The sequence below is a fragment of the Schistocerca cancellata genome, chromosome 4 (genome assembly GCF_023864275.1).
Source record: "Schistocerca cancellata isolate TAMUIC-IGC-003103 chromosome 4, iqSchCanc2.1, whole genome shotgun sequence".
NCBI lineage: Eukaryota > Metazoa > Arthropoda > Insecta > Orthoptera > Acrididae > Schistocerca > Schistocerca cancellata.
This window is the reverse complement of record NC_064629.1, coordinates 553,942,794-555,055,022: the sequence shown is the minus strand read 5'-3', so window position 1 is coordinate 555,055,022 and position 1,112,229 is coordinate 553,942,794. Positions and strand designations below refer to the sequence as shown.

Below are 1,112,229 nucleotides of genomic sequence, written 5' to 3'. Positions count from 1 at the left end.
ATTCGTCTTATTATGTGTAGACAGAAGTATATTCTCTTCTTTATGTAAAGCTACAATCAATGAATTTTATATATCAAATGTATTTTCTGTATAAAGTATGTATAAAACTAAAAATATAATGTATTAAGTTATTTTAAGTTATTTAAGGAATACTGCATTCATGTAGCATCGAACTAACAAGCTATATTACACATCCAAATATAGTATATCACTTCCCTCTTTATATTGCAACTTATTTTCACCACACTTATTGTATCACATTTTTTTCTTTGACATTTGCATTATATAAATTATATTCTCATCAACGAGGCAGAAACAAATTATATAACCACTTTAACAATTGTTAAGCTTTCAGTTATCTGTAACTTTAGAGAAATTTTTATGTATTAAGTTATTTCTATTACTTAAAAAAAGCATTATCAGCTGTATACTAACAAGACTGTAATAATAAGATGTCTCTGCTGTTGGATTTAGAAATATCCGACCCACCTTACATTTCAAGGTGGTGGGTTACTCTGTATTGTTGATGAAATAAATAAATAAATAATTCACAATTGCATCCGATTCAGTGTACGTGCTTCCTGTGCACTGGCCATCTGTTTGCACTGCTAATACACCATTACAAAAATACAGAAAATTCTTTGCTCTTTCGTCTACGAGCCATTCCGTTTCTATTTCTACTACATACCTTCTATTGTTGTTGCTCATTTGGTACTCAAAATGCTGGATACAAAATCTACGGATATCATAAGACTTGCCTGGAAAATGTAGATGTCGTGTTGAAACATATGAACAAGTCAGAGTTTGGAATTGCTCTCTTCAGCTAACCCCATACGTGTTTAAGAATGACTCTGAGTCATGTACAGATTAAAGGTGAAGAAGCAATGCATGAGAACTGAGCAACTATTAACCCTTATACAGTGTATTTAAGAACTGATAAAGTACGAAAAGTGAAGGTAAACTACAAAAAATGCTAACTGATTATGCAGTTACTTGGTACCTCGTTGATGTCGAGGTGTACAACAGAGATTTTTGAATGTTGGTAATCCTTATTGTCTGACGTTTCTCCAGTTGTTCTCACGATGACCTGCGCAACATCACAGCCAAACGTCGTTATTTTACATTCCTTTCAGTAAAATTTATCGCAACGTTCCTTAAAATTTCTAGAGAATGTGGGGATCACGTTTGATATCACACAGTAAAAAAGTTGTAAGATAGTTCATTGAGAGCAACGCATCTGATGTTCATTTTGCCTTCAAAATATTATGCGACTATATGTCTCAAGGGGAGAATTGAGTACTGCGAATATTTCATTGTACTGTTGTGAAATTTCTTGTAGTATCTGTCCTTTCAGTCTAGATGTGCATACGGACTGAAATTTGCAGTAACATTAACGGGTTTTCACAGTTTTTCACTCTCAGATTTCTACTGAATTGACATAGGAAAAAGTGAATCTTTTTTTATTATTTTTTTTAACGTATATTCAGAGCTCGGGAGTGGCCTCCAGCGTTTATAAAATTTTCTCCAATTTTACTCAGACTTAAAATTTGCCCAGATCAAAAAGAAATATGCTACATTTCTTGCATCTGACGCAGTTACATCGCATTTCTGTCTAAAAAATGTAATAGAAAAAGTAAAGCTGTCATCAGCACGAATGTTGTTCTGAACATCACTGCTATTCTAAGTACGATGCTATAAGACGTGTTATGCTGTTGCCTTCCATCGACCTATAAGCAGACCATATATTAACAGTTAATAATTCAGATTGGAATATTTGAACATTATGACTCTCGAAGAATCGGTCTCGTGCCATTTTTCGTTATCTAGACTGCTCAAACATATACAGGTTACTACTATCTAGCACATATCCCTGCTCTGACCGTATCATCTTTCAAATGAACTGATAACATACGACTCAAAACGTGATATTTTTTCAGACAGTTGTGGAATTGTAGAATGCTCTCCCGTATTCACTGCTATTACACTGACGAGAAAAAAATCGCAGTACCAAAAAATAATTAATGTAGAGTGATGAAATTTCGGGAACAAATTTGTCTATGTAACATATTTAAGTGATCAACATTGCAAGATCATAGGTTAATGTAACCGCGCGATAAGTCATTGCAAATGTGAAACTCTGGTACATTAACAACCATTGCAACCGTCAGAATGGTGAATTCAAGCATGCAAACGTGCATGCATTTTGTTGTCCAGGTGCCGGATGTCAGTTTGTGGGATGGAATTCTATGCTTGTTGCACTTGGTCAGTCAACACAGGACGGTTAGTGCTGGTTGTGGATGACGCTGAAGTTGTCGTCTGATGATGTCCCATATGTAATTGATTGGAGACAGATCTGGTGATCGAGCAAGCCAAGCAACATGTCGACACTCTTTAGAGCACGTTGGGTCACAGCAACGGTATGTGGGCTAGCGTTGTCCTGTTGGAAAACATTCCATGGAAAGCTATTCGCGAATGGCAGCAGCACAGCAGGTCGAATCAGCAGACTGACGTACAAATCTGCAGTCAGGGTGGGTGGGATAACCACGGCAGTGCTCCTGCTGTCGTACAAAATTGCACTCCCGACAATAACTCCACGTGTAGGTCCAGTGTGACTAGCACGCGGACAGACTGATAGTGGACCCTCAACAGACCTCCATCTAATCAACACACAGCTATCACTGGTACCGAGGCAGAATCAGTTTTCATCAGAAAACATAACAGACCCCCAACGTGCCCTCCAATAAGCTCTCGCTTGACACCACTGAAGTTTGGGTCAGTGGAATGCGCGCTACAGGGTGTTGTCTCGGAGCTGTCCTTGAGGTAAACAATTTGTAACAGTTCGCTGATATCACTGTGGTGCCAACTGCTGCTCACTGAGGTGTTGATAATGACGTCTTTGTCGCCTTAAAGGCATTCTTGTCCGAAATCAACTACCACGTCCAATCTCAAAGGTACTAACGCTCTCTACCGTTACATCATTTATTTAAAGCAAACCTGATTTGCATCCTCATGGTAGCACTACTAGCGACGCTCTTACGTGACTGGCGCGAAATCTGAATAAAACATAATCTTTCAGATCCAGATATACGCCTACCAACTTTCATTTATATCGCACAGCTCCTTCTTGGCGTTGGGCCTTTTTTCCGTCAGTGTATTTATCCAGCTAACACTTTAACGGCAACTTTTTTCGTCAATCTTGAAAAAACGAAACATAAAATATAGATCGACTCCATTATTCCTGCTTCTTAAAACATTACGAAATACGAAACAAAATAAATTTTAGTTCTCTTTTGCGTTAGTATTAAAAAAGATAGGCACAGTAAGAGTTTGCTCTCTCTGAGAGTCTTGAGTTCCATCACTGTCCAAAAGTGAAGTATAATCAGCAAAAGAGGAAGTGGTCAGAGAAAAGATCTTCGAACATTGTAAATAATCAGACTAGAATTGTGCAGGTACATGAGTCAAAGATAACGAAAAGCCTTGCATTAGTGGCATTAGTGCTGTGAGGTCACAATCTAGTCTGAATTTTGGTTTTGAACAGCGAGATTATTTTATTCCATTTATTGACCTCAAGAAAATTTGGCGATAGCACAGTAAGTTGTTCGGTTCAAGAGTACTATGGAAAATAAAGAGACAGGAAGATATGTAGAGGAGACTGAAGTATATGATTGAGACTGTCGTCTGATGTCCCAATACACTGGCATGCCAAGGTTCCTGATACTCATATTTTGTAGAGACGACTGTAGAAGCAGCCGTGATTAAAACACATGCGAATAGTGTACGTTGCAATATTTATGGACATTATGGAGTTTCCTGTTTTTCCAAGTATCATTTTTTCTTTGTGCTGCCTGCAATTTTGCTTCCACTGTACGAAAAAAATGAGTTGTGTGTAATTTGGGCTCCAAGGAAAATAAGAAGTGGTTCTCCTCACTCCCTAAATTTGCAGAAGCGAAAAATTGCATAACGGTCTTACTAATTTTTTATCTCAAGAAGTATTGCTCAGAAGCAGCCGATTCAACAAAAACTTTATTACTTTCAAGTTACTGTTTTAATGGCAATAACACATTCTATAAAGTTATAATGTACAACGTTTGTGAGGCCAATATCAAGAGAAAATCATATTTTCTTTTAAAAATGGTTAGTCTTTGATAAAGTCTCTTTTTGTGCCCTGGAAACTTAGGGTGATACGCTAATACAATCTGAAACACGTACTGCTTCTGTTCCTGGATTTTGTAAATTATTCATTGCAGTCGCCCATGGGGTTAACACATCCCTCAGACGTATCACTTATAACTTTCAATTTAGTCATTCCGTGTAGAAAATTGGTGAAATCTTCATTTTCATGTCACTGCAATAGATCTGTCGTAAGGCACTTACTATTAAAACTGAATCTAGTGAAAATATTCTTATTTTATTAGAAACAAAGTGATGAATCCTATTATTGATAACTTCTGGGATTTGATCCTTTCTTACTTGAAGTCTTTTAATACTTACATTTAATGGCTCTCGAGATTCACTGCATAACCAGTTTCATTTTGACTCGGAAGACTGATTAGAATCAGAGATAGCAGAGATGACAAAATAGGAAACAGGAAACAAATGACGAGAGATATCAAAATCGACAACCTGATATGTCTAAAGTTTTGAAGCAATACTGGAATCCAAATATAGCTCCTTGGCTTTAGAGGGGGCACAAAATCATGCTTCGACATATATTATATTTTCTTCATTTAGTAATAATTAAAATTCATCAGGGAAGATAAAAATTTTAAAGTAGGAAATAACTTTCGCCCTGCAGACAGTGCGAAAACAGAGCAAGGTGTCGCAGTGATTAGTAACCTCGACTCGCATTTGGGAGGACGACGGTTCAAAACACCGTCCGACCATCCAGATTTAGGTGTTCCGTGATTTTTCTAAAACTCTCCAGGCAAATTCCGTGCTGGTTCCTTTGTAAGGACTTGGCCTATTACCTCCCCCCCCCCCCCCCCCCTACGAAAAACAATCTGAGCTTTTGCTTGGTCTGTATGTTCAAACGGCTCTGAGCACTATGGGACTTAACATCTGAGGTCACGAGCCCCTAGAACTTAGAACTACTTAAACCAAACTAACCTAAGGACATCGCACACATCCATGCCCGAGGCAGGATTCGAACCTGCGACCGTAGCAGTCGCGCGGTTCCGCACTGAAGCACCTAGAACCGTTCGGCCACAGCGGCCGGCTGCAGTTTGGAATTAATTAACATCGAATCCAGACCAAGGATTTTGAAATTTTTTCAAGAATGGTACAGTCGAACATGCGTCTCTGCAGCTCATCTTCTCCACTGACGATGATATCGTATACTTGATACGTATAAGGTAAATAATATGGGTCTTTTTCGAAAACTTTTTCAAACAAAACGCGTACACCCATAAATGTGCTCATGCTGTAGTACCAAAACTAATAATTTAACATAAGACTGGAAACCCACTTCAGCGAGAGTTTGATAGACTACTTTTGCCTATTTTTGTTCATAGCAATTTAAACTACTGAATGATAAGTAAAATTACCAGCACTGGATAACTCGAAGATTTTTATTTTATTTTCATATACATTTATGTATAAGATTTATGTTCTTTTCTTCTTCCACCTAACCATTACTGGATGTTGGCGACCACACGATGCATCTTAATTTTATAAACGGGTGCATGTAATAGATAATCTGAACTTGGCATATATTTTCTAACCAAGGTATTCTTCTCTGCCCTTTTGTTCTTTTACCCTAGATCTTCCCTTATACTCGTATTATCAACTGTAAGGATGTATATTTATCTTCCGTGAGATATATTCTAGCTATGCAGTTTTTTTTCTTTTAAACGTTGTTAACATTTCTCGCTGTTGGTCTGGTCGTCGCAACATTTCGGTGTTACTTGTACTTACTGTCCACGATTTTAAGTAGTCTGCGGTAAATAAACATTTCAAAGGCCTCGATCTTCTCCTTTGTTGGCATATTTAGTGTCCATCCTACAGATCCGCATGTAAGTACAGTATATTATGAATACATAAAAACGTAACTCATTTTTTCCCATACATACATTCCCTTCCTTTCAACAGCTGTATAATCAAAAATTGTCTTTGTTCTTCAATAGCAATGAAATTCAAAGCATTAATATAATTAAGTTTTTTTAAAAAAAGTTTCTTTTTGCTTACGAACCTCGACCGATGTTACAGCATATTTTTTGTAGTACCCTCCGTTGTTGATACAATGCTCCCAATTTTAGTATGCAGTTCCTATGTCGAAATTCGTGCTCTTTCCCAACAAATTATCTCGTCCCGCCATCTAGTGTGGCACTTTGGTGAACAATGGATTCCAGTACCATCAAATTGTGAAAGAAAACCATTACGTTTGTTTGAAATATGGCAGTTTGCATCAGTTATTTAATGTGAGCTATACCTGAGGATATAAGATATCTCCCGTAAACGAATTTTACATGATGGTATTGTACGTACTTGCTGCCAGGGGCGGTGACAAGAGCGGGGGAACTATGGGGGCTATAGCCCCCTCCCCCCCCCCCCCCCCCCCCAATGAAGTATCATATTACACTGGATAAAATGACTTCAGAAATCAGCGAATATATTGCTTCAACAGATTCAACCATTTTTTTATAATTATGTAGCAATATAGGTTGCAATGAATTTCAAACACATTTTAACAAAAGAATAAGAGCGGCAAATAGTTTACTATCTAAACCAATAAATATCATTTAACTTAAAATGGGCGTCTTATTATTTATTAATACACATTGGATGTATATTATAGTACGAGTACCACTTACAATAATCAAGAAAGCTAAATATGCCGGGTATGCCTACCCACACTTACACTGCTGACCCCAGACAAAAACTTTGAAATCGCCGGACATGTGGGTCAAATCGTATTATTTTCCCGGGCACACACAGTCTGTAGACGTGTTTTTACCCTGAACTCCAAAACAGTTACCAAAAACTACTTTAAGCAACACCAAATTTTACCAATTTGTCGGTGGAGGACCCCAACTCTCCTTTTATGAAGCGATATTCCATTCCCTCAAACCTCTCACCCCCCCCCCCCCGCCCCCCTCCTTCTTGACCGACTTCTAGAATCGCCCCTGCTTGCTGAAACTGTCGGCGTTCCTCAAAAGTGAAGACTACTGGGGTGGTGCGTGTTTGGTCGTAAAAAGGAATGGCTCGGCTCGCTCTATCCCTCTGCACCTCTCTTGAGTTCAATGATCTGTCGCTTTACTCCACCAGCCGATTCTGTGGACTGATAATGCATTCTGTTACAGAAATTTGAATAAAAATCCTGCCTAAACTCGTTAATGAATGCATGAAAGACGTTTTTCGTTGCGACAGAATCTTCTCACGAAATTCCAATCACCAACTTTCTCCTCCGAATGCGAAAATATCACCGCGATAAAATAAGGGAAATCAGAGCTCTTACGGAAAGATGAACGTGTTCATTCTTTCCGCGCTATACGAAAGTGGAATAATAGAGAATTGTGAAGGTGGTTCGATGAACCCTCTGCCAGCCACTTAAATGTGATTTGCAGAGTATCCATGTAGATGTAGATGTAGATCATTCAGAAATAATAACAAGTTTTTTTTTCTTTCTCTTCTTGATTTTCCTATTTTGAAGGCTTCTGGGCACATTTTCCCCTTCTTCTAGTGAGCACAAATTTCACAAAGCTCATTTTTACATGGACTGGAACGAAAATGAGAGTCGCCAAAGAAAAACTGTCAAAATTTTTAGACAGTGCCAGATAGGAGATGTAAATGCTATAGTTTTTCTTTTGTATGTGGGAATTATTTCTTCAAAAACTGACAAAATAATTGATAAACATAAAGTGGAATTAATCTTCCGCTCACCATGCAGAATCTGTGGAAGATGATCTGCTTTTACAAAAGACGGCGTCCTATGAAATTCCTTGTCAGTGTGGTAAAACTTATATATGATAAACCAAACGTACAGTACAACAACTGTGTATTGAACACGAACGGCACACCTGCCTTCTACAGCCCAACAAATCTGCTGTGGCTGAATGTTGCATTTCCACTGGCTTTTAAATGGATTAGGGGAAAGTCAAGATACTAGCCATAGCCTCAACATATTGAGAATCAGTGGTCAAGGAAGCTGTAGAAATACAAATGGCAAACAACTTGCTCAACCGAGACGAGAGTATTCCATCTCGACAATTCTTGGAAGCATTTCATCCACCCTCTCAGACTGTCCTGAGTCTTCGGTGCTGACATTCCGACACCTGCCTCAATTTTCGTGATTAACCACTTGTAAGCACTGTGGATTTACTGACTCTGCGCGTGTAACGTCTGTATCTTATACGCATTAGTTTTATCTGTGGCTGGCGCTGTTGTACCGACTGTCTTATCTGCACGCGCATTTTACTCCGCCGTATATCCTTGAATTACTTGGTTTTAGAATATCAGTGTGTAAACAGGCATACGCTAGTACTCTCATAAATCAGCCACCGACTCGCCTCCAGGATGACTGTAATGTTAACATGCAATATATTTTGGTAGAGGAGGTATTGCGGTTCCGGAAGCACGCCTGTTCTATTCACTGGAAAAAACTTCAAGGCAATTGATACTTTAACAAATTTCATACTGGAAACAGCTTGCGATGTTTCAACAGCGAAGTGGAACAAACAAAACAAAATTACAGAGGACATAAGCCAGATGATGAAGAAAAGGAAACAGTTGAGAGTAAATGGTAACAGAAGTCAGATTGCATTAACTGAACTAAACGTAATAATTCAGACACATTTAAAGAGATGTCAGAAACTGCAATTAGAAGGTTACAAGGGAGACAATCGAGAATAACTGAAGTACGAAAAAAAAACGCTTACGCTGGATAGACATATGTCACAAAAGTCAGTATATCAGATGGCTCTGTTATAATGAACGGGAATTCCTTACTACAAGTGTTTGAAGATTTCTTCATATATATATATGTTACAGTCAAAACCTGTTTTTAGTTAGAACGCTTTCTTACTAGTTAAAACTAGTTTTTACTGAGTCACTTCGTAAAAACGCGTTTTGCCTAGTTAAAACTAGTTTTAACTGACCTTCACTTTTGACCAGCAGTAAATTCTAGTTGTAACTAAGGCTATCAGTATCAACTAGTTTCAACTAGTAAGAACGCGTTCTAACTAAACTAGACAGAACTAGTTTTCACTAAATTTATTTAGGGGCAAATATTAAAATTAAGAGCAACTACATGTTGATTGGAACAGAAAACAGCATTTTTGTATTGTGCAATGCAATATTGATTGGAATATTGATCGTACATCCAAACACATTCCAGATAGTGAAAACAAGAAGGCGCCGACACGAAAATGGCGAGTGTTGCTGCAAACTGGATGACAGCGGGAAAAACATGAGAAGAGAAGCGCGTGTGTATGGTGAAGAGTGCGATGTTGGATTGTGTGCAATATCATGCTTTGAGCTATACCATACAAAGAGTCATTTCTAATAAATATTTTTGAAGAAAATGTGTTTCCTTTAGATCTACCACTAAAAAACTTCCTCATTATATAAAAATTAATAATAAATAATTTTTAATTCTGCAACAGCGTTACTACTGTGGAAACCTTCGAATTGTTAGGTATTCAGTTGTTAGATGAACACTTGCCCCCACAACAATCGCACATAAGCGTGTCAAATACGCACCACTACAATAAGCGCTAGAGGCCCGGAAAGAATTACACGCGCGGGAGCTGTTCTAGGTGCCAAAACTCCCCACCTGATCAGCGCTGCAGCGGCCGACAATAGCCGGCCACTGAGCGCTTTTCGCCACAACTAACAACAGCGTCGAGGGGTTATGCACGTGCAGATCAGCTTTTAAGCATTTATCATGGCAGATCTAAATCAAGAAAGGCGATGCAAAGAAGAATTTGTGAGAAGGATGTTACCGATTGAAAAACACGACAAAAGAGAAAACCACTACAATGTTATGACAAAAGAATCTTACAATAAATTAGTGGACGAAATTTAAGAGGCACAATCAGCTGAGAAAAAGACACAGAAGCAGTACAGAAGATTAAATCGATTCAAGGTTATTAATATTTGTGGGACCAGGAAGTTAGTGACAAGAAAAGAACCTGTGAAGTACTACTTATGTGTCGAGAAATTTTCGACATTATTGAATCAGCTCATCAGGCCGTTGGTCATAGAGGTCGAGACAGATTAAAGGCTGAAACTTCAAGAAAACATGCAAACATAACAGTGGAGATGATAAACGTTTATCTGTCTATGTGTGAAACTTGTCAGCGCAAAAGGAGCATTAAGAAAAGGGGGCATGTTCCGAAATCTATACTTCATTCAGAAATGAGCAGTCGTTGCCAAGCTGAGCTGATCGACATGTAAACTCAAGAAGATCGTGAAGTAAGTATATAATGGTCTATCAGGACCACTTGACAAAATTTGTTTTGTTACGTGCACTACAAGGGATGAGGGCATAGGAAGTGGCACATCATAAATATTTTTGACATTTGGTGCTCCTTGTATTTTACACTCTGACAACGGTAGAGAATTTGTTAATTCTGTCATAAACGAGCTGGCTGTATTTTGGCCTGAGCGTAAACTGGTTTACGGAAAACCGAGGCACAGCCAAAGCCAAAGTTCTGTTGAAAGCGCCAACCAAGACAATGAAAAAATATTGGCTTCATGGATGCAAGACAACATTACCACAAACAGGTCAAACGGTCTTCGCTTTGTACAGTTTATGAAAAATCGGGTATATCATTCTGGTATCAAGCAAACACCTTACAAAGCTATGTTTGGCACAGAACCACGAGTAGGTCTTATGACTTCGAGTTTGCCTCTAAATGTTATTAAGGAGATACAAGATGAATATGATCTTGAAAAGGCTTTAGATAAAATTAATGTGGTAGACGCAGTAAATGAGACACCTGATGGACTGGAACTATCACACGACTCAGAGGAGATAGCGGTTATGGCTAGTAGCAATGGACAGATTACAGCTGCAGCCAGACAAGAAGATGCAGGAGCTTTGCGCAGTACAAGTATACAGTCTCCAACAACAGCAGCAGCCAATCAAGAGGATCCAGAATCCGTAGCTAGTATGAGTGCAGAGCCTCATATAATTCCAGGTTGTCACGAATATCCAGGAGCTAAAGCTGTTACGAAACGACAATCTCAAATACGAAAAGCTAGAGAAAACGCTCATGAAAACCTGACGAAAGAGGCCAAAAGAATGAAGATGGCTTCAGATTCAATAAACGCCACTGTAGAAATCAGTGACAATATAATTATACCGATTCCTGTTGTCAACAGAGCAAAAGCAGATCTCCCCAATATTATTGGAGTTGTTCTTCAGAAAGATGAACAGGGCTTGCACAAGATTGGAACGAAATATAGGATGCTTGACAAATTGTATTGCAGGTATGTCTTTCTGAACTGATTTCAATAATTAAAGACAAAATTAATTAATTACTTGAATAGTTAGCAACATTCTCGGAGCACTAAATCAATGAAGTAATGAATATGTCTGACATTTAAGGTCAGACATATTCATTACTTCATTGATTTATTGATCTGGAATTGTTGCTAACTATTCAAATAATTAATTAATATTTTAAGTTTTAATACTTACATTGTAATATATTTTATAATATGTATTAAGTACTTAATCACCTTTCAAACAAGCTAATTAAAAGTTTTCTTCCAGATCCGAATTCGACATGTCCAAAGAGAAATTCTTACTGCTGGAAGACGTGCCAGAGACAAAGGTATCATTAAGAACTGCTGCCAAGATGGCAGCCTTAAGATCAGGACAAGGATTTGTTCGCTGTGTGTGTAAGAAGGCATGTATTTCAAAAAGGTGATATTGTAGGAAAAAAGGAGACCTCTGTAATTCAAAATGTCATGGCAGTTTGCCTTGCAGTAACAAATAATCAATATTTAATTGTTAAAATTTTTTGGTACGTTTCTCTTTTATTAAGACTGTAGAAACTTTTGTCACATGTATGAGTAATTAATATACTTTTACTGTATGATTATTTTGTTTCCACTTTCGTAACTAATACTCTTAATATGGGTCTGTAATGGTCCTTAAAATGTTTCTTCAGTGTATGGTTATTTATGTATTGCTGTAGTTAATATTAATGACTTAGAGGTATGATCAATATTCTCAATAAATATTGCACTGCACAATACAAAAATGCTGTTTTTTATTTTAATCAACACGTAGTTGCTCTTAATTTTAATATTTGCCCCTAAATGAATTTAGTGAAAACTAGTAGTCTAGTTTAGTTAGAACGCTTTCTCACTAGTTGAAACTAGTTGTTACTGATAGCCGTAGTTACAACTAGAATTTACTGCTGGTCAAAGGCGAAAGTCAGTTAAAACTATTTTTAACTAGGCAAAACGCGTTTTTACGAAGTGGCTCAGTATAAACTAGTTTTAACTAGTAAGAACGCGTTCTAACTAAAAACGGGTTTCGACTGTATCATATATAATGTTTTGTGGAAGCAGTAGTTAGTATTTTCAATTCATTGAATGGACTTTTCCAGGATTCTCTTGATTACACCACTCAAGTAATTCGTATTAAACGATTTAGGTCTCAGAAGATTATACATATTACAATCACATATTGTACCCGTTGCAGTGCTGTTATTTCTTCTCGTATGAAGATGCGTGTGTTACTTGTGATTACAGTGTTGCGAAACTACAATTCTTTCACGTCCATTTTCTGCCGAAAATGTGCACAGGTCGAAATTTTGTGACACGCATTTCGGGGTAGACAGAGTGCGGGGAATCGCGCTGAGAGATTTGAGTGAGCTTCAGCCTGCATCTCCAGGATGAGACGTACCGACGACGCACCAGCGCCTGCCGAGTTCTGTTATCGCGCGGCACGTAACTGTATTCTCGTGTATCCGTCAAGTGCCTCCCGTTAGCATCTTCACAGCTTCGTGGCGGCGGATCGTTTAAATCCCACGATGACCAAATAATACGGGAGTTCTTTGGAAGTTTTCAGCACGGTTCCGGCAGAGGACGAAGGACCGACTGATCACAAGGTATTTAGCGCAGAACAATGTCCAAAACACGTAAGCGTGGCGAAGAAAATTTAGTCAACCCAGAAGACAACACGATAATACTGAATAACACTGCCTCTAGTCTTGGTATAGTCCCAGTTCGGCGAGGAAGTGAGATACTCCACATCCAGCTGAAGCCAGTATCCTAGCGCTATCAAATTAAGAGGATACTGAAAGAAGCTAAAGTAATGAATTAAAACATGAGCCAAGAGCAGGACCTTAACCCAGGTCTCACGCTTACTGGGCAGATGTGTTATCCACTACAGCACCCTGGCAATGCGGCTAACATAGCTGCACGGTCTACCCTGGTCCAATGTCCTTTCTAATACATACTTCACCCTTGAGCCCATCTTGATTCTCCTCTTCTTAAATCCTAAGTATTTCCCAAGTCTCCCTGATATTGGAAAAGCACCCCAGCTTTGTATGTAATAGGGAAATCCTGCCTGTAGCTCCAGGAAAATGTACATCAAATCACTAGATCACCTACGCCTGAGGTACAGACGGGATTTCACGCATTATGTACAAAGCTGGGGTGCTATTCCAGTATCGGAGAGCCTTGACAATACTGACGATTTAGGAAGGGGAAAATCAAGATAGGCTGCAGTGTGAATTGAAGTTTACGTTAGGAAGGGCACTGGGCTGGGGTAGTCTGCGCAGGTGTATTAGCGACAGTGCCAGGGTGACGCAATGGTTAACAAACCTGCCTTAGTAAGCAGGAGAGACAGATTGAAATCCTGGCCTTGGCACAAATTTTAATTCATTACATAAGCTTCTGTCCTTATCGAAGATAAAGCTGAGACGCAATATGTCTCCAGGGAAATGTAATTACACAGATTCAGAGGATACTGATTATTAGGTTTCACCTGCTGTCCCACATAGTCCAAAAAATATTCTATGAGATGAAGATTGAGTGGTTTAAGGTGCCAGTCGAGACATGATAGGATCTCTGAGCGTTTGTCAAACCTGAAACGTATGCTTACAGCCCTGTGAACATCGCTGTTGTCGTCTTTATCTTGGAAAGCGGTAGTATCACACATCACACTTATCATGAAGATGTAGAAGAAAAGGTAGTACTTCTTCACCGAGCTGGTGAAATGAACGTACAGGCTCATGTTCACGTAACCTAAATGAGTGGACCCAAGTGGACCCACCTGTAAAACATCACAAAACCGCCACAGGTATGAACTGTTCTCTCCACAGACTGTGGCCTAAACGCTTCATTGGACTGCCAGTGCAGTCGACACTTAACATCATTTGATAATAAGCGGAATCTCCACTCGTCGGGTCACACAATCAGCTGTAGTTGAGTTTCTGGGTTTTCTGTCACGACAGCAGCAATTCCTGTCAGGTTTGAAACCGACTGTCATTATCAACCCATGACTCTAGTCTCTAGTTCCTGTGAGTTAGAATCTTTTTATGATAACTGTCTTTATGTCGTGTTATGTTAGGGTACACCATTCCTTGTAGACACATCGAACAGTCTGCGTAGATACGACAACAAATCCGATAACGTCATTCACGGTGTGATTATGGGCACGAACAAACACGAAAGGTCCTTTCTGCAATTCTGGCACGTCTCCATGTCGACCCTTCGCGCTGCACTTACTCAATAAAACTAACTGGCACATCCGCAGCACTTCATTGCCTTGACTTACGTCAGCAGAGGGGAGACACATGACGACCTGATAGCAGTTCGCACGATCTGCAGTACACTAAAGCGACCAGTGTGCTCTTTTAAGGAGGCGACCAATATTATCTCCAATACGATATTGCAGTGCCTGTGTTATTCTGAATTACGATGTAAAGTTCCTTTGGACATGTATCCAGCCGGCCGCTGTGGCCGAGCGGTTCTAGGCGCTTCAGTCAAGAACCGCGCGACAGCTACGGTCGCAGGTTCGAATCCTGCCTCAGGCATGGGTGTTTGTGGTGTCCTTAGGTTAGTTAGGTTTAAGTAGTTCTAAGTTCTAGGGGACTGATGGCCTCAGATGTTAAGTCCCATAGTACTCAGAGCCATTAGAACCATTTGACATGTATGCAAGTCCAAAGGAAGAAGAACTGCACTTACTTCAGCCGTTATGAAATACATTAAATGTATTCGCTATTGCGAATATGGAATACCATCAACTATAGAATGGAATGACGACAAAGAAAATTTGTGTCGGATCGGATTTCGAACCCGAATTATCATTTAGCTATCCATACACGACGTACGATGAGACCCAAATTTCCATATGGCGTCAACCAAGCGTCTACAACGTGTACTCGTACATCGATTATGTATATTGTGATGCAGATGAGACATTTTAATTGAAAGTCGCTTGCCTGGTGTGGGCGAATACATACAATATTGCAGTGCCTGTGTTATTCTGAATTACGATGCAAAGTTCCTTTGGACATGCATGCATGCGTAAGTGGGAAATCCGGGCTCGTCTCCCGGCCCGGCACAAATTTTCCTCGTCGTCATTCCATCCTACAGCTGATGATGGTCGATATTCGCAACTGCGAATACATTTCTTGTACACTCCTGGAAATGGAAAAAAGAACACATTGACACCGGTGTGTCAGACCCACCATACTTGCTCCGGACACTGCGAGAGGGCTGTACAAGCAATGATCACACGCACGGCACAGTGGACACACCAGGAACCGCGGTGTTGGCCGTCGAATGGCGCTAGCTGCGCAGCATTTGTGCACTGCCGCCGTCAGTGTCAGCCAGTTTGCCGTGGCATACGGAGCTCCATCGCAGTCTTTAACACTGGTAGCATGCCGCGACAGCGTGGACGTGAACCGTATGTGCAGTTGACGGACTTTGAGCGAGGGCGTATAGTGGGCATGCGGGAGGCCGGGTGGACGTACCGCCGAATTGCTCAACACGTGGGGCGTGAGGTCTCCACAGTACATCGATGTTGTCGCCAGTGGTCGGCGGAAGGTGCACGTGCCCGTCGACCTGGGACCGGACCGCAGCGACGCACGGATGCACGCCAAGACCGTAGGATCCTACGCAGTGCCGTAGGGGACCGCACCGCCACTTCCCAGCAAATTAGGGACACTGTTGCTCCTGGGGTATTGGCGAGGACCATTCGCAACCGTCTCCATGAAGCTGGGCTACGGTCCCGCACACCGTTAGGCCGTCTTCCGCTCACGCCCCAACATCGTGCAGCCCGCCTCCAGTGGTGTCGCGACAGGCGTGAATGGAGGGACGAATGGAGACGTGTCGTCTTCAGCGATGAGAGTCGCTTCTGCCTTGGTGCCAATGATGGTCGTATGCGTGTTTGGCGCCGTGCAGGTGAGCGCCACAATCAGGACTGCATACGACCGAGGCACACAGGGCCAACACCCGGCATCATGGTGTGGGGAGCGATCTCCTACACTGGCCGTACACCACTGGTGATCGTCGAGGGGACACTGAATAGTGCACGGTACATCCAAACCGTCATCGAACCCATCTTTCTACCATTCCTAGACCGGCAAGGGAACTTGCTGTTCCAACAGGACAATGCACGTCCGCATGTATCCCGTGCCACCCAACGTGCTCTAGAAGGTGTAAGTCAACTACCCTGGCCAGCAAGATCTCCGGATCTGTCCCCCATTGAGCATGTTTGGGACTGGATGAAGCGTCGTCTCACGCGGTCTGCACGTCCAGCACGAACGCTGGTCCAACTGAGGCGCCAGGTGGAAATGGCATGGCAAGCCGTTCCACAGGACTACATCCAGCATCTCTACGATCGTCTCCATGGGAGAATAGCAGCCTGCATTGCTGCGAAAGGTGGATATACACTGTACTAGTGGCGACATTGTGCATGCTCTGTTGCCTGTGTCTATGTGCCTGTGGTTCTGTCAGTGTGATCATGTGATGTATCTGACCCCAGGAATGTGTCAATAAAGTTTCCCCTTCCTGGGACAATGAATTCACGGTGTTCTTATTTCAATTTCCAGGAGTGTATTTCATAACGGCTGTAGTTGCCGCAGTGCCTGTTCATTGTCCAGAGGAACTTTGATTCGTAATTCGGAATAACACATGCACTGCAATATCATATTTGTCCGCCGGCACAGAGCAAATGACTTTCAAGTAAAATGTGTCAGCTGTATAGGAATATACATATTCGATGAACGAGTACTGGTTGTAAACGCTTAGTTGACGAATAGCAAATGCCCGCATCTCGTGGTCGTGCGGTAGCGTTCTCGCTTCCCACGCCCGGGTTCCCGGGTTCGATTCCCGGCGGGGTCAGGGATTTTCTCTGCCTCGTGATGGCTGGGTGTTGTGTGCTGTCCTTAGGTTAGTTAGGTTTAAGTAGTTCTAAGTTCTAGGGGACTGATGACCATAGATGTTAAGTCCCATAGTGCTCAGAGCCATTTGAACCATTAGAATAGCAAATCTCTAAAAATAAAATTTGCATTATAAAAGTACAAAGAAAACGGAAACTTAGTTCTACATCAAGAAGCAACTGATAGGAGCTGTAGTTGTCACACATGGTTTGTATGACAAGTTTTATTAAAAGTCGACCCAATTTCTGAGGAGAAACTGGTGGGGGCTGTTGCTCTCCTCAATTCAGATTAGGACATCTAACTGAAAAGCCCATGCTGTAGTTCTTCAGCTGCTAGAACACTATCAACCAGATGAATTCGATTCACACGGACATTACAGCCCATGTTAGGCAACTGCACCTATTACGAGGTGCATTCAAGTTCTAAGGCCTCCGATTCTTTTTTTTCTAATTAACTACTCACCCGAAATAGATGAAACTGGCGTTACTTCTCGACGTAATCGCTCTGCAGACGTACACATTTTCCACAACGCTGACGCCATGATTCCATGGCAGCGGCGAAGGCTTCTTTAGGAGTCTGTTTTGACCACTGGTAAATCGCTGTGGCAATAGCAGCACGGCTGGTGAATGTGCGGCCACGGAGAGTGTCTTTCATTGTTGGAAAAAACCAAAAGTCACTAGGAGCCAGGTCAGGTGAGTAGGGAGCATGAGGAATCACTTCAAAGTTGTTATCACGAAGAAACTGTTGCGTAACGTTAGCTCGATGTGCGTGTGCGTTGTCTTGGTGAAACAGCACACGCGCAGCCCTTCCCGGACGCTTTTGTTGCAGTGCAGGAAGGAATTTGTTCTTCAAAACACTTTCGTAGGATGCACCTGTTATCGTAGTGCCCTTTGAAACGCAATGGGTGAGGATTACGCCCTCGCTGTCTCAGAACATGGACTCCATCATTTTTTCAGCACTGGCGGTTACCCGAATTTTTTTTGGTGGCGGTGAATCTGTGTGCTTCCATTGAGCTGACTGGCGCTTTGTTTCTGGATTGAAAAATGGCATCCACGTCTCATCCATTGTCACAACCGACGAAAAGAAAGTCCCATTCATGCTGTCGTTGCGCGTCAACATTGCTTGGCAACATGGCACACTGGCAGCCATGTGGTCGTCCGTCAGCATTCGTGGCACCCACCTGGATGACACTTTTCGCATTTTCAGGTCGTCATGCAAGATTGTGTGCACAAAACCCACAGAAGTGCCAACTCTGGAGGCGATCTGTTCAACCGTCATTCGGCGATCCCCGAAAACAATTCTCTCCACTCTCTCGATCATGTCGTGTGACCGGCTGTTGCGAGCCATGGGTTTTTTCGGTTTGTTGTCACATGATGTTCTGCCTTCATTAAACTGTCGCACCCGCAAATGCACTTTCGACACATCCATAACTCCATCACCACATGTCTCCTTCAACTGTCGATGAATTTCAATTGGTTTCACACCACGCAAATTCAGAAAACGAATGATTGGACGCTGTTCAAGTAAGGAAAACGTCGCCATTTTAAGTATTTAAAACAGTTCTCATTGTCGCTGCTGGCCGTAAAATTCCATCTGCCGTACGGTGCTGCCATCTCTGGGACGTATTGACAATGAATGTGGCCTCATTTTAAAACAATGCGCTTGATTCTATCTGTTTCCAGTCCGGAGAAAAAAAATCGGAGGCCTTAGAACTTGAATGCACCTCGTAAAAGTACCACATGTATAATAAAGATGTGATGACGATGGTCATGTGTTCAAAGAGACTAAACTCGTCGGTCATATGTCCCTCCATTTTATGAGAGAAATAAGTAAAAGGTGAAAAGCGAAAAAAAGTGGGGACTTGGCTTCTCCAACTATACGAGCAATTCAGAGAGTTTGAAAAAGGGCGTGACTGCAGCTGTAACACGGTAGGTAAAAGAAAACAGAGACAACCGAAGCAGCATCGTGCACAAGAGGGTCTAAAGACAAACAAAGTGAGGGGGAAGAAAGTAACTGCAGTCACATGGGGGCTACCCGTAGCAGGGGGAGGCTCCCCCTCCCGGTAGCCACCCCAAACACAGAAAGTGAGAATAGTTTAGTGTAAAATACGTTCTCCTTCAGAAAATGCAACACTTTTTTAGTGGCTGTCTCGTCATCCGCGAGCATCTGAGGCAGTGAGGTAGGAAAGCTGAAAGCCTGTTGCAGACCGACCAGCAGAGCGCACTCAACCGGTACACGCACTATCATCAGTAGACTACCGCAGCTGCAGTGAGGAGGATTCTCCCGGCGCAGAAAGAACTGGTGGGTGAGTCTCGTATGGTCGATGCGTAGACGGCAAAACACAATGGCATCTTGCCGAGTGGCCTGGAAAGATGTAAGCAACACTTTTGTGGACCCCTTAATCGCTCTTAACTTCTTTTGTGTTGCAGTGGCCTGCGATTTTAATTCCCAGAGCCTCAGAATATTGAGTCGAAGTTGTAATCGTAAGTCTTTGGCCGGTATTCCGAAGTCAAGATGACCTGTAGTTGCGTCTTTAGATAGCGATCGGCGAGTTCATTTCCTGGAATGCCTATGTGTTTCGGTGTCCAGATGAATGTCACTGTGTTTCCAGAGCTGTAGAGGTCAACAAGTAGGTCCTGGATGTTGCTGACCAAAAGATTTTTTGGATAACACAGGGATATGATCATATATATAGGCATTTAGATACTTACAAGTCTAATTTGACAAAGAAGGGACAGGTTTGCGGCCGTGGTCTTACAGTACGAACCATCCGGGCATTTGCTTGAAGTAATTTAGGGAAATCATAGAAAATCTGAATGATGCTCGATGAGTATTAGAGCCTCCATCCTCCCGAATAAAGGGCCAGTTTGTTAAAAAGAGTGTAACCTTTCTCGGTTTACACCTGTAATACAATTCTGTTTTGTTTATACATTCCCACACAGAGGTTACTGCATAAAATAAAAAGCTAGTTCTACACCGTTCATTCATTTCTCACTACCAATCAACACAAACGCTACACACATAATCAGCTGAGATCAGGACAATGACCACGATGTTTGGTTTCTATTTTGTGTACTGCATCTTCCCATTTGTTTACTCCATAATGAATGGGACGTTGAGGAAATTTTGGAAATTTGTGGTAAGGTGCCGGCTGCTGTGTCCGAGCGGTTCTACGCGCTTCAGTCCGGAACCGCGCTACGGCTACGGTTGCAGGTTCGAATCCTGCCTCGGGCATGGATGTGCGTGATGTCCTTAGTTAGTTAGGTTTAAGTAGTTCTATGTCTAGGGGACTGATGACCTCAGATGTTAAGTCCCATAGTGCTTAGAGCCATTTGAACCCTTTTGTGGTAAGGTCTTATGGGACCAAACTGCTGAGGTCATTGGTCCCTAAGCCTGCCTACACACAACTTAACCTATTTTAAACTAACTTACCCTATGGACAACACACACACCCATGCTCGAGGGAGGACTCGAACATCCGACGAGGGGGGTGGGGGGAGTGGGTTGCCGCAAGGACCATGACAAGGCGCCTTAGACCACGCGACTACCTTGCACGGCGATGTTGAGCATATTGGTTTTATCTTTATCTTTTATACTCCAGTAATTGCTTCTTAAACTTAGAGAAAGAAAATCAAAAAATGCATGTGTGAAAACAATATAATTTTTTTGTGAGAACAGTATGTGATCTTAAGGGCATATTGAAGAGATTTTAGTGTGTTATCCATCCAGCCCTAATAAAACTTTAACATCTGGTGAGCGAGGTGTTTGAGATAGGCTAAATACCCTCAGACTTCAAGAGGAATATAATAATTCCAATCCCAAAGAAAGCAGATGTTGACAGGTGTGAAAATTACCGAAATATCAGTTCAATAAGTCACACCTGCAAAATACTAACACGAATTCTGTACAGACGAATTGAAAGATTGGTAGAAGCTGACCTTGTGTTAAGACCAGTTTGGATTCCGTAGAAATGCTGGAACACGTGAAGCAATACTAACCCTAGGACTTATCTTAGAAGGGAGATTAAGAAAAGACAAACCTACGTTTCTAGCACTTGTAGACTTAGAGAAAGCTTTTGACAATGTTGACTGGAACACTCACTTTCAAATTCCGAAGGGGGCAGGGGTCAAATACAGGGAACGAAAGGCTATTTACAATTTGAACAGAAACCAGATGGCAGTTATAAGAGTCGAGGGGCATGAAGGGGAAGCAGTGTTTGGGATGGGAGTGAGACAGGGTTGTAGCCTATCCCTGATGTTATTCAATCTGTATACTGAGCAAGCAATAAAGGTTCAAATGGTTCAAATGGCTCTGAGCACTATGGGACTTAACATCGGTGGTCATCAGTCCCCTAGAACTTAGAACTACTTAAACCTAACTAACCTAAGGACATCACACACATCCATGCCCGAAGCAGGATTCGAACCTGCGACCGTAGCAGTCGCGCGGTTCCGGACTGAGCGCCTAGAACCGCTAGACCACCGCGGCCGGCAGCAGTAAAGGAAACTAAGGAAAATTTGGAGTAGGAATTAAAATCCATGGAGAAGAAATAAAAACTTTGAGTTTTGACAATGATATTGTAATTCTGTCAGAGACAGCAAAGGACCTGGAAGAGCAGTTGAACGGAATGGACAGCATCTTGAAAGGAGGATATAAGATGAACACCAACAAAAGCAAAACGAGGATAGTGGAATGTAGTCGAATTAAATCGGGTGATGCTGAGGGAATTAGATTAAGAAATGGGACACTTAAAGTAGTAAAGGAGTTTTGCTATTTGGGGAGCAAAATAACTGATGATGGTCGAAGAAGAGAGAATATAAAATGTAAACTGGCAATGGCGAGGAAAGCTTTTCTGAAGAAGAGAAATTTCCTAACATCGAGTATAGATTTTAGTGTCGGGAAGTCTTTTCTGAAAGAATTTGCATGGAGTGTAGCCCTGTATGGAAGTGAAACATGGACGATAAATAGTTTGGACAAGAAGAGAATAGAAGCTTTCGAAATTTGGTGCTACAGAAGAATGCTGAAGATTAGATGGGCAGATCTCGTAGCTAATGAGAAGGTCTGAATAGAATTGGAGAGTAGAGGAATTTGCAGCACAACTTGACTAGAAGAAGGGATCGGTTGGTAGGACATGTTCTGAAGCATCAAGAGATCTCCAATTTAATGTTGGAGGGCAGAGTGGAGGGTAAAACTCGTAGAGGCAGACCAAGAGATGAATACACTAAGCAGATTCAGAAGGCTGTAGGGTGCAGTAGTTACTTGGAGATGAAGAGTCTTGCACAGGATATAGTAGCATGGAGAGCTGCATCAACCAGTCTCTAGACTGAAGACTACAAAAACAAGAAATCCATCCATCCTTGAATCTGAATCTGAAGACGCCATTTCAACAGTGGAACTGGTATAATCGATATTGATGTGTAGCCGATCAACAGTACAATCTATGAAACCATTCATGTGCCAGATTTTGTCTTCTTCTTTTATTACGTGTTGTACTGCATTTCACCACCGTTCGGCAGTGACATGTGACGGAGCTTTGTGCATTAATTCAAGCATGTCTGGTAGCTTAAATGTATAATATTTCTTCCGACATTGAGTGGTCACCTAACGACAATGTGACCAAACAGAAGCTCTACAAAGACCTCAAGATTAACATTAGTACAGAAAGGCATCTGATTCATGGGTACACATGTATTTAACGATCCACCAGAGCACGTTAAATGTCATGTAGAAAGTGGAATTTAAAATTGAATTAAATAGCTTTCTACTGTGCAACTCCTTCTGCTTCATTCAAGAGCGTTTTCACAGAAACGTTTACATTTAGTGTTTTGGGTTAATGTACAATTAGAATTACCATTTTAATACAATGATGTAATGTCATTTCTCTGTTTTGCGGCTAATTTAAATAAACGCCTTTGACTTCTTTCTACATCCCAGAGACCACTCTTCATGGGAACCTTGGATTACAGCTCACGTAATGCAATATAAAACAAAAATATTCCACCTGGTATTCAAGATATATGAAATGGGTGAAGTTTTTTCGGAGTAAAAGAAGAATATAATACCTTCAATTCCAAGAAATCAGATGCTACAGATGTGAATATTGGCGAAAAATTTGTTTAATAAGTCATGCTTGTAAAATAATTACATGAATTATTTATAGAAGAAAGGACTGTCGGATAGAAGCTGGTCTTCAGGAAGATCAGTTTGGTTTCCAGAGAAATGTGGGAACACGCGAGGAAATGCTGGCCCAATGATGACTTAGCTTAGAATGTAGCGTAAAAAAACGGCAAACCTTTATTTATAGCATTTGTAGATTTAGAGAAAGCTTCTGACAATGTTGACTAGAATATACTCTTTGAAATTTTGACGGTGACATGGATAAAACACAAGAAGCAGAAGGTTGTCTGTAACTTGTACAGAAACCAGACTGCAATGCAGCTATAAGAATTGAAGGACATGATAGGAAAGCGGTAGTTGAGAAGGAACTGAGACAGGCTTATAGCCTCTCCCTAATGTTGCTCAGTTTGTACACTGAACAAGCTGTGGAGGAAATTCATGAAAAATTTGGGACAGGAATGAAGGTTCATACCTAATTACACGGTTCCCTAATGCCATTGTAATACTGTCATAGACGACAAAGAAATTGGAAGATCACCTGAACAAAATGGATAGTTTGTTGAAAAGAGGTTAGAAAATGAAATCAAAAAAAGTAAAGGAAGGGTTGTGGAATGTAGTCGAGTTAAATCAGACTATACTCATGGCTTTACCATATGAAATGAGACACTAAAAGTAGCAGATGAGTTTGGTTAATCCGGAAGCAAAACAACACAATGGATGAAGTTGAAAGCATATAAAAAGCGGACTGACAAGGAGATGAAAATAATGTCTGAAAGAGAGAAATTTATTAACACTGAATATAAATTTCAGTGTCAGGATCTTTTTTCTGATGGTTTAACCTTGTACAAAAGTGAAATGAGGATGTTACAGAGTGTCCAGACAAGCAGAGAATAGTCGCTTCTGAACTCTGAATATTAGATGAGTAGATGGGATATCTAATGATGAGGTACCGAATCGAATTTGGGAAAAAGAAACTTTTGGCATAACATGACTAAAAGAAGAGACTGGTTGACAGAAAGAATCTTGAATCATCCAGAAATAATAAATTTGGTAATTGTGGGAATTGTTGGTGTAAAAATTGCAGAGGGAGACCAGTGTTTGACTGTAGTAAACAGGTTCAAATGTATCTAGCTTGCAGTAATTATACAGAGATGAAGAGTCATGCAAAGAAGAACTGCTGCAAACCAGTCTTTGGACTAAATACCACAATAACAGTAATTTTGTTCGACCCAATAAGCTTGTACTATTCACTATTTCTACAGCCATTCATGGTGTATAGCTAGATAGTACAGTATTTTGAATGGCTAGCACAATAAGAATTGGTCAGTTAAGTCAGAAATATTCAGGAAGAGTAATACTCAGATTAACAAAAATTATAACTTATCGTTGTAGAGCTGTCGAACACAATATTTAAACAACTCCGAATCTATCAGTCATACATACTGCATTCAATATGAACAGACAGATCGAAGACCAGCATATCTTTCACAAGATTTATGTTGTCTTCAGAAAACTGGAAATTTGTGGTAAGTTCCTATGGGACCAAACTGCTGAGGTCATCAGTTCCTAGGCTTACACACTACTTAATCTAACATAAATTAATTTACGCTAACGACAACAAACACAACCATACCCAATGGTGGAATCAAACCTCCGACGGGGGAGGGGGGGAGCCGCGCTAACTGCGCAAGGCGCCTCAGACAGCGCGACGACTTGTATGCAGAGCAGATGCTCATTGCGACTCTTAAAAATGAGCCTCCACAACTGAGCCATTTCAAAGGAAAGGCTATGTTTAAACATTGTTGCACATTCGTCCCTGTGTACAGATACATAATTACCATGAAAACTTGTTCTACAAAATGAATCGTAACTCACTGTGAAGAGCACATCTCCAGTTCATCATATAATCTTTTTATTACTGCGTCCACAGTAAAGTGCCTACAGCTGGATTGCCACGTGGAAGACACAAACTGTTGGGTGCTGGACGTCCATACAACTGCTCTGAGCATCTGAAACTGCTGCAACATTTAAGGAAAACTTACCTGCAGATATAAGAGGAAACTATGGGACCACCTTAGAATTGTAAGAGTTTAGAATCATCAGATTCGTTCTGATATCTAGCAGAAATAATCCCAGAATAAAAACTTTAATAATATATTTATGTCTTGCAAATTTTTATGAATGTCATCAGTTTTACTGAGTTTTAATATTATGTCACTAATGAAATTTGAAACTGTAAAATTTGAGCATATGAGTGGACAATAGGTCACTGAGATGGTGTGTTGGTAACTTAACACACGGTATACTTTTATTTTTCTCTTTATCTTGCACTTTTTAATTTATGTCTCTAACCCTAATTTTTCTTGCAGTCCTTTTTGAATTTTGAATTCTGATGATGACTCATAAGAGTTGAAACTGGCAAATTGTTGCAAGTGCACCCAATGTGATCAAGATAACTGGGAAATTATTTTACTAGTAATCAGATATGCTTGTTATCAAAATATAGCTGCTGACCTTTTAAGGAAATGTTAGAACCTGATAAGCTAAGCTGGTCTAATAATTTCATTTCATATTTGATACTGAAACTTCCACTTCGAAATTTACTATAAATCTTCTGGTGATTCTATATTATCCATAAAATTTCCATTTGTGAGGACTTTCTAACTTTTATATGTTAAACAGACACAATTCTCATTCAGTATTTTCATAGTATTTTTATCAAATACTTGAACAAATCTTTCAGACAAATTTATTTAATGTACAATGAATATTTTTACCTAAATTTGTATCTGTCATTAATAAATTATAATCTCTATACTATTATCCAGTTTCGGTTCAGTTTGTCTCGTAAATTCAAAGGGACTGTTCAATCTGTGAACCACTGAAATATGTTCATAAAAGAAACAAATTACAACACCTTTTTGAATATTAAATTGAATATTGCACTTTCATAAAGAGATTTATTAAATTTTATTTGCCATAATCAAAATTTAACACTTTCTCTTGATATTATTGACTTTCTTATAATAATTGTAAAGGATTAATTTTCAAAAAATATTTCCCATGTCTTCAGAGATTTCTTCAGTTCTTTTATTGAAACGTTGTGATTAATGTTTAAATAATATGCAACATATTATATTATATACTTATCCAGAGATGGATAAAAATACGCAGAAACAAAAATGCACTATATTAACATGCCTAATGCGGTGTAGAAAGACCGCTGGAACTCAAAAAAGCTTCCAGTCGCCTGGGAATGGATAAATACGGGTCCTGTATGGTTTTCAAAGGAATCATAGCACTCATCCTGCAAAACAGCGGCCAGTTCAGGTGACTATGATGGAGGTGAATGGCAGTGACGCACCCTTCTCCCGAAAGCAAGCCACAGAGGAACAGTAAAATTGAGATCTGGTGACTGGCGACCAGGGGAGATGACAGTTAATCCTCGTGCTCACAAAAAAAGTATTCCACGGTGTGAGTTGTGTGAACAGGGATCCTGTTGTCTTGGAACGTAGCATCACCGCTGGGAAACAAACATTGTACCTTGGGACAGACCTGATCATCCAAAATGATCACATAATCTTTAACAGTAATGCCACGTTGCAGCGTACACATGGGGTCCATGGAAAACCGGGCTGCCCAAATCATCACTGAATCCCCGTCATGTCACCCTTGGGACGTAAAAACGACCAGAAATTGGAAACAGTATGAAACAAGATTCTTATGTCCAAATTACAATCTTTCATTGCTCCATAGTTCAGATTTTATGCCTTCGACACCACGTTGTCGTATCACGGGCATTTACAGTGTTACAATTATTGAACTAAATTAAACAAAATTGTCATACCTTCTGAACGGTTTGCGTTACGACGTTCAAACTTCACGTTTTGCCGCGGAGCATGATGGGAATTAGTGGAGCACACTTTCATTCGAATGGGCTCGTCAACAAGCAAAATTGGCCAATCTGGGGGACTGAGAATCCACATTTCGCGATCGAGATGTATCTTCACCCTCAACAGGTGGTTGTGCCGTGTGCTATGTGCAGTCACGGAATAATCTGCGCGATATTCCTAGACGGTTCGATGACTACCGAACGGTACGTCTACATCTACATCTACATCTGCATGGTCACTCTGCAATTCACACTTAAGTGCCTGGCAGAGTGTTCATCGAACCATTTTCATACTACTTCTCTACCATTCCACTCTCGAATGGCGCGTGGGAGAAAGGAACACCTAAATCTTTCCGTTCGAGCTCTGATTTCTCTTATTTTATTATGATGATCATTTCTCCCTACGTAGGTGGGTGTCAACAAAATATTTACGCATTCGGAAGAGAAAGTTGGAGATTGAAATTTCGTAAATAGATCTCGTCGCAAAGAAAACCGCCTTTGTTTCAGTGACTGCCACCCCAACTCGCGTATCATATCAGTGACACTCTCACTCCTATTGCGCGATAACACGAAACGAGCTGCCCTTCCTTGCACTTTTTCGATGTCCTCCGTCAATCCTACCTGGTAAGTATTCCATAACGCGCAGCAATATTCCAGCAGAGGACGGACAAGTGTAATGTAGGCCGTCTCTTTGGTGGGTTTGTCGCATCTTCTAAGTGTTCTGTCAACAAAGCGGTGTCTTTGTTTCGCCTTCCCCACAACATTATCTACGTGGTCTTTCCAATTTAAGTTGCTCGTAATTGTAATTCCTAGGTATTTAGTCGAATTGACAGCCCTTAGACTTGTGTGATTTATCGTATACCCAAAATTTATCGGATTTCTTTTAGTACCCGTGTGGATGACCTCGCACTTTTCTTTGTTTAGTGCTAATTGCCACTTTTCGCACCATACAGAAATTCTCTATAGATCATTTTGTAATTGTAATTGATCGTCTGATGATTTTACTAGACGGTAAATTACAACGTCATCTGCAAACAATCTAAGGGGGCGGCTCAGACTATCACCTAGATCATTTACATAAATCAGGAAGAGCAGAGGGCCTATGACACTACTTTGGGGAACGCCAGATATCACTTCTGTTCTACTCGATGATTTACCATCTACCACTACGAACTGTGACCTCTCTGAGAGTAAATAACGAATCCAGCCACACAACTGAGACGATACTCCATGTGCACGCAATTTGATTAATAGTCGCTTGTGCGGAACAGTATCAAAAGCCTTTTGGAAATCTAGGAATATGGAATCGATCTGAAATCTCTTGCCGACAGCACTCATTTCTTCATGGGAATAAGGAGTTAGCTGTGTTGCACAAGAACGATATTTTCTGAATCCGTGTTGGTTATGTATCAGTAAGTAATTTTCTTCAAGGTGATTCATAATGGTCGAGTACAGTATATACTCCAAAATTCTCCTGCAAATTGAGGTCAGTGATATGGGTTTGTAATTCAATGGGTTACTCCTATTTCCTTTCTTGAATATTGGTGTGACTCGTACTACTTTCCAGTCTTTAGGAACAGACCTTTCGTCAAGTGAGCGCTTGTATATGATTGCTAAGAAAGGCGCTATTGTGTCTGCATGCTCTGAGAGCAACCTGATTGGTATACCATCTGGACCGGAAAACTTGCCTTTCTTAAGTGATTTGAGTTGTTTCGCAACACCTAAGATATCTACTTTTATGTCACTCATGCTAACAGCTGTTCTGGTTTCGAATTATGAAATATTTACTTCGTCTTCTTTTGTGAAGGAATTACGGAAAACTGTATTTAGCACCTCCCCTTTAGTGGCACCACCATCGCTAACATTTCCATCGCTATCGTGCAGTGACGGTATTGATTGTTTTTTTTTTGTTTTTTTTTTTTGCCACTGGAGTACTTTACATACGACCAGAATCTCTTTGGATTTTCTACCATGTCTTGAGACAATATTTCATTGTGGAAACTATTAAAAGCATCTCGCATTGCAGTCCGCACTAAATTTCGAGCTTCCGTGAACTTAACCAGGTTTTGAAAGATGACTTTATCCCCATTATCCAAAGTGACCCTCATTTCTACAAGATGTGGTTGATGGAAGACGGAGCTCGACCCTATCGAAGCAGGAGAGCGTTTGATGTTCTGGAGGAGCACTTTGGGAACCGCATTCTGGCTCTGCGATACCCAGAGGCCACTGGCACGGGCGTCGATTGGCCGCCCATATTCTCCGGATCTGAACACATGCGACTCCTTTTTATGGGGCTATATCAAAGACAAGCTGCACAGCAATAACCCCGAAACCATTGCTGAGCTGAAAGCAGACATCCATAGGGTCACCGACTCATCGCCGTTCCGATACTTCAGCTGGTCATGCAGAATTTCGTTATTCGCCTGCGCCACATCATCCTCAATAATGGCATGCAAATCGAACGTGTCGTAACCAAAATCCGAATATCTGCAGTGACGTTTACATGTTGAATAAAGTGTGCGCACGCCGTAGTTTGTAATTAATTTATGTTTTTTTTAATATAGTTCAATAATTCTCACCCTATACATCACTGACACATGGTTTTGGAATTCCAACTTGCCCTGAAATTCCCTGCACCTGAAGCTCCCTTTATGTTGCTTTGTGCTGACTGGATTCGCGAGTGCGAAGTTCATTTATGCAGTGACTTTTGAAGTTGACATCCTCTTATTTTTCGTCCCAGTCCTCTTAAATGACCGTTTATCACGATCACTTAATACATCTTCGTTGTATCTTAGCAGATGACGTTTTCCCTCTTTCCCTGTATTTGGTAAATAACGTCGATACGGTACCTCTTGAAAATCCAAACCCTTCCCCTACCTTGGTTACGGAAACACCTATCATACGAGCACCATCAATTTGGCCACATTAGAAATCACTTAGCTCCGACCTAATACACTGACAACTACAGAGAATACTGTTCTGATTACGACTTATACTTGCAACGTATTGATGACTTTCACAGGTCATGTTTATGATCAAATACAACAGCGCAACCTGCAGGCTTGGCTAGCATCTGAATTAAAGTTCAAGCATGCATTTCTCTCACTGTCTCCATATTTTCGTCTCACCCCTGTATCTGATTGACATATCCTCAAAATTCTTAGTAAATGCTGTCCAGTTGTTCATACTGTAATGACTGATGTGTTAATCATGTTTTGCAGTGGTAGTTTGATCTCCTGACTAACTGGTTTTACAAGGATTTTTCGGCACTTTGTGCTGTGCTGTTCCTTCAAAAATTCGAGCATCTCTTGAAATATACACACATATGCAGTACAGGCGGATGTTGTACATCCACTTAATTTAATTTTGGCCAGGTAAATTTTTAGGAATTTATTCTCATCATGGAAGGACATACATAAAATCGAAGCTTTTGTAAGACTTGCCACGAGATTCCTCTCTAAGTGTGCTTTCTCGGTAATTCCTCTAGTGCTTTTAAGAATGGTGAACTGTAATGGGTTCGCAAGCTAACTGTTACGCACAGGCGTTCTTGACCCAGGTCGGTGCATGCCTAACAAAGCTTACCCCGGTAAGATGCTTATGGAAATGCCACCCGCTCAGCATTTGAGGTCATTTGATCTATTTGTAATAGAGGGTGTTTAAATTGTCTATTAAACTAGTGCAAGATTGTGTTCCTTAATCTAATAGATCTTAAAAATCATGGTGACCAATCACACTTTCTAGCTATATACTACTTACGCACAATTATGTCATTTGTGTAGCGCTTTCTTCGTTAGACATTTCAAAAATTCCCACGTTATCACTGTTTTCTCGTCTGTAGTACTCAAGGAATCAAACGAGAAAAAGATTAGACTGTATGCAGACTTACAAGGGGACCGCACCTACGCATCTTCACCGATTTCGTCCAGATTTATGGTAGATGGAGGGCTTGGATAGAAATGAAATGATAGAAGTGGGAGCTCCAGACGGCTAATTTTAGTTCATGCTTCTCCCGATCCGCATCAAATAGGAGCGCTTGGCCACTTGGAGCTCACTTTCAGATCCGTCCAAGCCCTGCCTATTCCACAAACTTGGACGAAATCGACGATGAAGAGTGGGAGCGATGCCCTTGTTAGTTCACCTGCAAATGAAAGAAGATTACTTTATACTTACACACCTCTGCCGTCTGACATCACTGTATCGCTACTATCAAGCTGAATAGCTCTGTAACAGATGGCACATTAGTCCGCACATGCAAAAATAAAAAATAAAAAAATCTGCACTGGTACCACGTTACACGACACGCTTCTCTGCTAATGAGGCATTATTGCTTGACACAACATTCATTGTTTAAGCAATGCAAATTGCGTTAAGCTGTCGCATGTGTCCGTTGTAAGGCGATAACGACTGCTCGCTAATTACTCTGTACAACGCTTAGCATAGCGCCGCCAGATGCCCGTGCAAAGGCTTAGCCCGTGACGTAAGCCCCACGTGCGAGTCGCATGGCGTGCTGCGGTCGCTCCAGTCTCTGGCGTGCAAAGAACGTAGTAACAAAGACAACAGCCATTCCTGCGAGCAACGTAAAACAACAGACGTGTACAAACTATCGTCAAACACACAGCAAAATCACACCAACTATAGCTATTGCTATCTAGTTCCAACCATATTAACTTTATATTGGGTTGGTGCGTAAGTTCACAGCCTTTTTCCATAAGTTTAATACACAAAACAGATATTCACAACAGAGGCTTTAGTGACTAATAAAATATTCTCCTTCACCATTTATAACAGTTACCAACACTGGGGTAACATCGATTCCGCGATTGTAGAAATCATGTGCTTTTGTGGTGAAGAACTCATCGAGCCCTGTTCTGGAAAGGAAGTTCATTGAAGGTTGTTTAACGGAGAACGGAGTATGTGAAAATCTGAGTGCACAACATCAGCTGAATAGGATGGGCCGGCCGGGGTGGACGAGCGGTTCTAGGTGCTTCAGTCTGGAGCCGTGCGACCCCTACGGTCGCAGGTTCGAATCCTGCCTCGGGCATGGATGCGTGTGATGTCCTTAGGTTAGTTAGGTTTAAGTAGTTCTAAGCTCTAGGGAACTGATTACCTCAGAAGTTAAGTCCCATAGTGCTCAGAGCCGTTTGAACCATTTGAATAGGATGGGTGCGGAATTACTTGCCAACCAAATTCCTGTATTGTGTTTTTTGTGTAAAGCAGAATGAGGTCTGACGTTATCGTGGGGTAGCGTCACTTCACGCAATCTTTCTAGACGTTGTTCATGGATTGCGTCTGCAAGACGTCTCAGTTGTTGACAATAAAAGACATTGGATCCTTTATTGTATGATTATATGATAGCGGAACAAACACTGGTAGCAGTTACTTCTGTAAAATATCTGGGAGTGTGCGTGCGGAACGATTTGAAGTGGAATGATCATATAAAATTAATTGTTGGTAAGGCGGGTACCAGGTTGAGATTCATTGGGAGAGTCCTTAGAAAATGTAGTCCATCAACAAAGGAGGTGGCGTACAAAACACTCGTTCGACCTATACTTGAGTATTGCTCATCAGTGTGGGATCCATACCAGATCGGGTTGCCGGAGGAGACAGAAAAGACCCAAAGAAGAGCGGCGCGTTTCGTCACAGGGTTATTTGGTAAGCATGATAGCGTTACAGAGATGTTTAGCAAACTGAAGTGGCAGACTCTGCAAGAGAGGAGCTCTGCATCGCGGTGTAGCTTGCTGTTCAGGTTTCGAGAGGGTGCGTTTCTGGATGAGGTATCGAATATATTGCTTCCCCCTACTTATACCTCCCGAGGAGATCACGAATGTAAAATTAGAGAGATTCGAACGCGCACGGAGGCTTTCCGGCAGTCGTTCTTCCCGCGAACCATACGCGACTGGAACAGGAAAGGGAGGTAATGACAGTGGCACGTAAAGAGCCCTCCGCCACACACCGTTGGGTGGCTTGCGGAGTATAAATGTAGATGTAGATGTAGATGTAGTGATGGCTACACCTCGGGGAAGCAATTCATAGTACGCCACACCGTAGCTGTTCCACCAGATCTTTCGAAGATGCGCGCAAGTCTTTGTATGCGGAGTTGCTGCTTTGTTGGGCTCAACCATTCCTTTCTTTTTCTTATGTAGCGTGAAGGCACAATTTCTCATCACTAGTAACGATACAGGATAGGATTGGTAGGTGTTGTTCACTAGCCAATTCAAAAATGGCTCTGAGCACTATGGGACTCAACATCTTAGGTCATAAGTCCCCTAGAACTTAGAACTACTTAAACCTAACTAACCTAAGGACATCACACACACCCATGCCCGAGGCAGGATTCGAACCTGCGACCGTAGCAGTCCCGCGGTTCCGGACTGCAGCGCCAGAAGCGCTAGACCACCGCGGCCGGCTCACTAGCCAATTGATGACGAGCAAGCAGAGATAGACATATAACCGCTCACTGATTTTTATGGTTTGTGCTTCGAGCATGCGGTACCCACACACCCGATTTTTGAGCCTCCCCATTACATGCAAACGTCGCACGATGGTGGAATGGTCACAGTTTAGCATATTCGGCAGTTCTCGAGTACAATGACATGGATCATTGTGGATTAATGCGTTTAAACGATCTTCTTCAAACCCGAAGGTCTTCCTGAACGTGGAGAGTCACTAATGTGGAAACGGTCCTCCTTGAAACGAGAGAACCATTTTTCTTGCCATGCTCTGTTCAATGACATAATCCTCACATACGGTGCAATTGTTTCCGGCTGCATCCACTGCTGTCATGCCTCTATTGAATTCTAGTAGAAGAATATGTCGGAACCGTTCCGATTACTTCACTTGGCCCTCCGTTTTCTAGCGTCCACAATTTCACTCACTATCTCCAAATGACAATGTGTAAACTCAAACAGCAACAGTGAACAACAAATAAAAAAACAGGAAAATCGATAAATAAACCATTACCAACAGGAATACCAACATACAATACAAAAAACGCTACGACCTTATGCACCAACCTAGTAATACTTAACGTCACCAGACAAAATATTAGTTAGCCCCTTAAAGGAGCACACTGCACACTTTGGGGCGCTTGCCAGTCGGTTGTATGAAATCAGTGCAGTAAGATGGATCAACGTGGAGATGAGTCAGTATTCACTCAGGTGAAAAAAGTGATGCGATACCACCTGATATCCTACTGGATCTCCTTTTGCCAAGCGTACTCCAACAGCTCGACGTGTAATGGACTCAACTAGTCGATGGAAGTCCAGAGCAGCCATGCTGCCTCTATAGCCGTTCTTAATTGCGAAAGTGTTGCCAGTGCAGGATTTTGTGCATCAACTAACCTCAGAAAAGTTCGATGTTCGGCCAGATCATTCACTCGAATTGTCCCGAACGTTCTTCAAACCTATCGCGAACAATTGTGGCCCAGTGACATGGCGCATTGTCATCCATAAAAATTCCATCGTTGCCTGGGAACATGAAGTCCATGAATGGCTGCTAATGGTCTACAGGTAGCCGAATATAACCATTTCTAATCAATGATCGGTAAAGTTGGACCAGGGTACTCACTACATTCCACATCATTATGGAGCCACCATCAGCTTGCACAACGTCTTGTTGACAACTTGAGTCCATGGCTTCGTGGGCTCGCGACACACTCGAACACTACCATTAGCTCTTATCAACTGAAATAGGGACTCATCTGACCAGGCCACTGTTTTCCATCCGTCTAGGGTCCAGCTGATGTGGTTATAATGCCAAGAGATGCGCTGCAGGCGATGTCGTGTTGTTAGCAAAGGCACTCACGCCGATCGTGTGCTGCCGTAGCGTATTAACGCTACATTTCGCCTCACTGTTCTAATAGTTCTACATCTACGTCATTACTTTGCTATTCACAATACAGTTTCTGGCAGAGGGTACAATGAACCACCTTCAAGCTCTCAGTCTACCGTTCTACTCTCGAACGGTGCGCGGGCAAAACGAGCACTTAAATTTATTTGTGTGAGCCCTGATTTCCTTATTTTATGGTGATGATACTTTCTCCCTATGTAGGTGGGTGCCAACAGAATGTTTTCGCAATCGGAGGAGAAAACTGGTAATTGAAATTTCATGAGAAGATCCCATAACAACGAAAAACGCCTTTGTTTTAATGATTCCCACTCCAATTCACGTATCATGTCTGTGGCACTATCTACCCTATTTCGCGATAATACAAAACGAACTGCCCTTGATTGAACTTTGCCGCTGTCATCCGTCAGTCCCGCCTGAGGCGGATCCCACACAGCACAGAAATACTCCAGAATAGGCCGGACAAGCTTGGTGTAAGCAATCTCTTTAGCAGACCAGTTGCACCTTCTAAGTGTTCTGCCAATGAATCGCAGTCTTTTGTTTGCTCTACCCAAAACATTATCTATGTGATCGTTCCAATTTAGGTTATTTGTAATTGTAACTCCTAAGTATTTAGTTAAGTTTACAGCCTTCAGATTTGTGTGACTTATCTTCTAATCGAAATTTAGCGGATTTGTTTTAGTACTCATGTGGATAACTTCACACTCTTCTTTACTCAGGATCAACTGCCACTTTTCGCGCCATGCGGATAGTAGTAAGGCCAGGGGGTGCCACCCCACTCTCCATCGTTGCCAGATGTATCCATGATGGCGGCGATGACGTCATTCAAGATGGCGGCTTGTAGGCTTGGCAACAGCACATGACATCATCCAACATGGCGGATTTTGGCAGGAAGATAGGTCATTTGGGCTTGGCCCCCCCCTCCCCCAGAAAGTGGCAGGAAGTTCAAATTCCATCAGGATAATGCAACACACAATGGTTTCCTGTACTAACCTAAGAAAATGGCAGGAAGATAGGTCACTTGGGATACCTCCACTAACCTAAGTCAACTGACCATGACCTCTTCCTAGGAACTGGAGGGGAAAAGGACTTGGCCTGTGCTGGACATAAGTCTTTATTTTCAGTTTTTGTTTAAACAATTATAGGCAGTAAAATAGGTCACTTGGGCTACCTCCATTAACCTAAGTCACCCGACCGCCACCTCCTCCTAGGAACTAGAGGGGGAAAGGACTCAGCCTGTGCTGAATAGGATGGATGTAAGTCTTTATTTTGCAGGCAGGCTTTTTTAAACAATTTAAGACAGTACCTCCATCCAGTGTGCTCGCCATGCGGTGTGGAGTCCAACTGACGTAGCACAGAGTACTGCCACCAGAGGGCGCTGTCGACCCTCCTGTGATGTAATCCAGGATGGTGGTCTGGAAGAGAAAATGGCTCAGCCTGCACTAAGCTGCTGGAGAGAGGAACGAGTGTACTTTATTTATTTTTGAACAATTTATTTAGGGATGAATTTCACCTAGTTCATTTATTATACTGATACAAAACACTCGCTCTGACATGCTTGGGTTCACAATACACAGTCTGCAGACCTGCAAACTACTCTTAAATACTGCAGCACACTGATGTACAGACACACAAACAACTATTAAATTACCGAAATAATGCAGCACACAGCATAGTATAATTTCTGAAGCATGATCGGATGTGAACAGTGGATGCTATACATCTCTAGAAAGTTGTATTGATTGTGCTCATATCACACAGAGCCAATGTTTTAAGGTAGTAGTTTTTTCGTTTTATAGTTCGGTAACATAGTTCATCATAGAGAAACCGGGAAGGAGGAATTATGCAAGACAGTGCAGTAGCGAAAATCCTCATCCTTCTCTCAGTTCCTGTTTCCATCAAATGGTCAAAACACAGTCCTGTCACAGTAACACAGCTTAGCCTGTTTCTACACGGTGTGCAGAAGGTGGTATATATAGTTTCCCCTGACTTCTACTCAGTTGCAACTTACATTGGAACGATCACTAGCACAAAGCTGCATGGATGGTAGTGCAGAGTCTGAGAGGGCTGTTTCATTATGCATAGGGACTACCTAAAATAAGGCAGGAATTTTGCTGTAGCAGATAGGTTCGAGAGAGGGGACTCGTTTCGAGATATGAGTGTGTCAGAAATATGATTCCATAGTGGCTGTAATCATTAAAGGACTTCTCCATAGGGTCCAACACAGGTATGTGCTTGAATGGAGGGACTTGGTTCCAAATCCCAGATAGCAATTTTATTGGATAGTTTAGCATTAGAGGTCTGAAAAGTTAGTTTACATTTCTTACAACCTCAATCAGCACACCATCTACTGTTTGTGATCCTTCTCAATCAACCATCGCCTAGAGCCCAGTTTATATATCACCAAACCTCTGACATGGCATCAAGACAGAATGCGTTACAAATACTTTAGAAATATCTAGCTGCAGTGGGGTGAGGGGGTCAGAAATACCGGTTTCATACCACGCTCCTTAGCAAATCAGTTTCTAAATTGGGTAATTTTATTACAAGGTTGTACTGTCAGCAACATGTAACCGTACTGCTGGTCTGATACTATATACTCCAGCGATCACAGTCTATATTCAGTGAAACGGTATTTGTCTGGACAAAAGACCACCTCATTCAGAGGTAATGTCGTACCTACATTTATAAAGCCAGTATAGCTTTTAACATGGATACCTGTGTGCGCCTGTAGAACCAAGAGCGCTTGTGACAATAACATAGAGTAGTTGTTGCGATCGGGTTTTTTAACATCTGGGGGTTTGTAAGACGATTACGCCTCTCTTTCTAAGACACAGTGTTACCACTCACAAGAAAACCTATGAGACACGTCCCCTCCATCGCTGATTTTTGGTCAGTATTATTTTGTATTGACTGCAATCATTTATTGGCGAAGTATTATACTTAGTAGTAGGGGATGAGTGATAGGTTCACCTTGAGTATCAGACAAATAAAGTATGTGTTTGTGTTCCAATATGTGCAAACGAAATGGCTATGGAATATTGTGAGAGCAAAGGGGAGAGTATGTCAAGTCATAAGAATGGTAAAGATATTTCTATTTCCAGAGCCACAGCTGTCAGCAAGGTGTATTTCCGATACTTCATTCACTGTCGAATGTCGTTCAATTGAGACTGCGATCGTAACATTTAATTGTAAGTATACTGATCAAGTATATATGTAGCCGGTTTTTTTCCTAGGATTATTCTGTCTATGCGTGGCCTGTGGTGGGAATGATTCATTTTTCCCACTAACGGCAGGGAGCGTCCAATTGGAGAGTGCTGTTGCAATGCAGGAATGAAGTTGAATTAACCATGTAGTAATCTAGACAACCAAATAGCGAACTAATACGTAGTATGTGTTGGACAGCTTTCGTGAAATTTGAGAAGATTCAATATGAACATGTGTTTGTACTGGGCCATTATTACCACCCATGTAAATTGTTTGGTGGACTGCTTATTCACATTTCGCGTCTTTACTTAGTTGAGAGAACATCGATTGTGGTGTGTGCATCTGGCAGGTGGAAGACATGTTTGCTGGTTCTCTAGACATGATACACACGTTATTTGACTTTGAAAATTATAGGGATGATTTGGAATCTGTTACATCACCGACATTGGTATTGGCGAGTGGAAATATCAGTTTACTCTATTTTTCTTTTGTTGAGTTTTTTCACGTAAAGGTCTTCACAGACGGGATAAGTTTCTAGTTACTCTATAGTTTACAGCACACTCCACCTAGCTAAAGTTTCACGTTTCTAGAGAAATAATTTCCAATCTGTATCTTCGGAATTACATCGTGCGAGCGATAGTACTATGCAAGCGATATTGATATGAATGAGATTTTCACTCTGTAGCGGAGTGTGCGCTGATATGAAACTTCATATCAGTGCATACTCCGCTACAGAGTGAAAATCTCACTCTTGAAACATGCCCCAGGCTGTGGCTAAGTCATGTCTCTACAATATCCTTTCTTTCAGGAGTGCTAGTTCTGCAGGGTTCTTAGGAGAGCTTCTGTAAAGTTTGGAAGGTAGGAGAGGAGATAGTGGCAGAAGTGAACCTGTGAGGATGGGGCATGAGTCGTGCTTGGGTAGCTCAGGTGGTAGAGCACTTTCCCGCGAAAGGCAAAGGCCCTGAGTTCGAGTCTCGGTCCGCCACACATTTTTAATCTGCCAAGAAGTTCCATATCAGTGCAGAGTGACTTCAATCCACTGAGGGCGCACTGGTCATGCGTTGGTATTGGATCACCTCACCTGACCTCAAGTGAAATATCTAGTGCCATGAGTACACCTACAGTGCATGAGCTTATGCTGTCTGTCTTTGCAGTATATGTACAAATGATGTAAAAGAGGTGATTTTGCATACGAATTGTATTTTACTACATCGACATGGTGCGTGGTGATATATCGCTGGGCTGGAGATCGGTTTCATGCTCTAATAACCAAGCTCCTGTCCTCAGTCATATAGCAGTGTAATTGAGTAAGAGTGTTTCCGTATTTGACGATATGTAGCACACTTTGCAAGGTTTGTTTGTGGGTGCAATATGGCTATCTGTATAAAATAGTTTTCTGCAGCTGAAATTCTCATCTGCAGAAAGAAAAAAAATGCGAATGGGGCTTCCACACTGGCTGCATCAGTAATTTGCCAGGTAAATTCGATAAGAGCCAATCATAATCCCCAATTCACTCCTTTGTGCTGGGATATAGGAGTCTATACATAGCAGTGAGAATGTTTATGTGTGTTGAGAGCAGGAAGGGTAAGATGTGATGGATGGGGTGCCACATTAGGACCAAGAGGAAGAATGAATTCGACGTCATTCTGGGCTATTTTCTTAAACAGGTTGTGTTAGGGCAAGTATTTCATTTCATACAAACTAAGACATCACGAAAGCTCCCAGAAAAGCGAGCCTTAACTGTTTCTGGGACTCTATACAGTTTCCGAGAGGTCGACTTGGTACTTATTTTACATAGCCATATGACATCAGTATAACAAAGAAAACCTTTTTAGACGCACTTGCGATGGTGTATAGCTGTGTAGCTACATGCATGCATTTCGCAGGGATGCGTCAGTCACGCTGGGGCAGGTAAGCACGGCTGGATGCAACTCTGTAAATAGGCCTTCGCTCCCATCTGGTCCTGTCAGCAACAGTGCATAGGTGAACACGAATTTCGACAGGAATTTCTCAGGTGTCAAGTAGGAAAGGGATGACCCTGGCTCATGCTTGCGGGACCTAAATGGACACCTGTGCATGACTTGGCTTGGCAGCTCACTGTCACGTTGCCACTCCGCAGGGGCTGCTGGTGCATCTCGACTTCTGGGACTGTGTGCAGTAGTGTCCTGTGTGGTCCAGTGGACGGTGGGTGGTGTGTGCGCACGTTTTTGTGTGTCTGTTGCATTATTTTGTGACCAGGTCTGTAGGCTGTGCTATGCATTATTTGGACCGTTTACGAGTAATGAGTGTGTCTGCTGAACGTTTTACATGCGCTATTTTGATAATTTAGGAGTTGTTTTCGTGTCTGCACTTCAGTATACTGCAGTTTTTCGGTGATTTACGAGTATTTTACAGGTCAGTATGCTGTGTGCTGCATTATTTCGGTAATTTACGAGTTGTTTGCGTATCTGTGCATCAGTGTACTGCAATATTGATGGCTAGTTTGCAGGTCTCAGGCTGTGTATTGTGAAGCCAAGCACATTAGAGCGAGTGTTTTGTATCAGTGTAATAAGTGAATGAGGTGAAATCCGTCCCTAAATAAATTATTCAAAAATAAATGAAGTACGCTCGTTCCCCCCTCCAGCAGCTTACAGCAGGCTGAGTCATTTTCTCGCCATTTTCCCCTCCAGATCACCATCTTGGATTACGTCACAGGAGGGATGACAGCGTCCTCTCTGGTGACAGTACTGTGTACTAGATCAGTTGGACTCCAGACTGGATGGAGGTACTGCCTTAAATTGTTTAAATAAAGACTGCCTTCAAAATAAAGACTTATGTCCATCCTATCCAGTAGAGCCATGGTGTGCTGCCTTATCCTGATGGAATTTGAACTTCCTGCTATTTTCCAGGGGGGGGGGGGGGTTAGGTTAGTGGAGGTAGCCCAATTGACCTACCTTCCCGCCAAAATACGCCATATTGGATGACGTCACGGCCGCCATCTTGGATGATGTCAAGTGCTGTTGCTAAGTCTACAGGCCGCCATCCTGGATGACGTCATCGCCGCCAACATGGATACATATGGCAACAATGGAGAGTGGGGTGCCCCCATGACCCTACTATTGCAGATATCTTATCTATATCATTTTGCAATTCGTTTTAGTCATCTGATGACTTTACATGACGGTAAATGACAGCATCATCTGCAGATCAGGAACAGTAGAGGGCCTGTAACATTTCCTTGGGGAACGCCGGATATTACTTCTGTTTTACTCGATGACTTTCCATCTATTACTATGAACTGTGACCTTTGTGACAGGAAATCATGAATCCAGTCGCACAACTGATTCGATATTCCATAGGCACGCAGTCTGGTTAGAAGTCGTTTGTGAGGAACGTGTGTCCCACATTGACTTCTACAGTAATTCCACGCAGTGTTGCTTGTTTGTTAGTACTGACAACTCCACGCAAATGCGCTGCTCTTGGGCTTTAAGTGAGGGCCATCAGCCACTGTGTTGTTTGTAGTGATGGTTTATGCCTGAAATATGGTATTCTCAACAAACTCTTGACACTGTGGATTCTGGAATATTGAATTGTCTAACGATTTCCGAAATGGAATGTCCCATGCGATTAGCTCCAACTACCATTCCGACTTCAGAGGTTGTTAATGTCCATCGTGTGGCCATAATCACGTCGGAAACCTTTTCACATGAATCATCTAAGTATAATGACAGCTCCACTAATGCACTACCTCTTTCTACATTGTGTATGTGATACTACCACCATCTGTATAGGTGCATATCGCTGTCCCATGAGTTTGTCAGCTCAGTGTAGATCGACATGTGGACTTGCCAGTGCCGGCGCTTCAGTCTGGAACCGCTCGACCGCTACGATCTCAGGTTCGAATCCTGCCTCGGGCATGGATGTGTGTGATGTCCTTAGGTTAGTTAGGTTTAAGTAGTTCTAAGTTCTAGGGGACTGATGACCTCAGATGTTAAGTCCCATAGCGCTCAGAGCCATTTGAACCATTTGACTTGTTAGTATGGTCGATAGATGCTCATGAGAACACCGTGAATTAGGTTGCTTGGTTTGTTATTGTATCAACGCGGACTATCCAACGCTTGTACAATAAATGGTGTACCACTCGCAGCAACGTACCACTGTATAAGAACAGTGGTCGTAAAAAGATCCCAACTGACATGGACTGGACATGAGAGTCACGATTTGTCAATGGCAATCGCTTTCGAATCCGGTACGAATTGCAGCTGTCAATGAATAGAGGAGTATCTCAACAAGTTTCCAAACTAACACTGCGAAGGAAATTGCATACAATATAAATTTGGAATCAGATACCTTTGAAAATTTCATTGCTCACAGCGGTACACAAGGCCACATGTATTCAGAAACTGCACAGTAGCCCACTGCAGGCGAGTAGTGTGGTCCGATGAGTCGTGATTCTGCTTCTTATCAAATGAAGCATGTCGTCGATTGTGTTAAACCCACAGTGTGTGGAGCGTGTAGTTCAGCCCAGAGGTGTATTTGTTACGTTTCGAAGGTGATTTTCGTTCATGATTCTGATCCGCTCATTTAGTTTACCGTGAACATGAACCAGGATATTTATGTCAACATTCTTAGTGACCAAGTGTTGCCGTTTCTACTACATCTTCGTGATGAGTATCCCCACAGTTTGGCAGCTTCACGGGATCTAATCATCAATCATTGGCTTCAGCATACCTAGAGAAACTTGTGGACTCTGTTTATCATCAAACTGAGGATATTATCAAGGCTACAGCCGTTGTTACACGGTATTTGCGGAGATTTACTCTGACTTCCAGTTTCTATATTTTTATAATGGGGAGCATATTTACGAGTCATGTGAGGTATCTTTCACTATTTTGTAATTTTCAATTTAATGCCGGTTTCAGTTATATTTTTGCGAATACTTTTGTTGTCTCACTTTGAGTTTTAGGTGTGGTCCGCAAGCTCTTCACCATGTCCTAGGTAAACACGTTCCCGTGCTATACTTTACGAAAAATTAATTTGTTACAGTCGTGTATGCTGCTACGCTGGTACTATGACATCAAAGACATAACAGATACAGTGCACAAACACGTACTGACATTATCTATCCACTGAGGGCTCAACCACTGTTTACACATTACTTGTCCCATTGTTATTAGCGATACAGATCTGACGGAATTTTGTCACACATAGTTCGACCAACAGATGTTTTCTCATGAAAAGAGGGCCCCAATTATCTGTGGAAACATCTTCATAAAATTAATTTACATTGACATAATTAGTAAGTTTTTTATGGATTGTTCCTCAAAATTGAACTAAATTTCTACCTACTGTATTCTTGTCATCACACGAAATTTACACCGATTGCCACCCTCCCACTCCATCCTTGTCCATCAAGCAAAATAACTGAACTCAAAAACTCAAATAAGGAGGTAGCACATGAAAATACGTGGATTTTAGGTGTAATTCTTACAATATTAATGCAACAATCAGTATATTTTATTTTATCTTGTTGACTCTCAGAAGACAGTTAAATTTTTATCATGGTCTGTGGTTCCTCAGGCTTTAGGACATCATTACCATTACCTTTGTCATCTGGAACACTCTTAAAACTACCGCATTTTATGGGCTTCTTTCGTTTCATTTTGTTCCTTTCTGGTTGTTCTTGTTTTTCCTAATATCTCCTACTTTGCCTGTTTCACCAGTGTGTAGATCTTTGCAAATATTACGGTAAATAGTGTTTTTAAGCTAACTGCATATTCAAAATTTAATTGGAATCAAACTCTGGGAAGCCGTTAGCATGCATGGCTATTTCCTGCTAAGTTCTAAGTCCTTTTCATTCAAAAGGAATGAACTCTGTAAAACAAAATAAAAATCTTTCATATCCGTTCGAATATATACTATCTTTCGTATTCTGTTTACTAATAATACCAGCTATTTATCTAGAGGACCTTTTAAGCAAATTAATTACTGCTTTGCATATCAATCGCTACTAATTTTTAGCTAGTCTTTGTCGCAACTCTTCACCAAACGTCTGTGACTAAAACCTCTATTTCACGGTTGGTTTTTGCTTTCTAGAAAATAGCAAAACCGTGGTTGCATTGCGCGAATAGACGTGAAGGACAAAAAAGAGAAAAAATGATCAACAGGATCAATCTGAGTAACATCAAAATCTAACTTTAAGGCAATCTTATTGTGACTGCCAATGTTATCAATGAATGTGGCGGCGCAACACGTACATTACCAGCACTCAGCTGCCGAATCTGTATCTGTTGCTTCCGCAGCAGGCGTAGCTCACAAGGGGCGCCAGCGCCATCTGCAGCCCAGACAATGCTGGCGTCTACGTGGGCCAGCATTCGTAAACCGACCGGAGTGCTTCGGCTATGCAGGAATTTTTTAACTCCGCAATTGACGCACAGTCATTGCCAGATTGCGATCATATTCCCCACCCGAAAGAATTAGGCGTAGAACTTGCTTCTTCAACGTGACTTGGCTGAGACTTATTTGCAAATGTCTCTTGATTCTACCTCCCAAAAGACGATGGTAATGGACAAGCTGTTCGGTTGAAACCGTTTCGAGCGCTAGCCTTTTGCCATAGCGAGCTCATCCACAATTTTTTGATAATACTTAGAGCAGTTGGCTCAAGAAATTTCTTCCTGCATAAATTACCTCGACGATATAATTGTAACATGTACCTCACGAAAGAAACACTTAAAAAAATTCAATAGACACTTCACCAAGTTGCAAGATGCAGATCCCAAATGCAATTCCCAAAACTCAAATTTTTTTCAGATAGAAGCAGAATATTTAGGCCATAACCTTTTGAAGGAAGGCAGGATGTCAGTGATCCAACACGTAGCAGCCAAACCCACAGAATTTAAAAAAGGCTGCAATCTTTTCTGGGCAAAATAAGCTACCACTTAGAAATTTCTTCATTAGGTGACAGGAACTGTACATCTACTGAATAAATTACGTAAAACGAATGTTCGTTTAGAATGGTCAGCAAGATGCGACAGGGTGTTTAACCAGCTAAAAACGCTACTAAAATTGTCATTATGCCTTGGTATCTTTGCACCCGGAAAACAGCCCGAAGTGACGAATGATGCCACCAATAAGGTGCGGGGGTCACAGTGGCTTACAGGAAAACTGACAGATCTGAAGAACCTACCGTGTACACCTCCAAAACGATAACATTAGCACAAGCTAAGTATTTCCAAATAGAAAAATAGACCCTAGCTATCATACAATCTATAAAGATTTTGCTTGTGTTATTATACTGAGACAAATTTCCGCTCGCTGCTGATTATAAATCGCTATAGCACTCTTCAGTCCTCGATCATGACTTCCCAGAAAACTGTGCAAAAATTGTAGCTATTTGGTCTCATCTTAAGCGGATACTATTACAGAATTCATTACAGATACATGGTACATCACACAAATGCAGATTTATTACCACATCTTCCCACAGGCCCAGACCCAGCGTTCGATAAAAACGAAACTGTCTGTTTTCAGTTGGTAGCCAAATGCAGCAAGCTATAGATGGGATACTAGTGATCCACAGTTCAGCGCAAACCACCCAGCCAGATAACACACTAAGGTAGGTGACGGATTTTGTAGAAAACTGTTGGCTAGAACGAAGGGACCCCATTAGTATTACCTCTTTGGATGTCACCAGCCAGTGGTAATCGATAGAAAACTCTTACTTAGCAATGAAAGATATTATTATGAGGTAGTACTTCCTCCTGTTCTAAGGGCCAGCACACTAGTTCTTCTGTACTGGGACCACAGGAATGACCTGAAAGAAGATCCTGAAACATTGTTTTGTTTACTGGCCAGATACAGACGCACATATTGAACATATGGTCCAAAAATGAAAACATGCTGAACAGCAGCTGACCCAGCTCAGACTTCTACTCCATGGCCCATGCCATGACAGCCACGACATCATATTCACACAGATTTTGCAGATCCCTTCTGTAAATCTATATAGTTGATGTTGATCGACACTCTTTTTAAATATTCTTATGTTTTCAGAATGCACTCCATCACCATGGAAGGAACTGTGCATATCCTCACAAAACTCCTAACAACTGAGGGTTTGCCCGAAATGATAAGTAACCGATATTGAACTGCAGCTGACACCCAAACTGGTTAAAGAAATCTGCGCTTGCAGTGGCATTTTATACCTTACGTCAGAGCCTTTCCAATCGCAGTTGAACGGGGAAGCAGATCGTCTAGAGCACATATTTAAGTCACAAATGAAAAAGATCTTGTGTCAAACTTGCACAGAGGCAGCTTTGACACTTTTTCTCAGCCTCTATACAAGGACATCAATTCAGGATAACAGTCAGACAGAAATACGTCACTGCCCACAACACTGGACTCTGCTGCACCAAAGCTGCCCTGCACCTTAGAAGAAAGTGCACACTAAGCTGACAAGTTATACCTCAGGCACTCATATGACCGGAAACATCCAGCTGACGACCTTGATGGCCACAATGTCGACGCAAGATTCCTGTAGACAGCGACAGCACTGCTCTCACTAGCTGCAACCACAATGGTGTGTTCACCAGTCACACCAATGGCGGCGGTAGCAGTGGCACACTCAGCCGCCACTACCACAAAACCACCACTGCACGACAGTGGCAGCTATTCAGCCAGTCTCATAGGCAGCATAGTGGCTACTGCTCTTCAAGAATTGTTGGGCTTTGATGAGGTAGAGATGCGCCTGGCAGCCACCCCAGCCCTCTACTATTACCTGACAACACCTGCTCTAAAGTCTTCCAGATGTCAGAGGAACCATCACGACCTAAAGACGACAGCACAGGCGGCAGAGGCTAGCCACCACCAGCAAATGAGGTGCTACACTTACATTGGGCCCACCACCGTGAGGACCACATCTGCCCTTACCACCAGACTCCCAGCCATGAACACTATTGGCCATATCTGGGATGACTTGCAATGTGCTGTTCAGAAGAGATCTCCAGCCTCTCGTACTCTTGTAGATTTATGGACAGCCCTGCAGGATTCATGGTATCAGTTCCCTCCAGCACTAATTCCAACATCAGTCAAGTCCATGCAATGTCGCATTGCAGCACTTCTGTGTGCTCTTCAGGGCCCTACATGATATTAGGCAGGTGTACCAGCTTCTTTGACTCTTCAGAGTAGTTTTCAAAATATAAATTTCGAAAAAAATATAAACTCAATTGAGCCTAATCATTTTTAAACGCATTGAAACCAAAAGTTATGAAAGCAGTAAAAGAAAATGTAAAATCAAATAATAGCTTGAAAACAATTTTTTCTTTTGTTGTGAGTACAGAATGCACACAAATAAGGAAATTATGGAATTCGGTCATCAAACTCAAAATTATAGGATTATAAGAGAAAAGATATATCTAAAAAAATTTAAGAAAGGGGAAAAAATATTTTAACATAAATGTCTAATTTTCAAATACATAGATCAGGATGGACATTAACTATAATTATTGGAATACAGTGAGTAATTAATAGGTATGTCCCATTAAGAGGTTCCTCTTACGTTGAACTACCAGAAAAATTAAAAAAATAAGTTAATACAAAAAGTAATGATCAAAAATATTTTCTGTGGTCTATAGCTTCATTATTAAATATAATAGATAAAAAGAACTGTAAAAATCCAGACAGAACAAGTAATTATAAAAAATTGTTCTAGAGCTTAAAGAAAAAACAACCTAACATTTCATTTCCTTTTTCAATTGATGATATTTCAAAACTCGAGTCTATAATTAATATAGCTATTAATGTTTATCCTTTTGATGAAAAGTTCCATCTATACCTATTACAATCAAAGAATCTAAAAAAGAAAAACATATAACTTTATTATACATTACTGTTGGATAGGAGAATTATCTGGACTTCTTTCGATCTAGATGTCAAAGCATAAAAAAATCAAAATTTATTTTTCGTTTATGTTTATTACGTTTTAATAATAAAGAAATATTACATGATCATTAAAATATTATTTAATTAATAAACCATCAAAGGTAGACCTACCAGAAAACAGTGCATACAAGAAATTTAAAAATTATCAATATACAAGAAAATTCTTTTTGTTACTTATGCAGATTTTGAATTACTTATCCTTATACTATAAAATATCAAAAACATGTACCATGCTGTTTTTGTTACTATATTAATTATATGTAAACAGACACTATAAAAATCATGTAGTGTACAGAGGATCAAATTGCTAAATAAATTTATGGAACTTATGAAAAAATAAGGTAATGAAATAGAAACAATTTATTCTGTTGTTGTTGTGGTCTTCAGTCCTGAGACTGGTTTGATGCAGCTCTCCATGCTACTCTATTCTGTGCAAGCTTCTTCATCTCACAGTACCTACTGCAACCTACATCCTTTGAATCTGTTTATTGTATTCATCTCTTGGTCTCCCTCTACGATTTTTACCCTACATGCTGGCCTCCAATACTAAATTGGTGATCCCTTGATGCCTCAAACATGTCCTACCAACCGATGCCTTCTTCTAGTCAAGTTGTGCCACAGACTTCTCTTCTCCCCAATCCTATTCAATACCTCCTCATTAGTTATATCCTCTTTATTTCCTTTACAGAAACCAGTATTATTTCGAAAAGAACTGTGAACCTCCTGTTTCCAGCTGTTATACGTATGATACATTGTATATGTTGGTGACCTGCAGATTTCTAGAGTCTGTAAATGATTATCTTTGCTAGTATTACTTGTGTTTTGCTGAAGCAGTTTGTTCATGTGTTACTGAATGTTTGTTGACCAAGTGCTACATATATTTGTGGGAGTACATACGCAATAAATACAAACTGTGCCACACATCAAGAAATTCAATAAAAGGAAATTCCGTGGTAACCAGTTCACAAACAAATCAAGCCACACTGTTGAAAGTAACCTATGTATTAGTTCTTCAGGGAAGAAACTCCCACATGGTACACCTGATGATTCTAATTTTTGTGTTAACAATGACGCTGTATGTAGTGGATTTGATATTGCTGATGTGGGCATCTTATATTCTTCGATAAAGGAAGTGGCCAAATGTAAACAATGTGATGGTGTACGCTGTCTGGAAGTAACTGAACAACAAAGTAGCAGGAAGGGTTTAGCATGAAAATTAGTTGTTCTCTGTAGATCTTGCAATAATTCTACCTCCAAAATGACTTCGAACATTGCGCATAATTCACATGATGTGTATTTGAAGTTAGTGTATGCAATGTGTGCAATAGGAAAAGGATAAAAGACTGCTCAAACATTTTGTGGTTTGACGAATCTTCCTCCTCTTTCCTGTATGTTCATCAAGTACATAAAAATACATTTAGGCGTCTTGACGGTTGTGTCTAAAGCAGTAGAGGAAACTGTAAATATTAGTGAAACCAGGGACATTGCTGTTGCAGTTGATGGAACATGGCAACGTCAAGGACATCGTTCGTTAAATGGTGTTGTAAGTGCTACTTCTCTGGAGAATGGAAGAGTTGTTGATGTTGAGTGTTTATCTAAGTACTGCCACACCTGTCATGGCAACACTTGCAAGGTGCCGGGGCTAGCAGTGTATTTAAGACTAAATTCTTCTAGAATCTTCATATGTAAATGATGCTCTAAGCCCCCCCCCCTTTTCTAACTCCGACTTTTGCTGTTGGACTTGGATTAAGAAGAAACGCGAACTGACTGTAATCGACTCTGTAAGTGGAGTAGAAAAGAGTTTGGCACCTGCAATAATTTAATTTGATAGAAATTAATTAAATAAAGGAAAGTTTCATTAATGTAGTGAGAAATGAAAGGGTTGCTCTACCGATTAACAGAATGAAAAATCTGTCCAAAATAACAATTTGATTTATTGTTACTAAACTCAAAATAAGAAACAAAACACATGAAACATTTGCAATACATCAAATTGGATCAAATTGGATACTCAAATAAATGCTGTGAAGGTGACGTTGTCCATAAACTAGATTGTGACATTTATGATCTTCAGAGAAACACCCAGCCAACCCAACATTAATTTCTGCTACAGCAGTGAGAACTAAGACAATGAACACCAAAGACAGAACAAAGTTAGAAAAGATGGACTGGTGTGCTCGGCTGAGCTCTGATTATCACCTAGCAAAATTCCCTAATCTGCCAGTGCTGCGGACATACATTACCAGCTGCCTTCTTAACTGCAAGAACACAATCTGGCGTACCGGAGGCGATGGCTAGTTACTTTGACGTCCCGTCGTGGTGATGATAATGTCACGAGTATAGCCCGAAACAAATTATCCTGGTCTGGTTGTTCCAGACTAAAGACTTCCTAGCAATACAAATGCGCCTCTGAGGAAGACAAAGAAGGCCCGCTACACAATCACTGACAGTACAGTGATTGATTTTAACAAGAGAAGTCACACAGTAACTCCAATACAGCCAACTTTTGCCAAAACTGCTCAAGACAGACAACATAGGCCGCTTGTGCTCAGAACGCTCACTTGCCAACTCTAATCGGAAAGTTACGTTAAATAAAAGTATATTAGACAGCCAACGGAAGGCAGGCTGTCCAGAGCTGTGAGAGCTCAGTCTTGTAATCTACTCCGTCCGAAAGGCGAGAGCCGACCCTCTCAAGAGCACCCGTACAAGCCTAACACAGAACATTCCCGCCCCCACGACAGTGGCCGCGGTTAAACGTCCCAATCAGCAGCTCGAAAACCGGAGGAAAATTCCACTCCATTGCCGACGCACTACTAGTCCACCAATGGAGATACTGGGCGCCAATTTCTGCGCCGATTTTGCTACGTCACGGAGCTATCCCGTGAGCAAGCCAATCACAGTTATGATTTTACAGAAAACGCGGGAATTTGCCCGCCAAGACTGCCTGGGAACACAAGTCATTCCCACGCCTCGCTGGTAGCTCGCCAGAAAGTGTTTTCACTAAGTTTCTGCGAAGTAACGGAATCTCTAGCCCAGCCGCTCCGTCAGGCCCCTGTGGGCGTGTTGCTGCCGCTCTTATGACAACTCCCTCACACCCGTCGGCTTAACCCTTTCAAAATCAGACGAACCCACCTGTCACCGGACCACCAGGCTGACTAGAGACGCTCTGTGGGAAGTCTGAGTGTGAAGGAATAGCAACTTTTCACCACATGCAATTAGAGGGGAAAATCGAATTACTCAGAGTAAGATAGAAATATGAGAGGGGGCTCATGCCACCTCTCACACTCAAGGACATATTGAACATGAGTGTTCTAAGAATTATGATGGTTACAGTGGAGATATGGAGTGTGATGGAACTCCACAAGTATTTCAGAGGTCGTTGCCTATTTATAATGTAAAATGTATGAAGTACCAAGGCGATAGGGACTCTAAAGTTTTCAATAAAATTAATGAGTTCAATGTTTATGGTGATACCTTGGTAACAAAACTAGAGTGTTGTGGATATGTGCAAAATAGGATGGGTGCTATATTGAGGAAGCTATGATGAGAAATGAAAGGAAAGTTGCTATCTGATGGAAAATCTCTGTCTGCTCGAGGCAGATTGACAGAAACTGTGTTATTATGGACGGCCCATTAGACGAACTGCACCTCTGAATGATGTTACAGCAATGAGAAAAGCTGTATGGGCCATCTGCTTTCATAAGTTGTCCACAGATGACCAACCTGTTCACCGACTTTTCCCTAAAGGAGCAGATTCTTGGTGTGGTCAAATTTACCTCCATAAGCATTCTCTTCCTGAGCCTTTTATGAATGAATAGAAAACAATTTTTAGAGACCTGAGTGACCCTGTTTTGCTTAGTAAATGTCTTCATGGGCCACTCAGAATAAAAAGGGAAGTTTCAACCATTGCATATGGGAAAGATTGCCCAAGAAAGTTTGTGTAGGACTAAATACATTAAAAGTTGGTGTACTAAATGCAGTGATATGTTTCAATGATGGAGTGATACAAAGGTAGGAAGTCCTGAGAAATTTACGAATACAATGTGGCTCTAATATGGAAGATCAATTGCTTGCATGTGACAGACAATGGGTGCATGAAGCTGAAAGATTCGCTATTCAAGTTAACAAAGAAGCAAAAAGTGGTAAAAGGAAAGCCAGGAGAAAGCATGAAGATGAAGAATTGCTTTAGCATGAAGAGCATGCTTCAGGAATGTTCTGAGGCAGAGTTTAATTGGACTCATATCTTCATTCTCTGTTTCCTGCAATTTGTATTTTTCAGAATTCAGGTATAAATATTTCCTAAAGTTTATGAAGCATTGCACTAATTTCTTTTTGTGTAACTTGTAACTGTCCACACTTATGTAGTAGACCTAAGCTTTATTGCAGAATGAACTAAATTATAGAAAAAATAAAATTTTTATTAGGAAAAAAATTATAAAAATTAAAATGTAATATGTGATACTTTTGATTCTTGTACTATACATAATAGGTGAAATTAAATAGGTGTAATACCTCAGCCATTATGTCATGCATATCTGTTAAAAATTGGTCTCTTTTAAATGTATAACATTGAATTAAATGGTACCTCAATTTGAGGAAGCAATTTGTAAAAAATAAATTGCTTCAATCTAATTGCTTTTTTTTAATAACCCTAAGCAGGTTCAATAATATTCCAAATACTTCTAATTTGTTTAGAAAGTGTGCTGCATTACCTGATATCAACAAAACAATCTGTAAAACGTACATTATAAGCAGTGCCTGAAAGAAATAAGTGTTGATTTTTACATAGTGTTCAGCCAGAAAAGTACCCTGTATCTTTAAGTGGAAAATATATAGATCCACTATATAATAATTGTAATCTAAAACAAAATAATCTGGGTTTTGCACCTGTTAATTTACGTAATTTATTTAGTTATGATTGCCATTTATTTGTGAAAGAACTTGTTTACAATGAAAAAGAAATATATTTAATACCAAAAAATGGAAATAAATATATTAGTTCTAGTAAACAACAGAAAATCTGACAGTCAGATTTCCTGATACATTTAAATTTATGACTTCAAGCCTTGATAAGCTTTCTTCAAATGTAAAAATGAAACAAATGAAAAACATTAAAAAGTTTTCCCAGAAGATCTAATAAATTTAGTAACTAAAAAAGGAATTCATCCTTATGATTGTATAGATAGTTGAGAAAAATTTGAAGAAAAAGGTCTTCCACCAAAAGAAGAATTTTATAATAAATTAAATGAATGTGATATCAGTGAGGAAGATTATAAGCTTTCTAAACTAATTTGGGAAATATTTGATACAAAAATTTAGAACAATATCATGATTTACATTTAAAAACTGATGTTTTATTGCTTGGTGATGTTTTCGAAAGATTTAGGAAAACTTGTGTAACAGCTTATGGTTTAGACCCTTCTTGGAATTTTGCTGCTCCAGGGTTACCTTTTGATTCCACATTAAATGTTACAGGACTACAACTTGAATTATTAGATGCTTGTGATATGATTTTAATGGTTGAAAAAGGTATACATTTTGGTATACCACAATGTTGTAAAAGATATGTTAGAGCAAATAATAAATATATGAAACATGATATAACTATGATATCAGACTTTTTTACATATTTAGTGTCAAATAATTTATATGGTTATACTATGGGTCAACATTTATCTACTGGAGGTTTAAAATAGGTTGAATCAAGTTCGTTGGTTTCTAAAAAAAGTAATCAAAATTTCAGAGACTTCTACAGTTGGTTTTATTTTTGAAGTAGATTTAGGTTACCCAATGAATTACATGATCTACATAAAAATTTACCTGTTACTCCCAAAAATAAATTTGTGCTGGGACCTAAAGGATCCAAATTATTAGCTGCTTTCAATAATAATAATGTTGTTCACTATAAAAAAATTTGAACAGTCATTATTTGTAGGGATAAGATTAACAAAATTACATAAAGTTTTAAAATTTAAACAATCTGACTGCTTAAAAGTATAAAAATTAAATACAGGAATGAGGACTAAACCAAAAAAAAAATGCTTTTGAAAAAGATTCTGTCAAATTTATGACTAATTTAGTATTTGGGAAACAATGGAAAATATAAGAAACAGGGTAGATATAACATTAGTCTCAGATGCACACCAATGTTATAAATTACTAGAAAAACCAAACTTTAAAGGACGAAGAATTGTTATTGAAAATTTAATTGCTATCTATATGAATAAACCCAAAATTTTGTATAACAAAATTATTTATATTGCAGTGTGAATACTGCATTTATCAAAAGAAATAATATATAATTTACGCCATAATATTATGAAATAGGAATATGGAGAACATATTGACTTTATTACTAAGGTACTTCAATTTACATCTATAAGAACTGAAGATTTTAATGAAGATATGGAATCAATGATCGATTATTTTGATACAAGTGATTATTCAGAAGATAATATTTTTAATGTACCTCAAGTAAATGAAAAAATATTAGCAGAAATAAAAGATCAATATGAAGGGAAGTAATAGAAGAATTTTGTTGTTTAAGTGCAAAAATATATGCTTAATCATTTAGTGATAACGAAGAGAAAAAACAAAGGCAGTAAATACATGTGTTGTTAAAGTAATATAAGTTTAAAGATTATAAATATTTAAACTTAACAACAAAGTACAATGTACACCGATAAATTTAATGCAAACCTTTACAAAAGGAAATTTACTGTTTTGATACTAATAAAAAAAGTCAGTCCTCTGGATAGTAAAAGAGATATTTTACAAAATAAAGTACATACAGAACAAATTAAAGGAAATAATTAGTCACTGATAGAATTTTCTTTCTTTAGGAATAAACTAAATAAATAGGATTACGAATTACTTTAAATCGTGTTGTTATTGTTAAATTCAAGACTGCGTTTTTATATTTACATGGATATTTGTCCTTGGATGTTGAATTCTTGTAAAAAGACTTTAAATCTTTATTTTCTTGACAATATTTACATGTTTTGAATTTCTGTTTTCTTCATGTTCTCACGAATTCGTTTTAAATGTCCTTTGTAATAGCATATAAAAACATGTTTTCCATGCACACAAAGAATTTGATGTTTATTATACAGTTTAATGAGGTTTACATAAACAAGGTCTACATATTGTTCTATAATCATCTTTTGTATACTTCTGTGAAGATAAATTAGCAATTTTGTCTAAATCCTACCTTGATACAGTGATTCAACCTTGACATCTTATCGTATACCACAGCATCATCTGGAAAAACAACAGCAGACTTCTATCCATCCTATCCGCCAAATCATTTATGTATATAGGGAACAACAGCAGTCATGTCACACTTCCGAGATGCAGTCTGGATGTTACCCTTGTCTCTGATGAACACTCGCCATAGAGGACAACATATTGGGTTGTATTATTTAAGAACTCTTCAAGCCACTCACATACATCTGAACTTATTCCATATGCTCGTATCTTTGTTAAAAGTCTGCAGTGGTGCACTGTATCAAATGCTTTCCAGAAATCTGGAAATGTGTAATCTGCCGGTTGTGCTTCATCCATAGTTCATAGTATATTCTGTGAGAAAAGGGCAAGCTGAGTTTCAAATGAGCGATGCTTTTTAAAATGATGCCGATTTGTGGACGTAAACTTCTCAGTCTCAGGAATATTTATCATATTAAAACCGAGAATATGTTCAAGGATTCTGAAGGAAACAGAAGTTGGGGATATTGGTCTGTAATTTTGCAGGTCCGTTGCCTTACCCTTCTTATGTACTGGAGTCATCTGCCAGTCACTTGGGACTTTGTGCTGTGCAAGAGATCCACGAGAAATGCAAGTTAGGTAAGGGGACAATGCCATAGAGTACTCTTAGTAAAATCTAATGAAAGGTTAACCAGACTAGCCTTAATGTCGGCACAGTATCCTCTTCCTCTAACAACAGAAGATGTTTTAAATGCCATGACGAGAGAATTGGCACCAAGACTTTCACTAGAGTTGTACAGTCAGGTTCCATGGTATTTATACGTGCATAAAAACAAATTTGATGTTATCTAAGAAAATTAGCGATAATCCCACTGCTGTCCTGACACGTCTTCGCCTGGGATCTCATTGACTAGAGTAGAATTGTCTTCAGTAATGAGTCCCACTTGGAATTGTGCTCTGAAGACTAGCAAAGATGTGTCTGGAGGCACCTTGGAAAGTGGTTGGATACCGACATAGCTAGTTTCCTGCAAATTACTGATGAATTTATATTACAGCAAAAATAGTCTTAAATAATTAATTGTCTAAGGCAGTGGGGGCACCAAGTCAAATACTTCCCGGAAATCTAGACATACGGAGTCTGCCTATTGCCCTTCATCCATAATTCTCAGTATATTTTGTGAGAAAAGGGCAAGCTAGGGTCTTCAGTAATGCACCCCATATAAACACACCATGAGATACTGAACTTTTTCCTAACAAACTTCAGCAGATCCGTATTTTTTGAACGATTTCGTGATGCCTTCAGCTGCCATTCTCTTTATTTCATGTACGATTGTACATTTTCGGCCTTAGGCCATTTTCAAGTATTTTATAGATGATTTTAGTGATAAATTATTCCATGTATGTCATTGCTCTTATGACTCCCAGTAACGATTCTTGCAAGGAAGCCATCACCTTCTCGTTCAAAGCGCCGAAGAAGTTCTTCACAAGCATCAACACGTCATTCTCTCATTTCAGGAGTCAGCTGCCGTGGCACCCATCTTGCAGACACTTCGTAAAACTGGATCACATCACGCACAGTGTTATTGGTTGGTTGGTTCGGGGAAGGAGACCAGACAGCGAGGTCATCGGTCTCATCGGATTAGGGAAGGACAGGGAAGGAAGTCGGCCGTGCCCTTTGAAAGGAACCATCCCGGCATTTGCCTGGAGTGATTCTCCCACGGATGGAAGAATTAATGGACAGATTGGGTCAGGGCAGATTCTTTCCCAGGATTGATTTATGTGAGACATACATATAGTTGCCACTGGACAAATAATCCAAGCAATATTTTCTGATCAATTTTCAGCAGGGTTTGTTCTAGTTTCAAAAACTACTGTTCAGTAGAGCTTCGCTCCTGCAATTTTTCAACGTTTCCTGGAACAATTAAAGCCAAAGTCCCTTCATGTGCAGACTATCTGGATGATATTGTTGTTGTGGCTTGAACATTTCCTGAACATTTGGCAAATTTAGCATATTTGTTTAAGTTACTTGCTGTTAAACATACTTGCCGTGACTGGCTTTAATTGTAACAATAAATGGGTTGTATTCATTCTGCTTATTCACACTTGTGTGCAATTAAAGACTTGCTGGTGCCCTGTAACATCAAGGAGCTACAAGCAGTCATAGGCAACCTCACATATTTCATTGAGTTTATTATGAATGTTGCACAAAGTGCTGCTCCACTGAACTGCCTGCCCCAGAAAGGTGTTCTCTTTGTGTGCCCCGAAAATGTCATGACGCATTTCAGCAGTTAAAGGGCGCATTGTTGAGTTGTCATTGTTTGATTAATTTTGATCCAGCTAAGTCTGTTGTGTTAGCAGGTGATGCATCTTATCACAGAATTAGTTCAGCTACTCGACTGATTGCTTTTGTCTCAAACACTTTCAACAAAATGTAAACTTTCATGGCCAAAAAGTCACAATTAATAAAATTTCCATGTTGTGGTCAGATGGATTTCACATTAAAACCCCAAGTTTCATCGCCATTTGTCGAGCACATTTTCAAGGAACACTGTAGCTTCTTTCAGTATCTGGCTCACATCCAGGCCCTCTACTGACAGCAGCAAAATTCCGTTTACACGTGCTCCCAATCAGTGGTGTGATGTTACATGCTTTGAATACCTGGACGCTGTGAAGACATCGTTATTTGTGATAGATATATATTTATCTTTTTTTTCCTTTTTTCCGTTTGTTCATATATCTTTGATGATGTAGCGCATTTTTCCTGTGTGTCCTGTAATATAGAGATAAAAGTTGTTTTCTAGGTGTAATATGTAACTGGAAATTATTTCTTTTTTGTCGATATCGCGACCATCCTCAGAATACACAAGATAAAATTTAAAAGCAGCGCTCTCCTCTCAAAGACTCAAAATTATTCCATACAGTTTTAATTTGTAATTTATTTTCCTTTTGGCTGACATTCATATAACGTTTGGAATAAAAGTGTTCTCCACGAAGTGGTGTGTTCTATGTAGACATTGTTGACTTTCATTAGCAGTAGCCATATCCCTTTTAATTATTTCCATTTTTTTTAAATCTGCTGCCGCTGCATGTATATTTTTTATAACTTTTGGAGGGTATTTGTCTAAATTCCTGCGCCATAACATTTACCAGAAGTATTGTAATGTTTTGCTACTTGGACAAGGGCGCCTGCCATTAATTTCTGAAACGTCGACCAATGACAGTGAAGCTCGCTTGCTATTGGAGCTAACATTCAATAGTGGGCAATTCAAAGGTGGGTAGCTGTCAAACCACACGGGTTGTGATTACTTTGAATGAGAGTCATGTCATGTGTGACGTCATGACGGCGCGGAGTTTGGTTTGAGTGTGGCTGTCTCCAGTTCTGTTTTATCTTATTTTATTTACTTTTCTGATCTGTTCGTTCTATCTCGTGAGATTTTTTTTAAATTTAAAAACACTTATTACTTATTTTAATTATCTGTTTCCTCCAATTTCTGTTTTAGTTTATTATATTTATCTTTCTGATCTGTTCGTTCTATCCCGTGAGATTTTTTTTAAAAAGACAAAAAACACTAATCAGCTACTGAAGCATCTTTATCTTCTATGGGTTGCAGGGGTTACGACCCCTGGGGAGGTGGGCGAGTATTCATGCATGGCTGTCTTCACTTACACGTTGTAGCTACACAAGGCGTCTAAATTTGTTTATATTTAGTTTGCCCTTCACCCAAAACACCCCATTTCCCGCGCTTGTCCCGTTAGTGTCATTAGGCTTCTTGTGGAAAGTGTGTGTGTTTGTTTTTGTTTCCGCCATATTTGTGACGTCATGGGTCAAAGCAGACGGGCGGGATCGGATGCTTCCGTATTTCCAATTGTGGGTTCATCACTCAACTTTGGTATTCTTTTGTTTATTGATGTTAGAAGCAAACTGTTTTTTTTGTCAGTCTTATTAAATCTTATTTAATATGGTTATTCTATACTAAACTAGGATAACTCCATGGTCAGATAATGTGTTGGGAAGTAAAATTTGGAGAAACGTCTATTTAGATACGACTTGATTTTGACTGCATTAGTTAACACAGTACTTTTCGGGTATTTTGGCGATATTTAGTGACAGGGTAGAATCGCAGTCGTCACATATGGCTACCGTGGAGTGACAGGACAGGGTATTTTGACGCTGTCTTAAAGAATTGCAATCTTCGGATCTCAGTTTCAAAATTTTGATAATTAGTGGGAGTGATTTGTTTGGGTTAGGATCAGAAAATAGACAAGATGACTATTAAAGAGGATGAATGTGTAGCCAGTTTTAAAGTGTGGGATGATGAGCAAAGGGAAAATAAGGAACATGAAATTGCTATGGAAAAGTTGGAAAAGGATTCAGTAATTAAGACAGAACCAGAGGTTAATAAAGATGTAGATGGAACAGGAGGGGTAAAAAGTATGTTAGCTGTACTGTTAGCGGAAATGAGAGGAATGAAAGAAGGCCATAAAGGTTTAAGAGAAGATATAGAGGGTATAAATAAGAAAATGGAAGATGGACATAAGAAACAGGAAGCTGTTGACAAAAAGGTGGATGCTGTTAGCAATCAAAAAAGAATATGGGAGAAGAACTAAAGAATTTAGATAGGAAATTTGAACAAAGGTTTGAGGATTTTAAAAGGTAACTAGATGATGGGATATAAAAGAGAATTTCAAATATAAAGTCGGATATAGGCAAAGATTTTGACAAATTTAAAGATGATGTTAAAGAGACATTTAAAGAAACTGAATTCGAGCTGATGGAAAAGCAAAAGAGTTTTAGGGAGGAGGTAAATGGAAGGGTAGATTGCTTGGATAAGAATGTTGTAGCACAGGCTGAAGTGTGTGATAAAAGATAGAGAGAAGTGAAGGAATATTGTGATAGAATTTTACAGGAACATAGTAGAAAGCTCAAGTAGAAGTGGGAAGAGTCAGGGAGTCCACTTCTGTGACTGAGAAAAGAGTAGGAACTTTGGGAAGAAAAGTAGAAGATAGGAATTGTACAGCTCCATCTGTGGTAGTACATATGAGACATGGCAGTAATTTTAATAATATAGTATTTGATCCTTAAGGCAGCGTCCATCCAGTGACTTTTGTGAATAGTTTACAAAGTCAATTTACTGTAGAATGGATTGATAAAGATAAATTGAGGAGGGCAAGTGCAAGTTTAAAGGGTGAGAGTTTAGACTGGGGAGCAGATGCACCAGATAGATATGAAACTTTTGAGGATTTTAGGTCAGCTTTTCTAGCAGAGTACTGATCTAAAGAAAAACAGTCATGTAATTGAGGCTTTTAAGAAGACACCATGGTATGATAACCGAAATAGGGAGAGCATGAGAGAATATTGTGAAAGATGGATCAATAAGTCGAAGCATTTGGACTGTACTTCGAGTGATCGAGATACAATATAAGTATTGATGAGGAAGTTACCTCCTAATAGGAGATGTGGATTAATGGGGCATAATAATAATATGAAAGATTTTCTGAATAGGGTGAGAGATGTGGATAGATGGCAGACAAATTGTTCTTTTAATGAAAATAGAGATTCTTGGAGGTACCAAGAGAACAGCGAACAGACCAATAGAGTGAATCAGGTAAATGTGAGAGGTAGGGGAGAAAGAGGTCGAGGGAATTTTAGGGGTAATGGTAGAGGTTATGACAGGAGAGGAAGTTTTAATACGAGAAACAGTACCCCGCAACAGTAAGGGTCCACGCTGGGGCAGGTCAGGTATCAGGGCTTACCAATGTTGCCAGTTGCCACAATGATGTCAGATGTTTTGTGATGTGCAGCAATAGTAATACTAATCGTGGTGATAGGGGGTGTGGAAGTCAGAACTTGGTAATTGAAGGGATAGGGCCCAAAATTAAGTGTGGGAATAATATAGAATTGGGAGGTTCATGTATGGAGGTATTTTCTCATATGTATGATGGTGTTACAGAATATGAAAAGGAGCAAATAGACAGGGAGAAGGAGAATGAAGTGATACAAACGGAAAGTATTGAAAGTGAGGGGGAAGAGACAACTAGTGGTATTAGTGACAGTGGGGGGGAAGAAGAAGAGGTACCAGAGGATATGTTTCTTTTGCAGAGTAATTTGCATAGGGCTAACGGGGAAGAGAACGGGCCAGTTTCTGAAGTTATTTAGGAATCGATTTCTACCGATTCCTTGAACCACGGTGTAGATGATTATGAGGAGGAAAATATTAATGTGTTTATTATTGACAAGGATAAGGATGCGGCAACTTGTAGCTAGGAGAAAGAGAGCTTATGTGCAATTAGAAGGTAGTCAAGAGAAGAGGAAAGCTCAGAGATAGGTTGTAGAAAATGGGAGTATGATAATATTGAAAGAGATTTGTTACATGAAGATGAAGATGTGGGGGATATTAAAGCTGGACAACCTTTTGTGAAAATGAAAACCTATGGTAGGGAACAAAAGGCTCTTTTGGATACAGGGAGTGGAATAAGTGCTGTATCAGAAGAGTTCTATAACTGTATAAAGGACGGTAATGTGTTGGGGTTAAAAATAATGGGTGCTACGGGCAAGCTGAGCAAAGTGGTCAAGTGACAGATCATCTTAGACTTTGGAACTTGGGGGCATAAGCTTAGTACATAATTTCTTTGTTGTTCCTGGGCTCAGTGTGCAAATTATCATGGGCATAGACTGGTTGATAGACTGTAAAGCAGGAATAAATTGTGGGGATGGTTTTGTCACTTTTTATAATGAAGGATTAGAAACAAGTGTGAAGTTTGATGGAATGATAGTGGGTAGCAATGATTTATTTGGTCAGTTGAAAATGAGGATGATGACAGTAGGAGTCCATATGGGGGATTTAGAGTTGAACTTGGATTATAAGGGTAGCAGAGAGGAGAGAGAGATAATAGAAGAATTGAAGAACCAAAGGGACAAGGTAGCAGGATTAAGGAAACAACAGAAAGAAGAGTTAAGGGAAGTATTATGGATAAGTAGGGAGGTATTTTCAGACAGATCTGGTAAAGTTAAGAACTTTGAGTGTAAATTAGATGTGAAACTGCATGAACCCTTTGCAGGAAAGCCGTTTTCTATACCATTTGCGTTGAGGGAAGCTGTACATAAAGAGACTGAGAGAATGGTAGGCTGTAGAGTTATAGAAAGAACCAAGAGTGAATACAATAGTCCCTTAATAGTGGTGGGCAAGAAAGATGGTAGAGTAAGAGTGGTTATATAGCCTTGAACGACATAGTGAGTAGAGAGACCGATCGCCCCGAAAATATGGATGGGTATTATAATATGAACTACATGACTAGCCTCGATCCCTCGGCCAGGTACTGGCAAGTTCCACCTGAGGAGGAGTATAGGAAGTATATGGCCTTTTTGGTAAATGGGAAATGTTACCAATATACTGTAGTTCCCTTTGGTTTGAATATTAGTGTGTCTGTATTCATTCGTGCATTAGACCAAGTCTTGGGACCAGAGTTGAGTTCTAGAATAACTGTGTACATAGATGATTTGTTGATTGCCACCGAGTTATGGGAGGAACATTGTAGTTTATTGGATGATGTGTTTCAGGCTTTGAGGAAAGGGGGCATGATAAAAGTTTCTGAGAAAGGAAATAAAATTTTTAGGTAGAATCTTGTACACTATGGGTATCAAAGTTGACTCTGAGGAGATCAAAGCTGTTAAAGAATGTCCATCTCCGAAGAATCGAAAACAATTGAAGTCCTTTCTCGGTTTATGTAACTTTTATAGAAATTTTGTATCAGGTGAAGTATTTAACATTCCCAGTTTAAATAATTTATTGAGTCCTAAAGTGCCATTTGTTTGGATCAGTGAGTGTCAGGAAGCCTTTATGCAGCTTAAGGGAGCTTTAAAAGAGGATAGAATTTTGTATCATCCTGACCTTATTAGACCTTTTTGTTTGGGGACTGATTCTAGTGGATATGGTATTGGAGTAGAATTAATTCAGGATTTTGGAGAAGGTGGGTGGGAAGGAAGATCATAGAACAATCGCATTTGCGAGCAGGTCATTAACTAAGTATGAAAAGAATTATAGTGTGACAGAAAAAGAAGCTTTGGCAATAATCTGGGGATTTAGAAAATTTAGGGTTTATCTGTGGGGAAATAAAACCATCATATATACTGATCATAAGGCTTTGATATTTTTCAAGAAATTTAGTTTGATGCATACTAGGTTGACAAGATGGGTAGTGTTCATGCAACAGTTTGAATTTGAAATCAAGTATGTTAAGGGTACTCAAAATAAAGTTGCAGATGCATTATCCAGATTACCTTTAGGGGAAAATGGGGAAATAGGACAAGATATAGATCAAGAGCATGTGAAATTATTCTATACTAAGGGAGTTCAAGGGGAAAAGAAAATACAAAATATATGTAAATACGTGAGGAGGTATCAAAACCATGATGAGATCTGGAAAATGATTAAGAGAGAGTTAGATATGCCAAATGGTAATGATAAACTGCCGAAATACTATAAAGTGCATGGTGAGATCTTGTTTAGGCGAACTAATGAAAGTTCAGAGGATTGGAAGGTGTGTTGGCCTAGTGACTGCATTGATGAAATAATTGACTACATTCATTTGAGTTTTGGGCATATAGGTGCAAGGAAATGTATACAGAAATTAAGAGAATGTGTGGCCTTTGACAACATGGTAAAAAGAGTAAATAACAGGCTTAGGACATGTGATAAGTGTCAGAGAGCCAAGGTTACAAATCAGACATGCCGGCTTCCTATGCAGAATGTAAAACCTAATGATTTGATGGAATTATTAGCTGTCGATTTCTACAGCCCTTTGCCAAAGACAAAAAGAGGTTTTTCCTACATTTTTGTGGTATTGGAAGTATTTTCTAGATTTATAAGGTTGTACCCCTCGTGTAAAGCCACTGGTATGGCGATACTGACTAAAATTGAAAAGGACTATTTTTTAAAATTTGGTAAGCCAAAAGCAATACTTTCTGACAACGGATCCCAGTTTACTAGTAAGCATTGGAAGGAACGTCTTACTGACAAGGGAATAGCGATAATATGCCCGTCAATTTACCACCCAGCTGGGAACCCGGCAGAGCGCTATATGAGGGAAATAGGAAGGTTATGCCGCACATATTGTAGTACTAATCACAGTTCCTGGGGAGATGTGATGGAAAATATTGATGATGTAATGAACACAGTGCCTCATGATGTAACTGGGTTTACACCATATGAGATTATGAGGGGAGAAAGATCCTTGAGTTTTGTAGAGGAGAAGTTGTCGTTTCCACCGAGGGATGAGTGAAGTTGGGATGAGAAGAAGAAAAGTGTGCAAGAATTAGTGGACAAGAGGTTAGAGGAGAGGAGGAGACAGAATGATGAAAAATTAAAGAAGGTTGAAATTAAAGTGGTAGACTTGGTATTGGTGAAGACTTATGAAAAATCTAAGGGGATTAACAATGAGATATCAAAGTTTTTTTATGTGTATAAAGGTCCATTTGAGGTAGTGGGTATACCAAATCCGAATGCTTATTATCTGGTGTATCCAAAGTCAAGAAAGAAGTTTGGTGTGAAGAATATGATAGTCTTGAAACCATATAAACCCAGGGTGTAAGTCATCAGGGGATTCACTCACTAAGTGAATATGTGCCGTAGCGTGCACAGGGCCCCAAGCTGTAGTAGTGTTATTTCCCTTTTAGTTTTATGCACTGCTGCCTACACTTTTACTATTCTTTGTATCTATCAAAAAAACTCTTCAACTATCAATATATCTAGAAAAGGAGTCAGTAAAGAATAACCAGATATGACTATTTTAGCCAAAAGTGACAGTTTTCAGGATATCGATGAATTAGAGATAGAGGAGTGGTTTGGAAATCAAGGAGTAGAGGTAAATTGTTTGTGAACATCTTTGTATGGCATGGTAGTAGGGTGCTGTAGGAATTACTTTGATTTGAAGCTGTATTATTTATTCAGGGATAGCAAGGAGTGTGAGGTATTTGTTGCTGTGTACTTAAATCAATAATTAATAGGAGAAGTCTGTGATGTATAATAAGTATGGAGTGGAGAATAATAAAGAAGCATGATGGTTTTGCTGATGTGGGTGGTTGAAAAAGTAATATGTGAGTGCTGAACAAATCAGGAATTTTGATGAACAGTGGTAAGGAAAATTACTAGGTAAATGGTGAAATGAGGAAGGAATAATTGAGAATAATAAACAGGCAATCAGGAATTAGCGGAATATGATGAGAAGTAGTAGGTGTAAGATTTAAGAGTAACAGAGAAGAAGTAAGATCAGATGATAAGTGAGGAGGGTTATAGGTTGAAGTTGTTAGGGACCTTGCCATAATGTAGTCAAGAGGACTGAGTAGAGTTCGGTGATATGGAGTAAAGTGAAATTATGTTTTGTGGTATCAGCAAACAAGGTGGAAAGTGAAGGTTGATTTAGTGTTTTGTATCATGAGAAAATGATGGAAGGCTAGGAACTCGGAAGATATGCACAGCAAAGGTAAGCTTCAATAGGTTAACACCAGTGAACCAAAACGAAACACAGTTTATGGAATTTGTCCATAGCTAAATATATTTGCCCACTAACCATGACTAGAGGGAATGCTTTGAGGAATAGTGAGTGATTTGCTTTTGGAATCAGAGAACAATAATTTTGAAACTAAGATACTTAATGAGTGTAGGACATGAGGTTTGGGTGATGAACAGCTATCCCCCTTTTCTTTTTTGTAATCTGAACCAGAATTTAATGAACTGAGGGACATGTTTAAGGAGTATAGGATTATATTAGTCGCTATAGGCAACCGAATTTGAGTTGCAGAATCAATTATTTGAGTACATTAAAATACACAACATTATGACAGACTTGATAATTTAGAGCCATAAATTTTGGGTGGAAACATGGCTTGTTACAAAGACTCAGAAGTGTGTGATAAAAAGTGATGTATATAGCGAAGAATGAACTAAGGGGATTGGTCTTCAGTTATATTGTATAAGTTTGTTGTAATTATTTGTTTATATGGGAATTTTTTTTAAATTGTTACTGCTCATACATTTCTTAGTGCTTGATTCAGAATAAAAAATAATCATTCATTTAATTGGTTTGCTTAATTGAAATCATTATTCTGTAGGAATTTTGTTGAATACTGTTTTCATGATTGTCAGATAGATCACATGTAAATAAATAATACAAGAAATTACTGAGGTAATATTTTTAACTAGAAGCTATGGATAATTCAGGTCAACATATACCAAAATATTATCTAGTTTTATGAGGTCAGTTGGCTCATATGGGTCATGGACATTTTATCTTGAAAGGTTCTTGGGAACATCTGATGATAAAATGGGGGGCACATGTGAAGGCGTCGTTATTTGCGATGGATATATATTAATCTTGTTTTTTTTTTTCCTTTTTTCCATCTGTTCATATATCTTTGATGTTGTAATGCATTTTTCGTTTGTCCTGTAATATAGAGATAAAAGTTGTTTTCTAGATGAAATATGTAACTGGAAATTATTTCTTTTTTGTAAGTAGATGAATATGTTTAGAGTTTATTGATTGTGGAAAGCTTTAATTTTTTTTTGTTTATCGTTTACTGTAATGAGTTTGGTAGAAAATAATTGTCTAAAGTTACATGTAACTTACTTTGATGTAGTATAAACTGTGGGCGAGAGTTTTGAGAGAGAGCAATATCGATAGTCGATCCAAAAAAGCAGGGGTGTGTTGTTCGGTAGCTAGAGAAACGGGCACATGTTTTACTGTGAGAGTCGTGACTTTTACGAGTTGGTGAAGATTGAGTTTAGTGGCAAGCGATGTACGTTTTTAATTACTGTTTTATACCAGGACGTGATATGATAATAGTGAGTGTAGAAACTGGGCGAAGTAAATACTGAGACTCTGCCGTGAGACGAAGTAACTATGACAATGCAACCGAGAATGGACGGTATTGTAGCTCTGTGCCTGTGAATTGAACTGCGCTTGTATTTTGACTGTGTTTTCGTACACTCAAGTACTGTGAACTTACGTATTTATTCATGTTTTGATGAACTACCGGACGCTTATAATCAGTAACAGTCGTTCTGAACTTATGCGAACTGTCTATTGCGTGTGAGTACATTCCCGTCCAGGACGGTTTTTCGCGATCGCGGCACTCATAATGCGAATTGACTTTGTACAGAATTCGCGGTCGGCAAGTTTTATAAACTGTGTGTGACATAAGTAAACTTAAACTGTTTGCGCCAGGAACGTTAAACCTGTGCACATACGAACATCTGTAATAACAATTACATCGACCAGCCTGTGGCCTGCAAAATGCCACTGTAATCAGATTTGCAGCTAAATCAATACCACCGCCCGTCCGAATACGAGGAAAAATCACACGACCGTGGGAGAAGATCTCAGCGTTTCTCCAGGACCAGCCAGCTGCCGTCGATATCGCGACATCGTCACAATACACAAGATAAGATTTAAAAGCAGCGCTCTCTTATCAAAGACTCAAAATTATTGCATACAGTTTTAATTTGTAATTTATTTTCCTTTTGGCTGACATTCACATAACGTTTGTCTTCTTTCGAGTAAACGTGTTCTCCACAAAGTGGTGTGTTCTATGTAGACATTGTTGACTTTCATTAGCAGTAGCTATTTCCCTTTTAGTTATTTCCATTTTTTTAAAATCCGCTGCCGCTGCATGTATATTTTTTATAACTTTTGGAGGGTGTTATTGTTGTGGTCTTCAGTCCTGAGACTGGTTTGATGAATCTCTCCATGCTACTCTGTCCTGTGCAAGCGTCTTCATCTCCCAGTACCTACTGCAACCTACATCCTTCTGAATCCGCTTAGTGTATTCATCTCTTGGTATCCCTCTACGATTTTTACCCTCCACGCTGCCCTCCAATACTAAACTGGTGATCCCTTGATGCCTCAGAACATGTTCTACCAACCGATCCCTTCTTCTAGTCAAGTTGTGCCACAAACTCCTCTTCTCCCCAATCCTATTCAATACTTCCTCATTAGTTATGTGATCTACCCATCTAATCTTCAGTATTCTTCTGTAGCACCACATTTCGAAAGCTTCTATTCTCTTCTTGTCCAAACTATTTATCGTCCACGTTTCACATCCATACATGGCTACACTCCATACAACTACTTTCAGATAGGACTTCTTGACACTCAAATATATACTCGATGTTAACAAATTTCTCTTCTTCAGAAACCCTCTCCTTGCCATTGCCAGTCTACATTTTATATCCTCTCCACTTCGACCATCATCAGTTATTTTGCTCCCCAAATAGCAGAACTCCTTTACTACTTTAAGTGTCTCATTTCCTAATCTAATTCCCTCAGCATCACCCGACTTAATTCGACTACATTCCATTATCCTTGTTTTGCTTTTGTTGATGTTCATCTTATATCCTCCTTTCAAGACACTATCCATTACGTTCAACTGCTCATCCAAGTCCTTTGCAGTCTCTGACAGAATTACAATGTCATCGGTGAACCTTAAAGTTTTTATATCTTCTACATGGATTTTAATACCTACTCCGTATTTTTCTTTTGTTTCCTTTACTGCTTGCTCAATATACAGATTGAACATCGGGGAGAGGCTACAACCCTGTCTCACTCCCTTCCCAAACACTGCTTCCCTTTCATGTCCCTCGACTCTTATAACTGCCATCTGGTTTCTGTAAAAATTGTAAATAGCTTTTCGCTCCCTGTATTTTACCCCTGCCACCTTCAGAATTTGAAAGAGAGTATTCCAGTCAACATTATCAAAAGCTTTCTCTAAGTCTACAAATGCTAGGAACGTAGGTTTGCCTTTCCTTAATCTAGCTTCTAAGATAAGTCGTAGGGTCAGTATTGCCTCACGTGTTCCAATATTTCTACGGAATCCAAATTGATCTTCCCATAGATAGGCTTCTACTAGTTTTTCCATTTGTCTGAAAGAATTCGTGTTAGTACTTTGCAGCCGTGACTTATTAAACTGATAGTTCGATAATTTTTACATCTGTCAACATCTGCTTTCTTTGGGATTGGAATTATTATATTCTTCTTGAAGTCTGAGGGTATTTCGCCTGTCTCATACATCTTGCTCACCAGATGGTAGAATTTTGTCAGGACTGGCTCTCCCAAGGCTGTCAGTAGTTCTAATGGAATGTTGTCTACTCCCAGAGCTTTGTTGCAACTCAGGTCTTTCAGTGCTCTGTCAAACTCATCACGCAGTATCATATCTCCCATTTCATCTTCATCTACATCCTCTTCAATTTCCATAATATAGCCCTCAAGTACATCGCCCTTGTATAGACCCTCTATATACTCCTTCCACCTTTCTGCTTTCCCTTCTTTACTTAGAACTGGGTTTCCATCTGAGCTCTTGACTTTCATACAAGTGGCTCTCTTTTCTCCAAAGGTCTCTTTAATTTTCCTGTAGGCAGTATCTATCTTACCCCTAGTGAGATAAGCCTCTACATCCTTCTATTTGTCCTCTAGCCATCCCTGCTTAGTCATTTTGCACTTCCTGTCGATCTCATTTTTGAGACATTTGTATTCCCTTTTGCCTGCTTCATTTACTTCGTTTTTATATTTTCTCCATTCATCAATTAAATTCAGTATTTCTTCTGTTACCCAAGGATTTCTACTAGCCCTCGTCTTTTTACCTACTTGATCCTCTGCTGCCTTCACTACTTCATCCCTCAGAGCTACCCATTTTTCATCTACTGTATTTCTTTCCCCCATTCCTGTCAATTGTTCCCTTATGCTCTCCCTGAAACTCTGTACAACTTCTGGTTTAGTCAGTTTATCCAGGTCCCATCTCCTTAAATTCCCACCTTTTTGCAGTTTCTTCAGTTTTAATCTACAGTTCATAACCAATAGATTGTGGTCAGAGTCCACATCTGCCCCTGGAAATGTCTTGCAATTTAAAACTTGGTTCTAAAATCTCTGTCTTACCATTATATAATCTATCTGAATCGCCAGGCTTCTTCCATGTATACAACCTTCTTTCATGATTCTTGAACCAAGTGTTAGCTATGATTAAGTTATGCTCTGTGCAGAATTCTACCAGGTGGCTTCCTCTTTCATTCCTTACCCCCATTTCACATTCATCCATTACATTTCCTTCTCTTCCTTTTCCTACTATCAAATTCCAGTTACCCATGACTAATAAATTTTCGTCTCCCTTTACTATCTGAATAGTTTCTTTTGTCTCGTCATTCATTTCATCAATCTCTTCATTTGTGGAGCTAGTCACCCATGACTAATAAATTTTCGTCTCCCTTTACTATCTGAATAATTTCTTTTGTCTCGTCATTCATTTCATCAATCTCTTCATTTGTGGAGCTAGTCGGCATATAAAGTTGCACTACTGAGGTAGGTGTGGGCATCGTATCTATCTTGGCCACAATAATGCGCTCACTATGCTGTTTGTAGTAGCTTACCTGCATTCCTATTTTTTATTCATTATTAAACCTGCTCCTGCATTACCCCTATTTGATTTTGTATTTATAACCCTGTATTCACCTGACCAGAAGTCTTGTTCCTCCTGCCACTGAACTTCACTAATTCCAACTATATTTAACTTTAACCTATCCATTTCCCTTTTTAAATTTTCTAAGCTACCTGCACGATTAAGGGATCTGACATTCCGCGCTCCGATCCGTAGAACGGTAGTTTTGTTTCTCCTGATAATGATGTCCTTTTGAGTAGTCCCTGCCCAGAGATCTGAATGGGGGACTATTTTACCTCCGGAATGTTTTACCCAATAGGACGCCATCATCATTTAACCATACAGTAAAGCTGCATTTGGAGGGTATGTGTCTACATTCCTGCGCCGTAACATTTACCAGAAGTATTGTAATGTTTTGCTACTTGGACAAGGGCACCCGCCATTAATTTCTGAAACGTCAACCGATGACAGTGAAGCTCGCTTGCTATGGGTGCTAACATTCTATAGTGGCAATTCAAAGGTAGGTAGCTGTCAAACCACACGGGTTGTGATTACTTTGAATGAGAGTCATGTAAAATTGTGGGTTCATCACTCAACTTTGGTATTCTTTTGTTTATTGATGTTAGAAGCACTCTTTTTTTGTCAGTCTCATTAAATCTTATTTAATATGGTTATTCTATGCTAAACTGGGATAAATGCACGGACAGATATTGTGTTGGGAAGTAAAATTTGGAGAAACGTATATTTAGATATGACTGCATTAGTTAACACAGTACTTTTCAGGTATTTTGGCGATACTTAGTGACAGGGTAGAATCCCAGTTCTCACAATGCAAATGGCCATTCTCAGTTGCTGGTGTCTGCTGTTGATGCCACTCCATGGTGGAAGACTCGTACACATCTTCAGCACCGAGATCCGTATGTCATTCAATTTCATGCTCTCCTTCTTCTCATTGAAATTGCTGGGGTGTATAACAATCTCTATGGCCTCTCTGTATACCCTTTCATGGTATCTACTTGTGGCTGCCAGTACTTTAGTCCTATCAATATAAATATTGTTGTCTTATAGTTGTTCCACAACAGCTGATCTGTCAATCTGTCCCCTTCTACAGTTGACATTTCGCTCTTTTAGTCGTTTTTGACCGTTCTTTTTGCAGTATCCACGTAAACCTCTCCACAACTAAACGGAATGCTGTAAATTCCTATTTCATCCATTCGTTTGCGAGCATCCTTGGTTAATTTTAGGTGACCCTGCATCTTCTGGTTGGACTTGTAGAATGCCACAATGTTACGTATTGTCAAGATTTTTCCTAAGCAGTCAGTAGCATCATTAACAAAAGGCAGGAAAATTTTCGATTTCACAGATGCTTGTATATTGCTATGACCTTTGCATGGCAGTCTTAATTGTCCTTTCATCTTGGTGGACGAATAATCATTCTTCTGCAGTGTGCTGGTGAGGTGATTTTATTCCACGTCAAGCAGCTCTGTTTCGCAAATTTTCCTTGCTCTATTTGCCAACGTTTTTATGATGCCTGACTTTTGTTGGTGGTGGTTCAAATCCCAGTGTAGGTAACAGACTGTGTGCGTAGGTTTTTGGTAAACTGTTTGATGTAAGCTACCATCTCCTTTCTTGTCAGCTAGCACAACAAGAAAATTTAATCTTCTGCCAACATCCTCCTCTGGGTAAACTGAATTTTCCGATTAATCCGAAGCTGTGGTAAGCCCCTTTAGCACACATATAGCGAATGTTTTACTGAAAAATTAGAGGAGCAGGCATTGGAAATTGATAAAAAAAACGAATATCTAGTTCCGCTATGTAGATGATACGTTTGCTTTGTGGAGGTGTGGCTGGGAGAAACTTGATCGTTTTCACAATAATTTCAACAGGATTAATCCGAATATTCAGTTGCCTAGAGAAGGAGGCTGGTGGCAGATTACATTTTCTTGATATGCCAAAGAAAGAAGATGGTAACTTATGCCATACAGTTTACCGAAAAAACATGTACACAGATGGTTATCTACACTGAGATTCGAACCACTATCCACAACAAAAATGGCACCATAGAAACGTACAGATCTTTACACAGAATAAAAACACCTCACCATTACACTCTCATGAATGATTATTCGTCCACTGAGGTACAAACAGCATTAAGACTGCCATGCAAAAGGCATAGCGATATGCAAGCATCTGTGAAATCGAAATTTTTCCTGCCGTTCGTTAAGGATGTTACTCACTCCATAGGAAAAATCTTGACAATACAGAGCATCGTGGAAATCTACAAACTCTACCAGAAGATACAGGATCATCTAAATAATTCGTCAAGAATGCCTGCAAAGAGCTGGAAAAAGGAGGAATGTATAGGATTATGTGTAGTTGTGAGGAGGTATACGAGAGTACTACAAAAAAACTGTCAAAAACGACTAGAAGAGACCAATGGCAACTGCAGAAGGGGATAGAGTGACAGATTATCAGTTGCGGAACATGCTTTGCAGCTAGGAGACCACCATACTTATTTTCATAGGACTAAAGCACTGGCAGCCACAAGCGAGGCTATAAAGATAGTTAAACATCCTAAAAATTTTAGTAGGAAGGAGGAGAGTAGGATGATTTTGTATGTTCTGGTTCCCTAGCTCAATTTTATAAAAAATAAGAATTTCTCGTTAACACTCGCATTTTTTATTTTTATTTTTCCTGAACATACAAAATCATCCTATTTTGCCTATTATCTTATAATAATATAATATAATAAAATAATATAATAATAGCTTAATAAAAATCTTTTATTTTGTATACATTTCCCATAGGTGAACGTAATAAAACAATAAAAATGAATCAGTTAACAAAGTACATTATTTTTAAAAAATCATATTGTGAATGTGAGTAAATAAGTAAAATGTATTAGTTAACACAAGTAAATTATACAAACCGAATACATTCGTCCCAAAAATGCAGTAGGCCATATACCAAATTTCATCAAAATAATTCAATCAACAAAAAAGTCAATTTTCATGACTCAGCAATTTTTGACTTAAGATTAACTGACGATTTCTCAGACAAATATTAACCGATTTTAAAAATTCTAAATGCTAACATAATCTACATTAAAAGAGCAATCTAGAAAAAAATATAATGAAACAAATCAGAAATCATTTAATAAGTAAAATACTAAAATTTTCAGTTTTTATTTTTTCTATCTTTCTTAAAATGTTTCAGAAACGTGTATAAGAATCAAGTTAACACTTTTATAATTTTTTTAATTTTTCGTCCTTCATTTATAAAGAAGCAAATATTAATAATTAAAAATTTTCAGTTAGTAATCTATGTTGTGCATAATATGTAAGTTTCTTTTTACCATACATAATTACATAAGCAAGTCTATCATTTGGAATTTTATCATTCAGAGTCGCACAAAGTTTCATAGTTGTTTTCTGTGTAGTTACAACATGCTTTCTACATCTCACATTAATTACATAAATTGAATAATTATTTATAAAACTAAATGGACTAATATCAATATCTGGTTTTAGTAAAGTAATTCGTTTAAAATCTAAAAACGCATCATATGATATTAGTAAATTATTTGGCGGATTAATATTAAATGTTTATTGAGGAAAAACATCATTTCTACCATTTTTAAATAAATATTCTGTAGTTTAACATGATCAAATAATGATGAACCAACTAATTGATTATTTTTACGATTTGTCTGAAATACAACAAATACAAAATATGTCATATCAGATTCTGTTGAGTTATAGTAATTTGTTATATCTAGTTCAAAATTGTTTTTCCAGATAATCCTGCAACTTCTTCTGTTTGAAGTTCATAAAAAGAACTAGGAATTTTAGGATTTTTCAGAATATTTTAACGTTGTTCAGCTTCGTAATTTGGTTCATATTTAACAACAGGTACACGAATTTCTATAGATTCTTTAACAATTTTACCTTCTTTAGGAAGAGTATCTTTTATTTCAATTCCAGCATCATTTTTATCTGCCCATAGAAGAACTACATTTCCAAAAGATGAATTATGTGTAAAAATTACAGTAAAATCTCTTACCCACATAATTTCTTTATAACCTTTAAAAAATCCACCAAGCATTGACAATGGGTAAAGTACTTCATTTCTTTTACTATTTATTTTTCCTGTATTAATTATATGTTCCTCTAAACTTATTTTGTAAATAACAGATGTAGTTAGATGTAGTAAAACTGATGAAGAAATAAAAGGATGTTCAATTCTAGATGAAATATTATTTCCTTTCTTTATTGTCACAAAGTCAATTAATTTAGCTACATAATTATCAATTAATTTTTATGATTTTCCGTCATAAGTTGGATAATCTGTTCCATCATTTCCAATAATACTAACATCCATATACAATTGTGCATGATTTTGATGAAGCCTGTAACGGAACATGTTAAAGGCTTTACTGTATCGAAGTATGCGATACCCTGCACATTCAACCAGTTTAATGAGTATTTATGATTATAGAAAAGTTATTGTGTATGTTAACAATGATTGCATAACATGTCTCCATAAACAGTCAACCCATTAAATTATACTGAATAACTGACCCACACAAAAGTTTATATCACTTGATCACTGATACAGCAAATGTCATCATGTAAAAACACTAAGTTCATCTTAAATAATTAATATGAAGTACGAAAAATAGTGGCCAACTCAGATATTTTGGATCTCCTTAAATAAAAATCACCCAGTGGAACCTATTTTTTCACTAGGAGCGGTTTCACTCAGTATTCACGAAATCAATCCTATTTTAGACGAAAACCAATGTAATTCTTAATAATTCATATTATTTTCTTATTTATGCAAATTAGAGAAGCCAATTGACAAACTTCTAAAAAACGGCCTTTTTGTAACAAAGAATTATTCTGTCAAGTCAACAAATCTGTCTGTCATTTTAATAACATGTTAAATTATGTCACTCGATGCAAATTAGTAACTTTTCTGCACAAATTATGATAACAGATGTACATGTGACTTATAAACTATATCTCTCTTTAGTAGTTCTTTGACAATGTTATAAATACAAGCAGCAAGAAGGGTCAGGGGGCAGTCGGAATGTCGCTTTGGTAAAGTGTGTTTGTGTGTTATTGTTTGAGGTGGATAAACAATGCAAAGAACATGTAAAGGAAGTACCACTTTGTGTTGTGTCATGGTCTTTGGTGGACAGTGGATTTAAGATGGCCGCCAGAGTAATAAATATTTGAAGTTTTCATATTTGTTAGTTTCGCTCGTTCTTTATCATCAAAAGCACATAAAAAACACAGGACCTCATGTTTTTAACCCTAGACAACCAGACTTAGAGCCAGCATCAGCATCGAGACACAGCAGCGATCCTGCAAGTAGCAGCGATTACCACAACACTATTCATTTTCATGGTGCCAACCTAACATCAAGTGCTAACAAGCTCCATAAATAGGAGTGAAATAGTGCGATTATAGCAATTAGCAATATCTACGACTAGGTGACCATTACAAGCCATCCTTTTCCAATATTTATTTCAATTTCTGTATCTTTTTTAAGAAAATTTAAACTATTGTTGGTTTTCTCATTCACAGGGATTGAGTAAAACTGATAACTTTCAATTTTATCCATGACTGTTTTAGCAATTACTTATTTATTAAGCAAAAATTTATTAAGATATAATATGTTTCTAAAATAACTGTAACAGTAACACCATTAAAGTCAGTTAAATTATCATTTTCATCAGTTATAGTAACTTCTAAATCATTAATTGTATCAAAAGTAGGAACATTTACAGGATAGTTCTGTTCATAAATAATTGGTCAACCAAATTCTGCATTATCTTTAAATGAAGCAATAATATTAGTTTCTTTATGAAATGTTTTACATACATTCCATCAGCAAGATTAAAGTTTATATTTATTAATTCCAAAGGAATTATTTTAGGAACAGCTTTAGCTACAGCTTTTTCATTAGGTAAAGAAAACTTGATTTTTAAAACTAAGTAACCTTCCAATACTATCTTCTATATCCATATACAACTTTACATCACTTTCAATAGTTATTCTGTTTAATATTTCATCTGCTTTAATGTATATATAAAGCTTTTTCGAATGAATATTTCTTTATAATTTTTAAAACTATATTGACCAACAGGTATTTCTAAACTTTCTCCATCACAATAAAGTTTATTATTTTTTGTTGTAATATTTGGTGTCAAAAAAGTTGAATAAAAACCAACTAATGAAATATTGGATTAACAATCATGAATTGTAACAGTTAATCTTTCTCTAAGTATTGAAGATTTATCACTATGTGGAAATAATATACTCATTTACTACTGAAATAATTATTAAATAAATGAACAAAACAGATTGTGAACCAAGAGTAAGAATTCCAGAAAATATGTTAAAAAACAAACATGGTAAATTTTTACCAAATTCTATTAGATGTGCAATAATTGGACCATGTGGTTGTGGTAAAACTACATTGATGATTGATAATTATATTTTAGCTCCAGGATGGTTAAATTGGAATAAAATTAAACATTTATAGATTTATTCAAAAAGTGTAGAACAACCAAATTATCAAGAATTTATAAAACAATATAAAAAATGAAAATTATTCCATTAGATGAATGTAAAGAAAATTCAGTTGTTGTATTTGATGATTTTATTTTCGAACTTCAAGATATTGTAAGAGAATATTTTACTAAAAGAAGACATAAAGGAATAGATTGTCTTTATTTAGCTCAAACTTATTCAAAAATACCGGACCAGTTAGTTAGAGACAATCTAAAATTTCGATAAATATTTAGACAAGATGATACAAATTTAAATCATATTTACCATGAGTGTGTTGGTGGAGATTTAAAGTTTGATAATTTTATGGAAATGTGTAGTAAATGTTTAAACGATGACTTTGTAATTTTTGGATTTTGCACAATAGATTTGTCTAGAAATCCAAATAAAGGTAAGTTTAGAAACAAAATACGAATTTCTTAACAACATAAACATTAAATGAAAACATTAACATTAACTTTAAAATTAAACATACACATAAACACAAATGTAAACATAACCATAAGTATTGATTTATCTTCTTTAATAAATGTTTGCAAAGTATGATGAAGTTGTTAAAAAAGCTACACAAAATAGAAAGAAAGCTGAAGAATTAAAAGAACAATTTAAGCCTTGGATAAAGCAACCAAGAACAGAATATGAAAAATATAAAAAGGAAGATCAACCTGTTATTGATGCTATCGAACAAGTAACACAAGTAATTGAAGGTTTAGGTGATAATGTTTTTTAAGCGATTGAAGAAAATAGAGAAGTAGAAAAACCAATGGTTCCTTATCACCATGGAGAAAAATTATGATGAAATTTTTCTTATTCCATCAACACCTTCAAAACCTTCATTTCAAAAAAGTTTATTTATTACTGAAAGTCCATCGCCACATACATGAGAAAAACTTGAAGAAATTCTGAAAAAGGTAGAACAAAAAGAGAAATTAAAAACGAGTCAAAAAACGATTTTACCTCAAATGACATATATTGGTCCAATAATAACAGAGTATATTCGTTCTACTAATGATAAAGTTTTTGGGTTATGGTTGGAAAATGGAAAACACTACATACGAGATTCTGAAGTTAAATTTAATAATGACAACATCTTAATAAATGGAAAAAATTTTAAAGTAACTGATGACTTAATGAAACTCTTGACTGAAACTAATGTTGACATCTTAACATTAACTAATGCTATATACCAAAATAATGATCCTAATTCTAATGAACCTAAATCAAGTAGAAGTGAGAAAGATGAATGCTTAATCAAAACAATATGGGAGAAAATAAAAAAATCGAATCCTAAGAAAATGGGTCAAGGGTTAGTTAAAAAATATTCAGAGAATATGTTTGCATGAATAATGTTCGACAATTAGTCAGTAGATTAGCTGTAAATCATGGTGATGAACTAGCTGGAAATAAAAATTATCATAATGAGAAAAGTTAGTGTTGCGCAATCGTTAACAAATAAATTTAGTGATTATATTATTGAAAATCCAAAACGAATTCCATATATAATTAGATTTTTGAATAATATTCCACATACATTTTGGGAAAGTTATAAATATGAAAAAGGATTAGTAAACACTTTAGTAAACAAATTAGCATTTGAAATGCATCCTCCAGATTATAATTATTGTGGTCCAGATACAAAATTAGAAGAAAGATTAGATAAAGCTTATAAAGGTATAAATCCATTAGATAAAGCTTGTAAAAAACATGATACTGCTTATAGAGTTATAAAGATTTACAAAAAAGACATGAAGCTGATAAAGAAATTCAATTACCTAAAAAGAAAGAATGTATGCAGATGATGCTTCATTTGGTGAAAAAGTAGCAGCAACAGCTATTAGAGGAATAGTGTATGGAAAACTAAAAGTAGGAATGGGAATTGATGTTGATGAAAATGGTTGGGGATTATAAAAATCTTTACACTACATAAAAAAATCTTTATTAAATTTTTTAACTATATAAATGAATAACTTTACAATTGATTATACTTTGCTACTTAGTGGCAAAACTAAACCAATTAAATTAAAGTTAAAAAACGAACAATTAAATGCAATTGAACCATTTTTAACACATGTTAAAGAAAGGAAAAAAGAAAAGAAAGTTGGTGGAAATTAATTTGTTAAAAATATTATTGTATATCTATCAAAAAAAAGAAGATGGTAAAGGATTAACACACATGAAGGATGGTTTTTACCATTATTATTAGCAGCACTACTTTATTTAGAAGCAAATGGTTCATCAGCTAAGGATCTGCAGCAATTGCATATGCAGTTTTAAACATAAAGAAAGCTGATAAAGAATTAGAGGAACAAAAAATACATAACTTAAAAATGGAAAAGAAGGCAGGAACAGGAATAAAGAAAGCAAAAAAAAAAAATTGGAAAAAGTATTTGATAAATATACTAATGCATTAAGTAATTTTGATGTAGAAGAACTTAACAAACAATTAAAAATTAAAAACTTTCGTGGTGTATACATGATTGATGAATTTCCAAATAAACCATTTTAAATAGAATATGGTATATTAAATTTAGATACATCTGATAACCTGGTACTCATTGGATTTGTTGTTATAAAAATATAGATAAAAAATTAGTATTTCATTCATTTGGTGGTAATATACCAAAACAATTAGTTAACTATTTATGAAAAGTGAATTATACTACAACACACAAAGAATACAAGGTTTTAATGACTTAATATGTTGTCATTTATGTATATTTGTTTTAAAATTGCTTTGCGATAATTATAATTTTAACGATATTTTAGATTTAATAAATGGACATTTTTGGAAATAAGATACATCTTTCTAAACAAAATCAACAAGTAGTTAATACATCCACATTAAATTTAAAAAAATTGAAAATATGGAAAATATTATTAAACAACTACAATCATCAATAGATCCAAAGATAACTAACGCAATTAAACAATTTCAAAAGGAATTTAATGATATTTCTAAATTAATTTAAGAGTATATAGGTTTTAAAAACAGATGACTTGCTAATGTAAATCATCCAATTGATGCAAAAGATGTAGTCACCAAACAATACTTAGAAAAGGAGTATGTTAAAAACAGAATACACAAGCATTTTGACACAGTTCAATAATTATTTTTACCAAAAACAATTAGAAAAACATTTTTCAGATTATTTCTTAAAAGCAGGTTTAACTCCATACTTTGAACAGTTACGTAATCTTAAAGAAAAAGTATATGATAAACAAATACTGAAATGCACTTTAGAGGCAAGTGTTGAACAAAAAATGTACAAGTTTGAATATGAATTCATTCTTAAAACGATTATTATTGTTGGTAAAAATATAAATAGAGATGATTTTGATATAACAGTAAGCGTAGCTGATAACTACATCAAATAAATAACAATAATCTATCAATAATGGTAAACAGAACAAATTTTTTAACTGTAGCATTCAATGATTTATTTAAAACTGTTTCTGTAGATGTAAATATAATTTTATTTGGTGAAATAATATAAAATATTAATAAATGAATGTTAATAAATAAATGTTTTATCTATATAAATGGAAAATCATAGTTCACTTTTGGTTCTTAAAGACGATCATATTTATTGTTTAAAATGTAAAAAATTTAGTGAAACATATAATCCACATAGAGTAACAACCAAAAATGGAAGACAAAGAATTGAAGGTTTTTGTACAATTTGTAGATCTAAAAAGAGCCAATTCATTAAAATTTTTTGTAAATGATGAAGGTTTAAATAATAATAATATTCATAATATTTATGAAAATATAATTAATGAACTGCATAAACCAATCAGAATGAATTTTAAAAGAAGAAATGTTGTTTCTTTTGGTATAGATGATTTATGGAAAGCTGATTTAGTTGAAATGGATTCTTGAAATTTAAAAGGAATTTCAAAAATAAACAAATGTTATAAATATTTATTAACTATTATTGCTGTTATCTCAAAGTTTGCTTGGGCTGTTCCTATTAAAGAAAAAACAAGTAAGAATGTAGTTGACGCTTTTCAAAAAAATATTATGGAAAACGAATAAAGAAGTCTATATCAAAGAATTTAAAGAAATAATGAAGAAATATAATATTAATCATTATTCAACTTGTACACAATTAAAAGAGTCTGTTACTGAGTGATTTAACAGAATACACAAAGAAAAAATGTGGAAGAAATTTGCTTTACAAGGAAATTATAAATGGTTAAAATTAGTTAAAGGACTAATTGATGAATATATTAATACAAAACATTCTACAATAAAAATGAAACCAATAGAAGTATATGGAAAAAAATCAAGAATAAATAACGTTGTAACTAATGAAACAGCTAAATTTAGAAAAGGTGATGAAGTTAGAATTAGTAAACTTAAAGGTCTTTTTGAAATGAGATATACATCTAATTGGTCAACAGAAATATTTGAAATTGAAGATGATTTTTATTCTCATCAAATTACATATAAATTGAAAGATATAAAAGGAAATTTTTATGAACAAGAACTACAGAACACAAAACATCCAGATGTATACTTAGCCGAAAAAGTTTTAAAAAAGAAAGGTAATAAAGTTAATGGTAAATGGTTAGGTTTTGATAATTCACACAATAGTTGGGTAAATAAAGATAAAATAATCTTATAGTAATTCTTTTTGATGAAGACTACTTATATCATTAATCAATTGTTCTTGTGTATGGTTATCCAAGTGATCATATGGCATTGTAGGCCGGTAGATCCCATGCGAGAAAGTTAGGCCGCCATATTGCGAGTCCTTTTTAATTGATGCCACTTCGATGAGTTGCAAGTCAATGATGATGAAGTGATGATGAAGAACACACAACACCCAGTCATCACGTGGCTGATGAAATCCCTGATCCCGCCAGGAATCGAACCCTGGACCCTGGTGCGGAAAGCGAGAATGCTACCGCAAGACCATGATCATTTCATCATCATTGACTTGCAAGTCACCAAAGTTGCGTCAACTAAAAAAAGGACTTGCAATACGGCGGCCGAACTTCCCAGCATGGGGCCTCCTCGCCAACAATGCCATATGATCATTTCATTTCATAGTTGTTCAAATTATTGAAATAGGTCAGATGACAGACAATCTTCAAATTTTCTTCCATTCTTTGATTCAGATATATTGAACTAGGATTATAATTCTATCTTAACATTTCTTCACAATTTTGATTTCTATCTTCGATTTTACATAGCTTTTTCTGAAATTTTTTTCATTTTGTTCTAACGACATTATAGTTATATTCACATTCACCATCAAATAATTTTAAAGAAAGAATATTGCTCTTAATTTTTCATTAATTGTTTTCGGAACTACATGTGGTAATACACTATTTATTTCTTCATTTCCTTTATCTATAATTTCTGAAGAAGTATTAACTTTTCTCTCAAATTTCGAATATGATCATCTTTCATTTTACTTCTATAATCTTTTAATTGAATTATTTCTGTGTTAAATTTATTCAATTCTTATAGTTGTTGTATACAATAATCTTTGTCTTTTATCTGATTTTTGTTAAAAGTTTTAATTTAACATTCTCCAAGGTTTTTAATGGATGGCAAAACTTCATGCCTAACCAATTTTTAAACTGTTTAGTTTCTTCTTTTTTGATTTTAAATTTAAAGAATATAATCCTGATTTATTAATGAATAGTTTTTTTTTCGTTACCTTTTGAAAGCATTTCGGATACGGCTTTAATTTTTTCGTAAATAATCTTATCATCTGTATCTGCATTCTATCTAATTGCTCGATCTGTGTCTTTATATTCTAATATTTCAGCAATATATTTAGCTATAAACCATGGATTATTCTTTTTATCAAGAATCATGAACTCGTGCTGATTGTTGTATGTTAGCTTGTTGTTGAACAGATCTACAATCGATTGCAATTAAGAGAAATAATTTTTATTAGTTTTGTAAAAAATAAACATTAGGTGAAGTCTGTAGTTTGAACTTGTGATTAAATTAAATGGTAAATGATAAATTCTTTATGTATTATATTACTTTTAATTATATCTAAATGAAGATACTTATGTTATTACTTATTGTGAAAATAATAGTAGCTGCACCAGGCTTAGAACTACAATATAACAAGGTTGTTAAATTTTTATTTGATTTTGGTTACTGAGATATTTCATCAAAATTTGAAATAACCCAAGTTAGTGACGAATTATTAAGAGAATCATTGATGTTATTTCGACTAACACACGATCTTGAGGGTACTGGTGAATTAAATGAAGAAACTTTACCTTTTATGAACAAACCTAGATGTGGTGTAAAAGATTCATTTGATAGCTATAGAACTAGTCATGCTTTTTTTTCCAAATAGGAATAATGATCCATTAGAATTACGCATGGATAAAGATGAAAACTGGTACTTGGAAATTGATAAAAATACACCAAAATATCAAACAATTGTATTTGAAGTTTCAATACATGAAACTGGTCGTGCATTAGGTTTAGAACATTCAGATGTTTTGAATTAATAATGTATCCTTATTATAATGGTTCAGATTTAGAATTATCTCAAGATGATATTGATGCTATTCAAAGTTTATATTGAACACAAACAAGTAGACCAGCAGTAATTACTACTACTACTACTACTATATCACGAACACCAATTGAACCAATTGGATCATCACATGAAATTATAAACTTTGATCACCTACTATTTGCAAGTGGAATTTTGTATAGTTTCATAATAAGTGGGTTTCGATAAAAGAGAATAAACCTAAATTAATAACTAATCGGTTAACATTTTTTCCACAAGATTTACAAAGAATAGATGGAATATATCAAAGACAAAGTGGTGAAATTGTATTATTTGTTGACAGTATGTTTTATATGGTAGATTTACACACATTACAATCAGTTTCAGGATATCCAAAGTCAATTACTATAGGATTACGTAAAATTTTTTTATTGAATAGTATAGTAAACATGCAGGTAGAACATTTTTATTTATTAACAAATATTTCTATGTAGAATTAGATGAAAATACTTTTACATACAAATCACAGCAAGCTATAACTAGAGAATTTCCAGAATTACCACCAAAAGGAACTCTGCATTTAGATACACATATGGTTGTATTTTTTCACGCATGATACATACTACGAACATAGTGAATTTACAAAAAAGTAGTTAAGCTGGTACAACTGATTTATCTTTATTTGGTATTGATTGTCATAAACATCTGAATTAATTCCTAAAGTAGTAAATATATTGAAAGATACAGTACAAAAATGAGAGAATTTAACTTTTTTATAAATCTCATAAAAATTATTTTCTTATAAATAGAGAACCAAAACGAAATGAAACTAAACTAAGGGAAACTTATGTACTAATTAACGTATGTGAAAAAGATATTGATTGTCCTATTTCTTTAAGTGATGAAAATAATAATCAATTTGTTAAAACAAGTTGCAAACATATTTTTCATGTATTGATGGTTGGTTAAAGGAAGAAGATAGTTGTCCACTTTGTAGAACTATTATTAAAAATAAAGTAGCAGAAAAATTTGAAATAATTGATATTAATGCTATGTTTGATGCTTTAGATGAAGCAGGACATAATGGTGATTATGATGATAATTAATTTACTTTTACGAACTCTAATAAATTTGTTTCTATATAAATAGAACAAGTTCAACAAGATTGTTCTGTGAAAACTAAATTTTGTAAATATTGTAATACAGAGAAATCAATTGATAATTTTAATTTACAAAAATATACAAAAGATGGTTATAGAACTATATGTAGGCTATGTTTAAATAAATATCCTGTAGAAAATTACAACAGAAATCTAATTCCTTGTGTATGTGGGAAGAGAGTCGCAAAGTATAATTTTAAGGAATATGTATAACGAAATCCAAGTGAAGAACATACGAAAATGGAAAATGAATCTACAATGAATAATGAACAAGTTATAACTGAAGAAAGAAAGAAATGTAAAATTGGTCAAGAAATTAAAGATTTAAATTGTTTTTAAATAAATTCATCACATAAAGATAAACAAAATAATAGACATAAGAAATGTATCTTATAATATTTGAGGATAAGAAAGCATTAACTTTAAATAATAATCATTTATGATTAATTACCTATCCATCTATTAAATAATTATCATTTTATTAATGAAAATAATTTTTACAAATCGTATGAATTTTTTGTAATAAATAGAAGAGCAAACTAATTTATCATAAAACTAAATAGTAAACTAACTAATTGTTAAAAACTAAATAATAAATTAATTCTCATTATGATTAATTATTTATCAAATAATAATCTTCATCCGTCCATTAAATAATTATCATTTTATTCAAAAAATATTTTTTTTATCCAATAAATTTTTTTGTAATAATGAGAAGAGCAAAATGGAAAGTAACATTGCTGCTCGACTACAAAAATTTACTGTTGCTAGACGTTGTGAATTTTGTTGAATAAATAATTTATGAGGATACTCTAGTTTACATAAAGCTCATTTAATTACATGTATTATTGGTAGTCATTCACTTATTATTAGTAATCATCAAAATATTGTTAGAAATCATACACCTGTAGCAAATGAAAATAATACATAAAAATTATATAACTGAGTAATATCTATATACCTGAACAAGATAATACAAATATTATTAAAAATTATAAACCCAATCATTGTGAAAATCTTCGGAAGAAATTACCATTTTATGATATGTATGATGTGTTTTTAACTAAAGAAGATACACCATTAAAAGGAATATTTCCGTTTTGTACAAATATACTTGTAAAACCAATAGATAGAAAAACATTTAAAAATTATAAACATGATCGTAGTGAAAATCTTTGGGAAAAATTACCATTTTATTATATTTCTAATGTTTTTCTAACTAAAGGAGATAAACCATCAAATAGGAATTTATTGTACAATTATATTCGTAAAATCAAAAGATAGAAAAACAATTAAGGATTACTTAGTTGAAAAACCATTTGAAAACAGATTACAAACTATAAATTCAGAAAATATTTTATCCTAAAAGTATCTTAAATGGACTAAAAATTGTTTTTAATTGTTAAAGACTATTTGAAAGTACATCATGCTGTACAGTCAATTTTAATTTATATTGTGAATATATACTAATAAAAGGTGAACATGAAAAAGTTCAAGAATATGGATAACAAATACCATACTATACTATATTAACAGAAAAAGATTTTAGAAAAAAATTCCAAAATGGTAAAGACATAATTAAGAAAAAAATGTCTAATATTCAAATATAATGATCAGGATGGTCATTTAATAGAATTATTGGTTCACAACTAGCAGATAACAAATATGTTCCACTAAGAGGATCATCCTATATTGATTTGCCAGATAATATTAGAAATAAAAAAGCATTTGTTAATGTGAAAAATTAATATCAAAAATGTTTTTTGTGGCCTACAAGATCAGCTTTATTTCCTGTAGATAAAAATACAGAAACAATAACAAAATATAAAAATGTTCATCATGATCTTACTAAAAAACTTGAAAATATTGAATTTGTTGTCCTAGTTGATCATATTCCAAAAATAGAAAATATAATTAATGTATGTATTAATGTTTATTCATTTGATGATGAAGATGAAAATTATCAAGTGTATCCATTAAAAATTACAAAATGTAAAAAAGAAAAACATGTAAATGTACTTTATTTCAAGAAAAATGGTATTTCACATATTATTATATAATCTCGTATCTAGACTTGTATCAAGTTAAGTGTCTAAACATACTGAAGTAAAATGTATTTGTGATTTATGTTTATTACAATTTAATAGTGAGGAAAAATTACATAATCATACAACAAACTGTTTAACAAATAAACCATTAAACGTTGTAATGCCAGGTGAAGGAGAATCTGTATATTTTAAAAATTATCATTTTACACAAAAGGTTCCATTTGTAATTTATGCTGATTTTGAAAGTTTACTTTTAAAGATAGATAATTGTGAACCAAATCCAGAAACACCATACACAATGAAATATCAAAGACATGAACCAAGTGGATTTTGTTATTATATTAAAAATATATATGGAAATTATAAAGATCCTATTGCTTATAGAGGACCAAACTGTCATAAAAATTTTATAGAATGTATAAAACAAGAAGTTGAAGGAATTGGGAGAATATATTCTGAAACCGAAGAAATTAAACCACTTAAACTTGATGTATCATAAATCTACAGTTTGTACATTATGTGAATGTCATTTTTCAAAAAAGAATAAAAATGTTCATAATAATGTTCATTTAACTGGAAAATATATTGCTCCATTATGTAATAGTTGTAATTTAAAACTACAACAATCTAAATTTGTACCTATTAATTTACATAATTTATCTGGTTTTGATTCAAATCTTTTTGTAGAACTTGGTTATGATAATAAAGAAACAGAATTAATATCAAATAATGAAAATAAATACCTCAGTTTTATTAAATATTCAAAAAAATTAAAAATGAGATTTGTTCATACATTTAGAAAAAATTGAAGAAACACAACTACCAACAAAAGATAAATTTTATAGTTAATTAAATGACACTGACGTAAGTGATGAAGATTACAAACATGCAAAATTAGTTTGGGGAAAGTTCAATATAAAACATCTTGGTGAATATCATGATTTATAGCCTCAAACTTGTTAAGAGAATGTAGAAAAACGTGTATAAATACATATAAATTTGATCCTTCTTGGTATTTTACAGCACCAGGTTTATCTTGCGATGCAATGTTAAAAATTAATGATCAAAAACGTGAGTTATATGATTATGGTATGCTTATAATGGATGAAAAAGGAATAAGAGGTGGAATTTCACAATGTTGTAAAAGTTGTATAAAAGCAAATAATAAGAGATTTTAATATTAAAGAAATATAGAATTATATAATCTATCTATATGTAAATAATTTATATGTTTATGCTATGAACCAATATGAACCATATGGTGGATTTTAATGTTATGAACCAAATAACTTTAACTGTATAAAAATAAATCAAATTTCAAACTATTGTGAAAATGGTTATATATTTGACGTAGATCTAAAATATCCAAAAGAATCACATGATTTACATAAAGATTTTCCGTTAGCTCCTAAATCAAAACTTATTCCAGGTACAAATGAAAGTAAATTAATAACTACTTTAGATAAATATGGAATTATGTAGTGCATTATAGAAATCTTAAACAATTTTCATCTTTAGGAATGGAACTTAGAAAAATACATAAAATTTTAATATTTAAACAAACTAATTGGTTAAAGAAATATATAGTTCTAAACACACAGTTAAGAACTAAAGCTACAAATGATTTTGAAAAAGATTCCTATAAATTAGTGAATAATTCTGTATTTGGTAAAAGAATGGAAAATATAAGACATAGACATAATATAAAATTAGTTTCAAATAGTAAAATATATGATAAACTTGTTGCTATACCAAACTTGGAACATAGAACTATATTTAGTCAAAATCTAGCTGCTATTCATATGAATAAAACTAAAATAATACTTAATAAACATATTTTTGTTGGATTAAGAATACTTGATTTATCTAAAGAATTAATGTATGATTTTCATTATCAGGTTATGAAACGAAATATGGAGAAAATATTGAATTTTCTTATCAAGATACAGATAGTTATATTTACAATATTAAAACTGAAGGTTTCTATGAAGTTATGAAATTAATTACTTTGATACAAGATAATAGATATCCAACAGATAATATATATGGTATTACACAACTAAACAAGAAAAATGTTGGTAAGACGAAAGATGAATGTAATGGAAAAATAATGGAAGAATTTTGTTGTTTAAGAGCAAAGATGTATGTTTATAAAGTTGGCAACAAAATAGAAAAGAAAACTAAAGGAATTAAAAAATGTTTTGTTAAAAACAAATTAAGTTTAGAAGATTATAAAAATTGTTTATTTAACAATATAGAACAATATAGAAAATTTAATTTAATTAAAAGTGACAAACATGAAATATATACAATTCAAGTAAACAAAAAGGCACTAAGTCCTAATGATAATGAAAGATATGTATTGGAAAAAAAATAAATACATTACCATATGGAGCATTACTCTTTATTGAAAAACTAATAAAAATTATTATACATAAAACTAATAAAATTTTTTGTATATGAATGGAGACACTAATCAAAAAGCTCAATGATGTTAGTGTCTCGAAATAGGTTAAAAAAATAACTGAACTAGAGAGAAATATTTTATATAATGTTACTGTCTGTGAGTATTTAAATACTAGATATGGAGAAAAAGTTGTATGGAGCGTAATAATGATTTTAAAGTTATTTTAACAATTAGATATTACAAATTAATTGATCCTTGGGAACTTGAAATAATTAGAAAAGGGCAAATGAAACTGAAATATAAAGGAATGGAGAAACTTAAAAATAGAAATAATGAATTTTTATGATATAGAGTTCACAATGTATAAAATTTACTTCTGTTAACTAATACATTTTAATTATTTACATACAATCACAATATGATTTTTTAAACTAATGTACTTTGTTAACTAATTCAATAATTATTTTATTACGTTCACCTGTGGGAAATGTATATAAAATAAATGATGTTTTATTATAGCTATTACTATATTATAATATTATATTATTAATAGGTAAAAGGGAAAGTTGGATGATATTGTATGTTCTGTAAATTAGATCAAGTTTATAAAAAACAAAAAATGTGAGTGCTAATGAGCAATTTTTTATTTTTTATAAAATCTTCTTCACCATCAGGATCCAGATATCATCCAATTTCATGGCCACCTCAGTAGGATGTTTTCGTATGTTAACACTCGCATTTTTTATTTTTTATAAAATTGTGCTAGTGAGCCAGAACATACAAAATCATCCTACTGAGGAGGGCATAAAATTGGATGACATCTGGATCCTGGTGGTGAAGAAGATGTGTACGAGTCTTCCATAGTGGCATGATATCAACAGCGGACGAAAGCAACAGACAGCAGCCAATTGCGCCTGTGTATTCAACGCATGTGATGTCACGGCAACGTGTGGGAGAGCATGTGTAAACGGAATTTTGCTGCAGTCAGCAGGAAGCCAGGGTATGATTCGGATACTCAATGAAGCTATGATCCCCCCTGAAAATGTCGTTTGCAGATAGGGACGAAACATAGGGTTTCAGTGTGAAATCCATCCGGTCATGACATAATAGCTCAGAAGTTTTATTAACTGTGTCAACAAAGTGCACTGCAATTAAAGTTAGCTTACTAAAGAGACACTCGCCACTATCTATGGTGTTAACAATTTCCAACAATACTTGAACATTCAGTAGTTCTGTTTGAGTGCAGATCATCGGCCTTTAATGGTTTTCTACAATCGTTCCAAGCCTGTCTCACCATGGACAGTGCAAGAATTGCAATGTTGGTCTCTGTTGTCGTCTAATTATCAATACGAGTTATTGTGAAGGCTCACTGCACAACATTCGAACACTGATTTGTTGTCTTGGTTACCAGTCGTTACGGACATAGTGTTTGATATGCCTGAAGACTCATGTTATCAAACTGATACTCAGTGGTTCAGGATGCCTCAAAATTTTCCTCTTGATTTTTGGGGTATGTCTAGAGCAACTGTTTCTGATCCAGCTCTTGAGGTAGTTTTGCAATATGTGCACCTTGGAGTTCTGTTAGCAGTCATCCCAGCCACAGCATCTACGTCAAGGGATGCGGACGTACAGCCAGTGGTCAGTCTTCCTTGCCACTTGCAAGGTGGATACCGTGGATACGAAGGTGCAGACAGGAACCTGCCATCGACCATCATTACACTCCCCATCTCCTCATCTATGCCCACATTCAGGCTTCCTCCCACCATTGTCATGTGACACAGCATGATGACGGAGCTGAGATTAGAGGGGGGGGGGGGTGATAGGGGGGACAGGAAAGCAGTGCCATCCGAAGAGCTAGGTTCCTTCTCAAAGTTGGTACCTCACAAAGGAACCTCAAGTAAAGACGGTCGCTGTCTGAGACCTGTTTCACACTAAATGGCTCAATTCGGTTTGGTTCATTTTCAGCTCTTTTTGCAACCTAATACAAACAGTAGAGCACCGAATACTGCCTCGACATGAACAGGTTTCGTCAGGTTTCTGTAAGGTGCGAACCCGTGTCCAGGGAACAGAAAGCAGTCAAGGCGTTCACACACACACATGGTTCAGTTTATGTTTTAACCTGATAGCAAGTGGTTCTGTTTTAAAATTATATTTTATTAATATTTTTTGAAGTTCTCTCTTTTTTCTGACAAAATGAGCGGTTTAACAGATATTGATGTGGACTGGCTGATTTCTGCAGTGCAGTCGAAACCAGTGCTCTGAGACAAAACTTGTGAAAACCATAATGATAAATATAAAACACAGGAAGCATGAAAAGACGTTTGTGATGATATTTTCAACGACTTTGATGAATTTGATGTCACTAAAACATGGAATTGGGTAATTATTGAAAAATTCATTTTTGTAGAATATAGAGATGTAGTACATTAGGACAACTACTAAACTCAGTGCGATTTTGGGGAAATTTAAAAGAGATTGATATGAAAATTAAGAAAATCTCCAGTGACATTTATTTAAAACAAATATCAATTCATAATACAATACACCGATTTTGTGATAAGTATTTACGTAAATCAGATTTTAGAAAATTGCCAATTCATTAAACCCACTTCAATCATGAAGGAATTTTTCAACACATATCTTACACTTTTGGCTAACATACAAGTTGCCTGATTTCTCCTTTTTTACCTGAGTAGCCATCTTCGAAACCTGAGATGAACAACGTTATTTCCATTTCAAATCTATCTCACACAGTACGAAATTGTCAACATGAAAACAAGTTCACTTCTCTCTATGATCACTACTGAAACTGTGTACGAAAGAAAACATGAAGACCAATATGACCTATTTGAGAACCGTGTATGTATGAAATGGTTTCATTCATTTTCAGTTGCAACCGAAAACGAACCAAACTGAATGGAACAGCACACTTGTCAAACAGGTATGACGTAGCAATGAATGAGAGACGTCATCATAGACGTCGTCTCTTGAGGCTCAATATGCCTCTGCTACCAGAAGCGTACTTACATCAGAGCAAGTGCAGCTCAACCAACTCTCTATAATCATTATGTACGACAACAGCAGCACGAGTTGTATTAGAATCCAGAACTGTATATCGGAGTCTATAGTCAATTGCACATTGAGAAGACACTATCATTCTGTATTGAATCAAGTGACAAGTTATAGTGTACAGCGACAGTAACGAATACACTGTAACACTCATGTGGACATGGATCATTTTCAAGATGAGTGTTTCAGATTGGTCAAGTTTTAATAAAGTGATATAATATTTTGTGTATGTGGTAGTACCTGTTCGACCTCCTCCCACAATACATCTAGGATTGGTAGAATCCACTAAAATGCTGACACGAATGTCTCACGTGATTTTTCGTTTGGCACTTAAGTACTCAGGTTCAATCGCTGTCCTCTGTGTTGAAGTAGAGTAGGAGGCCTCATCCAGACACTCAAACGATTCTGTGACGGTATCGGATACGAATTTCTTGACTTCTATTATCGGGCAGAGAATTGTAGGATTCGCTTTAATAGGTCAGACGTGCACATGGTCTTTTTAGGTTAGAGAAACGCCCCCCACCCCCTCCTTGTGATCAGAGACGAAATGCGTGCCATAATCGAAAATACATCAGTCACAATGTTCTCAGAGAATGCTCGTCCTTGCAGATCAGATACATAGTATCAAGAACAGAAACTTGGTTGAAACTGGAAGTGAATAGCAACGAAATCCTTGAAGTATAGAATTTGTCAGTATATAGCGAAGTTATCGCGGATTCCACATCTGAATTCATCTGCGTGAAGTTAAGCCTCAAAGGCTGGTCAAGAATGGTAATAGGATGCTTTTATAGACTGCCTGGATCGGGAGCTGTAGTGGTAGAGTGCTTTGGAGGGAACTTTCAGAATATCGTTAATAACTTTCCTGATCATGCCGTTGTATTGCGGGGCTACTCAACTTGCCAGGTATAGACAAGGAGAGTCATGCTATCAAAACTGGTGCCAGAAGACAGAGATTTGTGTTACATTATTGAGAATCTCTTGTTTGAAAATTAATTCAGGCATATAATTGGAGAACCAGCTGGTGAAAATAACATCTTAGAGCTCCTGACAACAAACAGACCTGAACTTATCGAATCAGTTTACATAGAGTAAGGTATTAGTGATTAAAAGGCTGTGATAGCAACTATGATTACGGGTATTACAAGGAATGTTAAGAAAGATAGGAAAATATTTCTACTTGGAAAGAGTGAAAGGATACAAATTGCAGAGTAACTTGAATAGTCAACACCAAATATTCAGTGTTGCGGGGGAAGATGTGGAGCACAAATGGAAAAAACTCCAAAGCATCATTCAATATGCCTTGGATAAGATGTTCAGGGCAAGGTCTTAAGGGATGGAAAGAGCCACTGTGGTTTAATAGCCTTGTTAGGAAACTGCTATCTAAAAAAGGAGAGCTTCATTACAGAATAAAGAGAACCAAAACCCAGCCGCAAACAAAAGCTGAACGAAGTAAATTGAGAGAAAGGAAACAGCGAGACAAGCATACAATGACTTTGAAAGTAAAATTTTATCAACCGAACTGAGTAAAAACTCTAATACATTTTAGTTTTATGTAAAACCAGGAAGATGTTCAAAATATTCTATTCATTAACCCGTTTAAATCATCGTACTAACGTCGATATGGTATATGTTGAGATAACCAACCGCAAAACAGAAAAGTAATTACAATCATTCAGTAGTGGAAAGGCATTGCGACGTACCAGTGAAAAAGACTAGAATGACCCAGGAAAGTTAACATCGTGTTTGATTATCTCAGATGAGACAAACCATTTGTGAGTCAGTGGGAAAGAATATGATGAAGACTGGTATTGGTCAATGTGTAGCTCAGATTAGATATTTGACTCAATATTGGTGTAGAGGTTGAGCCACATATGTCAGCTTTAACGCCCTGTGGTAGCCTGACTGAATAATATACATTAATTGCCAGTGATCCTACAGTCTAATTTACCAGACATTACCTATTCATTGCGAATAATAATTAACATAAATTGCAACTAGCTGCATTAAATAAAATAAATGATATCAACTGACATCACAGCTAAATGATGTAGTCGACCAAGAAGATTTTAACTGAGTTGCTTAGTTTATTCAATCAGCATCTCTTTGAAATAATTAAAGGTGGTAATCCTGTATAAATTATTAAATAATAATAGAATAAATCACATGGTGAAGCTTGCTGTAGTGCTTTAATATGAAAATGTATCAGATTCCCCAATACTAACTGTTCATACAGTTCAACTTCACAACACATCTCAAATGCTGAATTTTGACTATGTCCCTCATCACCCGAATATTTTCAAAGTCCTGACAATTGTTTAAGTATCTAGTGCGACTACATGCCACTTGAAAACTGTTCTTACGACAGCCCAAACATAACTGCTTCTTCGCTCCCTTTTCACATCATTCACTGGCTATCAGCTGGCTCCGGAAACCCCACCAGCACTACTCAGAACCAATATGACACGTGATTACATGTATGTCCACGCCAATGTGCTACAGTCTGTCTCCATTCCAGTTTACAGACTTTCATAAACCTAATGCTTAGTAAAATCTTCACAGTAAATGATAACAGCCAAACAGTTGTAGGATAAAGATTTATTGAAATCCTTTACCACGATTTCGGTGTATCTAAATATACCTTCATCAGAAGCAAAAATACACTAAACTCACATCCTGCAGTGGAGATACATAAAATAATCGTGCCAAAGGCGTCGTCACAGGCTAAGTACTGATAACATGCCGTGTTCGCATCGACCTTCTCTTCATAATTATGCTGCATAGATGGAGGTCATATTTTAACTACTGACGACGCCTTTGGCACGATTGTTTTATGTATCTCCACTGTGGGATGTGATTTGGCTGTTATCGTTTACTGTGAAGATTTTAAACAGTAGTTGTTTCAGACATGGTTAAAATATTGCTTAATAAAATGCACCGCTAAGCTTTACCTATTACTATTACAATAAAAGTATTTACATTATATAAAATTTCATTTCTTTCTGGCTTGAACACTACCAGACAACATACACTCCTGGAAATTGAAATAAGAACACCGTGAATTCATTGTCCCAGGAAGGGGAAACTTTATTGACACATTCCTGGGGTCAGATACATCACATGATCACACTGACAGAACCGTCGACCTGGGACCGGACTGCAGCGACGCACGGATGCACGCCAAGACCGTAGGATCCTACGCAGTGCCGTAGGGGACCGCACCGCCACTTCCCAGCAAATTAGGGACACTGTTGCTCCTGGGGTATCGGCGAGGACCATTCGCAACCGTCTCCATGAAGCTGGGCTACGGTCCCGCACACCGTTAGGCCGTCTTCCGCTCACGCCCCAACATCGTGCAGCCCGCCTCCAGTGGTGTCGCGACAGGCGTGAATGGAGGGACGAATGGAGACGTGTCGTCTTCAGCGATGAGAGTCGCTTCTGCCTTGGTACCAATGATGGTCGTATGCGTGTTTGGCGCCGTGCAGGTGAGCGCCACAATCAGGACTGCATACGAACGAGGCACACAGGGCCAACACCCGGCATCATGGTGTGGGGAGCGATCTCCTACACTGGCCGTACACCACTGGTGATCGTCGAGGGGACACTGAATAGTGCACGGTACATCCAAACCGTCATCGAACCCATCGTTCTACCATTCCTAGACCGGCAAGGGAACTTGCTGTTCCAACAGGACAATGCATGTCCGCATGTATCCCGTGCCACCCAACGTGGTCTAGAAGGTGTAAGTCAACTACCCTGGCCAGCAAGATCTCCGGATTTGTCCCCCATTGAGCATGTTTGGGACTGGATGAAGCGTCGTCTCACGCAGTCTGCACGTCCAGCACGAACGCTGGTCCAACTGAGGCGCCAGGTGGAAAAGGCGTGGCAAGCCGTTCCACAGGACTACATCCAGCATCTCTACGATCGTCTCCATGGGAGAATAGCAGCCTGCATTGCTGCGAAAGGTGGATATACACTGTACTAGTGCTGACATTGTGCATGCTCTGTTGCCTGTGTCTATGTGCCTGTGGTTCTGTCAGTGTGATCATGTGATGTATCTGACCCCAGGAATGTGTCAATAAAGTTTCCCCTTCCTGGGACAATGAATTCACGGTGTTCTTATTTCAATTTCCAGGAGTGTATTTCCTACAGCCACGTACTGTGCCAACCTCTGTGTTACTCTGCGGCTGCCAGGACTGGAGAGTGAGTTTGCTGTCGAAACGTGACTTCGGTATAGCCAACCGTATTGATAGACCACAACGAATCCCCATGGGTTAGACCCTGAATGCCCTCACCAGTGAAACTGTAACAAATATGAACTGGATAGCAGTACGAGACATATATAATATTCAGACGAAGCAATCCCTCAGTCATCGATAACTCAATCAACACTCGCCCCATGTTCCAACATGACAAAAGGTTGCATGTGCTAAACGAATTTCTCTGACTAGCAACAACTTACTGTGAACTTTATTATATTCATTTTTCAATCTATCAAATTAAATGATAGTTTATCTCAGCTTTATTTACTCAGTTTTACTTTCGGTTTGCAACCACTGATAAAAAATCGTCCGATGAACTTATCACAATGTTCGTCTCCAAAATTATTATACCAAATTATCTTTACGCAGGAGGATTAATAATTCAAAACTTTATCATCTTTATCCTGCACTGCTTTATATGCTACGTGAAAGCAAAACTCATCTGACTAACGAATATCCTGTAATGCATTGCCATTTAAGTTATTTACACATAACCTTACTTCTATGCACCAATAAATGTGTGTTCTTACCCTTCCCACATTCTATCCTTTATGCACATTTCGACCTAACAGAATTTTCATATTATCCCCCAAAATCTTATACCCAATCACAAATTACACCTACATCTATTTACCAGCTTAACACATGACAAACATCTTCTCACGTTATATAAGCGCAATTTAGTCACATTTCATCATCCAAGAAGCTTTTCAGATATACACTCCTGGAAATGGAAAAAAGAACACATTGACACCGGTGTGTCAGACCCACCATACTTGCTTCGGACACTGCGAGAGGGCTGTACAAGCAATGATCACACGCACGGCACAGCGGACACACCAGGAACCGCGGTGTTGGCCGTCGAATGGCGCTAGCTGTGCAGCATTTGTGCACCGCCGCCGTCAGTGTCAGCCAGTTTGCCGTGGCATACGGAGCTCCATCGCAGTCTTTAACACTGGTAGCATGCCGCGACAGCGTGGACGTGAACCGTATGTGCAGTTGATGGACTTTGAGCGAGGGCGTATAGTGGGCATGCGGGAGGCCGGGTGGACGTACCGCCGAATTGCTCAACACGTGGGGCGTGAGGTCTCCACAGTACATCGATGTTGTCGCCAGTGGTCGGCGGAAGGTGCACGTGCCCGTCGACCTGGGACCGGACCGCAGCGACGCACGGATGCACGCCAAGACCGTAGGATCCTACGCAGTGCCGTAGGGGACCGCACCGCCACTTCCCAGCAAATTAGGGACACTGTTGCTCCTGGGGTATCGGCAAGGACCATTCTCTACCGTCTCCATGAAGCTGGGCTACGGTCCCGCACACCGTTAGGCCGTCTTCCGCTCACGCCCCAACATCGTGCAGCCCGCCTCCAGTGGTGTCGCGACAGGCGTGAATGGAGGGACGAATGGAGACGTGTCGTCTTCAGCGATGAGAGTCGCTTCTGCCTTGGTACCAATGATGGTCGTATGCGTGTTTGGCGCCGTGCAGGTGAGCGCCACAATCAGGACTGCATACGAACGAGGCACACAGGGCCAACACCCGGCATCATGGTGTGGGGAGCGATCTCCTACACTGGCCGTACACCACTGGTGATCGTCGAGGGGACACTGAATAGTGCACGTTACATCCAAACCGTCATCGAACCCATCGCTCTACCATTCCTAGACCGGCAAGGGAACTTGCTGTTCCAACAGGACAATGCACGTCCGCATGTATCCCGTGCCACCCAACGTGCTCTAGAAGGTGTAAGTCAACTACCCTGGCCAGCAAGATCTCCGGATCTGTCCCCCATTGAGCATGTTTGGGACTGGATGAAGCGTCGTCTCACGCGGTCTGCACGTCCAGCACGAACGCTGGTCCAACTGAGGCGCCAGGTGGAAATGGCATGGCAAGCCGTTCCACAGGACTACATCCAGCATCTCTACGATCGTCTCCATGGGAGTATAGCAGCCTGCATTGCTGCGAAAGGTGGATATACACTGTATTAGTGCCGACATTGTGCATGCTCTGTTGCCTGTGTCTATGTGCCTGTGGTTCTGTCAGTGTGATCATGTGATGTATCTGACCCCAGGAATGTGTCAATAAAGTTTCCCCTTCCTGGGACAATGAATTCACGGTGTTCTTATTTCAATTTCCAGGAGTGTACATTTCAATCAATATGCGTTTGGATGCAGACATTCCACCACTACAAATTCTCCTTGATTTAATTCAAACTTTTTTTTATCTCTACATCTATGTCACCCGACTTTATTTTGTTCACACCAACACTTGGTCCCCAACCTAGTATTGTATTGTTCTATATCGACCATCGTGTCGTCTTTTTCTTCCACCTGAAATCTTTTCCATCCGCTCTCACACTGCTTTCTCTCTCACACGCCTTACTCCTGTTCCACACAGAGTTCTTTTTAAACAGCTCACATAGATTTGATGTATTCATGCTTCTATCCCTTAAGAACTTCCTACAGAATCTCCATAGTCCTGGATATGCCTTAAGCTTCTTTTTCAAAATTGGTTATTTGCACTCAGTGATCGCCCTAACTTTCTCACTATTTAGCAGGATTCCTTCCTGAGTAAATGTACGCCCGAAGAATTGTATCTCCGCTTTCACAAACTCACATTTCCCTAGTTTCAAAGTCATCCCACTTGTCTTAAAACTGTTAATATCCTTTCCATTAGTTCAAAGTGTTCGCGCCAAGAGTTCGTTGCAATCAATATGTTATCAACATACATTAACAGTTTGCTCATCAATATTGCACCAAACACATGTCTTAACGCCCTCACAAATGCTGCCACATATATGGTGAATCTGAAAGATATCTTAAACCTATAACTTTGTCCTTCAAATAGGAATGCAGTATATCACTTACTCTCTTCCGCCAGTGCGCCGTTCCGAAACCCCGAGATTAAGTCTACCCTTGACATCAGCTTAACATTCTCGTAGTTCTGTAGTACACTACTGGCCATTACAATTGCTACACCAAGAAGAAATGCAGATGATAACGGGTATTCATTGGCCAAATATATTATACTAGAGCTGAGATGTGATTAAATTTTCACGCAATTTGTGTGCATAGATCCTCAGAAATCAGTACCCAGAACAACCACCTCTGGCCGTAATAACGGCCTTGATACGCCTGGGCATCGAGTCAAACAGAGCTAGGATGACGTGTACAGGTACAGCTGCCCATGAAGCTTCAACACTATACCACAGTTCATCAAGAGTAGTGACTGGAGTATTGTGACGAGCCAGTTGCTCAGCCACCATTGACCAGACGTTTTCAATTGGTGAGAGATCTGGAGAATGTGCTGGCCAGGGCAGCAGTCGAACATTTTCTGTATCCATAAAGGCCCGTGCAGGACTAGCAACATGCGGTCGTGCATTATCCTGCTGACATGTAGCGCTTCGCAAGGATCGAATGAAGGGTAGAGCCACGGGTCGTAACACATCTGAAATGTGACGTCCACTGTTCAAAGTGCCGTCAATGCGAACAAGAGGTGACCAAGACGTGTAACCAATGGCACCCCATACCATCACGCTGGGTCATACGCCAGTATGGCGATGACGAATACACGCTTTCAATGTGCGTTCACCGCGATGTCGCCAAACACGGATGCGACCATCATGTTGCTGTAAATAGAACCTGGATTCATCCGAAAAAATGACGTTTTGCCATTCGTGTACCCAGGTTCGTCGTTGAGTACACCATAGCAGGCGCTCCTGTCTGTGATGCAGCGCCAAGGGTAACCGCAGCCATGGTCTCCGAGCTGATAGTCCTAGCTGCTGCAAACGTCGTCGAACTGTTCGTGCAGATGGTTGTTGTCTTGCAAACGTCCCCATCTGTTGACTCCTCAGGGATCGAGACGTGGATTGGCTGCACGATCCGTTACAGCCATGCGGATAAGATGCCTGTCATCTCGACTGCTAGTGATACGAGGCAGTTGGGATCCAGCACGGCGTTCCGTATTACCCTCTTGAACCCACCGATTCCATATTCTGCTAACAGTCATCGTATCTTTACCAACGCGAGCAGCAATGTCGCGAAACGATAAACCGCAATCGCGATAAGCTACAATCCGACCTTTACAAAGTCGGAAACGTGATGGTACGCATTTCTCCTCCTTACACGAGGCATCACAACAACGTTTCACAAGGCAACGCCGGTCAACTGCTGTTTGTGTATGAGAAATCGGTTGTAAACTTTCCTCATGTCAGCACGTTGTAGGTGTCGCCACCGGCGCCAACCTTTTGTGAATGCTCTGAAAAGCTAATCATTTGCATATCACAGCATCTTCTTCCTGTCGATTAAATTTCGCGTCTGTAGCACGTCATCTTCATGGTGTAGCAATTTAATGGCCAGTAGTGTAATTCAGCCATGTTACCTGTGACTATTATTGTATATCCGCACGACAAACACTACTCTCGCCAAACTGTCCTTTCTCTTTACTATGACTACTGAATTGCAATGGTCACTCCTACATTGTTCTATGACATCCCATGACAACATTTGGTTTGCCCTCGCCCTTACTGCTAATACAATATGGTTTTACACGTATTGGTTTGTGCTGTTTTACTTTGACAGTAGTCACTAACTCTGCCAGGTTTGTCGGAAAAGACATCCTAGTACTGTCCCAGTGATTTGCAAAGCTCATCTTTCTTCTCACTAGTGTTAATTTATATCAGTTTCACCGTATTCCTGATTTGTTCGGTCATAGATTCTGCTTCACTCCATCCTTCTAGACTTCCCATAGCTGCAACTCATTGCTCTCCAGTGAGCATATCCTTGAATCTTACTCTATGCCTTTTACCCTCTAAAACAAACTCGAAACCCACTTCCTCGCAGTTTAGCGACACCTTGTATTTACAAACAAAATCTATGCCTAAAATTACATCTTTAATGAAACTTGTTTACAATTAAGCATATCATGTTACACTTATAATTGTTACAACTAAATTCTAAAAGCATCTTCGTGTTTCACTGTCTGGCTGAGCCCACCTTGGCGGTTTTGATTTTCAGTTTTATCAATGGAAAAATTGTCAATCACCTGCTCTTGTTTTCTTCTAAAAACTTTCCACTACCACCTACACGTTACTTCCTGAGTCTAAAGGAGCACATATTTTTTCTTTACCCACTTCCATTTTTATAACAGGCTGTACACTTTCAATACTTTCCTTTTTTAAGCATTTTTCCCACAACAAAGCATTTCCAACGTCTCTTCCCTTCTCTCCTGCCTCTGACACACACACTTGGCCTTCCGCCCAGTCGTTATTATCAATATTTTCTACTCTTAAGTACTCAACTACATCATTAGTCCGTCGATCGCATTTCCTCCTCTCCAGCTACTTCATAATTTCACCTCTTGCAGGTTGCTACACAAATCTACACCCCCAATATGGATCGCCAATCCTCTATCGTATGATTATTCGAACTTTTCTCTTTTCTCAGTCATCACTCGCATCACCTATCTCTTCTGTTTCATTCTCATCATGGGTGGAAACAACACGAATACCGTTCTACAAAGCGTCATTACTACACCTATTTATTTCCGAAAACTCTTCTACCTAGCCGTCATCATTAAATAATTTATAATATACCTCCTCTGCACCTAATTCGCCTGGGCACTGTTCCAAACCCTCTCGCCACTGAATTTCTCGCACTTCCAGAAATCAGGTAGCAAGGTTTTTGTCACTAAGATATACTATCTCCAATCTTTAACTTAATAATCAAATTCATTTTTAATGTACCATTCCGTACCTATACCCCTACCCAAAACTTATAGTACCTTAATGCAAGCAACGCTGTTTTTATCATTTACCTCCAACATATTCATTATATCCTCATTCTTATCAATTATAATAGGTTCACCTTCTATTAAAAAAAAAGAAAAAAAAACTACAGATACCTTTCTCAGATGCATCAATTTCAGTTGCCGCACCACTTTTACAATAAAAATCACTATCAACGTCTTCATTTGCAAATAAATCGTCTATTTCTGCCGTTACATTAATACATCGACCTCCAGCTGACGAGTCAGTCGCAACGTCACCTTCACAGATACAGACATTTGCATAACATCCTCTACATTCGTCGAATTATTGCCATAAACTGACGTTTCTTCAGACTTCTCTACAAATTCACCTTCCAACAAAACTGGTTCTATTACTAACTTTGATTTTGGCTCTCCCGTCGTTTCGACATTATTTCCCTTAAAATCATCTTTCTCTTCGGTATGAAATAATTTGTTTAGCCCCATATCACCTAGGTCAATCACCTTGTTACCTCTAATCCTTCCTCTCTTCCTTCTGTATTGCTTTCCACTACCCCATTCCTTATTTATACTTTTATTTATATTCATCAGCACGTTTCGAGCCCCATTTCCAAGTCTCTCATAACTCAACTGATTTCCATAGCCTCGTGTTCTTTTTCGCGACCAGTCAGAATGTCATCTTCGGACCTGAGGTGTCACGGATCTAGTTTTTTTTTTTTAATCCTTTTTCACAATTTGTGGTACACGCTGATTCGCCACCTTATATATCCGCTCTCTTCGCGATTTCGCATGTTCCCACCTTGGAAGTTTCCACTTTGAAAATTATTCCCATTTTGCTTATTAAAATTATTATTATGATTATTATTATTATTATTATTGTTACACGCACCCAAAAATGTTTTGCATCACCCTGATTCCCAGAAAAGACAGACGTTGTCTGTGAATATAGCATCACAGATAGAGTCCCTTTGACTGTTCAGAGATGTCACTAAACCCGCCCAAAGATGCAAAAAACCATGCATGAGCAGCGCCATTAGACGGACGGGGTCCGACAGCCGATCAGTTCCAGTCATTCCACCTGGAAGGAAGGACACGGCTCGTGTTGTCTGTAGTTCAAAAATGACTCTGAGCACTATGGGACTTAACATCTGAGGTCATCAGTCCCCTAGAACTACTTAAACCAAACTAACCTAAGGACATCACACACATCCATGCCCGAGGCAGGATTCAAACCTCCGACCGTAGCGGTTGCGCGGTTCCAGACTGAAGCGCCTAGAACCGCTCGGCCACACCGGCCGGCTTGTCTGTAGTTCAGCCACGCCTAGACGGTCAATACCGCGGTTCGATCGCGTCCGCATTGTTACTTTGTGCCAGGAAGGGCTCTCAACAAGGGAAGTGTTCAGGCGTCTCGCAGTGAAACGAAGCGATGTTGTTCGGACATGGAGGAGATACAGAGAGACAGGATCTGCCGATGACATGCCTCCCTCAGGCCGCCCAAGGGCTACTCCTGCAGTGGATGACAGGTATCTACGGATTATGGCTCGGAGGAACCCTGACAGCAACGCCACCATGTTGAATAATGATTATCGTGCAGCCACAGGACGTCGTGATACGACTCAAGGTGTGTGCAATAAACTGCATGATGCGCAACTTCACTCCCAACATCCACAGCGAGGTCCACCTTCGCAACCACGACACCATGCAGCGCGGTACAGATTGGCCCAACAACATGTTAAATGGACCGCTCAGGATTGGCACCACGTTCTCTTTACCGAGGAGTGTCGCATATGCCTTCAACCAGACAATCGTCGGAGACGTGTTTGGAGGCAACCGGGTCAGGCTGAACGCCTTAGACACACTGTCCAACGAGTGCAGCAAGATGGAGGTTCCCTGTTGTTTTGGGGTGGGATTATGTGGGGCCGACATACCCCGTTGGTGGTCATGGAAGGCGCCGTAACGGCTGTACGATACGTGAATGCAATCCTCCGACCGATAGTGAAACCATATCGGCAGAATATTGGCGAGGCATTCGTCTTCATGGACGACAATTCGCGCCCCCATCGTGCACATCTTGTGAATGACTCCCTTCGGGATAACGACATCGCTCGACTAGCGCGGCCAGCATGTTTTGCAGACATGAATCCTATCGAAAATGCCTGGGGTGCAATGAAGAGGGCTGATTATGGACGACGTGACCCACGTGAGGGATATACGCCGAATCGCCGTTGAAGGGTGAGGCAATCTGGCCCAACAGTGCCTTGATGAACTTCTGGGTAGTATGCCACGACGAGTAAAAGCATGCAACAATGCAAGAGGAAGTGCTACTGGATATTAGCGGTAACGGTGTGTACAGCAATCTGGACCTCCACCTCTGTAGGTCTCGTTGTATGGTGGTACAACGTGCAGTATGTGGCTTTCATGAGCAATAGGGCGTAAATGATGTTTATGTTGATCTCTATTCCAATTTTCTATACAGGTTCCGGAACTCTCGGAACCGAGATGATGCAAAACTTTTTGATCTGCGTATTATTCTGGGTCTGTTTATGAAAATCGCCACACTGCATCTGTTGGTACTCACTTTCCTGCCGATTACTGGAATTCTGCTGCGGCTTGTGTTTTATTGCCTGCTCCTGTTTTTCAACTAAATCGAAAAACTCTTCGATGGATTGAGTCGGACGATGTACCAACTTCCATTGCAAGTAATTTGGTAAACTTCTATTAAGAGTAGTTAACTCTGTTAAGGTTAAATAGTTTCACTAGTTCCTGCACGCAAAATTTCCACATGGATAAACCTATATTTCGATAAGTCTATTCAAGAATTCGTTCTGTAGTCAAATTTGCTTGGCCTCATTCCAAAATTTACTCAAGAACGGCTTTTGAGACCTTCGAAATTAGTAAAAGTACTACTTATAAGATTCGCCCAGGACTGCATTTCCCCTTCTAAAAGTCTTTTCACAGTTCTCATCTTTGCATCATCCGGGATACATTGCAGGAATCCATCCCGACATGCAGCAATAAAGGTCACCGGATGATATTTACCATCGTTAGCAAAGTACTTGGCATTACCTACTCTACACAATGGTACATTTATTATATTTGCAACTTGACTTGTTGCCACCGCATTAAGTTTCGCACTTATACTGTATCTTTAATCCGTTGTTCATACTGCTCTACCTACGCTTTAACAGTTTGAGCGATCGTATTTTTGCATTCAGTAACTCTTCCGGATAAACTGTTGAAATCACTGTCAGTCAGGACCTCAAGCTTGTTCTACATTTGTACACACTCCCCCACACTGTCACCCAATTCGTTCTGCAATATTCCTGTTCTCGTATATACTGAACTATCTGTTGATTCCACTTTGCTTTGTAAGGCTCATATTTTATCTGAAAGTTTTCACATTTCCGTTTATACGCCAGTTACTTTTTTCTCCATCAGGTCCTCCATCTCTGATCTAAGGTTTCCTAGCTCGTCTTTTAATTCAGACTTCCCTTCCCTACGTCTGCCTTGACATCACTGATGCAAGCATTCATATCCATTCTTACATTAGAAATACTAGTGTTCATATTATTCATTTCTGTTTCTACATTTGAAAGACTAGAGTGTAAATCCATGAATGCTTGCTTCAACCATGACATCGTGTTTTCCACAATTACACTTTTCCTATCAAATTTCGGACTTTCTGGTGCATTTGTGTCCTCCGATCCATACAACCTAGGTGATTGCTTAATCACTGCACATTCTAATTCCGACGTCAGCCCTGGAAGGTACACATGGTTCCACTATCAGCGATAGTACTTAACTTGTCTGTCATTCTGCCTGTTCTGTGATGCTGCTGTAGAAGCGCCGAAGTTGCTGCCGTCACCACGGATGCTAGAGCTAATGCTGATATCTGCACTGTTATCTGCACGCCCACTGCATGCCGCCATTCACTCCACACCACAACAGCGATGCCATCTGCTTCTTTCTTCTTACTTGCCTTACACCTCTTTTTTCGTTTCTAATTTCTGATACACTTCATATGCACACAAGCTGCTGTGAATCTGTTGCTCCCAGCCCCCACGCAATACTGCCATTCGCATACTGGCATTCATACCTAGGTCACTGCAATATCAATCATATTTGTGGTTGTAAATGGAGAAAACTCTTTTTGACGAAAGATGGATTCAAAATCAGTCGGACTATCTAGAACAAGAAAGCCCCACTTTCGACGTACCGATGAAAAGTGTGGGATGAATGAGGAAAGATAAAATCGCATTTAATTATCCCAGATGAGACAAACCATTTGTGAGTTCCAGAATGAAATTTCCACTCTACAGCGGAGTGTGCGCTAATATGAAATTTCCTGGCAGATTAAAACCGTATGCCGGACCGAGACTCGAGCTCGGTATCTTTATCATTCACAGGCAAGTGCTCTACCGACTGAGCTACACAACCCTGTAGAGCACTTGACCGAGAAAGGCAAAGGTCCCGAGTTCGAGTTTCGGTCCGGCACACAGTTTTAATCTGCCAGGAAGTTTCATTTTTGAGTTACTGGGTGAGAATATGATAAAGACTGGTATTGGTCAATGTGTAGCTCAGATTAGATATTTGACTCAATATCGGTGTAGATGTTAAGCCACACATGTCAGCATTAATGCCCTGCGATAGCCTGACTGCATAATATACATCAATTGCCAGTGATCTTACAGACTAATTTACCAGAGATTAGCGATGATGATGATGATGATGATGATGATGTTTGGTTTGTGGGGCGCTCAACTGCGTGGTTATCAGCGCCCGTACAATTACCCAATCTTTGCTCAGTCCAATTTCGCCACTGTCCTGGATGATGATGAAATGATGAGGACAACACAAACACCCAGTCATCTCGAGGCAGGTGAAAATCCCTGACCCCGCCGGGAATCGAACCCGGGACCCCGTGCTCGGGAAGCGAGAACGCTACCGCGAGACCACGAGCGGCGGACGAGATTAGCTAGTCGCTGCGAATAATAATTAACACAAATTACACCAGGTTGCATTAGTAAAATAAATTATATCAACTGGCGTAACAGTTAAATGATGTAGCCGAACAAGAAGATTTTAATTGAAATGATCGGTTTAATCATTCAGCAACTCTTTGAAATAATTAAAGGTGGTAATCCTGCATAAATTGTTTATATAACTAATAATAAAATTAATCACATGGTGAAGCTTGCTGTAGTGCTTTAATATGAAAATGTATCAGATTCCCCAATCCTAACTGTTCACACAGTTTAACTTCACAAAACATCTCAAATGCTGAATTTTGACTAAGTCCCACACACATGAATATCTTCAAAGCCCTGACAATTGTTAAAGTATCTAGTGCGACTACACGCCGCCCAACTATCACTTGAAAACTGTTCTTACTACTCCCCACACATAACTGCTTTTTCGCTTGTGTAACATTAACTCCCTTTTCACATCATCTGCTGGCTATCGACTGGCCTCCGTACACCCCACCAGCACTGTTCAGCACCAGTAAGACAAGAAACTACAAATAGGTACACGCCAATGGGCTAAAATCTGTCTCAAAATTAGAATTATATTAATACCTTCAGCTGCTGACGGGCGTTGATATTTATCAACGGGGACAGGTGAAAATGTGTGCCCCGACCAGGACAGCTTGAGGCTGTTGCCAATGGGCATCAACGTGGGGGTCCACACAGGGGTTTGTCAGGAATGGCCAGCTCGTCCCAACGCATCCCCCAATCGGACTACGGTTGTGGCTGCCCAGGATACTGCCCACACTGAGGTTGACCTCTCACCCGTGGTCGAGTGGGAGGTCGTCTCGAGGTAAGGCAGGGGGCAAAAGACATTCCAGAGGGCTGAATGGAAGGCCTCTCCAGTTTGTCTGACGAACCCGTTTCAGGCTCTGTCTCCGGCTGATACTGGTCTTTGGCTGGACATGGCTGCTTATCCTGTTCCTTGCCCCTCAGTCTGCAAGATCCGGGCGGTCGTAGAGGGTGGGCTTACTGGTAGTTGGGACCTCCAACGTTAGGCGTGTAATGGGGCCCTTAGGGATATGGCTGCAAGGGAGGGGAAGAAAACCAATGTGCACTCCGTGTGCATACCGGGGGGAGTCATTCCAGACGTGTAAAGGGTCCTTCCGGATGCTATGAAGGGTACAGGGTGCACCCATCTGCGGGTGGTTGCTCATGTCGGCACCAATGATGTGTGTCGCTATGGATCGGAGGAAATCCTCTCTGGCTTCTGGCGGCTATCTGATTTGGTGAAGACTGCCAGTCTCGCTAGCGGGATGAAAGCAGAGCTCACCATCTGCAGCATCATCAACAGGACTGACTGCAGACCTTCGGTACTGAGCCGAGTGGAGGGTCTGAATCAGAGGCTGAGACGGTTCTGCGACCGTGTAGGCTGCAGATTCCTCGACTTGCGCCATAGGGAGGTGGGGTTTCGGGTTCCGCTGGATAGGTCAGGAGTCCACTACACGCAACAAGCGGCTACACAGGTAGCAGGGGTTGTGTGGTGTGGGCTGGGCGGTTTTTTAGGTTAGATGGCCTCGGGCAAGTGCAAAAGGGTAACAGCCTCAAAGGGCGCGGGGAAAAGTCAGGACATGTGGGAACCAAGCAGCAATCGGTATCGTTATTGTAAACTGTCGAAGCTGCGTTGGTAAAGTACCGGAACTTCAAGCGCTGATAGAAAGCACTGAAGCTGGAATCGTTATAGGTACGGAAAGCTGGCTGAAGCCAGAGATAAATTCTGCCGAAATTTTTACAAAGGCACAGACGGTGTTTAGAAAGGATAGATTGCATGCAACCGGTGGTGGCGTGTTTGTCGCTATTAGTAGTAGTTTATCCTGTTGTGAAATAGAAGTGGATAGTTCCTGTGAATTATTATGGGCGGAGGCTATACTCAACAACCGAGCTAGGTTAATAATTGGCTCCTTTTACCGACATCCCAACTCTGCAGCATTAGTGACAGAACAAATGAGAGAAAATCTGGAATACATTTCACATAAATTTCCTCAGTATGTTATGGTCTTAGGTGGAGATTTCAATTTACCAGATATAGACTGGGGCACTCAGATGTTTAGGACGGGTGGTAGGGACAGAGCATCGAGTGACATTATACTGAGTGCACTATCCGAAAATTACCTCGAACAATTAAACAGAGAACCGACTCGTGGAGATAACATCTTGGACCTACTGATAACAAACATACCCGAACTTTTCGACTCTGTAAGCGCAGAACAGGGAATCAGTGATAATAAGGCCGTTGCAGCATCCCTGAATATGGAATTAAATAGGAATGTAAAAAAAGGGAGGAAGGTTTATGTGTTTAGCAAGAGTAATAGGAGGCTGATTTCAGACACCTAACAGATAAAAACGAAAATTTTTGTTCCGACACTGACAATGTTGAGTGTTTATGGAAAAAGTTCAAGGCAATCGTAAAATGCGTTTTAGGCAGGTACGTGCCGAGTAAAACTGTGAGGCACGGGAAAATCCCACCGTGGTTCAGCAACAAATTTAGGAAACTACTGTAGGAAACTACTGCGAAAGCAAAGAGAGCTTCACTGCAAATTTGAACGCAGCCAAAACCTCTCAGACAAACAGAAGCTAAACGACGTCAAAGTTAGCGTAAGGAGGGCTATGCGTGAAGCGTACAGTGAATTCAAAAGTAAAATTCTATGTACAGACTTGACAGAAAAACATAGGAAGTTCTGGTCTCACGTTAAATCAGTACGTGGATCGAAACAGCATATCCAGACACTCTGGGATGAAAATGGCACTGAAACAGAGGATGGCACGTGTAAAGCTGGAATACTAAACACATTTTTCCAAAGCTGTTTCACAGAGGAAGAACGCAACGCAGTTCCTTCTCTAAATCATCTCACGAACGAAAAAATGGCTGACATCGAAATAAGTGTCCAAGGAATACAAAAGCAAGTGAAATCACTCAACAGAGGAAAGTCCACTGGACCTGACGGGATACCAATTCGATTCTACAAAGAGTACGCGAAAGAACTTGCCCCCCTTCTAACAGCCGTGTACCGCAAGTCTCTAGAGAAACGGAAGGTTCCAAATGATTGGAAAAGAGCACAGATAGTTCCAGTTTTCAAGAAGGGTCGTCGAGCAGATGCGTAAAACTATAGGCCTATATCTCTGACATCGATCTGTTGTAGAATTTTAGAACATGCTTTTGCTCGCGTATCATGTCATTTCTGGAAACCCAGAATCTACTCTGTAGGAATCAACATGGATTCCGGAAACAGCGATCGTGTGAGACCCAACTCGCTTTATTTGTTCATGAGACCCAGAAAATATTAGATACAGGTCCCAGGTAGATGCCATTTTCCATGACTTCTGGAAGGCGTTCAATACAGTTCCACACTGTCGCCTGATAAACAAAGTAAGAGCCTACGGAATATCAGACCAGCTGTGTGGCTGGAGTGAAGAATTTTTAGCAGACAGAACACAGCATGTTGTTCTCAATGGAGAGACGTCTACAGACGTTAAAGTAACCTCTGGCGTGCCACAGGGGAGTGTTATGGGACCATTGCTTTTCACAATATATATAAATGACCTAGTAGATAGTGTCGGAAGTTCCATGCGGCTTTTCGCGGATATGCTGTAGTATGCAGAGAAGTTGCAGCATTAGAAAATTGCAACGAAATGTAGGAAGATCTGCAGCGGATAGATACATGGTGCAGGGAGTGGAAACTGACTCTTAACATAGACAAATGTAATGTATTGCGAATACATAGAAAGAAGGATCCTTTATTGTATGATTATATGATATTGGAACAAACGCTGGTAGCAGTTACTTCTGTAAAAAACCTGGGCGAGTGCGTACGGAAAGATTTGAAGTGGAATGATCATATAAAATTAATTGTTGGTAAGGCGGGTACCAGGTTGAGATTCATTCGAAGAGTCCTTGGAAAATGTAGTCCATCAACAAAGGAGGTGGCTTACAAAACACTCGTTCGACCTATACTTGAGTATTGCTCATCAGTGTGGGATCCGTACCAGGTCGGGCTGACAGAGGAGATAGAGAAGATCCAAAGAAGAGCGGCGCGTTTCGTCACAGGGCTATTTGGTAAGCATGATAGCGTTACGGAGATGTTTAGCAAACTCCAGTGGCAGACTCTGCAAGAGAGGCGCTCTGCATCGCGGTGTAGCTTGTTGTCCAGGTTTCGAGAGGGTGCGTTTCTGGATGAGGAATCGAATATATTGCTCCCCCTTATTTATACCTCCCGAGGAGATCACGAATGTAAAATTAGAGAGATTCGAGCGCGCACGGAGGCTTTCCGGCAGTCGTTCTTCCCGCGAACCATACGCGACTGGAACAGGAAAGGGAGGTAATGACAGTGGCACGTAAAGTGCCCTCCGCCACACACCGTTGGGTGGCTTGCGGAGTATAAATGTAGATGTAGATGTAAATGTAGACTCGAAGCCGGGATCTGCTGCTTACATGGGTAGACGCTCCATCCATCTGACGCACCGAGGACACAGAGGACAGTGCTAATGCAGGGAGTATCTCGCGCACGCCTCCCGAGAGACTCACATTCTCACCTTGTATTTCCACACACTACATTCGTAGTGTCCCACCCCAACACACTCATTGCTCATGAAAGACATTCTTACCAACTCCCGTAAGAGTTCGGGGAATATGTGTGCATCCGCACAGAAGAAGAAGGTCATGGCCGGTGTTGCCAGAACTATGTACTTATATGGATATGGTGTCTGTTCTTTCGGACATGTCCGAAAGGAAAAGTAACTGGCATACTCCTTGATCTGTCTAACGCCTTTGACGTCATAGAACATATCCTATTGCTGCAGAAACTTGGGACTACTGCTATCAGAAGTACACCTAAACTGGCTTACACCGTAATTACTGGCCACAAGAAAGTAGTAGAAATACAACTTCAAGAAGATAATAAATCAACCAGACACTATTCTGATTACAAACAAATAAAATATTGTGTATTGCAGGGGTCAGTACTGTCTGCAATACTGTTTTTGATATATACATAAATAAGCTAGCATTAACCAAACAGTGTCATAGCACTATCCAGTTTGCAGATGGCACATGCATTTTAGTCACTTTGAAGACAGCCGAAATGTTACAGGCAACACTATATGAGACATTAACTAGTGTTGTAAACTTGTTCAGCCAAAAAACTAATAATAAACAAAAGTAAAACAGTAATGTTAAATTTTCATGGTGTCAAGAGGAACAGTGAAGAGGATACAACAATTCAGATATCTGACACAGATACTACAAGTGTAGCTAACACAAAAATTTCTGGGGATCTGTCACCAAGATAACATTAGATGGGATACTCAAATTGATAGCATGTTTAACTCTTTCGGGAGTTGGTAAGAATGTCTTTCACGAGTAATGAGTGTGTTGGGGTGGGACACTACGAACGTAGCATGTGGGCATACAGGGTGAGAATGTGGGTCTCGCGGGAGGCGTGCGCGAGATACTCCCTGCAGTCGCACTATCAAAATGGTTCAAATGGCTCTGAGCACTATGGGACTTAAGTTCTGAGGTCATCAGTCCCCTAGAACTTAGAACTACTTAAACCTAACTAACCTAAGGACATCACACACATCCATGCCCGAGGCAGGATTCGAACCTGCGACCGTAGCGGTCGCGCGGTTCCAGACTGTAGCGCCTAGAACCGCTCGTCCACCCCGGCCGGCCAGTCGCACTATCCTCTGTGCCCTCGGTGGCTCAGATGTGCTAATAAGTTAGAGTGCTTGAAAACTGTTACATAAGGACTGTCCAATTACTGTTTATTATGCTAATATACGTTGTTCTGAAGTATGGGATCATTTTCTGGGGTAACTCACCATCCTGCCTAAAACTCTTCAGGATGCTAAAAAGAATAGTGAGAATCACGTCTGGAATAAAAAAGGAATAAACCCTACAGGTCACTATTTAAAAGGATGTGGATTCTTCATATTTCATGTATTTACATCTTTGAAAGTGCAATGTTTATTAAGAAATATGCAATAACAAATCCTAGTGTCGTCCCTAAAAATGAAAATCAGAATCATTGTAACACAAGACAGGAAACTGTCTACCATATTCTCTAAATAAAAACCAGTTTGTGGCAAAATGGAACATTACATCTTGGTAAAATTATTCACAATAAGCTGCCAAAATAAATTAAAGTAACAAATGATCTAAAATTGTGTAAAGAAGTATTAAAAGAATATCTATTAACGCATTACTTCTATAGTCTGGAAGAGTTCCTACAAGATCTTTGAGAGCGTAAGAACGTTAACGTTAAGCATATAAGCCACATTCTTTATCACTTACAAAAATATCTACTTGTAGCATGTAAAGACTGTAATCATTAATATTAGTTTATTCATATCTTCAGTTGTAATTTTCTAGCTAAAGTTGTTTGATTATAAGCCAGAGCTTAAAAAATGTATCCCTTAATACATGGAAAACATCATGTAAACATTAAAATACTGTATACACTAAAGAGCCAAAGAAACTGGTACACTTGCCTAACATCATGTAGGGCCCCAGTGAGCACGCAGAAGTGTCGCAACATGACGTGGCATGTACTCGACTAATGTATGAAGTAGTGCAAGTGGGAATTGACACCATGAATCCAGCTGGGCTGTCCGTAAGTCCATAAGAGTACGAGGGGTTGGAGATCTCTTCTGAATAGCATGTGGCAAGGCATCCCACATATGCTCAATAATGTTCATGTCTGGGCAATTTGGTGGTCAGTGGAAGTGCTTAAAGTAAGAAGAGTGTTCCTGGAGCCACTCTGTAGCAATTCTGGACGTGTGGGGTGTCGCATTGTCTTGCTGGAATTGCCCAAGTCCATCTGAATGCACACTCGATATGAATAGACGCCGGTGATCAGACAGGATGTTTACGTACGTGTCACCTGTGAGAGTCGTATATCACCCCAACTGCACACGCCCCACACCATCACACAGCCTCTACAAGCTTGAACAGTCCCCTGCTGACATCCAGGGTCCATGGATTAATGAGATTGTCTCCACACCCGTACAGGTTCATCCACTCGATGCAGCTTGAAACGAGATTCGTCTGACCAGGCAACATGTTTTCAGTCATCAACAGTCCTATTTCGGTGTTGACGGACCCAGGCGAGGCGTAAAGCTTTGTATCGTGCAGTCATCAAGGGTACACTAGTGGGCATTCGGCTCCGAAAGCCCATATCGATTATGTTTCGTTGAATGGTTCGCACGCTGACACTTGTTGATGGACCAGCATTGAAATCTGCAGCAATCTGCGGAAGGGTTGCACTTCTATCATATTGAACTATTCTCTTTAGTCATCGTTGGTCCCATTCTTGCAGGATCTTTTTCCGGCCGCAGCGATATCAGAGATTTGATGTTATACCGGATTCCTGACATTCACGGTACACTCGTGAAATGGTCATACTGGAAAATCCTCAATTCATCGCTACCTCGGAGACGCTGTGCCCCATCGCTCGTGCGCCGATCTTACCACGTTCAAACTAACTTAAATCTTGATAATCTGCAATTGTAGCAGAAGTAACCAATCTAACACCTGCGCCACACAATTCTTGTCTTATGTAGGCGTTGCCAACTGCAGCGCCGTATTCTGCCCGTTTACATGCTTCTGTATTTGAATACGCATGCCTATACCATTTTTTTGGCGCTTCAGTGTATTTGCATTGACCTGTCCAATATCCAATATGCTGTACCCTATATGTAAGTTTTACGGGACCAAACAAACGTGAATACAAAATACTGTTTACAGTGTGTATAAATGATCTACTAGAAAGCGTCTGAATCTCTTTAAGATTGTTTTCAGATGATGCAGTTGTCTATAAAAAAAAGTACCAACGTCAGAAGACAGTATCGATTTGCAACATGACCTGCAGAGGATTGATGAGAGGTGCAGGCTCTGGCAGTTGACCTAAGCCTCAAAAACGCATAGGAAACGATATCCACTACTCTATGACTACGCATCTGAAGACAAAGTGTGGAAAACAGTCTTTACTGTAAAATACGTAGGAGTAACTATCCAGAGCGACGTTAGGTGGAACGGCCACATAAAACAAATACTAGCAGAACCAGGAGCCCGACTGAGACTCGTAGGAAGAATCTTACGGAAAAGCAACTCCTCCACGAAAGAAGGGGCTTACAGGGCGTTTGTTCGACCGATTACTGAGTATTGTTCATCGATCTAGGACACTTACCGAGTAGGACTGATAGAAGAGATAGAGAAGATCCAACGAAGAGTGGCGCATTTCGTCAAGGGCTCTTTTAGTCGGTGTAAGAGCGTTACAGAGATGCTCAACAAACTCCGGTGGCAGACATTAGAAGAAAGGCGTCGTGCGCCACGAAGAGGTTTACTATTGAAATTTCAAGGGAGCAATTTCCAGGAAGAGTCCAATAGCATATTACTTCCTCCCACATACATCTCTCGAAATGACCACGAAGAGGAAATTCGAGAAATTAGAGCTAACACAGAGGCTTACCTTCCCACGCGCCATTCGCGAGTGGAACAGGGTAGGAGGAATCAATTATTGGTACAAGAAGTATCCTGCGCAACATACCGTTAGGCAGTTTGCGGAATAGTGATGTAGACGTAGATGTAGGCACTATGTTACGCATGAAATTCTGTTTTTCGATTTCTTGATGTCGTGACTTCAAAGTGAGTCGTGTGTCACACTTTCACTCAATAGGGCGTAATTACTTCAGTGCAGTCTCTCTTCTTAAAGCTCATTATACGTGAGCAACTTTCTGGTCAAAATCGACTGCTCAAAGTGCGAGCACCTATCGTGCCTTCGTGTAAATCGGCAACCAACCACGTCAGGAGTGTGTCTGTCATTAATGACCTACAGATTGTACTGAATGGAGTTCTCAGCTTACAAGTACGCTGCAAATTCCGCATACACAGAAACAGCAGAGTGTGGTGACATTTGCTAAGATCTGTTCTGGCCGAGCTCACTCCTATCATCAATGGATTTTGTGCTTTCGTGTATTCTTAATCTGTATTTTGTTATTAGATTTATTTTCGTGACACACTGAATAGGGGACTTAAGTTCCTGGTATTTTGCATATTAATGTTCTCCTACAAGAGAGACGAAGTATCTGAAATAGAAAAGGTATTTACTGTAAAGAGTAAAGTTACTAATGAAACTTAGCACCAGCAGTGCTGCGCTAGGACCAAAATCAGGCCACCCCAAAGTCGGTCGGTGATCACCAATGGACTGCACGGTCAACAGCATTGCAAAGACTCTGTGACGACAGGCTTCACGTGACAACATTGCGTCAGCCTGCAGTGAGTATTGCATTCCGATTACAACAACTCTGACATCGTCCTGCCAGCTGGTGTGGCCGAGCGGTTCTAGACGCTACAGTTTGGAACCGCGCGACCGCTACGGTCGCAGGCTCGAATCCTGCCTCGGGCATGGATGTGTTTGATATCCTTCGGTTAGTTAGGTTTAAGTAGTTCTAAGTTCTAGGGGACTGATGACCTCAGAAGTTAAGTCCCATAGCGCTCAGAGCCATTTGAACCTTTTTTTTTTTTTTTTTTTTTTTGACGTCGTCCTGTTCCAGATTATTCAGTGTGACACACTAACATTGCCGTTACAGTGAAATCAGCTGAGGGCAGCAATATTTAAGGACGCGCAAACCAGTCCGTCAACCTCAAACAGCTGGGCAGATGCTGCTGTGCACTATGACGATGTTGCAGACGCCTCTACCTCCACTGAGACATGGCTCGCTGCTTGCCGTCTAAAGGTACGTTGTCCAAGACGCGACGCACACTAGCGACTGCGACGGGTCGCTACGTGACGTCAGAAGTTGCCTGCTGGCGCATGCGCAGTTCGAGTTTGGGATGCGACGCGCGACTGTTGCGGCAGCTGCCGCAGCACTGCACCAGTGAGCAGTGTTGCGACGGAAGTCGGACGACACAAAGACATGCGGCTGCCAGAAAGATGTCGAGCCAGTCAAGGAAAACTGAAATGAGCCACTCACAGGATGTGATGGTCTGTGAGCTGGTCTCGCAACATCCTTGCCTTTACGATTTGAAGAACCCTAAATATAGAGACACTATGTTCAGAGACACAGTTGAAACTGGCAGGTGAGTGAAATACACTCCTGGAAATGGAAAAAAGTACACATTGACACCGGTGTGTCAGACCCACCATACTTGCTCCGGACACTGCGAGAGGGCTGTACAAGCAATGATCACACGCACGGCACAGCGGACACACCAGGAACCGCGGTGTTGGCCGTCGAATGGCGCTAGCTGCGCAGCATTTGTGCACCACCGCCGTCAGTGTCAGCCAGTTTGCCGTGGCATACGGAGCTCCATCGCAGTCTTTAACACTGGTAGCATGCCGCGACAGCGTGGACGTGAACCGTATGTGCAGTTGACGGACTTTGAGCGAGGGCGTATAGTAGGCATGCGGGAGGCCGGGTGGTCGTACCGCCGAATTGCTCAACACGTGGGGCGTGAGGTCTCCACAGTACATCGATGTTGTCGCCAGTGGTCGGCAGAAGGTGCACGTGCCCGTCGACCTGGGACCGGACCGCAGCGACGCACGGATGCACGCCAAGACCGTAGGATCCTACGCAGTGCCGTAGGGGACCGCACCGCCACTTCCCAGCAAATTAGGGACACTGTTGCTCCTGGGGTATCGGCGAGGACCATTCGCAACCGTCTCCATGAAGCTGGGCTACGGTCCCGCACACCGTTAGGCCGTCTTCCGCTCACGCCCGAACATCGTGCAGTCCGCCTCCAGTGGTGTCGCGACAGGCGTGAATGGAGGGACGAATGGAGACGTGTCGTCTTCAGCGATGAGAGTCGCTTCTGCCTTGGTGCCAATGATGGTCGTATGCGTGTTTGGCGCCGTGCAGGTGAGCGCCACAATCAGGACTGCATACGACCGAGGCACACAGGGCCAACACCCTGCATCATGGTGTGGGGAGCGATCTCCTACACTGGCCGTACACCACTGGTGATCGTCGAGGGGACACTGAATAGTGCACGGTACATCCAAACCGTCATCGAACCCATCGTTCTACCATTCCTAGACCGGCAAGGGAACTTGCTGTTCCAACAAGACAATGCATGTCCGCATGTATCCCGTGCCACCCAACGTGGTCTAGAAGGTGTAAGTCAACTACCCTGGCCAGCAAGATCTCCGGATCTGTCCCCCATTGAGCATGTTTGGGACTGGATGAAGCGTCGTCTCACGCGGTCTGCACGTCCAGCACGAACGCTGGTCCAACTGAGGCGCCAGGTGGAAATGGCATGGCAAGCCGTTCCACAGGACTACATCCAGCATCTCTACGATCGTCTCCATGGGAGAATAGCAGCCTGCATTGCTGCGAAAGGTGGATATACACTGTACTAGTGCCGACATTGTGCATGCTCTGTTGCCTGTGTCTATGTGCCTGCGGTTCTGTCAGTGTGATCATGTGATGTATCTGACCCCAGGAATGTGTCAATAAAGTTTCCCCATCTTGGGACAATGAATTCACGGTGTTCTTATTTCAATTTCCAGGAGTGTATATAATATTTTCCCATTAATGCAAATTTTTCAGGCTTGTTATGAAAATCAGTATAATCCATGCAGATGTAGAATTAGAATGATGAAAATGAACTTGAAGGTCAATTTTCGCATTACTCTTTTTTGTGACGATAAAAATTGAAAACGGCAAGTACATTATAAAATGAACAATCTAAAGTACAACGAAAAAGTTACATTTTACGATACCTTCACTTTGAAAGTAAACGGTAGATTGGTGTCTTGATGATACCTTCTAGTTGTGAAAAACCACCACCAGATTGTTGTACAACTTTCTGTAATCAATAGATGTTCGTTTTTGAGGAAGGCGTTTCTCAACAGATTGCGCAAACAGTATGCTGCAATAAGTAATTTGTCACATTCACTTCAATTCATTGGTAGAAGATGGTGCTCAAAAAACTTGTGCCAAAAGTGCACTACTATTTTACAAGGCCCTTCTGGTCTGACACAGTTCACAATTGAAATTCGTCTTTTGTAAATCCTGGAGTCATCTTTTGAGTGCAGCTTGGCAAGATTAAATGTTCATGTCATCCATAACGATGTATGCTGTCAGAATATAAGAATATGGAAGTTCATTTGGATGGGAATAAAGAGTCAGTCGGCTATGAAAGTTGCCTTAGCTTGATCCAAAAGTTTCTGCATGGGAGAAACTGACAAGTATAATTTGGAGAAATTTTGTGAACAAGCATGGACATTATTTCTTCCACATTTCTGCCAGTGTATACTGTAGACGTTCAGAATGAAAATTCTAGAGACGTTTAAGGAGTAACCCTATCTTGTTGTCAAGAACTTCAAACAATGCAATGACTCTAGCGTGCGCTTATTGTTAATAAACTTATCTTACATTGGAATTTTAGGTGAAATGTGCAAAAACAGATGGAGGAATATTCGGGACTCGTATCAGAGAAATAAACGAGAAAGAAAGCTTGGAACAGGTTCAGATGCCTCAGCAAAACCAAGAAAATGGGTTCTGCTTTATCACTTGGCTTTAAGAAAGCTACATTTCGTGGCATTTTAAATGAAATTGTCAAGAGCATATGGAGAAATATTAGTAACTCATACCAGAGAAATATATGACATAAAATGGTTTCATTAGGTCCAAATGTGTCAGCGAAACAAAGCAAATGCATTCTCTATCGTGTGATGACCACACGATTCTCGTTGCGCGTCGACAGAACTGGCGGCTAGTCGCGACGCTCCCGGAGATATATGAGCCCAAATCTCGGAAACGGAGATCGATATCATTCTGATCTCAACTTTAAAAATAATTTCGATATGTTAGCTTCTTTTCATCGGCAACTATGTATGACCTAACGTGAACCATACGTAAAGTAGCCAGCGACCACATTTTTCACTGTACACAATTCAAATTTTATGCAGTAGATTACTTGTAAATTAAGTATCGGAATAACTGTGACGAATATCGGAAAAATAGACACCTCATTATCAAGCTGTGATGTGAAACTGTAAGATACGCAAACATCAATTTTTTGTGCCTTTTACTTTCCTCACAATTGATAGAGAAGTAATATACAGCGAAAAAAACACGCAAAACCGGAAGAGATACTTTTCAATTTTTTAAAGTAAAAGGAGAACCTGTATCGAAAAACTAACTCTGGGAGCCGATGTAACTTTGTTGCATTAACATACAGTATTTTTTACAGCAAGAAAATCGGAATTCTTATTTTTCTTATGTATTTGAATTTGAATCCGCCGCCGCCGAGCGGAGCTTGGGAAACAGCGACGACTCCAGTCGTGTTGCGGCCGTGTCGCCGTCTGCCAGGGTGGGAAAAGAGGAGGGGGCAGCGTCGCAGTCGCAGCCAACTGTCGCGTCTCACACAACATAACTTAAGCGTCTGGATGCCAGAGGCAGCCCTGCACTTTGCCGTCATCCCAAAAGTATGGCGTGAGTGCCCAGTTGTCTCTACCATCACTGGGAAAGCAACAGAAGACCAATGTGCTCTTGGCCCTGATGTGTAATGTAGGTTGACATACTCATAGCCGCCGTCGCCAGCCACGCTTACTACTGCCAGGAAATTGCGAACCTGGCTATGCAGCATCAGCCACAGCAACAGCAGCAGCAGCAGCAGAACGTGATGTTAGCAGCCAGAGGTCACCGCATTCATTAAATGCCGTGATATTCTCCGTTTCACCAACCAGTGATTGTAAACAAGCCTCAATAAAAAAAAAAGACCATTGTAACCATCACATGTCCTTCTTCAGTTGCATAAGATATCCTTCTTCAGAACATAATCCTAGCCCACACTGACCATCCTAGAGATGTTGTTAGAATTGGCCCCAGAAGTCTGCCCTCTGCCCCCACCCGGTAACAACTAGCGTCAGAACGACTGCTGAAGATGACGATGGACAGCCAGAAGCCACCAGCCAGAACCACGGACCTTCTGCAGAAGCGGCATCCTATGTGTCAAATTCTAAGTTTTATTTGGATCGGTATGGTAGTTAATCTGTCCTTTCTTCTTTCTTTTCATTTTTATTTTGTGTATACTTCACTCTTGGGCTGGTAGGAAGTAGGCAATATGCTGAAGCAAGTTCCTGCTCAGGCAGCTATTCAGCGGCTAATAACAACCAAGAGAGGACAACCAAGAGAGGAAAGGAGGGAGCTGTCGCTTCTTACCTCATCTATCCTGGACACTAACGCCGCAGCATTGGTCACCCTCTTTTCAGGAAAATCAGGGGAGGATATATTTGTAATTTTCAATAATTTATACACAGCTGCCATTTGGGAATTTGGAGTAATGAGGAGTGGTTGAGTGTAACCGAGCTAAACCAGCAGGGGACACTAAGCCAAAAATGTCATGAAGAATTGGAAAATGGCTCTGAGCACTATGGGAGTTAACATGCGAGGTCATCAGTCCCCTAGAACTGAGAACTACTTAAACCTAACTAACCTAAGGCCATCACACACATCCATGCCCGAGGCAGGATTCGAACCTGCGACCGTAGCAGTCGCGCGATTCTGGACTGAAGCGCCTAGAACCGTTCAGCCACTGCGGCCGGCATGAATAATTCGCTTGCAGTTTCCGAACACTCTATATCAAGCAGTGAAACCTACCGTAATGCTAGCTGAAATCGATAATGTCACCAAACCACCAGAAAAGAAGGCAATATTTAACACGGATATTAATTTTTTAAATGTGGCCGTACATGGCATACAAAGTCTAATTGCAGGGAACAGCTGTGTCTGATATGCAGACAGTTTCGACATTCTGAGCGGAACTTTAATGACAGGAATTCGCAGAGGTATGAAAGACAGTCACAATAAGGACCTCGAACCCCCATTTAAACGGAGCAAGGGGCACAACACTTTTAATAAGGTTTTCATAAGTGCGAAATCAGTGGCAGACTTTTTTCTGACCGTTTACATTAAAGGAAAATTGTGTACATTTTTATTAGCTACTGAATCTCAGGTACCTATGGCAAGTAAGGGTACATAAGATACAGGAAAATCAAATATGCCACACTGGGCATTAAGCGGCATAGGTGGCAGTCGTGTGGATTCACTCAGTTCAACAGCTATAAGTCCCCTAGTAGGGGAATGTAACTTCTGGGTTGATTTAGTAGTTCTTCCCATGCTCGTCAGTGGCTAAAAAGTCATTCTCTGTTTAGATTTCCTGGTTGCACATCATGCCAAGGTTCACTTGGAATGGCATATACACTGACGGAAAAAAATTGCAACACTAAAAAATTATTAATGTAAAGTAATGAAATTTCGGAAATACATTTGTCTAGGTAATATATTTGATTAAATTGCAAGATCACAAGTTAGTATAAGTGGGAGATAAGTCACTGCAAATGTGAAATTATGGTACATTAATAACTGGTGTAACCACCAGAATGTTGAATGCAAGCATGCAAATGTGCATGCGTGTGCTGTACAGGTGCCAGATGTCAGTTTGTAGAATGGAGTTTGTAATGGTACTTGAATTACGTAATCATTATGGTACCTCACCTGAACCTCTCGATACCAGTAATATTCTACTGTATTTCTGTTAACTACTTAACATATTTCTGAGACAACATTCAGATTTGATTTCATTTTTGATACATCGATATGTTTATATTGCAATGATATTATTCTTATGTGTATTCTTTCTTATGTCACTATGATCTTTGACGTACTTGCAACTCTGATTTTTGGGCGCGTAAGCGATTGTTAGTGGAGGATGCTAAGTTCACCCAACCTGGATATGATGTGACGTCATTATGACGTATATACACTTTAGTCGATTAACACACCTATCGACTTTTACGAACGTTCGAGATTCTAAACTGTCGTCTGCTAGTGGTTTGTTTTGACACGTGCGATTCTGATAACAGCTCAGTGTGACAGCGTATATGTATTTCGCCAAAATAAAATAAAATTAATAGAAATATTCCTGACCGTGGCCTTGAAAACACCACAGACAACACGTTTCATAAAAGAGTGAAGTCTTCTTATGTCCCGACCAGATTAGATTGTGTGATTGTTGTATGGAACGCTTACGCCGAAAATAATATTTATTTATTATCAATATTTTAGTATGGATTCATACAATTGGTCTTGTCAGTACATATTAGATTGTAGCAGCATACTCTTGCTGACTTCTTTTTCTTAATTTATATAGCTGAAAGAGAACTCGTGCAAGTTTGTTAGCTAAGTAATTTATATGTCAATCTTAAGATAGTCTTTTATCAACCATAATTCCAAATAATTTTACACTCGGACCGCAGAGACAGGTACCTTAGTGCCCAGTAATGACTGGTGTGTAGAATGATTGAATTTCAAACTTAAAAAGAAAAATATGAGGCATTGTTGAAGAAAAATCGTCGACCGGAGATGAAATACGAGGGGAAGTGGATTTCTCAATGTAATCTTAACCAAAGGTTTGTGTCTTGACGCATCTAAAGATTTTGACTGCTGAGTGCTTCTTCTCACCGAGTACGAATAACCTACGCACTTCAGCTGGGTCAGAAGTACATCAATTTCTGCTTGAGATTCACAATAGCCACGCAATTGCCCGTCGTCATCGATGCTGAACTCTTTTAGCTTTTCTCTCATTAGTCTCTTGAATACTGAACACATAATTAGAGACGAGCAAACGAAAAACAACGCACAGGACACAAACACAATACAATACACGATTTAAACGCAAGGAACGCAAAACACATTTAAACGAATGGCGCAGAGCACAGCGCTACCCTGTTACAACCTCTCGAAAGTTCACAAAAGTAGAGTAGTCGATATACGGTTTCTATCGTTTTCGATGTAGCGTGTATGCGTCATAATGACGTCACATCGTATCCAAGTCCGGTGAACTTAGCATCCTCCATTGTTAGTTTGTTGCAAGGTTTGTTGTTAACTTGTTAGAGAGTTGGACCTTGAGAAAGTCGAGTCGTGGACGTCATGTTGGAAAGACGCATAGTGTAGTCAGATTATAAAATGTGAACTTTAACAGTGACTGTGAGGAAGATGTTTTCAAGTATGTTTTGTATTGTGAAGTGATGTTTGTGTATCACGTGATATGCAATAAAAGCAATTAAAAGGAAGTGTAACTTAAATTCGGAATGCTGATTTTTTTTTTTACATCACTACTGTGCTAGCTTTGTAAGGTTTAATCTCCAAGAATGGTTTGAGAAGCGCATGTACAAAACTTTTGAATACAGCAGAATAAAACCTAGGCCTCTTTGCATCCAAGCTTGGAATCATAACTACCTAGATCTTCAACGATTGAGACATGATTTTACGACGAGACCAGCGTGGGAAACACAAAAAGATGAGTGCCAATTTTTTCATTATTACATGAAATGACTATTAACTGTGCTTTAATGACACCTGCCACATAATATGGCTGTTGTTGCCTGAAATTGCAGTATTTAGCAGTGCGAGCAACACCACAATCGTTATTAAAATTTTGACCTTTGGGGGCTCGTCCGGGATAGGCAGCACCAAATATTCAAAAATTAACTGTAGATGTGTTTCAGGAAAAGTACATAGTGAAACTGTTATGAAAAACATCGACAAAAACCTGATTACAATAATCCTTTGGTGGTGGTTTCCAAATGTGGAGGTGGTGTTAGACTTGTACTTGGTTCTAGGCACCTTAACAAATTTTTGAAAAGAGAAAATGATCATCCAGAAAAATGGACGCAAAAAAAAGAATGGGACGACAAAGGATTTAAAATAAACAGTACGACTGGTTTCCGACGGAGAAGACTTCAGCCATAAGTTAAGTAAAAATTCTAACGAATTTTGTAATTTGGTATTGTCATTTCTAGTGGTTCATTTTCTGTTAACAGTTAATAATGGATGAAATTAATGAAGGGGAAGAAATAGTAGGGGGGGATCCAAAAATTAATAAGTTAGAATTAATTATGCAGCTTCTGAGTAAGCAGAATGAAAACATAAATAATTTAAGATCTGAAATGAGGGCTGAAATTGACGAAAGGTTAGGGGAGAATTTGAATAAGCAATTAAATGCAATAAAAACTGAGTTAACTGAGGTCAAAAATACACTGGAAGGTAACTTAAAGGTGGTAGAATCAAGGGCAGAAAATGTGGAGAAAAAAGTAATTGTTTTTGAAAATGAATTCATTGCTGAAAATAGTAACAGAGCCAGGGAAATTCAGGAACTTCAAAATGAAAATGAATCACTAGATGAAAAATTTAATGACTTGAAAGCAAACAGTGTTAATGCAGTCAGTAGTGTTCAGAAAAATTAGACACATTGAAAACTAAAATAAATCAAGTTGTAGAATATGTTGTTAATAAGAATTTGTACAGTCATGGACCAGCATGGTCGAACCTGTTAGTGAAAAGTTTTCCTTGTGATAATTTGCACCCAGTTGATTTTTGGCACCATTGCAAGGACAATTTTGTGCCAGGAATGGCTGATAATTCAAAAATTAAATTTCTCAAAAAAATTCTTGAAGGGGAGGCCCTATCCTGGGCTAACCAAAATTTCGATCAGTGGGAAACCTTTGCAAATTTTGAGAAAAGCTTCTTAAACAAATTTTGGTCAGAATCTGAACAGGGGAGGACTAAATCTGAATTTTTAAATAGACCTATTTTCAGAGGGAGAGTGGGCACCATGAAAGTGTTTTGTAAAGATCAATTGAGAAAATTAATACATTTAGATAAACCTTTTGATGAAATGACACAAATAGATGCGCTGAAAAGAAGGCTACCTGAAAAATTGCAATGGGATTTAGTTCATGGGCCTGATGATTCTTTGGAAGAATATGTGGATAAATTGGATAGGGCATTAGAAAGAGGGAATGCGCAAAATTTTAACAATAGTGAACACCAACAGGGGGGGGGTGGTATTCAAACAGGTGTGGAGAGAAGAGAGACTACAGAGAGAATAGATATGAACAACACAGGGAAACAATAGGGATCATGATGGTAATGACAGAGACAGGGATAGAAATTTTGGAAATAGGAACAGATGGGATGACAGAAACAGAGGGGAACAAAATTGGAGATCAAACAGAGAAAACAGGCAGGAAAACTCTGGACCGCCTCAATGAGGGTCCGCAGTTTTGGGGCGAGAAAATGTAATCACAATAGGACCTACAATAACAACTGGGAATTTACAGATAGAGGAAGAAGGAGAAATGTAACTTATTACTATAATAAAACCGGTGGAAGACAAAACAAATGCACACCACAAATAACAGACACTCATGTGTCATACTTTAAATTTTGATCAGAAACTTTGGGATGCAATAAGAGAAAATAATAATGTTGACAGCAGTAAGGTAACTACTTCTGAGAACAAGCCAGATGAGGATATTGCAATTGTGGCAGAATTTTATAATTGGGGAGAGAATGATAATCTATGTAATTCTGAAGTATCTGACAAACATTACAGCTCTGATTTGAATAAGTTATTTAATGAAAATGAAAAGTTATGTGAAGAGAGAGACATGGAAATTAATGTGACTGTGGATAGGATGCATGACAAGGAAAGTTTTGATTTTGATGAAAATATGGAAGCTAATGATGTTGTTGAGAGTTGTACGGAGGTAAGTAATGGTGAGATTAATGCTGTAGGTGAGTATCAGGTATTCGTCGAGATTATTTCAAGTGAAGTAGTGAAGCTATGTGATAATGAAGTTGATAATTATGAGCATTATGATGAGGTAACTGTGGTTAGTGATGAGGTAAGTGTGCTTAGTAATGAGGAAGAGGACACTCATGCATCTGAAGAACAGGTAAAGTTAAGTCAGTGTAACCAATTTAATGTAGCAGAGGGCTGTAATGTGCCAGCTAATAGTATGAAGTATTTAAACCCACATACAAGTTCTGAAGGAAAAGGTGAAAATTTTTTAAAAATATTATGGAACAGTTGCAATTACAAAACAGATAGGGAAGAGTTGTGGAACTATTTAGCTAAAATTTGTAAAAGGTTATATCCTCACTGTTGGCAAAGTGTAAAATGTAATGAATATCTGATGTATACTCAACTTGTTGTATCCATAGATGATGATAGTGAAAGTGTCAGTGTGTGTGTGAAGGTATTAAAAACTGACCAGGAAAATAATGAGGATAATTTTAGAGAAATTGAAAATGACCTGTTACATGAACCATTAAAAGAAAAAGTAGAAGAATGCGAATTAGGGTGTCCATACATTAAAGCTAAAGTAAACAGTTGGGATGGTAAATGTCTCATTGATACAGGGAGTCCTATTTCAGCTATTTCAGAAAAATTTAGAAATAAAATTAAAGACTGTGTTGATTTTGTTGAGGCCCCTGTGATGGGAGTAAAGATAAGAGGAGCTACAGGCAAACAGAGTAAAGTCATCAGAAGTCAAGTATTTTTATCATTTGAAATAGAAGATGTAAAATTTGAGCAGGGTTGTCTTGTTATTCCAAGTTTAGAAGAGAACATATTGTTTGGTATGGACTGGGTGTTAAAGGTAAGTGCTGCATTTAGCTGGAGTGAGATGAAGTTAATTGTGTGTGAACCCAGAAGCAATATTATTGCGTGTACACAACTCTTTATTATACACTGTGGAGAAGGTTGCAATCATGTCAGGAAAATCATAGACTATGAAGAGAATTAGTACTGTTACGATAACAAGCCTGAGCTAAATTTTTCTGTTCAAAATTATGAAAACCTAGTTAAAAGCAAAGAGGAAGCAATTAATTTGGACAGTGATCAAAAGAGACTGTAGGAAAATTTATTGTGGGAATTTCAAGATGTTTTCATTGAAAAACCTGGAAGAATCAGGAATTATCAACGCACTTTACACCTTAAAAATCATGAACTTTTTTTCCTCAAGCCTTATAGTATTCCTTTTGCAAAAAGAAAAGAAGTAGAGTGTGAGATACAAAAAATGGAAGCATGGGGTATAATCGAAAGAAGTAACAGTGATTACAATAATCCTTTGGTGGTGGTTTCCAAATGTGGAGGTGGTGTTAGACTTGTACTTGATTCTAGGCACCTTAACAAATTTTTGAAAAGAGAAAATGATCATCCAGAAAACATAGATGAACTGTTACATAAATCTGAATGTGTGAAATTCATGAGCAGCTTAGACTTAACTTCAGGCTTTCACCAAATTTCTTTAGAAATAAATTCTAAAAATTCACTGCATTTTTGTATGGGGGAAAAAGTTATCATTACTGTGTTGTACCATTTGGTGTAACTGTTTCTGTTGCTGAGTTTATTAGAGCATTAGATCTTGTTTTGGGTGATGAATTACTGTCTAAACTTACTGTATATGTAGATGATATTTTAATTTCTGGAAAAACATGGGAAGAACATTTTGAATTGCTAACACAGGTGTGTACAAAATTAAGGGAAGGGGGTATGAACTTAAAGTTAGAAAAATGTAAATTTGGAGTAAGTAAATAGAAATTTTTGGGACACATTATTTCGGAAAAGGGGATTGAACCTGATGGAGGAAAAAATTGAAGCTATAGAGAATTTTCCTGTTCCTAAAAATAAAAAAACAATTAAAATCTTTTTTTGGTCTTGCTGGATTTTACAGAAAGTATGTCTGTACTCAAGCTATGAACGCTTCTTGTTTATGTGATCTATTAAAGAAAAATACTGTCTGGGATTGGTCATCTAATTGTCAAAATGCATTTGATGAGATAAAGAAACAACTTTCACAGAGCAGAATTCTGTATAGGCCTGACACGTCCTTACCCTTCTGTTTGATGACTGACAGCAGTGATACAGGATTAGGAGCACACTTATTTCAGGAAAAAGTAGTAAGAGATCATATTGAACACCATTCCATTGCATTTGCTAGTAGAGTATTACAAAAGTATGAAATGACTTACACTGTGACTGAAAAAGAACTTTTGGCTATACATTGGGCTTTCAACAAATTTAAAAATATCTTCTTGGACACAAAGTGATTGTTTACTCTGACCACAAAGCACCAAGTTACTTACAGGAGTGTAGGCTTTATCATAGTAGAGTCACCAGATGGACATTATTTTTACAACAATTTGATTATGAAATTAAATGTATTGGGGGGAAGGAAAATGTTATTGCTGATGCACTTTCTATATCACCTATTGGGCTAAATGTTGATAATGAAACAGGCATTGATGACAAAAATTTCAAAATTATGTGTTTGAAGGGATAAAAGAGGATGGAGAAATTTTTAAAATTTGCAATGACATTAGGAGACACCAAAATCATGATGAAAATTGGAAATTGGTAAAAAGGTATTTGGGAGTTAAGCAAAAGGTAGATGATTATTATAAGGTACACAAAGGAATTCTGTTCAGAAGATTAAGACCTGATTTGGATTTCTGGAAATTATGTTGGCCTGAACAGCACATAGACACATTAGTTAAGTATATACATGAGATCTTTGGACATTGTGGTTCTGTCAAATGCATACGAAAGATTCAGGAAAATGTCTATTTTTATAATATTGCCAGAAGAGTGAAGAAAAAATTAGCAGCCTGTGACCGATGCCAAAGAGTAAAGCTGAGTAATCAAACATGCAGAGGGATGATGTAAAATATTTTGCCCAGCAAAAATTTAGAGCTGACAGCTTGCGACATTTACGGACCCCTCCCCAAGTCAAAAGGAGGTTACAGTTTTATCTTTGTAATTGTTGACATATTCTCAAAATTCATCAAATTGTATCCATTAAGGAAAGCCACAAGTAAACAGATTACATCTAAATTAACCAGTGATTATTTCAATAAGGTAGGTACTCCCCAAGCAATCTTGTCAGACAATGGCTCACAATTTACATCAAAAGTATGGAAAGATTTTGTTGAAAATGCAAATATAAAACATATTTTGATTTCAGTTTATCACCCATCCAGTAATCCGGCAGAGAGGTACATGAGAGAGATAGGCAGGTTGTGCAGAACATATTGTAGTAAGAACCATGTAAATTGGATACAATATGTAAATGATTTAGAAGACATAATAAACAGTTTGCAACGTACATCCACTGGCTTTTCACCATTCGAAATTATGTTTAACAAAAGACCCACTAGCTTTATTACTGAACACATAGACTTTCCAATTTGTCAAATTTTGTCACCTCAGGAGAGAGAACAAATTGTAAAAGACACCATGAAAAAACAAGCAGATTACAGAAAGAAAAGACACGATGCAAAAGGCAGGTTTTCACACTTTAATATTGGTGATTTGGTTTTGGTTAAGATGAAAGAAAAATCTAAACTTATGACTTCAGAATTAAAGAAATTTTTTGACATTTATGTAGGACCATTTGAGGTGAAAGAAAATCCTCACCCAAATGCTTACAGATTGATCTATCCAAAGTCGAGGAAATTATTTGGTTTGAGGAATGTAACTGAAATGAAACCTTATAAGTCTGATACCTAGAATGAAATTTGCAAATCTCAATAACCTGGAAAACAAGGAACATTTTTCACATTTTATATTGTTTATGAAGTTTGTTTCCTATCATGTGATATGGAAACTATATATGGTACTGAAGCTTACTTATTACTGAAAGGAAGTGTAAAATGATTTTGCTTGATGAAACATGTACACATGTAATATACTTACTATTCATTGAATATATGCCTAGATGTAAAAAAATATTTTGATGGTTACTTCTGCATTTTATTTTCTTTGTGTGGTAGGACGTGTGCTATTTTAGTTGTAGTTCACTCATGTTAGTTATTAGACAATTTGACATTCATATTTTGTGCGTACTACTATTTTCTTCATGTGCTGATGTCATTTATGCTGAAAACATTTTGTTGCTGTTATTATATTTTCTGAGCCTATATGTTGGAAAAGACTGAAATTGGAATATTATGAACAGGCTATGCCTGCTTATTTGCCCACTTGACAGTTGGGATTTATGAAATTGAGGACTTTCCACACTGTGGAATTAAATCATTCTTTTGTGTATTATTGGTGAACCATTCTGCCCTGGAGAATGGCCTCCACAATACGAGCACGAAGAGTCTCTACATTTGGTACCAGGGTTGCATAGACAAGAGCTTTCAAATGCCCCCATAAATGAAAGTCAAAAGGGATGAGATCAGCAAAGTGTGGAGGCCATGGAATTGGTCCGCCTCTACCAATCCATCGGTCACCGAATCAGTTGTTGAAAAGCGTACGAGCACTTCAACTGAAATGTGCAGGAGCTCCATCATGCGTGAACCACATGTTGTGTCGTACTTGTAAAGGCACATGTTCTAGCAGCACAGGTAGAGTATCCCGTATGAAATCGTGATAACGTGCTCCATTGAGCGTAGATGGAAGAACGTGGGGCCCAATCAAGACATCACCAACAATGCCTGCCCAAACGTTCACAGAAAATGTGTGTTGATGACGTGATTGCACAACTGCGTGCGGATTCTCGTCAGCCCACGCATGTTGATGGCGAAAATTTACAATTTGATCACGTTGGAATGACGAAACTAAAATGAGCTCTAACATGGAAACTAAGCATTTCCGGACACATGTCCACATAACATACTTTCTTTCTTTGTGTGTGAGGAATGTTTCCTGAAAGTTTGGCCATACCTTTTTGTAACACCCTGTATAACATGTTTAGGATTAGTGTGATACGTTTTGATATTTTGCATATTATGTTGATGAAATTAAGAGGATGCTTGTTGTAAAATCCAACCTCTACTTTTGTCATTTTGATAATATTTCTTCCGTTTTTGTAAGACTCAATGTAGCCCTGAGCATTTTTCTTCCTTTGTACATGTCGTATTGTAGGTTTTTATGCTACAGTTAGATTGGATCTGTATTGGGGGGGGGGTGAATATTGGGATAGACAATATATATCAGTGATGGGTTTCTTAAGCTACTGTAGGGGGATTATCACGGTCGTCCATTCTGCCATGTCTGCATTGTATTTTATATTGGTGGGCAGCTGTTGACATTCTGCTCTCAGTTATATTTTTTGAGCCCTCCCCTTTCATTTCTTATCCTACTGCCTGTCACTGATTCTATTCTATTTTTCTTCTACTGCTGATGAGAGGGGGCTAGGCTGAACTCTCCAGTAGTACCTATTTCTTTTCCTTCCACATATTTTGAGGTATCGCTCCTCCCTTGTTGCAGTATCTATAATTGTACCATGTCCTCATGCTCTTCAATACAGATCAACAAGCAATTGTTTTCTTAAATGCTGTCTGGTAATACTTTTCTTTGTCACAAATTTCCATGTTAATGTAGTAAACTGTATCTGGTTGAATAACTTTGAAATTAATTTCCAGATTTATTTATACACTATCATACTGTATTATAGTAGAGTAAAAATTCCAATTACTTTCACATCAGAATGCTGAAGGCCTATGGGTAATAAAAGCTTGCTTATGACATGTCACAAACAAGATTTTTTTAAAAAGTAATGTTAGAAAATGAGAAATTTAATGTGTGTTCTAATATATAGAATTTTATTGAATATGAATAAATTTTAGACTATTATAATCTTTCATATTGTTTCTTTTACGTCATTCTACTAGTGTTTGATCATTCTTGGTGACACCATATAACACTGAATATTTGTGTAGGAATTTATACTGAACTGAACAGTAAAGCCTATGTAATAATTTCATATAAAGAACCCACCAGCTAAAAGGAACTATGTAAAGGGAATACCTATGGACCTGTTATTAGAGGAAAAACTTAACTAGGAGAACAGGAACTACAGTGGTGAAATGGACAGTGAGTTATATATAAATGATGGACTGAAAATAACAATTGGACTCTTGTTTGAAAAAAATTTTGATACTTTTCTTATTATATTGCCATGAGACATATTCAGTGGTCACGTACATAGTTGTAACTAAGATTTAAAAATTTTATGAGTTTTTCTTTGCATACAATTGTTACAGATTAACAGATTACATTTTGATATTTATATGTACTGTTGTAAAGAGAGTGAAGGGAGGCCTGTTGTAAAATTTAGTAATTTTTGCAAGTTTGAAAAGATATGGCTAAAGCAACTTTTAATCTATTACTTTTCATTTCTTTAATATTATACCATGAGGATCAAGAATCTCTATGTACTGTTTCAAAGATACTATTATTCTGTATAATGATTACTGTAACTTACTACCTTATTATCTTGCTGTTTGGGACACCCAATCCCATGCAGCTTGTACATGGAATTGTGCGTGTGTGGGGGGGGGAGGGGGTATTGTAATGGTACTTGAATTACGTAACCATTATGGTACCTCACCTGAACCTCTCGATACCAGTAATATTCTACTGTATTTCTGTTAACTACTTAACATATTTCTGAGACAACATTCAGATTTGATTTCACTTTTGATACATTGATATGTTTATATTGCAATGATATTATTCTTATGTGTATTCTTTCTTATGTCACTATGATCTTTGACGTACTTGTAACGCTGATTTTTGGGCGCGTAAGCGATTGTTAGTTTGTTGCAAGGTTTGTTGTTAACTTGTTAGAGAGTCGGACCTTGAGAAAGTCGAGTCGTGGACGTCATGTTGGAAAGACGCATAGTGTAGTCAGATTATAAAATGTGAACTTTAACAGTGACTGTGAGGAAGATGTTTTCAAGTATGTTTTGTATTGTGAAGTGATGTTTGTGTGTCACGTGATATTGCAATAAAAGCAATTAAAAGGAAGTGTAACTTAAATTCGGAATGCTGATTATTTTTTTTACATCACTACTGTGCTAACTTTGAAAGGTTTAATCTCCAAGAATGGTTTGAGAAGCGCATGTACAAAACTTTTGAATAAAGCAGAATAAAACCTAGGCCTCCTTGCATCCAAGCTTGGAATCATAACCACCTAGATCTTCAACGATTGAGACCAGCGTGGGAAACACAAAAAGATGAGTGCCTAGTTTTTTCATTATTACATGAAATGACTATTAACTGTGCTCTAATGACACCTGCCACATAATATGACTGTTGTTGCCCGAAATTGCAGTATTTAGCAGTGTGAGCAACACCACAATCGTTATTAAAATTTTGACCTTTGTTGTGGTAGGGTTGTTAGAAGTTCCATGCCCATTGCACTTGGTCAGTCAATACAGGAACGGTTAATGCTGGTTGTGAATGACACTGGAGTTGCCATCTGATGATGTCTCATACATGCTTGACTGGAGACAGATCTGGCTATCAAGCAAGCCAAGGCAACTTATCGACTCTCTGTAGAGGATGTTGGGTTACAACAGTTGTATGTGGGCGAGCATTATCCTGTTCGAAAACACCCCCTGGAATGATGTTCATGAATGGCAGCACAACAGATCTAATCACCAGCCTGACATACAAATTTGTAATCAGGGTGCATGGGATGACCACGAGAGTGTTCCTGCTGTTATATGAAATCACTCTCAGACCATAACTACAGGTGTAGGTCCAGTGGGTCTAGCATGCAGACAGTTTGGTTGCAGACCATCAACCGGCCTTCTCCTAACCAACACATGCCCATCACTGGCACCAATACAGAACCAGCTTTCATCAGAAAACACAACAGACCTTCAACTTGCCATCGGCTCCAACTTGATAACACTGAAGTAGCCAATTTGTAAGGTAGTTTTGTCACGGTAGTGGAACTGCTGCTCAGATTGCTGCTGCAGATACGGTACAATGTGCCAGAGCCATACATTGAACACAGTGGGCTTCTCTCTCGATAGTGCCATGTGACCGTGCAGAGTCCAGTCTTCTCGAGACCGTATGTTCTCGTGACCACGTGCCTGCAATCATGTACAGTGGTAACATTCCAGCCAAGTTTTTCTGCAGTATTGCAGACGGAACATCCAGCTACTTGTAGCCCTATTACACAACCTATTCAAAATCAGCGAGGTGTTGATAATGGCATCTTTGTCGCCTTAAAGGCAGTATTTGCCACCATCAAATCATCACTTCCAGACTCAAAGGTAACTAATGCTGAGGCCGTTACAGCCTGTACTTAAAGCAAACCTGATTTGCAGCCACGCTGTGGAGCTACTAGCGCCATTCTTATGTGACTAGGGCTAAATCTGAACAGACATCATCTTTCAGATGTAGAAACACGCCTAACAACTTTCGTTCATGTGGTCATGTCGCAAAACTTTTAGGTGTTGCGGTTTCTTTCCGTCAGTGCAGTAGAACTGGATGGAGCACTGTTTCATCTTTATTTTACGTCTGAAAACCCATTACTGTCATAAGGTTCACCCCTAGGCCAGGTGTGGCTGCCTAAACTGTCTAGAAGGTCCCTTTAAGTTAACTCACAGGATACTATACCACAAGGTATACGAAGTTGATGCAGGAACTGATATGCTGGTCAATTCTTTGTGCATTGTTGAATCTTTGTCTGAAAATGAAAAATTGGATAAGGTGAAATGTTTTGAATGGTGAGGTACGGAAAATTCAAGGCAGCAAAGTAGTGACTGTCAGTATTGATAACTTTAGCTCTGAGGAAGTACAGCTGTCACGTGATACCCTGATAGCTAATTTAGAAATACTGGATGATGACGAACTGGACTGGGATTTCACCTTAAATTACACAACACCAAGACAGCCTGGCCACGTTAAGAAATAAAGTAGCACACCTAGACGGACAGGACAAGGAGGATGTGGAAAGACTTTCAGAAGAATACAGAGGGTTGTTTGAGCCTCCTGGCCCATTTTCTGACACGCCACTAGCTCACCATTACATGCCCAGTGGAAATGAAATTCCTGCTTATAAGAAACCATATCGAGTTCCTGAATACCCACAGCCTGTCATGGAGGACTTTATAAGCCAGAAACTTGCATATGGGATTAGAGAAGTAGCCCAAGGTCGCCAGATGGCAACAAAGCATATAGGTTCTGTTGTGACCATTACCACTTAAATCACAAAGCAGAAACCTGAGATAATCTGGGCCAGTGTTGGTCTTTCAAAACTATGGACCTATGCCTCAATTAGAGGCAGTGACTGAAGGTCATCTGAAGACAGCATTCTCAACCCCATCTGCTCATTGTCAGTATCAGTACATGCCTTTTCAGCTGGAAAACTCACCAGCTACTTTCCAGCGATAATTAGAAGGTTTATTGCGAGGATTAAAACGTTATTGGGCAAAATTGGGTGTACGTTTATCAGTAACCTGTTGATGTTGTCAAAATTTTTCGGACTGCCACTGCAATAAATGAATTCCAGTCATACTTAGGCCTCACAAATTTTTATTGAAAATGCATTCCAAAATTTTCTGACATTGCCAAACCCCTCACACAAATGTTAAAGGAAGGGTTAAAGTTTCAATGGCCACCAGATTGTGAAGCAGTTCTTATAAGATTAAAAGATTTATTAACGTGCAATCCAGTTCTTGGCTTTCAAGATTACCATAAACAGTTTACAGTGTCATGTGACTCCAGCAGGTTTAAATTAGAATGGGATTTTCACTCTGCAGAGGAGTGTGCGCTGATATGAAACTTCCTGGCAGATTAAAACTGTGTGCTGGACCGAGACTCGAACTCGGTACCTTCGCCTTTTACGGGCAAGGCTCTACCAACTGAGTTACCCAAGCACCACACTCTGCCTATCTAACCCATGTTAATTTAGTCAAGTATTTGACCAATTTCGGAAAAGACTATTTGATGCAGGACCTTAATATTTTTACTGTATGTTACATGATGCTAACAGAGTCAACTGTACTAGAATCTACTTTATCCATTTTATAGTTTTTAAGAAGATTCTCTGAAAATTTCATTCATTTATCTATGATAGTTTCTGATATAATGGGGCATATGTATTGAAAATTTTAATTTGCAGGAAATTGGCTTTAAAGAAAAAACTTTTGAAATTTGTTACTTACAGTTAATTAAAACTGTCTTGCTGCATATGATGACCCTTCTTTGGCCTCTAGCAAGTCTTCCAGCTACTTTTCACCTTCCTGGATGTTTGTCTTGCTTTCTTGGCTATATTAGATGCAGACCTGTCTGCATTGGCTATCCTCATTTTATCGCAATGTTGCAGCCCAGTGATCATATTTTCACCAGGATTAATTCCCAGCTTTTTCAGTACCCAACACTTTCCAGTATTACCACAATTCAATGTAATAACATCGTCATGAACTCCTAGTTTCATTGTATGCATGCCTACAAATACAGTTTTAGGAAGGCGGTTCCAAATTATGCTGTTGAAACATTCATTTGGGTTCTGTGTCTGCCCATGCAGGCGTTTCCTTAGAAGGTCAGGATGAGCCAAGTCTCTGAAAATAGATTTAATTGCTGTAATAACAGCAGCAGGAAGAGAATGCTGGTGAGAATAAGATTCTCCAGTTGCCTGAGCCCTGTTGTATTTGTCCAAGAATTTTCTCCTGATGGACACAATCCACGACACGGCTTATCACCAATAGAGGACTTATGGAAGAATATGGCCCCAACATCTCTCTTCATTGCCTCAAGATTTTCTTTATTTCTCCTGCCCATAGTATACCTGCAAGTTTTCTTTTTCAGTTTTAGTTAACCGACCCTGTCCGGTCAACAATTTTCCATGCTCTAACTTTTTTCCTCTCATATCAACAGTTAGTTTTCTCAGCCTTCTTCCCAAACGTTTTTGAACATGTCCTACACATTATATTTTGCTAATAATGGCATCTCCATATGGCTTAGAGTTCACCACATTGTTGTATGCCTTACTGTCACCATCGCCCAAATATTTGATGTACTGTATGCCTCTTGTTTCTACGGAGCTATGAAATATTTGTTGTACTCCATGAACTTCCATACCACCACTTGTTCCTCTAAAATTAGCCACACAGTTGTCTTCTTTATGTTCATTGACTATACAACATTTGCAATATTTAGACATTATCTCCACATCTAACACTTTACTGATGTCTACAGTCGTGGCAGGCACTACTCCATTCAGAGAAGTATGTCCTCTTTTCTGCCAGCTTCCATCAAGTGCAACTGCAGTATCTGAACATCCATCACTTTCTTCCACTGCTTCCCTAGCAGCCAGTTTCATGCTTTCCTCACTGACCTCACATACAGCTTTCTCTAATATTGCACTCAGTTTTTCAAATTTATTTGGTGGTTGATGTAGGTTCATCACTGAACAAAATGTTCTCCCTGCAGCCATGCCCTTGCCAATGGATCGTAAGGCATAAACTAATCTAGTATGGATTTCATAAGGGCCACTTGCATCTGGTTTTGAAGAACTCATAAATGAAATCACAGCTGAGCATTTAGTGCAAATTAAATCCAAAGCAATTGCTAGGCGTTTTCCCCCACTGGCACTCTCACAAATTTTCACACTCTGTGACTCACCACATTGTCTACATTGTACAAACTTAGAAATTACATCTGATAATATTCGCAAACTTGTAATAATGTTACTGCAGCCCTTGTCAGTTACAGTAAATTCGTTATAACTCTCTTGAAATGGTGAGAGCTTCTTTGATGATGCACTTGTTGAAGAATTACAATTAGAAACATCACTGCCAGGTGTCATAACCTCTTGTACAGAAAGCTTTCTAAACTTGTTTTAGTCCGCAGCTCGTGGTCGTGCAGTAGCGTTCTCGCTTCCCGCGCCCGGGTTCCCGGGTTCGATTCCTGGCGGGGTCAAGGATTTTCTCTGCCTTGTGATGACTGGGTGTTGTGTGACGTCCTTAGGTTAGTTAGGTTTAAGTAGTTCTAAGTTCTAGGGGACTGATGACCATAGATGTTAAGTCCCATAGTGCTCAGAGCCATTTGAACCATTTTTTGAAACTAGTTTCCTCTAAGTTTTCGTTTCTTGAAAATGCCTTTACATTTCGTCATCTTCAATAAACACAACAAAACACATGTAAACAAGCATTGCAAACGTAAGTATAACAACTACTGAAAATCACACTTGAACAAAACTAACCGCGTGTTTGAAAGAGTGTTGTTTACAAACAGCAGAAACAAAAGAATACCGACCGTTTCATTCCAAGGATAGCCAACACGCTCAGGAGTAAAAAAAGAAAATCCCTAACGTGCAATATAGGGGATGTTGTTGTTGTGGTCTTCAGTCCTGAGACTGGTTTGATGCAGCTCTCCATGCTACTCTATCCTGTGCAAGCTTCTTCATCTCCCAGTACCTACTGCAACCTACATCCTTCTGAATCTGCTTAGTGTATTGATCTCTTGGTCTCCCTCTACGATTTTTACCCTCCACGCTGCCCTCCAATGCTAAATTTGTGATCCCTCGATGCCTCAGAACATGTCCTACCAACCGATCCCTTCTTCTAGTCAAGTTGTGCCACAAACTTCTCTTCTCCCCAATCCTATTCAATACCTCCTCATTAGTTACGTGATCTACCCACCTTATCTTCAGCATTCTTCTGTAGCACCACATTTCGAAAGCTTCTATTCTCTTCTTGTCCAAACTAGTTATCGTCCATGTCTCACTTCCATGCATGGCTACACTCCATACAAATACTTTCAGAAACGACTTCCTGACACCTAAATCTATATTCGATGTTAACAAATTTCTCTTCTTGAGAAACGCTTTCCTTGCCATTGCCAGTCTACATTTTATATCCTCTCTACTTCGACCATCATCGGTTATTTTACTCCCTAAATAGCAAAACTCCTTTACTACTTTAAGTGTCTCATTTCCTAATCTAATTCCCTCAGCATCACCCGACTTAATTTGACTACATTCCATTATCCTCGTTTTGCTTTTGTTGATGTTCATCTTACATCCTCCTTTCAAGACACTGTCCATTCCGTTCAACTGCTCTTCCAAGTCCTTTGCTGACTCTGACAGAATTACAATGTCATCGGCGAACCTCAAAGTTTTTACTTCTTCTCCATGAATTTTAATACCTATTCCGAATTTTTCTTTTGTTTCCTTTACTGCTTGCTCAATATACAGATTGAATAACATCGGGGAGAGGCTACAACCCTGTCTCACTCCTTTCCCAACCACTGCTTCCCTTTCATGCCCCTCGACTCTTATAACTGCCATCTGGTTTCTGTACAAATTGTAAATAGCCTTTCGCTCCCTGTATTTTACCCCTGCCACCTTCAGAATTTGAAAGAGAGTATTCCAGTCAACATTGTCAAAAGCTTTCTCTAAGTCTACAAATGCTAGAAACGTAGGTTTGCCTTTTCTTAATCTTTCTTCCAAGATAAGTCGTAAGGTCAGTATTGCCTCACGTGTTCCAACATTTCTACGGAATCCAAACTGATCTTCCCCGAGGTCAGCTTCCACCAGTTTTTCCATTCGTCTGTAAAGAATTCGCGTTAGTATTTTGCAGCTGTGACTTATTAAACTGATAGTTCGGTAACTTTCACATCTGTCAACACCTGCTTTCTTTGGGATTGGAATTATTATATTGTTCTTAAAGTCTGAGGGTATTTCGCCTGTCTCATACATCGTGCCCACCAGATGGTAGAGTTTTGTCATGACTGGCTCTCCCGAGGCCATCAGTAGTTCTAATGGAATGTTATCTACTCCCGGGACTTGTTTTGACTCAGGTCTTTCAGTGCTCTGTCAAACTCTTCACGCAGTATCTTATCTCCCATTTCATCTTCATCTACATCCTCTTCCATTTCCATAATATTGTCCTCAAGTCCATCACCCTTGTATAAACCCTCTATATACTCCTTCCACCTTTCTGCTTTCCCTTCTTTGCTTAGAACTGGGTTGCCATCTGAGCTCTTGATATTCATACAAGTGGTTCTCTTCTCTCCAAAGGTCTCTTTAATTTTCCTGTAGGCAGTATCTATCTTACCCCTAGTAAGACAAGCCTCTACATCCTTACATTTGTCCTCTAGCCATCCCTGCTTAGCCATTTTGCACTTCCTGTCGATTTCATTTTTGAGACGTTTGTATTCCTTTTTGCCTGCTTCATTTACTGCATTTTTATATATTCTCCTTTCATCAATTAAATTCAATATTTCTTCTGTTACCCAAGGATTTCTACTAGCCCTCGTCTTTTTACCTACTTGATCCTCTGCTGCCTTCACCACTTCATCCCTCAGAGCTACCCATTCTTCTTCTACTGTATTTCTTTCCCCCATTCCTGTCAATTGTTCCCTAATGCTCTCCCTGAAACTCTCTACAACGTCTGGTTCTTTCAGTTTATCCAGGTCCCATCTCCTTAAATTCCCAGCTTTTTGCAGTTTCTTCAGTTTCAATCTGCAGTTCATAACCAATAGATTGTGGTCAGAATCTACATCTGCCGCAGGAAATGTCTTACAGTTTAAAACCTGGTTCCTAAATCTCTGTCTTACCATTATATAATCTATCTGAAACCTGTCAGTATCTCCAGGCTTCTTCCATGTATACAGCCTCCTTTCATGATTCTTGAACCAAGTGTTAGCTATGATTAAGTTATGCTCTGTGCAAAATTCTACAAGGCGGCTTCCTCTTTCATTCCTTCCCCCCAATCCATATTCACCTACTATGTTTCCTTCTCTCCCTTTTCCTACTGACGAATTCCAGTCACCCATGACTATTAAATTTTCGTCTCCCTTCACTACCTGAATAATTCCTTTTATCTCGTCATACATTTCATCTATTTCTTCATTATCTGCAGAGCTAGTTGGCATATAAACTTGTACTACTGTAGTAGGCATGGGCTTTGTGTCTATCTTGGCCACAATAATGCGTTCACTATGCTGTTTGTAGTAGCTAACCCACACTCCTATTTTTTTATTCATTATTAAACCTACTCCTGCATTACCCCTATTTGATTTTGTATTTATAACCCTGTAATCACCTGACCAAAAGTCTTGTTCCTCCTGCCACCGAACTTCACTAATTCCCACTATATCTAACTTTAACCTATCCATCTCCCTTTTTAAATTTTCTAACCTACCTGCCCGATTAAGTGATCTGACATTCCACGCTCCGATCCGTAGAATGCCAGTTTTCTTTCTCCTGATAACGACGTCCTCTTGAGTAGTCCCCGCCCGGAGATCCGAATGGGGGACTATTTTACCTCCGGAATATTTTACCCAAGAGGACGCCATCATCAATTAATCATACAGTAGAGCTGCATGTCCTCGGGAAAAATTACGGCTGTAGTTTCCCCTTGCTTTCAGCCGTTCGCAGTACCAGCACAGCAAGGCCGTTTTGGTTAATGTTACAAGGCCAGATCAGTCAATCATCCAGACTGTTGCCCCTGCAACTACTGAAAAGGCTGCTGCCCCTCTTCAGGAACCACATGTTTGTCTGGCCTCTCAACAGATACCCCTCCGTTGTGGTTGCACCTACGGTACGGCCATCTGTATCACTGAGGCACGCAAGCCTCCCCACCAACGGCAAGGTCCATGGTTCATGGGGGGGAATATAGGGGATATAAAGACCTAAAATATAAGCAGAAAAGTGGGTGACAGAAAAGTGGGTGACAGAAAAGTGGGTGTGGCACATAAACACACTTGGTAGGAAAATGCCCTTTAAATGCTCGAAAAAAAAAATTTTTCAGCAAAATCCTTTTCAAAGTACTTAAATAAAACCTTAATCTATCGAAATACGATGAAAACCGAAAATCGAGTTTTTTCGACCTGAACCACAGTGTGGTCCCCTTAAATACACTCATGTTAAAAAAAAAATAGAACGTCTTGAATGACTAGAGACAAGAAAGTCATATTCACAAAACATGTACGTTAGTATGTTTTACAGAAATGATTAGGATTTGTCACCTCCGTTCAGCATGTGTCCTGTTGCCTAGTAGGCACTGGGTCCGCCATGGGCGCTGATAACTTGTTCTACACATGATGGCATTGATGCATATAACGTGCGAACTGATTCCTGTGGTATAGCCATCCATATTGCATTCACCTAGTTCCAAAGTTCATCTGTGGTGGTTGGAACTGAGTCACAGCACAGCACTCATCATTTCACCATATCCCACACATTTTCGATTGGCGACAAGTATGGTGATCTGGTGGACCATGGCAAAAGACTGACATCCTGTGACACCAGGAAGGCACATGTTTATGCACCAACACGTGGTCGTGCGTTGTCTAGCTGTAAAATGGCATCTAGGGTGTTACAGAGTAAGGGTATGGCTATAGATCGCAGAATGTCATTCATGTAGATTACAATGGTCACAGTGCCCTGGACATGCACCAACTGTGATCTGTGGTTATAACCACACCATAAGGCATTGAGTTGGAGCTGTATGTATTGTGCAAATGCAGTCACTGTGATGCTGCTCCACCTGTGTGTGGCGAATCAAAACGCGACCATGATTTTCAAACAAATAGAGCCTGTATTGGTCCAAAAACGCCATTCCTGTCCCCAGTGATGTCGTTCCATACATCGCTGCCATCTAGCATGTTTTTGCACATTCACTAAAGGTCGACAGAGAGGTGGACAATGTACGTGTAACCCTTGCTATAATAAATGGCGATGGATTGTCACTCGTGATAGTGTGTGTTGTGTTACACTCTTCCACTGTTGCACCACAGTCGAGAAGGATGCAGATCTGTCCTACAATGACATTCAGATGAGCTGTTGATCTTCTCGGAGGTGGTCTGGGTGGTGCGACCTGACCCATTTCGTCACATTCTATGATATTCCATGAAACATTCTGTACATACCCGTTGCACTGCCAAAACACTTCATCCCTCATGACCAGTAATTTCCCGGATGGATGCATCACATTTTCTCATCTAATAATGCGCCCTCTTTCAAACTCAAGGAACAGTTCATGCATACATCTGCGAGGCATCCTGCATGTCTGCTCAAGTCACACTGATCCATTACCTTTTGTATATAGCGACAACAACAGCTGCAGGCGCATTTTACTTGTAGGTGGTGTTGTAGAGAGACGTCAATGTTGACCTTGAATGCCCAGGTCCATTGGTTCAAATGCTAATCATTTCTACAGAACATACTAATGTACATGTTCTGTGAGTATGAACATCCGATCTCTAGTCGTTCAAGGTGTTCTGTTTTTTCTGAACTTGAATGTGAATGGGCATTGTATCTCAGTGAGTTTGATTTCACAGTAATGCATCGTTCAGGAACATCACATGCAAATGCAGATGGTCTGAGCCGCAAATTACTCACTGTATAATGCATTAGTATAGACAAAGATGAATGGAAGGAAAAATAAAGCAGTGACCCAGGTTGTCAGTGGTTTGGTAGACAGCCAAAATTTAGCACAGGGGATGAAGTGTTGTACAGGAAGATGAGATGCAGGCTACACAAAATAGTATCAGAGAAATTATGAAATGAGGTATTGGGCACGACCATGATTTGATTTTAGTAAGACATACCAGGTGCAGGACAAAATCACTGGTGGGCAACATGCAGACAAGACATTGGTCAGTACGTCAAGAATTGTATGCTGTGAACACAAAAAGGAGAGCTTAGTCAACAATGAAATATTTTATAAGGATTACCCGAGGCAGATAAACTATTTCAAGTGATTGGGATGGATATTTTCAGGCCATTCATCCAAACACCAGCAGGAAACTACCATTTTTCATGTTTCCTTTCTATGACAGCCAGCAGGCCAGAACAGTAGCACATGCAGTGGTGAACCAGTGGATACTAAAATTTGGAATGCCTGGAACAATAATTGCCGATGAAGTACCAAACTGTATGTCTGATTTAATGAAGCTGTTATGATACTTATTGCTTGTTAAGAAAGATTGGACTAGTGTTTTACATCCACAAGCAAACGACCAAGCAGAGTGGGTTCACCAGACAATTGCAAATACATCAAGTGACTGTGTTAACACACAGCATAATAACTGGGCTTCTCTAATTCCATATGTCATGGGAGCATATAATTCGAAAATCCAAGTTCAACTTTCCCAGCCCTATGTCAGTTTACGAGACCAGAGCTGCCACTTCTCAGTCAAGTAGCTCCTTAGCTACAGATTGTCATCCACCCAAGTGCTAGTCCAGCCCGACAGCACTTAACTTTGGAGATCTGACAGGAACTGGTTTTATCACTGTGGCAAGGCCGTTGGCGCAAAGAACCTAGAAAATATTAATAAGGCATTACAACAAGTGTAATCGGATGTACATGGCAACCAGGAAACAGTGGACTTGCCCACTACCCAGCTGGCCAATCTGGCAAAAGACATAGTAAACAATACCAGCCAGCTATGCACTTTGGCAGCAATGATTATTTGCTACATTCAGGCAGCAGCTGATACAACAAATCACAAGCTGGGCATACTTAAGGACCATCTCGATAACAAAAGCACTCAATGGTTGCAAAATTACTACTGAATCTTGGCAGTAGTAACACTGATGCTTGCACTAAGACCAAAGAACTACAGGAAGCCTTGTTATGCTCTGTTTGCAGGTATTTCACACCAGTACTACTACCACCAGATCAATTCCTGGAAAGAATACAAGCCAAATTACTCAAACCATTCGAATTACCAACAGTAGTAGCGGAAGAATTTCTATCACTATACTATCATATGAACACCATTACGAGTAAGCAGGTGGGCACCCATTTGGACATTAATCTTCAGGTATCGTTAATGTGTAAGGACTGTAGATTTGAGTTTACAGTCTGCAAGCACTTCCAGTGGAGTGGAAAACCTTACAATAATTTTTACAGTTGAAAGTGCACAAAATACTACCAATGGCACTCACCCTTCATGCAGGAATTACTAAACTGCCAAGCCGAGCCTATGACCATCTGCCCTCCAAAACAGTTACATACCCTTCCGAGGTCTTGTGAGTTATTCTTCTTCCACTCCCAAAATTCTACTACAGAATGTTTGGAGGAAGTAATGAAAGGCAAAACAGATTTTCTCCAAAGAGTTCGTCTACACTGGCTACACTCTGTAACAAATCAGACAGTTGATATCTGTACTTGTTAGGAGTAAAATCAAAAAAGTGGCACACAGCAGACAGAACTATGAGTTCAAGGGTTGTTAATCAATGGTACCCAATGTGACATATCAGGAATAACCTTCCAGTAATCCACCATCATGTTAGTGACCACCATCCTGAATATAGCCCACATATTGATTTATGTATCCAATCTACCCCTTGAAATTTATCCACAGGAAACATAACCTTCCTAAATAGCACATTTGACCCCACCCTGCTCGTCTCCCTGCACCGAGTATTAGCCATGCAGCATGGCCACACGTCAATGGAGCACATTTTAGAGCATGTAAAAAGGTACTGCAATGAACATGATCACAGACTAGTAGTTACAGGTTGCTCAACCTTATCTACCTGTATGATTTTCGCAGTGACAGGAATCGTATACTACCAGTTCAAGCGAAAAGTAGCGCAGATCCCATTCCTGGCAACCTTTAATCTACAGGTTCAAATCAGTCACAATGGTACCAATTAGAAGCGACAAAAGCGATATCATGACTGGCGATGGAAATGTAAATAATAATAATAATAATAGTAATAGTAAGTAATCCAACATCAGTGTTTCAGCAAAATTCGAGGACGAATTTTCTTTGTACAAGAGGAGAAATGTAAAGGGTAAAGTTGTGAATGAGACTTAGAGTCAGCAGTGCATCGCCAGGAGAAGAAGTCATTCAGTGATCGTCTGCAGACTGCATGATCTACAGCTTTACAGGGCCTCTGTGATGACAGGCCGCATAGCAAGACCGTGCCAAATTGCAGGGGGTACTGGAGCCCTATTAAAACAACTGTGTAGTCGCCCGATTCTAATTCAGTATGACACACTAACACTACTGTTACTGTGATACCAGCAATGGACAGTTATTTAAGGATGCACGAGCCAGCTCATCATTATTGAATATCTGGACAGTTACGTGATGTCGAGCCTGTGCTGCTCCTCGCCACGTAAATGAAGTGGATGCCTCTACCTCCACTGGAATATGAACCGTTGCCTTCAGCCTAAGCATCTAGATGCCAGGGGCAGCCCTGCACTTTGCTGTCATCGTGAGAGTACGACCTGGCGACTCAGGCATCTCTGCCCTCACCAGTCGGTCAACAGAAGATCACAACTCTCTGGGCCTTGGAATGTGACGTAACATGACGTCCTCATAGTTGTGACTGCTGGCCACTCTCACAATGGCCGGGAATTCCGGGAGCCTGGCGACACTGCAGCAGCCAGAGAAGTAGCAGCAGCAGCAGCAGAACGAGCAGTCAGCAGCTGGAGGCCGCCGCACTGGGGAAACGCTGTGACATTCTCTGTGCCGCCAAAAAATGATTGTAAACAAGCATTAATAAATAAAGCCCTTGTATTCATCATTGGTCCTTTTTCAGTTGTACAGAACATCCTTCTATGGTAGGGAAACCTAGCCTGCTCTAAGCCATCCTAAACATACCATTAGAATTTGTGTCTTGTGTCAGAAGAGTTCCCTCTACCCTCACCATGTAACATGACAGCTTGCAGAGAAAAATCCAGCAGTATGCATAAGTAAGAATGTAAATAAATAAAGATGTCTAATGAAAATTATTTCTACAGTAAAAAAGATTCCAAATTATATAATGAGAAACATTTTTCGAAGTTATTTGGCACTTAGTAAGAAAACAATATGGAAATGATAAAGTGAAAAGGCGCTATTTACTACATTTTAGATATTGTCTGACGTTAATTAAAAGTCTGAATACTTACAATTGATGTTCATACTAACTGTTAAATAAATATGACTGTGGAACATCATTACTGTGAATTGAAATTTTTAATACGTCTGCGTTCATCCAAGTACTGATGGAATATTCCATAAATATTGTTTGATGTGTTTACAGGTATACGCTTTCTCGAGCAAATACATTCATACGTTTTTACACGTTTGGACGACACTTTTTCTATTCTTTCAAGTCTCATAAGTGTAGAGAATTTACCACATGAGATTTGACTAGGACATCCACTGCTAGTTTTGTCATTAATAAACTTTAATATCACTGTTTGTTCCTGTATTTTGGGACTATATTCGATTTTTTCCTATAGAGGATAGTCTCTTATAACCTGACTTTCACCGTTTAGCTGCCCAACAGCACAGCAGATAGCTCTCACAGTACACACAATCTTTGCACTGACGTGTAAACGTAAATGACCACTCAAAACAGACGAGATTCTGTATAGGAATAAAACACCAGGGGCGCTGCAGTAGACTCTGAAGCAGTTATCTGCGACGAGAAAGTTGGCCATGTGAAAGTGGCTCAATACTTCACCAGTGTCTAACATTATTTCTCAATGATTTTCGTCAACAAACTATTGCTCCCCTCGCAAAATTTCGTTTACTTTCGTTCACTTCAATACAACAAGTATCTCTGTTAAACGATAATGACGTTTCCTTATCACACTTATATTTCACTCAAACCCCTTTTTTCTGTATGGAACCTCTAATGGTTCATCAATATTAAACCTCCTTATCTCAGAAAATTCCAAATATGTTCGTTCTGTAATTTTCAGCCCCTATATTCTCTTTCATCATATGTAACCTAATTATACAATTATAATTTTATCATTTTCTTATTACATTTAGAAACAGACTCCAAATCGTGTTACCTTTTTAATTAATCATGGTCTTTGCCTGTCATACTGCGTAGCAGGTAATATGCAAGTGTAAAGCAGAATTTCATACTTCGTCAGTTGAACATAAAAAAAAGCAGTTTTCTAATTTTCACAAATACACGTTGGAGCAACAGGGTACATTTCTTCCTGGTATATATGCAGCTAGGTGATGTAAAGAAGAGGCAGCATGAAAAATCTGATGATCCTGCAGAAATCCGTCGGCAAACTAGTCTAATGAAATGTTCCAGATGATAATGGTAGTCGTGTACAAGCCTATCACTAAACTTTTTTGGATATATCTTATTGTCTCACAAATATGCCCAAGTTTTGCAAGAGAAAAGAAGAAAGGAGAAGGCATTTACGCTGATAATAGGAGAAACACAGTGCACTAAAAATGTATTCAGAAGAAGAGAGGGTGCAAATATGCGAACACAGCCTAGGCTGTGGCTAAACCATGTCTCCGCAATATCCTTTCTTTCGGGAGTGCTAGTTCTGCAAGGTCTGCACGAGAGCTTCTGTAAAGTTTGGAATGTAGGAGACGAGGTACTAGCAGAAGTAAAGCTGTGAGGACGGGGCGTGAGTCGTGCTTGGATAGCTCAGTTGGTAGAGCATTTGCCCGTGAAAGGCAAAGGTCCTGAGTTCGAGTCTCGGTCCGGTACACAGTTTTAATCTGCCAGGAAGTTTCATTAACACATTGTCTGCCATGAGGCTTCCAGTGGACACAGTAGGGTTTCACGCCTGACACTATGTCCCCATCAGTGGCCACACACTCCACTCTTTTTAATACAGTATGGCATAAACACGTACATTGTTCTTGGTATCGATTTTGTGTGTCCATATCAGTCTTCACTGTTGATGTCACCACAGAGCCCCCCTCCAGTGTGGCGCACAGGGAATAGGAATGTAATCTTGCAGAAAGGAGGGAGAGTGGAGGGGCCTGCTGCAGCACGAGTGGGGTGGACCACCATCAATGATACATGGAGTTGGTGACTGGGTGTCGAATTTCTCTGTGAGGTTAGAATGGTCTATGTTGGCTGTAGTGGAAATGGATGAAGGGTCCTCTGCTAGTATTGGCAGGTTGCCCTCTTCCTTGACCCTCAACACCCAAGATGTCTTGAGGTGCTGGAGGAAGGTCACTAATGATCTACTATGAAGCAGGATAGAAAAAGTTTGTCCTCCACACTGGACCACTTCATGAGGGCTGGAATAAGGTTGTTGTAGTGCAACACAGATGGTGTTGTCTTGGGTTATCACTTAATGATTTATGCATGAAAACTCGTCGTACAGTGTGCGCTTGAGGTGGCATACGGATGTGGACTACATGGCGTATAACCTTGTTTACCAATGATTGTTACTCCAAGGTTGCCACCAGCAGGGATAGTAAGCGGTAGTCTACACAGAGCATCAGGCATACACCATACAATATTTCAGTGAGAGGACATTTCAGATCGTCTTTGTAAGCTGTACAGATTCCCAATAATTCCCAACAGAATCCAGGTTTCATTCCACTGGGATCTGTGATGCACCAACACAGCCTTCAAAGTATGGTACCATTCAACCAACCCATTGGTTTGAGTGTGGTATACAGTTGCGTGAAAGCATTGACCTCCACAGAAAGTGCACAGTTATGCAAAGAGTTGCAATTCATGCTGCCACCCCTGGCCAGTCATGATCGACAACAGGCACCCAAAACATGTAAGCCGCAATTTGATGAAAGGCCACACTGTTGACTCTGCCGACATGTCGCTTAAGAAGACAACTTCCACTCATTTCGTCATCCTAATGATGGTGGACAAAATATATTATAAACTGTTTGATTCAAGGAACAGGGTAACCAAGTCCAAGTTCACATGTTGAAAATGGCCATTTTTGTGCTTTAGAAGTACCCTTTGGTAGAAAGGCATGGCGTCCTGTATTGCTGCATTGGCAGGGAAGATAGGTGAGTGTCCACTTTCTGGAATCAGCTTTTACCCCTGGCCAGGCAAAACGTTCTGTAACGAACTTTGTGGTGGGAGACTGGGTGTGGTAGATTATCCAGACTGTGAAAGATGGATTCGCAGAATTTCACCAGATAAAAGGGCGTGGCCTGCCCTGTGAATTATCGACCCATAGGTGCACTCTAAATGTGTTACAACTCTGAAACCATGCTGGTATCCTTTAAGAGTGCCCATAACTGACCGTTCTCGCCGAATTCAATCAGTGCATTAAGGGCCTGAATGCAAGATATGGAATCTGCTACCATATTGTCCACCCCATTTAAACAGGACGTCAGTAGTAAAGTGTGTGATATAGCCGAAGTGCCTGAAGTGGTGGGAGGAAATGTTCAAACTTTGATTACACATTACTTGGACTAAAGGGCAGTGGTCAGTAAATAGTGTCAGGGGGCAGCCCTCTATATTCTCTTTAAAGTATTTGACAGCCTCATATAATACTATTTTAACAGTTCATAGTCATAAATGAGCCATAATTGTTGGGTCCTCATCAGCTTACAAGAAAAGAAACGCAGAGGCTGTTGGGAACCAGCAGCTTTCTGTTGCAAAACCACGCATATGGCAGTTTTGCTTGTGTTGGTTGTATTAGACGAATAGGTGAGAGATTGGCCAAGGTCATAATATTTTATAAACACCGTTTAATCTCTTCGAAATCTTGAATCATTGCTGTCATCCCATGTGCAGGTTGCTTTCCCTTTATATTTTTTCTGGTCTGGGTGTTGGTCAGTGATGCCCAGATTTAAGTGGACTGTGGAATATGTCAACTACGTAAATTTACCATTCCTAAAAACCTCCTTGGTTTATGGCATGTGTTAGGCCTACATATCAGTTGTATTAGTTTGGTTCTTCCTACCATCAATCTGATCCTGGCACACAACACGGAATGTCACTGACTGTTTATGTAATGGACATTTTTCCAGGTTCAGACGTGCTGTTCATCATGAAAGGAAACTATGAAGAGTCGGTGGTGTCATCGACTATGTTTCAGCAAGTAGTGCCATTGTTGATGGTGTGTACAGCTTTTCTTCAAGAACAACGCGTCTTCTCATCACCTTTAGCATCAACCACATCCAAATCCTATAAAGCATCGATACCACCACAGTTGTATGTTCTCCCAAAGATACATGAGAACGAAGTTCCTCTACGTGAACACCATTAATTCACCAATATATAGCGAAAAACTTGTCACATCTACTAAAGCCTCTCATGTGGGTCACTGTTCACACCATGTGAAAAACTCAACAGAGTTTTTGAAGATGCTTCAGGACATGTATCTGGAGAAAAGTGATATCCTGGCCAGTTTCGATGTCACATCACTTTTCACACATGTACTGCTAGAGGACACGATGATATTACCTGGGAGTCACTTCAACCAAGACACCTTGTAAGTATTTCGCCCCATGCTCACTACCACTTACTTCCTATATGATGGAAAGTTCTACCAACAGTCAGACTGAGTTGCCACGGAATCCCTCCTATTGCCAGTCATCACAAACTTATATATTGGGCATTTCAAGAAAACCGCTATTGAAACTATGTGCCTGAAACCAAAAGCATTATAGCAATATGTGATTGACACATTTATGTTGTGGCCAAATGGCGAATGAACCCTGCAAGACTTTCTTGACCACCATAACGGCATACATGACAATATAAAGCACACTATAGAGGTACAAGAAAATGGATGCCTACCTTTCCTCAATATCCTGATAAAGAACAAAACTGAAGGCATGCTGGAACATTCTGTCTACAGACAAAAAGACACACATGGACCTGAACCTAAACGCCAGTAGCTGCTACGATCTGGCACAATGAAAATCAGTGCTCACTACCTTGGTTTGCAGAGTACAAGACATATGCAACAAGGAGAGTCTACGCATTGAGTTGCAGCATCCTCAGGAAACCTTTCACAGGTCTGACTACTCAGAGACACAGATAAGACATGCTCTCAAGCCAAACAAGAAGGAGAAAGAAGACAACCAAACAAAATACAAAGCATCTGGTGTTCCTTCTGAACTTCTGTACAGTAGACCACCTACAGCCAAGATTGCCAGGATTTTGGAGAAACATAACATGAGAAACATTTTCCATTCATCAGCAAAAGTCGATAATATGCTCGGCTTAATAAAAGACAAATTAGGACTATGGACACCTGGAGTCTACAGCATCAGTTGTGAATGTGGTGAATAATATGTTGGCCACACACAGTGATGTAATTTGCAGTGCTGCTCTGAAGATGTGAGAAGCATTCGCCTTGGTCAAAAGGTTAAATCTGTGGTTGCACAGCACAGTCTCAGTGAAGTCACGAGTTTATCTTTAAAAAGACCAAGATGCTGTGATGGGCAAACAGGTGCTGGGACTCGATCATCAAAGAGGCAGTAGAGATATGGTTTCATGATGATCTTGTCAACTGGGATAGCAGTTTCCAACTGAGCTCCTCATGTGATATGGCAGCTGCAAGAATACGCCAAGTGTGCTCTGATGTGAGGGTGACAAAGGCAGCAAGTGGAACACACAGGTAGTGCCAGGGTGTGATGCGCACACCCTTCAGCACACTGGAAGTTCCACTGCCACCACTGTTCATGGCTCCCCCCAAAACTGTCCATGACACCCCTTCCAGGAGTGCGTGATTGGTATAGCTGTTGCAGACGAGTCAGAGGAGCCTGTGGTCCAGCGGCTATAAAGACACACAATGGAGTTGAACCCAACACTTCATCTGAAGATAACGAGTAGGAAATCTGTCGAAATGTATCGTAGAATGACGTCTTGATTCAGTTGATAACCCAAGAAAACTTCATCATTGAGATTTACCGTGAAAACCTGCATTTCCGTACCATTCGATTCATATCTGCTGGCTTGGCGTACTTTAATAATTTCGCAACTTCTGACGCCTAATGAAGATCACAAGTGGCGTTTGGGTGCTTAAACAGAGATTTGCACTTACGCACAGGTCAACCAAAATGCGCATGGAACCAGCATAACTGCACAATCTGTCAGTTGTTGTTAGCAATCGTAGAAGTGTGCGGCACTGATCTGGTTGTTATTGGCAGCTGGCTACGATACATCCTGGCCACAGCCAGGAGGGGTTGACCTGTGGTGAGACTGACGTAAATCTTCAGGCACATTCAGTCCTACTCAATTACTGCCAGCTCTTGGGTAGGCCACGATGGCTGCTATGGCACTGTAGATAGCGTTTCACGAATTACAGGAGGTGTTTGGCTCTGCTCAGTTGCTGCTCACCACATCGCAGCACAATATGGCTGCTGGATGCATGTTTCGCTACTGGCTGCTAGGTAATAAGGATGTCCATCTCTTAATGTGAAAACACAGTCAGACATTTTTAGTTTAACTTCTCATGTGAGTCCTTTGTTAGTAATCAGGGACATTGGAATCTCGTGAGGTAATTTACTGGCCCCTATGGCCCACAGCATATTGTCAATTATTAATTTAGGATTCACTAAAGTATATATGTGGCGCCAAAATGGTGAAGGTGTCCGTCCATTCAACTGCTGTGAGAAAATCGCTTGGCAGATTTCTTTCTCAAGTTATTTGAATAATCGTTGTAATAATGCAGCCTTAGTCACATCGGATTTTCAAGTAATAGGTGGTGATAGGAACACATCTCTGATGATGGAACATGTTCACCCATGTGACACAATAATGCAAGATATTTCACTGTATCATAACTAACAATGTGAGTGGAAAAATAGATTCCATAATGGCGAACCAATTCTGTGGCTGTTCTGGTAGGAACTGAAGCAGTTTTTGTAAAACACGCTGGACAGTGGAAACATAGTTGGAAATATGACACTATGGCACTGAGTGGATACAGGTGTATTGTCAAACATAACTGCATTGATCAGTTGTGGTCTGGTAGAAAACTTGGATATCGTTTTGTATGACATGACTGGCTGAGTTCCACCAAGGAGTAAGAATGGATTCATCACCTTAAAAGCTGGAGAAGAAGCACATGTCGTTTCAGGGGTATGAACATGATGATGTACAAGGGTACTAAAATCTGTTGTACACTCAGTAACACTTGTCAGTATCAGTCTCTGCTGCACCAGTAACCTCGTACCTGTATGGCTCCATGTTCTTCACTGCCCTATGGTGTCCATTAGAAGTATAACGAATATTGGCGAAAGATCCTAATAGCCTTTGATGGTCCACAATGTCGATTGTCTTGGTGGGAAGGCAGCATTGTGTGTTTCATGAGTTCATTGAAAATGTACAATTGTTGTGGGCCACCAGCGTGGGAGTTTCGTAGTTGTGAGTATGTAGGATAACGTTCAGAAAATTTTGCTACTAACTGCACCACACACAGTAAGAGACACACACTTCAACACCACAAGTACACATCAAGACAATAACGAAAGTATTGAACGAAGACCATAGAATATTCGAAGAAAACCTCATGCATTGTATCGATTTTGTATTGCTGTATCAGTCCCAGTAGTCGATGTTGCCATGACATTAGCCAATGAATGGTCCCATGTCTTATATCAGATTTGACTAGTACTGCTGGTCCTTGCCATGGATGCATTAAAGTATTGTATTGGTGCAATGTTATCCTATCACAGGCAAAATAGAGTGTAACATCTGTGTATCTACAAAACTGAATTCAGTGCGAGTCAACTATGTGTAAATTTATGTGGAGATTTCAGCTACCATACACGCAGAATGCAGTTACCTTTACATACTAAAATTACTTTCAGTAAATGACCATGAACCTCTATTGGCATTATTTGGTCCCAGATGGTATCGGAAGGAATGCAGCCATGCACTCTTTTTCTTAAGTGGATATTCCTCCAGTATTCCGTGTAAGCCAACAAGTTATCATTTAAATATTGATGCACTATCCATAGCCTCAAATCACACGTCATTTCAGTAAAGTCTACCATCTGGACGCTACTGAGCATTTTTGCCCTCAAAGGTTTCCCTACAGCCTTAGTGACAGAATGGCCTCTAGCTTTCTGTGGATCTGTTTGCGGAGCTCTGTGGATGCCATGGCATCAAGCACCTATTTACAATTTCCTTCCACTTACAATAAAATGGGTAGAACAAATACTACATGCATTCAAGATTGAAATGTAGAAGACCAGTTAAGACACTCCAACATAAAAAGCTCTCATGCCCTTTTGGTTTGGACTCAGGTCGCTGGTAAATACCTTGCCAAACTGCTTCATGGTAACCAATCTCATACCCAGCTTCCTCTCCTGACTTGACCTGAGGGTCAAGCTTTCAATACAGCTTCTCTCCAGGCACAACAGTGTGGCCATAGTCTCTTGGTAGACATCCAGGTTGCCTCAGGCTGCAGTGTTAGGAATTCCCAGCTTATCTACTGTGACTGCAGCAGCTGCTAGAACATGTTCATCATCCTCAGCAGAAGCAGGCAAATGTACCTACCTGTGATCTCCACCTCAGCATATAATGAAAGGTGCTCCTACCACCAGTGCTGCAGTAACTCGCCCCACATCACATTTGGTCCACATGGATTGAGATCCCTTGTATCCAGACATACCAGCCCGGAAACATTAGAGCCTCTAACCGCCCTGCCCTCCTCCATCCCCAAAGGGCCATGCTTTACTGCCACTGAGACTCTCCAACATCAGTATTGCCAAGTCAGACTCATTACTGATCCCATGCACAAAATCAAGTGCAGAGGGATGCAATAGTATGTAGCACCACTGATAGGAGGATATCCATTGTGGTATACAAAGACTACCAGAAAACTGATCACATAGACCAATCTGATCATCCCTAGGATAGCATGCTACATTGCATAGAGAAATGTAACAGCAGAGACCTGTTTTACCTTATGTGCAGGGCTCCTTTGGCGACACATCTGTAAAAACTTTGTTGTGGATTCTCCCCTTGTTTTCACACTGCTAAGTTTACATCAAAATCTGATTTATCGAGTGGAAATTTTTCTTGTAAAAAACGACTTTTAATATGATGTTTAAATATTTGATTCAGTCTGTATGAAAGTATACACATATCTTACTTTCATTTCATTTTTTCATTTCATTTATTGCCAACATTTACATGATATAGGAATTGTCATAATACTGCTCAGAATATGCACAGCACAATATTACAAATTTCTATCAAACACACAAAAATTAACATTATGTTGAAAATTAAAACATTGAATTAAAACATATAAAATTAACATTATATAATATGTTGAAAAATAAAACATTGAATTAATGTGTTGTTCTTTTACATACTCCTTTAACATGTACCGTATGTTATGGATTTATATATATTTAACACATTTTGGAAAACACATTACACATAATTTTAGAGTTAAAAAGAGTAGAAATGAGACATCGAACTGACAATGAGAACATGATATTAACAATACAACTATCAGTTAGTGATTTAAGGATTCAAAATATTCATCTATGTTATAAAAACATTTATTTATCACAAACTTTTTTAATTCTGACTTAAATTTTCCTTCATTTTCTGTTCACCTGATGCAGAGTGGCAGAGCATTATAAAGCTTTATTCCATAGTTGCTAACATGTTTTTGAGTTTTTGTTTTTCTTGTTCTTTCTACATGCAGATTCTTACAGATACGTGTATTGTACTCACGAAGATCTGAATTTACTTGTAAACTACTCAAGTGTGTTTTTGTATGCAGTATGCTTTTTAATCTGTACAAAGATGGAACTGTAAGTATGTTTAGCTGCATGAACAAGGGCTTGCAGTGTGTTTGTGAGGAGCTGTGTGTGATAATTCTAATGGCCCTTTTCTGTAATTTAAAAACCTCTCTCAACCGACATTTAGTTGCACCCTAGAATGTTATTCCATAGGATATAATGGAATCGAAATAAGCCATATACACTAATCTTGTACATTCTGCACTGCAAACTCTAGAAATTATTCTCAGTGCAAAACATGCTGAATTGAGTTTGTTTGATACGTATGTGACATGGTCATTCTAGCTCAAGTGCTGATCAATGTACATGCCCAGAAATTTTGTAGACCAGACTTTCTCTATTTCATGGGCGCTCAATGATAAATGGTGATCATCCTTCTCATTTACTTTACCATACTGTATGTAATTTGTTTTATTTAAATTGAGTGTTAACTTATTAACGTAAAACCACTGTTGCACACTCTTCAGAACTTTTTCAGATGTCATGAATAAACATTTGCTGTCATCGCTTATAATTATGCTTGTATCATCTGCAAATAACAATTTTTGATGATCTGTTGGGCCTTTCAATGTCATTTATATAGATTAGGAATAATAGGGGGCCAAGAACACTACCCTGAGGGACACCTATTTCCATTTTCTTAGCATCAGAAACCCACTTTATTTTTTGCTTATTCTGAGATGAGATGAGGTGAGGTGAGTTCCACAACCTGAGTTCTATCTTGGAGATTCCTCTTATGCCTATTGCCTCCAGTTTGTCAAGGAGAATTTGATGATCTACTAAATTGAAGGCCTTGGAAAGATCTAGGTTACTGTGCATGATGTTTGTGGTTTGCCTGTTTCACAGTTTTTTTATAGTTTTTGCTTACAATAAGTATCAGTCAACAGCAAATCTTGATTTCTGTGCACATCATTTGTATTTTCGACAGTATTTGTATGCGAAATTAGGGTTTACTATGCCATATTCCATAGATATCATTACTGTACTCCTATTTCTCGTTTCTTATTGTTTACATTTTGTAGCAGCATTAACAGCCACTAAACTACCGGTACTACACATTCGTGCACTAGGTCATTTCAAAAAAGGCTATTCTTTGCCAATTTATTGCTTTTGGTTAGCTTCAACTCTTCACAAATTTATTTACAATGTTTGTTGTTTGGTTTGTGTGGCACCCGTACAAAGTCCCAATTTTTTCAAACCCCAATTTTTTACACAGTCCAATCTAGCCACTATCACGATGATGATGGTAACACAAACCCCCAATACCCGGGGAGAGAAAATACCTAACCCGGCCGGGAATCAAACCCAGGACCCCATAATTTATTTTATATGTGATGATGATGATGATGTGTAGTCCATTCAGTCAACTAGACACATTTGATGTGGAAGGTCACACAGCAGAGCAATGACAAGAAACCAGCTGTTGCAGTGATACAGTGATCTCTGGAGTGCTAGTTTTTCATTGGTCGACAACAAAACAACAACTTGTTGAAAAATAATTTTGGGTTGCCACTAGGCTGCCAGCTGACAGAAAAGAGGTTCATGCCCAACATGCTCCACTGCATTTAGTAAAGTGTATAATGCAATACTGTAGATCAATTTGTATTTCTTAATTAGTGCCAGTGTACAGGAACTAAGATACGACATCCTGTTCAATGTCTGGAACTTTGTGACTTTATATACCCTCTGAATAGGCACACGGAATCAGACATGAGCCTCTGCTGGTCTACCGGCAGTCTCACAGCAGTTGTGTTAAAAAGGTGCACACTTTCGGCGTACAGATGAAATACCGTTAAAAGTTACAGAGTAGGCGATACTACATACTGCACTTCGCCGCACGGTATTAGCCGAGCGGTCTCAGGCGCTGCAGTCATGGACTGTGCGGTTGGTGCCGGCGGAAGTTCGAGTCCTCCCTCGCGCGCGCGCGCGCGCGCGCGTGCGTGTGTGTGTGTGTGTGTGTGTGTGTGTGTGTGTGTGTGTGTGTGTGTGTGAACTCAGGATAATTTAGATTAAGTAGTGTGTAAGCTTAGGGACTGATGACCTTAGCAGTTAAGTCCCATAAGATTTCACACACATTTGAACATTTTTCTGCACTTCCTCACAGATGAAAACTGTGTCTGATCAAGATTAAAGTAGTTTTCGTCTTGCATACAGATTGCATAAGTAGCTGAACTCAAACGTTTCAGCAGATCATCAATGTGTTTCTTCCAATTTAATCTCTCATCAATGGACACACCTAAAAATTTTGAATATTCTACCTTAGCTATATGCTTCTGATTAAGGTCTATATTTATTAATGGTGTCATACCATTTACTGCACGGAACTGTATGTACTGTGTCTTATCAAAATTCAGTGAGAGTCCATTTACAAGGAACCATAGTAATTTTCTGAAAGACATTATTGACAATTTCATCAGTTAATTCTTGTTTGTCAGGTGTGATTACTATACTTGTGTCATCAGCAAAGATAACTAACTTTGCCTCTTCATGAATATAAAATGGCAAGTCATTAATATATATTAAGAACAACAAAGGACCCAAGCCCGACCCTTGTGGAACCCCATTCTTGATAGTTCTCCAGTTTGAGGAATGTGCTGATCTTTGCATATTATGAGAACTGGACTACTACTCTGTTGGCCACATATCTGAACATGCAAGCATTAAACAATAAGTCTTTGGAGTAATGTGTGGGAATACTTTGAGCCTATGAAAACGAAAGTTCGAAATACTGGGTTGCCACCTGATTTTTTTTATTATTTCATTCTCAAGGTAAAAAGGCAATATGTCATAATCAACATTTTCCAAGAGCCAGTCTGGCATTAAGATTGATGTCAAATACCACAGACTCTCTCTCATGCTGTGCACAATAATAATTTATAAAACATAGGTTTGTTGACATACAGAAACTACATGTGAATTACCATTTCCATTTTATACTAAATAATTTAACATCCTCCACATACTTGCATTTGCTCCCAGAACAACTGATCACAGATTGTGTTTACAGATGTTTCCCAAATCTGGTTTAAGCTTTAAATTAATTTGAATCAGACACGAAATACACTTGTGTATCACAAACATTTTCCTGGTGTGAAATATAGTTCTAGACTACATTAAAATTGTTCCTAGACTGAGTAAGAGAACTGCTGCCCACCCGGCTAACCGCTCCGTATAATGCGCTGCTTCCTAAATGGGAAGGTATACCAGTCCCCAACATGAATCCACTCAGAGGATTAGTGACAAGGTCCGGTGTGCCGGCTAACCTGTGGTTGGTTTTTAAGGCAGTTTCCCATCTGCCTCGATGAATGTGGGCTGGTTCCCCTTATTCCACCTCAGTTACACTATGTCAGTGATTGCTGTGCAAATACTGTCTCCATGTATGTGTAAACCATAATTACTCTACCATGCAAACATTTGTGGTTACACTTGTCTGGTAGGAGACATTCCCAGGGGAGGGGGGTGAAGTGCAGTTCCTCAGTTATTTTTGTAGTTTACAGCTGTGTGGGCATCCACAGCAGGTCATTTACTACGTTGCTAACCCCTTAAGCTGGCAAATCCATACTGTAGACACTTTCAGGACTTCTGCACACAAATTGATGCTCCCCTTCCAATTTTTTGGGCCATAGGCAGTTCACTATTTCACTTCACAATAAGGCCACACCCTGCGACATGCAGTTCTAGAACAAGAAAACTCCAGAACACAGTCATGTTTGAGCAAGGTGTGTTAAGGAAGTTAACCATATTTGTCTCTCTGATAGAAGCCATATCAGCATTTATCAAAAGGACAAAATGTTAAAAACAAATTTAAAGTAGTACACTAGCATGCTTTGTTTCTTATACCACACAGCATATATGTAGCGAACTGTCGCTGGACGCTGCTAATGTTCTTGGCAGTACCAAATTCTATCATTAATCACCTAAAGCATCTTAATTCAGCGTTACACATTACATTCCATTATGAAGGTACCAATTTACAACTGTGAATAAGAGCAGATTTTCTGGAGGCAGAGCTTCCACACCATTTCGTTCAGAGACTCTGAACTTACTTGATTAAAGTAGTAGTGTGAAAATTTAAGGCAAACTGAACTGACTGCTTCTGTCTTTATCAGAAGTTTTTGATACGTTTGGTAGCAAAAGTATTCAGAAGTTACAAAAATGCACCAGAGGGATTATCTAATGAGGTGACAAGTCATGAGATGCCTCCCAATTCTGTGTCGGACCTCCTTTCGTGAGCTGTAGTGCAGTCAACAAGTCATTGGAAGTCCCTTGCAGAAATACTGAGCCATGTTACCCATTGCCTCTATAGCTGGTGCAGGATTTTGTGCATGAAATGACCTCTCCATTAAATCCCGTAACTGTTAAGTGGGACTTATTTCAGATGATCTCAGTGGCCAAGAAACAATTGTGGTCCTGTGATGTGGCGTACTGTCACCCACAAAAATTCCATGGTTGTTTGGGAACATTTAGCCAAACATAACCATTTCCAGTCAACGATAGGTTCAGTTGGACCAGACAACCTGGTTCATTCCATGTAAACAGCCCACACCATTATGGAGTCACCACCATCTTGCACAGATCCTTGTTGGCAACTTGGGCCCACAGCTTCATGGGGTCTGCGCCACTTTGAAGCCTACCACTGGCTCTTACCAACTGAAATTTAGACTCATCTGACCAGGCCACAGTTTTTCAGTCATCTAGGGTCCAACCGATATGGTCTCAAAGCCAGGAGAGGCACTGTGCAGACAATTTCTTGCTGTTAACACAGGCTCTCACATTGGTTGTGTACTGCCACAGAAAATTAACGCCAAATTTCACCACACTGTCAATACATGGATGTTCATCGCACAGCCCACTTCAATTTCTTTGGGTATTTCATGCAGTGTTGCTTGTCTGTTAGCACTGACAACTCTGGGCTAATGCCACTCCTCTTGGTCATTAAGTAAAGGCCATGCCCGTGAGAGAGAATTCCAGAAATTTGGTATCCCCTTGACACTGTGGCTCTCTGAATTGCTGAAATGGAATGTCCCGAGCATTTATCTCCAACTACCACTCCAGATTCAAAGTCTGTTAATTCTTGTCGTGCAGCCATCATCACATTAGACACTTTTCACATGAATCACCGAAGTTCTAATGCCATCTCCACCCATTCATACCTTGTGTACACGATACTTCTGCCAATTGTATATGTGCATATCGCTATCCCATGACTTGTCACTTCAGTGTAAATCGAGATAAGAAGACAATTGTTCAAAATCCATCTTTTGAATGCATGGTGATAAAACACTCATATCCATAATAGTGAATAATGTATACAACTGGTTTTGCAGAACATAAGTAAACTATTTTTTTCTAACAGGATTGGAATTTTTTGAAAGGTATGGAAAGGTCTGTAGATCAGGACTGAATATAACATGACAGGGACAGAGTTAGATTTAAGTTATAGTGTTTAATTATCATTCACTAACAGGAAACATCTTCTTAAAGCTACTGTTACACATCTGAACTTTGCTTTGACATAAAAATGGGAACTGTTCTCATGTTGGAGGTTAGTTTGAACACTGCAATGTTTCCTACATATGGACATGTTGCCTCTGGTTTGCCATCAAATTCTTCTGACCTTAGACCTGGCTTTTCCAGTTAAATGTGCAAACTGTGCAATGGTGCAACTTTTCCTTTTTGCACATTAACGAATCATTGCCAGAGGTGGAAGTATTGATGTCACATAAAGAACTGCAGGATTGGTTTTGGACTGAATAACAAGATGTCAATTTTAAGTCCAACACCTAACCACAGAGCTATGCTCTGGTATCTTACTCTGTGGAAGCTGAATGGCCACCGGAGGAAATGGAAATAGATGGCTATTAGAGAGTGTGGTATCAACATAGCACTGCACTTGATTAATGACTGTTCCACCCATCTCACCACATGGATATGCCAGCTAATAGTCTTGTTCACAGCTGGTATAAATACAGCCACCCAGCAAATGATCAGCCTGTTCTTTACTCTTATCTGATATTGTCAAGTATCATCATTGCTGTACTACGAGCTCGTTAATAACTGCCTTGTCTGACACTGTTCTCTCTGGTCAAGTTTTGGATTCTCATTCTCTTTGTTCGTGGCCTGTTGACATTGTTATGGTGGAGGTTTCCACTTTACATCTTGTTGCACTGGTTGCTCTGGGATTCTCCTAGTCTGTGTGATGTCTGTTGTGTTTAGTTCCACTATCACATGGTATTGTGCTATCTTCTGCAGGTGGCCCTTCTGACTTACAGCTTCACCTATTTCTCTTCAGAGTTCTAATGCAAAATGGTTCAAATGGCTCTGAGCACTATGGGACGTAACACCTGAAGTCATCAGTCCCCTAGAACTTAGAACTACTTAAACCTAACACACATCCATGCCCGAGGCAGGATTCGAACCTGCGACCATAGCAGTCGTGCAGTTCCGGACTGAAGCGCCTAGAACCGCTCAGCCACCGCGACCGGCTGTTCTAATGCATGCACTGGTATTTGTCTACTCACAGGTAACAATGACAGCAACAGATAGACTTGTTACAGAAGTCACTTACTGATCACCCAACATAAATAGAAATATTCTATTAAGTGTACAAAATCTTTCTAGTATACAGTATTACTGTAGAATGGAAACAATCACCAAACAAAAATTCTGCAGCTTGTTAGTAAAGCAATACAAAAACTTTTTTTTCTTAGTGTACACACTTGTTCATATACATGCCACAACAGGCCGGCCGGAGTGGCCGAGCGGTTCTAGGCGCTACAGTCTGGAACCGCGAGACCACTACGGTCGCAGGTTCGAATCCTGCCTTGGGCATGGATGTGTGTGATGTCCTTAGGTTAGTTAGGTTTAAGTAGTTCTAAGTTCTAGGGGACTGATGACCACAGCAGTTAAGTCCCATAGTGCTCAGAGCCATTTTTTTAACATGCCACAACATGGAAAAACAATTGTCTTTGGCCTTAATCAGCACTATTGTCACAGATACCCTCTCTTCATATGAGCTACAGAAGGTTTGGAAGACAAGCTAAAAGTATCCATGCAGTTCCCTTTCATGAAACTGGTGAAGGATGAAGCTTTTTTAGCTTCAACATAGGATATGTGCATTTTGGCTTTCAACTCCTGAATTTTCCTTCCCTCGTTACAAACTCCACACATCCTGCTCCCTATTAGGTGATCCCCAGAGCAGTATATGCATTTTGGAGAAAGTGTACAAGATGTGCCCAATTCATGAGATGAAGCTCCGCAATTTCCACACACAGGCCTCCTGTTATATGCCATGACCAAATCTTCTGCATTTAAAGCATCACAATTCGTAGGGAACAAACAGCCAAACCTTAAGAAGGATGTAACCTGCAAAAATCCGTTCAGGTAATTCCTCATTCTGCACTTCTGTGACACCTATGTTTTTCCATTCCTCTCAAAATTCCTCCAGATCCATCTCCATTATATCTGAACAGAACTCACAAGTTAAGGCTGTTATACAATTCATTAACATCAGGGGAGTCACCTAAGGTCTTGCACACCAGAAGTTTAGGTACTTGGTGAGAAGTGGCAGTTTCAACAAGAAGTATTCGATTACAACGTCGTTTAACACTTTTCAAAGAGCCAGCAATACCCTCCAACCATTAATGAAAATAGAAAGTCTAGATCTTCTCAAATGCTTGCTCTGCTCTCTTTATTACCGTGACCATGTCATGGCAAACTACTGCAAAATATTGAAGAAGGTTATCCAGAAATCTAAACACCTGCATTATGAGAAGATAAATACATCCAGCATCAAAATAAAAACAATATGGGGTATAGTTAAGTCAGAGACAGGTAGGACCAGAAATGAGGAGGAACAAATAGCTCTACAAATAAATGAAACTCTGGTAACAAATGCATGCTGTGTTGCAAACCATTTAAACAAGTATTTTGTCTCTGTTCCTGATAACATGGGGTTGTCAGGTTCGGTAAATAATGCAATGGAATGTCAGAGACTAGTGCACACAAGCAATCTCAGTAACATGGAATTGACACTTACTTCACCCAAAGAAACAGAATCCATAATAAAGTCCTTGAAATCGAAGCATTCTACCGGTTATGATAACATATCAACGAAGTTAATAAAAAGAGTGTTCATGTGAGCTTAGTCATATCCTAAGTTATTTGTGTAATCAATCACGTACCACAGGAACATTCCCGGACTGGCTTAAATATGCTAAAGTTATACCTCTCCACAAGAAAGGGGACAAAGAAATACCCGTCAAATTACTGACCGATCTCACTTTTGCCAGTTTTTTTCAAAAATCTTTGAAAAGGTTATGTTCAAGGGTCTACTTAAGCACTTCAGTGAAAGTAACGTATTGTCAAAGTCACAGTTTGGGATTCTTAAGGGTTCTGACATTGAGAAGGCTATTTACACTTTCACTGAAAATGTCCTTAATTCATTTGACAACAAATTAGAGGCAACTGGCATATTCTGTGACCTGTCAAAGGCTTTTGACTCTGAATCACAGCATTCTTTTAAGTAAATGAAAATATTATGGCATCACTGGTAGTGCTGCAAAGTGGTTTCAGTCATATCTTACTAATAGAAGACAAAGGGTGTTATTACGTAACACTTCAGCAGTAGGCAATCAGACATGATCTCAATGGAAAGAAATTAATGACCTGTCACCTGTTACATTACCAGATGACAAGTTTGTCTTATTTTCAGATGATACAAACATTACATAAATAGTAAATCAAATATAAATTTAGAAAGGGCAGCTAATCAAATTTTTACTGACATTAATAAGTGGTTCACAGCCAATTCACTGTCATTAAACTTTGAAAAGACACTCTATATGCAGTTCAGAACTTCCAAGAGATTTTCTTCTAGTTTGTGTGTATAAAATGACATTGAAATACAAGAAGTTGAGAGAGTAAAATTCTTGGGATTACGACTTCATAATAAATTCAGTTGGAAGCGACATACTAACTAACTGCTAAAGTGCCTAAACAAGTCTGTATTTGCAATGCAAATGATGTCAGGCATAGGAGATATAAATATAAAAAACTGGCATATTTTCACTCCATTATGTCATGTGGTATCATAGTGCTGTAATGCTTAGATTGGCAGTGATTTTAGATGACAGAAGATGGCTGTCATGCGAGATGCTGTATAGTTCAGCATTACGGGTTTAGTTGGCTACCAATATCCTATTTGGAAATACGAAAATGCTGAAATTTGCGATGCTTTACAGAGAGGCAGATGAAGTCTTTGGACCAATAGGTTATAGCAGACTTCACTAGAAGCCTGTAGTTTTATGGAAAAATGATGTAATCATGGTTCATAATGTACTATCGTCAGCAAAAGTTGTCAAGAGCAGATGAGAACATCCAGAGCAGTGGTACAACTGATTTCATAATTATTTCTTACTTCCTTCAGGTTACTGGTGTACATGTAAGCCTGCAATGTAATGGAAATAAGGAATTATAATGAAATTTGCAACCCAAAGAAAGAATTCCTTTCAATATGTGAATATTAATGAAGTTGTTGCTACAGAATTGAGGTTTTGTGGCCACACATTGGCTTGTTGGTGTTGGTCTCAGGATCTTTGACCTACGTTTCGAAGCTGATGCCGTGGCTGCGATTATATGTATTTGCTGTGCCAATGTCAGTGAACATTTACCTTCACATTACTGCTGTGGTTCTTACATTGTTGCTTGCATAACTCATTTGCTGCTGCACAAGAATCCAGAATCCAGTCTTGGATCACAATATAAAATCCTTTGACAATGACTGGTTTCAGTTAGTAATGAATCTTCAGATCTGTTCTACACCATAATGGTCATTACTGACTGAAACCGTTCACTGTTAAAGGAATTTATAGTGTGATCAAACACTGGGGGGGGGGGGGGGGGGGGTGACATTTGACAGTACCTGGATCACTGTTTACAGTCGCGACTGGTGAATCCAGAATCCATTTACCTCAGGGCTTTATTAAAACTGTTGTCAAGTTCGTGAATTTCAGTGGCTTCCCTGAACAAACAGTCGTGGTGGTGGCCACTCCAACAGACCTTGCCACATGTACAGTGTGTGTGTATATTTATGTGGAAGAGATGAACTAGCTGTGGCTTAACCACCAGTAATTTATTATCTGCAACCATGGTGGTGCGCGCATGCATGCATTATACAATTTGTTTACTGTCCACAGGTAATGCAGCATTGTTCATATAATACTAAATCACTCATAGTTCAGAATTTGCAGGTTCTGAGAGAGACGTTTCCCAATAAGTGTATGCTTGCTAATTAAAGTAACACAACATACCTGTATGCTTGCACTATGATAATTGTTGTCTCATGTAGTCATATCATGGGATTCCACACTTCACATGCACATATCTGTGCAAACAGTGGGTTAAGTGATTTACATAATTCATTCTTCCTTCGGTTGCCCCTGCAGATGGTTGCAATAACTGGAGTTTAATAAAGATGATGGTGGCTTTCTGATGAGGCGCATTTGTCGCCAACCATGAATTAAGCCGGGATACCATACTAATATGCTTATTTGGAGCAACAAATGCCACGAGACTGTGTGAAAAACTTTACTAACCTAAAAAAGTATGTATGCCATGGAGCTATCAACTTTAAAACAAAACTACCATTTCTGAGAGTGAAATTAATATTTATGTTTTTTCTACTGCCTAACATAGAGATGTAATAGACACAGTCTTTGCACCAACTCATCTTGGAAGCCTATGACATATGTTGGAGGACGATGATAGTATTTATCTGTAATGCTCTTGAATAGTGAGTAACTGCACAAGTGCTTTCATTTTAGTTACAATGTAGGTAATTTAACATTGAAATTCCTTCATTTTCATCTTAACAGTACCCCTGTAGTACGGTAAGACAAGATTTTTCCACTTGTAGAGGATGCTTTATATTCTTAACACAATTTACTTCTGCAATTCACATTGGTGTGTGAAGAGGATTGGGTTGAGAGCATAAAGCTAGGCATCCACTAGGGAGTAGGCTGCCTTCTACTTGAGGAGGTGGTGCAGATAGTAGATATCTCACAGTGAGCAAAACATACTTGCAGAACTTGTTTGCTTCAATTGTGATGCACTTGCTGCTTGAATGAATGGTTCAGTGCAAACAAGTGAATGTAGTGGCACCAGAAAGCACTGTTCAGAGGAAAGTGATCACAGATCAGCGTTCAAGCGACCACTCTGCTGGGTGTGGACCTATCTCGGGAACAGAGCAGAGGCTGAATAAATTGTGAAATAGATGATCAGGAATGCAGAACAGACATGGTATGGGTAGATGGCAGAGCTTATACAAAAATACTGCTAATAAGGTATGGTGGTTCACATAAGCAGTTATGATTGACCATCACTAAAGCATCTGTGCCGAAATTCCATTATCTCAGAGGAACCTCTATTTCTCCCACTAGGACTTTCATATATTACTTCAACATAGGCATGATTCATCATTAGTGAGAGCATTAAAAGTTTTTTAAAAGAGAATTCCTACATTCCATGAACTGTATTGCGTCAAATAGAAGTTTGGGTAGTCAATAGTATTTTGAATGAGGACAAAGCCCCACTCACTCCCATGTTGAGGGGCTGTGTCCTAATTAGCTCACTGAGAGATGTTTGAGGTAGTACAATCCCCTTTTTTAGTATTACAGCTTCAGCCAACAGTCCTAAGTTGGGGCCGTTTGCAGACCCATGGAGGTGGGAAGGTAAGCTGCTGCTTGAACAAGAGGTAGTGATGTTGAAAGTGATTATTAATGTAAGAGCATTGATTAGTCAAAACATTAATGCCTTTGCGAAACAAAAGTTTTGGGCAGACTAGTCCTTATCATTATACATCGAACTTTGTATAGCTGCATCATATTGACTGCTTCTAATGGTTAAGGCATGGTAATTATGGTCAGTGTTATGTTGCAATAAACTAAGATATTTAATTAAATTGTTCTTCCATTTCTCTACAGTGCCATACCATATCAACATCACTCATTGTATCTGATTTATAGGAAATTAATAGAATCAATCAGAATGTTTTAAGTAGGGCTTTTAGAAAGATTTACTAAAAATGACCCACAGTTTCATACTGACACGTTAACTTCATCTTGTCATTTATGCATGCATAAATCATTATGATGGTCATATGAGCAATGTTCGGCATGCTTTGTTGCAGTTGCCAAACGGCAGTGAGTAATTTATGAGAATACATGCCCACACATTGCCATCCGCATCAATGAAACTATGGGCCGTGTGGGTTTAAAGTTGCTGAAACAGGTTTCCTGCAGCCCACACCTCACACCATTTCATTAGCCCAGGTTTGGGCCACTGAAAGGTACTTTAAGAAGCTGTCAATTTTCTTCTGAAACTGAGATGCAAGAAGCAGTGCAACTTGTGGAACACTGGAGCAAGTGTATTGTAAAGAAAGGACCCTATGCAGAAAAATTATGTATTTATGCTTCCCTCATGCTAATGCAAAAATAAAGATTTTTGATTTGTTCAAAATTAAGAAAATCTAAATGTTACTAATTCTTGACTTACACATAGGGCAACAAAAGAAGTTTTGTAAGCGTGTATGCTGCATAGTGTAAGGAATGGACATTTGTAACCAAAAATGGATTTAATATGCTGTCTGTAATAGCTGTGGCAATCTTTGCTGACTTCATATTACTTTAAGTTACGTATGTAATCCATCAGTGACATAGGCTAATTTTCTGTCGGACTTACATTGTAGTAATACCCACCTACAAGACTATATAAGGAAAACGGCTCTAATGACAGCCCTATTTCTGTTCTTTGTTTTTTTCAGAAGTGGTTGAGAAAATGGATTATGATAGCATATTGACTCATTACACTGAGCAGAACTTTAACTTCCTCTCAGTTTGGCTTTTTGGAAGGACTGTCCACTAGCAATACATGATGGCACAAATGATGTGTCGGCAGAGCTAGTTGTGATTGATATATTTTGTGACTTCGACATTTGATTGTGTGGCTTATAAAATTCTACTTGGATAACTAAAATGTTGTGTCATTAAGAACATCCCTTTTGCAGGGATGGAGTCTCATATTCATAACAGAAAGTAAAAGGTTGCACTTCCAGATGCACAGGCATGAGTTTACTCTCAGATTGGGAAAGATATGTGGAATGCTACAAGGATTGGTACTTGCCCTGATCTCTTCTCCACCTACATAAAAGATTTTCCAATGACTTTAAACAATATTTAAAAATTTCTGCTAGTGATATACACAACTGAACATGCCTATCCTTTAGTCCGTGAAAACCAGGAAATGTTGAATTGGAGAAAATAGTTGCAAATTTTTGTACAGTGGATGGAGGGAGTGTCATGAGCAACATGTGAAAATACCCACCAGTGAGGTATAAGTGTTGGGGTGTGGGCATTTAAAGGTCACTACTTTGCTTTTCTTGCTTAACTGGAAAACTGTAACTTCTAGTGAAAATGTTTCCCTGTACAGAAACAAATTAAATTACCTACAAAAAATTGTGCATTCATTTTTTCTGCATGCCTGATACTATCCACACTGCATGGGATCAAAAAATTGCAGACTATTAAAAATGTTTTAATGGTATAAAATTATTGTTTACTGTTAAATGAAGTGGGTTAATAAAAAAATATTAATTGTCTGTACCATGTCTAAGTGCAGTAGAGCAGTATAGGTTTGCACAACTTTGCGAAAGACCCTGTAGTTGCTTCTTGTGACACAGTATGGTAAATAGTGGGAAATCACCTGCTTGCTCTTCAGTTTGCAGACCTATGAAGGGGGGAACTGCATGACAAAAATCTGACCACCTACGTTCCCTTGCACTTTTACCCTCCACCCGCCCCTTTCTTACCCTTTTGCATCCCTAAAACTCAGTTTCTTTTAATACATTACTACTGCACTTAGATGTGGTGCACTAATTTAATATTTATCTGTGCACCACTACATTTAATAGGGAACATTAATTTTATACCATTATACACCACTTTTCCAAGTGTTGCTACAAGGAAACTATTAGTCCTAGAGAGAAAAATTGATGTAGTTTAAGGAAAAATGTTTAGTAGAACCTGTGGTTTATGCTTAATTCAAGGCCAACATATAGTGACCTTTAAACACAACCCTACCCCCCTCTACCCCCACCCCCAACTCCATGCTCACACCTCACTGTAGTTCGTGACACTCACTCCTATCCCTGTATTTACATATAAAAAAAAGTGACTACACTGTTTTTCTCCTTAATTTTCATACATTGGCTAGGCTAATTTGTTCACAGCAAGCAAGTTAGGTCATAATATCACAGCAAGTTGTATTATGCTATCTCAGACTAGCAATAGTGACTTGTTAGCACTAGGAGTAGCCATTAATCATCATACACTAAATAGAATATACCATGGGGTCCAGTTGGATAACAAGTTAAAAAGGGGTCAACACATTGATAAAACTAATCTAGAAACTCAGTTCATTGTTTTTTTTTTCTTCACTTATCGTGTTGATCTAAAATAGTGTTGCATCCTGGTGTCATATGGAGTTATATACTGGGGCAGCGGATTTGTTACATTGACTTCCTGATATGTTTACACCCTAATGTAGGTCTCCCCCCCCCCCCCCCCCCAACGTTGTGTGTGGAGTCTCATTAGACATCCTTTTTACAAATAACCCGAATATCTAAATTCACGGATTGAAAATTTCTGTTAGCAGTGTGACAGGTAAGTGTTTATTGTAAAGCTGCATAACAAGTAGTAATGTACTGTAAATAGATCTCAGTATTTACAAATGTAAATAGATATTTTCTGTGAAAAATACTTTTGTAATCAAGCAATTTTTAAGCTTCCAGTATAAGATAAACAGCACAGCTATGTAGTATTGTTGAGGAGGCAGCTGCATAGTTCTGAGGTAGGAGGTTTCTTACTCACTTCACTAAATTTAACTGGCATAAACATATATAGGATTAAGCACTACAGTGATAGTTTGTTATTAAAATATATGGAATAAATTTCCGTGATTTCTTTGTCTTTTGTTGATGTACACCTTCACTCATTCCACATCCCTCCTGGGGGACACAGCATAACTGCAGGTGCCTTCAGTGCCAGGCAGGAGGGTTTGATTGACCCATTGATGCAGAAGGCTATACAGGTAGTGGCATAGCTACTGGCAGGGGCACCCAAGCCAGATGTGCCTCAGTGAAAGGGTGTTTCTAACAGTGTTCCACAACTTGGGGAAGGGAGGTTATTTCATTTCATTAACATTCTAGAGTAAACCACTGCCTTGAAATGTACAGTGGGTTGGATGCTTCTTAATTTATCAGCAAAGACTTATTACAGCCTTACTGGTATGCTGTTGTTAATGCTATTTTAAATAATGTAAAGAACATAATATATAAACATATCTCTAAGATTACAAAGAATTGGATCATTAACAATTGTTCATTAAAGGAAAATAACAAAGTTGTTGATTTGTAATTATAAAACATGAAAAAATACTTTTTCTCTCATTGTTTTATCCATTAGTTTTTCCCTTGGGAGTTCTACCAGCAGTGGTTGCATATGGGCAGAGTGACTCTGGGTTTCCTGCACTAAGGACTGGCTGGTGCCACCAGACCTCTTACTGTGAACTTGGGGGCATACTCCAGGGACAATCATCAGGTGTGGCAGTGGAACATTGTGTGTTTAGGAGAAGGGGGCCCTTGGCTTCACATCCTGGACTCCATGGAAGGTATGCACCTTTCTCTCTCTCTCTCTCTCTCTCTCTCTCTCTCTCTCTCTCTCTCTCTTTTAACAACTTTCAACTTTGAGGTTCAGCTACATGCTGATGAGGTGAATGGCTGTTAGGTAAAATGATCACTAGGTGACAGCCACTTGGGCACCTGCTATCCCCCAATTGTATTATTAAAAATTAGTTTTTAAGTGTGGTTGCATGAGTACTGCTAAACAATGTGTTCATTAATGTTGACACTGAACATGTATACATATTCTGTAAACTGACTCATTATACACACAATTTCTGTAAGAGAATAGTTCAAATGGTTATCCTTAAAAGGTGTTTATCTACCTAAATAAAGCTTGTTCAGGTACGTGAGGCTCTGTCTGGGTTGCCATTTGTTTTGTTAGTGCCTCGTGGGATTCTTGTGGAGCAGTGTCAAATCTACCCCTGATTGGGTGCGTGTACCATCGGGTAGTACCCACACCCACCCAACGGGAAACTTGGGTGGTCAGTCCACCTGAGTAGTAGTCTCAGAATTGTAGTAACAGGTCACAGATTAGATTAGATTAATTACTTATTGCATAGACCCACAAAAGAGGGGATCCTCCTGGGTGTGGAACATGTCAGATAAACACATTACACAAATGTAATTAGAAAAACTTGAGTTTCATTAATTTTAATGATCCTCATTCAATAAACAGTAAAATTATGTACATGAATTAAAATTAAACTTATAATATTTACAGGTTAAATACTTACATCTGCTTTCCATACATTCACCTTTCATACAGTAAGTAGTTACTTGGCTGTTACAACCAAGTATTGTCAAAAATTAAAGAAATAAATTTTTATTACAATGGTCTACTGCACTTGTTGAGAAATTCATAGATGGAATAGGAGGAGTTGCCCACCAAAAATTCCTTTAAATTATGTTTAAATTGTGCCTTGTCTGAACCTAAACTCTTAATTGCTGCTGGTAACTTATTGAAAATACGCATTGTGAATACCGGACTCCTTTCTGGCCAAGAGTAAGTGATTTTAAATCTTCATGTATTATTGTTATTGTGGTCTTCAGTCCTGAGACTGGTTTGATGCAGCTCTCCATGCTACTCTATCCTGTGCAAGCTTCTTCATCTCCCAGTATCTACTTAAACCTACATCCTTCTGAATCTGCTTAGTGTATTCATCTCTTGGTCTCCCTCTATGATTTTTACCCTCCACACTGCCCTCCAATGCTAAATTTGTGATCCCTTGATGCCTCAAAACATGTCCTACCAACCGATCCCTTCTTCTAGTCAAGTTGTGCCACAAACTTCTCTTCTCCCCAATCCTATTCAATACCTCCTCATTAGTTACGTGATCTACCCACCTTATCTTCAGAATTCTTCTGTAGCACCACATTTCGAAAGCTTCTATTCTCTTCTTGTCCAAACTAGTTATCGTCCATGTTTCACTTCCATACATGGCTACACTCCATACAAATACTTTCAGAAACAACTTCCTGACACTTAAATCTATACTCGATGTTAACAAATTCCTCTTCTTGAGAAACGCTTTCCTTGCCATTGCCAGTCTACATTTTATATCCTCTCTTCTTCGACCATCATCAGTTATTTTACTCCCTAAATAGCAAAACTCCTTTACTACTTTAAGTGTCTCATTTCCTAATATAATTCCCTCGTATATTGTTCTTATTACTAGTATTGATACTGTGTACTAAGCAGTTAGTTGGAAAAAGATGCATTATTTACAACAAACTTCATTAAGGAATAAATATACTGAGAAGCTGTGGTTAGTATGCCCAATTCCTTGAATAGGTTTCAACATGATGTTCTTGGATTTACACTACACATTACTCTTATATGTTTCTGTACTCTAAAGTCACTTATTTCACTCCACAGCAGAGTATGTTCCGCTTTAAAACTTCTGGGGCTCTTGAAACAGAACTACCCTTTCGTGAGCACTGCTATTACCGACTAAGCGATCCCAGGCATGATTCGTGACCTGCCTCCCATTACTTCCACTTGTATGTCTTCTTCCCATACTCCACATACGTTCACCAGCAAGGTTCCAATTTAGAGTCCTGGTCCAGCACACAGTTCAACTTACTAGGACCAATATATTTATTGTTCTTGCTCTGTATGTAAAGTTCTAATTATGACTTTTGTAATGTCCACTGTTGTTATCTGGCTAAAGTTCCACAGAGGGCTTTCTAAGAGTATGAGTTGTCTTTCAAGCAGGGTAGTATAAATTCACCTGTTTAGAAGATGAAATAATTAGACAGGTTACAAGCAGCATGATAATGTACAAGAAAACTTACTGATGCACTAAGAACCATAGCTATATAGGGTCGACAGAAGCGTCCGATCCCACGCGTCGGCTTTGACCCGTGACTTAAGGGTGTTGTCGTGTGTGACATCACGGCGCGGAGTTTGAAATGTGAGTGTGGCGTGTTTGTATATGCCGTCGTGTTGTGGTTTGTTGTGCTCTCTGGACGTATGTTCAGGGTTTTCGTTTGTGTGGTGTAATGGGCTCAGTTTGCTTTTGCTCATTATCTAGAATTGTTGGTGTCGGCTGTGTTTGTAGTGGAATTCTTCTCAGTGAGTTAAAGATTTTGTGTGAAGGTTAATTTAGTGTTGTTCGCTGTAAGTCGTGTGGTAATTTTAGTAAAATTAATCGGTTGTTGTTTTTGTTCACGAATGGATATGACTGTTAAAATTAACAGTGCGCAGGTCAAGGGAAGTGTTCGATCACAATGTGTGGCTGTGTATGTTGGTATTGGTATCGGGAGATGTTTTTGAGCTATATAGGCCAAGGGAAGTGTTTGATCTTAATTTATGGGATCGGGAGCTGCTGTTGAGCTATATAGGTCAAGGGAAGTGTTCGATTCCAGATGATATTGTGTTTAGTTGTATTTGCGGAGTTTTCTGATGTCGGTTTTTTCGTGTTTTTGTATGGGGGTGGGTGTCTAAATTGGTTTATATTTAGTTTGCCCCCCCCACCCCACCCAAAAACACCCCATTTCCCACCCTTGCCCCGTTAGGGTCATTAGGCTTTTTGTGGAAAGTGTGTGTGTTTTTCGTCCTGTGTACGTAATGACTTTATATGCGCCATATTGAAATCGTGGTTTATGTTCGTTTCCGCCATATTTGTGACGTCATGGGTCAAAGCAGACGGGCAGGATCGGACGCTTCCGTATTTCCACTATATATTACTACTGTTCTTACCTCATACAAATAGCAAGATATTAAACTGCAAGCACAAGTTATTAACATTACCTGAGTAAGTTTATGGCTGCGACACTAATACATTCTCCAGGTGCAAAGACTGAGACACAATTTGCTTAATTTTAATTCCTTTGAGTCTTCACACACACGTTTTCCTGAGGCCTTGCCTAAAAATAAAGCACAAAGGAAAAAAAGTCATTAAATTATCATCTCAAGTTTCTCTTTTAGCATGTAACTTTAAAAATTTCATTATGTCAAAGAAAAATTTCTTTTAATATGTACACAACATGTTTACAGCAACTTCATAGTCACAGTATAGTATCACAATAATGGCATTTCAAAATACCTGACCATATATTCTTACCTTTCCACATTTTTGCTGTAACAAATCTAACAAATGAGCAAACAGAAAAATATTATTAAAATACAAATTCTATGGTTTTACAATTTGTAACCATAGAATTGTAGATGTCAACACAAATACGTCTTAGAATGTCTGTACAACTATATTCTGAGATCTATCAATGTTGACATTCTCAATGGTGGTGGTACAAGCTTAGAATATGAGCAGATATTCAAAGGCAGTACATGCCACTACCTTTACTTTTAACATGCGAAAGGAAGCTCAGGTTTCGCTGTACCACTGGTATCGGTATTACAGCGAATTATGAAACTATGAATGGCCAGATGACAATTTGAATACTGCACCTCCCAAATGCAAATCCACTGCCCCAACCATATTCTACTTAAATCATGGGGCTCAAATGAACTGCGGGAAACAAAGGTTTAGGATTTGGACTGAACAATTTTTGTTGAGTAAGAATAATTGTGGACCAATGCCTTATCATATAACCTAGCAGCTAATGTTAACTATTGGTTCAGAAGCAAGGAGAGCTGTCAACACTATCTAGGGACAGTGTCAAAGCCTCTTCCAGAAACTGTACAGACTAGTATAGCCAGCCAATTAGAGAATATTTATTTTGCTTCAATATTACCTTTTGGATTTCTGGTCATGGTGACAGACTGATCTGTAATGTAGCCTGAGATCTATGTTAGACTGCAGATGATTGATTGGACCTCAGTTGACAAAAGCAAAAAGTATGATGTCAGGAGATTATGTTAGATACTATTAACTAAACAGCTGAAGCAGCGAGTCAAAAGACTGTTAGTGCAGAGGGTCTTCATACATGTCATGTTGGTTTTAACTACAGTCTTGGAAAGGTGAACGAAGAATCAACTTTAATGTTCTGTCAACGAGTACAAATGAAATTGAGCACTATCTCAGTTTGGGGAAGGAAATTGGCTGTGTCCTTGCCAGAGGCAAGATCCTGACATTTACCTTAAGCCACTTAATGAAACAAAGGAAAACCTCACTCTGGATGGCAATGCAGGGATTTAACGTGATGTCCTCCCAAATGTTAGTGCAGAACTTTACCCAGAGTGCCACCTTGCTGGATTATTGTAGCTCTGGTTCAATATTGTATGCAGTGCAATAATATTTACTGTTGGAGTAAATACCATGCAAACTTCTGGGATTAAGAGTGTTCATTGGTGGTCTCGTGATACAGGTAACGCCGCCAATGATATTTGGGATGCAATTCTGTCACTGCATCCTGCATTTTAAATTGTGACAGATTTATTCAATGCCAATGTATTTGCATATTTTTTCTCAAAACTAATTCTCAATGTATGGTATGTTGCATGATATGATTTCATATTTTTGAATTTGGTCTGAATTAATTTCAAGATCCACCTAACCTGAAAGTCAACTAGTCTAACAAACTTACTGACAACAACCTAACACCAGCTAAGTAATTTCTGTTTAAGAATTACCATTTACATAATCTTTACAGTTAAACCAAACTAGGCCTTATGTTTCTTACGGGCAAGCATTACCACTGCACTACTACGCCACAACGTAACAGTTGGTCAAACACAAATTACCAGCAATAACAATTTAAATAATAATAGCAATTTTGAAAAACATTTTAACAATGATAGTAATAACAATGTGTCTGAAATAAAGCACAGCTGAGATGTGCGAGTATAAATAAAATTACTGTCTACATTCAGTAATGCCACTAATTTGCCTCTATCTCTCTTGATGGCACTGATGGGGGCACTACAACCTTTGATTACTTACACAATGTGCGAAGAAAACCCATGTAATTAAAGTAACAATTCTCCTTGATGTTTCGTAAGTATTCACAAATTCAATGTTCTCACTTACCCATTTCAGTAATGCCCAAGTCAAATCAATCATGTTAAAAATTCAACAGTGGTTGAAGGTGAATGTGCTATGGGTGAATAAATACATTACACCTTCACACTAAACTTCTCAGAGTAACATTCACATCTCAGTGCAACAATTTGAGTCATATACTGAGATTATTCATGTGTACCAAGAGGACATTGAGAGATTTTAAATGTTCTAAATAACTTGGAACTTTGTACATATAGCATAACTGGCATAATCTCCCGTTATTGTATGTGACTCAGCCCAACACAGGAAAGTCAATTCACACACAACGTGATATATCCTTGAAGTGGCGCAACGTTAAATTAAATAACACTATTGAGAAATGGAAAGAGGTTGAGAATGCGAAAGAAAACCACCGGTGCAAAGAAATGTTTCAGGTTGGCATCTCTTGTCATACCTATTACGTTAGTATGTTGTATGGAAATTCGAAAGGACAAGCACTCTAACAAAAGTGACTGGAAATCCAAGAACACCAATTTTAACTTGATTTCTAAGTCACAAAATGATGAGTTCAATACGTATTACATTAACCAGCCAAGGATATAGACATCTTACGATAATGCTTCATGCCACTAATTAGCGTAACGGATCATCTCAATGGATTTGTGCGTGTTAATGTATGACAGTTTCCGAAAAAATACACCACATTAATCTACATACTTACGAAAGACATTCATTCACACAAGAAACACTGTATCGTCAAAAGTAATTGGTACACTTAAGCAAAACGTTCACATTTCTGTTGTATGTTTCAACTGTTCGATGCGTCTTGAATGTCTCTGCTAAACATGTACCTCGTTTTTCTTTACGCTACAGTACAGAATACTCAATAATTTCTGTCCTACCTGGTTCTCCTTTAGGAAGCTCATCTCCTGACACACACGATCATCAGTAAGCTAGCCAAAAACAAGCCATCTGTTTCTGTCCTCCCATAATGACCCTTCTTACACAACAACACAACTCTCAATATCATCGACACCCATAATTGCGTATTAAGCCAGCATACAGGGATCAGCGTCAGAATTATTGACGAAATCCCCAACCACATTAACATTCATGTACCACATCTTCATTCTTCTGTTTTGCGATTGGCAGTCGATATTCTATGTGTCTGCGATATGCACGAGGTATACTACAGTTCACATTACTTTGTGCAAGAGTGACGTCATCTTGATGTCACGTGCTTCATTAGAGCTCACATATATTGCATGCTCTATCGGAGACGTTAACAACTGACAAGATGGTCGAGTAGCATAAACACTTTTTTTTTCTTTTTTTTTTTTTTTTTTTAGTGACGTCGCGCGTGCGCCGTTTCAAAACAGTGGCGCATTGACAACGTATCACAAACACGTTACCCTTGTCATTAAATGTCAATTAATAAAGCATCAACATATACAGGGTGTTACAAAAAGGTACGGCCAAACTTCCATGAAACATTCCTCACACACAAATAAAGAGAAGATGTTATGTGGACATGTGACCGGAAACGCTTAATTTCCATGTTAGAGCTCATTTTAGTTTCGTCAGTATGTACTGTACTTCCTCGATTCACCGCCAGTTGGCCCAATTGAAGGAAGGTAATGTTGACTTCTGTGCTTGTGTTGACATGCGACTCATTGCTCTACAGTACTAGCGTCAAGCACATTAGTACGTAGCATCAACAGGTTAGTGTTCATCACGAACGTGGTTTTGCAGTCAGTGCAATGTTTACAAATGCGGAGTTGGCAGATGCCCATTTGATGTATGGACACCTGCAATGGACGAGGCAATTCTTCGTGCAGATGACGATAACCCTAATGTCAGCGTCAGAGTAGTTGCTGCTGTACAAGGTAACGTTGACCACGTCACTGTATGGAGAGTGCTACGGGAGAACCAGTTGTTTCCATACCATGTACAGCGTGTGCAGGCACTATCAGCAGCTGATTGGCCTCCACGGGTACACTTCCGCGAATGGTTCACCCAACAATGTATCAATCCTCATTTCAGTGCAAATGTTCTCTTTACGGATGAGGCTTCATTCAAACGTGATCAAATTGTAAATTTTCACAATCAGCATGTGTGGGCTGACGAGAATCCGCACGCAATTGTGCAATCACGTCATCAACACAGATTTTCTGTGAACGTTTGGGCTAGCATTGTTGGTGATGTCTTGATTGGGCCCCATGTTCTTCCACCTACGCTCAATGGAGCACATTATCATGATTTCATACGGGATACTCTACCTGTGCTGTTAGAACATGTGCCTTTACAAGTACGACACAGCATGTGGTTCATGCACGATGGAGCTCCTGCACATTTCAGTCGAAGTGTTCGTACGCTTCTCAACAACAGATTCGGTGACCGATGGATTGGTAGAGGCGGACCAATTCCATGGCCTCCACGCTCTCCTGACCTCAACCCTCTTGACTTTCATTTATGGGGGCATTTGAAAGCTCTTGTCTATGCAACCCCAGTACCAAATGTAGAGACTCTTCGTGCTCATATTGTGGATGGCTGTGATACAATACGCCATTCTCCAGGGCTGCATCAGCGCATCAGGGATTCCATGTGACGGATGGTGGATGCATGTATCCTCGCTAACGGAGGACATTTTGAACATTTCCTGTAACAAAGTGTTTGAAGTCACGCTGGTACGTTCTGTTGCTGTGTGTTTCATTTCCATGATTAATGTGATTTGAAGAGAAGTAATAAAATGAGCTCAAACATGGAAAGTAAGCATTTCCGGACGCATGTCCACATTACATATTTTCTTTCTTCGTGTGTGAGGAATGTTTCCTGAAAGTTTGGCCATACCTTTTTGTAACACCCTCTATATGGCTTCAAGAGATATTACGATAACCGAGAATAGAGAGCTTATAGGATTTATCTGTTGCGTAATGAATAACGCCATCGTTTACAGAGGTGGAGGTGCAACATCCATAGTGAATCTCCCACAGAACTTCAGCGACGGCATCAGTTTATTGACCCCCTGCAGAGTACATTGTTCCCATCCCACACCACACCTGTCCTAAAGCCAACAACTTCCCCAATGTCATCCTAGCGTCCCCCAACCTCCTCGGACGCCTCACTGGTGCTGTCCTCAATCTGACTGGAAGTAACCACCTACCTGTACTCGTCACCATCTCCTCTATCCAGTCTCATCCCTATGCACCCCAACCCAATCTCCATCCAAAACTACTCCCAGGCCAACTGGAATTTCTACTAATAATCCATAGACAACCACACTGGAAGTCACATCCTATTCTACCAGCAACCTGATGATATCCCTCAGGCCACATCCTTTCTGCCGCGCACCTTGGCAGATGCAACATCTACTCGCATTCCTACTAAGACCATATATCTGTACCATCCCACCCTCCCCCAACAAGCCCGAATCTGCCTCCAAGAATCCTATTGTATTTACTGATCCTTCTTAAGAACTTGTGTCTGGGATACACTCACATGCAACTGGCAAATACAGAGACACATGAGGAATTTATTAAATCCAAAAAAGAAACGCCAGGACTGGCACCAGATTCAACACTGCACTCCCCGTTAACTGTTCCAAGTACTGGAAAGCATTACATCAACTCACTGGCAATAACCGCATATGTCATTACCTTCTCCTTCACGACAGCCATCCCTTTCCTGACAACCTGAGCATTACTGAGCGTTTTGCAGCCTATCTCTCCAATGTCTTCTCCACTCCTGGTGGCCCTCATTTTGATTACCCACTGTCCCCTACATCCACAAACGTACAAATACTGCTGTCCCACCCTGGCTACCAGCTTCCAGTACTTGGACAACAGACCACAAACAGAATTAAATACACCAAAGACAACACAAGACATCAAACAAGGACTCCACAAAAAACACAACACTGGATTACTTATCAACACCTCAAAGAATGCCCCCTCTCCTTTCTCATCACCCTTACAACACTTTACACAATTATCCTCTCCACAGGTTACTGTCATCAACAATAGAAAAACCTCTGAAATCCTACCGTTCCTCAAACCCAACATAACTCCTACTCATACCTCCTCTTGCTGCCCCATATGTCTCACCTCTGTGTTTAGTAAGGTCTTCGAATCAATCCTCTCCTGACGCATCTATCAATACTTGAACCAACACTACCTTCTTCCTGTTAACCAGTGTGGCTTCTGTCCCAATTTTTTCTCTGATGACCAGCTCCTACACATCACCCATCTCCTATCCCATCAACTTAACTTCTGTAAATTGGCTATTTTTGTCTCCCACAACCTAGAAAAGGCCTACGACCATGTATGGCATTCTGGCCTACTTTTCAAACTGCACACTTCCAGTTAACTATCTCTGCCTTATTTCATCTCTCCTATTAATCGCTACTCCTTTGTCACTATTAACGATACCAGTTCCCATACCTTCCAGCACACTGCAGGAGTCCTCTCTCTTCTCCTTTATCTCCTCTACACTGCTCATTTGCCCACTACACCCACCAGTCCACCTCCTTCAGTGTGCTGATGACACTGATTTCCTTTCCCCGTACACCATACTCAAGAAATCCTAATGATTCCTCCAAGTCAACCTCAGTCAGTTCACCTCCTGTTGTCACCTGTGGCTCCTCAAGATTTACCGCCCACCCACAAAAAAACTGCCCAATGATTATAAGATGAACCACCCAACCTTCTGCCTGCATGTCTTCTACCTTATCATTTATGACTGTCATCTCCAGTTAACTAACACACTAAAATATCTTGGAGTAGCCCTTGACCAGCTGATAACTTGGAACCCTCACTTACTAACCATCCAACAGAAAGTCCACAGTAGATCTGACATCCTCCACTATGCAAATGTTGCATGGATCTCTGCCCAACCAAAATTCTATATGTCCCTCCAAATCCTTGAATGCCATACACATCTTGCTTTCCACTTTCGTTTACTTTCCTTCACATGGACCCACTACCATCTCATCAGATTCCCACTCCTCCTCACACACATCAAACACCTTGCACCTTCCACACTATCTGAAAACTGGATTGCAATAACCCCATTGTCACCCCGCTGATCACCAACCTGGTATGCTGCTGCACCTTTACAGACATGTCGCACTACTCCTATACCTATACACACTCCATATCCCATTCCAACGCAAGTCAACGAATTCCCTCTCCCAAACAGTGAAATTCACTTTATGCTACACTCTACAGCTTTTCCCACCTGTTTCCACTCCACATTAGGGCTCTCCCTCTCTCTCTTACCTCTCCATTTCACTCCCTCTCTTCCTTTTCTGATATGACAGCCCTCCCCCCACCCCCCACCACCCACCACCACAATCGCCCTCACTTCCCATCTTTCCCAATACTCATCTTGCTGCTTACCATCTTTGTAAGATACCAATCAACAGTTCATAAATTTATACTCACCATCATCCAAACATTTAATCTCCTCATGTGTTCATCACTCACCACAGGTCCTTCAGTTCTTTAGTGAAAATGCAGTGCTGCATTGCAACTAATGTTGTCTTTTTTTTCATTTCAAGGTTATAAACGTCCATTCTTATGTTCTTATCTCTACCTGTTAAATCATTTACTTTCCTTTTTATCACCGAAGGAAGAAAGTTGCTCTGTATATTTTAATCATCTCTACGTTGTATTTGTAAAATTCTTTTAAAATTTGCGTTCATAAATATGTTTTGTCATTTCTTCATTAATTTTTTGAAAGTGCTCTAGGCTGAAGAGTGTGCTGCTAGCAACCCACCACCACCAATCATTTGGCGCGAGGGGGACGAAATAAGAATGCAGTGAAAGATGATAGAAAAAAATATCTGCCCAGTAATCTTAATGCTATGATCTTAATGGAAGTGCTCATGTTTCGATACAAAAGCAAATAACAATAATAGTACATCGAGTGGCCTGGCAGATAACTTTCAATATGGGAAAATGCGACAAAAAGTTCGTGTGCCTACTTTGTGATAGACAAGTATAAAGCCACGTTCCCACACGCATGAATTTCTTACACATCATCCCCTCACTTTTACAGTTACACGTTAGTGTTCCTCACATCAAATCATCAAATGTTACTTATGCGACTTTCAAGATGCCAACAAACGAAATTATTCGTATTGTAATTTAGTAGATTTTAACAAAAGAGCTTATAGTGACATTAATGCACAAAAATCGAACACACGAATCTTGGGTAAGGAAACAGGCATCTCTCAGGAAACGTTTGGGAACATCCACTACACTAGAAAATGAATTCTCTGCCAAGGACGACGTTTTGTTGTAAAATCATTTTCGAATGAGTGAAATCTATATTGAAATTTTTAAGCCATATTTCTGGCATTGTATATAAGTCTACTACACATATGTAAGACGCCATGCCAGCTTGTATTAAGTGACAAGTAACACTGAAATATCCGGCAGCTAGAGTCACTGCAGTATTTGTATTGTGTTCTGTAGAGTATTGAAGTTAAATCAGAAAGTAAGGTTTTTGTCTCAACAGTTCAGTTTTGTTTTTATTTTGAGGGTTAGTCAAGGTTTTGATAGATCACAGACGCTGTGAATATACGTTTGTTTTACTGGTACAGTACTTAATTTTGCAACCAATACTTTTTAGTACTGTGCAGAACAGACAGGACTCAGTGATAGCGCCAACACAAATATTGTTAGATTTGCGTATGATTTTAATATTTGTCAAGAGTAGTTTTAAATCCCTAAAGTCATAAATAAATTTCTATTTCACAGTAATATTTACATTCAATGACTAAAGAAAAAAACTAATATTATTATAATAAATGAAACAATACTTTCGCAGTACTCACTCTTCTGCAGTAATACGAACGTCAGCAAGGCCACACTCTCAGCTATTGTACTTTTTAATCCATTTCATCACTTCAAACATTGTTGTGTCATTCCTTCACAAATAAGTGATGATAAAGTGTTGCTGAATGCTAGAAAAATGTTCATATCACACTGTTTAAGAATAATTTCCCACTTTAGAAAGTGTGGAAGTTGGGTGTTTCAAGTAAGTGGACTTACACAAGAGATAGTGGAGTGATTCACGAATGAGAACTTGATGCCTGTGGAAACCTGGCCTCACTCAATAACATTTTTTATTTATACTTAGAGGGTAGGCCTCGTAGTTTCCCAGTGACATGCAAGAATGGAAACGATTTTGTGACATTGCAAAGTAATATGTGTGGGGAATCTGCTGTGTACGGACGCAGGAGGAGCTGGCCACTGTTCACGAACAGCTGAACGTGCTGATGGCCATGGTCAGATTTCTTCAGGCTGCTGCCTCGGAGTGTAGCGGCAGTGGGGAGTCTGGTGCGTAGCATGGTACACCCCAGGTGTTACATGCTTCACCCACAGACCCTGCTGCCGAGACATCTTCGTAGGTAGAGGGCGCGGTTGGCCCACCCTCTCCCCAAGGGGAGCGGCGGGTTCAACGGCGTTCGCGTTGCACGAGGCGGAGGGTCAATGTGGAGGCTGGCCGTGTGGCATTGCCCGCTCTGCCTGTGAGTGGACCTATGGCTGCTCCTTCAGCAAGGTCCGAGCAGGCACACGGGGGGAGGGGTTTATTAGTGATTGGGAGCTCCAATGATAGTCGGGAGATGGAGCCCCTTAGGGAAAGGGGAAGAAGGCCAGTGTTCACTCTGTCTGCTTGCCAGGCAGTCTCATCCGAGATGTGGAGGAAGCCATGCCGGCGGCGATAGAGAGCACTGGGTGCACCGAACTGCAAATTGTTGCTCATATCAGCACCAATGACTCCTGCCGTCTGGGTTCAGAGGTCATCCTCAGTTCATACAGGCGGTTGGCGGAGTTGAAGAAGGCGGAAAGCCTCGCTCGTGGGGTGGAATCTTAGATAACTATTTGTAGTGTCGTTCCCAGAACCGATCGCGGTCCTCTGGTTTGGAGCTGAGTGGAAGGCTTAAACCAGAGGCTCAGACGATTCTGCGTAGATCTGGGGTGCAAATTTCTCGACCTCCGCTATTGGGTGGAGAAATCCCTGAATAGGTCAGGCGTGCACTACACGCAGAAGCGGCTACAAGGGTAATGGATTACGTGTGGACAGCACATGTGGGGTTTTTTAGGTTAGAGAATTCCCTCCCTAGGCCCGACAAGATGCCTCCTGAGACGCGACAAGGTAACAGTAGGCAAAACACAACATGGAATGACAATATTAATGTGGTAATAGTAAACTGCATGAACGTCTATATAAAGGTCCCGGAACTGCTCTCATTAATAAACGGCCACAATGCCCACATAGTACTAGGGACGGAAAGTTGGCTGAAGCAATATGTAACCAGTAATGAAATTCTAAACTCAGATTGGAATGTATACCACAGAGACAGGCTGGACAGTGAAGGGGGAGGCATCTTTATAGCGATAAAAAGTGCAATAGTATCGAAGGAAATTGACGGAGATACGAAATGTGAAATAATTTGGGTGAAGGTCACGGTTAAAGCAAGCTGAAACATGGTAATTGGATTTCTATATAGGCTGTTGCGGCAGAACACCTGAAGGAAAATTTAGAAAATATTTCGAGTAGGTTTCCTGGTCATGTTATAGTTTTGGGTGGAGATTTTAATTTACCAGATATAAACTGGGAGACTGAAACGTTTATAACGGTTGGCAGAGACAAAGAATCCAGTGAAATTTTTTTAAGTACATTATCTGAAAACTAACTCGAGCAGTCAAACAGAGAACCGACTCGTGGCGATAACATATTAGACCTTCTGGTGACAAACAGACGCGAACTATTTGAAACAGTTAACGCAGAACAGGGGATCAGCGATCATAAAGCGGCTACAGCATCGGTGATTTCAGCCGTAAATGGAAATATTAAAAAAGCTAGGAAGATTTTTCTGTTTAGCAAAAGTGACAAAAAGCTGATTTCAGAGTACTTGACGGCTCAACACAAAAGTTTTATCTCAAGTACAGATAGTGTTGAGGATCAGTGGACAAAGTTCAAAACAATTGTACAATATACATTAAATGAGTATGTGCCAAGCAAGAGCGTAAGAGATGGAAAAGAGCCACTGTGGTACAACAACAAGCCTTGCAGACAAACAAAAATTACACGAAGCGAAATGTAGTTTGAGGAGGGCTATGCGAGAGGCGTTCAACGCATTCGAAAGTAAAGTTCTATGTACTGACTTGGCAGAAAATCTAAGAAATTTTGGTCTTATGTCAAAGCGGTAGGTGGATCAAAACAAAATGTCCAGACACTCTGTGACCAAAATGGTACTGAAACAGAGGATGACAGACTAAAGGTCGCAATACTTTCCAAAGCTGTTTCACAGAGGAAGACTGCACTGTAGTTCCTTCTCTAGATTGTAGCACAGATGACAGAATGGTAGATATCGAAATAGATGACAGAGGAAAGGCCGCTGGACCTGATGGGATACCAGTTCATTTTACACAGAGCACACGAAGGAAATGCCGCCCCCCCTTCTTGCAGCGGTGTACCGTAGGTCCGTAGAAGAGTGTAGCATTCCAAAATATTGGAAAAGGGCACAGGTCATCCCCGTTTTCAAGAACGGACGTCGAACAGATGTACAGAACTATAGACCAATATCTTTAACGTAGATCAGTTGTAGAATTTTGCAACACGTATTATGTTCGAGTATAATGACTTTTCTGGAGACTAGAAATCTACTCTGTAGGAATCATCATGGGTTTCGAAAAGGACGATCGTGTGAAGCCCAGCTCGCGCTATTCGTTCACGAGACTCAGAGGGCCATAGACATGGGTTCCCAAGTAGATGCCGTGTTTCTTGACTTCCGCAAGGTCGGTTGATACAGTTCCCCACAGTCGTTTAATGAATAAAGTAAGAGCATATGGACTATCAGACCAATTGTGTGATTGGACTGAAGAGTTCATAGATAACAGAACGCAGCATGTCATTCTCAATGGACATTCCGAAGTAAGAGTAATTTCAGGTGTGCCGCAGGGGAGTGTCGTAGGACCGTTGCTATTCACAATATATAGAAATTAAGTTGTGGATAAGATCCGAAGTTCACTGAGGCTTTTCGCGGATGATGCTTCAGTGAAATGGTGGCCTTTTTTTACTGTAAAATTATTAGTTGTGAAACAAAATATTACAGTTTCAACCATGTAAGCATTATCAAGCTGAAATAATTGTGTTTTAAGGCCAATTCACACAGACCATCATGTCACAGCCCCTCTAGGTTTCTTGGGAAGAAAGTTTTAACGACGTTGTCGTCTGCTTAGGACGGAAGTTAACCTATTTTCGCCGCGCTCACTAATTTTATAGCAGTGGATTGTGTGTTTCACTGCGCTTATTTTGCTATAAGAGAGGAATTTCTACTTATGTCTCTTCTAAATTTTTTTTATTATTGTGCTCTGGTTTCATATCAAATTGCAGTGGTTTCAAGTCGACATGGGTATTTTTTCATTGAGTATTCTTTCACTAGTGGAGTCACATATTGGAAAGTGAGAAATTATTTAGGTTTTACAATAACAGAACATTTTAAGTGAAAAGTGGGCTCCAATGAAGGAGAAAAAAACTGTCTTTAAGAAGTTATTAGTAGCATTAGAAAAATTGTTGGATAAGGTAGACAGACTCTACTTATTCCCTCATAAATAATGTTTGATTTGTTTGTATGTGTATATTTTCGATTGCAAATAAATGGCAATGTTTTGAAATAGTGTTTCACTTCTTGGTACTTTGCCACAAAAAACTGTCAAAAATATGTCCATGAAGTTTATTTTGGCCAATAATAAATATTATAATTGCTAGTTCCTCAATTCTGATACTATATTCTGACTTTTCACAGCACATTTTTAGATAGCATATTTTTAGATCTATCCAAAGCATTTCACCTCATTAACCATGACCTATTACTAGAGTAGCTGTATTGCAATGCTGTCTGTGGAAAAGTGTAGAATTATTTTAAATTATATCTGTGTGACAGTGTACCCCAAGGTTTTGTTTTAGGCACCCTGCTCTTCTAGGTATTTATTAATGACTTTCCAAACAATCTAACGAGGCCTGAATCAGTACTTTTGCAGACGATACAACTCTCTTTATCAAAGGACAGAGTGAAGGTGACATACAAGAAAAAATCATTTCAGTAACAAATGGGAGAGTGGAATGGTTCAGGGACAACTATTTAATTTTAAATGACAAAAAACGCATGGATGAATACGAAACCAAGTAAAAAATAACATATAAGTAGAGATAGTGAACTGTATAATAGAACAAATATGTGTCAGGTGTATAGTTGGATGACAATTTAAAATGGAAAAATTGTTGAGTTATTGAATAAAAAACTTAGTAAATAGCGTTATATATTTTAAAAAAGTACTCTTATATACATAGCCTGATAAGCTATGGTATTATATTCTGGGGGAATACATTATTTTCAAAAAATTGTTTCAAGTTCCAACAGAAAGCCATTTTCGTCCACAGAGAGCAAGGTAGAGAAATCTTAAAGGAATTACAGGTTTTGACTCTCCCCAGTTTATTCATTTATGAATCTATACCTTTTATTAAGCCACATCAAGAATTCTCTACCCTAAGCAAACAAGTATATAACTATGATACCAAAAACAGGAAAGATTTTCACAGAGACATTCATTCGAAAGCCCTGTACCAAAGTACTGTGATGTATCTTCCAAAAATAATGTTCAATGCCTTCTCTAAAGAAACAAAAATACTTCAAAACTGACATAAATTTAAAAAAAGATTTATAGAAACTATTGTTAAGCAAAAGTTACTATAGTGTTGATGAAATTCGTTGTCATCATCAAAGATAGGTATCATCATTTGATTTTTTCTATGAACCATTTTTATTTAATCTTAAGCGAACTGGCATGAGGTGCTGTGATGGACAATGTGAATAGAATCTTAAGTGATGGTGCCATGAGGTGGCATGTGACAGCCATTGTGAACTGGCATTTAGCACACATCAAAACCCAACAGTCATTGAACATGATGTAACACAGAAGCTGCTTCCACTGCATTGTGTTCATGATTACAATCTCTGCTGTGTATTGCATCCTTTGAATTGTATAGCAAGTATGTTTCTCATATTCTGCTTGACGTTTTCTCACAACTGTAATACTGTGTGGAATCAATGATTACATATCTATTTTTGTTTCATATAAACAGAATCTTGGTTCATTGCATGTTCTGCAGGCTCAAGTACATATGTTATTGCTTATGAAACTGTCTGTGAACTACTCGATTTAAATGTGTTGTATGTATTGGTCATATTCTACTTTATTTTTGTGCACATCAGTTTTCCATACTTTCAAACATTTCTTGGAGAACTCCGAAATTTTCATTGAAGTGAGAGGACGAATTCAGTACATTGGTTTCTGCTAAAATCTATTCTTTGTAGTACTTGTTAATAATAACTTCAACATTTGTATAACTACTATGGCATTTTTAGTATTTTCAAAAGAGAATGTTCCACTAACTAAGTCTAAAAAGCATGTGTAGTGAGAAGGAGCAATGCCATGCCAAGCAGACTACATACTCATTCAGTGACAAGATGTAATAAAGTTGAATACAAATGTTGTCAAAAGTGCTAACATGGAGAAAACACCTTGTCCCTCTGAGAATCCCTGGCCACATTTCCTATTTCACATTTCTGTAACACTAAGTCATTTCTATCCTGAGCCAAAGGAATCCTATGAACTACACTATTTCTTAGCCCTAACGAAATTATCAGTGAAAATTCGTCATATCTCCTTATCATCCCTGTTTTCATCTTCAGTAAAGCCTTTGAATCGAAAGGTGCTCATTCGCTTCCTGGTTTCCTTGGGGGTTTACAAACGACAAGGCTTGTGTAACTTCTCATCAAGTCTCCAGAAATTTCATTGCTAGGATCTTTGAAGACTGCATAGCGAATCAGTTAAAAATAGGAATTCAAACAAAAGTAAGCGCTTACCACACAGATTCTTGAGAATTGTGATTTATTTGGGTGTTTTCTATGTGATATTGGTAGTTTTCTAACATACATGTGGACTGCTCACCAAACGCTACTTCATCACAGCAGCTGTTTCAGTAGTCTGGAATTATTTGCCAGTATGGACTCACTTCACCAGGGGAAAACAAGATACTCAAAACATTGTCTATGAGGGAATAAAGTTGTGCAATGAATGACTCAAGGAGATTGTTAACATTGGCATGTCAGCATTGTCTAGCGCTACCGGGACGTAAAGAAGAACATTGTGCTCATTAGGGAATGTTGTTACACATTCTTGTTTTCATTTCAATACCTGTATTTGTGAAGGCAACCGCATGAAGTAAGATCTGTTCTGAAGCTATGCTGGATCTTGCGCTCTTGGGATTTTTGGTTTTGTTTTGATCCCGACTATTTGGGTGTTAGGAATATGGAACTGTGTTGTTAATGTTTGGCTTGAACAGCGGATACATGGCTAGTTTAGCACGTGTGTAGTGGCTTGGCGTCCTCGTGAAGGCGTGCCCGCTAGATTGCTATTGCGTCTCCTCAAAGTGTAATTTCCACCTTACTAAAACCCTCTTGTTAAAAGGGAGGAAGGAAAAAAAATTTTAGTAATACCTTCTATTTGCATTAACTATCTTACCTGTAGCTTAAGTAAATATATGCTCAGTGATTAAACTAATGGGAGCACCTATCCTAAAAGCAACTACCGCACTTCTGTTATGGTGGCCCTCGTGCCTATTTTGGTCCGAAAGATTGTATAAACAGGCTTACATACTCCATATAGAACTTCTGATGTTTTTTGAGTGATTGTGGATTATTAAAATTGATTGTAGTGCAAACGTTTGTATTTTACCAGCTGTGCTTATAAGTTATTAATGTGATTGGCTGGAATGTGAAAGTTTGAATCCATGCTGTGTTGTGAATTCATGTATTTATGTTTTATATTGCAATGAGAATTTAAATGTGGTAAACCCACGCTTTGTGATTAATAATTAAAGATTTAAGAGTGCTTTCACTTAGCACTTACTTACGTGTTGTGTTATTATTATTTTTAAAAATTATAATAGGCGTTTTAGTTTCTTAAATTAAATCCTTTCCATTTCGAAAGTGGTGGCCCTCCCATTTTGGGCAATTGTAAGCATTGAAGCAGGACTTATGTAGTTGGTGTTATGTATTGTATATTACGAATAAATTATTTATGTTTTAAATCACGTCTGATATGTCAATTCCTTGGCTCCGTCCACACCTTGGTCTTAGTCTTTTAATATTAAATGATCAGACCACCATTCCATGATAAGTAATGCATTCTAAAAAATTACTTAGAGAACTCAGAGTAGTGCTTAATAATGAGAGGGGACAGCTGCAATACCATGTCACATTTTAATACGTATAATTAGTTTACAAGGAAATCGTGTTTAGAGATTAATGGGGCATCTTCTGTTGATTCCATAAATGTTTTTCGCTACAACGGAATTTTCAAGAATGATTAGTATTCTTTTGCTTAGATATACTTAATGTGAAATAAATCTGAAGTTACTGACAATTTGAAACCATTTTTGAAGCAGTGTGATGCTGCTGGGTATAAGGCAAAAGTGTTTCAGTCTGACAGTGGAGGAGAGTTTAATTCTAACATGGTACTGAGTTTCATTTTAGGGTATCCAGATACACCTGAGCAAAACGGTGTCGCTGAGCAAGCAAATCGACACATAGTACCTTTTACTCACTCCATGATATTATCTAGCAAGTTACTTCAATAATTTTGGGCTGATGCACGTGACAAGGGCATTTTTCTACCCAATTGTACAGTGATTAGCACACAGGACTCGCATTAGGGAGGACGACAGCTAAAACTTGTGGTGTACCATCTTGATTTGGGTTTTCTGTGATTTCTCTAAATTGCTTCAGGAAAGTGCCAGGATGGTTCCTTCGAAAGGGCACAGCTGTCTTCCTTCCTTCCTTCCTTCCTTCCCTGTCCTTCCCTAATTTGATGAAACCGATTACCTCACTGTTTGGTCCCCTTTCCCAAGAGCAACCAACCAACCAATGTACTCAATTGTATTGGGAAGTCAAGTGTTTAACGTACCACCATTCACTTTGTGGAATGATTAAGTCTTTTACAGCTGTAGTATCTATTTACGGATTTTTGGGTCTAAATATTATGTTTATTTTCCAGAGAAATTTCGTTCTAAGTTGAATGACAAAACTATATCTGACCATTTTATTGGTTATGTGAATGACAAAAATGGTTAAAAAATTTGGTTCTCATTAAAACATGGTGTAATTCCAGGTTTTCACAGGTATGAATTTCTTAGACATGTATCCCACCACCGCTAAGCTTGCATGCACATTTGTATTCCAATATGCCGGAATTGGAAATGCTTCTTACATGACCTCCAAGATAGCAACGAGTGAAATTATTCATACTAGAGTTGTGCAGCTTTTAGCCAAAGAGCTTATAGTGACGTTGAAGAAGGAAAAACGGATCCACAGACGTTGGATATGAAAATGGACATCTCATAGAAATCGTTTGAGAACATGTAACATGCTAAAAAGTGAGTTACCTGCTGAGGACGACATTTCATTAGAAAATCGTTTTCGACTGAGTGAAATCTATTTTGAAATTGTTGAGCCACATTTCTGGCTCTGTACAAAAGTCTAATACATGTATGCAAGATGCTGTGCCAGTTTATTTTAAATTACAAGTAACGCTAAAAAATCTGGCAACTGGAGTCGCTGCAATAGTTATTACACTCCAAAGAGCACTATTTCTAAATTTTGTGTTATCTAAAACACACTGAGAGTGCATCGGAAAGTAAGGTTTTTGCCTCAGCAGTTTCAGCTTTGTTTTTATTTCCAGGGTTAGTCAAGATTCTGTTAGGTCACAGGTTTTGTAAATATACCTTTGTTTTACTGGTATGGTATTTAATTTCATAACCAAACTTTGTACTGTTGTGCAGAACAGTCATTGAAAATTTCTATTTCATGGTAATATTTACGCTCAATGACTAAAGAAAAAAATTGTCATTATAATGAATGAAGTAAACCTTCACAGTAGGCCTACTCACTGTTCTGCAGTAATATGAACCTCAGGAAGGCCACTCTCTCAGTTACAATACATTGTAATCCATTTCGTCAACTCAAACGATGTTGTGTTAGTTCTTTACAAATAAGTGATTATAAAGAGTTGCTAAATGCTAGAAAGATGGTGATATCACACAGTTCAAGACTAAATTCTCACTTTAAAAAGAATTTATTTACTTAGTTGAAGACTAAGCCTATTATGTTGGCTTGACACTAACCATCCACATTTGTAAACAAACGACTCTAGATCTGTGCTAACGAACGAACTAGAGCAGAATGAGAGGAGACCCACATATTGGCAGTTACTGAAGCGATGTTATGCAAGAATGTACAATGCTTTCCAATTTCCGTAACTTACGTGTAAATTGGCATGACAGTGTGCAAGTATGGTGTTTCCATATGTAAGTTGACTTACGTGACTGGTGGTGGGGGGACGCATACGTAAGAAACTCATGTCTGTGGAAACCCAACTTAATGAAATCTCACAATGGAGATTTTTGACCAGAGAAGTTTTGTATAACTGGCAATCCAGCTGAGCTGGAATTCATCCCATAACAGACATAACAGAAGATAAATGTGACTTGATAGTAATTCTTTTCAAATGAGAAAGTTCAATTTACTATTGATCAAACTGAGACTAGTAACCAAGAATCTTTGGATGAATTACTAAATCGTCATTCAGTTTGTAAAATACACCCAGCTGCGAGGTTTAGTTGTTACGAAATAGGTTACCAGGCTCATCAGTCTAAAGAAACAAATCCTTTAGTTTGCCTAATAAAAAATAAATCCGTGAAGAGCTTGCAGCAACAAATTTCATCAATGCTATGGAAAGTGGTGATTCAAACAAATGGTTTAATTCAGTGAAAGAAGAAATGCAGTACTCTAAAGAAAATGATACCTTCAGGATGACAGAATTGCCTAAAGGTAAACATTATAAATGACTGATACACGCTTCATGTAAAATACACTGATCAGCCAAAACAAGACCACTATGTACTGTGACGTTGGTTGCCGCCTGGTGGCATTGTGGGTATATGGCACAGTAACAAAAGTTTGTAAGCAGAGCAGATACGTACAGGGGATCACCCTAGCGCAGATATGGGCAGCAAACGGGGAAGTCCATTGAGATAAATGACTTTAACGAAAGGGTAGATTATTATTACGCACAGCCTGCTGAATAAGTACCTCGAAAACGGCGAAGCTGGTCAAATGTTCATGTGCTGCTGTCGTAAGTATCTATGGAAAGAGGTAGAAGCACAGTGAAACTATCACAAGGCGCTAAATGGTTGGACGTGCATGACTCTTCACAGAACGTTTGCTCTGTAAAGTAAGATAAATGGTAATCTGTGGCATCCCTACCAAAAGAGCACAATGCTGGTCCATGTACACGTGTTTCGGAGCACACAGTTCATCGTCCATTGCTGAATATGGAGCTCTGCATCAGACCACCCCCACGTGTTCACATGTTGGCCCAACGACAACGTCAATTACGACTGCAGTGGACATGGGACTATCGAGATTCGACTGTCAATCAATGGAAACGTACCAGTTTTTCTGGTTGCCTGGCTGATTTGAGTGGAGGGACCAAACAACGGGGTCATCGATCCCATCGGATTTGGGAAGGAAATCGGCCATGCCCTTTCAAAGAAACCATCCCGGCATTTGCCTGAGGCAATTTGGGGAAATCATGAAAAACCTAAATCAGTGCGTCTGGCTGTGGCTTTGAACCGCTGTCCTCCCGAATGCGAGTCCAGTGTGCTAACCACTGCGGCCGGCCGGGGTGGCCGAGCGGTTCTAGGCGCTATAGTCTGGAACCGCGAGACCGCTACGGTCGCAGGTTCGAATCCTGCCTCGGGTATGGATGTGTGTGATGTCCTTTGGTTAGTTAGGTTTAAGTAGTTATAAGTTCTAGGGGACTGATGACCTCAGAAGTTAAGTCCCATAGTGCTCAGAGCCATTTGAACCATTAACCACTGCGCCACCTCGTTCGTTTTCTTCTGGTGAATCACATTGCTGCTACAGTAGATCGACGTTCGTTTCCACAAGCGCTGTCATCGAAGTGAACGGCGGCTCAAAACGTGCAGCGCACCACGGACGGATCTGATGGGAGCAGCATTATGCTGCCCGAGACGTTCTCTTGCGCTTGCATGGGGCCTGTGGGAGTAACTCAAAGTTCAGTGAATTCTTGAATAACAGCAGCTCACGAAGTCCAAGGTGACAAAGTAGCCATTATCAACATCTCATTGGCTCTGATGGTCATGTAAAGCGGCTACTAGAACCTGAATGTTCCTTCTGTCATATTGCAGAAAAACTTGGCAGGGATGTAGCCACTGTACATGATTTCTGACAGTGGTGGTCACGAGAATGTATGGTAGAAGACTAGACTCCAGAAGGCCACATGGCGCTACCAAGAGGGAAGACCATCTTGTTTGGCGTATGGCCGTGGCACATTGTACTATATCTGCAGCAGGAATTTGAGCAGCAGTTGGCACCACAGTGAGACAATGAACTTTTACAAATCGGTTACTTCAATGACAGATCTGAGACAGATGCCCTGTAGTGTGCGTTCCAGTGCCCCCAGACCACCGCCGTTTGTGAGTTCAGTTATGTCAAGCGATAGCTCATTGTAACGCAGGGTGGAGTTATGTTGTGTTTTCTGATAAAATCTGGCTCTGCCTCGGTGCCAGTGATGGCTATGTATTGATTAGAAAGAGGCCAGTGGAGGGTCTGCAACCAACCTGTCTGCATGTTAGAAACACTGAATGTACACCTGGAGCTATGGTCTGGGGTGCGATTTCGTATGACGACAGTAGGACTCCACTAGTTATCCAATGTACCATCATTGCGAAATTCTATGTCAAGCTGGTGAATCGACCTGTTGTTCTGCCATTCATAAACAACATTCCAGGGAGGTGTTTTCCAAAACTATAATGCTCACTCATACACCACTGCTGTAATCCAACATTCTCTACAGAGTATCGACATGTTGCCTTGGCCTGTTCGATTACCAGATCACTCTCCAATCCAGCATATATGGGACATCATCCGGTAACAACTCAAGTTTCCTCTACAAACAGCATTAACCGTCCCTGTGTTGATCGATCAAGTGCAACAGACATGGAACTGCATCGCACAAACTGACATCTGCCACCGTTACAACACAACCCATAGGCATTTGCATGGCTGCGTTTAACATTCTGGTGTGTACACAGGTTATTAATGTTCCAATATTTCACAATTGCAATGGCTTGTCTCATGCTTACATTAACCCGTGATCTTGCAATCTTAATCATCTAAATACGTTATCTAGACACATGTAATCCGGAAATTTCATTACTCTACATTAATTACTTTTTGATGTTGCGATTTTTCTCCGTCAGTGTAGAAAAACTAGAGTCTGGCTTGTTTATTCCACAGTGAGTATACACAGATATGTTTTTACATGGTTTTACCATGGCTGATTCGAAACCATGGAAGAATCTACGTGATAATGAACAATTCGACAATAAGTCTGTTATGTCTTCCTTTGCACGCTGTGTGGCTCTTTAGTGGATACAGGAGAGAGGAACAGATGCTGTTCATAAACAGAGAATTCAGATATTAATTTATTCTTCGTCTAATATCGAATAGTAAAAGTATACATATAAATCTGTCACTCTTCAATACAATGTCTATTCAGAAGGCTACAACCCCTGGCCACTATTGATATCTGTAAATGTTATTCAACTGTCAAATGCACAATAAAGGGGCTAGTGCACGAATGTTCGGACTTAAGTACACCCACCACAGGAGCTGAGGAGAGGGGATGCTTGCATCTCATTGGCAGTAGATTAATCGTTCGTGGCTGCGCCCTCGTGCCATTGTGGTAGCTGTAGGAAATGCTGTGGCGTAACTGCCGACGTGCGTATTTTAAAGCGTGGCCGCTGGACAACGGCCGATACCTCAGAATGTAGCAACACTTTCGACATCACGATTCCTTATCGTTCAGTTGTAGGATCATCAATGTAACTGATATGTCCCACACATCCAGAGCTCAATTATGCTGTTTCAAAAGTTGTTCGATTGATGGCTAAACACACTTCTTCTGACTGGAATGCCGTAAAACGCATTTTCAGATATCCTCATTGTACCTCAAACTTGGGTCTCTTCCACTCATCCGACCGGTGTGGCCACGCGGTTCTAGGCGCCGCAGTCCGGAACCGCGCGACTGCTACGGTCGCAGGTTCGAATCCTGCCTCGGGCATGGATGTGTGTGATGTCCTTAGGTTGGTTAGGTTTAAGTAGTTCTAAGTTCTAGGGGACTGGTGACCTCAGATGTTAAGTCCCATAGTGCTCAGAGCCATTTGAACCATCTTCCTGGCTGGGTGTTGTGTGCCGTCCTTAGGTTAGTTAGGTTTAAGTAGTTCTAAGTTCTAGGGGACTGATGACCATAGATGTTAAGTCCCATAGAGCTCAGAGCCATTTGAACCAACCATCTTCCACTCGTCATCTGATGGTAAACTTTGAGACTTTGCTTATGCTGACTCTGCAGACAACATTGGAACAAGAAGACTAACCAATGGTTTCATCTCAATGATTGTTGACTCTCATGTATCATGGATGCCTCATCTCCAGAAATCAGTCATACCATCCACCACTGCTGTGGAGTTAGTTGCTGCCAATGAAGGTGCCAAGAAACTGGTGTGGCTTAACTGACTGTAGTTAGACATTAGTGGAAAAAGGAACATGCAAGTTTTATTCATAAAACTGGTGAAAATGCCAAAGTCCCACAAATGTCCTATGCACATAGAAGTACATTATTATTAATTTGCTTGTGAACTCTGTCAAAATAGGGACATAGATGTTGAATATGTGTGTTCCAGAAATAAACTTTGGGACGTGTTGAGGAAGCATTTAAACTCAAATTTAAAGCAATGTGTACCAGTTTATAACTATTTAACTAACATGTTATGTTCCCTTATTATTCTGCTTTTCTTACTGCAAAACATTTTGTATTATCGATTTGATTTAGGGGGAAATACTGAAATAAATAAGTCGAGTGCTATTGTGTTTTCTGTTCTCTCCAACTGTGGACCTAGTTTTGTGTTACTTGTAACCTCTCTACTCTAAAGGTGTGCATTTTTTGTTTTGTTTATGCTTTGGCTTAGTGTGTGCTGTTGATGTGTGTACATGTTGCTATATAAATTGTACTACCACAACAGAGACCTACCTTGGGAAACACGAGTTTGAGTTTTGGAGAAACAACATATGTTACAAGGTGGGATGAAGAAAGCCAAACCTATGATTATCATATTTGTAGAGTTAGAAAAAGATTTTGGTTTACTGGACTACATTCTTTTAAGTTTTGAATGTAGTAGGGATAAATTCAGGCAACAAAATATTATTTAGAACTTGCACAGGAACCAGACTGCAGTTATGAGAGTCAGAGGACATGAAAGAAACCAGTGATAGGGAAGGGAGTGAGACAGGGTTGTAGCTTAACCCTCCTGTTATTCAAACTGTGCAATGGGCAAGCTGTGATGGAAATCATGAAGAAATCTGGAAAGGGAATTTAAGTTCAGGGAGAAGTAATAAACACTTTGGCGTTTGCTGATGACATTGTAGGGGTTTCGATGAACAGTTGAAGGTAACATTAATGTCTTGAAAAAATATTACAAGATGAACATCAATAAAAATAAAACAAGGTAATAAAATGTAGTAGAACTAAATCAGGCAATACTGAGCAAATTAGACTAGAAAATCACACAGACGAGTTTTGCTGTTAGGGCAGCAAAATGAATGATTACAGGTGAAATATGGAACATATAAAATATAGGCAGGCAGTAGCAAGAAAAGCGTTTCTGAAAAAGACGAATTTGTTAATATCTTTATCAATTTAAATGTTAGGAAGGGTTTTCTGATATTATTTACCTGAGGTGTAGCTGTACAGAAGTGAAATATGGACAACAGGCAACTCAGACAAGAAGAGAATAGAAGCTTTTGGAAGTGTGGTGGTACAGAAAGAACTTAAGAGATCTGTCAGTTCAGCGTGCATGTTCAAAATTACAAAGGGCGACAAGTTTTGAACACAGTAATCTTGCTCATGTGGATGTAGCTTGTGATAGTTATGCAGAGGTGAACAGACTTGCACGAGATGAACTAGCATGGCGAACTGCATCAAATCAGTCTTCAAAGTGAAGATCACAACAAGTAAAACAACAAGAAGTAACAGTTTTATATTTACATGTACATATATACTCCACAGATGAAGAGTACATGATGGAAGGTAATTGTACCAAGGTTATCGATTTTTTGTCTCATTCAGTTTATGTCTTGTTGGAGAAAAAGCTCTGTATGCCTCTACATGTGCACTAGTTTCTCGATTTTAGTTGTCCTGCTGCCATCAACGATAGGAGAATTGTTGCATAATCTTTCCCAAATGCAATTGTTTAAAATTATCCAATCAGATTTGGTATGAACAAAGTCGCCTTTCTTCCAGAGATTCAAATTTACTATCCCCATGCGTCTATATTACGTTTTCATAAGAACTACACCAGTCCATTGCAATTTTTACAGTGCATCTGTCGCGTCGTTCGTTATCTGCCTTCGTTCCTACTTGCCACAGACTCCAAACTCTGGAGCAGTACTCTAGGGTTGGTTATTCTAGAGCTTTGTCAGTGGTTACCTTCATACATTCACAGGCACGTCCCAAGAACTTTTCTAAGAAATCTTGGTCTTCCATTCACCCTGCATATTACTGATTTTGCCTCTTCGTCCTATTTAATATTGCTTGTAACATCTTATGTTATGTTAACTGGGGACCTAGAAACGCCGGAGAGGCTCCATCCCCGCCACAGCAGCAGTGGTCCGCAACCCTACGACGACTATCGCAGTCCACTTCACCCCTCCGCCGCCCCACACCAAACCCAGGGTTATTGCGTGGTTCGGCCCCCGATGGACCCCCCCAGGGAATGTCTCACACCAGACGAGTGTAACCCCTATGTTTGCGTGGTAGAGTAATGGTGGTGTACGTGTATGTGGAGAACTTGTTTGCACAGCAATCACCGACATAGTGTAGCTGAGGCGGAATAAGGGGAACCAGCCAGCATTCGCCGAGGCAGATGAAAAACCGCCTAAAAACCATCCACAGACTGACCAGTTCACCGGACCTCGACAAAAATCCGGCAGGCGGATTCGTGCCGGGGACTGGAGCTCCTTCCCACCCTGAAAGCAGTGCGTTAGACTGCACGGCCAACTGGGCAGGCGCTTATAACATTATCCCTAAATAATGAAACAATGTGTTGTGTCTCTGATCTTCACTACTGCTTGTACCATCTTTGATGGGATCCTTTCTCTTTGTTAGCAGCATTAGATTCATCCACATTTAAGGAGCTACCTCTCGTTACGCCAAGCAAACGTTTTTTCTGCATTTCTGTATCATTGTCCAATGCCAATAGTTTCCTACTGATAAGAACATCGTCAGCAAGCTATCTGGTTGATAAATCGTTTATACATACTGTTAACATAATTTGCCCCTTTTACGTTTCCTTAGGGCACAATGGAAATGAATTTCGTCTGCATCTACAACTTTATGCTGCAAATCACTTTCTGCTGAACATTCATCATTCAGTATGCGTACTGTTGGTCAAACATTTCTCTCTCCACTCTCTCTCTCTCTCTCTCTCTCTCTCTGTCTCTCTGTCTCTCTCTCTCTCTCTCTCTCTCTCTCTCTCTCTCTCTCTCTCTATATATATATATATATATATATATATATATATATATATGTGTGTGTGTGTGTGTGTGTGTGTGTGTGTGTAAACTAATCCGCATGTAAGGTCGAATCACACTAGACATCAATGGAACGGAACCATCAAATGGTGAAGGGTTCACAATAGACAGAATGTCAACACATCATTTGCTTGGCCTACTAATGAATGGTGAAATTGAGGTTATGAGATACGATCCATGATACAGGAAGTCAGAGTATAGTATCTGAATTGAGGAATGAACAATGATAAAGTTCATTAATGTCGAAGCGAACTACATAACAGATATTTGTAATCAAATTTGTACAGTAAATTGTACAGAAGTGAAAAATTTCAAAACATCAACATTTATTTTCTAGCGAAAATATATATACACACAAACACGTCAAACAATAGTTATAAGGGAATACATAGAGATTATTTAATTTTCTGTAATGTTTTTTCCTATGCAGCAAAAAGTGTATAATAAACTTCTCTATTTTTCTTCTCCAATAGAGATCACTTTTTCATTGTTATAAAAGGTATATTTAATGAAAAATTGCTTCATAAATGTACGTCCTTATTTATGTACAGAGTAGGTGTCAGCTTGGTTCTGTTATTACACAACCTACATCATTTTTCTCTCTGTGATAGTAGACCTCGCCTATGGAGGTACACTCAATGAAATATATATCAAAGTCGTCATGAAACATCCACAATTTTCACAAAAACAAAGCAAAATAGTAATAATAATTGAAAATATTAAGAAGATACAGATGTAAAAATTCCATTTATTTATTTAGTGTCCATTTTATCAAAGTCATGATATTGGACTTGTCAAAGCACAAAACAATATAAAATTTTACACATCTACATTCATGTACAAAATAAGGTCACATACAACTGGTATTATTACATCAAGGCTAGATGCTTCCTTATCAACACAGCTTCATGACTGCAGTAACATATACAGGTTTCTACTTGCTTAGGCAAAATAAAATAACATTTTGTGCATACATATAGAGAAAATAGACATACGAGGATGACTATAAATTTTTGTTTAAGAGATTATGAGGCAGAACCTACAGATTTGAGCAGTATTCCAGATATCCATTAATACTGTAGAAGCTGTTTTCTGTTAGTACCATTTTTTTAATCTTTTTAAAAAAGGATTAATGTTTGGTATTTTTTGATGCTATGTGGTGGCAATGCAATGTAGAGCTTCAATTTCCTAAAACTTATTTACAAAGCCATGGAGAACAAGGAACTAGTTTTTGGATTGATTCTGGACCTTTCCAAAGCTTATAAACTTGTAAATCCTTATTTACTATCTTTAAAACTATATAATTATATGGTCCTTTGTGTTTCCTATGAGTGGTTCAAGTCATATTTATCTGATAGGAAACAAAGACTGCAATTTTTTCAAGATGGTAATGTGTACCACTCTGAATATAAAATAGTAGTGATGGGTTGCCACGGGGTTTGGTATTGGGCCCCTAGTTGTTCCTGGTTATTGTTAATAACCTATTACAACAATTTTAATAGCTGATAGCATATTATTCTAAAAGGAAAGAATGATTATAAGTTGTAGCACAATATTGACAAATTGCTGGAAGTGGCTGAATAATGATTCAAAGGCAACAGTGTAGCTGTGAATGACAGGAAAACTGTATGGATTAACTTAAACCAAATAAGTAACAAAAATAGGACCAATGTAAAGTTTAAGTTATGGAATAGCCAACTTCAGCAAAAGAATCAAGTAGAATTTTTAGGATTATGGGTGGATGAACAATCTAAGATGGGAAAAGATGTAGAAATGCTTTACAAAAAATTAAGCAAGTGCTCTTACATTATAAATAATGCTTAAGCTTGTTGTAAAGCTGAAATAGTTGTAAGTGCTTATTGTACCTACATGTACCTATATGTATATGGCATAAATGAGCACAAAGAAAATAAGTTAACTTCCGATGTTAGTATATGATGACATAGTTTCTCTCAGCAAAGTCGATGTCAAAACTTTCTTCCCAACACCCCTTCACAGTGACATGACGTTCCACACTGTTGACACCCTGTGTGAATGCCACCATTTGAAAATGTGGAATTTTTTAATGTTATGTGGCGTTCTGTTCCGTTACGTGCAAATCGGCCTAAATGTGGTATAGTGTTGAAAATTTCTCGAATATCCAGGAAAACAAAAACTTGCATATCCATTAGCATCAATAATTTATGAATAAAACAAGTTCTGTGTTGCTCAAGTGATTTGCCTTGAGCTTGCATTGATGCTTAGAGAAAATCTCCTAGTCAAGAAACGACATATTGTTTGGACATAGAATACGCTGCAGGACCTAGCAACAGGAATGGGTTAGCGTTATTGTCCTGGTATTTTGTACAGACGTCCCTTTGATTTTTGCAGTGTGGGTACTTAATATACCTCGCTTCTAACTGTGTATATTGTTCAAACATTGAACTGATAGTAGTCACATTTTTACATGTGAGATTCAATATTCTAGCTTACCATCTGCCATCTTCAGTTTGAACACCACCCTCCCCCATGAAAGATTGCATGGAAGGTTTTGATCTGTTCATTGACTTTGCACGTGACTCGAAATTTTTTGATAGAGCAATCATCAGGATTGGACAGTGTAAATTATGGTAGGCCTCATACATAGTGCTTACTATATACAAGATTCTGTTGTGTTAGTAGGTACAAGGTGCCATTTCAGGGACAAAGTGTGTCATTGATGACGTCATCGATGAGTCATAGGGTTTCCTCACCCCTTCCCCCTCCACCAAAGGCCAGTTGTCCTATGTATAAACTGACAGGAAATTAAAAAATAGCCCAATTGAGCCAGAGTGTCTTTCCTCACTCCTATGACGTAGAACTGTTGTCCTAGTTGTCATGCTAGCTGATCTGGAACATGGGCACAGGCTCTATGATGTCAGAATCCAAGATGCTAGGACAAACGGAAGTAACTTGCCTGTAGAGCTATTTGAAGTGTGTAATTCCATACTGTCAGTTCTAATCGAAGCAGTTCCCTTCTGACTTTATCATTCAGATGAGTAATGTATATATGGATGTATTATTTCAGTTCAGAAATTGGAGTCCACATTTCTTCCAAGTCCACTTGTTCTTGATTAAACTGTATGATTGTCACTATCATGCTTAGTAGGAATAGAATAGCAACAACTGCAGCTTTGTTTAAACACGCACTGGGGTTAGGGAAAGGCCCCTCTGCGCTCCCTTCTGCCCACACCACCACCCCCACACCACTGCCAGTGCTGTCACAGGCACCGCTGCCACACCTGCCAACTTACTGACACTGGGCCATAGCTTTATTTGCCAGGCTGCAGATACTGCAGCCAACAGCTGCAACTGCAGCACCTAACCTAACCAACTCACTAACAACTTGCTCCACAGAGCTATCTCTATGTTCACTCCTCTGTCTGTCTGCTGGATATTCTGGTGTAGGTATTCATATTACAACAGTTTTAATGCACCCCTCGTTATAGTAAGGACACGTGCAATGTAGATGTTGCTGTCTACAGCAAAAAAAATTGAACACTTTATGCAGTTGTTTCCTCCTAGAGTAAAAGAACTAAAGTGTAAATGCATCCATTCTTATAGGAATTATACATGGAATGCTGATGTCATTTCGATAATATTTGCATTGCAAGTTTTAGGTGATTCACCATATAACACACACACACACACACACACACACACACACACACACACACACACACACACACACTCATGTCTTCGTGTCTGAATACTCTACTGCTGTACCATGGGAAGGAGGGGGACATAGCACTGCCAACACTACCGTCCAGGTACTTCAAGTAGTCTTCAATTGTGACAGACATTGATGCCACATGACACTCACCCTTAACCCATCTAAGGGTGACATGTGTATCTGTACAGTATGCACACATTCTTGAACAGAGACCTGCAAACTCCACAATTGGCGACCCATTCGCCTTGTGTTTCATCAAATTGATAACCTTATTGTTGTTGGCAGGTATTATGCTATAAGGATTATTGAGTGCATACCCAAATGCGTTGAATGTATCGAGGTGTCACCTTATTACTTCATTTGGATTCCAACCCTTCATCCAATACATGATGCTGTTGGTACCCATATATGGTAACTCTGGCTTTTCAAAATGTGTTTTCATGAACTCATAATGGAACTAGTACATGTGAAGTTTGGATAGGTTCAATATACAGACACCTACATAAGCAGGTTTTGTGAACTCTACCATACTCCTTGGTGTCTCCAGAGCAATGAAATATATTTTGAAGACTGTAACCCATTTAAAATTTGGCCTGATGATGTCATCTGTTGCTCCATAAAGCCCCTTCCAGCGGGTAACGAAGTGAATTTTTCGAATTTCTCTGACATTTTACATAGTTTTGCCGAAAATTGCGTTATTCATAAGACTAAAAATATTTCTCAAATGTACACGTCGCGAGAGCCCTGTTTCGGTGCTTAAATCTATGTATTTCTTCTACCAGGGGTCCTTTTCAAAGGGAATAGTGCGGATGACTCTATCCAGTTGCAACCCAAACTGAAACGTTGCTGGAGATTGCGATAATGTGGTATGTGCATTGTTCTTCCCACCAATATTGTCATCAACTTGGGGTGGAAAATGTTTTCTGGAAGCCAGTGCTATGCACCCAGCGGTAGATTGCTGTGGCTGTTATGCAGCCTACTAGGGTACATTAAATTTACCTCTTAAACATACCCTACTCCAGAATCTGCCTGCACAGGTTTGATGTTTTAATTATGGGTGTTAATAATAAACAACTTCAACTGTATTTAGTCCTTTATTTTTAAATCACTACCAGTTTCGTGGCACTAAGAATCACTTCCACAGGCGAACATTTGCATGACAATAAATCGGAGGAATAAGAACTCTGAAACATCCACTGACATTATTATTTTCTAAAACTGTTTTAAGATTTTTAAATTTTTTAAAAAACTTTTACTCAATCTTGTGCATTCCTTATCACACATCGAACGAGACTCTTCAACAGGCAGAGATTGTTGCATTGCTTGCCTGTTTAAGTTGTTTACATCCAAGTATATGATGTAACTCAACTCACCAGATGCACTGAACTGTTCATGCATTCATAGGTTGTTTGCCTTGTCATGCCCATGGATACATTGACAAAGCCTATGGTCAGTCTCTCATTTGAAAAACAACAGCATTGCAACATCAAGCAAGAGTTCAATTTTGACATGTATCCTTTTTGGCACACTGTCCTACAGAAGTCTTTATGTGGTGTAGTAGTATGTAGAATCTAGTTTAGATGTGTTCGGGCATACAATCCAGAGCAGTTAAAAATATCTCTAAGTAAGCACACGTCTGTGTCCATAAAAAGTTCTGCACATTCGTTTAAATTAGGTATGTCCAATCCAAGTCATACACTTCCCACGAGCCCACACTCTGCATTTGGATTTGCAGTGCGTGAAAGTTTGCTGGAAGATTTAGTTATCGTTGAGTTTCTCCTATGAATCCAGATATTCGTATAGGAAAATCCTCTTCTTCATTATGAGTTGAAACTTAACATTATGAGGAAATAAAGGTCGAGTGAAATGTAAATCTTCCTGATGCATCGTTTCAGCAAGTTTCTGTAGTGGTGCCTGCATGAATCTCAGTGAGATGGAGTTAGCGAGGGTACTAACCGATCTCTGCTCCTTCTGTAATCAGCCAAGGTCTCAATTAGGAAGTGAGCATCATAGCTGTTTAAAGTGTGGATGAAAACGTGTATGTGTTCTAGGACTTGGTAATTCAAGTTGCATGCACTGTGCACAACAGCGCGGATATTGTCAGTTAGTTGGAAATGACCCTACTTGGTGTTTCCGCTTCTTCACCTAATGGCAGCTCACAAATATAATAATCAACTGCATTCTTGTACAGTAATTTATCTGCCTGCGTTTTTGTCATAGAAAAAATATTGTCATAAATATCATCAACTTTGCTTGCGAGGTTTTCAAGCTCAGACAGCAATAATACGCAGGTTTATCCCAAACATACGATTCAAAATGACTGAGACTTGAATCGTACGAGTAAACAAATTGATAAGCAGTTGTAGAAGGCACCTGCCTTTCTGTGAGAGTGAGAGTGGTATCATAGGCAGTAGGATCGCTCTCACCGATCGCAACAGGAGCAAGAAGACATTCAAAGTCGGCGTACACGGATTTTATTCTCCGCAGTAGGTAAGACAATATGTACCGGATCGCAATTGTAAGATGTAAACTTTCACGGCCTGAAATTTCACAGTTAATAAAATGTTCGGGGCTATTATCCCATGGTCGAATGGATTTCACCTTAAAACCCACTGCATAATAGCCTGGAACATGTTATTAACTGAGACATTTAAGGGCCGTGAAGGTTTACATTTTACAATTATACGTCTCTTCGGGGAGGAGATGTCGAGAAATGTGCAGAGAAGTCGGTGTTATTCCGAAGTTTTTGAGGATTAAGGCACTATACAGCTCGACCAAGGCGCAGGGGATATTCAAACGGACGGAAGAGGCTTTACGCTAGGGCGTATTCAACAGACCCGCCGCGACCTGGGAAGCACAGACTGTAAGTTAATGTCTCACCATATTACTATCAGCAATAAATTGTGTATTGGTGACTGGGATACAATTGACAGACTATTGTACGATACTATTAGGAAGCGTATGTTGACGACGTCTAATAGAAGAAGAAAGTTGATTTCTTGTGCCCAGGGAAGAAATAATAGCCAGTGTAGAACCAGGGGTTCGTGATGTGGACCCGGTTACAGCTGAAGAAATCCATATAGAAGCTGTAAGAGTTTTATCTCGCACAAAGCCTCCAAAAAGTAATTTAACTATGGGTGAGAGAAATGCAACAAAATAGCTGAACGAGCACTATAGCGTTATTATTCTCCCCACTGACAAGGGAAATGCAAAAGTTGTTTTGAATGTGACCGAGTAGGATAGTAAGATTAACGGCTTATTAGATCCGTCAACATATATGAAGCGAAGTAAAGACCCCACTGACAAAGTTCGTAGAACTGTTACGCTGTTGGTAAAGAAGTCCTGTGTCGACAGAGCGTTCAGAAAATGTCTGTTCAGTTTAGTTGCGCTACCGCCAAGACTTTATGACTCTGAGCACTATGGGACGTAACATCTGTGGTCATCAGTCCCCTGGAACTTAGAACTACTTAAACCTAACTAACCTAAGGACATCACACACATCCATGCCCGAGGCAGGATTCGAACCTGCGACCGTAGCGGTCACGCGGTTCCAGACTGAAGCGCCTAGAACCGCACGGCCACAAGACTTTATGGATTGTTTAAGATGCACAAAGAACATGTTCCTCTAAGGCCTGTAGTGAGTGCTGTTGGTTCGCCCACCTATTCGGTTGCCAAGCTCTTGACAACATTATTACGACCGGATGTGGGCCGGTCGGATTCGTAAGTAAGAATTCGGCACCTTTTACCACTAAATTAAACGGCGTAGTGGTACGTACAGCTGGAGGACGTATTAGTTTTGATGTGGTATCGCTATTCGCTATTGTTCCGCTCAATGAAGTGTTGCAACACCTGAATAGAATTATTTCTCCCCATGTTGCAGAACTGTTTCAATATTGTCTCACAACGACGTATTTCAAACGGAACGATATGGAAAAATTCGAGGAGTAGGCATTGGAAACTGAAAACAAGAAACCGAATATTTGTTTCTGGTACATAGGTGATACGTTTGTTTTGTGGTGGCATGGCAGGGACGAACTGGGTCGTTTTCACAACAGGATCAATCTCGAGATTCAATTTACTATGGAGGAGGAGGCAGGCGGAATATTCAATTTTCTTGATGTACTACTTTGCAAGAAAGAAGTTGGTAGCTCGGGCCACACGGTTTACCGAAAACAGTCGCACACAGATCGTTACGTGCAACGGGATTCAAAGTATCACCTGTAACAAAAGCGAAGCATCATAAGAACCACTGCGAATAGAGCAAGGAAATCCGTGAATGACAGCTGCTTGACGCAGAATTAAAACATCTCACCAATGGATTGCGCAAGAATGATTGAGGAGGAATGAGCATTAAGCCCACTGCGTAGAAATCATAGCGAAGCTCAAGCACCGATGAAAACGAAAGTTTCCCTACCTTTAATTAAGGACCTTACTGACAACATAGGAAAAAGATACAAGATCAGCTAAAATTGGCCAAGGACGCTCGCCAATTGCTGGAAAAAGCAGGAATATATAGGATTACGTGTACTTGTGGGGAGGTATACGCGGCTACTACAAAAAGAACGGTCAGAAACAGACTAGAAGAGCAGAAGAGGGGAGGTTGACAGGAGGATAACGAGGAGATTGACGTTTGACGCCCCGTCGACAACGAGTTCATTAGAGACGGAGCACAAGCTCGGATTAGGGAAGGATGGAAAGGAAAAGCGGTTGTGCCTTTTGAAGGACTCATCCCGGCATTTGCTTTAAGCAATTTAGGTAAATCCCGAAAAATCTAAATCAGGGGATCGCATTGCAGTACCCTGCTTGGCGGAGGTAGACAGAAAGCTGTTGCGGAACATGCTTTGCAGCCGGGAGACCACAACATTCATTTTGATAGGACTGAAGTACTGGCAGACACAAGTGAATATCATGGAAGGCTATACAGACAGGCCATATAGATTATAAAACACCCCAGGAATTTCAGTAGGAAGGAGAAGGAAATTAAATGACATCTGGATTCCGGTGCTAAAGAAGATGTGTACCAATCTTCCACCATGGCGTGACAGCAACAGCGGACGATGGCAGTCGACAACGGTCAATTGCACTTGCACATTTAAAACAACTGCATCACGCCACTGCGCCGAAGCACGAGGAAGCGGAATTTTGCTATAGTCAGAAGTGAGCCAGGGTTTGAATCAGACATTCATTGAAGCTATGACCCCCCTTGAAAATGTCTTCTGCAATAGGGGACGAAGGTAAAATCCATTCCACCATGGCAGAATAGCCTGGAACATTTTATTAACTATGTACCAGATCCTTGGCAGAGCAATCCAGCTGCTGCTTTGCTAAGTTCCCACTCGTTTTAAAAGAGTCTATGCACCCAGGACAAAAATTCATTTACGACTGTTTTTACTCATTTGGGTGGAGAGAAGGCATGATATGCTTTTGATCCAGCACTAATGTTGTCTCTCACCTTCAGAGATTAACAACAAATCTGCATGTGTCACACACTGACCAGTGACTTTAGAAAAGAAAACGGGTCCAATGGCCACGAGTGTAACATTATTTGATCTGCATTCCCTCAGGCTAAGTATATGGATGGATATATGGGAATCTGCCTCTCAAAATTATCAGTGTGCTGAGGGTTCACGGGAAATTTAATACTATTATGTTTATAACATCCACTAATATCCACATGGTATTGTGATGGGCACTCAGGATGTATCTTATAATTTCTTTTGTAAGCCAGAAGTGACCACAGAAAGCAGTACTTGTCTTTATTTTCTACGTTAATAATGACCTATTTTCTAGCTGTATGCTCTGGAAGGCAGATATGCGAGGATCCCCCACATTTTGGATCATACACATGTACGTTAACATGGAAATGCAGAACTCTACTGAGATCTTTACCTGAATCTCTTTGTTCGAAATCAGAGAGCTGGGTTATTATTGGCTTCAGGGCACAGTCACCAAACCACTCAACAATTGAGGTGCACTCCCCATTATTACCTCAATTACTGAAACGTCCCCTTTGAAAAATTACACATGACTGTGCTTAAACTGACACACAATATTTTTAGCGCAACGCAATCTGACTTTCAAAAATCCCTACAAAAGAATTTCCCTGACTAACATTAAACTATACCTTTCACAGATCACTTACCTCACAAAAATCCTCATTACTCGAACTACTGCAATACAACGAGCGCCACTACTGCCAGCTAAATAAAAGATTCAGACTATGGAAGGCACTAACTACTGATAGGCATAGTTAGCAAATGAAAGATTTTAATAGAGAACAAACAATGTATTTACCTTAATGATCATAATATATATAGCAGTTCATGACATCCATTCTGTACTCAAAAATCCGCCATCTCATTTCCCACATCCACCACTGCTGGCGGCTCACCTCCAACTGCGCAACGCTACGTGCTGTTCACATCCAGCTGCCGCTGCCCAACACTACAATGGCAGACAACAATGCAAACTAGCCACAGACTGCACACAGCACAGCCAGTGATTGTCATACCGAGCGCTACGTAACGTTGCCGATAAGAAAACATAAACAGCCTACTTACATAGCCCCCATGCTCCCCACAAAAAATTTTACAAATTGTTTTGGACAGTGGCCAATAATGATTTGATAAAATTTTTCATAATTACAATAACAAAGATATCAAATGCACACACTTATTGATAAAACGTTGGTCAAAAGCTAAAAATTCTTCTCAGTCCATAAAGATAGTCCTGATCATTCATCATAATAGTAATTACAGTTTTTTTTCACAAAGTCTCATTAGTAAAAGAAATTGCACAAAGAAGTAGTGGATATCCATGCAGTCTTGAAGAAGTAGTGTTGTCCTTCCAACGGAAAGACAGTGCTGACTCTTGACATGCAGACAGGTAATGGGCCACAACAGAGCAAACTCACAGCAGAGTCATTCGACGTTTTGAAGAATATTGGTAGGTAGGTCATCACAGAGTAGACCCACTGTAGTCCTGGTAGAGATTACGGTATTGGTGGGCCACCAGAGCTGCAGACCCACTGCAGTCTGTGTAGAAATAATGGTATTGGTGGGTCATCAAACGTGCAGACCCACTGTAGTCCTTGTAGAGATGGCCAGCAGTCATCTGTTGTGACTGTGCAGGTGCACAATCACCATTGAAGAGTCTTGCGGATAATATTGCAAGTCCATAACCACCACTTGTTCACTCACAAAGTTTTTGGAATTGTCCTTAGAACCAGCAATGCTGTTATCCAGTCCCTTGCTGAATTATTAACACACGTGCAAACACTAACAGTCCCTACTTCTCACATATTGTCCATATACTATGACCAACAGAAACGTGTGCAGTGAAATGTAACTTACAAGTTACTTAATTTGATGAACTGGTGTCAATTACAATATTATAACATGAGAATACAATTACAAAGGTACAAAATACATCATTAAAGAACATAACAATACAGATAACATTTGTAGTACAGGCTTTACAAAAGAATCGAACTAACATATACATCAGTGTTACAGGAATTATGACATAAGTAAATACATAAAAGATCAGAATAACTTTTGAAACATCAACTTTACACATGAGCATTAAAACAGAACAGAATTAATAATGTCTAACATCTTTACAAAGTAAATAACATATTATTAATGCAAATTATATTTGAGGATAACAGTATTCCTCATCATAGCTCATGTAGCTGAGTATTAGAAAAATTCTACAACATAAGTCTTATCAGATAAACATATAAAGACAGGAAAAACATAAATACACAAAGGTACACAAACACATAGTGGGATAACACAAAAGGAAAGGACAGGGTTCGTTTTCAGTGTAACATTTGGTACTGCAGTCCAACCCAAAACTTCATTCCATAGATCTTTCGTCTTATTTCGATATTTGCTCCAGCCAAAAAAATCCTATCCAAGCATGCTTTCAGTATTTTTCTCGTATAACCTCTCAGTGCATTTCTTCAAATTCATCGCAACACATTCTGTTATAGGCTACCCCCTCTTAAGCTAACTTAAATCTACTGAGCTCAGATGCTAAACTAAGGGACGAGGCAATGCAGCAGCACAAAACAATTAACACGAACAGCAATGACAAAAAAATTCAAATTGGAAAAGTAAGCAACAATATTACAACTAATATAAGGCAATGAGCAGCAAACAAGAAAAATAAATCAGTAATAAACTGGCTTAGCAGAGTAACACAAAGTCAAATTCAGTAACACTATGCCTGGCAAACAGCTGCAGCAAATGAAATAACTTATATCTAAACATGACATAGCTCAAGCAGAAAGAAACATTACACTAAAGACAATAATGCAGACAAGGGAAATGTATATTCACATCTTAATGTCTATGTAATTAAAGTGGTGCACCACAAATTATTCTACAAAAGAAATTACCAAGTACTTGAAAAGAAAATTCTGTATGCAATTCCTGTGAAGGGAAATGTGTTTTTGTGCTCCTTCGTTTTTTTTTTTTTTTGAAGTACATCAAAGTTATTCTTTTTTTTCTGGATCTGTAGGCATAAAATATTTATATTAGTACATCTATAAAATTTTATTTTAACCAATGCTGCACTGCAGCTAGGAACTAGATATTAAAGAAAATGAACAAATATGTACAAAGGAAGGCATGAAACATCATTCATTAGCCATATGGCATTTCATAAGGTAGTAAAAAAATCTCTCAATTCTCGTAGAAAGATACTTGTCATAATTAGGTGTGCAGATGTAAGAATGTTTCCAAGTAATGAGTGTGTCGTATTTGCGGTGCTTTCTATAAAGGAATGTCAATAGCGAGATTAATGGCCTCCCCTTTCTTTTTTTCTACCTGTGCCTCTGAAAGGCACACTAATGGCTTTTTTTTTTGGGCGTCTGCCGCACAGCTGGGTGCCCACGACGCATTACGTGAAGGTGGTCACTTAACTTTCTTACCGAAATATTTACGACAGCAGTTTCCACTACAGTGACAGTCTCATATAAAAATATTTCACAGGTCAAGAATTTGTGTTACAAATCTGTAGAAACAAAATGCTATTGATATAACAGTGTCCAAAAATTTTTCGTCGGCATTGTAATACATTCACGCATTTACATACATTTCATAACTCTCAAAGTACGATTCTTGGTTTCCAACAACCTTCTTCACAAACCAGAGTCCCTAACCACTACTCATTATTCCTTACCTTATTCGTCGACACTTCTTCAATATTTCATCATAACAGATACGTAGCATAATCAAATAGCTCATATAGCATCAGCCTATTAATCATAAACATACCTCAGCAGCATAATACACATCGTTGTCGTAATAATAACATCATACCACCTCAGTCAAATCTCAAAATCGTCGTAGCTTACTCCAATAATTTCAAAACCTAAAAAAAATATTCTGCTCATGTCAAAAGTGTCATCTGCCTCAAACGCCCTTTAAAAATCATGATCTCATACCGAATGTATCATTCAAAGCTCTCATAATATCACAATGGGTCCGAAAAAATATGAACAGTTCACAAAGTACAGACAAAATACAATTTCGTAAGTGTGAAGTTATCCAACTGTGTAATTGCGTAAACATCTGTCACTGATGTAGTAAAATAAATGTTTGTCTCTCTCAGTTAAATGATCAGATAGCTGTGTAATTTATGTGTTAGAGGAATATGGTACCGATGTGTAAAGTTGTATAAGCAAATACCATATTAGCTAGGGCTCCTTGTGCTTGCCGAACACATGGTACAAAAAGTAGGCGTGTACCCCCCTGAGGATTAATGTAATTATACCCTCAGGTGTTACAGATTATAACAATGGAATGAAATGTATTACGGAAAACCTTTGTATCATTGTACTTCAAATATCTTTAAAAATAAATGATTTAAGTACAAAATTAATCACTCAAATACGTGTCCTGTAGCGCTAAATGTGCGTCTTGCTGTAAGATAATCTCTGTGGAAGTGTCGTAGTTATTGTCCTCCGAAAGCTAAGTTCTGCAGAAGTCAATGTACTTACCTCATGATAAACAAAAGTGAAATGCTTTGCGTATAGATATCTTAGATATTACGCTTATTGCCATGATGAGGAAAGTACTGTGCTGTAACGTATTGTTGTCCTATGGAAAAGGCTGTCTCCTTGTAGCTATAGCACAAAAGTTACTACTAAAACATGTTTTACTTTCCAGAATAATACAGAAAAACTGTGCAGATATGAAACAGGAACACCGCAAAAGCAACATTGTAAATTGTCACTCATTAGTAGCATCGTGATAAAATCGTGTAGCTGTCACATAAACTAACCACTGTCTCATCTGGTATCTCACAGAAAGTACCTTAAATCCAGAATGTATTTTCAAGTAAACCAAAATGTTGCATTAGAATCTCATTAGCAGTACTGGTAAATGTTGTAAGTATGTGAGTCTTATAGTCGTTATGTAATCATGCAACTAACAAGCAAGAATGTACAAATAACAACATTGTGTCGTCTGTTCACTATAACAATGCATTCATAATTTCTGTTGAAATAAGTTCTCTTGGTTCTTGACTGGATATTTAACTTCAAACATTGTTGCATGTTAAGAGTTTCTTAAGTCTGACAAAGCATACTAGAAATGTGAAGTGAAAAGTTTTATGGCAAAGACAAAGTTAAAAAGCAGATTATCTTTCAATAAATGATTTTACATGTGAAATGTGGTGTAAACCTTTACTCTTCCTAGTACGCAGTGTTTCAACTTCGACGCAATTATCATGTGGTATACGTCGGTAAAGAATACTGGAATATTTCTCAAGGTTAGCGTCTATGTTATTTTTCCCTGAGCCAGCGGGCGCACATGGCAGCCTGCGGTGCAAGTCATTGTCTGTTCCTTTGTTGGCGCGCATCGTTATTGGGATTTGGAGACCTAACTTCTACAAATTCACCGTGATGAGAGGGCCCTGCCCTGTTTAAATCTCGCCAGTTCTGATGCAATTCAGGTCTGTCGTTATGATTATATTGTCTGTTGTCATGTCGGTAGATTCTATAGTTTCTTTCTTGCCGGTCACGTGTTGGGGAATTTCGTCCTGAATTGTAACTGCGCGCTGGACCGTTGCCTCTAAAGTTATTCTGTCTCCCTTGATAATATTTATTTTGGTTCCCATATTGTCTGTTTCTCTGATTGTCTCTGTGATAGTCATTACCGCAGAGAGGTGATCTTTCCCTGTAATTATTACTACTCTGCCAACGGTTTTCATACGGGTGGTGTCTGTTTTGGTCACGATTTACGTTGTAAGAATAGCCTTGTCGTTTCCATTTATTACTTCTGTCATTGCGGAATTGTGACAGATGTGACCTGTAATTGTTGTACTCCTGTTTTCGCGTTCCGCGATTGTCAGTGTCAATTTCCAGTTCTTGTAACAGTCCCTGAAAAGCTTCAATGTCGTCTTTGCAACGTCCTGCTAAAATAATATGTCGTAAATGTTCAGGCAGCTTGATTAAGCAAATGCGGATGAGTTCTGAGGGGCTGTATGGGTTTGAAAGATACTGATTCTTATGCAACATGTCTTCAAAATATTTCATAAGACTGGAAAATTCAGATTGTTCGAAACGTTTCATCATTATGATGCTATGTTTTACTCAGTCTTGTGTAGCTTGAGACCAATACGCTGAGAGGAAGGCATGATAAAATTCTCCTTCACTGTGACAATCGTGAATGACCGATCGCATTCTTACAGCTGGTTCATTCTCCAAGTAGCCACACATAAATTCTAACCTGTGCTCCAATGACCAGTTGGGAGGAAAACAATGAGAAAATTGATGAAGCCATGCTTGTGGATGAATGTCGTTGTCAGAATTCTTAAATGTTTTGAATTTACGTGTAGTAATGAACAGCTTATAGTCAAAATCATCGTGTTGACGAGTCGCACATCGCTCATTGTTATTTCGTTTCGGCGGTTCCATCTCAAAATCCAATGCGCCTTGCCAATTTCTTTCATAATTTCCGAAGTGTCCTGTGTTATTATTTTGTGGTTGTTCCGTATTTCTATGTCCCTCTTCCCGTATTGGAGCGCGAGTGTCCTCTGAAATATGTAATTCTTGTATTACCTGCGTCAACTGATCTTGTAGTTCCCGGATTTCTCTTTTGTACTGTGTATTGATTTGATTCTGATTTTGTTTGAATTTTCTATTTTGTTCATACTGTTCTGTGTCAGTGAAGGCTATGGGTCTTGTGTCATTCAGATCATCATCTACCTTTGTAGATAAGTTAGTGACCTGATCCGAAAGTTCGGCTACTTTCTCCGATAGTGAACACATTTCCTCAGTGTGTTTTTCTGAACCAAGTTTCAGAGTGTCCATTTGTGTTGAAATCGAATCTACTGTGTCCTTTAAGTTTTCCTGAGTTTTTGCAAGTTGTGTAACCGAATCGGTAGATGCAACTGAGAAAATTTTAGCCCACAAGGTCTCATGATTTTCATGAACAATGGTTTGCAGTTCTTTTATGGCTGCTTCGTGATTCTGTAATGCATTTTCATGCCGCGAAAAAATAGGTTGAAAATGCTCACAAATTTGTGTTTTTACGTCATTACAGACTTTTTGACATTTCGATTCAATGTTATGTAACTCAGTAGTTAAATCTTCACGTGTCTGTTCAAGTGTGGTGTCTAACTTCCAAAGATTTTGTTCCATTGTGTCTAACTTTTGAAGCTTTTGCTGTGTTTGTCTCTGATTTTGTTCCATTGTGTCTAACTTTTGAAGATTTTGTTGCATTGTGTCTAACTTTTGAAGATTTTGTTCCATTGTGTCCAACTGTTGCAGTGTTTGTCTCTGATTTTGTTTCATTTGCTGCATTAATTGCAGTAATAATGTATTAGTGTCTGGAATCTGTTCCTCTACGCTTTTCGGCAGTGCATTTGCACCGGCAACATTCACATTTTGACAAGCTGAAAATGTGTCTTGACTTATTTGAGAAAACGGTGAGGACGCAAAACCTGACTCTACAGTATTTGCAAAATTGTGTCCTGTCATTTCGGATTCCTGAGGCGAGCTGTTGCCAAGCGATCGATCGATAATGCTTCCCTGTTCACTAATTGTTTCACTGCCTACGCCATTGTTTGCCGCCCGCTCCATTTCCCTATGCACAATTACCAAATTACTACTTCGGATGTCTGTTAATTCGCTACACAGTGGTGTTGATAAGCTACGCTCGTTGTCACTATTATTTCTCAGTTTACTTTGGAGCCTAGTGTTACGTTTTTCACACGGCATTATTGTCACAATATTTCACACGATAACACAGAAAAACACAATTTGAAGAGCAACAATAAGAGAACACATTAACATAGCACTGAAAATAAAATCTCGTTAATTGCAAGCGCAGCTGCGAAATACTTGGTGCAAATCTACATGCATGCCACAACTGATTTACTGTACAACAATGAAAGACTGCAACTACAAAGGAGATTCTCTCTACAATTACGCACTAGCAATAAACAAAATCTACACTAATTACACAAACTACAAGAAAAAATCAGAAGATTCCAGTGAGGTATCCTCGGCTAAGGGTCGACATATGAAATGTCCCCTTAGAACATTTATACATGACTGTGCTTAAACTGACACACAATATTTTTAGCGCAACGCAATCTGACTTTCAAAAATCCCTACAAAGAATGGCCCTGACTAACATTAAACTATACCTTCCACAGATCACTTACCTCACAAAAATCCTCATTACTCGAACTACTGCAATGCAGCGAGCGCCACTACTGCCAGCTAAATAAAAGATTCAAACTACGGAAGGCACTAACTACTGATAGGCATAGTTAGCAAATGAAAGATTTTAATAGAGAACAAACAATGTATTTACCTTAATGATCATAATATATATAGCAGTTCATGACATCCATTCTGTACTCAAAAATCCGCCATCTCATTTCCCACATCCACCACTGCTGGCGGCTCACCTCCAACTGCGCAACGCTACGCGCTGTTCACATCCAGCTGCCGCTGCCCAACACTACAATGGCAGACAACAATGCAAACTAGCCACAGACTGCACACAGCACAGCCAGTGATTGTCATACCGAGCGCTACGTAATGTTGCCGATAAGAAAACATAAACAGCCTACTTACATTACATATGACAATGTCCTTTGATACACCCTCCTGAAGGTAGGAGAGTGAACTCACCACATATTATAGCAAAGCCCTTAGTGGTGGTAAACTGTTGTTCCTTAAAGATCTTGGAAAGTTTACTTTTCAGAACGAGCATACAGCCACTCATGAAAAGAGTCAGATCTTGGTAGCTGACCATGTTACTGATGCAAGTATGCAAGACCCTGTCTAAAAATGCCCCTCAAATCCATGAAAATGGTAATTTTGTGTAACACACATGAACATCCTCATCCATATAGTCAGAATGGGTGGAGGTTATGCTGCTGGCTGACAGCTAATCGCTTGGTGATGGTTATGCTACTTATGAAAGCCAGGCCACCAGCCCAGGCATGGCCACCATCAGCCAGGCCCAGACCCCGGAGCAGGTGAGACAGCTATGGGTCCAGCCACTGGGGCTGCTGCTTGCAGCAGTGCCCACAATGACCTCAGTGCTGGTGACATAAATGGCAGTGCCAAGTCATTGAGCATTTCTAAAACAGGGCAGAGCAACAGTCTTTAAGTATCAGAAAAAATTTACACACAGTTAAGCAATTCGAAGTATTTTGCAAGTGTCCTAAAATTTATACATACATAAGACATACATACTCAGGAATTCTGCCTCATTGGACAGACTCATAGCTGCATGTTCCCCAACTACTTTCTCCTCCAGCTCCCTCAAGAACTTGTAGTTAACTGGAACTTGAGGTTGCCTCATCAGTGGTGTTGCAGGTAGGGGCAATAGTGGAGGCACCTCAAGTGGGTTGAGCATTTCTGTGAAACAATGGAACCATCTGCAAGTGTTGGAAAAATATTATAGACGTAAATGAGTACACACACACACACACACACACACACACACACACACACACACACACACACAAATAAAAAAGATACCTATGTAGAAAGTCAACATCATTGTCAGCATCATCATTTCCACTATCTGGTGCCTGTCTTGCAGGAATCATTAGGCTTCACACTTAGCAAATGCCCTGCTGCTGTTGCATCTGGCTCGCAAGAATAGAAAATAACTTTTTGTTAATACGAAGAAGGTAGCAAGAATGATACACTGCTTAGGTACAAAAGAAGATAGAAAATGGGGTAATTAGCACACATTCTGTGTGCAGTCCTATTTTACAGCTAAAAATATGCTGAATTCCAAAACACTTTTTTGCACACCATTTTTATTCCGACAAAAATAAAAATAAATGAATTTCACCAACAAAAATCAATAAAATCATCATAATAATTATGAATTTTAACTGCAAATCAAAATAAACAAAAAATCATAAAAATTATAAACTGATTGAAAATTATAAGTCTTTAACTGATCAAAAACAATCCACCAAACCAAAAGATTTAAATTTTATAGGAATAAATTTTAAAAATATAAACATGATTTATATTTTTATTTTTTAATAAGTTTTTATTTTTTCCAATTTTTAATTTTATTTTGCCTAATAATTTTTTAATTTTAAAAATCTTGACACATTTTTCAATTTTTATTTTTTCACATAAATTTATTCCTATACAAACAGAGGTTTTCAATCAAAGATTTGTAAAAGTTGTAAGGTTGAGAAACCAACTGAAGATTTTACTTCACAAAAATGTACAATAGATAGTTACAGAAAAATGCATAGGCTATGCTTAAGTCAATAACATAAAAAGATATATAATAAAAATCAAATTCCTTGTTTATGTGGAAGACTTGTTTCTAAATACTACTATAAAGAACATTTAAAACGAATTCCAAGAGACAAGATTAAAAAAAAATTACCATCGTTGAAAAATATAAAAATTATAAGTTTTCTTTAACTAAAACAAATTTTAAAAAATGTATAAACTGTCAAGAAATTAATGCTTTTAATTCTTTTTGTAAGAATGACAAATATTCAAAGAAATGTAAAAATATATTCTAGAATGTAACATAAGCAAAAAATTAACTCTGTCTAAATGAGTATTTAATATTTTAGCATAGTCAGAAAATTATAGCATAAAATATATTTTCACATACAAATTTTTCATTCATAATTATGATAAAGTTTTTCAGGTTGTATTGATATTATCAGTTTAAAAGAAGCTTATAATGCTTGGGAATGTAGCTTTGGAAAAAAGAACACATAAGTGATTTTTTTTATAATGGAAAACATCGATATATTACAAATGAATTTTTTAGAAGTAAAACATTTGAAAAACTGAAAATTCTTTAATTAAATAGTGTCAATAGTATTTATCTAATACATTATCTCTTACTATCATGAGGAATTAATGATTTTTTTATAAATTTCAATTAATAAGTTTCATGTTAAAAACTTTGCATTGACTTCAATGTTCTATACTGTTAAATAAACGATCTTTATAATCCTGTAAATATATTTTTGTTAAAAAAAACATATCCTTACTTTTTTACTTTTCCTTATCATCAACTTTGTAAGCATTATTTTTTGCAGTTAAACCACAAAATTCATCTAATATTTTTCTGTATACTCATCTTTCATTTTTCCTTAATATATCTTTCTTAATATGAGGTAAATTCTAAATATTTTTTCTGTATATTTATTTGTGTCAAAACAATCAATCATTGATTTCATATCATCATAAAAATCTTTACTTTTTATTTGATAGTATCAGTATCTGAATAACAGAGTTCAGTACTTTCTCTATATTTGGATTTAATAACCTTGTACTTAAAATCATGAATACATTCTTTGATAAATCAAGTATAGTCGTTTGATAGCTTCATTAAACAAAATTTTAGATTTTTTCATGTGAATAGCAACAAAATTTTTATTAAATACTGTTGTATTTTTAAAATTTGTCTTGGCTATTAATTCATGAGTTTTCTTCAACTGACACAAATTAAAAAAAAATTGTAGAAATCTTTTTCTATGTCATATTTTGCTTCCATTATTGTTGGTGTATTTAAATCTATATATCTTTTTAAGCAATCAGATTGTTTAAACTTTAAAGCTGCGTGAATTTTTTATTTTCATTCCCACAGACAGATACAGTTCAAGATTTTTGTCATGAACAACATAATTATACTTTCTGTCTAAAGTAGTTAACAATGTTTCATTAGTTCCTCATGGTTTTTGGATTTTGGATAGTTTGATCAGTAAAGCCTAAAATTTTTACAATAATATCTCTTACAACCATAAATAATTTGATGTCAATTTCAATGACAACTTTATTTAAAATGTGTTCTTCTTTTATGTGAATATTTAGCTTTTTGCGAATAAATTTTTCTAAAACTCTTTAAACTATGTTGACAATAGGAATAATTATGGTTCCTCCATCACAGTATAATTTATTAAATTTTAAAGTAATATTTGGGATTAAAGAAGTTGTATAAAAATCAACTACTGCAATAATTTTATAAAAATGTCTTATAGGAACAGATAATCTTTTTAATTGAAATAGGTGACACAATTATTATTAATATAATTTCATTTGGTTTAATGAGTCGAAAATATGACTGGGAACCAAGAATAAGAATTCCAGAAATAAATAATCATGGCAACATTTTACCAAATCTATGCAATATGCAATTATAAGACCATGTGGGTATGGGAAAACGATATTAATAGATAGCTCCTGAATGTTTCAAGAGGAATTAAATTCATGATTTATACATTTATTCTTAGCATTTGGATCAAACAAAATACTTGGAATTTATAAAAAAGATGTGAAAAGAATTGAAAATAAGCATAATGAAAACTTTGCGACTTTTATTGAAAATAATGTTGATATTATTCCATCAGAAAATGTGAAGTTAATTCAGTTGTTTTGTTTGATGATTTAGTTCTTTAGACTCAAAATATAGTTAATGAATATTTTGCTAGAGGAAGACAAAGAGAAATATATTGTTTTTATGAAGTCCAAACATCTTCAAATACACCAAAACAATTAGTTAGAGACAATTTCAATATTTTAAACATTTTTAGACAATATGATACAAATTTAAATCATATATATCATGAATTTAATTACATTTAAATTTGATGAGTTTAAAAAATATGTACTAAATGCTGGAAGAATAATAAATTTGTACTTCTTATAATCTGAAGAGAAGTACAGATCTCGAATATAGGATATTGGGATTTAGTAGGGTCGGTGGAGCAGTGTATTACTCTGAGATTTATTCCACCTGACTACCATTATGACTAAACCGAATGCTGAAATGTGAGAAACATAATTGCTTACTATTGTTAATGTATCAGTGCCAGTGGTTAGTCACTTTAGAGCCTTGGTGCCACACAGATTGTATTAAATTGGGCGCACAGTGAGCCAATGTCCACCTAACATTTGTTACGTGTTGTAAGCACCTTTATATGTCTCGAAGATGTTTGGCTTCTTGCTGGGGTCTCCTTCAAAAATAAATCCCCTAACCTCTTCACAATTTTTAATAAGCACTCCATTAGCTTCAATATCCTGTTCACTGATCATACTATTATTAACACTATGTACCTCATTTACTTCTTCTTGTAATTTCTCTTAATTATCAGGAGACCACAAACTCCCTATCTCATGGCTGAAATTACATGTACACAGTGTGTCATCCCTTGATTCCACATCAAACATGACTTCAGTCAATGGCTCTTTAAACAACTCGGAAAGATCGAAAATGCTGTCTGAATTCGTTTTCACCATCAAATTAATCCCTTTACTTACATGCAGACATTCATTTTCTTTTAAATTCTGAATGGAGATGAGTTCCTCTGATTGCGTGGGGAGTGGGTTAGGTTGAGCGACAGAAGCGCCACCCCCTGCCTCCAGCACGTAATTACTTGGCTTTGGTATCCTGGGTTCGACTGCCGCACCTCCCCCAGTCCCTGCCTCCAAATCATGCGATATTTCAAGTTCCCTTATGGGCTATGTGTGACTTTGTGGGATCTCAGATACCTGTATTGTCTCTAGTCGATCCTGCACTGAGACACTTCTTAGTATAACTGACCATCATTTGTGTTGTTGAAATTTCGAATAAGCGTGTGCAGTGGTCTGCACTGTCCTCTGCCTCTGCAGGTGCGCCTTGGCCGTGTGCTCATCGCATTTACCTGCCTGTGCATTTCCCTCAGCGGCTGACTGTCTCAGTGCTTGTTGTTCTACACCTGTAATCGTTCTACTCTACTAAGACAGAAAATCCCTCATCTCCACATAGGAAATCCCTCATCAAATCTTCTCGTATTTCTTTAGACGAGTATTTCTTCAAAAACCTATCCTGAAATTCCTTTACCATTTTACAAGACTCTGCAATGCCACTTGCCCATATTACGGTATCTTCCTTTAAATATCCTACTATAAAAATAATATGTTCCTCTGCTTTCTTTACGGTAGGCAAAACTGTGTCATAACTTTCAATAAATATATTTGAATGCACTTTGCCATTTGGAACAAAATAATCGAACTCCCTGCACGTAATGAAAGCTGCATCTGCAGATACAGAGGTTGGACAATGAACAATATTACATGATAATTTACTGGTTTCCTCTGCAAGATGAAAAATCTGTTTATCAACTACTTTGTTATGAGCAATTTGGGTGGACTGAAATGATTGCCTATTATCACGTTCCACACTAATTACGCAATTCATCTCAGAGACAGCACCTGTAACCAGCTCTTCATTTTCTTTACTCACTTCAGCATGAAAAATTACTAATTTTTCGTCCACAGTTTGCTCATATTATTCCAGTTCAGCAAGGATCAATTGCTGAAAGTCATCACATTCTTTCTTATGCTCCTTGCTCCTTAAACTGAGTCAGTACTGCAGATTAGGATTCTGTAATTAATTGTTTGCACTCGTTCTGAACAAACTTTAATTTTTCCGTTATTGTAGGGTCCATTTCCGAAAATTTTCTTCCCATTTGCTTAGAGTGCTCAATAAAACGAACATCCAATTCCTTTTTCAATTTAGTCATTTCCCCAGTACGTTTAGTGTCTAAATTTTTCAGCTTACTTCTTATATCAGCATTTTACAGATTGCACTTTTGCATTTGCTGATTCTACATTTGCATTTACTGTATTTATATGGGCGCTTAAGGCCCTTAGTATTGACAGAAGTTGGTTCTTTCCCTCCCCAGCAAGTATCTCATCTGAAACCTTTTGAGGATCTGAATTTTTCCACAATTCGAGTACTCTCACCTTTAAAATTACCCGAATCATCAAGAGTCCATTCCTCTACTTCCTTCTTAATTTTAGTGCTAGACTCCCCTGCCTCTACACTTGGCATCATATCATCTGCGAAGTCATCAATACTGTAATCAAGGAGCTTCTGTTTAATTTAATTTAATCTTGAAATCTACTGGAGGGCTCACCTAGCTCATCGACAGGTGAGAACCTATCCTCGTCTGCTTGCTCCACTATTTTGTCACTCATGACGAAAATTGTTTTGTGTAAACAGAAAAGTTTTCTATCACTTAACTTTTTCTTGAGGCAGTCCGCTGCGCTTCAACAGAATGGCTGATTTCACAGCCTGTTTGACACGCGTTGCCAGCCGTGCTACTTGTGACGTCTGCTCGGGCGCCCTAGCCTCCTCTCAGCTGGTGACAATGAGTGGTAGACTTGCTGTACCCACAGCATCGCCTCGCCTTTTGTGACATCGTGTTCCACACCACCTGCTGGTGCCTTCGGCACCTCTCCCAGTACGACTTCTGCCCATGTCCCATTATACAGTGCGCGATGTCTTCTACTCAGCTCTGTCTGCTGCTCTGCACTTTACTTCCAATAGGAAACAATTTCATATAATGCCTCTCACTGTGGAACTTCAATAATGTCTTCAAATTCTAACTATATACTAATTACTTTGTGGCTAATGTACAGTTACAAAACTTTCTGATACATTTCTCCAACCGATTTTATTTCATTTATTTCGTTGCAGCATGTGTTGAGCATTACATCTAACATGTCGCCACTCAAAATTTTTCCCACGTTCGGCACCTTATTAGAAATTTTTCTATTTCCTTTCCTGACCAATCGCACTATGTTGGAAGTTAGCAGGGTCGGTGGAGCAGTTTATTACTGTGAGATTTTTTCCACCTGACTACCATTATGACTAAACCAAATGCTGGAATGTGGTACAACATGAGTTGCTTGCTATTACAAGGGTCACTGCAAAAGAAATGCACACTATTTTTGTAAAAAAAGTTTTCATTCTGCATGTGTGAAAGTTTTTATAGTGTGTAGATACATCCTTCCCACTTGTTTTCAAACTTAGTTCAACCTGTTCCCGTGAGTGCGCAGTCACAGCATGTCTTCAAGATGGCTGCTACACTTGACATTCGTTAGAAGCAACGTGCTGTCATAGAATTCCTGTGCTGTGAAAGCGATACAGTGGGAAACATCCACAAGAGGTTGAAAAAGGTGTATGGAGATGCTGCTGTCGATCGCAGTACAGTTAGTCGGTGGGCAAGCAGGTTATGTGATGAAAGTGGGCACAGCAATATTGAGGATTGTCCTTGCAGTGGCAGGACTCGTACTGCACACACCCCAGACAATGTGCAGAGAGTTAACGAATTGGTGACTGCTGACAGATGCATCACAGTGAATGAGTTGTCACACTATGTTGGGATAGGGGAAAGAAGTGTTTGAAGAATAATGAAAGTGTTGGCGTTAAAAAAAGTTTGTGCCAGGTGGGTTCCCAGAATGTTGACAGTGGCTCACAAAGAAACAAGAAAAACGGTATGCAGCGAACTTTTGGAACAGTACGAGAATGGTTGAGATGAATTTCTTGGAAGAATTGTGACAGGTGATGAAACAAGGCTCCATCATTTTTCACCAGAGATGAAGAGGCAATCAATGAGTGGCATCATGGAAGTTCAACCAAGAAAAAAAAATTCAAACCACACCTTTTGCTGGAAAAGTTGTAGCTACAGTGTTTTTCGATTCTGAAGAACTCTTGCTTGTGGACATGATGCCAAGTGGAACCACCATAAATTCTTATGCATATGTGATGACACTGAAGAAACTTCAAACTCGACTGAGTCGTGTTTGACCACATCAGCAAAAGCAGGATGTTTTGCTGTTGCACAACAATGCACGGCCACATGTCAGCCAAAACACCATGGAAGCGATCACAAAACTCAGATGGACAACACTGAAACACCCACCTTACAGTCCTGACCTGGCTCCATGTGACTATCATCTCTTTGGGAAACTGAAAGACTCTTTTTGGAACAAGGTTTGAAGACAATGACTCCCTTGTGCACGCTGCCAAACAGTGGCTCCAACAGGTTGATCCAGAATTTCACCGTGAGGGTATACAGGCGCTGGTTCCAAGATGGCGTAAGGCAGTTGAGAGGGATGGAATCATGTAGAGAAATGAAAATATTGTTCCTAAAGGACGTATCTACACACTGTAAAACTTTCAAACATGTAGAATAAAAGATGGATTAAAAAAATAGTGTGCATATCTTTTGGAGTGACCCTCGTGTTAATGTATCAGTGCCAGTGGTTAATTACATAGATTGCATTAAGGGGAGTTAGAAGGGAAATTTTTTCACATTTTCGGATTTTTATCTCATTTTAGAATTTGAAATTTTCCGAAAAAAAAAGGATATATATAATTGTTTTATTTTATTTTTTAAAATATAATCTACACTGATTGACAATGTTAAAATTTTTACTGGAATTACTTCAATATCTAATAAAATTAGTTATTTTATATATAGAAGGCTGTGGATTGCTGTGTTATAAAGGTTAAATTAGGTGTTTGTGTTGGAGCACTGTCAAAACCAGTATCATATCGATATAAACATGCGTTGTATGTCGAAGTATTGGCGTTTTTCCAAGAAAAGTGATGAATAGATTGGCATTTCTCTCAAAAAGTAAAGTATGACGCCAAAACGAAGTGTTTTTAATAAGCATGGGTTTCATGGTAATAGATTTTCGAATAAACGGAACCATTGTGTCAAACATATGGCGGTTGGAGTTACAGACAATGAAATACAGGCAAACTCGTCAGTATATAGAGAAACACCCATTAGTGCTTCGAAGAGTAAAATAAAACGTTGTGATACACAGTTTTCTCAAAACGAAAGTGACGTAAATGAGAGGTTAGGTTATATTTTGATAGATTTACACATCCTAACAAAGGTGTTGGTGAATGTGTGTGTTGTAAGATATATGGAGGGCCAGTTACTTTACATGAAGGTATCAAATGGGCTAGGCAGGAAACTTACCATTAATTGAGCCAGTTGTAAATATACTCATTCATATTGGAATTCTGATAAGTGTAAAGATAATCATTTTGAAGTAAATGTTAGGTGGTTTTAGGGATTGAGATTTACTGGCAAGGGACACTCTGCAGGAGAAACAATGTGAGCCTTGATGAATATGCCACCGCCACTTTGTAAAGTCACCAAGTATGCAGGATTTATTGAAGCTGCTGTGGAATCTGTTGCATGTGAGTCAATGAAGGGTGCTGCAAACGAAGCTGTTGAAATAAATGATGGTTGAAATAAATGATGGTATGACTGACATACCGCTTAGCACTTGTCAGAAGCTCGGCTGCAGTTCTAAGAATTCTGTTGTTACAGTGACCAGTATGGATACAGGAAAGGTAATCGATTTCCAGGATTTTAACCAAACAGTGTTGTAAGTGTAAATCAGGGAATGAAGAAGGGCATATCTGCGACAAATTATGAAGGAACAAGGGGTGGTATGGAGGCCTCTGCAGCTATTGAAATTTTAGTCGATCTGTGAACGAATAGAGAATGTGTTACACTAAGTTCTTAGGTGATGGAGACTCGAAAGCATGTAACAGTGAAGTAGACGCTCAGCCTTATGGTGAGAAGATTATCAAAAAACTGGAATGTGCTGGTCACGTCCAGAAGAGGACGGGTACCAGGCTGAGTAAGTTGAAACCAAGTTTGAAGGACAAGAAACTTTCTGATGGTAAAAGCATATGAGGCAGGCTGACAGACAAAATGATTGATGAACTACAGCAGTATTATGGGATGGCCATTAGAAAGAATACTGAGGATTTGTTGAAAATGAAGCAGGCAGTATGGGCTACCTTCTTCCACAGACTGTCAACTGATGAAAAAACAGTACACCACCTTTGCCCTCCTGGACCTGATTCATGGTACAATGACCGCAATACCCAATACTCAAACACTTCATACAGCCATAAACATTCCATCCCAGCACCAGTCATGGATATCATAAGACCTATTTACAGAGACCTGGCAAATCCTGAATTACTGAAGAAGTGACTGCATGGTCAGACTCAAAATCCCAATGAGTCGTTCAGTAATCTTATATGGACACGCTTACCAAAAAATGTTTTTGTTGGAATGAAGACGCTAAAGTGGGGGGGGGGGGAGAGCGGAGGAGGGGTCATTGATGATGTTATTGCTTTTAATGATGGCAAAATTGGTAGGGCGAAACTAACAGTATATGATAATTATATAATTAATCCTGGAGCAAACTGCCCTAGAGAACTTGAACGGATGGACAGGGTTCACATTGATAAAGCAGAGTATACAGCACAGTTGTCCACTAAGAAGTCCAGAAATAAGAAAAGAAGAAAAAACAAGGAAAAGGATCAAGAGGATGATATACAGTATGGTGCAGAGTGCTTCTGAGTGACTAAAAATTAAAAAAATTAGCATATATTAAGTGATTTACAGTATTTTGAAACATTAAAAGCCACTCCTGAAATTTTACATTTTCTGTTGCATTTTTCCATAAATCTCAGGAACCACTTCAAGTACAGTATTCATATTTTCAGGGAGTAATAACATGCATATCCTAAGTATACTGAACTAATAGAAGAACATAATGTATATAATTAAATTATTTAGGATAACGTACAAAAAAGTACACAAATTTTAACCATGTAATTAAAAAATTGTATTTCCGAAAGCAGTGGCGAAGTGCAATTGTTGTAGTTCAGTAGACTCAGAACATACAGTTTAATATCCTGTAAAAGTCATGTCAATGGCTGCAGTGATTCCTAACATACATGGAAGCCAGGTCACTAAATTTAACATTGTTGGGATAGGGTGTTCCAACTCCCCTTAAATCAATCGTGCAGTTTGCCAACATCCATGTAACGTTTGTTAGGTGTCGTAAGCACCACAGACCACGACCTTCATATTTTTCGAATATGTTTAGCCTTCAAAGATGGTCCTGCTCTCCACCTCTCGATGCCACTCACTGTAAGAAATTTTGGGAAGCAACTAATCAACAACGTAATATTGTAATGAAAAAGGGTATTGCAGTAAATAAGAACACAGACCTATGTTGGGCGAGAAAATATAATTAGATGCGCAGTGTCCTCCAATAAAGCACATGTTACAACTGCAAGGGATTGCTATTACAGTAATGTTTGGCACCTGTAGTTAATCACAGAGCGTCTTCCCTTACAGCTTTATGATGACACAGCTCTCATTTATGTCAATAAATAATCTTTCCAATGAATCATGCTATATCCTTCAGAACAATGCAGTATACGTTAGCCTATTCTAGAACAATCTGTCTTATCTTTACGTACATAGAATTTAGATATGGGTTTCACTCAGAGTTAAACAAATAATTTTGCAGTACTGTGCAGGACTTATTATGATGCATCTACAACAAACAGTCAGTCGCCTAAACATTAACAAATTACATAATGAATTTAGATTCGTTTAACTGTGCTCGACTCTATGGCCATCTTGCGTACAATAAAACCTTGAAGACTTATTGGAAATTCATACCAGCGCCGAGCAATGCAACAAGTCACTTACCCATGAGAACAAGACTGCATCTTGATTGCGATACGCGGTTCTACCGTTGTTCTAAAGTTCAACACAGTTCCAATGAGACTTCATATCACACAATCAGAATCACTGCCTCATGTAAGCCCTGTCCTCATTTACGTGCTTTAGATTATATTTAAAATATGTTTTTCTTAACCTGAAGGGTTAAGAACAAGTGGGAGTATTTTCTCTTGACGCCAATATCTCGCAATATCGCCATCGAAGTTCTACAGGGGGGAGGGTGGGTTCCCCTCAGCATTCACAATCCCATGCACCTAGTGATACCGGAATGCTATTACTATACTGAAATTGTTCTACAGGTTACTAGAAACGTATCATTTTCCCACGCAACTGGAACTTACACCCACATCTGGCCATGTCAACCAGTGTGCCTTACCTTCAAGATGACTCAGAACCTTCTATACTGCTCATTCGATGTATGTCTGCCCACTGCCTTCTACATACCCTCATTTGCATTTAATTTTATTAAAAACGAAAATATATTAATTCACATCACCTTTTGGATGGCGTGAAATACTTTGGTTTAAATTTGTATTGAAGCCCTGATGTTATTACTATTATTATTAAAATTACTATTGAAGCCATTAAACAGAATTGCAAAATAGAATGGGTATATTGATACAATACCATGTAATGTAGTTGCTATGTTAAACACTATTTTTGAGATTGTTTTTGTGTAGCCCAAACATATTCAAAAACACAAAACAATTAGTTGGATACAATTTCAATATTTTAAATATATTTAGACGAGATGATACAAATTTAAATCGTGTCTATCATTAATTTAAATTTAAATTTGATGATATTAAAAAATATGTCTAAATATTGGAGTAATAATAAATTTCGACTTATTACAATCGATATGACTTGAAAAACTAATGAACAGAAATATATAGCTTGGATAAAGAAATTTTTAACAATATAAACGTTAAAAATAACCTTAATTTTTTTAAAATAACACAATTGTTCAACAACGTTTTTTATGCACACAAACAAAACAAATGTTAAATATCTTTTAAGATCATAAACATTAAACATAAAGTTCTGATTATTATTATTATTCTGTAATATTCTACCTTAGGTCTGTGTCATTGTATGGAGAATTTCTGATGTCAATGTTCCCTATCTTCAGCTTCTTTCATATCATTAAGAAATTTAATTATTCTTCTTCTTCATCCTACCATTCCTTTAATTTTACCTTCAGTGGATTCATGTATAATCCCTCCGTGTCTAAGTATGTTCTGATCCAGCTGGCCTTCCTCTGAAGAACTGTATTCAGAATGTCTCTCTTCTCTCCTACTTTTCTCTGTATATCGTTATTCGTCACCTGATTGCTCCACTTGATCTCCTCCAGCACAAAATTTTAAAACTTTCGAGATATTTTTTCTCTTGTTTCTCATGGTCTATGTCTCTAGTCGATACAGTGAAATGCTCGAGATGTACCACTTCACCAGTTTCTTCCTTAACTCCAAGTTTAACTTGTTGATCAACGGATTCCTCTTTTTATTGAATGCAGTTTTAGCCATAGCGATTCTTGATCTAATTTCACTCGTGCATTGGACATCCTTTGTCACCAAATTGAACTGTTTCACATCCTCCAGTTCTCAACGATCGATGATTATCCTCAAAGGTTTCTCCCTTTTTGATATCTGTATCACTTTTGATTTTTCAATGTTGATTTCAGTTCTGTATTTCCTTACAGTTTCCACCAACTGGTTCATCATATGTTGCAGTTATCTTTGATTCTTAGCAAGCACTACCAAATCATCTGCATACTTGAAGGTATTGATAAGGTGTCCTCCTATCCTGAAGTTTCTGCATCCTCTCTCACCAACCATTCCCCATACAGGTTGAAAAGACTCAACGATAGACAACACACTTGTCTAATGCCTCTTCCCATTTGTTTTATAGAGTGGCAGACGGCCTTTAACAGAATCAACTGGATAAAATTGATGAACATCCTTAAGGAGAATAAACTGGAGACACTGAAGACTAATTCTCAACATGTACCTGGGACAAGTAAAGGTGCAGGTGAACATAAAGTAAAACAATGACTTTTACGAACATAAACAAATAACAAATGTTTCAAGATTTATTAACAACATATGTGTTAAATGGTGCTTTTTGCGACATAAAAAAACAAAAACGTTAAAGAAAGATTTTTAAGAACATAATGGTTAAACATTCCACATTATACAAATATATAACTAATGTCATTTATCCTTATTAAACATAATGCTTTAACGACAAAACAAAGCAAAAAATTAAAGGTTTTAAAACAACATATTTGTTAAACATAAAACATTAACAAATTAATGATTAATATTTTTCATTGTCTTAAATGTTCAAAAATATGAACCAGAGGTTGTTAAAAAGGTAAACGAAATACAAACATGAAAGAATAATTAAGAGAGGAATTTAAAAGTAACCTATAACTGAATATAAAAAACAAGATTGACATGCTATTGATGTAATACAAAAAGTTGGTGATAACATATTAAAAGCAACTGAAGAAAATAAGAGAAGCTGAGTAACAAATTGTTTCTTATTATCATCAACATCTTTATTTAGTAGACATTCATGATATAACACCAACCAAACAATACGATACAAATTATACTTTAATCGAATCAGAAATAAATGATTTATTGAATATATATGAAGATGTTGGTAAAATACCAGTAGATACTGATAAATTAGCAATTGGTGAATAAACATGTGAATGAATAAATGGATTAATGAATCTTTCTACTAAACAAACAGGTTACTATGAATAGATAATTTTGGTGCTGTTGATTTTCCAGATTATGTGTATATATTATAAAATTCAGATTCATTATATTCATAATACTCCAAATGAAATAAAGTCCTGTAAAGCCAATAAATGTAAATCTTTTATAAAAGAAACTGTCGATGTTTGTTTTTCAAAAAATTGCCAGTAGATTTAGAATAAGATACAAGATTATATGAAAAAGGTTGGTCAAGGCTTTATTAAAAAATTGAAGAAAAAGCAATTGAATATTTTCGGATGAACAATGTCTGTCACTTAATCAACAGATCAGCAGTAAATTCATAAAGTAGAATTAGCAGGAATTAAAAATAATTTCACTGAAAAACATGGAATAGCAAAAATGTTAACAAACAAATCTAATGATTTTAATTTAATAATACAAAAGTATACCTAATTTACATTGTTGAATAATTTCCCTCACGTTTTGTAAATCTGAACAATAAAAAATTGTTACTGTTTTAATTAATATATTACCTTTTTAAATGCATCAAACTGTTTAGTTATTGTCATTCAGGAACAAATTAGAAGCAAATAATAACTAAATGTGATAAGGAATAAATCCATTAAATGAAACATGTAAAATATATGATGTTGTATATAAAAGTAAAAAGAGTAAGAAAAATCACATAAAGCAGTTAAAAGCAACTAAGTGCAACAGAAAGAATGTACTGAGGATGGATCACTGGGCGAAAAATTAGCAGTAACAGCAGTAAGGGGAATAATGTATAGAAAACGAATATTAGGTAATGGGCCTCACTGATAATGGTTGGGGATTAAAAATTTTTGAATTGCACTCAATAAGACCTTTGTACAAATTTTTTAGTTCGAAAGATTTTAATTGCATTCAATAGAATGATTTTATAACTTTTTAATAAGAAATGAAAAATTTTAATTATACTAAATAAAATTATTTTATAATTTAAAAAAAAAATTTAGTTGCATTCAGTAAAATGTTGCTATAGAGATTTCAATCTAAATTTTATAAAATTTTAATCTAAGTAAATGAATAATTTTACAATTTATTATACTTTACTGTCAAGTGGTAAAAATTACCCAAAGCAATGAAAATTAATCTAAATACCAAACAATTAAATATTATTGGTTCTTTTTTTAACTCATGGCCAAATGAAAAACCGAGTTAAGACCTTGTGGAAATTTACTTATGATATTTGGTATTCTAATTGTCAAAATATTATCGGACATCTTATACTAAAAGAGAAAACATGTTCTGGATTAACAAAAGATGAAGGTGGATTTTTTAATATTATTATTGGCTGCAATATCCATATTTAACTTCTAGCAGTAATGTAACTGATACAGTAGCAAACACAAAAATAAATAAAAAAGAAGGGAATTACAGGACAAAAAAGACATGCCTTAGCAATGGAAATGAAAGGAACTAGATTTTAAAAATATTAATAAAATTAATATACTTTTATCCAATTCTAATATGGAAAATCATGGTAAAGAATTAAAATTGATAAATTTTAGAGGTGTAATTATGATTGATGAATTTAATAACAATTCAAAAAAAATTGAATGCAGAATAGTTAATTTAGGGATTCCTGATGAGGTGGTACTCATTGGATTTGTTATTAAAGAAATTGGTTTTGATTCATCTTGTGGAAATATACCAAAAGAATTAATCACATATTTAAAAAATGATTTATATTATGCTGTTGAAAGAATATAAAATTTTGATGATTTCATTTGTGGTCATTTATGTTTATTTTAATTAAAACTATTATCACATAATTATAAATTACAAGACACTTTAAATTTAGTACACTGGCTTTTTTAGAAATGAATTAAAAATACTATACGCAGAATCAGAAAAAAATCTTTGGATAAAAGTTAAGAGAAAAATTAATAAACATAAAAATTAGTAAAATATTTTAATCAAAAGTTAATAAACATAAATCAGAAAAAATTAATAAGTACAAAAATAGAAAATTTAAATAAAAGAATAAAAAATAATATAAAAATTAATAAACATTATTTAGGAGATTTAGAATCAAAAATTAAAACAAAAATCAATAAACATGTATTGTAAAAAATAAAATAAATCTAAATTTTAAAAATTTAACTAACCAATTTGGAAATGAATTAAGTAAAACGTTCCATTTATTACTTTAAGAGATAGAAGATTAGTATAAAGGTGTGATCTAATTAGTGGTTTATGATGTTGATACCAACAATATTTAGAAAAATGGTTTAAAATTTTTTTACAAAGTTTAATAAAAGAAATATAATTTCTCATAGTATGACAGAAGAATATCATAAAAATATAAATATTAGCAATTCAACACTTATTTACGCTTTAGATGAATATAATGGATTGAAAAATACGATCTATTATATGAAAATAATCGAATTTTCATTTGTAGTTGGAAATGAACAAAAAGACATAACTTTGAGTAAGTAGTTACTTGTAAAAAAGGTTTTTGATGTTGCTAAAAGTATAGAGAAAAATTTATCATTGAATGATTTTGATGTTTCGTTAACTGTGTGTAATAATCTCTGCAACACAACTACTGCTGACCAACCAATAAAAATACTGTATAAATTAAATTTTGTAACTTTAAATTGAAAATAAAGTTAAAACAGATACAGTCCATGTGAGAAGAATTGGTGAAATTTTATCTTTTATTAATGGATAACCTTACTCACTTTCCATACAATCGTATTTTGTGTCTAAAATGTAAAAAATTTACTGAAACTTGTCATACAAATAAAACAACAACAAAAAATGGAAAAGAAAGACATGAAGGGATTTGTTGAATACGTATGACTAAATAAATAGATTTCTTAAAATAATTTCCAGTTAATGGCTTACAACATAATAATATTCGAGAATTAATTAATGTATTACATAAACGAACTAAGAAAAATTTTATAAGAAGAAATGTTGTTTTTCTTGGTAGAGATAATTTATGGCAAGCAGATTTAGTAGAAGCTGATTCAGGTACTTTAAGAGGAATTTGAAAAATTAGTAGAGAATATTAATATTTATTAACCATAACTGATATTATTTAAAATTTGCTAGGGCTTTTCTATTTAAGGATAAAAGTAGTAAAAATATTTTAGAATCTTTATAAAAAAATTTAAAGCAAAGATCCCCAAGAAATTTACAAATGGAGAATGGGAAGGAGTTTCATATAAAAATTTTCAACAGTTTATGGAAAAATATAATATTAATCATCATTCAACTTTTACTGAATTAAAACCACCTGGTGCTGACAGATTTAATAGCACATAAAAGAAAGAAATGTAGAAAAAATATAACTTACAAGGAAATTATCACTTCCTTCATTAATTTTCTAAATTGATTAATGAGTTTAACAATGCAAAACATCCAGCAATAAAAATTAAGCCAAAAGATGTAAGGAAAGTAAATGAAGAAACTTCATTGCAAACTTAAAAGCTACAAATTTTGAAGATACTAAGCCTAAACATAAAATAGGTGAATGGGTAAGAATAACTAAATTCAAAGGAATTTTTTAAAAGGACTAAACAAATAAATGGTAAATGGAATTTTTTTAAACTGAAAGTGTTATTTATTCTAATCCAACCTGATATATATGAAAAAGTTTAGAATGAGAAGAAGTGAATGGAAATTTTTAGAACCACCAGATAACAAAATATCCAGATGTATATTTTGTCTAAAAGTTAAAAAAAAAGAAAGATGATAAAGTTTTTGTTAAATGGCTTGGCTGTGATGATTCTGATAATAGTTGGGTATCTAAAAATAATCTCATAATATAATTTCTTAATAAATTTTAATCTTAATAAATGAACAAAACTGAAAGCTATCCTGATAGATCAGATTACCCTACATGTGACAGAAATCTAATATAAATTTATTGATAACTATGTTGAAAAATTATTCGATTCTGTAACTAAAAAAAAGGGAAATTATATTTAATCAAGAATCCTTTTATTTCTTCATTAGTTTTATTAAATTTAACCTCATCTTGTTCTGATAACTTTTATATAAAAGGACGATACTTAATAATGGTAAAATGAAAAGGAAAGAAAGTTCAGTAACTTATCCAATACAAAAATTTGGTGGATTTTTGTAAAAGATAATAAAGAAGTAATGTGGATTGGGGATAAAACTGTTATTTTTACTTTTACTTTAAGTTCAAATGATGCTGTTCTTAGATGGTCCAATAAAAATAATGCTGGTGATAGAACAAGAAATCGCAGTTTGAAGGCGATTGATATTGACTTGGCTGGCCGGTTTAATAAGCAGCAATTGATTGGAGGTCCAAATGTTTTTCGTGGACTCCATTTGAACTTCACCTGTGATGTGCAAGCAGTGTTTGGAGGTAGTACCTGGTTGACACTTGCTGTTGTATGGGGCAATCATGCAGATTATGGTGGCCTTGAAGCATTTCCAGATGCTAACATTTTGGCTTGGAAGACATGGAGTATAGCTGAGACTACAGGACTCTTGGCTAAGCAGCCTCATGGTACTCTTGTTCCAAGTATGCCATTTGTTTTGAGTACGAGAAGGAAAAAGAAATTAAATGCCGATGAGTACCTGTTTATATGGTCAAAAGTCGGTAATGGCAATTGTAAAATAAAGATCAACAGTGATTGTATGTTGTATTATAGACAATAAAGTTTGTTCTGTCCTTTCCTTATCTCTATGAAGGAAAATTGTTGTAGAAAAATGGAAATTAGAGAACCTGTTTTAAAATGTGATCCTTAAATTTGGACAAGAAAGATTAAAAAATTCTAAACTACTAATATCTTTATTTGAATTAAAACGCCAGAAATCTTTGTATTGAGAATAAAAAGAATTTGGAAATAGAATTTGAAATATTTTATTTCGTTTTTGTGGTTTCCAAACAAAAAGAAAAAATAATCAACTATTTGATTATTCATTTTCTGATTATTATAAGTAGCAGAATACTTATTTAGAAATGGAAGGAACGCAATTTTTCCTCAAGGATTGTGGGATTTAGATCCATCAAGTAATTTTTTAAAAGATTGTGATTCATTTCCTGATTTTAAATGAGTAACACAATTAAAAGGAGGTATTGATATAAATCCATATAATTTCATTACGAATTAGTCTATTTATGTTAGAAATATGGATTAAAGAAAAAAATATTGTGGCCACACAAGAAGCAACTGCCTCAATTATGTGCTACTTTTCGCAAAAAAAAAGTTTGCAATGCTACTTTAGGTTGTATTATTTTTTGTGTAAAAAGAGTTTAACTTATAATATTCAAAACAATGTTAATTGAAAATTTTTAAAATGTGATTATAAAAAATAATAATTGAAAAACGCATTTATATTTTTAAAATATAAAAATTTATTAGATAAAATAAAAGATAAAAATAAAAATTAATGAAAATTTACTAGAAAAAACTAAAATGAATAACACATTTATATTTTTAAAATATATTGTCAGAAAATTTAGCAAACTTTTTTCAGCTGTGGCTTTTTTGTTCAGTGAAAAATTTATGACTACCTGATTTTCAATCATTTTCATATTCATGTGAAATTATGACGTTCCTAATTTTTTCTTTATTTTTTACATTTGGTTGGAATTCATACTTATTGTAAGTTTTCATTTACCTTTGTTTATGAAATTCAGTTTTTTACTTTATTTTTGTTGAAATAATGATAATGCGTTTAAAATTTATTTGGAATTCTGTCGATTGTTAATAGAAAATGGGGCCATACACAAAATGTGTACTGGTTACCCCATTTTCTGTCTACGTACAAACATACATGTAAGAAATGCAAGAATAATCGGCACTGTCATTTTCAGTGTTACTGAAGGGCACTAGTGTAACGGGAGCTATGAACAGCTCATTAGATGTCTAGGATGACATGTCTACATCTGAATGTATGGGGTAATGTTCGCTCACCAATCCTCAGATGCTGGTGATGAAAATGGGCTATGGCTTGGAACATTAACTAATTCTGAAACAGCAAGAAAGACACTAGCTAAGTAAAAAATATATAGACACTAACAAAGATACACACACTCATGTAAAAGAGATACTTAGAGAAAAATACTACATCATTGTCAACCCCGTTTGACAGTGTAATATTTATGTGCTAACCATCAAATAATTCTGGTGATGCAAAAATGGGGCAGCAGCTGTCACATTAAGTGACTTCGCAACAGCAGGAATAATACTGGTTAAGTAAAATGCGTGAAAAAATACAGACACTCACTCATGTATAGAATGAAACAGAGGGACAGACGACCATCAAGTACAGCAACATCAGACTCCTGTTATGCTGCACCCACAGGGATAGCCCTTAAAGTTGTGTCATTCTTAAGCCCTAAAACAACAACACAACAGTCTGTAAGTATAGCAAATACAGACAGCCACACAAACACAAATACAGAAATGATACTTACATTCAAGATACTCGTCTTCTCCAACACACAGCACTAAAGCAGTAAATGTATCATAATTGAAGATGATGCTTGCTGCTGCTGGTGGTAACCCTTCTGTTGGTGGCTGATATCTTCATCATGCCCACTTCTATGACAGAAGCACACACAACACTAACAGCTGCTAGAAGCAGACTAAGGAGAAAGTGCATGCAGACGCACATAACTGAGGCTTGAACCTTGGCAGTTGGCTTGATGTTGTGCGGGGGAAATTACATGGTGGTGCTGAGTGGAACTTGGCTTTGTGCTTGTGATGAAAGAATATTTAGAGGGATAGTAGAAGGAGCAGGAAAACGAACAGCCCAATTGACTGGCCCTCATAGTATTTAAAATGACAGATGAAAGGACAGTATAAGGGACAATAAGAGAGTGAGGTAAATGAACGGCCCATTGGCTATCCGCTAGCTTACAAGTAAATGACAGGTTAAAGGTAAGGAGGAGGGACAGTAAGAGTTGAATGAGGTTAAAGGAAAGGAGGAGGGACAGTAAGAGTTGAATGAAAACAAAAGGCGATTGTCCTGGCCTCATCTTCATGGCGGCAATGGTGACGGCGGCGGCAGTCAGTCATGGGCAGGTGAAGTGGGGGGTGGGAGGGAGGAAGAGAAAGAAGTCGGAGGGTGACAGATGGAGAAGTGAAAAGGGAAGGATCTGTAATGACTAGGCCGACATTGGGGGGGGGGCGGCGTGAGGGGCGGTGGAGGTGGTGTGAGGGGCTGTGAGGGGGGGCTGGATGTCATGACATGGTGATGAGATGAAGTAATGATATGTAGAAGATGAAGTGCCATGAAAGTGACTAGTGAATGGAGAGTGGAAGAGAAGGTCAGGTCAGCGGGTGGTGGCCAGACGGTAGACACGGGTGCCTAGGGAAAGGATTGGGAGGTTGGGAGAGTGGCAGGTTTGCTGGTAGAAGGAAGTGGCTGCAGAAAGGATGTGGGAGTGAAGGAGTGGCACCTTGACCAGGATGTGGAGTTCTTGGGTAGAGAAGTCGAAAGGGAGCTGGAGGGCACGCCGGAGAGCTCTGTTTTGGACGGTTTGGAGTCTGCGGAGATGGGTGGGGGCAGTATTGCCCCATACCACCGCCACATATTCAAGGATGGGACGAACAAGGGTGGTGTACAACCTGACAGCAGGGTGTGTAGGGAGGGAAGAGGTGGGATTGATGAGGGGGTAGAGCAGGCAATGCCACCCTATAGCATTTCGATGCACGTCATAAATGTGGGGGCGCCAGGTGAGTCACTGGTCCAGGGTAACGCCCACGTACTTTGCAGTGTGAGTCCAAGGGAGTGGGGTACCAAGGACGGACACCTGCGGGAGCCGAATGGGAATATGGCACTGGCAGATGATAAGGGCTTGGGTTTTGGAGGGATTAAATGCCAGACGCCAGGTCCTAGCCCATTTGGTAAGGGAATCTTTTGACCCCTGGAGCCGCTGTTGAAGACCTGCCACACTCCAAGAACGAGAGAAGAGCGCCACATCATCCGTGTAGAGAGCTAAATGCACCCTTGGCACAGAGGGCAGGTCAGCCGTGAAGCATGCCTCTTCTACAAGGCACAGGAGTTGGTGAGTGGTTGCATGACCCTGCCTGAAGCCAAACTGCTCATCAGGGAGGACTCATTCTCGGGCAATGTGGATGAGCAGTTGTTAGAGATACAGCCTCTTGAACACCTTGGAGATGGTGGACAAGAGGCTGATGGGACGGTAGCTGGCAGGAGAACTAAGATCCTTCCCAGTCTTGGGGATGGCGACCACCTCGGCATGTTTCCAGGCAGTGGGAAATTGCCTGGTTGTGAGGATGTTGTTGAAGGTGGACATCAGGATGGAAGTAGAAGCTGGGGGTAGCTTCTTGAGGAGGGCATTAGTCAGCTTGTTGGGACCGTCAGCTTTCTTGGAATTGAGGTATCGCAGTTGCATTTCAACCTCTTCTTTGTTGATGGGAGTGATATGAATGGCAAGGAGTTGTGGGAGGTGTGCCGTCACCAGGCGGATATGAGGAGGGAGTGGCCACAGATGGTCTCAGGGTTGTTCCGGACAGCAGCTGCAGCATCGAGAGCAGGAATGGTGGGTAAGGCTGCTTCAACCTGTCACTGGTAGGACTGCCAGTCAATACCACGGATGTTCAGGCCATCACGCAGTGCGACCATAACTCCAACGAGATTGATGGAGCAGATGACCGACCAATGATCAGAGGCCAGAGTGATGCGGGTGGCTGCAGTGATGGGGTGGGGAGGACCTTTCACCACTGTGATGTCTAAGACATCTGGGGGGTATATGGTGGGATCATATGGGCTGATGGTGCGAGCGTGATGCTGCTCAGCAAGCTGGAGGAGACGACACGACCTGATGTGTTGGTAACTCTGCTATTCCAGGCAGCATACTTGGCATTGAAGTCGCCGCCGAGTGACAGCAATGCCTCGTAGTCTGGTGTTTGGAGAAGGCCTCGTGGTGGTCTGTAAAGAGCCACGAACGTGATGGGACCCCTCACCATGTGGACGACAATGCCAGTGGCTTCCACAGTGTTGAGTTGGGGGAGGGGGATGGGGAAGTGGTGGAGGGAATTACACACGTACACCACTGTACCATTGTAGGTGGTGGGCCTGTCAGTCCTTTTGCTGGAGTAGTTCGCTACACAGACAAAAACACCCGGTTTGAGGTTGTCTCAGTGACAAGGCAAATGTCGCCCCCTCATGAAGGTGAAACTGTCGGAATTCGCCCTCTTGTTTGTGGAGACCATTGGCATTCCAGATCATGACTGTCAATCCATAGTTTCTAACAGCCATGACCAGAAGGAGCGAGGATGGCAGTGGTGGGGGACATGGATAGGGAGAGGGCGGAGACAAGCTGGTGAGGAATGGTCTGGAGAAGGGAGTTGAAGGCAGTGGTGATTGCTGAGGTCAGAACCTCGACAACACTTGAGATGAGGTCACCAAAGGGGGTAGGAATGGAGGAAGGTGTGGGGAGAGGATGCTGCTGTGACTGTACTGGGCTGGGAGGGGGGCAGCAGAGCTTGACACCTGCTGCTGAGATGGGAAAGGAACAGCGGATCATGATGCCTGTTGAGAAGGAGGGGAAGCAGAGCTCAAGGCCTGCTGGGAAGGGAGGAGGGGGAATGGTGTGGGCTGCCGTGGGATGGGGATGGAGAGTACAGGGGCGGGAAGGAGCCCAGAGGGTTGGGATGAGAGCAAGAGGCATGGTGGGGCCCCTAGGGTGCCAGAGTAACTGACGCCTGGAGAGGTCGTTGCTGAGGGTCGGGCACCTCGGGGTTTGGAACACTCCGAAGAGGCATGACCCCCAGCGCACTTCACACAGCGCACCTCGTGGGTGCAGTCACCCACAAAGTGCACCAGGCCCTGACAATAGTAGCACACCAGGGTCAGCCTCCTGGAGCGAGGTTTCTCCATTGTCACACTGACATGATCGATGGAGGTGAGGGTGGGGAGGAGGTGGTTCTCTGGTGTATCCGGGGCTGAGACGAAGAAGAGGAGGGTGGGGTGATGGGTACGGAGTGAGATGATTCTTGAAATGACTTTGGGTGTGATGCTGAGGGTGGTTGTCAGTATACTTCATAGGGAGTATGACAACCTGGAGGTGGCGAGACTTGGTGGTGGGGGGTGGTGGTGGTGGTGGTGGTGGTGGTGGAGAATCCAGTGTTAAGGGTAGGAAGGGTATGGAGGACTTTTACGAGGTCTTCTGGGGACTGAACAGGCAGACAGAAGAAGTCTTCGCCTGCCGTTTTGATGTGATAGGGTTAGGTGGTGATGGAGTTGAGTATGTCAAGGAGTCCTTTGAAGGGCTCCTTATACTCGATGATGATGGCTGGGGGGCAGGGGGGTTAGGTGAGGCTGTGGGGGGAGGGGGAGGTGGTAGGAGGGTGTCTGCTGCTCCATCAATGGCTGCAAACGTGTTGCAGATAGGCATGTCCGCAGCAGTTGCGGCGAGTTGGTGGCAGGGTGCCGTTTTGCGCGGCACCTGGAAGCTCTCCGCGTCGACGACCACCTTCTTCTTCTTCGTTTGCCCGCGTTCTTCTTCAGGCTGGATGGCCTCCGAGTCAGAGGCTGCAACAGCCATGTTTGGGTAAAGGACGGCCTGCAGCCGAATGCTGTTGACCTGCAGGCCCCCCTCCTCTGCGGCGTCGCGGAGGGCAATGAGTTGCTCAGCGAACCCCTCCTGGATGTCAGGTTCTGTCATCATCGTCGCGTCAAGGTCGTCTCCTGGTCTAGGAGACGATTCTGGGATGCACACAGCGTTCTGGATGTCGGGCATGTCGAGGGCAGCCCGGGGAGGGGCGAGCGTGACCTATACCTTGGCACGCGCAGGCTTGTCCCACGTGAAGGGGGCCCTGGTGTGCCAGATTCCCTAGCCCTAGGTGCAGCTTCATTGATGGCTGCATCAATGAAACTGTGACCGGGAGTGGCGATGGTGGAGCAGATGGTGGCAGTTGTGATGGTTGTGGTGGTGATGGTGGAGGTGTAGGTGGCAGAGACCAACGTCGAGGGTACATTGCCGGTCACAGCGTGCTTAGTCCTTTTTATTGCCAAATCAGTGTCCAAGGATGCTTGCAGGGTCGTCGTAAATGGGGGGCCGGATGGGGCCGCTGACGGAGCAAGCTCTGCTGGACGGCGACTCGCCAAACCCTTAGCTCCAGTATGCAGGTCCAGCTCACGCAGCATCCCAGCTTGGAATGGGAGAAAGTGCAACTTCTCACCCATCTTATATAGCCTCAGTCAGTGGAGAGATGGTGGGGGATGTTGGAGAGGTATTGGGGGTAAAATCACGTCATGTGCCTGTAGCTTTCACAATTAGTGGACACAGGTCATCACATTTCCATATGGGAAGGCTCTTTATGTAACAAGAAGTCATAAGAGCAGGTTTTAAAATAATGTGTTTATAATTCAGGTAAATAGTAATTTTAGACATTATTCATCGCACATATATAACAATTCTTCTTCAGCCTAAGGCACTGCAGTGGAGGACATCAATATCTTTGTAGATCTCTCACAGAGGCGTCCTTCTAAATGCCACATATCCATAAAGATTTCTCACTACCTTTCACATCTGAGTGATCAAAGTTTTGAAGTAATGTCACTAGAGCTTCAAAAATCATTCTGTCATCTTACCAGTTGATGCCATGATAATATTGACTCAACCATGACACATTTACTTGTTTTGAGGCAGATGATGTCTCTGAAAGGCTTACTTGGAGCCATCATTGTTGCTAATGTTGTGGTAACTTGCTCCTCATTCAGAAAGGCGAAAAATGCAACATATTTAAACACAAAATGTTCTCGTTCGTCATGAAAACTTAAGCATAGATTACAATGTTATCTGTTTGTGGTGCCATCGTGAAATGCTTTAGCTGTTATGCTACACCTATTAATTTATAGAAATATCCTCAAATTTCCTCTAAGTGAGTTGTAGTTGATGATCTGATTGTGCAGTATAAAAGCAAATGCTGCTGTGTTTTCTGTGAAGTTGTTAGAGGCTTCAGATTCAATGCGAACTTCGGAAGGATTACCATTCACTGATTCATTCTGTTTGGAGCAGTCTATAATTAAAACTGGAATTAGTTCCTTAAACTCCCTTGGACTGAGCAGGCATCCCTAATTCTTTTCTATCCAGGGTGAAATCTGCCGTATATATGAAAAAGCAGGCTGCACACATTATTAGACCAATCTAGCTGTTAGTTGTCTTATGGACAGAATTCGACATTTAAGTATACATGAACATTTCTTAAACTACAATTGTCAGCTTCACTTGAATCATGTCTGAGATTCGCTTTCCTGTCAGTTTGAAATGCGAGGTTGATAAATCGAAGTGTTTCTATCTCAATAATGTCTTACTGGTCTACAACTGATGGGATGAGCTTATAAGTAGAAGATATTCAAACAGCTCCTATGATCTTAAATTTAAGGCAGTTGAATCATAGATCCAAATATTTTTAAAAGTTTCAAGCGTTCTTCATCAGTTACAGAGACATGGGGCACCTTTCTTGTTAATTTCTTGGGCACAGTTTTGTTGTCTTCTGCATAGCTACCTTGGATATATGCATTACCATCTGTCTCACTTCTTACTAATGTAAGTCCCTGCTTCACATTAAATAGAATCCTCCACGAATCCCCTAAACATTTTGAGAGGTCTGTATGCACTAAATCCCTTGTACTCGTTTGATGATGGTTGTTTATCCATAAACCATCCTGTATTTTGTAAACAGTTCAGGTCCAACGTTGAAGCTGAAGTGTATGTTTTTTAAGGCTGATGTGATACCTGTATTACTACTGTGGTCAATTTCTGCGCTATTCAGCTCATACGGTATCTTATTTCCTGAAACAGGAATGTAAATGCATTACTAGTAAGATGAGATGCTACTGTGGGAGTCCCATCCTTCTTCATCAGTTTACCTTCCAAGTAAAGGAAATCCCTGCCTGGAATGTTCAAAGCATCCTACTGTTGGATCACAATGTGGACCTCATTATTGTTCTCGAATGTTTCTGATCCAAAAGGTTTGTGTGAGAAGTATTCCTCTATATCTACACCTAAATACATACTTACTTTAGAAACAACCATACAGTGCATGGCGGATTGTGCATTATATGATCACGTGTAATTTTGTCATCTGTTCCACTCGCAAATAGAGTGAGGGAAAAATGACTCTCTACAAGCTTCCATAAGAGCCCTAAAGTCTTGCCCCTCATCTTCATGGTTCCTACAGGAAATGTACATTGGTCACAGTAGAATCATTCTGCTGTTTTTCTCAAGTGGCATTCTCTAAACTACTGCAAAAATGACTTACAGAGAGAGTATTGTCTCCCCTTCATGGATTCCCACTTGAGTTCCTGAAGCAACTACATAATACTTGTGTCCTGATTGAACCAACCCAAAACAAATCTAGCAGCACACCTCTGAATTGCTCCAAAATCTTTCTTTAATCCAAACTCATGGGGATCCCAAACAGTTAAACAGTACTAAAGAATGGGTCACACTACCATTCTATACACCTTCTCCTTTATGGATGAGCTGCACTTTCCCAAAATTCTTCCAATAAAACAAAGTCAAGCATTAGCCTTCACTACTACCAACTTGATGTGCTCATTCCATTTCACATTTTTGACTGACTCAAGTTTCACCCTACTAATGCAGTATTTGAACATTATACGACTGTTTTTTCTGCTCGTCAGCCTTAACTTAGATTTTTCTACATTTAGAGCAAGCTGCCATTTGTCATATCAACTACACTCCTGGAAATGGAAAAAAGAACACATTGACACCGGTGTGTCAGACCCACCATACTTGCTCCGGTCACTGCGAGAGCGCTGTACAAGCAATGATCACACACACGGCACAGCGGACACAGCAGGAACCGCGGTGTTGGCCGTCGAATGGCGCTAGCTGCGCAGCATTTGTGCACCGCCGCCGTCAGTGTCAGCCAGTTTGCCGTGGCATACGGAGCTCCATCGCAGTCTTTAACACTGGTAGCATGCCGCGACAGTGTGGACGTGAACCGTATGTGCAGTTGACGGACTTTGAGCGAGGGCGTATAGTGGGCATGCGGGAGGCCGGGTGGACGTACCGCCGAATTGCTCAACACGTGGGGCGTGAGGTCTCCACAGTACATCGATGTTGTCGCCAGTGGTCGGCGGAAGGTGCACGTGCCCGTCGACCTGGGACCGGACCGCAGCGACGCACGGATGCACGCCAAGACTGTAGGATCCTACGCAGTGCCGTAGGGGACCGCACCGCCACTTCCCAGCAAATTAGGGACACTGTTGCTCCTGGGGTATCGGCGAGGACCATTCGCAACCGTCTCCATGAAGCTGGGCTACGGTCCCGCACACCTTTAGGCCGTCTTCCGCTCACGCCCCAACATCGTGCAGCCCGCCTCCAGTGGTGTCGCGACAGGCGTGAATGGAGGGACGAATGGAGACGTGTCGTCTTCAGCGATGAGAGTCGCTTCTGCCTTGGTGCCAATGATGGTCGTATGCGTGTTTGGCGCTGTGCAGGTGAGCGCCACAATCAGGACTGCATACGACCGAGGCACACAGGGCCAACACCCGGCATCATGGTGTGGGGAGCGATCTCCTACACTGGCCGTACACCACTGGTGATCGTCGAGGGGACACTGAATAGTGCACGGTACATCCAAACCGTCATCGAACCCATCGTTCTACCATTCCTAGACTGGCAAGGGAACTTGCTGTTCCAACAGGACAATGCACGTCCACATGTATCCCGTGCCACCCAACGTGCTCTAGAAGGTGTAAGTCAACTACCCTGGCCAGCAAGATCTCCGGATCTGTCCCCCATTGAGCATGTTTGGGACTGGATGAAGCGGCGTCTCACGCGGTCTGCACGTCCAGCACGAACGCTGGTCCAACTGAGGCGCCAGGTGAAAATGGCATGGCAAGCTGTTCCACAGGACTACATCCAGCATCTCTACGATCGTCTCCATGGGAGAACAGCAGCCTGCATTGCTGCGAAAGGTGTATATACACTGTACTAGTGCCGACATTGTGCATGCTCTGTTGCCTGTGTCTATGTGCCTGTGGTTCTGTCAGTGTGATCATGTGATGTATCTGACCCCAGGAATGTGTCAATAAAGTTTCCCCTTCCTGGGACAATGAATTCACGGTGTTCTTATTTCAATTTCCAGGAGTGTAGAACTTTGGTCTAAGTGATCTTGTATATTCCTAGAATCACTTGATGACGACACTTTCCCGTATATCATGGCATCATATGCAAACAGCCATAAATTGCTGATCACCTTGTCAGTTATTTATGTATAAAGAGAATAAAAGCAGTCCTATCACATTCCTGTGGGACATTTCTGATGATACCCTTTTCTCTGATGAACAATCACTATGAAGGACCACCTACTGAGTTTTATTACATAAAAAAGTCTTCGAGCCACTCACATATCTAGGAACCTAAATCATATGCTCTGACCTCTGACAACAATCTGAACCATATCAAATGCTTTCTAGAAATCTAGGAATATGGAATTCTTCATTTGTGTGGCCATAGTGTCCATAGTTGCTTTATAACCTAGGAATATGGAATCTGTCTGTTGCCTTCCATGCATGGTTTGTAGGACATCATGTGAGAAATGGGCAAACTGAGTTTTGCATGAGCGATACCTTATAAATCCATGCTGATTTGTGGACAGAAGCTTTTCACTCTCAAGCAAATTAATTATGTTCAAACTCAGAATGTGTTCAAGAATTCTGCAGCAAATCGATATTAAGGATATTGGTTGTAATTACGCAAATTAATTCTTTTACGTTTCTTATACTCAGATTCACCTGTGCTTTTTTCCAGTCACTTGGGCCTTTTTGCTGGGTGAGGGACTTGTGATAAATGCAGGGTAAGTAAGTGGCAAATGCCACAGAGTACTCTCTGTAAAAACAAGCTGGGATTCCATCTGCACCTGGTAACTTACTTGTTTTCAGCTATTTCAGTTGTTTGTCTATGCTGCAGATGCCAATTTCTATGTCCTCCATGTGGGAGTCTGTGTGACAGTCAAATAATGATATGTTTGTACAATGTTCTTGCATGAATTATTTATTAAACTTGAAATTTAAATCTTCAGTTTTCCTTTTGCTTTCTTCCATTGCCACCCCAGAAATGGTCAATGAGTGACTGGATAGAAGCCTTTGACCTGTTTAATGATGACCAGAATTTTCCCAGGTTCTCGGCAAGATCTTTTCACTTAGGTATGATGGTGGAAGTTGTATGCTTTGTGCATTGCTCTCTTTAGGAATGGCCAAATTTCTGCTAACTTTTGCCTGTCAAGATTTTCACACTCTTTTTTGAACCAAGAGTGCAACAGTCTCTGTTTCCGCAGCATTTTCTGAATTTGGTTATTAAACTATGGGGGGTTCTTTCCATTTTTAATTCACATACAGTTAATCAGGGTAATGTTTTAGCAGTCAGGGTATCTTTGTACCACTTACTGTTTTTGTTTCAAATGGTTGGTATTCCAAGTACTGATATTATTTAACTCTAGGAATAACAGTGGATATAAAACTGTTACATTTCTAACAAGGTAATTCCAGTAGATGCAACATGGCTCATTTGAAACAAAAATAGTAAGTGGTACAAAGATATCTTGATGGGTAAAAAGTTTCCCTGATTGACCGAATCTGCAACATATGACTCCAGGGTGCAATTTACAAAAACTTTAAACTTTGCCTGTAATCCCTCATGTCCATCATACTGTAGCTAAATGATGTCCATTCATTGTCTAATTGGGAGCTAACAATTGCCTATCTTTTTTCTATCATAAACACTCTGCTTTCTTAACTTTAGAAACTATTGTCACTATGGTGATACCATGATCACTAACCCCTGTTTCTATACTGACACAGTCGATAACATCAGGCCTCTTCATAGCTACAAGGTCTAAAATATTTCCATCGTGTGTGGATTGCCTAACTACTTGTTCAAGGCAGTTTTCAGAAAACATGTTCAAATGAATGATTCATTTGTCATACTCGTCTGGAGGGGTTATGTTGTGTGATGATACTGTTCTTGTGAGGTTTCAAGCTTAGCGATTTAAGGAATTTGTGAGTCTTTGGTGTTAACACATTACGTTTTGGCTGTAAAGTGAAGTGCTGCTGGCTATGTATGCTTATTTTATAATGTATGCCCATCCTACATCAAATGAAGGCATATCACGATCTCTCCACCATGAAAATCACCGAGCTGGTCACTCTGGTCGACAGTCCTCAACTCAAGATAGCCTAGTGTATGAATAGTCACTGAGAGGTAAACTGCTTTACTGGATGTCTCCACAATTTTATACCCTTGACCTATTGTAGGGGAGAACCTGTACATGCTGTGAATCAGTTGAGAAATGAATTAGTTACAATATTGCAGTCACCTAAAACTGTGCTAACTGGTGTTACATTCACTGAATGGGCTGACCCGTAAAATTTTTCCAATTTTTTTTGCAGAATTTTATGCTTCCAGAAACCTAGTGATGATGTGATTGAATTTTGCTTTGTAAAGTCTATTATGCGCTCAGTCATTATTTCAATTTTAAGTGTATTGACATTCACACATAACTCAAAACCTGGTAAAACGGCATGACCTGAGACACTTTTGAACTTTTCAGGTGTGGTATTCATATATAACTTCAATTAAATATGCTTTTTCTTACCCTAAAAGTTTAGATACTTCTTTCACTTTACCAATTGATGTTCAACTATGAATAAAATAATTCATTATCATATAACTCTCAAAAAACTAGCTGTCATGTTGCCCTGTCACCTGGGGTGACTTGAGACAACCTTTATATTTAATGTGTGTATCGTTTGAGAACATTAATGAAATGATATGAGACACATAGTATGACTTGCACTGATCTTAACATTCACATTTTAATAAAATCAGGGTGTATATAATTTTTTAAAAATATTTTTTAGTCATACATAAAACTTATGAATAACATTTTAAAGCAATCATTAAGTTATCAGTGAAAATGATTTTTTTAAAATAATGTTAATTTAAAAACCAGAACTAATTTGCACTGCAACATGAACAATTTAATTTACAGTATGATATTAGATGAAAATTTCATCAGTTCATATCTAAGTTGCTGAGTTGGAAACAGGCAGGCCTTTGTTTCATGAGGATACACAAAACTCATATCATCCACTTGGGGCCATACAAAAGTGTCTGAACTGTTTTTATATTGTCTCATAAATTTCACCTCAACTTTCCTAGAGTCACCTCTAGAATGTTCAGAAATTGTGATCACTTCTCCCACAAAACACTTTTTAGTGATTTTGAACTTTTTTGAAGCACTTTTTATAGTCATTTCAATGAGCAGATAATGTCCTTCAGCTACACTTCCATAGGAAACATTATCTTCCTGTTGAACAATCTATAGAAATGAAAGGTTACTGTCGCCGTTAACGTCATTCAGTATGGATCCTCAGGTTCATCACATTCTGCAGTACCATTACCAGTACTCAAATTCTATCGTGCTTCATTAGGCTCAATATTTGACAAACTCTTGCCTGGTTCAGATTCTATTCTTCTCTTCTTCTGTTTAAGCACAGTACCATTTTCTTTGTCCCCATAGTGCAACCTCTTCAACTGAACTTCTGTCTTCACTGGTGTTAGCATTGTTGGCACCCGCAGATTTTTAAAAAATAATGTTGATTAAAAAAAGAGAATTCATTTCCACTGAAACATGAAAAATTTAATTTACAGTATAATATTAGATGAAAATTTCATCTCATATCATCCACTTGGGGCCATACAAAACTGTTAACAATTCCTGGAGAATGTTGTGCTCAACAACACTTTATATTGCCTGCTAACCTCACATTACTGTTTCGATTCAGGAATGATCGCATCCATTCATCACCAGGCATGTTATTTCTGAATCTTGGGATGGTTTTCCATTGTCTGTCAAGATAGTATTTAACTAAAAGTCTGATGTCGTAAGCAGTAAGTGGGAATCCCCATTCACTTACTGTAAGCATATTTTTCACTAAAGTATCTTATTCTGTTGAAGACAGAGTAGTTTGTCCACCAATTTTACTACTATGTTTTCCGTTAAGTGCACGAGAAAGCTTGGACTTTTCTATAGAATATTTCTCAGCATCTTTATGAAGGCTAAGGTGGCACATTTTTACATCTGCAAGAGCCTTATTCAAATTTTCTAAGTTGCTACTTGCATATTTACATGTACCAGCTCTTTTATCATAAGCACATGGCATGCCCTGCAAGAATAAAATTAAAAATCTTTAGTAGGAATGTAGTTATGTCTGCACAACAACTGTCTCATGTCACCCCAGGTAAGGTCCCGATCAGTATAAATAAGTCTCATAATTTACACTTTAACAAAAATATGACTTTTATTTTTTATATTCATGTCAAAGCCTTGAAGATACTCACCGCAAAGTTTCACTCCTCGAAAATTATTTTTCATGTAGTAAAACAAAGGAAGTTCCAGAACAACTGTCAAAAATGATATTTTACTTCCTGTTTACAAATCATTGCATGGCTGCCAACATTATTATTTTGATAATAAATTTACCTCAGTCAGAAAACTGATGTTATATGCAAACCAAACAAAGGATAGAAATATTAGTTATGTAAACTAAAAACTGGTAAAATGCAGAACTATAAATGTATGTCATTTTATCTCAAGTCTCCCTAGTGTCTCAAGTCACCCCATTTGAATCATCACTGTCATATGTGCTGAGAGGTTCTAGCACAACTTCACCACTTCCTAGATGTAGACAGAAGTTTGATGCAGTGACATTTGGAATTGTGTTTTACATTTCTAAGCCTATCAGGGCAACAGTCCAACCCCCTTTGCCTAGTTCAGTTGATGGGAAGGAATAAGCACTTAGTACCAATGACCGACCATCTAATGTCAAAGTGAATGAATCACTTCTCAAGCCCAGCTGCATTGGTGTGCGTGATTACAGTTCTTACATCCTACTTGTAGCTGTCAGGATGAACATGAGATCCAGGTGTGGACATAGGTGTATAATGAACTTTTTGGTGTATAATGAACTTTTTGGTAGCGTTGAAAATTGTAAGACCCATGGTTACTGCCAAAGTAATGGCATAATTTTTCTGCAGGCTGCAAATCTCCAAATACGTCAAAGTAATAAACACTATTTCCTGTTCCTCTTCTAACGTAAACCACCCAGTGAGTTCCAGGTCCGCTTGCTGTGTCTAAATTTAGAATTCCAATTCGTTAGATTTCCGCATATTCTAGGGAAGTGTATTCTGCATCAACACACCAAAAAACCTCAGGATAAAGAACTTTTAAACAACATGAGCACATAGATATTTGTAAGTGATCTATTGGGCAGTGTAGCTAACAGTGTTTAAATTAAATGATCAAAGCCATTTCCTGTGAGGTTTTAATATAGCCCTTTTCCAGTAGCCACAGATTCTATAAACCTACTATACCTGTTGGCCTCCTCAAGATGCTACTGTGTGTTTTCTGCATTTTTCACTGTTCTGGCGATAGGTGCTGCACCTCCGGCCAGGGAACCAGCCACTGAAAGTCCTGCCAAGGTTGAAATTATGAATGGAAGGAGTCCATCTGAAGTACTTAGCAGTGGTAGGACTCTTAGGCATTTTAATCAGTTTTCCTTTTGAGACACTTTTAACTGCCAGCAATAACTGAATACATTTTTTTTTTTTTTTTTTTTAAGAATCCTGACTTGCCCTTCTCCTTCTTCATCTTCTTAATCTTCAGTGTGTGACAAGCAGCGTTTATAACTGAACTGAAATTTAACCTATACCCAAGTTAAGTATTACGCATGTTACTTTATTTACTAACAGCACAGCTTTACAGTGACAAATACTGATATCTGTTTTTGAGCATACTTCCTTGGCTCGGTTAGCTAATATTCAATCTGCAGTGTGATATCCTGGGAGATCCTTATTTGCCACATGGCATCTGCAAGTTTTGCTTAAAAGATTGATCCCCTTGTGCAAGTTGTTTCTCAAGCTTAGTCCCAGATCCACAGAAGTTATATGTAGTGACATGAAGTTCTGTTGGCAAATTAATGAAAATACCACAACCTCTTCTGATGTGCTTCCTATCATGCATGTTATGCTACTGTGCTATTTGAGGGCCTTGTCATATAGCAAATCAATGTCATCAACCCAAGTATTATGCAATGAAGGGAATCCTAACCATTTAACGAGAGCCTTTCCCTCATTGCCTTATGACACTTTCTACCAGCAAGATGACTGTCTCACTTCTCCTCTGTAACTGTTCTGTGTAAAAACTAATGACAATTTCCCTACCACTGGTATCCTTTAAGATGTAAGTTCTAGGGGGTTGTTCATTGCACCTCGGAAACTGTAAATATCTCTCTTGACCAGGTTGGGAGATATGACTTCTCAAGTGCTTGCATTTGCAATATGTACAAAATCACCTACATTAACTTCTATTTTTGTGGATCTACCATTTTACTATGACTGTAAACTATATTTAGAAGCTTATTGTCATGTACATTAATTGACCAGATCGATCTTTATTGTCCTGTGAACAGAGCAGTTGCACGTGTTGACGATTTGTGGGAGGATAGCAGTCCATTTAAAAGAATTAAGAAGTTTAAAATGCATCCACATTTGCCCTTTTATAGATGTTTTTGAATGCTCCACAATACGTGTTTTCATCTAAGAGAACGTCAAGTATGGAAGTATTACATAACATTTCATTAGTGGTGTGAAATATCTGTTACAGTACTCACCACTGTGATCTGTTCATATACTGTGTGGACTGTGTTGGTTGCTGTCTGTTGGTGCTGCAATTGTTCAGACACCTGTGCAACAGGTAGAGCCCAAGAAAATTTTATGTACATACCAGTGACAATTAAAATGTAGAGCAGGCATAATCATTCAACTATTTCATTGGAGTTGCCGTAATAGATGCACTGGGGTGATCTATTGTTAATTTTCTCATTCTGAATGTCAATAATGCCACTGCCAGGTACGTCTGCTAATGCGTATATAATGACATTTTAGTATTTCCAGCTGTAGGTACATTTTACCTCTACTCCGTTGACTTTCTTATATACCTCCGTCACATGTAACACCTGACCATAATTGTCAACGTCTTCCAGTGAATAGCTTTCCAGTTTTATAGAATATTAGATTCACTGAACTGGATGTTTTTTTCAAATTCCTTGTCTCCAGTCTAGAGTGCATTCTTAATTAAACATATGGGATAAGTACCCAACACATATGGTTTTTCCTAGCTTACTTAATAAGTTCTGTCTGTCTGACCATCACTGTAATGTTTAATGAAATCACCAATAGCATCTTCTTTGTCTTCTTCTTTAGCCTTTGACTCATTTGAGAGATTCTGTGACAGGTCTAAATGTGTCTCTGAGTGATTGGTCTCTTTCCAAATGCCCTGACTTCAGCAATTGCAGTTTCTCTCAGATAGCCATAGATAATTCAGTGACTTTATGTTTCATTGACATGTTGTTATACATTAAGCAGACTTTGGAATGGTATTTAACCTACATAAATACACTTCTGTTTGCCTTCTTTTCAATGGTATCAGACTGTGCAGTTGTTAACTTGTTGGTCTTCCTTCCAGTTACAATAACTGTTGCACCATAACATACTGCTAAGGGAGGGGGATAAGGTAATAAATGATCCACAACACTTAGCAAACTATGTAAACGAGCATTTTCCAAGTATTGCAGAGAAGGTACAGCAAAAATTCCCCAAAACAAATATAACACTTGTAAATAATGTTGCACTAAATACAATGATGTTTCTTCAAACCACAGAGAATGAAGTCAATAAAACTGTTCAAACACCAAAAAATCAAAAGTCAGCACACTTAGATGAAGTACCAAGGTGTGTACTGAAACAATGCATAGGGATTATATGAGGCTCCTTAACAAATGTAATAAATGAATCCATCACATCAGGGACATTTCCAGAGCAGTTAAAACAGGCAAGAGTTGTACCTTTGTTTAAGAAAGGTAATGCAGAAGACATAGAAAATTACCAGCCCATTTCCCTACTGTCAGCATTCTCAAAAATAATAGAAGCAATTATGAAAGATAGGTTAATGAATTACTGTACCTGAATAAATACTTTAAGCAAATCACAGTTTGGTTTCTAAAGTGGCAAAAATACGGAGTCACCCATAGTAGAATTCATAAAGGTTGTACTTGATGCTTTTGATAAAGATGAGTGTGTCACAGGCAATTTTTTGGATCTTTCTAAGGCATTTGATACAGCCGATCACATGATTCTATTAAATAAATTAAAAGCATTAGAAATAAGAGGGTAGCTAATGACTGGTTTTGATCATACCTAGCAGATAGGGTACAAAGAGAAGAGGTAACACGTACTTCAAATAGATTTAAACATTTAGTAAAACACTTATCAGAATCAAAATGCATTAATATAGGGATTCTGCAAGGTAGCATATTAGGACCAATACTGTTCCTGATATACACAATGACTTTCCCAGTAGTGTTACTCGTGGTGAAAAAATTCTCTTCGCTGATGACAGCAATATTATAGTCACTGAGAAAACGAGGACTCCTTGCCGAGAAGCAAATGAAACTCTCAAGGAAGTTTATGATTGGTCAATAAGCAATAAAGTGACATTGAACATAAAGAAAATTAATGTCATTAATTTCAGTTTTAAGAGGAAAAATGACAATATTAAATTAAATGTAGATGGCGCCTCTATAGACTGAGTAACAAATGCAAAATTTCTAGGAATGAATATTGATTCTCAGTTGAAGTGGTGTGAACACACAAAGGTACTTGCAAACAGAATGTCATCAGCATGTTATGCCCTTAGAAGCCTATCATCAATGTGTAACATGCAGTGTCTTTTAGTTACATATTATTCATATGTACACTCAGTTCTTAGCTATGGCATTCTTTTTTGGGGAACAAATGCACAAAATATGAACATAATATTCAAACTACAGAAAAGAGCCATAAGAATAATAACCAAAAATACTAGTTGAGTTCATTGTAAAGATCTGTTCAAAACACTGGGGATTTTAACTGCTCCATGTGAATACATTTACCGATCAGCTGTACCCATCAAAAATAACATTGAAACAGCTCTGTCCATGACCATGCAACAAGAGATAGACTCAACTTACATTTACCAAGAAAAAATAAACATAAAACTCAAAACAGCATTTTCTACCAAGGAATAAAACTCTACAATAAATTACAAAAACAGATTAAAGAAATTGCAGAAATACACTTATTTAAAAAGGCAGCTAAAAAGTACCTGTTATGGAATTCATTTTATACATTGAAGGATTACTTAGATAAAACAGAGTAGGGGTTTGATAAAAAATGTTGTGCAAATAAATAATAATAATAATAATAATAATAATAATAATAAAATATCCAACATTCCACATAATACCTTTTCCTTCTTTTTTCCTTTCATACTTACTCCAAAGCTATGCATAGCACAATACTAACACCTCTTCCTCTTTCTGTCCTCTACATCTCACTCATTATGGAGGGATGCTGACTCAGTTTTTCAGGATAGCAAATGGGAAGTTGCGGTACAAAAAATGGCCCAGAGATCACAATCTGTGTGTGTGTGTGTGTGTGTGTGTGTGTGTGTGTGTGTGTGTGTGAGAGAGTGTTTGTAGTGAGTGAAGTGTTATGAAACAATGTGTGTGTAGTGTGTGCAGTGACTGATAGTAAGATATGAGTGAATGGTGTGGCATTACATTATTTTAATAAGTTATTTGTAAAAATGTATTGTATACCAGGAGTAAATCTAATGATTACGTCTAACTAGAGGTCTGTAAATATATGTGTATACAAATTAGCTTTTTTAAATTGATCTAAACTTGTAAATACTTTGACATGTATATCCTTGTAAAAAGAGATCTACAGATGAATAAAGCTACTACTACTACTACTTAATTTGTTGGTTAACCTCAGAGTGGTTACATTATAGGCCTAAGTATTTAACTCCTTAATACCTTTTTGAGTACATCAAATCTAGAAGCATGATGCTTAATACTATTGTTGAGCATCTGAATTTTCTTTTAGGAATGAAAAAATTATGTAGAGATGAATTTCAGTGTGGAACTCACTCTCACACAGTTAAAAACTACAGTAGTGTTATGGTTAACCACAAAATATGTTTATTGGAAATTGAATGATTTATGATACTTAAAAATATAATGATACTGCCTCAGAGAAGAAGACTGCAGCTGTGGTCTGTTTATTTCTGTAGCTTAAAAAATCAGCAAGTAAAGTAGTATTCTGGATAACTATAAAAAGCCTCATTGTATTTGTACACAGTGAACAGTGTAGTTTCTTTATTATTCATGAAACAATTAAAGAAGTGTGAACACTGTCTCTGCTGAAGACAATCTAAAGTTTCTAAAGGAAAACAGAAGATTTACCTGAATACCATTATCTAAAATATACTGCCTGTCAGCCTGTACATAAATATCACATAATGAAAAGTATAGAAGCAATATGGTTAACTATAAACAATTTTTATTGTAAATTTAGATTTAAGATAGTAAAAAGCATAATGATAGTGTCTCAGAGAGAAAGATTGCATCTGTTGTCTCTTTATTTCTGCAGCTTAAAAAAACCACAAGTAAAACTGCATTCTGCCTAACTATGAAAAGCCTCACTCTATTTGTACACTTTGTTACACTTAATACAATAAATATCACAAGTCTTGGGAACAATACATTACTTTAAAAACATTTATACAGCAAATGAATTGTGCACATTAAAATATACAATGAAATTGAAATTACATACTTAATTAAATATGAACAATGACAATATGCACCAGGATGCACAAAATAATAGTGCAAATCACTAAGGCAATGCTGAGCCCATTTGCAAATAGACACTGAGTCTCATGAATTAACTCATCTTCCTCAATGTTCATCCATTTGCGAAATATGTCCAGCAGTACTCAAAAACTATGACACAAAATCAACTTACTTATGACTTACAGTCTATATTTTTAACATAAATGTTGAGGTGGTGTAGGGAACCAGAACACAGTAATCTATCATAAGCAATGCCACAGGATTCTTTCCAGCCAATGACAAAGATATGATTGTATTTATGTTTATGGCCTAGTCCATATTTTATTCACATTGTTTCATTCCACTTCACACTCTCCAGTGCATTTTCACTTGTAGTCTCTTTTTGTATTAATTCATGAAGACTTTGTGACTGGAAAGTGTAATGTGCAGATTCAACTTCTGCATAATAGTTCAGGTCTATCTGATGCTTCCAGTCACAATGTATATGAAATTTCATATCATTTTTACTTATTCATACTCTGGTGCTCCTGGTTGACACTGCTGGTAACAGTGATTGTCTGTACAACAGCCCCAGTCTCATCACACATCTGTAAGACACTACTATCTCACAGTCTTCTAGTCACTTGGTAGATCAATAAATACAATAAATTTTGTTGTATGCAGTATAGTTTTTTCATCAGTGTCATAAGAAAGAGCAAGCACTGAGGTCCTGGAAAAAAATGAGAAACACAATGTTCATTCTTAGCTACAAAACCAGTTTATTTACTGATATTAACTATAACAGTATTGCAGTTTAAGTTGCTAATTATGCTAATATTTTCAGTAATCACTAGTTTAACATATATTAAAAATAACATTCAGTAATTTGACAAATACAAGACTGCCTTTACCTCTAATAACTAGTTAAACATCTTGAAATTATGATGTTAGTTCTGACATAAGAAAAATAAACTTATTTTGAACATCTATAACAACAAAGAAACATTGCAGAAATGCAACTAAAGTAAATGCTTGCACTTTTTTCCACCAATAACAAAAACTAGAGAAGTTCATAAAAATAGTGAGTTTCTTCATCTGAATGGTAAAACTGTAATGTGATGGGGGATAATATGGAGCTCTTCCAAGTAGTTCATAATTTAAATCACAGCAGCAGAAATAATATGTTGGGCTGGTGTACTTCAATAAAAACGTTTCATAGCAGAATTAAGTTATAAAGATGTTTAGAACAACTGCAAAGTAAGTCAATATTCTATTATGAAGACACCATTCAGTTTCGACCTATGTAGTGCCAGACAAGTATTTGTATGTCTCATATTTTGTGCAAAGACGTCATTAAATGAAGGGAGAGGGTGAAACTGTGCCAAAACATGGAGTTATTTCTAATTATGTAAATTTGATAGAATATCATAAATTAGTTCTGATATTAATTTTCTGTACTTAAGAATAAAATTATGTATTAAATGCAGAGTGAAAATAGTGTAATGCAAAATGGACATGAAAATACTTGTTTTGTGTTGTGATGAGCATCGTAGTTCCATTGCATAGTGTTTTTTTTTTGTTTTTAATTGCAATTAATTATAAAATGATGTGGTGATAAATGTGAGTAAAATTATATGATGCATTTAGGTTTAAGTATTTAAATCTTATAAAAATTGTAAACGAATTGTGGCCATGTTTAAGAATTATTTTGATTAATGAAGTGTCATCTGACCCAACTCAAGACTGGGGATATGAGCGGGCAAAGGAGGTCTTTGTCCATTGTCCATTGTGGTGGTAAGTTTGGAGTGGCAAAGTGCTGCTGCGAGCATAAGCATGGGCGCCAGTGTCTGTGAATAAACTGTGAAGGAACAACATGAAAGTGTGTAGGTGTGAGACAATAAACCATGTCTATGAATTGCACCGATTATTATTTATCCAGATCGGATTTGTGAACTTTAATGTACATGGCCACAAAGTTAGAAGTGTTCTCCTTTTTTTTAAAAAAATAAATAACTTTCAATCTGAACTTGTGTAGTGTACCTCATTTTGCACAAGGTTGTGGTATGGACAATTGTCTATTCAATCCACTGCTGTTCAAAGGTTAGCCAATATATGATTCAGTATTAGGGGTGCAAATGCAACTGCTCACTACCAACCCCATTTGCAGATGAGCCATGTGAAAAATAGGTAGTGAACGAGCCCAAGTACAGTTGCAATTGGGGGCTCGTCTGTGATAGGACTTTCTTCTCTATTCCATAGTATTTCGGAATCGGGTGTCTCCGTCCTATGTTTAGGCTTTTGAACAGTCAGTGTGGGGGCTCTGAGCTAAATGGGTGCATTAGCAGTAGCAGCGTGTTTGTGCTGGACAAGATACGCGCTGCCCCTTGATTATGCCACTATAAGGCCACCACAATTGTGAGGCACTCATTTCGACAGCCTGGTGAGTCGACCACGTGTTGCCATGGGTAAAACCATCATCCGTGCATGTCCACGTGTTGCCATGGATAAAACTGTCATCCGTGCTGTGTCCATGTGTTGCTGCAGGTAATGCAGTCGAAGCTGTATCCACATGCTGCCGACAATCAACGCCATCATCTATGCCACCGACCAACACGTCTACATGCTGCCAGGGGCCCACACAACGTTTTATCACTCCTGATCGAGTTTGCTGCATGTCCACTCTGCCGACTAAGATTCATTGCATAGCTGTGCTGCCACTGCTGACTACAGACATTGTGTCACATGAGGATATAAAAGATTAGTACAGCCAGCAGCTACATTGCAAAATTGTGCCCTTTCATTAGCCATGGTCGATGAGATGTGTGAATCTCAAAGTGAAGGCGAATCAGTGGATGTTAGAAGTAATGTAGTAGCCCTAACATGCCAAAAGAAATAGGCTGGATACCAGGAAGTGACCTGACTGCATTTTTTGTAAAACTTACTAGTAAATTAGGTGAAATAGAGTCGAAAATAGGGAATATAAAAACTGAAATAACTGGAGAAATGGATTCAAAAATAGGGGGTATGGAATTGAGGCTAAGTGATAAAATAAAAATAGTGAGTGAAAAATTTGATCAGCTAGATCTCAAATTCACTAAAATTACAGATAAAGTCAAAGCACAGTTAAAATTGTTGAGGGAATTATTGAGAGAGTTGATGAGGTTGAAAAAGGACTAGTAGCCAAGGTGCACACTGTGCAAAGCAATCTTGTGGGGCAGATTCAGGCACAGGAACAGAAATGCAAATTATTTCAGAAACAAACAGAGGCAAATATTGAATCCATTAAGATAGGAGTGCTTGATTGCCATAAGGGGATTACTGACAGTATGAAGGAATTAGAAGGGGAAATAAGTGTCTTGAGGGAAACAGTTAATACAGTAGCAGCAGGGAATGGAAATTTGTTGTTGGTATATCCTATGGGGCCTGCATTCAGTCAAAACATTTTAGTGGGGAGAATAAATACCGTGCAGTTGACTTTTTAGCTGCATGTAAGGATAACTTTGTGATAGGGATGAGTGAGCAGGCAAAAATTAAATATGTTAAGAGGCAGTTGGAAGGGGGAGCTCAAGCATGGGTGAACCAAAATGATGATAAATTTTGTGATTTTAAAACCTTTGAAAACCTGTTCTTGAACAAATACTGGGGCCAGGAAAAACAATTAAGATTGCAGAACGTTTTTGTGAATGGACCCAGTTACAAGAGTGGAAACAAAAGTATGAGAGAATTCTGTGTTAGAGAACTGAATAAATTAAATCATCTGGATTGGCCACTGGGTGTATTAACAGAAATATCAACACTAAAGAGAAGATTATCCGAGCATCTGCAATGGGATTTGATTCACAGTGCAACAGATTCAGTGGAACAATTTCTTAATTTTGTGGATAATATGGACAGGGCATTATGTTACAGACCTAAATACATGGAACAGAGGGAGTGTGGAAAGTATCATGAGAGGGAAAACAGTATTAATTATGAGTACAGTAATAATCATAACAGGTGGAGGGAAGATAGAAGTGATCAGAATAATCAGGATAGAGATTGGAGAAGCAGGCCACAAAGATATAACAGAAATTTTTGGGGGAGAAGAGACAGTTTTGATCAGATGTAGAGTGATAGAGAAGGTGTGAGAATAGAGGGAATGTCAGAGATAAATGGACACGGTAGGCAGTCAAAAAACTGGTTGATGGCTCACTTAAGGTCCGCAGGGGGGCTGGTAATTTTGTGAACAGGGCCAGACAAGGACATGATGGGATGAGTAATAAAGTCAGCAAGGAAAAGAGGGAAATTGGAATGCATCATATGGATGCTGTCTTGGGAAATGAAAATCTGTGGGGAGGTTTTAACAATTACAGAAATAGAGATAAAAGGTATAAAAGGAAAAAATGGAAAAAGGGTAATATCAGCAATGAACAGTGTGAGTTTAACATTGATGACATGTTTAAGAGGGAAGAGAAATTACAAGCAGAGGAGGACAATATTGGTTTGTGTGCAGCAAAATTCATTGAAAGATCAGAGACAGAGACAGTTTCAACAAAAGGTGAAACAGAAGTGGATATGGAACTAAGGGACAATGTTCACAGTAATAATGGATGTGATGAATGAGTAGAGATGTCTATTGGGTATAGTATGGAGAATTGTGGAAAAGGCGAGGAGAGGATTATTCAGTGCAATGTAAAGGTTAATATGAGTGGTGTATTTGACAATGTGGAAAATGCTGGTAAATTATCTACTGATAATGTTACTGTGCTTGTGGGTGCAGGTGTAACTGTGGTAGTGATAATGAGTTCAGTGTGGATATGGAAATGTGTAATGATATGGAGAATGTTGCTGTAGGCTACCAAGAAGATAAAATTGAAACCTATGTTTTCTTAACTGATGAGGATGCATGCCTGAAAGGTGTTAATTGTAGATGGTTAGGAAAGGAGGAGGTTGATTATGATTTGAGTGATTGGGTGTACTATGCAAAATTACATAAAGCTTTGTTGCCTGAAGAATGGGGTAAAATAAAATTTAAAATTGCCAGAAAATTGGAAGAATTAAGTGAAGAAGAGAATGTTGAGTCTGCCATAAAGGATCTGTTTGAGGGGGATACTGATGTATGTTTTGGACAAAGACCTAAAGATATTTGCATTATGCAAGAGGAAAGCAGGAGTGAAATAGAAAGTGATTTATTACAGGAATCAGGGTTGAACAGAGTAAAAATAGTGGTGATACAGCCAATAATTGATATCAATGTGGGAGGAATTACAGATATAGTATTATTAGACTCTGGTTCAAGTTTATCTGTAATTTCTGAATCTTTCTGGCAGCAAATTAAATGTTTAGGTTTAATAGAACTACCAGTTACAGGAGTTAAAATTAAGACAGCAACTGGGACATGTAGTAAGCCCAGCAGCAGAGAAGTATTACTGGAATTTAATAGTGGTGATTACTGTTTTGATATTAGTTGCTTTGTGGTGAAGGGTTTGGCATTGAATGTAATTTTGGGTATGGACTTCTTGTACAACTATGACTGCAGCATTTTGGTAAAGGTCAAAGTGGCAGAATTTGATGCTGGTGGAAACAGACGGAAAATAAAATTTAAAGGGGAATTAAAAGGGGGTGAGACAATGACTCATTTACAAAGGATAGATGAGGTAGGTGATGAAATGTTCACTGAACAGCAGATATATGACAAAGTAAATGAAATGGGACATTTAAATGAGGAACAAAAGGTGCAGCTTACAAATTTATTGTGTAAACATGAGCATGTGTTCTGTGACACACCTGGAAAAGTTGTAGATTTCAATTATGTTTTGAGGGTATTGTCACATGAAGTAATAAGGGCCAAACCTTATCCTACAGCAATAGCTGATAAAGATGCTGTAAAGGCCAGGATACAGAATATGTTGAAATGGGGAATCCTGGAAATGGGGAGGAGTGAGTATTATAATCCAATAGTAGTGGTGAAAAAGAGGGATGGTTCTATAAGAATAGTATTGGATGCAAGAAAGCTAAATAAAATAATAGTCAAGGAAAATGATCAGCCAGAGAACATGAATGAGCTGTTGAAAAAATTTTATAACGCTAAAATTCTGTCCAGAGTGGATTTGACTTCAGGGTTTTGGCAGGTGCAATTGGCTGAAGAGAGCAGAAAGTACACTGCTTTCTTATTTGAGGGCAGGACTTTCATGTTTACAGTTGTGCTATTTGGTTTATCAATATCTGTAGCAGTTTTTGTAAGGGATTTAAGTCATGTGTTGGGTAATGAACGAATGAGAAAATTGACAATGTATGTAGATGACATTTTGATCATGAGTAGCAATTGGCAAGAGCACTGTCAGCTGTTGGAGGATGTATTCAAGGTTATATCTAAAGGGGGAATGATCCTTAAGTTAAGTAAGTTTGAATTTTTTCAAGCAACATTACTATTTCTCGGTCATCAGCTAACTCCTGATGGCATAGAGAAAATCAAGGCTATTGTTGACTGCAAGGTGCCAACAAAGAGGAAACAACTGAAATCATTTATAGGACTATGTTCATTCTATAGGAAGTACATAAGTGATTATAGCCTGAGTTCACCTAACTTATGTAGACTATTAAAAAAAAGTGTAACCTGGTGCTGGACTTCTGAGTGTGACAGGGAATTTAAAGCCCTAAAGAATAGCTTTAAAAATAGCAAAATTTTATACTACCCAGATTTGTCTTTGCCTTTCTGTATTGGGGCAGACAGCTCAGATTATGGGATAGGGACAGTGCTATTTCAGGAGAGGGTAGTAGATTGGAAGACAGAGCACAGGGTAATCGCTTTTGCAAGCAGAATGCTGTCCAAACATGAATTAATGTATGGTATCTCAGAGAAGGAACTTTTAGGCATAGTTTTTGGATTTCAGAAGTTCAGGATATATGTGGAATGTAGGAAAGTGATTGTTTACACAAACCATAAGGGTCTGAGCTATTTGCAAGAATGTAAGCTGTTAAATAATAGACTCATGAGATGGGCCATGTTTCTGCAGCAATTTAACTATGAGATAAGATATGTTAAGAACATGGAGAAGAACATGAAGGGAATGGAGACAAGAGAGAACTACAGAAACTGTATATGAAAGGAGTGGGTGGAGAGAAGGAAATCAAATCCTTCTGTAAGGACATGAGGAGACTACAGAATGGGGACAAAACCTTGAAGTTTCTTAAAACAAACTTTAGAAGTAGAGAACACGAAAAAATTGCTAAATGTTATAGGATCTATACGGGGATTTTATTTAGGCAAAGAAGTATGGATAAAGAAGAGTGGAAGGTAAGTTTTCCAGATGAGCATATGGAAAAATTAATCAATTACATCCACCTTAGCCATGGGCATTGTGGGACTCAGAAATGTTTGGAAATAGTGCAGGACTATGTTAGTTTTAACAACATGGCCAGGAGGGTAATGAGACAGTTGGCTTCTTGTGACAAATGCCAAAAAGTGAAGTATAATACTATTGCAGTACAAGGAGAGATGCAGAATATTGTTCCTAAAAGAAATGGTGAACTGCTGGCTATTGATTTGTTTGGGCAGCTGCCAACAGGTCGAGGGGGTGTGAAGTATGTTCTTTTAGCTGTTGATGTATTTTCCAAGTTTGTAAAGCTGTATCTACTGAAAAAGACCACTAGCCAGAAAATAATTAACAAGTTAGAGAAAGATTACTTTTTGAATGTTATAAAACCAGAGAATGTTCTGTCTGATAATGGAGCACAATTATCTAGTGTGCGGGGGAAGTTTATGCAAAGATCTGGGATAAATCATCTAAGGATTTCAGTGTATCACCCTGTGGGAAACGCGGATGAGAGGTATATGAGGGAGCTGGGTAGGCTATGTAGGACATATTGCAGTAAAAAGCATAGCACTTGGGCAGAATATATAACTGTGTTTGAGGATCTTATGAACACAGTGAAGAGTTGTGTGACAGGATTCTCACCCTATGAGCTCATGAAAGATATCAAGCCAGACAATCTAATAGCAGAACACATAGTTCTTCCTCCCTCTCAAGGCTTGACAAGTCAAGAGAAGATGCAGATGGCCAGGCAGCAAATGTTAAAGAAAGGACATGAGAGACAGAGGAGGCATGGAGAAAGGTATAAGACAACCAAGTTCAAGGAGGGAGATAAGTTGCTGGTGAGGAACAAGAAAAAATCCAGTGACATTGATGGCAAAATCAAAAAGTTATTTGAATTATACCACGGACACTTCGAGATAACTGGTTGTCCACACCCTGATGTGTATAGGTTGGTATATCTAGAAAGTCATTTATACTGAGAAATGTAACAGAGTTGAAAAATTGTGTGGTGAAAGAATAAAGGGTAAGGAAGTGAGATTACCATGTACACTACTGTGTCTAGTAAAACAAAAAAAAATAAAAAATTAGGGTGTGTGTGATGTGACTAAAATATGCAGCTGTAAAAATTAATTGGGGGCTATGTATATGTGTATTTATAATTGGAGGATTATTTGTGTTACTGCATATGTTGCAATGCAATTGTTTGGTGGTCAACGAACTTCATTATACTGTATGTATTTGCATTAAGTGAATCTGTTGTCCAATGATTTTGCACAACTGGTGTCGATGTGATAGAAGCCTTGTTGAAAAAGTCATACGGGAACCGAAACCTACTGTATATATAGTCTCTATTTCTGTATAAATAAGTGTAGAGAATATAGAAGCAGGGAGGAAATCTGCAAATAGTTTGTTTAAAAATAGTTGAGATTTTATTAAAATTTCTAATGTATTTGTGGCACCTAGAGTTGATACTGGTGCGTGGGGGTAGGATTGTTGCTGGGACAGTCATTACTAAATATGCAAATTGTAGAGGCATATGGGAAATAATTAACTTGCTTATTATAAGATGTTAATGAGGGAAGTAAGGGAAAGAACACTAATAGCTAAGTGGATGCATGTAAAAGTTTTATGACCTTAGTTGGTTTATTTTTCATTTATGATTGAATCTAGTTAGCCATGGAAATAGCAGAAAAGAATGTGTTTCAAGATATTGCCAAATATTATGTGAAAAAGTGATAAAGGAATTCATGGAAAAAATTTGGAGTTTATTTATGTGCAGTGATATAGCTGTATGGGTGCTTAAAAATATAAGAATCTGCATCTGGGAATAAATTCTCTTGGTGTGGGGGGTAGAAATGTCAGAGCTCCTGATTTGAGAACATTTGAGGTATGAAATAGAATATATTTAACTATGCCATGTTTTTGTTTGATTTGTGTGCATGTTTTTCATTTGTATAAACCTCAATAAGAGCTGATCAGTGAACACAGGATTTTCCAGGGAGGGTTTGGATAACCTGACTCCTGGGAAATGTGGATCTGCATGTCTAGGCAACATTTATGAGGATTTGATTAAATGTTGATAGAGTGGCTTGGCTAACGAGAGGAAGCACAGTACTGCTGACTAACAAGTTTGGAAAGCCTGCATTCCAGTGCGTAAAGCTGTGACCACAAGGATCTGGTTACAACAACCTTGTGCAAATACAAAAACAACTGTGTAAAAAGTGGAAGTGTTAATGTGCAGTGAGTATGCAACCTGTATATAGACTAACACGGGCATTTATGTAATATAAATTTCTTTGCATTTTGCCAGCCCAATTAGATTCAATATGAGACTATCTAACGGTATATTTAGGTTGGATACATTGTCGGATAATGTTTGTATGTTTTCTGATGACAATACTCACATTGATTAACTCAGCACTATAACACTGTTCTACATGTTTTGGTGCCATTATAGTTGTAATTAATATGTTTTGATATATATAAAGTGATATGGGTTGGCTGTGTTTGGTACTATTTCATGTTGCCATTACTAAGATAATGTCTCCTTGAAGTGGGGGTATGTAAGGTGATGAGGGATAATATGGAGCTCTTCAAAGTAGTTCATAATTTAAATTTAAATTACAGCAGCAGAAATAATATGTTGGGCTAGTGTACTTCAATAAAAACGTTTCATAGCAGAATTAAGTTATAAAGATGTTTAGAACAACTGCAAAGTAAGTCAATATTTTATTATGAAGACACCATTCAGTTTCGATTTTTGTAGTGCCAGACAAGTATTTGTATGTCTCATATTTTGTGCAAAGATGTCATTAAATGAAGGGAGAGGGTGAAACTGTGCCAAAACATGGAGTTATTTCTAATTATGTAAATTTGATAGAATATCATAAATTAGTTCTGATATTAATTTTCTGTACTTAAGAATAAAATTATGTATTAAATGCAGAGTGAAAATAGTGTAATGCAAAATGGACATGAAAATACTTGTTTTGTGTTGTGATGAGCATTGTAGTTCCATTGCATAGTGTTTTTTTTTTGTTTTTAATTCCAATTAATTATAAAATGATGTGGTGATAAATGTGAGTAAAATTATATGATGCATTTAGGTTTAAGTATTTAAATCTTATAAAAATTGTAAATGAATTATGGCCATGTTTAAGAATTATTTTGATTAATGTAGTGTCATCTGACCCAACTCAGGACTGGGGATATGAGCGGGAAAAGGAGGTCTTTGTCCATTGTCCGTTGTGGGGGTAAGTTCGGAGTGGCAAAGTGCTGTCACGAGTGTAAGCATGGGCACCAGTGTCTGTGAATAAACTGTGAAGGAACAACATGAAAGAGTGTAGGTGTGAGACAATAAACCATGTCTACGAATTGCACCAATTATTTTTTATCCAGATCGGATTTGTGAACTTTAATGTACCTCAAGGTTGTGGTATGGACAATTGTGTATTCAATTCACTGCTGTTCGAAGGCTAGCCAATATGTCATTCAGTATCAGGGGCACAAATGCAACCGTTCACTACCAACCCCCTTTGCAGATGAGGCACGTGAAAAATAGGTAGTGAATGAGCCCGAGTACAGTTGTAAAACTATCAGAAGAAACTGGAACCATTGCTTGATATACAATTATAAGTATTTTGAGAATGGTACAAATCCAAGGAGACTCAATCTCTCTCATCAGCTTATGTTCTCTGGGCCACATCTTGGGCTCTGTGGGTCATCTTAACACTTTAAAAAAATTGTCGTTGCTTATTTATCCTGTTTAATCACAATCTTTTACCTAAAAATTGATCTAAGATTTTCAAAAAATGGTACATTTGGACCATCACACTCCAAAAACAAAGAAGATTACACTGATCCAACACCAGAAGAAGTAGATCATGTATTAATTGTAGTGAAATTTAACCAACAGCAAGAAGATGCTGTGATATGCAAATGATTAACTTTTCAGAGCATTCACACAAGGTTGTCGCCGGTGGTGACACCTACAACGTGCTGACATGAGGAAAGTTTCCAACCCATTTCTAATACACAAACAGCAGTTGACCAGCGTTGCTTGGTGAAATGTTGTTGTGATGCCTCGTGTAAGGAGGAGGAATGTGTACCATCACATTTCTGACTTTGATAAAGGTCAGATTGTAGCCTATCGCGATTGCGGTTCATCGTATCATGACATTGCTGCTTGCATTGGTCGAGATCCAATGACTGTTAGCAGAATATGAAATCAGTGGGTTCAGGAGTGTAATACAGAATGCTGTGCTGGATCCCAACGGCCTCGTATCATTAGCAGTCAAGATGAAAGGCATCTTGTCTGCATGGCTGTAACGGTTCGTGCTGCCACGTCTCGATCCCTGAGTCAACACATGGGGATGTTTACAAGACAACAACCATCAGCATGGACAATCAGCTCGGAGACCGTGGCTGCGGTTACCCTTGACGCTGCATCACAGACAGGAGTGCCTGCGATGGTGTACTCAATGACGAACTTGGGTGCATGAATGGCAAAATGTCATTTTTTTGGATGAATCCAGGTTCTGTTTAGTGCATCATGATGGTTGCATCCATGTTTGGTGACATCACGGTGAACGCACATTGGAAGCGTGTATTCGTCATCGCCATACCGGCGTATCACTCAGCGTGATGGTATGGGGTGCCATTGTTTACATGTCTCGGTCATCTCTTGTTCACATTGATGGCACTTTGAACAGTGGATGTTACATTTCAGATGTGTTACAACCCATGGCTCTACCCTTCATTCGATCCCTGCGAAACCCTACATTTCAGCAGGATAATGCACGACTGAATGTTGCAGATCCTGCAAAGGGGCCTTTCTGGATACAGAAAATGTTAGACTGCTGCCCTGGCCAGCACATTCTCCAGATCTCTCACCAATTGAAAACTTCTGATCAATGGTGGCCGAGCAACTGACTCGTCACAATACGCCAGTCACTACTCTTGATGAACTGTGGTATCGTGTTGGGGCTGCATGGGCAGGTGTACCTGTACACACCACATTGACTCAATGCCCAGGCATATCAAGGCTGTTATTACAGCCAGAGGTGGTAGTTCTGGGTACTGATTTCTCAGGATCTATGCACCCAAATTGCATGAAAATGTAATCACATGTCAGCTCTAGTATAATATATTTGTCCAATGAGTACCTGTTTATCATCTGCATTTCTTCTTGTTGTAGCAATTTTAATGGCCAGTAGTATAACTGAACCATCACATACAGCACCACAAAAATAATATGAAATACATTAAAGTATAAAAAAGAAACCATCAGTTACCTCAAACATTGGACAAATAGAAAGAAAACCAATATGGACTTCACAGAGAGTATGAGTGGTTTGCCACTACGTAACAAAAAATGTTTTATTCCACAGTCAGCAAAACAGAAGAGGGACAAGATAAATAATAATGAATACAATGTGCTCACTTGCCAGTCTCCAGCTAAAGCAGATTTTCAACAACTCAGGAGTCACTGAAAGGGAAATAACATTAAACTCTTGCACCAAAACACACAATACCCAGGCAACAAAAAAGTATAAGTTATCCTGAGTGAAACACAGCCAGATGCATTATGTTTTTTTGAGGATGAGCTAAATGGAGCAGAAATTTAAAATCTAATAATAAGAAACTGTAATCTCATTAATCATATCTCTGGAACAAAACATGGAGGTGGAAGTGTTGCTATATACAAGAAGGAAATTGGTAGTCTTTAACATACTGAATACTGTGAATGTATAAACCTTCCAGCATACATTGAAAAAGATTTGAAAATACTGGCATAATGAATGAAGAACTAAGAATTTTCTGTGTATGCAGGTCTGTAAATAGTAATATTGAAGCATTTTTGACAAAATTAGCAAAATTATTACTGAAGTTTAAAATGAATGATGAAACATGTGAAGACTAGAACACAGATATGGTTAAGGAATTATATATATATATATATATATATATATATATATATATATATATATATATATATATATATATATATATACCTAAAAACAAAGATGATGTGACTTACCAAATGAAAGTGCTGGCAGGTCGACAGACACACAAACGAACACAAACATACACACAAAATTCAAGCTTTCGCAACAAACTGTTGCCTCATCAGGAAAGAGGGAAGGAGAGGGAAAGACGAAAGGATGTGGGTTTTAAGGGAGAGGGTAAGGAGTCATTCCAGTCCCGGGAGCGGAAAGACTTACCTTATGGGGAAAAAAGGACGGGTATACACTCGCACACACACACATATCCATCCACACATATACAGACACAAGCAGACATATTTAAAGACAACTCTTTGTGTGTATGTTTGTGTTCGTTTGTGTGTCTGTCGACCTGCCAGCACTTTCATTTGGTAAGTCACATCATCTTTGTTTTTAGGTATATTTTTCCTTCATGGAATGTTTCCTTCTATTATAACCATATCATTAATTTGAACCCAACAATTGCGTTTGTTATTGTCGCCTTTACATTTCGAAATCTTTCCTGTCGTCTTATTTCTCTTTTTCTCTTTATTTTCTCTTTCTGTTTTTACCAGTAGTTTCACTTTGTATTCACCTTCCCCTTTTACCGTAATCTACTATACAATTTTATCCCGCCTATATATGCTCAACAATACGTAACCCACTTCCCAACCATAACTGCCCAAACTCTTTGTCTTTAAATATGTCTGCTTGTGTCTGTATATGTGTGGATGGATATGTGTGTGTGTGCGAGTGTATACCTGTCCTTTTTTCCCCATAAGGTAAGTCTTTCTGCTCCCGGGACTGGAATGACTCCTTACCCTCTCCCTTAAACCCACATCCTTTCGTCTTTCCCTCTCCTTCCCTCTTTCCTGATGAGGCAACAGTTTGTTGCGAAAGCTTGAATTTTGTGTGTATGTTTGTGTTCGTTTGTGTGTCTGTCGACCTGCCAGCACTTTCATTTGGTAAGTCACATCATCTTTGTTTTTAGGTATATTTTTCCTTCATGGAATGTTTCCTTCTATTATAACTATATATATATATATATATATATATATATATATATATATATATATATATATATATATATATGATGGTGATATATCAGTCTTCTTGTGGTGTTGTACACTGTGGACATCCCATGCTGCAGTGCCTGTACACGTTTCCTGTCTGTTGGAATCATTGCCATAATCTGGAGATCACACTTTGTGGTACACGGAGGGCCCATGCTACGACCTGCTGTGTTTGACCAGCCTCCAGTCACCCTAGTATTCTACCCCTCATAACGTCATCAATATGTGTTCTTTAAGCCATTTTCAACACACAGTCATCATTAGCACGTCTGAAAACGTCTGCACAGTTACTCGCTGCACCATACTCTGACATGCACCAACACACCTCTACGTATGTGGACTGCTGCCAGTGCCACCATGTGATGACTGAAGGTCAAATACACTGCATGGTCATACCCCAAGGTGATTTAAACCCGCAAACTGCCCACCAGAGCATTGTTTCACCATGTATCAGCATTATCCTTAATTTATGAATCACATTTCATTGTAGAAATGAAATATGTTAGGGAAGCAGAGAGTGAAATAGTTTATCTGGATGAAACAGGGATTGACAGCAATATGATAGTTGGAAATGTTGGCAAAAGGACGATGTTGCCAATGCTATGGCATGGGGAACCTCTAAAAGTGTAAGTGTTGGTTCTAAACAGGGGTTGGTCAGGGAAGCTAAACTTAAGTTCTGGGCAATGTCATCCACAGCTGTCTACCATGGTCAGATGAACTAACAAAACTTTGAGAAATGGTCCATGAACATGGTTCTCCCACATCTTCCCCCTAACTCAGTAATTGTAACAGACGATACTCCATACCACGACATACATGTGGACAAACTACCCATGCTGTATGACATAAAAGCAAGGATGTTGGAATTACTGCAGAAGAGAAATGTTGAGTGTAATGATAGTATGAGAAAGCACATCCTTTTCTCTTTAATTCAAGAATACAGTGAAGCTGTAAAGAAGTCATATGTGGTCAATGAAATGGCCACATGGTTGCCTGCTTCCCTCCATATAACTGTGACATAAATGTGGTGGAACTAGCATGGGCAAAAGTTAAGAGATGTTTAGGGAGCGAAATATGAGTACTTCTTATGATATGTCATATGAAAATTTGTTTAAGATTGCTAGCGAATCCCTTCTGGCAACTACTGAAGACTGGCAAGGATACTGCAGGAGTTCAGCAACTGGAACAAGATTATTGGAGGCATGAAACTGTTGTGGAACTTGCGATAGACCAATTCATTAATGATCCTGCTGAACTGGGCAGGAGTGATGATAACACCAAGTCATGCACAGATGAGGAATGCAGTAAGATATATTCAGAGTGATTCATGCGTTTTTTTATAATTATGATGTGTTTTATAATAATTTATATTTTATAATTATGTGTTGCATATGTTAATAAATGTTTGGAATTTTTATCACTCTTTCTTATTGCTTCTGTGCAACTTATATTTCTAGCTCTTTTAATTTCGAATTGTCTATGAGAACTGGTACAGAATTAATACCAGCAAGAACATTCATGTCACATCATACTATCAGTTATGATATAATGAATCTTGTAAGCATTTGTTACATCTCTGTCTCTTCCTCTGCTTTTACTTTCCTGGATGCTACAGCCATGGCAGTATGTAGCAGTTTGTTATGGCAGCCAACAGATGACACTGTCACTCTTGGAACACTAAGTTATTTATGATGGCAAGTATGTTGCTAGCACTGTGTTAGTCTTAGCTTGTTCTCCCCCCATGACATGTCATTTGCCCATTGGCAGCCAATGTACTGAGATTGTACTGAGATTCGGTGGGCAGAGCTTGCTTCGTTGTCCATTCCTCACCCACGCACCCCAAATCAGTTCTTCTCATTGTGAACATCCTTATATTTGTCCTTTAACAATTCCTGCTTAGACATTTTGCACTCCTTGTCAATCTCACTTTTTAGATGTTTGTATTCCCTTTCAACTGCTTCACCTGCTGCATTTTTATATTTTATCCTTTCATCAATTAAATCCAATACCTCCAATGTTAGACAAGAATTTCTACTAGGCTTGTCTTTCTACCTATTTGATTCTCTGCTGCATTCATTAATTAAAGCTACCCATTGGTCTTCTACTGCATTCTTTTATTATATATATTCCTTAATAACAGATCTAAAAAAATCACGAGGAATGCTACTATTACTTGTATGTATGTTCAAAAATAGAAAACAGGAAGATCACATAGATATATTCATAGATGAATCAAGACTGGAAGAAGTTACTTCTATAAAATTTTTGGGAATTACGGTTGACAACAGTGTCCAATGGAGACAACATATAGACAATGTCTGCTGCAAATTAAGCTCTGTAATATTTATTATGAAACAGCTTGCACATTATGCTAACAAAGAAGTTTTATGTACAGTGTACCATACACTATTTGAACCATAATTACTATTTGGGAAACTTCAGCAGTGATAAGAAAAAAAGAAATTTTGTATTGCAAAAAAGATCATTAGGATCCTTGGAGAGGAAAAAAAAGGGGAAAAAAATAACAGAATCGTGCAGATCTGCCTTCCATAATTTAAAGATATTGAGATTTCTGTTCATGTACATATACAGAACAATAATTTCATTAATCATTACTAGAAAAAATGCAGATATTCACTCATATGTCATAAGAAATAGAGGCCAGCTGAGAATTATAGCACACACACTGTGAGCTGCTGAAAAAAGTCATCAATAGTCAGGTGTACAACTGGTAAAGCGTTTTCCTAAGAGTCTCCAGGACAGTGTGAGTCAAAAGACATTCCAAAGATTAGATTAGTGCTTGTTCCATAGATCATGTATATGACACTTTATAATGACATGGAACATGTCAGGTTAATAAAGGGTGTCTACACAAGATATTACATTACACAAAATATTAAATGACACTTAATTTTTTTTATTTTTTATTATTTTTTTTTTGGAGAGGGGGGGGGGGAAGTGGGGGGGGGGGGGAGAATTACCCACTTACTATATCCAAAAATTCATCTAATGAGTAGAAGGAGTCCCCATTCAGAAATTCTTTTAATTTCCTTTTAAATGCTATATGGCTATCTGTCAGACTTTTGATGCTATTAGGTAAGTGACCAAAACTTTTTGTGGCAGCATAATTTACCCCCTTCTAAGCCAAAGTCAGATTTAACCTTGAGTAGTGAAGATCATCCTTTCTCCTTGTGTTGTAGCCATGTACACTGCTATTACTTTTGAATTCGTTCAGATTGTTAGTAACAAATTTCATAAGTGAATATATATTTATTGTGAGGGTACAGTGAAGATCACTAGCTCTTTAAATAAGTGTCTGCAGGATGATCTTGGATGAGCTCCAGCAATTATTCTGATTACACGCTTTTGTGCAATGAACACTCTTTTACTCAGTGATGAGTTACCCCAGAATATGATGCCATACGAAGAATGAAAATAGCTGTGGTAAATTTACTGAGATGTATATCGCCAAAATTTGCAATGACCCTAATAGCATAAGTAGCTGAACTCAAACGTTTCAGCAGATCTTCAGTGTGTTTTTTCCAGTTCAACCCCTCATCAATGCATACACCTTGAAATTTTGAGTAGTCTACCTTAGCTACCGATTTATGATCGAAGTCTATATTTATTAATGGTGTCATTCCATTTACTATGTGGAACTGTATATACTGTGTTTTGTCAAAGTTTAATGAGAGCCCATTAGCAGAGAACCACTTAATGATTTTCTGAAAAACATTGTTTACAATTTCATCAGTTAATTCTTGTCTGTTGGGTGTGATAGCTATACTTGTATCATCCGCAAAAAGTATGAGCTTTGCATCTCTGTGAATAGAATGGCAAGTCATTAATATATATTAAGAACAGTAGAGGACACAAGATCGAGCCTTGTGGCACCCCATTCTTGATTGTTCCCCAGTTTGAGAAATCACCAGTTTTTTGCATATTATGTGAACTGCTTATTTCAACTTTCTGCACTCTTCCAGTTAGGTATGATTTAAACCATTTGAGCACTGTCCCATTCATACCACAGTACTTGAGCTTATCTAGAAGTATTCCATGATTTACACAATCAAAAGCCTTTGAGAGAGCACAAAAAATCCCAACGGGTGACTTCTGGTTACTCAGAGCATTTAATATTTCATTAGTGAAAGTATATATACCATTTTCCGTTGAAAAACCTTTCTGGAAACCAAACTGACATTTTGTTAAAAGTTTATTTTTACAAAGGTGTGAAGCTACTGTACAATACAACCGTTGGTTGCGAAAGCTAGAATTTTGTGTGTCCATCGACCTGCCAGCCCTTTTGTTTGGTAAGTCTCATCATCTTTCTTTTTAGATATATTTTTCCCACGTGGAATGTTTCCCTCTATTATATACTTAGGTACTGTGTATTGTTTTGGGGAAATTGTGGTGTCAGATTACAAAAGAAAATAATAAGAGTAATGTAAGATGTAGACCAAAGAAAATGACACAGGCTATTGCTAAAAAAGGCGTCTTTTTTCTTCCTTGTACATACATTTTTGAAAATGCAATTCATCTGAAATGAAACATGTACGTCCAAATTTCACAAATTTAGAAGAATTACACTGTACATAATTTCAACACAAGACAAAAGGATGACATACATACGTATGAAACTGGAGCAAACTGTTACAGGTACCCTGCACCCATAAAATTATACACTGTATTACTTAGTTGCATAAAATTGTTAAAAGACACTAAAAAGTTTGAAATACAGGTAAAGGCCTACTAGGTAGAACATTGTTTTTACTCGTTGAATGAGTTTCTTGAAATGTCTTCTTTTTCTTGTGCATTTTTCCCACAACTGTGCAGGGCCCACATACCTTTACTGATTAGGCATGGTTGATTTAAGTGGTGGCTGGATGCCTTTCCTGTCACCACTCTGTTCCCCCGTGGGACTGAATATCTGTATCCCAACTGTCTGTGTGTAGTGTTATGTATGTGAAAGTGAGCAAAAGTTTTCTAAATGTTTGTGAACCATGTAACACAGTAGGAATTTGTGTACTAGCCCAGTATCCACCCAGTGGATGTGGGAAACTTCCTAAAACCACATTCAGGGCGTTCAGCACACCAACCTCCGTTATTAATCCACCGGACAAATTTGGCACTGGGCCGGCGAACCTCCCCATCCCAGAAGCGACTCTTAGGTGGGTAGTCTTTTGAAATATGAAATTCTTCTTCTTTTATTGTAGGTGTTATGTCAATTGTATTTATGATTCTCTGAATTATAGATGTGAATTAGTTTGACTGTATATGCTATTTGCATTATACCTGTTATTCAGCTTATTTCAATGGTAACTGTTATTATATATTTAAAAAGAAAGATGATGAGACTTACCCAACAAAAGCGCTGGCAGGTCGATAGACACACAAATAAACACAAACATACACACAAAACTCAAGCTTTCGCAACAAACTGTTGCCTCATCAGGAAAGAGGGAAGGAGAGGGAAAGACGAAAGGATATGGGTTTTAAGGGAGAGGGTAAGGAGTCATTCCAATCCCGGGAGCGGAAAGACTTACCTTAGGGGGAAAAAAGGACAGGTATACACTCGCACACACACACATATCCATCCATACATACAAGACACAAGCAGACATTTGTAAAGGCAAAGAGTTTGAGCAGAGATGTCAGTCGGGACGGAAGTATAGAGGCAAAGATGATGTTGAAAGACAGGTGAGGTATGAGCGGCGGCAGATTGAAATTAGGAATTAGCGGAGATTGAGGCCTGGCGGATAGCGAGAAGAGAGGATATGCTGAAGGGCAAGTTCCCATCTCCGGAGTTCTGACAGGTTGGTGTTAGTGGGAAGTATCCAGATAACCCGGACGGTGTAACACTGTGCCAAGATGTGCTGGCCGTGCACCAAGGCATGTTTAGCCACAGGGTGATCCTCATTACCAACAAACACTGTCTGCCTGTGTCCATTCATGCGAATGGACAGTTTGTTGCTGGTCATTCCCACATAGAACGCTTCACAGTGTAGGCAGGTCAGTTGGTAAATCACGTGGGTGCTTTCACACGTGGCTCTGCCTTTGATCGTGTACACCTTCCGGGTTACAGGACTGGAATAGGTGGTGGTGGGAGGGTGCATGGGACAGGTTTTACACCGGGGGCGGTTACAGGGGTAGGAGCCAGAGGGTAGGGAAGGTGGTTTGGGGATTTCATAGGGATGAACTAAGAGGTTACGAAGGTTAGGTGGACGGCGGAAAGACACTCTTGGTGGAGTGGGGAGGATTTCATGAAGGATGGATCTCATTTCAGGGCAGGATTTGAGGAAGTCGTATCCCTGCTGGAGAGCCACATTCAGAATCTGATCCAGTCCCGGAAAGTATCCTGTCACAAGTGGGGCACTTTTGGGGTTCTTCTGTGGAAGGTTCCGGGTTTGAGGAGATGAGGAAGTGGCTCTGGTTATTTGCTTCTGTACCAGGTCGGGAGGGTAGTTGCGGGATGCAAAAGCTGTTTTCAGGTTGTTGGTGTAATGGTTCAAGGATTCCGGACTGGAGCAGATTCGTTTGCCACGAAGACCTAGGCTGTAGGGAAGGGACCGTTTGATGTGGAATGGGTGGCAGCTGTCATAATGGAGGTACTGTTGCTTGTTGGTGGGTTTGATGTGGACGGACGTGTGAAGCTGGCCATTGGACAGGTGGAGGTCATTTGATGACATTTTCATGATCTGGACTCACAGTGAAGAAGAACTCCAGAATTTCCTCTCCAACCTCAACTCCTTTGGTTCCATCAGATTCACCTGGCTAAATCCCATGCCACTTTCCTTGACGTTGACCTCCACCTGTCCAATGGCCAGCTTCACACGTCCGTCCACATCAAACCCACCAACAAGCAACAGTACCTCCATTATGACAGCTGCCACCCATTCCACATCAAACGGTCCCTTCCCTACAGCCTAGGTCTTCGTGGCAAACGAATCTGCTCCAGTCCGGAATCCTTGAACCATTACACCAACAACCTGAAAACAGCTTTTGCATCCCGCAACTACCCTCCCGACCTGGTACAGAAGCAAATAACCAGAGCCACTTCCTCATCTCCTCAAACCCGGAACCTTCCACAGAAGAACCCCAAAAGTGCCCCACTTGTGACAGGATACTTTCCGGGACTGGATCAGATTCTGAATGTGGCTCTCCAGCAGGGATACGACTTCCTCAAATCCTGCCCTGAAATGAGATCCATCCTTCATGAAATCCTCCCCACTCCACCAAGAGTGTCTTTCCGCCGTCCACCTAACCTTCGTAACCTCTTAGTTCATCCCTATGAAATCCCCAAACCACCTTCCCTACCCTCTGGCTCCTACCCCTGTAACCGCCCCCGGTGTAAAACCTGTCCCATGCACCCTCCCACCACCACCTATTCCAGTCCTGTAACCCGGAAGGTGTACACGATCAAAGGCAGAGCCACGTGTGAAAGCACCCACGTGATTTACCAACTGACCTGCCTACACTGTGAAGCGTTCTATGTGGGAATGACCAGCAACAAACTGTCCATTCGCATGAATGGACACAGGCAGACAGTGTTTGTTGGTAATGAGGATCACCCTGTGGCTAAACATGCCTTGGTGCACGGCCAGCACATCTTGGCACAGTGTTACACCGTCCGGGTTATCTGGATACTTCCCACTAACACCAACCTGTCAGAACTCCGGAGATGGGAACTTGCCCTTCAGCATATCCTCTCTTCTCGCTATCCGCCAGGCCTCAATCTCCGCTAATTCCTAATTTCAATCTGCCGCCGCTCATACCTCACCTGTCTTTCAACATCATCTTTGCCTCTATACTTCCGTCCCGACTGACATCTCTGCTCAAACTCTTTGCCTTTACAAATGTCTGCTTGTGTCTTGTATGTATGGATGGATATGTGTGTGTGTGCGAGTGTATACCTGTCCTTTTTTCCCCCTAAGGTAAGTCTTTCCGCTCCCGGGATTGGAATGACTCCTTACCCTCTCCCTTAAAACCCATATCCTTTCGTCTTTCCCTCTCCTTCCCTCTTTCCTGATGAGGCAACAGTTTGTTGCGAAAGCTTGAGTTTTGTGTGTATGTTTGTGTTTATTTGTGTGTCTATCGACCTGCCAGCGCTTTTGTTGGGTAAGTCTCATCATCTTTCTTTTTAAATATATTTTTCCCACGTGGAATGTTTCCCTCTATTATATTCATATCATTAATTTGAATCCAACAATCACGTTTGTTATTGGTAACTGTTATTATGATATACATGCTGCATCTGACAAGTTGAGTGAATGGTTTCAGAAAATGAAGAAAGACGAGCTTCAAACAAAAAGTCTTTACTGGCCTGCAACACACTTCTGATGTCGGTTTTAATGCTGTTGGAATAGCTCGGAGCACCTTGGTCACACATTGTTGGATACCTCCATCATTGTTGTATGTCCATATCACTACAGGCTATGAGACCTATGATCCAGAGACCAAGCAATAGTCAATGGGACAGTGTTCATTATCCCCTGCATAGCCCAGAAAAAGTCAGCTGACAAAATCCAAGGTTAAGATGATATGTTCTTTTTGACATCAAGAGCTTGGGCCATCACAGAATTCTACCTATGAGAGGTGAGGAAGATGATGAACACCATGTCACTGACTGTCATTTATTCTCCAGGTCATATTGATAGCACCAGGTCTCTTCTCCAGTAATGATGCAGATATCCAACAATATGACACCGTGGTGCTTCAAGCAAGTGCACGGGAAGCATTTGCTCACAGTGTCCAATAGCTTTACAACTTATGTCAGAAGTGTATTTTAGCTAATGGTGGTTACTTTGAAGCCCAGTAGAGGTATTTAATTTATAACTCTTGTTTCCTTTACTTTCTGAGACCACTGACATTATATAAAATGTCCTACTTCAGTGTATATCCTGTATAAAAGAACATAATGAAAAAAAGAGCAATAAATAAATAAAAAATACATAATCCATACATTTCACAGTCTTTAACATTGTTCAAGTTTTCATTTGGCAAAGATATGAACTCATAATAATAGTTTACATTGTATAAGGAAGATTACTGTTACTGATTATTTCATTTCTTATCATGGAAATAGTTCCATATAATAGCTGATGTTTTTGAATGAATGTAGCAATACATTTTGACTTGTGGTTTGCAAAATTATGGACCTTAGTTTCTTCCAGCACTTGATTTGTACATTCTCCAATCTAGTTTCTATTCTAATATGTTGTTGATGTGGGAATTAGATCATGTCAGTAACATCTCCTGAATGAATGCAGAATTTCCATCAGTAGACATAACTGGCAGAGATCATCAAGTAATATGTCAACTGTGCTGGCACATACAAGCATGATCTAATACAGTACTTTGATGTCAAAGGCAATGGAAAACACGATATTACATTTCTGCAATATATACAGTTCTCTGGTTGCCTTCGCCTGAGTAAAATATACTGGAGGCATATTAGTCCCCCTTCAGATCCCCGAGTGGGCATTTCTTGGGAGGATTACCAGGTGGAAAGAGGGAACTAATTAGGTTGGAATGAGTGAATGTTAGAATACTAAGGCAGTGTTGGAATGTAGAAAACCTAATGGCAGAAACAGGAAAGATATAGAAAAAATATTTTAAGTATGAGTAAGGTGTGATGTCAATTTGAGAGAGTACTGGAGTGGAGATAATAGGATTATTCATATTTTATCAGGTAACAGTATAGAACGAGTATGAATAATATTGGAAAGAGAAATTAGCAATAGAGTGAAAGGTAATCTGGCCTCTTTATTATTCTGTGCTTGCCCACCAATCCACCTGCATTTCTGTGCAGTGACCTCTGCCTTCTGTATAGGGAGCTGTTTCTGCACACTCATTTCAATACAGCTTCCCTGCTGTATCTCCCATTCCCCTATTTCATGTTCACCCCTTCCATTTCAAAACAACTATTCCCCACAATTGTGCTTTGGTGTTTAGAGAATACAGCTATGCACATGCAGGTCTCTCTCTCTCTCTCTCTTTCTCTCTCTCTCTCTCTCTCTCCCTCTGTGTGTGTGTGTGTGTGTGTGTGTGTGTGTGTGTGTTTGGTGAGCTATCAACTCAACACTGATGTTCCTGTACTTAACTTTATTTGCTCAATACTTCATCCGTACTGTGATTTGCTATCTTTCCTCACCCCATTGCTTGTACTTGTTTTAACACACATTTCCCATTGTGACACTAATGTTCTATGATGCATCAGTCCTTGACTTTAAAGAACTGTTCTAGTGTAAGAATTACAACCACATCTATTCCATCATTTCTTTGGGTGTACATCTAGGATATTATTAATTCTTGATCAAATATTTCAGCTCACGACCTTTGAGCCATTCTTAAGATGACTTGCTTGCAAGATTCTTAATCACTTTACACAATGCTGTGGACTAAATGTGCACATATCAGAGATGCTCTGTTAAACAAGAGCATCAATTATAGGTAAAACTTCATGCTTTTAAGAGTAAAACAAAGCAAGTGCAGAGTCAGAAAATTCACAATGCTTATGTAGTGCTAGAACATATTTTCATTTCAAACGTAATAAACTTTCTTGAGACTGAGAAGATTATCTGAATGAATCAGATGGTTTTAGAAAGCATCACTCTTGTGAAACTCAGCTTGCCTTTTCCTCACATGATATACTGAGAACTATGGATGAAGGGCAACATGCAGATTCCATATTTCTAGATTTCTGGAAAGCATTTGACACGGTGCCCCATTGTCGGTTGTTAATGAAAGTACAAGCATATGGAATAAGTTCATAGATCTGTGAGTGACTTGAAGACTTCTTAAATAATAGAACCCAGTATGTTGTCCTTAAAGGTGAGTGTTCATCAGAGACAAGGGTATCGTCAGGAGTGCCCCAGGGAAGTGTGATAGGACTGCTGTTGTTCTCTATATACATAAATGATTTGGCTGACAGGCGGGCAGTAACCTGTGGTTGTTTGCTGATGATGCCATGGTGTACAGTGAGGTGTTGAAGTTGAGTGTCCATAGAAAGATACAAGACAACTTAGACAAAATTTCCAGTTGGTGTGATAAATGGCAGCTAGCCATGAAAGTGGGAAAATGTAAGTTAATGCAGATGAGTAGGAAAATCAAACTTTTAATGTTCAGATATAGTATTACTAATGTCCTGCTTGACACAGTCAGGCCATTTAAATACCTGGGCATAATGTTGCAAAGCGATATGAGGTGCAACAAGCATGTGAGAGCTGTGGTAGATAAGGCAATTGGTCGTCTTCAGTTTATTGGGAGAATTTTAGGAAGTGGTTCACCTGTAAAGGAGACCACATATAGGGTGCTAGTGTGACCTATTCTTGAGTACTGCTCAAGTGTTTGGAATCTGTACCAAGTCGGATTGAAGGAGGACATCATAGCAATTCAGAGGTGGGCTGTTAGATTTGTTACCAGTAGGTTCGAACAAAACATAAGAGTTATGGAGATGCTTTGGGAACTCAAATGGAATTCCTGGAGGGAAGGTGATGTTATTTTTGATAAACGCTATTGAGAAAATTTAGAGAATTAACATTTGAAGCTGACTGCCGAACAATTCTACTGCCGCCAACATACATTGTGTGTAAGAACCTTGAAGATAAGATATGCAAAATTAGGGCTCATATGGAGGCATACAGACAGTCATTTTTACCTCATTCTATTTGAAAGTATAATAGGAAAGGAAATAGCATCTAGTGGTACAGGCTACCCTCCGTCATGCACCATATAGTGGCTTGTGGAGTATCTGTGTAGATGTAGATGTAGGAGTATGTGGTTAATTATTATGGATAGCATATTTTGGACTGACAGGCAGTGAATACTTAGAACAATATTTCCTTTGAGAGTGAAGACTTGAATTGAGGGGTGTCCGTGATTTTTCAAGCTATCCCAGTAAGATGAGGCTATTGCCAGGATCTTAACTTTCCCATAATCCATGGAATGGACAGTGAAAATTCATTGTTCAGCTATTACAGATTTATTGGACTGTAGAAGGTTGGTATGGCCCCGTTGTTCAATGCAGCTTTTTGAGCCTTGCATATTGTTTGTCCTAAGTACCTTTGAAACACTCACAAGGAATTTCATTTATACCAACCTTTTGTAACACAGATCATCCTTTACAGATACCTGAAGAGCTGCCATCTTGCACCGTGGAAGGAAGATCACACTCACTTCATGCTTCTTCATTATTCTTACATTTTCGAAGAGATATTCCTTGTTAATGTGGAAAAAAGTACATAGATCAAACAGTATGCACTGTACAAGAACTTTGCATTGAATGGTGGTGATACATTTGCCTTTTACAGACCAATAAGTCTGCAATGTCTCAACACTGTACTTCCACTGGCCATTCTGTGCATTACAGGAAAGTTAAGATACTGGCCACAGCCGCATCCTACTGGGAGTCTGTGCTCAAGAAAGCTGTTGAAATACTATTAGCAGACAACTTGCTCAACCAAGATGAAGTATTCCAGCTCGGCAAATCCTGGAAACCCCACATTTCACATCACTGCTCTCAAACATCAACAGAAGAAACAACAGCAGAAGAATCAATAGGAGCCACTCATAACAAGAGAAAAACTTCACCACCATGCCACCTTAAGGGCTTTTTAGTAGAAACTGGGAGGAAAAAACATTAAAATAAGTAATCTACAAAAAGTTGTGTCTGGCCAGTTTAGAGTAGATAATTTTGATGACATCACATCTAGAATAGCAAATAATAATCTTATTATGTGTTTAAATATTTGAGGTTTATCAAGTAATCTGGCCAGTAAGCTTCATGACTTAGAAATATTTCTAGAGAGAACAAAATGATCTGTAAAGGTTATTGCATAAGTGAACATTGGCTTAGAGTGAAAATATAAATTTATTGAACAAACTTACAAATTATGATGTAGCAGCTAGCTTCTGTAGAGACAATGGATATAGTGGTTCATGTATTCTGATTCATTTATCAGTGAAATACCAAATTAAGCAAAATTTCAATAATTTAAATTAAAAATACACATTTGAGAGTTGCTGCATAGAACTTACAGACTATAACATGCTGATATTCAGCATATATCGTACCCCTGGTTACTCAATCTCCTGCAGTTTTCTGGTCAAACTTGAAAATTTACTCCACCAACTCAAAACTGAAAAGTTACGTAAAAAGATTGTTGTTTGTGATGATTTTAATATAGATGTGAGAAAAAATGACAAATTTGCCTTTAAGATGAAGAAGCTGATATCCACACATGGTTTTATTCTAAATTTTATATAAATGACAAGGGTAACTGCTTCGTCACCATACTGCATAGATAACATTGCTAGTAGCTTAAACTACAGAGTAACAGAAAAATCTGTAGTAAGCTTAGGGATCTCAGACCACAGGGCTCTATTAATGCCACTACCCTGTGTTAGACCAAAGCACACAAATAAGAAAATCATAAATTTTAGACAAGTAAATATAGAAATGTTCATCAATAAAATCAGCTTCATTTCATGGACATTTACTGCTAAGTCCTCAGGAAATGAAAATTTCAATAACTTTCTGGAGGTCTTCTTGATGGCATTCAATGAATGCTTTCCTTTTATAACCATAAAAATTGACACACCTAAGATGCGTTCAGGGATAACAAGGGATATTCAAATTTCAAGCATGAGAAAAAGAGAACTTCATATGGAGGTGAAAGTCAATCGAGACCCAGAATTCTGAAATTATGTAAGGCAATGTAAGAAAATCTTTGATACAGTTGTCAGACAACCCAAAAATTGGTGAATAATACTTATATTTCAAATGCTAAAAATAAATCTAAAGCAATATGGGCCATTGTATTGAATAAAATAGGTATCAAGAAAGGAAGACAACAGAAACTTGAACTTGTGGTTGAAAGTGAGACTGTTCATGTAGGTTGGGATGAAATTCCTATAAAATAATAAAGGTGGTCACCCATAGTATTGTACATCCTCTGTCCCTTATAATGAGTCAATCTTTTGAGGAAGGATGTTTTCCCGGTATATTGAAGTATGCTGAAATATGACCCATTTACAAAAAAAGGCAGATATGATGAAATGAATAATTATTGACCAGTCTCATTGTTATCAATATTTGAAAGAGCTGCATGTAACCAGATAGTTAACTATAATAATCTGCACAATATTATCCAGGACAATCAACATGGTTTCCAAAGAGAACACTGCACTGTGCAAGTCATTAATGAACTTATTACAAAAAAAGTAGTAGTCTAAATAAAAATATTAATGTATCGGGCATCTTTTGTGACCTAAGTAAAGCCTGTGATACAGTATATCACAAACTACTACTTCGGAAGCTGCAAGCATATGGGTTTAGTAAAAATTCACCGAGATGGATGTCATCTTACCTATTAAACAGGAAACAAAGAATACTAATAGAAGAAACTGGTAAGAGATTCTTTTCAAGGTGGAAAAAGACAGAAAAAGGTGTGCCACAAGGATCTGTACTTGGGCCAATATTGTTCTTGTATTATATAAATGACCTGCCGACAAACATAAATTCAGACACTATTCTTTATGCAGATGACTCTGCAGCAATAGTCTATTGCAAGAAAAGTGAAAATTTAATTAGTCATTTTCAGCAGTCTCTGGCTGAAATTGAGGCCTGGGTGAGAAATAATGGTCTGAAATTAAATCTACCAAACACACAAATCATTCACTTTACAGGATATACTAGAAATACCATATGAGGACAATCACCTTGTCACCACAAACTGTACCAGATTTCTAGTTGTAATGCTGAACAAGAATTTATCATGGACAGAACATGTAGATACCATGTGTCACTGTCTAAATAGTCTAATATTTGCAATGAATTTTATAAGCAGTATAATAGAAACACCAGTCAAAAAAATTGTATATCATGCATATTTTGTATCTGTGATTAGATATGGTATAACTTTTTGGGGATCAGAGAAAACAAACTTACAGAGAGTCTTTAAGCTACAGAAAAAAATCATTAGAGCAATGGCGTGTGCAGAAAAATGACAATTGTGTAGACCTCTGCTCAAGGCACTTGATCTTATGACTGTTCCTGGCTTCTATACCAATGAGCCAATTAAGTTTTCTAAACAAAATGACAACTTTTTTTTTGCATGATTATGGAACAGATGACGAAGAAATTGAAGAAATGTATGATGAAATAAAAGAAATTATTCAGGTAGTGAAGGGAGACGAAAATTTAATAGTCATGGGTGACTGGAATTTGTCAGTAGGAAAAGGGAGAGAAGGAAACGTAGTAGGTGAATATGGATCGGGGGTAAGAAATGAAAGAGGAAGTTGCCTGGTAGAATTTTGCACAGAGCACAACTTAATCATAGCTAACACTTGGTTCAAGAATCATAAAAGAAGATTGTATACATGGAAGAACCCTGGAGATACTGACAGGTTTCAGATAGATTATATAATGGTAAGACAGAGATTTAGGAACCAGGTTTTAAATTGTAAGACATTTCCAGGGGCAGATGTGGACTCTGACCACAATCTATTGGTTATGAACTGTAGATTAAAACTAAAGAAACTGGAAAAAGGTGGGAATTTAAGGAGATGGGACCTGGATAAACTGAAAGAACCAGAGGTTGTAGAGACTTTCAGGGAGAGCATAAGGGAACAATTGACAGGAATGGGGGAAAGAAATACAGTAGAAGAAGAATGGGTAGCTTTGAGGGATGAAGTAGTGAAGGTAGCAGAGGATCAAGTAGGTAAAAAGATGAGAGCTAATAGAAATCCTTGGGTAACAGAAGAAATATTGAATTTAATTGATGAAAGGAGAAAATATAAAAATGCAGTAAATGAAGCAGGCATAAATGAATACAAACGTCTCAAAAATGAGATCGACATGAAGTGCAAAATGGCTAAGCAGGGATGGCTAGAGGAAAAATGTAAGGATGTAGAGGCTTATCTCACTAGGGGTAAGATAGATGCTGCCTACAGGAAAATTAAAGAGACCTTTGGAGAAAAGAGAACCACTTGTATGAATATCAAGAGCACAGATCGAAACCCAGTTGTAAGTAAAGAAGGGAAAGCAGAAAGGTGGAAGGAGTATATAGAGGGTCTATACAAGGGCGATGTACTTGAGGATAATATTTTGGAAATGGACGAGGATGTAGGCGAGGATGAAATGGGAGATATGATACTGCGTGAAGAGTTTGACAGAACACTGAAAGACCTAAGTCGAAACAAAGCCCCGGGAGTAGACAACATTCCATTATAACTACTGACAGCCTTGGGAGAGCCAGTCCTGACAAAACTCTACCATCTGGTGAGCAAGATGTATGAGACAGGTGAAATAGCCTCAGATTTCAAGAAGAATATAATAATTCCAAAGAAAGCAGGTGTTGACAGATGTGAAAATTACCGAACCATCAGTTTAATAAGTCACGGTTTCAAAATACTAATGTGAAGTCTTTACAGACAAATGGAAAAACTAGTAGAAGCTGACCTCGGGGAAGGTCAGTTTGGATTCCGTAGAAATATCGGAAAACGTGAGGCAATACTGAGCCTAAGACTTATCTTAGAAGCTAGATTAAGGAAAGGCAAACCTACGTTTCTAGCATTTGTAGACTTAGAGAAAGCTTTTGACAATGTTGACTGGAATACTCTCTTTCAAATTCTGAAGGCGGCAGGAGTAAAATACAGGGAGCAAAAAGCTATTTACAATATGTACAGAAACCAGATGGCAGTTATAAGCGTCGAGGGACATCAAAGGGAAGCAGTGGTTGGGAAGGGAGTGAGACAGGGTTGTAGCCTCTCCCCGATGTTATTCAATGTCTATATTGAGCAAGCAGTGAAGGAAACAAAAGAAAAATTCAGAGTAGGTATTAAAATCCATGGAGAAGAAATAAAAACTTTGAGGTTTGCCGATGACATTGTAATTCTGTCAGAGACAGCAAAGGACTTAGAAGAGCAGTTGAACGGAATGGATAGGGTCTTGAAAGGAGGATATAAGATGAACATCAACAAAAGCAAAACGAGGATAGTGGAATGTAGTCGAATTAAGTCGGGTGATGCTGAGGGAATTATATTAGGAGAAGAGACACTTAAAGTGGTAAAGGAGTTTTGCTATTTGGGGAGCAAAATAACTGATGATGGTCGAAGTAGAGAGGATATCAAATGTAGACTGGCAATGGTAAGGAGAGCATTTCTGAGGAAGAGAAATTTGTTAACATCGAATATAGATTTAAGTGTCAGGAAGTCGTTTCTGAAAGTATTTGTATGGAGTGCAGCTATGTATGGAAGTGAAACGTGGACAATAAATAGTTTGGACAAGAAGAGAATAGAAGCTTTTGAAATATGGTGCTACAGAAGAATGCTGAAGATTAGATGGGTAGATCACATAACTAATGAGGAAGTATTGAATAGGATTGGGGAGAAGAGAAGTTCGTGGCACAACTTGACTAGAAGAAGGGATCGGTTGGTAGGACATATTCTGAGGCATCAAGGGATCACCAGTTTAGTATTGGAGGGCAGCGTGGAGGGTAAAAATCGTAGAGGGAGACCAAGAGATGAATACACTAAACAGATTCAGAAGGATGTAGGATGGATAGCTGCATCAAACCAGTCTCAGGACTGAAGACAACAACAACAACATGGAACAAGAAACAAATATCAGTATAAGTTACCAACTCATAGGCTAAAACTACTGGAGAAGACACCTTAGTATATGGGTATGAGGCTGGGAAATAAAGTCTGTGAAAAATTTAAAAATTATGAACCATAAGAATTTGGACATCATTTAAAAAAATACCTAGCAAAGTAAATATTATTACAGTGTAGAAGAATTTATGACTGACTGTCACAAATAATAGTGCCTGATGTTACATTTTATTGCAGCATTCTAAAAAGTTACTTTAAGTAAATACTTATTCTTAAGTTTACTTTCTTTTCAACGTGATTATTTTAAATCATTTTGTGGTAGTTAAAATGGCAAAATACCTGGTAATTATTCTGTATACATACAATTAGAAGTAGCTTTAAACTGACGAGTCACCTATGTCACAATCACCTGACTGTATAAGACATGTTATGTGACAATAAAGTTTCTATTCTATTCTAATTTAAAGGAAATATTGTTCTAAGCCTTCACTGCCTGGGATTTCAGCATATGTCATCCATAATAATCAGCTGCATGCTTTGTAAGCACTATGGATTTGCTGACTCTGCACTTCCTTTGTTTTACTTCTAGAAGAACAAAGTTTTATCTATGACTGATACTCTTTTTACCAACAGTGTTATCTCTGATGTACGTGCATTTACTCCACAATATTGTGTAAAATGATTAAAAATTATGCAAGCAACTTAACTTGAGAATAGCTCAAAGGTTGTCAGCTGAAATATCAGGACCAGAATTAATATCCTGGATGCATATCTGTAAAATGATGGAATATTTGATCCGCTGGATGAATGTCAAGAAAAACAAGACCACAATTGCTTACTTATAATTTACAACCAGTCTTAATACTGTAAAATTTTTCTTTCAGGAGTACAATCTAATACTTAATGAGGCTGCTTTTTCTTTATTTTTATAAGAACATGATAATTATTTTCTTTTAAACAGTTTCATTTGAATTTCATAAAAATAATATTAAATATGCAATCAAATAAAGAAAAATGTATTTTCACTTGCCTATATATTCTTCCAGGTCCTAGATTCTTTAGGGAATACAAAATTCCTTGACCATTTTCAAATCTCACCCGAAATGGTTTTCCTGAAACAGAGGTGCACATGATCAGGTCATTTGCCACATAAAGATGATTGAAAATAAACAGTATGCTTCTTACAATGGGTAGAAGATAGGTTTTGGACAATTTTTAAATCAATAACACACTTCCTGATTTGAAAAAACTTCGGAGTTCCCTGTGGGGCTTGTTCAGATACTGATGTTTACATATATCAACAATGAGTTTGAAAGAAGGTGGTATCACTTGGTTTTCATGCACAAACAGTTATAAATATGTATGGGAAAGTCTTCTTACGTAAATAAATAGTGAGCTAAAATGAAATGCAACTAACACATTAACAAATTCTAAATCTCTTTTAAATACATGTAGTCCACTAACAGCAAACTATTGCAAGAGTGAGAAAATACACAGAACAGCAGCAGAACAGGAAGACTAAGATAGCTTTGTAGGGCAGAGATAGAGCTCATCAAATAACTACAAGGGGAGGACAAAAATATGGAAACACCACAAACACAACACATTACAGTGCCTAATACAGTGTAGGAAAGCCAATGGCATACAAAATACCTTTATTCATCTCAGAATGGATAAATACAGGTCCTGTATGGTTTTCAAGGGAACCTTATACTGTTCTTACTGCAAAATAGTGACAATTTCAGGTAATGATGATGGAGGTGGGTAGTGTGCATGTACCCTTCTCTCCAATGTGGACTACAAAGGCTTAATAATATTAAGACCTGGTGAATGTGGTGGCTAGGGAAGATGCAAATATTCACTCTTGTGCTCACAAAAGCAGTCCTGGATGATGCAAGCTGTGCGAACAGGGGCTGTATCATCCTGGAACACTGCATCACCATTTGGAAACAAACATTGTGCCATGGGAGGGACTTGATCATCTAAAATGGTCATATAATCCTAGACATTACTGTAACCTTGCAAAGTATCCATGGAGTCCATTAGACACCATGGCATGGCTGCCCAAATATTCATTGAACCCCCACCATGTTTCACTCTTGGGATGTAAAAACAGTCAGAAGTTGGAAACAGTGTTAAACAAGACTCATCCAAGCAAATGACATACTTTCACTGCTTCACAATCCATGTGTTATGGCTTCAGCACCATATTTTCATGCTATGTGGATGTGTATCACTGGTGAGTAATTCAGAAATTCCAGCTTGCCCTGCAAGTCCCTACTTCTGGAGCAACCTTTGTATTGGTTCAGTGCCAAAAGGATTCATAAGTGTGATATTCAGTTCTGAAATGACTTTTGCAGCTGTTGCCCAATTATTTTTGGTCACAATCCCCTTCAATGACCATCAGTCATGATCACTCAAAACACCTTTTCATCCTCATTGTGACTTAGTGAGTGATGTTTTTCCACTTTCCCTTTATGTGGTATAAATCTTCAATACATTGACTCTTAAAATACCAAACAGTTCAGCTTCCTTAGTTACAGGAAGATTCACCATACAAGCACCAACAGTTTGCCCACGTCCAAATTTGCTTAGCTTGAACTTAATGCACTCACAACTCCAAGAATATTCTTCTGAGCATGACTAACACTTTGCAACATATTGAGGATATAGCACAGGTGCTGATCATGGTGAAATACAACAGCACAAGCTGAAGGCTTCGCTAGTGTCTGAATTTATGTTCAAGTATGCATTTCTCATGGTGTTTCACATTTTTGTCCAAACCTTGTAAAGTGAAACTGTCCTTATTATGTGATAGAGCAACATGATCGATTGTAAGATGAATAGATCCATGATTCTATATGGAGAATGCCAAAGGACCTGCTTCTCTTCTAGTGGCAGTCTACACCAGGCTGTTGGTGCAATGGAGCTTTCCTTGTGATTAGAAAAATGCGCATGTCAATAGTACCTCAAGAAAGTGTGATAGGACCATTACTGTTTAAAACATACACCGAGGAGCCAAAGAAACTTGTACACCTGCCCAATATCATATAGGGAACCCATGAGCATGCTGAAGTGCTGCTACACAACTTGGTATGGACTCCATTAATGTCTGACATAGTGCTGGAGGGAATTGGCACCATGAATCCAACAGGGCTGTCCATAAATCCATAAGAGTGTGAGAGGGTGGAGATCTCTTCTGAACAGCACATTGCAAACCATCCCACATATGCTCAATAAGGTTCATGTCTGGGAAGTTTGGTGGCCAGCGGAAGTGTTTAAACTCAGAAGAGTGTTCCTGGAGCCACTCTGTAGCAATTCTGGGCGTGCGGGGTGTCACATTGTCCTGATGAAATTGCCCATGTCCGTCGGAATGCACAATGGACATGAATGGATGCAGATGATCAGACAAGATGCTTACGAACCTGTCACCTGTCACCTGTCAGAGTCATATCTAGATGTATTAGGGGTCCCATATCACTCCAACCACACACACTCCACACCATTACAGAGCATTAACCAGCTTTAACAATTCTCTGCTGACATGCAGGTTCCATGGATTCATGAGGTTGTCTCCATATCCATACATGTCCATCCACTTCATACAATTTGAAACGAGACTCATCCGACCAGACAACATGTTTCCAGTCATCAGCAGTCCAATGTCGGTGTTGATAGGCCCAGGCACCACATAAAGCTTTTTGTGTCATGGTGCAGTCATCAAGGGTACACAAGAGGGCCTTTGGCGCCAAAATTCTATACTGATGATGTTTCATTGAATTGTTCGCATGCTGACACTTGTTGATGGCACAACATTGAAATCTGCAGCAGTCTATGAAAGGGTTGCACTTCTGTCATGTTGAATGATTCTCTTCAGCCATCATTGGTCCCGTTCTTGCAGGATCTTTTTCTGCCCACAGTGATGTCAGAGATTTGATGTTTTCCTGGATTCCTGATATTCATGGTACAATTGTGAAATGGTTGTACAGGTAAATCCCCACTTCCTCACTACCTCATAGATGCTGTGTACCATCGCTCATGTGCTGACTACAACACCACGTTCAAACTCACTTAAATCTTGATAACCTGCCATTGTAGCCAGCAGTAACTGATCTAACAACTGTGCCAGACACTTTTTGTCTTATATAGGCATTGTCGACTGCAGCGCCATATTCTGCCCATTTACATATCTCTATATTTGAATAAGCATGCCTTTACCAGTTTCTTTGGCACTTCATTGTACTTAAATGATCTAGTAGAAAGTATCAGAAGCTTTTAAGACTGTTCATAGATGATGCAGTTGTCTACAAGAAAGTAGTAACACCAGAAGATGGTATCACTTTGCAAACAGTAGGAAAGACAGATGCCATGAAGGAATTGGCTTACAAGCTGCCTTTTTGACTGATTCTTGAATACAATTCATCTTTCTGGGATCCTTACCAGATAGGATTGATAGAGGAGGTAGAGAAGATCCAACAAAGAGTGGTATGATTTGTCACAAGATCATTTAGGTGGTGTGTGAGGGTTTAGGTCATGCATGAGGGTACAGAAATGCAGAACAAACTCCAATAGCATATGTTACATGAGTGGCATTGTGAATCACAAGGTGGTTTACTACTAAAATTTTGAGAGAGCAATTTCCAGGGATAGTCAGATAACACATCACTTCCTCCCACACATTTCATGAAATGATCACGGCAAGAACATTTGAGGAATTAAAGCTAATACAGAGTCTTCCCCTCACTCATTTTTCTCACATGCCGTTCGCGAGTGGAACAGGGAAGGGGGAATCAGTTAGTGGCACCAGTAGTATCCTCTACCACACACTGTCTGGTGGTTTGCAGAGTATAATGAAGATGTAGATATACACAAATATTGGGCGGAAGATTTTACAAATTTTACACATTTCTTTAAAATGAATAACATACTCTATGGTGTGAAATAACTGCAGATATATCTGTGCGGATAGCTCAGATGATGGCATTCAGGTATGCCAACAATAGGTTTGGGAGGAGGAAATATTGCTGGGCTGTCATGCATTGGCAGTAATAAATGTGTGAAGAGGCTTTTTATGCAAATAACCAGTATGCCAAAAAGAAATAAAACCAACAGTTAAACAGATTCCAAATCTAATTTAAATATGAGTACTCTATCAACAGTAAATTCTCACAAGAGTAAAAGCCATTTTGATACTGTCTGCACTGTGTGCTGAAGCATGTACCTGAAATACATGATTAACCAAACAATGAAAAATTAATTTAAACATGTATAGTTTTCATTCTTATTACATGTGCACTCATAAACAATTGAATTAGTGATAGTTGTATTATTGTAGAGATTGCTCTTGTTGTCACTGAAGATGGAATACTCTCAGTATCATATGACTGAGATGTTATCAGACTTCTTACTGGTCATCGACTTTACGGTTGGATGAGAAGAGAAGACAGAATCAATAGTAACAACCAGAGTTGGGCATGATTTGAATAATTAAAGAAATTATTCATGAGTAAATTATTTGAAATGAAACAATTATTCCCTTTGCAATTACACATTATATTTTCTTTATTATTCATAAATTTAACTACTGAGTAATATACAGTATCACTACATTTTCTATGTTTACTTCTTAACCAGCACTCTTTCATGTATAACCAGTGTTTGTTGCGATGACTCAGTCCAATTTGTGTTTGATAAATACTTTAGTAATGCTTTATGCAGTGAAAAAAAAAAACCACATATTAGTTACAATTCCAACTTGCACCCAGTCAACTGACTCTGCAGTTGGTCTTGTCAGTAATTCCTCCACTCCCTCCTACTCACCCTTGACCCCCCCCCCCCTCCCCTCCCCTGCACCCTTTCTCCCATGCCAACATGCAGAAGCACTTTGCATTGCCTACACAAAGATAAGACTGCCAGTTGACAGAGACTCTAATCACAAACAATACCTTACTAAGATGTACCAAGATTGTTAAGGCTAACAGAGCTGCTTCCCATTGAGAAAGTGTTGTGAAATGAGTTGAATATCTTTTTTTGTCACTCTTCACCTAAGGTGAATATGCAGCTATTGCAGCACTGTCTTACCCATTATTTAAAAATATTATTTTCCATCTTTAAACAAAGCACACACTTAGCTTCAGATATGTGGTAGTGAAACAAATGACAAAGAAATCTGAATGGAAGTCAGAAAATGAAGTTGGGACAGAAGAGGGAATTCATACTTGAATTTTGAAACAAATCTTTTAGGTGAAACTGTCTAAGAACCACAGCAAAGGTAGTCAACAAAATTAGAAAAGATTTATGAATTTTTTGGCAAAGCAGATCATAACTGAAAAGTCTTCAATCATTATCCTAAAATAAATGTGATTTTCAGGAGACTGAACACACAACTAGCCCCTGTTCAATGTGTTTTTTCCCTCCATGTGCCACAATGATAAATCTCCCTAAATCAAATATACTTTTTGATAGATATTTAATAAATTATTGTCCTGAAAATGAATCTAAAAGCAATAAAAATATATTTGTGTTATACATGGCAATGAATTGGAGCAATAAATGATTTTGGATTTGCAATTTAGCCTTAGAGCCCAAAAGCTGTCATCAGATTGCACATTTTGATAGCATCTTTTGCTCCTTTCTTAACAGAGTACATGTGACCTCTAATACTAATAGTCTACCAGGTGAACTGTGACATCTATAAAAACAATGTTATTCTGAGAAACAGATACTTTATTCATTCTGGTAAGAGTAAGTTTAATGCAGGGAGCTAACTAAAGACATAGATGTGCACCCAATGCAATGAGCTCAAGAAATACAAAAGAGATGCAAAATTCAGGAATCTGTTATGTTCTAACAAAGATGATCTTGGCTTTAGAATGCATGCTGTAAATAAGATTCCATACCAGTGTGGGAAGACTTATAACAGTCAGAAATATTGCACTGTGCAAGACCATTATCTTGAACACAATCATTGTGCCCAACTGAGCCAAACTGGCAAAAATGACAGTAGTGGAGCATTATGTTTTATGAAAAGACTGAAGTTTTCTCCCCAGAATCATCATTCTGAGATGTTAAGCAAGCAAAACATATCTCTAAATCAGAGTCTTATCAACAGGGAGTGCAGTTTAAGTTAAGTGCTGCCTGGAACCCAGTGTTAGATGCCACTATATTAAAATGGGAGAAACAAGAATATTCAATAACAGATGTGGTGCAGGGCCTTGCAGAGATTTAATTCAGCTTACAGCCACAGCAATGCATGGCTTCATGAGCAGAAGGTATATCTACGGCAACTGGCGGGGGACATCATGAGCACTACTGCAAATCCTGCTGCAAGGGCTTTCCTAAGCACATGTGAATCCTGCTCACAACCTCAATAAATATGTCCACCACCAAATGAAAATTATCAGCTTTGACATGCTACTAACTGAACTACTGTAACCATCTGGAGACTTGCTTCAAAGAAATATCATGTGACCCTCACAATGTTATCTGGTGCCAAACCCAAGAAATATATTTACAGTCATCAGAAATGTTGGCCTCAGTCCTGAATCAGTGCCAAATATTTGGTGTATCAAGCTACACATGGCAACTGTGTCATCCTACAGAGTGTATCACATTAAGTCATTCAACAAACATAAGAAAAAAGAACATAATTCCCTTTTTAGTCATTACATACTGGGTACACTATTGTGATATCAAAAAGAAAGAAAGTAGTAAGAAATACAAACATTCAACTCTCTCTCTCTCTCTCTCTCTCTCTCTCTCTCTCACACACTCACACACACACACACACACACACATAGAAGACAAAGGTGTATTCTCCAGTCAGGGAAATGACGATAAGAGCACTTTTGTATTTTTATGATTTATTTGTTGATAGATCAGACATGATACCCTGTTATATCTTTCACTCCCTTGGAGGATTCTAATTCCTGTCTAGGCATGCCAATTAAGTTTTCTTATGGTCTCTCTGAATGATTGAGTTGATTGTCATGATCCATTTTCCTCAATATTCTTGCTCAAGTTGAACTTGTGCTATATCAGTAATGACTATGACATTAACACAATGTTTAAGTCTAACCTTCTTTCCTTCTTTGTTGATAGAAGAAAGATGAGCCAATGTTGGATAATTAATAAATTTGTGCAACTTGAGTCCTCAGTTTCCTCACAATGTTATAAAGTTGTAAAGCAATTATGTTGTTTATATGAAATACTCTGTGTTAATGTTGTTGGGTTATTACTATTTTCATATACTGGTTACCATCAAAAAACTTCTACAGAGTTGCTGACCATCATGAAGTACATATGAGTGGTATATACTTAGGTGCTGTTGTCACATGTTAGGGTATATAGAATTGTGTGTATTGTTAGGAAAGAATGCAGTAACTTGTAATTACATTCACTGATTATAGCTGAAATCTCTTTATTAAATGATACTCTTTCTGTTTATTTCATTTCTTTCCTATTGTTAGTACCTTGGACTTGTGGACAGCTGTGAAACAGTCTCATCTACATTACAGATGAACAGAACTGGAATTAATGTAATACATTTGAAAGATTTGTCTTGCTTTTTTCTGTCTGGCACTTTAGACAGATATAATCTGTATGTTCACTCAGGGAGAGAGCTATATTGTTAGCAAGTGAACACCAAGATAGTTATGGTTGGTTGGCATTGGCAAAGTTTATGGCATTAATGGTGAGCCTAAAATGAACACCTGAGCACAACTGTCACTGATAAGTGAGATATGTCCTTCCTTCGAGCAATGCTAAACAAGTTCAAACCACAAAAAAATGTTATACAGTGGTAAGTATGGTGTGTGATCATTAGCTTCTTGATACATGACAAAGTGCTGTGTTCAACCCATATGAGTGTATTTTTAGACAGCTAAATGCCAGTGGACATGCTCATGTCACATGGTGTGTGTATTCACTGCAATACTGCTGGACAGTAACATTACTGGATAAGTTTGATATCTCTGATTCAAAGTCTGTATCAATGCCAGACCTAGATGGAGACATGGAATTCATGCCCATGCTGTTCAGTTCCATCTCATAGGCATATGTACACAAGGCAGCATGTTCTCCTTTCATAAAAGTCTCTCTCTGGTTATTGTATCAAGTCCACTTGCTGCCGGTGGCTTAATAAGCTCTTGGAAGGGAGAGACTTTCTTCTATTCACTTTCTGAAAGCCATGTACTAGTTTCATTACCTTTTGGCAGTCAATCAGATAAATGTAAAAATTGGCATCTTCTCCTGTGTCATTGTATCAGTTGTGAATGACAGACTAATGTGTTACCTTTTCAATAAAGTACAATTTGGGTTGAAAAGTGAGAGAGATATAATACCGGCCATTAAAGAGCTAGCAACAGTGATACTTGAAGATCTTGGCTAGGATGGATGTGTTATAGACATATTGTTAGAATTGTCCAAGACTTTTGACACTGTTGACTATAAAATACTTCTAAACAACTGGAAACTCTAGATGTAACAGGAATAGCAAACAAGTAGACACAGTATCACCTGGAAAACAAGGTGCAAAAGTTGAGATAGTTCATGCATCTGCTGATGATAAATTTTTAGTAATACATCTCCCAGACAAAAAACATGTGTCCATAGGTGCTAAATAATAATTTTAATCAATAATAGTGCTATAATAGTATTTTATTCAGCTGTTCTTACGGCTATGAGCTCATTTTGCCACCATGGCCATTTTCAAGGTATGTCCTTAGCACATTGTTACCACTGGTGCACTGAAAATTTATAATATGTTATTAAGTTGAAACAGTTTTGTTAATCTACAGTTGCTGAGCACTATTTTTGAGATGTTTGATTTGTTTTTAAATTTGACAGCTTCTGTTAACAGCTTGGTAATGATGTAATATGGTTACATCTCTCATCTATGATATCAATTGTTTCATTTATTGGAATATTAGTATATAGGTTCATGATATCCAAGGACACAAAGTTACTGTTTACTGGAATTTTTATATATTTAATATTGTTTGCTAAGATTCTGGAGTTTTTTTATTGTATAATGTTTCTGGTAAGTATAGTATATTTTTAACAGACTGTTTAATTTTCTACTAATAAGATTTAGGATATCAGTTGTTTCATTTACTGGGATGTTGGTATATAGGTTTGTAATATCAAAGGATGCAAATTTACCATTTACTGATATTTTCATATCTTTGCTATCATTAGCTAAGATTCTGGTGTTTTTAGTTGTATAACGTCTCACAAATAGTGCTCAGCAACTGCAGATTAAAGTGAAAGCTATGTGGGACATCATTAAAAAAGAAACTGGCAAAAATAAGAGAACTGAGGAGAACATTGTCTTGATACACAACAATAAAAAGATTTTACAGCCTAGAGAAACAGCAAACATATCCAACAAATACTTCACTGGGATAGCTGAAAATTTAATAAAAACTAATTTTAGTTCAACTCAGCATCAAGTGGTAAACAAGTGAAACAGTAATAAATTTTCAATGTCTGTGGACCAAGTAAGCAGGGAGGAGACATTGAAGGCTGTCAGAGAACTAAAGACGACATACTCAGCAGGAATTGATAGTATACCGAAGAGAATCCTAAAACTCTGTATCCAAAATATAATTGACCCCCTTACTCACTTATCCAACTGTTCCCTAGAGTCAGGCATCTTTCCAGATCAACTATAAACATCAAAAGTCATCCCTATTTTCAAAGCTGGTGACAAAGAAGAAGTAATAAACTATCGACCCATTACATTAACATCCTGTTTCTCAAACGTAATAGAAAAAATTATGTGTAGTAAGTTGTTAAAGTTTATAAACAAAAATAGTGTGCTATCTAATACTCAACATGGCTTTAGAAGCAAGAAATCAACGGAGACGGCAATCTATGAATGCATATCTACTGTATTAAAAACAATAGATGAAAAACAACAAACAACAGGTATATTTTTGGACCTAACCAAAGCCTTTGATATGGTAAACCACAAAACCCTATTGAAGAAGCTAGAGCACTATGGAATTAGGGGGTTGCCAAAAGATTGGATTCATTCATTTCTCAGTGACTGTAAACAAAAAGTATCCATCAGACATATAGATGATAAAGCACGAATAATCACAGAATATGTATCATCAGAAAGCCCAATCACTTACAGGGTACCACAAGGGTCAATAATGGGACCCCTACTTTTGTTGTTATATATCAATGATTTGGATATACATATTGATTCCCACAAAGTAATACTGATTGCTGATGACACAACAATACTGGTAAAAGCAGCAAAAAATGAAGATATACTAGAAGAAGTAAACACAGTTACAAAACATCTAAGTAATTGGACAGCAGAAAACCAGTTGATAATAAACTACAACAAAACAGTAGCCTTAAATTTCCATAACCACCAAAACACCACATTGATATATCCAGAAATAAAAATCAATCAACACCCTATTGCAAACGATGAGGCTACAAAATTTCTTGGCATCTGGATACAAAGAGACTTAAAATGGGACAAACACATATAACAAATTAACGCCAGGCTGAGCACAGGCTGTTATCTTCTTAGGGTTCTCAAACGATGCATAAATGAACAGGAACTATTGTGTGCCTATTATGCGTACTTCAAGCCCATCTCAAGTATGAACTCATATTCTGGGGAAATTCCCCAGCAGCTCAAGGGACTTTCAGAATACAAAAAATGAGCCATTAGGATTATGACAGGGAGTGGTTCTCGACAGTCCTGCAAACCAATATTTAAAGCACTGAAGATACTACCTCTACCATGTATGTTTATTGTTGACACACTAATGTATGTAAAAAAAGTATATGACTGCAAATGATGATAATACTTTAAAAAACAAAGATATACATGATTATAATACTCAAGTAAAATATAAAATGCATGTACCCCCAGCCAGTACCAGTTTGTATCAGAAAGGTACATGCTATCTGGGTATTAAACTCTATAATAGACAATCTAATAGTATAAAATGCTTACAAAATATTAGTGCTTTTGAAAGATCTGGCAGAGGATATCTACAGTACCACTGTTTCTACCCAGTAAAGGAATACTTGGACCAGAATAACTGTTAAGAACTAAAGCTACTATAATTTGTAACATTGTATCATTGTAAGAACTACAACTATTGAAATTGGTAGCATGTTGAAAAAAGATTATTAAAATGTGTATCATTTTGAACTTAGTAATAAGTCCAATATCATCCTGTACACTGTACTACATATGATCAAAGGACTCAATAAATAAATAAATAAATAAATAAATAAAACTTCACAGCTTATTAACACCTAATAAATTTTGACAGCACCAGCGATAACAAGGACATCGCTTGAAAATGACCACAGTGACAAAATGAACTTGTAGCCATAAGAACAGCTGAATAAAAAATGTAGATGTCTCAGAATAGTGTATTGGGTCTAATTCTGTTCTTAATGTACAATATGTCAACGACTTTATAGACAATATAAGACAGAGAGAGAAAGTTCTCTCTCCTGATGGCAGTAACATCAAAGTCACTGATAAAACACCAGAACTTGAAATACAGAAGGTAAATAAAACACTCAAGGATGTTTACATAATTGGACAGTATACGATAAATTAACATTGAACACAAAGAAAACAAACAGCATGCATTTCAGCACAAAGATGGAGGAAAATTCTGTCACATTAAGTGTAGATGATAACCCTCCAGAGTGTGTGATGAATACAAGCATTTTATGGATGATAGTGATAGTCAGTTAATGTGGAATGATCACATAATGATATGGCCAAAAATAAAGCCATCAGCATGTACACTTTTAGAGTCCTAGCATCAGTCCATAACAGCCAGTGCCTTGTGGTAGCACACTATTCCTACAGACTCTCAGTTGTTAGCTATGGGAGTGTTTCTGGGGATCAATGGCACAAAACATGAACAGAACTGCAGAAAAGGGCCATAAGAAGAGTAGTAGCTAAAAGTAGTAGTTTGCCATGTTTGAAAGAACTATTTAAAAAATTGACAATGTAGGAAAAAGACAGATTGCTACTTACCGTAAAGAAGACACATCACATTGCAGACAGGCACAATCAAAAGATACTTACATATAGGTACATATATGTTTGCATTTTTTTAAATGAGAAAAATTGTTTTATTAGTGTCTGCAGCTTAAGTGCTGTAGAATACATACAATTTTCACACTACAGAGTAGTGAAACTTCAGAAGGCATTTATCATGAAAACTGAGAAGAATTAATAAATTTCAAGAAAAAGACTTACCTCACATAGCAGGCTACACGAAATTTTATACTTACATCTACAGATGCAACACACACACACACACACACACACACACACACACACACACACGCACACACACACATCATGCCCACAGTGTCCCATCACCCACCCTCTGTCCATGCCTACCCCAGAAACTCACTCTACTCTCATTCTATACAGCTCACATGTTCCCTCAGTCAGTTCTACAGTATGTAAGCAAGACCATGTCCAGTGTACTACAGTATAAGTTATGTGCAGTGAAATATTTAAATGCGATCTATCAAGTGGAAACTTGTACAATGTGCATCTAGTACCTACAGAAAAACACATGAATACATGAAAAGGATATAAAAGTTAATGTAAGTGTAAAAAAGCACTACTATGTCTTTGTAAATAGTTCAGTAATTTAAATGAACTGCCAAGAATCATTTCAGATCTCCTATCAAGATATATATAATTAAATATTTTCTTTACATTATAGACCACTGATGACACCTAGCATGAATAGGCAAAAGATATTTGGTAGAAACAAAGAAAACATTCAGTTTCAAAAATAAAGTTTTTCTTATCTATATGATAAGGCATAATTTAGGTTAACAGCTTAATTGCAGTAGTTGTTCCCCTTCTGATTTCACTTCCTCTTAATCCACCTTTCTTTCTATTATCTCTGAACTGATGCTGGAGCTTTGGTTACAATGTACTATTTTTGACCTCCTTCTCTGTCTGATAGATCTGTCTTCATCTTTGTCTACTGTTGTCCTCACAACAGGTGGGTTCCTCTCAACGTAGCATCCAAGTGATCTATCCTTTTCTGACCTTCCCTAACTTACACGTCTTTCTTCCCTGAGACAGGAAATATCATTTCTCTTAGCTAATTGTAGCTTTCTTTTACTGTTAAATGTTTTTATTGGAAGTGTTTGGAATTTCACAACCTGCCTAGCTACTTTGTTTTAAACTAATATTACTGTTTTCTGAAGTAAATTTTCCTTTTGATACAATCAACAGCCTTTCTTGCATTTAAAGGTTCTGTTTTGCTATTTTGTGGAATATTCGAAATGTTGAATAATTACAACATTAAAACTCAGTTTAAAACTATGCCTCAAATGCTGAAAATTTGCATTTCATCCAATTGGAACAGCTGGGCATGCTCTCAGAAATGACTTGAAGTTTCCATATGCCACAGCTTCCCCTCCTTTTTTTTTCAAACTCCAAACTGCCTTTCCAAGTTACAGTTAAGTTTCTGTCTCAACTGTATCATTTTGCCCAGGAGTGCAAATTCTGCATGAGTCTGAGAAGATCTGATTGGAGTTCAGTTTGAACCAGTGACTATAAAATACTCTTCAGTAGTGCCTCTGCTGTTACATGATCAACACTATGTAGTTTTTATGTATATTGTGTAGTGCATTTTAATTTCTATATTGTTTTGTACTAAATGAAGCTAGGTTCATGTGTATTTGATGTATAGTATGCTTCAATACTGTTCTTAGTGTCACTGTCATTCATTTCGAACCACTGACTGTTACATTCATTTCTGTGGTGCCTTTGATCTGGTCCTATCAGCACCTCGTGTAGTGACTCCCATAGCAGGTGCACCTCAAGTTTGTGCATTGCTCTTGGTTTACTTTTTACATAGGCATAACCTTGTCCTGCACTTAATTTTATTACTTCTTTTTGTCCTTGAAAGAAACTCATTCACATTTACATATGGTTAGGAATTGTGGCTGCTGAGGCTGTGATGAAGGAGTTGGCTGCTGTTCACAAACAGATAGCAGCTGCATAGGCCACTAGCAACCAGCTTTGTAGAACTGTTGCAAAGAAGTGGCATCTCCCATTGTGAATGTGCTGTGAAGCTTACTGGCCCCGTCTTTTTGCCACTGGTTTGGGAGTAAGCAATCACTGGATGGTGACTGGTATGACATATCCAGATGTGGAGCTGTTTTATGAGGAAGATGGTATGTTGTTAATGGTGTACAGACTAGCCCCATGGCTCTTCTGCTGATAGTGAGAAAGTGTCACTGGTTGTTGTCTCTCCTCCTCATGCAGTGATCTTCCCTCTGGTTTGGTCAGGGTACCCACATCATTACTCATGCCACACCAATAATATCTGTTGTCTGGGTCCTCAGACCATTCTCAACTCTTGTCAGAGACAGGCATAAGTGATAAAGGCAGCTAGCATCTCTTGTGAGAATTCTGCACAGCCATTGATTTGCAGCATTGTTTTCAGGACTGATGAGGGCCCCTTTAGTCTGGAGCCAGATGGAGGGTAAAAACCAGAGCCTTCAACACTTTTGTGATGAGATCTGTTGTAGATTTCTTGATCTATGGCAAAAATCCACAGTGGTTCAATGGTATAATTTGTGGAATGTTGTGAAAACAAACCACTGCACTCTTCGTATGTGAGAGATTGCTCAGTTTCTGATATAGAAAAGTTAATGGAAAATCATTCACCTGTAAGAAAGACCACACAAAGAGCCTATAATAATTTTCATGGGCAGATCCCAGTGAAAGATCAACCAGGAAACCCTAGGAAATTATGGTAGTATGTACCCTTCCATTCATTCTCTTGTTGATGTGTCTGATGTAATTTTAAATTTCACATTTGAAAATGTGTTCATGTGAGAGTGTACTACTGCACTAATCTCTGATCAGATCACAGGCTTAAAAATGTGTAATATTGATGTTAGCACCCCAAGTATTGAAAAGCAATTAAAATTACTTAAAGTTAATTAGGCAACAGTCCTGATGGAATACCAGTTAGAGTTTACATTGAATATACCATGGAGCCCTTTCTTAGCTCATATTTACTGAGAATTGCTTGAGCAGTGAATAGTCCCAAATGACTGGAAAAAAGCACAGGTCTATCCTGTTTACAAAAAGGGTAATATATCAAATAGACAGTATTATAGAGTAATATTATATATATGGAGTATCTTTTCAACATGTGATTGGCTGGAGAAATATTTGACTTAAAAGCAAATTACATTATACTGCATAGTGAATGTTAACCTTTGGTGTGCCTCATGGAAGTGTAAGAGGACCTACTGTTGTCCAGAGACTGGTTTGATGCAGCTCTCCATGCTAATCTATCCTGTGCAAGCCTCTTCATCTCAGAATAACTACTGCAATGTACATTGTTCTAAATCTGCTAAGTATTCATCTTTGGTTTCCCTCTACTATTTTTACCCTCCACACTTCCCTCCAATACTAACTTGGTGTTCCTTGATGCCTCAGAATGTGTCCTCCCAACTGATCCCTTCTTCTAATCAAGTTGTGCCACAAATTGCACTTCTCCCCAATTCTGTTCAGTACCTCCTCAGTAGTTACATGATCTACCCATTTAACTTTCAGCATTCTTTTGTAGCACCACATTTCTTCTATTCTCTTCTTCTCTAAACTACTTATCGTCCATGTTTCACTTCCGTACATGACTACACTCCATACAAATACTTTCAGAAAAGAGTTTCTGACACTTAAATCTATCCTCAATGTTAACATATTTCTCTTCTTCAGAAACACTTTCCTTGCCATAACTAGTCTACACTTTATATCTTCTCGACTTCAACCATCACCAGTTATTTTGATCACCAAATATCAAAAATCATCTACTACTTTAAGTGTCTCATTTGCTAATCTAATTCCCTCAGCATCAAATGATTTAATTTGACTAAATTCCATTATCCTCGTTTTGCTTTTTTTGATGTTTGTCTTATATCCTCCTTTCAAGATGATGTCCATTCCATTCAGCTGCTGTTCCAGGTCCTTTGTTGTCTCTGACAGAATTACAATGTCATTGACAAACTTAAAAGTTTTTATTTCTCCTCCATGGATTTTAATTCCTACTCCAAATTTTTCTTTTGCTTTCTTTACTGCTTGCTCAATATACAGATTGAATAACATTGGGGATAGGCTACAACTCTGTCTCATTTCCTTCTCAATCACTGCTTTCCTTTTGTGCCCTTCAACTATTATAACTGCCATCTGGTTTCTGTACAACTAGTAAATAGTCTTTCACTGCCAATATTTTACTCCTGCGATCTTTAGAATCTGAAAGAGAGTATTCCAGTCAACACTGTCAAAAGCTTTCTCTAAGTCTACAAATGCTAGAAACATATGTTTGCCTTTCCTTAACCTATCTTCTAAGATAAGATGTAGGGCCAATATTGCCTCGTATGTTCCAACATTTCTATGGAATACAAACTGATATTCCCTGAGGTTGGCTTCTACCTGTTTTTTTCATTTGTCTGTAAAGAATTTGTGTTAGTATTTTGCAACCGTGACTTATTAAACTGATAGTTCAGAAATTTTCACACCTGTCAACACCTGCTTTCTTTGGGATTGGAATTATTATGTTCTGCTTTTTAAGTTCGAGGGTGTTTCGCCTATCTGATACATCTTGCTCACCAGATGGAAGAGTTCCGTCATGGCTGGCTCACCCAAGGCAATCAGTAGTTCTAATAGAATGTTATCTACTCCCAGGGCCTTGTTTCGAGTTAGGTCTTTCAGTACTCTATCAAATTCTTTATGCAGTATCATATCTCCCATTTCATCTTCATCTATGTCCTCTTAGACCCCCTATGAACTCCTTCCACCATTCTGCTTTCCCTTCTTTGTTTAGGACTGGTTTTCCATCTGAGCTCTTGATATTCATATGGGTGGTTCTCTTTTCTCCAAAGGTCTCGTTAATTTTCCTGTAGGCAGTACCTATCTTACCTTTAGTGATATATGCTTCTACATCCTTAGATTTGTCCTCTAGCCATCCCCGCTTAGTCATTTTGCATTTCCAGTTGATCTCATTTTTGAGACATTTGCCTTCCTTTTCACCTGCTTCATTTACTACATTTTTATACTTTCATCGGTTAGATTCAATATATCTTCTGTTACCCAAGGATTTCTACTAGCCCTCAGTTTTTTACCTACTTGTTCCTCTGCTGCCTTCACTATTTCATCTCTCAAGGCTACCTATTCTTCTTCTCCTGTATTCCTTTCCCCTGTCCTTGTCAGTCGTTCCCTAATGTTCTCTCTGAAACTCTCTACAAACTCTAGCTCATTCAGTTTATCCAAGTTCCATCTCCTTAAATTCCTACCTTTTCACAGTTTCTTCAGTTTCAGTCTACAATTGGTTGGTTGGTTGGTTGGTTTGTGGGTTTGAAGGGACCAGACTGCTACAGTCATTGGTCCCTCCATCTACAGTTCATAACCAATAAATTGTGGTCAGAGTCCACATCTGCCCCTGGGAATGTCTTATAATTTAAAACCTGGTTCCTAAATCTCTGTCTTACCATTATATGATCTACCTGAAACCTTTCCATGTCTCCAGACTTCTTCAACATATACAGCCTTCTTTCATGATTCTTAAACCAAGTTTTAGCTATGATTAAGTTATGCTCTATGCAAAATTCTACAAGACACCTTCCTCTTTCATTCCTTACCCCTCATCCATATTCACCTATTACTTTTCCTTCTTTTCCTTTCCCTACTATCGAATTACAGTCTCCAATGCCTATTAAATTTTCGTCTCCTTTAACTATCTGAACAGGACCTATAACGTTTATATAAATGATTTATCAGCATAAAGATGACACGTTAAGTTGCAGATAGGCTCAATGAAAAGACTGTTCCTCATTTAGCTTTCAGACAGAGCCTTCTTCAGAAAAGAAAACACACACACACACACACACACACACACACACACACACACACACACACACAAAAGAAAGCACACCTCACACTCACATGACTGCTATATCTGGCTGCTCTGGCCAGAGTGGCCAGAGATAGCAGTTATGAGTGCGTAAGGTGTGCTTACTTATGTGAATGTGTGTGTGTTTTCTTTTCTGAGGAATGCTCTGTCTGAAAGCCAAATGTGTAACGAATATTTCATAGTGCCTGTACACAACTCAATGTGCCATCTTCATGGTGAGTGGCAATCTATCCTTTTCATAATATTGTTGATGTAACTGCCTGTTCTTTCCATTGTTTAAATGATTTATCAGAGAGAATTAGCAGCACTATTAGACTGCTCACTGATGATGCAGTTGTATACAGGACAGTATCATTGTTGGATGATTATAAGAAATTGCAGAAAGACTTGGACAACTTATCCACTTGATGCAATGAATGGCAGCTTACCATAAATGTGTATCAAGGTCAGATAATACCCATAACAAATAGAAAGAAAGGTACAGTATCTGATTCCAAGATCAGTGGTGATATATCGAGCTTGTCACTTCATTTGAGTATTTGGGAGTAGTACTATGAATTGATATGAAATGAAACAATCATGTTAAGTCAGTATTAGGAAAGGCAAATGGAAGAATTAGATTTGTTGGAAGAGTTCTGGGAATGTACAGTGCATCTATGAAGGAGAGTGTACACAAGATTCTAGTGCAACCATCACTAGAATATTTTCCAGTTTTGTAGAATTGTAATTTACTCATCTCATGACATATATTTGTAATTCATTTGGTTTGTGTATAAGAGACAGGTCAGAATTTTACATTACAATGACAATAGCTTTTACACTAACAAATAATAAAATAACACTAGAATGATATTTCTATGAGCTGTTATATACATTTAGTGGGATATGTAACAGGTTGTAATGAGCTCAAATTACCAGTTTATCCTGCAGAAATTCCCACTGAGTAGCAGCACTTCAGTATATACAGTTATATACATTTAGTGGGATATAAACAGGTTGTGATGAGCTCAAATTACCAGTTTATCCTGCAGAAATTCCCACTGAGTAACAGCATTTCAGTATCAGCACGTTTTCAGCTCTCTTTCTTTGATTATTTTTAATGGACCTAACTCTATCTTTTTTAAATTGTTCCCTTCTAATTTATTATAAACTGTCATTTCCATGTACTCAGGAGCCTGAGCATAAAAATTGAGGCATTAGGTGGGAAGCACAAAAATTTCTTTGTTTATTGTGTCATGTGTGAACAAAATGATTTCCCTCAAATATGTTTTTTCTCATGTACAGTGCACATATTCGGCATGATTTTTTCTATATTCTTAGTATCCACACAATGTTAGCAGAATTTCTCCAAAAAGCAACACCTTAAATAATAATAGATTCAAAGTAACTCATATACGTTACTTTTTGTGTCCACATCAATTGCAGTTGATAATATTTGCACTGAAAACACAAATCTGCTCAGTTTGTTAGCTAAGTCCTTAATGTGTGCCTGCTAGCTCAAATTATTATCCAAATTTGTAGTTTTTATCAAATAGGCATGACAATAGAAATCAAATGAATTCAGAGAGGCTCTGTAAGGACTGTAAAAGGTCAGTATATCCCAAACAAAAGGGTATCAGAAAGACTTAGGGAACTTATTTTAAACAGTAATTTTTGGAAGAAAGATGACATAACTCTTGCAAAACACCTCTGGGAAAATTTAGAGAACATGTAGAATGCATTGGGAGAAGATGTAACTTGGAGGTGCAGTGCCTATTAGCTCCTGTTACTTCACTGTGTCAAGAGAGTGCAGCATCCAGTGGTCTACTGCTTCCTTGCGTCCAATCTTGGGTGGCAAGTGATAAGAACAATTGTAACTGATATTTTAAATCTTTGGGAGCCAAAAAAATGTAGCATGTATTAAAGTTTATGCTGCAAAGTAATCACAGATATACTTAAAAACAATAATAGTGATTTAAATACCTTTTTACCAAATCTAAACATGTGTTTATCATTTACTCTGTGTCTTGAACTATGTGTGCATCCAGTTAGTTCCCATTTGCTGCCATACTATAATGCGTATTTCAGCCTGTGTCTCATCCCAGTACCTGGGAAAGGCTCCATATTTTCTTTGGGGTAAAATAGACATTCATAATACTTTTTGTACACTTATTTATTTGCAGACTCTGCCTATAAATTATGGAGAATTATCCTAATGAAAGCATACCACATTCTTGGTGGGTTTGGCAGTGCAGAATCCTAGATTCCTAATGAATCTGTAAGTGCAGGAATTGCATTTAATGCAAGTGTTGCAACTAATGAAGGGATCCTACCTAATTTGAAAAGATTGCACCAATACCAGTTTTGGAAACAACAGAAAAATGATGATGAAAACTGCATTGGTGTTGACAGACCATGACACCATACAACATTAGAAAGCAGCACAACAGAAAAGGACTGACACCAAATAAAGTTGTCCAAACACCAAATGAGGGAGGAAAGTAAAATCAACAGCTGAAGACAATGAGTGTGTTGTGTGTAAAAGACTATTATTAAAAAAAAAAAAGGACCAAGTGGACTGGATTCAGTGCATTCATTGTAAGAAGCAGCTTCATAAAACATACTTAGATGAAGCAGATATGGGTAATGACTGTGCTGTAAAACAGGAAATATCAACTGTAGAACAATCAGTAATTTCAATAGAAACTTTTATTTTGTAGCACTTGACAGTAAAATATGTAGTAAATTGGTGATAGTATCAAATTTATTTTGCTGTCTTTGGGGTGAGATGCCTAGTAGTCCAACATGTTTAAAAAAATTACTACAGGACACAAAAGCTATAATTTTATCATGTACATCATCAGTTTTCAATTTGAAGGAACCTTGCCAAATATGTGTGATTAATTTTGCTTTGAAAATCTCAAAATTTCCTGTCATAATTTCATGTAGAAGCAAAAAGTATGGCATCTTCCCCTCTACTCAAAGGTTACTGAGTGACCATTATGCTGCCACCAGCATCATGCAAGATCCATGAGAAAAAATAAGAGCGATTATGGAGCTTGCAGAAGCATTTACACACACTTTTTCACTTGCTCAGAAAACAGATGCAGCAGAAAAGAAAAACTGGTAATAATGGACTGATGTACCCTCTGCCATGCACTACAAAGTGGCTTGTGGAGTATTTATGTAAATGTAGAAATATGAAAAAGTGATCCTTCTCTTGCATCCATGGGCACATTTCCTTTGTGCAATAAAAGAACTGAATATCACATTTTACATAAATGAACCCTAAGTAAGTGTAATTGTTCAATAATTTTTGTTTCAAGCTACACAGTTCTCAGTGTGCTATGTTTTTTGTAGGATCGCAAGGACTGGGTGTACCATAAATGAGCATTCCCAATGACAACTTCACATTTATGTTATGAAGCCTATTTTTGTAGATGAGAGTCCTATCTGTCACTGGAGTAGCTTTCTGCATTAAAAGAATCTTTTACTTTTAAGAAGAATCTTTGAATGTGTAAAGCAACAGAAAAATGGTGCAGTTTGCTTATTTCACATTTTTAAGCTATTCTTGACTGAAAATAGTAGATTAGAACTTGTTTCATACATCATGAATACGACACTTGACAGGAACATGCTTCTATATGTTGCTCTAGACAAAACTTTTTTGTATCTAAGCTTTCTACACAGTGATAACTTTTGACATACATGGCAACTCCTCCTCCCACCTTATTCTCTCTACTCATATGTACAGCTAGTTTATAACCACTGATATTTACCTTTTCCATATCAGACACAATGTGATGCTCAGACAGGCATAGTATATCTATTACATTAGCAGATTCAATGTCATCTAAACAAACCAGGAGCTCATCTACTTTATTCTTCAATCCTGGAATATTTTGGTGAAAAATGGTAACATTATTTTTTACTTTAGTTTTGTGAGAATTTACTTTTTTCTTTAATCCACCAATATTTTGGTTAAATATGGTAACATTATTATTTACTTTCTTGTTGTGAGATTTTTGTGAGTTTAGGATCTCTTTAGCACCTGACTGCCTGAACTTCTCATTGGACACTGATATTAGTCTAAAAAAAGAGGTACATCCATGAGTACTAGTGTCCCCCTTTATGGATTTCGCTAACAACCCTGCCAGTTTACCCTCCCCTTTCCTATTGAGATGTAGGACATGTCTTGTGAAATCCCCCCATCAATAGCCTCGACAGGAACCAATCCAATGCCTGACAGAATGGCCACCCTACGCAACTGATCCAACTCCATATTTACCCTCCTGACAGAGCGGTTCAACTGGGGTTGATCATGCCGCACGAAAGCAGGCACAAGCCCAACATTATTGGTATGGGTCGTTGCCGAAGCTATTTTCACCAGGTCACACTCAATACTGTAGCCCTGATCCCTGTCAATACTGTTTCCCACTCCATCCACTATCATCACATGATCCTGCTTTGTGAATCCCTTGCACAAGGAACCTATATCCTCTACCACCTGGCTAAGACTTGCACTTGGCTTGAAAAAGTTTGTGACCTGGTACCTGTCACCTAAATTTTCCTGCAAAATCTGGCGCACACCTCTTCCATGGCTGCTACCTAGCAACAGAACTTTCCTCTTACTTTCTACTTTTTTGAAACAGTTGGTTTCCTAGTGAGAGTCTGTTGCATCTTAACTACATCTACTACTACTGGAGCCTCTTCCTTACTTAACTGTGGTAGCAAGGCAAATCTATTGGTTGTGCCAATTGGGAAACTGTCAGACACTGTCCTCTTTCTGTGGCCCCTGTTCCCAGCTACCACTTCCCACTGCTGTTCGCCCTCCTCCCCCCCTTAACCTCCTCAGTTCCTCCATTGCTCTGTCCAAATCAGCCTGAAGGGCTCTAATTTACTCCTCCTGTTCAGCTATAATCCTGTCTCTTGAGCAAACCCTGCAAAAGAATGAAAGAGTCTCATCTGCTTCCCCAATTCCCATGCTGCTACAATTTCCCCAATGAAACCACCTGTCACAACAGCTGCACAAAACCCCTGAACTAACTTTCCTACTGCAGCTCACACACATAGTATCCATGGTAGATTGGAACTTAGTTAAGAGATTTACTAAGTGATAACAATAATATATTAAATACAGATGCAAAAGGACACTAAATACGTTTTGGAAACTAATATGTAAGTAAACTATTACCAAATGCACTTAAATTTGTGTTATAACACTAAATATGCACAATCAAAAATGAGGCCTAAACAGCCGAATGTAACCAAAACGAACTTTTGCGATAAGTGGAAGAATATGTAAATAAAGGAAAAACCTTTAATGGAAAGCTTGAAGAGCACACTAATGAATGTATTTAATTAGTTAATCTATACCAAATGCACTTAAGATTGTGGTATAACGCTAAGTATGCATACTCGGAAAGTAAGGCAAAGCCACGAAATATAACTGAACTGGATCTGGATACAGAACTACACACAGAGTAAATCAATAAAAGGAAAATGCACAGAACTGATCATCACTATTAAAAGTGTAAACAAGACAGTAACTGGAATATTTGATAGTAGTCAACTAGTTCAAGCTAGATGTCACTAAAATTACTTTAATTGCCATTTCCCAGAGAAAACAAAGACTATCACCAACAAAAAAACAGAATGCTTGGGTCACAAAAGGTATTAAAAGTTCATCAGAAAAGATGAGACTGCTGCACAGACTTAGCAAACTGGACAGTGGCAAATCCAAAGAGTTCAAGGTATACTATAAAAATTACAAAAACACATACAGGAGAGTTATCAAATTGATTAAAAAAGCTCATAATGATAAAAAAATTAGGTGCTCTTCCAACAAATGTAAGACAATCTGGGGTATAGTAAATGAACAGACTGATAGAAAGTTATGGATAGAGGATAAAATCACACTAAATATAGAAGGACAAAAGACTGAGAATGCACATAAAATTGCCAATAAATTCAACAGCTATTTTTCAGAAATTTCCACAAATCTCCTAACCAACTCTTCAAATACTGTTCACTCTCCTCCCACAAATCTCCTGACTAACTCTCCAAACATTGCACACTCTTGTCTCAAAAATAATACTCCTCTGAACTCCTTTTTCCTGTCTCCTACAACACCGTATGAAACTGAAGATATTAAAAAAAGAGTCAAAAAGATTTATTCTGCAGGGCATGATCTGATACCCTGCTTCTTACTTCATAAGTGTTCAAATTACATTAGTGGACCCCTGTCAAATATCATAAATGCCTCATTTCTAGAGGGAAAATTTCCAAACCAGCAAAACTTGCTAAAATTATGCCTCTCTACTAGAAGGGAGAGAAAACAGACATGACAAACTATAGGCCAATTACTATACTATCTGCCTTCTCAAAAATATTTGAATACTGTATGTTAACTAGATTAGAAATATGTTTAAATTCTAACAACATAATCACATCTTCCCAATACGGATTTCAGAAAAATAGGTCCACCACACATGCTGTGTATGCATTTTTAGAAAAGTTGTCAAGTTTCGTTGACCATAAACAAACTGCTGTCGGTACATTTCTTGATCAGTCCAAGGCCTTTGACATGGTCGACCACAAGCTGCTGCTTATGAAACTCCATAAGTATGGGATCAGAGGTGTAGCCTACAATTGCTTCCATAGCTACCTCAGTCAAAGAAAGCAATATGTAGAAATAAGAAAATCAGAGACATTCAGGCACTGCAGGTCAGATATACTGTATACAACAAATGGCGTCCCTCAAGGATCTGTCCTTGGCCCTGTTCTTTTCATATAGTTGATAAATGATCTCCCAGAACACATACCAAATGCTAGCTCCTTTCTGTATGCGGACTACACAAATATCATGATAACCAGTAGATGTGACACAGTGCAAGATGCAGCTAATGAAACTACTTGTCATTTACAATCATGGTTTGAAGCAAATAGACTACTCATAAATACTCAAAAAACTGTAAGTATGAACTTCCATACTAGACAAAATCTAACCCCCTTCAATGCAGTTATAGTTATCAGCAAAGATGAAATTACGAACAGGCAGGACACGAAATTTCTTGGACTTATCATCAGTAACACACTAAATTGGAAACCACATATTCAGGCATTGTCACAAAAGCTTAGTAAAACCTGCCATCTATTATGATCATTAAGAGACACAGCCAGTGTAGATACCTTGAAGCTGGTGTACCATGCCCTGTTTGAGTCTGTCTTGAGCTATGGCCTAATCTTCTGGGGAAAGAGCTCAGATTCTCTCACAAGTTTCAAATTACAAAAATAAGTAGAAAGAATAATGAAATGTAAAAAAAGAAATAAACACTGTAAACCACTATTTCAACAGCTAAAAATCCAGCCACTGCCATGCCTCTATATATTGGAACTAGCTTGTTTTACAGTACAGCACTTGGACACCCTTGACAGAAATGGAGACCGCGACACACGACACCAGAAACAAAACACAGTTACAAATTATAGCCCACAACACAAAATTATATGCAAGTGGGGTTAAAGGTATGGGCATTAAAATATACAACCACCTCCCAACAGACATAAAAACAAGCAAAAACCCAAAAATAATGAGAATTGAATTAAAGGAATTGCTACTAAATCACTGTTTCTATTCCATACATGAATTTCTTGAAACAAAATTTTAATTACTTGCAATAAGCTGTTTATTCAGTTGTAGATGTTTCTACTTAGTAAGATAATTTACTTATTGTATCTTATATATATTCAAAGTGTATCTCATATATGTATTCTGCTATGTGAACTATGTACCACAATATTTTAATTACTTGTAATAAGCTGTATATTCACTTGTAGATATTTCTACTTAGTAAGATAATTTAATTATTGTTTTTTACTCATATTCTGTTTGTATCTCTTATATGTATTCTGCTATGTGCAGTACGCACCACCGTCATCTCTCATCACACACCACCTTTTTTCTATTTTGTCTATATATCCTATATGTATTCAACTATGTGAGTTATGTGCCACTACTGTCATCTCTCATCATATACCATCTTAACATAATTTTTCAAACTGACTTGTCCTATATCATGATGTGCTTTGCTGTACAAATTGTATGATCTACAGGACCAATAATAAATCAAATCAAATCAAATCAAAATACGAAATAATTCATATGTTAGCTGAGAATGGCATTTCTGCATTCAGGTTAGGTTAGGTTAGTGGTTTTTAACGTCCCATCGACAACGAGGTCATTAGGGATGGAGCGCAAGCTCGGGTTAGGGAAGGATGGGGAAGGAAATTGGCCGTGCCCTTTCAAAGGAACCATCCTGACATTTGCCTGGAGTGATTTAGGGAAATCACGGAAAACCTAAATCAGGATGGCTGGAGACGGGATTGAACCATCGTCCTCCCGAATGCGAGTCAAGTGTGCTAACCACTGCGCCACCTCGCTCGGTTTTCTGCATTCATTCATTATACATAATGAGCTCAGGACTTCAGGTGTGAAGAGTGAGTCACAGTACACCACGCAAATGAAATGAACCTACAGACTAAATTAACATCTATCATTAATTATTAGTACTTATATTATTCATTAAGGTATCTTCCAAGGTCAGTTTACACCTAAATTTCTGGAAATTAGCACTGTACATGATTACTAGAAAAGCCATTACTTTGAACACTGCTGCTGCTTCGCAGTTACAGTGTACTATTTTGATGTTGTTCATTTGAACCAGTATCCAAAATCTAATCATAATGAGAAAAAGAGGAAATGAAAGAAGGAGAAGGCGAAAATCATTGTGATAATAAGAAATGTTCCCCCCACACATCTGAATTCTGCTATTTGTATAGGGAAGGACTACTTCCAGCTCTCAATACGTCTGTGATTCATAGATGACAAAGAACAGCTCATTAGACTCATAATATCTCAGTCAAGTTTGGAATTTTGTTGTGAGTAGAATGTAGTCTCACAGAGAAGTTTACTATAAACTGTCACAAAGATGCTGTTCCACCCTATCTTCTGCACAGTAAAGTTCTCAGATGCTTTTATGATCAGACATTGACCACTGTCAAAGCAATTATTAAATATGGAATAAAGTTTTATTTCAGCACTTTGGTAATAACTCTTAAACACAGTAAATAATCACAACAGATCAGTGTAAGAGCAATATCTGACCTTCACTCCATTACAAAAAGCAGTGATGTTCAAAAAAAAAAAAAAAAAAAAAAAAGTCTGTAGTGCTCAAAGCTGCCTCTGAACTGCAGTTTTCTGACAAACTGTGAATCTCACTCATGACAGTGCAGTAACAGATCCACTTATTTTGCATTCAGCAAATGAGCCAGGACCACAAACATGCTTAACGCAACTGAATCCTACTGCAATTGGAGAATGATGCCTATGATACGCCATATGAAGTGAAAGTGGTAGCCGTTACACTCACATGATCCCTCTCTTACGACTTCATTGTCAATGGGGCATCAAACCCTAATTTTCCTTGATTTCAACCAAAGTAAAATGTTAGAAACACACCAGATTAGTGGTGATGAAACTCCAATGTCATGAAGCATCATGCTGGATAGGATTCCCATCATTATTGCAGGTTGAAGGAACATTTTTAATTCCCAAAGGTACTGTGGCCATAAATTTGACTTTTCAGATGTGTAGTTTGTCCAAACTACTTCTTAGAAAATGAAATACACCTGTCTCATATAGCTCTTTTGGATAAACTGCATGGAGCTGAAGATATCCACTGCATGGAGTGCCCAATGAGATATCCAGATGTAGAACATATGGAATATTTGAGAAATGCATTGAGCAGGTAAACTGTATCACATCAATATCCACATCACAATAGAGCCCTTTCAAGGGAATAAATCAGCAACCAATAGAGAACTTCAGCCACATCATAGAAAGTATGCCATGATGCTGACAAGAATTTTTGGTGGCTAGGGTTAACCATTTCTCTTGTTAACTGTGTTTTCCTTTGTGAAAGAGGTTTTCTAATTTTGTTTCATTTCTAAATATATATCCTCCATTTAAGAACTCTTCTAATTCCATATTTTGGACACTTTTGTATGCAAATTGTATTGTGATTAAGCTCCATCTTGCCCCATAAATATTTCAGCATCCTGATTGAGATGTATGTTCCACTTTCTGAATAAGCTTACTTTTGAATATAAGTTTATCAGTAGGTACTAAAAGATTGTGTGAGTGTAATTAAACTACTGAATGGCAATAGTTATTATGTGCTGTATGTCTATTGGGTTACTCTGAGTAATAATATGCTTTCTGTAATGTTAATGGAAATGTGAAAACCTGTAATTTTAATATAACTTCCGTGGAGTAAGGTGACATGATTACACATATCGCACAGTGGAACAAGTATATTCCAGAGGGTGAATCAATGGCAAATCAATTTCAAACACATGAAATAGCAACCACATGTAAGAGAAAGATCATGCAAATAGCACAGTGTGGAATGACATTTTTCTCAGTTATACTAAAGGCTTAATTATTTATGAAGTCTCAATGTGATAGTTAATAACAGGTTATCTTGACGATGAGAATCATGATGTAATTGGTTGTATCATTCAAGATACATAATTGTGATTTCGCTATTGATAAATCTTTTACTCTTTAATCTGGGATGCTATTTTTGATCAGTACAGAAGGGTAGAACCAAGTAATTGTAGAAATTTTAGACAAAAGAAAATTAAAGAGTACTAATTCCAGGAATAGTCTTTATCTTACTCTTCCAAGGTGGTGGATGCATTATGATAAATGTAGTGGTGGTGGAGATAATGATGCATGAAAAAAGTCACTCTATATTACTAAGTAGTGTTGTTCCATTATGTTGCACCAATTAGCATTTGTAAACTCATTCAGTAGTGATAATTGTTAGGTAATTTATGCATCCTCTGCCAGCAATATTCTGAATTGTTTTTTATATCACATGTAACTTTTTGTGCACAACATAACTGAGGAGAACTTCACAGATATAAATCAATTTAATTTTTATTTAATTAGTTCATTAGGTTCCATGAGACCATATGAACAAAAGCTAGTTGGTCATGGAACTGGTCAGTACGTAATTCACAGAATGTTCTCAAGAAAATGAAAAACAAAAAAATAGCACAATATTATTTTGAAAAAAGAACATAATAAAGATGTAAGTGAAAAATGTTACTTGTATTTTCACCTCTTTTGAGGGTGTCAAATTCATTTGCAAATTATACAGATTTTATGGACTTTAGTAGACTCCAAGTAGATTGTCTCAAGGAAGTTAATTTTATTATGAAAAATTATTTAGGTAGTATGCTACCATGAGAACTCAAACTTATCTGAAATTTCTCTCAGAGATTCTTTTGCTTTGCTGCTGTAGTTTGAAATTTTATGCTATTATACTTATAACATATTTGGATCTTTTGTTACTGTAATCTTAAATTAAAATTTGCTTACCTAATTCATTTTCAACAATTCGGTACCTCGTACGAGGTAACTGCTTGCCATTATCACCTTGAACAGAAAACTGCATCAAGTCTTGATATGGTTGTATGGAAGATGTCTCTGGTGTCAAAACCATGAAACTAACGGTCTGTGTTAATTTAGCTCCCTCATTACATGTGTGCCGTTCATCACAATAGATCAGGCAGTAGCTAAAATCAATATTGTTGTTGAAAATATATATCATCACATATATCTTAACAGTAGGAATATGCATACGAATACCACAAATTAATGAATAAGCAACTATATAGTTTATTCAGCTGAAAACAAAACATTGATTGATTTTCATTATCAAGATGCCACAATTATTTTTCAAGTTAATCAGTTAATATGAAAAGTGCAGTGCCAAATCATATCAAGGAACAAGTTAACTGATATATTAAAATTTTAAGGAGAATTACACAGCAGCACTGCAGTCCTGATAAAACTGTTGTAAAGTTTCAATCAGCTATATTGTTTCACTATTTGAACTTATTCCTCTGTAAGTGCTAAACTGTCTTGCCAAAAACCAGCTTATTATTGTCAGTATTACCATGCATCTATCTGGGCAAGACCCTAGGAATCTAAGCAGTGTACATTTCTGTGCAATCAGGTTTCCTGATTTTGTTAAGTGACTGAAATGTTTCATATCATTACAGACTCCTGAAATGGTAATCAGAATTTGCATCTTGATGATCTACTTTAGTTATTCCTCATTAGAGACAGCTGACATGTGTTGTGTCCTACTTTGATTGCATTGTTAGCCACTTCTTGTAGAAAACATGCCTTTTTGTTTTCAAAGATGTTTGCTACCATATTTTTAATGGGATAAACTAACATTACAATGTTCACCTTCGGCTTGCTAGTGCACATGTTCTACATCCTGGAGGATCTCATCACTATGAATCTATTGAAATGAAATGGACATCTAATCTAGCACAGAAGATATAAAACAAACAAATGATTACAATAAAAAATGGATGATTTACTCAAGAGAAAGGGCTTCATAAATCAAGCAAGTCAATAACACATAGATCCACCTCTGCCCCTTATATAAGTAGCTATTTGGCTTGGCATTGATTGATAAGAATTTTTGGATGTCCTACTGAGGGATATCATGCCAAATTCTGTCCATCTGGGATGATAGATCATCAGAATTCTGAGATGCTTGGAGGGCCCTGCCCATAATGCTTCAAACATTCTCAGTTGGGGAGAGATCTGGTAACCTTGACGGCCAAGGTAGGGTTTGGCAAGCATGAAGATAAGCAGTAGAAACTCTCACCATATGTAGGCGTGCATTACTTGCTGAAATATAAGCCCAGGATGGATTGCCAGAAAGGGCAACAAAACATGGCACAAAATAGTGTTGACATGCTGCTGTGCTGTAAGACAGCTGCAGGTGACAACCAAACTGGTCCTGATATGAAACGAAATGGCATCCCAGACCAACACTCCTGATTGTCAAGCTGTATGGTGGGCGACAGTCATGTTGGCTTCCCAACACCTTCTGGAGCATCTCCAGACATCTATTTGCTCATCATTGGGGCTCAATTCAAAGTGGGACTCATCACTGGAGACAAATCCACTCCAGTCAATGAGATTCCAGGCCAAATGTGCCTGACACCACTGCAAATGAGCTTGTTGGTGAGCAGAGGTCAATGGTAGTTAGTGTAATGGGCGTCGTGAGCTCAGCCCCCTTTTTGTGAGCTGCCTGTTAATGGTCCTTGAGGTCATTGAATAGACAATGATGAATCTGGGGCTCTGAGTGCCTCTCTGACGACTGCACAGTCTTCACATTCTGTCATCTCTCTAGGTTGGACAGTTCCTTCTTGATACTGTTTTAGGCTATGTTTCACCCATTTCTTATTTCAGCGTATATTTACATGAATAAATGCATATCTTTTCAGAAGTTTAAGAATGCTGTTCATAAAGCGTTTTGTAGTAAATCAACATTTGCAAGTTACTCTGAAGCTCAAAAAGTCTGTCTAGAGCCATACCTCAACTAATATAGGGTATCCCACAGTAATATGACAGATAACCATAACCTCTCTCCACGTCTTCCAAAAAGTCTCAGAACTGGTAAAAGTCTGCTGCTGAAATTTGTTATACAAATCAGAATCCAAGTGAGATTCAAATTTGTTCATTGACACTGGAGGACAACCTGCTGTGTCCTATATTTTAGATAAGAAATGAATCATTTTTCAGCTTTTCCTCTAATGCTGTGTTGTCTTGGTTACAGAAAATTACATCATTCCTGACGGTCAGATGTTTTTGTTGAAGCAAAGGACACACTTCAACTTTGTCCTGCAACTGCTTCACAAATAAATATGAAAATGAGTTTCAATACATTTTCTAAAATGTTCATGAACACTGCTAGCAATGCTATTAGAGTATAACTTTTTACATTATATCTTTCTTTCTTTTTGTAAAGTGATTTTATTTAAGAGTTTTATAATATGTCTGGAAACTGATCACACTTGAAAGAAATATTGCACAGCTGACCAAGCACAAAACTAGTGTATGGAGGACAGATCTTCATAAGTCTACTTCATACTTTATCATACTAATGTGAGTCTTCAGTCTTTAGTGATTCAGTAAGTGATTTTCTTTCCTCCTTGCTTGTTTTTTGTAGCTGTGTGTGTCATATATTTTGGAACACTTGCTTCTAAAAATTCATCATTCCTGATTGTATCAATAAAATTCTGATTTGATTTGCCCACTATTGACGGGAAATAGCTAGTAAATATAGAGCTCATTTCAACATATTACATAAATCAGCACTCATCATGGTGTGCAGAAAGCATATCTATAGCAGTAAAAGTTTTAAATCACCAATCAGCTTGTCATGAATTTATCTTTATTATCAAGATAAGCAGTTTCTAATAGAAACATTCAGCAAAGTTTTATATAAGTTGAATGCCTGTCTTATAGCAAGTAAGTGAGCAATGAAAACTAATATCAATTCTCTTACTTTGTATGTGGATCTCTCTCATATCCCTCAGGGCATGGTGTATCCAAACAGAGGTATGAGCCTTTCTTGTTCAGACATGTCTGTTCATTTGTGCAAACTTTTGGTACAGAATTGCATTCATTAATATCTGTAAATAAACATAATACCAAAATATGTACTAAGCTAAATCTGAATATAATTGCATATACTGAATGGAACGTAAAAAGTGAGATTAAGGCAGACCACCACTCATCATAGCAGGATGCTATGCAATGGACAGGCATATAAAAAAAAAAGCCAGCTATCAAATTTTGACTTTACTTGCTGTATCTACTGAGTGGTGTTCTGTCATGATTCTATATTTTATTAACTAGATTTGGAAATTACAGACACACAAATACACTCAATATAAGAAGAGTGTGCTTTTGTAAGTATATAAGCACAAAAACTTTGGAAGGCAATAAAATTACAGGTAGTTATGTCAACAATTACAGTTCAATGATCATCTCTTGTGTAGAATGGCAATAAAAACATCTGTTCTCTTACACTACATGCCAGATAGAGAAATTTGACAGGAAGGATTGAAATTAGTCAATTTGTCCTTAGGGCAAATGTTGCAAATAGTTCATGTTTTTGAATAAACAGGAAATTTTCAGTCAAGTTTGATACAAAAAGTAGGATAAACAGTAGAAATTATAGTAGCCAATTTACCAGATGTGGTAAATGTATTTGAACATAGTTACTCTCACCATGTTTGGTTCCTCAGTACACCATTAAATTATTCTAATCTCTGCTTACATTCCTTTCACTGAAATAGATGATCTTTGCATAGTGATTGCACTACTCTTCCCCACTGGCTGCGGTCCACAACTCAATTCCAAACATAAATTACAAGTACACCAACAGCTACTCCAAAATTTTGTAGGGCTCAGTTAGTTCCATTTACTCTCAAAGAAACACCGAAACAAGAAGTGGAGAAATAACAAGAAACAAAAATTATCAGATCCATTTCTGCTACTGACTGGGCCTCACTCATGGTAGATGCAAAGAAACCAAATGGATTCTTAAGAAATCATTTTTTCTAAAATCTATTTCACAGAAATCTGCTCACAACTTTCTGCAGATGATGTATTGTGGAGACTTGCTGAAATAGCTTTTGGGCTCTATTGGTATAACAGGTTACCCTGTGGCTTCTCAGGTGTTTCAGCAAATTCCAAAAATTTATGAAACAAACTAACAACATATACTTCTTCTTCTTTGTCTTCTTTGGCACTACAGCCCTTGATGGGCCTTGGCTTTCCCAACAGTCTTCCTCCATACAGTTGTTCTCTGCTTTTCTCTTCCATCCTTGGATCTCCATCTCTTTTAAGGTCAGCCAACACTCTGTCCAGCCATCTGGCTCTTGTTCGGCCCTCCCTTCTGGTGGAAAGACATCCTGTCATCTGTCATCCTTTTCATATATCCTAATCAGCATATTCTTTGAGATTTAATAAATTTTGTTACACATTTTCCTTGCGTATGCTCTTGTATTTACCTTATTCTCCAAACATCTGCCTCTCCCACAGACCCATAAACTTTTTGCAGGACTTTTCTTTAAAATGCCCTTAGGTTATTTATATCTACTTCTCTCATCATTCAGATTTCTGACCCAAGTGTGACAACTGGTCATACAAGGGAATAGTACACTCCTAACTTGGTTGTTCTTGTAATAAGAGAATTCTTAAATACATATAAGTTTGCATAATAGACTCTGTTTCCTGCTCGTATCCTTTCTCTAATACATTGTCTCATATTATTATTACTGATTAAAAGGACATCTTGGTAATGGAAACAGTTTAGCACATTTATTAGAGACCTTCAGGTCATGTGATGTTCTTCTGGCCTTACAATTGGACATTACCATGTATTTTGTGTTATTTTCATTTAAAGTAAAGCCACTTTTTGCTCCTTCTGTTTCCATTATTTCATGTATTTCTTCAGGAGGGTTTATATCTCTTGCCACAATTGCAATATTATCTGCATATGCGCATATCTGACTGTATTTTGTAATTATTGTTCTTCTCTTGTCTGTTTTGTATCACATTGTGTAAGTTAAGCAGGACTGCAGAGAGACCATCACCATGTTTCACTTCATCCTCGTCATTTTGTTGTTCACCCTTATTTTTGCCTTTGTGCCCTTCATTGTTAACTCAACTGAGATTCTAAACTTATCACAGATTCCCAATTCTTTTAGTGCTTAGTACAATGCTGGCCTATTAATGCTATCAAAAGCTTGCTTAAAATGAGCAAACAGGAAGTAGAGATCTATGTCATATTCATGAAATTTCTCCATTATCTTTTCCAGTGACAAACAACTGCTCAGGGGTGCCTTTCTTTGGTCAGAAGCTACATGGGTATTCTCAATGGATATGTTCAGCAAAATTTTTTATCCTTCCATTCAGCATCCCAGAAAACATCTTGTATGCTGTATTCAATAAAGTTATGCCTCTAATTTTCATGTGCTAAAATCTTTATGTTATTAATTAGTGCATGTATTTTATGTGTTAGAGCTTGACCACCAAATTTTATGCGTTCTAACACTATGCCATCTCCACCAGGTGCATAGATATTTTTTGATTTATATATCACTGACTCCACCTGTTGCATTGTTGGTCATTTTGGTTATTCCCTTCCCTCTTCTCTTTCCTCTACATTCTCTTCCACTTCTTGTGGATCTCTTGATACCTGGTCAGAGTTGGTATTTGGCACATGTTCAAAATATTCTACCCATCCCTTCAATATTTTTTGATAGTCTACTTATCTTACCACATTTAGTTTTACATGGATTTTGTGTGGGTTAAAAATTTTTCCTCGTCGTTACTCCTGTGTGGTAGAATTTTCTTGTTTTGTTCTGTTCCTCTAGTACTTCTATCTCTTGAAAATTTGGTTCCAGACATTCTGTTTTCTTTGTCTTACATATCCTATGGGCATTAGACCTTAATATTCTTTATATATTTCCACATTTTAAAATTTTATTTTTCTAGGGGTCCACAGCCTCAATGTATTTTGAGAATGAAAAGACGGCCAAAGTAGGCTGTAATCTGTTTATTATCCATGAAACTGGCCAATTTAAACTGTGGGTCATTTTCAAGCACATATTTTAGGCTTCACGAATGTAAATTAAATATGAAGCTTAAAATATGTGCTTTAAAATGACCCACAGTAGAAATTGATCAATTCCGTGGCCAGTAAACATTTTATAGCCTACACATGCATGTTTTCACTGTCAAAATCTCCACATTTCTTCTTGTCTTTCTCTCTGTAACATTCTCTAACAACATTTATTGTGGTGAACAAATTATCTCAGTAATGTTATTGTAACAGGAATGAACCAACAACATAATCTGAACAGCCACAGGACTTGGTGAAGTATGCTCTGTTCAGAAACACTATTTCTCTCTCTGTCCTTAACATCTGTGTACTGTAGTTGGCAAAGTGTTTAACAATGTACCACCTCTGACAACACCCCCTTCATCGTTGTCCCCATTTGTCCTTTATATATATAGGTGGCTCCCTCTCATGCTGGTATCTATGTATCCCATCTTCCTTTAAACGTACTCAAATCAAGCTCTCTCTACTCCCCAAGGAAGGCATATTCCAGAATTAGGAAGTGTATCACTTTTACTTTTATATTTGTCCATCAGCAGTACTACCCATTTCACACCCTGAAAGTAAACACTGGCAAAATTCTGTCCATGAAACTGTGAAGTGTATCAATCTACTGCTGTCAGTGCTGACATTAACCTGACAATAATTTTGTATATTGTAAGATGATATGTGTTGATTTTAAGCAAATCATACAGTGTGCTGAATACCTGTAGCAGCATTGCCATAGACAAAAAAAGAATAAAAAGTACTGCACTGACATTAAAAAAGGAAAAAAAAACAAAACAAACTTTGACAGTTTTGGCAGTACATCATAGTCACAGAGTAACAAATTTTACATGTATAAGTGCTACTTATAACACAGCTTACCTGCTGATTTTGTACTTTCATGAACTATTACCATGTCATTACTGAAATTGATATTTTAATTCATATTTTGAATACATTAGACATACATATACCACAAAATAAAATTTGATCCATAAATCATATATTACAAAAACAAGAAGAGGCCACAAAATTCATCGGAAGGTATAGTTTTGTTAGACTATTGTATATGGCACATACTAGCAGAAAAAATTATAATAATACCTTCACAAATGCCATTCTTAACTGCAAAGCCTAGCTCACAGTCATCATTGTGGCTAGAGAGACTTCTGAAGAACTGTTTTGGTAGACGAGTTCTAGGTTTTTTAGGTCGTCTGACTGGCCTATTAACATTTAAATTATGTGGCATGTATTTGTTCCTGTCTTCAAAACTGTCTGTCCACTCTGCAAACTCATCATAATCCCAGTTCTCATTACCTGAAACTGAAAGAAAATACACTTATATTCTTTATTGATGCTGCTAAAAGTTATTTGTACATGCTGTTGTTAATTACATAAGAATTGACTGATGGTATATTTTTGTGTTCCCAGTTCCATTATCACTATTTATGCATAACAGTCAACGGCTTCACTGGCCATACTTGTAAATGAACAATAATTTCAGAAGATGAAATAGCCTGGGTGATGCAAAGACAGCGTTTGTGGCACCAGAAAAGACTGGAAACTCAAAAATATACTGTCTAGAATATTAGTCAGTTAACAGTAATAACTGTGGCTCAAGCCTTCAACATACTGAGACACATATTGCCATAGACTGGAAAATCACACAAAATTACATACTCAACATATTTTGTAAGCTTCAAAAATACACTTAGTTCTTACAGGAAAGAAGACAGCTCACAATAATATTGTGATATCACATGATTGCAGGAATGTCACTGATGCTAGGGCAGTTTCAAGCAACTTAAATTCTTATTAGGCAACTGTTTCTGGATAATTAATGACGGAAAAATTTAGCAACTCACATAATACAATACTGAATGAACTTTCAGCTATTGAAGTAAATAATATGTCCATGTTCCTCAGGCCAATAGGCCCAACAGAACTCCTTAACACCATTAATTTACTGAAGAGTAGTTACTCAACTGGTATTGATGATATTCAAGATTATAAAAATAACAGCAAGACACATACTCTCTCCTTTACTAGACATATCCATTTCATCCCTACCATGTGGTGTCTTCCCACAGCAACTGAAAATAGCAAAATTAATACCCCTATATAAAAAAGATGATCGGCAGTGTATGGGGAACTATAGGCCTGGGTCACTACTGTCAGAGTTTTCGAAAATTATTGAAAAAGTGTTCCTTTCACAACTAACTACATTCTTCAACAAGAACAAAATTATTTCTGAATGTCAACATGGCTTTAGGCCACAGCGGTCAACTGAAACAGCCACTTTCAATCTGATAAACTATGTCTTAAATGCAATGGACAACCACAGGAAAATTTCAGGTTTATTCTTCGTCCGAACAAAAGCTTTTGATGTGACTGATCATTCTGTGCTCCTGAGAAAGCTTGTATGGTGTGAGAGGTGTGCCAAATCAGTGGATTAAATCACTCTAAAGTAACTGAAATTAAGTGCATGGAAGGAAATGAACACCAGGTACACCTTTCAGAACCATGTGGAATAAGGAATGGTGTTCCACTGGGCTCTATTTTTGGGTCCCTTTATTTTTTGGGTATACATTAATGATTTTCTGTTGCACATTAGGGATTCTGAACCAGCACTGTTTGCAGATGATACCAGTCTATTGACTGAAGGAAATAAAGAAGAAAATCTTACTGTATCTGCAAAAGATATTACAAAAGAAGTGTTTTAATGGTTTATCAGAAAGAGGCTAATAGTTGATCCCCCAAAAAACAGTACTCATGAATTTCCACACAGATCGAAACAAAAATGCAACAAAACCAATAACATGTACAGATAACCAAAACATTAGTGCTCACTAAAACTAAATTTCTTGGGATTCATATCAAGGAAAATCTTAATTGGATCTCTCATATCACATACCTAAATTCAAAACTAGGAAGACTACCTATGTACTACCATTCTTTGCAACAATACTAATGCAGAAACATTTAGGTCTGTATACTTTGCTGATGTACTTTCAATACTGAAGTATGGTATCATTTGCTGCAGAAATGTACACCAGACTATAACAGTTTTCAGGAAACAAAAAGCAAATTATAAGAATAATGTAACAAGTGAGCAGCAGAAAACCATGCAAACCTTTCTTTAAAGATCTAAAGATCTTATCTCTTCCCTGCATTTATACATTGGAAGTAGTTGTGCATGTGAAAAAAAAAATACTGAGAAAAGAAGATGTTTCTTATCAAAACAAGTGTCCATGATTACAGTACCAGGTCAGACAGTGACATACATATTAGTCATTGTAACACCATTTTATGCCAAAAAGGTGTATATCATGCAGGAACTATACAATTATACAACAGATTATCATGACATATAAAATCTCTTTCTGAACTACAGAACTTCAAAAAGTCTGTGGCAGCCTATCTTCAACAAAACTGCTACTATTCAGTCTCACAGTATCTTATACAAGAAAAAACATAATTTGTATCTTGAACTGTAGAAATAAGTTGAAAATGTACAGTGGTTAATAAAATATGTAATTATTAACTGTATAGATCCAATTTGTCATAAAAATTTAAATGACGTATGTTTGATGTTTGTAAAACCAATAGCTAAAAAGGTTTCCTGTCCACTATCCTGTGTATGATATATGTACTGAAAAAGTGATTTATATGGACAAACAAATAAATAAATTTCTCTAAAATATTACTGAACCGAGGATGTATTATTGTAGTTCAGTGGCTCAGCTGTAAAATGCCAGACTAGAAAGCCAAAGGTTTTGTGTTTGATCCCCAGTCAGTTTTAGGATTTTTGTCTATCAAATATCACTTCTTTCACCTCTGGCGATATTTGTTGATGTGAGAAAGCTGCACTGTGGTTTGGAACCCATGTAAAACTGTAGGTCCTCCTATAACTGGCTGGTAAGTCATTTCAGAGTTTGGAAGAAGGTAACAGCATATCACCTACAGCAGCACCATGGCTAGTAAAGCCATGATGACCGCTTTACTTAGAAGCTATGACTGGTTACTGGAACAGCCATTCAACAGGATAATAGAAACGTTTGAAATAAACATTATAACAAGGAAAGTTGTGGCAGAATGTAAATCCCAGCATTTTGTGTTCAGCCAGCACAATGTAGATGCACAAAGGTGTTTGTGTGTGTGTGTGTGTGTGTGTGTGTGTGTGTGTGTGTGTGTACTCTAGCTTTTCACAGGTTTTTTTCTAAAATCTAGCAAAGCTTTCTTTTTCTTGTGTGTATGCCTGTTGAAAACTCAATGCTTCTGCTATTTGGTGAGTAATCTCCTTTAACTCTGAACTTTGACAATATTAACATTTACAAATATATAATAAAAAACTGAATTCACTTCGTTGGTGAAGGAATCACCATACAAGCTGAATCACAAAATCTTTTTTCCCAACATCAGATGTGACAATTTTTCTGATCCCAGTAATTGAAAAATCATGAGCCACAATCACCATCTGCATGTGGTGCTGATAGTATCTAAGATTAGTTATTAAAGAAGCCGGCCAGTGTGGCCGAGCGGTTCTAGGTGCTTCCGTCTGGAACCGCGTGACTGCTACGGTCACAGGTTCGAATCCTGCCTATGGCATGGATGTGTATGATGTCCCTGGGTTAGTTCGTTTTAAGTAGTTCTAAGTTCTAGGGGACTGATGACCTCAGATGTTAAGTCCCATAGTGCTCAGAGCCATTTGAACCATTTATTACAGAATATTTCTGTGAAAACTGTCACATCTGTATGTAATGTCATAAACAGCTCAATAAGTACTTGATATTTCTCAGAACATCTAATGACCTTCCATTAAATCTACCAAATATTTCTGTGTTGTTTGCAGATGACACAAATTTTCTCTTCCAGTCCACCTCAGCTTTGCAACTGAAATGCAAGGTTAATGGCACAACTGAAACACTTCTGTCTTTGCTTCACAACAATAAACTATTGCTAAATCCAAACAAGGTAATTTATATGCTCTCTAAACCATACTGAAACCATAATGTGTGTATGAAACCCATACATATTGAAGGCAAAGAAGTTGAACAAGATGCAGAGACAATTTCTAGGCATGCAGATGGCCATTTTACTCTTGTGGGACCACCACAGAGAAAACTTGAAAACTTTCGTTATGCATCCAGAATCCTCGGGCAGGAATGTGATATAAAAACTCTAAAAACAGTGTATCATGGACTTGCACAGTCAACAATAGTATACGGCATTCCCTAAAGTGGGAGGGGGGGGGGGTGGCTTTCTACAGAAAAAAAAATTCCTTACTCTATAAAGAATAATGAAAATAATGAACAGATTGTCAGTGGGATAGACCATTAAAACCATTTTCAAAAAAACTTTATGCATTGTAAGTTGCCAGTATTTGCAGTCCAGCAAGTTTCGTTTGTTTCCAATATATCTAGAGATCCACAATCATGACACAAGAATCAAAGCAAACATTCATCCGGTGATCCAAAGATTGAGCAGAAGTCAAGGTGGGCTGAGAAATTTGGACAGCATAGGCTTCAACAAAATACCCCTGTTGATTACGAATAAAAGCAATACCTTTAGGTAGGAAGGAAATGAAATGCTAATGTAGCATACTTTTTATTCTATTGACAAGTAACTGAAGGTAAACTTGCATTAACTATATGCACTCATCCTTTTTGGCACACAGTTTAAATCTTAAGAAAAGATTTTTTAATCTTGTTGTAAGCATAATATTCTATTTGTTGCATAACTTGCACAACTGTTTCAGTATAAGATGCACACACACACACACACACACACACACACACACACACACACACACACACACACACACACACACTATGTTTTTTAATATTTGCGTAGCTACTGTGAGCTTTAATATTTCTATATCTCATAGACATAGTCATTTTTGGCACTATGTGTCCAGTATTTTGATGTATAATTTTATTTGTTAACTATTAAAAGCATGTGAAAGTAAGTGGAACTTACTGTTGTGAGTATATACATCTTTTCTTGTTGCATGTGCCCTATGTTATGAAAAAAATACTTACTGTATATTTAACATTTTGTCATTAGCCTCATGTTTTTATGGAAACACAATGTAAAATTTCCAGGCTTTAAAAATCAAATCAGGGAAGAATCCTGACTGAGTGATGCATTACATTTGTGGAAAACAACTGCCTTTACATCCTCTGAGCAGGAGGCATTTAGCAATTTTCTGGAAATATTATCTACACTTGTTGAAACTTCAATCATAAAACAGATATGGTTTTCCTATCTTCTTTAATGGCTATAGAACATGTGCTTGTTTCTTTAAAAATATTAGAATAAGGATCTTTCAGTATTCCTTTAGCTTTTCCTATGAAGCCACTGCAGCCCATTTATTTAAGAACACTTAAAAACTGGTCTTTTTGTGATTGCCTATACGTCTTTCAACACCATTTAAAATGCCTCTATTTCAGTTGGTGCAGATCACTTCAGTTTCGCACCTCATAATTTACTACATTGTTCTAATTTCATGCTGTTAATGTGATATACAATTATAACTTTTCTCTAAGACATCTCTATTCTCATGATAATCACTCACTTCTTTGTGAATTTTTTGTGCCAATCCATACAGTTTTTCCTACATTTCAAAATTGCACTAATAAGCAAATTATACTTGGAATTGACAGCTTTTTCACAACACATGTGTCTACAATCTTCATATTGTAGGCATAATCTAAAGTCATAAATCGCTTCTTCATGTACTGACCTCACTGCTTTCCAGTGGAGCTCAATTGTTCAACAGCAAATATTTGTCATTAAGAGTAGGCCTCTGCTCATCATGGTTAGAGAGACAATTAAGAAATTTAGTATAAAAATACATCAAACAAGAAGGAAGATCAGGGGTAAATATGCCACCAACATTGAGGGCATTACACAGATGGAAAAGTAAAATGTGTTAGTGCACTAGAATTTGGAGTTATTATAGTGAGAAAATTGACTAGAAAAGCTGTAGGACTACATCAAAATTTCTGCGTCTGTTTTTCTTTTATTGTGTGTTAAGATATTTATGTAAAAATCCACAAGAACTATGACATACCTTTCAAAGTAACACAGGTCTACATTAAGGTAGCCCAGCTACTTCAAAAAAAGATATTTTGAAGGTACCTTGTATATTTTTATAATTAACAAGCTAGAATTACTCTGTCTGACAAAAAATGTGAAGCACCCAGAAGAGGAGGAGAAAATGAAACAAAACTTCATGACTTGAGAGGGAATGTGAAGTTATTAATCACATTACATTCACAAAGAACTTGGTAGTATGAGCCCAATTATCAGGTAGATCCTCTCCTGAGGCAAGTTGGTCCACAACTTTTGTAAGTGGTACTTGATGTTCTAGATACTAGCATTTGGACAGAGTTGACATCTGAGCTGGTCTCATACATATTCTACAGGAGACAGATCAGGCTATCTAGCGTGTATAAGCATTGTCCTGTTGGAAAAGGGCTCCACGATTCTGTTACTTGAGAGGTAACACATGAGGATGCAGGATGTCCATAACATATCATTCTGCCATCAGAGATCCCTCAATCATTACCAGCCATGACTTGAAGCCACAACAGATGGTTTACTGTACCATGATGCCAGGTGTAACACCATTATGCCTCTCCAAACCATTATGAGAATGGGTCCTCTTGTCAGGTCACTACCACACTAGCTGACAATGGACGTTCGGGGTAGTGCAGAACAGTGATTCACTGCAGAACACAGTGGTACATCCTTCATCAACAGTCAATGCTTCCCAATCATGGCACTGCTCCAAAGACAAATTTTTGTAAGTTGAAGGGGGATCACTGCTGTCAGCTGCAGTGGGACATTAAGTGGAATCAGCAGTGATGACTGAAAATGTGTACTGCACAGTGATTCGAAACTAGGATCTCCTGCTTACCAGGCAGGTGTGGTACAACCACTGCAGCATCTGGGACACAGCATTATTGCAACTGTACAGACCGTCTCGGTATGCCTCACAGCTGATCCACACTCCCATCGAATGACGCACTCAAATAAAAATTTTTGTGTTGTGGGGTTAATAACAGCCTACAAATGGGACAGTAATTCCCTAGTCCAGCTGCTACTAATCTCTGACTAATGATATGAGATGACACAGAATGTTGCAGAGAGTCCATTACTTGTTCTTGGATTGGAGACACAGATGTGAAGGGGTTGCACAGTACAATACAGTGATTCCACCTTGTTGTGGTCAACCAGAGCCTTCAAACTAGCATGCCTGCTCTCATGTTCCTATTCAGTCAAACATGGGTCCACTACCACATCCAAATGCACCAAAACTTTGGATACTGCACGATTCAAACAGCCAGCCAAACGGAGACTCACAATGAGTGACTTTTCGAACTCTGTCAGGTGCAAATAATGGTGTCTCACATGAATATGCAGCATCTCCTGGTACTTTACAGTGATAACTAAACATCTGACACTGTTCATGCCCCTAATGTACCTTATCAGGCCTGGTAATAACACTAAACAAAAACAACACTAATGAAGTCTGGGGGCCATTCTACCACTCACAGAGAATTGCAGCTCTAATCATCGGCACACGTACAGATTGTGTAATTGTGTACAAAGTTACATTGACCTCAGACCATGTTTCCCATGAGCTGGACTTTTTGGTAAGGCAATGTACACTGAAGCACCAAATAAACTGGTATAACCATGCATATTCAAATAGAGATATGTAAACAGACAGAATATGGTGCTGTGGTCGGCAACACCTATATAGGACAACAAGTGTCTCGCACAGTTGTTGGATCAGTTACTGCTGCTGTGATGGTAGGTTATCGAGATTTAAATGAGTTTGAATGTGGTATTACAGTCAGTGCACAAGCGATGCGACACAGCATCTCCAAGACAGCAATGAAGTGTGGATTTTCCTGCACAACCATTTCATGAGTGTACCGTGATTAACAGGAATCTGATAAAACATCAAACCTTCAATATTGCTGTGGCTGGAAAATGATCCTGCACGAATGGGACCAATGACGACTGAAGAGAATCATTTGATGTGACAGAAGTGCAACCCTTCTGTGTAATTAATAAGAGTTAGTCTTTTTTAATGAGCTATAATTTCAACTATATTTGTGACACACAAATATCTAAAACTAATATATTGAAAAGCAACAGTTTAAATATAGATAATACTCAATTTCCTTTTATAACTTCCATAAGAAAATGAAATCAAAACTATTATGATATAAAAGTTGGTACACAATCTGCATATTTATAAAAAGTCATTACATTTCGAGAATTTATAGCTCATTAGAAAACTTATAAATTGAGTATTCACAATGCATTTTGAATTTTGTCAAACATGTCATGTTGGGTTATAATCCAAGTATAATGTATTTAAATTGTGTCTTAAATAAAAATTTGTAAACAAACTTGTTTTTGACAAATGTTTATTCTAGGATCCTATTTTGATTTTTATAACACCGTAATATCACTTTCAGAGAAAAGTAAACATTAAAAAATGATCTTGTAGTTCTGAAACAAATGCTGATCTCACGTCCTTTGTACTACTGAAGAACAGGAACAATAGATTATATTCCCATAGCTATTGGTCATTATCAGAAGTAGAATTATTACGTGAAAATTGTAAACATCAGTTTTGTATTTAACATTAATCAGGTCATTCATTAGTGACCTAAGGATGTTAAAATTTAAACATTTTACTGACTCTGGACTAATTGCACATTTGGCATGAAAAAGTGAGAGGAAGAGATACTGTTTGGATGTACTACAAGGGGCAATCAAAAAGTTTACTTTCAAAGGCAGTACAGTCTAGAATCAGTATACCAGTCAGACAAAATTGCTATGAGCACTGAGGCAATCATCACCGGCCACTGTGCCCTAGCGGTTCTAAGTGCTTCAGTCTGGAACTGCGTGCCTGCTATGGTCACAGGTTCGAATTCTGCCTCAGGCATGGATGTGTGTGATGTCCTTAGGTTAGTTAGATTTAAGTAGTTCTAAGTCTAGGGGACTGATGACCTCAGATGTTAAGTCCCATAGTGCTTAGAGCCATTTGAGGCAATCATCTGACTGACACACCAGGTTGACGAAACCCATTTGGTAAAACATGGCATGTCCATGTCTGACAGGAATTATCACCCCATCAAGGTCTTTTTTAAGGGACTGAAGACTTGATAATCACTTGGCGAGAGATCAGGACTATAGGGTGTGTGCTTAAGTGTCTCCCACTTGATTTGGTGTAACTTCTGCATTACGACATTTGTGATATGAGGAACACGTGTTACCCTGAAGCAGCAGCACCCCTTGGAATACCATTCCATAATGGTGGTTTTTGACAGACATGCTGACCTATACACATTCTTCATTCTCCAGTGGATGTCCACCAGTGTTTGTCCTTCATCAACCAAGAAAAGAATAGCACCATGTAGGTCTTGTTTGGACACATTTGCTAATAACATCGCCAAAGTTCATGTTTCTGCATTTATCGCATGCACATCGAAAAGTCATGAATGCCACCCTAATCCTTTGCCTATATGTTGGTACTTATATACCTGCATCAGAGTCAAGCCACATTGCATGTATGCTGCACCAGTGCCCTGAAATGAGAACTTTTTGATCACCCCTTATAGAAAGCAGATACATTTTTTTAAAGTTCACTTAATGTCACAGTGTTGCACAGTATTGATGCTCACAGTAAAATGTTTATCACACTGAGTTATATGTGGAATCCAATGCTTGAATAAATCATGAAAATCACTTAAACTGATCTCCACCCTTTTTATTTCTGGCAACCAACTCTACTATTATAGGAAGTGTACCTTGTAGATTGTGAACTTCCAAGTGACAACTATGCAGTTTTAACATTTTAAAGACATTCTAGAATAAAGGTAAGTATGTGACTACTCGTTTTTCTCAAACGAAGTCAGAATGAGCATAACTGAATGCATATCTAGCATGGAATCAGGTACTAATTCCAGTCAGGAAACCAATTACCACCGTAACATCAACTGTACTGTCATTTAGCTTACTATTCAAGTCTCTAATATTATGATGGAAAATTTGCCAGTTTCTGCTTTTCAGAATAATTGATATCATTTTGCCCAAAAACAATAACTACTCAATGATCTGAGACTTTATTCTGTTATTTGACTAAGGAGTTTTTCCATGGGTCTTTATACAACAGGTGGACAGTAATATGGACGCACCACAAAAACAACACATCACCACACCTACTGTATTATGGTGTAGGACACCTGTTGGCTTTCACAACACCTTCCAGTTGTTTCATAAATACATGTCCTGTATTGTTTTCAAGGGATTCATATAGAATTCTTCCTGCAAAATAGTGGCCAGTTATTGGAATGACGATGGAGCTGGATATCTATCATGAGCCCTTCTCTACAAAGTAGATTACAAAGGCTCAATAGTACTAAGATCTGGTGACTGTTGTGGCCAGGGGAGGAGTGACAATTCATCCTCATGCACACAAAATCACTCCTGGACAATGCAAGCTGTGTGAGCAGGGGCCTCGTCTTCTCAGAACACAGTATCACCATAGTGGGATGAAACATTGTACCATGGGATAGACCTGGTGAGCCAAAATGGTCACATAATCCTTGGTTGTAATGTGAATTTGCAGAGTGAGCATGGGGCCCATGGAATACTACAATATGGTTGCCCAAATCATCACTGAACTCCCACCATGTTTCTTGAGACACAAACTCAGTAGAAGCTGGAAACAGTGTGGAACAAGACTCACCTGACTGAACCACTTTCTTCTACTGTTCCATAGCCCAGGTTTTATGGCTTTAGCTCCATGTTTTCCTGTTACAGTCATTTGCATCACTGATGTGTGGTATTCATATTCCAGCTGGCCCTGCAATTCCCAGTTCTAGAGCTCCCTTCATGTCGTTTTCCTGCTGACAGGTTTCATGAATGTGACATTCATTTCTGTAGTGACTTTTGCAGCTGTTGTCTCTTATTTTTCATCATGATCCTCTTCAATGAGTGTCTGTCATGATCGCCCAACACACTCTTCCATCTTTGTTGTGACTTCAAGGATGATGTTTTTCCACTTTCCAGTACGTGAAATAAATCTTAGATACAGTGCTTCTTGAAACACCAAAGACTTTGGCTACCTTGGTTGTGGAAGCACCCATCATACGAGTACCAACAATTTACCCATGTTTGAATTCACTTACCGAGGACATTTCACAGGTGGTGTTCATGGTCAAACACAACAGTATAACCAACAGGCATGGCTAGCACTGCATTTATGTTTGTGCATGCATTTCTTGTGGTGTTCCCGTATTCTTGTCCTACCCCTGTACATGAGTGCAGTTACTAAAGGTTGAAGTATTTATAGTGAGCTATCTGTGCAAAAACATTTGTTTGAACTGGATAAGGTTTCCCACACATTTGATAATACTACAAATTAATATAGCTAAGATGCATTCCATGGCTTTCATAATATTATCTATTAAATATTTTCTTCAATCATGTGCTCATTTGCAAAGCCGATGAAGAGTTCTGCATGATTGCAGCACTTAACGCACCATTCACACATGATGGCAGAGGTTTGTCATACTGTAAGCTTTAAGTGTTTTATAGTTGCAGTCATGGTATTAACAGCATTCAAACCTTTGTTGTATGCAACATCATTGGAGCCACCATAGATCACAAGGAAGGTTTTATTTGTTAGTTTATTAGAAGTGACAATTATTTCAAGAAGAACTTGTATTTCAGCAATCTCCTGGTTTGAAATAACTTAAAATGGCCATTTAACTTTTGATGTATTTTGTTTCTTGAATGACATCTCAAACATCGTTGTCACCCAAAAAACATCACTTTCTTCTTCCAGGTTCCATTGAAAAGATTAGTTTTACTTTTCTGTATTTGACATTACATTTTTGTTATGGTTCACCATGTATGTGAATGGAGACTGTGTTTGTCATGAACTTGTGGTTTGTAGAATTATTGTACCTTCTTTTAACTGAGCCTCATTTGAAATTTTGTCAAACATAATTCTCTGTTGCATGTTATTAAGGTTGAAACTGACTTTGCCCATGGTTGACACAAAATATGTTTCATTTGCAACAAGCATTTTCAGATGTTTTGTTAGTGGACAATGTATTTTTTGTTGCAACACTCACTTTTAATTGTTGTGTTATTTTTAATTCTCTCGTGTCACTTATGAGAACTTCTTGTAGAAGTTTAAAAGTTCTGAGATGCTTCCTTTCAAATGCATGCACAATATATTACACTTTCCGTATTTGCATTTTCACCTTTTTTTAACTTTTTTAATGTGTCTTTAGACTTATTTTTTTTAGAAAAAGTGTGGCTCAAACAGTAGAGAGTACTCTTGCAGATCTAGTTTACAGATGAGTGGCAGATTACTGATTGTGCAGTAATCAGCAGACATGTTTCACATGTCAAAGTTATAATGCTTGACAAATAAGCTCAAAAATCATGTTCAAGAAAAGAAATAAATGATAGGTGTTAATGCATAAATCATAAATTATTCAAAGATACATCCAGCAATAATAGAATTATACCTGTGCAAGTTCTTCGGTCTTCCATGAGATTATAGCCAGGTGGGCAAAGACACCTGAAGCTCCCTTTCACATTTTGACAGTGGTGAGAACATACAGATGGATCAACAAGGCATTCATTAATGTCTGAAAACATACAATAGAATAAAATTTGTATTGTCACATAGCATAACACATAGAAACTGGAGCATGAGTGACTCATTAATTGCTACTGTTGCTTGCAACTAATAAACAGTTTGTTATAAAATTTCAATAAAATAATTACATTACAGAATAAGTGTATGCAGGTCTCTACACATTTCAATAAAATCTACTCTCAGTCAAATACAGTTTTTAAAATCACAAATTATATATGACAGTAACTGATAACTTTTTTTATTAGAAAGCAAAAATTTATAGGTATTTTTATAGGGTAGTTCACTATTTTCTAGTGAAGCTTGTTGGCTCGATTTTTCATCATATTGTAGATCCTGCCTATTCTGTTTCTCTCTGGTCAAGGTTGAGGTTTCATTGATCCCTGGTAGTCCCAATCAATTGGCACATCATTCGAAATTTTCCCAAAGGCTCAAGGGGAGTTGATAATATGCCACCTTCAATAGCATTCCGTACCATATATCCAATTCAGCTACTGTATGCAGTAGAGTTTAAAACATGGGAATGGATAGGGGTAAAAACAATTCTGTAGAACTATGATATATCATAACAATGGCTGTATGTAGCAATAACTGAAAACATCAGAATGGGTATAGGTAAACATCAATTCTGTAAAACTGCCACACTTCATAAATTGAGCACTGAAATATAAAAGCCTGCAAATACTCTGTAATAGTATCAGTATGATTCTCAAAGTTGTGCTGATGACCATATAGATTTATGTTTCTTCCTCCTGAATTAAATTTAGCATTTGTACTACTTGTGGGTGATTGGACAACACTGCTACATATTCCATTATATTTATTACAAACATTATCTATTGTGAGACATGTTTAACTTACCTTTCCTCACACTTTTTTATGCTAGATATCCACAAGTTAGATTCAAAAGATTCACATATCACAAACATATGAATCATATATTTTTAAAGGGACTTAAATCAATTGACATACATTTGTGGGAAATTCTAAAGAATGGTTGAAATTGTGTAATAACTTCATATGGGCATCTTTACTGGCAATGTTATATGATGCAAATTTGAACAAAAAGGTCTTGAACCTAAGATCTTCAGAAAAAGACTGGCTCATGGTGACGAGGGTAATCAGACTCCCTCTACCTCTAAAACAGGGAACAAGAGAACAAGGGAGGAGTCTTATACTCCCACTTCTCAACATAAAGTACTATAGCATCAGTTTTCTGGATGGTAGTTATCCAACATGGACATCCACTGGCCAACATGACTTGCAGCAGATATAACTTGTTCACATGGCTCTCTTTTAGAATACTGGGGGTGACACAAGTCCAGGATCCAGTATCAGGAGGGTCTATCTGGACAAATGTGCTCTTATGTTTGTCTGTGGAAGGATGGGAACAGTGTAGTGGTTTAAGCAGATGGTGCCTACAATCTTTTCATGGGAGGAGGACAAGCTGCTGGTCAAGACACTGGCTGAGCTCTTTAAGAGTGCAAAGGTATCAATTTGGGCACCAAAACTTCTTAAGCATACTGCTCCAAAGACTGTTCGAGAAAATAAATATGCAGAACAAAAGGGTCTTGACAGAGTATTTGAGGGTAATCAACTGAAAGGTTATACCAGATGGTCAAATCCTTGCAGTAGAAGTCAGCAAAAAATTCCTGGCATTAGGAGTTCCACGAGCAAATTTTATTATATCATCTGTGTGCTTTAATAGTTTAGTTTCTGCATGTAAATTTAATATCTAATAGCCACAGTTCTCGCATTTTCATTTGTGTTGGAGAGTAAACTGATTTTGTGACATAATCAGTGTTGAATTATTTAGTTTCACCTGAGTTGATTGCTTCGGTAGTTAGGTTTTTCAATATCTGTGTATTATTAGACACAGTTCCTGTGTTTTATTCAGGGTGTACAGTAGAGTTGTACAGCATGTGCCGATAGTCTTTTTATCTGCATAGTTTAGTTTTCCACGGTCTTTAGTATGGATGGAGACTGCAATTGTCGTGTGCGAATGTGAACCAAGTTGGTGACACTACACTCTCAGCCTCAGGCTGTGATGGCTTTGGTTACACAGCTTGAGGCTGCAGTGGATGGGCACCACTGTTGTGGGCCAGCTGTGGGGATCCAACAGATGTCCAGCATGTCCAAGTCCTCCAATCAGTCCTCACCGGTGGCCAACCCAGTTACTACTAGCACTGAGGTTGACCCCTCACCTGTGGTTGAGTGGGAGGTCGCCTCAGGGCGAAGCAGGCTGCAAAAGACTTCCCAGGTGGCCGCACATAAGGCCTCCCCGGTTTGTCTGAAAAACAGGTTTCAGGTGCTGTCTGTGGCTGACACTCTCACTGAGCCAGATGCTGTCGTCTGTCCTGTTTCAGAGGAAACCACTCAGCCTGCAAGATCCGAGCAATCACAGAGGGTGGGGTTATTGGTAGTTGGGAGCTCCAACGTTAGGTGTGTTAAGTGAACCCTTATGGACTTGGCTGACAAGAAGGGAAAGAAGACCAACGTGCACTCCATACCGGGTGGCGTCATTCCAGATTTGGAAAGGGTCCTCCCATATGCCATGAAGAGCACAGGGTGCAGCCAACAGCAGGTGGTTGCTCACGTAGGTACCAATGATGTGTGTCACTTTGGATCAGAAGAGATTCTCTCTGGTATCGAGCAGCTAACAGAAGTGGTAAAGGCTACCATTCTTGCTTGAAAGATGAAAGCAGAGCTGCCCATTTGCAGCATAGTCGACAGGACCGATTGCGGACCTCTGGTGCAAAGCTGAGTGGAGGGTCTGAGTCAGAGGCTCAGATGGTTGGCAGCCGAGTAGGTTCCAGATTCCTTGACTTATGCCAAAGGGTGGTTGGGTTTCCATAGCTTCAAGAGGTAATAGAAAGCACTGATGCTCAAATCATCATAGGCACTGAAAGCTGGCTAAAGCCAGATATAAGCTCAGCTGAAATCTTTGCGAAGAGCCTAACAGTGTTTTGAAAGGATACGCTAAACACGGTTGGTGGTGGCGTGTTTGTTGTTGTTAGAAGTAGTTTAACCTGTCGAGAAATTGAAGTGGATACTTCCTGTGAGTTAGTGTGGGCAGAGGTCATTGTTTGAAACCAGAATAAAATTATAACAGGATCTTTTTACTGACCTCCCAATTCAGATTATACAGTAGCTGAAAGGTTCAAAGACAACTTGAGTTTGATTTCAAACTTGTACCCGACTCATACGATAATAGTTGGTGGTGACTTTAATTTACCCTCAATATGTTGGCGAAAATACAGGTTTAATTCTGGAGGTACACATAAAATATCATCCGAAATTTTGCTAAACACATTCTCTGAAAATTATTTCAAGCAGTTAGTTCATGAGCCCACGCGAATAGTAAACGGTTGTGAAAACACACTTGACCTCTCAGTAACAAATAATACTGAGTTAATAACGAGGATCCAAACTGATACAGGGTTGTCGTAGTGAGATTGAATATTGTAATCCCCAAATCCTCCAAAAATAAGCGAAAAATATACCTATTAAAAAAACACTTGACACCTTCCTGAGAGACAATCTCCACTCATTCCAAATTAATAATATAAGTGTAGACCAGATGTGGCTTGAATTCAAAGAAATAGTATTGGCAGAAATTGAGAGCTTTATACCAAATAATTAACAAACAACAGAGCTGATCCTCCTTAGTACACAAAACAGGTTAGAACACTGTTGCAGAAACAACAAAACAAACATGCCAAATTTAAACAGACGAAAAATCCCCAAGACTGGTGATCTATTACAGAAGCTCAAAATTTAGCATGGACTTCAATGTGAGATGCTTATAGCAGTTTCCACGACAAAACTTTGTCTTGAAACCTGGCAGAAAATCCAAAGAGATTCTGTTCGTATGTGAAGTATGTTAGCGACAAGAAACAATCAATGCCTTCTCTGTGTGATAGCAATGGAGATACTATTGAAGACAGTGCTGCCAAAGCAGAGTTACTAAACCCAGCCTTCAAAAATGCCTTCACAAAAGAAGACAAAGTAAATATTCCAGAATTCGAATCGAGAACAGATGCCAACATCAGTAATGTAGAAGTAAATATCCTCGAAATAGTGAAGCAACTTAAATCACTTAATAAAAGCAAGTCTTCTGGTCCAGATTGTATACCAATTAGGTTCCTTTTGGAGTATGCTGATGCATTAGCTTGATACTTAACAATCATATACAACCGTTCTCTCAACAAAAGATCCATACCCAAAGACTGGAAAGTTGCACAGGTCACACAAATATTCAAGAAAGGTAGCCCATATCATTAACGTTGATATGCAGCAGGATTCTAGAACATATATTGTGTTCGAACATTATGAATTACCTCGAAGAAAACTGTCTATTGACACACAGTCAACAAGGGTTTAGAAATCATCGTTCCTATGAAACACTTGGAGAAAGCTTTTGACAATGTTGACTGGAATACTCTCTTTCAAATTCTGAAGGTGGCAGGGGTAAAATACAGGGAGCGAAAGGCTATTTACAATTTGTACAGAAACCAGATGGCAGTTATAAGAGTCGAGGGGCATGAAAGGGAAGCAGTGGTTGGGAAAGGTGTGAGACAGGGTTGTAGCCTCTCCCCGATGTTATTCAATCTGTATATTGAGCAAGCAGTAAAGGAAACAAAAGAAAAATTCGGAGTAGGTATTAAAATTCATGGAGAAGAAGTAAAAACTTTGAGGTTCGCCGATGACATTGTAATTCTGTCAGAGACAGCAAAGGACTTGGAAGAGCAGTTGAATGGAATGGACAGTGTCTTGAAAGGAGGATATAAGATGAACATCAACAAAAGCAAAATGAGGATAATGGAATGTAGTCAAATTAAGTCGGGTGATGCTGAGGGAATTAGATTAGGAAATGAGACACTTAAAGTAGTAAAGGAGTTTTGCTATTTAGGGAGTAAAATAACCGATGATGGTCGAAGTAGAGAGGATATAAAATGTAGACTGGCAATGGCAAGGAAAGCGTTTCTCAAGAAGAGAAATTTGTTAACATCGAATATAGATTTAGGTGTCAGGAAGTCGTTTCTGAAAGTATTTGTATGGAGTGTAGCCATGTATGGAAGTGAGACATGGACGATAACTAGTTTGGACAAGAAGAGAATAGAAGCTTTCGAAATGTGGTGCTACAGAAGAATGCTGAAAATAAGGTGGGTAGATCACGTAACTAATGAGGAGGTATTGAATAGGATTGGGGAAAAGAGAAGTTTGTGGCACAACTTGACTAGAAGAAGGGATCGGTTGGTAGGACATGTTCTGAGGCATCGAGGGATCACAAATTTAGCATTGGAGGGCAGCGTGAAGGGTAAAAATCGTAGAGGGAGACCAAGAGATGAATACACTAAGCAGATTCAGAAAGATGTAGGTTGCAGTAGGTACTGGGAGATGAAGAAGCTTGCACAGGATAGAGTAGCATGGAGAGCTGCATCAAACCAGTCTCAGGACTGAAGACCACAACAACAACATGAAACACAACCAGCCCTTTATTCACATGTGGCGTCGAGTGCTATTGACAAGGGATTTCAGATCAGTTCTGTATTTCTGAAAGGCTTTTGACACTGTACCACACAAGTGGCTCATAGTGAAATTGCATGCTTATGGAATATCGTCTCAGTTATGTGACTGAATCTGTGATTTCCTGTCAGAGAGGTCACAGTTTGTAGTAACTGACAGAAAGTCATCGAGTAAAACAGAAGTTATTTCTGGAGTTCCCCAAGGTAGTGTTATAAGCCCTTTGCTGTTCCTTATCTATATAAATGATTTGGGAGACAATCTGAGCAGCTGTCTTAGGTTGTTTGCAGATGATGCTGTCATTTATTGACTATTAAAGTCATCAGAATATCAAAACAAATTGCTAAATGATTTAGAAAAGATATCAGAATGGTGCAAAAATTGACAGTTGACTCTAAATAACTAAAAGTGTGAGGGCATCCACATGAGTGCTAAAAGGAATTCGTTAAACTTCAGTTATGTGATAAATCAGTCTAATCTAAAACCCATAAATTCAACTAAATACCTATGTGTCACAATTACGAACAACTTAAATTGGAAGTAACACATAGAAAATGTTGTGAGGAAGGCTAACCAAAGACTGTGTTTTATTGGCAGGACACTTAGAAAATGTAACAGATCTACTAAGGAGACTGCCTACACTACACTTGTCTGTCCTCTTTTAGAATGCTGCTGCACGGTGTGGGATCCTTACCAGATAGGACTGATGGAGTACATTGAAAAAGTTCAAAGAAGCACAGCACATTTTTTATTATCGCAAAATATGGGAGAGAGTGTCACAGAAATGATACAAGATTTGGGCTGGACATCATTAAAAGAAAGGCATTTTTCATTGCGACGGAATCTTCACACAAAATTCCATTCACCAACTTTCTCCTCTGAATGCAAAAATATTTTGTTGACATTGACCTCCATAGGGAGAAACAATCACCACAATAAAATAAGGGAAATCAGAGCTTGTACGGATAGATGTAGGTGTTAGTTCTTTCCGTGCGCTATACGAGATTGGAATAATAGAGAATTGTGAAGGTGGCTCGATGAACCCTCTGCCAGGCACTAAAATGTGATTTGCAGAGTATCCATGTAGATGTAGATGTAGATTCATGCTAATGGCAGGCTTCTGCTCCAGGGACTTAGTGACCATTAGGATAAAACAGTGTGAGGAAGGAAGCACGATGGAAATCGTATTGGCCTCAGCCTACCTTCTCTACGAGGGTGGAACTAATCCTTTCCAGGAAGTGAGGAGGCTGGTAGATAGCTGTTCACAGTAAAATGAATAACTGCTGGTTGGTTGCGATGCCAATGCCTGCAACCCATTGTGGGGAAGCAGCAACACCAACATCAGAGCTGAGCACCTACCCAAACTACTACTAGAAAATAGTCTAGATATCTTGAATAGGGATAGCAAACCTACTTTCAGGAACAGAAGAAGGGAAGATGTTATGAAATAGCTTTCTGCGTACTTCTGTCAAACTGTGGCATGTGGTAGTGGAGCAATCCTTACCTGACCACAAGTATATTAGGTTTGCAGTTGAAACAGGCATTAAACAGATCATGACCCACAAGAATCCTACAACAAGAGACTGGGACTGATATAACAAAGACATAAAGTCACACTTATCTGAAGTCAGAATTTCAATAAGGAACCCCGTAGATTTTGAGGAAATGGCAGACACAGTGACATCTGCCAATACGACCTTGTATTTAGGAAACTGTCCAGTCATGAAGAAGTGCACAAATAGGAATGTACCTTGATGGAACAACAAGCTGGAAGAGCAAAGGAAGTAGGTAAGCAGACTGTTCAACCATGAAAGGAAGAAAGGACAATGGCAAAATATCAAGAGACTGTTGTCAAATGCACATTTGCAATCAAGGAAACAAAGCTATCTTCCTGGAAGGTATTTTGTAAGCTATTTGTGTTAGACTTCATAAGATCTTCATTAGCAAGCCAACTAATCCAGGAGGTACTTTAAGGAAGGAGGATAGTGAATACACAAGAACAGTGGGTGAGATGCTGCACATCCTCCTCAAGAATTATATTGCTCAATGCACTCTGACAGATAACAAAGACCAGAAGTTTGTCCCTACGAGAGACTATTTTACAGGTAATGAAAGGTAAGACTGGGAATTTGCCAGAGGCTGTGTTGATTTAAAAAAAATCCAATGGGCAGTGTGACAATTTCTATCATTCAAGACACCATGCCCAGATGATATCCTTCCAGTTTTACTGTAACAACAGGATATATTTAATTAGATTCCTATTTAGACTGTTTAGGATCAGCCTAGCAGCAGGAATCACTCCTAATGCTTGGAGGACAGTGAGGGTTATTTTCATTCCAAAGCCAAGGAGGACTAATCATGCCAAGGCCAAGGATATGAAAGTGATCAGTCTGTCCTCCTACCTTTCAAAGACATTACAAATCTGGTTAATGTGTATGTTTGAGAGAAGAGGTTAACTGAGGTTCCTGGGGGCTTTTAACAATACAAACTATGAATCAATGGTTAGAGCTGCAGAAGAACACGGCACTGAGACCACCATATGCAGGTGGATTAAGACCATTCTAAGTATAAGGTACAAGCCACTATGATGAATGGGAAAATGGTGATCAATATCACCAGGGGGTGCCCACAAGGAGTGCTATGTCCCCAGTGCTGTGGAACCTAGTGGAGAGTGAACTTATTGAAGAGTTAAATACTAGAGGATACTTCTGCCAAAGATATGTAGACGATGTAGTCGCAGTAATAGTTGGCAAATTTTCTAGTACTATTAGGGCAATGTGCACTAGACATTGTGAAAAACTGGTGCAGAAAACAAGGTCTATGAGTTAATCCCAAGAAACTGTTGTAGTAATAGTCAGCAGCCAGTAGGCCAGGCAGAGTAAACAGGGGGCGGAGCTGCAATGGCATTATTGCTCGCACAATGTGTTTAGTGTGAAGTAACAGTGAGGCAGGGAACTGCAGCGTTGCTTGAAGTTATTGTGATGTATGAGGTGGGGGCACTAGGCCAGAGCCAGGAGTGTGATGTGTAAATGGCTGACATATGGGAATTTACCCCTGCCATAGTTTCTGTCTCTCCCTGACACGACGTCAGAAGAGAGGGGAAAAGCAATATAAATAGTCAGGCACATTTAGCTTGGGCAACGGCCTTGCCGCAGTGGCTACACAGGTTCCTGTGAGATCACCGAAGTTAAGTGCTGTCGGGCATGGTCGGCACTTGGATGGGTGACCAAACTGACCACCATGCGCTGTTGTCATTTTTCGGGGTGCACTCAACCTAGTGATGCCAATTGAGGGACTACTCGACCGCACAGTAGCGGCTTCGGTCAAGAATACCATCATAACGACCAGGAGAGAAGTGTGCTGACCCCACAACCCTCCTATCCGCATCCTCCACTGAGGATGACATGGCAGTTGGATGGTCCCGGTAGGCCACTTGTGGCCTGAAGACGGAGTAGATTTAGCTTGAGGTGTGTGCCAGTTCAGTCAAGAGTCGGATGAGACCTGTGCTGGTCTACGCTTGTAGGGGCCAGTCTGGCAGCGATGTTGTAAATATTCTATGTAAATCTGTACTTTATTTCCATCTACTTGTTCAGGCTGTATTCCGCCTCTGGGGACACAACACCGGGGTGGGACAGAATGGCAGCCGGGTACTTGGAGACTGCATGGTCTGCCTGAAGAAGGGCAGTGGCAGCGGTCAGCAGCGGGTCCAGGACAGGCCATGTTTGCTTCCCATGTGGCGTACCAGGGTCCGGGCAAGGTGTGCACTGCAGGAAGTGTGGCAGCGGTGCGGCATCGCCAGTGTCGGTGGTGGGTGTTGCCAAACGGCACCACTAGCGGCAAGTTGCGGCACACCATCCAGGAAGGCGCGGGTTCGAGTCCAGTCCTGTCCTGGGAGCAGCAGCAGCTGAGGGCCACAGGTGACCAGTACAACCACCTTCATCCTATGGTCGGACAGAGCAGGCCAAACTGGGTGGAGGGCGAAGGGGACCAGGGACTGTAATAGTCTCTGGAATTGCGGGCAGTAAAGCAGTGCCAGTTGCTACACCCCGGCAGGCGGCAACCGGGTGAGCACAGCTGACTTCCATTGTCAGGTGGTCTTGATGACCATAGCAGCGGTGTTGGCAGTCCAGAAGAACCGAGATGGCCAGACTCACAGAACAGCGCACGGGCAGCATGCCGACATTACACTTCTGTTAACTAGCTGAATAAAGGAATACTTCCGAATACCGCTGTATCACTCTGCACTGCCCCTTGAAGCTATTGAACTTGCTTGGCCCCCTGACGAATAGCAGCGCGGTGGGTCCCAGCTTCAGCTCGGCCATCTGGAGTCCCGGGTTCAGCCATCAATGCCCCACAATAGTGCTATCAGAGTGTGCACTGAGGAGAATTTGCATAGGGGTTACAAGGATCATAGTGTCTATATTTATTCAGAGAGCCAAGAAGCTGTGAAATCTATATCAGCCCCTGAAATGATATCAAAGATCATTGCAGAATGCCACAAAGTCAGGAGACTAGGGGAAAGCAGCAGGTAAAGCCTGGTAACTGGCAAAATTAGTGGCAGTGAACAAGTTGACAGACTGGTCAGGACAGGTGCAACAACTCCATTTATTGGACCAAAACCTGTCCTAACTCTGACTAAGGCAATGGTAAAATGAAAACTGTGTAGCTGGATCAGGGACCAGCATTTAGAATATTGGACTACGGTCCAAAAACAAAAACATGGCAAACTAATGATGCTGAAGCCGTGTTTCAAGAGAAGTTGTGTCATCCTGAACAGGAAACAGATTAAACTCATCATAGGACTCACAACTGGCCATGTGAACTTTAAAGAAACACCTACACATAATGGGTATGAAGGAAAAAGCCCCTAACTGTAGAGTATGAGGTGAGGATGAAACCATGCCACGTCCAATCTTCCAGTGCGAAGCTCTGGAGCACAAAAGACACAGAACATTTGGGTCGGTAGAGGCTTAAGAAATTGTGTATAATAAAGAACTAGTAAAGTGTCTCCTACTACTTCTAAAGGGTACCTGTTAACCTTACTAGAATCACAGGGAATGAGACCACACAATAAACTCAATTTCAGTGCAGTCAATAGTAGCCTCAGATCACTGTTGTTCTACCCTCCATGCATTTGTGCATGGGGCTGTAGAACAGGGAGACCACCAACAAAACTTTATGAATTTCATGATTCATCAATAAGAATCCCTTCCTAGTCACTCAAAACCTGTACAATATTCCTGAGTGTCATTTTTAAGGTTTGAAGCTATGGTCAAGATACTCTGTCCTCACTAATCCAAACATGATAATCCTCCACTAAATTTCACTTCATCTTCTGCTCTGTGAGCCACCTCCTTGCACGTTGCCCTCTACCTGTCTGATGTTCCGACAAATATCATTGTAGATATTAATCAAAGCAACCAACTACCAACAATGCCTCCACTTTCATGAGATCCACCCCTTCCACATAAGAAAACCCCTGTAATCCTTCAAAGGACTCATATGCAGTAATGAGCTATAACCCTCTTCCACTGTGATGAACTTGCTTAGGTTATTAAGTAAAGGCACCTCCCTCCAAACCTAGTCCACAAACATTCTTCCAACACTCCACATCATACCCTCTAAGCCTTCCAACAGCATCTGCTAAGTAACAACAGAACTGTCACACTCTCTGCCAAGATACTGGATCTCAAAATTTACCCACCAATATTTCACGAGAAAAATTTAGCCTTTCTTCCAAATATTACTATTTGCATTCACTAAACATCTATTTTAGACTTTCACACAGGTTACACCAACAGGATCCTAGCAGATTATCTCTGAGTTTGTTTGCTATGTGCTGCAAAGTATATGTGACACGAACTGCAAACACTGGAGCAATAGTCCAGAATTGTGAACACTACTGTGAGGTATATTACTTCCTTTACAAGTGCCCTTAATTTCCCAGCATCCTTTCAACAAATCTATGTCTTCAATTTGCTTTCTATATAACTGGCATGTGTTTGTTCCATTTAATACCACTTCTTACTATTATATTTAAATATTACACTTAACTGACGTGACAGGCTCAAGATGTTCACCACTAATCTTGTAACTGGATACTATCAGGTTCCCTCCCTTTGTTGGGAGCATTACATCTATTTATTGTCATTTAAAGAGGACTGCCATTCATTACACCTCATAAAAATTTTGTCCAAATTTTTCCTTCATTTCCTTACGATTGTCTGATTACAATATTTTCCAGTTGCATCATCAGTGAACAAACTGATACAGTCGATACAGTTGACCATATCTCATAAATGATTTATGCACCTTAACAATATCTACTAAAACTAAGTAAACTCTGCCCGAACAGGCCACAAAGGCTCAATGGTACCGACTGGCCGCCATGTCATCCTGAGCCCACAGGTGTCACTGGATGTGGATATCGAGTGGCATGTGGTCAGCACACCACTCTCCTGGCTGTTTGTCAGTTTACGAGACCAGAGCTGCGAATTCTCCACCAAGTAGATCCGCAGTTTGCCTCACTAGGGCTGAGTGCACCTCACTTGTCAACAGTGCTCATCAGCTCGGGTGGTCATCCTTCCAAGTGCTAGCCCATCCCAACAGTGCTTAACTTTGGTGATCTGACAGAAACCGGTGCTACCACTGCGGCAAGGCCGTTGGCTTACTAGCAAGATCAGTGGTCCTATTATGCTTCCAGGGTCTGATTCCATAGCTGAGCTGTCAGTGATGAAGACTAACATGTGAAAGATCTGGGTCTTTTCTGTAAATTGTGCTCAATTACATGTTCTCAGCAGGATGTGGCAACTGATGCCACCAAAGAAACATGTGAATTAGCTCCATACTGTTGACACCATATTTAATACGTATTTGTGTTTGATATAATTAGGTGGTACCATTAATGGTTAGTAGAAATGATAAAATTTATGGTTCCAATCTCACACAATTAAACAAATAAAGAAAATTCCTACTATGGCCAGGGATTTTTCCACAGTGTGATGCCTGGAATTGGGTGGACTCAGCCTTCTGGGGTCAACTGGTAAGCTACTTGAATAAGAATTTCCAAGGTCTGGAAAGCTGACAACAACCAGGAGAACAACGATCTTGGTCAATGTCTCTCAATAACTCATTCAGTATTTACAGTGTCAAAGTATCATGGAAGACCAGTTAATCTACACACAAAGCTCATTTAAATTACTAGGTATAACTCTTGATAGTCACTTAAAGTGGTCCACTTAGACAATATACGAAAGTAAAAAGTTATTTAAAGAAATGAAGGTTTGGACTCTATAATTTTTATAGATCAAGAGAAGTCTTTTTAACTGTATAAATTTGTCAAAAAGAAACTTATGAGCACAATACCAGAATGATCCTCCGTGAAGTGGGTGAGTGGAACAGGAAAGGAAATGACTAGTAGTGGTACAGGGCACCCTCTGCCACACACCGTACAGTGGCTTTGAGATTATATAAGTAGTAGTAGATGCATTAGTCACTGCACCACATTGTATAATAAAGGTTTCTGTGCCATACTCACAAAATTGCTTAATACAAGGGGTGTTCAGTCAGTAATGCAAGACTTTTTTTCTGAAAGCAAGTTGGTTCTATTTAGGATTCCAGTACCCCTCATTATTGCCACTCTTTGGCTACAAAACCCTATTTTTCAACATAATCTGCATTCAATATGATGGTCTTATGCCACTTTACTAGGAGGGACTGTATTCCAGCATGGTACCACTCTACTGGTCAGTGTCAGAGCCAATGTCTTGCTTCATCAATAACCTCTCCCCCATCCCTGTACTGCTTCTGGTGGAGTGCATCCTTTACTGGACCAAACAGATGGAAAGGCTGTAGGGTGGATGAGAAAGAACTATCCAATGAAGTTTTATGTGCTCCTCTTGGGTGCACAGACTTGTGTCGGGCCTTGCACTGTCACGGAGAAGGAGAAATTCTTAGCATTTTTGGAGTGATGAACACAATGAAGTCGTTTCTTCAATTTCCTGAGGGTAACAGAATACACTTATGAGTAGATTGTTGCACCACAAGGGAGAACGTTGAACAGAATAGCCCCTCCAGAGTCCAAGAAAGACCGTCACCATGACTTTACTGACTGAGGGATGCGGCTTTGAGCTTTTTCTTCAGAGGAGAGGTGGTGTAGTGGCACTTTGTGGATTCTTTTTTTTTTTATAGTTCGAAGTGATGAACCCATGTTTCATAGCCTGTGATGATGTTTGACAAAAAATGACCATGTTAATCCCCTAATGCACAAGAAATTCTGCACAGATTGTCCTTGGTTGCTCTTTTAGATCTTCTATTAGGTGGTGATGAACCCATCAGGTACACACATTTGAGTATCCCTACTGGTGGACTAGTGTGTTAGCACTACCAACAGGGATGTTCAGTGGAGCAGCTAAGTGTTCGATTGTGATACATCAGTCACCTCAAATGAGAGTGTCCACATGATCCAACACTGCAGGAGTTGCAGCTATGTGCAGCCGAGATCAGACAGGAGATGAGACAGGTTTGTGCAACCTTGTTATGTTGATGACACACACCTCGCACAACGCCTCACCATGCTTTCTGCAAGTGCCTATGGATATCTGTGATGCTCTGGTTTTCTGCCAAAAGAAACTCAGTCATAGCTCTTGGCTTGTAGTGCACCTGTTACAGATGCCAGTTTGAAGACTACGTATAGTGCCATCACCTATCGGTACTTCATGAAACTACAGGGGCTGAAATGGGAAATTCCACAATGTCCCACAATAAATTCTGTATTTTTTCAATTGAAACTGGCCAAGGAAAAAATGATGTGTTGCATTACTTATTGAATGCCCCTTGTATATTGCATTTAAATATTTCTATCTTGTTACTGAAGACTGAAGAGTAAAATGAAATTAAGTCTAATTGATAACCTTTAGTGCTATATGCACAATTTCTTGGATCAATTATGCAAGACATCAAAATATGTTTTACTGTTGTTGTAAAATTTATAGTACTATGTTATTTATAAACTGTTTATAAACTACAAGGAATTAAGCAATAAAAGTATCATAATAAAACTAAACAGTCTACAAACACTTTCATGTTTCCAAAAACATCAAGCTTGGTGTAATGATAGTTTTATTTGATTCTGGTTTTAAAATCAGTCAATTAATTAAGAAAACTGATGAAATAATAATAATTACCCACACAGCGCTTCCCAATACCATTAGACTTATATCCAGCTCTACAATAACAGCGATATGTCCCAAATAGATTCTCACATATCTGTGTAAGGTGACAGCGATTTAACTGCCTTTCTGAGCACTCATCAATATCTGCAATAAAAGAGATAGATAAAGTCTGATAATATACTAATATACAAGAACACAAATAATATGTATATAAATGTCTATCTCAGCAATGGAGCCAAAATCAAAAATTATAAACACACAGAACTGCTGTCAAGCACACTGGATTATTAAATGGTTAATTAACATTTTTCATTTATTCAGTTTAACATCTCATTGATACAAAGATCTTCACAGTCACAGTTCTACTTCAGGCAGATAGGGATGCAAATTACATTATAAATGGCATTATTAAATAAACTACTTTGGCATTGATGAGAGGTGTTTGGAAAAATCATAAAGATAGATTAAATTCTACAGCCATGTTGCAATACATTAATGCAGTTTCCATAAAAACTCTGTTTTATACAAAAATGGGAAGGGAATCATGCACACTGGAATAGAACCTTCAAAATATATTATCCTCCAACACAGGTTGGGATATTAATAACTTACAGACATTTGAAAATAAAGGGAAAGCAGTTTCATTGATGATGATTTCTATAAAATAACCATATTGAGAGCAATGTGATGAAGACAACTATTCAGCATGCATAGGACAAACAAGCCAGCACATAGACAAACAAGCAAGATGTTGAACATTATAACTTAGTGTTTGAATTTATGTTATTTTTCAGAGGTCACACATTGAGGCATTTTAATTTCTCTGAATATAAGATAAAAAAACTGTATAGTAGGTAAATTATAATGAAGAACTGAAGGTACAATACAGCCACTTTTTCACAACATAAAATGTTATTGTTGAAATAGCTGTGAGAATGCACTATGTTAAAAGATAAAAATATGTAGAATGCCCGCTGTATAAAAAGCAAATATTTACTGGATCATGATTAATTAGAAAATAAAAATATGGTTCTGCTGAGGGCTTAGATTTATTAATGTTGATATTTATAGAATAAATGAAGTGTTTTGTTTAGAAAAAATATGTAAAATGCACTTGTTAAAATGTAGGCCTACTTCTTAAGTTTGAAAATACTACAGTACCTCTGCAGTGTGAATGCTTATCATCATGAACAAATCCCTCTGGGCACATATTGTTATTGTATTTTTTCCGAATAGCAGTGGACATTCTATACTTTATTTCACGAGACTTTGCATCATACTGGATACCGATGTCATCAGTTGATAGTTTTTCAACCAAATATCTGAAAATGAATTGAAAAGAGCACTTTCTGTAAATAAATGGGCAATACTCTGCCTTTCTTTCATGGATTTTCTTCATCCAAAAACTGCTAAACATTGAAATCATAACAGTTTTCAGTAATTTAGCTGCATTTTATTTCTTGTTAAAGATATGACCCATCAAGCTACACATTATCATCATTATATATTTTATTATCAGAACAGTAACACACAACAGGTGCACAAAAAGACTGAAATTTACTAATGAATTAATGAGTGTTGTATCTAGGTCATCTTATGATCCAGCAATAATAGTCAACAGTTAGGAACAGGAAAAACTGATCTATTTTATGGCTAGTTTTTGCATTATTTGTTGCAGATTTAAGTGTTTTTTTTGCTGTCATTTATTGCAGCTTTTTCTCTTTCTAGTCATATATTTCCATCCATTATGTTGAAAATGAAATTATATGTAGCATTTACATTATATTTATTACAACAAACACATTACACATATTCACGTTACATTGACTTGAGAAGAAAAAAGTGAAAACATTTATGTTATACTTGATAATTTAAAAAAATAACACTTTAAGGCAAGTGGGTTTTCAGCCAAACACTACTGACAGTTTTTCAAATAATTGCATTATCATGATTTCTAGGTTATCTTCCAAGAGACTGTGTCATAAATCTGTCAACACTTCTCCATAGTTAGGAAACAGTCTATCACTGTCTGCATTGAAATATGGGATCTCAATAGCTTTCAGTGACACAACTACTAACTGCTGCTTATCAATTCTTGTTGCCTCCAGATGTTTTTCTCTGTCGTAATTTTGTGACTGTGTGGGTATTTGATTTTTTGTAAAATTCTGAACAGATTTGTACCCCTTCAGAGTATCCACACTACTGAGACCTGACACTCCTGTCAGAGATTGTAAGATCCTTACCCTGTCTACACTAATGGGATTCAAGCTTATTGTCCTTAGGTTAAAACATGAATCTAAGGCTTTGAAAAGTGATTTGTTTAGATATGTGGCCATGAGAGTTGAAAACATTGTCTGAAGATGCAACCCAGTGTGCTTCAGTTCCTCCATAACTTCTGAATGAAACACTTGCCTCTTTGTCTTCTTTAAAATATTGTTTCATAAGCAAAAATTCCTTTGCCCATTACACTGAAATATTCTTCAAGCTATTTCAGCTTTTATTCAAAATTTGTGTGAAGTGGGATATCTCAAAGTCTCTAAGAAGACAATCATATTAATTAGTTACTGGCATGTTCTTCAATAAATGTAGCCTCCACAAGAATCCAGTCCACTCTGTCATCAAACAGAGAATTGACATACACAGTGCCTGCATTAGACAGATCCTCCATGTTATCACAACAGAAGAATTCAATAATTTCTACAAAATATTCTGCCACATTAGTGGCAGTGGACAGAAATGAGTTCCAGTGTGTTAAAACTGGAAGAGCAAAACCTTAGCATCTCTATCCTTTTCCTTCATAAACTGGAATTACAAATGTTTGTTCTTCATAGTAATCAAGCATTCAGCCTTCAAATTGCATGTCATAGTATTCAACTTACTATGTTCCTTCAAGAAATGTTCACAATCAGATTCAGTTTATGTGCCCTGGGCTAAACCTGGTTTAAATGATAACTTATGATTGCTTTCAAAGAGTCAGTACATTTCTCCACAAATCTTGTACTGTCAATCACAACTGCTTTCACATTATCATACTGTATATTATATTTTGAAGAGGCTTCAAAACTGCATGAACACATTGCGTTGATGTTACTGTCCCGAGAACTTGTATGATTACAACTAGAAGTTTCTGTTCATTCCACACTTCCATATTTCTCAACAACACAGCAAAAATACAATGGCTTCTTCTCTCAGTTGTCTTGTCAGATAATATAACAATATCTTTTCTTGTTAGCTGCTCCATTACAACATTTTTTTTGTCATTCTGAAGGTGCAATAGTCTCTCTCGTTGTTTTTACACATGGGGCACTGCCAGCACCTAGAAAGAATAATTATGCTATTAGTAACCTGATTTTTTAAAATATGAATTGATGCTATAGTAGGACAAAATATATTACTTTATTAAATATTAAGTTCCATCTTCTCATAGAATGACGATCAAACTATATTTTTACTGTTAACAAAACACTACTCACCTTCATGGAAATTGTTCATCTACTGCCAAAAATCTTCATTTTCCAGTTTATGGAATTGGATGTTGGCCTTCAGAAATGTTTCCACAGTCCTTTGGGCCAGATATCCACTGTCACTTTTCTTTTTGGCATCTTCAAGGTTTCTGCTAGTTGAAGGCTGTCAACTTGATTAGAATACTGCACAGCTTTATTATGTTGCCCTTATGCTTTTAACTCTGCACATTTTTCAAAATAGTGTCTTTATGCTTCCATGAAATTCTGCTATTGTAGTATTAAAAAAAACCACTGTTGATTTGTCAGGAGCAAAAAAACCTTCAGTTTCAACATTCCATGCCCTCTCGTCAGCAGTCATAACACCCTTTTGCTTTTTCACAGTCATGAATTACTTAAATGCATGTGCTTGGCACTGAGTTTGAGATACAATAAATAGAGACTGAGCCTGAGATACAATAAATAGAGGCAGAGTTTGAGGTACAATAAATAGAGGCAGAGTTTGTTCATTTCCAGGCAAGTGACATTAAGTACCCAGAGGAATAGTAACTCTTTCTATTATCTATTAACCTAAATCTTTATTTTTTTGTGCAAAACTTGGACCTTTATATGATCAATCAGTTTTGTCGCTTACCACCATTCACTCACTTTTAAGTCAACATTTTGCTACAAAATATCATGTGATGGCTGCTCAGTTAGAGTTTCTTCAACATTTTAAAGCCATATCATACAGTTAGGCATGATGGATCACTTATTTAGAAGGTGTTAATAGAGAATGCAAGTTTACATGTTCTTGTGGACTATCATACTTATTTATTGTGGCATAGATTAAGTTTTTGAGTCACAAGGATATAACTATCTTATTTAGAGCTGAGTTTGAAACTGGGTGCCTAGATAACCATATTTTTCACATTATGTTATTTAATTACATAAGTCCAATAGACCACATGTTACTAATTACTACAGCTTTTGCTTTCAACTTATTTTTCGTATTTTGTTATTTTATAGCCATTTATTATATATGTGAATTTATGTTATTTTTCAGCTATTTATGAAGAGAGCCATATGATATAGGTGAGTGGCAAATGGGAACAACTGCGACATTTTCAATGATGCTAATGCTGATACTGAGTCTGTAGTAGCTGACGGTCGCTATGAAACAGAGAGAGATACAAGTGAAGGAAGTACTTTATTGGTAGACTGGCCTGGAGTGATCTGTACTTAAAATAATTCCTCACAGCAAACACAGTAACATTGTGGCAAAAATAATTTCAAATGGGAACAATGTGAGGCTGGAGGAGCAAGAAAAACACGTTGGTGTAACATTTTGAAGAATAAGTGCCTGGACTAACAGCCAAAAATCAAATTTTGGTGCAAAGGCCTATTAAATCTCAATTGTTGGAGATTTTTTTTTTACGATGACATGTTACAGGCATAGCAAGTGACAGAATGGAAAAGAGGAAGACATATATGGAGTGTCCTGGGTTGATAAAAAGGTAAACAGTGCGCAAATACACTGAATGTGGTTGACCAATTTACGTGGTATGCAGTAGAAAGATATGCTTTGACTGTGAAAAAGTGCTGGGATTTGATATTCTCATTTTATTTGATGATTACCTTCAGTTACATTTCCTGCAATCTTTCATTTACCTTCATGAAAATTGTACTGGTGTAACAGTATTAATAATCATTTTAAGACTCATGACACACTCATGATATTTCATGTTTATTTTAGGTAATCTAAGCAACAAGGCCCTTACACATCATGAATAATACTAAATTTACTTATAGTATAATTCAGCTGACAATTTACTTAATTTTTGTGAAATAATGAGGAGTTATGTGATAAAAAACATTATGAGGCCAGACAGACTGCATGTATCTAGTTAAGCATATTTGAGAAATGTTGTTTCTCTGAAGTTTTGCATATAGCTAGCTAGGCCCTTTGAGATTTCCCATGCAGCTCAGGCTTCCATTTCTACAGACTGTGAGATGTCAGAACTGTCACCTAAGCTGGCAAATACTGGCTGACCTAGTCCATCTGGGGACGAAACTGCAAAAAATTTCTTGCAGTCCAGACAGAAGTGGAGTGGCTCATTCTCAGCTAGGTAGGAATCAAACCCAGTGCCATGTCCAGCCATCCTGATTTAGGTTTTCGGTGATTTCCCTAAATCGCTCCAGGCAAATGCCGGGATGGTTCCTTTGAAAGGGAACGGCCGAATTCCTTCCCCGTCCTTCCCTAATCCTATGAGACCGATGATCTTACTGTCTGGTTTCCTTCCCCAAAGAACCCAACCCAACCCCCAGTGCCATGACAGTTTTTCTACCCAGCCTCAGTGAAATTTTTGCAGGCTGTGCCAGTTGTCTTGATCATTTTTCTATACATGCTTAATGTAGTAGCCCCTCGTTATAATGGTGTCAGCCATCTGTGTTTATAGCAAGTGATTGTCAGATCCAGCTATGCCATCAGCAGTTGAGTGCACTGATAAAAATAAGTAACATCACAGAATCAATGATGGCACCATGACATCTTACACTGTCAGCAATTGTTTGCAGTATTCCATTTTATTCATTTTTGTATATTGGCTTCAGTCTCAATTAATCAGCAAACATACCTCTGACTGGAGGCTTTGACATTAAAATCAATAGCAGCTAAGCTGTGGACTTATGCTCATCATAAAATTCTGATACTAAGCTAGGTAGTTTTGTAATTAAAATACAAGCAAGTAAACAGAAACATTCCTTTCTTTGTAGTAGCAGAGCCATAAGTAAAACATATTTTTGACCTGGATTTGTGTTCCCAGAATGAGATTTTCACTCTGCAGCGGAGTGTGCGCTGATAGGAAGGTAGGAGACGAGATACTGGCAGAAGTAAAGCTGTGAGTACCGGGCGTGAGTCGTGCTTCGGTAGCTCAGATGGTAGAGCACTTGCCCGCGAAAGGCAAAGGTCCCGAGTTCGAGTCTCGGTCGGGCACACAGTTTTAATCTGCCAGGAAGTTTCATATTGGATTTGTGTTTTCTGTCCAATACATGGTCCAAGCACCTACAGTATTGTTTCATATGCAGACATGGATTCTTTGTGTCTCCAATATGCTCCCTTGTTTTCTCCAGGTCTAGGAATGGCTTCGAATTTGTTTGCCCACATTAGATTAAAAGAGCCAGCAGCACAAAAATTTTTCAAAGCCCACCTGCTACCTTTAGCCTAGTGGTACAAGATTAAAGTAGATTTGGTTCACTTAGAAATGTTGAAAATGCTGCCCTGATTCCTTTCAGTAAATGAATATCACCTACAGTTATTTCCTGCAAACCAAACAGTGTGTTATACCTTTTTAGGGACTTCTATGTTGTAAATCCTCAGACAATCGTAGACTCCTAACCACTCCTGCTCTCTGATGAATTATTTTAAAAATTGACAGGGAGTCAGTATTTCTCTGAGATTTATATTTTGGAGTCTTGTTTTCAACATTCTCTAGACAAGGTTTCAAAAACCATTCTGGCAGTCAACCATCCTTATGATCTCTATTGATATAACAGGTCAGATTACCTTTCAGCATTGCTAGTGCATCAACAATGTTTCAGAAACTTTTAGAACAAATTGTTGCCAATATCTCACAATGCATTAATTATATGGGTGTTGTAGTGTCAGAGGACAAACTCAGGAGGAGCATATGTTGGACCTCCAGCAAGTATTTTCTGTCATTTTGCAGGCTGGATTAAAATGTATCTTGAGTTAAAATCTTCTGGGTTGTTAGACCATGTCATTTTTCTTCTATATGATTGACATTGCAACCCTTCTGCTGGGATTTTCTTCTGGATCTTGTAATGCACTGAGCTGACTGAACACTGTCAGAGACCAGGGTCATGTGCTTTCATAGAAGGGGAGTTTTCTGCTCTTATGCTGGAGAAGAGGCTTTAGTTGGTAAAATTCCTGTGGCTGCCCTTGGCGGTCTTTGGATAGAAAGGGTTTTTCTTGTTTGTATTGCCCACAAACCATGGCTGTGTATTCACTCCATGACAGTGGGGAGCCACGATGCCAGAAACCTATAACCATTCTCTCTATTGAAGTAACATGCTTCTCAAACTTTTATTCTATAAATGTTGGTATCCTTAGCCAGCACATGTACATTGCGGAAATCAATGTCAAGGCCACAGTTTTTGTGATGTTTCATTGCTACAGATTTAACACGTTGTTTTAGCTGCATGTGGCATTTGTGTTCCTTAAAAATTCTTTAACAGTCCTTCATATTTCACCTGTATACACTTTGCTGCAGCTACACGTGATTTCATTGATGCTCACGATATGAATGTAATCAGGTGCATCCATTCTGCATCAGAAATAGTTGCATCCATTCTGCATCAGAAAAGGTGTTTTATTTTATTTTAACTGAAGAAAGTGGCCTGAATATGATTTTTCTGTAGAATTCTGCTTATGCAGCCAGTGATCCCCCAAAATAGGTAGCTAAACTGAGTGACTAGGCAGTTCCTCACCATTCCCATTAGCATAATTAATATTTCTCTTAAAAGCCCCATCTATGGTCTAACTATCACAAACATTGTCTTCTTTAAGAAATCCAACTCTGACTCAGAGCCGTTGTCGTCACTGCTACAAAAGACAAGTAAAGACATTGTGTCAAGCACTGCTTGATTCTGGGCTGGGTGGTGATGCGCCTTGGCAACTAAATACCTAGCATTGTGACATGGTATCTAAATACCTATTTGTGTTAACAGGATTTCTATAAACTCTGTTTCCTGGATTGTTGTCAGATCTTCTATATTCCTACACATCTAGCAGTCAGAGACTTTTGAAGTTAATCCTATTTAAGAAAATATGGAACTCATGAAGCTCTTCTTCACTGTGTGACCACATAAAAAGTGTGTCATCCATATAGCAGACCCAACATGAAGGCTTTAAAGGAGCATTACTTAATGCCTGTTGCTCAAATTGTTCATAAAAATTGCAGCTCTTAATGGCGACAAGGGTGTGCCCATAGCAACACTGTCAGTCTGTTCATAAAATTCACCTCTATATTTAAAATAACTCAATCAAAGACATAATTCAATCGAGTCACAAACATCTCGAGCAGTTTTTTACCTATGTTCTACATTGTACCCGGTAATGAGGCATTAGTGAATAAAAATGTCACACCAAAGCTTACAAGAATATCACTTGTGAATAGCTTACTGCATGTGTCATTTCTAAAAAAAATGTTGTGAATCTTTGCTGACAAAATTATTTGTTTTTCCAAATAGATGTCTCAGTTTCCCAGATAAATTAACCTCATTCACACTGATCTCAAGGACATGATTCTTTGTCCTTCTTGGGTAGTCCACATTCCAAGTTAGACTGGTGTTCAGAGCATTAGATTCTTGGTAATAGAGTTATCCATTCTGGGGTCTGATAACAGATTTTTCACTTTACAAATGATTCTGTTCTTCAGAGTGCTTTTTAACTTGCAGTACACAGGATCAGCTAATAATTGTTCCATCTTCTTGTGCTAATCCTCAGCATCCATAACAACTGTGGTATTCCCCTTACTGCTTTCGTCACCATAATGCTTTCATTTCTCTTGGGGTCATTACAAAGTTTCCTTTCCTGTGTTGATATGTTTCTTTTGGGTGGTTTTGATTGCCATAGAATTCTCGACACATCCTGTTTTACTTCTTTGGCCTGCACCTTTGGAAGAGAAAACAAGGATGCTTCAACAGCACTTACAGTTTCCTCAATGGCAATTCTCTTAGGTGTAGACTGAGGTGGCTGCTTTATTGAATTCTTCTGACAAAATGTTGCCCTCTTCTCATTTCAGATCCAGAATGGAGTCCCTTTTGGGCACTATATCTGTCAGTTTCTTAGACTTCTCTATTACTACTATTGCCAACATGTCTCTACCCAATATAATGTGCTGCATTCTCTCTACCAATATATTCTCGGCCTGTTGGAAATTTTGGATGCTATCTCATATGACTGCACTTTTTTTTTATAAAAATTAGTGAGCTACTGTACCTCAAAGATTGTTCAGAATTGAACCAGATGCTAAAGGACATCAGATCGTTATGATAGTATGTTCTACAGAGGGGATCAAAGTGATAGTGTCTGAGAAGTAATTTATCTTTTATGGAAAAGAGGAGGTGCAGTTTTCATCGTAAAACACTGCTTACTACACCTACTGCCCACAGCAGATGCAAGTCAGGCCACTATGGCAAGTGTAGCATGTGCCGATATTCAAACAGTATGCCTGTAACTACTCTGGGCAGCTGTCAGAGGCAGCTTGGTCACTGGCCGCCATCACTAGATCAGCTGTGTATGTGCAGCAGTACACCATTGTCACTTGATGTGGATAGTGTCTTTATAAGGGCATGCAGGGGCCTCCGGGCCCTCAGCTGTTAAATGTGTTTGTGACATGTAAACTACTTTCATTGTATTCTTTTCAATGTCACTCCATGACCCAATAGCTTATATCTCTTTTATGACCATGTGTTTCCTTGTGTTCCATGTTAGAACACAAGTAGCTACAATGAGTGTCAAATTTTCAATTGTTTCAGATTCTGCAGTTTCTCCCTACCTTTCAGCTGTTCCATGGAGGCTTTGCTCAGGTCACTTCTACAACAATAACAGGGACATATGGTTGTGGTGGATGTTGGCTAAATTGACGTGGGCTCAGCTGTCAGTTGTTCACACCCTGCTGTGTCTCCCCCACACCTCCACCCCAATTGATGAATCCATTGAAGACTGAGATACTTTTGAGAAGTAGCTTTGTCAACATTCCATGGCATTGCAGATGGTCAAGATGGAGGTCTGTAAGGCTCTTTCTTACTGTGGATACCCCCTTGTTTGCATCACTTACTGGGCCAGTTAGCTCCTGTGCAAGAAGCAGAATTGCTTTCTTTTGACAATATGTGTAATTTGCTGTCCTCCTATCAGCGCAAGTGCATGCATGCAGTCACTGTGGGTGTTGGATTCTACCAACATCACAAACAGCTGCAGCAATTGTACCAAACTTTGACAACTGAGCTTCACAACCTCAGCTGCCGGTTCATCATGGCTAAGTCTCAGGAGTACTATTCAGACATTGTGGTCAGAGGTGCAATCAGTTGTTCAGTCCCAAATTGGGAGGTGTGTCAACATGCCCTTCAGTTTGAGGACCCTATGTTAGGAGAGATTTTAAATACTGCCTATTCATTGAAGGTCTCCCACATTGTGGGCCACCAATTTGAAGCTTGGAACACTACTTCCTTCAGGCCCTTCTTGTTTTGTACAGCATGAGTGGGCAGTCTGCTATAAGCAGTAGACCTCTTTCCATGAATGTAAAGAAAAAGGTTACATAGCAGCGGTATGTCAATACCTACCACTCCCAAGGAATCATTGCAGGAACTGATGGACACCAACATTCATACTATTTTATGATTGTTTGCCACTGTCTGCAGGCCAGAACAAACTTTTCATTGAAGTGTGGGTAATGGATAAGCCAGTTATGTTACAAGTTGACACGGGGGCTGCCATGTCCCTGCAAAATTCAAAGTCATATGCCAGCCTGGGGTCCCGACTGTTGGCATGTATTGAGTGTTGGTTGGAAAGCTATAAAAACACCAGATTCCTGTTCACAACCAATTCACAGCCAACACAGTTTACAAATCAGTTGTCCATTCTGTTACATACTCGGTGGTTAACAATGCAAGCACTGAAAATTTGTTTGGTTTAGATGCCTTTGCTACTTTTGGTTTCTTTATTGTGGATGTGGTGTATCTGGTGTCAGATCAATCATGAATTGGATTCCTTATGTTCTGAGTTTTTGGATCAGTTTGCCCTGGGGTTAAGCTGTGTACGCAGTTTCACAGCACACATCATGCTGAAGCTCTCCCCCCACCCTTGCTTTTTTTGGACATGGCCACTGCCAGTAGCTTCACATGCCTGGGTTAAAACAGAGATGGCTTGACTAACATCTTTGGGAGCGATTAGACTGATTTTCTAAAGTGAATGGGCTATGGCCCTAGTGATCTTAAAGCAACTGTCAGATTCAACCGTGTCGTGACTTCGAGGTCACTGCTTACCCCATGCCTTGTGCACAGAAGCTGCTCACAAAGTTGGTTGGGGGCTAATTCTTTTTGAAAACTGAATTGGCCAAAGCCTATCTTCAGATTCTGTTGGACAAATGGTTCAAATGGCTCTGAGCACTATGGCACTCAACTGCTGTGGTCATAAGTCCCCTAGAACTTAGAACTACTTAAACCTAACTAACCTAAGGACATCACACACATCCATGCCCGAGGCAGGATTCAAACCTGCGACCGTAGCGGCCGTGCGGTTCCAGACTGTAGCGCCTTTAACCGCTCGGCCACTCCGGCCGGCTCTGTTGGACAAGTCATCGAAACAGTTGCTTTGGTTAATATGCCTTTGGTCTGTATCAGTGTCAGTGGCTAATTTTTGAGGTTGACAGTGTGCCTGCCATCTTTCAATGTTTTTTAGAACAGGTTATGATGGTTGTCCCTCACTGGAACATCAACTATTTTGATGATATGGTCATGACAGGTGCTACCATGGAGGATCACTTATGTGACCTAAAGTCTTGCTTTTTACAACCCTCCATTGTTTATTTGAGTCATGAAATTTCCTGATAGGATGTGTGCCCCATGGAACAACCTGTTGCTGCTGTTATGGCTTTGCCCCATCCATCTAATCTATAAGAACTTCAGGCATTCCTTGACAGAGTGGCGTACAAGTTTATTCACAGAGCAGCTACTATCACCAACTCCTTGCATGTGTTGCTTCAGGAAGGCACTCTTTTTGTTTGGTATGATGCCTGTGACCATGTTTTTGTGTAGCTTGAGTATAATCTTCATTCCATGCCTTGTCTTGAAACATTTCAAACTGGCAAGCATCTGGTCCTGGCCAGTGATGCATCGCAGTACAGGGTGCAGCTGTCCTAACCCATTGCCATTCAGATGGGTACAAACAGCCTATTTCCTTTGCATTAAAAACACTGAACTCAGCTCAGCAACATTAACTTAGCTGTAAAAAGAAACTCTTGCTATTGTATATAAAATGAACTTCTCACCAGGCTGTCAAGGCCCATGGGATTCTACTGTCTGCTGTGTAATCCTTTGTCTGGTGACATCGTGTGAATGCAGTAGGAGGGGTGTGTGGTCAGCACACCATTCTTCCTGCCATTTTTCAGAATTTCCAGACAGTGGAGTCGCTACTACACTCTTGGAAATTGAAATAAGAACACCGTGAATTCATTGTCCCAGGAAGGGGAAACTTTATTGACACATTCCTGGGGTCAGATACATCACATGATCACACTGACAGAACCACAGGCACATAGACACAGGCAACAGAGCATGCACAATGTCGGCACTAGTACAGTGTATATCCACCTTTCGCAGCAATGCAGGCTGCTATTCTCCCATGGAGACGATCATAGAGATGCTGGATGTAGTCCTGTGGAACGGCTTGCCATGCCATTTCCACCTGGTGCCTCAGTTGGACCAGCGTTCGTGCTGGACGTGCAGACCGCGTAAGACGACGCTTCATCCAGTCCCAAACATGCTCAATGGGGGACAGATCCGGAGATCTTGCTGGCCAGGGTAGTTGACTTACACCTTCTAGAGCACGTTGGGTGGCACGGGATACATGCGGATGTGCATTGTCCTGTTGGAACAGCAAGTTCCCTTGCCGGTCTAGGAATGGTAGAACGATGGGTTCGATGACAGTTTGGATGTACCGTGCACTATTCAGTGTCCCCTCGACGATCACCAGTGGTGTACGGCCAGTGTAGGAGATCGCTCCCCACACCATGATGCCGGGTGTTGGCCCTGTGTGCCTTGGTCGTATGCAGTCCTGATTGTGGCGCTCACATGCACGGCGCCAAACACGCATACGACCAGCATTGGCACCAAGGCAGAAGCGACTCTCATCGCTGAAGACAACACGTCTCCATTCGTCCCTCCATTCACGCCTGTCGCGACACCACTGGAGGCGGGCTGCACGATGTTGGGGCGTGAGCGGAAGACGGCCTAACGGTGTGCGGGACCGTAGCCCAGCTTCATGGAGATGGTTGCGAATGGTCCTCGCCGATACCCCAGGAGCAACAGTGTCCCTAATTTGCTGGGAAGTGGCGGTGCGGTCCCCTACGGCACTGCGTAGGATCCTACGGTCTTGGCGTGCATCTGTGCGTCGCTGCGGTCCGGTCCCAGGTCGATGGGCACGTGCACCTTCCGCCGACCACTGGCGACAACATCGAGGTACTGTGGAGACCTCACACCCCACGTGTTGAGCAATTCGGCGGTACGTCCACCCGGCCTCCCGCATGCCCACTATACGCCCTCGCTCAAAGTCCGTCAACTGCACATACGGTTCACGTCCACGCTGTCGCGGCATGCTACCAGTGTTAAAGACTGCGATGGAGCTCTGTATGCCATGGCAAACTGGCTGACACTGACAGCGGCGGTGCACAAATGCTGCGCAGCTAGCGCCAATCGACGGCCAACACCGTGGTTCCTGGTGTGTCCACTGTGCGGTGCGTGTGATCATTGCTTGTACAGCTTTCTCACAGTGTCCGGAGCAAGTATGGTGGGTCTGACACACCGGTGTCAATGTGTTCTTTTTTCCATTTCCAGGAGTGTACTTGGTCAAATACCTCCTCGATTGGCATCACGAGGCTGAGTGCACTCCAGACCAAACCTTCCTTCTTGGCAGTATTGAGAATCGAACCCGGGTCCTCCACATGACAGCAACCTACGCAGAGCCCACAGCTATGGAAGTGGTACTATTTTCTATACCTTAAAAAATTTCATGTGTTCTTTTATGGTGCAAAATCTCATTCAGTTACTGACTATAAATCCTTTGTTTCTTTGTTAACCTGTCAGTGTCCTTACCAGACAAAGCCACTCATTGTCTTAAGTGTTGGGCTCTGGTTTTGTTTCGGTATAATTATGAGGTCAATTTTCATCCCATGTTGCAACATGCAAACATGAATGCTCCATCTTGTCCTGGCTCCCCAAGGCCCATGAGCCCTCATTTGGACAGGAGGAACTAATTTGTTTTCAACTGGATATGGAGGAGAGGCACACAGTGGATGCCTTTCCCATCTCTAGCTCCTGTACTGCCTCTGCTGCAAGTGCGGGTCTGGCACTTCAGCAGGGTCCTACGGAGGGGGCCAACCACCTACTGGACCAGGCTACAGACCCACTTCAGAACTTTTATCCTTTGCGCCATCCTCTCTCCCTCTAGGATGGCATTATTCTAAGTCGACAGAAGTCTTTACTCCCTGTGTGTTAGTTCCAGTAGCTCTGCAGCAGGAGGGCCTCTACTTGTCACATCAGCGTAACTGGGGGATCTCTCATATACAACTCTGTAGGCACACAGCCATGTGTTTTGGCTGGGCATCAATTGGGAGGTGGAACATTTTGTAGTGGCCAGCCACAAGTGTTCGGGTCATCAGGTGGTACCGTGCACCATTTTTTGCCTTGGTTGGCCCCTACACAGATTTGGGAAAGAGTCCACATTGATTTCCCTGGTCCTTTTTAGTCAGTTTATGATTATTGGCAATTAATGCTTTTTCTCATTTTCCTTATGTCACTCATTGTCCACCTGTGACAGCAGATGTGACTGTCAAGGTCCTGTCAAAGATATTATCTATACAAGGCTTGAGTAAAAATTTCTCGGTGTACATGCCGCGTCAAATCAGGATAAATCTCCGAGCTTTCGACCACTACCTCCATGGTCGTCGTCAGGGCTAAAACTGACTGTCGTGAACTAGCGAGGTTCCCACTTTTATATGCAAATGACGGCTTCTTATTGGCTGGAATACGTCAGCGATATGGCGCGTAGCGAAGTGGTGCCCTCTACTTCCATAGATGTAGTTGCTATCCCGCGTTGCTTGCAGCGCCATCCCTTAAATCAGGAGGTAAAGTGCGAGAAGGTTTTCTCTGCGATTTTTCTTTATCCAGTGCTCTCTTCCAAGTGTTGCTGAGTGCATATCCGTTGTCTCTATTAAAGTTATTGTCGCTAAGTCTAATTTCGACTGCTTCCCGGATCACAGAGTCCCAGTAATTCGATGTGTGGGCTATTACTCTGGTTTCTTCAAATAAAATCTTATGCTTGTTAAGCAGGCTATGTTCAGCCACCGCTGATTTTTCCAAATACCTGTATTTCAGGTGGCGTTGGTGCTCGATGCAGCGGTCGGCAACGGTTCTTACAGACTGGCCCACGTAATTCTTGCCGCATTCGCAAGGAATAATATAAATTCCCAGCACTCTTAAGCCGAGACTATCTTTGACTGGTCTCAACATTTCCTTAATTTTCCTAGGTGGTCGGAAAACTGGTTTTATTCCTTGCCTCTTCAGGACTCTGGCTATCTTGCTCGTTGTAGCACCGCAAAAAGGAAGCCGCGCTATGTGTTGGTCCTCTTCTTGTATGTGGCCGGCATCGTGTCTTACTTTCTTGGACAATACTGATTTAATTTCACCGGCAGAATAACCATTCCTCTTGAAAACAGTCATCAAATGGTTGATCTCTGGACCGAGGTGGTCCTTGTCGGAAATAGTCCTGGCTCTGTGTACTAAAGTATTCAGCATAGCTCTCTTCTGAGACGGATGATGGAAGCTATGGCTATGCAGATATAAGTCTGTATGGGTTGGCTTCCTGTACACAGAATGGCCCAGTCGTCCATCCGGCTTTCGCTCTACCAACACATCTAAAAAAGGTAACTTCCCTTCCTTCTCTAACTCCAATGTAAATTTTATGTTTGTATGTACACCATTCAGATGTTCGACGAACTGCTGCAGCGTGTCGCTGCCGTGTGGCCAGATTAAAAAAGTATCGTCGACGTATCTGTAGAAGCATGATGGGCGGAGGTGAGCACTGCTCAGGGCTCGTTCTTCAAAGTCCTCCATGAAAAAATTCGCTATTGCTGGTGACAGTGGCGAACCCATGGCTGTTCCATCCGTCATTTCATAATAATTTCCACTGTATAAAAAATAAGTGGTCGTCAAGGTATGCCGGAACAGCTTCAAAATTTCTGAGGAGAAATGAGCAGACAACAGTTGTAATGTGTCATCCACAGGTACTTTGGTGAACAGAGAAACCACGTCGAGGCTGACCATGATATCACTTGGGCCTATCTTCATCTGTTTTATGATATCAACAAACATTTTTGAATTTTTAATATGATGTGGGCAGTGACCAACTATAGGCGCCAACAATTTAGTTAAGTGCTTTGCAAGCTTGTACGTAGGAGAGCCAATAGCACTAACAATCGGTCTCAACGGGACGTTCTCCTTATGAACCTTTGGCAAACCGTACAGTCTTGGTGGCCTAGGTGCTCTCGGCCATAAGTTCTTCACCAGTTCATCGGAGAGGCCAGAGTTTTTTAGTAGCTCCCTTGTCTTCCTGCTGAGCGCCGATGTGGGATCCCGTCTGAGAACCCGGTATGTGCTGTCCTCCAGTAATAATCCAACTTTCTTATGGTAATCTGTAGCATTGAGGATTACCGTGGTGTTCCCCTTGTCAGCAGGTAAAACAACTAGATCTTCATCCTTCTGCAACAATTTCAGTCCTTGTCTCTCCTCTCTGCTGATGTTTAACTTAGGCGGCTTGGATGTCGCTAAAATCCGGCTGGTAGCAAGCCTTACGTCATCCGCTGCTTCTTGAGGAAGATGACGAACTGCTTGTTCCACTCCACTAATGATCTCAACCACCGGTAACTTACGTGGAGCTGGGGCAAAGTTCAATCCTTTACTGAGAGCAGAGATGGTAGCTTCATCAAGTTCCTTGTCAGAGAAGTTGATAACAGTGAGGTGAATGCCGTTAGACCCAGTAGTTCCTTGATCACGGTTAAGCCGCTCAAATTTATCGGCCTGTTTCGCCGTAGTCCTGCTTAAATTGGCTCGTTGGTGTGCCGCCAAAGTCATATCCACCCATTCCCAGTCCAATGGTGAGAGGACTTCGGCCAGAAATAAATGGCAACTAAATAACAGGCGAGCGTTCATGTCTACTTCATACCTGGTATGACGTATCCTCTCCTTCACAATAGCATGGCTGGTCTTTCGTAAAATTCTGTTTACTGCAGCGCTTCTGATGTGGTGTTTGACGACTGCAAACTTCGGTACTACCTCCTTGTCACGGCAGCGTTGTAAAAAAGCCAGATTGCTCAGCAACTGAGACTGTTTCAGGCGCAGCTTCTCCAGGTGACGAACGCTGCGCGCTATGTCCTCCCCGTAGAGGAAACTAATGTGGCTACGAAGTCTTTCGCGACGTATTTCCTGAGTAAAAATTTCTCGGTGTTGCAGAAGGATGAAGATCTAGTTGTTTTACCTGCTGACAAGGGGAACGCCACGGTAATCCTCAATGCTACAGATTACCATAAGAAAGTTGGATTATTTTTGGAGGACAGCACATACCGGGTTCTCAGACGGGATCCCACATCGGCGCTCAGCAGGAAGACAAGGGAGCTACTAAAAAATTCTGGCCTCTCCGATGAACTGGTGAAGAACTTACGGCCGAGAGCACCTAGGCCACCAAGACTGTACGGTTTGCCAAAGGTTCATAAGGAGAACGTCCCGTTGAGACCGATTGTTAGTGCTATTGGCTCTCCTACGTACAAGCTTGCAAAGCACTTAACTAAATTGTTGGCGCCTATAGTTGGTCACTGCCCACATCATATTAAAAATTCAAAAATGTTTGTTGATATCATAAAACAGATGAAGATAGGCCCAAGTGATATCATGGTCAGCCTCGACGTGGTTTCTCTGTTCACCAAAGTACCTGTGGATGACACATTACAACTGTTGTCTGCTCATTTCTCCTCAGAAATTTTGAAGCTGTTCCGGCATACCTTGACGACCACTTATTTTTTATACAGTGGAAATTATTATGAAATGACGGATGGAACAGCCATGGGTTCGCCACTGTCACCAGCAATAGCGAATTTTTTCATGGAGGACTTTGAAGAACGAGCCCTGAGCAGTGCTCACCTCCGCCCATCATGCTTCTACAGATACGTCGACGATACTTTTTTAATCTGGCCACACGGCAGCGACACGCTGCAGCAGTTCGTCGAACATCTGAATGGTGTACATACAAACATAAAATTTACATTGGAGTTAGAGAAGGAAGGGAAGTTACCTTTTTTAGATGTGTTGGTAGAGCGAAAGCCGGATGGACGACTGGGCCATTCTGTGTACAGGAAGCCAACCCATACAGACTTATATCTGCATAGCCATAGCTTCCATCATCCGTCTCAGAAGAGAGCTATGCTGAATACTTTAGTACACAGAGCCAGGACTATTTCCGACAAGGACCACCTTGGTCCAGAGATCAACCATTTGATGACTGTTTTCAAGAGGAATGGTTATTCTGCCGGTGAAATTAAATCAGTATTGTCCAAGAAAGTAAGACACGATGCCGGCCACATACAAGAAGAGGACCAACACATAGCGCGGCTTCCTTTTTGCGGTGCTACAACGAGCAAGATAGCCAGAGTCCTGAAGAGGCAAGGAATAAAACCAGTTTTCCGACCACCTAGGAAAATTAAGGAAATGTTGAGACCAGTCAAAGATAGTCTCGGCTTAAGAGTGCTGGGAATTTATACTATTCCTTGCGAATGCGGCAAGAATTACGTGGGCCAGTCTGTAAGAACCGTTGCCGACCGCTGCATCGAGCACCAACGCCACCTGAAATACAGGTATTTGGAAAAATCAGCGGTGGCTGAACATAGCCTGCTTAACAAGCATAAGATTTTATTTGAAGAAACCAGAGTAATAGCCCACACATCGAATTACTGGGACTCTGTGATCCGGGAAGCAGTCGAAATTAGACTTAGCGACAATAACTTTAATAGAGACAACGGATATGCACTCAGCAACACTTGGAAGAGTGCACTGGATAAAGAAAAATCGCAGAGAAAACCTTCTCGCACTTTACCTCCTGATTTAAGGGATGGCGCTGCAAGCAACGCGGGATAGCAACTACATCTATGGAAGTAGAGGGCACCACTTCGCTACGCGCCACATCGCTGACGTATTCCAGCCAATAAGAAGCCGTCATTTGCATATAAAAGTGGGAACCTCGCTAGTTCACGACAGTCAGTTTTAGCCCTGATGACGACCATGGAGGTAGTGGTCGAAAGCTCGGAGATTTATCCTGATTTGACGCGGCATGTACACCGAGAAATTTTTACTCAGGAAATACGTCGCGAAAGACTTCGTAGCCACATATACAAGGCTTGCCTTACACCCTGGTTTCATGCGATGGTCCTGAGTTCATAGCACAGTATTTCAAGGACTTTTCCACACACAATGTCATTAGCCCTGTCACGGTAACTCCATTCAGCCCCCAGTCGAACACCAAGGCAGAATGCCTTGTCCAAACATTTAAGATGCAGATGCACAAGTATGTAGAAAGGTTCCTGACCAAGAAGGCTCTCATATTTTTTAATCTTTTATAGAACAATGCTAATTGAGGCCAAAAATCTCACCAAGCTCCTGCACGGCCTTCAGCCATGGAAACTGCTCAACCAGTTGCTGTTGGACAAGTGTTCCCCAGTGGTGCTGGTTTTGTCATCAACACTTGTGTCCAGCACACCAGTCTAAGCCAGGGTGTTGGGATGGAACCCTCACTGGATTCTGACTGTCATCCACAGCTGGTCAGGTTACCACATTTTCATGGTTCACATTGACAATCGGCTTGTAGTGTGACACCAGAACCAGTCATGTCTCAGGAGGCTGCAGGGGTCCCTGCTGGGACCATGGGCCTGATGCCTCATTCTTTGTCAGTTCTAGCTGTTCTGGGGGTTGTGCAGGCCTGGTCATGTCCACCTACCCCAATTATCGGGGATTTGTCAGTAATGACAGTGGGATTGCATCCTGCAGCCAGTGCTGGTGCCTCCAGCAACAGTGAGCAGGTTCTGTCATCAGTGGCGACAAAAGTCCAGTCCTCCAACATCATTGCCTGTGATGGTATCCCTCATCATGGTCTCTTATGTCCAGATGGCTCCTCCACCCCTCTTGTCAATACTGTCCACCTGTCACCCTGGGGTCCACATTTGGCAGGGGTGTCCTTGTCCCACTCACTTTCATCTGTACGTGTTGGTCTGGGTGAATCGGGAAAGTCTCGTACCTTTGGCTGCCGCATCTGGCACCACCATGGATGCCACAGACATCTCTTCCATCACAGCATTATGGACAGCGATGCCTGGTCTTTTCCCCCATGAAGATGGAGGAGTGTAGTACCCTATCAGTTAATATGCCCACAGCCCTGATATTAGTTGGGGCTTTACAGCAAGCATACACTTGCTGACGTAACAGTGTGCCTGCAACTACATGAGGCAGCTGCCAGGGGCAGCCATGTCACCAAATGCCATCACCAGGTCTGTCATGATACACCTGTGACACTGATGTGGACAGCACCTTTATGAGACCCAGAGGGCCATAGAAACGGGTTCCCAGGTAGATGCTGTGTTTCTTGACTGCCGTTTGATACAGTTCCCCACAGTCGTTTAATGAACAAAGTAAGAGCATATGGACTATCAGATCAATTGTGTGATTGGATTGAAGAGTTCCTAGATAACAGAATGCAGCATGTCATTCTCAATAGACAGAAGTCTTCTGAAGAAAGAGGGATATCAGGTGCGCCGCAGGGGAGTGTCGTATGACCATTGCTATTCACAGTATACGTAAACGACCTTGTCGATAACATCAGAAGTTCATTGAGGCTTTTTACAGATGATGCTGTGGTATATCGAGAGGTTGTAACAATGGAAAATTGTACTGAAATGCAGGAGAATCTGCAATGAATTGACGCATGATGCAGGGAATGGCAATTGAATCTCAATGAAGACAAGTGTAATGTGCTGTGAATATATACAAAGAAAGATCCTTTATCATTTGGCTACAATATAGCAGGTCAGCAACTGGAAGTAGTTAATTCCATAAATTATCTGGGAGTAGGCATTAGGAGTGATTTAAAATGGAATGATCATATAAAGTTGAACATCGGTAAAGCAGATGCCAGACTGAGATTCATTGGAAGAATCCTAAGGAACAGCAATCCAAAAACAAAGGAAGTAGGTTACAGTACACTTGTTTGCCAACTGCTTGAGTATTGCTCACCAGTGTAGGATCCATGCCAGATAGGGTTGGTGGAGGAGATAGAGAGGATCCAACAGAGAGCAGCACGCTTCATTACAGGATCATTTAGTAATCGCAAAAGCGTTACGGAGATGATAGATAAACTGCAGTGGAAGACTCTGCAGAAGAGATGCTCAGTAGCTCGGTACGGATTTTTGTTGAAGTTTCGAGAACATACCTTCACCAAGGAATCAAGCAGTATATTTCTCCCTCCTATATATATCTCGCGAAGAGACCATGAGGATAAAATCAGAGAGATTAGAGCCTGCACAGAGGCATACCGACAATCTTTCTTTCCACAAACAATACAAGACTGGAATAAAAGGGAGAATCGATAGAGGTACTCAAAGTACCCTCCGCCACACACCGTCAGGTGGCTTGCGGAGTATGGATGTAGATGTAGGTGAGGGTATGCACACGCCTCCAGGCACTCAGTTATTAAATATGTTCATGACATGGACAGCATCTTTATGAGGGCATGCAAGGGCCTCTGGGCCCTCAGTTGTTAAATGTATTCACAACAGGCATAGCATCATTATGAGAGAATGCACATGCCTCTGGGCCCTAAGTTCACACTGTGTGTAGGTTCACACTGTGTAAACTACTATCTTTGTATTCTTTCTTATGTAAATCTGTGACCAGATAAACTGTATCTGTTTTATTGTTGTGTGTTTCCTGATGTTTCTTGATACAACAGTTTTACATTGGAAGCTTGAGCAAAATATGTGTTCTTAGTCAGGTCACTCACCAAAAATATTCATTGTGAGGATTGGCCACAACATAAGAATGGTGTGAAGAGATTTAGGGTGAATGAAAGTAGTAACTGACACGTAACATTCTGCAGCAGTATCAGTCTCATTCAATGTGCTGTAAGTATGAATTCTGCTAAAGTTATTTCAGATGAAGACAGGATATTTATGAGAGACCATGGGAAGGATTATACTTATTTTTCTCGGGACTGAAGCTGAGTCTACAGAAAAATTAATGAATTGGGACTACCCACTGACTTAACCATACTCTAATTCTTACAGCTTAATTTTTATAAATGAGGAGGTAGTTAGGTTTCATGTGTAGAAGTTAATTATTTCTTTCTGAGATGGAAAGTGTATTGAAAAAAGGTTATAAAATGAACATCATCATCATCATCATCATCATCATTTAAGACTGATTATGCCTTTCAGCGTTCAGTCTGGAGCATAGCCCCCCTTATACAGTTCCTCCATGATCCCCTATTCAGTGCTAACATTGGTGCCTCTTTTGATGTTAAACCTATTACTTCAAAATCATTCTTAACCGAATCCAGGTACCTTCTCCTCGGTCTGCCCTGACTCCTCCTACCGTCTACTGCTGAATCCATGAGTCTCTTGGGTAATCTTGCTTCTCCCATGCGTGTAACATGACCCCACCATCTAAGCCTGTTCGCCTTGACTGCTACATTTATAGAGTTCATTCCCAGTTTTTCTTTGATTTCCTCATTGTGGACACCCTCCTGCCATTGTTCCCATCTACTAGTACCTGCAATCATCCTAGCTACTTTCATATCCGTAACCTCAACCTTGTTGATAAGGTAACCTGAATCCACCCAGCTTTCGCTCCCATACAACAAAGTTGGTCGAAAGATTGAACGGTGCACAGATAACTTAGTCTTGGTACTGACTTCCTTCTTGCAGAAGAGAGTAGATCGTAGCTGAGCGCTCACTGCATTAGCTTTGCTACACCTTGCTTCCAGTTCTTTCACTATGTTGCCATCCTGTGAGAATATGCATCCTAAGTACTTGAAACCGTCCACCTGTTCTAACTTTGTTCCTCCTATTTGGCACTCAATCCATTTATATTTCTTTCCCACTGACATTACTTTCATTTTGGAGATGCTAATCTTCATACCATAGTCCTTACATTTCTGATCTAGCTCTGAAATATTACTTTGCAAACTTTCAATCGAGTCTGCCATCACAACTAAGTCATCCGCATATGCAAGACTGCTTATTTTGTGTTCACATATCTTAATCTCACCCAGCCAGCCTATTGTTTTCAACATATGATCCATAAATAATATGAACAACAGTGAGACAGGTTGCAGCCTTGTCTTACCCCTGAAACTACTCTGAACCATGAACTCAATTTACCGTCAACTCTAACTGCTGCCTGACTATCCATGTAAAGACCTTTAATTGCTTGCAAAAGTTTGCCTCCTATTCCATAATCCTGTAGAACAGACAATAACTTCCTCCTAGGAACCCGGTCATATGCCTTTTCTAGATCTATAAAGCATAGATACAATTCCCTGTTCCACTCATAACACTTCTCCATTATTTGCCGTAAGCTAAAGATCTGGTCCTGACAACCTCTAAGAGCCCTAAATCCACACTGATTTTCATCCAATTGGTCCTCAACTAATACTTGCACTTTCCTTTCAACAATACCTGAGAAGATTTTACCCACAACGCTGATTAAAGAGATACCTCTGTAGTTGTTACAATCTTTTCTGTTTCCATGTTTAAAGATTGGTGTGATTACTGCTTTTGTCCAGTCTGATGGAACCTGTCCCGACTCCCAGGCCATTTCAATTACCCTGTGTAGCCATTTAAGACCTGACATTCCACTGTATTTGATGAGTTCCGACTTAATTTCATCCACCCCAGCCGCTTTATTGCACTGCAATCTATTGACCATTTTTTCCACTTCCTCAAATGTGATCCTATTTCCATCATCATTCCTATCCCATTCTACCTCGAAATCTGAAACATTACTGATCGCATTTTCACCTACATTGAGCAACTCTTCAAAATATTCCCTCCATCTGCCCAAGGCATCCACAGGATTCGCCAGCAGTTTTCCTGACCTGTCCAAAATACTTGTCATTTCCTTCTTACCTCCCTTTCAAAGACTGCTAATTACACTCCAGAATGGTTTTCCAGCAGCTTGACCCATAGTCTCCAACCTGTTTCCAAAGTCTTCCCATGATTTCTTCTTGGATGCTGCAATTATCTGTTTGGCTTTGTTTCTTTCTTCAACATAACTTTCTCTGTCTACCTGGGTTCTGGTATGTAGCCATTTTTGATACACCTTTTTCCTTTTACAGTCTGCCTTGACTGTATCATTCCACCAAGCTGTTTGCTTCATCCTACTTCTACACACTACTGTTCCAAGACATTCTTTAGCCACTTCTAGTACTGTGTCCCTGTACCTTGTCCATTCCTTTTCCAATGACTGTAATTGACTACATTCAACTAACTGGTGCCTTTCTGAGATTGCTGTTATGTACTTGTGCCTGATTTCCTTATCCTGAAGTTTCTCCACTCTTATCCTCCTACATATGGACCTGACCTCCTGCACTTTTGGCCTCACAATCCCAATTTCACTGCAGATTAAATAATGATCAGTGTCATCAAAGAATCCCCTGAATACATGTGTGTCCCTCACAGCCTGTAACGCCGGAAATGCATATCCTCCTATTTCCATCTATTGTACTATTTTTTTCCCTTGCTTTGTTACCTCAAGATATGACATTTCTGTCTCTTTGTATATTGTAATTGTTTTACTATTTGTATATTTATGCATTTATGTCGATGTATAATTGGTTTGTTTCGTAAATATTATTTGTACTTTTACGCTGGGTCTTGCCTAGGGAAAACTGCTATCGAACGATTACGTCGATAGGTCGTGTGAAGAATCAAAGTGTGTAGGATCTTTGGTAGTGTTAACTCTGCCGCGTGGAGCGCGGGCTGAGGGAAGGAGTGTGGCGGGAGTAGCGAGTGGAGCAGGTGTGTTGTGTGACGCTCCCGCGAGTTGCCGCGCTTTCGGGGTTTGGCAGCATGTAATTGCGCTCGACTTGTGATGATAGTTTCTGACATGGTGTCGCGGACGGGAAGCATTAGCTGGCGCACATCAAGAGCCCGTTTCGCCTGGTGACCGTGTTGAGAAGAAGGCGCGCCAACATCCAGCTTCTGCAACAGCGACGGCCGACAATGAGTGACTGTCGCCACCTCCTCGATCGACGGCTTCAAACCTTCAATCAACCAACAAGGAAGACTGGACGCACGTAAAGTTCTAGAGCTGTATGGCAGACCTCAGCATTTCAAACTGTACCATTTTAGTAACTATAATTACAGCAACTTAGCATGAACCTTTGTTGCTCATTGTCCCAGTTGCATTACCAAGCAGGGTCCCTTCCTTTTCCGGAATGAATCCGAGTGTCGTTGAAATTCAAACGCCAGCATCAATTTATTTCACTGCTTTAATTTCAAAGTTCAGTCATAGCTGGCTACAGCATTTAGATTGCACAAGCACAAATTAAGAGTGCGAGTTTTGTTACCGTATTTTAGTTACCTGTGACTGCAGCTCAGCTTGGTACATACTAAATTTTTCTATTGTTAATTGTTCAGAATCATTTAATTCAAGTTCAAAGTTAAATCTATTTCTAAATTGCGTAGATTCAAGTAGCTTTTGAAATGATTGTTGAGGTAGTCCAAGACTAACCGTATTTTACTGAATTTCGATGTGCTTCAGAAAGAAAGCTCACTATTAACTTCAGTCACTAAATTGACTTTCGATTTTTCGATTTTATTAATTCTTTTGCTAAATTAAGTCAGAGTGTAGCGAAATTTATTACTTCTGACAAACTTTCAGTTTTCACACTACACGTGTCAACCTTCAGTTGCCACGCTTCTAGTGCAAATTATATGTGTAATAACCTATCTTTTTCAGCTACTATAGTAATTGTCTTTAGGACTGGCGACCGTGATTTCCCCCAAATCTCAAATACCTAATTACCGCTAGTTAATTGTTAACGTAACGGCTGCACATTTACTTTCTTTATTAACTTTACCCCTTTTCAAAATTAATTTCCACCAGTTTCATTAGCACATTTCCTTTCATTTAGATGTAACCCTTTCCTCCCTCTTTACCGACAGGTTAACTTCGGTGACGATTGCTTTTCCAAAACTCCCATTAGGTACACGCGGTTTCATTTTTCACTGTCATTAAGGTCGGTAAGTGAGGGGGAGGTTACACGTGGCGACCTGGTGACAGGACAATCTTCGAATTTGAGGTTGTTCTGGACACGAATTTTGCATTGTGCAAATCTCGTAACAAACTACTGGTTACGTACAGGCCGTTACGTCAGCGAGAATAAGTAGTGGGAGTAATTCTAATTATAATTGAGATTTGGCATTTATATTGAAAACTATTAAAATGAGTGAAGGCAACAATTACCAAAATTTGGTGGACTTGGATACGGAACAATCGGTCGAACAGTGGGAAACGCGCACCGCGGTACCCATTGTTCAGGGGCAGGCGGCTAGCATGAAAGACGCGACCGCCGAAACGCAACAAAGAGCAGAAATGGAATTCCAAACTTTAGAAAATGTTTCGGAATCGGAAGCGAAAATCAAATCTGTACCCCTTGATGATGAATACGGGGGAACATGTATAGAGGAACCAGCTACGGAAGTAAAACCGGTAGTCTCCGGGAATTTAACTGATTTATTGAATGTTTTGATTAATGAAATCAAGAGTCAATCGGCAGAAATTATAGCTCTGTCTGCCAAGCAAGAAGCTCAGTCTGAAAAAATTGAACGAAAGCTAGACAATCAGAACAAAGCTATTAATGTTGTTAACAACAATGTAGGAGTTGTTAATACAAAAGCTGATAAAATCAAAGAAGATATTGTTGTAATTAATACCGAAATCGGTAATCTTAAACAGGAAATGATAGGCGTTCAGGCGGAAATTGCGAGCATAAATACTCGTTTTGATTCCGGAATTAGCAGAATCGAGAAAAGTGTAGGAGAGGCAGTTGCTCCGATGATTGAGAATAAGGTGACGGAACAAATTCAATTAGTGAAAAAGGAGGATCAACAGAAGGTGGAAACTTTAAAGGCTTTAGTGTCTGAAGTAGACACTAAAGTGAGGGAGCAGGCTAATACCTGCGAAGAGAAAAAGAGGGAAGTGGAAACGCTTGCGACAACCACTTGTCAAGTAATTACGAGAGTGTCGGAATTAGAAAAGAAACTTGACGAAAAACAGAGCTATGTGCCAATCTGTGCACATAGTTCAGAATTGTTGACGAAAGAGGAGCGGTTCGACCCCTTGAAAAAAGGCGGTATACACGCGACGGATTTCATTAAAAATTGTGAAAGAGTTTTACCCAGATCATGGACGAATGAGAGAAAAATTAATGCGGTTATTGATGTGCTGGCTGGTGATGCCAAGCGTTGGGGCTTAAACCTCAACATTGCGAACCTGACTTTTGACGAGTTTAAAAATTTGTTTCTGGCTGAATACTGGTCAGAGCAAAAACAGCAAAGTGTCTGGCGCGAATTTGTCGTATCGAGGCCTTTCGATGCGAATTCGCGCGGTCCGATGAGGGAGTTTTGTGAGGGCTGGATCCGCAAGTTGGAATATTTGCGTGATCGCCGCACGGAATCCGAAATAGTCTGGGAACTCTACAAGAAGCTTCCAGATGATACAAAACGCTACGTAGGAAGCAATTACAGGACAATCAATGATTTCCTGGAAAGAGTTGAGGACGAGGACAATTGGCGCAATAATCGCGACAGTGGTAGAGGCCGTGGTAACAACAACGGGTACCACCCCAACCATAACAACGATAACCATGGGAATAATGCATACCGCAGAAATAACAATAATGGTTCGGACCGTAATAACAATCGGTACAATGCAAATAATAACAGGAATGACAGAAACCAGTATCATACTAACGTGATACGGGCTTCACAGAATAGTAATAACGCCAGAGGGTGTGATCAGCCGCCTCAGCAGCATCCGGGGAGCGTATCTGCTGGGACGAGACAGGGAAACCATTAGCCGCGCCGGTGAGGGGCCGAGCGGGCGTGGAGAAATTTTGGCGGCCCAATAACAAGAGAAAACCCAGGTGTCGCCGTTATGAAAATTCCGTATGGAATAATCAACGGCGGGAGAGTGTGCCAGTGTTAAGAGAAAAGAGTGCGCCCACAAGTAGTAGATCAGCTGTATACACGGCAGTAGAAAATACATTCAGTGTCAGTAAGAACAATTTAAGTAGTGTTCCGGAAATCGATTATAAAGTGGCAGCTGTAATACCCACAGCGGAACTGGAGATTGAGTTTAAGAATGATTCGCAATTGTTGAGAGAAGATCAGATGTCGGATAACACGTCCGTCATCGAGCGAGGGGATGCAGAGAGGGATGAGGTCTGGTTAAGGCAGTTCGGTCGCTTATACGACGAACTAAGAGATTATAGGGGTCTGTATGGGAGAAGTGTTTATGGGGAGCGCGTGCAGGATTTTCCGCGTCTCGTCCCGCAGGAAGATAGTGTTTGTGAAATGATAGAAAGTTCTGGGCCTAACCGGCAGACTTTATTAGAAATAGTTGATGTTAATGGGGAGCACGAGCAAGATTCGTCGTGTTTCGTCCCGCAAGAGTTGGATGTTGAAGTAGTAACGGAAAGTTCTGGCCCTAACCGGCAGACCTTACCGAAAGTTGTAGTGGTAGAAGTAGCCGACCCATCCGACGCAAACCTCCAGTTTAAACATTGTGAAAGTATTAAGGAGAAAGATTACGAGAATTTTAGTGGCAGCCGGACACGATTGGTAGAAAAGCACATAGATTACAGCGTGTATGAGGTTAGAGCTGACATTATACGGTCAGACGATAGCAGTGTGGGTTGCGCAGATCTAGCGGAAGTAATTGCAGAAACTACTGGGCACATTCCTCCAGGTAGATTGGCAGATGAGATCAGTCTGACCAAAGAGGAATCAACGAAGGTGACAATTAATGAATTGATAGCAAAGCGACACTCAATAGTTGACGAGTTACAGGAAAAGGTTTCGGTATTGGAGGCGAAGCTACAGACTAAGCCTCAGGACAAACGTGTTGAAATTAAAGCTGTATGTGAACAGAGGCTGAAAAAGCCGCCGGATAAGCCGGATTTAGGGTCAAAGCCGGATGGTTTTTTCTGGAATGACCTGGATATAGACGAGGATTTACTGTGGGAAAATAAAGAGACAGCCAAGGACAAGTGTAGACAGATAGTAGTGTCTGTTAATATGCACGACCTACAACTAAACGTGTTGATTGACACCGGTGCAGAATTGAGTGCTGTATCTGGGAAAATATTTGAGTTACTGAAAGACAGACCTGGCATCGTAGTTATGCCAGTAGCAGGAGTGAAAATTATCGGTGCTACTGGGAAGGCCAGTAAACCGGTCACAAAACAGATTTTTGTCAACTTCGAAATATGTGTGGCACGATTTGAACAAGAGTTTGTCGTCGTGCCAGACTTGACTACGGAAGTAATTATCGGGTTAGATTGGCTATTAAAGTACCGTGCAGTGATTAATTGCGAAAGTAAAACTTTGACATGTACGTCACAAAATAAAACAATAGTAGTTAGTTTTGACGAGGCAGGAGACGGTGTGCATAGGCAATACCAGCCTATACAGATTGTTAACTGGCCGAATGACGTTGACGTAGGAATGAATTTGAACTGCCGTAACGTGAGGAATCTCGGCATTAACAATAGTGTAGAAAGTGAATTGGAAGAGATAATCAAATTCCCTCCACGGATTGACATTAGTATTGGTGTGAAAAAAGATCGTTTGCGAGAAGTAATGAAGCTAAAAGCCGATGCTCGCATACGTCGTCATGACGCTAAAACGCGTTTTGCTAAGTTTGCAATCGGAGACTTAGTACTTGTAAAAGCTCATGAGAAATCGAGCGAGATAGACAATGAAATCTCTAAATTTAAGTTTGTTTATAATGGACCATATAAAGTCATTGGTATACCTCGCACAAATGCTTATTGCTTAGAGTATCCAAGCTCTGGAAAACGATTAGGTATACGGAATATTGTAGACTTGAAATTGTACCAACCTAGGATCGATTAATACCACACAATGGGTAACTTGTACAGTATGTAAATATAGAGTGTAAGATTTAAGGATGTGCCATGTTACGATGCTTTTGCCTGACCTAGAGGTCATTAAAGAAGTTGTAATTAATAAGTAATTAATTTTGACTAAATGATTTAAGAGTAACTGATTAGTAAACATCTGAAAAATCCAAGCTGCTAGTTTAAGTTTTCAGCTGAGTCACAGTAGATTAAGGAATGTAAATATGATATTGTAACTTGCTGTAATATTTCATGAATGTGTGTTTTTATTAGTCATTGCCGATGTACTTAGACGCTGTTTTAAGATTCAGGTTAGTACATGCGTGTCATGATGGACAGTGTTGAGTTATCCGCTGTGATAGTGTTTATGGACTCCTTGAGATTACTCGGGAGTGAGTTTTTCCTAAAGAATTCAGTGAAACGGACGTTCTGGAAATGCCGTTACGCAGGCGAGTGAGATCAAGCGCGCCGCACAGGCGGGCGCAACAATACTTGCGAGGCGAAGCCGCTGTCGGCTCTTGTGCCGCTGTCGGCTCTTGTTCCGCTGTCGGCATTCTTTGTACTCGCGAGTACGGAATGTGGAGTTGCTTTTCTTCCCGGACAGCTGATGTGAAAGGATTCTGCTGTCAATATTTATGTTTTATTTTATCTGCTGTATATTATTTTCTTGTTTAGCGTTAATTGGACATGACGAGAATATTAATTATGAAAAGGTTACATAAAATTGTGTATTCTATGTAATTAATTATTAGTTTGCGTATTTTGATATACCTGTTTTTATGACCATGTACTTTGATCAATTTTGCAAATAGTATTCCATTTTTATAGTGTTACGAATTTTAATGATTTTGGAATAGCTAAACCATTTTCTATGTTTTCTATGAATTTTGATATGTTGTCAACCTGTTTTATTTTGTGCAAGATGACAGAGTGGAATAAGATTAGGAGTGTCTCCACTCAATTATTATTGTCTAAAAATTGGTTTATGATTAATTAGACGAATGCTAAAATTTTTTGATGTTTTGAGCATATGCATTTCCGCTGTTTCTTTTTTGGGACATTTTCTGAGTCTGTTTACGTTACACGAACATCCTCAGACAATGTGGGGCACGTGTAACGCCGGAAATGCATATCCTCCTATTTCCATCTATTGTACTATTTTTTTCCCTTGCTTTGTTACCTCAAGATATGACATTTCTGTCTCTTTGTATATTGTAATTGTTTTACTATTTGTATATTTATGCATTTATGTCGATGTATAATTGGTTTGTTTCGTAAATATTATTTGTACTTTTACGCTGGGTCTTGCCTAGGGAAAACTGCTATCGAACGATTACGTCGATAGGTCGTGTGAAGAATCAAAGTGTGTAGGATCTTTGGTAGTGTTAACTCTGCCGCGTGGAGCGCGGGCTGAGGGAAGGAGTGTGGCGGGAGTAGCGAGTGGAGCAGGTGTGTTGTGTGACGCTCCCGCGAGTTGCCGCGCTTTCGGGGTTTGGCAGCATGTAATTGCGCTCGACTTGTGATGATAGTTTCTGACATGGTGTCGCGGACGGGAAGCATTAGCTGGCGCACATCAAGAGCCCGTTTCGCCTGGTGACCGTGTTGAGAAGAAGGCGCGCCAACATCCAGCTTCTGCAACAGCGACGGCCGACAATGAGTGACTGTCGCCACCTCCTCGATCGACGGCTTCAAACCTTCAATCAACCAACAAGGAAGACTGGACGCACGTAAAGTTCTAGAGCTGTATGGCAGACCTCAGCATTTCAAACTGTACCATTTTAGTAACTATAATTACAGCAACTTAGCATGAACCTTTGTTGCTCATTGTCCCAGTTGCATTACCAAGCAGGGTCCCTTCCTTTTCCGGAATGAATCCGAGTGTCGTTGAAATTCAAACGCCAGCATCAATTTATTTCACTGCTTTAATTTCAAAGTTCAGTCATAGCTGGCTACAGCATTTAGATTGCACAAGCACAAATTAAGAGTGCGAGTTTTGTTACCGTATTTTAGTTACCTGTGACTGCAGCTCAGCTTGGTACATACTAAATTTTTCTATTGTTAATTGTTCAGAATCATTTAATTCAAGTTCAAAGTTAAATCTATTTCTAAATTGCGTAGATTCAAGTAGCTTTTGAAATGATTGTTGAGGTAGTCCAAGACTAACCGTATTTTACTGAATTTCGATGTGCTTCAGAAAGAAAGCTCACTATTAACTTCAGTCACTAAATTGACTTTCGATTTTTCGATTTTATTAATTCTTTTGCTAAATTAAGTCAGAGTGTAGCGAAATTTATTACTTCTGACAAACTTTCAGTTTTCACACTACACGTGTCAACCTTCAGTTGCCACGCTTCTAGTGCAAATTATATGTGTAATAACCTATCTTTTTCAGCTACTATAGTAATTGTCTTTAGGACTGGCGACCGTGATTTCCCCCAAATCTCAAATACCTAATTACCGCTAGTTAATTGTTAACGTAACGGCTGCACATTTACTTTCTTTATTAACTTTACCCCTTTTCAAAATTAATTTCCACCAGTTTCATTAGCACATTTCCTTTCATTTAGATGTAACCCTTTCCTCCCTCTTTACCGACAGGTTAACTTCGGTGACGATTGCTTTTCCAAAACTCCCATTAGGTACACGCGGTTTCATTTTTCACTGTCATTAAGGTCGGTAAGTGAGGGGGAGGTTACAAGCCTTCCTGAATTCCTGATCTGTTATTATATAGTCAATGACAGATCTGGTTCTCCTGCCTTCCCAAGTATACTGGTGAATGTTCTTATGTTTAAAAAAGGAGTTTGTGATTACTAAGCCCATACTGGCACAGAAATCCAAGAGTTGTTCCCCATTCCTGTTGGCCTCCATATCCTCTCCAAATTTACCCATAACCTTTTCATACCCTTCTGTTCGATTTCCAATCCTGGCGTTAAAATCACCCATGACCAGAACACTGTCCTTGTCCTTTACTCTAACAACTACATCACTGAGTGCCTCATAAAAACTATCCATCTTATCTTGATCTGTCCCTTCACAATGCGAATATACTGACACAAACCTAATTTTCTTGCTAGACACTGTCAAATCTATCCACATCAGTCGTTCATTTACATACCTTATTGCAACTACGCTGGGTTCCATTTCTTTCCTGATGTAAAGCCCTACATCCCATTGTGCTATTTCTGTTTTGACTCCTGACAGGTAGACCTTGTATTCTCCCACTTCCTCTTCTTTCTCACCCCTTACCCGAATGTCACTAACAGCTAAAACGTCCAGCCCCATCTTACTTGCAGCCTCTGCCAGCTCTACCTTCTTCCCAAAGTAGCCCCCATTGATATTAATAGCTCCCCATCTCATTACCATTTGTTTGCCAAGTCATATCTTAGGAGTCCCTGGTTTGTCAGTTAGAGGTGGGACTCCGTCACCTCCAAAGGTCCGAGGCATTTTGCTCTGATTGTTGCCAGCATCATATTTAAAGTACCAGGGAAGCAGGTTGCTAGCCTTACTTGCCCTGAGTCCCATTGGGTTTTATCCCTAACAGCTGAGGGACTAACCAGTGAATTTGGTAGTCTTTGCCATATGAGCACAAAGGTGACTACGACTCAGAATATATCCGAGAGGCCCAGCCTTATTCCAAAGTAACTGGTATCCCGACTGTCAGGACCACTTACTTGGCCACTCATACATTGCCCGTGGTTCATGAACTAGGACATGACTACAGGAACCCACACCATGAACCATAAAATGAACATCAACAAAATTAAAGCAAGAGCAATGGAATGCTGTCAAATTAAATCAGACAATTCTGAGGGAAGGAGATTAGGAAATGAGACACTGAATGCACTGGATGAGTTTTGCTATTTGGGCAGCAAAATAATTGATGGTGTTCATAGTAGAGAGAATATACAATGCAGACTGGCAATAGCAGGAAGAGCATATTTGAAAAACAGAAATATTTTAACATCCAAGATAGGTGTATGTGAAAAGGACTCTTTTCTAAAACTATTTGCCAGAGTGTGGTCTAGTATGGAAGCGAAACATGGATAATAAATACACTCATGGAAATTGAAATAAGAAGACCGTGAATTCATTGTCCCAGGAAGGGGAAACTTTATTGACACATTCCTGGGGTCAGATACATCACATGATCACACTGACAGAACCACAGGCACATAGACACAGGCAACAGAGCATGCACAATGTCGGCACTAGTACAGTGTATATCCACATTTCGCAGCAATGCAGGCTGCTATTCTCCCATGGAGACGATCGTAGAGATGCTGGATGTAGTCCTGTGGAATGGCTTGCCATGCCATTTCCACCTGGCGCCTGAGTTGGACCAGCGTTCGTGCTGGACGTGCAGACCGCGTGAGATGACGCTTCATCCAGTCCCAAACATGCTCAATGGGGGACAGATCCGGAGATCTTGCTGGCCAGGGTAGTTGACTTACACCTTCTAGAGCACTTTGGGTGGCACGGGATACATGCGGACGTGCATTGTCCTGTTGGAACAGCAAGTTCCCTAGCCGGTCTAGGAATGGTAGAACGATGGGTTCGATGACGGTTTGGATGTACCGTGCACTATTCAGTGTCCCCTCGACGATCACCAGTGGTGTACGGCCAGTGTAGGAGATCGCTCCCCACACCATGATGCCGGGTGTTGGCCCTGTGTGCCTCAGTTGTAAGCAGTCCTGATTGTGGCGCTCACCTGCACGGCGCCAAACACGCATACGACCATCATTGGCACCAAGGCAGAAGCGACTCTCATCGCTGAAGATGACACGTCTCCATTCGTCCCTCCATTCACGCCTGTCGCAACACCACTGGAGGTGGGCTGCACGATGTTGGGGCGTGAGCAGAAGACGGCCTAACGGTGTGCGGGACCATAGCCCAGCTTCATGGAGATGGTTGCGAATGGTCCTCGCCAATACCCCAGGAGCAACAGTGTCCCTAATTTGCTGGGAAGTGGCGGTGCGGTCCCCTACGGCACTGCGTAGGATCCTACGGTCTTGGCGTGCATCCGTGCGTCACTGCGGTTCGGTCCCAGGTCGACGGGCACGTGCACCTTCCGCCGACCACTGGCGACAACATCGAGGTACTGTGGAGACCTCACGCCCCACGTGTTGAGCAATTCGGCGGTACGTCCACCCGGCCTCCCGCATGCCCACTATATGCCCTCGCTCAAAGTCCGTCAACTGCACATACGGTTCACGTCCACGCTGTCGCGGCATGCTACCAGTGTTAAAGACTGCGATGGAGCTCTGTATGCCATGGCAAACTGGCTGACACTGACGGCGGCGGTGCACAAATGCTGCGCAGCTAGCGCCATTCGACGGCCAACACCGCAGTTCCTGTTGTGTCCGCTGTGCCGTGCGTGTGATCATTGCTTGTACAGCCCTCTCGCAGTGTCCGGAGCAAGTATGGTGGGTCTGACACACCGGTGTCAATGTGTTCTTTTTTCCATTTCCAGGAGTGTAGAACAGAAAAGAAGATGACAGAAGTTTTTGAAATTAGATGGGTTCATCAGATAACTAATAATGGGGTACTGAAGTGAATGGGGGAGAATATAAATTTATGGTTTGATTTGACTAAAGAAGAAATTGATTTCTAGGACACATCCTGAGACATCAAAGACTGCTCAGTTTGTCAGTGGGGAAGTTTGGTGTGTAAAAACTGCATGTACAGACAAAGGCTTCACTATAGTGGATGTAAATTGCAGTATTTATAGACAGATGAAGAGACTTGCACAAAATAGACTAGAGTGGAGAGCTGCATACAACCATTTTTCTGACTAAAAGAATTACAAACAAACTGTGAATGTTTAAAATGCTTATTCTTAAATAATTAAAATTTTTTGTGTATGGGAACGGTAATTCCATGGATGTACAGGGAGATTATTGGTAACAGTTCAAAATTTTTATACAGGATGTCTCAAAAGAAAGTTTATATTTGAAGAGCTGTCTGCAAATTTGCAAAAACTCAGAGGAGAGTGGGGACATACATTCATTGCTTGTATCTTGCGCATTTCATTTGTGAGAATTTTATAAAAATAGTGATTCTGCAACTGTAGTACAGAGGACATTTTGCAGTGATCATGTACATCATAATGTAAACAATGCCCGAAGTGTTCCCCTTACCCAGAAATGGATAAAAATATTTGAGGAGAAATGGGCAAATCCATGGACAGTGTAAATATGTCTGTTCATGACAATCCTAACCTACCCATTCATAAGCATGCAAGTTCTTTAAATGTGCATAGATCATCACTGCACCAAATTCTGCAAAAAGATGTTAAACTGCACCCTTACAAAATCCAACTGGTGCAGGTTGTCAGACATAGGGTGCAATTCATTAATGATGTGACAAAGTGCCCTTCATTTAACAACATCTTGTTTTCTGATGAGGCTCATTTTCACCTGAACAGTCACACCAGTAAGGAAAATTGCTGCTACAAGAGTGGAACGAATCCTAAACAGATGCATGAAAAACCTCTTCATTCACAAAAGTTACTAAATGGGCTGCAATGTCATCTCAAGAAATAATTGGCCAGCACTTTTTTGAGGATGAGAGCGGCCGTGCAGTTACAGTGAATTCAGAACATTACGTGAAAATGTAAAATGACTTTTTGGTGCCTGAACTGCAGAACTCTCCTGGTTATAACCAAAGAACATAGTTTCAGCAAGACGGAGCCACAGCACAATTCCAATGCAACTTTACTGCAAGTTCATACAATCTTCCATAGACTTCAACCTCTATTTTATTTTGATCCACTAAATTTAAACTTTCTTTTGAGACACACTGTATAGTGGGTGACAAGATTCCCTGGAAGGGTCAACACAAATGTTCTTAACGTTCCAAACATAAAAAGAAACACACTATTTTCACTGAGTACATGTCAGTAGCAATGACTAATATTGTGCTGGAAAGACAATACTACTCAATTTACAAGAAAAATCTCCAATATGTTTACCTCAGTCAAAATTCTTATCTAGACTGGATGAGACCATTGATAAGCACTTATAAAACTGATGGTTGCTATACTGCTACAGTCTTCATCATTGTAACAGTTTCTTTCCTAAACATTTTAGTTTCAAATGTGTGTGTGTGTGTGTGTGTGTGTGTGTGTGTGTGTGTGTGTGTGTGTTTGTGTGTGAGAGAGAGAGAGAGAGAGAGAGAGAGAGAGAGAGAGAGAGAGAGAGAGAAGGGTTGGGGAGGTAGTAGAAGAGGAGAGAAAATAGTGTAATCAGTAGAGGAATAGCAAAGTAGCCATTCATTCACAGTTGAAATTAAATACTTAATGTAACTTCCTGGCAGATTAAAACTGTGTGCCCGACCGAGACTCGAACTCGGGACCTTTGCCTTTCGCGGGCAAGTGCTCTACCAACTTCTAAATACTTAATGTGTTTTGGTCACTGTGATACTTACGGCATTCTTCCTTTGTATTTATCATATTGCACTGTGTTGTTCCAAGAATAAGGCAATTTCAGTCCGTTGATTTTAAGCACATTTGAAGATGCAGCATACAGTGTATCAGGACCAGTTTGGACGTAATCCTCTGGAATTATGAGATTCACATATTAGTTTTAACATGGCATTTACATAAAAAATTAAAAAATTAAAATAGGTTGTAAAAGTTATTGGAGTTCTTTCAGGCATTGCATCTGATGATGTTCATAAAAATCTCCAGTACTTCGACTACATATCTACTTGTCATCTTCAGATAGTGAAGTTAATTGTTTTTAGTGGCCCACATAAGTTTTATTTATTTGTTTGTGGTTGTAACATATAATTTTACATGAATGGACATTGGCCAAACATGTTTACAAACATGTTTACAGCTTTGCTCTCCTAAAGATTGAAAAAAATCGCAAAAATAAATAATTAGTGAAATAAGTCGCAAATATGACAGTTTTTTTATGTAATGGTGTCTCACCAAATACCAATAGAGAAATTACACATAAAGATTTATGCACTGTTGCGAAATATTTTGCTCTATAGTTGCAAAATAACTGACCACAATACAAATGGTAGTCTGTCTGTTCTGTTCTATTTATCATTACACTTGTGGTTTAGACAATGTTATTGTTTGAATTTCTTATCATGCCACTTCCATGGTATCAGAGCATAGCAGGATAAGCCACTGTTTAAACTATTTTTTAAAAGTTTCTTCAGTCAGCATTTTCAATTCATTTGGTGCTAAATTAAGAAGCTTTGCCTCTCTGACATAAGGATCAATTATCAGTGCCAATCTTATGGTCATGATGTGCAAATCTGATCTAGCCTGGTATGAATTTGGGAGTCCCTGCTAGTTATTTTAATGAGTACATTTACTGATATAACAGTTTACAACGCACACAGACACACACACACACACACACACACACACACACACACACACACACACACACACATTAATAGATTAGTTCTGCCCTCTGTCAACAACATCCACAAACAAGTCCAGTATGACCTCTTCAATCCCTTTTTTCAAATCCTTAGGCACTTTCTGAAGCATCCGTCTTCCTCCTGCCACTCCCTTGACAATCACATCCTACACCTTCAATTCATTCCACAGAGTATCTTTCTATACCAATGACATCAATCACTTCCACCATGGGCTCTCCATAGTTCCTGTCTCCTTACTACATATTACTCGGCTTATAACTGTTGAAGTGACCACCAATTACATCAGTACCCCCAAGTCCCATGCCCCCACCAAGAACTTCCTCCTGCAGTGCCTGGATGACTCCAAGTCAATCACCTTATTTCTGGTAATTTTGACTAACTACAACTAATAGTTATTCCATCTTTGAAAGAATCACATACAAACACAACTGTTGGTAAATCTATTAGCACTGAAATAATGTTAGCTTATACCAACCTGACCAGTGAAACTAATTATTTTCAATGACATAAAATCTTAGACTATTAATTTTTTCAAAATGATTGATCATGTGGGCTCAGAGCAAGTGTGCCTTACAATCATCCCTTCAGAATATCAACAATTCCTCTCCTATTTGCTATAGCTAGCCTGACTCGTTTCGGTCATCCACCTTCCTGGGACTCCTCCTACATGTGGTTATGACCTTCCATAAGGAAAGCTGTTCCCATTAAGCTTATCATTCCCTCTCACAGCTGCTACTCATCCCATAACATAAAACTATTCCATACAGCCTAGCCACCTCAGACAGATCTATCTTGCCTAATCTATCTCTAGTATTGCTGAGCTAGAGTAATGCACAGTTCAACAAACTGTATGATCACAATGGATATGGTGGTTGACAAGAAGACTACCAAGGGAAGTAAATAAAAAAAATAGTCTAAACATTTTACTATGTTTCATGAACAGATTTGTGATTTTATTCATTGAGATATTCTGATTCTCATGATGGTGTTTGGTAAAGATGGAAATTTGTTTTTCCACTACACACTAGTTTTAATGGGATAAGATGTAGGATGATTAACATTATAAATAGCGTTGAGCTGAATTGTTGTTTTAAATAGATTGAATGCATTTTGGATAACCGTTATTTTAATCCTTCCAACTGTTCTGGCAAAGATTTATAAATAAAGCTGACTTACAGTCACCTTTTTTGATGCACATTAGCTCACTGTTTTATCCTCAGAGTGAACAAGTACTGTCTGTCACGTAAATGTGTGTAACAGTTTGCTATGCCAAACTGGCCCCAACAAATTTTCATATGGCAAAAGTAATTATCATTGTTCTCTGCACTGTGGCCTCTTTTAAAGCTTCAAAATGAGCACAAAAATTATTTCTGTGTAATAACAATGTGATAATTGTTGCAAATGTCAATTTGGCTTACTTTTTTACAGTAATAAATATAACATATGTTCAACTAAATGATTACCTTCATATGGCTGGATCTGTATAGCAGCTTCTGGTTGAACAACTGGAACTTCTCCCTCGATGTCTATATCAACTTGTAATATCCCATCATCACTTATGCCATGACCTATGTGTCGCAGCTTTAGTTCTTCACCTAAACAATAATTGGCAACAATGTGTTAAGGCATAACTGGTGAAAAATGTGCAAAAACAACTTAAAAAAGCTATTCTTATACAAAGGGACATGTGTTCCTGGTTAATCATCACTCAAATTAATGTATTTTCTATTTTTATTCCAAGTTTCAAATAATTTACTCACTGAACAGTGACTGTAACATTATGGTCTTACTGATTGACAATTTAATATCTTTTATCTGTTGAATCTACTGAGATTGCACATTTATTTCTTTACATACAGCAACAGCTTGTAATAGGTCAGAATGTAGTACTGCATTCTGAACCTTAGTCAAAAAGAAAATATTTAGATGGAATTAATTTTTTGAATTGTATTGTCATATGGAAACAACAACTCATCTGGAACTGGTTTTTCACTTATATCTACAATCACTATTAAGAAATACATCTAATGTATTCTTCGTCATTTAAAGATGTCTTGGCAAGATTTGTGGTTATCTTTACCCATATATTTTCTTGATACCTCAGCTCTCTAGTTCTGAAGTCAGAAGAATTGCTTGGGTTTTGTCTCCAGTTGATACCAATGTTAACAATCAAATATTACTATAATGCTAATATTATAGTTACATAAGGCACTAACTGCTTCTACAAGGAAAGATGAAATTTTTGAATGTTTGAAAGAAAACATGCAAAATGCAAGGTTTTATAATTAATGAAATGTAACAAATACCAGAACACACTATACATAACTGAATCAGTAACACCAAAGCACAGCCTCAGTGTTGAAAACAAGTGTTGCTATCTGCGGGGATTTTAACACTGAAATGTCAAACTCAAAGTAACAAGATTCCAGAATATTTTTTAATGTTTTAAGATCCTTAAACCTGCACTCCACAAAGAAGTGATCTACACATAATGATGCTTGTATAGATAATATTATTGTTAGTAGATAGAGAGGAAGACATGGCTTGTCCAGCAGGTGGAGATTTCACAGATCCTGAAACGTTTATTTTAAAACTATAACAGGCAACGAGCTTATTCCAGTGAGTCTAATATGGCATGTGTAAGAGATCAGAGAGAGGAACACATCATGGTTTTTATTGGCAAGGTAAAGAAGACAAACTGGGACATTGTACATGAGTGTCAAACATGAAGAGGTGGAGTTGAAAATAATTTTGATAACTTTAAAAAATATATGTGATTGACTAGTATATAAAAGTAATGAAAGAAATTACAGAGAACATTCATATTAAATTGAATTTATTAAAGTGGTGGTAATTGCAGGACTGAGCAGAAGGATATGATTTACAATGCTTACCTTAGAAGTAAAAAGTATTACAAAGCTAAGATCTTACAAACCAATTGTGCAGCATGTGTAAAGTACATAGAAGGAGCTCCAGATAAGGGCAGGGCAACTTGGGAGGTTATTAAGTAAGATCATTCTTCCAGCCAGGTATGTCAAATTCTGCTTGGTCCATGAGAACTGAGTGAATCTTTTGTCATGTAAGCAAACAACTTGGAAACAAAATTAAGGCCGCAGAGATGTGCGAGGGATCTGCTTGGTTGCCAGCTGTCCGACAGGCCTATCTTTGGTTGTGATATGATCACATGCAATGAGATCTTTAAAACAGTTTCTGAATTCTCTAATTCCAAAAGTATGGACTGGTACTGGATGCTAACTGTATTGTTAAGAGAACAGTTTACTTAATAGGTAGGACACTTTTATTTTTGTTTTGAGGATGGAGTTGTGCCAGATTCACTCAAACTCACAAAAGTCATCGCTGTATCCAAAAAAGGCAACAAACAACTCACCCAGAACTACCTATCAGTCTCTGTTGTGCCAATACTCTCACATGTGTTTGAATCACTCATGTGCATTTAATTAAGTATTTATTTTGAAAAACATGGCTGTAGCTGTTCTGGATATTTTTACCAGGCTTTAGCAGCTTTTGAAATTGAGAAGATAGCATCACTTCTAAAGGGTATCCCACATAAAACCGGTACCACCTCAGGTACCAGTTAATAATCTCTAGTCAACTTTCTTGTGAAGTGGCAACACTATCTTGAACGTTGGCTACAATGCATTTTATCAGAAGTTGAGCACAGGTGTGTGTTCGTGTGTCAGTTGTTGTGAGAAGCTCATCCTGTTCAGCTGTTACAAAAATGGGGCAGTTTGCTTTAGAACAGGAAACTGATATTGTAGAGTGTTACATAATGACAGGTTTCATCACAGAATGTAAATAAATGTTTCACATGAAGTATCCTGGTAAGAAACTCCCCATGACCAGTACTATTCAAGAGCTGTACAAGAAATGGAGGGCTGTAGGATCTGTTCAAAATGTGCAGAGGAACCAGCGACTGACAGTGAGGACCTCTGAAACTTTAGATGGATTTTGCATGCATAGACATTACAAGAAGTCCCCACAAGTCAGTAAGAAGGTTATCACCACAGGTTGGTGCATCTTGTACATTATATACTAAAAGATATGAAATTAAAAGCCTATTGTGTGAGTGTGGTGCAAGAGTTGAAATCTGAGGAGCAGGAAAAAAAAAAAAAAAAAAGAAAAGAAAAGAGTACAAGAGTACATTATTGGATCTGGCTGTTAACATCAACTGTTAACAGTTACTTGGACTCCTTGCTTTACTTCATGTCAGATGAGATCTGGTTTCATTTGTCAGTTTACATAAACACCCAAAAAGATACTGGTTGCGACACCCCACATACTCTCCATGAAGAAACACTCCTATTAGAGAAGATAGGTATTTGGTGTGTGTTGTCCAGCATGCACATTATGGGCCCTCTATTTTTCACTTCCAGAATTTCTAATAAACAGGCAAGTACATGTTTCTTAATGTAACTGTTATCTATTCTCTTTTAATTAATTCATTGTTACCCAGATCTTGGGCATGAAGTGAACTGGTTATTTTGTATTATGTGATGTAAATTAAGCATTTGAGTGCATTCCTTTTAATATATTGCTAGAAAAATTGGAGAATTATGGTGTACCAAAAATGTACATTAGCAATAATTTCATTCTGCTTGAATAAGAGAAGACAATTTGTCCCAACAATAATAGACCTTCTCCCCTTAGTAAAAACAAGTGTTGAAGTTACACAGCACTCTGTCCTTGGCCCACTATTTTTCATTATGGCTTTCAATGACAAGACCAACTGTGCATCACAGTCTGTAATCTGTTATGGTAATCATACAACTTTAGTTACTTCATAGTACAACACCGCAACTCTTGATAAGAAAATGGGAAACACTTACATTAAATTTGTTTGCAGAAAATACACTTGGCTGTAATCAAGACAAAATCAACAACTTATGTTAAGTTTCTCCAAAAATATATAAAAAAAGAAATGTGTCAAACATTTATGAATTCAAATTGGAGCCAAACTGAATTGGGAGAACATATCAACCAATTTAGTGGAAAGATCTCATGAGTGCCCTGTTTCATGTGGATACTGAGAGATATCATTGTATGACATATTTCAAGCTCTTTCAGTCACATATATCACATGGTTTACTCACATAGGAACATTTTCCTCATATCATAAACATTTTTAAAATAAAAAATTGGCCATATAATATGAAAGGCTGGTCTTGTGGAGCACTGTCACCCTCTTTTTCCAGGATTATAATATTAACAGTTGTCTGTTGTCTTTTTGTTAGGAATAAAGCTGAAGACTTTGCTCCCAGGGAAGCAATAAACAAACATGATAGCAGAAATAAGGCAAAGATTGACATTCCAGATTAGTGAGGTATATAACAGGGATATTGGTACACCTTACTTCAGTACTAGTGTGCCTCTTGTTGTTAGGACACACAATCATCCAATTTCATCTCCCACTTGGATAAACATCTTAACACATGTGGTGATTGCTTTTGAATGGAACCATTACATGGTACTGTTGTGGTAAGTGTTGGGTTTTCATTTGTCTGCCTCTCATATAACACTACTTACACATATGCTAACTGTGTGCACCTGTATCCCTATTATGCAAGACTATCATTTGGTACAAACATATGAGCAAATACCTGATCAAATACACTTCTTATCTTAACTGCTTACCAGAAGAAAATTCAACTTGAGACTGTTGTCTAAATTTTCCATGTGTGAGTGAGTAGCCGTTGTCTGCTTGGTCCTCTTCATATGCTGCATTCCAAGAAATAGGAGACAGCATAAATGTTAAATATGGAAACCAGCCACCCTAAAAATAAAAAAAAGTTTACACAATATTTACACTGAAAATTAACTAAATAAAGTTAAAGACTATAGGAAAATGTCATCAACATTTCAAAGGACTAAATGATAAATATATGCACTAATAAAGTTCATTATGAAACTTTATGATTAAAAAAAGAAGAAAATATCAAAACAGTTTAATAAAGTGATATTTCCTTGGACAAGAAAATAAAACCATTTTCTAAAAAAACTGGAGCATTTTTTCTTATGGTACCACAATTCCTCAATCCAGTATTAAGATACATTGGTTTGTGAATGTATCTGGCTGATTAAATCAATGGAGCAACTGAGAATCACACAGATGTCTGCACTTCTCAGACAATGTTTTACCAACTGAGGTGTCCTAGCAAGCCTCGTAAACTGTATCATAACCAACCTTCCACTGCTTCTTTGATGGTTTTTGTTGAGTTACTTCGGAGGTTTGTTTCTTTTGTGTTCAGAAAGGTGGTTAAGTGACACACAACTGGTATAGGGAGAATCCCTTCCTTTCTTACAGACAGCTCACAACATTCTTTATATTTAGTCTGTTTTAAATCATAAGAAAAGTTCAATACAATGACAAAAGTTCAAGATAAGACTTTTACAGATGACTTGAACACTTCAAATTTCTGAAAATTTGAGATGATAAATATTCCCTTATCATTTTATGTCTTGGAACTGTTTCTCCTGCTATCCAAAGAACAAATACTGATTACAGTGTTAGAAATAAAAAATAACTTATTGTTCCATTTTATTCTGGTAATGCAAGCATTAAAGACAACAGAGAAATATTGTGAATTTGTATATCATAACTCATTACATTATTAAAAAATGAAGAAATGGGACTGATAGGCATCTGTGCTCAAGAGTGGATTTATGATTAAAATATTAAGATAAAGTATCAAAAATGATAGTAGTGGTGTGTTAGCAGATATTGATAAAGAGCAAAGTCAGACCAATTCTGTTCTAAGGATTCAATCACCACATTTTAGCCTACTACACTGTAAACATATTAATTCTAACTGAACAAAGTGTTCTATTAAGAGAAGTATATTTTATGGTGCAAAACCTGAGTGGTAGTTAGAAATGAACTCTAATTTAAAATAAGTCTTACAAAAATGTGGTACATGAGTTGATGACACTTTCATCCATGGTCATACCACATATGAAAAGGGATCTTCTCATTGAGCTATGGGATATGGCATGTGAGGCTGGTTGACGCACAAGATAGATGCAGATACCATGAAATGTGAAAGCATTAATTATACAGATGGCATGGTTACTGAGATAGAATATATTGAAGTCTAAGATAGCAGAAGTGGCTAAATTTAACATATAAGGCAATATATATATTGTAATAAAATGTACTGCTCTAAGTTTGTAGGCTGAATGTAAATGGAAACATTAAAGATGTCCCAAAAAAAAAAAAAAAAAAGGTTCAAATGGCTCTGAGCACTATGGGACTTAACTTCTGTGGTCATCAGTCCCCTAGAACTTAGAACTACTTAAACCTAACTAACCTAAAGACATCACACACATCCATGCCCGAGGCAGGATTCGAACCTGTGACCGTAGCAGTCCCGCGGTTTCAGACTGTGTGCCTAGAATCACTAGACCACCGCGGCCGGCAAAGATGTCCCACAGACTAGCAGATTTACATCAGGAATAGAAAGAGAATTAAGTCATTAGAGGGAATAAAGTTTAGTCTCATGATTTTGGACTTCAAAATGGTATGGGTGTGAACCAGATCAACATCTAACACCTATGATGCTTGAGTTTTCTATTCTATTCACAGGTATAACATAGTTTATGATCAGTTGCACAGTTGAGGATGCTGTGACTGGTGGAACAAACAGGAGGTTCTTGTGATTGATGAAGATGTACGGCTAGCCACAAGCAAAGTCCAGAGCACAGAAAAAGTCACCGTAAGTACACACAGATGGTCCAGGAAGCAGTCTGAATTGAAAACTTAAACAGGAGCATGGTCAGTCACTCTACTGATCAATAGTATGTATCAAAGGTTTCAATTAAATAGCGAGACTGAGGGACAAGTGTGGGGCCATGATATTCACTAGCACTCTAGCATCAGTCAATGGGCCCATGTGATATACTTGTGGCTGCAGTGGTGGTCTCCAGCGGAGTGAGCTGCACCCATGGTATGAAACTCAAGTATTTCTGGCCTTTTCTCTAAACTGATACTCCGACACAGTGGGAAATCCAAATCACTGACTAATATTAAAACCCTCTCACTTTAATCATCATTTAGGGCTGGAAATGGCTCAACCTGTGCCGACTTCGTTGAGGAAAGGGAGCAAAACGTGCCAGAATCCCCGTCACTTATGTTGATGTATCAAAAGCTTTCCGGTTATCAGTATTAGATCACATAGTCCAGAGTGCTCTGTTACATAGCAGCAGTAGTAGTAGTCTTTAAGAAACTATTCAAAAGCTGTGTGCATACATGGATCCTCAGGCATGAGAATTTACTGTACAATGCAATTTGCTGAGTGAGCATTTCTGCCATCAAACTCATATTGGGATGGTATGACTGCAGTTTAATCAACACAGAATGTGTAGTGATGAGACTTACACATCCTGGATAGTGGATTTGCAAGGTGTCACCCATAAATGCAAGTCTGAGTATATGAATTACAGTGTCTCATATGCTGATTCTGTAATCAGATACACAGTTGTTAGATTAGCACCAGGGAGGTCCACACTCTAGCTATGGAATCACATTTCCAAATGTTGGTTTTTAGATAGTTGGCAAATAGCTCAGCATTGCCAGGTGCCAATAACTTAGTTGCCTGGATGAACTCAGGGTGTGAGTCTCACACAGGGAAATGTTTCTTGTTTGCAAGTAGATTTCAACTGACTTAATAACCAGACACAATCTAGCTCAGTGTCTCAACATAGAGCATGTTTCCTAGATAATAAGAAAAAATTCCCCTAGCATCAGATTCACCCCCACTGGCACATAAGTCCTGTCCAGACTGTTGGACAAACAATGCTTGTTGCCAGTGTTGGCATTTCTTTGACACACGCTGTGCCTGTTGCAAGCAAGGACACTTAGCAGCACTGCGTCACAGAAGGAAAACAGTACTATGGGCTGATGCACTGGTATTAGCCAATACACTGTAGGCAGTAGAACCTGACCAAGCATTGATGTTTACTTGCTCCAGCCTCAGCAGAACCTGGCCAAGTACCTAATAAACTTCTAATTGAGTTGGATATAAATGATATTATGACCTAATTCCAGGTGGATATAGAAGCTTTAGTTTCCCTGATTAATCAGGAATCCTGCCAGTGTTTGGATCCTTCCTGTCTGCACCCATTGCAGTGGCAGATTATGTAATATAGCCAGCAACAGATCCCTTTGTGAGGGGGAATTACTCTATGAGCAAAATACAAGAATGTCAAGTGCTGAATCACTCTGTTGGTCATAAGTTCACTTTTTGCTGTAAAATTTTGGGTTTAGATGCATTCGCTGCATTTTGTTTGCAAGTACTGGATAAGGTTAACCTGGTGGCCAGCTCAGTACAGTTCCAGGATTTAGAATCATTACTATTGAACTGCAGGGAGTTATTCCAACTAATGTTTGGTCGGGCCAAAGAGTCTGAAATGCATATTTCATTCAAACAATCCACTGTGCCTAAATTTTGTTGTGTATGGTCAATGTGTGGCACAATAAAAGCTGAGTTAGACACTCCTTGAGCCAGTGCAAGGAACTGCAGCCCCACCAGTCTTGTTGACCACAGTTTCAGGCCTGCCACACAAGCAGCTGGCACTCCTAGGTTCACACACTGGACATGTCCAAAGAGCCACTGCAACCTGCACCCACACCAGCATTCCCAGCAGTGGCTGTAGCCATCAACTGAACCAGCACAACACTGGTAACCCTTGGAGACTTAGTCACTTCCTCCAACACTGCAAGTGCTGACAGTCTGAATGCCCCAGCAGCACCCACAGCCTCCAGTGAATGAGACAATGAATGCACAAGTTGCTGTGGGGATAGAAACTCTGGAAATTTAGATGCCATTGGAGCTACTGGAAGGGCTAGCCACACAAGGCTCCCACTGCCACAGTGGGCGAAACTCAGGTCTAGTCCTTTTTGACACTATGCTGCTGTTAAAGAGGAGAGGGATTAAGTATTTTCACTGGAATCAGACCTTAATACCAAGATGAACAGACTAGCAATGTCTATCCAGACTTTATGGTTTTACGGATGCACCAAGAGCAGGGTGGACTCCACATTAGTTGGCTACACACCCTGGTGCATTTCTCACACAGTTGTGTTGATGCAGCAAAAGTTTTCTGGTTGCTAATGTTACTATTGATACACAGTGACATGCTTGTGCTTGGACATTTCTTTCGGTGTGCTATTCAGGTTTTGTTTGCGTGTTGTTGATGATTCTTGACTTTACATTCCTCTCAGTTTTGTCTTTATGGATTTGTGTTCAGTTTGTCATCACCCATTTGGTTCTTTTCAGCTGCTTACTATTTTACCTGAAACTGCCTAGTGGCCCTCCCCCACCTGAGTAGCATGTAACAAAAGCTGTGGTATGAAACCTGGGCACCCTTAACCTTTCTTCCACATTGATACTCAGGCTGTATAGGGAACCCAAATCACAGTCAGATACTAAATTAAGAATACTGATTTTGAGTGAATTTCATAGATAGTACCATAAGTAAGATACCTTCAAGTCCTTGTGGCAATACTGGGATACTGAATACCTGGATGTATTGAATGTGTGGTGTAGAGAAACTTCTACCCATGGTGGTGTGTCTGTGTGTGGAAATAGTAAGCTAAGTGGCAAGAAAACTGACATACATAACTTAAAATTCACCACAAAGCTGATTTGAAAACTTGATCAGTAATGTGGAAAGCAGTCATCTAGAGTGCCTAGGAGCAAAAATTGCCTTAGAGAGCTTTTATGAACTTAAGCAGCTATGGACTATTTGTGCCAAGTTATCTGCCAATAAGAGGAGATGTCTGTCTCGATACAATTGTCACACACCTAAATATTTTGGACTACAAAGTAAGTGTGGCTGACTCTATGCTTGCAGATCACATTGCAGTAACAGACAAACTGAGTAATTACCCAACAAATTCCCAGATGGTATTCTAATTACGTGTTCAGAAGTAGTGATATTATAAAGAAAAGTTTGGATGATTTCAAGACTGCAGAGTCTTCTACAGATTGTCTTCAAATGTCTGAAGAATTGGCACCAAATGATAGATCCAGTTCCTTGCTCCTGGCCCTTAAAGCCAAAGTTGATGAAAATTTTGAACTAAAACCCAAGAGAAATCCAATGCGAAAGCAAAATACACAGAAAACTGTCAAACTAAAGAGCTGGTATACCACTAAATTAGCCAATATAAAATGCATTGTAAAACTACCAAATAACAAACTCAAACCCACTAAAGATATTGGCACTACACATAGACTATACTGCAATTATTTACAAGATGCACAGAAAAGAAGAAGAGAAATAAAGGAAGGAAAACAAATGCCAGATTTATTCAAAAACTTGACAATCCTTGCAAGGCAGTGTGTGATTTGTATAATGAACATAGGCCAAAGCCCACCTCTTGCTCTAATTCCTGCAGTCCAGGTGAATTTAATGAGCATTTTATACACCTAGTGAAAAACACAGTAGGTGAAATTCCTGACTTTGGAATATGTCCTGCAGTCGCTGTGAAATTTGGAAATAAATGGAGGATAGTAATGTGGAAAAAAGTGTATCAAAAAGACACAATAAAAATAGAAAAATCTTGCAAGCACTGAGGGAGCCCTGATATTTATCACATATCTTGCACCATATTTTAAAACTATAGTCTATGATATTGGTACCATATTTGAAAATTATAGTCTATGAAATTGTTCAACAACTGACACTAGTAATAAATAAATGCCTCCATGTAAGGGAATTTCCAGACTTCATGAATGAAGCATGCACAGTACCAGATTAAAGACAAGTAATCCACATGAAGTGTCAAGCTACAGGCTTATATCTAGAACATCAGTGCTAGCTAAGGTGATTGAGTCCATAATGAAAGATCAGCTTATGAATTATTTTGATGGAAGTAGCCTCTATTATGAAACATTGAACTGCTTCCAGAAGGGCAAGTCAACTACAACAGCAGTACATGAATTAGTTACAGACATAAGTCACAGTTCTGAAGACAAGGAGTCTATAGCACTGGTACTTTGTGACATTAGTAAGGCAATCGATTGTATTCCACATGAGGTCCTGCTCAGCAAGCAAAAATCATATGCTATTGGGGGAACTGTTCTACAAACTCTCAAATCCTACCTAAATAACAGACAATAGATTGTATCAGTGCAAGGATCAGACTCAGGTGAAATGAAGTTAAAACACAATGTGCCACAGGGATCTGTAAAAGGGCCTCTATACAGAACTGTTCTGTGCTCATAGGTAGCACACCGTGCCTAGTACACATCACTGCAGCACTCGGGGGCCACTGCACAGTTGCGACACCTGAGGATGGTTGTGATAATGAAAGAAATTTACAACTGAAGCGATATTTTTCAACCTCTGGTATAATGCTCAGTTGCGGATGTTCTTCCAACAGGATTGTTTACATTTTTTCAATTGCCTAGCTCACACAAGGATAAATCATGAGATTTATGGAAAGAGAAATGAAGTTCATCAATACAGGACTTGGTATAAAAGCAGTAGAAACAAGCCAAGATGTGGATTATCTAAGACACAGAACAGCTTACCAGTCATGGCCCTAAAATTATTGAATACTCTACCTAAGGAATTTAGTCATCACTAATTGAACAATTTTGAACTAAAATTTTGAGTATATTAAAAGAGCAACCTTTGTATGGTACTGAAGAATACTTCTGTGGTGATAGAAGAGTGTCTACTTCAGCTGCAACTAAGTGCCATTGAAAACAGCAGGAATTCTGCTATTTTACTGTGTTCTGATATAGATTGTCTTATGGTTAAGTATATTGTATGCTAGCTCTTAGTTTTATGTTTCATAGTATGCATTTTAGTATCATAGTTTAAATTGCAATACTGTATTCATTTTATTGTAGTAATATTACTATCAAATTGATGCTGTCTGTCCTGCTATAGCTGGTAAATCACATAGAATTGGTAATAAGACAATAAGTAATATGATGAAATTGGACTAAAATGATACCTGCTCTAAAAAGAGAACATGGTAGCATGCAAGGAAATGCAAAAAGTACTTGATTTACAGTAGACTAACCTCTTCTGGTGAATGATCATTTGGAAATATGAGTGAGATTTTCATAAACACGGCAGAAAATTGTCACAAGCTTACTATTGTAAGCTGTCAAGACAAGATGACTAAGTTTGTGAAATCAAAACCTTATTCATTATGTACAGAATATTGACAGAGGTTGGTACAGACTTGTAGCAAGGAAGACTGAATCACTTACGATGAACAACAATTCATCAAAAAATAATGAAATCATGAACACTGTAGCACATTCAGAACTGATGAGTAGGTCTGCTAACTGAGCTTAGGTGTTGTAGGTGGAGATGACTGTAAAAGATCAGCTAGAATTTTATATGTTAGTGATCCTTGAAATAGAATCAGTGTATGAGATTCTTGGTGTCTTGATTAAGAACTGAAAGATCTTGGAAGCAATAAAGATAGTGTTTATTTGGTGGCAAATGTTTCTCTTACAGCTGTACTAACTGAACATCACCATATATGTTGTATGTGTGGGAACATCAAGAGCTTCAAGAGGTCAAAACCTCTGACATCCCACAGAGAAGATATCTGAGGGAGAGAAAGTGAGGACTAGCAGTCTGCTCTTGATGCTCTCACTCTATGCAATAAAACAAATAATGTACAATCATGTCACACATCTTTTGGTAGAGGTTCTAGTACACCTCAGTATCCTACTTCCACATATGTGTTCTAGTCTGTTCTTTCTCACTCCCTGATACTGATAATAATAATAATAATAATAATAATAATAATAATAATAATAATAAAAACTGAGGGCAAAGGCTCTGTATAACTGCAGGAACTTACCTCACTTTCTGATAATACTGAGGTTTGTACCTAAAGAAGCAGATGTTGATGTTACACATTGCACTCCATGTGATGCTGTAATAAATTATATTACAGCTGCAACTGAAAATCTTAACAATTTCTAAGTAGAAGCTGTTACACCTCATTGCTTGGCTGTTGCCTTTGTATACAGGAGATATGGACTTCATATTGGAATAGTTTAGAGCTTATACAGTCTCTTTTACATTGATCCCCTACATAATTTTTATCAACAATTTGAGTGTACTCAGCTTCCAGAAACAATGTGTTTATTGCAATGACTTTAAATCTCTGCAACTATTGAAGCACAAACAAATATGAAGTTAAAGTAATTAACAATCATAATGAGAAAAATGGGAAGTGAAGTAACATTACAGATCCCATCCTTGACATTAAAGTGTAACAATACCCAAAAAACCAAAAGAAGTAAAATACATATGGTAGAGAAATAAACATTAATTTTTTGTATATAATTTTCAAACCGGTCACTACAAATGAAGCAGATCTAAAGAACTGGAGGAGTTACTCAAAAGAACTGTTGAACAATTCAGCAGACACCTATGACAAAGAAAACAGAGCAGAAAACAACCAGAATGTGCAACCATTAGTTGAAGGACTAACTCTGAGAGGGGTGAAGGAGGCAATAAAAAGACTAAAAAATGGCAAGGCCCCAGGCATAGACTTGATATCAGCAGAGCTCATCAAAGAAGGGGGAGACAAAACATATGAATGGCAAGCCGAATTGATAAAAGAGGTGTGGAGGAAAGAAGTAATGGCAGAGGAATAGAAAACTGTTGCTGTATGTCTCACATATAAGAACCGAGACAAAATGTTGACACAAACTATAGAGGGATGTCTCTGCTATGCATGTGCTATAAAATAACATCAAGAATTATACTGAACAGGCTCAACCCATACACCAAAGAAATATTAGACACAGGACAAGAAGAGTTCAGAAAGGGTAATTCAACAACCGACCAAATATTCACACTAAGGCAAATATTAGATAAGAACTGGGAGCACACTCAGAATACCTCCTGTATGTTTACAGACTTCAATAAAGCATATTGCAGCACTGTTAGAGAGGGGATGTGAAGGCTAATGCCAGAGTGTGGGATACCAGACAAGCTGACAGAGCAGTGTGATGGAATCAAAGTGTAGTGTGAAAGTATAGCAGGGAATTCTCAGAAACATTTTGGTAAAAACAGGAGTGAGACAGGGAGATATTATATCACCAACCCTGTTCTATTTGGCACTCAACAACACCCTAAGGATAGTAACACAAGACTGTGCAGAAGTCTCCATAGGGACAAAGATAAATGTTCTGGCTTTTGTGGATGATACTGTGGTGATACAAAAGAGCGTGGAAGACTTGGAGAAAATGAAAGCTGTACTGATGGAAAAAACTAATAAAGTAGGTTGAAGCATAAATGAAACAAAAAAAAAATTCATGGTAATAGGAAGAAGAGCTCAGTTAGGACCAAATCATCTAACAACCAGGAACCCAACAATACAGAAGACACACACATTGACATACCTTGGCATCAAAATCAACCAACAAAACCTTATTGAACAAGTGATTGTAATGAGAATTCAAGTTCTGGGGGTGGTGGTGGGGGGATGGGGGGGGGGGGGGGGACACGCAAAGATGTCTACAAGCTAGGAGCTATATACATAAAATTATAAGATCTAAGTTACTGTCCAGGCAGGCAAAAGTAAGAATATGAGACATGGACCCTGACAAAAAAAAGGACTCATCACTTTTGAAAATAAGGTACTGAGAAAAATATATGGATTAAAAAAAAAAAAAAAAAAGCTCAGAGGTGAGAACACAGTAATAAAGGCAGGAGAAGCTGAGGGAACGAGACCAAGGGGAAAAAGAGATGGAAGGATTATACCATGGCAGCCATGCAGATACTGGATCTGGGAGTTGAAGGAGCAGCTGACAGGAAGGTGTGGAAGTCTGGAATGAATAAGGCCAAGGACCAGCTGTGGTTTATGTGGCCAGCATAAGTAAGTAAGTGTGTAATTTTTTAAGAGAACAAGTGACTAATAGTATTTATGAATATATTCATAACTGTCTTACAAGCTTATCAGCAGTGTCTGATCATTATTAAATGTATTTCTTTAACTACAAGTCCTGAGACTGTGTTTAACTGTCTTCAATAGCATTATTTACAAAAGTGAAGAGAGCCATCTATGACAGAAAACTGACTAAGGAAGCAATAGGAAATCTGAAAATATAATGTGGCTGTAGCACTCACTGCTGAATAAACAAATGTAATTTAAGAATGGATAAGTTTTAAATAGTACAACTGCAAACAGAAAATATAATATGTTTAATGTCCAATATTTACCTGTTGTTTTAAAACATCGCTGACAGATGCTTCAATTGTTCTCTTCAAACCAAAATCCGAAATATTAGCAGAGATCACATAATCAGTTAGATTTTCTCCATTCAAATGTCCTCTTATCCGAAGAGCAGCATACATTGGTACATTATCACAGCTTCTTAATATGCATTTTTCAACCTGTAAAACATGAAACAGAGAGATCTTAAATGCTGCTATGTTTATGTTAATACAAAGTGCATAAATCTGATGAAACCACACACTCCACCCTTTGTCAGTACTTATCTTAAGAGGAGGGATATGTAGTATCCCTAATAAATACATAGAAAAGTGAAAGTGACAAGCTAGCTAGGCTTTGGAACTAATAGTTCCTTCACTGGAGAATAGAGAGGGAGAGAGGTTGGAGAAGATTAAAAAGGAAAGACCGGTCACTCAGCAGAGATCAGAAATGAGCTTGGTGTACTTGCATTAAATTTGTGAACAAGTCCTGTGATGTCATCTATGAGCTTGCAGGTCACAAGTCTCCACCATAGTCCATTTAATTGAAAACTCATCACTTGAATCTATTGTCGAGGACAGTCACTACGTGTGCAACCGTTCGGCATGACAGTTATTGTTTGCCAATACAATGACTGATCAGTCAGCACAGACTATTGTTCTACAAACATGCATGCACACTCACACACACACACACACACACACACACACACACACACACACACACACACCTCACTGAGCCTATGATGAGAGAATAAGGAAACAGGTCATAAGGACAAAGTGTACTCTCTAAATGGTTATTAATTATTAAAATAAATTATGGTAATTAAAATAAATTATAATAAATCTCTAAATGGTTATTAATTATTAAAATAAATTTATAACAGTCCTCAAAAAAAGTTGCCAAAATGAATTATCAGCTACACAATTCAGCTCATAAACACAAGTTACTATGAACAAAAGAATATACTAATAGTGCACTTCTTGATCGCAGAAAAATGACACTGACATTGCCCTGCACCCAGTTTCTGTTTGACTAAGCACATATGTTTTGTCATGGTGGAGGTGGAATAAGCAAGAATACAACCATTTTGTCTGCACAGGAAGAACTTTGTATGGTTATTGTCTGAAGTATGGGCTATAGCACTGAACTTTTTCAAGACCACTTGTCCTCTATTGGAGCACATTTGCATTTGTATTACCTGCACCACTTAGCATTCATCTTACACAATCTCATAACAGACAGATTCATTAAAGACCATCTGATCCTGATAATTGATCATGTTAAATCTTGACTAGCCTTCCACTGCTGCACACTTCTGTAAGAGATAACAAGTCAATGAGTTGTGCCACCATTCTCAGACTCATCACACTCGTGAAACTACAGCAGAAAAAAGGAAGCCAATCTATATCATTCAGATGCCAGGATGAGAGGGAAACACCTGTAATAAGAGTGATGATTCTCCTCATTAAAGGGGCTTCATCATCCTCAGTCTGAGTCACTTGCTCTTCCTTTTTAATCTTCTCCAACCTCACCAACTCTACTCCATGATGGAGGAACCATCAGTTTCAAAGGCTAGGTACTGTATCATGTTTTCTTTTATGTGTGTCTGTCACCAATACTATACATTTTTCCTCCTGCAGGTAAGCAATTGCTGTCAATTCAGTCTCATAACTTATTAGTTTGCTCAGTTGAATGTTCCTCTGATACACCCCATTGTCAGCACTTTTGATCTAAAATCAATGACAGTTTCAAAACCTGTCTACAGCATGTAATGGATTGTTCCATGTTTCAAAATAGGTATCTAGTTTCATGGTGCACCTTCAGTTTTTAGTGAACTGTACAGCCTTGTATTGGCACTTCTGTTATTTTTATTTTTATTTTGAACTAATCTCCTGCATATAAGTCTACAAATTCTCTTGTCAAAGACAGATGAAATTCTGCTATTGACATTTCAACCTGTTGAGAGTATGAGAAATTAAAATTTACAGATCCAGCATGTGAAAAATGAACTTTCTGTGCCAATTCAGAGTCTTCCACACTAATCTAACTGAGCTGAGTACCATATAACACTACTCAGCAGCAACTGTGCTAAGCTTTAATTAACTACAAATTAAATATTGCTGATGTTTTCCACTGTCTCCTTGTCACTCTTTTCAATTTCATACTTTACTATGGTGGTGAAGGCAGTCAATGCCCATCAGATTCTCTGGGAAAAAGTGTAATATCGCTATTGGCAATTACCTTACACATTTTATTGCAAGCTCTAATTTTAAACAGAACACTGAGAATGTACTCTACCATAATGATCTTATTTATAGCTTTTGAGTATATTCACACCGAAAGTGATTAAAAAATAGACATATTTCTTGCTGAGGCAAACCAACTGTAGTATTTCTGGCAACAGTGAATAACTGCACAGTGATTTCATTTGAATGGATGCTACTTTATCAAAAGGCACATGGTACCTTGTAGCTGAGAACCTGAGGTCCTGAATCACATACCAGAACATTGGTGCCCCAGCTAGTTTCCACCAGCTTCACTCCTATATTACTGGGAAGAGTCAAACGAAAACCTCATAAACCTAATAAACATTAAATTTCCCACACTATTGTTCTGAAACTTGGGAATACAGTTAAAAGGGCTTCAAAGACTGGTTAGCAAGTGGGACCATACTACAGACAAGCGAAACACTGCCACAGTACCAGCTTACAATGGCTGCCCCACTTATGACATGCACCAATAAAGAACAGTAATCCAGTACGTTGTGGCATGTTTGTCACTGTAGCAAGTGTATGAATGGAGTAGGAAGTTAAGAGTGCTTAGGTTCTACAAAGAGTCTGCAAGGTGAGTGCCACAGCATCTCACTCCAGAACTGCAACAGTAACATATTGACATCTGTGAAGTTTTGCAGGGCTTTGAAGCAGAAGGTGATGGCTTCCTTTCTAAGAATTGTTACAAGAGTTGAAACCTGGGTCTCCTACCAACCCAAAACAAAATGAGTCAGCACCAAAATCCATGAAGTTCCATGTGCAGGCATCTGCATAGAATGTTTTGCTGACTCTCTTTTGGGATGAGCAGTGAGTCATCTTGCTAGAGGAAACACCATGATCAGTGCATCATATTCTGAGCTGTTGAAAACTCATGCTCAATCTGCAATCAAATGAAACTGCCATGGAAATTTTGAATGCCAGTGTCATTTTGCATAATGGTAATTCTTAACCTCGTAGTGCCTGTTAAACACTTGCAATTACTATTGACCTTCACTTTCATACTCTTACACATCTGCAATACTCTCCAAATCTTGTCTGAAGTGATAAGCACATGTTTGGACAACTCAAATAGGAAAGAAATCTCATTCCACAGAAGAAATGTAGCAGATCATTCAAATGTTGAAATGTGTGTGAAATCTTATGGGACTTAACTGCTAAGGTCATCAGTCCCAAAGCTTACACACTACTTAACCTAATTTATCCTAAGGACAAACACACACACCCATGCCTGAGGGAGGACTCAAACCTCTGCCGGGACTAGCTGCACAGTCCATGACTGCAGTGCCTTAGACCGCTCGGCTAATCCTGTGCGGCATAGCAGATGGTGCATGAGTAGCTGCACACACTACCACAATAATTTTTTTCTAGTGAAATCTGTGCACTTCTTGTACATTGGAGGAAGTGCGTTGAATGTCAGGGAGACTATTTCAAAAGGTGATATGTTTTTGTTCCACTTTTGTTCAGTAAATCACATGCAAAAATACGTTTAATTTTTTCATTTGACTCACTCAAATATTACAGGAATCTATATTTCAACAATTTTGTTTAAAGGTGCTTGTGAATGGCCTGCTGTAGCTATAAGGTTATTGGGATTGGGTTGAATTTTTACCAGGAACGTAGTGAAAACAACTCAGTCATTTTCAAATATATTTTAGGTACGCAAAAATGCCGCCACATTGGTGCGACACAGACAAGGACTTGTTGTGTGAGTGCAGTGCTGAACAGGAAATCACTTCCAGTGTTAAGAAATGGCCTGGCAGTAAGCTGGTAGATGTTCTGTACACACCACACTAGGATTAAATACATTAGCAATGGCTAATGTATCTCAGCATTGCTTTTTGATGAATGAGTGTGTCCAAGAACTTTCCACTGTTTACTTTTTTACGTTCTTTTTATGGTACATTTGTTAAAATTCTTTGTCAATGGCACATTAAACAAACAAACAAATGATTTTAAGTGCCCAGACCATTAAGAGGTTGACTACAGAGCAAATACTTATATCTACTGAAGCATGTACAAAAGTGTTTACAAGTCATGAGGTCAAAAGTAAGTGCACATCATTGATAAAATATGACTGAATACAACTTACACATGCACAGTAACATCCTCATATCATTTGTATATGGATAATCTAATCACTTTGTAAGGTTGTTATGATAGGTAGTCATAAAGATTTAATTGTCATCTCAAAAAAATAAAGTTATGCAAGTAATTTGTTTATAGGTACACATCTGCAGCATGAAACACATTGAAAGCACCTTTATGAAGTACCATAATGTGCCACCATATGAGCCACAACAAAATAGCATAGCCCACAGACAAAGCAAAGTTAAGTACAAGGGGCAGTGATAAAGTTTTAATTATCATCTCAAAAAAATAAAATTACATAAATAAGTTTTTTGGTTTCTATGAATATGTATGCAGTCCTGGTATACATTAAAATCCCCACACAACAGCGCTGCAGGACACAGCTAGAACAGTCAAACCAAAGAGGTGCAGCCTAAATCCCCACACGGCAGCACACAGTTAGAATAGCCACAACAAAGAGGTGCAGCCTGTCTCCACTTCATCAATGATACTCCTCTAGTCACACACTATGGCAATGTGGCACAGAGATCTCAATTTGTACACAAAATGAATTAAATAACTTGATTTTTTTAAAGTGATAGTTAAAAGTTTATGACCACCCTTTGTACTTTGCCTTTGTGTAAAAGCTAGTTACACTGGTTGGAGAAATAAATTTGACTCTCCTGAAATATATGCAGGTTTTCAATATATCAAAGCAAGAGGACACAATTTGGCTGAAACTCAATGTGGACTGTATCACTTATGGACATGCAGAATGTTGACTGTGGTACTTATGGGCATTCAGCAATGAGTGAAAAAAATTATTAGGACTAAAACAGAAAATGAACTAAATGTTTTACAGGAATGAAAACCAGACTCACAGAAGCTTACATATAGGTGCCAAAACATTTGTGGGTAAAAAATATGAGAAATAAAAACTATATTTTGCATGCATTATGATTTACCTCACAGCCATCAATTTCATTTTTAAGTTCTGATTATACAAATGACTATATATGGTACTATTACTGTAAAGTACAATTTAATCAGACAGTAAGTAATTTATGACAAAAATTGTTACATTTTGTTGGGACGATTTGCTGAAATTTGTTAAAGCTTTACCATTTTGCCTACTCCATACTTCAAATAACGCAGAAAGCAGTGTCACAATAAGATTGATACTGTATGGATAGGGAGTCCAAGAGGATTCCTTTGGTCTCACTAATTCACATCACACACATACCATACACAGTCACAGACTCCTGAAGCAACTCCACGTGCTGAGTATCTTAACTTCAGAAGTACAACCATCTCTTCCCAGTGACATCACTTTTTGTCAATGAGCACAAAATTCAGATCTAATACACAATGTAAAAGCATAACTTGTTTTCTCTGGTGTCTTACCTGCATATGTATGGCTCCCTATGAGTCTCTTTTGCCCATCTTGAAAGTAATAGTTTTTATTTTTTAGTATGATCAATTATGTTTCAAATAATTTGATTTGCAACGGTTTATTCACACTGTTATAAGTAATCAGGATTCTTATTAACAAGGTTTTTAAATAAAACAGTCCAGTATGATTATAATGTTGTGTATAAAATGATTTCATTACTTAGACATATTTTACTAATCTACCTTCTCATCAAGTACTGCACAAAATATTTCATTATTCATAAGCACTCTTTGCTCTTGTTTTTCTGCAATGATGAGCAATCCGCCTAAATTGCTATGACATGCTAATGGCCTATTCTGTTTCTGCTCATTTACATATGTAATACTCATATGTAGTCATTCGACAATATGCTTGTGTTATAAGCTGGAAGATGACATCTGCATTTTAGTTAACATTTTTGGACATAGTTACATATAAAACACATATTTGCATGTTTTTACTGTTACATAACTGCTTTTGAAAGACAGCTGCTTTCAGTTCAAAGATGAAATTGATCTGATAATAATACTCAAAGAACCAGCATGTACATTTTGTACACTATCCAGTCACATTTTAAGTGATCTCTGGTCAAAAGCCTGAAAAACCACCTTTTGTAGCAAGGACTGCTGCAAGACATGAAAAAAAAGTCAGTGAGGTTCTGGAAGGTACTGACAGGGATGTGGAGCCATGCTGATTCCAGTACTATGAATGGCTGCACTAGGTTTCTCAATTGAGGATCCATGGCACAAACAGCTTGATCAAAGTGGTCCCACAGATTCTCAATTCAGTATAAATTTGGGGAGTTTGGTGGCCAGGAGAGTACAGTAAACTCATCCTAGTGCTCTTCCAGCCACAAGCATACACTGTAAGTTGTGTGAAATGTTGCATTATCCTACTTGTAGACACTATTATGCAGTGGAAAAATAACCTGTGTACAGAGGTGGATATGGTAACCAAGATTAGATCCATACTTGTGTTAAGCCATTGTGCCTTCCAGAATGATAAGATCACCCAGGGAATGCCACAAAAACACTTGCCACACCATAATGCCTGTTCCCCTGGACTGGATCCTTCTGATTATTGTTGCAAGATGCCTGTTTTCTGTCCAATTAAGCATCTGATATGTCTGTAAAGGCCATGTGCCATCACTCAGTAGACCTCCAGTTGTGGTAATGAAATGCAAATTCCAGCCTTCATTGCTGATGAACATCAGTAAGCAGGGGTGCATGAACCAGGTACCTGCTGCGGAGGCTCATTCCCAACAACGTTTGCAGAATGGTCATGGAGGAGACTCTATTGGTAGCTCCTAGGTTTATCTAGGTGGTCAGTTGTTCAATGGTTGCACGCCTGCTCACCCACATACATCTTCACAACCCTTGTTCTGCCATGTAATCTATGGCCTGTGGTGCACCACAGTTGCTTTAGTGCTGGTTTTGGATAGCCCCATTTTGCCATGCATAGTATATTTTAATCATAGTTACATGCAAACTGTTTACAAACTTGACTGTGGATGCACATAAATCACTCTGTTTCTGCATTACGACAATGACTGCATTGGTTTATGGTCCCCCCCCCTCCCCCCCCCCCCTTCTTACTTTATGTATTCTCCACTGGCAGTGTTGCCATTAGCCTGTGACTGGTTATTGAAAGTTGATGCTGAACATAGGTGGTGGTCACATGAATGTTACGGACAATGTAAAACTTACTGATCCTGTTACATTTTGTTACATTGTAAATTCATGTTATATTCTATACTCATGATGAAAACTATTGCACACCTGTAAATTCTCACCACTGCAGAAAGCTCCTCCATTTGCTGGCATAGGATTTGTACATGTTCTGAATCGCTGTTTATTTCCAAGGCCACATGTAGCAGAGCATTGACTCCAAGGACCCCATTCAGACCAGCCACCATCAACTGAAAATAAATGGAGCACTGCATTTATCTCAAATTAATTTCATTTCCATTCACAACACTCTTACATTTATTGACACAGCCAGCTCCATCTCTCACTCTCCCTCCCTCCCTGGTCCAGCTTACTTTCTTGTGTGTTCCACGGATTTTGTGACAACTTGTAGTGCTGTGGAATGTCTCATTGGATTCACAAATGAGACACATTTCTCTTTAAAAACATAGCTACATATTGACCATTTACATAACTGGATTTTTGCTGTAATTTCAATCAACAACAAAATTTGACAAATTTCACCAAACTACTGTCTATTCAGAAATTCTTCTGTGGGGTAGACAGACTTCAATTTTGTCTTTAAAACTTTCTTTGTGCGCCAGCACCATTAGTTCACAAGGGAGATGGTGAATATTTTTATGGTTGAATAATTTTCTCCTTTCTGTGGAGGAATCAGTGTAAGTTGTGGACAATGGAGACCATTTTTTTTCCTAGTGTTATGTATACAAACACTACTATTATTTTCAAATTGTACCTGATTCTTCATGAAAAAATTCAAAGAAGAGTAAATGTATTGTGAGGCCGTTGTTTGCATGCTGTATTTTTAACAGCTGCCTACAAGAAGGTTGAGGATGTCCACAAATGAAGAAATGAATAGCAAATGGGGTGAAATGTTGCTTGTGGTTTTCTCATCTTGGACTGTCCCAACCTAATTATAAAATGCATAACACAGAAAATATGGCTCTTTTCAAATGAGCAGTCCACTGGTAGACTGGACTATTAGTCCTGTTTTCAGACTGAGATGATTATTTGTTATTTATTGGGGGTCACTGGTTACCAATGAGGTATCACCACTTCTTCAGAAAAGCAATGGAATGGCTTGACCAAATTTAATACATCCTGCGGTCTCAAGAACCCTGTCTGTATCTCTATGGAGCAACATGGTTTGAAAGAATCTTGTATAACACTATCTGTTAAAACAAATGACAAACAGTCACCGACAAAGAGGTGGGTGGCTAGAAATGATTTGAATTAAATAGAGTGTACTGCACAGGAAATTTAAACAAATGTCAGAACAGTGTAGCGATAAAATTTTCTAAGATTAGCAACAAAGGTACTGTAAGTTATCAGGCCATATTTATTTGAGCAATACACATCACATTAAATCCATGTTATTAGAAACACATCATACTAGTATGATATCTTGGACTAATCAAAGTGGAACATCATGTTATATTCATTTTGCTAGACACATAACACCACAGAAGTATGACATCTGGGAATTTTAAGACTAAGCAAGGTGGTCCCTCACTGGTTCACATATGACCATCCTAATTAGATTTGCTGTGGTTTCAATAAACAGATTAAGGCAAATGCTGGATGATCCCTACAGGAAGGACACATTTGATTTCGTTCCCCAATTAAAGATTGTGCTCCATCCCTAATGACCTCATTGTCAACTATGTTAAAACCTAATTTTTGAATTTTGTGAGTGGCTCCAGTGCATTCCAAGCAGGATAACTCATACTTAGACATTAATAAAAGAAGAAGATTTTGAAATAAAAATTATAATATTACTAAGGTTAGCTGTATATGACATGATAAGTTCATATAATTGTGCCCTCTGCCACACACCATTGGGTGGCTTGTGGAATATAAATGTAGATGTAGATGTAGATGTAGATGTAGATGTAGATATGTCTTTGGCACAACAAGGATATATGTGGTTAAGTATCTAAGACACATTTCCTAAACAGAGGTGAGTAAAATTTATTTAAATGATTAATAATAAATACAGATAAAAATTATTATTCATTATTCATGAATGGCAAATAAGAAAATTTATTTGAACCATTATTCATTTACATGAATAAAAACATTTGTGAATAGAAGCATATATGAATAAAAGATAAAATTCAAATCTAAAAACATCAACTGTTCCAGTATTTAGTCATTAATTAAAAAAAAAAAAGATGTGCTTTTCCATCTCCAGAGAAAACTTAAGGGATCCTTGATGCTAGTCTAGCTTCTGGCAGATAACTGTATTATGGATCCATTTAAGTTGCACATCCTAAATCTGATTCAAAATTGAAAAAATTAATATTCTTTAAAATCTCCACCCAGAACAATAACATGGGGGGGGGGGGGGGGGGGGAATCTACTCGAAATATTTTCCAAATTATCCTTCAGGTGCGCAGCCACAACAGCTGCTGAGCCAGGGGGCCTATAGAGACATCCAATTACCATGTCTGAGCCTCCTTTAACTGTGACCTTCACCCAAATTATTTCGCATTTCGGATCTCCGTCAATTTCCTTCGATACTATTGCACTTCTTATCGCTATAAACACGCCTCCACCTTCACTGTCCAGCCTGTCTCTGTGGTATACATTCCAATCTGAGTTTAGGATTTCATTACTGTTTACGTCTGGTTTCAGCCATCTTTCTGTCCCTAGTACTATATGGGTATTGTGATCGTTTATTAATGAGAGCAGTTCTGGGACCTTTCTATAGACGCTGGTTTATCGACGATATCACTTTTGCTAAACAGAAAAATCTTCCTGCCTTTTTTAATATTTCTATTTATGGCTGGAATCATCGATGCAGTAACCACTTTATGATCGCTGATTCCCTGTTCTGCATTAACTGTTTCAAATAGTTCAGGTCTGTTTGTCACCAGAAGGTCTAATATGTTATCGCCATGAGTCGGTTCTCTGTTTAACTGCTAAAGGTAGTTTTCAGATAAAGCACTTAAAAAAATTTCACTGGATCCTTTGTCCCTGCCGCCCTTTATGAACGTTTGAGTCTCTCAATCTATATCCGGCAAATTAAAATATTTATCGATAATCAACTTTATATGATCATTCCATTTTAAATCACTCCTAATGCTGAGCAGTTAACTGTTTGACAAAAGGCAGATTACAGAGTACCTCACGGCTCAACACAAAATTTTTGTCTCAAGTACAGATAGTGTTGAGGATCAGTGGACAAAGTTCAAAACCATTGTACAATATGCGTTAGATGAGTATGTGCCAAGCAAGATCGTAAGAGATGGCAATTGAATCTCAATGAAGACAAGTGTAATGTGCTGCGAATACATAGAAAGAAATATCCCTTATCATTTAGCTTCAATATATCAGGTCAGCAACTGGAAGCAGTTAATTCCATAAATTATCTGGGAGTACGCATTAGGAGTGATTTAAAATGGAATGATCATATAAAGTTGATCGTCGGTAAAGCAGATGCCAGACAGAGATTCTAAAAGTGTTACAGAGATGATAGATAAACTCCAGTGGAAGACTATGCAGGAGAGACACTCAGTAGCTCTGTACGGGCTTTTGTTAAAGTTTCGAGAACATACCTTCATCGAAGAGTCAAGCAGTATATTGCTCCCTCCTACGTATATCTCGCGAAGAGACCATGAGGATAAAATCAGAGAGATTAGAGCCCACACAGAAGCATACCGACAATCCTTCTTTCCACGAACAATACGAGACTGGAATAGAAGGGAGAACCGGTAGAGGTATTCAAGGTACCCTCCGCCACACACCGTTAGGTGGCTTGCAGAATATGGATGTAGATGTAGATGTAGATGTAGAGTTCCTCTCACTCATCACTGTGCAAGGCATCTTTGATACTATAGCAAAAGATGTAACTGGAAAGATGGTAGGTAGGTGGTTAGTGTTTAACGTCCCGTCGACAACGAGGTCATTAGAGACGGAGCGCAAGCTCGGGTTAGGGAAGGATCGGGAAGGAAATCAGCCATGCCCTTTCAAAGGAACCATCCCGGCATTTGCCTGAAACGTTTTAGGGAAATCACGGAAAACCCAAATCAGGATGGTTGGAGACGGGATTGAACCGTTGTCCTCCCGAATGCGAGTCCAGTGTGCTAACCACTGCGCCACCTCGCTCGGTCTGGAAAGATGAATCATTTAAAGTTCCCTTTAGCAAATTCACAATCTGTCATTAGTGATGGTTATTTCTGAGTGGGGTATAGATCAGAAGACCTTAAACTACTGTAATGTGTCAATCTGTGATGTATAGGACCAACTCTAAGCATCACAACTTGGTCAGCCATTGCTTTCAATAAATTTACACATGTGGTGCTTGTTGTGGGCATACTGCGCAATGCAGCATCTATCCAGGATATTATCCAGGCCATTAAGTTGACATTACCACCATGTTCCATCATCTTTTGGGTATGCATCTAGGACAGTAATATTTCATCTCATGATATTTCAGTGGTTAAATGTACCATCATTTTCAAAGTGGATCAGTGATTGAATTACACACACAGCCTATAATTGTGCCAAATGATTTTAATTCAGTCACTGACTCACCTTGAAGATCACTATATGGTTAAATGACAAAATATCTGAGGCTGAAATATTGCTGTCCTGAATGCACACCAAAAAGATGATGGAATATTTTATCCACCAGGAAAACTGCAAGAAACATATTACCATGTCAATGAGATATATTGTTACAATCGTTTAGTGTATGGAAACATTTTTCTGTGGGTAGACAATTAACCCTCCAACTCCTTCCACAATTACCATCTTAGCACCTTATCTATTCTGCAAAACTTACAACATCCCTGGACCAGTAGTGACAACTGGTGGGAGTAAAAAGGAGCAGCATTTCCATGCTGTCAACTGACACCTCTATGATCATTCCTATGCATGACTGTAGTACTAAATTTCAGGTGAAATTTTTGTCCAAGACAGTCTCTTTTTGTGTGTACAACATTCTGGTTATGATATAAGGGTATTTACAGTACAAAACATGAATAAAACATCATTTGTGAGGGACCACTGCTTCAGAGTGTCCACTTTTCATTTTTCACTAGTGCGTATTGCAACAGCTGCAGTATTTTAGAATCATTTATTATCCATGTACCCAAATACACTGTCAATAAACAGTATTATCATCACATCTTAGATGTGATATCTACAGCACATAGTTGATGACATATGTTACATGATGTATACTGGCAAATTATGTATTTAAAGGAAAAGGTAACCACTCTGCATGAATTTTGCTCAGTGCTATTGTAGGTAAAGTAATCAATTTACTCAATGGCAAAAAGACTTTGTGAAAACAGTAATAATTTCTGAACTGAGCAGGTTAGCAAACTGTTCACATAGCTCTGCAGAAGAGGAGCATTGTTAATGGATTAATAACAGCATTGCAAGTAACTATTATGAAAAATATGGAGCTACTTATGGCATTGGTGTGCGACATGAAAACTGATTGTTGATGTGTATGAGTGCCAACTGATGTTCTGCAGTGAGAGAACTCATCACTGAAGTGCCTAAGTTCCAGCCTCACTGGTGACTACTTAACAGTACAATAAATGTGCAACAAATAGGGCTCAATAGGGAATGGTTTGTGTTTACACCAATGCTAATGACGTGGAGACTTTAATTTGTGCAACAGTACTGAACTTGGCTGCTAGTAATTGATGATGGAAAGCAGCAATAGACAGACAGATGTCAGTGTGTGCAGAGCAAACTTTGAAAAACCAACATCTTTCAACCAGTGTGGAATGTAACCAAAGAAAGTGCAAGTATTATATGGTCCAACAAAAGCATGAAAAACACTCCTGGATAATTTGGTAATGAATTAATACTTGAGACATCAGATTTGAATGTACATGAACATTATTTTCTTGTAGAGAATGTTGTCTTTCATCAATAAAATGCATTTGATTGCACAAGAATGAGTGTTCAAACATGACTAGAAAAAACTGTTTAAGACTTCATAGGACAAATTTGGCATTTAACTTCCCAACTTATTGGTGCATATGCTCTTCTTAAGGACACTGTAGGTGCCTTCTCTTTCAGGAGAAAATAATAAGAACACTGAACTGGATTTAGCAACTACCTGGGTTCTCAAGTGTAAATTATACTGTGCAGTGCCAATAAATAAGAATTTGCTCAAGTTATAAGAGAGTGTAGTAGAAATGAGTTATAGAGTTTACTCCTAATCAACTACAGACTTTACTCCTATGCAGCTCATTGAGGCAACAAATACAATAAAACATGACCTAGTTTTCATTTGAGAGCTACTTTGTCACAAAATAGACTGATGAAAACAGCACTGCCTAATAGACTAATAAATGTGATAAAAAGAGTTTACTTGGAAAAAGTTTGGGTTCAGATGCAGGCACTTTTTCATGCTGTGCCAGATAGTTTGAAAGGCACTTAACCCTAGGATGCCTGGGGGGGGGGGGGGGGGGGGAGGGGGCTCGTTGAACCCACAATTTATTTATGTCCCCTACTTTTGCCCAAGTAACTTTCATACTACATATTCCCTTTGAGTTATTGTTTGTTGGCTATTTTATGAAACATTAGTGTCAATTTATTCTATAGAAAATTTCTGCTTTGGAAGAAAAAATAAATAAACTTATTATGGGTCCAACAAGGCCCCCCCCCCCCCCCCCCCCCCCCCACCCTACCCCCTCTGGGGCTTCCCTGCTATAGAAAATTTCCCTTAGTAGGATTTCGTATTTCTCATCTCTACAACAATGCAAGTTAGTTTCTTGTTGATTGGTATTCTTGATATTCACAACAATTGGTTTACTTTCAAAGGAAGTGATTGTTGATGTCAGTCAGCTGTTATTTATCTTGTAAACTTGCAGTGAGTTAGAGCAGTTCCCTACTGTTCGCACCCAAACATAGAAATGACTAAAAGAATATGTGACTCGTCTTTAGAAAGAGTTCTGAATGAAATTTTAGATGAAGATTCTGACTCAGGGAGTGAAAGTGAATATGAGGATGGTGTTATGGAGTATGATTCAGATCAGAAAAGTGATGTGGATGTTAGAGAAGATGAAGACAGTGCAGCTTCAGGCAGTGACCATCAGGATGTTATTGTGGCCAAGTCTGGAAGAAGGTACATAACCACACAACCTAGAATTCCTCAGAGATCTGTTGCTAATATAGTATGAGAGCAGGCAGGAGTAACTCCAGCTGGTGTTTGCCATTCACCTGGAGAAGCCTTGAAGTTACTTCTTGTGCTTGATATCATGGATGTTGTAGTAAAACATTCAAATGAAGAGGCATTTAAGCGAAATGTTACTTTGACTAATGAGAAAGAATTGTATGCCTTTATAGGAATCCTAGTACTTATGGGGGCAAATAAGGACAATTCTGTCAGTGTACATGATCTTTGGTCAGATCTAATGGGTCAGCCAGTTTACAAGGGTATTATGGCAAGAGGACATTTCAAGGAACTTATAGCAATCATAAGGTTTGATGACAAAAGTACCCACCAGCTAAGACGGGAAGCAGACAAGTTCACAGCAATCCATGATGTTTTCAACAAAGTGAATGATAGGTTTCCACTACTGTATGAACCAGGGGTCCGCCTCACCATTGATGAGATGCTCAGCTTGTTTAGAGGGCACTGCCCCTTCAAAGAATTTTGAAGGATAAACTGGGCAAGTATGGCATCCTTTTACACACAATGTCTGATGAAGTTGACAGATACATCTTGAATATGGAACCATATGCAGATAATGTTCAGAATTTGTTGAAAGAAGAACGGGGTTCAGCAGCTGTCATCAAATGTCTGGTAGCACCTGTGAAAAATACTGGTTTAAATATTACTACAGACTGATACTACACATCAGTGGATTTGGCGGAAGAGTTATAACAAGACTACAAAGTTACTACAGTAGGAACTCTCCAGTCAAATAGGAAGCATATTCCAGACATAATGAAGAACACATCATTGAGAGCTATATTCATCAATGTTCTTGTTCACAGACCCATCAACAGGTAGGCCTCCAGTAACTTTGGTGTCCTACATAGCAAAAACGAAACCAAGTAAAAACTTACTGACGTTGTCAACAATGCACCAAGATAAAGGCACTGTTGGAGGAGAGAAGAATAAAACTGAGATAAATGCATATTATAATTCCACTAAAGGTGGAATTGATACCATTGATCAAATGGCCTCTATATGTATTTTACTCTCTCATTGACATTTGTGCTATCAATGCAATCACCATATTCATCCAGCAACATCCAAGATGGAATGAAAAGAAACACAACAAATGGAAACTTTATATTCTGCAAGCTGGGATGGAACTAGTGAAATTGCAGGTAGAAGAAAGAAGTGCCAATGCAAGAGGGTTATCTAACCAAATTGTTCAATCAATGGAGACTATTCTACAAAATAAAATCAAAGAAGTGACAACAGAAGCACGTCAGCCTCCTGCAAGGAAAGGCTGGTGCCATATTTGTGTAAGAGAAGCTAAAACAAAGAAGCAGAAGTACAACAATCTAAGTAATCCAAAACAATATCGTGGACAGTGTCAAACATGTGTGTAGCACACATTCAGAAAAAATTGTGAAATGTGTCTCTCGCCTTGAAGATGAGGACTCAGAGTAGTCTATTGTATATGAACACATCTGTATTTTGTATTGTAATATGTCAGTTTTTTATTCACTCAATCCAATATTTATAACAATTAACAACATTTATAAACTGATGCATTAGTTAAAATACATAAACCATTTTGAAAGTTGTAATTTTTCGTCAGTAAACTTATTTAATACCTGAGGGCTTGCCAACCCCCCCCCCCCCCCCCCCCCCCCCCCCCCCCAGGCATTGAAGTTAGAAAAAAGGGCTTGGGCATCCTAGGGTTAAGAGTAATTTTTGCCCAATTAGTAACAAACATGTCACTATTGTATAGAATATGTGACTAAAGAGAGCTTGAATGCATGCATTCTGCAGTGTCAAATGCCTACAGAGAGAATGTGTTAGAGGTGTGAAACATAATAACGTATTTTGTTCTTCACCAGTGAAACTATGCTACAGTGACACAACATAAATGAGGCTACTAGCATTACTAATCAGTGATTTGTTGTGGTGTGTCAGAGCATGACTATTTTTGTGTCCATACACTGCAAACACTTTAATCATCTCCAAAACAGTGAAAATAAGGTTAACTCAACTATGAACATATTCTTGAACACCACCAAGAAAAGTAGTGTATGAATTGAGGCACCAAATAAACGACATTGATGCAGCAGTTAGTGCAGTTGCCACATATGTTCATCTGCAAGGTAAGAACCACCTGGATGTGCAATTGCCACATATGTTCAATTAATTATGTTCGTCTGCAAGGTAAGAACCATCTGAATGTCACATATCTGTATTCATTCCTTCCACTGCTCTTAATACTTCTGCAAGTCATTTATCATGAAACTGTGCAGGAGTTCCATTTTTTGCTTTTCGGCAGAGCAAAAGGACACATCTGTAATGAACTGCTCATTCACAGTTACAGATCTGGTCAGTTTTAGTTAAACATGTCACTGAGTAAGGATACAGTTGAAAAATAACAAAGCACTAACATTCCATGCCAAATAGTTCCTTCATGTACATCTATACACATTCTCTGCAAGCCATCAAATGGTTCAAATGGCTCTGAACACTATGGGACTTAACTTCATTAGGTCATCAGTCCCCTAGAACTTAGAACTACTTAAACTGAACTAACCTAAGGACATCACACACATCCATGCCTGAGGCAGGATTCTAACCTGCGACCGTAGCAGTCGCGCTGTTCCAGACTGTAACGCCTAGGATGGCTCGGCCACTCCAGCCGTCCTGCAAGCCATCATATGCTGCATGATGGAAAGTACCTTGTGGCACTGCAAGTCATTCCATTTCTTCTTATACTCACAAATGGGGTGAGGGAAATACAACTGTCTATAAGTCTACATGCTTTCACACAAACCCTGATCTTATTTTGTCTTTGTGGCCCCTATGTGATGTGTATGTTGGTGGCAGTAGGATCATTCTCTAGTCTGTTGCTGCTGTTGACTCTCTAAACTTTCTCAATAGTATTTCAGAGGAAGAACTTCTTATTCTCTGCTGGAATTGCAGTTTGTTCCAGGAGAATTCCCCTGACACTTGTGTTTTGACTGAACCTACTGGTAACAAATCTAGCAGCTCACCCCTGAATTGATTCAATGTCTTCTTTTAATCTAACTTGGTGGGGATCCCAAACACTCAAGCAGTACTCAAGAACTGGTCGTACAAGTGTTCTTTAGGTAGTCTTCTATATAGGAGGGGTATACTATTGGGGAAAGATCTGGGAATCTTGCTGGCCATGGTAGTACCTGAACATCATGCACACAGTTCACAGACACATGCCACATGTGGAAGAGCATCGTTTTGTTGAAAAATGGTGCCATAACACTGTCACATTCAGACATAGGAATACTGTGATGTACCGTTATACTGTCAAAGTTTCCTCAGTGACTACAAGCTCTGGCTTAAAGTCATATCCATACTATGATACTCACACTATGATGCCAGGATTAACACCACTGTGCCTTCCCAAAACAATGGAAGAAAGGGACTTCCCCCCATGTTACCATCATAGTCACCAACCATGGTCATTTGGAGTAGTGAAGAACTATGATTCATCACTGAACAGAGTGCAATATCACTCATCAGCAGTCCATGTTTTCCAAACATGGCACCACTCCAAATGTAGCTGTTTGTTTTGTAATGTTAATGGTGCAGGGAATCCATTACCCATTCCCAGATAGCAGGCACAGATGTGAAGAGGTTATGATGATGATGATGATGATGTTTGGTTTGTGGGGCGCTCAACAGCGTGGTTATCAGCGACCGTACAATGTCCCAACCTTTGCTCAGTCCAATTTCGCCACTTTCCTGGATGATGATGAAATGATGAGGACAACACAAACACCCAGTCATCTCGAGGCAGGTGAAAATCCCTGACCCCGCCGGGAATTGAACCCGGGACCCCGTGCTCGGGAAGCGAGAACACTACCGCGAGACCACAAGCGGTGGACTGAAGAGGTTATAGTATACTTGGTGCACAATACAGTGCTCCTCCATTGTGGTAATCATACATACTCTACCAGAAGCTTGATGACAAGTATGACTGCCCTCATGTTCCCATACAATGCAACATAGGGCTACTGGCACATTAGAATGCCCCATAAATTTCGATATTGCATGGTTTGACTAGACAGACAAATGGAGACCGACAATAAGGCTTTTTTCAAACTGTCAGGTGCTGATAGTGCTCTCTAATATGCATACACAACATGTCTGTGTCCTTCACAGCAATTACTCAACATTTGACACTGTTCACACCCTTGATATATCCTACCAGACCTCATAATAACATTGAACACAAACAACACTAATGCTCTGTGGTGAATGTTCTATCTGCCACAGAAAATTGCAACTCTAATGATTCACACATGCATCGGTGATGTGTAAACATGTGAGTTACATTGACATCTGACCAAGTCTTTCTGGTGCTTCACTTTTTTTGTCAGGCAGCGTACAAGGTTATAACTCTTAGAAAGTGACAATTCATGCAGCGAAACAAGTATGATGCCATCAGAAATGTGCTAATAATTTCACAAATTCACCTACTAAGATATAAAATTATCATCAGCATCATCATCTTGAACAGTTTCCAGCCTCTGGCCAGGTCTGTATGGAACACAGGCATCTCCAAAATCTCCTGTCTTGCCACTGTCTCTCCATCTTCACCTTGGTCTCGTCTTCTCCTTTCCAGTTTCATCTCATGTATCCTCCTGGGTATCCTCTTCTCCTTCATTCTCTTAACATAACCATACCATCTCAGCCTTGATTTCTCTATCTCCTCCTGTAATGGTTCCACCTTCATTAACTCTCTAATCTGCTCATTTCTTAACCTGTCTATCTTTGACACTCCAATACTTTTTTTCAAGAATTTCATCTCATTAGCTTGTACTTTGCTTTTCTCTCTTCCTTTCATAATTCAGGTTTCTGATGCATGTGTCAGGATTGGGACATAGTATGAATGGTATATAACCTTTTTACTCATTTGGGGTACATCCTTGCTCCATATTAAGCTTCTGACACTCTTCTGAAATGCTTCTGCTTTCCTTCCCTGCTCGTTTATTTCTCTGTCATTTTTTCCATCTTCTTGTATCAGGCTTCCTAGGTACTTAAAACTCTCCACTCTCCTCAATCGTTCCTCACCAATTGTTATTCCATTTGTTCCTCTCTCCTTCTTTCTTGTTGTGATAATCATCTCACTCTTACTTATACTATATTTCATCCCATATTTTTGTACTGTTCATTCCCATATGTCCAACTGCTCTTGTACTTCCTCCTCCTTACTCCCCCAGATCATCAGATCATCTGCAAACACCGTAGCTTTCATCTTCCTTCCACCAATTACTTGTGCTACTGTACTCATTATATCATCCATCACTACAATGAAGAGTAATGGTGAAACTGCACTTCCCTGCCTCAAGCCATTCTTCTGTTCAATCCAGGCTGATCTCTCTCCTCCCGCTTTCACACAGCTCATACTTCCATGGTACATTTCCCTTATCCTCCAAATAATCTGTTTTGCTTCTCCTCTGTTCTCCAGGGCTTTCACACTTTGCTTCTACATACACTACCAAATGCTTTTTCAATGTCCAGGAAGTCCATTAGTAGATCTATTCCATATTCATAGTGCTGTTCCTGCAGTTGTCTTACAGCAAAAATTAGATCCACTGTGGACCATCCTGTTCTGAAGCCATGTTGCTCTTCTCTCATTCTTTCTTCTAATTTTGCCAGCCCCCCCCCCCCCCCCCCCCCCCCCACGAACCATGGATCTTGCCATTGGTGGGGAGGCTTGCGTGCCTCAATGCTACAGATAGCTGTACCATAGGTGCAACCAAAACGGAGAGGTATCTGTTGAGAGACCAGACAAACATGTGATTCCTGAAGAGGGGCAGCAGCCTTTTCAGTAGTTGCAGGGGCAACAGTCTGGGCGACTGACTGATCTGGCCTTGTAACACTAGCCAAAACAGCCTTGCTGTGCTGGTACTGTTAACGGCTGAAAGCAAGTGGAAACTACAGCCATAATTTTTCCTGAGGTCATGCAGCTTTAAAATATGGTTAAATGATGATGGCGTCCTCTTGGGTAAAATATTCCTGAGGTAAAATAGTCCCCCATTCAGATCTCCGGGCAGGGACTACTCAGGAGGACGTTGTTATCATGAGAAAGAAAACTGGTGTTGTACAGGTCAGAGTGTGGTATAATCAGATCCCTTAATAGGGCAGGTAGGCTAGAAAATATAAAAAAGGAAATGGATAGGTTAAAGTTAGATGTAGTGGGAGTTAGTGAAGTTCAGTGGCAGGAGGAACAAGACTTCTGGTCAGGTGAATACAGGGTTATAAATACAAAATCAAATAGGGGTAATGCAGGAGCAGGTTTAATAATGAATAAAAAATATGAATGTGGGTAAGCTACTAAAAACAGCATAGTGAGTGCATTATTGTGGCCAAGATAGATACGAAGCCCACACCTACCTCAGTAGTACAAGTTTATATGCCGTCTAGCTCCGCAAATGAAGATATTGATGAAATGTATAATGAGATAAAAGAAATTATTCAGATAGTAAAGGGAGACGAAAATTTATTAGTCATGGGTGACTGGAATTTGATAGTAGGAAAAGGAAGAGAAGGAAATGTAATAGATGAATGTGAAATGGGGGTAAGGAATGAAAGAGGAAGCCACCTGGTAGAATTCTGCACAGAGCATAACTTAATCATAGCTAACACTTGGTTCAAGAATCATGAAAGAAGGTTGTATACATGGAAGAAGCCTGGCGATTCAGATAGATTATATAATGGTAAGACAGAGATTTTAGAACCGAGTTTTAAATTACAAGACATTTCCAGGGGCAGATGCGGACTCTGACCACAATTTATTGGTTATGAACTGTAGATTAAAACTAAAGAAACTGCAAAAAGGTGGGAATTTAAGGAGATGAGACCTGGATAAAATGACAGAACCAGAGGTTGTAGAGAGTTTCAGGGAGAGCATTAGGGAATGATTGACAGGAATGGGGGAAAGAAATACAGTAGAAGAAGAATGGGTAGCTTTGAGAGATGAAATAGTGAAGGCAGCAGAGGATAAAATAGGTAAAAAGACAAGGGTTAACAGAAATTCTTGAGTAACAGAAGAGGTACTGAATTTAATTGATGAAAGGAGAAAATATAAAAACAGAGTAAATGAAGCAGGCAAAATGGAATACAAACGTCTCAAAAATTAGATCGACAGGAAGTGCAAAATGGCTAAGCAGGGATGGCTAGAGGACAAATGTAAGGATGTAGAGGCATATATCACTAGGGTTAAGATAGATACTGGCTGCAGGAAAATTAAAGAGACCTTTGGAGAAAAGAGAACGACTTGCATGAATATCAAGAGCTCAGATGGAAACCCAGTTCTAAGCAAAGATGGGAAAGCAGAAAGGTGGAAGGAGTATATAGAGGGTCTATACAAGGGCGATGTACTTGAGGACAATATTATAGAAATGGAAGAGGATGTAGATGAAGATGAAATGGGAGATATGATACTGCATGAAGAGTTTGACAGAGCACTTAAAAACCTAAGTCAAAACAAGGCCCTGGGAGTAGACAACATTCCATTAGAACTACTGATAGCCTTGGGAGAGCCAGCCCTGACAAAACTCTACCATCTGGCGACCAAGATGTATGAGACAGGTGAAATACCCTCAGACTTCAAGAAGAATATAATAATTCCAATCCCAAAGAAATCAGGGGTTGACAGATGTGAAAATTACTGAACTATTAGTTTAATAAGCCACAGCTGCAAAATACTAACATGAATTCTTTACAGATGAATGGAAAAACTGTTAGAAGCTGACCTCGGGGAAGATCAGTTTGGATTCCGTAGAAATGTTGGAACATGTGAGGCAATACTGACCCTATGACTTATCTTAGAAAATAGATTACGGAAAGGCAAACCTTCATTTCTAGCATTTGTAGACTTAGAGAAAGCTTTTGACAATGTTGACTGGAATACTCTCTTTCAAATTCTGAAGGTGGCAGGGATAAAATACAGGGACCAAAAGGCTATATACAATTTGTACAGAAACCAGATGGCAGTTATAAGAGTTGAAGGGTGTGAAAGGGAAGCAGTGGTTGGGAAGGGAGTGAGACAGGGTTGTAGCCTATCCCCAATGTTATTCAATCTCTATATTGAGCAAGCAGTAAAGGAAACAAATGAAAAATTTGGAGTAGGAATTAAAATCCATGGAGAAGGAATTAAAACTTTGAGATTTGCCGATGACATTGTAATTCTGTCAGAGACAGCAAAGGACCTGGAAGAGCAGTCGAACAGAATGGACAGTGTCTAGAAAGGAGGATATAAGATGAACATCAACAAAAGTAAAATGAGGATAATGGAATGTAGTCGAATTAGATCAGGTGATGCTGAGGGTATTAGATTAGGAAATGAGATGCTTAAAGTAGTAAAAGTGGGTACAATCAGAGGTCCACAGGCAATTGTGAACATTTTATCATTAAGGCACTGACCATCTTGTCTCGCAATGGGATAACGTATTAACAGTTATGAAAATTACTTCTGAAATAATAAACAGTTTATTTACTTTTTCTGTCTGTCTTCTTTTTATTTGACTGCCTTTTATACATAGTTTCACCTAAGACTTCTTGTAGCAATTTTCAAAGATTGTCAATGCCACTCAAGTGGTACAAGCAGTTTGCAGAGGGCTGAAATGCCAGCCCTAAACCACATGCATCCCACCAAACTTGAAATTCTAAACCAAGCTGGCCACCACTTCTTTCCCTAGCTTGTTTACCTGAAGTGCGTTCACACACTCTCATAACTGAACCGGAATTACTCAGTGGGTGGTGTTCACAAATTATGCACACTGATACCACTTCTCAGGTTAAGCTACACAATTAAAAATTGCTGATTAACATCTTAACATCTGGAAAGCTACTCGTACAGCACAGCTATTGCTAGGCAACCTGGGAAAAGATAATGAACATCTGTATGTCAGTTTCTGAAGTTACTGTTGCTGAGTTTGTATTTTCTTGATAGCCTGTGTAAAGATGGCTACAAATTTGTTTACAGTGTGCAGCATGTTTTTAAATGTTGCTTTTTAGCTAAGTGTGTAGGTGCCAGTCCACAAATCCAAAGGTCTGGGATTCAATCCCCAGTCCGTCAAAAGATTTTTCCTGAGACTTATCAATATTTTTACCTCTGACAATGACTGTTAATGTGCAGAAAGTGAAGGTGCACCATAATTCAGTCTATGTTGAACTGTAGGTCCCACTATAGCTGGCTGGGAAAGACAGATTGGACTCAGATGAAGGCAAAGGCATATCACCTATAATAGGACTGTGTGTAGTAAAGTAAGGTGGTGTTCAAATAATGTTTTAGTTGTGGACTGTTTTACCTTTTTGCAGTAGCACAAACATGATCAAAAGCTCTAGCATGCAAGAGAGCAAGGTCAGAGCAGCTGCACTTGTAGGCATAGATACAGTATGGAAACTAAACGTATTATTTGTTCAACTGAGAGTTAACTTTTCCCCCAAGGCTTAACATACTGCCAGTAGTGAAATTCATCGGTAAAGTAGATTTGTTGACATTTTAGCTTATGAAACATCATACGCACTCTCTTCTATTCAGTGATTCAAAATACAAGAAACAGAGAAAGTCTCAGACATGAATCTAGCACCTTTGCTGATACCAGTTCAATTTTTTAGCACTTTTTTGAGTGATACCTATCTTTATACAATGATAATAAGAGACTGCAATCATAATTTGGTAATATATTTGTGCAATTTTGTGTACAGATTCATACTTAATTTGAAAATACCTGGACATTTCTGCATGTTACAAGTTGACATTTCAGATGTTGAACCAATACAAGGCTTTCCACCATAATCTGGACGTGGATTTGCACAATGTCTCCCTCTATACTTTACTCCATAGCCACATGAAACACTGCATGAACCCCAATCAGACCACTCTGACCTGCAAAAGAAAAACAATTGACTTTTTTGTATTAAAAATTAAGGAAGTTCTGCAGATAAAATTAAAATAGAAAAATTGTGTTCTGAGAAAAATTGATCACCAGTAGCATGACCTGTAAATCATAAGTTATGGCCAGAGTACAGACAATACTCTAAATTAGTCTGTTCCTCCTCCATCCCACAAGGGATCTGCAAGTGGTTGGAGCTTCTCACGTGACATGTGTAAGCAGTTGGCTACCAGCAAAGTGGCCTTACACTTATTAGCCAGAACATTATGACCACCTACATAATAGCTGGTAGTTCCACCTTGGGCATGGATAACAGTGGTGATATGCCATGGCATGGAAGCAGTGAGGCCTTGGTAGGTTGCTGGAGGGAATTGGTACCACGCCTGCACACACAAGTAGCCCAATTCCTGTAAATTCCAGGGAAAGGCGATGATCTCAGATGTCACATTCAGTAACATCCCAGATGTGTTCGATCGTGTTCGTATTTGGTGAGTTGGGGAGCCAGCACATCAACTGGAACTCAACACTGTGTTTCTTGAACCACTCTATCACACTCCTGGCCTTGTGACATGTCACATTATCTAGCAGAAACATGCCACTGCAGTCAGGAAATTATGATTGTTGTGAATGGGGGTACATGGTCTCCAACCAGTGTATGATACTCCTTGGCTATCATGAATTCTTGCACAAGCTCTACTGGGCCCATAGATGCTCACATGAATGTTCCTCAGAGCATAATGGACCCACCACCACCTTTTTTCATTCCACAGTACAGGTATCAAGGGGCTATTCTCCTGGAAGATGACAGATTTGCTCCCTTCCATCGGCATGATGAAGAAGGTATTGGGATTTATCAGGCTGTGCAACACTCAGCTACTGCACCAACATCCAGTACCAATGATTATGCGCTCATTTCAGTTGTAGCTGCTGATATCATGGTGTTAACATTGGCACATGAATGGGCCATCAAGTGTGGAGGCCCACGTTAGAACTGTTCAGTGCACTGTGTGTTCATACACACTTTTACACTAACCAGCATTAAAGTCTGATGTTAGTTCTGCCATAGTTCAGCACCTGTCATGTTTTACCAGTCTGCCCGGCCTATGATGTCAGATATCTGCAATGAGGGGGGCTGCTCAACTCCATAACATCTGGATGTGGTTTCACCAAATGCTGAGGGCACTCACCACAGTACTCTTCAAACACCCCACACATTATGCAGTTTCGTAGATGCTTGTGCTGAGCTCCAGGCCATCACAATCTGCCCTCAGTCAGACACAGATGGATCGTGAGCTTTCCCCATTCTACACATGGTCGGCACAGTCACTGATACTACATGCTTTGAGCATGTGCCTGACTGGCAGTCATTCCTTGCCAGGTGATAATGCTGTCACCTGGATGGGTTTATATTAATAGTAGGTCAGTGGTCATAATGTTCTGGCTGATCAGTGTCTTTCTGTTGCTTGTGCAATGTCATTTAGCACAACTAAGGGTCAGCAATATTGCACATCTGATGCTCAAAAGCATTTGTGTTATAAATGTAATACAGTTTGTAGTGAAGTTCACAGTAATTATGACTTCCAGATGTAATCCACTGCCAGTTTCACTTTGTTAAGACAAAACATTTCTTGTTTATTGAGAAAGATGGACTGCCTCAGTGTCTTGTGTGTCATAAGACACTCAGTACACAGAAGAGGTAAAATATGTGGTGGCCATATGTTTCTCTTCATGAGGTACTGTATCATTAGTTAGATGGCACAGCAAAAAAGCAACTCATTGCTGCACAGAAGCGCAATGTATAGAAAAATTAAATCAGTGCCCAAAACATTTCATACATACAGTTTCTGTGTGTTCTTCATATGCATTAATTTTGATTAATAAATGAGTTTCATCCCATTAATTTTAGACGGCCAATGTGGAAGAACATGTAAATCACATGGTGTTGCATGGGGGTGGGTGGAGATGTGTATCATACAGTAATGGCTGGCACCCCTCTATGGTATTGTAATGTATTTCTTGTAAACAAAGGAAAAAAGTATACCACATGACAGAAGTCTGAATTCCTTCATATGCGCTTGGAATCTGTTTGTTGCCATTGCAAAGTGGAAACTGTTTGTCAACACTAGAACATTCCGATGAAAGGGAGGTTGTTCCAAGGGACTGTTAGTTCCTTTCACAAACACATCAATGTCCACATCATCAGTATAATAGACCTGGGATGTGTCATCATGGGCTTTGCCTTGTTTGTTTTGGTGTTTGGGTCTTTCCTCATGAGAAGATTGTGGGCTCTTGATGATGTGTGGCACATTCCTTATCGCTCTCTGTCTGTAGACATAAAGATGGGGCCTATGATGTTCTCTTTCAAAGGAAATTCATGGTGGCATGAGGGCCACTACTAAGTGCAGTCTAAAGCTGCTACAGTCTGTATTGCACAAATTTTATCTCAAATGGTGTTTTGGCAACTGAAGTAATGATGCTATAAAGGTTTGTGATTTTCAAGTCATCTGCCTATTTTTGGCTTCTGTAGCTTCCAAGTAATTATAAAATGGGATAATTTATCAAGGAAGATTTTGGTAGAGACAAATATAACTACAGGCATTCACTGTCCATCAAAAAAGATCCTGGACTGATTTTCTTCATGACTTATAAGCAATGCCTGTGCAGTAACTACATTGGCAGCTTGAACTAACAACTGTAAACAATAAATATGCATTTGACCAGTCAGTTGTGGGTAGGCAGTGTTAAATAATGGACATGCAGCCATTGTGTATCAGTGTTGTTGTGTTACAGATCATAATGGAGCAACATCTCTAACTCAAATGTTCAAGACATTCCCCAGAATGTTTTGAAGAAGTGAAAAGTGCAGGTAAAGACTGGTCCACAAACCCTGACTTCTAAACAAAAACAACAACATGTTGTGTAGTGTTTCAGATTTTATAATTGAAACACTGTCAGCCTTTACCACCTGAACAACATCAATTATGCTGAATTATTTATTTGTAAGTAATATGTGTATTGTGAATGCTGTACTGAAGCACTGTGTCTCTTTCTATCTGTTACATGTACAACACATGAGTTCCTGACAAGGTGGTGCAGTGATGATCTCCCAATGTGGTGAGAGGCAGAGCTGGTCACTATACAAGGCCCTGATGGCCAATGCCTGAAAGGCATACGGGAAGACACTGACATGAATTCTCTAAAATACTACTGAGTAAAAACAAAATGAATACTTATTTAAATTTTAATACCCCTATATCTGATCTTGAAGAGTGAACATTAAACATGTATCGGGCTTATATGTTCTTAAGAACATTTTTTCTTGTTGTGTCATTTACACACTCAAGTAACGACTGTACTGAATATTAAAAGTAATTCATGAAATATTAGGAATTTTTGTGCTTGTTCACTCAATCAGTCATTTTTTAAATGAAATATAATAAACAGTGAGGCAGACTACTTCCTCCTGACTGCTACAACTATGTACCATCTACTTATTGTGTTAATAGCTAATGAAGAAATAACTTCAGACATTAGTGAAAAGTATAGTCTTTGAGCAGATGGGTGATTGTTTTGCAATTCTCCTAAACTATGCCTAAACAGTTTAAAAAAATGAAATTTTCTTCTGGTCTCTTCTCAGTTGGTTAAACCAATCTCATACTAAGTTACAACTTATTGTAAAAACAGTAACTGAATACTGATAAATAACAAGAGATATAAGAAGCTAAGAAAAATCTAAGGCATGACACTATGCCATCCAGTTAACATAAACACATGAATCAAGAGCCTTATCTGACAGACCTGAATATCAGAATTTCTTTGTGAAGACCACAGTAGATATCTGCTGTGACTTGACTGAAGAGCAAAATGTGGGAAATCTTCTCAAAAAAATCATCATGGGTGATGAGACTTCATAATATCTATATGAATGTACCATAAAATGACAAAGTGCAAAATTTCACATGAAGAGTTGATGCTTTGATGACATAACTGACATTCAAGACAACGAGAGTTGAACAGCCTCCCAAAGAAGGACTTTTCTGACAGTTTAACATGTATGAATGTCCTGTGCATTGTACTTGATTGAGGGGAGACTATGTAATAAACCTGAAGCATTAAAACCACCATCTTAGCTTTTCTCTATTTCTATTAATTCAGTCTCAAAACTTTTTAGACTGATGGGTTACATCACTGGCTTCCTGGTTTCCAGAAGGATCTTGGGGCAGTTGCATATAACTATAAACATAATTTCTGATGCCAATCTATAGTAAAACTGTGGAACACAATTTATGCTCACATATTGTGGCATTTTGGAGACTGAAAATGAACTACATAAGAATAAACATGGATACTGAAAATGGCAGGGGTTGCCCTGTTCAGAAGTCAGTGTATACAGCTATAACCAGATCAATAGCATATTCCTTGATTTCATATAGGCTTCTGATAGAGATCTTCATTTTAAATTGCTCTGTTCAGAAGACAGTATACAGGGTGGTCCATTGATAGTGACTGGGCCAAATATCTCATGAAATAAGCATCAAATGAAAAAACTACAAAGAACGAAAGTTGTCTAGCTTGAAGGGGGAAAGCAGATGGCGCTATGGTTGGCATGTTAGATGGTGCTGCCATAGGTCAAACGGGTATCAACTGCATTTTTGTAAATAGGATCCTCATTTTTTATTACAAATTCGTGTAGTATGTAAAGAAATATGAATGTTTTAGTTGGACCACTTTTTTCGCTTTGTGATAGATGGCGCTGTAATAGTCACAAACGTATAAGTACGTGGTATTGCGTAACATTCCGCCAGTGCAGATGGTATTTGCTTCGTGATACATTAGCCGTGTTAAAATGGACCGTTTACCACTTGCAGAAAGGGTCAATATCGTGTTGATGTATGGCTATTGTGATCAAAATGCCCAACAGGCATGTGCTATGTATGCTGCTCAGTATCCTGGACGACATCATCCAAGTGTCCAGATAGTTAGGTTATTTAAGGAAACAGGAAGTGTTCAGCCACATGTGAAACGTCAACCATGACCTGCAACAAATGATGATTCCCAAGTAGGTGTTTTAGCTGCTGTCGTGGCTTGGCGGGTTAATGTACGGTGCGGCATTATGGGAGGAAGGATAATTGGCCCCCATTTTATCAATGGAAATCTAAATGGTGCAATGTATGCTGATTTCCTACGTAATTTTCTACCAATGTTACTACAAGATGTTTCACTGCATGACAGAATGGCGATGTACTTCCAACATGATGGATGTCTGGCACAAAGCTCGCATGTGGTTGAAGTGGTGTTGAATATCATATTTCATGACAGGTGGAGTGGTCACTGAAGCACCCTGCACGTTCATTAGATCTAACGTCCCCTGATTTCTTTCTGTCTGGAAAATTGAAGGATATTTGCTATCGTGATCCACCGACAATGCCTGACAACATGCATCAGCGCATTGTCAATGCATGTATGAATATTACAGAAGGCAAACTACTTGCTGTTGAGAGGAATGTCGTTACATGTATTGCCAAATGCATTGAGGTTGTCCAACAACATCATTTTGAGCATTTATTGCATTAATGTGGTATTTACAGGTAATCACACTGTAACAGCATGAGTTCTCAGAAATGATAAGTTCACAAAGGTACATGTATCACATTGGAACAACTGAAATAAAATGTTCAAATGTACCTATGTTCTGTATTTTAATTTAAAAAACCTACCTGTTACCAACTGTTCATCCAAAATTGTGAGCCATATGTTTGTGACTATTACAGCAACATCTATCACAAAACGAAAAAAGTGGTCCAACTAAAAGATTCATATTTCTTTATGTACTACACGAATATGTAATAAAAAATGGGGGTTCCTGTTTTAAAAAATGCAGTTGATATCTGTTTGACCTATGGCAGCGCCATCTAGTGGGGCCAACCATAGCGTCATCTGGTTTCCCCCTTTAAGGTAGACAAGTTTTGTTCTTTGTAGTTTTTTCGTTTGACACTTATTTTGTGAGATATTTGGCCCAGTCACGATCAATGGACCATCCTGTATACAGTATGACCAGATAAATAGCATACTTCTTGACTTCATATAGGCTTCTGGTACAGTTCTGCATTTTAAATAACTGTTACCAGTCACTTTTATTGACCTTCAGACAATACATCTTTTTGCAGCATTAAATATCCTTTGTCTGGTGGATTTATTTAAATCAGCAAGGTACAAACAGATGTTTTGGGGAAACATGTGACACCATCTTTCAGTGGTCACAGGTTGCTCTTCTGAAATGTGGTTACACTTTGCACTTTTTCTCCCAACAGTAATAAGCAAATATTGTGTCTTAGGAGCTAACTCTTTATATGTATAATAATGCAGAATTATTTGTGGCAAACCATTTTCAGTGTATGTGCAATAAATGTAATAAAGAGACTTACATGATTCCTCCACAGAGGTTAAAGTATTATTCCAAAAATACAGAGTATATGCCCATAAAAATCCTTAACAAATTAAAAGGGGAACTTCCACAGCATGGATTTAGTAGTGAAAAAAATTACAGTCCATCCTAGTGCACAAATGCTTTTTTCAATGGCATATTATTTATGCCCTTAAGTGGCCACACAGGGTGTTCAGAACACCCCAGTCATCCTTATTGATGGATTATTACATAATGGATAGGAGTATAATGTCATGTTCTTTGGTATCTTTCTAGGATGTAGTATCAAAGCTTTGAGTAACAATGGAATCTACAGTGGAAGCACAAGTTCCAGGAAAACATGCAACAATGTGTCTTGGGGTGTTGTCGGCACCCCGCACGACTCTTTATATTGGAGTGCTGTGAGAAAGCGCACAGTTGTGTTCCATAGCAGCTGCTTGTATTTTGTCACTCTGTGCAGTTAAAACACCTATGGACCATTACGAAATAGAACAAGAAAGAGTGCAGTAGTTTATGGAAGAGGTCTTAGATGAAACTTTTGAAGGAGGAGAAGAGGAAGAGGAGGGAACAGACAGTTGTGAAGTTAACTCTCTCCACAGTGACATGGAAATGTAGGATGAAGACAACCTGGAACTGGAACCACAAGTAAGTGCAGTGGATAATGAAAGCAAGCATTTTTTTATTTTTTTAAATTTAATTTAATTTTATTTTTTAATTGGAAAGGATAAGGTTACAGAATGGATGAAAAGTTGTCCTGGCCATAACAAAAGAACTAGAAGTGTAGACATAGGTGTGAAAGCTATCAAAAAATCTGTGAAAACTGCTGTGGACTGTTTTTAGATATTTATAAATGATGTTATAATTATAATGATTACATCAAGCACAAATATTTACATACAACACACTGCATCAAATTTCACAAGAGACCGTGATGCCAAACCAACAAATGAGGAAGAAACCAAATCTCTTCTGGGTCTGTTGATACTGGATGGGCATTACAGAGCAGGACAACAAAATCTGGAAGAGTTATGGGACACAAGTAGTTTTGGAATTGCAATATATCATTCAACAATGAGTTTACGGTGCTTTCGTTTTTTGTTGCGTTGTTTGAGATTTGATGATATTAGAGACAGACCACAATGTAGAGAACTTGATCACCTAGCTGCATTGAATTATTCATGTCAAACTGTGTCAGTAGTTATACTGTGTCTGAATATATGTCAGTGGATGAACAACTGGTTGCATTTAGAGGCAAACACAGTTTCTGACAGTATACACCAAGCAAGCCTGCGAAATATGGTTTCTGCTAATACATATTTTTTTCTCTAATTCAATATTGCTATACAAGTAACTTGTGGCATATGTACTGATATTCCAGAAGTGTGATTAGGCTTCCCCCCATTTAGATTCATTGTTCAGTTTATTCTTCTCACTGTACTGATTTAACTGATACCATTAATTTGGCAATACAACATGTTAATTAAAATTTAAAGTTAATTAAAGTTAGTGCTATAGTTTGATGGATGTAAAACTTTGTGAGCCAATCAGCATAATTCCATATAATGACCCACACCAACAGAAATCTGCACATTCTAAATTTCTTGAAAAGTACTTTAAATTATCAGAAACTAATAACTGAAGCAATAATTAGCATTCAAATTCATAAGCAGCCACATTTTCTAAATTAATGTGCACACACTTGAAAGCCATGCATATTAGCAGTGTGTTGTCATCTGTGAGAGTGCACCGCAAAAGAGCAATACTCTGAACTTCTGATAGTGCCCTCCATGGGTGAGTGCCTATTTAAACCCTGCCATGGTAGCTTATGCTCAGTTACCATACTATTACTGCTTGCATACATTTGCCTTATCTCATTGTGTTCAGTGTATGTTATGGTGATTGGTGTACTGACATTCTTGGTTGTGTCACAATGCAAGTGACAAGGAGTGTGGGATTGTTCTCTGCATGAATTTCAGTCTTCAGTTGGTTCTCTGTTGTGTCTACGATATCTGACAGTGCTACTGATGAGCTTTTATGCCAGCTGGTTGATCAGCAATGGGTTCTTAATGTGGCACTGCAGCATAATGGTCATCAGGAGGAGGCATTATCCACAGCACAACAGACTCAAACCCAGGTATTGCAAATGCTTCTCTCTGGTTTGGCCAGTTCAGGTCTGTCTCAATCTGTGTTGCCTGCTGCATCATACCTTGCATCTCCTGTTTTGCCTGTTGGTAACTGGGTCGTTTATACCCCACTGTTTCTGGCTTACAATGAGTCTTTTGAAGAATGGGAAGCCTACAAAAAATGGTTGTGGCAGCATTTTCATGCATTTGGATTAACTGATATATCCCTAGGCCATGCTTTCTTTTGTGTTGGTTATCACCTTGTGTGTATGAACTTCTTTGCCAACTGTCCCCCCTGCATGATTTGTCTTCATTCTCTCTTCATAACATGTGTGACCTTCTTTTGAAATATTACTGTAAACAGACTCAAGTTAATGCCACACAAGCTGAGTTCTACTGGCGTCAAAAGAAAATGGAACATTCCTACGACTTGGGCAGCTGAGCTTCTTGGTTTAAGCTATCATTGTCACTTGTCACTGATGTACATAAGGAGTCATATGTCAACCAAATGCTTTGTGATGCAATTATTCAGTTGGCCGCCGTTTGTGAGGTTCGTATGTGGACCCTTCAATGTGAAACCCCCCCCCCTCTCCTACGTTCTGACTATTGCACAATTGTTATGGTTCTGAAGGCTGCTGGTACTCAAACTGAATCACAGTGTGAGGTTGCAGAAGTTCAACCTGTTCGTCAGATGGTTCACGGGGGGACGATATGGTGGCAGCAGTCTGCGGGCAAGCAAAACATCATGGCAGCCGGTCAACCTCACTGCGGCAGCCATTGCTGCAACAACAGCACAGCAAGCCTGGTAATAAACAACAACATAAGTGCTCTATGCTTCCCTCTTGTCTGTCATGTTTTGTCACTCATGATAGGCCAGATTGTCCTAAGTGGTGGATCGTTTGCTGCCAGTGTAACAAAACAGGCCACATTGCTCCTGCTTGTAACAAAAAATTCCAACAGCCTTTTGCAGATGCCGGCATGGAAGTCAAATGTTTATTGGCAATCTCTGTTGTCAACAGAAAGCTTTTTATTGATATCAAGGTTTATCTCAATGTTTTGCACATGCAAGTCAACACTAGTACTGCTGTGTCATTACTCAACTAGAAAATGTACATGGAGTTCTCCTCCTTTAGTGCCAATGTCACACACGTTAGTCACCTACAATAAACAAAGCATTCCAATATTAGATAGTTTCTCGGCCCCAGTCACATATAAATCTGTGGTTCATCCATTGACTTTTCTGGTGGTGAAAAATAGGTGCACTGACAATTTGTTTGGTATGGACATGTTTAACCTTTTTGGGGTTACTATTTTTGATGAAGTCAATCTCATCTCTAATCAAGTGCCTTACACATAGCTTGATTCTTTATGTTCTGAATTTTCTGCCATGTTTTCTGCAGGTTTGGTTTGTGCCAATAATTTCAAAGCCCACATTACCAGGAAACCTTCAGTCACACCCTGTTTCTTTCAGGCTCATCCAGTGCCAATGGCACTCAGTGACCAAGTCAACACAGAGCATGACTGCCTCATTGCCTGTGGGGTCATCCAACTGATGGCATCCAGCTAATAGGTTCCCCTTAGTCATTCTCAAGAAGTCGTCAGGATGGTTACACCTTTGCAGCGATTTCAAAGTTTCTGTTAATGTTCAGTCTATCACTTAGACATATAACTTGCCGCACTCTCATGAGCTCATGAGCTAAGCTCTTTGGTGGTCAGTGGTTTTCCAAAATCAACCTCTACAATGCATATTTGCAGCTTCCCATTGGTACCGACTCTCAAAGGCTCTTGGTCATTAACACACCTTTTGGTTTGTATCAGCACTTACAGTTACCATTTGTTGTGACCAGTACCCTATCAATTTTTCAGTGGGTTCTTGAACAGCTCATGAGGTCTGTGCCTGGCTGTGCCAACTATCTTGATGATATTGTGGTCTCTGACTCCTCCACTGCTGAACATCTCAACCACTTATGTATGCTCTTTTTGGTGTTACAGGACTCCGCATCAAAATGCAATTTGGGAAAGAACCACTTCTTTCAGCCTTCTCTTGTTATCTTGGGTTCAGGGTCTCTAGTGCTGGCATGAAACCCCTTTGTCAGAATGTCTCTGCCATTTTGGTCTTTCCATGTCCTACGTCGGTCATGGAACTCCAGGTTTTCTTAGGTAAGATTGCTTATTATCATCAGTTTTTCCGAGGGGCGGCATCAGTTGCACAACCGTTACATGCCTTGCTGCATAGGGGGATGTTATTCCCCAGCATGGGCTGGAGGTGGTATTAGCTCATAAATATTCTGATGGCTCCAAGTGACCTACTGCATACGTGTCAAAGACACTTAATTCGCCTGAGATTAGATATTCACAAATAGAGAAAGAAGCCATTGCCATTGTTTATTCATTAAATAAGTTACATGTTTCCCTGTATGGTGTAAAATTCCATCTGACCATGGATCACAGCCCCTCAGCATCATTGCCAAATAAAGCAGAACATTGCCTTCAATGTTGGGCGCTGTTCCTCTCTCAGTACAGCTATGAGATGCATTTCTGCCCCATGGCTAAACACACAAATGCTGACACGCTCTCCCGTGTTCTGATCAGTCTGAACCCAGTTTTAATTGGGAGGAGTTACTCTTTTTCTATGTTGATGTAGGTGCTCAACAAACTGTCAATATTTTTACAATCATTACCACTTGGGTTGCACAGGCTAGTGCTATCAATCCAATTTTATGGAAAGCAATACATTGCACACAACATGACTGGCCTGAGGCACCTCCATCGCAGGCATCTGACCCTCTCCATAACAAGTATGTGTTTCGGCATTGTATCTCTGTCATTGATGGTGTTCTGCTCCTTGATACAGACTATTCAACTCCTCTGTTCAGAGATCCTGCAATTGCTGCATGCTGATCAATAGGGGACATAATGCATCAAGGCATTAGTCGCATTCTCTCAGTACCCGTGTGTTGTTCATTGCCCATCAACTTCAGCCTTTGCCTCTGTGGTGGTCCCATCAAAATTTTTTTCATCGAAGGACTTCCAGCAACATTGGTCTCTGACAACAGCCCTTAGTTTGTGTTGCAGGAGTTTGCCTCCTTACGCATTGCCAGTGGGATTCACCACATTTTCGCCCTACCCTTCCACCTGCAGTCCAACGGACAGGCTGAAAGATAAGTTAGAACATTCAAACTGCAAATGAAAAAATTGTGACTTGGTCTCTGTCCATCATTGCCTTGGATCAGTTTCTGTCTTCCTATCTGTTCATGCCATTCGGCAACAACAGCCCTGCTGAACTGCTCCATGGTCCATGGGTGTCAACCACAGATGCTCCTGCATCACCTCCGGCTCAGCCAGGTATGCCAACTCGTAGAGCCATTATCCAGTTTCTAGCCTGGGGAGGCTGTCTGGCCACTTGGTTTGGTCATCACCCAAAGTGGACTCCCACCATCATCTCCCAATGCCGTGGTTGCTATCTCTGCAATGTCCGTAACGAGGAGGGCCTCTGTGCACATTGTTACGATCAGTTGCCCATGCGCCTGGATGACCAGATGACCCTGGCCAGGACTCCAATGTCACCACACCAGTCTGCATCACTCAATGGATCACCTGATGTGGCTGGATCCCTGCCATGGCATATGAGTGGATGAACCTGGTGCAGCTTCTCCATTACCCCTACCAGTACCGATGCAGGCGCCATCCACACCAGAGCCATCTCCCCATCACAGGCACCAAATGCAGGGGCTCACCACCACCAGACCCTGGACCTGAAGTGGACATGGAGCTCATACCAACGTTAGCCATCCTACCATATGGCTTTATATGAGAAAGTGGTCTGCAACATTGCCCATACCCCAAGTACTTCAGACTGTATGCCCCAGTATCAGTGACTCATCTCAGCCAGAACCTTGCAGAGGAAGATGGCATGGAGATCTTGTGAATCCAAGCTATTCCCCAAGGGAAGAGGAATTAAGCAATTCATGCACACTTGAAAGCTGTGCACATTAGCAGTGTGTTGTCATCCACAAGAGTGCGCTGTGAAAGAGCAATACTGTGCAGTTTTGACACAGCCCACCACAGGTAAGTACCTATTTAACTCTTGCTGTGCTGTGCTCATGCTCTGTTATCATGTTACTACTGCTTGGATACATTTGCCTTAACTTACTGTGTTCAGAGTATGTTATGGTGGTTGGTGTACATGCCATGGTCTAATAAAGTCGTACCAGCATTCTTGGTTGTGTTTTGTATCCAAGGTAAAATGTTTTCCATGATACAATTTCGCCATAACTACTGTCAAATTCTGACTTTTGACCATCTAATTTTTTTACCGTAATTTTTCTGTACAATATAACAAATAAAGCATTGATTAATGAAGTCACTATTTAATTATTTCATGTAATTTACTATAATTTGCAATATGGTGCTTCTACATGTAATCAAAGGTATTCACAATGTCCACAAGAGTGCGCTGTGAAAGAGCAATACTGTGCAGTTTTGACACAGCCCACCACAGGTAAGTACCTATTTAACTCTTGCTGTGCTGTGCTCATGCTCTGTTATCATGTTACTACTGCTTGGATACATTTGCCTTAACTTATTGTGTTCAGAGTATGTTATGGTGGTTGGTGTACATGCCACGGTCTAATACAGTTGTACCAGCATTCTTGGTTGTGTTTTGTATCCAAGGTAAAATGTTTTCCATGATACAATTTCGCCATAACTACTGTCAAATTCTGACTTTTGACCATCTAATTTTTTTACCATAATTTTTCTGTACAATATAACAAATAAAGCATTGATTAATGAAGTCACTATTTAATTATTTCATGTAATTTACTATAATTTGCAATATGGTGCTTCTACATGTAATCAAAGGGATTCACAATGTGTAAGAATAATAGTGCCCATGTGTTTTTCTAAATTTCTGGGCAGTGACATTTTTTATAAGTCAAAATCACATTAGTTCTTCTATGAGGTTCGTTAAAATGAAACCTGGCGAGTGCGTATACCTTTGCCTTACATGGAAGGTGGCACCACGTAACTGCAGATATGATAGAGAGACTGATGTGTGCGCACCATTTAATGTTGCATAGTGCCAGTGTGGTTTCATGCCAAAGAGAAGGTGGTCACACAAGTTATCGTTTACTACTGAACATGCAGGCAAGTAAGCAGAAACAATGAGAAGTGATTCAAGTTTTAGCGGTGGAGGAAGGTGGTGTCTCATGAAATGTACTGACGGATGAAGGCTGTGTATGGCAAATGCAATCTGGATCGTTCAAGTGTTGTGGAATGGTGTAAATGATTCCTTAAAGGGGAACGAATCACTGGAAGACGATGCTGGTCCTGGACAGGCTCATTGTGTCATCACACTGGAAATTGTTGCAGTAGTGAATGCTCTAGTCTTGGACAACTGCAGAATCACCACGGATAAGATCCATCAGTTATTGGGTATTAGTGTGGGCACTGCCCACACCATAATGCATCAACCTTGAAATTTCAAAAAATCTGTGCGCACTGGGTTCCCCACCAAATGACCGCCGAACAGTGCAATGCTCAAATGGCACTGTCTTTGAGACATTTGCAACGTTAGCATGAGGAGGAATAAGGCTTTCTGTCACATACTGTCACAGGTGATGAAACACAGTGTCACCATTTTGAACTGGAAAGCAAGCATCAGAGCAAGCAATGGAAACATGGAATTTCACCACCTCCAAAGAAATCAAAGGCCATGCCCAGCAGTTCTGGTAAGGTCATGATATCCTTCTTTTTGACCACAAGAGCCCACTGCTTGTCGAGTTCCTGAAATGGAGAGGCACCATCAATGCCCACTGTTATCAAGCCTACAGAACCTTAGATGAGCTATCAAGTCAAAATGCTGAGGCATGTTGTCCAATAGCGTTATCCTCCTGCATGATAACACGGCAAATGCAGTGAAGATGACATTGCAGTGCTTTCAGTGGGAAACACTGGAACTTCCACTGTACAGTCACAATCTTTCACCATGTGACTTTCAGGTGTTTGGACCTATAAAACAAGCTATTCACTGACATTGATTCTCAGTAGACCATGAAATGTGTGACTGGGTCCAGGCCTGGATCCAACAGCTGCCTACTAGCTTCTTCAAGTATGGAATCGACCAGCTAGTGTTGCAGTGGGATAAATGAGTCAATAGTTTTGGCGACTATTTTTGAGTATATGTCCTGTGTATATCTACATTTTTGAGTTAATAAAATTGTTATCATCACTTTACGCTAGTGAGTGGGTTTCATTTGAATGTCCCTTATAGTTCACCAAAAACAGTGAAGTCCCCACACAGCTGATTTTCAAAGCATAATGTAAGTTATGAAACAAAAATTTGTTCTTACACCTCTCTATAAGTAGTTGGACATCACTCAAAATTGGCTGTTTGTTGTTAGAATGCCAATGAGTAAGACCTATGTCACGTGCAATCTTGGTGCTGGCTAACGAGACAGTCATGTATGTTCAATAAAAGAAAATATGCACACCAACACCAACGAAACTCAAGAAATTAATATGTAAAGACTTCTGAACGATTTCTGTAACTCAAATGAAGGAATATTTTAATTGAACTGTGTTGTAATTAACAAAAGTCAGGAATGTTATTGTCATTGGAACTAGTGATTGTTGGACATGGAGATTTTTACTGTGGACTGGATTAAATGAAGTATCAGTGTGTAATCCTTTGCAATAAATTATTAAAAGACAGTGCTAAATGCAAACTGTGACCTTTTTGTGTAAATGTGAAATGTGTTTTTGCTCCACTAAACAATAATTAACTTTACCACTGTTACTGTAGTGTTGATCTGGTTGAATATGCTAAAATTTGTTTTTGTTGACAAACTTGTCACTGTTCTTAATAATCAAACTTAGTGAATAATAAATGTGTTAATGCAGTCTAAATCATGGTGTTGTGTACATATTTGAACAACAACCATCCCACACTCATTTAGACTTTCAATTTTGCAGTGATTGAGATTGGTGCTACCAAGAAGAGACTATGAGGATCAGATCAGTTTCTTTACAACATTCTTGAAGTTCCCATGCCCACCTATGTTGCTTTACAGAGTGGGCAAGCTTCCAAACCCCACATTCTGTGATGATGTCACTGGGTCAATATGGGAACACTTATGGGTCATCTGATGTGGAACCCCCTGTTCAAAAATGTGCATTGAGTTGAGTGCTCCAAAGCATTTGTGCCTGCACCAACACTGTACTCTGTCATTGTATCTGCCACAGATCACCACCTATGTTGCTTTACAGAGTGGGCAAGCTTCCAAACCCCACATTCTGTGATGAGACATGGACATGCAGCATTTTATTATATACTCAGGGTTTCTCCATCCTTCAATTATATTCCATCTGACCAGCTTTGCCATTTCCAGATGTTTTTTCCTCACCGCCAGGCCATAACAATCTGCTTTTTATCAAACTTGTTTATGCCTTTGGTCTTCCCCATATGCAGCCTACATTGTCACTAGAATGATTCCTCATTTATCTCTGCTCCACTTATATACTTTCTTTAACACATTGTGTCATGTAACACCCCCAGACAGCATTCAGTTTTGTGGTGGGCAGTGGTCACATTGTCTTGGCTCATCATTGTATATAAATGAAGCATTTCTTTATGCAGTACTCCATTGACAAATTTCATAATAAAAGTCTCTTACAGCGTATCTGATGTATTCTCTTTATGGGCATTATGTGTTCAAATTCAAATAGCAAGAAAACTAACACATTATTTACTCATCCATTCTTTTCATATGCTATTTGATGCTTAATTTAAACTTTTGAGCATACTGTAGAAATATGTGGTTTAGTTTGAGCAAAGATTGTGACAATATGAACCAAATAACTACTGGTTGAGTATCACTATTCGCTGGGAAATGAATAATGTGCTCATGTTTTGACTGTTGCCCCCCCCCCCCCCCCCCCCCCAGTCTTCTGAATTTTCAAAACAAGCTCCTGCAAAGTGATTGCACTTTTAGCACAATTTCATTTATTTCACAGTATGAAGCTGCACTGAATTCAGAATTATTTTTTTCAGAAGGTTCTCATATCTCACAATAAAGGTCAACCAGAACAGGATTGTGGGGCAGAAGATTCAGACTCTTTTATTTACTATAAAAACAGATGCACACAATACCTTCATCTTGGGTATGTAATGGAAAAAAGAAAATGAAAACTTGTGAGAAACAAAACTAACCAGCCTCCATGGATGGGGCAAGGTGGCTGGTGGCAGTATTCTTCTTGAGTATCTGCTCCTTGGCACTGGTTGCCTCCATAAGCAGGAGTAGGGCTGTCACACCTGCGGTAGCGCTTACGATTTGCTAAGCCACATGATGCAGAACACTCACTCCATTCAGACCACCCACTCCAACCACCATGTACCTTAAAGAACAAAGAAAAACTCAAATGAATATCATATGTAAATTAAAAGGATATAGAAATTTAGTACTGTCTGAAAATTAATAATTAAGTCTAGCAATTTACACAGGGATGCAAACTGCTTGAAGTGTTTACTTAACATTTTCTTGTTTGCCAACCAATTGGTGTTCAAGCAACATGTTTGCACAAAGATCACTCATTGCTATGCAGTTATTGTAAGGGGAAAATAGAACAACAATTAGGTATTAAAGGTAATATCACGTGTAAGGGACAACAGGTGGAACAAACACAACTACAAGAAGGTACAGCACTATACAAAAATTATTAACAGCACTTGATATGCTCTCAGAAATCCAACAGTAAATTACATCATGGAGCTAAATGCTTATGGCTGACATGCACATGTGATAGTGGCTGACATGTACAGACATGTAATATCAGTATGTAGAAGAAGATAAGAGCATCTACTACCTCAGCATTGAAACATAAATAACAGGACTAGCACCAACATTGACAACAAAATTTGATATTGTTCATTCATCAAAACAATGACAAAGAAAATAGCTCACAAGGAGACAAAAATTAATCCAAATTCTCTATCAGTAGAGAAATGATGGACATATAATGATGAGGAATGACCAAACAGCCAATAATCAAATTCTAGAGAACTACTAAAAATGAACCATAGCCGGTAACACATCAAAGAGGGGAACTAAGATGGGAGAAAACAAATAAGAAAGCAATATGTCTAACTTTCAATATTCAGTTTTTGTACTCATTTGTGTTGTGATTGTTACTTAACCCAATCTGCATTTGTTTCAAAAATCTAGCATGACATGTAAAAACATTAGAGAGTAAATAACAAATGTCTTAAGTGTGATCAGTCACTAGTTATATGGAGAAGATAAGAAAGAAGATTAGGGTTTAATGATGTGTTAACAATGGGGTATAAGAGACTGAGCTCAAATATGGAATGGACAAGAACAGGAAAGGAAATCAAAAATTCCTTTTATAAAGAAACTATCTAATCACTAGCCTTAAGTGATAAGAGATCTTTCAGAAAATTTAATATCTGAATGGATTTTATGGGTAAGATGGCACTAAAATACTTTAATACTAATTTAAATGAATAAAACCAAAAATTTTGAGCCTGAAACTTGTGAAGTTAAATCGTGTACTAATTTATCATTTGTATTTCTGAACTTAATATGATCACTAAATAGGAATGCTGAACATAGCACCAAATTATTGTACATTAAATAAAGAAAAAGAATGAGCTGCAGCTTCCCTTGTGAAGGGGTACAAAAAAAAAAAAAAAAATTTCTTGTGTTTTGCTATATGGCATTTTGCACCTTTTATTACACCAGTAGAAATTCATGAACATTAATAGCACTAGTCACAGTACTATAGGCTGCAGCTCATAATTTTGACCTATTCATGAATCACTTTGATGACTGGTTAATCTTAATAATATACCATTTCCAAGTAGAGATTTTGACTTACATTTCTAGAGCCATACTAAAGTCAAGTTGGTGTAAGAAGTTCCCTAACAGTTGCAGTGAGCTGGGTGCAGCTCTGTAGATGGATATTGTTTATGCTTGCAGCTGTTTGCACTTTGCAGTTGAAAGCTGGCAACAGTGTTGCCAACTGTCTGGGATGACATTAAGCCAATTGTACTACAGTGGCCTTTCCTTTGTTGTAATCTAATTTTCTTAATAGAGTTTCTAACTAAGGTGATGGAAAGCGGTAAACTACTACCAATAACATTTTATATTTAAATCACACTGTCAGTTCATAACTTCATCAAGAGTACAAATACACATGTCAGCCGTACAAAGCCCTACTACAGACTAGACATGCAGATTGATGATGGGTGGCTCAAGGAAATCAAATAACTACTCAGTGATTGCAAACATTCAACGGGAGGGGCTACCTACAATGTTCATTATAGTGAAGAGGATATCACAAAATGACCACAACTCAACAGTTAAAACCCACATGCCAGTTTTAGCATTAACCATTTCTGGAAGGTTTTTGAAATATTTCGTGTTTGAACGGTTTGTATGTTATGGAATATTCAATGTTTGTATGAATGCTAGCATTCTGGAATATTCAATGTTTGTATAAGTAGCTGTACTCTCCATCCCAGAAGTCAGTTTGGTTCTGGCTGTATGTTGGTGTCAGTAATAAACATGCTTTTAGCGTTGTACTTCACTGATGACTCTACCTTTCTATTTGGACATGTTTTTGGTTTCAACATGACAATATTATGGTATCAGAGAAGTTTCTGGTAATTGATTTTCATTTTACCTGACTAAATGAATTCAGAGTTCATGTTATGAAACACAGGGAGTGTAAACTATGAAACAGAATATTTAGAATAAGGAATAATTACCAAACACAGATCTCACATATAAACAGTCAGCACTGGGTCCACTCTTGGTTTTGCTTTATACAAATTATCTGCCAACATGTATCCAGAAAAACAGGTAAGAGTTCCCGTTACTGATGATGTAAGGATTATAATCAAGTCTAACAGAGTAACTTCAACACTTGAAAATATAAATAATATTTATTGACAACTATGAGTGGTTCTTTAAAGATGGACTACCACTGAACTTAGATGAAACACAACACAAACAATTCTGTATTGTACAAGATGTGATCAAACCACAAGTAATAATGTGAGAGGGTAAATTAGTTAATGAAATTGTATTCTAGAGACTTAGTTGTTTATACTGATAAGACTTGAAGTGGAATTCACATGTTAAAATCTCCTTTAATGCCTATGGTCTCCAGATCTTGCATGAAGAATAATGTCACCTTTGGGAAATTTAAACATCAAAACTTCTACTTACTTTTCCTATTTTCTTTCATTGGTGTCATATGGCATCATATTCTGGGGTACCCTGTTATTGAGGAAGAAAGTGATGCACAGAACCATGTAATAAGGATAATATGTGGTGTCCATTCTAGAACCACTTGTAGACAGCTCTTTAATAAAGTGGGCATACGACAACAGTCTCATACTACATTTACTTACATACAGAGTCTTTTTGTCAACAATCAATCACAGTCCGAAAACAGCAGCAACATTCACAAATATAACACTAGAAGGTGAAATAACTTACACTATCCATCACTCAGCCTTGGTGTGACATAGAAAGAAATGAGGCACACAATCACAAAAATCTTCCACCCCTATCTAGTGAGCTAAAGAATTTAACAGATAATTTAATTAACTTCAAACACAATTCCATATAATAATTTCTGAATATGTACAGTATGGCGTGCGTGCGTGTGTGTGTGTGTGTGTGTGTGTGTGTGTGTGTGTGTGTGTGCGCGCATGCGTGCATGCATGTGGGACATCATGGCTGGAGATAATGATTATGATCCATGGAACACATAAAAAATTAAAAGTGGTTGCTGTTACATCTGTACATGTGTGATCTTGATGGCCACTTTCATGTACCCTCTTTGCAGTTGCATGCTGGAACAATGCAACAACCGATTCAAATTGCTGAGTGTCTATTTCAGCTGTGTAGAAGCATTTCATTCCCACAAACAGCTATGACACAACACAGTCAGTTCTACACAGCATCAAACACACAAGAGCCATGCACCCCCTCAGTCTCTGCAACACATAAAATTATATTTATATAGCACCACACAGGTGGCAAGTGAACCTCAGATATGTTGTGTGTTCCATCATTGTGTCTACTATCATATATGTTTTATGGATAGCTGTGGCTGTATCCACTCTGTTACTGAAGAATTAAAGTCTAATTAGAAAGATCTGCATATGAGAATGTAGTTTTTCGCAGCAACATTCTTGAATAATTGCTTCACAGAGTTCTTGCCATGTAAGATTTGTCAGTCTCAAGCTTTCAATAGCTTCCTCCACCAACACCATCACCATCATCATCAGTAGATTACATCTCAGTAGGCCTCATGAACAAACATTTGATAATGTTTTATAAACAGAAAGGCACTGAGGTGATAAAATTCATTGGATACTTCCTAATATCACATGAGGCATTGTTATCCATAAAGAATCCATTATTCTTTGGGAACATGAAGTTCATGAATGGCTGAAAATGGTCTAAAAATCCATTATTCTTTGGGAACAAGAAGTTCATGAATGGCTGAAAATGGTCTCCAAGTAGCCAAACATAACCATTTCCAGTCAGTTGGACTAGAGGACCCAGTGCATTCAATGTAAACACAGTCCACACCATTACAGAGACATCACCACTTGCACAGTGCCTCGTGGACAACTTGGGTCCATGGTTTTACAAGGTCTGTGCAACACTAGAACACTACCATCTGCTCTTACCAACTGAAATCAGGATGCATCTGACCTGGCCACAGTTTGCCAGTCATCTAGGGTCCAACTGCTATGGTCACAAGCCCAGGACAGAGGCTGCAGGCAATGTCGTGTGGGTAGCAAAGGCACCTGCATTGGTTGTCTGCTGCCATTACCTATTAACACCAAATTTAGCTGCATTTTCCTAATGGATACATTTGTTGTACATCCCACATTGATTTCTGCAGTTATTTCATGCAGTACTGCTTGTCTGTTAGCACTGACAACTCTCCACAAATGCCACTGCTCTTGGTCATTAAGTGAAAGCTGTCACCTACTGCATTGTGTGTGGTGAGAGGTAATGCCTGAAATTTGGTATTATTGCCACACTTTTGACACTGTGGATCTCAGAATAGCAAATTATCTCATGATTTCTGAAATGGAAGTCCCATGCATCTAGCTCCAACTGCCATTCCACATTCAAAGCCTGTTAATTCTCATTGTGTGGCCATTATCATATTGGACACCTTCTCACATGAATCACCTGAGTAAAAATGACAGCTCTACCAATGGACTCCCTTTTATACCTTGCGTATGTGGTACTACTGCCATCTGTATATGTGCAGATCATTGTCCTGTGACTTTTGTCATCTCAGGGTATCATTCCAATGCATCTAACTACTGGGATTCTGTCATCAAAGAAGCCACTGAGGTCAGAATGTGTACCCACAGCTTTAACCAAGACAGTGGCACCACCCTTAGTGGTGGCTGGAAATGGGTACATGAAACTGAAAGGCAACAGAGAAGTCAATTCAGTCTTCCACCACTAATGAAATCCACATCACTACCAATGTTCTCTAATCATATACAGTGACATAATCTCTGATAGGAAATGGAAGTTCTGTGACTTCATGGTGTCTTCATTAAATAATTAGGCCAACTAAAGTACCTAACAACCTATTGAAATCTAATTACCTGATGATGATGATGATGGAGAAAGTTGTCAAAAGCTTGAGATTGACAGATCTGTTGTGACAAGAGCTCTGTGCAGCTTTTATTCATGAATTGCATATGCTCAAGAGTTGCACTCTTTCCACTTTCAGAAGTGTGTCAGGATCCAATTGTTTGCTAATTCTTTAATACTTTAGAGTACAATTACAAGAGTAATTTAAGCTGAGCAAGCCAAGTTGCCTGTTACAAACACAAATGTAGATTCAAAAATTTAATTTCTAGGGCTTGATCGTAATATTTTATCTCTGTCAATAAAAACATCCAGTCTTTCTATGTGCCTCCAAACACTGCAGTGTTCCTACAGATGAAGACATAAGTACACTATGTTTCAGACTCTGAGAAAGAATGCTTAAGCTTACTTGACATTCTGCCATGTAGCAGTTGCGCCATTCTTCATTATCCCCTTGGCAACCGATATGTGGTGCAACACACTCTCTCTTGCGAACTTGTTGTCCAGGTCCACAGGTTGTACTGCATTCTGACCACCCTGACCAAGCTCCCCATTCTGCAGGTGCTACAACAAAATTAATGTAATTATGTGAATTGTTTCAAGAAAAAAGAATAATTAGTTTACATACTATCATAATTTTTAAACGCATGTACTGTGAATTTATCTTTTTCCTTCGAAAATTAAACAGGCAGTTCCTTGTTGTTGCTTTCAGTATTAGTTCATATGAAACATACCAATATTTGCAGAAAATGATTTGAAGCAAATTACATGAAGATTGACACCAAAGAAATTATGACACAGTAAATAGCTATTGTTGAGCATTGCATCAGGGAGGTGTTGTTGGAATCTTTTATGGTTATGAGTCAACTGAGGCTCTCTCATATGTTATAAAATATGCTGTGGAATTGGGTTTTGAAGTTTTGACATTGGGAGTAATAATGCATCTTTCAGCAGCTTGAACTTCTGGTGTTTCTACTTACAAACAAATATACTTATTTAAAATTTACTGTAAAGTTAAATATAGACACAAGGAAAGAAACAAACAACACTGGATTTGAATAAAGGCTTTATTTGTTGCTGTTGCCCAGTGCTAACTTCATGGTCATTATCAAGTGTCATGCACATATGACTTATGCTAATAGCATACATGTAGCTCTAAATAAGAGTGAAAATGTCAATGCACATTCAAACACATCATCAATTAACTTGACTAAGACTGCTTTGGGAATTATAATAGCAGATTACTCTGTTTATACGTATTTTCAAATAGGATTTACAACATAAATAAATTTTTTTGTACCCGTGTAGGCCTATATAGTATGGTATTAGGTTGTCTTTTGTATGAGAAGAAACTAATAGTGATGAATAAAATATTTTATTCAAACAACATGCAGCCTCAGTGGAACCAGGATATCTTTTAATCAATGTCTGATGGCTGTGGACCCAAGCATTAAGAATACAACAGGAATTATGGTAAATAAATCTATTAGAATGACAAGGTCTAAACAAGTGATTACATGTCAAATCATCACCACATATAATTACTGACATTAACATAAATAGTCATGCACAGGAACAGAATGTATGCAAGAAGAAAAGACAAGTCAATTTGTAAACCATACAATTATTAAACAAGGTGTTAGAGTCTGAAAACTGGGAACTAGTATATGTAAACTGTGAGGCAGATGACAAATGGGGCCAGTTCTGCAAAGCATTTCATTATTGCTACTATAGCAGATACTGTCTGATACAGAAAAAACAATGTAAAAGCCAAGTCATGAATTATGACTTTCAGATTAGGAGGAAAAAGGATAGGTATGCAATTCTGCACAAAATAAAAAGGAAAAAAATAATCTCAGCTCATCACAAAAAAAGTCTCATCATATTAGGACATAGAATGATATAGACACAAAAAAAAAGTTTTGCATCACCTTGGTTCTGTGAGTTCTGAAACCTGTGCAGAAAATTGGAATAGAAATCAACATAAACATCATTTCTGCCCTTTTTATTGCTCATGAAAGCCACACATTGCATGTTGTACCACTGTACAGTGAGACCTTCAGAGGTGGTGGTCCAGATTGCTTTACACACTGGAACTTCTAATACCCAGTAGCATGTCCTCTTGCATTGATGCATGGCTGCATTCATCATAGCATACTATCCACAAGTTCATCAAGGCGCTGTTGGTCCAGATTGTCCCACTCCTCAATGGCGACTAAATGTAGATCCCTCAGAATGGTTGGTGGATCACATCATCCACAAACAGCCCTTTTCAATCAATCCCAGGCATGTTTGATAGTATTAATGTCTGGGGAACCTGATGGTCACTCTAGTTGAGCAATGTCATTAACCTGAAGGAAGTCATTCACAAGATGTGCATGATGGAGGCTGCAAAATGTCGTCCATGAAGACGAATGCCTTACCAATATGCTGCCAATATGGTTGCACAATTGGTTGGAGGAAGGCATTCATGTATCATACAGCCATTACGGTGCCTATGACCACCAGCAGTGTATGGTGGCTCCACATAATGCCACCCCAAAACAGCAGGGAACCTCCACCTTGCTGCACTCACTTGACAGTGTGTCTAAGGCATTCAGCATGACTGGGTTGCCTCCAAACACATCTCTGACGATTGTCTGGTTGAAGGCATAAGCAACCCTCATTGGAGGAGAGAAGATGAACCTCGCCATGGATGTTGGGAGTGAATTTGCAAATCATGCAGCCTATTGCACACAGTTTGAGTTGTAACATGACGTCCTGTGACTGCACAAAAAGCATTATTCAACATGGTGGCATTGCTGCCAGGGTTCCTTTGAGCCATAATCCATAGGTAGCAGTCATCCACTGCAGTAGTAGCCCTTGGGTGGCCTGAGCAAGGCATGTCATTGAGAGTTCCTGTCTCTCAGTAGCTAATCCATATCCGAACATCATTTTGGTTCACTCCAAGACTTCTGGGCACTTCCCTTGTTGAGAGCCCTTCCTGGCACAAAGTAATAATGTGAAAGTAATTGAACCACAGTAATGGCTGTCTAGGCATGGTTGACCTACAGACAACAAGACGCATATACTTCCTTCCTGGTGGAATGACTGGATCTGATTGGCTGTTGGACCCTCTCCATGTAATAGGCACTGCTCATGCATGGTTGTTTACATCTTTGGTTGGGTTTAGTGACATCTCTGAACAGTCAAAGGGACTGCATATGTGATACAATATCCATAGTCAACGTCTATCTTCAGGTGTTCTGGGAACTGGGGTGATGCAAACCTTTTTTTTATGTGTGTATCTCAGAACTGTGCGTAAGATTTATAGTTCTCATAGAACAAAGAAGAAGACAATGTAAAAACAGACAGAGGGCATCTGCCTCTTGAGAGTAGAATAATTTTATGGAGACAGTCATGACATAACCAATTTGTTCAACACACACACTGTAACTATATAAGATGATTTGATTGCACAAAATAAAATGGAGAAAGTAAATGTAATTTCTAAACTTCATGGATAAAGCAAACTATTGCATTTATTGGAACAGAGTCAAACATTCTACAACAGCTGGATGTCAAAGATTTGTCTCGACTAGCTGGTGTAATATTGTGTGTTATGAAGCACTGCAAAAATATTCAAACAAACTACTTAACATGCTAAATATTGCAACAGAAGAAAGTGTTAAATAAAATAAAGGAAAATAGTACCAAAGTTTTGGGACACAGAATTGCAGAATCATATCACTGATTTCCACACCAACCAAAATATCTGAAATCATTTTAAAAACTGAATTGTAAATTATGTGAAAACATTTAAAAACTAAACCAATCACAATACTGATATATGGAATGACAATCAACCACTCAGTGGCAGTAACCAATTTTGTTGCTTACGTTATTAGTTCCTACATATTTCAGAAAGTATGTGGCAACTTTATGGACGTCTTTATGGCATATTGATACAGAAGTTGTATCAATATGTAATAAGTGAATTATGTTATTTTTATGTTGTTTATACAATGAACAGGAAAAAGTGCACAGAAACGTCAAACATATAGAAGGTGAAAATTTAATTACTAACAGTTCAGAGTTATTAACAGTAAAGAATGGTGTACTACAAGATTTGCCATCTTTATTATCTCTGCAAACTTCCAATACAAGAAATTTTTCTGAAAAAAAGAAAAACTGGTACATATAAATTTAAGTGTTAGAAAGTGTTTTCTGAAAGTATTTGTCTTGCATGTAGGCACATATCAGGGCTGGCCAAACGCTGCACAGTGTGCAGATGTGCGGAAGTGCTGCACATGTGCGCACGTGTGCGACAGCGAGTGACAGCAACATCTGTCATTAGACATGTGTCCTAAATGAACCGCAGCGGCTCCTCTTCCCTGTTTATGTGGTACGAGCAAGAGTGCAACATACCCAGTCTCGTTTAGCCCTGTGACCGTAACTTTAACAGTGAAGTACTGAGAAATGGCAGGTTCTGTGAAAAAGCAAAGAACGGAAGATCCGTGTTCTCAGTCGTTTCGATCAAGCATCAGTGATGAAAATCTCCCGCAACTGCTTGCGTTCGTCAATGAGCCGTGCTTTTGTGCCCGATATTAACTATATCATTTCTCATGACCAGTGATAAACGTGTTTGGATTTATTCCTTTCATAATTAAAAATTATTGTTTACTAACTGTGCATTATTCCCTCATTCTGCTCCATGTTACACTATTATCAGGAAAATTGATCATTAAACCGATTGTTGTATACTTACATTTAGGGTCTTTTTTTTAAAAATGTGTGAAGGGCTACGCTCAGCTGAAGTTGATAAAACATAACATTCATCTAATTGTTGGTTATTATGTAGATTTCAGACAGAACTGATGAAAGATATAGCAATAATGGTACAGGTCATCATCAAGAGGTCTGCGGTTGCCATTCTGTTCAGAGGTCAGTGAGACAGAAATTATGTGGGTGTAACTGAGGGCACCAAGAATTAGTTATAGGAAACCTTGCATTGGTTTAATGTTATTTGAAATCATGACTAAGGTTCATTGGAAGTCACTAAGGGCTCTCTTTCTTAAATACTAGATCAAAAACATTATGCATATTTATGTACCGTCAGTCAAGCTGCCTTAATAAAGACCCACGGTTGTTAACTGTATTACTTGTCTTACTGGGTTAAACTGTTAACATAAAAGTAGACGTCTCAATGAGTAGACTGTGACAGTATTTTAAATGTTTAATATGCGAAATACCTTCCCATGGTTGGCTTGCAAGCTGTGGAAAGAGCACTAGAATTCACCGGTACAGAGTATCTCAGCAAGTGGATAAAGTGACATCTGTGTGTAGAAACATGCACTACATGAACGCTGATGGCTGCGGTGTGCATGCTGTGACCCAGAAGTTGCACATGTGCAGGAGCACCACACGCGTGCAGAATTTCTGGCTGGCCCTGGCATATATGATAGTGAAATGCAGACTGTAAACTGTACAAACAGAAGATTTGAAATGTGGTGCTACATTACAAATCTGATGATTAGGTGTATAGATTGGATAACTAATGATGAGGTACTGAATTATATCAGGAAGAAAAGAAACCTTTGGCACAAAACAAAGACTGATTGGTCAGATTTGTGATGCATCAAAGAACAGTCAATTTCATAAAGGAGGGATGTTATTGGTGTCGGTGGGTGGGGGGTTAAAAACAACAGTGAGGACCAAGGCTTGATTATAGGAAACACATACAAGCAAATGTAGATGTCAGTATCTATGCAGAGATAAGGAGACTTACACTATATAAACCAGCATGGAGAGATGCAATGAAACAGTCTTCAAACTGAAGATCTGAATCAAAAATATGTAACTCACTTTCGACAAAACATAGCTCAGAAAGTTACCACGTATGGCAATGACATGTCAGTTACCTGTACAGATCACTCAAACGTGCAGTTTGGAAAATAGTCAAATTAGTTTAAAACAGAGTATATACACTAACCTGCCAGAACATTATGACCACCAACCTACTATCAATACAAACCCATTCAGGCAATAGCAGCCAGCGAGGAATGACTGCTAGTCAGAAACTAGCATGGTGCATGTAGTATCAGTGAGCATGCTGTCCGTGTGTAGAATGGGGAAGGTGCTTGATCTATCTGAGTTTGACCAAGGGCAGACTGTGATGGTCCAGAAGCTCAACGTGAGCATTTCTGAACCTGCATGAATTGTCAGGTATTTAGAGACTGCTGTGGTGTCTTCAACATGTAGTGAAATAGATGTTAAACCATATCCAGACATCGGGGGGGGGGGGGCAACCACCCCTCATTACAGATGTTGGATGTCATAGGCTGGGCAGACTAGTAAAACACAACAGGCAGCAAACTGTGGTGGAACTAACATCAGACTTTAATGCTGGGCAGAGTAAAAGTGTCTCTGAACACACAGTGCACCGAACACTCCTAATGATGGGCTTCCACAGCCAAGGACCCATGCATGTGCTAATGTTAACACCTTGACAATGGTAGCTATGACTGAAATGGGCATGTGAGCATTGGCACTGGATATTCATTCAGTGTCAGAGCATTTCATGATCTGCTAACTCCCAATACCTTCTTCATCTCGTTGATGGGAGGGCATGAATCCATCGTCTTTCAGGGAAACAGCTCCTTGACACCTGTACTGTGGAATGGAGACAAGCTGGTGGGAGCTCCACCATGCTTTGGGGAACATTCAATATTCATGTGGGCATCCATGGGTCCAGTGGAGCTCATGCAAGGCACCATGCTAGCCAAGAAGTATCATATACTGGTTGCAGACCATGTACCCCCATTCCTGGCGATCTTGTTTCACGATGGCAGTGGCACTTTTCAACAAGATAATGCACATTGTCACAAGGCCAGGAGTGCAATGGAGTGATTTGAGGAACACTGTCGTGAGTTCCAACTGATGTGCTGGCCCCCCAACTCACCAGATGTGAACCTGAATGAACATATCTGGGATGTGACTGAATGTGGCGTCAGAGCTCACTGCCCTCTCTCCCCATAAATTATGGGTATTAGGTAACTTATGTGTGCAGATGTGGTACCAACTCCCTCCAGTGACCTACCAGTGCCTCATTGCATCCATGTTATGACATGTCACTGCTGTTATCCATGCCAAAAGTGAACATACCGGCTATTAGGTAGGTGGTCAAAATTTCTTAAGTTGGTAACGTTTGTATATTCTGGAATATTCTATGTTTGTATAAATAGCAGCACTCTCCATCCAGGTGTTTAATTAAATTCTGTTCTGGCTGTATGTTTGTTTTTGTAATAAACATGCATTCAATGTTACATTTTGTACTTCATTGATGGTCTTGCTGTGGATTTGGACTTGAGTGTTGTTATGATATGATACTGTTTGGTGAAGATACTGGGTACTTCAAAACACCTTCATCACCATGGCTCAAGTTAGTCAATGTGAAAGCCATTGTCTGCATGGAAAGGAGCTGGAATACAAGCACTACATCATGTCCATGGTCTATATATTGAGGAGAACAATAGATACCAAAACAGCAGTATATCAGCTCCACATCAGGCATCCTTCAGGGTTTTCTAAAGGCACCGGTCATTACCTTCAAAATGGCTGAAAGGATTTGACCAAGTCACCAAATACAACAGGTGGGATGATGTGATGTGTTTCTCAAATACGCACTTTTATTTGGGTGGCACAGCCTAGCAGCAGTTTGAAAAGAATGAAGAGAAGCTCAGTAACTTTAATAAATTCCAGGTCAAACCGAAGAAGGTATTTGGTGACAATCAGCACCATTACCACTTAGTAGAAACACACTTGAAGAACAAGGGAAATGAAACAGCCTTACATACAGAATGTATTGGCCCTATGTCACACTGTGAATCCAAGCATGAAAAGAAGAAGAAGAAGTTGTGGAAGCTCAACATGAGTTTGTCCCTATAATATGCCAGCTGTGTGAGAAGAGATACAGCATTTTATGGAACCCAGGATCAAGAGATAGAAGCATGAATGTCAACTCCATACATCATGATGTAGTAGAGAATGTTGCAGAGAGGTGTAATGATTTTTAGCACCAACAACTGTCTCCAGTCAGATGTTCCAGGAAGGATGGACTTGGCCAACATGGACTTATGCCACAACTATAAAATGATAGCCCACCATCTGACCAATGCAAGTACAACCAACTCCTCTACCAAGTATAATGAACCAACAGAAGAACTGACATTTGGAGGATAGAGGACAACACGCCATTATGTTTCCACTGTGGTTGTCTTGGACTAATAGTACACTACTGCCGAGAAGGAAGATGAGTCTTCAGTGATTACTAAGCCACCAGATATCAACCAGCACAGCTGTTCACACTAGTCAGCTGCACAGCTGCAGACAATTATAGTTGATCTGTGGGACCAAGCCCAATGCTATAGCTCGGGCATTGTTACTATGCAACACTCCATAGTCATTCACTGTCACTCACCTAGCCACCAAATTAATCACTGAAATCATTACTGATGTGATCAATCTGTCTAGGCAGCAGATGGCCCAAGGGCTTCTTTTATTGTAATGACAAATGCTTATCATCGCTAGCTAAAGAAGACTCTGTTCCGTGATATGAAAGTGATTGTGTCAAAAGTCACAATTGGGAGATATGTTCAGCCAACAAGAATATATACTGAAAGAATAACCATCAGTGGTGGAACAAAGCTCTTAAAATTTGTCATTTTATCAGGAAGTATTTATAATGTTATTATCACATGTGATTTCTTGCAGGCATCACTAACTGTCATGATTTGTGGAAGATCAGAGCTCTTGCCTCCACAACTCATCCTTACAGGTACAGGGTGACAATTATTGAACTATATGAAAACAAAAACATAAATTATTTACAAGCTATGGTGTGCACACATTTTATTCAACATGACTATAGATTCATGTTCAATATGCCTGTGATCATTGGTGATGATGTGGCGCAGATGAATAATGAAATTCTGCATGACCTGCTGAAGTGTTGGAATGCCGATGCTGTTGATGACCTCCTGAATGGCTGTTTTCAGCTCAGTAATGATTTTGGGGTTGTTACTGTACACCTTGTGTTTAATACAGTCCCACAAAAAGGACTTGCATGTGTTCAGATTCGGAAAATATGGTGGCCAATCAAGGCTCATGCCAGAGGCCTCTGGGTACCCCAGAGCCTGAATGCAGTCCCCAAAATGCTCCTCCAGGACATCAAACACTCTCCTGCTTTGATGGGGTCAAGCTCGATCATGCATGAACCACATCTTGTTGAAATCAGGGTTAGTTTGGATAATGGGGATGAAATAATCTTATAAGACCTTTACGTACCATTCGGTAGTCACAGTGCCGTCAAGGTATATCGCACCAATTATTTTGTGACTGGATATTGCACACCACACAGTCACCTATTGAGGGTGAAGAGACTTCTCGATGGTGAAATTTGGATTCTCAGTACCATAATGCGCCAATTTTGCTTGCTGATGAACCCATCCAAATGAAACGGGGCTGCATCACTAAACCAAACCATACAGTGCATACTAATTCCCATCATGACATGCGGCCAACACTGGAGTTTGAATATCCTAATGCAAACCATTCAGAACTTATGATGATTTTATTTCATATAGTTCAATAATTGTCACCTTGTATTTGCCTAGGGACACCTGAACCACTCCAGGAATGCCAGAGTAAGTTCATTGATAAATAACTGTGTTCTTGTACTTTTACAGATAATGCAAAGGAGGAGGCTAATTTGCACCAATTTTTTAATGCTTTATATTCTGGAGTGGATAGAAACACAGACCAAGCGATCCATGGCACAACACCAAATCAGTGCAGAGGATCACCCACCAATTATCCAGCACTTGTACAAGCCATTGCTGGTTGAATTATAGATAATCCAGGAGACAGTGGAGAAGATGCTGCAAGATGACATCATTGAACCTTGAGCAAGTCTTTGCTCCTCTCCTGTATTTCTTATGAAGAATAAGGAAAGTAAATGATATTTATGGTTTGATTACAAATCACAGAATAAAACTCTGAAAAGAAATGTCAGCTCAATGCTGAGCATTGTTGGCAGTTTAGACTGCTTGAGAGGAGCAAAGTACGGGGTCACTATAATTAAAATTTTGCTACTGGATTGGGCCCCATGAAAAATGAGTGTTTGTAGGACAATGAAACTTCTTGGAAACATTTGTAAGGGCATACAGAAGAGAAATAAACCATTGAAAGAAACACATTTTAATTTCCACATGAAAGGATAACTTTTGTTAATTGCATACCATGTTTCCATTCCAGGTTACAAAGGTTGCTGAATGTGACAACCATCTGCATCCATGACAGCCTGCAAACACACCAGAAATAACGTGCAGCACTTTTTGAATGGTGAACCAAGTAATATTCAGCTGTCATGACACAGCTCGGGCACTGCTTGAAGATTGCACACTGCATCCAGCATTCTCCACCATTGCAACAATAGCTTCTTCAACAATTTGTGGCTGTTGGCCCCTCCCAGGGGCAATTCCAAAATCTCCAGCTAGTTTGAACTTCAAAATTATGTTATTTAACACCAGTGCTGAAAGAGGACCTCTCCATATTCCTTTAATGCATCGATACCCATGAGGAGCAGCAGCACTATTATTGTCATTTTGATAAAACACGTATATGAGTAAGACCCTGCTTATCTTGACCAGACCCATATTGACTTTCTGCAGTTGTAATACATACTGACACTTGTGTTTCAACCTTATGTCGCCATACCAGTATCAGTGCCTACTGGCAAATCATAACCCTAACACTACTAACAATGCAAATCTTGCAGCGTACAATCTGAACACCATTCCTATACAGTTGGGTACCCAAATAGTAAATAGTTTTCCATCTACAGTGGTTAAAGTAGCAAAAGTTTCATTACAACAACCCTGTATTTCTCAGTTATTTACAGACTGCTGGGTTACTGGCAAATAGAGGTTGATGAGGCTTACTGCAAAAAGAGTGCCTTCATAGCTCCTGATGACCTCTATGAGTTCAAAATTAATAGAATATGTAATGCTCCAGCCACCTTTGAGCATATGAAGCACAACCTGCTTCATCATCTTAATTGGGTAACATATCTTTGCAATCCAGATGACATTATCATTTTTTGAAGACATCTGAAGAACATCTAAATGACCTGACAACAGTGACAACAGTGACCTGAAGTGTGTTCGGACTGTAGGCCTCCTACTGAATCCTAAAAAGTGTCTCTTTGTTTCCAAAGAAACAAAAATCTTCAAACAGCTAGTTGAATGGTGATGGAGTCCATACTGGCCCAGAGAAATTAAGAGCAGTCACAGATTTCCTGACTCCTTGGCACACTCATTATGTGACAAGTATTCTTTGAATGTGACCACACTTCTGGTGCGTCATGAAGCACTTCAGGTCAGAGCATGGCCCTTTAAAGAACTACTACAGGGAGATGTCAAATTTCCTTGGAACAAGGTACAAGAAAGCTCTTTCTTTGCACTGCACATTGAGAATGCCTAGACAGAACATTGCACCTTTGCTAGCAGTTATGTGATAGGTGTTGTTCTACACTGAAGAGCCAAAGAACCAGGGCACCTGCCTAATAGCATGTAGGGCTCCCGCGAGAACACAGAAGTGCCACAACACCACATGGCATGGACTCGACTAATGTCGGAAGTAGTGCTGGAGGGAAATAACAGCATGAATCCAGCAGGGCTGTCCATAAATCCGAAAGAGAATGGTGGGGGGGAGGGGGGGGAGGTGATGGTCCAACTCCATGGAGCCTGAGGGGCCCCGAGCTCACTCAAAAATTTGTTTGGTGGGGCGGCCTCCCTCAGTAATTTAAAATAATTATTAATGATATGGTTATAATAGAAGGAAACATTCCACGAAGGAATCCCTTAAAACCCACATCCTTACGTCTTTCCCTCTCCTTCCCTCTTTCCTGATGAGGCAACAGTCTGTTGCGAAAACTTGAATTTTGTGTGTATGTTTGTGTTCGTTTGTGTGTCTGTCGACCTGCCAGCACTTTCATTTGGTAAGTCACACATCTTTGTTTTTAGGTATAAAATAATTATTAGTTATATTATGCTTTGTAAAATCACAAAATTATGTTGGATTTTTTATTTTCCTTGTTTGACAATAGTTACCTTTTGAAATACATTCAGTAATGAGTTAAAACAAATAATTATTATTGTAGTAAGTAGGTTAACTGAAAATGAGTGGTGTGAATCATGATAGTGTTACGGTGCTGTGGGCACACTTACAATTTGTTCCGGTGCGCGAACCTTTGGGTAAAGTCTGGTGCCAGTGGGCAAGCACTGCAGCTGCAGCGACTTCAAAAAGACTGGAGCAGAAGTGGCTATAACCCTCCACCTCACATCGCCTTGACACTTTGAGACATTATGATGCCATGGTTATATAAGGCCCACGCTTCCGTCACAGTCATTCAGTGTGGATAGCTTCGTTCAATGCATGCTGCAGATGTGTTTAGTGTTTTGACTTTAGTGTCTAGTGGACTATTTTATATGACTATATTTTATTTGGTTACTATAGTCTCTTAGTGTATTGTGAATTAAGTTTGCAATGGATAAATTTGTTACCAAAAAGGTGCACTTGGAAGTTGATGATACTGCAAGTCAACCTCCAACAATTATTGTGACATCAATTGCTTCGTCATCTTCAGGCAAGAACCATTCAGAGGCGAAACCTGGACAACCCAGTAAGGGAAGATCATTTCAGAAGTCTCAGTTGATCAAATAAACATGGCTAGAATATGAAGCATCTACCGAAAATGTTTTTTGCAAAACCTGCAAAGAGGCAGATGCTAAAAATATATTACAATTTTCTTCAAAACAAGTAGATGCATTTACTTCCATAGGGTTTTCTAACTGGAAAAAGGCTTTGGAAAAATTCTGTCTTCATGAAAATACGTTTACACATAAAGAAGGTGTTATGAAACTAAATTCTATCACTAACCAAAGTGGGGCCTCCCAATTGAATGAACAGTTAGATAGTGATATGAAGAAAGGCTGTTTAACTCTTGAGACAATTTTTACTACAATTCAATTTCTATGCCAACAAGGGCTAGCAATTAGATGGTATGAAGATGTAAACTCAAATTTTTTTCATTTGTTGGAACTTTGAAAGAATGACATACCTGAGTTTAAAGATTGGTTAGGGCATTTGGGGTATAAGTGGATGTCCCACGATATTCAAAATGAGGTCACTGATCTACTAGGAAAGTCTGTGTTGAGAAAGGTATTGGCTTCAATCAAGAAGACTGAACATTTTTCTATTATGGTTGACAAAATGAGTGATTCTTTGATTTACAAACAAGTGTCATTTTGTATTCGTGCTGTCGATGATCCCTTAATCATCAATGAAGACTTTATTGGCTTATACAAGACTCCCAACACTGAATGACAAACTCTGTTTAGTATTTTCAAGGATGTTTTTGCTTGTCTGATTTGTAAATGGATAACTTAAGAGGACAGTGCTATGATGGTGCCTCAAAAATGAGAGGTAAGTTCAAAGGACTAAAAAAGTTAGTTTTGAATATACAACCAAATGTATGTTATGTGCAGTGCACTGCTCGCAGTTTAAACGTGGAAGTTGTAGACAGTCTCTGCCATCTTACATCTATGAGGGATATTATGGCTTTAGCCAAGGACTTAATAAACACTGTAAGGGAATCCAACAGAAGGATGGGACTTTCCAGAAGCATACGCTGTGAGAGCACCGATGACCAAGCTGGTTTACGACCCCTTTGCCGGACTCGATGCTACGCAAGCTTATAGCATCTTGAGAATATTGAAAAACTTTGAAAAACTTCTAGAGATTTTTTAAACATTTTCTGCAGAGGACAAAACAATGGCAGGTTATGAACCCAGTAGAGGATGTCAATGAAAAAATTCAATGCCCTCATCTAAGAGATGCTGATCTGGAAAAAATATATGAGGGCTTGATTTGTGTATTGAATGGAAGGTGTGATAATTTTGAACACTTTTGGGAATTATGTTAAAAAGTAAAACCTTCACAAGTTGATGATCCTCCGCTTCCTCGCATCCTCGGAATTAAAGTATACCAAAGGAGTATGAAAACAACAAAGCCAGCTCACCGCACACTTTCAAAACCCCAAAGGAATACTACAAAGCTATTTACATTGAAGGTTGTGAAATGGTTCAGTCTTGCATTAATGAGCAGTTTGCTTCAACTGGACTCACACAGGTCATTGCAGTTAAACAAGAGTGCTTGATTTTAGTAAACAGAAGTGAAACAAATTTGGAAAAATCAACTGAGTTTTTCAAATATGACCTAGACATTGAGAGACTGCACTTGCACTTGAATATATTGCTAATAAAAAACAACTGGTCTTAAAAAACAGGAGTGATGTAAGAAAGTACATTAGACAAGAGCCTGCAGTGGGAGAAATGTTAGGTGAAGTAGTGAAGTGCATTAAGCTTCTCCAAGTACTTCCAATCATGACAGCAACAGCAGAACGGTCATTTAGTGTCCTTATACATCTGAAGTCATATCTCCGATCAACAATGGGACAGAAGCGATTGAACAACTTGGCTGTTCTTCATGCCCACCGAGATATTCTAAATGAATTGGATATCTGACCAGTCATCAATAACTTCATATTCAGTAATCTAGTCAGACAGTCAACATTTGCACCTTTCTTAAGACACTCTAGCTCTAATAATGACATTTAGAGCAATATTAAAAATCTTTATGAAACAGAGAAGTAAATACATATATAATATTAATTTAATTATTTTTCAGTTTCAGAATATTAGTACTTGTTTAGTACTGTATTACTATAGTACTTATTAGTTATTTTCAAATACTTAAATATTTTTAGGGTGTAAGACCCAATTAAAACCTGCTATTTACGTACATTTTACTGAAAGTATTGGGCATACTGTATTAACTTTATTTACTGTATTAAAGCATTAACATTGAGATATTATTTTTATTTAATAAACCCTGAGCCTTATTCAAAGTAAGCTCAAATTAGCTATTTCACTTATTAATCAAAGTGCTATTACAGTGCGACAGCAATATTTTATGTTTTATTCTTTTAATGATAGTTTAGGATTTATTTAAATATAATTTCTGTCTTTTCAGAGCTATATATTCACTGCTCTGCAATAGTCTATAAGCATGATTATTACTGTAAATTAAATTAGCTTTTTATGAAAATACCATGCGTATTTATGCTTTGTTTCTTTTTTCAAAGCCAAAAAATGTGTCAGGCTTGTCGAGTTTCTGGGTGTCGAGTTATTGAGAGCGCAGTTTTTGGGGTTCTAATGTTGATCACATGACTCTAAAATGCTTAAAAAAACTTTGAAAATCACTCTTTTTCATCTAAAATTTAGAAAATTTCCCGGGGCAAAACACCCGGTATGTGGCCCTCCAATATTTTTTATAAGTCGGTGCCTCTGGGGTCCATGGATGTATGAGTTTGTCTCCATACCCATACACATCCATCCAATTGATACAATTTGAAATGAGAGTCATCTGACCAGTAACATGTTTCCAGTCAGTAACAGTCCAATGTCGGGGATGATGGGCCCTGGCGAGGTGTAAAGCTTTGTGTCGTGCAGTCATCAAGGGTACACAAGTGGCCTTCAGCTCCAAAAGTTTATTATCAGTAATGTTTCATTGAGTGGTTCACACCCTAGCACATGTTGATGGCCCAGCATTGAAACATTGAAATCTGCAGCAATTTGCAGAAGTGTTGCATTTCTGCCATTTTGAACAATTCTCTTCATCTGTCAATGGTCCCATTCGTGCAGGATCTTTTTCCACATACAGTAATGTCAGAGATTTAATGTTTTATCAGATTTCTAATATTCATGGTACACTCATAAAATGATCGTACAGGAAAATCCCCACTTCATCACTACCTCAGAGATGATGTGTCCCATTGCTGACTATAACACAACATTCAAACTCACTTAAATTTTGATGGTGTGATGGTGTTGATGGACCCAGGTGAGGCTTAAAGCCTTGTGTTGTGCAGTCATCAAGTAAACATGAGTCGGACTTTGGCTCCAAAAGCCTACATCAATGATGTTTCATTGAATGATTTGCACCACTTGTTGATAGTCCAACACTGAAATCTGCAGCAATTTGCAGAAGGGTTGCATCACACCATCACACCATCAACGCCTGGTGGGACAAGTCTGGTTTCTAATTGTATTGAATGGATGATCATGTATGGGTATGGAGACAACCTCATGAGTCCATGGACCCTGCATTTCAGCAGGGGGCAGTTCAAGCTGGTGGAGGCTCTGTAATGGTGTGGGACATGTGCAGATGGAGTGATATGGGACCCCTGATAGATACAACTCTGACAGGTGACATGTATGTAAGCATCCTGTCGTATCACCTGCATCCATTCATGTCCATTGTGCTATCTGACAGACTTGGACAATTCCAGCAGGATGCTGTGACACTGCACATGTCCAGAATTTGCTACAGAGTGGCTCCAGGAACACTCTTGTGAGCTTTCCGCTGGCAGCGAAACTCCCCAAACATGAACATTATTGAGCATATCTGGGATGTCTTGCAATGTGCTGTTCACATGAGATCTCCACCCCTCACACTCTTACAGATTTATGGTCCGCCCTCCAGCACTACTTGAGACATTAGTCATGTCCATGCCACATCATGTTGGGGCAGTTCTGCATGCTCGCAGGGGTCCTACACGATATTAGGCAGGTGTACCGGTTTCCTTGGCTCTGCTGTGTAGTACCAAGAGTAAACCTAAGGCACCAGTACAAAGTTTAATTTAAAAACCACCAATACAGATATTTTTAAGTGTGAGATCTTATGACTACTGTAATTGTATTTTTTATTCCGTGAAAATGTATCTGTACAATATGAAATGAGAAACTGACTGTATATCCATTTACAGTAATATAATTCAAGAAATGATTTGTGGGTGTCAACATTCTGATGTATAAATTTTCCTGGTGTAAAACCATGTGATGCGTGCAATATTTTCTTTGCAAATTATCAGAGAGGTGCTATGCATAAAGAATACACAAATAAAAAAAATTTACTTCCCTCTTCCTCACGGTTCATTACACATTATTGCCCCTAAAGAAATCTGTTCCTTACAGCCTGAATTTCTTCTCTGTTGCTAATTTTCTCATGTAGACATAATCTTTTACTTACTTGGTTCTCAGAGTTGCTTGTAATGATTGTGTCCTTCCTCAATATTATCAGTTAGCTCATACTCCCCGGCTCCACCTGAAATGTTTCTGCCTTTGCCATATCCTGAAGCTCTAATAATATAATTTTACTCGTACATCATCTTTATTGTGATTATTTTATCACAGTTTCTCTGATATGCTGCTGAGGTATGTGGTATGTTTGATCTCATCATACATTAATTGGCCTCACATCACCCATCTCTTCACATCAATATGGTCCCCACAGCTTCTAGCTAACATTTTCTTTAACTTCCTATTCATCCTTGGCCTTCTTCCTTCCATTTTCACTCTTTCTCATTAATTCTTTCTATGAAGAAAGCTCAAAATTAGCTGTGTGCTTTTGCTTTACTACATACTGATGACACAAATCTCTTATTTATTGGAGTTCATTTATCTATTTTGGTACATTCAACCAAAATTAAAGAAGTTGTCAGACTTTTACAGTTATTGTTTTTTTCCCCATTTTTAAAGTAATTAATGATCATTCATCTCTTAGAGACACGATGCATGATGCCATCTATTTCCCAAACTAATAAAATACAATATTGTAAGCAGATGATTATAAGTGAAAAAAAGGAACACAGGTTTTGAGCAACAATCATAATTATGTTCTGTTAGGCATGGGTCTTGAATTTGATTTTCTTGTGAAACATTGAACTTGTAATACACACATATTCTGATTGACTGTTACATTGGAAAATCTCTTCTTTCTGAAAATGATGAACATGGGAGACATGTGTGTAGCCATGACATCAAAATGATAATAAAATCAATGATTTTGTAAGGAATGAAGATGAAGAACTGTTACATTGTATACAAAATACTGAAATTATGAACTTTTATATGGTGTAGCTACAAATGCTATTCTATAATTTATGAAATCCAATGCACAGCTGGAAAACAATAGATGTGTCACATCGCAATATTATAGTCAAGAAGACATACAGTAGCACAGTGGCAGTCTCTGTGTCAACAAACCAAATAGAAATTTTACTTGACCCAGCTTTCTTTCTGCTATCAAGGTGGAGGAATATAGGAGACAGCTACATCTACATCCACTTGATTACTCTGCAGTTCACAATTAAGTGCCTGGTAGAGAGTTCATTGAACCACCTTTAAGCTACTTCTCTATCATTCTACTCTCCAACAGCGCATGGGAAAAACAAATACTTAAATCTTTCTGTGTGAACTCCAACTTCTTTTGTTTTATTATGATTATCATTTCTCCCTAAGTAAGAGGGTGCCAACAAAATATTTTCACACAATGAGGTGGAAGCTGGTGATTGAAATTTCATGAAAAGGTTCAGCTATAGTGAAAAGTGCCTTTGTTTTAATGACTGCCATCCCAATCCATGTATCATATCTGTGGCACTTTCTCCTCCAGTTCATGTCAATACAAAATGAGTTGGCCTTCCCTGAACGTTTTCTATGTCCTCCATCAATCCTATCTGATGTGGGTTCCACACCACACAGCACTACTCCAGAAAAAAAGAAGGCAGACAAGCTTAGTGTAAGCAGTCTCTTTAATAGATTTGTTACATTTTTTGTTCTGCCAATAAATCACCATCTTTGGTTCATTTTCCCAACAACATTATCAATCTGACCATTCCACTTTAAGTTAGTCATAACAGTAATCCGTAGGTATTTAGTTGAGGTTACAGCCTTTAGATTTGTGTGATTTATTATTGTGTATGGGAAAGAAGGGTAAAGTGGCCAGGTTGGGAAAAGTTGCCACTGCTTATCTAATGTCTTCAACAGTGCTGCTCTCTACCAAGAAGTGGCCAAAATAGATGTAATCAGCACCGATAGTGTTGCTAGCGACTTTGATAAAGGAAGCTAGCTCCATTATCTTTCTATGAAAATGTTTAGGTTTTTTGGTCATTTGATGTAAGGTTAGTCACTCTATTACTTTAGTTGCTTCACTTTTATGCAGAGCAATAGATTTTTGCAATATCACGATTCATGCAATGCATTTTTGCTTACAAATATAGGTCACTGTCATTTACTTTGGTTATATTGTTTTACGTGTGATCCACTGATACAGACATGGCATCTGATTGGGAAAACTGGCCACTATTCCTGATAGTTCATTTTCAATCTGTTTATCCGAATGAGAATTAACTAGTTCCATATTTTATGCGTAGTATAACAACAGAAATTAAAACATTACAAATCATGCTATGCACAATATCCATTATTTTGCTCTCCTGCAAGGGTTTCCAAGTGCTTCAAGGTGCCAAGAAAATACATATGTAAAAGAGAACAACAAACATGGGACACTGTTGCAATGCAAAAGGCAACTGAAGCAGTAAAGGATGATAACATGCCTTTTTCAACAGCAGCAATACAATTCAACATTTCACATAATATGCTAAAATGAAGAGTTCTAGGCAGAAAAAAAAAGAAAAAAAAGAGATGCAGTTGGCAGTAAAAAGGTTATGGGCAGCTTAAGGGCAGTGTTCATAGAAGAACAAGATCAAGAACTCCTTAATTACATTTTTGAAATGGATAAGTGATTTTATGGAATTACAGTGAATGAGATGCGGCGATTAGCAGTCAAATTGGTCACCCATAACAAAATACCACATTGTTTCAGCAGAGTCTGAAATGGCAAGGAAACACTGGGTGGTGTGCTTTAGAGAACAGCATCCTAATATTAATCTTAGGAAGCCAGAATCTACTTCTGTGGCTAGAGCACAAGCGTTTAACAATGTGAATGTAGACAAGGTTTTTGATTTCCTTAAGATAGTGCAAGATAAACAGTTTCAACCTTCTCATCATACTTATAATGTAGATGAAACCGGTCTTCTGACAGTTTCCAAGAACAGCAAAGTGTTTGCACTCAAAGGAGGATGACAGGTCGGAGCCACTGCTTCAGCTGATAGAAGTTTGCTGTTGGCTTTTGTAGTGTCTTTGTCTGCAAGAGGAAATTTCTACCCCATTTGTAATCTTCCCTAGGCGAAGAATGAAGGATGAACATAAAAATAGAGCTCCATCAGGAACGTAATTTGCGTGCCACCCTAGTGGGTGGAATCAGAGTGAAAGCTTTTTGGAATACTTTTTGGATACTAGAAGGTTTCAGATAGATTATATAATAGTAAGACAGAGATTTAGGAACCAGATTTTAAATTGTAAGACATTTGCAGGGGCAGATGTGGACTATGACCACAATCTATTGGTTATGAACTGTAGATTAAAACTGAAGAAACTGCAAAAAGGTGGGAATTTGAGGAGATGGGACCTGGATAAACTGAAAGAACCAGAGGTTGTACAGAGTTTCAGGGAGAGCATATGGGAACAATTGACAGGAATGGGGGAAAGAAATACAGTAGAAGAAGAATGGGTAGCTTTGAGGAATGAAATAGTGAAGGCAGCAGAAGATCAAGTAGGTAAAAAGATGAGGGCTAGTAGAAATCTTTGGGTAACAGAAGAGATACTGAATTTAATTGATGAAAGGAGAAAATATAAAAATGCAGTAAGTGAAGCAGACAAAAAGGAATACAAACGTCTCAAAAATGAGATCGACAGGAAGTGCAAAATGGCTAAGCAGGTATGGCTAGAGGACAAATGTAAGGATGTAGAGGCTTACCTCACGAGGCGTAAGATAGATACTGCCTACAGGAAAATTAAAGAGACCTTAGGAGAAAAGAGAACCACTTGCATGAATATCAAGAGCTCAGATGGAAACCCAGTTCTAAGCAAAGAAGGAAAGCAGAAAGGTGGAAGGAGTATATAGAGGGTCTATACAGGAGTGATGTTCTTGAGGACAATATTATGGAAATGGAAGAGGAGGTAGATGAAGATGAAATGGGAGATATGATACTGCATGAAGAGTTTGACAGAGCATTGAAACAAGGCCCCGGGAGTAGACAACATTCCATTAGAACTACTGAAAGCCTTGGGAGAGCCAGTCCTGACAAAACTCTACCATCTGGTGAGCAAGATGTATGAGACTGCGAAATTTCCTCAGACTTCAAGAAGAATATAATAATTCCAATCCCAAAGAAAGCAGGTGTTGACATACGTGAAAATTACCGAACTATCAGTTTAATAAGTCACGGTTGCAAAATACTAACGTGAATTCTTTACAGACGAATGGAAAAACTAGTAGAAGTCGACCTCAGGGAAGATCAGTTTGGATTCCGTAGAAATGTTGACTGGAATACTCTCTTTCAAATTCTGAAGGTGGTAGGGGTAAAATACAGGGAGCGAAAGGCTATTTACAATTTGTACAGAAACCAGATGGCAGTTATAAGAGTCGAGGGACATGAAAGGAAAGCAGTGGTTGGGAACGGAGTGAGACAGGATTGTAGCCTATCCCCGATGTTATTCAATCTGTATATTGAGCAAGCAGTAAAGGAAACAAAAGAAAAATTTGGAGTAGGTATTAAATTCCATGGAGAAGAAATAAAAACTTTAAGGTTCGCCGATGACATTGTAATTCTGTCAGAGACACCAAAGGACTTGGAAGAGCAGTTGAACGGAATGGACAGTGTCCTGAAAGGAGGGTATAAGATGAACATCAACAAAAGCAAAATGAGGATAATGGAATGTAGTTGAATTAAGTCGAGTGATGCTGAGGGAATTAGATTAGGAAATGAGACACTTAAAGAAATAAAGAATTTTGTTATTTGGGGAGCAAAATAACTGATGATGGTCAAAGTAGAGAGGATATAAAATGTAGACTGGCAATGGCAAGGAAAGTGTTTCTAAAGAAGAGAAATTTGTTAACATCAAGTATTGATTTAAATGCCAGGAATTCGTTTCTGAAAGTATTTGTATGGAGTGTAGCCATGTATGGAAGTGAAACATGGACAATAAATAGTTTAGACAAGAAGAGAATAGAAGCTTTCGAAATGTAGTGCTACAGAAGAATGCTGAAGATTAGATGGGTAGATCACATCACTAATGAAGAGCTATAGAATAGAATTGGAGAGAAGAGGAGTTTGTGGCACAACTTGCCTAGAAGAAAGGATCGGTTGGTAGGACATGTTCTGAGGCATCAAGGGATCACCAATTTAGTACTGGAGAGCAGTGTGGAGGGTAAAAAATCATAGAGGGAGACCAAGAGATGAATACACTAAGCAGATTCAGAAAGATGTAGGCTTCAGTAGGTACTGGGAGATGAAGAAGCTTGCACAGGATAGAGTAGCATGGAGAGCTGTATCAAACCAGTCTCAGGACTGAAGACCACAACAACAACAACATTGCACATTTTTTAAAACATGCAAAATCAGCTGCTCAAGATTCAGTTCTACTAATATTAGATGGTCATTCCACCCATACTAAGAGCAAACATTTCATTGACAAGGCCAGAGAATATCATGCAACTGTTGTGTGCTTGCGCCCACACTGTAGCCACAAGCTCCAACTTTTAGATGAAACATTCATGTCTCCTTTTAAAACCTTCTACACCCAAGCTTCTGAAAATTTTTTTTGCATTAATCCAGGAAGAACTGTTACATAGTTTCAAATAACTGCACTCTTGGGTGAAGCACTTCTTCTTGCAGCTATTCCAACACAGCAATCAATAGCACCAGACAGTGTGAATTTTTCCTCTAAACCCTAAAGTGTTTACCGATGAATATTATACTGCAGCTGAGGTACTGATATTCCTTTCGATAGGGACACTAATATTCTGCCTTTTTAAAAAATTGATTCTTCTTATTGTGAAACAGCTAAGTCTTCTGCAAGTGATGGTCCCTCTCGATGCCAAACTGCTGTGCCTCCTGGTTCATTTCTAGAACCAAATTATGATCTGCCTTTCAAGTGCAGGCTGCCTTCAGATTATTGGTGGTAAGACTTCTCCAAGAGAAGGTTCCCCTCAGTGTTCGACCATTAATAACATCCCTCTGAGTATCCAACAGGTGGGTTCCAAATAAGCCCAAAGGATGCAAAAGCTTTCCCTAAGAAACAGAGTGTGGATCAAAGACGAACTATGAGTAAAAAAGAAAAGACTGCCATTATCACTTCAAGAACTTATAAAAATGTGTTGCCTGAAGCTAAAAGAAAGAAAGGAAGAAAGAGTAGTAGCTTTTAATGAAAAAAAGGATGTTTGAAGGAAAACAAACAGGGAAGGCCAATATTCTACAATGTAAGGCAACAAAAAACAAGGGTAAGAAGCTAAAGGTGGGACCATACCCCAAAAAAGTTTCTGCTAAAAAGAAACTGTTTCAAGAAGAAATGGAAGAAGAAAATTCCACTTATGAGGGCAGTGACACAGACTGCTTTTACTGCAAGGAAGTGTTTTCTAGATCTAAAGAAAATGAAGGGTTGATTAGATGTTGGAGACATAAACGCTGGGCCTGCAAAGTGTGCGCTGGATGTCATATGGATGGAAACAACTTCAAATGGGAATTTTGTACATGAATTAATATTGTTTCTGAGTGGATAAACTGTGAATGAATCAGACTGAAATAGCAGCCCACTGTGTCACTGATTTCTCTATTAACATAATTAGGAATAATTAACGTTTTGTTGACCTTTTTTGTGCCAACAGTGTACTGCAACCCATTTCTTTCTCATTTGTATTATTGTTCTCCTAATAATAATCAACTGTGAAATAAAAAATATAAGCCTACCCATGTTTTAAATTAAACAGTATATTTGTGAATGGTGGCAAAAGGCTGGTCACTTTATTCCATTAGTTAGGGAAAAGTGGCCACTATGTAAGCTTTCAGAAAAACTTTTATATATCCTATAAAATGTACTTTTACCTTAGCTATAAATATTTGGTGTGATACTTTACAGTTTGTAGATTCGAGATGTATATCCAAGAAGCTTCTGTTAATAGCCATGGTTTCATGAAAATTCAGTTTCACTTAAATTTAGTGGATTATTTTTAGTGTTCACTTGGATGACTTCACACTTTTCATAATTCTTTTCCACCATATAGGTGTCTTGCCTAAATAATTTTTCAATTTTTTGTTATCATCTGATGACTTTACAAGACAGCAAATGATAGCAACATCTGCAAACAATCTAAGAGGACTGCTCAGATTGCCTCCTAAATCATTTATATACACTCCTGGAAATGGAAAAAAGAACACATTGACACCGGTGTGTCAGACCCACCATACTTGCTCCGGACACTCCGAGAGGGCTGTACAAGCAATGATCACACGCACGGCACAGCGGACACACCAGGAACCGCGGTGTTGGCCGTCGAATGGCGCTAGCTGCGCAGCATTTGTGCACCGCCGCCGTCAGTGTCAGCCAGTTTGCCGTGGCATACGGAGCTCCATCGCAGTCTTTAACACTGGTAGCATGCCGCGACAGCGTGGACGTGAACCGTATGTGCAGTTGACGGACTTTGAGCGAGGGCGTATAGTGGGCATGCGGGAGGCCGGGTGGACGTACCGCCGAATTGCTCAACACGTGGGGCGTGAGGTCTCCACAGTACATCGATGTTGTCGCCAGTGGTCGGCGGAAGGTGCACGTGCCCGTCGACCTGGGACCGGACCGCAGCGACGCACGGATGCACGCCAAGACCGTAGGATCCTACGCAGTGCCGTAGGGGACCGCACCGCCATGTCCCAGCAAATTAGGGACACTGTTGCTCCTGGGGTATCGGCGAGGACCATTCGCAACCGTCTCCATGAAGCTGGGCTACGGTCCCGCACACCGTTAGGCCGTCTTCCGCTCACGCCCCAACATCGTGCAGCCCGCCTCCAGTGGTGTCGCGACAGGCGTGAATGGAGGGACGAATGGAGACGTGTCGTCTTCAGCGATGAGAGTCACTTCTGCCTTGGTGCCAATGATGGTCGTATGCGTGTTTGGCGCCGTGCAGGTGAGCGCCACAATCAGGACTGCATACGACCGAGGCACACAGGGCCAACACCCGGCATCATGGTGTGGGGAGCGATCTCCTAAACTGGCCGTACACCACTGGTGATCATCGAGGGGACACTGAATAGTGCACGGTACATCCAAACCGTCATCGAACCCATCGTTCTACCATTCCTAGACCGGCAAGGGAGCTTGCTGTTCCAACAGGACAATGCACGTCCGCATGTATCCCGTGCCACCCAACGTGCTCTAGAAGGTGTAAGTCAACTACCCTGGCCAGCAAGATCTCCGGATCTGTCCCCCATTGAGCATGTTTGGGACTGGGTGAAGCGTCGTCTCACGCGGTCTGCACGTCCAGCACGAACGCTGGTCCAACTGAGGCGCCAGGTGGAAATGGCATGGCAAGCCGTTCCACAGGACTACATCCAGCATCTCTACGATCGTCTCCATGGGAGAATAGCAGCCTGCATTGCTTCGAAAGGTGGATATACACTGTACTAGTGCTGACATTGTGCATGCTCTGTTGCCTGTGTCTATGTGCCTGTGGTTCTGTCAGTGTGATCATGTGATGTATCTGACCCCAGGAATGTGTCAATAAAGTTTCCCCTTCCTGGGACAATGAATTCACGGTGTTCTTATTTCAATTTCCAGAAGTGTAGATCAGGAACAACAGAGTGCTTATAACACTTCCTAAGGGAATGCCAGATGTTGCTTGTGTTTTACTCGATGACTTCCCATCAATTATTACTATCTGTGACCTTTCTGACAGGAAATCGCAAATCCATTCATACGATTGATACAATGCTCCACAGTCACACTATTTAATTAGAAGTCATTTGTGAGGACTGGTACTCATTACTTCATGAGAATAAAGAGCTAGATGTGCATCGCAATGACATTTTCTGAATCCGTGTTGGCTATTTGTCAATAAATCATTTTATTCAAGGTGATTTATAATTTTTGGAGCACAGTATATGTTCAAAAATCCTACTGCAAATTAATGTTAGTGATATGGTCTGTAATTCAGTGGATTATTCCTATTTTCTTTCTTAGGTATTGGTATGGCTTACACAACTTTCCAGTCTTTGGGTATGGATCTTTCTACAAGCGAGTAGTTGCCTATGATTGCTAAGTATGGAGCTATTGTTTCTGCATACTCTGAAAGGAACCTGACTGGTATACAATGTGGACTGGAAGTCTTGCCTTTCTCAAGTGTTTTAAGCTGCTTTGCTAGACTGAGGATATCTGCTTCTAAGTTACTCATGTTGGCAGTTGTTGTTGATTCAAATTCTGGAGTACTTACTCTGCCTTCCTTTGTAAAGGAATTTTGGAAAACCATGTTTTGTAACTCTGCTTCAGTTGTGCTGCCATCAATAACATCAACTTTGTTATCATGCAGTGAAGGTGTTGATTGTGTCTTGCCATTGGTGTACTTTACATATGACTAGGATCTCTTTGGGTTTTCTACCAGATTGTGAGACATAGTTTTGTTGTGGAACCTATTAAAAGCATCTCACTTTGAAGTTCACACTAAATTTTGAGATTCTGTAAAACATTGCCAATCTTGGAGATTTTACAGTCTTTTAAATGTGGCCTGCCTTTTTTTGTTGCTTCTGCAACAGTGTTCTGACCTATTTTGTTTACTATGGGAGATAAGTATCATGTCTTATTAATTTATTTGGTAAAAGAACCAATTATTATTTTTTTTCAGATTGTCAAGTATAGCCTCCACCCATACTAACTCACAGGAAATATCTACTACAGTTTCACTACAAGGTAAACTACTTCTGACAGCAATAAACACTCCGTAACCAAGTGTATTTAATTTATCCTTTCTGAACATGGTTAGATCCTTTGTAAAAATTTTGGCTCAACTTATTTCTGGCATTAGCCTTCTTTCCATACCTATTATGATTTGATTCAGTGCTTTCTATTAGTTTTGGAGCACTGACTCTTTTCTAACACAGCTAGAACTGCTTACAACTAAATACTGATTCTTTCTATGTCTACCCTCTTCCTGTGTTCATTACACACCCTTTGAGGCCCTTTCTGCACTTTTGTGAGACCCTGTAACCTAGTATTATTTTTCTACAACTTACCTTCAACCTTTAGTTGGAAAGCCATCTGCTCATAGCCAGCTGGATTTTCAGCAATACAAGAATACAGGCCGACATCATCTTCTAATGCATACATCAAATGCAGTTGCTTGCCATCTGATGATATGTAAATATTTTCTGATGTCCCCGCAACAAGTGGTATACCATTCTGTGCACAGCAGCATTAAAGAGAGATGAAAGAATTCATGAATTATGCTGTTTATAAAGTACATTTAGTATGGTTAAGAATCAGCAACTTTTTATATGCACAATCCATCATGAAGATGCTTCAAAAGATGTTAATAAACTAGCTGCACATGTAGTTATAATACTGATTGAGAGACAGTAACGTCTACAACAAAATGTTTAATCAAGGACAGATGACTATACCAAAATTCTCTTTCATGGGGTAAGATATATAAATACAAACCAATTTGAAAGCAAAAACTGTAAAGAAAGTTTCTTTTGCAGTTATGACCAGAAGATAAGTAGTAGGGTAAAAATGGCAGTGAGAAGTAAATAAAATATTAGGCACTGTCTTCTGATCAAGACTTTTGTTTTGTTAATATTCAAAAATACACTGCAAACCTTGTATCACAAGATAAAAACAGCAATGTATTACATTTAATATGAACTCATGTTTTATTTTATGCTTACTTTATACCATGTGTAAGTTGGTGCAGGAGAACCATCTAATGCACACTTCAGAACTGTTCTCTGATGAAGTTTCACTGGATGGTTCTGGACAGTTGGTATTCCAGGAACAACTGATGGTGGCTCTGGCAAGAAGATTTGTCCAATACATAGTGGTATGTGATTACTAGGTAACTATTATAAACTTTATGAAAGAGAAGCAAAAATAGAGTTTCTAAATATATTTTGATGCAAAATACTGATCCAAAGATATTTTTAAATTAAAAACTGTTATAAAAATTCGCTATTGAATGCTATTTAATATATCTAAAAAATACACCCCTTGACTAACTATGCCACTATGGAAGAAATTTTCATTTAGCAAAAAATCATCTACTTCAAATACCCTATTATTTAATGAAATACAAAATTTGTTTTTATAAATACATAAAAATGAAAAGTGAACCCAGTAATGATTGGAAGACCAGACATATGCACAAAGAAAACTTAATAAATACAGTAGCTTTTTGAACAAGATATACCTGGAGGAAACAAGATTAGTCATGGTTTACGTAGGAAAGTCACACAGTACCTGAGGGGAGAAAAATGCAGAGCCAGGCTTCTTGTCTTGCATATGTGACCTTCCTCCTTAAATCATATATGGTTTTATTTCCTCCAGCTGTATTATCTCTTTCAATAGATGGAGAATGTCATTGTTACAAATTAAAATTATTTTTTGTTCTAGTAATTTTCTTCACTAAATGTGTGATAAAACTAAATCTGTGATGTTATGCTGTTTCCCACAGGTAAATGCAAATGGAACACTTTCAAAAATCATGTTGAGAACATGATCTGAACTACTTGATAACAATGTAAATGTCTGCAGCTCGTGGTCGTGCGGTAGCGTTCTCGCTTCCCACGCCCGGGTTCCCGGGTTCGATTCCCGGTGGCATCAGGGATTTTCTCTGCCTCGTGATGACTGGGTGTTGTGTGATGTTCTTAGGTTAGTTAGGTTTAAGTAGTTCTAAGTTCTAGGGGACTGATGACCATAGATGTTAAGTCCCATAGTGCTCAGAGCCATTTGAACAATTTTTTGAACAATGTAAATATTAGTATTTGAAGACTGGAAAATAATAATTTACATTTTTCCTTAGGGCTTATGGACAAACATTTACATTGTTCTGACACTGCAGGTAGTCTGTGGTGAGAGGTTGCGTTTGGCGGAGAGGTTGTGAAGAACAATGAAAGTGGAAGGGAACTAGAGGAGGAAGGATTAAGAGGGGGTGGGTGGGATAGACTGAATTCATGAATACCACGAGTGGAAACCTAATTCAGATGCAGACAGAATTAGCAGTGTGTTGCAAATGATAAAACAGAGTTTCAGGGAGGAATTTGGGTGGGAAAGTTTGGGGGGCTGAAAAAATAGTATAAAGGGAGAGGGTACATACTGAGGAACAGCGTCAGTGATGACTCATAGACTCACAATGCAAGGAACTGAAATCAGGGGATTAAGGAGAAGTACTTAGGCATAAGAAGCTGAGGAGTTGTGTTGGGTGTCAGGAGAGGAGATTATTATAGAACATAGAGTAGCTAGCAAAAGTTGAGGCTAGGGGATTACTGGGCAGAAAGATGTATTCTCAAGACAGCTTCCACATATGCAGTTCAGAGAAGTTTGTTTTGGGGATGATATTTCAGATGAATGGGTGTTGATGGTAATCATTGTGTGGTCCGTGGGTGGTCAGTCATGCCTTTGACCACAATTTACTGGAAATAACCCCTCTATAAAAAGCTATGCAATAGCTCAAGCAGCATTGGTGGTCCTGCTTCTGATGGGAAAGTATATACCTGTTACAGTATTGGAATAGTTTATCCTGGATGGTGCACAAGACAGGTCTGGCATATGGGTCTTTCACATACACATGACTCATGTGATTAGGCACTGGAAGGAGGACTGCCAAAATGACAGACCAGGATATTTCATAGCTTGGATTGTCAGTGGTGTACAATTTTGGGAGATGCGGGAAGGATTTTGGTGAAGATAACCCATAGTTCAGGGCACAATGAGATGTTTTTGATCTTTGGCAAAGGATAAGATTCAGTTACTGCAGTCCAAAGTGACAATCATTACTAACAGTATTATGAAAAGAATAGTTGCTACTCACCAGGCACACCAAAAAGATTGTGAGAAAGTGAGCTTTTGGCCAACAAGGCCTTCATTGAAAATAGACAAGATACCCACACACACTCATCCAAATACAACTCACACACACATAACCACAGTCTCTGGCTGCTGAAGGTAGACTGCAAACAGCAGTGGTGCTGCTTGCAGTCTAGCTTCATCAACCATAGACTGTGATGTGTGTGTGTGTGTGTGTGTGTGTGTGTGTGTGTGTGTGTGTGTGTGTATTGCCTATATTTGACCAAGGCCTTGTTGGCCAAAAGCTCACTTTCTGACAGTCTTTTTGGTATGCCTATTTGCGACTCAGCATCTGCACTATACAGTGAGTAACAACTATCATTTGCATAATACTGTTACATTCCACCCTGGATTTTCCATTGTTTAATGTAGTCATTACCAACAGGGTGATTTTTTGCAGATGATTAGGTGATTAATTGGTGTGGTTGGAGAATTACAATTATGCAGAGATATGGCATGGTGAATCTGTTTGTCTTCCAGTTTTGTTTTATTTCAGGATGGCAGGTGGCAGGGGGGTGGGTGGGTGAGTGGGAGGGGTGGGTGTGAGTGGGAAAATGCTATCCTGTGAAGACTTCTTTGGAAAGTTGTACAGCAACCTGGGGGAGTGATTGCTCATCTCTGTGGATGAGACATCGGTAAGTACAAAGCAGAACATTGTCAATTATAATGAACTACCCCTGTGACACATCATTTAGTTACATACTCCACCTGGCCTGATAAGATGTTCTAATCCTTTTCTACAATCATATTTTCCCCCATCCCCCAAATCAGCTTCCAACTGCTCACCACTTTACTCTTCGTATCTTACTTCTTAACATTCATAGTTCTGTTAAACTATGAGTTTTCGTATTCACTGTTCCCTTATTTCATCCATTCATTCACTCTTTCGCTATGTTCTGTAGCTTTCATCAAGAAGAAGAATCTTTACAGATGTGTCATAAGTCAAAATATACATTAACAAAAAACAAGTAACTCTTATAGTTGTAATCTTTATATTGCATTAATAATAATCTACCATTATTATGCTTTATGCTTTTCATGCTTATGTGGTCTAAATTTGTTTGAGTATATTAGAAAGAAAGCTGTTATTTTGAGGAAAAAAAATGAACTGCTACCTCCTGAGTTTCACTAGATGGCTGTTGTTTATTTCTATTAGTTACTTAATATTTGCTTCATTACAATGGTATGTGTAGCAACTATAAATCTATGTATTTGGGTAATTTGTGGAAACAGTGGCTATAAGACTTTTTTTTAAATTTTCATTTGAATTGGTACGGATTCCTCATTTCTTGTTTTATATTAGACAGGGGCTTATTGAATGTCTTCCTGCCAGAGTACTGACTCCATTCTGTACCATAAACAAGAAGGCAGAGTTCATATGAAAATTATTTTTGTCATCATGTATATCATAGATCAGCTAAAACTGATTTTTATAATAGGTAACAAAAACCTTTAAGAAGTATATGTACTGTGGAGTGAGTATAAGAATTTCAAGATCCCTAAAAAGGCTTCTGTAAGGTGTACAGTTACCTACTTTACACAATATTTTTACTACCTCCTTCCACTGAACAAACACCTTATTTACTTTAGTTGCGCTGCCCCAGAAAACAATTTAAATGACAGCAGGAAAGCTAAACACAAACAATCAACTTTAAGTTGATACAAAGAAAGACAATTCTAAGGATGTAACACACTGAAATAACCTTCTTGATTAGTTTATTTATGTGACAACTCAGTTTTAACTTCTTATACAGTATGGACCCAAATACTTTTGCAGAGAATTACTCCATTTTCGAAGTCTGATGATGCATCTAATTTCTTACTCATAAATTTTGATTAGTAAAGTAAACAGCCAATCAGTTATGGCTAGTGATGGGCTGTTTACTTTACTAATTGAAGTTTATGCACAGTTGCTGTTAACAGTCATGTTCAAGACTGTGGTTCCCCATAAACATTCTGGAAAGCTAACACCACTTAAATAATAAAAGAGATGGTGTCCTCTTTTCCTGGAAGGCCTGCACAAAACAATGGAACCACCAGGTAATTGAATGGAATATTTAGAAAACATTAACTTGTATAGTGAGTGTAATTTCACATTGGTCTGTACTACATAATAATAGAGCAAATAGGACAGACCCTCACAAGCAACACTTGAAACGTGCAAGCCAACACAAAAGGAAGGAAATTTGCTAGCTTTTCCAGTTATCCCTTGATGAGCTAGAGTTTTTACACACACACATGTTTTGGCAGATGGTAGGGGCGAAGCCAGGTGGGGTGGGTCAAAGGAGAGTGACGTGGGAAGCAGGGAGGAGGATTGGGGGTGAGTGGTTAGCAGCTCAGAGGGAGGCAGCTGGTTTGCCAGCTAGTAATGCAGCAGGGAGGAGTGGCAAGTACATGGGCTGGGCATGTAGTGCATGATTGTAGGGGCTGGTGGAGACCAACTGTAGGAGTTGGTGGGAGCTGGTGCATACCGAAGACAGTAGTGGGACTTGAAATGGGAAGGTGTGACAGGACAGAGGGAGGGGGAACAGTCAGCTGGAGGGTGTCGAGACAGTGGGTTACCTCAGAGCGAGGTCAGGATGATTATGGAAGTGGAGGATGTGTTTTAGGGATAACTCTAATCTGCATAGGTCAGAGAAGCTGGTGGTAGAAGGGAGAATCCACATGGTCCAGGTTGTGAAGCAGCCATGGAAACTGAGCATGTTGTGCTTAGCTGCATTTTATGCCACCAGTTGGTAAACATTTTTCTTGGTAACAGTTTGGTGGTGGACATTCATCCTGGTGCGCAGCAGGTTGGTAGTCATGCAGACATTAAAAGCTGTGTAGCATTTGCAGCAGAGTTAGTTTATGACATGGCTGCTTTCGCAGGTGGTCCAGCCTCAGAGGAGGAAGGATAAGCCTGTGACAGGACTGGAGTAGGAGGTGCTGGGTGGTTGGATTGGGCAGGTCTTGCATCTTTGTCTGGTGTGAGTGGAAGTGGTGGTGCACCAAAACTGCATCAAATGACTGCCTACAGTCAACTGCTGCCTGGAATGACTTGCAATTTTATGTGGCATCTACAAACACGTGTACCCAAGTGAGGAGAAAAAATCACATGAGTAGTGCTGTGTGAAAGAAATGCAAATCAAATAGGGACACAAACAAGATATATCTTGTTATTGGAAAGATTAGAAAAATGTCACTTATCCATAGAATTCAAAGAATTTCTGTCACTCTGCCTGTGGCAGAAAATCAGGTGGTCACATGAGTACTGTCCAATGCAGTATATATTTAAATTTGCATATAAAATATTCTAAATGCATCCTGATAACTGAAATTCTGTAATACTTTACTGAAATATGTATTTTAAAATACATTTTGGGGCAGCTCCAACATATAGCCTTAACTATGAGCCACACCTGCAGTGGTTGCTATTTGATAACAATAGTTGATGAATAGTAAAATTTCTCTGGCACTACTGATAAGTCACATAGCAGCCTCCATAAAATTTAGGACCAACAGATTCATCATCTGACTTGAGATTACGCCACAGAATAAGATGCCATTCTTAACTTAGCTTGCACAGCTGCACATGCAACTGCAGAAAATCAGAGACTTGTGGCTGGTTCATATAACTTATAGCACAAGCAGTTTTGATCTGGTGGTCATTAAACTGTATATGGTGTAGACCACACAAGGATATCACTAATAATAAATTATTTATAATGATAGAGCAATCAAACAAAATGTGAAGTTTTATAGTGGTATGGGCTTGTTTAACTACTCACTATAAGCACAGCATTTGATGGTGGCTACTACAGAAGGTATTATGCTTTGAGGCCAACCCGCTATTGAGGTCACACACACAAAGAGCAAAATTGGTCATTTCCTCTTTAAAGGAAACTTAATGGTTTTCACTTTAGGGAAATGACAGGAAATCTAAATGTGGATGGTCAGATGAAGGTTTTAACTACACTACTCAGTAATGGAAATCCATAGTCTTAATCTCCATGCCACAGCACTCATTGAAAACAAAATCTTCTGCTAGTACTTATTTTGCAAATTGATTTTCGACTGAAAAAGATATCACTATGATGTTAACTGAAGTATGCTTCTGCTTTCCCATGTCTTCTCAGCACAACATATTTGACATAATAACTTGCCATAACCATCAGCTACTCAATAACATATGGAATCACTTGGGAAGCTGCTTGCTCTTTGTATTTTTGTATTATCATCTCCTCCTGCCTCTCTGCAATGCTTCAGTCAGTGTTCTGTACACTGTCCATTCCCAGGAGATCATGGCCTGTCTACAGTGTTCTGTGAAAGTCCATTCTGATGATCAGTGTCTGGCATCCTGGGTAATTTCCATGTTCCAAGGGCTTGTGTGAGTTTTTAATGTCTTACCACAGAGCTCTCACCTTTTTTCTACTTTATGTCATTATTTTACTTTAAACATGATCACATCTCAATGCTGTATGTAAACTTGACAATAGGACCCAAGTACCTCAACTACTGCATGGAATAAGATTCTGATCAGTATGACTACTGTTGTACTCTGCTAATCTAGTGCCTATATGCTCCAACAACTGTTGTCATAGTAATGGCAGATTACCTCTAACAAAGTTGGAAGTGTGGGATAGTTCTTAAAAATTTAAACATCAGAGGACTCACCACTTTATACAATTGCTTACATGTTTGAAACACCTGTTTGTGATGGTTGTGGAGACTATTAATGCCAGAAGGTAAGGAAATGTGAACAGAGGTTTAAGGTCTCAGTGCCTTGCAGCTACAAAAATTAACTCTTATTTCAACTCTTATCACTACGACTAAGAACAGTTCTCACAGTACAGTCTTAAAGTGACTTTGTATTTGGTATCCGTGACATGTTTGACAATCTGGAAGTCCCATTGTATTTTGTCATCTCTGACATGGTTCACATTAAAAATAATCTGCTAAATTTAAAACAGATATTTTTCACAGACATTAGTTTTCATGTCACTTCTTATCAAATCACATAACTCACTATCTCATATTTAAAACCTATTTTGAAGATCCAGAAAAATTTTCATTATGCAGTGGAGTGTAAGCTTATTTGAAACTTCCTGGCAGAATGAAACTATGTGTTGGAGCAGGACTTCTATGTGGCTACTTTGAATACTGACTGAGCTATCGAAGTATGACACACAACCCACCCTCACAACTTTACTTCCACCAGTCCCGAAATTCCTATGTTCTTGCCTTCCAAACACGTGGGACTAGCATCCTGGAAGAAAATATAATGGGAAGATGTAGCTTAGTCACATCCAGGAGGTTGTTTCCCAAATGAATTTTCACTCTGTAGCAGAGAGAAGGTAGGAGATGAGGTGCTGGTGGAAGTAGCACTTGCTAATGAAAGGCAAAGGTCTTAGGTTTGAGACCTGGAACAGCACTCATTTTGAATTTGCCAGAGACTTTCAAATCTGCAAACACTCTGCTGAGAGTAAAAATTCATTCTGGAAACAGTCTCCCAGGCTGTGGCCAAGTCATGTATCCACAGTGTCCTTTCTTCCAAGAATAACAGTCCTGCAAGGTATCCAGGAGAACTTCCATAAAATTTGGAAGGTAGAAGATGAAGTACAGTTGCAAGTAAAGCTGTGAGGCTGGGCTGTGAGTTGTGCTTGGATAGCTCAGTCAGTACAGCACTTGCCCACAAAAGGTAAAGGTCCCAGGTTTGAGTGTCAGTCCAACACTTAGTTTTAATCTGCCAAGAAGTTTCAAAACTGACCATACACTGCCGCAGAGTGAAAATTCATTCTGGAAAAAATCCTCCAGCTTTGGCTAACCAATGTCTCTGCAGTATCCTTTGTTCCAAGAGTGCTAGTCCTGCAAGGAATGCAAGAGAACTCCTATTAAGTTTGGAAGGTAGGATGTGAGGTGTAAGTACAGTTGTGAGAGCAGATCGTGAGTTGTGCTTTGATAGCTCAGTTGGTAGAGTACTTGCACACAAATGCTATGACTCTCAGTCTGGCAGAAAATTTTTAATCTGTCAGGCAGTTGTATTTTTAAATTAACTGAATAGCCCTTGACAAATATTTACAGATATTGGTAAAAAAGGGAAAGAACTATTCATAGAATTACAGAAACTCACCTTGAATTTCCACATTAAATTTCTGCTCTGTTGTACCTGCCTTATTGATTGCTAAACAAGAATACTTTCCACCATGAGCTCTAGTGACATTAGGAATAACCTGAAATATTAAAAACAAAAATTTTCGTTACTACATTTAATTTTGTTTAGATAATGGCAAAGAATGTTCAAATATGTGTTAATTCCTAAGTGATCAAACTGCTGAGGTCATCGGTCACTAGACATACACACAACTTAAACTACCTTATGCTAAGAACAACACACACACCCATGCCTGAGGGAGGACTTGAACCTCCGGCGGGAGGAGCCATGCAATCCGTGACATGGCACCACAAACCAAGCAACCACTCCGCATGGCTAAATAATGGCAAATCATTTTGTGACACATGAGAAAAATTTGATCTAGCATTTAAAGATGGTGATGTATAGTATGAAATAATACTCTTCTTGAAAATGTAACAATGACTGGGCAAGCAAACTGAAATTATAACTGTTATTGGTCAAATGCTGAGCCTCAACTCCAGATAAAATTAAGTAATTGTCAGAGAAACAGTCTGAACTGAAAGCAAATTAGGACCAGAGAGGGAGGTGTTCTATTAACAACAAACAATAAATAAAATTACAGTGAAATGAATACCCCTAGCTGCATACAGGTGTTGATATAAGTCAACGGGGACAGTTGAAAATGTGTGCCCCAACTGGGACTCGAACCCAGGATCTCCTGCTTGCATGGCAGATGCTCTATCCATCTGAGCCACCAAGGACACAGAGGATAGTACAACTGCAGAGACTTATCTCTGGCACGCCTGCTCTGAGAGGCACATTCCGAACTTATTGTCCCACACTATATTCTTATTGCCCATGCCCATTATACTCATTACTTGCAGCTTTTTGCCAATTCCCGTAAGACTATGGGCCCTGTTTGTGCATCCGCACAGAAGGAGATGGTCAAATGGCCGGTGATCCTTAACTATTTGGTATCTGTTCTTTCGGACATATCTGAAAGATATCTCGGTGACCATGCAGCTCGTTAGAATGAAATTACAATGAAATGAATACCCCTAGCTGCCTACAGGCTTTGATATAAGTCAACGGGGACAGTTGAAAATGTGTGCCCCAACTGGGACTCGAACCCAGGATCTCCTGCTTGCATGGCAGATGCTCTATCCATCTGAGCCACCAAGGACACAGAGGATAGTACAACTGCAGGGACTTATCTCTGGCATGCCTCCCATGAGACTCACATTCCCAACATAAGGCTCACTGGCCATTTGACCATCTTCTTCTGTGCGGATGCACAAAAAGTGCCCAAACTCTTACGGGAATCGGCAAAAAGCTGTGAGTAATGAGTATAATTGGGAGGGGCACTAAGAATATAGTGCAGGACAATAAGTTGGGAAATGTGGGTCTCACAGGTGGTGTGACAGAGATAAGTCCCTGCAGTTACACTATCCTCTGTGTCTTCAGTGGCTCAGATGGATAGAGCATCTGCCATGTAAGTAGGGGATCCTAGCTTCGAGACCTGGTCAGGGCACACATTTTCAACTGTCCCCGTTGACTTATATCAATGCCTGTATGCAGCTAGGTGTATTCATTTTATTGTAATTTCATTCCAATGAGCTGCATGGTCACTGATGGTATCTGTTCTTTCGGACATGTCCGAAAGAACAGATACCATATTCACATATTTAAACAATAAATAATCTGGTGATAGTTACAAAGAGCTGAATATGATATTGGAGCAGTGCACACTGATTTATTTTGAATAGCATGAAAATCTAGGCAAGTTCAAAAACTGGTTTTATGGTTAAAGCTTATTTTGTTGGCTTTTTTTTAGTTCTGAATGTATTGTTGCATTTGACAGCCCTCTTTGTGACATGCAGTAAACACCCTTTACTGACCAAGTATCTCACATTTCAATGTTGTCATCTCCAGTCGTCTGCCCCTGGTAGCTGAGTGGTCAGCGCGACAGAATATCATACCTTACAGCCCAGGTTCGATTTCCGGTTGGGTTGGAAATTTTCTCCATTCAGGGACTGGGTGTTGTGTTGTTCTTATCATCATCATTTCATCCCCATCAACATGCAAGTTGCCAAAGTTGCATCAACTCGAAAGACTTGCACCAGGTGAACGGTCTACCCGACAGGAGGCCCTAACCACACGGCATTTCCATTTCCATCTCCAATCACCTGGTATCAAATGCAGTCTTAAAAATTTCTTCAATTTCCAATCACCCATTCCCAAGAAATAGGTTACAACTTACTGTTACCATACATGCAAACTTCTGCCAAAGCCTGGTGAAAAGGATGAATACTTAGAATATAATGCCACTAAGGCATTGTGATCATTAAATGTGGAGAACTTACTCAGTTGGCAACTGTTTTAGGAGAAAATTAGCTATGACATAATCAAAACTACCATCTCTGTACAAGCCCAGTGTGAGACAGCAAATTATAGAACCAGTACTTTGAATAACACATCACTGTCTCATTCAATCAAACTTTGAATGGATATAAACAATGTAGATTTTTACTAATTTTGATCCACCCCTTAAAATGATAACTTTAAAGTAATGAAGTAACATACATGATATTGTTAGCAAAATCTGATGTTGTTGTGAGTCTATAGTCCATGAAGATTGCAGTTATACTTATTTTTCACACATAATTGTCATGTGGTCAGACAGACCTCTCTGAGGATCTACACTGGGTAAACCCCTCTCACACTTTGGGAATAAATATGGAAAATCCATCAAATCTGAGAGATCATGATCTTATCCAACAATTCAGTCAGAGTAAACCAAATAAGTAAGAAATGTAATCTAGTGAAGACTGACAATATGTTCACACCAGATGTACCCTAAAAGTGGAGTCAATAAGTGTAATTAACAGTTACACGTGGAATTCATTCCATTGGCATTTGTATTCCACACTCAAGTATAAATTGCCAGGAAAAATGCAACACCCTCAAGGACTGTACTCAATGGCACCAGTGTATAATATGTGCGCAATGAACAATTGTGGTGTTAGTGATTCGTTTGTCATGGTCATTGGTGATCAGATAGTGCTGAAGGCCCATCTGTGTGCCCTCTGTCGTGACACTACATACAGTAACTGTGCTGAGTGCAGAGGTGAACAGTGTGTGAACTTTCAGTTTAGGGTACAACCATGCCCCGCTGAAGAGTATGTGCTCCTGTGGAACAACATCAGCAATTTGAACAAGGTCGCATTATGGGCCTGAGAGAAGCTGGACAGATGTATGACGGGTTGCTGCACATTGGGCACAATGTATCACTGGTGTGTCACTGCTTTCAGCAGTGTTCTGTGGAGCAGTAGAGGTCTGTAGAGCATATCCATGCCCATAGACCAGGTTCTGGAGATTGATGTAGTACATACACACATTCAGATTGACGCAGTGTGAGAGCAGCAGAAGGTGATCGAACATCATCCATGGAAGAAACTTGAGCATATGTTGCACCTGATGTGTCACCAAGGACCATTGGGAACTGTATGCTATCAGCAGGACTAAGATTATGTGTGGTCTAGGCAGGCTACCATTGACACCACCACAGCACCAAGCACGGCTATTCTGGTTTTGTGAAAGAGTCAACAGGAGAGTGAAATGACCCTCTGTTGTCTACAGTGATGAGAATAGGTTCTGTCTATATGCGAGTGATGGGTTTACATATGTACAGCATTGAAATGCTGAGCAGCCTATTCCAGAATGTATTCGTCCACAACACACAAGTCTCATCATGGTGTGGGAGGCCACCAGTTACAACTCACAGTCATATTTGGTATTTCTCCAGGGTAAAGTTACCAGTGCCTGATACATTGCATGGGTTGTTATCCCCATGCTACTACCATTTGTTTGACAGGAAAGTGATGCACGTTTTCAGCAGGACAATGCACATCCAAATATGTCTGCTGCAACTCAATGTGCTCATCATGGTGTACAACAACTGCTGTGGCCAGCAAGATCATCAGATCTCTCACCAGCTGAACACATATGGGACATGGTGAGGTGGGTAGTAGCTCATTCTCCAGACCCTGCATGAAAACTTCAAATTGCACCAAAAGGTGCATGGTGCTTGGGACAATCTGTCACAGAATGACACTGGGCACTTTTACAATCATTTTCGTGCAAGAATACATGCCTGCATTGCTTCCAGAAAGTGGGTGGGTGGGTGGGTTCAATATGTATTGATGTGACTGTTTGGCCCCCTTTACTGTGACTCGTGTGTTTCCTTTGGTCTGAATTTGTTAAAAAAGATGAACTACCTGCCACATCACTTGTCAATAAAATGGCATTGTCCTTGGAGTGTTGAATTTTTTTCTGGCAGTATATGAGAAGTTACTGTCACTACAATGTAAATTTCTGGCATGTCTCCTGTATGCAAAATGAATGGATTAAAAATGATTTGATTAGATGTACTTTTTGTTCCAGTAGATCCAGAAAGAGGAGATCCTCCTTATAGACCCTTGTAGATCATGTCAGACAACAATAATACACAAGGAAAATAAAAAGGTATGCTAACATACTTTTGACAAATCCAAAGTGAAATTGTTCTCCTGGATATGGAGTAAGTCAAAAGAATCTTAAACATACTGTTAATTTAAAAGGTAACAATAAACTTCTCACAAAACATGTAAATAAATGTACAACACACTGAGGTGAATGTAACAATTCATAGGCTACACAGCCACCCATTATCAAAGTCATTTTACAGTAGCTATGTACACCAATCACATTATGGCACTGAAGTTGTACAGATGTCAAATTGTATGTAATACTAGAAGTATTTGATACTATTAATAACATACACACATCACTCAAATCTGCTAAGAAGTATGTCTGGGGGCTAGCAGGAGTTGGCTACTAATAAATCCTTTAGGCTCCTCTTGAACTGATCTTCATTAGTAGTTAAACTTTTTATGGCTACTGTAAAGTTATTGAAAATGTGTGTTCCTGAATAATGGACACCTATTGCACCAAAATAAGTGTCTTTAAGTCCTAGTGAAGATATTCTAATTTCTAGTATCGATTCCATGAACTGAACTGTTGGTCTGAAGAAGAGATATATTTTTAATCATACATTTCATTAAGAAATAAATATATTGGGAAGCAGTAGTTAGTATGCACAGTTTCTTTCAAAGGCCTTTGGAGGACACTCTTGAATTCAAACCATAAATAATTTAAATTAAATGTTTTTGGACATGAAAAACTTAAGCTTAGCTTGAGGAGTTACCTTAAAAAGTGATCCCAAATGACATTATAGAATGAAAGTAAACAAGGTATGCTAGCTTTTTTATTTTTATATCGTGTACATCTGACGACATACACATTGTAAATGGAAATCTGTTTAGGTGCTTCAGTAGTTCTCTGGCATGTACCTTCCAGGTGAATTATTATCAAACTGCAATCTGAAGAATTTCTTCAGGTTTGTTTCCACCAGTAAGAGCATGCTCCTCAACCATATTAACGAGATTAACAGTAAGGGGAAGGGCAGCATCAGTTGAGAATTTTTAATCTGCTTATTGCAGATCGATTTCAGCTACTGTGTAGCTATCTTCATTGTGTTATATCCCTGTCATGATTTAACACTGTCAACTTCTTCCATCTGGTTGATCATATTTTAGGTATATACCGGAGGGAATCCTCTTACAAGTTCTAAACTGCATAGAGTGTGTGTATGTGTGTGTGTGTGTGTGTGTGTGTGTGTGTGTGTGTGTTTTAAATTTAGTAACAAAGAATTGAGAAGTAAAATTTTATTAATGTCCATGAGAATTTCATTAACTGATATTTCTTAGACAATACTTGATTCGCTATTTATTGCAATATTTGTAATACCTACAAACAGAAGAAAATTTGCACCTTGTAATGTTACTGATGAAAAGTCACTGACACACATAAGAAAAAGTAAGGGCCTTAAGATGGAACCTTGTGTGGAATCGCATGTAATTAGCTCCCAGTTTGATGATACCTGATAACTCAATACAGTCTGCTTTACTACTGACACCCTTTGTTTCCTGTCAGAGATATTCATTTTGTACCATTCTGCAGCATTTCTTGTTATACTATAACATTCTAATTTACTTAAAAGAATTTGTGAGTTACACAATCAAATTCCTTTGACAGATCACAAAATATTATAGTAGCCTGTAACTTACTGTCTGATGAATTAGGTACATTCTCACTGTATGTGTAGACAGTCTTCGCAATATTGGAACCTTTCAGGAATCCCAACTTTGACAATACATTGCTTGTAGTCAGATGGTTAAGCAAAATGAGGTAGCCCTGTGGTTAGCACACCAGACTCACATTCAGGAGGACAACGATTCAAATTCATGTTCAGCCATCCTGATTTAGATTTTCCATAATTTCCTTAAGTCACTTAGGGCAAATGTTGGTATGGTTCCTTTGAAAATCCGAGCTTGTGGTCCGACACTAATAAACTCACTGTCAACAAGACATTAAACATAATCTTCCTTCCTTTCCAGCATGTTTCAGCCTTTCAGAAAATGTTCCACTGATAAATGACTTAACATGTTACTAAATTCAGAAGCACATTCATAAATTAACTATGTTGATATTCATCATAACTGCTAGAATTTATTGATTTTACAGATTTTATGGTTTAGATTACTTCCACTGATGTAGTGAGGGTGATATTCATATTACTGAAGTTCTTTGTAATGGTTGGTCTGAGATATTTCATGGCAACTTACTGAACCTAACAACTCTATCTTTTCAGTAACAGTTATGAAATGCTTTTTAAATAGCTTTGCCACACTACACACATCTGTAACCAATGTACCATTTACTCTTAATGGTATCTGCTTTTTTCATGACTGGTTCTAACAGTCTCCTCTTTTAATATATCCAATACTCTCTTTATTTTTTGTCTGACATGATTGCCTTTTCTTGTAATGCATTTGCTTTGATGTCCATTTTACTATCTTTCATATTTTGCAGTGTCTTATAATGAGTTACAGTATCAATATCAGATCTGTTTTTGATTGACAGATACAGTTTCCTTTTCATTTCAGAAGATTCCTTTATTTGTAAGTAATCCATGGTTTCTTTGTTGACTTTGGTATGATCTGTGTTAGCTTTGCAGAAAACAGCTTTTAAATAATGTACGAGGGGTTTATTAATAAAAACATTGTATTTTTACTGATGTCATGAGCACTCTAGGCATCACTCCAATTCATGTCTTTGAGGATTCTCCTACAATAATCAATTTTTGACTTACTGACTATCCCCTTGAACTCATATTTAGTGGAATTTATCTCCTGATCAACATTAGCATTTAATAAAATAAACTCCCTATGAAGATATTATAAATGTTGATTTTTGAGCAATTAGCTATCTTAGATGGGAAGTTTACAGCAGGACTTAAGATGAATGATAATGTTACTGACTGAAATAAATTCTTACTACAAGAGTTTATGGAAAATTTACAGTAAACACACCAGCAACCAGTATTTTTTTTTTCATTTTATGATGTCACATAGGCCAAAAGAGCTTCAAGATGATATGTTAATACATTAAAATTATCTGTAGGTGTTTGGTATACCCTTCTACTTCTGTTGCACATGCTTCCACATCCTGCTCTAGATGAACTTTATGAATGTCTATGTTATTAAATTCATGACAGTTCATTATGACTGTGGCAACTCCTCCTTTTTCCAAAAATGGTGTAATTACAGGGAGAGAGGTCTGGACTGTATGGAGGGTGGCCGAAAACCTCAAATTTGAATTTCTGCAGGAGTGCCACGACTGTGTTGGTCATATGAGGCTTTGCATTGTTGTGGAGCAGAATGACCCCATGGGTGAGATAGCCTGGTTGTTTTGATTTGACAGCTTGGTGAAGGGTGGTCAAGGTTTGCGAGTAACACTGGGCATTCACTGTTGTCCCATGCTGCAGGAAGTGAATCAGAAGAGTCCCCCTTAAAAAGGCTCTGAGGGGCAAACGATTCATGTCGGACGATGACATCCAGCTGTATGTGTGGAACTGGTTAACATGAGACAGCCATTAACTGCCTTGTGTCACAATTGGACAAGTGTTTCAACAGCCTGGGTCAATACTTCTAACATACAGGTACTGGTTTCTGTAAATATGCATCCAGCTCATTTCTTTTTGAATGCCCCTTATAAAATAGGACCAGCCAGTTTACACTACACTATTCTACTGACATGAGAGCCATGTCTAGTATAATCCCAATTAAGGAGAGAATGACAGGAACCATAATCATATGTGACCCTGTGCCCAACATAAACAGCCATTAAAACTCTAAATCAACTCTTTTGACAGAAGAGTTGAAATGAGGACAGTCATGGTATCTCAGAACAGATATAAACTCAACACTGGTCTGTCTCTATGTTGATGCTAGCTTTACCAGGTCACACTATATATTGTAACGAGTGTCTCTGTCAACACTACTGTCCAGACCACCCACTATAATCACAGTGTCTTCTTTGGTAAAGTCTTTACCAAGTAATTCTAAATCCTCTATTACCTGACCCAGACCAGCACTAGTTTTAAAAGAATTGGTGACCTGGTATTCTGACCCTAGTTAATCCTGTAAAAATTGGCCTACACCTCTGTCATGAGAAGTACACAATAACAAAACTTTCTTTCTCTTTCAGACTTCCTTACATTGTTACTTTTGAACTTATAGTTGAAAGTCTGTTGTACCCTGTTTAAACCTACATCTGCCTGAGGCTCATCAGTTTCAAACTGGAGCAAGAGGTCAAGCTTACTTTTGATGTTCATCACAAAGCTGTCAGATGAAGTTCTAAGCCTGTTCCTTCTCCAAGGGCCTGGGTTGAGATTTCTACTGTAGTCAGGATGACAGAGCATGGAGTGTGGTGGAGAAGGCCAATCAGTGCACTGGACACTACTGCTACAACATTAGAGGAAAACGAATTTATTCTTTGAAGTTTATAAGTATTCTCTTGTGTGTCGGTGCCCAGTCTGGTGATGGTGCAGCACATGGTCTTGGAACTTGCTAACGCTGTCTCAGCAAACTGTGATGTCCTCTGCTCACTGATATCATGTTGCTGAGTTTACAATTCAAGCTCCTTGCTCATGTAAGGTGAGGCAATTTCTTCTGGGTTCATTCTGCTTTTGAAAATGTCAGCTTTCCACCCGCTCATCATTTTGATTGCAACACAGGCACTGGCCTGTCTTGTCCTGGCTTGGTGATGGTTGGAGAAGGCACTGAGAAAGTTTTACCTTTGTCCATAATACATTTCTCCTGTGTAACACTTCTGTTACCTGTTCCCACTTCCCATCCCTCTTTACCCTTCTCTCTTCTTAAGGTGTCAGTATCTTTCCTGGCTGCAATTTCCACCTCCTGTTCCACTATACTTTTTTCACTATCTCTACTGCATAAAATGTATGTCCTGAGAAGAATAAATCACATTAGGCATTTGAAAATCAAATCATGGGGACTTTGAGAGAAACACTATATATAGTGTGAAAAAAAATTCCAGAATAAGTAATTTTCTCAGATTCTTTTGTGAAAACTGGGAGAGGAAAAGCAGGCAAACAGTTGCTCACTACATTTTTGAGACCACTTTTTCTAACTGCTATCAACATGTGGAAAAACATTAGTTTTTATTCATCAATTACAAATATAATGCAATATAGGACTGATGAAATCCAAAAACAATTTTAACATCTTTCATGATCAGTGATCATACAATGAATGAGTGTTATGTTTTAAGGTCTGTAGAAAATTTATTACTACATTTGGACCTAAATGATTAATATCTGCTGCATTGGCCAGTACTCATGTGACCACCAGATTTTCTGCCACAAGCCAAGTGACAAAAATTCTTTGAAATCTATGGATAACTGACATTTTTCTAATCTGCCCTATAACACTATACATCTTGTTTGTGTCCGTTTTGATTTGCATTTATTTCACATAGCACTACTTGTGTGATTTTTTCACCTTACTTTGGTACATGTGTTAGTAGATGCCACATAAAATTGCAAGTTACTCCAGACAGCAGTTGACTGTACGCAGTTGTCTGATGCAGTTTTGGTGCGTGTGGTATTGAAAATTGAGAAAACTGAGTACTGTACAATGATTAAATTCTTCATAAAAGAAGGTTTAACACAGACCAGCATGCAAATGCTCATGGTGGCTCTTCATCTTCAATTTCCACCATGAAGAAATGGATGGCCAAATTTAAACATGGCCATGAAAGCACCCAAGATGATCTGTGTGAAGGACATCAAAAAGTGCAAGCACAACAGAAATCAACAAAGTGTATAACATGATTCTGGAAGACAGCATATAAAGGTGAGTGAAACTGCTAATGTGTTAGGCATATCAGAGAAATGTGTTCGTCACATCTTGCACCAGGAATTGAACACAAAAAAGCTTTTGCAAGATGGGTGCAATGTGTGCTCACTGTGGATCACAAACACATTCACACAACAATTTCTGGAAAGTGCTCCATGCATTTCAAGAAAAACAGAAGTGACTTTTTGTGTCAATACGTGACAGTGGATGTAACATGGAATCACCATTACTCATCTGAAACTGAACAGCTGTCTATGCAGTGGATAGAAACTGGATATTCAGCTCGAAAGAAGGCAAGGATGATGCCATTAATGGGAAAGAACATGGTGTCAGTGTTTTGAGATGTGGGAGAAATTTTGATAACTGACTTTCTTGAAGAAGGCAAAACCATAAGTGGAAAATACTACTTTCAACTTCTAATGAAACTGGACATAAGCATTTGTGACAACACACCCAGCTTAAAGAAGAAAAAAATCCATTTCCAGCAGGAAAATACACCTGCCCAAAAAAGTATCTTTGCAATGGGGAGATTGAGGGATTTGCATTAAGAAGCACAGTGACATTCACCTATTCCCCTTGGACTTCCATCTAATCTACTCTCAAAACTGAAGAAGTTCCTCACTGGTCAGTGCTTTTCACCCAGTCTAGAAGTCATTGTGGCTGTAGATGAGTACTTTGCAGCACATATAGAGAAACACTTTACATCTCATGTCATTTATATATTTTATGAATAACATTGCACAATCTCTGTTCATTTTAAGCACATCAGGCACTTTGTGTCTGCCTATTAAGAATGATATTATGGTACTATGCTCTGTTTGATAGGATATCTCCTAGCCAATTGAAGACCGGTATGTGTTTGAATGTTCCATATACACATATTTTGTTTACTAAATGGCAGTATGAAACTGTATTTAAGATTTTCTTGAAGTTATAATGGAAAATGTCAGTGGCACTCTCTTATATTCTAGTATACAACACGATACATACAACAAATTCACCATTCAATCCACTAACATTTTTCATACAATTCACACAAATTTAATTCTTTATTTTCATTTGCATCATGTCAGGTGTCAAGGTGAAATTTGTATGCATATGAATGTAAATATATGTGTAGAAGAGTTATGTTGGATGCAGAATCGTAATACTAAAAATTTATCGACCTAATTTTATGATCTTGAAAAATCAGTAATTATTATAATAATAATTATTATTATTTTCAGAATAGCTTATGCTAACAATTTTCAATGTAAAAGAATGAAAATACTAATTGTAAATAACCAAAGATAATGTTTTCTACATCTATCAGTCTCATTATCAACCAGTATCTTGCTGCATCTCTGTTCATTTTGCTTTTGGTGGGATTCTGTAGTTGTGTAGTCAGCTGCTGTGGTTTTAAGGTGGACATGCTTTTCAAAAAGATTTAGGTTTTCTCAAGTTTATGTACATTGTGAACTATTCTTCAAAGGAAGTTATTAAAAATGGAGAATCTCATCAGAAAAAGGCTTGCAATAATTCTTTCATAACATTACCACATACCAACAATTAAAACCCTAGATTTTTCTTCTAAAAGCAGGAAATAAACCTCAATGACATGCAGTGCCAATGGTGAACATTGTGTAATCTACGATCAAGAGAATAACATAAGTGAAAAAAAAAAATTGTAAACTTTGACTCTTTTTTCCCCTCAAGAAATTTCTAGTCATTTCTCTTATTTCTCTCTCAAGGTAGTGAGAACTATTTGAGCAAACCACAACACTATGAGCAACAGATAACTTTGTTCTCTTGACTGACTGTATATAGTAGCAAAACCTTTTAAGGTTTTTGAATTCACTGAATACATCTCACATAGCTTTCCTTATGGATGTTTCAACTTGTTTGAGTGTTTATATTTCAGTAAGGGCTCAGCTTCATTTGAATATGTTATAGAGCTCTCTCAGCACTCATAGTTCATTCTTAATATTGTTACTGAACCATGACAGGTCCTTCCAGTTTCTCACTATCTTACATGAATTACACTACGTCTAAGTTACTGCCAGAGATTCTCTGCATTCTCTTCCCCAGAACTAAATGTTTCTACTGATTGCTCAGGTAGTTTTCAATCCCTTATCTATTGCATTTAAGCAGATATATCTTTCTACTTTCTTAAAATTTTGCTTGACACCAGAAATCAATGATTGTTTAACTAATAATAAGTTTAAATTTTTTTCTGGTCAACAAGGAGGATTATTTACCTTTCTACAGTATGCAGATTCTTGTTGCAGTAAACGTTAAGTGTCCATGAAATATATTCTGGAGATTTCTTTCACTTAAAAAATGTCACAAGAAATTGATACCACAATGTAATTTAAAAAAATTAACAATGTGAGAAATATTTTTATATTGTCAATAATTATTACTATACAATGGGTGAATTGAACTGTTACAGCTGTTTGGCTAATGCAATTCCAAGCAGAATGTCATCTATTATGGTGGAAGATACTGTACATACCAAAATTGTATTCATCTCTCTTAGCTGCATTTGAGGCCAGTTAGATGGTGTGACTGGGGTGGATCCTTTGAACCACAAAATGTCCGGATGTGGATATCCTGACACACTGCAGTTCAGGATCAAATCATTGTTTGCTTTAACTTTGTACTCGGTTTCCTCTTCATTCTCAAGTGCAAGTGGTGGAACTAGAAATTGAAAGTTGGTATGTGAAGATAACCAAAAGTTTTGATACATGCTAAATTAGTTAGTAGCTTTGAGCAGCCACAGCCCACATAGGCATCATTTTCTGATGTACTGCTATGTTTCACAACTAGTTGCTTTAAATTCAAATAATGACCCATCCTTTCACTTGTCATGAATTAAGCAAATATGACAGTGATGAAACATGGTTTGGACTGGAAGTTTATTACTTAGTCTGAGAATATTTTGACTGTTTCAGTTCTTGTTTTTTTATACAAATAGGTTTTGAAAGAATTATACAATCCCAGTACATACCATAGACGTCTACCTGAAAACTTCTGGACGTATTGCCAACATTGTTTGTGGCAACACATGTATAGTTTCCAGAATCTTCTACTGTACTTTTGCTGATATATAATGTATCAGAAGCTCTTATTTTGTCATTTCTTACAAGTGTGCCATCTTTAAACCAATAAATATCTGGCTTGGGGTTACCATCAGCAGGGCATTTTATTATTACAGGAGAACCAATAATTGAGTTGATAGTATCATCAATCAAGGCTTGAGCGAGTTTTGGTGGAACTAAAAATGAGAAAATTGTATTAATAAATTAAAATATGATTATGGTAATGATGTCTAACCATGAAAGATAAAGTTAAGTTTTTTCATACCATTAACTGCTACATGGTAATCCTTTTCACTGACACCAGCTATGTTTGATGCTAGGCAGCTATATTTGCCTTTGTCTGAGACTTGTATCCCATTGATTTGCAAAACATATGCACCAGACACAATCCCTGCACTGAATCTGTCAGTGCTATTCAGTTCATTTATAATTCTTCCATTATGCAGCCATGTAATTGCTGGTGAAGGATATCCATGGGCCTTGCACACTAGTGACAAATTATCACCCAACCTCACAACTTTTTGCTCAACAAAATCATCTTCAATTTCAGGAGGATCTGAAAGAAATACAGTCAATAAACTCAATATTCAACAAGTTCAAGAAAGTTGCCAAGCAGAGCTTTTGATGAAATGGTTTCCATCAGATTTTTGGAATCAGTATTTATGATGAAAATTCGTGATATACTGCCATTTTATGACATCACTACAAGGTTGTTGAAAATGTTCAGGTGAAGCATTACTGTTAATCTAGAAGGAAGATTGATGTGAAGTTTGTAATGTTACAGATGTGTTATAGAAGTGAGCATGAGTGCTGTACTGAGAAGTGTTGGTAAGAGATGTGAGGCTTATAAGGCAACATTTAAAAGGCCGCATTTATCTGGGCAGGTCAGTGACATCAGTGGGCTATGCCAGAGCTAGCTGAAAAAGCAGGCAGTTATAATAAATCAAGAGATGGCTAAGATATGAGTTAGGGTACTGCTATGTTTTCCCAATAGTTACAGTGAGGGAACAGTTAGCAACAGTTTCCAGCTGCCTCATGGTGGCTCAACATGAATTCAGTGGTTATATGCAATTAACACAATCTCAGCTATAATTTATGCTTCATACTATCTACATACTTATGCAACAGGAAACAGTGTGAATCAAAAGGGAATGCATAGGTCAGAAACTGAAGTCATCAAATATGAGATGCTGCAGAGATCTGTTTTGGGGCCATTGCTGTTTAACCTGTTTGTTAATGTCATAGGTGTTGAAGAGAAGGAGAAGAAAATACTGTATGCAGATGACATGACAGAATTGAATAATGACCAGAATGTGGTACAGCTTGATAGAAGGGCATACATATCTGCAAACACCACAACTCAGTGGCTCCTGGAAAATGGACTTGTTATAAACTTAAAAAAGACTATGTATACAGTGTTCATAAATAAAAAGAAGACTAAGCACACGGATTTAGAGGTGGATGAAATGAGACTGGAAGAAGAAAAAAAATGGTTCAAGTGGTTCTGAGCACTATGGGACTTAACTGCTGTGGTCATCAGTCCACTAGAACTTAGAACTACTTAAACCTAACTAACCTAAGGACATCACACACATCCATGCCCGAGGCAGGATACGAACCTGCGACCGTAGCGGTCACGCGGTTCCAGACTGTAGCGCCTAGAACCGCACGGCCACTCCGGCCGGCGGGAAGAAGCAGAATCAGGTAGATTCTTAGATATTACAGTTGATAATGAGTTGGAATGGAAGCAATATATTAACTCTGTCTGTTAGAAACTAAGCTTCATCATATTCATAATGAGACAGCTGTCATAGTACACAGACAAACAGCTTCTGTGCACAGTACACCACGGACTATTCGAACCATACCTGCAATATCAAGTGATAGTGTGGGAAAACTCAAACATTCAAGAAATAAAAAGGGTGTTCACATAAAAAAAAGCAATTAGGATCATGCTAAGAAGAAAGACTTCTGAAACATGCAGAAACTACTTCAAAAAACCAGGCATCTTAACTTTTACACGCTTTTACATCTATGAATCTATAACATATGTCACAAAAGATAGTGCATAGTGGACAACAAATACTGTACACACCCACAACACATACAGGAAAAATAGCATACGAAGCATACCCCACCAACTGTCAATGCTTCAGAAAGGACCCCAGTACTCAGGTATCAAATTACTAAAAAGTCTGCCTATAAAACTGTGTGACAATGCACTTTAAACTAAGTTTTCAAAGAATCTGAAAGATTATCTGGTGGAAAATGAATTTGACAGTGTTGAAGAGCATTTATTACATTAAATTTATACATAATCATTACTTATAAATTATAAGTGATGCTGGAATGTGAGAAAAATGGTTAGGAAGTATGTGATAATGAATGTTTACTGTTTTTGACATTTTCTATATTACATGTACATTCACTGTTCACCATGTATTCTTATAGGATCAAATAAAATGCAATTCAATTCAACATAGCTCATAAAACCCACCTCTGAGAGATGAGTAAAATCATATAGGCCACTTAAGTGTATGATAAAAATATAGCAGTTACGAGTGCATATAAACAGACAGACAATAGCCAATAATGTATTAAGGTCAACAGCTGTTAAATATGTAAAGTGACACAGCCATGTGATATCTTTAACTGAAGACCTAAGTATATTTCAAGATGGCCGCGAGTGTAGAAGTGTGTAACTTTAATACAAGAAAAAGTTACTGTTATGTGCTAAAAAAGGGAGTTTGCGAGAATTGTAACATTGAAATAACAAATTTAAGAGAACGAGTTTCAGGTCTACAATTCTTAGTCAACACTTCGAGAAGCAAAATCATCACACTCAAGAATGAAAATCGGGAACTATGGTTGAAGAACAAATTAAGTGAAGTGGCACCTGACAAAAGGTACAAATCATCTGAGTGGAAAGAAGTGAGACACAAAGGTAGGACTTTAGCTGGAAAAATAACAACAAAATTTGCAACAGCAGTTACATTTACAGATAAAAACAAATACGGCATTCTGCAGTCCAGTGATGGTGTTGAAGACAGTGTAAATGATCCAGATCTTTCAAAAGACATTGCGCTGAAAACGAATAATCACTCTGAGAAAAATGATGATAAATGGGGATCATCAGGTAAAAAGAACAGTGTGCTTTTTCTAATAGGCAGCCATGGCAGGAATATATCTGGTATGTTTCAAGAAATAAATCGAGACATAGCAGTGACCATTGTTGTCAAACCTGGAGTGGGAACTAAACACCTTTTAGACACTTGGATTCAAATAAAATCCACAAAAGAAAATGACTTTGTCATATGCATAACGGGATCAAATGATGTTGCGAAAAATGAAGCAGATGTTTGCGTAAAAGTGCTTCAGAACTTTCTAGAAAAAAGAAATCAAGGAATACAGTTGTTGCTACAATGCCTCATAGGCATGATCTTATCTATAGTTCATGCGTTAATAAAGAAATTCGAAGAACACGCAAATTGTGCTGTGGTCGATATAAGTAAACTGCAACGTAACCTTCACACCAGACATGGGCACCACCTAAACTATGAAGGGAAAAAGTTTGTGTGTGAATGTGTCAACGAAATAATTACAGAAAGACTCACATGGAATAAAACAATCTATGAAAGTAGCGGCTTGAGTAATACCTGGAATGTAAGTCATTTTTTAGTATAAAAGTTTGTGAATTGGCAGGTAATAAACCTCCTGTACTTGAACTAGGTGCTAAAAGCAACATTCAAATGAGAGAGTGTTCATAGACAATAAACAATAAACATAAATCTGTTACTGTGATGCAAACGAACATTCACTGCATTAGAAGTAAAATATTACAATTATAACATCTTTGCAGTATTGAAAACGTTGATGTTGTTTGTATCTCAGAACATTGGCTGAAAGAAGATAAGTACAATATTTTGCTCCTCAAGGGTATGCTGTTGGAGACATTATGTGTAGAAGTGAAAGAAAGAATAGAGGTGTTCTAATATTTGTGAAAGATACAATAATGTTTACCAAAATAGATGTTAGCTCTTACTGTGCAGAACTAGATGGAGAATTTAGCTGTATAAGACTAAACACAGAGAATACTATAATTGTTAGCTTATATAGATCACCAGGTGGAGATGTAAATTCATTTTTCAAAAGATTTGAGCTGCTTATGAGGAAAATACTAAAATCTAAAATAAAACTAATTATCTATGGTGATTTCAACATTGAAATTGCCAACGGTGATGAACATGTTACTAGAACATTTTTTAATATCTTAAGATCACTAAATTTACAATGTAAAAATTACACACCAACACAGAATAATGCGTGCTTAGATAGTATTCTAGTAAATTTTTCTAGAGATATGTATGATGTAAGACTTGCCAGTGGAGCCCTAGCTGATCATGAACCATTGATTTTAACATTCTGCTGTGATCAGTTGCCTAAATCAGACAAATTGGTGAGAATCAAGTCTAATGCCACATGGATAAGAGAGCAGAAAGATGAATATATTAATTTATTTATTGACAGATTATCTGATGTTAACTGGGACTTTGTATACAACACACAACCTGAGAAGGGTGCTGGTGAAATGGTGTTTAACAACTTCCTGAAAATACTCACAGAGTTACGGTACTCCTGCTCACCATTAATCAAAAGTAGCCCTTAGCATAAACAGAAAAACAAACAGCTAAAATGGTACACAGATGAGCTAGCTCTCACTAGGGAGGAGATGCTCAGACTGTACAGAATATATAAAAATACTAGTACACAAAGACCTGAGCTAGATAATACTTCTTATAGAGCTTATATAAAATGTAGACTGTCCTTGGTCAAGAAGCAGGCGTGTGGACATTACATTGAAAGTACTCCCAACAAATGTAAAGCAGCATGGGACATCATCAACCAATATAATTCACAAGCCCACACACCAGATGCAGTGCTGGCCCAGGAGAAGTAAATAATTACTTCCTAACCTCAGTGAGTGAGCTGAAAAACAAATTCAAGCAAAATGGCAATTGTGCACTAGATCATCTTGGTGCTCTGCCCCATAGGAGGTATACTTTCCACTGGAATGTTGTCACCCCAGAGGATATTGTAAAAGCTGTGGCAAGGTTCACCAATTCCAAAAGTATGGACTGTTATTGGTTCTCTAACTATGTAATGAAAAAAATAATACACTGTATCTGTCAACCTCATTCTTTCATTTTTAATATGTGTTTAGAATCTGGAGTTTTCCCAGATGCACTCAAAACTGCTAAAGTGATACCAGTCTTTAAAAAGGGAGATTAGCATCTATCCCAAATCTGTCAACCAGTTTCTATTGTCCCAATTTTCTCTAAAGTTTTTTTAATATCTGATGTACAGTCAACTAAATAACTATTTGGAAAAGCATGATCTCCTCTCAAATAGACAGTTTGCATATCAACATGGTAAAAATACCACTACTGCTGTTACTGAAATTGTTAACCAGGTGTTAATTGCATTTGAAAATAAGCATGTAGTATCAGTTGTGCTTTTTGATCTTAGCAAAGCCTTCGACTGTGTACCATTTAACACCCTACATGAAAAACTGGAATTTTATGGCATACACAAACCATCTTTAGATGTAATTGAATCATACTTAAGTAACAGGAGACAGTTTGTATCAATTAAAAATAGATGCTTCTCTCTGAAGACTGTTTGGACTGGAGTGCCTCAGGGCTTAGTCCTAGGTCCTTTTCTGTTCATCATTGCAATTAATGACTTACCTTAACATGTAGGAGCAAATTCAATTGTGTGTTATCCAAATGACACAACACTGCTCAATACACACCATGACACAACAGAACTGCATCAGGCAACACAGGAAAAACTAGAACTAGTAATGAATTGGTTTTCTTCTAATGAACTCCTATGTAATCCTGATAAAACACAAGAACTAATTCTGGGTTTAACTACAGCTGTTGAAAGCAAATCAGTAAATTTTTTAGGATTCCACATTGATTCAAAATTAAACTAGGAGGAACATATTAGACATATCTGCAAGAGAATAGCAAGAGTATGTTATCTCATCTGGAGACTGACAGATGTAGTCACTGATGAGTATCTAAAGGTGGTATATTTTGGCCTGTTTCAATCACACATTTCCTATGGTATATTGTTATGGGGACATTCTTGCTTTGTCAGTGAAATTCTGAAAATTAAAAAAAAAAAAAAAAAAAGTAACCAGAATAATGAGCAAAGTTAAGCCCAAGGAACACTGCTGCCCCCTCTTTATCAAGCACATGATATTAACTATTGTGAATCTATACATCTACACAGCACTGCTTTATGTCAAAAGCAACTTAAATGAGTTTAATACCAGAGAGAACATACATCCCCACAACACCAGAGGCAAACTGGACTTCGACATACCAAGGCACAGACTCACAAAGACTGCAAACTCACACAAAGTAATGAGTTTAAAACTCTTCAATAAACTTCCAGCATCTGCTTAGTCACTGACCAGTAATATTTTCAAACATAAGATTTATGACTGGTTACTCAAACAACCATTTTATAAGATAAAAGAATATTTTGAAACAATCATTGACATTAGTATATAAGAATATTCCTTAAAGAAGTGGAATTAAATTGTAAAAACTTTACTGTAAAGTTATTGTTAATTGTGTATTTAATGTTCAGACCTATACCGCTGCAAGTGGTCAATGGTGAATAAACTGAACACTGAATACTGAATAAGTCATAAGGTGTGCTGAAGAGCTGTATAGGTGTTGGCAAATGTCAGCTTACTTAGATCCTTGGTATAAGATGAAAAAAATTGCTATCTAATATTGGAAATTGTGGAGCTCTGTCATTCACACTTGAATATCAGTTTCCAACCTTTAGTCAACTGATCAAACATTAGGTAAAACTAATGGTGATGGATTTTTGTTAAGAAGTTTACAAGTCAGAAACTAAGACGAAGGACAAAAAGCAGTAACAACAGGATAACCACCACACATAAGGAAACTGGCTTGTCCCACATTGCTGAGATTGTCTTACACACACACACACACACACACACACACACACACACAAACACACAAGTAATATGTATCAGATTGAGTGTACTAAGTATGGTCTCAATTTTTAATATGTGGATCACACTTTGTTAGCAGATTGGAAACACAAAGCAAACAATAAAGAAGAGTCACAGTTTGCTTGGTTGCTGAGTTACTGTTTGCATTTTATGCATCTTAGTTATGGAGACAACAGGAGTTTTAAAAGTGTGACCTTTATACATTCAGTATCTATATACACCTCCTAACAAAGAAAGTGAAGTACCTAGGAAGGGAGGGGGAAATGGAATGAAACTTCATGGTTTCATATTATTGCAGTGTCTGCAAAATCAAGTGAAATTTACAAAGAAGTTGGCAGTATAAGCTCACTTATCGGTATGACTTCACATCCCCTCTGGCCTTGATGTATGCATTGGTTCAGTTGGGAAGTGTCCTATAAAGCCTTTGTATCCTATCCTGACGCAAGCTACCTCACAACTGTTGTAAATGTTCCTTTATCTCCTTGTTACTGGCACTAGTACACAGTTGACGTCTGTGCTGGTAGCACACGTTCTATTGAGGACAGATATGGGGATCTTGGTGGCTATGGGAGTGCCTCAGCATTGCACATAACATGTGACATCTGAGGATGACCAATGGCCTGTTAAAAATGGCACCACAATACTGTCACATGAGAAATAACACAAGAGGATGCAGGATGTCTCTGACATACAGTTGTGCCATCAGAGTTCAGTGAATCATTACTAGCTGTGACACGAGGTCATACTCTATGGTCCTCATACTATGACACCACGATTAGCACAGCTGCACCTCTCTAAAACACTGGAAGAGATGGTCTTCTCCCCAGGTTGCCACCATACCTGCTGACATTTGTCATCCGGGGCAGTGCAGAACTGTGATTCATTACTGAATACAGTACAATGCCATTCATCGGCAGTCCTTGCATCCAGGTCATGGCACCTCCACAAATGCAACCATTTATGTTCTGTTGACAACTGCATATATGTGAGACCGTAATTCCACAGTCCAGCTGCTGCTAGTCTCCTACCAGTGGTGAGGGTTGACACAGAATGTTGCAGTGAGTCCGTTACTTCTTCCCCGGTGTTAGGCACAGACATAAGGAGATATAATGTGCTTTATAGACAGTATGGTGATCTCCCCTTGTAATGGTAAGATATGGTCAACTGGAACCTTACTGACTAGTATGCCTGGCCTTACATTCCCACACAGTCCAACACTTGGCTGTTATCACATCCAAATGCTCAAATCTGTATACTGTACAATTCAACCAGCTGGCCAAATGGAGAATCACAATGAGGCTCCTTTGAAAGTCTGTCTGGTGCTGATAACATTGTTTCACATTAGTATGCAGCACCTCTTGTGTTCTTCACAATGACCATTCAGTGTCTGACACTGTTCACGTCCCTTATATTTGCTACCAGGCCTGATAACAATACTAAACTTGAACAACACTAATGCACTCTGGTGGCTTTACTACCTCTCACAGAGAAATTCAACTTTAATCATTTACACACCGTCAATGATGTACACTTGTATTAAGTTACATTGACATCTGACCGTGTCTTCTGGATGCTACAGTTTTTTTTCTCAGGTAATTTCTTTACTAAAGTTATGAATCACAAAAATTTTATACAAGGTCATTAAGTTCAAAATTAATAACCTGGTATAACAATTGTTTGATCTGCAATTGGAATACCTTCCTGGATCATTATGGATTTTTGCTGTGTTTGATGGCTACTTTTTGTAGCTGTGCAGGTCTTCCAGAAGATGGTGTGTGACCTATCCATCTGTTAGGAATAAGATATGTGTAAAAAGTATGAGAGAATCTACAAGGAAATGATTGCAAGCTTCCATACAAGATGCAGGTGGCCTTTTAAAGATCTTTATCATCTATAATTGAAAAAGCTTATCAATGGAGCAAAATGCACCCATGTTCATTTATATTTCTCTGTTTTATTTAGAAGAATTTACTTGCTTTTGATGTGTGTGTCTCACATATCTAGCATCACCCTATCCAAGAAAGTCATAAGCAAGAAATGTTATTTTGAAAGACAAATATATTGTAAAAAATCAGTGTAGGACATACAAATTACTTTTGTCCATAGCAGTGAGCCAAATGGACTAAATTCATGTTTGCTACAATTTCATAACTATGAGCTCGCAGCTTACATGCCTAACTGCACAATCAGCGAACTCCATGTTTCACTTACATTTGTTTATCACAGCTACTAGTGCAAAACAAATAATAAATTGTGGACTGCTGGGTTAAACTACTAAAATCCAAGTCACTAGCACAATATTCACATATCTCTTCAAATTCTGTATTGAGATCTGCAGTCTGGTATAAAATCCATTCACATGCTGATAGTAAATATTGTCAGGGAAACTAGCTACCTAGGTGTATAGGAAATAACTTGAAGGTGTACTAAATTGGGCAAAGTAATTCAAATTCTGGTAATTCAGAAATTCTTGTTATTCACTTTTACATAACTAAGTGCTATTAAGTATTTTGTGCTTGCTACTGATGGCTGCCCCACAATTTTCAATATTTGTCATTTTCATATTGATACATTGTGTACTTATTATTTATCTAGTTCTCTTTTGTAGGGTTCTGTATTATTTAACTTTATGTTGTGGGGAATCGACATGTTTCCTGATTTATTTGTGTATATATACTGTGGTGTCAGATTACTTCAGATAATATTATATAGAAGGCAGGGAACATAAAACATTTGAGCAACAGCAGCTACATTATTATCATTATTATTACTGTGCGCATAATGTGAAATGTATATGAGAGGCAATAATGTATTGTGTAACTTTTCTAGAAAGTACCATTCTTAAGATTTAAAAACCAATTCATTTCATTATTTTCTTGTTCCAGCATTACCCGCAGAAGTTTTTTGTTTATAACTTTGACACTTTCATGTATAACTTTGACAAATGACAAGGTGGAAAATGACAAAAAAGTGTAGAAGCAGAGGAACACATAATAACACATCTGAACAGTATCTGAAAGCACTGCTGACATATTAGGACATGCTCTGTGCTACCAGAACGACTGCAGTGGGGTGATGAATTCACATATCAAAGTCTACAAGTTGGTTTCGCCTCCTCAGGCCTCATCATCCACACATGCATCAACCATGCAGAACTGTGCTATGTGAGGACAGTGATTTCACAATGCAGTGAAGCACATGTCATTACTCTGTGATTCATATTAATTACTCATCATATGCTATCATGTCAGTTTAGCATCATTTGGAAAATTTTCTTAATTTTGTGCAGTTTTTTGTTTATTTATTAATTTTTTAAATATGTTACAACTTAAAGTTATTTCTTCGTTTCATCAATTTGCTAGTAATTATAGAGTAGAGCTGCACTCTCACGAAAATGATAATATAGTTCTAGAAATTAACACTGCTGACTGAACACTTTACTGGGTTTCAGACATAAAGTTGGATTATCATTAATCCTTGTACCAGTACTTCATCTGCATGGTAATCCTTGTGGAGCTCACAGTTGTAGAAAGATGTAGTAAACAAACCAAAAAATAGCACAGTTTCAGCTTTATAATTTAGGAGTAAAGGAGACAGCTCAGCAAATAGTAGCAGCATTACTGCTCACTGAATAGTAGCATCATTGAGTGGTGGACAGGCACAGAGAAAAGAATGAAAACCTACCAGCTTTCATAAAATTCCTTTATTGAGTTACAACATCAACAAGACACACACACACACACACACACACACACACACACACACACACACACACACACACACACACACGCGCGCGCGCGCGCGCACACGCACACACACACACACACACACACACACACACACACACCTGTGCAGCTATTTTGTGTTAACTTGAGAAGTAAATGAGTCCAAATTACACTCAAGACTCCTTGACTGAGTCAATTTGATATTGGTTGGATAATTGTGATTTGAGAATAAGCTCCATGCTTCAAAACTAATTACCAAATAAAATAGCATAAAAAATAAAAACTAGCCAGAGTAGCAGATGCATGGACATCAGACAAGATTACTGAACAAATTATAAGATTAAATGCAAAGTTTATACACATACAAAGAATGGGCACAAGAAATATTTTCTCTGGTCTATCAGATTTGAACTATAATCAGCCAAAACCAATCACAAATGAATATTGAAATAAATAAAAAAGTTTGCTTGCACATTTGTGAAAAACTACATGGAGACAAATTCACTTTTAAATGACTATGGAAATAGAGAGCAGACGTGTGTAAACAGTCAATCTAGCAATCGACTTAGGTATGAGAGCTGGGACTTTAAGAATGGCAGCTATTTATTTACAGCTCATACAAAACAGATATGTGTTTCGAAGTTTTACTGACCTTCAAAGTAGTGACCAGCATTGGGTATAACCTGTTGCCAGCAATGTGGAAGTCGTAGAATATTCTTAGCAGTGGCAGTTGTGCTGACAGTTTGAGTGGTGCGGTCTATTGCCCAACAAATTTGTAGCAGTTCTGAAGTGAATGCCATGAAGTGTTTCCTTCAGTTTAGAAATCGAGCTGAACTCATGAGGGCTTGAGTCAGGGGATTGCAGTAGATGGTATAGCACTTAGCATCCCCATCAGTCGAACAAATCAGTAACAGCTTGCACTGTACGTACTAGAGCATTGTCCTGCAAAATGATGGTCCTGCAGAAAGTGTCATCACTCCTGTCTCTAAGCTGGTTGCAGGTTGTGTTCCAAAAATGAACAGCATAGAGACAGAAGTGATGACACTTTCTGCAGGACCTGACCACCATTTTGCAGGACAATGCTCAAGCATGTACAGTGCAAGCTCTTACTGATTTGTTTGACTGATGGGACTGTTAAGTGCTATACCACCTACTGCATTACCCTGACTTAAGCCGTCATGAGTTCTTCTTGATTTCTAAACTGAAGGAAACACTTCACGGCATTTCCTTCAGAACTGCTACAGATTTGTCAGGCAATAGATCGTGCCACTCAAACTGTCAACACAACTGGCACTGCTAAGGCTAACCTACGACTTCAACATCACTGGCAATGGGTTATACGCAATGCTGGTCACTACTTTGAAGGTCAGTAAAACTTTGAAACACATATCTATTTTGCACGAGCTGTAAATAAATAGTTGCCACTATGAAAGTTCCAACCCAGGTATATGTTACATTTGGTACAAACTTTCATCTTTGAATTCCCTCTGTGTGTCTAGTGCTCTTATGTAACCACATTTATTTGGTGTTGCATGTATATATATATATATATATATATATATATATATATATATATATATATATATATATATATATATATATAAATAGAGGGAAACATTCCATATATATATATATATATATATATATATATATATATATATATATATATATATAAAAACTCTTTGCCTTTACAAATGTCTGCTTGTGTCTGTGTATGTGCGGATGGATATGTGTGTGTGTGTGCAAGTGTATACCTGTCCTTTTTTCCCCCTAAGGTAAGTCTTTCCACTCCCGGGATTGGAATGACTCCTTACCCTCTCCCTTAAAACCCACATCCTTTCGTCTTTCCCTCACCTTCCCTCTTTCCTGACGAAGCAACCGTTGGTTGCGAAAGCTTGAATTTTGTGTGTATGTTTGTGTTTGTTTGTGTGTCTATCGACCTGCCAGTGCATTTGTTTGGTAAGTCTCATCATCTTTGTTTTTATATATATATATATATATATATATATATATATATATATATATATATATATATATATATTTGGTGGGAAACAAATATCAATTGTATGTATTATAAAAATGATTATAGCTTCTTACAGATTGGAATCTTTGAAAAACCCAAAACATATTACTCCAAAATGTATATCTGTTCATGTTCACTTTAAAGCAAATGTGAAATAAGTTCTCTTCAGATATATTCATTTTCTTGTTAGGTTTACAGTTGGATAATGTCACTAACAGTGCACAATATTTAGCCAGACAGCTTTTCTAGTTTCATTGAGTACAGCAAAAACAAAGATAAACAACATATATGTACTAAAAACTACAAATTAAATGATAATTCATCTGGTACACAAGCGTTTAAGGAAATGCAAAATATTAAAACAACTTATCACACAGAATTCTGTTAATATGATTCTTAAATATAGGTAATGCAGTATTTTGCAATGTGTAGGCATGTGTTCCAAATTATCAGAGACTTAATGATTCACTAACACCAATAAAATTATTAAACACACCTAACTATTGCACACATAGAGGTAAAATTTTTGATCCAAAATGTTATGCAACATAAAAATCTGTTTTGTATGATTACTGTTGTTTTTCTCTTTCTTCTAAAATACAATTGAAAGGTTGACTGTATGATTTTAAATGAAACATCCAGTTTTACACAACTGATATTGTACAATGAGCTCATATGCTAAATGACTGTTGAAATATTCAAGAATTGTGTAGAGTGGCTTGGTGTGCAAGTGAACAGCACCAACTGATAATATTCAACAGTTGAAATTACAATTTTTATTGACTCTTGATGAGTTTTGATTTACACCATGATCAGGTACAGTGACAGTATTGGAGCTATGACTGAGTTTTCCTTTTCAGTGTCCCTCAACTCTAAGGAGGCAGTAAAGGAGTAAAGTAAAATCTCTGACCCATTTATTTCTTCTTCTAAGTGTATCCCACTTTCAATATATGGTACATGTAAAATGCTATTTCAGTACTTATGGCTCTGGCATGTACTTTACAAAGACAGATGCCCTTCCAGACATCACAGTGTTGCCCTCAGTTGAGTGAAATAATGTTGTATAAGCCATCTTATCATGAATTATATAACATTTTACCACACATGAAAGTATTTAAATAATTTTATTTGGTGTTTTTAACTAGAAATAGGGAACCAGTCCAGATTTTTACTGAATAACTGAGCTTGTGGCCCATCTCTAACTAGCTCATCAGTGGCAGGACATTAAATCTTCATCTTCTCCTTTCTTCTTCTCTATTTTGCAAAAATATGGCAATATTCAAAATTCAGAAATGTAAAACTATATTTATTCGAATTCTTGTTTGTTAATCAAGGTATCCCACTAGCAATAGCAGACATTATCAGGAGCACATCTATGAGCCACTTAACAATAATGTTCTCTTAAGTGCTTTTGGGTAGGCATCACAGCCTCAGTAAATTTGAATAATGTCATTGTTTCCACCAGGATGAGGGAGCAAAGTCATTTCTCAAATTATTTTCTTAAATCGTATCTGGTTTCATGGGCAACAAATCACCTTTTTCTTAAAGATCCTAATGTATGTTGAAGTTCATTTTTGTATTGGTGCTTTCATTTTAGTTTTGTTACAAAAATTTATATCAAAAGCAATATGAATATTATCTTACCTATAATTGTCACATTGAAATGTTTTTTTGTGGAACCGGCATCATTAATGACTTCACAAATATAATGTCCTCCATCCTCTGACTGTACATTTGAGATTTCCAGAATCTTAAAGTCAGGTGACAAAATTACATTGTCTTTTTGACTGTAACAGGAAAATGTCAGCTGATAAATTTTAATTTCAAAGCATCCCATTATAAAAAATAGAGAACTATTTAAACAATAAGCTGTTATCTTTTAGTCACTGCTGAATATTATTGCTCACTTAACAGAAGTGTAAATGGAAACTGACTGGTAACCTGGAGTTGGATATACAAGGAGATTCCTTGGGAATAAAACTGTATATGAGCATATATGCAATAACTTGTTGACAAAACTATACAGATTCAGTTACACTTAAAACAACAGTATGTGCAGTGTAAGTAAATAATTCAGTAAGTAAGAAGTACAACAAGAAGAACTGTAACAGTAATAATGATAATGCATTTAAGTGGAACAGTCACAAACAAATTTAAAAACACCACCATTAAACATAATATTAGGAATGAGCCCAATGCGGGAGCAGAATGAGGAAAGAGTTAGGTCGGTTTTTCTGCAGCACTATGCATTTCTTTGTGTTGCTATGTTTTTAATTACTGCATAGTGCTTCAGAAAAACTAAAAACTAGACCAAAATTATCAGTGTCTAATGCAGAAACACAACAATTTGCTAGCAGGCAGCATTTCCCGATGTAAGCAAGACATCAACTGAAAATCACCGAAATCAACTTATTCTTATCGAACTGTTTTTCAATCTAAAAGCAAATAAAAATCTAAATAACTTAATTACAGACCACTGATGAAGCTTTACCTCAACAAAGCGAAATGTATCTGGTGGTGGGGGGCCAAGGTGAGGGGGGGGGGGGGGGGGAGGAGAAAAGAAAGAAAAGGAAAATTATGCATTTTGTAGTTGCATCTACACAACAAATATACCCTCCAGAAAGGTACGATACTATTTGGCAGTGCATAACCTTCTCAAGAATTTTGTAAAATTATGTCAGTAGTGAAAAAACGGGTTTGTGGTATTGACGTCTCTCCTACCACTTTCCTTATAGTGGGGTTTAACAATTTTATATTCCAATATCTTTGGAAAAATGCCAACAGATAGTGATGCATTACAAATTTCAGAAAAGATGGGAGCTTGTGTTCTTAGAGTACATATAATTTTCTTGATCTCAGAGGGGGTAGTGGATGAGACATTCAGAAGACTGACTTTTATGTGAGTTGCTATTTCGACTTACTGCTCTGATTTTTCTCTTGAAATGCTTGTCCCTGCATTCCTATTACAATTAAGAAATGCTTCTTAAGTATACCTGCTACTTTTAACACATAGCCTTCCATTTAAATCAATAATGATGTTATGCTGTTCAGTGACCTTTTGTCCTGTCTTTTGTTTCACTATATTTCATATAGATTTAAGTCTGTTGTCAGAAGCACTGATCTTTGACATAAAGTGCAGGTTCTTTGATTTTTATGAATCTTTTTTATTAATTTTGAGCAGTTTTCGTAGTGTGCAGCTACTGCAGCATCTTTGCTTATTCTTGCCAACAGATACATACTGTTTTCCTTTCACAAGATAGTTAAATCCCTTTAGTGATCCATGGTTTCTTTACATGGCTGTTTAAGACCTCTTATGATTAGTTTATGAGCAAGAATATTTTAAAATAATGACATGAATTTATCATGGAATAGATTACATTTTATGTCAGACTAAGTTTAACATAAATTACACCAGGGGTTATCTTTTCTAAACTCTTTTTTAAAACATCTATCCTGGAGTCAATAACTATTCTAACTGATTTCCACTGGAGGGAGTCTATACTGTAAGGCATTACCTTATTTATCAAACTAACTGTACATCATCATCAGACAGAGCACTTTATACTGGATACACAGTTATATTGTTGCTTTCAGCTTCATCAAAGAAAACATTGCCAATGAGACTTCTACTGTCTTTAGGATCCAAGTGAGGATTTCAGATGATTTTTCCTATCAGAATCCTTAGAAAAAATCTGCTTTGAAATCACTACATACTATTAACTGCTTATTGTTGAGAGATAGCTTAGCAAGGAATCCATATAACTTATAAACAGTTCAGAATTTCTTAGTGAATTAAAAGAAAACTATTTTTCAGTAGTAATCCATAACTACATACTTTTGTGTGGAGATCTTTTCAACATTTACTTCTTTCAGTGTTTTTGAACCAGTGTCCTGTCTTAATATATGCAACAACTCTTCCTTTTTCCTTATTATTCCTACATTGGTAAGATACTAAAGTGTAATCTTTCATATTCAACTTCTCTAACCCTGCATTTATGTGGTGTTCAGACAGACAAAGGATGAAACTTTCTGTCAGTTTGGAACTGGGTGCTGGACTGAGACTTGAAGTCGGGACCTTTGCTTTTTGTGGGCAAGTGCTCTACCAATTGAGCTGCCCAAGCATGACTCATGACATGCTCACAGCCCCATTTCCACCAGCATAGTTCTAGAAATGCAGAAACAATCAGCAGGAGCCCTTTTGGTCATTTCACTATCCAAAACACTTCAAACCACTTGTTTCATTTCAGTCACAGTTCACTCAGTTTGTGGTGGCCGAGTGGTTCTAGGCTCTTCAGTCTGGAACCGCGCGACCGCTACGGTCGCAGGTTCGAATCCTGCCTCGGGCATGGATGTGTGTGATGTCCTTAGGTTAGTTAGGTTTAAGTAGTTCTACGTTCTAGGGGACTGATGACCACAGATGTTAAGTCCCATAGTGCTCAGAGCCATTTGGACCACTCAGTTTGATCACCACAGACAGTCTCTTTCTTCAACTATGGTATCATTGCCTTAAAAAAATGCAGAAAGTGTTTTTAGTGAGTGGAATTTCATTCATATGATGAAATGTACATTAGACTATTTGTATATTAATTCTAGTGTGATAATATTGTTACCTTTAACATTAGAAACCAATGCTAAAAATTACACCATCCACTATCTTTGACACATAACAACAAATCAAATTTAGTTCTGACACAAAATCAACATCTAAATCACCTGAGTTCTAGGAATTGGTGGATTGATGCCTGTATTTTATTAGATTAGATTAGTTTTTCATTACATAGATCCGTGCTGAAGAGATCCTCGTGGATGTGGAACTTGTCAATTTATTTATTTATTTATTTATTTTTAAGCTGAAATAACAATACTAATAGTATGAATGTATACAATACATCATTTGTTTCTATTAAAAATTTCATCAATGGAGTAGAAGGAGTTGGCCACTAGTAAGTCTTTCAGGCTCCTTTTAAACTGATCTTTATTTGTAACTAAATTTGATGAATGGTGTAATTTTCTGCATTGGTTTCTAATGTTAAAGGTAACAAGTGACACTGTCACACTAGTATTAGTATTCAAGTAGTCTATATGAATGAAATTCCACACACTAAAGCCAGTTACTGCTTTTTTTAAGGAGATGATACCATGGTTGAAGAAGGAGATTGTCTATGGTGATCAAACAGAGTGGACCATGACTAAAATGAAGCAAGTGGTTTCAAGTGTTTTGGAAAGTGAAATGACCATAAGATCTGCTGCTGGTTGTTTCCATATTTCTAGAACTATAATGCAAGAAGATTAAAATTATTGTAGAGAATCAGTACACATCTATGGTATCTGAGAAGAGATTTTTCAAATGAACATTTGAAGAAAATTATTAAGAAGTGTGAGATTTAGGTTCCAGGTTGTTGCTAGTTAATGTTTGTTTTCAAAAGTGGTTTTACAGTTTGGGAGAAAATTTAAAACTGACCCTCAGATTTAACAGATATAAGAAACTGGCAGGTAGAGATTTTGAGCAAAACCTTATGAAGAAGCACTCAGAACTGTCTTCTAGAGAAACTCAGTCAACAAATGGACTGTGTTGTGTCAGGTTAAGTCTACTACAAGTTGAAAGGCTTTTTAACCACCTGTTTTCTTCTTTTCTTGTACTTTTGATATACAAACAGATTGATTTATTTGTGAACCACAAACACAGCTTTTTCATTCACAAACCTATATTTTGTTTCATGGCCCTTACTATATGACTCTTTCCTTAAGTACAATGTTGCAGTGCCTGTGTTATTCTGAATTACAATGTAAAGTATCTTTGGATATCCATGCATGGTTGACAAAACATGGAAGTTTGGGTCAGGCCATGAGATATGCATGTATAGCCAAACAACAAGCCAAGTGCTTGACAACAAGCAGGAAATCCAGGTTCAAGTCCCAGTCTGGCACAAATTTTCATTGTTGTCATTCGATTCTACAGCTGATGGTTATTCATCTTGGCAACTGTGAATAGATGTAATGTATCATTTCTCATCTTTCCAAATTGAAAGTCTAAGAAAATCTTTTCTTATTGTGTGTCATTTCCGTTAGAATTTTTTTCACCATTTACATCAGAGCAAATGTTCAAGTAATGTTTTATGTAGTTGCATCTTATTACAAAACAACAGCAAATATTTCATCCAGTTTTGGCTTAAGTGGCCCATACTAGCTGCTGTTCACCTTTACATCAAGATATGAAGAACAGCTTAAGAGGATAACTGAAAAGAAGCATACTTCTTCAGGGTTAAAAATTTCTACCAAGTGTGGAAGATGCTAACTTCTAGTTCATGAAAGTATCAATAATTTCCAGCTAGCACCCCTAATATACAGGGTGTTACAAAAAGGTACAGCCAAATTTTCGGTAAACATTCCTCACACACAAAGAAAGAAAATATGTTATGTGGACATGGGTTCGGAAACGCTTACTTTCCATGTTAGAGCTCATTTTATTACTTCTCTTCAAATCACATTAATCATGGAATGGAAACACACAGCAACAGAACGTACCAGTGTGACTTCAAACACATTGTTACAGGAAATGTTCAAAATGTACTCCGTTAGCGAGGATACATGCATCCACCCTCCATCCCATGGAATCCCTGATGCGATGATGCAGCCCTGGAGAATGGCGTATTGTATCACAACTGTCCACAATACAAGCACGAAGAGTCTCTACATTTGGTACCGGGGTTGCGTAGACAAGAGCTTTCAAATGCCCCCATAAATGAAAGTCAAGAGGGTTGAGGTGAGGAGAGTGTGGAGGTCATGGTATTGGTCCGCCTCTACCAATCCATCGGTCACTGAATCTGTTGTTGAGAAGCGTACGAACACTTCAACTGAAATGTGCAGGAGCTCCATTGTGCATTAGCATATTAAACATATTGATGCTTAATAGTGACTTATAAGAATGAGACCTAAGAATACTGTATTAGTTCAATTCAGTTCAGTTTTATTTGTTCATTAGATCATGATATGGAACATATCAATGTTATGAAGTGATAGTGGGTGATTTACGGAATGATAAGGAATACAATTGCAGAAAATAGGTGACACAATTTTCCAACTATTTTCACAGATAAAGTAAATCTGTGCTGACACACAGCAACAGCCATCTGATTTCAACTGTCAGCTAAGTGTGTCAGTGATATATAATCATACAAATTTTATTTCTTCAGCTACAGTGACACTGTTTCACTGCAGGTTACAGAAAAATTTTCTGTACTGACATTTTGTCTAGTATTACATTTTTCAAAATTGGTAAGTAATCTGTTTGTTTTAGCCAATAGTTCAGATGGTATGTAAGTTCAGTTATTGCTGCTTGTACAGTATTATTGCTAGAAGTCACAAATATGTTCATGTTGTCAGTACACAGAAAGGAACTGGCATTATGCAAACAGTCAGGAACAGAACTGGACCAAGGACTGGTCCCTGAGAAACACTGTGCATTGTTGTACGTAAATTTGACTGGGAGTATACTACTTCACCAGATCTGAAGTGCTTTCTTTCTTCAAGAAACTATCCCTTTTCATTTAAGTAGTTGCAGAACCAATGAATGAATATGAATTACATTACACCATTTATGAAAATACATTTTGAATGCTCATTTCAAATCTTCAGCAACTGAGAAAACACAGATGTAACAACTACACACATTTAGGCAGTGCTAATTTACAGGCATTCATAAGGTTTTCTTGACAGGTAGCAAATTGTTTTTAAGTTGACATTACAAGTTTTAAACCAGTGTGCACATGTTACTTACATGAAGAGAGTTCTGTCACCATCTTTTGACCAACGAATATCTGGTTCAGGATCTCCTGATGCTGGACATTGCAGTAGCACAATATCTCCTTTTATGGGTCCCAGATCTTCTTCAGAAGGGCCATCTATAGTAGGTGGAACTGCAAAGGAATTAATGATGAATATGAAAACAAAAATTTTTTCTCAGCCCTATCTAAATTACTTTTTTTACAATATACAGCATTATCTATGAGACTTGTATTCCATCACATTTTGAATTAGTTGAAAAACTTCTTTCACTGTGATGTAAACAATACTATAAAATAGTATTTATGTAAAGGAAATACAGCTTTTCCACAGTCATGCTCTCATGTTAGAACTAATAAACATATGGGCAGAATACCCTCTGTTGAAACTAAAATACAATTGCAGGGAAGTAACAGAACACTGACCAACATCATAGTTGAATTGCTTCAAATAGGAATTACTAAGTACTGGGTTACTGTAAGATGTTGAAAAAATTACAGTTCACACAATTCATAGATCAAAGGAAAAATTCATAGTCACATGCTTTCAATTATGAGTGTTATAACAAATAAGGAGCCCACTAATAATCAGATCAGCACAGTGGGTGAGGTAACTGGAGGAACAGATTGTCTTACAAAAGATAAAAAGAATTATTTTATGTGGACATTATCTGTGCTATCTCTCAAAATTTTTACACTACTGAGCAGATGACTTACGAGTTCTAAACTACCGTTATTCTCATGGCAGTTGGATCCCTCTGATTCTGGAGTCTGAGCGACCTCCTATTGCTTTTTAACCTTCCCAACTCTCTCCCTCTCTATTCCCCAAGGAAGGGTCTATTAGTTCGAAAAGCTAAGTACTGCATCACCTTTACATGTGTCTATCTGCAGTTCTATACCTTTTGCCTCTTGAAGGTAAGTACTCACCAGCAGTTCTATTTCAAATCAATTAGTTTCTTTCCTGATAAAGACAGTGACAGGTACTGTCAAAACCTTAGAATTCTAAACAGATTTAATGTGGCAAGTTCATTGACATCTTACGTAACATATCTATCATGAAATAATGGAAAGTCCAGATGCAATAATAACAATATGGAAATAATAGATGGCTACTCACCACACAGAGGAGGCATTGAGTCAAGGACAGGTTCAATGAAAAAGATTGCTAGAAATATTTTACCTGTTGGACAAAGTCCTTCTTCAGAAGCAGAAAACTTGACACATTCACACAAGCACAAATCACACACATGACCACTGTCTCTGGGTGCTAAGGCTGGACTGTGAGTGTGTCTGACATAAGTAGCAATCTACATGGGGCCTCACCACTATCCTCCCCACCCCGCCCATGGTGGTATTCCACCACTCACCAAACCTACACAATACCTTGTCTGTCCCAACTCCACCTATGACCTCAGTTCCTTGCCCATGGCCCACGTCCCTGCAAAAGACCTATACACAAGACCTCGACCATACACATCCTCCCACTACCAGCTACTCCAGCTCTATTATCTTACCCCATTCAAGGCAGAACCACCTCTGAAAGCAATGATGTGATCTATCAACACTAACCTAAACCCAATGTGTTGCATTATCCACCCAGCTATTGAATATGCCACCCAACATGATATGATTCCTTCTAATGACTGCGTAACAGCCTGTGCCATCTAGATTCCTCTTACTAACAACAGATTTTCTGAACTGTGCAAGTGGGAGCTTACCTTCCAACATATCCTTTATTCCAGTACCCTTGACTTTAACCTTCACTAGTCCCTGCCTATATCCTTCTCTGCTCACACTCCAGTACTACACATGCCTCGTATCCTGCCAATACACCTACAAAGTCATTTCCCCTTCTCTAATTTTCTCTTCTCTCCTCTCCTTTTCACCTCCCCCTCCAAATTTCCCCCACTGCAGCACAGCCTTCCAACACTGCATGTAGCAGCCCTTTCTTGTCTCTACCATGTCCCTGCACACTCACACATACAGTGCTAGTATCTTACCCCATCCCTACCTAGCTATCACTACCTGTCACAGCCCTGTGCCTCTTCCATACCCCCACTATCCACCCCAGCAAAACTGTTACTCACTGAGAAACAGACCTGGTGTGTAAACGAGTTTCCGGTTTGCAAGAGATTGGCAGAAAATATATGGGAGATAATAAAGCTCCTGTATAGTTATAATCACAGCCTTGGTTGAAAAACTGTGTGTGTATGTGTGTGTGCATGTCAGTTGTGTTTCTGTGAATCTGAGTGAGTGTTCTAGCTCTGAAGCAGAATTTTTTTTCCAAAAGTTGAAATACTTCTAGCATTCTTTCTCATTATGCCTGTCAGCAACTCAACAACTCCTCTAAGTGGTTAGTGCCAATCTATCCTTTCCATATTGTTTTAAATCCATCATGAAAATCTTCATGGTTAGATTAGTATTTGTAATCTGACATTAGGTAAAAAATATTCTTATTACTTTGACTATATTCCCCCAGAAGATTGTATGATAAGACAACATAGAGTAAACATAAGCAAAATAAACCTAGTACCCTAATCCTAATATTCAAGTCAACACAACAAGAAAATTCCAGGTTGGAATATCAAAAATATAAGGGAAAGAATAGACTGCTACTCACCGAAAAAGAATACACATTGAGCCGCAGACAGGCACAACAAAAATGATTCCTACACATTTAGCTTTCGGTCAAAGCCCTCTTCACAAAAGGAAACACACACACATTCATTCACACAAGCAAGCATACCTCATGCTCACCTGACCACCATCTGCAGCAGCTTGGACTGTTTTGGAGTGTGCATGTTGAAGTGGAACTCACCAAAATAGTTTCTGGTTTGTGAGAGATTTTCACAAAATGTATGAGAGATAATGCAAAGATAAGCTCCAGTATGGTAATAATCTCAGCCTTGGTTGAAAAACTGATTTACAGATTCCAGTCCACGAAAGTATGTTGTCTCAAAGAACAGGTCATCTCAAGCTCATATGGGACTTGTTTTCATGGCACCATCAGTGTTTAATGAATGTATTTATGGACAAAACCCTAGAATAATTTTAGTAGGTATGTATGGTTTGGTGGTGATATATACTGAAAAAATTCTCTAAGGTTTCCAGCTATGTCAAGCAGTTTAAAGTACACAAGCTTTAGACTGAGAACTCCTCAGCCATTGGTGGTGATACCAGCTGTGACTTTGCTGGTGCTGAGTCCCGTGCCAGATAAATTAATGTTTTGGTTGCAAGAGCGGTGTGTTCACATCAACATTCAGAAGGCCAGTCTCCAAGCTGGGCTTAAATGCAGACAGCTGTCTTTAATTGGGGTTTTTCAGAAAATTTTATCTCAGTCAATTCTTTTATGATGCTTTCATGGAAACTATTTGTCTGTTTAAAAATAGATATTTTGTGAAATTCAACTGAGTGTCCATTTTCCAGGCTATGCTCTGCTACTGCTGACTTTTCCCAATACCATAGGTGCATGTTGTATATGGGACTGTTCCATAGTGCACACAATCTGTCCAACATAAAACTGTCAACACCCACATGGTTTTCTATATATTCTTGGCATTCTGAGGCCTACATCACCTTTCATAGACCTCATGAGTTGTCAAATTTTTCTTGGAGGCCTGATGATTGCACTGGCTATATGCTTCTTTAGGAGATAGGAAATATTTTCTGTTACTTAGCTTCAGAATGGCAAAAAATGCAGTCCTCTTCATGTCCTATTTGAGCTGTTCTGGGTACAAGTCAATGGTAAAATAACTTGCAGATTTTGTTGGGTTTTGTAGCTGTTTCCTTTGAAAACATTCTATAAGTGGCTCACTTCTTTGGACACGTACCAAGATTTGCAGTGTAGAACATTTCTGTACTGGGTAGCAGTAGCTGGTAGTGTGCAGATAGTGGACTGTGTGGGTACATTTTCAGTAAACACTGTGACTGAGACACTGATTTGCTTTTAGCTGGACAAGTACATCAATGAATGACAAGAAACTGACCATCTCTACCTCCATTGTGAACTTGATATGGTTATTGATATTGTTGATGTGGTCCAAGAATTATTCCAACTTTTCATGTCCATGGGACCATGCAATGAATGTGTCATTGATATAATGATAAAAGCAACTAGTCTTTGAAAGAGCTGTGTCAGGAAAATGTCCTCTAAGTACCCATAAACAGATTGGCTATAATAACAGCTAATGGGCTTCCCATTGTGGCACTTTACATCTGGTTAAAACATTCTCCACCATACAAAAATGCAAAGAAATTCAGCTGGCTTTCACACCACATGAGGCAGAATGTAAAACAAAAAAATGCACTGTTGTCAACAAAACAGCCAGAAACACCAACATGAGTGCCATGTTGGCAGTTAAGAAGGGACTTGCCACAGGGTATTCTCTTCACTTACATAATATGTGGTGTGGAACAAGCAGTTCACAAGATTCCCAGTGAAACTTTAGAAGCAGTTCCTCAAGAAATAAGCTGCATTCTTCAAAACCAAGCTGACAATGCTGAATGTAAAAAATCGCTGAGCATAATGGCCTTCATGAGCTCTGTGAGACATCTCTCACTGCAGTCCTGACAACTGATGAGGGAAATGAAGCCATCACAGTGAAACAAACCTAGTATGATGCAAAGATTCAATTATAGTGGAGGAGATAACCAAAAATTATCATGGGACCCAATAATGAGGAACACATTGGGGCATTTCAGTCTTCACCGAAGTTACTGTCATTAAAAATCTCCACGCTCAGACATCATGACCAGATATGTTTTACGGCCTTCCAAAAATTCACAAGGACACAGCTCTATTTTGCTTTGTGATGGCCACTAGATTGATGAGGGAAATGAAGCCATCACAGTGAAACAAACCTAGTATGATGCAAAGATTCAATTATAGTGGAGGAGATAACCAAAAATTATCATGGGACCCAATAATGAGGAACACATTGGGGCATTTCAGTCTTCACTGAAGTTACTGTCATTAAAAATCTCCACGCTCAGACGCCATGACCAGATATGTTTTACGGCCTTCCAAAAATTCACAAGGACACAGCTCTATTTTGCTTTGTGATGGTCACTAGATTGCCAACTTACAAACTCACAAAACCTCTGGCAAGCCTCCTTACTACACATTTTTGATGCAGAATAAAGAATATGACTGACTTCACCAGTGAATTATGTGCCTGGATCCTGAAGAAGAAGATATGATGGCCAGTGATCTCATTATTCATGCATGCTCCCATCAAAGACTATATGGATCTGCTCTCCCAGTTGTTTGACTAAACTTCTGTGGATTTATTTAAGAACATTCTGTTGTCATCATAGTTTTTTTATGTTTCAGAATATATTAACCATACAGATGGTATCACAATTGGAAGTCCATTAGCCTGAGTTATAGTCAACCCGTTTATGGAATACTTTGAGGACACTGACCTGGACAAGGCCCCTTCAAAGACTAATTTATTTTATTGTTATGTTGATGACATTTTTTGTCTGGCCTGATGGACGTGCAGAGCTCAAAGAGTTCTTGGAGCATGTCAACAATATCCACGGCCACATTAAGTTTGTAATGGAGGAAGAGACAGACAGTGTCTTGCTATTCCTTGACATCACTGTCTGCTGGAAAGCAGACCAGTGTCTCAACCGCAGTTTAACAAAGACCCACCCACATGGACTGATATCTCCACACTACTAGCTACCAACATGCAGCACAGAAACTTTCTGTTTTGAGGACCTTAGTACATTAAACAGAAGCTGTTTCAGATGTTGAAAACTGGCCAAAACACCTCAGTAACTTACAGAAGTTAAGGAAATGGCTACAACAATAAACAGATTTTACCAGCTATTTCACCAAAGACCATGTCCCTGAGAGTTGGACAAAAAGAAGCTCGCATTTTTACCATTCCATAGCTCAGCAGCATGAAAGATTAGCCAGCTACTAAATAGGCATAATCTAGATTCAGTCTTCATGTTTACAGGAAAAATCGGACTACTTGTGTGGCCTGTCAAAGATGATGTAGGCCTCAGAATGAAAAGTGTCATGTGGAATATAATACACGTTTCTGCCTATTGTATCCAGAGAAATCAGCAGTACCCGAATATGCTCTTAAAAACAGACACCAAATTGCATTTGGTAAAACATATATAATTAAATGGACAAATAGTTGCTAGGACAGCATCATAAAAGAAGCAATCAACACAAAAAATGTCTGACAACAGATTTGTTAAACATGGCTGTCTGCAGTTAAGCATGGCTTGAGATCCAGCCATCGCAAAGTTAGAGTGAGGATGTTGGTCTTGTGATGAAAACATTACCTTATATTGTATTGAACTAGGTACCAGTGATGTTACAGGTAGCAGTGTTATATAAGGATGGAAGCAACATCCAGACAACAGTCGCCACTTCAAAAAGGCTGAGGAGTACTCAGCTGCAAGCTTCTGAATATTAAACCATGAAATGAAGCTAGAATCCTGAGAGTATTCTATCAGTTTGATGAGGAATTCTATAAGGATTCTTTTCATTCAGTTTTTCTGAGGTTTTTAGAGTTCTATTTACAATTTCCACTTCACTTTTAGTGAATCTGAACATGCACACTATGAAATAAACAATATTATCTCTTTAATATATTTTTAAAAGAAAATATATTCCACATATAATTTACATATTTTGCTTTATACTCTGGAATACTTAATTACAGCCTTGTCAACTGTCCAGAAATCTCATGACAGATTTAAGTTATTAAATGCTTACCCATAACAGTCACCTCAAAACTTCTCTCATTTTGACCAACTTTGTTAGTTGCAATGCATGTATATGTTCCTCCATCATGAGGTTTAGCATTATTAATCAGCAGAAACTGCTTGTTCTTTGAAAGCACTGCACTTGGTACTGTGCTTGGTGTAATTGGATGCCCATTCTTTTGCCATGAAATCTGCAACAGAATGAAACATTGACTGCTTAAACATTCATGAGATAATGTGTTAACAAAGGAATAAATGGATGAGAGTACATTTATACATGTTATAACTGTTATGACTTCATAAGCATGGTAGGAAATTTAAAATTTTAAGAGGAGTTAGACAATGAAACTTCATGTAACTAAAACAGTTCTTGGTACCCCCACAAAGTTTTCAGATTCTTTAATTGTGAAAATGAAACAGGTGTATCACTAATAAAACATGTCTGAAGCACTTTCATTTTGCTTATGTTGCTGTTTGTACATAGTGCAGACAAACCTCAAGCATAGACTGAAGAATTTAACAGTGAAGTCCATTGTTAATATTTAAGCATCTTCAAACGATTTTTTACTAAAAAAGTTATTATGAATTGATGGAATTCACAGTGGATGAAAACTCTTCAAGCCACTTTAGCTGTTATGTAATCTTTTATTGGGAAAACTGCTGGTTTCACACCATTACTGGAGCATCTTCAGGTGATACAATGATCAGCCCTCAAAGAATTGGGAAGCTATGTCCCATAGTTCAGTTGCAAACTGAAAATGTTGATACATTATGGGCTGTTGTTAACTGTAAAATTCTCACTGAGCACCAGTAGGTGAATGTCAGACTGAACCTATGGAGTGATAAGACCATAAAAAATGTGAACATAGTGACCGTTTGTTATGCCAATGCTATGGACTGGTAATTGGTGGTGTCTTTCTAGAAGCTCATATTGGCAAACATGCATCCTGAGTTTGATGCCATGAATCAAGTGATTCAGGATGTTTGCTAATATGAGCTTCAAGCACAACACCACCAATTACGAGTCCATAGCAATGGCATAATAAACGGTCACCTTTTTCACATTTACTTATGGACTTATCACCCAAGTGTTCAGTTTGACATTTACCTACTGGTGTTTAATGAAAGTTTTACTATTGACAACAGCTTACAATTGCTCAACATTTTTTATTTGCAACTGAACTAAGGGGCATTGCAGCTTCCCAATTGTGTGAAGGCTAATCATTGCATCACCTAAGTATGTACCTGTAATGATGTGAAACCACTTGTGTTCCCAATAAAAGATTACATAACAACTAAAGAGGCTTGAAGAGACCTCTTTTACTGTGAATGCCATCATTTCATAACAACTTTTGTTAGTAAAAATGGATTGAAGGTAAAGTACCATCAATACATTGAAAAGAAAATTGTATAAACTAACAATGTTATCACAGAATCAGTTGGCACATTTTTGTATTTAGGTAAGTTGAAGATAATGACGGGTTGGATAGAAAAAGAAATGAAGAAAAGAGTAAAACTTGCAATAAAGCCATGGAGCCAGTTGAAAAGTTTTGATATTCATGGCAGTTGATGGTAACAACTGGGTGATTAGGAAAATATGTAAACATACTAGAAGCATGGAGTTCTTATGATGAACTAAATATAGTTTTATAAACTAAGCTACAAATTTTAAATTACAACAATGAGACATGGATTTTTTATGTAAAACTCATTCAAAACTTGGTAGTACATCAGTGAGCAGCAGAGAGATCCATTTTGGAGAGACAGCAAAACAAATTACTAAACTGAGGTGACATAGGATACCTCCTAATATCGTGTCAGACCTCTTTTTGCATGGCATAGTGCAGAAACTCAGCACAGTATGGACTCAACAAGTTGTTGGAAGTCCCCTGCAAAAGTGTTGCTGGTGAAGGATTTTGTGCATGAAATGACCTCTCATTTATGTCCTTATAAATGTTTGATGGGATTCATGATGGTTGATCATTCATTCAAACTGTCCATTATGTTCTTCAAACCAATTGTGAACCATTGTGGCCTGGCACAATGTCATTCATAAACAGGCAATGCTATGCTGTTAGCAAAGGCACCTGCATTGATTGTCTGGTGCCATAGCCCATCAATGTCAAATTTCACCACACTGTCCAAATGGATACATTCATTGTAAATGAAAATGGTCTCAGCTGGTTCAGTTGCACCAGAGGACCAAATATGTTTCATGTAAACACAGCTCCAACTACCATTCCATGTTCAAAGTCTGTTAATTTCTGCTGTGCAGCCATAATCACATCAGGAACGTTTTCATATGAATCACCTGAGTACAACTCACAGCTCCACCAGTACTCTGCCCTTTTATACCTTGTGCACATGATACTATCGCCATCTGTGTATGAGCATATAACTATCTCATGAATTTTGTCACGTCAGTCTAGATCAGAGAGCAGACTGGAGATGAAGACATAATTAGACCTGAAAATTAAATTGAGGTGGGCAGAACCTGTTCTCATACAAAAAGATGAAAGATGGATGAAGAAATTTCTTTGTTACTTTCCAAGCAATGGAGAAAGACTGAGATAAAGACCCAATACAACATGTGTAATGTGTGTTAACCCTTTCCAATCCAATTTTCCTACTCACTGCATACTCCCCAATTTTTATGAAGACAAGGATCTACATGAGTACAGGTCATTATGCTACTATTTTAAGAAAATAAAATGCAATATGACGCCAATTGACAACTTTATTTTCTTTTATACTAGTTTCTGAAACTAAATACGGTGTTTTTGTTTATGGTTGTTTATAAGTTTTCCTGTATGGAACTTCTTAAAATATTCTCCCAGGAGTAACCCACACTCCCTCTTGCATGTTTCACAGAAGAAAATTGGTTCTCTTTTTTCTTCTTGTGTTGGCTGCAAATCATGCAATCCTTGTTTAATTGTTTCATTATGCATTATGAAATGCATATTCTAATTTAATCTCTCCATGTCAGACAGTGATGGTTTTTGTCTCTTCTTTGAATCTGTATTTCTCACTTGGTTGACTAGGTGTCTGATTAGAGTTCTTTGGTAGGGAAGATCGGTCTGCTGCTGTTCTCCACACTCATGTTTGTCTATTGAGTAAGGAATATAATTCTTCACTACAGCAACTTCAATTAGTTAGAAGTATTTTCTATACCACTTGTTTGATCATTTTGTAAAACCATACCAACCACACAAATCAGCCCTGTCCACTCCTCCCATAAACTTAATGTATTCCAAAATAATGGTGACATTCAGGAACTGCACAGGCTCTTTTTGTCTATAACCTGTGATCAACTGGGTTTGAGGACCAAAGAATTTACTCAAAATTGTCACTAACCTCTTGTCAGGGAACCAAAAATAGATTATTTTCATCTCATTATAATGGCACATATCTCACATTCAGCAAGTTTGGTACTCTTCAAATTGCATGGAGAGTTCTTCCTAGAAGGCATAACTGTAGATGTTAGATCGCATTTCATTTTGTACAATTCCTGATCAAGTTGAGAATTTGTGTAGAACATACCAGTACAGGTGTGATAGCCTGAACCACTTGCTCAAATTAGTAATCCCTGTGCCAAATGAACCACTATTCAGCTTGCAAAAGGTAAATCAGAATCAATTACACTTTCTGTAGTTTTCTTGCCAAAATATGGAATGTGAAAAAAAAATAACCATTTCCAGAATCAAACAGACAGAAAACTCACAAACTCCACTTCGTAGGCATCTTTGGATATATATATAAAACAAAGATGATGAGACTTACCAAAAGAAAGCTCTGGCAGGTTGATAGACACACAAGCAAACACAAACATACACCCAAAATTCAAGCTTTCGCAACAAACGGTTGCTTCATCAGGAAAGAGGGAAGGAGAGGGAAAGACGAAAGGATGTGGGTTTTAAGGGAGAGGGTAAGGAGTCATTCCAATCCCGGGAGCGGAAAGACTTACCTTAGAGGGAAAAAAGGACAGGTATACACTCGCACACACACACATATCCATCCGCACATACACAGACACAAGCAGACATTTGTAAAGCAAAGAGTTTGGTTGCGAAAGCTTGAATTTTGTGTGTATGTTTGTGTTTGTTTGTGTGTCTATCAACATGCTATACATATATATATATATATATATATATATATATATATATATATATATATATATATATATATATAATTCTCCTTCAAATTTAAGACCATGTCCAATACTACACCAAGAAAAGCCTTCACATCCTTTGATGACACATCCCCCCAAGAGCGCCATATTGAGTTTTTGTAAGAGGAGTGACTTTCTGTATCTTTTTGTAGCATTCACAATTTCACTAATCAGATTGTCAGTGAAGAAGAGTTGGAAATATTCAATTTCAGGTTTTGATTGAATGCCATGAGAAATGGTGATACCTTAGGTGTGACAGAAAAAGAAAACTTCATGAGGTCATCATTACCATCATGATGAACCTTCCAGCTATTTGCTACAGGTTGTATCTCTTCATCACTTTCAATCCCATAAGCAGATTCTCATTCACTAGAACATATACCATACCACACGGTGGAAGTTTGTTCCTGATCAGTTTCAACAGTAAATTCTCCTTCGTCCTCAATGTCTTCAAGAAGCCACCTGGCAACATAATCACTTAGACATTTTCTAGTGGCCATTGCCCTACTAGAAGCAAGTGAATACAACATGCTTTGAGTTGCCACACCTTTGTACTAAATGCTTTTATGTGCCTAGCGAATTCCAACTATGGGACAGATGGTAAGCAAAATAATGGAAATGTGTCATACATTGTCCAACCTAAGAGCCATAACAGAAAATTGTAATGTTGGACATAGTCTGACAATGGATCTGAAAATCACAAATTTTTGTCAAAATTAAAGGTGTTCCCATGACTGTTGTTGTTTAGTACAAGTGGAGCTTGTGTCAACAGTTGTGTTCTTTGTAATAACTCTATACTCCCTGGGAGCTACAAATACTTCACTGCAAAAAGTGATGAACCATGGGACAGACTGGCCTGTGGTAGAAGCTTAGGTCTCAGTTCCATGCATACCAGAACTGATAAGTGCCATGCTCCACAAGAAACACACCGTCAACCTGATTGTGTGCACTACAATAGTCACAGAAATGGCAGAAGTCTGAGACAGAATTTGTTCATCTATAACAAGCCCTACTGAAAAATTTAGTACTCTAAAGAGGTCTGTGTATGGGCATGGAAAAAATTAAGCTCAATTTGGAAAAAAATCTGTCTGTTGTGACTGACAAACTAGAAAAGTATCAAGGCAAAATAACTTGTGTATATTTGGTGTAGCAGCAAATGAAATGGAAGACACAGAAACCTGCTAATGCAGGTTGCAAGTGTATGTATTGAAGCAAGTGCAGTGGATAGTTTCAGGAGCAAGAGGGTTGGACAATGAGTATCAGCAATACAAAGCCTTGGCTAATAACTGTAAAATTAATCTGATGTTAAAAGAAGGTTGAGATCTATAGCCAGAGGAAAAAAATTGCAAGGGCAGAGATTTGACACACAAATGCAAGAATGTCATACCCAATTTCAACCTTCAGAATGTGTGGAGGCAGGATGGTGGAATATTCAGCAAGACTGCAGGTTGAAGAAGACTGTTGCAAATATGTCAAGACTGAATAATATAAAATCAAGATCTTTGCCTTGGTCTACTAGCAAAAAAAGTATAATATTCTTTCTTGTGCCTTCTACTGCTGGTCTTCCCACATTACTCTAAACTTGAGTTGTTAATAAATTTTATTTATTTTTAACAATGTTTTCATCTGTGTCGGAAAGTAAAGCCATTTTGTGATATTACAAGTTCCTAATCGGGGCGAATTATTTAGTTTCACTTGAGTGCTTTGGTAGTTAGGTTTTTGACTATCTGCATATTAATCTAATTTATTAGACACAGTTCCTGCATTTTCGTCAGGGTCTACAGTAGAATTGTGCAGCACATGATGATAGTCCATTTATCTGCATAGTTTAGTTTTCCATGGTCTTTAGTATGGACAGGGATTGTGATTATTGTGTGCAAATGCAAGCCGAGTTGGTGACATTTTTCTCTCAGCTTCAGGATGTGATGGCTTTGGTTGCACATCTTGAGGCTGCAGTGGATGGGCACCACTGATATGGGCCAGCCGTGGGGATCCAGCAGATGTCCAGCATGTCTGAGTCATCCAATCGGCCTTCACCAGTGGCCAGCCCAGTTACAGCTCGCACTGAGGTTGACCCCTCACCTGTGGTTGAGTGGGAGATCAACCAGGGCATAGCAGTTGGTGAAAGAGTTCCCTGGCAGCGGCACATAAGTCCTCCCCGGTTTGCCTGACAAACAGGTTCAAAGTGCTGTCTGTGGCTGACGCTGTCACTGAGCCAGATGCTGTTGCCTGTCCTATTTCAGAGGAAACCTCTTAGCCTGCAAGATCTGGACAATCACAGAAGGTGGGATTATTGATAGTTGTGAGCTTCAATGTTAGGCACATTATGGGGCCCCTTAGGGAAATGGCTGCCAAGAAGGGAAAGAAAATCAATGTGCACTCCATGTGCATACCGGGTGAAGTTATTCCTGATGTGGAAGAGTTCCTCCCAGATGCCAACTGCAGGTGGTTACTCATGTTGGCACCAATGATGTGTGTCACTTTGGATCAGAAGAGATTGTCTCTGGTTTCGAGCAGCTACAGAAGTGGTAAAGACTGCCAGTCTTGCTTGCAGGATGAAAGCAGAGATGACCATTTGCAGCATAGTCGACAGGACTGTCAGCAGACCTCTGGTACAAGGCCGAGTGGAGGGTCTGAATCAGAGGCTCAGGCAGTTCTGCAATCATGCACTGAAAGCTGGCTAAAGACAGAAATAAGCTCAGCCGGAATTTTCGTGAAGAACCTAATGGTGTTCTGAAAGGATAGGCTAAAGACAATAGGCTTGACGTCCGGAAGGCGTTTGATACAGTTCCGCACAGTCGCCTGATAAACTAAGTAAGAGCCTATGGAATATCAGACCAGCTGTGTGGCTGGATTGAAGAGTTTTTAGCAAACAGAACACAGCATTTTGTTCTCAATGGAGAGATGTCTACAGACATTAAAGTGACCTCTGGCGTGCCACAGGGGAGAGTTGTGGGACCATTGCTTTTCACAATATATATAAATGACCTAGTAGATAGTGTTGGAAGTTCCATGTGACTTTTCATGGATGATGCTGAAGTATATAAAGAAGTTGCAGCATTAGAAAATTACAGCGAAATGCATGAAGATCTGCAGCGGATAGGCACTTGGTGCAGGGAGTGGCAACTGACCCTTAACATAGACAAATGTAATGTATTGCAAATACATAGAAAGAAGGATCCTTTATTGTATGATTATATGATAGCAGAACAAACCCTGGTAGCAGTTACTTCTGTAAAATATCTGGGAGTACGCGTACGGAACAATTTGAAGTGTAATGATCATATAAAATTAATTGTTGGTAAGGCAGGTGCCAGGTTGAGATTCATTGGGAGAGTCCTTAGAAAGTGTAGTCCATCAACAAAGGAGGTGGCTTACAAAACACTCGTTTGATTTATACTTGAGGATTGCTAATCAGTGTGGGATTCGTACCAGGTCGGTTTGACAGAAGAGATAGAGAAGATCCAAAGAAGAGTTGTGCATTTCGTCACAGGGTTATTTGGTAAGCATTATAGCATTACGGAGATGTTTAGCAAACTCAAGTGGCAGACTCTGCAAGAGAGGCATTCTGCATCATGGTGTAGCTTGCTGTCCAGGTTTCCAGAAGGTGCATTTCTGGATGAGGTATTGAATATATTGCTTCCCCCAACTTATACCTCCCAAGGGGATAATTAATGTAAAATTAGAGAGATTTGAGCACATATGGAGGCCTTTTGGCAGTTGTTCTTCCCATGAACCATATGCAACTGGAACAGGAAAGGGAGGTAATGTAGTGGCACGTAAAGTGCCCTCGGCCACATCCTTTTACCGACCTCCCAATTCAGATGATACAGTTGCTGAAAGGTTCAAAGTAAACTTGAGTTTGTTTTCAAACATGTAGCGGACTCATACAATTATAGTTGGTGGTGAATTTAATTTACCCTTGATATGTTAGCAGAAATACATGTTTCATTCTGGAGGTATGCATAAAACATCATCCAAAATTTTGCTAAATGCATTTTCTGAAAATTATTTCCAGCAGTTAGTTCATGAGCCCATGCAAATAGAAAATGGTTGTGAAAACCCACTTGACCTCTTAGCAACAAATAATCCTGGGTTAATAATGAGCATCAAAATGGATACAAGGATTAGTGAACACAGGGTTGTCATAGCGAGACTGAATATTGTAATCCCCAAATCCTCCAAAACTAAACAAAACTATACCTATTCAAAAAAGAAGATAAAAATTTATTTGATGCCTTCCTGAGAGACAATCACCACTCCTTCCAAATTAATGATATAAGTGCAGACCAGATGTGGTTTGAATTCAAAGAAACAGTACTGGCAGCAATTGAGAGTTTTGTACCAAATAAATTAACAAACGATGGAGGCGATCCTCCCTGGTACACAAAACGGGTCAGAACACTGAAGCTCAAAATTTAGCGCAGACTTCAATGCGAGATGCTTATAACAGTTTCCACAACAAAACTTTGTCTCAAAATCCAGCAGATAATCCAAAGAGATTCTGGTGGTATATCAGGTATGTTAGTGGCAAGGAACAATCAATGCCTTCTCTGCATGATACCAATGGAGATACTATCAAAGACAGTGCTGCCAAAGCAGAGTTATGAAACACAGCTTTCTGAAATGCCTTCACAAAAGAAGATGAAGTAAATATTCCAGAATTCGAATGAAAAACAGCTGCCAACATGAGTAACGCTGAAGTAAATATCCTCAGAGTAGTGTAGCAACTTAAATCAATCAATAAAAGCAAGTCTTCTGGTCCAGACTGCATACAAAGTAGGTTCCTTTCAAAGTACACTGATGCATTAGCTCCATATTTAACAATCATATACAATCATTCACTCGAGGAAAGATCTGTGCCCAAAGACTGGAAAGTTACAGAGGCCACACCAATATTTAAGGAAGGTAGTAAGAGTAATCCACTTAATTACTGGTCCATATAATTAACATCAATATACAGCAGAATTCTGGAACATATATCATGTTCGAACATTATGAATTACATTGAAGAAAACAGTCTATTGACACTCAGTCAACATGGATTTGCAAAACATCATTCTTGTGAAACACAACTAGCCCTTTATTCGCATGAAGTGTTGAGTGCTATTGACAAGTGATTTCAGATCGTTTCCATACTTCTGGATTTCTGGAAGGCTTTTGACACTGTACCACACAAGCAGCTTGTAGTGAAATTCTGTGGTTATGGAATATCATCTCTGTTATGTGACTGGATTTGTGACTTCCTATCAGAGAGGTCACAGTTTGTAGTAATTGATGGAAAGTCATCGAGTAAAACAGAAGTGATTTTTGGTGTTCACCAAGATAGTGTTACAGGCCCTTTGCTGTTCCTCATCTATGTAAATGAACTGGGAGACAATCTGAACAGCTGACTTAGGTTGTTTGCAGATGATGCTGTAATTTGTCAAGTAATAAAGTCATCAGAAGACCAAATCAAATTGAAAAAAGATTTAGAAAATATATCTGAATGGCGTGAAAATTGGCAGTTGATCCTAAATAATGAGAAGTGTGAGGTCATCCACATGAGTGCTGAAACGAATTCATTACACTTCAGTTACATGATAAATCAGTCAAATCTAAAGGCTGTAAATTCAAGTAAATACCTAGTAGTTACAATTAAAAACAACTTCAATTGGAAGGAACACATAGAAAATGTTGTGGGGAAGGATAACCAAAGACTGCCCTTTTTTGGCAGAACACGTAGTAGATGCAACAGATCTTCTAAGAAGGCTGCCTACACTACACTTGTCCATTCTCTTTTAGAAAACTGCTGCATGGTGTGGGATCCTTAGCAGATAGGACTGAAAGAGTACATTGGAAGAGTACAAAGAAGGGCAGCACATTTTGTATTATTGCGAAATATGGGAGAAAGTGGCACTGAAATGATACAGGATTTGGGATGGACATCATTAAAAGAAAGGCATTTTCGTTGCAATGGAATCTTCTCACAAAATTAAAATCACCAACTTTCTTCTCCAAATGTGAAAATATTTTGTTAACACTGACCTACATAGGGAGGAATGATGCCCATGATAAAATAAGGGAAATAAGAGCTCATACGGAAAGATATAGGTGTTCGTTCTTTCTGCGTGCTATACAAGATTGGAATAATAGAAAATTGTGAAGGTGGTTTGATGAACCCTCTGCCAGGCACTTAAATGTGATTTGCAGAGTATCCATGTAGATGTAGATGTAGATGTAGATCTGAAGCTATATTCACATTTTATGAGTTCTCCTCACTGAGAATGATGTACTTGATTTCATTTTATTGGGACTTCTTCAGTCCTGTGAAAAAAATAATCCAATATGTTTATATTATGTTCAATAGGTATCAGTAAAAAATTGTAATGGATGCCTTCTTGAATTCAAACTACATGGTATCGAATTTAGCACCACTGTTACTGTGTTAGTGCCACTATCACATTAGTGTCACTATCTGTCACATTAGTGCCACTATTACTCCATTTTCACACAATTGCTGGTTGTAGGATTCATTTGATAGCTACAGAAGAAATTTTTGGGCTCCAAAATAGTCACAATATGTTTAGTATCTCTGAACACACGGTAATGCTAATGGCTCTAGAAAAAATTACTTGAATGATTAAAAGATATTCCCCTATACAAAATCACTTAAGAAGCCGATTAAGAAGCACTTATAAATTGTTTGAGTATGTCACGGGTGTCACATTGGATAATGCAGATGTGCTGTTTGTGACTTTTCATGCATAATAACTACTTCAATGGTTCATGGGCATTGAATCAGATAATGTTATGGTTCAAATGGCTCTGAGCACTATGGGACTCAACTGCTGAGGTCATTAGTCCCCTAGAACTTAGAACTAGTTAAACCTAACTAACATAAGGACGTCACAAACATCCATGCCCGAGGCAGGATTCGAACCTGCGACCGTAGCGGTTTTGCGGTTCCAGACTGCAGCGCCTTTAACCGCACGGCCACTTCGGCCGGCGATAATGTTATCACTGACTTTTTTCACAGAAACCATTGAAAGTGTGAACAAGGCATATGTACATCATTCAGCTTAAAATGGCATATTGTTTTAATTTAGCCTTGTTAGAGTATTTTCCAATATCTCATAATCACTTTGTCAGAAATATGTGGTCTGATATTCTATATTTGAAAAACAACTTTTGTTACACTTCTCATATGTTCTTAATGGCACAGGCGTATGCAAGAGGGCTCAGAATTGAATAGAGGCCAACTTACAGCAATATTCTGGCACAACATTGCACCACAGCACCTGCTGTTTACCACCACACACCTCTCAGCCAGTGCCTGGCTACTTACCACAACCAGGGACACTTCAGCACATAGAATATGTGACACTTGCAGCAGAAACACCACAACAGACTCATTTTGTGTGTATAAACATTGGCCATCCATCCGGGCAGGTCACTGAATTGTGAGTCACTGATTCGGTGCCTGCCATAGTGTCAGATTACACAGTGAAGTAGCTCTGCCCCTGTCATCTTGATAGGACCATCTTCCAGGAGTTCCATCTGCCACTCGATGGGCTGAGGGTCGAACTGAGGCCTTCCCAGTCACCGAGCTACTAGAGTGCACTGCCAGCATCAGTGATTCCCAGTAAGACATCTCATACTTGGCAGCCTGTGTTGTCTGCCACATGAGCCCAACTTCATTCAACTGCCGGCTGGGGATGTTAACTACCCAATGTCACGTCACACCTGGATTGCGTTGAGAAAAGCAGCTGCTGGTGGCCTAGTACAACCCTTCGCCACTAGGTCTGTGCATCAAGGCCCATCATCTAAAGCCACCAGATGTGGGCTTCAGCTTATCATATGAACTATTGGATAATATGGGGATTGTACTGCCCTTGAACAGCTTCTGACTGACTCTAACCCACCATCCTCCACCAGAGCACAAAAACACACTCAAAATTTTTACAAAGATATCCATGGAACTTAAGCTTCCATTATCGCATTCATTTGAGTAGTTATTCATAGTTATGATACAATTCTTCTCTTTGTCTTAGTCTGTGCTAGCCATGTTTAATCTTTGGATCCATTATTTTGTGAAACTTACTTATCTTAGGCTTGCCTTTTCCCAGTAGTGGCTAGTGGGTATACATTCTGGTTGTTCACAAATTTTTAGATTCAGATAAATATGAGAGTAAGAAATTAAGAGCATCTGCTGTATAACAGTTATGCTTATCAATATGTTTATACAACTGCAGTGACTGCCAGTAATAATAATAATAATAATAATAATAATAATAATATGCATAACTTTTCTAAGAAAAGGAAAATTGTTTTTGTGGAATTTTGTTGTGTTGTACATAATTAAGTACAGTTTAAGGAGAGAACAAAATAATGTTTAAGCTTTCGTTACTCTCCATTTGACATTTAGTGTAAGTGGGAGTTTACGTGCATTTATATATACACTCCTGGAAATGGAAAAAAGAACACATTGACACCGGTGTGTCAGACCCACCATACTTGCTCCGGACACTGCGAGAGGGCTGTACAAGCAATGATCACACGCACGGCACAGCGGACACACCAGGAACCGTGGTGTTGGCCGTCGAATGGTGCTAGCTGCGCAGCATTTGTGCACCGCCGCCGTCAGTGTCAGCCAGTTTGCCGTGGCATACGGAGCTCCATCGCAGTCTTTAACACTGGTAGCATGCCGCGACAGCGTGGACGTGAACCGTACGTGCAGTTGACGGACTTTGAGCGAGGGTGTATAGTGGGCATGCGGGAGGCCGGGTGGACGTACCGCCGAATTGCTCAACACGTGGGGCGTGAGGTCTCCACAGTACATCGATGTTGTCGCCAGTGGTCGGCGGAAGGTGCACGTGCCCGTCGACCTGGGACCGGACCGCAGCGACGCACGGATGCACGCCAAGACCGTAGGATCCTACGCAGTGCCCTAGGGGACCGCACCGCCACTTCCCAGCAAATTAGGGACACTGTTGCTCCTGGGGTATCGGCGAGGACCATTCGCAACCATCTCCATGAAGCTGGGCTACGGTCCCGCACACCGTTAGGCCGTCTTCCGCTCACGCCCCAACATCGTGCAGCCTGCCTCCAGTGGTGTCGCGAGAGGTGTGGATGGAGGGACGAATGGAGACGTGTCATCTTCAGCGATGAGAGTTGCTTCTGCCTTGCTGCCAATGATGGTCCTATGCATGTTTGGCGCCGTGCAGGTGAGCGCCACAATCAGGACTGCATACGACCGAGGCACACAGGGCCAACACCCGGCATCATGGTGTGGGGAGCGATCTCCTACACTGGCCGTACACCACTGGTGATCGTCGAGGGGACACTGAATAGTGCACGGTACATCCAAACCGTCATCGAACCCATCGTTCTACCATTCCTAGACCGGCAAGGGAACTTGCTGTTCCAACAGGACAATGCACGTCCGCATGTATCCCGTGCCACCCAACGTGCTCTAGAAGGTGTAAGTCAACTACCCTGGCCAGCAAGATCTCCGGATCTGTCCCCCATTGAGCATGTTTGGGACTGGATGAAGCGTCGTCTCACGCGGTCTGCACGTCCAGCACGAACACTGGTCCAACTGAGGCGCCAGGTGGAAATGGCATGGCAAGCCGTTCCACAGGACTACATCCAGCATCTCTACGATCGTCTCCATGGGAGAATAGCAGCCTGCATTGCTGCGAAAGGTGGATATACACTGTACTAGTGCCGACATTGTGCATGCTCTGTTGCCTGTGTCTATGTGCCTGTGGTTCTGTCAGTGTGATCATGTGATGTATCTGACCCCAGGAATGTGTCAATAAAGTTTCCCCTTCCTGGGACAATGAATTCACGGTGTTCTTATTTCAATTTCCAAGAGTGTATATATTTTTAGACAAAGGTACAAGATCTGTATCACATGTATTAGTTAATTAGTTAACTTCTGTGCTGAGAATCAGACATTCATATGTTGCACCCACACAACTTATGCTTATTATACACTTCTTTATTAAGTTTTTGCTTTTAGTCACACTTATTTGGTTTCATCATGTTAACAGTCAACAGGTCTGGTCTCGCAGGCCCTAGTTCCCTTGCAGCTAACTTTTCCTAGTAATTTTCTTTTCTGTTAGCACTTAAAACAGATTCAACAGAGTTCATATTGACACTGCACACAAAAGTTGATTCTTGCATAGGAAACAAGCAACTCCAATCACAAACTGCCATTTGTAGAATTGATTAAATTCAAGTAGTACTGTCTACTAACACGGTCACTTGACTAGAATACAAAGGAGGCACTGAGAACCATGAGGATCAAAATCAAATTGCCTTCAAGCCCATATTTAAATGAATACCAGAGAAACCAGTCAGACAGATTTTCGTGAATGTTCATATATAAAGTGTGAATAAACCTGACCCATCATAAGATCAACATATGTGAGAAGCGTGAATAAATAGCACAGTTTCACAATTGATGAGGATGTGTTTTATTGTTCTCAGTGCCTCAAATAGATTACTGCATGATAAACTTAAATATATGGCATCTCATTCACAATCCCACAAAATAGGTTTTTCTGTCAGTATAAGTATAACATATACTGAAGTCCAGTCTACTATTGCTATATAATGAGTGAATTGGCATGTCTGAGGAGTGTGCTACCGCCAAGTGAGATTTATGCCAACCAAACAGGGATAATACACACATCAAAAAAAGTTTTGCATCACCTCGGTTACCAGAACTCCTCGAGATAGACGTTGACTGTGGATATTGTATCACAGAAACAGTACATTTGACTGTTCAGAGATGTCACTAAACCCACCCAAAGATGTAAACAACCATGCATGAGCAGTGCCTATTAGACAGTAGGGGTCTGACAGCCAATCAGTTACCGCCATTCCACCAGGAAAGAGGTACGCGACTCATGTCGTCTGTAGTTCAACCATGCCTAGACGGTCAATACTGGCATTTGATCATGTCCACATTGTTACTCTCTGCCAGGAAGGGCTCTCAACAAGGGAAGTGTCCAGGTGTCTCAGAGTGAACCAAAGCAATGTTGTTTGGACATGGAGGAGATACAGAGAGACAGGAACTGTCGATGACATGCATCGCACAGGCCACTCAAGGTCTACTACTGCAGTGGATGACCACTACCTATGGATTATGGCTCGGAGTAACCCTGACAGCAACGCCACCATGTTGAATAATGCTTTTTGTGCAGTCACATGGCGTCATGTTACAACTCAAACCGTGCGCAATAGGCTGCTTGATGCCCGACTTCACTCCCAACGTCTGTCTTTGCAACCACAACACCATGCAGTGCGGTGCAGATGGGCCCAACAACATGCTGAATGGACCGGTCAGGATTGGTATCACGTTCTCTTCACTGATGAGTGGCACATATGCCTTCAACCAGACAATTATCGGAGATGAGTTTGGAGGCAACCCAGTCAGGATTCATGCCTTAGACACACTGTCCAGCGAGTGCAGCAAGGTGGAGATTCACTGATGTTTTGAGTCAGCATTATGTTGGGCCAATGTATGCCACTGGTGGTCATGGAAGACGCCGTAATGACTGTACGATATGTGAATGCCATCTTCTGACCGATAGTGCAACCATATTGGCAGCGTATTGGTGAAGCATCCGTGTTCATGGACAACAATTCGAAACCCCATCATGCACATCTTGTGGATGACTTCCTTCAGGATAATGACATTGCTTGACTAGAGTGGCCAGCATGTTATCCTGACATGAACCCTATTGAACATGCCTGTGATAGATTGAAAAGGGCAGTTTATGGATGATGTGGCCCACCAACCACTCTGAGTGATCTATGCCAAATCACTGTTCAGGAGTGGAACTATCTGGACCAACAGTGCCTTGATGAACTTGTGGATAGTATGCCATGATGAATACAGGAATGAATCAATGCACAAGGACATGATACTGGGTATTAGAGGTACCAGTGTGTACAGCAATCTGGACCCACACTTCTGAAGGTCTCAATGTATGGCAGTACAACGTGCAATGTGTGGTTTTCATTAGCAATAAAAGGGTGAAAATGGTATTTATGTTGATTGCTATTCCAGTTTTCTGTAAAGGTTCCAGAACTCTCGGAACTGAGGTGATGTAAAACTTTTTTTGATGTGTGTAGTCTGCAACACTGTGCTGCCACCTAGTGGCATTGATGTAAACTTGCAGTTTTCTGGCAAATACTAGCTGTGCATACAACGAACAGTGCACATTTTTTGTCAAATCCCCATGCATTTGATCCATAAGGCAATTACATCATGCCAGTTGCACATGTGCAAAAGCTCCTTAAAACGTGCACAACTGAAGGTGTGCTTTTGACCATGATACCAGGTTTCATGAAGTCTAGAGGAGTAGCAATGTAGCATAGTGCAGTAGATTTAATGGTATGTATTTCAGATTACTACATCTACATTAAGTTTTACAGTGTTCAAAGAAAAATAATTAACAAATCCACAAGTTGTCGAAAGTTAGGGTGTTTATATGCTCTTGCGCTCATACACAACAGCCACCATTGCCTTTTCCTTTATGAGGGAGGCTTGGAGTTTGTTTTAATAACTGTAATGTCTATGTTTATCACATCTGGATATAGACTCTTATGTGTAAAAAAGTTGTATATTGATGAAAAGAAGCAAAGATTCTGTCTATTCTGTTACAATTGCACTATTGTTCAATAGTTTTCAGCTGCACAACCTCTGAAACATATTTAAAGTCATTGGTTCACTCCAGTACTAGTAAAATATGCTCTTGTGTGGCCTGGTGCACCTAAGGACTGAGTAAGTAAGACAAAAAATAAAAAAAATATGGCATTCTATTAAATAACTGCAATATGAAAAATAAAATATTCATCTTTAAATGACATTTTAGGGCATACACTCAATTAAAGTTTCATTTCTATACAGTACACATTTATCCACTTGTGAGGCCAACAGTTTAAATCTGCAGCTGACCATCCAGATTGAGGCTTTCCATGAGTTACCTACATAATTTAAGGCAAATTCCAGAAAGGTTCCTCTGAGAGGGCATGACTGATTTCCTTCCCCACTCTTAACCAACCTAAGCATGTGCTCTGTCTCTAATGACCTCACAGTTGATGTGATTTTAAACCCTAATCTTCCTTTCTTAAGATAAATTTAGATACAACAACTGATGTCTGATTCACAGTCAACAAAATAAATTGCTTTAATCACCACTGAAAGACTGAAATGGTTATTTGGTTCAGAATTCACAAAGGATGAAATCAGAGATAAGTAATTCTGATGTTTCTAGTGTGATATCCTTCATCCTCTAGTACATATGAATAATGGAAACCTCAAATAGGGACAGACTTTGATAGGGAGGTGCAAGTATCCTCCCTATAGAGTGTAACACAAAGTATAATTTGTCAATGAGCTGTAAACTACATTATAAAGTTAAGTTGAAGTGTGATTAGGAAAGCTGTTGAAATCAATTAACAAAATTTCCTAATTGGCTCCATATTCATTCTGGAGAAGATGTCATTCTGTGTAACACCAGACGAATTTTCATATGTACTTTTGATATAGACCAATCTGAAAACAAAAAAACAAATATTTTCAGTTTTAAGAGAGTATTACATACCTGTGGCCTCGGATGACCTGTTACGGGGCACTCGAGTTTGATGTCTGAGGAAGCAACAACAGTGTATTGCATCTGTTGCACCTGGTTTTCTGAAGCTGGGAACTGTGGTTTCCTCAGTATGTCTACAGTGAATGTCGCTGTTGTGCGGCCGACAATATTATATGCTAAACAAGAGTAAGTTCCTCTGTCTGACAGAGCTACCTCTTGAAGTTCCAAGGATCGTCCTAAATCACGCAGTGAGTAGTGATCTTCATCTGAGAAGTCAATTATGTGGCCATCCTGCAAAAGTAATCCAAAGAATAAGCAAAACAGCTGTCTCTCTCTCTCTCTCTCTCTCTCTCTCTCTCTTTGTCTACTCTTTATTACACATGGATTTGTAATGTCACATGTTGTTGTTAATGCCTTACATACTAGGTGTCTCTGCTAAGCATCATCAGGCAGATTTTTTTCTGGTGTTTTGTTAGATATTTGCAATTTTGTTTTTGAAATGTGCAAATTGAATGAGACTAAACAAATACCCTCATCATGTTTCATGTTATCGGCAGAGTCAGTGGAAAATGTTAGTTTGTTTCTTGTTATACATAAATTGTTGTTTAAACCTGAGTTTTAAATAATCATTACATAAAGCAGTCCCAAATTAGTCTAGTGTGATGATCCATTTTACAATGCTGTTGTTCCACACACACGCACACACACACACACATCAAAATTACACAAAATTCCAATGATTGCAACACACATCATAAAAATACTACACTGATATCACTATGAAATATTTTATATGGGTTACCACTAACCCCAGAAAACACACAGTGATTGACATAGACATTAAGATTATAGTCATCAAGATCAGGTCATGTCCTCAATACAGGATTTACAAAGTCTAAGATGAATCATGTTCAAGAGCACACAATAGCTATGAGATAGAATTCAGATACTACTTTTTCATTGTATTTGTGGACCATAGAACAATCTCTTCATGGATGAATGACACTGTTTTCAAAATATGTAATAACTCATGTTGAGATTTATGATCTTACAATGTCAGTCACAGTTTTATGAATATCATCTCAGTTATGAATAATAACACTTTTTACTCTCTTGTAACCAAATTATAAGTGAAATCATACTTGTTACAAAGATCACTGATGATGATTTCAAATAAAGTGACAAATTTGCTAAAATAAAAACTTATTAAAGTTACAAAAGGCACAATGACCAAGATTTTATTCGTGTATGCTAATCATGTATGAGAAAAACCACTCAAAATTTTTCGTTGATGTTAGTGAAAATGATGCATGTTACAGGATTAGATTCACAGGATGAACCATGAATCTAACACTGGTTTGTGACAATAGCTCACCTCAGATGGAAAAATCAATTTATTTTTTTGATTTGAGCTTATACAGTGAAGAAGGTTATTCAGTATTTCATCAGAGGTTAAGTACTGAAAGACATCTGCTCTCAGGACTTGGTCACTCCATTTGAGAACCTGCCACAGCCCCAACATGCCAGAGCAGAGCTTCGCTTACATACTTGCATTCCACCTCAGAGTACACAGACAGCTACTTATTTCTTACAGTGACTAGTAACTCCAATGCAGAATCTAGTTATTGTAAACCTAATTCACAAATATTGCAACTGTTCAAAATTATTTTTCTTCTTTACAATAGAAGTTGTTTGGCTTTACACATACAGAAATAAATATGGTTGCTTTAATGTAGACAACTACTAGTGGAGAGGTTAGGAATTTCTATGAATACAAAAATTAATGTTCAAAACTCACTTTCAACCACTGAATCTTTGGCGGAGGACTTGCATCAATTGCTGGGCATGTAATTACCAAGGAATCACCTTCGTTGACTTCAAGTACACCATCTTCTGGCTCTATCATGGAAGGTGGTACTGAAATGAAAAATTATCGATCAAATATACAAACAATGCCAATTTATAAGGAATAAATTACACAAAAGTATAATATTTGTCAAGGGTGTGCTATATTATAAAAAATACAATTTCCAAAAAGTGATAAAAGAGTCAAGAAAGCATTCACCAGCCTAGTAAAGAGATAACATCAGTATCAGTAAGATCTTATTTTGGTTATGTTGATACATCTTAGACAATAATGTAAATTAAGTGTCAACTGGACAAAACTCAAGGTCAGTTGAAATTCTTCTCGTGGTCTTTGTAATCTTTTATATGAAGATGTTAACAACTTTTCTGCATGGCTGTAGATGAATAGAAGAATGATGCTGGTTTGAGGGCTGTTGGTTGCCAAAATTTTTGTTGAGACTTCTAATGTGGCTTTTGCACTGGTGGACTGCATACTTAGTCTTCACCAATGTCACCAATGTCAACCACATGGACTCTGTCCTATGGGTGAGATTTACTGGTCATGGGGCAAAATACCTAGAGGTGGCAGGCTGATGCTCAGTACACTGAATGAACACATGAAAAATACTCTCAATATCTCTCTACTTGGGCTCAGTACACAGGACTTTCTTGTACAGTTTTTATTCATTGAATAGTTTTTATTCATTGAATAGTTTACTACAGACAAGGGCAAATTCTCCAATTAGATGACTATTATTTTTCTATAATTTTTACTTTTCCTGTAATATTTATTTATCTGCAAAACTTATTTTTCTGCAGTAGTACCTAAGTTGTAGATACTTTATATGAAACTAATCAGTACAACTTACATAATACCATAGAATGTAACCACAACAAACTTGTAAAACTGGCATGTTCCATATCCTGTGATGTATTTACAACATGAGTCACCAGAATATGAAAGGAATAAATGAAATAAATATTGATTATATGTGTGTGAAATAGTACAGGGTGCTTGACATAAAGGTATAACTAAGAGAAAGTTTTGTGCAAAATCATTATTACATTGATTGCTGATCAAATGTGAATGCAAAATTGCATTTTTGATGGTCTCTTAATATGATTTTCATGACAGGCACTGTTCAGATTGGGGAAGTGATCACATGCTGGATTACTACACTGTGTTAGTAAATAAATAGTGTAGCCCAGCTGGAAAATTAATAGAAATTCATTCATGTTAATATGCTTACAAAACCCTTGTTTGACCAGTTCTTAGATATTGCTTGTCAGTTCAGAAAAACTTTTATGTTGTGAATGGAAAAGAGGAAAATGGTAAATTTAAATGTTTCAAACCACTACTTGGTTTCCAGAGTGCAAATATAGGTTAAATTTACAGTGAAGCTAATTACATACTAGTCATTTTTTGAGTATTCTTTAACCTGGTTCACAAATTTTCTTGGGGATCTAAAAGCTGCTCTAATGCTCTCTCCTACAAACTATTCTTTTGTTGTAATACCTTTATTAGGCTGTCATTTCTTACCTCTTTATGCGGCACATGGTTATTTGTAACCATTAATTCCTTCCATGAGCTAAAAATGTTTGAGTCACCTAGACATAACAAGGCTGTGAAAGACTGTGACACAAAGTACCTTCATGACAACCCCACACCTGTATTTGCTGTGTGAATCTTACTGTTTCCTTTTTATACTACTGATAATTTTTGGTAATGCATTAGTTTGTGATTTATTGTGAGTTGGTGAAATAGGTGTTAATAACCTGAAAAGGTGATTTTAAGCCATTCTGGAAGTCCACAAATACAATGTAGTTAACATCACGAAAATTACATAACTACTTTCAGTGTTAATTAAATAATATTAAATATCACTCAAGGCTAATGCAACATCTTCATGTCTCATGTAAAACTGGCAATATTTTGCTGTTTAACAATATTAGGAAAAGGATAGATTGCTACTTACCATAAAGATGACCCACTGAGTTGCAGACAGGCACAACGAAAAGATTATTACACATTACAAGTTTTTGCCAAAGCCTTCTTCAGCAAAGAAAACACACACACACACACACACACACACACACACACACACATGACGTGTGCATGAAGGGTGATTGCTTGTGAGCATATGTGTGTGTGTGTGTGTGTGTGTGTGTGTGTGTGTGTGTGTGTGTGTGTTTTTCATTACATGAATGTATGAAGTATGTGTGTTTTCTTTGCTGAAGAAGGCTTTGGCCCAAAGCTATAATGTGTAACAATCTTTTGTTTGTGCCTGTCTGCAACCCAATGAGTCATCTTCAGGGTGAGTATCAGTCTGTCCATTTCCTTATATTGTTGGTATTCCAGTCTGGAGTTTCCACTGTTTAATTTTTGATGTTTAGTAGATGCCAATAACCCTCTTCATGCAGGTAAATGAGTTGTTCACTTTATCCCACCTCCTCCTAAGGTTTTAAATAAATATTTTCCAACAACTTGTAGCATGGCTGCCTTCTAGTGAGAAATAATGAATGGTTCATATGAATAGCTGTTATTTACTCATGATGGTACACATGCAGTTAACATTACTGGTTAACATTCAAAGAAGATTTTGTGCTTCATACTGGTTGAGACTGCTAATATATAAGCTGTCAGCAGAATTTTTCCCTGCAAGTTTCGAGTGAACACAACCCCACTATGTTCCTCAGGCACCAGTCTACTACATCAGTGATATTTCTTTTTGAAACTTCCTGGCAGATTAAAACTGTGTGTTGGACCGAGACTTGAACTCAGGACCTTTGCCTTTCACGGGCAAGTGCTCTACCAACTGAGCTAAGAAAGCACGACTCACACCCCATCCTCACAGCTTAAATTCCAACAGTACCTCGTCTCCTACTTTCCACACTTCACAGAAGCTCTCCAGCACAAAACCGCACCGTGTTACAAACATTGGTGCATCATGCAAGAATGATATCAGGGGCAGATAACCTGCCCCGTTAGCTGTGTCACCTATGCAGGGTTTTCAGGAACAATGACTACAATCTTCAGCAAATAAATGAAGTGATCAAAACCAAGAATCACAATAATACCACTGACAAGGGGCAGGAAGAGAAACTTGTTTGTTTTTTTGCCATTCTGTGACTCTGTGTTGAGCAAAATAAGATGCCTGCTGAATAGGCACAAGATCAAATTGATACTCAGGCCTCTGACAAAAATCTGGCAATTTCTGAGACCAGTTAAAGATTTAGTATGTCTAAGAACACTTGGGGTCATATCTGATGAATCCTCTGTTGTGGTTTGCACTAACGGTTTCTGGGACTCTGCAATTAAAGAAGCCCTTGAAACAAAAATTACCAATAACAACCTTAATAGAGATGGTGGTCTGCAGCTCAGCACAGCATGGGATTGAGTGATCACAAGGTTGGAGTGAGCATATTGAAAGTCAAGTCAATGATGGAAAGTCACTGAGCAAAACAACAGTGATTTCTGCCATTCCCCAAGGTAGTGTTCTCATCCCTTTGCTGTTCCTTATCAGGAATCTGAGCAGTCATTTTAGGTTGATTGCAGACAAAGCTGTCATTCATCATCTAGCATCAGAAGATCACAACAAGTTGCAAAATGATATAGAAAATATATCTGTATAGTGTGAAAATTGGCAATTGGCCCTAAATAATGAAAAGTGTCATCCACATTAGTACTAAAAGGTATCTGTTAAACTTCAGTTACACTATCAATCAGTCAAATCTAAAGGCTGTAAATTCAACTAAATGCCTAGGAGTTACAATTACAAGCAACTTAAACAGGAAAGAACACACAAAAAATGTTGTGGGTAAGGTGAACTGAAGACTGTGTTTTATTGGTAGAACACTTGACTTGCGCCATAGGGTGGTGGGGTTTCGGGTTCCGCTGAATAGGTCAGGAGTTCACTACACTCAGCTGGCGGCTACACGGGTAGCGGAGGCTGTGTGGCGTGGACTGGGCAGTTTTTTAGGTTAGAAGGCCTCGGGGAAGTACGTGGTGGGCTGCAATCTCAAAGGGTACAAGGCAAATACAGGACGTGCTTGGATCAAGGAACAGTCGGAATTGTAGTTGTAAATTGTTGTAGTTGTGCTGGGAAAGTCCCTGAGCTACAAGCGCTAATAGAAAGCACAGAAGCTGAAATCATTATAGGTACAGAAAGCTGGCTAAAGCCTGAAATAAGTTCTGCAGAAATTTTTACGAAGTCTCAGACAGTGTTCAGGAAAGATAGATTAGGCAGTATTGGTGGTGGAGTGTTTGTGTCTGTCAGTAGTGCTTTATCTTGTAGTGAAGTCGAAGTAGATACTCCGTGCGAATTGGTATGGGTGGAGGTTATACTTAACAGCCGAACTAAGTTAATAATTGGCTCCTTCTACCGACACCCAGACTCCGATGATATAGTTGCTGAACAGTTCAGAGAAAATTTGAGTCTCATAACAAATAAATGCCCCACTCATACGGTTATAGTTGGTGGGGATTTCAACCTTCCCTCGATATGTTGGCAAAAATACTTATTCAAAACCGGTGGTAGGCAGAAAACATCTTCCGAGGTTGTCCTAAATGCTTTCTCTGAAAATTATTTCGAGCAGTTAGTCCACAAACCCACGAGTTTTTGTAAATGGCTGTGAAAACACACTTGACCTCTTAGCCACAAACAATCCAGAGCTAATAGAGAGCATCATGACTGATACAGGGATTAGTGGTCAAAAGGTCATTGTAGCTAGGCTCAATACCGTTTCTTCCAAATCCACCAGAAACAAATGCAAAATAATTTTATTTAAAAAAGTGGATAAAGTGTCACTAGAAGCCTTCCTATCAGACAATCTCCATTCCTTCCAAACTGACTATGCAAATGTAGACGAGATGTGGCTCAAATTCAAAGATATAGTAGCAACAGCAATTGAGAGATTCATACCTCATAAATTGGTAAGAGATGGAACTGATCCCCCATGGTACACAAAACAGGTCTGAACGCTGTTGCAGAGGCAACGAAAAAAGCATGAGATGTTCAGAAGAACGCGAAATCCCGAAGATTGGCTAAAATTAACAGACACGCGAAATTTGGCACGGACTTCAATGCTAGATGCCTTTAATAGGTTCCACAACAAAACATTGTCTCGAAATTTGGTAGAAAACCTGAAGAAATTCTGGTCATATGTAAAGCACACAAGCGGCAAGGCACAGTCAATACCTTCGCTGCGCAGTGCCGATGGTACTGTTACCGATGACTGTGCCGCTAAAGTGTAGTTATTGAATGCAGTTTTACGAAATTCCTTCACTAGGGAAGATGAATGGAATATTCCAGAATTTGAAACACGAACAGCTGCTAGCATGAGTTTCTTAGAAGCAGATACCTTAGGGGTTGCGAAGCAACTCAAATCGCTTGATATGGGCAAGTTTTCAGGTCCAGATGGTATACCGATTAGGTTCCTTTCAGATTACGCTGACACAATAGCTCCCTACTTAGCAATCATACACAACCGCTCGCTCACCGATAGATCTGTACCTACAGATTGGAAAATTGTGCAGGTCGCACCAGTGTTTATGAAGGGTAGTAGGAGTATTCCATCGAACTACAGACCCATATCATTGACATTGGTTTGCAGTAGGGTTTTGGAGCATATACTGTATTCAAACATCATGAATCACCTCGAAGGGAATGATCTATTGATACATAATCAGCATGGTTTCAGAAAACATCGTTCTTGTGCAACGCAGCTAGCTCTTTATTCACACGAAGTAATGGCAGCTATCAACAGGGGATCTCAAGTTGATTCCGTATTTCTAGATTTCCGGAAAGCTTTTGACACCGTTCCTCACAAGTGACTTCTAATCAAACTGTGGGCCTATGGGGTATCGTCTCAGTTGTGCGACTGGATTCGTGATTTCCTATCAGGAAGGTCGCAGTTTGTAGTAATAGATGGCAAATCATCGAGTAAAACTGAAGTGATATCAGGTGTTCCCCAGGGAAGCGTCCTGGGACCTCTGCTGTTCCTGATCTATATAAATGAACTGGGTGACAATCTGAGCAGTTCTCTTCAGTTGTTTGCAGATGATGCTGTAATTTACCATCTAGTAAGGTCATCAGAAGACCAGTATCAGTTGCAAAGCGATTTAGAAAATATTGCTGTATGGTGTGGCAGGTGGCAGTTGACGCTAAATAATTAAAAGTGTGAGGTGATCCACATGAGTTCCAAAATAAATCCGTTGGAATTCGATTACTCGATAAATAGTACAATTTTCAAGGCTGTCAATTCAACTAAGTACCTGGGTGTTAAAATTATGAACAACTTCAGTTGGAAAGACCACATAGATAATATTGTGGGAAAGGTGAGCCAAAGGTTGCGTTTGATTGGCAGGACGCTTAGAAGATGCAACAAGTCTACTAAAGAGACAGCTTACACTACACTCATTCGTCCTCTGTTAGAACATTGCTGTGCTGTGTGGGATCCTTACCAGGTGGGATTGATGGAGGACATTGAAGGGTGCAAAAAACGGCAGCTCATTTTGTATTATCATGTACTAGGGGAGAGTGTGTGGCAGATATGGTACGCGAGTTGGGATGGAAGTCATTAAAGTAAAGACGTTTTTCGTCGCGACGAGATCTATTAACAAAATTTCAGTCACCAACATTTTCTTCCGAATGCAAAAATATTTTGTTGAGCCCAACCTACATAGGTAGGAATGATCATCAAAATAAAATAAGTGAAATCAGAGCTCGAACAGAAAGGTTTAGGTGCTCGTTTTTCACGCGCGCTGTTCGGGAGCGGAATGGTAGAGAGATAGTATGATTGTGGTTTGATGAATCCTCTGCCAAGCACTTAAATGTGAATTGCAGAGTAGTCATGTAGATGTAGATGAAGATGTAGATTATGAATTCTCCAAGTTTGCAAGGTACAGATGAAGTCTGATAGGATTTGTGAAAAACTTTGTCTCTCCACAAGGGTATTTTACAGGCATTGTTGTGATTCATGACATGAAAACTGAAATAGACATTTTTGTGGTTTCTACAGACACTATGAACTTAGAAATGGCAGCTAAGAATGGTCTTCTAGACCAAAGTGAAGTTTTAATAAACAAGGACGGAATTACCATTAGGAGGCCAGAATGGAAAGCTCATCTTATGTGTATCCATATAGCACAAAAAGCAGAATTAGATATTGAAAGCTCTATTAATGATGAAACAAAGGAATATAGTGAAGATTTAGTGGCTAAATACAAGCCAACATGTAATATACACACAATATTATAATATAACTGCTTCATCTGAAAAAATTCTCATTCTGCAGATACATTATACACTCCTGGAAATGGAAAAAAGAACACATTGACACCGGTGTGTCAGACCCACCATACTTGCTCCGGACACTGCGAGAGGGCTGTACAAGCAATGATCACACGCACGGCACAGCGGACACACCAGGAACCGCGGTGTTGGCCGTCGAATGGCGCTAGCTGCGCAGCATTTGTGCACCGCCGCCGTCAGTGTCAGCCAGTTTGCCGTGGCATACGGAGCTCCATCACAGTCTTTAACACTGGTAGCATGCCGCGACAGCATGGACGTGAACCGTATGTGCAGCTGACGGACTTTGAGCGAGGGCATATAGTGGGCATGCGGGAGGCCGGGTGGACGTACCGCCGAATTGCTCAACACGTGGGGCGTGAGGTCTCCACAGTACATCGATGTTGTCGCCAGTGGTTGGCGGAAGGTGCACGTGCCCGTCGACCTGGGACCGGACCGCAGCGATGCACGGATGCACGCCAAGACCGTAGGATCCTACGCAGTGCCCTAGGGGACCGCACCGCCACTTCCCAGCAAATTAGGGACACTGTTGCTCCTGGGGTATCGGCGAGGACCATTCGCAACCATCTCCATGAAGCTGGGCTACGGTCCCGCACACCGTTAGGCCGTCTTCCGCTCACGCCCCAACATTGTGCAGCCCGCCTCCAGTGGTGTCGCGACAGGCGTGAATGGAGGGACGAATGGAGACGTGTCATCTTCAGCGATGAGAGTCGCTTCTGCCTTGGTGCCAATGATGGTCGTATGCGTGTTTGGCGCTGTGCAGGTGAGCGCCACAATCAGGACTACATACGACCGAGGCACACAGGGCCAACACCCGGCATCATGGTGTGGGGAGCGATCTCCTACACTGGCCGTACACCACTGGTGATCGTCGAGGGGACACTGAATAGTGCACAGTACATCCAAACCGTCATCGAACCCATTGTTCTACCATTCCTAGACCGGCAAGGGAACTTGCTGTTCCAACAGGACAATGCACGTCCGCATGTATCCCGTGCCACCCAACGTGCTCTAGAAGGTGTAAGTCAACTACCCTGGCCAGCAAGATCTCCGGATCTGTCCCCCATTGAGCATGTTTGGGACTGGATGAAGCGTCGTCTCACGCGGTCTGCACGTCCAGCATGAACGCTGGTCCAACTGAGGCGCCAGGTGGAAATGGCATGGCAAGCCGTTCCACAGGACTACATCCAGCATCTCTACGATCGTCTCCATGGGAGAATAGCAGCCTGCATTGCTGCGAAAGGTGGATATACACTGTACTAGTGCCGACATTGTGCATGCTCTGCCTGTGTCTATGTGCCTGTGGTTCTGTCAGTGTGATCATGTGATGTATCTGACCCCAGGAATGTGTCAATAAAGTTTCCCCTTCCTGGGACAATGAATTCACGGTGTTCTTATTTCAATTTCCAGGAGTGTATAAAAACTGCAGCAGATTAAGTTTTGGAAATTAATTTTGCAAAAGTCATTTCTTGAAGAAAACTATTGAATTTCTTGGCTATGTTATACAGTGTGGACAACTCTGACATACTTCTGAAAATATGACATCTGTCAAAAATTTTCAAGAACCAAAATATGTTATAGCAATAGAATGTTTCCTAGGTCAGAAAGTATATCTCAAATTACTCTACAGCTGCCAAACCTCTGAGTGATGTACTGAGTAGGCATCAAGAATATAGGTCTGAAGAAGAAGAGAGCAGAGCAAGATGCTGAAAGATATCCTTTCATCATATTCAATTTTACAGCTCTACATCCTAAAATGCAAAACTGAATTACACTCAGACTCAAGCAAACAATATTTTTGAACCATGTTATTACAAAAATCTTTAGATGATGACAAGTTGCATCCAGTCTCATATATGAGTAAAAAGACAACATCTCAAGAGAAAAAATACAATAGTAATGAGTTTGAAGTTTTAGCTGTTGTTAATGCCTTAAAGGAACTCCAAATGTATTTATTAGGAATATGTTTTAAAATTGTAATAGACTGTGTTGCATTCCAAAAAGCTAAGTATAAGAAAGACTTCTTACCAAGTATAGCAAAATAGTCTTGGAAGAACATTCCTACACTGTCAAAAACTGATCTAGGGTGAAATATTCAGATGCCTTAAGTCATGATGTAAATATACTGCTTGGTTTTGCAGATGGTTTAACAGCTAGAACCAGGAAAGCTGAGGAGGAGGATGATGGTTTGGCAGTGATCAAAAGCATTCTCAAAGAATGGCTTTAGGAAGACTTTTTAATGAGCGATGAAATTCTTTTCAAGTTCTAAGATAAGAGAGAGAATTTCGTGGTTCCACACATTATGCAACATGAAATCATCAAGCTTGTGCATGAGAAATTATATTATGTGGTTAATTGAACTGGACAGAATGTAAAACAAGATTATTATATACTAGATTTGACTGAGAAGGTGAAAAGACTTATCTTCATTTGTGTAAAATATTTAATTGTGAATAAGAAATCAGGAAAGAAGGAAGGTTTCCTTCATCTCTTATTCAATGAAAATGAGCCATTATGTGCTTATCACATGGATCATATTGGACCACTTTCACCAACTCACAAAGTATACAACTATATTCTACATACGAGGTGTATTCAAGTTCTAAAGCCTCCTATTTTTTTTTCTACTTAACTACTCACCCGAAATCGATGAAACTGGCGTTACTTCTCAACGTAATCGCCCTGCAGACGTACACATTTTTCACAACGCTGATGCCATGATTCCATGGCAGCGGCGAAGGCTTCTTTAGGAGTCTGTTTTGACCACTGGAAAATGGCTGAGGCAATAGCAGCACGGCTGGTGAATGTGCAGCCACGGAGAGTGTCTTTCATTGTTGGAAGAAGCAAAAAGACACTAGGAGCCAGGTCAGGTGAGAAGGGAGCATGAGGAATCACTTCAAAGTTGTTATCACGAAGAAACTGTTGCGTAACGTTAGCTCGATGTGCGGGTGCGTTGTCTTGGTGAAACAGCACACACGCAGCCCTTCCTGGATGTTTTTGTTGCAGTGCAGGAAGGAATTTGTTCTTCAAAACATTTTCGTAGGATGCACCTGTTACTGTAGTGCCCTTTGGAATGCAATGGGTAAGGATTACGCCCTCGCTGTCCCAGAACATGGACACCATCATTTTCTTCAGCACTGGTGGTTACCCGAAATTTTTTTGGTGGCGGTGAATCTGTGTGCTTCCATTGAGCTGACTGGCGCTTTGTTTCTGGATTGAAAAATGGCATCCACGTCTCATCCATTGTCACAGCTGATGAAAAGAAAGTCCCATTCATGCTGTCGTTGCGCGTCAACATTGCTTGGCAACATGCCACACAGGCAGCCATGTGGTCATCCTTCAGCATTCGTGGCACCCACCTGGATGACACTTTTCGCATTTTCAGGTCGTCATGCAGGATTGTGTGCACAGAACCCACAGAAATGCCAACTCTGGAGGTCATCTGTTCAACAGTCATTCGGCGATCCCCCAAAACAATTCTCTCCACTTTCTCGATCATGTCGTCAGATCGGCTTGTGCGAGCCCAAGGTTGTTTTGGTTTGTTGTCACACGATGTTCTGCCTTCATTAAACTGTCGCACCCATGAACGCACTTTCGACACATCCATAACTCCATCACCACATGTCTCCTTCAACTGCCGATGAATTTCAATTGGTTTCACACCACGCAAATTCAGAAAACGAATGATTGCGCGCTGTTCAAGTAAGGAAAACATCGCAATTTTAAGTATTTAAAACAGTTCTCATTCTCGCCGCTGGCGGTAAAATTCCATCTGCCATATGGTGCTGTCATCTCTGGGACATATTGACAATGAACACAGCCTCATTTTAAAACAATGCGCATGTTTCTATCTCTTTCCAGTCCGGAGAAAAAATATCAGAGGCCTTAGAACTTGAATGCACCTCGTATTATCAATGCATTTACCAAGTTTATCTGGATATATCCTGTAAAGACTACAAAATCAGCAGAAGCAATTAGTAAGACAGAATTACACAAAAACTAATTTTGGGAATCCAGTAGAAATAATTGCCAATAGATGTACTTGCTATACTTCAGAAGCTTTCAAGGAGTACTGTATTACGAAAGGAATTGAACACATTTTAATAACATGTGTACTCCCTAGAGAAAATGGACAGATTGACACAATAAATTCTACCTTCACTATGATAAATGCTAAGCTTCATACTGATAATCCTAATGAATGATATAAGGTGGTACCATTGGCTCAACTGCCTTGATAATAATATTAAAAAGGGATTACTTCATAATGTTCTGTAAAATTATGCTTATTTAGTCATGAACTGGCTTTTGGCTTTTTAGACCATCTTCAGGTGACAATCAAATGTCACAAATACAGATAAACATTTTGAGTGACTTACAAAGATATTATTTATACAGAAAATTCAAAAATAACATATATTGTTTAGGAAGGGGAACATTACATTTTTTGTTACATAGAAATAATTACAGCAACTAAAAATGGGGAAGGAAACAAAGTTTTTGTATGAAGATATATTTAACACTGATGAAAAATAAGATGAATTTACAGTTTGCATCTAGTATTTGTAACAAAAACTTAATTTAACATAGTGGGAAAAAGGATATTCAGTCTGAACATTTAATACTCCACTTATCCCCTAGGTCTCTGGGAACGGAAAAAATAAAGTGCATTCATGAGTTTTTCTTTCAAGAAAATGATTTAAGAGTCAGTATTATGCAGGTTTTTAACATGGTCAGAGCTGTAAAGTTTTTATGGCTACTTACAAGTCACCATTTGTCTTCCAGCTATCCTATGGGCACCATTGCGAGGCACCAGCCCATCATGTTTTAATTCAACTAGCACATGCTGGCACATGGTGCCTAGGCTCAATCACCAGGAAGTGACACATTCAGACAGCACTGACAGCCATTCATCAAGAGCAACTCACACAGCTGCCACCCAGCACCACTACTAAGAAATGTGTCACATGTCAATCTGTATAATCCTGGAGTGGAGTAGCTTCTCTTTCATTCTATAATGGTTTATGCTCATGTTAACTTCACTCTGTTTACGGAATGACTGTACGTCTTATTGATTCTACGCTGGCTATGTAAAGGACAGTGTATTGAATGTGTTCATAGTGTCAGAATTACAGTGACTGTATAATTATTGGCATACATGGTTGTATGTGTTACAAGACAAGTGGTAGCTCATAAGGTTCGTTATTCACATGTGTTGTTACTGAAGTTACAATGTTGACAGAGGCAGCCTTGGAGGCTGTCCTTCAGAGTTTCCTGTGACAGCTGCAGGAACACATGGCCCTGTTGGAGAGAGTGTTAATGGACCTGGTAACATTGCTTAAAAATTCACTGGCCTAACTGCCCTATTTCCAGGCCTACAACAAAGCAGCCAAGGACTGGGAATTTTATGAGAAACATCTACAGCAGCACTTTGCAGCCATCAAGGTAACAGATACCAACCCAATTAAACCATTCTTCCTGTCATGGACCTCTCCCCAAATTTACCGCTTCTTGGAGAATTTAGCCCCCATTCAGGATAAGGTGTCTCTGTCATTTGATGACATTATCTACTAGTGAAAAAGCTAGGTTATATCATTAAAGAGAACCAAATTGAAACCTAAGTTTGGTATCAAAAGTTCTACTTCTATTGTTGATAAAATTAAATACATACAAATCCCATCCAGCTCTAAACTAATACCATTCAGTGTCACTTGCATGTTTACAAAAGTTCTTACTGATGAATGTATAAACATATTAACAGATCTTTAGCACAAATCCAAAGTGAATCATGCAGAATTACATGACATGATCAGTGCTACTCAAATGTGTGTAAAACAGCTTACATCCAGTTCCAAAACAAGTATTACAGTCTGTCTAATGGCCTAGCTGTGTGTTCACCACTTAATCATATACTATCTGAAATTTTCATGGACAATCTTCAACAAATTTTCTTACAGAAAGAGACACTGAATTCAAAATCAAGTACTTATTCAGATATGTGGATGACATGCTGTGTCTTTGGACCAGTACCACAAGACAATTAGATACTTTACTACAACATTTTAACTGGCAACATACAAAAATTCTCTTTACAATGAAGCTGTGGGGCCCTTCTATAAATTTCTTCAACCTTAATCTGGGTATTATTACAAGGAGGTACTTATTCGGCATTTACAGAAACAATGTTAACTACAGATATGGTAATCCCTGTAAGCTCCCAGTATCCACACAGCAAGAAACATGCAGCTTTCCATTCAATGGTACATCGCCTCACATCTGTTCCATTACCTGAATCAGCCTTCCAAACAGAACCACAGACCATCAAACATATGACTTCCAGCAATGGTTATAGTTTTATCATGACTGATATTGTTCTACAAAAAAAGAATATATGTAAAATTACATCACTTCTGTTCACGGGCCAACAGCAGTCAGTCAGTAGTTACTAAACCTTGGGCATAATCCCATATATTGGCAACATTACAGGTTATCTTGCAAAAAAGTTAGTCTCACAAATACGGACCTGCTTTTTATAATACGAAGATGTGTAAAAAATTATTCAATAATAAAAGCAAAGTGGAACACTTGGCACAGAGTGGTGTGCATAAAATCATTTGCATTCTGTTTCAAAACATTTATCAGGCAGAGCTGTGCCAATAAGGTTATCTGAGCATGAGAGAAGCTGGAGATTAAAGAAGGAAGATTCAACTTTTGCGGATCACCTTTCAACAGGAAACCATTCATACGATTTAGAATGTGAAGTTTTACAGACTGTTAAGAAAAGCAGAAAGATGGCCCTGCTGGAAATACTGGAAACCAACAAACACATGAAACAGAATGCCAGCTTAGTATTAAATGATCAGACTCAATGTCTTTTCCTCCCCTGTGTTAAATTAAGTTTTTGTTACAAATGCTAGATTCAGACTATAAATTCATCTTATTTTTCATCACTTGTTAAATGTTCCTCCATATACAAACTTTGTTTACCTCTCCACTTTTTAGTTAATGTAATTATTTCTATGAGACAAAAAAATGTAATGTTTTCCTATGTGAACAATATGTTACATTTGTATCTTTCGTACAAACAATATCTGTGTATATCACACATCACATTCATCTGTGTTTGCAACATTCAGTTGTTGCCTCAAGATGGCCTAAGGAGCCAAAAGTTGATCTGTGAGCAAATAAATATAATATTGCAGAAGCTTGGAAGTGTTTTTCTCTTTAATATTATAAATACAGTTAACATAAGTGCATACATAATATAACACAGTTTTGAGGTTCCACTAAATATTGCATTTTTGGTACCAATAGGTTAATGACACAGATTATAATTTTTTCAAATCATCTTAAATTTGTTGCAGATTAATAAGATGGAAGTGAATTATTGGAAGAATAAGGAGTACTAGTAGACTGGTTTTTACATGACAGCACTTAGTGAAATATATTTTGAGTCATAATTTGTTTAAAGTTCTCTTTCAATTTAATAGTGATGGTTAAAGTTTGATCATCAATTAATTCTGCACAAGCATGATATGTATTTTTTCATTTCATATGAATCTATTTTTTGACAAAATCAGACAACAGAAAATCTGGAATGGAATAACAACAATATGACAAAGATAGATTACTACCAACCATAAACAAAAAAATGTTCAAATGTGTGTGAAATCTTATGGGACTTAACTGCTAAGGTCATTAGTCCCTAAGCTTACACACTACTCAACCTAAATTATCCCAAGGACAAACACACACACACCCATGCCCAAGGGAGGACTCGAACCTCCGCCGGGACCAGCCGCACAGTCCATGATTGCAGTGCCTTAGACTGCTCAGCAAATCCCACACAGCGACCATAAACAAGAGGTGTTGGTTGACAGATAGGAGCAATGAAATAGCCAAACAGTGACTGCATCTGAGGTAAACAGTGATCTTTACTGGGATGGGTAGTGAGGTACAAAAGGGGAGGGAGATAGGAATTTTTTTTTTGGGGGGGGGGGGGGGAGGGAGAAGCAGAGAAGGGGAAAGAACTAAGCAGTTGCTCTGCTGCGATAGCATGTGTAAGGCTGGAGTGTTAGCATAGGAGGGGATAGGCAGAAAAGGATGGAGGACAGTGAAGGGGGATACAGGACCAAAGGGAAGGAACAGGGAAAGTTCTCACCTACACAATTCAGAAAAGCTGGTGTCTGTGGGAAAAATCCACATGATACAGGCTGTGAAACAGTCATTGAATTCAAGTCTATGAATTCTGTGAAGGCTTCAGTAAGACTCTTGGCATATTTAGAGAGTGACACCTCATTAGTACAGATACAATGACCATGGTTGGCTGGTGTGGAAGATAATTCTTGGTGTGGAATGGGTGGCAGCTGTCAAAATGTAGGTACTGTTGGGTGGTTGGTAGGTCTTACGTGTTCCGAGGTACTGACATAGGCATCCACATCAAACCTACCAACCACCAAAAGTACCTTCACTTCAACAGCTGTCACCCATTCCACACCAAGAACTCCCTCCCATAAAGTCCAGCCACTCATTGTCATCAGATCTGTAGTGATGATCAAATAACTTTCATCACAGGTGTGAAAATAGAAACAAAGAAATTTTCATTCTTCCTACACACAGACTTGGTCTTTCTGCATGGATCCCACAATATATGTGAACAAAAATATGCAATAAGCTAAAAAAGACATATTTTTGAAAGATTGAAACTGAGTCAATAAAAAGGAAATGATAAAGCACTCTGGTACAGAAATGCTGTTACTCTGCTGATGAATATTTTAATCACAATCTTACCATCTGAGCAGGATAATATGAGTGTCTCTCCTAACAGTCATCAGTCACATTTTCTCTCCTGTTTTAGCAGATGTTTGCAATTTTCTTCCCCCCCCCCCCCCCCCCCCCCCCCCTCCTGCAACATCTACCTGGAGTCAGCTCAAAAAAATCCTGCTTGTCACATCTTTCATATGATTCCCAGCATCAACAGAAAATGTCAGTTTGTTTCAAGTTAAACCAAAATGATTTTGAAAGTAGGACAGTAAAACATGAAGAATAATCAGTACTCCAGCAGTGAATGCACCACTCTTTCCTGTGCTGACTACTACCAACATGCAGAAGTGCTGCTCAGTCACTGCTGGAGTACAGATTATTCCTCAAGTTTTACTGTTCCTGTTAATACATGCTGATACAACAAATAATATGCACTATCGAATAGGCATGTAAAATTCCACTTTAAAAATAAGTTAGTTTGTAATGGGACACAAACCAATTCTTTTGGTGATGCTGGGTGACATACAAAAGACACAATGAGTAAGATTTCTTTGGGCTGACTCCATCTACATGTTGCAAAAAAGAAACTGTAAATATCTGCCAAAACGCTACAGAAAATGTGTCCCAGTTTCAAAACACTGTAGAAAGAGAAGCACTACTCCGAATGTCAAATTTGAACAGCATATTATTGATGCAAGGGGAATGTCATGGAAAAAGAAATATTTCAAATGGATGGCACTGTAAGCATCTTAATGTAAATGAGGTCATCTACAAATCACAGATGAACCACAATTCGGTTCCTATGGTTTGAGTTGCGTATTACACCATTCGTACTGTTCAATGTGCATGACTGCACAAGTTTCCCCTTCAATAGTTTTGGGAGTGTTAGTTAGCTAAGCCCATCAGCCAAGTTTAGGTTGTACAACATCAGATGGGGACAATATGTTTCTAATTTTCATGAAGCCAAAAGACGTATGAAATGCAAAATGACATCAGTTTGTAATTGTCATGAGACTGGTGCAAGACATGTTCAATATGCTGTCCATAGTTTTCTGCCAAAAGCTAAAATAAAGAAACAGAATGTTCCATGACAGATTGGAGTGACTCATGGGTTGTGTTCAGAGTGCATTGCACAATGCATGCCATCAGTTCAGCTACCTTTGTAATTGGAGCACTGATCACAACATCTTTCAGGTAACCCCACAGCCATAATTTAACACAGATTATGATCAGGTGATTTGGATAGCCATGCTATAGGGAAATGATTGCTGATAATTTTAACATTTCCAAAATGCCTCTGAAGCAGCCATATCACTGGCTATACAATGTGTGGAGGAGTGCCATCTTGCATAAAACCTACCCACACAACTACACTGCTGAAGGATTGGAATGACATTGATATGCAAAAGACTCTCATGACATTTACCAGAAATGGTATAGGTAACAGGACCCACAGCACTTACCTCAAAATACAGTCCTACAAAATAAACAATGCTGTCAACACGCAGCACCATATAGTCTCATTTGCTGAATGAAGTAGCACTGGTTGATGTGTGTGCAGATTTTCTGTTGCACTTATTCTGCAGTTGTGCATATTGACATGTTCTTGAAGATGGTAATGGGCTTCATGTTCTGTGGCCATTCATTGTTCCCTTCCATGTGAGCAAGAAATTCCAGAGTGAATGTTTGTCTTGCTGGCATATTGCACTTCACAGGAAACTGGCTTTTCCAGTTTTGAATCATTTTCTCCAGACCATTAGCACACAGGAGACCAATGCCTTGTTTCATACCCTTGAGTAAGACTTCTGCAGGGCTACTAGGCTACTGGCACACAGTCACTTTTCTTGTTAGAGAGCTTTACCAGCAGTGCACTATATTTCAAGGGACAGTCATGTTGGGCATCTCAGATGTAAACTGAGGAAATATCATGGGCCATGCATCTGATGGTGTGCATGTTCTGGTGCTTATGCTGTAAACATCATCTACTGGTCAAATTTTCATTAACTTTTTTTTGTTCCATGGCATTTACCCCTGCATCAATAATCTGATGTTCAAATATAACATCATTCTGAGCAGTGGTTCTGCTTCTGCAGCATTATCAGACTTGAACTTTAATTATGCACACCCAGTGTGTGTGTGTGTGTGTGTGTGTGTGTGTGTGTGTGTCTGTGTGTGTGTGTGTGTGTCTGTATAACAACCAAGAACAGCTTTTTGTTGCCGTCCCAATTTCCACAATATGCCTCTTAGTCCTATGTTCTTTCTGCACTCATCTCCCTACCCTATGGCTCCCCTATCCCTGTGATCAACCACACTGCAAGACTTGCCCTATGCACTCTCCTACCACCATCTTTACCAGCCCTGTAACTGGAAAAACATATACAATTATATGTGAAATGATACTTGTTGTTTACCAGCTGTCCTGTAAACACTGTTCAGCTTTTTACATTGGCAACACTACCACCAAATTATAATTTAGGATGAACGGAGATAGGCAGAAGGTGTATACTGGCAACACAAAATATCCTTTTGCAGAGCATGCTCTACAATGTGGTAGACATGACCTCAGTGCCAGTTTCACCACATGCACCATCTGGATTCTTCCACCAGAACCAGTATCTCAGAACTCTGCTGGTGAGAACTAGCGCTACAAGATGTCCTTGGTTCTTACCACCCACCAGGCCTTAATTTCCATTACTTTCTTCTGTGTCACCATTTCTTCACCCATTTTAGTTTTCTACATCTTTCATTTTCTGAATTGTCTATTTTTTGCCTTCCTCCTCCCACCTCTGTTACACACAATGCGCTTAGCTTTTTGCCCTTATTAACTCATGCATGATGTTTTAGCATATTACCCTCTCTCCCATCTTTTAGCTCTTAGGTTTTCAAACCTTTTCCAGTGCAATGATTTAACATCTATGTCATGAGACAATAAAATTCTGATTCTGATTCCCTCCCCAAATATAATAAGGTTCTCACAGACTGAAATTACCCTCTCCGCCTTGTCCAGAAACAGATACCATGTGCCTTGTCTCCCCAGTCACCTTCCATCACACACACACACACACACACACACACACACACACACAAACACACACACACACACACACACACCTTTCCAGCCACAAAGGGGAACCCCTCTTTTGATTCAGTACCACCCAGAACTGCGGCAACTGATTCAAATTCTATGCCACAGTTTTGGCTCCCTCTTGTTGTGCCCTGATGAAATGAAAAACAGGCTCCCTTCTATCCTCTTGCCCTGATGAAATGAAAAACAGGGCCCTACTATCCTCTTCACCTCCATCCCACCCCCACCCCACCCCCCACGCCCACGGCAGTAGGATTCCACTGCCCACCCAACCTACATAATATCCTTGGCCGTAACTTTTCCATTACTCTTTGTTGTTCCCTTAGATCAATAGAATGATGTTTTCCACTTATAGCACTGGCTCTGAATCCTTGACATGCTATGGCAAATCATTTCTGTATAACAAAAAAAGAAATCGGTCTAAAATTGATCCCTACACAACACCATGACTTTATAAACATGGTGCTGAAAGGTGAACTTGGAGTTTTTTTCCTACCACCAGACACCTGAGAATGATAATCCACATATAATTTCATCCAATCATTCAGCATGCCTCTTAAATCATATTGTCCAAGCTTACTCAGGAGAATGATCAACTACATCAAATGTTTCGTTACATCTTAGAGTAACACAGATATTTCTGTGTGGTTGCCAACTGCTTTCACGATATAGTTTATCAGGGTGAAAGTACCTGTTACGATAAAGTGCTTTAGCCTCAACCATGTTAATATCCAGAAACAATATTATTTTTATTGAATAATGTAGTCAGCTATTGTGGGAATACTTTTCAATAATTTTTGAAAAACCAGATACCAGTGACACAAGCCTATAGTTCCCCACACATTGTTGATCATCTTTCTATATAGAGGTCATACTTCCATTGCTTATATCTGCTGTGGGAAGATATAATCTGATAATGATGAATTACAGATATCTAACAAAGGAGGAAGTACATGCCTTGCTGATACTTTAATAACACCTGGAGGCAGCAAGCAGTGAGTTGAACTCTTTGGTTGTGGCAGTTGTCTTCTAGCTTGTCAACATGTCAGGTTTTCTTTGTACCATGTGCATTAATGAGCAATAAAGTATCATGTGCACTTGGCATCCAGTGTAATTTATGTTCCATTTACCTAATCCAAACAGTGGAACTACAAACATAATACAGAATTTCATTAATACCACCTTAGTACTTACTGCTCAGTGGATTAACAGGATTTATAAATTCAGTTGAGTCTACTGGACTGAGAATAATGGCTAACATGAAAGTGCTTTGAATATTGTATCAGTTCAAATGTCCACTGTAACTCTGTTCTCATATCACTACTCTTCTACATAATATTTGAAATGCTATTTTTCACAGTTGTTTTGTTAATTCATTCACTTCCGTAATACTAAAACTTACTCTACTCTCAAGAAAGAAACTTTATGAAGTTGTTAATACTAGTTTTTCCATGGTTGTTTACAGGTCCTCGTTTGCCTTCAAGTACGTGAGTAAGGTACTCACATTTTGCTTCTACATTATGACAGATCAGCTTGCTAATATACATGGTATCATTATGCCCAAATGTTCATGTTTCATGTGGCAATCTTACTAATACTCAATGTACGAACTGATATGGAAATAAATTATACATTCACTTACCCAGAACATCAATTACCACATTTTTCTGATCAGATCCTTCTGAATTTTCTGCAACACATGAGTAAAGACCAGAATTCTGATGTGAGGCAGCAATTATTGTCAAACTGTTATCATCAGATACTGTAACATCATCTGAAACAGGAAATGTATGATATAAACATATTATTTTATGTTGTCTTCAACTGACACTCCCACAACTCCACAGAATTCTCTTTATTAACACCATACAATAAGTATATAAACATTTAAAGAAAAAAAGAATTCTTTATTTTTTAAAAGATCATGCAATATTGTGAAAGATTTGTGATTAGCAATTCAAAATACATATATTTTTTTACCGTGTTTTGGAATGTTTGGCTTTAAATCAATGTCGTCTTGAAGTGTGGTCAGAATGAATTATCATTTTTTTTAAGTTTCACACGTACAATAGCCAGTACAGTCTTCCACGTCCTTTACCATCTCTCACAGAATTACAATTTCATCAGCGAAACTTAAAGTTCTATTTCTTCTCCCAGATCTGGAATTCCATCACCAAATTTTTCCTGACTTTGCTTTACTGACTGCTCTCCATACAGATTCCCAATATAGGGTTTAGGCTGCAACTCCCACTCCCTTCTCCATTAGTGCTTCCCTTTCATGTCCTTCAGTTTTTATACACTGCCAGAAAAAAAAAAAATAGTACACCTGGAAAGACGACACCAATTTTGATCCAGTGATGGCATATGTCACCTGAGGGATAGTAGATCCACTGAGATGGTTTCAATGTTGTCTGCAAACAGATAGAGTAGTGGCATAGTTACCAGGCAGCCACTTAAGTATACCCTTTAATAGGGAATGGTCACAGCCAGAAGGCTCACAGTGGTGGGCAAATGTGTGAATCAAGCAGACAACAGTGCCACGCAGGTGCACATGTGCTTCCTACAGCCAACTCAGTGAGTTTGAAAGGTGTCAAATTGTCCCTTTCTGAGTGGTGGGATGATTCTTTTTGAAGAATTACCATCCAAATTGAGCATGTTGTGTAAATTGTGTAATGATGGTCCTACCAATGGTTGTGTGAACATTGTCACACCCACAGATGAGGTTCTGAACATCCAAGCCTCACAGATTCCCACCAGGACCATCGTATTGTAAGGACAGCAGTGGCAGATCATATAGCAACCACAGCACAGATAAGAGGGCTTGTGAGCCCAGATGTGTCAATACAAACTGTTGCAAACCAGTTACTAGCAGTGGAATTACTGGCCGCACATCTCTAGCTCATCTTCCGCTCATGCTATAGCGTTGATGTGCACAGCTCGACTGGTGCCATCAGAGGGTCACTTCGAAGGTGGAATGGCATGCTGTGTGGTCTTCAGTGATGAAAGCAGAATCTGCTTGCATGCAAGTGATGGTCATTTGCATGTACAATGTAGACGTAGTGAGTGCTCCCTCATAGAGTGCATTTGCCCAAATTGCATTGGCCCCTCTGCACGCCTTATGGTCTGGGATGTGATAAGCTACAACTCTCATTCAACTTTGGTGTTTCTGGAGGGAATGGTAACCAGTGCTCATTACATACAGAATGTTCATAGCATACAGAATGTTGTTAGAGACATTCTTTTTCCATTCTTGCAAGGGGAAGGTTATGTGTTGTTCCAAGAGGATAATGCTCTTCCGCACACTGCCCATGAAACTTGATGTGCCCTGCAAGATGTGCAGCAATTTCCATGGTCATAACAATCTCTGGACTTGGCTCCAGTTGAGCATGTATGGGATATGATGGGAAGAGAAGTGATCGTGTGACTTTTCAGCTAACAACTCTTGCAGAACTACATGAACAGGTCAAGTATGCATGGAATAATGTATCCTAGGACAGTTTCGCCAAATGTATGATTGACTGGATGCCAGAGTCCGTCTCTGCAGTGCTGTCAATGCATGCTACACCATGTACAAATATGGGTGTTTCAGCATGGGTCAATACCTGGTACCACAGAACCGCTTGTGCTACTAACCTGTAAATGTAATCATTTCATGTACTCCATGTTCACTTTTGCAAAAATAAATCTTGAATGAATTGGAAACTTCTAAGAGTGTATACTACTTTTTAGTGTAGTTGCAGTCTGGCTTCTATACAAGGTGTGGATAACTCTTCATTCCTACTAATTTAGAAGCATTTTCTAAAGCTACAAACTCTATTCACGTTCAAACTAATTTCTGGGTCAATATTGCTTCACAGGTTGCTAAGTTTCTCCTGAAACCAAACTGTCCTCTCCCAGATCTGTTTCTACCAGTCATTCCATATTTTTGTAGATAATTTACATACTTTACAACCATAACTTATTGAATAGATGGTTTGGTAATAATCACATATGTCAATACCTGCCTTTCTTGGTATTGAGACTATCACATTTTTCTTTATTGTGGGTTGGTTGGTTGGTTGTGTTGGGGAAGGAGACCAGACAGCGAGGTCATCGGTCTCATCGGATTAGGGAAGGACGGGGAAGGAAGTCGGCCATGCCCTTTGAAAGGAACCATCCCAGCATTTGCCTGGAGCGATTTAGGGAAATCACGGAAAACCTAAATCTGGATGGCTGGACGCGGGATTGAACCGTCGTCCTCCCGAATGCGAGTCCAGTGTCTAACCACTGCGCCACCGCGCTCGGTTTATTGTGGGTTGAAGACACAGTGACCAACTGTCAGACTATAAATCCAAACTCTCAGATTTTATTTTCATCTTGTCCTAGGATTTTTATATGTCACTTATCACTTATTTTGCGTCTGGTAGCCGGCGGGTGTGGCCGAGCAGTTCTAGGCACTTCAGTCTGGAACCGCGCGATCGCTATGGTCACAGGTTTGAATCCTGCCTTGGGCAAGGATGTGTGTGATGTCCTTACGTTAGTTAAGTTTAAGTAGTTCTAAGTTCTAGGGGCCTGATGACCTCAGCTGTTAAGTCCTATAGTGCTCAGAGCCATTTGAACCATTTTTTTGCGTCTGATAATGTTTACTAAAATTAAAAATGCTGATTTGCACCTTGGTTCAGAGTCAATGTTAAACTGTAGGTCCCCTATAACTTCTGGTATAACTTACTTAAAAAGACAGTGGAAGGGACTGGTAAACCACCTCCCAGAAGAACATGCCAGGTAAAGCACTGTGATGTTCAAACGGCCCTCTTTGTTGACAGTTTTACATTTTCACACTTTTCTCTACAGTAGTCTGTCAAATGCTTCACTCATATTACCTTCACACATTTCCTCATCCCTTCCCATAATTATGGCTTTAAGTTTTTTTTCTTGAAATAGCTCTTTTACATATTCCTTCCATGTTTAAGCTTTCTCTACCTTGCCCTCTGAGCTCTTAATGTTCATAGAGGTGTTTTCCTTCTATTCATATGTTTCTTTAGTTTTCATAACAGTTTGCTGAAGTCATTCAGGGTTCTACAGCTTTGGCTTTCTTCTCTAGTCTAATAGTTCCATCTTTACCTATATGGATTTAATTTTATAATCTGAAAAATTAAAACTCAAATACTATATAGAAATATTCTGATTATTTTTAATTTACTTTCATTAACACAGCTGGGTATTTCTTGTAATATCAGTCCAATTCTTTGAATGTTTCAAAGAATGAGGAGGTTTGTAAAAAGTAGTTACATTGGCAAAATGCCACCTGGTTGATGCCCAAGTTCCCTTACTTAATTAAAAGTGTCTTGCACTCTGAAGTTAACATTAATTTACCTCCTAGATATGCTTTTCCACTGTTATAAGGAGGATAGTGTCAGTCAATGAAATTAAACTCTTAGTAAAAATTATCTTTATACCCACTTCCTTACACAGCATTCGGTAGCTTGGTTGGTAGAGAGGTGGAATGTTGAATATCATAAGATGGTATCATTATAAGATGGTATCCACAGGTTGCTGCTTTGAATCTAGCCTGCAACAATATTTCAACTAATATGTAAAACAAATCGACAGTCTGTCCGTTCAAAAACCAAATCACAACTACAAAACTTTACCACACCGATTAGAAACAGTGTATTGTTGTCATTTTCCTTGGCATTTACATGCACTTACATTTGCAATAGCTGTTCAAAAAGATATTTTCTAGTCAATGTGACCACAGACTTTTTACTTTATTAAAAACAACGTTGTTTCATCTTCGTACTGTCCAGCTCAGATACTTGTTATTTAAGCTTTCACTATTCTCATCAGTTACTACGTGGAGGCCATCTGGGTGTGCACAAAGCACATATGAAAATTGGCAAACACATCACGTGGAAGGTGATGGTCACTGAAATTAAGGACCCAGTAACTGTCAAGAGTGCAAGAGTGGCAAACCCAGTACAAGCAGGGTAAAGGGCTTTTTACAGACCATCAGGGAATTTCAGCATCTTTATAAGCTTTTCATCAAATTCCTTGGCCCACTGCTGCAGGCTTTGTCCTGGTGATCATGGGCATCTTTACACATTTCATTCAACTGAGCCCAAGTAAGCAAACTACTTAAGAAACAAGTATTAGGCTTCAGTTTACCAAGTTCATGAGTTTTGGTCCACCTCAGACAATAGTCAGTGACAGCACTCGAGGCTTCCCATCATGTCAGTTTCATGGGTTTCTCTTTAGCCATGGGATAAAGCATGTTATGACCATTGGGTAATACCCTAAGCCTTCATTTGAAGAGCAAATTAGTCAAAATCTCAAACCTGCTCCCATTATATATCATATGGGGGCTCACAGGAGATGGTATCACTTGCTTTATTGGTTGTCCTTGGTATTCAATACCGTTTGCCATGAGACCCATAAAATGATGTCTGCCAAGCTTTGTTTTCCTATCAAATCAATACACCTGCTGAACAATTTTCAGTCCCTCAATGACCTTTTGTCAGAGTGTGTAGACACAGATGACCTAAAGGCCAAATTGAAGGCTGCAAGAAATAATTTCGTTCTCAAAAACCACAGGGAAGCTTGTCTTTACAACTGGGGCAGGCATGTGGTATCAGTGGCTGCAGGTAAGAAGGTTCAGGGAGTGCCCAAGACGTTGCTGCTGCAGTGTGAGGGACCTTTTGCTGTCATGCAAGTCCTATCTCTGGTCAATTTCTTAGTTCAGGACCTTCAGACTCACCATAGGATCTGTGACCGTCTTAACCAACTGAAGCTGAGTGGTAGGAAAAGGCAGTGCTGAAAACACGAGTTGTGTGATACCTGGAGGGTTCCTCCCCCACCCCACGCATAAATACTTTTTTTTTGGGGGGGGGGGGCGCAGGTGAGATTGATATGTTTATATCAACTATGCTCTTTCCTCCAATTAACAGATGAGTGCTGTGCCAGAAGAGAAGCCCGTAGACAGTTCTCTAGTCAGAATCACTTTCTGTGTACATGTCGGTCCAAAGCTCCCTTTCTGGAAAGTGTTTGTAGTTCATCCTGTTTGTGCTGCACCAGGGCTAGCGACAGCATGAAGTTGAGTGTTTGAGCACAAGTGGCTGCAGCCAGCTGTGGGAATTGATCATGAGGAGAGTTGCTTACTAAGCATTTCACGCTCTGAGTTTTGTGCCAACTAGTGCATGGCAGCTGATTTGCTTGTCTGTCAACTACCTTCTTTGGAGCATGCTTTCTGAATGTTTGGGCCGTCTTCTACTTCTGTGAACTAGTGAACTTGTTTTGTTTTCTTATTGAAACTTATAGGTTTGGTGAACTCACATGCTCGCCGTGGTGGCTGAGCGGTTCTAGGCGCTTCAGTCTGGAACCGCACGACTGCTACGGTCGCAGGTTCGAATCCTGCCTCGGGCATGGATGTGTGTGATGTCCTTAGGTTAGTTAGGCTTAAGTAGTTCTAAGTTCTAGGGGACTGATGACCTCAGATGTTAAGTCCCATAGTGCTCAGAGCCATTTGATTTGAACTCACACTCACGCCGCTCATTACTCTGCTGATGGTAGAATCTTTATCTAATGACTGTTCATTATTGTCAATGCTTGTCATGGCTGATGGTTCAGTAAACTGTAAGTTGTGTGTACTTGTTGTAATAAGATTATGCATCTTGTCTAAGAATCCTCGGCACATGAAGAATATGTTTATTGAAATGTTTATTTGCTAGAAACTATTGGTTCAGCCAGAGAGATTTTCTGATTTTTTTTTTCTGGTTAAGGTATTTGTTGCCAAGATTGTCTAACTAGTTGTTCAGACTAAGTCCATCACTAACTAATTTATTATAACTGTTTAAAAAGAAAAAAATTTTATTTCAATCAGTTAATTTTAGTGGGCTTGCATTCATGTTCTGGGCAACTGTGTAAAAATCTTGCTACAGTAAAATGGGCTAGAGTTACCTGTCAGATTGCCCTAACTAGTTGTTAAGGGCAACATCCACTATTATTTTGGTTAGATTTTACTTTCTAAAAATTGACTTCTGAATTGGTTAATTTGTGGGAGCTAGTGTTCCTACTATGGATTTAAGGTTACTGTTTCTTTTAAAAAGGAGTTATTTTCATTTGTTAATGTAGGTAAGCCATTGCTCTTAGCTTGAGGAGCCTTTTCAACATTTTCCTACTACTAAATTGGGCTAGCGTTATCTGCCAGAGTGCCCCAATTAGTTGCTAAGGACTTCATACACTATTCCATAGAACTGAGCTTACTGTGCTTCTAATGGTCATTTTTCCATTTGCCAATTTTAGTAGGCTAGGGCTTTACCTTGAATACTTAATACTTTCTTTTAGTAGCACTAAATCTGGTTGTTGTTTCTTATTAAACCACCCTAATTACTTGTGGAAGACTAGATCTATGATTTTATTGATGAAAATTTACTGCTTTATAAATTGCTTTTTATATTTGTTAATTCCTGTGATTAAGCACTCTTAACCGACTTTCAATTGCTAACTTTAATGGGCTAGTCTTCTTAGCTCAAGAACCCATTTGTATTTTCCTAGCACAATGTACCTTTTCTGTTTACTGACTAGTCAGTCTTATTCATTGCTGTGAACCATGTTCCCCATTTCATTGACTAATGGTTAATGTTTAAAAACTTCTATTGGTTGCTAAATTATGTGTGTTGGTACCTCCAGCTGGCCAGTTTGAGGTAGCATTCAATGTTATGTATAAGTGTAAAACTTTTTGCAATCAAATTTAAGTTACTGAGTGCAGTATACCACGGCAGTGTTAATGGTTTTCCTACGGGTTATTTAAAGTTCATTGATCTAAGAAGTATAGTAGTTTCTGTTCCTGAAACTATTATTGTTATTTAAAATGGTTGTTATATAGACACAAACTGTTCATGTGTACAACCCTGTATGTGTTACAAGAATATTTTTTTTGGTAAAAACAAGCTTATTATGAACTAGTCAGTATACAATATAACTGTGATGTCTTTTCTTGAGTTGTTATAATAAAGTTTCAAAAATCTAATAGGATTCTTGTATCCAGGCAAACCACTCAAAAGTAAAAGTTGCCTAATCCTTTCCTCGTATGCTTTTGAATGGGAGAAGGCTTAAATACTGAATTGTTTCATTGGGGAAGACTGTGATATGGTTCCTACTTTCAATCATTATATTGATGCTGCAATGGCAGATTTGAGATACATGACTGTGGATTTTAAAAAACAGCTAAAATTTCTCAACAGAGTTATATAGTCCTTCTTATACTTTGGAGTCACAACCTTGATAATTATGTAAAAGCACACTACTGGCAATTAAAATTGCTACACCATGAAGATAACATGCTACAGATGCGAAATTTAACCGACAGGAAGAAGATACTGTGATATGCAAATGATTAGCTTTTCAGAGCATTCACATAATGTTGGCACTGCTGGTGACATCTACAATATGCTGATATGAGGAAACACAAACAGCAGTTTGTAATATACCTAATATACAAAGACTTAATGAAAACTTCAATTCCCTGACATCGTGTAGTACAATACCTCACTTTAAAATGATTGGTATTGTGGTGATTCGTGAATTTCATAAAAATGACACTAAATTGGAGACTAATTAGCAGACACTATTACAAAATAAAACAAACAACAATGTATTTTAACAAACTGTGGCATTCATTGTAGTAATGGGAAAGACTTGAATTAGTGAAAATGGTAGGATTAAAATATATGGTATTAATCACAAACTGTAATTATTCAAATAATTGGACTTTTACAAATGTAGTTTACTCATTCAAGAAGTTATTCTGTCACTTGTAAATGAAGGCACATATTGTAAAATGTAAATTTAGGATGAAAGCTGTAAAGAACATTCCATCTTAATGACTTTATTAATTAAACTTGTATTGTTGTAACCAGATATACAGCTAATTATAAAATTCTAGGCATCTGTTACAAATTCTGTCAATCAAAACCTGTTTCATTTTACCCTCTTAGCTTCAATTATTGTCAGGAATGTGAGTCGTTGTGTAGTTAGCATGTGTTAATTAATTTTGTGAAGTTCATTACTGTACTCGTATTTAGATGGAATTTTCACATTTAAAACATTTTTACATTATAAATTTCACATATTATTCAATTCTGTAATTTTAGACATATTATTCTGTGTAATCAGAACATCTTAGCTTTGGAACTTTCAATTGTAAATACAATTAAAAATATGTTGTCATTATTAAGTAATAATGGTCCAAGTGACCATCCATTAATTAGAATATATAAATAGGGTAGCAGTGAGGCTGGTGGGACGGGCAGTATTGACCTGATATCTCGAAGTGTAACCTGTGTTAGTTACTTGAATATTGTTTCACTAAGATTTAAAAATGTGAAAAAGTATTTTTCTTAACTTATTAACCAGTCAGTTATTTTACGAAGACATACTGTACAACTCGGCCACTTTGCAATGAGTCATAATGGACTTGATCAGCTGTTACGAACAGAAGAATAAATGTTTTAAAGCTGGAATTGATCACTTTCACTGTAAACCACACACTTCATGAAGATCCAGGCAATTTATGAATATTTCAGTTATGTCGAGAAAAATTTCGTTTTAATCTTCTACTTACGATTCTAGATAACATCAGATGACATGCACTTTTGATAAGTCAGTTCATCTGTCTTCGAAGTTTTGAGGATTTCCTTACTGACGAGTAGATAATAATTAAGCAGAAGTGTTAAACGTTGACCGGCATTGCCTGGTGAAACATTGTTGTGATGCCTCATGTAAGGTGGAGAAATGCATACCATCACGTTTCTGACTTTGATAAAGGTGATTGTGGTTTATCGTATCGCGACATTCCTCCTCGCGTTGGTCAAGATCCAATGACTGTTAGCAGAATATGGAATTGGTGGGTTCAGGAGGGTAATACAGAATGCTATGCTGGATCCCAACAGCCTCGTATCACTAGCAGTTGAGATGACAGGCATCTTATCCACATGGCTGTAACGGATCTTGCAGCCATTTCTCGATCCCTGAGTCAACAGATGGGAATGTTTGCAAGACAACAACCATCTGCACGAACAGTTCGACGACATTTGCAGCAGCATGGACTATCAGCTCAGAGACCATGGCTGCGTTACCCTTGATGCTGCATCACAGAAAGGAGCACCTGCAATGGTGTACTCAATGACGAACCTGGGTGCACAAATGGCAAAACATCATTTTTTTGGATGAATCCAAATTCTGTTTACAGCATCATGATGGTCACATCCGTGTTTGGTGACATTGCAGCGAACGCACATTGGAAGCGTGTATTCATCATCGCCATACTGGCGTATCAGCCGGCGTGATGGTATGGGGTACCATTGGTTACACGTCTCAGTCACCTCTTGTTCACATTGACGGCACTTTGAACAGTGGATGTTACATTTTAGATGTGTTATGACCTGTGGCTCTACCCTTCATTCGATCCCTGCAAAACCCTACATTTTAGGAGGATAATGCATCGCCACATATTGCAAGTCCTGTACGGGCCTTTCTGGATACAGAAAATGTTCGACTGCTGCCCTGGCCAGCACATTCTCCAGATCTCTCACCAATTGAAAACGTCTGGTCAATGGTGGCCGAGCAACTGGCCTGTCACAATACGCCAGTCTCGATAAACTGTGGTACCATGTTGAAGCTGCATGAGCAGCTGTACCTGTACACGCCATCCAAGCTCTGTTTGATTCAATGCCCAGGCATATCAAGGCTGTTATTACAGCCAGAGGTGGTTGTTCTGAGTACTGATTTCTCAGGATCTATGCACCCAAATTGCGTGAGAATGTAATGTCATGTCAGTTCTAGTATAATATATTTGTCCACTGAATACCCATTTATCATCTGCATTTGTTCTTGCTGTAGCACTTTTAATGGCCAGTGGTGTATCATATTTTTACTCACAGCTGCTAAATGTATTAAAATTGTAGGCCTATATTGCTGATGTCGGACTTTTATAAAATACTGGAATAAGTTTTATGCTCAAACATTATGACAATTTTGGATATGAAAATCTAAAAAACTAACTAACTGACAACAGAAATTTAATGTAAATAAATGTAACATATTGTGCATAAATAGATGAAGAGATCTATAACTGTTCAATATTACTGTTGACAATAAGTCAAAAGTATCAAAAATCATCAAATACCTAGGATTAATACTCCAGAGTGACCTAAAGTGGAATAATGACATAACATTACTTGTAGGAGAAGCAAATGTCAGGCTAAGATTCATCATCTTAATGTAATGTATTTCACACATCAAAAAAGTGACCTACAAACACATGTACAACCAATTCTTCAGCATTACACAACAATTTTGGAAACTTAAAGAGTTCAAATTAATAAAAGACATAAAGAATATACAATGAGAAAGAGATCATTCTGTCATGGGATCATTTAGGAAGTGCAAGAGCATTATGAAGATGCTAAACAAACTCCACTGGCTGACATTTCAAGAGAGGTATTGTGTATCTCAGAGTTGTTTACCGTTGAAATTCTGACAGCATACATTTGAAGAAGAGTTGGGAAATGTATCACTTCCTCCCTCATTTGTCTTATGATATGACAACAATGAGAAGCTCACAGATATTAGAGCTCATATGGAGGTTCATACAAAGTCATTCTTCTCACGCATCAATTGCAAACAGAACATGGAAGAGGGAAATGCTAGTCATACCAGAAGTACCATCCACTTGCAGAGTATAGACATACAAGGGCAGACATCTTGCTAGTTGTTGTCCTTGTGGTGGAGAAATTTTATCTCCTTTTATGAAGTGACTTTACAACAGGCAATTTACATCTGACTACATCTGTCTGTCTTTACATAAGTAACAGGACATCAACTAAAAGGACGGTTTCAACCAAATAGTTTGATACTAGACATGGTCGTACTGATAGTGCTACCCTTTTGGAGACTCTAACATTCCCTCGAGTCTTATCTAGTGGGACTGACAGTGATTCTGCAGAATCATCAAAAGCTGTTACAGCTGATAAGCCACAATCTGTCCAGAATATGAAACTGCCCTCAATGGGCATTACATCAGCTGCAGGCATGCAACAGAAACTGAAAGACATGCATAAAAATCTCTAACACAATTTATGGGTAAATAGACTGGAGGACATCAACACATTTCATATATCCTTGTGCCACATTACACACATGGCACACACAAGAGGTGGCTCAGTGGTCTTTCTGACTGCTGAAGCAACTGACCAAATTCAGTTCAAAGTGAACAAGCTACCAACAAATGTACAGCTCTGCAACCTCCTGAGGCAAGTGTTCAAAATGATGCAAGAGATTCCGGATCTGGAACAAACTTGCAAAGACTTTGTCAAAATGTATGGATGGATATAGTTTGATTTCTCCTAACGTTTGCTGAAACATTATGGTTTACTAAACATCCTTGACAATGCACATGTTACAAACAAATGGGATGTCCTGTGTGATAGTAATGACTGAAATACATAAATTAGTTGAAGATGGCAACATCTATGATATATATATTCAAGAGTCATACATAAAACACAGTAAGATTCTTCAGTTTTCAGTAAACATAATGAAAATTGTAGGTTATCCAAATGGAAGAGCTACAATAGCACTTTTCCAAAAATTTGATCAAGTACCAAAAATACCCCAACTTTGTGACACACACACTGCAATAGTAACTTTGAAGTCTTCACTTGGTAAACTAACACTAATGAGGATTTACATACAATATTCACACAACAGTGAATTTTACATCGATGAGCTGAGAGATGCAGTTCATTACGCTCAGGTTTCATCACATATAATAGTAACAGACACTCCAGCCACATATGAAAACTATGCTGGTGCTGCAGCAAAATGAACTCTTGGAGAGTCTTTCAGCACGCTACTGGAGGTGACCACAAAGTGGTTATGATAGATTTGTTGGATCCTGGTTTACAATGAAGGAATATGGAATAGGAACACTATCATCTTTGATACTATTTCAAAAACTCTCTGGTTGTCCATCTCTATACAGATGGTTGTGGGACCTCGGCTGTTCAGTACAGAATGTTGAATCAAAACACCTATTGAAATCAATCACTACTGTTATCTTCCTTAAGTTGATTTCATTAGCAATGTTCCATTATCAGGTACACCACATCAAGTCTCTGTACGTCCATTTGTATACAGATGGTTGCAGGACTCCAGCCATTCGGTGAAGACTGTCAAATCAGCAAGTGATGATCAAAGGAGTTGGCAAGTGATGATCAAAAGGATCACTTTGTCAATAATCTATGGATGGCAGTCATTGAATGGTGGCTCCTACTTTGACTGGACCAGAGGCGGGAATCTTGCTATACTTCGGTCAGGGGTCAGAGAGCCAGAAGATGGTGTAATATATCACCGAAACTAGTTATTCAATAAAATAACAATTGGAAAGTTAGTCAGCTGAAAGGTGTTTTTATTTGACATTCATTTCAGAAAGGCTAAAGGGGAAAAGTTAAGTGCAGAAATTGCCCTTTAAATACAAGGAGATGCTAACCACAGCATATACTACATGGCACAGACACCAGCAACGGTCTTACAAGACACTCAAAGTTTGGCCATTCCAATACAGAAAATTGCTAGACATTTCAATACACCTTGGTGTGCAGAGCTTACTAATCTGAAAACATGTTTACTACAGAAGCACACATTTTATCAAAGAGCTTTAGAATCAGGCTAGGCTATTGTTGTATAGAATACTGAAAACTGAATACAAAGCTCTCATATATACCACCAAGAAAAGGCATTGGAAGCATATGTGTTCAAAGTCAACATGTAACAATACATAGGGTACTCCCTACAGAATATTAACAAAGAAAGAATCTTCCTACCTTGTGATTCTTCAGTTTCTTCCAGTGTATTAGCTGAGAGAATAGTCCACAGGTGTACTGCTGGTTCATAGTGTCCCACTGGATGCTATGACCTGGCAGCGCACCTGTGGACTGTTCTACCATATCTTTCTATCGTTCTTTGTATTCTTACTTACAAATGTAGTCAACAATGCTATTACAGCAGTATGATTGCAGATTCTGTGCTCTAAATTAACTGAGTAGAAAAGTTAGGAGTCATTTGTATCCAGGCGAACTACAGTGTTACACTCATGAGTCCACTCTCTGATCAATTGCTCAGCTTAATTTTCAGATAAGATATTTGGAAAAATTTCACTGTTCCTGTTATCTGCCCTTAACCCTGAGTCTCTCAGTCTATATTTGTAATCCTCCACTAATACTATAACATTACCAGAAAATTTAAGTGCAATATGCTCTAAGTTTTTCCTGAAATGTTTCTCTATTGTTTATGTAAATTGAGCGATCATGTGTGTGCTGTGCCCCCCCCCCCCCTCACCAGGAGCAGAAGATGCTACAAACACCATATGAGGCACAATGAGGTGTCATAGTATACTAATAACAAATATGTACAAATACTCTAGTACAACGAATGTAATTTATGCAACAGAACTGACCATATTGCAACAAAGTTAGACACACAGGGTGGTTTACAGAACAACATACCTTCCCCTCTTAGGATTGTATAGCCATTCCTCCTCCAACTTAAGTGTGGCATTGGACTTCCATAAGCAGTACATGCCACAGAAAGGCTTTCACCAGCCATTAGTTCAATCTTCGATGGTATGGCATCAACAATTTGAGGAGGTGCTATTAAAATAAAAAGAAAACATATAATCACATTAGGACCAATAAACAGATTTAATGTTTTCCTCTTATGTGGTGTACAAGTACGCGACTGTTATAAGAAATTCTTTAAGATATCTTTAATTATGCAGTTATCATCATTCAAGGTATATTAAAAAAATAAAGACTGACAAGGAATAAATCAAAGCCATAACTTGCAGGATAAAACATGAAATGTGCAACAAATTTAATTTATCTTCTTATTTTATGGTACGGACAAATAATTTTGGTTTGAAATTCAAAAGCCTTCACAGATACGAAATGCTACATTTAAATAGTAACTGCAGTAATCTTGAGTGAAATGTCTTTTTAAACTACAACTAAACTCTTATATTTCTTACATCCAATAATATTCTGAATTACTCATTATGTGTTATGAGAGCAAATGTATCTACTTTATTCTTGACTAGTTTTTTGGTAACACAGGTTAAGATTTTTAACATTTCAGGAATATTATTTTATTTCTTGTTCGTATGCATCACACTGACTTCTTAGCAAGCAATGATCATATCAGTTACATTACACAGTTTTTGTTTTCTTTTCATTTCAGTTCACTGTCATTTGTCTTAAGCAATTTTGCAGAGACTATAATCATCAGAATTGTTTTTCATGGCAATTACATCAAAAACATTCTCCCACTGCTCCTCTTGCCATTGTCTCTATGACACTAGAGCATGATACATGACTTTCCAGTTACAGATGCATCAATTGTAAAACTTCATACGGTCATGTGAACCTTGCTCTCATATATAATTGCATTGATAGTGTAGCTCTTGATAGACCCTTGTCCTACAAAAAACACATAGAAAACATCACAGGAAAGTTGAGACCATGCAATGGTACCTCATGTGGTACAAGAGCTAACACACTATAAAGTTCTTCCTTAAGACTTGTCTACTCTGATGGTGTATATTGTGCTCCAGCATGATTTAACAGTTCACATACGAGAAAAATTAATTTTCAGCCACATGCAACAATTTGGACAATAACAGGATGCATAAGTCTACTTCCCATTACTGGTTACCTTTTCTAAGCCACATTGCACCACTAGATCTGTGAAGACAGAACGCCCTTCTCAAGTTATATGAAAAATCAATTAAAAACCCTTACTCCCAACCCTCTCTCATGTGCTTGCATTTAAACTGACCCTATTAATATCCAGTCACTTATCCATCATATTGGCAGAACCCCTGCAAGCAGTGGATTTCAACATGAAGTGGCGAAAACTTTAGAACAGGTTGTAAGACCAGGCAGCACAGAATTAGTGTGACAAGCTTTGGCGACAATTAACAGGATTTACACAGGCCAGGCATCTATGTCAAAGCCTCCACTAATGGGGAAAGGCTCCATCTTCTCAATGGGACAGTGGCAGTGAACATCAGACTGTCGAACACATTATAACAAGCTATAGCAGATGAGCTTATCATGGATATCTATAAGACTTCTTCGAAGTGACAGAGGCAGTGCTTCAGTGGATTGAAAATTTAGATATAATTTGTAGATTTAGTGTTTTAGTTATATTTAGTTTGTAAATTATGTAATTTACATATATTTCACTTCTTTGTATTACTATATGCTAAATAAATAAATCATTGTATCTATGTATACACAAGGTCTAAGTAGTTGATTAAGTTAATGTGTATCATTCTATACATTTCTGAACTATTAAACTTTCCACGTGGAGAGCTAAGAGCAACCTAATTTGATTTTAGTTTTTGAGCAAATGAAATTTGTTGCTTGATACTTTATGATAAAAGAACATAACGGAAAACACATGCACACAAGGAAAGTGACAGGACATACTTGGATGCATAAAGCTGATGATGATGATGATGATGATGGATGATGATGATGATGATAATAATAATGGTGATGGTTATGTAAGCCTAAAGGTTCCCCACTATTACTTCTATCTGGTGAGTGAGTTGATGTGGGGCCCATGTATACTGGTGATTATTTTTAACTATATGCTTTATGTTTGTGTTGTTAATCCAGAATGTGTTTTATCTTTGAAAAAAAGTGTATCAAAGTTCAGTGTCCATTTTTCCTTTAATTTTCTTTGAAGTTTGAATGAAGATATCTACAAAACTTTCCTTTAACATTTTCTCCCCCCTATCTGTAAGATGTGCTGCTGATAATTAGCAAGCTTGTTTCAATATAATAAGACACCAATACCTTTTCCATGCATTTCTAAGGACTACTTCAATGCACAGTCTTGGGCACTGACTAAACATGACACTAACAGATTTCTTATAAACCCATGTGAACAACAAAGTTTATCAAACTTCACTCTACACTTACAGGGACATGGTTGCAACAACTGTTACAACCACTGAAGTTGTATGGTACTCCACTGCAATGCTTCATCACACGTAACAGTCCATGATCCACTGCCACCTGTCTGTCATAATGTTGAATGGTTTAGCAACCACACTTCTAAGGGAGCAGTCACCAACATAACAGAAAAGATGCCATACAGTACTACAGAAAAAGTGGACATATTTTGCTGAGAATTTTTGCATTATGCATGCTGTTTGATTCACAGTTTATTCTTATGTCTTCCTGTACATAATTAAATAACTCCATGACTTTATCAGACACACATCTAACATACCAACATGAGATTATTCCACGATGAGCTATTGGTGAAGAATAGTATGGAAAGTGAGAGAGAGAACAGACATTTCTGCTGTAACAAGTAGCACTATGACATTTTCTAATTTCAGTTTACTTTTGAAGATTAATTTAAAGGAACTGTTTGCATAAGTAAATTTTATGAGTATATCATCAGAAAGAGGAAATATTTTTTAAAAAATCTTTAAAACTAATTTACCACTGCTTACTTGCTATGCAAATTAATTAAACATGAAAAAACAAAGGTGGAACCAATCGGACTAGTAGGTGCAAATCGCTCTGGTAAAAGTGAATTAAAAAGTGGTAGTATTTTTAATCTGTGTGACGGGAAAGTCAGGAAAGGTATTCAGTGCAAATGTTGTAAATGATGTTTTCACAAAAACTGTTGCAAAATAAACATAAAATTGGTGACTGTGGACTACTTATGGTCGTGTGATGTCTGTGTAATGGAAACATGTGGAAAAATTATATAACATTATCAGAGACAAGGATTCAATAATTCAGGTTCTGCAAAGTGATATTGAGGCATTACAGACGAAATGTGCTGGTTTAGAGCACAGACGCAAAAACCTGGGAAGAGCACTAGTTTAAAAGTGGACGAAAATTAGTGTTTCGAAGCACTTAGCTCCATTCCAACCAAGACACGTGCTGTGTCTAAAATGATAAGAAAGGAAAACTTAGAAAAATACTGTGTAACAACAGTAGATGAGGAACAAAGTTCTACACATACTCAATATGCAACCAATAAAAAGCTTGCATCTGAAAATGTAGAAGATACCACTGATGTGGTTAAAATCACATGCAAAAGTGGACCATCGAAAACTGATACGAAATTTGCAAAGAACAGTTCTGCAGAAACACAAAAAGAAATGCATCATGGAATGATAGTCAAAATATATCAAGATAGCCATGAATGCAATGTTTCAAACTTTGTATCAGATGCTGCAAAGGAAAATATGAGTGTCTCGGCTTTTGTAAAGCCTGGAGTGAAGTTTGAAAATGTGATTAGCTGTGTAGAATAGGAAAGTGCCATTTCTATTAAAAGTGATTGTGTTGTTCTGACAGCAGGATCAAATGGTGTTTACTGCAATGACAAAATAACGCACAAAAACAGCTGCAAAAGCAAACAAGCCACACCTAAAATACCTACAAGCATGGAAACTAGTCAAAGGGGCTAATTCCAATCAGATCTGGCCCAACTCTGACAGGACAGAAGAAATAGTCAATACACAGAGGAAATTCCTTTACCATGTAAACAAACTAGTTTTTAAAAGATGCTTTACCTGATAATGTACCAGTATGCAGTAGTAATTTCATTATGCATATGAACATTGGAGGTTTGTCTGAAGGAATGATCAGCAAGCTTAATGAAGTGCAAATTCTGTTAGAAAGTATGAAACAATCAGTAAAGGTAATATGTCCAAATAAACATTGACTTGTTCTATATCTGTATAAATTAAATATATCAATAAATAAGACTGAAAATATCAGCCTTCTCAATAAACTTCCAGGCTACAAATGCCCACCAGGTTTTTGTAGAATTGATGGGTATGGTGGCTCTTGCATATTAATTTATTCCTCAGTAATCTATGGAATCAGACATAATTTTATTCATTTAAATGAAGACCATATTTTTGAAAGTTGTTGTATAGAACATAAGGAGTGTAACATATTAATCATCATCTTATAATTAAATGTTTCCCTGAAACATTTAAATCTCTTTTTTTTAATTATCTACAATAATTATTATCATAATAATCATCAGTTTATAACACATTCCTGGGTACCATACAAACTCTGTGTTCTTATATAAATTTGAAACTCTGTTACACAAATTAAAAACTGAAAAACTGCGTAACAAGCTAGTTATATGTGCTGACTTCAACATATATGTAAGAACTGATGACAAATTCGTTTCACATTTAAAGAATCTGATAGCCACGAATGGACTAAATCTAAATTTTGATCAATGCACAAGAGCTACAGCACCTACTTCAATATGTATTCATAATATTTTACATAGTTACAATTACTGTGTCAAAGAAAGATGCAGTTTTGATTTAAGAATATCAGACCATGCAGCACTATCTGCATCATTACCACAATTAAATTTAGGTTGCACAACAAACAGATGTAAGAACTTCAGCCAAGAAAATGTGGAAGTATTTATTAAAAATCTGAGCCTCACCATTTGGTCAATCAGCAAAGACACTCCAACAAGTGACAACTACAACAATTTTTCAACCAAATTCATGAGTATATTCAATGAATGCTTTCCTTCTCACAAAAGTAGATCATAGGTAACAAAAGGAATTAGAGTGACTAGCATTAAGAACATGCTGGCCACTCTAGGCTAGTGATGTCATTATCCTGAAGGAAGTCATTCACAAGATGAACATGATGGTGGCATGAATTGTTGTCCATGAAGATGAATGCCTTGCCAATATGCTGCTGAATGGTTGCACTATCAGTGCATATTTTTTAAATATGTAAGCACATTCAAGAAAACATTTGACAAAGTAGTTAAACTAGCAAAGTGTACTGCAAACAATACATTCATTTTAAATGCAAAAAAAAAAAAAATGTTTTTTAAATCCAAAGTTCTTTGGTCTGTTATAAGAAGTGAGATCGGCAGTTAAATGGAAAGAAAGTGTCCCTCTAAACTAATGATTAATGGTAGGACACTTACAGATCCCAGTGCCATATGTGAATCCTCCAATAATTTCTGCATTAATTGTAACACAATTGGTGACTACTTACCACCAAGTACAATTCCCAGTATGGTAGAGAGAAATTGCATAGGATTTAAATTTTCACTTGTTTGAATCTCTGGTGTCATTAAAATCACAATGTCCTTAAAAAATTTAATTTCAGTGGATTGGGATGAGGTTCCCAATAGAATAATAAAATCAGTATGTATAGCATTGCACAACCACTCTCTCTCACAATCAACCAATCTTTCAAAGAGGGGTGTTTTCCAGATCAGTTAAAATATGCTGAAGTTCTGCCAATTCATAAAAAGAGTAAACAAGATGTAATGGGAAACTATAGTCCTATCTCAATGTTACCATTTATATATATATATATATACCTAAAAACAAAGATGATGTGACTTACCAAATGAAAGTGCTGGCAGGTCGACAGACACACAAACTAACACAAACATACACACAAAATTCAAGCTTTCGCAACAAACTGTTGCCTCATCAGGAAAGAGGGAAGGAGAGGGAGAGACGAAAGGATGTGGGTTTTAAGGGAGAGGGTAAGGAGTCATTCCAGTCCCGGGAGCGGAAAGACTTAAGTCTTTGAATTTTGTGTGTATGTTTGTGTTAGTTTGTGTGTCTGTCGACCTGCCAGCACTTTCATTTGATAAGTCACATCATCTTTGTTTTTAGGTATATATTTTTCCTTCGTGGAATGTTTCCTTCTATTATAACTATTTATATATATATAAAGACCTTTACAAATGTCTGCTTGTGTCTGTGTATATGCGGATGGATATGTGTGTGTGTGCGAGTGTATACCTGTCCTTTTTTCCTCCTAAGGTAAGTCTTTCCGCTCCCGGGATTGGAATGACTCCTTACCCTCTCCCTTAAAACCCATATCCTTTTGTCTTTCCCTCTCCTTCCCTCTTTCCTGATGAGGCAACCGTTGGTTGCGAAAGCTAGAATTTTGTGTGTATGTTTGTGTTTGTTTGTGTATCTATCGACCTGCCAGCGCTTTTGTTTGGTAAGTCTCATCATCTTTCTTTTTAGATATATATATATATATATATATATATATATATATATATATATATATATGCCTTTATAAATGTCTGCTTGTGTCTGTGTATATGCGGATGGATATGTGTGTGTGTGCGATTGTATACCTGTCCTTATTTCCCCCTAAGGTAAGTCTTTCCACTCCCGGGATTGGAATGACTCCTTACCCTCTCCCTTAAAACCCAAATCCTTTTGTCTTTCCCTTTCCTTCCCTCTTTCCTGACGAGGCAACCGTTGGTTGCGAAAGCTAGAATTTTGTGTGTATGTTTGTGTGTCTATCGACCTGCCAGCGCTTTTGTTTGGTAAGTCTCATCATCTTTCTTTTTAGATATATTTTTCCCAAGTGGAATGTTTCCCTCTATTATATATATATATATATATATATATATATATATATATATATATATATATTTGAAAGACCTGCATGTGACCAAATAGAAAATTATAATTCATCCCATAATATTATTTTACACAATCAGCATGGTTTCAGGAAAGGCCACAGCACAACCAATGCAATAAATCAACTGGTCACAAAAGTTGGCAATTGTCTTGATAATACACACATCCAAAATAGTTTTGCAACACCCCGGTTCCCAGAACTCCTGAAGACAGGCATTGACTGCGGATATTGTATCACAGACCCAGTCCCGCTGACTGTTCAGAGATGTCACTAAACCCACCCAAAGATGTAAACAACCATGCACGAGCAGTGCCTATTAGATGGAGGGGTCTGACAGCCAATCAGTTCCAGTCATTCCACCAGGAAGGAGGTACATGGCTCATGTTGTCTGTAGTTCAACCATGCCTAGACATTCAATTCCAAAGTTGGATCACATCAGTATTGTTACTTTGTGCCAGGAAGTGCTCTCAACAAGGGAAGTGTCCAGGTGTCTCGGAGTGAACCAAAGCAATGTTCTTTGGACATGGAGGAGATACAGAGAGACAGGAACTGCTGATGACATGCCTCGCTCAGGTTGCCCAAGGGATACTACTGCAGTGGATGACTGCTATCTATGCGTTATGGCTTGGAGGAACCCTGCCAGCAGCACCACTATGTTGAATAATGCATTTCGTGCAGCCACAGGACGTCATGTTACGACTCAAACTGTGTGCAACGGGCTGCATGACATGCAACTTCACACCACACATCTATGCCGAGGTCCATCTATGCAACCATGACACCATGCAGTGTGGTACAGATGGGCCCAACAACATGCTGAATGAAACGCTCAGAATTGGCATCACATTCTCTTCACAGATGAGTGTCACATATGCCTTCAACCAGACAATCATCAGAGATGTGTTTGGAGGCAGCCCAGTCAGTTTAAACGCCTTAGACACACTGTCCAGCGAGTGCAGCAAGGTGGAGATTCCCTAAAGTTGTGGGTGGCCTTATGTTGAGTCAACGCATGCAGCTGGTGGTCATGGAAGGCGCCATATCAGCTGTACAATACGTAAATGCCATCGTTCAACTGATAGTGCAACCATATTGGCAAGGCATTCATCTTCATAGACGACAATTGATGCCCCCATCATGCACATCTTGTGAATGACTTCCTTCAGGATAACATCACTAGCCTAGAGTGGCCAGCATGTTCTCCAGACATGAACCCTATCGACCATGCCGGAGAGAGATTGAAAAAAGCTGTTTATGGAGGACATGACCCACCAACCACTCTGAGGGATCTACACTGAATCGCCATTGAGGAGTGGGACAGTGCCATGATGAACTTGTGGATAGTATGCCACAATGAATACAGGCATGCACTAATTCAATATGACATGCTACTGGCTATTAGATGTAGTGGTGTGTACAGCAATCTGGACCAACACCTCTGAAGGTCACACTGTCTGATGGTACAACATGCAATGTGTGATTTTCATGAGCAATAAAAAGGGCAGAAATGATATTTACATTGATCTCTATTCCAGTTTTCTGTACAGGTTCCAGAACTCTCTGAACTGAGGTGATGCAAAAAGTTTTTTGATGTGTGTAGAATGCGTGTATGTGGTATCTTTTGCAACTTTACCAAACCCTTCAACACTGCAAACCATGAGTGGCTTCTTCAAAAAGTGACTAGCTATAGTTTTCAAAGAACATCTCTTAGCTGGATGTCATCATACTTGGCAAACAGAAAACAAAGAGTACCTGTTAACAACAGTGACAAGAAATACCTTTCTGACAGTAAACACATACAATTATGTGTCACCTAAGGCTCAATATCAGGGCCACTACTATTTTTGTATTACATCAATGATATGCCATGCCAGGCTGAGTCAAATACCATTCTTCTGCAGTTGATTCAAGAGCAATCATACTGAGGTGACACTTGGGGAAGTTGAGGCAAGGGTAAAATACAATAATTTGAAATTAAATGTTGCTAAAACAGAAACTGTTCATTTCACCATGAAACAGTCAAAGAGATGTATAAATGAAACTAGCTATATTGACAAAAAAATTGGACACTGCATACTATGTCAAATTCCTTAGTGTATTAATAAATAAAAATATGTTGTGGAGCAGTCATGTATACAGCATCCTTAGTCGACTGAATCTTGTGTATTTTGTGAATGTCTTACATAGTATTACTGATATGGCAGTTAAAAAAACTGTATATTATGCATATTTTATTTCAATAGTTAAGTGTAGCATCATTTTCTGGGGGTCTGAGAAAACTCATCTACTCAAAACCTTTAGATTACAATAAAAGATCATCTGAGCAATGGTGGGAGCTACAAAGAATGAAGACTGCAAACTTTTATTTGAAAAACTAGATCTAATGTCCATTCTGAGCATGGATGTATGTGAGATTCTCATTTTCACAAAGAGAAACCCACAACTTTTTGAGGACAATTGCTTCCTGCATCAGTATGACACTACACATAGTGCAAGTTACGCACTACCTACCCACAGACTCAAATTATATGAAAAACCTCCACACTACATGGGCATGAAATTTTTAAATAAAATCCATAAGGGGAAAAGTGACCCAGATCTGAAGGAGACATGGGAAAATATTTAAAAGGAAATGCTACTATTGTGTGGAAGATTTCTTGAATGATAATCATGTAATATAGTATCTCTCTAAAAAGTAACACCATATAGATTATAACCATAGATTTAAAAAAAATGATTACTATGTAAAGTAATTGTCACCTTAGATTAGTTTATTAGCCTGTATGTCAGTCTTAAAATTACCAAGTGACCTATGTCACAATCTTTGACTGTATGAGGCATGTTATGTGATAAAAATTTGATTTGATTTGACTTACCATGAACTATAACGTAAAAAAGTTTTTCTGTAATACCAGCATCATTCTCTGCATCACATGCATAAATTCCAGCAGAGTCTAAATCAGCTTGATGTATGTGCAAGTTACCATCACGAGATATACTGTAGTGAATAAGAAAAAAAGTTAATTACTTTTCAAGAAACATTATGTCATACATATAAATGAATATATTAGTGTCTAAGGTCTCATAAAAAAAAGACCTACACAAAAATAGAATGACTCACAATAAGTGGAAGTTGTATGGAAGAGTACTGTATTAACTATGTGTCAACTTGAAGGTTGTTCATGAGAAGCCAGCCGCTATGGCCAAGTGGTTCTAGGCACTTCAGTCCAGAACCATGCTGCTTCTATGGTCGCACGTTTGAATCCTGCATCAGGCATGGATGTGAATGATTTACTTACATTAGTTAGGTTTAAATAGTTCTAAGTCTAGGGGACATATGATCTCAGCTGTTAAGTCCCATAGTGCTTAGAGCCATTTTTTTGTTCATGAGAAACATTGGACTTTAAAATTCTGTTGATATTCTTGTAATTAGAAAAGGAGGACTAGCTAAGCTGGACAATTAGTTCAGCCATGGCCTTACTGCTGTAGGAACCATCTTAGTATATGCAGTAGTTTGTGTAAGCTATGGCAAACGCAAATCACGATTGCTTAATGGCAGTTTGAAACACACATCTCCAAAAACATGTCTTAAACGTCTTGATCATTATTTCATATCACTCATGAAGGCCTTCATGATCATTAAGATACCACTGTCCAGAGATTCATAATCTTTTTGTGCTTCAATGGGATTTTTAAAAGTCGCAGCTGCCATCTGTTACTCTGTTACTGGTCTGCAGAGACAGGTCAAGGATACAGAATCAGTGCGTAGTGGGAATGTCCGTGTTAGTGATAAGTCGCATATATGTACAGTATTTAATAATCACTTTCTGAATATAGCAGGTGGACTAAATAGAAACCTAGTCCCAACAGGGAATCACATAGCGCTCATAGAAAAAAGTGTTCCGAAACTGTTACCTGAAACGTTCCTCCATGATACTGACAAGAGGGAGATTGAGTTAATAATTAAATCACTAAAGCCGAAGAACTCTCATGGATATGACAGGGTATCTAGCAGAATACAGAAGTATTGTTCTATGTATGTTAGCCCAGTACTTAGCCATATCTGTATCTTTTCCTTTAGGAGTGGTCGGTTTCCTGACCGATTAAAGTACTCGGTAGTGAAGCCACTTTATAAAAAGGGAGACAGGGATAATGTTGACAATTATAGACCTATTTCTATGCCATTGGTGTTTGCTAAAGTTATTGAGAAGTTTGTATATACAAGGTTACTGGAGCATTTAAATTCACATAATTTGCTGTCAAATGTACAGTTTGGTTTTAGAAGTGGTTTAACAACTGAAAATCCTCTATTCTCTTTTCTCTGTGAGGTTTTGGACAGATTAAATAAAAGGTTGCGAATGCTAGGTGTTTTCTTTGATTTAACGAAGGCTTCTGACTGTGTTGACCACAAAATATTACTGCAGAAGTTGGACCATTATGGAGTAAGGGGAGTAGCTTACATTGGTTCACCTCTTACATTGAGACAGAAAGCAGAAGGCAATTCTCCACAATATTGAAAGTGGTAGTCATGTTCAGTCCCAATGGGGCACTGTTAAGTGGGGCATTCCCCAAGGGTCGGTGCTGGGGCCACTGTAGTTTCTTATTTATATAAATGATATGCCTTCTAGTATTACAGGTGATTCAAAAATTTTTCTGTTTGCTGATGACACCAGTTTGGTAGTGAAGGAACTTGTGTGTAATATTGAAACATTATCCAATAATGTAGTTAATGAAATACGTTCGTGGCTTGTGGAAAATAATTTGATGCTAAATCACAGTAAGACTCAGTTTTTACAGTTTCTAACTCACAATTCAACAAGAACTGATATTTTGATCAGACAGAATGGGCATATTATAAGTGAGGCGGAACAGTTCAAGTTCTTAGGCATTCGGATAGATAGTAAGCTGTTGTGGAAAGCCCATGTTCAGGATCTTGTTCAGAAACTAAATGCTGCTTTATTTACCATTAGAACAGTATCTGAAATAAGTGACAGTTCAACACGAAAAGTTGTTTACTTCACATATTTTCATACGCTTATGTCATATGGTTTTATTTTTTGGGGTAATTCTTCTCATTCAAAAAGGGTATTTTTGGCTCAGAAACGGGCTGTTCGAGCTATATGTGGTGTAAGTTCGAGAACCTCTTGCCGACTCCTATTCAATAGTCTGGGAATTCTGACACTGCCCTCACAGTATATATTTTCTTTAATGTCGTTTGTTGTTAGCAATATTAGCTTATTCCCAAGAGTTAGCAGCTTTCACTCAGTTAATACTAGGCAGAAATCAAATCTGCATGTGGAATGCACTTCCTTGACTCTTGTGCAGAAAGGAGTGCACTATTCTGTTGCATCCATTTTCAATAAGCTACCACAAGAACTCAAAAATCTTAGCAGTAGCTCAAATGCTTGTAAGTCTAAACTGAAGAGTTTCCTCATGGCTCACTCCTTTTATTCTGTCGAGGAGCTCCTGGAAGAGCTGAAAAATTAAGCAAATTCCAGTGTTACATTGTTGATTTTCTTTATTTAAACTTATGAATTGTCACCTGAATACATTTCTTGTATTTCATTTTATCTGTTTCTACTATTGTGTTATAATTTCACGTATTGACTCAATCCATGTCCATGGAGACTTCTCCTTAATTTGGTCCCATGGAACAATAAATAAATAAGTAAATAAAATAAATAGACACCTGGTGTCCAAAAAATGTGGTCGCAAGTACCTCACAGTGTCACTAAAATGCACATTTCTATTTGTACCTTGAAAAGGAAAAAAATAATGTCAAAATAATCTTATCAGCTTATCTGAAGTGTTGTGACACATCTCAGTCCCCAAAAAAGGTTAAATAAAATATTTCCACATGTAACAAATGTTCGAAACCCATCATGAAAGGCATCTTTTGTGTGAAATGTAACTAATGGCTTCACGAAAAATGTGCAAAAGTGAATTTAAAACTCATAAAAGACAATTTTCCATGGGCATGTCGACATTGTTAATGTACTGAGATGGCTGAACTCCTAAGTACTGTGAACATAAAAGAAGAAATTATTAAACTGCTTCAAAGTCACATTGAAGTGGGGAAGGCAGAAATTTTAGCACTGAAACAAGAAAATTCTGAACTAGTTACTGGAAGAAAATCCTGTGTGTGTAGAAACCAACCCATTACTGAACAAAGTGGCAAAAATCCACTTATGTGTAATATGGTGAATAATACCACAGAGAACTCCGTCAGTGAAACAAGTGATAAGTATAAATGGAAAATGGTTTCCTATAATAAGAAGGACAAATGTAAAAGTGCAATGAACAAAGAAGATGACAAAAATTATTTTCTGTTTATAGGTGATTCTATATTAAAAATGTTATTGTCCTGGACTGTAAGATTGATGTTCGACCTGGAATTCGATCGCATCAACTCAACAAACATTTTATGAATGTATTGTGCATGAAAAGAAACACGGGCGAAACTGGTAACAAAACTTTAAGTACCGATAATTACAGAGGTGTCTTAATCCGTGTCGGAACAAAGTCCATCCACAGTAACAGTGAGGAAGAAATCATGAATGAAACATGAAATCTGATTAGATCAGTGAAAACTGTATACCCAACATTCAGGCTGATAATTAGTGGAATTATTCACTGAAGATTGGTAAGAGATCCTGACATCAACAGGATAAATACCGGCATTAGGAACAGTGCAACAGACTTGGTGCAGTATTCATTGACCCAAACAAGTTCTTAAACATTAAGTGTCTGGGAAAAGATGGCCTGCACTTGAATAGATTAGGCTCTGTGAACCTTAGTAAAATGTTCATAGATGTGTGTAAAATCCTAATGAGCAAGGGAAACTAATTCATTCTGATAAGGGTGATGAAAGAAAAGACTCAAACTGAAAATAAAAAGTTTAGGTACCCAACAAAGGATGCACATGAAATAACCAAAAACAAAAATGATCTATTGATGCACTGGAATATAAATGGCTTAGGGGCAGAATTACCAAACTGTAAATACTCCAAAATCGATGAACTAAAAATTTTGCTTTCAGAATCTGTATATATTAAAATAATCTGTCTAAATGAACACTGGTTAACAGAAGATTGTATAAAAGTATTAAACATTATTAATAATTTTAAGGTAGCTTCTAGCTTTTGTAGAATAAGCAAATCTCATGGAGGCACCTGCATTCTTGTCAATTCTTCTGTAAGTTATAAAATAAGAGACAGTTTTAATTATTTAAATGAAGAGAGCATGTTGGAAAGTTGCTGTGTAGAACTAAGTGATCTGAACACACTGGTTATAGCAATCTACAGAATTCCTGGATGTGCGGTAACAAGTGTTCTTAGCCAAATTCCAATGCCTCCTAGAAAATCTCCAGAAAGAAAGTAAGAAAAAAGTTGTTATAGCAGCAGACTTCAACTTAAATGTCTTAATTGAAAGCAATGATTCCACAAAATTTCATGACTTAATTCAGAAATCTAGTTTCAAGCTAAACTTTTCTGAAGGCACTAGGGAAAACAGCAGATCAGTGACCCGCATTGATAACATTATTACCAACGACAAATTTGACAATGGAAATAAGCACAAATACTGCTTAGACTTGGTATTTCAGATCACTCAGCTCTGTTTATTGAGCTCCCAAAAGCAAATAACCTAAAGCCTCCAGAAGTGTGTATAAAAAGGGATCACAGTAAAAATAAAATGTATTTATTGCACAGTAAACTAAGTATAATGAGCTGGCCTGTAGACCACAATAGTTTAAGCTCAATAAACTATGACAAATTCTTAAATCGTTTCTTAGAGGTATTTGATGAATCATTTCCTTGTAGCTCTAAGCAAAAGAAAGTAAATGGTAAACTCAAATAAATTACAACAGGAATAAAAATTTCTAGTGCCAGGAAGAGAGAGCTCCACAATGAGTTAAAATCAAACAGAAATCTGTATTTTCTTACTTATGTCAAACAATATAAAGCTTTATTTAGGAAACTTTTAGTGGCAGCTAAAAAAATGGTAAATAATAAATTCATACAAGAACACAGACATAAGACAAAAACAGTTTGGTCAGTTGTTCAGTCTGAATTAGGAGCCAAAATAAAGATTCATGAGATTTTGAAAATTAGACTTGAAAATGAAATTATAGTAAACCCTGTTCAGATGTCAAGTTGTTTCAATGAATTCTTCCTAAATGTAGTAAGATCAGATGTGGATATGGCATTCTATCAAGGCATCACAAATTTGGAAAACAGCCAGAACACATCTTTTAAACAATTTGAAAAAATCACCCAAAGGGATGTGGAAAAGGAAATATGGTCTCTAAAAAACAAAACCTCACATGGGTGGGATGAAATAACATCTGTAATTAAGTGTGTGTATGATATTATTTCTCAGCCACTGTCAACTATTATAAATCAATCTTTTGAACAGGGATGCTTCCCAAATTTATTGAAATATGATGAGATCAAACCTCTATTCAAAAAAGGATTGACAGAAGATATGGGGAATTTCCGCCCTATCTCTCTTTTGCTGGTCTTCTCTACAAGTGTTTGAAAAGATTGCAGCAAAACAATTTAATAAATATCTTACAGTAAATGATATAATTTTTAAAAAACAGTTTGGACTCTAACAGGGTAAAAACACTGTGAATGCTGTAAATGATATTATCCAAAAAAAATATACTCCACCTTAGATAATGGTAGAGAGGTAACAGGAATATTCTGTGATCTAACTAAAGGTTTCGATTCAGTGAACCATGCATTAATACTCCACAAATTACAAATGTCTGGAATCGGGGACACTGCTTTAAAATGGTTTAGCTCTTACCTGTCAGATAGGAAACAAAGAGAAATTTTAACTTGAAATGGAACCAATTATTCCTCAGACTGGAAAGCAGTTCCCCAAGGAGCCCCTCAAGGTTCAATTTTGGGCTCCTATCTGTTTCTTTTTCACGTAAATGACCTATCACTTGCTATTGATGCTCATTCAGTCTTATTTGTTGATGATACATCAGTCCTACTTGAAAATGGGGTATCTGAAAGTATTCCAGAAAAAGCTAAAAATACTTTAGAAAAACTCGAATCTTCGTTCCATCAAAACAGACTAAAACTAAATGTAACTAAAACCAAAATGATGCAGTTTGAAGCTAAATCATTAGAAAGGCCTGAAATAAAGATAACTTGCAATGATCGGGATATCACAGAAGCAAATCATGTGAAGTTTTCAGGCCTAAATCTTGATAAAAATTTAAATTGGAAGGTACACATAGATTACTTAGCAAATAAACTGAACAGCTTGGCATTTTCAATGTGAATTTTGTCAGGTGCCACAAACATGGATACCAGAAAGATAGTTTATTACTGCTACTTTGAGTCAGTTATTTGTTATGGCATAATCTTATGGGGAAATTCAGCAAATGTCACTAGCCTCCTAGTATTACAAAAGAAAGTAATAGGAAACATGTGTGTTGCAAAAAAAATGGGAATCCTGTCGACCACTATTAAAAATTTTAAAAATACTATCTACCCCCTCAATTTACATATATGAGGTGGTGGTGTTCTTATATAAAAATCAACATACACTAGACACTTTCCATTTGACCACAATTACAGCACCCACCACAGAGATAATTTCAAACTTCCAACACACTGTTTTCAACTTTATGACCAATTGCCAGGTTTATGGGGTTAAAATTTTCAATGAAATAAAAGGCAGTAATATATTTGAGATGGAGCTTGGTTCACTGAAAAGATTGCTCTTTACTCTTCTGGTGGAAAAGTGTTATCATTCTGTCGAAGAATTCATTGAGGACAGCTTCACAGACTGAACACAGGGATTTTATTACATGTATTATTGTATGTACTTGTGTAGCTGTAACTTAGAAATGTAAAATATAATGGAAACTTTTGTACTTCTCTTCAAAAAAGAGAAAAAAGTTTCGTTTTGTAGACCTTGACATGTCTCCAGTACATCAAATCAGATGACTTGAAAATTGTACATAATGAGATGAATAAATCACATATCACATAATATATGAAAATAACACCATATGTTTTACCAAAATTAGGAAAGTGACCCAATCTTATGAAGTTAAAATAGTCCCAGTATGAATAAGATTCACAATAGAAATCATTGTGATTAGGTTGATATTGTGAATTTTATGGTTCCTACCACTAAACTACATCATGTGTTCCATGCAACATTCCCCTTCTTGTCTGTGAACACTGACTAGTTTTCTAAATGAGAAATGGCTATTCAAAGAATCACTACTCAATAAAGACAACAATATGTTGTCACCATGTTTTGAGTTGGTGATGTTCTAGTCCAACTGGCAAGTCAAAATATAAACATTATCTGCTGTGTTGTGTAGGATTTGACACTAATACTAATGATACTTAAGGCACAGCGTAACATCTGCCTTTGATCTAATATGACATACCAAAACACAAGTACAAAGACAGCAGTCAAGTATTGGGCTTGTAGTCACTGTTGTAACAAAAAACATGATAAGTCTACGAAAAAATGTTAGCTGTTGCTGTATTCCTGAACTTGAAGAATTACAGTTTAGTGTCATGTCTTGATATTATACTGGATGGACAATGGGCATGATACGAAAAAGTTCTAGAAAAGAAGTACATACAATATGAATCTAGGAAGATCCCACTGCAAGCTCAGTTTTTAGAGTGTAGACTCCATCAGTATCCAAATGCCTGCTCACAACTGAATGTAATATCCATAAGATGCCTGTGTGAGACATTCTCTGGTATTGCTGCTTACAAGGATATCACATGAAACACACTGGAAGTGACTGAGAACTTTCTGAATACGTAGACAGTGGCCAGGTGCTGTTTGATGATCATGTACTTTAGGGTCTTCCTTACAAAGCTTGTAAGACAACCAGTATAATAACTACTCATAAATTTATGGATATTCTCTGAGTTGTAAAGGCTAGCCAAGATTATTTCCCTTCTTGAGTTGGGAAAGTCTCAAGTAAGACAGATTTTATTCAAACAAGGCAGGAGGCATTCTTCCTTTTTGTACTGTAGCTGTTACAACATACTGTAATGCATATGGTTGTTTCCAGAGTCAGTCTCACAAATTTAAGGCGATACTCAATCCTGATTGCACATGAAGCATTCATCACTGCTGATAATTTATCAATAGAAAGAATATCGCTGGCTCACAAGAGTTTTGGCTGTGCCAACTGCTACTCTCCATCAACATTAACTGGGTAACAAAGCTATACTGTGTGTAATTCAGTGGTGTGGCAATGATATACCCTGAGGTGAGGATGTAGCAACATCACAGATATGACTATCCAGCAGAACAACTATTTTTAATTACACACACACAAATATCTGAAGACATACCTAACTACACAAATTATAATATTAACTGTCATTAAATAATGTTGATAGTCATCAAGACACCGCAAACTTCAAAGGTGCATACAAGTCACTCACAAAATTTATCAATATTCTAAAACATCTGAAGTAGCGTGTGAAGAGATATGAAGATTGCATCTAGTAATATGTGTGGCTGGTTCTAGTGATCACAGAACACTTTAACTGGTACAAAATTCAGTGTATATTTATGACAAATACATCTGAAACAGAGAGAGTCATATATAAAACGCAGAATGAAATCTCTACTGGGTTGGATCAAATTTCCTCCATTATTTTAAAAAGATGCAAATATTCAATCAGTCATGTTCTGGTTCATCTGTGCTATACAAGGTTAAATGAAGGTTTGCTTCCATATGAACTAGAATTACAATACTCATGTCATGGTATAAAAAGTTTGCACCAACAAAATCAAAAATGTCCAACCAATCTATTTAATTGAAAACTTCAATGAAGTACTATAGAAAATGATTGCCCTGAAATTAGAAAACTTTCCTGACATGGGAAAAGTGTTACAAGAAACCCAACATGGTTTCACGAAAGGCTAAACAACATCAACTGCCATATGAAATCTAGTGTATACAATATTAATGAAATTAGAGGAGAAAGAAAGGTTACCTATTTTATTCCTAGATCTGTCACAAGCATCTGGCACAGTATCTTGTGGGCAGCTACTTGATGAACTGGAAACTTATGGTATCAGAGGAATAGCTAAAAGTCTCTTACAATCACGTCTACAAGGCAGACATCAGGTTAAACAAGTCACACACAAAGTGGATAATATTATTAAGAAACTCAAGTCCAGTTATATTAAAATGTGTTGTGCTGCAAGGGTCAGTTTTGGGGCCTTTATTGCTCATAGTATATATTAACTGTCTACACACAGTGCACAATAACAAGATATTAATTAAGCAGATGACATGACAGTTATTAACTAGAGACCCAGTGAGAATGATCTGGACCTGAATTGTTCTGGTGTCTTATTTGGCTGGAGAACTACTTCCAAGATTATTGTTTAAGCTTAAACCTTAGTAAAACAATTCCAATTGACATTCATATACATTACCAACCTGAGGGAGTCCAGTGGAACATAGTGTCTGATAATGGTATATAAATAAAACTGGATGATACAACTGCCTTTTTTGACATAATGTTAGACAGACAACTCTCCTGTGAATATCACATTGATCTTTATGCCAAAAAATTATGGAAATCAATTTACACAATGAAGACAATGTCACAAATTCTGAATTATGAGGAAATAACTATGCTCTACTATGCTTTAGTGTATCCTCAGCTCACATATGGAATTGAAGTATGGGCATGTAATATGCATATAATTATGGAATTCATCCTTAAAAAAAAAAAAAAAAAAGGCAGTAAAGATTCTGCGGAAGCTTAGTTATAATAAGTCTTGCAAAGATATGCTCAAAAATAACTAACACTGCCATTAATATACTTTTATAAATATGTTCAATTAATTTTAATATACAAGCAGTACATTAGTCTAAATCAATATGTACACATTCATAACATTCATAACACTAGGAGAACTGTGATTATCAACTAGAAAGTCATAGCACAAAGACTGCAGACAACAGCCTCTATTACAAGGGGTCAAATTTTATAACACTTAAAAATGAATTAAAGTGGAAGATACTTTGAAACAGCCTTGAAGGAGTTTCTTACCAATAAATGCCTTTATAGTATCAAGGGATTACTTTCAAAGGAGTAGAACACATTCATTTGCACCAATACTACTCTATCATTTATAAGTACCAGTAATAAAAAGAGTGTTTTTTTATTGTTTGTAATTGTTGTCAGAAATTTATGACAGGAAGTTTAAAATACTGTATGTCATCAATTCAAAAGGAATGCTGCATATGCCTAGCGAAAAAAAAAAAGAAAGACCTTAACTCTGACTGAACAGGTCATAAAGGCCCACCAGAACTGATCAGCCACCGTGTTATCCTTAGCCCAAGGCATCACTGGATTTGAATATGGAGGGGCATGTGGTCAGCACACTGCTCTCCTGGCCGTATGTCAGTTTACGAGACTGGAACCGCTACTTCTCAATCAAGTAGTTCCTTAGTTTGCACCACAATGGCTGAGTACCATCTGCTTGCCAACAGTGTTCAGCAGACTGTATGGTTACTCATCCTAGTGCTAGTCCAAAGAATAAATAATTGTAATTCATCCATGAAAGAAGTGGCTTACAAATAATTGTTTGAGCAATTACTGAATTATGCTCATCAGTATGGGACCCATACCAGGTTGGATTAAACAAGAGACAGAAAAGATCCAATGAAGACTGACAAATTTTGCCACAGGATCATTTAGTCAGTACAAGAGTGTTATGAGAGTACATCCCAAGATGCTATAGGCAACATATTACGTCCTCATGTATAGTTCTTTGAAAATGCCCACAATGGAAAAAATAAAGCTAATACAGATGTTTACTGACAATCATTCTTCCCACACACCATTTGTATGTAGAACAGAAAGGGAGTAAAAGATAGTGGTACAAGAAGTACCCTCTACTTCATACCCAATGGTGGTTTGTGGAATGTAGATATAGATCCCTGACTATACAACTGCCACACAGAAGTTGCAGACAAAACTTGAAGCTGGATTCAAGTCATATACATACCTCCTGATTGTGATCTGCAGATGTGCTAATTATAACTGAGTTTAAGGTTACTGTGGGATGATTGTATGTTAAAGGAATGTTCCTCTACCAATATGAGACTATTAAAAAGTAATGGGGTAGTGGGAGCTGCAGACAGATAAACAGAGGCATATGATCAGACAGTACATTCCTGTACTATTTGCCATAGTGACACAATTACAGCAATACCAGGGACCCCTTTCACCCTATGTAAACATTCCACACAAGAGCACACCATTAATAGTGCTCTGATGGTAAATGGGGTACAACACCTCTAGTGGTTTTCAATACCCTCATACCCAGTCACTGACTTGTACCAACATAAATTGAGGCATACTTTTCCCATGCTTTGACTGTCCAGAGACAGCTACCTGATCCCTATGCTAATCTGTTTGTCATGAGAAGACTGGTGAGTATAGGTACAAGAGTGGGCTGTAATTTTTATGCCCCATAGCAAGGAGATGATACTGGATGCTATGGCTGCCAACCAGTTATTGTATTCTAATATGTAATAGACAAGAGGCTTATTGCACTGTGGTCCATCTTTCAATTGTAAAAATCTGTGACAGACTAACAAGACCATTCATCTAGATTAATTAATGAAAAACTGCCCCATTTGTTATATGTAACTTTATTTTGTTCACCATAAATTTTGGCCCTTATAGTATTTATATTGTCTAGATGTGATTGTCCATGGAAGTTCTGGATATGGCAGTTATCCTCAAATAAAGTGTTCACAGTACGCTCTTGACATGGTAGCGGGTGAAATGACCAGTGCAAGCATGACCTTGGAAATGGATTGTCCGAAGGCCAGTCACTTATGATGTGGCTGAAATCAAATGCAGTGACATGGCATGATTTACCATTCTGAAATCAATTGTGGTTGCTGACAGCTAGTGCAAATTCTGATGGTATGAGTATCTCACATGTGTGAAAGTATGAATGAACATTACACACTAAATTATTTCATACTTTGTAGTAACACAACCCATGTTCCTCATTCAATTGCTCATGAATTTATTTTAATTTTGTACGGTATGAATGAAAGACTACTTATTTGTCAGAAATTTCTACAAGCTGCTGCTCAACTGTTTTGTGGTAGGCCTCAAATGTTTTTTTTTTTTTTTTTTAGGGGAACAACTTCAAACTTCAATTGTTGACTGGTTTTGGGCACTTATATTTCTATTCTCAGTGCTGCATATCAGATTAATTTTGTATCACAAGACCACTGGTATAAATTCCTGGGAAAAAAAGGAAGAAGAAGAAAAGAAAGAAAGAAAACACTCCATGCTGTGGTAAGTGCTCAACCATGATGTAGTTACAGTCACATCATAGCTAAGTACCTCTCTCTCTCTCTCTCTCTCTCTCTCTGTCTCTGCATTTGTTGCTCCCCTTCCCCCATGAAATTCACAGTGGTTGCTCTTATATAGATCATATTAAGTCAATGGGGCATATCATACACTACTGACACAGAAATAAGTTTCCAAAACTGGTAAGTGAATAAAGCTCAAAGGAAAACTATAGCTGTTCAGTCAACCTTCTTCCCCTAAAAAGTGGCTTATATAGTTGTGGAATCAATCCAAGCAACTGCTATTGGAAATGCATCAAGATAAATGTCACATATTATGCTCAAAAGAAAACATTTTCCTGCATTCAACTTTAATTCATAGTAATAAATGAGAAGCATAACGAAATATCAGTCTGCAAGTATGATGCTACACTGAATAACACATTTAACTGAAAGAGTTTCAAACATAAAGAAATGACTGGAGAGTATTACCTTAGATTTGTGGTGTTGTAAATGAGATCCTCATTTTTTCTCCAAATAACGGTTGGCTCTGGTGATCCTGTTACATGGCAGTTTAGAATTATTACTTGGCCCAGGGATGAATGAATGAGTTCTTCAGAAGGTGGATGGATCTTTGGAGGCACTGAAATCATAAGCACTGAGATAATTAAAATGATATAGAGACACAATGAATGAAAAATATTCTCAGCTAGTGTCTTGTTAACTCTTCTAATTTCCTACTTCAATTTTAAAACTGCAAATATAAAACACAGTTTCAAGATTATTTCCACAAAACAAGCATATACTAATGGAATATCTGAAATGCACAATTTACCTTACTTAATTGGCAAAAGATATAAACTTTACTCTAATCTAGATCTTTCAAATTACCCGTGCACATGATATAGAAAAAACAAAGCAAAACAAGGTTTGAAACTTCTTGGCAGATTATAAGTGTGTGCTGCATCAGGACTCAAACCTGCAACCTTTGCATTTCATGGGAAAATCTTCTGGTGACTGAGCTATCTAGGTATGACTCACAAGCCTCCACCACAGCTTCATATCCTCTAGTATCTCTCTCCTACCTTCAAAACTCAAGTGAAGTGCACCTGCATACCTTGCAACAGCAGAGAGATTATGCTAGAAGTGAAGCTGTGGGAACCAGTTTTGAGATGTGCTTGAGTAGCTCAGTGGGCAGACCATTTGCCTACAAAAGGGAAAAGGTTCCAAATCTGAATCCCAGTCTGACAGACTGTTTTAATCCCCAGAAGTTTCAAATCAGCACACACAGCTGGCTCCCTGCAATTAAATGAGTGCTCTAGACAGTTGTATAAAAACAGTTACGTTCACTATCCGTTTAAATAAAAATCCAGCAGTTCATAACAGTAGAAATTAGTAATAATTAGTTTGCTTAACATCTACAATAGCTCCTTTACAGCCAAGAAAAATGCATAGGATCATCACTTTTGGCAATCAGTAAGTTTCCTCACAGTCAGCAAGATGATGTCATGCTGCCAGCCACAGCAACATGTGTTACACTAATTCATTATTCAGCCCATGTCAAAGCTGCTTTGTGCCTACTGTCTGTCTGTCTGCCTCTCTCTCTCTCTCTCTCTCTCTCTCTCTCTCTCTCTCTCTCTCTCTCTCTCTCTCTCTCTTTCTCACACACACAGTGTCTCCATATGTGTTTATTGTGGTCATTGTTATAAATTGTGTTCTTCATGATCAGACTTCTTAATTTGTTGAAGTACTGAGGTTGTTCTTAGGCAGTGGGGTTCAGATATTTTCTTCTTTCATTAATTAGTTGTATTATTTAGAATCCAGTAAGGTGAAGACAGCATTTTTCAAACTATGAACTTGATTATAAATAGAACTCTTGAAAGCTTCACAACAATTCTTTCAACACCACTGGCACTGCCACCACCACCACCACCAATCCAACCACCAACACTAACACCCCCACCACCAACAACAACAACAACACCAATAACTCATAAAATAACGCAGCACCTCTCACTGTTGTCCTCATACTTATGTCTGATTGAGTCTTTCCTATTGCCACAATTCAACAGCATCTGTGAATATAGGAAAACTACAGTCTATGTAACTTCCTGGTAGATCAAAGTTATAAGCAGTCCATTACTCAAATTCAAAACTTTGCTTTTCATGGGCAATGCTCTCGCCGCGTGAGCTATCCAGCCATGACTCATGATCAGCCCTCACAGTTTATTTCTGTCAGTACCTCTCTCCTACCTTCCAGACTTCTGGAAGATGTGCATACCTTTTGGCACTAGCAGTTCTGGAAGAAAGTTCACACTCCCCTGCAGAGTGCATGATTCATTCTGGATTTTATCCCACATTTGAAACATTGTTTTGTGACAGTTCAAACCTGGAGTGTCTATAAATGCTGTAATCACATTTTTGCATTGTGTGGCTGCAAAATTCTTGACTATTGTAAAATCTTTCTTCCCAGCCTGATCCCTCTTTACCCAGTACTGACAAACTGGCAGATCTGCTGGCCCACTATTACAAATGTCAGGTGCAAGACGTTTCTCACTGGTTTCAGCTCTTCTATCAAATTAATCATATGCATTGCTATTTATAATGTGCTACTGAGTTTCAAGGCATTAGTCAACATTGCCATTTCATTCGACTCTGTGCTGCAAGTAATCAGTCACATCCTAAAGTAGGATGTTCTAAATCACTGGTATGGATTAAAGTCCAAAAATTGCCTGACCTATATATCAAGGAGATACTGATTTATTTATTTATTTCTCCACTTGTACACAATATGAAATGAATGGATGTTATTTGAATGTGTTCACTAATTAAATATACATAAATGCATAAAATTTAAATACACATAAGTACCATACACCTAGTCCAGCTAAACACAAATATCTACAGGCAGTTTTCATTATTTTTTTTATTACATGCCTGCACAGTATATAACTTTATTCCATTGCAACTGTTGTAAACTGTCTCTTGTTCTTACTGCATTGTATTTATTTACCATCTCTATACAGAGCATTTGGAAAATAATTGTGTGTCACTCTCAGTCATGACACTGCACTATCACTAATACCATTATATCACCTATCACTGGGAAATAACTGCAAACAATTTCTTGGCTTATATTAAATTTAAAGCTAACATTTCATAAAATTCATCAATGCTATAGATGCTGTTGATTGTAAGATCCTTTTTTTTACCAATATAGTTGTCAAATCCTCTTGCGCTTTTGAGGCAAAGCCTTGGATAAAAGTTAAGGTTCATATAGTAAACTTTCTATCTTTGTTTCTTGTTTCATACTTATGAAGACTTTGTTTAATAATGCTGAGACTTCAAGTAGATATGCACTCAAAAATCTAAATGGCTGGAAAAGCTAACAATTTTCAATCCTTCAAAAATTTCCCTATGTGATCCTTTTTTGACCAACCCCATTTTTAATGTTTACAGTTGTCTTCTGGAGTTTAAAGGTTAATTGTACCACAAGGATTTTTGAGATGTTCAGAGTCAGTCTGTTTAGTTGGAACTAGGTTTCAAAGGTATCTAGAATATTAATGATGCACTCATAGACTTTTCTTGCTTTGTGATTCTCAATTAAAACAGATGTATCATCAGGGAAAAGAACTGAAGGCACATAAACATCAATGAAAAAGTCATTAACAGAGAACAAAAGAAAATAGGACAGAATACAGAGACATGACAGACACTCTGTGTTGCTATTTTCTGTTCTGAAGAATAATTTGCTGCCTATGAGGACATAATTATATTCTGTCTTCTGTGAGATACATATGAAGCAATACACTGCAGAGCAATGTCCTTATTGTTTATTTTATTTCATGGATTGGTAACAAGTTGTTTACTGAGCTGAATGTCTTGGTGAGATCATATGACCCCTCACTTTACTATTTTTGTCTTGAGAAGCACATATCATGTCAACAATGTCACTTACAGTCCCTATAGTGAATTTTTCTTGGAAGAAGCCAAACTGGTTGTGCAAAATAACCTCATGCTTTGCAATGGCTGTGGAGATGTGTGTAGTTGAATAAATGTGCAACTGTTGAGCAACTGTCCAACCAGATAAACCAAGGGGCTACCATCAGCATCTCCTCAATAACCATTCAGAGAACATATGCATCTCCACAGCAGGCGCCTGCTTCATGCACGCATGCTGACTGCTGTTCACTGGTGATAAAGTCTGGAATTGTCAGACCAATACTGCAACTGGTCATCAACTGAGTGGCAACAGGTGGCCTTTTCACATGAAAGATGACTTTTGGAGTGTACAGTGTGAAATGTCAGAAACCAATCATCCTGCAACAATCGTCGCAAGGTTCCAGGCTGGAGGACAGAGCGTTAGTGTCTGAGAAACGTTTTTGTGGCATTCCCTGGGTGATTCATAATTCTGGAAGGCACAGTGGATCAATAGAAGTATGCATTTATCTTTGGAGACCTTGTCCATCACTACATGTTTTTCCTTGGCACAATGACATCTACCAGCAGGACAATACAACATTTCACAAAACTCACAGAGTATGTGCATCGTTCAAAGAGAACCAGCATTAGTTTACTGTATGCCACAGGCCACCAACCTTCCCACATTAAAACCCAATTAAGAATCTATGGGACCACCTAGATTGGTATGTTCGTGCCAAAGATCCTCAACTGAGAAACCTAGCACAGCCAACCATGGTACTGAAGTCGACTTTGCTTCACATTCCCATTGATACCTGCCAGAGTCTCAATGGCTGTCTTCTTGCAGTGGTCCATGCTCCAAAAGATGATTATTGAGACTTTTGACAGGTTCTCACTCTAATATGCCTGGAAGCAGTATATTGTCGAAATGGTGCAGGCAGTGGATGATCTATTCTTTAATGCACAGATTTAATTACCTTTCATGGTATATATAATATAATATTTTCTATGCTACTGCAAAACATTTCTAAACTTTTGAAGGCAACTGAAATTTGTACCAAACCAACACAGATTTCTTTTTTTTACTGGTAATCTGCTACACTGAAATCAAATTTCACAACATTTATGAAAAAGTAATTGAACCACTGAAATATTTTTGCTGGATCTGGTGTTGTTATTTTCAGGCTTAATATTAGAAATGTTATGGTTACAGACAGAAACATCCAATTCAGATTTAACCCTGCTGCGTACTACCTTTGATTTATTTTTATACTGAGTCACTATTTTACATTTTTTTTGATACATTTATAACATCATTAAACATGATTTTGTAATGCCCTACACATTTGATAAAAGTAATATATCTATTTTACTTACAATCTGTGTGTAGCCACCTTTGCCTATTACTAGAGAAGGCCTCTGTTAATACACCTGAGTAAGATTTCTGTGCTAATTGGTAAGAGAAACTATGCTTTCTACCATCTACATTTCTACATTTCTCTCAGCATACTCTAAAATGAAATATGTAACTTACCAAATACTGATAACTTAATTTCTTTAGAACTCAGTCCAGCTATATTTCTAGCGACACATTTGTATGAACCAGAATCAAAATTGTTAGCAAGGAACCTGGAAAAGATAACGAACATAGAGTAGTCACCAAAAAAAGCTTTCAGAAATTTCTGAGTAGCTGATGGAATCTCTAAATGAAATTACAATCAAATAAATATAGATAAAACTTGCTTTACTTACTGGCCCTTTGAACCTAGGAATGCACAGTGTACAAAAGAAATTGAATTGTTCCTTAATTACTACACATGTTTGTTGAAACTTTTTTTAGCACGCACAAGTAATATTACAGATTATTTGATTAGTTATTAACTATACACTTTACAAACACAATCTTAATTGATGCTACAGTTTTGTTTTCTAAATACTCTTAGTGCACTGTTACTCTTGACCCAATAATCCTTCAAGGCTGATTTGAAATTATTTCCATCCATTATTATTTTTGTGGATTGGGTGATGCATTATAAAGTTTGAAGCTAGGATGGAGTTTGCCTTTCTGCAATAATGCTGTATTTCTTTGTTGTAGATGTACAGCATTTACTTGTCTTGTGTGGTAACTGTGTACAGATTCATTATAGGTGATGAATGGTTTGTTACTGTTTAATTTTTCTTTCATAATAATTGTATTTTATAATAAATAAAAAGATGGAAGAGGTAGTATTTTATTTGTCCTAAATAGCTGCCTGCATGATGGTCATTGGTTCACCCACTCCATTAGTCTAATAATCTTTTTCTGTAGTCTAAATGACCTCATTCTTGCCTCAAGTTTCCAATTTTTTAGCACCAGACAGCTGCAGATAAACAAAGTTATGAACTTGCAAAGACACCAACTTTGAAAACCCCAGGTTTCTTCACTTACAAAGACATCATAAAGAGTGGTGTAGTCTTAAAATTGCAAAAATACACTTATTTAAAAAAGATAAAAAAGAGTAGAGGTATGATAAAAAAATGTCATACAAATAAATAATAATAACAATAATAATGATTATAAAACACAAAAAATTCCACACAACACCTTCACTTTATGTTTTTCTTCCTTTTTTTTCCTTTCAAGAAATACTTACCCCCAAGCTATGCATAGCACAATATTTTTATTTATTTATTTATATTTATTTATATCTCTGCCCAAACTCTTTGGCTTTACAAATGTCTGCTTGTGTCTGCAGATGGATATGTGTGTGTGTGCGAGTGTATACCTGTCCTTTTTTCCCCCTAAGGTACGTCTTTCTGCTCCCGGGATTGGAATGACTCCTTACCCTCTCCCTTAAAACCCACATCCTTTCGTCTTTCCCTCACTTTCCCTCTTTCCTGACGAAGCAACCGTTGGTTGCGAAAGCTTGAATTTTGTGTGTATGTTTGTGTTTGTTTGTGTGTCTATCGACCTGCAAGCGCTTTTGTTTGGTAAGTCTCATCATCTTTGTTTTTAGATATATTTATTTATTTATTTATTTATTCATCCGTGGAACAATAAATATTGTATGGATGTCATGAGTTTACGACACATGAGCACACATTTACATTTACAATGAAACATGTTTCTCATATTCTGTGTAGTTTTTATAACTAGTCATACACACATTTATAATTACATAAAACTTTGGTGATAATGTCATATGTTGCTAATAATCTACATCTATGTTAAATATTCTTTTACAGTATAACAACTTTTACTTACTAAAAAGGTTTTATGCTTTTGTCTGAAAGTGAGGGGCTCATTTATTTCTTTAATTTCTTGTGCTAATTTGTTATACAGTTTTATCCCATTATAAAATATACTTTTTTGCATATTTGCCTTGTTCTTTCTATCTAGATGGAGGTGGTGACAAGCTCTTGTTTCATGGTCATGTATTAGGCTGTTTGTGTTGTACATGTTGAGATTTTTCTTAATGAACATTATGTTCTGAAAGATATACTCACAAGAAACAGTTAGAATTCCTAGCTTTCTAAATAATTCTAGACAGTGGGCCCTGTTGTTGCTGTTTGTTATTATCCTTATGGCTCTTTTTTGTACTTTGAACACAGTTTGTATGTTACTGGCACTTGTTCCCCAAAACATGATCCCATAGCTGAGAACTGAGTGTAGATATCCGTAATATGTTATTTTAAGACAGGTATTATTGCATACCGGTGCAAGGATTCTAAGAGCATAGCATGCTGTGGATAATTTCTTTGCCAAAACGTTGACATGGATTTTCCATTTCAGTTGGCTGTCTACATTCATCCCTAAGAATTTGGTACTTGTTACACATTCTAATTCATTATTATTAACTTTTTTTCTAGTGGCATTGTGTTTTTTGTTCAATTGGAAGTTAATATAGTTAGTTTTCTTTACATTTAGGGTCACTTTATTTTTTAATGACCAGTTGTGGACATCATTGAGAGCCTCGTTTGCTCTTTCTGACAGTTGTGTTGGATTTTCACCTGTTATTACTACGTTGCTGTCATCAGCAAAAAGTATTTTTTCTCCATGTCTGATACTTTGTGGGAAGTCGTTAATGTATATAAGAAACAATATTGGGCCTAATACACTTCCCTGTGAGACGCCTATATTCACATTTTCTGGGTCAGACAGGTGTTTTATAAGGGAAGTGTTTGAAACTTGTGATACCTCAACTCGTTGAACTCTGTTCTCCAAGTATGATTTGAACCACTTCTTTGTCACACCTCTTATTCCTATTTTCTCTAATTTATGAAGTAAGATTTTGTGGTCAACTGTATCAAAGGCCTTGGACAAGTCTAAAAAGATACCACTTACATTTTCACCTTTGTCCAGTGCTTCTAAAATTACTTTAGTGAACTGTGCTATAGCAGATTGTGTGCCTTTTCCGGGCCTAAAACCAAATTGGTCATTGGAAAGAAGATTATATTTATTCAGGTAATTTAGCAGTCTCTTTTTGACTAGTATTTCTATTATTTTAGAAATGATAGACAGTATAGAGATCGGCCTGTAGTTCTCTACATTTTCCACATCTCCGTTTTTAAGGATAGGTATAACGTTTGCTTGTTTTAGGTACTCCGGAAAGTATCCAGATTCGAAAGATTAATTAATTATGTCTGTTAATGGGCCCTTTATGGAGTCTATCCAATCTTTAACTACGCAGACTGGGATTTCATCAAGACCTACTGAAGTTTTATTTTTTAGTTGGTGTACTACTAGTGCCACTTCCCTTTCTGTAGTTGGCAAGAGCACCAATGAGTTTCTTGGCTGGTTCTGAGTAGGTAAATCATACGTATCTGGAAATTCCTGCTGTAATTTTTTTGCAATACTACTGAAATATGAGTTTACAAAATCAGCTAATTTTTTAGGGTTACCTACTGGTACATCTTTGTTTTTAATATGTGAATTGAGGTCCTTTTTAGCAGCTCTTTCTGAGCTCAACATCTCACTCATTGTGGATGGATGATGGATGCTGACTCAGTTTTTCAGGATAGCAAATGGGAAGTCGTGGTACAGAAAATGGCCCAGAGATCACCAGTGTGTGTGTGTGTGTGTGTGTGTGTGTGTGTGTGTTGAAGTGTTATGAAACAATGTGTGTATAGTGTGTGCAGTGACTGATAGTGAGATATGAGTGAACAGTGCGGCATTACATTATTTAATAATGTTATTTGTAAAAAAAAGTATTGTATACCAGGAGTAAATCTAATGATTGTCTCTAACTAGAAGTCTGTAAATGTATGTGTATACAAATTTCCTTATTTTAAATTGATCTGAACTTATAAATACTTTGACATGTCCTATATCCTTGTAAAAAGAGATCTACAGATGAATAAAGCTACTACTACCACTACTACTGCTACTACTACTAAAATACTGGATTTGGCATCAAGAGGGCTGTAATGTGTTAACAAAGAAATGGAAGTCCACACATATATTTGTTTACCTGAAAGCTTACCTCACTGTTGAGTTATTATCAAGGAAAATTATATCTTTCTTGTAGAGGGTAATTGGTTGTTCATTCTTAAGCCATGTAATTACTGGGCTTGGTATACCCTCTGCCTTGCAATTTAATGTTACTATTTGACCATCAACTGCACTAATTTTTGTTGGCGTATTGCTGATCACAGGTGCAACTGTAAATTAAATTGAGTAAAACTGTTTTGGAATTAATTCTGAGATTAACTAAACATTAAATCATTAAATCAAAAAGCACTTTAACCAGTGGATATATGAAGTCAGTAAGCTGCAGATTTATGAGTTGATCAGTATATAGAACTTCTCAGATCTGAATAAACTGCTATAATGACACATATTGATGTTAAAATTTCACTATGCAAAACCACTCTGTAAGAGCAGGTGTGCTTTGGCTACTTATCTTGTCGTTCATTTCATTTTCCCCTAAAATGAAATGTCTGATTGAGATCACACACAAAATATTATAAGACAACAGATATCATATTTTGAAGAGAAAATGATTCCGGAATGAATTACAAGCAAATAAGAAAAACTTCTGTGGTGCCACTACACTCAGCTGGCGGCTACATGGGTAGCGGAGGCTGTGTGGCATGGACTGGGCGGTTTTTTAGGTTAGAAGGCCTCGGGAAAGTACGTGGTGGGCTGCAATCTCAAAGGGTGCATGGCAAATACAGGACATGCTTGGATCAGGAACAGTCGGAATTGTAGTTGTAAATTGTTGTAGTTGTGCTGGGAAAGTCCGTGAGCTACAAGCGCTAATAGAAAGCACAGAAGCTGAAATCATTATAGGTACAGAAAGCTGGCTAAAGCCTGAAATAAGTTCTGCAGAAATTTTTACAAAGTCTCAGATGGTGTTCAGGAAAGATAGATTAGGCAGAATTGGTGGTGGAGTGTTTGTGTCTGTCAGTAGTGCTTTATCTTGTAGTGAAGTCGAAGTAGATACTCCGCACGAATTCGTATGGGTGGAGGTTATACTTAACAGCCGAACTAAGTTAATAATTGGCTCCTTCTACCGACCCCCAGACTCCGATGATATAGTTGCTGAACAGTTCAGAGAAAATTTGAGTCTCGTAACAAATAAATGCCCCACTCATACGGTTATAGTTGGTGGGGACTTCAAACTTCCCTCAATATGTTGGCAAAAATACTTATTCAAAACTGGTGGTAGGCAGAAAACATCTTCCAAGGTTGTCCTAAATGCTTTCTCTGAAAATTATTTTGAGCAGTTAGTCCACAAACCCACGAGTTTTTGTAAATGGCTGTGAAAACACACTTGACCTCTTAGCCACAAACAATTCAGAGCTAATAGAGAGCATCATGACTGATACAGGGATTAGTGGTCACAAGGTCATTGTAGCTAGGCTCAATGCCATTCCTTCCAAATCCACCAGAAACAAATGCAAAATAATTTTATTTAAAAAAGCAGATAAAGTGTCACTAGAAGCCTTCCTAACAGACAATCTCCATCCTTTCCGAACTGACTATGCAAATATAGACGAGATGTGGCTGAAATTCAAAGATATAGTAGCAACAGCAATTGAGAGATTCATACCTCATAAATTGGTAAGAGATGGAACTGATCCCCCATGGTACACAAAACAGGTCTGAACGCTGTTGCAGAGGCAACGGAAAAAGCATGCAAAGTTCAGAAGAACATGAAATCCCGAAGACTGGCTAAAATTTACAGATGCGCGAAATTTGGCACAAACTTCAATGCGAGATGCCTTTAATAGGTTCCACAACAAAATATTATCTCAAAATTTGGTAGAAAATCCTAAGAAATTCTGGTCGTATGTAAAGTACACAAGTGGCAAGATGCAGTCAATACCTTCGCTGCGCAGTGCCGATGGTACTGTTACCGACGACTGTGCCGCTAAAGCGGAGTTATTGAACACAGTTTTCTGAAATTCCTTCACCAGGACAAATGAATGGAATATTCCAGAATTTGAAACACGAACAGCTGCTAGCATGAGTTTCTTAGAAGTAGATACCTTAGGGGTTGCGAAGCAACTCAAATTGCTTGATACAGGCAAGTCTTCAGGTCCAGATTGTATACCGATTAGGTTCCTTTCAGATTATGCTGATACAATAGCTCCCTACTTAGTAATCATATACAACCGCTCGCTCACCAATAGGTCTGTACCTACAGATTGGAAAATTGCGCAGGTCGCACCAGTGTTTAAGAAGGATAGTAGGAGTATTCCATCCAACTACAGACCTATATCATTGATGTCGGTTTGCAGTAGGGTTTTGGAGTATATGCTGTATTCAAACATTATGAATCACCTTGAAGGGAACGATCTATTGATACGTAATCAGCATGATTTCAGAAAACATCGTTCTTGTGCAACGCAGCTAGCTCTTTATTCGCACAAAGTATTGACCGCTATCGACAGGGGATCTCAGGTTGATTCCATATTTCTGGATTTCCGGAAAGCTTTTGACACCGTTCCTCACAAGCAACTTCTAATCAAGCTGCGGGCCTATGGGGTATCATCTCAGTTGTGCAACTGGATTCGTGATTTCCTGTCAGGAAGGTTGCAGTTCATAGTAATAGACGGCAAATCATCGAGTAATACTGAAGTGATATCAGGTGTTCCCCAGGGAAGTGTCCTGGGACCTCTGCTGTTCCTGATTTGGGTGACAATCTGAGCAGTTCTCTTAGGTTGTTCGCAGACGATGCTGTAATTTACCGTCTAGTAAGGTCATCCGAAGACCAGTATCAGTTGCAAAGCGATTTAGAAAATATTGCTGCATGGTGTGGCAGGTGGCAGTTGACGCTAAATAACAAAAACTGTGAGGTGATCCACATGAGTTCCAAAATAAATCTGTTGGAATTCGATTACTCGATAAATAGTACAATTCTCAAGGCTGTCAATTCAACTAAGTACCTGGGTGTTAAAATTACGAACAGCTTCAGTTGGAAAGACCACATAGATAATATTGTGGGGAAGGCAAGCCAAAGGTTGCGTTTCATTGGCAGGACACTTAGAAGATGCAACAAGTCCACTAAAGAGACAGCTTACACTACACTCGTTCGCCCTCTGTTAGAACATTACTGTGCTGTGTGGGATCCTTACCAGGTGGGATTGATGGAGGACATCGAAAGGGTGCAAAAAAAGGGCAGCTTGTTTTGTATTATCACGTAATAGGGGAGAGAGTGTGGCAGATATGATACGCGAGTTGGGATGGAAGTCATGAAAGCAAAGACGTTTTTCGTCACGGCGAGATCTATTTACAAAATTTCAGTCACCAACTTTCTCTTCCAAATGCGAAAATATTTTGTTGAGCCCAACCTACATAGGTAGGGATGATCATCAAAATAAAATAAGAGAAATCAGAGCTCAAACAGAAAGGTTTAGGTGTTCGTTTTTCCCGCGTGCTGTTCGGGAGTGGAATGGTAGGGAGATGGTATGATTGTGGTTCGATGAATCCTCTGCCAAGCACTTAAATGTGAATTGCAGAGTAGTCATGTAGATGTAGATGTAGATGTAGATGTAGATGCCACATATATGGTACCTTTCATGAACAGAGTTGAATTTTTCTGGCATGTAGAGGAATGAACTTATCTAAAGTAGATCAGTCAAGGACTAAGCAGGAAGGCCTCAAACACTTAGAAAGTTTTAAAACTGACATTTGAACTTTTGCTACAGTCTCAGTGCTGATTTTCCTATAGGTGACTTCTGTTCTGCTTTGAACACTCACAAATATGGTACTGTATGACTGTCTCACTTAGCTTTTTGTTTCCTCAGAGAATGTCCTCTATTTTTTAGGAGGAAAGTGGATGGAGATAAATTATTAAAATGTGATGTAATTGCTTCCAATGTTTATATCTTGGGCCTACTGACCAGAAAAAAGGTAAAATCTAAAATAACAAAGATTGACAATAACTGCAGCATGTTTAAGTGTACCAAGACAGATGCTGAAAATATTATGCATGAAATGAAATAGTGTGGCAAAAATAGGTTAACACATTTAGAGATGAGTAATGTACATAACCAGCAGTATCAAATAATGTATGAAGAAGAAATCTTGATGAGATCAGTAGTGTCATACCACACCTCTGGTAGATTATAAAAATTACTTCATACAGTCAATCAGAGTCAATTTCATTAAATTAGAGAAGTGTAAAATATTACAGTATTTACAAGGGCAAGATTAGATTAGATGTACTTATTGTTCCAAAGATCCAGAGTGAGGAGGTCCTCAAGGTTGTAGAACATTTCATAGAAGAAAGGATACATAAAATATACTTACAAAGAAAAAAGCCTTTGCTGCTGTATCTTCCCCAGATCCCTAATGAAATGGTCCTCATGGATGTGAAATAAGTAGAAAAATCTTAAACACATTTTCCATTTAAAATGTAAATAAGAAACTTGGTGCAAAACATTTAAATTTACTATCCACTGAGGTGTGTATGATAATTGTAGGCTATTGTAGACATGAATCATCAAAGGGGAAACCAGCTGCAAAACTTATTTAGCTTGATCAAATTACTGCACTTAAGATGGACAGCAGTAGATTACTTGGCATTATAAATAATATATACACATCAGCCAATTTTATTTAGAAATTCATCAGTGAAACAGAAGGAGATGGCTACCAATTAATCCTTTAAGCAAACTTGCACTGCTCTTTATAAATAGTTAAACTCTTTATGGCTGCAATTTATTGAAAACATGTGTTCCTGAATAATAGAAACCTTCTGGACCAAATAGTCTCTTTAAATCTTTGTGAAGATTATTCTTATTTCTTGTATTGATTCCAGGAACTGAGACACTGACTTGAAAAAGAGATATATTACAGCTACACAACATACTTTTTCATGTTTACACAAATTTCACTGTTCCCGAAGTACTTTTTTTTGTTTTTTACTTATTTCAGATCTGTCACTAGTTTTTTTCCTATCATGTACAGTTTTTCACAAACCAAGTAAACTCATTTTTCATTTAAACCTAAGTTCCCAACTGAGAAATTTTATTACAAGTAAAGAAAATTTTATTTTAGTAAGATGGAGTAGTTGGCTGTACTCACTGTTATGTGGGAAACTAGTTCATTGTTGACATGCTATAGTGTCCTGAGGTTATATCTGCACTGTTAAATGTAGTTTTGCAGTTTCTTAGAAATGAGTTCCCACAATTGTTTGAATAACCAAAACATATTCTGTTACATTTGTGGAAGCTACATAATTTCTAAGGACATTAATAGTTTTGTGTAAAATGTCTGCTATGCATACTTTGGTGCACGCATGTTGAGGGACTGAGACTATGGAAAAATGGGAAGAGAAAATCAATGACTTCTATAACTCTCATGGTTTAGAGCGAGTCGCAAAATCATGAACATGATTGTTATTTATGAAAGTCATGACACAAGAAGTAAGAAGGATATAAAATGTCTTAACATTAATTATGGTGAATCTCTCCATATTCCAATTCTGTCTACCATTCTTGATGATTTGCTACAGGAGAGCAACTCAGAAAATGAATGCAACAATGATGATGTTAACAAGCCAGAAGAAGATTCTGCACCAGAACTATTTAGACAAAATGAACTAAATGATTTAACTCATGAATTGAATCTGAAAAAAGATGCCAACAAATAGCTTGAGTCACAACTGAAAGCAAAAATTCTTCTCCTACTTGAAGTGTCATTCTCTTGGTACAGAAAAAGAGAAAATGAATTAGCACAATTCTTTAAAGAAGGCCATATAATTTTTTGTTGTGATATCAAGGGTTTATTGATTTGTCTTAACATTACTTCTGATCCAAGTCAGTGTAGGTTGTTTATTGATTCACCAAAACATAGTCTACAAGGTGTACTTTTACATAATGGAAATTTGTTTGTGTCAATTCAGTACACCATAAAGGGACCCATGAAAATCTCGAAGCTATGTTGAAATACATGAACTATGAAAAGCATTCTTGGACAACATGTGGAGATTTGAAAGTAGCTGCCATGTTATTTGGCTAAAAATCTGACTGCACAAAAACGTTGTATTTTATTTGTGAGTGGGACAGCCAAGCCAAAGACAAGCATTGGCCCAAAAGAAAAACACTCAAATCCAGTTGTTTATCTGTTACAGCTCTTTATGCTTTTGTAATAAATTTTGAAGACAGAACGCATGCACAGATCTGATTATCTTTCATAGGCCACATCAACTTATAGATGTTTATCAATGACTAAAATACATTATTGATATTAAACTTCTTCCAAGGTTATGTTCTGCACATTGTGGCAGTGTCAAAAACAAGAAAATACACACATTTACTACTCTGTTTGACATCCACCAGCCATTTATTGCTTACAGATGAAATAGCTCGCAATGTCTGAAGAAAATCAAGTTTGCAAATTGACATTTCATAAGATTACACTAATTTTAACTGTTTTTTATGTCAATACATTATTAATAAATACCACACTTTTCGTACTTTGATTACTGATCACTTCATTTTCTGTAGGTGCTTCACAGACCATAGCTTCATAGACAGCCCGAGACTACTTACACTTCAAAAGAGAATCATAAGAAACGTGTTTAGTCCAAAAAAGAACATCATGTCGCTCATTATTTAAAAAATTAAAAATACTAACCATTCCCTCTCTGAACATCTACGAAATTATTCTTTTCATATACAAAAATCAAAACTCACTTGACAATTTTCATTTCAACCACAATTACAGTACTCATCACAGACACAGTTTCAAACTTCCCTCCCATAATTTAAAACTTTACACTCAGAAACCATTGTATATGGGATTAAAAATTTACAGTAAATTAAATAACACAAATCTGTTAAATGTGGAGTCTGACCCACTAAAAAGATTTTTATTTCATACACTAGTGGAAAAATGTTATTATTCAATTGAAGAATTCATGCAGCACAGTTTGGCAATTTGAAAATAAAAAAAACAAAAAAGATTATGTATTGTTTAATAAATTGTTAATATATTGTATAAATTGTATTGCAAACTCCAAAATGACCATCAGTGTTATATAAGTTCTTGTTAAATTATTCGTGTCGAAAAATTCAGAAATGCCTGCTTAAATATGTTACTTATTATAACCTTACTTTTTGAAAAATAATTTGACGTGTCTCCAGTTCTAAAATCTTTGATTTGTTACTGTATGTTATGAGACAAATAAAATTAATTTTACATTCCAAATAAATACAGTGTCATCAATTTCAGGCTCCTCATCTGCTGCACTAACTGTTTATTGTGGAGGACACATGCTGCAGCTGTAACTGTGTGATTTAGTTTTATTCTGAATCCTAAATTAAGCAATTGGCATTTTGCACAATAACATAGAATACCAAAGGACAAAGAAGTGGTAAGTATAAAAAAATCCTGAGAGCTGACATGTGATCAAACATGACTGTACTCATGGATACAGCCAATGAAACAATCTTCCTTTGTTCACTGGATGATATATATCAGTTACCTAATTGACCGATGCCTACATATTCTTTCTAATAACTCTGTTCATCAATGTGTGTGCAGCGGTGATAGCAGCTTAAGCACATGTTCAGTAGTGGTAGTACAAAATTCAATACAAATTATTTAGATATTGTTACTCAAGAGTACACAGCATTTGTGTAAGTGCTGTCCAGTTATTACTGGCTGCTTTTGAGTTCTACGTACTTAACAGTTCACTGAAAATATTTCGAATTTCCCTTAATTAATTTGCCACTAATAGTCCATAAATTGCCTTCAAACTTATCACACTAATTGTGAGTCTTCTCCAAGAATTATTTTGAGATCAATTATTATCTGCACTCATTACTTACAAAGTTTATAATCTCCTTAACCTAACCTTACAGGTCAACAAAAATATTTTGAGTGTCAGTTGTGTAGGAGCAGCATATACAAATATTTACTTGCCATTTTAGTAATAATAATAACAATAATAATTCTATTGTCTTTAAGCCATTACAGCAATAGACAAAGTCATACACATAATACGATACAGTACATGCTATAAAAGAACAGAATTGTTATTAATGTTACAGTTTAAATATCACAGGTCATTAAATCCTTTATATTGTAGAATGGGTTTACAACTAACCAGTCATAAAGTGTTTTATTTGTATTGTTGCTCTGGTAAACTTTGTATAGGTTGTGGAAGTTTGTTAAATAATTTGTGGCCCATAAGTTCATAACTGTTAACTGATTTTGACAGTCTGTGGTAGGGTGTATAGATACAGTTGTTTGTTCTAGTGCTGTAACAATGTATATTTGCTCTGCGTTTTACTTTAGGTAAGTTCTTTTTTGTGTAGATTAAAACATAATAAATATATAGGTTTATTACTGTCATGATTTTTTGTTGAGTAAACAAAGGTTTACAATGAGCCTTGTATGGTGAGCCTGTGATTATGCTAATAGCTTTCTTTTGCAGCAATAGTATATCATACACACAAGTGGGGTTTCCCCATGAAATAATACTGTAGGATATGATGCTTTGGAAAAATAAGTAGTAAGATACTCTAACATAAGTTTTAGGTACACAGTGCATTAATCGCCTTAACAAATATATTACCCTAGACAATTTACCACTAATATACTTAATATGTGGATTCCAAGAAAGTTTATCATCCAAATATACCACCAAAAATTTAACACAACTAGGATCATCTGATGGAAACTTGTCATTTAAACTAAATACCATCTGAAACTTTCTGGCAGATTAAAACTGTGTGCCCGACCGAGACTCGAACTCGGAACCTTTGCCTTTCGCGTGCAAGTGCTCTACCTAACTAAGCTACCGAAGCACGACTCACGCCCGGTCCTCACAGCTTTACTTCTGGCAGTATCTCGTCTCCTACCTTCCAAACTTTACAGAAGCTCTTCTGTGAACCTTGCAGAACTAGCACTCCTGAAAGAAAGGATACTGTGGAGACATGGCTTAGCCACAGCCTGGGGGATGTTTCCAGAATGAGATTTTCACTCTGCAGTGGAGTGTGCGCTGGTATGAAACTTCCTGGCAGATAAATACCATCTGCTGGGCTTTGCTTTCATTAAGCAAGAACCCATTTGCTTTAAACCAGAGTGAAGCTTGCTCAATTGTCTCTGTAACACATGTTTTAAGGCTATTAAGATCATCACTGCCATTCAGAAACGTTGTATCATCAGCATAGAGTACTGTTCTGGATTTAATAAATGATGGCAGGTCATTTATCATTATTAGGAAAAGGAAAGGGCCCAGTGCAGATCCCTGCGGAACACCTACCTTAACTTGTTCTATACTGGACATTTCTTTCCCAACACAGACGGCTTGCTTACGGTTTTGTAAATATGATCTTAATAGCTTAAGGCTGTTATCTTTAACACCATAAAAGCTTTAAATGATATTGGTCTGAGTCTTAGACTGTTTCAGATTTATGAAATTCACATTAACAAATAAATCACCAACATTACATATTACATCAAGAACCTACCTTGTACAAATACATCCATCTGTTTTTCTGCTGAGCCTGCAGAATTGACAGCTGTGCAGACATATGTTCCAGAACTCTCAGGAGTGGCTCTTTTAATAATGATGGCATTATCTTCTGATCTAATAAATCTGAAAGAAAGAAAAAAAAGTTTCTTCATAACACTAATTTTCATTACAAAAATAAGAGGGAAAAAGTATTCTATATCAAGAGTATTACTGACAGTAGTCTGCAGATTTGTGTAGATTAAATTTAATTAATAACTGACATTCCTGATAGACACAATAGCTATTCACTCCAGTTATGATATCTAATCATCATCCACAGTACTGTATCCTCTTTAATTTACTTAGTTGTTTATTATACTTACTTGACATATTCAACTGATTTTTAGAATATTACATATATAATAAACAGCTGATCATCATTAGCAAATGTATCAATCTGTTAGACAAGAAAGAATACATACTGCCCAACAAAAAAGTGAAGTGCTGAGAAGGAGAGAGGGAAACGAAATGAAGCTTCAAGGGTTGAGAAGGTATGCGATGTCAATTCAGTTATTACAAAATCTAGTCACATTTATAAAGAACTTGGCAGTATGAACCGACTTCCACTTCGGCCTATGTGCATGCACCACTTCAGTTAGGGAGGGTATCATAAAGCCATTTTACCCAATCTTAGGGCAAGCTGTCCCACAAATATTGTAACTTTTCCTTGATATCTTGGATATTGGCACTGGGACAGATTTGACATCTGACATAGTTCCAGATATGTTATATTTGGGACAGATCTGAGGATCTTGATGACCATGGGAGTACCTCAACATTGCACTGACAGTGCACAGAGACATTCAGCATGTGTGGATGAGCACTGTCCTGTTGGAAAATGGGACCATATAATGTCACATGAGAAGCAACACATGAGGATGCAGTATGTCCATGAGATACAGATGTGTCTTCAGAGATCCCTCTGTAACTACTAGTCATGAACCTGAAGTCACATTGAAGGGCTATCGACACCATGAAGCCATGAGTAGCACTGATCTGCCTCTTCAAAACAGGAAGAATGGGACCTGTCCTGAGGTTGGCACCACAGTTGCTAACTAGGATCATATGGGGTAGTGCATAACCCTGATCACTACTCAACACAATGTGACTTTTTTCCTCTGCAATCCTGGATTCCCGGTAACAGCCCACTTCAGACACAGTGGTTGGTGTAGTGATGTGAACAGTTGCCTACCCATGGGGCAGTAATTCCCTAATTCAGCTGCTATTAGTCTTCAACAATTGGAGCGGGATGACACAGAATGTAATAACGGTCCTTTACTTAATCTCAGATGGCACACATAGATGTGAAGATGTTACAATGTGCTTGGTGCACAATATGGTGGTAGCCCCTTCTGACTGGAACCTTAATAATGAATATGTCCCATTCTACATCTCCATGTAGTCCAATATTGGGTCACTCTTGCATAAGAATGTCCCAAAAATCTGGATATTGCACAATTTGACCAGATGGTCAAATGGAGACCTGCAATGAGTACCCTATCAAATTCTGTCACAAACTGGTAATGCTGTCTGACCTGAGTAGTTGGCCAACGACCATGCCCTTCACAGTGTTCACTCAATATCTGACACTATTCACACCCCTTATATACCATACTGAAGCTGGTAGTAACACTTAACACAAATAACATTAACACAGTATGATGGCTGTTCTATCTGTCAGAGGAAGTGACAACTCCAATTGTTTACATACGTGTTGATGGTGTGTATGATTACAAAGTTACATTGACATCTGCCCATCTTCTGGGTGTTTTACTTTCTTTTATCGGGCAGTGTACATTTAACTGTGGTTTGAAACAAAAGATATGAAACAGAATGATATGTTCAAACTTGCCTATGTATAAGATTAAGGAGCAGACACCAGATATGTTTCAATCAATATGGGAATGGTAACACAGAAGTTATTTGAGATGACACACTTTTAAAAATACACTCCTGGAAATTGAAATAAGAACACCGTGAATTCATTGTCCCAGGAAGGGGAAACTTTATTGACACATTCCTGGGGTCAGATACATCACATGATCACACTGACAGAACCACAGGCACATAGACACAGGCAACAGAGCATGCACAATGTCGGCACTAGTACAGTGTATATCCACCTTTCGCAGCAATGCAGGCTGCTATTCTCCCATGGAGACGATCGTAGAGATGCTGGATGTAGTCCTGTGGAACGGCTTGCCATGCCATTTCCACCTGGCGCCTCAGTTGGACCAGCGTTCGTGCTGGACGTGCAGACCGCGAGAGACGACGCTTCATCCAGTCCCAAACATGCTCAATGGGGGACAGATCCGGAGATCTTGCTGGCCAGGGTAGTTGACTTACACCTTCTAGAGCACGTTGGGTGGCACGGGATACATGCGGACGTCCATTGTCCTGTTGGAACAGCAAGTTCCCTTGCCGGTCTAGGAATGGTAGAACGATGGGTTCGATGACGGTTTGGATGTACCGTGCACTATTCAGTGTCCCCTCGATGATCACCAGTGGTGTACGGCCAGTGTAGGAGATCGCTCCCCACACCATGATGCCGGGTGTTGGCCCTGTGTGCCCCGGTCGTATGCAGTCCTGATTGTGGCGCTCACCTGCATGGCGCCAAACACGCATACGACCATCATTGGCACCAAGGCAGAAGCGACTCTCATTGCTGAAGACGACACGTCTCCATTCGTCCCTCCATTCACGCCTGTCACGACACCACTGGAGGCGGGCTGCACGATGTTGGGGCGTGAGCGGAAGACGGCCTAACGGTGTGCGGGACCGTAGCCCAGCTTCATGGAGACGGTTGTGAATGGTCCTCGCTGATACCCCAGGAGCAATGGTGTCCCTAATTTGCTGGGAAGTGGCGGTGCGGTCCCGTACGGCACTGCGTAGGATCCTACGGTCTTGGCATGCATCCGTGCATCGCTGCGGTCCGGTCCCAGGTCGACGGGCACGTGCACCTTCCACCGGCCACTGGCGACAACATCGATGTACTGTGGAGACCTCACGCCCCACGTGTTGAGCAATTCGGCGGTATGTCCACCCGGCCTCCCGCATGCCCACTATACGCCCTCGCTCAAAGTCCGTCAACTGCACATACGGTTCACGTCCACGCTGTCGCGGCATGCTACCAGTGTTAAAGACTGCGATGGAGCTCCGTATGCCACGGCAAACTGGCTGACACTGACGGCGGCGGTGCACAAATGCTGCGCAGCTAGCGCCATTCGACGGCCAACACCGCGGTTCCTGGTGTGTCCGCTGTGCCATGTGTGTGATCATTGCTTGTACAGCCCTCTCGCAGTGTCCGGAGCAAGTATGGTGGGTCTGACACACCGGTGTCAATGTGTTCTTTTTTCCATTTCCAGGAGTGTATGTGTCTGTCATTTATCTCCAATATAGGTTACATTATGCAGTAAATAGACACCCAAAAATAAAAGAATTTCACAAAAATGAATGTAAGTTAATTTCCATTTCTGCAGGTAAAATATACAGAATATTTCATTTTTTGTCAAACTGTCACTTAATTCTCATATTTGCTATTGCAAATTTTGTTACTTTCCATTTCAAGACTATTCATATCATTTATTTATGTGTAATACATGAGTTGTTTAGGTTTATCTAAACGACAGTCTTAAAGGGCAATGAACTGGATGAAGTTGGTAGAATCCACACCTCGTGGTCATGCGGTATCATTCTCGCTTCCCACGCCCGGGTTCTCGGGTTCGATTCCCGGCGGGGTCAGGGATTTTCTCGGCCTCATGATACTGGGTGATGTGTGATGTCCTTAGGTTAGTTAGGTTTAAGTAGTTCTAAGTTCTAGGGGACTCATGACCATAGATGTTGAGTGTCATAGTGCTCAAAGTCATTTGAACCATTTTGAAGTTGGTAGAAACATTCTTTTTTTTTTATCCTTATGAGTTTTATATTTTCATGAATGAAAAACAAAAATTTCAATGCAGACCTTTCATTGCCTGCTGTTTCAGGTACCCCTAGTTCAAATATTGCAGTTACCTTTACATGTTTGGTATGCCTTGCCATAATGTATATGCTTTTCATTGGTTTTCTCTCCCACAAGTGATATTTTTTTTATGTTATGTTATCTTTTCATCTGTTTCTGCCAACTGACATGTAGCATGCTCTTCATGAACAGTATTACAGTTTTCCTTGTAATTTTTTCATCATTTAAATATTTGATAGAAACCAAGTAATAAAGTGTTATTAGATTCACCTCTTCCTTCCAAAACTCAACTTACAACATTCTTATCAAAAGATCATCTTACCCCTTCTAGGTTTGCTCACACATTAAAAACTACCTTGCAGTGTATTGCCATTTCTGCAGTTCCAAGTATAACAATATCTTGTCCTCACATAATTCCACTAAGGACCTACACAGCAACTTCTCTGCAGCAAAATTGTGGAAATTCTTTCTGTAATTACCAAAAACAGAAGTAAATCACCAAGACCATTCTAACCTTCAGTACCTCAGCAACCACCACCATATGCAGCAGCTCAATGTTCTAAAATTACTACAACTCAACACCCAACAGGGGACCCAATATTACAAGTATTAGTAAATTCACCACTATCACGGGATCCAACAGAGCCAACACCTGTGGCAGCAATGCCAGAATTAATTGCTAATACAACAGAGCCTTCACCAAGGTCAGGAAAACCTGAATCATATGATGGAAAAAAGATGGTGGCGGTGGTGGAAAGTGAGTTTGTGAGTTCCGAAAATAAATGCTCAGTAAATGAAGAAAAGTGTTCGTCTTGCAATAATTTTGGTTTGTATTGTGATCAGCCATGTGTGGTGTGCTATACTGTCGCAAAAGTAGTAGAAATAAGCACTTTTAGAGCAGAAAAATGTGATAGAAAAATTGCGTGTGCGACTAGCTCGTCAATTCATGAAGTTCCGTCCATCTCGAAGATATGCTATTGTCAGAAGCGTGCTGTAAAAGGTATAATGTGGGTGAATTGCAGAACTGTGTACCATTTTAACTGTGTAAACATCAATCCCAATCTAAAGACATGGCTTTGTTCACAATGTATCAATGCAAATCTTGCTCTCAGTATACACAAAAGAGACAGTAAAGATGACATAACTGCAGTGCTTTTAAGTGAAATGTGTGCTTTACATAACAGATGTGAGGAATTAGAGAAGAGAAACAGCCAATATAAGAAACGTTTATACAATGATGAGACTCTAAAAACTCGATCTCCAAACTATTTAAGTTGTACTGGCTGTGAGAACGTACATTCAGATCCAAACACCACAGCTGTAGAAAAATCTGAAGTGAACAATTTAGCACAAGAAAAGTGTAAGAAGTCGCAGATCTTTGGTAAGAGTGAAGAAATAGTTATTCACTCTGACAGTCATGGACGAAATCTCTCAGAAATATTTTGTTATGAACTCAATGTGAAAGCATGTGGCTTTGTTAAACCTGGGGCATCCATGAAGGAAGTTATCAAAAGTATCGACCAGGAATATTTAGAAAACAAAAACAGAAGTATTGTGTTGATTGGGGGAGCCAATGATTTTTATAGAAATGAACTAGCATCTGCTATCGGTAACCTGAAGCAAGTTTTACATTCTGCAAGAGAGAGCATCGTAATTCTAACTGGAATACCTCACAGACACGATCTGATGACTACTTCCTGCGTAAATTTCGAAATTAAAAAGTCAAACAGGCAGTTCCACAAGATCTGCAAAATGTACCCAAATATACATTTCTTAGTGTGGACTTTCTTCAAAGATGCAACTACACAAAACATGGAATGCATCTGAACAGAATTGGCAAAAGGTTAGTCAGTGAAAAAATTGTATGTACACTAGAAAGACCCAGTTTGCAGGATAACAGTCTTCACAATACAGCCATCCCAATGATGTATCCAAAAACAGTTGAGCAGCTATCAGTATCAGTTGATTACCACTTCAAAAGCAATGGTACTGTAAATACAACTCCTGCTAACATGCCAAGCGATGACAGAATCACCCAGGCAGCCAATAGTATCACCAGCAACCACAAATGAGAAGACAACTACAACAGATAGAATGGTGTCTAGTGGAAGAAATGCCATGCCGCCTTCCCATTTAAATGATTTTTTATGTGCAGGCCTCAAGAAGAAAAAGCCAATACCCTAAACAGTGTCAAATGTTTACTACTACATGACTTTAGGCAGACTCCTCTGCATTCTCAGTCAAGAAATAACAGCACTGGCAAAATAAAGAAGGTAGGGTTATCAATTTTTCATTAAAATGTGAGAAGCCTCCCTAACAAAATAGGCCAATTGCTTATCAACATAAATGAGAAAGACTGTATAAATAATGCCCAGATATTGTGCTTCACTGAGCACCATGTTACTAGCAACTGCATCATGCCCATTTTACCAAGTTACAACTTAGCAACTCAATACTGTAGAGTAAATAAAGAAATGGGGGGAGTGGCAATATATGTTAAGGAAAATTTTGATTACAAAGTAATTGACATTACAAAATACTGTATGGACCAACATTTTGAATCATGTGCTACTGAAATAAAAACTAATCTCAATTCATTAATAGTCCTGGCTGTTTACAGGGCACCATCAGGAAATATAAAAATGTTTTTTAGTCTCATGGACCATGTATTGTCAGTTTTATTTTCAACAACAAAGGATATTGTAGCCTTAGGTGATTTTAATGTAGACTGTCTGACTGATAATAACAATAGAAGTAATTTCCAGAATGTGATGTCCACTTATAATCTGAATTCAGTAATCAATTTTCCCACTAGAATCACACCAGATTCCCAAACTATGATAGACAATGTATTTTTAAATGGAAGTAGATAGCAGAACATTAATGTAAACCAGGTTATAAATGGTCTCACAGACCATGATGGTCAATTAATCACTCTTTACAGTGTTAACCCTCTTGTTAAACTATCTCCCCAGTGGAAATGTATAAGAATAATGAACAAAGAGGCAAAAGAAACCTTCAACTGTAAGTTGCAGCTAATGGACTGGTCCTTTATTTACAACATTGATAATGCTAATGACAAATTTAACTATTTTATAAATGATTTTTCTGCCCTTTTTGAAGAATCTTTTCCAAAGAAATGGGTCAAAAATATTAATCCAAATTCCGTAAGCAAGCCTTGGATCATGGAAGGTATTAAACATTCATGCAGAACTAAGAGAGAAATTTATGCTAAAATCAGAACAACTAATGATACACAAAAATGGAATCATTATAGATTGTACTGCAAAATTTTAAAGAAAGTAATACAGAAGTCAAAAGCCCTTTTCTATAAGGAGAAAATAGATAAATCTAATAATAAAATGAAAACGATTTGGAACATCATAAAAAACGAGACAAAGACAAAAACAAGTGACACAGATGACCCAAAAATCAGGCATGGGGGTAACTTAATAGAAAATCAAAAAAGTGTGGCTGAAATTTTTAAGAAACATTTCCTGTCAATAACCCAACAAATTGGCTGTTGAGGAATCTATGACTTTATGTCAGGATGCATACTCCAATATAATACCAGAAATGTACATTAATCCTATCACTGTAGAGGAAATTCAAACAGTCATCTGGTCTTTAAAGTGTAAGAACTCTGCAGGAGTAAATAATGTATCCAATTATTTATTGAAATTTTCATGTATATGGATTAGTGATATTCTGTGCCATATTTTTGACGCTTCATTTCAACAATGCATTTTTCCTTAAAGACTCAAGTATGCCATTGTGAAGCCCCTACACAAGAAGGGTGATAGAGCTGAGCTCACTAACTACTGCCCTATTTCACTGTTAACAGCCTTCTCTAAAATTCTAGAAAAATTAATGCACAATAAAATTACTGAACACTTCATAATGAACAGACTTATCAACAAGAGCCAGTCTGGCTTTCAAAGGGGCTGTTCAACTGAGGATGCAGTGTATGCACTTACAAATGAAGTACTTGAATGTCTAAATTGAAAACTGATAGGAATTGGTGTTTTCTGTGACCTATCAAAGGCATTTGATTGTGTAGATCACCACATTCCCATGCAGAAAGGCAAACTACTTGGAATAAGGGGTGTCGCAGGTAACTGGCTGCAATCTTATCTTCAGGAAAGAAAACAGAAAGTAATTTTAAACAGCTCAGATGAGTCAAGGGATACCTCCGCTCAGTCTGAATGGACTTCTATTAGTTGTGATGTGCCTCAAGGCTCAATTCTGGGGTCACTGTTGTTTTTGATGTTTATAAATGATTTACCATTGTGTGCAAGCCTGCCTTGCAAATTTACTCTTTTTGCTGACGATACCACCATCTTCATGAGTGTAAAATGAGATGTTAATTTCGAGGAGTCAGTTAACATCATACTCTCTGAAGTGATTAACTGCTTCAGAGTTAATGGTCTCTCTCTAAACTCAAGTAAGACAAATTTTATCCAGTTCCATACAAAACCAAAAAAAGTGAGAGAAATAAATGTAGCATGTGGAAATCAACCAATAGAAAGAATGGACGTGTCTAAATTTCTAGGAGTACATATTGATAGCAAAATGAACTGGTCCTTCCATATGCAACAGACCCTAAAAAAATTGAGCTCGGTTATGTATGCTATCAGAATGATGTTTTCCATTGGAGTTTTAACCACTATGAAGTTCGCATACTATGGGTATTTTCACTCCATTATGTGTTACGGAATTATCTTCTGGGGAAATTTAGATTTGGCAAACAAAATTTTTGTGGCCCAGAAAAGGGCTATTAGAATTATGTGCAGAATACCCCCTAGGACATCATGCCGTAACCTTTTCAAAAAGCTGCGAATAATGACCACTGTATCCCAGTACATATATTCGCTGATGTCTTTTGTAATTAAGAACCCTGCACAATTTCCATAAAATAAGAACTATCACAAATATAATACAAGAGGGAAAGAAAATCCTCACTGTGAACTTAAGAACTTGACAGTTGTTCAGAGAAGAGTCAAATGGTCAGGAACAAAAATTTTAACCATCTCCCTGACCAGATAAGATTTTTAAGAGAAAATGAATCTCTTTTTAAAGCAAAACTAAAGGAATATTTGTTAAATATGTCTGTTTATACATTTGAAGAGTTTTATGATGCGAAAAGGGAAATACCATTTAGATAGAATTATCCATCTTGTTAATGAAGAAATGTGCTTGCAATTTTTCTCCAAATTAAAACATGAAATTTTGTATTAACACTCAAAGAAATCTGCTGTTATATGTACAATATCTGTTTTTCCTCTAAACTTTGTATTAACTACATGCAGTTATGTAGAACATTTTTTATATATTTAATGAAGACTGTTTTGTATCTTTTGGTATGTTTGTTGTTTTGTATGTTTGACTCGTTCCACATCTCATGTGATGTGCTCACAATATGAGATCTACGGAACATGAAATAAATAAATAAATAAAAATAAACACTCTCTTCAGAAGCAGCTGCAACAGTCATTCAAGAAATTACTTCAGTATCCAGAATAGATCTACAAACAACTTCAGGAAAAGATCAGGGGATCACATTTAATGAACTCTTTCAATTTAACAGCACTGTGGATTTTCACACTGGAGTCATGTGAGTCAAATTGACAACACCTTACTACACAGAAGCAGAAATATAAACACAACTGTAAAACATATATTAAATGGGCTCTAAGACCATGATGGTTGGCTACTTAATTGAAGGTATTAGCACTCTTAATAAGAACAATTCCTGCAGTAAAACTTTCAGAGTATTTAACATGCATTTATCAATACCTTCTGTAATTCCCTTTGATTGGAACCTGTCTGAGCTCTTTGACAATGTTAATGACATGTATAATGCTTTTCTAAATGAATTTATCTTCCTATTCAAAGTGGCCTTTCCTAAAAGGACTGCCAAATCCAAATGTGAAACCTATTCTAATAAAAACTGGTTAACCTTAGGCATTAAAACTTCCTGCAGGAGGAAAAGGAATCTGTATGCCTTACTCAAATCCAGTTATAGTCTAGAAAAGGAAAACCATTACAAATGTGTACTGCTCTACCATCAAAAAAGGTTTTAAGAAGGGCAAAGGGTATTTCTATAAAATCAGAAATTGATGTCTCTAATAATAAAATTAAAACCATTGGGACACAATAAAAAGGGAAACAGATAAAATCCCTGCTGCAGAAAACACCATAGAAATTAAAACAAATGATACCATTCATGAAAAGGCTGAAATAATTACTGGCCCCTTTGGTCATCAGCAGCCAAAACTGAAAAAAAAACATGTTCTGTTATTGAAGCCATGCTGTCCCTTCAAAAAGCTATTAATAAAAAAATGTAGCAGATTAAAATGTCTCCTGTCAAAGTACAAGTAATTGAGAATATAATTTGAGAGATGACGAGCAAGAATTCTGCTGGCATTGGTGGTATCTCTTCAAGATTACTGGAAAAATGCTATAAGCCAATAAGCAAAGTACTGTGCCATATATCCAATGAATCCATCCAGCATGGGATCATTCCTGAGAGACTAACGTATGCTATTGTCACAGCTCTCTTTGAAAAAAGTGATAAAACAGACATTACCAACTATTGGCCTACCTCCCTTTTAACAAACTTATCTAAAATTCTTGATAAATTGGTTCTCAGAAGACTGATTGACTACCTCATTCATTATAGGGTATTAAATAGTAGCCAGTCTGGATTTCAACATGGTGTATCAACAGAAAAAGCTACTTTCTCCTTCACCCATACAATCTTAGAGTCTTTTAATAATAAATTATCTCCTGTTGGTATCTTCTGTGGCATTTCTAAGGCCTTTGATAGTGTTAACCATGAAATACTCTTAGCAAAGGCTGTATGTTATGGTATAAGTGGATCAGGTGGGTCATGGATTAAATCCTACCTATCTGGAAGAAAGTGGAAGGTCATCTTGAACAACTCTGAGGGGCACTCTGCATTATCTAGCTGGGGTTCTATTGGCTGTGGTGTTCCTAAGGCCTCTGTATTTGGCCACCTGCTCTTCCTCATCTTCAACAATGACCTTACCTTGTGTATTGGCTTTAAAACTCATTTTACTCTTTTTGCAGATGACACCTCCAGCCTCATCAACAAAACTACCAACCACAATCTTGAGGAATTGGCCAATATAGTCTTTAATGAAGTACTCAATTGGTTTGAAAATAATGAGTTATTACTAAATGTTAACAAGACCCAGTTTGTTCATTTCCAAGTAAGTAAAAAAGTGGAGGATCAAATAAGTATTAAATGTAATGGTAGTGAGTTACTACAATTTGTGTCATCCAAGTTCCTGACAGCAATCTAAAGTGGTCTGAACCTAATTTACAACTACTCAAAAAAACTCAGCTGAGCATCAGTTGCTGTGTCTGAATGAGACACCACAAAAACTGCTTATTTTATTTACTTCCGTGAACATAGTTTCCTGGGGTAATCAGACACTTTCCAAAAAATGTTCACTGCCCAAAAGACGGTTATTAGGATAATGAGCAGAGTCCAGCCTTGACATCCTTGTAGAAACCTTTTTAGAAAATTGGGGATACTTACAACTGCTTGTCAATATATCTACCCCCTCTTATGTTTCATTGGTAAAAATGTCAAACTACACGAAACCAATGATTAATAATATACCCATAATAACAGGAGGATGATGGATATCCATTATGAATTAAAAAAACTTAGTACTGTACAAAAACGAGTCCATTACATGAGCTGAAAGGTGTTCAATGCTCTCCCACCATCACCAAAATCACTTGTCCATCAGCTCCCCAAATTTAAACAACAGCTCAACACTATCTACAAGGGTTGTTTCAAAAGTAAGGTTCCCAACTCTGTAGCCTCATCATGCATGGCGCAATGCAAAATCTGGCAACACCACTGTGTTTGCCAGATTCCCCACCACCGATTCCAACAACCACCATGGCTCTGCAATGCTGAGTACCGGCCTGACAGCCGTAATCGATGGAGCCCATTATCCCCATCACCGCCAGATGTGAAATTTGTGTGGTCATCCGATTTTTGCACACAAGAAAGTTACCACCTGTAGAAATTCAGTTTGCCAACAGCCGTACAGACGTCCACGACGAACAACGACGTGGGAGGCCGTCAATCTCTGACGAAGTTGTGGCGAAAGTTGAGTAAATTCTACTCGAAGATTGGCGAATCACCATCTGGCCATTGGCTGCTCAAATTCCTGAGGCTTCTGAAGCTTCAATTGACAGGATATTGAATGAAAAGCTAGGCTCCCACAAGGTGTGTGTGGGCTGGGTGCTGCACATAATTTCAGAAGTCCACAAACAGCAGTGCATCGACTGTGCCTAGAAGTTCTGGAGTGAATGCGATGAGGATAAGGAAGACTTCCTTGATTCCATTGTTATGGGGGATGAATCGTGGTGCCATTACATTACTCCAGAAACAAAACAACAATCATGCCTATGGAACCATGCCAGATCACCACCACCAAAGAAGTTTAAGCAGCAGCTGTCAGCAGGAAAAATCATGACATCGGTGTTTTGGGACCGGAGTGGTGTACTGCTCATTGATTTTATGCCTAGAGGGACCACAATAAAATTGACAGGTGATTATTGTGAGACATTGAAAAAGCTCAGACGGGCAATCCAAAATCCTTGTAGGGGAAAACTCAGCAAAGGTGTAAGGCTGCACCACGACAATGCCCGTCCACATGTGTCACAACAAACGAAGGAATTAATTGACAAATTTGGCTGGGATGTCATTGACCACCCCCCTTACAGCCCCGATTTGGCACCCAGTAATTTCCATCTGTTTCCAAAATTGAAGGAGCACCTAAGCGATCTATGATCCCAGACAGACGAGGAGTTGAAGAAAAAGTTTCCAAGTTTCTCAACGGGTTGGTGGCAGACTTCTTTGAGGTGAGAATGCAAAAGTGGATTACTCAACAGAAAAAAATGCATAGAAAAAAATGGGGACTATTTGAAAAAATAGCTTAAGGATCAACGTTTCCAGTGGTGTAATTGTTTTCTCAAATAAAATATTCCTTGTATCTAAAACAATGTGGAAACCTTATTTTTGAAACAACCCTCATAATAGGTAATTCCTTTCAATCAGTAGAAGACTACTTCAATTGTGTTAACCCTAATTGATTTTTCTTTTAATTAAATACAATGTACTCTTATGCACTACAGTAGTTGGAATCATTGTTAACATTAATGTGTCTTTTATGCAGCTATTAAGATCTACCTTTATTTTAACTTTTTAAAGTGTAATTTTGTCTTTACCCACTAATGTGTATTTTGTCTTATACGAGGTGTGACAATAAAGTAATGAGACTGATTTTCTTTGCAAGATGTGGCAAGCCTGCAGGCTTGCGTAGGCACAATATCTTTGATATTGGTCTATAAGCTGCTTCTAGTCCAAGCAGCACATCGATGCAACTGCTCAGTCATGAGTTGTGCTGTAATAAGTTAACACGTATTTAGATGTCTCATTATGGAAATTGAACCGCATAAAATTGCGCAACAGTATGCCATTTCTTTTTGCATTAAATTGGGTGAAAACAGGACAAAACTTCAGAAGGCTTTTGGAGAGGAGATTATGTCAAGAGCTCAAGTTTTTTGTTGTCATAAAATGTTTAGTGAAGGCAGAATGAATGTTGAAGATGAAGACTGCAGTGGATGACCATCAATCTCACGGACGGATGTCGACTTGGCCAGGCTGTGAGAACTTGTACAATCTGATCGAAGATTATCCGTGAAAATGATTGCAGAAGAACTGAACATCAATTTAAAAATGGTTTGTCTAATAATAACTGAAGATCTTGGTATGAGAATGATTTGTGCAAAAATGGTCCCATAAAATCTCACACCACAACAGAGAGAAACACAGATAAATGTGGCAGCCAACCTGTTAGAGCAAATGGAAATCAATCCAGAATTGTTGAGCCATGTTATCACTGGTGATGAAAGTTGGTTTTTTTCAGTACGATCAAGAGACAAAACACCAAAGTTCACAATGGTGCTCAAAGGGATCACCCAGACCAAAAAAAGCTCGCAAGTCAAAGTCAAAAGTGAAATGCATGCTTATATGCTTCTTTGATTCCAAGGGAATTGTTCATAAAAAGTGGGTGCCTCCTGGACAAATAGTTAATCAATATTACTACAAAGAAATTTTAGAAAGACTAAGTAAAAGAGTTCTTAGTGTCTGTGTCAACATTGCTGATAATTGGATTCTGCATCATGATAATGTGCCTTTCCATACTGCTCTGTCAGTACAGCAATTTTTAACCTCAAAACAAATTTCAGTACTACCACAGCCACCTTATTCACCAGATATCACTCCATGCGAATTTTTCTATCTCCAAGAGTCAAAATGGCAGTCAAAGAGCACCATTTTCAAACAACACAAGATGTCCGAAAATCTGTGATGAGGGTCTTGGAGGATACTACAGAAGACGAGTCCCAGAAATGTTAAGGAGACAACACTAAACTTGACTAAAATGGTAGGCAACATTTTTTTTTGTTTTCACATCAGTCTCATTACTTTATTGTTGCACCTCGTACCTCCTCTTGCAAGAGGGTTTTTTATGTGTTCCTTTTGTATAATTTGTAATAATCTGATACGTCCTGTATCCATATGAATGTCTCACTGTATTGGATCTATGGGATATAAATAAATAAATAATAATTCCATTAAATTAAATTATAAAACTGCACTTTGTGTTCAACTGTATGGTTGTGTGCTAACAACTTGAAAATTACTTTAAAATGTTATCAAATATTTGATAAATTATGTGGCATTATTTCTCACCTTCACCCACTCTAGTTCCCAGCACATACACTCCTGGAAATGGAAAAAAGAACACATTGACACCGGTGTGTCAGACCCACCATACTTGCTCCAGACACTGCGAGAGGGCTGTACAAGCAATGATCCCACACACGGCACAGCGGACACACCAGGAACCGCGGTGTTGGCCGTCGAATGGCGCAAGCTGCGCAGCATTTGTGCACCGCCGCCGTCAGTGTCAGCCAGTTTGCCGTGGCATACGGAGCTCCATCGCAGTCTATAACACTGGTAGCATGCCGCGACAGCGTGGACGTGAACCGTATGTGCAGTTGACGGACTTTGAGCGAGGGCGTATAGTGGGCATGCGGGAGGCCGGGTGGACATACCGCCGAATTGCTCAACACGTGGGGCGTGAGGTCTCCACAGTACATCGATGTTGTCGCCAGTGGTCGGCAGAAGGTGCACGTGCCCGTTGACCTGGGACCGGACCGCAGCGACGCACGGATGCACGCTAAGACCGTAGGATCCTACGCAGTGCCCTAGGGGACCGCACCGCCACTTCCCAGCAAATTAGGGACACTGTTGCTCCTGGGGTATCGGCGAGGACCATTCGCAACCGTCTCCATGAAGCTGGGCTACGGTCCCACACACCGTTAGGCCGTCTTCCGCTCACGCCCCAACATCGTGCAGCCCGCCTCCAGTGGTGTCGCGACAGGCGTGAATGGAGGGACGAATGGAGACGTGTCGTCTTCAGCGATGAGAGTCGCTTCTGCCTTGGTGCCAATGATGGTCGTATGCGTGTTTGGCACCGTGCAGGTGAGCACCACAATCAGGACTGCATATGACCGAGGCACACAGGGCCAACACCCGGCATCATGGTGTGGGGAGCGATCTCCTACACTGCCCGTACACCACTGGTGATCGTCGAGGGGACACTGAATAGTGCACGGTACATCCAAACCATCATCGAACCCATCATTCTACCATTCCTAGACCAACAAGGGAACTTGCTGTTCCAACAGGACAATGCACGTCCGCATGTATCCCGTGCCACCCAACGTGCTCTAGAAGGTGTAAGTCAACTACCCTGGCCAGTAAGATCTCCGGATCTGTCCCCCATTGAGCAAGTTTGGGACTGGATGAAGCGTCGTCTCACGCGGTCTGCACGTCCAGCACGAACGCTGGTCCAACTGAGGCGCCAGGTGGAAATGGCATGGCAAGCCGTTCCACAGGACTACATCCAGCATCTCTACGATCATCTCCATGGGAGAATAGCAGCCTGCATTGCTGCGAAAGGTGGATATACACTGTACTAGTGCTGACATTGTGCATGCTCTGTTGCCTGTGTCTATGTGCCTGTGGTTCCGTCAGTGTGAACATGTGATGTATCTGACCCCAGGAATGTGTCAATAAAGTTTCCCCTTCCTGGGACAATGAATTCACGGTGTTCTTATTTCAATTTCCAGGAGTGTAGTTTGCAACAGTACTCATGGAGTATTTAGTAGAATCTGCAGTAGTCATGTTCAGAAACAATATGTGGAAACATCAGTGATGAAAGTTTGAGTCAGGCATTCAGGTGTGCTCAATTGCCTAATGGTTAAGCTAACTACTCATGATAAATGTCATATCTGTGTTTGAGTATAGTCTGGCAGATTTTGAATTGTCTCTGCATATTCATTACATAATGGTCATTATTGCTCATATCAGTTTTCGAAGAACTTAAGTTAGGAGACAAAGTACTAGTAATATGAAGGGGTATAAGAAATACTTTCACAAAACTTTTGGGCAGATTCTTCAAATCAGATAAAGAAACAAAAGTGCATATAAGTACACATCCATTTTTTTTTAATTTTAGTATTATTAATGAAAGTTTATGTTCAACATGGTTTCAGGTAACAACTGTTGCATAACTGATTGGTAATACTGATATAAGCAAATCTGCTGATGCACTCATTGTATTTTAAATGCTGACTCACACATAGACACAACAAAAAGACTGCCCCATAATGGGCTTTCAACCAACAAAGCATTTTATAGAAAAAAATAGTAAGTTTTATAACTGGCTACTTATTTCAACTTGGCAATTGCTCTAAAGATTAGAAAGATTTGCAAATTTGCATTTGAGAGCACAATTAATTTCTGTCAGACATTTTATTTTTTGGCTAGATTGTCATAGTGTTTACTATTGTGTATGTGAATATCTGCATTACTTTTAAGTAATTAACAAAAATTGGCAAATTATTAATTGGGCAAATGTTAGCTGAGCCTCAGTATTTTAGCAGGTCTACTACACACTTTCCTCCAGTTCCAAGTTTCATTTAGAAATACATCCAGGCATTTAAATTTTCAACATTTTTACTGTTGATACAGTACATCTACTGGAGGTAAAGTGATTTTTAACAGCACAAAAATAGATGTACTGTGATTTTTTAACTCAATTTTTTTTGCTATGGTTGTCAACAATAGTAGTAATATTTGTAAAAATACTCTTCCATCATGACTGAAATAAAATGGTAGATCATTAGTTGTGATCCATGATTAAACACTGTTACAGTTTCAAACAACAGACTCAAAACTATAACAGACAGCTTCCCATGGAAAAAGAAATGGGTTAATTGAGTATAGGTAATAAAGATAAAGTTTACGTTCAACATGGTTTCGGGTAACAACTGTTGCATAACTGATTGGTAATCAGGAAAATAGAAAAACAGAGTGTTTAACATGAATATGCACTGCAGACTTTCAAAAGGTTTTTATAATATTCAAGAGGTGGGCTGTGGACAGTAATGGAAAAGAGAGTGTATCCCAAATGCCAAACTACAGCATATCAAAGTTTTTAACATAACATTGATATAGCATTTGATCTGAACTGTCAACTAACAAAAGAATTAATGCTATTCTCATAATCTTTACAAGAAAAGCAGTAAAAAATATTAATAATTACTGCCCAGTCTCATTGCTTATACGCTTCTCAAAGGTACTGGGAAAGATTGTATACACAAAACCAGTGACACATCCAACACAAAATAAAATACTCGGTAAATCTCAATAAAGATTTCAAAATTATTTCTAAACAGAAATACAATTTTTAAATGATAAAATATTACCAACTGTTATTATTTCTCACTCACAAAATGCATCTCAGTCTGCAGTTCACGGTTATTCCCATAGATAAGCTCAAACATTATGGTATTACATATCTTGCTGACAATTGGTTTTCATCCTGTCTAAGGATGCAGTGTCACATGAAGAAACTCCGTGAGTTTCATAATGAAATGGCAATTACAGATGGGAAAATAATCACTAGAGATGTACTACAAAGATCAACATCATGTGATCATATATCCAAGAAGCACAATCAGGCCTCTTTACAGACAGTGCAAGTGTTAATAATCAAGAGAGATACTTCAACGCCTGAAAATGTAATTAATATTTTCTTGAATATTAATGACTGGTTCTCCACAAATGTACTACCAGTAAACTTACATAAAACAAAATGCATGCATTCAGTACGGCAAAGGGTTTGACCATATCATTAAAAATACTCTATCTTATCAAAAGTATCCGGACACCCCCAAAAACGTATGTTTTTCATATTAGGTGCATCGTGCTGCCACTTGCTGCCAGGCACTCCATATCAGTGACCTCAGTAGTCTTTAGACATTGTGAGAGAGCAGAATGGGGCACTCCGTGGAACTCACAGACTTTGAACTTGGTCAGGTGATTGGGTGTCACTTGTGTCATATGTCTTTACGTGAGATTTCCACACTCCTAAACATCCCTAGGTCCACTGTTTCCAATGTGATAGTAAAATGGAAACATAAGGGGACACATACAGCACAAAAACATACAGGCAACCTAGTCTGTTGAATGACAGAGACCGCCGACAGTTGAAGAGGGTCGTAATGTGTAATAGACAGACATCTCTCCACACCATCACACAGGAATTCTAAACTGCATCGGGATCCACTGCAAGTCCTATGACAGTTAGGCGGGTGGTGAGAAAACTTGTACTTCATGATCAAACATCTGCTCATAAGCCAAACATCATCCCAGTAAATGTCAAACGACGCCTCGCATGGTTTGAGGAGCATAAACATTGGACAATTGAACAGTGGAAAAAAGTTGTGTGGAGTGATGAACCACGGTAAACAATGTGGCAATCCGATGGAAGGGTGTGGATATGACAAATGCCCAGTTAACATCATCTGCCAGAGTGTGTAGTGCCAACAGTAAAATTTGGAGTCGGTGGTGTTATAGTGTGCTCGCGTTTTTCATGTTTTTCGTTGTTTTGCATGGCACTATCACAGCACAGGCCTACGTTGATGTTTTAAGCACCTTCTTGCTTCTCACTGTTGAAGAGTAATTCGGGGATGGTGATTGCATCTTTCAACGTGATAAAGCACAGTCTGTGGCAGAGTGGTTACACAAAAATAACATCCCTGTAATAGACTGGCCTGCATAGAGTTCTGACCTGAATCCTACAAAACACCTTTGGGAAGTCTTGGAACACCAACTTCATGCCAGGCTTCACTGATGGACATCAATATCTCTCCTCAGTGCAGCACTTCATGAAGAATGGGCTGCCATTCCATAAGAAACCTGATTAAATGAATGCCTCTGAGGGCGGAAACTACCATCAAGGGTAAGGGTGGGCCAACACCATATTGAATTCCAACATTAGTGATGGAGGGCACCATGAACTTTTAAGTCATTTTCAGCCAGCTGTCCGGATACCTTTGATCACATAGTGTAATTCAGGACCTGAAAATGTAGCATATATTTTTGGCCAAATTAGCATCTACATTGGTTAATAATTACCGTATTTACTCGAATCTAAGCCACACTCGAATCTAAGCCGCACCTGAAAAATGAGACTCGAAATAAAGGGAAAAAAATTTTCCCTTATCTAAGCTGCACATGAAATTGCGACTTGAAATTCAAGAGGAGAGAAAACTTTTAGGCCGCACCTCCAAATCGAAACAAAGTTGGTACATTGTAATACGAGACACAATTTAGGTCGAATAAATGACGATGCAGCTACAGTAGTTTGGTTCGAGTCGTAAGCTTAGCAGTTAAGCTTTACCAGGTAGCCATTGCTATGTGTCAGGCGCTCCGTCCGTATTTATACGGGTACCGGTACCCTTCCTTTTTCACGTGCTTCATCTGGTTTGAACCGACTGCTTATTTTGCTTTGATCTGATAAGTGCCGTTTTCTTTGTTATAGGTGTTTACGTCACTCTAAGCTGAAAATGCGATTGTACTGTGTCATGCATTGTTTGTCGCATTCTGGTAGTGCGTGTTTACGGCCTGTCGCCGCTCGCGGCATGGCTTGCTTTTGTGCGCGCTACCGCCGCCGCCACCGCTTACAATAAAAAAAAAGAAGAGGAATCGTCTCATTAGCGAAACAATGGCAAGAGACTGCTATTTGTTGTTACTTACACTGCTGTTTTCTTTGATAATTATCAACAAGAACAAAATAATAGACTGCGTATGATAGAACATGTTCTGAACGAGAGTTAAGCGAAAATTTTTCTCCGTTTGAAAATCTTTGCGGCCGCTTCTTTAGAACATCAAATTCTGCACAGAAATTAGAGTCATCTTAGATTTAAAAATGTAGTCAGTTGCCGTGCTTCGTTTCTGACTGTATCACTATTAGGCATAAGAATAATACGAATATAAACGTGACACAATATGTATATTCTTCCGTGTTTGCTGTTGTCTCACTCTAGTTTCGTAGTTTATTAAGCAGACAGGATTTAAATGAGATAGCAGCAAACATGAAAGAATACATGGCATAATGTTTATATTCATATTATTCTTATGGTGAAGAGAATACTGCAAGTGATTCACATTTCATCAGGTTCCTATTAGCAAACATCTCTTCTCACAGGTAGGAAAAAATTCAGAACGTAGAGTTGCCCATATTGACAAACATCCCAAACAGTCTTGCCAGTCAGATTTTCGTAGTACATTGGAATTCTGATACATTCGAAGATGAACAATACAGAATTTGTATTTACTTCGTTGGATAATGTATGAAAATGCAGTGGTCGAAACTCGGGGCGGAGAAAATAAGCTCGTCTTCCACCTTTCTTTTTTTTTAATTTATTTACTGACGCAGAAGTTTTGGTGCCAGTATTTATCTTTGTGCCTACAAAGCATGCCTGCGTAGCGCTACATAGATTCGACGGCAGAAGTTAGTTGTGGCGGCACGTACCAACATTTTTCATAACTTCCGCTTGCTTTGCACTCGATTCTAAGCCGCAGGCGGGTTTTTGGATTACAAAAACCGGTAAAAAGGTGCGGCTTAGATTCGAGTAAATACGGTAGGCATACAGATTTAAAAGGTTGCCACACTAAACATCTGAAGACAAAGTTTTAACACTTTGAAAATAATTGTAAAAAGATGGTGATTGGAGATGAAAATAATAAAAGGGAACAAATAGCTTTTATTGTTCATAATAAGAGCTTTTTGCCTGGAATTTTTGCTTTTCCAAAAACTAAAAGAGTTTTTTTCCGAAATGGTATCTGCTCATTATTCTCTTTTGGCTCTATTTAAGCTTCCAGCAAATGACTGTTTCTATTGAAAAACAACAGCACTTTTCTGCTGGTGAACATAGAACTTCTCTGATTTAAGGTATCGCTTGACATTGTTTTTGTTTTCACACCCAGTTTGATAATTACAGTAGCTGTAGGAATTTGATTTTTAACATGTAGGATACAGGCCCTGCTTAGCATATTTCAGAGCCCTTTCATCAGCATTCATAGCCATGTGACCTATACTTGATAATGCTGCAGATAGAATGAACAAGGTATTTAGACTAGAAGTAGCACTAAAAAAATAACTCTATTCAGACAACAGAGTAAGACTTTCAGAATGATCAGAATATGTTGAGCAGTTGTGTTTTATTGTCTGTAGAGTACAGACACTATAACATGCCTGTCAGTCAAATGTGTAAACAAACAAGGAGTTTAGAGTGCCACAAATGACTAATGGATTGCTAGGGATATCATTTGTAATTGGTCACTTGTTCCATGCCTGCCACACATGAGCAATTTACCAAGCAATTTCATCCAGTATTTCAAATGCACCTCTTGTGAATGTCTGCTGTGAAAAATGAACTGCTATGTTCAGCAGCAGTGGCAGTTGATCTCCATTTGACCACTGACACTAGCCAACACATTAATTAACTTGTAACTTATTTAAACTCATTTTGAAATGCTTTTATTGGGGGCTGTAGGCCATGATACACAATACATACATTTTTTGTTGAGGCCTAGTGTGTTATGTACACCTGTCCTGCCCGTATTTTGCAAATGCTTTATTAAATCAGCAGTTTCTTTTTAATTTTTTGGTTTAACTGCAAGTTTGATGTGTCTTCAGAACTGTTATAAAATACAGGATTGCTGGTTTACATAGCTGTTATTGTTACTTGTATTAGGGAGGGTTAGCTTATATGAAATAACAAGAGACTTAAATACAGTTGTAACATATTAATGCCATAAGCATTTAAATTGAAATGTCCACTTCATATTACCTCTTTCTATTCATAAATTAAAAACTTTAATAACGTGTCTGGTTGTTTCATAAATTAAATAAAATCACCAGATAGAGGAATATATTGTGATTACAACTATAAACTTCCATGAATTTCTGTTTCCATGTACTTCTACAGCACACACTTAAAAATGTAAAATCTGAAAGTGTTGAAATGTTTTTATATTTATATTCATTCTTGACATAAGTGGCAACTACAGCTTCAACTTTACTTTTCAAAGTGGTTTGAACTCCATAAATAAGTGTAAATTCTAACATGGACATAACAAAATGAATAACATGAAGTGGATCCCACATCTTACAAATCTTACAAAACCTCTCAGTAATAATCATGAATATAACACTAAAAGAACAAGTGATTTACACTGCCTTGCACTTAGTGTGGGACTGAAAGGAGAGATACTCAGCCAAAAAATCTTTGATTTTTTACTCAGTAATGTAAAGAATCTAATGGACTATGAAATTAACCTCCAAACAAAAAGTGAAATCATATCTGCTTGAAACTCCTTTCACCATGTGTGTGTGTGTGTGTGTGTGTGTGTGTGTGTGTGTGTGTGTGTGTGTGTGTGTGCGTGTTTAAGAGAGAGAGAGAGAGAGAGATGCTTAATGAATCATCTTTAGCTATCAAGAGAACTGTGAAAGTAGCTTTTAATGACAACTGTAGCAGAATGTTATTAAATACCTCTCTCAAAACCCAAAGAAATCCTGTTATAGGTAAATGTTGTTAGTGGTAGATACAGGAAATTGAATTAATGAAGCAAAGCCAGAGTTTAAAACTACTGTAGACTACTGCAAGTGAGCATGGACTGTGGTAGATTTCCTAGTAGCATTCGTCAGTTAAGATCATAACTGCATCACCTGTACTTTAAGTGTGTTACATTCCTATTGGGTGTTACCTCATTTCAATCACTTTGTTTTTGTATATGATCAGTGTCTTACTAGATTCCCATTCAAACTGGAAGCAGTGAACCATCTAGAAACTGAGTGAGGATATATAAAAGGCTGCATAAACTACAGAACATTTTTGTTCTACATAATTATCCTCCAGCCTGCTACTTAAAAATATGCAGTATTTATAGCAAAACTGCAACTGTCAGGTTTTATTCAAAAATTGTTGTATTGTAACATTAAACAAAGGCATATTGTAATCAAAATAAATAAAAAATTACAGATTTATCATATAGCTGTAGAAAAAGAGATTGCCAAAACATCAACAGTTTGTCAAAATTAAATAACACATTTCCATTATTGCTAAATAATTTTTGCACTTATCATTAATGAAAGCCTTTGATCATGATGAAGAACTTTCTATGGAGTACATAATGACAACAATAATTATATAGATTACTTTTGCATTTGTGCATGTTAACTGTACTTGTATCAAAAGTAATTGCTTTGGCTACATAAAAGTGCAGAGATCCTACAAGAAGTTGATTTTTATTACTTATGCTGTGCAATTTACATTTTATGATTGAGTAAAATACACAATGGACTGTTACTGAAAAAATGTATAGTTCTAATCAAGTGAGGGAAAAAAAGAAAAAAAAAGGATAAGCTGTCAGCTCCCAGTTCCTCTCTCAAACATTCATTTATGTTTCTTTCCCTACCAATGCTACCAATACTACCAGTAATCCTACAGTTCACTACATCCTTTATATACTGAACCAAATCTACCAACCGTAGTTTTGGTAGAACACATCTCTAAGCAAAGAAAGAGTAAAAATGCTGAATTATGTTTCCAAATGTTACTTTACAAATGAAAACATGCAAAGAATTGTATATTAGTGTTAGTGATGTTGAAGAATAGCTGAAATCATACATGAAAGAAAGTAAACCTTCAGGAATGTGCAACAAGTAAAGAAATTCATTTACAAAAAAACAGTTACATCATAGAAACTTGAGCTGTACTCTGTATTAACTATAAACTATCACTATAGTGCACATTGTTATTAATGCTTATGTTAGTTGACATTAAACCAGTAAATTACAAATAAAGTTCTACACTGAAGAAAGTGCTGCCCATTCAACTACACTGATTAGTTGCTGTTTATCTCCTATGGGTAGTTTAATGCACATTTTAGCAATATTTTTAGATGGGTTAGCTTTATTCTTCTAAGCAGTTTCCTTTATAGATTGATTGCATTTTTCCAGAATCAAGTCTGGCATCTGCTTTATCTATGATTGGGTCTATGAATGACTTTTTCATTAAAAAGAGTGTTATGTGCAGTAGTTGACTGATTCCAATTGTGCCACACGGGAACTGTAGTCATTGCATGCATTGTTTTTCAGTTTGTCTAAGCAAAGTTTTACATTTCTGAACACATAAATCAAGCTGCCAATCCTTGCACCACTTTGAAATCTTATCAAGATCTGACTGAATGTTTGCGCAGATTTTTCAAACAGAACTTCACTATAGAGAACTGCATCAACTGCAAAAAAAATCTGAGATAACTAATAATGCAACATGAACAGTGAGGATCCAACAAATTTCCATGAGACGCATCTGAAGTAACTTCTACATCTACCAATCTCTATCCAAGATAACAAAATGCATTCTCCACATGAAAAAATCCAAAATGTAATCACAAATTTCACATGGAACTTATTCAAATGCATTTTGGAAGTCAAGCAATACTGCATCCACTTAACTGTCCTGATTCACGGCCTTCAGGATGTCATGTGAGAAAAGTGAGATCTGGGTTTCACATGATCACTGTTTTTGGAATCCATGCTGCTTGGCATGGAGGAGATGGATTCTCCAGTGTTTGATTTCAACAACTCTTTATGTTTTACCTCAGAATATAATCTAAGATTCTACAACAGTTGTATGTCAACAACATTGGATGATATTTTTGTGGAACATTTCTGTTACCTTTCTGCTTTTTCCAACAACCGGGCAGAGTTCCTTGTTACTTTGAGTGTTCTATGGTATATTATTATCAAAGGAGGGGATAGCTCAGCTGCAGATTCTGTATAGAGTCTGGCAGGGATTCCATCAGTCCCTAGGGCCTTGTGCAATTTTAGTGATTTCAGTTATTTCCCGTGTCACCAACTCTAGTATCTATTTTTCTATTTTATTCATCTTTGCAGTGGTGCCAGAACAAAACCTGGGCAGTACTGTTGGATTCTCTTTTAAAAAAAAAAAAAAAAAAAAAAAAAAAAATTGACAAGACAATGGAAATATGATCCAAATTTTTTACTTATTCCACATCCTCTAGAACCATTTTTTTAGGATTAGTGGAAGGATTATTAGCATAGCTCTTCTTTTATAAATAAACATAATGTGTTTTTATTTTTGTGACATATTCTACATCCTCGAGGATCATTTCACATAGCAAGCTACAGCCTGTTATTCATGATATCCCTAGTAATTCACCATTAACACTAATGATAATGACCTTGCTGCTGTATCAGTGACTGATTTTTTATTTTATTTTATTTTTGGTGTAAATTAGTATGCAAAGTGTCCTGATATTTCACTTGTTCATGACAATCCATAAAAAACTGGATTTGATTTAGCTTGCAGACTAACTGAACTCAACATGTTCTACTTAAAATCTGTGAAGAACTCGGTGACTTATTGCCCTCAATGGACTTTCTGTACTTTTACTCAGTAACTGCTACTGCATGACAAATGGTAAAGTTCTATAAATATATCAGTTCCAATATTCCTTGAAATGGCAGTGGGCTAACCATGTCACTCAAAGAAAAAATGACAGGTAGTGATAAAAAGTACCAGATTGAAAACCAATTTACCAAAAAAGATCAAGGAGAAGATCACTAGACAGATGGGATGGAGACTTGGGAATGACAGCTGTATTGAACTGGCAACTGGAAGCTCAAGATAGGCACAGAAACTTAAAGAGGTCACATCACCAAATGAATTCACTGATGTTACTGATGATGATGGTGTTTTTCATACAGACTGCTACCTACTGAGCAAAAATTGTTATTAAATATTTGGTATATTGCTGGTCACCACTAACACTTTCATTTTCTCACTACAGACATGCAGTTTCTCGAGTGCTGTCTTTATGCCTTGATATTTCTTCCAAAACATAATATATTTTTACAATTTTGTTCTGACACATCCTCACTCTGTTCATGCAATAAATAGTTTTATCCCATATGTTGGCAGTGTTCAAAACTTTGCCATACTGTCTGCAGCTAAAGTTCCAACTGAGTTATGACTGTGTTTATGTTATGATAAAGCTGGATTTTCCTCCTAGATTATATCCTCATGCCATTAGTTATCCAGAAGGCTTATTAATACTGTCTTTCTGCTTACAATACTTTTATGGGAAGTACTTATCAAATAAAGTGATGTAAGTACAATCTCAGGAAAGAGTGGCTGATACTTTGAAGAATCAAAGTTTCTTGACACTATGGTTGCCATTTTTTCTCATTAAAAAATCTTTGATATGAAATGTATAATAATCAGCAGATAATATTCCTTAGTACTGTTATTTTCAGAAACAATATTGCATCATTCATACTATACTGATTTTCTCTTGTCACTGACATGAAAAAAAATCTGTTTTCTGGCCATCTGTTTGAGACATAGGTAGCCAGATACCTTCACTGTGGTTTTGTTGGTATTAGAAAATAAAGAATAAGTTGTATAATTATTTGCTGTTTTGTTCTCCAAATATTTTGAGAAACAATATTAATCACAAAACTGGACAGTAATTACTCACACCAGACATGTCATTTTCTCTATAAAGTGGCTTAATATGAACATATTTAAATTGTAGGTCAAAATTTATGAATTAACAATACAATACACATGTTAGCATTGATATTATTCTTCAAGTAGGAATAAATTTCAATTGGTCTATTCTACATATTACCATATTACTTGATTTAGGAGACTCTTTATTTTGGTAATTTGAGAGGAGAAAGTTGAAATCTGTATAGTACATCTTTGGTATTGGTACTCAGCAGGGCTTTGTTTGGTCTTTCAATACGCATGGTTTAGTTTGTAATTATGAACTGGCTATTAAAAATTTTAACAGCCCATAAATAATAATTAGCAATCTTTTAAAGATGCTTAGTGTGAATGGCTGTTCCATATCTTTATTCACTATACACCATTCAAATCAAGTTCTGTTGTCAAAATTATTAAATTCTGACATGAAACTCATGAGTCTTCATAAACTTTGCAAAGAAAATATCTGTAATTTATAGATGGAATAGTGCTTGTGTAATTGCACTGATTCAGGCTGGCATATAAATATATCATTTCCATTTGAAGATCTACTAATCTTAGTGATGGATGAGCTCATTCTCAATTATCATATAAAGCACACTCACACATCTTCACTCTGCTGCAAAGGCATTCGGTCTTTCTTCCATGATATCAGTGGTTTTGGATCACCTGTAGGTTCACATGGAAGAACAACCTCTTCTCCCAAGGCCACCTTCAGGTCTAGTGGAGCAACAGACTTGAATCTGGGAGGTTCTATAAACCAACAAGAAAAAGGTTGATACATGTTTCACTTTAACTAGCTGATAATAATTTTATTGAAAGTATAAAGAAAAAAATCAGTTACCTTAATTAATATGCCTATAAGAGTTCTCACTTTTTACAACATAAATTTATGTTGACGGTGCAAGTTAAATTTAATATGGAGATGTGAAATATCTACTCACCGATAATTGTAACCAAAATGCTTTTTGTTGAAAATCCTGCTGGATTTTGTGCTTCACATTCATATGCTCCTTCATGTTCATGGCTGACATATGGTATTATAAGAGAACCATTTGAATGCAGTGTGATACCTTCCTGTAACATCTGTTCCTCATCCAGTATTTCACCATCTTTATACCAAGTCATGTTAGGTGATGGTATCCCCATTCTCACTTTACAAGGTAACTCTGCAACTTGTCCAAGTGAAACAACTGCTCGATGTTCTCCTGCATCATCTATAACAGGCTTCACTGAAAAAAGTTTGCATTTAGTCATGATATTTGAAGACAGGGATTTCTCCTGAAAATATACATTTGTATATGTGACATCTCACTTCTACAGACTGTGAAATTTTGTAAAAATAATTGACTCTCAAACACATACAAAACACACATATTGAGTACTTGTGTAGATCACTGCTATATAATAATCAAAGAAATTCTAACTAAAAAATGAAGTATGTCTGCTAACACTATGTGAGGCAGAAGAGCAATGCGCACTTATTAGTTTCTGGGACAGTAGTAAGTTAAAGAGGATTGACATACATGCAAGGATACATACATTAAGTACCAAACTTTTGTAATGTTACAGATCGTTCTTTACCAGGAGGAAAGGGTGAAAGGGAAGAAGAAGGTCAAAGGAAACAATTATTGATAAACTGATAGACTTATTTTTATTGGTCCAGGTTCATTATATAGCATGAATTATGCACGTAATATTAGACTGGCCCTAGTGAGGATCCAATTATATTTATTATCAGAAAAAAAAAGTAAAAGTAAATAGGATTATATTCTTATAATCTAGATTTGTCAGTATTTATTTACAATTCAGCACCATACAGTATGAGCAAAATAAGTAGGTAAATTAATATTAGGTACCTATTCTTACAATCAAAGTTTAGGTATAATTGTTTAAGTAACGTTTATTTTTACATATTCAGAAATTATTGTACAGAACATAAACAGTGCTTTACTAGAAATTCCTTGAATTTCATTTCAAATATTGGATATTAGCAATTTTTATTTGCTCTGGTATCTTATTGTGTAGCAGAGCAACAATGTTATCTATATTTCTCTGATAGGATACTATTCTAGAACTCTGGTACAGTAGTTATGTTCATTATTCTTTTGAAATAATCTGTATGTTTTCATGAGCTTGTCCCTAGTGAATAAGATCATTACATAGATTAATAAGGATGGAAGTTTCAGAGCATAAAGTTTAGTAAACTGAAATTTACAGGGCTTCATTTCTTTAATGTCCCAAATTACTCTTACAGCTCTTTTTTCTTTTTTCTTTTTTTTCCGAAAAACTTTTATGTTGAGTTGAATGGCCAGAATAATGATCAGCATTAAAATGGAGTGTATGCATTGGGCAATTAGTAAGTAAAAAAATTGAAAAATTATTACCATCACTCACATTACTAACTTCCATTCACTAGGAATGCTCACTGTGTTGTGCCACATGTTGAGCACCTAAGGAATTCATTACACTACTATTAATTTCAACATTTTGGTAATGTCACCTTGGCATACATTAACAGGTAAATTACTGGAAGTTTGACAAATGTACACATGACGATGTAACAGATAGTATGTGTTCCAACTGCTCCATCAAAATGGAGCTGGTGAAAGCTTGGAAAACCTTATTCAGGATGGACAGAGAAAGATTTAAACCCCAGTCCCCCTGAATTTGAGTATGATGACATAGCCATTCAATGGATAATGTTGTATTTAACCAAAAGAATGTAGAATGTTTTACTTAGTAATTCAACCAATATGGTCCAGAGACATTATTCTGACTGGGAATAAATCATGTATAGGGTAACCCAAGGCTGAATTTTAGGTCCACTATTGTTCCTCATACACTGAACAACCAGAACATTATGACCACCTTCCTAATGGCCGGCATGTCCATCTTTGGCACAGAGAACAGCAAAAACCCACTGTGCCATGGAAGCAATGAGGCCTTGGAATGTCTCTGGAGGGAGTTGGCGCAAAATCTGTACAAACAACTCACCTAATTCCCACAAATTCTGGGGAGGGGGCGATGAGCTCTGATGCCAAGTTCAATTACATTCCTGATGTGTTCAATTGCATTCAGATCTGATAAGTTGGGGGGACAGCACATCAATTGGAACTTGCCACTGTGTTCCTCAAACCACTTTATCACAGTCCTGTCCTGTCATGATAGTCATAAAGCAGTGTATGAGATCTGCAACCTGTGTTTGATACTCCTTGGCCATCATGGTGCCTTGCACATCCCCCACTGGACCCATGGATGCCCAGGTGAATGTTCATCAGAGCATAATGATGCCACTGCCAGTTTGCCTCCATCCCACAGTACAGGTGTCAAGGAGCTGTTCCCCTGGAAGATGATGGATTCGTGCTCTCCCATCACCATGATGAAAAAGGTATTGAGATTCATCAGACCATGCAATACTCTGCCACTGTGCCAACATCCAGTGCTGATGGTCACCTGCACATTTTAGTCGTAGTTGCCGATGTCATGGTGTTAACATTGGCACATGCATGGGTTGTCGGCTGCCCATTGTTAGAAGTGTTTGGTGCACTGTGTGTTCACACACACTTGTACTCTGTCCATTGTTAAAGCCTGATGTTAGTTCTGCCATAGTTCACTGCCTGTCCCATTTTACCAGCCTGTCCAGCCTACAATGTCCATCATATGTAATGAAGGGTGGCCACCCAACCCCACAGCGACTGGACACGGTTTCACCTTGGTTTTGTTATGTGTTGAAGACACTCACCATAGCAGTCCTTGAACACCCAACAGGTCATGCAGTTTTTGAAATGCTCATGGAAAGCCTCCGTGCCATCACAATCTGCCCTTGGTCAAACTCAGATAGATCGCATGCCTTCCTCATTCTACAGATGGACAACAGGCTCACTGGCACTACATGCACCGTGCATGTGTCTGACTAGCAGTCATTCCTCACTCGGTAATGCTGCTGTCACCTGGACAGGTTTACGTCAATAGTAGGTTGGTGGACATACTGTCCTGGCAGATCAGAGTATATTTAAATGGTATTCTGTCTAATATACAGCAAGCAGAGCTACTTCTTTTTGCAGATGACATATATACATAAATGACCTTGTGGATGGCATCGGAAGTTCACTGAGGCATTTTGTGGATGATGCTGTGGTACATCGAGAGGTTGTAATGATGGAAAATTGTACTGAAATGCAGGAGGATCTGCAGTGAATTGATGCATGGTGCAGGGAATGGCAATTGAATCTCAATGTAGACAAGTGTAATGTGCTGTGAATACATAGAAAGAAAGATCCCTTATCATTTAGCTACAACATAGCAGGTCAGCAACTGGAAGCAGTTAATTCCATAAATTATGTGGGAGTATGCATTAGGAGTGATTTAAAATGTAATGATCATATAAAGTTGATCGTCGGTAAAGCAGATGCCAGACGGAGATTCATTGGAAGAATCCTAAGGAAATGTAATCCAAAAACAAAGGAAGTAGGTTACAGTACACTTGTTTGCCCACTGCTTGAATACTGCTCAGCAGTGTGGGATCGGTACCAGATAAGCTTGATAGAAGAGATAGAGAAGATCCAATGGAGAGCAGGACGCTTCGTTACAGGATCATTTAGTAATCATGAAAGCATTACAGAGATGATAGATAAACTCCAGTGGAAGACTCTGCAGGAGAGACACTCAGTAGCTCGGTACGGGCTTTTGTTGAAGTTTCGAGAACATAACTTCACCGAGGAGTCAAGCAGTATATTGCTCCCTCCTATGTATATCTCATGAAGAGATCACGAGGATAAAATCAGAGAGATTAAAGCTCACACAGAGGCATACTGACAATCCTTCTTTCCACGAACAATACGAGACTGGAATAGAAGGGAGAACCGATAGAGGTACTCAAGGTACCCTCTGCCACACACCATCACGTGGCTTGCGGAGTATGGATGTAGATGTAGATGTAGATTTCAATCAATCCAAGCACATGTACAGATGCAGAAGGAATGGGAAACAATGTTCTTAAAAGTATGACTGACTAGTTTTCTGTGAATGGTCTCACTGTCTGTTTTTTTATATATATAATCAATGATAAGTGTAACACATGGTGAGGAAATAAGGAAATAATAAATAAGGTGGGAGCTTAACAACTTAGCTCAGTTACATATGCACTTACAATTATCACAAATCTTGGGGAGATACAAACAAGTAAGATGGCATATTCTGCATATTTTCATTTAATGTCATAGAAAGTCTTCATAGATCAAAAATGAGCTGCAAGAATAATATGTTATGCTCACCCATGATCAATTTGCAGACATCTATTTAAGGAGTTGTACATTCTGACTACTGCTTTAAACTATATTTATTTCCCCATTAAGTTTGTTGTAAATAATCCACTGCAGTTCCAAAGAAAAAATGATGAACATAATTACAATACCAGAAGGTCTCTTTAGCACAAAAATGGTGCAACAAAAATTTTTGATCACTTACCCACCAACATAAAATGTCTGACAGACAACAAAATTTCACACTGACAGCTCTTCTATTCCATAGAAGAGTGTCTATTATTATAAGGGGTGATGGGTAGTAATTACTAACTCACATCTGTATGTTTAAAGAAATACATAACAAATTTTAAATCAAGTTATAAATGTTCAGTATGTACCCATATCTACAAATTAATTTGTGTTTGAGTGTAAAATGTTTCCATCCACATCATTATGATTCATAGTGCAAAATGAGCCATGGAAATTAAACTAACTAACTAACACTTTGATTGGTAGCACACATGTAAGAACCAGTGGTTGTAGAGTTTTGGAGGGAACATTAGGCAATGACTGGAAAAAACAGGTGAATGGAGTACAATAGAAAATGAGTAGATATTCTGGAGAGATGCAAGAGTGAATGAAGAAGAGGATTATATGCAAAAAGTCAAAACCTTGTAAAAATTATTGATTTAAAATCTTTTCCTCCTATACACAACTCCAATGTATTGACTGCTGCTGCATATCACATAGTCAAACACAATAATACCCTCTAATAAAACTGGAATACAAACAAAGAACATGAGTGGTCTAAATAGTTGCTACAGCAAACCAAAACAGTTGAGAAAATCCATAAGCAATTTCCACTAGTTGGTTAATTATGGAGTTGTGGAGAAATGAAAGAAGGAGCTAAATCAATGTTTCTAACTATTCATAAGTAAATAAAATGCAATTAGTTATAATGAAAAAGTTTAGGGATATCAAGAATGTGAACAGACTGATCATGTCTAAACAAAGCACACTATATACACTATTTACAATAACTTTTTTTTTTAAAAAAAATGTATCACAATAAGACGTTAATGTCTAAATAAATGTGGGTGCTTCATCTTCACAATGCAATCACATAAACACTTTTCTTTGACAGTCCTAGCTAAACCAACACTAATACACAAATGAAAATACAACTCATGGAAATGTTCTATCTGGGTACTATATCATGCTGAGAACATACCTTGCACATTCACTACCATATGTCTATCAGCTGAACCTACAGAATTGATGGCTGTGCAGGTATATGTTCCAGAATCATCAAGGCTCACTTTTCTAATAATAAGTGCATTATCCTCTGCTCTAATAAACCTGTAAAAATAATATAATCTTCTTAAGATACAACAGTACCACAAAAATTAAGATAATGTAATTCAAACAGCAAAATTTCTTTGTCAGAGGTTTAATCTAGTGAGCATGTAAAAATCTTTGAACAAGAGTAGATAAAAATGGTTCAAATGGCTCTGAGCACTATGGGACTTAACATCTATGGTCATCAGTCCCCTAGAACTTAGAACTACTTAAACCTAACTAACCTAAGGACATCACACAACACCCAGTCATCACGAGGCAGAGAAAATCCCTGACCCCGCTGGGAATCGAACCCAGGATCCCGGGCGTGGGAAGCGAGAACGCTACCGCACGACCACGAGCTGCGGACCAAGAGTAGATAGATGATGGCAATTAACTACATATACATCAAAGTACTGCACTATAGCCCACCAGATTCTGAGGCTTTTATGTGAGGAATACACGACAGAAAATTTATGAATGTGAATAGAATACATTTATCATCTAAACTGAATCTTTTGTCAGTATAATAACATTATAATAAATGAAAAGCATTAGTTTACATTTGTTCTATAGTATTACTTTGTTGTATTAACTGGTTTTTGCCTTACAAGGCCATCTTGAGACATTTACTGACTATTTTTGCCAAAGTAATTACAATATTTGTAAACGACACTGCAAAAAGAAGTTACACAACTAGATTGAAGCAGAAATGTACAATAAATAACATCTTTGACAGTGTGGTGGGAATGCAAAGTAAAAAGCGAAAACTTGAATGGTAAATAAATATAAAGGCAGTACACAGGAAAAAGCTTTAACAGGAAACTGAAACAGCAAACCTACAATAGTTTATATTAATAAACAAAATCAATAAAATTAGTACTAGACAAGACTACTTCGGGAGGTAGAGAACATGGAGAGAAATACACAAACAAATTAAAACAAAGAATTATCAATGTAACCACAGAATATGTGAAGAACTTAAGCAGTATCAATAAGATAAGCAGAAATGAATTAATTCAGGAAAACTGGGAAGTGAGGGAACATACAGTAAATGCCGTCTTTGAGAGTGTGGTAGTACTGCATTTTAAAAAGTAGAAAATTGAGCAGTATACAAATATAAAAAGGGGCAAACAGGAAAAACATGAACACTATACTCAAAACTGTGCCTATGTAACAGTTTGCATTAAATAAATGAATCAAGTAAAATAAAAAGCATACTTGATGAGACAACTTCAAAAGGTATTAAACGTGGAAAATAATAAAATGCACCAGTTAAAAGAAAGGCTTAACAACTGTAGCTACAGACTATATTGATTACACATCGAGTTGCAACAAAATAAAAGAACTTGATGAAGAAGGGAAATATAGGAATATGAAGGAACAGACAGTGTGGAAAGTAATGAAGTTTTTGGACTTTGTATGCTAAGTGGACATTTAACTCTGGATGGCAGTTGTGGCCCTCAGTCAGTACATGCACAGCAAATGTGGTTTCAGAATTCTGCAACATGAATGCAGCTTGATGCTGCAGATTTCTGACTCCACATGTGATGAGTATGTACTGAACGAGGGCCACAGCTACGAGCCAAAGTCCCATGTCCTTGACTTAGTAAACAAAGGCCAAAAACTCCATCTCCTGTAAGCCTTGGAAATTAACAAACATCTAGCTCATAGTCCAGATCTAATCTTAAATGACTATACTGTTCAACTTTTTACTTTTTACACTGCATTACCACCTCACTGTCTGATATGTTATTTACTGTAAATTTCTGTTTCAATCTAGAAGTGTAACTTCTTTACCACTGTTGTTTACAAATATTGTAACTTCTTTGGTGACATAGTCAGTAAATGTCTGAATATGGCCTTGTAAGGCAAAATCTAGTTGACTCAATAAAAGTAATACTGTAGAACAAAAGGAATACATTAAGGTAAAACAGTATTGATGGCAACATATTTATTCACAAATTTTCCCTTCAGATTGAGAAAATAGTAGCTTGCACAACTATGACCTCAGCTTCAAGAAAAAGGCCATGGTGTTGAAAGACTAAATAAGTACCAATTTTCTTTAGATAGTCTATCCACTGTTTTTGTCATCATTCATATTTTAAATAATAATCACTTGCAAGACCCTGGAAGGTTTAAAACAGATTACACACTGAGAAGACAGAGATTTTGAAATCAAATTAAGCTCCAAAACATTTCCAGAGGTGGATGTGCACTCTGACCACCAATTAATGTTTATGGACAGCATATTAATATTCACTGTTTTCATCATCATTCATATTTTAAATAATAATCACTCTGGAGACACTGGAAGGTTTAAGATAGATAATATAATGGCAAGACAGAGATTCTGAAATTAAATTAAGCTCCAAAACATTTCCAGAGGTGGATGTGCACTCTGGCCCCAAATTAATGTTTATGGACAGCATATTATAAGTGAAGAAATTGTTTGGGATCTAGATAAATTTCAAGACACAGCAGTTGTTGACAGTTTCAATGGTAGCATTAGACAATGATTGACTAAGATAGGAGAAATGAGTACAATAGAAGATGAATGGATAGCTTGAAGAGAAGAAAGAGTGAAGGCAATAGAAGATTAAATAGGCAGAAGACCCAGACCAATAGAAATTCTTACATAACACATGAGAGATTTAATTAAAACTGATGAAGGGAAAATACATAAAAATGCAACAAACAAAGCATGCAAAAGGGAATACAGACATCCAAAAATGGGACTGACAACAGGGAAATGCAAAACTATGACTATAGAAAGGATAGATATTGCCTACAGGCAAACAAAAGAAACCTTTGGACAAAAGAACTGTTTGAATATCAGATGTCAAGCTAATACCATATTAAGCAAAGAAGGTGATTTAGTGTACTGCTCAGACATTCCCAGTCTGATAAATCAGTTTGAAGTAAGACTAGAGGCTGTTTATCGATTCCTCCAAAAAAAAAAAAAAAAAAAAATTAAATAAATAAATATGTCGTGTGACTAGGGCCTCCCATCAGGCAGACTGTTTCCCTGGTGCAAGTCTTTCAATTTGACGCCACTTTGGCAACTTGCGTGTCAATGGAGAATTCATCCAAAACTAGTGATGGAAAAACGCTACCATGGCCGCTGGAACACGAACATGATGGGGGACTACTGTTGGTCACTTCAACGAGAAGTTCAGCAAGCGACTCATCGTAGAAAAAACTACACAAGAAGCTTCGAAGAAAAAAGAGAAAGAAAATACAAACCAATTCCAGCTGACAAGTGAAACCTCTGTTAACACATATCATTGTTTTAAGTAGCTTACTGTAAATACAAACCATGCTTATGTTGTAACAAAGCATTTCATTAATTTCCCCATTTACTGTGTAGCATAGGATTTTTATACCATATAATAAAAAGCATACTGCTAGAAAACTATGGGTGATATAAAAAAACTAGATTTGGATTGAACTCATAAAATTCCATAAAGATCAGCTATCAAAGTAATGAAAGTTTTTCAAAAAAAATTTTTTCATTGGCCTGTGTAATTATTGCCTGGGTTTTGGTAGGCTTGATTTTGAAGAGCCTTCCGTTGCACCAGGAGATGAACTGAATGAGATGGGCAAGAGGGATCTATGAGATTTCTGGAGGGTAGGGTAGAGGGTGAGGAAGGCAGAGTCATCAGCATACTGTGTTTAACAAGAATGATATTTTCTAAATCCATGTTGACTGTGTGTCAATAGACCATTTTGTTTGAGGTAATTCATAATGTTTTAACACAATATATGTTCCAAAATCCTGCTGCATATCAGCATTAATGATATGGGCCTGTAATTTAATGGATTGCTCCTATTACCTTTCTGAAATATTCGTGTGACCTGTGCAACTTTCCAGTCTTTGGGTACGGATCTTTTTTTGAGCGAATGGTTGTATATGAATATGATTGTTTAGTTTGGAGCTATTGTATCAGCATATTCTGAAAGGAACCTAACTGGTATATAATCTGGACCAGAAGACTTGCTTTTATTGAGTGATTTATGTTATTTCACTACTCTGAGGATATCTACTTCTACATTACTCATGCTGGCAGCTGTTCTTGATTTGAATTCTGGAATATTTACTTCATTTTCTTCGGTGAAGGAATTTCAGAAGGTTGTGTTTAGGTGGTACAGGACTAGTCCCAGATGCGTTTGGGAGAGGCAGGAGGAGTGAGTGCACAGGCAGTGTGTGCAGTGTAGAGGACAGGGAGTAGGACAGGGGGATGGTTGCTTCTGATGGGGTCAAGTACTGTTGCAGTAATGCGCCTTAGTAGATTAGGAGAGGTAAAGATAACATCAGGAGTGGAATTACTTTCAAGGTGACTATGCAGTAGGAAAGGGACTGTATCACTATGGAGGGAGTCAGTAAACCACTGCCATCACTGGAGTCCAGCATGTGACAGGATATGGATATTACTGTCAGTGGCAATAATATAGGTTGAAAAGGTATGGTCTATGTGGGTGAGGAAGTTGTATAGAATGGGATGATGTGGTTGGCTACAGATGGTGGCACAGGTAACAGTTAGGGTTTTGAGGAAGAGAATGAGAATAAATTGTTCGTTAGGACTGTTGTAGAGGAGTTGTGGCCAGACAGGGAGTTTCTTTTGGTGGCTAATAGCAACTCCGCCATGAGCACTGGGGAGGATGTATGGCAAAATGGGAATAGTATTATGAGGTTGGAGGAAGGTTTCATTCATTATACTGTTGTTGTGCTATGATTTAGGGAGAGAAATGTTGGTAGGGAGTCATTTGAAAAATATGGGGTCATCTTATATTCACAGATGAAACTATTGCTGCTGAGATCAACATTTTTACATTGTTTAGTGCAGTATGTAGGGGTCATCTTACATTTATAGGGGTTGTCTTACATTCAGAGATGAATCTTTGACCATTCATGTCACATGCAGGTTCATTTTGAAGAATTCTAAAGGGCAGGGCATGGCAAATGATACTTGCATTCCAATAAACTCAAGATTTTCTGATACATCAAAACGATTCATACAGTATTGACATTGCTCAAACGATCATGTTACACTGACTTACATGGCACTAATGCATAAGATACATAAGAAACAATGAATTAGCCACTGTAACAGTCTGTTGGTCTGATTAAAATTTGACAATTTTGTGAAACATCACAGGAAATTTTGTCAAATTTTAAAATCTTACAAACTTTTGTTTTATTTGAACAAGTTTGCAAAAAACTTTCTCATTCATGTACAGATACCGTAATGCCTTTTCTAAAAGTAAAGGTAATTAACAACAGGAAATGTTATCCTTCAAAAAAACCATTATATGATTTAGAACCCAGACTAATATTTCATTTCGTTATGAGAGACTGTAATGATTTACTAAGTGGATTGCAAATGAGAAATTCGGTCACTGTTCATGAATTAGTATAATGGATGAAAATGTTACCAGCTCTGAATCAGCTTTAGAACATAATGGTGACATTCAGTTGAAACATGAATGAAAATTAATCCAAAATGAAGTGTCTAACAAAGGAAATAATAAATCATATTTAACTGATTTTAATTGTTATTGCAAGAATAAATTACAGCAGCAAGACCTGCCATGGATATAGTACCAACAGACATCACTCGATTGCAGGATGAGCAAAAGTTATAGAATGTGATTGAATCATAATTTTGATCTCATATTTATGTATTACTTGGTGTTTTTGCACATTGCCTGCACACTAGAAGATATTGCAGTCTGTTTTTCAGTCACTCAAGCTCGGCGTTATGGAAGGGTTGGAAGGGATACAGTGATACCAGCTTGGCTCAGAGCTAGAATTCTGAAGCAAGGGAGACTGTACGTTTCTAACATCAGTACAGAAGTGACATGTGGTATGCATATATATATATATATATATATATATATATATATATATATATATATATATATATATATATATATATATATATATATATATATATATCATCAATACCAACTGACTATAAGTCTCTGACTCTAGTCCGCCGCTCGTGGTCTCGCGGTAGCGTTCTCGCTTCCCGAGCACGGGGTCCCGGGTTCGATTCCCGGCGGGGTCAGGGATTTTCACCTGCCTCGAGATGACTGGGTGTTTGTGTTGTCCTCATCATTTCATCATCATCCAGGAAAGTGGCGAAATTGGACTGAGCAAAGGTTGGGAAATTGTATGGGCGCTGATAATCACGCAGTTGAGCGCCCCACAAACCAAACATCATCATCATCATCTCTGACTCTAGTTTGGTTTGTTGCTATTACTGTTGAGCATATACTAGTAGGGCCAATCCTTTATATTTTGCATCTTTATTTGTTCATCTACAAAGTTTGCTTGTGTTGTTGGTACTTTCATCTGTGTCTGTTCATCATCATCTGCTTGTGTGTCATTGTTTTATTGTAGCCATCACCATCGTTTTCAGCCACTTTCCCATCATAGCAGCTGCTGTCGCAGCAGCAGTAATCTTGGTGATGCTCTGTTGCTGGTAATTATCATCAACCTTCTGTCCTACCATTTTCCTTTGACTCACAATGGACACTCCAGTCACCTCCCCCAATTACACCACACCCTTCTCTACTCTCATTATCACTATGTGGAGAGATTCCTCTGGCCCACCACAATACATCCAGGCTCCCCTTCAAACAGTCTTCCTATAAGCCACTTCCAACTTTTCCTTCACCAACCACTTCGTCTTCAACTCCAGCCAAAATAACAGCTTCTCGAGCTATCATCACACTACAATCAACATGTGACTGAACCAATTCCTGCCTATTGAAATGACTTGAAACATACCAAATCCCACCTCTTCCAATTCCCCAACCCCCCCCCCCCCCTTTCCCATAATTACCAAAAAGCCACATAAGAACTCTAACGCAGGTCCACAACTAGGACCAAACCAAAGAATCACAAGCAATACTCAATCCTATTGAACACATAGGTGCCACTCCCTCCTCATGCACCTTTTCCTTTGGCTGTTTCCACTTTCCTTCTCTCCAATCCTGACCCAGAATTCCTAAATGCCAAAACCCTCACTCTAGAAATAATAAAATGCACTCCTCACATTCTCATCACTCAAATCATCACTGCAAAGATTCTGTCTTCATCAAATGCATGAATCCAAACTTCCACTCCAATTTCCTTCTCAAAGTCCCATAAGTTACCTTTGGCACTCATGCCTCCCTTATTTCCTTCAGCACCACTCCCACAGCCAAACAACTCCAGCTTCCTCACCATCCCCCACCTTCACTGTTGAGAGATCATGGCAGAGGAAGTGGCTTCTGAACTGAATTCCAATCCTGCTTTAGAAATCCATACAGCCTGCTGTATCTACAATGATTCAGGTTCTGCCTACCTCATGTGAGTCTTCCCAGAGTCTGTCCCTCCATTGATCACCATCTCAGAGAGGGAGCCCTAATTTACAACTGCTGTTATAAGTGGAAATGCTGCAAATCGCCACCCCAATCCTAATGTTGCCAAAAATGCCTTGTTTATAATGACCCCCTCACTCATATTTGTAAAAATTCCCCCACCTGTCCTCGCTGTAAAGACTTCCACTTCCTCAAATGATGTCCCAATCTCATCTCCCCTCCACCTGCAATGATGATCACCCTACCTATTCTGCCAAGTGCAAGGCTAAACCACCACTAGTAAGACCAGAATTAACAGTAGCCGTCTACCCTATTGATCATCCTATCCATCCCAATAACACACTAAGCCAAACTCAAGACTACTAAAGACATCATCAGAGTCCTCACCATTGTCCTCCAAAATATTCACCCCTTCCAATGGCCTCATACCCTACAAAAAATTTCTCTTATTGCCTGATCTGTTTTCTACCTCAATACCCAGGCCATCTACTCCAAAAACCAAGTACACTTCACTTTCATCCGTAGCAGCTCCCCCGTTTAAACTTCTTGACCCTCTCACCCTCAAAATCCACTCCCTAGGCTCCCATCATGGTGCAACAGCAATACAGCATCCTATTCCACAAAATCCACTCCCTACCCACGAACAAGCCCCTTTTCATTCATACCCAGCCCCAGCACAATGGCAATACCTTCATCCTTAATGAAACATACCTCCAATCATATCATACCACTTGAATTTATCTGTATATCTTCCACCATACAGTTAAAACCTTCCACTGGCCAGAAGTGGAGTTGCAATCTGCCATCACAAAAATGTCTCTACTCAATCACAATCCTTACTCAATAATCCCACCAAACACCTTATCCTTAGCCTCTTCTTCAAAACCCTAACTGTTATCTGTGCTACTGTCTACATCCAACCTAATAATTTGATCTCATACAATTTCCTCACCCACACTGGTTGCTGGTTGTGTTGGGGAAAGAGACCAGACAGCAAGGTCATCAGTCTCATCGGATTAGGGAAGGACGGGGAAGGATGTCGGCCGTGCCCTTTGAAAGGAACCATCCCGGCATTTGCCTGGAGCGATTTAGAGAAATCACAGAAAACCTAAATCAGGATGGCCGGACACAGGATTGAACCGTCGTTCTCCTGAATGCTCACCCACACTGAGCATACCTTTTCCACCTACATTATTGCCGCTGACCTCAGCACCCATAGTAGATCCGCTGCAGAACTTCAGCAGTGGAGTCAATTTACAGACTCCCTCCAAGCTGACACTGATCCCATCCCACAGCATGCCTGTCCTGAAAGCAACACCACTTCAGATGTCATCCTAGAATCTTCCAACACCCTTTGACACCTCAGTGCAGAAATGATCAACTCAGTGGAAACTGAGCACCTACCTGTCCTCCTCACCAAATCCCACACACCCCACCCCAATCTCCATCCAAAACTTGCCCATGATTACTCTTGTGTCAACTGGAATGCCTACCAGGAATCCATAGATGCCCATATAGGGAGCCACACCCCAAACCTTCCACCACCAGAGGATATCCCGTATGCCACAGTCTTCCTGCAGCAGACTTTGTCAGATGCTATCTCTGCCCAGACCTTTACTAAAGCCATATATCCTCACTGCCCCACTTTTCCACCACAAGCCATACTCCTTCTCTATGAATCCTGTAGTCTATATTGCTGTTTCCTATGAACTCATGACCAGGATACATTCACAAGCCACCCGCAAATACAGTGACATGTTAGAAATTTACTCTATGTAAAAAATGCCAGGACTGGCATCAGACATGCACCAGACTCAAAGCTACAGTTCCAGTTAACTCCTCCAAGTACTGGAAAGTATTCCACTTACTTAGTGGCACCCACCCCATCCCTCACTACCAAATCCTTTACAACAACTTTACCTTTTCTGATGACCTGCACAAAACCAACCACTTTGCAATCCATCTCCATAACATCGTCTCCATCCGTGATGATCCCCACATTGACTGTCCCCAATTCCCTATTGTTAACGAATGCACAGACTACTCAGTCCCACCACTGGCTCCCAATTCTGGTACTAGAACAACATACCAGAAACAGAATGAAGCACCCCTGTCACAGCACAGCACATAAAACAAATACTTCACAGGAAACAACACATCCCCTGGTCATGACTAGTCATTCATAAATCTGCCAATTTTGTCTCCCTTGACCTAGAGAAACCATACAACTGTGTACAGCATTCCGGTATTCTTTTTAAACTCCAGAATTACACACTTCGAATCAACTATGTGTGCCTCATTTCATCCTTTCTCTCCAATCAGACATGACACAAACAAAGCCCTCTCTCCTTTCTCATCATTCTTGCAACATTGTATACCACTATCATCCCCACAGGCTGCTATCCCAGCCTGTGGAAAACCTCCAAAATCTTAATTTTCCTCAAACTGAACAAACCCCCCACTGACAACCTCCTTGTACCACCCCATCTCTGTGTTTAGCAAGGTTTTTGCACCCATCTACTCCTAATGCATCCACCAACATCTGCACCAACAACATCTGGTTTCTGTTACCCAGTGTGGCTTCCATCCCTCCTTATCTGCTGATGATCAACTCCTGAACCTCACCCACCTCCTATCCCAACAGCTCAACATTCATAAATCTGCCAATTTTGTCTCCCTTGACCTAGAGAAACCATACAACTGCGTATGGCATTCCGGTATTCTTTTTAAACTCCAGAATTACACACTTCCAATCAACTATGTGTGCCTTATTTCATCCTTTCTCTCCAATCAGACATCCTATGTCATTAACAACATCAGTAACTGTACCTTCCACTCCACTGCAAAAGTGCCCTAAGGTTCTGTTCTTTCCCCTCTCCTTTATCTCTTATACCCACCAGTTAGTCCAAACCACCTCCTCCAGCCCACCTCCTTCAATACGCTGATGATACCACTTTCCTTGCCCTCTGTGCTATGCTCCAGAAATCCCAATGATCCCTCCAAATCCACCTCAATCAGTTTACCTCCTGGTGTAACCTGTGGCTTCTTAAAATTAACCCTTCCGAGGCAATAATTATAGGATGCATCACCCACACCCTCCATCTCCATGACTTCTACATGACCATTTATGACTGTCCTATTCAGCTAATGCCCTAAAATACCTTGGACTAACCTTCAACAGGCAACTAACGTGGAAATCTCACCTACTAACCATCCAACAGGAAGCACACAATAGACTAAAACTACAAACTGGCTGGACTTGAGGATTGCACCCCTTCATTGTCCTCCACACCTATAAAACCTTGATCAGACCTGTTCTTTGCTATGTGAATGTTGCATGGATCTCTGCCCCTCACAGGTTCTTTCAGTCCCTCCAGATCCTCAAACACCAAGCACTCCACTTCTCCTACAAATATCCTTTACCAACTCATAAAATTACCACCTCTCCTCACTCACATTTAACACCTCCAGCTCTCAGCTGATACACAACTACAGGGAGGCAAGGTAAGTGTTCACCCTTTTCTGTGTTTATGGTGTCCGTCCTTGGTAGCTGAGAGGTCAGCACAACAGAATGTCAGTCCTAAGGGCCCGCGTTCAATTCCCGGCTGGGCCAGAGATTTTCTCCGCTCAGGGACTGGGTGTTGTGTTGTCCTAATCATTATCACTTCAACCCCATCAAAGCACAAGTCTCTGAAGTGGTGTCAAATTGAAAGACTTGCACCCGGTGAATGGTCTACCCGACAGGAGGCCCTAGTCACATGACATTTACGTTTTTTTGTGATTTTTGTCATAGTATGTTTATTAAATTTCACGCATGTTTTTCTGTTTAAGAGGTATAATCTCACATTTTTGTAATTGTAAATTCATCAGTCAGTAGTTCAGTAGTTGCTCATTTGGACACCTGGCCTTGCCCATTCACACTTTGAGTGGATGGATGACTGCTCCTTCAGGAGGGTCCAAACAGGAGCAAGGGGGCAGGTGTTTATTGCAAATAGCATTCAGGGCCGGAAAGAAAGCCAATGTGCACTTGGTATGTCTGCCAGAGGGCCTCATCTGAAATGTGAAGGGGGCCTGGCCTGTGGATATTTAGCATGCAGGGTGCAGTCATCTGCATGTTGTGGGTCATGATGGCACAATGACACCTGTCGCTTGGGTTCTGAGGCAATCCTCAGTTCGTACAGCCAGCTGGTGGAGGTAGTTAAGATCGCTGACCTTGTGTGTGGGGTGCAAGCAGAGCTCACAATGTTCAGCACTGTTCCCAGACTTGATCAGGATCCTTTGGATTGGTGCCGAGTGGAGGGTCTCAACCAAAGGCTTCATCAAATCTGTGATGGTCTTGGCTGCAGATTTCTAGGCTTGTATTATTGTGTGGGGATTTGTAGGATTCCCCTTGGTAGGTCAGGGTGCACTACACAAAGGAAGCAGAGTACTTGTGGAGTGGGCATGAGGGTTTTTTAAGCTAGGCAGTAGTTTAAGGTGCTCTGATGAACACTTGCCAGTCAGTACACAGCAAGGCAAGTAAAATGGCGTTCAGAATAATGACACTTTGACTGTAATAATTTTATCAGCTAACTGTCAAAATATTTGTAATAAAGTTCCTGAATTTACTGCCCTCCAGGAAAGTTCTCACAGTCAAATTATTCTTGGGATCAAGAGCTGGCTGAAACCCAAAGTGGAAAGATCTGAGTCATGGAATGTTTATCAGAAAGAGAGCTTACACGCCATAGAAGGCGGAATTTTCACTGCAGTTGACAGAAATATTGTCTCTAGTGAGATCGAGGTTGGGTTGACAGTGAAGTTAACTGGTTGTGCATTAGAAGTGTAGGTGAAACTAAGTTAATTGTTGGGTGTTTTTACCAGCCACCCAATTCTGCTATGACAGTTCCAGTGTCATTCAAAGAAAGCCTAGAGTCAACAGAGCGTAAACACCCAGATCATGCAATACTAGTTGGAGGCGACTTTTACCTACCAAATATAGACAGACAGTCATGTAAAATAGTTTTTAACATGTTTTCTGAAAACTGTCTTGCGAAGCTAGCTTGGCAGGCAACACTCAATGGAAATATCTTAGAGCTTGTAGCTATAAATAGACTGGACCTTATCAACAATGTCAGTATACAAAATGAGATTAGTGATCATGATGTCATTATAGCAATGATGATTACGAAAGTTAATAAATCAGTCAAGAAGGTTAGGAGAGTGTTTCTGATAGATAGAGCAGATGACCAGTTATTAGCATCTCACTTATACAGTGAACTGGCATCATTTAGTTCCATTAAGATGTATTTAGAGGAATTATGGGCAAAGTACAAGCAGATTGTAAATTGAGGTCTGGGTAGTTATGTGCCTAGTAAGTGGATAAAGGATAGAAGAGATCCACCACAGTTTAATAATTAAATTCAGAGGATACTGAGGAGTCAGAGGCTGTTGCACTCTCACTTTCAAAGGGAATTCACAAATGGTGACAAACAAAGGTTAGTAGAGATTTGGGCATCTGAAAAAAGATCTATGTGTGAAGCATACAAAAACTACCACCATCTCACCTTAGCAAAAGATCTGGCTGAGAACCTAAGGAAATTCTGGTGTTATGTAAAATCACTAAGCAGGTCTCAGACTTCCATTCAGTCCCTTGTTGAACAGTCTGGTGTAGCAGTTGAAGATAGTAAAATGAAAGCTGAAGTTTAAAATTTCACATTCAAGAAATTTTTCACACAAGAGAATCTTACAAACATACGGTCATTTGGCCTTCGTACAGACTCCTGTATGGATGACATAGTAATAAGCATCCCTAGCATAGAGAAACAACTGTAAGATTTGAAAATAAATAAATCACCAGATCCAGATGGAATACCAGTTTGATTTTACAAAGAATACTTTAAGGCACTGGCTCCTAAGCTAGCTTGCACTTATTGTGAATATCAGGCACAGCACAAAGTACCAAGCAATTGGAAAAAGGCACAGATGACTCCAGTATATAAGAAGGGCAAAAGAACAGACCCGCAAAAGTACAGAGCAATCTTCCTAACTCTGGTTTGATGCAGAATCCTTGAACGTATTCTCAGTTCTAATATAACATACTTTGTTGAGACTGAGAAGCTTATGTGGATGAACCAGTATGGTTTTAGAAAGCATCATTTGTGCAAAACTCAGCTTTCACTTTTCTCACATTGCCATATATTGACGACATAATGACTTTTATGTTATTATATGTTAGGCTACTTGGAGCCATTAAGGACACTCCAAGCTAGGAAATCAGAGACACAATGCAGAGAGCAGCCAAAAGTGGTAGCATTTAAGTTACCGGAGATAAATAGTAACACTAGAGCTGGGTAAATTGCATATGCTCTGTTCAGCTGTCCCAGGGGAGAAGTTCCACTTCAGAGATTTAACTCTATCCACCATCTAGACACTGTCATAAGGTGTCACTGTAGAAGGTGGCCACAAAAAGACATGTCTTAGCAAAGGCAGCAAGCTTGATACCTGCTCCTAAGAACTGTGGGTTTACACAGGTTAGTGTGTTTCTACAGCAGACCCCACCCACACAAGGGTGGAGGGTGGAGCCAAGTGATGTAAAACACTGTTTTTGCTGGCCGTGATAGGAGTGACAGTGATGTTTAGCTTTCAGCTGAATGTTGTTGATACCAAACTTGGCGTTTGTTAATGTAGAATCCAGAAGCATTCCTACCTACCTAGTAGGAGTAGGGGAGGAATCAAAATATGGTTGGCCAGAGGCACCCTGGAGGTGCAGAACAACTCACCAGATAGGCCAGAGCTTGTTAAGTGCCGGTGGATTGGTGGGTCAACTATAGGAAGGGAAAAATGGTGTGCCTCCACAATTCTTCAAAGAACTGTGGTTTTGTATTCTGAAGGGGTTCTAAGTCAGTTCCCTAGGGTGCTGACTCCATGCCACTCATTGCCAGCCTTGGTAAGATCCAACATGTCTGTTTTTCTCACTTGGAGTGCTATTCTCAAGTTTGTACTTATCATGCTGCTAGAGTTTGCTACTTCTGTTAGCACCTCCCCCGTGGCTTCAGACACTGACTTCTGTTGTGCAACCAGTTGCGTTCTTTGCTTTTTCTAATGTTTACAATTAGCCTTCAGTGTAGTAGTTAGTCTGGTCACAAATAAATAGTGCTAACCAGACCCCTGAAGTCCATGAGTCTCCTGCTACAAGCATCCCATTGAGTCCCAGAATCTGTATCTCCTGTAGGTGTCCTGTGACAGTGTTTGGCACTGATCCAAGACATCATCCTGCCTTCACTGGGAATTTGTCTTTCTGCATTTGCTCCTCACTGCTTGGGAATTGCAGACAGACCTTAAACCCCCTGTCTTTCCTCTAACCTGTGTCAGTACATGAAAACATGACATACTGGAGACCAGATGAAGGGCAACAGGCAGGTTGTATATTTCTAGATTTCCGGAAAGCATTTTACACAGTGCCCCATTGCAGCCTGTTAACAAATATACGTGCATATGGAATAAGTTCACAGACATGTAAGTGGCTCAAAGACTTCTTAAATAATAGAACCCAGTATGTTGTCCTTGCCAGCGAGTGTTCACCAGAGACAAGGGTATCATCAGAAGTGCCCTAGGGAAGTGTGACAGAACTGCTGTTGTTTTCTATATACTGTATGGTAATGTGTTGAAATTGAGTGCTTGTAGGAAGATACAAGGGGGCTTAGACCAAATTTCCAGTTGGGGTGATGAATGGCAGCTAGCCTTAAATGTGGAAAAATGTAAGTTAATGTGAATGGGTAGGAAGATCAAACCTGTAATGTTCAGATACAGTATTGCTAGTGTCCGGCTTGACCATGTCAAGTAGTTTAAATATCTGGGCATAAGGTTGCAAAGCAATATGAGATGGAACCAGCATGTGAGAACTATGGCAGGGAAGGCAAATTGTTGACTCTGCTTTAATGGGAGAATTTTAGGAAACAATGGTTCACCTGCTGGTGTGACCTAATCTTGAGTACAGCTTCAATGTTTAGGATCCATACCAGGTCAGACTAAAGGGAGACATTGAAGCAATTCAGAGGCCGGTTGCTAGATTTGTTATCGATAGGTTCGAACAGTGTGTAAGTGTTATGAAGATGCTTTGGGAACTCAAATGTAAATCCTGGAGGGAAGGCAATTTTCTTTTTTTTTTTTTTTTGAGAACAATATTGAGAAAATGTAGAGGACTGGCATTTGAAGCTGACTGCTGAATGATTCTACTACAGCTAACATACATTATGCGTAAGGACCATGAAGATAAGATACAAGAAATTAGGGCTCATACAGAGACATATAGACTGCCATTTTTCCCTTGCTCTGTTCATGTGTGGAACAGGAAAGGAAATGATTAGTAGTAGTACAGAGTACCCTTCACCACGCACTGCACAGTGGCTCACAGAGTATCTATGTAAATGTAGATGTAGAATTTACACCTTTTGCAAACTCAACTCCAATAGCACCATTGTTTCCCCTCTACGATACAATCCTCATATGCTGCCCCACTTTTACCAACACATTCCACAAACTCTACACCTACACATCCTCCACATACTCTCCCTAATAAACTTCAATCATCTTGCCCTCTCATGTTGTGAACTCTGCCCTGACATTTACCCATCCTGCCAGCTATAAGTCTACACCACTCATTCCATCTCATCAGGGCTTCCTCTCTTTCCCCTCCCCACATTTCTTTCCCCTCCCCTTTTTCGCAATCAGCCTTTTTTTCCTCATCCCCCTTTTGTCAAAAACTAATAGTGTCAACAATTTCCCCCTCTACTTCACCTCTTCTTCTGTCCCAACAGCCACTCCTACCCCATCACTGTTATGCAACAGTCCTCAATCTTTATACCACCACATTACTATCTTCCTCACCAGCCATCCTTTTACATTCAACAAGAGACTCTCTATCACATTGTAAGTCCTTCCAGTTCTTAGTGACAAGAGAATCCTTCTTTCAAATATCAGCATTTCAGCAACAAGTTTCAAATGTTCATTTATTGCATTATGTTTTACCTTTTGTTATTACTGGTTTTAACTACCAGTGCAAGAGGTTATATCTGCTGTATATCAAAAACTTCAATTCTATTTTTCACCTTTAAAAAAGTTCTAAATTCAATGTAAATATAAATATTTGTGACAACGAAGATACATATTTCATAGCTATGCTATTATGATGATGATGGTTATGATTATGATTAAAAATAGTGATCCTGCAGAGTACAGGGTTAGTAAGCAAAGGAGGTAGAAAATAAACTGGTCTGAAAATTAATAAAAACCATTTCTTTGTGTTTATGTTATTACTCCTACTATTAGCAAAATGTTCAAAATCAATAAATACCATAAGTTCAGAATCTATATAATGTAAACTTTTTAATAGATACTTTGTCAAAAAAAAAAAAAAAAAAAAAAAACAGTTTGTATTTTTGATTAGTCACAATATGTTAAAAATATATTTTTCTCAAGGAGCCTTTTAAAAATGGGGAGTCATCTTATGTACAGGGTATCTTACATTCAGGTAAATATGGCATAAATATTTGCCCTTGGTAATCATTGTCACTTGACACATAAATCAAAGTTACACATTTGTAAGGAAAGGACATAAGGTAACAATTTGACCGAGCTGCACTTCCAGTGTAATGTAGTCAGCTGGGACAATGTAGCATGCAAGTCTGCGTGTGTGTGTGTGTGTGTGTGTGTGTGTGTGTGTGTGTGTGTGTGTGTATGGGTGTATTCTGTACTAGTCTGAAGGAAGGTATCATCTGAAACCATAGCTTGAGTGTATAGCTTAGGTTATGTGCCTACCATCCTCCCAACATGTCAACTGCAAAGTAAAAAGTTAACTTTACTGCTTCCATTATTTACATTCCACCAAGAACTTCCTATTCTCAAACTTACATGTCTTTACTTTCTTGTAAAGGCATTCTTTCTTTCTTCCATGATATCACAGGCTTTGGATCACCTTCAGGTTCACAATGGAGGATAAGCTCTTCACCCAAATTAACACTTTGTTCTAGATGATCATCTGATTTGAAACTGGGTGGTTCTGAAAATCACCAGAAAATATATTTTTAATTATTCCAGCCAGGGCTGCATGACAGTATTTTCAGTGTATTTCAAAACAATGACATTATAATTAAACATCTTCAGCTATAAAAAATTTCTTTTTGTTTCTCAGCTTTACATTAATTCTACTGCTTAAACTATACAAATATAAAGACAGGAGAGCCTTATATTGTCTTACCATTCACTGTGACTAGAAAACTTTTAGCTGCAGTTCCTACAGCATTCTGTGCTTTGCATTCATAGGTTCCCTCATGTTCATGGCTGACATTTGATATTATCAGAGAGCCATTTGAATGTAATGACACATTTTCCCGATGTGCCTGTTTATCATCCAAAATTTTACCATCCTTGTACCATGTAATAGTTGGTGCAGGTATTCCTCTATGTGCTTCACATTTAAATTCAATAGGTTGTCCAAATGTAATAACAATTGGATGCTCGCCAGCATCTTCTATGGTAGGCTCCACTAAAACATATGCATGGTTTTAACTTTGAGTCAAATAACAATGTAGCTATTTTGAGTATCCTCATGTGTTCATGGTGTATAATGGACTATGACTGAAGTTGGTAAAATGTAAAATTTCTTACAAAGTAAATCCTGTGCTATAGTGGTGTTAGAGTATGCTTCATAATAACTAATGACAAATCAGTTGGGAATCATACAATACAGGATTTCATGCCAGTGTTTACTTCAGTTAAAATTTCTGGGCTGAGAGACCATGGTCGATACATAAAACTATCCCTTAATGTTTCTTCTTCAACTGCAGAAGGCATTTTTGGAAATAAAATGGCAACTGCACCAAAGACATGAGGGGTCCCCAAAATTTATAGAGCTGTATAGACAGCACTACAAATCTTACATAATCCTGAAGGTGTGATTATCTCTGGCTGGCTTCACCATTCTCGATTAAAAACAACCAATCATCATTCTGATGGCTTAAAATCAGCATCCATAGTTTATCGAACATAACTTTCCCTTCTTTTCTGTTAAAATTGTCATGGTGTTCATAAATCTCTATGACAACTCTACACAAGTGTGTATGATAATCAATTGCTTTTAATCAAGAATAATATTGCCCACCAGAGATAATCAAATATTCAGAATCATGTGACAAACTGAGATGTCCTCTATGGAGCTTTATAAATTTGGGGGTCCATAGAGCCTTAGAGTTGCCATTTTATCTCCAAAGATGTCTCCTGCAGCCAGAGACAAAAATCAGGGAACAGTTTATGTATTGAACACTGCCTGTAACTCAGAGGTTTTAACTAAAGCCAGATGACAATGTTTATTTTTTGCCAAATGTAGCTTCATCACAAACACTTAACCACTCTACTGACAGAAAAGATTATTCTGTGTCTGTATCTCACAAACTGAATTTTTCTTAAGAAATAAACCAGTATTATTTGCCAGGTTTATTTTACAGCTGTATAATTTTAAAATTATAAATTCCTGGGTGAAGACCACATGAATAGACGATAAATCGCTACTTATTACAGGAGGCACTAAAAAGTATATAGGCAGATAAAAAAAAGGCAGAAAATGCTTAGGTTTTAGAAACCATCCTTATTCATGGCTCACACACACACACACACACACACACACACACACACACACACACACACACAGACACAGACACACACACACAGTTACTTCTAAATGGTCCTGTTTGACTGGGAAAAGTCCGTATCTATAAAGGAGTGGCAGGTGAGGAAATGGAAGGACAGCATGGATTTGGAAGTAGGACAAATGGGACAGCTACCTTGGTATTAGGAAGAATCACACTGGGGTGGAATGTATAACTGCATGCAGCAGCAAGTTAGAGGACAAATGTGCTGGAAGATATATAGCACGAAAAAATGAGGGCAAAGTATAGGAGAAAAAACAGAGTAGGAGAAAGAGATAGGAAAGGTTTCATGGTGGGAACTGGAATGGGGTAATAAGTATAAGGAACGGGAAGAGGAAGAGTCAAGACTGAGGTGGGGACAATAGGGTGGAATCCCATATGAACAGAGGAGCATGTAAAGTGGGAATGTGTGAGTAGAGGAGAGTGCCTAATGGATATTGAGAACACAGGTTTATGGAAACAAAGGATACTTTGCAGGTAAGACTCCTACCTGTACAATTTAGGAAAGTTGGGATCAAATGGCTTGGGTTTGCAAAACAGGACAATGTCATTGGCCTTTGCTCCCTGTTTTGTGGTAAGCATTCATGTAGTTTAAAATGTCTTAGTGGTATCACCCATGTATTGGGTTCGTGCATAAATTCATAGCATTTTTCCATAAGTTTAACAAACACAACAGATACACATAACAGAGACTTTAGTCATTAATAATATATTCTCCTTCACTATTTACAACAGTCTGCCAATGCTATGTAAGTTTTTGACTCTGTGACTGTAGAAATCACATGGTTTGAGGCGAAGAACCTGTCAAGCCATATTCAGAGTGTATTTTCATCTGAGGAGGAAGTTCCTTGAAGGCTGTTTGATAGAGAGTGAAAAAGGTGAAAATCTGAGAGTGCAAGATCAAGTGAATAAGGTTTATGTGGGATGACTTCCAAACCCAATTCCTGTGTAGTATTTTTGTCAGTCTAGTAGAATGAGGACGGGCATTATCATGGAGCAGCATAACTTTACACAGTCTTCCTCATCATTGTTCTTGGATTGCATCTGCAAGATGTCTCAGTTGTTGACAATAAAGAACAGCAGTGACAGTTACAACTTGGGGAAGCAATTTGTAGTACACCACACTGTCGCTGTTCCTCCAGGTGCATAACATTATCTTTTGTGAATGCACACAGGTCTTTGTATAGGCACACAGTACCCATACACCCAAATTTGAAACTACCTTATTGCATGAAAATGCCACATGATGGTGAAATGATCACAGTTCATCACATTTACCAGTTTTAAAGTACACTGATGAGGATAATTGTGGATTAATGTGTTTAAATGATCTTCATCAAACTCCGTAGGTCTTCCTGAATGTGGAAAATCACTAATGTCAAAACAATCCTCCTTAAAATGAGCATTTTCTTGCCATGCTCAGTTCATTGACATTATCCCCATACATGGCGCAAATGTTTCTGGTTGCCTCCACTGCTATCACCCTTACACTGAACTCATACAGAAGAATATGTTGGAAATGTTCTGATTTCTCTAAATAGTGCTCGATTTTCTAGCGTCCACAGTTCCACTCACTATCTCCAAATGACAAAATGATATTATATAAACCAGACAGCAACAGTGAGCTACAAATAAAAAATTGAGAATCAATAAATAAACCCATAGCAACTGGAATACTGACAAACAAAACAAAAATATTATGAACTTATGCACCAACCTAACAAGGTGTTTGCAGTGGTTGCAGTAAAACTGATATATTATGTGACTGGTTTTACATGTGGCTCTGCCTTTGACATGATAATAAATAACATGGCAGGGATGGTACAGGTGGCAGTGGGTGGATGTATTGGACAGGTCTTTCAAGTGTGTCATACACAGGAATCTGACAAAGCAGAAAGGGGGCTGGGTACAAGAAGGCATTTAAGGACCGACAGGGATACTGTCACAGTTGGATGGGAGATAGAATACCAATTTGGGAGGGTTGTGAAGGATTTTTGGGAGGATATTTGTCATTTCAAAACAAGATGAGAGGTAGTGAAAGTCCTGACAGTAACTGTGATTTGATTGTTCCAGCTCTGGATGGTAATAAGTGATAGCATAAGATGTTTGAAATGAATATACAATTTGGCTGGAGATATTGCATGGTACATTCATTTTTTCAAATGACTATGAAAGTATTTATTTATTTGTTTTATTTATTTATTCATTTCCACATAAATAAATACCATACTATAATATTTATAGTATATTATTGTATACTAATTAGTACTATACTACTTATACATAAATAAATAAATTGCCTATTAGGAGGAAAGTTACAGTCTCAGAATGCCCCAAAAAACCATCAGCATACTGTGAGGGGGACTAATTCTCACTGCAAATGATGCATTTTTGGGCAGTCATTTATTGGCATAAAATGGGTAACAGCTGTCAAGGTGAAGGTATTGATTATGGTTAGTGGTAAGAAGCTATAAGTGAGATGGAGGTTATCAACCCAAAGTGTGATTAACTTATTTCTTAATGTTCTAGGGTGTCCTCATCATGGGCTCACATCATGAAAATATTATCTTTAACTAGTCTAACCCACATGAGGGATCTGGCTTGTGAGTGGAAAGAAAATGCATCTTAAGATGGCCCAAGCAGACATAGGACACTACTCCAGTTCCCAAGACAGGGCCAGAAGTGATGCCTTCGGAAGAGAGGAGGCTTATGCCTTCTTCCAGTTGTCTGGAGGACAGAATTTTTATTCATTACAGCATCCTCATACATTTTAATAACACTAGGTACTACAAAGGTTCTAAATTTACTCCTACTGATTTAGTTAGTGCTATTAGTCCAAAACAGAACTGGATTTTTCTATGGGTTAGTAGTTAGTCCTAATCCTGTATTTCGCTATGGGTTACTAGTTGGTGCTACCAGTGCAAGCTGTGTCCAGCATCCAATGTGGCATCAGTGTTGACACAGTAATCCTGGATGATCATGAGAATAAGTTAAGAGAGGTTAAGGTGTATTTTGAAACATATGTAGACTGATTTTTCCCTTGTTCCATATGTGAATGTGTACAGTAAGACACAAACAACAGCATGGCCACAATTAACAAAAGTTTACTCTTCTTCCACATTCAATCTAACAACAGTTAAGGACATAGACACAAACATAGAAACAATCCAGTTACTGATACAAGCAGCTGCTGACAATGACTAGGAACACAATATGAAAATGAGTGCCACGTGTACTGCATTTGTGAAGAGGAGGCTTCCGGTAGACAGTGTGGCAGGTGCTGTGCCATGTGCACAAGTCATGTGGCCTAACAAAGGTGGCCTCTGGTGGCTGGCTCACACAGATGCCAGTGGCAGAATATTCAAAGTGTAGCATGCCAGTGGCATGGGCCACAGTGCATTAACTAGTATTACATACAGGGTTATAGCACACCTCCCTTCTTGGGGAAAGGGAGCTCCACCAATGCAGGTGTCGGATGACAGTTGAAACATCCATGGCTTCTGTGGCAGATCCAACAAGAGGTGGCAGTGGTGGCAGAAGAATATTCCAGCCTGGAACCAGTGAATTTGGGTGGAAGTGGCATGGCCATCCACATGCGTGACGTCTACTCCCCCACACAGGATCAGAAGAGAAGACAGGTGATAAGGGCAGTGGTTGCATCTCAGCATTCAGTTCCATGATGTGGAACTGTGCTGGCAGTGAGGGTACTGGTCGCTTGGTTGGGTGTGTCAGTATTGAAGGATCTGAAAGTGCCAGCCTTGCTGATGGCAGAATTGTTGGTGGCAATGAAGCATGATGGAAGGTCCAGTAGTAGGTGCTGGAGGTCAATACCCAAGTGGAGAGGCAGTTGAAACAACATTCCCAAGGTATGTGGGTCTGCTCTTGCATCAGGAATGCCCCTTGAGGCCAGGACAGGTACTGATGTGGGAGGCAGAGATGGCAACAGCAGACCCGTGGCCCTTGTCATGGCACGAGGATGCAGCTGGTCATGTTGGCGTGCCACCAGGAATTCACTGGTGTGCACTGTACAGAGTTGGTGGCCTTGGCAGCTGTGGATCGTGTCTGGAAGGCACTTTAGGCAGCAGCCAATCCCCTGAGCCCATACCATGAAACCAGGAGCAAACCATGACAAGAGTCACACTGACGGGCAATAGTGGGACAACATGGGCTGATGCAGGAGGGTGCATGGGTGGTGATCATGGAGAATCTCAGCCAGACTCTGACCCCCAGCAGTGTAAACCTTTGGGACCTCCAGAAACATGTCAATGTGACGTCCGTGGAGGAGTCCATGTTGTACTTCTTCATTTGAACCTTGGATGTGCAGATGAGGCATTCCACCTCACCATTACATTGGGAGTGAAAAGAGAAGCAGTCACATGGTCAATGCCTTGATGGGCACAGAAATTGTGGAAGGCCTGAGACATAAACTGTGGACTGTTAAACAGGGTGACACAGAATAACGGGAGTGTTTGAAATGAGTAGTGGTAGCCATGGGCAGGTGGCAGCACTGCAGGTCTGTGACAGCAAGTAAATAGTCCGCCATTTCAGTTATCATGGACCAGTGTAATAGACAACAGCATATGTCAGCCTTAAAAATGTTTTATAAAAACAATGACAGTTTGGTTGTGGCACAGAGGGAGTTTCAACATTTTTATAATTTAGGACGTCATGATGCCATTCCATCGAAACACGCAACAAAATATTGGATTAATAGCTTTGAAGAGACTGGATCTACCCTCAAGGAGAAACCAACAGGATGACCAAGAAGTGTGCATTCTCCACCAAACATTGACATTGTAAGCAAGTTTGTCTTATGGAGCTCACGGCATTCAATTCATAAGCAAGCAGCAGTGATTGGAATGTCCTGGGAGAGTGTTTGCAGAATTCTTCACCTTGATTTAAAATTTCATCCGTACAAACTACAGATGGGGCAACAATTGAAGGACAATTACTGATTACTATTAGGATTCTGTCAACAAATGATAACAAAAATAATGACGATGAATATCTAAACAAGTTGTGGATGTCAGATGAGGCACATTTCACCTCACAGGTTATGTGAATAAACAGAACTACTGTTACTGGGCAAACACAAATCATCAATGATGTTCATGAGCACCCTTTACATGCTAGTAAAGTGATAGTATGGTGTGATGTTTCATCACATGGAATTATGAGACCATATTTTTTTCGCAAATGAACAGGGAAGCACAGTAAATGTCAATGCTGATTGTTATGTGGAGATGATACAAACTTTTGTTACATCTGTATTGAACAACTTTCCAAATGTTCAAGAAGCCTGGTTTCAACAGGACCTAGCAACATCATGCACTACATGGCAATCAATGGCATATGTATGAGAACTGTTTGGCAACCATGTGATCTCATTATTCAGCAATATTCCCTGGCCCCCTAGATCACCAGATTTTTCCGTTTGTGGAGAATGCCATCTAAAGAACGCAATTTTAAAAAATGATAAATGCCATCAATGTTTCATAAATGGCAAAGTCATAAGGTTTCAGTAACTATGACAAGGCACCAGCACTCTGCTGATCATCCAAGAAGAGTTCATCAGAATACATATAACTGCTTCTCAGAACACATATCCACAGTAAAAATTCTCATGAAAACAAAATATGATTGATAGAAAACTGTAGACACACTCAAAAAGGTCCTACTGTGTACATGAGAAAAATTCATCAGATGTTTCCATCAGATGAACAGAATGAATAAGCATGCAATTTGCTTAAAAGTAACAAGTGGGAATATGGACAAATTTCTTATGCTTTTTAAAATTAAATATACAAGGCCTCATTCTCTTGACTTACACAGATGGTTGATGTAACACTTTTCTGTAGCATTTTTTTTAATAAGAATGGCTTACCTGCAATAATGCTATTTTCTATATACTATACCAGATTTTGTCAAACAGATTGTGCGAGATACATCTACAGGGTGTTACAAAAAGGTACGGCAAAATTTTCAGGAAACATTCCTCACACACAAAGAAAGAAAATATGTTATGTGGACATGTGTCTGGAAACGCTTACTTTCCATGTTAGAGCTCATTTTATTACTTCTCTTCAAATCACATTAATCATGGAATGGAAACACACAGCAACAGAATGTACCAGTGTGACTTCAAACACTTTGTTACAAGTAATGTTCAAAATGTCCTCCGTTAGTGAGGATACATGCATCCACCCTCCGTCACATGGAATCCCTTATGTGGTGATGCAGCCCTGGAGAATGGCGTATTGTATCACAGCCGTCCACAATATGAGCACGAAGAGTCTCTACATTTGGTACTGGGGTTGCGTAGACAAGAGCTTTCAAATGCCCCCATAAATGAAAGTCAAGAGGGTTGAGGTCAGGAGAACGTGGAGGCCATGGAATTGGTCCACCTCTACCAATCCATCGGTCACCGAATCTGTTGTTGAGAAGTGTAAGAACGCTTTGACTGAAATGTGCAGGAGCTCCATCATGCATGAACCACATGTTGTGTCATACTTGTAAAGGCACATGTTCTAGCAGCACAGGTAGAGTATCCCGTATGAAATCATGATAACGTGCTCCATTGAGCATAGGTGAAAGAACATGGGGCCCAATCAAGACATCACCAACAATGCCTGCCCAAACGTTCACAGAAAATCTGTGTTGATGACATGATTGCACAATTGCGTGCGGATTCTCGTCAGCCCACACATGTTGATTGTGAAAATTTACAATTTTATCATGTTGGAATGAAGCCTTATCTGTAAAGAGAACATTTGCACTGAAATGAGGATCGACACATTGTTGGATGAACCATTCACAGAAGTGTACCCGTGGAGGCCAATCAGCTGCTGATAGTGCCTGCACACACTGTACATGGTACGGAAACAACTGGTTCTCCCATAGCACTCTCCATACAGTGACATGGTCAACGTTACCTTGTACAGCAGCAACTTCTCTGACGCTGAAACTAGGGTTATCGTCAACTGCATGAAGAAATGCCTCATCCATTGCAGGTGTCCTCGTCATTCTAGGTATTCTCCAGTCACGAGTCATAGCCTGGAATGTTCCGTGCTCCCTGAGACACCGATCAATTGCTTCGAACGTCTTCCTGTCGGGACACCTTCGTTCTGGAAATCTGTCTTGATACAAACGTACCGCACCATGGCTATTTCCCCGTGATAATCCATACATCAAATGGGCATCTGCCAACTCCACATTTGTAAACATTGCACTGACTGCAAAAGCACGTTCATGATGAACACTAACCTGTTGATGCTATGTACTGATGTGCTTGATGCTAGTACTGTAGAGCAATGAGTCGCGTGTCAACACAAGCACCGAAGTCAACATTACCTTCCTTCAATTGGCGGTGAATCGAGGAAGTACAGTACATACTGACGAAACTAAAATGAGCTCTAACATGGAAATTAAGCATTTCCGGGCACATGTCCACATAACATCTTTTCTTTATTTGTGTGTGAGGAATGTTTCCTGAAAGTTTGGCCATACCTTTTTGTAACACCCTGTATTTCACATTTCAGTAACTCTATTTTAACATCTTCCCTATACATAGATTAATAAAATCCTCTGAATGCTTTGTATTTCACAGCAGGCAAATTATCAAATATATAGCAGCATAGAGAACCAAAACTAGTGCATTTCTCTGGCTACTAAAAAGCAGAGTGTATGTGTTATCCTTTCTTATTTGGTTATATGCACAATGTCAGTAAAAGTGTTCTGCTTTTAAATTTCTTCAAGTCTAGTGAGTAGCCAGCAAAAAGTGTCAACAAATATATGTGCATAGTTTTTAACTAACCCTAAGGAAAGCAGGGTATGCAACTGATGGTTAAGTGCACTACCTCTACACATTACACATTTATGTAGAATGTGAGAAATCTAAATTCTTTCTTTCCTATGTCATTTGCTTACTTCATTGAAAACTGTGCACTCACCCCACAAAATAATTATTTCCGAAAATCATGATCTTTGTATCCTGGCTCTAACCATAATCTTGGTGCTTAAAACCAATAATGCAATCATGGTTGATGTTTGTTCTAGTATTGTGAATTCAGTTGTGTTTGCTTCTATTCACTCTATTGTGGAAATGTTCCTGTTTTTCTGTGTCACCCAGTACATCAAAGGCAATCAAAAATGGTTCTGAGCGCTATGCGACTTAACTTCTGAGGTTATCAGTCACCTAGAACTTAGAACTAATTAAACATAACTAACCTAAGGACATCACACACATCCACGCCCGAGGCAGGATTCGAACCTGCGACTGTGGCGGTCACGCGGTTCCAGACTGAAGCGCCTTTAACCGCACGGCCACACCGGCCGGCTCACAGGCAATCCCTCAGTAGAAAAAAAAAAAAAAAATCATAGCTGCAGCTTATGTCAAATGACAGCTGATAACATACAGAAACTAAGAGAAAGAATAATCAACCAACAAAAAATAAACATGGACGTGTGCCCATAGACCCATAGATGCTCTGCAGTGGTCACAGAGAGTGTTGACCTTGGCACCTGTTGGGTAGCACACTGAGAGCAGGCCACAACAAGATGTACAATTTCATTGTTGATGCTGGGTCAAAACATGTACCAATGGGCCAATAACTTGGTATGCAAGACTCCATCAATGCTCCTGATGTAGGATCTGAAGCACATCACGCCACTGGGCAGCCAAAATCACAACCCTAGATGACAATGTGCCTGTAGCTAAAATAACAACATCATCAAATACCGAAAGGTGGTCAGAGAGGGCAAAACAGTTATGCAAAGGATCAGAAGCCCTACCCAGAGGGCAGTCTGGCTAGCCAGACTGAACCAGGTGAACAACTTGACACTAAACCAGATTGGTAGTGACAACCACTGCAATCTGGGAGTCCATATTAGGGAACCCTTTCACTGTGCATTGCTCCTCAACATCTAAGTGAAAACAGTGGACTTCATCCTGATCTAAAGTAGGATCCAGCCCCATTAGAAGCTGGGACACTGCATGGGTGCTGGCATGCTGTGCGGTGGGCTTAAAATGTATTTCATAGTTGTAGTGAGGCAGAAACAAGGCTCAGTGCAGGAGACAATGTGCTGCTTTGTCTGGTAGTGAAGCAGAATAATTCAATGACAAAACCAAGGGCTTATGGTCAGCAATGACATGGAACTTAGACTCACAAAAGAACACATGAAACTTTTTGATGGTGAAGACAATAGCAAGAACTTCCTTTTCAACTTAGGACTACCACTGCTAACTAGAGGTGTGCATTTTGACATGTCAGCTGGTGGACACTCAGAACCATTCTCACATCGATATGCGAGAATAGCCTCTAGTCCATAATGAGAGGTGTCTGTAGCCAAAACCAGGTGGTGGCCAGGATGAAAAGTAAGCAAACAAGGAGCAGAATGCAATTTACATATCAAAACTGTGAATGAACACTCACAGGCCAGCATCTACTGAAAAGGAATGTTCTCATGGAGCAATGCATGGAGAGACTAGGCCAATACAGCTGCACCTGGAATAAATTTGTGATAGTAAGCAATTTAACTAAAAATGCTTGGAGTTCTTTAACATTTTAAGGAGAGGTAGAGCTGTGATCGCATCAATATGATGATGTAAAGGCTTAACACCATCCCAAAAAACCTTGAATCCAAATACACAATGGATGACTGAAAAAAGTGTGACTTGGGCAAGTTGAATTTCAATCCTGCAGTATGTAAGACTGTGTACAAGGTGCATAAGTTACATAAATGCTCTTCTGTGGATGCACCCAGTTGTTCCAATCAATGCTGAAAAATGCCTGGGCGCTAGCCACACAAAACAGCAGAACAGGAGTGTTGATATTAGTACAATCCAAAAAGCATGTTAATCATGTGGAACCATTTAGAATCCTCATCCAATGGATCTTGTAAATAGGCTTCAGATAAATCAGTTTTGGGGAAAAACTGGCCCTCAGTGAGTTTAGCCAACAACCCATCCAGACGGTGTAATGGGTAGGTGTCAGTGATAGATTGAGTGTTAACTGAAACTTCCAGTTGCCAATGAGGTGAAGCTGACCAGTCAGTTTTCTAACATTCACAATGGACGTACACCACTCAATATAATAGGTTGTATGACCTCCAATGACCAATTCTGGTTTCACTTTATCATGCAAAGCTACTGGAATAGGGTGTGCATGGAAAAAGTGCAGCTGTGTCATAGGTTTCAGGGTAATGTGGGCCACAAAATTAGAGGCACAACCTAATCCACCCAAGAAAAGAGACAAGAACTCAGACCACAGAGAATCTGACTGCTGGTATGGGACCTGTTTGGAAACTAGGTGCACCATATCCAAAATGTAAAAACCAAAAGCATTGAAAGTATCCAGACAGAACAGATTTCCGGTGCCCACATCATCTACTACCAGAAAAGTCAAGGAACAAGCCACAGATTTATATATAGCAGGAGCTGTAAAAGAGATAATGCCAGAGATCCCAAATCTACTTAAGTTTAAGAGTTCAGTAATTTTATGACTGCGCCTATATCCACTTGTAGTTTAAGCACTTTGTCTATCAGCCACACTTCAATAAACAGCTTGTTATTATTCATAAGCACTGGAGACACACAATTAACATCCACATCCATGTCCACAGGAGGGAGCTGGGAACAACACACGGACAATATATATCCTTTTATTCTACAGTTGTTGCAAGTCTCCCAGCACTCAGGGCATTTGACCCTGTCATGTTGCACAAAACAGTATTGGCAAGAGGGGAGTGTCACTGCTGTGCCATTGCTGTGGTGGTTGTTGTTGTTGTTTGGCATGTCACTGTATAGTGTGGTGTAGGGGCCGCATTTGTACAGCTGCCATGTTGTCCTCCCCAGAGAACTAACTGGTGCCCAGTGACCAGGAACAGGAGTCACCCCAGTGATGTCACACCAAGCCTTAATCTGATCACCAGTAGCACACATGACCTTGTGAGATTGAGCAATATTTAACACTCCAGCCAATGTTGGATCCTCATGCTGTAGTGGATGTCGGCATGCCTCCCTCTCAGGAGTCAGCTGAACGATGACACCACAGACAGTCTATGAATCATCACAAATATTAGTAACAAATGGACATTTATGACTGAGGCTATGGGGTCTGGCTGCCCAAGCCCACAGGACTTGTGGAGCTGTTTATGAGAACAATAGAACTCTATACATGCTGCAATGACATGCAAGCATTTACAGTGATAATTTGGCAACAACTTATCATTATGTTGAATGAAAGGGATGCAGGTTCCTGGAGTGGGGCTAACTAGCACAGCTGGTAGATCTAAGGAGAAATCCATGAAAAGAACAAAGCCTTACACATGTTTGTATCAGTGACACCAAAAGCAAGAAGTTCTGCCAGACATTCCTCAGAAGCCTTCCAGTCTTTGGTTCCATCATTGTAAGGGGGAAAGGATGGCAGGTATACTGATCATGTGGAAATCTGCACAGCCAATGTAGGTGACAAGTTCATGATAGCAACCATAAGAGCCTGCTGCTGCTCACAGAGAGATTGGAGAGCTGCCTCCAAGCACAGAAGAACTGAAGCAACAACCAAATAAACTGAGCACATGGAAGTGAACACTACACTCATTTCCAATTGTATTGTACTGTAAGACCCAAACAACAGCATGACCACAATGAACCAAAGTTTAATCTTCTTCCACACACAAGTAAACAACAGTTGACAACATAGCAACAATCCAGGTACAAGCAGCTGCTGATAGTAAGTATAAACACAATATGAGAGCACGGCCAGCTGCATTCGGCTTATGAAGAGGAAGGCTCCGGCATATGGTGCAATGGCTGCTGTACCACATGCACAAATCGTGTGGCTCACTGCAGGCAGCCTCTGTGGGCTGGCCCATGCAAATGCTGTTGGAGGAATATTTGAAGTGTAGCACTCTGGTGGTCTGACCCTATGGCATGTATTGAAGAATAACATATAGAGTTAGAGTAGAATGGAACTGAACAGAAAATAAGTAATACTGATACAAAGTGCCATCTGCCATGCACTGCACAGTGGCTCGAGGAGTATGTATGTAGATTTAAATGTAGACTAACAAATTACAGGGTGTCCATAGTTAAAGTTCCAGTTTCAAAATGCTATAGAAAGAGAACCATTGCTCAGAATATCAAATCTGAACAGTATATTTTTGATGCAGGGGGAAACATCATGGGGATAAAATAAATAAATGAAAAAAGAGAAAAAAACATGAAAATTTGAACAATAGATGGCACTGTAAGTGTCAGAATATGCAAATCAACAGAAATGCAGCACGCAGTCATTCCTCTGCAGCGGCGAGTGATGAGGATGGAAAACTTCGAAAAATGATTGAAGAAGTACTTGCTGAACCTACTGATGATGATTTTTCGGATTTCGATAGTGACAGTGATTACGAAATGCCGGAAAATAACGATAGTCCAGGTAAGTCTGACATCTTACTAAATCGATGCAGAACAAGACAGTTCATGTTGCAATTTGTTCTGTTACGTTCTGTATTATTTCACACACAGATTTGTCGTCAGATGAAGGTGAGCCACTGCCTATGTTCCCCACCACTCATCATCAAAAGAGGCCAAGATTGAGTGACATTTCACAGGATGACTGGACTATAGTGGATCAAACACCAAACATTTTGTTATTTACAGGGTCTCATGGTGTGCTAAATAATGTAGGACTCGGTCAGTCTAGTGAATATTTAGAGTTTTTTTTTCCTCATTTTATAAATGACAGGGTTATTTCAATTATGAAGGAACAAACAAACCTATATGCTAGACATAAGCTGGCCACACTGAGAGCACAAAACAAATTAGGGCACAATTCTAGATTCAAGCAGTGGAGGACGCTAACAATTGCTGAAAAAAAGACGTTTCTGGCTATTATCCTCCACATGTCAATCAGTGAGAGCCCAAGTATGGCCAGTCACTAGTGTAGTGATCCAGTGGTTAGCTGCAATGTTTGCCCGAATTTATGCCAAGGGACAGATTTCTGAATATTTTGTCTATGTTCCACATAAATGACAATAAAAAGCAAAAAAAGAAAGGTGAAGTAGACTTTAATGCCCTTCATAAGCTCAGGCCTCTTCTGGATGATTTGGTAAGGAATTTCAAAGAAAGTTATCAACCAGGTGAAGCGCTAACCATTGATGAAAGTATGTGTCCTTTCAAAGGGCGTGTAGGTTTCAAAGTTTGTATGGCTAATAAGCCAAACAAATATGGCATGAAGCTATACATTCTTGCAGAATCCAAAACTGGGTACATATACAACTTTGAAGTTTACCACAGAAGTGACGATAAACTGGACAACAGTGCTTCTGCAGTGGTAAAGCGATTGCTTGGCTCACTCCAAGGTAAGGGCCACACTGTATGTGTTGACAGATTTTACACCAGTGTTCAGCTAGCCAAAGAACTGGCTAGAGCCAACACTGGTCTTGTAGGGACTGTAATGCCAAACAGAAAAGGATTGCCCAAGGCTCTCAAAGAGGGTACACTCAAAAAGGGTGAACAAATATTTCGCCGCAAGAACGATGTGCTAGCATTGTGATGGAAAGACAAGAGGGATGTGTGGATGATAAGTACGAGGCACACATCCTCAATGTTGCCTGTTGCTACAAGAGAAGGCAATGAGAAGTTGAAACCAGTGGCAGTGCTGGATTACAACAAACATAAAGCTGGTGTAGACCTTTTTGATCAGCGTCTTTCATATGGAGCACTTGATCACAAAACAGTGAAGTGGTGGAGAAAGCTTGCCTTCCACTGTATAATTATGGCAGTTTCCAATGGTTGTATTTTGCACAATTGCATCAATGAGAAGAAACTGAGCACTCCCAAGTTTATACAGGAGGTCTGCACTGTGTTAGTGTTACAGGAAGGAGATAGAATTGAGGATTCTCATGGATCTGCAACGATTGCTCAATTGTCGCAGAAACATTTTCCGAACCGTGTGGAAATGGCAGAAGGGAAGAAGAAAGCACAAAGACATTGTGTAGTGTGTAGTGGAAAACAAACGAACATTACACAGAAAGCTGGGTGGAAAGATACTTCTTATGAGTGCAGTGAGTGTAATGTAGGTTTGTGTGTCACCCCGTGCTTCAAGCTTTATCACACTGTGGTTCACTATGCAAAATAGCTTGTGTGTATGTAGCTATGCTTTATGTGCAAATGGTATAACAATTGTCTTTTCAGTGTCAAATGATCACTTTCCAAAATTTATTTCTTCTTTAAATTTAATAAAGTAGTAAAAATAAATTTTTGACAAAAATTTATTTTTGCAAAATCGAGGAGAAATCCACATCACTTCTTGGAAACAGTATGTGCCCCATACACATGACTGTTAACCCATGTAAAGTTGAAACCTTAAAGTCTTAAACCATACCTGTAGTTTTTATGTATCTCTAACTAAACGTCCTTTACAGCTTTTTAAAGTCTGTTGAAAACAGAAAAAATCAGCCAGCACACACGGAGTGGCATTCAGTTAAGGGCTTATCATGGTAAGTGTTAAGGATATGAAAGAAAAGGCATTGGTCTGATGCCTGCCAAGAATCTGGAGAACATGATTACAAAATTCAAAAAGATAAGTATTCTTTTGAAATGCAGTGTGGCAGAGGGAGGAAGGCAGTTGACTGATGCCTGTCAAAGATGTGGGCAAAGCGTTGCAGGAGGGGTCGAGTGGTACCGTGCAAACGTGCAGTGACAGTGAATTGCCTGAACACTGGATATGCCTGCTAGCACAGTGGATAAAATCCTATGAAACATTCTGCATCCTACATTGCTATCCATACAAAATCATCCATGTTCTGGAGTTGCTTCCTCCTGACTGCTAGCAAAACAGGCATTTCCTCTGGAATTTCTTGCTCACATGGAAGTGGTCAGTGAATGGCCATGGAAGATTCTGTGGGCAGATGAGGAGCATTTCCATCTGCAATGACATCAACAGGCAGAACTGCTGAATATGGACAATGGAAAATTCACATGCACATCAATCAGGACCACCATTCTGCAAAGGCGACTGTGTGGTGCAGGTTAATAGCATTATTTATCATAGGCCAGTATCTTTTCAAAGAGATGAGTATTGCACATCCCCTAATCTACATCATCATTGGTAAACACCATGAGAGTCTAATGAACACCAAGATCATTCCAACATTTCAACAGTAAGTGTGTGTGTAAGATCATTGTTATGCAAGATGGGGCTCCTTCGCACATTGCACAGCCAGTGAAGCAGCGGACAGCATATTGAACATGTCTTGTGCAAGTCTCACGAGAAGTAGAGACTGTTGTCATTTTGATCTTTATGTGGTTTCTGACCCAAGGACAATAAAAACAAACATCATTGTTAATTTTATGCAGTTTTTGACCCCAGGACAATCAAAAACCAATTTTTTCCATTCAGGCTGGTATGGCCTTGCCATGTTGGAAGGGCTTACCTAACTAACAGTGCCACAACTGTTGACTGCTGAAGTTGTGAAGTCATGCAGTTGAACAGTATGGATGGTTTAATGTGCAACTCAAATCATAACCATCAAATTACAATTCATCTGTCATTTGTAGATGACCCCATTTATGTTAAGACACTTACAGCATCATCTATTGGCAAAATTTTCATTAATTTTTTCCCCATGACATTTCCCCCTGTGTCAATAATATACTGTTAAAATTTGACATAATTCTGGACAGTGGTTCTATTTCTACAGTGTTTTAAAATTGGAACTTTAATTATGGATACATTGTAGATAAAATTCAATGCTAAGTTGCACAAGCATAGCATACACATTTCTGGAATGCATCTTCTCTCCATTAGAAATCTCATGGGCAACTGTATGTCACAAGTCACCAACAAAGTTAAAGTCTGATGTATTTGTGGGCCAGCTGAGTGCCTCAATTTTGGATTGTTTAGAAAACCAAGTCATAATTCACATACTGATATAGATGGGCTGGTGAAACAGAAAAAATTATGTTACACATTAGTGAACATTACATACTGATATAGATGGGCTGGTGAAACAGAAAAAATTATGTTACACATTAGTGAACATTGCAGTAATCCCCTTTGGATCCATGCTACATAATACATATAAAAGCACTAATCAGCACTTAAGAGTTCCATTTATGCATTGCTGTAACTAGTAATTTTGTGTGTGCATCACTTCATAGTTCATGCATGAAGTCTGTGCTTGATTCAGCCACTAGAGGCCACCTGGCCTGCTAAAATGGCAGCAGTTGCATGGACAGCCTGCTGGTTGATCCCCCTGATGGAACTAGTGTCTCTATATGCCAGAGTGCTAGGCTCCACCAGCTGCTTGTGTATTGCTAAGTGTGTGTACCTTGTCTTGCATGTGTGTGTACTGTTCAAGCGATAAATTACAGTGTTCTTGGGTGAGAACACTTTTTGGTGATGACTACGGTATTTGACTCCGTGTGTTAAACTTCAGTCATTGGTCTTTTGAGATTAATTTCCATGGAGGTAGTGTTTAAATCTCTTCTCGAGCAACAGCAGATGCTGACAGTTGTTATTTCCAGTTTAATGACTACACTGGAACAACCTGTGGCCCCACCAACAACATATCTGTTGCTGGTCCTTGTGTACGACGATGCAGCAGAAGACTGGGACACTTAAAGAAAGTGCCTGTGGCAACATTTCCAATCATTTGGAGTAAAAGACATAAACTTGTGCACGGCTCTGTTCTTTTCTTTGATTTCACCTTGTGTGCATCAGTTGCTGTGTCAACTTGCTCCCTAAAAAAACCCTCAAGTCTTTCTTTCAATCAGAAGTGTGAGTTATTTTCTACCTTTCAATATAAACATACTCCATTATTGCACTTGTGTGGAGTTTTACCACTGCTAAAAGCAGCCAAAACAATGATACAGGGCATGGACAGCAGAACTACATGGACTCAGCTATATTTGTATTTATGTGACAAATGTTCATAAGGAATCCTATGCAGGTCAAATGGTTTGTGATGAAATCATATGTTTTGCTCCTGATAGGAAAGTTCAAGAGTGAGCTCTGCAGTGTGAAAATCCTATGCTTAGAAGTATTGAATGTAGCTCAGTCATTTTAAAGTTCTACAGGCTGCAGGTAGTCAGACAGAAGCGTGATCCAAAGTTTCAGAAATCAGTTTCTCTCACTGCTCCCAGCTTTCAGTCAGATTGTAAGCATACAGGTAATTGTCATTCGTGACAATAACAGTCTGTATCACAACAGTGACAGCCTAATGCTCTGCTGCCTTCATGCCCATACTGTTTCATTCAACATGAACAGACTGCATGTCCCAAACATTGGGACACATTGCTTCTGTTTGTAACTCCTGTTTAACAAACTATTGAGAATACAGGTGGACACAGATAAAGCAGCAACGCTGGTGAATTCTCAGACTTATGTGGAATTGGTTTCTCCCATGCTGACTGAAGTGTGACAGAGGCTGATGAGTTATAACAAACAATGGATTCCCATTCTTGGACAGCTTTCTGCACCTATGACTTACAAGGCTGTGGTTCATTCATTGACATTCATAGTTGTGGACAATGTTTATGCTGAAAATATGTTTGGTTTGGATGCTTTTAAACTGTTTGTATTCTCCATTGATGATGAAGTGCATTTCGTTTCTGATCAAGTTCCATAGCAATAGTTAGATGCTCTCTGTGCCAGATTTACCTTTCAATTTTTCTAGGACTGGGTTGTGCAAATGAATTTGAGGCTCATATTATGATGAAACAGTCTTGCTACCCCCATTTTTTCCAGGTCCACGTTGCACAGGTAACCTTACAGGATCAGGTAGAAGCAGAATCAGATCGTCTTTAATCCCTTGGCATTATTCGACCTCTTTCTAGCAGTAAGTGGTCAGCAACACTCATGATTTCCAAAAGCCTAACAGTAAGTTATGCCTCTGAGGTGATTTTAAAAATTGGATTAATGCACTGTCAATCATTAATACCTACCCTTTGCCAAATCCTGACAAGTTGTTAGCAAAATTAGTGGGGGGCCATTATTTTACAAAGACTGAATTGGCAGAGGCATAGTTACAGCTGTTGCTTGACAAGGAATCTAAATGCCTTCTACTTATGAATACCCCATTTGGGCTTTATCAGTACCAGCTTTGTCTTTTGGTGTGGCAAGTGCAGCAACTATTTTTCAGTGCTTTTTAGAACAACTTATTGCATCAATTACAGGGTGCATCAACTATTTGGATGACATAGTAGTATCTGGTGCCTCTGCAGAGAAATATTTGCTCAATCTTTGTCCTCTGTTTTCTGTTTTACAGTCTGCAGGGTTAATCTGCAATTTGGTCAAGATACAGTTTTTTCAACCATCCATTATTTATTTGGGTTTTGAAGTGTCATGTGCTAGCATTAACCCATTACGCCAGCATATTGATGCTATTGCCACATTGCCAAACCCCATGTCCATCAAAAAATTACAGTCATTTTTAGGCAAAATTGCATACTACCACAAATTCATACTGGATGTTGCTATTGTGGCACAACCACTCCATGAATTATTATGTAAAGATGATCCTTTCCACTGGTCCCCAGCTTGTGACCAGGCGTTCAAGTTGTTGAAATCTAAGCTGCAGTCTGCCCCTTATTTGGTTGCTTTTCAGCTGGGCCAGCACCTCGTTGTTAGTGGCAGACACATCTCAGTTTTTCCTTGCTCATAAGTATGTGAATGGATCTAATGCTCTACTGCATATGCCTTTAAATCCTTAAATTCAGTACAACAGTATTATTCTCAGATGTTTTTCTATATATGTCTAAGTTCCACCTGATCACAAACCACTGGTATCTCTTTTTAACCCTTCAGCATCCTTGCTGGACAGTTGCACATTGCTTACAGTGGTCAGCTATTTTCCTATTATGATAAAATTATGAGATACATTTTCAACTTACAGAGCAACATGAAAATTGTGACACCTTGTGTTTGCCAATTGGTCTATATAAAGGGTCTGCTAAAGAGGAATTACTTTATTTTCATTTAGATGTAGAAGCTTAAAACATTGTTGATGGTTTTCCTATTACTGGCAGCTGCAGTAGCTGTGCATCCTGTTTTAAGTAAAATTGTTTCGTTTGTGCAACTCGGCCGGCTGGACCAACTTCCAGGCCATGCTTCTGATACTTTGAGAAATTATTTTGGATTACAAAATCTTCTTTCTGTTTGGGATGGAGGGTTGCTGTTAGCTACAAAGGTCACTGCTACCTTTGTCTTAGTCCGATCTTCCCTTCAACATGAGGTTATGCATTTATTATGTGTGGACCACTGGGGTGAGCCACGTACAAAAGTGTTAGCACACAACATTAGTGCACTGACATGTTTTTTGGCCAGGCACTAATGGCAAAATAGCATGAGTTCTTGCAGTCTGTCCAGAGTGTGCCACCCATAAGGCAGCTCTTTGTGCTTCTTTGTCATTGTGGCCAGATCCACAGCAGCATCACAAATGAATTCATATAGATTTTGTAGGACCTTTTGAATTTCTACTTGCTTGTTGTAATTGATCCTTATTCTAAGTTTCTGTACTTGGTGCATTGCCTGTCTACTTCTGTGGCAGCAACAATTTCAGCGTTGTTACAAATTTTTGCAATGGAACATCTTCCATATACATTAGTTGCAGACAATGGGCCCCAGTTCATATCTCAGGAATTTGAAGAATTTTGTAAAAAAAGTGGTATTCCCCCGTCACAGCTCCTCCTTTTTCCCCTCAATTGAAAAGATAAGCAGAATGGCTAGTTTGAACATTTAACACTCAGATGAAAAAATACAGTTTGGATGTGTCACAGGAAGTACCTCTTCAGCAGTTCCACATTTCTTATAGGTTCACCACCACTGGTGATAGGAGGCTGATGGAACTGTTGCAGGGTCATCAGCCCCAGACTCTGCTCCATCTGCTTTGGTTGATGCCACACCTTCTGACGGCAATAGTGCTGCAACACTTCCAGCCTGGCACAGCTGTTAGGGATCATGGGTTAAGCCCTAGGCCAAAACGGGTCCTGGTGGTTATAGAAAGAACCTATGCCCAAAGTCTCTGCATTGTCCACATGACTGAGGGGAGGGCATCATGACACTTCGACCAGTTATGACCTTACGTGGGCAGTTGTGCACCAGTGCATCTCTACTGCCCTCATTTCCTCAATCTGCCCAGCCATCACCTAAACCGTGGCTGGTGCACTCATCTTCTCTGCCACCACTGCTGCCACTATGACAGCCAGTGTCGCCTATTCCACCGCCCTCACCTCCTTCACCAGGGTTGGATCCAGACATGGAAATGAAAACTGTAACAGCAACGCCTCTCTTACCATATGGCCTCTCACAGGGGGAGCAGATGATGCACACGTCCACGCTGGCACCACTCCTGATGCTTCGCAGTGGTGGCAGCATGTCACATGAATCATCAAGCTACACTGACCACAGAAGAAATGGATGTGTGCACAGTGCTCACTTCTTCGTAAAGGAAGAGGAGTGCTGTAACTTGCAATTTTATGTGTGTGCTGCTTCACACTACATGCATGAAGTTTGTGCTTGATTCAGTCACTAGAGGCCAACAGCCTGCTAATACAACAGCAGTTGCATGTGCAGCCTGCTGGCTGTGGCCCTTTTGGATATAATGTCTATATAGGCCAGAGCACTAGACTCTGCCAACCACTTCTGTATTGCTAATTGTGTTGTACATTCTCTTCCATGAGTGTGTACTTCTCAAACAAGAAATTACAGTGTTCTTTGGTCAGAAAAAGAATGATGCACATCAGCATCATTAACCATCTGCAGTGTAACAGAAAAATATAATCCCTTAATGTTCAGGTGGCAATGCAACATGGGTAGAATTCTGCTCCTTGACATCTATACTGACATACTAATTTAGCTCTCAGCATGTAAAATGTCTATTTGCCACTGAAGATTGCATGTCTCTAGTCTGGTCTTCACCAGAGATGGCATAATCATTATCGTGTATTTTATAATCAACAGAAAGAAATCGCTTTGAGAAGGCTCTCTTGTAGGATACACTAGGTTCCTTCAGCAGCCACTGAATATAGTTCCAAGATAGAAGGCAATAAGTACAATTTTCAAGCTGTGCAAGTTAAAAATAGAGACATATTTTCATGGCCATGGTTAGTTGGCAAGCACAGCTTTAGTACACCCACATTTACACAAGTTCACATGCAGGGTTCACAGATGTAACAATCAATGTAACTCACTGCAGTTGTGAAATGCACTGTTGTATGCAGATTTCCTCATGAGAAACACTGAGTTGAGCTGCAAAAGCCCAGAATAATTTGCACAGTTGTAGCTTATTTGGGATTTTTAGCACTGAAGGTCAGGCATTGTGTGGGCAGATATGCAAATTTGTTGCATTCATCCCCATTTATTATTTAACTTCACCATCGTGGATGAAAGGTCTGAGCACTGGTGCTGAACTAAAATGATTATTTCACACTGTATCAAACAACTGAGTCTTGGCAGAGACCCATGCACCATTTCAAAACGCACACAGTCTGCAACATACCCTAACTGCATTAGTTATAAGTTTGTTTCTCTTCAATTTATTGTGATATTTGTGACCTGAATAGCAATTTTATACTAGTCTACAACCTGTGTGCTGTAAAATGTGCACCACCCCTGAAACAGTGTCCAGCAAATCTGATCTATTTATCAGCAATTAAAAGAAATTCATACATCCATCACTTGATGACTGTTCAAAAAACTTGCAATAGCAAAATGCAATTCCATAACCTAAACATGGCACATTAAGTGTTAATGTCAATGAGAGTTAACATTGCTCATTACTCTACTTTAAATGTTAACAGCAATTGCAAAAAGTGAAAATGTTGTTATCATGGCAATGTTTCATTCATTCCAAAAATGGAATGACTGAAAATATGAAACATCATTCTGATAGCAGGACACCAAATGAAATGTTACTTTACAAAATGGTATGATAGATGACAATCATTGATCAGAAGCAGTGTTGGGGAACAGACTGTCACATTTGAGACTGCAGCTCAGCTGTCAGGCAGCCATCATTAGTTTGTTTATCTGGCCATCTGCGGATCAACATACCTACTGTTCTGTGAGTGGCCATCTTTCCTCATACTATCCTGTGTGTTCCAGCCAGAATTTTCCATTATTGTGCTACTATTAATCTGATAATACAGTAGCACTAGAAATACTTACCAATTCCAGTTATTTTTATGGGAAAATCTTTCTTTACTGATCCATAACTATTTTCAGCTGTGCATATATAAACAGCTTCATCATCCAAAGTAGAATCTGGAAAGCAATGCATAGATATTTAAAAGCTGAGATGGTTCAAATGCAACAGGAAAGTGTCATACCATGTTATACATACTCATTATTTTTAGTAATCCAGTCTCTGTTTGGATGAATCTTTTGGAATCTAGTTGTTTTCCATCCTTTCTCTGCCATATGACTTTCGGATGTGGTATTCCGGCAGTCACACAGGGAATAGTTGCATCACTTCCAAACTCCACTTCGACATCTGAAAGTATGAGACAATAGTTTCAGTGTAATTATTAAAAGAAAGAGATCAAATTTAGCTTTAATCTGTGATGATAAGGAAACTTTCTATATAAAAAGTGTGAAATAAATTGTATAGATTACTTGACAATTTCTTTGCTACCAATGTTTTCAAATGTTTTTGAGAAAGCAATGTGGCACATTTCAGTTCCCAGTATCCACTGAACTTGGAATTTATACCTCCACTAATCATGAAAGAGCACTAGAAAAATTTTTCTTTGCAGTAGAGACAAGTGCTATTGTGAAAGAGGTGGAATGTAATTTGTGTGATGTGATTAGCTGGGTAGTCATTAACATCAGCTTGTGGCTTTCAGAGAATGGATTGACATTTAACAGCAACAAAATGAAATATATACTCTTTCTGACATGAAACTCTTGTGAAGCACAATCTTACTGTCCTAAGTCTGTCAAACAGTCTTTGATGCTGACCACTTTAAATCCTTAGAACTGAGGGTAGCTGGAATGCTTATGTAGAAGTATCATGTGCAAGATCTTTATGCAGGAATTGAATGCTGCTATCTTCACTACATGATTGACCTCCACGGTCTTTTACAATGAAACATGAGGGACTGTTTACATTGCTTATATACACTCTACTATCAACATTCAACATTATCTGCGCGTTTTACAAATTTTTGTTTGCAGTTTCCTGGCGCATAATCCTGAAGCCATTTCATTCTTGAAGTCATATGTGACGATGCTCCAGAATCAATGATCCACTCATTCTGGTTGAAATCTGACATACCAAGTAAACAAAGCAATGTCTTGTCTGCTCCCATGGAACCCTCCTTTGATGATTCTTGCTTCTAGGGATAGTCAGACTTGAAGTGACCATACTTCCAACAATTGAAACATTTTATTTTCTTCTTTTCTCACTTGTCTTTGGAGAAACCCTGCTGTGATTTCTTACAGTGCTTTGTGAATAAGGCACTACCACCTCTATCTTTGTACAACTTGAGGTATTTTTCCATACTTCCATTTAGCAACTTTGGTTTGATATTTTATGATGTGAAATTTTCATCATTGTGCTGGACTCTATACCCAAGTAGTAAGGCTGATAAGCTTTTTGTAGACATCTAAGTGTAATGAGTGCTATTAGTCTACCATCACCTGGTTTCACCATGCTATGAAGTCTCTTGGCTACATCCAGTACGTGGGTGACATAACTCTAAATATTTCCTTCAAATCTGGGTAATGCAGTATTGAACAGAGCACCCCAGAGATTCATCCACCTAGTCTTATTCTTACCAGCAAGCTGGTTTTCCAGGTTACCTCAAGCTTCCTTTGCCTTTGTTGTATTTTCCACATGTGCATACAGAGATTTATCTACATACAAAACATACCTGTCCTTCTCTGCATTCGTAGCAGTACTTGCACCTTTTGCATAATCCCACAATTTTTCAGACATTAGAATGAGTTTCATTCCAAACTTCCTGTGTTGTAATCATCCTCGTTTCTAAGATTTTCTGTCACTGGAGTAGTGATTTTTGTCAAACTTTCACTTGAAGACATTTCTGGAAACCCAAATTCGCGGGCACCAAACCACATAACTGATTTTTTTTTAGAACCACCAAGAGTTCAAACACCAAAGACTTTGAAAAAACACAAATCGAAACTAGTATCACTGACAAAGTCGTCACATAAGCCAAAATGCTTGTTCAATTATTAATCTTCCTACCCGCACAACATACATAGTTCAATGCACAGATTTACCATTCTGATCCCAGAATCTGTTAGCACAGTGAGGTTTGTGGTGACAAAGATAAATAATAACTCTGTTGATGATACTTGTATTCACAGAGAACATATTACATGGTATACACAGAAACAGAAACTAATTCTCAAAGATAATCCATACCTCATAGACATCAAGGACAAAGAAGAAATAAGGAGCCAGATTACCAACATAACAACACTCCTACCCCATCAATTCCATGCACTAGTCCTCCATCCTTATATTACACATTTCTACCTTCCTGACTGTCCAATGTTTTCCCCTCCAACAAAAAAATGGTTCAAATGGCTCTGAGCACTATGGGACTTAACATCTGTGGTCATCAGTCCCCTAGAACTTAGAACTACTTGAACCTAACCAACCTAAGGACAACACACACAGCCATGCCTGAGGCAGGATTCGAACCTGCGACCGTAGTGGTCATGCGGTTCCAGACTGAAGTGCCTAGAACCACACGGCCACACCGGCCGGCTCCCCTTCAACACCAGACTCACAATCTCAGGGCAGGTCCTTCCAGTCTTAGTGCCAGGAAAGTGCTTCTTTTCAACATCAGTGTTATGTGATCATGTTTTAAATGTGCACTTATTGTGTTTCATTTCACCTTTTATTATTACCATATATAGCTTACAAGTGTAAGAAGTCAAATCTTTTGTATAGATTAAAACGTCAGTTTTATTTTCACCTATAATAAATTTAAATTCACTGTATATATCTCACCTTTCTATTTCTTGTTTCTCTTCACAGCTAATTTTTGTTGTCATTTAGCTAAAGTGCACGTTCACAGTACTACTGGCAGCCCCTCCACTCCCCTCCCACACCCTCCCCTCCCTCAATACCCCACCCATACAGGGTGTGGAAGGAAGAATTTTTTTTTAATTGCATATAATTGCAACTTATCACAGTGAAAGCAAATATCCACCCTCATAACACCCATACTACACATCACCAAAAAACCTGGCTGTCTACATAAACTCATCCCTTCATTTCTCTTTGCATATATATGTTAAACAATGCCCTGGTGAAGGTATGGGTGCGCTTGTCCACATGACACCCTTGTATGCTCACCTGTTTATGGGCTATCTAGAAGAAACCTTCCTAGCCTTCCGAAGCTCCCAGAACCAAGTATGGTTCAGGTTCACAGATGATATCACCCTGATCTGCACTTGGGGCCAAGACACCCTACTGACATGCCTTCACAACATCAACACCTTTTGTCCTATCTGCTTTACCTGGTCCTCCTGTACCCAACGTGCCCCTTTTTGGACACTGACCTCCACTCCTCTGATGGCTACATCCACACCTCTGCCCACATTAAAACCACTAACCACCAACAGCACCTGCATTTTGACATCTGCTGTCCCTTCCACACCAAAAAATCCGTATCGTACAGGCTAGCCACCTGTGGTTGATGTATCTGCAGTGACGAGAACTCCCTTGCCTAGTATGCAGAGACCCTCACAAAAGCCTTTGCACACAGGCAATACCTCTCAATCTAGACCAAAAATGGATTTCCCATGCCATATCCTCACACACCCCCAACCCTCCCACCACTCTCAAGACTCAGCTACAAAGGAATGTCCACCTCGTCCCACAATATCACCCAGGATTGTAACAGCTGAACCATATCCTTTATCAGGGCATTGATTGTCCCTCATCCTGCCCTGAAATGAGGGACGTCCTACCCCGATTGTTTCCACCACTCCTAAAGTGGTGTTCTGTCACTCATCCAACCTATACAACATCCTAGCCCATCTCTATGCCACTCCCACTCCAAACCCCCTGCACAGGGATCATATCCCTGTGGAAACCAAGTACAAGACTTGCACATTTCATACAGCGAGCACCTCCTACTCCAGTATTTTCACAAACTTATCCTATTTAGTCATATATGGAAACTATCTGATCTAGTGAGAAATGAATATCTTAGGATAGCATACTTTGGACTTTTTCATTCTCACATATTCTATAGGCTGTTGTTATGGAGTCACTCATGTCATGTCACTGATGTATCACTGATTTAAAAAAAAAGGTGCTAAGAATAATGTGTAAGGTTGGTCCAAGAGAACACTGCTGCCTATATCCATTAAGACCAAAATAATGACAGTTATAAATCTTGTTATCTATGCATCACTGATATGTGCAAAAAGCAACACAGTAGAGTTTGACACCAGAGAGGACATACACTGTCATGACACCTGAAATAAGATGAATATTGACGTTCCTCGACAATGGCTGACAAAAACCGGAAACACTCACAAAACAAACTGTTTGAAATTTTTTTTAATTATTTGCCACATTTGGTAATGAATACACCTTTGAGTAATTTTAAAAGTAAGTTGTAAAAATGATTGATATTCATCATTACATTCTACATTTAAAGAGAATTTTTGCATTCTAGGAATGTATAAATTAAATTATAGGATTAGCATTACAAATCTGTAAAACTGGTTTGTACAGGATCTACATCTACATTTACATCCATACTCCGCAAGCCCCCTGACGGTGTGTGGTGGAGGGTACCTTGAGTACCTCTATTGGTTCTCCCTTCTATTCCAGTCTCATATTGTTCGTGGAAAGAACGATTGTCAGTATGCCTCTGTGTGGCTCTAATCTCTCTGATTTTATCCTCATGGTCTCTTCGCGAGATATAAGTAGGAGGGAGCAATATACTGCTTGACTCCTCGGTGAAGGTATGTTATCCAAACTTCAACAAAAGCCCGTACCGAGCTACTGAGTGTCTCTCCTGCAGAGTCTTCCACTGGAGTTTATCTATCATCTCCGTAACGCTTCCGCGATTACTAAATGATCCTGTAACGAAGTGTGCTGCTCTCCGTTGGATCTTTTGGATCTTCTCTCTCTCTCTTCTATCAACCCAATCTGGTACGGATCCCACACCAGTGAGCAGTATTCAAGCAGTGGGCGAACAAGCGTACTGTAACCTACTTTCTTTGTTTTCGGATTACATTTCCTTAGGATTCTTCCAACGAATCTCAGTCTGGCATCTGCTTTAGCGACGATCAACTTTATACGATCATTCCATTTTAAATCACTCCTAATGTGTAGTCCCAGATAATTTATGGAATTGACTGCTTCCAGTTGCTGACCTGCTACATTGTAGCTAAATGATATAGGATTTTTCTTTCTATGTATTCGCAGCACATTACACTTGTCTACATTGAGATTCAATTGCCATTCCCTGCACCATGCATCAATTTGCTGCAGATGTTCCTGCATTTCAGTACAATTTTCCATTGTTACAACCTCTCGATATACCAAAGCATCATTCACAAAAAGCCTCAGTGAACTTCCCATGTCATCCACAAGGTCATTTATGTATATTGTGAATAGCAACGGTCCTACGACACTCCATTGTGACACACCTGAAATCACTCTTACTTCGGAAGACTTCTCTCCAATGAGAATGACATGCTGCATTCTGTTATCTAGGAACTCTTCAATCCAATCACACAATTGGTCTGATAGTCCATATGCTCTTACACTGTTCATTAAACGACTGTGGGGAACTGTATCAAATGCCTTGTGGAAGTCAAGAAACATGGCATCTACCTGGGAACCCGTGTCTATGGCCCTCTGAGTCTCGTGGACCAATAGCGCAAGCTGGGTTTCACAAGATCGTCTTTTTCGAAACCCATGCTGATTCCTACAGAGTAGATTTCTAGTTTCCAGAAAAGTCATTATACTCAAACATAATATGTGTTCCAAAATTCTACAACTGATCGACGTTAAGAGATATATGTCTATAGCTCTGCACATCTGTTCGACGTCCCTTCTTGAAAATGGGGATGACCTGTGCCCTTTTCCAATTCTTTGGAACCCTACGCTGTTATAGAGACCTACGGTACACCGCTGCAAGAAGGGGGGCAAGTTCCTTAGCATACTCTGTGTAAAATCGAACTGGTATCCCATCAGGTCCAGCGGCCTTTCCTCTTTTGAGCGATTTTAATTGTTTCTCTGTCGTCTATTTCGATATCTACCATTTTGTCATCTGTGCAACAATGTAGAGAAGGAACTACAGTGCAGTCTTCCTCTGTGAAACAGCTTTGGAAAAAGACATTTAGTATTTCGGCCTTTAGTCTGTCATCCTCTGCTTCAGTACCATTTTGGTCACACAGTGTCTGGACATTTTGTTTTGATCCACCTACCACTTTGACATAAGACCAAAATTTCTTAGGATTTTCTGCCAAGTCATTACATAGAACTTTACTTTCGAATTCATTGAACGCCTCTTGCATGGCCCTCCTCACATTACATTTTGCTTCACATAATTTTTGTTTGTCTGCAAGGCATTGGCTATGTTTATGTTTGCTGTGAAGTTCCCTTTGCTTCCGCAGCAGTTTTCTAACTCAGCTGTTGTACCACAGTGGCTCTTTTCCCTCTCTTATGATCTTGCTTGGCACATACTCATCTAATGCATATTGTACGACGGTTTTGAACTTTGTCCACTGATCCTCAACACTATCTGTACTTAAAACAAAACTTTTGTGTTGAGCCATCAGGTACTCTGAAATCTGCTTTTTGTCACTTTTGCTAAACAGAAAAATCTTCCTACCTTTTTTAATATTTCTATTTATCGATGCAGTAACCACTTTATGATCACTGATTCCCTGTTCTGCGTTAACTCAATATTTGTACATTCAATGTGAACAGCAATTAATATAGTGATTGCTATTGTATATTAATATAAAGCCCATTCCACTACATGTGTTCAATGGCCAATAAAGAATCTGAATCTGAATTTCAGCAATATTGGGCAGATGGATGCAATACAGCTGTTTAGATAAAGGCAGTGCTGACATGCTGGATTCAAGAGCTGTAGTACTTGCCCTTAACAGAATATCAAAAACAGGAATTTCTTAGCAACAACAAAATCTTAATGCTCGCAACATGAATGTTATTGTCTGTGACAAGTCACCTGAGCCAGTTTCATTGTAAGAGATACGTAACATCTCAGAAACAGTGACTAAAACCCTGCAGAAACTTAATGGGTCCCAAGGTGTGTATAGGTCTCCTCAAAAATTTCTTTACTGATAGTTGTTTGATGATAGTATTATAAATAATAATGATTTTTTCATTAAAAAGTAAATCTAATGTCTTTATATTGTTACAGACCTGGAGATAGGGTATGAATTAAATTACAATTGGTTTTAAATAAGATCAGTGTAATGCTTTCTTTTACCCTTTAGAATTACTGGTGTGGCTAATAAACACTGTATATGATTTCATGAGTGAAGTGCCAAATTTGTCAGTACCCAAGCTTGCACAATTTTAGATAAGTCAGTTATCAATACTTTGTGCACTTCAAAGGTTTTACAATGCAAATGAAGTGAGACTTCAGATCATGCTGAGAAATTAGGCCAAGTAATCTGAAAAACTGTTATATGAGTCATTTAAAAAAGAACTGGGGACAAAATGACTGAAAATTTTGAAAGGGTGATATATTTAAATAACAAGCTGATCAACAGAAAAGTAATCCAGTTGGAGCAGATGTGATTAAGTGTGTGCAGTGCCACCACCTGGGTAGACTACTGCATGCTTGCAGTACTAGGCTTGGAGAATACTAGCAGGAGAGTGAAGAGAGCCACACACAATTTAATGTTTGCTGTTCTGTGGAGCCCAATTCTGCTGTTTAGCTCAGGAGAAGCCAATTCAAGACAATGGCACATTGATGACTCACAAACATTTCACTCTTTTTTACAGTTTGTTATAATTAAATGTCATAGAAGCATTAAATGCTTTCATATTAATTTTACAGTGAGGTGACAGAAGTTATGGGATAGTGATATGCACATATAAAGATGGTGGTAGTGTGGTGTTGTTGAGTATCAAGTTCAGTGCAAGAAGTATCCACTACTCCAAAGATTGTCAACAAGGCATTGTGGAAGGTGGTGGTGGCTCCATAATGGTGTGGGCTGTGCTTTCATGGAATGGATTGCGTCCTCTGGTCTAACTAAACCAATAATTGGCTGGAATTGGTTATGTTTGGCTACTGAAGACCATTTGCAGCCATTCATGGACTTCATGTTCCCAAACAACACTGTCATGTCACCAGGCCATGATCATTCATGATGGATTTGAAGAACATTCTGGACAGTTCAAGAAAATGATTTGGCCATGCAGATCACCTGACGTGAATCCCATTGAACATTTATGGGGCATAATTGACAGGTCAGTTCATGCACAACATCCTGCATCAGCAACACTTTAGTAATCATGGTTGGCTCGAGAGGCAGCAAGGCTCAGTATTTCTGCAAGAGACTTCCAATGTCTTTTTGGTCCATTCCATGTCAAGTTACTGTACTATGCTGGGCAAGAAAAGGTCCGACACAATATTAGGGGGTATCCATGACTTCTGCCACCTCGTTGTAAGATGAATGAATGTTAATGACTAATTTGGTTAAACTACAGCATAATGTAATGCTATGAGTGAGGCAGTTCAGAAGCAGAAGGATGTAGTTTCTAATATATGTGCTAATTTTTTTTTCCAGTTGTAAAAGATTCTTGGACCTTAATATTGATTTGATAAAAGTAAGTTCTGCAATCTTAGATGTTGTTTCCGTATAAGATAGTTCTCTCTCAGGAGTATCTGTGTTGGACTTTATGACATCATTCCAATTAAAAAAACAAAAGATTACATTGTTGCAAGTGACGAACAGCAGTAATAATTTATAGTCTCCCTTGTGACAAATAGTGGCTGTTTATTTCTGAGTATGTTGTGATTTTCAAGTGTGTATATGTATGTAATATGCATCAAAACATTCGCCATAGACTTGCCCATCACCTAATGTAGGTTCTCTGAATTTCGTTTGTAGTTTTAGTTTTTATAATCAAACGTTCCTCAAATATAGTAAAATGTGTAAAATATAGCACACACATAAACACTAGGTTATGCTACACAAGTCAGTCAGTTAGCAGAATTTTTATGTAGCATTCACATTCTTGTCTTCAGTAACTCACAACCAAAATATCACCTTCCAACATAACCTAGAACTCAAGCAAGGGCACCGATATGATAGTTTGACGGCTAGGGGGTGGGGGGAGGGGGCAGCAGTGGGGGCTAGACCTGGGGGTGTGGAGTATTTTTAATATTTTTGAAGAGAAATGGTGACTTGTAAGTAGTCATAAAAAATTTCCATTTCCAGCACTGTTAAAAAGCTGTGTAATACCTACTTTTCAATCATTTTCTCAGAAGAAAAACACCTGACTATACTATATCTTTTTCGATTCCCTGAGAGCTAGAGGATGCCACCCCATTTCCCCCGGGTATGGATGCCCTTGCATGTGGGTGCCCATGGTTATGCTGCAAATTTGTTTGTAAACCTTCCCTTCACAAAGAAAAAGTAGTTGTGAGTCAGGATATAGTTGGTAAGGGGTATAAGCAATTAGGTGGTGGGTTTGGGGTTTGAAGGAGGTTGGGAGAGGTAGTATTTGATAACAGCAAGACCATGGGCATGAGAGATGCTGGTGTACAGGGAGATGGTGTCCACAGTGTTGAGTAGGGACTCAGGAGGTAAACAGATGGGAATGGTGGAAAGTCAGTGAAGGACGTGGTTAGTATCTTCAGTGTGGGAGGCTAGGTTTCAGGCAATTGGATGGAGGTTTTGTTCAACAAGAAAAGAAATTCTTTCAGTGGGAGCACAATAGCCAGCTACAATGGGGCATCCAGGATTTTTAGGTCTGTGGATTTTGGGGAGCATGTAGAAGGTGGGTGCACAGGGTGTTGTTAGTGTGAGGTGGGAGATGGCCTCAGGTGAGACGTTCTGGGTACAACTTATGAATTTCAGTAAGGATTGGAGGTTATGTGGGACTTCTGGGATGGGATCCTTCTGGCAGAGCTTGTAGGTAAAGGAGTCAGCCAGCTCGTGGAGGCCTTCCATTAGGTATTCATTGCTACTCATCACAACAGTGGTGGAGCCTTTGTCTGCAGGGAGAATGATTAGGTCAGGATCTGTTTTCAGGTTGCGTATGGTTGTCTTTCCCTCTGTCAAAAGGTTAGTGTTCTGAGGAAGGAACTTGCGGAAGGATACAGGGGCCAAGTTGGAGGTAAGGAATTCCTGAAAGCTGACTATTGAGCTATTGAGTAGTTAGCTGTGAGGAAGGGGGGGGGGGGGGGGGAGGGGCTAATTGTTGGATGGAGGTATAAACTGAGAGAGACAAGATTCAATTTTGGGATTAAGTAGAGTTTTGTTGGAGGGATTGGTGGTGCCCCAAGGCAGAACTAGGATGTCGACAGGTTGGACAGTTTATGTAGGTGGTATCTGGAATGCTCCTTTAGGTATTGGAATGCAAGGGTTTCTATTTTAGAGATGTTGTGTATGTAGTGAGGAATGCACACTAGCAGTATGTTGCAAAAGGAATACAGGTAATCGGAGGTGTCTGTACCATGGAAAGGACTGCACAAACCAATTACTGAAAGAACACATCTCCAGAGCACAGATGTCCCAGAACCACCTGTATTCCCTCTGGAACATACTGTTACTGCGCAATCCTCACTAAATGCCCAACATCTCTGAAAAAGAAACCCTTGCACTCCAACACCTGGACGATCATTCCAGCCCAGCCCAGCTGACCCCTTCAAATTACCAAGTCCTCAAAAACTCCCTTCCAACACTCCACAAAACCCAAAAACCAAGCAAACCCAAAAGACTGTTATTAACATCCCTACTGAAAACCTCACTCCTATAGAATTTTCAGTCCTATTCAAAGGTCCATCCTTCCGCCCTACTCCAAATTTAACTATGTTGGACTTGTCAAAGATGTACTCTCTTTCTCCTAATGCCTAAACTGAAAACACTTCTTTGTCACCAATCCTTCCAACCAAAGCCATCCTCATCCCAACATTGAACCTTGGCTCTCCCAGTTCATACCACCATACAACCATGATCTTCCACCCCCCTACCTCCTGCCCACCACACAGTCAGATTCTAGGAATTCCTTACCTCCAACTTGGACCTACTATCCTTCCCCAAGTCCCATCCTCAGAGCATTAACCTTTTGGCAGAAGGAATGACAGCCATACACAATCTGAAACAGCACCTGGAACAGGATATGCAGCACACTTCTACCAAAATAAAGAAGCCTAAGAATGTGCAAAATGTTAGGAAGAAAAAAGTGCTAGCAGACATGGATGAGGTGTAGGCCCTCAATTGCAGGAAAACTTTAGGGTGAGGTACCAGGTCACCAGCATTTTCAAACCAAATGCAAGAGTAAGTGAAGAGATAGGATAATTTTGTAAGGATTTTTCAAATGACAACCACGTAGTGACAATGGGTGGGGCCAAAAACAGTTTGGACAGAAATTGGGTGTATGACATAGGAGATGCCCTGGACAAGATAAGCTTCCCTGACTCGTGGCACCAATGTACACTTTGTTGAGATGTGCTGACAGGCAGTACGTTAGGGTCAATACTGTTCCTAATATACATCAATCACTTTCATGACAGCTTTAGTCTTAGGGACTAAATTCTGTTTGCTGGTGACAACAATATTATAGTGTCAAAAATGCAATAGAGCTCCTTGCAATGAAAGAAAATGAAATGCTCAAGGAAGTTTAAAACCAGTCAATGTGCAATAAAGTGACAATGAACATAAAGCAAAAAAATACCTTGAATTTCCGCATGAACAGAAAAAATAACACTGTTAAATTAAAGACAATATTATGAAATGGGTAGATTGCTACTCACTATATTGTGGAGATGCTGAGTCGCAGACAAGCCCAATGAAAAGACTGTCAAACAAGTGAGCTTTCTGCCAAGAGGACTTTAATCACAATTAGACAACATACACACACTCACTCATGCAAACACAGCTCACATACACATGACCAAGTCTCTTGTTGCCAAAGTCAGACTGCGAGCAGCAGTGCATGATGGGAGAAGCAATGTGGGTGGTGGGGGTAAGGAGGAGACTGGAGCAGGGAGGGGGAGGGATTGTGGGGTAGGGGTGGGAGATGATCAAGTGCTGCTTGTGGGAGTATACAGTACAAGGTGGAGAGAGGGTAGGGCAGCTAGGTGCAGTCAGGAGATTAGACAGAGAGCAAGGGGGAGGAGATGGTACAGAGAGTTGTGTAATGCTGGAGTTGGAACAGGGAAGGAGATAGGTGGATATAGGACAATGACTGACAAAGTTTGATGCCAGGAAGGTTACGGGAACATAGAATATACTGTGGGGAGAGCTCCCACCTGCGTAATTCAGAAAAGTTGGTGTTGTTAGGAAGGATATAGATGGCGCTGGTTGTAAAGCAGCTATTACAATGGACAGTGTGCTCAGCAACTGGGTGGTCCAGCTGTTTCCCGGCCACAGTTTGTCATTGGCTATTGATGAGGACAGACAGCCTGCTGGTTGCCATGCCCACGTAGCAAGCACCACAGGGGTTGCAGCTTAGTTTGTATATCACATGACTAGTTTCACAGGTAGCCCTGTCTCTGATGGGATAGGTGACGCTTCTGACCAGACTGGAGTAGGTGGTGTTGGAAATATGTATGGGACAGCTCTTGCATCTAGGTCTATTACAGGGATATGATCCATAAGGCAAGGGGTTGGAAGTGGGGGTTGTGTAGGGATGGACAAGGATATTGTGTAAATTAAGTGGGTGGCGTAATAGCATTGTGGGAGGGGTGGGAAGGACAGTGGGTATGACATTCTTAGTTTGAGGGCATGATGCGAGGTAGTCAAAAACCTGGCAGAGAATGTTATTCAGTTGCTAATGCTCCTCTGTGGCCAGATGGTGGAACTTTGAGAGATGGGGGTGACTGGAGAGGTAAGGCACAGGAGTTATGTTTCTATACTAGGTTGGGAGGGTAATTACAACCTGTGAAGGCTTCATTGAGACACTTGGTATATTTTGAGAGGGACTGCTCAACACTACTGATGTGACAGGCATGGGTGGCTAGGCTGGGACTTCTTGGAATAGAATGGGTGGTAGTTGTCAACGTGGAGGTATTGCTGGTGGTTGATAGGTTTGATACGGAGAGAGGTACTGATGCAGTCATCTTTGAGGTGGAGGTTAACATTGAGGAAGGTTGCTTATTGGTTTGAGGAGGACCTGGTGAAGCAGATGGGGGAGAAGGTGTTGAGGTTCTGGATGAATGTGGATCCAGATCACAAAGATGTCATAAGTGAATCTGAACCAGGTGAGGGGTTTGGTATTCTGGATGGTTAGGAAGGATTCCTCTAGATGATTGTGGTTCTTTCTGCAGTTGTAAGGTCATCTTGCATGTTGAGAGATTTTGGGAATGGTGAGACCAGGTTAAAGGTTAAGAAATTCTGGAGAGTTAACAGGGAGTGACTAGGGGGCAGTGGGGGTGGATCACAGTTGGATGGAGGAGTGAACAGAGTCAGGCTGGGTTCAACATTGCCGGCCGGTGTGGCTGAGCGGTTCTAGGCGCTGCAGTCTGGAACCGGGCGGCCTCTACGGTCACAGGTTAGAATCCTGCCTCGGGCATGGATGTGCGTTATGTCCTTAGGTTAGTTAGGTTTAAGTAGTTCTAAGTTCTAGGGGACTGATGACCTCAGATGTTGAGTCCCATAGTGCTCAGAGCCATTTTTGGTTCAACATTGGTCTTTGGTTGAGTCTGGTTGGTAGGGTTATTGGAAAAAAAGTGTTTCCACTGTAGCAACTGGAAGAAGGAGAGACAGTCTTTAATAAGTCCTGCATGATTGAATTTGGGAGTGGGGTAAAAAGTGAGGCCTTTGGAAAGGACTGATACTTCTGTGGGGCTAAGGCTTTTGGAGGAAAGGTTCATGGCTGTGTTTTGGGTCTGTTTAGATTCTGGATTCTGTATGCTGATGGGAGGGAGTTTTGAGGGTGGGGTAAATTTGTTAGGGTTAGTCAGCTATGAGGGGATGTAGGGGATGTTTGGAGGTTGTTGTAGAGGTGGTGGACAGTGGTAGTCCAACATGGGAGTAGGAAGTGAACAGGTTGGAGAGTTTTTTTGAGGTGGCACTGTGTGACTGCATAATAGACATGAAATTTGCAGGAATGAATGCTGATTCTCAGCTAAACTTGTGTGAACACACAGATACTTGCAAACAGAGTGTCATCAGCTCGTTATGCCCTTTGAATACTCCCTTCAGTGTGTAACATCTAGTTCTTTTAGTTACACACTATTCATATACTGAATTCTTAGCTATGGAATTCTTTTCTGGTGTTCACACACACACAGGACTGTTTTATTTGCATTAATTTAACATTCTCTTTTTTAGAATCTTCATTTTAGTCTTCAGCTCTGTAAAATCAATAATGAATCAAGCTACCCAACCATTACTAACCACTGGAGGAATCTTCTGCCCACCAGTATACCCATCTCTTTTTGACAAACAAACAACTTCAGTGAGTATTGACCATGCTGTTCCAATTTTCAAGAGTACTCTGATCCAGAGGAGATTATGCAGATGATACAACCTAATATGAAACATATATCAACTGTGGGGGTTCATTCCCCAACAGCCAGTGCTCATACATGGTCTCTCCAAACAAACTGATATTTCAAAAGGAAGAGGAGAATGTTATTTTCTTTCCCTTTGTACTTATTATCACCTCAGTCATTTGAAACAATTGGTTCTTTGTTTGCTAGTAAGATGTTTCCATCTCATAACACAAATTTGGAATTTTTGTAAAACTAAATAAAGAAATGGTTGTAAAGCATATTTCCAAAATAATCATGAAATTACAATCAGCATTACACACTATCTGGACAGAGAATTGCTCTAAGATTACCTTCCGATGGCTGTAATACTTGTGGTGGAACTCCAACATTCAGCCATAGAGATCCTTCAGCTGACGCCAAATGATTCTCAGCACTGCAAATGTACTCCCCAGAATCAGCAATGTCAACACTCAAAATTTTTAACATTCCAAAATTTTTATCCTGTAACATCAAAAATTACTTTATTATAAACTATTCATGCCAATGGGTGGTAAAAAATACATAAATCTAAAAAAGAGAAATAAATTATGAGCCACCTCAGCTATGAATTGTAACAGGTTATTGAAAAGCATTTTATGATCCTTATGACTTAGTTATAGAATTGATTATCACTATATTAAACATAAATAAGTAAATAAACAAGTCTTTTTTTTCTCTGACAATTTGTGACTTCATGCATAATATGCAAAGCTGTTTAATCAGATAATCTCTGCATGCCTGTAAACCAGTCATTAATGATAGGACTCAACATTCTATACAAAAAAAATGTACCCACATTTATCTCTAACTTTCTGTTTCAACATTTTCTGAGTGATACAGAAATACATTTTATTCATAGTAATAACACCACAGAAATGCAGAAATTGTCATTAAACTTTTCACTTAAACAAAACTGCCATAATGTCCTGCTACTTGGCATGGGACAATAGGATGCAGTATTTCTCAGTCATCATCTGACCAGGGAATTAGTTAGCTCCATCAGTTACAATTTATCATGGAAACAAAAGTGATGTATGCTCGGAAATTTTACACATACAAAATAATAACTGGAGTCAAACTGACAGGTATAACCTCCAATTATAAATTAAATCACTAATGTATTCATTACTAAACAGTCAACTAACCAACAGACACCAAGCTCACTTAATAAATAATTTACTGGAAAAGTGTAGACTTAGCATAACTATCTACTAAAGTTCCACTAATGTCAATGATTAATAAAACTACCTCAGCTGTATTATTACACATCTATTGTGTTACAACGACCAGTTTCACTTTTTGAACATCTTCAGGTTGCCAAGTTGTGCAAAAGTAATGACATAAGTCTGGTTGTCACAGATAATGACCAAATCCAGAACACTGCTCATAAACATTCAGCTGACCGCCTGGCAAATGTTGGAGCGCATGTCATGCACCTCACCATATTTCTGCCAGGCAGTGGACAGAATATTTATGAGAAGTGTTTGGATTTTGTCTTTAGGATTACCTAAAACAAGCAGACCATATATGTCATCACTTTAGCACAACTCAGAAACTCGAAGATGTCCAAAGAACAAAACTTACCATGAAACTACAAATGTACAACAATAAAGCTGTGATGGTTTTTATTAATCATTAAATTTAGCATGTACTTAGAAGGAAGACAAGCAAGAATAAAAGAACTTCAGAAGACTTCAAAAGCAAACATGAAGGTAATCTTGCATGCGGGCATGAAAACAAAGCCAATATTTTAACAACCATCTTCTTCGATTATTAGATGAATGCATCATTTTTCCACTTGAGCTGTTATTTATTTTAATTTTTCCTTTGTCTCACAACTAGTTTACAGGCAAATACACTGCCATACGTAAGGTATCTTTTTCTGGCTCAAACTCAGGATAATGGCTTAAAATGCCAAAACTAGTGTGAAATGGAAAAAACTAACCTAACCTAAAAGAAATTAAGTAAATAACAGCCTAAGTGGAAGAATGATATATTCATTTTTCAGCAAACACTTTTTGTCAGTGTCAGAACCAATAGGGCTCTGTTAACGAAAATTTGAGTCTTACACTGGAATACATTTTCCTAGTGAAAGAAGCTACTAAGGTCATAAATATAAGCATGGGTATTCACGACCAAGATACAAGGTACAAAAAAGCCTTTTACCTGTTTAATGGAAGATTAACTTTAACAGCAAAAAGTCCCTCTGTGAAAGGAGCTGTTTTTAATAATTTGTTATCAAATGAAGTTATGACGATGACAGGGGATACTTCTAAAAAGCAACTCAAGCCGTGGCTTATAAAAAAAATGCCCCTATAACTTAGATCTAAAATGAATAATAATGCAGGACACAATCCTGTGCTAGAAACAAGTATAGTAATTGTAGTATATTGTAAAATATTTGTAATTTGTAACTATAAAAATTATACATAGTTAATTATGACATACATGTAAAATTACTTGTTACGAGCAGATAATAAATAAATAAATAAACATCTGTGAAATGCATATTAGCACTGTCACAATATTTTAAATTGAAAGAAAAATCATTTCTCTGAAAAATAAAAATTCCACTGAAGTAGATAACAATTCTATCAAATCTCTTGAAATTAATTCTATAACTGATGTGGTGAATCACACTTTCAGTGCATCCTTACAACAAGGAACTATCCCTGACAGACTTAAATTACTCGCGTGAGACCCCTCATGAAGAAATGTGACCAAAATTGATGTTTCAAATTAACAACCAAAATCCCCCCTGACAGATTTTTCAAAAATATTGGACAAAGCTCATGTGAGAAGTGATTTTGTAACATCTAGAGATATTTAATATTCTCAGGAAATGCCAATTTCATTTCTGAAAAGGCCTATCAACTGAAAAATCACTCTATGCTTTTATAAATAAAGTCTTGGTATCCCTGAATGGCAAAATGGTGACAACAGAATTGATTTGTGTCTTGTCAAAAGCCTTTGACACTGTAGATCATCAAATGCTATCACAGAAAACTAACCTTTTAGAAATAAGTGGTACAACAAATAGATAGCTTCAGCCACACTTCAAAAACAGGAAGCAGAAAGTGTTATTAGATAGTATAGACAGTTTTTGTAGTAGCTTCACTTCCTCAGAGTTGAAAATCATCAACTATGCAGTGCTATGAGGATTAGTTTCTGGTCCTTTACTGTTCCTGATATTTATAAATGACATACCACAATGCAGAAACATACAATGAAATTTTACCATTTCTGCAAATGATACCAACATTCTGATTGATGGTCATACCCAGGAAAAATCTTCAAGGATTTATTAACAAATTTCTCATGGATTTAGCAAGATATTTTAGTGTCGATGAGCGCTTACTATTCAATGTGAAACACAGGCAATAGAAAAAGTTCTTGGGTGTCATAATTGATTGCAGCATGAACTGATCACACCATATACAGTAAAACCTCGTTAACACGAATCCGAAGGGACCGAAAAATCGGGAGTTCATGTTAAAAAAATTCATGTTAAGTGAAAAACACAGATTTTGATAAGTATACATGTACAGCAGTACACTAATGTGTTATACACTACACTATCAATCACGTTATTGTAGACTTATAACACATTAAAGTGATTGTAAAATTACAAGTACTCACAAATTATGTATGTTACTTTCTTGGAAAAAATTTGGTCATGGTTCACTGATGTTCATGGGAATGATAATATTTTGTAATTTCACAACCAATTGTAATGATAGCATCTGTACACCCAGCAGTGACGTCAGATGTTGAAGCATACCGTTCTAAACAGTCCAAGGCTGTAAACATCTCCTGATGGGTAAGTGGAACGGTACCTGTATTCTCTTCCTCTTCACTTTCTTCTAATGGCCCTTCTTGCACCTCGTTCACAGCTTTTGGCACACCCGATTCCACAGAAGCACATATGGCAACATCGTCGTCTACACTAATGAATTCTTCGAAACTAATCCCAGGGTTTGCAATGTCCTGCAGAACTGTCCATTCATCAGGTGAAGTGGCATCTTCTAACTCGTGGACATCTTAAGTGTTGCTATGTCTCCAAGCTCTGTTAAAGCACTTCCCTATATGATGTGGTGATACTGAGTTCCAGGCTGCTGCGATGGGTTTTATTGCGTCAAGCAAATTCCAATTTGGGGTTGCACTATTGTTTTCAGCAGCACAAACTGCTGCTCTTACAAGTCGCTTATGATAAGCTCTCTTTATGAGAGAGATTATGACTTGGTCCACAGACTGAAGGTGGCTTGCAGTGTTGGGTGGAAAAAACTGAACCTTTATGTTGGATAGGTTCAAATTATGAATGTTATGGGCAGTACATCTGTCTAATGTAAGAAGAACATGTCTATTTCGAGCAACCATTCGACTGTTGAAAGGAAATTGTGAAATGATGTTCCATCGATCAAAGCCTTCTTGTGGTGAGAGTAGATGCAAGGTAAAGTGTCCATATTTATGTTTTTAAAACAATGTGGTTTCTCGGATTTACCGATAACCCAGGGACAAAACTTCTCACTGCCGTCAGCATTATAGCACAGTACAACACTCACACGACACGTGACACTTATCACCTTTTTTCCCCAGGGTGTGATTTGGAAAAAGATTGTAGAAAAATCCAGTTTCATCCATGTTAAACACATCATCTGAGGCATACTTTTCCCTCACTCAGTTGAATTCATGCAACCAGCTGTTCGTACTTTCTTCATCAACTTTATTTGCTTCACCACAAATTTGTACAGATTAAATTGAATGTCTCTTTTGGAACCGATACAACCAACCAGCAGTACAACAGAAGTCTTCGATGCACATATCTTTAGCAATATCATTTGCTTTGACTGAATCACAGGGCCAGTTATAGGTATGTTAGATGCATGCATATGATTGAACCATTCTAGCAGTAACTTCATACTTGGCAGTATGAAGTCGTTTAGATTTGTTTCCAGAATCTGATGCCGCAGCATCAATCATTTTTTCTCGATTCTTAATAATCGTAGATAAAGTAGATTTAGGTATTCCAAACTGCTCTGCAATTGCTGTTTTCTTGGTACCAGGATACACTTCATCTAGAATCTTAAGCTTTAACTGTTCATTTAGAGTTGTCTGTTACCTCTTTGCCATTTTTGCGTGCTATGGTACCGGTTGTAACTGTAGTTTTTATTCAGTATTCCAACTTGATAAAGCTACGACTAACAGAACACCTGTCAAATCTGGCACTGAGTACATTCATAAATGCTGCTGCACACATTATAGAATGTCTTACAATGTACAACATACACTGATTGTTGAGGTGATAATTGCAGCTACGACCTACAATACGTAAAAAACGAGTCAACAATAAGTATAATTAGCTTTGTAGTTACATTTCCTACATTCATTTGAAAAAAAAATATGCTTTAGAATACTCAAAGGTCGGAAGTTTGTGTTACTTCACACTAGTGAGGTTATACTGTATTAAACCTTCAGAAAAGACAGAGCTCATTTAGTTTTTACCTTACATTATTACCTCTTACAGTAGGAACTTAAACATTATGAAAGAGCCACCTATTGATACTTCCACTCTTTCATGATTTACATTTTGGGGAAACCAGTCATTAGCAAAGAAAATATTCTTGGCCAAAAGACGTGATGTAAGATAACAAGTGGTGCACACTCTAGATTTATCTGCAGAAACCTTTTCTTGAAATTAAAAATTCTTACTACTACTTTCCAATATACAGTTTTGCTTATGTGTTTCATTAGTTAAAATACAGTGTTGTATGAAAGAAACAGCAAACATCATGAATACAAGGCAAGATGGAAAGATGATTTTCACGGTGGTTGTGAAAACATGGTGATGGTGTACAAGAGGATGCATTGCACTTGCAAAAAACTTTATAATGCTCTTCCTCCTTAAATTAAATGTAAATATGATAACAAGTATACATTTAAGGAGGCTCTGAGTCTATTTTTCTGGGCAAGGTCGTTTTACAGTTTGGAAGAGTTTCTAAACCACAGTAAGAAACCCTTGTAGAACTATCAAACAATGGAAAATGCAGGATGGAATGTAACAATATTATGATAAGGCAGAGTGGTTCCAGGTGCCTGAGAGTGCAGTTGTGTGTGTGAGTTGCGTTTGTTTGTTTGTGTGTGTGTGTGTGTGTGTGTGTGTGTGTGTGTGTGTGTGTGTGTGTGTGTGTCTTGTTAATGAAGGCCAATGACCAAAACCTTTAATTGTGAGAGTCTTTTTGTTGTGCCTATCTGCGACTCAGCATCTCCGCTAATATGGTGAGTAGCAACTTTCCTTGTAGAACTATAAAATTTATGTGTGATGTAACATCAGATTAAGCAGTCAAGGAAAGTTCCGAAAGAATGTAAATAATCAGTTAGTGGTCTCCTTTACCCCTAGATTAAACAATTACATAGACATAGTCTTACAGACTGGAAGAGTTTCTAATTCACAGTGAAAAGCCATCCTTGAACTGTAAAATTTGTGTCTTAGGTAATATAATGTAAGACTAAATAATTATGTGTACACTAATATAACATACACAGTTCTTTTCTTTGGTTTTCACTTGCTATGTCTGATATATAGTGCTGTACGGCACGAATTAGCTTGCGTGACCATCCTCTGCAGCAAGTACAAAAATATTTGATTTATAAATAAATAAAGTAAAAAAACTCAAAGTAGTTATGTCTTGAAGTCACAGTTTTCAATCAAATTTCTATAACTAGTGACAGAAGACTGATAGTGCATCACAGCAACAACGACAAACAAGATAAAAAGTGGCAAGAAAAAGTTCAGAACATAAAAACACACTTATGTTTCACAAATAGATCTGTGAGCAGATGAGAGGAAATGCAGATGCTGACTAAAAACATGAAGGACTATCCCGCTGGTGATTCCTTAAGGTGAAGGAAGGTGAAACACATCTGGGAGAAATAAAATACAGTGCAGCAAGAGAAGGTGTTTTTTATTTATAAAAAAAAAAATGTTATATACCAGTTTATGACTTACATTAATCTAACCTAGTTTCACATTCGTCACTTTTATAACATTACTACATATAAAGTCATGTGTTAAAAGGATCACACATGTCCTACATAAGGCATGTGGACAGGAGCAGAGGTGGGTGTACATGGGCCACAGGCTAGTGGAGAATGAAAGCAGGAGGATTGTGACAATGTGGAACGTGTATTGCAGTAATTCCCATCTGTATAATACAGAGAAGCTGGTATTGCGAAAAGGGGGAGGAGAGAGATATCAAGATGACATGGAATGTGAAGCAGCCATTTAAGTCCAGCATGCTGTGCTCATCGATATGTTCTGCTTCTGGAATGTCAACCCTGCTCTTTGTCATAGATTGGTGGAGGTCATTCATATGGATAGGCAGGTGGTTGAGAGTCATGCCCCCATAAATGACTGTGCTTGGTGTAGGGCGGTGATTTCACTGAGTTGTGTGGGGAACTGCCTTTGATAAGGTAGGCTGTGACTATGATGGGTCTGGAATAGAATGAAGTTCTAGTTGTATACATAAGACAGGACCTACATCCAAACCTTCCACAGGGATATGAACCATATAGTAATGATTTGGGAGAGGCATGGCATTTCATAGACAGAGTGGGCAGCAGAATACCACTTTGGGAGGGGCACAGGCAACTCTGATCTACCTCTCCTCCATCTGTAACATATTATTACTCTACAATCCCAATTATCAAAAGCCCAGCACACTTATGCCCTCACTCTCCAACAACTGGAAGAGCACTCCAAATACAATCTTCAAACATTACCATGTTCCTGTCTCAGAACAGCACTGACCAAAAAGAACCTGTTAATGGGCTTGTCAAACTCTCATAACATCCAACTCCTGTCTTGTCAGTCACTTCCAGCTGACACATCCTCCAACACTCCCTTCTAACGTCTCACAAAACAAACCAAGAACTTAAATCCCACACAAGTTTCAGTTCACTCTAAATGTCTCAGCTTCAGCCCCACACCCAAATCCAAGCATGTTGAAATGGTCAAAGATTTATTCTCCTTCACTCAATCCCTGTAGAGGAGAAACTTTTCAGCAATCCTCTTACAAAAACTGAATTAAAGTCAGCATTTATCCTTGCCTCTCCAACTTCATACTTCTGCTGAACTGTGACCCTATGACCCAACCACCTTCTAAACTTTCCAGGAATTCCTTACCTCCACCTTGCTTCACCTTCTTTCCTAGGTCCTTTTTCCAAGGACACAAACCTCTCAGCAGACAAAAGAGCAGTCACCTTCAGTTTTAAAACAAACCCTGATTTGATCATCCTCCCTGGAGACAAAGGCTCTACCAAAATGTGATGAACTGCAGTGATACACTTGTGATTGGTTACTTTATCATTTAGAGGCATAAGTATAGTGACCTAATCCCAACTGCCCAGCATGAACCACACAAACCCTTGGCATATCCCTGAATTTCTCTCCAAAATCTAGCCACTCTCTTCATCCCTGCTACTCCCCCTCTTCCCACAAAATACACACACAAACACATTATATACATTTCCTCAAATCCATAAACTTTGCTACCCAGGACATCCAATTGTAATTGGTTACTCCACCCTCACAGGAAGAATGTCAGCTCAATTTTACCACCACATCCAGTCCACTCCCCTTAGCTTAACTTCCAACACAAACTATTTCTTCAGGTTAAGACCTGCCCCATGCATCCACCCAGCACATCATATTCCACTCCCATCACGGACATATCCTATCCTGTGAAACCAATCATATCGTATACCATCACTTGCGAAAGCTCTGCACAGCATTTAAAATGAGCACGACCATTTATCAGCTGTCTACCCAAATGAATGGATACCTAAAATCTGTGGCCAACAGCAAAGCTGACCACTCTGTGGCAGAAAACGCCATTGATCACAACATGCTTGACTTGAATGGCTGCTTCACAACCAGTTCCACTTGGATTTTTGCCCCAACACCAGCTTCTCTGAATCACATAGGTGGAAGCTGTCTTTACTGAAAGTTAATCTCGCAGTTCTCCTGATTTTCATTTCTGCTAAAAACTGTCCCACACCCACCTCCACCACAGTCCTTGTGCCTCCCACTGTACTACATTAACCTACACTCGCATTGTTTCTTCCTCTGTTCTATCTCCCTCTCCCACCCCTCCTTCCAACCCACTTCATCATGTGGCACACACATCTTTCCTCATCTGTGCTGGGTGCACTTGATGATGCCACATTCCTACCCTGTTTCCTTGGTGTCTTTCTCATCCAACCATCCACCTCCCTTCCCCACCCCTCCTTGCTCTTTTATTTATCTGAAATACTCTCAGTTCCTCAAAAATACTTCAAGGTTAAAAAAAGAAAAATAATCAGAAAGAAAAAAAAGAAAAAGAAGGCATCACCATTAATGACAGTTGCCCAGGCTTTTTCCTAAAACTGTCAATTTGTAATACAGCAATGAGCTCAATAAGCAATCTAAATCACAGGATAATTATGCCAATGCAGGTGATCTGCTGCAGCTTCACTTGGACAGTTGGAAACGGATTTTATTTTTTGGTGGGCAGAGGTTTTGTAGAACCATGTTTTGTCGCTAGAAGCATGTAGAGCAAACATTCCAGAGTCAGGAGAACAAGTGCCATTGCTGGAGAAGCTCAGAACTAGTTTCAGCAGAGTTTATAGTGACAACACTATTGTGAGATTGTAATTTTTGCAATGCCTGACTGTTTTAAACAGCTTGCAGCAGAGAAATTCTGCTTTCTGCTAACAAGGGAACCTCCCCATCGCACCCCCCCCCCCCCCCCCTCAGATTTAGTTATAAGTTGGCACAGTGGATAGGCCTTGAAAAACTGAACACAGATAAATTGAGAAAACAGGAAGAAGTTGTGTGGAACTATGAAAAAAATAAGCAAAATATACAAACTCACCGAGCGAGGTGGCGCAGTGGTTAGCACACTGGACTCGCATTCGGGAGGACGACGGTTCAATCCCGTCTCCGGCCATCCTGATTTAGGTTTTCCGTGATTTCCCTAAATCGTTTAAGGCAAATGCCGGGATCGTTCCTTTGAAAGGGCACGGCCGCTTTCCTTCCCAATCCTTACCTCACCCGAGCTTGCGCTCCGTCTCTAATGACCTCGTTGTCGACGGGACGTTAAACACTAACCACCACCATACAAACTCAGTAGTCCATGCGAAGATAGGCAACATCAAGGATGATCTGAGCTCAGGAGCGCCGTGGTCCCGTGGTTAGCTTGATCAGCTGCGGAACGAGGGGTCCTTGGTTCAAGTCTTCCTTCGAGCGTAAAATTTTATTTTCAGACAATTATCAAAGTTCAGACACTCACACATAATCAACTTCACTCTCCAAAATTCCAGGACATGTTCAGATTTGCTTGGACATACGCAGGATTTGACGGTCTACACACGGAAAAATTTGAAAACGTTAAAAACATATGTTTTGACAGAGCACAGGGAAAAGTGTGCAACTGTGAAACTGTTGGATTCATTTGTTGCAGTTTATGTGACAAACTCTTATGTTTTCATAAATTTTTTGGGAGTAATTCTCACATCCACAAGAAAACCTAAATCGGGCAATGTAGAAGTATCTTTTTACCCATTCACCAAGTGTACAAGTTAGGTGGGTCGATAACATATTCCTGTCATGTGACGCACATGCCCTCACCAGTGTCGTATAGAATATATCAAACATGTTTTCCTGTGGAGAAATCGGTTGACCTATGACCTTGCGATCAAATGTTTTTGGTTCCCATTGGAGAGGCACGTCCTTTCGTCTACTAATCACACGATTTTGCAGTGCGGACGCAAAAAACAGACACTAAACTTATTACAGTGAACAGATAGGTCAATGAACGAATGGACAGATCATACCTTTGCGAAAATAAAGAAAAACTTTTCACTTGAGGGGAGACTTTGATAATTGTCTGAAAATAAAATTTTACGCTCGAAGGAAGACTTGAACCAAGGACCCCTCGTTCCGCAGCTGCTCAAGCTAACCACGGGACCACGGCGCTCCTGAGCTCAGATCATCCTTGATGTTGCCTATCTTCGCATGGACTACTGAGTTTGTATATTTTGCTTATTTTTTCCATAGTTCCACACAACTTCTTCCTGTTTTTTCGACTGATCTGTGTTCAGTTTTTCAAGGCCTATCCACTGTGCCAACTTATAACTAAATCTGAGGGGGTTGCAATGGGGAGGTTCCCTTGTAAGAAAAAGTGTAGCAGAAACTCTTGATGGAAAAACTCAAGTGACTGAGAGGTTTTCCCATTTCAAAAACCACATTCTGATTGTCCTTCTATGATCCAAACACACTAAAACTTTAAAAACATTCATGCAGTCAACAAGGAATATCAATGACGGACCATTGTAGAAATTGTGGAGGAGTCGGGAGTGATTTGGAGTTCAGTGCAGCTACTTGTGGCACAACTTGACCAGAAGAAGGGATCGGTTGGTAGGACATGTTCTGAGGCATCAAGGGATCACCAATTTAATATTGGAGGGCAGCGTGGAGGGTAAAAATCGTAGGGGGAGACCAAGAGATGAATACACTAAGCAGATTCAGAAGGATGTAGGTTGCAGTAGGTACTGGGAGATGAAGAAGCTTGCACAGGATAGAGTAGCATGGAGAGCTGCATCAAACCAGTCTCAGGACTGATGACCACAACAACAACAACAACTTGTGGCACAAGATTTAGAAATGAAAAGGGTGGCTGCCAAATTCGTGCCACGACTGCTGAGTGCTGAACAAAAACAAGGTCACCTGCAAATATGCTGTGTTTTGAAAGAAGAGTCGTGAAATGATCCAATCTTTTATTTCAGAAACCATCCCAGGTGGAGAAACTTGGTGCTATGCTTACAATCCTGAAGCAAAGCAACAGTCATGACAGTGGAAGACTTCAAGTTCACCATGCATCAAGAAAGCTCGTCAAGTGAAATTAAAAATTAAAACAATGCTGATTTGTTTTCTCAATGGGAGAGGAGTCCATTCAGAGTTTGTTCCACAGGGGCAGACAGTTAACCATTCTTTCTACTTGGATGCTTTATAAAGACTGCACAACAGTATGCACCAGAAGCAGCTTGATTTGTGGCAGACAGGTGACTGGCTTTGACAATGCCTCTGCCCACACAGCCCTGTCTGTATGACAATTCTTGACCATAAATAGTATAACCTGGGTTACTCAACCCCCACACTCACCTTCCTTCCCCCATGTGACTTTTTTTGTCTCCTGAATGAAAGGATATATGAAAGGAAAGCATCTTACTGACATTGCTGAGGTAAAGAGAAAAGGACACAGGTGCTGTCAAGCATCACAGAAGATAAATTTAAACATTGTTTTGAAAAATGAAATAACAGATTAGATAAGTGTATTAGTGCAAGTGGAGAGTACGTTTAAGGGGATTGATGGTTTGTGCTTAAAATATGAGTAAATAAATTAAAAATAAGTTTGGATTCTTTTGGGTACCCCTTTGTACATGATATGTTTCTGAATATAGCTACATGCTGGCTATTTATGAGTCTCAATAAAACAATGGTCTATATTTAATAAGAATAACCAATGGCATTGGCATTAGCCCATTGCATGGCACATAAGCAATCAGAACTTTTCTCTCTCTCTCTCTCTCTCTCTCTCTCTCTCTCTCTCACACACACACACACACACACACACACACACACACACACACACAGCTACATTGAACTTCTGGACTACACTCTGCTGACACTGTAGCTCTGCAGCTCAAATGGAGTCCTTATGTTGGATAGAGTGAATGAGACAAGAAACAAGGCATGGAAGGGGAGGGAAGGGTGGCTGACAGTTGGTAGAGAGAGGCCATAGGTGTCAGGAAAGGGTACTGAAAAGAGATGTGGCACAAGAATGCACCATTCACCAGCACTGTTCAGTTGATGCATTACAGAATGATGTGTAGGAGAAGACTGGGAGGGGGAGACACAGCAGAAGTGGGGGAGACACAGCAGAGGTAGGGGAGACTGCAGAGAAGAGGGCGTAGGTGCAGGATGAGGAAAATTAGAATTCTAGGGCAGGGGTGGACGTAGATGTAGGACAGAGTACTGCATAGATGCATGAAGGGCTTGTACCAATGGAATCTTGCATGGTTTAAAAAACAAATGTTGCTGCAAAACATGAAATGTAGAACACAGAATGCCTTTTGCTGCTGTGCTAACTCCATCTCCACTTGACATAAAATGCCTAAATAATGAGCTTGCAAGTGAGCAAGCACCTGCACCAGGTCAGGACTATTGTGGAATCAAAGAAAGTGTTGCAAATACAAGTCCCATCTGTATAATTCAGAGAAGCTAGTGACAGAAGGAAATTTCACAAGGACTTCCCATTATCATAAACATATTTAATATGACTCACATAACTAGTGATAAATTTAAATACAGTATGTTTCAAAAGACTTGTCTGACTTCACATGACTATAGCTTCTACATGAACGAAGAGGGAAGCTAGTGGCAAATATTAACTTATGCATAGAGCTACAAAGATTTTATTTCCAATAGAATCCTTCAATTTTACTAGGGTATGTCTTTTACATTCATGCACACACAAACAAGTGGTACTTTTTACAATAATATTTGGGATAAAGATGTTCATTTTGCTTCACAAATGTTCAATACAGCTGGCACTCGATGTATGATAAACGTCAACTTGATAGTCACATTTGTCTCCTAATTATGTGAGTACATCGGGAGTTACCCATTCACTGTTGTTGTTAATGTGATGTGGCAGTTCATCCAGAGCAATTGGAACAGGAGGCACATAGACAGTATTTCACTAACCCCCATTTCAAAAAAAAATCATTTAACATGGCATCTGATGATCTTAGTGTCCAATGGCGCAAAGTGAGATCCAGACACACCTTATTGCTGGTCCAGCATTAAAGACAGTTCACTGTAAGAAATCCTCTTACATGTAGGTACCAGCATGGTGGTGCTCTATAATGTTGAAAAATGAAATTTTTGGCATTTTCTTGTAGATCTAATTACTCTGTTCTCCTTATTCTTATGTTGCTATGGTCCACTTTTCTACTGAAGCGGATAGTTACGTTATTTAAGGAAACGCGAAGTGTTCAGCCACATGTGAAATGTCAACCATGACCTGCAACAAATGATGAGGCTCAAGTAGGTGTTTTAGCTGCTGTCGTGGCTAATCCGCACATCAGTAGCAGACAAATTCCGCGAGAATTAGGAATCTCAAAAATATCGGTGTTGACGATGCTACATCAACATCGATTGCACCCATATCATATTTCTATGCACCAAGAATTGCATAGCAATGACTTAAAACGTCGTGTACAGTTCTGCCACTGGGCAGAAGAGAAATTACGGGATGATGACAAATTTTTTGCACACGTTCTATTTAGTGACGAATGGTCAATCACCAACAGCGGTAACGTAAACCAGCATAATATGTACTATTGGGCAACGGAAAATCCACAATGGCTGTGACAAGTGGAACATCAGTGACTTTGGCGGGTTAATGAATGGTGCAGCATTGTGAGAGGATGGATAATTGGCCCCCATTTTATCGATGACAATCTAAATGGTGCAATGTATGCTGATTTCCTACGTAATGTTCTACCGATGTTACTACAAGATGTTTCACTGCATGACAGAATGGCGATGTACTTCCAACATGATGGATGTCTGGCGCATAGGTTGCGTGCTATTGAAGCGGTACTGAATAGTATATTTCATGACATGTGGACTGGTCGTCGAAGCACGTTCACTGGATCTGACATCCCCGGATTTCTTTCTGTGAGTAAAGTTGAAGGATTTTTGTATCGTGATCCACTGGCAATGCCTGACAACATACGTCAGCGCATTGTCAATGCATGTGTGAACATTATGGAAGGCGAACTACTCGCTGTTGAGAGGAATGTCATTACACATATTGCCAAATGCATTGAGGTTGATGGACATCATTTTGAGCATTTATTGCATTAATGTGGTATTTACAGGTAATCACGCTGTAACAACATGCGTTCTCAGAAATGATAAGTTCACAAATGTACATGTATCACATTGGAACAACCGAAATAAATAAAGTGTTCAAATATACCTACATTCTGTATTTTAATTTAAAATACCTACCTGTTACCAACTGTTTGTCTTAAATTGTGAGCCATATGTTTGTGACTATTACAGCGCCATCTATCACAAAGCGAAAAAAGTGGTCACACAAAAACATTCATATTTCTTTACGTACTACACGAATATGTAATAAAAAATTGGGTTCCTATTTAAAAAATGCAGTTGATATTCATTTGACCTATTTCAGCACCATCTAGTGGGCCAACCTAGCGTCATCTGGTTTTCCCCCTTCCAGCTAGACAAGTTTCCTTCTTTGTAGTTTTTTCGTTTGACACTTATTTTGTGAGATATTTGGCCCAGTCATGATTGATGGACCACCCTGTACAAACATATTCATTCATAGTGTGAAAGGATTTCTTCAGAAAAAATTATTTTAGGGTAGATTTAAAATTTGCTTAGCTACTCGTCAGACATTTTTCTGTTACTAAGAAAATGATCGCGGATTTTTGTGATTGCAAATTACCTGTCAGCATTACTAGTGAAAAATAAAGGTAATACTATTTTCTTTTGTCATAGCCATGGACATTACTCTTCTTCTAAAATTGTAGTGGATTATTTATGACCAATATCATTACAGAATGTATGCACTTAAAATAAATATTAAAAATAATTACTTTTTTGAAAAAGCATCTACAAGGGGATTGTCAGTCAACAGCACAAATTATATACTGACTGCTTGCTCTTGTGCATTTAATACTTTCTTTCAACAAGCTGAATACTCCTGGAAATTTTGCCATAGGACACCAATGACTGGAAATATGCCAAATATGTCACGATGCTGATTTGTTTCTTTCCAAATCCAGCAATTACATGATGAGCAAAAGTTCTTGAACTTACTTGTTTGAGCAGCTCAGTAATATGCTTCTTCCAGTTCAAGTTCTCACCAATATGTGCAACTGAGAACTTAGAATATTATGCCCTATTTATTGACTGCTATTCATGTACTATACATTTCTTGTTATTTTATTTATCATATAGAACTCAATATACTGTGCTCTTTTTGCAAAAATTGAGGGCCACTACATTTTGAGAGGATTGCTTAATCATTCTCTAAAAAAATATTCTTATCAAATTCTTCTGTTGATTTCTATCTAACAGGATTACTCATAGTTCTTGTGTCACCTTCAAAAGAATGAACCTTGCTTGATGTATGTTGTTTTGAAGGTAATAGAAAACACACACACACACAGAGGGGTTTAAACTTGAGACAGCTAAATATATCAAAAATGATGCATGTTACAAAAGAAAAGTCTTAGCTGAAAAATTGGCATTAGTCAAGAGGACATCTGTCTCAGCTAAAAATGGTCATCTCCTATGCACCTCTCCTCTGCTCCATGTGCAGGGACACCTTTGTATTTTCTAATGGGGAAACCCTCTGCCCCCCCCCCCCCCCCAATTTTTACTGCATATTCGTATTCTATGTCAAGAAATATGTACAATTTATGGAAACTATTGTTTTCCATTCATGGTAGATGGCACTGTAATTGACAAATATCAAGTGTACCTGAGTTTGTAATTAAGAACCAACACATTTCATTCTACTTTTCAGTTATGATGTAAATGTAAACCTTTATATTGTAACAGTAGATATTCTTGTTCAAAATTTACTTTAGTGTTGCAAATTTGATTTTACAGTGCAATATGGTTGGCCATTTCAATGTCTGGTTAGAAACTACGTTTAACATGATCCTGGAGTGATGACGCAGGTGCAATAGTTTTATGTTCCCGTTGAGATACTTGATATCAGTGTGACCAAGAAAAGTCTTAGCTGAAAAATTGGCATTAGTCAAGAGGACATCTGTCTCAGCTAAAAATGGTCATCTCCTATGCACCTCTCCTCTGATCTGTGTGCAGGGACACCTTTGTATTTTCTAATGGGGAAACCCTCTGCCCCCCCCCCCCCCCCCCCAAATTTTTACTGCATATTCGTATTCTATGTCAAGAAATATGTACAATTTATGGAAACTATTGTTTTCCATTCATGGTAGATGGCACTGTAATTGACAAATATCAAGTGTACCTGTGTTTGTAATTAAGAACCAACACATTTCATTCTACTTTTCAATTATGATGTAAATATAAACCTTTATATTGTAACAGTAGATATTCTTGTTCAAAATTTACTTTAGTGTTGCAAATTTGATTTTACAGTGCAATATGGTTGGCCATTTCAATGTCTGGTTAGAAACTACGTTTAACATGATCCTGGAGTGATGACGCGGGTGCAATAGTTTTATGTTCCCATTGAGATACTTGATATCAGTGTGACCCTCGCCACTGGGGTGCTTCATTTTCGTGAATCCCCTTGAATCTCTATCATCAGGATGCTCGATTTCAGTGAGTGCCCTTGACTCTCACCATTGGGGTGCTTGTGCTTGATTTCAGTGAATCCCCTTGCCTCTTACTATTGGGGTGTATGATTTTCTTTTTAAACCCTTTAGCCATCTTTTCACCTCCACCAGTTAGAGTAGATGTTGGTAATCACACTGCCATAGTGGGCTGTTTCATCAGCATTATAAAGCTGATCACTTGTTAGATTATTATGTGTGATTATTGCTTCAAATTTGTATTTGTATTTTTCTGCGGAGTCTTGGTTTGCTGAAAGTGTTTCTCCAGTTTCATCAGGTATTTGAATTCTATGCCAAAACTTAAAAGTTTTGGAACAAACCATCACAAAAATTGCATCTCTTTCTGCAACACATGAATCTTGTCCAAATTTCTTTCCCTTTTCATTAATCACTGGCCATATTAGGATCTTTCCTTTGGTGCACACTGCACTAAACCATTTGTACAATACGCTATCTAATTGTTGCAATATTGGTTTTTCAATGTTTGTCTGGAAACCGATTTCTCAGTTGTTACCAACTGAGAAGTGAATTTCATTAGTTCATCTTTTTCTATGTTGAAAATGGTTGATGAGTCAATATTAAATTCACTCATCAAAATTTCTGTTCTCAAAGTGCTACATGAATTTGACAATTTCCAGTTTCTGGTTGATGGTGAGAGTTGTGTGCTTACATTTCTCTCCTAATTTACAACATGAAGAAGATTTCAGTTTCGAGAACATTGCCATTGCTTAAATGTCAACAAAACTTCCACAGGTCATTATGATATTTATGACCACTGCTTTAATACAGATCCTAGTTTGCTAGAAAACACCAGCAAAATCCTCTCGCAGTCAAAACAATGAACTGAACCTGTGTGTGGTGACATCCACGATCAGCTGAGTAACGTCTGAATGCTTCCAATTGATTCTGAATAATGTCAGTTGTGTCTGCTGTTCACGTCATATAGGAAGGCAGCCCAATTTTTTGCAATTCTGTGTATCCTCCTTCAGTAAGTGCTAGCAGGCAATAAGATTCGTTCTTTCTCTGAGCAGTTAGTTGTCTTTTACAACTAGACTGCAAGAATCTCTCTCCCGCATGCTGAGCTGTTGCCATACTTTTGCAACAATGTAGTTTCATTCACAGGGTGACTGAATTATTCACTCAGATGTTGAGGTTACTTACTTGTAGCAGTGTAGCTGTGAATCTCTATCTGCAACTCTTTCAGTGCAATTGCCAAACAAATATGTCAGGTGATGACAATCAATGTGAAGAGCTGCACAAGTAGGCGAGGAGGTTTATTTATGGTGTTTGTAATTTTTAGAAATGTGAACCTGAAAGCAGGACCCCTATTTTTGACATTTTAAAGACACATGAATGAACTGTGGTAGTGAGTGTTGGCAAGTGAACTGCACAGAGAACAGTAAACAAAAGTGCAGAGCTGTAGGAAAATTTGGTTTCATTCTGCCAGGACAGCGTCAAAATGACAATAAATTCCTGGTACTGACAATGATATTTTAAGGCACATTGTTTTTAAAATGTATATAAGTAGTGAATACCCAACATCACAAAACTTGTTACAACTATGCATGAAAAATTGGCTTCAGAGGTAGCACCTCATCAATGCAAAGAATTTTAAAAGAGATTGGTTAAGAAATTAAGAAGAGAGCTTTTAATTGAAATAAGTGACAAAGGCACGGGATGAACCACATGCATGATACAAGAGAAGGAGGTAGTTCAAAAGTGTATTACCGTGATGAAACATGGGTGAATCAGAATCATTCCATGAATACCTGCTGGAAAATAAATTATGGTATTGGCACTTTTGATGTTCCCATAGGAAAAGATTCTGGGAAAATTATTCTGCATGCTGGCTCTTATTCTGGTTTTGTTCCTGAAAGTGTTTGCCCTTTCTCTGCCACCATACATGTGTAAAACTCATAAATCTACACTACCGTATCACTCCATCTCTATGTGTGGAAGCACCTTCCTATGTGATGCAGACTATAACAGTAGCAGAGGCATAGTGTACACTTCTAAGTGGTTCCAAACCTAGGATGGTGACAGACCATCAGGCATTCCACACTGTTGGATGCCAAACTAATGGAAGTCTACAGCGATTAAACTAAGGAATTTCAGTAGTGTTTCTTTTGTTAAACCAATCACAGATGACAAAACTATACATTACAGACTTACCTCAGATTCAGAATAAACCAATTCTTCTCCATTGTGGTACCAATGTACTGTTGGAGTAGGTATTCCTGTAACTAAGCACTTCAGTGTGACTGCATTACCTTTTTCTATGAACAGCTCTCTTTCAAGTGGTGTTACAGTGGGAGCTTCAACATATTTTACAACAGATTCAGCTACATCTGTAAAAATAATGGCAATTTATGAACTGGAAGTGGATGGTTTGGTAAAATACATCCCTTAGATGAAATAGTATTCTCTTTTAATTGCCATGAAACAAGCGTCATGATGAAAATACTACCTTTCTGTTCTCCTCTTGTGCCTTCACACTTGTAGATGCCTTCATCAGAATGTGTTGCATTGTCAATATGCAAGACTGAGTGACTGTAATGATTTATCATATTTGTTTTTGTGTTGTGGCCCTAAAATATAAAGCCAAAATTAGTTATTTATCAATGTACATTCTCAGAAGGCTTAAGTTACACTGTTTTGAGGTCTAATACAGTTTAACTCACCTCCCTAGAATATTCCAGTACACATTATTTATATAATGTCTACATGCATGAAATACTCCAAGAAAAAATTACTGGGACAACATTCACACCGCTACAAGTTGCATCTTATACCATATGATCTATTACTGTGGTCCTAAATGTAATAATGAAAAGAAATACATTTATTTATACGTTCATGTCCTCATGAATAGTTACTGGTTTTCTGCTTATAGCAGTGAAATTATGGAAATCTAGCTACTTGTTAGATTTTGCTATCAAATTTTTTTATTAATCATACTTCTTTAAGCACCATGTTATTCTAATAATGGAGTAGGATCAAAAAAGCTGTGGATGGAATAAATATAATCACGGTTTTGTTCAAACATGGTTACAGAAATGTTCAACTCAAGTTCCTCACTGACTGTAGGAGCTGAGATTTAATGCCTCTAAATCAGGCTCATCCAAGAATTGTGCCCGGCGGGCGCGCCCGCACCCCGCGGGCGCAAGACATTGTAGTTCAGCGCCCCGTCCGTGACCGTGTGTCGCTAGTGTCAACATAGGAGAGAGAGAGAGCTAGCTGCGGAGCGAGTGAGAGTGAACAGCACTGCTCTGCACTGGACTATCCCATGGTCAGATCAAACGTAAACAAAATATTCTATTTTAGAAATAATTTTATGTAAGGGATATAGAGTCTCATTCTTACTGTTAGTAGTTACAAGTAAGTATTTTTTGTTATACTTCATGCTACAATTTTTTGTATCCCTTTTCAGAATTTAGAAATCGGATCCTTAGTGTGCTGTTTTGTATGTGATAATTTTAACTGACCTAGTTTGAAAACTTATTAAAATAGAATTAAGGTTACAAAGCTCTTTAATTCTTACAGTCAACATTGTTAAAGAAGACAATTAACATTTTACACGTTTTTCTTTTTCGAGGAAACGATTTTGTCTAGGCTTGGTACAATATTCCGTGAGACTGCTAACTTCAAAGAACTGGGCAAATTTTTATCACCAAGGAATGAACGGTTCTTAGTTTTAGCAAGCTTTGAAAGAGAGAAAAAGTGCTCACAAATATACATGGAACCAAACATTGAGAGAACTTTGCTTCAGCAAAAGAGGATATTTCTCTCATGGAAGACAGCTGTAAAAGTCATCCAAAGTTTTACACGTAAGAAAGCGGTTCTTCAGGTGGATATGGCACTGTAGGTCAATCAGCTCTAGTTGAAGCACTTGTGAGATGTCCTCTGCCCGAAGGGAAAATGGGTGAACAAATATATCTATCGTCTGGCATTCGGGCGGTCCACACGGCCAGCTAAGCGGCACGGCTCGGCCACTGCAGCAACATACGAATTCTCCCGGGGCGCTGGCCGCGGGCGATCGCGGGTGCTAGCACCCCAGGGGCACAGTTTGGATGAGCCTGCTCTAAATTGTCCAGTTTTACTCTTCCAATCTCTCTATAAACATTTCTAATCATATAACACTCTTACTTATTCTCAGGACTATCAATAGTTCCTAAGGATTATCTTAGAATGGCAAGTTCCACTGTCAAAATTTTTTGAAAGTTATGTCTATTACATGGCTCATATGGTGTGTGAAATTTACAAAGTTAAGGCAACCAAGAAGGCATACTTTAAGACAATTGTTCAGAGGGTAGTCATCACTGTGATTCCAAATATTCTTAGGATAATTTCATAGACAGTGATATTTAAAAATTTAGTTGGCAGATAGCACCACCAGTAGAGAACACAATGACAACAGCACAACTACAAACAAAATTGAGGTGGTATAGCTAATAACAGGTCATTTACTGAAAGTAAAAAAAAAAAAAAAAAAAAAAAAAAAAAGAAAGAAAAGAAAAACATAACACCATCTTTAAAAATGTAGAACAGTTATTGAAAAGAGATAAAGAGAATATGGTTTCTGTTTGTTTTGCTTTTCAGTTATTAAATGAAACAACAAGTTTACTGTTACCAGTCACTGTTTATATATCTCCATGGCGTGTTTCAAAGGTTTTAAACCTTCATCATCAGGTGGATTTACATTTGTTAGTATGGCATTTGTGTGTGTGTGTTGTTTTATGATTTTTTAGAGAAACATTTAAAGTTTTCAGTTATTGTTAGTTCTCACAGAAACTCATGAATTTCTACTTAATATTTTTCCCATGCACTACATTTCTGAGATTAAAATGTCAATCGTCTTCTGTTATATTCCCCACATGGTTTGCACAATAGAATGACTGCACTGCTAAAGTAATCACTCTACAATGAAACATTTCAGAGAAAACTCATGAAATATTTAAAAATAACTTTTGTGTATCATGATCCGAAAATTAAATCTAGAAGTCATACAGGGGCACATATTTATCTGGTTAACAAAAGAGCAATGTTGTGTACAAATAATATCTTAAGCTCTTACAATTAGCAAGGAAGAAACAACCTTTACTTTAAGAACACAGTCTGGAAAGATAAATGTATGTTGATAGTAAGTGGAAGCCAATAACCAAATATGTTGAAACGTAGGTACTATTGTCAGCACCAAAATTTGGTACCACTCTCAGCACAAAAATTCCAGAAGTGTCTGAAGAAAATGTTCAGTTTTTTGTTATTATGTAACCATGCATATTAAGCATTATGATATTAGAACAGTCGCTTACTCTATTTTTGTCATGATATACAGGAATGCATCAGAAACATACTGGTGCAAACAAAGAAATCTTCCATCACCAAAATGTATCTAGTATGTCAGCATCATAATAGGATTACAGAATACTCTATGTGTATATTGGATACTTGTATGTATGTGAGATGTGAACTACGTAAAAAGAAAGAGGAAAAATTTTGAAGCATTTTGAACTACATTAAAATTTAAATGGAGGTGAATAAAGAAATCATCATAAAAACCTAAACAGAAGAGAGGACAAAGCATCCAGGACTTAGGACTGGAAGGAGTGAAAGAGAGCAAAAATTAAATAAGGAAGGTAAGATTTTAAGGTACTGATGACAATATAATCATTAGAGATACAACACTATTGGGTAACTCAGGTGGACAATGATAAGGCATGAAAAATTGGCCATGGTGTACCAGAAGAAACCATCCCCACATAGATCATAAGTGACTCAGGGAAACTATAGTAAAGCTAAATCAGAATGGCTAATGGAAAAGTACAACATTTTAAATTGTGTACGAACACACTCTTCATTGATTAAAGTAATCCTGCTAGCTGAGTATGTCTCATGTTGGAACGTTCAAGATTTCATCATATGTTACATGTTAATAGGCTGTCTTAATTTTGCTTCAAACAATATTTTTTCTGTACTTTGTGGGTGATACTTTGTTTTCACATCTAAAATGTTTATTCACATATAGGGATGTCTTTATAAAGAAAAGTGTCCCAGAACAAACTAAAATCAAATATAAAGCTGATGTTGCCTATTCTTAGAATTTCACTGATGACTTACTTTCCATCATGTCCTGTTGTGCCTCCCTTGAAATATGGTCCTGAATAATTTACCCACTTAATCCCTAAATACTCCTGCTTATCCTATTTTCATATATGTCATATATATACTGGTATTTTTAAAGATAACATCTGGTTTCTATTTAAGCCTGCTGGGACTAATGTTCACTGTTTCTTGTGAACCCCTCTCCCAGCCTCCAACCTATTCTCTTCCACCATAATTTATCTACATCAGCTCATAGTAATCTGTATGCTTTCATTTCTTTCAAAAATATTAGATTTTATTTTTAATGGCCAGGAACACTGCCATTTACTTTTTGACTGTAACTATCCTGGTCTTGCATAATATGTTTTTTACAATTTCTTTCTGTAGTGGTCTCTGTGTCATTGGAGCATCACTCCCTTCCTTTCATTTTTGCTCTTATCTAGTAATTAAATGTTTATTGCTGTAATACTTCCTGGGTTATTTTATTTATTCTGAGACATATAGGTTATGGTTCCTACAGTATCCTGGTGTGGTACCCCACCACAATTCAGCTCTACTGCATCACATTCAGCCTTCTGGTGGCTGCCTTGTCACAACTCAGTTGCTGTAAAATAAACACAAGATTTTACATCTGTAGCCAGTAAATATAAGGATATTTACCGGCAGACTTACAGAAAGTACTGCACAACACCACAGTGTCAATATCACTCCAGGCAGTGCCACAATTACAAACTTATTTCCTACACTGGTCACATCACCCAGAGACAGCTCAAGTATGCTTTTCCTAGGTGTGTACTTCAGCAGCCATGCGGGGGCCACAGCCAGCAGTTATGCGAGTTCCAACAAGAGTTTTTCTGCAAGCTCCAGCAGTGGCTGTCTCTGCAAGTAGCCAAACCAGCAGCACAGCCACTTGCAACCAGAAGGACATTGGCTGCAGCACACTCTCGAGTCATCTCACTCTCACCATGATCTGTCACTGACCACTGCCTCGTGAGTCCAGTGCCTTATGCCTCATGAGCTGCTATCCCATCAATGCGCAGCCACTGCTCACATGCTGCCCACAGCCTAGCTGGACACCACCTGCCTTGTGCCCTTGATCTGCTCAGCTGTCACCACATGCTGCCATTGCTCACTACAGAACCCTGCCTCATCGGATCAGCAGTTGTGAATGCTGTGTGACAATACTACTTCAGTGATCAAACCTAGACTCTGACTGAACCTTATTACACAGGGTGATCTTATTTCTTGCTGTTTAGAAGCGACTCTTTATTACATTCTTGTCATCATGCAGCAAATCTTTTTTTCCTAAAACTCATGTTCTTTATTACTGTCTTAATAATTATTGGTGGCACATCAATTATTTGCTCTCCCCTTGTGGTCACAGACATAAAATTGCTGATGAGGATAAAAGTTTTGTGACACATGTGACACTGATAGTTTACGTGATTTCTCAGTGCAGCATTCTTCTGCATGAACACCATGGACCGTTTTACTCCAACGCTGGGAACAACTGTGGACCTCACAGCAGCTGCTGATACAGACACTGTGCAGGCAGACTGTGGGCTTCCATGCTGCTCTGGCATCGTATCAGGCACCTGTGGGGATGTCTCTTCCTCCGGCTGCCCCCGTTGCTCACACTGCAAAGCCCTGTTTCCTCTCTGCATCCCACTGCAGCACCTCCTGTGTTGATGGTGCTCCCACTACCAGCCAGCTCTACACCAACCCACACACCACCCGGCACATCTCAGCCCTTTCCAACGACAGCTGCCCGCACCTCGCCAGCCCGCACACTGTCGGCCTGCGTATTTCCATCACTTCCACTGCTGCCACACCCATCACCCATCTGCACTGCACCAGCCTACCTATTGCTGGCATGCACTTCACCAACCTGTGCACCGCCAGTCTGTACATCGCCTGCCTGCCCATCCCTGGCCAGCCAGCCACCAGCCCGCCTGCTCACAGACCCTGTGCCACTGACCTGCATGTCACTGGCCCATAGGCAACATCACCTACACACATATAAGCATACAAATGAACACTTTGACACACTGTCACATCCCTATATAGCCAAATGTGCCTGCCTGCAATCTCCTCTGCTTTCTCCTCACCCCTTCTCTGTGATTCGTATGCTTTGGATCCTGCTGGCTCTTGTGTTGCCGGTCCCACCAATTCCTGGAGCTCAGACCCTGCAGGCTCATGTTTCAGCACCACCTGCTCATCCGATGCCACCTGTTTCAGTGCCTCCAGTGCCTCTCGCGCTCCCTGCTGACCCTTCTCCCACTGGCTTTGTCATTCAACAGTCCTTTGCCCATTGACATCACCATCACCATCCTGTTTGGGCCTCTCGTGGGCTCAATCATTCTTTTGCTGTTTCCCATCTCTTGCAGCTCTCCTTCCTCTTTCTTCAAGCAGCACTGTGCCACTATTTTCCTTGTTTTCCTTCTGCGTGCACCAATGCTCTTCTGCACACTGCAGTGTGAACCAACACTCTTCTGTGTGCTCCAACGTGCACTGCTGCACACCTCCACACACCAATACACACAGCCATACATGCACCCCCTCATGTGCCCTTTCTTCTTCTATCATGTGCTCGCATCTGTTGTCACTGGTCTGGTTTTCCGTCTTTTGTGATCTCTTCTGTTTTTTGGCATTTATCCAGTTTCTCCATGACCACTGGCATTTCTCAACTCCTTCCTAGTTTTTCAGCCTTCTTCACACACTTGCAGCACACTCATCTTTCTGTTCTATTCTACACACACACAGGCCACTCCCACAACCCCCGTTCTTGAAAGTCTCACTGGCAGCTGGCTCCCGGGTGCCTGCCTCACTGGATTGTCTTGTGTTGCCACACTAGCATCTGCCGTTGATCAAGTCATGATCCCGACAGTGACCCATGACTGACGCTCAAGAGGTCCTGTTGTCTATGAGGTCACACTTGCAGCAGCTCCATGTTCTGTCCACCATCTGATGGCTGCCCTCCTGTTCATCTTATGTTGCCCCACAGTCACAATTGTCCTCTTTCCAATGGCAGCACTGCTCCAGACGTTTTCCTGCTATGGGACATCCATTTGAATACTTGCTACCCTGGTTCTCATTCGCCCCTGGTCATCCACCACCCTCCAGCCATGCCCGAGGCTGTGGCTCGCACTTGGCGGAGCAGCCATGGCTGGCTTCCTTTGCAAGGGCTTTGATCCTGCAGGGCCAGGCACGGGGCTCACCAATGCACAACATTGATCAAGCACTGTCACCCTCTTGGTCGAGCTGGCCCCTTCTAACATCCAGGCCAGGCCATTTCTCCTGGACCTTTCCCTCCTGCCTCATGCTCTGGTTAGACCCCTGCCAGGAGTGCAGTATTGGTTACGATATTGCATCTCTCATTTATGCACCTGAAATGTTTTCAGGGAGAAGGCTCTGCATGATGCTGACTGCCATCTGCAGGTCTCCACTAGGTGGCAGTTCTCCTTTGTCAGCCTCTCCACTCACCACCCACCTGGCCTCCTCCCGTGCCTGACACAGCTCTTGGGACAGCCATGGCTGACATTCCTAATGGAGACACTACACCGCAGCATCAGTTCAGATGCTGCCAGGTCCTTGCTACTGTCCCATACCTGATGCCTCTGACACCATCACCTCTGAGCCTCACTTCCACATTTTTTCTTTAACTGGGAAGGGGTGCAGTATGCCATTGCAGTACTCCTGCCCAATTTGAGTGTACCACAGCACATACAACCTTCCAACAGCTGCCTTGCTACAAATTGGCCACTGGAAAATAAACAGGGGACTTCACATCTGTGGCCGGTAAATGTAATCACATTTAATTGCTGACTTACAGAAAGCACTGCATGATGCTGTGGCATCAGCATCACTTCAGGCAGTGCCACAATCACTGACCTGTTTCCTATGCTGGTCACATGCCACCTGCAGACTGTTCATGTATGCTTATGCCAGGAGGGTACTTAACCAGCCACCCAGCCCACAGTCTGCGAGCTCTCACACCAACCATCTCTGCAAGTAGCCTAACCAGCAGCACCGCCATTTGCAACTGACAAGGACTTCACCAACAGCATGCTCTCGCGTCAGCTCGCTGCCACCCCAAGCACCTGCCACCAATCCACTGACCACAGCCTCATGAGTCCAGCATTTTATGCTGCGTGAGCTGCTATGCCATCATTGCACAGGCATCACTCACAAACTTACCATGGCCTTGCTGGATGCCACCTGCCTTGCGTCCTCGACCTGTTCAGCTGTCACCAGATGCTGTCATTGCTCATCATGGTCTCTTTGCTCATGGGACTCAGCAGTTATGAACACTGTGAGACAATCTTAGTTCAGTGATCAAACCTAGACTGACTGAACCTTCTTACAGGTGTAAACAGTGTAATCTTATTTTCCGTTGTCTAGAAGTGACCATTTATTTTGTTTTTGTCATCAAGTTGTGACTCTTTATTTTCATATTACTCATGTCGCATGTTTACTAACTTCGTAAACTGTTGTTCATCATTATTGATGGGATATCAGTGAGTGTTTGCTCCTTGTGGCCTCAGACATAAAAATTCCTACCACTTTTTCTGTTGGAGTTTTTGTATTTCCATCCTTCTGATCGGAGGTTTGAAGGACTTTGGCCGTTCACTTATGTATTGAAATGGCACATGTGCAGTCGCCCTTATGATGTTATTTATTACATGGGTACCAATTTTGGTGCTTCAGTGAACCATCTTCAGGCATTAACTGATGCTAAGGGGGTTAACTGCAATCATATAATGATTCATCAGTGGCCAACATCTATGAACTGGTTTTCCCAGACTGTCTGTAACAACGATGTTGTGTGGGTTGGTAGTTGATGGTTGGACAGACAACATTATTGTTACAGGTAGTTTGTGAAAGCCAGTTCATAGTTGTTGTCCACTGATGAACCATATATTTGGTTGGAGTTGACCCCCTTAGCATCAGTTGAGGCCTGAAGCACCAAAACTGGTAGCCAAATAATAAATAACATTGTAAGGATGGCTGTAGATGTTCCATTTTATTACATATTTTTTGTTAGAATCTTTGAGAAGAATCTGCCCTTGATCCATAGAATTTTCTCTCATAGTGTGTTAAATGTTATTCATTGCTAAATCAGCAATACAACATCACTTTTACTCTCTTCTGTTCTCCTGTCAGTGCTGCATTTTGTAGGTTTCTTCTCGCAAAGGTTTTCCTGTTACAGGTCATAACATTGTGTTTCAAATTATCTTAAAATCAGAATGCCATGCATGCAACAAATGTCAAATTGGAGTGGAGTTTACTACATGTTTGAATGTGCTCATGACTATTGTTTCACTGCAACTGGACAAAACAGGTAGAAATAATGCCATCTACAATTTTGTTAATTACATGTCAGAACATGACAAAAGTAATATTATGGCCTAATAAGACTGGGGTTTATTGTACTGCAATATTGCTTCTTGAATTGGTTGGGATCCCATTATTGCCATGTGGATGTGATATTCATGAGTTGGGTAGGCCACACTGAACATTGTGGAGGATCTCAATGGGCCATGCAACTATGGTCCAAAAGGACAGACATTTAGGTTATGAAGGAATGGACAGCTATGCCATGTATATTGAGTCAGGAAGTGGGCTTATTGCTGCAAGATAAGTATCCACACTGACAATATGATAAAATTTGCACTATCAGCATGGTTAACATTGCCACAGCTTCTCTTGACGCAGCAGCAGAGAGATGTGCACTGACAGAGGGTTACTTTACAACACTGGCCACAGTGGTGGTAACATATCATCTTTCATATGAGTCCCAGTTCTGCATACATCGTCACAATGGATATACAGAGTGCATTCCATAAGTAATGCGACCAATATTTTTCTGACACAACGGTACTGTTGTAACTGGCTGGGCTAAGTGGATGGGGGTGTTAGCTTCAAAATGTTCTTTGTCTAACTTGGCTGCAAGTTGCTGGAGAGTCAGGACATGCATTTCCGTCAACCCAATTTTGAGTTTATGTAACATGGCACAATGGATCGTTCTGTAGAGCAATGGTACGCTATCAAATTTTGCGTTAAACTTGGGAAGTCCACCACCGAAACGTTTCCATTACTTCAGCATGCTCTTGGGACTGAGTGCTTGTCCAGATCACAAGTTTTCTGATGGCACAAGTTGTTCATGGAGGGCCGAGAGGAGATCACCAACAAACCTGGCAGTGGACGGCGATCAACCGCATGAGTCAACGCAAATGTGATGAGTGTGCACAATTGTTTGAACTCTGACAAACAGCGGAGCCTTCAATTAATAGCACAAACTCTAAACATGTCAAAAACAACCGTTTTCTGCATTTTGACTGAAGATTTGAACATAAGAAAGGTGTGTGCCAAACTCATCCCAAAAGTGTTGAGTGACGAACACAAGCACATGCGGGTGCTTCGATAGAAATGTTGGAAATGCGTGGAAATGATCCTCATTTCTTAAACTCAGTTATCACTGGTGATGAGTCATGGATTTTTTAATATGACCCTGAGACAAAAAGGCAGAGTTCAGAGTGGCACACCCCATCGTCGTCCCTTCCCAAGAAGGCACGCATGAGCAAGTCCAGTATCAAAACCATGCTCATCGCCTTCTTTGACATCAGAGGCACTGTCCACCATGAATTCATACCTACTGGGACTACAGTGAACTCAGCTTTCTACTTGGAACTGCTCAAAAGACTGAAAAGAAGGGTCTCGCACTACAAAAGACTGAAAAGGAGGGTCTCGCGCTGCACCGAGTCACAGCGGCTTCATTGTCAATGACTTCCTAGCCAGGACCAAGACCCCATTGGTTCCCCAGCCTCCCTATAGTCCTTACCTGGCTCCTGCTGACTTTTTTTTTTGTTTCCTCAGTTAAAAGGAGTCATGAAAGGAAAACATTGGAATACGATTGAAAGCATCCAGGTGCATATTACATCAGCTCTAAAGGACATTCCAGAAAATGTATCCCATATCACTCTAAATGCGCATGCCCTATACTATTACAGAGCCTCCATCAGCTTGAACAGTGCCCTGCTAACATGATGGGTCCATGGATTCATGAGGTTGTCTCCATACCCATACAAATCCATCCACTCAATACAATTTGAAACAAGACACAAGACTCATCTGACCAGGCAACATGTTTCCAGTCTCAACAGTTCAGTGTTGGTGTTGACGGGCCCAGGTGAGGCGTAAAGCTTTGTGTCGCACTGTCATCAGCTCCAAAAGCCCATTTCAATGATGTTTCATTGAACGGTTCACACGCTGACACTTGTTGATGGCCCAGAATTGAAATCTGCAGTAATTTGCGGAAGGGTTGCCTTCTGTCACGTTGACCAATTCTCTTCAGTTGTCATTGGTTCTGTTCTTGCAGATTCTTTTTCTGACTACAGCAATGTCAGAGATTTGATGTTTTACCAGATTCCTGATATTCATGGTAGGCTCATGAAATTGTTGTAATGGAAAATCCCAACTCCACCCGTACCTTGGAGATGCTATGTCCCATTGCTCGTGCAGCAACTATAACACCATGTTCAAACTCACTTAAATCTTGATAACCTGCCATTAGAGCAGCAGTAACCAGTCTAACAACTGTGCCATCCATTTGTAGTCTTATATAGGTGCTGCCAATCGCAGCGCTGTATTCTGCCTGTTTACACATCTCTGCATTTTGATATGCATACCTATACCAGTTTTTTGGCACTTCAGTGTATATTCATTTTTGAGCAACATTTCAGCAAGTTTCTCAGTAGTCATCTTCTGACAAAGTAATGACAATTAAGACAACTAAGAAATCTGTCAAAGTATCTCTCCAAAATGAAGATATTCCTTGGCTGATTTCTCAGGAAGAATTCATTAGGTTTATAGAGCCTTTTTACAGGCTCAGCTACATGATGGTTGTATGGCAATGGGTTTGCTATTCATCCTACTTGAAGATACACCACTTAGTCTACAATGAGAAAAATAAGTATCACTTCCAATCTCAACCTATGCACACTCTCTTTTCATCCATGTAGCATGGTCCAGTGGACCTATAAAATTTACAGTGCCTCAAAGTCATGGGCACACCTTGCCATTGGTACCCCCTCCTCCTTTCGTAATTTTCACAATGATTTGCCAGCAAAGACCCTTCAGAGATTTGTCTAAAATGTTACTATTCAGAAACAGTAGTGGAAAAAATGATGTTTTATGTGAAGATCACCTTAGCCCCTCCTGAGTCTGACTCACTTTATGATCTTATGAAACTACCACTTCAGGACATTTTAAATTAGCGTCACTAGTTTATTACTTTATACACTGGAATGCACTTGGCTGCTTCAATATATGTCTGTCTGTACCCTCAGGATTCACATTCAAAATATTTTGAACTATATACATTCCAAGGGTCATGGGTGCCCATACCTGGGGCCAAGGGGGGTTGCACAAACCCCCCCCCCCCCCCCCCCCCCCCCCCCCCCGTCACCCCACAACTCTAATGGAAGAATAATAGTGTAAGCCAGTGATTTTTCTTTCAAAAAAATGATTTAAAAGTTGGTTGAAATAGTCCATACCCTCAGGTCTAGGTCTCCCTACCCCCCCCCCCCCCCCCGCCCCCCCACACACACACAAGCTACCATATGGGAGCCCTTGCCAAGGGGGCACTAGAACAGATTAGGCATAGAGGAAGTATCTCATCTGTTCTGTTTCAACATGTGCCGTCCAAGATAGTTATTTAGATCAGTGCTTCCCAAACTGTGGCTTGCATCCCACTAATGAGTCACAAGACCTATTCAGGTGAAATATCTTACTGACTGAAATTATGAAATCTTAGTTCAAGAGGAAAGTTTGATAATCTGAATAGTTATGTACAAAATCATTCTAAGCAAGAAACTATTGTGGCTTAATAATGTGCTCTGGGTGAAACAAGAACAGTGCAGGCACAGGACTCATCGGTAATTGCGATAATGCAACATCGCTTTCCTTGCACTTGCAACAATGTGGCTCATGACTGTGAAAACGTGCTTTGTTTGTTTGTTGGAATTGATAACCGAAAAGGGGGCAGCTCACACCACAGGAGAGGATATTATTTTACCAGTGGCCAAAATAATATCTGATGCTTCATTTAGTGAAAAATACACAAGACTAATTGACGAAAAGCCCCTTTCAAACACAACAGCAAAGAGAAGTATTGATGAAATGTCAGAGTTTGTAAAACAGCCTATGATCACTGTTTTCAAGCAAAGCGACCACTTTCCACTTCAGCTTGATGAAAGCACAGATATAGCCACTGAGACTATTCTTTTAGCTTTTGTTAGGTTTGAATTTGATGGGAGCATAAAAGAAGAAATGCCCTTTTGTGAATGTGTGTCAATGACAACAACAGGGGAAGAAATTTTTAAATGTCTTGATGTCTTTAGGGTACAAAATGAAATAGAGTGGACAAAACGTGTTGCACTGATGACTAAAGGTGCCTGTACTATATCTGGCATTTACTCAGATTTGATTGTCAAAGTTAGGATAGTCACCCTACTGTTCAGTGGACTCACTGTAGACTGCATCGAGAGGCCCTTGTCTGTCTGAAAGCCTACAGAAAATTATTAATTATGCAGTTAAAATCATAAATTTCATTAAATCTAGACCTAAAAATTCAAGACTGTTTGCCACACTATGAGATGAGATGGGCAGTGGGCACAAAACACTTCTGCTGCACTGTGAAGTACGCTCTCTCTTGAGAGAGAAAGTGCTATCAAGATTATTTGAGCTTCAAGATGAGCTGAGAATCTTCCTGTTGGAGCACAAAAGTTATGCAAAATCTGTGAGCAGTTTCTTGGACATGTTAAATGATGAAAACTGGCTAATACGTCTTTCATATTTGGGTGACATATTCAGTGCTCTTAATAGCCTCAATTTATCGCTGCAAGGGAAGGATGTCCACAAGTTCTATGTTCAAGATGAAATAGAACCAACTATTAAAAAACTTGAAAGATGGTCAAGTAAAGTGAAAGACAGCTGTTTTGATGCATTCCCACTCCTCAGTGATTTCTTAAAAACAAATGGAATCAAAGTTAACAAGGAAACAGCAGCTGCCATGAAGGAACATCTTGAAGCACTGGCCTCTAGTTTCAGGTACTTATTCTGAAATAATTTTACTAGTAATCAATTAGATCTGAAGTATTCCTTATTAAAAATGTTTAATTTTCATGTTATTGTTTCTAATGCAATACAGAATTGTAACAATTAAGTTCAACCACCTCAATTTTCAAAATGATAGTTAGGCCGCACCCACACAGCGAACTCAAAAAAATCTGATACTTTCATATTAATCCCACTGATAGTTATTTGCTTATTCAAGAGTGTTAATTAATATTGATTTCTTATAGTAGATATTACTTTCCAAGAATTCCTGATGAATTGCCATGGATAAGAAATCCATTTGAAGAGGACAACCTTAAACAGTTAAAACTGTTGGCATCTGCAGAAGACTCACTGATAGAACTATGATGTGAGTCTTCTTTGAAAACTTTATTCAAGAATTTAGCCTAATCCCATTTTGGATCAAATTAAAGGGATAGTATCAAGTGCTTGGAAACATAGCTTTGAAGGAACTAATGGGATTCACAACTAATTACTTATGTGAATGTGCTTTTTCTAGCTTGGTTAAAAAAAAAATATATATAACAAACTTTGCTTGGAAAATGGATTATGACTAAAACTAACAAGCTCCAATCCAGATATAGAAAGTGTCATTAACACCAAGACTAAACAACACTGCAAATCTTATTAAGTTCACCATTTAATCTGCATGAAACAAAATTCTTAAGGGCCAAAATATTGTTCCTTTTCTTTAATTATGGTCCCTTCATCATTCTCAAAATTATTACTCAGCAAAGCATTTTTTCATACAATACTCAGTTCAGTTTCATATTAGACACAATTTTTACAATACCATTAACTACTGTGTAGTGACTTTAGTGGTAGAGTATACATATGTATATATTGGGTTGCAAAAATGTTTCCAGAAAAATAGTTGGACGCGTTACAAATAAGTTTGGGAACTACCGATTTAGAGGATACAAGACCTCATTCTCTTGCTACAGACATGGTGGAAGGTTCTACATCTGCATCGATACTCTGCAAGCCATTGTATGTTGCATGATGGAGGCTACCGTGAACCACTACTAGTCATTTCCTATCCTATTCCACTCACAAATAGAGTGAGGGAAAAACGACTGCCTATATGCCTTCATATGAGGCCTAATTTCTCGTCTCTTATCATTGTGATCCTTATGCGCAATGTATTTGGCAGCAGTAGAATTGTTACAGAACTCAGGTTCAAATGCCAGTTCTTTAAATTTTCTCAATAGTGTAAAGGTTGTAGCAGTTTGCTGGATACCAAGGTTGGGCGAGATCCCAGGAGATGAGCAGTTAGACAATGTTATCAAGGAACTTTGTCTGAGATGCACTACATTGCAATGTGCTGCTCCCTGCAAAATAATATGACACTGTTGAGTCAGAAGGTTAGGAGTGATTTGGGGGAACACTGGTCAATTGTAACAGACAGTAGTCTGCGATCAGTGAAATCTTGCTGTGAAGCCACAAGTATTCTTCTGTGCGGTAAAAGGCACAGGGCAAAGTTGTACTGACCATTTTCATTCAGGGCATTATCTACTGACCTTCTGATGTGTGGCTTTCTAGTCCAGTGAGAAATGTTTGTGGTGCATGTGGCATGCACTTTTCTGCACACTATATTTGAATAGTGAGTGTTTTATGTAGTTAAAAGAGAGTAGCACAAGATTTAAAGGAGAACTAACATCTGTTCAGGTTGATGGTGGGATGAGACTTGTACGAATTTTGAAATATTGTGAATTATCCACAGTTGTCTATCGTAGTCCAAAGTTATAAAAATTGTGTGTGTGTGTGTGTGGGGGGGGGGGGGGGGGGGTTTGTGAGTGTGTGTCTGTGTGCGCGCGTGTTTGTGTGTGTGTGTGTGTGTGTGTGTGTGTGTGTGTGTGTGTGTGTGTGTGTGTGAGAGAGAGAGAGAGAGAGAGACAGGGAGAGAGAGAGAGAGAGAGAGAGAGAGAGAGAAGGAAAGGGGACAGGGGAGAATCACAAATTTTAAGAAAATCAGTTCAATTATTTTAGTAGGAACTTTAAATGTTTCATGCTAGCAAACCCACATATTGTGTAGTTTAGAAGTATGAAATCATCACAAACTGTCATACATTAAGGGTAGTTAAAATTAGTTTAAACAAAGACTGAGACTACTTTTAACTTGTCAAAATCTTTTGAACAGGTTAATAAAGAAAGTCTACATGATGGTTGGTGGTGGCAGTATTATGGTATGGAGAAGAGTCACCTAGACTTTCTTTGTACTTCTGATTGCTACAAAAGATTCTATGAATCTGTGAACAACATTAATATTATTGTTTAACTCATTTATTCTTTAATGGTCAATGTGTTGTGACAGTGCCACGACATTTAACAGTGCCGCCACGACAGTACGCGCAAACAGCGATAGAGGCGCTCCGCAACTCGGCTGAGCGTGGGAGCGCCACCTAGCTACGAACGGCGCCGGCCACATGTCACGGCATGGCAGTTGAATAAGAGATACTGAGTTGTTATCATGTAACCAGCTATTGTTTCTAAGTGAGTGTGTTTGAATATCCACGCAATTTTTGGTGATTTAAGGTTATAACACTTTTTGGCGATGAGGTCGGATATTTTCACTGCGTTGTGGATTTGTGTGTTTGTGACGGGGTAGACATGGAACAGCTTATGCAAGTGCTCATTGAACAACAAACACAGTTCACGGCTGCTATTCAGGCATTGTCGACGTCGCTTACTCATCGTCTGTCTTCCTCTTCTCTGCCTCCATTCCCTCCTTACGACAAGGCCGCTGAAGACTGGGAGGATTATGAGAAGTGTTTGCGGCAACACTTCTTGGCTTTCAGTGTTGTCGACACTCCTATGTGTAAGTCGTTATTTCTATATTGGATTTCCCCACGGATCTATCAGCTGCTATCTCAGTTAGCCCCTCTGCGGGAACCTGCCTCTCTGTCCTTCCAAGAAATTTGTGACTTATTGTCTAACTATTACCGAAAAAACAACCACGTTGTTGCCGCCTGCATGGCATTCTACTGGTGTCGTAAACAGCCCTATCAATCTTACCGGGCTTGGGCGGCAGAACTACACAGTCTGAGTAGGAAATGTCAGTTTGTCACGGACACTCATCATGAGTCTTATACTGATTCAATGGTTAGGGATGCTATTCTACAGCTTGCTCCTGATAAAGATGTTCAGCAACGTGCCCTACAACTGCCAAACCCGTCGTTGTTGGAAGTTCTAAGCATCGCTTAATCCTTTGAAGTGTCTCATGCTGCTGGCGCACAAATAGACGCGTGGTGTGATGTAGGCACTGTACAGTCAACTTTCGACATGGACAATTTGCCTGTTTCACAGGAGAACGGAGATGTGGCGGCGGTTCACTCACGTAAACAACGTCGCGTTGGGCTGCAACGCTCACAGCGACAACAGCAACCACAGAAGCAGGTTTGTTCCGCACTTCCTTCTTGTCCACGTTGTTTCGTACAGCATGGCAGGGCCGTGTGTCCAAAACGTTGGGCCACGAGTAATTCATGTAGGAAAAAAGGCCACATTGCTTCTGTGTGTGAGTCCCTTAAAGTTCCTGTCACCGAGGACAAGGCATCGGACATGGATGTTAACTGTGTGCTTTCTCAAACAAATAAGTTGTTTGTTACTGTTCGTGTTCTGGATAAAGACATTCCCATGCAAGTGGACACTGGCTCTGCAGTAACTCTCATTAATTCCCGCACATATTTGGAGTTGGGCTCCCCTCTCTTGTCTCCAGTTACACTAAATCTGAGAACTTATAATAAACAGAAAATTCCTATCATTGGCCAGTTTGATGCTTCCACTGCCTACAAGTCAGTTGTTAGGCCCCTCACGTTTTATGTGGTGGATCATGCGGGCACTGAAAACCTGTTCGGTTATGATGCTTTCCAGTTGTTCGGGTTCTCTGTTGATGATGATGTGCACCTCATATCTGAGGATATTCCGTATCAACAGCTGGATGGATTGTGTTCTGAATTTTCGTCCGTGTTCTCTGCTGGTCTGGGTTATGCCAAGGATTTTGAAACCCACATTACTCTCAAACCTACAGCTCACCCTAAGTTTTTCCGGGCATGCCCTATTCCGGTAGTGTTGCGTGCACCTGTCAAGGCTGAGATAGACAGGTTAACAGCTTCAGGGATTCTCCTTCCTGTTACGTCTAGTGAATGGGCATCGCCAATCGTGGTGGTTTCTAAACCAAACGGGAGCCTGCGATTGTGTGGTGATTTTAAAGCCACTGTCAACGCTCAGAACCTCATTGACACTTATCCTCTTCCCCGTCCTGAGGAGTTATTTACCAAGCTTGCTGGGGGCCAGTTCTTTTCCAAACTTGACTTATCGGAGGCGTACCATCAGTTGCCGTTGGATGCTTCTTCCAAGGAATTTCTCGTCATCAACACTCCTTGTGGGTTGTATCAGTACCAGCGGTTACCATTTGGCGTCGCTAGCGCGCCGGCCATTTTTCAGTGGTTTTTGGAACAGCTCACGGCTTCCGTTCCTGGCTGCATAAACTATCTGGATGACATTGTTGTCATGGGGGCCTCCACTAAGGAGCACCTTCACAATTTGCGTTCAGTTTCGGGTTTTGCATTCAGCTGGGTTGAGGTGCAATCTGGACAAGTCACAGTTCTTCCAACCCTCCATTGAGTATCTTGGTTTCCACTTGTCCCGTGAGGGTATACGTCCTCTACGTCAGCACGTTGTGGCCATTAATGCTCTACCCCGGCCGTCTATGGTCAAAGAACTTCAGGCGTTTCTAGACAAGATTGCTTATTATCACAAATTCATTCCATCCGCGGCAGTGGTAGCTCATCCTCTGCATCAGCTGTTACAAAAAAACGTCCCTTTCTGTTGGTCCGATGAGTGTGAGCAGGCTTTTGTCCACCTGAAGGCTCAATTGCAGTCGGTGCCTTGTCTTGCCACATTCCGTCCAGGTCAGCACTTGGTTCTGGTGACTGATGCGTCACAGTATGGCCTAGGGGCTGCTCTCGCCCATCGGTATGAGGATTGGTCGGAACGACCCATCGCCTATGCTTCCAAGACCCTCAACGATGCGCAACGGTGTTACTCTCAAATCGAAAAGGAGGCGCTCGCTATCATTTATGCTCTAAAAAAGTTCAGCGTTTTTTTGTATGGTTCTAAGTTTCACCTCATCACCGACCACAAGCTGCTGGTCTCTCTGTTCAGCCCATCGGCGTTGCTTCCGGATAAGGCAGCTCACCGCCTGCAACGTTGGGCCTTATACTCGTCTCATTTTCACTATGAGATTCACTATTGCCCCATGGCCCAGCACGCCAATGCTGATGCATTGTCACGATTGCCGATGGGCCCCGACCTGGTTTTTGATCGTGATGAACTACTCTGTATCCACATTGATGAGGAAGAACGTCATGCGGTCAAGGGGTTTCCACTTAAAGGTTCGCAGGTCGCGTCGGCTACTGCGCGGGACCCGGTCCTGCGTCAGGTGATCGGTTTTGTTCAACGGGGTTGGCCGGACAGGACCCAGGGCCGGGCATCGGATCCCCTTCGCAACTACCATGCCTTGCGCCTTCGTCTGTCTGTTTGTGATGGTGTTGTTCTTCTGGCCATGGATGGCGCATCTCCACGGGTTGTGGTGCCAGCCTCTCTTCGCAAAGATGTTCTCAAACTGTTGCATGAAGGCCATTGGGGTATTTCTCGGACTAAGTCCCTGGCCCGCAGGCATTTTTATTGGCCAGGTATTGATTCGGACATCACTCACATGGTTGCTGCGTGTGGTCAGTGTGCTCAACAACTGGCTGCACCTCGTACAATGCCCTCTCCGTGGCCTGATCCGGTGCAGACATGGGAACGGGTGCACGCTGACTTTGCCGGCCCCTTCCTCGGTACTTATTGGCTACTGTTGATTGACGCCTTCTCCAAGTTTCCGTTTGTTGTTCGATATCCGCCGCCCACCACTGCGGCGACGGCGCTGGCTTTGTCCAAAATCTTTGCGCTAGAAGGTCTTCCATCCACGATCGTCACGGACAATGGCCCTCAGTTCTCTTTGCAGGCCTTCCATGATTTTTGTACTGGACAAGGGTTTCATCATGTTACAGCACCGCCCTTCCATCCACAATCAAATGGGGAGGTCGAGCGCCTTGTCCGCACTTTCAAAAGCCAGATGAAAAAATTCCTTAGTGATTTTTCCAATTTCTGAGTTCTTATCGCTTCACGCCCCTGGGGGATCGCAGCCCTGCTGAACTCTTGCATGGCCGCCAACCGTGCACTCTACTGCGCCTGCTTCACCCTGTCAGGCCTTGTGCTGTGTCCCCTAGTGCGGGAAAATACTCGGTGGGCACCGACGTGTGGGCACGAGGGTATGGATCTCGCCCTAAATGGATTCCAGGTGTGGTCAAGGCTCTTCGCGGCCGCCGGCTTTGTGAAATACATACGGACGACGGCATGGTTGTTCGCCATTATGACCAGATGCGCCCACGAGTGGTGGCCACGATGGTGCCACCGCCCCTTCCTTCGCCTCCACCAGCCCGAGAAGCCAGTCCTGTCGCTGCTGCCGATCTACCGTACGTGCTGATGCAGCCGCCGTTGCTACCGTTTCCGAGTACGCCGGAACCGGCCCCAGTCGCAACGCCGCCTTCTCCGGGACCCATCTCGCTGGAGCACACCCCCAGGTCCACGACACCTATGGATGCTGCTCCGGAGTTTTCACCCATCATCTCGTCCAGGAGGCACGTTCCACGCACGAGCTTCCGTCCTGGACATTTTCAACCATACTCTCGTGTCTCTCCGCGGGATCTTCTCAGGGCCTCACAAGAGGCCATGGATGTCTCCGCACTGTCCATGTCTCCAAGGAAGTGAGTGTTTTTTTTTTTTTTTTTTTCGAGGGGGAAAGGTATTCTGACAGTGCCACGACATTTAACAGTGCCGCCATGACAGTACGTGCAAATGGCGATAGAGGCGCTCCGCAACTCGGCTGAGCGCGGGAGCACCACCTAGCTACGAACGGCACCGGCCGCATGTCACGGCATGGCAGTCGAATAAGAGATACTGAGTTGTTATCATGTAACCAGCTATTGTTTCTAAGTGAGTGTGTTTGAATATCCACGCAATTTTTGGTGATTAAAGGTTATAACACAATGCCTCTCCAAACAAAGATTTATTTCTCTACAGAGCAATTTTCCAAAAAGCCTAAAAGGATAACCAACACTTTAAACATCTTTAATGACAAATGCGGTTCTCTGTTAAGCTATACCTTTCAGGAACATGTTTTTTTTCTGCCGTGTCTGATGCTGCTTACATGTTCTATGCAGCATAAGGGAACACAGTGGCTGGTCAATGTAAGATCTGGCACATTTGCAAGAAATTCAATAATAGTTTTCTTTCGCACTACAGAGAAGCTGTTTAGTTTTCGCAGCCTGATTGGAAGATGGACTTGGTATCCTAAGGGCAGCTGATTCTTCTCAATGTCAAATCAGAATAAAATAGAAAAAACAGTCTTCTACACTTTTGTGTCAGGAATCTTAGTACATCTGGGTTGTCCTAATGCCATCTTGGTATGGTCTTCTGTGTAGTCATTGGAGGCTATAGCACCCTTTGGATAAAACTGCTTGATTGGTAATTTCTTATTGTGACACGTAGTTCTTACTCTGTGTACAAGTGCTGTCAAAACAGAATATTACTGTCTCACATGATGACAATTATTTTATGGAAGAAACATGTCTGTGTGAGTAGGTTTTCTTTCTGGTTCATGTCTCAGAATATTATCAGGTCCTCTCCACTTGGAAAAAGAGAAACAGAAGGTAGATGGTTCAAATGGCTCTGAGCACTATGGGACTTAACATCTATGGTCATCACTCCCCTAGAACTTAGAACTACTTAAACCTAACTAACCTAAGGACAGCACACAACACCCAGTCATCACGAGGCAGAGAAAATCCCTGACCCCGCCGGGAATCGAACCCGGGAACCCGGGCGTGGGAAGTGAGAACGCTACCGCACGACCACGAGCTGCGGACAGGAAGTAGATGTTCAGTTCAAATTCTGTAATAAGTTTGATACTTTACATCTTGTTTTGATAGTTAAATCATTCATCTTGAAAGTCCTACCATATTATTACATAACAAAAATTTCTCTAAATACGTTTCTGTGGATGTGGTGCAATCCTTAGTGTGATACCTTCAGTATCCTACATGTAGAAGTTTATAACTACAGCTAGTAGTAAAGGATCTATTAGATCTCTATTTACATCCCCATAGCCATAATTATCAAGATGAATGTATGCTGAAGTTCAACAATGAATTGTTTCAAAACATCAGATTTTCTTAGGTAGGAACTGGAGTGAACAATGAAATTACATCAAAACTTGTCAAAATGTTGTTGTCAGACCAATTATACTCTGTAAACTAAAGAGTGAGCAAGTGGCAGCACCTACAGGCTGTTTTCCAATTTTACATTGGTTGGTTGGTTTGGGAAAGGAGACCAGACAGCGTGGTCATCGGTCTCATCGGATTAGGGAAGGATTGGGAAGGAAGTCGGCCGTGCCCTTTCAGAGGAACCATCCCGGCATTTGCCTTGAGTGATTTGGGGAAATCACGGAAAACCTAAATCAGGATGGCCGGACGCGGGATTGAACCGTCGTCCTCCCGAATGCGAGTCCAGTGTCTAACCACTGCGCCACCCCGCTCGGTTTTACATTGGCACTTCCACAAAGTGCCTTTCAAAAGGGTAGCCACATGGTGCTCAGACAGGTCTGGGAGTGTGTATTTTCCACTGAATGTGTTAGCAAGATACAGAATACAGAAAGAAGTAAATAGCATAACCGATACATGAAATGCACTTCAACAGAATCTACACATATCACTACACACTGCAGTGTCCTACTAGACAGAAAACTGATTCTTAGGTTTCCTGTACAGCAGTTGTAACATTCTTCTGGGAATGGCCATTTCATCCACCACAAGTACTGCTTGCTCTTCAGTTTACTGACAGACTGTAGTCCTACTTTTATTGTAGATATGCTGTATGAAGAGATCATTGGGAGATATACAAAAACATGTTTGCAGAAAATGGGTGGTGGTGCCTGAATGCATTCAAGGCAGGGTAGAAAAGTTCGATTGAGGTACTGGCAGAAGTTTGAGAGTAGGTTGTGAGTCATGCTGGAGTTGGTAAGAGCATTACCAACAAAAGGCAAAGCTTTGGGTTTGACTCTGAGTCTGCTTGTTAAAAGGACTCATTTCTTACAGAAGAAAAGCTTCTCTGTATTATACAGAAGGAAACAGGACTGGAGTACTGAGAACAAGATGAATTTAAAGCCATGGTCTGTGCCTCATATTTTTCCAAACTTGCCAAGCTATTTATCAACTCACTTGAAAGTAGGCTTATCTCCTCCACAGAGAATAGTAGAAAAAGCAGTGCGATTATGCACCAATAACTTCAACAATTTTTTGCAGTACCTAGTGCTTCCAATGTAGCAGATAATGAAGATGATGCCAGAAAAATTATCAACTGTCTCAAATGGAAAGTCAAAAATCTTAAAATAATGCTAGTGAGAATACAGAATCAGCTATTGAGAAAGAGGTAGAGAGCACTTTTGTTAGAAAATACAGTGTCTAATATTATACAATCCATGTCCTGTGTATGTAGTATGTTGAATATTCTGAGTAAAAATACAGAAGTTATTCACATACAATATGCTTAAGAAGTGAAAAACAATCCCAAATGGTATTCGATATATTGATGAGTTTATTCTGAAAAGCTTGCTTCTCAAAAGTAAATCAACTAAAGCCTATAGGCACTGTTGAAAGCATGACTTACTTCCTCTTCCTTCTGAAGATCATTTGAGAAAGCTCTGCAAGGGGTTTAAATGCTCATATGGTGTCAACATGCATGCCACAAATGCTACCAGGGAAGTATTTAAAAACTAACAGGACAAAAATAAACATTTAGGCATTGTAATTTTCAATGAAGTTAAATTAAGGGAAGACATTTGGTTTAATTCCTCCTCACCCAAAATGGATGGTTTTGTAGACTTGGTGATTTAACCCCAGAGAAAAAAGAATACTTTGGAGAACCATACTTTGGTATTCATGTTTAATCCTCTCTTTTATAGCTGGATCCAACTGGTTGTCATTTCTGTGAGCAAAAATGCCATGTTTGGTAAATCCTCACTAGAACATTGATACAGATAGTCATACAGTTCGAACAAGCTGGAGCAAGAGTGATAGATTTCACAAGTGATGGAAGTCAATCAAATAAAAAGACTTCCATTAATCTAAGAATTACTGGCAAACCAGGAAATGTTAAATGTAGTATCCAAAATCCAGTTAATCAGGACAGAAAACTTAAGGCCATTTCAGAGTATGTACACATATTAAACTGTATAAGGAACTATTTTCATGACAAAGATAGGTTGCAGTACAAAAATCAAGAAACAGATTTTGATTTCTATAGACAGGCATATGCTCTCAACTCCCATGAATTTTCAGTCCTCAGAGCTTGTCCAAAATTGAATTCTTCCCATATTGACCCTAAGTCTTTCCAAAGAATGAATCTGAAACTGGTTTTTTTTTAATTATTCAGCAATTCAACAGCAAATGCAATTAAAATTTTCTGTAAAACTAATCCCATTTTAGTGGCAGGGAAAACATGGAATTATTCATGAGAGATAGGAATAATGTATCAGATGCACAGAACTCTACAATACCAAATAATTCACTCTACAAAGATTCCCCTTTACAAAAATATTAACTGACTTTTATGAAAACATTTTCTGAGAAAACAGCACATGATCCTCAGACAGAGTCATGCTAAATAGTACATTGGAAGTTTCTCAGTATTTATGATCCAAAGGTTTTAAGTACATAATGACAGGAAAATTCAACCAAGATCCTCTTGAATATCATTTTGGAATTTTGAGGTGTATAAGTTGAGACGATGATCCATCAACTGTAGATTTTTTGCTATTACATATGTTACAGTGTGTGTATGCCCCAATTAAGATGGCTATAACTGCATCTGGGAACTGTGAATAAAATTCAGAACCATCTCTTACATCATTTGTTAGTCAGATGTCTTTATGTGATAAAGAAACGGAGGTATGAAGCAAATGCATTAACTTATATACTGAGGACAAATTTAAGGACAAAATGGTGAAAGCAGATAGGGAAAAAGATCTTCATATTCCATACATAGATTACATTCCAAAACAATGTTTAGTTCATCACATAGCTGGTTGCATCATCCAAAAGCTTAATAAACAGAACAGCTGTGTGAAGTGGGCTCCAGCCCTTGTGAGCGAAATGCCATCTGACACAATAGCTGCAACCTTCACTGCCATAAAAGACTTCAGCTCAATAAAAGGTCTTTCTTAGTAGACTTACCCATCTGAAAGCATTTTAAACATTTGTTTAGAGGTTGAAGTAGTTCTTGAAAAGAAACTGTCTTCCATCTTAAATCTATGGGCTGGTGTATTTTATGAGTGTTTAGACACTACTGACAAAATTGTTTTAGGAATAGGTGATTTAGGATGTTGTGTTGAGTGTAATTTTGACCTTGCCAGTAAATTAATTTTCCATTTCATGAAGTGCTGTGTTTTCTTTCAGATGAAAGAAATCAGCAAAGAGCTTTTGTCAACAAAGTCATCACACAAGCTTCCCAAAATTACAACTAACAGCTATAAATTACATTGGTGAGTTTATATTATCTTTTATCTCCTATGTTTTAGTATGATTTTTTTTTTTTTTTTTTTTTTTAAAGCTGTATTTTGATCCTCGTCAGTATATTTTATTTGCTTATTATACATGACCCAATGCTTCATTATTGCCTTAAAGGACGTCAACATCTTAGATTTTCAATGCAGATGGCACAGTCCACTTATGCTGTTTTAAACTTATAAAATACAGTGTTTTAAAATTGTGTGAGAAATGACTAGCACATATATTGCAATGTTCTTCCCCAGTGCTAAGTGAAGGCTCACAGAAACTTGATGAGTGCCTGCACTTCCTCTTCCAGATGCTGCGTTATAGGTCATAAGGCAACAGAGTGAGGGCCCTGTGGAGGCAGAAACCCTCCCCAATTCCCAGCTGCTTATAAAACGAACTCTCCCACAGGTATGCTTGAGCTGTACATCTCAGATGCTGGAGCAACAGTTGGTACCAACTGCACTGGCAGCACTGGACTGTCCAGCTATGATTAAGATTTGCCACTGGACCCATTGATGGAGATCCCAATAGCACTCTCTCCACTACTTCATCAAGCCAGCCACAGACACGGCCATTTTCAGTCCTATGTTCTTATTAAGGGGAAGAGTTGTTTTGTATACATGTCCACATCTCCAGATGGCTTGATTATCAATACAGATCCAGTAATGGACACACTCAAGAGCTATAGTAATACCACTGTCCAACAGCACCCCAGGGAGCACATGTACTGTGTGACATAGGCACATCCACTGGTGTATAGTTGCCTATAAATATACCAGTTCAAAGCAAGCATAGCATTTCATTGTGGCATATTGTGACATGACAGCCTGGAAAGACATCGAAGGTGGCTTGTTTTGGTTTGAGCACATGGCTGCTCATCTGCAGGCTGCTCTGACATTTGACAGGGGTTTGATAGGCACAGTGCCTGAGTGCAGCAATGGCGGTAGGAGCCAGGTGCTCCTGGCTGTTTCACCAGCATTCAAGTGTGATGTACACAAGCAGCATTGCAGTATGTGTTGAAAAATATAATCACACATCATGTACACCACAGACTGTAAGTTTTCAGAGTCTAATTGCTAGTTTTGTTTAACTGATTAGATTTTTTCACAGTTCTGATAGTCTTAGTTAACAATGAAGGTATAGTTAACTAAGACTACATATGGTTGTCATTATGTGAAAATTGCTTTCATTTTAATTAATACTGCAACTGAACATTTCATCCAAAATTTTATTATAACATGTCATTTTAATCAGCCTCTGAATTGCGAGACCGAGTACTGGAGGATGAATGTGTTAGAAAATGTAGAATCCATACAATTTTCAAAAACTGCTGTCAAATTGAAAGTTATTCAGGTAGAGCTGAGCATACCTAAGTGAGTTTAATACCACTGGTAAATGACAGGTACCCTAGATGTTGCACACTAATAACTGTTTACCACAACAGTCCTCAATCTTATCTGTATATAGCTTACCTTCAGGTTGAAGTTTGTCATATATACAGCTTGAACCATACTCAATATGCAAACTGTTTAGTCAAAATCCTTGACATTCAAGACATAATGTTGCACTGTTGTCTCACACAGTGGTCAGCAAAGGATGGCCAGAGCTTACAGTTAAAGAGGGTTGACAGCACTTGCTAGCCAGCAACTCAGGATTTTGTGGTTTACAAAAAGCATACCCAGCCAAGATTGACTGATTACCGTGATGCACTCACCTTTTATCACAACCCAGGACACACGTGTAGCTTATCAAATGCCTGATGCTATGAGTGCAGTGAGGATCCCCCCCCCCCCCACCCTCCCCCCTCCAACTCTTGTCAATGAAATTGGAAACAGGAATGTAATTGGAAGAACATCATCAATTCAGGTGGCATAATACTATCACATGAATGAGTTTTAATGGGGCGTGGTGATAGGTTTGCAGAAAATAAGTTTGTAATGGAACCAACAGATACATAACAGGGAAGACAGTATAGTTTCATCCATAACATTGACTCAGACCTGGAGAACTGTACAAAGTGAAGAGTCAGGCTGCAGTACTTACACAATGCAGTGATGTGCTGTGTGTGTTTTTGTTAACCCAAGGAATAGCTGTAGTTCAGCATTATTTATATGCCCATCTACCAATCAATTCCTCAACTATACAGTGCATGGCTATATTTTCTCCTTCCAATGTTTGTAGAACAAGAAAAGTAAGAACAATTAGGCCCTAGAGTTTAACATCCCATCAGCAATGCGGTCATGTAAGAGAGGGTACATACAACCTCAGGCTAAGGATTTGGGACAAAGTGGGAAAGAAACAGGCCACTTCCTTTTCTAAGGAACCATTCCAGATTTTGCCTTAAGAGATTTAGGGAAATCACAAAAAGTGTAAATGTGGATGGCCAGACAGGATTTAGAACAACTGTCTTCTCAAATGTGAGTCCAGCACCTTAATTGCTGTGCTACCTTGCCTGACAATGGAAAGATCTACCCTCATTACTTAGCACACTGCTATGCTGATACAGAATGCTCCTAAGCTGATAAAGACCAAACTCAGAGAGCTGTTTGCTGTCTGATGAGAAAACTTTCTAGCTTAAAGCAACTGAGCAATAAGGAACTAAACAATAGTCATGGTTACTGAATTATGCACTAAAAGGTATCTTCTTAATCTAAAACAACAGGAACACTTACAGTTAAAACATCTCCATCTTTCATCCAAAGGAACTCTGCTGTGGAATTGTCATCTGTATTGCAGAGAAGTCTAACTGTTTGAGATCTGGTGAACTCAAAAAAATTTGGACTAATGTAAACTTTGATAGGATTTACTATACCAAGGTGTGTTTTTCCATAGCCCCTGCCACCTAGAAAAAAGTTGAAATATACATGTATATGAAAGGATCAAAGAGAAAGCAGTTAATGTAATTCAAAGTAAACTAAATAGCACAGGCATGTCTTATAAATGCATCAGATGAGGGACTATGCAATAGAACAAGAGTGAGCACAGCTAAAGACTTTTACAGTGCCTAACATGCTGCCAAAACAGACCTATACAAGTCTCCAATTCTTGTAAAACTATTAAAGGGGGTGGCAATAATTCATATACACAGACATAACTAACTACATACACTTGGAAAAAAAGACAAATTGGAGTATTAAACATTCCAATTTTGCACATTTTCAGGCATCTTTATTCTTCTTTGCCCACAAAACACTTTTAGTGCTCTCTTTTATTACTGGAAAACAATTTTTTCAGTGTTCCCAAAATTTGCATTAGCGTGTGCAGAAATTAAAAAAAAAAAAAAAAATAATACAAAGGGTTTCAATGGTATAAATGCTTGTTAGAAATTGGATGGTTACATGACATGGAGGAAAGGATTTACACAACACATGCAAGCAGCTACTGCATACACTAATGAGAACTTTGTTGAGATTTATCACCAAATGACTGAAGAAAATTGTGCTGCAAATTAATGCAGAATAGAAGAAAAAGAAGAAGAAGAAGAAGAGAAAGAAAATGATGATGGTGATAGGCTCTAGTGTGCTTGACACAGGCATATTTAGCACTGTTACAAAAATACATTGGCAAGTGTGGTTGGCTAAGAAAAACTTAAAAATTTTCCACTAGAGTTCTTAACACAAATGTTGATTTAAACTGTCTGCATCAATGCAGTCAGGTTATCTGAATGCTGCGGAACAGTAGTCAGTATTTACATTTTATTGTATTCCTAAAATTTACACTGATGTTTTGACTGTATATTATTATATTTACCTTTTGTATCATCCAAATTTTGGCTTCTAAGCCATTGTCAAGTACAACGCTAAAAATTGTTAGACCATTTTTAAGTCATGTGTTGTTTAGAAAGTATTGCACAACTATGACTCAACGCCATCAAAAACATTTAGCATTGATGATGATTGACCATTGTTTGAAACTACACACATCAAAAAAAGTTTTACATCACCTCAGTTCCGAGAGTTCTGGTACCTGTACAGAAAATTGGAATAGAGATCAACATAAACATCATTTCTGCCCTTTTCATTGCTCATGAAAATCACACATTGCATGTTGTACCATGATACAGCTAGACCTTCAGGGGTGGTGGTCCAGATTGCTGTACACACCGGTGCCTCTAATACCAAGTAGCACGTTGGTGGAATGACTGGAACTGATTGACTGTCGCATCCCCTCCATCTAATAGGCGCTGCTCATGCATGGTTCTTTACATCTTTGTGTGGGTTTAGTGACACCTCTGAACAGTCAAAGGGACTGTGTCTGTGATACAATATCCACAGTAAACGTCTACCTTCTGGAGTTCTGGGAATCGGGATGATGCAAAACTTTTTTTGATGTGTGTAGATTGAAATAAATTTGATGAATGCGAAAAACTTGGTGTGAGCTATATTAGCTGTAGATGTTCTACCTGTTGATGACATGTGAAAATCTGTGCCAAACTCAAATTTTCTTCTCATCATGAGGTTGCACTATCATGAAGCTATTTACGCATGCCTCCCGAACTGATCCAAACTTCTGTATGTCACACTGTCTACATCCATGTACCACAATTTCCTACATTCATCACTGAATGTTTGCAGCTTAATTCTGTATTCCCAAATCAGTGAGACTAAGACTATGAGGAATTGAGACATATGGGAATTATCACCAAGTGCCAGCCTCGACATGTAATAATTTCACTGATGATGATTGACAGCCATTCAAAATTATATCCAAATAAACTTACTGAATATGAATAACTGGTGTCAGCTATATTATAGGTAGGTGCAGACGTCCTACCTGTTGGTGATGTATTAAAATTTTTGCCGGATCCAGGGTTGGTCTAAGAGGCATGCACAGATAGGTGAATGGTAAGGTGACTACTCACTATAAGTGAGAAATCTGGGTCTGAGTCCCAGTCTGACAAAAATTTTCACATGTCACCCACATGCAGAACATCTGAACCTAATACAAATGATGCCAAGTTATTCACAGTCAGTGAATTTATTTCTGTCTTCCTAAATGCTCTGTGGTTGTGTGCTGGGATTAGTGCTTTTGAGTACCTTGTACTTTCAATTTCTGTGAGTTTTTTTTAATAGTACCAACTTCAGCACTATCTGAGAGACTCCAGGGCTATTTTTTTATTTCTGTTGACTACAGTTTGACTCTATCATAATTTTAGTGATATAGATTTTGCTGCCTACAGCATCATAAGCTGCAGTTTGATTAGTTGCCATTGTTTGCTTTTATTTTATTAGTTAGTATAACTGCTTTGGTTAACACGTTTTTCATAAATTTATATAATTTTACATAGTTGGAAATTTACATTTTAAGACAAAAAAAATGTTGCACAACAAAGGAGTTATCTAAATGGGACAGAAATTTGTGGATGTGATGTTCATGTACAAAAAAACAAATGATTACAATCTCAGAAAAATTGGATGATTTATTCAAGAGAAATAGCTTCACAAATTGAGCAAATCAATAATGTGCTGGTTGACCTCTGGCCATTATGCAAACAGTTATTGGGCTTGGCAATGAATTGGTAGAGTTGTAGATGTCCTCATGATGGATATCATGCAAAATTATATCCAATTGGCATGTTAGATCATCAAGGCCATAAGCTGGTTGGAGGGCTCTGCCCATAACGTTCTCAATGGAGGAGGAATTTGGTCACCCTGCTGGCCAAGATAGGGTTTGACAAGCACAAAAAACAAGCATTAGAAACTCCTGCCATGTCCATGGAGGCATTATCTTGCTGAAATATAAGCGCAGGATGGTTTGCCACGAAGAGCAACAAAATGGGCTATAGAATACTGTTGGTGTACCACTGTTCTGTGAGAGTGCCATGGATGACAACAAAATGGGTTCTGCTGCGAAATGAAATGGCACCCCAGACCATAACTCCTTGTTGTTAGTTGCTATTTGGTTTGAGTTCAGAATATGTCATACAATGTTTTTGCAAATGAAATAACTGATACTGATGGCAGTTTTTTGGATTAGCTATGCTGGCTTTTTGTACATGGGTATGACATGTGCCATTTTCAATTTATTCATTTCATTATAAATCACAAGGAAAAGTTCCCTGTTTGAGGGACCTTTAGTAAATTATACATGAGAGTGGCACTAATTCAGTTGCAAATACTGTATAGAATCTGCCAAGGATTTCATCAAGCCTAGGATATATGCTGAGTTATAGTGATTACAAATCTCTTTCAGCACTAGAAGAACTACTCATTTTGTCACACATCTTTGTAGCAAGGGAAAATTATGTGGGTGTGCTGGAACATAATGCCTCAGAATTTTTTATGTGAAAACCCTTAATGATTTGTAAATAAAACAAATACTATTAACATTCTGTGTCTTTATTCTCCAGGTGTAGATATTGATTTCACAATATAGTCACCCCAGCAACTAACATATTTCTCACAATGAGACACCAGTTCATTGATACTGTCATTTTGTTGAGAGAGACACAACCTCACCTCTGCTTGCACCACTTCATCAATATCAAAGGGAAGTCCTTGAAGGCACACATTTAAGTTTTGGAAACAAATGAAAAATGGATGGGGCCAAATCAGGAGTGTATGGAGGATGATCAATCACAGTGAACTCAAGGTGACAGATTGTTGCAGATGTCACATCACTCATATGTGGGGAGGACGATTGATGACAGTGAACTCAAGGCGACAGATTGTTGCAGATGTCACATCACTCATATGTGGTCTAGCACTGTCATGCTGAAGGAGAGGGTGCTCCATGTGTTGATGAACTCTTCGGATTCATAACTCAATTACAGTACTCTGTTTCTCATGCTCTGACATATTTATGTTATACACCAGCATGACACATGCTACAATTTCTAGCCCTCTAGTGGCAGAGAACTGCAAATGTATATACATGAAGGATAAAGGTGTAGAATGTTAATAAGGTTTGTTTTATTTAAAATGGTTCAAGAGCTTTCACATAAAAAATTGAAGGCATTAGTTTTCAGCAAGCTTCACCAATAGTTTTATTTTGTGGAGTAGAATTTGAAGAAAGAGATTTCAAAATTTTGTTTCTCTATTTTGGTATTATCTATTCCAGTGTCTGTTCTGGCAATATGGGTCCAGCCACTGTCTCAGAAATGAGATCACCTACTCATTATCAGTTTTACAGAACATGTAGACCTTCTTCCTTTTCATGGCCTTTATATCCCATATCTTCATGGGATCAGCAAAGTACTTATTGGATTTGTACAGGGTGGCCAGATACCCTTCCTGTCACCATAAACCCGGTCCCCTTCCCCCACCCCGATGGAGTCTGTGTACCCCATGTGTCTACATCTAGTGTTATCCCAGGTGAAGGTGTGGGAATATTTTCTAGATGTTTGAATTGTGTAATTAAGGTAGGATGTATCAGCCCAGTATTCATCTAGTTGGATATGGGAAACAGCCTGAAAAGCACATCCAAGCTGGCTGGCATACCGGCCCTCATCATTAATCCACCAGGTGTCTTCAATCCAGAGCCAGTGCATCTCTCCAAAATACCAGAAGTGATTTGCTAAAATTTGTGGTGGGTCTTACAGAACATATAGACATTTCCAGAATTAACTTTTCACACTTCAGTGGAGTGTGCACTTACATATAATTTCTTGGCAAATTAAAACTGTGCTCAGGACTGGTTCGATGGCTCCCTGTCTTGAACACAGTTTTAATCTGCTGGGAAGTTTCATGTAGACATTTCTTATTATTTTTGCAAAGTAAAGTTCCATTTCCAGCTCATTTCTCTGCTAGAATCTTTTAAGAAATTTACACTGGAATTTCAATAAACTATTAACTTTTTATTCTTTCAGATGAATAATAGCTTAATGGCAGATTTAGATTTCTTATAATTAGCAGAAACCTTCTAACACGAGATGTTGACAGTGTTACAACAATCATAAGAGATGTGTACTTCAGTAATAACTCAAAAGTAATCAAACAATAATGGGTCTTTTGGACTATTTATATACAATATGTTACATCTGCTTATGTTGAGAGTCAACTTACAATCCCTTACGTCTGGCAGGTGTTCACTGAGGCACTGGGAATTTACTGTGTTTTACTATTTTCTAATGTTCTTCAACAGGTTGAAGATTTTCTAATGTTTTTCAACAGGTTGAAGAGATGCCCTCTGTTCTTAGTGCTGTATTTATGAAAGATAATAAACAGTTTGTTACTGAAATGTCACACCTTTGTAATGCATGGGATACTACTAATTTCTTGGTCTTCTCACTCATCAGATGTTTTGTGAACTGAAATAATTTCTTATTGCCCAACCACACTTTTTTTTATTTTTTCAACTTATTTCCAGCTGAGTCATGGTTTTGAACTAGAAATATTTGTCACAGTTTTATCAAGTTCCCATAAATTTTATGCTTCCCTGTAATTCATTCATCATGCTGTATTCTGCAAAGCATGAACATATATTTATATGACTGTGATACAAAGATTATATTTCAAAGTTCATTTTCAAAACTGTGTATGTTTCTGTGTGAGTCTGCATGAGTTAATGAAAGCTAAATGTAACATAATCTGGAAATAAATCTGTGAGAGTTCAACTGTAAGTCTTCAAGTATAAGTCAAATTCTTTTTACCTATATCCATATTTGTGGTCATATTTATCATTACAATAATGTTTTCTGAACTGTTAAAACAAATAATACATGCTAAGTTGGATCTTACACAAGTAGTCTGAAACATACATATGACACATATTACAGTGTATACAATACCTATTGTAGTTGCAGACACACCCATCACTTTCACATGCAGTGCACAGGCTCCATAAGCCAACAACACACATAAATTAGGAGGTGCCATTCTCTATGAAGTATTTGTGTTAAAACAAACCAGTATACAAAGTTCAAACTACAATGAAGAGCCGAAGAAACTGGTACACCCGCCTAATATTGTGTAGGGCCCTCTCAAGCACAAAGACGTGCTGCAACATGATGTGGCATGGACTTGACTAATGTCTGAAGTAGTGCTAGAGGGAACCATGAATCCTGCAGGGCAGTCCATAAATCCATAAGAGAGAGAGGGGGTGAAGATCTCTTCTGAACAGCACGTTGTAAGGCATCCCAGATATGCCCAATAATGTTTATGTCTGGTTAGTCTGGTGGTCAGCAGAAGTGTTTAAACTCAGAAGAATGTTCCTGGAGCCACTCTGTAGCAATTCTGGACATGTGGGTTCTCACATTGTTCTGTGGGAATTGGCCAAGTCCGTCAGAATGCACAATGGACATGAATGGATGCAGGTGATCAGAAAGAATGCTTACGTATGTGTCATCTGTCAGAGTCATATCTAGACATATCGGCAGTCACATATCAGTCCCATGGCACGTGCCTCACACCTTTACAGTGCTTCCACCACCTTGATCAGTCCCCAGCAGACATGCAGGGTGCTGGATTCATGAGCTTGTCTCCATAAATGTATATGTCCATCTGCTCAATACAATTTGAAATGAGACTTGTCTGACCAGGCAACATGTTTCCAGTCATTAACAGTCCAATGTCAGTGTTGACAGTCCCAGGCAAGGTGTAAAGCTTTGTTTTGTGTAGTCATCAAGGGTGCACGAGTGAGCCTTCGGCTCCAAAAGCCCATATCAATGATGTTTCATTGAACGGTGACACTTTTGGTGGCCCAGTATTGAAATCTGCAACAATTTGCACAAGGGTTGTACTTCTGTCACGTAGAACAATTTTTTTCAATTGGTTTTGGTCCCGTTCTTGCAGGATCTTTTTCTGGCTGCAGCGATGTCGGAGATCTGATGTTATACTGTATTTCTGATAGTTACAGTACACTCACGAAATGGTCATATGGGAAAATCCCCATTTCATCGCTACCTCAGAGATGCTCTGTTCCATCCCTCATGCACTGACTATAACATCACATTCAAACTCACTTTAATCTTGATAACCTGCCATTGTAGCAGAAGTAACTGATCTAGAAACTGTGCCAGACGCTTGCTGTCTTATGTAGGCAATGCTAACAGCAGTGCCATATTCTGCCTGTTTATATATCTCTGTATTTGAATACCCATGCCTAGACCAGTTTCTTTGGTGCTTCAGAGTAGCATACAATAGAATCCCGCAGTTCACACCCTGAACACATTTTCTTCAGTGTTGCATCTTTCTTGTACTTCTTTCAAGTGAGTATTCCAACAGAGGTCATTAATTCTTGTGGATTAGGCACAGATACAGCATGCAATTCAGCTCTGCTGCACATATTTATCATATGTGTCTTTCACACTACCTATATAACATCAGGTTTATCATGTATTTATTTGTTTTAACAGATCTAAAGATGTTCAGAATATAAATGAATCTGCTTATCATCTTAAATAATGAATGCAACAACATACTTAATAAAGAATAAAATCAATGGCCTTTAATCATTAAATAGCCACAGGAAATTATTTATCTCAATTTGTTTCATATTGAAATAATTTACTATCACATACCAATACATTCTAGATTAAAGACTACATGGGTAATAACATTATGAACAGCATTATACTGCACTTAAAGCAAATCCATGAATTGTGTTATGCTCCCTCCAGCTTTCACATGATCTTCTGCAGTTTCTTGGACCAGTTCTACAGTCACTCAAGCCACTAACATCTATACTGTCTGCAAGTCAGAAGAGGTATATTCATAATACAGGTATGTAAGATCATGATGTCTCTCTGCAGACTAATGAATTACAAATTGTGAGGAGTACTTCTTGCACACAGAAAATGTTGCTGAACATAAGCCTCTTGTAGCAGATGTTAGTTAAATTCTTCAAGTGTTTTTACATCAGGAACAGTATATAAATCTGATCCAGAAGGTTTGGCATCATCGGTCATAAATTTTCAATTTGTTTACTGCAGATTGATTTCAACTACAGAGCAGCTATCTTCAGCAGATTATATCCATGTCAGGATGACTTATTGTAAATATAATAACACATGGTACCACTTAACATTACAGATAACAAATATCAGTTCAACTGATGTTTAACTGGTAACATAATGTTAAGTGGTACCATGTGATATTATATTTTTGATAAGTTATTATGACTTGGATATAATGCACTGAAGATAGCTACTCAGTAGCTGAAATCAGTCTTCAGTAAACACATTAAAAACCTATGACTGACACTGCTTTCCTCCTATTGTACATGTTAATTAGCTACAATGGTTTATTTTTTGTTAGTTAAATACACACAACTGTGTTGAATAAAGAGTTAAAATTTATCAAAAATTTGTTAGCGCATGCACAGATACATATGATGGCATCTGCAAAACAAATTACACTTTAGTGGTTGCTGGAATTCTACCTAATTACACAAAGTTACGTATTTTCCTTTCAAAGTTTCTCAGATATAATCTTAGGAAGTGCGTACAAATAGAGTTTTGCACGCATGTGTGTGTGTGTGTGTGTGTGTGTGTGTGTGTGTGTGTGTGTGTGTGTTTGAACTGTACTGTACTAATATGATGCAAATAATTTACAATCTGACACTCAAACAAAATCATAAGGAAGAAAAAAAAATTGCACAAGCAAATTATGGGAATACAGTCACCCCGCTCTCTCATTCCAAGGCAAATGACCATCTTATCTCAATGTATGTTATGCAGTTCATCAGTAACTGTTCCTACATTAAGAAGATGGCATGTATACAGAATTTATCACTTATGATTTTTTCTCTTTATTTATTGATATTCACAGGTAAGATGTGTTAATTACAAGCAGTTCTTTAGCTCAGCACTTCTACAGCTCCTAATACAAATAATAATATTTCATCCTCAATTTTCCAATAATTTATACTGACTTAAAGAAAAATATTGGATACAAAATTACAATAAACTCTGACACAGTATGTAAAAGATTATGCTAAAATGAGACTACATGTAATGCATTAAGCCTGCACTTTTGAATTAAGACCAAAGGTACCAAATTAGCCATTGCTAAATTAACATCATATTTGTTTACAAAGAAACTATTACAAATAGTACCTTTGAATAAAATGCGAACATCATACCTTTGTTTTCTGCAACACAAAAATATGAGCCTCTGTCATCTTCCTTTACTTGTTTTATAAGAAGACTCCCATTGGACAGTTTGTGAACTCTTTCATTTTCTTCAATTTGATGAATTTTACCTAGAAGAAAGTTACTTCAAATTAGCTGTCTTTCATTTTCATTAACCTATTCTTGAGGAACACTGACTGATACCGTAATTTGGATGCAATGATTAAATAATTAATGGACTTAATATCAATTCCTCTCTGTAGACTTATAAACTGGATGTTGGTTAGTGGTATTTTCACAGAATATCTTAAAAAAAGCTGTAGTCTTTCAATTACACAGAGCAGTGATAAATCTCACACAATTATTCACAATTATTGTCCAGCTTCTCTGGTACCTAGCTTCTAAAAATTAATTGAGTATTATATATAAAAGAAAATTTGCATTCATTTGTCAGAAACAAAATACTGACTAAGCCTCAGCATGGTTTCAGGTCTAAGTTATCAACAGTTAAAACTGTTTCTGTGTAAGCTCTCTATTCTTTTATTGTGTGAAACTTAGTAACTTAACAATGTCTAGTCACATATTTAATTATCTATCAAGTGGAGAAATCTTTTTCATGTCTTATATATATGAATTTGTATATGCAAGTAACTAAATAATATTCAGCTCAATTTAACAATGTTTAATTCCATATTTAACTATAACCATGTGGAGTAATCTTTTCACTCAACTGTCGTGTAAACTCTTAGGAAGATGCTTTACCAGTTGTATGTCTGAGTAGTAAGGACCTTTTTTAAGCAGCTCTCAATCTGTGTGGTATCCATTTCAGCTGGCCTTTCATTTCTTGGGTCATATGAGTGGGCAATTGAATTTTTCTAGTAATTAATTGCCTTTGATTAATGAAATTATATTTGTATATATATAAATGGATGAAAATGTCACAATTTTTATATTATGGAAGGCTGTTCTGCATGAGGCCATTTGTTTTTGACTCAAGATAGTTCTAATGGCATTTTTGTTTTTTTTTTTTGCACTACAAATATTGTTTTTGTAATATTACTACTGGAGTTTCCTTAAGCAGTAATTCCATATTGTAAGCATGGTTCAAATAAAGCATGGTACACTGTACATAGAAGTTGGCTGTTAGCATACTGTGCAAGCTGTTTCACAACAGATATTGTGGTGCTTAATTTCACCACACTTGTCTTTTGTTGTCTTCATGGGAGCTTATTGTCAACCATAATTAGCAAAAATTTTATAGAGGTAACTTTTTCCAGTCTTGTTTCATTTATGATTATATCTACTTGACCCTCCACTTCTCTAATCACAGACACGGGGTACATCTTTCTTTCTCTTCCAGATACATAGCAGATACAGAGTTTCTTTTGTCTACTACATATATAACATATTCTGTCAGGCTTCAGATGGCAATCTCTGTAGATTTCCCTTTTTGGAAACCATATTTTGCCAAAATCAGAATGCTATGTCTCTTTAGGAATGTTGTCATCCTACTATGTAGGAGCATTTCTAGTATTTTGAGAAACCAGAGAGTAAACATACTGTTTCTTTAGTTATTTGGGTCATATTTGTCACTTTTCTTATATATTACAGCTACTTTGCTTATTTTCAATTTTTATGGAACATATTCCTTCTCTGAATGAGCAATCTGCTATATCCAAAAAAGATTCCATTGTGTCTCCATTCACATATTTGATTAGATAATATGATATTTCATCATCTCCTGCAGACTCCTTGGATTTTAATTTCTAAATTATTTTTATGAGATCTGTTTTTGCCACTGATCCAGGGAACATTGGATGACATGGTTGTCCCAGTGTTCTAGGATGCTTCGACCCTGATGGTTTCTTTCCCCTACAAATTTTATACAACAACTATAAAATTGTTGTTTGGTATATTTGCAATTTTTGTTTCATCTGAAACTTCTTTGGAGATTAAAACTGTGTGCACGGACCGAGACTCGAACTCGAGACCTTTGCCTTTCATGGGCAAGTGCTCTACCAACTGAGCTACCCAAGCACGTCTCACGCCCCACCCTCACAGCTTTACTTCTGTCAGTACCTCGTCGCCTACCTTCCAAACTTTACAGAAGCTCTCCTGCGAAACTTGCAGAAGTAGCACTCCTGAAAGAAAGGATATTGTGGAGACATGGCTTAGCCACAGCCTGGGGGATATTTCCAGAATGAGATTTTCACTCTGCAGTGGAGTGTGTGCCGATATGAATCTACCTGGCAGATTAAAACTGTGTGCACGGACCGAGACTCGAACTTGGGACCTTTGCCTTTCGCGGGCAAGTGCTCTACCAACTGAGCTACCCAAGCACGTCTCACACCCCACCCTCACAGCTTTACTTCTGTCAGTACCTCGTCGCCTACCTTCCAAACTTTACAGAAGCTCCCCTGCGAAACTTGCAGAAGTAGCACACCTGAAAGAAAGGATATTGTGGAGACATGGCTTAGCCACAGCCTGGGGGATATTTCCAGAATGAGATTTTCACTCTGCAGCGGAGTGTGTGCCGATATGAAACTTCCTGGCAGATTAAAACTGTGTGCACGGACCGAGACTCGAACTTGGGACCTTTGTCTTTCATGGGCAAGTGCTCTACCAACTGAGCTACCCAAGCACAACTCATGCCCCGCCCTCACAGCTTTACTTCTGCCAGTACCTCGTCTCCTACCTTGTTTCATCTGTAATTACAGTGTTCTCAGTTCTCATTTACTTATTAAAATTTATGTTATCTACACATCTTTGTCTACATTTTTGAGTATTGATTATACAGGGTGGTCCATTGATAGTGGCCGGGCCAAATATCTCATGAAATAAGCATCAAATGAAAAAACTATAAAGAAAGAAACTCGTCTAGCTTGAAGGGGGAAATCAGATGGCACTAGGGTTGGCCCACTAGATGACGCTGCCATAGGTCAAGCTGATATCAACTGCATTTTTTTTTTAATAGGAACCACCATTTTTATTACATATTCATGTAGTATATGTAAAGAAATATGAATGTTTTAGTTGGACCACTTTTTTCGCTTTGTGATATGGTGCTGTAATACTCACAAACATATCGCTCACGATTTTAGACAAACAGTTGGTAACAGGTAGGTTTTTTAAATTAAAATACAGAACATAGGTACATTCGAACATTTTATTTTGGTTGTTCCAATGTGATACATGTACCCTTGTGAACTTATCATTTCTGAGAATGCATGCTGTTACAGTGTGATTACCTGTAAATACCACCTCAATTCATTTGGCAATACGTGTAACGACATTCCTCTCAACAGCGAGTAGTTCGACTTCCGTAATGTTCACACATGCATTGACAATGCGTTGACGCATGTGTTAAGAAATGCATCATACTCCTCATTTGTGTTTTGTACCTGCATTGTTTCAGTCCAATCTTATTTTCCTCAGTGTTATTTGATAACTGTCCATTTTTTGTAGATTGATAATCCTGACTTCTCTCTTGTCTTGCTTTACTTCTGTTTTTGAGCTCCAATTTTTGTAATTCAAAACATTAACCCATGATGATCAGAGGTTGTTGGTTGCAAAATGTTTGCTTTACATTCACTATTTTCAATATTAGGGATATTGTCTTAAATGATGGTCTGGCTTTGATGAATCTTTCTCATAGGTACGTTTATTATTATTTTCATATTACACCATAATAATATTTCTTTTAATTCTTATTTTGGATTTGATTCTTTACCCATGATTATCCTGTAGTCTTCAAATATTACAACAGCCTTCATTTTAAACCTCAGTAATAATTTCTCTGCCCGCATCTCGTGGTCGTGCGGTAGCGTTCTCACTTCCCACACCCGGGTTCCCGGGTTCGATTCCCGGCGGGGTCAGGGATTTTCTCTGCCTCGTGATGGCTCGGGGGTTGTGTGCTGTCCTTAGGTTAGTTAGGTTTAAGTAGTTTTAAGTTCTAGGGGACTTATGACCACAGCAGTTGAGTCCCATAGTGCTCAGAGCCATTTGAACCATTTTTTAATTTCTCTAGTCATTTCATAAATGTTGAAATATTACTGCTTGGGGACCTATATACACAAACAAATTCTTAGGTCTTCAGTCACTATGCCAGTAATTTCTAAATTTTTTCAATGTATGCTGGAAGATTTATATATTTAGAGTATTCAGTATCTTGTAGACTACCAATTTCCTTCTTGTATATAGCAACACTCCAACTTTATGCTTTGATCTAGAAAAATAATTTATCAGATCACAGTCTCTTATTACACTGTCCAGTCACACTAATGTGGCCACATGTCAAAAGGGTGAATAACCACCCTTTGTAGTGTGGACTACTGCAACAGGTGCACTGCGAGAGTCAATGAGGTTCTGGAATGTACCAACAGAGATGTGAAGCCATGCCAACTGCAGTGCCACGGCCAGCTAGGATATGTTTCTTGGTTTAAGGAAATGTGTTATATTCAAACTGAGACTCTGATCGAGGTTTCTGCTCCAAACTGACATTAAAGGTGTAAGACTGTAACTTTGCGGATCTGTTCTCTTACGTTCTTATATACAGGAGTCACCTTCTCTTCTTTCCATTCTCCTGTGCGACAGTACCTAACACTTACTGCTGTTGAGTAGTTGCTCTTCTAAACAGCAGTCCATATGAGCAAACTAGTGGTGAATTTACCTGATATTGCTAGAACTTTAGGTATTGGAGCTATGCACGGCTCTTTTAAAAAAGAATAGCTTGATGTTGTCATAGGGTCGAGTCACACACATCTGCTTTCGTGCCCCACAGCTAATTCGCTGAAAATAAATAACCTTTAGCTGTGATCATACAGTAAAATAGTCTATGCATCAGCTACAATTGCGAGTTAATAAAATACACAGAAATATAAAATAAAAGACGAATGAATAATTTAATAAAAGGAATTCTATTTAGTGCCCATAATCGATGAAGACGACAGAGAATTATGTTGAATAATGTTAATTCAGGAAAAGATAGCCGGCCGGCGTGGCCAAGCGGTTCTAGGCGCTACAGTCTGGAACTGCGCGACCGCTACGGTCGCAGATTCGAATCCTGCCTCAGGCATGGATGTGTGTGATCTCCTTAGGTTAGTTGGGTTTAAGTAGTTCTAAGTTCTAGGGGACTGATGATCTCAGAAGTTAAGTCCCATAGTGTTCAGAGCCATTTGAACCAAGAAAAGATATCTCAAATAAATGAGAAATGGTTCTACGATATTCCAGTACAATACAGACATAAATAACCTTATCAAAAGCAGTAAAGTTTCGTTGCTTATGTTACTAGAATGGTAGGAAACTCCCCAAACTAAGAAGTCTTCATAGATATGTGGAAACTAAGTCCATTTCACAATCACAATACACAAACTATTCATCAGATTGAAATAGTTCAGAGTTTAACATGATGATTCACAAATTATCACACACAATACAAAGAATAGTAACTCATACTCTGTCTGTCCTCAGTTCCGTGACACAAGCAGAATTAGTTAAAGAGTCCTATGCTGGAGTACATAAGACCCTTCAGAAGTTAAAGTATGGTAGAGGGTGTTCACCGCCCACCGTGAATCATGTAGACGATGGAATCACGCATAGGTCTGCCTTCTTCCAGAACTCGTGTATAAGTGTCCCATATTGCTCCCTTGAGCTCTTCCCTCAAAAAGCCCCAGTCTCCACTTGACTCCAGCAGTGTTCCACCAGTGTCCAACTCTCATTGGTTGATGGCCATCCCCAACAAAAATACATCATCCTCAATCTCTACAGACATGATTCTACTGACTTACTTCCCCGCACTAAACTAATATATTATCACAGTTTTTAAATAAAAGAAATGTTATAAACATTTGGTTATATTCATATCATTTACAATAAATATAAGTAATAGATGGTTCATAAATAAATAAGCTAGCCTTCTTGCTCAAGTGTGCTGACATTAAATGACAACGAATTGTCGTTAAATATAGTTTAAATGATTATTTACACCTGCTTGTCAGAAGTGTCTGCTGGCATTCTTTTTCAAAGGTGGTGTCCGCTAACACACGCGACTGACCACTTTTAAAGTAACACAGTTTTTTAATAATGCTTGCAAGAAACATTTAAATAAAGTAACTGGCAAAATAGCAAACTATTCATTAAATAAAAATGCAAGTATGGTAAAACATGAGCTATTCATTTGCTGCGTAGATGTGGAGAATACGATGTTCTGACAAACATTCGCATAATGAAAAAGATGTATAAGATGTCATAAATAATAAATAAAATAGATACTGGGATGACAGTTATACTGAAATGCTGTCATATGAGATAACGTTTGTTGAAATTGCATGAAGAGATTAAAAGTTGTTAATTCAGAGGGCCATTGTGAAAATGTTTACTCGCTGTGAGATGTAGTTTAGAAGATGTTGAGATACTACTGCGTCACTGGATGTGCCTAATTTTTCAGAGATTGCAGATGTATTCAGATTTGCATTAAAATTTGATGTGAGCTATTATCAAAGATCAGAGAGCTGTATCTTGGTCAGCTTTAAGAGTGTCTGACACTCCAAAATTTCCTGGAGCACATTCTGCACAAAGGCAATGCGAGCATTAGCCCTCCAAATTCCCGGCTCTGCTGTTTACCCGTTTCCGGCGACATGCTTATTGTCTCTGCACCTGAGCTTGCTTGGGCAGAAATGGACAACTAACCAGGTTGGCGCAGCGTGCCCTTGTGCCCCGGGCCCACTAGCGTTCACCTGAACAACAAATTCATCTCTCCTCAATATCCTTCATCTCAATATCAGGCCTAGGTTGACAAACAACTTGCTCACATACTCATAACGTTAAACATGGAACTTCCTGCTGGGCGAAAGATTCATGACAAATGCAGGCTGATCTTGGGACCAAAGCTGAAGAGTACTCTCTGTAAAATTGAATTGGGATTACATCTAGACCAGGTGACTTATTTGTTTTCAACTTTTTCAGCTGCTTTTCAGCTCCAGGGATGAGTATTTCTATACCCTGCATACGGGCATTTGTGTAGAGGCCCAATGATCGTATGTGTGTATGATCTTCCAGCATGAATTATTTTTTAAACGCAAACTCAAAATTTTAGCATTCCTAGTGCTGCCTTCTATTGTTATACCAGGTTGGTCTACAAGTGACTGTATAGAAGCCTTCAGTTCGCTTAGCGATTTTACATAGGACCAGGATTTTCACGGAATTCTCGGCAAGATCACATACAACTGTGAAAGTTGTATGCTTCGTGTATCAACCTTTTTATGGACATGCAAATCTCTACTAACTTTTGCCCCTTGATGTTTCTGCACTCTTTTTTGAATCGAGAGTACAACAACAGTCTTTGATTTCTCAGCATTTTTCCAATTTTGCTATTAAACCATGGTGGGTCTTTTCCATCCTTAATCCATTTAACTGGCACATACTTCTCCAGATCGTGACTTACAATCAGGTTAGACTTCTGCCCTAATTACTCGATGTCCATCATATTGTAACTAAATGATGTCCATCCAATGTCTAAGCAGGATGCTAGCAACTGTTTATCTACTCTCCAAGCCTACTTGATGGATTTATTAAGATTTGTTACCCATTGTGGCTGCGATGACAACATGATCGCTGATCCCTGTCTCTGTACTGACACTGTTGAGAAGGACAGGCCGGTTGTAGCAACGAGGTCTAAGATACTTCCATTGCTTGTGGGTTGCCGCACCAGTTGCTCAAAACAGCTTATGGAGAATGCGTCCAAAACTTCATCGCAAGACTCTCTGTCTGCATCACCTGCAACGAATCAACTTAAATCGCAAGTGGTCATGGAACACAGTGCGAGATGACCACAGTTAGGATGCTGTTGTACTACAACATCTTGGAGGTTTGGAATGGCTATACAACTTCAGAAAAAGTAAAGGTACTGCACACATAATTAGCGAATGTTTTGTGTGCGAAAGTTTTTGTCACTAAAAAATGCAGTTTATAAGTAGAATGCAGAAGATTCGTTTGTGGGCTATAAGTCGTCTTTTTTTCTAAATCAGCAAATATATCAATATTTATGTAACTAATTCCATCTAGTAAAGATAAGTATGCTTCCCAACAATTAAATAAAAGAAATAACTTCGTGGTCAGTTAAACCCTATTTCCTTCCTTTGCTGCACATAAAATCATTTCGTCCATTTTAACCAAAATTTCAAAAAGCAACAAAATCACAATTATAATACTCAGGTATTTAGTTGAATTTACAGCTTTTAGATTAGACTGATTTATCATGTAACCAGAGTTTAACAAGTTTCTTTTAGCACTCATGTGGATGACCTAACACTTTTCATTATTTAGGGTCAACATGCCTCTTTTTGCACCATTCAGATTTTTTTTCTAAATCGTTTTGCAATTTGTTTTGATCTTCTGATGACTTTATTAGTCGATAAATGACAGCGTCATCTGCAGACAACTAAAAACGGCTGCTCAGATTGTCTCCCAAATCATTTATATAGATAAGGAACAGCAAAGGCCATATAACACTACCTTGGCGAACGCCTGAAATCACTTCTGTTTTACTTTTCCATCAATTACTATGAACTGTGACCTCTCTGACAGGAAATCACAGATCCAGTCACATAACTGAGATGATATTCCATAAGAACACAATTTTACTATGAGCCACTTGTGTGGTACAGTGTGAAAAGCCTTCCGGAAATCCAGGAATACGGAATCGATCTGAAATCCCTTGTCAATAGCAATCAGCACTTCATGTGAATAAAAAGCTAGTTGTGTTTCACTGGAACGATGCTTTCTAAACCCAGGTTGACTGTGTGTCAATAGACCATTTCGTTCAAGGTAATTCATAATGTTTGAACATAGTATATGTTCTAAAATCCTGCTGCATATCAACATTAATGATATGAGCCTGTAATTTAGTGCATTACTCCTACTACCTTTCTTGAATATTGGTGTGACCTATGCAACTTTACAGTCTTTGGGTATAGATCTTTTGTCGAGTGAATGGTTGTATATAATTGTTAAGTATGGAGCTAATGCATCAGCATACTCCAAAAGGAACATAACTGGTATACAGTCTGGACCAGAAGACTTGCTTTTATTAAGTGATTTGAGTTGCTTCACTACTCCGAGGATATTTATTTCTACATTACTCATGTTGGCAGCTGTTCTCAATTCGAATTCTGGAATATTTACTTTGTCTTCTTTTGTGAAGGCATTTTGGAAGGCTGTGTTTAGTAAATCTGCTTTTGGCAGCACTGTCTTCGATAGTATCTCCATTGTTATCATGCAGAGAAGGCATTGATTGTTTCTTGCCGCTAACATACTTCACATATGACCAGAATCTTTTTGGATTTTCTGCCAGGTTTCAAGACAAAGTTTCATTGTGGAAACTGTTATCGGCATCTCGCATTGAAGTCTGAGCTAAGTTTCAAGCTTCTGTAAAGGATCGCTAATCTTGGGGATTTTGCGTCTGTTTACATATGGCATGTTTGTTTCATTGTTTCTGCTACAGTGTTCTAACCCGTTTTGAGTAACAAGCAGGATCAGCTCCTTCGTTTGTTAGTTTATTTGGTATAAACCTCTCAATTGCTGCCATGACTACTTCTTTGAATTGAAGCCACATCTGGCCTACACTTGTATTATTAATTTGGAATGAGTAGAAATTGTCTCTCAGGAAGGCGCCAAGTGATTTTTTATCTGCTTTTTTGAATAGGTATATTTTTTGCTTATTTTTCAAGGATTTGGGAATTACAATATTCAATATCACTATGACAACCCTGTGCTCACTAATCCCTATATCAGTTTTGATGCTGGTTATTAACTCAAGATTATTTGTTGCTAAAAGGTCAAGTGTGTTTTCACAGCCATTTACTATTCACGTGGGCTCATGAACCAACTGCTCAAAATAATTTTCAGAGAATGCATTTAGCACAATTTTGGATGATATTTTATGCATACCTCTGGAATTAAACATGTATTTTCACCAGCATATGGAGGGTAAATTAAAGTCACCACCAACTATTATCATATGAGTCGGGTACGTGTTTGAAATCAAACTCAAGTTTTCTTCAAACCTTTCAGTGCTTGTATCATCTGAACTAGGAGGTCGGTAAAAGGATCGAGTTATTATTTTATTGCGGTTGCCAACAATGACCTCTTCCCATACTAACTCACAGGAAGTATCTACTTCAATTTCACGACAAGTTAAACTACTTCTAACAGCAACAAACATGCCACTGCCAACCGTGTTTAGCCTATCTTTTCGGAACACCATTAGGTTCTTTGCAAAAATTTTGTCTGAGCTTATATCCGGCATTAGCCAGCTTTCAGTGCCTATAATGATTTGAGCATGAGTGCTTTCTATTAGTGCTTGGAGCTCTGGCACTCTCCCAACACAGCTACGACAATTTACAACTTTTATACCAATGGTTCCTATATCTATGTTCTTCCTGTGTTCAGCCTGCACCCTTTGTGACTGAAGCCCATCTTGTGTTTTCCTGAGACCCTCTAACCTATAAAACCACCCAGTCCACGCCACACAGCCGCTGCTAACCATGTAGCCGCCTCCTGCGTATAGTGGACACCTGACCAATTCCCGAAATCCAACCACCCTTTGGCGCAAGTCGAGGAATCTGCAGCCTATACAGTCACAAAACCATCTGAGCCTCTGATTCAGACCCTCCACTCAGCTCTGTAACAGAGGTCTGCAGTCGATCCTGTCGACTATGCTGCAAATGGTCAGCTCTGCTTTCATGTTGCAAGCAAGACTGACAGCCTTTACCACTTCTGTTAGCCGCTCAAAACCAGAGATACTCTCTTCCAATCCAAAGTGACACACATCATTGGTAGCGATATGAGCAACCATCTGCAGCTGGCTGCACCCTGTGCTCTTCATGGCATCTGGGATGACCCTTCCCACATATGGAATGACTCCACCCTGTATGCACACGGAGTGCACACTGCCTCTAGTGGCTGGCCTGTGTGCTGATACATTTGGTGGCTGATTTTAGTACACACATGACAGCACTACACTAGGCACACTCATGCTCACACATACAAGTAGCAGGATACACATTTCTAAGATCCTACAACTGATATCAATGATATTGGACATAAATTTTGTGGATCACATCTGCTCCTCTTCCTGTAGAAATGTGTGATGAGCTTTCTTTCAACTACAGGACACATTTTTTTGTTTGAGAGACCTAAAGCATATTGTAGTTATAAAAAGGGCTATGTCAGCCACAAATTCTGTATGGAATTTGATACGGATTCCATTGGGCACTGGAACTTTAATCAATTTGAATCACCTGTACATTGCTATTCTTCCCCTTCCCTGCCCCCTTCAGATTGCTGATTCCATTCCACATGACAGCTACATTCTTATCCGAGCTGCCAGAAATGACAATGTGAGTGAGGTGTGCTTGTTTGTGTGAATGAATGTGTGTGTGTTTCTTTCTTTTCTGATGAAGGCTGTGGCCAAAAGCTAATGTGTAAGTGTCTTTTAACTGTGCCTGTCTGCAAATTAACATGCAGTCTTTAAGGTAAGTATTAATCTATCTTTTCCTTAAAATTTTGATATTGCAGCCTTGAGTTTCCATTACTTAAAAGACATACAATTTATAATACAGATATGGAATAAAGTTAGGAGAAATGATTGTCTGAATGAGAACACTATTGCCAAAATTTGTAGAAAGTACAAATGCAGTTTACAACTGATAATGTAGTATGAATTATTTTTACTTATTATTGCACACAGCCCATTTTAGAAAACAAACAGCAAAAGCAATGCATGCTTATAAGTAAATAATCTTACCTTCTAAAAAATTATCAGTACCTTCATCTCCACGCACCCAACTCCAGTTATAGGGTAGCTCACTCTGAATCACACAATTTAGTGTAGCTTCTGTGTGTAGTGTAGAGATAACTGAATCCAGAGTTGTCACCTGTGGTGGAGGTCCTAGTGCAAAATAATTAGATCAAGGACATCAGCCTGTGATACAGAAAACAAGTTACATGATAATGCATGCATTATTAATACAAACTTACCAGTTACTTTCAGAGTTGTAATTTGTGAGGCTCGTCCAGCAGTATTAATTGCAAAGCATTTGTAATCTCCTTGTGACTGGATGGTAACATTATCAATATGCAGTACTGGTACCCCACTTTGCCTGTAAAAATATAAATTGGAAGAATTCAATGCCCAAAAATATTCACTAGAATCTAGCAAGGTTCTTTATCTGTTAAATGGTTTTGGAAATTTCTATATTTTATGCAAGTGCAACACCATATATACAAAGATATATGCAAAATGACATTAAAAATTATTGTTATTATGGATCTAGAGCATAAAAAATTATAATATATTTTTATAAATAATATCCAATTCCAATAAAACATTAATATACATTATTATTTCACAGCAGCTTTAAAAATTATGTTCCACAGCTACTTTAGTTCTCTGAAAGCCACAACACTATATGGAGGACACTATGAAGTGTATCATTATCTTTTGACTCCTTCCTATTTCATTTGCAGAAGGTGCACAAACAGATGTAAGCACAAAGTGGGAGAAAGTTCCAGTCCCAAAATCTGGCAAAAGATGGGAGAATGATGTGCTGACCACATGCCCCTCCATATCCACATCCAATGACACCTATCAGCAGCTGAGGATGACACAGCAGTTGATCAGTACCTTTGGGCCTTCCAAGGCCTACAGAGAGAGAGAGAGAGAGAGAGACAGAGAGGGAGAGAGAGAGAGAGAGAGAGAGAGAGAGAGAGAGAGAGAGAGAAGGAAGAAGTAATATATTTCTCCAGAAATAAATTTTATGTGATACAAGATTTTCCTGTAATATATTTTTGTACTGACTAAACAAACTGATGACAAACTGCATCATATTTTTGCTACATTTTAACTGTTCCACTGCCTGAACTTAATGGTCATATTGATAAACAGAACCCTATAACAGGTCAGATGAATCTTTTTGTAGGATACCTCCTTTTGTATCAGTTAGTCTTATTTAATACTCTCAACGTGGTTTTAGTCCCTCCTCCCCAAAGTGAATTTTGATGTCCATTCCACCTTAAATCACTCCTGGTACCTCCGCATAGATATTTGATGGCTGTTCCTCAGATTGGAGAAATTAAGGCATATTGGATATTTTCACCTATTTACATGCACACTTTCTTATGTTTCGAATCAGCTTCCAGTTTTTACACTAGGAACTATGTATAAAGCAGTTTTGCAACAATGTGACATCCATGTACACAACTGCATCACTTATTGGATATCTACTGTTGTCATTTATCACACAGTTTGTATGTACAGTGAATAGTAATTGTCCTCTAACATTTTCTTGCAGTATGCCCAATGACACTTTTGGCGCTTTCAGTGATAACTGTCAATCCAGCCACATACCTGGCCTGATATTCCATAACCAAGCGTTTTTATTGCTAAGTAACAGTGCATAAGTACACCAAAGACTTTTCATTAAAAAAGGATGCAGAATATTTCATATTTCTCTGCAGACCACTGCCTTCACAACAGACAATACTGAGTACATAAGAATTATGTACCTTCCTGCTCATCGGAGCAGGCAACATCACAAAAAGAAGTACACAATCTCGAGCTTCTGCAACTACCTGCATCTTTCATTAAATTTGAAAAAAATTACAGAAAAGAACAGAAACTGGAATTTTCAAAAACATTGAGGATTATACAGAAGATATGGGTTGAAAAATTTACAATATCAGGCCTTAAGTGACTTCTGTTTCAGTTTGTTACATTTCTGGTTTTCCCTTACTATGCAGTTTTTCTTAGTTGACAAAGGAACTGGAAGACTCCATTCATGAGCCTTTGCTGCCTGCCATATTTTCACATGTCACTCTAGCAAGTACAGCAGTTTCATTATTTCCAATGCACACTGAAATTTAATGTTTGCTTCTCATCTGCTGGATTTGTAAATTGCTGCATATAAAAGTTCAGCTGGATGCTATCTTCTCTATCGAGAAAAAACTCTCTGCATTCAAGGACATGTAGAATACCATGTGAGTAAAACGTACACAACACGATCTAAGTGATGTATTACATAAAAAGAAGTGTATTCAACAGATAACAACTATTAGAGGAAGAGTGATGCTATTTTTTTCTTTTTATTTTCATATTACAAGTAGAGAGTGGCAGACTGTGCTGTACAAAAATAGAAATGCTGAAGAAGGGCTCTGTCTCATCTCACTGAAAGGATGGTTGTTAATAAGGCTGAGAATGGGTAGAGAGGGCACCAGCATCTAAACATTTACTACTCATTTAACAGTTCATTAAATATCCCATGATATATGGGGGGGGGGGGGGGGGGGGGGAGGTTAAAGTTACATAGTCCAATAGTTATGAGACCATTACAGATGGAGTGCAACTCTACCTGGACAAGGTATGTGCAGAAGAACATTCAAGGCCTTTTTCACACAATTATCATAGGATTTGTCTAAAATGATTTAAGGGACCCATGAGAAACCTAGATCTGGACTTTAGGATGCATATTTGAACCTTATAGTACCTTAACAACTGAACCACTTTTCTCAGTCCTTAAATTATTATGTAATACTTATAAATTTTTGATAAATTTAAAAACATATTTAAACTGTATTCTTCATTTGTAAAGAGTATTAGTAATTCTGTGCAATAAAATGACAGTACAGTAAATCAGAATTTTTCTTTTGGTTTGTGCCTGAAGCAAAGAAAATGATACAGAAGCTGTTGATTCAAAAACAAAAACTTCGCATGATGCAAGATTACTTATAGTAGTACACTGCACATGCTGGTCACTAAAATAGGTATATGTCTTGTTGTCACCATTGTTTCAGGTGGTGAGAGACATACATCACTACTGAAAGAAAACTATCATATAAATACTCATGGACAACAGTGTATACAAAGGATCCAATAGACAGTACCTCATAGTTCCACCAGATTACATTAAATCAATAACATCAGTTGCACATGTTTTTGTCCCATTATAACATATGGATGAAAATTTTGGCATAGTATAACATATGTGAATGTATTGTACATAAATGAATTCTCATATGCAACTCAAAAAGTTTTATCAGAGAGAAAGCAGCTGACTAATGTGAATGAACTGAATACGATCTCACATTATATACACTACTGGCCATTAAAATTGCTACACCAAGAAGAAATGCAGGTCATAAACGGGTATTCATTGGACAAATATATTATACTAGAACTGACATGTGATTACATCTTCACTCAATTTGGGTGCATAGATCCTGAGAAATCAGTACCCAGAACAACCACCTCTGGCCATAATAATGGCCTTGATACGCCTGGGCACAGAGTCAAACAGAGATTGGATGGCGCGTACAGTTACAGCTGCGCATGCAGCTTCAACACAATACCACAGTTCATCAAGAGCAGTGAATGGCATATTGTGATGAGCCAGTTGCTCGGCCACCATCAACCAGGCATTTTCAATTGGTGAGAGATCTGGAGAATGTGCTGGCTAGGGCAGCAGTCAAACATTTTCTGTATCCAGAAAGGCCCGTACAGGACCTGCAACATGCGGTCATGCATTATCCTGCTGAAATGTAGGGTTTCGCAGGGATCGAATGAAGGGTAGAGCCACAGGTCGTAACAGATCTGAAATGTAACGTCCACTGCTCAAAGTGCTGTCAATGCAAACAAGAGGTGACTGAGACGTGTAACCAATGGCACCCCATACCATTATACCGGGTGATACGCCAGTATGGCAATGACGAATACATGCTTCCAATGTGCGCCCACCGCGATGTTGCCAAACATGGATGCGACCATCATGATGTTGTAAACAGAACCTGGATTCATCCAAAAAAATGACATTTTGCCATTTGTGCACCCAGGTTTGTCGTTGAGTACACCATCGCAGGTGCTCCTGTCTGTGATGCAGCATCAAGGGTAACCGCAGCCACGGTCTCCGAGCTGATAGTCCATGCTGCTGCAAATGTCACCGAACTGTTCATGCAGATGTTTGTTGTCTTGCAAGTGTCCCCATCTGTTGACTCAGGGATCGAGACGTGGCTGCACGATCTGTTACAGCCATGCGCCATGCGGATGAGATGCTTGTTATTTCGGCTGCTAGTGATACGAGGCCGTTGGGATCCAGCACGGCATTCTGTATTACCCTCCTGAAACCACTGATTCCATATTCTGCTAAGTCATTGGATCTTGACCAATGCGAGCAGCAGTGTCGTGGTACGATAAACCGCAATCGCTATAGGCTACAATCCGACCTTTACCAAAGTCGGAAATGTGATGGTACGCATTTCTCCTTACACGAGACATCACAACTAGGTTTCACCAGGCAACACCAGTCAACTGCTATTTGTGTATGAGAAATCAGTTGGAAACTTTCCTCGTGTCAGTGCACTGTAGGTGTCGCCAACCTTGTGTGAACGCTCTGAAAAAGCTAATCATATGCATATCACAGCATCTTCTTCCTGTCGGTTAACTTTCACATCTGTAGCACGTCATTTTTGTGGTGTAGCAATTTTAATGGCCAATAGTGTACAATGAAGTGCTGTGAGGCCAATAAGTTCATATACAAACCTGGAGGTCACAAAACAACCTTGTGTGGGTGTAGTAGATACTGAGTAAGTCCAACAGATTATAACCAAAATGACATGGAAATTAATAAAAATAAGTAATGGAAAGCTACCCTGGATTGTACAAGAGTGTACTGATTTTGTTGAGATTTACCCAGCACGCAAATTTAGAAACTCCTAATCCTCATAGATATGTTCAAAGATTCATTGCAGCCCATTACAGTATATGTAATTAATGATGTACTCCTTTGTAATTCTGCCACTTGAGATTGTATGGAAAATATGTGAATGAACAAAGGTGGTGGGATACATGTGAGAAGCAAAAGCAGCAATGAGAGTGAATGTGTGTTCCTGCAACCAATCATCTATTGTTTTTTATGTGGGATGACTTCATGAGGCCACTTTCACACCACTATGCTTGTGTTGATCACATTTTCATCCACTTACTGAAGAGCTGTCTTTTTATAATTATAAAATCATGGCTTCTTGTCACATTTTCTTAATTTTTCTTAACTGACCATAACAATAGAGACAAAAAATTATGACAAGAGGCTACAAAATTTATGTTTTTCCTCTCCACTTATCAATTTTTTTTATGTAATATGTGAATCCAGAATGCAGCAGAATCTTATTGAGAATTTAAAATTGAGAGCCACACCTAAGTTCCATATGACAAAAAATGGCAGTGCAGTACTCTGTGTTAAAAAGATATTGAGAATAATTTTGTCTGAAAAAATTCATCAACTGGATGGAAAAATGCTCAACCAGTATACTGTGAACTCAGCTAAATGAGTTATTATTTTGCTTTTACCAGATATGGCAATTATTACATGTTGCATACATTTCTCACACTGTTATGGCATTTACTGACTCTGGGTTGTGAGATGAACATACCACTATTTAGACTACAGTGAGCATGCACATTATTATTTTGTTCAAGTCACTGCATATCCTTACTTACAAATGAAACTATCTCAGAAACATGAATGCATAAGAGAGGATTTTCTTTAATGAATTGGCTTTGTAACTGTGTGCAGTGTTAATCACATCATAATCACATCATGGTCATTGGATACATATTTTTTATACCAATAGTCTCCTGCATTCTGATGCCTAAAAATGAAGGCTATGTGAAGTTACTGAATTGACAAGAACAAGGTATACTGTTTTAATGGTAATCAGATCACATGTCTGCCTGAGTCATCAAATGCATATCAAGGGCTACTCAAACTGCTCAGCTCTATATTGCTGTGTGTATTCCACTGTAGAGAATTAGTTACAGAGCGGCCATGGAATTTATTTCATTGACACATTAAATAGCTTTATTTTCAATAACTCTTGATTCTAGATATGTTGAATGGTTCTTTGATGGTATGATGCTCATATGAGCTGTTTTATTGCTATCACACAAGGGTCAGGGTCATTGCCCTTTACTGTTGTTGGCTAGGTCAACACTCATGTCCTGCAGAGAAATGTTAGGAGAAGCTAACTAGGTTTCCATTATCAGTTAATATCATAGTTACAGATGATGACAGGTTTTTAGGAAGATCCTTAACAAACAGAATTAAAAGAAGTGGATATATGATATCTTATCCAAATGAACTGTTTTCTAATGCTATGTCTATGAGCTGTTTTTGTTTGGTAGATAGGACCATGGCTGGTTTAAGGCACAAGCAACACAAGCTGCCACTTGGGTCATCAAGCTGAGAGGAGAGCTAATGTGCCACATCTGTAAGATTTCTATGCAGGAAGTATTGAAATTAGTAGCAGTGAATGGGGTAACCCAAATGTAAGGCTTGCATACAGTGTGTATCCCAGTTAGCAGTGAAAAATCACATGGGTGAAAGTGTATGAGGAAAAAGTGGAAGGGGGCACACCAAACGATAAGTTGCTTGCAGAAAAAAATGTTCTCATACTGGCCCGGGATAGGAATGTAACCTCTCCTTCCAGTTAACTCTTCTGTCATAAGTATCAAATTTGTGTAATACACTATGCGATCAAAAGTATCCCGATACCCGGCTGAAAATTACTTATAAGTTCATGGTGCCCTCCATCGGTAATACTGGAATTCAGTATGGTGTTGGCCCACCCTTAGCCCTGATAACAGCTTCTGCTCTCACAAGCATACATTCAATCATGCTAGAAGGTTTTTTGGGGAATGGCATTTTTCAATGAGTGCTGCACTGAGGAGAGGTATCGATGTCGGTTGGTGAGGCCTGGCATGAAGTCAGCATTCCAAAACATCCCAAACGTGTTTTATATGGTTCAGGTCAGGACTCTGTGTAGGCCAGTTAATTACAGGGACGTTATTGTCATGTAACCACTCCGCTATAGGCTGTGCATTATGAACAGGTGCTTGATTGTGTTGAAAGATGCAACTGCCATCTCCGAATTGCTCTTCAACAGTGGGAAGCAAGACAGTGCTTAAAACATCAGTGTAGGCCTGTGCTGTGATAGTGCCATGCAAAACAACAAGGGTTGCAAGCCCCATCCATGAAAAACACAACCACACCATAACATCACCACCTCCAAATTGTACTGTTAGCAGTACACACACTGGCAGATGATGTTCACCGGGCATTTGCCATACCCACACCCTGCCATTGGATCGCCACATTGTGTACCATGATTTGTCACTCCACACAACATTTTTCCACTGTTCAGTCATCCAATGTTTGCACTTCTTACACCAAGCAAGGAGTCGTTTGACATTTACCAGTATGATATGTGATTTATGAGCAGCTGCTTGACCATGAAATCAAAGTTTTCTCACCTCCTGCCTACCTGCCATAGAACTTGTAGTGGATCCTGATGCAGTTTGGAATTCCTGTGTGATGGTCTGGATAGATATCTGCCTATTATACATTACAACCCTCTTCAACTGTCAGCGGTTTCTGTCAGTCAACAGACGAGGTCGGCCTGTATACTTTTGTGCTGTACGTGTCCCTTCAAGTACCCACTTCACTATCGCAATGGAAACACTGGACCTAGGGATGTTTAGGAGTGTGTAAATCTCACATACAGATGTACGACACAAGTGACACCCAATCATCTGACTATGTTCAAAGTCCGTGAGCTCCGCAGCACACCATTCTGCGATGTCTAATGAATACTGAGGTCGCTGATATGTAGTACCTGGCAGTAGATGGCAGGACAATGCAGTTAATATGGAAAACATATGTTTTTGGGGGGTATCCAGATACTTTTAATCACATAGTATAGCACAGAATGATTTAAAAGATTGAAAGCCCTTAGGAAGTCCCTAAAAAGTCAGTAAACACTATATCTTCATTGAATACATACAGTAACTGATTTGTAAATGAAAAGAAAGCTAAATTTATTTATTTTTCTGAAATTTAAAGCACTGTGCTGCTAATAAGGGGTTACTCTCCAGAAATGTCAGTCCTTGTGTACAGAGGGAATCCTAACTTCACCACCAAAATTTCAAATGTTGTTCAGGAATATTTTCTGAGTATTTTGGTATAAGGAACTCATGTTCTGCAGTATCTCCTTACAGACTAACAAAGTACATATGATTTATTTGATTTGCTACCATAATTATCTTTGATCTACGAAAATATCTTTACAGCAGTGACTTGAAATTTACAATCACCAAGCTGTACATAACAAAACAAAGAGTAATGGAAAAACCCTCAGACAACACACAAAAATTTTTTCTCAGCATGTGTAATCTGTTCTGTCAGTATACAGCACATATGTAACAAATGCAGAACTGTTTCCTTACAGGTATCGTTCTAAATACCAACCAGCATGATCATGGTAGTTTGCACAATGATGCACCATCAACTGTCTTACATGATTAAGAATCCAAAGAGTTTGTCATACTATATCCACAACTGCAACAGTCCTAAAATCTACTTCTTGAGTATCACCAGAAGTTGCATAAACTGGGTTCTTCACATACTCCCAGAAGAAGAAATCCATTGTGCCCTGTGTGGTGAGAAAGCTGACCAGGGAACAGGGCCACCTCAACTAGTCTACTGTTGTCCAAACTGCACGTCAGGGTGGTTCCTAATATCAAGTGCAAAATGTACTGTTGTCCAGTCATGCTGAAACTGCACAATCTGGCAAACTATTTGCAGCACATCTTGTAGCAACGGTGGGATGACAGGCTGAAATAATATTTTGTAAGTGACTCCAATCAGTTTGTCAGGAAGTCGTGTGACTAGGGCCTCCCATCAGGTAGACTTTTTGCTGGGTGCAAGTCTTTCGATTTGATGCCACTTCGGCAACTTGTGCATCCATGGGGATGAAATGATGATGATTAGGACAACACAACACCCAGACCCTGATTGGAGAAAACCTCCGACCCAGCTGGGAATCGAACCCGGGTCCGTAGGACTGACATTCTGTTGCGCTGATCACTCATCTACTGGGGGCGGACTATGAGGAAGTAAATTAAGTACAGTCATCAAATAATCAACAATACCACCCATACATTCACAGTGAACTTGTGTCAATAGGACTGACAACCACATATATGTGGATTTTTGTCAACCCATACATGGCTAAATCTACTGTTGAACATGGTGTTCCAAGCCATATGACCTCATCTGCAAACAATATGAAAGTAGGAAAGTTGTAGTTTCCAGCACATTACTTTAGCAATCACTTTTCAAACTCCATTGAGCAGGTTGTAACAACTGTACCTTCTGTGGATCTTACAAGTGCTATTGTTGAAGAATTCGCAAAGCAGTTGTTTGACTTGAGTCTAGAGCTCATGCGATGTGCTCACTTCTGGTGGCAAAATTGTCACAAATTGCGTGTAACACATTCTCGTCCATATCAGCTGTTCTGATATACCTCACATGTCCAGTATCTTCTATTCTAACATTTAAGGATGTGTATGTATGTAAAAATGATGTGACTGCCATCACTGCCACAACAACTCAGCATTGTGCCATTGTGCTGTGTTTGCGTTGCTTTCAGTGAATGCATATCCGAGATGTATATTGGCCAACTTTTCATCAGTAAACAGAATGAAAGTTTGGGAGGGGGTAAGGGTTTAAGTAGGTATTATTGTTTTCAACTTCAAGTACTAACATACACTCTGTTGCACAGACATTTTCCCTTCATTACCAATACAAATATAAATGGGAGAAAGAAATCAAATGAAGAACAATAACTCTGTAGTGAGCCACTGGAGAACACAGGACACTTATACCAAAAATACTCTGACAATACACCAGAACGGTCACCAAACTGTTGCCAGTGGAGTTCAAATTCAACTGCACACAGGATTTTTCCCTCTTATGCCTTTGACATATCACTGGCTACATATTGGTGAGTTATAAAAAGCAAGAAAATATACTTGATGATTATAATGATGATGATGATGATGGTCTGACCACTGAAACACATACTACTTATAATAAAAGTGTGACTGATGTTTAATACTGTTTAATTTGTGAATTGTGAAGCATAGCACCTGCAGCACAACCATAATATTTTACACAAGTCGTATTACAGTTCTTAAAAAATGGAAATAGTTCTACAGCAAACTGATTCGTATCTTCTGCATTGATTGTGCAAATTATAACACCCAGTAATAATAAAAACAATAAAAAGCATGTCAACAAATTGTTATAGTCATTCTAAAATACCTTTCAGACAGTTAATTGGCTTGAACATTGACACATACTCATATTTCTCCGTCTTTTTGATTAGCTGTCCATCTTTGATCCATTTGATGCTAAATGGTACAAGGGATTCAACTTGGCATCGCAAAGTGATAGGCTTGTTAATAACAGCTGTTATCTCCTTTTCAGCAGTAACAACAGGTCCATCTGAAATACAGAGCATATTTCATGCAGATACTCTTATATTTCTTTTGTTCTTTATTTCTACCATATTTTTTTCTCATGCTGATGTTCTGGCATGCAAATATTGATAATCTGATGTAGTATGATTTTACAACATTGCTTGAATAAAGAGTAACTGTATCCAATCAACAATATTAATGATAGCTACTTTTATACTTTCACACTAGTTTTTATTTTACTATTCTTTGATTTAATGATTGAACTCAATAACTTAAAATTATTTCTTCCCATATACTCAAATATATCACAGTTATTATATTTCATGTTTTGTAACATATGTAAATGTAAAACAAGAAAATAATTGCAAATTTTAATACAATTTACTGCAGCAAAAAGAAAGTTCTTTTCACTATCTTCACTTGGAATATGGCTAGTTGAGCACATCCTTTTTTCTTTGTGTAAACATTGTTCTCATAATACAACATAATGTATACATTACTGAACTCTACATAATATAACTATGCTCCTTCCATTTACATTTTTTTACATCCATAGTGTCATAATACCCTCTAATTCTGCTGAAACATGGTGAGGCATTGCAAGTGTGGGTTCCCTACAATCTCCATAGAGAGTTCCCTGCTTGAGATGCTTCTATGTGCATGTGTGTCACTTGTACATGGTCTGTTAAAAATTTGTGCAGCAACCCACACTATAATTAAGATACAGACTATACTATATTGCTTAAAACATTCAATAGTAAAGTACAGAAGGACAAGCGGTTGATCAAAATAAACAGTTTTGCAATCTTTTCACATACTCAGTTTCATTGTTAGGGATGTGACATTTTGCAGATAGCTGTTAATTCAAGACAATACTTTTATATGAAAATTTTAGTGATATCTTTCAGTTCTTTTTCAAGCACTTTTAATTTCTTGAACCCTCAATACAGCTTCATGAAATTTACATTGAATGTGTCTGCTCCTTACCTTAGAGACACTGCTCCAAATAAAGGCTGCTGAGAGTAGTACTTTTGCAACAAGACAGACTCATGTGATTGTCATTGTCACCAACCTCCCCAGTTCCCACTCTGCTATGACTGTGTGTCCAATTCCTATACAGCAATGTTACAAATTGTGATATTGGAGTTAGATATTTTATTTTGCAGAGAAACCTGTAGCCCCACAACTGTTACAGGTGAGCAGTGTAGAGTGAAATCGTGTGCTGAGAGTGTTTTCGTAATAATAAAAATGCTACAATGTGATGTATTATTGAGGAGATGTCAGAAAATAAGCCACACATTATTATGGTATGCCGAGTAACTTTTAATGAATCTTGCACCAGCCCTCAAAGTAACACAGACACATGACACTGTTATCCAACACAGCAATTGAGTCTCTGTAACAACAGTCACAATGTTCAGCCAATTATTCATTTCTTCAATGACAGAAATCTGCTTCTTGGTGACAGAGTTATTCAAGAACAGCTATATAAATGTCACCATTGTTGGAAAATCTCCTCCCCCAGATGCCGTTTCTGCTTGCCGAAAAGATGGAAATCATGTGGTGCATGATCAGGACTACCTGATCAGCATCACCCACATATGTGCATCCTTCATCAATCTGTTGGTCGCATTTCACTACAGCTGGACATGAGATTGCATTTGATCTAGACATTATTAGAACTTTATGGTGAATCTGTATGTAATTTAGACATTTTGCCCAGACAAATCATACTGTCTTGAATTCATAAACTTTGGAGCACATTTCCAGTTGCCACATCATCTCTGTCACACATTGTGATGGACATGTTATCCATACCACAGCAGAATTGTGTCTCCAGGAAACCAGGAATATGTACTCTTCTGCCAATGTGCCACTATTGTTGTGGAATTGTCTTAGCATAGGGTACCATGTGTAACTTACTTTCTGAAGTCCCTAAATACTTCTGTAGACTCTTTGTTATCATGATGTGCACTGCAGCTTGTTGTTATATGAGTGTGGGAACACACTGTAACACTATAACAATTTTCTCCACAGTTCACTTCTGGATGGTGCAGTAGCAAATAAATAATTTACTTGTTTTAGGAGACATGCAAACATACATATGCATATTGTCTAAGGCAATGCAACAAAAAGTGACCTAGATACAGCCACAGGAAGTGTAATGCTTGGAGCACTGTCACTGAGCAAAGCAGCAGACACATTCAATGGAAATTTCATGAGACTGCATTGGGAAATTAAGAAATTTAAAAACTGCTAAGAAAGAAGTGGCAGTTGTCACTAAATTACACAGTGAATACGATACATCTAACTGCTGAATGATGAGCGAAACAAGCAATTCACAAATTATTTAAAACAGTTTTTAAGAATATTTTTCAGTCTTAGAACAATAAAGTCAAAATCTCTTGCCTATAAATTTAAATATTACTATGCCACAAAATGGCATGAGAGCAGAAAGATTCAAAGAAATGGTTCAAAAATATTATAAAAAACAATCTTTCATATCCATATGGATCCTAGATCCATCCAACTTGATAAGTATGACAAGCATTTATAGGCAAAATATTGATGCACGTTTCACTAACTCGCCTTATCTCACAAAAGTATATCTTCAGATGACAACACAGAAAGAAAATCATCACAATTGTAGAGCAACCCAGTAAAACCATGAAGGACATCAAGTAAGTGGGATATGCCACTTCGGCAGAGAGACTAAGTGAGGAATCTTAATAACAGCTGTTTTCACTGTTAATGCTAGTGGAATTAGTGTCCCATCTTTGCTGCTATCTCCAAATAAATATTTTAAGCAGTGTTTTAACAACAATCCCCCCTCCCTCTGTGTGGAATACCAGTGCTAACCAATTGGATGGGTCACTGAATTTCTAATGTTCTAGACATACTTTGTAAGCGAGTTAACAAGATTATCCAGTACTAATTGTCCTCAAGAATCATGCTTCCCATATACAAAATTAAGGGATAAACTAATGGTATGACAATCATATAGAGCTAATATCCTTCCCATCTGACACTTACCATATGCTTCAACTACTGGATAGCCCTTTCACAAAAATTCTACAGTTCAGTGACTGATTCTTGGATGAAAAATAATTCTGGTCATAAACAATACCCCAACATTCAACCAGCATGTGCAGTATAATGCACTCATGCCAAAAAACCTCCTTGCTGGCTTTTGATCAATGGGTATATCGCCATTCAACAGAAATGCCTATGGAGATGAAAGATTTATCCTGTGTGCTATGCTGAACTGACAACAATTAGAAACAGAAATTCCAGAGCAGACTCCTAGATGGATGCCAAGATTAGCAATTCCTGCAGAACACAAATGTGTATGTGATCTATATAACACACGTCACAATCTGCAGTAAAAACTGACAAAGAAGTACTAGGTCAGAAAGTAAATCATAATGCAGTCACACTGAAAAAATTTCTTCCTGTTCTTTGGATAAATTTGTATATAGCCATATAACAGAAATGTCTTTCAAGTTTCACAAGTGAATTGTTTTATTGTGAAAACATGTTTGCTGTTATTATACACTACATGTAAGATTACTTGCCACAACTGAAGTATTTTTCTTAGTGAATTAGTCAATATTTGATGAATAATTTTCATTAAAGTTTTCACTTTGAGTAAAGTACTCTACTGACATAAACTTTAATTTTTCCAATATTAACTGTGAATTTGTGATGGATTGACTCTGTGAAAATCTGTACTGAAGACCTTAGAGATCAATTTCTGCACACTTAAAATGTATTTGTTGAAGACTTTTCCACTGACTGTGTCTTCGCTGTGATAGGAAGTAGAGTAATTAATCTGGATTTTTACTTTAATTATTTAGTGTATTATTATGCATTAATTTATAGGTAATGATTTCAGAGGAACTACATGGAGAAGAATTCTGCAAAGAAATCTGAATGGTCGACAAGAATGGTATGTAGCCAAAGTTGATGGATTAATCACAGCTTGAAAACTACAGTAACATTCATAAATATAATAATAGAGGGAAAAATTATTTACACTATCATTCAACCTTACTGTGCCACAGAAATCAGTGCAGTGTTCAGGTATAAAACTGTAACCATAGTAATATAATAAATTCTAACCACAAGCCGAAATCACATTGGCTGGAGAACTTCTACACTGTAGAAGAATTTGTCAATGTGTAGTAGTAAAGTGTGTGTGTTTCTTTAAAAGAGGGCAAGAGACATTGAACATAGTTAATTACAAATTAATGTATGCAGATGAAGATAAGAAAAAACAGTAACCTAAGACATCATATAAGTTGTCATCATGGAAGTTGTCACATTTTTCATTGAAAAAGTGTACTACAGAAACTGACTCAATCCACCTCACAGTGAGAGATGAAGTACAGAGAATGCAAATAATTATTTAAATAACTATTTTCTGTACAGTATTTTTTTTCTCTCTGTGGGATGTTATACCAGAGTATAGTGCTATATTACTGAGATATAATTCAACATACTTTTATAAGTTCAAAATGCCTTTTTATTGCTGCAATATAATGTTTATTTACATTCCAGGCATGCTCCTTCTTTAATTTTAAAGGCATCTTCAGTGGATTTATTAGTTATTCATCTCTCTTTCAAAAATCTGCATTTCCTCCCATCACATTCTGTAAGACAGATGAAGAAATAATAAATTAACTGAAGATGCCTCGAAAATAAAATGCAAAATGTATCTGGAACATAAATAAGTATTATTATGCAGCAAGCAAAAGTAGTTTTGATGTTATAAAATGAATATTTTATACTCATTGTGGAAAATGTTCAAACAAACTTGTAATTCAATATGTTGAGTTGCTTTCCTAGAAGTGGTAAATGTAGGAATTGCAGAATCTCTCACATGTGAATCTCTCACATGCCCAAAGAACAACAATATAACACTCTTTTGAACCTCTTCAAAATACTTGTAATACACCATCATCTATAAAACAGTCATTTGTTAGCACTTTTGCTAAGGTACACACAACTAGGAAGAAATGTCATTTTCCTTTATTTTTCTACAGTTCTAAATCATCATCATATGTAAGGCAGTAGTTACCATACTCCTATTTATCAACAGAATTAAGTGAATTATCTTTTTAATTACACTCTCACAGTGACATTAGGCATATAATGTTTGTAACTGAAGTAACCCTAGATCATTCCCATGAATGTTTAGAGTCTTTCAAGCTAGGCAGAGAAAAAGTTGAAAAAAGTGCTTGCAATGGCAGCCCAGATTAATGTCCAATAACGAGATACACTAAACACTGTCAGAGGTGTTTCTTTAGTGAATTACTAACTCATGTTCCATTGATACCATGATGAAGGACAAACTTAAGGGTTTATGAACAAGTTAATGAGTACAGTAGTAGAGAGGACAGTATTTTAAACTGATCCTAGAGCTAGTTACAGCTTGCTATTAAAACACTTAGCCTACTTATGGTATTAACAAGATGCATTAACTGTAATGTAATGCTGCTTAAATACATTGCCTGCCAAAAAATGTTAAGCACCCACATGGGGAAGAGGAAAAAAATTGAAACTTCACAGGTTGAGATGATACGTGATGTTATTTCACCAATTAAAAGACCTTGGGAGTATGGACCCACTTATCAGTACCACACTTCACTCTCTCTGACCTAGATGCATGCAGTGATCCAGTTGGGAAGGGTGTCATAAAGCTGTTGTACCCTCTCCTGTAGCAAATTGGTCCACAACTGTTGCAACTGATCCTTGATACCTCAAGTTGATGTCGGAACTGTTGCCACACTTGTTCTAACACAGACAAATTTGGGCATCTTGATGGCCACCAGAATACCTCAGCATCTTGCAGGCACTTCATAGAGGCAAGTGCCACTTGTAGATGAGCATCATGAGTTGAGAAATGGCACCAGGATACTACCACATGACAGATAACACATGAGGTCATAGGATATCCATGACATAACACTGTGCCAACAGATTTCTCTCATTTACTACCAGCCAAAATCTGAAGTCATGTCCAATGGCTCCCCACACCATGATACCAGGAGCAACACTGCTGTGCCTCTCCAAAACACTGGAAGAATGGGACCTCTCCTAAGGTTGCCACCACACTTGCCGACATTTGTTATCAAGGTTAGTGCAGAACTGTGCTTTTCAGTCACAGGACCACTCTAAACACAGCCACTTGTGTTATTGTGTTAACAGCAAGTTACGCATGGGATGGTAATCCTCCAGTGCAGCTGCTGCTACTCATAAAGAAATGGTTTGGTATGACATAGAATGTTGCAGAGAGGCCGTTACATGTTCAGAGCTGGCAGGCACAGACATGAAGTGGTTATGATGTGCTTGGTGTACAATATGGCAATCCTCCCTTGTGGCAGTTAGACTTGGTCAACCGAACCTTGACGACGAGTATGCCTGACCTCATGTTCCCATGTAGTCCGTCATTGAGCCACCTTAATATCTGAATGCCACACAAATATCAATATTGTATGATTCGACTAGCCAGCTGAATGAAGATCCACAATGAGGCCCTTCAAACTCTGTGAGGTACTGCCTCACACAAGGATGTGGCATTTCTGTGGCCTTCACAGTAATCACTCAACATCTAACATTGTTCATACTTTTTATATACTCTACCAGGCCTGTTAACAACACTGAATACAGACAATATTAATGTGCTAGTGGCCATTCTATCTTTCACAGAGAATTGTAGTTCATTCTATCTTTCACAGAGAATTGTAGTTGTAATCATTTAGATACCCACCGCTGATGAGTATGTGTACGAAGTAACAGTGACATCTGGCTATGCATTCTGGGTGCATCACTGTTTTTGTCAGGCAGTGTACTTATAAAGGCTCATCATAATTAGCAGAAAAGCCACTATTTTGAAAACAAATTCTGCTTTTTGGGTATGGTTAAATGGAAAAAAGCTGGAAAAATTGAAGATTAGAGTCTGTCTGTCAAATATGTTCAAGTGGAATAGTAGGTGGCTGAGATCAAATACTCACAAATACTCTGGCTCAAAGATTCTGTTTGGCATAAACGTACAACACAATGAATATTTTGCAAAAGAGTAGCAAATTTTATCTCTAATATTTTTCAGTATCTATCAATCATACATAACAGGTATGGAAGTGTACTGATAAACAATGTGACATCCAGAATGGAATATAATTTTGTACATTGGGATATAACACTGCTCATAAACCAGGACAGGCACTGAATATACTTTATCAATAGTAGCATAACATCTTACCGGTTGTGGTGATAATTAACTATTAGTATCGCTAAAATATGAAAGATGTGTGTGAAGAATATTTTATACAGAATCTATATTGACAAAATGGAAGAAGACTACTTACAGACATCAAAATATTGTGTTTAGAAAGTAGTCAGGAACCTGTCTAGACAACTCATAATATATTTTTTGTCACTCATACCAGGTAAGCACCAGGAATCATTTGCAGAACATGCTGTCAGTTAAGTATAGCTCAGTTTGTGTGCCAACAACTTTTATTACCAACCTAAATGTCATCAATAAGTGTCTGTCAAAACACCAAAAAGGTTGTATACGCAGTGCCAGAAACCAATGACACCTTGGGCTGTCTGAGAGGAGTGAAGTATTTTTCCTACGGATATGTAGACTAGCTACTGGGAGTGGACTGCTTTTGTAACACCTGTTGGCCTCTATGAGCTCAAAGTTATGTTGTTTCAGCTCTGCAATGCTGCAGCTGGCTTTTAAAGCATGATGGACAAACTGCTTTGACATCTCAAATGGATGACATCTTTTTGCTACTAGAATGGCATTGTTGTTTTCTCAAGAACATTTAGAATACATCTAAACAACTTTAAAACTCTGCTGTAATGTGCCCATTACAAAGGTCTCTGGCTGAATCTGAAAAGAAGTGTCTTTGCCAACCAAAAAGTAAATATATTGGATCACCTAGTAAATGGAAACTGAGTCCAAGCCAATACAGAAAAAATTAGAGCCATAGTGGAAGTATTAATCTTTGACACATTTGTGGTATAAGAATCATCCTCAAAATGTGATACTACAAAAGATGCTTTATAAAGGATTTCAATTGCAAGGCACAGTCACAACAAGAACTGCTGTAGAGAGACACAAAACTTTTTTGGAGCCGGGAGCAAGAAAACTCTTTCTGTATTCTTACGAATGTGCTGACATCTTCGCCAGTCCAAGCACTTTTTGACATGAATACTGAAATGATGATAGGTTTTAAAGGATAGGTGCAGTTCTAGTGCAAATCCAAGAAGGCATGTCATTGATTATGCTTCCAGAGTACTCTTCAAGTATGAGAAGAATTACTATTTCACTAAGAATAATCCAATTGGTTGGTTGGTTGGTTGTTTCGGGGAAGGAGACCAGACAGTGGGATCATCGGTCTCATTGGATTAGGGAAGGATGGGGAAGGAAGTCGGCCGTGCCCTTTGAAAGGAACCATCCCGGCATTTGCCTGGAGCGATTTAGGGAAATCACGGAAAACCTAAATCAAGATGGCTGGACGCAGGATTGAACCGCCGTCCTCCCGAACGCGAGTCCAGTGTCTAACCACTGCGACACCTCGCTCGGTAATAATCCAATTCCATGGGCGTCAATGCCCTGGTGAAAGTCTTTCAATTCAATGCCAGTTCAGTATCTTGTGTGTCCCTATGATACCCCAGCAACCTTTCTGAGGATAGGGGCTTTCTGTTTAATGTGGAATCTGAACCACACGTCATTCCTAGTAAATCTTCACATCACTGAGAGATGAATGCTAGTTTAAAGGCAGGCTGAAATATTCTTTGGTCCCACTGGGATTTGATTTCATGACTTTGCCACTAGACTACCAGGCCTGACACTCTTTGATTGAGAAATGGGTGTCTTGTTGTTTGGGTGACTAGTAAGTTCAGATTCCTATTTATATGGCAGACTATTCACTATCGTGACTGATCCTCATTCTTTATGCTGGCTGACAAGCCTGAAGGATTTATTTGGATAATTGGCAAGATGCTTCAAACATACAATGTCACAATAGTATTCAAAAATGGATGCAAACACAAGAACAACAATTGTTTTTCTTGATATACATTGGAGGAACATAACAGCACATGTGATACCTCAATGACTGCTGTGGTAATGAACACTGCAGCTGAAGAAAGGGAAGGTACAGCATTATTGGAGGGCACAGAGGCTGTGGTAATGAACACTGCAGCTGAAAAAGGGAAGCTATAGCATTACTGGAGACCACAGAGGCATTAAAGAAGGAAGAAGATGTAAATGGAGAATTCAGATTAACCCTTGCAACAGTGTCTAAAATAAATTATGACCCAATGAAACAGAAATTATTGCTCATCTTCCCAGCTCATTTACAGCCAGCCATACTGAAGTATTATCATAACAGCATCAGGTAATCAGTATTTTATGAAGACCCTTGAGAGAATCAGAGGCAGCTATCAATGGTCAGGTCGCTTCCAATGTGTCAGATATTATGAACACCACAGTAGGACATCTGGTATCAATTCCTGTGGCAATTGCCTTGTTTCACCTGATTGAAACTGATCTGTTTGTGGAGGGAGGGGGGAGGAGGTTTGCCAAGCTGAAAAATGAAGATAAATGGGTGTGCACTGATTATCTCTCCTGCTACACTGTCTCCAAGATGGTACACTCTGCCAAAGCTCCAAAACTAACCATATTTCTTGTAGAAGTGATCTTTCTGAAGCATGGGACACCAAATTATATGATCTCTCATTGCAGAAAAGTGTTTCAGTCAAAACTGGTGTCAGGAATAATTTCACAATAGAACATTGTTACAGCAGAGACAAAGTAGCCATTGTACTTCGGGTATTAAAAAAATGATTGGACCTACATTTCTATTGTGTTCACAGAATTCATTTACTGAATAAATGAATAAGGATTATACTGCAGGTATTCCATGCCAATGTCTAGGCGCTTGTGTCATCATTCTGGCAGCTTCCGTATTTGCATAGCGAACCATTCTATGGGTGCCACTGGTGGACAGCTGCATGCAGTTCATCATTAGTGGTGAACTTCTTATACCACTTGACCTCTTTCATTGCATCAAATAGGTCACAGTCACTAGGAGCCAGATCCAGTGAGTATGTAATATGGGGCAGCACAATAAACCCTAGTTCATGAGTGGTGGTAGTCCGGTGACTGGCATGTTGCCACACATTGTTGTGTTGGAGCAGAATGCCTTGGCCCCATTTTTTATGGTGGCATTTTTGAATGTGTCGGCAGAATTGGTGCACTGAATAGCAGTATCCATTGCTCGTAAGGGTCATACTTGGAGGGAGCCAATCTACAAGCAGTACCCATTTCTGATCGCAGAACACTGTAGGAATGGATCCAGCCGAGACTTCTTGGGTTCAGGGTTCCCATATGCTTTCACTCAATAGACCATTGCTTCTTTTCTGTAGTCTCACGGAAGAACCATGACCTGTTAATGGTGACCAAATACTCAAAGAACTTCGCTGTATCTGCCCTGTACTGTTGCACCAGTACCTGTACCAGTACCAGTACCTGTACTGTTGGTATATTTCCACATGCTTCTTTTCTGTGCAATGGTGTGGGAATGGGGTATCGATTGTGCACACACCTTCTTCATCTTCAAATCCTTGTGGATGACGGTGTGGAGGATCTCTCATGATAGACCTGTTGCTTTCATTAGTTCATCAAATGTGATTGGCCTGTACCCCATTATCAAGTCATTGACACGCTGCGCATTGTTTGTTTTGTGTACAGTTGCTGGCACCCCAGGTTTTTGCACTTTTCAGCATAGTCCCTGCTGTCTCTGAACTTTGATACACAATAAAACATGGATCTGTGCCTTGGTGCTGTTTTCCTACATATGGCTACCAACCTCCTTGGTTGTCTAAAGCAGTCACTCCTTCCCTCCAGATAAACACACTGCCCACTGATGCCAATGCTTGTTTGCTTCCATGTTGTCTTATCCATTTGCACCAGGATACTTGCAAGCCAGAACAAGTGCTGCTGCAGTGTGCCACCTCCGGGAAGCAGCAACACCATCTAGTGGTGGTAGACAGTACTATAGTCTATCGATATTTTGACACACATTTCAAACTGATAACTTGTTGAGCCTTGGCTTCTTCAACTATTTTCCTCCATGCTTCTTGGGTTATGCAACTCTTTTCCAGTCCCAGACTCCCATGCCATTGAGATCTTCTGTCACATCATCAATCCACCTACTTCTAGGTATCCCTTTCTGTCTAGCAGCATGGATCATACCTGGCATCATTTTCTTTCATACTCTATCCTCCACTACTCTCTTCACATTCCCTAGACATCATACTTGTTGTGATTTGACAGTTAGTTAGTTAGTTAGTTGGTTACGTGTTCCATTGATTAGTCACACGGTATGGTAGCCGTTATGATGTGGAATGTGTCAAGTGCACAAGATATTACAATACAGAGTTGAAGATTACTATTTATATTATTTATCCCATTCCCTTAAATGGCACAAAATGCATATACTATATTTATAGATTTATTTATTCCTATTCAAGAATTCATCTATGGTACAGAAGGAGTCGTCAAGGAGATATGATTTCAATTTATTCTTGAAGCTATTACTGCTATCTGTCAGGCACCTTATTTCATCTGGTAATTTGTTCAAAATTTTTATAGCAGCATATTTTATCCCTTTCTCTGCCAAGAGGTTGAGCAAAGGATAGTGTCTTTCTTTTTTCTGGTATTATAATCATGAATGTCACTGTTGTTTTTAAACTGGTACATGTTGTTGAGAACAAATTTCATTAGTGAGTAGATGTGTTGTGAGGCTCTTGTAAGAATTCCCAATCTTTTAAAAAGATGCCTACAAGATGTGCGACTATGAACCCCACACATTATTCTAACCACTTTCTTTTGAGCAATGAATACTTTTTGTCTAAATGTTGAGTTACCCCAAAATATTATTCCGCATGACATCAGAGGGTGAAAGCATGCAAAGTATGTTAGCTTTCTAATTTCTATATCCTCAAAATTGGCAATTATTCTGATTGCAAAAGTTGCTGAACCTAGTCACTTTAGGAGTTCCAAAATATGAATTTTCCAATTAAGATTCTCATCTATATGTACACCCAAAAACTTAGTTACTCTACCCTTTCTACTGACTTCTGTTGATGTGTTATATTTATTGAAGGAATTGTACTTTTTGCCACAGAAAATTGGATGTACTGTGTTTTTTCAAAGTTTAGAGCAAGCCCAGTCAGTTCAGCTTCCTGTTTCAGATAGGAAGGGAGGTCATTCACATATATCAAGAACAGAAGGGGACCCATGATTGTACCTTGTGGAACACCTAATGTAATTTCACCCCAGTTAGATGAAGTGGCAAACTTATTTAAATCACTTGACCCATATAAGGAAAGTTTTTGCTTTCTGTTGTGTAGGTATGACTTAAACCACTCATATGCTATTCCATTTATACCATAGAATTGTAATTTCTGTAACATAATATCATGGTTCACACAATCAAATGCTTTGGACAAGTCACGGAAAATTCCTATTGGTGACATTTTACTATTTAAAGACTCTATTATGTGGACAGTGAAATTGTATATTGCTGTCTCAGTGGAACAGCATTTTTGAAATCCGAACTGTGATTTACTAATTATCCCATTACTGTTGAGATGGCTAACCTCTCTTGAGTACATTTTTGAGAATACTGTAAGCAAGGATACTGGCTGATAATTATTGACATCTGTGGTGTCCCCCTTTTTTTAGAGAGGCCTAACACTGGCATATTTTAACCTGTCTGGGAAAATACCTTGAGTCAGTGATGCTTTACATATGTGACTCAGAACATCAGCTGTAATTGCTCCACATTGTTTTAATGTCTTATTAGAGATGTCATCTACTCCAACAGAACATTTATTTTTCAGAGATTTAATAATTTTACTTATTCCACAAGAGGTTGTTAGTTGAAACTTAATCTGACTAATTTTTTTCAAAACAGACTCTTCCATGTACTGCCTAGTTCTTTCTTTTGCACTGTTCTCACCAATTTTTTCTCCTACACTTAAGAAATGGTTGTTAATTACATTAGCTACTTGTGTACTGTTGGTTAGGATGGTCTCATTCTCTTTAACAGAAGTACAACCTACCCCAGTGGTTATTTTTCCTGTCTCCCTTCTAACAACATTCCATATTGATTTTATTTTATTGCCAGAGTTGTTAATTTCTTCTCTAACATACATGTTTCTTGATTTTCTTACAACTTTTCTCAGTATGTTACAGTAATTTTTATAGTGTAAACCTACTTCTGGATCTTTACTAGTTCTTGCTGTCTCATACAGTTTTCTTTTTCTTTCTGAAGACACTTTAATGCCTTTAGTAATCCAAGATTTCTTTGAAAAGGCTGTGGTATTACACTTCATAATGTTCTTTGGGAAACAATGTTGAAAGAGGGATATAAATTTATCAAGAAATATGCTGCACTTGTCATTAGCATTTGGCTCGTTATATACATCTCCCCAATTAACATTTCTTAAGCTTTCTCTGAAGAGCTTTTTAGATACCAGGTTGAGCGACCTCACACTTTTACTTAATGGTTTCTGAACTGTACACCATGTTAGGTTTTGTAAGTTGATCAGTTGTGCGTCATTGTTTGACAATCCATTTACCACAGGGAAAGCACATGTTTGTTTTACAACCTCTTTCTGTACAAATATATTATCTATTAGTGTGCTACTGTCCTGAGCTATACGTATAGGGAAATTGACCACTGATTGTAAGTTATATGTTGTTAATAAGACTTCTAGTTCACTTTTCCTATCAGAATTACTTAGAAAGTTTACATTGAAATCACCACAGATTAATAACTTCTTCTTTTTGTCTGACAGACAGCATAATAGGGAGCCAAACTTTTTTATGAACAGCTCCCAGTCTCCTAATGGGTGTCCTGTACACTGTTGCTAATATCAGTACTACATTATCTAGCTGAAGTTCACATGCACAAACCTCAAAGTGCTGATCAACACAAAATTTGCTTACTTCTACAGTTTTGCATTTATACCCTTGTTTTATGAAAATGGCAACTCCTTCTTTATCCATCCTAGATCTACAAGTGTAAGATGCTAAATTATACCCACTTATACTAACACTATCCATGTCCACAGTTACATGGTGTTAAGACAGACAAGAGTATATCAATCTCATTCTTATTTTTGAGATCATCTAAACACACTAATATCTCATCTACTTTATTTTTTATTCCCCTGATATTTTGATGAAGTATGTTGATACTGCCCTTAGCTTTACCCCTATCAACTGTATGTGAAGCTTCTTTTATTCTATTTATCATGATTGTCATCTGTCTGGACTTTGGCTTTAACCTAAAAAACCTGTCTGCTGGACCCATTAACCACAGGGATCACCCCTTGTGTGACTGTGGACCCCGTTACAGTTTCTGCTAATAGAGAAGCTAACTTACTTTTCCCCATCCTATTTAGGTGCAGGCCACGTGTGGTGTATCCCCACCTACCAATAGCATTTACTGGAACAACACTTATGTGAGATTTTGCCGGTGTCTGGAGCATCCTGTTCAGCTCAGTGTTAACATGCCTTACAGCAGTGTTTACCCAGGGCTGATCATGGTGCTGAAAGACCTCCACAAACCCCACATTTGTGTTCTCAGTTTCTGCTCCTATTTTATCCAGGTCACTCCTAATACTGTATCTTGGATTCATAGCCAGGCTGTTTCCTGCACACCCAACTATAATAACCTGATCTTCGTTCTCAAAGTCCCTGCATAGCTGACCTAAGTTTTCTGTCACCTGGCTAAGGCTAGCACTTGGTTTCACAAAACCTGTGACCTGTTACCCTGCACCTAATTTCTCCTGAATCTGCTGGCCCACACCCCTCCCATGACTGCTGCCTATAAGCAGAATACTTCTTTTCCTATTCTGGTTTGATCCCGACCTGTCTTTTTTCTTTAAGCTAATATTCTGCTTCAACCTACTTTCAGCTACATCTGGATGAGGCCCTTCCTTCACTTCAGATAGCAAGCCAAACTGATATACTAATTGAATTTCTGGAGATTTTTCAACTGTTTCCCTTTTTCGGCCATTGCTTGCTACCTTTTCCCAGTTACCAGTCTCTTTTCCCTCCCTTAACCTATGTAATTCGTGTTTTCTAATTCAGCCTTAAGGGCACAAATTTTTGCCTCCTGTTCTGCAATTTATCTGTCCTTTCTACATAGTATATCTCTTCCTTGTGTTAATGCCTGTAGCTTGTTGTTATTTCATATCCTCCAGCTTTCTTCTTCCCTTATTGGGCCATAAATTTTACATGGCACTTTTCACTCAAAGGCGATTAAGGCATTTTCATCTTCTGTCAGCGTCATTATCTCTAACCCATATGTGACAACTGGGAGAACTAGGGAGTTATGTAATAGGAGTTCTTTTGTCCTTGTAACAAGGTTTTTTGAAGATTTGTAAATTCGTAAAATAAGCACTGTTCAGGAGGACACTCCTTTGAAATTTTTATTTAGACCTTTAGGTGTTCTTCTGGCCTCAGAGTGTGGCATTAATATATATTTTATTTTCATTTACTATTGCTGATTTCTAATACTTCTTTTCCTATTGCCAGGTATGTTCCTTTAATTGTGTTGGTATTTCTTCCAGCTATTGTGAAGTCATCAGCATATGCATATATCTATCTTCATAAACATAGTCCACGTTTTATCGACCTTATTTATTATGCTGTGCAGGACTATATTGAATAAGGCAGTGGAGAGACTGTCACCTTGCTTCACTCCTTTCACAAAATTTGGTAAATATTTTTACTTTAGCTCTTGTCTTTATCATTATCATTTGATAAGATTCATTAGTTTAACACATATACCAATTTCAGAGTTCTTGCCCATTTATGCTGCCAAAGACTTGTTTGAAATTAATGAATAGGAAGTGCAGATATATACCATGTTCACAGAATTTTGTCCTATGTGTCTGATCAGAAGTATTTTATCAGCTGCAGTTCATCTGATCAAAAGCCACACTGATATTCCCCAAGTATGCCTTCTGCAAACTTTTGTTTTTGTTTAGTATACTTGTGAAGATCTTATAAGTCAGCTTAGTAATGTTATACATCTGTACTTTTCATATGCTGTTCTATCTTCTTTCTTATAAATGGGGATAATTACTCCAGTTTTCCAGTTATTTGGCATAGTTTCAATTTCCCATATGTCTGACACTAGAATGTCCTTTATTACAGCACCTCCACCAATTATTATTAATGCAGAGACTATACCATCTTCAACGGGAACTCAACTGTTTTTCATCTTGTAGGCAACCACAAGAACATGTTGCAGCACTGGCTTTTTCAAATCATTGCCTGCCTTTAGTTCCCCTATTTCTTCCTGTGCCACTATCTGTTCCTTTTCTATGCTTTTATTTACTGTGTCTTTGAAGTATTCTGCCCATCTGCCCACTATCTGTTCTTCCTCCCTTATCATTTTCCCATCTTTACTTGACCATGGCTTTATTTTTAGCTTTACTACTCTTTATTTTGCCTATAGCATGATAGAACTTTCTTATTTAACTCTGTTTCCTCAGCTCCATTAGTTCTTTGAATTTCTTTAGTTCTTCAAATTTCTTCTTAGTCCACTCTCTTTTCTTTCTCTTGTACAATCTGTTAGCTCTTCTCCTTAATTCTCTATATTATGCCACATTACTTCTGGTTTCTCTTTATAGCAATCTCATTCTTGCCCTATTCTTTTCCTCTATTGCTAACCTGAATTCTTCATGAAACCATTCCAGGGTTCTTGTGTTTCTTCTCATGCCTGCTATTTCTTTTGCATAATGGCTTATTCAATACTGCTCCATCTTTTGCCTACTCCTGCCCATGGCTCTTCAGTACTCAGTTTCCCACTTGGCATTAGTTGGTATTTTTTCCATCAAAACTTTTAGGTTTTTATAAATTCCAATTCATCCTCTTTTAAGTTCTATTGCAATTCCCTAACAACAGTTTCTCTCTCAATGTTGATTTTACCACATATTGATCTGAGTCACAATTTGGTCCTCTACAGCTTAGTACATCTACAACTGAGCTGGAGTGGTGGGCATTCATTAAAATATAGTCAGTCTGGCTGACTATTCCATTGACTGCCAACTTCCATGCAGTCAGTGAATCCTTCTGTGTGGGAATCAGTTGCTCTAAATTATCATATTATTCATCACTGCGAACTGCCACTGCAAGATCTCCATCCTCATTGTTTTCTTCATGCACTGTTGTCCAGAGACTTGGTGTTGATGCTCACTCCTCTGAATTTTTGCATTCAAATCTCATATTAATAACATCAAGTCATACCTACATATTGCAAAACATACTTTTCCCACATCTTCATAGAGCTGTTCTTTTATTATATTTGCCTTTTCCTCTGTTGGCACATGTGCACTTACAACTGGTATGTTCCTAAATTTCCCTCCTATTCTAAGTCTGCACATTCTTTCATTAGTGGTTTCAAATTCTAATAAGCTTTCTCTAGCTTTCCTGGTTATTATAAGCCATGTTTCAAATTGGCCAGTTTCCTGTAGCCCTACAACATCATGCTGAAATATTAAGATTTCATTGGCTATGTCTTTAATTTTTCCAGGCTGAAGCACCATCCTCACATTCCGTTTCCTTTGCCAGGGTCATGATATGTATTTCCCATCCAGTATTTGAGGCTTCTGTTTAGTTTTAAAAATACCCTTTCTTTTACAGTATTTAGTTAGTATGGGGTTATCAGCCCCAAGCCCAAACCTAGCCTGGAGGACAGGACTTGTATCAGGTTTACTCCTTTAGGGAACCTGGCTTCATCATGCACCGAGAGCACTGCCTGCGCTACATTATGGGACACACATTTTTTGGTTCCTATGTCAAGATAATTCCAGCTTAGGTGACCCTACCAGCAGCTATGCGACCACCAGCACAGTTCTTGACTTTGTCAGGGTACGTGAACCCTTCCATCTGGCACTGAAAATGCCTTCGATAAGGTGGTGTCCCCTGAGAAGGTCAATCAATATTGTACAAACTAAACAGCTGTAGCCTATCAACTGTAGATCATAAAAATGGGAGGATGACATTTCAGGGTGTACACATGGACAAGGAAAAAAATTCCCAGATTTTTTTCCTGATATCCCAGTTAATAGCACACTTTTTACCAGGTGAAAATATACTTTTTTTTTTTGTAATAAGTGACAGTATACTTTCCCTCAGAACTGGTATACTTCTCAGTCCTTTGAGTGGTAATTGTTTTATACACTAGTGCAGAACATCCAGGCACCTTAGAAAAAAGACCTTTGATGTGCTGTAACATGTACACTGCATTTTCATATTAAAAAAGTACAAATACAAAAATAACAGCACCTTAGCTTCTGAAGCACTGAAATTGAGATAGCAATGTGTTCTTTCAGCCAATGACAGCTCACATCACATGATCTCACCAGCCAATGACAGTTGATATTAGGAGGATAGGACATATGATGTAGTCAGCCCACAGCAACATCACTGTTAAACTGTGCAAACACAAAAATAGGAAAAGGTAATGGTTTAAATTAATATACATAGAGCCTAGCTGCAAGAAAAGCTAAGCTTCAAATATAACAGAGATCTTTTTATGCATGTGTTATCATTTAAGATATATAAAACACAAATGTGCAGTAAAATTTTAAATAAGGACATAAATGTCAGGTCTTTTCAGTCCAAAGTTTTTCTAAGTGAATGGTCCTCAACGCATTAATCTTTGAATGAGAGTAGAACACTCCATGATTTAAGAAATCCATCACACATTCTCACATGTAACATAATTCAACCTAGTGTAAAAGGAAATTTATTTTGAAAGTAATGCTCCTCATACCTCCATTCGCAATATTCCCCTGCAACCTGTTAGAAAGATAAACAGTTGTGAAGCCACACGTATCAAAAGCAGTTTGTTTTTATGAAGTATTGCATAGTCTTTGTCTTAAAGCATTTGACACATGTTGCTGTCAATAGATGTTTGTGTATGCACTGTGTTTTATTGTTGTAAATGGAGCATATTCTTTGCAACTAAAGTTTTATTTTGGCGTTTTTCTCTCATTTATGTTTTATTGCTGAATATTATTCTGCAGTAGTGAGCTAAATTAAAATTCATTGTTAGATCATCAGTTCTTACCACTCAAAATTACAAAAAATAAACTGAAAACTAAAATGAAGAAAAATTCCTGGAATTTTAAAAAAAATTCCCATATTTTCCCAGTTTTCTCAAAGGTGAGAAAATACCCAGGTTTTTCCTGATTGTCCCAGAGTGTATACACCCTACAATTGCCTACCACCCACAGACGAATGGCCTCATGGAACATTTTAATAACATATGGGCAAATATATTTTTGATGCATAGTGATGAACAGACACACCAGGACATGATACTGCCTATCATGAAATTCACATGCAACACAGAAAAAAAAGACACTACAAATTGCTTGATATTTCCCTCATCCACAGCTGAGAAGCTGCTACTAAAAGGTATGTCAAAAAATGATGTGTAAGCTACATCTGAGGTGACCTTGTGATGAAGCAAGCTGGAATAATTTTAATTCCCTTCTTGTTTTGCCACCTGCCTCCTTAAATTCGCTTTTTCACTTTTTACAATTTACTATTGACAGAAATGAATATAATCTGTATTTTCATAAAAGAGAAAAGTTGGCCCTCAGATTTAAAGAATATAACACCAGATCTAATTTTGTGCTTAGTTTTATGTAAGTAATTGGTTTTCTAATTTATTTTGTCTATTACTAGTTAATATCTTTCATTATAGGGCAAAATCAGTAATTGTTTCATAACTTAAATTCTATTGTTGACATAAAAACAAATGTAAATTCTGCACTAAGTATAAACATTTGGAGGAACAACTAATAGTATTTTTAAATGATCCATTGGCTCTATTCAAAAACATGTTGGCAAAACCAGCCCTTCATTGATTCCAAAGCAATTAACAGTTTTGTCAAAAGTATTGTTTGCATAACTATATTTGTTACTTTCATGATTTAAACAAATAATTTGGCCTAAACCTCATAGTAGAAGAAACTGCTAAAAAGAACCAATTTTTCGATGTATTCAGTTAATTTAATGAGTTAATTCCTAAATGTAATTTCTGTAAATTTAACTTTGAACAATGTGTAGTTTCAGTGATGATATAGATAAGGGCTAGATTTTTGGTCACAAGACAGTCAGCCCATGAGTTTTCGATGAGTAACCTGTACTGGTTATAACAACAACAATGGTTCAAATTAACTGTGGAATAACTGTTAAACAATTATGGCATGTTTGAAAATGATGACAGTATCTGCTCCACATGTACCTGATTATTCTTCAAGAACCGTGAACTTTGTGGTATGTTTTTACTGCTCGTAGATGTTCAACAGCAAACTATTACAGCAGTACATAGAGTTTTGCCTGCAAACTATTAATGAGGCTAATTGAAGGTTAAATAAGAGTGCACTGGCCATATAACTGTGTATCATTGGGGGTTGTGCAAAGTGAAAATTAAGGTACTGTAAAATGTAACTGTGCATCTGTCAGCTACATCATTTAAAGTAGTCAGTGTCCGAATTCACAACCCATTTTTCAGCCAGTTTACCAACACAGTACATTGACACTGAGTACAACAATCAGCAAACAAAGAATAAATAAAGCAGGAGAGACCGCCACAACCTTTTAGAGATTATTACATCTATGTGAAAGGTCAGGATATCAGAAACATTATCAAAGTGCTACATTAGCACATATTGAATCCTATGTCACATGTCAGACATCACTTACAACGTTGAGAATGAGAATTCTACATCAATGAGACAGAAATGCAGAGATATCATTTATGCACGAGGACCTACCATTGCCCTGAAGTGCCAGTAAATGGTGCAAGGTATATCAAGACCTACCCAATGACTGCAATTGATGGAAGTAACTTCATCTGAATGTTACTGGGATCATATGGGCATGAAAATATGATGAACACTAGGATGTAACAGCAACACCACATGAAGGACCACTGACTAGATCTGGATTCAAGAAGTTATAGTAGACTCTGAAACAGTGGGCAACTGTTTTCATGGATGGGGTGCAATGTTGAATGTTGGGTATCATCCATCATTGTGTATGGGAAGTTGTCAGTGTCTGATGTGTGTGTGTCTCTGGTTTGATACCTGTCTCCTATAATTACTCATCATTTAATATTTGTGATTTTTGGAAGGTCCTGTAACTCATTTATTTATGAAATATTTGAACTTGGTAAAACATATGTGCTTCCACAGAGAGGCTCTTGTTGATTATCCTGTTCTTAAAACTGGTGTTTTATTCCATATTCTATCTAAAACTTAAGTTTTTCTGAAAGAGTTTCTTGACCTACACAATTAGAGGCCTTGTACAAGTATTAATTTCACCTCCAACTAATGAGACTTACTGTTATGTCACTGTCCTGGTTCTTGTGATTTTTCTTTCAAGAGTCAACTGCCTTCAGTTCAATACCTGGAATTAGAACTGCAGTTTTGATTTACTTTTACTACTTCAAGCTACTGCCATACACTTAGTGTTTCTTTTGTGACCTAACCTTCTGCCTTTAATTTTTTTCCAATTCTCACCATCTTATTGTAAAAATAAACACATCTATAATCAGGTGAAATATTTTTTGTTCTCTCCAACTAAAGTATGCAGGAAAATGTAAATAGCATATTGAAAGTTAGATGGTGAATTTGTTGCCTCCAAGGAACGTTAGGCACTAATATCTGTTGATATTTTATAGATAAAGTATTTGTGTATGAGACATCTAGAAGGGTGAATGGCCTGTTGCTATTCACAGTGTACATAAAAAGTGTAACCTACAATATCAGTAGCTGTCAAATAGTTACATGGAATATCTTTGAATTGAATGTGCATACTCTCATGGTGATTTCACATATATGTGCCACGAAGTAGTGTCATGTACATAATCAAACTATGCAGAAGGAAAAAGTTAAAACTCTTGTGATCAATATTTGTTTAACTGAAATGACTTCAATGTTCATCCAATATTCATTCTTCATAATCTTAAGAATCTTGTACTTTGTTGATTATTTTTTAGTCAGGTAATATATAAGGAGGAGTGCTTCCCAAACACACACACACACACACACACACAACACACACACACACACAAGATATACTACTATGTATCAGTTTATCCATAATTAGAAAGTAAGTTACTCCGTAACTACAGGATAAAAATGGTAAACAAAACTGCTCTCATTGTAAGTGGTCTGTTTTCCCTTATTTCACTGTCTGTGCCCTTCAAATATGCTATTTAAAATAACAATCAGTAAAATGTTAATAACATGCATAAACCAAAAGTATAAAATCATTGAAAAAATTTTCTGTATGTTGATCATTGATTTCATAATGCCAATATCCACTCATTTTTCAGGTAATGTTACATCTTGAAAATGGCCTTACTGTAGATTGAAACCAAACACACATGTTTAAACAAACAAATTGCAACTATTTTGTTCTTCACAACCATTTTAGTCAACTAGATAATTTATCATGAAACCTTATTATGTGTCACAAGCAATGTGGAACTGTACCTCATCAAAAAAGTCCAATCAATGGCAAGAAAACAGGTAATCAATTGGAAAATGAAAACAACTGCCAGAGCAGACTAATATTGGAAATCTGTAGTTGAATTACAACAGTAAAAAAGGTGACTGTTGTTATAAGGGAAGAAATAATATTAAGAGAGTTTATGACACTTATGAGCTGCATACCTGGCTCTTGCCCATCTATTGCTGTCGGTGTTATTCGCTTTATGGGGAATCCATCTTTATCGATACCATTTATCTGAAAATAAAATATGTAGAGATCATGATTCCTATATCAATAATTAAAATTGTTTTGTAAAATTTTATTCTTTAATTCACTCCACACATTACAACCAATCACAAACAATTGAATCACATGCACCACCCTAGTAGTATGAAGTACCCTCTTTACCACTGAAGATGGTGGCAACACTTCATGGGATGGGCTCCTCAAGACACTAAAATCCTTACAGAGCCATCCATGACTGCTCAACTATCACTTATAATTGATTGAGGTTGGCAGGTTTTGTGTACATATTGTGCTGAATAGCACTGGGATCAGGTAACCAGGTCATACAAGTACTCTCATACCCATGAAATCGATGAAGGTATAGGTTTTCTGCAGGGTTCTGTGGGCTAACAGATGAACAGAATCAGACATCAGATTGTTGCATTGGTAAGAGACAATAGTGCAGACATATCCTTTGTAGAACACCTCTGACACCAAAATACCTTCAGCACTTGCCTGAAAAAGGCCTTATTGGCATGCAGAAAGTAGCACATCATGTGGTGTTAGGTACATCTGATATTAATGTGTAACATTGTGTATGATTAAGAATCAGCCCAGTGATCTTCCATCATAATTTAAGAATCCAACGGTGGTGTTTTGCTTATCTATGTGCCCTGTGATACATCATGAGCAGAGGCATATGTAGTGGCTTCTGTACCCAGTATTAAACAAATGGTGCTAGATGAAATGACTGCTCACAACTTCTTGTGGCCCAGTACTGAAATGGCAAGGGATTTGTTGCACCATGCTCCCTTTACCCACTGTTACAATCCACAATTACCATCGCCAATGCATTGCTGGCTAAGCCAGTGCCTAAAGCGGCAGCAGTTTTCCCAATTCGAACTTTTATGACTGGCTAAAAATATGAAGCTCCCAGAAAGGTGGAGTATGTGAAGTTATTTCAGTGATTACACAATCAAGTCAAATTTACAAAGAATTTAGCAGAATAAGCTCATTAACAGCATGATGTTGCAACCCCTCTGTCCTGGATGCATTCAGTGATTCATTTGAGTAGGGTTTCATAAACCTATTGTATCCTCTCCTGAGACAAGGTGACACCAAACAGATCCTTGATATATTCAGTACTGTACCCAGGGTGGTGTAGATGTCTGAGCTGGTCCCAACACATTCTATGAGGGACAGGTCTGGTGATCTTGCTGGCCATGGGAGTACCTCAATGTCACACAGTTCATAGACACATGTCAAATGTATGGACAAGCATTGTCCTGTTGAAAAATGGCACCACAATCATGTTGTATGAGAAGTTGTGCTGTCAAAGTTCCCTCAATCACTACCAGTCATGAACTGAACTCGCATCCAATGGATCCCCACACCATGACACTAGGAATAACATCACTGCTGCCATACCAGCCAATAATGGTCATCCAGGCTGGTTAAGGACCATGGTTCATCACTGAATACAATGTGATGACATTCATCAGCATTCCATGCTTCTTAGTCACAGCACCACTTGAAACGCAGCCATTTGTATTGTGTTGTTAATGGAAACCTACTCTGGGGGGGTAATTCTGTAGCCCGGATACTGCTAGTCTTCAACCAGTGGTGCTGCTAACACTGTCTCACTGGAGTACAAATGTATTAGCTGTAATGGAGAGTATTTTGAAGGGGATATGAATGTTTTGTATACAATTTGAAAATATATAGCTTTTAATATATATATAATATATATATTACGACACTAAACTAATAAAATCTGGTTGGCATTCTGTCTGACACAGAGCACTGCAACATTAATCATTTACATACTCACCAACAGTGTATGTGTGTGAAGTTATATTGACATCCAACAACATCTTCGGTGTGTTTCACTTTTTTGGTCAGACAGTGCACTTAGACGGAGGTACACCAGAAATTCATATTTGTAATAAATGTGAATACAGGTGTGAATTCTGCCTCAATGTGTGAAAACTCAGAATTACCTAACAGATGCTATTTGTATCCAGATGAACTATTTTATCAGACAGTTTGAAATAGCTTTTTTCTGCAAATAAATAATGAAAATGTAATGAGTTTTCAGTTACTGGTATCTCAAAATATATGGTGAAGATCAGTTTGAAAAGAAAATTATATGTAAGAATTCATTTGCGAAAGGAAAACCTCACCTGGGCATTAAAGCAACAATTTATCAATATTATTGCACTCATAAGTTATGCTCTGGTGCAATATAAACAGTGAGCAGTTAAATGGTCTCCATAAGATACGTGCTGCATTTAGCAACATAGGACCAGGCAGTGGAACCTAGTATCTTACAACAAAGAAACATTTGTTTGCCTGCTAGCTAAAGGACAAAAGCTGGTATAATGTGAATACTTTAAGGTGGCAGTTTTAGATCGTGTGTGTTTTGAACTAGTTTTGTGTATGATAGTGGTACAGGTTGGGTCTGAACTACCCTGTTTATGACAACTTCAGCAAAAAATTGCATGGTAGATATTATTGAATCCTTCATGTACTCAGCTTTTCTATGCATTGTGCATTGCTCATTGCTTTCTTTTCTTATTTTGAAATGAGTGAAGACACTAATTCAGGTCCATCGAGGAGTTCAGTTATGACTTCCACAACACCAGAAGGAATCACTCTAATCATGAGCATTTCACAGAAACACAGAACCTGAGAGTAGCCAGCCTGCCCCACATGAGGAATGGGAGGAGGTTGTTTCTTGGGTGGCCTAAGTCCTCGTTTGTTTATTCTTGTGGCTAACTGTCACATTACAGTGTCTACGCTCTGTACTAATGAGCAGATAGAGTTATTTTCAGTTTTCCTTCTACTTTAAGCATCTTGTTGGTTCTGTCTGTAGCATTGTCAAGTATGGGTCACATGGCTATGAATGGCAACAAAAGGGCTCTGCAATATCCTAATCGTAGCTTCTATGCTACAGATGATATGAAATCAATATTCTGCAGATTTTGTAATTATTGAATTGGTTAGGAAAAGAAAAGTAATGTTGAGAAACGTTTCAGTTCTGATAAGCACTCTCTTCAACAGCAGAAAAATGCAGCTGATTCTCAATAGAAACAACCATTTGGTGGAAGCTTAGATAGAACCAAAAAAGGAGAACAAGCGAGAAAAAAGAAACTGTTGAAGTCTGTGGAAAAGCAAACATTTCATTCAAAAAGCTCTTATTATGAAGGATAAAACTGTTTGTTCTATTTTATTATTATTTTACCTGCAATCATCACCTTGTTTTTGAATAAATTTCAAAGCCGTAAAGCTTTTTCTTTAAGTACATAGTGTGGCAACTTTCAATTTTGTATATCTAATCATTAAAAAAATCTAATTGCACGAACAAATAGATGTTAATTTTGCCACATATAGATGCTACAGTTTCAGATTACTTCTTATGGGAATTTACCTCAAGATAAAATAATTCATTCGGTGGCATGAAAAACCCACGGTACAGATGTTTCTTTTTAGATACAGGCTCAAGATTGATCTCCTGTATCACGTTTCCTTTCATATCAATTATCTTCAGTTGTGTTAATTTTGATATTTTCTTCTGATGTGTGGGTTTAATCAGTACTGAATTATAAGCACCTGTAAAATTTGGGATTTTTATATTAAAATGATGTTACAAATTATTGGATTAAAAATGACAGGCCACCATTAAGCTAAAGTAAAAAATACAAAATACTGCACACAGAAAAATGGTGAAGTGATTTACACAGAACTCAAAGAAAGTAGATTAACAAAAGCTGCAAATTATGAGGCAACTTTAACGCAAAAGTAGAATAGGAACTACAAAGTTAAACATCAACAGAAAGACAGGGCTCAACATTTACATCATCGAGACAAGGAGTACCAATGGGTCCAATAAATGGGGTCAAATACACTCATGCACTCGGAGTCATCGCATGGTGGTGTAATGTTACAACTACTTTTTATAAACATTGGAAGAATTTAACAAGTTTTTAAAAAAAGAAAATTTGTAATGTTTGCATGTGAGTGTATATGTGAAACTGAGAGGAACACACTGAGAGGTACTATTTGAAATAAGTGGAGATGCTCCAGAGCTGTGGCACGATCAGCACACATGAACACATATTGAACACTGATGGTGTCTGTCACATACACTCAACTACATTTGCTAAGTTGACTAGTGATGGAAGTAAATTCAGTCATGGGCAGACAGTTCAAACGTATACTGCAAGAACAGGACAAAGTCTTTTATATTTTATTGCAATTATTTTCTAATGTCATTATAAATATGCAGGTATGACACAGTTATTATAATGATTGTGAGCTGTACCTACAGGATGATTGAGAAATTTATATATTTTAACATTTTGTATTTATATTTTCACTAAAGATGTACTTTTTGGCATAGGAAGTTGTTTGAAAATTGACGGACTTGTTCAGAATTAGTCACCATTAAGGAATATCTATGCATCTGTGGAGGAAATTGTTGCACAGTTTGTGACTGTCCTGAGCACTTTCAAAACATAAGTGATCACAGATATGAAAGATGAAGAGAAAAAAATATATTCAGTGCTAAAAAAAAACCTATCTCATTTGACAGAAGTTATGAATGTAGATTATGTGAATATACTGAAGCACAGGGAGGTACGCTAGAGTAAATGAAGCAACAAGTTCTGCATAATAGAAAATGAAGGGTATACAGATATAGATAAACAGCTAATTGTTTAACAATGGTACTTACGCAAACAGAAAAATATGTTGCAGGCACAAAGACAACAAAAGAAAGAAAATCTCAAATGGAACAGGGCAACTTCTTTTCAATTTGGATAAAAAAAATATATATATATATGTATACATATTCTTCTGCATCTCATTTTTCTGCTTCATGATGAACAGTCTATCTTCTAATTAATGGTCATAGTATCTGTGATAGTCTGAAATTAAGTAACCACTGCACAATATTCAAACAGTTTGCAATAAAAAAATGTGAGTTGCTATGGGTTTACATTTGGCTCCTGTTAGGTCATAAAATGCAGCATACAGAATACAGCTAACATATTATTTCTTTAAACAAAAGACAAGATCTATATCTATCTCCAGACATGAGAAAACATATATGTAGTGCACTCACCTCTGCTCCCACACCCAAACAATACAGGAAGAGTAACTGTTCATAGGATCAACTGTATCTCATACACAGTTCAAGTTATCGATATGCCTTGATGGCACACATGGAGTACAGTATTTTCCCATGTGATTTATACATAAAACTTTGTTATCTACTGACATACTAATAACCACAGATTTCTTTCAATAAGATTCTAGAAGAATGTATTATTAAGTAAGCAACTGAGGAGAAAGCATGTCAATAACTAATGAAAAAGCTCATTGTCAGTATAAAAATAAACATGTGATTTCTTCACTTATGTCATCACAAACCAACACAAACTCTCATTTCACCTTCCTTGCATACTATCAGTTGTCAAAAAGTTGTTTCAACATACTAAACTATTTATGAGATACGATGGATCTTATGAATAGTTACTCTCACTGAATTGCTTGTGCACACACACAGAAATAAGAGTACTACACACAAACCAATTTCTCAAGATTGGAGACAGATATAGATCTTCTCTAAGTTTAAAGAAAAATGGAGTGTGTTACATAAATTTCATATACAGCAAAATAAGGCCCAACATGAACTAAACATAAACTGATGAAAGTAATATTTTCTTTGTAAACTATTGAAATTTCATGAAGTGAGTTACTTAATTTTGACATATTACAATAACTATGACTGTTAACAAAGATACAGGGAGTTTACCATTAAGCTGACAACTGAGACTATAGGATGTGGAAGCATCAAATTTTTTTACTGAATGGTTTCTATAAAATGGTCTGAGAAAGATTGCAGAGTAGCCAGCAGGTATGAGACAGTTTACTCATGCAGGTACTAATGCAGCAACTTACAAGTTAAACAGCATCCTCTGTGTGCACCATTATGCACATATAACTGTGTCAGGCTAAACATGAAGTCTGCATGCAGACGACCAGCTTCCATTGTGTTCTCACACTCTCAGAGAATGACAGTGTCATTGGCAAACTAAAATTTTTTATTTCATCTTCCTGAACTTTAATTCCCTTTCCAAATTTCTCCTTTGCTTTCCTTACTCCTTGCTTAACATACAGATTGAATAACATCAGGGAGAGGCTTCAACCCTGTCTCATTCCCTTCTCAATTACTGCTTCTGTTTCAAGTCCTTCAAATCTTAGAACTGCAGTCTTTTTTCTGTACAAGTTTTAAATAATCTCCCACTCCCTGTACTTTATCCTTGCCACCTTCAGAATGTCAAAGAGTTTATTCCAGAGAACACTGTCACAATCTTTTTTCAAATTAAGAAATGCTATACATGTAGGCTTGCCTTTTTTCAGTGTACATTTTAAGTTACATCAAAGGGTCAGTAGTCTCATGTGCACGTACAATTCCCTTGAGTCCAAACTTACCTTGCCCTAGGTCAGCTAACACCAGATTTTCATTCTTCTGTAAATAATTTGGGTCGTTATTTTGCAGCCATGACTGATAGTTCTGTAATAGTCACACCTCTCAGCATCTGCCTTCTTTGGAATTTGAGTTATTACATTTTGCAAAATGTCTGAGGACATTTCACCTGCCTCATATATAGGGTGTATCAAAAAGAATCATCTGATTTGAAAAAATCATAACTATTATGTTATTTGAGATCTGTGAGTGAACAATGCACTGTTGGAAAGAGCAAACTCTCAAGTTTTACATGGTTCCCACTAGGTAACGGCAGTGTGTGCCCACTTCAATTCTAGTAAAAATGGTGTCAGGATGTCAGAAAGCGTGTTGTGTTCTATGTTTTGTGCAGTGATGGTCAGTAAGAACTGCTCAGCATGACTATCATATTAGCTCCTACAGCACAGAGCATTAGACGATGGCATGAACAATTCCAAGGAACAGGTTGTTTGTGTAGAGGCAAATTGCCAGGCTTTCCCCCGAGTGTCTGACACAGACATCAAATGCATCCACCAAAGTTTCACAAGGAGTCCACAGAAATCCATTCGCCATGCAGCTCGACAGCTCAACATGCCCCCGATGAGCATCTGGCCTGTGTTGCGTTGACATTTAAATGTGAAACCACACAAAATTCAGCCACTGCAAGCTCTTCTTGAAAGTGACAAACAACAACATATGGCCTTCTGTAATTCTGTTCTTGGCAAGATGGAGGATGACAGTTTTCTTCCAAGTTTAGTATTTAGTGATGAGGTAACATTCAATTTAAATGGAAAGGTGAACCATCATAATGTGAGAATATGGGGTATGGAACAACCACATGAAGTTGTACAATGTGAGAGGGACTCCCAAAATTAAATGTGTTTTGTGCAGTTTCACGGGAAAATGTGTATGGTCCAGCTTTGTTTGCCAAGAACACTGTTACAGTAAGCACCTATCTCGATATGCTTGAGAACTTTCTTTTCTCACAGTTGGAAACTGATTCAAATAACTTCATTTACCGACAGGATGGGGCACCACCACACTGGCATCTGAAGTGGAGGAACTTTTAAATCAAAGGATTACTGAACGATGGATTAGTCATACTGGATCAAATGATTCAGCTTTACATACTGGCCTCCAAGGTCACTGGACCTGACTGTATGTGATTATTTCTTGTGGGGGTTTATAAAAGACTCTCTTTATGTGCCTCCACTACCAACAACAATGAATGAACTGAGACATTGCATAACAGCAGCTATGGAAGCTGTAACTCAAGACATGCTTGCTGCAGTGTAGGAACAATTTGAATACTGCATTGACATATGCCATGCATCTCAAGGGGGGCATATTGAACAACTACGAAAAGGTATGAAAAAAAAAAAAAAAAAACTCATTGAGTTTCCCATTCAACAAAAACAAAAATCATTGTATATGTTTATTAGTTTCAGAAATATAGTTGTGCCAAATCGGATGATTCTTTTTGATACACTCTGTATTTTGCAAGCCAGGTGGAATAGTTTTGTCTTGGCTAGCTCTACCACAGGTGTCTATAATTCTGAGGGAATGTCATCTACTCTAGGGGACTACTTTTGGTTTATATCTGTTAGTGCTCTGGTGAATAAATCTCACAGTATCACATCCCCCATATAATTTTCATGTACTTTCTCTTCATTTTCTACAATATTGTCTTAAAATTAATTTTCCATATATGATCCTTCTATACATTCCTTCCACCTTCCAGATTTCTCTTCTTTGCTTAGTACTGGCTTGCTATACGAGCTCTTGATATTAATAAAGTTGCTTCTCTTTTCACCAACAGCCCCTTTAATTTTCTTATAGCCATATTCCATCCATCCCCTAGTCATGCATGCTTATAAAGCCTTTCATTTCTAGCTATTACTGCTTAGCCATTTTATACTCTCTCTCAATCTCATGTTTTAGATGTCTGTTATTCCCTTTTGCCTGCTTCATTTGATGCATTTTAATGTTTTCCTCTACCATCAATTAAATTCAATGCTTCAGTATACATATGTATTGATCTACTAATTTATGTCTGAAATACACTGCATGTGTAATTCAAAATAAAGTGACTCATTTTGTCCTGTATACAGAGAGCAGGAAGTGAAGGGTAGATTTTACCATCCCATCAACAATGTCACTTGAGCCTGAGGGCTACTTAGCAGGACAATAAAAGGGAGAGAATTGATCTTTATCATGCTGAAGGAACAATTTTAGCATGCACCTTAAATGATTCAGGGAAACCAGAGAAAACTTATAGCACAATGATGAGATAAGTATTTGAATTACAGTTTTCCTGATCCTAAGTCCATTGTGTTTCACCTGTAGTGCCACCTCACTCTGTATGTTTCTAGAAACCTCAAATTATTTACACAAAACCATGTCTAACATGCTTGTAAGAGCAGAAAAAAACCAAATTTCATGTTTCCTGTTAACACATGCAGCTCTATGCCTAGACTCTATAACATGGCTATGAAAATCAGGAATAAATTACATATGTGGTACATGATGAAATAATAGGTATGGGTTGAGGATGGAGAGGTAATGGGGGAGTGGGATGGAACAGAGAATGGAGGAGAGACTACAGAGAGAATACTGAACTAGAGAGAAACAGGAAGGGGTGGTAGGGGGGAGGAATAGAGGAGGGAGTGAAATAGGAGGTGGGGTGTAGGTGTGTTTGGGGGGTGGGGTGGGAGGGGGGAGAGGTTTCTAGCTGAAATTGAGGTCAGGTGGCTCGCAGGATTGAAGGATGTATTATAATGATTACTTTCATCAGTGCCATTTACAGAAGATACAACTGGAAATAGGATTCAAATTACACAGATTGTGAAGCAGCTATTGAAGTTGAGGATTTTTTTCTCAACGCTACAGGTCATGCAAGTGTCTCTCATAAGAATATAATCCATGTGAGAAGGGTCCGAGGCAGGTGTGGCATTATAATGTACCAGGATACTTATTTAGAAGATTGTGTGGGAGGTGAAAGGATTTTGGGAAGGAAGTGCCTCACATTGGGACATGATGAAAAGTAGTCCTGGTTGAGGATGTAGTTAAGCTGTTATGCTGTTCCAGGTGGGGTGGTATTTCATATGTAACGAGGGGGGGGGGGGGGGGAAACTGGGATTAAGTGTGAATATGGCATGGCAGACCTGACTGTGTGCTAAATTGAGGGGTACAATGTAGCAGACCAAGATTCGACTATTGGACAATGTGATACACAGAAAAAAAAATAGATCATGATGTATAATAATTCATCATGTAAACATTTATGTACCCAGAAATAGCAAATAAGCAGCCTCCTACTTAAAGGAATGAATGGAGACTATCTAGTTCTGATATGATGAACGTAGGGGAATTATGGGAAAAGTTTAAACTGATTGTAAATCACACTCTGCAGAAGTCTGTGTAGAATAAGTGGATTTTGGGTGGTAAAAAATCACATTGGTTTAACCAGAAGATTAAGAATATGTTGCAGAAGCAGAGATTGTTGCACTCTCAGTTAAGAAAGAATGTGGAAATGCTGAAAGGCAAAAGTTATTAGAAATTCATGCATCTAAAAAAGATTGTTGCACAAAGCATACAACTTCTAGTGTCAAATCTTAGCGAAATGCATTGCTGAGAACCTGAGAAAGTCCTGGTCCTATGTAAAATCACTAAGTGGGTTGAAGGTTTCTAGTCAGTCACTCATTGAGCAATCTGGTGTGGCAATAGAAGACAGTGAAAGGAGCCCTTAAGTTTTAAATTTTGCATTTAAAAAGTCACTCATACAGGAGGATCATACAAACATACCATCATTTGACCATCACACAGACTCCCATGTGGAGGCAATAGAATTAGGCATCCATGGAATTGACAAGCAACTGAGGAAGTTGAAAATAAATAAGTTGCCAGGTCTGGATGGAACCTTAGTTTGGTTTTCCAGAGATTACTCTCCAGCAATTTCCCCTTACCTAGATCATATTTATCATGTAAGCTCTCACCAGTGCAGAGCCTCAAGTGACTGGAAAAAAGTTGAGGTGACTACTGTTTGTAAGAAGTAATCTGTGACTGCTTGCTGATGATGCTGTAGTGTACAGGAAAGTGTTGTCATTGAGTGACTATAGAAGGATACCAGATGATTTACACAGAATTTCTCTTTGGTGTGACAAATGGCAGCTTGCTCTAAATGTAAGTTAATGTGGAGGAGTAGGAAAAACCATCCTGTAATTTTTTTCCAGTATTAGTGGTGTGTTGTTTGACACAGCCATGTTGATTAAGTTTCTAGGTGTCATTGGAAAGCAATATGAAATGGTATGAGAATGTCAGGTCAATGGAAGGAGGGAGGGGGGGGGGGGGAAGGTAAATGATAGACTTTGGTTTATTGGAATTATAGTAAAGTGAGGCTCATCTATTAAGGAGATGGCATGCAGAACACTCATGTAACGATTTATTGAGTACTGCTTGAGTATTTGGGGCAATCACCACCAGATCAGATTTCAAGGAGCAAAGATACATGATTTCCTTTATAATCGAGTGAAATTCAAAAAGTTATGAGCCTTAGACTTCTCCGGTGAATGAGAATGATAAAATACCTTGAGCAACAATCACAGACACCCTCAAGACATCAAGATAAGTATTTAAAAATAGTGTATTATTTCATTCTCAAAAAACTATTTTCCTTTCACTTACAGATAATGCTTCAATATTTAGAGTGCAATGCAATGTTTGACCTAATAGTTTAATGTATACAAGAAATGTGAGCAGAAATGTTACAGGAGATAGCATCAATCTATGCAGCCTTAGTAAGACATTTTGAATACAGAGCAATGGATTGATTGTCACTGCAGATGCACTATCTGCGAGTAGATAGTTTGTATGAGAGAAAGTTTTGTTTAGGAATGATTGGCAGCTATCAAAGTAAAGGCACTGTTGTTAGTTGGTAGCTTTTATATGAACAGAGGGTTAAATGTTGTCATTTGAGAGTTGGAGCTAAATGTCCAGGTAGATGGTACCCTGAGCCAAAGGCCACCAGTTGAAACACACTGGAGTAAATGTGTTAAGATCGAACGGGGATGACAGTATGGTGTCTACACCCTGTATTCAGAGCATGAAGATACCATCAACAAACCTGCAACATATACGTGGCTTACAATATTGGGTAACTGGAGAAGATTCCTGCAGATGGCTTAACATTTATGATAAAATTATTAATTTTGAAACCAGAAAAAAACACAGCAGGTCATTCCCCAGAACTCAAACTTATAGTTCTGTACTGCTTCTCATTTATATTAATGATGAAGCACAAAACTCTCACTGCACTGTATGTCTGCAGATAACACCTCACCCTTATTCTTGGCAAAGACAGTAAGAAAATGTTGACTTCTTCACACTCAATATAACTGAAGTGTGTCCCAGTTTTAAACTGAGTGTAAATTATAAATGTACACACATCAAAAAGAGTTTTGTATAACCTCGGTTCTGTGAGTTCAGGAAACTGTACAAAAAATTGGAATAGAGATCAACATAAACATCATTTTTGCTCTTCTTATTGCTCATGAAAACCACACATTGAATGTTAAACCACCATACAGCAAGACCTTCAAAGGTGGTGTTCCAGATTGCTGTACACACTGGTACCTCTGATACCCAGTAGCATGTTCTCTTGCATTGATGCATGCCTGTATTTGTCATGGCATACTATCCACATGTTCATAAAGCACTGTTGGTCCAGATCGTCCCACTCCTCAATGGTGATTTGGCGTATATCCCTCGGAGTGGTTGGTGGGTCACATCGCCCATAAACAGCCCTTTTCAATCTATCCCAGATATGTTTGATACAGTTCATGTCTGGAGAACATGCTGGCCACTCTAGTCAAGCGATCTCATTATCCTGAAGGAAGTCATTCACAAAATGTGAACAATGGAGGCATGAATTGTCATCCATGAAAACGAAAGCCTCACCAGTGAGCTGCCAATATGGTTGCACTATGGGTTGGAGGATGGCATTCACGCATCATACAGCCATTACGGCACTTTCCATGACCACCAGCGGTGTACATCAGCCCCACATAATGCCAACCCAAAACGACAGGAAACCTCCACATTGCTGCACTCGCTGGTCAGTGTGTCTAAAGTGTTCAACCTGACCGGCTTATCTCCAAACATTTCTCCAACAACTGTCTGGTTGAAGGCATCTGCGACACTCATTGGTGAAGAGAATGTGATGCCAGTCCTGAGCAGTCCATTTGGCATGTTGTTGGGCCCATCTGTACCATGCTGCATGGTGTCGTGGTTACAGAGATGGACCTTGCGATGGACGTCAGGAGTGAAGCTGCGCATCATGATGTCTGTTGCGCACAGTTTGAGTCATAACACGACGTCCTGTGGCTGCACGAAAAACATTATTCAACATGGTGGTGTTGCCGTCAGGGTTCCTCCGAGACTTAATCTGTAGGTAGCAGTCATCTACTGCAGTAGTAGCCCTTGGATGGCCTGAGCATGGCATGTCATTGACAGTTCCTGTCTCTCTGTGTCTCCTCCATATCCGAACATTGCTTTAGTTCACTCCAAAACGCCTGGACACTTCCCTTGTTGAGAGCCCTTCGTGCCATAAAGTAATAATGTGGATGCAATAGAATCATGATATTGACCATCTAGGCATGGTTGAACTACAGGCAACACAAGCCGTGTACCTCCTTCTTGGTGCAATGATTGGAAATGTTTGGCCTTCAGACTCCCTCTGTCTAATATGCACTGCTCATGCATGGTTGTTTACATCTCTGGGCGGGTTTAGTGACATCTCTGAACAGCCAAAGGGACTGTGTCTGTGATACAATATCCACAGTCAACATCTATCTTCAGGAGTTCTGGGAACTGGGGTGATGCAAAACTTTTTTTGATGTGTGTACAATTTTAGCAGTAGATGATGATAACTGTTAATTTCTGAGTGTATGCTTGGATGAAAAGATTTAATGGGGAAAGCACAGCACATCTGGCCACAAAAAAATCATTCATGGTTTATATCTCGTTAGTAAATTGTTAAAAATGCTTCACAGTTAACTAGTCAACTATCAGATCATTTAATTTGAATTATAGTTATGGGTTTTTGTGCACTGAGTGTAGCAGATAAAAATCTTACTATAATATTGTGGTTGGTGTATTTAAGCCTGTCATGGACTTAGATAGGGTAGTTTTGGATGAAACTTTTGTTAGTAAAAATATTTCACAATATACTCACTGTGTATGTATAACTTAACTATGTTTCTTTATATGTTGTGCAAGTGTATCATAGAAATGAAGCTGAGTCCATCATTAAACAACATAAGTAGTAGTTACTGCCAGCATAAAATACAAGCAAGATTCTGAAGTATGTGCATTAATACTCATGCTTAATACAAGCTTCCAAACTTTCTAACAGCAAGTGACATGAATTGGCTCTTATTAACAGTAAAATCTTCAAGAATCATGGTCTTATCATAAGGCCCCTTATCACCTGCAAAAAAAAAAAAAAAAAAAAAAAAAATGCCCTTCGAAAATATTGCATAATACAGGGTGTCCCACTCAAACCTCCCTGATTTCAAAGACCGAGAGGAAAAAAACCACAGTAGATATGACAATGAAAAATCCACCACATTGTAGAGCATCTCAAAGAATTTATTTATTTATCACCTATACGCCTCTACATGTGAACCATTTGTAGCACAAAGAATATCAAGTCTGTATTCAATTTCTTGCCAAGTACTTTGTAACATTTCCTCTGTTATTGTTGAAATCACACTAGTGATATGATGTCACAACGTAGGAATATCTTCCACTTTGGTTGCATACATGCGGTCCTTCATGAATCCCCACATGAAGAAATCAAGTGGCGTAATGTCGGGTGAACGTGGTGTCCAGGCAATGGGTCCTCCACATTGGATCCAACAATTGGAAAATTTCCTATCCAGGAACTTGCGAACTGCCTTTGATCAATGCAGCAGAGCACCATATTGTTGAAAAATGATTTGGGTTGCAAGTCTTGTATCTGAGGGTACACAAAATGCTCCAAACTGTCCAGATACACTGACCCATTCACTGTTTGTTCCGCAAAGAAGGACGGTCCATCAATCCTGTTGTGCATTAGCCCGCACCAGAGATTTAGTTTAGGGCTATCACGAACATATTCAATGACAATGTTCGGATTTTGCGAACCCCAAATCTGAACATTATACCTATTAACCCTTCCTGATAGATGAAAGGTTGCCTCATCTGAAAATAAACATCTTTCCAGGAAGCTGGCATTCATATCAATACACTGCAGCATATCCGCAGCAAACTGTTGTCAATGTGGTTTCTTGTTTAGCATCAGATGTTGCAGAATTTGCACTTTGTAAGCACACATACGAAGACGTTGGTGAACTACATGATGCAATGTTGATCGAGGTACATCAAGTTGCCTACCTAGATGCTTGACAAATTGACTTACGTGGGCATCTGAGAAATGTTTGTCTGATGTCCTCCACTGTCTCTTTCGAAACTCCATAATGTGCACCACCACAATGTTACAGAACACTTCCTGTTGACAGAAACTTCCTATACCATTCCTTAATTGTTTTCACATCAGATGGATCACATTCATACACATGATGATAATTTCTTTGCACAGTAATTGGCGATTTTGTTTCTGCAAACCACACTACTGCTTGTGTGCGCTACTGTAGAGTTGCCATTTTCACTTAATGTAACCATACTGCACTCTGGTGACAATACTTGGCACTTCTGACATGAGAATATAAATTCTTTGAGATGCTCTACAATGTGATGCATTTTTCATTGTCGTATCTACTGTGGTTCGTCTCTACTGGGTCCTTGAAACCAGGGAGGTTTGAGTGGTACACCCTGTATATAGATGTATACGAACCACAGATAAGATGAAGCATCTGATTTGCAAAATGGTTAATTTTTTAATGCACTTGTGAAGTAGTTCAGCACTATCAGTGCTTAGAAGTATTACATATAGAGGTTGTCAGTTGGTAATTCCATACCACAGAGAAAACCAAGAACAAAAAGTAAGCACCATATTCAAGTACACGAGAAGTGAAGTGAAGGAAAGAGTATTTCATTCTCTCTCTCAATCCTCGTAATACACAAACAACATGCTCTCCATAATTACAGAAACAATCATACCTTTGAGTGGCCTGTGAGAGGTTTCCTTGAACTTATCTGTTGCTACCCTTGAGAACCCATGTGCAAAGTTTATATCACTAACACCTTTAGAACGGACAGTATGTCCTGATTCACTACTGACTTTGACTTTCCATTCTCCTGGTTCTGGTTGCTCAACGTTAAATACTTTAACATTTTTTAAATTAAGCAATGGATTTGCTTTCGGTGGACCCTTGATATCTTCACCATCAGGATTCACAAGTGCAAGTTCTGAGTTCTTGCCTGACACAGAAACTGTAAACTCTTTTACTGATTCATCTATATAAAGATTGTGTTGCTCATCCTTTGTTGCATTGGGTTTGTTAACTGACAACAGATCAACCTTCTGTTCGTTGTCATCATAATTGTCCAGTCCAAAAGATTCCCTCACATAATTTAAAACCTGAAACAATGTTACACAAAATAAGTAACTCTGTCAAAAATAAAGCAGCATAAAATAGAAGCAATGCATAATAATTCACATGACACACTATAAAAGTGGAACAGATGACTGACTGTCTGTTTACAGCTTCACGAGTAAAACTATTCTCTCTGTATATAAAGTTATATACTCCTTGAATAAGGAAGGTCTTCTTAAATATTTGTTAAGCACTGGACAGCCAGCATTTTGCCATGTTCTCTACTTTCTTGGCAGCCAAAATATTTGGCATTACAGAACTTACTATATGTCCTTCCAACCATCCAGCATTCTGTAACATATTACATACAGTAAGTAGAGTCATATGCATATATTCCGAGTTATGTATGGGTAAATTAAGCCAAAGCTCACAATGCAGAAAGATCTAGTAAAAGTTTAATGTGCAAACCTTCTTTGTTTATGTGTGTGTTTCTAACATTGGATAATTTCTCTATATAAAACATTACATGACCACAGAAATAGAGCAGTAGCATGTACGGCCCTGTCTCCGATTATCAGAAGAAGTGCACCAGCTCTGCCTTACTGATCTCCCTGATGAATTTCTGCTGTTAGCATATCAGTCCACCTTAAAAATAAAGTGTCAGAGAGCAGAAAGACAGAACAGTTTAGCATAGTATGTTTCTTAAAAGAGCTGTTACGCACTGAACAGTCAGCATGTTGCTATGATCCCCACATTTTGGCAGCCAAAAGAAACTTCTTTACTTGCCACTGCTGAATGGAGGACAGGTTAGTGGTGCATGTTTGGGATGGGCATTTAATTATTTCATTTTTTTTTCAAATGTATGCCTCACATTATTATTTTTCCTCTTAGCAAACTGACAGCTACATCTTATCACCATTTATCTCATAAATGTGAAACAGGTTAATAACTGGAAGAGACATATGGTTAAGCCTCTCTCAGTGCACTGCCTTCATGATAATTAGGAGTATAACACAGTTCATAGCAGATTTCGTAGAATAATTCAGCACTCTACTTCTTCACTGGTAACATACAGTACCATACAACTATCATTAAGTATTATGAAATGCATTATTTACAATTCTGTGATTCTATAAGAATCCAGGATCCAGTCAACAGCTTGCTCTAGTTCCTGCAAAGAGCTTAATTGTGTGCCACGTAACTTATGCTGTATCCTCATTTCAACTACCACTACCACTATAAATATCACAGATTTGGAAGTTTTACCTGTTACAATAAACTTCTTCATATTTTTCGAATGTGTTTGCTTTGTACCTTTATTTTTTCACTTTGCTGGTAACTTGAGAGTTATATCTGCAGATGTAGATCTGGTTGTCTTTCATTTCACAAATATGAAACAAGTTGATGCACACAGTTGCTGTATTCAATTTCATTGACTATGGTAATCTAAATGTTGAATCATTTCTCAGATCTTGTAATTCCCATAAAACTTTCTGTTGTACACTTTTTTTGTCACATTTTCTGATCAAAATTTTGCTATCACATGCTGCAGGTATCATGCAGCATAATGAAACAATTGTATTGTTGTGTGGTCTCTAAATCACATTGTTTGTTTCTTGCCAGTTATTGTGAATTAATGTTACAGAGGTTTGGGATGTTCTTTTTGGCATAATATTTGTTTCATTATATAAAATTCTGTGTAATGTATCAAGACCACTATTCTCCATTCCAGAGGCTGTCGGGCTCCACTTGTGCTTCGTGTTGCATGCATGGAATAAACACGTTTAAAGGGTCCATTTAATTGGTAAGCATGCTATCAAAATTCTGGTCATTCTGTGATAATATGAAAGTGTAGTTATGGCCATGAATTTAACAAACACTTAATTTGTGAGTTCTTGTACATCATTGTCTCATGAGAGTAAGATGAAAAGTTATCAACCCAGAGATGAGTAACTGTGTTTTTGCATAAAAAATGCACTTACTTATTGATGTAGTACCCTTTTAGATTGAAGCAATTTCCCAAATATTTTTCTAGTGAGTAGTTTCCATCCCTTGTGATTTCTAACATCTGCAAAATAATAACAATCTATGGCTGCAATAACTTTCTCATTGGCATCAAAATGCTTTCCAACCACAAATTACTTAAAATGTGTCAACTGGCAGAAATCAAAAGGTGCCATATCTGGTAAACAGTGGTGGGACAATAGTTCATACTTCAAATCTCCCAGCTATCCATTGCCAATGCACATTAATAGGCAAGTGCATTTTCTTCAAGTAAAATGATTTTTTTTTCTAATCAAGGTGTATCCTCGTGTTACTTCATTCAACTCGTTCAGAAGACTTGTGTAGCATTCATCAGTCATTGTTTTGTACCTTGTGAGGTAATCAATAAGAAGGATCCCTCTAACACCCCAGAGAACATTAGTCGTGGTGGACCTATGTCTCATCCAAAGTAACAAATCCAATACAAAATAAGATGTCTACTTTTTATAACAGTTCGGACACTGTTCATGTATTCAATCTATCCTTTATTTTGCTCAGCATTCAACAAATGCAGCACTTATCTTTCACAAAGCTAGCTCATCAATTATTCTCTGTGTAAAATGTGCTACATTCCTTTCTTTGATATGCCAATGGCACCAGCTATTTTTAATCATCGATCATGCAATAGTGAGACACATTCTTTCTTGATGTTGTTGCCTATTATTACAGTTTTATGACATCCTTCATGTGAATCACCTTTGTGAGATGTACAGCCACATTTGAGATCAACATCCCATTTCTTGATAATCTGATGTAAAGCAGCAGCCGCCTTATAAGTCCATACCAACTTCATGATCTATTTTCATTATCAATGAACTGTCTAAAGCAAATAGTTTTATGCCAGCACCATATTGTTGTTTATACATTTGAGTCAGACACATGACTGCACAAACTAAATTAATACAGGAAAAATAAAGTTCTTTGATATCAATACCATTTTTTAGTGTCTGAAACCTTTGCCTTGGACTCATAAGAGTTAGTCACACAGTTCTGAAGATTATTGAAATGTTATTTAAGTCATTTATACTATCCTTAATTAACGTTCTGTTTCAAGTCTTGTATCTAAAATGAATTTAGTTGACATTGATTTCATACTGAAATATTGCAATATATTTCTGTCACAGCTATGGAAGAGCTGTAGAAAGCAGATTCTACAGATGGACGCTATCGGCTCATGCATCACCTCCAACATTGCTAAATACATTATCTAGCTGACTCCACCTAGCAGATCCCATAGTTATGGGTAGCCTCATGATCAGCCGAGGTACTGATGGACATCCCTCGATGTCCCCCATCTCTGTCGGGCTCCCTCATTTCCTTTCAATGCAATCGCCAGTTCTTGCAGAATGCACTGCTTAGCTACCTTCACATAGCCAACCCCATAAATATGAGTAGCCTCATGATCAGCTTATAAATGTCCAGGTACTGACGGGTATCCTACAAGACTGATCTCTCTGTGTTCTGGTAGTCCTCCATCTTTGCTGGGCCATTTTATCTTCTCTTTACCAAATCACCTGCTCTTTTCAAGTTGTTCTTCAGCAATCCCAAAATTTTATGGTAGTTAATTCAATCTCTCACACTAACATTCAGTCTGGCCACGTATCCTTGTACATTACTTCCATCTAAAGTTCTGAATTCATCTCCCATAATTGTGCCCAAGTAGGTGCAAAAGCATGCCTCTCTCAGCTCTAGTAGTTTTCCCAACTGTTGAAACTCTCTGACCTCTTATTCAAGTAATGTGAACTCAATGATCAAACTCATGAGAAACTATGGAGCTGTCCTTGAACTGTTCATCATCCACCAGCATGGGGCACATTATCTCACTTGTCTAGCTAGGTACTACTTAAGTCTACAAACTATTTTCAAACTTATCAGTTTTGTTCATTACAAACTGCTTGCAGCATAAATGAACAGTAAATATGTATATTATATAACTCCACCTGGCATTGGGTGTAAGTTAAATCTCTTGTAACAAAAAACCGTTCTAGTGAAAGGACACATTAAAACTAATCAAAATATCCACGGGTGTACTGCCGGTCTACAATGTCGAACGGGCTCAATATTTCAGCGATCATACATGTCGCCATCATCAGGTGAACTGAAGGACTGAGCTCCTGTGAACGTGCTGGCACGGAGATCCATACGCTATGGCTGTTGAGAGGGAACTGGGTTCGGTCGCAGTGGTGGCTGATTTAAATACCCTCCGCCCGCGGCGTGCTCCCTCCGCTGGCCGCGCCCCGCGCCACGGTTGCGTGGTGGAACAGATTGCGACGGCGTCTGAGATGACGTCGGTGTGACGGCTCTGTCCGCCGTGGTCATCACAACTATACGTTTGCTCGATTTACTCTTGATTAACCCAATCACTGGTTCCCAAGCCTTGCTAAGATTATAGCCACAGTCACAGTTTATGAGGTCGTCATTGGTGCGAATTTTGATGGCCTCTCTAACAATGCTGTCCCAGTATCTTGACGTCTGTACCAGAATCCTCGTGCGTTCATACTCCATAGCGTATTTTTCGACAAACAATGTTCAGTGACCGCCGACTTGCTCGGATACATCAGTCGAGTGTGCCTCTGGTGTTCACAGCATCAATCCTCGACAGTACGCATTGTCTGACCAATATACGACTTGCCACATTGACATGGAATCTGGTACACGGCAGCCTTCCTCAAACCGAGGTCATCTTCAGTGCTCCCCACCAGTGCACGACTTTTATTTGGAGAACAAAACACTGTTCCAACCCGGTGTTTCTTCAAAATGCAGGCGATTTTCCCCAAGAGTGCACCTGTATATGGAATAAACGCAGTGCCTACCTCCTCCCTCGTGATTTCATCCATCTCCACAGGTTGTGCTGTAGTGGTTGGGTGGAGAGCACGTTGAATCTGCCACTCTGAGTACCCATTTTTTCTAAATACAGTTCTCAGATGTTCCAATTCCTGGGGTAGACTCTCTTGACCGGCAGTACACCCATGGATATTTTGATTATCAAATACGCCAGGAGAAACTCAAGAATCACTGCATTAAAACTGTTAGATAATTTGCAAAAATTCTGCTGAAATTATTTATTATATCTGCAGTAACATACAACCAAAACAAAACATAATTACATTATATGAAAAAAAATTTACACACCTGTTTCACATCTGTTTTATTGAGATGGAAAACTTGTCCTAAGCTTGTGGCTGCAATATCTTCATAAACTTGGTAATTGGGTTTATCTGTGTCATTACAGTCACCAGTTAATATAAACACAACCTGAAATATTTAAGGAATGATATATTTCAGCTTAAATCTGCACATTGCACAATAAAAAATGCACAGTTGGCAAGAAAAGTACGGAAGTTGAAGAAGTTTATGGTAAAGTGTTTGGCTACAATTCCATCAACTTGTCTACTAGCTCTCTCTCTCTCTCTCTCTCTCTCTCTCTCTCTCTCTCTCACACACACATACACACACACACACACACACACACACACACACACACACACTTTTCTGAAGCCACACTCGTCCATGTGCATGGACAGGCATACCTATACCTTTAACATGACCTCCAACCCCCCCCCCCCCCCCCCCCGCATGCACGCACACACACACACACACACACACACACACACACACACACACACACACACACAAACCACAACACAATGGAAGCAAATTGGAGGGGGAACTTTGGAATATGGAATGAGTTCAACATAATGAGTACAAACAACAAGAAAATGCCACAGTCAAACACATGGCCTGGTCACCAACATCATCACTCTCATTATGAACCACTCAATGTTTACCAATGGATAGCAATCATCTTTAGAATTTTTAATGTAATATGGACTTCACCTATATAAATTCATGTTGCTCTTGAATATTTTACAATGTCATCAACTCATCATATGTCAGGTTTCTATCTCAGTCTCTTCTTACATCTTGAAATTCAGCAGATAACTTGCTTGGTGCTAATACTGTTCATTTGCCTGTTTATGTGTCCCACCAACCTCCATTTCATTCTCATAACAGTCATAACTCCAACGTCCAGTCCATTCTGTTCTGTGGTCCGTCTGTTCGTTTTCCAGTCCCTTCCAGTAACTCTAAGCATTGTTGCTACAGTTGTGTACCCAAAATTTAAAGGATCAACTTCAATTTGAATCATAACACAGAAAATATTGGGAGAAATAAACCAACGATTGCAATTTATTAACAGAACATTTAAAAGGTGCAAAAATTAAATACATAGACAGCCTGCACCACACTTGTCCATCCTCCTCTGGGGTACTGCTGCATGGTATGGGATCATTACCAAATAGGATTTATGGAGGATTTTGAAAAACATCAAAGGAGGGCAGCTCATTTTGTATTATTGTGAATTACGGGGACAGAGTGTCACAGACATGCAAAGTGAGTTGGTGTGGCAGTCAAGGTGTCTTTTGTTGTGCCTTTATCTTTTGAAAAATTTTAGATCACGAACTTTCTCCTCTGAATGCTAAAATATTTTGTTGACTCCCACTTACATAAAGAGAAATTACTATTACAATAAAATAATAGAAATCAGAGCTCCCCCTAAGAGTGGAGCAGCAGAGAAATAGTCTTAAAGTGGTTGTGTGCACCCACTGCCAAACAATTAAATGTGTACAGCAGAACAACCATGTAGATGTAGATGTAGACATGTATAAACAAAAACTTCCTTTGGGCTTCTATGAATTATTTTGGTGACATGGAATCTTTTTGCCCAATTTCTCCAATTTCCTAAAAAAATCCACTATCCTGATGAAGTCTAATGGAAGCTGTAGCATTGGCATGCCTATTCTTCACTATATTTACCTAGGTTGTATCAGTGCCTTGGTTTTGAAGGGCTGTTAATACAGTGACAAAAATTTTCTCAAACCCTACGAACTGAAGCAAGCTGGTATGCAATACTCACTGCTTTGTTTCACAACTTTCAAAAGGTCAGTTATGCTGTATTCACTTTTAAAGCATGTTGGTTCCTTTGCCATATTAAAATTTGTTGTCTTTCCCTACTGATAACTTTAGTGAACATTTTGTACGTTACAGAGATCAAACTGATAGAGGTACAGTTTTTTTATGTCTTAACAATTTTGTTTGTGTGGCCATCCTCCGCAGCAAGCACAGAAATACTTGTTTTGTAAATGAAGCTGCCTTTTCCAGCTGCCACTTAACTTATTTTTCCCAGATGTGTTTCACCTTTTTCTTGCTTTAAGGCATCATCAGTGGGATCTACAGCAATGCAGTTCTGTTTTTTAGATTATCAAACAGTTCATGTCACTATTTTTTATGAAAAGAATTAATTACTTAGGATTAGCTGTGATCTGCATTTCATTTCATCTGATCTGGAGGTTGCACTACCACTTTATTAGTCAAGTCAAGTGAATTTTATAGTGTCATGTATCTTATTTATGTCAGTACATAGTTTTTCAATTTTTGTTTGTGGTTCATCTGTTTCTAAATAAAATTCATTATTGAACTGGAAGTAATTACAAGAAGATGGATTACCAATGGTGTCCCCAGTTTCAGGAGCCTTAGCAAATATTTTTGTAAACCATATTGAACAGATCATTTTCATAAAAATAGTAGCAAAAGAATACAACATATTATATTGGTTCAGGTGTATGGGTGACATCCTCTACTTAATACATGAACCACAAACAAAAATTGAAAACCTACATACTGACATCAACAAGGTACGTAAAATATAAAACACACAATTGAAAGAGAACAGAACAACCAAATTAACTTTCTGGCTGTAACAATCAAGAAACAAAACAATAAGCATATGTTTGAAATTTACCATAAACCCACAGCAATGGACATTATCATTCTCCCTATCCTTGAACCACCCACACTCACAAAAGCAACCAGCAATTCAACACATGCTCCATAGACTCAACACAGTGCCTCTCGCCAAAGAAAACTACCGAAAGGAACTGGACATAATAATACAGATACCACAAAATAAAGGTTACAGTGGGCAAAACACAGAGACCTATATCAGAAAGCTGGTATCAACTACAGTGTAACACTTGCGAAGGCAGATACATACGAAAAACAGGTACAACATTTGATATCAGATAGAAAGAACACATTAGAGCCTGGAAACATTTGCAGAACACGTAAGAGAACATGACCACAGACCAACCACTAGAGAAAAAGACATGAAAATAATTAGAATCAACAACAAAAAACACCTCCTAACCCTGCAAGAAAATTACCACATACAGAAAACCAAAGCTGAAAGGAAAACCCTGTTGAATTATCAAGTACACATTGTTTACGATAATAGATAAAATAATAGAATAATGTTCCCAAAGAGGTTTAACATAATAATACCATCCAATATAATAATAACACCACCCAACATCCTTACACTCACTTATCCATGAACCTCTCCACAGAAATTTGAAACAAAAAGTCAGATCAGCTGTCAGCAAAGCTTTCAACCACTAGCTAACAGCTAGTACATTCATATTCAACACCCTATAACTCAACCCCCCCACCCCCACCCACCAACACACACACACACACACACACACACACACACACACACACACACACACACACACACACATAAAAGAAAAGTCACTTTTGAACATAAAAATTGAGACGTGAGCTGTTTGATAATCTAAAAATAGCAAAACTGTATCATTATAGATCCCACTGATGATGCCTTAGAGCAAGAAAAAGACGAAACATGTCGGGGAAAAATAAATTAAGTGGCAGCAGGAAAAGGCGGTTATACACTCCTGGAAATTGAAATAAGAACACCATGAATTCATTGTCCCAGGAAGGGGAAACTTTATTGACACATTCCTGGGGTCAGATACATCACATGATCACACTGACAGAACCACAGGCACATAGACACAGGCAACAGAGCATGCACAATGTCGGCACTAGTACAGTGTATGTCCACCTTTCGCAGCAATGCAGGCTGCTATTCTCCCATGGAGACGATCGTAGAGATGCTGGATGTAGTCCTGTGGAACGGCGTGCCATGCCATTTCCACCTGGTGCCTCAGTTGGACCAGCGTTCATGCTGTACGTGCAGACCGCGTGAGACGACGCTTCATCCAGTCCCAAACATGCTCAATGGGGGACAGATCTGGAGATCTTGCTGGCCAGGGTAGTTGACTTACACCTTCTAGAGCACGTTGGGTGGCACGGGATACATGCGGACGTGCATTGTCCTGTTGGAACAGCAAGTTCCCTTGCCGGTCTAGGAATGGTAGAACGATGGGTTCGATGATGGTTTGGATGTACGGTGCACTATTCAGTGTCCCCTCGATGATCACCAGTGGTGTATGGCCAGTGTAGGAGATCGCTCCCCACACCATGATGCCGGGTGTTGGCCCTGTGTGCCTCAGTCGTATGCAGTCCTGATTGTGGCGCTCACCTGCACGGCGCCAAACACGCATACGACCATCATTGGTACCAAGGCAGAAGCGACTCTCATCGCTGAAGATGACATGTCTCCATTCGTCCCTCCATTCACGCCTGTCGCGACACCACTGGAGGCAGGCTGCACGATGTTGGGGCATGAGCGGAAGACGGCCTAACGGTGTGCGGGACTGTAGCCCAGCTTCATGGAGAAGGTTGCGAATGGTCCTCGCCGATACCCCAGGAGCAACAGTGTCCCTAATTTGCTGGGAAGTGGCGGTGCGGTCCCCTACGGCACTGCATAGGATCCTACGGTCTTGGCGTGCATCTGTGCATCACTGCAGTCCGGTCCCAGGTCGACGGGCACGTGCAACTTCCGCCGACCACTGGCGACAACATCGATGTACTGTGGAGACCTCACGCCCCACGTGTTGAGCAATTCGGCGGTACGTCCACCCGGCCTCCCGCATGCTCACTATACGCCCTCGCTCAAAGTCCGTCAACTGCACATACGGTTCACGTCCACGCTGTCGCGGCATGCTACCAGTGTTAAAGACTGCGATGGAGCTCCGTATGCCACGGCAAACTGGCTGACACTGACGGCGGCGGTGCACAAATGCTGCGCAGCTAGCGCCATTCGACGGCCAACACCGCGGTTCCTGGTGTGTCCGCTGTGCCGTGCGTGTGATCATTGCTTGTACAGCCCTCTCGCAGTGTCCGGAGCAAGTATGGTGGGTCTGACACACCGGTGTCAATGTGTTCTTTTTTCCATTTCCAGGAGTGTATTTACAAAACACGTATTTTTATGACTTGTCTGTGACCCATTTTTTTGCAAAATAGTCCAATTGCAACAGTGTTCCAGTTTTGTGGAACTGCATGCATTTCACTGACACCAAACCACCACCATTTGTGACTTCAGTGGTGTCAAACAAGAGCTCATTAGAGGGAAGGGTGGAGGTCTGTTGTGTTTTCTGATGAAAGCTGGGTCTGCCTAGGTGCTAGTGATGGCTATGTGTTACTTAGAAGATCAGCTGAGAGTCTGCAATCAACTAGTCTGCATGCTAGACACAATGGACCTACACCTGTAGTTATGGTGTAGGATGCAATTTTGTATGACAGCAGGAGCACTCTCATGGTTATCCCACACACCCTGACTGCAGATCTGTATATCATTCTGGGGATTTGGTCTGTTGTCCTACGATTCATGAACAGCATTCCAGGGAGTATTTCCAATACATAAAGCTCACCCACACACCACTTTTGTAACCAAACATGCTGTACAGTGTGTTGACATGCTGTCTTGGCCTGCTCGGTCACCAGATCTGACTCCAATTGAGCGCATATGGCCCACCATTGGATGAAAACTACAGTGTCATCCACAAATAGTATTATCAGTCCCTGTATTGACAGACCAAGTGCAACAGGCATGGAATTCCACCCCACAAACTGACATCTGGCATCTGTATAACAAAATGCATGCACGTCTACATACCTGCATTTTGCATTTTGGTGGCTACACTCGTTATTAATGTACCACCATTTCACATTTGCAATGGCTTATCTTGCCCTAAAATTAACCTGTGATCTTGCAAAGTTAATCACTTCAATATGTTACCTACAAAAATGTATTTCTGAAATTTCATTACTCTACATTAAGTATTTTCTGGTGTCGTCTTTTTTTCCCCATCAGTGTATATATTTTAGGAAATTCACTATGAATTATTAAAGGAAAGAAAGGGGCTGTAAAAAGGAACAGAAAGCATTATAAGAGTGTAAGATAGTCAATATTTGACAGTGAGACCGAGTTTTAGTTAAAATTAAAGAAACTCATGTGTATCTTAAAGTTTAAGAAGCCTGCACAATGTGCCAAGCATGTGATTCAGTGACTGAGTGTTGATGGTGTATGAATTAATTATGATTAACAATGTTTTACTGTTTATGCTGTTTGTCTAATATTTATTTGTATTAATTGATATTGTTTTGCTGCATTTGTGAATGTTCACTGAAGAATTATGGGGGGAAGTATTTACTGTTTTCTTAATTTTAAAGATGGCAATTATTTGTTTATTTAGTAGTAATATTAAAGATGTGCTGATTAATGGGAGGGGAGAGTAAAATATAAGGTTCCTACATGATGACTGATGAGATACTCACCTCCATAGCCAAGGTTGCTAACGAATGCCAATGTGGTGGCACTTGACATGGAGGTAAGATGGTTTGAATCCTGACAATGGTTAAAATTCTCACTACTAATATTTGGCCAGCAAGGGGAGAAGAGGTGATGGCTGAAAGTTCCTTATCACCTGTCTTTCACGAGTGTGTTGGGTTCAGTTCCAAATTTCTCTACAGTGTCTCATGACAAACTTCTCTAGAGTGTCTCATGATGTGACAGCATGTGACACTGTTGGTGATCCATGCACTGGAAGGGGACATTAAGCCTGGTGGCCTTCTTGATACTATTCAAGAGGAGTAGGATATGTACTGACACCAGATTTATCACTCTCCCTCCTCTTTTTGTCATCATCCAACAGAAAAATAGCACAACACTATATACACTCACCTGCAATCTACAAATACACATATGACACAATATATATTCATAATCATAGGGGCCACATAATGATAGGGGCCAATGCGTGTGGAGAAAGAACACCTCTTACAGGCAGCTGAACCCATTCCATGGGATATCCCAGCCAACAATGGCATACAACATTGACATTTTTTACTCATGAGATATAGGGAGCAGGATTACTATTCATGGATGTAAAATTTGTTGGCTGCCATGTAGAATGGGTAATGTTAACAGTAATACAGGGGTAGCATTTTATCACCCGAATAGTTCTGGCTACATTAATGGCTACAGTGCATTTATTTGGGAGTGTTTTTTTGTATTACAATATATTCATTTATATTGGTCAGGATATAAAAATATATATATATATATATATATATATATATATATATATATATATATATATATATATATATATATATATATATATATATATATATCACCACTTGCATCATTATGGAGATCAAACTCTGATCTAAGGCACTGAACTCAGTGTACAGCTTTATGAATTTAGTTTCTTTTGTAATATCTCTATTGAATACTTCTTAACTAACAGAAAGCATTACATTGCACTCAATAGCAAGTGTTTGCCAGAGACAAAGGTATTTTCAAAAATGACCCAGAGAAGTGTATTAAAATCACTGTCATTTTCTATATACATAAATAACCTTGTGGACAGAGTGTGCAGCAATCTGTAGCTTTTTGCTGATGATGCTATGGTGTATCAGAAGGTGCTGACATTAAGTAACTGTAACAGGATACAAGATGACTTAGACAAAATTTATTGTTGGTGTGATGAATGGCAGCTACCTCTAAACATTGAAAGTTTAAGTTAATGCAGATGATTAGGAAAAAGAAACCCATGTTTGAATACAGCATTAGTAGTGTGTTGCTTGACACAGTCACATCTATTAAACAGCTAGGGGTAAAACTGAAAAGTGATATGAAATGAAATAACCATGTCAGCAGTGTAGCAGGGAAGCCGAATGGTCGACTTTGGTTTATTGGGAGAATTTTAGGAAAGTGTGGTTCATTTGTAGTGGAGACCACAAGAAGTACACTAGTGTAATAAAGGAAGACATTGAAGCAGTTCTGAGGCAGGCTGGTACAAATGTTACCACTAAGATTGAACAGCATGTATCATGGACATGCTTTGGGAAAACAAATGGGAATCCCTAGAGGGAAGGTGGTGTTCTTTTTGAGAAACACTATTGAGAAAATTTGAAGCTGACAGCAGAACTATTCTACAGCCACGAAAGTACATTACTTGTAAAGACCACAAAGACAAGAATAAAGAAATTCAGGCTCATACAAAGGCATACAGACAGTCATTTTTCTCTTGCTCTATTTGTAAGTGGAACAGGAAAGTAAATAACTAGTAGTGGTACAGGGTACCATGCACCATATGGTGGTCCGCAGAGTATGTATGTAGATCTAGATGTAGTTATAAATGTATTTATTTATTTATTTTTATAATTGTTCATTTGAACTTGGTAACTTGTTTTTAGTTTAATGTTAGAGTGAATGTGATGAGTGAGTAGTAGACTGGGTGCTAATTTGAGCTCATATGTATGGCCAGAAGATTGAAGCTATCCTGAGACAGAGTACTGGAGGTCACAGAAGAGTTTCAGTTCTGGTGCTGTCTAACAAAGACAACAGACTACAGTACATTATTACTGTACTGTAGTTGTTTTGTTGATGTTCTGTGATGAATACTTTTTCACAGGAATTTGTGTTCCAACTAAGACTTTTTTTTACTGTTTCAATGAGAACCTTTTACTGAAAACATTATTTGTTTGTGATGGAATTCATATTCCCATTACAATTATTATGAGGGCCCAACAGTTGTAACAATAATGATTTAATATTCATAATCATAGATACATAAATGTAAAACTATGATGGAAATTTAGTGCTCATTTATATTTTTTATATTGAAATTTAGTTTAGGTGCCATTTACATTTATGATTCATTGGTTTTTTGAACTGCATACACAATGAAGGTTACAGAATAAAACTGTTGGTATTGAATTAACACTAACCAAGTGAACACATACATTTCTTAATTACATTGTAAATAGCATAAAATGAATTTCTCCAGTTAACTTGTATTTTTGCTTAGACATTTTAGGACTGACATAAATAGTACTGAATAAAATGTGTTCAATGTTGATTCCATGGTAAATCACACAAATCTGAAGACTGTCAATTCAGCTAAATACCTGGGGATTACAATTACAAACTACTTAAACTGGAACAATGTCAAAGAAAATGTTGCACGGAAGGTGAACCAATGACTGTGTTTTATTGACACAACGCCTAGGAATTGCAGTAAATCTACTAAAGAGACCAGCTACACTACACTTGTCAATCCTCTTCTGGAGTAGTGCTGTGTGATATGGGATCCTTGGCAGATAGTCATGACAGAGGACATCAAAAAGCTTCAGGGAAGGGCAGCTTGTTTTATAATATTGCAGAATAAGGATAGAGTGGGGTACCAAGCAACGTGGTTCAGTGGTTAGCACATAGGACTTGCATTTGAGAGGACTACAGTTTAAATCCACATCCAGCCATTCGGATTTAGGTTATCCATTATTTCTCTAAATTGCTCTATGTGGATTCTGGGATAGTTCCTTTAAAGGGCTCAGCCAGTTTCTTTCCCCATCCTTGAATCATTGAAAGATTGTGCTCTATCTCTAATGACTTAAAATTCAATAGGATGTTAAACTATAATCTTACTTCATTTTTCTGAGTTAGGGCAGCAATCATTAAAACAAAGGTGGTTGTTGTTGCAGTAGAAGCTTTTCATGAAATTTCTATCATCAGTTGTCTCCTCTGAATGCGAAAAAATTTTGTTGATTCCCACCTACGTAGAGAGAAACCACCATCATAATAAAGTAACATAAATCAGAGTTTGCATGAAAAGATTCAGATGTTCATTCTTCCTATGTGTTAATTGAGAGTTCAATGGTCAAGAAGTAGTCTGAAAGAGTTTCTACAAACCCTCTGCCAGCCATTGCAGAGTAACCAAGTAGATGCACATGTAGCACTGCAAAAAGGTAGAAGCACAGCAGGTAGATCATCACTTGATTGTTAAACAGTTTTGGATTCTCATTTCTTGGATAGTGATAACTTTATACCTCAAACCCCACAGCCATTCTTTTGGAACACTTAATTCAGATGATTAACCTCAGACTCCTGGTGGTCCTTAACACAAACAGAAGTAGTTCTATATATTAATGTATTTAAAACAGCTTTCTTCAGCACAAGGTTGTGAAAACTGTGTATACCAAATATAAATCAGTGTGTGTCTGCTTGCAGCATCCAGATTGGTGAGGCTGCCCATTGGTTTTTGTTTACATCTGATTTCTGTTCAATAAAAACATCTAAAATGGCATTTTTCCTTCTCTCTTTGTCTTGATTGTGAACCAGATGTTCAGCATGATGTAATGATGATGTATGTTGACCAATCAAGAGCCATCTATGGGCTATAAATGGTCATCACAATAGAAGCCACGATAGTCAGTAGTTCCTGACAAGGACAGTGGAGGATTTTGTCAATAGCTCAAGATTTTACCCAGATCCGACATGACAAAATGGGACTGTTTTACACAAAAGTTTTATCATGAGAGAATTCAATCTCAGAGCTTCACCTAGCCTAAAAAATAACACTCAATACATACTCTACTTCCCGTATCTCCAGCGCACTCCTGATCTGTCCAGGGCAACATTACTGCCCTCTATTATACAGTGCAGGTTGGAAAGCCATCAACCAAGCTCATCACAACTCTGAAGAAGTCTCTTGTTTAGTGCTTCTGTTTGATTCCAAACATTAAGATCTCAATCAGACACCATACATACCAATATGGGACATAACCAGAAGCTGACTGCAGTCCATGTTCTTCTTGCTTCTGGGATGGCCATTTCTACCTGGTAGACACTGCCTCCTTAGATACACACTAAGTGCACACTGGATTCATTTCCCTCCTTTGACATATATTCCTTGAAAGGAGCTACATCTTACTTTGGTAATGTCTTCCAGCAGAGACCTTTCTTTCCCTCTGTGACTGCCCATAGTTTGAAAAAGGAGAGAACAAATGAATCAGTACAAGCATTAAATTGCTGGACTTACATTCAGAAAATGCAGGGTAGAAATCCTCATCTGGCTGTTCAGGTCTGGATTTTCTGTAAATACTGCACTGGTCCCTTTGAAAAGGACACAGCCTATTACCTTCCACATCCTTGTCCAATTTGAGCTTTTGCTTTGTGTCTAATGGTACTGTCATCAATGGAATGTTTAACTCACTCTTTACAAAAAAAAACTGCCCTCTAGTACAGAGAGGCAAATCCCAATGGCCCAGTTTCACTGTCAGTGGAGTGTGAAAACCTGTAAGTCATGTTCTGCCATCAACCTACACATGACTATAGAGTCATATTGTGATTTTCCATTAAATACATTGGAAACAGGAGAGATTAGTAAGTTCTATGACACATGAGCCACAACAGGTTGCAGCCTTGCCACAGTGTTATTGGAACAATATCCTGCTGTGGGAGCATTCAGTTCACCTATTGTACTGAAACACACTTTTCTGAACAGTCAATTGTGCAATCAGAAAGATACCCTATATAATAATAATAACAATAATAATAATAAGAGTAGTAGTAGTAGTAGTAGCAGTAGTAGTAGTGGTAGTAGCAGTAGCAGTAGTAGTAGTTGTTGTTGTGTTTGATGCAGCTACTCTATCCTGTGCAAGCTTCTTCAGCTCCCAGTACCTACTGCAACCTCCATCCTTCTGAATCTGTTTAGTGTATTCATCTCTTGGTCTCCCTCTATGATTTTTACCCTCCACATTGTCCTCCAATACTAAATTGGTGACCGCTTGATGCCTCAGAATACGCCCTACCAACCGATCCCTTCTTCTAGTCAAGTTGTGCCATAAATTTCTCTTCTCTGCAATTCTATTCAATACCTCTTCATTAGTTATGTCATCCACCCACCTAATCTTCAACATTCTTCTGTAGCACCACATTTCGAAAGCTTCTATTCTCTTCTTATCTAAACTATCGTCCACGTTTCACTTCCATACATGGCTACACTCCATACAAATACTTTCAGAAACGACACTTAAATCTACCGTATTTACTTGAATCTACGCCGCACTCGAATCTAAGCCGCACCTGAAAAATGAGACTCGAAATCAAGGAAAAAGAAATTTCCCGAATCTAAGCCGCACCTGAAATATGCGACTCGAAATTCAAATGGAGAGAAAAGTTTTAGGCCACACCTCCAAATCGAAAAAAAGATGTCCATTGTAACATGAGACACAATTTAGGTTGAATGAATGATGATACAGCTACAGTAGTTTGGTTCAAGTCGTAAGCTTAGCAGTTAAGCTTTACCAGGTAGCCATTGCTATGCGTCAGGCGCTCCGTCCGCATTTATACGGGTACCCTTCCTTTTTCATGTGCTTCGTCTGGTTTGAATTGATTGCTTATTTTTCTTTGATCTGATTAAGTGCCATTCTCTTTGTTATAGGTGTTTATGTCACTCTAAGCTGAAAATGCAGTACTGTACTGTGTCAAGCATTGTTTGTCGCATTCTGATAATCAGTGTTTACAGCCTGACGCCGATCGTGGCATGGCTTGCTTTTGTGCACGCTACCGCCACAGAAGTTAGTTGTGGAGGCACCTATCAACATTTTTTCAGAACTTCTTCTTACTTTTCATTCGATTCTAAGCCGCAATATACAGATTGAATAACTTCGAGGATAGGCTACAAACCTGTCTCACTCCCTTCCCAACCACTGCTTCCCTTTCATGCCCCTTGACTCTTATAACTGCAATTTGGTTTCTGTACAAATTGTAAATAGCCTTTTGCTCCCTGTATTTTACCCCTGTCACCTTCAGAATTTGAAAGACAGTATTCCAGTCAACACTGTCAAAAGCTTTCTCTAAGTCTACAAATGCTAGACACGTAGGATTACCTTTTCTTAATTTATTTTCTAAGATAAGTCGTAGGGTCAGTATTGCCTCACGTATTCCAACATTTCTATGGAATCCAAACTGATCTTCCCCAAGCTCAGCTTCTACCAGTTTTTTCATTCATCTGTTAAGAATTCGTGTTAGTATTTTGCAGCCATGGCTTAATAAACTGATAGTTCGGTAATTTTCACATCTGTCAATAGCTGCTTTCTTTGGGATTGGAATAATTATATTCTTCTTGAAGTCTAAGGTTATGAGGGTATTTCGCCTGTCTCATACATCTTGCTCACTAGATGGTAGAGTTTTGTTAGGCCTGGCTCTCCCAAGGCTGTCAGTAGTTCTAATGGAATGTTGTCTACTTCTGGGGCCTTGTTTCGACTTAGGTCTTTCAGTGCTCTGTGAAACTCTTCATGCAGTGTCATATCTCCTGTTTCATCTTCATCTACATTTTCTTCCATTTCTATAATATTGTCCTCAAGAACATCGCCCTTGTTCAGACTCTCTATATACTCCTTCCACCTTTCTGCTTTCCGTTCTTTGCTTAGAACTGGGTTTCCATCGGAGCTCTTGATATTCATACAAGTGGTTCTCTTTTCTCCAAAGGTCTCTTTAATTTTCCTGTAGGCAGTATCTATCTTACCCCTAGTGATATGCACCTCTAAATCCTTACATTTGTCCTCTAGCCATCCCTGCTTAGCCATTTTGCACTTTCTGTCGATCTCATTTTTGAGACGTTTGTATTCCTTTTTGCCTGCTTCATTTGCTGCATTTTTGTATTTTCTCCTTTCATCAATTAAATTCAATATCTCTTCTGTTACTCAAGGATTTCTATTAGCCCTTGTCTTTTTACCTACTTGATCATCTGCTACCTTCACCATTTCATCTCTCAAAGCTACCCATTCTTCTTCTACTGTATTTCTTTTCCCCATCCTTGTCAATCATTCCCTAATTCTCTCCCTGAAGCTCTCTACAACCTCTGGTTCTTTCAGTTTATCTAGGTCCCATCTCCTCAAATTCCCACCTTTTTGCAGTTTCTTCAGTTTTAATCTACAGTTCATAACCAATAGATTGTGGTCAGAGTCCACATCTGCCCCTGGAAATGTCTTACGATTTAAAACCTGGTTCCTGAATCTCTGTCTTACCATTATATAATCTATCTGAAGTATCTCCAGGCTTCTTACATGTATACAACCTTCTTTTATGATTCTTGAACCAAGTGTTAGCTATGATTAAGTTATGCTCTGTACAAAATTCTACCAGGCGGCTTCCTCTTTCGTTTCTTCCCCCGAATCCATATTCACCTACTACGTTTCCTTCTCTTCCTTTCCCTACTATCGAGTTCCAGTCACCCATGACTATTAAATTTTTGTCTCCCTTCACTATCTGAATAATTTCTTTTATCTCATCATACATTTCATCAATCTCTTCATCATCTGCAGAACTAGTTGGCATATAAACTTGTATTACTGTGGTAGGCATGGGCTTCGTATCTATCTTGGCCACAATAATGTGTTCACTATGCTGTTTGTAGTAGCTTAGCCGCATTCCTATTTTCCTATTCATTATTAAACCTACTCCTGCATTACCCATATTTGATTTTGTATTTATAACCCTGTATTCACCTGACCAGAAGTCTTGTTCTTCCTGCCACCAAACTTCACTAATTCCTACTATATCTAACATTAACCTATCCATTTCCCTTTTAAAATTTTCTAACCTACCTGCCCGATTAAGGAATCTGACATTCCACGCTCTGATCCGTAGAACGCCAGTTTTCTTTCTCTTGATAACAACGTCCTCCTGAGTAGTCCCCACCCAGAGATATGAATGGGGAACTATTTTACCTCCGGAATAGTTTACCCAAGAGGATGCCATCATCATTTAACCATACAGTAAAGCTGCATGCCCTCGGGAAAAATTACAGCTGTAGTTTCACCTTGCTTTCAGCTGTTTGCAGTACCAGCATAGCAAGGACATTTCGGTTAGTGTTACAAGGCCAGATCAGTCAATCATCCATACTGTTGCCCCTGCAACTACTGACAAGGCTGCTGCCCCTCTTCAGGAACCACACGTTTGTCTGGCCTCTCAACAGATACCCCTCCATTGTGGTTGCACCTATGGTACATCTGTATCGCTGAGGCACGCAAGCCTCCCCACCAATGGCAAGGTCCGTGGTTCATGGGGGGTGGGGGGATGGGGTAGGCGGGGGGCAGTAGTAGAAATGATACAATAAAAGTAATTACATGCTGTCACTGATTTTTAAAACACAGGTCAGTGAATATCAGACAAACAAACCAGTACTTTGGAGTTTGATGACATGCTGCAAATAACCAATGAATCTCTTGCTTGAACAGTGATTGTTGAAGGAAGAAAGCAAGATTAGAGTTTTCATCCCTTCAGTGATTGTTGAGTAAGTCAGGTTTTGCCACATATTATTAAAATAATTCTGACTGTTGTTTCAGCAACAGTACAAAATAATTCTGTTTTGTGCTTCGCCCAAAGCAGATATAACCCAAAGGGAGAAAGAACATGTAGAAGGTGAGATACACTGGCAATAATGACCAAATGACCAACCTTGCTCTGTTTACGCTGGATGAGTGCCAGTACTTGAGGCGACAGGTAGTAGTCCTTTGAACTGGCATCGGTGAAGACATATATATGTGCTCCTAGTTTTGCATGTAAGATTGCCAATTGAATTGCCTTCAAACTCATTTCTGGGCAGTCACCACCTGAAGTTATTTGAAGCATCCGAAGAGCATGTTTGAATTCTTCAGCATCTGATGTCACGGTTACAGGTCCTACATCTGTTTAACAAAAAAAGTGATTTCAGTTTGTTTTATCTGGATGAACATTTGCCAAAAACTCTTTGTCTTTCTGTGTGCTGAAATTAGCATGACACAGTACAAATACCATTTATACTTTTTATAAGTCAAAAACAAAAAATTAATTGAAAGGGTTTTTTAAAGCAAATGCTGAAACTTAAGAGCTGAGTGAACTTTCCCCACCCTGTGAATCAATAAGAGAAAGTAGGAAAAGATAGACTGCTGCTTATTGTAAAGATGACATGCTAAGTTACAGAAAGGCATTACTAAAGGATACTTACACATTAGCTTTCAGCCACAGACTTTATAGGAAAAGAGAAGCACACCATTTATTCACACAAGCAAGCACACTTCATGCACACACGACTGCCAGCTCCGGCAGCTCATGCCAGAATGCATGGGTCCATGAGATCTGTGCCTGTCTGCACTTATTGGTCTAAGCAGGGGGACAATGGTAACTGCTTCTATCGTTTTTGCCATCAGCATTCTCAAGGTATGCTTAGCAAATGAGTTCTCCATATCAGATGCAGAGGCACACAAAATCTGGAGGGAAATGGAAGAGATGAAAGTATTTGAACTACCATACAGCACAAGTATGGGGGATGGACAAAATTATGGAAACACCATGAGAGATGCACACTTGAACATAAATGCAGATGCTAACCATCCTGCAGGTTGCGCTGTTGTATTTGACCATGAATGGCACCTGTGCAATGTCATCAGTATGTTGCAAGTGTTCTGTGTAGTTGTGAATGCATTATGTTGGAGATAAGTGAATTCAAACATGGATAAATTGTTGGTGCTTGCATGCTCGGTGCTTCCATAACCAAGATAGCTGAAGTGTTGTGTATTTCAAGAGGCACTGTATTGGAGATTTATACCACATACAAGGAAAGTTTCTCTTGCACCCTGAACAGTTTGACACAGTTTTGGACCTTTTCAGTGAACTGATATTTGTATTATATGAATAACCACTAGTTATGTTTTGATATGGATTCAAAATAGCTTTTTAGTTTGGTGTAATTCACAAATGTAATTTCCATGGTAGTTTCTCAACAAGTTTGAATACTGATCACTCACTGCAGATCAACCAAGAACTTATACACCTAAGACATAGTGAAAAGCTGTCATTAGATGGTTAATGGGTAGATCATCAGACTCAGCACAAAGGCTGCAGATAGCATTGGTACTACATGGCCCTGTGGTCAGACTTATTGCTTCGTGGTGGATGGGATCTAACATCTTTACACTTGTACATTTATCTGATCCACACAACTAGCACCTATAATACAACCTGGATCACATGAGAACCTTCTATAATTGGAGTAGGAACACATCATTGGCTCCTCAAGACATGTGGCTGACACACTTTAAAATATCACATGGTTTGAACAACTGAACTTTGAGATCCCACAGCAGTGGCAATCGAAAGAGCTTGTCGTAAAAAAAGGGTGATGTTCAATATGATGTCCAATGGGACACAGTTCTCCTGCTCAAACTGCTATTTGGTTTCTCTGACTCAGAATCTGAAATAAATACTAACAAAGAGATAGAGGGGCTGGCCAGTACTTACCTCAGCTCAGTACAGCCGATAGATACACATAAAACAGAACCAAAAATTTACGTTCCTAGCTTTCGGAACAAATGTTCCTTCATCGAGGAGGAGAGAGGGGAAAGAAAGGGAAGAAGGGAAAGGAGATTCAGTTACTCACAACCCAGGTTATGAAGCAACAGGGAAAGGAAAATAGGGATGGTAGCAAGGATGGAGGCATGGTTGTCAGAGGGAAGCCAAAGATATTCTACTGTAAGTACTGTGCCAGCTTCAAACCAAAGAGGATGCATACAGAAGTAAAGAGGTATATAGTATAAAGATAAACACAAATATGTAGGATGAAAAGATGCATGAATGGCTAAAGAGGAAAGGGAAAGAGGAGAAGACTGAAGAGTGAATGGGAGTGAGGTTGTTTAACGTAGGTTCAGTCCAGGGGGATGGCGGGATGAAAGGATGTGTTGGAGTGCAAGTTCCCATCTCCGCAGTTCAGAGGGACTGGTGTTGGGTGGGAGAAGCCAAATGGCACATACGGTGTAGCAGGTTCCTAGGTCCCTAGAATTATGCTGGAGGGCATGCTCCGCTACTGGGTATTGGGCATCTCCAAGGCGGACAGTTCGTCTGTGTCCGTTCATGCGCTCAGCCAGTTTAGTTGTTGTCATGCCGATGTAAAAGGCTGTGCAGTGCACGCATGTCAGTTGATAAATGACATGTGTAGTTTCACGCATAGCCCTGCCTTGAATTGTGTATGTTTTACCAGTAGCGGGGCTGGAGTAGGTGGTTGTGGGGGGATGCATGGGGCAGGTTTTGCAGCGGGGTCGGTTACAGGGGTAGGAACCGCTGGGTAGAGAAGGTAGTCTGGGAATAGTGTAGGGTTTAACAAGGATGTTACAGATGTTAGGGGGGTGACGAAAGGCAACTCTGGGTGGTGTGGGGAGAATTTTGTCAAGGGATGATCTCATTTCAGGGGTTGACTTGAGAAAGTCATATCCCTGGCGGAGTAACTTGTTGATGTTTTCGAGGCCAGGATAATATTGGGTGACAAGGGGGATGCTTCTGTGTGGTCTGGGGGTAGGAACATTGTTGTTGGACGGGGAGGAATGTATTGCTTGGGAAATCTGTTTGTGGACAAGGTCTGCAGGATAGTTGCGGGAGAGGAAAGCACTGGTCAGGTTATTGGTGTAATTGTTGAGGGATTCGTCACTGGAGCAGATACGTTTGCCACGAATACCTAGGCTGTAGGGAAGGGAGCGTTTGATGTGGAAAGGATGGCAGCTATCGAAGTGAAGGTACTGTTGTTTGTTTGTGGGTTTGATATGGACAGAGGTGTGGATGTGAGCTTCAACAAGATGAATGTCAACATCCAGGAAGGTGGCTTGGGTTTTGGAGAAGAACCAGGTGAAATTCAGATTCGAAAAGGAGTTGAGGTTATGGAGGAAATTAAGGAGTGTTTCTTCACCATGAGTCCAGCCCACAAAGCTGCTTCCCCTGGCCTGGTATAGATTTATAGATGACATTTTTGTGGTCTGGACTCATGGTGAAGAAACACTCCTTAATTTCCTCCATAACCTCAACTCCTTTTCGAATCTGAATTTCACCTGGTTCTTCTCCAAAACCCAAGCCACCTTCCTGGATGTTGACATTCATCTTGTTGAAGCTCACATCCACACTTCTGTCCATATCAAACCCACAAACAAACAACAGTACCTTCACTTTGATAGCTGCCATCCTTTCCACATCAAACGCTCCCTTCCCTACAGCCTAGGTATTCGTGGCAAACGTATCTGCTCCAGTGACGAATCCCTCAACAATTACACCAATAACCTGACCAGTGCTTTCCTCTCCCGCAACTATCCTGCAGACCTTGTCCACAAACAGATTTCCCAAGCAATACATTCCTCCCCGTCCAACAACAATGTTCCTACCCCCAGACCACACAGAAGCATCCCCCTTGTCACCCAATATTATCCTGGCCTCGAAAACATCAACAAATTACTCCGCCAGGGATATGACTTTCTCAAGTCAACCCCTGAAATGAGATCATCCCTTGACAAAATTCTCCCCACACCACCCAGAGTTGCCTTTCGTCACCCCCCTAACATCCGTAACATCCTTGTTAAACCCTACACTATTCCCAGACTACCTTCTCTACCCAGCGGTTCCTACATCTGTAACCGACCCCGCTGCAAAACCTGCCCCATGCATCCCCCCACAACCACCTACTCCAGCCCCGCTACTGGTAAAACATACACAATTCAAGGCAGGGCTATGCGTGAAACTACACATGTCATTTATCAACTGACATGCGTGCACTGCACAGCCTTTTACATCGGCATGACAACAACTAAACTGGCTGAGCGCATGAACGGACACAGACGAACTGTCCGCCTTGGAGATGCCCAATACCCAGTAGCGGAGCATGCCCTCCAGCATAATTCTAGGGACCTAGGAACCTGCTACACCGTATGTGCCATTTGGCTTCTCCCACCCAACACCAGTCCCTCTGAACTGCGGAGATGGGAACTTGCACTCCAACACATCCTTTCATCCCGCCATCCCCCTGGACTGAACCTACATTAAACAACCTCACTCCCATTCACTCTTCAGTCTTCTCCTCTTTCCCTTTCCTCTTTAGCCATTCATGCATCTTTTCATCCTACATATTTGTGTTTATCTTTATACTATATACCTCTTTACTTCTGTATGCATCCTCTTTGGTTTGAAGCTGGCACAGTACTTACAGTAGAATATCTTTGGCTTCCCTCTGACAACCATGCCTCCATCCTTGCTACCATCCCTATTTTCCTTTCCCTGTTGCTTCATAACCTGGGTTGTGAGTAACTGAATCTCCTTTCCCTTCTTCCCTTTCTTTCCCCTCTCTCCTCCTCGATGAAGGAACATTTGTTCCGAAAGCTAGGAACGTAAATTTTTGGTTCTGTTTTATGTGTATCTATCAGCTGTACTGAGCTGAGGTAAGTACTGGCCAGCCCCTCTATCTCTTTGTTAGTATTTGTTTCACATCTTTATAAGAGATTTACCATTAATCATTCAGCATCTGAAACAGCACATAGATGAGAAGGGCCATACAAAGATGGATAGTCATCCCCAGAAGCCTCATTGATGGAGCTGTCTGATTATTTTATGCCTGTATGTGTTTCGCATGCCTTCTCAAGTCTTTTTTTAAAAAAAAAAAAAAAAAAAAAAAAAGAAAAAAAAAAAAAAAAAAAAAAAAAAAAAAAAAGCCTCCAAGGCCTTTCCTCATTGCTTGTGAGGGCAACACTGGGATAGCTAGCCAGCCAAGAATGATGCTTCCCTGGTTTCTGGAAGCACATTAGGATTGCATTCCTCCAAGACTCAAAGAAGTCTCCTGTCTGCCAAATACAGTTGAACACAGTTAGGGGAGTTTCTTCTGCAATATATCAGGTGTTCCAGGTGACCATATGTTATATCATTAACCACAGACCCTGCCAAAATAGAGCTCCCGCCACTTAAATGCCTCTGTGCATGCCATAACTAGTCAAATATTGTCTTCACAGTTTATATGGAAGGGATACGTATGGGATGAAGAACATCTCCAGATTTTTCACTTATTATTGATTCTTGAAACTTTGTAAGTACAGTTTCTTGGGGTAGTTGGTATCTGTCTAAAAGCATCTGCCAATTCAGGTTTTGCAATGTTTCTGCAATGCAGCCTGAGACCATTTGTGCTGCCCTTCTTTGTGTACATTAAATGTCCACTGTTATTCATGTCTGGTATGGGTCCCACATATGGAAGCAATACACTTAGGTGGAAGGCACAAGTAATTCATAAGCAGTCTCCTTTGTAGGATAACTGAATTTTCCCAGTATCTTGCCAATTAACCAAAGTCTGCCACCAACCTCATCAAAAGAGACTATGTGATCATTGCATTTCATATGCCTGCAGATCGTTACATTCAGGTATTTGTACATGTCAGTTGATTCTCACTTTGATCCACTGATGTTGTCATCATAGTATACTACTTTTATGCACCAATCTTTCTACCACAATAAAATATTACCAATATCTGACTGAATATTTTTGCAGCTTTTTCAGGCAGTACTTTGTTGTAAATAATAGTAACATCTGCAAAAAGGTTTAAGCTTATGATTAATATTGTGAGCCAGATCATAAAATATGAACAACAAGGTCCTTGGAATTACTTCTGTTTCTGTTGATGATTCTCCATCCAAGATAACATGCCGCATCCTCCCTACCAAGAAATCCTCAACCCAGTCACAAATTTTGTTTGATGCCCCATATAATCATACTTTTGTTCATAACTGTAAGTATGGTATTGAGTCAAATGCTTTTCAGAAGTAAAGAAATACTGCATAATCCCAATTACCTAGATCCATGACTTTCACGACGACATGTGAGAACAGTGAAAGTGGGGTTTTGCATATGATGTTTATGGAGCCCATGCTGGTTTGCACAGGGGAGGTCACTTTGTTTGAGGTACCTCATTACATTTTGAACTCAGAAGATTTTTAGGATTTTCAGATGGATGTCAATGAGAATAGACAGTACTTTTGTGGATCATTTCCGCTGCTCTTTTTTGGATGGGTGTGAGCTGTGCGTTCTTCCAGCCACTGACCATAGTTTTTTGTTGATGGTATCTGTGGGTGATCATTATTAAATGGTAGCTAACTCAGCTGCAAATTCTGTAAAGTAGGTTCATCCAGCTTTATTGTCCACCCATGGGCAGCTAGGCTCCTTCAGGTAGTTGGGTGACAGGGAGATGGGGAGGGGGGGGGGGGGGGGGGGAGAGGGCAAGCAAACAGGACAATCAGGTAGCTGAGCTGTTGCATATGCAACTGTACTGCAATGGCCCTGTGCCTGTAGGCAGGAGTGACCAAGAAGTTCGAGCATGTGGAGAAGGTGTGCAATATACCTCACAAGTAGCCTACACTAGCTGTGCTTGCCCACAAGCAATCTAACAGATGCTCCTTAATGCTCATGCCACATGGGGCAGAGTTGGAAAAGCATTACTGTATACAATATGCCACAAATCCCATTGGACCCTGAAGACTTGTTTAATTTTGGAAATTTCAGTAATTTCTCAATGCTGCTCTCACTAATACCTACACACTTATCTTTGAAATACTGAGAGAAGTAAACTGGGACAGTACTTCTGTATTTTCCTTAGTAAAGGAAAATCAGGATATGGAATTCATTGTTTATGCTTATGCTTTACTACCCCAGTTTCATTTTCAGTCGTCCCTGTATGCCAGGACACTAATTTTGGTGCCACTGATAACCTTTATGTATGACCAAAATTTCTTTGGCTTTTGCAAAATATCGTTTAATCATATTCTGCTATGGTAGAAACTGAAGACTTCATGCTTTGTCCTCTTGATAACCAAAATATGTTTGTCACCATTTTTCTTTCTACAGTCCTATTCTTTGTTTTATACTTATTAAGCTGTAATCACTGTTCCTTTAGATGTTTGTTTACAGTGACTGTATACCATGGATGTCCCTTCCATCATGAACTGTTCTACAAGATATTTACCTAACCAATGGACAGGTAACTATTTTTGAAACTTGTGCCACATGTCTTCTACTCCTGCTCAAAGATAACTGTTTTAAGTTCACCTCTGAGATATGGCATGGTTGCCTCTCAATGTAGCTTATTGAATATGTAAATCTTCCTAATTGTTTTAGCTCCCCTTTTACTCTAGTAATCATAGTTGCTACAACTACCTCGTGGTCACTGGTACCAGTTTCAATATGGATATGTTAAGAGGGTCAGGTCTATTTGAGGCCATTAGGTCTAATATATTTCCATCATGAATGGGCTTCTGCACTATCTGTTCTAGGTAACTTTCAGACGTGGCATTAAGTGATGTTTTACAGAATGTCTTATCATGCCCACTACCTACAAAACTGTAAGTTTCTCAACAGGTTACTGGAACATTAAAGACTTCTCAAATGGTGACAGTATGATTGAGAAACATGTGTACCAGCAAACTGAGGTTTTCTTTAAGGTTTTTTGTTTAATCTGGGGTTGAGTCTGGTCCTCAACAGGAAAGTTCAATTACAAGTTATGCCAACACTTGATAGCGTCTTGCCCAAACAATCTTGTATGTCGAGTCAATTTTTGTCTTTTTGGATTAGAACGTCTTGTCTGCTGTGACAAATACCTTCCTACAAATACCTTCCTACAAACACTTAGATTTACGACAAGCCTGAACCTAGTATTATGTGATCTGTGCTGCTTTTCAAGAGCACTTGAAACATTGGAACTTTTTGTGAATACTTATAAAGCTGATCACTAAGATTTTAATAGTCTCATCTACACCACATCTCCAAAACGTTCCAAGACTGATTTTATTCCTGGCATATAAGTGACATAATCACAGTAACTAAGATGGCAGATTGAACTAACAACTGTGTACAACAGATGTGCATTCAACCAGTCACCCATGAGCTGACAGTGTTAAGTAGTAGATGTGTGGCCATAATGTGTGAATGATGTTGTGTCACAAATCACAATGAAGCAACATCTCTAAATAAAATGTTCAAGACATCCTCCAGAATGTTATGAAGAAGAGGAAGTGTGTGTAAAGTTTAGCCTGCATGCCTTGACTCCTGAACTAAAATGACATGTGGACACCTGCCATGACTTGACTGAAATGAAAAACATGGACAATTCTTTTTCAAAAAAAAAAAAAATCAAAATGGGTGGCAGGACTTTGTGTTATCAGTATGAAACTACCACAAAATGGCAAAAGTGCAGAAATTTACTTTAAGGGTCACTGCTTTGATGACATAACCAACAGTCAACCAAATGTGCTGCACGAGTTGAACCCCATCCCAAAGAAGGACTTTTCTGAGAGTTTCACATGGTTGTATGTATGTTCCATGGATTGTACTAAAGTGGAGGTTTACTTTCTGGAACACCTGAAGCACTGAAACCACCATCTTAACTTTCCTCTTTTTTTTTTTAATGCAGTCTTGAAGCTTTTTGGACTGATAGGGTACAGGGACATTTCTTTGGTTCTTACAGTAATAGTTTGGGGTCTCCTAGAGCTATCATTACTTTGACTGGATAGAGAGTTGACAAAGCTAAAAAAAATTGTGAGCACCCCACACACAGTCTCTGCTCTGTAGTGCATCTATGATCTATATAGGGGTACCTTACAATTCTTAACCTTTCAGCACATGTCCAGGAAGTCACCACCTAGTTAACAGCTTTTTAGGGTATCATGATTCACTGTATGTTGAACTGCAATCAGTTAACAGACTGCTATCCTCCTGTCTTTGCTTTCACTTGACACTGGTCACAGCTCACTTTGCAGCTGGTGAAGTGTCTATAACATGATCAGTTTCCATAGATGACAGCACTTCAAATTTTGTTTGGGATACGTATGTAATACCCTGAGTTCTCCACCATTCCTGCCTCCATTGTGCAGGATCATTAGACCTAACACTGACAAGCCACACAGAGTCAAGTGGACAGTGGTGATAGGTCCTATTCTTCCTGCTACTGCCATATGGCAGTGCTGCTCAGTTCCTAATGCAGTACTGGTTATTCTTCATGTTTTACTGTCCCTGTTAATACATATCAGTAAAACAAACAATGCACTAGATCAATCTGAGATTGCTCTATCAAATGGGCACATAAAATTCTGCTTTAAAAATAATTTTGTTTGTAACAGGAAACACTCCAAATATTTCTGTCAACACTGGGCATGAAAGAAATAATGAGTAGTATTTGTCTGGGATGACTCCAGCTATACATTGCAAAAATATAACTGCAAATATCTGCTGAAACACCAGAGAAAGTGTGCCTGATGACTCTTAGGTGGAACACCTGGTACACTACTGATGAAGCAATAAACTAAACTACTACAATATGACTGCTTTATATATGCAAGTCACAATATTAAAGCACTGAAGTTGAATTTGTAAGGAATTAGTTTACATCACAATCATAACATTTCAAACACTAACTTAGAAGAAACATGCCATAGAACAGAAGAATGTGAAAATATAGTACTAGTTACACTGCAATAAAAGGAAAATAATTTTCTGGAAAGATATTTCTGGCAAAGTTTACAGAATACATAGCTGTGGTCCATAATTTACTATGAACTACATTATGCATAATATTCATAAGCACCTGAAAATTCACAAAATTGTACCATTTATCATGTAAATACACAACAAAATTCCATAATGATTCTTTTTGAATGAGGATTCCATTGCCAAAAATTTCTATGAATAACAAATTTAGTTTGTAATTGATGATATAGTACAAATTATGCACAACACTGCCTCAAGTTTATTATGTTACATGTACCACAGAGAATAAAAATCCCCATTTTTTTTATTATATGTGATGCCCGCCATGGCAGCAAACAATGATGTAGATGTTCACAAAGTGGGACTGCAGTGCTGTAGAGCTTTTTATTCCTATTGCCTGTCCACTTCAGACAACATTTTTCACGGTTCTCTTGTGCTACTACATTTCGATAAAACACATGAGTTCATCATTTTAAAAGAAGATGTAACTAAATGATAATTAAATGGACATCCTAGCTGCAAAGGGGCGTTGATATACTTTATTGGGGACATGTTGAAAATGTGTGCCCCAACCGGGACTCGAACCCGGGATCTCCTGCTTACATGACAGATGCTCTATCCATCTGAGCCACCGAGAGCACAGAGGACACCAACGGTAACTGTTCTTTCGAGAAGAGATACTACCATAATATATAGTTAAAATATGGTTTCCCGGCCACTGACCTTGTGCGAAAGCACACGCTATGCCCGAACTCATACGGGACTTGGTAGATTAATCTGCCACGAGTAATGAGTATGATGGGCAAACATCTATTAGGTGCACTACAAATGTAGTGGTGTGGACATGTTGGGAATGTGGGCCTCACAGGGAGTGTGCAAGGGATAAGTCCCTGCAGGCGCACTGTCCTCTGTGCTCTCGGTGGCTCAGATGGATAGAGCGTCTGCCATGTAAGCAGGAGATCCGGGGTTCGAGTCCCGGTTGGGGCACACATCTTCAACATGTCCCCAATTAAGTATATCAACGCCTCATTGCAGCTAGGGTGTCCATTTAATTATCATTTCATTCTAGTAAAGCTGCATGGTCACCAATGGTAACTGTTCTTTCGGGAACAGATACTACCGTAATATATAGTTAAAATATGGTTTCCCAGCCATTGACCTTCTTGTGCGAAAGCACATGCTATGCCCAAACTCGTACAGGACTTGGTAGATTAATCTGCCACGAGTAATGAGTATGATGGGCAAACATCTGTTAGGCTCACTACGAATGTAATGGTGTGGACATGTTGGGAATGTGGGCCTCACGAGGAGTGTGCAAGGGATAAGTCCCTGCAGGCACACTGTCCTCTGTGCTCTCAGTGGCTCAGATGGATAGAGTGTCTGCCATGTAAGCAGGAGATCCTGGGTTCGAGTCCCAGTCGGGGCACACATTTTCAACATGTCCCCAATGAAGTACATTAACGACTCTTTGCAGATAGGGTGTCCATTTAATTATCATTTCATTCTAGCAAAGCTGCATGGTCACCAACGGTAACTGTTCTTTCGGGAACAGATACTACTGTCATACATAGAAGATGTAACTCCCTAAAGCTATTTTGAGGATACTATGTAGACTTCAAGAAATTGATAATTTCACATTTTATAGTCTACACTCAAGCAGTAAATGAGTTAGAATGAGCATTGCTAGGGAAATGATGAGAGTTACATATGAGAGCTGGTTTCCCTAGGTGATGTAACAATCCAATGTGAAATGGTTCTTTCCACCAACACAATGGAAAAGCATAAACTTGTGTTAAATGGAAAAAAAGATAAAGCATGTTCTATAAGAGCTATATAAAATCTACATACACCAAATTAAGTGTATTGTTGACATGAAAAGCATGAACTTCTCACAAAGATGTTATGATAAAAATGACATATATCGCAAATAATGTTTTAATAATGTGTAATTTTGAAAAAAAGCACATTAATTCATTCAAACACACAAATGCATGTACTAAGATGTCATGTAAGGTGCCAAAGGAAAGAGAACCTTACACACTATGTCATATAGATTTCTTATGGTGATCAAAGAAGTAGTTTGGCTGTGATGTTGACAATTAATAGTGCATAATATGCAATTTAAACTGGTGCACATGATCTTTATTATCCTACTTAATGAAAATTCAGATATAAAACATAATATATACACTTTTACAAAACCGAAGTAAATAAAGAGTTATGGCATTCAAAAGTGGTACAAGATATTGTGTTCTGAGAGTACCACCATGTAGAGTATAAAAAATTGTATTAAATACGTATGCCATGTTTGTAGGTAGTACACTCGAAACTCATTTTTATTGTCTTAGAAATTCTGCACATATTTCTGTAACCTGTTTTTTATTGTTTTAATGAGGAGTAATAGATGTACAATGATCAGTGGAGGCCTCAAAATGACTAGCTTAGAAGGGTACATATGTCTACGTATAATTTACAACAATAACATTTGACAAGTATGAGTGCTTGGTCATGTTGTATTTCATAAAGTGACAGTCAACATTTGACCAAAATAGGATGAGTGTGAGAATATAAATATGAGGAGTAGTCAAACAGTTTCAATTATCACCTCAGGAAAAAAAGTTATGTAATTAATTTTTTGTTTGCTAGAAAGAAGACATTCAAAATTATGATACACATTGAAATCCCATACAACAGTATTGTACTGTGCCATTGGAGGAGCCAAAAAAAATGGCACAGTTCATAGATAAAGATGAGTATCTTGCAGTAACTAATTTTTGGTAACAGTGCAGATTTTGGGCTGGGTTGTTTGGGGGAGACACCAGACAGTGAGGTCATCAGTCTCATCAGATTAGGGAAGGAAGTCAGCCATGCCCTTTCAAAGGAACCATCCCAGCATTTGCCTGGAGCGATTTAGGGAAGTCACGGAAAACCTAAATCATGATGGCCAGACACGGGGTTGAACTGTTATCCTCCTGAATGCGAGTCCAATGTGCTAGCCACTGCGCCACCTCACTTGGTCACTGCAGATTTTGCCGCTGTGTTAGGAGAATCCAGACTGCCAAACCAGAGGTGTTCGTGGAATCCATGTCTGGTAACCAGAGGGGAGAAGTGTAGTTGAAAGGAATGATTCCACAAAATTTCATGACTTAATTCAGAAATCTGGTTTCAAGCTAAATTTTTCTGAAGGCACTAGAGAAAACAGCAGATCAGTGACCTGCATTGATAATATTATTACTAACTACAAATTTGACAGTGGAAATAAGCACAAATACTGCTTAGACTTGGGTATTTCAGATCACTCAGCTCTGTTTATTGAGCTCCCAAAAGCAAATAACCTAAAGCCTCCAGAAGTGTGTATAAAAAGAGATCTCAGTAAAAGTAAAATGGATTTATTCCGCAGTAAATTAAGTATAATAAGCTGGCCTGTAGACTACAATAGTTCAAGCTCGATAAACTATGACAAATTCTTAAATTGTTTCTTAGAGGTATTTAATGAATCATTTCCTCGTAGATATAAGCAAAAGAAAGTTAATGGTAAACTGAAATGGATTACAACAGGAATAAAGATCTCTAGTGCCAGAAAGAGAGAGCTCCACAATGAGTTAAAATCAAACAGAAATCCAGATTTTGTTATTTATGTCAAACAGTATAAAGCTGTATTTAGGAAAGTTGTAGCGGCAGCTAAAAAAATGGCAAATAATAAATTCACACGAGAACACAGAAATAAGACAAAAGCAGTGTGGTCAGTTGTTCAGTCTGAACTAGGAGCCAAAGTAAAAATTAATGAGATTTTGAAAATTAGACATGAAAATGAAATTATAGTAAACCCTGTTCAGATGTCAAGTTGTTTCAATGAATTCTTCCTAAACGTAGTAAGATCGGATGTGGATATGACATTCTATCAGGGCATCACAAATTTGGAAAACAGCCAGAACATATCTTTTAAACAATTTGAAAAAATAACCCAAAGGGATGTGGAAAAGGAAATATTGTCTCTAAAAAACAAAACCTCACATGGGCAGGATGAAATACCAACATCTGTAATCAAGTATGTGTACGATATTATTTCCCAACCACTGTCAACTATTATAAATCAATCTTATGAACAGGGATGCTTTCCAGAGGTATTGAAATATGGTGAGATCAAACCTCTATTCAAGAAAGTATCGACAGAAGATATGGGGAATTACCGCCCTATCTCTCTCATGCCGGTCTTCTCTAAAGTGTTTGAAAAGATTGCAGCAAAACAAATTAATAACTTTCTTACTGTAAATGATATAATTTTTAAAAACCAGTTCAGATTCCAACAGGGTAAAAGCACTGCGAATGCTATAAATGAGTTTATCCAAAAAATATGCTCCATGTTAGATAGAGGTAGAAAGGTCACAGGTATATTCTGTGATCTGACTAAAGCTTTTGATTCAGTGAACCATGCATTACTCCTCCACAAATTACAGATGTATGGAATCAGAGACACTGCTTTAAAATGGTTTAGCTCTTACCTGTCAGGTAGGAAACAAAGAGTAATTTTAACTTCAAATGGAACCAATTATTCATCAGACTGGAAAACAGTTCCCCAAGGAGTCCCACAAGGTTCGATATTGGGTCCCTATCTGTTTCTTTTTTACGTAAATGACCTACCACTTGCTATTGATGTTCATTCAGTCTTATTTGCTGATGATACATCAGTTCTAATTGAAAATGAGGTATCTGAAAATATTCCAGAAAAAGCCAAAAATACTTTAGAAAAACTTGAATCTTGGTTCTATCAAAATGGACTAAAACTAAATGTAACTAAAACCAAAATGATGCAATTTGAAGCTAAATCAGTAGAAAGGAGTGAAATAAAGATAACTTGCAATGATCAGGATATCACAGAAACAAACCACGTGAAGTTCTTAGGCATAAATCTTGACAAAAATTTAAATTTGAAGGTACACATAGATTACTTAGCAAATAAACTGAACAACTTAGCATTTGCAATGTGTATTTTGTCAGGTGCCACAAACATGGATACAAGAAAGATAGTTTATCACTGCTACTTTGAGTCAGTTATTCGTTATGGCATAATCTTCTGGGGAAATTCAGCAAATGTCACTAGGCTCCTAGTATTACAAAAGAAAGTAATTAGAAACATGTGTGTTGCAAAAAAATGGGAATCCTGTCGACCACTGTTAAAAAATTTAAAAGTACTATCTATCCCCTCACTTTACATATGTGAGATGGTGGTGTTCCTATATAGAAATCAACATACACTAGACAATTTCCGTTTTGACCACAACTACAGCACTCGCCACAGAGATAACTTCAAACTTCCAACACATCATTTAAAACTTTATGCCCCAACGCCAGAGTATATGGGGTTAAAAATTTTCAATAAAATAAAAGGCAGTAATATATTTAAAATGGAGTTTGGTTCACTGAAAAGATTGCTCTTTACTCTCCTGGTGGAAAAGTGTTATTATTCTGTTGATGAATTCATTGAGGACAGCTTCACAATCTGAACACAGGGATTGTAATACATTTATTATTTTATGTACATGTGTAGCTGTAACTTAGAAATGTAAAATATAATGTAAACTTTTGTATTTCTCTTAAAAAAGTGAAAAAAGTTTCTTTTGTAAACCTTGACATGTCTCCTGTACATCAAATCAAATGATTTGAAAATTGTATGTAATGAGATGAATAAACCACATAACACATAACATAACATAGGTAAGACAAGTGATGGAGTTTTTCTCAAACTATTTTAACACAACTCAGAAATGATCTTCCTGAAGGTACAGGTTGATTTTCAGGTAAAACTGGTGAAAAAACATCTGAAAGTGATCCGACAGTGGTTTTTTTTTTATCTTCCTCTATCCTTCACCAGTCAGCACATGGTGGACACAATAGCATCCATTTTCTGTGAATTTTCACAACCCCACATGAGAACATCTACCTCACTTGCCTGAATGGTACATTATAGGCAACAAAGTCTCATGTGATATCTGCTGTACTTGTACTTTGACATAGTGTGCTTTTAATACTCCTGTGACCATGCTAACTCTGTGCCTTATGATAAGCAATAAGTGAAGCTGTAGGGAACATTTTCTTCCATTCCTCAGGGTGAGGAAGAACTTGTGGAGGGTATGGTTTCTCCATGGTTGTCATTGTCCATTACAAAATTTCAGAGTCATCTGCTGTACTGTTGCACATCTATCTGCTGTTGCAAACCACAGCAGTCTATGTCAACCACTATCACCCATATGCAGTTTCCCACATGAGCTGATTCACAGTGCACATTTCCCTAAATCTAGGTACTAACAGTACATCCCAGAAAGAAGAAAAGCCCAGAGGCTGCACAACTTAAGAGACAGTGTGCTACATATTCTAGGTACACATGATCAAATGTGCTGATATCACATCTTGCCCATCCCGCATCTGGCTCTCACATGTAGAACCAGGCTTATGAGTACTGACATCCCGGTCTTATGACATACTAAACTGTTGTATTTTTCACGGCAGTGAGAGTACTCTCTCTCCAACACATCAGTTTCTGTATTCGAGAGAGAGAGTGAGAGACCAACTGACAGATTGAGAGAGAGAGAGAGAGAGAGAGAGAGAGAGAGAGAGAGAGAGAGAGAGAGAGAGAGAGAGAGATTATGGGAGCTGCACGAATGACTGTCCAAATGCTCATAATCATCCCATTCTATGTGTGTGGCTGTTTCCAAGTACATTTTCTATTCAGTGTACAGTGATCTATCTTCAAGAGGTATTTACTGCTCATCCCAGAATTTCCATCTATTACAGTGTAGCATTTAAAGATCACAAGTAGCTGGGTATTTTAAAAAATGGATTTTCACAGTACAAAAATAACTATTTTCTATTTTAGAATTTAATTATGATACTTTAATGAAAAAATAATTACAATTAGTCTTCATTTTATTATTTCATAGAAGTTTTAATTATTGTTTGTCTTGACCAGATCATCTTACCAGGGTCATTGAAGGGTACCAAGATATAGTTGTCAACCACATCCTGATGTCGTTTAAGTATTTCCATAATGCCATCTGTGCCCCGACGTGCTTGTGCCAGGTCATCGTGCATGGAGCCTGTGGTATCAAACACAAAGGCCAATGATGTAGGAGGCATGCGGAAAAGCAGTGTACCATCTTCAGTATTGCCATGATCATATTCACTGTGAAAAAGAAAAATGAGATTTTGAAGTCATTTCTCTATAGAAAACCATACAAAAATTAGTGAAAAATTATTACCAATTTCTGTGGAAGGCCAGTTACAGGAAACTGCCAAGTGCATGAAAATACAGAGCTTGAAGCACAACAGATAACCAAGATCACATTTAAGCAACACTTTTAGACCTCTTGATGGCATTCGATGTCATTAACAACAACATTATAGTTATCAAACAGGAAAGTACAGACATCACGGGTGTATTCTATGCATGAGTAAAATTGTATGTACAGAATGAGAGACACATCACAGAGCTCATTGAACTGACGCCCCAGTCAACCACAGCTAAACAACAAACGAGTCTCAAAACTTCTACATCAATCAAGTGTACTGAACACTTAGCATAGTTATAATTAAATTTTCACTACCTGAGCCAGTGTAGATGGAAGACTATTCACCATATGGGTACCCAACTTTAGCACTGCTGGATTGCCACTGTTAGTAGTGATAGTGTCATGACTTGCTGTTAGGAGCCAGTACCGGTATGGCCACATAGGGTTGAAACACAAGCAGTGTGCATTACAGTAGCAGTCAGTCAACATGGGACTGGACAAGGTGAGCAAGGCTTTGCTCATAAAGCTATTTTATCAAAACAACAGCAATAGACCTGCTGCTCTTTGTGAGTATCAATGGATTAATGGGATATGGAGAGGTCCTCTTTCTGCACCAGGGATAAAGAACATGATTCAGAAGTTTGAATTAACTGGTGATTTGGGAACTGATCCTGGGAGAGGCTGATGGCCAATTCTGTTACAAACTGTTGAAGAAGTTACTGATGTCATGGACAAGACTGTGCAATCTTCAAGCATGACCTGCATCATGACGGCTGTTTCAGACAACAGTAGAGCAATCTCAAGTGTGGTACTGTGCTGTCATGGTTGCAGACATTTATCAAATTGAGCATTGTTTGTAATCTGTATTAATAAATGTTACCCTTTCATGTGAAAAATGTGTTTCTTTAATTGATTTATTTGTTCTTTCTCTTCCACATGTTCTTACAAATGTTTCCAATTGTCCTATAACCACTTGTTCATGGGGAGGGAGGGAGAGTCCTCTAAACTCATGAAAGTTTAATTATAACCACCCTGTACATTGAGCTTTGCATACAGTGATGACACTAACATATGAAAATGCTGAAAACTTTTGTTTAGCAAGGAATAATTGCTCAGTAGTTTTGGAAGTTCACTCATAGTTTTATTTCTGAACTCTTCAGTACTGTACACTACATTCAGTTCTTTTTCATCAAATAGCATCAAAGAACTTTCAATATGCATCTAAGAAACCTTAGAAGCTGCTTTTGAGGAAATGGTTAGAATATTATGCATAGTTTTCACGTGAAAGAAAATTTTAAAACAAATGTTTAGAATAATCTAGAAATCTTTAATTCAAGTGGCTATCACTGTTATCAAACACTTTGCAATAGATACGTCTATAGTTGATATTTTGCCTCTTCGAAGGTTCACCTGTGGGGCTATGGAGTGGCTAGTATCTTGCATTTTCTGTTCACAGTAGAAAATATCACTTCCTTTGTTCTGGAGGTTGTTGTGCACATCTGTGAAGGTATATATTTTGGCGAATGGTTCAAGAGAAAAACAAACTTGAAATGTCCTAAAAGTGTGTGAAAGCCAGTAATTTGTGCTAAAATATCTGAATCAATTTATTGAAGATGTTGTAGCATAGCACTAAACACATCACAAAGCTTAGCTCTGCACCCAGTGATTATGTCTTGATGAGTAATTCCATCGCGCTGGACAGATGTGTAGAAGACAATGTGGCAAAAATTTATCCAAAAATTTAACATGTTGAGGAGATTTTGAAAAAAAAAAAAGCAGAAAGTCATTATGCAAACTAAAATTATTTTACACTTCAGTATTTGGCTGGTGCATTGAGACAAAACCATGTTAAGTACATGAACACAAAAGTGAAAAAATATGGCTTTTACAATTTGTGACTTTGGTTAATTTCTGAACCCTATTCAGATTTCCCGCCATAATCGTCACACCATCAAACATTTGTGCAATCAGTTTTTCATTACATCCCAGTTTAGATAAGATGTGCTGGATGAGATCTACAGTAGCATAGACATGTGTGTCACCACTTACATCACTGAATTCCAAGAATCTTTCCTTCATAAACACAAGTCAGGAATACAGAAAACTGTACTTTATTCACCACATCTGAAGATTCATCAAGCATGATAGCTACAAAAGGAACTTCCACAATTTCCCATTTTATAGCTGATGAAACAGTTGAGCCCACAACTTATATTACATAATTTTGAATTATATTAGAAATTCATTCAAACACAACTGAGGTTTCTATGTGTTTCGCTAAAAGAGGATCATACTCTGCAGAATGTGTTGTACCTCAGGCCAAATTTTTATTTTTATTTTCTATAGCTTAACTATTTCAATTACAGGTCTTGCTCAATATTGGAGATTAACATACGTTTCTTTCTCAATAAGATAATGTTCTGAAAACAGATTTATTATGAGTTTCTAAGTTGATACCAACTCCCAGAAGAAGGCTGCAAAGTGGCCCAAGGTACAACTATAGGTTGTAGCTTGGGCCACTAAATTATATTTTTAAATAAAACACAAATATACAGTTTTACATTAAATCAATACCATACATTTTTTTAGTGTATAGTATAATACATTATGACACTTTTTACGCATCACTTTACATCATACATTGTGGTGAAGTCTACAGGGAAATACTACCGTGAACTTTGCCTCTGGGATGTTCCAACAGTGGAAGGTTTAAGAAGCTTCAGTACAACATCGTCCGTAGGTAGACAGAAGGTGTCCAATCCTGGCCTAGGGAATTTACTGCTTTTCCTAATTCTCTTTAGGTACTGAACTTCATACTCATTACCAATGGCTTCTTGAAACTTTTGATACATAGTATGAAATATTCTTTTTTCCAGCAAGACAGGTCACAGCATAGTCCCCTTCTTTCAGTTCTGTTCCAATTTCAAAATCATCGATTTCATTTTTGAGGAACTGTGATCTTAAGATTTCCAGATCATCATCACTTGTATTGTTCAAATTTATTTCACAATTTTTGTCTTCTGAGGAAGGGTGTGGAAATTCCAGGTGACATGTGACTGGGACTTTATTCTTCTTCTTGTCTTTTTTCTTGCTTTCAATTTCATTTCTCTCTGGCGTATCCGTTAGGATTCTATTCTTCCCAGCTCTTCGTCCACAAGTTATCTTCCATGGTCCTGCTTTGGGATATGGATGCAACAATTCTGGTGATATATGATTATCTTCTGTCAACTGTGATCTCTGTTGAGAGACAGCAGTGTGGACAATATCTTCGATTTCCTTTGGTTCATCAGACTCATAAGGTCTATCGGTAACATTTGCAGGCAGGAATTAAAAGTCACCAAAAGTATTCTCATTGACTGGATAAATTCCAGTAACCTTAAAGCCCTTTTCGATATTCTCCTTGGTGAATGCTTTTCTAAATGCCTTACCTACAGTGCTTGAGGTATCATAAAGTGATGCTGGTTTCCCAGGATTAGCCAACATCCACTCATTCATGGCAGTGTTATAGAAAGCTTTATATGGTCCAAACACTGTGTAGTCAAGTGGTCGCAGTTTGTGTGACATATGTGGAGGCAAAGTTAATAAAACTACACCACCAGCCCTGCATAGATCAATAGCCTACAAAGAAATGTGAGACTCGTGGTTGTCCAGCACCAGTAAAATTGGTTCTATGACATTTGGCTTCTCACACGATATAAAATGGTTTAAAAAATCTAGAAAGGGTTCTTCATTTGTCCACTGTAATGGATTTTCTGATTCCAGCCAGGGCTCTGAATAACACGTGGTCTTTAAAGCGCATGCGCGGGTGTATTAGCATCAGTGGAACATGATATCCTATGGCATTGGCAGCAACTACACTCCTGGAAATGGAAAAAAGAACACATTGACACCGGTGTGTCAGACCCACCATACTTGCTCCGGACACTGCGAGAGGGCTGTACAAGCAATGATCACACGCACGGCACAGCGGACACACCAGGAACCGCGGTGTTGGCCGTCGAATGGCGCTAGCTGCGCAGCATTTGTGCACCGCCGCCGTCAGTGTCAGCCAGTTTGCCGTGGCATACGGAGCTCCATCGCAGTCTTTAACACTGGTAGCATGCCGCGACAGCGTGGACGTGAACCGTATGTGCAGTTGACGGACTTTGAGCGAGGGCGTATAGTGGGCATGCGGGAGGCCGGGTGGACGTACGTCGGCGGAAGGTGCAGGTGCCCGTCGACCTGGGACCGGACCGGACCGCAGCGACGCACGGATGCACGCCAAGACCGTAGGATCCTACGCAGTGCCGTAGGGGACCACACCGCTACTTCCCAGCAAATTAGGGACACTGTTGCTCCTGGGGTATCGGCGAGGACCATTCGCAACCGTCTCCATGAAGCTGGGCTACGGTCCCGCACACCGTTAGGCCGTCTTCCGCTCACGCCCCAACATCGTGCAGCCCGCCTCCAGTGGTGTCGCGACAGGCGTGAATGGAGGAACGAATGGAGACGTATCGTCTTCAGCGATGAGAGTCGCTTCTGCCTTGGTGCCAATGATGGTCGTATGCGTGTTTGGCGCCGTGCAGGTGAGCGCCACAATCAGGACTGCATACGACCGAGGCACACAGGGCCAACACCCGGCATCATGGTGTGGGGAGCGATCTACACTGGCCGTACACCACTGGTGATCGTCAAGGGGACACTGAATAGTGCACGGTACATCCAAACCATCATCGAACCCATCGTTCTACCATTCCTAGACCGGCAAGGGAACTTGCTGTTCCAACAGGACAATGCACGTCCGCATGTATCCCGTGCCACCCAACGTGCTCTAGAAGGTGTAAGTCAACTACCCTGGCCAGCAAGATCTCCGGATCTGTCCCCCATTGAGCATGTTTGGGACTGGATGAAGCGTCGTCTCACGCGGTCTGCACGTCCAGCACGAACGCTGGTCCAACTGAGGTGCCAGGTGGAAATGGCATGGCAAGCCATTCCACAGGACTACATCCAGCATCTCTACGATCGTCTCCATGGGAGAATAGCAGCCTGCATTGCTGCGAAAGGTGGATATACACTGTACTAGTGCCGACATTGTGCATGCTCTGTTGCCTGTGTCTATGTGCCTGTGGTTCTGTCAGTGTGATCATGTGATGTATCTGACCCCAGGAATGTGTCAATAAAGTTTCCCCTTCCTGGGACAATGAATTCACGGTGTTCTTATTTCAATTTCCAGGAGTGTATTATTGTAATATTCACTCTCCTTTCTCTAGAAGTCATGCTACCAATCTGCATAGTGCCTTTTTCACAAATAACTTTTGGTGGAATATTGACAGTTGAATTTCCAGTTTCATCAAGATTATAAATTTTGCCTGGTGGAAAATGAGTCCTGGACATAACAGTTTTCAAATTCTTCTAAATTCAGAAACATTTGCAAAATTGAAGGCCATAGCTTGACACAAGCTTGTTGCTTCTGGTTTTCTTAACAATAGGGAAGGAAAGTGCTTTTGCAAACCTCTAAACCACATTAAACCTGCTGATTTGTTTTTATCCCATGCATCTGGAATTCTTACGTCATTGGCTACAGCATATTCATAAGCAAGTTCCAATGCTTTCCCTTTTGTCAGTCTTTAATTCAGTCTTGCTGCTTGCTTGAAATATTCCACTAGTTATATTTCTTTATGTTCTGAAAACACTCTTTTTACATTGTTCATGGATACATATACAAATTTGTCTTCTTCATTACCCTGCATAGTTAATAAATGTCTTGTCAAGGTAGTTCTTGAAAGTCCATACTTCTTTGCTGCAGATCCAACCTTAGTTTTATTGGATAAAACCTCCTTTAAACCTTCAGAGAGTGCATCACTGTCCACATTTCCCCTGGTTTTTCCAGTTTTACTTCATGGCATTTTCGTACAAATAAAGTAAACCAACAGATTGAAACAACCAGCAGTGCATCAATATACAACAGCCCATACTTTGAGGTTATAGCTTACAGGAATGTCACACAGTTCAATGTAAATATGATGATATTCACTATTTACCTTGATAATAATCTTCTCAAAAGGTCTTTCTCAGTTCCCTCAGTACACTAAATATGACAAAGCAGAAAAATACTTTCACACCACCAAAGATTACAATTGAGATAAACATGTGTAGTTTGTTTTTCAAATATTACAAATGAACTGCTGGGCAAAGGGTATACATAATAGTTAACTCCATGGCAGTAGTTGATTTACTTCACACCAGATGGCAGAACTACTCAGAATCAACCGAAGTGGACATGGCCCAAGGTACAACACTCTCCCCTACAGTACTTCAACAGTTCCACACAGTTTCTATTATTAATAGAATTTACTGCTTCATCGTGTCCCTGAAAGACCATCTGTTATTTCCCAAGAAAACACATTGCATTAGTAAGCCTTTGAAGGATGTCCCTGTTCAGCCTTACCTTAAGATCGTTAGATATATTTCATTTTTAAGCTGGTCATCAAGTGCACTTTCTATTCTATTTTCCTGGAAAGCAGCTACAGCTATAGGCAATTGTTGACGGTTAACAGACAGTCCATGCTCAGTTATCAACTCCATTAAATTTCTTAAAAACGTGTACCCAGTTTTGGTCCAGCTATGTTTCTAGCCCTTCCAAACAACATACAATACCAGCAAAACACCGCATTTAGGTCACCACTACCGGCTAACTGGTCTTATTTGGTATGCATTAGATATTACACTGAAAATGTGTAGTGAATTCACTGGTCTTTTGAACCAAGTTTAGTAATTCTTCTGTTGGTCATTTATTTTTAATTACCTCTTTCTTTCTGGTAAAGTACGTGCAGAAAACAGCTTGGACAAAAGCTTTTTTATAATACATATACACAAAATTATGTTATATTATTAGATACTACCTGGCACATTCACACACTTTCAAACACATTCAGCAAACCTGTAAACTGAGCAAACCAATACCATACTAACATTGCTATAGTCCGTTACACTGTCTCTGAAAGGTCCATAGAAAAATAGTGTCTGTAGTAAATGCCTGTCTGAAGGTAGCATAGCTTATAGCAGAAAATCATACACAGGGCCCGTGACCAACAGAGACGTGTGTAGGTCTACCGCTGCTCAACTAAGTTACATGGACGTTGCTTCAGCTCGGATCAACAATGCCATACTAATATCGTAACATAATGAATATATTAGTTCTATGTATTTCTTGAAAAATGTAAGGGTTTCATCTAGATATTTAGATGTTGCTTAATAACAGTCTGATTATAATTTCATAATACACTCCTGGAAATGGAAAACAGAACACATTGACACCGGTGTGTCAGACCCACCATACTTGCTCCGGACACTGCGAGAGGGCTGTACAAGCAATGATCACACGCACGGCACAGCGGACACACCAGGAACCGCGGTGTTGGCCGTCGAATGGCGCTAGCTGCGCAGCATTTGTGCACCGCCGCCGTCAGTGTCAGCCAGTTTGCCGTGGCATACGGAGCTCCATCGCAGTCTTTAACACTGGTAGCATGCCGCGACAGCGTGGATGTGAACCGTATGTGCAGTTGACGGACTTTGAGTGAGGGCGTATAGTGGGCATGCGGGAGGCCAGGTGGACGTACCGCCGAATTGCTCAACACGTGGCGCGTGAGGTCTCCACAGTACATCGATGTTGTCGCCAGTGGTCGGTGGAAGGTGCACGTGCCCGTCGACCTGGGACCGGACCGCAGCGACGCACGGATGCACGCCAAGACTGTAGGATCTTACGCAGTGCCGTAGGGGACCGCACTGCCACTTCCCAGCAAATTAGGGACACTGTTGCTCCTGGGGTATCGGCGAGGACCAATCGAAACCGTCTCCATGAAGCTGGGCTACGGTCCCGCACACCGTTAGGCCGTCTTCCGCTCACGCCCCAACATCGTGCAGCCCGCCTCCAGTGGTGTCGCGACAGGCGTGTATGGAGGGACGAATGGAGACGTGTCGTCTTCAGCGATGAGAGTCGCTTCTGCCTTGGTGCCAATGATGGTCGTATGCGTGTTTGGCGCCGTGCAGGTGAGCGCCACAATCAGGACTGCATACGACCGAGGCACACAGGGCCAACACCCGGCATCATGGTGTGGGAAGCGATCTCCTACACTGGCCGTACACCACTGGTGATCGTCGAGGGGACACTTAATAGTGCACGGTACATCCAAACCGTCATCGAACCCATCGTTCTACCATTCCTAGACCGGCAAGGGAACTTGCTGTTCCAACAGGACAATGCACGTCCGCATGTATCCCGTGCCACCCAACGTGCTCTAGAAGGTGTAAGTCAACTACCCTGGCCAGCAAGATCTCCGGATCTGTCCCCCATTGAGCATGTTTGGGACTGGATGAAGCGTTGTCTCACGCGGTCTGCACGTCCAGCACGAACGCTGGTCCAACTGAGGCGCCAGGTGGAAATGGACTACATCCAGCATCTCTACAATCGTCTCCATGGGAGAATAGCAGCCTGCATTGCTGCGAAAGGTGGATATACACTGTACTAGTGCCGACATTGTGCATGCTCTGTTGCCTGTGTCTATGTGCCTGTGGTTCTGTCAGTGTGATCATGTGATGTATCTGACCCCAGGAATGTGTCAAGAAAGTTTCCCCTTCCTGGGACAATGAATTCACGGTGTTCTTATTTCAATTTCCAGGAGTGTATTAACTAAACACTGTTCTTTTTTTTCACAGATTTTATTAAGGGTTACTGCAAAAAGTAGGTTTTGGGTTATGAGCCTATTTTAAAGTACATTACTGAGTCTCAAAGATGATAAAGCAAATCTAATCATGATGATAAAGCAAAGATAAACATCTCAACACCTTAATGTATCGATCACTAGCATATTGCAAAATTACTTCAATCATGATTTTTTGACAATTTTACATATGGAATAACACAGTTCAGCAATTACACTAACATGACTAAACATACCTAGGAATAAAGCTATGGATCAACCTAGAACTATCTACTCATGGTCTGAGGCCCAAATTTTACTTCTATCTAGGAGTTGTTAGAACAGCTAAAAGAGGTGAATAATAGAAGTGGGTTCCCTCATTTAAAAACAGGTGTGGAGATATAAACATGGTTTTTTTTTTTTTTTAATTTGTAGAATTTCTAACTGCCTGAGTTTTGTCCCTTTTCCTCTATGTGTAAGATTTCTACATTTAATATGTATTTGTGGTTTTTGTCAAGGCAATGATCCACAAAGCCTGAATCAAGCTTCTTCTGTCTCCAGCTTCTATATGTTCTTTAAGCCTGGTGCAGATTGACCTCCCAGTCTGTCCAGTGTAGCAAGACAGACACTGGCATGTGATCTCATAAACCCCGCTTTTTGTGATGGCTGGTTGTTTGTCTTTTGCATTTAACAACTATTTACCAATTGCTGAGGGACATAGATAAGTGCAGAGAAATGCACTGCATTCAAAATGTTACTTATCCTGTTTAACATTTCCCCTATAAACTGTAATCTGCAGTGTTTCTTTTCCAGTTTGTCTGTGTTCTTCATCGCAGACAGTAGGCACTTGACTTGCTTCTTTATCTTTTTACTTAGAGTTTCATCAATGATGTTGGGGTCAAATTCATTATTTTTTGTTTTTATTGTATCAAGGTCCTGGTCAAAGTCTTCTTGGGACGTGGGGATAGAAGGGAGATGGTGGATCATGTGGTGGAATGCTGCACATTTATGGGCTGTTGGATGTTGGGAGGAAGGCAGAATGAGTGTGTCAGGGAAGAAGTCTTTCAAATGACTTTTAAATTTATGGTTTCTGTGTTCTGCATCAAAGTTAGTGTCCAAGAAATTTATGCTGGGCCCTCTAACTCCATGCTGACCTTTATATTGGTGTGCCACTGGTTCATATTTTCCACAAATTTTTGGAATCGTGTATTGAAACTTTTCCACATACATAGAATGTCATCAACATGTCTGTACCAATACACAACATGTTTTGCTAATGGTTCCCTCTTAAGAAAATCAGTCTCCCACTTGGCCATGAACATTTTTGCTATTAAGGTGGGTAAAGATTAGCCCATTGCCAGACCATCTGCTTGCTTATAATAGCTCCCTCAAAAACAGAAATTATTTAGATTTAAACAACATTCCACTGTACTAACAACACCCAGCTGTTCTTCTGGATTAAAGATAGAAGACAGCAACCACAAATTTAAATTGATCGAAAAGACTCCTTCACTGACACGTTCATCCTGGCTTCCTCCTAACATCATATAGCCTACAAATATGCAGGATTCCTCCACATGATTCACCCAATCCTTTCTGTCCCAATATCCCATGAAGACTTTGATGAAGAACTTGATACAATAAAAACAACAATAAATGAATTTGCCCCAACATCATTGACAAAATTCTAAGTAAAAAGATAAAGAAGCAAGTCAGGTGCCTACTGTCCACAATGAACAACACAGACAAACTGGAAAAGAAATGGTGCAGATTACCTTTTATAGGGAAATCATTGAACAGGATAAGTAACATTTTGAAGGCAGAGCAGTTCTCTGTGCTTTTCTATGTCCCACAGCAACTGGTAATCAGTTGTTCAATACAAAAGGCAAACAACTAGCCATCACAAAAAGTGGATTTTTATAAGATCACATGCCAGTGTCTATCTTGCTACACTGGACAGAATGATAGATCAATCTCCACCAGGCTTAACGAACATATAAAAGCTAGAGACTAAAGAAGCCTGATTCAGCCTTGGCGGAACATTGTTACGACAAAAATCACAAACACATAACAGATGTAGAAGTCTTACACATAGAGGAGAAGGGGGCAAAACTCAGGCAGTTAGAAATTCCAAAAATGGAAAAAAAACAGATATTTATATCCCCACACTATTATTAAATGATCAAAACCAGTTCAATTATTCACCTCTTTCAGATGTTCTCACAACTCCTAAATAGAAGTAAAAATTTGGGCCTCATTTCTTGATTAGATAAAAAGTTCTAGGCTGAGCAATAGCTTTATTCCTAGGTATGTTTAGTCATGTTAGTGTAATTGCTGAATTGTGTAATTTCATATGCAATTCGTCAAAAGACTGGTCATTGAAGTAATTTTACATTATGCCAAGAATTGATATATTAGGAGTTGAGATGTTTATCTTTGCCTTATCATCATGTTTTTCTTTGCTTTATCATCTTTGAGAATCAGTAATGTACTTGAAAATGGGCTCATAACCCGAAACCTATGTAATGCAGTAACCATAACAAAATTTGTGGAGCATGGCAAAAACAGTGTTTGTTTAGTTAATTTGCAAAGTTTCACCAAAAACCCACAATTGATTCAATTAAAATGATTCCATAATGTATTGCTACCATTACTGTGATCAAATTAGTGCTGCAGTTGCTTCCCCTGAACGCATGCCACTGGGTAAATAGACTGTAAGAACTTTCACTGCTGCAGCAGAACTGAACACATGCGACAGAGGTAGCAGCAGTTCCTAGGTATACACAGGATTTAGTTTAATTTTTGTTCTCATGTGCTTCTGGGAAGAATTGAATTGTATTTGTGTATTTTACAGTGTTGATTGGTGTATACTAACTTTTTCTAAGCATTTGCCTAAATATTTTATTTGCATTGAGTGAGCTGACTTTGGAGTGTAATAAAAATCAGAAGTATCTTAGCAGCAGTCCTTAGATTGCATCCAGCGACTTGTTGGGTTGGTGTTATATTCCTTGTGGTATAGATGAACACTGATTAAAGATAGATAGGGATTGAACCTGTTGTGTACAGATGGTGAGGGAATTGGCCACTGTCTGGAAACAGCTGGAAGCTGTCTTGGCTACGATTAACAGGCTCTGTCCTGAGTTTCAGTCAGTGGGGTAGCGAACATAACTAGTAACTGGGGCACACTTTACTGGCACCCCTGTCTCCCTCCTTGGTCCTTGGGGTATGACACTACACTTTATTGGTGGCCCCCGCCGCCTCCAGAAACACCTGTAGTAATATATAGACTTCACTCTAATAATAATATATTTTCCAAAAGAAAAAATTTGTTTGTCTTGGAGACCATTTGGCACCCCTCTGCAAGTGGTGCCCAGGGCATAATGACCCCCTTGCCCTCCTCCCCTTCTACACCAATGGCTGCTGTGGCATAGGAACTCTGGTGCCCATAGTGGCACCTGGGATCCCCACTGATGCAGCACCTTCTGATTCACTCATCCTGACCACTCAACATTTGCCTGATGGTGCATGACAAAGAGTAGCATAGTTGCAAATCTCTTGATGGAAGGCGTAAGTGGGACCTGGTTGCATATCTGTCCCCCTGCACTCTAAAAACAGGTATGCTGAGATCTGAGGCAGAACAGGATACCATGTCTGTTGTGACTGGGGTCCATCTTCCTCAAAGGTCCAGACAACTGTGCAGGGTGGGAATGTCAATGAAAGTTATTCAATGGCAGGCGGATGATGGAGCCTCTTATGGTAGGTTGTTCCAGCGTTGCCATATGGTGCAATAGTGCCTTGTCCGACCATCAGCATGCTCGCTGATAGGTGTACGTAGTTTAGGCTACACACCCCATGGCACTACAGTCAGCGTGCACTCGGCCAGTGGCATATGGTTGTGTATGCTGCAACACGACTATAAGATAACCCACAAGTCAGCCATTTGTCCACCGTTGCCCCCCTGTGCCTGTGTACACCTGACTGCCCCCAGACTGTCATGTGAAGTGAAACAGCCTGCCTGTAGGAAATATTGGGCAGGTTGTGAAGTGAGTCCAATGTGCCCTCTGCTTGCAGGGGGTCACGTCCCAGATGTAAAGGATGCTCTACTGGCTACAAATCGAGGCTCATGATGGTATGGGTGAAGCCTGCATTGAGACTGGTGCTTTGGTGAAGACAGATAGCCTCGCGTGCAAAGTAGAAAATATGGTCACAAGCAGACCTGAGCTATTCGAGTCACCCTACAATAGGGAATCTGTTGACATAAGACCATTACAGCATCACTGAATATGGTTGCAAAAAGGAATGTAAAGAAGGGCAGGAAGATATTTCTATTTAGCAAGAGGGGAAAAAGAGGAAAAAATAGTCTGGATAAGTGCGAGTAGGAATCACTCACAGGGGGTTCAGTAAAAACTTAATAATGCATGCCGATCGTTCCGCATTTCGACGATTTTTGCCTGTTATAGATATCGATACTGGCAAGATACTAAAATATGCGACATAAATGGCAGTATCTTTTGACGTAGAAGCTTACATGTTTCACACGGCCATGGGACCACAGACCTTAATAGGTGACATAAATTTCAACTTGATACGTCTATGCATTCCTGTGAAAAAGGGTTCTTAACAATTGGACAGACAGGACAGACAGACAGATAGACAGACAGACTGCAAAGTGATTTTATAAGAGTCCCGTTTTCATCAGTTGGGGTATGGAACCCTAAAAAAGAAAAAAAAAAAGACTTCAGGTTATTTGAGTGATGAACATGAAAAATTCATCTGCAGGACCAAAAATGTTGAGCATCAATGGACAAAGTATCGAACACTGAGATGACAAAAGGCATGGGATACCTCATAATACCTTGTCGGACCCTCTTTTGCAAGGCGCAGTGCAGCAACTTGACGTGGCAAGGACTCAAATTGTCGATGCAGGATTTTGTGAACGAACTGACCTCTCGATTATGTCTTATAAACGTTCGATGGGATTCATGTCGTGCTATCTGAGTGGCCAAATAATTCGCTCGAATTGTGCAGAAAGTTCTTCAAATCAGTCGCGAACAGTTTTGGTCCGGTGACATGGCGCATTTTCATCGATAAAAATGCCATTGTTGTTTTGAAATACAAAGTCCATGAATGGCTGCAAATGGTCTCCAAATAGCTGAACATTCGGTGGACCAGAGGACCCAGTCCATTCCATTTAAACATAGCCCAAAGCACTGTGGAGCCACCACCAGCTTGCACAGCGCCTTGTTGACAGCTTGGGTCCATGGCTTCGTGGGTTTTGCGCCACACTCGAACCCTACGATCAGCTCTTACCCGCTGAAATCGGGACTTATCTGACCAGGCCACGGTCTTCCAGCCGTCTAGGGTACAACCGACATGGCCACGAGCCCATAAGAGGCGCTGCTGGCGATGTCGTGCTGTTAGCCGAGGTACTAGTGCAGTTCGTCTGCTGGCATAGCCCATTAACGTCAAATTTCGCCGCATTGTCCAAATGAATACGTTCGTCGTACGTCCTACATTGATTTCTACGCTTTTTTCACGCAGTGTTGCTTATGTTTTAGCACTGACAACTCTACGCAATTGTCACTGCTCTCGGTCGTTAAGTGAATGCCGTTGTCCGTGGACAGTTAATACCTGAAATTTGGTATTCTCGGCACTCTCTTGACACTGAAGATCTCGGAATATTGAATTTCCTATCCATTTCCGAAATGTAATTTCCCACGCGTCTAGCTCCAACTACTATTCCACGTTCAGTCTTTTAATTCCTGTCGTGCGGCCATAATCACGTCTGAAACATTTTCGTGTGGATAACCTGAGTACAAATGGCACCTCCACCGTTTTATATCTTGTGTACGCGATACTACCGCCATCTGTATATGAGCATATCGCTATCCCAATGCTTTTATCATATTAGTTTATAACGTCTCTTTGACAGGTATGTGCCGAGTAGAGTTGTAATACACTCCTGGAAATTGAAATAAGAACACCGTGAATTCATTGTCCCAGGAAGGGGAAACTTTATTGACACATTCCTGGGGTCAGATACATCACATGATCACACTGACAGAACCACAGGCACATAGACACAGGCAACAGAGCATGCACAATGTCAGCACTAGTACAGTGTATATCCACCTTTCGCAGCAATGCAGGCTGCTATTCTCCCATGGAGACGATCGTAGAGATGCTGGATGTAGTCCTGTGGAACGGCTTGCCATGCCATTTCCACCTGGCGCCTCAGTTGGACCAGCGTTCGTGCTGGACGTGCAGACCGCGTGAGACGACGCTTCATCCAGTCCCAAACATGCTCAATGGGGGACAGATCCGGAGATCTTGCTGGCCAGGGTAGTTGACTTACACCTTCTAGAGCACGTTGGGTGGCACGGGATACATGCGGACGTGCATTGTCCTGTTGGAACAGCACGTTCCCTTGCCGGTCTAGGAATGGCAGAACGATGGGTTCGATGACGGTTTGGATGTACCGTGCACTATTCAGTGTCCCCTCGACGATCACCAGTGGTGTACGGCCAGTGTAGGAGATCGCTCCCCACACCATGATGCCGGGTGTTGGCCCTGTGTGCCTCAGTCGTATGCAGTCCTGATTGTGGCGCTCATCTGCACGGCGCCAAACGCGCATACGACCATCATTGGCACCAAGGCAGAAGCGACTCTCATCGCTGAAGACGACACGTCTCCATTCGTCCCTCCATTCACGCCTGTCGCGACACCACTGGAGGCGGGCTGCACGATGTTGGGGCGTGAGCGGAAGACGGCCTAACGGTGTGCGGGACCGTAGCCCAGCTTCATGGAGACGGTTGCGAATGGTCCTCGCCGATACCCCAGGAGCAACAGTGTCCCTAATTTGCTGGGAAGTGGCGGTGCGGTCCCCTACGGCACTGCGTAGGATCCTACGGTCTTGGCGTGCATCCGTGCGTCGCTGCGGTCCGGTCCCAGGTCGACGGGCACGTGCACCTTCCGCCGACCACTGGCGACAACATCGATGTACTGTGGAGACCTCACACCCCACGTGTTGAGCAATTCGGCGGTACGTCCACCCGGCCTCCCGCATGTCCACTATACGCCCTCGCTCAAAGTCCGTCAACTGCACATACGGTTCACGTCCACGCTGTCGCGGCATGCTACCAGTGTTAAAGACTGCGATGGAGCTCCGTATGCCACGGCAAATTGGCTGACACTGACGGCGGCGGTGCACAAATGCTGCGCAGCTAGCGCCATTCGACGGCCAACACCGCGGTTCCTGGTGTGTCCGCTGTGCCGTGCGTGTGATCATTGCTTGTACAGCCCTCTCGCAGTGTCCGGAGCAAGTATGGTGGGTCTGACACACCGGTGTCAATGTGTTCTTTTTTCCATTTCCAGGAGTGTAGATGGGAAAAACCAGCTGTGGTTCGATAGCCATGTTAGAAAGATGTTACGTAAGCAAAGAGAGGTTCACTCCAAATTTAAACGTATTCAACTGGCAAATAAGAACTGAATGAAATCAAAATTAGCATAAGAAGAGCCATGCATGAATCGTTCAACGAACTGAAAATTAAAATTCTACTTACTGACTTGGTAGAAAATCCTACAAAGTTTTGGTCTTGTGTTAAATCACTAAAGGGATCTAAATCACATGTCCAAACACTCTGTGACCATAGTGACATCAAAAGGGAGGATTACAGAAAGAGGATCGAAGTACTAAACGTATTTTTAGGGTTCGTTACCTCAACTGGTAAAAACAGAAGCTTTATAGGACCACTTCGTTGTCCGTCTGTTAAGATCCCCTTTTCTCAGAAACAAGTATAGGTATCAAGTGGGAATTTGGCAATTCTAAGGTCTATAGTCCCTTGGTGATGTAAAAAATCAAAGTAAACTTTTGAGTCAATGCGATAAAAAGATGGCCATTTATGGTCACATATTTTAATACTTGCAAACTGACATCAAAACCTACAGAGCACTTACCGTTGACCTAGACTAATGTAATTTGGCAAGAAGCAAGATTCCACAGTACAAGTAAAGGAAAAAAATCCGGAAACTGTTAATTTGCAATTATATCACTTTTTTGCCATTTTTTGTCTGTCTTCCTATCCGCTCGTCCGTTAAGACCTCTTATCATCAGGAATTATTGAGGTACCATGCTGAAATTTATGTCAAATGCTAAGATCTACGAATCATTAGCGGTGTACAAAATGTAAGCTTCTAACTCAATGCACGATGCGGCCATTTATGTCACATATTTTGATACTCGCAAACTCACTCATTAAAACCTATATATGAATTACCTAATTACATAATTAAGTTTATACGGAACCCACAGAGTGTGAGTTCTACTCGCACTAACCCGTTTTTTCTTCCAAAATTGTTTCCCTGAAGAAGATAGTACTGTGGTTTCTCCTTGAAATTATCGTACGAACGTCAAAATTAGTATAGCAAAGACAAGATCCAGTTATTAGCCATCAGTGGGGTATACAAAATCACCTGTTCTGATTGTGACAAATTTTACATTGGTCAGTCAGGCAGAGGCATATCAACTAGGCTGGCTGAACATGAACGCAGCTGGAGGTTGCAGAATTCAGACTCTGCATTTGCTGAGCATGTACTGAGTGAGGGTCACAACTACCAGCCAGTGTCCCATGTACTTCACTTAGCAAACAAAGGCCATAAACTCAACCTGCTGGAAGCCCTGGAAGTTAACAAACATCTTGCTCACAGTCCCGATTTCATCCTAAATGACCAGACACAACGCAATACTTCCCCTCTCCTAAACTTCATATAATCATCTTTGTTGTTCATTACTTCCCACACTCTCTCTTCCTACATATTCCCATTTTCCTGTAGTCATTAAGTTGTTTTATTTGTTGCAGCTGTCTTTGTATTCCACATATGCTGTAGTTTCAATGGTTAAGGGTTTGCTTTTAACTTGTACTTGTGTTACTGTCCATGTTTAACTCCCCTTGTAGTTGTCTCATCAAATACTTTTCATATTTTACTTTCCTCATTTATTTAATGTAAACTGGTATACAGCCACTGCTTTGATTGTAATGTTAATGTTAAAATGCAGTACCACTCAAACTGTAGGTTCTCTCAAACACCTCAATTTTCCTGCATTTACTAATTTCTGTTTATCTTACTGATATTGCTTAAGTTCCTAGTATATTCTGTATTTACATTGACAACTGTCTCTTCTTCTTATTTTTTTTTTTTTTTAAATAGGTTGTGTATCACTCTCCATGTTTCATACCTCTTGATGCAGCCTTGTCTAGTACTAATTTTATCTTATTTCATTAGATTTGTTTATTAATAGAAACTGTTATGTAGGCATGCTATTCCTATTTTGTGCTAAAGGTTTTCCTGTCAACTCCATTGTTATTTATGTACTGTTCAGTTTTTACTATTTCATTGCAAAGATGTTACTCACTGTATGTTTCTATTTCACTCTAGATGTGTTTCTTCTCTTCCAATGTTGTCTGCTAACATTTAACTTCTTTGGTGATAATACTCAGTAAATGTCTGAAGCCGGCCGGAGTGGCCGAGCGGTTAAAGGCGCTACAGTCTGGAACCGCACGACCGCTACGGTCGCAGGTTCGAATCCTGCCTCGGGCATGGATGTGTGTGATGTCCTTAGGTTAGTTAGGTTTAAGTAGTTCTAAGTTCTAGGGGACTTATGACCACAGCAGTTGAGTCCCATAGTGCTCAGAGCCAGTTGAGACAAATGTCTGAAGATGGCCTTGTTAGCCGAAAACCGGTTAGCAATAAAAATAATATTGTAGAACAAAAGCAAACTGGTGCTTTTCATTTATTATTAGTATAAGTGGCCACGGGATGGAAAAGCGGTTCAAATCGCTCATCTCAGGAAAGGCCACTGGACCTGACGGGTTACCAATATGTTAAGTATGTGAAACTACTATCGCCTCTATTAGAAGCAGTCTACCGTAGGCTGCTGCGAACGCTTATAGCGGTTGGAAAAAGGCGCAGATCCTTTCCATTTTCAAGAAAGGTTGTCTCACGAAACCATATTTCTGAGTCTGTTGTAGAATTTTGTAACGTGTTTTACGCTCGCGTATTATGACATTTCTGGAGACCGAAAATCCCCTCTGCAGGAACCAATATGTGTTCTGAAAACAACGATTGCGTGAAACCCAGCTCACTCTGTTCGTCCACGAGACCCAGAAGACAATAGATACCGGCGCTCAGGTTTATGCCGCGTTCCTTGACTTCTTCAAGGCATTCGATGCAGTTTCGCGTTGCTGCCTAATAAACAAAATACGAGCGTACGCAACACTAGACCAGCTGTGTGACTGGAGTGAAAAGTTTCTAGCAAACAGTACACAGTCTGTCATACATAACAGAAAGAAATCTTCAGACGTAATAGTAACTTTGAGGGTACCCCAAGTAAGTGTTACAGGACTGTTATTTTTCTCAGTATATATAAGTAACGTGTTGGGTAACGTCGGACGTTTCACGCAGCTTTTCGAGGATGACACTGTTGTATGCGGCAAGACCTACAGACAAGACCGTTTTAAGACCCAAACGGTACAAGCGGCCTTTTGGGCTACAACGTTGAGAGGGGTGCCAGAGACAGGTGCAGGACGTGTCACAATTAGTAGCGGAAGCTAACATGGGTGAAAGTATACGATGACAGAAGCCAAAAAATTTCAATAAACATGAATCTGCAAACCATCTGTTTGTGAGATAATTGCAAATGTGTGGTTACGACGCACCACAATCGATACTGTCCGAGTTATTACACTGAAGCGCCAAAGAAACTGATATAGGCATGCGTATTCAAATAGAGAGATATGTAAACAGGCAGAAGACGACGCTGCGGTCGGCAATGAGTGTGTAACACAACAAGAGGTTCGCACAGTTGTTACATCGATTACTGCTGCTACAATGGCAGGTTATTAAGATTTACGCGAGTTTGAACGTGGTGTTATAGCCGGCGCACAAGCGATGGGACACAGCATCTCCGAGGTAGCGATAAAGAGGGGATTTTCCCGTACGACCATTTCACGAGTGTAACGTGAATATCAGGAAAAACATGAAATCTCCGTGTTCGCTGCGGCCGGAAAAATATGCGGCAAGAACGGGACCAACGACGACTGAAGAGAATCGTTCAACGTGACAGAAGTGCAACCCTTCCGCAAATTGCTTCAGAATTCAATGCTGGGCCATCAACAAGTGTCAGCGTGCGAACCACCCAACGAAACATGATCGATATGGGCTTTCGGAGCCAAAGGCCCACTCGTGTACCCTTGATGACTGCACGACACAAAGCTTTACGCCTCGCCTGGGCCCATCAACATCGAAGCCGGCCGGGATGGCCGTGCGGTTCTAGGCGCTCCAGTCCAGAGCCGCGCTGCTGCTACGCTCGCAGGTTCGAATCCTGCCTCGGGCATGGGTGTGGGTGATGTCCTTAGGTTAGTTAGGTTTAAGTAGTTCTAAGTTTAGGGGACTAATGACCTAAGCTGTTAAGTCCCATAGTGCTTAGAGCCATTTGAACCATTTTGAACCATCAACACCGAAATTGGACTCTTGATGACTGTAAACTTGTTGCCTGGTCGGACGAGTCTCGTTTCAAATTGTATCGAGCGGATGGACGTGTACGGGTATGGAGACAACCTCATGAATCCATGGACCCTGCATGTCGACAGGGGACTGTTCAAGCTGGCGGTGCCTCTGTAATGATGTGGGGCGTGTGCAGTTGGAGTGATATGGGACCCCTGATACGTCTAGATACGAGTCTGACAGGTGACACGTACGTAAGCATCCTGTCTGGTCACGTGCATCCATTCATGTCCATCGTGCATTCCAACGGACTTGGGCAATTCCAGCAGGACACTGCGACACCCCGCACGTCCAGAATTTCACAGAGTGGCTCCAGGAACACTCTTCTGAGTTTAAACATTTCCGTTGGCCACCAAACTCTCCAGACATGAACATTATTGAGCATATCTGGGATGCCTTGCAACGTGCTGTTCAGAAAAGATCTCCTCCCTCTCGTACTCTTACGGATTTATGGGCAGCCTGGCAGGATTCATGGCGTCACTTCCCTCCAGCAGAACTTCAGACATTAGTCAAGTCCAAGCCACGTCGTGTTGCGGCACTCCGGCTTGCTCGCAGGGACCCTACACGATATTAGGCGCGTGTACCAGTTTCTTTGGCTCTTCAGTGTTAAATGTGTTTGAATCGTAACTTTTAGATTAAGTCCCCTTTTGACTTGGCTCAGAAAGTCTACATTAACAAGAAATACTACACTACTCCAGCACATTACATGTTACAGTTTGTGTTCCATGTGGTCGTCGTCAGATGGTCTTTTTACTAGACTATTACTCTTTCGTATCACACTAAAATTTGTGTTTCTCGTATCAGCGGCATACATAAATATTTTGACCATGTTTAGCATTTTTCAACTATTTTCGTGGCAAATTTTCTATACTTTCACTATATACTTGACAGTTTTCTTCACATATAAAGTACAACTTACCCAGTTAAACAGTGTCTTATTTTAGCATATCGATGTAAAATTATATTTTTTTTTTTGTATTTCTCTCCCACTTTTCCCCATGGACATGAAATAATTTGTAAATTATGCAATTGAAAAGCTCCATTATTAAACAAAAAAATGCTGAAAATTTTCTATTTCAAAAAACTGTATAAGTAGTACTTATTTTAAAAGACTCACACTCTGACGGTCCTGTACAAACTTAATTGTGTATATAGATAGCTCATCTATTGCCGATTAAGGAGCTACTTGAGCGAATAGTAGCAGCTCCATGGTCTGGAAAGTCTACGGAGCAGCCGGGAGAGTGGTGCGCCGACCGCATGCCCCTCCATACTGTACCCGTGTGACGCCGCAAGACAGAAGATGACACGGAGGCCGTGGGCCTTCACGGCCTGAACGAGGAGCTCGTAAACAAAAATAGTTTATCCGTAAATATAAATGAGTGAGCACACAGTTTTAATTTGCCAGGAAGTTTCATATCAGCGCACAGTCCGCTGCAGAGTGGTAATTCTCATTCTGGAAACATCCCCCAGGATGTGGCTAAGCCATGTCTCCGCATATCCTTTCTTTCAAGAGTGCTAGTTCTGCAAGGTTCGCAGGAGAGCTTCTATAAAGTTTGGAAGGTAGGAGACGAGATACTGGCAGAAGTAAAGCTGTGAGGACGGGGCTTGAGTCGTGCTTGGGTAGCTCAGTTGGTAGAGCACTCGCCCGCGAAAGGCAAAGGTCCCGAGTTCGAGTCTCGGTCCGGCACACAGTTTTAATCTGCCAGGAAGTTTCATAGATGAGTGAGTTTGCGAGTATCAAAATATATGACATAAATGGCCGTATCTCTCGATTGCGTTGACTTGACATAAAATTCAACTTGATTCCTCCACCTGTTCCTAAGAAAAAAGGGTCTTAACAAACGGACAACAAAGTAATCCTACAAAGCATGGCAGGCCACAGCATGCCAAACTGCACTCGAGCCAGATGTGTGGAAAATATGTCGGCCAAGTCTCGGCCTGCCTTGGATTTGCTCGTTCTAGGAAGTACCTGATACAGTGCGACATTTCATTTGGTATCAGAGTGTGGCATTTTTCGGCCAGCCGGCGCAACGCCATCAGGTAGAGTGGCCACTCTAAGGGAAACTGAATTTTCTCCAAACCGTGGTTATTAATAGTAGCATGCCAGTTACACCAAATATTTTAAAGCCTTCTTCTTCCTTCCTTGTTACTTTGTACCGGATCAGCACAGTGATGGCACGGTTATTAGTACATTTGCCACGATTAATTAGAGGCATGATGGAGATATTGCTGTCGCCACCCCGGGATATAATAAGGCGGTATTCACCTATTAGGATGTGCGTAACCGCCTAGAAACCACATCCAGGCTGGCCAGCACACTGACCCTCGTAGCTAATCTGCCGGGTGGATTCGATCCGGGGCTGGCGAACCTTGCCGTCCCAGAAGCGGCGCTTTGACATGCACGGCTGTCCGGGTACATACACCAAGTAGTTTTAAGTGAAAATGAAAATAATACAGGGCTATTACAGATGATTGAAGCGATTTCATAAATTCACTGTAGCTCCATTCATTGACATATGGTCACGACACACTACAGATACGTAGAAAAACTCATAAAGTTTTGTTCGGCTGAAGCCGCTCTTCAGGTTTCTGCCGCCAGAGCGCTCGAGAGCGCAGTGAGACAAAATGGCGACAGGAGCCGAGAAAGCGTATGTCGTGCTTGAAATGCACTCACATCAGTCAGTCATAACAGTGCAACGACACTTCAGGACGAAGTTCAAGAACGATCCACCAACTGCTAACTCCATTCGGCGATGGTATGCGCAGTTTAAAGCTTCTGGATGCCTCTGTAAGGGGAAATCAACGGGTCGGCCTGCAGTGAGCGAAGAAACGGTTGAACGCGTGCGGGCAAGTTTCACGCGTAGCCCGCGGAAGTCGACAAATAAAGCAAGCAGGGAGCTAAACGTACCACAGCCGACGGTTTGGAAAATCTTACGGAAAGGCTAAAGCAGAAGCCTTACCGTTTACAATTGCTACAAGCCCTGACACCCGATGACAAAGTCAAACGCTTTGAATTTTCGGCGCCGCTGCAACAGCTCGTGGAAGAGGATGCGTTCAGTGCGAAACTTGTTTTCAGTGATGAAGCAACATTTTTTCTTAATGGTGAAGTGAACAGACACAATGTGCGAATCTGGGCGGTAGAGAATCCTCACGCATTCGTGCAGCAAATTCGCAATTCACCAAAAGTTAACGTGTTTTGTGTAATCTCACGGTTTAAAGTTTACGGCCCCTTTTTCATCTGCGAAAAAAACGTTACAGGACACGTGTATCTGGACATGCTGCAAAATTGGCTCATGCCACAACTGGAGACCGACAGCGCTGACTTCATCTTTCAACAGGATGGTGCTCCACCGCACTTCCATCATGATGTTCGGCATTTCTTAAACAGGAGATCGGAAAACCGATGGATCAATCGTGGTGGAGATCATGATCAGCAATTCATGTCATGGCCTCCACGCTCTCCCGACTTAACCCCATGCGATTTCTTTCTGTGGGGTTATGTGAAAGATTCAGTGTTTAAACTCCTCTACCAAGAATCGTGCCAGAACTGCGAGCTCGCATCAACGATGCTTTCGAACTCATTGATGGGGACATGCTGCGCCGAGTGTGGGAGGAACCCGATTATCGGCTTGATGTCTGCCGAATCACTAAAGGGGCACATATCGAACATTTGTGAATGCCTAAAAAAACTTTTTGAGTTTTTGTATGTGTGTGCAAAGCATTGGGAAAATATCTCAAATAATAAAGTTATTGTAGAGCTGTGAAATCGCTTCACTCATTTGTAATAACCCTGTATATAGGAACTATATGCACTTTCCTGCAGGCTTACACAGCGACCACTTTTCCCTACGGTACCTAAAGAGACAATGTGGCCAGAGCCATTGCAGCATTGTCCCATGTTTGTTTTCCTGACTGCCGGATATAGTTCCTAAGAGGTCGCAGCAGATCGTTTTCAAACGGATTTTTATATCTGGCCAAATGTAACAGAACAAAGAGGGTTAAAAATAATATAAATTAATTAGCTCGAAATCGTCACAAAGGGGTAGAATGACGGGACACAGCTATATATAGTAAGGTTTAGAGGCCAGTCTGACGTGTAGCATTATGCGTGATATGGAGAAGTAACTCTTATTGGGGTAAACACGTTGGCCACTTTTCCCAACGACTATTATGACCACTTTTCCAGGTCGAACGCCATTAGTGGTCCACAGAAGTAATTATACAAAAAATGGTTCAAATGGCTCTGAGCGCTACTTAAAACTACTTAAACCTAACCAACCTAATGACATCACACACATCCATGCCCGAGGCAGGATTCTAACTTGCGACCGTAGCGGTCGCGCAGTTCCAGTCTGAAGCGCCTAGAACCGATCGGCCACAGCGGCCGGCAAGTAATTATTAAACCGAAAGAAATAAAAAAGAACACATCTCTAAGCCTAAAAATGTTTTTTATATATCTATACTGTAAAAAGTATTGATCAATGTATAAGTGAGACAAGAAGAATAATATAAGTGATGTATCTTACATCAGACACGTGAAAATCGAAATAGTTTTCACTAAAAATAACGGAACAACCTTTCTCTGTCAAACTCATTAACAACAACAGGTACGGGAAGGGGAGGCTGGCAAAGCTTATAGGTGACAGTATAGTGGGTGGTGGTGGGATCACTCATGGAAAAATTCCTGTAGTAGATGGTGTTAGACCTGCACCTTTTTGGGATTGAAGTCAGCTGATAGGCATACCTGCTTAAAGGAAGTCCCTCTAAGGGCTCACCTTCACAGGACGTCATGTTTCCATGTTGTTGTTGTTGCTGTGGTCTTCAGTCCTGAGACTGGTTTGATGCAGCTCTCCATGCTACTCTATCCTGTGCAAGCTTCTTCGTCTCCCAGTACCTACTGCAACCTACATCCTTCTGAATCTGCTTGGTGTATTCATCTCTTGGTCTCCCTCTACGATTTTTCCCTCCACGCTGCCCTCCAATGCTAAATTTGTGATACCTTGATGCCTCAGAACATGTCCTACCAACCGGTCCCTTCTTCTAGTCAAGTTGTGCCACAAACTTCTCTTCTCCCCAATCCTCTTCAACACCTCCTCATTAGTTTTGTGATCTACCCATCTAATCTTCAGCATTATTCTGTAGCACCACATTTCGAAAGCTTCTATTCTCTTCTTGTCTAAACTATTTATCGTCTATGTTTCACTTCCATACATGGCTACACTCCATACCAATACTTTCAGAAACGACTTCATGACACTTAAATCTATACTCGATGTTAACAAATTTCTCTTCTTCCGAAACGCTTTCCTTGCCATAGCCAGTCTGCATTTTATATCCTCTTTACTTCGACTATCATCAGTTATTTTGCTCCCCAAATAGCAAAACTCCTTTACTACTTTAAGTGTCTCATTTCCTAATCCAATACCCTCAGCATCACCCGACTTAATCCGACTACATTCCATTATCCTCGTTTTGCTTTTGTTGATGTTCATCTTATAGCCTCCTTTCAAGACACTATCCAATCCATTCAACTGCTCTTCCAAGTCCTTTGCTGTCTCTGACAGAATTACAATGTCGTCGGCGAACCTCAAAGTTTTTATTTCTTCTCCATGGATTTTAATACCTACTCCGAATTTTTCTTTTGTTTCCTTCACTGCTTGCTCAATATGTGTTGTTGTTGTTGTTGTGGTCTTCAGTCCTGAGACTGGTTTGATGCAGCTCTCCATGCTACTCTATCCTGTGCAAGCTTCTTCATCTCCCAGTATCTACTGCAACCTACATCCTTCTGAATCTGCTTAGTGTATTCATCTCTTGGTCTCCCTCTGCGATTTTTACCCTCCACACTGCCCTCCGATGCTAAATTTGTGATCCCTTGATGCCTCAAAACATGTCCTACCAACCGATCCCTTCTTCTAGTCAAGTTGTGCCACAAACTTCTCTTCTCCCCAATCCTATTCAATACCTCCTCATTAGTTACGTGATCTACCCACCTTATCTTCAGCATTCTTCTGTAGCACCACATTTCGAAAGCTTCTATTCTCTTCTTGTCCAAACTAGTTATCGTCCATGTTTCACTTCCATACATGGCTACACTCCATACAAATACTTTCAGAAACGACTTCCTGACACTTAAATCTATACTCGTTGTTAACAAATTCCTCTTCTTGAGAAACGCTTTCCTTGCCATTGCCAGTCTACATTTTATATCCTCTCTACTTCGACCATCATCGGTTATTTTACTCCCTAAATAGCAAAACTCCTTTACTACTTTAAGTGTCTCATTTCCTAATGTAATTCCCTCAGCATCACCAGACTTAATTTGACTACATTCCATTATCCTCGTTTTGCTATTGTTGATGTTCATCTTATAGCCTCCTTTCAAGACACTGTCCATTCCGTTCAACTGCTGTTCCAAGTCCTTTGCTGTCTCTGACAGAATTACAATGTCATCGGCGAACCTCAAAGTTTTTACTTCTTCTCCATGAATTTTAATACCTACTCCGAATTTTTCTTTTGTTTCCTTTACTGCTTGCTCAATATACAGATTGAATAACATCGGGGAGAGGCTACAACCCTGTCTTACTCCTTTCCCAACCACTGCTTCCCTTTCATGCCCCTCGACTCTTTATAACTGCCATCTGCTCAATATACAGATTGAATAACATCGGGGAGAGGCTACAACCCTGTCTTACTCCCTTCCCAACCACTGCTTGCCATTCATGTCCCTCTCAACTCTTATAACTGCCATTTCGTTTCTATACAAATTGTAAATAGCCTTTCGCTCCCTGTATTTTACCCCTGCCACCTTCAGAATTTGAAAGAGAGTATTCCAGTCAACATTGTCAAAAGCTGTCTTTAAGTCTACAAATGCTACAAACGTAGGTTTGCTTTTCCTTAATCTGTCTTCTAAGATAAGTCGTAGGGTCAGTATTGCCTCACGTGTTCCAATATTTCTACGGAATCCAAACTGATCTTCCCCTAGGTCGGTTTCTACTAGTTTTTCCATTCGTCTGTAAAGAATCCGCGTTAGTATTTTGCAGCCGTGACTTATTAAACTGGTAGTTCGGTAATTTTCACACCTGTCAACACCTGCTTTTTTGGGATTGGAATTATTATATTCTTCTTGAAGTCTGAGGGTATTTCACCTGTCTCATACATCTTGCTCACCAGATGGTAGAGTTTTGTCAGGACTGCCTCTCCCAAGGCCGTCAGTAGTTCTAATGGAATGTTTGTCTACTCCCGGGGCCTTGTTTCGACTCAGGTCTTTCAGTGCTCTGTCAAACTCTTCACGCAGTATCATATCTCCCATTTCATCTTCATCTACATCCTCTTACATTTCCATAATATTGTCCTCAAGTACATCGCCCTTGTATAGACCCTCTATATACTCCCTCCACCTTTCTGCTTTCCCTTCTTTACTTAGAACTGGGTTTCCATCTGAGCTCTTAATAATCATACAAGTGGTTCTCTTTTCTCCAAAGGTCGCTTTAATTTTCCTGCAGGCAGTATCTATCTTACCCCTAGTGAGATAAGCCTCTACATCCTTACATTTGTCCTCTAGCCATCCCTGCTTAGCCATTTTGCTCTTCCTGTCGATCTCATTTTTGAGACGTTTGTATTCCTTTTTGCATGCTTCATTTACTGCATTTTTATATTTTCTCCTTTCATCAATTAAATTCAGTATTTCTTCTGTTACCCAAGGATTTCTACTAGCCCTCGTCTTTTTACCTGCCTGATCCTCTGCTGCCTTCACTACTTCGTCCCACAAAGCTACCCATTCTTCTCCTACTATATTTCTTTCCCCCATTCCTGCCATTTGTTCCATTACGCTCTCCCTGAAACTCTGTACAACCTCTGGTTTAGTCAGTTTATCCAGATCCCACCTCCTTAAATTCCCACCTTTTTGCAGTTTCTTCAGTTTTAATCTACAGTTCATAACCAATAGATTGTGGTCAGAGTCCACATCTGCCCCTGGAAATGTCTTACAGTTTAAAACCTGGTTCCTAAATCTCAGTCTTACCATTATATAATCTATCTGAAATCTGTCAGTATCTACAGGCTTCTTCCATGTATACAACCTTATTTTATGATTCTTGAACCAAGTGTTAGCTATGATTAAGTTGTGCTCTGTGCAAAATTCTACCAGGCGGCTTCCTCTTTCATTTCTTAGCCCCAATCCATATTCACCTACTACGTTTCCTTCTCTCCCTTTTCCTACTACCGAATTCCAGTCACCCATGACTATTAAATTTTCATCTCCCTTCACTATCTGAATAATTTCTTTTATTTCGTCATACATTTCTTCAATTTCTTCGTCATCTGCAGAGCTAGTTGGCATATAAACTAGTACTACTGTAGTAGGCGTGGGATTCGTGTCTATCTTGGCCACAATAATGCGTTCACTATGCTGTTTGTAGTAGCTTACCAGCATTCCTATTTTTTATTCATTATTAAACCTACTCCTGCATTACCCCTATTTGACTTTGTATTTATAACCCTGTATTCGCCTGACCAAAAGTCTTGTTCCTCCTGCCATCGAACTTCACTAATTCCCACTATATCTAACTTTAACCTATCCATTTCCCTTTTTAAATTTTCTAACCTACCTGCCCGATTAAGGGATCTGACATTCCACGCTCCGATCCGTAGAACGCCAGTTTTCTTTCTCCTGATAACGACGTACTCTTGTGTAGTCCCCGCCCGGAGATCCGAATGGGGGACTATTTTACCTCCGGAATAGTATACCCAAGAGGACGCCATTATCAATAACCATACAGTAAAGCTGCATGTGCTCGGGAAAAATTACGACTGTAGTTTCTCCTTGCTTTCAACCGTTCACAATACCAGCACAGCAAGGCTGTTTTGGTTAGTGTTACAAGGCCAGATCAGTCAAACATCCAGACTGTTGCCCCTGCAACTACTAAAAAGGCTGCTGCCCCTCTTCAGGAACCACACGTTTGTCTGGCCTCTCAACAGATACCCCTCCGTTGTGGTTGCACCTACCGTACGGCTATCCACCAACGGCAAGGTCCATGGTTCATTGGGGGGGGGGGGGGTCCATGTAGAGAAGGAATTAGCAAATTTCATCGAAATATAAGAGGTATTATGGATAAAGTTAGTGAACTGCTTATAGATGTTGACTCTGAAATTATCGGAGCACCACTTAAATAATTTGACAATTCAGAGGCTTCCTTTACCAGTATACAGATTAGGTGGCTGTTTTTCAAGGAGTTCCTTGCGGGGTGGGAGAGTGACCATGTACGTAAAAAACTATTCCATTTGAGTCCATAAACGTATCACGGCACTGCACTGAACAGATATTTGAATGTTGTGCAGGGGTAGTCGAATTTAGTGAAACTAAACTTCTAATTGTTGTTGTTTATAGGTCCCCTAATTCTGACTTCAGAGCATTTCTGCTCAAGCTAGAGAGGTTTCTTGATTCACTTTATAAGAAGTACAAGAAATTATTTACGTGTGGTGGCTTCAATATAAATTTTGTATATGATGGTGCAAGGAAAAGGATGTTGGGAGACCTCCTAAATTCATATGATATGATGAAGACTGCGTTTTGTCCAACTAAGGTGCAGGGGAACAGTAGCACTGCCATAGACAATATTTTTATTCATTCTTCATTAGTAGATGGGCATACTGTTAGTAAAGGTGTGAACAGCCTTTCACACCGAGCGAGGTGGCGCAGTGGTTAGCACACTGGACTCGCATTCGGGAGGACGACGGTTCAATCCCGTCTCCAGCCATCCTGATTTAGGTTTTCCGTGATTTCCCTAAATCGTTTCAGGCAAATGCCGGGATGGTTCCTTTCAAAGGGCACGGCCGATTTCCTTCCCCATCCTTCCCTAACCCGAGCTATCGCTCCGTCTCTAATGACCTCGTTGTCGACGGGACGTTAAACAAGACTAACTTAACCTAACAGCCTTTCAGTCCATGATGACCAAATTTTAACACTAAAAGGCTTTTGTATTCAAACAAATGTTACATATAACTACAAACTATGTAGGAAAGTTAATTCAACAGCAACAGAGAGTTTTTTAAACCTCGTCAAGAAACAAGAGTGGCAAGATGTTTATAGTGCCGATAACATAGATCACAAATATAATGCTTTCCTTAACACATTTCTCATGCTCTTTGAGAGTTTCTTTCCATTAGAATGTTCTAAACGTTGTATTAGGAGTAAAAGGTAGCCCGAGTGGCTGACTAGTGGGATAAGGACATCATGTAGAACAAAGCGGCAATTATATTAAAATGTTACAAGTACTCACAATCAAGCCACAGTACCCCATTACAGATAGTACTGTAAGGTGCTTAAAATTTTATTAGGAAGGAAAAGAGTATGTTGTCTGCAAATACAATAGCTAACGCACAGGATAAAATTAAATCCATATGGGCCGGCCGGTGTTGCCGAGCGGTTCTAGGCGCTACAGTCTGGAACCGCGCGACCGCTACGGTCGCAGGTTCGAATCCTGCCTCGGGCATGGATGTGTGTGATGTCCTTAGGTTAGTTAGGTTTAAGTAGTTCTAAGTTCTAGGGGACTGATGACCACAGATGTTAAGTCCCATAGTGCTCAGAGCCATTTGAACCATTTTTTGAAAACCAGATAGTTGTGAAGGAAGTGTCAAGTGAGCAGCGCAAGGTCGACGATTTAAAGTCAGTTCGTAGTAAAACTGTTACTGTTACTTATAAATAAGATATATGTACAGTATTTAAAAATCATTTTCTGAGCATTGCTGGTGAATTCAATAAAAATTTAGTTTCTACAGGGAACCATATAACTCTCTTGGCAAATGCCTTTCCGAGACTGATGTCAGAAATACTCCTCTATGATACAGACAAGGGGGAGATTGTGTCAATAGTTAAATCACTGAAGACTAAGTACTCTCATGGATATGATGGAGAGCCTAGCAGAATATTAAAGTACTGTGTTGTACATGTTAGCCCTGTATTTAGCCATATTTGTAATTTCCCCTTTAGGAATGGTCAGTTTCCTGAACGATTAAAGTAGTCAGTAGTAAAGCTGCTTTATAAAAAAGGAGAAAGGGATAATGGTGGTGGTGGTTAGTGTTTAACGTCCCGTCGACAACGAGGTCATTAGAGACGGAGCACAAGCTCGGGTGAGGGAAGGATGGGGAAGGAAATCGGCCGTGCCCTTTCAATGGAACCATCCCGGCATTTGCCTGAAACGATTTAGGGAAATCACGGAAAACCTAAATCAGGATGGCTGGAGACGGGATTGAACCGTCGTCCTCCCGAATGCGAGTCCAGTGTGCTAACCACTGCGCCACCTCGCTCGGTAGAAAGGGATAATGTAGATAATTTTAGACCTATTTCTATGCCATCAGTGTTTTACTGAAGTTATTGAAAAGGCTATGTAAATAAGGATAATTGATCATTTAATGGCACACAATTTGCTATCAAATGTACAGTTCGGCTTTAGAAGTCGTTTAACAACTGAAAATGCTATATTCTCTTTTCTCTGTGAGGTACTGGATGGATTAAACAAAAGGTTTCGAAGGCTAGGCATATTTTTTGATTTAACTAAGACGTTTGTTTGCGTTGATCACAAAATATTGCTCCAGAAGCAGGACCATTACGGAATACGGGGAGTATCTCACAATTGGTTCACCTCTTACTTTGGCAACAGACAGTGAAAGGTCTTTATTCAGAATGTTGAGAATGGCTGAGATGTGGGGACTGAGTCCCCGTACAGTCAACTGAACTGGGGGGTGCCCAAGGGATCAGTGTTGGGGCCACTCCTGTTCCATACTTATATAAATGATATGCCCTCTAGTATTAAAGGTAACTCTAAAATATTTCTGTTTGCTGATGACACTAGCTTGATAGTAAAGGATGTTGTGTGCAACATTGGCTCGGTTTCAAACAGAGCAGTTCATGACATAAGTTCATGGCTTGTAGGTAATAAACTAACGCTACATCACAGTACGATCAGTTTTTTCAGTTTCTGACACAATTCAACAAAACCTGACGTTTTAATTTCACAGAATGGGAATATGATTAGTGAAACTGAACAGTTCAAATTTCTAGGTATTCAGATAGTAGTAAAGTGTCGCGGAAAGCCCACGTCCACGATCTTGTTCAAAGACTTAATGCTGCCATTTTTACTATTCGAACGGTATATGAAGTGAGTGATCGTTCGACACGAAAATTAGTCTATTTTGCTTATTTTCATTCGTCTATGTAGTATAGTATTATATTTTGGGGTAACTCTTCCCATTCTAAAACGATATTTTTGGCTCAGTAACGGGCGATTTGGGCAATAAGTGGTGTAATTTCACGAACCTCTTGTCGACCACTGTTCACGAGTCTGGGTATTTTGACACTGGCCTCTCAATATATATATTCCCTACTGTCATTCCTTGTTAACAATGTTAGCTTATTCCCAAGAATAAGCAGCTTTCACTCAGTTAATACTCGGCAGAAATCAAACCTGCATTTGGATCGGACTTCGTTAACTCTTGTGCAGAAAGGTGTGCAGTATACTGCTGCATCCATTTTCAATAATCTACCACTAGAATTCAAAAATCTTAGCAGTAATCCACGCACTTTCAAATCGAAACTGAAGAGTTTCCTCATGGGCCACTCCTCCTATTCTGTCGAGGAGTTCCTTGAAAAAATAAGCTGATTCTTGTTGCATTGGTGATTGCGTTTACTTAAACTTATGGCTTTACCTTTTTCGGGTTCATAAACATTCAATTTTTATCTGTTACTTCTTTTATGTTGTAATTTAATGTATTGACACGTTCCATGACCGTGGAGATTTGCTCCGGAATTTGGTCCTACGGAACTTGAGGTGTAAATAAAATAAAATAAATAAACAATGCCAGCTGCATTACCTACGTCTGAGCCTATGTGATTATTCCATTGCGTACCGCTACAGAGGAATTCACCCAAGTGTTTGTATGAGTGTCAAGAGTTTTCATTGTGTATTCCTTACCGCTTCAAACTTCTATCTGTCATAGCAAAATGCGCATCTAGTGTTTTAATAGGGGAAATGCATAGGAATTTCAAGTTGTAGATATATTAATTAATTAAAAAGACACGGACGCACGATACTGGATTTTATGGGCAGTTTATTCCCATAACATACGCTACGTGATCGTAAGTATCCAGACACCTGGCTGAAAATGACTTACAAGATAGTGGCGCCCTCCATTGGCAATGCTGTAATTCAATATGGTGTTGGCCCACCCTTAGCCTTGATGACAGCTTCCACTCTCGCACCCAGACGTTCAATCACGTGCGGGAAGGTTTCTTGGGGAATTGCAACCCATTATTCACGGACTGCTGCACTGAGGAGAAGTATCGATGACGGTCAGTGAAGCCTATCACGGAGTCGGCGTTCCATAACATCCCACAGGTGATCTATAGGATTCAGGTCAGGACTCTGTGCAGGACAGTCCATTACAGGGATGTTGCTACATGACAATAACTCCGCCACAGGGCGTGCATTATGAATAGGTGTTCGATCGTGTTGAAAGACGCAATCGACATTCCCGAATTGCTCTTCAACAATTGGAAGCAAGAATGCGCTTAAAACATTAATGTAGGCCTGTGCTGTGATAGTGCCACGCAAAACAACAAGGAGTGCAAGCCCCGTCCATGAAAAACACGACCAGACCATAACACGACCGCCTCCGAATTTTACTGTTGGCACTACACACGCTGGCAGATGATGTTCAGCAGGCATTCGCCATACGCGCACCCTGCCGTCGGATCGCCACATTGTGTACCGTGATTCGTCACGCCACACAATGTTTTTCCACTGTTCAATCGTCCAATGTTTACGCTCCTCACACGAAGCGAGGCGTCGTTTGGCATTTATCGCCGTGATGTATGGCTTATGAGCAGCCGCTCGACCATGAAATCAAAGTTTTCTCACGTTCCGCCTAGCTGTCATAGTACCAGGTGATCAAAAAGTCAGTATAAATTTGAAAACTGAATAAATCACGGAGTAATGTAGGTAGAGAGGTACAAATTGACACACATACTTGGAATGACATGGGGTTTTATTAGAACCAAAAAAATACAAAGTTGAAAAAATGTCCGACAGATAGCGCTTCATCTGATCAGAATCATCTGATAATTAGCATAACAAAGTAACACAAAGCAAAGATGATGTTCTTTACAGTGAATGCTCAATATGTCCACCATCATTCCTCACCAATAGCTGTAGTCGAGGAATAATGTTGTGAACAGCACTGTAAAGCATGTCCGGAGTTATGGTGAGGCATTGGCGTCGGATGTTGTCTTTCATTATCCCTAGAGATGTCGGTCGATCACGATACACTTGCGGCTTCAGGTAACCCCAAAGCCAATAATCGCACGGACTGAGGTCTGAGGACCTGGGAGGCCAAACGTGACGAAAGTGGCGGCTGAGCACACGATCATCACCAAACGACGCGCGCAAGAGATCTTTCACGCATCTAGCAATATTTTTTTTATCGGTTCTAATAAAACTCCATGTCATTCCAAGCATGTGTGTCAATTTTTACCTCTCTATGCCCATTATTCCGTGTTTTATTAAGTTTTCAAATTTATACTGACTTTTTGATCACCCGGTCTGGATAGATGTCTATTACACATTACGACCCTCTTCAACTGCCGGCGGTCTCTGTCAGTCAATAGACGAGGTCGGCCTGTACGCTTTTGTGCTGTGCGTGTCCCTTCACGTTGCTGCTTCACTATCACATCGGGAACAGTGGACCTAGGGATCTTTAAGAGTGTGGAAATCTCGCGTACAGACGTATGACCCAAGTGACACCCAGTCACCTGACCATGTTCGAAGTCCGTGAGTTCCGCGGAGCGCCCCATTCCGCTCTCTCACGATGTGTAATGACTACTGAGGTCGCTGATATGGAGTACCTGGCAGTAGGTGGCAGCAGAATGCACCTAATATGAAAAACGTATGTTCTTGGGGGTGTCCAGATGCTTTTCATCACATAGTGTATATAATCTTGATGATGACAGAATCACTAATACAGTCTCAAAATACGTACACCATAACAACTGTACACTGTTCGATTGAACTCGAGCGCACGGTTGAAGGGTCAGCACTTAAACTGCTCGGTCGCCATTGTCATTACATTAACATAGTTATCAACAATTTTATGAAAGTAACCGGCCTCGATTTTTAGGACCATTTACTTCTTGTACCAAATGACTTGTATTCTTGTGTTTTAGAGAAATACAAGGCACTGCTTTTCGATATAGTAATACTTCATGTTCATCAAAGCTTCTCCGGTTTCTAAGACAACCGCCATTTATAATTTATTTAGCAAAATTTTAAACTTTGAACATGTCCTTTAAAAATCAAAGTGTGGGAAATCTAGGGACGTCATAGTGTTCTGAAAATTTCGGGCTTCAATATTGCCATAACACAATTCTGAAATATTATATGGTATAAAAATGGGTCTTGAAATCGTTATCTCAATTAATACACTCCTGGAAATGGAAAAAAGAACACATTGACACCGGTGTGTCAGACCCACCATACTTGCTCCGGACACTGCGAGAGGGCTGTACAAGCAATGATCACACGCACGGCACAGCGGACACACCAGGAACCGCGGTGTTGGCCGTCGAATGGCGCTAGCTGCGCAGCGTTTGTGCACCGCCGCCGTCAGTGTCAGCCAGTTTGCCGTGGCATACGGAGCTCCATCGCAGTCTTTAACACTGGTAGCATGCTGCGACAGCGTGGACGTGAACCGTATGTGCAGTTGACGGACTTTGAGCGAGGGCGTATAGTGGGCATGCGGGAGGCCGGGTGGACGTACCGCCGAATTGCTCAACACGTGGGGCGTGAGGTCTCCACAGTACATCGATGTTGTCGCCAGTGGTCGGCGGAAGGTGCACGTGCCCGTCGACCTGGGACCGGACCGCAGCGACGCACGGATGCACGCCAAGACCGTAGGATCCTACGCAGTGCCGTAGGGGACCGCACCGCCACTTCCCTGCAAATTAGGGACACTGTTGCTCCTGGGGTATCGGCGAGGACCATTCGCAACCGTCTCCATGAAGCTGGGCTACGGTCCCGCACACCGTTAGGCCGTCTTCCGCTCACGCCCCAACATCGTGCAGCCCGCCTCCAGTGGTGTCGCGACAGGCGTGAATGGAGGGACGAATGGAGACGTGTCGTCTTCAGCGATGAGAGTCGCTTCTGCCTTGGTGCCAATGATGGTCGTATGCGTGTTTGGCGCCGTGCAGGTGAGCGCCACAATCAGGACTGTATACGACCGAGGCACACAGGGCCAACACCCGGCATCATGGTGTGGGGAGCGATCTCCTACACTGGCCGTACACCACTGGTGATTGTCGAGGGACACTGAATAGTGCACGGTACATCCAAACCGTCATCGAACCCATCGTTCTACCATTCCTAGACCGGCAAGGGAACTTGCTGTTCCAACAGGACAATGCACGTCCGCATGTATCCCGTGCCACCCAACGTGCTCTAGAAGGTGTAAGTCAACTACCCTGGCCAGCAAGATCTCCGGATCTGTCCCCCATTGAGCATGTTTGGGACTGGATGAAGCGTCGTCTCACGCGGTCTGCACGTCCAGCACGAACGCTGGTCCAACTGAGGCGCCAGGTGGAAATGGCATGGCAAGCCGTTCCACAGGACTACATCCAGCATCTCTACGATCGTCTCCATGGGAGAATAGCAGCCTGCATTGCTGCGAAAGTTGGATATACACTGTACTAGTGCCGACATTGTGCATGCTCTGTTGCCTGTGTCTATGTGCCTGTGGTTCTGTCAGTGTGATCATGTGATGTATCTGACCCCAGGAATGTGTCAATAAAGTTTCCCCTTCCTGGGACAATGAATTCACGGTATTCTTATTTCAATTTTTCAGGAGTGTAGATAACTTACGGAAATCACTTTCGCAGAATCAGTTACAACCAGTCTACACAGCCGACTAGGTTGTTGGTTCTTAGGTTTCAATTTTGGCATATTTCTGCTGTTTGTGGATGACGCTGGGGTTCTCGTCCGATGATGTCCCGTATGTGCTCAATTAGAGACAGGTCTGGTGATCGTACAGGCCGAGGCAACATGTCGATTCTCTCTCGACCCTACACCATGTTGTGGTACAACAGCGGCAAATGGACGAGCGTTATTACGTTGGAAAATACCCCTTGGAATGATCGAATCGCCAGACTGACGTACAATTTTGCAGTCAGGTTGCGTGGGATAACCACGACCTGCTCCTGCTGTCATATGAACTCGCACCCCAGACCGTAACTCCAGGTGATCATCCAGTGTGTCTAGCACGCAGACAGGTTGGTTGCAGGCCCTCAACTAGCCTCTTTCTAACCAACACACGGCCATTACTGGCACTAACGCAGAACCGGCTTTCATCAGAAAAAAACACAGATTTCCACCCTTCCTTCCAATGATCTCTCGCTTGACACTACTGAACTCACAAATGGCGGTGGTTTGGGATCGGTCGAACGCACGCTACAGGGCGTCTGGCTCGGAGCTGTCCTGGAAGTAAACGGTTTGTGACAGTTAGTGTGTCACTATGATGCCATCTGCTGCTCAAATTGCTGCTGCAGACACAGTACGATGCGCCAGAGCCATTGGCCGAACACGACGGTCTTCCCTCTCGTTAGTGCCAAGTGACCGTCCGGAGTCCGGTCTTCTTGCAACAGTACATTCTCTTGACCGCCAGTGCAGTGTTGCTAACAGCTCCTTTTGTCATCTTTAAAGCATACTAGCCGAACATCAACTCACCACGTACAATCTCAAAAATAACTAATACTCACGACCGTCACAGCGTGTATTTAAAGCAAAACTGAGTTGCATCTTTATAGAAACGCTACTAGCGCCACTGTTATGCGACTGGTCTGAAATCGTCTTTCAGATGTAGAAAAACACCTACCAACCTTCGTCTATGTCGCACAACTCCTTGGTGTATTTGCGTGCTGATCAAACCTATCGTTTTTTCTTCTTTAGGGCCAGCAGCATAATATACACTCCTGGAAATGGAAAACAGAACACATTGACACCGGTGTGTCAGACCCACCATACTTGCTCCGGACACTGCGAGAGGGCTGTACAAGCAATGATCACACGCACGGCACAGCGGACACACCAGGAACCGCGGTGTTGGCCGTCGAATGGCGCTAGCTGCGCAGCATTTGTGCACCGCCGCCGTCAGTGTCAGCCAGTTTGCCGTGGCATACGGAGCTCCATCGCAGTCTTTAACACTGGTAGCATGCTGCGACAGCGTGGACGTGAACCGTATGTGCAGTTGACGGACTTTGAGCGAGGGCGTATAGTGGGCATGCGGGAGGCCGGGTGGACGTACGTCGGCGGAAGGTGCACGTGCCCGTCGACCTGGGACCGGACCGCAGCGACGCACGGATGCACGCCAAGACCGTAGGATCCTACGCAGTGCCGTAGGGGACCGCACCGCCACTTCCCAGCTAATTAGGGACACTGCTGCTCCTGGGGTATCGGCGAGGACCATTCGCAACCGTCTCCATGAAGCTGGGCTACGGTCCCGCACACCGTTAGACCGTCTTCCGCTCACGCCCCAACAACGTGCAGCCCTCCTCCAGTGGTGTCGCGACAGGCGTGAATGGAGGGACGAATGGAGACGTGTCGTCTTCAGCGATGAGAGTCGCTTCTGCCTTGGTGCCAATGATGGTCGTATGCGCGTTTGGCGCCGTGCAGGTGAGCGCCACAATCAGGACTGCATACGACCGAGGCACACAGGGCCAACACCCGGCATCATGGTGTGGGGAGCGATCTCCTACACTGGCCGTACACCACTGGTGATCGTCGAGGGGACACTGAATAGTGCACGGTACATCCAAACCGTCATCGAACCCATCGTTCTACCATTCCTAGACCGGCAAGGGAACTTGCTGTTCCAACAGGACAATGCACGTCCGCATGTATCCCGTGCCACCCAACGTGCTCTAGAAGGTGTAAGTCAACTACCCTGGCCAGCAAGATCTCCGGATCTGTCCCCCATTGAGCATGTTTGGGACTGGATGAAGCGTCGTCTCACGCGGTCTGCACGTCCAGCACGAACGCTGGTCCAACTGAGGCGCCAGGTGGAAATGGCATGGCAAGCCGTTCCACAGGACTACATCCAGCATCTCTACGATCGTCTCCATGGGAGAATAGCAGCCTGCATTGCCGCGAAAGTTGGATATACACTGTACTAGTGCCGACATTGTGCATGCTCTGTTGCCTGTGTCTATGTGCCTGTGGTTCTGTCAGTGTGATCATGTGATGTATCTGACCCCAGGAATGTGTCAATAAAGTTTCCCCTTCCTGGGACAATGAATTCACGGTGTTCTTATTTCAATTTCCAGGAGTGTATATCTGATGATGACATGATTATTAGAATACATGCACCACAATATCTGCTTATAATACCTAATATTTATGCACGACAGACTGTTTCGGCACTTATCGCCAATGCCAAGTACGTTTAGACTAATGTGGCATCCATATTACATCGTTAGTGGACTGTCCTATAACTGTCACTGTTTTAATAAGACGTTAAATGGCGTTTACAGTCACACCGTAATAACATTTATTTTGAATATATTTTCGCCGTTTAATATCTCATTAAAAGAGTGACAGTTATAAGACAGTCCACTAACGACGTAATATTGACGTCAGGTCAGTCTAGACGAACTTGACAGTGGCGACAAATGCCGAAACAGTCTGTCGTGAATAAAGATTAGTTATTATAAGCAGCTATTTTTGTGCATCTGTTTCAGTAACCACGTAGTCATCAAACCTACCAGTAACATATCTAGAAGCACGCTTCTGAATTGCTTTGATGTCTTCCTTTAATCCGAGCTGATGAGGATCCCTTACACTCGAGCGGTACTCAATAATGGATCGCGCTCGTCTTTCGCGCTCCCCTTTATAGATGAGCTACGCTTTCCTAAAATTCTCCCAATAAACCGTAGTTGACTACTCGCGTTCCCTACTACCGTCCTTACGTGCTCGTTCCATTTCATATCGCTTTGCAACTTTGAGTCTAGATATGTAATCGGTGTGACTGTATCAAGCCGCACACTACTAAATCTGTAGTTGAGTGTTACAGGATTGTTTTCCCTACTCATCTGATTTTAACTTAAACTTTTCTATATTTAGAGCAAGCTGCCATTCGTCACACCATCTAGAAATTCTGTGCAAGCCATCTTACATCCTCATACAGTCACCTAACCACGACACTCTCTCGTAGACCACAGCGTTATCAGCAAACAGTCACAAATTGCTGCTCACCCTGTCCATCAGATCATTTATGTATATAAAGTATTAGGACGGTCCTACCAAACTTCTCCTCGGCACTTCTGACCATACCCTTGACTCTGATGAACACTCTCCATCGACGACAAAATACTGGGTTCTATTACTTAATAAGTCTTCGAGCTACTCTAGGGTCCTTATACCTGTGCTCGGATCTTCGTGACAGTCAGGAGTTAAGCAAAGTGTCAAACGCTTTCCGGAAATCTACGAATATCGGATCTGGCTGGTGCCCTCCATGCATGGTCTGTAGAATATCATATCAGAAAAGTGCAAGTTCAGTTTCGCAGGAGCGATGATTTCTTAATCTTATGGACAGACGCGTTGCTGTCTGAAGGAAATCTATTATACTGAAACTCTGAATATGGTTCAAATGGCTCTGAGCACTATGGGACTCAACTGCTGTGGTCATAAGTCTCCTAGAACTTAGAACTACTTAAACCTAACTAACCTAAGGACAGCACACAACACCCAGCCATCACGAGGCAGAGAAAATCCCTGACCCCGCCGGGAATCGAACCCGGGAACCCGGGCGTGGGAAGCGAGAACGCTACCGCACGACCACGAGATGCGGGCTCTCTGAATATGTTTAAGAATTCAGCAGCAAACCGTTGTTAAGAATATTGGTCTAATTATGCGGGTCCATTCTTCTAAATGTACGGGAGTTACCAATTTTTTTTCTTTTTTTTTTCAGTCTGTTGGAACTTCACGTTACTCTCTGTAAAACCAAACCGGTATTCCACCTGGAGCTGGCGACTTGTTTACTTTCAATTCTTTCGCTTGCTTCTCTAAGCCAGGGATGCCTGTTACTGTGTTCTCCTCACGGCAGTCAGTGCGACGGTCAAACCACGGTATGTTCGCACGATCCACCTGAGTAATTTAAACCTTCAGCTTTCCTTAATATACGGCATTAACAACAAGGATCCCAACAGTCTTCCCCGGGGTACACACGAAGTTAGTTCTACATCTGTCGATGACTCTCCAACCAAAACAACATGCTCCGTTCTTCATAACATAAAATCCTCAGTCAAGTCACAAATTTCACTTGACCCCCATACCATCGTACTTTCTATAGTAAGAGTAGATGTAGTTCTGAGTCAAGTGCTTTTCGGAAATCGAGAAATACTTCATCTACCTGACTGCCTTGATCCATGGCTTTAAGGATGTCATGCTAGGAAAGTGCGAATTGTGTTTCATACATCGAAATCGATGCTGGTTGGAATGTAGGAGTCGTTCTGTTCGACATACCTTATTATGTGTGAGCTCAGAATACGTTCTGAGAGTCTACAACAGATGTCAAGGATATTGGATGGGCCGGCCGGAGTGGCCGAGCGGTTCTAGGCGCTTCAGTCTGAAACCGCGCGACCGCTACAGTCGCAGGTTCGAATCCTGCCTCGGGCATGGGTGTGTGTGATTTCCTTAGGTTAGTTAGGTTTAAGTAGTTCTAAATTCTAGGAGACCTGCGACCGTAGCAGTCGTGCGGTTCCAGACTGAAGAGCCTAGAACCGCTTGGCCACACCGGCCGGCAATATTTGTGATGTAAGTGTTTCAAATGTCGGATTCGGTATCAGAACCGTCAGAATTTTTGAGTTGCCGTTTTAAGTGCCTGCTGAATATATTAATGCAGTAGTGTCAAGCTATCAAAAATATTCCAATGCCTTTAGGTTCCCTGTATTGAACGGCGTGAGACAACTAAAAGCTGATCTGCAACGACATATTCCGTCCTACATTGATGTGTGCGGATATAGAGCCATAGTTATCCATGAAGGGCAACCCAGAACTTGCGCTGAATGCGGTGGAACGGGTCGTGTCCGCTCTCAGTGTATAAACAATGGCGTGTGGCCCAGCTGCCGGCCGGTGAAGCAGTAGGACCCGCAGGTACGACCACTATATCGCTATCTTAAGCGGTGGCTGCTACTTAACAGAAATCGATCTCTAATGACACTGTTAGCGAAAGAGTCTTTCCGCTGGAGACTACAGATACTGCGAAGGTATCTCTCACCACACCGCAACTGACTCAAACTGTGACGAATGCTCCAGTCGCTAACGTCCCGGAAAACACTAAGGTAGCGGCTGTCACTGGACGGGAACCACCCACCCGGATTTCGGCTACACTCGCGAAAGTCGATGTTAGTGCACGTGATATTTCAATGGCGACCACCGAAATTGCGGGGGCGTCCTTGACCAAACCACAGCTGACTGAACCTTTGACGAAAGCTCCAATCACCAACATCCCAAATAACTCGAAAGTTTCTGAAGTAGCACCTGCTGAAGATATCATTTCTCGCCAGAACCAGGGACTCCACCAAAAAGCCGTTCCCCTAGAAAACACAAAAGGTTTGCGCGTGAAGAGGCCGAGCGAGTTGTTCCGCTAATGTGTGCAAAGGCTAAAGAAGTAGCTAATAACATCAATGAAGGATGTGTGCGAACCTCTGTGAAAAAATCACCATTAACATCCTTCAGAAGTGCCTCCACACCTGCTAAACTGAGCCACATTGCAGGTGCAACCAATAACCAGGACACAGAACAAATCACTCGCAACTTTGGACAAAATGCAAGTAATCCTTCTACGCACGGGCACTGGGAAGACGAACCAATCGAGGATTCAGAAATGAATGAAATACCGGCACCCACTGATGAGGCAAAGACTGACTCTACGAAGTATCTATTACGCAGTGCAAGTGTAACTCTAACTAATTAGACAATGGGATGCGGCTATGTGTGAGATACATATTAAAACCACCAAAGCATGGCTGTCAGTGAAGAGAGCTCTTAAATGAATAATGTTCAGAAAATTGTGACCTCCTTCAAGTATACCGTATTAATTGCAACCTTGAATATAAACAGTATTCGAAGTACACTAAACTTGAATAGCCTGAAAGGTTTCTTAAGTGCCACCGATAACGACCTTGTTTTACTTCAAGAAGTAAAAGACACTGAGTAAATGACATATGTGGGTATAATTCTATTTTTAACCCTGGACATGGAAGTGGATTAGGGACAGTAATGTTAACGAAAAGAAGAAATCGTCATTAACGCCGTTGAAACTCTTCCTAACGGCAAGGCGTTGCTTGTACATTCTATAACCCGAGGATCATAAATACATACGCAGCGTCTGGAAGTAGCAAAAAAATGGTTCAAATGGCTCTGAGCACTATGGGACTTAACTTCTGAGGTCATCAGTCCCCTAGAACTTAGAACTACTTAAACCTAACTAACCTAAGGAATCACACACACCCATGCCCGAGGCAGGATTCGAACCTGCGACCGTAGCGTTCACGCGGTTCCAGACTGTAGCGCCTAGAACCGCTCGCCCACCTCGGCCGGCTGGAAGCAGCAGTCGACGCAATAGAGCAGTTTTTTCAAACACGAAATTTATTCCTTATTCGGTGTGCACCATGACATCATAATTGCGAGAAACTGTAACTCTGTTTTAAGTCCCAAAGATCAAATCCCCAATTTTAACAAGTCCATAGAGTTAGCATACATAGTGAAAGAGTTTAGATTATTTGGCACGTGAGAGCTTAAAAACGACGAAGCGCCTGGCTTTACTATGAATACTTTACTAGGAACACTTTGATAGACCGTTTAGATGGGATCTACGTCAATAGCTACTTGAACGACAGAGTACAGACCGAAGTGTGGCCTACAAAGTTTTCCGACCACGCTGCTTACCTAACCACATTGACTATGGAACGACAGGAAACCCACCGAGAACGCGAATATTGGAAATTAAATGTCGCGCATCTGCAAAGAACTAAATTAGCAGTCTCCATTTTTTTTTGTCTGTAATTTAGGACTAGTCTGACAGTAATTACACAAACACGAAGTTCAGTATTTTGCTTATTCTCTGTGAAAATGTGAAGAAAGGAAATTTTTTGCGATTAGCAAAATGGATTATAATTGTGCAGTTTCTCGTATTCTTCTAATAAAAAGAGAGAGGTATGGCGTTTAAACAAATCAGTTCAAAAGTGAATTGTTTATACAATACCAGTTCCTCGCTAACAGTTTATTATAGCGTCAAGATAACGGACTCACGATTTACGTTCTATTTTTTGCGCAGGGGACAACTACTATAGAAGACTGCAGGTTGGTGAACATTACTCAGAACTTACGCATTCCACTCTGGGTGGTGGAAGCAACTAGGCATCCCATGTGTACTGCAATCTTTGTACTAATGAGGTCAGTGACACGTCGTCTTTGGTGACCCAGAAGAAGTACAAAGGAAAAAAATTTTCGAGGGAAGGAATTTATCATGCAAACGTAAATCTCCTCGCCATTTCTCTTTCACGCTTTCACTTGACATAATGTGCAGCACATTCTATACGCATTTTGTCATTTTAAGCAATTTTTAATAGAATTTAGCTACATCCAAATGAAACTCGCCACTAAAAGTACGGCAAAAGTGAAAGACCTATATCAGAAACTGAGAGAAGATAATAATAGAAATATGATAGAACGGAAATACCCATATTACGAACAGAAGGAGATTTCGAGAAACACGAGCCACCGGAACTTACCTTCGGATGTGACAGCAACGTGGTGCAAAGCGTGTACAGAAAAATACCCATCAGCTCCAAACTTGACGTCATCACCTAACAGAGTCCCCTCTGTGTGCTCCTTGTAGCTTTATGGATACTGAAGAGTACATGTTAGAGTGCACAGAAGTACAAGACATCTGGCAAACGATTAGGCAGCAGTTATGTGACATATCCACGAGAGAACCAAACACTATCACACCAGCAGAGTTTTTACAACCATATGGACTTGCATCTCCGAACATGAAAAGAAATACCGTAATTGAGTCAAGGGAAATTTAATCCATAACATCGCGACAGCAGATACCAAATGCAAGGAAGACTTTAGGCTATGTCCTACCACACAGAATCACAAACTATCTGTGAAAAAAAAAGAAAAATTGAAGGAGGCTTACGCAATTTTTTGGAAATATACAGTTGTGTAAGGTTGAATCACCATTTGTGTTGCATTAAGGAACAGTATGTTTTTCGTTTATTTATTATTTATTTTTCCTCCTTAATTTGGATCATTATAATGTTCAGAAGCAACATAGAGAAGTTAATAATCACGGAATGGAGTAATTGAGTTTGGTGTTACATCATACAAAAAATGTAGACAGCATAAGGGAAGAAAATGCAGTCCTAATACATTTATAACATGTGTTGCGGCGCGTAAAGTCAAGCGCCGGCACGCCAGCCGGGAACGATAGAGCGGAGAGGGCTGTGACAAGATGTCAGCCAATTGCACGCTGACCGACCCCTCTCCAGGATGACAACGCGACAGCAGCGGCTTCTATGCGAAGAGAACATAAGCACTGCACCCGTCTGGCCATGGCCAGTTCTACAAAAGCTTGAAGACCAGCGACCTGAATAGAAGTGTCAAAGCTCATTACTTTGCTCGTACATTCTATGTAGCTCAAACTTGGAATTGTTTTACTGAAGAGGCTTCTTAATTGTCTGTCGCCCTTTGCTTGTGACACATCTATGTATTTCTCAAAGTTAAGTACTGTCATGTACTTTTCGTAACAAAACTCATTAATATGATTTGAATTGTTGTCCAACTATCCGAGATAGCCCCCTCACCCCCTGGTTGCTCCTCTCCTCTCCCATCCCCGCCTCCTGCCACGCCTTCACTGTTGTGTCCCCCCTACCCTCCATCTCTACACCCTTCATCTCCTTTCCAAAGGTGGCTTCCATCAACTCCCCCCCCCCCCCAGATGATGCCCTCTCTCCCTCCATTTATCCCTCCTATCACCTCTGATCCTCACCCCCTCTCCTTTCCTCCGTCCTTTCCCTGGGCTCCCTCTTCCCCCCTTCCATCCTGTGTTTCTCCCCACCTAACTTCTCCCTACCTCCCTTCTCCCCCCCCCCCACCGAGTCCTTTTGTCTTCCTGTCCTCTGCCTTCCCCACTCCCTGTCGCGTCTGCCCAGCACCCCCCACCCCTCTTATGGGTCGTCACCCTCCATTGGTTCCTTTCCCCCCTCCCCCTTTCGATTTTTCCTCACCTTCCCCCCTTTTTTATTTTCCCATCCTCTGTCCAGTTTCCCCCCGCCTGCTCTCGGCTGTGGTATGTCACATTTTAGTGCAGTGTTCCAGTGACTGTTCAGAGTTGTTTCGTCTCTTCCCATGTTGCAAACAGAAACCATGCTGTCACTGGGTGTGAATTTTATGTCTTTTGCGAACAGAAACCAGACTGTCGCCATGTTTTTTAATTGTCTGTCTATTATTTTACCTGCCTGCTTCGTATGTATTTTATTAGCATTATCATCCCTTTCTTCTATGTTTTAAGTTCCACGATTTTTTCGCCATGTTACCCTTTGTCTCCGTTTTTGTCGCCTGTTTTTTTTTTATTACATATTATCTTCTCCTTTTTTCAAAACAAAGTTTGTAGGCTGAAGAGCGGCATACCAAGCTGCTACCAGCCCGCCCCCTTTGGGGTGAAATCGAAATTAATTAATTAATTAGACACTCCATATTTGACAACTAGCCAGGATTGAACAATACGCACTTCATTGTCACAAATTTTTCAGTCAAGTGAAGGACATTTATTTGTATTATGTGTATAGTTTCCAGTTACCATGTATGTGTCTCTTACACTCGTTTTTAACATCCTGATTTGAGGGCTACAAGAAGAACAATAGAAAATACGCCGTCTCATGAAAGGCAAACAAAACATCACGTGGCTACGGGATGCCAAAAAAAAAAAGACAGAAAAAAATTCGGTAGAGTACTTGCTGCGATAGGCAAGAGTCCCGAGTTCGGGTCACAGTCCGGCACACACTGTTGATCTGCCAAGTCTCATATCAACGCACACTCTAGTGCAGAGTGGAAATTTCATTCAGGATTCAAACTCGCTACCGTGAGTCGACCGCCACAACAAGACCGTGAGTACAAGTCGTAACTAGAAAAGATAAAAAAAAGTATTGAGAATAGTTCACTTTTCCAGAAAGCTGGGGAGAATTGGGGATTTAAAACACTAATTGGTAGAACATCCGTCATATCAGCCGAAGCGGCACCCTCTCACTTCTACCTATTCCCAAATGTAAATAAATTTTTGCTTCAAGAATGTTCTGAAGAGTTGATATCAGCTGTACTTACAAGGGGAGGCCCTGACGTTCGTATGACGGATTTGCTTCAGACCATGTACACTTTTAGTAGTCCCATAGGACAACGTATTGTGCAAGTGATAATGTGCACTACTTACAAGGAGGACATGGCAAGTGGCATACCCCGATTTCCCACGGACTTCGCTCAGTGGAAGTGGGGTCAAAATAAGCGCACACGTGTCTCGTTTTATGCATAGATACTCGACCGTTTCTGAGAAAACGAAGATCAAAGTTAACGATGTATTTTGGGTGTGTTTTAGGCCGCGCTAATTTAAACCGAACTAGGATGGGGTTGGGTTGTTTGGGGGAAGAGACCAAACTGCGAGGTCACCGGTCTCATCGCATTGGGGAAGGATGTCGGCCGTGCCCTTTCAAAGGAACCACACCAGCATTTCCCTGGAGCGATTTTAGGGAAATCACGGAAAACCTAAATCAGGATGGCTGGACGCCGGATTGAACCGTCGTCCTCCCGAATGCGGGTCCAGTGTGCTACCCACTACCGAACTAGGGGCATAGTGACTAGCGTCCTGCCGTCTCGCTTTTGCGCCCCATGTTCGAAATCCGGTTTTTTTATTATCTTTTATTTTTTCCATTTACGTACCCATGTCCGTAAAAGGTTACTACAAAATTGTTTCTTCTCAAATTAAGGGCTACAAGGACGTTAAATTTTTGGAAAATTACAACTAGGTTTGACAATGACTGTCATACCGTTACTATAAATATACGTGTGTATGATATTTTCGGGTGTTACAATCTTTTTAAATTCTCATACTCTTATATCTCATTAATATATCAATTCTTATATTAATTCTTATAATTTATTCGTATGTTTATTCTTCAGGAAGATTTGATGCATTCTCTTCGATGATACCAATCGTAGAAACACTCGAAACATAGAAATCCCGAACGCCACAACCATCGCGCAAAGGCATGTACGCCACAGTTACATTTCTTCGAAAGTCTCTCACTGGAGAAATAAACGTCGTTAACATTGCTGAAGATTTCACACGTTGCCAATAATTTCGCAGCAAATCACACATAAGGGATCACTTTACCGAAAAGTGGCAGGTTCAGTTGATTATAAATCAAGATATACTACGGCAATTTCACTGAAAACAGCCTCAAATGGTTTTTTCATTTACTTATAGTTTTGCTTAAAAAAATTCATTCCGCAGACATGCCATTAGCAGACGAAGAAGGACAACGTTATTTCAACATTAACAGAAAAACATTCGTGTATTATTCTTCTATGGACATGGGTAGATAAATGAAAAACAAAAATAAAAGTAATAATTGAGTTTCGAACACGGGGCGGAAAGCATGAAACCACTGCGCCACCGCTTCGCCTGAAAACTTTACCTGCTAAAAGGCATATTAAGTAGGTTGAAAACTTTGAACATCGCTTTCTCAGAAACGGCCGAATATCTACGGATAAGTCGAGACAAGTGTTCCGTTATTATGACTCTTCTCCAACTGAGCGAAGTTTCTGGGAAATCAGGTTATGGTGCTGGATTTGTTCTCCTCGTCAGGCGATTTCGAGAAAACTGCAAGAAAGTTTTACGTGCAAATGAAGTACCGGCGTGTTGCACCTGAGCACGAGATGGCAGCAATCAAACAGTTAGCGTTTATGCTCCGTGATCGCTGGATAGAGTCCTGCTCATTACTTTTTTGAGTTTAATTTTTTCAGCACTAGTCAGATTATTTCACACGTATTACATTTGAAAAATAATATGATGAAAAGATACGTGTATTTATGATAATTTTTCTTGAATTTACAATGTTATTTGGCTCTTTACAATTTTTTATTACTACAACAAATATTATGTGATTTTATTTCTGTAGGCAAGTTAAAAGCTTTGTCAAGTGGCTTCAGACTTGTTCATATTTGATTGTCAACGAAGGAGAAGTTGCCTCAGGTGTTGGTGCTATTAAAATACATTCAATCATACACTGGCAAATTTCGGCACCGATATTTACTAAACTGTTGGTTTCTGAATGGTATGCATCCGAACTGTTGGAAGAACGACAAATTTTTCAAAAGTCAACGAGTTTTGTATTTCCTCAAACACTCTGAAAATCCCTTGTGCATGCGGGGAAAGTGCATTCATTCGATGTAGTAGATGTTTTTTTAATTCATGTTTTCTATGTCTGTATGAGAAATATCCTGCAGCTTGTAATATCGAAAGTTCATCCCATGATTAATTATACATTACCCCCATGTTGTGGCATACTGAAGTCATTGTATTACTGAATAAAGTTCTAGAAACCTTTATTGATCAATGTTTTGCTTGAGCTTTCCAATTCTGTTTTTCGTATAGCATTTGCTGCTTTGCGGCCGCAGCGAGCAGACGTGTTGTTTACAAGAGAAATCTATAGTGTGAAATGGACTCTGAAGTGCGACATTCAACTTTGTAAGTTTAGTTTCATCTTTGGTGTCAGCCGTCCTCAGATTTTTCGGAAAGTTTACGGTACCAGAAAATGACGTCCTCGGCCTGCAGTATGACTTTATTAGCAACAGTTTTCATGTCAAGCTACTTACGGATGAAGAGTGCAACCGGATATGACACTCACTAGTGGGATGGCAGAATATCACCACAGTTCCGGTGAGGTGCGTAACGTCACAGTTACATAAGCTCGTTTACGAATTCGCTCTGTAAAAATTTACAACCTTCCTTTTGAGATCAGTTACAATAGCATTACGCATGTTCTCTCCAGTTACCTCAGAACTCTGACCAGGAAATACGGATTATAAAGTGGAAATTCACGTCTCCCGAATTGACCTGAGATCTCATATCCCCTTATTTATTACAGTCAGGGGTTTTAAAGCTCTCTAGTGTACAAAGGACAACCCAGAATGTGATCAGTTTGTAATTCCCCTTATTACGTCAGATATATAGTAGATTCAGGCGGCCGGTACAACTCCCCTCTTGTGCTGTTGACACGCCAGGCGCATTCAAATGGTTCCAATGACTCTGAGCACTATGGGACGTAACATCTGAGGTCATCAGTCCCCTTGACTTAGAATTACTTAAACCTAACTAACCTAAGGACATCACACACATCCATGCCCGAGGCAGGATTCGAACCTGCGACCGTAGCAGCAGCGCGGTTCCGGACTCAAGCGCCTAGAACCGCTCATCCACAACGGTCGGTTCCAGGCCCATTACTATCGCTTCCACTATCCTATGCTCATGTGGCAAGCAGTTCAGCTGCGGCTAAAAACCCGTTATTTTTAATGTTACCGCTACTGAGTCATCAATAGAACCGGTGTCTGTAGTAACGGATGGATATAAGACTACTTTAACCACCGAAGGTGGTAATACCATACATTCTGCTCAGCAGGTATACGTCCTGTTACAGCGACATCCCCTCATTATGAGCAGAGAATTTAAAAAATATGTCAGATGAAATTTGTACAGATAGGGACATTACAACCCAACGTCCTTGCACTGAAACTGAAACAGAGGAAATCACACGCAAAACTCCGAGCACGTCAAAAACAACCACAGATGACAAATGAAGTATCGATACGGGGCCACTGTCAACCGAAAATAAAAAATAGCGTACCGCACATCCCAGAGCAGCCGATTCATCTCAGAAACTGAAATACAAGATAGAAAAGTGGAAAAGAAACTTAAGGAGGCGGCAGATGACGTGCAGCCGCCAGAGTTCGATCCCAATGATGACCATCTGGAAACGAACTCGATTTCCCTCAAAACCCAAATGAATCAACCTTGATGACAAGAATGGTCAGCTGAAGGGCGCGAAAATGTTCCCCCAGCAGATGATTGACGGCCGAGCGTTCGGTATCTCAGGCCCCATAAACAGCTGGCACGTTCTCATGAGGGGGCAATCCATGTTACAATCACTACATACACCGGTTAATTTAATGTGCATCATCAGTAATGGGAAACGCATCATTGGATGTAGAGACATCTGACATTCATTTAACTAGACTTCTTTTCTCTCATGCCTCTGAGTTGTCGTCCATCGAAGATGACTATGTATTATTTAGGACGACTTTGCCATCCTACAACATTGTAACTTTAACCATAATCAAATTTTCTACTGCCCGCATCTCGTGGTCGTGCGGTAGCATTCTCGCTTCCCACGCCCGGGTTCCCGGGTTCGATTCCCGGCGGGGTCAGGGATTTTCTCTGCCTCGTGATGGCTGGGTGTTGTGTGCTGTCCTTAGGTTAGTAAGGTTTAAGTAGTTCTAAGTTCTAGGGGACTGATGACCATAGATGTTAAGTCCCATAGCGCTGAGAGCCATTTGAACATTTTGAAATTTTCTACTTAGATGCATTAAGTTCTTTGCGAGATTTGTTAGCCTCCTACCAAACCACAATCCATGCAAGAATATAAAGTTGACAGTTTCAATACAGATAGCATCCAGTCGAGCCACACTTTTCAAGCTTTGGAACATTATATTTTTGCTACAGACATCGACCTGTAAAATAAATCAAATACGTAACGGCTCCTGTGGCAATTCAGTTTTATTGAAGGAAGGTATTCAGTATACGAAAATGGCGGTCTTGGACAATGGAAGGGGCGCAGTTGTCCAGCTGTAGGATATGTTAATCGTCAATGTTTACGTGCCATCGGGAACAAATAACAGGGCGCCCAAAATCCAATTTCTTTTTTTTTTTACCGAAGACATGGTAACACTTTTAGCAGGCTCGTACTGCACAGTGCTACTTGGTAGGTGGTTCAGCTGTGCATTACGAAAGTAGGACCAAGTTCCAAACTTGATTACTGTGAAGAACTGCAAAACTTGGAGGACATTTCAGCCAAACGTCAAACCTAGACTTTCGCAGCGAACAACAGTGTGAGTAGATTAGACAGAATATATGTATCAGACTTCTTATGTCCCAGTGTCACCGGTACGGAGATGTGCCCACCATATTTGGGTCAAATTTTCTCGAAAAACAATCTTTTGAGGTCGTGGTAACTGGGACTTGAACATCTCGCATTTGTATGAGCCAGCGCTGAAACAGGCTATTTTAGAACTTTGGAATCAATGTTTCCCCAGGCAAATACGTTAAAGGAACAGTGCATATTGCTGGATGGAATATGTCAAAACCCATATATAGCATACTAATTTTGCAGTACGCAAGGGTAAAAGCGAAATTGACTAAATCAAATACAGAATATTACTTTATGCGTCTTTGTGATTTATATGCGCAATACAGAGCATTGCAACGAAATTGTGTTAAAATTAAGCGGACAAAAGCGAAAATCCTGTACTTAACTCGACAATCCTTGCATGGCACACTATAAATTATGGGCGTCCATTGGAAGTTAAATCTGGAAGCTGGAGAGATAAGAGTCCCTAAACGTTCTTCCCACCAACCTGTCGTCTTTTAAAGTTGTGTCCCCAGCGCAGAAGACAGCTCGTCGGTCATGGCATCTTCTTCGGCGGAGGCTGCTATGACGTCATCTGGGACCTGTGATTATGCTTTTTTTTTATGGGATGCCACTTGCCCAGGTTAGTCTCCGTATCTACAGGGAGCAAGATCTGTAGTACTGACAATGACGATATGCGATACTTCTCATTACTGCATCCTGTTTTGTTATATTTTATATGATCACTCTTTTTGCACTGTCTTTTACAACACTCGTAGCTTTTCTGACAACTTCCTATACAGAGTACGACATCTCCGCCCCGAAACAGAAATACATGTCCGGCTCTGAAGAACGCGTTCGGCCCTCCGGAACGACCGAAACGGAGTTGCGTGACCGGACCTTCAGAACGCCCGAAACAGTCAGACTAGTGCAGCCAAAGTACTTCGTCTCCCAGGCGCGCCAAAGCGACCCGAAGGTGTCCGAAGCCCTTCGGTTGCAATGTCGTTACTCTTATGTTTCACAAAATTAGTGAAATTTAGTAAACAAAAACGGTAGACTCGTAGGGTAAGCATGAGAGATTGTCATACTGAAAACTGGGTTAAATACAATGAAGAGTATATAAATAATTAATAACACAATTTAGGCGTTTTGACGATAGCACCCGAATGTGCCGACTAATCAGAAGCAAGTTCAGTACAATTGGCGGACTCTCCCACGGGAATGGTACATACTGTGCCATCTGTCGCTTGTACCTCACCCCACTTCTGTACCATATGATACTTCACGTGTATCAAGCTGCATCAATGCGAGCTTTTAGCAAAATGAAATACTGGCGGCCACAGCCAGCAATATCATAACACTCATCCGTGCCGGAAAGGATTATGATGTTCACAAGAAACGCACCTCTATTTTCCGTGTAATACTAGAAGAAAAACGAGCGAAGCAGAAATTAATTAATCGTCTAACTGATGCACAAGGTGTACTTTACGATACTCAAACGACAATCAGGCAGCATGTAGCAGATCATTTTAATAAGCTTTATGTGGCACCGATAACATGTTCTGATCAGAAGAACAACACTTAACTTCAGTGCACAGAGAGGTAATCGCAGCCGACAATGAGGGCGTATTACAGCGTTTTACCTCGCGAGAAATTCTTTTAACAATCAGCACAGCACCTAAAAACAAGGCCCCTGGAATAGATGGGTTTCCTCTAGAATTTTATGCTCTGATGGGGATGTTATCAGCAATGAAATTACCGAAATTTTCAATAAGATACTTATGGATGTTTGCTTTCCTGACAAGTTCACTGCAAGACTGATGGTCCTGGTATCCAAGGTGTGAGATGCTAAACAAGTAAATGATTACAAACAGACAACTTTATTAAACGCCGATTTTAAAATTATTATGTGTCTTTTAAACGACAGATTGAAACCGGCACTTACCAAACTTTTGTGTCCATATCAAGCCAGCGTTCCAACTTGTCGCTCTATGTAAAATATACTGTCGAAATATAGAAACATAGTACACCTCACGTCAATATGCCAGACGAAATGAGCCATCGTTTTTCTTAATTTTGACAAAGCTTTTGGCACGATAAACCACACCTTTTAACTAATTAGTTTGAAGAAGATGGGCTTTAGTGATAATTTTACAAAAATTATTCAAAAAATTTCAACGGTATCCTTTTCAAGAATTTAAATCAACGGACAGCTTACAGGACAAATTCCCATTAAAAGTTCAATCTGCCAAGGCTGTCCTCTGTCAACAACCTTATACGCGTTGTGTGATGAACCGCTACTCAGAAGGTTACACCTTACATTAAAATTACTCCAATTTTTTAACACCAAGACAGTCTGTCTAGCGTATGCGGACGACATTAGCTTCATAATGAACGGTAATAAGCAAAAACAGACATTCAAATGCATTCTCGAGTACTATTGTAATGTGGCAGGAGCAAAGGTTAATTTTCAGAAATCGCAACTACTGGAACTAGGTCAAGGAACTAACACATTTGCCCAGAACTAGTTGGCTACAATAGAAAACAGAATTCAACTGGGACTGAAAATATCAGCCAAACCCAAGGACAATAACACCGAAAACTGAGCGCATTAGCTTAATGTGCTTCGAGCTACAATTAAGAAATATAAAACAAGAACGTCAGACAAATTTCAAAGGGCGGATTTTGTTAGCATCTATGTGTGCAGAAAAATACATTACCTAGCAGCTGTCTTACCCATACCGTCGGCAACTGCTCAAAGAATCCACAATCTGTCGTGTTGGTACGTCTGGCGAGGCAACATTTTTAAAACTTCCTTTAATACGGCCACCTTAAATCGGACAAACGGAGGCTTAAGGATCAAGAACGTTGTAGCACAAACTAGAGCTCATTTTACTAAGGGAATCTGTAAAATCCTTCATAACAACTAAAATGCAATAACATAATGCTTATCTACGCAACTAGATCCAGCGACCAGGCTATCCTCAATCAAAGTAGGCCCAATAATCCGTAACTAGATTATGTACGGCGATATTTCTTGGAACTTAGTTATTTGCAAGATGTATCACTCTGACCCACCACGAAATTCGTGTGTGTTAAATTAACGATACTCTTCGAACGGAATCAGATAAAACAAAAACACCCTACCGCAAATTGCCAGAAGATATGGAGGAGAGCCGGCCGGAGTGGCCGAACAGTTCTAGGCACTTCAGTCTGGAACCGCGCAACTGCTACGGTCGCAGGTTCGAATCCTGCCTCGGGCATGGATGTGTGCGATGTCCTTAGCTTTAAGTAGTTCTAAGTTCTAGGGGACTGATGACCTCAGCTGTTAAGGCCCATAGTGCTCAGAGCCAGTTGAACCATTTGATATGGAAGAATATCAACAATCCTATCCTGCAGTCCTAAATCAAGGCCACGTGGTAAGCTGTTGTTAACAACACAATTCTCACGAGGGAAAAACTGCATAAAATGAACCTCACACAAAGTCCGATACGTCCACATTGCTAAATCGTTGACTCCCTCCCACATAGGTTTGTGTGTAGAGATCAGAAATAAATCTGGAAATGGATACGGAAGAAAGTGGCAGCTATCACCAGAACCGCCGAATCGCAGATGGACTGACTGACTGGTGCTGATATCCTAATGCAAAAACTAACAGCATGACTTGCCTGCTGAGACTGTATGTTTATTACATGATATCAAAAGCAGACGTTTCTTTGCTAAATTTTATACAATTCTTAACGGCGGAGCAAATGGTTCAAATGGCTCTGAGCACTATGGGGCTTAACATCTGAGGTCATCAGTCCCCTAGAACTTGAACTACTTAAACCTAACTAACCTAAGGACATCACACACATCCATGCCCGAGGCAGGATTCGAACCTGCGACCGTTGCGGTCGCGTGGTTCCAGACTGTAGCGCCTAGAACCGCTCGGCCGGCAACGGCGGAGCACTTTCGTTTGTCGTCACAACCTAAACAAAAAGAGTGGATGAAAAACTGTCTAACAAACTCACTGCACATTTAGTAAATGTCGCACTTCACGACAGAACGATTTTCCCTTTCAAGATGAGATACTTTGAGTCATACACGTTTGTCAGATGTGCCAATGTGCGTGCTGTTATTCTTTTCTTGAACTTCGAAGGAAAAACACCGGTAGACATCCACTGGAGAATGAAGTATGTATATGGCGCAGCACATCTGTCGAAAATCACCGTTGCGGAACAGTGCACCAAGGGGTGCTGCTGCTTCAACTGGGACTTGAACATCTGAGGTCATCAGTCCCCTAGAACTTAGAACTACTTAAACCTAACTAACCTAAGGACATCACACACACCCATGCCCGAGGCAGGATTCGAACGTGCGACCGTAGCGGTCGCGCGGTTCCAGACTGAAGGGCCTAGAACCGCTCGTCCACATCGGCCGGCGCTGCTGCTTCATGATAACGCACGTCCCCATATCGCAAATGTCGTAATGCAGAAGTTACGCCAACTCAAGTTGGAGACACTCGAGCACGCACCATATAGTCCTGATAGTTCGATCATCACGTCTTCAGTCCCTTAAGAAAGCTCTTGAGGGGTAAACGATTCCTGTCCAACGAGAGTGCGCAGCATGCAGTTACAGAATTCTTCAAGCAACAGGACACGATGTTTCACCAAACGGGTATCTTCAACCTGGTGCGTCCGGGAGATGACTGCCTCAATGCTCACGGCGATTGTGCCTAATTGGCATACAAATTACGGACCGTACGGCCTCCGAATCGAAACTTTTTGAGCGCCCCTTATACACTACTGGCCATTAAAATTGCTACATCAAGAAGAAATGCAGATGATAAACGGGTATTCATTGGACAAATATATTATACTAGAACTGACGTGTGATTGCATTTTCACGCAATTTGGGTGCACAGATCCTGAGAAATCAGTACCCAGAACAATCACCTCTGGCCGTAATAACGGCCTTGATACGCCTGGGCATTAAGTCAAATAGAGCTTGGATGGCGTGTACAGGTACACCTGCCCATGCAGCTTCAACACGATACCACAGTTCATCAAGAGTAGTGACTGGCGTATTGTGACGAACCAGTTGCTCGGCCACCATTGACCAGACGTTTTCAATTCATGAGAGATCTGGAGAATGTGCTGGCCAGGGAAGCAGTTGAAAGTTTTCTGTATCCAGAAAGGCCCGTACAGGACCTTGCAACATGCGGTCGTGTATTATCCTGCTGAAACGTAGGGTTTCACAGGGATCGAATGAAGGGTAGAGCCACGGGTCGTAACACATCTGAAATGTAACGTCCACTGTTCAAAGTGCCGTCAATGCGAACAAGAGGTGACCGAGAAGTGTAACCAATGGCACCCCATACCATCACGCCGGGTGATACGCCAGTATGGCGATGACGAATTCACGCTTCCAACGTGCGTTCACCGAGATGTCGCCAAATACGGATGCGACCATCATGACGCTGTAAACAGAACCTGGATTCATCCGAAAAAATGACGTTTTGCCATTCGTACACCCATGTTCGCCGTTGAGTACACCATCGCAGGCGCTCCTGTCTGTGATGCACCGTCAAATGTAACCGCAGCTACGGTCTCCGGGCCGATAGTCCATGCTGTTGCAAACGTCGCCGAACTGTTCGTGCAGATGGTTGTTGTCTTGCAAACGTCCCCATCTGTTGACTCAGGGATCGAGACGTGGCTGCACGATCGGTTACAGCCATGCGGATAAGATGCCTGTCATCTCGACTGCTAGTGATACGAGGCCGTTGGGATCCAGCACGGCGTTCCGTAATTACCCTCCTGAACCCACCGATTCCATATTCTGCTAACAGTCATTGGATCTCGACCAACGCGAGCAGCAATGTCGCGATACGATAAACCGCAATCGCGGTAGGCTACAATCAGACTTTTATCAAAGTCGGAAACGTGATGGTACGCATTTCTCCTCCTTACACGAGGCATCACAACAACGTTTGACCAGGCAACGCCAGTCAACTGCTGTTTGTGTATGAGAAATCGGTTGGAAACTTTTCTCATGTCAGCACGTTGTAGGTGTCGCCACCGGTGCCAAACTTGTGTGAATGCTCTGAAAAGCTAATCATTTTCATATCACAGCATTGTCTTTCTGTCGGATAAATTTCGCGTCTGTAGCACGTCATCTTCGTGGTGTAGCAATTTTAATGGCCAGTAGTGTATTTTTACGAGACAGACATATAACAATCCTTATCATTCAGGTCATAACGTTTTGACATAGATAAACACCCTGAGATAGATTATTTGCATATGGTTGGCTACAATAGCTACAACCTGTAAAATTCACTGACTTACCCCTTTAGTGACCAAATTATTTCCGGAAGCTGTAGACTTTTATGAACACTTTATTGGTCTAAGAAACCATTCATAAAATAATAGTTTAAATCTTGAAAGTGAGAGTTTAACCTACGAGCATAAAAAAATTAGTGGGAACTATTGTTACATTTAAAAAAATGTATTTCCTTTATTTATTTGTACAAAAACATGTTAATCATTACATTTATATTTGTATTAGTTCATACTGTCCTTTGAGTTCACTAAGGTGATGTACTATGGTACTTAGAGAAGCATGGTGCTACACATAAAGGTACACTACAGTTGCTACACATTATTTTTGTTCTCTTTTCTTTGTTCTTGGTGCTACATTGGCGGCATGTTCTGTTTGTTGTACCTTTTGTAGGGAAATGAGTTCCAACTTTCTCCAGACAAACTTCATCTGATACTCCAGACACACCTCTTTTTGGTGTTTGAAAATGAACAGGCCTTCCTCTTCTCTTACGGCTTGAGAAGCCAGAGAGAAGCTGCATTGCCAAGTGCAATCTAAATGTTAGCTGGTCTGCTTCTGTCTTCTGTAGCTTCCACATAACATAGGAATTGACAACTGCCAAATCCACAAGAAAGAAAAACAGTTTGTGCCACCACTTCCATGAACGACGGCCTACAGCATACCGTTCACGCAGCTGATCAAATCTATCCACTCCTCCCATTATTTTATTATACTATGCCACAGCCAATGGGCAGAACACTTCTGCTTCCACTAACTTACCTTGTAATATTTATGTAATTTTCAGTCAAATCCAGCAAATATACACGAATACTATCTCCCTAATAAATATAAAAGTAGATAAATACAACACCAGTCACTTCACACGCAAAAGGAAAACACACTATCCAAAAAACGCTGTAGCGGTCGAAACAGTGGCTAGTTTTCACACGGAAACTGCGCTTCTGCATTGATCGACTCACAAGGTAGAAATACAACAGCTGTCGCCTAACCGTTGACAATCTACACATATTTAGCACGCTCTAACAGAGATGGTAGCACAAGTTAGAAGTGGGAACACGGATTACCACTGAACTTACAGCGAAAACAAATAAGTGGGAACTATAGTTCCCACTGGTCACTAAAGGGTTACCCTCTAAAACTATGTCCGAAATTTTTTGTATTTTTTTAAAACAACTTTATCTGTGGAACGAAATATTTCTTACTGTAACATATCTTTAGTTGCAATCAAACGCTGCACTTCATTACTGTAATAAAGAAACCTGCATTAAAAATACTATGATTAAGAGAAAAGTAAATTGGACAGTATTCCAAAAGTCGTCTGCAAATAGATGCTGCCAGTAGTCAGATGCCACAGTCTACAGAACGGGCCGCAGTGTGTGCTGCGATTGGAGCCTGCGTCTCCAGTACCGCTTCCCGCGCAACGTCGGTCACTACGCTTGCGGCGTACGTGAAACGATCTATACATATAGTAGAATAAAAAATCCTCCTATCACAGCACAAAAAAGACGAATATGTACTGGGAACACTTAGGAATGTAAAAGAAAGGAACTAGCTTCTCGACTTATCTGGCATCTTCAAAGACATTTGAATCAAAACATCTTGACATATTCGAGCTTTTTTACTTAGTATTAATAGCCATGTCATGCAATATACTGCATCGTATCAAGTAAAATACCATAATACATTATGTCACGTCGTATAAGAGGACGCATACCGTCATGTTACCCAACATGGCATTTGTCAAGTCGTGCAATATGACACGTCATTAAAGTTTGGGACGCATGTATGCCCACTCTCGGATTCTTTCTATTACAGTTGCACCTCCACTCTCGGGATTATTCCTATTCTAGATGCATCCCACTCTCCAGAAGCTCATAAATTTGTGTCTACCTATTAAGCCCCCCACCAAGAAATAAAACAATTGTTTTAGCGTAGCCTCAGGAACACATCCGCTCCCAAAAATGTTTTCACCCAAGAAGCTTTCCAGCCGTATGATATTAAACGGGGTGAATCACCTAAAACGTGGACCGCAAATATTGCGGAAATGTTAAGTGCTATTGCTGTGCGGTTTTCACAGAATGGATTGATAGTCCCAGGCTCGTATTTTTAGCCAATCAACAAATCGTAATATTACTTATGTAAGTAGGGTGTTTAGGTTTTTATGCTGGTAACGCCACGGAGCGCTCTATATGAAAAACACTGACTGTGCTGTGTGCAGTCTGTGGCTGGTTTGCATTGCTGACGTATTTGCTATTGTAGCATTGCGCAGTTGGAGGTGAGCCGCCAGCAGTGGTGGATGTGGGGAGAGAGATGGCAGAATTTTAAGAGCGGACGATCTGGACGTGTGTCCGCCAGAAAGAGTAAATTTGTAATACTGGATATCATGAACTCATATATATAATGACTTTTGAACATTATTAAGGTAAATACATTGTTTGTTATCTATGGTTCAAATGGCTCTGAGCACTATGCGACTTAACTTCTGAGGTCATCAGTCGCCTAGAACTTAGAACTAATTAAACCTAACTAACCTAAGGACATCACACACATCCATGCCCGAGGCAGGATTCGAACCTGCGACCGTAGCGGTCACGCGGTTCCAGACTGAAGCGCCTTTAACCGCACGGCCACACCGGCCGGCTGTTATCTATCAAAATCTTTCATTTGATGACTATGCCTATCAGTAGTTAGCGCCTTCCGTAGTTAGCATCTTTTATTTAGCTGGCAGTAGTGGCGCTCGCTGTGTTCCAGTAGTTCGAGTAACGAAGATTTTTGTGATGTAAGATTTTTGTGAGGTAAGGTTATTGTTAGTCAGGGCCATTCTTTTGTAGGGATTATTGAAAGTCAGATTGCGTTGCGCTAAAAATATTGTGTCAGTTTATTGATGACCAGAATAAGTAAAGAGAGTAATGTCAGAGTACGTTCAGTTTTGCTCAGCTGTTTGAAAATCAAATAACGTAGAGGCTTATCAGCACAGTAATTCATTAATTTTTCAAAGGGGATGTTTCACTTAGAATGTGTATATTTTGTGCATACACACACTTTTTAAATGAAACAATGCCTATTGACATTAACAAACAAAAAGCAGCATAATTTAGAATGTCATCGGTGATTGTTGTAGGATCCTAGTGCGAGTCGTTTATGAGATATCGTATTTTGAAAAGTTCCCACACCTGTGGTAACACACACTAAAGAACAACAGAATAGCGTACACTAGTCATGTGGATTCAGCCCAGTAATGAGACAATTGACCATCAGAGGTTGTGTTCAAAATGACGACCGGCAGCGGCAATACACGCTTCCAGTCTGGTAAGGCACGACTGCCGCACACGCGCTAGCATTTCAGCGGAGATGCCTGAGCAAGCTGCCGTAATACGTCACTACATATCGCGTGCAGTTGGTGCGTCCTTCCTAGCATCAGTGGTAAATGGACTGTTACGAGTCTGCGATACTTGTGCACGTTCAGTGTTGCGTCTATGAAAAACGGACTTGTGAGCTGATGGTTCACTATCCCATACCACACGTTTACACTCTATGGACGCTGCGGTTTCACCTGATGAAGCCAACTGGGATTGTCAACAAACCAATTGTGCATGTTTCGGCAGTTTATCTGGCCATTATTGGTAAATGTGGCTGCATGACTACACAAGCTATATAATACATCCGGAGTATCCTGTCTTAATGTCCATGTATAAAAGTTATGACAATTCTCATAATCGTTTTCATGCACGTCTTGATGGAGATAGATGTAATAGGGATGGAACCGATGTCGATGGAGAATGCGTAGAACACTTGCCTGACTCATGCCACTTCCTCGTGCGGTTGCACGGTAGCTGACGTCCGGATCAACTGCAACAGCAGCAAGTACGTTAATTTCGCCATCTTCTGTCGTCACCTGTTTGCTCCTATTGCGTAGTCTACCACTTACACGTGACTGGTTGAAGATGTCGGTAAATAACTGCCGAAATGGTTCATATCTTGCCGCATACACTGTAGAAGGACGAACTGCGTTCTTCCTACACTCTCCATACTCCATAAGCCTGTCGGCTTTTTCTGCATTGGCAAAAACCCATCGTCCATTCACAACCTACTGCTTGGACTGTAACATACTAACTGATTAGCAAGTCGCAGTGCACTCAAGGTACACACAAGCATATTGTAAGCAAATATAAAAACATCGTGCCTAGTAACTACACAGGTTGAATGGCACAAACAAGTGTGGGTGTGGTAACTTTGCACAATACGATATCTCGTAAACGACTCGCACTAGACTCCTACAACAAAGACCACTGACATCTTAATTTACGCTACTTTTAGTTTGTTAAAGACGATAGACATTTTCCATTTAGAAAGTGTATGCACAAAAAACACCTAATAAGTATTATTACAATCTGTTGCTTGGCTAACAATTCGAGCCCCTGACTACTAATCCGTTCTGTGAAGACCACACATCAGTAGCACTTTACATTTTCGCAACATACGCGGTGCAACTTTTAGGTGATTCAACCTGTATATTGTTTGCAATGGCTGGCGAACTTCTGGATTTTGGGCGCAGGATAAGGGACTTTAGCTTATAAACTGTAAGATGCAGATGTGCCAAAAACACCTTATAGTTGAGAGAGCTCACTGCGCTGGAAGCAGAGTTTAACTCTTAATAAAGCGCGAATATGTCAAGACGTTTTAATTTAAATGTCTTTGAACCTGCCAGATAAGTCGAAAAGTTAGTTGCCTTCTTTTACATTCCTAACTCTGTCCCGCTGGCTCTGACCACTATGGGACTTAACTTCTGAGGTCATCAGTCCCCTAGAACTTAGAACTACTTAAACCTAACTAACCTAAGGACATCACACACATCTATGCCCGAGGCAGAATTCGAACCTGCGAACTTAACGGTCGCGAGGTTCCAGACTGTAGCGCCTAGAACCGCTCGGCCACTCCGGCCGGCTCTGTCCAGGACATATTCGCTATTTTTTGTGCTATGATAGGAGCATCTTTCATTCTGGTTCCTAACATTTACTCTACCATAATTTTGTCGTTATATCACCATAGCTTGGTAACCGATGTAGATTTTTGTTGACTCTGACGATGACTGATCCGGTTAAGGTTTTTCTTATTGTCTTTCGAACCATGTTGTTTGAGTTGGGCATCGTTAGACTGGCCCCTTTGCGGTTACCTGCTGGGTGTAGTTGAACCTCACCAGTATAGCCTACTGTGTGCTCAGAGCACGCAAGCCTCATCATCACGTCAAGGTCACATGCCGACAGGAGATTTTTTTGTTTTATTTCTTTATTATTTCATATTTTATATTTTTAATTTGGTTTAAATTTCTGTTTTTTTTTTAGTTTTTGTTTTACAGTTACACACATTGTACTCATATACGCTTGAGACTATACAAGTAGACATATGAAAATTAACTGTAAACACTTAACATATTGCACATAATAGCAGCAAACATTAATACTGTGTCGAAGTGTATTAAATACTGTGCGAATTTTATGATAATAATGTATGTAAAGAGTTTATAATACGTAGATAGACTTAAGATACGATCATATTACATAGTTAAACTTTCTTAAGAGCTTACTACATCGTAAGCTGAACGATTCGCTTAACAAATAATAAACTAGTGAAAAGCATCCATTTTGTTTTTATCTCTTATCTTAAAACTATTGCCGGCCGGAGTGGCCGAGCGGTTAAAGGCGCTACAGTCTGGAACCGCACGACCACTACGGTCGCAGGTTCGAATCCTGCCTCGGGCATGGATGTGTGTGATGTCCTTAGGATAGTTAGGTTTAAGTAGTTCTAAGTTCTACGGGACTTACGACTACAGCAGTTGAGTCCCATAGTGCTCAGAGCCATTTGAACCATTTTTAATACTATTGTTCTGTTTACTTAAACTACACAATAATAAAAACTGAAAATTAAGAAACCGCCGTCAAGAAAACACACGTGAATAATTTTGGCGCGAAATGTTGCAACAACCAGTCTCAATTAAGTTTGTGTATGATTAGCTGAAATGAGCAGAACAACTGCGAAACTATGCACGACAAAATGCTGTCAACTTTTCAGTCTTGCACGAAAATTGACGAAGTGAAGCTTGTTTTGTCTGAAAATAAATTTTCCACAAGCTAGCACAACTGTTTTTGAAGAAAACGCAGAAAAAATTTCTCTTGTTTAGAAGTAAGGTGATCTTTTATCTGACAATCATTTTTATAGCAGTTCTGTGTTAGTTTAATTTTCGTCGTGGCCATCGATAAATCTTTAAGTGCTCAATCAAGCGGTGTATCATTCTGTACAGGGTTGGGCACAATTCTCGTCTGCTTTGCACGTCAACAATTTTTTCGATGATTTTAAGCTAATGGTGAATACAATTTCTTAAGTATAAATAACAAAACGATAAACACCTGTAATAATCAATTTTTAATTAGATTCAAATACAGCATTTAAAATGCAACGCATTTCTGCGAAACACAGTTTCTAATGCAAACGCGTGATTTGTCGCTCGTAAAACCTGATCATGAAAGATTTTTGCAAACGCTTCTGATAATTACCGTAAGAATATTTTTTTATTATCATGTGTCACTCTAAACCATCTCGGCACGTGCGATTCGCATAAAACAGGATTTTTACGTGCCTTTTATGGGCAACTTTAGACCGCTATATCGTGAGAACGGATAAAGCTTTAATAAAACAACAGGACGGCCATTAATTACATGTATCTGTCAACCTGCTTACAAAATTTGAACCGATTAGCTCAAGTTTGAAACATAGAAGTGGCACACGTAAAAAACTCACAGACATGTGGTTTTTGCAAGTAAAATCTGAATGAAGCAAGATTTTTGAAAGCGAGTTTTCAATTTTAACTTAAAAATGCAATTTTATTAACGCGATTCACTTTAAACCGTTTCCGCACATTCAATTCACGTAAGAAAGAATTTTACGCGTTACATTTAGTTCCGCTTCAAACCATAACATCTCGACATCGGATAAAGATTATTAGATAAAAAATTCCTTTTGACTTAATCCATTTCTCTCCTTCGTGCAAAGTTTGAACCTATTCGTACAAGTTCGAAGTATAGAAGTGTTGCGCTTCAAAACCTTTCAGAAAAACGTGTTTTTTGCCTGTAAAATCCAAACGAAGCAAAATTTTTTGAAACAGTTGAACATTATCTAAGACCAAGGACCGATACGCCGACGGACAAAATATGAACCATCAGTCTCATGCGAGTCCGGAATTACTTAATGGTTACTGTTTTTGCGTGTAAAATCCGAACGGTGCATATACGTATACGTATACGTGCGTATACTGGCCATTAAAATTGCTACACCACGAAGATGACGTGCTACAAACGCGAAATTTAACCGACATGAAGAAGATGCTGTGATATGTAAATGATTAGCTTTTCAGAGCATTCACACAAGGTTGGCGCCGGTGGCGACACCTACAACGTGCTGACATGAGGAAAGTTTCCAACCGATTTCTCATACACAAACAGCAGTTGAGACCGGCGTTGCCTGGTCAAACGTTGTTGTGATGCCTCGTGTAAGGAGGAGAAATGCGTACCATCACGTTCCCGACTTTGATAAAGGTCGGATTGTAGCCTATCGCGATTGTGGTTTATCGTAGCGCGACATTGCTGCTCGCGTTGGGTCGAGATCCAATGACTGTTAGCAGAATATGGAATCGGTGGGTTCAGGAGGATAATACGGAACGCCGTGCTGTAACCCAACGGCCTCGTATCACTAGCAGTCGAGATGACAGGCACCTTATCCGCATGGCTGTAACGGATCGTGCAGCCACGTCTCGATCCCTGAGTCAACAGATGGGGACACTGCATCACATACGGGAGCGCCTGCGATGGTGTACTCAACGATAAACCTGGGTGCACGAATGGCAAAACGTCATTTTTTCGGCTGAATCCAGGTTCTGTTTACAGCGTCATGATGGTCGCATCCGTGTTTGGCGACATCGCGGTGAACGCACATTGGAAGCGTGTATTCGTAATCGCCATACTGGCGTATCACCCGGCATGGTGGTATGGGTTGCCATTTGTTACACGTCTCGGTCACCTCTTGTTCGCATTGATGGCACTTTGAACAGTGGACGTTACATTTCTGATGTGTTACGACCCGTGGCTCTACCCTTCATTCGATCCCTGCAAAACCCTACATTTCAGCAGGATAATGCACGACCGCATGTTGCAGGTCCTGTGCGGGCCTTTCTGGATACAGAAAATGTTCGACTTCTGCCCTGGACGGCACATTCTCCAGATCTCTGGCAACTGGCTCGTCACAATGCGCCAGTCACTACTCTTGATGAACTGTGGTATCGTGTTGAAGCCGCATGGGCAGCTGTACCTGTACGCGCCATCCAAGCATTTCTTCTTGGTGTAGCCATTTTAATGGCCAGTAATCCGAGTATTAATTTCACCTCCATTAAAGTCTTTTGCAAAAGTAATTAATCGATTCGCACAATCTGCCTGGGCGCCATATATTTGATCGAAGAAAGCAATCGTCTTCTGTTTAGTGTAAGCGGCTTGCGTGTACAAACCCACTGCGAAACGATCGTGTGTTGTGTATATATATTGGAGAAGTACGTTCAGAATGCAACTGATATAATATTTCAGAGTTTATCGTGGTGTTATAAATATGGAAAGGCGTTTTATAATCTGCGCTGAAATAAAATATTTTTTCTTTATTAGGCAGGGAGATGGAAACCCACTCTTTCTTCAAAACGAGTGAAAATAGTTTGCGCTGACATATTTGTGTAAAAAGTCGTAACCGGGAGAGATGTAATGCAAGTTTATTGTCATCACTGATGTTCATTTTCATTGAAAAGGGATTAAAGAACTGTTATTGTTTGTCAAGGAGAGAGGATAAGCACGTACAATTCATTAATGATGCAGCTGTGGTAGCTGAAATCGAATAGGAATTGAGTTTTGTACTAAATGTAGTGGAACATTTGCAAGCTCTAGGTTAAGATGTGCACGCAAAGAAGAAAGTGTCATATGCAGACATGCTAGAGCACGAGTAAATGTTGCAGTCGGGAAAGAGAAACTTGATTCGTACACGCAAGGGGTAGAAGCAAGGACAAGGCCAAAATGGCTTTTACAAGAATAAACAGCAGCTAATGATCATGAATGGCAACGGCCTTGCAGCATTGGATACACCGGTTCCTGTGAGATCACTGCAGTTAAGCGCTATCGGGCGTGGCCGCCATTTGGATGGGTCACCATCCAGGCCACCATGCTCTGTTGCCATTTTTCGCGGTGCACTCAGCCTCGAGATACCAACTGAGGAGCTACTCGACCGAATAGTAGCGGCCCCGGTCAAGAATACCATCATAACGGCCGGGAGAGCGGTGTGCTGACCCCACGCCCCTCCTATCCGCGTCCTCCACAGCGGTTGACTCGGCGGTCGGATGGTCTCGATGGGCCACTTGCGGCCTGTAGACGGAGTGATTTTTTTTTTATGGTCAAGAATGTAAAGATCATGCCTAGTTATGAACTTATTAAAATGAGCCTGAAATCGGTAAAGGAATGCGAAAAACGAGTTAAAATCGGCGTAAAGCATGAAAAAGTGCTTGTCAAGCACGCGGATACTTTCATAATCAGTCTGTACTTACGCATATTAGATCACGATTCATATCTCGTGCTGTAACGTTACGAATATGTGGGTGAGTTATTCGGCTGCTACTGGGGACAGCTGAATTTGATTGCTTGGCCGGGTGCGAGTCACCGTGACGAGGTTGTCACGCGGCCGCCCCAGGCGAGTCCAAGTGCTAAAGACAAGCAGCGTCGCCGGAAATGGGTAACTCCCAAAGCTGCGAATTGGGATGGCTGTTGCACACATGGCCTTCGTTCAGGAGATGCTCTAAATATGGAGGGTGTCAGAGAATCTTCAAGACGGCTAAGTTACAGCTTTTTGACTCTACAATAATCCACAGTCAAGTATTAAAGCAAATCTGAATACATTTGCTATCTCAGAAAAATACGGCACATCCAATGACGCAACAGTATTACAATATCTATAAAACTACAGAAGTTAATAATTCACAGCGAATAAACAATTTCACAACGAACCTCTGAATTAACTTATAAACGCTTCATGCAGTTCCAGCATACGATATCTCAGATGACAGCATTGCCTTATAGCTATCATCTCTGAAAGCTACGTATCTATCTATTTATTTTTTTGATTTATTACGTCTTTTACATCTTTTTTATTTACGCAGATATTTGTCAGAACGTCGTATTTTCCACATTTAGCCAGCAAATAAACACAGCATGAACACCTCACATATTGTCATACATATGTAGGTATTTAATGAACAGTTAACTATTTTGCCCATGGCTTTATTTAAATTTTGATTGCAAGTACTATTAAACAAACTGTGCTATTTTAAAAGTGGTCAGACGGACACCACAACTAAAAAACCTAAAAAAAAAACACTTAACGTGAGCGCACTTTCAAAAGAATACTGGCTTATTTGTTTGTGGACAAACCTTTATTTACAATTATTGTGAATGTTTTGAGTGTGACAAAATTTTATAGCATCTCTTTATTTAAATATTGTAGTAATGTATTAGGGTTGTCCAGGAAGTGGTCATGTTGAGTCAGATCATGTCTGTAGAGCATGAGAACGTTGTATTTTTGGTTGTGACGGCCTTCAGGCATTGGGCAAGCAGACACTAGCTGAATACTATGGGAGTCAAGTGGAGACTGGGTCTTTTCGAGTGAAGAGATCAATGGAGTGAGTCTAGACCCTTCTACGTTTGTGCTGGAAGAAGACAGACCTGCCTGTGGTTACGTGCATGATTCGGACCTGTAGGTTATAGATTCTTGGCGGTGAACAGCCGCTATGAGACTTTAACTTTTTGCTGTTGTATTACGGAACTGAGGATAGACACAGTGCGACTATGAAACTACTAGCATTAAAAATAGCAGTTTCTCAGTTGATATCATGCGATCCCTCTGTTACTACATGCCAACTGCTCTGTGGGAACTGTGACGAAGTATTTGCTGACAGTGTCATACCCCTTCTGTGTCACGTCAGAGATCTTTGTCAAAGAAATCTGATAGTGTAATACCGGCCAATCGGACCCTCACATGCTCATATTTATTGCACAGTAATGTTGCGCAATAAAACTGATCGACCGATGTTGCTATTGATGGTTTGCGCAATACACTGAAGAAGACAAAAGAGTTTTAAAAATATCGACACTCGTTCAATGTACTGTACCGTGTAAGGATGGTATTGCCGCATAAACGTCAGTTCCCGCCGAAACCGACAGAAATTCAATTTACCACGAAAGAATGTCTGCAAAGAACTGAAAAAAAGTGACAAAACATTAGACAGTGGACTGAAAGATGTATGTGACAGCACCACATAGTACTTAGAAGAAATAAAAGTTCCTTATTGATCAGGGAATGCCTCGCTGTCCACAATAGCAGAGGAAACTGGTGATTATAGTGTCTTTACAGCAGTGGCGGATAGTTATCATGTGCTAATATGCTACAGCACACTGCATATATCGCACTAAAATTATTCCATTTCCCTTCGAATGGGAGCCAGAATCGCACTAAAATCGTGTCATCTCCCTTCGAATGCGTGCTGGTAAGCAAATAAAATAGACGAAAACAAGTTTTGCAGCGCTCTCTCCGCGATTACTAGAAACGATCAACACGGAGAAGTGGTTGTGAAGTAGAATCGCGAAGGAACAACTACAGCTAAGTCTGCAGCATCCACGGCAACTTCGTGGATCGCCCCGGCAAGCCACAGCCACGCGAGAGACGTTACTTTTTAAATCTCCCGCCAGCGCGTCGCTCTCCGGTCTCCGAAGCAGATATCCGTAGCGTAGTGAATCAGTTTGAATCACTTAACAAAGGCAAGGCTTCCGGTCCGGATTATATACCAATTCAATTCCTTCCACAGCATGCTGATACAATAACTCCATACTACTCGCCGACAGATCCGTACCTAAAGACTGGAAAGTAACACAAGTCACACCAGTACCCAAGAAAGGAAACAGGCGTGATCCCATATCGCTAATGTCGATTTGCATTAGAATTTTGGAACATATACTGTGTTCGAACATTATGAATTACCTCGAAGAAAACGAGTTGTTAACAAATAGCCAACACGGATTCAGAAAATATCGTTCTTTTGAAACACAACCAGGTCTTTATTCACACGAAGTACTGAGTGCTATCAATGGCGGATGTCAAACTGATTCTATATTTTCACATTTCCAGACTTTTGACACCGTTTCTCACAAGCGACTTCTAATCAAACTGCGTGCCTATAGAGTATCGTCTCAGTTGTGTGACTGGATTCGTGATTTCCTGTCAGAAAGGTCACAGTTCGTAGTAACTGACTGAAAGTCCTGGAGCAAATAATATCTGGCGTTCCCCAAGAAAGCGTTATAGATCCTCAGCTGTTCCTGATCTACATAAACGATTTATGTGACAATCGGAGCAGCCCTTTTAGATTCTTTGTAGAGGACACCGTCTTGTGAAGTCAACAGACGATCAAAACCAATTGAAAAATGATTTAGGAAAGACATCTGTATCATGTGAAAAGTGGCAATTGACTCTAAATAATGAAAAATGTGAAGATGTCCACGTAAGTACTAAAACGAATCCACAAAATTTCGGTTACACGATAAATCACACAAATCTAAAGGCTGTAAAATCAACTAAACACTTACGGATTGCCGGCCGCTGTGGCCGAGCGGCTCTAGGCGCCTCAGTCCCGAACCGCGCTGCTGCTACGGTCGCAGGTTCGAATCCTGCCTCGGGTATGGATGTGTGTGATGTCCTTAGGTTAGTTAGGTTTAAGTAGTTCTAAGTCTAGGGGACTGATGACCTCAGATGTTAAGTCCCATAGTGTTTAGAGCCATTTAAACAACTTACGGATTACAGTTACAAATAACTGAAATTGGAATGAACACACAGATAATGTTGTGGGAAAAGCAATCCAAAGACTGAGGTTTATTAGCACAACACTTAGAAAATGCAACATGTCTACTAAAGAGACTGCTTACTCTACGCTTATCCGTCCTCTTCTGGAGTATTTCTGTGCGGGTTGGGATCTCATCAGATAGGACCGACGGAGGACATCGAAAAAGTTCAAAGAACTGCAGTTTTTTCTGTATTATGGCGAAATAGGGGGGAGAGTACCACAGATATGATACGCGTATTGAGGTGACGGTCATTGAAACAAAGGCGTTTTCCGTTGTACCAGGATCTACTCATGAAATTTCAATCACCTGATTTCTCCTAAACGTGTGAAAATATTTTGTTGGCGGCCACCGACGGAGGGAGAAATGATAATCATAATAAAATAACAGAAGTAAGAGCTCGCACGGTAAGATTTAAATGTTCGTTTTCGCCGAGCGCTGTCCGAGAGTGGAACAGTAAAGAAATAGCCTGAAGGAGGGTCGAAAACCCCTCTTCTAGGCACTTAATTGTGAATTGCAGAGTAATCATGTAGATATAGGTGTAGACGTAGATGTAGATATGGTGTCACGTAGACACGGTACCAGAAGACGCGCGACTGAGGCAACCTCACTGCATGTGACTCTGATTGGCAGGCGCATCTTTTTAAGCAGCCGCACTCAGAGCTTCGCCCCAACATTCAGTGCATCGATAGTCTTACCAATTTTAGTATAGAAGACTGCAATGAGTACATTACATGAACGTACCTCGACGCTACTAAACATTACTATTATTCGGTGACTTACGTAAGTATCTTTGAAGATTATTTGTTACAATCAAGAACTTTACTCTCTTTGCACATAACTCAGCACCACAGAAGAACGTATAGGATTCATAGTTATGTATGACTCAGTTATTACGAGTAGGTAGTGTAAATAAACTTATTAATCTGTTATAGATGTCTGATTGTATTTATTCGCTACCTCAACTACCGGCACAACAAACGAAGACCATGCAAGTCTCATGAACGGAAGGACAGGGACTATCGACCACTGCGAAGGATACTTGTAAAAAGTCGTATGAAACTAGCATAAAGAATTCATCGTGAGTACTAAAGTGCTACCAGCAGACCAGTCAGCTGAATTATTGTGCGCAAGAAGTTAAAAATCATGGTATCCAATGGTCGAGCAGCTCCTCTTAAGGCAAAAAATTTGGAGTCGGTGCTAAGCTACAACTGAGTTGGAGTAAAGAGCGACGCCACACGACAATGAATGACTGGAAAAGAGTGATCTGAAGTGATGAATCACGCTATACTCTGTGCCAGTCCGATGGAGGGTTTCGGTTTGGCGAACGCCTGGAGAACGTTACCGGTTATCATGTGTAGTGTCAGCAGCGAAGTATTGAGTATGGAGGAGTATAGCAATCATGGTGTACAGTAGAGGAGCAGTTCGGAGACGGTGATCGTATCAGCATGACAATATACCCTATCATAAAGCAGCTTCTATGAGACAATGGGATTTTCATAATAACTCTCTGACATTGAGTGGCGCGCCCAGATTCCCGACCTGAACGCAATGGAATATCTTTGGCATGAGTTAGAACTTCGCTCCAGATCCCAGCCTCCAACATCACTACCTTCTTTGGTTTTGGCTCTCGAGGAAGAATGGGCTGCCACTCTTCCAGAGACATTCATACACCTCACTGAAAGTTTCCCCAGCAGAGTTCAAGTCGTCATAAAGGCGAAGCGTGGACACACCTCATGTTCATATCCATTAATAGGTGTCCAGATACTTTTGATCAGGTAGTGTGGTAACGTAACTTTCTCCGTGCGTTTCAGATGGGCACCAGATACGACAACGGAGAAAGAAAGCCACTAGAACTGGAACCACGAGAACGTCTGAGGAAGTAGCCCAGAGGACTAAACATTCATAGAAGAATTTACCGCTTATGTCGCACAAGTGGCGCCTAGAGGTATGTTGGTTTGCACCGCTCGATGGGTACGACTGTTTTCCCCTTTTATCGGGAGGGTCAGCGTCCTGGAGCCTCGATAAGCGGGCTCCAAGGTCTTATGTAACGGGTCTTGTGCACGGAGATAGTTTAATCATGACCACGTTTGTGAAAACAAGCGAGGCGCGTGTGCCCACTGTCGCATTTCTTCCGGAGGTTCTTTTCGAATTCCGGTATTGGAGAGGTAGGCATGGCAGAACGGATATAGAATTCACCCGCGAACCACAAACCCTCACCTTGTACTGAGGTGGAAAAAGTCCCAGGATACCTCCTAATATCGTGTAGGACCACCTTTTGTCAAGTGTAGTGCAGCAACTCGACGTAGCATGGACTCAGCAAGTCGTTGGAAGCCCCTGCACAAATGCTGAGCTATGCTGCCACTATATCTGTCCATAATAGCGAAAGCGTTTCCGATGCAGGATTTTTTGCACCAACTGACCTCTCGATTATGTCCCATAAATGTTCGATGAGATTCATGTCGGCCGATATGGGTGGCCAGATGATTCACTTGAATTGTCCAGAATGATCTTCAGACCAATCGCGGACAATTGTGGCCCATTGACATGGTGCATTGTCATCCATAAAAGTTCCATCGTCGTTTACGAACATGAGGTCCTTGGATGGCTGCAAACGATCTCCAAGTAGCCGAACATAACCATTTCCACCAGGGGACCCAGTCCATTCCATGTAAACACACCCCACACCATTATAGAGACACCACCATCTTGCAGAGTGCCTTGTTAACAACTTGGGTTCATGGCTTCGTGGGGTCTGTGCCACACTCGGACCCTACCATCGAGTCTTATGAACTGAAATTGGGGCTCATCTGACCAGACCATTGTTTCCCAGTTGTCTAAGGTCTAACCGATATGTTCAAGAGCCCAGGAAATGCACTGCTGACGATGTCGTGCTGCTAGCAAAGGCACTCGCATCGGTGGTCTACTGCCATAGCCCATTAACGCCAAATTCGCCGTATTGTCCTAACGGATACGTTCTTCGTACGTCGCTCATTGATTTCTGCGGTTATTTCACACAATGTTGCTTGCCTGTCAGTACTGATAATTCTACGCGAACTCCGCTGCTCTCTGTCGTTAAGTGAAGGCTCTCGGGCGCAGCGTTGTCCGTGGTAAGAGGTAAAGCCTGAAGTATGGTTTTCTCGGCACACTCTTGCCACTGTAGATCTCGGGATATTGAATTGGCTAACGATTTCCGAAATGGAATGTCCCATGCGTCTAGCTCCAACTACTATTTCGCGTTCGAAGTCTGTTAATTACTGTCGTGCGGCCTTAATCACGTCGGTAATCTTTTCACATGAATTACCTGAGTACAAATGACAGCTCCGCCAATGCACTGCTCTTTTATATCTCGTATAAGCGATACTACCACAATGTGTATATGTGCGTATCGCTGTCCCATGATTTTGTCACCTCAGTGTACATGAACTCTGCAACGGTATTCTTAGTTGAGTAACGAGAATTCCACGAGTTTCCGACTACCTGTCTGCAGTGTTTCGTTACTCGTATGTTTCCTTCCTCACACGCAGTCCGTATCTGACTCGACCGAGGCAGTACTTTTCGTACGCACCCTATTTCTTATTCTAGGTGGGGAAAGTTGTTAGTGACACGGAGTACCGAATACATTTTACGACTCACCATGTTTTCTTTTCCTGCATGCAGTCTGTGTATGACTCGGGCAGAACTAACGTGTCTGCCTATAGTGCCCTACGTGAAGCAGTGGCATGGAAATTCATTTAAGAATTATCTCCATAAGACAATGACTTCAACTCTCGCAGCTTCAGCTGTTACATCAATGTCAGTACAATTATGGTAACTGTTCCTCAGTATGTAGAAGAGAAAAATATGTTCAAGAAAGAGACCCCACTGAAATAGCACCCTGACCAGAACGGGTCACGGTGAGAGCGAACGGAGAAGGCGCTCAACCCTTGCAATCAGATGCTACCTGATACAGCGCCGCTCTTATGATATAAATGCCGTACAGCCATGTCTCCAGGCAAGGATGCAGGATTTATTTCTGCGGGTGTCTCAGTTTTTTTGTGATTGTCAAAATACTTTTTATCTTTGGCATCTTTATTGTGAGGAGAGGATGAGACTGACTTTCTAACCCCTCCCCCTAAAACCTAAAACCACCGGTTTACACGTGCCACAAATGCCTAGGATTTTGAAAATAACCATAACAATATATAAAGTGTATAAAAACAATATTAATTCTCTAATCCGACCAATGGTGCGGGATGACAGAATATTGCAAAGGGGCCTATAACTCGATCTCTGGTGGCCGTCACGGATGCGTAGGGGTTACGACGTACCTGTGGTGGACAGATGGGGTCGACCAGAACCTTGAAGACGAATATGCCTGACCTAACGTTCCCATGCAGTCCAACATGAGGTCAGTGTCGCATTTGAATGCCCTGTAAATCTGGATACTGCACGATTCAACAAACCAGACGTACAATGCGATCCCTTTCAAAGCCTTCCACGTGCTGATAAGGCTGTATCATACGAGTACGCAGCATCTCCGTGTCCTTCACAGTGATCACTCTACATCTGACGCTATTCTCGTCCATTATATACCCTACTGGGCCTGGTAACAACACTAAATACGAACAATACTAATGGACTCCAGTGGCTGTTCTACTTGCCACAGCGAAATGCAACTCTAATCATTTACATAACCACCGACGTTGTGTACGTGGAGGAAGTTACGTTGACATCCGATCGTGTCTTCTGCATGCTTCATTTTCTTGTCAGGTAGTGTAAATGGTATATATTTCAGAATAAAATTCAGTCGACAGTTGCATAGTTATTATTATTTTGCATTACCGGTTTTGACAGGTTAAACTATCAGCTTCCCAAGTGTAATATTGACTTATCAGCTGTCAATATATTCTTCACCGAAACATAACACCATGGCATGCCAAAAATGTACATACTGGATGTGGTAATTATAACCACAGTTGGATAATTTACAGTAAATGTGTCACATTCATGTACATAGTCAAGCTGTTGTGGTAGTAGGAAGGAACATGTCATGGCATTATGCTTCTGTGAAGAAGATACTGAAATCTGCTAGATCAATATTAAGCTTCAGAAGACGACAGATGGAGCAAAAAAAAAAAAAGTGCAATTGAAGACCGAATTTTATTCTGAGATATATAGCACACTACAGTTGCTGAGCAAATAACAGCTATGAATGAAATCAGTGTAAATGGCTATATTAAATTATTCTTGGGTGGGGGGGGGAGAGGGTCATCAACTCAATAACCCTCCTCTTGGACCTGTGCCTGTGTGCAACGGTACAGAATACCTCTGTCTCCCGTTGGTGACCTGTCACCTGTTTCACCCAGTCGAACATGGCTGGAGGTGTTGGTTCCACTCTCCGCAGTCTGATTTTCCATTACTGATACTTGAGGCAACCTCGGTTGATCCGTCGCTGTCAGGCAGTGGTGGACGTTGCGAGAAACAGTTATCGGGCTGATGACATACACTTGCAGCCGTCTGAAACTAGTGTCGGGAGGTTCATAGCTTCCGACCGCTGCTTGAATGGCGAATCAATTTGCACTTCTGGTAGTGGTCAATGTGACACAGTCTCTTACACACTAAGCCATAAGAATCGATGTGTGACCAGTGCCCTGGTAATACGAATGGCTGGCTTTGGCGACGCCAAGCACGCGGCATTCGGATAGGTGCATAGGATAGGTGCTCGATGAAGTGTCGAAATGTACTTGCCACTTGGTGAGCACCTTGAACCAGATATGGGGGCTCTGTCATGCATTGAGTTAGGTCTACGAATATTCGTAGTTCTACGGTATGGAAAGCGATTCGGAGCTCCTGATTAGTGCAGTTACTTTTGTAGTGATATCGCTTGGTAAAATCTCAACAAAAGAAATACATGTATTAATCAGTTGAAAGTAAGTTTCTCTTCATAATCCTTGTCTTAAACTTAACATTATCGTTTAATTTGCTTTTTATATTTATTTGAAAATTCTGTTGAAATTTGTTGTTTTTGTTGTAGCTATAGCGGCACAAACTTAATGGCAGACTTGATAACAGAACCATTGGAAAATTAGAAAATTTCTGCAGAATGCCTAATGTAGATTTTAAATATGTTAATACACTGTCTAATCACATTAATGTAACCACCTGTCAAAAGCCTGAAAAACCACCTTTTGCAGCACGAACCGCTGCGAGACGTGCGGGAAGAGAGTCAAGGGGGTTTTGGAAGATACGAGGGAGAGTCAAATGAAAACCTTACATTTGTAATAACAAATCTAAATTTCGCGCCGTTATCCTGTAAGTTGGTAAGCGTACTACAAACAGCGTGCAGAATGGCCCGTAGGTGGCAGCATAGTGCAGATGCACACATACCGTCGCAGTATCAGTATAAAGATGGCCGCCGCACTTGCGACTTGCACCAGGGAAGAACAGCGTTCTGTTATTCGGTTTTTGCGTAATGAAGGTGTGAAACCTGTTGAAATACATCGACGAATGAAGGTTCAGTACGGTGATGCATATTTGTCACAGCAGCAAGTCTACGAATGGAGTAGGAAGTTCGCAAATGGTATGACTTCAGTGGAAGATGCTCCTCGTCCAGGTCAGACACAACGAGTTGTGAGTCTACAGAACATTGCAGCAGTTGAAGTCATAGTGAAGGAAAACCGCCGAGTGACACTGAATGACATTGCAGCATGTTTACTGATTAGTCACGGGTCAGTACATCACATTGTGCATGATGTGCTCCAGTTTCACAAAGTGTCTGCAAGATCGATGCCACGGCAGCCGACTTCTGAAATGAGAGAACGACGTGTTGATGGCTGTGAAGAACTTCTTCGGCGCTTTGAGCGAGGAGGTGATGGCTTCCTTGCAAGAATTGTTACTGGGGACGAAACCTGGATTCACTTCCACCAACCGGAAACGAAGAGAGCGAGCAAGGAATGGCACCATTCCTCATCACCAAAACCAAAGAAATTTCGAACAGAGCCATCAGCAGGGAAGGTTATGCTGACTCTCTTCTGGGACGAAAAAGGTGTCATTTCGGAGCATTACATGCCTAGAGGGACCATTGTCACCAGTGCATCATACACAGATCTCCTAAAAAATCATCTGCGGCCAGCAATCAGATCAAAGCGACGTGGATTGCTGTCAGCAGGTGTCCTTTTGCAACATGACAATGCAAGGCCCCACCCTGCCCGTACAACAATTGCAACAATCACAGACCTGCATTTTGAGTGTCTTCCTCATCCACCATACTCACCAGATCTTGCTCCAAGTGATTTCCATATGAGGTTGCCCTCCATGGGGTGGGTGCACGCAACGACTGTGGTTATATTGGGTTAGATAGAGCAGCAATCAGTCGTAGAATTAAGTTGCTTTAATATGACATTTATAGTGACAACGCAGATCAGATTTCGACCTGTGTTAGGTCATTGTCAATGCAGTGCGGAATTGTAGCAGTTGTTCGTGCTCAAGTGACGCTTACATATTTCAACCATTACTCAAATGAGTAATGAGTAATGGTCGAACTACGTAAGCATTCACTTGAGCACGAACAACTGCTACAATTCCGCACTGCATTGATAATGACCTGACACAGGTCGAAATCTGATCTGCGTTGTCACTCTAAATGTCATATTAAAGCAACTTAATTCTACGACTGATTGCTGCTCTATCTAACCCAATGATTTCCATATGTTTGGACCACTCAAAGACGCAGTGGGAGGAAAGTTTCGTTCTGATGAAGAGGTACGCCACGCGGTGCATGAGTGGTTGCGCGGACTACCAAAAGAATTTTTTTTCTAAAGGAATTTATGCACTTTGTAAGCACTGGCGGACTTGCATTGAGCGTGGGGGAGATTATGTTGAAAAGTTCAAAAAAATGTTCAAATATGTGTGAAATCCTATGGGACTTAACTGCTAAGGTTATCAGTCCCTGAGCTTACACACTACTTAACCTAAATTATCCTAAGGACAAACACACACACCCATGCCCGAGGTATGTTGAAAAGTGATATAGCTTTGTACCACTTCGGCACAATAAATAATATTTAAAAAAATATTTAAGGTTTTCATTTGACTCACCCTCGTACTAACAGGGATGTGCGAAGCCATGCGAACTCCAGTGCATTGGCCAGCTGCGTTAGGTTTCTCGGATGAGGATGCGTGGCGTGAAAAGGCCGATCGACGTGGTCCCACAGATTTTCGATTGGTTTTAAGTCCAGGCACTTTGGTGGCCAGAGAAGTACGATAAACTCATCCTGGTCCTCTTCGAAAAACGCACGGTCACTGCGAGCTGCGTGACACGTTACATTCTACCACTGATAGATGCTATCGTGATGAGGAAAAACGTATTGCATATAGGAGTGGGTATGGTCTCCAAGGATATTTGCGTTGGTTCTTTGCGCCTTCCAGAATGACAAGATCACCCAGAAGCACCACGAAAACATTCCCCAGTGCCGTCAGCGCCGTCGTTGTTTGCTTCCCGACGTTTTATGCGGTGCACGCTAACGCCCATCTGTCCGATGGAACATGAAACGTAATTCATCTGAAGAGGCAATATGTCTCCACTCAGTGGATGTCCTGTTGCGGTACTGGCGTACAGATTTAAGCCTTCGTCGCCTATAAACAGCAATCAGCGTGGGTGCATGAACTTCGCTTCTGCTGCGGAGGTCCACACGCACCAACTTTCGTTGAACAGTCGTTGAGGAGACACTGTTTGTAGCCCCGTGATTCATCTGGGCGCTCGGCTGGTCAACAGTTGCACACCTATTCGCCGGTACACATCGCCGCAGCCGTCGTTCACCCCTGTCATCTATGACCCGTGGTGCACCACAGTTTCCTCGGCGCCGGTTTTGAGTACCGCCATTTTGCAATGCACGGTATACTTTAATCATGGCGGCACGAGTATAGTTTATAAACTTAGCCGTTTCTGAAATACTTCCACTCTTGCTCGGAAGCCAATGATCATGCCCTTTTGGAAGTCATATAAATCGAGCCATTTCAGCATTACAGCAACGACTGCACTGATTTCCGCGCCCCACCGACTTGATTTATATACCCTTCACTGCTAGTGCTGCCACCAGTAGTCTGTGAGTGGTCATTGCACACTGTCGTCGAACGTAGGGAGTGCTGATATTAATGTGACAGGACCGTGCAATATCTGACAGTACAAGAATCATCGAAATGCTGTTCTTTTTTGTTCAGATAAATAGTTTGGTCAGAACAGTTTCTTTTTAAACTTTTTCAGGAATTTGTTTAGATTGCATAATCGCATGGAAAGGCATTTTTCCTCTATACTTGTCTGAGTGGAATACAACAAGACGTAAATACTGATGCAATGTTGTTCAATACACCATCCTCAACACCAATAGAAATATCTGGAATTATATCCGCTATACCATGTATGTACTATCATGCTCAGAAGTATCCGATGGCGCAGTGGTTAGCACACTGGACTCGCATTCGGGAGGACGACGGTTCAATCCCGCGTCCGGCCATCCTCATTTAGGTTTTCTGTGATTTCCCTAAATCCCTCAAGGCAAATGCCGGGATGGTTCCTTTGAAAGGGCACGGCCGACTTCCTTCCCCGTCCTTCCCTAATCCGATGATACCGATGACCTCGTTGTCTGGTCTCCTCTCCCCCCCCCCCATAAAAAACAACCCCCAACAACAAGGATCCGAACGACGTGAATTGCGTTTCACCTGACTTACACGTAGCCCGAATAACGTAGATGTCTTGTGGGTCTTCTAATTTCTTTGTGGTATAATCGTTTGACTGTACAAAACGGTCACCAGAAGACGCCACTAGTAAACGCCGATCTTTATGGGAATCGGTAGACATTTAAATTACTACCTTGATATTGCAAGTATTAGGAAACACGTTATTAGAGACGAGATAGACCTTAACGCTTGTAAATTCAACTTTAGTATGATGAGTGACATTTGAAAAATATTACTACACTCATTAGTATCTGAGACAACTAACACTCGTAAGCCTACCACAAAATCATTCAGTAACTCTTAGTCAAAACTAAATATTTTTATGAATAAAGATTTTGAAAGAATATTTGAAGTCCGAAAGTTTTATCACAATTCAAAGTACTTATACTCTTTAAACGGTTCTCCAACCACCTATTGACCTCATTAGTGTGGCTAGTGTTTCTGCATAAACTGCATAATGAATTAACCAGTGACTAGCGTTCTATGGAAGCCTCAACATCACCAGCATATTACTAGTAATTTTACTGTACTCGTGGTAGCATGTGCCGTCCATGCACCTTTGTTGAGCACTTGAAAACTGTACCTGTATGGGGCCTCCGACACCCGTTCTGCTGAGTGGTGCTCTGCACTACTCTAGTGCGTGCTTGCGAGCATTCATAATCTAACGGATCTTGAAGGGTTGCCTGCCCTCAGGCGCTTGAGCAGCAGTGGACCGCCACTCACGTGAATGGGTCTTGAAGTCCCAGTATCGGTACATTTTTAAAGTGCTCAACAAAGGTGAGCAGGTGGCACCGAGTGTGTTGCCGTACTAGGCGGAAACTTACAGGGACCCTTTGCCGTTTTATTAACGTATGTGTCGATTTTGCACCTCTCCGTGATCACGCCTCAGCAGGGTGCAAAACAGGAGGGCTGATACAGCTTCATATCATTTTAAAATTTCTTAGAATGGTTTTAAACGGTCCCTAGTGGTTCCAACTTCTGTATCAGAGCAAAACTTTCGGTCACGCTACACTCCATATGTGTCAGGTTACTTTCATAGTGTGTTGCAGCCCCACAATGAGAAGGGCTGAATCGTCTGGCCGAGGGGGGGGAGGGGGGGGGTCAGCAGTGACGATCTTCCTATCATGTGACAGGTCCACAGTGGCGTTGGGCAGAATTGTGGTGGAATTTGATGCCAATGTGACATCATAACCCATCTTACACATCATATGAACTACTGAGCTCTGGCATTTTCTCGCATGCTTCGACTTCGACACCTTGCTGTTTGAAGTGTCGCCGAGTGCGAGGGCGACGTCGCAGGGCGCAGCGCTTTTGCATCATTACAGAGGAAGGTTGTAGACACCTTTGAGCCATATTTCAAACTTCCGTGTCACAATGGGAGACATTTAGAACGTTTCAAAAAAGTGATACTTTAATTTGTTGCGCAGTGTATTTCTTGACTGCATAGCGAGTAAGTAACTCTTAGTATTTTTCCTCTACTATCTATAATTTTATAGTTATTTTATTTGGCATATATGATGTTATAAATTTAGGGAGGAAATGGAGTGGGATATGTGAAGAGGAGAAAATAAGCAGTGACCCTTTAACTGTATTGCTCGGTGTAGTTTGGTATGCGCCAGATAAGGAGCAGTATCCAAATTCAAGTATCCATGACTCGGAATCCACATTAAACACCATGCCGACTAGCGACAGGGTAGAATCGGTTTAGGTCGTGCCACGAGAGAAGCGTAAGTCGCGGCAAACAGAGACTGTCACTATTAAGCTTTCTCACAGTAGATATTCTCTTTTACTTACTGAAGCAATTGTTTAATTTATTTGAACATGAGGCTTCGTAAATTTTGTTGTTCCTCTGAGTATGGAATAAGGTTCTCCGCCTTCCGGGATCTATCGCTTCAGGGACGATACAGTTCCGTAATTTTATTGCTTTCCCCAAGATTGTAAACGCCTTTAGGATTCCAGGAGAGGCAAGTATCTGGGTCTAAAACCTGTCCCGATAGTAAAATATTCATCACTTTATGTGAACCTTATGCATATGTCGATACTTATGAAAAAACAATCGATATTTAACGTCTATTCGTGGCTGGAAAACAACGATGGCACGTGCCGGTTTCGAAACCTGGTCGAAAAAAAAAAAGTAATATCATTTCAGGTTCAAGCATTTTGCGGCTAGTCAACATATTCGATATCTAACATCTAATCGCGCTTAGTTAAGAATGTGATTAGGTGCTGGGTTTGAATCCCCATCCAGCACAAAACAAAATATTTTTCTTGGTTAATTAACAGGGATGCTTAACAGGATCTCCAGAGCAGTACAAAAATATTCGACATTTATTTTCAAGTTCAGACATGATAACTCATACTAGTGGGAACTTCGAAATTTCACGTCTCTTTATGCATAGTCAGCAATGACGAACGGTGCTGTGATCTAGCCTTGGTCAGACGCAAAAGTGTACTTATGTTAGCAATGGTTATAAGCGTCATGTCTGAATCCAGATCTAAAACAAAAAAAAAAAAAATTCGTCATGTCAATGAAAATTCAAATATGCGCACGAGTAGCTGTACATGAATCTCTCACTATTTAGTGTCACTTTTTGCTGGATCAGAAGGGCCATATGTGACTCTCGGACTGCACATAGATCTATGTGTCATCATGAGAACAGTGACATTACTAGTGTAAGCTGTTGGTGGTGAGGTTTCCACAGAGTGCTTGTCGCTGTTAATCGCAGTTTTTTTAACTGGTTGGTTCATTAAACATTTTGTACAAATCACTCGCCACACTAACGACGGTTAGTAGGTGTTTTTAGATAGCAAAAATACTTCGAATCGTCATAGAAATTTTAGAGTTCGGATATTCTTTCAGATTCTTTTATTCATACAAATGTTTAGTTTTGAAAAAGATTTACATGATAGATTCGCTGGTATTAGTTGTCTCCGATAGTGAAGTGAGTATGGTAATAATTTTGAAATGTCACTCATTGCAGTAAGGTTAAATTTACACATGTTAAGGACTGTCTCAGTTCTAATAACGCGTTTTCTAATAACCGCAATATCTTCGTATTAATTTATATGTAGACTGGTCGCCAAAAAGAGCAATGTTCTCTTGTGGCAACCATTTTGTATAGTCAAACGACTGTCCCGTGAAAGTTTAGAGGACCTGCGAGACAGCTATGTTATGTGGGCTGCATGCAATGCAGGCGGAATGCAGTTCACATCGTCAGGATACCTTCGAGGAAGACAGTACATGTGGGAACAGATAAATGATAAAAATGGATCACGGAAATCAGAAATTGTGAATGATAATTTCAATCTGTTATTATAGGTTATCTGTCTTGAGCTGACTGCAGTGTAATTAAAAATAATTACACCAGACGCATTTCGCTTTTATCTACAAAACATCTTCTGTGGTATTCTGTAAATTGGATACACACGTTTGTACATTTATTTTGTGATTCTTGGGTTAAAAACAGCGTTTTCTTTATGAAGTTGGTATGCAATCTACTTACGGTGTTTCTTTACATAGTCTGCACCTTCCCCTCTTGGTAGCAGTGGCAGGTGTCGACAGGCTTCATTTCACATCTGCAGTTTTTGGCATTTTGTGTTATTTCCTGCGCTGCACTATTTATAATTGACTTTCCTAACTGTTTTTCATTCATTTTTTTGTGCCTATTCATTCGTTTTCGTTCACGTTGTGAGTGTTGCCAACCTATGAAATGATTTTGTGTTTGTGTGAGCGTGTGTAAGTGCCAAATGTAACATGACAAGATGTCAATGTATGCTAAACCCATTTCGTAGAACCTGATTATTCTGCCTCAGCATATGCTGCCTATGCGCTCACTAGTATCATCGAGCCATAGAGGCACTAACTTTCAGATAATCACTTGGTTTCATCGTTTTCCCTTGACTGAGTATGGCGTACCACTGACATTTTTCCTCAGGTGGGAGAGGTTGCTACGGGCTCTTTACAGCAGTAGTCACATACTGCTGGCATGCTGTTTTTATCATCCTCCTAGTTTGAATTCAGTTGGGCCATTGTACAAAGATTTCTTTATTTATCCTGCACTTGATGAACGTCTCTGCATCTACATTACATTGCACAAGCCACCTTATGATGTTTGGCGGAGGGTACCTTTGGCACCACTATCTACTTTCCCCTTCTTTTTTCCATTGGTGATTGGTGCGTGGTGAACGACTGTCGATAATCTTCCGTATGAGCTTATAATGAGTCACCCTCCTCTAACATTACCTTTTTTGATAGTGATAACGGATACCATGTATACTTTCGATTCGGTCAAAATTATCTCAGCTGTTTATTAAAAGAATTCATATGATTTTGTATACGATGTATCATATTTCCGGCTAAAATGTTTAAAAAAGAAATAAATGTGTTACAGTCGATATGTACTAACAGTTAAAATTATTCTTCTTTTAAAAATATTTGAAATTACGAAATTTCTGGTAGACTTAAAATTCATATTATTAATTGTACAATCTAATTCTAACTATTAGATTTATTTCTGGATTTATTTACAAAATAATGATATAATTTGGTGAAGATTCTTCTTCAGTAAAGAAAGTTTATAAACTCTTTTGCTTTGTAAACTCTTCGGAATAATGTGAGTACCGCAGAATGTAAGTAGTGGTGGGCGTGCCTCTGATGTTAGTAGACGTTTTCTATGTTTGTCGCCAACAATGTAATTATTGTTTTGAATGTGGAAAATGTAAAAACGGTGTGATGTTGAAAGATGTGGCAAAGAATAAAATTCAAGAATAATACAGGCAAATCTTCATCAGTCATCAAGAACCTACAAAATCGAAATTTCAGCTGCAAGAATGTACCCATAGACAAATACTTTGAGACATCGAAAATTGGAGATAAGTAAATAGTTATTCTTTTGTATATCTTACGCCTCTCGAAGCTTTCAAAATTTGTGCAAAGACAGAGAATTTTAATTGTGATGTGTGGGAGGGTAAGGTTACAAGCTTCAGTTCTCTGATGTTTTGGTCGTGGTCGCATCACGAGACATGCGGAAGAACGTAATTTGTTTCTCGACTCTTCTTCGAACTTACGCTCCCCGAATTTCAACAGCAAACCTCTCCGTGATACACAACGCTTTTATTGTAGGGACTGGAGTTTGTTGAGCATCTACCTAATGTTACTAAACGATCCCGTGACGAAACGTGCCGCTCCTGATAAAAGAAAGAGGAAGCGTAGTAGAACTTAAATTGTGGTCCAGGTCAGTCTGCAATTTCTGAGCGATAACGAGCAGATGTAGCAAAACAGCCCTACGGTGATGGCAGGTGCTTACTTGGATCAGTGCCCAACACTGTCACAGGGCACCTAAGACAAGTGCGGATTTTGGGATTCAATAAGGATACTTGCAAGGAACTCAAGGCTCTTGTTCACTGCAGTGAGGCTAACTACCACAATGAAGGCTGTTTCTAAGCATTAGGAGGCGAGAGCTAACAAAAGCAGCAATCATTAGCAACATCGTAAATAAAAATGCTTGCCAGCATTCAGAGTGGAAAACCAGACTTAAATCGTAGCTTACACGACGCTGGCGTCGAGCGGCACGGAGTCGGCGTTCAAACGTTCTGACTGAGAACTCTTCTGAACACAAAACTCTTGGGATTTTAAAGGATTGTGGTGGTGCATGGTTTCTGCCTATCTATAGCCAGCCCACTATTGCACCGGCACGTTACAGGCATTGGCCAATCTGACGTGCGACTCTACACATTCCTGGTGCCTCTTGCCAACCACATTTAGGTCCTTTCTCCTCTGCTACTCTGTACATGGGAATGTTCCTGGCTTTGACACTAACAAAACCATGTTTGGTTGGAGCAGTGTTCAGGTGAAAGCTAAACATCAGTTCCCTTCCTGGTATGGCTAGCAACAGTTTTTTACGTCAGTTTGCTCCTCCCTAAAGGTGGAGACTTCTCTTTCGGGAGTGAGGGCCGCTGTTCCAGTAGTTGGTATCATTTCACATCTCACTTCAACCTGTATGAATCCACTGACGTTGCTTTTCTCAGGAGTAAGTACCAAGCTTGCTGCATATGGTAGGATGTGTCTGTTTGCGACCGCCATCGACAGTGACACTTTGTAACAGCGTTTTGACGGTGTATGGAATTTCCAGGTAATTCTCTGAATTGAAACTTCTACACTGGGACAGCTGCCTGAAGGGTCTGCAGTTGGCATGTGCCCTGCATTACTATTTACCTCATGTGACATAAACGCTACCACTTGTGCCTGCCTTCTGCATTTTGCCTCTGGTTTCCTGTCTTTGAATGCCTTCGCTGGCTTCCAACAGCCTCATACTTAACAATGTATAACACAATAAAGCATCAGTGCATGACATTCCACCTTCACTATTTCTTCTGTTAATCCTGCTTGGAAGGGGTTGTAGACCAAAAATATTTCAGAATCTTTCGGACAGGTGTTTTTAAGCCACCTCTTTAACGGATGAATTACATTTCCTCAAGGTTCTTCCACTGAATCTCAGCCTGGAATCTTCTTTCTCTATGATTTCTTTTAAGCTGTTATTCCACTTCTGGTCGCTCCGGACGGATACTCCTATATATTTAGCTGTTGTTACTATTTCCGGTATGTTTGCAACAATAGCGTAATCGAAAAGGAATTCTTTTCTTCACCTATTTACGCCAAATATGTAACGTTGATTTGATTACAAAGTGAACCGTAGACCCGACTGTAGCGAAAATTAACTTGATCACCTTTCATTTCAAGGTAGTGTGCTTGTCATCTCGTATGAAAAGCGATCGCGGAAAATATCTTCGAGGGCAGGCATCACGATTTGCAACTAACGTAATTATCTTAATTGAAGAAAAGTAAGAGATTGTACTTATAGCGTTGACGGAAAATGTGACGAAATGTGGAAGCAAAATTTTAAAGCTGAGTTAGTCGATGGTGTAAAAATAACGTCAGAAGGGACGTGGACAAGTACCTGCTTCAAAGAAAAGGAAGCAAAGTGCTCACAGTGTATATGTCACATGCATAATTGTGTTACTAAGCAACAATAAAAAATGGTTCAAATGGCTCTGAGCACTATGGGACTTAACATCTATGGTCATCAGTCCCCTAGAACTTAGAACTACTTAAACCTAACTAACCTAAGGACATCACACAACAAAGCAACAATAATTATGATTTTATAAACAATAATAATGCATGCCAACTCTGTGAAAACTTCACAGCTTTTGTCCGAATGCATGGTTTCGCTGCGACATATGGTGTCCGTCCATATAATTCTGAGACTGATTGTATTCCTGGTGTATAAGCGACGTCATCACAATAACTATGGTGGTAACTTGAACTAACAATTGTAAACAACAGATGCGCATTAGACCAATCAGTTGTGAGCAGGTAGTGTTAAGTAGTGGACGTGCGGCAATAGTGTGCCAACGTTGTTGTGTCACAGGTCGAAATGGTACAACACCTCTGAATCAAGTGTTCAAGACATTCTCCAGTATATTTCGAGGAAGAGGAAAGTTTTTATAAACTTTGTCCCGCATACCTTAACTCCCGACCATAAACGACGCTTCGATGCCGGCTGCGACTTGACTGAAATGCAAAACGCGGGAAATTCCTTTGTGACGAGACTTTGTGTGATCAGTGCTAACCTACATAAAACGACAAAGGGCAGAGATTCACATGAAGCGTTAACGCTTCACGACATAGTCGACAATCGAGCCATTGTGACGCACGAGTTGAACAGCATCCCGAGAAAGAGTTTTCTGTCAATTTCACATGGTTGTATGAACTTTGTCCATTGTACTCAATTGGGGCATCCGAGGCATTAAAACAAACTTATTCACTTTTCTCCCTTTTTTATTAATTCACGTTTTGGACTCAGGACATAGGCTACTGATAAAAATTTCTCGAGCTTCCAGCCATGGTTCGGTGGTCAAAAACCCACGAGTTTTCGGCCGAGTTCTCCTCAGCCATTGTCAAGTGGTATTTGTCACATGGTTGCTTTTGCCGTCTTTATACAGGGTGAATTATCTAAAACTTGCACCGCAAATATTGCGGAAATGGAAAGTGCTATTGATGTGCGGTTTCCACAGAATGGATTGGTACTCAGGGACTCGTATTGTTCGCCAATCAAAAGTTGGTAACAATACTAGAAAGTGTGTCTTTTGTGCAAACTTACTCATTTTTAAATGGAACAATGGCTATAGACATTAAGAAACTAAAAGTAGGGTCAATTAGAATTTCTGTGGTGTTTGCTGCAGGAGTCTAGTGCGAGTCGTTTACGAGATACCGTGTTTTGAAAAGTTCCCACACCGACACTTGTACAATACCTGCAGCAGCACACACTGAAGAACCACAAAAGTGCATACACTAGTTATGTGTATTTTGAGCAGTGACGAGACAAATGACCATCACATGTTCAAAATGACCACCAGTAGCGGCAATACACGCTTCCAGACTGGTATGAAACGACTGCTGCATACATGCTAGCATTTCAGCGGAGATGTCCCAGCAGGCTGCAGTAATATGTCGTTTGATATCACCAGGTGTAGTTCGTACGTTCTTGTAGACAGCGTCTTTCAGCTTTCACCACAGAAAAAAATTCTGCAGGCATCAATTCCTGAGAACTGGCAGGCCAAGGCACAGGTCCTCTGCGTCCAATTCAACGACTTGGAAAAAAAAAATGGTTCAAATGCCTCTGAACACTATGGGACTTAACTGCTGAGGTCATCAGTCCCCTAGAACTAACTAACCTAAGGACATCACACGCATCCATGCCCGAGGCAGGATTCGAACCTGCGACCGTAGCGGTCGCGGGGTTCCAGACTGTAGCGCCTAGAACCGCTTGGCCACCCCGGCCGGCTACTTGGAAACAATTCGTGAAGACATGCTGTAGCATTTCGTGCACTATGCACTGGACAGCCATAATGTTGGTACCACAGGTTCTTCCTAGTCTGCAGAGGAACGTCTTCTAGCGTCCGTGGAAGACGGTCTGTTAGGAGGCACGTTCAGTGTTCCGTGTATGAGGAACGGGCCTATAAGCTGATGGTTCACTATCCCACACACACGTTTACACTCTATGGAGGCTGCCTTTCCACCTGATGAAGCCAACGGCGGTTGTCACCAGATCAATAGTGTCTGTTTCGGCGGTTTACCTGGCCATGACTGGTAAATGTCGCTTGATCACCACACAAGATACATGAATACATCCAGTCGTAACGCCTAAGTACAAATGTTAGCGAGATTCTCATAATCGTTTCCATTTATCTCTTGATGGAGAGAGATGTGATGGGGATTGAACCTATGTCGACGGAGAATGTGCTAACACTTTCACGTAATTGGCTGCGAAGGTTAATAAATAACTGCCGAGATGGCTAACGTCTATTGGTGTATCTTGTCGCATACAACGTACAAGAACGAACTGCATTCTTCCTACACTCTCCATACAACATGAGCATGTCGGCTTTTTCTGCACTGGTAAATCCCATCGTCCACTCACGACCTACCGCTTGGACTGTCACGTAGTAACTGACTGACAAGTCGCAGTGCACTCAAGGAACACTCAAGTACTCTGTAAACAAACATAACAACGCCGTACCTATCAGCCACGCATGTTGACTGACACAAACAATTGTCGGTATGGAAACGTTTCAAAATACGATATCTCGTAAACGACTCGTAGAAGCCTGCAACAAACACCACTGAAATTCTGATTTACTCTTCTTTTAGTTTTATATCAATAGGAATTGTTCCATTTAAAAAAGTGTATGATTGCACAAAAAACACACTTTCTAAGTGTTATTCCAATCTGTTGATTATCTAAACAGTACCTGTAACAGTTGAAAGTGCGAAGGAAATCTTTTCGAAGATAAAATTCATTGAGCATTATCTCTGAAATTGGTTGAATTTTTAGCAGTTTAAATTCAGATTGACATAGCATAGCTTATTATCTATATGCTGAACATATTACTATAGGCTTTGCTCGAATAAAGTTGGGAAACAGAGGCTTTGATTGATAAGAAGACGAGCGCATTTGATTTTATTGTCAGCGTTCCCAGTCATATAGAAAACTGTTTCCAGTAGGATGTTAAAAAACTTGTGTGTGTTGAAAGTATTGTATACAAATCAACAGTACTTTTTATGTTTATCATGTTGAAATGATTAATTTGAGTTCAACACTATAATCACAATTTTTTATGCTGGCTTCGATTATCTATCAGCTTTCCGTACACATTTTCTCGAGTTCAAACACAGATGAGGTGGTGTTTTTTTTCGGACGTAGGTTGGAAAATAATATTAACTGTTGATAGTAGATGTAGATGTAGGTGGAAACTAAATTAGGACGAATACACGCTGTTTCAGATTATAGGTAACAGGCTAAAAGGTGGAATTAAAAAAACTCAGATTCCAGCACACACCACGTAGTATAAGGATACAGCCACGAAATGATGCTTAAACTACCTGTAGTGTAGTCCCAGCAAAAGTTAGTCCTCGAATGGACACTTAGGCTACCTGTAGTGAATTTCCAGCGAAAATTACTCCTCGAATTTCGCTTCCAAATTGGTGTAAGTGGCGTAGATGCAAAACTGTAGTCAGTCGGTATAACAGTACTGTACTTTCATGCAGTCGCTGAGAGACAGTTAGCACTATTATTACTGTTTCCTGACTTCTCACAACACTAACATTTTGTTAATTTGCTATTGTTCTTCTGTTACTCTTTCATATAATCAAATTTCACTGCTAAAACAATTTTTTAATTCTTTATTACAGTTTCGTCTTATCATAATTTAATGTTATTCGTTCAGGTAAGGGGTGAGATGTCAACACTCATCAATTCTTTCTTTCTCTTGTGCCGTTGTCCCGCAATGACACAGGGTCGGCATGGTTAATCGGATTTGGCAAGGTTAATTTAATGGGTGGCCGGACGCCCTTCCTGCCACCACCCCGTACTCCCCCGGGACAGAATTAGTGTACCCCAACTGTCTGTGTCTAGTGTAATCCATGGAATAGTGCGAATGTGTTCAGATGTCTGCGAGCCGTGTAACTGAGGCGGGACGTGGGGACCGGCCCGGTATTCACCTAGTGGGATGTGGAAAACCGCCTAAAAACCACATCCAAGCTGGCCAGCACACCGGCCTCTGTCGTTTAGCCGCCGGGCGGATTCGATCCGGGGCCGGCGCGCCTACCCGAGTCCAGGAAGCAGCGCATTAGTGCTCTCGGCTAACCAGGTGGGTCCGTCAACACTCAGCTATGTGGGGTGAATATGGTGGGGGGGGGGAGGGGGTCAGGGATGGAAGTACAGTACTCGTTTATATCGTCAAAATAACAGGAGCCAGTCCCTATTTTCAATCCAAGGTGGCAGGTAATTCTTATTCTAGCAACATAATTGCACCTAGTAGAGACGAACTGGTTCAAATGGCTCTGAGCACTATGGGACTCAACTGCTGTGGTCATAAGTCCCCTAGAACTTAGAACTACTTAAACCTAACTAACCTAAGGACATCACACACATCCATGCCCGAGGCAGGATTCGAACCTGCGACGTAGCGGTCGTGCGGTTCCAGACTGTAGCGCCTTTAACCGCTCGGCCACTCCGGCCGGCAGAGACGAACTATACAGTATTTATTTTCTGTAATAAATGTGCTGCCTCTATGGAAGTCTTTCCACGTATTGTAGAAGCTTTTGTTTATGTTAGCTGTCATCCAGCTCTCGAAGCCAAGCATCAAGTGTGCTACCACTTTCCAGAGTAAAAAAGGATAATTGCAAACCCCTCTACAATTTCAAGGGACAGCTATAATGTTACTATTACAGCTTGGAAAAATAAAGTTCTCTATTAATTTTTTGTTTGCTAGCAGTTACATGCCTGCAGTTCTAGCGTATATTGGGATCCTCGCCTCAGAGTACCGTAGCACGCAGCTAAAAAATTGTCCCAGCCCATCTTCACTTCTTGAAAAGTTTTTTAGATACAACTAATCAGCTACATTTGTACAGATTGTAGACCGATTAGTCTGACGGGGAACGCACAATATTGGTTTCTAAACTGATTGCCGCTTGATATTTTAAGCTCGTCCAGTAATACGTCCATTATCGTGAGCCGACAGTTTCAACGACTCTAATGTAATATCACTGTGGCTGAATCGATTCGTGTGTGTATGTGGAAGCAGAATAACTACTGATTGTGCAGTCATAAACATTCGGTGAACCAGGCCCAAATCATCTTCGCGTATCCTGGTTTCACACGTTCAAGTTCAGTCAACACTCTAAGATAAGGCCATATTAAATTTATCTCATCTCAAAAGTCATAGTTGTTAAACCTAGGCATGTAATTAAACTTGTTACAAACATTATATACTGTGGCTCACTTTAATCGTGTGTTTATTGCTGGGCGATTGACACTGAAACAACAAGGATTGCGAAGCAAAGAAGTGCCTCTTGATACTTCGTTCTTCCCTTGATAAACTACATCTCGCTTCTAAAGTGCAGAGTTATCGGTGTAAAATCTTACTACTGAGCATTTTAGACAGCGTATTGTAACAACTGTTTTTTTACTGAAATACAAGAAAAAAGAAAGAGAGGCTCAGTGGTAAAATGGCAAAATATAGACATTTATATTTGTAGGGAGGAGTGGAGAACGAGCCTTAGTCGTGTGTAACAAATCATCGCTTGAAGCGATTTAAAGGAAAGCTTATACACGGATTACTGCACTGAAATTACAGCGCATGCCCTTTCCAATACGTAGGCCTAATCAGTTGTGAGGTACGAAATGTAACCATGTGGTGGGAGAAGGAAAGTTTATTGTGTTCAGAATATTTTGTTGTAAGAATCACAGTGCACAAAGGTAGGGCTGCCACCTTGCAGTGTGACAATGCAGGAAAATCCTTTTAAAGATTGTCTGATTTTAGAGAACAGTGCCTGACATTTTATTAATTCGCGAAAACCATGTTCCCAAATTAATTAAAATAAATCTTCCCAAATGAAATACAATTTGAAATAACATTAGTCTCCAAATTCACGTCTATTTAATTCAAATCATAAGTGATTGTTACTAAAAGGTATACTTACCCAGTTACGTAACAGCATTACACAGTTATTTTATTTAGCACTGGAACCAATCACAGAAAGAACCAGTGAACAGCCATCTTTGTCCACGTATTTATGTAATTCATCGCATGTCATTTTAAAACTGATTCCGTAGACGGCAAATTCCTTAATTAATTGCACTGAGCATTTGTCAATGACAAAATACGATCTTTCAGGGGTTGAATTTGTGTCTAGCAATGACGGAAAAATTGGCAAATCCCAAGCAGTGCAGAATAAGTGTCAATATTGTTGCAGCTTTGAAAGAATGTTGATCGTAGTTTACGTCACGTATGATGTTCTTCAGCTCTGACAATCGTCATTTACCTATACAGAACTACCGTTTTTGGTCTAAGGCGCTGCAGTCGTGGACTGTGTGGCTGGTTTCGGCGGAGGCTCGAGTCCTCCCTCGGGTATGTGTGCGTGTGTTTGTCCTTAGGGTAATTTAGGTTAAGTAGTGTGTAAGCTTAGGGACTGGTGACCTTAGCAGTTAAGTCCCATAAGATTTCACACACATTTGAACATTTTTTGACTACCGTTTTGGAAAACATTGAAATTATATTTATTATCAATGCGTAAGTATCGCTTCGTCATTTAACCTTGGAAGTTTTGATATCGAATCGCATTTCTCGAAGTAGAATTTTTGAAAGGGGCTTTCGAAATAATGACAGTGAGGAAATACCGGATATTTCTTAAAAAAAAAGCACATGCCTTCTGGATGTAAATAATTTATAATTTTAATGAATTAAATGGGTCTACCTTCTTGTAAGAATAATATTTTGTTTTATTTCCAAACATGTTTCACCATAGCTAAGGCGTCTTCCACAGGTTTTGCTGTTATTGTTTCTGAAAGATATACATACAAAATTTTTATGTGGATTGGAAATGTGGACCTGTTGACATCAGAGTTTTATGTGTTGTTTAGATTACATTTCAGCTGGACTTTCCATTTGGTAGCCACAAGGCACACGAAATGTAACGAAAGGTAGTCTGCCACGGATCTGTATTAATGCAGCATATCATCTGCAACACAGAGATGTTAAGGCAATGTCTGTACTGAATTTTTTGCCCAGAATATAACCGCAGGTGAGAAAGCTGGTGAGTACCTCTTTTGACGTTTACGAATGTTACAATTAAGCAAGCACGTGAAGAGGGTTTAAATTCCGTTATGATAATTTATTTTTTTATTCATTGATATTTAGATGTGACCCTTTAGGGGCAAAAACAGGTCGAATTTGTCTTTACTTGCAACTGTACATTAGTGCTGGATAGTACAATGTAAGTAATTCACCAACTGCATCAGTTAATCATGTGAAAATTGTAGTTTTTGTGCTTTGCACCAGTGACATTATTTACCAAATTGAAGTTAACCTTAATCTATGTTAACTTAAGTAATTTGTTAAAAAGAAAAACAAAGACCATAGATTCTTTAAGTAGAAAAATAACGACAATAGAAGAGATAATAGATAATAAGTGGCTGCCACCAAAGCCGAGAGGGAGAAGGCCTTCGAAAAACTTCAAGCCCTCCACTCCTGCTGCTTTTATTTTACACATGTATGTCTAATGTTGATAACCTGATATTATCTGTCTGTAACAATATAATACAATAATCTAAAAACTTATTAACAGTTGCACATCAGTTCTTATTCTGATTACAGGTTTTTCGTGACTAATGTTGACTAAATGCCGGTCACGATCTAGTCTGTCTACACGAAGTTTATATTGCCAGTGTCGTCCGCATCCATGTCAGTGTCGGTGATAACATAAGTTTTAGCGTCTGTATGATTCATTCGCACCATTCTGTTTCGCTGTCTGTGGCGACGAACTTTGCTATACGCGTTAGAAATGGTGTTAGATTATTTAACTAATCCCACTCTACTGGGTCCTTAATTACGTAACGAAAATTCTCTTGCTTATTTCCACGATGTCTCATGGATAGAAGTAGTCTGCAGTATAGTACAGTGTGTTCAGGGAATCTTCTACCCCTCAAGCGTATTCTTGCCTTTTGCTGAGATTTAAGCATTAAAAGTATAGGATAAGAAACGATTCCGCTGTTGGAGTCTGCGTGTCCCATCTATAGCCGCTCTCTGAAGTCGGGGAAGACTCTATATACTCTAGGCCACTTATCGCTGTTGTCCCATTTCCTCTTTTACGTATCCACCCGCGATCTTCTCAGTTGGCTTCAAAATGGGACTATGGGACTATGGGACTTAACTGCTGTGGTCATCAGTCCCCTAGAACTTAGAACTACTTAAACCTAACTAACCTAAGGACATCACACACATCCATGCCCGAGGCAGGATTCGAACCTGCGACCGTAGCAGTCGCGCGGTTCCGGACTGAGCGCCTTAACCGTTCTCAGTTGGCTTTTCTGCTGTATATTCCTTCCTGTTATGGCCAATGTCTTCTTGATTCTTGAAAGCCGCTGACATTCTCCCAGGAACTCTCCTTTGTTTTCTTCTGACTGCAATGAGATTGAGAACGTAAACAGATACGTTAAAATGCCAGCCCTGTCCGGCTCAATCCGGACGGATGGCAACGCTAGGTCCAGGCACAGGTCAGCGCCCACAGCGGCCAATAGATTTCTGGTGTCCAGCAGAGCGTGGTGCCCCCTCTCCCTCCCACAGACCTCTTTGTCCCAACACAGTGGTCACGGATGATCTGTGTATGTGTAAGAAGTTGGAGCAAATCTACCACCATTGTTAATAAGCTCTTTTGGACACTTGTTAGTGCGATGTGTACACCCTTCGCCTTTATGACCGCTTGAACTCTGCTGGGGACACTTTCAATGAGATGCCTGAATGTCTGTGGAGGAAAACAGCCGATTCTTCCTGAACAGCCGAAACGATATAAGATAGTGATGTAGAACGCGGGGGGCCGGGCCAAATCGGCGATCTAAATGATTCCAAAGGTATTGCAGTGGGCTCAGGTCGGAACTCTGGCAGGCCCATTCCAGGAATGTTACTTTCCACAAACCTTTACCTCACAGATGCTGACTTATGACAGGATGCCCTGTCATGCTGATACAATCATCGTCTCCGAACTGTTCGTCAACTGTACGTAGCACATGCGATTTTTTTACGGCCACCCTACGGAATACTCGACGATCCCTGTCCGTCAGTACATCAGGTCTGCCTGGTATCGGTTTAGCTGTGGTTGTTCCTTCGCCTTTCCACTCCACAGTCGTATCAGCAACAGTCGACTAGAGCAACTTTAGAAGGACTGAAATGTCCCTCATGGATTTGTTACCTAGGTGACATCAAATGAGTAGCCCACGTTCGAAGTCACTGAGACCTCCTGACCGATTCATTCTGCTGTTTCTGATCCCCTACTGACAAGACACCCTGCCTCTTTTTGTACTAGCGGGTCCGCTTCCCGTGATATAGTGATCCAGTGTCAATTGCTCATTACATAGGGGTGTCTGGTTGCTTCTGATCAGATGATTTACAAATCACCTCCTTAAAGGGGCACACTGCACGCAGTGGGAGGCTGTATATAATGTAGCCCTGCCATCAGAGACATGTGTCCCTCCTCCGCTGACGTAAGTTGTGGCAGTGAAGTGGTGCGTATGCGCTAGTCGGTTGTATGGGGTCAATGAAGCGACATGGAGACTTGATAGAATGCCAGAAAGAAGCTATCGTGTTTGCACGTCACACCGATTGATTGATGTACCAGCTTGGACAGTCCAAAGTGCCTACTACGAACGATGTACCACCGCAGCCATGTAACATGGCGTAGGAACACTTGTCGAAAGTAGATACTAACCGACTGGAACCTGAGACAAGAGTCATGCCTTTTCAACACAATCGGCTTCAAATGCGACAGAATTTGCAGCTGTTAGTGAGTGCTAAATATCAACAGTTTCCGAGCGAACATTGCGTAGGCGACTGCAAGCAATGGGCATTTGAAGTCGGGTATCTCGCAGAACGCCTATGTTCACAGGGTCATATAAAGCTACACGTCCTCATTGGGCAAAAACAACACAGAAACTGAAGAGTAGCTAATTTAAACTCTTTTCAAATGACAAAAGGCGTCGAGTGCACCTAAGACCCAGTGAGGTGTGTAACCCACAGTGTATGGAGGATGTGGTTCCAGTTGGAGGATGTTTTATGCTTTTGGGGGTTTCTTCGTAACATAACTTGAGCCCACTGATTCACGTTACCATGTACTTAAATCAGGGTATTTGTTTCAACATTTTGATGACCGGGCTTTCTTTACGTTTTCATGATGAGTGTGCTGCGGACATTCCTATCTTCCAAGATGCGATCAACCGCGTTCACACGGCTGCACACATACAGCTTGTTAGGGGTATAAGTGCAGATGTTTCTATTGATTATTGAGTTCAATGTACTGAACACCATTTCAACAGTATTTACTTCATTTGCGGACTAATAATTATAGCTATTGCGAGTAGTATTTTTTTGGGATGATTAGTACTTCCAAGTACACATGGCACAACTAAGCCATTAATGTTTGTTTTCCTCCGGGCAGCCAGTCAGGTACTGAAGTGGTGGTGGTAAGTTGCTATGGGACCAAACTGCTGAGGTCATCGGTCCGTAGGCTTACACATTACTTAATCTAACTTAAACTAAGTTACGCGAAGGACAACACACACACACCCATGCGCCAGGATGGACACGAACCTCCGATGAGGGGAGCCGCTCAAACCGTGACAAGGCGCCACAGACTGCGCGGCTACACAGCGCGGCAGGTATTGAAGTATAAGCACATGCATGCAAAACCGATAGTCTATACTATCATGTATAGTCCACTTCGGGCGCAGTTACGACTGTGCAGAAAACATCAGCTATAAAATTATGTTATGTCTTTGCGGGAAGACTGTTACACACAGAGAAAAGCCAACGAACACACTGAAGTGAGTACATATTAGGGTACCAGTGATCACAATATCTGTACCTATATCCTCAACCCCCTCTACATTCCTTCTCTGATGAACGCTAAGGCACGCTTCGGTTAGCACACTGGACTCGCTTTCGAGAGGACGACGGTTCAAAACTGCGTCTGGCCATCCAGATTTAAGTTTCCCTGATTTCTCTAAATCGCTCAACGCAAATGCCGGGATGGTTTCTTTGAAAGAGCGCGGTCGATTTCCTTCCCCATTCTAGACACAATCCGAGCTTGCGCCCCATCTCTAATAACATTGCTGTCGACGGGACGTTACTCAATTTTTCTTTCCTTCCTTTCTAAGACACCCTGTCGCATGTCGTCTGATCCATTAAATAAGCCATTCTTAAACCCGTAGATAACATCTGGTGTTATTTGGAATATGAATGAATCATAGTAATCATCATCCCCGAAATTTGGTAGCTCTACGGAATCTTATCGTCACTGATTGGGTTCTGCTGGATATGGAATACGTGAAGAAACTTTCCTTTCCCAAACGAGTGAATAATCGAGGTTAGAAGGAAGGAAGGAAGGAAGGGAGGGAGGAAGCAAGGAAGATCAAGATTTAATATTCTGTCGACATCAAGGTTATTAGAGACGGAGCACACGTTCGGAATTTTTCAAGGATTGGGAAGGAAATTGGCTGTGCCCTTTCAAATGAACTATACCGGCATTTGCCTGGAAAGATTTGGGGAAATCACGGAAAACTCAAAACTCTATTGCCAAAAGTAGAATTGAACTGCTATTCTCCCGAATGAGAGTCTAATGTGCTAACCAGTGTGCCACCTCGCTCGGAAACAGGTTTGGTGGCAATGTTACGCGCAATAACCGTGACGCCACCTTGGGTGTCTATCAGTGGTACAGTGCTTACCATTACATGTTCCACATTAACTCTATTGATTCATATCGGCCTAATTGATGTGAAGACATATAATTGTGAGCACAGTGACAATGATAATTAGATTTTAACATAAGACGTCCCAAATGACACTGGTAGCATGTAAATCTTGCTGTCTGATAGTTCGTGGAATTTGGCGATAATAGAGCTGAATAAGTGTTGGCAAAATGGTTCAAATGGCTCTGAGCACTATGGTACTTAACATCTGAGGTCATCAGTCCCCTAGAACTTATATCTACTTAAACCTAACTACCTAAGGACATCACACACATCCACGCCCGAGGCAGGAGTCGAACCTGCGACCGCAGCAGTCGCGCGGTTCGGGACTGAATCGCCTAGAACCGCTCGGCCACCGCGGCCGGCAGTAAGTGTTGGCTATTCAGATTAAGCTGTTAAGTGACATCCATCGAATACGTTAAACCTGTAATTCTGTACATATCTGACAATGCGGAGATAGGTATTTAGAAGTAGATTCGATATTTAGTGTTTTAAACTTGAGATAGAACGGTTGGTTGGCTGGTTGATCTGGGGGAGAGGACAAACAGCGAGGTCATCGGTCCCATCGGATTAGGGAAGGAAGTCGGCCGTGCCCTTCCAAAGGAACCGTCCAGGCATTTGCCTGAATCGACTTAGGGAAATCACGGAAAACCTAAATAAGGATGGCTGGACGTGGGTTTGAATCGTCATCCTCCCGAAAGCGAGTCCAGTGTCCTAACCACTGCACCACTTTACTCCGTGGATGGAACGGTTATTATGTAAATAATGACGGGTCACACATGTATGATAAAGTGGTGTTTTGTGCCATGGTAATCGAAACTGGCAGCAGAATAAAGAGATTTTCTTAGCAGCCGTCTGTTCGTTATTTTTCTACAATATGCAGCAAAGACTTTCTGGACCAATTGTCTTAATTGCTGGTGAGTCTTCCTGGTTTTATGGTCGCGTTCCATTAAACTTGCGGTGGACATCTTCAGAGGTGCTCCTGATTCCGTTGAGTCTTGTCGACTGACGGGTCTGGCACAGGAGAAGGATATAAATACTGCGAAAAAGGGGCGTGATCTGCAGGGATAATACTTGTCATAGATAAAATGGTGCTATCGAGATCTCTTATTTCAAAGATAAAACTTATCTGTCTATCATTCCGTACAGTTCTGGAAGAAAAGAAGCGATAGAAAAATAAGTGGATTATTATGAAAGCTCACTAACTATATGTTAGGATACGTTGTTGTCATCAAGAAAGTGCACTCTGTCAGATAAATAAATAAATAGTAGTTACTATCTATATATCATTTTCATGATGGTGCAAGTGGCGTAGATGCAAAACTGTAGTCAGTCGGTATAACAGTACTGTACTTCCATGCAGTCGCTGAGAGACAGTTAGCACCATTATTACTGTTTCCTGACTTCTCACAACACTAACATTTTGTTAATTTGCTATTGTTCTTCTGTTACTCTTTCATATAACCAAATTTCACTGCTAAAACAATTTTTTAATTCTTTATTACAGTTTCGTCTTATCACAATTTAATGTTATTCGTTCAGGTAAGGGGTGAGGTGTCAACACTCAACAATTCTTTCTTTCTCTTGTGCTGTTGTCCCGCAATGACACAGGGTCGGCATGGTTAATCGGATTTGGCAAGGTTAATTTAATGGGTGGCCCGACGCCCTTCCTGCCACCACTCCGTACTCCCCCGGGACGGAATTAGTGTACCCCAACTGTCTGTGTCTAGTATAATCCATGGAACAGTGCGAATGTGTTCAGATGTCTGCGAGCCGTGTAACTGAGGCGGGACGTGGGGACCGGCCCGGTATTCACCTAGTGGGATGTGGAAAACCGCCTAAAAACCACATCCAGGCTGGCCAGCACACCGGCCTCCGTCGTTTAGCCGCCGGGCCACTTTTCTATTAAAGTTGTCTCTATGTTCATACATCTCGTTGTCTTCTGTACGTAACCGTGAATAATATAGTTCGTCATTGTAGATAAAATTCTGTTTCGGAGAACCTCAATTCATGGTTCCCTGACTGAAAAGGATGCTCTGCTACATCTCATTTTGCAACTTTCCCTAGTCGACAATGAATTTTATATTCCTTTAAATGCGTATTCACGCTTCTTTTTGAAGTTCCACTGAAAGCCTTACCACACGTACATTCAGTCTTATACATCCCGAATACCAACAGAGGAAGGTGTTTATCCTTTACATCTCTAAAGGCTCGACGTATTTTCTTTTTTGATCTAAAAATCATTTTGGTGTCTCTGTGAATTCTTACCGATCTGTTCCTTGCATTTTTGTTTTAATAACAGGGAGATAAACTGTGTTCATCAACCGTTGCGTTTCATCCCCATCCTTCGACGTACGGTTATTTGATTACCGAATTATTTACTTCTTTTCTTTCGCAGCAATTTTTCTGGAAAGCCTACTGTAGATGTTTTAATCTGGCGTGTAGGTAATCCGCTGAGCAAATTCGTTCTGCTCTATCAGCAAAACTTTTAATGATGCGCCCTTTTTGCGCTACTCCCAAATTTAGAGCGGGCTTTTCAAGTTCTGGCCGCTATAGAGTCACGGTCTTTTCAGTCAAATGCCAGAAAAGCAAAGCTCGAAGTTCTCATCCAGACGGGCCAATTGACCGAACGCTGTTTCACTCTTTGCCAGTGGCGTCATTCTGATGCGGGATGGAGGGGCATGGGGTTGGCTTTCTTGCCCTTGGAGCCGCTACGTCTCAATCAAGTGGCTCCTCTGTTGGCATCACGGAGCTGAGAGTACCCCGTTCCAGTTCTCCCACCAAGGAAGAATTCTGGCAGTATCGAGAATCGAAAGCGGATCCTCCGCATAGCAGCCAGACACGTTGGTCACTGAATTATGGAGACGGACTGGTCAAATACCAGGCGAGCTAGTATTTGGGCAGAGGAAATTCTAATGGGGAACATCTGGAAGATGATATCCAGTTCAGGCACTGCCTTACAACCAAAGGAAACCACCCGAAAATCTTGATCGGAACCGGGGGAATAGAATTATTCTTTATTTAATTTACGAACAATGCCTCCGAACAAAAATATGGAAGCCTCGCGTATAGAAATATCTGTTTGTGGTGCTACAGAGAAAAGAAAGGGAAGAAGATAAAAATATTAGTGTTTAACGTTCAAAAATGGTTCAAATGGCTCTGAGCACTATGGGACTTAACATCTGAGGTCATCAGTCCCCTAGAACTTAGAACTACTTAAACCTAACTGACCCAAGGACATCACACACATTCATGCCCGAGGCAGGATTCGAACCTGCGACCGAGGCGGTCGCGCGGTTCCAGACTGAAGCGCCTAGAACCGCTCGGCCACCATGGCCGACAGTGTTCAACGTCTCTTTGACAATGAAGTCATCAGAGACGGAGCACAAGCCCGGATAAAAGAATGGAAGAAAATCGGCCGTGCACTTTCAAAGGAACCATCCCGGTGTTTGTTTTGAGCGATTTCGGTAAATCACGGAAAACCTAAATTTGGATGCCAGGACAGAGATTTGAACCATCCTACGACTGAATGCGAGTCTAATGTGCTAACCACTACGCTACTTTACTAGGTTACAGAATAAGGTAAGTAAGTAAGTGATATACATGTGCAGTGATTTACTGTTCACAAAGAATGTAAAGAAGCTAGTGGAGAACGCCTTTGGCTCTAACTGTATCATCCCACCCTGAGTGTTAAAATCACCGGGCCGTTCTTGCATCGCTTGAAAAGGGGCAACATTTTTATATGTCGGACCACACTAAACGACTCCAGCCAGCTGCTGTCCAGTTTCTGTGTTGTTTCGACAATTGAAAACGTACAGCTTTAAATGTAGCAGTGAACATTATCCTTTTGCGAGGTACACGACTTCAAATGTCCATTGCATGCAGTTTCCTTGGCAATTCTTGCTTGATATTTATCTGCATTTACTGAAAGTAGCGCTTTATGTCAGGCTTGAAACCAAGTGTCATTGACAAGGTGTAACGCGAGTCTCCTATTCCTGTCAGATAGTTTCTCTTTTTCATATGCCATGTTACCTGGCTGTGAGTAGTGCACCATTCCTAGCAGACATGCTGGACAATCTCTGTTGATACACTAACCAAAAAAATGGTTCAAATGGCTCTGAGCACTATGCGACTTAACTTCTGAGGTCATCAGTCGCCTAGAACTTAGAACTAATCAAACCCAACCAACCTAAGGACATCACACACATCCATGCCCGAGGCGGGACTCGAACCTGCGACCGTAGCGGTCACGCGGTTCCAGACTGAAGCGCCTTTAACCGCACGGCCACACCGGCCGGCGATACACTAACAAACTGGGCAACTTTATTCACGATGTCGTCATGGGCACATCTAAACGTGTTACTATTCCGTCATGTCTCCACGTCGACCAATCTTGCGGCACTGTTTCCATACAACAGACTGGCACACATACACCACTTCACTGTCATTACTGACGTCAGTGGTGTGGTTATATGACCCTTGATAACAGCTCTACACCATCTACAGCGCTCCAAAGCGACCAGTGTGTCTTTCAAAGGAGTGACTGACATTTTGTTCGGTGGGCTTAATATCACCATGCAGAAGGTTCGATTTCAGACGTCGAGCGTGATCAGTTACATTACTTTTGAAATAGGCTTTTGACTGATCTCGTGGAGATCACCACACGGTAATAGTGAACTCCGTAGAATGCTTCCTCTCAATTCACCAAGAAACACAGCGATGTGCTCCCTTGCCATTCACACTTCTCTCAGAACCTGATTCATCAGACCAGGCGACATGTTTCAATTGATCGACCACCCTATCTTAATGATCCCGTACAACATTAATAGTAATTGACGACGTCATTGGGTTAACTTGACAACAAGTACGGGTGGTGTGCTGTAGAGTCCCATGTTCAACAATATGCACTGAACTGTGTTCTCCGTAACATATGCGCCTGCTCTAGCACTGTACTTTTTTGTCAGATATGCCACAAATCGCCGCCTATCCTTCTTTGCAGAATGGGCAAGTCTCATATGTTATGAGGCGAGAACGACCTACACTCTCTCGCTTACTCGTGGTTTAACCGACCGTCAACCACACTCCATAGGTGCTCACGACAGTAGCACGCAGTCGCTTCCTTATCTCGGATGAGAGCAGATTCATTCTGAGTAGTTATTTTGGACACACTTCCATGTGGCAAAAGGTGCAAACACGTAATGTATCTAGGAACATTGTAGAACACGATCGTTTTGGTGGTCTAGGTGTTATGGAGTATGAAGGCATAACGTCGTATGGGCGTATTGACATCCAAATCTTTGAACACGGTACATTCAGTGGTCAATGCTATTGTAACCCTGCCCTCCTTCCCCATTTGCCTTTTTTCAGAAGTACACTCGGCCCTCCCTTCATCTTTATGGATGATAGTGCGCGACCGTATCGAACAGCGCACGTGGAGGAGCTCTTGGAACGAGAGGATATTCGACGAATGGGCCCCCCCCGCCCCCCGACTTGAATCTCATCGAGCACCTGTAGAATGCGTGGAGTGACGTATTGCAGCACGTACACATGCATTAATGACCATTCAGCAATTGTCAGCCCCGTTGGTGGACGAATGGCACGCCTTTCCACAAGAACTTCTAACCAACCTTATGGCCACCATGGAAGAGCGTTGCAGAGCAAACAGTTCGTTTCGCGGTGATCACAGGCCCTGTTAAGAACCATATCCCGCCTTTTTTACTGTCCAGTGGACCATCATAAATTGCGGTCACTAGAGTATAATTATCGTCTTCGAATAAAGGTGACATTTCTGTTGGCCTCGTTGTGTATTTCTTCCAGTTACCTTATGTCACATATTATAGCATTTGTTCTACGTTTGTTCCAAGTTTCATTGGGCTATGTTACTTGGCAGTGACACATCATGCGAAAGTTACTTTGGTTGTTAAGTTTCGCACAGCAGTGCACCGTTTTTAACACCCCAAATGTTCGCAATGCCACCAGGCGGCATCAGTCTAGCAGTGGGCAGCGGTCATCATGTTTTGTCTCGTCAGTGCAGACAGTTCATCAACTAACTTCTGTTACGTCAGCCACAATCTAGGTTAGAAGTGGTTCTCCATTTCTGTTGGGATGATCTCTTCATTTTAACATAGCAGCTGCTTCCCAATTACCGACTAACTGCTTTATGTAGGCCTACTCATTTGTAAGACTGATGTTTGAATCTACCTTCGGCTATCCCTTTAAGTGCAATTTTCAGAAACGACTAACCTAGCGGGTAACCCTGGAAGCTCTATGGGTCTGTTCGTGGCTGATGATGCTGTACATAGAAAAGTGGTAACCTTAGAAAATTATGTCGAAACGCAGGAATTTCTGCAGAGGATCGACGAATGGCGCATAGATTGGTAGCTGACCCTAAATGTAAACAAATGTAACGTATTGCGTAAATAGACGGAAAGACCCGTTACTGTATGATTACACTATATCTGCACAATCACACCCATTAAATATCGGACAATATACGTACAGAAAGATTTAAAATGAAACGACTACGTATAACTAATTTGCACTTGCCACATAGATTAATTGGAAGAATCTTCATGAAGTGTAGTGCGCCCACTACTGAAAAGTATAAAACACCGCCCTGCTTTCCACAGACTGGCCATCTGAGCCCGACTGATCGCCGTGTCATTCCAAGCCAATGGCGTCATTGGATGCGGTATGGAGGAGCGTGGTCCCAACCCACCACTCTACCGGCCATTGTCGCGTTAGCGGAGTTGGCGCCGCTACTTCATGCAGCTCCCCGATCGGTATCGCGAGGCTTAGTGGACCACGTTCCAGTCCTCCAACAAGGAAAAATCCTTGGCAGTACTGGGAATCGAACCAACGTCCCCAGCATGATGGAGGGCTGCGCTGACCACTCAGTTACGGAGGCAGACACCCACTACTGATGTAGCTGAATGATTCTTCTTTCGACCGTTACCTGATCGCTCGTAAATCTGGGGTCCTTCCCAGGTACGATTGACAGAGTCAATAGAGAAACTCCAAGGAAGACCAGCACTTTGCGTCACAGGTTTGTTTAGCAACCGCGAAAGCGTCTCGGAGTTTCCTGTGCAAGACACTACAAAACGGGCGTATACAGAGTTACGCTTCAAACGTAGCTTTTCAAGACACATTTTCTAGTCTCAAGGTTTATTTTAGTGTAATGATCACGTGAAAAAGTCACAGGCAAGATGTCACCCACGAGACTGGTACGACGTTCTCTGTTCAGCCGCCTACCTGTTTCAGTTAGGTAACAACATGGTTTAGAAGTATGAAGAGTGTAGTAATGCCTACTGCCACATTACACAGTAATAAACGGACGCTTTTCGGACGTATGCATACATGCACAATGAAACTATTTACTTGGTTTACAACAAGACTGTCTTGGAATGACCCTTTTGCGTTTCACATTCTAACTCCTTAACAAATAAATAAATAAAGTAAATGTCAGAGACAACTTACTTTCGGCGTTTTTAAATGCTGTGTATACATGGAACCGAAGTAATATAATAGTGAGAGTACACATCTGCTGGCGTTTTTTGCCTAAAAAGTTTGTTCACTCAGATATCCCTCAAGAACCAGACTTAGAATCCACTTTATTCTGCTAATTACATTCCAGTATATTTAGAGGTAGAATCCACCGTGTTCTGTGGATTACACTGTGACGCGGTTAGGGAACAGATATAGAAACTGCAAATCACTAACCCACAAGCATGTTCCTCGACGCTAACCGGAGAGCATAGAGGTCAGCACGATAGCGACGTTACAAAGATTGCAAAAGTTATAGAAACGTTTCATGCTTCATGAACTAGAGAGCTCTTTATGTCGCCACATTTGGTCATCTCCACTCGATGCTTACTAACTCCTATATATAATTTGGCTTATTCTTATATCCTGCATAGTACAGACGATACGCTACGTCACCTCAAGTCTGCGTAACAAAAAGAATCCGAGAGCATGTTTCACTTAGAGATACGGCTGTCTGGAGCTGTATGTCAAAGTTCAAGAACGCGCCTGGGGTTGAGAGGTTATCGCGCCGCCAGACTTCCACTGAGACTGCCGGTTGCTTCGGCGAGCCGGAGAAGCAGTTTGGAGGAGACCACTATAAGCCATTACACGTATTCCTGTTAATCACACATGCAGGTGAACAGGTGGGGGTCTGATATCCAGATTTCTGCGAGGCTTCCGACAATGGACCATATAGTCGACTAATGACGAATATATGATCGTACGAAGTGTTTTTACAGAAATGCAGTAAGTTATACTGGCCGGCGATTATTCAACAGAAATGAAAGTGACATTAAGTGTGCTAAAGGGAAGCATAATAAACCCCTTAACGTTCTCTGTATACACAAACGATTTGTCAAATACGGTCAGCAGTACTATCCCTTTGTTCGCTGACGATGCCCTGGGCTTCAGGAATGCACCTCTGAAAGTTGCATACCGAACATTCTTAACAACAGTACCGGGACATGTATTCCACTGTCGGAGGTATCAGAATGATTTTCGCTTATAACATTCGACTCGTTCGTTTCAGAAAAAGGGATAATTACCTCATATTGATACATTTATCCGTCTCCATAATCCTTGAAAGTTTGTAACATCATCACGGAATCAGCCTATATATATATATATATATATATAGGCTGATTCCGGGATGAATATACATTTATAGGCGCCGATAGCTTTGACTCTCTGTCGCGTCATTGGACGACGTTTCTGTACGTGGGTTCCTATGTAAAACTTGATCTGCTAAGTCACCTCTAATGCTTTTACAAGTGTGTAACATGAACTGTGAAACACCCTGTATGTGTGGGTGGATGCAAGACAACGCACATAATAAAGGGAAAAGTAAACCGGTCGGTTCGAATACCACGGTGTTTTACTTGGAAAGGTCCTACATAAGATGGTATGCCCTTGCCTTACTCCGACCTTTGAACTGGTCTACTCGGCCAGTTACAAGGAGACCTACAGTTTAACGTGGACGTGTAACTTAGCATTTTCAACGTTGAAAAAAATATGCTGGAGTTGACGCGATAAGTGGCAGATAAATTTCTTGACCGAATATAGATCGAACCCTGGTCATCTGGATTTGTAATGTGGCAATTACGCACTGAGGCACCGACCCACACGAACGACAGGTAGAACTCGATAATATCTCATGACAATATTAGCCCTGAACAGCTGGGACAGGTCGCATTCTATGAGCTATTAGTAGTAATAATAAGAATTGATATGGAATCGGACGAACACGTAAAATCGGTATTAGAGAAGTCGAATGGAAGAGTTAGATTTTTTGGAAGAGTCTAGGAAAATACAGTGTTTATATAGAATTTACATAAATCGTTTAATGATAGCGCAAATAACACGTTAATGCCACCAATTGTAGACTGCTGTCGCAACGTTCCTACTGCTTATCAGGTAGGCATGGCAGTAGACATCGAACTGATTCAGAGCGTAAGCCAATAAATTGACCTAATGCATTATGTCTGCCACTAAGTCTTCTCCATCTGATGATCCTATACTCGACAACTGAATGATGTAAAACCCATCACAAGCTATATACTACTCTATGGCGTGTTAAAATTCCAACGCCAGGAAGGATAGCAAATAACATAAAATTTTACCTATGTGCGTATACAGTGGGAAGAGTATATAGTGGGAAGAGTGCACGATTAAATCTGTAGGTAATTTGGGGGTATAAAGGATGCGAAATTTAGTTCACATAGCTGTCTACCCTGGCACCCACATCAGCTCTAATCGGGCTCACTACCAGATCGTACTGACAAGGAGAGGTCCCCAGCTGCGGGATCGACTTTTTGAAACCACACATATGGCGATGTAAGTTAAGGTCCTAGGTGTCACATCCTGCAGCCATTCACTTTGAGGGTACTCGTTTGCGAATAATCGATGAAAAAATTTGGGAGGTTTGCGTGGTACTCTTTAGCTTTAAAGAACAATATTACACTGACTGCGTAGCGTAAGGGTTGAGATGCAGTCCTCACAACCAAAATATTGTGTGTACGAATGTTGTCGGGTGCTTAAAACTTTTGTGTTTTTTAATCTTTATCGAAATGACTTTAATCATTACTTTTGTTCAGTTAATTGGTTTAAAAATAATTTTTATTTCTATTGTTTTATCACATCATTTTAATCACTGTATTAGCTTTTCATTTGCTCTAACTTTTCTTTCTATCTTTTTTTACACTTGAAATTTTAGTGCATGTGCATTTAATTATTCTTATGTATCCGTCATTATGTTTAAGCTTCTCAAAATGCCAGTCTATGCGTTAGAAAACAAAAGATAAAATAATATATTTATATTGACCGTGCGATGGTCAAAAAAATTTTGCGTTAGAAGATGTACATTTTTTTGGATGGTAATCGTCATACAGACATTTATCCTCATAAAAGCAGTTAAAACATAGATTCTTATTGTACTATGGACAAAATAACGCAGAGAAAGATTTAAACGAATGAAGGGATAGTAAGTAAAACTAAATTCAAGCAAAATGATGAATAGAAATGGGTCTGAGCACTATGCGACTTAACTTCTCAGGTCATCAGTCGCCTAGAACTTAGAACTAATTAAACCTAACTAACCTAAGGACATCACACACATCCATACCCGAGGCAGGATTCGAACCTGCGACCGTAGCGATCGCTCGGTTCCAGACTGTAGCGCCTAGAACCGCACGGCCACTCCGGCCGGCGATGAATAGAAATAATGAATGCAATAAGGTGGACGAAAATAATGAAAATCACATGGTCGAAGATTCCAGGTCGAAAAATAATTACAGGAAGAATGATGAGAGCATATGGTAAAGTTAGTACGATTATTAAAATATGACAAAGGAATAGAAATAAAAACATTACATTTATACCAATTAATTGAATAAAAATAATGATTAAAGTGATTTCGATAAAGACTTAAAAACAAAAAATGTTACAGCACCAGACGAGACTGTAACACACAACCTAGTGCAGGTGAGGACTGTACCTTAACCATTACGCTACACAGTCAGCCACTAAAGCACTGGGCGAAAATACGAAGTTTTTCTTCGTCGATTATTCTTAAGCGAGGGTCCACAAGGTAAATGGCTGCCAGATGTAGTATCTGGGATCTTAACCTACATCACCGTATAGATGGTTTCAAAAAACCGATCCCACCAGTTTGGACCTTTCCATGTAAGTTAGATCATTATTCTGACACATTCTTTTCACGTAAAATGAAGGAAGTTTTCAGGCTGAATAGATCGCCAAGTTTTTCAGAACAAAAATGAGATTGGTGTCCATATAGTCTGTCCGCAGGTCACAATAGACCCTTTCCCGCCATTTTGTCGTCCCACCATTCCGCCATTGCTCACAGTCCCATAATTCGGTTGGCAGTACGTAAGATTTTTGAATACTTAAGCAGGGCCGGCCGGTGTGGCCGAGCGGTTCTAGGCGCTTCAGTCTGGAACCGCGCGACGCTACGGTCGCAGGTTCGAATCCTGCCTCGGGCATGGAGGTGTGTAATGTCTTTAGGTTAGTTAGCTTTAAGTAGTTCTAAGTTCTAAGGGACTGATGACCTCAGATGTTGAGTCCCATAGTGCTCAGAATCATTTGAACCATTTTGATCTTAAGTAGGATATGGACGACGTGTAGGTCATATTTATTGAGTGGCTCACTGACCGTTACCATCGTTGCTTCATTTATTTTCCTTTTTAGCGATATCCGTTGCAAAGCTAAGTTAATGCGCACCATAAGCAAGTGGGATTGTGTAATTAGATAGGGTCAGTGTTTTTCCGCATAAAAGTCAGTATTTTGATGGGAGAGCATCACTGAGCGGACCTCAATAGCATTCACTGTCCATACCTGCTATCTAATAGGAGACCATATGTTCCGGTAGGAAATGATGCAATTGAACTGACCGCTCACCAATATAAAACCAATAATTGCAAACGGGTAAATATATCGTTTCACCGGAATAAGGAAGGAAGTCACCTCTGAAATGCAATAAGTGAAAGTCTGTCATGGATTATTTTTCAACATTTTGCACGACATTTTGAACATAACGAAGGCCTTCGGCTGCTAGGTTCAGCGATTGATCACTGCCATTCAAAGGCCCGCCGAACTGGAACTACGGCGGAAATGTTGCATCCGTGTCAGGCCATTCCAGATGAGTTCTTTAGCGGCCTAACCACCGTGGGCGAGTGCTGCACGTCGTTTTATAACCCCTAGACAAATGAGTATAGCCAGCAGTGAAAACGTGGAATCACCAACGGCGAAAAAGGCGAGAACAGCGCGATACTGAGTGTTTTTAGGCACTGCTATGGTGTGCTGTGAACAGTTTATCCTCGTAAGGAACAAACGAAATCTCCTGAAAAGGAGTCTTTAGGCTGTCAAGGCGATGCGTCGCGGGAAGCTGTCGAAGAGGCTCTTTTTGCTCTACGATAACGCCCCATCTCATTCTGCTCGGGACACAGTCAGAAATGGTGCTACTTTGGGCCATCATAGTTTGCCTCATCCTGCGTGTTATACCACTGATGTAGAAACCATTGTATGGTACGCATTTTCTGAATCTCGTCGAGGCGATTTCGGAGCTGGAAAATTCCCTGAACAGTCAAAATAGAAACTTCTACATTTAAGGTCTCCATCAAGCTAACCATCGTTGAGAAACATGTGTCGCGTTGGGTCGTAGATACGTAGACGGGGACTAACACCATCACTATGATTCATGGTCACAGCTTGATTGTTTTGAATTGTTAATTAAAACTAAATGTCTACACTCGTATACGGTCGTGTGTGGATGTAAGTGTGAGCGCTGGACCTATAGTCCGCTGCTGAGAAGGATGCGTGTGACAGAAATGCGGTAGCGAATCGGATGTTCCATTTGACATATTCTATAGCAAAATGGTACGTGTCTTTCTACAATCATTTTTATGAAAGCAATTACGCTGACCTTTTGACTGACTCGATTAGACTCTGGCTGTGCAAATATAGTGAATAGACGCACCTTTTCATTGTATTGATCCAACTGGAATTATGCCAGTCAAATTCTTTCTTTCTCTGGTCATACTTCGACGGCTACGCATTGGCCACACTTGGCTGACCAATGGCCACATTCTCCGACGCGATAACTCACCTTACTGCCGATGCGGTTCCCACCTGTAGGTGGCACTCATCACACTAGACTGCCCAAATTCGGCGCTTTGCGGCGATATCTTAATCTTCCTCTGGTGCTAGCGGACGACGCCAAAGCTGCTGAATAGTTTTATGTTTCACCCGTGAAGTTGATTTCTATTCGTCTCTGTGAGATGGGGCACTTCGGCCTCATTGGTAGCCATAGTGGTTGGAGGGACTCCCCTCGTCTGCTACGGCGCATGGGGCACACAGTGGTCCTAGCTCGGTAGTCTGTCTTGGCCCCTAGCCTTCCCACATTTTTGTTCTCCTTATTCTTTTATATTTGCCGTTTTCAACGTTCTTTCCTTTCCTAAAAATTCATCATCTTGCCCGTGCTGCTTGTTTTCTCGGGGTAGAGGACGGTAAGATAGTGCTTGTGGGATACCATGCTCCGGGGGCCCCCAACTGCACAGAATTTACCTTTTGTATCATTCCTCTGGTGATTATTCCTGGTTCGATACATGCAGGATGAGAGGACTGATGACCTCGCAGTTTGGTCCCTTTAACTCGCACAACCAGCCAGGTTCAAATGGCTCTGAGCACTATGGGACTTAACATCTATGGTCATCAGTCCCCTAGAACTTAGAACTACTTAAACCTAACTAACCTAAGGACATTACACACATCCATGCCCGAGGCAGGATTCGAACCTGCGACCGTAGCAGTCGCGCGGTTCCGGACTGAGCGCCTTAACCGCGAGACCACCGCGCCCGGCACACAACCAGCCAGTCTCTGGTCATAGTTACAGCACCTTTTGTATAACTCGGTCATTAATAATGGCACTGTGTATGCAGCTATTGAAATGTGTTTATTCGACATGATAAGCGCTTCGTTTTATTCAGACAAAACACCGTAAATTGTTACATTTTACTGTCTGTTTGCTGATGTTCGTTCGTATTTCCGTATCCTCAATGACTCGTCAGTCCATTCTTGTGATCTGAAAACAATGCGGAGACGGAAGAAATAATCTCGGCGACTAATGATTCACTACCTCCTTAATTAGCGAAAGTTCTTTGCTAGTTAAAAACAATAAAATATAACAGCAAAACAACCCAACTATAAATAACTGGAAAACATAACGCGCTTATAACATAAAAACTGAGGGTATAAGCGGCGAATAACGAAACATGACACAGCAAGTTTAACAGTGAAGTCATCTAGTAAGGCAACATTTTTCAGGTGGTCAGTACCACTGACCATTGAGGAATTCTCAGTTGCGGAAGGTACAACAAGGGAACGAATGCATAACTGTGAACTTGGAGGTCTTTACAGTTTGAAAGGAAACAAAAAGAGTCTTAGGGTCCAGCCTCCCAAAACTAGCGAGGTCATTAGAGATGAAACACGAGCTCATGTTCGGCAGGAAATCGAGCATACCCTTCTCAGAGGATTCACTCCGGCTGTTTTCAGAACCCACGGAAATCCGAAATCTGGGTGGCTGGGCGGAAAGGCGACCCGTACTCCACCTGAATGTGAATCTAGCTCTTTACACACGCCAGAGTGTGATACTTCCACAACTAGAAATAGCGACAGTGCTACAACTGCCGCACCCAGAGAAGGATAAACCAGAAAACACGGAAGTAACTACAGATTTCCATATTAAAGAATAAGTAAGAGCGAAAGGCTACGGGAGAAATTTAAACGTTGGAACGCAGGTGCGTGTGATGAGCCTCTGATTGCAGTTGCCTGTGACAGTTTGCCATGTAGGAAAGTTTTCATCCACTCAGACGGCTATAAATCGTGCATCTTGACTCGTCATTTCCCTGTCTCTGTAAATATAAAACACATAAACATTTTGACGGCATCTAGTGTCATTATCCATCGTCTGCATAGCGCCGGCTCTAGGGCAAATGGAAGAAGGGGGCACGGGGGCGAGCCGGTGCGAACCGTGCGACAGCCCAGCACGGTAGGATTTTGGGGGCGCCAAAATCGTAAATTTTAATATAGTTCCATAAGGAAGAATTAAACAGGACAGTAAAAGATTTGCATAAATGAAGAAGCATGGCAATAGGTAGGAAATACAAATAATTCATAACATCTAGTTTCTTACTGGAAACAGTCAAAGATATTGTGAAACAGACGACAAAGGAAGCTTGGAGACGGTCATCTTGATTGCTTCTTTCAATACAGTAAAGATTTCTACTGGCAGTGTTGGCAACTCTATTTCTATCATACGCCTACACTACACTTGAAATGTACTCACGTCAGCTTGAAAGCCCCTACACAAGCGAAAAACTCGATAATAAAGAAATAAAGGTAATTGTCAGCATATGATGGCCCAACAATTCCTTCAATACCTATAGGATTATCGTTGAATAAAACACTTTGTAACCAATAGAAGAATAACAAATAAAATATGCACTGCCCGTTACAAGTCATTGTCTTTTGATTCCAGACGTTGTGACTGAGGGCGTTTACACGTGGAAATAAGAGTATGTATGGCATCCTTCCCTCACCAGTCCCTCTCCTTTGGACCTGCCGTTGATACCATTTACATTGCTCTTCTTCTCGTAACGATACTCTAAATTACTTTTTTCTTCTTTTTCTGCAACTGCTTTTAAGTTTTTCCCCTTTCCCTTTTTTCCTCCGTGTTGAAGCTATTATGAATAGATATAAAAAAATCGACAACACGGAAGGGCCTGACAAACCTTATTTTGGAGCTAAAGCAACCAGATTTCATTGCACCAACGTTTTATCCAGTTTTGTCGTATTTCACATTGTTTGCTCTCCAACAACTTTATTTAGCACATAATGTTACTTTTCGCTACAATAAAGGAACGTACTTTCAAAACTGCTTGTTTTGAGTCATAAATTATGGTCGCAGCATGTCGGAAAGCACGCTTTCCCGATATTCCACCACAGCCGTGTTTCTTTTATGCAGGGTGTTTCATAATACACCCTGCATATTACTCCATTCTAGAGATTGTAGAGCGGACTTAGTAGATCAAGGTTTACATAGGAGTCCTTGTTCGGAGACATTATCTAACGACGCTACAGAACTTCTAAGTTAAAAGCGCAGGAGCCTCTAAAGTGTATGCATATACACGTGATTCCGTGATTCTGTAACAGACTTTCTAAGATGTTGGAGAAGGATAAAGGTATCAATTTGAGGTGACGATCCCTGTAACGGAAACGAGAGAGTTCGAAGTTACAAGCGGAAACCGTTCTGATACCTCTGTCGGTGGAATATATCTGCTGGTACTGTTGTTGCTGAGATTGTAGGGTAGGCAACTTTCTGAGGTGTTAGTATGAACCAAAACAAGGAAAAACTGTCCAGTAAACATGGGCTCTAACACGCATATATGAGGAGCTATGAGCACTTGATCGTCTTCGCTAGTGTGAAACACATCTCCTCTATCGAATAAGTGCTCATAGCTCTTAAGACATGCATCTTAGAGCCGATGTTTACTAGACATTTCTTCTTGTTTTGGTCTACATTACCACCTTTGGAAGTTGCCTACCCTACAACCTTAGCAACTACAGTACCAGTACATATATTTCACTGTCAGAGGTCTCTGGATCACGGGGTCCAGGGTTCGATTCCCGGCCGGGTTGGGGATTTTTTCTGGTTAGGAACTGGGTGTTTGTGTTGTCCTTCTCATTTTATCGTCATTCGTGACTGTGACTAGATTGGACTGAGTAAAAAATTGGACTGTGTAAAAATTGGGACTTTGTATGGACGCTGATGACCGCGCAGTTGAGCGCCGCTCAAACCAAACATCATTATCAAAGTCAGAGGTATCAGAACGGTTTTCGCTTATAACTTTCGATTCGTTCGCTTGCGGTACAGGGAACCTTACCTCAGGTTAATACATTTAGCCTCCTTCATCATCCCTGACAGTTGCAACATCATCATTTAATCCTCCTGTATGTACATGCATCTACAGGCGCCAGCGTCTACAACTATGACGCTCTGTAAGAACTTGCTCTACTAAGTCCCCCCTACAATCTCTAGAAGTGTGTAACACGAATTGTGAAACACCCTGTATATGACTGACGCGAACTGACTTTTGTCATCGGATAGGAGAACTGTCCATCATAGAAAACGCTGGAAACTGTGATTTCGATGTATCACTTGGTTGCTGTCACATTTCTGTACATGCGCATCTCCGGCATGCTCTGTCCTGAGTATTTTGCTGTTTCATTACGTCTGAGTGAGTGAAAAGAGCAAACATGTTGCGCAAGGAGTTGAAATCAACACACAATGGTGCTCACGAAAAACCAGGGCGTGTTCATTGTCGAGTGTTAAGTGAAGCACGATTCGTGGAAAACGCGTGCGGACTGTTTGTGCAGTTTAAGACTTGGAGTGTCGTAACAAAACCTCCAGTCAAGTCTGCAGAACAAATCTCAGTAGTAAATTGTCACAAAACGGGCTGTGTGGCGAATAAGAACGGTTATGTTCGATAACAAGGGTCACTCCCACGTCAGTGTTATTGTAAATATTTTCCAGGCCAGTTTAATTTTGCCCACCCTATGTACACTATCTGATCAAAAGTATTCGAACACATATTAGTGGACATAAATATACGGTTTGTCCACCCTTAACCTTTAAGGTGGCTTGAACTCTTCTGCGGACACTTCCAATGAGATGTCCGAATGCCCGTCCATTCTTCCTCAAGAGCCGAAACCAGAGAAGAGGGTGATGTTGGACGCTGGAGTCTGGAGCCAAATCAACGTTTTAATTCATCTCAAAGTTGTTCCGTTGAGTTCAGGTCGGTATTCCGAGCACGCCAGTCCGTTTCAGCAATGTGATTGCCCACAAACCATTATGTCACAGATGTTGCTTTACGACAGGGTGCATTGTGATGCTGATACAGTCATCAGTCTGAACTGACTTCACTGTTGCCACCACACGTGACGGCGAGTAAGGTTCTCAAGGCATCCCCCAAACTGAAATCTGTCCATTTGAGTGCCACATGGTAGAGTGTGCTTCTTCACTCCAAATCACTCGTTTACAGTCACCTATAGTCCTGTGGCGTCGTTCTTTACACCACTTCAAGCATCACCTGGCGTAGTCTACAAAATGCCTAACTTACGAGAAGGTGCTCGATCTTCTTCTTCTTTTGTTTCACCCTCTTTGGGGTACGCTGGATCAATCATTTCTTTATGCGTTGTTCTTTTCTTAGGGCCCAGTATTTCTTCATTATTTCTTATCTTCTTTTCCTCTCTTCTTCCGAGATGAAGGGTTTGGACTTTTGTGTAGAGTTGTCTTGGAACCTTATGCTTTCATCTTTAGTAATTAATTCAGCTGTTCGATCGATAAGTGAATTTTCTGAAATCTTTAATTCTACTAGGTCTTTCTCAGTTTCTTTAAACCAGTTGGGTTTCGTTTTGTGGTTACGGAAAAAGTCAAAGATTTGTTTGGTTAATCTGTTGGAGTTCATTCTGAGAAGATGACCATAAAAATTTATCCTCCTTTTTCGCACATTGTCTGAAAGTTTTCAGTTTCCTTATAGAGTGTTTCATTTTTGATGTATATAACCTTATTGTCTTGAAATTTTCGTCCTATGATTTTTCTTAAAATTTTTCTTTCCTTTAGCTCAAGTTTCTCCATTTGGCCTTTGAAATTCATATTTAGTGTTTCTGCTGCACACAGTGTTTCTGGCTTAATCAATTTCTTGTAATGTGTAATTTTGGACCCCCATGAAAGGGATTTTTTGTTAGTTGGAAGGCCAATTCAAGTTTATTTTTTCTGGATTCCATTGCTTTGCTTTCCCCAGCATTCCAACTAATCCATTCTCCGAGATATTTGAATTCTTTTACTATTTCAATCTTTTGTTCTTGTACTTTGAGGTATTTACATGAGTGCTCGATATTTGTCAATATCTTAGTTTTTTCAAAGGAGATGTGAAGACCTATTTTAGCAGCTTGTTTCTTTAGTTCAAGGATTTTCTCCCGTGCTTCTTCCATTGTTTCAGCAAACAGGGCCATATCATCTGCAAAAGCAATGCAATTTACTTTAAGGTTCTTCTTTTTGCAACCCAGTCTTATACCACTCTCTGACTACTTTCTCAAGCGCACAATTGAACAGCAACGGCGAGAGCCCATCCCCCTGTCGCACTTCCATTTTTATTTCAAAGGATTGCGATAGTTCGCCCATAAATTTAACTTTCGAAAATGTATTTGTAAGGGTCGCTTTTACAATATTAGTTGTTTAGTTATCCAAACCCATTTCTTCCAGGACTGATAACAGAGATTCTCTATCAGTCGTATCATATGCTTTTTTTTTTTAAATCAATGAAGGAGATTACGTATGTCTTTGTCCTTGGTTCTTGGTATGCCATGATGTTTTTGAGGTATAGTATTTTTTGTTTCGAACATGATCCACCCTTTATAAAACCTCCCTGGTATTCCCCGGTTTGCGGGTCAAATTGCGGCTCTGCCCTGTTCAAAAGGACTTTAGAAAGAATCTTGTATGTTATATCCAGCAGCGATGTTTCTCTGTAATTGTTGGGGTCTGTCTTCAAACCTTTCTTGTGGATAGGATGGATTAGAGCTGTTCTTCATTCTGTGGGGATCTCTTCTTCTTTCCAGATTTTATCGAAAACACACTGAAGGGATGTAACTGCATTTTTGTCAGCTTTTTTCCATACTTCGGACACTGTTTAGTTTTCTCCCGACGATTCCACTGTTTGGTTTTCTCCGGACGATTTGCTGTTTTTAAGCACTGAAATGACCTTCTGTAGTTCTTCGGTCGTTGGTGGTTCTGAATTCCTGTTTCTCATGGTTATTTGGGATGGATTCAACTTTTTCAAGGATGGGTTCACAATTCAAGAGTTTCTCAAAGTAGGTGCTCGATCACTGCACACTATTCTTGTCACTCTCACTTCACTATCTGTCGACTTGGGTAGCTTTAGATGGATTGAAATGTCCCCGACAGATCTGTTACTCAGGTGACATCCAATAACTATTCCAAGTTCAAAGACTCTGAACTCTCCTGACCGACCCATTCTGCAGTTGGAACCGATGACCGTAGCAGTCTGGTCCCTTCAATCCCACAAACCAACCAACCATTCTGCAGTTACCTTTTTTCTACTGATAATACAATACTCCCCGCCGCCTTTTATGATGGTTGGTACCAATCCTATAGTTCCAAATTACATAGGGGTTTTGAACACTATATATAAGTGTGCAATACTTAAGGACGAAAGTAACTTTCATACGATGTGCCACTGCCAAGTAACGTAACTCATTGAAACTTGGACCATACATAGAAAGAACTGCTACACTATAGTACAGAAGATAACTGAAAGAAATACACAAAGAGACGAACAGAAATTACACTTTCATTCAAAGACGATAATTACACTGAAGTCACCGCCATTTATGATGGTCCCCCGCATATTAGAAAAAGCAAGACATGACTCTCAATAGGGAGAGTGATCACCACAGACGGCAATGCATGCTTTGCAACGTGTTCCCATGGTCGCTACAAGGTTGGTAAGCAGTTCTTGTGGTAGGGCGTGCTATCCCTCCCAGGGCTTTAGATGGATAGCCACCGTCATTCAGTACCGGTAGTTACAGAATTGCCCGAATAGAGTACCGGAAGTCCTAAAACCTGCAGATTTATAGCAGTATGGATCGGCTCATAAAATACCAATCCTATAGTTGTTTATAAATTCTATAAATTTATTGAATTGGTAAGGTAATAGAAAATAATCTCATACGATAAACCTAATTATGGGGGAGATGATAATATTGCCGCACGATACGAAGGATTACAAAGAAAAATGTGCTTCAACAATGACTTAGTTCGTCTGACGTTATATTTTATGTTAACAAGACTCGTTGCATCTAGAGTTAGATTGCATTTGGAACACGATCTCGATTGCAATAGCAGTAGGTACTATGACTTGTTGGGAATCAGATGTTATGAATGTGATCATGATGCAAACTGAATTTACTACTGTGGTTATGACAAAATAAATGTGGTGAAACCGGTGAAGGTGAAAGTAATATTGCAAAAATTTCGCGTGAAGCTAGTGATAGTGCCGAAAGTGCAGTGAACAGTAGAGGAGTACACCTCAGGCTCTACAATACACTGGGTAATGGATTCATTCAATGACACCACTCTTCTGCCTTGCTGCTGGACCTCAGCTTAGCGGAATTATTTTAGCAATGAGAATGCATCGATTATTATTAATAAAGTTAAGTTAAATTTAAGATATGTTTACAAGCAAGTTTTATTCCCAAAAAGCCCCAGGGACCTCACATTTCGCAGGAATTGGTGCATGGAAAAATAAATTTCTATGGAAGTGATAAAAGAGCTCAAAACAGAGTTTGAGGAAAAAATTCGTGAACATAAATTAAGTAAATCAAACATTTCTGGGTCAGAACAAGTGGAATTAGATAAAAAGCAATACTTAGGACAAGTATTTATAACAGTGCAATAAGAAAAAAATTGAAATGCCTGATCGTGTTTTTACAACTGCTTGCAAAACTTCAAAATATCAGAGACCTTACACTGATATGCCAGTTAATATGCATCTCCAAGCTCTTAACAGTGGGAAGAATCCTTGACACAAATATCTGTTGCGGTGATCACATCTCATATCGCAAAAAGTATCCGTGAAAGAACCGTGAAACATATTGTAGAAAACAAACAGAAAATGAGTACATTAATAGATGAATCTATCACACTAAGCAAAAAGCAGATGCAAGTTGTGGGGTTTAAATTTCCTATGGAGGACACTGACAGTTAGCAAACTATGTTTTTAGATATGACTGAACTAGCTTATAGTATTACTGTTGTTCTTCTGAAAAAAACTTATATGTTTTTCATGTTAAGATGCCCCAACAGTTATAGGCAGAAATAGTGGTATAGGAGCACAACCTGAAAATTTATTTCCCTCTATCATAATCTGGCATTGCAGCAACCATAGACTAGAGTTAGCTGTTAATGATTCCATCATAGAAATCCGTGGAATAAATTACTCTCAGACATTTGTAGAAAAACTGTATGGTCTATACATCAGTCACCCAAGAACCACAGACACCTAAACACCTGTGCAAAAGTTTCGGGGAAACGAATGTTCTATATTGGTAACACTTTCGCAACTCGGTGGGGTTTCATCGATTAAAGCAACTGCAAGCTATATGTGAAAACTTTGAGAATTTAAGTCCCCATTTGGACATGGCTGAGATATTCTGGATTACGGAAATATTTAGGATGTCCTTGGGCTCTTCAAAAGACGGAAATGACACTACCAAGTCGGCCGGAGTGGCCGAGCGGTTCTAGGCGCTTCAATCTGGAACCGCGCGACCGCTACGGCAGCAGGTTCGAATCCTGCCTCAGGCATGGCTGTGTGTGTTGTCCTTAAGTTAGTTAGGTTTAGGTAGTTCTAAGTTCTAGGGGACTGATGACCTCAGATGTTAAGTCCCAAAGTGCTCAGAACCATTTGATTTGACACTGTCAGCAGCACATAAACTGATAAAAATAACTGCTAGAGTATTACAGACATTGCTGCAAAATCCTGGCCATTATGCCAAAGTAGCTAACGGTATGACTAAATTAAGCAAATTCAAATCCGTGTAACTGTCAGGATCCAATAAAAGAAGAATGATTCATGCAGGACAGTTTTACAGTAGTCCTGCTGCCAATTTAGAATGAAGATTGTTAATTACTTAGTTTTCTTACATTGGAATGATTCAAGATTTCTAAAATACAGGGTATTTCAAATTCAGTATACTGGTTTTCAGGCTTTGTAGCATTTATTACGGTCAGTCTGGAATTACAAATAAAACATCAAATGAAAGAGCAACTCAAACAGTTTTTCTTACAAGTGTTCAATGTGAGCACCATTATACTGGTTTTCAGGCTTTGTAGCATTTATTACGGTCAACCTGGAATTACAAACAAAACATCAAATGATAGAGCAACTCAAACAGTTTTTCTTACAAGTGTTTAATGCGAGCACCATTCGTCACATATCGAGTCGATAAGGGAGTTCTTCCCAAACCTTTGATTTGAGTGTCTGCAGTGATTGTTGCAAAAATCCTGTTCTAAACTCGGTGGTTGGGTGTAAACGTGGCCCGCATCTCGTGGTCGTGCGGTAGCGTTCTCGCTTCCCACGCCTGGGTTTCCGGGTTCGATTCCCCGCGGGGTCAGGGATTTTCTCTGTCTCGTGATGGCTGGGTGTTGTGTGCTGTCCTTAGGTTAGTTAGGTTTAAGTAGTTCTAAGTTCTAGGGGACTGATGACCATAGATGTTAAGTCCCATAGTGCTTAGAGCCATTTGAACCATTTTTGTAAACGTGGAGGCCATACAAAACAAGCTATGTCATCCGCTGCCTTGCAACGAATCCAGCGGTTGGGCCCGTCTTTAACCACTTGCGTACTGAGTTATGCCAATGAGGCGGCGCCCAACTTACTGCCAGATAAAGTTCTGTGGTTCAGCTCCTTCCAATTGAGGAAAGAGCCATAGTTATAACGCTTCACGAAAATGAGGCACCGATTACAGTTGCTTCCCCGAAAAAGAAAGGCTCATAAACTTTCCGCCGGGATACGGCACAAAAAAAATCAGTTTAGGGGAGTCTCGTCGCAGCTGTACTATCTCGCGGGGATTTTCTGACCACCAGATGTGCGCATTATGTGTGTTCACATTTACACTTAGGTGAAATGTCGATTCATCACTGAAGGCGACGCGATCCAGCCAATCTTCATCGTCATTTCGTTTGCGAAGTCGGCGCATAAACCGTAATCTGAAGGCTTTAGCGTTTTAACAACTGCAAACTATAAGGACGTAGTTGTAAGTGCGTCTTTAAAAGTCTCCTTACAGATGACATTGGATTTGCTATTTCATGACTAGCCTTCCGAAATGATTTCTTGGGACTACGTGTGAGCACGTTCTTCATTCTCTCTTGGGTGTTCCATACTCTTCCCTTTGCCCAAAGGTCTGAACAGTTCTTTCATTTGATGTGATGTTTATAACTATAAGCTTAATGTGATAAATTCTAAAAATCTTTAAAATCTTTGTATTGATCTTGAAACATTCTGTAGTAGTAGCTATAATGAGATCCTCTGTTATCTGTTGTTGTTGTTGTTGTGGTCTTCAGTTCAGAGACTGGTTTGATGCAGCTCTCCATGCTACTCTATCCTGTGCAAGCTTCTTATCTCCCAGTACCTACTGCAACCTACATCCTTCTGAATCTGCTTAGTGTATTCATCTCTTGGTCTCCCTCTACGATTTTTACCCTCCACGCTGCCCTCCAATACTAAATTTGTGATCCCTTGATGCCTCAGAATATGTCCTACCAACCGATCCCTTCTTCTAGTTAAGTTGTGCCACAAATTTCTCTTCTCCCCTATTCTGTTCAATACTTCCTCGTTAGTTATGTGATCTACCCTTCTAAACTTCAGCTTTCTTCTGTAGCACCACATTTCGAAAGCTTCTATTCTCTTCTTGTCTAAACTATTTATCGTCCACGTTTCAATTCGATATATGGCTACACTCCATACAAACATTCAGAAACGACTTCATGACACTTAAATCTGTACTCGATGTTAACAAATTTCTCTTCTTCAGAAACGCTTTCCTTGCCATTGCCAGCTTACATTTTATATCCTCTCTACTTCGACCATCGTGAGTTATTTTGCTCCCCAATAGAAAAACTCATTTATTACTTTAAGCGTCTCATTTCCTAATCTAATTCCCGCAGCATCACCCGATTTAATTCGACTACATTCCATTATCCTCGTTTTCCTTTTGTTGATGTTCATCTTATATCCTCCTTTCAAGACACTGTCCATTCCGTTCAACTGCTCTTCCTGGTCCTTTGCTGTCTCTGAAAGAATTACAATGTCATCGGCGAACCTCAAAGTTTTTATTTCTTCTCCATGGATTTTAATTCCTACTCCGAATTTTTCTTTTGTTTCCTTTATTGCTTGCTCAATATACATATGGAATAACATCGGGGATAGGCTACAACCCTGTCTCACTCCCTTCCCAACCACTGCTTCCCTTTCATGCCCCTCGTCTCTTATAACTGCCACCTGTTATCTAACAGTATTAAATCCACCTGATGGGCCCGAGAAGGTAGATACAATGCATGGAAAAACAATTTGGAATTTCAGATAACAGGAAAACTTCAAACGCTTTCAAGGAGTATAAAAAATATAGAAATATTGAAAGGAAGCCTCGTGATCTACTGCCATTGCTTTCTGCTTCACACATAATTGTTATATTAACAGCTGAGTGTGACAGCTCATTTAGCTCCATGAGTCAGATTGTAACACCTTCAAGAAATGCCTTGTTTGGTGGATCATGTGTCTGATACAATGTTCATTAATTTAACTGGCCCTCCTCTTTCGGAATTCGACCCACTGTCATATGCGATAACTTGGCTGACAACTGGCAGGGATCAGCATAGGAAACCTCCCGTCGTAAAAGACTGCGGAGCAACATCCCTTCGAAACTGTGTGGAAAATTTTGAAGGATTAGGTGAGGACCGAAAGTTACAAAATAGGGCCCTGATTCCTCCACTAGAGACAACTGCAGTTCTGATGGCCGGTGCGTGTGGACGTGCTTTAATACGTCTCTCCACGCATTCCACAAGTGCTTGATGAGATTTAAATCGGGGGAACGGGTCTGCCAGTGCATTAGCCGAATATCCCCTTGTTCCAAGAAGTCATACACCTGCGTAGTTCGAAGCGGTTGCGCATTGTCATCCATAAAAATGAAGTCAGGGTCTAAGGCAACCCTGGCTCTGAGCACTATGGGACTTAACATCTATGGTCATCAGTCCCCTAGAACTTAGAACTACTTAAACCTAACTAACCTAAGGACAGCACACAACACCCAGCCATCACGAGGCAGAGAAAATCCCTGACCCCGCCGGGAATCGAACCCGGGAACCCGGGCGTGGGAAGCGAGAACGCTACCGCACGACCACGAGATGCGGGCAAGGCAACCCTGAAAAGACTCTCATGGGGAAGAAGTATAGTGTCACAATAACGTTGACCGGTGATTATACCGTGTTCAAAGATATGGAGGCCATTATTTTCATGCAACATTATGGCTAGCCACATCAAAATACCGGGACCACCAAAACGATCACGCTCCATAATGATCCTTCGTGCATTACGTGTACACTCCCCTCGCCATATGAGGCTATCTAAAGCGCCCAGCAACTTTTCGGGATTGCATTCGGCCCTGAATTTATTTTTGTAGATTACAGTGCACGACCGCATCGAACTGCACAGGTGAAGTAGCTCTTGGAACGAGAGGATATTCGGTGAATGGACTGGCCTGCCCATTCCCTCGAGTCAAATGCCACCGAGCACGCATGGGACGCTTTGTCGAGGCGTGCACACGCTCCATTTAGACGTTGAAGAGCATGCACTGCTGTCCGTGGTGATACTCATCCTATTAAAACCATGTCCCACCTTTTGCAATTCCAGGGGAGCGTGAGAAATCGCGGTGACTTCAGTGTCATTCCTGTATTCGAATAAAAGTGTCAGTTCTCTTTGTCTCATTGCGTATTTCCTTCAGCTACATTCTCTATTACGCTGTAACAGTTCTTTCTATGTGTGGTCCAAGTTTCATCGAACTATGTTACTTGGCAGTGCAATATCATGCGAAAATTACTTTCGTCCTTAAGTTTTCTCCGCCAGTGGATATACGGGTAAATTACGAACAACAATATCTAACGTCTTAAATTCAGTTCTCAGTCGGACCAAGTATTTTATCCGCCACTGTTCTATCATTTCTCCTCTGGCAATAATTTGTTTATGCGAGAAATGCCAAGCTGTAGCATGTTGTGGAATCTTGACCGTGCACCGTAATTTTCCTTTAATGGTTGGAAGAAGACAAAGGCGTACTATGTCTAATAGAACCAAGTCAGTTAATTAAGTACTTGTTCCCTAGATCATCTGATAAATTCATTTATCGAAATGATACGGATAGTCAATTTACAGGATATGTATACAAGTTTAGTGTTAATGAACACATTGTTTTTTAGTCCTACTCACGCAAAAACATCTAAGAAATAGTTTTGTTTACAGGACACCAGTTTTTCAATAGAAATTCGCAGGAATTGTCCAGGACAATTTTGCTTCACTGCCTGTCAGACATTTGATGTTTCTGGGCAAATGATAAAAATTTTTGCTGCTGCATATTGAACCCCTTTCTGAGTCCCTGACAGGTTTAACAATGGGTAGTAAAGGCCATTTTTCCCTCTAGTGTTGTAGGTATGAGTATCAATGTTCTTCTCAAATTGGGCACGATTATCTATGACGAATTTCATTAGCGAATGTATGTATTTGATAGTGCTGTTAAAATGCCTAGCTCCTTGAAAAGCTACCTACATGGCGTCCATGTGTGAACTGCTCGCTTTTGTGCAATCAGTACATTATTTCTAAGTGATGAGTTACCCCAGAAAATTATTCTGTAAAACATTGTTGAGTTACAATACGGAAAATATTAAAAGTTCAGCACAAAAGATGAACTGAGCGTTCGGATCATGAATTGTGCTGCCCAAATAAAAGGACACAAAGATGAACTCTTAAAAGCTACACTCGGTGTCGTCAAGAAACTTCGAAATTACATGAAAGTATGAATTGGAATTTATGAAAATCAACTCTGAACTTAATCATCTGATTTTGCTTAGCACCTTTTGAGAGTATTTGTTTGGATTACATCCTAATAACCGCATCTCTATAACCAATAAAAACTGGACACATGTTATATGAAATGTTTTATTCGAATTAGTCTATATCACCACGTATCACCTACAAAAATATTTACGAGTCCCCAGAAACACTCTGCATATATACTTTTTTCTGTTACTTCTAGTTACAGTGAAGCACGTGTAACAAGAAAACGCTCAAAACGAAAAATCGGCTAACATGAAATAATTCTGCGTTCCTAACGAAATGCTATTCAATATCATACATTTTTGTTCTTTAACAAGAAATAAAAATAGTTTAGGACGCATAGATCTCGCTTCTCGGACGATCATACATACGTGCTTTCTGCATTTGCGACGTCACCCAAATTTATTGATTTATATTTTTTGTCGAACGAAGAAAGACAATGATTGCTACTTTTCTTTGTGTGCTGCCATTGTCAGAGCACTGCCATCATTTTTCGGAATCAGTGATAGGTTTATCGAAATCAGAAAATTTTGTACCAAAGTCATGGAAGACTCCACAGTAATTTACTGTCCTGTAGTATCTCCAGATGAATTTGTTGCAGTCGATGAAGTTCTGTATACAGCTCCAATTATGATAATCGAAGACATTTTGGTGATTGTTCAGAGATCAAAACATCGCAACTATGTAGATGATGACGACGAAATTGTCAGTGAAATCAACATTACAGGTCCTGTAACCACAACATCAGAAGTTCAGAACGTCGTGGTAGGTATGCGCAGATATTTAGATGGTGATTCGAATAACAAAATGAAAAACCAATGGGCTAAATGAAAAGAATTTGTCGAATATTTGCTGCTGAAAAAGATATTACAAAAATCAATATCAGATTTTCTCCACGAAGAAACCATAATTTACTGTATATAAACTTTTAATGTACAGTATGTACTGCGTCTTCTTTTTCTGCACGTCTTTGTCTTTTACAGTGTCCATTGTTTCCTTGGCCTTTCTAGACTTCTTTGGCCTACGAAATTTTCTTTGACCTACCAGATAGTAATTTCTTATGGGGTAAGGTAGTCTGCCTGTCGAGATGTTTACTCCATTTTCTTGTCTTGTGTTGTACTTTGTTTCTTACGTTAAATATGTTTCTTAACCTGTCTACTCTGGCACTGGCTTTCACAGCCCTAAGAAGGCACATTTCAGTTGCCTGGATGTTACTTTCTCGTCGCTTGTAAGTAACCGACGACTTACTTGGTTAGAACAGTGTCAGAACGTCAATTACTCATAACACTTTATTCGTGTTATTTTTTGTGTCTTGTTTAATCTGTTTTTTGCTCCACATGTGTTTTGGTTCCACATCCCAGATAACTGACATGAGTGACCTGTTCTACAATTGTACTGTCCACAACTATTTTCGTCCTTACGTGGTTCCTTACTACAAAAGCCGATATTTTAGTTTTCTTTGTGGATGTAGTCCATACTGTAGTCTTGGACTATTTTATTTAGAAGAAATTTTCACCCATTTGTTCTTTACTTAATAAACACACTGTTATTACTTGCAATCCACATTTCAGGATCCTAAAAGTAATATAATAGATTTTATTAAGTAAGTGAAGAACAAATGGGTTTCCTTTGAGGAAGATCGACAGTGGATGCAGTATTTTTGATGAAACTGGTCATGGAAAAAAATGCAAGAAGTTACGTATAGTAAATTTTAGGAGCAAATGGAATTACTACAAGATAAAAAAGTAGCTGTTTTCATGTGTACTATTTAACAGGAAATTGTTATAACACGAACAAATATTTTGGTCTCCTTTTTGAGTATGTGTCTGTATTGGCACACACTGGCTCTCAGTAATGGTATACTGGAAACATAATACCCATACTCAAGGTGGAACTAAAGCTGCGAAGTAGAAAATGTCAGACCCATTAGTTGAACGAGAAGCTTACCTGGTAGGATCTCGGTCGTGGTCTCTAGACGCGGCATCGCCCCCAGCGAAGTAGGGTGGCAGGGGCAAGCCTTCTTTCCCGTAGTTGGCGTCGTCGCTCATCACTTGGGTGCCACCGTCCACACCATCTCCCAACTCCCACGGCCATTCCTCAGGAATTACGGGAGCGACGTTTAGTTCGGTCGTCGCGGCCTCGCTATAGATTTCCTCTGTGGTCGCGTTTCGCTCAGTGGACTCATTTCCGCGAGAGCTGACTGTGTGCTGAGTAGTAGTTTGTAGTTCAGAGGCGGTAACTGTGGGCTCAAGTGTCTGGCCTGCTGTTTCCGCCAGCTGAAGCTGTTGTGGTACCAGAGGGCCACAGTGGAACGATTCGGTGCCATTTGGGTTTTCGGAGCAGTCGTGGTCCCCGCTGTCGATCTGTGGAGCCGCTGTGTCGGTCCACCCTGGCAGTGACGTGTCGTTGTCTGGGTGTTCCACAATGGTTGTGGCAACTTCCTGGTCGGTCTCCGTCGTGTAGCCCTGTTCGTCATCGGTGCCGAGGCAGCCTACGCTGGCGTCGCAGCCGGGCGGCTCTGTGGCTGGTAGGAAACCCTCTTCGGGCGGTTGTGGCTCTTGTGCGTGCCCCAGCGCGAGGCACAGCAGCGGCAGCAGCAGTAGCGCCCGCGGCGACATGTCTGCGTGCACTGACGGGCTCCAGCCGCGAACGCAGACGCGCCGACAGCATTGCCCCCACCACGGGGTCACCACGGCGCTGTAAAAAAACGTCGCGCCGTGCACTGCAAAACGCGCCAAGCACAACAAAGCGGCACAGCGCGCCTTCCCAATTTTCCCACGGCCCTTTTCCAAGTACCAACAAAAAAATGCACGGTCAATAAATTTAAATATGTCTAATGGTCGTGGCGGGGAGGCTCAGAAACTCAGGACAGGGAAGATAGAAGTCGTATTCCATAGATATTGATACAGACAGGCCTAATCATTTATGAACACCTGATTAATACCGTGTTGGTCCATCTTTAGAACCATACAGGGTGATTCAGCTGTCCCTACCTATGGGTTTTTAAGCAACCCGCAACGCCTTCAAAAACCATGTGTGAGATTTTCAGATTTTCATATTCCAGTCCCGGATTTAGGGGGAGGGGGGGGGGGCAAACCGGGGTATCTGCTCCGGGCGGCAATTTCAGGGGGCGCCAAATTCATATTCTTGAAGAAAAAACCTTGTTTCACAAAGCACCTAGCATTCAGCACACGTTGGTCTATCGATTATTCATATGATTTTGAAACGCAACCCTGTTGGTTTTTGAACATTTTTAACACATTCTAAGTTGATTTTTGAACGAATCATAAGTTGATTTTTGAATGCGTGCATAGCGTACGTGATGTCTCTGCTAGGGGAATCCCCGTTGCATCCAGAGATTGGAATAAATAAATAAATAAATAAATAAATAAATTTCCCGCAGACAAAATCGGACAGGGCTATACGAGCCGAGCCGAACAAATACGAATGGGTGAACGCAAATCGCTGTTTGTTTATGTGGTTGATCAGGTGGACGAATGATTAGCGTTGCTATAATAATTAGCGAAATCCATAGATCCAGGTGGCCAGTGTGGAAATAAACGACTAACAGGACTAGTAAGTATGAAAGATTACATATTATCTTCTCGGTGTATCCAAGAAAATGAAATTTTGACAAAATGTTTGGCAGATAGCTACACTATTAAGGGCCAGTTGTACAATCCCCAGTTAGCAGCTGTTAAAGTTATATTCTCGGAATAGCGCGGAAAACGTGTTGTAGGAACACGTAATAACATCTAATCGGAGATTAAACACGGGTTAACTAAACCGGTGATTCTGGCAGGGTTAGTGAAGTTGACTGGAGAATAAGTTTTGACGATGGCAGGAATCACAGAATTAGTGATGACAAGCTTGATTGTTATAACGAGGAAGGAGAAGGAACGGGGACATCACGCACATTATATATAAGAACATGACGATTACAAATTTATATACAAATTTCGTACTACTACCTTTCGATCTCATGCCTGAGAAACTGGAGCATATGAATGAAATGTGAAATTATTTCCGAACAAAAAGCTTTTTGACTGCAGTAGGCCTAATAGGCATTTTTATACTGGTACTTACAGAATATATTCTGTCGTGTTATTTATGTGAATGACGTACATAAGAACGACAGTTTGTGCCAAAAGTCTGTTTGGTGCGCGTTACAATTGCTGCAATATTAGAAAGGCCTATCTCGTTTTATCTAGCAGACAGTGACAAAATAGATGTAATCAAATCCAGAAACCATACCAGTCTTTGGTAGTATGCGCATTAACAGCTTTTTCGGTATTAGTCAGCGACATTTTTATTTTTCATGTAGCAAAACGTTTGACGAACTATGAAGGGTGATAGATTCTTTCGCAGAAAGGAAAGCATGTCATGTAAAGCTGTAGCAAGATTAGGGAGGAAAAAATGCTGGGATCTGAGGACTGAAGAAATGTGTACCGTACTGTCTTGCTTGTCTCTTGTCTTCGCTGGTTTTATGTTTCTTATATTTAATTTTATGTCGCACAAAAGAGGAAGTTCTCAGCTAATAGGTAACAAAGAGTGCAAGTTTTCTGAAGAGTTCCCTTTCTCCCGGTCACAAATAATCCCCTCCCCCCCCCCCAAAGTATTAACTGCTTTTTTCTTTCTAAAGGGGGTAGGATGTTAAGCCGGCCGACTGGGTGTAAAAGAGGCACCACAGGTCATTTTACTGTCCACTGTCCTGAATGTAGGTTTGATGGCTTCCATTACAAAATATACGCATTTGAATTCCACAGAGGGAAATACACATGCCCTTTGGCATACTTAAGACCAAATACCATGTCTTACATTTCCTAGAACGTGTGTTTTATATATCAAACTCTTCAGATAGATGTGCCCTACAAAATGAACATATGTTTAATATCATGTTTTTGCCCGGTTCGGAAACATCGTAGATCCGTAGCTGTCATATTCTCTCACTCGCTACGCACAAACTATTAGTCCTATAGAAAAAATGAACAGGACGTTTCTGTAGGAAATTTAATCTAGTTAAGTTTGGTAGTGGCATACGTTTTCGTTGGAGGTCACGGTTTCCAAGTTACTCATGAAAAACGCCTTTAAAGGTTTGTTTTGGAGAGTGATTGACAGCTGCCATCCATTGCACCAATCGTCGGTACTCTGCAGGTTTCTTGCACTTTGTGACAGTCGTCTGGCGTTGCAACTTTCCTACAGACAAAAACATCGTCCGAGAGCAACAGCCTCAAAGATTTCCGACGCTCCAGGTACGAGGGATTTCGTTATTTTCTTGTTATGTGGTTCAAAATGCTTCAAATGGCTCTGAGCACTATGGGACTTAACTTCTGAGGTCATCAGTCCCCTAGAACTTAGAACTACTTAAACCTAACTAACCTAAGGACATCAAACACGTCCATGCCCGAGGCAGGATTCGAACCTGCGACCGTAGCTGTCGCGCGGTTCCAGACTGTAGCGCCTAGAACCGCTCGGCCACCCCGGCCGGCTTGTTATGTGGGATACACACCTTGTTAAAACGAGGAAGGAGAAGAAACGGGGACATCACACTCTCTACACGGCAGACCTGCCTCAGATCGAGCTGGTAAAACAGGCCTGCTACAAATGCTGCAGTCCGGCATCACTACGTAGAAAAAAAATGGTTCAAATGGCTCTGAGCACTATGGGACTTAACATCTGAGGTCATCAGTCCCATAGACTTAAACTACTTAAACCTAACTAACCTAAGGACATCACACACATCTATGCCCGATGGAGGATTCGAACCTGCGACTGTAGCGGTCGCGCGGTTCCAGACTGAAGCGCCTAGAACCGCTAGGCCACATAGGCCGGCCCACTACGTAGAAAATGAGCTCCAAATAGAATCTCACGTTGGTCTTTGTTACTACACTTGTTGCTGTTGTTTTGGTCTGATGGTTTGGTGCGGCTCTCCACACTACTCTATCCTGTGCAAGCCTAGAATTACGTGGTATTCTTTTAACTTCGTTTTCATGGTAAATAATTGAAAATTTGTGATTACCACGATATCAGCAAGTGCGCTGAGCCAATTATGCCAACTGAACGAAAACGGGAAAATTGGAAAATTCGTTTACGATGTATTATATCTTCAACGACGACGTATGACACTTTTATTTACTTACACAATCATTGTATCATATATTCAAGTCACATACATAATTTCATTCATTAGCCTGCGTAACGAGTTTGTCATGAAGTACTTGAACAATAGTGGCTAGGTCCATGATATGTCATACAAACATAACACTCACAAATTTTACGAACATACAGTATTACGTACAGAGTGAACCCGAAATCCACCGACACAATTTCGGAAGCTGTTCAGGCTTATTATATGAGTATTTTGGTATAAGTGGCCCGTCATTTCCAGCAGCTCTCTAACCAAAACTTGCATTTTATCTGATTTCTTTCCTCATTTATCTGTGTATCTGTATTGGACTGAGAATATTTGTACAGTAGTTCCCATGTCGACGGTATGCTCAGAATGCCTAGTTTGGAAACAAGCTTGTTCCATTCACTACCGGTTCATGCTGTTGACAACACCGATGCCCACTTTGTACTTACCCCTCAAGCTTATATAGGTAAGTTCAGTGTCAAAGAGATAGTCGATATGACCCTCATGTACAGGTTCAATAAAGGCGGGGGAAGAATTGTACAGCGACGCCAAGCTGAGCTGTTCTCGCAGCGACAGTATTTTTGCATCTGTACATAAGCGTCTACGAGAAGTCGGATCCTTCTGTATTAGAATGATTGCCTATTACAGGATTTTTCTCTTTCGTGAAGGCATACGCGCAGAAACAAAGGTGAACAAGCAGAATATGGCGCTGCGGTCGGCAACGCCTATATAAGACGACAAGTATCTGGCGCAGTTGTTAGATTGATTACTGCTGCTATTACGTTATCAAGATTTAAGTGAGTTTGAACGTGGTGTTATAGTCGGCGCACGAGCGATGGGACGCAGCATCTCCGAGATAGCAATGAAGTGGGGATTTTCCAGTACGACCATTTCACGAGTGTACAGTGAATATCAGGAATCCAGTAAAACATCAAATCTAAGACATCGCTAAGGCCGGAAAAATATCCAGTGAGATTGGGACCAACGACGACAAAAGAGAATCGTGCAGCGTGACAGAAGCGCAACCCTTCCGCAAATTGCTGCAGATTTCAATGCTGGGCCATCAGCAGGTGTCAGCGTGCGAACCATTCAACGAAACATCATCGATATGGGTTTTCGGAACCGAGGGCCCAGTCGTGTACCGTTGATGACTGCACGACACAAAGCTTTACGCCTCGCCTGGGACCATCAACACCGACATTGGACTGTTGATGACTGGAAACATGTTGTCTGGTCGGACGAGTTTCGTTTCAGATAGTATCTAGCAGATGGACGTGTACGGGTACGGAGACAAACTCATGAATCCATGGACCCTGCATGTCAACAGGAGACTGTTCAAGCTGGTGAAGGTTCTGTAATGCTGTGGGGAGTGTGCAGTTGGAGTGATATGGGACCCCTGATACGTCTAGATACGACCCTGACAGGTGACACGTACGTAAGCATCCTGTCTGATCACCTGTATCCATTCATCTCCATTGTGCATTCCGACAGACTTCGGCAATTCCAGCAGGACAAATGCGACACCCCACACCTCCTGAATTGCCACAGAGTGGCTCGAGGGACACTCTTTTGAGCTGAAACACTTCCGCTGGCCACCAAAGTCCCCAGATATGAACATTATTGAGCATAACTAGGATGCCTTGCAACGTGCTATACAGAAGAGATCACCACACCACCGTACTCTTACGGATTTATGGACAACCCTGCAGGATTCATGGTGTCAGTTCCCTCCAGCACTGCTTCAGACATTAGTCTTGTCCATGCCACGTCGTGTTCCGGCACTTCTGCGTGCTCGCGGCGGCCCTATACGATATTAGAAAGGTGTACTAGTTTCTTTGGATCTTCAGTGTATATGCATAATGAATAAATATATCGAGGTGCGGTTTTCGCCAAGTTTTAGTGGACAGTATGGCGAATTTCCTGATGTATGCAGGTAATTTTTATCGTTTACACACACCGAATGACAACACCGACTTTGTTTTTTTCTAATGGAACTGAAACATTCAATATGATGAACGAAATTATGTGTACACTATTTCCTGTGGCATTTGAAACAAGCTTGTAAGAGAACTTCAACGACATAAAACGTATGGGACCTGATCAAATAGTATCAAGATAATAGTGCCACAAACCGCTCTCACGCCGTCAGGAGAAGGGGTTCTGCCCTATTATAGCAAATGTAAGCAAACACGTAATTCAGGTATGGTCTTTGTGGTTATCTATGCGCTTGAGCTCATGTGCCACTTAAATTCTAACAATAATATAAACATCAACTATGATCTCAGCATATTGATTTCAAAGAGAAAAAAAAGTATGTACAGAGGAAGAATGTATAGTCATGAAGCTTGAGCTACAACAGAATAGGGCACTCTCACTATCCACAAAAGAAACTCTAAAAAATCTAAATCACTGGAATCATTTTACGAGTCCGACTCAGAGACCAAAACAAATATCCTATTCTTCTCAACAGTACCATGAATAGAGCGTGTTGCACTCATCACCTCTCAGGACAAAACGTGTCACCTATAGCGTCAGTCACCAACCTACTCAAAATCCACAAATTTTCAAAAATATGCACTAAATAGCTCAGAATTATTATATTCCATCAATCGTAAAATATTTACCAAATACATTTGATACGGAAGAGAATATTCACTTCACTTCACTGCACCACACAGTCATACATGAGTGAAGAGAGTGGGGGAAGGGGGGGGGGCACGAGTCAGCGGTTGATAATCAAAGTTCCACACCAAATTACAAAGACAATAAGAGTATACACACTGAAATGCACTATACAATATCATTAGAAATACACTGATGAAAACATGTTAATCTCCGAAAACGAATAAAATCCGCCTTCTAGAAAACCTTTAGTAGCATCTCTAAACAAAGAACCTTACCGTTTCTGTTGCAAAGCAATCATATGCTTCAAAAACTTACATCACTAACACATGAAAGATCAGAAAGACACTTCAGACAAGATTCAACTCTTAGTGACTCATATTGACGCACTTTATCATATGGTGAAGAGGGGAGGGGGGAGCCAGGGTGAACTTGTTAACTCATAAGGGAATATCACACAAAATTCCAAAACCCTTCGCAGTTTCTGTTCACTGTTAAAATACTAGTGACCACAAAGAAAAGAAGAAAAACTATCTTCTCATACTCAAGGAAAAACTGATCGTGAGGGTTGTAAATGTATGTCTGTTTATTCAATGAAAACTATCCTCATTTGCACCAACAGGACGAACTTATCAATGTAATAGAGCGTGTCTACTGGCATGAATAATTAAACACACCAACAAATTCTACAACAAAAGTTAGAAATAAACGTGAAATAATTTTATACATTAATCACTGTTACTATTCAAACTGTTGTAAACTCATGATAAAAAAAATTAAAATGATTACAAGCTCACGCCAGAAGACAAAAGAATCATATGAATCTTGCAGGCATTGCAGTATATCTTGGCAAAAATACGAATTTATCAGAAAGACTGATCCCGTACATAGTTAAACGTTCATCAGACAAAGATAAATTAAAGTGCTCCACATTGTGTGAAACAAGTATTCAACTCAAAGCTAATCGCTCCAGTTTAATGAAGTTTATCAAACACAAAGAAATAATGGTTACTACGTAACGCGTATAACTCTCATGACACATTACCTACTTATGTTGCACTTTTACCACACCAAAAAGACACTTTATGTTAACGTTACTTGGTTATTCGTAGGATTAATACGTTTAAGAACATCAGAAGATTCTAATGAATCGATTTCCGGCATTGGTTGACCAAGAGAAACATATTTATTTCTGTATCCTGGCAGCGTCGCGAAATGAAAGCTTTTAAACTGCTTTTGTGTATATCCTGGCAGAGTCGACCAAGAGAAACGTATTAAGGCTCCTGAGTGTAACAAAGTGAATATATGAAAGTTTTAGGTGCGGAACGGAGTGAAAATACGGTGTAATAAAGTCGCTCCTTATACGAATAACTTGTGCAATTCACGTGTTTGTGCCTCCTGTCTGAATTAAAATATACACACATCAAAGAAAGTTTTGCATGACCTCGGTTGCGAGAGTTCCCGAACCTGTACAGAAAATTGGAATAGGGATCAACATAAACATCGTTTCCGCCCTTTTTATTGCTCATGAAAACCACACACGTTGCATGTTGCACCACCATACAGCAAGACCTTCAGAGGTTGTGGTCCAGACTGCTGTACACACCGCTACCTCTAGTACCCAGTAGCACGTCCTCTTACATTGATGCATGCCTGTATTCGTCGTGGCATACTGTCCAGATTGTCCCACTCCTCAACGGCGATTCGGCGTAGACCCCTCAGAGTTGTTGGTGGGTCACGTCATCCATAAACAGCCCTTTTCAATCCATCCCAGGCATGTTCGATAGGGTTCACATCTGGAGAACATGCTGGCCACTCTAGTCTAGCGATGTCGTTATCCTGAAGGATGTCTTTCACAAGATGTGCACGATGGGTGCGCGAATTGTCGTCCATGAAGACGAATGCCTCGATAATACGCTGCCGATATGGTTGAACTATCGGTCGGAGGATGGCATTCACGTATAGTACAGCCGTTACAGCGCCTTCCATGACCACCACCGGCGTACGTCGGCCCAACATATTGCCGCCCCAAAACAGCAGAGAACCTCCACCTTGCTGCACTCGCTGGACAGTGTGTCTAAGGCGTTCAGCCTGACCGGGTTGCCTCCAAGCACGTCTCCGACGATTGCCTGGTGGCGTTGCTGTCAGGGTTCCTCCGAGCCACAATCCGTAGGTAGCGGTCATCCACTGCAGTAGGAGCTCTTGGGCGGCCTGAGTGAGGCATGTCATCTACACTTCTTGTCTCTCTGTATCTCCTCCATGTCTAAACAACATCGCTTTGGTTCACTCCGAGATACCTGGACACTTCCCTTGTTGAGAGCCCTTCCTGGCACAAAGTAACAATGCGAACACGATCGAACCATGGTATTAACTGTCTAGGCATGGTTGAACTACAGACAACACGAGCTGTGTGCCTCCTTCCCGGTGGAATAACTCGAACTGATCGGCTGTCGGACCCCCTCCGTCTAATAGGTGTTGCTATGTATGGTTGTTTACATCTTTGGGCGGGTTTAGTGACGTCTCTGAACAGTCAAAGGGACTGTGTCTGTGAAAGAATATTCACAGTCAATGACTATCTTCAGGAGTTCTGGAAGCCGGGGTCTATTTGTCAAACAAGAAAAGGTAACGCTGCCTGACTATGTAAGTTCCAGTTCACCTCACAGTGTATCTAAGAACAATAACCGCTATCTGAATTTGACCGCGTGTCCACCTGTGTAACTCCAAGTAGCCTATATAATCTAACTACACTCTTGTAAGATAACATGCGTATTGACTGTACAGTTACTGTATGTGGTGTTTGGATGAATCCAACTAACAATACCAAACGGTATTTAATTTTTGATTTCCATCCTTCCAGTTTGGCTGTTTTCCCCCTAAGCGTCCCTGAACTCCGGATGTAATTCTCTATTACAACGATTCATGAAGTTTAATGAGTCAAACTGGCCTAACGTCACGGGGATTGCATCTCTATCTGGTCGTGAAACCGTTATCAGTTTTCGTCTCAGTTCGTTAGGTAACTTTGGCACAAGCACACCTGGCTACTACAACCAAACAAGTTGGCAGTTGCAGAGCTCTGTTTGAATTACACGCTTTGAAATTCGATAACACCATGACTTTGGCACAAACATCCAAACATTGTGACTGTGTCATAGAGGAAGCTATCCAAATACACTTATACCAACATCTCCATCTATACTCCGCAAGCCACCTTAGGGTGTGTGGTCCAGGTTACTACACGTACCTTTATCTTTTGCCCCTTCCCCATCTCATTCGCGACTGGTGCATGGGAAGAATTACCCCGCATTAGCAACAATTTCTCGGATCTTCTCATTGTAGTATTTTGCCGAGAAGTGTGGGAGGAAGTAATGCGTTGATCGACACTTCCCGGGACGTAGTCTCTCGGGATTTCAACAGTAAATTTCTCCGTGATGCTCGACGCCTTTCTTGTAACATCTGCCGCTGGGGTTTGCTGTGCATCTCTTTAACGCTCTTGCGCCGACAAAATGATCCCCTGGCGAAGCGTGTCGCTATTAGTTGTATCTTCCCTATCTGTTCTAGTAATTCAGTCTGGTAAAGATCCCAGACTGATGAGCAATATTGAAGAACCGGCCGAACAAGTTTTTGTACGCCACTTCTTTCGTGGATGAATTACTTTCCGTAAAGATTCTTCCTGCGAATCTCAGTCTGGCGTCTGCTTATCTTGCAATTTGCTTTATGTGCTCATTTCACTGCAAGTCGCTCCGCATGATTATTTCTAGGTATTTAGACTGTAGTTTCTGTTTCTAGTGATTTGTCACCAATGCTGTAATCGTACAGCAGTGGATTTCTGCCTGTTTATTTGCGGTACGTTATTTATTTACAGCAAAGACCAGCTGCCAGTCACTGCACCAATAACTGCAAGCCTTCCTGCAATTCACTGCCGTCTGATGGCGTTGATAATTTCATGTAAACAACCACTTCATCTGCGTACAACCTAATGGAGCTTTCGAAATTATCAGATGGTTCAAATGGCTCTCAGTACTATGCGACTTAACTTCTGAGGTCATCAGTCGCCTAGAACTTAGAACTAATTAAACCTAACTAACCTAAGGACATCACACACATCCATGCCCGAGGCAGGATTCGAACCTGCGACCGTAGCGGTCGCTCGGCTCCAGACTGCAGCGCCTAGAACCGCAAGGCCACTCCGGCCGGCCGAAATTGTCCACTAGATCATTTACATATATACTGTAACAAACAGTAGCGATCTGGAACTTCTTGTCAGATTAAAACTGTATGCCGGAGAGGGACTGGGACCTGGTACCTTTGCCTTTCGCGGGCACCTGTTCTACCAACAGAGCTATCCAAACACGATTCACGTCCCGTCGTCACAGCTTTACTTCCGCTACCTCCTCCCTCCCAAATCCAGAATATCTCCTGTACACATTGCGACACTAGCACTTCCCGAATTATGGATACCGAAGAGACATGTCTTAACCATAGCCTAGGGGATTATTTAACAGAATGAATTCTCATTCTGCAACGGAATGTGCGCTGATTTGAAACTTCCTGGGAGATTACAACTGTGTGTCAGGTGGGGACTCGAACCAGGGGACCTTCGCCATTCACGAGCTAGTGCTCTATCACTGAGGTATCCAAGCGCGACTCACGGCTAGTAAGGGGGTAGGTAGGTAGGATTTCATTCTACTATAGGTCTGACCACACTTTGTGGGGTACTCCTGAAATTACTGTAACATTTGTCACCTTTGCTCTGTTAAGAGCAACGTGTTGAGTTTTATCTGCAAGGAAGTCCTGAATCCAGTCGCAAAATGACATCTGCAGCTCCATGACCACTCTGCAGTTCACACTTTAGTGACTGGCAGAGACTTCATCGAGCCACTTTCATACTATTTCTCTACAGTCCCGTTCACGAACAGCGTACAGAAGCTCAGATTTATCGTATTTTATTACGTTGATCATTTTTCCATCTGTTGAGTCAACAAAATGTTTTTGCATTCGGAAGATAAATTTGGTGACTGAAATTTCGTGAACAGGACTCGCCGCAACGAATGATTGCCGCCCCAAGTCGCGTATCATATCCGAGACACTTTCATATTTGGCGATAGTATAAAACGAGCTGCCCTCTTTGAACTTTTACAGTGTTCTCCGTCAACAAGGATCCCATACCGCACAGAAATACTCTAGCCGAGGGCTGAAAAGCGTAATGTAGTAAGTCTCTGTAATGGATTTGTTGCATCTTCTAAGTATTCTGCTAATAAAACGCAGTTATTGGTTTGCATTCCTACAACATTATCTATGTGTACAACCATATTTTTTGTTTTAAGGACAATCCGTAGGTGTTGTTTTGAGCGATTTATCGTGTAACCGAAATTTAACGGATTCCTTTCAGTACTCGCGTGGATAACATCACACTTTTCATTATTTAGGGTCTATTGCCACTCTTCCCACCGAACAGATATCTTGCCTCAATCATTTTGCAAAAGCTGGCGTGACACACAGTAGGCTCGTATTATGTTTACTACGAACCGATGACCAACTGAAAATCCCTGACTGCGGCTACATTCTAAACAAGATCTGGGAACCGGACCTCATTACGATTAAAGAGAACCATGAAGTACTCAGGAAACAAACTGAGATGACTGCAGAGGAGGGTGGAGCACCAAGAGCTATGTCGTCGATACCTTACATGACATGTGAAGCTGCTACAGAGCTACCTCCAAGGAAGGAGATTCGATGTAAGAACCCACGACAACGTCTGTACTCGTCGTCTTACCCGCCCACGTGTTCCTCAGAGGTCTGAACTCGGCACGATGATGTACACACTCTACACGGCAGACCTGCCTCAGACCGAGCTGGTAAAACAGGCCTTACATGCTTATACACCTCTGCCTCTGTGAACACACGCAGAATGGACGGCGACATGATGCTCCGACGTCTGCAGGAAGCAACCGACGACCTCGCCCTGTGGACAAGGAAATAGCAACTCTCCGATAACGCCTCGAAAACCCAGAGTATCGTAACTTCCCAGAGGGTAGTGTCCGGGTTCTTACATTGACTTAGCAAGTGTCATGGGATAATGGGGCACGGGTGGCACAGGTGTCTTGTGTGCGCACCACAGGCCCCCTGTGCCAACTGCAGTTGTATAGGGAACGTTCTGAGAAGTGGGTGTACAAGTGATTAGTGTATACGCAACGTCATCGTGAGATGACCCGTTCGAACGGGGTATGGTGGTCGGTGCACGACAGATGGGAATTCCGATTTCTTCAGTGGAGCAGAAATTCAACTTTACACGTTCGACTCTGTCCAAGGTGTATTGTGAATCGTTGAATGAGGGTGTCACAGTCCACAACAGAGGAACTACCAGCCATCCAGCCACCCTCAATGACTATGACAGGCGACATTGAGACGGACCGTCAATAGTGTCAGAAGGGCAACAATGCAAAAAATCGCGGCTCAATTCAACACAGGATTTGATAGTCACATCTCCCAGCGGACAATCCGTAGGGACATGGGTTCCATTGGGTTAGGAGCTGGTGCCGCACACAGGAGCCACTGTTTACCCAGTGTCATCAGACTCAAAGACTTTCTTTCGTCGCCAATCACCAGGGATGGACACCAGAAAAATGGCGTAACGTGATATGGTTGAACGAAACGTACTTTCAACCGTACCATGCCAAGGGGAGGCATCGTGTATGGCGCAGACCACATGAATCGATCGAGCCCGCTTGCCAAGAAAGTGCAGTTCAAGGCGATGGTTTCTCTGTTATGGTCTTGAGTGCATTTTTCTCGTCTTGAGTGGGCCCCCTAGTTGTTCTGGAAAGGACTTTGAATGGTCCGCGGTATGTTAAGCTGCTTGGGGACCATCTTCACCCATTTTTGTTCTTCCAAAATCCTGACGGTTCTACGGTGTTTCAAAATGATAACGCGCCGCCACATCGCTCCAATGTCGCCCAGGAATGGTTCCAGGAACATGCAGGAGAGGTCCAATGACTGAGATGGCCACCCTGGAGCTCAGATTTGAGCCCCATCGAGCATATCTGGTATTTCATGGAATGCACCCTCTGTGCTATGGATCTGGCACGCATGACGAGAATTGGCTGTTGCTCTGCAAACGTTTATGTGTCAGCTGCTTCCAGAGGAGTACTGGAGACCTGTAGACTCACTTCCACGGCGTCCAACTGCAGTCCGCAGGTCCTGAGAAGGTCCTACGCGATGTTAGGTGCCTATACCATGACATTTCCGAAGTCACTGTACAAAAAGTAATGGTGTGTGGCGAAGCCATCAAATGGTCCCCTACGGCAAAGCATCCCGGCGTCACGTGTGACAGGAGACTGTCTTGGTGGCATAATGTCTCCAGGTGAGAACAGGCTTTCGGAAGACTGAGGGAATTTCACGCCCTATTAAACCACATGTCTTCTCCTCCTTGTTATCTCGGGTTCACCCTATATAAAATTACAGTGTTTCTATTACTGGGATATGCTGCTGTTGATGGGGCAACACAGAAGAATGGATTCTACGGATGTTGCAGACGGTATAAAGTCACACACTGAAAGTACAGGGTCAGCCAGAAGTCCGTTAACATTTGAAAATTCAATACTTCATGGAATGATGCAGGTAGGGATGTAAAAATTGAGACACATGCTTGAAATGACATGGGGTTTTACTGAAATAAAAAATGCACAAAATGACCAACAGATGGCGCTTCATATGATGTAAAATCAATAATTAGCGTAGCAATTGATTTTTAGCTAAGACGATGTTCTTTGTAACAAATGCTCACCATGTCGGCCTTCATTCATCAACAATACCTGTAGTCATGGGACAATGCTGTGAACAGGACTGTCCAGAATATCAGCAGGTATGGTGAGAAATTTCCGTCGAATGCTGTCTTTTAGCATCCTTCATGCGGTCGAACAACCCCTGTAGACTCGCGACTTTAATCATACGGACTGAGGTCTGGTGATGTGGGGGCCAAGCATGACGGACGTGGCGGCTCAGCACACGATCCTCACCATACGATGAGTGCGAGAGATCTTTCACAGGTGTAGCAATATGAAGTGCAGCGCCATACTGCATAAACGTCGTATCTCCCAGCAGGAGTTTATCAGCCAGGCTAAGGATGACACGATTCTCTGACATACCGGCGTACCTCACACTCGTCCCGCTGAGAGTTTGAAAAGGAGAATCCCGCATTTCCTCGAAGAAAAAGGGTCGGATCTCGACTGACATGCGTAAATCCAGACCACACAGACTTTCTCGTCATACAATGAGGTTACCACGATAGCTGTAGAATTTTCGGTAGCCCAATTTTATGTACGATTCTCATGCGATGACGTTGTTGTGTTGCTGTCTAGCGGCATCTGTTGGCTAGTTTTTGCACTTATTTTTGGTTTCAACAAAACCACATGTCGTTTCAGGTATGTGTGGCAACTTTTACTTTTCTACATACATTAATCCGTGAATTAGCGCATTTTCAAATGTTAACGAACTTTTGGGTCACCCTGCATCTTCTTGATATCCCACTGAAACGATTCAAGAAATGGCTAAGATGCAGCTCCTCCACGAGGGCTTCAAGAACTCAGGGCGACAGTTCTACGAAAAACCTGTCAACAGCACAATGAAAATTTAATGCACTGCACCCCAAGGTCCACCCGAACGAGACAGTGGAACAGCCCAACGTGCTGCGCACGTAGAGCGTTACTAATCTACCTCCCCGGCACAAATGACAACACCGACGACTTACAATTAATTCGTACCACAACTGTTATGAATAATGTTTCACAGTCCTAGTTACGACTGGAAAAGTAGCGAGACGAGCTTGAACCTCCCTCCACACCTGGAAGTTCAGCATTTCCGCTTATGTTAGTCAGCAGCTAGGAGGTCAGATTGTCAGTGCGCCAATTGATGGTTCCAGTGTTGCTCTCCTAATATTGTTCCAACTTTACATTTATTGACTTTATTTATTTGTTTTCATTCTGCTTAGAACCTGTTGTCTCAGTTTTTTAACAGTCTGTATATCAGAATTTATTAACATCAGTTTGATATTTTGTACGTACTGATACACATGAAATAAACTGGAACATTACAGAAAACGTATTAAATAAACCAAATATAAGTGAAAGAAGAGAAGTAGAGGTTGATCAAAATAACTTGGCCGTGTCACAGAAACGTATTCTCGTCCTGAGTGCTGGGGGCTGCCATCACATTGTTCAGAAAAGGCAGCCGCCTCAACTGACCATCGCCTTGCCGAGTGCGCACTTCGAGCATTTGTTGTTCTTTCCTACACAGCACGGCACTGCAGTCTTCTAACAGCGTAAGCGAAGGGTAGGTTCTCCGTAATCAGACCCCTGTGATTGTACTCCATCAGTCCAGAAACTTTGGTGATTAGATTAAAAAAATATATAGAAAAGTTAAAATGGCACTTTTAAGCCTTCGGGTGTTGTACGTAGCCTTCCCTCAGTTGAGTAAAATGCACAGTACGTTCATATAACCATGTGGATCTGTCAGAAAAGTCCTTCTTTGGGAAGTTTATCAACTCGTGCATTATATTCGCACATTCTAGGATCTTGAGGAAACATCCCGTACGTACTTTGTCGTTTTGTGGCAGGTTTATATTGATTACACGAAGTCCTGTCAATCGTGATTGTTTTTTTTTTCCAAGAAAGAACTATCCACATTTTTCATTTTGCTCAAGTGGCAGCAGGCGTCTTTACTCAAGTCACAGCAGGCGTCTGTGCTTCGTTGTTCTTGTCCGGAGCTCAGGGTGTGGTGGAACGACCAATTCTCTCTTCAATTCTCTCTTCTTCAAAACATTTTGGCGAATGTATTGAACGCTGATTTAGAGATGTTGTTCCGTTGTGATTTAAGGCACAACAACGTCGACACACTATAGCCACATGTACACTAATTAACACTGCGGGCTCAGAACTGAATGCTGGAATGCACATCTATCGGTGGTTAGTTCAAGCTGCCACCGTAGTTACTGCCCTGACGTCGGTTATACTCCAGATATAAAATCAGACTCGGATCGTTTTGCATGGGCGATGTATGCGATGGCATTAAGTTTATGAAATTTATGTCAGAGGAGATGAACAAGGAAACAGAAGCTCATTGAATAGGGTTACAGAGCTATTTGGAGGAACCAATAGCTATTCCAATCACGCAGTAAAGACATTGAAGAAGGACGGGAGTACCATAGCTACAAGTACTTCACAAGGCTTTATAACTTCAGGAAAGACGCAGGAGAAGGAGAAGACAGTTTTGTGTTTAAGTAATACTGATGAACAGGTGGTCAGGGAATGACACAGATCTTCTACATTACACATATCTTTATTTTACGTTGTCAGTTTTATAGTAATTGATAATTTCTGTAGCTTAGAAAGGAATTCAATATGCAGCAACAAAAGTTTTTGATCATTTGCCCAATAACATAACATTTCTGATAGGTAGCACAGGATGTTTTAAATATAACCTAAAATCATTTCTCCTGGACAACTCTTCCTATTTCATGGACGAATTTTTATTTAAAACCTGATAGCACGTTAAAAAATAGTTTTTAAGGTGAGATGCATGACTAGGACTAAAAATATGTTCATTAATTTTAACTGCAGTTGTGTACATGTATCCTGCAAACTGACTTGTTCCACATGATTTCCATAAAACAATCGTTCAAATGATCTGTGTAAGATGTAACTAACTAATTAAATAACTGTTCTCTTTGCTACATTTTAACAACTTTTTTGTTTTGTGAGATTTCGTCCTGGTAGCAATTAGTCTGACTTGTTTTTCTTTGGTTGATCCTTCGTTTCTTTTTCGGTACTCCAGTGAGAAACTATCATCTTTGGACATCTAAATTTGTCGAATTATTAGTCGTGCGGAGATATTCTGTTAATATGATCGTTTTCAGACTCACTAGCTCCAACATACAAGTTATGCATGATGCACATTTGTGCACGGCTTCAGCTTTTAAACTGCACCTCCCCTACCACGCGGTGGCCGTTCACAGCGGAGTGCCCACCACTATCGTCATCCCCTCCCATGCCATGCCATGCTATCTGCATAGATACAGTCCAAGTTATTTTGTATGTACTGTATAATTAAAATTTTTTCTTCAAGAGGAAACTAGAAGATGATGGGAAAGAAGGTAGTGAGAGCAATTAAAGGTCTCTGCACCTATCCTGGCCAGGTATGGAAACTTTGGTAGGACTTGGAGCCTAGCATCCCTGACCATGCTTAATTTAAATTAGTGTTGTTAACAGGTGAGAGTGCATCTCCAGTTGTTTTGGGCTACACATTCTTTTATTATCCTGTGTTATCGTGATATATATGTTGTTTAATATTATTTTACATGTTTCATGTGGCAATCTCGGGATACATTTCATCACAATTTATTATATCTTAACCATGTGCGAGTTTTACATGTTTCTGGTGGTGGTACAACTCATCACTACTAAACCCTTTTGCGGCTGGTCCCGGCGGATGTTCGAGTCCTCCCTCGGGCATGGGTGTGTCTGTTTGTCCTTAGGATAATTTAGGTTAAGTAGTGTGTAAGCTTGGGGACTGATGACCTTCGCAGTTGAGTCCCATAAGATTTCACACACATTTGAACATTTTGAACTAAACCCTTTCAGACCCTCTGCCTACAATTGTGTACATTAACTTTAATGTGTCTTAGCTGCAACAGAAGTACTTTTTCGCAATGGAAAACTGAGATACATATTTGTGAATGTTCAACATTTTCATCATGCGCAAGTTGTGCCAGATGCTGGGCATCACTATGAAAATATCAGTAAGTCAATGTAGCAATGTGCAGCACATCATGACCACCAGCATACACAGATGTGGTTGGTTCATTTTATTCTACTGTATAATTTAATATTGTTATTGTTATTTTGCATGATAATTATTGAATGATCATTTTACTATTTATTACAATAGAGAATATTTCGTATTAGTTACTTTAGTTCGTAAAATGAAGCCAAATGGACAAAGTATGTTTTGAAAACGGGTGTATAAATCTTGTATCTAAAATCGTGAAAGATCACTTAAGAGCATTACTATAGAAATAAAAAGTTTCTTTCTTCCAGAAAAAATTCAGGTCTGAAAGGGTTAATTTGCCTCTATTCTATACTATTCCTACATTTGTTTTTGTGTGTTTCGCTACTTGTGTTTTTGTATGTGTTACGTGTTTTCTATGGTTTCTTCTTGTTCTTCTTCTTTAGTTAGTGTTAGTGGCACCAAACGTAGTGTCTTGTCACTCATGAACGACACAGGAACTGAAATCGTGGATAACGAAGCAAAATCAGAAATGCTGATCCTTCCAACAAAGAACATGCCTAGTAGGAGGAAGAAAGCACAGGTTACACTCGTCTACAAGAAGAGTAGCAGAAGTGATCCACAAAACTACCATACCATCCAATATCCTTAACATCTAATTGTTGTAGAATCTCAGAACATATTCTGAGCTCAAACATAATAAGATGTCTAGAACATAATGACCTCCTCCATTCCACCCAGCAGGGATTCCGAGAACATCGATCTTATGAAACTCCACCTGCACTTTTGTCACATGACTTCCTGGAAGCTATGGATCAAGGCAGGTAGATGCAGTATTTATTGATTTCAGAAGATCGTTTGACTCAGTACCACATTTATGCTTATTACCAAAAGTACGATCATATTGGGTATCAAGCAAAATTTGTAACTGGATTGAGGATTTTTTTTAGTAGGTGGAATTCAGAAACTTGCCTTGGCTGGAGAGTCGTAGACAGATGTAGATGTAACTTTGGGCAAGAACGAGGGAACTTTGTTGGGATCCTTGCTGTTCATGTTGTATATTAATGACCTTGCGGTCAATATTCATAGTAGTCTCAGACTTTTTGCAAATGATGCAGTTATCTATAACGCGATACTGACTGTAGTATCAGTGAGTCTCAGTTAGAAGCAGTCAACTCATATAATTATCTGGATGTTAAAATGTGTAGGGATATGAAATGGAATGTTCACAGAGACTCACCAGGAAACTCCAATCTGACACGTCGAAATCTTTCATGAAATCTTTTACAGGAAGAAAGCACCGAAAGAAACAGAATATCAGAATTTTAGCTGCGAGTATTTTTTTAAAAATGTTGAAATTTGCCAATTTCGTAGACTGCCAGCCGGCTGGGAAAACGTATACCGCTGCCGTAGCTGTAGCAGACGTGTAAGTGCAACACGGCTGGCACATATACTTGATCGACGGCACATTGGTAAACAGATAATACGGCATAGCGCGACCGTAATTTGTAAAGCGAAGTTAAGTTTCCGTTGACACTTTCACTGACACAACTGTTCAGATACTATTCATTCGAATTTCTTAATTTTCGTAATAATTAGCAGTTGCCTTTGCGTTATCGCTAGTGTCAACAATGGTGATAAAACTGAATTAATTTTCTTTGTGATTTCTTGGCATATGGTGCTAATAGCATTTGTCATTGTACAGTTTCCTGAGTTTCACGGTAATGTGGACTCGATTAATGTTCTCAACTTTGCAGAGATGAAATATGAAGAACGTGGTATTAAATCGAAATCACCTACGTCTTCAGAAGACCTACATTGTGTTATTTATCAGTTAATTTCTTGGACGTTTATTCGAATGATGTCCACATTTGGTTAGAAATTGTGAAAACATTATAGAAACAGGAAATAATTGAGACGAATTCGTGAATTGTTGTTCGAACGATTACTGTTGTGCTAATTAAAGTCCAGAACAAAAACAGACTACCTTCTAAGCCCAAGGAGAACATGTACAGTAGTAGCTTTCTGTGAGAAAGGAAAGGCTGTGAGTTTTTTGGTCCAACGAAGGAGCGAGAAAACTCTTTAACTCAAGCAGTGTGCAAAGCCGGTTTTGTTTCATAATATCTGAACATGAGTTGTATATATGGAAGAAAGATTTACATGAAGTACGAAATATGCACCGAAATGTAACTCGAAAAGGTGTGAAAGAAGAGCTACTCGAAAGATTTAGAACTGCTCGTGAGAGCAAATGCACCGTTACCGAGGTCTACGACGTTGGGCTCTCAGAATTGCAAGTGAGATGAACAGTAATGTTTGCCAGGCTTCTTCGTCCTCGCTAAACAGATTCAGGAAATTGTGCAGAAAAGCAAGTCGCAAAGTTACGAAGTTTATCTCAAGTAAACATGTAAAGGAGACGTCATTAATATTCGTAGCTGGTGTAAAACGAAGCGTCTTGTCTTTTAAAGTGTTTTTTAAAAAAAAGACAGAGTCGCTTGTGCAGTCGAATGCTATGACACATTCTTATTCAACAATGCCAATAGACTGTTTCCATAGCTTTATCTCTGTCTTCAGGAACAACAAGGCAAATTAGGACCTACAATTATAAGAAAAAAGACTGCAAAAATCTTGTAATCAAAGTAGCAAAATATAGAAAAATGGGAGAGAGTAATTTTCAATGTTACATCGGAAACGGCTTCTTACCATCTGCAGAAAATAATGCATTGCTTTCGTTTGACTCTTGGCCTGGACATAACGACATCCATGTCACTAAGAGGACAACGAAGTATATATAATTCAGATCCTATCCCAGACTAATAGTGTGATTCGGCCTCTCTATAAAAAATTTTAATAGTCTGGTCTTTGTCTTTCAGGTTCATCTGCAGAACAGTATTGTTAAACTTCAGTCATTTCTGCATTGTCAGTCTGCATCAGCACATACCACGAATTTGGTCAAGTATGCCGGATACGCAGCACAATATGCAGATAAGCTGCCACGATCATGTCTTACTCCATTCCAGTTCTGGTTAAATGAAACCAGTAATTATTGTGACGTGCCTGAATGCATTAATTTTTTTTTTGTCAGGTGTGACTGGTGTAATGGAAATGTTTGTTTTCTTCATACAATAGAGACTTCGAATCTTTTTTGTGACAACTGCAGAGAATAAACAAGGAACTATTACATTGTTAGCAAAATATACACTATTCAAAAATTATCATAAGAACAGTGCTACAGGAATTTTTATAAAATTTGCAACGTGGACAAATTAAAGTCCCGACCGATGGAAGTTGTCTGTAATGGAACATCATACGCTGCATTGATTTGCTTTCTCCTGCTAGTCACTTGTGTAACAATTATGTCTCTGCAACAGTTTAGCTATAGATATGAACGGCAAATTATTCAAAAAATTTATGGTTTTAGACTTTTCGTGTGGTTTAAGTGCTTAGCATTATAGTGTGTGCACTTTGGACTTGCTACCGACTTTGTAGCTGGACTTCTGTGTGTGAGGTAGATGGGTAGTATCGTATATTTACTCGTAATACGGACTATGAGCTGTTTGTCCTTGAGCGCTTATTTTATGTTGGTTCTTCTATAGGCTCACATCATTGCGGAACTTCTACGATAGCACGAGGAATCGAAGCCGGTGCCAGTGTTCGGTGTGGACAGAGTGTGTGTATAGCAAACGACGAGGTACGAGACGTAAGGCCTCGTTTTTTTGATAAATCTCTGCGTGGAGCGAGCGATGGAGTCCGGGATTGGTTGGTTTAGTTCGTCGTGAAGGTAGCGAACCTTCGCCCATCTAGGTGTCCCTAGGATTAGGCGGAAGCAGTGGTTTTGTAGCGTTTGAATGGGCTTGAGATTTGAGATACTGGTTGACCCCACGTTGAGCACCCGTAGAGTATTCCGGGAGCACCATTGCTCGGTATAGGCGAAGCATAGTGCTTGCTTACATGTTTGTATTCGTCAATAGAAGGTAGAGCTACGTCCTCTTGTCACGGCTGCTACTGCTCATTCGCCGGTTGGCGCGCTGTACAAACCGCTGTTATAAGCGGTTCTTTGTGCTGCAAAAATGAGTAACTCCAGCAGATTTAAAAATACTTGCTGTGCGCCTTAGCAGCTAAAATTTTGACAGGATATTTATTTCAGTTTTCAGGGTAGCCTTCAACATGTCGAATTGTACCACTCCCTTGTAAGGCGTGGATAGATCAGGTGGTAGGCTTCGGTTTATTGGTAGAATACTGGGAAAATGTGATCAGTCTACAAAGGAGACTGCTTTCACATCACTCATGAGACCTATCCTAGAAAATTGCTGAAGTTGAACAGGTGGTAAGCCATTTGGTCTGTCTATTTTCAGAATTCTTGACCTTTTACAATTATTCATTTACCTAATGAGATTAGAAAGTAGTAGATTAAATATGTACGGTTATGAGATTAACTATTAGAAAGACTTAGTTGCATTACAGTCGTTGATCAAACAGATTTTCATTTTCTAATTAACACTCCAAATTACTTCGTGCTGGTAACTTCTGAATCATGGGCGCTGGGGACGGCTAAGGGTGGCCAGGGCAGCTTGGTGGAAGCGTCTCCCTAGAGCAGTGGTCGTCAATCTGCGGTTCGCGGGACGCATGACGCTCGAATTAAGTATTCTTGCGGCCCTCTGTTCTCAGACATATTTATTCGTAATATAAATCTTGAAACTAACAGCCAAATCCAAATACGTCAAATAACGTTAAGAGATTCTTACGAATGTACTTTTCCTGCTCAGTAATAAACAAAAATAGCTACAGGGATAGTAATATTATTTTCACATTTACTTCGGAAAAGAGTTTAGAATCTACACACGACTAAAAATCTAGTTGTCAAAAAGGCGCCCGTCACTGTGACTACATCCCTCGAAATCGAGTAGTTGTCAAACTGGCACTCAGTAATTTAAAAATCTTACTCTATACGCTGGTCGATGATAACATGATAAACATGGCTGACCACTGTCACCAACTACACGCTAATCTTATTCGACGAAGAAGTCAAGTAAGGCCAACACTTGCGAATGGTAAGTAATTGTTGTTTACCGATATCGAATATACATTTCAATGTCTAACAGGTGCTAATGTTTAATAGCTCGTGAAAAAGCATAATTTATAACCAGTAACAATTTATAACCAGCAGTTGGCTGTACCTGACTCCTTCGCCGAATTAAATATATAGTGGAGGGATTATAGTAAGCACGCGAAACGTTGGGCGGTCACGTCAAGGCGAAGCTGGGCGATATGTCGTTGTAGAGGGAGCGAACGTGATAGTAGGTATGCTTTCTTGTTTGTCTTCCATTGTTGCCAACTCATGGACCTGAGTGCGTCGTACCGATCAATTGCTATGGTATACATATCAACTGGAAGTAACATGGATTCGTGAATGCGCATTACAGACACGGTCAACTTGAAACGCAGTAGATATCTGAAGCAAGGAATATGAAATTAAATTAAGGCTATTGTAATACGTACAACACAATGAGTAGAGGAAAAATGACATTCGAAACACTTAGTGAACATTTATGGTCGTGTCTCATACTGCATAATGCATTTAAATATAATTACAACTATTAATCAATTAAGCATCCGCTCACACAGACAACACAACGTTTCATCAGGCAATTACAGTGTCACAACTTTGGAGTCGCTGATTGTCGCAGCAATCTGAAACAGAGAACAGTCGACACGAAGTGTTTCGAATGATACCGACGATAACAATCTGTACTTTGATGCCAGGTCAACTTATCGCGCCATTAGTATAGCTTGTCTACTGGGGGCACATAACGCGTAAATCTTGGAGAGAAAGGAACGGAAAGGCAGTTTTAGACTAAGGGAGAAAGAACATACGATGCTGGGGCACCAGAGAGGGAAGATATTCACGAGGAGTACAACAAAGCGGATCGTACATGAGTCCGTCCTGTGAAGCACTGGGTCAACTCCACCGGCATATCTGAGTACCAGATCATCGTTAGTACTGTACTGGTGCACATCCTGTCACCTAGACATATCACATGGCGACAAATATTATAGTGAGCAGGAACGCAGTATCGGTGTTTTAGGGAAGTTAGGATATTAGAATGTTATCAGTGGCTAGGAAATGTATTTGCACTCCATCAGCAGACCGCCAGATCCATGGCTATCTTTTATAACTTCATGTAATAGACGATCAGACATTGTAAGCAAGTAACAGGGTACACAACCACTCGTTATTGTGTTAGATCAATCTTTCTCTTGTAACTTTTCCATACTTTAGCTTCTGAAGAAACTTTGTGAGCAGTATTGTAAAGTAACATTTTTTAAAGTTACGTATTTTTTGATTGGTCAATATCCTACAAGTTTTTTTGTGGTAAAAACCCAACTAGTTAAAAACTGAATTTGAATTAGTTGGTAATCCATTCATCTTTTGCAATAAATTTGATAGTAAAATTGTGATTCATCACCTTAAGTTTCAGTGCTAGGGCAGCGTGTTAAATCCGTTATGCACATTTCACCAGCATTGGGTCTTAAGGTTGTGACCGTATTAGGACCCGGTCCGATTCAATTAACCACACCAACTCACACAAGCGGGGTTTCGCAAAGTGTGTAGGACCAGTACCACGTAGGGTGGGGGGGGATTAAGCTGTCCTAACTTTATCTCCATTAGCGATAATGGGTATATATTCGACAGCCTTGCCCTGTTCGCCTGTAATCCCTTGCTATATGACCATGCGTCATCACAAAGTGCTTGTACAAATTGTCTACGGAGAATGATTCATTTCTTCTGGCAGAAGCCTGCTTCAGTACCTTCTCCAGTTTTTCCACTCGTGTTGGCAGATTGTTCATTCTGAGATGGATTCTATCTACGAAGTCAGGTACAGGAAAAGTAATATACTCCCCTTCTGGTTGCTTGTACCTTGCTAGATGTCTTAACGCTGTAGTAAGGGTCATCGGATCTTCCAGTGTAGTGAGTTGCGTCACTTTCTGTTATGCTTTCATAAATCTGTTGCGGATCTGTTCTGGTCTGTGGTTTATTGTTTACTTCTATGTAGTAGCTGTTTGCTTCCTGTACGAACTGACTCTGAGTCTCGTACTGTTTTTGTTGCAGATTTACGACCTGCATTGGTGAATATTCTTTTACTTCTGTAGGCAGGTCAGTACAGGATTATAAATACAAAATCACGTAGGGGTAATGCAGGAGTAGGTTTAATAATGAATGTACTCCTCAGGATGTGTACTGCAGCATTCTAAGTACAACTGCCCAGTTTGTGTCACTAAATTCTTATCGCCTATATCATACGTCACTCCTACACTCATCTTGCTTCTCTGTTATACCACATAGTTCTGAATTTTCGCCAAAAACTTCTTTCCTGCTTTTTCATAGGTGCATGACGCTCTACTTCCGGCCGCGCGGTATTAGCCGAGCGGTCTCAGGCGCTGCAGTCATGGACTGTGTGGCTGGTCCCGGCGCCGGTTCGAGTCCTCCCTCAGGCATCGGTGTGTGTGTTTGTCCTTAGGATAATTTAGGTTAAGTAGTGTGTAAGCTTAGGGACTAATGACCTTAGCAGTTAAGTCCCATAAGATTTCACACACATTTGAACAGTTTTGAATCTCTACTTCGGTCTGCGGCGCACCCTCTTTTCTTTGGTACTTACTGCTCACTTTCTGCCAGAAATACCTCGCTCTTTCGGCACCCCTCCTCATCCTCCTCGATGGTGATTTATGTTCTTACATAGACGGCACTTTATGATGTCATTAGAGTCCTCATTGCTTTCTAGTGTTATGAGACCCTTACCCATAACCCGTTCTTAAAATGAGCCTTCATAGAAGGAGGGTTTGATACATGTGACATTCATCTCTGTTCCCTGAGCATTTTTTACCCCTACATGGCATACACATTGCCGCTTGTTTGATTTCATTGCAGACTTTCTTGATATGGCCTTCTTCGCCGCATGTCCACAGATTACAACTTATTTATCACAATGGCAAACGTGTGGTTCCTGAAGAGAGGCAGCAGCCTTTTCAGTAATTGCAGGAGCAACAGTCTGTATGATTGACTGATCTGGCCTTGTAACTTTAACCAAAACGGCCTTGCTGTGCTGGGACTGCGAACGGCTGAAAGCAAGGGGAAACTACAGCTGCAATTTTTCCTGAGGGCATGCAGCTTTACTGTATGGTTAAATGATGATGGCGTCCTCTTGGGTAAACTATTCCGGAGGTAAAATAGTTCCCCATTCGGATCTCCGTGCGGGGACTATTCAGGTGGACGTCGTTATCAGGAGAAACAAAACTGGCGTTCTACGGATCGGAGCATGGGATGTCAAATCCCTTAATCGGGTAGGTAGGTTAGAAAATTTTAAAAGGGAAATGGATAGGTTAAAGTTAGATGTAGTGGGAATTAGTGAAGTTCGGTGGCAGGAGGAACAAGACTTCTGGTCAGGTCAATACAGGGTTATAAATACACGGGTAAGCTACTATGAACAGCATAGGGAGCGCATTATTCTAGCAAAGATAGACACGAAGCCCACGCCTACCACAGTAGTTCAAGTTTATGTGCCAATTAGCTCCGCAGACGATGAAGAGATGGAAAAAATGGTTTAAATGGCTCTGAGCACTATGGGACTTAACATCTGTGGTCATCAGCCCCCTAGAACTTAGGACTACTTAAACCTTTAACCTAAGGACATCACACACATCCATGTCCGAGGCAGGATTCGAACCTGCGACCGTAGCAGTCGCGCGGTTCCGGACTGAGCGTCTAGAACCGCGAGACCACCGCGGCCGGCAAAGAGATGGAAGAAATGTCTGATGAGATAAAAGAAATTATTCAGATAGTGAAGGGACACGAAAATTTAATAGTTATGGGGGCTGGAATTCGATTGTAGGAAAAGGAAGAGAAGGAAAAGTAGTAGGTAAATATGGAATGGGATTAAGGAATGACAGAGGAAACCGTGTGGTAGAATTTTGCACAGAGCATAACTTAATCACAGCTAACACTTGGTTTAAGAATCATGAAAGAAGGTTGTATATGTGGAAGAGGCCTGGAGACACTGGAAAGTTTCAGATATATTATGTAATGGTAAGACAGAGATTTAGGAACCATGTTTTAAATTGTAAAACATATCCAGGGGCAGATGTGGTTTCTGACCACAGTCTATTGGCTATGAACTGTAGATTAAAATTGAAGAAATTGCAGAAAGGTGGGAATTTAAGGAGGTGGGACCTGGATAAACTGAAAGAACCAGAGGTTGTAGAGAGTTTCAGAGAGAGCATTAGGGAACGACTGACAAGAACAGGGGAAAGAAATACAGTAAGAGAAGAATGGGTAGATTTGAGGGATGAAATAGTGAAGGCAGCGGAGGATCAAGTAGGTAAAAAGACGAGGACTAGTAGAAATATTTGTGTAGCCGAACAGAAATTGCATTTAATTGATGAAAGGAGAAAATATAAAAATGCTGAATATGAAGCAGGCAAAGAAGAATACAAACGTCTCAAAAATGAGATCGACAGGAAGTGAAAAAAGGCTAAGCAGGGATGGCTAGAAGACAAATGCAAGGATGTAGAGGGGCGAGATAGATACTGCCTACTGGAAAATTAAAGAGACCATTGAAAAAAAAGAACCACTTGTATGAATATCAAGAGCTCAGATGGAAAACCAGTTTTAAGCAAAGAAGGGAAAGCAGAAAGGTGGATCGCGCGTCCGGCCTTCCTCATTTAGGTTTTCCGTGATTTCCCTAAATCGCTCCAGGCAAATGCCGGGATGGTTCCTTTGAACGGGCATGGCCGACTTCCTTCCCCGTCCTTCCATACTCTGATGAGACCGATGACCTCGCTGTCTGGTCTCCTCCCCCAAACAACCCAACCCAACCCAGAAAGGTGGAAGGAGTATATAGAGAGTCTATACATGGGCGATGTACTTGAGGGCAATAATATGGAAATGGAAGAGGACGTATGTCAAGATGAAATGGGAAATATGATTCTGCGTGAAGAATTTGACAGAGCACTGAAAGATCTAAGTCGAAACAAGGCCCAGGGAGTGGACAACATTCCATTATAACTACTGATAGCCTTGGGAGAGCCAGACCTGACAAATCTCTACCGTCTGGTGAGCAAGATGTATGAGACAGGCTAAATAACCTCACACTTCAAGAAGAATCTCATAGAAAGCAAGTGTTGACAGGTGTGAATATTACCAAACTATCAGTTTAAAAAGTCACGGCTGCAAAATACTGACACGGATGCCTTACAGACGAATGGAAGAACTGGTAGAAGCCGACCTAGAGGAAGATCAGTTTGGATTCCGTAGAAATATTTTAACACGTGAGGCAATACTGACCCTACGACTTATCTTAGAAAATAGATTAAGGAAAGGCAAACCTACGTTTCTAACATTTGTAGACTTAGAAAAAGCTTTTGACAATGTTGACTGGAATACTCACTTCCAAATTCTAAAGGTGGTAGAGGTCAAATACAGGGAGCGAAATCTCTTTACAATTTGTACAGATATCAGATGGCAGTTATAAGAGTCGAGGGGCATGAAAGGGGAGCAGATAGGATTGTAGCCTATCCCTGATGTTATTGAATTTATATGTTCCAGTCAAAACACGTTTTCAGTTAGAACGCGTTCTTACTAGTTAAAACTAGGTTTTACTGAGCCACTTCGTCAAAACGCGTTTTGCCTAGTTAAAACTAGTTTTAACTGACTTTCGCTTTTGACCAGCAGTAAATTCTAGTTGTAACTAAGGCTATCAGTATCAACTAGTTTCAACTAGTAAGAACACGTTCTGACTAAATGAGACAGAACTAGTTTTCACTAAATTTATTGAGGGGCAAATATTAAAATTAAGAGCAACTACGTGTTGATTGAAATGAAAAACAGCATTTTTGTATTGTTGAACGCAATATTTATTGGAATATTGATCATACATCCAAACACATTCCAGATAGTGAAAACAAGAAGGCGCCGACACGAAAATGGCGAGTGTTGCTGCAAACTAGATGACAACGGGACATTTCTAATAAATATTCTTCAAGAAACTGTTTTCCTTTAGATCTACCACTAAAACCCTTCCTCATTATATAAAAATTAATAATAAACAATTTTTAAATGTGCAACGGCTTTACTACTATGAAAACCTTCGAATTGTTAGGTCTTCAGTTATTAGATAATCACTTGCCCGCACAACAATTGCACATAAGCGTGTCAAATACGCGCTGCTACAATAAGAGGTGCGGAAAGAACTACACTCGCGGGAGCAGTTCTAGGCGCCAAAACTCCCCCCGCCTTAGCAGCGCTGCAGCGGTCGACAATAGCCCGCTACTGGGCGCTTTTTGCCACAACAAACAACACGGCGTGGCGTTCGCTGTGCTATTCAGTGGTTTGGTATTTAACTAATTTGTAAATGAAAATTATAATCTTATTTTATTACATTGAGTAATTACTAAATAATTTTTCTCCCGGCTAAAGATTTGGTAAAGTTGCTAAAGAACTCCAAGTTAACGTCGTGTTAAAGTGTTGTCTGTAAGTTGTGTAAGTGTCACTAAATCACAGTTCATACAACAGATTCTACACAACTATGGATTATGATGGAAACAGTTATCTTCGGCAAAATGATCATTAAAACCACCGAATATCAGCCGCGCACAACACTGACGTATGTTACCTGAAACAATATTCTTCGCAACTCGTGCGTAATTAATTTCGGCTCCATACATCAGCTAGAAAAGCTTGTTATAACGATCGTGCTGTGAGCACTGTTTTTAAAGAACCAATCTGATTCGAATTATTTTCATTAAAATGAGTTCGGGACCACCGGTGCACGTTTATTTTCACACATTTGTATTACGTTCGGCATTTATGTCTGCAGAATTGCATAATTTGAATTTGCCGCTGAGATGATTGTTAAGATGGCGGCAGACAATTGATAGAGACTTTTTATTGTTAGAGCAAATAAGTAAATATTTGAAATGCTTATTAAACTCTATAAACTCTACTTTCGTATTGTGCACTATTTAGACTTCATCAAGCAAACATTTGATTTGTTTCTAAGGAAAACACAGACAAAAACGCGATACAAATCGTTATTATCAATGGCTGCGCTCCTTAAAGCGGAAAGAAATAAAAGAGGAATTAAAGTTACAAATAATTATTCACTCATATTTATAATAATAATGAACTCTATTCTCAAGTAATAATTAACAAATAATTACAATTTCTTAACAGACCTCAGTTTGATATGCGTCCGCAACCTACAAAAGCCAACCAACAAAAGGTAAAAACAAAAGAAGACAAACGCGGATCATAAAAGGAATTTACAATTATCATTGTCTTTGTATGGTACACATCGATATATCCAATTACATCATAGAATATTATATAAATAATTAATATTCATCATCGTTTTCACTGTTTTTCCATACGTCGAATAGATAATGTTTATAACTGTTAGTGGCACAATTTCCTCTCGTCGCACTGTAGCCAAAAATTTATCTCGTGGATGTTACAATGCCCCTTGGGCTGAGAAAAAAATTAGTTTATCTATTGTATATTTTTTTATCAGTCCACGTAATCCACGTAGATTTGCTACTCTCAAGATGCAAATGTTTAGTTTCAATGTTGTTTTAGACATGATAAAATTATAGTTGAATAGAGTACTTTAAATGACTACAGTGAATGTATTATCTCGGATATTGCTGCGGATACTTCCCGGATTAACTTATCCCACCCCCATTTGGGTTCACTGGACTCGGAAAAACGGGAATAAAACCGTCCAAGGGGCTTCAAGAAAATACAGACACCTACTTTTAACAATCAGGCTTGACATGAATGTAATAAAATATGCTGGAAAATACAAATTTATGACTTTGTTGTAAGCATCTGAGATAATGAATGTTTTTTCATGGTGATATATCATAACAATTTCCAAAGTCACTCATTTATCGAATGTCATAAGAATTCGCCGCTGACGTCGAAAGACCGCCCCGTGTCGAGCCGTTGGAACGCAGACAGGTAGTGGCTGCTGCTGGACCACCCCCAGCCGAGTCGGTGGGGCGTCGGCTGCATCGTGGTTTGGATCTGCTGCTGGCTACTAGTCGCGCTGGAGCAGGTCTTGCTTCTCCTTTTCCACGTCCCTCAGTTTAAGATGGCTACATGAAATGTCAAAATATAAGCATCAGTGACAAGATAATATTCTCATCCTGTGGGAATGTTTATTAGTGTCCATTTCACTCGCATTCACACGGATGGAATTAGACTGTTTTTGGAGTATGTTCTGTATTTTGATACTGTGCGAGGTGCCGGGGTAAGCCGTGTATTTAACACTAAATTCTTCTAGAATCTCCATATGTAAATGATGCTCTAAGCCCCCCTATTCTAACTCCAACTTTTGCTGTTGCACATGGATTAAAAAATATACGCGAACTGACTGTAATCAACCCTGCAAGTGGAGTAGAAAAGAGTTTGGCACCTGCAACAATTTAATTTGATAAATAAGTTAAATAAAGGAAGGTTTCATTAACGTAGTGAGAAATGATGGGTTGCTCTACCGATTAACAGAATGAAAGTTCTGTCCAAAATAACAATATGATTTATTAAGACTAAACACAAAATAATAAACAAAGACACATGAAACATTTATAATACATCAAATTGGCTCAAATTGGATACTCAAACAAACACTATGAAGGTGAAGTTGTCTCTAAACTAGATTGTGAGGTTTAAGACGAAGTGGTATGTGGAGCCAATTCCTTGCCACTCAAATCTTAAGAGAGACACACAGCTAACCCAACATTAATTGCTGCTACTCAAGACAGAACAAAGTTAGAAAAAGACGAACAGGCGCGCTCTGATTATCACCTAGGAAAATCACTATCTGCCGGTGCTGTGGACATACATGACCAAACTGTCTTCTTAACTGCCAGAACACGATCTGGCTTACCGGAGGCGATGGCTGGTTGCTTCGACATCCTCGACCGAAAGGCGAGAGCCGACTACCTAGAGCACCCGTACAGGCCGAACACACAACATTCCCGCCCCCACGACAGTGGCCGTGGTTAAACGTTCCAATCAGCAACTCGAAAACCAGCGGAAAATTCCACTCTATTGCTGGAGCACTACCATTCCACCAATGGAGATTCTTGGCGCCAATTTCTGCGCTGATTTTGCTACGTCACGGAGCTATGCCCTGAGCAAGCCAATCACAGTTACTATTTTGCAGAAAGCGCGGGAATTTTCCCGCCACAACTACCTGGATACACAAGTCATTCCCACGCCTCGCTGGTAGCCCGCCAGAAAGTGTTTTCGCTAAGTTTCTGCGAAGTAACGGAACCTCTAGCCCAGCCGCTACTTCAGACCCCTCCGGGCGTGTCTTTTGACAATGTCAGCGTCTGCAAAGCATTCACTCGACTTTCTCACACCTGTCGGCTTAACCCTTTCCAGATCAGCAGAGCCCGCCTGTCACCGGACCACCCGGGTGACGAGAGACGCTGCGTGGGAAGTCCGCGTGTGAAGGAATAGCGACTTTTCACTGCATGCAATTAGAGAGGAAAATCGTAAGATAGAAATATGAGAGGGGGCTCATGCCACCTCTCAACTGTTCAACACAATGTACTGATTCACATGTAAGTTTATCACAATATGCACATTTTGAACACTGCACCATTAATCATACAAGTATCCGTAGTGTGCTTCGTTTACTTAAGCGGAATGTAAATATTTTCGTGACGCACTGCGTAGCCAACGTTGCATTATTGTTTTGCCGTGCGGCTGGTTGTGCAGTCTGTCACATTAAATTTGGCACGTGAAGACGCTTCGTATCAAACTACTAAAGGTCATCAGTTCAAGTTAATTATTAATACAGTCAACAGTACTCAACGTTCATAGCGTTGCTGCTAACTTTGATACTCCAAGAGCGTTCATAAGGTTACGTGATCACAGTTTTTATCACTGTTCATCATTATTCACAATATAAATCACAGTTCTTCACGCGTCCACTAGTTCCTGCGAAACACGTTTCACTGTTCTGATTGCTGTCAGTAGTTTTCCACAGTACTTAACAGACAATCTACATGCAAATTACACTTTTCAAGTAATGAGGTCTGGTACACTTGCACATAAGTTCATATTACCATGACTGAATAACAAAATTTAAAATTTTACACTGTCACGTAAACATGAGACAATATAAAACTTTCAGAATCTGCTACATTTTCTTGACCATGAGATCATTACTGAACTGTCCAGATAACAGTACATTTCCATTTTTATTACAGATACATATATTTATATATTTATATTTTTTATTTTTTTTATTCGGATTGTTATTTACCATGTTTTTGGGACAGATGTCCATGTTCGGTTTATCTAACCAGAATGTTGCTCATAAGAGCATTTTAAATGACTTCGTAATGAAACCGTGTACGTAAATCAGTACACATTCAGATTTCGCTTCACTAGTGGTGAAAGCAGTTTATTTTTTTTTTTTTTTCTCAGTCACACAGCTCACACACCACCAACACTCGCTATGTGTGTGGACTACATGACTCAATCTTATGAAAATATTTTTGTTATATCCATTCTTACACATGAACAAATATATTATTTAATCATTTTAATCATTTCTATCCTACGTATAGAAAGGTAAAATTCCTCACATTTAATGCAACAACACTCAAGTGGACTTTTATCAAGTTATTGATCCCTTATAGAGTAAAAATACATTTATTATGGAGATTCTCTACTCATTGTTCAAATAATTCAAGAACATTACAGTGTAATAGTTGACATAAAAGCTTATAAACTAATACATACATAATATTATCACATTATTATTGCTAATTACTTTACCATAAACATTATATTTACAGTTATGGGGTAGTCCACTTGCACTTCTGATTGGTCCATTTTATATTCACTTCGTTTTTCTTCGTCCAGGGGACCGAGTAAGATGCTCTGCAATAGGTGTTGTGCGGATATACTTTCATATTATACTGGTAATCTTCCAGGGCATTCAATGAATACTTCGAGGTATCCGGATAATAATTCTGTCAATTGTCTAACCTCTGAAGCATTAATGCAAGTTGCCTCCTGTACTTTCTCTTCTATTGTTGTGACGATGTCACTCATGTTGCTGTGTGCATCGTTATTTCGCTTTTTGTGACACATCTGGGGGTGCTTATGATCCAACACTAACAACTTCTGTTTGCTGACAGAAAGATTCATTTTTCTCATCAGCGGAAGGTTCGCACCGAACTCCCGATTTAGCATTAATGTTATGGGTCGCTGTTGGTACTTAAGTGCACATGCCCCACGGGCGAGATCAATTACAGCTTCCTTTTCCCGAAGGAACTCAAGACCCAGTAGCACCGGTACTGACAAGTTATCCATTAGTAGGAACGTGCATAATAAGCGATCATTTCCCAAGGAAACTTCCACCTGTGTCTGGTATTTTATACTCTGTGCCTTTTTCCCCAATGCCCCATATAACCTAACAATTTGCAACCGCCAAAATAGGCAGTCTCCTTATCTCCGATACCTTCTTGAAAAACTGCCTGTTCATAACTGATACATTGTCAAGCAGAATAGTAGTTGTTACACCATTTACAGCTCCGGTGACACTTGCTTGGATATTTTCCCTGTGTGGCTTATCAGAGACAGCAGGTTCCTGATATAGCTCATTTTAGATCCTGTTGCCATCCTGATACCGTATCATATTTATTTTTTGTTCCTTCGACCTATTGCTTTCATTGTTGGCCTCGGTCACCTTGCGAAGGCCTACAGGGACCGAAATTAGTTTGTTGGCTTCTGAGTGTTTTATTTTGCTTCCGAAGGTACCTCCACTATTCTAACATTTTGTGAGTTTTCAGTCGGAGGAGGTCTGCTTGGATCCCACCACGGTGGATATTGATTGCTTGGTATAGGTATAGCCTGTACACAATTTATTGGCTGACCTGAATTGATAGAATTTTGCTGCGGCTGCCAATGACTTGGCCCTGGCTGTAGCCAATATTCACTGTCACCCCGCATATTTTTAGGCTTGTCATTATATGGACTTTTTGTCATTTCGTCTCTTTCGGTTGCTATTGTTATTGTTTGGGTTTTCATTGTGGTACTGCCTCTGATTACCATTCGATTGTTGGTGTTCTTCGGCCTTTTGATAATTACTGTTATTATTATTAGGATAACCAAAATTTTGGTTGTATGGTTTCCTACTACTATTATTATTATTGTATTTTCCGTTACTATAAGCTTTATTTTTCTTTTTTCTTTGGACTACCTTCGCCCCTATTTCCATTATTTCCATTCCATGAATTTTTTCTATTAGGACTATTATTATTGCTGATCACGTCAGAATTTTTTTGGCGTCTTCTTGCACTAGACCCAGAGAATCAATTACAGACAGAAATTCTTTCAGATCGGTGTCTGTAACATTAAATCATTTTTCTTTAATATGTATGGGTAATCTAGCTTTTAACACTCGCAATAAGTCTCTGGTGGTTACTGGCTCATCCCAGTACCGGGTCATGTTAATATATTTCTCAAAGTACTTTCTTATGGAACCTTACTTCGGATTGTACATTTCTGCATTGTAAACAACTTTACGGAGTCGCTCTTGAGTAGACGCTGACCAGAATTGATCAAGGAACGCCTTCTCAAAGTCGTGGAAAGTCTTGCACTTGGCATTGAACGCACTGCCTCACTACTAGACAGTCTTTAACTGAAACCGAACGAAAATCAAGAATTTTTGTCGTATCATTAGAGCTGTTCTAACCTCAGGGCACACTTCAATAGCTTGATGGACCACTTTTCTTCCCCTTGGTGTTATCCTGAATCGTATTGTAAAACCCATTTCGAAGCTTTCCTTAGTCAGTTCATGTTCAAGGTTTTACATTTATATTGTGTCTTCACATCAGTGTCCTCTTAGATGTCATACAGTACCATTAAAGGTCGCTTTTTCTTAGGCTGTTCACAAATCAGTGCCTCTTGCTCCTTTTTGTTGTTCATTATCTTTTCCTTGTCACTTTGTGCAGCAGTTTCCACGACGACTACATTATTGGTTTGCTTGATCTTCCTTACACAAATTTTGTCTTTTGTGAGGTTTATTAAGACTAGAAGTACCGGGCTTTGGCGTACCCCTAGTACTACCAAGTGGGTCATTTTTGACCTACACTAGGAAACCACCGTTTATTTGGGAGCTGTTTTGAGTGTCACCATGTTGACAATACGTTCAGGCAGATTCTAAATTGTAGCCAAAGGATAACAGGATAATTTGGTCTCTAAAATGAATAGTTCTCTGTCGAAAATAAATTTTAAGAAATAAACTTTTCTTTTTGTATTTTAAATTTTACAGAAGAAATTCCACAGTGTCTCATCAATCATGGTTAAAACAAGTAAGTAAAACAATAGTACAACGCTTTGCTTTATTAAAAGATTGAAAGAGAGTCAAAACATACTGTTTACGTGCGTAATAATAGTGTTGTTACTCTTACAGACCAGTAAGCTAAGTACCAAGTATTTGTGAAAGATTCTAAAACAGAGACGGTGACTAAAATGCTCTGCGTGCTTTTTTGCATATTGCAATCAAGGAACTAAAACACAAAAACAAACAGCTTGAGTCTATAATTACAAATATTTGGAAATATTTAGGAACAAAGTGTTCACAGAATTTTCGAAGCTGGGATGAGCGTACAGTTCCGACATTCGACTAGAGTTTTTGTTGGCAGCTTATGCACACATACTTGCACTTGACGCATATGTTTGATGTTTTATTCCCCTACTGTTGTTTGCAGGAAACCTGAATTTGACAACGACCTCTACACTCCTGGAAATTGAAATAAGAACACCGTGAATTCATTGTCCCAGGAAGGGGAAACTTTATTGACACATTCCTGGGGTCAGATACATCACATGATCACACTGACAGAACCACAGGCACATAGACACAGGCAACAGAGCATGCACAATGTCGGCACTAGTACAGTGTATATCCACCTTTCGCAGCAATGCAGGCTGCTATTCTCCCATGGAGACGATCGTAGAGATGCTGGATGTAGTCCTGTGGAACGGCTTGCCATGCCATTTCCACCTGGCGCCTCAGTTGGACCAGCGTTCGTGCTGGACGTGCAGACCGCGTGAGACGACGCTTCATCCAGTCCCAAACATGCTCAATGGGGGACAGATCCGGAGATCTTGCTGGCCAGGGTAGTTGACTTACACCTTCTAGAGCACGTTGGGTGGCACGGGATACATGCGGACGTGCATTGTCCTGTTGGAACAGCAAGTTCCCTTGCCGGTCTAGGAATGGTAGAACGATGGGTTCGATGACGGTTTGGATGTACCGTGCACTATTCAGTGTCCCCTCGACGATCACCAGTGGTGTACGGCCAGTGTAGGAGATCGCTCCCCACACCATGATGCCGGGTGTTGGCCCTGTGTGCCTCGGTCGTATGCAGTCCTGATTGTGGCGCTCACCTGCACGGCGCCAAACACGCATACGACCATCATTGGCACCAAGGCAGAAGCGACTCTCATCGCTGAAGACGAAACGTCTCCATTCGTCCCTCCATTCACGCCTGTCGCGACACCACTGGAGGCGGGCTGCACGATGTTGGGGCGTGAGCGGAAGACGGCCTAACGGTGTGCGGGACCGTAGCCCAGCTTTATGGAGACGGTTGCGGATGGTCCTCGCCGATACCCCAGGAGCAACAGTGTCCCTAATTTGCTGGGAAGTGGCGGTGCGGTCCCCTACGGCACTGCGTAGGATCCTACGGTCTTGGCGTGCATCCATGCGTCGCTGCGGTCCGGTCCCAGGTCGACGGGCACGTGCACCTTCCGCCGACCACTGGCGACAACATCGATGTACTGTGGAGACCTCACGCCCCACGTGTTGAGCAATTCGGCGGTACGTCCACCCGGCCTCCCGCATGCCCACTATATGCCCTCGCTCAAAGTCCGTCAACTGCACATACGGTTCACGTCCACGCTGTCGCGGCATGCTACCAGTGTTAAAGACTGCGATGGAGCTCCGTATGCCACGGCAAACTGGCTGACACTGACGGCGGCGGTGCACAAATGCTGCGCAGCTAGCGCCATTCGACGGCCAACACCGCGGTTCCTGGTGTGTCCGCTGTGCCGTGCGTGTGATCATTGCTTGTACAGCCCTCTCGCAGTGTCCGGAGCAAGTATGGTGGGTCTGACACACCGGTGTCAATGTGTTCTTTTTTCCATTTCCAGGAGTGTATTTCCATACTGGCCAGCGCCGGTATCGGGTGCCTGCAAGGGAAATTGGTTCCTCCTTGCCGTTTGTAGGGAGCAGCAAGCTCATCTGCTACTCTGAGCATAAAGTCTCAGCCTGAAATCTTCTTAGAGGTAAGTTACTTAAAAATTGTTTGAGCATTGATTATGGCAAGCTGAAGAATACTGTAAGAATCATGTACAGGTCATCGTTTGGTGCCAGCTCGGACAGTGCAGTGTTAAGCCATTTGGTAAACTATATCGACTTCACCCTTAGTTTCATTATAAAACTTCACAGTTTCTGGAAGTTTCTTCTCAGAATTCTCATTCACCTGACATCCAGCGTGTATGTTACTCGGAGTAAGGACATTTTTTTTTATTTTTCTCTTGGTATACTGTGAGAGGATTGTTGCCTGACTTATACCAGTGTGTTGCATATAATGCGTCGTCTCAACTTCGCACCGCAGGAGGTCCCCTTGGAATAATCTCCGAAGAACGCCAACTGAACATGTTCCTTTTTGTTTCAGCTCATCCGCCAGTTTAACGGAGGTGAAGCTGTCAGTTGTGATGTTATGAGCGCAGCTAAATGGCTGTTCCAGCTTCATAAACGACATAGTGACCAAGGACATTTCTTGGATCACGAGTTTCATGTTTGCTATGGTAAGGGAATCCATTGAGAATGTAGCGATTGTCAGCATCACACAGAAGTCAGTATTTTATCCCATACTTATCAGGTTTAGTCGGCATATACTGCATGAATGGGCACCTGCACTTGCAAAGATACAGTTACTTGTCGACAGTCATGTTCTCGTCTGGCTTGTACTAGGCATGCAGTTGTAAATAAATAGATTTCAAATTTCTGAAGGCAAGCAAAATTTATTTGTTTGCCTTACGTTGTCTTCTTGATGACATAAATTCAAACCTAAGATGACTGCATATTTCTGCAAATCTGTTCCTCGACATTGTGCTTTGAAAGAAAGGTCCCCCCTTCTTGCTTCATAATTCTTTGTATGAAACACCCTAACCGTCATACGGTCCACAAGTGCAGAGTAATCCAAACTCGAACGCAATATCACTTATCATCTAATGTAAAAGCACAAGTCAAACTGCATTATGGTCGGTCTTTTGCCGTCTTTCCCTAATTCTCACCATTGACAAAGGGTTTTGACATACGATGCGATTTGCTTCTGACAATGGCGATGATCCAGGTGTTTTGGACGAGTCACAAGACGGTGACGGCAGGGCGGTCGGTGTAGTTGACGGAGCAGCGAGAGGTGGACATGGTCTCGGTACATGGGGTGCTGCTACTCGTGATGCAGCAGCTCATCGTGGACGAGTAAGATGAAGCGAAGTGTGCCATCCATTCCCTGGCGAGAAAGTGGAGATTTCGAATGGCACCAAGTGGATACGGATTGAGCCAGGCGACACAGCAGATAGGTACAGCGTCCAGAATGTGTTGTTGGAGATATCCGGGCTGATGGACACGCCAAACGACATTTTGTAGGCGTCTCGTCACTCTCTGCGTAGCGGCTATATGTCAGCAACCCGATGCTGAAACTGATAAAAAAGTACACTGAAAAAAAGGCTCACAGCACAGTTGGTAATACTGAGTGGCCTCTAAACCTGGAAGAACTAAATGCTTCCAAAAGATTTATTTATCAGTGACTTACTGACTCCATCGGGTAGCTTACCGATAACTTCTCTGCTCCGCTGTCCTCGTCCTTGTTGAAGGCCCTGTCCTGCATTGCACACACTTTTGACTCGTCGTTAGGAGGTACGTCCACGCCCCCAGGTAGAATCCAAAAATCCGACATTTAAAGGACAGAAGAAAGAAAGCCATTCAGTGGACTGCGTGCTCATTGGCTCAAAAATTTAGGTAGAACGATTCATGATTACGATGTGTAAGAGGTATGTAATCGTCAGATGGGTCAGATACTGCTTGCTGTTCATTTGATGCGTCTGAATCCCTTGAGTCAGTAGTTTCCACTGGAACAAAATCATCGTCCTCCTCCACATTTGTGTCACAACCGGATTCATCACTCGACTGCGTCCGTGGAACGTTCTCCAGATAGAGAATCTCGGCCTCTTTAAGGCCACGTCCTCTTGCCATAGTACCTTCAATGACGCGAACTCTCGAAAATAAACTGCAAGCTCACATCGCTGGTGTAGGGATTGCCTCAGGCCACTCGGCTTGACTATGGACATAGGTACACTGACAGGAAACTTCCATAAGAGCGACGAGCCTGACATCTGCTGTAGTGTAAGAGAAATATTAGCAAGCCCCAGGAAACGGTACGAGAGGGGAGGAGGGCCGCCCCACTGTTTCATATGTTACTCTGTGGCTTCCCAGTGTCACTCCGTAGGTCTGCAAGCCGCCAGTTCCTAGAAAACGGAAAGCCGCGCTGATATAAAGCATCGCCCGACCTCCGAATTCTTTGTATTTTACGTTCTTTTTGGCCAAAGTACCGTCATATACTCCAACATCTCGTGAATAACGTCGGGGCACGCCCAGAAACTATTTAGTATCTGAAAACGGGCGTTACTGATATCAAATTGCGTTAAAATGCGTATGGGTCAAAAATGACCTATAATCTGAGATAACAGGTAAATAGGTAAATTTTTCATACTTCTACGTGGGCTAGGGGGATTAAATTTTGCTGAGTTGTACAACTCCATAAGTGATGAAAAATCACGGCCACGGGAACGTTTGGTCCTGCGATGATCATGGAGGGACGTAGGGCCCTGGGAAAACACTCGTGCGCTGCCGCGATTTTTGCTGCAGCAGCTGTTTCGGTTACATCTCTACTAGGTGACGTCGTCAGCATCGCATATGTTTTCGCTAGTTTCTGTGAATTTTCTCTTTATTTTTCTTTTTGTATGCTCTATCGCTCATTGCGGTATTTTCTCCTGCAACACCACTTTAATTCGATTGCTGCTGTTTGTGTCATCTTTTGTGCAGAAAATTCATTTTCAATGAATGTCATCAAGTCTTCATACCGCTGTTGTATATTCACTGCTTCAATAATTGTTGCCGTTTTCCCTTCGGCATTATCATTTAAATTAGCTGTGTCAGTCGCCGCCGTTCCTTTCCAGGTAGCCATCCTGACTACATCTGTTTGCCCATTTGATATCCAACACGAGGCAGTGCACGGTCTCTCCATGTTACGCTGCGTCGCTTTCCGCTGAGTCGGCAGACGCAGCGCCGTGCTGCGGGGTGTGGGTGTCGGGTGTGGCTCACCTCGCAACGATCGCGGCTGGTCGGGACTGCAGAGCAGCTGGTAGCGGCAGCGGGTGCCTGTCGCAGTGCTGTGGTCCGCCTGCCTTTCCTCATCCGACGCGCACTCTGCACTAACGGTGAGCGAAGATCCCTCCCACTTACAACTTTAAGTCACTACCCCTGCCCTGTTTACACTTAATGTCTCTTCGAGAAAATGCGCACTTGAATAACTGACACTTCCACTACTTGTGAGTACAGAAACAACTTGCCAAAAGCGGCACTTCCCACACGAAAATACCTTTTAAACACAGAGCCGACGCAAGATACAACCGATCCGGCGGCCCTCTTGCCATTTGTTCGTATAGTCAATAATTGGACGGAAGGAGCTACATTCCTGCTGTGTTAAGGCTGGTGATGGGTTGTCAAGAGAACGGCACATCACTGCTTGCCAGCCACTATGACTGATGAACTGTTGCTTGTAGCTCAAGCAGGACAGTATGAGGCACCCACATCAGTCTTCGAAACTCAGGTCGACTCAATGTCCAGCCATGCTACAGCCATTGTTGCTGCCAGGGGTGTTAGCTCTGTGCGTACTAAATTCAAATCCTTTGTACTCTCAAATTACCTACAAATTTAATTATGAATTCTTCCTGCTAAACTGTATACGTACAGTAGGTGTTTTTTCAGTACTTACTATCCTTGGTATTGCCAGCATTGTGGCAGTCATGTTGTATGTTGATGATCTTTCATTTGTAACAGTATTGGCCTAGGCAAAGGGGCTCAACACTGTAAATCACAACATCGCACCACAGCATCCATAGGTACTGCTGCTTGCATGTTGGTCAGTGCCTGGGTAGTTACCGAAAACAGGGACACTTGGGCATGCGACTTTCGTGAGATTTTCAGCAGCAAATTACAACAAACATGCTTTATCACCTATAAAAACTGGCCATCCGGCGAGGCAGCTCACGGAATTGGCGAGTCATCGAGATGGTGTCCGTTAGTGTTGGCTTCCGGTGTCAGACCACTCTGTTTCCCCATCGTCTTTACAGGACCGCCTCCCAGTGGGTCCAGCAATTCAGTGATGTGCCGAGAGTCGGACTGAGGATCACCTAGCCCTTGACGTGCCTTCCAGCACAGGTCGCTGCCAACTAGACATCTCATGCAGTACTCGGCAGGACGTGTCACATGCTGCGTCAGCCATGACGTACCTGGCTGCCAGCCATTCTGACTACGCAAAGTCGCGCCATGCCTGGGTCGCGCTGAGTGTAGCAGCTGTCGGGAGAGCTTCTACAACAGTTTGATGCTGGTTCCGTGGGTAGAAACCCACCCTCCAGCGCCGCCAGATGTGGGCTTGAGCTTTTCTTAAAGGAATTATACTACTTTCAAAGGGCTTCTGACTCTTCCTGAACTAACATTCTTCACCAGAACACATCCCTCATAATAAAACTGGCGTACTGCTCACCATTACAGCTGGTGTCAGAAGCTGAATTGATATTACAGTCGTCGGCACTACAAGGAAGTAGCAGCATGTGAATTCTGTAACTGCTCACGGGGTCCTTCTATCTCTTGTTCCTGCGTTTGTTTTCTCCCCACTGTCCTATTACATTCTACCAGATATAGATTCAGTTGTGGTACCTAAGAATGGCCTAAGGATTGAACCAATGAAACCGGTTGTATGTACGCACTGCAACCTACCAGGTCATGTTGCTCCATGCACTTAATCACATGATGTGGTATGTTGGGTATGATAGCAAAGAGGACGTTATGTCAGGCAGTGAAGGAAGAATGATTAGTTGAGTTATGGAAGGTATGGACATAAGGGAACTTTAGACGAAAATAGATAGTGGGTGACTGAACGCATATTTGCTTGTCAATAATGTTGTTATGTGACTTATGAATTTAGGGGTCCTCCAGGGATCTTCGGTAGTAGAAATGTGGTTTGGCCTCCACAGAGTGCCAGAGTAGTGTGCACAGCTTTTCTCTTCCTTTCTGTTTCTGTCCTGCACTCCTTCTGTTTATTCTATTCAGAGGCGAAGTTATTGTAAACCATGCTACAGCGCTAACGAAGTAAAACGTAGATCAATGTCGTAAAGATTATCTTATGATTTGGGATTTCTGTCTTTTCATCATGCGACACCAACTTAAACAGCGTAACAAGACGCTGAAATACAAAGGTGCGAGACAGCCCATTGATCGTGACGTCATCGTTATAATGCTTCTTGTCGCTGGTAGTTGAGTCAGCATGATAGACAGAGGAGGAGGGAGCGAAGAGGAGATTAGTGTTTAATGTCCCGTCGACAACGAGGTCATTGGTGACGGAGCACAAGGTTGGATTAGGGAAGGATGGTGAAGAAAAGCTGCGGTGCCCTTTCAAAGGAACCATACAGGCATTTGTCTTAAGCTATTTATGGTAATCAAGGAAAAGCTGGACCAGGATGGCCGGACGTGGGTTTGAAACGTCGTCCTCCAGAATGTGAGTCCAGTGTGCTAACCACTGCGCTACCCTTCTCCATATGTTAGAGACAGAATCTGTCTAAGATAACTGGCAGAACCACCGTAAGGCACAATAGGAAAACATTTTGGGTGTTAGGGAAATATGGTGAAGAGACGGTATTAGGAAGTCATGGTGGCTATACTTAAACTTTCTTTACTTGGGCTAGTGCAGACGGAAAACTGTTTACCGTGTGGGTGCCAGACGTACGGTTGAAACACAGGCACCACTGTGCATTACAGTTGCAGGCAGAGAAGATAGGTCTGGACAAGGTAAGCAGGGCTTTACTCGTGAAGCTGGTTGCTGGTTGTTTTGGGGAAGGAGACCAGACAGCGAGGTCATCGGTCTCATCGGATTAGGGAAGGACGGGGAAGGATGTTGGCCGTGCCCTTTGAAAGGAACCATCCCGGCATTTGCCTGGAGCGATTTAGGGAAATCACGGAAAACCTAAATCAGGATGGCCGGACGCGGGATTGAACCGTCGTCCTCGTGAAGCTATTTTATCGAAACAACAGCAACAGTGTTGCAGTTCTTCGTCAGTGTCGACGCGTTAAAGGAATGCGGAGACGTCGTTTTTCTGCACTGTGGTTCAAGATCATGACTCGGAAGTTCGGCCGGCCGCGGTGGTCTCGCGGTTCTAGGCGATCAGTCCGGAACCGTGCGACTGCTACGGTCGCAGGTTCGAATCCTGCCCCGGGCATGGATGTGTGTGATGTCCTTAGGTTAGTTAGGTTTAAGTAGTTCTAAGTTCTAGGGGACTGATGACCACAGCTGTTAAGTCCCATAGTGCTCAGAGCCATTTGAACCATTTTTTCGGAAGTTCGAATTAACTAGTGATTTTGGAATTGCTCTTGGGAGAGGCAGAGTGCCAATTGCGCCACAAATTGTTGAAGACGTTATTGTTTCCATGGCCGAGATTGCTGGACGCAATGTGCGATCTTCAAGCAGTGCACGAGCTGCGTCACAACAGCTGAACATTCGATGGACCAGCGTTCGAAAAATGCAACGACCAGTTGTGAAATAACATCTCCAGTGCAGTTTCACGCTTTCGTGGATACAGAGGTTCGTCACACTAAGCAACATTTGTAGCCTCGAACGTAAATTTGTCAGGCAGTTAACAAATGTTACCATATCATGTGGAAGTTAAAATGTGTTTCTTTCAGTGGTTTATTCGTTGCTTCTCTTCCTAATGTCCTAATAAATGTTTCCACAAAGCTTAATTGTTCTACGATCACTCGTTTTTCGTGGTGGCCCCCTCAATTAATGAAAGTTTAATTACAAGTATGATCGCTCCATATTATAGAGTTGAATTAAGGGACATAAGCTGTAACTGATGGAGTGGCTGTGGTTAGATAAACAAATATGTCAGCAGTATGGCAGAGCTCATGAAGCACACGATACGCTGGACAGGTCTCTCAGGGATGACAGGTGAAATTTACGGTTTAAGCGACAGTTCTCCGCAAATTATGACCATAAATGCGATTTTAGTTATTTTGTCACGGATTTCTTTCTGTAAGCAGTCCATGTTAAGCTCTTCTTTCTGAATATGTATGCTTGTTTCACGACGTAATAATACGGCGTCATAGGCTACTAGGATAATGCGTCGCGAGAATCATGTGATAAATGGGTTGATGAATGCGAGTGATATAGTGTTGACACAGGCTCCGAGTGGAGGAGGATAATGTGTGGAAAAAAGTAGGTACATAATTTTGATATGTTAACTTCAGCACTGTTGTAATATGCCTCTGGGATTTCCAAAAACATTACCCCAGTGAGACGGTTTGACACAGCTGCAGAACGGATGAGTGAAAGACTGAAACTCTTAAGAGTTGTGTGGACGCCTTAGTGAGACATTTTAGAGGGTGCTGCACTCAGCAGCGAGAAAATGCATAAAAACGGTATTACGCATGTATAAAGTGGACAAAAGTCGAAGTGTGGAACTCAAAATGGGCGGCACTTCCCGAAACCGGTAACTTCGGGATTATAAAAAATCGAGCGATAGATGAAAATAAGCGTACACCTCGTACTGACTAGCGTGTCTAATTTTGGTAAGTGTACAATTTTGCGTCTGTTAATGTGCGTGAGGTTGTGTATTTGTGAAAATGTGTGTGTGTGTGTGTGTGTGCGGGTGTCTGACAGAGGAAGAAAGTACGGTGGTAAGACACTCAGCTTAAGTGTTGGAACGAAGTATGTGCTTGAAGACGAAGTTGGAATACCTTCCAATAACGAGGGGAGTACTGTTAGAAACACCGCGCACATGGGGGCAGTAAAGCCGACAGAAAGCACATACAGGCCTAGTTTCCAGTCACTGTCTATGGGCACTCACAACTTCACTGTAAATCTGTGTTGCTGGTACTTCACGCCTTCAGCCAGAGATTCGTAAAGGCCAGTACACATTGATGAGTCGAAACATAATGACCACCTTCTTAATGGCATGTTGGTCCACCTTTTAACCTCACGGCGCCCACCCAGTTAGCCGAGCGATCTAACGCACGGCTTTCCGGAGCGGGAAGGAGCGCCTGGTGGCACGAATCCGCCCGGCGGACTTGTGTCGAGGTCCGGTGAGCCGGCCAGTCTGTGGATGGTTTTTAGGCGGTTTTCCATCTGCCTCAGCGAATGCGGGCTGGTTCCCCTTATTCCACCTCACCTACACTATGTCGGCGATTGCTGCGCAAACAAGTTCTCCACGTACGCGTACACAACCATTAATCTACCACGCAAACATAGGGGTTACATTCGTCTGGTGTGAGACGTTCCCTGGGGGGGGGGGGGGGGGGGTCCACCGGGTACCGAACCGCACAATAACCCTGGGTTCGGTGTGGGGCCGCGAAGGGGTGAAGTGGACTGCAGTAGTCGTCGTGGGGTTGTGGACCACTGCGGCTGCGGCGGGGACGCAGCCTCTCCGTCGTTTCTAGGTCCCTGGTTAACATACAACAACATGCAACAACAACCTCAGTACAGCAAGATTCTTCGTGACATGGATTTTAGAAGTCCTTGTTCGGTTTACAGAAGTATATGAGGCCAGATGTTCACTCTTAGGTCACGATACTCGCGTAAATTACAGGTCATTGATTTGTGGGCGCGTAGCTAGGGGCCAATAGCGTCCAAGATGTGTCCAATCGGGTTCGGATCAGGCAAATTTGGTGACCAAAACATTAGCTTGAGCTCACTGTCATGCTCCTCAAACCACCGTAGCACGATTCTGGCCTTGTGGCACGGACACTGATCCTGCTGAAGGATATCATCACTGTCGGGAAAGACATCAAACAATTACGGATGGAAGTGGTCCGCAATAATGCTAATAATGTTCGCGTAGTCCACGAGTGTCACAGTGCCTTCGATTACGATGGGTCCCATGCAAGCCCACGTGAATGTTCCCCATAGTATAATACTATTCCCCGGCCTGCATCCGTGTCGCGCTCCACGTTTCAAGCTGATGTTCGCCCGGATGATGACATATCCGGACACGACTATCGATCTGGGGCAGCAAGAAACTTGATTCATCCGATCAGCTGATAGTTTTCCATTGATCCACGCTCCACTCTTGATGATCCTATGGCCACTGTAATCGTAAGTAATAATGGTACTTGGTCAACATGTGAACACGTACTGCGCGTCTGCTACGGAGCACTGTGTTCAGCAATGTGAGCATAATGACGTGCTCCGAAATATTTGTGCCTGCAGTAGCATTCTGCTGTAGCGTCAGATCTGCCACAGACCGTCGCCTTTCTTGCTTTACAGACTGGGCAGGCCTCTGACCTCCACGTTCTGTGACGAGCCGTGGACATTCCTCACCTTATCTCCTACTCCTGGTTTCACTATCCCTCACCTATTTTCCATAGATGCTCATGACAGTAGCACGTGTACAGTCGACCAGCCTCGCGGTTTCCGAGGTGGTCGTTTCCAGGCGGCGGGCCAAAAGAATCTGCTCTTTTATCAGAGTCCCTCATGTCTGTGGATTCCCCCATTTGCGGCCCATATCATCGTTAGAATGATTCTCCATTCGCCTCTGCTGGTCAGAGTCTGAAAAGCTTGCAAGGGTGTTGCAGGATAGGTTGTGTTGAGAAATAATTGTTAGAAAAGGTTCGATACGTTGCGCAGTTTCAGAATTAATTAGCATTGAAGATAGCCGATTCGGCCGTTGCGCGCGCAATTTCAAGCGGCCCGCCAGAGAGTGTCACCAAACGTGTCCTTCGTGTGGTCTACTAAAACCGAACAAGAAAGCGATACAAAAATTGAACAGAGCACGGTACTTAGGATTGAACCCAAGCCGAAGGCTGAGCAGTCTCGTGTGCTATCATCTACGCCAATGGTCGGCAACACGTCGATTGAGGTCTACTGGTAGATCACAAGTGCTTATTTGGTAGATCGTGTGAGTACTGAGAGTGCAAAAGGAAAATTGTTGAATAAAATCGTCAATTGTTTTCCGTAGCGGTAAAAATGCGTGTTTGTTTGTTGATAACAGCGTAGAATTGGTACCAACATCTACCTTGAACCTTTAAATTTTTTTGCCACGTTAATTAAATCAGCTTCCACCTGCGCGCCATTCGTTGCTGTACTATTTCACCCGTCTTCGTGAAATGTGTTCGATACGCGTCAGGAGAAGGCGGTGAGTTTCGTGACGTGTACTACCAACATATGGGATGTAATAGAGTGTGGAAAGGACAGGGGTAGAACTTTTTTGTGCCTCAGTACTCAGCACTGAGCATGCGTAGTTGCATACCTTGTTGACACCTTTCGAGAACGTACGAGTAGTGCAGTGACTTAATGCATAATGAGTTGTGTATCAAAAAAACGTAAAATTTATCATTTTAATTCCGAATGGGAACACGAATTTTTCGTAACAGAAAAAAATGGTACATGCATTTGATTATTGTGTGACGCTAAGATTGCATTTGTGAAAAAGACAAACGTCGAGAGACATTTCAAAACTGTGCACCCACATGTTAACACCGAGTTTCCTGTAAACTCCGAATGAGAAAAGAGGAAATCAAGAAACTCAAAAATCAATTAAGTGTTCATCAAAGCATATTCACGAAACAAAAGTGTTGCTTCCACTCTTACTTCTTATCTTGTTTCGAATGTATTGGCGAAAAGGAAGAAACCCTTCGAACATGGTGAATTCGTAAAAGAAGCATTTCGAGAAGCTGCTGACGAGTTGTTTCATAATTTCAAGAACAAGTATGAAATAGTTGCTGCCATCGAATCCCTTCAACTTTCATCAAGAATAGTCACAAGGTAAGTTGAAAATATATCTAATGATGTTTTCCCTTAACTGAAAACAGATTTGGATGAATACAATTATTTTTCAATGCAATTAGATGAGTCCATTGATGCAACCGGTACTGCTCAGTTGCCAGTCTTTGTAAGTATGGTTTTTAATAACTTTATCGTCAAGGAAGAACTTTTGAAAGTAATTTCTTTGAAAGGCATACAAGAGGAGAAGATATATTTTTTACCATGAAGCAACTCATTCTGTCGGAGAAAATACCTACCCACAAACTTGTAAGCATTACCACAGATGGAGCCCCAGCCTTGAGAGGTTCTAAAAGTGGTTTTATTGCTCTGTGCCAAAGAGATGAAAGTTTTCCACCGTTTTTAACTTATCACTGTATTTTACACCAGCAATCTCTGTGTGGAATGTTTTTAAATTTGAATGAAACTATAAATACTGTTGTAAAGATAGTCAACAAAATTAGGTCTCACTCTCTTCAAAAAATACTTTTCAAAGATTTGGCAAATGAACTAGAACTACAGTATGGAGATTTACTGCTCCACAGTGAAATGCGTTCGCTCAGCAAGGGAAAAGTGCTGCAACGTTTCCACAAGCTTTTACTGGCTATCAAACTGATTTTGCAAGAACAAGATGAGAATAGTCTGTCAGCTTGTATTGAAGATCCTCTCTGGCTTATGAATTTTACGTTTTTAATTGACCTAACAGAAAAGCTTAAGGAGCTGAATTTGAAATTTCAAGGCAATGGCAAAGATATTGCTGATATGATATCTGAAGTAAATTTGTAAGTAGGCTGTTTATGTTTTCTTATTGGCAACGTTACGTAGCGCTCTGTATGAAAGTCACTGGCTGTGCTGTGTGCAGTCTGTGGCTAGTTTGCATTGTTGTCTGCCATTGTAGTGTTGGGCAGCGGCAGCTTGATGTGAACAGCGCGTAGCGTTGCGCAGTTGGAGGTGAGCCGCCAGCAGTGGTGGATGTGTGGAAGGAAATGGCGGAGTTTTGAAATTACATATATTATGACTTTTGATGATATTAAGGTAAATACATTGTTTGTTCTCTATTAAAATCTTTCATTTGCTAACTATCCCTATCAGTAGTTAGTGACTTCCGTAGTTTGAATCTTTTATTTAGCTGGCAGTAGTGGCGCTCGCTGTATTGCAGTAGTTCGAGTAACGAAGATTTTTGGTGAGGTAAGTGATTTGTGAAACGTATAGGTTAATGTTAGTCAGGGCCATTCCTTTGTAGGGATTTCTGAAAGTCAGATTGCGTTGCGCTAAAAAAAATATTGTGTGTCAGTTTAAGCACAGTCGTGTATAAATTTTCTAAGGGGACGTTTCATATGTCGACCCTTAGCCTAGGATACCTCACTGGAATCTTCTGATTTTTTTCTTGTAGTTTGTGTAATTAGTGTAGCTATTGTTTATTGCTAGCGCGTAATTGTAGAGAGAATCTCCTTTGTAGTTGCAGCCTTTCATTGTTGTACAGTAAAACAGTTGTGGCATGCATGTAGATTTGCACTAAGTATTTCGCAGCTGCGCTTGCAATTAACGACATATTATTTTCAGTGCTATGTTAATGTGTTCTCTTATTTTTGCTCTTCAAATTGTGTTTTTCTGTGTTATCGTGTGAAATATTGTGACAATAATGGCGTGTGAAAAACGTAACACTAGGCTCCAAAGTAAACTGAGAAATGACAGTGAAGACGAAAGCAGTGTGTTAACGCCACCATGTAATGAATTAACTAATATTCAAAGTAGTAATTTGGTAACTGTGCATAGGGAAATGGAGCGGGCGTCAAATAATGGTGTAGACAGTGAAACAGGTAGTAAACAGGGAAGCATTATCGATCGATCGGTCGGCAACAGCTCGCCTCAGGAATTGGGAATGACAGAACACAATATTGCAAATACTGTAGACTCAGGTTTTGAGTTCTCACCGTTTTCTCAAATGAGTCAAGACACATTTTCTGCTTGTCAAAATGTGAATGTTGCTGGTGCAAATGCACTGCCGAAAAGCGTAGAGGAACAGATTCCAGACACTAATGCATTGTTATTACAATTAATGCAACAAATGGGACAAAATCTGCAAAAGTTAGACACAATGGAACAAAATCAGAGACAAACACAGCAAAAGCTTCAAAAGTTAGACACAATGGAACAAAATCAGAGACAAACACAGCAAAAGCTTCAGAAGTTAGACACAATGGAACAACACCAGAGACAAACACAGCAACAGTTAGACACAATGGAACAACACCAGAGGCAAACACAGCAACAGTTAGACACAATGGAACAAAAGCTTCAAAAGTTAGACTCAGTGGAACATACGCTTGAACAAACACGTGAAGATTTAACTACTGAGTTACATAACATTGAATCGAAATGTCAAAAAATCTGTAATGACGTAAAAACACAAATTTGTGAGCATTTTCAACTTATTTTTTCGCTGCATGAAAATGCATTACAGAATCACGAAGCAGCCATAAAAGAACTGCAAACTATTGTTCATGAAAATCATGAGACCTTGCAAGCTAAAATTGACTCAGTTGCATCTACCGATTTGGTTACGCAACTTTCAAAAACTCAAGAAAACTTAAAGGACATAGTAGATACTCTGAAAATTGGTTCAGAAAGACACATGGAGGAAATTAATTCATTATCAGAGAAAGTAGTTGAACTTTCGGATCAGCTAAATAATTTATCTGCGAAGGTAGATGATAATCTGAAGGACACAAAACCAGTAGTCTTTAATGACACAGAAGAGTGCGAACAAATTAGGAAATTCAAACAAAATCAGAATCAAATTAATACGCAACACCAAAGAGAAATCCGGGAAGTACAAGATCAGCTGACACAGGTAATACAAGAATTATGTATTTCAGAGGACACTCGCGCCCCAATACGGGAAGAGGGACATAGAAATACGGAACAACCACAAAATAATAACACATGGCATTTCGGAAGTTATGAAAGAAATTGGCAATGTGCACCGAATTTTGAGATGGAACCGCCGACACGACATAACAATGACCGACATGCTACTCGCCGACACGATGATTTTGACTATAAGCTGTTCATTACTACACGTAAATTCAAAATGTTTAAGAATTCTGCCAATGACATTCATCCACAAGCGTGGCTCCATCAATTCTCTCACTGTTTTCCTCCCAACTGGTCATTAGAACACAGATTAGAATTTATGTGTGGCTACTTGGAGAATGAACCAGCTGTAAGAATGCGATCGGTTATTCACGATTGTCACAGTGAAGGAGAATTTTATCATGCCTTCCTCTCAGCATATTGGTCTCAAGCCACACAAGACCTAGTAAAACATGGCATCATAATGATGAAACATTTCGAACAATCTGAATTTTCCAGTCTTATGAAATATTTTGAAGACATGTTGCACAAGAATCAGTACCTGTCAAACCCATACAGCCCCTCAGAACTCATCCGCATTTGCTTAATCAAACTGCCTGAACATTTACGACATATTATTTTAGCAGGACGTTGCAAAGACGACATTGAAGCTTTTCAGGGACTGTTACAAGAACTAGAAATTGACACTGACAATCGCGTAAGGCGAAAACAGGAACACAACAACTACAGGTCACATCCGTCGCAATTCCGCGATGACAGAAATAACAAATGGACATGACAAGGCTATTCTTACAACGTAAATCGTGACCAAAACAGACACCACCCATATGACAACCATTGGCAGAGTAGTAATAATTACAGGGAAAGATCACCTCTCTGCGGTAATGACTATCACAGACACAATCAGAGAAACAGACAATATGGGAACCAAAATAATTATTATCAAGGGAGACAGAATAACTTTAGACGCAACGGTCCAGCGCGCAGTTACGATTCAGGGAGAAATTCTCCACCGCTTAACCGACAAGAAAGAAACTACAGGAACTACCGACATGACGACAGACGATATAATCATAACGACAGACGTGAATTTCATCAGAACTGGCGGAATTCTAACAAGGCTGCGCCCTCTCGGCAAGGCGAATTTGTAGAAGTTAGGTCTCCTAATCCCAGTAATGACGCACGCCAACAAAGAAACAGACAATGACGCGCACCGCAGGCAGCCACTTGCGCCCGCTGGCTCAGGGAAAAATAACATTGACACTAACCTTGAGCAAAATTCCAGTATTCTTTACGGACGAATACCGCATGATAATTGCATTCAAGTTGAAACTCTGCGTACTGAGAAGAGAAAAGGGTTACACCATACTTCACATGTAAAACCAATTATTGAGAGATAATCTGCCTTTTAACTTTGTCTTTGCCATATAACTTTTCACTTTACATTGCTAGTATGCTTTGTCAGACTTAAGAAACTGTTAACATACAACAATGTTTGAAGTTAAATATCCAGTCAAGAACCAAGAGAACTTATTTGAACAGAAATTACGAATGCATTGTTATTGTGAACAGACATCACAGTGTTATTGTGTGTGTGCATTCTTGCTTGTTAGTTGCACGATTACGTAACGACTATCAGGCTTACATACTTAGAACATATACTGCCAATGAGATTCTAATGCAACATTTTGGTTTACTTGAAAATACATTCTGGATTTAAAGTACTTTCTGTGAGATACCAGATGACACAGTGGTTAGTTTATGTGACAGCTACACGATTTTATCACGACACTACTAATGAGTGACAATTTACAATGTTGCTTTTGCAGTGTTTCTGTTTCATATCTGCACAGTTTTTCTGAATTATTCTGGAATGTAAAACATGTTTTAGTAGTAACTTTTGCCGTATAGCTACAATGAGACAGCCTTTTCCGTAGCACAACAATACGTTACAGCACAGTAATTTCTTCATCACAATAATAAGCGTAATAACTAAGATATCTATACGCACAGCATTTCACTTTTGTTTATCATGAGGTAAGTACACTGACTTCTGCAGAACTTAGCTTTCGGAGGACAATAACTACGACACTCCCACAGAGATTATCTTACAACAAGATACACATTTAGCGCTACAGGACACGCATTTGAGTGCTTAATTTTGTACTTAAACCATTTATTTTTCAAGATTTTTGAAATACAAAGAAAGTTTTCTGTGATACATTTCATTCCATTGCTGTAATCTGTAACGCCTGAGGTATAATTACATTAATCCTCAGGGGGGTACACGCCTACTTTGTGTACCATGTGTTTGGCAAGCACAAGGAGCCCTAGCTAATATGGTATTTGCTTATACAACTTTACACATCGGTACCATATTTCTCTAATACATAAATTACACAGCTATCTGATCATTTAACTGAGAGAGACAAACTTTTTTATTATGTCAGTGACACATGTTTACGCAATTACACCGTTGGATAACTTCACATTTACGAAATTGTATTTTGTCTGTACTTTGTGAACTGTTCATATTTTTTCAGAACCATTGTGATACTATGAGAGCTTTGAATGATGTATTTGGTATGAGATCATGATTTTTAAAGTACGTTTGAGGTTGATGACACTACTGAAATGAGCAGAGAATTTTCTTTAGGTTTTGAAATTATTGCAGAAAGCTACAACGTTTTTGAGATTTGACTGAAGTGTTATGATGTTATTTTTACGACGACGATGTGTATTATGCTGTTGAGGTATGTTTATGATCAATGAGATGATGCTATATGAGGAATTTGATTATGCTACATATTTATAATGATGAAATATTGAAGAGTGTCGACGAATATGTATATGTGTAATAAGGTAAGGAATAATGAGTAGTGGTTAGGGGCTCTGATTTATGAAAAGGATGTTGGAAACCAAGAAACGTACTTTAAGAGTTATGAAATGTGTGTGTATATGCGTGAATGTATCACAATGCCGGCGAAAATTTTTTGGACACTGTTATATCAATAGGATTTTGTTTCTACACATTTGCAACACAAATTCTTGACCTGTGAAATATTTTTATATGAGACTGGCACTGTAGCGGAAACTGCTGTAGTAAATATTTCCGTAAGAAAGTTAAGTGACCACCTGCACGTAATGCGTCGTGGGCACCCAGCTATGCGACAGAAGCCCGGAAAAAAAGCCTTCCAGAAGCACAGGTAGAAAAAAAAGGGAGGCCATTATCCTCGCTGTTGACACTCCTTTGTAGAAAGCATCGTAAATACGACACCCTCATACTTGAAAACATAACACTGTGGATCTCTTAATTTATGATATTTACTAAAATGCCTAATGAAACGATGAGAAACATTTCATGGCTATTGTCTTGCTAGTTGAGAGAAATGACATATGGCTTGCTTTATGTATTTATTTACTTATTTTCTTTAATATCTAGTTCCTAGCTGCCCTGCAGCATTGGTTAAAATAAAATTTTATAGATGTACTAATATAAATATTTTATGCCTACAGATCCAGAAAAAAAGAATAACTTTGATGTACTTAAAAAAAAACGAAGGAGCACAAAAACACATTTCCCTTCACAGGAATTGCATACAGAATTTTCTTTTCAAGTACTTGGTAATTTCTTTTGTAGAATAAGTTGTGGTGCACCACTTTAATTACATAGACATTAAGATGTGAATATACATTTCCCTTATCTGCATTGTTGATTTTACTGTAATATTTTTTCTGCTTGAGCTTTGTCATGTTTAGGTATAAGTTACTGCTGTTTGCCAGGCATAGTGTTACTGAATTTGACTTTGTGTTACTCTGCTAAGCCAGTTTATTACTGATTTATTTTTCTTGTTTGCTGCTCATTGCTTTATATTAGTTGTAATATTGTTGCTTACTTTGCCAATTTGAATTTTTTGTCATTGCTGTTCGTGTTAATTGTTTTGTGCTGCTGCATTGCCTCATCCCTTAGTTTAGCATCTGAGATCAGTAGATTTAAGTTAGCTTAAGAGGGGGTAGCCTCTAAGAGAATGAGTTGCAATGAATTTGAAGAAATGCACTGAGAAGTTATACGAACAAAGTACAGGTATAGGTAGGATTTTCTTGGAAATAAATAATGAGGTAAGACATATGTGAAATAAATACAGAAAGCATGCTTGGATAGGATTTTTTTGGTGGAAGCAAAGGTTGAAATAAGACAAAAGATCTATGGAATGAAGTTTTGGGATGGACTGCAGTACCAAATGTTACACTGAAAACGAACCCTTTCCTTTACTTTTGTGTTGTCCCACTATGTGTTTGTGTACCCTTGTGTATTTGTTTTCTTCCCGTCTCTGTGTAGTTTCATAGAATTTTTTCTTCTTCTAATACTAAGCTATATTCGCTATGATGAGGAATACTGTTATCCTCAAATACAATTGGCATTAATAATATGTTATTTACCTTGTAAAGATGTTTAGACATTATTTATTCTGTTTTATTTTAATGCTCATGTGTAAAGTTGATGTTTCAAAAGTTATTCTGATCTTTTATGTATTTACTTATGTCTTAATTCCTGTAACACTGATGTATATGTTATTTCTATTCTTTTGTAAAGCCTGTACTACAAATGTTATCTGTATTGTTATGTTTTTAATGATGTATTTTGTACCCTTGTAATTGTATTCTCATGTTATAATATTGTAATTGACACCAGTTCATCAAATTAAGTAACTTGTAAGATACATTTCACTGCACACGTTTCTGTTGGCCACAGTAATTCACAATATGTGAGAAGTTGGGACTGTTGTGTTTGCATGTGTGTTAATAATTCAGCAAGGGACTGGAAAACAGCACTGCTGGTTCTAAGGACAATTCTAAAAACTTTGTGAGTGCACATGTGGTGATTATGGACTTGCTATATTTACTGCAAGACTCTTCAATGGTGATTGTGCACCCGCACAGTCACAACAGATGGCTGCTGGCCATCTCTACAAGAACTACAGTGGGTCTGCATCTCTGGTGGCCCACCAATACCGTAATCTCTACCAGGACTACAGTGGGTCTACTCTGTGATGACCTACCTACCAATATTCTTCAAAACGTCGAATGACTCTGCTGTGGGTTTGCTCTGTTGTGGCCCATTACCTGTCTGCATGTCGAGAGTCAGCACTGTCTTTCTGTTGGAATGACAACACTACTTCTTCAAGACTGCATGTAAAACTACTTCCATGTGCATTGTCTTTTACTGCTCAGACTTTGAGAAAAACACTGTAATTTCACTGTGATGAATGATCAGGACTGTCTTTATGGACTGTGAGAAAATTTTAGCTTTTGACCAACATTGTATCAATAAGTGTGTGCATTTCATATCTTTGTTATTGTAATTATGAAAAATTTTATCAAATCATTATTGGCCACTGCCCAAAACAATTTGTAAAATTTTTTGTGGGGAGCGTGGGGGCTATGTAAGTAGGCAGTTTATGTTTTCTTATTGGCAACGTTACGTAGCGCTCTGTATGAAAGTCACTGGCTGTGCTGTGTGCAGTCTGTGGCTAGTTTGCATTGTTGTCTGCCATTGTAGTGTTGGGCAGCGGCAGCTGGATGTGAACAGCGCGTAGCGTTGCGCAGTTGGAGGTGAGCCGCCAGCAGTGGTGGATGTGTGGAAGGAAATGGCGGAGTTTTGAAATTACATATATTATGACTTTTGATGATATTAAGGTAAATACATTGTTTGTTCTCTATTAAAATCTTTCATTTGCTAACTATCCCTATCAGTAGTTAGTGACTTCCGTAGTTTGAATCTTTTATTTAGCTGGCAGTAGTGGCGCTCGCTGTATTGCAGTAGTTCGAGTAACGAAGATTTTTGGTGAGGTAAGTGATTTGTGAAACGTATAGGTTAATGTTAGTCAGGGCCATTCCTTTGTAGGGATTTCTGAAAGTCAGATTGCGTTGCGCTAAAAAAATATTGTGTGTCAGTTTAAGCACAGTCGTGTATAAATGTTCTAAGGGGACGTTTCAAATTCTTTTACTGAAAAATAGTTTTTGTGGAAGTGCTGCCTTAAGAGGGGTGAATTAAGACATTTTCCAACTCTGAAGACACAAATAGAAGAAAGTGAGATACCTTACAATAGCGAATGTCATGCAATAATGATCTCCAATTTGAGGAATGATTTCAGTGATCGGTTTTCAGACTTCAAAAAGATTTCAGTGGTAACCTAGTTTGTATCTTTCCCATGGGCAAACATTGAACTACTGAATATATCTTCTTCCATTGTAAAAGTTTTTGACATACATAGGGCAGCTCTTGAACTTGAAATAATATCATTAAAAATGATTTGTTTCTCAAAAGGGTTGCAGAACCCAAAACGTGTTAGCCTCTAATTCCTCAGGAGAATTACCCTATCTTAGTTAACGCTGCTCTTAGAATAAAGGCCTTGTTTCCTTCTACCTTCCTGTGTGAATCACTGTTTTCAAGTATGAACTTTATTAAAAATAAACTCAGAACAAGGTTGACTAATGAACATCTGGACTCGTGTATTCGACCAAGTGTAACAAGTTATACACCAAATATCAAGTACATTGTCGACAAAACAGCTACTCAGATTTTACATTAAAAGTAAAATAATTTTTGTGTTATTAATGTAAGAATATACTTGAGAATATTATGAAATAAAATTATTATGTTTCGAATAAATAGTGAAGATTTAAAACTTTTATTTTAAATCACTTTGATATGTTGGTGTGGAGTAGTAGATCATGAAGGCTTTGTGGTTTGTTGCCTACCCCTGATCTACGCTTTGAGAACAACTGACACTGAATGTATCTGATGAGCCGCTTGAATATGCGCGCTCAACAGCCTGATTGGTTACCTTCAATATCAGTTACTTGAGAAACAGCGCAACGTACCGTTTTTTTTCTCTCGGCAATTATATCTCAGCAAAACCTACCCTGCAACGGTCTTACAAGCTTTTCAGACTGTTTCTGACCGTATTGTATGTGATTCTTTGACGGGCATTCATAATAAATTTTTGGTTCAGCAGTGTATGTTTCCACAGTGAAAACGGCAACGGCCGGATTATTGAATTCCTGTGTGAGACACATCAGATAATTCACCCCAGATGAGTAGCGTTCTGGTTGTGTAAAATCCAAAGGCTCATACATTGGTTTATCGACTCCTCAATAACCATAGTCCTCGTGTACACTCAAGAGACACTCAATACTGTCATTCTAAAAGACTTCCAGTCCCTTTTTATGTCACAGGTGTCGGCGTGAAGTCCCTCTGCGTTGCAAATACTCGACTGTGGAATAAACTCCATCGCAGGAGTTACACTGTTCCCCTGTTTAAAAACTAGACTATTGGCTTTCTAATCATTTTGAGGGTGAAGGTCTTTTCTTGTCCGCGTTTTCTTCCTAATATGTAATAAGGCAATGTGGTTCTGCCTTGAGCAAACACACTGTTTCTGTGTGAACATGTTTCTGGGAAGTTTCTTCATGTTCATTGGGTTCATTTATTCTCTGTTAAATAACACATAAAGAACTTATGCCTTATATTACATAACAGTTTTTGAGATTAAAGTACTGAAATAAATATTAACACGAAAAATAAATATATACTTTAGTATTATGTATTCGTCTTCACGTGGCTGTCTGATATTTGCAGCACAGCTATAATTATTGCCCTCCAGAATGTCATCTACAATTACTTAGTATTTATCAAGTTTTATTAGGTAATTTGATAAATTTTACTCCTAATACGACATTATCGATTTTTTCCGAATATTTTTCCCTTTTGACGGCACTTCTGCGTTTATATTATGTTGTATTGTAAACAAAGATTCTCTAATATACTCTTTGACTAGGGTTTTTTAGGTTACAGTAGTAGATTTCGAAAAATGTATTGAAGTATGTGCTGACTGTGAATAGGCTTCGTGAAATGGTGAGTGCATATTGTACGTATTGTACGCGCGAACAAAGTTAACATCCAACGCGCTGTCTGGTGCCTGATGGAAGAGACTGCAAAGGCATTTCCCATTTACAGCCGTAGCCATCAGCCAGCGGGCCGACTGTCAACTTTGTTTGTGCGTTTAATACTTAGTTTTGACAGATGACACCTTTTTATGCTTCTGAATGTTCACTTGTTCCTCCAGCTTGTTCTGGGCGGGAGCTTTTCATTAACACTAGGCGTTGTGTGTGTGTGTGTGTGTGTGTGTGTGTGTGAAACACGGATATAAAAATTCCTGAATGCAGCAATAGCCCTTCACAGAGACATGTAATACACCACATACAAAGAGTAATAGTGAAGGAAAAAAGTAATGAACCAATACAAAGCACTATGCAATGGTACCCTACCGTCAACATTAAAACAACTATCAGAAGATCAAGACACACACGCACACACACTCGCACACACACACACACACACACAATGCCCAGTGTTAATGCAAACCTCACGCCCAGGACATACAGAACAAGATGGCGGAACAAGTGAACATCACACAAACAGTGAAACAGTGTTTGTTAGGAAGCTCCACTCAACCTCCTTGAAGAAGCTTGAAAACGTGACATCGACAAAACGTAAGTACTCACATTCACATAAATAGCTTTCTTTCGTAAAACAATACTGGAAAGTAAAAAAAAAAACGCTAGTCAAGGAGTAAATTAGGGAATCTTTGTTTAGAATGCGACATAATATAAAGGCAGTAGTGCTGTAAAAAGGAAAAAAAAGAAAATTAGGAAAAATTCGATAATTTTATATTAGGCCTAAAATTAGGCAAATTACGTAACAGAACATTGATTAATGTTTATTAATTGCAGATGACATACTGGAGAACAATAATTATAGCTGTGCTGCAAATGCCAGACAGCAATGTGAACACTAATCTGTAATACTAAGGTATAAATTTATTTTTCCTGTTAATATTTATGCATTATTTTTATTGGTTTAAATACTATAATCTCAAAAACTACTATGTATTATAATACATAAATTCTTTATATAGTATTTAAAATAAATGAACCCATACGTAATAAATGAACCCATTTAAAATACACTGAAGCGCCAAAGAAACTGGTATAGGCATGCGTATTCAAATACATAGATATGTAAACAGATAGAATACGGCGCTGCGGTCGGCAACGAATATATAAGACAACAAATGTCTGGCGCAGTTGTTAGATCGGTTACTGCTGCTACATTGGCAGGTTATTAAGATTTAAGTGAGTTTGTACGTGGTATTATAGTCGGCATGAGCGATGGGACACAACATTTCCGAGTTAGGGATGAAGTGGGGATTTTCCCGTACGAACATTTCAAGAGTGTTCCGTGAATATCAGGAATCCGGTAAAACATCAAATATCCGACATCCTTGCGGCCGGAAAAAGGTCCTGCAAGAACGGGACCACCGATAGCTGAAGAGAATCGTTCAACGTGCCAGAAGTGCAACCCTTCCGCAAACTGCTGCATATTTCAATGCTGGGCCATCAACAAGTGTCAGCACGCGAACCATTCAACGAAACATCATCGATATGGGCTTTACGAGCCGAAGGCCCACTTTTGTACCCTTGATGACTGCACGAAACAAAGCTTTGCGCCTCGCCTGCGCCCGTCAGCACCGACATTGGACACTTGATGACTGGAAACATGTTGTCTGGTCGGACGATCCTCATTTCAAACTATACCGAACGGATGAGCGTGTACTGGTTTGGAGGCATCCTCAAGAATCCATGGACCCTTCATGTCAACAGGGGACTGTTCAAGCTGGTGGAGGCTCTGTAATAGTATGGGACGTGTGTAGTTGGAGTGATATGGGACCCCTGATACGTCTAGACGCGACTCTGACAGGTGACACGTACGTAAGCATCCTGTCTGATCACCTGCATCCATCATGTCCATTGTGAATTCCGACGGACTTGGAAAATTCCAGCAGTACAATGCGACACCCCACACGTCCAGAATGGCTGCAGAGTTGCTCTAGGAACACTCTTCTGAGTTTAAACACTCCCACTGCCTACCAAACTCTCCAGACATGAACATTATTGAGCATATCTGGGACGCCTTCCAGCGTGCTGTTCAGAAGAGATTTTCACCCTCTCGCACTCTTGCGGATTTATGGACAGACCTGCAGGATTCATGGTGTCGATTCCCTCAAGCACTACTTCAGACATTAAAGTCCGTGCCACGTCCTGTTGCGGCACTTCTGCGTGCCCTACATGATACTAGGCAGGTGTACCAATTGCTTTGGTTCTTCAAAGTAAGTGAAGCCCTTCCAGATGGAGAAACTTCTCTGAGATATGTTTTGGTATTAAAACAAAAAAAATTATGTTCACTCAAAGCAGAACCATATTTCCTTATTACCTATTGGCCTACTTCTTGAAATAACGCAGCTCTCCTTAAATTTACATTATGCACATATACGCCACAAGTTGGGATGTCAACATCGTTACCCAATGTCCTAGATCGTTTTACCTGGGTGCTCCTTTTTTTCTCCTCTTTTTTCCCCATTTCATTCTTGCGACTATCTGATCTAGGTGGCGCAATCTGACGACATTGGAATCGCTTGCAGGAGGACAGTAATTCGAATCTTCGTCCCGTCGCCAGACCGGTTTTCGGCGATTTCGCTTGGATTGCTTCTTTGAAAAGGAAGCGTCCAATCCCTACTTCCCCTATTCGAGCTTCAGCGACGGGTCAGTAGAACTTAATCTTCTTTCCATGCTTCTGATTAGGCGTATCTCATACACTGGAGAGGACAAAAATATGGAAATGTCAAAAATATAAAACAATGCTATACCTTAATGCGGTACAGGGAAACCGTTGCCTTTAAAAACAGCTTCCAATCGTCGCAGAATGGATAAATAGGGCCCTGTATGGTTTTCAAGGAAATCTTCTCCCATTCTTACTGCAAAATAGTGGCAACTTCATATAACGATGGTAGAGGCGGACAGCGATCACGCACTATTCTCTCAAAATCAGCCCACAAAGGCTCAATAACATAAAGGTGACTTTGGAGGCCAGGAGGGCTGCGACAATTCACCCTCGTGCTTACAAAACCAGTCCCGGGTGATTCGAGATGTGTGACTTTTGTTGACTTTTAACACAGCATCATCATTGGGGAACGAACATTGTAGCACGAGACAGATCTGAGCGGCCAAAATGATTACATAATCCTTGGCGGTAATGCGATCTTGCAGAGTAACCGTGGGCTCCATGGAATTCCACGGTAGCTATGGCTGCCCAAGCAATCACCGAACCCCCGCAATATTTCACATTTAGGACGTAAACAAGGTCAGAAATTGGAAACTGCGTGACACAAAACTCATCCGACGAAATGACTTTCTTCCATTGCTTCATAGTCCAGGTTTTACGCCGGCCGGAGTGGCCGTGCGGTTCTCGGCGCTACAGTCTGGAGCCGAGCGACCGCTACGGTCGCAGGTTCGAATCCTGCCTCGGGCATGGATGTGTGTGATGTCCTTAGGTTAGTTAGGTTTAAGTAGTTCTACGTTCTAGGCGACTGATGACCTCAGAAGTTAAGTCGCATAGTGCTCAGAGCCATTTGAACCATTTTTTCCAGGTTTTACGGCTTCGTCACCACTTTTTGCTTTGAATTCCAACTCGTCATGCAGTTCCCTGCTTATGAAGCTCCCTTGGTGTCAGTTTCTCGTTGACACGGTTCGTGAGAGCGGCATTTAGTTCTGCCGTGACCTTTGCAGCTGTCGTCCACTTACTTTTCGTCACAGTCCTCTTCATTGACCGTCTGTCGCGATCACTTAACAGACACTTTTGTCCACGTTGTGACTTAGCCAATGATTTTTTTCCGATTTCCCTTCGATACGGTGCCTCTTGAAACATACAACACTTCGGCTACCTTGGTTATTCAATCACCCACCATCCGAGCGCCAACAATTTTCTCACGTTCCAGTTCACTTAGCTGCCACATAATGCACTTACAACTGCGCGGAACACTGCTCTGATCGTAACTGACACTAATACAACAGCCCGACCTACACCCTTGGTGCCGGCCGGAGTGGCCGAGCGGTTAAAGGCGCTACAGTCTGGAACCGCACGACCGCTACGGTTGCAGGTTCGAATCCTGCCTCGGGCATGGATGTGTGTGATGTCCTTAGGTTAGTTAGGTTTAAGTAGTTCTAGTTCTAGGGGACTTATGACCACAGCAGTTGAGTCCCATAGTGCTCAGAGCCATTTGCACCCTTGGCTATCATCTGCATGTATCTTCAAGCATGCATTTCTCTTGGTGTTTCCATATTTTTTACACACAGGTGTAAGGTTGTATTGATGTATGGGAAGACACACGATTTTTATGACACAAAACGTCTATGTCAGATAAGAACCACACCATTCTTATTCATGGAAGTTAAACAGGTGTCACACCTAAGTGCTCTGTACAGTAATCGCAAAGTAGTTGATAAAGACGATATTAATTCCTGACATTTTTTATGCTTTTGGTTGCCTACTGGTTTGTTGACAATTTCTGACTAAATCAGCTGGTCATTCCAGCGAACCAGGGAAAAAACCGAAAATAGTACAACAAACTCGTGTTATCTGCACAGATTTGCACAAGCGAGAGTAGTGGCGCTGTATCTTTCGTAATATCTACTGCTCTTCGGCAAATGGTAAGACAAGAGGCGCATCCTAAGGCCTTCAGTGCATACTGTACTTGATGTTTACAGCAGATGTGACGATGTATCCAAGTTTCAGCGACCTAAAAAAGATGTTATTAATGTGGCGTTACATGTTTCGCAAGGCAGTAAAGCAGAGCTACTGTAACTTGTCCTTGCTCTGCTGTTTTGCGGGCTCCGAAGGTCACATTGTTTGCATAAAACTCGGTAAAAATGCGACTATCTTTGACCTTCGTCCTTGTATCCTTGTGCTTAAAGGCTGAAATGCCGAGAATTGACCACAAAGAAATTACGAATTTCCTTGCATTCGCACACATAGATAGCAAAAGCTTTGTTCTTTCCCGGCAATGAAATAGTCTCTCCAGATCTCTCACTTCAGTATAACCAAAATTTTTCTAATTTCGCAGATTAATCATTATCGAGTGATATTCATTGTTCAAGAAAGTTGAGATAAACACGTGTGCTTCATATCTGTGGAATCCAGATGTTTCGTTGCTTAGGAAAACGTAGCCGTCACTAGATTCCACGCCAGGCTATATAGATATCTCATCCGATGATGAAAAGTGAGACATAGGTCGATGTTTACTATAAATGATCTATAAAGCAGATGGACGAATAAGTGTGAACACCCACCTGTCTCATATGGGACAGAATTCCAAAACAGAGTGGATCCTTCTGAAGATCCAAGCACATAAATCCTTCATGGTGATTAGTCAGTTTTTGTAAGAGATGTTGGGGGAGGAAAGAGCCAGTTTGCAACACAACTGAACTTATAATCGGATGATATCGGGTTATTGCTCATTTTTCTGGGCATTATATTGCATTTATTCATATTTAGAGAGAGCTGTAATTCAGCGAACGAAGTGGAAGTACTTTACGGGGAGTAGTTATTAAGTTTTGTTTACCTACATCTACATCGTACCCCACAAGCTACCTAACGGTGTGCGGAAGAGGGTACTTATGGTACAGGTAACTGCCCCGTTGCCCCTTCCCCCCTCCCCCCCTCCACCCCCCCCCCCCTTCCCTGCTCCACTCCCGAATGGCGCTTGAGAACAATGATTGTCGGTAGACCTTTGTATTAGCTCTAATTTCTCGAATTTTCTCGTCGTTGCCATTTAGTGAGATGTGTGTGGGAGGAAGTAATATGTTGTCCGACTCTGCCCGGAAGACGCTCTCTCGAAATTTCAGTAGTAGACCTCTCCGTGATGCACAGTCCTCTCTTGTAAGGTCTGCCACTGTAGTTTGTTGAACATTTTGGTAACGCCCTCGTGCCGACTAAACTAACCTGTGACGAAACGTATCTTCTCAATCTCTTGCATGAATCTTGCCTGGTTAGGGTTCCAGATTGATAAACAATACTCAAGAATCAGTCGAACAAACGCCTTGTAAACCTCTTTTTTCGTCGATGAGTTACATGTAATCAAGATTCTTCTTATGAAGCTCAGTCTGCCATCTACTTTTCCTACTATTTGTTTTATGTGGTCAAAATGGTTCAAATGGCTCTGAGCACTATGGGACTTAACTTCTAAGGTCATCAGTCCCCTAGAACTTAAAACTACTTAAACCTAACTAACCTAAGGACATCACACACATCCATGCCCGAGGCAGGATTCGAAACTGCAACCGTAGCGGTCAAGAGGTTCCAGACTGTAGGGCCTAGAACCGCTCGGCCACTGCGGTCGGCAACTAAAATGAGGGACCACATTATGATCCTCCGAGGTGAAACAATTTCGGAAGACCGAATTGAATCTATCTTCCGTTTCGGTGCCAATATGGTCACTGGGTGAATGAAGAGGATTTCGAACCGTTTACTGAATTTACGTAAGACCAAAACCTCTTACAAGGATATCCTTGAGTGCGAGATCGCATGATCAGTCTTTAGTAAGGGTCATTTGAAAGTGTTGTATTAACAGTTATAGCACGGAATATATTAGCTGCTAATGACTCACCGTGTGAGGGCGACAGAAATTAAGTGACTGGGAGGTGCATAGATCAACCTTCTTTAGAATCTATGTGTTACATTTCACAAAAAGCCCGCGATCAAGAAATGTTGAAAACAAACCATTATCTTGTACCATTAACACCGAATGAAAAAATGGCGCATCACAGTGATCACAAAGGTTAGCAACATTTAGTTCGAAGGCGAACTCTTCGGGAGCTACAAACCGTACAGGACGTTCAGTTAGGTGTCCACTCTTAAAGAATGCATGCAGAATCATATTGGTGGAACGTGAAAATTTGAACTGATGGAATGTAATGGCATGTTATCGAATGCGAAACAGTCTGTCGTGAAGCATATCGTGAAACTGCCTATCCTTCAAGGCATAGCTACAGACAGCGCGATAATATGTTTTGTAGTTACGGAAAAAAAGGAAACATCCAGAAGCGGAATTTGTCCAGAGACTCCAGGTGGTATGAGCTGCAATGCCACATACTTTTCAGGAGTGCTAGTTTGCTCTAAAGAAGTATGTACATTGTCCGCACAACCGAGCGTATACGACACCACACATTCCACTGACTCATTTTGCAGAAACGCTAATATTACCTTGCTCGGAACGCACTTGTTCAGAGCGTACTGAAAGATGCTTTTGAAATTTTTTTCACTTGTATTCCACATCATCGTCCTCAGCACTGAATATTTGTTGCTGCCTACTCAGATACTCTGCAATCTTCCCTTTATGTCGACTATCCTATTGTATCTCCTCCTTCCCCTCAATCTTCTCTCACGGACCAGACCTTCAAAAGCTCTGTTAGCAGGCACTCCCGTCTCATCGAGTGTGTCATCCAGTTCTTCCTTTCTCTTATAACCTGCAGAAATCTTCTCCTCTCACCAACACTGTCCAACACTCTTTCGTTACTTGTTCTTTTCATCCAGCTTATTCTCCGTTCTCCTCCACATCCACATCTCAAATGCCTCCAGCCTTTCCTTGCCCTCTCGTCTTAGTGTCCATGTTTATGACCCATAGACTGCCACACTCCAGACAAAACACTCGCCATGTCTTTTCCTTAGACTGTTACCTAGTTTGCCACAATAATCTCCTATTTCTGTAGAATACCTGCTTTGCTATAGCAACGCGAGTTTTCACCTCCCGGTGGCATCTCCCAAGTTTTTAGTAATCGTACTTCCAAGATATTTAAATGCTCTTACTTGGCTAATAACAACTTGTCCTATTCTAATATGTGCCAGTTTCCTTCCTTTGCCCGCCACCATACTGTTTTGATGTATCGATTCTCATCCCATATTCCACACAAGCATCATGCAGATATTTTAGTAGTTGGTTTACAATTCGTTCACTTCCGGCCACTAATACCATGTCATCAACAAATCATATACATTCTATTCGCTTTCCACCAATACACACTCCTCTTTTTCCATCTAAGCCTTCCGCAATAATATCTTCCAGGTGTAAGTTTCTTCAGACGTTTCACTTCCAGTCCATACTCTTACTTTCTATTGTAAACACAAGTACTGTACCAATCGTCTCTCCTTCCAATCTACTCCTTTCTTCTTCAAAATATCCATCAGCTTGTTGCATGGTACTATGTAGAAAGCTTTTTCCATATCAATGAATACAGCACAAATTTCTCTACTTTTTTCGTTATATCTTTCCCCTATGATTCCTAACAGGCCAATAGAATCTCTTGTTCATTTTGCTCTTCTAAATCCGAAATGTTCCTCCCCAAACCATCTATCCAACTTACCATATAGCCTTCTATTCAGCAATCTTATAATATCACCTCAAGAAATTCAAGCTACGATCAGGTAACTTTATGACGGTGTTACTTCTTCCTACATATTCACCCTTCAATGAGACACAATTTTCCCAACAGATAACTTGGCGGGGACCTTGATTGTATAAGTCTGTATTTTGTCTGTTTAGGAAACGTTCCACCTCGAAAATCACTTCTTCGTCATTCAGGAACCGACTACCAAAGAATGGTTTCCGTTTCAGGAAAATGGAAGAAGTCTCTGGATGCCATGTCAGTGAAATACGGAGGGTGAACAAAATTTGATAGCCCAAAGAAGCAGCATGTGGAACTGTCTTGTGCAGAATGAGCTGAGGCGTCGTCATGGAGCAAAAACACTCCCTTGGACAGCTTCCCGCGACGCTTCTTCTCGACAGCCTCTCGAGACATCGGCAAGATATTTCGGCAGTATGCTGCTGTGACGGGTTGCCACTAACGAACATAATCTGTTAGGTCCACACCGTGGGAGTCTCAGAAACAACTCAGCATCAACTTACCTAATAGTGGTTAGGTCTTCCCTCATTTAGGCGATGAATCCACATGTTTCCACTGCTTGCTTTACTCCTTTATTTCTTAGTCATACTAATACACTTGTCACACGTCCGTGATGATTAGGCCGCGAATGAAGTCATCTACATTGTCCTGACGCAGTTGCACATTTTCGCTGTTGTCTCGGTTCGGTGGGTTTTTTGAATGAATATGAGCAGTCGCTGAATCCAGCGGACGGTGACATTTGATATGATCAAAATGTCTTGTAAGATGCTGAAAACTACTCCGTGACTGATTATCACGTTTACCGGTACGTTCTAGATTTTGATGCGCCGGTCTTCGAATATCGTGACCTCCACTTCTTTTGAGAGTCCCTGTTCTTCACAAAGAGGTGGTCTGCCACTTCGTTCTTCGTCATTTACACTGAGGTGACGAAAGTCATGGGATAGCGATATGCACATATACAGATGGCGGTAGTATTGCGTACACAAGGTATGAAAGGGCAATCCATTGGCGGAGCTGTCAGTAGTACTCAGGTGATTCATGTGAAAAGTTTACGAACATGATCGTGGCCGCACGACGGGAGTTAACAGACCTTGAATGAGTTAGACGGATGGGACATTCCATTTAGGAAATCGTTAGGAAATTCAGTACTCCGAGATGCACAGTGTCAAGAGTATGCCGAGAATACAAGGTTTCGAGCATTACTTCTCATCACGGACAGCGCAGTGGCCGACGGCCCTCACTAAAGCGGCGTTTGCGTAGAGTTGTCAGTGGAACAGACAAACAGGCTGCGTAAAATGACCGCAGAAATCAGTTTGGGATGTACGACGAACGTATCCGTTCGCACAGTGCGGTAAAATTTGGCGTGAATGGGGTATGGCAGGAGACGACCGGCGCCTGCAGCGCCTCTCCTGGACTCGTGACCATGTCGATTGGGCTTTAGATTACAGGAAAACCATGGCCTGGTCAGGTGAGTCCCGATTTCAATGGTAAGAGCTGATGATAGGGTTCGAGTGTGGTGCTGACCCCATGAAGCCATGGACCCTAGTTGTCAACAAAACACTGTGCAAGCTGGTAGTGGCTCCATAATGGTGTGGGCTGTATTTACAAGGATTGGACTGGATCCCCTGGTCAAACTGAACCGATCACTGACTGGAAATGGCTATGCTCTGCTACGGAGACAATTTGCAGCCATTCAAATGTTCGAATGGGTGTGAATTCCTAAGGAACCAAACTGCTCAGGTCATCGGTCCCTAGACTATCGCACTACATAAATTAACTTATGCTAAGAACAACACCCACACCCATGCCCGAGGGAGGACTCGACCCTCTGGCGGGAGGGGCCGAGCAGTCCGTGACGTGACGCCTTAAACCGCGCGGCCACTCCGCGCGGCTGCAGCCATTCATGGACTTCATGTTCCCAAACAAGTCACTGGGCCACATTTGTTCGCCATTCATTTGACGAACATTCTGGACAATTCGAGCGAATGATTCGGCCGATAGCTCGAAATGAATCCCACCGAACATTCATGGGACATAATCTAGAGGACAGTTCGTGCACAAATCGTGCACCGGCAACACTTTCGCAGTTATGGACGGCTAGACAGGCAGCATGGCTCAGCATTTCTGCAGACGACTTCCAACGACTTGCTGTTCCATACCACGTAGAGTTGCTGCACTACGCCGACAAAAGGAGGTCTGATACCATATTAGGAGGTATCCCATGAATTTTGTCACCTCATTGTATGATTTAACGTTGTTGCCATACACTTCCACCAATTCAGCATAGATTTTTTATAGCGTTATCGCCCTTCAAATGTAAAAATGAACTATCGCACGAGACACCACGTTGTAAGCAGGCTGCACAATTTTGTTTTGTCTCGTGTAGCGGCGCGCTACGGTTCTGTAGTGTGATGATTTCAGTGTGTATCATAATTGCAGAGATGTACCTCCCACAAACAAACAAAATTAATTACGCCATCTTTTTTCGAGGTGAATGGCTCTGAGCACTATGGGACTTAACTTCTGAGGTCGTCAGTCCCCTAGAACTTAGAACTACTTAAACCTAACTAACCTAAGGACATCACACACATCCATGCCCGAGGTAGGATTCGAACCTGCGACGGGTAGCGGTCGCGCGGTTCCAGACTGTAGCGCCGAGAACCGCTCGGCCACACCGGCCGGCCTTTCGAGGTGAAATTAAAACTTGATTAGTATCCTTCGTGTAAGTCATATCCTTACGGTCATACTGCTATTTTACTTCCCAGAAGAGGGTTCTGGCGACATTATCTGACGAACCGTTTACACGCACATATTTCTTAGATTACATTTTCGTGTTTATTTTTTTTCTGCCGAACATTCGCCATCAACTATAGCTACTGGGTTTTGCGTGACAAAATTTCATTTAGCTCATCACATATTAATGAAGATAGTGCTTATAATTGTATCTTGTGGCAGCTGACAACATATTATACGGTCTAACGACTTTCTGACATCTCTTAAGATAGAATCTACTTCTTCACCTACATCTACTATTAGCAAGATATCGCGTATGAAGTAAAAGTGAACAGTTTTCACATGAATGATTTTTACAGAATCTGGGCTAATTCTTTTAGAGAAATTTATTTTCTTCGACGCAATGATCTCTACATAACTATTAAGTCCAGCATCTACTTCATGACAGAGCTTTTGCTATTAAAGGTTAATTCCCTTTAATACTATCCTGTCACTATCAGTAATTTAGGGATTTCTTCGAATGTTGAGTGCAGATATCATCATATTTTCGTAGCAGCCATCCTTGGAAATTTGTACTCCGTGGTTAAGGGTTCTCTTAGCTACCTCGTAGAGCAGTAGGATGATGAACGGTAAACTAATATTTGTAGCGTAGGGTTTTGTTAACAGAACATCTGCAGCTGTGTTCCTTTGTGAGACTGAAAATATTCGCTGTGATTTTGTTTTATTATAAACAGTACCGATTTTGGGAGAGTTATATTCCCATCTTGAGGATTTTTCATTTATTTCCATTACAGAATTTGTAATACTACATTCATGTATTGTTTGTATCTATGGAGTGTAATGTTTGTGTTGTGTGATGACGATGATGATGATGATTTTAGAGAGTGAAACCCGGTGTCGGCACGTAGCCTACTCCTCTCGAATAGCACCAAGGGGGCCGCCAAGCTTAGCGTACCCATCCGACGGATGGATCATCAACAGTGTCACATGCCCTCACTTCATGAGACACTGCGAAGGAGTCTGGTATTTAAACCAGGACAATGGCGAAAGTCTGTTGACCAGGAACTTTACGCCACCACCTTTCGTCCCGATGCTGGCCAAATACTGTCACAGAATTTTTTTTCCACCACCAGGGTTCCAACCGTCTTACCCACGAGTCGGGCGCCACCGCATAATCGTGCTTCAACGAACTCAGCCATGGAGGCTGGTATAAAAATTTATAAGGGGCATTCTAATAAAAACCGAACACCCGCCACAACGGGACCATGGAATAGTTCCATCAAAAAGTAATCACCACTCGCTTTAAGACATTCATCCCACTGGGAGACCAGACGATCAATTTCCGTTTCATAGAACGCGGTCGGCCGCTGACGGATCCACAACCGCATCCATTCTTGCGCCTCTTCGTCCGACTGAAATCGACGTCCACACATATCTTTTATGAGATCGCCAAAGGTGTGAAAATCACACGGTGAAAGATCTGGGCTGTACGGAGGATGCTGCTGTGTTTTTTCAACGAAATCGCTGAAGCGTAGCCTTCGTCCGGTTGGCAGTGTGAGGGTGGGTGTTCTCGTACAACAGGATGATTCCGTCGGACAGCGGTTTGGTTGAGAAACTGCAACATCCTCGGTCCAAGCAGGATTTGTCACATTGTGATTTTCACAACTTAGAAACCTGAAGAAAGATATGCATCGACCTCGGTTTCAGTCGGACGAGGAAGTGCAAGAGTGGGTACAGTTGTGGATCCGTCAGCTGCCGACTGCGTTCTAGGAAACAGAAATTGATCGTCTCGTCTCCCAGTGAGATACACGTCTTGAAGCTTGCGGTGATTACTTTTGAATGGAACCATTCCATGGTCCTGTTGTGGCGGGTGTCTAGTTTTCATTTGACTGCCCCCTATAGCAGTTAGCTGCGAGTTGGTCGCATGCTGTAGACACCAGACCATATTCGAAGTGCTGAGGGAGAAGAAATTAAAAACTTTGAGGTTTGCCCAAGACCTTGTAATTCTATCAGAGTCGGCAAATGAACAAGAAATCAGCGGAACGAAATGGCTAGTGTTTTGAAAAGAGATAATAAGATGGATACCGACAAAAGTGAAGCAAGGGTAATGGAATATAATCGAATTAGATCATTCGATGACGAAGGAATTAGATTATAAAAGCAGTGAATGAGTTTCCCTATTTGGGCAGCAAAATAAGTGACGATGACAGACGTAGAGTCCATATGAAATCTGTAAATACTGAATGTAAATCTAAATGTTGGAAAGTCTGTAACACCCCACCCGTCACTTGCCTGGTGTTGGCGTGTGTTCGCCCCAGCTAATTGACTAACAGATCAACAGAGAGTGCAAAACTGCCGCAATATTGGATAACGCAAAAAAAGTAATAAGGCCCTGTGACTCCTGACTGAACTGCGGTGGCAGTGTTGACATTAATTGATTCAGAATTGATCACTTTTAATTAAAAAGGGGTGTACATTGATGTGATATTCAGCTATTGAACACCAGATGGAAATGTTGAACATAAAATTAATTAAGAAAGTGACTTGGGATTTCAACTACTTGACTGAAAACAGATGCAGTGGATTAGCACAAATTTATTTTATCTCCCGACCTTCAATCATCACATTACAAGACTCTCTTATCAGGAAGTGGTAATAAATTGCGTTTGCTTGGCAGAAAATCCTAAGAAATTTTGGTCTTATGTCAAAGCGGTAGGTGGATCAAAACAAAATGTCCAGACACTCTGTGACCAAAATGGTACTGAAACAGAGGATGACAGAATAAAGGCCGAAATACTAAATGTCTTTTTCCAAAGTTGTTTCACAGAGGAAGATTGCACTGTAGTTCCTTCTCTAGATTGTCGCACAGATGACAAAATGGTAGATATCGAAATAGACGACAGAGGGATAGAGGAACAATTAAAATCGCTCAAAAGAGGAAAGGCCTCTGGACCTGATGGGATACCAGTTCAATTTAACACAGAGTACGCGAAGGAACTTGCCCCCCTTCTTGCAGCGGTGTACCGTAGGTCTCTAGAAGAGCGTAGCGTTCCAAAGGATTGGAAAATGGCACAGGTCATCCCCGTTTTCAAGAAGGGACGTCGAACAGATGTGCAGAACTATAGACCTATATCTCTAACGTCGATCAGTTGCAGAATTTTGGAACACGTATTGTGTTCGAGTATAATGACTTTTCTGGAGACTAGAAATCTACTCTGTAGGAATCAGCATGGGTTTCGAAAAAGACGGTCATGTGAAACCCAGGTCGCGCTATTCGTCCACGAGACTCAGAGGGCCATAGACACGGGTTCACAGGTAGATGCCGTGTTTCTTGACTTCCGCAAGGCGTTCGATACAGTTCCCCACAGTCGTTTAATGAACAAAGTAAGAGCATATGGACTTATAAGAGTCGAGGGGCATGAGAGGGAAGCAGCGGTTGGGAAGGGAGTGAGACAGGGTTGTAGCCTCTCCCCAATGTTATTCAATCTGTATATTGAGCAAGCAGTAAAGGAAACAAAAGAAAAATTTGGAGTAGGTATTAAAATCCATGGAGAAGAAATAAAAACTTTGAGGTTCGCCGATGACATTGTAATTCTATCAGAGACAGCAAAGGACTTGGAAGAGCAGTTGAACGGAATGGATGGTGTCTTGAAGGGAGGATATAAGATGAACATCAACAAAAGCAAAACGAGGATAATGGAATGTAGTCGAATTAAGTCGGGTGATGCTGAGGGAACTAGATTAGGAAATGAGACACTTAAAATAGTAAAGGAGTTTTGCTATTTGGGGAGCAAAATAACTGATGATGGTCGAAGTAGAGAGGATATAAAATGTAGACTGGCAATGGCAAGAAAACCGTTTCTGAAGAAGAGAAATTTGTTAACATCGAGTATAGATTTAAGTGTCAGGAAGTCATTTCTGAAAGTATTTGTATGGAGTGTAGCCATGTATGGAAGTGAAACATGGACGGTAAATAGTTTGGACAAGAAGAGAATAGAAGCTTTTGAAATGAGGTGCTACAGAAGAATGCTGAAGATTAGATGGGTAGATCACATAACTAATGAGGAAGTATTGAATAGGATTGGGGAGAAGAGAAGTTTGTGGCACAACTTGACCAGAAGAAGGGATCGGTTGGTAGGACATGTTCTGAGGCATCAAGGGATCACCAATTTAGTATTGGAAGGCAGCGTGGAGGGTAAAAATCGTAGGGGGAGACCAAGAGATGAATACACTAAGCAGATTCAGAAGGATGTAGGTTGCAGTAGGTACTGGGAGATGAAGAAGCTTGCACAGGATAGAGTAGCATGGAGAGCTGCATCAAACCAGTCTCAGGACTGAAGACAACAACAACTACATGGACTATCAGACCAATTGTGTGATTGGATTGAGGAGTTCCTAGATAACAGGACGCAGCATGTTATTCTCAATGGAGAGAAGTCTTCCGAAGTAAGAGTGATTTCAGGTGTGCCGCAGGGGAGTGTCATAGGACCGTTGCTATTCACAATATACATAAATGACCTGGTGGATGACATCGGAAGTTCACTGAGGCTTTTTGCAGATGATGCTGTGGTGTACCGAGAGGTTGTAACAATGGAAAATTGTACTGAAATGCAGGAGGATCTGCAGCGAATTGACGCATGGTGCAGGGAATGGCAATTGAATCTCAATGTAGACAAGTGTAATGTGCTGCGAATATACAGAAAGATAGATCCTTTATCATTTAGCTACAAAATAGCAGGTCAGCAACTGGAAGCAGTTAATACCATAAATTATCTGGGAGTACGCATTAGGAGTGATTTAAAATGGAATGATCATATAATGTTGATCGTCGGTAAAGCAGATGCCAGACTGAGATTCATTGGAAGAATCCTAAGGAAATGCAATCCGAAAACAAAGGAAGTAGGTTACAGTACGCTTGTTCGCCCACTGCTTGAATACTGCTCAGCAGTGTGGGATCCGTACCAGATAGGGTTGATAGAAGAGATAGAGAAGATCCAACGGAGAGCAGCGCGCTTCGTTATAGGATCATTTAGTAATCGCGAAAGCGTTACGGAGATGATAGATAAACTCCAGTGGAAGACTCTGCAGGAGAGACGCTCAGTAGCTCGGTACGGGCTTTTATTGAAGTTTCGAGAACATACCTTCACCGAAGAGGCAAGCAGTATATTGCTCCCTCCTACGTATATCTCGCGAAGAGACCATGAGGATAAAATCAGAGAGATTAGAGCCCACACAGAGGCATACCGACAATCCTTCTTTCCACGAACAATACGAGACTGGAATAGAAGGGAGAACCGATAGAGGTACTGAAGGTACCCTCCGCCACACACCGTCAGGTGGCTTGCGGAGTATGGATGTAGATGTAGATGTAGATGCGTGGAGTAAAGCGCGATGACTCGAAAGTAATTCCTATCGACTGACCCTAGGCGTAATGTGAAGTGCGAGAAGAATTCTACAATACACGGCCCATGAAACCCTTGTGGAAACTTTGCCGACGTGATCCTACAAATTAAGCCGGCCGGAGTGGCCGTGCGGTTCTAGTCGCTCCAGTCTGGAACCGAGGGACCGCTACGGTCGCAGGTTCGAATCCTGCCTTGGGCATGGATGTGTGTGATGTCCTTAGGTTAGTTAGGTTTAATTAGTTCTAAGTTCTAGGCGACTGATGACCTCAGAAGTTAAGTCGCATAGTGCTTAGAGCCATTTGAACCAAGCCAACAAATTAATCAGTGGCCGGAGCGGGCGAAATATCACCGAATACAGCGTGGCAGAGCGGCGTCGTTGTGTGGACGTCGGCCGACCTCGTGGTGCTGCAAGGCTGCGCTCGTCTATTCACTCCTAGCTCTCTTGCTCAGTACATAGCTGAACCTAAACTTCCTATCTCCAAGCTCAATCGTTCCATTTGCTAAGTCCTAAACTGCAGAGATGCTCACTCTTTCTCAGGCAAGCTGAGTAAAGAACGCCACGTCCGCACTCTAGGCAAGCTGGGAACGGAAGACCTGTACGGAGACTTCTCACAGTCCGCTCTTCGCCTCGGTTTCCCCTCCAGCAAAATCACTTACGCCAATTGCAGCGCAAGTCGCGTTAATTATGCGTTGCTTCCCAGCGCCGACCAATGCCTGCTCTGGGAAGTGAACAAATTCCCACAAAATTTTCCTTCCTCTCAACTTATCTGAAGGTATTTGTTGGAGTACTGCTTTGTATGAAGTCAAACGGCATACAACACGCTCTTCAGATAAAAAGAGAATAGAAGCTTTTTAAATGTGACGCTAAAGAAGAATGTTGAAGATTGGATGGGTAGATCGAGTACCAAATGAAGAGGTTCTGAATAGAGATGGAGAGAACAGAAATTCTTAGCACTGCTTGATAAGGGGCTGATTTATAGGACACATCCTGAGACATCGAAGAGTCGTCAGTTTGGTAATGGAGGGAAGTGTATAACGTAAAAGTTGTAGAGCGAAACCTAAACTTGACTAGGGAAATCAGGTTTAAATTGAAGTTGGTTGGAGTAGTTACGTAGAGATGAAGATGCTTACAAAGGATAGCCCAGCAACAAAATCAATGGGGGATAAGCTATAACCCTGCCTCTCTCCCATCTTAACTGATGTGTCCCTTTCGTATCATTCCGATCACTGCAGTCTGGTTTCTGCAGGAGTTGGAGATGACCTTTCGCTTCCTGTATTTTACCCATGCTACCTTCGCAATTTCAGAGTATTCCAGTCAACATTGTAAAGTTTTCTCTAAATTTACAAACCCTGTAAATGTAGGTTTAGCCTTTCTTCAATCTCTCGTAGTGTCAGTTTTGCCTCGCTTGTAACTACATATCATAGGAACCCAAACTAATCTTCCTCGAGATCCGTTTCAACCAGTTTTCCCAAGCACAAATGAGCAAAACTCTGCGAGTAATGGAAAAGAGTTAAAAACATCTTTCCAGTCTACATCTACAGATGCACTGCTCTGCGGAACTCAAGAACGAGCTACATAAAGTAACATAACATAACAACACAACTCGGTAGAAATGAATGAAAGTGCGGGAGCATGTTGTCACAGGTCTCCCGTAGGGCTCAGAAAGCTGGACGTCAGATCAGTGTGACTGTAGCTCCCAATGGGGCTGGACCAGCAACACATTGCAGTTGAAGGAACGAGGAAATACAGTGCGAGTCACCAGCAAGTAGTTATGGAGCATTGTGGCTGTGTTCTTCATTATAACATGGCTCGGTGGCAACATTTGCAGAAGAATCATCGGGAAACTGGAAGAAGGACGCAGTGTGACGAGTACAGATCAGGAGTTTGATATTGCTAACAGCACTGATGCTTGTGCATGGGCAGCTTTCTGAACTTCAGGCACTGCTGCCCCGAGGAGAGGAGGTGGTCGACACGGTCGACTACAGCAGCCGATGCCCGCTACATTGTGCAGCAGGCAACAAGTAATCTGCGTTAAACAGCGGGTGCAATTGTAACTACATTTATCAAGAGTGCAAGGCACACAAGCTCACGCTTCAAAGTGGCACAGTGACTGCATAGGGGTGGTCTCTTTGCCTGACGACAAAGCGTTGTATCCCGCTGACACTCACACATCGGCGGCACCATCTGCGATGGTGCCTCGAGCATAGGGGCTGGACCAACGGGGAGTGGAATAGCGTGCTCTTCTCGGATGAGAGCGGATACAGCGTGGGTTCTGATTCTCGACATACCGTCTGATTGTGATAAGTGGGAACGCGTAATGCACGCTGGAACATTGTGGAACATGAATGAAATATTCACTCTGCAGCGGAGTGTCCAGTTCATTCTGGAAACATCCCCAGGATGTGGCTAAGCCATGTCTCCACAATATCCTTATTTCCAGGAGTGCTAGTTCTGCAAGGTATGCAGAAGAGCTTCCGTGAAGTTTGGAAGGTAGGAGACGAGATACTGGCAGAATTAAAGCTGTGAGGACGGGTCGTGAGTCGTGCTTGGGTGCCTCAGTTGGTAGAGCACTTGCCCGCGAAATGCAAAGGTCCCGAGTTCGAGTTTCGGCCCGACACACAGTTTTAATCTGCCAGGAAGTTCATTGTGGAACATGGTCGTTTTGGTGATCCAGGTGTTATGGTGTGGGAGGCACAATATTACATGGGCGTACATGCTTTCAGATCTTTGAACACGGTAAACTCGCCGGTCAACTATGTTTTGGCACTGTACTCCTTCCCAGTGTTCGTTTTTCCAGGGGAACATTCGGCCCTGTCTTCGTTTTTATGGATGACAATGAGCGAGCGCATCGAACACCGCAGGTGAGGAGCCCTTGGAACGAGAGGATACTGGGAGAATTGACTGGCCTGTCCAGTCCACGACTTACATCGCATCTAGCACGTGTGGAATGCTTTGGGGAGATGTAATAGAGCACGTCCACATACGCAAACGAGCATCCAGGTGTTGCCAATCGTGCCGGCGGAGAAATGGAACGCCGTGGCACAGGAACTCCTTACAAACCTCGTGGCTAGAATGCGAGAACTTCGTAGAGCATACATTGCCGTCCGTGGTGATCACGCATACTATTAAGGACCATGCCCAATCTTTTGTACTGTCCAGGAGACGATTATAAATCACCGTGCCTTCAATGTAATTATTGTCTTTGAATAAGAGTGTCATATCTGTTCGTCTCATGGCGTACTTATTTCAGTTACCTCTGTACTATACCGTAGCAGTTCTTTCTATGTATGGTCCAAGTTTCATCGATATACGTTTATTGGCAGTGACAGATCACGCGCAGGTTACCCTCGTCCTTAAGTTTTGCACACCATAGTTTGCAAAGGGCTGAAGAGTACATGACAGCCGGCCGGTGTGGCCGAGCGCTTCTAGGCGCTTCAGTCTGGAACCGCGCGACCGCTACGGTCGCAGGTTCGAATCCTGCCTCGGGCATGGATGTGTGTGATGTCCTTAGGTTAGTTAGGTTTACGTAGTTCTAAGTTCTAGGGGACTCACGACCTCAGAAGTTAAGTCCCATAGTGCTCAGAGCCATTTGTACCATTTTGAAGTACATGACAGAGGAGTCTTAGCATTGCACCATTTGTTAGGATTTCTTTCCGTTCCAATCGCAGATTTAGAGCGGAGAGAAACACTGATTAAAGGCTTCTCTGTGCAATATAATTAGTCTATAATTGTAGCTGTGGTCCCTACGGGTGAGATACATAGGTGGCTGAAGTATATTGGTAGATTCCTCAGTTAATGCTGGTCCCTGAAACTTCATAAGTAGGATTTTGCGGGATAGTTAGCGTCTGTTTTGAAACGTCAGCCAAGTCATATGTTGGAGCATTTCGGTGACACTTTACTGTAGGGAAAACAACTCTGTGACCATTCGTGCTGCCTTTCAATATCGCCTGCTAATCCTGTTTGGCTTGGGTCCACATACTTGAGTAGTATTCTAAGATGTGACACACAAGCTGTCTCCTTTGTAGACCGAAAGCATTTTTCTGTATCCAGCCATGATCCGATATCTGCCTGCTACTTTACCTGCGACTAAGCATCTGTTATCATAATATTTCATATCCGCCCAGGTTGTTACACCCAGGTATTTGTATGATTTGAGTGATACCATTTGTGACTCAGTCATCTTTTAGTCGTAGGATACTACTTCCTTGCGTTTTGCGAAGTTGACTGTTTTACATTTTTGGACATTTTAAGCAAGCTGACAGTCTTTGTCACACTTTGATCGTATCAGTATCCATAGACATTTTTCCAGATAACCTTCATCCTAATTTTATACGCCTCTGTTATTCAATAGCGGGCCAAGGTACACATAATAACCTAATCCATTAAGTTTAAAAACTAGTCTCCTACGCTTAATTTGCATGAGAGGCTTGGAAACGAACGGTTAATACTTCGAACCTTAGCGCTCCAGTACATGTTGTATTCTTTGTTTTTCGGTCTCTTTTTTCCGCGGTTGCACATATACAAGTTGAATAGGTTAACTGCTGCAAAAGACGACAGTTAACTTATGCATTTTAGCATCTCAAGTTTGTCACAACTTTATTCACAAGCTCAAATAATCCCGTCGTCAAAATATATGGGGCGATTAAAAAGTTCCCGTTACAGGGCGTTGTTATAGCGTTTATGCAACGTAGCGCGACGCCTATGCGGGTACATAAGCACCGAGATGTTGACAAGGGATTAGTGTGACATTCGCGTCTTTACGAAATGTGTGCGGTAAATGCGTAAACGTGAAATACGGCGACGTTATTACCAAATGCGCCCAGAAAGGACCAACGTGTTCTTAGTCTTTTCTTGGCTGCCGAAGGGCAAACATCGGTAGACATGCATCGGAAGACGAAGAATGTGCATAAGGAGCGTGTCTGTAGAAAACCATCATTGTAGAATGGTGAACCAAGTTCCGTGCTGGTCACAGAAACGGGTACAACTGTTTCACGATAACCCACGTTCCCAGGTTTCCCCCTCGGCGGAGTTGTGGAAAAGTGGTGGGGGGCAAAAATGTTCGAAAAATGGTATTTTTTCGGTTTTGTGGTTATATCTCGTAAATGACTCACAAAATCGAAACAATAGCACAATTAAAAATTGTAGGGCATGAAATTATGCATTGAATGAGACCATCCGCATATTTTTTGGACCACCCCTTTCCATACTAGTGCTCTTCAAAATTGGGCCAATTTTACATGCTCATGAAAAATTTTTGTTTTAACCTGTTTTTTGGTAATATCGTTGAAACTAAGCCACCTATCAATAATGGCGTTCATAAAAAAGATATGGAGAGATAAATTCTGCATTCGATGAAACCAAAAGTGAATTTATTGGACCACCCATTTGTGTACAGTTCCTCATTAAAGTTGGACCATTTCTCAGCATCAATGAAGACAACTTCAAATGTAGTTCTTCAGCAATTCTAATGTACACTCTTTTAAATACACAACTATAGCATCCATTGTCTTGTACTTATTTAATATAGTAATAGAATAAAATATTAAAATTTTGTACAGTTTGAAAAATGATATATAAAAAACTTTTTAATATTGAGGGTTAAGAACTAAGACCTCGTATCTGACAGATGTCAGAAAAAGTCCTGGCTCAAAAAAACTTGTAAGTGAAAAAATATATGTTATAACAAAATGATGCAAAAAATACAATGTACAACTTGAGAGTAATAAATGATTATGCTCTAAATACAAAAATCAAAGCAATCAAAATTTTTATTAAAAAGTTATATTTTTAGCTCCCCTGTAAAATTTGTCTTTTGTCATATACGTGGTCTCCGTTCTTCACCCTCGATATAACATAGTGGTTATTCTATCTATCTATATCCGAATCCCGCTCCAGCTACTGCCGGGTCTGGGTGCTGACGAGTCCTCTCCATTTGGCTCGGTCCTCCCACCACTTTTCTTCCTCCACTTGCTGCCAGGTCACACCTCTCCTTTCAACAGATATTCTCACTCCCATTTTCCACCGTGTTCTTGGGCGCCCTCTAGGTCGTTTCCCATCCATCTTTAGTTCTTCCATAATTTTGGGGAGTCTCTGCCCATGCATCCTCTTAACATGCCCATACCATCTTAATCTCTTTCTTTCAATTTCTTCTCTCATACTTTCTTGTTTGAGGTCCTTTCTAATGTCTACATTCCTTACTCTGTCCATTCTTGTTTTTCCCTTAACTGCTCTGAGAAATTTCATTTCCCCTGCTTGCAGTCTGCTCCAGTCCCTTTCTTTCATTGTCCATGTTTCTCCACCATAGGTGACAATAGGGAAGTAATAATTCTTATACATCAGGAGTTTTGCTCTTTCTGAAACTTCATTATTCCAAATCAGATGTTTTATTGTTTGGTAGAAATTGCTTCCCTTCTGTAACCTCCTATTAATTTCGTTAGTTATTCTTCCATCCCTAGATATTTCACTCCCTAAATAAGTGAAACTTTCTACCACTTTGAGGGGTTCTCCATTCAAGGTAATATTTCCATTGATTCCTTTCTCTCTTCCAAATACCATTACTTCACTCTTATCTTTATTTATTCTTAATCCATACCTTTTCATTATTTCCTTCCACGCATCAAGCTGTAACTGTACATCTACCTCTTTATCACCCCATATTACTATATCATCTGCAAAAATCATCTTTTTGTCTTTTTCTTTTACTATATCTTTAACTGCCCTATTCATTCCCTCCATCACAACATTAAAAAGCGCAGGAGATAGAATACTTCCTTGCTTAAGTCCTTGTCTTATTTCGAAGTATTCAGAGTTCCCCAATGGTGTTCTAATTCTACAATTGTGGCCTCTGTACATTGTCTTTATAACATTAATGTATCCATCTTCTATATCTATCTTCTTCAGTTCTTCCCAGAGTCTTTCCCTGTCAACTGAGTCATATGCCTTTTCTATGTCTATAAAAACCATTATCACCCTTTTGTTATACTCCCAACTTTTTTCCATCAGTTGACGGATACAAAATATCAGGTCGACTGTGCTCCTTCCTTTCCTAAACCCATGCTGTTCTTCACTCAGCTCCTTTTCTATCTTTTCACTTATTCGATTTAGTAAAATTCTTTCAAAAATCTTGGCTGTATGACTCATGAGGGTTATTCCTCTGTAGTTTTTACAAAGTCTTTTATTGCCTTTCTTGAAGATGGGAACAATGTCTCCTGTTCTCCAGTCGCCAGGTATTTTACTATTTCTCCACACGCTTGATAGTACTCTATACAGCCACTGCATTCCCACTGGACCTGCTGCTCTTATCATGTCCACTGATACTTCATCAGGTCCTGGGGCTTTCCCCCCATTCATCTTCTTCACAGCTTTTTCCATTTCTTCCTGTGTAATTTGTCCTAATTCTGCTTCCCAACTTCTCTCAATTTCTCCATTATTTGTTGTTTCCTCATGTACCTGGTCCTCAGCGTTTAACAGCTTCTTAAAATGTTCTTTCCAGAGATCATTTATATTCCCTGGATCTTCAATAATGGTACCGTCCTCTGTTTCCATCTTTACTGGTACTTCAGAAGCCTTCCTTTTATTTTTCATCATTTTATAGAACATTTTCTTATTAGTGGTTATTATATTTCGTAATTACAAAATTTTACAAAACTGTATGAGACGAAAAGGGTAAAAGTAGGTATGTACACAAATTTCACACACGTCGACGGTTGACAGTCAAGCCTGTAATTTCCGAGTCCGACGCCCCGTCACTCGGCTCTTCAAAAGTCAGTAATTTTTGTCACCTCAAATATACAGTCCAGGTCTTCGTCAACATCGGGTTCGTCAGTTTCATCTGGTTGAGTTAGTGCATGAGTTCCCCTTGCAGTTGACACAAATTAATGAGCACTTAATACCACCCTTCTGATACCCACAACTACCTGCACAGCCCTTGTTGCATTTGCAGGAAATTGTTGAGAGAAGAGACTGAGGAGCTGGTTCTTTTGAGATAGGAATGGGCCAAGACCAAACTCTGAAGCCTGCCATCCCCAGAGGAGCGGATCCATATCTGGTGTCCTATCCACATTTGTACTTGTAAGTGGGTCCTCAAGCAGTGCTGGCGAGCTGCTTCCGACGTGGGTGGTAGGGATGCTAGGGTGAATCTGGATTTCACAATCGCCTTAGAAAACAGGTCGAATCGCAATTTGTCTAAAGTGTCTCCTACCGTAGCTCCATAGAGGGGTGTTAAAAATCGAAGGCCAGCTTCGATAAAGCTTCAGCTTGAGTGTCATGCTCTAAGAAATGTTTGATATCTTCCAGAAGACATTTATTTTTGACCAGTAGATTGACCACCTTCTTCTTGCCCTGACCGAAGAGTGATGAAGTTGTGTCACATCCATTTATGGCGTACAGAAATACGAGTGGCCTTCATATGTTGTTTGCCAGTTTGAAACTGCTGGAACCAAATACTTTTGATGAGGTCTTTCCTCTTCCAGGTTTCAAGAAATATATATTTGCTGGTGGTGTGGCTAGGGCATTGAGCATGATGAGAAGGTCCATATCCTCACCAACAACCACAGCCTTCTCATGTTCCTGTGATACCTCAAGCGCTGTCGCAACAATTAGGTGGTCTGCGTCTTCATCAACTTGCTTTACTGAGAAGCCTTCATCTTCAAGCCTCGAAATAAGCAAGCTAATGAGACGTGCTTTATTTCTGTCATTGGAAAGGAATTGCTCCTGAGTCATAGTCACCATCATTAACTCGGTAAAGGTGACCTCAGGAGTAGTGTGCCTTTTGCTTTGGCGGAGGCACTCAGCATATTTGATGCTCTTGGTGCGCAGGTCTTCTGGGTAGCCATCGAACACCACACTTGTCGCACTGCCGCTGTAGTGTTTTTTTTTAAATATTCAACGTATTTGGTTAGCATTAACTGTAATATTTCACCATTCTTCCATACAACCCGGTAAAGAAGAAATCCACCATCAATGAAAAATGCTGCTTCTTCCACGTTTACATCATTCAGAGGTGTGAACAAATCATATAACACTGACTTGGGAGTCTTCCTCATTCCAGATGCATCGAACAAAGAGAGAGGATAGGATGCCAGCTCATATCGGAAAAATTATTTAAGCTGTTCGTCAGGTTTCTTGAGAAGTGATATCTGGTGGAATATGGTTTCAGGGTTCACTGGTACATCCGCCCCATGAATGGTCACCTTAGATTTAAATCCCTGTGTACTCAACACTGTTTTGTTTCGGACAAACTTGATGTTGTCAAAGGTTTGACCAGCTAGGGCGAGCATTGAGGATTTGCCCATTTCAAAGGCTCTGTGACAGTTGATTGAGTCATCTCCGACGATTCCTGTGCTGATGGATATTATAAATTTAGTAATAGGAAAAGGATCATGGGATTAAAACCACTCAATAAATTTCTGAAGGTCTGCATTGTCACGCTGAACTGTAGCAGCCTTCGCATCAACATGTTGCTCTGAGGTAGTGAGTGATACCCCATAAAACTCTTTAACCTGCTTGGTCACTGTAGTAACAGTTGGCATTGTCAGAATCCATATACTCACAAGGCAACCTCCCCATCGCACCCCCCTCAGATTTAGTTATAAGTTGGCACAGTGGATAGGCCTTGAAAAACTGAACACAGATCAATCGAGAAAACAGGAAGAAGTTGTGTGGAACTATGAAAAAAATAAGCAAAATATACAAACTGAGTAGTCCATGTGTAAGATAGGCAACATCAAGGACAACCTGAGTTCAGGAGCGCCGTGTTCTCGTGGTTAGCGTGAGCAGCTGCAGAACGAAAGGTTCTGCGTAGACTGCGGGATACCAGACACGGACGAACACCGTCTCACATGTGGCGCGGCAGAAGACGTATGGCGCTTGGTGTGACAAATTTTGTCGTATTTTCTACGAGTGACTCCGGAACACATTACACCTCGATTTCTACTATTTCCGGATCAACAGTATTTCCCGCGCGCCAAGACCAACGCTATCACGTGGATCCGTGCGCATGCGGTACACTACTTATTTCACGATGGACCTAATGATGTATTAGACTTTTGGAACTACCTACAAGAACGTCATTGCAAGATCGTACGGAACCCAAAATACAGACAGTATTTTTCTAATTACTTAGGGAGTGCCCTACGCGACCCTCCACGCAGCTGGATCATCAACAGATAGGAGAAGATACCCATTGAGTGAGCTGACATGACTGAGTTCGATTCTCGGTGGAACAACATGATATACGTGAGGACGTACCTGGATGATGAAGCGTAAGGAGAGTAGCGACACACCCTTCTGCATCCTGTATGAAGCACTTTTTTTTCGTTTTTTCCCCATATACATTACCTCGGTGTAGGAACGTGCCGAGATGTTGTTTTCTTTTTCTCAGAGCACGATGCGGTGCTAGATACATTTATTTTTGTTGTGGTATAAAGTAAAACCACATTAAGAATGTATTAAAAACAGTAAATAAAAATAAATAAATAAATAATAATTCCCACAAAAGATTTCCCCTTCCCATCCCTGATTCCTTGACGGACGATGGGGACACTGCGACCAGGCCTCGGGTTACGACCCCTGATCGCTCTGCCTTCCCCGCCCTCCCCCACCTCCTTAAAAAAAACACACAAAATAAAAAAAAGTTTACCTTCTTTATTTTTGCATAGTTATGTTCTATCCGTAAAAAAAAGAAAAAAAGAAAAAAAAGAAAAAAAAGGTCCTTGGTTCAAATCTTCCCTCGAGTGAAAATTTTAATTTTTTATTTTCAGACAATTATGTGACGCATTTGCCGTCACCAGTGTCGTATAGAATATATCAGACGTGTTTTCCTGTGGAGGAATCGGTTGACTTATGACCTTGCTATCAAATGTTATCAGTTCCCATTGGAGAGGCACGTCCTTTCGACTGCTAATCGCACGGTTTTGCGGTGCGGTCGCGAAACACAGACACTAAAATTATTACAGTGAACAGAGATGTCAATGAACGAACGGACAGATCATAACTTTGCGAAAAAAAGAAGTAAATTTTTCACTTCAGGGAAGACTTGAACGTAGGACCTCTCGTGCGGCAGCTGCTCACGCTAACCACGGGACCACGGCGCTACTGAGCCTACGCTGTCCATGAAGTTGCTTATCATGCGCATGGACTACTCAGTTAGTATATTTTGCTTATTTTTTTCATAGTTCCACACAACTTCTTCCTGTTTTCTCGATTGATCTGTGTTCAGTTTTTCAAGGCCTATCCACTGTGCCAGCTTATAACTAAATATGAAGGGGGTGCGATGGGGAGGTTCCCTTGTCAGAGTAATGTCTGAAATGCCGCGACCGTGACTGAGCCGTCCGGTACTGTATGTATGTATTGATATGCAAAAACATGGTGCTCTCACTTACGGTAGCAGTGACGATGGCACAAGGGCGGCGAGGGGATGCGTGATGCGTAAATGCGTCGGAGGCGGCCGGAGGAAAACGCGTCGCGGCGGGGGGTGTGAGGCGCGGAGGCACGTTGGCGTCGCGGCACGCTGCACGTCGCACGTTGCGGTCGTGCGAAACACCGGCACTTATCGCCGCGTGGCGTGTCGTTCTCTATGGGTAAATAACTTAACTGCGTCGTTTGGCGTGCGTCCACCCCGAAAGAAAGGTCGGAACTGGCGAGACCCGGCCAGAAAAAGCTTTTACCTGGACCGCACCTGTCCTTTTGTCCGCGGGTGGCGCCAGACGCCACTAGAGAGCAATAAACTATGTCGCCTAGTGGGCGGACGCAGGATGATGCCGCCTGGTAACTGCACACTCACATCATGCACAATATTCTAGTAAAGCAAAAGCTGCTCTTCCAAATGGTGCGTTTTAAATTAAAATCAGAGGCGACCTATATAAATAAATTTTCCTCCAAATTTGTTCAAATGTAGGGTTCTGATTTTTTGAAGGTAGCTTTCTGGACGATTACCTTAGGAATTACAAATGATACACTTTTGGCATTATTACACTGGCTTGCCATGCAGAACATATACACAAAGGCAGAATAGCAAGGTGCAAAAAGACTTTGCCGTTTAATAAGGGATTGCCAAAGTTGACCTTAAATTTCTTGTCAGGGAATTTACTGACTTTGAACAGTTTATTAATTTTTTCAATCTTTACTCACGATAATGTTATTTTTGAGTTCTCTGCATAAAACTGATCTAGAGACCTACATTTGTAAATGTGGAGTACCTTACATGCATAGCAACGAAAGTACAAACTTAGCCGTAGAGAAACGGGTGGTCCATTTTACTTTGGTCTCATCAAATGCAGAATTTATTCCTCTGTATCGTTTGTATGAACCCCTTTATTGATAAATGGGTTTCTTTCAACGATATTACCAAAAAACAGAGGTTAAAACGGAATTTTTTTGTGAACATGTAAAATTGGCCCAATTTTGAAGAGTACTAGTATGGAAACAGGTGGTCCAAAAAACATTCGGATGGTCTCATTCAATGCAGAATTTCATGCCCTACAATTTTTAATTCTACTCTATTGTGAGTTATTTACGAGATATAATCACAAAACCGAAAACATTTTGCTCCCCACCACTGTTCCACAACTCCGCCGAGGGGGAAAACCTAGGATAGTCATATTGGGCCACAAATGAAGCCATTAAAACTATAAAATCTTTTGTAGCAATTATTTCCGATTTGTCTAATTTTTAGGTTTAACCCTACTAGACTATAACGCACATGTCGTAACGCAGAAGTTACGCCAACTCAGTTGAGACACATTCCAGCACCCGCCTGTCCTGATCTCTCCCCATGCAGTTATCACGCCTTCTGTCTCTCAAAAAAGAGCGTGAAAGGTCGACGACCCCTGTTGACGAGGATATGCAACAGGGAGTTTTGGACTTTTTCACGCAACAGGACTCGGTATTTTACCAAACGGGTACCTTCAACCTGGTGCGTCGTTGGGATGATTGCGTCAGTGTTCAAGGCAATTTTGCCTGATTGGCATATCGACTCTCTGCCGTACGGCCTTCGAACGGAAACTTTTTTGTCGCCCCTTATACTACTAGCCCCACTGGTGACATTGCTGCGCTGTAGGTGGTGTAAGACTGGAACCAGGCTGACATGTGACCCTCCACTTCTGATGTGAACAGTGAAGTGGTTTGGTGGTGCAGGTTGGTTGTGTAGAATTAACGCAGTAAGATGGGTCGACACGTAGACGTGACAGAAAGGAACTATCGTGTTTCGACGTGTCCGTGAATACACAGTGAGTAAAGTTGACCGTTTTGTTTGTATATCAATGTGGACTGTCCAGCTTGTCCACAAGAAATGAAATGGTGTACCACAGCGTAAGAACAGTGGTCGGAAAAAAATCCTAACCGACAGAGACAAAAACCACGTCTAAGCAGTGAGAATCGTTTCATAGTCTACAGGAATTTCTACTGTCAGTGAATGCAGGTGCGTCTCAAACTGTTTCAGAGTGAATGTTGCGAAGGGAACTGTATGCAGTGGACATTTGGAATCTTGTGCCTCGCAAAAGTCCACTGCGGCACTTAAATGTACACTTCTTCCATGTAAACTGGACAGTAGCTGACAGGAGAGGTGTAGTGTGGTCCGAAGATTCAAGATTTTATCAACGTCGCAATAAGGCGTTTAATTCGCAGTGTGTGGAGAGTGTACTTCATGCCGGAAGAGGTTCTGTGTTGTCAGCGGATGTTTCTCGTTCCACACTTGGACTTACTCATTCAGTTTACATGCAACATGAAACAGGGTGTTTCTGTCAACATTCTCGCTGACGTAGTGATGCACTTTCTTCTGTAGCTTTGTAATGATTATGTTATGGACACTGCGTCCCCTAAGTAGACAACAGCCGTGTTTATAGGGTTACACACACACGTCATTGGCTTGACAGTCACCCTATCGCTCCTCATCTGGTCCTCTACACTCAGGTGACCAAAGACATGGGATAGCTATATGCACATGTAGATGGCGGTAGTATCGCGTACACAAAGTATAAAAGGGCAGTGCATTGGCAGAGTTGTCATTTGTACTCAGGCGATTTATGTGAAAAGGTGTTCGACGTGATTAAAGTCACTCGACGGAAATTAATAGAGTTTGGACGCGGAATGGTAGTTGGAGCTAGACATATGATATATTCCATTTCGGAAATCGTTAGGAAATTCAATATTTCGAGATCCATAGCGTCAAAAGTGTGCTGGGAATATAAAATTTCAGTCATTACCTCTCACCACGGACAACTTAGTCGCCGACGGCCTTCACTTAACGACCGAGAGCAGGAGAGTTTGCGTAGAGTTGTTAGTGCTAACAGACAAGCAACAATGCTTGAAATAATCTCAGGAATTAAAGTGGGACGTACGATGAACGTATCCATTAGACGACCGACACTCGTACCTTTGTTAACAGCACGTCATCGCCTGCAGCGCTTCTGCTGGGCTCGTACAGCATCGGTTGGACCCTAGACGATTGAAAAACCGTGACCTTGTCAAATGAATCCCGATTTCTGTTGGTAAGAGTTGATGATAGCAGACGAGTGCTGCGCAGAATCCACGAAGCCATAGACCCAGGTTGTCAAAAGGCACTGTGCAAGCTGCTAGTGACTCCATTACAGTGTAGCCTGTGTTTACATGGAATGGAGTGGGTCCTCTGGTAAAAATGAACCCACCATTGACTGGAAATGGTTATGATAGGCTACCTGGAGACCATTTGCAGCCACTCATGGACTTCATGTTCCCAAACATGTGAACGGGCCACAATTGTTCGCGACTGGTTTGACGAACATTTTGGACAATTCAAGCGAATGTTTTGGTCGCCCATGTCACCCGACATGAATCCCATAGAAACTTTATGGCACATACTCTAGAGGTCAGTTCGTGCACAAACTCCTGCCCCGGCAACACTTTCAGAATTATGAACGGTTATAGAGGCAGCGTGGCTCAATATTTCTGCAGGGAACTTACAACGGCTTGTTGAGACCATGTCACGTGGGGTTGTTGCACTACGCAGGGCAAAAGGAGGTCCGACAATATATTAGGAGGTATCCCACGACTTCTGCCACCTCAGTGTAAATCACACGATATTAATCCCATAGAAAAGTCTGAAACTACCTATTGTCCTTTGACAATAATTCCAGGAATAATCCAGAATTGACGACGCGTTGTTGTTACCACATAATGTGGTGAACCGTGTGTCGTTGGGGAAAAAAAGTGTGAATAGTGTTACGTAAGGCTGTGTTTCGATAGCAAATGTTTGCTTGTCAGATCTGGTTACACATACGAAAAATGTTGTTCATATTGCCCCAGTCTACCTCGTTAGAGAGATACGATAACGTATATACAAAACGAAGTAACTTAGTGATACAGAGCTAGATCATTTCTCAAAAGGAAGAAGGAGTTTATAGTTAGTCAATACCAGCGTAATTAGCAACGGAACAGTAGCTCGGATGGGGTAGGAAATCATCTGTGACATTGTTCGAGGACCGATTTTGACATTCGCGTGTGAGAAACTTCATAGAAAATCTAAGTGAAAATGGCTCAGCGGGGTTTTGAAACCCACACTGTCCAACACGACCCTATCGTGTTAATGTGTGAATCACCCCGTGGGGTATTAGTCACCACTGTCATATTCTGAAAATAATACTATATGCTGCAACATCTAACATTAAAAACGTATTCTTAAACTTCATTTCACAAATTCTCGGTTTTTAATAATAACTGTCAGTCTAATGGATATCGCGCCGAGGTCGCAGCGTCATTTCAGGAAACATCTGCACAGTCGGCTTATTAGTGAATGCTCTGTACTAGGCAAATGAATTAGCAGCTACTGACAGCTGTGCTTGCGTATCAGATTACGGCCATGTTTCCACAAGGGCAGTCCCTGTTCGCTCGCAAAGAAAAATCTTCAGTGCTGACGCACGAATCCTCGTACATATCATGAGCCTTTTTCTTTCTCCCACTGTTGAGAAATCGACTAAGAAATATCTAGCTTCTAACCACAAGTTTGAAAGCAATGACCTTCTACATCTACACTGTCGAAAAAAAATGCAACGCCCCCAAGACTGTGTTCCACAGTACGAGAGTATAATACAGAGGGGTGGACCAAGATAGGGAAACATCAAAAACATAAAACATTACGATGCCTAATGCGGTGTAGGAAACCCGTTGGCGCTCAAAACAGCTTCCAATTTTCTCGGAATGGATAAATACAGGTCCTGTATGGATTTAAAGGGAATATTATATCATAATTCCTGCAAAACAGTAGCAAGGTCAGGTAACGATGATGGAGGTGGATAGTGATCAAACACCTTCCAAAATGTACCACAAATGACTTGATAATCTTAAAGTCTGGTGACTTTGGTGGCCAAGGTAGATGCGAAAATTCATCCTTGAACTCACAAAACTAGGCCTGAACGATTCGAGTTGTGTGAATAGGGGCTCTTACGTCTTGGAAAACAGCATCACCATTGGGGAACAAACATTGTACAACGGGAAATACCTGACCAGCTAAAGTGGTCACATAATTCTTGACAGTAATCCAATCGTGCAAGAGCAACCAAGAGGTCTATGTAATACCACGACGTGGCTGCCCAAATCACCACCGTACCACTGCCATGTTTCACTCTTGAGGCGTAAAGTCGGCTAGAAGTTGAAAACTGTGAAAAAAGATTCATCCGACTAAATGACATTTTTCTATTGCTCCATAGCCCAGATTTTAGGGTTTCGGCACCAAGTTTGGCTGTTACGGCTATTTGTATCATTGATAGGTGGTTTCCGAATTCTAGCTCGCCCTGCAATTCTCTGCGTTCCTACGTGTTGTTTTGGTACTGACAGGGTTCGCGAGTACGACTTTCAGTACTGCAGTGACTTTTTTAGCTGCTGTCTACTTATTTATCGTCACAATCATCCCTAATGACCATCTGTCACGAGCACTCAAAACACACTTTCGTCCGCTTCGCGACGTAGCAGGTAGTTACTTAAACATCGATAGTTCACTCACATGGTTCACATGGCTCTGAGCACTATGGGACTTAACATCTATGGTCATCAGTCCCCTAGAACTGAGAACTACTTAAACCTAACTAATCTAAGGACATCACACAACACCCAGCCATCACGAGGCAGAGAAAATCCCTGACCCCGCCGGGAATCGAACCCGGGAACCCGGGCGTGGGAAGCGAGAACGCTACCGCACGACCACGAGATGCGGGCGCGTGCTCTTCGCGATGTACTTCTCTGGCCAGCAAGATCACCAGGTCTCTCGCCAAATGAACATGCATCAGGCAAGATGAAGCGGAAACTTACTCGTTCTCTAGAGCTTGCCAGAACCATTACCGAATTGCAACAAAAGATGCAAGATGCTTGGAACGATCTATTGCACGATGCCATTCGGCACCTTTTTATGTGAGAGTACACTCCTGCGTGTCGCCAGAGGAGGATACACTGCATATTGATGCGATTGTTTGAGTACCATTTACTATGACATGTGTGTTTCATTTGGTCTGAACTCCTACAATGATGAACTACCTATCGCATCACTTGTCAATAAAATAACCTTGCCTCTGACGGTGTTGCATTTTTTCCGGCAGTGTACCTAAGTACTCTGCATGTCACTGTACAGTGGATGGCTAAGGGTACATCGTTCCAATATTTTCAGATTTTTCTTCTATTCAATTCGAGTTTTGGGGGAGGGAAAGTTTATTGTCAAAATTCCTCTATACGCTCCCTAATCTCTTCTCGTGATCTACGTTGTTCGCAGCATTATGGCAGCAAAATCTTCTTCGAAACAAGGTTTTCTAAATTACCCCATTAGGGTGCCGTGAGAACTACGTCGTCTTCCTTCAAAGTATTCCCATTTAAGATCCACGCGCATTGCTGTTACATTTTCGTATGGGCTACACCGACCTATTACGATCCTAGCGGTGCAACTCTGAAATCGATCAACGTCTGTTGTCATGGCTGGTAGACAAGGACTCCAAACACTGGAACAACATTCTGTAATTTGTCGGACTAGTGTCTTATATGCGATTTCATTTACAGATGTACCGCACTTTCCCAGAAACCTACAAACAGACTGAAGCTTTCTACTTGCCTTCCCTATAATGATTTTACATGATCGTTGCATTTCACATTGCTTCCTATTATTACCCCTAAATATTTAGACACTGGGACGTGCTGAAGGTGATCACCAATAATCTTGTAATCAGATACAACTGGGTAGTTTCTATTTGTTATATGGACTTCATATCGCCTGAAACATTTATTTCCGAACACCAGGTCCTCATTCTCAAAATACTTCTTACAAAGGAACGGTTCAATCTTATATATCGAAACATGACCAAAAAATGCTGAAAACTGCCAAATTCGTATCTCGCCAGGCGGAAGAAGAATTGTACACCCCTACCGTATGTATAGCAGGCAGCGCATGTGCAACACGGCAGGCACATACCTGATTGGCGGCACATCGGTAAATAGATAACACGGCACAAAGCGATCGTAACTTGTAACGTTAATTTCAGTTCCCGTTGATGTGCGAATTTCTAAGGGACCAAACTGCTGAGGTCATTGCTCCCTTCCGTTGATAGTTTCACTGACACAGTTGTTCCGTTACTATTCACTCGAATTTACAACTCATTTAATAACCATAATAATGAACCTTTGCCTTTGAGATATCGCCAAGCTTTAACACTGGAGGTACAACTGAGTTAATTTTCCTTGTCTTTTCTTCGTAAATGCTTTCTAATAGCATCTGTCTTTGTGCAGGTTCCAGAGTTTACAATATTATGGTATCCAATTAATATTTTCAACCTCGCAAAAATAAAATAAGAAGAATGTGGTATACAATCTAAATCACCTACTTCTCCCGAAGTTCTGTATACGTGTTATTTATTAATTAATTTCCTGGACATTTGTTCGAATGATGTCGACATTTTCTTAAATATTGTAGAAACATTAGACGAAAGAGGAAGCAAGTCTGACGATTCTGTGAATGTGGTTCGAACAATGATTGTTGTGTTAATTAAAGTCCAGAGCGAAACTACAGTGCCTTCCTAGCCCATAGAAAACATGGAGAGTAATATCTTTCAGTGACAAAGAAAGGGCTGTAATTTTTTTTTGTTAAACGAAGGAGAGAGGAAAGGTAAAAGTTAAGCTGCCTACACAGCCAGTTTCGTTTCGTAACATCTGAACGTGAATTGTATAAATGGAAGAAAGATTTACAATACGCCAAAACAAATTTGCAAAAGTGTGAAAGAAAAACTATTCGAATCATTTAAACCTACTCGTGAGAGTGAAGCACCATTACCGAGGCAAATCTATGACACTAGGTCTTCTCAATGGCAAGTGAGAGGAACACCACAAATTTCCTTTCATCTTCGATCTGGTTAAACTGATTCAGAAAGTTATACAGAGAAGAAAGTTGCAAAATTACGAAGTTAACTTAAAGTAAACGTGTAGAGCGGATGTAATTCACAGGTAGTACTATAGACAAATTCGTAGCTCCTTGTTCTCCGCTAAAATGCTGTGTATAAAGCTAATCAGTCAGGTTCCCTAGAAGAACTGCGTGCAAACAGCACTTTATCATTTACAGCGAAGAAAAGACAATCGCTTGTGCACTCGATGAATGCTATGTCACATTCGTATACAACAATGCCAGTGATAAGTATCAGCGGATTACTGTTTCCGCAACTTTATACACTCCTGGAAATTGAAATAAGAACACCGTGAATTCATTGTCCCAGGAAGGGGAAACTTTATTGACACATTCCTGGGGTCAGATACATCACATGATCACACTGACAGAACCACAGGCACATAGACACAGGCAACAGAGCATGCACAATGTCGGCACTAGTACAGTGTATATCCACCTTTCGCAGCAATGCAGGCTGCTATTCTCCCATGGAGACGATCGTAGAGATGCTGGATGTAGTCCTGTGGAACGGCTTGCCATGCCATTTCCACCTGGCGCCTCAGTAGGACCAGCGTTCGTGCTGGACGTGCAGACCGCGTGAGACGACGCTTCATCCAGTCCCAAACATGCTCAATGGGGGACAGATCCGGAGATCTTGCTGGCCAGGGTAGTTGACTTACACCTTCTAGAGCACGTTGGGTGGCACGGGATACATGCGGACGTGCATTGTCCTGTTGGAACAGCAAGTTCCCTTGCCGGTCTAGGAATGGTAGAACGATGGGTTCGATGACGGTTTGGATGTACCGTGCACTATTCAGTGTCCCCTCGACGATCACCAGTGGTGTACGGCCAGTGTAGGAGATAGCTCCCCACACCATGATGCCGGGTGTTGGCCCTGTGTGCCTCGGTCGTATGCAGTCCTGATTGTGGCGCTCACCTGCACGGCGCCAAACACGCATACGACCATCATTGGCACCAAGGCAGAAGCGACTCTCATCGCTGAAGACGACACGTCTCCATTCGTCCCTCCATTCACGCCTGTCGCGACACCACTGGAGGCGGGCTGCACGATGTTGGGGCGTGAGCGGAAGACGGCCTAACGGTGTGCGGGACCGTAGCCCAGCTACATGGAGACGGTTGCGAATGGTCCTCGTCGATACCCCAGGAGCAACAGTGTCCCTAATTTGCTGGGAAGTGGCGGTGCGGTCCCCTACGGCACTGCGTAGGATCCTACGGTCTTGGCGTGCATCCGTGCGTCGCTGCGGTCCGGTCCCAGGTCGACGGGCACGTGCACCTTCCGCCGACCACTGGCGACAACATCGATGTACTGTGGAGACCTCACGCCCCACGTGTTGAGCAATTCGGCGGTACGTCCACCCGGCCTCCGGCATGCCCACTATACGCCCTCGCTCAAAGTCCGTCAACTGCACATACGGTTCACGTCCACGCTGTCGCGGCATGCTACCAGTGTTAAAGACTGCGATGGAGCTCCGTATGCCACGGCAGACTGGCTGACACTGACGGCGGCGGTGCACAAATGCTGCGCAGCTAGCGCCATTCGACGGCCAACACCGCGGTTCCTGGTGTGTCCGCTGTGCTGTGCGTGTGATCATTGCTTGTACAGCCCTCTCGCAGTGTCCGGAGCAAGTATGGTGGGTCTGACACACCGGTGTCAATGTGTTCTTTTTTCCATTTCCAGGAGTGTATATGTCTTCAGTAACCTCAAGGCAAATTAGAGCCAGAAATTAAGAAAAGGACTGTTTAACTGCCAGAATCTTAGTCGACGTAACAAAATCTGGAAAAATGGGAGGGTATAATTTTCAGTACTACATCCGAAACCTCTTCTTACAAATTGCAGAAAATAATTCATTGCTTTTGGTGAAGTCTTGGCATGTACAAACGACACCTCTGTCTTTAGGGGGAGGACGAAAATACCGGTAATTGGGATTCCACCCGGAAACAATAGTGTGATTCAGCCTTTCACTAACGAAATTTTTCGACAGTGTAAAACCTTTTTCAGAAAATTGTCGGCCAGTATAATTTCCATTAGATGTTTGTCATTTCGGGCTTATCAGTGAAACAGTATTGTTAAACTTCAGTCATTTGTGCATTGTCAGTCTGCAACACCACGTTTAATGAATTTGAGCAAATACGCCTGGTATGCAGCACAGTACGCAGAACATCGACCACGACCATTTTACTCCATACCAATTCTGTCTAAATAAAACTAGTGATTACTGTAAACTACCTGAATGCTTTAATTTTTCTTTTATCGGGTCTGCCTTGTGTAAGGAAAATACTTGTTTTCGTCACCCAGTACATACTTCACATTTTTGTGACGCCTAGAGAGAGCAAACAACGAAGTATTTCACGGTTAGTAAAATACACTTTATTCAAAAATTACCATAAGAACCGTGCTACAGGAATTTTTATAAAATATTTCATGTTAACAAATTAAAGTCGCGGTTGAAGGAAGTCGTCTGCAACGTGCTTTTGTTTCCTCTACTAGTCACTCGTGTAACAACTACATCTGCAACAATATAACTGTCAATACGAACTTCAAATTATTCAAAAAATGAACGATCTGAGACATTTTTGGTATAGTTTAAGTATTAAAATTCGCGAGTAATCACTTTTGGACTTACGCGCTACGCGGCGTTTATGTTCTCTTGACACGGTTGTCTCTATTCACCGGATCACGGGCTGTACAAGATGCTTTATAAGTTCTTTTTCTTGCGAAAAAGCTGAATAACTTTCAAAAAATTAAAGAATTGTGTACCAGGCTCAAGAGCTACTCAAAGAACACCAGAGAAGCCAACACCACACAAGCGCAACCACTCGCACGGCGCCTCTCAATTCCGGGTAGCAACCTCCAGATGGCCCACACAAATGCAGACCACTTTCTGTTTCTGTGCCACGTCCATCAGCGAGTTATCCTCGTCCGCCAACAGTGCTGTCAGCCGCCAAAGAGAGCGCTCTCAACCGGGGATTTCTTTGCCTCCGCCTAGAAGTGGCAGGGGTGGAAATACTTCCGCCGACAGGCAGAAACGAGGACACACACACGCACACACACACACACACACACACACAGAGAGAGAGAGAGAGAGAGAGAGAGAGAGAGAGAGAGAGTTCCAATCCTGCAGTCAGCAGTTCGGTTCAATGCCTGCAGCCGGCTCAGTACAGTTCCTGAACTTAACGCTATGGAGCATAGTTCCACGAACTCCGTTCAGGAGATTACAGGAAGGTTATAATTAAACTTTCACTACTTGAGAGGACCACGTGAAAGGCGAGTGAGCGTAGGATTTTGGAACGTCGTGGAAATATTTTAAAAACATGCGGAAGGGAAATAACGAATAAGCCATTGAAAGAGACACTTTTCAATTTCCACGTGAGAGGGTAACATTAGTTATGTGCGTACCATGTTTCCCTTCCAGGTGATAAATGTTGCTCATTGTGACGACCATCTGCATCCAAAAAATCTTGGATCCGGACTGGACATACCGTGTCACAACTCATGGAAGCACTTTTCGAATGGGGGACCAAGGAGAGTTCATCTGTTGTGCCACAGCTAGTGCACTGCTTGAAGATTGGACGTCCAGAATCCTAATCATGGTAACAGTACGTTTTCAAAACTTTGTGGCGCAGTTGGCCGTCAGCCTCTCCCACGAGCAATTTCCAAACCATCAATTAATTCCAACTTCCAAATCATAGTCTTCAACCCCAATGCAGAAAAAAGACCTCTTCGTATTCCTTTAAAGCATCGATACTCGCGGAGAGCAGCAGCACTATCGTTTCTTTTTTGATAAAACAGCTTTACGAGTAAAGCCCTGCGCACCTTGTTCAGACCTATGTTGATTGTCTACAAGTGTAAAACATAGTCATGCTTCCGTTTCGACCCTACGTCGCCGTACCAGTACCGACGCCTAACTGCATGTCATTACTCTGACACTATTAACAACGCATATAGTGCAGTGCACAGTCAGAATATCATTCCTGTAAAGTTTGGTACCCATACGCTAGTTTTCCATCTACACTGGCTCAAGTTGTGAAAGTTTAATTATAATCACCTCGTACATTCTGACTTAGCAGTCACTGTTCACGGACCAATAAGCGCGGTCAAACAAGTGTCTGCATAATTACTTTCAGCCATGTCGATAATACCATAGACTGCCAAGAGCAAGCAAAGTTAATTAGATTCCACTGTATTATGTATAGGTCATCAAGTGCCACTACGAACTGTTAGCGAAAGTTGAGTGAAGTTTGTGTCATTACTCTTAGTAAATGTTATTAGCTATTATTTGTTGTGTTGCTACACTTATATTCTAGTGCTGCCCTCTCAAACAAGTGTTTAATAAGTAGATTTAGCGTGTATCTGCAACCGACTTTAATGAAATACAGCAGTAAACAACTTTTCTGCTACCGTATATATTTGGGTTGAATTGATACTAACATTCAGTTACAACATCCCAATATGTAGCTTTCATAAGAGTGCAAAATATCGAACGCCTTAATCCTGGGTCCAGCTAGAGTTATGCCTTAAACCTTTGAAATAATACGGAAGTAGGTAGGCTGGACGGGTTCTTGGAGAAAATATGTCCCCAATGACGTCATCGATCAGGTGATGGGATTTCCCCACCCCTCCCCCATTTGACGGAGGCCAATTTCTCTATATACAGAATAGTTGGCAATTCAAAAATTGGTGGGCAATTAAAAAAAGCACCATTGTGAGAGTGTGACTCTCCACTCCTGTGGAAGCAGGGCTGTTGTACTAAGTATAAAATGTCGGGAAATTAAAAAATCCAAGAGGGCACATTGTCATGCTGGCTGCCCTGGAATACTGGCCCAGGCTCTATGGATCAGGATCCATGACTTGGGATATTGGCCCTGGCTCTGTAACGTCAGAATCGAATATGATAACTGGGACAGGATCTATGACATCAGAACCTAAGATGGCTGACCTGTAATACAAGACGACGATCGAACATGGCGACCAGGGCCTACTGGCAATACCCAGAATACTGGCCCTCGCTCTATGACACAGAATCAAAGATCGAGAATATTGGCACAGGTTCTATGACGTCAGAATCTGAAAAGGGGGTACAAGATGCCTGACATGGAATACTAGCACTGGCTGCATGACGACAGAATCCAATATTCGGAATACTGGCGCTGTCACTGACTATGACATCGAAATCCAAGTTCTGCAATTCTTGGACTAACACGTAGGATTTCCTGAGAGAAATGATGTTTATGCAAGTCCAGGTATGTCTGATGGACAAAGAATGTCCTGCTTGACGTATTTCCCCCAAGCTATCATTCACTCACAGATGTAGGGTCATTGCATACTGCTTCTCCTTACTCTAAGTTTGAATCTCTCCATTTGCGTCTTGATTTAAACAAATTCTGGGGAATGGTAAGGGCCTTCTGGACATACCCCCGTGCTGCCACCCCGTCTTATTGTCCAAAGTTATAGTCCAAACTGTATCCTGTTGAGTGGGAATACTTGTGTCCTTATTTAAACAGATATCTTGCCAGAGAGAGCTCCCTATTCACAAAGTTCATGATCACCAGACCAATCGATAAGTCCGCCAGCACACCGTCTGCGATACCCTGCTAGGAGCCAACCACAGTATACAAGTCCCACTCATCCAGGAACTGTGCCACAGTGTACTGGTAACAGCTCCATGCAGAGGGACACCACACGCATACTACCGATTCGATAACATAATGTGGAATTCAGTGTAGAAGTTCCGATTCCCAATGTTAGTATGCTGTTGTGACGGCATGGGCTAAGCAGAATCACAGGAAACAAGAAAAATGAGAAAACCATACTTGTAGTTTAACCTAAATGACAAGGAGTCAAAATTCACATAAGTTGAAAATAACCAGTGACCCATACAACTGTTCTGCATGAAAACTGAAAAATCTAGAGATGCGTGTTAGCCCTCCTGGTGGTGGACACTTGAGTGGTGGCTCTGAAGCAAAAATATAGGTTGATGTACTATGCTTGTAAAATTCACCACAAAATTTTTAGTGTGGAATGGACTGCGGCTACTTCATCTGCAGTAACATTTTCGGGGAAAATGGATATAGCAAAAGAGACATCGCAAACGCTTTCAAGGGCCACCGACGAAAGACAGCTGGTGAATCAGAAGAAGAGGCCAAACGGACTGTATTCCTGCCATACTGTGGAGCAACTAGCAGTAAGTTAGGACGTCTGCTGCAGAAACATGGGCTAAAACCAGTGTTCCGGCCCGCCCCCAAGATACGAGATATGTTGAGCCCTGTTAAGGACGACATTGCTCTCCGAGTGTCCGGTGTGTATGGTGTAACCTGTGAATGTGACAGCATGTACAATGGACAGACAATTCGCACGGTTGCGGAGCGTTGTACTGAGCACAAGCGCCATATAAAACAAAGGGAGCTTGACAAGTCGGCCATAGCGGAGCATTGCCTAGAAAACGGACATAAGATACAGTTCGAAAATACGAAAGTGCTGGCTCATGCTTCTACATATTGGGACTCCGTTATAAAGGAAGCGGCAGAGACTCGCTTAAACAGAAACAATTTCAACAGAGACCAGAGATACACACTCAGCAGGGCATGGGGACGGGCGTTGGACATCGAAAGAAAGCAGAGACAGATGCGCGGCGCGGGAGCGGCGGTTTCAAACGTGGCGCCTCCCCCTGGCGCCACCTGACGTCACCGGTGCTGCCACGAGCTGCCTGGGTCGACTTACGCGCGCGCGCCACATTGGATCGATCTGATTGGCTGCTGATGATGTCATCATGCCCATATAAGCGAGAGACCGTAACAGCGCCGGCAGTCAGTGAACTCCTGACGACGATGGCGGAGATGGCCATCGAAAACTCGAGCATTTTATTTGAATTGACGCGGCTGGAAAACCGAGAACGTTATATTCACAACCAACCACCACAGAGCCGTTTTTTTTTCCCTTTATTGTTATTTCATTCTCTCTCGCCACATATGGGTGGGGGTTGGGAGGCCTTTTAACAGTACAGTCAACCTGCCCTTTTGCCCTGATGACAAGAAAATCTAAGAGATACGAAAGTAATAAGCAAAAGCGTGAAGTACGAGGGTATTTCGGAAAGTAAAGATACACCATACGCCAGAGGAACAGAAGAGTTTTGCCGAGCAAGTTGGCAACACTGGTGTTGACATTGAACCGTTAGCTTTCTCCTTGGGGTCGTTCGGCAGTTGAACGTTGCTTCTGGTTGGAGTAGGTCGTGTTTAAAATGGCTGCGCCGATTCAGAATCCCGCCAAATGCGAAGTGCGCTCCGTCATACGTTTTCTTCATGCAAAAGGTCAGCGACCAGCGGATATTCACAAAGAAATTGTTTCTGTTTATGGGAACATTATGAATCGACAAAATGTAACGAAATGGTGTCGTGATTTCTCTGAAGGTAGGACCGATCTTCATGACGAACAAAGAACAGGTTGGCCATCTGTGATCTTTGATGCCCTTCTCGGAGAACGGAGGAAGCAATTCGTGCGAGTAGACGTCTCACATTGAAAGAATTGCATCAGTTCATACTGGACATGTCAATGACAACTCTTTATGACGTTGTGACTGTCACGTTAGGGTACAGGAAATTGTGTGCGCACTGGGTTCCAAAACAGTTAACGGAAGAACACAAAAAGAAAAGGATGGGCTTTGCACTTGACTTCCTCACACGCTATGCTGAAGCAGGTGATGAGTTCCTTGATCACATTGTGACAGATGACGAGACGTGGATTTATCACCATACACCTGAATCCAAGCAACAATCAATGCAATGACGCCGTTCGAATTCACCAAAAGCCAAGAAATGCAAAACGTCGATTTCAGAGAAGAAAATCATGGCTTCTGTTTTTTGGGGCAGATAAGACATTCCTCTGTTGGAATTTATGCCTCCTGAAACGACAATTAATGCTGCTGCATATTTCCAGACTTTGAAACGTCTTCGAAGGGCAATTCAAAACAAACGCAGGGGAATGCTGACATGTGGAGTCTGCTTGCTTCATGACAATGCTCGGCTTAACACAGCGCTCGTAACCAAAGCACTACTCAAACAATTCAAATGGGACATATTGGACAATCCGCCATACAGCCCAGACCTTGAGCCCACCGACTTCCATGTCTTCCGTTACCTGAAGTCACATCTTGGTGGAAAATCATGGTGGAATGGTTTCCAGTACTTGGGAGAGATAAGCAGAA

The 1,112,229-nt window shown here is 39.6% G+C and overlaps 2 protein-coding genes, 1 long non-coding RNA gene and 4 other non-coding genes across 7 annotated transcripts; all 7 read right to left on the bottom strand.

Moving 5' to 3' along the window:
• Positions 1–175,168: 175,168 nt before the first annotated feature.
• Positions 175,169–180,124, bottom strand: LOC126183562 (uncharacterized). The gene is made up of 3 exons (XR_007536772.1): positions 179,815–180,124; positions 176,761–176,876; positions 175,169–175,738 (listed from the first exon to the last, which is right to left on the bottom strand). It is a non-coding gene; the product is annotated as an uncharacterized LOC126183562 (long non-coding RNA).
• Positions 180,125–260,290: 80,166 nt separating this feature from the next.
• On the bottom strand, positions 260,291–1,008,165 carry LOC126185204 (hemicentin-1-like). Its single transcript, XM_049928085.1, has 56 exons — positions 1,007,502–1,008,165; positions 877,104–877,306; positions 860,280–860,509; positions 844,898–845,020; positions 839,346–839,766; positions 827,106–827,287; positions 823,633–823,705; positions 800,710–800,854; positions 790,500–790,621; positions 790,267–790,410; positions 778,475–778,594; positions 769,126–769,295; positions 741,028–741,148; positions 740,733–740,908; positions 721,406–721,556; positions 706,748–706,897; positions 706,573–706,668; positions 682,960–683,247; positions 682,614–682,761; positions 665,248–665,375; positions 659,715–660,002; positions 659,376–659,523; positions 631,717–631,844; positions 622,266–622,443; positions 618,338–618,432; positions 613,375–613,525; positions 600,416–600,537; positions 590,565–590,708; positions 576,668–576,799; positions 555,821–555,939; positions 554,035–554,313; positions 536,273–536,453; positions 529,527–529,665; positions 523,394–523,536; positions 509,207–509,497; positions 508,851–509,117; positions 508,356–508,540; positions 495,540–495,639; positions 487,258–487,379; positions 486,604–486,769; positions 459,898–460,052; positions 454,040–454,224; positions 437,116–437,273; positions 420,292–420,431; positions 412,750–412,923; positions 402,178–402,316; positions 397,989–398,120; positions 395,548–395,677; positions 358,807–358,967; positions 357,658–357,789; positions 342,816–342,938; positions 330,346–330,564; positions 326,131–326,257; positions 323,133–323,329; positions 293,776–293,857; positions 260,291–261,510 (listed from the first exon to the last, which is right to left on the bottom strand). Exons 1-56 carry the CDS (start codon positions 1,007,600–1,007,602, stop codon positions 261,417–261,419), a joined length of 9,018 nt encoding a protein of 3,005 aa, XP_049784042.1. The 5' UTR covers positions 1,007,603–1,008,165; the 3' UTR covers positions 260,291–261,416.
• LOC126185205 (uncharacterized) lies at positions 358,977–361,802 on the bottom strand. The gene is made up of 2 exons (XM_049928086.1): positions 361,119–361,802; positions 358,977–360,961 (listed from the first exon to the last, which is right to left on the bottom strand). The coding sequence occupies exon 2, from the start codon at positions 360,033–360,035 to the stop codon at positions 359,625–359,627; it is 411 nt and encodes a 136-aa protein (XP_049784043.1). The 5' UTR covers positions 360,036–360,961; positions 361,119–361,802; the 3' UTR covers positions 358,977–359,624.
• On the bottom strand, positions 496,230–496,303 carry Trnaa-ugc (transfer RNA alanine (anticodon UGC)). Its single transcript has one exon. It is a non-coding gene; the product is annotated as a tRNA-Ala (tRNA).
• Positions 496,652–496,725, bottom strand: Trnaa-ugc (transfer RNA alanine (anticodon UGC)). Its single transcript has one exon. It is a non-coding gene; the product is annotated as a tRNA-Ala (tRNA).
• Trnas-uga (transfer RNA serine (anticodon UGA)) lies at positions 780,427–780,500 on the bottom strand. The gene has a single exon. It is a non-coding gene; the product is annotated as a tRNA-Ser (tRNA).
• On the bottom strand, positions 870,691–870,765 carry Trnat-ugu (transfer RNA threonine (anticodon UGU)). Its single transcript has one exon. It is a non-coding gene; the product is annotated as a tRNA-Thr (tRNA).
• Positions 1,008,166–1,112,229: the final 104,064 nt, after the last annotated feature.

What these genes read in the sequence shown, in the direction of transcription:
- LOC126185205 (XM_049928086.1), bottom strand. Translation starts at nt 360,035, where the DNA reads ATGGAGGAACTGAAGCACACTGGGTTGCATCTTCAGACAATGTTTTCA.
- LOC126185204 (XM_049928085.1), bottom strand. Translation starts at nt 1,007,602, where the DNA reads ATGAGCGACGACGCCAACTACGGGAAAGAAGGCTTGCCCCTGCCACCC. An exon ending in CAGGTCATCCGAGGCCACAG is followed by an intron (nt 536,454 to 554,034) that starts GTATGTAATACT and finishes ATTCTGTTGCAG; the next exon opens with ATTTCATGGCAAAAGAATGG. An exon ending in AAATACAAAGGAAGAATGCC is followed by an intron (nt 358,968 to 395,547) that starts GTAAGTATCACA and finishes ATTCATTTTCAG; the next exon opens with ATATTTGGTTGAAAAACTAT.